Here is a 1,134,089-nt window from a genome sequence, read left to right as displayed (position 1 = left end):
GATGCAGTGTGCAGGGCCGGCTGCTCCCCCTGCTGGTCTGTCAGCGCAGCCCCCGCTGTGACCTGTGCTGGCTCTCCGCCAGTAGGGCCCTGCCCCCCTGTCCTTTTTCTGGCTGGCACTGGCTGCGTTTTGTGAGCTGCAGTGGCTGGTGAGTGGGCAGGCGCTAGGCAGCAGCCGGTTATGTGTCACTGCTGCTGCCCACCCATTGGCTCTTTATGTGCTTCACCTCTCACTGGCCTCTCCCTGCTTTGCCCCTTCACCACCCTCCCAACCTGAGCCCTGCATGTGCCAAAGCCACACACAGTACTGGCATGGGGAAGCTGCTCCGCCCCTCAGCCAAGCTCTGGAGTGGCAGGGTGGGTGGGAAGGGGAAGCGATTTCCAGCCGGTTCACTGCCCAAAACTGCAGGCTCCACAACCTTAGGGAGGGCAGGGCTTAGCACCTTCTTTTACACACACACACCTCTGCCCCCTAGGCACCCTCCTCTGCTGAGCCACCTCTCTGGCTGGGTTCGCTGAAGCCCCCGCAGTCAGGTTCCCTGGACCCTGGTGCACAATGCATCCTTAGGGCTTAACCCCTTCCTGCCCACACTGTAGCCAGGGACAGGAGGTGGCTGGGTTATGTTGGTGGCCAGCAGCAGCATAGAAGTGTTAGCTGCCTTTCGACACTGTGCGGGCAGAAACAGACAAGCTGCTTCCAGCCACATGGGAGTGGTGGGGGGTACGGAAGAGTTGAGCTCTGCAAAGACACAGGCCAGGTCATCCCTTCCCCCTGCTCCCCTGCAGCTGGAAGCAGCTCCCTTCCCTTCCCTCCTGCACAGTACTGAAAGGCTGCTGCTGGCCACATTCTGGCGTGAACACTGGCAGAAATTGAGGGGGGGGCATGTGACCCTGCATCCTCCATCCCATGTGTTGCCTCAGCAAGACACGGTGGCAGGCACCAGGAGAGGCGGGTTCATCCCGGGGTCCAGCCAGGCATGGAGGGCGGAGAGCGCCGGGCAGGGAGGGTCAGGTCAGTTGGTCACACACAAATCCCTGGCCCCATGAGAGAGGTGTACAGGAGTGTGTGTGTGTCATCCCTCCCTGTGTGGGGGAGGGGGGTGGGGAGGTTAGGGTAGGGTTACCATATTTCAATACTGCAAAAAGAGGACACTCCCCGGGGCCCCGGCCCCGCCTCAACTCCGACCCTTCTCCGGCCTCTCCCCAACTCTGCCCCCTCCCCTGAGCACCCCGCCCCAACTCCGCCCCCTCCCCTGAGCACCCCGCATTCCCCCTCCTCCCTCCCGCCCCCCAGCTGCTGCTGCGCTGGGGAAGTTGCTTCGGCCCCTGCCACGGTGGAGAGCGGCAGGAGCCGGGAAAGTTGGAGCCCGGGGAGGAGGCGGCTGCGTGCTCAGATGCCGCCCGCCGCCTCTGTGCCCCTGCAGATCGGGGGAGTTGTTAGTTTTGCTGCAGCCACTCCACTCGCACTCGGGCAAAAGACGCTCGGGGGACCCTGAGTGCGAGTGGAGTGGCTGCAGCAAAACTAACAACTCCCCCAATCTGCAGGGGCACAGAGGCGGCGGGCGGCATCCGAGCACGCAGCCGCCTCCTCCCCGGGCTCCGGCTGCCGCTGCGCTGGGGAAGTTGCTTCAGCCCCGGCGCGCAATGGAGAGCGGCGGGAGCCGGGAAAGTTGGAGCCCGGGGAGGAGGCGGTCCCCTTACCATGCCTCCCTATTTTCCTGGACATGTCCGACTTTTTGGAAATTCCTCTCAGACGGGGATTTGAGGACCAAAAAGCCAGATATGTCCGGGAAAATCCAGACGTATGGTAACCCTAGGTTAGGGTGTGTGTGTCACCTCTCTCTGTGTGAACCCTAAAGCCTTAAAGATAGGCAGGGAGGCAGGTCAGCCAGCCTGGGCCAGCCAAGGTAGAGTGCTGTGGGCGGGGCCACGCTAGGCTGTTTGGGAAGGCACAACCTACCCCTGCCTACGATATCTACCACCCAAAACATTTAGATTTGTCTCCAGCCCAGATAAGCGTGCAGTGAAACCACATCCCAAATGGCATGGAGCCGTGGTTGACCTGCTGAGGTTAACACTACAAATGTAGATACTGGTGACTTGTGTCGACCCTAACAGTCATCTAGCAGCTTACCCCTCTGGTCATAATTGTAGACTGCAGTGCCCAGGGTCATACAGACCAAAGCCATGCCTGCCTCCCCCTTAAAAACACTCGATGTATTTTTTAAATGCTTTTTTCTGTTTGTCCAGCTTTGCAAGAATACTTAGCAGCTCTCCCTTGTTGGTCTAATTGACCATGCCGGCTCCATCCACAGAATGCACTCCTGCATGGAGTAGACAGGTGGTATTAGATCTCCTGGGCCTGTATGGTGAAGAGGCTATGCACACACAACTATAGACAAGCCATAGAAATGTGAACATCTACAAACAGATTGCACAGGGGATGCAGGCAAAGGGGTACAATGGGGATGAGTAGCAGTGCCACGTGAAACAAAGGAACTGTGCAAGGCATACCATAATCAATCTGGTGCTGAGCCACTTCTTTGTTAGTTCACAACACATATTTCAGAATGCATTGCAGTACTCAGATCACTCAAATGTACAGCACCACCTAACTCATAGGTTCAAAACACCCAGTTGTATGTATAACAGTAAAGCCAGGACTGATTAATTCATAGCTTCAGTAGTTATAAATGTGTAGCAAGCACTATGCAATTCCTAACAGTACCCAGAGTGTCAGGACCAGAGAGCAGTCCAGCACACAGCACCCTGTGGCTGACCATTAAAGTGTTCTTTTCAAAGTGTCCCTCAACTGCATAGCTCCACATTAGTGCTTGTAATGACCCTTGTGTCTGTCTGTTCAAAGTCAGCAGACAGCTGTTCCACCTCTGCCCTCCATCTTGGTGGCAGCTTTTCCCCCTTTGCCTCACAAGATATGTCTACCCTGCACGCTTCTTTCTGTGGTGTGTAGAGTACATGTCCCCCTTGTACAGAGTAGATGGTGGGGCAGGCACTGCTTAGGTGAGTAAAGACATGCCTGAACCCTGTGGGTATCTACTCAGGTATATATATCTACTCTACATGCCCAACCAATGCTTCCCCTTTGTACACTGCTGTTTTTAGCAGGATAGTGTCCTGTTGCTGGTGTCTTTCCCCATTGCAGGGAGAGACTCCGGCAGGGAGGAAAGTTTCCAACAGCTCCTGGCTGCCAGAGACTTTCCCCACCACAGAAAACTGCTGGAGTATTTCTATGCTACAGGGAAAGAGTCTGGCAGTGGGGAAGGGCAGTTCCCTCCTGACACAGACTTTCACTGACACTTGTAGCTTCGTGCCACAGTGAGGACGCAGCTTTCTTTTTACTGTCGCCTGTAGGTAAACATACCCACCATGCCACTGCAAATGGTGTGCACTGTGGACATAGCCACAGATATTATGTAGGATACAACAGGCAGCTATAACCATTGGAATATTTTTCTCACTGAGATCCAGTATTGTGAGTCACCACTGCCAGCATCCCATCAATCTATCAAAAACACATTCAATTGTCACTCTGCACCTACTGATCCAATAGTTTAATCTTTCCTTGGTGCTGTCAAGATGGCCAGTGTATGGCTTCATGAGCCAGGAGAGTAAGGGGTAGGCTGAGTCCCCTAGGACAAAAATTATGGGATGTGGATGTCACTATGGGATGGAGAATGTTGCGTGCTGGGAATTTGACCCCTAGCTCCCTAGGTGACTCATTTCTATGCACTGCAATGCATTGTGAAAATTTCCCAAAAGGCATTGTGCCAGATGGCAGCATGTGGCACCCTGGGATACCTATTCATGGTGCATCGCATTTGCATCAACACAAGAAATCCTGGTGAACATGTGCATTGCTGATGAAAGCAGCCATGTATGCATGCAAACAAGCGATATACTAACTTTGGTTGCTGTACACCAATAAAACTTGCATCTGTAGTAAGATGAGGCCCTGAAACATAACCTCTTGTGTCAGGGGCCCAGTCTGAGGCCTGAGGCCTGAAGCCTGAACCAAAGTACTTCCAGGCATTGCTAAGCAAAAGCTGTTAGCCAGAGGCAGGCCTCACTCACAGAAGTTGGCGAGAAGAGGGTTCTTAGCAGCAAGTGCATCCACACATAAGTGCTAATAAGAGGAACTTGTGCCAAGATGGCACCTGGACATCCCGATACAAGGACACTCCACAGACATAATAAGGAACAGGCAGGTGCATCTTAAAGACAGGGTCAAAAGGACAGCATGATGGATAGATCTGTTTGTTTGAAACAACATGATCAAAGGGGGAGACAGTACCCTAATGATCCAAGAGGCTGTACCTCAATACATCAGTAGGGATGAGTAATCTGTCCTGTAACTGTATAAGAGTAGGTTCCGGAGTGCACATCTTTGTCTGGCCTAGGGGACAGTGGAAAGTCCCGCCACTGACTGAACCGGTCCATTGCCGGGGGCACAAATTCGTAGTATGTCTTGTAGAGTCTACGGGAAACTATTACTGTGCTTCGTTTGACAATAAACCTGGCTCAGGTTCCTTCGTACCTTACTAGAGTCTGTGGTCTTTGGGGGTTCTCTTGAGGTCTGCTGTGTCAGCTATCTGTGCAGAGCCGGGGCAGCACACAAAGGGAACACGCACGCAGCCGACTGTTATCATCATCGAACAAGAGCAGAGCACCACACCGGTAGTTACTGACAACAGCATCAACCTAAGTCTGTAGTGTACACATGGTCCTAGACAAGCCTGGGGTAGATCTATATCGGGGTGACCAACCTGTGGCTCTGGAGCCACGTGCGGCTCTTCAGAAGTTAATATGCGGCTCCTTGTATAGGCACCGACTCCGGGGCTGAAGCTACAGGCACCAACTTTCCAATGTGCTGGGGGGAGCTCACTGCTCAACCCCTGGCTCTGCCACAGGACCTGCCCCCACTCCACTCCTTCCCGCCCCCTCCCCTGAACCTGCCATGTCCTTGCTCCTCCCCCCCACCCCAGAACCTTCTGTACACCACAAAACAGCTGATTGGGAGGTGCGGGGAGGGAGGGGGAAGGCACTGATTGGTGCAGCTGCCAGTGGGTGGGAGGTGCTGGGAGGGATGGGGGGAGCTGATTGGGGGCTGCTGATGTATTACTGTGGCTCTTTGGCAATGTATATTGATAAATTCTGGCTCCTTCTCAGGCTCAGGTTGACCACCCCTGGTCTATATGATGGAACCTTCCCCATTCCATTTCCTTAATGAGCAAGCTGATTTTAGGTCAGTAGGTAGGTCAGGGGCAGGGCTGGCGCCAGGGTTTTTGCCGCCCAAAGCGGCGAAAACAACAACAACAACAACAAAAAGCCGCGATCGCGATCCGCAGCAGCTCCACCGCGCCGCTTTCTTCTTCGGCGGCAATTCAGCGGCAAGTCCTTCCCTCCGAGAGGGACCAAGGGACCCTCCGCCGAATTGCCGCCGAAGAGCCCTGCTTGCTCAGCTGGTGCCTGGAGCCGGCCCTGGTCAGATGGGTGATCAGATGTTAAACAAAGAAAATTCTCCAAGAGAAGACAAAGAGAAGACAAAGTAAACCTGCCTTTCACAGAAAACACTTTACCCATAACTAGCACCAGATGTATAGAATCTTTTCTTCTAACCCAGGGTTTCCCAAAACTTTGCCCAACCAAAGGGTAAATTAAGGGGAGGGAGGGCATGGAGACCACAGCAAATTAGCTTTAAATGAAGCAGATTTTATGTACAGCAGGTCCCATTTATGAATGATGCAGCCTCCAATAGGATCAAGATAAAGCATTGTTCACTGGGAATTGGAATCTTCACAGCTGCATCCCTGCATAAAAAATAAAGGCAGCCACAGACCGTGTTCTAGAATGCTGTGGGTTTCACTTTGGCCACCCCTTTTTCTGTCCACTTTTTTCTTAGGACTGCCAATCCTGCCAGAACTTAAGCACATGTGTATCTTTACCCATGTGACTAGCCTTATTGAACAATATGCATGTTATTAAGTGTTTGCAGGATCTGGGTCAAAGTTTCCAATAGGATAAGAACCTAGATACAAAGACATGCATTTAGGATTAATATAAAATATTGCACTACAATATTTAAAACAAACAAACAAAAAACTAAGAGGAAATACAGACTCCCTCTCAAGGTTGATCACGGCAACCACTTCTCTTTCAGTTACAAAGTTTAAAGTCCAAATCAAAAGGAGGAGTGGACTATGTCTCCAACAAATCAGGTCACTGTTACCATGCTGTTAGTCCTCTGATCTGACCATTGCCTTTTGCTTGGGAGAGAGTGTAACTTTTTAAAAAAGTAGAGCCTTTCCTTGTGGATTTAAAAGTGATATGAAATACTTCTGAATCAGAGACAAACTCTTTTAATTATCCTAAATCATTGAGAGTTAGATTTATTGAATTAAAACCCTAAATATATTTATAATAGTGTGAAAAATCAAATTCTCTTTAACCTACCTGCCAAGACCAAGTTCTGGGAGTGAAATTTGTGCTTTCTTTTCAACTTCTTCAGTTGGCTCAGTGTAATTTGGTGATGATAGTGCTCACCCCCTTTTGTAAAGCCTGAGATCCGTGGATCAAAAATGCCAATTATTAGCCCACAGTTACTTACTGGTAAGATCAGAATTAAGGTTGTGCTTGAATAACATTATGAGGAATTAGATAGGAAAATTGTCATGGGTTTGGGTCTGTCCCATACAGCACTTCTACCTTTATTACCTCATCACACCAGGGAGCAATGCCTTGGGAGTGCAGTCAGAGACTGGGTTTCCCGCTGCATTGCTGTCTGGTACACTATGGCAACAACACTGTAGAGAGCAGACCCATCATAATGTACATATCCAGTTCCTCTCAATTACACTCTGGGGTCTCCCACCTCTCAGGTGGGTGCCCTGACCACTGGACTTCAGAATCATTCTCACTCTCTGGCCTAGCAAGTAAGTATTTATCCACAGTGGAATAGCTTTAACAGTAGAGATTGAGAAAGCCCCTACCACCACACGCACATCAGAATATCCCATTGCTCAGTGGTGACAACACGGTCCCCAGAGGGGGAATTAAATTTTGGTCGCCCACATCCCACGTGAGCACACTAACCACAGGCCTAAAAGTTATAAGGTAGGTAGGTCATGGCACCTCCTCCTCAATTTTGAATGGGACCTGAACTGGTAGATGTGCTCACAGGCCACCCCCACGTGTGACTTAGGCAGCTCAATGCCTATATTCCCTCAGTTCATGAATCTCTCTGGAGCTTAGGCAGAAGGTCCAAACACCTAGAGTGGGGCAGCAGTGAACGTGCCCCAGGGTCTAAAACTTAGGCGCCTAGCATGGGCGGTGCATCTAATAGACAGGGGAAGGCTCTGCCTCCCCAAACAGCCCCGCGTGGCCCTGCCCATGCTCAGCCCAGGAGGCCCCCTCCTGCTGCTAGTTGGCCCCAGCCCAGGCAGGCTGCTCCTCTTCTGGGAAGGGAAGCCTGCTGGGGCTGGGGTAGCTGGGACTTGGGGTAGCTGGGGTGCTGCGCTGCCCAGTACTCCAGGGTTGGGGGAGGGAGGGCCGCTCACCACCTGCCACCTTGGGCGGGGGGGGGGACTGGTGGCTTTGAGGGGGGGGAATCGGGAGTTAGGGGGAATGGGGCAGGAGGGACAGGACCTCAGGTGGAAGGGGTGGGCCAGGCCAGGGGGGCTAGACTCCCTTAGCCAGTGATTCACGCACTGCCCATGGCGCCTAGGGAATTTTGCTCCAGAAGGTTAAGCTCCAAGTGAGTGTAGGTACCTACAGAATTAGGCAGTAGCCATGCTCGGGGACTTTGGTGCCTAAATGGAGTTTAGGCACCTATGTTGCTTTGGGGATTGCACTGTGCAAGTAATGACCTTAGATGGCCTTTGACTTGTTGCCGCAATCTAAACCACAAATCTCTATCATAAATGTATTTCAGAATGAATTGAGAAAGCCTTCTTCACTCTTGGGCCTTCCCTCCCCCTACAATCTCAATCGGTATCCTTAACCTAAAAATCCTCTAACTCCAGAACTCCAACTTTCCACTGGTCTCACCCGCTGATGTAGGAGGTTGCTATATCCAACCACACAGCCCTCCTGCTACTGATTTAAAATAGAAGTGCTTGCTGTTTGAAATGAAAACTAAGAACAGAGAAATCTAGTGCTGACTCCAGCTAAAAGCAGTGATCTTTTGGGAGGGGATACAGATGCAGTAGTAAAATATACTTATCTTGCATGTGTGAAGATCAGAGTTCACATTTGGCTTACGTTCTCAATGAAGTATTCTTGATGGTTTCCAGTTGTATAAGAATGATGTATGTATAAGAAAGGTGACCATTTATATCACTGTTGTTATTACTGTTATTACCACTGTTACATAATTTCCATAAGTCTTGTACAAAGTATGTCATGTAAGGTATTGATAGAAAAGTTATGAATTGCTAAGTATTATTATCCTGTTTACATTCAGGTATCATCTTTGTATCTGAAGTTATGAATATTGGCTATGTATCTGAATCACAAACATGTATTTTGTTAGGTGACACCCCTTTCGGCCAGATAGCTGTCCATAGCCCTGATATAAATCTATCTGTTAATGGCCCATTAAGGACACTCCACTCTCACAATGGGCCACTGAAGAATCTCATCCCACCTAGTAGGCCTTTCCTGTGGAAGCCTCAGACAGCGGGGAGCCCGTGGCCACCTCCTGTGATTCAGCAAAACAAGTAGGGGCATGTGCTATGCTCATGTAACCCTGGACTCCATCTTGGGCTAGCAACTTTCCATACACAGGGGCTGTAGGCTTCCTTTGAGACAAATTTCTATGCACATGGCAAAGGTTATAAAGGATACCTGAGACATCTCCATTTTGCCTCATTCCTGTTCCAATTCCCTGGACCGTGAATTTACAACTAAAAGGAGTGTTTTGAACTATGGACTGAGTACCTTCCAATCTTTTGGAAATTACCACAGAGACTTTTGCAAGCGAGCAGTCTATTCCATTGTTGCTACAAACATAATAGAAGGACTTTGCAATCACTTGTATGTATATGATTCCTTAATCATTCAATCTCTTCTTTTCTTTTATTAATAAAATCTTTAGTTAGTTTATTAAGGATTGGCTGACAGTATATTTGGATAAGATCTGACATACATATTGACCTGGGGGCAAGAGTCTGTCCTTTGGGATTAGTAGAACCTCACATATATTAGACCTGTTTGTCTGGATGGGAGCCAAGGACTGGAATGCCTAAGGGGGACTAATATCAGGGGGTAGCCGTGTTAGTCTGTATCTACAAAAACAACAAGGAGTCTGGTGGCACCTTAAAGACTAACAGATTTATTTGGGCATAAGCTTTCATGGGTAAAAACCTCACTTCTTCAGATGCATAGGGGAACTGTGTTTAGTTTCTGGTTAAAAATGTGCTACTGCAGAAGCTCTTTTGTTACTGGTTTGGTGAATAAAATAAACTACCAGTTCTGGGGGATTGCCTGCGCTGTTTCTTGCAGTCTGCCCTGAGTGTGGCATTCTCAATATGGTCCATCCCAGGGACCTGGTCAGACCAGTAACCTTTGGTAGAAACTTACTGTGATGCAGAGGCTCCTTGGCAAAAGGTCCCCAAGTTCACGTTTGATGTTTTTGTTTTGTAGTGTAACTGTTTTCACCACCCTCATTTCTATTTAAATCTTTATTCTTTCTTATAAAACAAAAGTAGGTCTATTTAAGTTTGGTGTGGTTTACAGGAGTGGTGGTTTAAGGCAGTGTTTTTCACTTTTTTTCTGGTGACCTAATTGAAGAAAATTGTTGATGCCTGCAATCCAACAGAGCTGGGGATGAGGGGTTTGGGAGGGGATCAGGGATGTGGGCTTTGGTTGCAGGCTCTGGGGTCGGGCTGGGGATGAAGTGTTTGGAGTGCAAGGGGCTCCAGGTTTGGGGGGCTGGGGCAGGGATGTAGGGCATGGAGTTGGGGCACACGCTTACCTTGGGTGGCTCCCAGTCAGTGGCACAGCAGGGGTGCTAAGGCAGGCTTCCTACCTGTCCTGGCACCGTGGACCGCGCTGCACCACGGAAACAGCCAGCAGGTCTGGCTCCTAGGCGGAGGCATGCAAGCAACTCCACGCAGCTCTCGCCCACAGGCACCGCCCTCCCCCAGCTCCCATTGGCTGGTTCCTGGATAATAGGAGTGCAGAGCCAGTGCTAAGGACGGGGGCAGCACGCGGAGCCGTGTCCCCCTCCCCCCCCCCGGCTAGGAGTCGGACGTGCTGCTGGCCACTTCCGGCGTGCAGCGCAGTTTCAGAACAGGTAGGGGCTAGCCTGCCTTAGCCAGGCAGCACCGCTGACGGGACATTTAACGGCTTGGTCAGCGGTGCTGACCAGAGCCGCTAAAACCCAGAGCCTTACATTCTGCATCCCAGTACTCGGTCGTGACCTGCAGTTTGAAAACCACTGGTTTAAGGTAAACTGGGGTACTCTGCACCTTTGGGTGTAAAGGATCTGGAATTTCTGTGAGCCGCCAGTGTCAGGGGCTGGATATTGCAGGGGAATGCTTCCGAGGGACTCGGGGTCTGAGTGTGCTTACTGTTAACTTGCAATGTTTAGTTAAAGAGAGCATAGCCAGAAGTGTGTGCATGAGTGGCTGAAAGGGTGGTGGTGTTAACTCCCTAACACCCAGCTACCACAAGAAAGACTCCCTCTTGCTGGAGGCATGGGGTAACAATGATTCACAATCCTGGGTACCTTGAGAACAGTCACACTAATGGGGCCCTGTAAAATTTGGCACAATTGCTAGGTTGTACTCAAAAGGAAAGATTGTCATGGAGGAGCAGTTACTGCGTGAGCTTGAGATGCAGTAACAAGGACAAGGCTGCATAAGGAGGCTTGTTTAACAGGAAGGTAGTTAGCTATTTGCAGTTTGAACACACAACAGATTTCTTTCCCTCCTAGTTCCTGTAGTCACCATAATCATAAGAAACAGGCATGTTACTACATACACCAATTACATTAATACATTTGTGAGGTTATTTATGGTACCCAGTGCTGTGGTATCTAAGGCAGGAATAGCCTAAGTAATTACATTTAAAAAAAATATTGTATTAAAAACAATCAGAAAATATACAAAGGAAAACAAAATACAAAAAACAGAAGAGCAGAGCCAGCTAAATGGAACAATTTGTAGGTTTCACAGGACAAGGTTGTTGGGCCAAAACCCAAGAGTAACAAGGAAAATGGCAGTAAATACATACAATTGAAAGTTGGAAGGCAAGGGTAGAGTGGGAATTATGGAAGCACAGGAGCTTGAAGCCTGCCCATGTAAATAAACTGAACACAGGGTGACATTGTTAAGTTGCTTAGTTCCCTTAATATGGTCCAAGGACTGAACTCTTGTATGCTGCTGCAAGAATTCACCAGAGCTGCAGTTGACTCAGATAAAGTGAAATGGAGATAAATAAGCAAGACTCTTCATTTCTGATTTTTACTGTTTAAAATTTCCCAGGAATTTGTCAATGTTTATTAACAAAAATTAAAAATGGGTGAAAAATTGGTGTAAAGAATGAACTTTGAAGTTTTCTGGGTAAATATTTGGGATGGGAATACAGAACAAAGCAACTATTAAAGAAAAGTAAATGTAATTTAATGGTATGGCTTATTTCATGAACTGTGCATTAACAGTACATAAACACATACATATCTTCCATTATATTAAATAGACAACCTTGCATTTACACTTAGACTAACTTCATCTACCTAATGGAATGCATCAGATTTTCTTAACATAAGTATTTTCAGGTACTTGAGTGGTCTAATGTTGAGGTAAAAAACAAATCAATAAAAAGTGAACAGTTTTTGTAAAACCCAAAATTTTTTCAGCTAAAAAACCAGTACAAACTGAAAAGGAAATGCCTTAGAATTGGCTAGAGATTTTAAACACCAAATTTGGTGTGCGTGTGTTACACGGCTCAGGGTGCAATCCAGACCAATAAGGGATTGGCTACTACTTTCCTCCGCAACCCTGGATGCCTCACAATGCTTCACTGCTGTAGCTCCTATCCTGGGACACTCAGAACCAGTCTACAAGCATGCACATCACATCCTGCGTGTCTGTGTGCTAGACAGCTCTGGTTCAGCAGCTCTGACCCCAGCAGCCTGTTCACACTCAGCCCCACTCTGGCTTCTGCCAGCCTTGATTACTATTTGCAAGATATTCCCAATTCTGAATTTTCCCATACCATGTGATCTGTAATATCCAGCCCTGTCCTGGACAGTTCAGAGAAATAATATTCATTTGTTCCTCTAAAAGACACAAAAGCACATCACAGCTTATCAACTTAATTGGGGTAACTACACCCTTCCATTTAAACACAGCATTGAATTGGTTTAAAATAAAACAAATTTATTAATAGGACTAAGTAAGTGATGCCAAGTAAAAGGAATAAAGTTAGAAACAGTTACAAGCAAATAAAAGTGAAAACATGCATCTAAAAGTCTAAAACTTAATCTAGCAAAGTGCAGGCTTTGATCAAGGTGATTTCTCTCTATCTTCTTACCACCCATGACTGACTTCCCCTCATTCTGGATCTTCCACAGAAGTACAAGATGCTGGATTCCCTTGTCTTCCGAAGTGAAAGATCTTTGCCTAAGCAGGTTTCTCACCTATTTTTAGTTTCCAGAGCCTTAACTCCACCCCACACTTGGTTGAAGGGCCCATCTTTCTCAGCTTGCAAGAGCTCTGTTCCCTTGTGCATTGTCCAGTAATGAATGCCAACGATGGCTTCTGTCTTTGCTTTATCTTCCAAAGTTCAATGACTTTTGTTTCAAGAGGTAGGATGACCTAAAGCTGTTCTTCTCTTCCTGTGCTTCTAGTCAAAACGTTAAAGTTACAAAAAAACAGGAATAAACCTCCCTCTTAGCATAGGGAAAATTTACAAGCTAAAACAAAAGATACTCTAACGTTTTCTTGCTATTACTTACTATTTTTGTAATATTAGATATTATTTTAGTAGGAGCTGGATTACTTGCTTGGTCTTTCCCTTTGTTTCCCCGAGAGAACACCAACAGAGCATAAAACAAAGCCTCCTCCCCCACCCCACCCCCAGATTTGAAAGTATCTTCTTTCCCCATTGGTCCTTCTGGTCAGGTGCCAACAAGGTTATCTAAGCTTCTTAACCCTTTACAGGTAAAAGAGTGATTTTATGCTCCCCTTAGCTGTATGTTTATGACACTATTAGGGTGACCAGATAGCAAATGTGAAAAATCAGTACAGGGGGTGGGGGGTAATAGGCGCCTATATAAGAAAAAGCCCTGAATATCGGGACTATCCCTATAAAATCGGGACATCTGGTCACCCTAGACACTATGTTAATGAGGCTTCTATTGTTTTTGGTCACATCTTGCTTAATCTCACTGGAGACGGGTAAATAGCTGCCTTTGCTCATCTGGGAGAGAATGTGTTTCTCCCGGTTTGGCCACAGACTTTAATGCATAATATCATTAACTATCCATATTTCCTCATATAGAGTTAACGTATTTCACAATTATATTAATCATTAGCTTTTAGAAAAGAGCTCTCTATACACTTTTATAATACAGTAATATTGTATACAATCACTTGAGGTTCAGCAGCCCTTGTCTTTATAGACTAGTAAATCTTTCCAATGTATTCTTTTGAAGGTTACTCAAAGAAGTTTATTCAAGCTGTGAGGAAGGCAACAAGGAGTCTGGTAGTGAAGGAAGCTCCAGAATGTTTTCCCCACACACACTGCTATTTGCTAAAATACAAATTGTTCTGTTTCCTGCAGTCTCCTCCCCTTGCTGTCTTGATGATCATGTTTACTGCTTATATTTAAATTAAGGCAAACCCCCATTCCTTTGTTTAGGATTGAACCATTTAACACCTTTACCTAGGCAAGGCCACCTGGTCTTGACCATGCTCTAGTAACATCATACAGGGGGAATTCATAACTTTACATATAATGTTGCTACATATTTCACCATGGTAGTGTTGACCTGCAAGTTATTAGTTTTTAAAGGTACATTTGGTACAAAGATCAACACAATAGGGTGTAGAGTGCAAACACCTGGGTGCTTCAGGTCCCAGCATGCATGTGAGCTTAGTCACATTTTGAGAATGCTCAAGCCTTAAGTCAGTGTCACTAGTCTGCCTGAGAGTTGAGAACTACAGAAAGTTTTCTAGAAAAGTGTTTCCTCAAACAGTGAGGCTCAAGCACTGCAGAGGAAATGAAAAGGTAAAGGTGGGAGAAGAAACATTTTCTTCGATTATTAGTAGAAAGATGACAATGTTTGCAAGATCCTCCATTAGAAGGACAGCTCCAACTCCAAATCTGCTGAATATTTTATTCATGCATAACTGAAAATTTCAGATCATTTTATAGCACAGCACTGTTCAGCATTGTCAGTAACTAAATGAAGGAAATGTAGCGATAGAATAGAGACCCTAAAAAACTGCCATCCTGTATAAAACCATTTTAAAGGAGATGGAAGTTATTTCCATATAACGATTTAAAGTCTGTCAAAAGTTGCCATTTCCTTCTCCAGGAAACAGATTTAGAGGCCCTTTCAGATAGAGAAATGGAATCATCTGAGCATGCAAGAATGGTAGTCAAGAACAGATTTATTACTAAAAGGCCGTATAGTGACCAGAACACCAAACCCCCAACTCTCACTGGGATTTTAGGGAGCAATTGCATAGCTATTAATAAAAAAATTAAAACATTGGATTTTTAAAGAAATGCAACGGTATAAATCAAGTCATAACTGAAGCATGTCATTCAGAATGAAGTACGTTTTCAGTACCACTTGTTTGTTAAGCCTTTGTGTATTCAACCTCACATTTACATCATTAAATTCCTGAGATCAGGAATTTTCTTATTTAGCCCTTGATCCTGCAAGCTGTTCTATGAGGGTGGACCCCTGCATGGGAACAGGAGCGCATCTTTTGAAACAAACAGCGCAGTGTATGAAAGACATCAGGGAACAGCATCAGGTTTGAATGGTAATGTCTAGAAGAGATTATTGAACACATTCAGCAGTTGCTGAAATCAACAAGGTCTCTCTTTTCTCTGGGATAACAGTATTAACTCTGAAAAGTCACTGAATGCTATCTCAAAACAGTGTTAATTCCAGCTATGCAAAACGGTCATGTATAATATGTGCTATTAAAAGAAGTCACTCCACTGATTATGGGTGCAATTTATTTTTTGTTAATATGACATGAACTCCATGATTTCTTAACTGAAAGAACCCAAGCACACAACAGACATGCCCAACCCTTTTTGTATCCTTACTTCATACCTGACTCCATCTGCCATGCCTCCACCTTCTCTTCCTTTACGGATAATTCTTAACTCATACAGTGATTTTCATCTGTTGATTTGTTTTGACCTACTTCTTAGGCAGCTTGGACACAAATATTACCAGACCCATACATCAGATAACTTGTATGAAAATACTGTACATAGTTTTAATACATATTTGATTCTTGAACTCTCAAAATAATATCACACTGAAATAAAAATTACTTTGGAAATAAGTGTTTTAAAGGAAACTAAAAATCACAGCAACAAGTGTAACAAATTATATAAACAAATATACAGTATCTTTGTTAATGTATATATTTTACATTTTTTCACCAACTCCTTTTATTAAAAAGAGGAGCAGGGTGGTCAGATTTAATGCATTACATGTTTCGTCAGAGATCTTGCTGAATGTCACTTAATGCACTTGTAAGTCGCCTTATTTTCTCTTCCATGGCCTTTTTACTGTTTGCTGTTTCTTGCAGAAGCTGACGCATTTCTTCTTCAACCTGGTAAACCTGAAATTATAAAAAGATACATACAAAATTCAACCTGTATGTTAGTATATTATAGGAAGAGTAATCTTGCTTATTTTTTATTACTGATTGAGAATCCCAGAGTAATTACACAATATATTGCTATTCTTATAAAGAGTACATTTGAGTACAACTTGCTTCATACAATGTATGACAGATATGGCAACAGGAGTAGTACAAGGTAAAAACTTTCATGAAGAACTGTGCAATGTGAAAACAGGTGATAAAGGAAGACAAGACGGGATAAAACAAAGTTGCTAGGAGAACAGCAAACTAGAAAGTCTTTCACATCAAATGTTTGTAAGAGGGACACTAGATGTGTCAGTATTAGAGTCATAGGGTGACTGCCTCTTTAAAGGGAGATGAGCCCAACTTGTGACACAGCCAACTCATCTGCCCAGGTGGGGAAAATGGATTGTGTGATTCAATCCTTTACCTATCCCAGAGGCCTGAGAGTTCTGGGCAGTGTGGAAAGGAGAGAGACTTCATCAGAAGCCTTGAGAAGACTGCTGAGGAATACAGAGGAGGAGGAGGAGGAGGGCTCCTGCAGCAGACCCTGAGACACCAGAGGAGAAAACACCCCAGCTAGGAAGGACTGGGCTTGGCTTGCAAAAGAAGGGAGCGACTCCAGGCACAAAGGTGTGGGAGAGCTGCTTGGGATGGAGCAAGTGAACAACTCAAGGGGCTAATGGGAAAGGGTGACATTCAAATTAAATTATAATTACAATAACAGCATTTTAATTTTTTCATTAAATAAAAAGGCAAAAGAGTGTCTAAGTTAATAAACACGGATGAGACGTGGCCCTCAGAAAGGAGGGGCTGGGTCCAGTTTAAAACTGGTATGTGAATTCTGTGTTTTGTGTTTGTTTTTCAACTTGTATACCCTGGAATGGGTGGACTTTTTATTAATGGCTTAACTGGAGGGCCAAGTCACTGAGGGGAAACTGAGGCAGGAATGCTGCATGGCCACACTGTACAATTAGGGTGAAATCTGGAGGCAGTGACCTTGTTACAATCTGTAATTGCAGCAAGTTTTGCTAAACAATAATGATTCTATAGCTAGTTATTTAGTTCTTTGGGGGAAAAGAGGATTCCAAAATTAAGAACAGCATTGATAGAAAGCATGGAGTTTCCATAGCTCAGAAGAATATTGGTGGGAATTGTCACAGTTCCATGGTTACCTGCATCTCTATCCCCCTCTGTAGTCTCCTCCAGCTATCACCTCTCTATGGGAAGGGACCTAGTGTCTCTCTCCCCTCAGACTGGGGATTTAGGCTTGCACTCCCGCTGCAATTCATTGTGATTATCCCAGCAGGTCTGACCTTAGTCCAGCCCCTGTGGTTCACTCTCTTTCAGGGACAATGACATGGTTACCAGTGACCAGCCAGCTTTCACAAAGCCCAACACATTTATTTTAGGACAAAAAGCATTAGAGAAAACATCAAAACACACAAACAAACAATTCAGACACCTGATAAGTTTACCAGGTGTCACCCATCTTACACAAAGAGACCCTGGCAGGTTCTAGTCCTTCAAACCCTTACAGCTAGGTTCTGCCCTCTTAGTTACAATCTCATGTCAGTTTTTGGATCCGAATGAACTAGGTGGTTCAGTTCATCCTGACCCTTCATACCAAAAGCTCTTTCTAGGTCTCCTATTCCTCTTGAACCCTGTCTGAACCAGTATATGCAATTCAACCAAAGGGATCATACTTCTCTGGAGTTGTTCACCATTCCCAGGATTTAAAACAAAAAAAAGTTAAAAAAAAAAATCTATTTAATTTAAATAAAAAAGCTGATTTTTTTTAAATAAACCAATTTAGTATTAAATTTGAAATTAAAATCTATGTTAAGAAACGTATAACCTAGTAAATCTATTTACACATTATAATCTATTAAAATCATATACATTAAATACCTCCCCCCCCCCCCCCCCCCCCAAAAAAAGAGAATGTTTACTGCCCAGTTTAAAAACAAAAAATAAAAAAAAACCACCACTGGTCAAAGTCACTGGATAAGTACTTGAACCCAGAGTTCATTGAGGTGCTAAATCAGCTTTTGACAAAAGTAGCCTCTTCTGAGTAAAAAGAGAATAGTTTCTTCATTTCAGTTTATTCAACTAGTTCAGTTCAATTACTAGTTCATTCAAAGTTACAAAACCAATTGGGAGTTGAAAAAGCACGAAAGTGTTTTTCCCTTTTCCAATCTAGGAGATTTACTAGTTCTAAAAACCTTGAAGAACACAGTGACAAGGAACAATAAGTTCAGTTCATTAACTTGAGATAATACTTCCTTTATTTAACAAATCAGTTAATTTTAAATGCAAAAAGTTTAAAATCTGAAGAAGTTTGTGTATACAGCACTTTAAGGTAGTTTTATTTTGTAAAAAAAATAATAATAATAAAGTGCTATTTTTGTGCAGTTGTAATTGAATTTGGATTTCCATCCAAAATGACACCTACATACCTCAATGGGTGGGGGAAACATGATGGGGCTGGTGGTGAAAGGGGGACAGCCACAGCAGTGAGGGAAGGAGACACTTGCTGAGGGACATCAGATAGCTCCTGACCAGTCTTATTTTCCCCCCCCTCAGGAGTCTCTGGCATGCAGTTGGGGTTGTGGGAGGGGGAAAGGAGTGCAGACTGGTGAGCATTCCCTAGCTTCCAGAATTTAACCTGGTGCAGGTGCCAAAAAGAGGCTCCAAATGTCTTGACACAAATCACAAGTAAAAAAATGAATTATCTAGTAAGCATGTACTGCATCAGTCACCATTTTTAACATAAAAATGAAAATAAAAACTCTGAATAAATGTAAGTTAAACTATACAACTGCTTAAATGTGCATCAATATAGCATATCATCCTCCTCCTGTTTACACTAAATTTGGTGCTTCTTTTTGCTAAAGGCTACATTTAATTGCAAGTTAACATGTTTTAATGGTTACCAACCAGGAGAATCAACCCATCTTTAGGAAAATAACTAAAAAGTACAAATGCAAAACAAGATGAAAATGAATGATTTGCACCAAGATTTCCTGCTTCCCGATTTAAGTCGTTATCAAAGTCAGAGATTTAAATCAATCCATGCAGCTCCCAAATGACTTTTGTTCTTGGGGGAAGCTCAGTAACCCTCCACAATGGCGCCAGAATGCAATCCCTAGCTTATGATGATACATGTAACATTTGTAAAAAAAAACAAAGTTTACAACTAATCCATTGGCACATCTCAATGGAACAGTCTTTGAAGTTTGCATGCTTCCAAGGTATCACATCTGTTATAAAAATTATAAAAGCCAAAAAAAGGTACAGTGTTACATGAAATACTTTATCACCATTTTTCTTGCCTCTCTAATAATTAAGGGATGTTCATGCACTGGCAATTGATAGAATATTCTTTGTTCAAGAAACATGCAGAGTCTACCTACTGTCTATGCACTTTTAGTGAATCCATTATTGGGCAAAGATTAAAAGTTCAATGTCATCAATGCTTTCATTAATGGTGATTAGCCAACACCAAAAAGACTACAGCTGTCTGCATATAACAATGGTGGGACTGAAAATGCATATTTTAAGGTCTGATATTGTATTAAAATACATTACCTTTTCATTTGCTGTTTCAATTTGTCTTTGTTTTTCATTTGCCAGCTGCAGTAATTCTGCCTGATGAGCTGCTAGTGTTGACTCAAGCTGTCTTCTAAAAGCATCATCCATTGAATGAAGTTTTTCCATTGCAACCCTACAATAGGATGAAATGTTAATCCTTAAGAAAGCCAGAAATAAAATGTAATGATGATTATACAGTTAAGACTGTATGTCAGTGGTGGGCAACCTGTGGCCCATGGGCCACACACAGCCCTTCAGGGTAATCCGTTGGTGGGCTGCCAGTTTGCTTACAGTTGCACGGCTGCCTGCAGCTCCCAGAGGCTGCGGATCACCGTTCCTGCACCGCCAGAGATTGCAATCGACTGGGAGATCCTCTAGGATTAACCAATTGATTGTGATCGACTTGTTGGTGACCACTGAGCTAGAAGATTCACACTTGCTCTTGTTAAGGGTGCTAACGACCCCTAAGGCTTTCAACCATCTACTTATACTAGCAAAAGATATACATATTATTCTCGCTTAAATGGTCTAAGTATTATTTCCTCCGTTTCTTCTAAACAGGTTGGGCGAGAATGGGTCTATTATAAACACATTTTCTAAGAATTAAAAGGGTAAATCTTGTATGCGGAATCAGGAGCTCCTGAGAGGATGTTTCAATATAAAACTAGAATATGCAGCTACATAGAGCAACACTATAGTACAGACCTATTTACATGCGAATCCGCTTAACGCGCGGTAGTGCCATGCCTCCCAGTGCTACCTATGTAACACACGAGACTCATTAACATGAGGTACAGGAACTTGCTATAGTAGCGCTATAGATTTGCACTGACAGAAATCGACAGGAAGCGCAGAGCAGAAACGTGTTGCACGTCTTTAACGTTGCTGTCCCTTTCCCGTCGGCGGTAAAGTGCTGCCACAGCAAAGGACCCTGCAGTGCTTTAAAGTCCCTGCCCCTTTTGCCCTCCCTTGGCAGTCGACGGGCGTGGGAGCGTGCAAAGGGAGCAGCTGCCTCGGGGCCGGTGATTTATAAGGGCCCGGGGTCCGGACGCCACTACCGCAGCAGCGGTGTCCGGAGCCTCGGGCCCTTTACATCGCCATGGGAACTCTGGGAGGGAAGGACCAGGCAGCCTGGAAGGGCTGGCTGGGGGATGCTGCCCCCTAGCCCTGCCCCGTCTGGTCCACCCGAGGGCCTGCCCCTTCCGGGGGCCAGAGCTGCCCCCGCCCCATACCGGTACGTGTCTTTCACCCCTGTGTAGTAGTAATAATGTTTTTATTAGATTACCCATTTGAATTTATATTCTTGCAAAGTGCCATTAGCAGATAGGTCTGCAGTATTTGGGATGCTGTGAATATGTATGTAATCCTAGATTATACATACATTTATATATAAAGATATTTCAGCATGGCCCTCTTAACCCACGGTCTGTTAACACACGGGTGTGACGGCTTGACTCCCGACATCCGCGCGTAAACAGGTCTGTACTGTATTCAGACACTATGAATACACAGCCCTATGAAATTTCACACACAACATTCTTTTTCTAGGATACATTTCAGTAGCATTGAGCTTCCAGCACTGCTCCCAATGCTTAGCCCTAACAATTATTTCATTTTGTTCTGGAGTAACTAAATTTAGATCATTAAGATATTCCTTTACACTGCTGACCAGATTACCATTATGTCCCACCTCTCTTAAAACAGAGGAAATCCTCACCAAAGGAAAAAAACATTTTACCAGTTTTAGTGGGGGATATGTAAACTAAATCCTTAGCAGAAAGAGGTACTTCATCAGTAGTTATATTTTAGTGAGGCACACTAACAGAATAGTTGTAGCAATGAGCAGTCCTTTTCTCAAGGAAGTTTCATGGAAAAATCAAAATAATGTCTTTGACTGCCTAATCTCATTAGTCATAGATTCTTTTGCATCGTTGGGTCTAGCATAACTTGCCATGTCTCTGCTTATTGCTGTTGCGCGTGTGGCCTAACTACACAAAGTCCACTGTTCGACTACCTATGCCTAAAGAGAAAAGAACAGTGCTTAAAAAATGGTTGTGAGAGCCACAGCATCATTAACAATAGTGGGAAGTCTTTAAAAAAAAAGTTTTCCTAGCATAGACAAGATTTATGAGACTAGTTATATTGACACATCATTCAGTATTTATTTGGCTGACATGGTAGGCAGTGCCATTTGTACACATGTTTACTGAAGACTACCACCTTCATCTTCAGAATATGTCTACATGATTTTTTTTTTTTTTTGGAAGTCTCATTTCCTTAGGCTTTGTTTACTATCAACTCCTAATCCACTGTTAATTGCTTCAACTAACACTTCCCCTGAAAGCACTGATGATAGAGAAATAAAGTCATATTAAAATATGCAATGGATCCAAATGCAAAACAAACAAAAAAAAAACCTCCAACTTTTCAGTAATAATCTGGGGGTGGGAGGAAGGAGAGAAGGGAGAAAGAAATTCAGATACTGTCTTACTTATTATTTTTCCCCTCAAAGGCATTAAATGAAAACCTAAGTACTCATTATTAATTATAGCCACTTGTTTGGTGCCGCAGCAACACAAATGCAAAGTCACACAAACAGGACTACACATTTATCCTCTCAATAAATTTATGCCAAATGGGCCTCCTCTATGTGGACTACAAATTTATGTTTTATATAAATTTTATTAACCCTTGTTTAATCTTAATGGGGCCATAGAACTAGGATCTCCAATAGGAAGTAACTTTATCTGAGTACTAAACATTTGGGAATCTAAAAATCTAATACATTGAAAGTGCAGTTAAAAACTGAGGGGAAGATCCTGCAGATACCTACTTCACAGAAGTAGTCCTTACACACACACACACACACACACACACTTCTTATGTGAGTATAAGAGTGTTTGTGATTGGACCTATAGAAAGTACTTGCAACTTCATTATGAATGCTAATATTGTGTACCAAAATTTCACCTGTCTTGCATGGTGGACTATGTACAAGTTTAACAAGACAACCATTATTAGTATTTTTGTTTTTACTTCTGAGTTTGAAGGCTTTTGTTTCTCTCTTCGATCAGCTTCTTTTCCCTGATATCAAAGTTTTCTTTCATTTGTTTAACTTGTGTCTCAAGGTGGCTTAGTAGTTCTCCTTTATCTTGCCACTTCTTATTCATTGCACTGAAAATAAAACACAAAACGTTCAGAGTGCATACAGATTCTAATCATTTAAAATGGGGGGGGGGGGGGAGGGGAGGGGAGGGGAAAAAAAAAGTGATATTTTTACATTTCCCAATTTTCAAGTTCTAACCCTCGAAAGTGAGGCTCTGGCCTACCCATGTACTCTTCTCCCAACCAATCTGAACACAAGATTTCACTTGAAATTTCAGTGTGGGCCATAACCTTTCATTATGCTTATAACAGTATACATCACCTATATGCTTTCCCAATATCTTCCAGTTCTGCTTCTTTTTCTTCTAGCAGTTGTTTTAATTCCTCTTTTCTTTCATTTTGCCTTTCTACCTTTTCCATTAGCTCTTCCAGCTGTGCAGTTTTTTCATCCAATTGTACCTGAAAAGTCTTTTGGATTTCAACATTTTCTTCCCGCTGTTTTCTCATCTGCTCATCTCTCTCCTGTAAACCCTATAAACACAACAACATTTGTTTTGGTATAAATGGGTATAAACTGGCCATAAATAAATTTAGGTTGAAAATTAGATGAAAGTTTCTAGCCATCAGAGCAGTGAAGTTCTGGAACAGACTTCAAATACAAGTAGTGGGGGCAAACCACTCAACTCGTTTTAAGATGAAGCCTGATAGGCAATTCTGTCACATCCTGCTCATAAACCTATGACAGCAGGGTACTAGACTCAAGCACCCACAAGATCCCTTCTAGTCCTATGTATAGTCCTCGTTTTTATTAACAAAACTTTCTTGCAATTATGTTAACTTACAGGATATACTGGTTGCAAAACAAAAAAGCAATAATTTCTGATGGAAAAATTGTAATAAAAGAACATTGAAGAGTTCAAACTCTGCTACTTTTAAAAATATACTGTATATAACTAGCGGATAATTTGTCTATATTAATCTACTTAGACAAAACTCCTCCAGAAATAACGGAGTTTTGCTATGATAAATGAGGCAAAGGTTTGAGTCCCACTGGAATTTATAATGCTAGTTTAACTGTAAGTATGTTACCCTATTGCTCCCTGAATGCAAAAGGAACAGAATAAAAGAAAATATTTTATACTTGAATATAAAATTTCAAATTCAACTGATTATTTTAATGAAGCAAAAACCAATAAATTAAGTGAGACCTGTCCTACATTTTTCTTCTACATTTCTGATACTGATTTTTATCTGGGAGTAAGTCTGTACATAAATACAGTCATATATGGCCTGGTCCTGCACCCAATGAAGTCAATGGGAGCGCACTCTCAGACAGCTATGGCACTGCTTTCCTAATTTTATTCAAGTCACTGCCACAATTTTCACTCGAACTCTGTTTAATTTAAGCATACCGTATGTGCACACACACACTCACACGCCACTTACTTCTTTTAATTTCCTAATTGTTTCTGTTTGATCTTCCACTATTTTGGTCTTAATTCTTAGCGCATCATTGTTGCGTTCATTTTGTTTTTTTAGAATCTCACTTTCATTGGTCAGAACCTCAATTTTTGCTTCTAGTTTTCCACGGTCTTGAGCAAGAGAAGCTCCTGGATAAACACAACATTACAGCACTGCAGATCTTGAAGGCATTTTCCAAGCACATTTCAAAAAAGTGAACATTTTATGCAAGTGTGGACATGCTTGTATCTCCTGCATGGAGCAAAACGCTGGACTGGAACCTTAGTTTGTAACTACACAATTTTTTTTGAAAATGTTCAACAGTGACAACTTAATGGTATTAAACACTTGCTGTTTAGACCTCCTTTGGGCACTTCTATTAAAAATGATCAGTAATAATGCTTACAGATCTAAGCTAAGCAATTTCAAAGAGACCACCAGATGGTGCTAAATCTGTACTGCTAGTTATAGTGCAGAAGAACAAGAGGATAAAAGCCACAACATCACTTATTGCTCCAACCATTTAAATTAGTCGTCTTCAAGGACACCTGCAATTTGATTTTCACTTTGGGGGATGAAAGTGAACAAGTGACACAGGTATCAATACCACTATGAAATGCAGAGTAAGTAATGCTACTTACTGAGGGAATTCTCTCAAACTTGAACCTCCCTGCAATATTTTATGTAGCATTTTATGGGCTATCCTCCTCCCTGAATGAGCAATAAGAATCAATGAAAGTAGATGATTGCACATTTGTTCTCTATAATTTGACTTAACGACCACGCAAGGAGAGATGTAAACAGTACTAGAGGACCAATTAGGGTCCACCTCACCAGTTCCACAACAATGCTTCTGGCCTTGCATTTAAAACTCAAATTTTAAAAAGCCTCAATTTTAATATGGCAAGCATAACATTTTGCCAAATATATAAAAACACCTGAATGAAAAAGGAGTGAGAACAAGGTACACATACAGAACATTCTTTGAGATTACCACCTTCGAATATACTGTGATACTACTATTTGTTTTATGAATAGCTTTACACCATTTTTCTAGGCACTATTCACTATGACTCCAAGTAGTTGCTTGCACAAAGTAATGGCCACATCGAAGCAAATCATCTCCACCACTGGGTAAAACAAAGTGGAATAGAATGTGACACTTTTTTTTGCAATTCATATCAATATGTATGGAAAAACTGTATAAAAAGGGGATGACAGTAAACAGTGTCACTCCTTACCAGTTATAATAATAATAATAAAATAATAATGGAGATATCCCATCTCCTAGAACTGGAAGGGACCCTGAAAGGTCATCGAGTCCAGCCCCCTGCCTTCACTAGCAAGACCAAGTACTGATTTTGCCCCAGATCCCCAAGTGGCCCCCTCAAGGATTGAACTCACAACCCTGGGTTTAGCAGGCCAATGCTCAAACCACTGAGCTATCCCTCCCCCTCAAATAAAAATCACAAGATCAGGTGTTCTGAAGTGTATCTTATTGAGCCCACACACTAAGAAATATTTTCCTCCATAAATCAAATGAAGTTTAAAAAAATAAGTCAATTCACTGAGTTAACAGAATACCACACAAAATTATAATCAGTAACAGCTTATTTTTTTTATTCCTGATCTTCAGCTCGCTCACATTCTGATTAATTTTAACATTTAACTATGGTATCCTGAAATACGCCTCTTTTTCACTTAATTAACAGAATAAGCAACATTGTGTTTAGTGAAAATTATGAGCTCAAAAAGTTAAAAATGTGTATGGTTTTTCTACAAGATTTCTCTCCTTGGGATTTTATTACTTATTTTTGTAGATCTTCAACCTATCCCTCTTAACAAAAATATAGTAAATATTTATTCCTTTATGACAGGATGACAATACTTTTTAAGTGGGGGTTTGATAGAAATAGTTTAGGTTTAATGTGAGTTTCCATCCACTGGATAACTGCTCATTGACATGACTCTCAATAAATAAATAAATAAATAAATAAAAAAGTAAGTGCTATGAAGAGGGTCATGTACCAGAACACTACTTTTTCCAACTACTTAAAGGTATAGAAAGTAGTGGAGGCTAATAATTTTTAATAATGCCACTCCTATGAAAAATAGCCCTTTCTGTGTCAAATAAAAGAAAATAAGGTTGGAGATTATTTGTCTCAGGTGGTGCTACAGTGCATTGTGGCAATACAACTGGCCAAGAAAGAAATGCAAGTGAAACATCTATTTAATTTATGCTATCATATTCTACCACAAAACTGTTGTATTTTTACCCTGTTGTGCCAACTCTTGTCCCCATATTTTTCTTTCCATTTTTAATCCATCAATTACAGATTCTTGGGCTGTCAGCTGAGAAATAAGTTTTGATTTTTCCTGTTTCAGGAGTTCAATTTGAATAGTCTTTTGTTTGTCCTCCTCAACCAAAGTTTCAAGTGCTCTGATTCGACTCTGTATGCATGAATGAATAGTGGGGGGGGGGGGGGGGGGTGTGTGAAACAAAAAAACAGTAAGATTTTGTAAGACAAATATTCAAGAATTCAATATAATTAACACCAATTTAACTATGACAGTTAATACTAACTAACTATTTAAGCAGATATTCTGCTTACACACAAGGTTTTCTCTGATAAAAATTGGCATCTTTTACATGTAACAAAGCACAGGCATTTGTTTCATCAGTCAACACAGTTCATGCATTTTATTCAAGGATAAACCTAGGCATAGGTTAGGGGTTTGTTACAGGAGTGGGTGGGTGAGATTCTGTGGCCTGCATTGTGCAGGAGGTCAGACTAGATGATCATAATGGTCCCTTCTGACCTTAAAGTCTATGAGTCTAATAAAGTTTGCTTGAAAATATATATGAATAAATTTAAGAGGAAATAACTTTGTAATGAAAAGAAGTGCAAAAACGTCTGCAAAGAGGAAAACGGAGAATTTAGGCTGCACAGCAGAAGCTAATCCAAAGGAAACAAATGGAGGCTGTACTGGGGTGGGCTTCCACCCCATAAGACAGATCTAACCTGAAACATGCAAAATTCATTTTTTCCATACCTTATAAATAGGCTTTTTTAAAAAAGGATATTTACTTTTAAAAATAGTTTCAAGGAATAAATCAACATTTCCAACAGTTATTCTCTGACCGAGATTCCATTTGGCATATACATTAAACGTTCTGCTCTTGAGAATTTATTTTCTTTTTGAAAGCTGACCTGACATTAAAAAAGTAACTTGCAATCTCTAAATGCTACACATGCCTTTCCCCTGGCCTCTTGGAAAAAGCTACAAGTCCATGATAGCTGAACTTATATTTAACAGCTAGAAACTTTTTTAAAATGTGATGATGTTCCTAATATTTTAATGGCCATTTGTGAATACCTCTACCCTGATATAACGCTGCCCTCGGGAGCCAAAAAAAAAAAATCTTACCACGTTATAGGCGAAACCGTGTTATATCGAACTCGCTTTGATCTGCTGGAATGCGCAGCCCCCCCACCCACCAAGCACTGCTTTACTGCGTTATATCCGAATTCATGTTATATTTGGGTCACGTTATATTGGGGTAGAGGTGTATTATAATATTGTAGATAATATCTTCAGAAAGTGCGCTACATAACTAATGTAAATGATAGGTAGTCACTATTATATCATTATCTAAATTACTGTAATACTGCTAATTATATAAATCCCAGTAACAATACTTTGTACCGTACTTGCTAAGTACTGTAACTTAATTCATGTACAATCATTTGAAAATAACTCTTCTGCAGCTAAAATATTGTCATTTCGGAGTTTACAAACGTTCACAGTATTAAATATTCTCGGAATCTCAGTTTCAAGTACTTACTATTATGTACAACTTGCTATCACCACAAAATAGGCGTGCAATCGTGAGGAACTGTATGCGTGTGTATTTGGCTATATTGTGCATCTGAGAAGTCAGAATGTGAGTGGTAAGACACGAAAATTGAGATTACTGTGAATATTAACATGGTGTATTTCCTTATCCCATTTTTAGCCAATGTTAACTTTAAGATGAAATATACTGAGTATTGTTAATGCTAAAACTTCTTATCTAAAGTACAGTACAATTAAAAAAAAGGCTACAAAACATATACCTTCAGATTTGCTGTTGTTTCTTGTTTTGACTTTACTACCTCTGTAATCCTTGCTTTCTGTTCTTTCACCATGGATGTCAGCTCTTGAATCAGAGCTGCTGACTGCTTTTCCTTTTGCTGAGACTGAGAAAGGGAACACTTATGTTCTGCTAACTCAGCAGTAACATTTTCAAAACCGTCCTTAACCTGTACGATAAAGACAGGTTAATAAAAAGATTAGCTTTCCAATTGCGTGCGCGTGCATGCATGAAAATATAATATGGTAATTTGAAATAATGGAAGTGAGATTAATTCCATCCATTCTAAAGGTATTTCATATCACCTGAAGTAAGTTATGAATGCATAGAACCTACTCAGTCAAACCAAATGAAAAACGTTTCAAATAGTATCTCAAAAGATTAAACTGGATCTAAAAAAAAATAAATAATTTAAAGTGAACTGTTATTTTAACACTACAATTGTCATTTTTGATGAACAATGAAGGAGAGAGGAAAAAAAGTGTTTTTTTAATTTTTTAAAGCACAGAATTTGACAACCTCCTTGACTCCACACATTTTTCAAGATACTGTCTTAATCTTACCTCTTTAAACCTTTTGGCTTCAATAGTTAAAGCAATACGAAATTCATTTTCCAACTCCATATACTGCTGGTTTAACATACTAATTTTCTCCTGAAATTCTTTAATGCGTTCTTCATGCCGCTGTTGTTCTTTAGCAATTTCTTTTGACAAGGCATCTTGGAATTCAGATCCATTCAAAGCAACTCGGGTTTCAAGTTCTCTCCTGGAGTTACCAATCACGTACATTAAATTCAGAATTGCAGTATCTTTCAATACTATATCACTAGGTTTATTTAAAAAAAATTAAACAATGTAATAAGAGCAAGATAGGAACCATGTATTTACATCATTGCTCTTCAAGAGATACCTTTGTGAGGGTCAAGAAGAACAGTGGGTAGATATACTGAAGTATAAAACATGGATTAACTGTATAATTCCAACAAAGAAGGAAAATGCAAACTATTTAGTGAAAACCCAGTTATGCTTGCTAAAGGGAAACACCCATCAGAACCCTTAGCAGCAAGCATCAGTTAACATACCTCCATTCTCATATTACATATTCACTAACAGACATTCATCCAACTATAAATAAGTCACACTTCTCCTATAGTAATACAAAAACATACCCCAAACTCCTCACCATCACATTAATGTGCAAAAATCTTAACTCTGACCTTGTCTTTTTTTTGTGGGAAAACATCACATCACGGATTTCACCAGTGCAAGGATACCTACCAGATGTGCTTCTTGAGGTTGCTGGGGCCAATGTTAAGGTTTTGCACTACAGTGCAGTGGCAAGGAATAAATTATTGTATATTCTCTCCCCCCCTCACCTTCAAAGTACATTATGTTAACACTGCTGAAAACCAACAGCCCTGTTTTGGTGTTTTTATTTTTAGTTGAGTGGAAATCTATTAAGACGAATAGATTTAAGAAAATCTATTGTAGTTCAAATGAGGGGGATATTTACATACCTGAATTTAGAAATTTGTGGGTTCTACAGTTTTATGCAAAAAAGGGTCCAAAAATTTGGAGAGAATCGCTTTGCAAAAAATTTCAGAAGAGACTAGACTTTTGGTTACTGGCAAATAAATAAATGGTCAAAATATCCTCAAAAATTCACAGACCTCTCATATTTATACAGTTCTGTGAGTTGCTTTTCCCACTACAAACCCACACCCTCATCTGCAACTTACACAAGTATAGTAACTCCTCACTTAACGTCATAGTAATGTTCTTGAAAAATGCAACTTTAAGTGAAACGATGTTAAGTGAATCCAATTTCCCCATAAGAATTCATGTAAATAGGGGAGGTTAGGTTCCAGGGAAATTTTTTTCACCAGACAAAAGACATTATATACATATACAGTATAAAGTTTTAAACAATTTAAAACAAAATTTAATACTGTACTCAGCAATGATAATTGTGAAGCTTGGTTGAGGTGGTGGAGTCAGAGGGTGAAAGAGGGTAGATCGGCTGCTCCTCTTGCTGTTCTTTCCAAAGTGCCACGGGGGTGTTCAACCCCTGGCTCTGCTCCAGGCCCAGCCCCACTCCACCCCTTCCCCCCCCCCCCCAAGGCCCCACCTCTTCCCGGCCCTGCTCCACCCCACCCCTCGAGTGCACCACGTCCTTGTTCCTCTCCCCTCCCCTCCCCCCAGCCTCCTGAATGCCATGGAACAGCTGTTTCACAGCATTCAGGAGGCTCTGGGAGGGTAGGGGAGAGGAGCGAGGAAGTGGTGCACAGCCTCCGCCCCTCCTCCTGCCTGCAGAAATCAGTATTCAGGAGGCTCTGGAGGGGAGGGAGGAGGCTGTGTGCCGCATCCTCGCTCCTCCCCCTTCCCTCCCGGAACCTCCCGAACACCATGAAACAGCTGATTGCTGTGGGTGGGAAGTGCAGGAAGGGATGGGGGAGTTGCTCACTTGTGGGGCTGCTGGCGGGCGGGAGGTGCTGAGTGGTAGTGGAGGGAGCTGATAGGGCAGCTGCTGGCCCACCCCTGGTTCCAAGCCCCACAGCCAAACAACGTTATAAGCAAACATTGCGCAACTCTAAATGAGTATATTCTCTAATAGATCAGCGATGTAACAACGAAACAACGTTAACTGGGATGATGTTAAGTAAGAAGTTACTACAGAAAACGTACAGAACCTCTGAATTTGTCCTCTAATACATATAAACCATAATTCTGTTAAAAAATAGCAATAGAAGGGAGAAGAAAAGTGTGCGTAAAGTATGCAAACAGGATGTAAATAAAACATTTTTAGGAAGACAAAAATTAGGAATATTAGTCCACTACTTGAATGTTCTAAGGCTAAGAAAATGTTCATTTCTTATTTTAAGAAACTCTGCCAGGATAGAACAAATTGAAATTTTGATAGTATATGACAACATTAAACTCACTTCCAATGAGAGTCCTGCACTATATTGTTTGTATTTTACTGAAGTATGCTGGAATAAGATTTTATGACTATCCCTCTGAAAGCCATTTTATAAGACTATGCTATTCAGCAAAAGTTTAAACAAATACAAATCAAGACCAGTATAAAAATCAGAACTACTTTGTCTTGTTTGCTGTGCTGAGCTATCCGAACTGCACAACCACCACCAACCAACCAACATGTATTAAAACCTGTTTTCCCCAAAGGTCAGCACAACTGTGATCACTGACAAAAGGACTAATCTGCTAGGATTCATCTTGAAGAGATGCTGCAGGACTTGTCTAACTTTCAATGTTTTACAGTATGAAAGATAAATTGCTTTTATACAAAATTTCTTTGCATTAAGTTTTGATATGCTTTTATCCAGGAAAGAATATAAGGTATCTTTCATTCAAGTCTTTGATAGTTTTGAACAATGTAAGTCCTTGATGAAACAAAACAAAAAAAAAAAACCAAAGAAAGATTTGAGGAATAAGTTTATCTGCATGGAAGTCTCAGATGAGGGAAAGTTGCTGCCTGATATTTCCTTCTCAGCACCTATTATGGAGCTGATGAGAATGGAAGTAACTCCCTCTGCTATCCTCCCCAAAACCTCTAAATCCACCATTTTAACAAAAGGGCAGACTAACAGGATAGGAATTCTCAAAATATATATTTTCAAATAAATTGGGTTAGATTCTACCACAGCAGAACATCCTCAAACAATACTGCAGAATCTAGAAAAGCTTTGCTTAACATACCCTCTCTGGATTGTGGTAAAGAAACAAACCTGTGCTCTTGCTCTTTTAACATGAGAAGCTCATGGAGCTGATGCACCTTCTCTTTCTGTTGTCGAAGAGATACTCGAAGTAACTGTACTTCTCTCTCAGTCGCTGAAGCTTTAAGTTCTGCCTCTTGAATCCGCTTCATCTGTATAAAATCAGAGGAACAAGTCTTAAAATTGCTGCTTCTTCCTAAAGCTTTCAGTTAGGATAAAAAATATATATAACAGTCTTATTAAAGCACTGTGTTTATCAGGGCTATTATTTCTGTGGCAAACACAGTGACCGTTAAGGTATTTTCATAAAAGGCCATGGTTTTTGTCACCCCACCAGTCTAATACAGAGCAAGACTTTTCCATGAAATATTGAATATAGAGCCAAATTTGCAACAATCAAATGTAACAGTGTTAATTGAAAATCTTCAAAGGGTTTTTTGGCACTTTATAAAAGCCAAGGGATATTTATTTACCAATTTACAGAGCAAGGATTCAGAAGGATTTAAAAAAAAAAAAAGTAGCTTAAAAGACTTACTTCAATTATAAAGTCACAATTTCAGACAGAACTTTGGAGAAACAATGCCACTTAATCTTTAGAATACTATATTGTGGACCAGTAATGTTTGTAGCTTACTGATTTTGAGTTAAAGTTATTGTCACCCAAAAGCAACTATATTCCACTGTGGATGAGTAAGTCAAGAGTCATTAGGCCAGAGAACAAGCATGAGAATAAGGGTCCGTCTATACCCAGCCGCTAGTTCGGCGGCTGGCAATCGAATTTCTGGGTTCGACTTATCGCGTCTTGTCTGGACGCGATAAGTCGAACCCGGAAGTGCTCGCCGTCGACTGCGGTACTCCAGCTCGGCGAGGAGTACCGCGGAGTCGACGGGGGAGCCTGCCTGCCGTGTGTGGACCGAGGTAAGTTCGAACTAAGGTACTTCGAACTTCAGCTACGTTATTCACGTAGCTGAAGTTGCGTACCTTAGTTCGATTTGGGGGTTTAGTGTAGACCAAGCCTAACTGTACTCTGATGGTTGGACCACTCACTCAGGACTTAGGAGACCCAGGATCCACTAGGCTAGAAGTTATGAGCTCCTACCCACAGAGACAAAATAGGTGCCCAACTCTTAAGTGAAGGTTTGCAGCTGAAAATCCAAAGCAGAGAGAGGTGCTTCCCTGCAGCCTGGATTTAGGGACTTCTTTTGGTGAGGGGGCAGGTCTTAGGACCATCTGCCCCCATAGCATTTCCTATTGGATAGTTTAGGCAAGGAGCCACCTAAACTGGCTGGCTTTTGTGAATCCCTTTCTGAGGCACCTATCTCCCTGCATTCGTTGTATGGGGAGCCTGAGAACTTAACTCAGGCTTTGGGAATCCCAGTGATTCCAGATTCTATGGTTAGAATCCCAGTACATGCATCCGACAAAGTAGGTATTCACCCACAAAAGCTTATGCTCCAATACGTCTGTTAGTCTATAAGGTGCCACAGGACTCTGTTGCTTTTTAGTGATTTTCTAGGCACCAAGAAGTTAGTACTCCTGGCTCAGCTTTGCTACACCTAAAACTAAGGGTGCTGGGGGCTGCAGTAACACCCCTTGGTTTGGAATAATAATAGCAACCAAGATGCAGTTTCCATCATATACAGGGCTTACAGTTTTGTTCAGTGGCTTTCAGCACCCCCCCCCCCCCCCCCACAAAGAATTGTTCCAGCCCGTGCTGAGTGTTGCCATGCCTAAACTCCTTTGTGAATCTAGCCCAAGATGGCAAACTTCTTTCATTTGACATCATAAGCTTTTGTGGTGAATTCCTTTTTATTAGTTGAAAATAGCTTTTTCCATACACCAAAATATCCCCTCTGTACCTTTTGATGAGAGAGAAATCAGAATATAGTAAAACAGTAAAAAGTAAAACAAACCCACCTTGATTTTACGGAAGTAATTCACTCTAAACCAGTATCTACCTAGAACTCTCACACTGAAGTTTCAGGTCAGGATATGGAAGAGACTGCACAGGTGGTTTTGATGGAGGATCTCACTATTTATCACTCATCTAAGGTGGTGCTTCTTCCAATATATACAATAGTGTGGACTTCTATAGCCCCCCCCCGCCTTAAAAAAAATTCTCTCTCCAGGTCACCACAGACACTACTTAGCAGCAGTAGCAGCTCAACCCTCCCCTCTCTACAGAGCAGGGCACTGTGGCAGATCTCTCTTCAGCTTTCATACTTTATTCAACTCTAATCTCAGAGGTTTTGCTTTCTTGGGGTGCCAAAACTGTTAATAGTTGATTAACAAAGCACTTTTTCTGACTATCATTCTAAAGGAATATTAAAGCATTATTGATTTAAAGGGTAGAGATGGAAGGGAAACAAAAACAAGCCGTTTAGTTTCCTGCTCTCAGAAAAGCAAACTAGAGTGCAGTTTTCTCTGGAGTTATTTCACCATCTTCCCAATTGATATTGGATCATCACATCAGAAGGTCAAAGGACATTTGTGATATTGCAATTAAACAATTTGAGATGGTATAGTTTTGGGGAAGGTAATCTCAATACCAGATGCCCTGTGTCTATATATAAAAGCCCTGCATTTTCAATGGCACATAATTTCCTGCATGAACACTGCATTGAGGAAAAGAACTCTATAAACATGCTAGAAAATATCTATTATTTGAACTGAAAGACAAGGCAAAGTAATAATACAGCTGAACTGTTGAGAAGAAAATTTAGTTTCAAAGTAATCCTGTCCATTATCTGAAAATCTAGAATTATTCAACAATGCAGGTCTATAAAACTCTAAAGAACCAAACAGTTAGGTGAATACCTATCTATAAACTGTTCTTTCTGTAGGTAATAAGGTGTCCCTGCTACCAGATGGTAAGGATTTATTCCAAGATCTTCCCACCACTAAAGAAATCAGGGGCTTTACGCACCACTAAATAATTACCTTTCTAAAACAAGAACAACCCCCAAACCTGTACATGAAGAGTAGTACTGGATTTAGTTCTTTCCCTTCCTAAGTGAAAGGCAGGATACATGCTTTGGATTTGGAGATCAATTCCAGACTCTCAGTAATCCTGGACTACTTGTAAAATAATTTGATGAACAATACAAGTCTAGTATCTGCTCTTTGTGCCACATAAAAGACAAAAAGATCCAATGCCTCTTTTGGTCATAGGATCACCATGCTTTTCCACTTTAATAATCAAAAAGCATCTATATACACTATTGCTTATTATTTTGTTCTGCATAAACTTACAGGCATACAATTCATTTTTTCTGTCAAACAATTTTTGCAGTTATCTTGTGTCTAAGTTCTGCAGTATGACTGTTAAGGCCTGTTTTATCAATTTAAAGAATTCATATTTTTACGTTATTTACAAGCCTCTTTTCATTAACACATACTGTTCGGGGGAAAAACAACAACAAAAAACCCCCCCACCATTGAGTCAAGAAGTGATTGACCCTTAAACTTGTATTATAAGATACATGGGTAATACTTTATTGCCTGCCCATTCTTTAAATTTGAAAGAACAGTAATTAAAATTGCATATTTAATCAAAGATTTATTTTCACAGTAAAGACTAAAATTAAAAAACAAATTGAGACTTGTGACATTTTTTAGGGGCTCTTCAGTATTTTTATCTGCTTATTAGATGCCATCCCATTATTATAGGCAACCAATGCTAAATATATACCCCCGTTGCTTGTTGCTGTACTCTTTGTGTCTCCATCTTGGATAATGTTTCTTCTAAAGTTTGTAGAGCCTTTCGCTGATCTTCCTCTTTATTTCTTGCTTGATTTAACTCATTGGTAAGTCTTTCAGTTTCATCCTTCAATTGCTGGATATCAGCTTGCAGTCCTGTTTTTGTATTTCTCTCTCTCAAAATCAGTTCCTTTAACCTAAACATTAGTGCAATAACAAGTACATTCCCCTCTTAATTATATTTACTAAAACAGTGGTCTCCAACCTTTTTACACCCAAGATCACTTTTTGAAACTAAAGGGCAACCCAGGATCTACCCCGCCCCTTCCCCAAAGCCCCGTTCACTCCCATTTACCCTCCCCCCCTCTCCCCCCCCCACACCTCTGTCGCTTGTTCCCCTCCACCCTCACTAACTTTCACCGGGCTGGGGTAGGGGGTTGGGGTTTGTGAGGAGTTTGCAGTGTGGGAGGGGGCTCTGGGCTGAGCCAGGGGCAGGGGGTTGGGGTGCAAGCTCTAGGAGGGAGTTTGGGTGCAGAAGGAAGTTCCAGGCTGGGACAGAGTGTTGGGGTGCAGGAGGGGGTATGGGGTGGTGGCTCCTGGAGGGGGAACTTACCTCTGGTGGCTCCCGGTCGGTGGCAGGCGCAGCGAGGCTAAAGACAGGCTCCCTGCCTACCCTGGGCCCCACACTGCTCCCAGAAGGGACCAACATGCGCCTGCAGCCCCCTGAGGCTTTTGGATGAGATGACCTATGCTAGTCTAGATGTTAAAAACTGTTTACTTTGAAATGGCTGGGTATTTTCTTTCATTCAGGACTGGCACAGGGAGGAAAGAACCCATTCGAGAGCCACTTTGTCCATTTGGAGGACAGAAAAGACCGAGGAACACACTTTCAAAGAGGGGATTTCACTGTAAACCAATCAACTGAAGTCCTGGTATTATTCCCTATATATATTATTTTGAAAGTTTACTGCTTAACTCTTTCCTCATTTCTCTAAGCCACATAAGCAGTGTGCCTTGGATTAAACATCTTTTTCCTTTACCTGTCTGTAGTGTACACAGCCATACTCTGAATATCCTTGTCTTCTTTTGACTGTTTCTGCAGTTCTTTGATATAGTCTTTCAGTTTCTTTTCAGCTTGTTCAGCTTTCCACCTCTTCTCTTTCTCCTGATCCAGTTCTTGAACTAATGCCTGAACAAAAATATATTAAAAACCCACATTCTGAAACCTTCAAGTTTAACAAAATGATTGGCTCTTCTGCTTAATTATGTTAATAGTGCTTATAAAAATTGTTTGTACTTTCAGGAAGCTGATGGAAGACCAAAGTAAGCAAAAGAATATTGAGTAAATAGAACACAGCAAGACATCTAGTCCAGCCAGCCAGTCCATGCATTCATCTGCTTGAGGTAGGAAAGCTTAACAGAATCACCGGCCCAGCCAGCTGACGTGTATAGGAGGGTTATATCATTATGGCTTTGCTTTTTATTGTCTTCTACTTATCAGTAGAAGGATTTATCCTGGCAGACCATAAATTTGTAGAAGTAGTCTTTTCTGGCAGAGGTGACCATTAACAATTTATTACAACACAAAATGCGTAGTAATATGTTGTTAAAAAGTTTGTTTTAATTTTTATTATTATTAAAAAAACTTCACTACTTTTACAAAATAGTTTAGCAACATGATCCTACTCATAACTCATTTTAGAATTTTCCTTGGGCAACATTTGTATTCACACTTGCTCTACTGCAGGTGAAAATTACATTTACTTTATTGCAAGTAAAAACATACCCTGTAAGTGGATTCCTCTGCAGTACTTGAATTCACGTCTTCTGTTTTTCTTATTTGACTCTTTGGTCTTCCCATCAACTTCTTGGCTGATTTTTCCACTACTTCCAAGTCTGGCGTTTCTGAAGCTGAATTTACACAAGAAGAGTTCTCTTTCATTTGAGAATGCAGACACTTCAGCTTTAAGGAATTCTGCTCCTCTCCCCTGAAGTGGTAGAAAAGTTAATGTACTTAAGAAGTGTACAAAGTTAAATGTCTCTTTACACACTAATGACATCAAGTGTCAGAAGCTCCTATATCAGAAAACAACATCTAATGATATTAGAAGCTGGAAGAGAACTATACTGAACTGCACATCTAAATTTAGGGGAACGAATTCTAAACAGAATGGGAAATGACAATTATAATTAGAAGGTTAACTGTAAAAATATGCAGTACTCATGGATATGTTATTTTGAAAGCCATTTAATGGTTGTCTATAGAAACTCTGTCAATCTAAATGTAGTAAGAGAATTTCAGGGGTTTGATTTTAAGATCAGACCATTGGTATTAAACTACATTCTAAATTTCACTTTTTATATCTCACAGTTAGCATGACAATGACACTAAGACATAATTAAAAAGCTGGCAAGTATAGTGATCATCAGACACGAAAAGTAGTTATTATCCAAGATGACAGGCACATATCAGGGCAGCTGGCCCCTCCCGCTGCTCCTACTACATTCTACTTAGTGTGCTAGCTCGATCAGAGCTAGCATGAGCGAGTCTCTTCAGGCTGGGAATTACACCCCCGAGCTTGAAGTGTGGACATACTCTCAGACAGGTGCTTCAGTACAGCCACTAAAAGCGGAAGGAGTATTCACTCATTGTTGAAGATCTAACAACTGGGCAAGGACCATTGCAGCAGCATAGTAGCCTTCCATTCCATAAAGGTGTAGAGGAGGACGTTAGGGTCAAATCCAGTTCAAGTAGTAGATACAAGTATCTTTTGGGGTCCTAAATGGGGATTGCTCAATAGGCAAGGAAGAGAAACAAGTATTTGGCAAGGACAGAGACAGAAAAAGTAAATGGTGGCCTACATAGAATCACATGAATGAGTCTAATCATTTGTTTCTTTGTTCACAAAAATAAGGGGGAGGTCAAGTTGGGGTGTGTGGGGGGGAAATCCACATTTTTAGTTTGTACAGTGACCCAAGGAAAGGTTTTGACACAGCAGTAGTGGGGGTTTCTTTGGTTTGTTTAAAAAAACAAACAAACAAACAAAAAACACACACACATCCCCTTCCTTAGGCAGGAGAGAAAAAGCAAGAACATAGGATTTAAAATGTGTGATGATAAAGAAAAACTAAGGACCACAAAGTATAAATAAATGTAAGTACACATATATTAAGGTATATAAGCAGTCTACCCGGATGCTTGGTACATAGATAAAATGTCAGCAATTGAGTTATTGCAGAATACTGATTAGGTTTTCTGTGACCTTTTGATTAGTCAAGATTCTGGAAACAGTTTTGAAATAATCTATTCTTGGGCTCCAAAAAAATCAAAATTTACTCATTCTTAGTGAAATCCAAAGAATTACTAACTGTGGAAGTTATATTATTCACAAGCCACAGATGAATCAATAACCAATTTGATTTCCAACATGTGGGTTACAAATACCTTAACATAAGAAAAGAATACTGTTTTAAAAAAATATATGTATGAATCATAGAAAGGGGTAAATACAAGAGAAACAAATACTAACAGCCAACTATTTCCATGTGAAGTCATAAACTAGTGCTATTTAACCTTTTACTGTAAGTGGAGTTATTACAGAAAATGGTTAACTGTCCTGAACTTGCAGTCCTTAGCAAAGTCTCCGCTTTCCAGAATAAAGTCCCAAAATTTTGACCTACATTCTTTGTTTCTAAATGCATGACCTTACAATTGGCTAAGTTAAACCATGTTGTCCAAATGAACCAGCTTAACAGGCGATAGGTAGCTCTGTATAACTAATTAGTGAGTAGTAAATGATAAAGCACCAATTTTTGTATCATCTACAAATTTAACCAGCAGTGATTTTATATTTTCTTTCATATAATTGAAAGAGATAATAAATAACACTGGGCCAAGAAACTTCGTGCTTCCTTCCCCCCCCTTAGGCCATACTGTGCTGTGTCGGCTGGAGACGCGCTCCTGCCGACTTACCTTAGTCTTTTAGGGGAGGTGGAGTACAGAAATTGATGGGAGAGTGTTCTCCCATCGACTTAATGGGTCTTCACCAGACCTACTAAATTGATGCCACTGCATCAATTGCAGCAGTGCTGATTTAGTTCCGTAGTGAAGACATGGCCTTAGTTTCTTTTTGAACTTTCAGTTAGGCCAGTTTGATTTTTGTATAGTATTAATTCCTCCCCAAATCAGAATGTTGCACAATACAAAGTTAAATCTTTCACATAGTTTGTCAGCAGTTACCTTTATCAAACTTGTAAACTCATCAAAAATGCTGTCAAGTTAGACAAGACCTATTCTCCATAAGGTCATATCAACTAACATTAATCGCAATGTTTTGCTTTTTTTAAAGTGGACTGCAACCTATACCAATCTTTCTATGATTTTGTTTAGGATCAGCATCAGACTAACAAACCTAAAGTTGTATGGGTCACTCCATTTAACCTTTCTAAATATATGTACATTACTTGGTTTTAAGCACTAGAAAAAAGCTAGAGTAAGAACACCCGCAATGTTTGGTTCTTTTTCTACAAGCCTACTTTCTAGGAAGTTAGTATGCCATAGGATCTTTAACAGCAGCCCCAGTAAGCAGAACATTTTGACGAATTATGACCATCTGCAGCTCCAAGTTTCAACTGGATAAAATATTCTTGTTTCCTTTGCTAAAATGGTTTTGTGAAATGTTGTATTTTATGTGACAGCACTTAAGTCATCGGTGAAACAATACTGGTGTTGAATCTACAATTCCATCTACATGGAAGCCCAGTCATTTCAATGAAGCTCTGAGGACACAGTTGCAGGATCAGGACCTAGTTTGTAAAATGCTTTGGGATCCTTCGATGAAATACACTATAAACATGTAAGACTTATCACACAGTTACAGTATTTTGGTAAATTAATATTTATGCTCTTGAACAGTGGTTCTCAACCTATTTACCATGGCGGGCCACATATGCAGCTCTCGATGGGTTATGTGAGCTGCAACCACAATATATATATACTACCTGTATGACCCTGAGGTTGTCACATGGGCCGCAGCTATGTGCTGATTGGGCTGCAAGCAGCCCATAGGCTGAGCACCACTGCTCTTGAACCTTCCAAGTGTTCTGTATCCATTTATTAAATGTATCATATTTTCACTTTGTGATTTTCAATTATCTTGAGAATGTCCTAGCATACTTAGAAATTGCCCTCCTGTAAAAATCAAGTAGGTTCTAAAGTATGATGTCTGACCTACACTGACATTTTCTTACAAGCATAACTGAAAGTTCCAATGATCAAAGGCAGCACTGAAAGGAAGATTCTTTGCCTTCATGTGGGGTTACTTTAGAAGTTATAGTATTTTGGTTCATCAGCACATTTGTTACAGCAATTAAGTATCACTCTGTCCACAGTGTTTTACTTTTAAAGGGAAGTACTGCATGTATTGAAGGAAAAACAGAGTTCAATACAATCTGTCATCACAGCCATCTACTAATTCAATACTTCCCACAGTATTGGACATGACCCTCTGTGGGAAGCACAAAGGACTATCCAGGGATGTATGGACAGACTACATTCGTTTCATCAAAGTCTGAGCTTTCATTAAAAAAATGTCTTTGGTTGTCATGGTTATGGAGAACCTTCAAAAACATGACAAGTACATCAGTGCAGCAATGTCTGCTTGAGTTTTCATGGAGCCTAAAGCAATATGTGATATGAACTGTCCTGTTCATTTAAATGGGAGTTAACTCAGATGCCAGTGAGGATATTTCAGGTGTCAACTTCGTTAATTAACCATTCACTATGCAAAGCATGTAAAAAAAAAAAAAAAGTAAACAAATTAAAATCTGCACCAATCTACCCCATCATTTCTCAAAGTGGAGGGCATGAAAGACTAATATTAGGAAAAAAGAGGCAGAATATGGAGATAAAAAACAAAAACAACTAAACCATCAAACAAAAAACCCCAACCCTGATGGGGTTACAGGAAAAACACAACAGCTGGTTAATTGATTATATTTTCCTGAAGAGGAAAAGCTTTCAGAAGTTTAGGAAACATTGCACTAACCAATAGAACATGAATGAAATTTCTAAAAACTGGGAACTTCATTAATGCTATAAAAATCATCACTACAGGCATCAAGCACCTTTATCACCTCAAATACAAAATTTCAAGTTAGAGCTAAATTAATTCAGGAAGTACTCAATCTTTTAAAACCTTTTGGATATTTTTGTGTCCGATCTGAAAGTACCTGTCAGTTATTTTGCCTTTCAGATGATTAGCATGGTGCTTAGTAGACAAAGTAGATTTACAATAATTAGGGATCTTGCTTCTTTTAGCCACCTTTCTGTTGTTCTCTTTTCCACTTTCACACTCACTCTCAGAAGTCAGATCAGTGTCTCTCTTTGCTTTAAGAACTTTCAAAGGAGTGCCTGTTCTTGAACAATTAGACACCTAAGAACAAAAACAAGTAAAAAGTTGTTAGTCTAAAAAATAAATAAAATAAAATAAAAAAAAAGTTACTTAAGTGATTTTTTTCAAATCTACTTTGAAGGATTAGGGTTTATGAAATGGCTTTGATAGAAGTAGATTAACTAATGAAGATTCCACAGACTCTAGCTAATTAGCTACATTTCTCCCCCTTTGTCAGCCAACCATTTCAGCCTTTCCTTTCCAGGCAGGAAATCTAGCTATGCTGGCAGAACAGTGTGCCAGATCATGTGTAATTGCTTACTCATTCTTTGAAACTTTTGCAGTTACCAAGGAAGGTTGTTAAAAAGTAGTTTCTCATAAGGAATAGTTAAAACTCTTAACTATTTTCTGTTCACATGGAAGGAAAAAAAAATAATCCCCAATATGAAGTTATCTGACAACAAAGTTATAAACATAAACATGGGAATAAAGTACACTAATAATTTGCTCCCACATCAGGATGGAGGATCTACAAAACTGAAGACCCTCTATTTTAGTTCATCCCATCTTCTGAGGATTAGGGCCCAGCATTGAACAAAAGGTGCCCCCAAATCATGCCCTGTGAAACTATACTGGTTCAACTCTCTACAGATGTAGGTGTCAGACAGCACCTTATGTATTAATTTATTTTACCAAGTTTGTTCATAACCAGAGATCATAGAAATGTAAGGCTGGAAGGAACCTCTAGAGGTAATCTACTCCATCCCCTTCGCACTGAGGCAGAATTAAACATACCTAGACAAACATTTTGTCTGTGAGGGGCTAACTTATTCTTAAAAGCCACCAATGACAGCCTGCTCCATTGCTAAATTATCCTTATAGTTAGGAAAGCGGTCCTAACATTTACTGGAAATCTCCCTTGCTGCAAATTAGTTCTAGTCCTACCCTTGGTGGACATGGAAAACAACTGCATCTATTGCTTGTGTGCATTTAGTCAAGATCTTATAAATATGCCAGGGACACCATGTACTACCATTATAAAAACAAAACAAAAAACAACCACCACTATACACTGGAAAATATCCCGCCCTCCCCCAAAGGTAAATTCAAACCAATTGGACCATTATTTTGTAGCATTATTAACTTTCACAGTGCTAGGATTTTATCACTTTTCATATTTCTGACTGCTTTGTGGCATGTGTCAAAGGATTAAAGAAAAATATTAACTTCATACCCAACATGATCAGATAACAGACAGCATAATGGACTACATGGACCACACATTTGATCCAGTATGCAAATTCCTATGATCTGTTGTAAGTATTGTCTACAGTTTTTCAAGTTTACGAATGTTCTTATATTGTCCCTTCATCACTTATGGCATCTGATTACCTCTAAAATTAGTGTGCACACATTAATATACACATTTCTCTCCTCACTCTGCCACACCGACATCAGCCAGCAAGGCCTGGATTTTTATCACAGATGCACATCTGAAACATAAAAAAAAAGGCCTTTTTGTGTAAATGTGATGTACCTTAAGACTAGTTACCTTCTGCAAGAGCTGTGAAATTTGATCCTCTAGTTTTTTGATCCTCATCTCACTGTATAAGTCATTATCAATTTTAGCCCTTTCTGGTTCTGAAGAGGAGACTGGTTCTGAAGAAGAACTGAAGGTACTTTGTGTTGGTATGCTTGCACGTTGTCGAAACTGAGCTAACACCTTATCAATATGAGGGGTGATCACTCGCAAGTTAACACAACTCTTAAATAAATAAAAAAGACATTCAATAATTATATCCAACATAGCAATAATTAAGTTAGTACAGTTTTTACACTTGAAAAATAGCAGTGAGAGCACCTGTTCTTCATGGCAGGGGGGACTGGATGAAACCAAACAATCCAAGAGACCTTCTAAACATTGCAAATCTGATGAATTCTCTTCTTTCAAGTTTACTGGTTCACCAAATACATTCCTTCCATCAAGGACTGTTAGCTGAGGCAAAGTCTGAAGGATGATCTCTCTGTAACCTTTAGGTGAATTATTCATAAATTTATTTCAATTTAAATATAAAAGATGCCTGCCAGATTCTAGGCACCACGCCTTCTATTAGAAGTAAAATAGACAACATTAAAAGCAAGAGCCACAAATGCCTTCCCCCAGTATAAAGCAGCCAGTCAACAGGAAACATTATAGAACAAAATCCTCCAGGAGGTTGATAATTGAAGCCTTAACCATATTGGGCTTTTTTTTTTTTGCATTGTTGTAGCTACAGTGATGTAGCTGCACTGGGCAAACCCCAGTGTACGCATGCTACACCAATGTTTGCATGAGGATTGAATAAAACTACCTTGTATGTCCTGGATATGTAAGAAAAAATACAAGATGTATTTTGATAATACTTCCTTTTGCTTAATAAATTCAATTGGTTTATCTGTTGTTGGGGAGCTGAAGTGATGGTGACTAGAAACAATCTCCTTTAAGATTTCAGACCTAGTGAATCTCATCTCTTTATTCACCGATTGGAAGAGGAAAAACAAGCTTTCCTGCTTTTTTCAACTCCCAATAAATTTCTTAACTTTCAATAAACTAGTCATTGACTTGAACTAGTTAAATAAACTGAAATGAAGAAAATATTCTCTGTGTAACAGATACTGCAACCAGATATATTATCTTTGTATTAAGTTTATATTAAATATATGACTATTTTGTGAAACATTGTGGGTTAGGAATTATTTCACTCCACAGGGGAGCTTTACCACAGCTCTTCCAGGAACTAAAAACAGCATGGGGTGATTACTGCAGTCTCTGGGATTGTACACAGCTCCAGAGAAGGATCACCCTTGGGGTGATTGATATATATACACTGTTCAAACAGGTACCAGAGGCCCAAGCAAACAAAAGGTTTTTGGAGCATAAAGGCTTCATTTAACCTGACAGAGGGGCTTTCCTTTTGGATTCAACAAACAGACCTGATCTGTGGTCCATGAGTGTCCTAGCCCTGCTGAAGAGCTGGAAGAATTAAACCTGCCATGGTCCCCATAAGACTGATGTGTGATATGTTTAGTATTCATCTACATCTCTTACTGTTCTGTACATTTTCTCTGTATGCTTTTGTACTTAAATAAATATACTCTACTTTGAAAGAGATATTTTACCAGTAACCTGTCACTGTCCAGGGGCTGGATGTTTGTCAAGCCTGTGTGGAATAAACACAGTGAAGTGAAAGGGTACTGCAGCCTCAAACCACTGCTCAGAAAGGAGTGGGACGTGGGTCCCTGCCCAGAGTGAAGTGACAGACAGAGGAACCTGAGGGGCATTCCTGGAGCAGACCACAGAAGGTGGAGTAACTCCTTGAAACTGTGACACTTAGCACCTGCCAAAGAAGCTACTGCTGTCAAAGGCTGATGTAGCACTTCAACAAACTGGTTCCAGAGACTTCAGTACTTAGCCAGCAGTTTGATTTTCTTTCCTTTACAACTTCAGCAACAAACATGTACTGCTTTAATATTACATTTTTATTTAAATGATTTTAACATAGCTTGTCTTATTTTCAAATGGTTTATAAAAAAACAAATACAAAAATCCAATTTTTTTCAATTTTTGTTTTTGTTTTTAAATCACTGATTTTTTTTTTTTTTTTAATGCAACAAAGGCACAGATTTTGCACAAGCTTTCCAAAAATGTCATCTCTGTGCAGAAACCAAACATGGATCACTGTTTGGACTGAAGATAAGATTTTGGACAGTATGAACCTGCAGTTCCAGATGTATACTACAGAAACTGTTTTTTCAACCTTAACTATAGTATTCACTACTGGCAATTGTTATAAACACCTTCATGCTAAAGATAATTGAAGTGTGACTCAAAATTATCAGCATAACATTTATCCAAGGCATTCTTTCTGTACTAATATTTTCAGTTTAATCCTGTCATATTTAAAAATGCCTTTTCCTAATCAGTCTACTACATATTAAGTTTAATTATTTCTTTTAATTCACAATTTTAGTTCAGGCTCACCGTGTCCTGAAATGGTACCACTGAATACATTGGGACAAACTTAGTTCTTAGAGGATCACAATTGATTCCTTATGAGATGCGTGCACAACTGATAACTTAAGTATTAGCACTCTCATCACCAGCATGAAGAACAGAGTCATATTTTAGTTATATCATGACATTTTTCTGAACATGTTGAGAACACCCCGGTACAATTCTATTAAGGACCTGAAGATAAATTTTTTTTAGTTCTCAAATTTTGTCCACAGTGTGATCCACATTTTAATACAGACTATTTCATAGAACTCCTCTATGCCCATTTGCAACTGACTAAAATCCCTGTTACACCAATTAATGTGTTTAGATGTCTTAATGCTATTTCGCAGCTGGAAACAAAAACAGGCAGCACCAGATGACCAGCCAGTTCTCAGCTGACCTTTGACAACTGCTGCTCTTGAAAATAATCAGTTTCTCTGATCAGGCCTTAATGTTTAAATGTAGCAAAAAATAATAGTAACAAAAAAAAAAAAAAAAAAAAAAAAAAAAAAAAAAAAGACTACTTTCAGCATGCATGGTATATTGTATAGGTAGAAAAGAAGAAAAACTTCAATGGTTTTGACAGAATGAATCAGGGAGTAGAGAGATTTGATCACAAAGGTCACCACAGTATGACAGAATTTAGGTTTTTGATGGCTGGCCATAATTTATGAATCAAGCTACAAGTTGCAGAAACTAGATCACAGGTTTACAAGACACAGAAGCCACTGATGTTTGGACAGTAACTAGAGTTCAAAGTAATTATCTAGTATATTATTCATACCTGTTGTGTCACAGACTGGATTGCCCTTTCCATTTTTTTCTAAAGTAAGACTGGTCAAGTAGTGCAGTCCCATCATACATTGGAGTAAATGGTTAATACTACTTATGCAGTTGCTGTGGAGATCAATGTGACTAATTTTATGACAGGTTCCACGAAGATCTAGAAATCCTGTAAAATTTAGAAAAATACAAAGCAGTGACTTCTATTACAAATAAGTATTTAAGAACAAACATTTCCTAAGTTGGTATATGGCATTTTACAGGAAAGCTATCAACAAAAAAAAATACTTTAAAATATTTTACACCCTGAAATTATCCAACATTTGCCCCACTTCCCTCCCAAGATTTATCCATTATAAGACAATACTGCATTAAGGTTAATTTTGAGAAGTAACTTTTAAAAGGGATTATATTGTCAGTTTAAAAAAAAAAATCAGTTGTTTAAAAATAGAGAATATTCTGCTTGAAGATCTATTTTAGTAAATGCAAAGTGCATTACTAAGATTGCAGTTTACACTCTATTCAGCCTAGTTAGGGCCAGCACTTAGAATAAAAGTTATATTTATTGTGTAAATGAATCCTTAAAGAGATATGTAGGATTAAAAATGTGACTAAAAATAAGTCTAATCACACTTCTTATTTTGGAAATAGTTCACTGAAAAGGTTTTAATTTTAAAAAAATTAATGTACTTCTATGGACATTGTAAATAGTACAATAATAGAGCAGCTCCAGGAAGGCTACTTTAGTGGATGCAATCCTTCATGGGAATTTACTCAGCAGTAGCTCCCCCCTATTCCACCCCAACCAACTCCTCCTCTTCTCTCCCTCACAAGCACTATCGCACAGGAAACTTACTAAGACAAGGCTCAGCACTGTGAAAACAGTGCTCCCTCATGTCTAGTTGCCACTACCTCCAATTCCGCTGCATGTGTACTATCTGAAGCCACTAAGGTGGGGAACGGGGGGGGGGGGGGGGGGGCATGAGCCCCACTAGGAGCCTTTTGGGCAGCCGGGCTTCCAGGAGGGAGCTGAGAGCGGACTGAGAGACCAGGCTCTCAGCTGCCCACACTGCCCCTTGTAGGTCGGTGGCAGTGCTCCTGGTGAGGACACCCACCACTGACCCAAGAAGGGTAGTATAGACATGCACCAACACAGTAATTACTGCATGGTCGTAAATTAAGTTTCTAGTGTAGACATACCCTAAGAAGTAGTCTGCATTTGCCTCACAGTTGTGAAACTTGGGTCATGATCCTGCAAGTTGCTTGTAATAGTAAGCCCTGTGTCATCTGACTACATATTAATTCATGTTTCCATCACTGGATTATATATTTTAGTATTCATGGCCAAATTAAGCGTGAGGATTACAAATCTACAGGTTTAATTAAAAAGAGACAGTAAAAAAACTGACAAGAAGTTCATTAAAAGAATGTCAAGCATCTGACAGAAGACCACAAAGCTATTTCTATAGTTATTTGCTATACTGGTAAATTTCACAATAATGTGAAATATTCTTCAGTGGGATATAGATTTGCAAACATAATACAGGTGAAGGTAGCTAATGAAAGCATGCTAAAATACTGCATTTATGTAAATTTTGTCTTTGGTTCTCAAGGTCTAAATACTGCCTATTAGTACAAGAACACATCATAGATAATCAGCTACTGTGCTTATGGTTCCTGCCGAGTAATACCTCAGTTGCTGCTGACCTGCTGACAGAGGACGAAGTGATCCCTAGTTGAACATATGTAATTCATAGATTCTAAGGCCAGAAGGGACCATTGTGATCACCTAGTGAGTCTGACCTCCTGCATAACACAGGCCATGGAACTTGCCCAAAATAATTCCCACAGCAGATTTTTTAAATCTTGATTTAAAAATGGTCAGTTATGGAGCATCCATCAGGATTATTACTGAACATACATAAATCCTCTGGTGAGACTCCATCACTGTTTCCTCTACAAGGGTCCAATAGCAACACATCCTCACCCCCAATTCATCTCCAAAGCCCTGATCTCCAATCATCCCATCACCCCATCCCATCTCCAAATACCAGCAACAATCCCCTAATGAGATAAGCCACATGACCCCAAAGAACAGCCACCAGCCCCAAATCAAAATAGCTTTAAAAACCATACACCCCTCCTCCGCCCCAGTGCTGTCACTGCAACACCCTCCCCTTCTCAGAGCCACCCTGCCCTTCTCCACCCTGGCGGACCCCAGACAAAGCCCGGCTGGTGCCCAGCGGGGGGTTACCAGTGCCTTTGCTGCAGATGTTGGACCAGCAGCTGCTGAATCCCAAGTCTGATCTCAAGTCTGCCCCCCCAGTGGTCCTGTGCCCAGCTTGGCTCCTTCCCTTCTCTGCCCCCCACCCGCTACCCCCATCCCTGCTCTGTCACCCAGTGGTCCCATGCCTGGCTCTGCCCAACCCCCCCCCCCCAGCTCTTCCCCCCTCCCCCCAAGTCCAGCTCTGCCCCCCCCCAGTGGTTTTATCGAAAATCACTATGGTACTGTGATGGGAAGGTCAGTTCAACTGACAGGGGTGCTATGTCTGCAATTTCCATACACAATGACATTACACCAGCAAAGAGTGCATCACTGCAGACAAAATTAAATGCAAAGATTTCATGATGGTTCTCTCACAACAGTAGTGGCAACACACATATCATGTGTAAATACATTTGTGTGTTGATGTCAGGCTTATATGTTTTGTAGATGATAAATATTGCAAGCACCACTGGGAACATTTTCTCTATTTAGTGCCAAGACAGCTTGATATGACTCATTATCATTGTATATTACTGTTAACAGCATATACTTTGAATTTGCTGCCTACATGCGGTGACCAAAAATAAGATATGATGTCTACTCCAGGAAGCTAGCCTAAAAATTCATTTTCAGAGAGGCTGTTCTCTTCTGTGTTCAAAAAGTACCTAAAATATGCAAAATGTTGGACGCCTACCTCATAGGGGTATTGTGAGGGCAAGTGATTAAAAAAGTTATTTGGGAACCTCAGATGAAAGGTTTTACAAAACAGAACTATTATGATAGTACTCTCCTGGTAATAACACTCTGAATTGTGATATCCAGATACAGAATATCGTGAAGTGCTTTATCAAGTTGGGAAGAATTTGCATTTTACACATGAAGTTACGACAGCAAGACAGTGGCAGAAATGAAAATAAAACCCAGGCCTCCTTCCTGCTGTACTATTTCTGAACTCTCCCGTGTTTAAAACATTTTGTATTTGTTTTTCTAAAAGTGAATATAGTGCTCATTGTACATGAAAGATTGACAGCACAGTTACAGCACCAAGCAACTCAAGATTCCCACTCTGCTTCAGCAAAAGTATTTAAACATGTCTACAATCTTTGGTCTCTCTGATGATACTACCAACAAGAGGAACATAAGTCTATTGCAAATGGTGGTTCAAGTGACTGTGCACCTCTCTCTTAAAATTATTAATACATTTCACATTAGCCACCTAATTGTTAAATGGTAATTAATTTCAGCCAGTAGTGACCTAGTCAGGATTTGAACCTATGATCTAAAGATTAAAAGCTTCATATTCCAATTGTAGTAAATTCCTGAGACATCCAATGTCCTGCATTTCTTATCCTTTAGTTCTTTGCGACTACATTTGGTCAGATATTTTATATTAATTGTGAAAACATCACTGCCAGATCCACTTACCAGTAAGATCATGTATGCGGTTGTATGACAAATTCAGTTTAGTTAAATTATGTAGCTTTTCCAGTCCTAAACAAAGTGGGGGGAAAAAGTTAGTGCAAGAGCTTTAAAAAAAATACTCAGGAGATAAACATGCCTGACTGGTAAAATAAGGAAGACAGACTAGACACTATAAATGACAAATATAAACTATGTTTATTATGATACACTGTGGTTGGTATTATTTTAAAAGAATGAAGATCAACGTTTTAAAATAAACTTTTTAACCTACTTTAAATAGTCAACTGGGAAATAGTGCCATGATGTCCTTTAGAATGATTTGTTTATTATTTCTTCAATTTAATCCAATATGTAATATGGGATTTTGTCTTCAATGGGGTTTAAGCACATGCTTAACTTCAATCACAGGCTTAAGATCTTTCTTGAATCAAACCTCAACATAATTATTTCAGAAGAGGCACATAAAATGTTAAAGGGAAAGAAAACAAAAAATATACTAACCCTCTACTTTTGTTATCAAATTACAGGATAAATTTAAAGTGCGAAGATTAGTTAGGGTACTTAGTCCTTCGATTTGATTTATTTGATTAGATGATAAGTCTAAATGCTGCAAATTCTGGATGTGGCCAAGCCCTTCAATCTTCGAGATTTGGTTACAATGTAGGTTGATTGTGTGAAGTTCTGAACTTAGAGTTATCTCCAACAAGCTATAAATGAAAATACCCAGTATTAATTAAGATGTCTTAAGATAATTAACTTATAAAACATGTCTAAATCTCAAATTAACCAACATTTTAAGGGGTGCAAATCACAAATTTTACACATCACTATCTAAAAAAATAATATTTTATTCAAGTAGTAGAATAGTGTACTATAGCAAATCAAAATAATCTGCCTTACATTTAAGGTTCTCAATATTTAAACTTGAAAATAATCCACTATACTTACCAGTATCTTTAGCCCTCCTTCCCACAAAAAGCTAAAAGTTAGTAGACCTTTTCTGTATCTGAGGGCTAGTCTACACTGGCAACACTAAAGCGCTACTGCGGCAGTGCTTTAACATGTCTTGTGTGGTTGTGGCGCAGTGCTGGGAGAGCTCTCTCTCTACACAAAACCAAAACCAAACACCTGCACAAGGAACACAGCTCCCAGTGCTGGTGCACTGCCACTTTACAGCACTGAAACTTGCTGCGCTCAGGGGGGTGTTACTCCCGTCGTGGAGATGGATTACCAGGAGCACTGGGAGACCTCTCTCGCAGCGCTCGCTTGCACTTCAAAGTGCTGCTGCGGGAGCAGCGGTTTGAAGTTTCTAGTGTAGACGGAGCCTCAGATCAACTTAACTATTCTGCTATAGGGTGTGAATTTTTCACAACCAACTCTTGTAGTTAAATCAACCTAATTTTTTCCATGTAGACCACGCCTACTGCTCACACTGTCTCTCATAAAAAACATACTTAAAACAAAAATTCTGTTCTAGCCACCTACATTAATTACAATGCTCTCATCTTAAATGTGGTGGACAATTAGGAAAAACTGAACAGTTTAGTTAGGGTACTAAAGAACTTGCCGCCTTGGTTTTTGTCCTCAAAGAGCATATTTCTGTCTCTGTTCAAACGTGTTTGTTTGACTACAGCCAGGTTATTGCCCAGGCTCAAGTAGAAGGACTTAGGTCTTTTTATACTGAGGTTCTATTTCTAAAAGTTTTTAAAAGACTATCAAGTCTGTGAAGCAAAGAAATGTGCTATTGTTTAGGCACTTTAATATTTAATATGTACTTGATACCAATCTTTGTAGGCAAAGTGATTTAAGATTTGCTACTCGGCTTACTTTTAGAAGCGGATTTACGTTAACACCCCACTATAAAAGATTATGGAGTAGCTCAAGTAACGTTGACAACAGTATCTAAGCGTGAGCACATATTAACTGGAGCTAAAGTGTTAAACAGAAAGTGCAGCATTTCTAATCCAGAAACTCAGGCAGTGTAGGTCACACAATTAGTACAATGGAAAACTCTTTAAAATACAGTCCAGGAAAATGGAGCACATAATCGCTATAAATGACAGACTACAATAAATGGCAAGGGGATGTGAAATGGATGCACGAAGAACACAAAAGGCAAATCCAATAGGGCTCGTCACAGCTCTGCCCCTTCCTGCGAGTGTAGGTGAGCTCTGAAAGTGCACTGGCAATACCGGGGCCCAGTACGCCCTTCTCATGCAGGCCCCGCTCCTGGGGGGTCGCCAAAGCGGACACTATCCAGCAGGAGCACGTCTCCCCGCTCCTGTTCCCGAGCCCCACCGTTATCGAAATATCGACATCATCGCTCCCTCTCCTCCTGAGAGCCCCCCGCCCCCGCGCGCACTCCGCCCCTCACTAGCGACCACTCCTCGGACTCCCTGGGAGCCCTCCGCCCAGCCAGCGGGGGAAAGCCCGCAACTCCCCGCGGCTCCCTCACCTCCCAATGCCTTTGTCCATGAGGCTGAGCTCCCCAAGCACGGCGCCAGCCCTCGCCATGTTGCCGCGGCTCTGCCGCCTACAGGAGGCGGCCAGGCAGCCAGCAGCGGATTCTGGCGCCTTTCACTTTAAATCTCCCCAGATCCAACGACATCGCTGGGAGTGGGGCTTTACGGCTGGGTCAGAGGCCGTTACGACATAGAGCGGTAAAGCAACCCCCCACCGCAGGCCGTCGCGATTCCTCCTCCCCTCCCAGAGAGAGGCCGGTGGCGCCGCCCCCGGAACAAGTTCCTGCCGAGACCTTGTAGTCTCTGAGCATGCGCATTAACGAATGTCACGTGGCTCTGTCTGCCCTCGTGTTGGTCGCGCTGCTGGGGCCGCTGACCTGTGGGCTGCAGCATGACTGGGAGCCTTAAACCCGAGCGCCCCAGTGTAGATGTGACTGCTATAGCCCCTGGTTGCAGCCCGGTAATCACGGAGTTGGTGCGAGGCAAGGCTGTGGTGCTTGCAGTGCAGAATTTCTGCATTGCTAACCCTTAGTGTTCAACCACCAGGAGGAGTCAGACTCCCAAACTCAGGAGATTTGTCATAGTGACTGGGGAATTTTTCATTTGCTTTCAGTATACCTAAAGTATACCATGTTAATTCTCTAAAGCCCTTTTATTCCCAAGACATCAAGGTTCTCCAGTTTACAGCCCAGGAGAGAGACAAAGCTGAGTGGCCTGAAGGAGTCTATTATGATGGGAAAAGCAATGGTGGTGTGGAAGAGGTGAGCCTCTCCATGACCCTTGGGCATAAGCAGCGGCAGCAAATCCAGAAGCTGTGCATCAGTTTCACACCAATGTTTTCAGCCACCTCAGGAAGGACAGATAAAGCAAGCAAAGAACAGCTACCAAGAGGGATTTTACAGCTAACTGGCTGGCTGGGTGTCCATCAAAAGGAACTCCTCTGCACTTCATTCATCACACCTGCACTGAGGACACATTGACCATTCCACTGAAGGGCCACCCGGAGCAGAGCTGTTGGGAAAAGGGAGAGAGTCTTGGGTCAAGGGCCCACTTTCCATAGGTGACAACGAGGCTGCTGTTCTGCTACGCACAAAACCCTGAGCCAGGACTTATACAAAGTCTTTAGAGCCAGATTCGCCACGAACATGAGCTGTGCTCTGCTTGAGTGGCGGCTCCATACCGGCCACGCTCTGCTCCCCATATGATGGGATCTGCGCACCCAGCCCGGCCCTCCGTGTTGCGGTGCAGCACTGGCCTTCTTCCATGCCGGTGGATTTCAAAGGCAGGGGTCATGTGCTAGGCGGCCGAGGTAAATCATACCCCTGAGGGCATTCTGCACCAAAAAATTAAAAATTCTGCACACAATATTTCAAAATTCTGCAAATTTTATTTGTCAAATAAATGTGGAGGTTCCAGCATGGCATTTGGGAGAACAGGCCACTAGCTGCACAGAGGTGGGAGATCACTGTGCAACTCCCCCTACCCCACGGACATGGGTGTAGGAAGTGGGGGAGGGATGTGGTAGTGGTGGTGGGTGTTTGCAGAGCTTCCTGCAGCTCGGAGAGAAATATAGGGGTGGCTGTAACTCGGCACAGGAGGCTCTGCAGGGGAAGAGCCCAGCCAAGACTAGCAGCTGAGCCCAGCGCAGGATAGGACCCTCCAAAGGCTGACTATCGATCTTCTCTTGGTCTCCCGTCTCCCCTCCCCGACCATGCCTACCTAAGTGATGCTGCGCCTGCAACGATCATGCGCTCAAGGCAGCGGGCGCATTGACAATGTCCCAAGAAGTCCATGTTCTGCTGGGCCAGCTTTTGGGTGCGTGCCAGAAAGGATTTCAGTGGTTTCAAATAATAACAGATAGAACAAAGTAAGTTACCAAGCAAAATAAAGCAAAACACGCAAGTCTCAGCCTAATACGTTTAAGAAACTGAATCCAGGTAAATCTCACCCTCAGAGATGGTCCAATAAGCTTCTTTCACAGACAAGACTCCTTCTTAAACTGGGCCCAATCCTTTCCCCTGGTACAGTTCTTGTTAGTTCCAGCTCAGGCAGTCACAAGGGGTTTTCTCATGACTGCCGCCCCCTTTCTTCTGTTCCACCCCCTTTTATATCTTTGGCACATGGTGGGGAATCCTTTGTCTCTCTCTGGGTTTCTAAATGGAAGGGCACTGGGTTTAAGATGGCTTCCGGTATCATGTGACATGTTCACATGTCCTGTGAGACTTCATTACTCATTGGCTGGCACCCATGTATACAGGAAGGCTTACAAGTAAAGAGAGCCATTTACAACCAAGTGTCCTGGTCAATGGGAGCCATCAAGATTCTAAACCACCATTAATGCTTTGCTTAACTACACTAGGACTTCAGAGTAATACTTCATATTTCTGGCTTCAGATACAAGAATGATAGATTCATACAAATAAGATGAACACACTTAGTAGATTATAAGCTTTGCAATGATACCTTAGAAGAGACCTTTTGCATAAGGCATATTTCAGTTACATTATATTCACACTCATATGTTTATGGAAATATGCTTATGGAGTGCAAGCTCACACACCTCACCACTGGGGGACATCAGGCCCAGCCAAAAGCTGCTATTCAGGCCCTAGTGAGAGTTGAACTCATGACCCCTCATTTACAAGACCAATGCTCTAACCCCTGAGCTACGGAGCCAGGCCCCATAGTGTCTTTCCTCACCGACCACGCCTACCTAAGTGATGCTGCGCTGCCATGGTCACGCGCTCAAGGCAGCGGGCGCATTGACGACGTCCCAAAAAGTCCTTGTTCCGCTGGGCCAGGCTTTGGGCCCTGGCCAGAATGGCCCTGCGGTTAAGGCATTTGACTTAAGTTCCAATAGACATGTGTCTGCGTGGGTTCAATCCCCACTTTTGGCAAGGTGCTGCTCTTCCCCACCTGGGACCTCTCCGGGGCTGTCTTTTAGTCCTTTGCTATAAGGGAAGCTCCCGCCAACTACTCACCACTGGACAAGGCGAACGAGTCTGAAAATCTGCCCCTGCAGCAATGCTCCAGCAAGATTTAAACTCACCAACCCTGGTTTAAGAGACCCTAAATCCTGAGCTACGGAGCTAGGCCCAAGTCCACCCACCTCGGTGAAACTGCACCTGCCAGGATGGTCTAGGGCATGGATGCCAGCCCAAACAGAGCTGGATCCTTGGAGACATCCCAACGTGTTTCTGTTTCCATGCGAGAGCCTTCGGGGAGCCCCGGGATGTCCGAGCAGTGAAGGGGTTGGGCTCGCGTTCCACTAGGCACGTGTCTGCCTGGCTCGGAATCTCACTGCGGCCAGCGTGCTGCTCTGTGAGCTCTAGCTGGGTGCCATTTCTCCTTTTGGCTCTCGTGCCCCGCAGAAGTGCAAGCTCTCTGTCAGAAGCCTGTGGCATGACCTAACGCATCAGATGGTGGCCGGAGAGTCTGGGCCGATGTGGAATCGCCCAGAGTCAGAGGGCCGGAGGACGTCCAAGGCTTTTCTCCTGGAGTGGAGAAGCTTCTCCTCGCTGCTGGCCAGGGTGGCTGAGCGATTACGGTCTTGACCTCTACAGCCGAGAGGCCTGTCCGTCTACCCATTTTAATCCTACTTCTGGCTGGCCTTTGCTGCTTCCTTTTGACTAGTTGGTGGAAACCTTCAAGGAGCTGCTGCTTCCCTTTAACCTGCCCGCCTCCCGCTTCTCCCTCCGCCCACCAAAACCCCACCATCAAGCAAAGCCACCATCACTCCTGGAGGACCCCATCTCACCCCAGAAGATGCTGATTTTACTCTTGGGAGAATTCTGCGCCACTGCGCAGGCGCAGAATTTAGGTTCCCTGCAGATTTCTTTACTTCCCCGCTGAAGAATGACTTAGTGACAGGGAAGCAAAGGGAAGCCAGAAGAGCGGTCATGCGACCCTCCCCAGCAGTATGTTTCGGGTGTCTAGGGCAGCCAGCAGAGAGGTGAATCACAGTGGGAGAGGGGGTGGGACTCGGGAAGACCCGGCTGGTGGATCCTACCCTGCGCTGGGCTCAGCTGCTAGTCCTGGCTGGACTGGGGAGGACGGAACTTCCAGTGGGCATGAGCTTATCTAAAGCCTTCGTAGAAGACCTGGCTCAGGGTTTTGTGCGTAGCAGAGCAGCAGCCTCGCTGCCACCTATGGAAAGTGGGCCCTTGACCCAAGACTCTCTCCCTTTCCCCAAGAGCTGTGCTCCGGGTGGCCCTTCAGCGGGATGCCCAAGGTACCCTCAGCGCAGGGTTGAGGTTGGGAGAACCGGGCCCATTGCGTCCAATGGGTTGACCTGGTGGCCCCAATGCTTTCCAGCCGGGCTGTCCCCCAAAGCAGACGCCAGTGGGGATGCTGCTCCCTGCCAAGAGAAGCCATGGTGGAAGGCTTAACAGTCGAGCTGCGGGAGACCCTGAGAGGCTCGATAGTTGTCCTCTGGAGGCTAACTTGCGGCCCTCGGAGCTGCAGGTCCCGGGACCCCACCCTCCCAACTAGTGGGTCATAGGCAGTCCCCCAAGCCCGGAACGCTGCTATGAGCACAGGAGCAGGAGCACTCTTCCACAGGACCAGCGGCACTCTACGCCTTTGCTTTGGATTTGGAGATTTTTCCCAAATTCTGACCCGGGGGGTCCAGTTTCACCTCCCCTGGACTCCAAGCCGCCGGCCGGGCACTCCGCAGCTAGGCAAGCACACCCAGAGAGACAACTTCCTAAGCAAGCGTAGCATTTTCTGAACCCTGTTGAGATGCTGTTAGCTGGGTAGTTATCCAAAGCGAGAGCGCCGGAGCACGCCCAAGACTTCTTGGGAGTAGCGGTTGGGCCAGAGTTACCCGCTCACCAGAATGGCCGAGCAGTTAAGGCATTAGACTCAAGTTCTAATGGGCGTGAGCCTGCATGGGTTTGACTCCCACTTCTGGTAGGCCCCTGCTGCTGCTACCCTTGGACCGACTGGTACACAAATTCAGGCTGCTGCTTCTCTTTAACAAAGCCCTCTGGCGTCCTGCCCTCCTGTGCCCCTCCCCCAAATTAACAAGTACCTAAGAAAAGCCAAGCGCCTTGCGATGGGTTTGATCACAGAGACCCCCTGGGGACTGTCACCCCACAGGCTGAAAATACCTCTGAGCCCATTTCCCCTGCCAGCTTGGGACCCCAGAACCCTGTCTTTTTGAGCCAGACACGCTACTCAGCTGCAACACAGACCCAGGGTCTGACCCATGCCCCCAAAGCTGCAGACTTTAACCAAAACTGCTCATGTCCTGTGAGACTTCATTACTCATTGGCTGGCACCCACGTATACAGGAAGGCTTACAAGTAAAGAGAGCCATTTACAACCAAGTGTCCTGGTCAATGGGAGCCATCAAGATTCTAAACCACCATTAATGCTTTGCTTAACTACACTAGGACTTCAGAGTAATACTTCATATTTCTGGCTTCAGATACAAGAATGAGATTCATACAAATAAGATGAACACACTCAGTAGATTATAAGCTTTGCAATGATACCTTAGAAGAGACCTTTTGCATAAGGCACATTTCAGTTACATTATATTCACACCCATAAGCATATTTCCATAAACATATGGAGTGCAAGCTCACACACCTCACCACTGGGGGACATCAGGCCCAGCCACAAACTGCTACCCAGGCCCCAGTAAGAGTTGAACTTATGACTCCTCGTTTATGAGGCCAATGCGCTAACCCCTGTGCTATGGAGCCAGTCCTCATCTTTTATGGCTGAGTGGTTAAGGTATTTGACTCAAATTCTAATGGGCGTGATGAGGTCCTCCAGGACTGATGGTGGTTTTACTTGATGGTGGGTTTTTGGTCTGGTTGGCAGAGGGAGTAAGTTAGCCTCCAGAGGCCGACTCTCGAGCCTCTCAGCGTCTCCCGCAGGTCGACTATTAAGCCTTCCGCCATGGCTTCTCTTGGCAGGGAGCAGCGTCCCCACTGGCGTCCGCTTTGGGGGACAGCCCAAACAAAGAAATATCCATTACAGTAAGTGTGCAAGTCCTAACAGATTTGTGGACAGGTTCACAAGCCATCTGTTATGTGTATGGTACTGCAAGAAGGTTCCTCATTTTTCTACTGGCTTTACACAGTGTGGGAAAATGGGAGGGATATAAATATTTATTCCTTTCTGACAGGTTGCTAGAGAAAAATAACTGCCCATGACTCTGCATTGAAGACTGAATATTTTCTACTAAATATTCTCTTCAGCCCTTCCTCATTCCTTGTACTCTTGTATCCTCACTGAAGTTCAACAGCAGTAAACTTCTTTGGAACCACTGCAGAAAGAGAAATATTCATTACAGCTTTAAAGCTGGATTCTGCACTGCATCCCAGCCACTTCCAGTAAAATCAGTGGGATTGCTCCGGCGATAAGTTATCACAACATTTGGCCACAGTACAGTTTGCTGAATATGAATATGTAGATTAAAGAGTATATATTCTGCACAAGCAACAACCTGCGTTTTCCAGACTCCTTTCTATCTAACCACATTAAGTATAGGTTGGAACACAGGAATGTCCCATTAAATACATGCCAAAAATGCTTATGCAAAATTATAAAGTGGTAGAGAAAACTGTTGGTCAAAGGAGATTGAAAGAAAGTATTTAAAACTAGGGCATAATACCTATCCTTCTCTTTGTGTGACAGAAATAGTTATTCCCCCCAAAATCTTTAAGATAGCGTAATTAATTACATTAATTAAAACTATACTATTAGAATGGTACAGTTATAACAAGAAACCAGAATTTGATAGTGATAAATTTCAAATTTAAGCTTAAAATATATTTGAAGGTCAGGAAATTAGAAGGCTGTAGTTCAAAAACCTTAAAAGCCAGAAAAACTGAAATTGCTCAGATAAGGTTCCAACATAAATCTTAACTCTACTTCATAAACCTCCCATGACCTCGTTTTACTGGCAGAAGCAGCTTTCTAGGTGGCACTCAAAAATGTAGTTGTTCCCTGTTGAGTATAAAAATTGCAACAATCTGGCACTTTGTTTCAATGATGATATAACCTTTCAGACTACACAAAGTACTAGGGGATACTCAGGCTTGTCTTACAAACATGCACTAGGTTATTATAGTTATTTATCTTTGTTGTGTATCTGGAGCGTGAATTCTCTAGACAATGCTGGGAAGGTGAATATGACAGAGCTGGGTATCCAGTGCATAGCTGCGTGGTAGACTGGATCTTGTGTGTATCGTCTGGGAAGGGTAACGTGAGACCTTGGGTTAATGTTACAGCCATGTTTAGCAGTTAGGGTTATTTTCTCAGCCAGGACAAGATGTTGCATAGTCACAACATTCTGTAGAAACTGGACTCTTGGCATAAATAACTACTCTCTTTAATAGGTAATGATTCTGCTTTCATAAACTGAGAAAAAGGCAATTTAGCTCCACCATTAGTTCTGGTTTGTGGCTACTGAAGTCAGCAGTTTCCAGAACTTTAATTTTCATGGGTTTTGTAGACACATTTTCATTATTTCACCCCTCACTCTCCAACTCCGACTATGACAACACACAAAAGAAAAACACATACTTTCCATGAAACTTGAAAAAGTTTAATTAAAAGTTTAGTAACAAGCATTTATCTGAGTTAAACAGAAAACAAGTAAACTAACATATAACAAGATAATCTCAGTGGGGTTTTTTTGAAGCCAGTTAAGAGGATATGTTAATAAATAAAATCTAAATTAGTTGGTTTCTCTGTACGTTTTAGAAATGCCAATTCTGTACTGTACTTTACTCTCACAGATCTTGGGAGACAGACCTGTCCTCGCTTACAGACAACCCCCCAACCTAAAGCAAATACTCACCAGCAATCACACATCACTGAACAAAAACACTGACCCAGGAATCTATCCTTGTAACAAAGCCCGATGCCAACTCTGTCCACATATCTATTCAAGTGACATCATCATAGGACCTAATCACATCAGCCATACCATCAGGGGCTCGTTCACCTGCACATCTACCAATGTGATATATGCCATCATGTGCCAGCAATGCCCCTCTGCCATGTACATTGGCCAAACCGGACAGTCTCTATGCAAAAGAATTAATGGACACAAATCTGACATCAGGAATCATAATACTCAAAAACCAGTGGAGAACACTTTAACCTGTCTGGCCATTCAATGACAGACCTGCGGGTGGCTATCTGACAACAGAAAAACTTCAAAAACAGACTCCAATGAGAGACTGCTGAGCTGGAATTGATATGCAAACTAGATACAATCAACTCAGGATTGAATAAGGACTGGGAATGGCTGAGCCATTACAAACATTGAATCTATCTCCCCTTGTAAGTATTCTCACACTTCTTATCAAACTGTCTGTAGTGGGCTATCTTGATTATCACTTCAAAAGTTTTTTTTCTCTTACTTAATTGGCCTCTCAGAGTTGGTAAGACAACTCCCACCTGTTCATGCTCTCTGTATGTGTGTATATATATCTCCTCAATATATGTTCCACTCTATATGCATCCGAAGAAGTGGGCTGTAGCCCACGAAAGCTTATGCTCTAATAAATTTGTTAGTCTCTAAGGTGCCACAAGTACTCCAATTCTGTACTGGAAATTAATATAATTTAAGATGAACAGCAAAACAAACTCAGTAGTATCTGACTTTTAAGCTCCTCTTTAGTTTAATATTTCTTTGTATTTAATACAATAAACCAAATACAGCAGGTCCATACCAAGACAAACGAAATAAAAATAATCACAAGGCCTGAGAGGAGCAAAAACTAAATATTGTAAGAGAGAACTGTTCACAGAAAAAAAAATCACTAAAATCAAATAGAACAATATACTTGTAGCCATTTTTAACACACAATACATCTAGGTGTGAACATCAATACACATTGAAAATTTTAATTCATAAGAAGAATAAAACAAATGATGAAGTATTCTAATACCAAGTCTTAAAAATGCATGCAAAATATTACAGATGGAGGTCTGTTCAGGTTTGTAGCAGAAACTCAAGATGAGGAGAGAGAAAAATCATCACACTTTCTGCAGAGTAATAATTAGACAATTTTCAGTAAATACTGTAAAGTAAATGAGATGATTTGAGATGGATTACAGCTATTCCTGGGAAGGCATGTGATAGAAAGAAAGGCAGCAACAATCTCAGTCCTTGAGATTGCAGCTTACTGAGACAGTGTCTAATGCCGACCCATCTACTTGTTTGTTAATAGCCTCCAAACAGCTCCCTATGTCCTGTCCACTTTAAAATTAAATTAATGGAGATATCCCATCTCCTAGAACTGGAAGGGACCTTGAAAGGTCATTGAGTCCAGCCCCCTGCCTTCACTAGCAGGACCAAGTACTGATTTTGCCCCAGATCCCTAAGTGGCCCCTCAAGGATTGAGCTCATAACCCTGGGTTTAGCAAGTCAATGCTCAAACCACTGAGCTATCCCTCCCCATTCTTACTGCACTGACTACAGGCCTGGTTCTATTCCTGGAGCCTGTCTCTATCGTATTGTCACCAAAAGGCCACCACCATCTCCGTCTCCTGTTTGGTCTCTTGGTGTCTCCCACTTATGGATTATCTGGATTACCTGTTTTAATGTCTGCAATGTACTTTACTGGGAGTGGATCCTTCTGTTCATGCCCTTTTGATCAAGATTACAGGGGGGTGTTTGGGTTTTAGATGTACTCCTCTCTCTAAGAGGTTACCTGTGTGTTTTCTCCTCAGAGATGGGACTGTGTGAAATTTAGACACACACGGCATCCTTTCCCTAAAATGCGATTTATTAAAAACTAGACAGAAAATAATTTAACACAAAATAAATAGTTGTCTCAACATACCCAGATTTATCTACGGTGAGAGCTAAATTAGGTAAGGCCATGTCTATACAGATGTAAGCAGAGTCAGGATGAGCTCTACCCTGACATCTGGTGGTGAATTATGGCGAGTGTGGAAAAGAACTCCAGGGGCTGATCTTGTTTGCATAGGCACACCCACTCGCCTGGCATGAAACAACAGCAACTCAAAGTGGTTACTTTGGCTGGTGTGGGATCCCCAGTTTCTTTGTTATTGGGGCAGGAAGAATAAAGTTTTGTTACCCTGATTCTGTGAATCAAGGGCAGTGAACCTGTTGTATGACAGAAGGACTGAGTGAGTCCATCACCATTACCTAAGTAGCACTTGCTTGACAAGGGGCATGGGTTACAAAACCCAGTGAATAGAGAGAGGAGGGGGGGGGGGGACAGGTATTTGTACCTGATGGTATGGCCCCCTCCCCGAGGGGTTGAAACACCAATTGCACTACCTTCTCTCTCCACTGTTGAATGTCAGAGCTAACTTTGATTCCATTAGAAGTCTAATTACAGACTGCTGAGCTGAATTCACTTTGGGCCAATGGTGCACTAGCACTGGGGCTCCCCTACTATGAGCTGAAATCACAAAAGAGCTGAGATCACTGAGGCTGTGTTAACTAGTGGGGGAGCCTGAAGCTATATTGCTAAGTGGCTGGTGAAGCAGCTAGCAGAGTGGAGCCTCATGGGGACGGTTGGAGCGGAGCTGAGCGACTCACAGGTCGGTGAGCAGGGTGGAGCGGCTGGAGAAGCAGCGAGCAGAGCAGAGCGGAGCCTTGTGGGAGCGGCCCAAGGAACGGCTGAAGTGGAGCAGAGCTGAGTGGCTCACAGGTCGGTGAGCAGAGCGGAGCAGCTGCCAGAGCAGTTCGTGGACGGCGTGAGCGGCTCATGGGACAGCTGGTGGAGTGGAGTGGCTGGTGGAGAAGGCTGCGGCGGAACCCCACGGAGAGGCAGCCGGTCGGCCTTGGATCACGTAAGGTGCCCCTTATCACCCTGCGTGCCTTCCCCCCCCCCTGCTTGAACTCTGGGGCTGCACTGACCAGGGACAGAGACTTTGGGGGGTTGTTGGACTTTGGGGACTTTGGTGATCCTTGGGTTGCTGGACCCAAGAGACTTTGGGGGGTTGTTGGACTTTTGGGACTTTGGTGATCCTTGGGTTGCTGGTTTCAAGAACCCAAGGGAAAGGACACAGCCCAATTTGCTGGGGTGAGTTTTTTGCTCATGAAGCCTGTTTGTGGTGTTTTTTCCAATTTAACGCTGATGTTGTTTACCTCATGTTATTAAACATTTTCTGTTACACTCAGACTCTGTGCTTGCGAGAGGGGAAGTATTGCCTCTTAGAGGCGCCCAGGGGGTGGTATGTAATTGTCCCAGGTCACTGGGTGGGGGCTCGAGCCGGTTTTGCATTGCGTTATTGAAACGGAACCCCTAGATACAGAACCCGGCCCTTGTTGCTGCCAACTTAGATGGGCAGAAGGGTTACACAGGGATACTCAGGCAAGCAAAGATGAATCAACAAAAGATGTGAAGTTAACGTGACTAAATTAAAGGTATTAAGCTACAGTGAACTAAGGCCTCTTTAGAATGAAAGCGCAGGGGTTTAACGTGCTTTAAGATGTGAGTCTTTCTCAGCTTCCATTACAGAAAAAAACATAAAAAGTTTATATGATCCAGACAGCAAGCTCTAGGTTATGACCATCTTATCATCATTCTCATTCCCCCTTCTGGGATAATGCCTATATATGGAGACCAGTTTGTCCTGCTGTCACAGTGTCTCTCAGCTGTTAGTCCTAGATCTTGTTTTCAAGAACAACTATACTCAAACCATCCTAGTATAGACACAGCCTATATCATGGGAATCTTGAGTAGGAGAAAGTAGATTATATTATCTCTGTATTTGGCACTGGTAAGACTGCTGCTGGAATACTGTATCCAGTTTTGATGTCCATAATTCAAGAAGGATGTTGATAAATTGAAGAGAATTCAGAGAAGAGCCACAAGAATGATGAAAGGATTGGAAAATATGCCTTCTAATGTAAGACTCAAGGAGCGCAATCTATTCAGTCTAAAAAAGAGAAGGCTAACTGGTGACTTGATCACAGCCTACAAGTATCTTCATGGGCAACAAATAATAGATAATGGGCTCCTCAATCTAGCAGATCCAATGGGAAAAGCCAATGGCTGGAAATTGAAGCTAGACATTTCAGACTGGAAACAAGCCATAATTTCTTAGCAGTGAGGGTGATTAACAATTGGAACAACTTATTAAGGGTTGCAGTGGATCCTCCACCACTGGCAATTTTTAAATCAAGATTGGATGTTATTTTCAATACATATGCTCTAGTTCAAACAGGAACTATTTCAGGGGCCTGTGTTATGCAGGAGGTCAGATTAGATGATTACAATGGTCCCTTGGAATCTGTGTGTAACCCACACACTTCCTGGGTATGGTGTTCTGTCCCATTTTGTGGCACTGAGACCACTTAGAGAGAGATTAATGAGTTTGCTCTACAGCTTTAGCTAAGAGCCAACACCGACAGACTCCAGTCGTCATCGGGGGGATCGAATCTGGGACTGGTGGAGCTTAATGCATGAAACTCTACTGCATGAGCTAAAAGCCACATGGCTCTTAGCTAAAGCTGTAGAACAAACTCATTAATCTCTCTCTCTCTCTCTCTCTGCCACTAGATGGGACAGAACACCACACCCAAGAGGTGTGTGGGTTACATATGAAAAAAATGTTTTTGCCAATATGGTTTATACTGGTTTCCTGAATGAAATAAGCTATACCAGCACATTTTATGCTGGTATAAAGGTGTCTATTTTAGGGCTTTTGCCAGTATGAAATGTCATTAAAGAATTCACACTGCTAACTGATATTACTATACAAGCAAATATTTCTTAACATACTCACAAAGGATTTATCAGTCTGTGGATAGATGTTCCATGGGGCTCACAACTGCAATTTCAAACACGGCTTGTAAAATTCAGGCTCAGCTATGGATGTACTGGTTTTGATGATGACTGGGCCATTTCGTTTTAATGGCCCTATTCAGTGTGTTTGGGAAATGTGTTTACCCCATGGGGTCTAGTCTGTCTGGGTTTAGTTGCTTTCTAAAACAAACTTCCCTCCATTAACTATCATTTTGGTGGGGCGGACAGCACTACCTATTATAAAGGTTGCCTGACATTTCCCATTATAAGAGCCCATAACTTTGTTAAATTTAAACTGTTTGTGTTGAAATTTTTCATGCTGGGTGTCTGCCCCATGCTGAATCTTTTGGGAAAATATCACCTAAGGTGTTTCAGCCATTTCTGAGAACCAGGCTAGGGAAAAAATATGTTGTTGTGTCCATGTTAAGATATTCTGGTAATCTTTTCTTTGCCAAGCTCCTCCCCCTGCTTTGGAGTAGGGACTTGAAATTGTCAGAGGGGTAGCTTTTGGGTCAGGGATATGTCCTTTTGAAATCCCCTTGAAAAATCAGCACAAATATAGTCAAATTATAAAAATTGAAGTTCACCCATCCTAAGTAGAGACGATGCACTAAATGAAGCAGGGGTCCTGCGGGGGAAATAAGTAAGTGATGATGTAAGTAAAGACTATCATAATGCATATGCACAAGATGATTGAATTAAGGTTCCACAGGTAACATTAATTCTGGAATTTCCTAGCTTTTGAGTGCTTGACTTTGCAACTGTGATACTGATTTTTAAATGTAGTTGATATGTAATAGATTTTATGAATGAAGGACAGACTTTCATATTCTGTCACAGAAACACGTTCACATTTGACACTGGGTAATTTATTTAACCCCTCTATGTTTCAGTTTTCCCATCTGTAAAAAACAGATATTTACCTACCACACAGGGTAGTTTTAATAACTGTTAAATGTTTTGAGCCCCTTTGATGGAAGGCACTATAGAAGTAGAAAGCATTTATTGTTAATGTATTATAATGCCTGTTTCTTTAAAAAAACCTAATAATCTGTGAAGTACAGGTTATACTGACATTTGATACAAGTTGTTCTTGCAATACTTGATTAATCATCTTCACACATTAAACATCAAAAAACCAAAGAAGGCTTTGTCTTCTGAATGACTAATCCAATATTCCTGAAGCGTTTCACTAGCGAGTAAGGTCAGGTCAACTTCATAACAACACACCATGGAATAAGGGAAATGAATGCTTCTGAAGCCCCTACAATCATTGACCTTATCTGAGAACAGATAGAGAAAATGGGGAAAGGAAAGCATGACTATCTCAGAGAAGAAATGAGAAGTAATGAAAATGACAGGATGCAGCTCAAAAGAACTATAGGGTATTTTGATGGGGTAAATTTTATTATAGGCACCATAGTAGGTGCAGGGATCTTTGTGTCTCCCACAGGAGTGCTAAAATACTCCTTACTTAATGTGGGTGTTGCGCTATGCATCTGGACTGCTTGTGGAGTAATATCGCTGATGGGAGCCCTCTGTTATGCAGAGCTGGGGACTGCCCTACCATTATCTGGAGGAGAATACAGTCACATAAAAAGAGCGCTTGGATCCCTACCTGCTTTCATCTTTATCTGGACCGCGATGTTTACCAAACCAGCATCAAATGCTACTCGAGCCTTGTTATTTGCCGAATATGCTACCCAACCTTTCTATGGTGTATGCCCTGCACCGGAGCTACTAAAGAAATGCTTGGCTTTGACAGTTATTTGGTCTCTGGGAATTCTGAATGGCCGAAGTGTCAAAATGGCTACTTGGGTTCAAACTGTTTTCACAGTACTGAAGATGATGGCATTATCTGTAATTGGCATAGGAGGCATTGTTCTGCTGGTTAGAGGAAGAAAGGAGAATTTAGTAAGGTTTGAGAATGCATTCAGCTCAGAGATTCCTGATGCCTCACAGATTGCTGAAGCTTTTTTCCAGGGATTATATGCATATGGCGGTTGGTGGTCCCTCAATTACATGGCAGGTATATCATTTAATGTTGTGGCCAGCATTCTTACATTCCTCAGATAATGTTATTAGAGCTTGTCTCACAATGAGAACAATTTAGCCTGTAAAGACATTTATATTAAAACACTGATAGTATTCAAGGTTTATGTCTGGTTGTGTTGTAAAGGTGCATTGTCTTCTTTCATGCAGCTTGTTTGCATAATGTGCATTTACTGTCTCCAGAACCAACTGCATATTTAAAGAAGACTTATGTGGAAAACAAAAGGTTTAGTTTAAAGCTATATGCAAATAGAATGTGTGGACCTAAAACAGTGATTTCCCCCTTTCTCAATGCTATTGCAATTATTTGCAAGAGGGTATGCAGAGCAGAGTGCGGATGTCAAGACTGAGTGCCTTCAGCCACCCAGGGCACATACCAAAAGCCTACTAATGCACACCCTTGAATTGCTTATTTTGACAAGTGCATGAACTATTTCATTTTGCATTGCATTCAGAAACAATACTTTTAACAATATCAATTTTGATTTACATAAGAGGTAATCATTTCACTGGGAAAATAATTCTTAGTAGAGAATAAAGGAAAGAGTAAAGGAATAGAGTAAGGCAAATGTTATAAACATCTTTTCTGTGCCCTTTTTAATATATTCATTTCAAAACATTAAAGAAGCCCTCCTAGTTTTTGGTTAGTCATTTGGTTACTCCACTTTGCATGTTATATTTAATAATATGAGCAATTATTGCAAGCTTTTATGATAGGTGTTCATGATAACGTAGACTATCATGAACACTGGGACTACTCGTATGAATAAGAGTTTTGCAGAATCAAACTGGGTACTTCAGTTTTTGTCCTTTAGTCTTTAACATTCCCTTCCAGTTTTATCCTTTCTTATGTGTCAAACATTAAACAAACTAAAAGTAACAAAAGTTAATGGAAAGAAGAAGATCATTTAAAATGAGTTAATGTTTTAAAAAATGACAGTGTAGAAAAACTTATTTCTAGCTTGAGAATATGCTATAGGCAAAAGCCTTTTTTTCTCCCCTTTTGGTAAAAAAAAGTCAGTAGCATTTTAATTTTTAAATCACATTCGGACATTTTTAGCATTACATAAAACTATACTTTTTAACACAATACAATGCAATTTTTTTCATACTGTACTAATTTGTTTGGATTCAATTACTACTACTGCAATACAACATATTACCCAACAGTCAGAAGCTGCAAATGCGGTGGACCTACATCTCAATACTTTTTGACACCGAATTCTCTTCTTTTTAAACAAAGATTTCTACCCTGTCTGCCAGGAGCCAATGAATTCGATCTGAGATGAATGCCAGGCCTATCGCTAATGAAACAAAAGTTGGGAGATAAAAATTAAAAGTGGGGGTTCTAGGCATCCTGCCCTTCAATAGTTTAAAATACCAAAGACAATTTGCTACATTTTACAAGATTTTAAACAACAAACAGAGATTTGAGGAAAATAAAAGACAGCTTACCCTTCTCCCGCCACTGTCAATAAGAGGCCACCTCTACCTCTCTCACCCTGTTTGGTCCTTTAGAGTTGCCTGCTTATATGCTTTTTTGCAGCTCACTTCAGTGGGAGTAGACCCTTCTGTCCATGCCCTTTTGACAGATGAAAATGAGTTGTCTAGAGGTTTCAGTAAGTCTTTACTCTTTAAGCCCCTCTTGACAAAGATACCTGGGTGGTGGTTGTTTCAGAGATGGGACAGGGTGAAATTTGCACACAGAGAGCAGGTCTTTCAATAAAACAAGATTTAATAAAAATAAACGGTTGTCTCAACATACCCAGATTTACACTTAGTTAGGGCTTGGTAAGGCTTTTCAGTTTGTTTACTTTGTTGGACAGCACTTTGTATATACTGTATTTCTGACCAGCTCTATTTAAAAGTAGTTACAGGTGTCACCAAGTACCTCCGCCAATTTTCATGGTTTCACAGTCAATGTTTCTCTCTCCCCTGTTACCTTATGAAACATTGCCACAAATTTACTCCTTACTCCTATCAGGTTTGTCAGGGAAGCACTCTTTTGAAAGCAATATTGTGAGTATATTTGTTTTATTAAATAATTTTCTAAATTATATTTTTTCAGAAGAGATGATAAATCCTAGTAGAAATATCCCCTTGACTGTGATGACTGCACTTCCTGCAGTGACTTTGTTTTATTTACTTGTAAACATATCGTATCTGACAGTTCTGACGCCTAAGGAAATTGTCTCCTCAGGTAAGGATATAAGGCTGATGAATCAAAAGGAGAGCTAATCATTACAACTATTTATCTGTGTCCACCCTGTTGGGGTCACTTGGGTCTAGCTGAATTCAGGGTTTACATATTGCAAGGCACTGGACTTTGAGTCAGGAGATCTGGCTTCTGTTCTGAGCCCTAAGGGTATGTCTACACCAGGGGTCGGCAACCTTTCAGAAGCGGTGTGCCGAGTCTTCATTTATTCACTCTAATTTAAGGTTTCGCGTGCCAGTAATACATTTTAACGTTTTTAGAAGGTCTCTTTCTATAAGTCTATAACATATAACTAAACTATTGTTGTATGTAAAGTAAATAAGGTTTTAAAAATGTTTAAGAAGCTTCATTTAAAATTAAATTAAAATGCAGAGCCTCCCCGGACCAGTGGCCAGGACCCGGCAGTGTGAGTGCCACTGAAAATCAGCTTGTGTGCTGCCTTCGGCACGCGTGCCAGAGGTTGCCTACCCCTGGTCTACACTGTAGCTGGATGTGAACCTTCAGCTTGGGAAGACAGACTTGTGCTAGTGGGGTTCAAGCTAGCATGCTAAATATAGCAGTACAGATGTTGTGGCTTGGGCTGGAGCTTGGGCTCTCAAGCCTAGGGTCTTGGGTGGGCTTGAGAGCCTGAGCTGCAATGTCCATACTGCTATTTTTAGTGCGCTAGCTCTAGTCACTCTAGTGTGAGTCTGTCTGCATGGGCTGGGAGACTTGCTTCCAGCTATTATTTAGACATACTTTAACATAGACTTCCTATGGGGCTTTGAGGAAACTCCTTGGGGGGGCTTGTGTACACATAGAAGTTGCCACAGTTTAATTTAAATCTCTTTAGTAAAACTGGAGTTGTTGTAGCTATGTCAGTCCCAAGATATTAGGGAGTCAAGGTGGGAGAGATAATATCTCTTATTGGACCAGCTTCTGGTGGTGAGAGAGACAAGCTTTGAGCTTACACAGAGCTCTTCTTCAGCAAGAAGACCAGGTCTTTGGCTCTCTATGCTTTAGCTCACTACCTGTAATATTAGGACTATACTCCCTACCTCACAGGTGCGGTATAAGGAAAAACTTATTAATGTTTGAGCAATGAGCACCAAAGAGAGAGCCTACAAATAAATAAAACAAAATGGTCTTATTATAGGCCTTTTTAGGGGTTAATTTTCAGAACAAATGTCCTGGTTCTGTAGGAGGCTCTATACTAAAAGTGCCACGAACCTAGAGTCTCTCATCTTCCATTGGATTGTAGCTGCTATAGCAAGTCCAGGAAGAATTGTATTCCTCATTGTGATAGTCCCTTTTCTGTTCTAATCAGCTTCTTATACTGTGTACATCACTATAGTATCTGAGTACCTTATGCCCTTTGGCTGTTGGCCCAGTAAATAGCAGTCCCTTTGCACAAGCATGGGCAATAGCGAATTTTCAAGAGGTGCTAGGAAGTAGCCCTTCACATTTCTTTGCGGAGTCCCACAATGGGATAGATCAGGGGTTCTCAACCTTTTTCTTAGTGAGGCCCCCCCAACATGCTATAAAAACTCCATGACCCACCTGTGCCACAACAACTGTTTTCTGCATATAAAAGCCAGAGCCAGCGTTAGGGGGTAACAAGCAGGGCAATTACCTGGGGTCCAATTCCATAGGGGGCCCTGCAAAGCTAAGTTGCTCAGGCTTTGGCTTCAGCCCCAGGTGGCAGGTCTTGGAGCCCTAGGCTTCAGCACCGTGCCACATGACTTTAGCTTTCTGCCTTGGGCCCCAGCAAGTCTAACATTGGCCTTGCAATGCAGACCCCCTGAAACCTGCTTGCAGCTCCCCGGGGGGCCAGAGGCTCCTGGTTGAGAACTACAGGGATAAAGGATTAGATAATCTGTGCACTGATGAATCATCTGGCCTGTCCCCACCCCCTGTATACTGCCACACAGGAAACTCCTTCAGTAGCAGTCCATGTCATATAGGGGGCTAACACATTTGTTCTCCCCGCCGTGCCCTGATCCTGCTTCTGCCTACTTGTAAATAGTGTGGTTTCACTATACACGGCCAGGGAACCCTCTGTACCCCCTAGTTCTTACTCACAAACTGGTTCCATTGAGTTGTCATCAGTTCAGTAAGACTGTTGGGACACCACACCCAGTGTTTAATGACATTTTGTTTCCTTGCAGTTGCTGTGGCAGTCACTTGGGCTGACAGAGTGATTCCCTCCGTTGCTTGGGTCATTCCTCTCTCCATTGCTGCCTCAATATTTGGTGCCCTCAACAGCAGCATGTTTATATTAGGACGATTAAGTTATGCTGGAAGTCAGTCAGGACACTTGCCTGTTTTAATATCCATGCTTAACGTCCACTATTGGACTCCGGCACCGGCCATGATTTTTTCAACCATCATTGCATCCATTTTTATTATCCCCGTTGATCTAATTACTTTAACAAATTACTTTGGATTTTCTGTATGGCTTATGATTGGACTGACTTGTGCCAGCCTGATTGTACTCCGATACCGGGAACCTAATCTACAGCGACCATACAAGGTAAATGGAAAAAGAGTTAAAAGTTGTAACATTTTATCTTGGATCAAAGGGGTAGCCGTGTTAGTCTGGATCTGTAAAAGCAGCAAAGAGTCCTGTGGCACCTTATAGACTAACAGATGTATTGGAGCATGAGCTTTCGTGGGTGAATACCCACTTCTCTGGATGCATGTAGTGGAAATTTCCAGAGGCAGGTATAAATATGCAAGCAAGAATGAGTCAGGCTAGAGATAATGAGGTTAGTTCAATCAGGGAGGATGAGGCCCTCTTCTAGCAGTTGAGGTGTGAACACCAAGGGAGGAGAAACTGTTCAGGATTAAACAAAGACTGTGAATGGCTAGCCAACTACAAAAGCAGTTTCACCCACGAAAGCTCATGCTCCAATATGTCTTTTAGTCTATAAGGTGCCACAGGACTCTCTGTTGATTTTATCTTGGGTTATGTTTAACACTGGGAAAAAATTCCTGAACACCTAGTTTGTGAATAGCAATTGTAAATGGATAGTTTGCAATTCATTTTTAGATTAAGCTTTGAGTTACTCTTTTTGCTGACATAAACCCAGGCAAAGGGGTGGCAGGGCAATTAATTGTGCTTGCAATATGGCAAAGAATGCTTAGTTCTCTTGCATTTAATGCATAAAATGACAAATGTCTATTTTTGATTCCTCTGTTTGTTTCTTTTGCAGGTGTTTTTACCAGTTGCATTTGCGATGGTGGCAGTTTCTTTGTTCTTAATCTTGGCTCCTATAGTCTGGTCTCCCAAGATGCCGTATATCTATGCCCTTCTCTTTATGTTGGGGGGCCTTCTGGTGTACCTGCCTTTTGTACATTTTAAATTACATTTTGATTTTGTTGACAAAATTACTTGTTACTTACAGCTACTGTTGGAAGTTTCTCCTGCTGATGTATTTGCTGATGGTAAATATGAGTAATAGCAAATGTTTAAACCCTATACTGTATTGCTAACAGCCAATAGAAGTTATTTTTTAACTCAAGTGGTCACAGTCATGGAGTTAAGCATGTACTTAAGACTCTGATTCAGGAAAACATCTAGGCCCAGATTTTTAAAGGTATTTGGGCAACGCTGACTGACTATCAATGAGATTTAGGTTCCTAAGTGCCTAAATCCCTTTTGAAAATAAGTTTTAGGGTTTGTCTACATGGTGCATTAGTTCACACTAGAGGGATGTAAATTCTAGTGTGCACTAGTGTGTTGTGGGCTAACTGGCCCATGTGGACCTGCTAGCATGCATTAAAAGTTCCCTAGTGTTTGTTAACATAGTCCCCGTAGAAATGGAATTTACATCTCTGTACTGTGGGTTAACTCACAGTCTAGTCAAGCCCTTAGACTCCTAAATCAGTTTGGCATAATTTGCAATGCAGAGTGCAGCAACACCTAACTACCTTAAAAATCTGAGCGTTAAGCATATGCTTACATTTAAGACTGTGAAAAGTCCCATTGGGATTAAAAATTATAATCTCAGGCAAGAAATAGTCTCTCTGGACTTCTCATAGTCTTAAAGTTAAACACGTGCCTAAGGGCTTTGCTAGATTGGTGTCAGAGCATTCAGCACCTCGCATGATAAAGTCTTTTATATATAGAGAATCTCTTTCAAAGTGATAAAATCTGTAAAGGCAGAAAAAAGTGTTTGTGTTTGCCCACTTGAACAGTAGCAAATCTAAACTGTACTATTAACTGAATACATGTCAATATGATCATATATACATTAGGGATCCTGTGTAAAGTAAATTGTAGAGTAAATTGATGTTTTGCTTATTTTTAGTATTAAGTAGCTTGTATTCTAGGGCTTTGGGGTTTGAATACTTTGTAATTTTTTTTTCATCTGTGCTTGCTTGAATTGATTAAAAACGTTGAAGAACATAACCTTCTTGCCTGACACTATGTTTTTAATCCCAGAAAGAACCTACAGCGAGCGCTTGGCTGTCTCAAAACAATACATGCAAATGTACAAACGATATCTTATTAAATATTAGATAAGGCATAAGAGAATTGTACTGTTCAATTAATATGTTTTTGGTGTACCATACCAAGTCATATTTCATGGGGAAAAAAGGAACAATTTTCCAGGATTATTACTTAGGCCCCAAGCGTAGGAGCCAATGAATTACTTTATTCTCATAAATGGGCCATGATGTATCACAGTCTCCCCTCCTGGTGAAGTGAGGTGCTTGCATCATGAGAGTCCCAGGCTCAGGGTGATGTGGATGAATCATCTTGGGTGATATAGTTCAGCTGGGGAACCTTGCCCATATGGAAGCATGGGGACATGAGGACCAAAATACAGTTCCCATGAGTCACTGCAGGAGGATATCCAAATCAAAATATTTAAGGTTTTGGGAGTTTTGATGACGCTCCCCCCATCAATATTTTCCATCAAAAGCAGACCCTTCACAAATTTCTTTTTGTCAAAAAACAAATATTCTATTAAAAACAGTTTTGACAGAAATGTTTCAACTAGTGCTATGCAAAATACACACCATAGCATCTGTAAAACCCTGGTTTAACATCAAAAAAGGAGAAAAAATTCCAATAACATGGTATAAGACAGCTTAAATATTAATGTAACTACTGAGAAAGCAATATGAAAAAGAGACTATTGACCTTTGCTGAGTGGTAACAGATTTGAGGTCCTTGTCTGTTAGTTTCCCATTGGAGGAGAAATCAGTGGCACAGAATCAGTGTATTTTCTTAGTGTAGCTTGTTCATTTGCAGAATGTTCATGTCTCCTGTTTTCTGGAACAGAGGTGTTCACAAACGACACAGAGGCAATGTCTTCTTGCAGAAACCTCAGCTCAGGCACCACTGCCAATCACTAAGGAGCAGCTGCCTTGGGTTTCTGTCTCTCATGGACTTTATTGGAATCTGATTGCTTAAATACACTGTTCCCCTTTCCTGCCTCAGCTGCCGGTTTTACACCTAAAACAAAACCCTAATCCAAGGCTCCTGACCTAGGGTGACATAGCTACAAATCTTCCTTTTGTGCAGCACCTCTGCAACACAAGGGAACCTCAGAAAACATTTATTTGCCCATCCTGAGAGTGCTTTAAACCCACACAATCCCTATTGTGACCATCTGGGTTTGATTACTGCATGAGGTTCCTTTAATTCTTTCTATGGAAAGTTTAATCCTGAGTGCTTATACACGAATGACTTATACAATGCATGACACTAGCACCTGTTATCACAATACTTTTCTTTCTTACACTGAAAAGTCAATAAAAGTATTCCAATAGACTAGAGAAAGCAAAGTAAAATTTACTTTAATTATTCAAATTCAAGTCCCCACATTAAAGAGACACCTGTCAGCATTTTCTGAAAGAAGCTGAGATCACTGTCTTCTTTGGGCCTCTGTCCTGATACCTGATCTCACTAAGGATGTTCACTTTTTTCAAAGAGATAAAATGTGTGCCTAGAAAATCTAGCAGATCTAATAAGAAGCACACAAACAAACAGTCATGTTGTCCTTGTCCACCACTTTGCACAAAGACACTACCACAGACCACTAAGCTTCAGATTTCAGAGTAGCAGCCGTGTTAGTCTGTATCCGCAAAAAGAAGAACAGGAGGACTTGTGGCACCTTAGAGACTAACAAATTTATTAGAGCATAAGCTTTCGTGGACTACAGCCCACTTCTTCGGATGCATATAGATGCATCCGAAGAAGTGGGCTGTAGTCCACGAAAGCTTATGCTCTAATAAATTTGTTAGTCTCTAAGGTGCCACAAGTCCTCCTGTTCTTCTTTAAGCTTCAGATGACATTGCAGAGATGTCACATCTCCTCCTGAATGCTTCAGGTCCAGCTACTCCTCTAAAGGAACAGGCCCTGTAATTAGACACTTAATTATTAAGCATTACTTCTACAGTATCATACATGTGCATAGAGTTTTATATCTATATAAGAGACATGATTCTTGCCTCATAGAAATAAATGAGCTTACTTTTTCATTTAAGCAAAATTCCATTTACTTGGATATGACAGGTCTGCTTGGACCTACTGCTTGAAACAAACAGGGTCTCAATATCAACCTTTCTATTAGAAGGGCTCTCATCATGTTCCTGAATACTTCAGGTAACTATGGTTCCTAGATTTTTCTTGTGTGTGTCAAGATACAATGGAGCATGATAAGAGTATATGATCTAAATGAGTTTTGGTTCTTCCAGAATGGAGTGATTTGTATCTTTTAAGACAAAGTTTTTGTCTTCAATTAATTGGTTAATTAAGAGACCCAGTTCTGACACCCTACTGAACCAATATAATAACAGCATATCATTTTAGTAGCTAAATCCACTGAAACAATGGGAACAAATGGGTGCTCAGCAGTTTTGAAAATCAGGACATTCTTTTAGGCACCCAAATATGGATTTAGGAGTCTAAACTTAGGTATACATTTAAAAAAAATCTTGGCCATACTTTTTAATAGTGGCAATAAATTTACTGACTACTATATAGAAGTTAGATAATAAATTTACTCTCATTATTATAAACTTTGCCTTTGCAATGGCTTCCATTTTTCCTTGTTATAAAAAACAAAACAAAACAAAACAGGGTGTTTGACATGCGTAGTCAGAATTCTCCTCCTAGTCAAACCAGTAAAACCAAAGACTTCTCTGGGAGTCTTTGCTGACTCATATGGCTGTAACTAACAACTCCTTTGGCAGTGTTCCTTATTTTGCATCAGGTCATATCATCTTTTGCAAAGGAAATACTGAAGCCAGTACAGGGTCTGAATAGGGGGGAAAGGATTATTTTCAACCATATTATACATGGTTTGTATTTAGGTATATACAGTCCATACACATTCTAGTAATAATTTGGGATTTCAAACCTTTTGAAAAGCATTTCAGAACATATTTAAGTGAATAGATTTTGTGTATGCGCACACACGCAATATAGCTGTGTTTTTAATACATTTTTATTTTATTCTTACCTTAGATAGTGCTCACCAGTGCATCCACTAGATGGCTCCATGCTAACATATCTGTCATTACAGGAACTGTTGGATTACAGAATGTTACCTAAAATAAATAGTTTTACATAGTATCCTATTACAGAACTTACACTGGTATAAGAAATTCAGTTCTCCAGCAGATAAAATTTTTTGAAGCTAGAATGAGATAGAATTGACTGTGTGCAAAACTACTTAAAATACAAGAAACTGTTTGCTTACTCTAGAAACCATTGTAAGTGGTTTTTGAATAATTAATTTTAATTTAATTGAAAGAGGCCAAAAATGAAAATATACACTGAAAGGCCCCCACAGTTTCCTTATGTAAAGCCCAAGGTGTACAAAGGAAGGGGGCATGAGGCATGGGTAAAAGATTTTCAAACACTGTAGGAAGAAAAATCTCATGCAAATAAGGGGTGAGGTAAATCTGTTTGAGGATAGTGAAACCTGCTGCTTCTTAAAAATGAGACAGGAACAAACAATTTAATTCAGCGGAGCCATCAGAACAGTATTTTCGTTCTTATTATTTAATAAGAAAATGTATTTCACAGACTCAGCTAAATTTTAGTTGGGGTAATTTTTATTTTAAGGATTGAACACAGGTGAGTATTAAAGAAAAGCATGGATGGCCTTGAGGTCAAAGCACTGACTTGGCAGTTTAAAAAATGTGGATTTGGTGCTTGGCTGAGTTACAGTTGTCCAGTGTGTCTTTGTGCATGTTACTTTTTTAACTCTGTGTCTCAATTCCCAATCTGTAAATTGTGGTGTTGTGAGAGGAAAGAAAAATAATGTTTATGAGATGCTTTGAGGCTATGTCAATGGGAACCATATAAGTTCAAAAATAGAGGTTAAGGCCACGGTTCATCAAGATACTCAAGCAAATGTATAATTTTAAGCATATAAACAGACCCTTCTTAGTCAATGGAGATATTCCTGTGCTTAGAAGTTACGTACAGGGGTGAAAGTAACTTAAAGGACTTACCAGTACGCAGGGCGGCTGGGGTCCTGTGTGGGGGTGTCTCTGGGCCCCTGGAAGGGGCGGGGCCTTGGGCAGAAGGGGAGGGGCTGGGGCCAGACTGGCCCAGCCAGACCTTCAGCGCTGCCCGGCCTGTGCTGCCTGGGGCTCTGGCAGTGATTTAAAGGGCCCGGGCCTCCGGCCGCTGGTGCAGTAGTGGCAGCGGCTGCTGGGAGTCCTGGGCCCTTTAAATCACCGGGTCCCGGGACAGCTGCCCCTTTTGCCCTCCCAGCCCATCAGCGACCCTGCCAGTATGGTCGGCTGTGTACCGGCGGCCACTTTCTTCAGTACTGGACCGGCTTACTTTCACTTCTGCTTATATACATATTTAAGTACCGTAATGAACGGAGAACTAAGCAAGTAGATATGCTATCCAGTCCATTTCTGGGTGACAGTATCATGTAACAATTAGCATTACAAAGCATGAGCCTGGAGGCTGAATGATTTCAACCACCTAGAAGTACAAGACTCATTCTGAAATGCTGTGCCTGCAGTTCATTGTTGCTAGTATGAAATAGAAAGCAGACATAAATATAAAGACTGCACCATTCTGAATGTTATTTATTGATAGAGCTATTTGTGACACTCATCACTAACCTCAGCATCCACATAACTGTGTTTGTAGTCACTGCACACCAGGTCCTCCTAACCCAATCTTTGTGTTTGTTATCATCCCTTATTGTATGTTGTCTTACATACTGATCTGGACACTGACTCTACGTAGGTGGATACCTATGACCTTAATGGGGTCTGTTGTAGTTGCAAAGTCAGAGCCTTAAACTGTAAATTCTTTCTGAGTTGGATGTTGTATTTAATTTCTCTTTAGAGCACCATTCACATTTATGGTACTGTAATACTAATAAAAATAGATTTTCATTCACATATGTCTAATGGGACCAGTAATACTTCTCCTCATTAAGACTGCAGCCAACTGATCTGTCCCTGAAGGGTCTAACCAGAGACCTAAGAAGAGGAGCTGAGAAGAATTCCTGAGAAGAGCTGAATTTATCACTCACACCTTTGCCTCTTTCAAGATCTCCCATAAGATTGCTCAGAACTTCCCATTATAAGATTCTGGTGTCAATTGCTTATAACTTTGCCAAACTTGAACTGTTTGTGAGAAAATTTTCCATGCCAGCTGTCTGCCTCAGGCTGATTTTATTTTAAACGCATCAGCCAAAATGGTTCAGTTGTTTCCAAGGATGATGCTAGGTGAAAAATACATTGCTTTGCAATGTTAAAAACTTCTGGTGACCTTTTCTTTGAGATGCTCTAGTTTCCCCTTGTTTTGGAGCAGGAACTTGAAAATTGGCAGCTGGGTGTCCTTTGTGTCAAGGATGTGTCTAATGCTGTTTCTGTAAAAATCCACCTAAATTTGGCCAAGTTATAAGCCTTTGAATAATCTCAATGTGCACATGCTGAGTAGAGACATCTTAGAATTCATTAGCTAAAATCTCAAAAGCCCCTGCTCACTGCACACGCTTCATCCCCTCACTACTGCTGACTAAAGCTGGGCAACATTTTTCAGCTGAAACATTTGCTTTGTCAAAAATGCAGATCCAGTGACACAAACATTTTGTGAGTTCATGTCAGTTTTGCAGAAATGTTCATGTAAAAATTCAGAAAAAGTTGAAATATTTCATTTAGACATTTTTGAAATGTAACATTTCGATTTTTCAGTTCAAAATAACATTTTTCCCCCTGAAATTGCCTTCAATTTTATTTTCAAAGTTCAGAAACGTAAAAATACAGCAACAACATCCCAGCAACTTTTTGGAATTGTGAGTGAACTGAAAAATCAATTATTTTCACAGCTCTAGTGTTGACCAGACTTCACATAAACCATCCCTGTGGTGGGACCAGGTACTAGAACTGAGAGCAGGAAGACAGTATCTCCTATGTTCTCTGTGTTTCCCCATACCTCAAATACAGATGGGGAAAGAGCTGGCTCAAGAGGAATACTCCTGGGGGAATTCTGCACCACTGCGCAACACAGAATTTTGCAGAATTAATGTTCTGCACAGAATTTCATTTTTTCCCACAGAATTGGTGCTGCAGAGCTGCTGCCCACTGCTAGGGACTGCTGGACCCATCAGACCCTGGCTCCCCAGATCATAGTGCACCTGTGTGGGAGGCCTGGGCTGGCTGTGGTTCCCGGAACGCCCTGAAAAAAGGAGGCAGTATGGATCGCTGCCCTGTAGTGAGTGGAGCGCCTGGCCTAGTGGGGATGGATTCCTTGTGGGTCTGCATCCTCTGGCTGCCTGGCCTGAACCTCATCTGCCCTGGGATGAGAGCAGGCTGGGGAGACCTGGCTTTCGCAAAGTGTGAGGAAGGGTGGGGCTGTAGCGTGTTCCCCTGTGGCAGAGGCAATGCACGGGGGGGGGGCATTTTGGGGTCACATGCCCCCCCAGATTTCTGCCAGGGTTTGCCAGCCCTGCTCAGTCACATGGTGCTGTCATGCCCCCTCCCTGAGCGGCAGCTGCTGGAGCTTGCAAACTGCACCCTGTGGGGAGAGGCAGGAGCAACAGCTGAGAGCTGCAAGGAGGGACTGCTGCTTTCCAGGAGGGAGATGGAAATTAAGGGCGGGGGCCTGCCTGAGGAGGCATGACTCAAACTGTTTCTGGGGCGGTTGAACCTTTATATTGTGGATTGGGCACGGGTGTCTGGGTTGTGGAGGGGAGCTTGTGCAACTCCCTCCAACACACCTGAAATACCTCCTCCCAGTACACACATGCCCCTTCAGCACCCCCGATACCCCCTCAAACATCCCCAGCACCCCCCTCAAACGCCCCCCAAAGACCCCTTCCAGCACCCTCCAAATACCCCTCCTAGTAAACACACTCCCTCTAGCTCCCCCCAAATACTCTCTCCCAGTACACACAGACCCCTCCAGCATCCCCCAAATACTCCCTCTAGAACCTCCCAACTGTGCCCTGCTCCAACTCTCTCTCCTCCTGGCAGTGGGAACTTGAAATATGGGAACCCTATAGGGGCAGGGTGAAAAAACAGGAATCCACTAAACGACTGGAGGGGCAGTTTTCCCCCAAGATGTGCCCAGCTGGCATGTGTGTCACACCCAGACTGAGGTACTTGACAAAAGCATAACAGAGAAACAGGAACCGGGTTGTCGCATAGGCGCTGAATCCGTGGGTGCTCTGGGGCTGGAGCACACACTGGGGAAAATTAGTGGGTGCTCTGCACCCACCGGCAGCCAAGCTCCCTGCCCTGCCCCACCACCTCATCTCCTCCTCCGCTGTCACCTCCGCCTCCTCCCTGCGTGCCACATCTCCACTCCTCCCTCCCTCCCACCACTTGCCACTGCCAAACAGCTGTAGCAAGCGCTGGGAGGGAGGGGGGAGGAGCGGGAATGTGGCATGCTTAGGGAAGGAGGTGGGGAAGAGGCAGGGCCGGGGCGGGGATTTGGGGAAGGAGTCGAATCGGGGCAGGGAGGGGGTGGAGTTGGGGTGGGGACTTTGGGGAAGGGGTTGGAATGGGGACGTGAGTGGGGGCGGAGTTGGGGCAGGAACTTTGGGGAAGGGATTGGAATGGGGGCGGGAGGGGACAGGGAAGGGGTGGAGTCGGGGCAGGGTAAAGGGGGGTCGAGCACCCACTGATGTCAGAAGAAGTCGGCGCCTATGGGTTGTTGTAGGGTGTTCTTTAATACTGTACTCATTTGGGAATCTTTTTTTGTTGCCTGTATTGTTACAGACATACTTGCTGACAGGTATTTTGAAATAACTTACTAAAATAATTGAAACTGGCATGATTATATTGTGTTATTTTGACAAATAAAATATGCAGAATTTAAATTTTTTGGCACATAAATTCCCCAGGAGTAGAGGAAGGAAAGAAGTCGATTGGGAAAAAGAGCGTTGTGAGCCTGGGACCAGACCAGTGGTGGTGGTGGGTGAATGTGACTCAGAGCCAGTGGTGGTGGGAAGAAGTTGAAACTGGCTGAGCAAAGAGATTGGGACAGGAAACCAGTGGGAACTGAGGAGACTGAGACTGGATGAGAAGCCTGGTGACAGGAGTAGGAGTCAGTTGAGGGTGAATAGGTAATAGGGGTAGGGACGGACAACTGCAGAGGAATAGAGAGACATATTGGACGAGAAGCTGGGAGGGAGGGACTGAGACTGGCTGGGCAAGAAGACTGAGGACATGGAGTTGGGGCAGGTGGAGAACATAGGAACTCTATGGCAAAGGGAGGGAGGGAATCCAATCCTCTAGGGCAGCATTCAATTGCCTTAACCATGAGACTATCCCAGAGGTGGTGCTAGCCCATTGTGGGCCCTCAGCAAGAATATTTTTGCCCACCCCAACATATAATAAAACACAAATAGGAACCCCCCTTGAGCTGCTCAGGGGCCTAAGCAATTGGTTAGTCTGCTTATGCCTAGTGTCAGCTCTCAACTACCCTTTATGTTCCTGCAATTCCCTGCTTCATTCACTGTACACCTTTCACCTCCTCCAACAAATGAAGCAGGGGTCCTATAGATCAGTGCTTCTCAAAGTCGGGCCGCCGCTTGTTCAGGGAAAGCCCCTGGTGGTCCGGGCTGGTTTGTTTACCGGCCATGTCCGCAGGTTCGTCTGATCGCGCTCCCACTGGCCGCAGTTCGTTATCCCAGGCCAATGGGGGCTGCGGGAAGCGGCGCGGGCCGAGGGATGTACTGGCCGCCCTTCCCGCAGCCCCCATTGGCCTGGAGCGGTGAACCATGGCCAGTGGGAGCCACGATCGGCTGAACCTGTGGACGCGGCAGGTAAACAAACCAGCCCAGACCGCCAGGGACTTTCCCTGCACAAGCGGCGGACTGGCTTTGAGAAGCACTGCTTAGACTACAGTTTCCTTTACAACACAGCCCTGATTCATTCCCCAGAGCATTGTCCATTCTGTGTTCTGAACAAGGCAAGGATCCTGTGAGGAAAAATAGTATGTGATCATGTAACTGAAGACTATCACACTGTACACGCACAAGAGAGTTGAATTAGGGTTGCACAGGCCACCTTAGTTCTGGCATTTCCTAACTTTTGAGTGCTTGACTTTGCAACCTTAATAATGTACTTTTCATGTAGCTTTTGTGAGTAATATATATATATATATATATATATTGCGTATACAGGGAAGTGGTCTATTATGCTAAAATACAAGGAAACAAATACTGTAGAAGTCTTATTCTCCTAGGCTCATTTTATGTTTCCCACTACTCAACAAAAATATAGAATTAAAATTGAAATCTTTTTATTAACTACCGTGGCTATGAAATATTTCCTCTTTTTATGTTATAGCATTTGTTCAGTGACATTAACTGGGCTCAATGAACACTTTCATACCTCAATTTACTCCCCAGAAGTAGAACTGGTTCAGCGCTCTGGACACAGCCAGCCTAAAATAGCAAAACAGCTACTTGTACTTCCTTTTTGTCTGTTTACTTGTAGCCTGTACTGCATATCTATGGAACATAGCTTTGCAGTAATCACCTTTGCAAAAGCCCTGGCCATGAGCTTCCAGCATTCCACTGAAACAATTGTTCCCACATCAAGAAAGCATGATTATCACCACATAAGAGTTTAGTTGCTTATTTAATAAAATTCACACCTTTGTATTTAACTTTGACTTGGCAAACATTCTGAAACCCACACATGCTTCAGTAAAAAATCTTCAGCCCAATGGGCTTAAATGTTGGTGCTTGATTTCTAATCTTATACAAGGTCACTTTTTGGTTTTGCAATACACAATTTCCCCCCTTGTATTTGTATCTGTGGCTGCATTGCTTATTTTCTGCAAACGTCACCATTAGCAAATAAAGGCTAACAAAACTGTAACCAAAGTTTTTTTTTTTTTTTTTTAAAAAGAGAGTTGTATCACAATAGTACCCAATCTGTGCTAGGTGCTGTCCAAACAACAACACACAATCTAAGTGGAAAAGCAAGAATCATAGCCACATACGATAATCTTCAGAAGTTCAAGAGCTGGGTGCACCTGCTGGGGCTCAGGGCTTCAGCCCTGCAGCAGGGTGATGTGGCTCGGGGCTTCAGCCCCGCGGGGTGGGAGGTCTCGGGCTTCAACCCTGCAGGAGGCACCTGCTGGGGCTTGGGGCTTCAGCCCCACTCTTGCTGAACCCAGCAGGTGCCTCCCGTGCGGCTGAAGCCCCTAGACCCAGGGCCGGCTCTAACTTTTTTGCTGCCCCAAGCAGCAAAAAAAAGCGCCGCCCCGCCGAGCCCTGGAGCCCGCCCCCCACCCCGCCGAGCGCCGCCCCGCTGGAACCTCTCCCTGAGCGCCGCGCCCCGCGCCGCCCCCCCGCCGAGCGCTGCCCCCCCGCGCGCTGCGCCACCGGAGCGCCCCCCCCCCCCCACGGAATGCCGCGCAGTGCTGCGCTGCCCCCCGCCATCCCAAGATTGGCCGCCCCTTACCAGGTGCCGCCCCAAGCATGTGCTTGGTTGCCTGGTGCCTGGAGCCGGCCCTGCCTAGACCCCCCCTCCCTGCTGGGAAGAAGCCCCTAGCCCCTCCACTGGGCAGAAGGCCTGAGCTCCTCACTCCAGTCGGGTAGGTGGAGATGGGGGGGGGCGCAGTGCGGGGCTCCGTGAGCCGCACTTTAACTGTAAAAGAGCCACATGCTGCTCACGAGCCACAGTTTGGCATTGGCGTGCGCGCGCGCACACACACACACACCCCGGCCCAGATATAAATTACTTGGTCTTTTTGTACTAGATCTATACTTCTGAAAGCTAATCGAGAGTATACGCTATTTTAAGCAGTAGGAACATCTAATTCAATTTTGAGAGGTGCTGAGCCCATAGGCCCTCAAAAGGTATGTAGGTGTCTTACTCTCATTGAAATCATTAGGAGCTACGTGGCTACAAACCTTTGAAAATCTGGGCCCCACAGTTTCCAATGCCTTCATTTGGAGTTGCAAGTGGCCCAGCATCTCTGAAAGTCAAATCTGCTGTACATTTGGAGTAGGAAGATTTGAATTCTAACCTTGCTTCCTCAGAATTTCAGAGTGACCATGACATGTATCATAGTACACCTCTACCCTGATATAATGCTGTCCTCGGGAGCCAAAAAAACCTTACCGCATTATAGGTGAAACCGAGTTATATCAAACTTGCTTTGATCTGCCGGATTAATGTTCTCAAGCTCTTCAAGATCCTTGGGGAAAAAGGCACTATATAAATGCACCATGATCACCTTCTTCTCTGGGTTTGGAACTGCCCTCAGATGGCTTGGAGTCACTCTTTGGACCTAATTGATTTAGTTTGTATGAAGATTTCCATTTTCCTCCTTCACAAAAGAGTCTGAAATTCTCCTGAATATTTAGTTCTTGTACAGCCATGAAAAAATTGTGAGAGTGGCTGAATTTCTGGTAGGTTATTTTGCTAGGCAAAACTTAAAAATTAATTGAACTACTTAATTTCAGCCCTTCAAATAAATATATTTCCCCTCCCAAGTGAAGAATGCATAACTTCCATTCCTACTGCTATTGCTTCTGAAGCCCTTTGTGTAGTAACAAAGCTGTGATATTTTCCACACATTCTAGCAGAATTCGCTGTAAAATTAATTCCTATCAGTGTCTCAAAGTTTCCCTTCTAGCTCTTTTTCTGAGTTCTCCCTTTTCAAAATCATCTAATCATTTCACACTGTAGTCTTGAGCCCTTTCTAAGCCCCAAATGGTTATGGGCTCATTCTGAATTTACTTCTGAAAGCTACTGAAGATAAACAAGACATCTGCCAAAACATGTCAGTTAAATTTTATCATATTTGTTCCATGCCTTGTAAATTCTGCCTTCCTTATCTGCAGTTTATCCTCGTTGCAATGTCAATGGTTGGATTAGTTTGGCAGAACAGCCTACACTAGTGCTTGTAAATATTCATTGGAAACAGTAACATGCAAAGAGGCATAATCAAATTGTGGTCTTGGGCTTTTTCTCAGAGTTCCTTATTCACAACACCAGAAGTTTCCATATAATCTCTCATCCAAAGCTGCTTCTTGTGGTATGTACTAATTGTAGCTCCTGTTTCATAGGATCATAGAATACCAGGGTTGGAAGGGACCTCAGGAGGTCATCTAGTCCAACCCTCTGCTCAAAGCAGGACCAATCCCCAGACAGATTTTTACCCCAGTTCCCTAAGTGGCCCCCTCAAGGATTGAACTCACAACCCTGGGTTTTAGCAGGCCAATGCTCAAACCACTGAGCTATCCCTCCTCCTCCCCCCACTATTATGTTTTCCAATTTGCTGCAGCTGGGCTACACACCACAATTTAAATGGTCCCCTCCACTTCAGAGAATGGAGAGGAGCACAGTTTTAGCAGCTGGGCTGAGATGGCGCAGGCTGGCTCCCCCAGAAGTTCCACCATGGATATGCTCTGTAGGGACTGAGCAGGGGAAAACTAGGAGTGGGGCTGGAGTAGGGCTACTCTCAGAAGAATTAATTTCCTCCCCATAGGTCCAAGAGCCATACTGATAGAAGTTAATGCCAATTGGGCTTCATTAACTTGTTCCAATCCCAGCACTGTACACACTGAAACATCCCCACAATGAAGGCTTCAGGGTAGAAGCAGGAAGGGACAACATGACATCTGCAGGAGACATGCTGCTATGCAAACAGGAGGACAAAGGGGCCAGCATAGAGGCAAGTAACCATTGTGTATGTGGATCTGGTCTCCTACCTATTCTCTAAGGTCTATACTGATCCTGGGGATTCCATAGGTTGGTGGAGGCAAACCCTATTATGCTCCCCAGTAGAATGTGGGAACTTGCTGAGTTTCCATTTACCTCCTTGTAATAACTATTGCAAGGAACAATTTGGCTTCATAGGGTTAGTGAGAGGGACTCTGCTTTCACTTGTTTTTCTAATATAATCATGCAGACTGACTTCTTTAGGACTTTTCTTATATCAAAGTTGTCCCTATTTGTTTTCAGTGAAGGAAAGATTAGATTTCTTCCACTGCATAATAGTAACTTTACCACAGCCTTTTAAATGCTGTGATATACTAACTGGAAGAAGATGATTTTTGGTAACAGTCACCATGATTGTAATCTATCTTTGTTAGCAAACGGACGATCAATTCATCCATCAACCCACAAAGAAAAACTTGGCACTCTTTTAAAAAAGGTACTTAGTAAGTTTGTAAGTCCATATTTCAGTGTCTCAGTCTATGTGGCCTTATTTTCTAATGTGGTGGGCACCCAGCTGCTCGCACTGAAGTCACTTCAGAAAGATCAGGTGTTTGAGTGCCTAAATATGCACATAAGGCCTAATTTTAGGTACTATTTTTCTTGTTTGCTTGTTTTAAATCTTAGTCTGTCTGTATTACAGATCAACAAGTTCAGCCACTTCAACAATAATTTTAAGTAAACTAACACTTTAGAGAATTTACATACAAAATAATTAGCCCCAATTTTAATGTCTTCAAGTGTGCAACAAATCAAGGAAGACAAAAATCAGATAGTGTACGTTTCAAGATCTTCTACATCCAGAAATAACTATTCAATGTCATCACATATCGCGGGTGTCCTTTTCAGAACTTTCTATAAAAAGCACATTAAAACACAGACTAAAAAAAAAAGAAAACAATGAGAACTCCAAACACACACCTTCTTCCCTCCCCTCCACCCAACTTCTAACATAGCTAGGACATGAAGTCAAACAAAATAAAGTACCACTGCAAATATATCGCCCTACACAAATCACAAAAATGTGATGATTGCTTATATTTTCACTGAACACTAGTTTGCAGAATAGTACAGCTCAAAATACAATGTCACATGTTAGTATATGTAGATCAGGGGCTCTCTACTTTTTCTTTGAGTCCCTCCCCAACATGCTTTAAAAACTCTGGGGCCCAGAGTGTGTGTGTGTGGGGGGGAATAAGCCTCGGTGGCCTTGGGGCTTCAGCCATGAAGGGGCTCAGGGCTTTTGCCCTGCAGGGCTCTGGGGCTCCAGCTGCTGGGTGAGGTCCTCAGGCATAGGCGTGGTCATGTGTGGCATGTGAACCGCCAGCTCAGGGCGGCTAGGCCCCAGCCCTCCCAATCTTCTCCCTTGCCAGAGCCCAGAGACTCCTCACTGTGACCACCAGTCCCCCCACCCCAGCCCCAGGTTGCCTGAGCACTGCCAGTCCTAGAGTGCTGAGCTGGTGGGCGTCAGAGGCCCCAGCCCCAGAACACCGGGTGGGCAGGCAGCATGGCCCCCAGTGTCCCTAGCCCTGGAGTGCTCGGTGAGTGGGAGGTGCGGCCACCAGCACCGGGCAGCGCAAGCACTGGCTGGAGTGAGCACTGGCCCCAGCTGTCCGGAGGCCCCAGCTGCTCTTACTGGCTGTGTGCAGTCAAAGGGGGTTGGGAGCTGAGGAACAGCCGCAGCCCCAGGCAACAGGAATAGGAGACATAAGAACGGCCATACTGAGTCACACCAAAGGTGCGTCCAGCCCAGTAGCCTGTCTACCGACAGTGGACAATGACAGGTGCCCCAGAGGGAGTGAACCTACCAGGTAATGATCAAGTGTTCTCTCTCCTGCCATCCATCTCCACCCTCTGATAAACAGAGGCTAGGGACACCATTCCTTACCCATCCTGGCTAATAGCCATTAATGGACTTAACTTCCATGGATTTATCTAGTTCTCTTTCAAACCCTGTTATAGTGCTAGCCTTCACAACCTCCTCAGGCAAGGAGTTCCACAGGTTGACTGTGCGCTGCGTGAAGAACTTCCTTTTATTTGTTTAAACCTGCTGCCCATTAATTTCATTTGGTGGCCCCTACTTCTTATATTATGGGAACAAGTAAATAACTTTTCCATATTCACTTTCTCCACACCACTCATGATTTTATATACCTCTATCATATCCCCCCTTAGTCTCCTATTTTCCAAGCTGAAAAGTCCTAGCCTCTAATCTCTCCTCATATGGGACCCGTTCCAAACCCCTAATAATTTTAGTTGCCTTTCTCTGAACCTTTTCCAATGCCAGTATATCTTTTTTGAGATGAGAAGACCACATCTGTACACAGTATTCAAGATGTGGGCATACCATGGATTTATATAAGGGCAATAAGATATTCTCCATCTTATTCTCTATCCCTTTTTTAATTAGACATGGGAGCACCACAGCTGCCTGCTCCATGGCACCAGCCAGAGCAGAAGCCGCCCCGCGCTGCCCAGCTCTGGCTTCCTGCCTCCAACCTGGCTGGGGGCAGGGCCTCAGGGAGGGAGAGGAGGGGTGTTTGGTGCTGCTTCTGGGGCTGCCATGCTCTGGTTAACACACTGCAGTTTGTGGGGGTAATGTCCCCCAGTGTCCCTCCCTACTCTACCCATGAGTTCAGGGCTTCTGATATATATACTAGGATATCCATGGCCTAAATTAATTGCAGAGCCAGGTGGAGAGGAAGGTTTTTGGGTGAGGCAGTGAATTGGAACTCAAGTGATGTATTCAGTTCCTGGCTTTGCCACAGACTTCCTGTGCACCACTGGTCAAATTATCTAGGCCCTGCTTAAGTAAAACCTTCAAGCATGTACTTAAAGTTGAGTGTGGTCTTAAATGTTTTGCTGAATTGGAGCCCTCTCTGTTTTATGTCTCATTGTTTCAGTAATTTAAAAGTTAAGGGCCACATTAAATACAGGAGGTATAAACAGCACCTCCCTCTGCTAGTCCAGCCTACTGCATTCTAAAGGGGATTGTCGTAAGGGAGGCAGGTGGCAGTACTTCCATCTGCCGTTCTTTGGAATTTCTTCCAGAGGCAGGCAGGTTTACCCTCCACCAGGACTACAGAGCAGCTTTGTTAAGGGGGGCCTCTGGAGAGAGGGGTAAGGAGCCAGCTGTCCAAGACAGCTGACCTCAGTTACCTGACCTTGTGCTCTGTTGGTTTATAATATTAAATGTAATTTTCCTAGCTGTGATCCAACACCAGCTGAGGCAGTCAGAAATGCCAGAGACAAGGTGGGTGAGGTAATATCTTTTATTAGACCAACTTCAGTTGGTGAGAGAGATAAGCTTCTGAGCTACAAGGAGCTCTTCTGCAGGTCTGGGAAAGGTCTCAGAGTGTCACAGCTAAATATGAGGTCGAAGAGATAGCTTAGCATAAAGAAATTAGCACATATTCTAAGCAACCATGCAAGGTGAAGTGGCCCATTAACACATAGAACAAAAAGGGGGGTTAGTAGGTTACAGATTGTTGTAAGTATCAGAGGGGTAGCCGTGTTAGTCTGTATCCACAAAAACAACGAGGAGTCCGGTGGCACCTTAAAGACTAACAGAAATAAATCTGTTAGTCTTTAAGGTGCTACTGGACTCCTTGTTGAGATTGTTGTAATAAGCTGTAAACTCAGGGCTGGAGCACCCATGGAAATAAAAGGTGGGGTCTCAGTACCCACCAGCAGCCCCCCCCAGTCAGCACCTCCCACCCATCATGATCAGCTGTTCTGTATCATGCAGGAGGCTGGGGGGGGGGGGAGGGGGAAGAAGCATGGGCGGGGTGTGGTTGGGGAGGGTACAGAAGAGGCAGAGCAAGGCCTGGTGGGGGTGGGGCCTGGGGAGCACCCCTCCCCCAGCACATTAGAAAGTCAGGGCCCCTGAATCTAGTGTCTTTACTAAGTCCATGATTTTTAGGGTCTAGCAAAGTTATGAATGTAAGCTCCCAGTCTTGTCTTTTGAAAGGGTTATACAGGTTTCCTTTCAGGATGAGGACTGATGGGTGAGAGAGTGAGATACACTACTGCATAGTCAGAAAGGTTGACAGATAAAGGGATAGTTCCCTAGGAGACAGAAAGCTTTTCCACTCTAAGCCAGAGTTGAGGAGCAGGGAGGTCAGTACTTGCTGTCAGTACAAACTAGAGCCGCCACAGCTTTACAGGAGGAACAGGTGGAAATTAACTGCTGGTAACTGAAGTCTGATAATCAATTGGAAACTGTCTGTGAGGTGTTCTGAAATGTTGAGTCTGAACTTTTGATGAGCTTAAACTTAACCCAGACTTGATGTCTCTGTCTGAACTTTTAATCAAAGCTCTGACCTGCGAACTACTCATGACACCCTCCTCCCCTTAAGTAGCCATCTCCCCTTTTCTCTTTCTGAATTTACATTTTAACCTGTTTTATCCTGTAGAATCTTGATTGATTATACATGACCATTATGATCTGTTAATCACGTTGTTTACTTCTGTGTATAAATATTGATGCTCACCCCTAATAAACTTGCCACACTTACTCTGAAGCCTTTCAAGCTAAGGATAGTGTGAGCCCGTTGATCAACGAATTGGTGTCTAGTCTCTGACAGATTGTGAGCCCCATACCAACTCCGCACGAACTCGGGTGCTGGAGAGGTGAGTAAGGACTTGCTTTTTACCTAACAATTTGGGGGCTCGTCCGGGATTTCCTTCTGGTGCGGTGCCTCTGTCCAGTGGTCAGACCACTCATATACGAATTGGCAGGCGCCACGGGAGATTTCTCCCAGCCAATTCAATATTGAGGGGTCGTGTACTGGACAGCAGGATAAACGCCAGTTGGAGGGCTCCTGTCAGACACCATGGGTCAAGGGACTAGCGTGCCTCTTGAGAGTCCGTTGGGGATTGTAAATAAGTTATGGAATGAAGGGAAACTCCCAGTACAGACAGGAATGTCTAGGAGGAAGTTGTACACACTCTGTGTAAGGAATTGGACTGGGTATACCGCGGTATTGGCCGACCCGGAGATGAGGTGGCCTTCGTATGGCTCTTTCGAACAGGCTGCCTTAAGAGGAGTAAGGAGCTAGATCGAAAAAGACCATCCGGGACAGTTATGTTACTGGTTTTGTTGGGACACAGCAGCAGAGCTGTGGAAATCTTTAAAAATTATGGCAGTCAGGTATTCTCCCGAGAGTGAACCCCCTCCATGTTATTTCGATGAAGGGTGTAAACCACGGCGTGTTTTGACTCGTCAGTTGGTCCCCACTGCACCTGCCCCTATTCCTCCGCAGGGGGACTCTCTCCAGGGCGCAGAGGGGAATCTGCAGGACTCCAGATCAGAATCTCTGCAGAGGGATAAGGGGGAAATGGAAGGGCACACCTCGGGAGGAGTAATTACTAGGCAAAAGATCAAGCAGATGCAGCAGGTTGCATACCCCTCCCCTGGGGACGCCCAGAGGGTCCGGTCGCATCCGCAGATGCTTACACCAGGGACGAATACACCCCTGCACCACCAGCTCAGCCCGTTCCCCAGGCCTGGATCAACTACGGGCAACAGCAGCAGCTGCAGCAAACTCAGCCTCCTCAATGACGGTACCCCGGGGGCGAAGGCAAACAATGTGATGGTCTTATTTCCTTAATGTCTTTAGCCGGCTCCTTCCTCACTTTCTCCCCTCTCAGCAAAGAGCCTCGTCTAACCCTTTCAGTCCAGGGACTGCCTGTCTCCTTCCTCATTGATACTGGAGCTACTTTCTCTCTTTTAAATCATGCCCCCTCTCCCTGGCTATCCTCTGAGGTTAAAACTGCAACTGGGGTGGAGGGCAACCCACAGTCTCTGGGACTCACTTTGCCTCTAAATGTTATTTATGCTGATAAATGTTTTTCTCACCGTTTTCTTTTTCCCCCAGCTTGTCCGATCCCTTTGATGGGCCGGGATTTACTCTGTAAGCTTGAGGCTACTTTAACCTGCACTCCTGAAGGGGTAGGATTATTGATGACAGTGTTAGGAGATTCGGCCCCAACTCAGGGTAATTGGGAAACCCCCCCCTCTCTCCCCTGACCTCACTGACTTGCCTTTAACCCTCTGGGGAATTTCTGACACTGATGTTGGCCTGCTCCTTTCGGCAGAGCCAGTAAGGATTCAAGTGAAGCCCTCCTTAACCCCCCCGTCAGTCCCTTAATACCCCCTGTCGCTGGAAGCCCGGGAGGGCATTCGCCCCATTATCGAGGGATTCATTGCACAAAAGCTAGTCCGCCCTCAGCGCACTCCCTGTAACACCCCTATACTGCCTGTCAAAAAGCCTCCTAAAAAGGACGGAGACCCTATTCGTTGGCACTTTGTACAGGATCTACGGGTTGTTAATCAGTATGTGGTCCCTCTTCATGCAGTAGTTCCTGATCCAGCTACTATCATCAGCCAAATCCCCTGGGATGCTGAGTGGTTCACTGTTATTGACTTAAAATCAGCCTTTTTCAGCATTCCTGTGCACCCAGACTCTCAGTATCTCTTTGGTTTCACCTGGGAGGGACAAAGTTATGTCTGGCAACGACTTCCTCAAGGCTACAAAGACAGCCCCACGATTTTCAGCCAATGCCTCTGCCACAACTTGGAAGGCTTCACCAGTCCGCAGGGATCCACGTTAGTCCTATACGTAGATGACATCCTATTAGGTAACCGCAAAGAAGCTGCCCTCCGCATCGATGGTAAGGCACTTTTATTATACCTACACACCAGAAGCCACAAGGTAGACCCTAACAAGATTCAGTGGGTCTCACAGAAGGTCCGATATCTGGGCTTCCTGTTAACCCCAGAGGGGAGACAAATGGACCCAGTCCGCATAAAGACTATCCAAAACTGCCCTCTGCCAAACACCAAGAAACAACTTCGAGGTTTCTTAGGATTAATTGGCTTCTGTCGCCCCTGGTTGCTGTCCTGCGGGGAGTTAAGCAAACCGCTCCACCGACTCACTGCTAACCTTGCTCCTGACCCTTTGCAGTGGTCCCCGGACACAATCCAAGCCTTTCAGTTACTCAAGGACAGTGTGGCCTCCTCCATGTCTCTCCGCCCCCCCAATTACAGCAAACCCTTTCACCTTTTTGTCCACGAGAGGGGCGGAATTGCTAGTGGCGTCCTTACCCAGCTGAGCGGGCCCCACCATTTCCCGCTTGCTTTTTACTCTCAGCAGATCGACCCTGTCGCTCAGGGAACCCCATCCTGCACCTGGACTCTGGCAGCAGCTGCCCTGCTGATCACAAAGGCAAAGAGTCTGACCCTGGGTCATTTTACCACGGTTTGGACCTCTCATGCCTTGTCAGCCCTTCTGCGTAGGGGCACAACCCAAGTCTTTTCGGCCCATCATCAGCAACAGCTAGAGGCCGAACTCTTAGAAGACACTAACCTAATTTTTGAAAGGTGTGGGCCCCTTAATCCAGCTACCTTGCTTCCTGACCTGCCAGTCCTCCAGGATCAGCACGACTGTGTGGAAGTAGTTTATAGCATCTTACAGATAAGGGACAACCTGTTTGACGTGCCACTGGACAACCCTGATTGCATCCTCTTCTCGGACGGAAGCTCCTTCTATGTTGATGGCAAGCGTTTCACCGGTTATGCAGTCACCTCTGAATGGGACATTCAAGAGGCCGCCTCACTGTCAGGCAACTGGGGAGCCCAAGCCGCCGAACTCTATGCCCTGGCCCGAGCTTGCCAGTTGGCCGCTGGTAAGACCGTTACCATTTTTACTGATAGCAAGTATGCTTTTGGAGTTGTGCATTGTCACATCCACCTCTGGAAGTTTCGAGGTTTCCAGACAGCTGCCGGTAAACCCATTCAGCACCTCCCCCTCATCCACAAGTTTTTGGACGCCCTCCAAGAACCCTCGGTTCTGGCTGTAGTTCACTGCCGGGCTCATACTAAAGATGATAGCCCCGTCACCCGTGGGAATGCCCTGGCTGACGCCTCCGCCAAGACGGCTGCCGTCTTACCCTTAGCCATGCCCACGTTGGCTATTGCAGCCTCCTCCTTTACTCCACCGCACCCCGTACCAGTACCCACTGCTGAACTACAGTCGTGGGAGAGCCTCGGAGCCACTCTGGTCAAAGGGACCTGGCTTATGCCGGATGGCCGAGCCTGCCTCCCTCGCTCCACATACCCCGTGGCAGTTCGCTGGCACCATGATAAGGGGGGTCACTACGGCACGCACGCCCTTGTGGACACCATCGCTCGCTTTTGGTATGCTCCAGGCATTCAACCCTACTGCCTGTCAATAGTGAAAGCATGCAGCACATGTCAGCGTAATGGACCTGCTCCGCCTCTTAACAAAATTAAGGGTGGAAGACCTCCGCCTGCTGCTCCATTTCAACATCTTCAAATTGACTTTGCAGATATGTCAAAGGCTTTTGGGAAAAAGCACCTCCTTGTTTTGGTTTGCCCTCTGACTTCCTGGGTCGAAGCTTTTCCTACTGCTAATTGTACTGCTGCCACAGTGGCGAAGATTCTCCTTAGAGACATTGTACCCCGTTTTGGCATCCCTCTCGTGCTTGACTCAGATCGCGGACCTCACTTTACTGGTCATGTCCTTGGCCGTTTAGAACAAGGACTGGGCATTTCACACTCCTTTCATACACCCTACCACCCCCAGTCTAGCGGGAAAGTTGAGCGTATGAATAGGGAGCTTAAGTTTACATTGGCTAAATACTGTCAGGAAACAGGGTTAAAGTGGCCTCAGGTACTTCCCTTGGTCCTGTTTCACCTTCGTACTCGCCCAACCCGTGTATTGGGATTATCCCCCTTTGAACTGCACTATGGACACCCCCCTTTCAAAGGTGGGGCGCTACCACGTGCTGATGTTTCACTATTGGGAGGGGATCATATGACCGTGTGCCAGTTTCTCTCCCTACAGGCTCGCCTCCGTACCCTTTGGAAAGCCTCGCAGTTTTCCCAGACCGTGCCGCTGGAAGAACAGATCCACCCGTTCCAACCAGGGGACTTCGTCTGGGCCAAAAAGTTCGTTCGTGGCGACACCCTCCAGCCGAGGTTTACTGGACCCCACCAGGTTCTTTTAACAACCCAGACTGCAGTGTTCCTGGAAGGACGCAAATCCTGGATCCACCACTCCCACGTCAAGCCAGCCGTAGTGGACCACAGTGACGGACCAGCAGCTCTTGCCACCACTGAGGACACTGCCTCCGACCAGTGGACCAGCTTACCTCTTTCAGACATCAGACTTAAATTGACTCGGCAAAAATGAGAGGACCTTTTATTCTGACAACTGTATGTTTTTTATTATGCCTTTTTAGTTTATTTTCTGCTTATGAAGATAATGCTTTTATTAGATATTCCCACGAGGTTAAAACTCGTATTTTAGGAAATAGAAGTAATTGCTGGGTATGTACTCAATTTCCAGTAAATGCAGAACAGGGACTCCCCTTCACACCCATTCCCCTGACCACTGCTAATATGACTTGGATGCCACCGGCTAGAGTAAAAGATCCAGTCCAACACAATCTTACATGGGACAAAACTGGAGTGCCAATTAACAGATATCTCAGGGTAACCAATCAGACAGGATCACTGTGTTTTGTTAAAGAAAAGGGGTCAACTTTTGTGGGAACAAGTAAATGCAACATGTATTTTAATGGCACCGCCTTTAGTAAAAATCTTGGCTTCAAGCCTTGCACATCCCACTTATCCCATATGTGGATCCCTCACCCCGATCCAACTTTTTCATGGGTGGGCAAGCCTTCAGAGTCAGCTTTTAAGAAGCCCTGCTCAGATCACGAGGGTGTCCAACTAATTGCTAAGGGACATACGATTGCCTTCTACAACTGCTCAGGCAGTACTACACTGCCCTTTGAAAACACCACTACCAAATTGTGCCTCTGCAGTTCGCACAACGACCCCTCTGCGTTACCAGGGGAACAGTGGTCCAACGGGTGGTGGGTTACCTCCTACTTTGAGAAATGGAATACCCGAAATGCATTGTATGGAACATACTGGGTGTGCGGGCCCAAAGCTTATTACTTTCTCTCCCCTGATTGGGCAGGGTCATGTTATTTAGCGTGGCTAACACCGCCTTCTCGCATCTCCCTCACTCCCCCTCATTTTCCCCACGTTCGTAACATCCGTGAAACCTTCAGAGATATTAACATCCGTGATGGTTTGTCGTGGCAGCGGTGGGCTGGTCTCATTAGCTTGAGGGGTGGTGTCATCCGTCTACAGGGACTACTAGAATCTTTAACCAATGAAACTGCGACCCTATTTGAGAATCAGGCTGGGGAAATGTCCCAGCTGCGCCAGTTAGCTTTGCAAAACCGAATGGCTTTAGACATAATGTTAGCAGCCCAGGGAGGAACTTGCGCCCTCATAAATGAAGAATGCTGTGTTTTTGTAAATGACACCTACTCTGACACTTTTCAACGTACCAAACATCTAAGGGAAATGGCTAAGAACTACTCCTCTGGCCAGCCACCTTATGATTGGTGGGGAGCCTTATGGAATTGGCTGTCTGGATTTGGGTGGGTTAAAAAAACTCTTGGTGGGTATTGTTGGGGCCATAGTAATCCTTATAATACTGTGTTGCTGTATTCAGTGTGTCCCCTCCCTCATAGACTCATGTGGGTCAGTTTATTCTTTTCCTACTTCAGCCAAGGGCCTTACTCTCTTCGAGTTGGCCCAGGCTGAAATTGCCAAGCGGCCCTTGGCTCCTTAAAATGGGGTGTAGCTTTTGGTAAATAGTTATCCCAAAGCTACAAATGGAGGAATGTTGAGTCTGAACTTTTGATGAGCTTAAACTTAACCCAGACTTGATGTCTCTGTCTGAACTTTTAATCAAAGCTCTGACCTGCGAACTACTCATGACACCCCCCTCCCCTTAAGTAGCCATCTCCCCTTTTCTCTTTCTGAATTTACATTTTAACCTGTTTTATCCTGTAGAATCTTGATTGATTATACATGACCATTATGATCTGTTAATCACTTTGTTTACTTCTGTGTATAAATATTGATGCTCACCCCTAATAAACTTGCCACACTTACTCTGAAGCCTTTCAAGCTAAGGATAGTGTGAGCCCGTTGATCAACGAATTGGTGTCTGGTCTCTGACAGATTGTGAGCCCCATACCAACTCCGCAGGAACTCGAGTGCTGGAGAGGTGAGTAAGGACTTGCTTTTTACCTAACAGAAACATATAAGTAGTGAGTGGGAAACTAACGATGGGGGATAAGTTGTTTTTGTTTATAGGGTGTGGAGCACAATTAAAAATAATCCTCGAAAGAAGTATTTCTAAGTTTTAATGAGGGGCTTGAGTCAAACCCTGATGAAGTCAGTGAAATGACTCCCTTTGGGTTTATTTCAGGCCCTAATAATATTGACTTGAATCTGAAATTTCACTTTGCAGATCTGCTAATGCACTAATGGCCACCCCTGCGGTATTTTACTTCTTGGTTGCCTCTTGGGTGTAGTTTTTGCAAGTTGTTAAAGCATATTCATTAAAATATATATCTTAAAAATAGATTGTTTCCTCATAACACAAAGCAGCATTTGTACCTTCACATTACAATAATCCAGCACCCTGATTTTCAGTATTTCTGCCTTAAACATTTACTTCCTAGGATATTTTTACTTCTCTTTAGTACAATTGTTCAAGTTTTATTCATGAGGCTTTTTCCTCTGCCTTTGTTACTATACTTGCTTGTAGCTTTCTTTTGTTTCAGTCCATTAATGCATTGAAGAATCATGTTAACTGCTGCGGTACTTAGCATTCCATCACAGCTTTTGCATGTGCGTAGTGGTTCAGTGGCAGCTGCAGTCTTCTCTCTGGAGTCAATAATGAGAATTTTAGAACATTTTGCATTCATTTGAAAAACAACTGGACTGTTTCAAAAATGTGAAATTCAGAAGGACAAACAATTTAAGTGGAAAGTCTGTGAGCAAACAGACAAACCAACATTCCGCATTAGAATGAACATCTTTTCCTTGTTACACACACTGGTATGAACTCAGTTGCTTTTACAGCAGCTAGAGCTATAGACAGAGCTGCAGCTTCATCTTGGATTTCCTGTATTATGTAGGCTTGTGTCCCTTGAGCACAGACCCTAAGCCCTTGTTCCAGTTGCTTTGCACTATCTAATTCTGTAAAGTAGCTGGAAATTTGTCCTACAGAGGCAGCCAGCAAATCCAATAACTTGGGACTCTTCAGGTGTCATAAAGTCAACATAAGTGGTGCTGCACCATCTGCTCCCAGCCTATTGTAGAGAGTGCATTGGGGAGAGTATGGAACACAAAGTACTCCAGACAGTTCTCAATGTGGTCCCTATTAGAATGCTCTCCCTGCCATAACACAATTAGAGCAACCCTTAAACTGCTCTGAATTATAGTGGGGGCCATTTCTGCCCAAACTGCCCTAGGAGACTAGGAATGTGATTTAGAACTACCTCCCCCTCATCTTCAGCTGCAGCAAGTATAAGCCCATAATGTTTCAATCTACTTAACTGTTAAATGTTAACGTTTGTTAATGACTTCCTGGAGTATTTGCACACTTCAACAACTATTCATTGAGCCTAAGGTCAAAATGGGAACTGGGTGAATACTGCAAAAATATTTAACGTGAGTATTAATTTGAATTTGTATATAATTTTGCTTTGACAGTTTTCACATCCCTTGTGTTTCTACAAATACCTCAAGTGAATTTACTGGCTAGAATGGTTTCTGAAAGAGCTAGTTTTTTTAAAGCAACTATTTCAGATTGACAAGCTCAAAATTCACTTTCCAAGCAATGTGGGTATTCGAACCAGAGACCAAATTCTAAAGATTTTTCATACTCAAATCAGGGAATGGAAACATACTATGTGCCCAGCCAAAGAAGAACTTAAATGATCAACTATTTGCACTTCCTGAAGAACAAGCTACAGACCAAGAATTATTTGTTGAAATTTATTATCTGAAGAATGTTAATCTAAGAACTGAGCTCTGTGACTTTATCCTCACGCACAATTATTTCAAATTTGGTGACAATATATACCTCCAGACCAGTGGCACCGCTATGGGCACCCGCATGGCCCCACAATATGCCAACATTTTTATGGCTGACCTGGAACAACGCTTCCTCAGCTCTCGTCCACTCATGCCTCTTCTCTACCTACGCTATATTGATGACATCTTCATCATCTGGACCCATGGGAAGGAGACCCTGGAAGAATTCCACCATGCTTTCAACAGCTTCCACCCCACCATCAACCTCAGCCTGGACCAATCTACACGGGAGATCCACTTCCTGGACACCACCGTACAAATAAGCGATGGCCACATTAACACCACCCTATACCGAAAACCCACCGACCGCTACGCCTACCTTCATGCCTCCAGCTTCCACCCCGGTCACACCACACGATCCATCGTCTACAGCCAAGCACTGAGGTACAATCGCATCTGCTCCAACCCCTCAGACAGAGACCAACACCTACAAGATCTTCACCAAGCATTCTCAAAACTACGATACCCACACAAGGAAATAAAGAAACAAATCAACAGAGCCAGACGTGTACCCAGAAGCCTCCTGCTACAAGACAGGCCCAGAAGAGAAACCAACAGAACTCCACTGGCCATCACCTACAGTCCTCAGCTTAAACCTCTCCAACGCATCATCAGTGATCTACAACCCATCCTGGACAATGATCCCTCACTTTCACAGACCTTGGGAGGCAGGCCAGTCCTCGCCCACAGACAACCTGCCAACCTTAAGCATATTCTCACCAGCAACCACGCACCGCACCATAACAACTCTAACTCAGGAACCAACCCATGCAACAAACCTCGATGCCAACTCTGCCCACATATCTACACCAGCAACATCATCACTGGACCTAACCAGATCAGCTACAACATCACCGGCTCATTCACCTGCACGTCCACCAATGTTATATATGCCATCATATGCCAGCAATGCCCCTCTGCTATGTACATTGGCCAAACTGGACAGTCACTACGCAAGAGGATAAATGGACACAAGTCAGATATCAGGAATGGCAATATACAAAAACCTGTAGGAGAACACTTCAACCTCCCTGGCCACACAATAGCAGATGTTAAGGTAGCCATCTTACAGCAAAAAAACTTCAGGACCAGACTCCAAAGAGAAACTGCTGAGCTCCAGTTCATTTGCAAATTTGACACCATCAGATCAGGATTAAACAAAGACTGTGAATGGCTATCCAACTACAGAAACAGTTTCTCCTCCCTTGGTGGTCACACCTCAACTGCTAGCAGAGCACCTCACCCTCCCTGATTGAACTAACCTCGTTATCTCCACACTGATATATACCTGCCTCTGGAGATTTCCATTACTTGCATCTGAAGAAGTGAGGTTCTTACCCACGAAAGCTTATGCTCCCAGTACTTCTGTTAGTCTCAAAGGTGCCACAGGACCCTCTGTTGCTTTTTACAATCTAAGAACTGATATAGTACGAATTATTCTCCTAGTTCTAGTCAAAAATGTTAAAATGTCAATATTGTAGACATTTCAGATGAACAGTGCATTCTGAATGTACAATAACCTTCATTTTCACCTCTCTTTGCCCACCTATTCTTCACAAATGGTGAGTTTCCAGCATCCATCTGTGGACTTATCTACAATTTAAATGTGGCTTGAGGCTCGATCTAGCCATATTCATAGCCTATGTTTTCTGTGACAATTTGGATGACTAGATTCTTTTCACGTGAGTGTTTGGGGTGGAGATTTTACCTGCACGTGTGCACACACTGGTGTGCCCAAATGTACCGTGCACAAAACAAGTGGATTTACATTGTAAATACTTTCCTAGCCTCCTGGTCCCTGTGTGTGTTGCGGGAGAGAGTGATAGGAGTCAGCAAGAGAACAGAAGAGCGAGTTCCATGTTTTGAATGTGACAGATAGAATACAACGTAAAGATGGTGCACAGCCAAAAACCTGACTTAACATTCTCTTTTCCTCAGTCAGGAAGGAATAGGGTTATTTTAAAATTGAACAAAGCCAAATATAATGCACACTCCTAATCAAGAGAAGGCAGGAAACCATTCCAAATGCCCCCAAAATTTTGCATGCCTTTTCCTCTCTCTCCAGGCTTTTCCTAAGATTCAAGAACCTCAGTGAACTCCTCATGCTTATGAAGGTTAAGTCAGCCAGTCAGGGCACAGAAATTTGGTGTGATTCTTTAATTACTTGGTATTGATTTAGCTGATCAATCACACAGATTGAATATTGAAGGCACTCTCAAGAGTTCATGAAAACCCAAAGATCCCAGATATATCCATAACTGTTACATGAATCATTTTGACAAAGAACAAATTTGTTTAAAGAGAAAATTGATTCAGACAGTTTCTACACAGAAAAAAGAGGGCCATATCCTATGAATAAATACATCATAATCAGTAGCTGGATAAGCGGTAGGGAGCAGTACAAAGTCAAATCATTCATGTACATTCCTTCTAAGGCTATGTCTACACTGTAGATCTTACAGTGGCACAACTGTACTGCATCAGCTGTGCCTCTGTAAGGTCTCCAATGTAGCTGCTCACCTGTCTGCATAATTAAACCACCCCCAATGAGTGGCAGTAGGTATGTTGGCAGGAGAACGTCTCCTGCTGAGATAGCACTGTTCACAGCGGCACTTTTGTTGGTCAAACTTATGTTGGTCACGGGTGTGTTTTTTCACACCCCTGACCAACAAAAGTTTTACGGACAAAAGTGCTAGTCTAGATATAGCCCACGTTACAAAGAGATTTGTAGATGTTAAGGCCATAAAAGACCATTAGATCATCTAGTCTGACTGTCTGCATAACACAGGCCAAATATTCCCAGTAACTTTGATACCAGGGCATATTGCTTGGGACACCATTAATTCAGGAAGCAGAAGACCTGCAAATAGATCTTGTTGATTTTAAAAATGTTAGATAAAAATCTTGCAGGCACTAATGCAGAAATCAGAGCCAGTTTCCTCCCATAGAAAGGATGCTTTTCCCCTCTATTCAAATTTATCCCACCCAAAGCCTATTGGAGTCAGTAGGAAGACTCCAATGGACTTGGATCAAATCCAAAGACAATTCATTACCTGTTATGAAACAGTCCAATGGGGTCAAGCTAAGTGGAGGATAGGCATTTCAAAAGAGGACTGACTAGACTGCCATGCATGTATCATCATGCCCTTACCCTATAATCACGAATAGGAAAGTAAAAGAAAGCTCACTAACTCTTCCTGCTGCATCACCAGTGTTGGTTCTGCATAGTCAGTGAAGATTTCCCTTCTATGGCTGGACTTTGTTTGTGACCCGTATTTACCTTCAGCTGAGACTTTAGAAGTGGTCCAACAGCCAGTGACAAAGGCCTTTCTCAGACCAGAGGAATCTAGAACGGACCTTCCATTTCTGATACTGACAAACAGCATGGAAGCGTTCTCTTTAAGATCAGTTAACATTTAATACTTTGCTTCAACCTTAATCATCTTAATACTATTGAGATATTAGCCCTGTACCGGGACTGTTAGTGAGAAACAAGTATTCCTTTGATTTGCAATGAAAACAACTGAACACCAGTGCATGTGGATTGGAGCTTGGAGAACAAGTTTCCAGTTAGGAATTTTAGACATTTTAACAAATATTGCAGTTTAATTTACTTAAACATATATTTAGAATATACCATTAAAAACAAATGAAAATCAGCATGTACACAGTCAGATATCCATTTTCCCTTTCCAGTTGACTTCTCAGGGCTTTGCATTAGGACTTTATATTTGAGGGATCAGTTTAATACTCACTGGAACAAGTAGGTGAAATTTCAACCCTCTTCCAGTGGCAGTTCATGCATGATTCAAGCATCCTGTCTTCTTCTCGAGGTACTGCTACTATCCTCTCCAAGCATTTTGCCAAAGTGAGACGCTTTAGTTTATGGATGTGGCTCCATTAGGACCGTGACTAGGAGAGACTGGGGGCTGAACAGGGATGGGAGGGTAGAGTGAGGCTGGGGGTGGAGCTGGAAGCGTGGCACTCCCTTTCCACCCCAGTGGGGGCTGGCCTGGGCCCCACTGTGCACCAATGACCAGGTTACTACTAATAGTGCCCTGTCACAATCTGGGAGAATCTTTATAAGAGATTCTAAAGGAAAGTGGAAAGCTCAAAAATATATTGAACTCATATTACTAGGTCCAATTAAAACATCTTTATACACTTTCAAATGTAAGTTTATAGGTCAGGTAGGATTAGAGCTTTTGGAATCTTGTGCAATCATTACCCAGTTTCTGAGGAGGAAATCATGCCCTCCAGACCACATTTCTGCTGCACATGGTGCGGGGGGAACGGGACCAGGCACTGGACAGTTTTTGCAGTGGAAAGCTACATGTCCTTGCATGTTGTAGAGCCCAGCTCCCTGCATAGGAGTGCTGGAGGAAGAGCGGGGAGAAGTGAAAACTGTGGGTGGGCTGGAGGGATGCTGAACTGTAGCTCAATACATAATGTGGATCCATTGGCCCAGAGTGTATACAGAGGGGAGCAGCAAGCTATGTTCACTCTACCACTCTCTAGCCTGTATTAGCAGACTCAGCCCGATTGTATGGTGGCTACTGCAAGGGTGAAACTAATGGATCTGTTCCTCAGCCCTGCACTTGTTTGTCTGAGTTTACAGATAGCTTGTTTACTTGGCCCTTGCTCTCTTTCCTAGGACTTAGCCCATAGTATATCTGATTTAATTGGATTACTCCTAGGAGCTTTATTTTCAACCTCTTATACTTTTACCCTTTCCAAGCACCCTTGTTCAGGCCTACATTTCTGCAAAAAAATAATGTAACAAAGACCACAAAACTTAATGAATCTGGGAGATGAAGGGGGGAATAAGAAGAATGAGTAGGAAGCCAGAATCCCTGTTTAGCCCACTTAAGAGTGAGGGGAAATAAAACTGACACCAGCATAATGCAAGTGTATTCGTAGGCCAGGCATTATAAAATGAAAACTTGTTTTTAATAATCAGACAATTCCGTCTTGAGAAGCACAAGACTGAATTCTGTTGCTACAATATTTTGCTTTCCCAACTTTTTTTTTTTTTTTTGAATGGGCAGTTCTGTGGAGTGTCCCCAAATGGAAGGGTGCTATTCAGATACACATTTGTTAACATTGTTGGACACTCATAGCAGTTGGAGAAGGAAAAGATACATTAGGTCATCCAATCTGCCTACTCGCTCAGGTTCATACTCAAGACTTTATTTTCTGGTCCAGCTTTACATTACATGGTGGTTTGTATTTCAACTTCAGTAAAGAGCTGTTGTATTTCAAGCTGGAGATTCTGTGAAATGCCTACGGCTTCTTACTTAAAAAGGACATCCGTGCTAAAGAAGTGAACAGCGGGGGACATTCATTACAATTAAATGATGGATAATTCAAAACAGACACAAGGAAGGACTTTCATTTCCCCCATTTCCAGCTGACCCAAGCCACTAGGCACAATGATGCTAAAAGCTGCTTTAACTCCAAGAGCTGGCTTTATCACTATAAAGACATTCTGCACTCCAGTGATCTATTTCACACTTAAGCAGTTCTAATCCCTTTTACAAGAATAATTGTAATTGCAATGCTTTTCTTGACTGCTTCAGGAGCAGCTTTTTCCAAGGAAGAAAGTCTGATTAGATGTGCAGCAAACATTAAAGCTGAAACAGATTCTGAGGCTGGGATGATGAACAGAACGAGTCCACATGAAAATGAAAGAAGGAACATAATCTTTTCTTTTAGGGAGTTGATTATTTCTTTTTCGTTTCATGAATAGGCCCACTCTCATTTACAACCAGGCTAGTTCATTATTTTCAATTTCCTGATTATAAATGAGCTCAGAATTTAGCTTAACAGAATGATACCTGAAAAAAGGAGATTTTTAAAAAAGTAGAAATGTCACAGGAGAAAGAAGAAGTACATGGTGTTCAGCCTGAAACTCCCCAGACATTCTACTGGCTAAAGGCAATTATATCTGGAACATTTATTAGGCAAGCCAGGAGAGCAAAGATATTGGATTCTGTGAAGAGATCACTTAGTCAACAAAGTACTGTGCTTTACATTCACACACATACACTTACATATCTCATGCTGCGAGAAAACCCCTAAAGTTAAATAAAGCTGCAGCCTTCCCCTTTAAAAGTAATCTGTTTCATTCTTCTGTTTATTGTGTATGCAGCATAAGTGTTAAATACACAACCTTTTGCCCCTCAAAACACAGGTCTCTCCCTTGTAAGCTAACAGTTGCTCAGAACAGCAGTTTTGGGTTGCACACACCAGCCAAGAATAATTTTAATTTAAAACATTGTGAAGTAAAATTTGAAAATAAAAAACCCCATAGATATTTAACCATCTTTATGAAAACCACTACATTTGGTGCTTAAAACAGGTTGACAGCATCCTTTTAACTTATTTCCTATTTTTCTCTAGGCAGCAGGCCTATCTAAGTCTTCCTGTTTGATGTGAATCCAGTATTCTTTACTTATGAAGCTACAAGAAGAGAAGCAATTCTTGATTTAGTCCTAAGTGGAGCACAGGATCTGGTCTAAGAGGTCAATATAGGTGAACCACTTGGTAATAATGACCATAATATAATTAAATTTAACATCCCATTTTGGGAGGGAGAACACCACCAAAGAAGCCCACTGCAGTAGCATTTAATTTCAGAAAGGGGAACTACAAAAATGAGGAAGTTAGTTAAACAGAAATTAAAAGGTACATTGCCAAAAGTGAAATCCCTGCAAGCTGCATGGAAACTTTTAAAAAACATAATAGAATAGGGTTACCATTCGTCCGGATTCCCCCGGACATGTCCAGCTTTTTTAAGTTAAAAATAGTGTCCGGGGGGAATTTGTCAATGTCCGGACTTCCCCCCATGCAGAGCGTGCGCGGCTTACAGGGCAGCCGGCCGGATCGTGCCACTCGCACGGGCTCCAGCAGCCAGAGCCCTTCCTTCACTTCCCCCTCCTCTCCCCTGAAACTTGAGACCAGTCCCCTCCTCTCTCTCCCTCCCCCTCCCTCCCTGCATTCGCAGATGGCCAGCCAGCCGTTCGCCTCGGCCTCCGGCAGTCTGGAGCTCCGACCCTGCTCCCCTCCCCCGCTGCCGAGCACGCTGCTCTGCAGCACAGTAAGGGGCCGGGGGTCAGAGAAGCGGCAGGGAGGTTCTGGGGGGGTGTAGTCAAGAGACAGGGAGCAGGGGGGAGGGTTGGATGGGTCAGGAGTTCGGGGGGGGCTGTCTGGGGGTTGGAGGTGTAAGGTTTTGGGCAGTCAGGGTACAGGTGGGGGGGTCTCAGGAGAGGGCAGTTAGGGGACAAGGAACAGGGAGGCTCTCTTAATGGCTCTCCATGCGTCTCTGGACCCTCTCAGCTGTCGGGCTTGGACGGAAACATTGCCTGAGGGTAGTGAGAGAAAGGGTTATCGGTGAGGTGGGGGTGGGCGTGAGCCCGGTCAATAGGGGCAACCCCTACCAAGATCTGAGGCTTTTCTCACACGCCCGTTAGAGCTCGACATTATGCTGTTTGGGACCCCTCTTTGAGGAAAGCCTCTGGATTGCAAGTCCAACCGCTACCTCCTCGTGGTGAGAGTCGGTAACTGGCTTGGATAGCCAGGCGGATTGCGGAGGACGAACCCACATCCCACATTCAGTGGGGTGTGGGACGGGGTTGGGCAGCCCCATATGGTGCCACATGGATGCCCCCCTGGTAAGGGTAGCCTCCCCCAGGTACGGGTTGACTCCCCCTGGTAAGGGTTAGATTCCCCCTGGTAAGGGTAGCCTCCCCCAGGCACGGGTTAGTTTCCCCCTGGAAAGGGTAAGTTTCCCCCAGGTACGGGTTAGTTTCCCCCTGGAAAGGGTTAGTTTCCCCCTGAGAAGGGTAAATCTTTTAGCTATGGAAAAAAGTAATTTATATTTTTATACCGGATTGGCGCTGGACCGGGTTAATAACGCCCCCGCTGTTGGCTTTGATGCCCCGGCTGACAGTGTTAAATATATTAGGGGTGTGATCAGGGTCGCTGGACCAATGGATAAAATGGTGTGGACTATAATGAAGTCTCATGAGAATGAGAGTGAGAATCAAGTCCTCCCAGTGGAGCATGGAGAGGAGGTAGAGGAGAATGTTTGTGATGATCATGGTGAGGAGATTTTATCTATCTTACCGATGGTTTTTACAAAGGACACTTTTAATGATTTAACTATGGACAGTTTTAATCCAGATTTTAAGTATTTAAGTACATTTGATGATCCATATGTTAGGGAATCGGGATATCTTAATGCTCATTTAGTTAATGGGTCTAGTTTATTAAATAGTTTTAGACCAAGTACTGATTTTAATAGGGATCGTAATAAGGATCTTAACAGTACTGGTAGTAATATAAATATATTAGAAAGTAGTTTGTGGAAGGATGGGGTTTTTTATTTAGAGTATCCCGTTGATAGTTTTAATTGTCCAATATGTCCCCAGATATTACCAACATTTGGTAAATAGGCCAAACACATTAATGTGGTTCATAAAAGTAAAGCCATACGAGTTGTATGTAGTAAATGTGGAAAATCTTCTCAATATCGTAATATAGCTTGCCACTGCCCCAAGTGCATACCCAAGAAGGCGGATACCCCAATGAAGAGCCATACATGCTCGGTCTGTGGGCTTGGTTTTCATACTAGATCTGGATTGAGCCAACACTGTAGACATAGACACCCTGCTGTGAGGAATGAGCAAAGAAAAGAAGATATGGCTGCTAAAAGTAAGATCAAAGAGGGATCGACTAGATCTCGTATATGGACCAAAGATGAGGTTGCACAGCTTATACAGTTGGAAAGGAAATATATTGGGAAAAGGAATATAAATAAATGTATTGAGAGCGAGATGAGGACCAAAACGAATAAACAAATATCAGATAAAAGACGAGAATTAGCAAAGAAGAAGTTAGTGGTAACAGGAGATAGGGAGGAAGTGACTGAGGTAGAGGACATTAGAGTAAATATATTAGAAATTCCTCCCCCAAGAGAGATGATTTTCCCACTAAAAGGACATCCAGAAGTGGATTTAGTGGAGAAAATATGTAAACGGGGAAAACAAAGTAGGGAGGGAAGAGAAATAATAAATAGTTTAGGGGAAATTGAAGGATTATTAAAGGAGGATTTAACAAAAGCTCTCGGATGGGCAATGTTGGAAAAATTATGTTATTCATTAGTAGAGGGAAAGGACCCTAGAAATGAAAGTCAAATAGAGTTGAGGAATAAAGGAAAAGGGAAGATGAGAAAGGAGGGGAGAAGGAAGCAATTTACTGCAATTAGGAGATATGCTACAAAGAAAGCTAAGTATAAATTCTATCAACAATTATTTGATAAGGATAGAAGAAGATTGACTCGCATTATAATGGGAGAGCCAGATAAGGCTAAGTGTGCTATCCCTATGAAAGAAATTGAGGAATACTATGTAAATATTTTGGGAACAATTGGACATGGTAATATGATAGGGTGGCCATCATCCACAGAGAATGCGGATAATGATATATTAATGAGTCCGATCTCTGTGGATGAGATTAGAATAGCTTTAAGAGAAATAAGAAAAGATAGTGCTCCTGGCCCAGATAAAGTAAAAGTGAGCAATTTGTGGGATATTTTTAATTTAGACTCCTTAATACTTACAAAAAATTTTAATATATGGTTTCTAAATAGACAGGTACCAGATGAATTTAAGAAAAATAGAACGATTTTAATACCAAAGACACAAGATGAGGAGGAAATGAAGAAGTTAACATCTTGGAGACCATTGACAATTGGGTCAGTTTGGATTAGAATCTATACCAAAATATTAGCAAAAAGACTGGTGGAAACAGTTAAGATATGTAGTAGACAAAAAGGGTTTATATCCGCCCCTGGGTGTGAGGAAAATATTGCTATATTAGATAATTTGATTAAAGGGGCTAAACGAAATGGGAATGAAATTGCAATAGTGTTTGTAGATCTGGCTAAAGCATTTGATTCTGTGGGACACGGACATATAATAGCTGGGTTGAGAAGATTTGGAATAGATGAACATTTTATAGATATTATTAGGGACCTTTATGATAATTGCACAACTAGGGTATGGGTGGGTGATGAAGCTATTGAGTCTATTTTAATTAGGAGGGGGGTCAAGCAGGGTGACCCGTTGTCCCCAATTTTGTTTAATATTGCTATGGATCCCCTTTTAACTAGATTAGAAGTAGAAGGAAGTGGTTTTTATGTTAAGGGTAATAGTGTCACGTCATTGGCTTTTGCCGATGATGTGGCAATTTTAAGTAGCTCATATAAAGGAATGATCAAAAATTTGGGTATCTTAGAGGAGTTTTGTAAAAATACTAATCTCTCTGTTAATGTGAAGAAAACGAAAGGCTTTCATATTTTAACTAAATATAAAACCTATGTAGTTAATCCTAAGGATAATTGGCAGATAGGGTCAGAGGAGATTGAATATGTTCAACCAGGGGATTTTGAAAAATATTTAGGAGCTAGAATAGATCCCTTGATAGGTGTAGGGGGACCGGTACTTAAAGAAAAATTGAAAGATTGGAGTGAGAATTTAATTAAGGCCCCATTAAAACCGGCCCCAAAAATATTAATTTTACAGACATACATCTTACTGAAGCTATTTTATAATCTTCTTTTAATAGAACCCCCTTTTAATCTTTTAGATGATCTTGATGTGTTAGTTAGAAAAATAGTTAAAGAGATTTTACATTTACCTCAGTGTACCACAGATGGGATATTTTATTCTAGAGGTAGGGATGGTGGTTTAGCTCTCATTAAGTTTAGTGTGCAAATCCCAAATATGTTAATTCGTAAATGGAGGAGACATATTGTCTCGAGAGATGATTGGATGGACCTATCTTATCTATATGCAGGAGAAAATCTTGTGGATAAAATATTGTTATTTAGTGCAGTAACATCTCATCCCAAGAAATGGAGGGAAGAGGAATTTTTAAGATGGTCAGAACTGAGATGTCAGGGAGTAGGGATAAAATATTTTAAAAATGATTTAATTAGTAATTCGATTTTTAGAAACTCTAGTAAAGTTAAATCGTCAGCGTATATCGCAGCATTGCAGCTTAGGGCAAATATTTATCCTACTAGGGAGACATTAGCAAGAGGAAGAGGAGGTGTGAATGCTCTTTGTAGATGGTGCGGTAAAGTGCGGGAGACTGTTCCCCATATCTCAGGACAATGTTATAAGACTAAGAATGCTAGGATAAAAAGGCATAATAGAGTAGTGTCTGCAGTTGTAGATAAGGTTGGTAAATTAGGGTGGAAGGCAATAATAGAGCCCCATTTGAGAAATAGTAAGGGTGAGTTAAGAAAGCCGGATATTATATTTATAAAAGGAGATACAGCAGTGGTGGTTGATGTTACAGTGCGATGGGAGGATAATGCCGGAAGTTTGGAACAAGCCCACAGTGAGAAGGTGGCTTATTATCTTGAGTTAGAGGAAGAAATTAAAAACTTAACGGGAGGTAAAAATATCCACTTCTTTGGTTTTGTGCTTGGGGCGCGTGGCAAGTGGAGTGAAGGTAATAATGATTTGTTACAATTATTGGGAATGGACAGAAGTAAAAATTTTAAGGAGAGTATATGTAGACTTTTGGTATGATGGCTATATTCAGTGACAGGTAAAGATCCCGGAGTTTCCATTCCGTGTATCTTGCCAAAACTAAATTTTAGCTATTTTGGTTTCCATGCTCTAAATTTTCAAATTTTTAATATTGTTTTGAACATTAACATATTTAGTGTTATTTAATATCTGTTCTTCAATAGAATGGTTTTAACTATATAATAAATACTTATTAATGGATTAAATTCCAATTTAAATTATTAGTTTATTTTTTTTTTTAACTACTGGATGTGGATGCGGACTGGCCGCGTATAGTAACCAGGAAAGGGCAGGTAGTCACGCCTGTACATAAATAGGGGGTGGGGTTCTGGAGGGCAGTTAGGAGCAGGGGTCCCAGGAGGGGGCAATCAGGGGACAGGGAGCAGAGGGGTTTAGATGGGTCAGGAGTTCTGGGGGGGGCTGTCAGGTGGTGGGGGTGTGGACAAGGGTTGGGGCAGTCAGGGGACAGGTAGGGGGTAGGGTCCTAGGGGGCCAGTTAGGATGTGGGGAAGGTCTTAGGAAGGGACAGTCAGGGGACAAGAGGCAGGGAGGCTTAGGGAGGGGGTGGAGTCCTGGGGGGCAGTCAGGGGACAAGGAGTGGGGGGGAGGGTTGGGGGTTCTGAGGGGGCAGGAAGTGGGAGGGAGTGGAAGGGGCAGGGGCGGGGCTAGGACAGGACAGGGGCAGGGCTAGGGCGGGGCTCCTCCCGTCCTCTTTTTTGATTGTTGAAATATGGTAACCCTATAATAGAAGCTCAAATTAAATGTATACCCCAAATTAAAAAATATAGTAAGAGGAGGACCAAAAAAGTGCCACCGTGGCAAAAAGTCATCCTTGAAAAGTTGGAAGCTAAATCCTATTGAGGAAAATAGAAAGGAGCATAAACATGCAAGTCAAGGGTAAAAGTATAATTAGGCAGGCCCAAAAAAGAATCTGAACAGCAACTAGCCAAAGACTCAAAAACTAACAGCAATTTTTTTTTAATTTTATTTTTTTTAAATGTACATCAGAAGCTAGAAGCCCGTTAAACAATTAATGGGGCCACTGGACGACCAAGGTGCTAAAGGAGCACTCAGGGAAAATAAGGCCATTGCAGAGAAACTTAATGAATTCTTTGCATCAGTCTTCACTGCAGAGGATATGAGGGAGAAACCCACACCTGAGCCATTCTTTTTAGGTGAAAAATCTGAGGAACTGTCTCAAGGTATCTCTAGACTAGAACTGTAAGACAAGCTATATTGGACCAACTTACAGTTACCACAATAATTACTGCAGTGGTGCATGTCCACACTACCCTGCTTGGGTCGGTGATGCGCATCCTCACCAGGAGCACTCCCACCAACCTAAGAGGGGCAGCGTGGGGAACTGAGAGCCCAGTCTCTCAGCTCCACTGGCAGCTCCCTGGTGGGACCCTGGCTACCCCACAGACTCCCAGGCTCCCAGCAGGCTGCGCCCCCCTCCCATTCCCTGCTAGTAGCTTCTTACCCCAGGGAGCAGGGTCCAGGTGTCCCAGCTTCTCCCCCTCCCACCCACTCCTCTCTGGGAGCAGGACAGCCTTGTCAACTTCACAGCTCAGGAAGTCGTGAAACTGACAAGGCTGCTGACTCCCAGTGGAGAGCGGGTGGTGTGTGTGTGTGTGGCTACCCGGGCTTCTTGCCCTGACTCCCAGCTGGGAGGGGGGTCCAGCCCCCCAGCTCTTGAGGAAGCGAGGAGCAGCTGGGCTCTAGCTACCCAGCTCTCTTATCAATTTCACAGCTCCTGCCATGAAATTGACAAGACAGTTAACAGCTGATGTAATTAACACAATGTCTACACAGACACTACCCCACCCTAACTACACCGACATAAACCCTACGCCTCTCGCGGAGGTGGAGTTATTATGTTGGTGTAGTAGGGCACTTACATCGGCAGGAGCAAGGCTGTAGTGTAGACACTGACATAATTAGGTCAATGTAAACTGCCTTACATCAACCTAACTGTATAGTGTAGGCCAGGCCCCAGATTGAGGTATTATTAGAGGAGGTTTTGGGATAAATTAAACAGTAATAAGTCACCAGGATCAGACAGTATTCACTGAAGAGTTCTGAAGGAACTCAAATATGAAATTGCAGAACTACTAACTTTGATTTAAATATGTTACATGCCAGCTTCTATACCAGATAACTGGAGGATAGCTAATGTGACACCAATTTTTAAAAACATTACAGGCCGGTAAGTCTAACTTCAGTACCAAGCAGATTCGTTGAAAGTAAGGAACAGAATTATCAGACACATAGATGAAGATGGTTTGTTGGGGAAGAGTCAACATGGTTTTTGTAAAGGGAAACTGACTGGTTCCCCCAGGGGTGCCACTTGGAAGTGGGGTGCCACTGAGCTCGCCTGACCCACCAGTCTGGGCTCCCTTTCACCCTGTGGTGCTGAGATAAGTTGCCAAGCTCTCCATGTTTGCTCTGTCACCATCCTACACACAGATAGGGACACACCCCGCTGCAGTCTCACACACACACACACACACACACACACACACACACACACACACACACACACACACACACACACACACACATACACACACAGATCAACTCTGCGTGGGAAGGCTCAGCTAAGGCACCTCCCAGTTGTGAAGTCATGCACCCCTCCTCTGGAGTGTAAACCCCAGATTGTACCATCTTGTGCTGTACAGAGAACTGTATAGCATAAGCTCATGCAATTCGCCCCATCCCTCAATGTGAAGGAAGATATACAACATCTTTCTGCCCCAAGTATGATTTCCACACTGGTTTTAGACCAAACAAAAACAAGTACACAAAGTTTGCGGACAATACCAAGCTGGAAGGGGTTGCAAGTACTTTTGAGGATAGGATTATAATTCAAAATGATCTGGACAAACTGGAGAAATGGTCTGAAGTAAACAGGATGAAATTCAATAAGGACAAATGCAAAGTACTCCACTTAGGAAGGAACAATCAGTGGCACACAACCAAAATGGGAAATGACTGCCTAGGAAGGAGTACTGTGGAAAGAGATCTGGGGGTCATAGTGGATCACAAGCTAAATATGAGTCACCAGTGCAAAAAAAAAAAGCACGAACATTCTGGAATGTATTAGCAGGAGTATTGTAAGCAAGAAACGAGAAGTAATCCTTCTGCTGTACTCAGCGCTGATTAGGCCTCAACTGGAGTATTGTGTCCAGTTCTGGGCACCACATTTCAGGAAAGATGTGGACAAATTGGAGAAAGTCCAGAGAAGAGCAACAAAAATGATTAAAGGTCTAGAAAACATGACCTATGAGGGAAGATTGAAAAAATTGGGTTTGTTTAGTCTGGAGAAGAGAAGACTAAGAGGGGACATGATAACAGTTTTCAAGTACATAAAAGGCTGTTACAAGGAGGAGGGAGAAAAATTGTTGTTCTTAACCTCGGAGGACAGGACAAGAAGCAACAGGCTTAAATTGTAGCAAGGGTGGTTTAGGTTGAACATTAGGAAAAACTTCCCAACTGTCAGGGTGGTTAACCACTGGAATAAATTGCCTAGGGAGGTTGTGGAATCTCCATCATTGGGGATTTTTAAGAGCAGGTTGGACAAACACCTGTCAGGGATGGTCTAGATAATACTTAGTCCTGCCTTGAGTGCAGGGGACTGGACTAGAAGACCTCTTGAGGTCCCTTCAAGTTCTATGATTCTATGCTGTAACTGTGTTTGAGAGCTTGTATAGTTAGGATACACACTTGAGAATATCAATGGCTAATATGAGACTAGAGCACAAGTATATTTAAAATTAAAAACCAATCACCTTCAAAATATTCAAAGAGGTGGGTGAGATTTTGGAGGCCATTGAAACAGCTTCTAACTGACTTCACACATCAGCACTTAGAAAGATTCATTTTCCTATTCACTTTGTGTGATTTTTCTGACTAATGTGGCCATTTCTACATTAAAAAAAAAAAAAGGATTGGGAGTTCATATTTTATTGCTTCATCCTGGATTCCCCATGTTTGAAAAGATTGATATCAGAAGGCAAAGAGCCAGCACTCCATTGCACTATAGAACGGCCTTTTCCTTTGCCAAAATGCTGATTAAGTGAGTTCTGCCCTATTTTGCTTTTCATATCAGTGCCCTTTCACTGAAAAATGGAAATAGCCATAATTAACCTCAATGAAGCATGACTTAAAATAGGAATCAGATTTTTATAGAATACTGAGCTAAATATTCTTTTCACTATTTAAAATTCTGGTGGCTGCTGCAATGTGTTGTATACCCTAGGTCTCAGAGTGGAGGTTAGATTTAAAGAGATTTTTTTTCCCCATGGAGAAACCTGAGGCAAGTGGGAAAATATTTTACCCAATAGCTCAAAGATTTATCTTTATGAACCAAATGTGTCAGGCACCGTAGGTTAACTTTTCTTGCACTGCTAGTCTAAAAGTATATTCACTATGGCTGGGCTCATATTAAAACACCACATCTGGCCACCTAAACATTTAGGGGAGGTTGGAATCTGAACACATCTGAATTTTGCAAATGCACCTTATCTTTATTATATAAAAAAAATCCTACACCTGAACATCCCCAAACTGGATCTGGGGTATTATGATCCAGATCTGAATTTTGTGGCTTGGGCCCCATTGCTAGTATTTATGGTTGGCTGGTGAAAGCACAAGCTGGAGAAAATCAAATTAAAATAATGATGATTTGGTTTCTCTATTCTGTTGGAGAAACAACAGCTTACTTCAGTCACTTGGGTAGCTGGTCTTTGTCTATATATTTTAGAGGTGCTGACAGCTGGGAATGAGTATCAAATCAATTCCTGACACATACTGGCTCTGCCACTGGTCTGCTGGGTGACTTTTCACAAGTCACTTCACTTCCCTATGCCTCAGTTCCCCATCTTTACAATAGGCATAATAATACTGACCTCCTTTGTAAAGTGATCTACAGATGAAAAGTGCTATGTAAGAACTGGGTTTTATTAGTAACATGGAAAGTGCAGAAGAGATGGAACTACTCAAGAGTGCATATAAAACACTGGCTTTGTAAGGTTTCAGTCTGTTGAAAAGGAATTCCTAAAATGAGCCTGGAGACAAATGAACATGGAACAGTGTGAGATCTGGGTCAAAAAAGCTGGGGAAAAGTAAGGTCAGGGTTGGGGGGGATCAACTCTCTCCCCCCCCACCCCACCCCATAGCAAGTGATGCTCCTGATGTCCAAGCTTGTAATGCAACGTAGTGGCAAGGAGAGCCAATGAGATCATTTGTGGCTGTACGTGCACCCACATCATACACTTGAGAAGATGCTTTAAAATGCTTCCTGCTCATTTGAAATCCTAAATACAAAGAAAATCTAGACTTAATACAAAAATACAAAAGTAGTTCCTTGTGCTTTGCAAAAAAGAAATGAAAATATCTCAAGTGTTTATGGGTTGAAGTTTGTGGAAGGGGAGGGCTGAGCATTTTTGTTAGTTGGGCGTGTACTTTTTTCCTCTGTAAAACAATGGACTAGGATGTTATGTTTTATTCGATGTCTGGAGAGGTTGATAAGGCAGTTCTGTAAATCTAAACAAAGTCATGGGGGCAAACTTCAGCCCCTGCTAATGGGGTATCAACACAACAGGCTACAGCAGAAGCCATAGAGGATGAGGTATGAAAAAGTCATCTTTGAACAAAAACAAAATCCTAGTACTCCCACCCCAAGACTCTAGGCATCAAGGAGAAGTCAGCACCCCAAGCCAGGTACTGACTAGTGCCGTTCTTCCCTCGAGTCCATTCTTGGGGCTCTCTGAGGGAAAGGGGAGGCCCAGAGAGTCTCTCCCATTCAGCAGGCTTGCAAACAGTTTATGCAAAATTTGTTCTCCAAAGATGGCAAATTCATGTGATAGATTATGAAACCAGCATGTTTCTTAATGCCATGACTTGTGAATAGTGCTTTTAAGCTTAGTAATCATAGATGCCTTTATAGCAGTGTGTGGTTTCTCTCTGCCTTAACGAATCTGCTAAATAGCTGGTCAGTGAAATGCAGACCTGGTTAATTGTACAGAGTCTAAAGACCCCCTACAGATTTTTATGGTTGAATCTCATGTAAAGTTACCAGGTCCTTGCCATTTGCCAGAACCTTTTGAGGCATGAGAATTATCCTAGCAGCTGCTGAACTTATTTACTCAGGATAGATAAAAGCAGAATGCAAGAGGCTTTCCTTAAAGTTAAAGCCTATTTATCTGTCTTTTGATTTTCTATCACATTCTTCACCATAGTATCCAATTACTTATGACTGGTGTGTTCACGTGACAGCATTTCCTAGTGCAGGGCATATGGAAGCATTAACTTTCCCTCTTAGATTGACATCTTCTGCACGAAATATTCTCTGTGGTTCCAATATTCAGGAATGCTGTTGGAGTGGTGCAGTTTAGCTCCGGCCAACCTGCCAGTGCAAACACCTTTAATAGCTGCTTATGGCCATTGTTGGTTTATAAAGACAGCCTTCTTGTTAAGGCCTGCTCATTTGCTACACCTGGTCGTATGACTGCAGTAACAAGAACTGCACTAGTCAACTCATCTATACTTGGTGGCCTGTGATAAAGCAATCTCAGTTACAGGATAAGATCACCTGACTGAGCCTCTGACTACAATGGCTCCTGACATCCAACCCAGGACTTGGAAATTACATACAAAAGGAGGCATGTATATGCTATGCTGTATGTATGGTTGTGATGGTTCTTGGGGTACCCAGGGTTCTGAGGCACCTTTTTAATCCCTGCCTCCAATGAGAGGGAGACTTGCTTGAGCTTAACTCGGTGTCAGCTCCCTGACACCACCAGCCTGCTAGCTACCCAAGAAATCTCCCCTGGGCTCTGCCAGCCTTTACTTTGCCTTGCAGATTAACAACAGATGTACCACAATCCCCAAGCTCCATTAAAGCATTTCCCTGTAGTGTCTAGGCCCTTATCCATTGAATGCTCACAGAAATACAAGGTGTGCTGTCCCCAAGGGAACAGCATATATACCAGCTATGATTCAACTCAGGATCAGATTCTTGCTGAATACCCCAGCACTGAGATTTATTTATTGTGGAAACAATAAGTTACAAGAAAGATTCAAGAGCTAGTAAGTAAATATAATGGAAGCAAAAGGGTTACATAGAAAACAATCATAACACACTTTCTAGAGACTAAACTTAATTTAACTGGCTAACCTCCTGATTAAAGAAGTCTGGTCTCACCCAGAGTCTTTTGGCGCATCTTCCACCAAGGTAGGCAGAGATCCTGTTTTCATGAATATAAAGAAACTGTCTATTTACTCCCTAGGTGCAGGATAAAGGGGTATCTTCTTGCCTTCTCCTTATCTCACCCAAAGTTCATTGTCTCTATGCAGAGTCAGGATAATCCCCCAGGGTTTATTCGCTGGTGTGTTGCCTTCCTGTTGATTTCACATTGTAGCCCATAGGGCTAGCTTGCCTTTATTATATTCACTGCTTTGCATTATGTTCAGCAGTAATGCAAGGAACCTACAATCCTGTAAGACATTAGTTTCAGCAAGTTAGCATAAGGCTGAGGCCTATGAATGTTGAACTGATAAACAGTCCAACAGAAAACCCCAAGTATTGGGGAGCTGAAAATAGTGTGTTTAAGGGGAATTTGACTACAGGAACAACCAACCATAAGAGTGTCCAAGAGTCCAACCATGTAAGTGTCATGGCAATGAATTTATGTATGTAACAGGTACATGAGCTACATCTGCAGATACCTAACCACAAAAGGGCCATGCTTTGGGGATTGTCCGCTCCTTTCTTTACAGTTCATCCTAATTGAGTGACCTCAGCTGGCCTCCCCTGGGACCCCGGACACAATCTGATAGCTACTGATGTGGCAGTTATCCCTCCAGCTTCTGATCATCCAAAGTGAGCCATGTCACCCTTAGAATCAGGGCTGCCATGCCCACATTGTGGGAGTGGCAGAGAAGTATGGATGCCAAACTGTATTCCATTCTCTGGTAATTTAGACAGATCACCTGATGTAGAGCCTCTGCAAATATTCATGTTAAACAAAAAGTCCTCACTGTCACCTGTGAGCTCCTCCTGGCTCTCCCTGTTTGAATGCAACAGATTATCTGACTCCAAGCTCACTCTGGTACATATTGTGAGGCTTTCATCTCTCAAACTTGCTGCAATAGAAAAGTCTGGCCCTGGTCTGTCTTTCTTACTAATCTCCTATGAATTAACTTTTGTTAAACAAAAAAAGAGTTGCATTAACACAAATGTTTTTTTATAATGTGAAAACATGCAAACATTTCCACAGCTTTCCCCACCTTCTGTTATAGATAAAAAGCAATTCATCTGATATTACATCTCATCTCTATCTACAGCTCTCTATTTAGAGATAAAATGGGTTCTTATTGTTCTAAGGTTTTGGAAACCAGCTAACAGATCTAAATTCAAACAGGAACATTGCTAATTTCTAGATATTCAAATAAATAACCTCTTGACAAATAGTTAAACGTTAGATTTTGAGTAGTTGATTTGCTGAACAGAAGCAGAAATGCATGTGACCGTAGCAAAGGATAAAGCATCAACATCTTTTTTTAAAAATGCCTCAAACAGAATCTACTGCCACAATTTAATTTGAATTAGCAGTTTAATTAGATTCTATACAATGGCCTCCATTATTTTGTTCAGCAAGATCCATTTAATTCCCAGCTGTAGAATTTCTCTCTATCCCTGCTAAAATACCAATTAAACACTTAACCTTGTTAACATTTAATCAATAAGATATATATGATACTTCAAAATGGTTATTCAGTGCAGGGACTGTAGCACTTTATTGCTTCTCTGTACTGTGATGTTCCTTTTTGTTTATGAGGATTTAAGATTGAGTTCAGCTGCTCTCATTATAACATGACAATTCTACAATACTAACTAGATACTTGTATTCTCTGTTGTGCAGCTCACTTGATAGTAGCTAAGGGTGAATCATTTTAATGAATTAAAATTATACAAGTTTTGTGATTTTTTTTCCAGATAAAATATTCAGTTTTCCCTTCACTATTCCTCAAGCTCTACTTGGTAGGTATTTGTTCTTTGCTGGGAGTGTGTGTGTCTTCTGCTTCAGTCTTTAAACTTAGTCAACTAAAGCCAGATCCTTGGCCTTGATAGGACTGTTTTGAATTGTTCCAGTGTGTGGCTTTTTAGAATCAGGATTTTCATTTTACTTCTGCTTTGTCTTACTGTGTTTCTCAGCACAGGCTCAATATTCTTAGCAGCAGTTGCACTGTAAAGTGAAAAGTAAATTCAGGCACTGTAGCAAAGCACAGACTCACCCCTGTGGCACCCCCTTCTGGTTATTTCCAGGAATTAGCTCTTCCAGAGCACCCTCTACAGGCCAGTGATCTGCCTGTCCTTTGGCCCCTGCTACCCTTTTACCTGGGGTGCTGCCCCCTGGCAGTACTCCCCCAGTCTTAGGGTCTCCCCTCCCAGGGGAACCCCCACCCAGTATCCCCACTTTGCCTCAGTCTTGGCTACTGCCCAGCCTCCATCTAGCCCCCATTCACTGGGGCAAACTGCAGTATCAGCCACTCATCACAGGCAAAGGGTTCAGACCTGCTGCTTCTGCCTACCCAGGGGCTGCCACTTGCAACCCAGTACCTAATAGGCCTTACCAGGCCTGCAGCTTTCCTAGGCCAGAGCTCCCCAGCTCCCTTAGCCTTTCCCCAGCCCTGCTCCACTCTAGGCACTTAGTGGAGTTCCCTACAGCCAGACCCTTCTCTCTCTAAATGCAGAGAGAGACTGTCTGCTTGAGCTCCTGGCTCAAGCCTTTATAGGGCCAGCTGGGCCCTGATTGGGGCATGGCCCCAGCTGAGCCTGCTTCTTCCCAATCAGCCCAGGCATCTTGCCCTTCCAGGGCTGTATTAAACCCCTCAGGGAAGGAGCGGGTAACCACCCTGTTACAGGCACACATATAAGAATATGATTTCATAGCTAAAACCCTTACTAATGGTATAGCCATACACTTTCACTTTCCCCACAGAAAAAACAGTCTTCAGGATGTTAGGTTTACTTTTATGCTTCAGTCATTTAAACCAGGATGGCTTCCTTGCAAGACTACACAAACTGTATAGTGATTGAAGAATTCCTTCATCTGCGGCGTCTCCACTAGAATGTTTGAGTCCAGAGCAGAATTCGATTGGACAGACCATGATTAATTCGCTCTTGAAAAGTATCTTTCAGAGAAAGAGAATTATTTCTTTGTCCTTGTTGTTTCTAGATATTTTGGGGTTAGTCACAAACGTGAAGCACATGGTAGTCAACATTCTGTCAGTAGCCTAAATAAGCATTGTTCTTGAGCCTTTTTTTTTATTACATTTTTTTAGTTTTGCCTCACAGGCCCCTGGAATCTTATTAAAATTTTTATAATTAGTTCATATTATGCCCTCTTCTCTTTCTAAACTGAAAATAGTGATTGCATCATTCTGAGCTGATTGCTGAAAGCTACTGAAAAACAACTAAGATGTGAACAGCGTTGTGCCCTGCTGATTACTTCTTCCTGTTAATTTCTGCTTCTGAAGTCTCCATAATCTCTGCATTAGCATTTAACTCAGTATTCAAATAAACTCCCATTGTAGAATACACAATGGTCAGCCAGGGAGATATGTATCTCCCACCTTCTGTCTGGTGGAACCTGTCTTAGGGCACGTTATGTCTGTGTGACCTATCTTTAACTTCATGGTTTTAAGAACATAATTTCCAGGATATATATACATACATACATACATACATATCTCCTTACAGATTGTCCACACATTCATTTCACAATGATTATGATAACCAGTGTGACACAGGCTTTCATTAGAAACCTTACATGACACATCCTGTAAACTTAATGACCCCTGTGTCCTCTGCTAGTTGGTACCAAGAGGTCTTTGGGTCACATTACCTGAAAACTTGTTTTTTTCTATGCATTACTAGGACAGGCTGTCAATGAGTTTTGTGTTAACAGCAGAAAGGTATTGCCAGATCATTTTGTAAATGGTAGATAATGAAGCCTAATCAGCTTTCACAATACAAGACAAAGATCCTGGTGACTGGCAGGATTTATATACAGTACTGTAATATTTTCCCATGAATTTATGGATTGCAAAAGCATCATACAGCCTCAGCTTTAAGCCTATTTGGTGTGCAATGCCTCTAGCAAGGCAAGACGAGGCCTCTGGGCATCATTGTGTAATACAGTCAGCATTAGCTGTCCACTTCAGTGATTTAAATTACATGCCCCTTTTTTGGTGGGAGGCACGGGGTGGGAAGGCGGAAGGAGAAATCAACCTCACAGCCACAAATATGCTGTTTTTTAGCATTTCTCCTCGTTGCTGAAGCCTGACCTGCTCATTCACACTAAACAGCGACCTCTGCAAAGTAGAATTTGTGAGTTCTTCCAAAAATATACTGTGTAAACTATGCCTTATTGGTGACCAGAAGCTGTTTATGCAATGTTGTTGTGTTATAATTGCACTTCTTACACTTCTCCACTATAACCCCTAGATCCCTTTCTGCCATACTCCTTCCTAGACAGTCTCTTCCCATTCTGTATGTATGAAACTGATTGTTCCTTCCTAAGTGAAGTATTTTGCATTTGTCTTTATTAAACTTCATCCTGTTTACCTCAGACCATTTCTCCAATTTGTCAAGATCATTTGGAATTTTGACCCCATCCTCCAAAGCAGTTGCAATCCCTCCCAGTTTGGTATCATCTGCAAACTTAATAAGCATACTTTCTATGCCAATATCTAAGTCCTTGATGAAGATGTTGAACAGAGCCAATCCCAAAACAGACCCCTGTGGAACCCCACTCGTTATACCTTTCCAGCAGGATTGGGAACCATTAATAACTACCCTCTGTCATAAACAGATAGTTAAGGATTAATACCTCTTTTACCTGTAAAGGGTTAAGTTCACCTAGCCTAGCTGACACCTGCCCAGAGGAACCAATGGGTGGACAAAATGTTTCAAAAGGAAGGAGGGAAGCTCCCTTTGTCTGGGTCAGTTTCAGTTTTGACCAGAGTGGGAAAGCTCCAGAATTCAGCCTCTATCAAGTAGTGAGTATTAGTGAAGGAAATAAATAGGTTTATGTTTATTTTCTTTTGTAACTTGTCTTGTGCAATTAGAGGAATATCAAATTGGGTATTTTTTGTGTAACTAAGTTTTTGCCCAGGGGAACATCCTCTGTGTTTGGAATCTGTTGTCTGTGAGAGTAGCTGGTATGCTAATCTCTCCCAGAGGGTTTTCTTTTACCTTTTTTTTCTTTAATTAAAAGCCTTCTTTTTAAGAACCTGATTGATTTTTTTCCTTGTTTTAAGATCCAAGGGGGTTGGATCTGGACTCACCAGGAATTAGTGGGGGGAAAGGAGGGGGAATGGTTAATTTCTCCTTGTTTTAAGATCCAAGGGGTTTGGATCAGTGTTCACCAGGAGATTGGTGGAGGAGTCTCTCAAGGCTACCCAGGGAGGGAAAGGTTTTTGGGGGGAAGACAGAGTTTCCCAAATAACTCATAGATCATTTGGGCAGTGGCAGCAAGACCAGACCTAAGCGGGTAATTGAGCTTAGGGGTTCACATGCAGGTCCCCATATCTGTACTCTAAAGTCCAGAGTGGGGGTGAAACCTATGACACCCTCTGAGTACGGTTATTCAGCCAGTTATACACCCACCTTATAGTAGCTCCATCTAAGTTATATTTGCCTAGTTTATCGATAAGAATATCATGCGAGACCGTATCAAATGCCTTACTAAAGTCTAGGTATACCATATCCACCACTTCTCCCTTATCCACAAGACTTGTCATCCTATCAAAGAAAGCTATCAGATTGGTTTGACATGATTTGTTCTTTACAAATCCATGCTGGCTATTCCCTATCACCTTACCACCTTCCAAGTGTTTGCAGTTGATTTCCTTAATTACTTGCTCCATTATCTTCCCTGGCACAGAAGTTAAACTAACTGGTCTGTAGTTTCCTGGGTTGTTTTTATTTCCCTTTTTGTATATGGGCACTATGTTTGCCCTTTTCCAGTCTTCTGGAATCTCTCCTGTCTCCCATGATTTTCCAAAGATAATAGCTAGAGGCTCAGATGCCTCCTCTGTTAGGTCCTTGAGTATTCTAGGATGCATTTCATCAGGCCCTGGGGACTTGCAGGCATCCAACTTTTCTAAGAGATTTTTAACTTGTTCTTTTTTTTATTTTATCTTCTAAACCTACCCCCTTCCCATTAGCCATTCACTATGTTAGGCATTCGTTCAGACTTCTCGGTGAAGACCGAAACAAAGAAGTCATTAAGCATCTCTGCCATTTCCAAGCTTCCTGTTACTGTTTCTCCCTCCTCACTGAGCAGTGGGCCTACCCTGTCTTTGGTCTTCCTTTTGCTTCTAATGTATTGATAAAAAGTCGTCTTGTTTCCCTTTATTCCCATAGCTCATTTTGTGCCTTTGCCTTTCTAATCTTGCCCCTACATTCCTGTGTTGTTTGCCTATATTCATCCTTTATAATTTGTCCTAGTTTCCATTTTTTATATGACTCCTTTTTATTTTTTAGATCATGCAAGATCTCGTGGTAAAGCCAAGATGGTCTTTTGCCACATTTTCTGTCTTTCCTACCCAGTGGAATAGCTTGCTTTTGGGCTTGGTGCAGGTTAGACCAGCTGAAAGACTTCTGTAACCTGCATCACTGACAATGGTGCCCAAAGGACTGTTAATCAGCTGAGCATAGCCAAAGCACAGTGCAACCTGGCAACTCCCCCTCTCCTTCCTCTTATCTTCCTGCCCCCAAAGGGCCCCCTAGGCTTCAGACTGTAAGGAGAGTGATGTAGGAGCTGAATGCTCTGGTTCTACACTTGCCAGAGGAATCTGTAGTCAGGGTGATGTGGCCATTCTCTGCTCCCTTTGCAATGCTTGAGTGTTGCAATGGAAGTGGAGTGTGGTGGGGTACAGAATCTGCCAGGGAGGGCAGCCAAATGTGCTGGGGGCGGGAGCCGACGCAGTGGGAGGACAGAACACCTCCCCTGTAGGTAATGTGGGGGACACACAAAGAGGTCACATGTTCTCCCCTTTAGCTGGTGCCCCCCCAAGTATGGGGAGGCAATGTGTAGAGTGGGCAGTGGGGGGTTCAAGTGCCCCCTCCAGATTGGCCTGCAAGGGGCGGGGAGGCTCTGTCCTTCTCTCCCTGTGCCTCCCTCCGGTCACGTTCAGTCTCTCTCCCTGGCAGCTGGGCAAGAAGCGGGACGGAGTTGCTTCTGCCTGAGAGAGCCTGGCTGGGAGGCAGCGGCAGCCTGCTCCCTGCCCAAGCTCAGCTGCCAGGGACAGAGGCTGAGCATACTGTGATGGGAGGGGGGCTCCGGTTCATTTGGCCCCGGTCCCTGGCAGCCAAGCCTGGGCCAGGAGTGGGCCGCTGCTGTCTCCCAGCCAGGCTCTCTCAGGCAGAAGTGGCTCCATCCCTCTCCCCATCCTGCTGCCAGGGAACGCGGCCAAAGGTGTGGGGGGCAAGCAAGGGAGAGAAAGACAGAGCCCCCACCCCAGGTAAATGGGGCAGGGAGAGCGCAGTGACTCCAGGCAGGGAGTAGGTTCGGGAGAGTCACTGGGCAGAGGAGATGTGGGGCAGTCTCATGTCCTCCCCTTTAAATTGTGCCCTCCCATTATGGGGAGGCATGAGTCATCTGTGTTTAATGCTAAGAACTCTGAAAAATCAGATCCTAAGTGTCTCAAACTGGGCACTGAAATTTAGTGGACATTTTCAGAGGGGGCCTTGAGAGCACACGAGAGACATGCTCTCTGCTCCTGTTCCTGTGCCTGGCACTGCCGTGTTCCACAGCCGCTGGAACAGAAATTGCAGGGAAAGTCCTGCTCAGTCCCTGCAGCCATGGGAGAAAAAGCTTAATACAGACAATCTCCAGATAATTTAGCTTCCAAAGTCTAACAAACCTCTGCTAAGCATGTGCAAACTAAAATTTTTCATAGGTTTGTAACTTGGCCAAATTTGGGCAGCTTTTTTTAAATTTTTAAACCAGAATAACAAATGGCACATCCATGACCAGGGCCGGCTCTAACTTTTTTGCCGCTCCAAGCAAAAAAAAAAAAAACCACCCCGCCATAACAACCCTCCCCCAGCGCCACCCCACTGAAACAAAAACAGCCCCCCCAGCGCCGCCCCGCCGAACCAAAAACGTTTGTCTGAGGTGGGGCTTACTGCTATTTCATTTTTATAGGACTTGTTTCCCTAAAGACTTTTCTGAACGAAAAGAAAAACAATGCAACAAAAAATAAAATAAATCACACTGGGATGAGCATACATGTTGATACATTTTTATTCACATAAACTCTCTGACCTCAATAGGAGTGTTTCTGTTAACTACAGTAAGCTTTGGATCAGGCCATTAGAGTTGGGGACTGGTCTCAGGCAAGAGCCTAGAAAAGTTAGTCTCTGGAAGTTAATCATTTGTGGGAAACAGAAGTTATCAATAATAGACATTGACAGGTTATTTCGTTGGGTTTCTGCCACAGCAATCTTTTAAAGGAGACAAATAAAATAACCATACCGCAAGTTAGATGTCTTCAACATGCAGACTGTTATCTTACTCCAGAGGCTGTTTGAGCCTGTTGATTGATTGCTGACTAACTGGCTGCAGTTCAAGCAGCCCAGAAGAATTTTGCCCTGTTAATTCTAGTTTCCATTAGAATTTCACAACTTTGAAAATATTCATCTATATTTTACTTTCCAGTAGGTAACAAACAACTGAAGTGTAAGGCAGACTGTATAGCTCCATGATTCAAATGTAAATACAAATGCTACACATGTTGACTTCTGCACAAGCCTTTTCTCAAATTACTAAGGATTTGTATATTTATAATTCTACAGAAGCATCTTGCCCTTGAAGTGAGGTATTTTAGGCATTCAAAAATGTCTTCCAGGTAAGCTAGCAAAGCAAGCCACATGGTATCTGCAAACTTTTTGGCCAGCAGGGAATCTTTGTCTGAAAGAAAAATTCTCACTTTCTTTCTGAGGTCAAACAAGCAATTGAGAACCTTTCCCCATGACAACCATCTGTGTGGTAAAGTAAGTGATGGTGCTCAGCTCCCATCTCATCACACAAAACTCCAAACAGATGTACACTTGTTCAGCTACTCTTGATGAAGTTAACTGTGCAAACAGCTTCATCGAGAAATTGTTTGAGAACGGGTGGCATTTTTTTTTGCCACTAGGGCTTGCCTGTGTATAATACAGTGAGTCCAAACTGCTTGTGGTGCAAAAGCCTGCACTCTGGTGACTAGCTTGCTGTTTTTTCCAGTCATTGCACGACCACTGTCACCACAAATTCCTACATAGCACTGTCATTGCAAGCCAGAATCGGAGACAAAAGCATCCAAAAGTGTGACGAGCTGTCCCCCGTTACATGTTGTGGTAATGGCAGGCAGAACAGAAATTCCTCTTGGAATTTTTCGTCGTTCTCAAATTTTACATATGTCAGCACCTGAGCAGCACCCGACACATCTGTTGTTTCATCAAGTTGAATGGAAAAAAGGGGACTTGGCTGAATTTTGGCAATCAGTTGTTCAGTCACATCATTTGCCATACTGTGAATACACCTAGCAACAGTGTCGTTAAACGGGGGAAACTGATCAAATTGAGTCACTGCACCTTGCCCCAACATAATCGACATTTTCTTGTCATATGGCAGAAAAAAGTTTTCCCAGTAGTGTGTGATTTCCCAGGTTTAGCCACCCCGTGTGACACAGCAAAAGACGCCTCAAGGTCTTTCTCATTTGCTATAGCTGCCATTCTCAGTACAGTTTTCTGGCCCTTTAGCTCTCCCAGCTTTCACTGAAAAAATGGAGTGGTTTTATCTGAAGAGAGCTGTGCTATGTCTGCAAGTGGCGCAATGTTTTAGATGGTTTTAAGCTTTCCTTTGCCAGAACTTTGACACACGCCACACACTGTGACCATGGGTCCTCCTGAAAACCAGTCCACATAAATCCATATTCCAAATATTTTGGATTGTATTTGTGTTTTTTTACTAAGGGTGTTGATTAATTGCAGTTAACTCATGCGATTAACTAAAAAAAATTTATTCAGATTAAAAAAATTAACCGCGACTAGTCACAGTTTTAATTGCAATGTTAAGCAATAGAATACCAATTGAAATTTATTAAATAGTTTTGGCTATGTTTTACATTTTCAAATATATTGATTTCAATTACAACACAGAATACAAAGTGCACAGTGTTCATTTTGTTATTATTTTTATTACACATATTTGTACTGTAATAATGATAAAAAAGAATCAGAGGGGTAGCCGTGTTAGTCTGAATCTGTAAAAAGCAACAGAGGGTCCTGTGGCACCTTTAAGACTAACAGAAGTATTGGGCAATTGCCCTCTGTTGCTTTTTAATGATAAAAAAGAAATAGCATTTTTCAATTCACCTCATACAAGCACTGTAGTGCAATCTCTTTATGTGAAAGTGCAACTTACAAATGTAGATTTTTGTTGTTGTTCCATAACTGCACTCAAAAACAAAACAATGTAAAGCTTTAAAGCCTACAAGTCCACTCAGTCCTACTTCTTGTTCAGCCAATCACTAAGACAAACAATTTTGTTTACATTTATGGGAGATAATGCTGCCCGCTTCTTATTTACAATGTCATCTGAAAGTGAGAAAAGGTGTTCACATGGCACTTTTGTACTTGGCATTGAAAAGTATTTATGTGCCAGATATGCTAAACATTCGTATGCCCCTGCATGCTTCAGATACCATTCCAGAGGACATGCTTCTATGCTGATGACGCTCGTTAAAAAAATAATGTGTTAATTAAATTTGTGACTGAACTCCTTGGGGAGAATTGTATGTCTCCTGCTCTGTTTTACCCACATTCTGCCATATATTTCATGTTATAGCAGTCTCGGATGATGACCAAGCACATGTTGTTCATTTTTAGAACACTTTCACTGCAGATTTGACAAAAACGCAAAGAAGATACTGATGTGAGATTTCTAAAGATAACTACAGCATTCAACCCAATGATTAAGAACCTGAAGTGCCTTCCAAAATCTGAGAGGGATGAGGTGTGGAGCATGCTTTCAGAAGTCTTAAAAGAGCAACACTCTGATGTGGAAACTTCAGAACCCGAACCACCAAAAAATAAAATCAACCTTCTGCTGGTGGCATCTGACTCAGATGATTAAAATGAACATGCGTCAGTCCACACTGCTTTAGATCATTATCAAGCAGAACCCGTCATCAGCATGGACGCATGTCCTCGGAATGGTCATTGAAGCATGAAGAGACATATGAATCTTTAGCGCATTTGGCATATAAACATATTGCAACACCAGTTACAACAGTGCCATGCAAATGCCTGTTCTCACTTTCAGGTGACATTGTAAACAAGAAGGAGGCAGCATTAACTTCTGCAAATGTAAACAAACTTGTTTGTCTGAGTGATTGGCTGAACAAGAAGTTGGAATGATTGGACTTGTAGGCTCTAAAGTTTTACATTGTTTTATTTTTGAATGCAGGGTTTTTTTGTACATATTTCTACATTTGTAAGTTCAACTTTCATGATAAAGAGATTGCACTACAGTACTTGTATGAGGTGAATTGAAAAATACTATTTCTTTTGTTTTTTACAGTGCAACTATTTGTAATAAAAAATAAATATAAAGTGAGCACTGTACACTTTATATTCTGTGTTGTAATTGAAATGAATATATTTGAAAATGAATATATTCCAAAAATATTTAAATAAATGGTGTTCTATTATTGTTTAACAGCGCGATTAATCGTGCAATTAATCACGATTTAAAAAATTAATCGCGATTAATATTTTTAATCACTTGAGAGCCCTAAAAATATTTAAATAGTATTCTATCATTGTTGAACAGCACAATTAATTGTGTGATTAGTTGTGATTAATTGTTTTGATGGTGCAATTAATCGTGATTAGTTTTTTTAATCGCTCGACAGCCCTATTTTTACTGCTGTTTGGATCCTGGTTGTCAGCCCTTCTTTTGCTGCAAGTGGCAATTGACTCCTCTTTATTACCCCCTTTTCCTCCACTTTTCTTCAGAAAATGGTCCATTGCTAAAATTATTTCTACAGCAACTTTTCAAACTGGTTTCAACACAACATGTGCTGAGTGGGCTGGTAGGTAAACATGAGTGAGTGCATGTATACAGGACGTGCATGAGTACAGGAAGTGCCTCCGTACATGAAGTGATACACAGGGCCGCAGGGGTGGGAAGCAGGGCAGTTGCAAGGGTCTCATGCCACAGGGGGCACTACCAAGCTAAATTGCCCAGGCAGGAGTTGGTCATCAGCCCCCTGCCACCGCCGGAGCTTCTGCCTGTGGGTTTCTGCCCTTGTGACCCCATCAAAATGGAGTTGCGATGCACTTTGGGGTTGCAACCCACAGTTTGAGAACCACTGGCCTATATGTATTTAATAGAGAGGGATTCAGCTTGCTGAATGACTTTGTTGTAATGATGTAGGATATAAATCATTTGCCCTTTAATAAAGTTGCTGCCTCTTGCCAAAAACAGTAAGTGCTTCTTCAGTAAGTAGTGTGTCTTATGACAGAGTTGCCAGCACTATAGTGAGCAATTAATGGCAAGTTTATTCTCTGTCTCTCCATATGTTATTAAGAATCATTTTATAACAGAACAAATTTTGTTTATGGTGATTCTTGATCTTTTGCAGAGAAACCACTCCAGTGGAAACCAGAAATGTGTAAGAAATCATTGTTACAAACTACAGTATACAACTTACAGGAGATAGTACATGAAATCCATTATTAAATAATAAAGCATGGTTTAAAAGCTGTCATGAACTAGCAATATATTGTGGTATTTCTCTGTACATTTACCTTAATTGCAGACAACAGCTAATTTCATAACCCATCTTCAGATGGCCTTGGTGTCACTATAGTGGAGCTAAGCATTTATTCCAGTCTCCAGCACTTAGGCTTTGACAGCTTTCATTACCTTATTTAAAAAGATAATACTTTTTGGCCTTGGCTACACTTGCGGATTCACAGCGCTGCCGTGGCAGCGCTGTGAAGCACGAGTGTAGTCGCTTCAAGTACTCCACCTCTCCGAGGGGAATAGCTTGCAGCGCTGCGAGCGAGCGTGCAGCGCTGCAGGCGCTGATTACACTGGCGCTTTACAGCGCTGCACTCGCTGCGCTCAGGGGGGGTGTTTTTTCACACCCCTGAGCGCAGCAAGTGCAGTGCTGTGAATTTCCCGTGTAGCCAAGGCCTTTGAATTAAAACCATTTTTATTTATTTTTATGTTTTTCTGAATTTTGGAAAAGGGATTGTTCCCTTTAAAAATATGAAAGCCTCATCAGTCAGGCAAAGCATAGTATGTGAAGTAAGACAAGAAGCAGAACCTTTATTAAGATGACAGGGTGCAGCTTGTATTGGATATAAGTGCTACATATTTTAGAAACTTGGCTTTCACTGCCAGCATCTTATATTTACTGTGTATAGCACCTTTCCTGGGTGAAAATGCTTCTGAGAGGGGAGCAGCTAGATTGCCGTCTGCCCCACAGCATATTGCCTAGCAGTAAGGGGAACAAGAGCACAATTGGTTAAGAGCACAAATCCCAACTCTTTTGAACAGTGATGGCTACACAGAGCAAACTGGACAATGGCTTTTAAAATCTCATCCAAAGGATCTATATAGAGACTTTCATGGCACTCATTTGATCTGCCTCAGAACTAGTAAGTAGGGGCAGTTTTAGAGTCATAGTGGACCGAGGATACCACATTTAGGGGCTGCCATGTCTCTCTGAGAAATCTCAAAATATGAAGGAGCCATCCAAGTCATAAGGCCACCTCCCATTCACCCAACTGTTCTAAGATCCAGAGCTCTAGGTCCTATCACACAGATTATAAGAGCTGCCCAGACATCTCGCTTTCTCAACCATGTCAATGCAAACATGAGAACTCACAAAAGACAAGATTAAAATCCTGCAATCCTCTGTGGAACCGCATCAAGACCCTTACATTCATCTTTGATGCTGAGGCTCAGTGGAGAGCCACATGCAGCATTTTGACTGCTCAGAACAAACAGCTCATCATTAACCCAACTGAGGAACCGCTGAGTTTTGATTTATGTCAGAAAGACTGGTGCAGATTGAATCTCATCAGGACATCTCATGGGAGAGGTGGACAAACCCTCTTTAAATACAGAATGAGGCAAACACCTGTATGTGACTGTGGTCACCAGGCACACATCGTATCTGAGTGTTCCCTTCGTTCTTTTGCTGTGGGCCTGAAGGACATTCACCAGCTCACTACTGAAGCAATGTGCTGGCTATCAAATATAGATACAAATGTAACAGAGAGTCCTGTGGCACCTTTAAGACTAACAGATGTGTTGGAGCATAAGCTTTCGTGGGTGAATGCCCACTTCGTCAGACGCATGTCACCAAGGGAGGAGAAACTGCTTTTGTAGCTGGCTAGCCATTCACAGTCTTTGTTTAATCCTGATCTGATGGTGTCAAATTTGCAAATGAACTGAAGCTCAGCAGTTTCTCTTTGGAGTCTGGTCCTGAATTTTTTTTGCTGTAAGATGGCTACCTTTACATCTGCTATTGTGTGTCCAGGGAGGTTGAAGTGTTCTCCTACAGGTTTTTGTATATTGCCATTCCTGATACCTGACTTGGGTCCATTTATCCTTTTAAGTAGTGACTGTCCAGTTTGGCCAATGTACATAGCAGAGGGGCATTGCTGGCACATGATGACATATATAACATTGGTGGACGTGCAGGTGAATGAACCGGTGATGTTGTAGCTGATCTGGTTAGGTCCTGTGATGGTGTTGCTGGTGTAGATATGTGGGCAGAGTTGGCATCGAGGTTTGTTGCCTGGATTGGTTCCTGAGTTAGAGTTGTTATGGTGCGGTGTGTGGTTGCTGGTGAGAATATGCTTAAGGTTGGTGGGTTGTCTGTGGGCGAGGACTGGCCTGCCTCCCAAGGTCTGTGAAAGTTTCTCCTCCCTTGGTGTTCACACCTCAACTGCTAGCAGAGGACCTCACCCTCCCTGATTGAACTAACCTCGTTATCTCCAGACTGATTCTTGCCTGCTTATTTATACCTGCCTCTGGAAATTTCCATTACATGCGTCTGACGAAGTGGGTATTCACCCACGAAAGCTTATGCTCCAATGCATCTGTTAGTCTTAAAGGTGCCACAGGACTCTCTGTTGCTTTTTACAGATCCAGACTAACATGGCTACCCCTCTGATACTAGATACAAATGTGTAGTCATTGCTACCTACCCAAGCCATACAAAAGAAGAAGAAGAAGAAGTAGGCAGAATTTACAGGAGCAGGGACAAGATATAGAAGTAGGGTTGCCACTTCTGAGGTACAAAAATACAGGGCATCCATGATGACCCTGAGCCCATAAAACTGGACAGCTGGCAGTGTGTACTAAGCACCCTTACAGATTTTCTGGGGCAGCCACCTCAAAAAGGGGATAATCCTGGGAAAACCTGGACAGATGGCACCCTTACACGGAAATGCCATTTCATCCCCAAAAGAGCTATCTTGGGTGCAGCCTTCTCTTGTCACACATTCTACCTTCCCCTGTCTTTTACTGACTTGTGTTCCCTCTTCCCTCCTTTAAGTGGTTCTCTCAGGATCTTCACTGTTTTACCAAGGTTTGTGGCCCCCACCCCCCCGCTTACAATGAGAATTCTTTGTTTTCCATCTGTTATCATAGAATCATAGAAGATTAGGGTTGGACGAGACCTCAGGAGGTCATCTGGTCCAACCCCTGCTCAAAGCAGGACCAACACCAACTTAATCATCCCAGCCAGGGCTTTGTCTGTTCTTTAGTCTGTTTTTAAACCCCATGTGTTTTATTTTCCATTGTCTCATATTTTATCTTATGCCCCTGAGGTGACGTGAATGAGGCAGAGGGAGTCAGAAGGATAGGCTCACGTAGTTCATGGGTGTGCCTCCCAGTTGCCGGGAAAGAGAGACAGCAGCATCAAGCCTATGGGGGGAGATGAATTCTCGATACAGACACAATTATGTATTCACAGAGGTTTCCATAAATGGCAGCCACCTTGGGTGAAGTCCTAGACACACGGAAGTCAATGGAACTTGTTGCTATTGAAATCATTGCCAGAACTCCCATTGACATGAATGGGTCCAAGATGTAATCCCTTCTGCGTAACCTTCTTGTTTTTGCCATCACTGCTCCAGGCAAACAAAGCTGTTTACATGTGAATAAAGCAGACTAGAAATATCCTGAGTCTTTGTTTCACTAACTTCTTTTCCAGAAAGGAACTGGCCCACTCCAAACCGCCATAACTCTACTGCTCAGCAAACAGGCAATAGAGGCTATGTAGCGATACAGGCCTTTGTTATTATTCACAACTGTTTTCTTTTTATTTTTAAGAGACCATTTTAACATAAATTATTTGTTTGCTGTTGCTAGCTTTTTATAGACTGGTTTATTATATTTCAGTTTTAATAGAGTTCATGTTTGTTTGAGCAACACTTTCAAAAGTCCTCATTAAAATATGTGAATGATGCTCTATCCAGAGCTAAATTATGGAATAGAGAATGTCAATTAAACAGAATCACTTGACAGCTGACGGGCACTTTTGAAACAAATTGCTGAAACATAAACTATTTAAACCATGTTTCTAAGCCCTAAGAAGCAAACTTCCCCACAGTTTTCATATGAGAAATCAGTCAATCATTTTTTAGAAACAAACAGAGATCATTCTTGCAGGGTCTTAATCTACCAGCTATATTATGCACTATAATTGCAATTGAATATTGCAGTACTTGAGTCAGGAATACTGAGACAAATCTTTTGTCATATGTCATATGTTATTATTCTATTATCTCTCTCATAGACTCATAGACTTTAAGGTCAGAAGGGACCATTATGATCATCTAGTCTGACCTCCCGCATGATGCAGGCCACAAAGCCGTCTCAACCCTTTCCCTTGACTCTGCTGTTGAAGTCCCCAAATCCTGTGGTTTAGAGACTTCAATTAGCAGAGAGTCCTCCAGCTAGCAATCCCTGCCCCATGCTGCGGAGGAAGGCGAAAAACCTCCAGGGCCTTTGCCAATCTACCCTGGAGGAAAATTCCTTCCCGACCCCAAATATGGCGATCAGTAGAACCCCGAGCATGTAGGCAAGATTCTCCAGCCAGACCCTCATTGGCCATTATACTATTTACCAGCGATGGCACGCTGTTCCTTTGACGAAACTCACGTTATCCCATTAAACCATTCCCTCCATAAATTTATCTAGCTTAATTTTAAAACCAGACAGGTCCATCGCCCCCACCGTTTCCCTCGGAAGGCTGTTCCAATATTTCACCCCTCCCTCTCATTCATTAAGTGTTGACAACAAGTGTGATTTTGCTGAGAGTCTATTGTTTAATGTTTTACGTAAAGATCCAAGTCCTGTGGGGGGGAAAAAGAGATTATGTGATAATCTCAGTTTGCTCTCTTTAAGTTTCTAGCCTACAGAGTTACAGAGGAAAGCATGAAAATGGGCCTGAGTGCACTCTGAAGGCTCAGGAAAAAAGAAAACAAATTACACCCCCCCCCCCAAATTATTATTTTAATTTTCAAGCCAAGCTTATGATTTTTGGGGACCTGACTCATGATTTCTAAACATTTGGGGCTGGCAATACTGTGCAGAGCTTGAATTACATCACTCCTCTTTGACTCCATACACTGGGTCACCCTCACCTACCAGTGGTCTCTCTCTGGACACAATTCTCCACAATATCAGAGGGGTAGCCCTGTTAGTCTGGATCTGTAAAAAGCAACAGAGGGTCCTGTGGCACCTTTAAGACTAACAGATGTATTGGAGCATAAGCTTTTGTGGTGAATGCCCACTTCGTCAAACGCATGTCACATGCGTCTTACGAAATGGATATTCACCCACTAAAGCTTATGCTCCAATACATCTGTTAGTCTTAGAGGTGCCACAGGACTCTCTGTTGCTTAATTCTCCACAGGTCAATGAAATCAAAGTAAAAGATTATACCCAGTCCATTATGGATTACATACAATTCTTCATTTGGTCGCTCTCTAACTTTCAACCAAAGTACAAAGAACTTTTCAGTTTGATAGGTACAGAGCATTTGATTTGTAGATACAAAACACTTAGGTTTATACCCATTAAGTATATTTGCATATACAGTTCTGTGGCAGGCCACCAAGTGAGCTACTCGGGTACTTGGTTTTGCTCCATGGGCTGCCCCAAAGTCAGGGATCCTGTTAACCCTGGGATCTGAAGGTTTTTTTTAAAAAAGCAGAGTTACCAGTGTGTACGGTTGAATCTGGCTCCATGTTTTTCTCCTGTCTTGAAAAGTCCTGTTCTATGGGCTTAATAGGAACCTTTCTATTGACTTCAGCTGGCTTTGGATCAGGCCACTCTGTCATTTCTCATTTAAGCCATCAGTTTGCTCCTGCTTTGGGAGAACAAAAGAGTCACTAAGAATGTTATATAAACTCAGGCATAAATGCCATCTCATGATTAAACAGCCAATCCAGGGTAATAGCCTCAAAGGTAAAACAATGAGGTAAATCATTTCAGTTGTAATAGTGAAATAATGTCTTGGTTTTCAAAGGCAGAAAATAATTTCTCTCTTGAGTGCCACTCAACTGTAAATAAATACTTTTATAGTTTGTAGGAATTGTATCTAGAGCTTAATTATGATTGGCCTGCCTTAGCATTAAAATGACTAGAAGAATTTTGCTAGGTGGAGAATTTTGCATACTCTTGTGTGATATGAGCAGTTCATTCTTTTATGGATTTGTACATAGCAATTATTAAGATGTAATGATCAAAATGGAAGTTGTCAAAACCAGCTGATTCCACTCTGCTCAAATTTCCTATTGACCATAATCAATTAATCCTTAATCATTTTTAAGGATTTAGAAACCAGTACTTTCAGAAACAGAAGTCCAATGTGTGGAGGTCCATGGCAATTTAAATAGATATCTTCTCAATGAGGCAGGGCATCCATCTTGAGAGAAAAATCAATCTGCCAGACTGCAAGTGCTTTATCTATATTTACAACTTGCAAACATTTTGCAGCCTCTTTTCATATTGCATTTCAATACAGTACTTTTAGGAACAAGCAGAAGCAGACGGTATAAAATAGAAGGCAAGTTGTGACACAGACGTCATGAATAATGATTGACTCAGGCATTGCAAAGTACTTTGGACACATTAGAACCTGAGGGCATATACAGGGTAAGACTACTTTATATCATTTTGCCATCCACTTAGGTTAGCTAGTTTGGACCAGTAGTATAATTTCTCTGAATTGGACATGGATGAATGATCACATGTGGAATTAATGCTCAAATAAATGCTTTCTTAAATGCCAGTGTTTAGTTTTTACTTTGTTGTAACTATTTGAGCAAACAACTTCCTGTCGAATGCAGTGTTTTGAAATACTAAAAACAAATAATTATCAAGCACACTTAAGAAGATTTGAAGGTGGCCAATTGTATTAGGAAACAGGGGGTTCTATAGAGGACTGGGAGTCAGGACTCCAGAGCTCTATTCCCAGCTCTTTGACTGACTCATGGTACCATACAATGAAGTCATTTAAATTCTGCCTCCATTTACCCATCTTTAGAATAGGAATAATATTTAACATCTGTGCCTCCCATGGTTGTTGATGCTTAATGTCTATAAAGTGCTTTCATGAAAGGTACGAAGAGTTCCAGCATGATTTCTGGATTATGTTATTTTTAATTTATAGTAGGGCTGTCGATTAATCACAGTTAACTCACACGATTAACTCAAAAAATTAAACATGATTAAAAAAATTAATCACGATTAATTGCATTTTTAATTGCACTGTTAAACAATAGAATACCAATTGAAATGTATTAAATATTTTAGGCTGTGTTTTACATTTTCAAATATATTAATTTCAATTACAACACAGAATACAAAGTGTACAGTGCTCACTTTATATTTTTTTATTACAAATATTTACACTGTAAAAATGATAAATAAAAGAAATAGCATATTTCAATTCACCTCATACAAGTACTTTAGTGCAATCTCTTTATCGTGAAAGTGCAACTTACAAATGTAGATTTTTTTTGTTACATAAATTCACTCAAAAACAGAACAATGCAAAACTTTAGAGCCCTACAAGTCCACTCAGTCCTACTTCTCGTTCAGCCAATTGCTAAGATGAACAAGTTTGTTTACATTTACAGGAGCTAATGCTACCCATTTCTTATTTACAATGTCACCAGAGAGTGAGAACAGATGTTTGCATGGGACATTTGTAGCCAGCATTGCAAGATATTTACATTCCAGATATGCTAAACATTTGTAGCCTCTTCATGCTGTGGCCACCATTGCAGAGGACATGGTTCCAGGCTGATGACGCTCATTAAAAAAATGCATTAATTAAATTTGTGACTGAACTCCTTGGGAGTGAATTGTATGTCTCCAGCTCTATTTTAACCACATTCTGTCATATATTTCATGTTATAGCAGTCTCGGATGATAACCCAGCACGTGTTGTTCATTTTAAGAACACTTTCACTGCAGATTTGACAAAACACAAAGAAGGTACTAATGTGAGATTTCTAAAGATAGCTACAGCACTCGACCCAAGGTTTAAGAATCTGAAGTGCCTTCCAAAATCTGAGCAGGATGAGGTGTGAAGCATGCTTTCAGAAGTTTTAGAAGAGCAACACTCCGATGCAGAAACTACAGAACCCAAACCACCAAAAAAAGAAAACCAATCTTCTGCTGATGGCATCTGACTCAGATGATGAAAATGAACATGCATCAGTCTGCACTGCTTTGGATGTTATTGAGCAGAACACGTCATCAGCATGGACGCATGTTGTCTGGAATGGTGGTTGAAGCATGAAGGGACATATGAATCTTTAGCGCATCTGGCATGTAAATATCTTGCAACGCCAGCTACAATAGTGCCATGCAAACACCTGTTCTTACTTTCAGATGACATTGTGAACAAGAAGCAGGCAGCATTATCTTCTGCAAATGTTTGTACAAACTTTTCTCTACAAATTTGTTTGTCTGAGTGATTGGCTGAACAAGAAATAAGAGTGGACTTGTAGTCTCTAAAGATGTACATTGTTTTATTTTTGAATGCCAGTTTTTTGTACATAATTCTACATTTGTAAGTTCAACTTTCATGATAAAGAGATTGTACTTGTATGAGGTGAATTGAAAAATACTATTTCTTTTGTTTCTTACAGTGCAACTATTTGTAATAAAAAATAAATATAAAGTGATCACTGTACATTTTGTATTCTGTTTTATAGTTGAAATCAATATATTTGGAAATGTAAAAACATCCAAAAATATTTAAATAAATGGTATTCTATTATTGTTTAACAATGCGATTAAATTAATCATGATTAATTTTTTTATCATGTGATTAATCATGATTCATTTCCTTAATTACTTGACAGCCCTAATTTATAGTTATTTCATGATTTAAAGACAGCATACTGTATTAAGTAATGTGGGAAGTACTAAAAGAAATAATAGATAAAATGATAGGTATGTCTGAAAGAGGAAATATATTTTTAAAGTAAAATATATTTTAAAATTGTATTTTTTATGAATAAGAGTTGCCAATACTCCTCATTCATCTGTTTTAAAAGTTTGTCTTCCAATCAGGAAGCTAGAAATAGTATCAGGTGATTTTGGTGATTCATCACACACTATAAATAATCAATTTAGATAGAGCATTAGTTTGCCATAACATTGTTTGTCCAAACTATTTAGCAAATACAAATAATTAATACTTTCACCAAGATCAATGTCTATTTATGTATGATACCTGAATAGAAAAGGTTACATTTGTCAGTTTACTCACAATTAATATTTAATTAATATTTAAACCAGCGCTATTGTATATTTCTTTATTTTATAACCTCCTTTACAATCAAGTGCAACACTCTGTTTCCTAAATATAATGTTAGATACTGCATGTTGGAAAAGGAAGAAGATATCATCCACTATAATGGAAAATCAAGTGATCTGTTCCTTTGTCACTGTTTGGGAGAAGGCTTCAGATAAAGAGAGCTTTTAAAAACTACAATGGAGCAATTGAGAAATATGACTGAATATCAGTTTTGGAGATAAATCTTCTCTTGAGAAAAGAGCAAGTACAATAGCATGATGCTGCTTGAGTGTGTCCTCCTGATATGTGACACTATTTATATATATTTGGAAGGAATCACTTCTGTGGTTGAGAGGTTAATTTATTCTGTGTCCAATCCTGGAAGGTCACAAGTCCCTTCAACTCCCTCTAATGGGAGGTGAGAATGCTCATCACAGGATCAGGCCCTGAGAAAGTACTTCAGGATTGGATCCAAGTTATTGTGTATGTTAAAATATACTGAGGCTTCAGGGAGTTGAAACAATTGCTAGATTAACAAACGAATTCCTTGACTCAAAATTCCTTAATATATGAATGATTTTCCTTTTACCCACGTGCCTCAAGTGCTTTATAATTGAACACTTGATTTTAGAAAAAAGGAATTATTAATGTACAGCTCCAGTATTTTTAAACCAGTGAACAATGGATCTTTTTCAGTGTCCAAAATGCAATATGGTCTCATAGAAAAGAGTGGATAATCTGACAGCGGATAATCTGACAGCATCAGTGAGTTTTCCAAATTGTTTTACGCATCATTCAATAAAAAGTACAGCTAATTTACCATCATTTGTCAGTTCATCTCAGATTCCTTGTTCAAATGATCTCTTGTTTCACTGTACTATTCTACAGCATTCTACAGAAAATAAATTGTCAACAAGGAGTCCATAACGCAGGAGGAAAATCATTGTTCTCCAATTCATGTTTCTCCCCTCTGCTTCATAGATGTATTACATTATTTGTGAATATAAAACATGCCTTACAGAAGAAAATTCTGTAGCATTGCTAACCACCTTGAGCGAAATACATTGGTCATCAAAAGGCAAGTATTGACTTTTTTCACCATTCAGAAGCAAAAATATCATCAATTTATACATTTATTGGCTTGTTCCTTGTTATATTGAAAACATTCAATGTAAAAGATTTGAATTCCCAACTTTCCTGATTTTATATGAAACCCACCCAAGGGAGAAGCTAGTCTAATATAATGTGAAATTCATTTTAATTTTTCTTATGTATCAAATGATGTAATTTATCTCCAGGTTTTATGACACTGAAGCTTGACTGAGATTAAGTAAGGATCTCACTAAATGGGCTTTTTTATATCAATGTTTCTTTCCAGCCATTGACACACCTGGCAGAGCTAAAATAGACTAGACGATAAGACATGGATTTAGTAGGGAAAAAAAATCCAGCCTTTTGTCTTTGATTTGCTTTGAAAGGAAGCTATAAGCAACAAAACATATTTGCTTTATTTTTCAGCATCGTTTTTATGAAGTTACATACATTTTGAAGACTGCTTCCAGGGTAAGACAAGTGTTCTGGGAAGTGGTTAGAAGAGAAATATGAAGTACCGTGCATAACAGAGAGCTGTGCACAATTCAGACAACTCCACAGCAGTTGCCTGAAAGTCCCTGTCCATGTGCTATTTTTAATCATATTATAGTTTCTGACCTAAGCAGGGACAGCGAAACATGAAGATTTAAAACGTGTCTCTCTTCTGATGCTGCTGTGTTGCTGAGTGATGGACATTCTATGTGCCTCTTCTACCTTTGCAATGGACAGATTCCTGATAAATGGTTAATCTGCTGCTTCTTTTCCAAAAGGATACATAAAGGCAGGGAAGCTCATCTCAAACTCTTCCTTCTGGATTGCTCAGTGAGAGCTTCAGAGCCTGAGGTTCAAAATCCTGCCAAGATGGCTCAATTACTTTCCACTAGCGCTCCAGTGAAACACGGCTCTATGCTGGGCTCTTGAGCTTGTTCTTCACCAAAGTCCTCGACCAGTGAATCAGGCACACCAGCCATCATCAGAAAGAGATAGAAATGAGTATTGTTCCTCGGGCGAGTTGTTCAAAGGTCCCCCTCCTCAGTGCCTAGTAAGATGAAACAGAAGACCTATCGTACCTCAGTACAGTACCCAGCTCATGCCCCTCAGCCAAAAGACAGTTTATGGCCCAGATTGGGTCCCTCAGACACTTTGACACTGGCTAGTCTCCAAGTAGTCATGTTACCACCTGAAGCTGGTTTGCGCTTCCCCTGGTACTGACACCAGCCCACTTTGTACTGATAACATGGTGGCCAAGGTTGGCCTCCATGGTGCAGATGTTTCCAGCACCAACTTTCTCAGTGCCCAAGACATTCTTGATTAGGGTGACCAGACAGCAAGTGTGAAAAATCGGGACAGGGGTTGGGGGGTAATAGGAGCCTATATAAGAAAAAGTCCCCAAAATCAGGACTGTCCCTATAAAATCGGGACATCTGGTCACCCTATTCTTGATACCAGCTGATCTCTGTGACTGCACAGTAACAGTCAACCTTACTGTCTTCATCTGCTTTCTAGCTGCTGCTGCCTTGGGACCAATGATTAATACTATCACATACCCATAATCCCGCCTGTTAAGACTCTGACAGGATTAAGTTCCCTAGGACACCTGACAGGGTACACCTTGCTTACACCCGTCTAATACTTATGAAACTTGAAAAATGGCAGCACTAACCAGAGGGAGAGCTTGGTAGTACAGGTAATGGCTGGCTTGTCATTTCTTTGCCATATCAGAATAGACATTACTGTAGCTGGAGACCTATCAACAGTTATTGCTAAGGCTGCCTAAGGGTTTCCATTCACTCATAACTTCCTGAAATTTTCACCTTTCAGGCTGAAATTTCCCCAAATTGGTCTTTACCTGAATACTTTTTGTTTTGAAAGTTTGAGCAAAGTTGTAGGATTATTCAGCTTATATTTATGTACTATACATGATACAATTCAATAGTTAGGCATGTGAACATACTTCAGCGAATGTAATGAAGTCCAAGTAAAGCAGCTTACCTCTCAATGCAAAAAATTCTGAGTCATCTAGTTCTTCCCTCAGAAATAGATATACTTTGGCCTGGAGCTAATTGAATAATGAACGTTATTCATGGATAATTATTGTATGAGAAACTGCCAAAGTTTGCAATAAATTTTATTCACAATGGATTATTTGACCAGCGCTGCTGTCTACTGCTGTGAATAATTTTTTCAAGCAGTCAGATCACCTCATATATGAAACACACATCTCAATGCTATTAAATTAAATTAAGCATTTCTGCAATATTGTTCATGATTCACTGTAGCGAAAGAAATACTTTATTCTCTGAAGCAGCTTTTTATGGTGGTATAAAATATTTTGAACACCTTTAAAACTATCAAAGGGTTGCCTTGGGATTTGTCTGCAATTAAATCCTCTCTTTCCTGCATCTCCATTTTCAGTGCTTGTGTTTTACGTCATCCAAGTGACAGTAGTTAATATCTTGCTTCATCTATAAGTCATTTAGCTTGTATATTATTCCCTGATTGAATATCTTTTGGAATCTGGGTTTTTGTTTTACCTTAGACATATATGTAGTACATCTTTATTATTTACTAATATGTTCTATTTATTTAATAATATGTCCTTTCAGTCTGGAGGATCCCAAAGTACTCTAGAAATTGGGAAAGAGATTTCAGTCTATATAATATAGTGTGGGCTTTTCAAAAGCAGCTAAGTGACTTAAGAGTGTAAGTCCCATTGAAAGTCAATGAAACTGAATCTGATGTAGATATTGGGTAATTTTAGGACTAGATTAAGATAAACGTACTGATACCAAGTAGCTCCTTGCTCTGCAAAAGACCTCTTTAAATCAATGGTACTTCTCATGGAGTAAGGTGCTCTAAAATCCACGTAAAGAGTATTAGAATCTTGCCCTCAGTTGGAAGTTTCCCAGGACAGTAGGACTAAAACATGTACTCTTGTGAAAAGTGCCTTCAGCTCTTCAATAACACATATAATCAGAATCTTGGTTTTAATGAAATCTGAAAGAAGGCGTGATCACTCTTCAGGGCAGCCTAGAACTGTAAGCCACTGTGTTTCCCATCTGCTTTTGCAAGACTGAGCTTTGCTGGAGATTAGACTGTGTGTCAGCACCAGTCTGTATGCCTCCCCAGCAAACTTCTCAAGACTCTGTCAGCCTTTACTTTGCCTTGGTACCAATCAGTGAACCCCAGTTCCCGAGTTCCCCAGAAACATCTCTCTGTAGTGTCTAGTCCCTCTCACTGGGCACTCACAGAATTTATTACGTTTTCTGCCTCTAATGCGACAGTACACACACCAGTCCATTGGTTTAACTGAAGAATCACACTTATTTCAATATAACAGCACTCAGATGCTTTATAGTAAAATGAAAAATAAGTTTATTAACAAAGAACAGAAATATAAGTGATACTAAGTGGAGATAACGTAAACAGAAAGTAGTTACAAACAAAATAAAACACACTTTCCGGTGTCTAAGACTTAACTTTAGCAAGTTACAATCTTTGCCTAACCAGATTTCTCACTTCTATCAAGCCACTAGTATCTCCAGTCTCGTGCAAAGTCTTGTAAACCTTTTAACGCCTGGTTGACAAGCCTCTGAAAAGTGGCTGCTGCATTAATCCAAAAAGTAACATTTTGAACTCAAAGTCCCATATCAGTAATAATTACAGATTTTTTCTGTGCATCATTGTCTAAAGCAGTGGTTCTCAAAGCCGGTCTGCCACTTGTTCAGGGAAAGCCCCTGGCAGTCCGGGCCAGTTTGTTTACCTGCTGTGTCCGCAGGTTCGGCCGATCATGGCTCCCACTGGTCACTGTTCGCCGCTGCGGGCCAATGGGGGCTGCAGGAAGTGGCGGCCAGCACATCCCTTGGCCAGCGTCGCTTTCCGCAGCCCCCATTGGCCTGGTGCGGCGAACCGCGGCCTGTGGGAGCCGCGATTGGCCAAACCTGTGGACGTGGCCGGTAAACAAACCAGCCCGGCCCGCCAGGGGCATTCCCTGAACAAGCAGCGGACCGGCTTTGAGAACCACTGGTCTAAAGGAATCGGCCAATGACCATCCACCAGGTCAATTGAGCTCACATATCTAGCTTTGTCCAAAGTCGCAGCATATTATTAATTCTGGGCACAGAATAAGCATCAGGAACTGTAACAGCATTATGTTTTGTATAATCAACACAAAACCTGACACTCATATCTTTCTTAGGAACCAACGCAACAGGTGAGGCCCAGTAGCTGTCAGACTCTGTGATTGTCCCCACTCCCTGCATAGTTTGCATTTCTTTATGCATTTGCTCCTGCACTTTGTCAGTGGTTAGGTATACCCTGCAAGGTGCAGGCTGGGGGCCCAAGGTATCGATCCTATGAAACATTTTATGAGTCATCTCTGGCATGTTAGAAAATACCTGCTTGGGACTTTGCAACACAGCCAGAAGTTCTGCCCTCTCAGTCTGTATTAGCTCTTTACATAACTCAGTGCTCTCGAGTGATGAATTATAATAGCATTCAGCTATTAATTCAATGAGTTGTGATGTCTTATAGTCGCCTTCAGCTCTACAAATCATATTCACAAAGGCTTCTCTGTTGTGATAGGCTTTAAGCCTATTTACATGTACTGTCAGTGGGGCAACTTTGCTGTGGGGTCTTTTTACACCATACTCTCTTTCCATAACCTGGTGCATCCCATGAATATTGCATTTTGTGCCATTTTACAGGGAATAGCACTAATAATAAATCCCCGAGCTCAAAAGAGTGTTCACAAACATTCCTATCACACAATGCCTTTTGTGTGGTCTGGCTTTCAGTAAGGTTAGTTTGAACCACTTCCATTATGTCCCTTAACTCCTTTCTGAACCTTTGTACATATTCAGTCACTGGTTCCCCTTCTGATTCGGTGTTTGCATCCCAGGAGTCCCTGATAAGATCCAGGGATCCCTTCATCTTTCTCCATACAGGAGATCATATGGAGCAAACCCTGTGGACTCTTGGGGAACAACAGCTAAGGTAATATTTCATCCCCGTCACTTGCCCTTTTGTTTGCATACATTCCCAGCATAGATTTCACTGTCATCATTTGAACCTTTCCATGAAACCATTTATCTCTGGCTGATATGGAGCAGCCTTCAGCTATTTTACACCACCCATTCTCCATAATTCACTGAATTGCTAGCACAGGAAATTTGTCCCACAATCTGAAAAAATCTCCTTAGGAAAACCTATTTGGCTGAATATAGTGAAAAGGCTTTTGCCACTGTTAGTTGCTCGAATATAGGGACTGCTTCTGGATATCTAGTGGCATAATCCACTACCACCAAAATATATTTCTCTGCCCTTTCTGTTGGCCAGAACATAGGGTCCACAATATCCATTGCCACCCTAAAAAATACTTCCTTGATTATAAATTGTGGTTTCAGGGGAGCTTTGTGAGACCCTATAGGCCTCTTCCACTTCTGAAGTAAATCACAAGACCTGCGGCAGTCTCTCACCTCATTCTGAATAGCCAATCAATAGCCTTTCATGTGTACTCTTAGTCCCCAAGTGACCCACAAAAGGACAGTTGTGGGCTAACATCATTAACTCATTATGATGCTTAACAGGCACCACCAGTTGTAAGATGCCCCATATTTCCCACAACAGCTTCTCTGTACAATCTTCCCTCCTCTTCAGAAAAACTTTTCCCTTATTTCCCTAAGTGGGGAACCCCCAGAGCTGATTCTCCTTATGCTTCCTAGGGATGGCTCCAATCTCTGTATTGCTGCAAATTCCTGCCTGTTGTCAACTCTCAAGCTGCCTCATCCAATACCTCCCTTCTCATCCCTGGAGACATATGGCCTCCTACTGCCAGGACAGGGCTGGAACTGTCTCTTGCCCCCTTTGCCGTTTCTCTTTCTTCAAAATTCTTTAATCATAGAATCATAGAATATCAGGGTTGGAAGGTACCTCAGGAGGTCATCTAGTCCAACCCCCTGCTCAAAGCAGGACCAATCCGCAACTAAATCATCTCAGCCAGGGCTTTGTCAAGCCTGACCTTAAAAACCTCTAAGGAAGGAGATTCCACCACCTCCCTAGGTAACCCATTCCAGTGCTTTAACACCCTCCTAGTGAAAAAGTTTTTCCTAATATCCAACCTACACCTCCCCCACTGCAACTTGAGACCATTACTCCTTGTTCTGTCATCTGCTACCACTGAGAACAGTCTAGATCTATCCTCTTTGGAACCCCCTTTTAGGTAGTTGAAAGCAGCTATCAAATCCCCCCTCATTCTTCTCTTCTGCAGACTAAACAATCCCAGTTCCATCAGCCTCTCCTCAGAAGTCATGTGCTCCAGTCCCTAATCATTTTTGTTGCCCTCCGCTGGACTCTTTCCAATTTTTCCACATCCTTCTTGTAGAGTGGGGCCCAAAACTGGACACAGTACTCCAGATGAGGCCTCACCAATGCAGAATAGAGGGGAACGATCACGTCGCTCGATCTGCTGGCAATGCTCCTACTTATACAGCCCAAAATGCCGTTAGCCTTCTTGGCAACAAGCGCACACTGTTGACTCATATCCAGCTTCTCGTCCACTGTAACCCCTAGGTCCTTTTCTGCAGAACTGCTCCCTAGCCATTCGGTCCCTAGTCTATAGCAGTGCATGGGATTCTTCTGTCCTAAGTGCAGGACTCTGCACTTGTCCTGGTTGAACCTCATCAGATTTCTTTTGGCCCAATCCTCTAATTTGTCTAGGTCTCTCTGTATCCTATTTCTACCCTCCAGTGTATCTACCACTCCTCCCAGTTTAGTGCCATCTACAAACTTGCTGAGGGTGCAGGCCATGCCATCCTCCAGATCATTAATGAAGATACTGAACAAAACCAGCCCGAGGACCGATCCTTGGGGCACTCCACTTGATATCGGCTGCCAACTAGACATGGAGCCATTGATCACTACCCGTTGAGTCCGATGATTTAACCAGCTTTCTATCCACCTTATAGTCCATTCATCCAGCCCATACTTCTTTAACTTGCTGGCAAGAATACAGTGGGAGACCATATCAAAAGCTTTGCTAAAGTCAAGGAATAACACATCCACTACTTTCCCCTCATCCACAGAACCAGTTATCTCTTCATAGAAGGCAATTAGGTTAGTCAGGCATGACTTAAATAAATAGAATATCCTATCTCCTAGAACTGGAAGGGACCTTGAGAGATCATTGAGTCCAGCCCCCTGCCTTCACTAGCAGGACCAAGTACTGATTTTGCCCCAAATCCCTAAGTGGCCCCCTCAAGGATTGAACTTACAACCCTAGGTTTAGCAGGCCAATGATCAAACCACTGAGCTATCCCTCCCCCCTTGCCTTTGGTGAATCCATGCTGATTGGTCCTGATCACTTTCCTCTCCTCTAAGTGTTTCAGAACTGATTCCTTGAGGACCTACTCCATGATTTTTCCAGGGACTGAGGTGAGGCTGATTGGCCTGTAGTTCCCCAGATCCTCCTTCTTCCCTTTTTAAAAGATGGGCACTACATTAACCTTTTTCCAGTCATCCGGGACCTCCCCCGATTGCCATGAGTTTTCAAAGATAATGGCCAATGGCTCTGCAATCACATCCGCCAATTCCATTAGTGCCCTCGGATGCAGTGCTCTCCTTTCTTCCTTGTGTCAGGATCCTGAACTCAACCATCTCATGGTCACTGCCTCCCAGGTTCCCACCCATTTTTGCTTCTCCTACTATTTCTTCCCTGTTTGTGAGCGGCAGATCAAGAAGAGCTCTGCCCCTAGTTGGTTCCTCCAGCACTTGCTCCAGGAAATTGTCCCCTACACTTTCCAAAAACTTCTTGGATTGTCTGTGCACTGTTGTATTGCTATCCCAGCAGATATCCGGGTGATTGAAGTCCCCCATGAGAACCAGGGCCTGTGATCTAATAACTTCTGTTAGTTGCCAGAAGAGAGCCTCATTCACCTCATCCCCCTGTTCTGGTGGTCTATAGCAGACTCCCACCACGACATCACCCTTGTTGCTCACACTTCTAAACTTAATCCAGAGACTCTCAGGTTTTTCTGCAGTTTCATACTGGAGCTCTGAGCATTCAGACTGCTCTCTTACATACAATGCAACTCCTCCACCTTTTCTGCCCTGCCTGTCCTTCCTGAACAGTTTATATCCATCCATGACAGTACTCCAGTCATGTGAATCCTACCAAGTCTCTGTTATTCCAATCACATCATAATTCCTTGACTGTGCCAGGACTTCCAGTTCTCCCCGCTTGCATTTGTGTATAGGCACTTAAGATAACTCGCTGATCATCCTGCTTTCTCAATATGAGGCAGGAGTCCTCGCCTCTTGCGCTCTACTGCTCATGCTTTCTCCTGGGATCCTCCTTCCTAGGATCACACGGCAATATTCCTTTTACTACGGGTTACTATATTAACAGCCTGAGACATAGTTAATACGTCATTACTCATGATCATTTCTCCTGGAACATAATCCAACACACCAACATGCGGCCTTCTCACTCCAAGAGCACTTTAGCCAAAGGCACAGTGATTTTATATTTTCCCAATGATAGGAGTTCTACATTTCCCCCAGGTAACATGTCAAGTTTTCCCGACCTTGAGAGATCTGGGTGCCAGTGTCCCTTCACCTTGGGCATTCTTTGCCATTCACTTTGGCAACTTTAATAAATTCAGTAGCAACCTCCAGTGGGTCAGTCCTTACAAAATTCATCAGGAGCCCCTCGGGCACCTCTGTTCCTGTGGTTATGACAGCCACATTAAACTGGCCTGCATGGGGTGTTCGCTTAGATTCCTTTTGATTAGGGAAATTGTCCCTTAGGTGCTTAGTGGAGTTACAGATGAAACACCTTTTGGGACCATAGTCCTGTCAAGAGAGACTGCAAATGTGATTACCAGAAGGGAGTTAGTTCTGGGGAGGTGAGTGTCTAGGCTCCCAACTGCCCTCCCTTTTCTCAGGGGTAAAATGAGTTCCCTCTTTTACATTGGGCTTCTGCCCTTCTCTTTGTGGCTTGCACTCACTAGACACTTTGTTTTATACATAGGAATCAGGCAGATCTGCTGCTTCCTGTACAGAACCCAGGGATTTACCCCAAATGGCTTCTCTGAACTCCTCAGAGCATACGGGCATGAAATGTTCCTGTGCAAAGCGGTCAAATAACTGGTCATAATTCTCAGCTCCTTTCCTCTTTCCCCATTTTCTCATAAAAACAAATTTTACATACATAGTCTCTATGACTCATATTATCATTTTTTGAGGTTTCTAAACCTTAGCCCACACACTTCAGGTGTGATTTTAAATTCGCCATATATCAAAGCTTGTTCAATTTCCAATTCATTCAATATATTTAATGCTTTACATGAGATCTTTGCAACCAGGGTGGAGTGGGGGACTCCCTGTCTTCTGGGATTTTATGCAGTCACAGACTATTCCAAAAGTAGTAAAATATTCTTCAGTACAATCCATTTCCTTGTATGCAGGGCATAGCTTAACACAACTGGGTGTCTTTTGGGAAGGATCAATTACTGCTGGAGGATTTTCTATTTTTAAAGTTCCCATATCTTGAGTTCAAGGTGGCATTGCTTCTCTTTCTCTTCTCATTATAGTTTGATCTGAAGGGTTTTCAGCTGCTCGCTCTCCAGCTGCATCTATTCTGGGCTCATCTGGACTCAGGAGGTTTGTCTCCTCCTGTCATTGTAGCATCTGGGCCCTCATACATACTCTGGGAAGCCAGCTGCACTCCATGGAGCCTGTCACGCTCCATGAGGAGAGTTTTCAACTCAACCATCTTTTTTTCCTGCAAAGAACATGCAGCGCTCTGCGCACAACTCTTCTAACTGCTTTCATGTTTATTTAGCATGTTTCTTTGTTCATCCTACCCTTGCTGCTGCTCTATTTACTTTATGGTTCTTCGGTCCTCTTTCCTTTACCCAAAATAAACAAACAGAAAACAACAAACTGTGACCCTTTCTGACTGTTCCCAGCCTTCTCACTCTGAATCACTTAAAAATCTAGTTTACAGTGCAAACCTCAGTCTGCTAGTCCACTGTGTGTAAATCCTGCCCACTACACCACTGGGACACTCTCCTCAGGGCAGCCCAGAACTGCCATTGTGTTACTTCTCTGCCTTAGCAAGAGTGCTTTGCTGGAGATTAGACTGTATGTCAGCTCCCTGCCACACCAGTCTGTCTCCTTCCTGTCTCTAATATCCTGGGACCAGCATGGTTACAACACTGCATATATGCAATTGTAGGAAGTTGTATTCACTCCATGCTGATTTTACATTTCATAAATCTGATTAAGGTCTGAATTTGCATTATTGGTTGTCCAAATTGGGAGACCTAACTATAGATGTTCTCTTACTTGATACCATATAATTGCTAAATTCATCTTAGAATTTTACTGCTTCTTACATTCAATGATTGTGGAATTTATTCCCTGACAGATTATTCTTATAGACTACACACATTTTATACCTTTGTGAGGTCATGGGCCATGATCTTGCAAACATTTATACGCATGCTCTGTGTTAGTACCTTGAGTAATCCTTTTTACATCAATGGGACTACTCAGGGTAGTAAAGCTGAGCATGTGTTAAGTGTTTGCAGGATCAGGGACTTGGTAACTATTGTTTTTGGTTGGGTTAAACCTTATTGTTATGGGTTGAGAATAACTGCTGCCTTTCATTCAGGACAAATGTAAAGTCATTATAACTGGGTGATTGAAACAACAGCATTTGCACCCAAAGCAGAGGCACAATCTACTTGCATGTCTCCCTTACTGTGCTTTTTACAAAGATTTGTAGCCTTTGCTAGTGGGTATAATACACAACAAAATACTCTTCTTTCTGATCTGACTTGGTGTACTAACACATTTGTGCAAGCTCTATGAAGGAGAGTTACTGTGTATTCCAAGATAAGAAGGAAAAGCATTGAGGCCTAAGAAATGGTAATACAGTGCAGAAGATTACACACTATTGAAAACCTTCTTCTGCAGGACCATCAATTCCAATATAATCTGTTACTGTAGGTGGTGGACACTGATTTTTACTTCTACATATTACACTGTCCTTAGAGCATCCCTAAAATACCCGGGACCATCTGTAGTAGTCAGTCTCTCCCCAGTTTCCATCATTTATTTCAGTCTTTTGCTGGTCTGTTCAGGCTTCTGAGTGTCGTGTTGATGGATTTGGCTTCTCTCTATTGTTCTACATGTTTTTCTAGGTTGCCCAGGTGGGCAACTTGATATAGAAGTTGACATAGAAGTTGTGTTGGTGGTATTCTTAAAATATGTCCTAAATGTGTCCATTGTTGTCTTCTTATTACGTTTGATGCATTAGGTTGGTTTGCTGTCTTTAGAATTGCTGACGTTGCAAGGAACTCTTTCCAATAAACTTGAATGAGCTTTCACAGTCTTTTACTTTGGAATGAGTGCATCTTCTTAACAATTTCTGTTGTGGATTTCCATCACTCTGCTCCATGAAAAAGGAGGACAGACATGATGCCAGTGTTAAAAATTCATATTTTTTGTCAGTGCCAATTATGCAGCTTTTCAAAATCTTCATGACTATGTAAGTTCCTTGCTGCTTTTAATGTTCATTGTTTGCAAAATAGCATGGTATCACCATCATTGCCCATCTCACTCCCAAGGAAAGCAAAATGGCTTAATTCTACTAATGCTTCTCCATCTACTCTGTTGGTTGCTTTTGGGACACTGATAGCCATATATTTTGTCTTCCCATTCTCGATGAAAAATCCAACTTGTTTTTCTGAGTCTGCCAAAAGCTGGGTCTTCCATTGGTGTCCCTAGCCTCTGTTTTCCAGAAGCTGGGAATGGGTGACAGGAGATGGATCACTTGATGATTACCTGTTCTGTTCATTCCCTCTGGGGCACCTGGCATGGCCACTGTTGGAAGACAGGATACTGCGCTAGATGGCCCTTTGGTCTGATCCGGTATGGCCGTTCTTATGTTCTTATATATTAAATGGAGTGTTTAACTAAGCAGGACAGTGTCATCAGCAAAAACATGGTAATCCAATTGTGCTTTATCATTTCTCCATATAATTCCTTTATGTCTACACCGGCAAGTTTCTGCGCAACAAGTTATACAGCTTTTATTAAAGTGCTGGAATTAAACTGCTGTTGTGTGCCCACACTGTGCTCCTTGTGACGGTGGAGTGCATCCACATTAGCAGCTCTTGCAATGGCAAAGAGAGCAGTGCACTGTGGGTAGCTATCCCACTGTGCAACTGGCCCAAGGGTGCTTTGGGAAGGGTTTGCAATGCCTCCTGGGGCAGGCACAGTGTCACATGATGCAGGTTTCCCAATGCCATTGTTCCATGAGCATCCTCCTACATGGCCAGCTGCTTTTCAACCGAAGTGGGGAGGCAGAGTGTGTGACAGAGAGCGTGTGTGTTTATAGTGGGGGGGAGAGAGACAGTGTGTTTTGGGGGACAGAGTGTGTCAGCATGCTGTCTTCTAAGTTCAGACAGCAGCAGGAAGTGACCAGTCCTGAGGCAGGGGGAGGGGGAAACCCTGACATCAGCCCCTGCCTCCCTCACCAGCTCTCTGCACAGCAATCTCTCTCCCTCTCACACACACACCTGCCTCTGTGTTCAACAGCACGAGCATTCCACATTAATGCTTTGCTTTGTCTCCCGGAGCAGATCAGCACAGCATGCAATGGTTGTCAGAAACGGAGCTTTGAAAGGGGAGGGGCGCATGTCTCCAGGGTAGCCAAGTTCAAAACAATGAGCAGAGCGGCCACTTGTGGGATTATGGGACACTTCCGGAGGTCAATAGATTGCTTTCTGCGCTGTAATGTGTTTACACTGACAATACAGCTCTGGACTCTCTGTGGTGAAAGGCTTACGACTCTCATCAAGGTGTTTTTTTGCAATGCTACAGCTGAGGAGTTTCTGCGCACTAGGTGGCTTGGCAGTGTGTACACTTCGGGAGTTACAGCGTAGAAAGCTGCTTTACTGCGCAGTAACTTGCCAGTATAGACAAGGCCTTAGTTACCTTCTATGGTTATTTTCCTCATGACATATTAAATGACCAGTGCAAACAATAGTGAGGACATCATACACCCTTGCCTTACTCCAGTTGTCACTGCAACATTGGCTTATGTTGTCACCATCTTTGATTGCACATTCAGCATTGTTATATAGATCTTCCATGATTCTGATTATTTTTGCTGATATTTTGAAGTATGCCATCATTTTCAGAAGACAGCCTTGTGTACACTATCAAAAGCCTTCTGGAAATTTATAAAATTTATCACAAGAAGCGCTTGCCACTCAACACTTTTGTAGCCTAGTGGGCCAGCTTACCTCTATTATATTCACTGCTTTGCATTATATTCTGCTTTTTATATTCAGCAGTAATGCAAGGAACCTACATGCTTGTATTCTGTAAGACATTGGCTTCAGCAGTTAGTATGAGGCTTGAGGCCTATGAACTTTGGCATAGATAAACTTAGGTAACTCATAAGTTTTGTGGAACTGGAAGTAGAGTGTGGGGAGGAGAGGGGGGAATTTTGTCCATAATGACATCAGTCAACCACAGAACATGAACTGACACCAGCTTCTGGAAGGTTTTGGATGGAACATCCGACCGCAAGAGTGCCATGGCAACGAATAGACATATATGATAATGGGGTGAAATCATAAATACACTAACCTATAGAAGAAGGACACCTTAACATTGGTAAGGGGAGGAAATACAAATAAGGAAGAGGGGAGAAACCGCTATTGAATATGCATTAGGCATGGTAACATCAACGTAACCTATTATAAAAGTGACATCCCAGACTGGGGGCAGTAGTAGAGAGAGATGTAGCCCCTGGAAGGAGGCAGAATGATGGCCAATGGTGAAGATGAGGAGGGTGATGGTGATGAGGAAAATAATGGCTAACATTTCAGGTTGTTCTGCAAGGGATGGTGAGAGGATGGATGTTCAGATGTACTTTCTGTATTATCGCTATGTACCTTACTGAGTTAGAGTGTGTGTGACTTTGCTAAATGTATTAATACATTATTTATTTGTAAATATAAAAGAGTTCCTATAGTGTGAGTGTTGCATGTGTGTACATCGGGGTTCCCAACTATATAATAATTTTAATAATACTGGGCCTGATCTTGGGACAAGAACCTGTCAATCCTCAAAGTGATAACTGGGAATTTGTATTCGTAATCTATAGATCAGGCTATAGATTGTTCTAGATTGTCTGAGAACAACAATATTTTGTACGTTCTCTCAATGGACTGAAACCTGCTTGTTCCTCTCTAAATTGAAGATTTCTTTCTTGATATGTTCCAGATTGATGTTGCACATGATTTTCCTAGGCGATTCCTCTCCACTTATTGCAATTGGTAAGGTCACCCTTCTTTGGCAATTTTACTATAAGGCGTCTCTTCCATTGGGTTGGTTGTTTTCTTCACTCCATATTCTATCCAAAAACTCAAGGAAAGTGTGGAGGGCTGTTTTGTCACTTACGTTAAGCATTTCTCTGGTAATGTTATCCTCTCCAGCTGCAGTCCCATTTTTAAGTTTGCTGATGACTTTTCTATCTTCTTCCACTGTAATATTTCCTAAATCAATATCAAGCCATGTATTTCTAGTAGTTCGCTTGGGCTTGGTCTATTTAAAAAACAGACTGAAAAGGTTCTGCCCATCTTTTCATTTGTTTTTCTTCTGTACTAAGAGTCTTTCTATTTGCATCTTTAATAAGGCCCTCTAAGTTAAAATTTCCTGTTAGCTGTTTGATTGCCTTATATAAGATTATAAGGTCACATCTTTGGCTAGTATCTTCAGCCTCTCAGCATTTTATCAATATATTCCCTTTTATCTCTTCTAGCATTCATTTTAACCTCTTAATGTAGAGCTCTGTATTCTTCTTGCCACTTGCTTGTCTCTTCATGTCTTAGCATTAATGAGATTTTGCTTTACAATTCTCTTTCCCACAGTTGCCCAACTAGCATTGCTAATCCATTATTCCCTCTTAGATTTCATTAGTATGACGGTCTTCCCACTTTCTAGTTAGCACTCTGATGTTTTCCTACAGAGTGTTAATGTCTTGGTGTTCTTCAGTTGTTGCAATCAGACCACTGAATCTCTTCTTCAATTCAAGTTGAAAAGCACTTTTTGTGTCTTGATCTTTTAATTGTGTGCTGTTGATGCACAGTCTATTTTTAACCTTATTCATCCTCTTTAATTTGATCTTCAATTTCGTGATAGAAAGGTTATGGCCATGTTTGCTCCCCTGTATATATGTACCTCTGCCAATGGCTTTAAATCTTTTTTGAAATACAGAAGTGATCTGGCTAGTATTTTGTAGTATTATCTGGGGAGTTCCATGTCACTTGATGGATTTCTATAAGAGGGAATATTGTTCCACCTAGCACTAGATTGTTCACATTGCAAATTTCTACTAATTATTTACCATTCTGATTCATGTCCAAACCCCTGCTGCACTTGTCCATAACTTTATCCAACCCATAGTTGTTACTTCCAACCTTTGTGTTTAACTTCCCGACTGTCAATATGATATCATGTTTTGGGACCTTCGTTAGCATGGCTTGTAACAACTCATAAAAAGCATCTTTTACCCCATCTGGCTTTTCATTGGGTAGTGCACAGAATTGTATGAGTGTTAGACTGAAGTATCTAGTCTGAAAGAGAGCTCTAATAATTATTTCATTGACTGATTCCCAGTCAGTGCCTGCTGTGTGCCATTTGACATTAGAAATACTGTGCCAGCTTCATGTGTATCATCCACATTCCCAGAATAGATGGTCTTATTTGTTTCTCCAAAGTGTAGTTTGTTCGAACTTATCCATCCACACTCACTGTCTACACAAGGATATCAAGATGGCCCATTTCTTTAATTTGAGAGGTTTTAGTGGTTTCATACATTGGTCTCACATTCCAAAATTCCAGTTTTCGTTACTGATTTGGCCTTGAGCAAGGGACTTTTTGGGACATGGACTTTCTGATGGGTTTGACCAATGCCCATCATATTCTTCACATGAAGTTGATCTCTTGTTCAAGCCTGCTGCACACCAATATGATCTCTGGTCTTCATTTCTAGAGTCAGTTTGTTTTGCATGATGTGTTTACCAGCCCTGTGCACAACCTTAGGTCCAAGGCTCCTTACTCATTATTTGGACCTGTTAATATGTGGACATTCCCCCATCCACCACCCGGGAGATATGCTTGATAGACATTCATTACTTCAAATTAATTGGACACAACATAATAAGTTGCCCAGGTATGACCATGTTGCTTGGTTTATACACACTATTAAATAGAACAGGTTGGAAAATTTTGATGAAGTTCATTTTAATAGGAAAAAAAAAGCTGGAAAGTTTTGAATTTTCAGGATCACCAACACTACTTTATTTCATGCAAGACCTTATTTTATTCTACAATATTAGATTTCTACGCTCTAGCAAATTTCTGAGCAATAGAAGTATCTGTAGTACACAAGGATAAATTCACAATATAGTGTCAGCCATGCAGAAAAACATATAAATAACCCAAATATCTCCTATATAAAATGAGACCCTGTAGTATAATTTAGATCATTAATAGCTGTGCATTGGATATATTTACTGGGAGAAGGAATAACAGGTTTTATCATTTCTCATAAAGTGCCTTAATACAAAAGGTACAATGTAATGAGTGGATTTCAGTACAATGAAAGAAATTCACTGACATGTCTGTGAAACTTGGCCACCTTGATATGTCTCTTGTCACTTTGTTTCAAATCTCTTGCAATTGATCATAACCATCAAATGTTTGTTTTACAAGAAAAAAATCAAGGTAGAATTATGTTTCTAATGTTCTCCTATTTCTTAGTATTTTATTTTCTAACTTAACATTATGTATACAGTTCATGGCCTAGGCTGCAGAAGGTCAAGGCAAGTAAACCTCCCCCTCCAGCCCCCATCCGATACCATCCCTCCTCCCCTCATGCACTGCCTCTCTGGACCTGGGGTCTGACCATGTAGGAGTAAGCAAGCTCCATGCACCCGCTATTCCCTCCCTCATCTCCCCTGAGTGGGTGGGTGAGTGGGGTGGAATTTGGGCTCCACTAGTATGGGTGTGGAGGTATGATCTGTTACTACTAGAGGCCAGCAACACACTACTACTTCTTGGGAGCAAGAAACAGAACCATGAGACAATTCCCTCCCTGCACTGCCCGTGCGGTTAGTTCAGCTAAGCACTGCCCTCTGCACAGGAAAGATTGTAAGTGCCAATGTAGCCTTACAAAGTTAAAATATCAAGGAGAAAGGCTATTTCCCTTCAAATACTTTCAAGCATGTGTCTTTTTGTCCTCCTTTGTTTTGTTTTTTTGTTTTTAATATACATTGGTTCAAGGAAAGCCATTCACTGCAAAATTAATATTTTGTGTCTGCCTTGGTGAGATTTGGATGAGAGATTTGGACTGTCCTAGCACTGAATAGAAAGGCCTATTTCCTCCCATGCGATCTCTGAGGAGGGTTTAAAGCAATAGAAGAGCTGGTGTCTTAGAGCCTGGACCACAGCCAGGGTTAAACATGGTTCCAACAAAACCCTTTATATATGGCACTTTGAATCAACACCAGATGCATAAACCTATTACTAGACAAGGTGCTTGCTAGTTTGTAAAACCCAGGCCTGCCTGGCATGCAGGAGGAGGATCTGTAATTGCTTATCTAACCCTATTGGCGTGCAGTGATTTGCTACATGTTGAGATATCTGCACACATATTTCCATGATAGGAGCATATATTGCAAAATATAGTACAGTACAAGCTTCCCAAGATAGTTCCACCACTGCACTTCAGTTCTTGCAACCTCTGCTATTCCAACACTTAGCCTCTCTTGGACAGAGGTTGTCAACTGAGCACAATTGAAGGGGTGTGTTTTGCGATAGACAAGACGTTTGGTTGAGGCCAAACCATAGGTACGGTGGGTGCTCTGGGGCTGGTGCTGGATGCTGGACTCCGTGGGTGCTCCAGCACCCAGGGGGAAAAATTAGTGGGGAAAAAAAGTGTCTGCCAAACAGATTTCACTTTTGAATTGAATATATACCATTAACTAACTCTGACTCCCAAATTAGCCACTTAGTTTCAGTACAATACAAACCACGACCAGCAAAATGGTTAAGCATTATATCCAATCCACTGCACAACATATCTATCATTCAGAGCAATTTGGGGTTGATGGTCCTCAAGAGAAGATTGTTTGCATAATTTATGGTTAACCTGGCTCAAAGAAAAGTAGATACCATGACCAAATAACTCAAAAATGAATAAATTCATATATACTTGAAAGTATGCTATAAATATCTCTTCCAGACAAGAACATGTACCTGCAGAGCCAAGAATTTTAATAAGAAAGTTTCATCCTTTTAAAAATAGTCAAATCCAATCCAGTACTAGCAAGGGGAATTGGATTACTTGAACTTTGATGCTGAGCATCATCTGAAGGTCAAAACTTATTTCTGTCATAACATCTTTGAAAATTAACTATTTTGTTTAGATAGACTTGTTTCATTTTCCTCCTGCACTATGACTTTATTTAAAAACTAATTAGTCATATTATGGAAGAAGTTATTTACTAAGCTGAAGGAATCAGAATGTATTAGACTTTGACTTACATTTTATTATGTATTTTATAGTCAGGCATTTACTTTTCCTGTGTGTTCTGTTTGGAGTTTCATGAGCTGCAACGAATGCAGCATTTTAAAGAAATTGAAAAAGGAAAACAAAACATAAAAAATCCCCAAACCTTTCCCCCCATAACACCTGACACAGAGGACTGGAGTTGCTATTTTAAATTTTTACGTTTCAGATTACAGCTTAGTGAATAATTATTCGGTTTAGGAGCCAAAACAAAAAAATTTGGGGGAAAAATTGGTTCAGTTCAAGCCATGCACTCCCCTTATTCCACGTTTCTTTAATTTAGTTTCATGTTGTTTGGGGGTATTTTTCACCCTTCTGAATTTTTGTAAAGATTAAATTTCAAAATAAAGCACCATTTTGAAACAATGCTTTTCAAAAAGGCCAAGACAAAACTGTTTTGACTTGTTCAATTTTTTTCTTCAATTTTTTCTTTTTGGCCGAAATTATTGACTGAATTCAACCTGAACTTGCAAATAGTATCAGTGCCCGCCCAGACTGCATTTTTGACAACTTTATTATTTTCTGAGATTTTTTTCATCTGACTGTATCAGACATTGTTTATAATACATTTGTTACCATAAGTCACTGTGAAACTTTCAGGTACATTTGAATACTTTTTCTCATTTACCTCAAAGCTCCCAAATGTTCACCCTCAAATCCAGAGCTTTGTGGGAACATGGGTGTGGTGACTTCCCAAGACTGAGGCTGGCCAACAATACCAGCCTCAAAAGGCTTGGTGAGACCAGCCTTCCCAGTCACTGAACTGGTTAATTGGATTGGAAAATGGTGATATAGGAAGGGGTGAGGTGACACAGCAGGGGTCAGGTAATGCAAAAACCATGGTGGCTCCTTGAACCTTGGGCTGCATTGACATCAAAGTATGTGGTCTATAACTGATCTAGTTCTGCTCTCTTGCACCGGACTCCCACAGGGACCTAATGCACAGCAGAGAGAGCTGAAGAAACTCAGTGTCCACATGGCCTCCCAGACCTATATGGGGCAGAAACTCCAAAGAAAAGAAGAAAAAAATGGCATAAACAGAAGGAGACAGCCATCTGAGAGAGCTACAGGGACTGTGTGTATAGAAAAAGGAGCAAAAATAATATCATCCACAGAACTAAAATAAGTTCACAAGCAAGTGCGAATAATTGAATAATGAACAAGCTGAAGGAAGTCTGCCCACAGGTATTCTGCAAGCAAAAGAGAAGGCTAAATTCCCTGGATAAATTATTCACTTTGGATTACTCAGCCTTAGCTCATCTACACATTGAACAGCAGTGAGAAGATGGAAACATGAAGGAATTTGCATGTGGCAGAACTCAGAAAGAATGAGTAATTACACTGCTCTACAGCCAAAATGCTTCTGAAATAAATGTAGTCAAACTTTACTAATTCTGGGTCACTGAGAACGAAAATGATGCTTAAAATTGTTGATTGGCTCTAGTTTTCAAGATATGCTATTGGGTCAGTATATACGACCCTTGACTTGGGAATGGCGGAGGATAAGTGAGTTATAAAGGGAAGGGATCTCAATTTAAACCAGAAATGACTAAAATACATCTTTGACTGGATCTATGAATAAATCTATGACTGGGTTTGGACAGTACTTGCTTTTTAGGCAAAACAATGAATGATGCAATCTGAAGCTGGTATTGCGTCATACATGGCATGAATTGCATCATGTTATTCCTAGAAGTCATGGATGATGCAATCATAACGAAGCTTACATCACTCTGCTGAACAAATTGCCCTATATCAGCTCTAGAAATCATAGTGTCGTGCTCTCTTATTTGTCAGTGTTTGATTTTGCAAAGGGACACGTTTCTGTTTAGCCAAAGTGAGCAGAGATGCCTCATACTTGTGTGAACAGTGCAGATAACTTCTGCTATGTTTGTGGTGAAGTGACTTTTGCATCACAAAAGCGCAGTATAACCACTATGGTTAAGAAAGCCTATCACCTTTATTTTGGCTGCAAAATTGGAGATCAGGACAAGAGGTGGGCCCCACACATATGCTGCAACACTTGTGCAACAAATCTTCGCCAGTGGTTGAACAGGAAAAGGAAATCTATGCCTTTTGCAGTGCCAATGATTTGGAGAGAGCCAACAGATCATACCAGCAATTGTTACTTCTGCATGGTGCCTCCAGTTGGGAAAGGTGTGTCAAAGAAGAAAAAGTGGACTGTGCATTATCCAAACATTCCATCAGCTATACGCCCAGTACCTCACGGAGAAGGACTGCCTGATGCACCAGAATCATTCTCACTTGCGTCAGATGAGGAAGAGGAAGAGGATGAAACTTCTGGTCCTGAACCATCAATGTCACAGGACCCACATTTTCTCCCATCCTCCTCCTCTGAACCACACCTCATAACACAAGGTGAACTGAATGACCTTGTCAGGGATTTGGAACTACCCAAGAGTAAGGCAGAGCTGTTGGGCTCCAGACTACAGCAGTGGAATCTCCTGGCAGGTGATGTTAGGATTTCCATGTTCCGTGACCGTCAAAAGGATCTTGTCCCATTCTTCTTCATGGAAGGTGATCTTGTAGCCTGCAACAACATCGATGGTGTGATGGCAGCCCTCAACATCGTTCATGATCCAGATGAGTGGAGACTGTTCATTGATTCATCAAAGACTAGTCTTAAAGCATGTTTTGCCATCAATTCCAGTTGGTCATGCAGTCCATATGAAGGAAATCTATGACAACATGAAACAACTTTTGAGGTGCAGAAACTATGACCAACATCAGTGGCAGCTTTGTGGCAATTTGAAGGTTATTGCTCTCTTGCTTGGTCTGCAGACTGGATACACAAAGTATTGCTGTTTTCTCTGTGAATGGGATAGTCGTGCAAGAGATTCCCACTACATCAAGAAAGATTGGCCACTCCGACAGTCATCGGAGCCTGGGAGGAAAAGTGTTCAGCATCCACCACTTGTTGAATCAAGGAAGATTTTGTTACCACCCTTAAACATCAAGCTGGGTCTGATGAAGAACTTTGTCAAGGCCATTGACAAAACACAAGCAGCTTTCAAGTACCTCCGTGGAAAATTTCCAAGGTTAAGTGAAGCTAAGATAAAGGAAGGTGTCTTTGTTGGTCCTCAGATTCATGAGCTTCTTCGAGATGATGCATTTGACCATGCACTGCGTGGCAAGGAAAAGACGGCATGGAAAGCCTTCCAGTTAGTGGCAATAAATTTTCTCGGAAACAACAAGGCAGACAACTACAGGTTGTTGGTGGAAAACCTCCTCAAGGCATACAAAAACCTTGGTTGCAACATGTCACTAAAGATACATTTCTTGCACTCTCATCTAGATTTTTTTTCCCACTGAACTGCGGAGCAGTGAGCGACGAGCACGGCAAGCAATTTCACCAGGACATTGCAACAATGGAGAAACGCTATTAGGGCAAATGGAGCCCATCAATGCTTGCAGACTATTGCTGGAGAGTGACAAGAGATGCTCCATTTAATGAATACAAGAGACAAGCCAAGAAGTGCCGAGTAGATACTGAATAGGACTAAACTATGTACATAGTTTTTTGCCTTTTGTTCATAATAAATTTTATTTATATAACCCTTTTGCTGATTTTTAAAGTGTTACATAAACAGGACAGGTGAAATATTATCATGTAAAGCAACATAAACACATGAAAAGACCTAGGTTTACAATTTATGATTAAAACTCTACTATCTACACAATATATATAGACATAAAATGTAAAAACTTAAATATCTTAGAAACAGTAGCCAATCAGTTGTTTTAATTGTCATATTTGAATTCAGCACATCAAAATACATAATAAATAGCACATTTTATCTCTGAAGCAGACGACTTCTCAAAAATTGTAGACCAGTGTTACCTATCTTAGCTCTTTAGATTCTCTCTGAAAGGTACAACTGGAGATACAGGAAAGCAACCCTAGCTCCCCATGACAGGTCCTACAGATGGATCAATAGCACCTCACGATTAACTATTAAGACTACTCAAATATCTGATTAAATCATTATGGGTAATTGACCACAACCAATCCAACCAACCACTAAAGTGCAATCTCCACACACCTTCACCTGAAGCATCTGGCACTGGTCTATCAAAGACAGGATGCCAAATTAGAGGGACCACTGGTCTGACTTGGTATAGCAATTGCAACTTCCGGACTTCGCTGTGCCACAGATAGGTAAAGGATCACAGGTTCTTATTTTTTTCTGAACAGTTTCATTAATTTCAATTAAGGTAAATCACACTAGTTTTAATAAAGCACTTTGGGAAATCTATTCTTAAAACTGGTTGCATAAGGACAGGGCCTTGGAAAAGTTCACTTCCTTAGATATAAAAACAGAATCAGGCTGTCTTAACATCTGCTTCTTATCATCCAGTAGATTACAGGAGTATTTTAACTTTTTCTAAAGGTTCTCTAAAAACTCAGTAATGGAGACATCTCTCATCCAACGCAGGCATAAATACAGGGTGTGTCAGTTTCCACAATCTCCTAGTTGAAGTTTAATTTTTACAATTGATGCAGGTTGTGGAGGAGTAAGTATACCAAAGGAAAAGGAATCCTGGAGTGTCTGTCTGAATGGGAACTCTAGAGAAAATGGCTTGTGCAGCCATCTTACTGAGAAAGCTCCAAACTTTCTAAATTAACTCTTTACTGAAAGTGCTGAGACAGTCAATTTTGCACCCCAAAAAGCCACACCTTTTTAGGTTTGTATTTATATGAAAACACTCACCACATAGGCTCTGGAGAACGTATAGTGTTTAAAACAAGCCATAGCCTGTACTCACGTTAATTGGTGCAGCTCCACTGAAATCTCTGGATTTGTGTCAATCTACACCACCAAAGAATTTGGCTCAGCAAATGTGGAAAATTGATCTGCTTCCCCTTTGAAGACTGGGTCACTATTGGCCTTTATTCCACAGCTACCATCAGCCCCATGAGGCAAAGACCTTATGTTGATCTCTGAAGGTCAACAGTCTAAGGCTGTGGCTACACTACAGAGCTTACAGCAATGCAGCTGAACTGCTGTAGCGCTGCTAGTGCAGATACTCTAAGCTGAGGGGAAAGAGCTCTCTTGTCAACTTAATTACTCCAGCCCCCACGAGAGGCGGTAGCTATGTTGGTGGAAGCACTTCTCCTGCTGACATAACACTGTTTACACCACTGCTTAGGTCATTGAAACTTACGTTCATATAGAAGATTAGGGTTGGAAGAGACCTCAGGAGGTTATCTATCCAGCCCCTGCTCAAAGCAGGACCAAGCCCAACTAAATCATCCCAGCTGGGGCTTTGTCAAGCCGGGCCTTAAAAACCTCTAAGGATGGAGATTCCACCACCTTCCTAGGTAACCCATTCCAGTGCTTCACCACCCTTCTAGTGAAATAGTTTTTCCTAATATCCAACCTAGACCTACCTCACTGCAACTTGAGACCATTGTTCCTTGTTCTGTCATCTTCTACCACTGAGAACAGTCTAGATCCATCCGCTTTGGAACCCCCCTTCAGGTAGTTGAAGGCTGCTATCAAGTCCCCTCTCACTCTTCTCTTCTGCAGACTAAATAAGCCCAATTCCCTCAGCCTTTCCTCATAAGTCATGTGCCCCAGCTTATTCAAACCCCTGAGCAATATAACTTATATCAATGTAAGCTGTAGTGTTTCCATAGCCTAAAGCTCTAACAGAATTTAAGAGGAAAAGTTCCAGAGCTGACAGCTCTCCACTGAGAAAGGCTTGCCTCCAATGTATAGATGTTCAAATGCACAAAATGGCAGCAAAACACACACAAGCCAATCTCAGCTGCCATGGCAGCCCCAAGGAGGAAAGAAAAATCCACGCCCCTGATCAGCCTAGTTAAGACAATCTAAATCGCTGTATAGACAGCTCTAGGTCAATTGAAGGATTCTTCTGTCTGCCTAGCTACTGCCTCTCGGTGAGGTGGATCACCTGTGCCAGAGGGAGAACTTCTGTTGGCATAGGCGGTATCTATGCTGAAGCTCCAGTGATGCAGCTGTGCCACTATAGCATTTTAAGTGTAGACAAGCCCTGAGTCTAGAAATCATAAAGGCATAGATATCGGAGGCAAATTCTAGATTTGAGAGAAATTTCCCCTTACCTGGTAAGGTGTCACTAGTAAAGATACATTCAGACACTGATTCCTCCAGAGAATCCAAGAACAACTGGAGATTCAAAAGCACACCTGAGCTCTGAGGTCTTTTTTTTTGGGTGGGTGGGGGGAAGGTGCATTAACAAAGCTGTTCCAAGCTGTTGGACAAAAAGTAAAAAAAATAATGTCTCACTCTAAACCTGAAACTTCTGAGAAAAGGTTCTATTTTAGTAATTTTCCAGTTTTCCATTGTAACCAAACATTTCAGGGTTTGTTTTTTGTTGTTTCCTTCTCTTCCTTTTTGTCATAGAGTGAGTGATATCTTCAGGTTTTTCCTTGCCACTTTTGCCATTTTAAAACTGTAGGGCAGTTGTGACTCTCTCCCTGTCTGTCAGGGAGGGAGACCACGCCCCCTCGCTGCGATGTTCCTAGAGCGACTCCATTCCGGGGGAATTAGTCAAGGAGCGGCGAACAGCAGAGGCTAACAGCGGGAGTTTGCCTGGGAGTTCGCTTGGGGAGAGCGCACTGAGGCTTTCATCTGCAGGTTTCTCTGAGTAGTTCCTGCAACAGCTGAGGAAGTTCTTAAGAGGACGGTGATATGGAAGGTGAGCGATCAGCTGTTGTAACCTGCACAGGTTGTGCCATGTTTGTCTTCCTTCCACAGGACAGAAGCGACTTTTTGGGGGGTTGGACTAGATGACCTCTTGAGGTCCCTTCCAACCCTGATATTCTATGATTCTATGAACTGTTAATAGGCCAAAGCCTGCAGGCCAGACCAGGCAGCAATTGGGTCTGTGAGCCCCAGTCCTCAGGGAAGCACACAGTTAATGGTTCTGGCCCACAGTCAGGTAGGAGAGCAGTAAGTCTATAGGCCCAGAGCCCTGAATCAGGATGGGACCATAATTGTTAATGGCTCCATCTTGCAGTCAGGCAGAGCAGTAAGGAGTCTATATGTCTGAGGCCATTAATCAGGGTGGGGCAGCAGCCAGTTAAGGGCTCTGGCCTGCAGTCAGGCAGAGCAACATAGCAGTCTAGGGGGATCAGTTCTTTGGCAGAGCAGACAGCAAAACTGCCTGGCATCCTAACTTGGGCGGGCAACAGACCAATGCAGGCCTCCTGGCCTAAAGGTGGGGAGGCTGCCATCCCCAGGGGTGGGGTGGCAGGGGGGGTAGGGGATGCAGGCACACCCGACTCCACTGTGTCCCAGCCCAGGGCCCTAATACTGGCGGAGTGGTCCGCCACTGGATCAGTGGGGAAATCTGGCCACAACACACTGGCCGGCTTGCAGTCAGTAACACAGCCAAACCCTATTTGGCTTCCCTGGGCTCCTTCCTACACTCCCAGTCGGGGGTACCTGGGTTCTAGGCTTGTCGTTCGTCTCGCTGGGGTAAACGTCTAGTGGCAGCCCCAACAGCTCCTTGGTGTCCCCAAAAAGAAGAACAGGAGTACTTGTGGCACCTTAGAGACTAACAAATTTATTAGAGCATAAGCTTTCGTGGACTACAGCCCACTTCTTCGGATGCATATAGAATGGAACATATATTGAGGAGATATATATACACACATACAGAGAGCATAAACAGGTGGGAGTTGCCTTACCAACTCTGAGAGGCCAATTAATTAAGAGAAAAAAACTTTTGAAGTGATAATCAAGATAGCCCGGTACAGACAGTTTGATAAGAAGTGTGAGAGTACTTACAAGGGGAGATAGAATCAATGTTTGTAATGGCTCAGCCATTCCCAGTCCTTATTCAAACCGGAGTTGATTGTGTCTAGTGTTTGGCAGCTCCGGCAGTCCCTCCAGGTCTCAGGGGCTGTAGCAGCCTCCATCGGGTCCAGGCTTCAGCAGTGAGGGGATATCCTGCTCCTCTGGCAGCTCTCTCTCTCTTCAGCAGTGAGGGGGAGATGGAGGGATGGCCCTTTATATTTCTGGTTCCTGTCCCACCTCTCTGCTTCAAGCAGGGCGGCCATGTGTGTCCCGGTTATGCCCACCAGGGGGCAGTCATTGCTCTCTCCTCATCCATCAGGGTGGGAGACCACATCCACTCACTACAAGAACCTTCACATTTGTGGAAGCTGAGAAGTTATTGGGTGACAAAAGGGGGGGAAAAGAGCCAACCAACCCACCAGCCTAACCTGGACATCACTTATTATATGCTGCATTCAGTGGAAAAGAGAAAAAAACAGGTAATACTGGTTACAAAAGTGCCATTGTAAATAAGAAGCAGTCAGCAGTATCTCCCGTAAATGTAAACAAACTTGTTTGTCTTAGCAATTGGTTGAACAAGAAATAGAACGGAGAGGTCCTGTAGGCTCTAAAGTTTTGCATTGTTTTTTGAGTGCAGTTATGTAACAAAAAATTTCTACATTTATAAGTTACACTTTCACGATAAAGAGATTGCACTATAGTACTTATGTGAGGTGAATTGAAAACTACTATTTCTTTTTATCATTTTTACAGTGCAAATATTTGTAATAAAAAATAATAATATAAAGTGAGCACTGTACACTTTGTATTCTGTGTTGTAATAGAAATCAATATATTTGAAAAAGTAGAAAAACATCCAAAAACATTTAATACATTTCAGTTGGTATTCTATTGTTTAACGGTGTGATTAATCGTGATTAATTTTTTAATCACAGTTAATTTTTTTGAGTTAATCACATGAGTTAACTGCGATTAATCAACAACCCTAATTTTGGCATGAAAGTGACAAAGTTCTCACAAAATATTTTTTCAAAATTATTTCCTTTTTTGACTAGCTCTAATTAATACCTTCAGTAATGGGAGAAGGTACCATACTTGCCATGCTCTCTAAATGCTTTCTCAGCTCTTAAGTGTCAGCACAATTTCGCCTGGATTCAGAATCACCCAAGCCATAATCTTGACTAGGCACAGGGAAAGCAAAGACAATGCCAAGAGAGTTAGATTAAAAGGGAGATGTGTAGAACTGCACATCATCTGTACATGGATAGCAATGCAGCCCAAACTGCCTCACTATCTCCTCCATCACTTTCACATACACATCCAATAGATGCCTTTGGTGAACCTATGACAGAGTAAGTCAGGGCATCTGCCACAGAATATAGGTTTGATCTGCTACTTAATAAAAACTGCTATTCAGCCAGTACAATGACCCAGGGAAAAGCAACAATATCTTATGGTGAAAAAAATTGGAATTTTTCCATGGTAGATGCAAAGGAAGACATCCTGTCTTGTCTGCAGTGGACATGTCCTCAACTGTATCAAAGCTATCAGTGTTGCACTTGAAGGGCAAAAGCAAAATGAACATGCTGTGGAAGTGAGAGGGTTGCTACCTGAATATATCCAGGACATCTGCAGAGTATGAATGAGCAAGGATCCAACCTTTATAATATTGGCAGAGCCTTGAAGGAACTAGGTTCCACTAAGAGCACAGTGGCCATGAGATGCCCCAAAGAAGAATGCAGTCAAAGACAACTACAGGCCAGTTATGGCGGGCAATACCAGGTGTTACTCTGCCATTGGAGGGCTCTGCAGTTTTAAAGTACTGGATTGTGTATTGAGACAGGGAGTATGGTATGTATTAAATATCCAATGGGTCAGCAAACAACCATACAGCAATAATTATGAGAACCCACATGACTGGTGAAATATATGTCTTATGGGATGGATGGGTTCATTATGGTGAGTCAAATGCCTTTTCTTAAACTTCATTGTACATGTGATGATTAGGATGGAACAAAAATTTACAAACCAAATGGAGCAGAGCCACTAGTAAATAAATGATTATCTTTGGCAGATCAGGTGAAGTGGAATCAATAAAATGCAAGAGGGAAAGGACTTCACTTAATGCTTATAAAGTTTTCCAATTATGTTATGGTTACTGAGCAACTGGGAACAATTCACCTTTGTGGTCATGCATTCCCTTTCCTTCCGTGACAGGGCGTGCCATGGATAGATGGGAAAAGGTTTCCATAGCAGCCTGTTGTGTGGGGGGCTCTCCTAAATAAAGTTTCTTCCAAGTGTTCACTGAAACATGGAGGGAATTAGACCTCACGATGTAAAGCTGTTTAATAGTTGTACAGAATATATAAGACATGCAGCATTCATTAGAAATGCCAAAAGTGACTTTTTTTGTGGCTTTCACATCCTCTGTACTTTGCCCACTTAGATAGCTGGCTGCCAAATCCAGACATTGATTGACAAAGCCCCAGCATCCTGTTGATTAGTGTGACAGAATACACCCCTGTATTCACACCCTACACACCATCGTAATAGTCTTTGTACAAAGTATGCCTTAGAAAATATCATTTGAAAACTCATAATTTGCTGGCCAGTATTATCCTGATAAAATGTGCAGCAATGTCGTGGGGCAAGTGTGCCCAGTCCCCTCTTGGGCCTGGGTGGGGTAATTACTTCCCCGCGGTTACATCCTCATGACTACCCCTTGTCTTGGGGTTGTGTGGACTAACGGTAAAAGTCAATATGGCCGCTCTCTCTCTCCAGATTGTGTGGCCCAATGGCCGGAGTCAAGGTGACGGACCCTTCCCACAGGGCTGTGGGACCCAATGGTAAGTGCGCCCCGTCACAGGCAACAAGTTATAAGATTTCCCTGTATGGTGTTATTAACACAAATTCCAAATCCCACAGCCTTGCCCAAACATAAGTGGACAAACAAGTCTGTCTTAAAGAAAGAAATGTGTGCTCTACTTAATTTCTATTTAAGCAGTAAACAGAGTCATCATGCAGGGAGGGAAACAAAGAAAGCCAAACAGGTGAGAAAAAAAACAGCAGGGAACATCTTTCCACATAGACTCTGTCTCCTAGTGCCCAGCTCCAGGAACCCATCTCTCCCCTGCTGCCCATCCCATTCACTGCATCTACAGAGACAAAGGAAGTATTTGTTGGACTCTGGGGGAGGGGCCCTGACCTGAGAGTTTGGGTAGTAGTCTGCTGGAGCAAGTGATGAGAAGCTTTGCTTGAGTCTAATATAGTTTGTTAAGTTAGGCATTAATAAATGTCTTACCTTTATTTGTAACTATTTCTGACTTTCATGCCTCGTTATATCTACTCACTTAAAATCTCTCATTTAGCTAACAAACTTGTTTACTGCATTAGCTAATCCAGTGTGTTTAAATTATATTTGAGATTACAGACTGGCCTATTATTCCCTTAAAGGGATAACAGACAAAATATTTCTACTGTCTAGAGAGGGCATACATTTCTGGGGGAAATCTGGGATCAGAGGTATGTTGAAGTCATCCATATAACCAAGGCTGAAGAGAGCCAGCGAGTGTGACCCAAGTGGGGCTGGCAGGCTTCAGTTACACACAGACACTCAGGGTGGAAAGCTGTTTGTGAGCAGTCTAGGTAGGAGCTACTTCAACATGGCATTATAAGGCACCCAAGGTTGCAGGAAAGGGGTGACACAGCCCATCACTGGTCTGGACTGTATCCTGGTATGTCACAGTTAGTTATTGCTTCTGCTCTGATGTGAGGATAGAGCATCAGTGCCTATAATACATGTTCAGGCCCCCCGGGCAAATCTGAACTGATTGGAATCAACAGATCCATTACGTGGTGACTGGCTGAAATGCATATTTCTGTTGCCTGCACTACTGGAGAATTTATTTCAGGAAAATTAATTAGACACACACCCACTTCTCATAGGTTAGGCATAATATTTTGAAACCAGGCCTGTATATGGTGGTTGGGAGGCATGGTCTAGTTATATTACTAAAAACAATGTTAAGAACCATTAGTTTAAGGGGGAAAAAGCCCAATTTGCCAAGTATAGCAGCCAGAAAAAAGGGTGAGCTTGGTTCATTACTTCATAATAGCCACTGGGGGGGGGGGGGGGGTTGTCTGTACCACTTCTGAATTGTGGATGATTTTATAAAATTGCATATAAACTTACTGTGTCATGGGAAGCCTATATGTATGTGGGTCCACCATGAGTTAGCAGCATTGTAGAGCGAGGTGGGTGAGGTAATATCTTTTATTGGACCAAATTCTGTTGGTGAGAGACACAAGGTTTCCAGCTTACACAGAGCTCGTCTTCAGGTTCTGGGAAACGTACTCAGAGGGTCACAGCCAAATACAAGGTTGATCAGCTTGTATTATAGCATAAGGTGTTAACACATATTTCAAAGGACCATTCAAAGTGAAGGGTTGTGTCATGTCTCTGCCAGGCCACAGACAATAGTGAGTGATCAGCACTATTCAAAGTAAAACACCTTGGGACAATGAATTTGTTCTAGTTGAGGGAAGACACTTTCTCCTCTTGCCTGAAGGGAGGCAGATTTGGAGCAGTGGTTTCCCCAGGAATTGAAATTAGGGGGGGGGGGTGTTCTAATTTACAGGGGGGTGTCAAGGCCGATGAGACATATACAAGAGATATGAATAAAGTAAATGTTTTGTTAGGATAATGCAAAGGATAATGCAAGTTACACCAAAACACATAACAGGTCTAGATTTCTAAAAAATATATAATTTTTTTTAAATGTATTTAATTTAAATTGACTTTTGAAAAGTAAGCCATCATGGGATAAGGGGGAAGTCCTCTCTTGGATCTGTAACTGGTTAAAAGATGGGAAACAAAGGGTAGGAATAAATTATCAGTTTTCATAATGGAGAGAGAGAAATAGTGGTATCCCTGAGGGGCTGACTCGGACCATTACTGTTCAACATATTCATAAATGATCTGGAAAAATGGGTAAACAGTGAGGTGGCAAAATTCGCAGATAGAACTGTTTCATAGAATATCAGAGTTGGAAGTGACCTCAGGAGGTCATTTAGTCCAACCCCTAGACCAATCCCCAACTGTCCCCTTCAAGGATTGAACTCACAACCATGGGTTTAGCAGGCCAAAGCTCAAACCACTATTCAAGATAGTTAAGTCCCAGGCACACTGTGAAGAATTACAAAGGGATCTCACAAAACTGGGTGACTGGAAACAAAATGGCAGATGAAATTCAATGTTGATAAATGCAAAGTAATGCACATTGGAAAACAATCTCAACTATACATACAAAATGAAAGAGTCTGAATTAGCTGTTAACACTCAAGAAAGAGTTCTTGGAGTCATTGTGGATAGTTCTCTGAAAACATCCACTCCATGTGCAGCGGCAGTCAAAAAAGTGAACAGAATGTTGGGAATCATTAAGAAAGGGATAGATAATAAGACAGAATATATCATATTGCCTCTATATAAATCCATGGTACGTGCACACCTTGAATATTGTGTGCAGATCTGGTCACCCCATCCCAAAAAAGATATGTTGGAATTGGAAAAGGTACAGAGATGGGCAACTAAAATGATTAGGGGTATGAAACAGGAGGAGAAATTAAAACGACTGGGAATTTTCAGCTTAGAAAAGGGACGACTAAGGGGGGATAAGATAGAGGTCTATGAAATCTTGACTAGTGTGAAGAAAGTGAATGAGGAAATGTTATTTAATCCTTCACATAACACAAGAACTAGCAGTCACCCAATGAAATTAATAGGCAGCAGGTTTTAAAAAAACAAAAGGAAGTACTTCTTCACACAACATAAAGTCAACCTGTGGAACTCTTTGCCAGGGGATGCTGTGAAGACCAAAACTATAACAGGATTAAAAAAGAACTAGATACATTCCTGAAGAATAGGTCCATCAGTGGCTATTAGCCAGGATGGGGAGGGATGCAACACCATGCTCTTAGTGTCCCTAGCCTGTTTGCCAGAAGAATCATAGAATAGAATCATAGAATATCAGGGTTGGAAGGGACCTCAGGAGGTATCTAGTCCAACCCCCTGCTCAAAGCAGGGCCAATTCCCAACTAAATCATCCCAGCCAGGGCTTTGTCAAGCCAGGCCTTAAAAACCTCTAAGGAAGGAGATTCCACCACCTCCCTAGGTAACCCATTCCAGTGCCTCACCACTCTCCTAGTGAAAAAGTTTTTCCTAATATCCAACCTACACCTCCCCCACTGCAACTTGAGACCATTACTCCTTGTTCTGTCATCTGGTACCACTGAGAACAGTCTAGATCCATCCTCTTTGGAACCCCCTTTCAGGTAGTTGAAAGCAGCTATCAAATCCCCCCTCATTCTTCTCTTCTGCAGACTAAACAATCCCAGTTCCCTCAGCCTCTCCTCATCAGTTATGTGTCCCAGCCCCCTAATCATTTTTGTTGCCCTCTGCTGGACTCTTTCCAATTTTTCCACTTCCTTCTTGTAGTGTGGGGCCCAAAACTGGACACAGTACTCCAGGTGAGGCCTCATCAATGTTGAATAGAGGGGACATGGAACCATTGATCACTACCCATTGAGCCCGATGATCTAGCCAGCTTTCTATCCACCTATTAGTCCATTCATCCAGCCCATACTTCTTTAACTTGCTGGCAAGAATACTGTGGGAGACTGTATCAAAAGCTTTGCTAAAGTCAAGGAATAACACATCCACTGCTTTCCCCTCATCCACAGAGCCAGTTATCTCATCATAGAGGGCAATTAGGTTAGTCAGGCATGACTTGCTCTTGGTAAATCCATGCTGGCTGTTTCTGATCACTTTCCTCTCCTCTGAGTGCTTCAGAATTGATTCCTTGAGGACCTGCTCCATGATTTTTCCAGGGACTGAGGTGAGGCTGACTGGCCTGTAGTTCCCCGGATCCTCCTTCTTCCCTTTTTTAAAGATGGGCACTACATTTTTCCAGTCATCCGGGATCTCCCCCGATTGCCATGAGTTTTCAAAGATAATGGCCAATGGCTCTGCAATCACATCCACCAACTCCTTTAGCACCCTCGGATGCAGCGCATCCGGCCCCATGGACTTGTGCTTGTCCAGTTTTTCTAAATAGTCCCGAACCATTTCTTTCTCCACAGAGGGCTGGTCACCTCCTCCCCATGCTGTGCTGCCCAGTGCAGTATTCTGGGAGCTGACCTTGTTCGTGAAAACAGAGGCAAAAAAATCATTGAGTACATTAGCTTTTTCCACATCCTCTGTCACTAGGTTGCCTCCCTCATTAAGTAAGGGGCCCACTGTTTCCTTGACTTTCTTCTTGTTGCTAACATATCTGAAGAAACCCTTCTTGTTACTCTTAACATCTCTTGCTAGCTGCAACTCCAAGTGTGATTTGGCCTTCCTGATTTCACTCCTGCATGCCTGAGCAATATTTTTATACTCCTCCCTGGTCATTTGTCCAATCTTCCACTTCTCATAAGCTTCTTTTTTGTGTTTAAGATCAGCAAGGATTTCACTGTTAAGCCAAGCTGGTCGCCTGCCATATTTACTGTTCTTTCTATACATTGGGATGGTTTTTTCCTACAACCTCAATAAGGATTGTTTAAAATACAGCCAGCTCTCCTGGACTCCTTTCCCCCTCATGTTATTCTCCCAGGGGATCCTGCCCATCAGTTCCCTGAGGGAGTCAAAGTCTGTTTTTCTGAAGTCCAGGGTCCATATTCTGCTGTTCTCCTTTCTTCCTTGGGTCAGGATCCTCAGCTCGACCATCTCATGGTCACTGCCTCCCAGGTTCCCATCCACTTTTGCTTCCCCTACTAATTCTTCCCGGTTTGTGAGCACAGGTCTAGAAGAGCTCTGCCCCTATTTGGTTCCTCCAGCACTTGCACAGGAAATTGTCCCCTATACTTTCCAAAAACTTCCTGGATTGTCTGTGCACTGCTGTATTGCTCTCCCAGCAGATATCAGGGTGATTGATGTCTCCCATGAGAACCAGGGCCTGCGATCTAGTAACTTGTGCTAGTTGCCGGAAGAAAGCCTCGTCCACCTCATCCCCCTGGTCTGGTGGTCTATAGCAGATTCCCTCCACGATATCACCCTTGTTGCTCACACTTCTAAACTTAATCCAGAGACTCTCAGGTTTTTCTGCAGTTTCATACTGGAGCTCTGAGCAGTCATACTCCTCTCTTACATACAATGCAACTCCCCCACCTTTTGTGCCCTGCCTGTCCTTCCTGAACAGTTTATATCCATCCATGACAGTACTCCAGTCACGTGAGTTATCCCACCAAGTCTCTGTTATTCCAATAACATCATAGTTCCTTGTCTGTGCCAGGACTTCCAGTTCTCCCTACTTGTTTCCCAGGCTTCTTGCATTTGTGTATAGGCACTTAAGATAACTCGCTGATTGTCCCGCTTTCTCAGTTTGAGACAGGAGTCCTCCCCTCTTGCACTCTTCAGCTCGTGATTCCTCCTGGTATCCCATTTCCCCACTTACCTCAGATATTTGGTCTCCTTCTCCCGGTGAACCTTGTTTAAAGCCCTCCTCACTAGGTTAGCCAGCTTGCTTACCTGGCTGGGAATGGGCAACAGGGGATGGATCACTTGATGATTACCTGTTCTGTTCATTCCCTCTGAAGCACCTGGCCTTGACCATTGTTGGAAGACAGGATACTGGGCTATATGGACCATTGGTCTGACCCAGTATGACCATTCTTATGTAAAAATTAATTATAATAATAAAAATGTTTAGTATAGAAACTCCCCAACATAATGACCTCTCAAGATAGCAACAATGTGAGATAATAACCTTGGCAAATAATGCATTTTAAAAATCTTGGCCTACTAGGAAACATATTTATATAAGTTTCCATGTCCAGTCACAAATCTAGTATCCTGGAGCAAAGTCACTAAAATATAGTCCAACAAACAAATGTTTATTTAACGTGCCCCTCACTTTTCCCTCCACCGCACCCCACTCACCGGTGTTGTCCTTGGTTAGTGGAGACTCAGAGTTCAGAGGTGCTTTCACGTGAGTACACCTCCCAGGTGGGGGGCAAGAAGGCACCTTGCTTGTTCCTCCAGCTGCTCACTGTTCGCTCTGGCCATGGCTGTTCGTTGTGCCACCGTTCACTCCATTGCTCTGTTGCCAATGGCCCTGCGCTTTCACCTTCTGCTGCCACCTGCCACTGTGACCTCTGTGAGTTGGTCTCTTGAGGTTCCACCAGCTCTCAGTGATTTCAGCTGAGCTCTCGGGGGGGGGAACCTCGCTGCTAGTGAGGTCTGGGCTGTCTCTTCCACAGAAACACTGTCCCCACAGCACGACTAAGCACTTAGACCTGATTATCAGTGATTTCAGCTGCAGTGGTCACTTGACAGAACAAAAGACTATCTATGGAGCCTAATCAGCTCTGTCTTTAACCAGTGGAAAGGGACAGGTCCCCACCCTCTCTCTTGATGCCCTCAATCAGCACAGGCTAAGTACAGGTCTACTGCCCTTTACTCATACAATAAGAACAACAACATTTCATTCCCGCCCCCGCACTCAAGTGATTTGTAACCCAACCCCAACCAAAATCTATCACTTGGGCAACACAGCTCTGTTTGCTGGATACCGAGGTAGATTAGGTATGACTGTAAATACAGTCTGGTCCTGAAGCCTTTCCCCCCAGCCCCAGCTCATCACTAGCTGTCAGGGAGACCTCATTTAGACTTTGCTTACAAATCATCATTTGAAATTACATCTCTATGCCGATATAACGCTGTCCTCGGGAGCCAAAACATCTTACTGCGTTATAGGTGAAACCGCGTTATATTGAAATTGCTTTGATCCGCCAGAGTGCGCAGTCCTCCCCCCCACCCCACCTGGAGCTCTGCTTTACCACATTATATCGAATTCATGTTATATCGGGTCTTGTTATATCGGGGTAGAGGTGTATTAGGTTGGCCAACATCACCAAAATGAATGCACTGACATTGTCATAAAAAACAACAGCTGTATAAGGAAGCTAGTCTATGTTCATACTTTTCAAATCTATTATACTTTTGCAGATACATGTATTTTATCATACACTGTATATGCTTTAAAGTGTTTATTAATGTTTCAATTTCAATTCAAATTTCCAAACAGTCACTAAATTGGCATGTAACTAGTTCACAAAACTGGGCGGGTGTTGGGGAAATTTGGGGGCGGGTATAGGGAAATCACTGATTTGGAGGTAATGGAGAACAGAAGAAGTAGGTGACCTGAGCAGGCATGTATAAAGGGACTGGGGATGGAGGGGGAAACTGGAGAGAGAGACTATTAGGCTGAGAAAATGGGTATTAGTAATTTTCTTTTAATTGGGAGTCCTACAGTGCAAAGATAGGAGACCCTGGGATGTATTTTGAAATAGCCTGCTGCAGATATCACTGTTGCAATAATTGAGTCTAGGTGTGACTAAAGAATAGGCATCTAATGGCAATAATAGGTGCCAAAGTCCGATTCTTTTCTTAGGCGATAAAAGAATAATTTAGCACATGCTATATGTATTTTTTATATCAGTAGGTAACATTAGATTAGCCCTTCAAAAGTTCTATTAGCAAGTTCCCATTTTTGTTCACTGTTAGAGGACTCTCAGAGCTTAGATTCCTGTTGTTGCTAACTTGTTTTCACACCTGCTTTGTCTCAATCTGCTTTTTCCAGTTTGCTATGAATTTCTGTAGGAAAGTGCTCAGTTACTGAGTCAGACTGTAGGACTCACAATGCTACTTTTTGAAAATTTATGCCCTGGAATAAGGGTTTGGCCTTGTGCATTCCTACCCTGTCATGTGGTCCGTTATTATGGTTGCCATGCCAAAAGGGTTAAAGCCAAAACTTTCACAAGTCTCCACTAATTTTATTATCTCCATTTTTGATGAGTAGCTTGAGACACCTGATGTTCAGAGGTGTTAAGCACCCTCAGCTTCCTTTGATTTCAGCTGGATTTGTGGGTGCTTAGCACTTCTGCAAACCAGGCCCTGAATGTCTATATAGAACATCAGACTGAAACACTGCAAGGTAGTGGACACTTGATAATTTGTGCCTAATTGTGTAGCTAAAATTACCACAGATTTTATGCATCAAAGCTAATATCTTTATGTGTAAATTATGCTTCTAAGGGCTTATTCCATAAGGAACAAGGAAGGTGCACTTGTGCCAAGAGGCATTTTACACCCAGCATTAGGACCGATATCAATGTCAACATGCATTTCTTCTAGAGCACCATCCTGGACCCATTGACTTCAGTGGGGCCAAGATTTGGTTCTTACAGAAAACTTTAACACTTTCATTATTAATGATTATGGATACTTATGGATAATCAATGATTATAGATATGGATTATGGTAAAATTAAGCAAAATTCACAGAACAGTCATGGTAAATAGTACAAAATCAGGATATGGTCATGGTGGGGATGAAGCCAAAATCCACGCCCCACTGCCTGAGGCTGAAACCTGAGCCCGCCACCTGGGACCAAAGCCCGAGCCAGAGAAATTGCAGACATCTGTTAAAGCAGTGTTGGGCAACCTGCAGCCCATGGGCCACATGCTGCTCATCAGGGTAATCTGATTGTGGGCCAGGAGACATTTTGCTGACGTTGACTGTCCGCAGGCACGGCCCCCCACAGCTCCCAGTGGCTGCGGTTCACCGTTCCCAGCCAATAGGAGCTGCAGGAAGCAGCGGCCAGCATTTCCCCATGGCCTGCTGCTTTCCGCAGCTCCCATTGGCCGGGAATGGTGAACCACGGCCACTGGGAGCTGCGGGGGGCCGTGCCTGCAGATGGTCAACGTCAGCAAAATGTCTCGCGTCCTGCATAACCTTCATGACCAAGAAATCATATACTTATTAATGATATCTTCTTACTTCAAACAAATGCACAAAGCTTCTGATATACCCTACACCTGTATGTATGTATATATGCACTCATATATTCAACCATGGCTTACTTCCTTCTGTGTACATCCTATAGTATTTATTAGGCCTCTGACTCTACTTTCTGTACCATTCATTCCCTCAAAGGGGATATGCTGCAAGGATGGATATAATTGTATACCCTACATTGTTGTCATAAACTTATTCTCACATAGTGTTAAAATGTTGTGATGGCATGAGCTATACTTGGATACTTCCCTAGCTTAGAGGGGTATTGTAAAGATATATTTTTTAATGTTTATGAGAAGGTCAGAAATTAGAGGCATGTTCTGAATGAGGTAGGGATCCTGTGATTATGTAATTGAAGATTGTGTCATAGTGCATATGCACCAGGGGACAAATCAAGGTTGTACAAGTAACCTTAATTCTGGAATTTTCTAACTTTTGAGGGTTTGTGAGATAGAGTGCACTCACCTCTTATGAGCACCTCCTGTTGGCTGGGTGTGGTGATGCAATTTTCTCTTCCACCTGGTGCCTCCTGTAGGCTGTTGACCTCATCTGGCAGGTCTTCAGTAGCTCAGTCCCCAGCTAAGAAACACAGCCAACAATGGATGAACCCCTTCCAGGGTAACAAAAGTCCAACGGGGCCTATCATTGTGCCCTTGTTAGTGTCTTTAGCCCTGTCTCTGGGCTCAGTTCCCAGCCCCTTCTGTGCTAGCTTTAAGTCCATCCCTGCCTTGTTATAGAGCAGTGCCCCCAGGGCTTTCTCGCTTGAGACTTTGTCTTCAGGTCACCCCTTAAGTTCAAAGCAAAAGAGGGGTAGCCGTGTTAGTCTGAATCTGTAAAAAGCAACAGAGGGTCCTGTGGCACCTTTAAGACTAACAGAAGTATTGGGAGCATAAGCTTTCGTGGGTAAGAACCTCACTTCTGCAGATGCATCTTATACTTCTGTTAGTCTTAAAGGTGCCACAGAACCCTCTGTTGCTTTTTACAGATTCAGACTAACACGGCTACCCCTCTGACCCTTAAGTTCAGTCCCTTTCCAGAGTAGCATAGTTCAACAAATGGTTGGCCCTCTCCAGGGTCTTCAGCCCCATCTCTGGGACTGTTTAAACTCCAGCCCCTTTCTCCAGCTTTTATAAAGAGTCTTATCTTCTTGTTGGAGCTTAGGCTACTTCCCCAGTGGCCAGTGTGGGGATCGAGGCCCACCTATTACTTCGGGTCCCAACCCGACTCTGTAAACAGCTGCCACGTACTGCTTCTCTTAATAGTTGCTGCTGTTATTCCCTGGGCTGCTTCCTATGTAGTCCCATCTCCCTCACCTTTTACCAGTCCTTGGGTTCTCTCCATCTGCTCCTAAGCCTCCTGACCTGGAGAGTTTCTCTGTCCTATCCCTGTTTTAGCAGGATCTCTCTCAGACCTCCTTGCCCAGAGAGTTTCCCAATATTCCAGCCTTTCTGCACCCTTCTGGGTCCCAGCCAGAAACTGACCTGCTCAGGGTTGCCCAGGGTTTTCAGAACCCACAGCAGTGGTAACTTAAAAATTTCACTCCAGGTGGTCTCAGGAATAAATCAATGGGAACACAGCAATTTCCATATGATAAAAGATTAATGCAAGTAAGCATGCTCTATCTAAAACTAGTTTATTAGATTTAAGCACAGACAGACATAAGCAATAGGGTTAGAACACCCCACATATTTACCTAAAATCTGGAACGGTATTGAGTAATTAACAGTGGGTACGCAGTGGCCAGTTGCTCACCCTCTGGGGAGAAAAGGTGTCAGAAAAACATCGCTCAAGATGGCTTCAGAGGACTGCTCCAAAATAGACTGTATTAGCTAGTTTTTTATAACTAACTTCTATAAAACACATAGGTCATAATGACCCTACTAAATCATCACTTTTCCTAACTTTCAATTAACTACTTATCAACAAACATTCTTAACAATCTTAATTATAATACTCCTATGTCCAAAGTGCCCAAATTCAAGTTTCTTGTCCACCAAGGTTTTCAGTCTCAGTTGTTGACGTTTCTTTCCCCTCCTCCCATTCTGATTAGCAGAAACTACCAGCTAGTTTTGACTTTGCCTTTAAAATCCTGCTTTCATATTAACCCTGTACTATGCAGTATTCTATGTTATTAATTCATGGTGGCTGAATGCACACAATATGGTTACAATTAGTTTGATAATGTTTTGGTGTACACACCCCTCAAATCCAGGGCAACACCTGCAGTTCCTTTTAATTGAGCCTACGGCAGCAGCTCTGATTGCTTCCCTGAAGCTTTTCTAGGCAGATCTGGAGGAGCCACCTTCACTGCTCCTTTTCTGGGGCAGGTGTGGTAGGGCCGCAAAGCCTCCAGCATGGAGCCTCAGAGGTCCTGGTATGCTTGTCACAATTTGACTTTGAAACATTAACATTTTTGGATGTAGGTGCACTGTTATACTGCACAACACTTAGGGTCGTATCCCGTAGCCCTTACTCACACAAGAAGCTATACTGGAGCCAATGCAACTGCTCCACTTAGTAAGAGCAGCGGGATCAGACTTAAAGTAAGTATTTCTCAAACCTAAATAATTTTGAAACACCCATATTGCTTAGATCACACTAAAGACATTCTCCAAGAATTCATTAAAAAACAAAATAAAGTCTGTTGCAGTTACAGCTTAGCAATATAGTATCTAAAAGATATATTATAAAAATAATCTTAACATTCTAGAACAAGAGGGTACAATAATTCCCTCCATTACAGGAATTAGTACATGAAATTCTATGTCCTCTGTTATGCAGAAGGTCAGATTAAATTATCATAGCGTGATCGTCTGGCCTTATACTCTCTGAATCTGTAAATTGTTGTATTTTTTAAAATATAAAATAAAACAATTTCATCTGGGCTCCTTTTCCAAGTTTTGCCCTGCATATTAGTTGGCTTACATCCTTTATATATATATATAAACACACACACACACACACACATATACCAGTGGTGACTAGAATAGTGAATATAATAGTGAAATATTTTTTAATATTGATAGAGTGGTGGTTGTATTTTTTGTATGCATCATGTTGCAAAAAACAAAAATGACATTGGTATTTCTTCACTGAGGCTACCTGCAATATACTAGTTGATTCTTATTAAATTATAGCTATATGATCTACAAGCACGATGTCTTATTCTTTTCAGTACTAAACAAATATTTACTTTACTGGTCTTAGCTTTCCTGAAAATCAAGCCTCAGTGGAATACATTTATAAATAATATATGTTATATGTTTGCTCTTGGATGCCTTTGTGACTTTTTAAAATTTTATCTGCCTCTCTGCAGAGATCATTAAAATTTGATTTTGCTTGGCAAGGTTGCTATTGTATATTATCACTCTCAGTTTGGGGGATTAAATTATTTTGCTATTGTAAACCACATTTGGTCAAAACCTGGAAACAATTTATCAGCCTGAAACCCTGATGAAACTGTTTTATTCCAATGAGAAGTTTTGCTTTAAAAAAAATATCATTGGTGCAAAAAGGAGACTACCTGTGGGTGCGCGTGTGTGTGGGGAATTTATACCCAACAAAATGGCAGAATATGTGATGTGGACATGTGTCCATTAGAGAGTAACTCTTTCCTGGTCTAAATCACTAGCCTTACATCAGCTGAAGTCAAATGGGAGTTTTGCTCAGTACCAACTGACAGTTACTTTGCCTCTATGTGCCTCAGGTTCTCCATCTATAAACAAAGGATAATGATATTCTCCTTTCTAAAGTGCTTTGAGATCTACAGATGAAAGCACTATATAAAAGCTAAGTATTCATTATTTTTATTATTCAGAAGGAGCTAGTATTAACCCAAATTCAGCTCTGGTGCAACCCAACTGAAATCAATGAAGGTTCACCCTCAAGATCTGAATTTGGCCCTGGTAAAAAGAGGTGAAAGGCTCTATACCCTGGTACCAGCAGTTTGAGAAATACATTTTCTTAATAGGAAATTTTACTGTATTTCTGTGCTCTGAAAAAGCTCATACTTAACAGATGAGACAAACCACCAACCAAGTGGGGATGAAGATGAAAAAAAAATGGTTTAGTTTGTCCCCTTTGAACAAAACATCTTTGAAAAGTACTTTCTGAGAAAGCAGCTGGAAATCTTACATCTATTCAAGCTCCTTGTTCCACTTAGAAGCCAGGAGAAGTATTCTCCTTTGGTTCATATACTGTGTTTTTTCACAGCAGTGCTGCACTTAAATTCTATATTTTCTAGAGCAGTCAGCATTGTGATTTTGCCTACATGGCTGCCCACGTATAATTACATGGATAGTGATTTTAACATTTCTTCTTGCTATTATTGATTGTCCTTCTCATCATGTTACATTGTGACATCTCTGAAACCAACTTTGAGCAAATTGTTCAGAATGAGCATCATTTTAACTGGTAGCAATGCTGCATTATTGTTTTTCCACCTTGTCAGTCTAGCACAAAAAAGCCCTGAGAATGCACAATTCACTTACAAATGATCTTCAAGTAAATGGAGAGGTATCCAAATCTAAAAGCCCAGTCAACCTTGAAATCGCCACAATTGATTTTATGTAGCTTTCTGTCAAAAACTGCTTTTGTGTTCCCAAGACATGATCTGATACAGTTGCTCTCTGAAGCCTTGTCTTTTAAATAACAGTGCTTGATTAAATAGATATGTAAAACAGCATTGCATAAAATGATCAATATTACAATACTTAAAATCAATGTAATCTGGCATTAGAAGTGAACCAAAGATCAGAGACTTCAATGATGATTTCCTACAAATGCAACTGATGCTGCCATACACAGGACCAAGAAGACAGTAGTGTTTGGGTATACATTTGTCTTGTTTGTCTGATATCCCAGGCTATAAGATTTTAATCTCTTGTACGTTAAGAGAATACTCATGAAGAACAGAATGGAAGATCTTATTGTAACATGTCATACTGTCACATATGCATATTATAACTGTTGGTGAAAAAATTCCACACTTCCTTTTAGACACATACTGTTATCTATGTTTTATGTAGTCATGTTAGTCTAACTATTACAGAAATCAGAGTTTTTACTGATTGAATCCATCCCTTGAATGGGGAGAGCATAACTCTTAGAATTTGGTTTTCAAGTGAATATCTGTCTTCATGAGTTAAAAATTCTCTTTCTGTAAATACTCCCCAAATATTTATTTGCTTCAAACTCACTCTTTTGGTGCCAGTTTAACCCATTTGTGAGAGGAAAAGTGGACACAGATGAGGTGCAAGCACAATCAGTTTGTTTTCAAGTCAAAAGTATGTTTACAGAGAAATGTTTATAGTATTCCCCCCAGCTCTCCCAATCAACGACAGAGAACACATTAGGCCTTTAGAGGAAAGAGTACAATAATTCATGCTTCTACATAACAATGGAGCACCTTCTTTGCTGATCTAAATAGATACCACTCCACTGACTTCAATGGAGTTTCATTCATTTACACAACCAGAAATTTTGGCCCTGGAATTTTAACCAGTAAGTGACTTTAACTGAGATATATAGGCTTGGCAGAATTTGATATTTAAAAAAATATATATTTTGACGTATAATATCAGTGTTTATTTTTAAACATTTTTTCATTTTCATTCATTTAAATGTTCATAGCTGTGCAAAATTATGGGTTATAATCATTATTTCATTTTTTATCAATTTAAATGTTCACAGTTGTGGGAATTTATGGGGGACGGGTGAGACAATAATTATTTAGTGGCAGACAGTGAGATTCAAAAAATCAAAGCTTTATAACCATTAAAACATATCACAGGTCAAAATATACAAAATAAATCTCCTCAAATCAAACACTAATAGGTTCTCAGGCATCATTGTTCATTCTTTGACCATCTGTACATTTAGATTATTATTGATGGAAATAATTTCTCATCGGTTTGTGTGTGTGTACAGTGAAAACAACATTTGCTGATATTTACTGATAAAAATCAAATCTTTCCAAGCTTAGATATATATTTTGCTCATTGTGCTTCTTTTACCTAATAATAATTTTAAAAACTCTCTAGGAAAAATAAAATAAACTAAGGAAGTTAGGCAATACCTACCTAGTGAGGGCCCACTGGTTAGGAGCCTAGGCGCCTAGGACTTAGAAGACCCAGAGTCAGTTCCCTAGTCTGTCACAGACTTCTTGTGTGGCCTTGAGCAAGTCACTTAAGGTACCTTTATACTGCACTCTCCCTATGGGTATAAGACAGCAGTGTAGACAGTGAGGCACTACTTAGGCAATTAACGACATGCCTGAACCTTTAGGGTATATATCCTACACATTTCTCTACATGCCCAAACAGTACTACACTGCTATTTTTAGTGTATTGCGGTGTCCCGCTGCCTCCTGCTGCTGAAGTCTTTCCCTGCTGCAGGGGTGTTGTGAGTAGGGTGACCAGATTGAAAGTGTGAAAAATTGGGATGGGGGGTGAGGGGTAATAGGCGCCTATATAAGAAAAAGCCCTGAATAACGGCACTGTCCCTATAAAATCGGGACACCTGGCCACCCTGGTTGTGAGGATAAATATGTTAAAGATTGTGAGGAGATTAGACACTATGGCATTGGGGGCCATAACAGTTACTTAAGGTAGAGACCAAAGTAATAAAAAAATAAACATGAAGGTGAACATCCCACCAAGGTCTCGTCATGGAGGTGACACTTTTGTGCTGATGAAGGGGCATCAGCTATCTCTTTTTTCTCAGGACCCCAAAGAGAACCACTCTGCAGAGCTGGAGTTTGTACATGGGAAGGGGATTGGGAGGGATGTGAGTAGCCTCATATTGAGTGGAGAGAACATACATCACTGGCCTCATGAACTTCGTGAGGCAGAGAGAATACATCATCAGCCATTTTCTATGGCTTGTTTCTGCAATAGAGATTCCCCTGTCAGGGAGTCTGAGAAGGGAAGGTAGTCACAGCCAGTAGATCCTTGCCAGCATAGGTCCACATCATTGGGAAAGAGTGCCAAGGGTCTGGCATATCCCAGCTAATCCACTGGGTTTCTGAATTGTCCTGGCAGCCTATTCACAGAGGAATATACCTCACCCCTGTATGGAACAACTAGGGAAGAACTCACTCTTTTGGGGATCACTATGGAGCTTTCCTTCTTGTAGGTTTCTCAGATGTTTGTGTACAAGGACATGACCTAGAAAAAAGAAGCATAATAAACTGATGTGCACATATATTAGCTTCACATACAGTAGTTGTAATTGCTGGCTAATACAGAAAACATTTGGCAGGGCCGGCTCCAGGCACCAGCTTCTCAAGCAGGTGCTTGGGGCGGCCGTTCCGGACAGGGGCGGCAGTTCCAGGTATTCGGCGGCAATTCGGCGGAGGGTCCGTCTCTCCGCCTGGGAGTGAAGGACCTCCCGCCGAATTGCCGCCGCAGATCGCGATCTTGGCTTTTTTTTTTTTTTTTTTTGGTTTTGGCTGCTTGGGGCGGCCAAAACCCTGGAGCCGGCCCTGACATTTGGAATTAAATATTAAGGCCAAAATTTTCAAGGGTCAACTCATTTGGAGAGCTGAACTTGTGATGCTTAGGGCCTGATTTTCAGAGCTGTTGAGTACTCAACAAGTGTAGTGAAAGTGAGTTGGAGTTGCGGATGCTCAGCACCTCTAAAAATCAGGCTCTAGATGTCACAAACTAAGCATCTAAAATGGAGACATCGACGTTAATGGACGCTTTTCAAAATGTGGATCAAACTGCTTAGAGGAGCTTCAAAACTACTGGATGTGAAAGGAGTACAGCTATTGCACATCCCATTAAGTGTGGGCTCTTCTTGTTTCTCAGGTTAATGCAAGTTCAGCTACTTGCTCTGGGTCACTCAGTCACAAGCATGATCACAAGACATAATGGGTTGCATAATCACTGCTTCTTCACCTACACTCCAATAAAGGCATAGCAGGAGGGAATGCTACTGCTCCTTAATCTGATGCTTTTGGTGAGTTCCTCTTCACCTGATATTCTCTGATCCTAGTGGAAACACAATTAAAAGTGATGTCTGGGCATATATCTGAACACTACTCTATAACAACGAAGCACTGTGGCAACAAGAGGAATAGCAACAACAATTTCATAATACTAATACTTTTCACTTGGCATGGTGTCTGCTGCTGGATCTCACAAACAGTTAGCAAAGACTCCAGTTTGTGCTAAAAATGCTGTTAGTGTAGATATAGAAGTCACTTCATCTCTGTATTGACATCAGTGGAGTTATCCCAGGGAAGAGTTTTGTTAATTGTTTCTGCAACATTAATTGCTCTTACTGAGGAGAAAAAGTCCATAACCATCCAATGTATAAAGGCTATGGAGGAATAATCATGTGGTTATAAATACACACAGAACATACATATACACTCATGCGCAATCATACATACATAGTGTATTTATCTTAGACGATGCTTACGTAATACTATTCAAGACAATATTGGAATGTTTTTAATGTCATCACTGTAAGCCAGATGTTTTTGGTGGGTAATTCTGTTGCTCATCGTGGCAGGCTTACCACCCTGCTCTCAGCCAAATTTCTCTGGTCCAGCTCCACCAGGGTTGATCACAGTCAAAAATCCACAAATGTTTATTGTCTGATGCTCTGGGTGATGTTTTGAGCATTTTCTCAAGGGGTTTGCATAACAATTTCCCAGAACTGCTCAGTATGAACGCAAGAATCAGCAGCTTTAAGTGTATTGCTGCAGACATTCTGCATTTTTCAGTTTCCCTCCTGTCCATGGAAGTCATATACTCCTGGGGAAGAAATGCACAGAATTGCACTATTTTGTACAGTGCTCAGAAATAGTCAAAAGGGGCCAGTTTTACTTTGTGTGTGAAACCTTTTCTCACAGCAACTAATGATATCCTTGACCATCGAGTGGACTGGCTGAGATGTAGACCAGATGCTGTGCTGTAAATGCAGGGCAAAGCAGACAGACATCCCCGAAGCTGAAGGCAGCCAACTTTCTCTTATCTAACCCATAGGCAGCAAGACAGTCACCCTCCTCCCCAATGCTGGAAGACAACCACATCAAGTGATGTTTATGGTGCATAGAGCTGGCAGTTATGGCTGCTGTGTGTATGCGGGGGACATTGCTGGGTCTCTCCTATGGACAAGTCCCATAGAATTCAGCAGGGATGAAACCAATAGGGTTCACTCTATAGAAATGTAATCATATCAGAAATGACTTTAAACCACCATAGAATTTAAGAGAGATTGAAATCCTTTCAATATTTTTTTGGGGCAACTTCATAGAATTCTACAGCCAGGTTTAATGCTTCTATGACATTCTGTAGGAGAGCTCAGAAAGATTATCATTTTCTATCAACTGCTATAGGACATTTCTACAAAGACCAGGGATCCAAAATGTTTTTTTCCATTGAAATCAAAGGGTATTTGCTCAGGCCCAAAATGTTTCTTTTCCCAAGCACATGACAAAAGATTGGACTTTAAAGCCTGGTCTTCATTTTTTAAATATTGTCTTCAATATTTTTGTTATTAAATGTTTCTTATATAAAAATTCAATCATTTCACACATCTTAAAATTCATATTGAGTTGCAATGGTCCATTGATACCTTGCTTTCAGTGGGAGTGTACACACAGTGTCAGTCAGTATTCGATATAGTGTACAATGATATCACAGTATGCTTCTTGGTCATACATGCAGTATTAGAACATGATAGACAGAGAAACTTTATGACTTTATTATCCTGTCCCTCCTTCCCCCCGCAGTCTATTTTCTCTGTTTAAATTCAGTAGACCATTGTAGGTTCTCTTGAACAGGGAAACAGGAAATTTTTGTGGGGGTGAAATTCTGATCTCACTGAAGTAAAAAGTTAAATTTAAGGGCTATTATTTAACCTATGTTATTTCTAGGAGAATGGGACTCAAAGAGCCTTTTTGACTTTGGTGTGGGGGGAATGAAAGTGTAAATACAAATATTAACATTTTTGTACATTTTGTGAAACTACTGGGAAATTTTACATGGTTATAAGAACGACAATTTTGAAAATAATAGTAAATTGGATATCATAAACAAACAACATCATTCTGATTACAGTCTTGCTTCCTATCTTGTCCTCCCTATCTCTTTTCCCTAAATTCCAGTATAATTTTAACAATATTCTCACAGACTCCTGGCAACAAATTTTCATCTTGCCCTCATGGAAATATCCTAAGAATAGAATAAGGCCCTATGAATAGAAAAATGTCTGTGAATATTGAATAGAAAAAATAACTTTTCTTATCAGTATTTTTTGACCATCATTCTATAGAATTTAAAGTAAACTTATATCCTTGCTATTATAATAAATATTATTACTAATATGTAGTTCTTATACAGCGCTTAAAAATCCATAACATGATCAAAAATTTGAAAGGTTAGTATTTCCTATTGAAGTTGTTAGATTTTTTTCAGCCATTTCTGTCGAAACCCATTGCTTTCATCCCTATAAATTCGGTAGGACTTTTCATAATCAGGCTTCTCATTTTTACTGATGCAAATAATGGCAGGTAGGACTATTAAGGCTATGTCTACACATATTTGGTGAATAATGTTGCTGGAGTCGATGTAGCTTAGGTCTACATCAATCACCAGCGCGTTGATCTGACAGTAGTGTACACATAGCCCAAGACACAGAGGGATCAGATGGCTTGAATAAGTTAGTGACCTTTTTCACAGTCACTTTTCAGCATAGAACTGCACTTTAAACTACTGAAGCAGATATGTGATGTAAAGGAATTGGGTGTGGTTAGCACTAGTCTTCTGCCTCCAGTTTATCTATAACTATAATCTTTCTTACAGTTGATGTTTGTTCCTGTTTTTAGCAAATTGAAAAACATAGCACTATTTCACAAAATTATATGGTGTTTCCCTTTAAGAAATAAAATATATTAGTGTCTATAAATGTTTTTTTCTAGACCTACAATTTAGCAGCAGAAATTACAAAACTGAATTAGTGCATAAACCAAAGAAAATATTTATTTACAGACATGTAGAAATATGTGACAGCATTTTAAAGAAAACTGTCATGAACCATTACACAGGTGTAAATGGGCAAAATGTTGAACACTTTTAACTTTAGTATCAGAGGGGTAGCCATGTTAGTCTGAATCTGTAAAAAGCAACAGAGGGTCCTGTGGCACCTTTGAGACTAACAGAAGTATTGGGAGCATAAGCTTTCGTGGGTAAGAACCTCACTTCTTCAGATGCAAGTAATGGAAATTACCAGAGGCAGGTATAAATCAGTATGGAGATAACGAGGTTAGTTCAATCAGGGAGGGTGAGGTGCTCTGCTAGCAGTTGAGGTGTGAACACCAAGGGAGGAGAAACTGCTTCTGTAGTTGGATAGCCATTCACAGTCTTTGTTTAATCCTGATCTGATGGTGTCAAATTTGCAAATGAACTGGAGCTCAGCAGTTTCTCTTTGGAGTCTGGTCCTGAAGTTTTTTTGCTGTAAGATGGCTACCTTTACATCTGCTATTGTGTGGCCAGGGAGGTTGAAGTGTTCTCCTACACATTTTTGTATATTGCCATTCCTGATATCTGACTTGTGTTAATTTATCCTCTTGAGTAGTGACTGTCCAGTTTGGCCAATGTACATAGCAGAGACGCATTGCTGGCACATGATGGCATATATAACATTGGTGGACGTGCAGGTGAATGAGCCGGTGATGTTGTAGCTGATCTGGTTAGGTCCTGTGATGGTGTTGCTGGTGTAGATATGTGGGCAGAGTTGGCATCGAGGTTTGTTGCATGGGTTGGTTCCTGAGTTAGAGTTGTTATGGTGCGGTGCGTGGTTGCTGGTGAGAAGATGCTTAAGGTTGGCGGGTTGCCTGTGGGCGAGGACTGGCCTGCCTCCCAAGGTCTGACTACCAGAAGGAGGCTGCCAGACAATTCTCCAATACCAAATTCTACCGGCCACTTTCCTCAGATTCCACTGAGGAATACACTAGGAAACTGCACCATATACTTAGGACACTCCCTACACTAACACAGGAACAAATCAACATACCCTTAGAGCCCCGACCAGGGTTATTCTATCTACTACCCAAGATCCACAAACCTGGAAATCCTGGACGTCCCATCATCTCGGGCATTGGCACTCTCACTGAAGGACTGTCTGGATATGTGGACTCCCTACTCAGACCCTACGCCACCAGCACTCCCAGCTATCTCTGTGACACCACTGATTTCCTGAGAAAACTACAATGCATTGGTGACCTCCCAGAAAACACCATCCTAGCCACCATGGATGTAGAGGCTCTCTACACAAACATCCCACACACAGATGGAATACAAGCTGTCAGGAACAGTATCCCTGATGATGACACAGCACAGCTTGTTGTTGAGCTCTGTGACTTTATCCTCACGCACAATTATTTCAAATTTGGTGACAATATATACCTCCAGACCAGTGGCACTGCCATGGGCACCCGCATGGCCCCACAATATGCCAACATTTTTATGGCTGACCTGGAACAATGCTTCCTCAGCTCTCGTCCACTCACGCCCCTTCTCTACCTACGCTACATTGATGACATCTTCATCATCTGGACCCATGGGAAGGAGACCCTGGAACTACAGAAGCAGTTTCTCCTCCCTTGGTGTTCACACCTCAACTGCTAGCAGAGCACCTCACCCTCCCTGATTGAACTAACCTCATTATCTCCCTACTGATTTATACCTGCCTCTGGAAATTTCCATTACTTGCATCTGAAGAAGTGAGGTTCTTACCCACGAAAGCTTATGCTCCCAATACTTCTGTTAGTCTTAAAGGTGCCACAGGACCCTCTGTTACTTTTAACTTTAGTTACCTTTCAATACGGGTCTATTAAAAATACTACTGCTTACAAGGTTGGTGCTATCTACATAGTTTTAATATGATTATTTTTTCAGAATTAGTAATATAGTATGATTCTACACAAACCCCCCCCAGCAATGGTACTTAAGACAAGAATTTACAAAAGTTAAAATCTTTTCCTCTGGATCAAGCTGTAAAACTAACATTAAGCAAATCTTTTCCATTCATGCCAACTGCACAGGTTGAAATAGCAATCTTAAGAGACAAATTGAGGGTGGAAGCCTATGTAGAAAATGATTTTAATAACCTAATCCAGGATGGTATATAAATAAGTTGAGAATGCTGAATATTCTCTAACCAAATTGATTTTGACTCACAGCGTTATACAACAGAAATAGGTACTGCAACTTCACTCACCCCCAGTTACCATAAATGATCACTGGATGTTACTGTAGCTCTAGAGAAATACAGCTACAAATGTCTCTTTTTATGGCTATAATATAATTTTAAATGTTTAAAAATGATGGTTTCTGGTACTCAGTTCATTCCTAGGGTAAAGCGATGCTTAGGCTGAATATTATAGCTCTGATTCTAATTTACACTGAGGTCCCTGGGCAGCTGACAGTGTGAAGGTTCCATAAAATGTTTGTAAATTACATTTACACTGCCAGAATGGTATAAAGGGGCATTAGTGTAAATGGAAATTAGGTCCTAAACACTTACTGGTTCCTCTGTGCTGCAAAGAATACGTAACACAAAAAAGTTAGTAAACCAAGTGTATGTGACAATGGCAAGCAATTGTATACGGTACGTGTGACAGGCAATAAAGCATCAAGTCCTATTTAAAATACCAGCATCTCTTCAATTATTTGAATCTAATGTGTCATTAAGAAAGTTAGGATAATATATTATACAGCACAGCAAGCCCATAGCTTTCAAATGTAATAGTATCAATAGACCCCATCTTAGATGTTTTTGTGCCAGAAAAAAATACTTTCAGGAATAACATCACTGTGTGGAACAGTGTTGACTGTTGAGACTGTGAAATCATTTGGTAAACACCAAATGCAGATGATGGCACATTAAGGAATAATGTAAAAACCTGCTGTGGTACTTTACAGTTCATAGTACCCACTTAATCATGGCTTATGGTGCTGAGCTGGTTCAGGGATTGCTCATTCAAACCATCTGTAATACAGAATTATTAAATTATTTTAACTACTAGCACAGTTCCCATAATTGATCTACTAAGAGGACATTCTCCATGATTTCAAAAAGTCATCAGCTCAAATCTTTTAAGCCCTTATTCACTCCTTACTGAGGCAAAACTCCCACTGAAGAGATAGAATTTGGATTTATTATTTATTTTTACTGTAAATCAAATAAGAACCATGGGAATGGTGAACATTGTTATTAATTTTTGCAGCTATAAAATGGGCATATGATGGAATATTTCTCTCCAGTTTTTAGTAAGTTTAGAGAAAAACAACAAAAAGGACAATTATATCTTTAAAATACTTCCCTGAGGTATTTCAGTGATTACCAGACTATTGGTATTATTTGAGTTAATATTACTGATTGTAACATTTTGTTTGGGTTTGCTGTGATTGTAACACAAAATGGACCCCAGTCTGCATCCCTTATGTTGAGCAATAGTGACTCATAGTATTGTTCTCATTAAAGTAAATAGGCAAAACTCTGCTTTCAGTTAAACTGGTATAACTCCACTGATTTCAGTGGAATTATCCTGAATTTACCCCAGTGTAACTGAGATTCAAAATGTCATTTTCTCTATTCTCCTATTGACTAAGCCCTGGTCTACACTAGGCGTTTATGTCGAAGTTAGCGCCGTTACATCGAATTAACCCTGCACTCGTCCACACCGCGAAGCTATTTAGTTCGACATAGAGGTCTCTTTAATTCGACTTCTGTACTCCTCCCCGACGAGGGGAGTAGTGCTAAATTCGACATGGCCATGTCGAATTAGGCTAGGTGTGGATGGAAATCGACGCTAATCGCTCCAGGAGCTATCCCACAGTGCACCACTCTGTTGACGCTCTGGACAGCAGTACGAGCTCGGATGCTCTGACCAGCCACACAGGAAAAGCCCCGGGAAAATTTGAATTTGAATTCCTTTTCCTGTCTGGCCAGTTTGAATCTCATTTCCTGTCTGGACATCGTGGCGAGCTCAGCAGCACTGGCAACGATGCAGAGCTCTCCAGCAGTGATGGCCGTGCAATCTCAGAATAGAAAGAGGGCCCCAGCATGGACTGATCGGGAAGTCTTGGATCTGATCGCTGTGTGGGGCGATGAGTCCGTGCTTTCCGAGCTGCGCTCCAAGAAACAGAATGCAAAGATCTACGAGAAGATCTCTAAAGACATGTCAGAGAGAGGATACAGCCGGGATGCAACGCAGTGCCGCGTGAAAATCAAGGAGCTGAGACAAGGCTACCAGAAGACCAAAGAGGCAAACGGACGCTCCGGATCCCATCCCCAGACATCCCGTTTCTACGAGGCACTGCATTCCATCCTAGGTGCGGCCGCCACCACTACCCCACCACTGACCGTGGACTCTGAGGATGGGATATTGTCCACGGCCGGTTCCTCGGACATGTTAGCGGACGGGGAAGATGAGGAAGGAGATGAGGAGGACGAGGCAGTCGACAGCGCTTACAACGCTGATTTCCCCGACAGCCAGGATCTCTTCATCACCCTTACAGAGATCCCCTACCAACCGTCCCCAGCCGTTAACCCGGACACAGAATCTGGGGAAGGATCAGCCAGTAAGTGTTTTAAACATCTAAACATTTATTTTTAACAGAACAGGAATATTAAGAATAACAAAAATGGGTTTCACATGATTAGTTTGCCCTAGGCGCTTAACGTTTCAGTCCTGGGCAGTGCAACTATTGAAAAAAAATCTAACAATGTCCGGTTTAGCATGATTGTCCTGCCCAAGCCGCTCCACTGTTTAGTCACTGCTAGTGCAGCTAGAGTAAAATGCGGTCTATATGTCCGGGGATAGAGCAGAAATCCTCCTGGGACATCTCGATGAAGCTCTCCTGGAGGTAATTGGAAAGCCGTTGCATCAGGTTCCTGGGGAGAGCGGCCTTATTGGGTCCTCCGTAGTATGACACGTTGCCGCGCCACGAGACAATCAAGTACTCGGGAATCATTGCTCTGCACAGCAGGGCGGCATACGGCCCTGGTCTTTGGAGGCTTTCCCGAAGCATTCTTTCTTTCTCGCTGTCTGAGATCCTCATCAGGGTGATGTCGCTCATGGTGACCTGTTTTGAATTAGGTAGGGGAATGTTAGTGTTGGGACTGCTTGCCCGTTACAGAACTGTAACCGCTGGTTTGCAGCCACGCGGTGGAGGTGGGAGAGGGGCAGCCTACAGGGATCGTTCCAGGGGACAGCCGCGAGGGGGTGGGACAGGGGCAGAGTTCCTGCTTGCCGGATTGCTGGCAGCAGGGACTGACATTGCTTTCAATGTGAAATGAGGCCATTGCTAATATTAAAGTTTTAAGCTGCCACAAGTCTACGGCTTACCATGTCTGCCTGCTACAGAAATTCCGGTGTCCTGCCCCGCTTCTCAAATGTGCTGTGCAAGACCCCAGGCACTGAATGCGAAGGCCGAGAATTCGACCTTGTGCTGAGTGCGCATGTGATAGGTGCTGTGCATGGTCTTGTTCACAGAGAAAGACTATGTTCTTTGTTCACAACTACATTTATCTTTCTGAGGAATTCACTCCCTTTTTCCCATTCCCACAGCCACATCTGCGACTGTCTCACAACCTAGCCTGGCATCACACTCCCAGAGGCTAGCGCAGATTAGGCGTAGGAAGAAGAGGACACGGGAGGACATGTTCTCGGAGCTTATGGGCTGCTCCCGAGCCCAGGCAGCACAGCAGACCCAGTGGCGGGAGAACTTGTCCCAAATGCACCAAGCAAACATGGATCGGGAGGAGAGGTGGCAGCAGGAAGACCAGCAGGCGACTCAAACGCTGCTTGGACTACTGAGGGAGCAAACGGACACGCTCCGGCGCCTTGTGGATGTTCTGCAGGAACGGAGGCAGGAGGACAGTGCCCCGCTGCAGTCTATCTCTAACTGCCCTCCCCCGCCACCAAGTCCCATACCCACCTCACCCAAAGTCCAAAGAAGGAGGGGCGGCAGAGTCCGTGCTAACTCTCACTCCACCCCTGCAGAGAGCTCTAGTAGTAGAAGGCTCTCATTCCCCAAAATTTGACAAGTTCTTTCCTTCCCGCCTGACACAAGCCCCCGTCCAAGTTTCACCTCCCAGTTCCATGTGTAGTTGATAATAAAAAATACGTTTCTGTTAATTTCTGTTTCCATCATGTTCTTTTGGAGGAGGAGGGGAAAAGGGGTTGGTAATTGGACAGGACAGTCACCTTTGGCAGGGTACATAGGCGGGGGCAGGTACAGCAGCAGGGCACATACACAGTGCAGTGACTAGTTACCCTGGTCAGTCTGGGAGGTGGTTTTCATGTTATGTGGTGGGGGGTGGGTTGCTCTGTGACTTTGTGGCGGGGGAGGGCAGTTACAGATCTTAAGCGGCGGTCCTTATCCTGGATCACAGAGCCACGCAGCAGGGGATCTGTAACCGTCCTCCCCCTGCCACAAAGTCACATAGCCCCCCCATACACACAGTCCCGATCAGGAGGGGTGACAGGCTCCGTTGAAACAACCAGCCCACCACAGCGGAGCCTGTCAATCCTTGAGTTTAGAAGCTTCATTTGCGTCACTACACTACACCCGCTCCCCACCACAGTCTGCGTCCCAGTTTTAAAACATTCCCGCGAAAACAGTAATAAAGACAACAAAGTAGAAGTGATTTTATTTCTATTGTTGGAAGGGGGTGAAGGGGGAATGTAACTGGAGAGGATAGTCAACATTAACTGGGTAAAGAAACGGGGGCACGTTCAGCTTCTCTGTACACAAACTTAAAAGTCACAGGTTACCCTGCTCACTCAGGAACCTAGCTTTCAAAGCCTCCCGGATGCATAGCGCGTCCCGCTGGTCTCTTCTAATCACCCGGCTGTCTGGCTGGGCGTAATCAGAAGCCAGGCTATTTGCCTCAACCTCCCCCCCCGCCATAAAGGTCTCCCCCTTGCTCTCACAGAGATTGTGGAGCACACAGCAAGCTGCTATAACAATGGGGATATTGGTTTCGCTGAGATCACAGCGAGTCAGTAAGCTTCTCCATCTCCCCTTGAGACGGCCAAAAGCACACTCCACCACCATTTTGCACTTGCTCAGACGGTAGTTGAAGAGTTCTTTTTCACTGTCCAGGGTGCCAGTATAGGGCTTCATGAGCCAGGGCATTAGCGGGTAGGCTGGGTCCCCGAGGATGACTATAGGCATCTCCACATCCCCAACAGTTATTTTGTGGTCCGGGAAGTAAATACCTTGCTGCAGCCGTCTAAACAGACCAGAGTTCCTGAAAACACGAGCGTCATGAACCTTGCCCGGCCATCCGACATAGATGTTCGTAAAACGTCCCCTGTGGTCCACCAGTGCTTGCAGCACCATAGAAAAGTAGCCCTTTCTGTTAATGTACTGGCTGGCCTGGTGGTCCGGTCCCAGGATAGGGATGTGAGTTCCATCTATGGCCCCACCGCAGTTTGGGAATCCCATCGCTGCGAAGCCATCTATGATCGCCTCCACGTTTCCCAGGGTCACTACCTTTGGCAGCAGTACATCAACGATTGCCTTGGCTACTTGCATCACAACAACCCCCACGGTAGATTTGCCCATGCCAAAATGGTTTGCGACTGACCGGTAGCTGTCTGGCGTTGCAAGCTTCCAGAGGGCTATGGCCACTCGCTTCTGGACAGTCAGGGCTGCTCGCATCCGGGTGTCATTGCGCTTCAGGGCAGGGGACAGCAACTCACAAAGTTCAAGGAAAGTTCCCTTCCGCATGCGAAAGTTTCGCAGCCACTGGGATTCATCCCAGACCTGCAGCACTATGCGGTCCCACCACTCAGTGCTTGTTTCCTGGGCCCAGAATCGCCGTTCCACGGCATCAACATGACCCATTGCCACCGTGATGTCCTCGGCGCTGGGTCCCGTGCTTTCTGAGAGGTCTGTGCTACTCTCAGACTTCAGGCCCTCACCGCGGTGCCGTAGCCTCCTTGCCTGACTTATCTGCATCTGCCTCAGGGGAAGGTGGATGATAAGCTGCGAGGCGTTGAGAGCGGCCACAACTGCAGCGATGGTCGCAGCGGGCTCCATGCTCGCAGTGCTGTGGCATCCGCGCTGTCACTGACTAGAAAAGTGCGCGAACTGATTTCCCGCCGGCGCTTTCAGGGAGGGAGGGCGGGAGTGATGGATGGATGACGACAGTTACCCAAAAGCACCCTCAACACATTTTTTTTACCCAGAAGGCATTTGCGGCTCCACCCAGAATTCCAATGGGCAGCGGGGACTGCGGGAACTGTGGGATAGCTGCCCACAGTGCACCGCTTCCAATGTCGACGCTTTCCCCGTTAGTGTGGACTCACAAAGTCGAATTACTGTCCTTAGTGTGGACACACACGTTCGACTTTGCAATATCGATTCCAAAAATTCGATTTAAGTAAAATTGAACTACTCTCGTAGTGTAGACATACCCTTAGTTACCACACAGACAAGCGGAGCCTGGTGCACACTCTCCCTCACATATATTTAAAGGGTATCTCTCCCTTTTTATAACTGACCCTTACCTGAAGCCAGTCTGGTTACAGTCTTTGGGTCTTCTCCCATTTTCTTCATTGTGAGGTCTCCATCAATTACTCTCCACCCCTCCATCACATGCAGCCAGTATCATCAGGTCTAGTCCAAAGCTCATTGAACTATAATGGAAGTCTTTCCATTTACTTCAGTATGCTTTGGATCAGGTTCCATGGACAATGGTTGAAAGGACAGGACATAAAGTCATCGTTAGAAATGCTGTCAGTTTTGTTCAATGAAACATCAAGTACTGTAGGACAAGCATGGTAGTGCAAGTCACATCTCTGTAGTTCAGTATTTTGAAACATACTGCGTCAGAGCTCCACTTACTTGGATGAGATCTTTCTCCTGGCAACATGTTCTAAATGTGGCTACTTCTAAGCAATCCAGCCAGTAAGACTTCCCTTTTTAACTCTAGATGTGCCTTATGACTTAGCTACAAGACATGTCTCTCTTGCATGAAATATTTTCTGAGTATATCTCATATAAAGATGTGGATTCCTCTTCCCTGTTATGAGTGTCATCTGAACTGGTTCTCTGGAACTGTGAACAGTCCTATCATGAGAACTGAGAACAAGGTGGCACTTTCTTTCGAGAAGTAGCAGTCACACCAGTGGCTAATATAGCTTAAGTGTATTAAAACACATTTGAGTAGCACATAAGAGAAATAATGAATCTATTTTGTTTGAAAAGAAACATGATTTTATTAAGAAATTAAATACTGAATTCCCCTACAGCCTCTGTGAGAATGGATTATTCCAACTTCAAGCATGTGGAGAATGCTTGAGAGATTGAGGAATGGAACGATCCTATTGACCGAAAGTGAAACAAAACAATTGATAATCTAATGTAAGGTTTCAAATATTGGCAATATATAAAACATTCACCTGTCTGGAATACAGTTTGGATAGGACATTCACTGGCATGTAAACTTTTCCATAAGGTAACAACAAACTGCTTTGAGATAGTAACAGATACAGATGAAATAACTGTGCTAATCTATGGCATCACAGAGAGTGCTTGTTTGAAAAAAGGGATTAACAAGTGGGTCTAATTTACAGTTTATCAATTGATCTGATATTTGACATATTTGCACTTTTTAGCAATTACGGTGAAATAGTGCATGAACAGAACAGAACTATTACTTTGCCTTTCAATATTATCCCTACTAGTAAACATAATTATCTTAAACTATGAATATAATGAAAAGTAATGAAAAATACCATACAACATGATTGATAGTAAGTCTTTGATCATAACATGACTGTATCTGAGTTAAGCTATAAACATAGAAATGCAATATCAACTGACTTTAAATATGATAAACAGTAAAACATGCTAATCATAAAAATAGCTTTTACAAATATACATTTGTATACAGTGTCTCTCACGCCTGCTAAATATGTCCTTCATATTATTATCATACAGTACCTTGGCCTTTAAGACATCAAAATTAAAAACAAATAATACCAATAATTAGCCAGAGAAAAACACATTTACAATCTAAACCATAAAAATCTGACAGTTGTACAGCTTAGAACATATAAGAAATGAAATTTCTAAGGTTTGAACAATAATGTCCATTTTAATAAGTAAAGTGAGTTTTCATACAAATTGAATCAAAGGTGTTGCTAGCCAGTAAGAAACCGCAGTTCACATTTCTGTGGGGGAGTGGAAAGGGGAAGTCACAGTTTCTCTTCTCAGCCTCCAAGGGGCTCACACATGACACCTCATCACTTGATCTGTAGAAACTGAAAAATGAAACGTTTGCTTTAATATGAAAACATGGGCTTTGTTTCAGCAGCACATGAAAAAGGCGTCAGGATAAACTGTAGGGGAAAGGGACCAGGACAGCGTTATTTGCATTTCATGGTCAAATCAACCATCTGACGTTGACACTTAATTGATTAAGTTTTTAGGCTAAAAGGAATGTCATGTAACTGCTACAATGGAAAGCCTGTACCATAAATACCCCTACATTAGAATGCACTACCCAGAATTAACTACACTGATTCAAGTCACAACCCAACTCCTTGGTGAAGTATACCTCTCATCAGGACTTTATATTTGTAATAACAGGGAAAGGAAGCATTTATCCCAGCTACTTCGTGAGATAATGTAGAATGCATTGACCTGCATACTTACATTTATTCCAAATACACTGCATATGGCTCTCTATGTTTTGGGTTTCATTCTCCAACTTTTTCCCATGCCATTTATGTTGATCATGTGCTTTAACACTGTGTGTGGGGGGGGAGCGGGGGAAGGAGGGGCGGGAGTTCTTATTATCTGGTTCATGAATCTTTTCCCAGTTGCTTTCTAATGGTTTTAATATTATTATTGTGTGCATGCATTAGGCCTATCCTCTTTATTAAGGATTAGATCTTATTTGTTTTAATTAAATACCATCACTTTTTGGCTCCTATTGTGGCTTTTTCAGCATCACTGTTTTAGAGTGGGAATGTAGTGGAACTTCCTAAGGGCATTATGCCTGCAGATACCTGCCTCTGCAGACACTAGGGTCCTGGTATAAATACCCACTGAAGGTTATGGGAAGCTTTTCATTGACTTCAAATGGTCATTGGATCAGGCCCTATGGGAGCACTGAGCCATTAAACAGCTGCAACACCCATTAAAAGAGAACAGCAAGCGCTCCCATCTACAAGGGTTGGACGATAGAAGTCTCCTCAACTATGCAGAAAATTTTGATAAAAACCAAGAATTTTTCATTTTTATTGAAATTTTCAGCAGAAATTTTTGAATATTCATTGAAAAACCAAAAATCTGAAAACCATTTTTTAAAGTTTTTGTCAAATAAAACTGAAACATTTTGACCAAAACCTGAAAAATTTCAGACAAAAACTGAATATTTTTCAGCCAACTCAGGTTTACAGTAGAAAAGTTTCAGGGTTTTGGGTTTTCTATTGAAAAATAAAATTTTTTAAAGAAAAGAAGGTGCTTCCTGCAAAGATTTTATGTTGTATTGAAAAAACACAATTTTCTGTTGAAAAGATCAGATGGAATTTTTTTGACCAGTCCCACTCCCAACAGCACTGGCCCAAGTCTTCTTAGAGCTGTGCAGCACTCCGGAGACATTATACATTTTCACTCCCCCCTTACTGTCAGGGAGCACCAGCATTCTGGCTGTACCCAGCACAGGTAGACAGGGCTATGGTGGAGGGTCCCCATGCCCTCCCATCCTTGTACAAGAGCACCTACCATCTGCTGCTCCATTTTAGGTTAAAATTATATTTAAAAATATTATTCTCCACACGCATAGAGAAGTTTTTCATATCTCCCTATTTTTAGCACTGTATCCCTGGACAGACTTAACTACATGAAAAGGATTTTCAATCCTCCCCTTAAGTCAGAGAGAAGCCTAATGGTTGTTAAGTAGGTATTCATCTTGTGAGAGGAAAAAAGCCTGCGGTTCCACTGTGCACCCCATTAGCTCTAGAGACAGTTCTCTTTTTCTAGCCTTTTCTTCACCTTTGCGTCGCTGCTACATTGTATATGCAAAAGACAATAATTATCCAAGGAAGAAGAGAGACAGATTTTCAAATTATTTATTGAAGCTTTTTCCTTGCCATAAACCTTCCAGGCATTTACCTGTCGCTAGTAATAAAAAGCTTCATTAGGTTACTATTATGAAGCAGTGCTGCTAACCATCTGGATCCAAATTGTGAATGTTGCTTTGCTGTCAGTTAGAAACAATGGTAAAAATTCACCAGTCCCACAAGCAAAAAATCTTGTGTTTTCTTTCAGTACATGGACTTGTTATTTGTCTCTTGTTTTAAAAGGCTGGGAAGAAAGGTTAAAATGTTAGATATTCAAGCTTCTATTTTCTCCAGAATGACAGTCACCCAGGGCTATGATTAATCTAGTGTAATATAATACTAATTTTATTCTACTTCTTTCTGCTGAATAGTGTGTAATTTATCTACTGGCTTTATGGTAGCTCTGATGATATTAAAAACACTCATGATGATTAATGTTTTTTTTTAAATCTGTTCATTTCCTTCCAGTTACATATAAAAAAACCCACCCTGACACAATAGAGAGGAAAATGAATTACATTCAAGCAAGCACTATGGCTTTCATTTGGTGTGGTTATAAGGGAACATATCAACCCAAAAAGCAAGGTTCAAACATATTGCATTAAAAATTGGATAACCCAACTGAACATATAGCAGCTGCAGTCATAAATAATATCAGACAAACAGTAAATACTGTCCTAGTTGTGATAACATCCCTTGGGAAAATGAAAAGTTGTTATGGACTATTTATTCATTCATTTGCCACCTGAAATAATTTGCTATTCTTTTTCTATATTGTTGACTTTTTGAGCATTGGATACTGGAGGGACTCTGGTCAGTCATGTACTGTATCTTAGTTTTCCAGAACTACTGTTGCTCCTACAGTTCCAATATGAGCCCTTTGGCTTTTGTACATGACCTATCCCAAACCATATCCAATTAATTTAAACTTTACATTGCTATAATATCATGTACAGATTTGCAAGACCTAAATTAAATGTTAAAGCCAAAATGCATGTCAGAGCTGATTTGCATGGTAGGATATACTGGCTCCAAAGTTTCCCAAACTATACTCAGCTAAAAACTATGGAATCAATCATAGGGAGTTGAGACTCCACAAGCTTCACTCTGATTCTTCCGGGGATAGCATTTAGTGAGTTAGCCCCTGACCTTCCAGTAAAGATATAGATTCCACTCCTTAAATCCATGGATCTCTGTGAATCTGTCAGAAGCTAGACACATTTGTGTGGAACTTTACCTTCACACTGTCACTTGTCCTCCTTCTGCTCCTGGTTCTCTGCTACCCTTGAACATTAAGAGCTATGCTGCAAAACTGTCTTCCAAGGAGCTTTTTTGGAAGCAGGCAGCATTAAAATATGATTTATAGCAGCATTGATTGCAAAGCCTGTCTAAGAGCTGCACTGAATCAGTGAATCTGTTGGGTGTAGTGGCCACCCCCCATCCCCAGCACCGTTTGGGGCTGTACTGGTCATCTCTTTTTTCTGTAGCAGAGCAGGTGTTTGCGGTCATTTTGCACTGCTTTATCTCCTGCTCCCCCAGCTCCTTTTTGGTTTGACTTTCTGCTGATAGAGGTCTGGAGTCTTGGTTTCTGCTGGCAGAACTGTGAACAAATCCTGCACTCTTTCTGCACTAACTTACTATGTTGTATCCCACAGGCTTAGGGGGTGGGAGAATACAGTGGGGGGAGACCAGTCAGCACGACCTCCCCAGTTCCCTCCAAAAGTGTGGAGTTCCTCTCTAGTGCGGGTCCCACAGGCCCGAGGGAAAGGCATGGTGCAGAAGCTGCACTCCCTCTTCTGTGCCCATCCTTCAAGCCTCGACCTGTAAGTGCAAGCTTCTCTGTGAATTCATAATCGCTGAGCATATGCCTTTCTTTAGAGAGTGTTAAAAGTGTGACATGAGAAAAAGACTGCAAAGATGTTCACAATTAAGCTAATATGGGACATGTCTTCCACCATCTAGTCAGGCACAATGGGCGCATTCAGAAAGTGAATAGAGGGTAGGATTGCCAGGTGTCCAGTTTCCAGTCGAAAAGGGCACCGGACAGTGTCGGGTCAGAAACACTGACCGGATGCCCAAAGTCTGGTTACCACCTGTAGGGGTGCTGGAACAATGGGGGCCAAGCAGGTGTCGCCCACCGCAGTGCAGCACTTGGCTGCTGAGGGAGCCAGGGGGCAGAATGCTGTGATCATCTCCCAGCCTGGTTTTGCAGGCAGCAGGTGAGTCCTGGGGGACGGGAGGAGAGGAGAAGGGGCAGGCCAGCTCAGTTCAGCTCCCTGCCTCTCTCTCACGTTCCTGGGCCCCCTCTCTTCAGCCCACAGATCCACCTGTCCAATCCCTGGGGCTCGCTCCGGTCTTCCCAGGAGCAGGTCCCAGGATGTGAAGCCACCGTCCTCGCTGAGCAGCTGTGACTCGCCTGGTTGCTGCGGGGAATGTGGGGAGTCTCTGGGAGCCCTGCGGGGCTGCAGGACTCTGGGCAGCTCAGGAAGGCAGCTAAGACCTGGTGGAGTGGTGGACAGTGCTGCTCACGTTGTGGGGCAGGCATGCAATAGAACAAACATCTCAAACATATCTCATTCTAGTAATAATCTTCAATCTATAATTTTCTTCAAAGTTAAAGTGAATTTGAAATTAGGCAAAAATTAGTTATTTTTAGTAAAAGTCATGGACGGGTCACAGGCAGTAAACAAAAATTCACGGCCCGTGACCTGTCCATGACTTTTACTATATACTCCTGACTAAAACTTGGAGGGGGGGAGGGGCGCGCAGGTGCTGGGGGTGTGTGTATCCCGGGTGTTAGGAAGGAGAGGCAGGCGGCGGCGCATGGCCCGGGACCCCCACTGGTGCTGGGGGTGGGGGGCTGGCAAGGCCGGCACGCTCCCTACCTGGCTCCGTGCCTCCCCCCTCCAAAGCAGCAGCAGAGTTTGGGTGTGGGAGGGAGCAGGGGCACAGGAGGGGGTGAGGCAGGGTCTGGGTGGCACTTACCTGAGAACCGCGGCCAATGGGAGCTGTGGGGGCAGTGCCTACAGGCACACCGGCTGCTGCAGAAGTCACGGAGGTCACGGAAATTCACAGCATCCATGACTTCCATGACCTCTGAGACAAACTCACAGCCTTATGATTTATATAGAGTCACAGAATCTTGCTTTGCCGGATGCATCAAAAGGCACCTCATGATTATAATGATTACCAACGGGCTACACAGCATCTTGCCCAGGTATTTAAAAAATACAAAATCACAAATGAAGATACCAAGTTTTATTGGTGATTTAATGGCAGTTTTCTATGGATACCATGAACTTCAAAAGCCAAACTTAGTTGCTATGAGTAAGATAATGTGAAAAGACTCAATTACAGGCTCAGTATTGTCATATGTAACACAGTATGTAGAAAGTGACAAATTGATGGAAGTTTCTAACGTAAACTCTTTTATAGCAAGGTTGAGAGAGAATATTGACTGCATATACTGAATAGGAAGGATTATGCAGTTTGTTAAATATTGATAAAGGAAAATTAAACGAAGAATATGTATTTTCTTTACATTTACCCTCATATGATGAAACCCAATGAACACAGTGTACACTCTGTCAATCATACAGTAAGTAGTGCTGCAAACACCCCTTTATCTGTTCAGTGAACACAAGCATCATTGCTGCTAAGTGTCAGTACACACAAAATGGGTGTTTACTCCCTGAGGAAAGCAAATATTTGTCTTTTCAAATCTACTTTTTATACTGAAATGTTGTGTTCATTTTACTTGCACGTGGTTGTTCTATCACCAGTCATGAGTAAAAATGAGATAGTGTGAGACCCATCACCATCTTTATAATGAGAATGGCAATACTGGGTCAGACCAATGGTCCATCTATCCCAGTATTCTGTCTGCTGACTGTGACCAGTGCCAGATGCTTCAGAGGGTATGAACAGAACAGGGCCATTATCAAGTGATCCATCACCTTTCATCCAGTTCCAGCATCTGGCAGTCAAAGGCTTAGAGACACTCAGAGCATGGGGTTGCATCCTTGAACATCTTGGATAATAGCCAGTGATGGACTTGTCCTCCATGAACTTATGTAATTCTTTTTTGAAGCCTGTTATACTTTTGGCCTTCACAACATTCCCTGGCAATGAGTTCCAAAGGTTGACTGTGCATTGGGTGAAGAAGTAGTACTTCCTTTTGTTTGTTTTAAACCTGCTATTAATTTCATCAGGTGACCCATGGGTCCTGTGTTATTTGAAGGGGTAAATAACACTTCCTAATTCACTTTCACTACACCATTCATGATTTTATACTCCTCTAACTTATTACCTCTTAGTCATCTCTTTTCCAAGCTGAACAGTCCCAGTCTTTTTAATCTCTCCTCATATGGAAGCTGTTCCATACCCCTAATCATTTTTGTTGCCCTTCTCTGTACTTTTTCCAATCTATCTTTTTTGAGATGGGGCAACCAGAACTGCATGCAGTATTCAAGGTGTGGGCATACCATGGATTTATATAGTTGCATTATTATATTTACTGTCTTCTTATCTAGCTTTTTTGATTGCCGCTGCACATTGAGCATATGTTTTCAGACAACTATCCACAATGACTCCAAGATCTCTTTCTTGTGTGGTAACAGCAAATTTAGACCCCATAATTTTGTATGTATAGTTGGGATTATGTTTTCCAATGTGCATTGCTTTGCATTTATCAACACTGAATTTCATCTGCCATTTTGTTGCCCAGTCACCCAATTTTGTGAGATCCCTTTGTAACTCTTCGCAGTCTGCTTTGGACTTAACTATCTTGAGTAATTTTTGTATCATCTGAAAACTTGGCCACTGTTTACCCCTTTTTCCAGATCCCTTATGAATATGTTGAATAGCACTGGTCCCAGTTCTGATCCTTTGGGGACACTGCTATTTACCACTCTCCATTCTAAAAAGCTGACCATTTATTCCTGCCATTTGTTTCCTGATTTTTAAGTAGTTACTGATCCATGAGAGTACCTTCCCTTTTAGCTCATGGTAGCTTACTTTGCTTAAGAGCCTTTGGTGAGGAACCTTGTCAAAGACTTTCTGAAAGTCCAAGTACACTATATCCACTGGATCACCCTTGCCCATGTTTGTTGATCCCCTCAGAGAATTCTAATAGATTGGCGAGGCATGATTTCCTTTCACAAAAGCCGTGTTGACTCTTCCCCACCAAATCATGTTCCTCTATGTGTCTGATAATTCTGTTCTTTACTATACTTTCAACCAATTTGCTTGGAACTGAAGTTAGGCTTACTGACCTGGAATTGTCAGGTTAGTTCCTGGAGCCTTTTTAAAAAAAATGGCATTTTTTTAGCTATCCTCTTGGCATCTGGTTTAGCAAGATGGGGATATTATTTTCCATCCATTTGCACACAGAAATATTTTAGCAAATGGTACCTTAACATCTTTGCTGAAAAGAGTCCTATGAAAACTTCCACACTTATAAAACCCTAAGCAGTAGCTTGGTGATCTAAACCTCAGGTTCGAAATAGTGTATCCAGTTCCCCGAGAAAACAGATTCATGGTCAGCTCAGTGCTTCATCTTCCCCAGCTATCTACCATGCAATTTGCTGCCTGTGGCTCTTTTGCATAATACCTTAATAACTGAGGCTTGGTCTGTTTTGTACAGATCCTGTGGTTCTTTATATCGATATAGGGGTTTGCCCCATTGTCTTTGGCCAATTTTTCTGGTATCTAGTAAATATCTTTGGCAATACACATGAGATTTAGGCCTGCATTTCATTTAGCTATGATGTCTAAATAGTTTCTATAGTTATTTTTGAGTCACCTCTTTCTTTATGTCTGAATGCACTAACCATGGGCCAGATCCTTGGCTAGTATAAATTGACATATCTCCATTGACTTCAGAGCAGCTACACGAGCTGAGGATCTGGCCCACAGTCTAGAAAACATGGATTTGTGTTTCACTACTTGTGATATCAATATAATGTACATAAATTACTACATTTTTCTATTCTTTTTTTTTAATTCAGAGGTTTTTTTTCCCTGAGTGAAGTCAAGAAGCAGGAGACATAAGAGTTATCTGGCACAGACCAAAATCAGTGCAGTATGGGCTCAATTCTGCAATGTGCTAACTAAGTGCCCTCAACTCCCTCTGAAACAAGTTGAAGTGAAGAATGCTCTGCACATGCCAGGATCCAGCTCTATGGAGCAGTAACTGTGCAGATGCCCCTGTGTTTCTTGAACCCCAAACATGAGCAAATATCATGACAAATGCTGAGAGGTGCTGCGACTTGCGCTGAAGGCAATGGTAATCCCATTTCAGCACCTCTCAGGATCTGGCCCAACCAGCTCACTTTTAAGCATGAGCCCTGATAATGCTAATGGTGCAGATGAGATGTTTTGGGGATTCAGAGTGCTGTCAAAAATTTATAAAAGAAAATTTTAACTGCTATAACCTCTGCTTGATATGTGGAGTGAGGATTCCCCAGTGTGAACCAGTAATCCAATTAGCATTAATGCTAAAGGCAAGAATTCCTGCCCTACCAGTGCCAAGGGAGCAGGACTGAACGGAGGGTTTAAACTTTAAAGAATTGCTGAAAATCCTACTCTAAGGCCACTCAACATGACTAAACTTTTAATTTTATTTTTTAATGTTTGACTAATGTATGGTTTTAGGAAAGTGAAAGACTGAGAGAACTCATTTTAATTAAGGAAACATCTGTTAAACTTGCCTAGTTTTGTTGCCAAAATCAAGGAAGAAAAGGAAATGTAGCCAATAGTAGACATTGTAGGTAATGTAAAGAGCAAGGCAAAACCAAATGGTAGGAGAAGAAAAGGGGTGTTAATGGGAACAAGTAGTTGAAAGAGTCTGGAATGATGTTACAGAGTCCACGATCGGCCCAGGGGAAAGGAGAAGGAATGAACGGGGAGGAAGAGGGACGGGACAGTAACAGTAATGAGTACTAGGAAGGTATTGCAAGTGTTAGTGATATGGTCCTGAATGAGGGCAATGAAAAAAAAAAAAAAAAAAGAGAGGGAAGTAGATTGTTTTGACACTTGCCTTGGAAAAGGGTGGGTTTGAGAGTGTGATCCTGGTGGACAGAGAAGAGAATTAATGGCATGAAAGAGCAATCAAGGCTTACCAGAACATTTGGAAATGAGAAGAAAAGCAGGACATAATTGTAATAGTACGTTTTAAATAGCTTCTCTTAGGCTCTTTCCCCATTAATACTTATTTTACCTGTACATGACAGTGCATAATAGCATCTATCAATTTTATTCTATGAGATTTTCAAGAGATTTTTCTTTTAAAAATAAATGACAAAATCTGAAATGCTGGATTAAGGATTTATTGTGCTATGTAAATGTAGAATCACTGGGTGCACTCACTTAACTCTCTGTTCTCACCTTCTTCAGCTCCCCCCTTCACAGTGTGTGTGCCTCCATTCCTCTCTCCTTATTACAAATGCAGCCTTCTTCCTCCTCTACACAGTTTTCAGCTTTTGTATCTTATTAATGATAATTTGATTAGCTCTGGCAATGTGCTAGATATTTTTCAGAATTTAGAATAAAATTTGATCTTTGTAACAGTAGCTACTGGAGTCAGTGTATCCTGACCTTTGTCATGTGACATGGGATTTGACTTTATTATCCTGAACCAGATCATTACCCACCCAAACATACTTATACTCTAAGAACCCAAACTTGCTCTCATTGAAGTTAATGGTAAAAAATCCCATTGAATTCAGTGGGAGCAGGGTTGGGTTCTAAGATAAATTTATACTGCCTTCAGTACTTGGAAGAGTCTTCCATTTATTGCCTGACAATACCTCTCTCCTTCAAACACACGTCTTTTGGGAACTGACCCATCTTTCCCTCATAACTAATAATTTCTATAGAGAACTTTACTGGCCAGAACACGGTTACTTGGTTTGTATTTAAAGGAATTAGATTGCTACCATTTTAATAATTATTATTTCCATTTTCTGAGGTCCATAAGTGGCTGCACACTGATGCATTCAATCTGACTTTCACATTATGGTGTTAGCCAGTCATAAAAACATTTAAACAACATTTATATTTTCTCAGAAAATAAGACCTTTTGGTAAAAATGGGTCAGTAACTGCAGTGTCTTTGGGACGGCTATAGAAAGGAATAAAATAACATTTATATTTTTTGTCAATTTATACAGAAAAAAGAACAGCTACCTTTTGACTTTTCAGCATTTGCCCCACTTTACTTCCACAAAGATGCTCTTTGACTTACAGACATGGTTTGAAGGAAAATGTTCCCTCTGATGGTTTTATTATTCACCATTCTTGACTCTGAAGCATTCTGATAAAGACTGTGAAATAAATGTTTTCCAAGGGAACTAAAGCTATTTACTTTCAAAGTCTGGCACACCAGGAAAAATGTATGCTATATGGTGGCTGCTCAGCTGCAGTTAAATCAAAGAATTGCAGGATTGGGTTGATAGGTTTAATCCTTAGTTCAATGCACAGCCCAAGTGGCGTGGCTGTGTCCTTAGGAACTTCTCAGTGTTAGGCAGAAACTTCTACTGAGACTGCAGAGCAATTGCATGGTCCCCTGACACTGCTTCTCCATGTCAGGGCTGGAGATACTTTTGTTATACCAATCCCCCTCTCCATGAGGGTGGGGAAGAACGTCCACAGATAGGCAGCGGAAAAATTCAAAAACATCTTTGGGTCTGATCCAATGCCTAATGAAGTCAACTGAAATACTTACAATGCTGTAAATCAAGAATAACTCCACTGAAATCAAAGAAGTTACACCAGTGTGAACGTAGTGAGTACAGAATTGGGTCTATTTAAAATAATTTTTTCCTAATATTAGCAAATTATTTAAAGTTTCTGTAATCTTCCTGATTTAAAGTTATAAACTCAGAACCTATTTTTCATGAGCACAGAAAAATCTAGTTTGAAATTTATGTTGGATTTTTGCAGTTAAAAAGTGTTAACTGCCTAGTTCTGTACAACACTTAGGATTTGATTCTGCTCTCATTAGTTGCACACCGGTGTATTTCCACTGACTCCTATGAAGTTACTCCTGATTTATATCAGGAGAAGAATCAGCAAAATCAGGCCAGTGGTATCAGACATTAAAGTCAAGTTACATCAGAAATGTATTTTGCCTATTCAGTGTAGTATTTTGTGTGCGTGCATCCAAGAAAAATATGTGACCTGACCTGACAGTTGGTCTATGCTATGAAAGAGACAAGATATGAGAGACAAGGTGGGTGAGGTAATATCTTTTATTGGACCAACTTCTTAAAAGCTTGCCTCTCTCACCAACAGAAGTTGGTCCAATAAAAGATATTACCTCACCCACCTTGTCTCTCATATCCTGGGACCAACATGGCTACAACTACAAATAGTTGGCCTATGTCATGAGACTATTATGTGTCTGAATCAATCTGCCACAGTAACAATTGTGGGTGTAATAGTAATAGATGTTTTTTTTTTTAAATCATGTTTTTGGTAGTTTTAAAAATGGGCAATTAAAAATAAATATTTTCATCTCTTAAAATACTGAAGGTTAGAAACCATTTGTTATTTTTTAAAAAACTTAAGGTAAAAATAGAGACCTGTCAAAAAGCCAAAACAAAGTGTCTGAAGAAACTTACTCGGCAATGATGAATCTGCTGGTGACTACCTGGCAAGCTAACAAACAGCATAAGAAGATAACTGAGCTATCCTTCTCAAATCACCATCCACTGAAGAGCCAAAAAAGAGCTAGGCACAAGCTATTTAGACAACTCAGCACAGTACAGCAGTCGTCAGAAATGCTTTTACTTATCAAATATATTGTCAAACTATCATCCATGCTAATATTTCAAAAAAGGCTCATAGCTAAAACACTGTCAGGCTACAGTTTCTGTTAACATTTGGTATACAAGAATTTTCCCCAAAGCAGGCTTTATTTATTGACAGTATATCTAGTAATTAAGAGTATTTTTATTTTGGATTGCCATAGCATGGTGTTGGGTTTTAGCAGTTTATTCATACTTTTTAGAAATGGTCTAAATACTAGTAGGTTGTACCAAGTTCTTTTATTACTCTTCTCTGGAAAAACTCTAATTCAACCTTAACTGTAAATGTCTTTTCTCAGAAATGGTGTGTCCGATTTAACCACTGCAGAACACATATGACTTGTGACTTCAATGGGACTCATATCCTGCAGTGGGAGAATAGGGCCCAGTATATCTCCTGATTCTGTTACACATGGGTGGGCTCTTCACTGGAAGCCACTAGTGACGATTTGATTTCAGAGGAACATACTTCAAAAAGAGATTAGATGCTAAAGGGTCTGATTTTTTTCCTCATTGAATTTCTGGCATTAATTTTATAAACTCAGGGCCTGATGCCATACTGGTGTAAATCAGCATAGCTTCAATGACTTCAACAGATTACACCGCTTGACTGCTGAGAATCTGGCCCACACAGATTTAAAACAGGAGTAACTTTAGTGTTGTCAAGAGAAGTATAAGTGAGTGGAGAATCAGGTTCTGAGAACTCAGACTAGCTCATACCTAATTATCTCTTTGCAGACCATGCTATAATGTAAATGATCGTTGAAAATTCAGGAGAGCCAGGATTGTTGGTATAGTATTTCTGAGAAAAGAAATTAAAAGGCAAGGACAATTTTTTCTGTCTTCTTGAAGCGTATACCTGTTAGTTCCACTGGTAAAGACTTCTTAACATTTTTTCCTCCAACCCAGAAAAATTTAGTTTTTATGACATCTTGGGGGTTCCTCTTGACAAAGTTTGTAATTATCCAGCATACACTACTTGGTAAAGGTGTGTTTTTCATATGTGCATGCTGGAAGCAAGTATACACGTGCACAGTTTTGCATGTTGTGGCAAAGTTCCTCCTCTACCTTAGTGGGTCCTGTGCTTATTGGCAGATTTGCTCACCTCAGTAATCTTCCCTTCTGGTGGAACCCACAGTCTGGGTCAACTCCTCCTGTGTCTGATCAGGAGTTGGGAGGTTTGGGGGGAACCCGGGCCCACCCTCTACTCCGGGTTCCAGCCCAGGGCCCTGTGGATTGCAGCTGTCTATAGTGCCTCCTGTAACAGCTGCATGACAGCTACAACTCCCTGGGCTACTTCCCCAGGGCCTCCTCCAAACACCTTCTTTATCCTCACCACAGGACCTTCCTCCTGGTGTCTAATAATGCTTGTACTCCTCAGTCCTCCAGCACCACTCCCACTCAGCTCCTTACACCTCTTGCTCCCAGCTCCTCACACATACACCTCACTGACTAACTGGGAGGCTTTTAACTAGTTCCAGCCAGCCCTTGATTGGCTTCAGATGTTCCAATCAATGTAGCTATCTCCACTGCCTTCTAGAAGGATCTTAATTGGCCCCAGGTGTCTTGATTAACCTGGAGCAACTGCCATTTGGTTACTATGGTACCAGGGATTTGTTTAGCCTGGGGCTAACATACCTGTTCCTCACTACTTTACTGTAGCCATCTGGCCTTGCCCCATCACAATGTGCACCAGTGAAGACTATGAACTGAAAATAATATGCATACACATTGAATCAGCAGCACAGTTGGAAATAGAATCAAACAGAACCCTGACTAGAACTGAGTGAATTTATGTTTGGTGGCTCAACTGAAAAATCCCCAGAAATTTGTTTCAGGCTGATCCAAAATAGAATTCTCCAGTTTTTCTCACTGAAAGGAAAACAAAAACAAAACAACAACTCCAAATTGGTCTGGGTCGAACTAAATGCATCATTCACCCAGGAATTATTTTTTTTTGGTTTTTGCTTCATTTTTGTGTTTACCAGTAAAACAATAAATCTAGCTAAATTTCTAGGTAAATCCTTGTTTTGAAATGAGAAGTTGAACAGTTTTGTTTAGAAAATTTTGAAACACAATATTTTGACTTTTCAAAATAATTTTTAATTTTTTTTCCTGCCCAAAACTATTTGCTGAATTTGACCCAAATTTGTGGATAATTTTGGTCAACCCAAAATCACGTTTCAGCTAATACATTATTCATCTGAAAAGTTTTGCCCACTTCTATTCCTGACTCCCAGCTCCCTGCTTGAATCACTAGATCTGAACAATAGAATAGCCCACACTCATATACTCAGCCTTTTAAGTCTCTAGAAGCATGTAGTTTAGCCATATAAGTTATGCATATTGTTTTAAAAATTGATGTTGGGAAAGAGTTTTGTTGTTGAATACTAAATAGCAGAGCAGGTAAAGAGCAGTAAATATGTGAAAGATGATGGGCAAGTTCATCTGCCTGTTTAGTATTTTTTCAAATGTGCAATTTTAGGTATCCAGAAAAATAACTGAATTGATAAATAGACATGAAGTAAGTGATGGAAATCTTGTTGTACAAATTCCTAAAGCTATAGTGGATTTAGGTGTTAAAAAAAAATCATGTTACAATCAGTGAGAGTAACATGCTTAAAACCCTGCACTATGCTTAGGAAGTCTACCTCTGAGTAACTGCCAGAGAAATATGGGATGGCAAGGCCTTTCCAATGACTCATTTATACAACAATGTGAACAATAAACAAGTCTACTGTGATACTGCATATATTAAATATAAAAAAGGGCATGTCAGAAAGTTTCTTGCAATTTCTGATTTCATGACATGCTTTTATTACTTTTTCCATTTTTTCAGTCACAGGTTATTAGATTCACTGCAGCTTTAGAAGGTACAACACATTAGTATCTGTCAGGTATGCTTCTGCTAATGACTTTTTTAGCTTGCTCAAATATAAGTGTCGTGCACTGATATTCATCAAGTGAATGCAACCTTTTACCTATTCATTTGTCTTAGGCATGAAGAACTCCATGTTTTCACTGCTATTGAGAAAAAGCTCACTGAAGTCCAAAGTGTTCAGTACACCAGGGAAATTGTCCAACAGTGTTTCTGTTGATATTAAAACATTCAGACTCATCAAAACAAGATTTTGGCCCAGCATCACTTCAGCAGATACAATAGTTGAACCTTCGACTTGATGGTATAGTTTCTTCTGTGGAAACTAGTACAATGGGAAAATGTGCAATGTACAAAACATATTGCAAGCTACTAATCTTGGAAAGCCAAATCCAGTTAACTCTATTGATTAGAGTGCAATTACTCTGGCTTATTTTGATGCAACTCAGAGCAGAATTTGGCTCGTAATCTTTAAAGCAAAACTGGTATTAGAAATCCAACTTAGATGACGGAAATGTGAAATACGTTAGATAACATTCATCATGCTTTGCTTGAGATATGTAAATACAGGACTTACTACAGCAATACTTGCTTGTGTAAGATGTGTTTGGTTCAGTAGAATGATCCTTTTATTTCTTTTCAGTACAGTTTATTTTACTACGGCTGGGTCTACACTACCTGCCTGAAACGGCGGGTAGAAATCAACCTCTCGGGGATCGATTTATCGCGTCCCAACGGGATGCGACAATCGATCCCCAAATCGACGCTCTTACTCCACCAGCGGAGGTGGGAGTAAGCGCGGTCGACGGGAAGCCGCAGAGGTCGATTTTGCCGCCGTCCCTACAGCAGGGTAAGTCGGCTGCGATACGTCGAATTCAGCTACGCTATTCGCGTAGCTGAATTTGCATATCTTAAATCGACCCGACCTCCCCCCCCCCCCCCCCCCCGTAGTGAAGATGTAGCCTACCTAAACATAAGAACATAAAAGCTGCCATACTGGGTCAGACCAAAGGTCCATCTAGCCCTGTATCCTGTCTTCTGACAGTGGCCAATGCCAGGTGCCCCAGAGGGAATGAACAGAACAGGTAATCATCAAGTGATCCATCCTCTGTTGCCCATCCCAGCTGATCCATCAGTTGATCCATCCCAGCTTCTGGCAAACAGAGGCTAGTGACACCATCTCTGCCCATTCTGGCTAAGAGCCATTGATGGGCCTATCCTCCATGAACTTATCTAGTTCTTTTTTGAACCCTGTTATAGTCTTGGCCTTCACAGCATCCTCTGGCAAGGAGTTCCACAGGTTGACTGTGTGTTGTGTGAAAAAATATTTCCTTTTGTTTGCTGCCTATTAATTTCATTTGGTGACCCCTAGTTCTTGTGTTATGAGAAGGAGTAAATAACACTTCCTTATTTACTTTCTCCACACCAGTCATGATTTTAGAGACCTCTATCATATCCCCCCTTAGTCGTCTCTTTTCCAAGCTGAAAAGTCCCAGTCTTATTAATCTCTCCTCATACGGCAGCCATTCCATTTCCCTAATCATTTTTGTTGCCCTTTTCTGAACCTTTTCCAATTCCAATATATCTTTTTTGAGATGAGGCGACCACATCTTCATGCAGTATTCAAGATGTGGGCATACCAGGATTTATATGGAGGCAATATGATATTTCTGTCTCATTAGTGATCTGGAGGATGGCATGGACTGTACTCTCAGCAAGTTTGCAGATGACACTAAGCTGGGAGGAGTGGTAGATACACTGGAGGGTAGGGATAGGAAACAGAGGAACCTAGACAAATTATAGGATTGGGCCAAAATAAACCTGATGAGGTTCAGCAAGGACAAGTGCAGAGTCCTGCACTTAGGACGGAAGAATCCAATGCATTGCTACAGACTAGGGACCGAATGGCTAGGCAGCAGTTCTGCAGAAAAGGATCTAGGGGTTACAGTGGATGAGAAGCTGGATATGACTCACCAGCGTGCCCTTGTTGTCAAGAAGACTAACGGCATTTTGGGCTGTATAAGTAGGGGCATTGCCAGCAGATTGAGGGATGTGATCATTCCCCTCTATTTGACATTGGTGAGGCCTCATCTGGAGTACTGTGTCCAGTTTTGGACCCCACACTACAAGAAGGATGTGGAAAGAGTCCAGCGGAGGGCAACAAAAATGATTAGGGGGCTGGAGCACATGACTTATGAGGAGAGGCTGAGAGAACTGGGATTGTTTAGTCTGCATGAGGGGGGATTTGATAGCTGCTTTCAACTACCTGAAAGGGGATTCCAAAGAGGGTGGATTTAGACTGTTCTCAGTGGTAGCAGATGACAGAACAAGGAGTAATGGTCTCAAGTTTTCAGTGGGGGAGGTTTAGGTTGGATATTAGGAAAAACTTTTTCATTAGGAGGGTGGTGAAGCACTGGAATGGGTTACCTAGGGAGGTGGTGGAATCTCCTTCCTTAGAGGTTTTTAAGTTCAGGATTGACAAAGCCCTGGCTGGGATGATTTAGTTGGGAATTGGTCCTGCTTTGAGCAGGGGGTTGGACTAGATGACCTCTTGAGGTCCCTTCCAACTCTGATATTCTATGATTCTATGATTATCTATCCCTTTCTTAATGGTTCCCAACATTCTGTTCTCTGTTTTGTCTCTCTCTGCACATTGAGTAGATGTTTTCAGAGAACTATCCACAATGACTCCAAGATCTCTTTTGTGAGTGCTAACAGTTAATGTAGACATTTTATATGTATAGTTGGGATTATGTATTTCAATGTGAATTACTTTGCATTTGTTGAATATTGGCATTCTTTTAAAATTGCAAGTAAATTTAAATCTTCTTGTTTCATGCAGATTTGCTATTTTACCGAAAGTAATCCCTTGTTACTTACTAGTAGGGACAAAAATTATCACAATGGGCCTGATCCAAAGTTAACTTCAGGCCTTCTATATGCTTTGGATCAGGCTCTGTAGTGCTAGGAAATGTTTGGAATCTGTACTTTTTGAAAGGGAATTTGTATTTGTAGATACTAATTTGTCAGAAAGTTGAAATTCAGTGGTCGAAATGTGGTCCTGTCTGTATAGTCCAAGATATGTGGTGTGTTCTACTGTTCTGTGATGAAGGTAGAGAAGATACGTTGATATTATCAAATCATATGATAATGATTTAATTTTTGCATGATAAAACTGAATGCAGCAAGAAAACTAACCCTGAGCTCTGTATGTTTTAGTTACTTTATATCTGACACATGATTCTCCTTTATATCTGACACATGATTCTCCATCTAAAGACAGTAAAAGCATGAAAAATGACAAGAAAATAGACTAAGCTGGATACATACAATACAGAGGGCTATAAAATGGACAATATAGAGAAATGAAATATTTCTGTGAGGCAAATGTAACAGAAATTAGTTAATAGATAGGGAATAAATTCTGATCTCAGCTGCACCAGTGTACATGGAGAATAACGGCAAATACATAGACAAACACACTGAAGACCCACATTTGCAAAATGCAAATTGACTTTTCAGTCATTGAAGTATCATTGACTTAAGTGGGAGTTGGGAGGATGCACAAGACTTCATAAGACTTGACCATAATATTTATATATCTCATCTTCCATTTAATTTTATGTCAATTTCTGAAGGCATCTTAACAAAATTAAATATATATTAGAATAGGTGAAATTCACAACATACGGTACATAATGAACTGCCCATAGCATATCATAATAACTCTTGCGCAAGGCGCTGAGTATCTGAATGAGAACTGCTGAAGAAAGACACATAGGTCAATTAAACCAAAACAGCCACCCTAAGAGAACTACCCATTGCTTAGGTATGCTCTCCAGCAATCTTTCATAGCAATTCCTTCTCCCTCGCTTCTTTCTAATTGCATGGCTCTTTCACTTCCTCACACAGCTAAAGTCAGTAATGCTTTAAGTTACCACTGGACAGGAACTAATGAAGAAGAAAAACAACATGCTGCCAATAGGAAGGCAAAGAGCACCAGTAGAGGAATCTACTCTACCAACCCCCTGAATCCTCAGATCTAATAGTGAATTTAAGGGCACTCATTTATCATTGGTGGAGAAGCAGTAAATAAAGAAAACTAATAGCTTTCATAACTTGAAGTTGCACTGTTCCTGCAAACTGAGAGTGGTCTCACTGACTGCGACACAGTCATCAGTTTCCCAGCAAGCTCTAAAATTACTTCTAAATACATAAAATGAACACAGTTGTGCACTGTTTATACAGTATGAATAGGAGATGAACTAAATCATGGAAGTAATGTCTTTAGCTTTTCATGGTCTCTCTGCCTCACAACCTAAACTACACTATGCTAAGCAATCTGCTTGCCGTGTGGAGCTGGCTGAATTGCTTTATATTTGTATATCACATATTGCATAGGGGAAATAAAGAGAGAGAGGTAAAGTCACCAAATGCAAAGGTATCCAAAGAGAATTACAGTGTATCCAGTAGGTAAAATATATACTACTACTACTTAGAACTTGTATAGCAGCTTTACATCCATTGATCTCACAACACTTTATAAAAGAGAACAAGTATCATTATTCCCATATAACAGATGGGAAAACAGAGGCTCAGAGAGGGGAAGAGTCTTGCTCCAAATAATGATATAATTAACAAGCAAGCATGAAAATACAAGGATTTCATAACCACAGCAAATATTGGCTCTGGTTTCCAAGATGTACAACACTCAGCTATTCAGGACATGTCTACATTAGGGAATCTGAAACCTGATTTAATCAATACAGTGGTAAAAACACCAGAAACCACCACTCTTGTCTATACAATGGCTCCCACTGGTATTAAAACCAATTCCCTTGAACAAGTATTAGCACTAGAGCTGGTCAGCAATTTTCCAATGAAACAGGTTTTCATCAGAAAATTCAGTTTAGTCAAAACCAAAATGTTTTGCAGAAATGTTTTGGTTTTGATGAACTTTCGCCAAGCTTGCTTGGTGGGCTGCAGGGGAGCCTGGGTTTCCCAGGTCTGCAGCTCTGGTGCAGCCCTGCCATGCAGAGCTAGGAGCCTGGAGAGACATGGCTGGAAACAGGGCTCTCAGGGCTTCTAGGTTCCTCACTCTTCAGTGAGGGTCTTCCCAGGATCCCGGGAATTCAGGGGAAGCCTGGGGAGTCCCTTGGAGGTGGAGGCAGCATCAAAGTGTCGTTATTAACATTTTTGTTAATCCTGATCCTAAAAAATTATGATTGGACTTCCATGGTTATTCATAATAACTGTATACATAGCCATGGCATGTTAATTTCTTACCAGCTCATTGCTGCAATCCTCATCAAAATCCTCCTCTATTCCATCAGTCATCTCTTCTCCATCCCCATCTGCATCTGGCCCTACTTCAATAGGCTCTTCTGTAGAGTTATCTGCATTCTCTGATATGCATTCCTCTTGGATCAAATCAGCATTATCTTCCATTTGCTTCTTTTGAGCTTCTGTAAGGAAAGCATACCCTGTAGAGATTCAGTAACCTTTTCTGTTGCTCGGAATGAACAATGCTCTCAAGCAGACTTCATGCCTCCATTCTCCAGATGGAGCTAGGTTTATGAAATATGGTATGTTAATATCCACCAGATAAATCTTATCAAATTCCCTGACTCCTAAAGTTACCGAATAAATAATCTGCAACACCGGTGCACTCAGCCAATCAAAGTGAAGGAACCGAATACAGTTACTGGTGCAAAAATACACAGTTTTGCCCCAGTCATGCAATTCTCTGGACTCTGCTATGTTGTGGGAACCCAGTTTGCATAATAATTGTGCAGTTATGTATCAATGTAAATCCCTGTGCTCTCACTGGATGACAGACGATAATGGCCAATAAATGTGCAGGGATTTGCATAATCATGGTGTGATTATTTCTCAATAAGTATACAGTTAATAAATACTACTAGTCAAACTGGTCCCAATACTAAGGGCTGGAGTAGCTATTGCAGCACCTCCTCAGTCTCTCTGTTTGCACCGTGTGCTGGGACAACTGGATCCATTTATGGCCCCTACGTTTGCTCATTGCTGCTTTCCATTCCTGCCAAAGTGGGGTCAACATAAAGAACGTTTTCAAGGCACTCAGAGCTCATGGAAGCTCCCCTGCCTGGTCCACCCTGCTCAGCTCTAGTGTGGGACTTAAGTGATGCAGATGGCCTGGCAATTTGTCCTCCATACCTTGAAGAATTTCACCCAGGCAGCAGAAGTCCACAGCAGGGATGGGAGATGACTAACAGACTGACTTATAGAGTAGTTGGAGGAGCAGCAGAGCAGGGGGCTTGGAGGGACCACAGACTCACTCCTATTCACTTTAGAGTGGTAGCCGTGTTAGTCTGTATCAGCAAAAAGAATGAGGAGTACTTGTGGCACCTTAGAGACTAACACATTTATTTGGGCATAAGCTTTCACGGGCTAAAACCCACTTCATTGGATGCATGCCGTGGAAAATACAGTAAGAAGATATATATACACAGAGAACATGAAAAAATGGGTGTTGCCATACCTACTCTAACAAGACTAATCAATTAAGGTGGGCTATTATCAGCAGGAGAGAAAAAAACTTTTGTAGTGATAATCAGGATGGCCCATTTCAAACAGTTGACAAGAAGGTGTGAGTAACAGTAGGGGGAAAAAAGCATGGGGAAATAGTTTTTACTTTGTGTACTTTTTGCCCCCCAACCTGAAGCAAATACTCATCAGAACCACACACCATACAACAAAAACACTAACCCAGGAACCTATCCTTGCAACAAAGCCCATTGCCAACTCTGTCCACATATCTATTCAGGGACACCATTATAGGACCTAATCACATCAGCCACACCATCAGAGGCTCGTTCACCTGCACATCTACCAATGTGATATATGCCATCACGTGCCAGCAATGTCCCTCTCCCATGTACATTGGCCAAACCGGACAGTCTCTATGCAAAAGAATAAATGGACACAAATCAGACGTCAAGAATTATAACATTCAAAAACCAGTTGGAGAACACTTCAACCTCCCTGGAAACTCAATTACAGACCTAAAAGTCACAATTCTTCAACAAAAAAACTTCAAAAACAGACTCCAACGAGAAACTGCAGAACTAGAATTAATTTGCAAACTGGACACCATTAAATTAGGCTTGAATAAAGACTGGGAGTGGATGGGTCATTACACAAAGTAAAAACTATTTCCCCATGCTAATTTCCCCCCTTACTGTTACTCACACCTTCTTGTCAACTGATTGAAATGGGCCATCCTGATTATCACTACAAAAGTTTTTTTCTCTCCTGCTGATAATAGCCCACCTTAATTGATAGTCTCATTAGAGTTGGTATGGCAACACCCATTTTTTCATGTTCTCTGTGTATATATATCTTCCTACTGTATTTTCCACTGCATGCTTCTGATGAAGTGGGATTTAGTCCATGAAAGCTTATGCCCATTAAATTTGTTAGTCTCTAAGGTGCCACAAGTACTCCTCATTCTTTTTGCTATTCACTTTAGCTCACGATGGAAATCTTTATGCACCCAAAATGACAGCAGGTTAGGGGACTATTTGCCTGTAGCTGAGATAGCAATGTCATTTCAGTCTGAAAGTGACAATACCTACCGGGGATGTAACTTACAAAACAAAAGAAACACTTCTTTCTTTTCTAAACTGACTGTTTTATATTACCAGCAAGCTCATCACATATCTTGTTACACAGTGAATGAATCTGAAATTGGCTGTGAAGTTATACATCTTTCAGCTTTATGAATACATTATGGTTTCTACTTTAAATTATTACATGCCATAGCTAGTCCTCAAAACTCGTGACACTGTTATGTATCTCATAATCTTAAGCAAAGACGGCACTAGTTTCTCCCTCTGAAAACATTTGTTTTCATCTCTTCAGGCTTGTTAGCCTTTGACCCTTCTCCCTCTCAAATTGTGCTTGCTAAAGCTTCAGAATAAATAAGGCTTTGTTTCCGTAGACCTAACATCTTTACAGAAAGAATCTTGGACTCAAAGAATTAAGGACCATCATAGGCATCCCTCTTTGAAATCAATGTGGTTGTACAGATTGCTAGTGCAAAATTCAGCCCATGGAGCCTTATAAAATATTTGACAATTATCAGTATAACAGCTTCATAGTTATAACCAGTGATGTTAGCATAAACTATAGTATCAACCCAATTTCTGCTATGGCATTTGATTCAACAGTCTTTTGGTACACACTTGTTAGTGCTACCAACAAATGGTAACCACCTAAACCCTTTTTCATTTGCTTAAGCATTGCTTCTGCTCTTCCTCATTTCAAGATCTGCGCTAAGGAGGAGAATGACTTGAAAGGCTGGAAATTTCAGAAGACAAACTTTTTGCATAAAATATTAAACAGCATGAACAGGCAACATGAGCTCCTGCTCAGAATGAACAATGGGAATCGTAAAGACAAACAGCAGATAAGAAGCAGTGGACATTTTAATCCTTTTTATATGCAGCACTGCATTTTGTCTCATTGCCTTTCTGAAAGTCATATCCAACTTTTCCCCTGCTTACTTAATTTAGTGTCTTAAAATTATAAACAGCAAATATAAGGTGAGGAAAATAGGATAAAAGTATTCTTAAATCTAACAAAATCTATTGGATATGTATGTAAAAGAAGGACAGGACATTATAAAATAAGGAGTTGAACTACAGTATATACGTAACAAAAGAGACAGGAAAACCACACATTGGTCAAGACTTTCAAAAATGGGTGCTAAAGTTATGTTCCTGATACATCTTGATGAGAGTTGTTGGGGGCTTAGCACTTTTGAAAATCAGGCCACTTTTTAAAGTGTCTAAGTAAGAATGTAGGGATAGGATTTTCAAAGATGCCTAAGGATTTAAGTGTCCAACTCCCATTATATTGGATACCCAAAACTTTTAGGATCTTTTGAAAATCCACACCTCAGAACCTAACTTTAGGCACTCATTGTTGAAAATCTTGGTCTTTGTATGTACAGAAAAAAATACTCTACTGCTGCCATCTTACTGAATCAAAGCAGCCAGCTACTGCTCTATTGTGGCTTCCTGCTCCAATTTTCCATCAACAAATTAGACACAGAAAACATCCTAAAAATCCAGTTTTCCTCTCTATAAACTCTAGCTATTGAGCTTGCAGAGTTATTTGCTCTACCAAATAGATCCAGCTTTATAAAAACTTCCAAATAAGTATTAGTTATTAGGGACACAATTTGCAGTTATCCACAGTATTAAAACACAACATTTATCACTTGTAGAGTTTGAGTTTCCAACCTGAGCTCATAACTGAGACTGATAAGCGTGACATCGATTCTTGGTTGAAAGATTAATGTAAAAATACCTCCCTTCTCTCTTACACTATTTGTATTTAAAGTGAATCTAAAGAACTTAGGCAAAAGGGAACGTAAACTGTGCCCAACCATTAGGGATATAAAACCACAAGGCAATCTTTTACCCTCAATTTATCTTTTTTGTTTTCATCCTACTAAAAATTTCAGGGTATTGGTAGCACTAAGAAAAGAACACTAGCGAAATTTGCAAGCTTTTACTGGTTAGTCAGTGAATAAGTTTAGTAAAAACACTGAGTTCAGATTCTAACATGTCTCATTCCCCTAAAGGAATAACTCCGAGTCCTTAGAATATCCTTCTGAATGGCATGTAAGGTCATGAAAAAAATTAAAATTAAAAAATTGCAACCAAATGTACATGCTCTCCCTCTCTCCCCTTTCTTTTCTAAATAACAAAGTTATGCCCTAATTCTATCCCAGCGTGCAGCCAGGAGACACCATCTTTGTAGTGGACAGTTCTGCAGGGGACAAGCACTTTTTGAAGTGCTTGGAGGAGAGGAAGGTAATCAGGAACAGTCAACATGGATTCACCAAGGGCAAGTCAGCCCTGATCAACCTGATTGCCTTGGGGAAAGCAGTGGACATGATATATCTGGACATTAGCAAAGCTTTTGATACGGTCTCCCACAGCATTCTTGCCAGCAAGTTAAAAAAGTATGGAGTGGATGAATGGACTATAAGGTGGATAGAAAGCTGGCTCAACGGGTAGTGATCAACGGTGCGATGTCTAGTTGGCAGCCAGTATCAAGTGGAGTACCCCAGGGATCGGTCGTAGGGCTGGTTTTATTCAACATCTTTATTAATGATCTGAATGACAGGATGGATTGCACCCTCAGCAAGTTCGTGGATGACACTAATCTGGGGGAAGAGGCAGATACACTGGAGGATAGGGATAGGGTTCAGAGTGACCTAGACAAATTGGAGGATTGGGCCAAAAGAAATCTGATGAGGTTCAATAAGGACAAGTGCAGAGTCCTACACTTAGGACGGAAGAATCCCATGCACCGCTACAGGCTGGGGCCCGACTGGCTACGCAGCAGTTCTGAGGAAAAGGACCTGGGGATTACAGTGGATGAGAAGCTGGATATGAGTCAGCAGTGTGCCCTTGCTGCCAAGAAAGCTAGTGGCATATTGGGCTGCAATAGTAGGAATATTGCCAGCAGGTTGAGGGAAGTGATTATTTCCCTCCATTTGGCACTTGTGAGGCCACATCTGGAGTATTGCATCCAGTTTTGGGCCCCCCACTACAGAAAGGATGTGGACAAAGAGTCCAGCGGAGGGTAACAAAAATGATCAGGGGGCTGGGGCACATGACTTACGAGGAGAGGCCGAGGGAACTGGGATTGTTTAGTCCGCAGAAGAGAAGAATGAGGGGGGGAATTTGATATCAGCCTTCAACTATCTGAAGGGAGATTCCAAAGAGGATGGAGCTCGGCTGTTCTCAGTGGTGGCAGATGACAGAACAAGGAGCAATGGTCTCAAGTTGCAGTGGAGGAGGTCTAGGTTGGATATTAGGCAACACGATTTCACTAGGACGGTGGTGATGCACTGGAATGGGTTACCTAGGGAGGTGGTGGAATCTCCATCCTTAGAGGTTTTTAAGGCCTGGCTTGACAAAGCCCTGGCTGGGATGATTTAGATGGTGTTGGTCCTGCTTTGAGTAAGGGGTTGGACTAGATGACCTTCTGAGGTCTCTTCCAATCCTAATCTTCTATGATTCTATGAAGGGAAGGAATTCTCACATCAGACCATAGAACAGCAATGGAACCATTCTGCAGATCCTTTGTGTAGGCTCCAAGAATCTTTCTCCCCTCCCACCTTCCTGGTGGAAGTAATGGAGTGCAAGGGGACAGGATCTGCATATCAGTGTTTTAAAACATTTAAAAATGATTGGGCCAGATTGTGATATTAGTTATATCCATGTGAATCCAGAATAATTCCACTGAATTTAATGGAAAATCTGGACTGCTGTATCCATTTCCTAATCTTTTATCAAGAGAACTCTGTGAAGGGTATTGATTGCAGTACTTTGGGAGATATAATAGTATGATTCAATATGAATCAACATTTTCTCTTTGAGCTGATTTATATTTAAATGAGTACATTACAATCCTTTTAGCAAAAGTGCAAATTGGTTCTCAAAGTCCAATGACATGTGGCTTGTTTTGCATAGTAATGGGTTTTATATAAAAGCTCCCTGAAGTGGAGATATGCCATCTCAACTCATTTCCGTAGGCCAATGATTCATTTGGGTGCTGTACAATTACATATTCTCTGAATATATCACCAACTTTTATCTAATTTGCTTAAAATTTTAATGAGACAAGGTGGGTGAGTTAATATCTTTTATTGGATCAATTTCTGTTGGAGAGAGAGACAAGCTTGTGAACTTACACAGAGCTCTTTATCGGGTCTGGGAAATGAACTCAGAATGTCACAGCTAAATACAGGATGGAACAGATTGTTTAGCATAAGTAGTTAACACATATTTCAAGGGACCATTCAAGGTGAAGTCATATGTTAACACCTCTCTAGTCACGGAGTGTGGGATGGGGATGGGGAATGTTCTAGAGAGAGTTTCATGGATGTATGGTGGTTGTTGATTCCATGCATGGTATCATCCAACAATTACAGTCCATACTAGATGGAGACTACATCCTGAAAGAAATTTTTCCTGAACCCCCTCTTCTGGCCTTCAACTAACCCCCCAACCTCTCCAAGCTCATCATCAGAAGCAAGCTCCCCACAAACCAGGACACACCAACTCAAAGTGGCACCAGACACTGCCAGAACAACAGATGCAAGACCTGTAGACATATCTCCACTGTTACAATGATCATCCCCATAATACATCTTTCAAGATCCATGAGTCCTACAACATGTGAGGTACCTCATCCAGAACATTAAATGCCCCAATTATAAGTATGTAGGTGAAATGAGACAATCACTATGCTCTTGAATGAACTCACACAGAACAATGATAAAAGACAAAAAACATATCACCTTTGGGTGAACACTTTTGACAAAATGATGACTCTATATCTGACCTCTCAGTCCTCATTCTCAAAGGAAACCTGTGAAACACCTTCAAAAGACGACCCTGGGAGCATAAATTCATAACTTTGCGAGATACTAAAAATCATGGACTGAATAGAGACACTGGATTTATGGCTTATTACAACAATCTATAACCCACTTAATACCCCTCTCTCCAAATGTTCTCCCCTCCCCTTATTCCTCTATGACTGGAGAGGCATTAACCGGTCATTTCACCTTGAATTTTTCCTGTAAATATGTGTTATATACTTATGCTAAACAATCTGTTCTATTTTATATTTAACACCATGACACTTTGAATACATTCCCAGACCTGAAGGAGAGCTTTGAAAGCTTGTGTCTTTCACCCAAAGAAGTAGGTTCAATAAAAGATATTACCTCACTCACCTTGACTCTCTACTATCCTGGCACCAACATGGCTACAGCACCACTGCATACTTTAAATTTTAATGTAAAACATAATGAATGCATGTTGTGCACACACTTCTCCTATAAAGATATATCAAGCTCTATATTTACTATCTGTCATAGATTTGAAAAATAACCTTATTTTTATGGGCCAAATTATGGATCTACACCAGCTAAGGAACTAACCCTATATGTAGGGTTGTTTGTGACTGATTATAACTAGCTTCTAAGTAACAAAGCCTGTGATGTACACACAATATACAGCTGGTTGGTGTGATGTGTAAGGAATTAGCTAAGAAAGTACCATTGGCGTTGATAGAAATTATGTGGCTAATTTTCAATGCAGCATAGGGTGACCAGATAGCAAGTATGAAAAATTGGGACAGGGGGTGAGGAGTCACAGGAGCCCATATAAAAAAAGGCCCAAATATCAGGACTGTCCCTATAAAATTGGGACATCTGGTCACCCAATGCAGCATTATGAAAATATGACTAACTTTCTTATGACATTTCATTACTGCACTAACAGGGTAATACATAGATCATTAAACTGCAAGCTTGACCACTGAAATTATATGAATGAGCATTATGGTTATATTGATAATGGAACAGAATGAGCTTTTGTAAATCTAAAGGCTTGTCTCAAACTGGGGGTAAGCTGATTCAGAACTAGAACATTCCCTGCTTCATACTGGTGCAGCAGGTCTATGTTGAGGATTAGCATGGCCTAACTACCTCAGCGTAGCTATACTGAGGCAATATTTTTTAACATAGACAATAGGTAAATTACTTTTGTATGTTCAAGAATGTATTTGTCACTCTAAAAATTCTTTTCTATAATGCATTTTTAGTTCCTGAAGAGCTAGTTGGAAAATCTTTTTTTTTTTTTTTTTTTTTCTACTATAATATAGAACACATATTCTTGAAATTATTTTGTTGTAAGAACCGTGAAAGATATTAAAATCTTATTCCATCAGTCCAAATTGTGGTTTCATTTACCTTCATTCTGACCCTACATTATGTAGCAAAATGTCTGTAAAGCTTTTATTTTCTCTGTTTTGTCAGTTTGAGTGATAACTATACCCTGGTTTAATTAATCTCTTAATGAGCTGTCTGTAGCTAAAAATCATTTTCACCTACCTGCTTCAGCCTTCTGCTGTTTTTCAATCTTCTCCAGTCTCCCTAGCAAGGAGTCAATTTTTGTTTTGATTTGGGTTAATTCCTTCTTGATTGTTTGCAACTCATCTGATTTCACTGAGGAAGGAGAACAATAAAGGCAGAAAACATGAAATAAACAACAATTTCACCCCAAAGACGCATCTGAATATATTCTGTCCCTTTCCCTGGTAAATATAGCTCAAAGTACACTTCTTAATATCACTACACTCTGATTTTTTTCAGTTCTTTTGGTGAATGAGCATTTAAAACCAATTTTGTCAGTTACAAATGCGGAATCCCAGTAGAATGCATGGTACTAAATCTTGAGTGACAGCAGGTCATGTGGGGTTTGTAGCTCAGTAATAAATGTTTGCGACAAAACAGTTAAGGCTATATCAGATTCAATCTTGGCAAATGCAAGTAATGTTCAGTGACAATAAACCTATGATGTGACGTAGATTCAAATGCAGGGAATGATTCAAACATGACAGGCAATTTGCAGTTTAATAATGGTATTTTGCAGTGCAATTTTCTAATATTATAAAATAATAATAATAATTATAAAGAGTCCCTCCACAGCAGTAGGTATTTTTCAACAAGACTAAATAGTAACAAACGCTGGAGCAGCCATGAACATAATGTTTTGTCCCAGTCAACAACTTTATCGCAAAAGAAGGTGTTGAGTATTATTGCTTGTTAAAGCTTTCAATTCATAGTAACGTCTTGTACTTTTCCCAGCTGCAGATAAAATACAAAAATACTATTTTCATGATCATGTCTAGGGACTGGCAAGCCAATTTCAATAAATTAAGATCTCAAGTGAAATTCCAAAGTGTTTGCTGTACTTTATTTTTCATTTATGTGCACCCTTGCACTCTCTTCTTCCAGCTGGGCTTGTAAGAAGAAGTACTGATCTAACAGGAAGGACTGTTCATGGAGGTATTCTGGATTGATCAGAAACAGGAAGTATTGGAGACCTCATAAACAAGTCTATTCCCATGGAATTTCCAGCCCAGTTTTGTAGACTGAGGACAAACTATGGGTTCAGTTGTCCCCGTCCTGTAGGAAGAAATTATATGGGATCTGTACAAAGGTCTCATTCTTCCATGCCAGCACTGGATCTCGGGTGACCTCTCCCCACCTTTGCCACATAGCTCCAAAGGAGTCATATTGTTAAGGCTTCTGAAGGCAAAAGGGATCCTTATCCCAAAGAGTGAGGGGATGGTAGTGCAGAGCAGTTACAGTTGTAATATCGTTATAATTGGGCTGTATTACCCTTCCACCCTTAGCTCCATGGGACTGGAGTGAATATGATGTGAATCTGCCAGACTCTGCCCCTTCTCCACACATAGATTCTGGACTACTGGAGAGCTTGTTGTGGGTCTGGGGAAAGGGGGAATACTGTCATGGAAGAGGAGGTCTCCCTTCTGTGCAACCCCTTACCTCTTGGGAGAACAATCAAGCCATATTACTATTGGGTACTTATCTGATCTAAACCTCTGAGCCTTCTGAGCTTTGTTCATCAATCAATTAAATCCTGATAACAAAGATACAATACAGCATATTACTATTATGATAGAGGCTTCAGCAGCCTCTGTGACCTTGTTTTAATCTAGCAGTTTTCAGGCCATGATATTCAGCCACCTGAAAATGCAGCAGTTACCCCAAGAGTGGTCCTTCCCATTACTCTGCAGCATTTTTCACAAGGCTTAAAACATTCTCAAAGAAAAATGGGTCTTGGGTTTGTCATTGCCCAATACCCAAATGTTGTAACAAAACGTTAAGGTTCTGACAACTTGTATAAGCAAATGCTATTGCTTCCCTTGAGGGAGAAGGGGCATGTTTCTATTAATAGTGGACTGAAGAAGCAGCATGTATTCCAAGGTGATATGATGTGAATTTTCCCAACAGGGAATGCTGTGTGTCTGCTGCGGCCTGCTTAGAAGCCTGCTGGGAATGCATCTAACATGGCCAAGCAGCAGTTTTGAGGTGCTCCCTCATTGGGAAGTGGCAGGCTTGACAAACCTAGGAATGAAAAAGTCAGAATAGACATCACAAGAAACCCATGATATTTAGTTTCAACCTAAAAGACACACAGAATCCATCCCCATTGTGCAGGGGAGAGGTTGGTGCAGGATGAAAGGACATGCACTTGGGGCCACCACTCAACCCATGCCACAAAACTCAGCTCCACAGGGGCTCCCTGTGTACTACCATAGGGGCCAAGGTTTGGGAGAAAGAATGCGGTGGGAGGCAGGTCCGGATAACTCTGTGAATCTAGCAGTAAAACTCTGAAGTTGCAATAGCAGCCATGGATTGGATTAGCCCTACTGCTACTTGTTGCCTGCAGTGGGTGAACTCCTTCCCCTCAGCCTTACAGGACTCCCTAGTGCCAAACCCATTTTCTCAAACTTTGCCTGAGGCAATGGGGCTGAATCGAAATGTTCCATTACAACAGCACATTTCAGGTCAATATTGAACAAAACAGGGTAAGATAATAGAAAAAGACAAAGGCCGCATTTTTCAAATACACAACAAAAGCAACATTTGCTATACAACCACTCATGGGTGTGTGGGCAGGGGAAAAGGGAGACAGGTATTTGATTTGCATGACTTCTGATTTGCAGGGATTTGTGCAGGCCTTTGATTGTCTGACCCTCATGATCAAATTCTGCTTTCAGTTACATTTCACTAGTGTCTACCTGTAATAATTCCCTAGAACTGATGGAATTACAGTGTTATAAAAACTGGTGTGAGAGAAGAACAGGCCAAGTGTTCATATATAGAAGAAAATGTAATGCATTAAAACACTACAATTAAGATTTGTGTGTTACAGCTGTCATAGACGGTTAGCTCCTCCTTTTTTTAAATTCTCCAATAAAACGTCCCGTCTTTCTGATTTTTTTCTAATAAGATCTCATCCAAGCAACAAAGTTTTTTACAAACATAAGAGATTGTGGTTACGATTACATATTTTCAAACATATTTATCTGCTTTCAAATACTAGGTGTGGCGGGGCCAGGCTACCCCGCCTTAGCCCGGAAGGAGTTAAGCCCCTGGGCGGACTGGGCATGCTCCAAGTGCTATAGGAGTATAAAGGGAGGGAGACCAGCTCATTCTGGGCTGGAGCCCGTAGGAGAAGGACCTGCCGGGGAAGCTCCTGCAGCGGACCAGCCAAAGCCGTTGGCTGCACCGGTTGGAGGAGACCCAGGGGACGACCGAATCCGCCGAGTACCAAGGACCCGACGACTCCTGGGAGACCCCAACGGAGAGCCTGGTAGGAAGGGACCCTGGGAAGGTGATAGAGTGGTACCTCCCCCCGGGGAAACTCAGCGTGTTTCGGTCGGATCCCCCCGCTGAGTTGGTGGAAAAGCACTACGCTACTGTTAGGGCCCCGGGTCGGGGCCCCCCTACTGGGGCAGTCACACCCCAATGACATGGACTCTGGCCGCTAGGCCACGCTACCCTCCACCCGAGGGTTGCTTCCTGGACTCTGGTTGCTAGGCCACGCTACCCTCCACCCGAGGGTTGCTTCCTGGACTCTGGCCGATAGGCCCTACTGCCCTGTAGCCGAGGGCTGTGCTACAGACTCCTGCCGTCAGGCCACGTCTCCTTGAGGTAAAGGGGATGTCATAGACTCTGGCCGCTAGGCCATACTGCCCTGGACTGAAGGGCTATTTGACGGACGGTGGCGGATAGTCCACGCCACTCACAACCGTAGGGGCGTGGACCGTCACACTAGGATAAAAATAATGGAATAGCTTACTTGGTTTTTATATTAGTTTGTGCTTGTGCAAAACACTATTAAAACAGTTCCTTTCCTCTGCAATGAGGAGAAGTGTCTTCTGGTATTTATTTTTCCTTATAAAAATTTGGAGGTATAATGACAGCCTGCACTCTGCTCAAACAGAGAATTAAGGTGGATGTCAATTACATATTTGAAATGGAAGTGCTATTGTTGAATTGCCCAATATTTGGAAAACATTATCTACCATAACTACAAATTGATTCACCTGCAAAATATGATTCAGATTTCTTTGTATAGAAATATGTCATATATTTTTATATAATCCCCTCCAGGTTAGTATAAAACATTTTATCTTATTACAGTATTTTAGACTTCAGTGCAAAAATGGGTTAGCTGATGAAGCCAAACATAAACTATATAGTCCAAATGAATTCATCCATTTAAAGGTACAGCTTGATATATGAGGTCTCTTCTTAAATACCTACTATCCATTCATAAACACACTAGAGAGAAATCTGTTTAGTTAAAATCCTGTTTGGAATTTTAGAAAAAAGAAATACCATACTTGAAAAGCTTCTGCATCTATTTTTCCAACAGAAAAAAAAAATTGACATTTAGCATCAATAGAACAATTTCCATCTATTAACCTATATGTGGTCCATTTTATGAGCACCTTCTTGCTAACATAGAACAATTTTAAATCAAAAGGCTAGAAAAAGAAAAGAGAAAAATATGGTCAACTAAATTTAGGTCAAATATATTCAGAAAAGGATGAAAATTCACCCAGCTTATTTTATGTTAGAAGAGCAATCTGGGAGCTCAGACTTCTAATACTTCCTAGAGAAGAATTCACAGCAGTTACAATGGCTGTTTCCATTATTTTAGCACATACCATGACTAATGGGCAAGACAGCCCCTTGTGGTGAGTATAGGAATTTGTGTTTATGACTAATACATCATTTATTTATAATGTTACTACTGCATTTCATGAGTCCACAATAAGTTTCTCTATAGGGTTCACTGTATTCAGAAACAGCCCTAAACCAGACTGTAAACGTCCGGTGCGGGGGTCGGGCCCTCTCAGGGGCCGTCGGGGGCCAGGCCGCCTCACTACACGGCCTGGATCGGTCTCAGGGTTCCGCCCCTCTGGCAGGGACTAGGCCAAAGGTACACGGCCTCTGCAATGAGCTCCTGCTCTCCGTCAGGGTCCGGCAGTAACTCAGGCCCGGGCTCCGGTCCTCACTGCCGGAGCTGGGGATTACAAAGTCAGTCAAGCCCCCGCGCTAGCTCAGGGCGGGGCAATAAACAATAGTTCGGGCGCTCAGCTCCGTGGATCAGGAGCTGAGCCCTGACAAACTCAGGACGTCCCAGGCCCTTATTCAGGGGAGGGCAACCCCCAATAGTCCGGGGCGCTCAGAACCTTCCTTCAGGCTGAGCAGTAAAGTCAGGGGTTCAGGCCCGGCCCTCAATCAGGGCGGGGCAGCACACAATAGTCCAGGGGGCTCAGAACCTTCCTTCAGGCTGAGCAGTAAAGTCAGGAGTTAAGGCCCGGCCCTCAGTCAGGGCGGGGCAGCACACAAGGGTTCACGGGGCTCAGAACCTTCCTGAGGGCTGAGCACACACACAGTTAGTAGGCCCAGGCCCTTAGTCAGGGCGGGGCAACAAACAATAGTCCAGGGCTCAGGACCTTGCGTCAGGAGCTGAGCAGTAACAGAGTCAGGACGCCCCTAAGCCCTTAGTCAGGGCGGGGCAACAAACAATAGTTCAGGGCTCAGGACCTTGTATCAGGAGCTGAGCAGTAACAGAGTCAGGACGCCCCTAAGCCCTTAGTCAGGGCGGGGCAACAAACAACAGTTCAATTGCGATGCCGGAGCGCTGGCTGGAGGGGGAAGCTGCCACCCGTAAGTGGGGTGGCAGGGGGGACACAGGCCCACCCACTCCACTGTGTCCCAGCCCGGGGCCCTAAGAGCGGCAGTCAGTCTGCCGCTGTGTCGGTGGGGTCCTGACCGCAACACACCGACATTGGCTCCTCTGCTGTAGCCAGACTGGGGTCAGCTACCCCCGGGCTACTTTCCATTTCCCCCTCCATTGGTACCTGCTCATCGCTGGGCTCGGCAGCGGGGTCCCACACCATGGGTTCCTCAGCTCGCAGAGGGTCGTCTGGGTCAGGCTGCTCCTCCGGTCTCGGGTCAGGGGGGCGCTCGGGCTCCCCCTCGAGGTACCGTGCCCGGGGCAGGCTCGGCCACTCCACTTTGGGGTACCTTGCTCGGGGAAGGCTCGGCCAATCCGCATCGGGATACCTGGCTCTGGGGAGGTCCGGTCGGCCGGCGTCCGGGTATCTGGCTCTGGGGAGGCTCGGTCCGTCCGCGTCCGGGTACCTGGCTCTGGGAAGGCTCAGTCTAGCCGGAGCTCGCACCGGCACGTCTGGCCTCTCCGGCCGCTGGGCTCCAACTGAGTGCTGGGGCCTGGCTTTTATACTTCCTGTCCCGCCCCTTGACTTCCGGGGGGCGGGAACAGGTGGCGGTGGCTCCGCCCACTTGGGTGCCAATTCAGGCTCCTCTCCCTCAGGGGCCGTCGGGGCCCAGGCCGCCTCACTACAGGTTGCAGGAGCTCTCTGTGCTCCCTTCTCCCTCTGGCCTTTCCTGGCCCTCTCCAGCTGCTGCTTGCTGCTCTCCTTGTTGCTGCCGCTGCCGCTGCTGCTGCGTGAGTGAGTGAGTGAGTGAGTGCGGAGGGGGGGGCCTTGCCGGCCTGCCCTCCCCCTCGCCCTCGCCTCCGGAGGGAGAAGCGTCGGCCCCCCAACGCCAACACCGATACCATCTGGGGGCCCACCTGTCTGCTTGCTTGCCTGCCTGGCCGGTTGCCCGGCCGGCTGACTGCCGCTCGCTGCTGCTGCTGTTCCTGTGTGGGAGCCGCTGCCTCCGTCGCGGAGTGCGAAGAGACTGCGTCCCTGGTTCGGGAGATTGTGGAGGGGGTTGTTTGAGGACTGTGTTTTGAGTGACTTTGCCATCTTTGCTCCTGGGGTGGTGGTGCCCCCAGTCGTGTTAGGAGTGTGGACGGTACTGAGCCTCTCGTTTGTAATTCCTCGGACTGGAAGCCGTCGCTTGCCAGGAAGCTCCGAGGTCGACTTGGGAGCCTGCTATCCCGTCCCCCGTAGCGGACTGTTGAAGGGGGTGTGGGGGGGGTGCGGTGCCCCCCCCCTTCGTCCATCTGCTCCCCCTCTACCACCACCCCCACCGCCGACAGCTGCCAACAACCCCTCCACCGCCCCGCGTGCCACCTGGACCTGCTTTTCGCCCCTCGGCGGGGCTGTTTGCTCCCCCCGCCATTTCCATCGTCCGGGACTGTTTACTTGCAGCAGTGAACGGCAGAGCCTGCGCTTCGCGAACGCTGTGGGTGCACCTTCTCCCCCGCCCTGGACTTTTCCTGCCCCCCAACTACGTTTCGCTGGTGGGGTCCCCCCCCTGTAGCCCCCCTTTGTATTAGTTGGCCCTACTTTACCCCCCCCCCTCCTTTTGACCCCCTTCGGTTTATTTTTTTGGTGCCCATTCCCCCCCCCCTCGATTCCTAGCCTGCTGGCTGTGTTCCCGGCCCTGTCCTTGGGCTGCGGCTGGCTGGAGTTTTTCCTCCTACCCCTCCTTGTCCTTGGGCTGCAGCTGGCTGGACATTCCATTCTGTTTTCGAGCCGCTGCTCCGGTGCACCCCCCCCCCCTTCGCCCCCCCGCGCGCGCTTGTACCCCCGTTTTGTTGCCCCCCCCCCCCCTTTTGCACTGTTCACCCCCCCCTTTCACTGTTGTAGTCCCCCCCCCTGCCCCAGTGTAGCCGGGGGAGCCGGCTTTCTTTTTTGGTACCTGTGCCCCACCCCTCTTTTTTCGCTCCTGTGTGCCCTCTCCATTGGCACCCTCCTCCCCAGCCTGCAGTCTAGCGGGGGGGAGTGGTTGCCTTTCCCTCGTGTTGTCTTTTGCCTGGAGGGGAGGAGCGGCTGCAGGTTGTAATGGCGGGGGACTCTGCCCCTGCCCCTGCCCCTGCCCCTGAACCCCCGCCCGCCCCAGTGGCCGGCCCCTCGGCTGGCCCTGTCCCGGACACCGCCGCTGCCACGGCTGCCCCCTCCACCGGCAGGAAGGGTCAAGGGAGGAAGAAGGGCAAGGGCCCTGCCCGTGGAGCCAGACCTCCTGCGGGCGGGGCTACGGTCCCCGCTGCGGCCCCGACACCGGCCGCGGCCCCTCCCTCTCCTGTCATCCCTTCCACCAGCTCTGGTGGTGCTCCACCTCCGGCCCCCAGAGCATACGCCCAGGTGGCCGCCGCCTCTTTGCGTGCCGCCGCGTCGTCCGCCCCGACCGCCGCCTCTGGACCTGTCCCTGGTGACCACGGCCCCTTCCCCTCGCTGACTAGGAGGCATGGCGTCCGTTGCCATTTGGTGCCTGCCTCGCCCCACATTGAGACTTATGTGCGGGCGTTGGCGAGGGTGGTGGGGCCTACGGCCATCGTGGCGGCCTCCAAGATGTACGGGAAGGCCGTGTTCTTCCTGGCGTCGGTGGCCGCCGCGCAAGAGGCGGTGGAACGAGGCCTGGCGGTGGGGGGCGTGTTTGTGCCTTTGGAACCCCTGGAGGACCTGGGCGTACGGGTGCTCTTGACCTCTGTCCCGCCCTACCTCCCCAACGCCGCCCTGTTGCCGGCCCTCTCCACCCTGGGGAAGCCCATTTCCATTCTGAGCTCTCTTTCATTGGGCTGTAAGGACCCTGCCCTCCGGCACATCCTGTCTTTCCGCCGGCAGGTCCAGCTTCAGCTGCCACCGGCGGCGGGTGCCGGAGTGGCGCTCGAGGGGTCCTTCCTGGTGCCCTACCGGGGGGCCCATTATCGGGTCCACTATTCGACGGGGGAGGCCCGGTGCTTCCTCTGCCGGGCGCCGGGGCATGTCCGGAGGGACTGTCCCCTGGCCCGGCCTGGAGGGGCGTCCGAGACCCCCGGGGCCCGGGAGGGTGCCGGCCCTGTCATCGCCGGCAACCCTGGCGGTTCGGACACTGCTGCTGCCGCCGCCCCTCCTCCTTCTGCCGCGGTTCCCACTCTGGCCGCGGAGACGGCCGGGCGGGCGGGCCTTGCCGTCGCCGACCCTGGATCGGCGGGGCATGTGGAGGAGAGGGCGGGGCAGCTTCCGCCGGCCGCGGGGAAGGGCCCGCCCCAGGGGGAGGTTTCCCTCTCCCCTGCTGTCCCTCCGACCCTGCCGCCCCAAGCCCCGAAGCCATCGCCCTTGCCCTCTGGCCCTGCCCCTGCTGACCGGCCCTCCACCTCCTCTTCCACCTCGGGGGGCTGGGTGACCGTCCGAGGGAAGCGCGGCGCCCGCAGGTCGCGGGCTCTCTCCCTCCCCTCTGATGAGGAGGGAGAGCAGGCCCCCCGAAAGATGCCGCGGGGGGCCGACGTTGTTAGTTCTGTTTCCGCGCCCCCGGACGGTGCCCAGCAGGAGGTGCCGGCCATGGAGACCGTGGATGCCGTGGCAGCGGCTGGGGACACTTCTGTCCCTTTTGTTGGGCCCACGCCTGAGGAGGCTTTAGCAGCGGTTCTCCCGGCCCTTGCTCCGTCTGTGCCCCCCGCCGCCGCCGCCGATGCCGGGGCGGCCCTTGTCCCTGTGACTGGCGGGGAGGTGGCCGGGGCCGAGGGGACCGCTTTCGCCTCCATTTTCGATGAGATCGAGGCCCTGGGTCTGACCCCGGTCACTCAGGGGGAGGACGACCCTCCGCCAGCGGGCCCCGATCCGGGTGCTGGCTTAGTCCCGCCCCCTTCTCCTGCTCCCGGTTCCTCGCCCCACTCTGCCGCTCCCGACTTAGTCCTGGGAGAACCCTTAGCCCTACCTGCCAGCCCGGCCGCGACTCCCATCTCGTGCACGGCCGCCGAGCCCCTCGGGGCGACGGCCGTTGCTGAGCGGCCGGTTCCTGCCCCCGATCTTGCCCCTTCCATCGTTCCTGCCCCTGAGGCTTCCCCTGTCCCTGCTGCCTCCGTCCCCTCGGATGCTGACCTTGGCCGAGGGGAGCCGCAGTCTAGCGGCTTGGCAGCGGGAGATGAGGAGCCCGTTCCCGCTCCCGTCCCTGATCCTGTCCCCTCTCCTGCCCAAGTCCCTGTTCCCGCCTCGAGCCCCGCCCCTACTCCCACCCTTGCCCCAGATCCTGTCCCCGAGGTGTCTCTGTCTGCCACCTCTGGTGTTACTGCCGCCCCCGGGGTTGTCGCATTTCCGTTGCCTGCAGACAACCCTCAGGGGGCGGTTTTCGTGTCTCCCCTTCCTGCCACTGTGGGGGCTGTGTTGTTCCCTCAGCCGCCCTCTCCTTTGCCGGGGATGGGGACGGGCTGCCCGGCGCAGCAGCGCCGGAACTCGGCCCCTTGTATGTCCATCACCGTGGGCTGCGAGGACCCTTCAAGGGCCCCGCCGGAGGATGGCGGCGGCTTGGCCGCTGCCTCCCCCTCCGCGCTGCGGGATGAGCTGCGCCTCTTTCTATCGGATTCCCGTGGTTCCCAGGGTAAGGTGCAGCTCGCCCTTCAGCGCTGGGGGGACTTCCATCTCGTCCTCCGGGCCGTGCAGGCGCTTTTGGGGGAGGGGCGGGGGTCCGGTCGGCGGGACATCGCGGCCTATCGGCGGGCCCGCAGATTCCGCGACTCCCTTTTGACCTTCGGAGTCGAAACCGGGATCTTGCGGGGCCCACTGGGGGCCGATGGTCCCTCCGCCCGTGAGGATCTGCCCCAGCCCTCCGCATGACTGCTACCACCTTTGCATCGCTGAACACTCGGGGCTGTAGGGTGGGTCTCCGCAGGAGCCAGGTGCTCTCCTTCCTTCGGGAGGGGGGGTACTCTGTGATTTTCCTGCAGGAGACCCACACGGCTCCGGCCGTCGAGGCTAGCTGGCGGCTGGAGTGGGGAGACGGGGTTTATTTTAGCCACCTCAGCGCCCATTCGGCTGGGGTGGCCACCCTGTTCTCCCCGGGGCTGCGGCCTGAGGTACTGGGGGTCGCCGAGGTCGTGCCGGGCCGCCTGCTGCACGTCCGGGCCCGTGTGGAGGGGCTGGTTTTGAACTTGGTCAACGTTTATGCCCCGAACGCGGGCCTGGAACGAGTGCCTTTCTATCAGCGGGCGGCGGCCTTCCTCGGCACTCTGGATTCTCGCGAGTGCCTGGTCCTGGGCGGGGACTTTAACACCACCCTCGAGGACCGGGACCGCTCCGGGCTTGAAAATTCCCAGGCGGCCGCGGGCGTCCTCAGGGAGATTGTAGACCATCACTCCCTGGTGGACGTCTGGCGCGAACACCACCCGGACGACGACACCACCTTCACCTATGTCCGGGTGGAGGACGACCGGTCGCGCCACTCCCGGTTGGACCGGATCTATCTGTCCCGCTTTCATCTGGCGCGGGCCCATGCCTCCAGCGTCCGGCCGGCCCCGTTCTCGGATCACCATCTGGTGACCGTGACGGCTTCTCTCAGTTCCGAGCGGCCGGGGCCGGCCTATTGGCATTTTAATAATAGTTTGCTGGAGGACGTGGGCTTCGTGGCATCCTTCCGGGAGTTCTGGCTGGCCTGGCGGGGGCAGCGGCGCGCCTTTCCCTCGGCGCGGCGGTGGTGGGACGTGGGGAAGGTCCGCGCGCGGCTCTTCTGCCGGAACTACACCCGGGGCGCCAGCCGGCGGCGAGATGCGCTGATAGGGCAGTTGGAGCGGGAGGTCTTGGAGCTGGAGAGGCGTCTGGCCTCCGGCCCCGAGGATTCACCCCTCTGCGCGGCGTACTGGGAGAAGCGAGAGGAGCTCCGGGCCCTGGAAGACCACCGGGCCCGGGGCGCGTTTGTTCGATCCCGCATCCGTCTCCTTCGGGAGATGGATCGCGGCTCCCGCTTCTTCTACGCCCTGGAGAAACGGAGGGGGGCCAAAAAGCATGTCACCTGCCTCCTGGCGGAGGACGGCGTCCCCCTCACGGATCCGGAGGAGATGCGTGACAGGGCCAGAGCCTTCTACGCCGCTCTTTTCTCCCCGGATCCGACCGACGCCGAGGCCCGCAGGGTGCTCTGGACCGAGCTCCCGACGGTCAGCGCGGGCGACCGAGACCGGCTGGAGCTGCCTCTTTCTCTGGCCGAGTTCTCGGCAGCCCTCCGGCTCATGCCCACTAACAAATCTCCGGGCATGGACGGGCTGACCGTGGAGTTTTACCGCGTGTTCTGGGACGTCCTCGGCCCAGACCTCGTCACCGTCTGGGCCGAGTCCTTGCAGGGCGGGGTCCTCCCTCTCTCGTGCAGGCGAGCCGTGCTCGCCTTGTTGCCGAAGAAGGGGGACCTCCGCGATTTACGAAATTGGCGTCCCGTCTCGCTCCTCAGCACGGACTATAAGGTCGTAGCGAAGGCCATCTCGCTGCGGCTGGGGTCCGTGCTGGCGGACGTGGTCCACCCCGACCAGACCTACACCGTCCCGGGCCGGAGCATCTTTAACAACCTGTACTTGATCCGGGACCTTTTGGAGCTGGGACGTAGGGATGGTCTGTCGTTCGCCCTCCTGTCTCTGGACCAGGAGAAGGCGTTCGACAGGATGGACCACGGGTATCTCCTGGGCACTCTGCGGGCGTTCGGTTTCGGGCCCCAGTTTGTGGGCTTTCTCCAGGTGCTGTACGCTGAGGCGGAGTGTCTGGTCAAGCTCAACTGGACCCTGACCGAGCCGGTCAGCTTCGGGCGGGGAGTACGGCAAGGGTGCCCCCTCTCGGGCCAGCTGTACGCTCTGGCGATCGAGCCCTTCCTCTGCCTCCTCCGTCGGAGGTTGGCAGGGTTGGTGCTCCGGGAGCCGGAGCTGCGGCTGGTCCTGTCGGCGTACGCCGACGACGTGCTCCTCGTGGTCCAGGACCCAGCGGATCTGGTGCGGGTGGAGGCCTGCCAGGCCGTTTATTCGGCCGCCTCCTCCGCCCGGGTCAACTGGGTCAAGAGCTCTGGCCTGGTGGTCGGGGACGGTTGGCAGGCGGGCTCCCTCCCACCCGCTCTTCAAGCCATTCGGTGGAGCGTGGGTCCGCTGCTCTATCTAGGCGTTTATCTTTCCGCCACGCATCCTTCTCCGTCGGAGAACTGGCTGGATTTGGAGGCCAGGGTGCGTGAGCGGTTGCGGAGATGGACGGGACTGCTCCGGTGTCTCTCCCTGCGGGGGAGGGCGCTGGTGCTGAACCAGCTCGTCCTGTCCATGCTCTGGCACCGGCTCAACACCCTGAGCCCGGCCCCGGAACTCCTGGCCAGGCTCCAGAGGATAGCCCTGGAGTTCTTCTGGCCTGGACTGCACTGGGTCTCTGCAGGGGTTCTGAGTCTTCCCCTGGAGGAGGGGGGACAGGGCCTGGTCTGCCTTCGTAGCCAGGTCCATGTCTTCCGCCTCCAGGCCCTGCAGAGGCTCCTTTACGGTGCGGGTAGTCCGGCATGGAGCACGTTAGCGCACGCCTTCCTCCGCCGCCTCCGAGGGCTCCGATACGACCGGCAGCTCCTTTTTCTTCACCCGAGAGGTCTTCCGCGAGACCTCTCGGAGCTGCCGGTCTTCTACCAGGACCTTCTCCGGACCTGGAAGCTTTTTTCGGCGACCAGGTCCACAGTGGCCACCGAGGGTGTGGATCTCCTCGCGGAGCCCCTGCTGCACAATCCCGATCTCCGTGTGCAGGTGGCGGAGTCACCCTCGGTGAGCCGGAGGTTGGTCCTGGCGGAAACCACCAGGGTCGGAGACCTCCTGGACTACGCCAGAGGGGACTGGGTGGATCCCCGCGCGCTTGGTCGGCGCATGGGGCTCTCCACCCTCGCGACCCCTCTGCGTGTACTCCAGGAGGTGGGCGCTGCATTGTCACCTCTTGCTCTCGGCTTCCTGTGGCGGGCCCTGCGGGAGGGCGCTCCCCGCCCACCCCTCACCCCGGGCCCTCCGGACCTTTTTCTCGGGCCCTTGTTCCGTGAGCCCCCCCGGCTCCCCCGTTCCCATAATCCGAGCCGGCTGCACACTTTGCAGCCGGTCCGGTTTCGGACCGCGTCCAGAGACCACCTGTACACGCTCGTGCTCCACACGTTGCATCACCTCACCCTCGTGTCCCGCCCCGACACCAAGTGGAGGGACTATCTGCTACCTGTGGAGGGTGAGGAGCCCCGGTGGGCCAGCCTTTATTCCACCTTAGTTCCAAGGCCCGCCGGGGACATTGGTTGGCGGCTCCTTCATGGGGCCGTGAGCACGGGCGTGTACTTGGCGCGGTTCACACCTATTCCTGAGGCCTGCCCATTTTGCGGCATTAGGGAGACCCTGGCGCACGCTTACCTTGAGTGCGCCAGGTTGCAGCCCCTTTTCCGGCTTCTCCAGAACCTCTTGTTGAGGTTCTGGCTACACTTTTCCCCGCACTTGTTTATTTATGCGCACCCTGTCCGTGGCCCCACTAAGTCGCGGGACCTCCTCGTCAACCTCTTCCTGGCCCTGGCCAAACTCACCATCTATAATACCAGGGAGAAGATGTTGGACGAGGGGGTGCTCTGCGACTGTGGGGCCTACTTTCATACCTCTTTGGTTTCACGTCTCCGGGCGGAGTTTCACTGGGCAGCGTCTGCTGGCTCCCTTGCCACCTTCGAGGAGCAGTGGGCGCTGTCCGGGGTTCTCTGCTCGGTGTCCCCATCTGGTTCCCTGATTTTGAACCTATGACCGTCACCTCGCTCCTTGTTTTTTTATTAGTTGTCCCACGTAATCATTTGGTACTGGGTCCAGTGGTCCCTCCCGCTAGGTTGGGGGAGGGGCCTTTCGTAGTGGGCGGCTAAGCCCGCCCACTTCCCGGTTCACCAATACGGCCTCACTACACGGACCTAATCCAAACCTCTCTAAATTCCAGAGAGGGGTCCTTTGAAGCCTTAATGTAAACCCACCCCTACAGTTATTGGTATGGACCTGTGTGATGGGGCATATAAACCACGCATTGGAACTGAAAGGGTTAAGGAGCAGTTCTGGGAGCAGGTGACTCTGCTTTAGCTGGAGAAGGAGCTTCAAAGGGAGCCAGAAAGCTCAGAAGGAAACAGGCAGGGAAGGAGGACAGACCTATCCTGACAGCATCTGAACAGGCGTACTGCAGAAGCCTTCGCTGTCAGGAAGAGGATATCTTTTGCTTTCTTATGTTGGCCTTTGAGACTTTGTTGTGAGGGAAACGGTAGGAATTGTCTCAGGGAAGCAGCCTTGAGACACTCCAGGGTGCTTGATACTGTTTCCTCTCATAGGGCCTTGATTGTGAGCCTGGTGGAGCGGGAGGGCCTAGGCTGCCCTACCACCCACTGAGGGTACATAAACCACCCTTCCACAATCCCCCCTCACGAGTAAGGAGATGGTAGAGACCCTGAAAGCCCTGAGGTGAGGACAAGCTACTTACAGGGGTCAGGAGATGAACTTAAGACTCTCCTTGTTGGGAGGATGCGGGACTCTATATGTTTTTTTGAACTCTGTTACCCTGGAAGAGGGCATTCTGAACTGGTGACCTGGCTGGAAGGCTTAGTCACCGCCTACCAAGATGCAGGCCATCACAGTGTTGGAGTGGTTGCTGGCAAGAGGCACTGGAGTCAGGGAAAAGTAGAAGCCCAGCGACCTAACCGCTAGATTATACTACCAGTAAGCCCAGCCCCTGAAAGAACCTAATTTTTGGTTCCAGTTCTAGTATGGATGAAATCTTGCAGAAACTGTTTTTCCTGTGAGATTTCTGCCCTAGCTGGTAAAAGTCTACTAGAGCAGCTGATTTCATGAGATTTCTGACATTATGTGATGAACCCTCACAAAAACAGCCAATATGATTTTGACATAATTGATTCTGCACCTTAGCCCAGACTTGACTTGACTTTGAATTAAAAAAAATCAAGCAAAATAAATGATGTTGCTCACTAGTAGAGAGATTTGCCACTTAAATAACAATAACATTTATTATTTCTAATTGTAATATATATTTATAATTAATTCAAAAAGTGTGAATTAAATGACAATGAATTGCTTTATCCTACATGTCAATCTAACAACATTTTTCTGTACTGTGAAAAGAAGCAACAGAACAAACACATTCTCTGCTTTTAAACTTGCAGACCCTGAGGAAACTGCCAGGATATTTTCCTGATAAACACCTTACAATAAGCTGATTACATTCCTGTCCAAGTCAACAAAATCATGTCTCCACCTTTATGATGTATTGGTTGGACCTGAAAAAAAGGGAAGTAATTCTAAGGAGAAATCAAGTGTGAAAGTCTATATACTGTACGCCTGTCTCCTTTTAAAAAACTTTTGATTTCCCTGGTTTATTTTAACGTGTGCTGCATGCAAAAAGAATATTTTTCTGTAATTTATTCAAGCATGTGAAAGGGATTTTACAACTTTAACTCATATGCAACTGTGAGAGAGTTTGAAAATCTAATTCACGGGTTGCAAAAATGTGGCCTTAGTACTTTTAATAAGGCAGCCTACTGGTCTCTTCAATTTTAAGGGTCCAATCCAAAGCTCATTAAAATCACTAGGAGCCCTTTCATTGACTTTTGTGGGATTTGGATCATTCCCTAATACACAAGTATAGGCTTCTGAAGGCCACTTGAATCAAGATGGAGCACTGCATGTTGGGATCTAGAGTCCTTGAGCTGTGCTCCGTATTAAAAGTATAGGGGTGCTGCAGTTTGCTCCATTTTATACACATGTGGCATGGCCCTAGGGGCTCATAGCAAGTTGCCAATGTGGCCCATAATTTGACAAAGTTTAGGTGCCCCGATCTATATTGGGAGCTATTAAAATCTTGATTTTTGCAACAATGCACTATATCCTGGAACAGAATTTCTTGGAATGGGTAATACGGCAATGTTGTGGTGTAGAAAAAAAACCTCAACTAAAATAATTTATCCTCCTGAGGCAAAGCAAACCCAAGAAGCCAATTCATATTAGACGATCAATGCAGACAAGTAAGGAATTGCATGCTCCTATACTAACTTCTCATAATGTACACTACAGCAATGAAAAATGAGGGCAACACTAGAGGAGATCTGCTCTATCTGCACTTTGATTCCTTACAGAATATCCTTATAGATTCAAGGGCTGGAAAAGAGACTACAAAACAAACAAACAAAACCCAATCACGTTTAATTGGGAGCTTCCCTCCTCTGCTAAATCTTAATAAATACATAGATTCTAAACAATGCTAAGTGAAAAAGAAAATCGTGAGGCATATGCTGTTTTTCAAAAATGATACTAGGAGTTTTGGTACATTATTGAGAGGACTGAGCAAATAAAAATAGAACGGTCAGGGAGCGGGGGAATATTTAACGGAGGATATACAAGTGAACAAGATGTGCAGTCCTGTTTGTGTCCATCTTCAGGGGAACCCAGAGACAAAGCGGGACACCTCCAGAGATACACTCAGAAAACACTTATTTTCTCAAGATTAAACATTCCCAGTTTTTTTATTTTCCTCATAGATCAGGTTTTCTAAACCTTTTTTTTATTTTTGTTGCTCTCCTCAGGACTCACTCCAGTTTGCCTACATCTTTTTCTCCCGTTTTCACTCAAAACTAAACCCAGTAAACCAGCAGAGGCCTCACCAGTGCCAAGTAGAGCGGGACAATTTCCTCCCAAGTCTTACATACAACACTCCTGTTAATATACCCCAGAATGATATTAGTTTTTTTTGCAGCTACATCACCTGTTGACTCAAATTCAATTTGTGATCCATGATAACCTCCAGACTCTTCCTAGCAGTACTATCACCTAGCCATTTATTCCCTATTTTGTAGTTGTGCATGTGATTTTTTCCTTCCTAAGTGAAATACTTTGCAATTTTTGTTATTGAATTTCATTGAAGTCAGATCAATTCTCCAATTTATCAAGGTTTTTTTGAATTCTTATCTTGTTTTCTAAAGTGCTTGCAACTCCTCCCAGTTTGGTGTCATCTGGAAATTTTATAAGCATCCTCTCCACTCCATTATCCAAGTCATTAATGAAAATATTGAATAATACCACACCCAGAACTGTCCTCTGTGGGACCCCACTAGATATACTCTCCCAGTTTGACAGCGAATCATTGATAACTACTTTTTCAGTATGGTCTTTCAACCAGCTGAGCACCTACCTTATAGTAATTTCATAACAGACCACATTTCCACAGTTTGCTTATGAGAGTGTCATATGGGACTGTGTCAAAAGCCTTGCTAAAATCAAGATATATCATATTCACTGCTTCCCCCCATCCTCTAGGCCAGTAACCCTGTCAAAGAAGGAAATTAGTTTGGTTTGGCATGATTTGTTCTTCACAAATCCATGTTGGCTTTTCCTTATAACCCTATTATCCTTCAGGTGCTTATAAACTGATTGTTTAATAATTTGTTCCAGTATCTTTCAAGGTATTGAAGTTAGGCTGACTGGTCTATAATTCCCCTTGTCTTCTATGTTCCCCTTTTAAAAATATCGATACTATCTTTGTCCTTCTGCATTCTTCTGGGACCTCACCTGACCTCCATGAGTTGTTAAAGATAATTGTTAATGGTTCCAAGATTGCTTCAGCTTCTTCCTTAAGTACCCTAGCATGAATTTCATCAGGCCTTGCTAACTTGAATACATCTAACTTATCTAAATGTTCTCTAACCTTTTCTTTCCCTACTTTGGCTTGAATTCCTTCCCCCTTGTTGTTAATATTAATTAGGTTGAGTATCTGGTCACCATTAAACTTTTAAGTGAAGACTGAAACAAAATAGGCATCAAACACCTCAGCTTTCTTGGTGTCATTAGTTATTAGCTATCCTTCCCCACTAAGTGGAGGACCTACACGTTCTTTCATCTTTCTCTTGCTTCTGATGTATTTAAAGAATCTCTCCTTATTGCCTTTTATGTCCCTTACTAGGTGTACCTCATTTTGTGCCTCAGGCTCTCTGGTTTTGTCCCTACATGAAGCTAGAAGCTATTCTTTTATACTCCTCCTTAGCCATTTGTCCATGTTTCCACTTTTTGTAGGATTCCATTTTGATTTTCAGGTCATTAAAGAACTCCTGATGGAGCCATATTGGTGTCTTACTGTTCTTCCTATCTTTCCTTCACATTGGGATACTTTCAGTTGTGCCTTTAATATTGTCCTTAAGAAACTGCTAACACTCCTGAACTCCTTTTCCCCCTTAGATTTTCTTTTATGGGACCTTACTTACCAGTTCTCTAAATTTGTGAAAGTCTGTTTTTTTGAAGTTCATTGTGATTATTCTGCTCACTCCTTTTCTTTAGAATAATGAAATCATCATTTAATGATCACTTTAACCCAAATTGCCATCTTCAGATTCAGTACCAATTCCTCCCTGTTGGTCAGAATCAAATCTAAAATGGCTGTCCATTTGGTGACTTCTTCAAGTTTCTGGAACAAACTGATGTCCCCAATACATTCCAAGAACTTACTGGAAATTTTGTGTTTTGCCATATTACTTTTCTGACAGATGTTTGGATAGTTAAAGTCCCCCAGTAGAATTAAATCTTGTGTTTGGATATTTCTTTTATTTGTTCTAGAAATGCCTCATCTATAGTCTCTTCCTGATTTGGTGATTTATAGTAGACCCGTATTATGATATCGTGCCTATTTTTTACCCTTTTCACCTCCCCCCGCCTTCTGGATCTCAGTGGGGGAAAGTGGATTTAACAACTAGGAGATGCCCCTAGCCTGACCCTCCTCACAATGCTGGATACACGAGGTGCTGGTTGCATATAGGAATTGTTCTGGACACTGTAGTGGTAGTGGGGAGTAGAACCCCAGGAAGAAGCAGAAGAAGGAGGGCAGTCTCACAGTGGTTGACATGGATGGGTCATGGTATTTGAGCAGTCAAGGATGAACAGTTTGGCGACAGAAATTGAGACTTCCTGCTCTTCTTATCCACCACCTCATGCTGACCTTGCACAATCACTACAATTACTCTGCACGCCCATCTCAGGCTGGGGCAATGCCTGTGGCTTGTTGCTGTACCCCATCATTGCCCAGCACTTCTCTCTGGTTTTATTACAGAAGGCCCAGAATCTGTAGAACATACATGACTGGTTTCTACCATTACCTGTCTCCAGTGGTTCTGTCCTGTACAAGGAACTACACCTGTTCTGTGAGAGACAGTGAGTGTGCCCTGCCCTGTCCTGTTTATGTTTTTACACACAAGGACACCATGGTGGCAAAATGGGAATGTATTTTTGCAAACTCCACCACACCGGAATGGGGCTGTTCAAGCAGGGAAAATCCAGTATGTTATCTCATTATTATGATGTCATGTTTGTAAGCCTTTTCTTGTTTTACTTTCCAGTCATGTGTACTGTTGCTGAATTCATGTTTTTTTCCTCTCTAGGGGCGCTATTAAGTGGTGTCCAGATCTGCTAAGAGGATCTTTCTCTAGGCCCCTCCATGCCGCCTAGGGCCTGACTCTCATCCCCCTTTTCCTCTTCTTCCATTGAAATTACAGGGGAATTTATCACTCCACAGGAGGGGTAGGGAGAGATAGATGGGTGCTGAAGAGACATGTGGATGTAAGGGAATTTCCCAGGGCATGTTTTGGGAGGTGATGATGATGAGGGAAGTGGGTCAAGTCTATTTTTCTTAGTTAAGTCCCTGATCTGAGTGCAACTAACAGAATACTTTGAATATTCTCTGAATGCCCAGCCCTGCTTTGTGTACCCTCTTGAACACTAACAAGACACTAATGATATCAATGAGAACAGGACTGGGCTCGTAATTCCCACTGAAATCCGTGGGAGAAGGATTGGGCCTCAAACTGTCTACAACAAAATACTCGATAACGTTGCTTAATTACAGCCTATTTCCTTCATGTATAGCAGGTGCATGAGCTTCCTGTCAATGGAGGTTTTTAAGAACAGGCTAGACAAACACCTGTCAGGGATGGTCTAGGCATACTTCATCCTGCCTCATTGTGGGGTGACCTCTTGAGGTCCTTTCCAGTCCCTACATTTCTATGATTCTATGAGATGCCAAGGAGATCTCATGGCATTGAAAGTTCGAACAAGCCACTTTTGAGGTAGAGGAAGATGAACAGTAGACAAGTGTCAACATTACAAATCAGGCTAATTTTTAAATGATCTGTAACTGAAATGCCATTGAATAGATTTCCTCCAAACTTGGGAAAATGTTTTCCTTGGCTTTCAGAGTAAGTCTGGCAATTTTCAAAGCCAAACCAATTTTCCAAGCCAAAGTAATAAAGGGACTAAAACAAGGAGCTGCAATGGAACATGGTAACAACCTCAACCAGAGTAACCATCATGATAACAGTTATAAAGAGTTTCCCCTTATTAAAGCAAGTTCCAAGATAAGCTAACTGATATAAGCAACTTACATTTGGATCCTGAAGAAGACGCTCCACTAGACGTTGATCGCGATCCCCCTTTCATGGAAAAAACCCCTTTCCCTCTACGAGTTGCTGTCATGGCCACACGAGGGCGCTTCAATGGTATCACTGCACGAGGTGGTGGTGGGACACGACCATGGTAATCAAACAATCTGAGAAAAAATGAGAACAGTTTTACAAATGCTGAGATATGGTTTCATGTCCTGGTGATCCTGTCAACTAAATTTTCGTGTTATTTTAGAGGAAATTTCTCTTTGAAATCAATCACTTCATATCACAGTCAAATTAGATTTCAAGGACCTCTGCACATTAAGTGCCATATTTGGATTTCAGTCACAGCCCACTGTGCATAGCTCTCGGATTTTGTGTAATTTAAATGAGGGATGCTTTATGGAGCTCTGTTATTTGCATCATGGAAAATCCATCTCCTGCTCTCTGCAGATCCACAGCATTTCATTGCGCACAAATAACTGCTGCACATTTTGTCGTGATGACATTTTGGCTCCTTTATTACAAGCATGGGTTTGGATTTTAGTTTTCCAACTCCAGACTGCACATACATTAAAGAGGATGAATAGTCCTGAGACCAAACATTGCCATAAAGAAATATAGTGCAACAGTGTCATGCTGCCAAATGATGGATTTCACCACCCATGCAATTGCGTAAGGGACATTTCACTGAGAGAGGTGTGCATCCTTCAGAGGAAGGCATTAAAAGAGTGGAACCTGTCCAAGACAGAGTGACATGTATTTGTATTCTTTTTAATAAAATATGGAACACTTTGGAACCACCAACACTCCTAGGACTACTTTAACGGATGCCCCTGGTGTGGGCCCTCTGCATTATGGCTACTATGAATTCAAAAAACTCCTATTTAAGTAAATGAAAATACTCCCTAAGTCCCCACAATGGAGTGTTCCACAACTAAATTCCTTGAATCCTAAACACAGTGGATCAATACCAATTCACTAATCTGTGCACAAGTCAGGGAACAAGGGGAAAGAGATAAAAAGGTGACAGAAAGCCTAGGAAACGCATATAGAACATAAAAGCTGTGGGCTAGGGAGGGGATAAAAACCTGGACGATCTTGGTAAGGGGATTTCACCACCTCATTTATATTAACTTGCCCCTTCTTGCAAGTCCCCTTGCAAGTCCTATGGTGATCAGTTTCTGTGGGTGAGAAGGGGCAGCAAGGGATGGTGATGAGTGGACACCAAACCACAGAAGGTCTGAAGTTTCCTGAGCACTGTAAGGCCCCCGGGCAGGGTTTTGGGGCTAGCTGCTGATGCTGCTAGGGGAGCCAGGCTAACAAGGGCCTAGAGGGAGACAAAGGGAGTGGTCAGGAGGTGGAATGGAGGCATAATTTACAAATAGTGCTGGTCTCTGGTGGATTTCAGCATATATATAAAAAGAAGAACAGGAGTACTTGTGGCACCTTAGAGACTAACAAATTTATTAGCGCATAAGCTTTCGTGGACTACAGCCCACCAAGCTTATGCTCTAATAAATTTGTTAGTCTCTAAGGTGCCACAAGTACTCCTGTTCTTCTTTTTGCGGATACAGACTAACACGGCTGCTACTCTGAAGCATATATATAGGTTCTTTGTGCTGAACTTCCTTCCTGTTCCTCCGGGAGGTGAACACCAAATCTGACGGAACATTGAGGAGGAAAATATGCTAATAAAAACTCAGTTTCCAGTCCTCTGTGCAGAAATAGCAGGGAAAGAAATTTGCTCTCTGTGTGCAGTGCTGCTCTATAGTCCCTTCAAACTTTAGTGATATCTAACAGTAATATTTATATATTGCTTTATTTTCAGCGCAACCCTGACACATCTCCTGTGACTGAGCTAGGTAAATATGTGGAAATAGAGGCACAGACAGAATAAGGACTTGCTCAGGGTCAAATATCAATATCAGAACCAGACCCAGAATTAGAACTCAGGTCTCCTAATGTATGTTCTGCCTGATATATGCCTAATCCACAGGACCAGAGTGCCTTTACTTGTCTAAGTCTTAATTCCACAGTCATTTAATCCTGCTGTGTCATATTCTCTTATTACAACCCTGTGCCACATGGAACAATGGTTCCATGGCTGGAGTCCTTCAATTTAAGGTGAATATTCAATTCCCAACACAGTTAACTAACTGTGTATTCAGTTCATCACAGTTCAACACTATTTTCTACTGTACATATGGTATGCTTTATTATGAATAGAGCCCTACCAAATTCACAGTCCATTTAGATCTGTTTCATGGCCAGACAGTTTTAAAATTGGTCAATTTAATGTTTTCAGCTGTTTACATCTGAAATTTCATGGTGTTGTAACCATGGGGGTCCTAACCCAAAAGATACGCAGAAGTGGGTCTGATCTCCCCCTGGGCAGGGAGCTTCCTGCAGCAGGGGGAGGCACTCAGAGGTGGGTCTTATCTCCCTCCCTAGACCAGCAGAGACTCACAGCTAGGAGTCCCCTGACTGGGGTGCTCCCAGCAGCAGGGGGATATCAGACTCACCTCCACAAGTCTCCTCCAGCTGCAGAACCTCCAGGGCTGGAGCTTCCTGCAGCAGGGAGAGGCACTCCAAGGTGGGTCTGATCTCCCCCAGAAAGTGAGAGTGGCCGTGCAAGATCAGGGGGAGGACAAGTCCTCTCCCTTCTCAGCCCAGCCAGGACTTGCAGCTAGGAGCCCCCTGGCTGGGGCACTCCCAACAGCAAGGAAGAGATCAGATTTCATGGGGAAGGGCTTATTTCATGGTCTGTGACACATTTTTCACCGCCATGAAATTGGTAGGGCCCTAATTATAAATCATATGATTTGCCATATTGGATCCAACCAGTGCGCCACTATCCTGACAGATGGTGACCAGTACACAAAGTTTCAACAGAGGTGTAAGATATCCTGTAGTGGGCCATTCTAGAATTACCTGTCCACATTGGAATTTTCTACCTAACCTCCGACAGTTAGTATTTGGATGTGACACAAAGACTCTTTGGCAAAGGATCCCCCCGTTCTTTGCAAACAACTCTCACCTCAGACCTGACAAACTCACTACATCAAACATGTCTTGCAGGACATTTATCCATAAAGATTAAGGTCTACAGAAAGCTAACTTGTCAAGATTCATAATCATTGTGACAGGTATGTATGAGTAATATTTAAGGAAGAATGTAATTATATTGAACATATGCTTTATGGACTTGGAGTAAAAGATAGTCACCAGAAGATCATATGTCTAGCTGATGGCCCAGTCAAGGGAGTTGCCCTGTCCTGGTTAGCCGGTGATGTAATGGAAGGCTCAGTTGTCTAGCCTTGCTCAATCCCAGGACTATGAATGGAAAACCATCAGAGACAACCACAAACAATTGAAACCCTTGAAGGTAAATGAAGGAACATTACAACATACAATCACCCTATGAATAAAGGTAAAAGACTCTTTTGGTATCACATAGGGTGGAGAAAGGCACCCTGTATCCTTTCACTGAGGACACATCTTGGGGAGCAGAGATGTTCTCATGAAAAATTGGATCCTGGCTCCTGTGAAGCTGGCCATCTCTGTAACAGACTGAACTTTGGAGTGGAAAACCTATTATTAGATAAGAAAGGCAACTCCTAATAAGAGTAGACCCAGCTTTGCTTTTTATGATTTTGTTTTGTATCATAACCATTTGTTTCCACCACTCTCTCGTTTCTAGTTAGCTCTCCATTCTTTTTTAAATATGCCTTTTATTAAAAGTGGTGATTGTTATACAGAGTGGGATTTAAGTTTAAACTGGAGTACACTGCTCCTCTGGGGGCAAAGGATCTAGGATTTCTGTGAGTAACCAGTGTCAGGGACTGGATACCATAGGGGAATGAATCAAAGGGACTTAGGTACACCTGTTGTTAACCTGCAAGGCAAAGACAGAATTGGAATAGCCCAGAGGAGAGCACTTTAGTGGCTAATAGCCTGGTTGTGTTAGGAAGCTAACTCCAACCACCACAGGCAAGACCATAGACTGTCTTCTTGCTCTTGTATTAAGAGAAATAGTAAATAGGAGTGCCCAGTTCTACACCATGCTTTCTCTCTCTACTACTCGCTATTTTGTATACCTCTATCAAATTCCCTCTCATTCATCTTTTCTCTAAATTACACACTCCCAATCTTTTCAATCTGTCTTCATATGTAATTTATTTCTCATCTCCAATCATTCTTGTTGCCCTTTTATTACACTTAGATTACTGAATCCTAAGGTAGGTTGTAGAGTTGCAGAACTCACATAACTTTCATGCTTGGGGAGAATCAGTCACAAAAAAGTACTTTTTGAAATGCTTGTACCATCATAGCAACTCTGATCAAGAAATTCAGAGCAAGAAACCAGGGAATGTGAAAACACCACAAATTAACCTCTCTTAGGACAAGGTCACTATACTATTACCAGGGTCTGATAAACTGGGAGTATGATGAGGTGCTGGCTCGCAGTTCCAGGTGTCCACCATCTTCAGTGCTGTCCGAGATGTTAGGGTCATTGAGTAAGGCAGTGTTTCCCAAACTTGGGACGCCGCTTGTGTAGGGAAAGCCCCTGGCGGGCTGGACCGGTTTGTTTGCCTTCCCCATCCGCAGGTCTGGCCAATCACGGCTCCCATTGGCCGCGGTTTGCTGCTCCAGGCCAATGGGAGCTGCTGGAAGTGGTGTGGGCCGGGGGACGTACTGGCCACTGCTTCCAGCAGCTCCAATTGGCCTGGAGCAGCGAAACATGGCCAATGGGAGCCGTGATCGGCCAGACCTGCAGACGCGGCAGGTAAACAAACCGGCCCGGCCCACCAGGGGCTTTCCCTACACAAGTGGCGTCCCAAGTTTGGGAAACACTGGAGTAAGGGATGCAAAACAAATGGCCACAAAGAAACCCGCACAGGTGGCCTATTGGATGAAAATTTCTTTGTTTCTAAAATGCTTCCAAGTATATATTTACAGGACACATTATCCCTTCATTTGTTTTCTCCCTAAAATTTCAGGGCCCAATTCTGTCCCTGCTATTTTCCCTTTGCCCTGAATAAAGGGGTTCCCCTGGTGGCGTACTGCTGGCAGAGCAGCCCCAAGCTACCCTCCTCTGCAGCCCCAGTGTAGGTGTGTGCTGGAGGCAGGCTTATAAATAGGAGGGAAGAGGTGTGGTGAAAGAGCACTGTGCTCTGGCTATTGTGGGTCCCAGAGTGTCCAACGGGCAGCTATTCTAGGTAGCACTTGGAGTAACACTTTGTGCTGCTCTGACTCACACCAAGGGATGGGAAGACCCTGAATCAAAAAAGAATTTGGAGAGAACAAAGGTGGCATTAAGCCCTCCCCACGCACTGATGGTTTGTTCTTCGTGCAAGGTGCTGTAAAAAAAATGGCCCTTCTCTGTTCTGCATACCCTATCTGAATCTATACTGCTGCAATTGCTGCAAAATAGTGTATGCAAATGATTACATGATAGCAGATCTATTCAGCTTTCTAAAGAGAGGCCTGAAAGAACACATTTCTCAGGATACATTTCACAAATATAAACATCAAGACAAACTCTTTCTCAAACCCTCATACTTAAAGAACTTCCACATCTACAATGTATCCCAGTGAAATCATACTGGCGAAGAACTCTGCAGGGATAAGAAACCACAGACTTCTTTTTATATCCTTTAATTTTTCAGTAAAGGAAAAGCTCAAAAAAGGGCCTTCAGAGAGTTAGGACACCAACAGAACTGCTTAACATGAAGAAATGGAAGGACACGGGGAGTGGGGGGATGAATCTTCAAGGTTTTCTGTAAATCTAATCCTAAATTGAGTCTATTCCTAGAGAGTTTTTTCTCGAATATGCAATAAAGATAATTAAATATGAATATTGTGTAAAATTAAAACCAAATCCCTCTCTAAGTTAATTATGTGACAGCATTATAAATAAATAGTGAAAACTGTGTAGGATCTGTAGAAATAAAACCACACGTACCGATTGTAGAAATCATCTCTGTAGTAATCATAGTCAAAGACATAACCTCTGTGGAAAGAACACAAAAAGCAATAATGAACTGGCATATAGAAAAATTACTTTCATTAAAATATTTGTGGTATTATTGTAATACTAATTTATTTTCACAGTCAAAAACATTTGAAGACTATTTCCAGCCTCCCACATTTATATAATTGTTAATGCATGAAAAGGATTTAGCAAGGTTATTTCTAAATCTGATGTGATGCCATATTGCATACTACCATGCTGTTGTAGATTTGGGAATGTGAATTATTATTAACAGCCCCTACACATAGCAATGAAAGAAGCTGGCAGCACATATGGAAAGAAATTAATACAGCATAACAGCTCTGTGATTAGATGACTATTAGAATAATTCTTAGGGCTCAAATGAGGCAAGGACTCCAAATCTGTGGCCTTCCTCTTTCTGTGTCCATCTAGGTCAGTGGTCTCCAATGTGGTGCCCGCGGGTGCCATGGCGCCCGCTGGGGCATTTATGTGCACCCGCCTAGTGCCCAGCAGGGGAGAGAAGCTGCGGCCCCGTGCCTGCCGGGGACAGAGAACTACAGGGCTGCAGACTGCAGGCACCAGTGTTCTCTGTCCTCACGGCTTCTCTCCGGCTTCTCTCTTCTCTCGGATTCATATATTATGTAATATTACATAGGATGTTTTTCATATTATTTAATGTACAAATACAAAATAAGCCTTGAAAAATTGTTGGCACCTACCACACTCTTCTGAAAACATGAATATGCTACTGGCCACAAAAAGGTTGGGGACCAGTGATCTAGGTTATCCAGTGACCTGGGAAGGTCAGAAAACAAGTGGGAGAGTCAAAAAGGCCTGTAATTAAGAACAACAGGCAGGGGATGAAAACATTTGACCCATGAGAATATGAGATGGTGGGACTGTTGCTGGCTGACCCTTCTAACTGAAAAATCCACATATACCAGGAGAAAGAGAAGTGATTCTAGGAAAACAGATGATGTATCTTACAAACACTAACTTCTCCCTGAGATTTGTTTTCATGCCATTCCTTTAGGTTTTGAAAGGGAAATACATGCCACTTTGAGAGAGATGGGAAAAAACTGTCTGGAGGCATGCTGAGTAAGGAGACATCAAGGGAAATACATGCAGGTGGGAACTGGAAAGGCCTAGAGAACAACCATGTTTGTTACGAGAAGTGCAAAGTCAATTTAGCATGGTCATTCCTGAGTATCCCAGTCACCATAATCACCTCTTGCCACTGTAGCGAGTGTCAGTAATGAAGTCTATCACAATGGCCAGAAAAAAGAAGACCGAGGAGCTGGTAAAAGATCTGTACACAACAAAATGAGCTGCAGGGGATTTTTTACTCTCCCAGCTACTGCAGGTAGTCGGTCAAGGTCAGGGAAAACAAAACATACATTGCTTCAGCCGCCTGAGAGGATAAACTATTGCAAGTAAGTAGGGGTGAATCTCATTATAAAATGAGCCAGGAGAGCAGGAATAAAAGGGAAGAAGATACAGAAATTATCAAAGGAAAAAAATAGAAGATTTAGACAAGAAACTAGAAAAGAAAAAGGAGAGATGGCAGGATTTAGAAATGATGAAGAAACAGAAGAAAATGTGTGCAGAAAAAAAACAACAATGGAAACACACAACAGTAGGTGTTTTATAAGGGATGGCTCTTCCCCATGGTAGGATGTGTTTTGGACATATTATTGTACCTGGTCCTTGTTGCAGCTAATGATACCTAGCAAAGGGCTAGACTCCATCCTCCCCTCCTCCCTCTTCTTTCATTTTGCCACTGAAAAGGAGGATAATGGCAGGAGAAGGAGGAGGAAACAAAGGGGGGAAATAAAATGAAAGCCTGAAACAATGAAAACCGAAACCCAAAACATGCCAGGAGCTCATGCCATGAATTATTCACTCAACCCTAAGGAAAGACCATACATGAGGACTCCACAGTTCCCTTGTGCAATACAGTGCCAAGTTCCAAGGAGTGTCCCTCTGTGAGGCAGCTACAGGCCAGGGGAGAGAGGGGGTGTGGTGAAGACAGAGGCTCCATGAGCAGAACTTGTGCGCTGGCCAAAAGCCCCATAAAAAGGAGAGCTCAGCAAGCCATAGCAGTGGCCATAATCTAACTGTAAAAGCACCCCACAACCTGAATATGGGTTGAGGGTAGATTTTCTTCTCCCTAGCCCTTGTGATGGATTTCTGTGCAAATTTATTCAGGCTTTGTACAGAGACCCAGGTCCCACCTTTTACCCATTGTTAGGCAAAACAGCAGCTGTTGGTTTTGCTACTGAACACCAAGATGTCATCATTATTTACAATACAGCTAATGCATATACTTTTAATGTGTTTTTCAAGTACTTTGCTGTGGGTAGGGATCATATTGTTTAAGCTCTTCTTTGCAATTAAAGCAAACTACCTTGTAAGGCCTTGGAATAGCTTTTCTAAATGGAACTTTTATTTTGTCTTTCAGTCTCTAGCCATTCTACACGATTAACGGCACATGGAAATCAGAGGTAGCAAAGCAATTTTTTTTATTTACAGCCATTCTCTAGCATAACATTTTAATTGACTACATGATTAACAGCTAAAATAAGTCTGAAATTAATATTTAATTGCATTGTGGTTTTATGTGGAGGACAGAAGATAATTTAATATGAGAGAGAGAAGGGGTGGGGGAGGGAGTATACATTTAATGTAAAAGGTCTGTCCAAAACATCATGAAAACCTGTCACTTGGGGTGAAATTTACTTTACCTGCATAAAGACCAGATAACTGGGTTTTACATGGATGAAGTGCAGTGGAGCTGATGTGGCAAAATCCATTCCCACAAACCAAGGCTAAGACAAAGATTTGCATTTCTGCTCCCCTGAGGCAGTTGTTGCTCTAGACTATGGGGATGGATAGTGGCTGCAGTCCCTCCATACTACTTGTGTGGGATGTGATGGGTACTGACTTCTCAGAAATATAGACAGTTTTTGGACCTGGTCAGAAAATTTCCAGTGACATGTCTCGTCTATTGGAAAATATTGATTTGTCAAAATCAAAACATTTTGCAAGAACGTCTTGATTTTATTGAATCTTCTACTGGAAACCAGGCAAAGGGACCTGCCTGGTTTCTTACCAACTTCCTTATCTCATGAGCCTCTGCAGAGCCCTAAAAGCCCTGGGAGCCCCAGGTCAAGCCAAGACTGTCAGACCTTCTGGTTTCTTGGTAACCTGCCAGGCAGGGCTGGGATCCTCATCAATTTCATTTGGAAGATGCCAAAAGGGGAATGTTGTTCTGTTTTTTTTAAATGAAAATTGCAGACTCCTCCCATTCCATGGGAAATTTCAAAATTGTGAGTTTTCATTCTGATGTGGAACAAATTATTTTGAAATTTTGGAATTTTCATTGGAATAGGAATTCCAGGTTCTGACCTAGATGGTATGGGCTCTGCCGGGTTCTTCTTTTCCTACATCCATCACCACCATCCACTCTAGCATAGAGAAACCTGCATGGGCTCTCTGCCAGTGACTCACCTTTGCATTGCCCTATCATGTGAGTAAGGCCCTGATCTAGCACAGCACTTAAGCCCATCCTTTACTTTAAGCATGCAAGACTTCAGTGGGCTACTTCATATGCTTAAAGTTAAGGATAGGCTTAAGAGCTTGGCTGGATTGGTGTAGAGGGTACCTTGAGCTGACACTTCACACCTATGTGAATTTCAGCCAGACAGAATTCCTCATATTGTTTTAAATACTCTTTAAATGTTGGCATCTAAAGATACGGTTTATTTCAATTTAGTGACTAATCTGAGATGATCATTCACATCTGTGCCTTTCGGAAAACTGGTTTTACGCAACAAATCAACAATCTGAAAATTCCATTCCTTTGCTCTGATCCATAGTCAGATGACCATTAGTCTTGAAATGAAATCTTAATCCCCATGTCTCTGGGTTTGTAAACAGAGAGTTCAATATTCCATTCTTTACACAGTGCTACAAATCTGCAGATGTATGGAGCAACTATTTTGGAATTTCAAAATTATATAAAAATAATTAAATTGCTAATTTTTGTTGGTGATTGCCTGAGCTCTTAGTTTTGCTGTTTTTTTTAAACTTGTTTAATTATATCAAAAGATTTTTATACTGTCACACTCTGGTCTTACTGCCCAAAATACCACGTTGGTTGTAATAATCTTTTATTGGGTCCAAAATTTCAACAACTGCAATAAAATCAGAGAGAAAGAGGGAGTAAAAATTTTTTACTTAGTTTTAATCTGCATCCTGAGAAACACCACAGGTGACTTAAGAACACTTGAGACATGTTCTCAAAAATATCTCTAAAATGAGGGTAGATAAATGCATCTGGAAAGATATCGGTTACTGGCAATAGTTTCTTTAAGGCTCAGTCCTACTGAGGTGCCTGCCCTGCATTCTTACAAGTTACCAATTCTCCTCAATTCCTCCTGAAGTAAGAGTGAGGTAAGAAGGAAGCCCTGCCTCTTGCAGGATCGACTCCCCTGTACATTCCATTTGATAGGCTACCCAGGGTTACCTATTTCCATGTCAAGACTGTTTTGTGTATTGTGAGTGAAATTCACCCTAAAATAGAAGGCTTATTCAAGGCCCTTCATGCTAACTAAATCCTACAGCACTGGTGTATGGAGAAGGGCCCAAATGCAGCATCTGTACAGGAAGTCTCTGCACACCCTGCATGTTGCTGAAGGAGGTTCTACACTGGTAGAAGCAGATAAGCAGAGAAGGGCCATTGGGATGGAGCAAAGGAGGCCATTTGATCCACACATCTGGCAACTGAATAGCTGCAATCACTGGCATACCGGGTATAGGCAATTGCAGATGCTACTTCACTCTGTAGGCTGGAACAGTAGAGATGGAGAGGCTACAATGCAGCTCTTTGGGCAATCCCCAGAAGGAGGAATGAATTGTGTTTTACACACCCACCCCCACCCCCAACCTGTGATTATCTTCCTGGAGAAAGCTTGTTTAACTGAGTCTTTCTACAGGAAATTATGAATGCCATATTATTAAATCCCATGTATTAAAAACGTATAGTAGCAATACAGTTACCCAAAAATGTCTATGGCACTTTAGGAGTGACATCTATGTGCTATCATCCTCTGTTCTTTGTGGGACATTTCTGGGCACAGACTTAGTCTGCTATCCCATCTCAGAAATGGGGCTCCTCAGCTCACCTGCCCTTAGCCCAAGGACTAGCACTGACCCCCCAAAATATTCAGCTACTTAAACACACCCCGTCACAGAACTCTGCCCCAAAGATGTGAAGCTTCTGATATACAGTGTAAAGCTACTCTCAGGGGCACACAGAAACTGTGAAGCATAAAACACACACTTTGTCCACAGTCTAACACATTAATGTTCTGTTCCTTAATCACATAGAGCTCAGGAGAGTACGGATCAGACAAAAGAATAAACGTCTTAAACTGCTATGTCCTCACCAGCTTGCCCTTCTTTTGTGAGTCCTTGCGGACCATCTTGGTGCAAAGAAGGCAGGCAGGCAAGGTGTCCTCAACTCAAGCAGAGTGTTACATGTGGGGTGACCTCTCTCCCTCATGAAGTCCCTTCCCCAGTTTGTGAGACCTTGCTCTCTCCTGCCCCATGCTTGTTCTTTCTGTCTGGCTTCCTCCATTCCTGCATAGCTTGCTAGTTAAACTCCTCCTGGCCGCCGTCGTTCTGTCTTTTGGATAACTTTCCACAGCTCCTTCCTTCCTACATCACTTCAGAGGAGTGAGCACACTGGTTTTCCAAGGATGCTGCTCACCATCCTTTAGGTGTTTGAGACCGAAGCACCACCCCATTGTATCTCTGCCTGGTTTGCTCCTGCTATTGCATCTGTCAGTGATTGGATCCACATACATATAGGCACTCATTATACAGAAGTTTTTCATAATACCACTTCACGCTATCAATCAGAATTTATAAGTTGTACTGACATAGCCCCAGTTCATCACAGTAAGTTTCTAGCCCTCGTGGTTGTCAATAAGAGACTGAAAATATGAACCATGTGTACATGAAAAGGCTCAAAAATAAAAAATCCAAAATGTGTTATTTAAACACCCTCGTGATTTCCAAGTTAATTTCATGATTTGGGGAGGAGCTGATTCATGATTTTTCAATGCTTGACAATACTGTAATAATGAGATGACACTGTGAGAGACCCATATATTCTCCCCAGCTACAGCCTTAATTGCTAACACTTTTCCGTGCCAACAGGCAGTGACAATGATTTAGTCAGTGCTACACTACAGAACATGAAGCTGCAAATTAGCAGATGATCATTGGCCCAAAGATCAAGGTGACTGCAGGGCTCTTAACCTCTTGAGAGTTATTCCTTAGCAACCAACAAAGCTGTGTTACAGATGCTGCAGCCTGCAGGCATCCACTTGTACTGTCTAGCTTACCAAATATACAGCAAGCTGGAAGCAGAGAGAGGTTTAAAAAATCCTGTGGACTGGAGGAATCAGCAGTTTCATAATGGCATTGAAAACTGGCTGATAACCTACCCACAAATATATGCCATCTCTGCAGCATTAAGAACAGCACTGTGTACATGATGCTACTAACAAAATGAAAGACAAGTAAAACACAATGTAATGCTCAGTCTGAGCCCAAAGAAAACTCATCAATGAAAAAGCAAGATGAATCCCTGTTAAGCTCAACATCACAAAAAAAAAAAAATCCTGCTGGAATTGGTTGGCTGCTGCTGGAGATGCTGTATTTTTAAACCGCATTTCACTTTAAATTTTGTAGTCTTTAAGAATAAAGGATTCCCTTGGGGCCAGATTTTCACAGGTATAATTTTGAACACAGGCACATGAAAGTTGAGTATCAGGAGTTCTATGGGTTTCAGTCAAGAAAATGCAAAATTGTGCTTCTCTATGTGCCTTTGAAATAAGATTAGATTTATTAATTATGAAGCTTTTATTTGTTAGGATATTGTTCTTTTTGTGATCAACATTCTGTGGCAGCAAAATATTTTATAAACTTTTATAAACCAAAGATCAAATTCTGCTCTCATTTACTTTAAAACATAGACAACTCAATTGACTTCAGTGGAGTAATGGAGAGCAGAATTTGTTTTCAGTATTTTTATTGCAGTAAGAGATTGAATCTTGCATGTGATTTACCCTGTAGCTAATATCTCTTTTGCTTTCTTCAGTACAGAGATTTATTTGTAAATTGAGTAAATGTTTATAAACCAGGCACAATGCATCTTAATACAATTGACAGCACTATTACCACTAAGACCATCAATTGCTCCTTTGTTGTCAACGCTTGATAAAAATATTCAATACTAAAACAATATTCTTTCAATCCAACTCTCTTTAGGAGGTATTTGTCAACACAATGATTTAAACTAGCAATCCAGTCATTTGTAAAATCATTTCTCCTCTCACACAGAATGATTGCAAAAAACAGTATCCTTTTCAATACAAAAGGGATTGAGTCTAAGTTAAACTGACATCTAAATATTAAAAATTGCAGTCAAAAATTTAAAGTTGGGGAACTGTTGACCTATGTAGGGAATTAACAATGTGATATGCAGCCTTTCACCTCTAAACTGTCAAGCTGAATCCATCTTAGGCTGGTAGTTACTAAAAGCCAGTGTCACCTGATTGATTTTCTGTGGTCTATTTGAAATAAATTGGAGATTTCAGTCCAGTTCTTAATGGACAGGAGTCCACATCCCACAAAAACAACAATACAATTGGCACTAATTAGCATATTAATTGACAAGCTCACCACTGAGGCCAAAGACTGACGGAGCAGGGGGACTCAACTACCATCTCTACAATAGAGATGATCCCATTTGTCAGGGTTGAGACACGTTGGGAGAAACTTATTTTGCAGCCCATGCTACATCTGTTCTGGGGATAAACAGAAAACAGTCTTTAGAGTCTGTTTTTTGCTGACATACTTACTGTCAAGGGACAAATGTCATTAGTGATTTCTCAGACTAACACATTCTGGAAGGTTTCTAGGAAACCAGAAAGTGCCAGAGGACAAAAAGGAATTATAGAAAATGTAAGTTTTAACTTATTTCTGTGGTGCAGTTCACCTTTTCAAGTAGGCAAGGCCCCCCACCACTTTTTTCCCCCCAGTCAAAATGCTTGGAGATGGTAAAGTTTCAAATTAGCTGATTGGCCGGAAATTTCAATTATTGGTCAATTAATTGTGTTTGTGCACATTTAGACAAATCAAAGAGTCCAATATGTAAATACTGATCTATGGGTATAAAATTAAGGCTGCAAAGACCCATGTCATCACTTCAAAGGTTCTAAGATTTCTCTGTAGGTCTGGATGAGGAAAAGAAGGAAGGGAATAATCAGAAGGACTGGAAGGCAAATTCTTACAAAGGAAATTGACAAGATCAGCGTGGTTTGTTTGGAGATCACAAAGGAACACACATTCTTGAGATACAGTCATTTACATAGACTATTTCTGATTTCTGTGGGAAAATCAAAAGGATTTCTTGAAAGCCAACACACAGGAACTGTGCCCTGTCTGTAATAATAAAGCTAGTTTCTCTATTGCCTTTGTATTTGTAGGCACAATCCAGTCAATTCCTCCTTTTAAATAAACAGCTGCTATAACAAGCCTGTATAAATTTATCAGGGCCTTATTCTGGCACTCAGAAAAGTGAAAGAGAGTTTCCCCATTAACTTTGTGGGAGCTGGTTTGGATCCATTGGTTGTATGTACCATTAGGAAATATTTGTACTCCATATTCAAAAACACATTCACAAGATGAAAGCAGTTTGCCGCTAAAATGTAATTGGGGAAAATCCTGAGCCTGGTGACCAGCATGAATATTGAACAAGCCACTTAGGCCCCATTTTTCAAAGTGGTGTATGCAATGTTAGGCCCTTCCCTGGAATTTGTGAAGATTAGTCTAAGCTTGTAAAGCACACTGAGGGACAGATTCTCCCCAGCAGAGCAACTCCACTCAGAGCAACAGGGGATATCAAGGACACCAGGGATAAGGCTCTCTGATTCTGAGAAACAACTGGCCCCGTTGTCAGAGCAGCATAGGGTGCATGAGAGGAGCAAAAGGGGTGGATGTCTAGTGGAAATGTAGCCCAGAGAATGTCACATACGATATAAGTGCTAAGTATTATTATTGTTCCTGCTCAAAAATGCCTGTTGTGCGTGTGTGCACAATGCATGCAACTGTGGCTGGTTCAATGCTTTTAGAAACCAAATGCTGCATTATTACTTTTCTAGTTCAAGAATCCTAAATAAATCTACTTTATGTTTCCATGTCTTTCTGCTCTCCCCCCCCCCCCCCCCCCCCGGTAAACTATTTTTTCGGTTATCTGATGTAATCTCCAATTTCTTACATTTTTCCCAGGAGAACATTAGACCAAAGAAATGAAAAAGTTTTCTACCTTACCATTTCCCAAGGTGTCCTTTAATTGTATAGAGCAAGTGAGGCCAGCCTTGATGCCACTACAGTATTTTTTTAGCTCAAGAGTAATGAGCTTCTGCCCCTTAAAAATTTGTTCTGAATTCAATGTATTCAGGATACTCCTGTCAAACTGTTCACATACATGATTGATTATCCAATTTATTGGTAATATTGTACATGTCACAGGAGTGCCATTTAACTTGGTTTGACAAGTGCAGAAGAGTGTCATTGACAGGTATAGGGATAAATGACGGGTTTAAGCTTTTCAAATGTTGCTACAGCATTTCACTGAATGGCAGATTGATAAATTAAAATTACAGTTGCAGCATCAGACCTGAAAGAATAACCACTTTAGATTACAAAAATAGAGCTCTGGAAACTTTATATACTCTCAAGAGAGGTAGCCTGAGAAGCAATGAATGCAACAACAACAACAAAAGCACAGTATATAAAGGATTCATTAATTACACAGTCTTGCATCTGAAGAAGTGAGGTTCTTACCCATGAAAGCTTATGCTCCCAATACTTCTGTTAGTCTTAAAGGTTCCACAGGACCCTCTGTTGCTTTTTACAGATTCAGACTAACACAGGTACCCCTCTGATGATTAATTACACAGTGACAATTTCAGAGTTTATAAAAACAAAACAACAACAACAAATTCAAGGGCTGGCTCTTTCTCTCTTTATGCAGAGTTATAAAATGCTGACGCTAAACCATTGAAATTAAGTGGGCTCGATTTTGATCTGTTATACAGTATTTACACCAGTGTAAATCTGTTGACTTTAATGGAGTTACTTCTGATTTAAACCAGCATAATGGAGAGTGGAAACAGGCCTATTATTGCTGGACAATCAAAAGACAATATTTGGTTGCCCAATATTTTATCCTATTCTACAGCACTTGTTTTTTTCAGTTGGCAAGCAGCATACAAAATATCAATATTTATCAACAGATAACTCTGGGCGATAATTGAAATACTATATCTATGTCCTAGTCTAAATATAAGGAAACACTATTTTATCTCTGACCCACTGTATAGTAAATGTTGGAAAATGCTGACATTTTAATGGCAACCACTGTACCTGTCAACTTCTCAGAAAGCCAAATTGGTATAGGAAGTGGGAGAAGAGTCTCCCCTATAAAAGAATGCTTCCAGATTCTGAAGAAGGATGTGCTGCTTCACTTTTTTCACAAAAAAGAAAACAAGAAGTGGTATGAGAGAAAGAAGACAGGAGGCAAACAGAAAAAAAAGGGAAAAAAGAGGGAAATTACTTACCTTTACCCCCTGCTCAGTAGCCTGTCTTCTTTTCCATTCCCAGCATACATGCATGCATGCTTTGTCCAATTACCTTATATTCTTGAGCACTCACACTTTTTTGTAAAGATAGGTTATCTGCTCACCACTTGCACTGGGAAACTGATTTAGTCAACATTTTCTACCTGGTATGGTTGCTCAGATAAGGTTTGAGACTCCAAGGTACTGAGCACTTTGTTTCCATTCTTCAACTCATTTAAGGACTTCATGAATTATCCCTTCTACGAAGAGACCAGTTAAAAAGTGGGCATGGAAACAGAAAGAGAAGCCAACATGGATTGTCCACGCTGTCTATGAGTGAGTGAAAATGATCATTCACGGACATATCAAAAGAAAGCATCAGAAAAATGATTTGTCTCCAACCCTATTGCTAAGTCTGTCATCCAGGCCTTCATAAATTTCCTGTCCTGATTATTGTAACAACCTTCTTTTAGGCCTCTCTGACATGCAAGTTGCCCCAATCTTGTCCATACAAAATGCAGCTGCCAAGATCTTCCTTAGGACCAACTTCTGTTGGTGAGAGAGACAAACTTTCAAACTTACACAGAACTCTTCTTCAGATCTGGGAAATATACTCAGAGTGTCACAGCTAAATACAAGGTGGAACAGAATGTTTAGCTTAAGTAGTTAAGAAATATTTGAAGGGACCATTCAAGGTGAAGAGGCCAGTTAACACATCTCCAGTCATCGAGAGAAAGGGGGAAAAAAAGCTGGGGTGGGAGTTAGTGGGTTATAGATTGCTGTAATAAGCCATAAATCCAGTCTCTCTGTTCAGCCCAGGGTTTTTAGTATCTAGCATAATTATTAATTTAAGTTCAGACTTGTGGGAACTTAAATTCATAACTGAAGGTGTTGTACAGGTTTCCTTTGAGGACTGAGAGGTCAGATATAGAGTGATCACTTTGTGAAAAGTGTTCACCTATGGGTGATATGGCGTTTTTTCTTTTATAATTTTTCTGTGTGAGTTCTTTTGAGAGCATAGTGTTTGTCTCATTTCACCCCAAACACATCACCAAACTCATCCACTTCATCCTCACCCATAACAATTTTAATTTTACATTCAACAACAAACACTGTCCAAAACCATGGGAACAGCCATGGTTACTATGATGGCTCCCCACTACGCCAACCTCTTCATGGGTTACTTGGAAGAAGAATTTCTGAACAAATGTATTACAAATCCAATGATATACCTGAGATATATCAATTATAATTTCATCATCTGGACAGATGACCTAAACTCCCTCATAGATTTCCACTACAACTTCAACAACTACCAGCCACCCTCTATGCTCGAATAACAACTATGTGGGTGAAAAAATACAGTCACTACACTCTTGAATGATCTCACACAGAAAAATGATAAAAGACAAAAATGCCACATCACCTGTAGGTGAACACTTTTCACAAAGCGATGACTCTATATCTGACTTCTCAGTCCTCATCCTCAAAGGAAACTTGTTTAACACCTTCAAAAGTTGACCGCTGGAGCTTAAATTCATAACTTTGCTAGATACTAAAAATCATGGACTGAATAGGAATGACACTGGATCTATGGCTTATTACAACAATCTATAACCATTTATAACCCCAACAATCTATAAGCCCCCATACCCAGGGGGAGGGATAGCTCAGTGGTTTGAGCATTGGCCTACTAAACCCAGGGTTGTGAGCTCAATCCTTGAGGGCAGTCACTTAGGGATCTGGGGCAAAATCAGTACTTGGTCCTGCTAGTCAAGGCAGGGGGCTGGACTTGATGACCTTTCAGGGTCCCTTCCATTCTATGAGATAGGTATATTTACATCCTGCTCCGCAGCCTCTCTTTCCCCTCTTTGACTGGAGAGGTATTTATGGGGCACTTCACCTGTAGGAGCTGGATTTTATAATGTTCTATGAGAATTAATGTATGATTTGATTTCATCCTGTCAGCCACCCTTTTTGAATAGCAGAAAGGAATGACAGACCAGAACAATCCTTATGAGTGATTATGGTCACCCTTTTGTTTTAGGATAAGTTATAATGTCTACTATGGTTTCCTATATGTATTATTAGGCACTCTAGTTAAATATACATTTCTTTGTTTTAAGGTTTTAGTAAGTAAGAGACAGGATTCTCTATTGTGTCTATGTTAAGTAGATTAGAGGAACATTGACGGCCTGGGTCTCAATGTAAATTGTCTTGGTTATTGATTGTAAAACTTAGCAAGGTTTAATTTGCAATGCCTTTTTGCTCGCTATAAAATACTACTGTTTGTATTCTCAATCTGTTTGTGTGAATGAGGATTGTATGCATCAGGAAAAGATAAGCTGTGAAGGCCATTGTTATAGCCAGAGTCAAGGAAAAAGGAGTGAAGAGACTTAAAGGACATCAAAGAATCATCAACACGCATCCATAATGAAGGGCAGATTGATGACCCTGAGGTGAAGGCTGGCACCCCAAAAGACAATTGATTAAATCGGAACAAAGGACAGGATGACCCTCTCAAGGTGTATTGGAATGTTTACATTATTTATTATTAAGAATGACAGTTTTCAGAGTAGCAGCCGTGTTAGTCTGTATCCACAAAAAGAACAGGAGTACAATAAATGTGGCGTTTTGCCTTGCCCACCTTATAAGATCCTGTTGGTATGATTTTATTAGTGTAACACACCTTGAATGGTTCCTTGGAATATGTACGCAGTGTTGTTGTAGCCATGCTGGTCCCAGGATATTACAGGTGGGTGAGGTAATATTTTTTATTGGACCAAATTCTGTTGGTGAGAGAGACACGCTTCTGCACTTACAATAAGCTTGTCCTGTGTTAACTACTTACGCTAAACAATCTGTTCCACCGTGTATTTAGCTGTGATGCTCTGAGTACCTTTCCCAAACCTGAAGAAGAGCTCTGTGCAAGTTTGAAAGTTTCTCTTCCTGGGCAGCAGAAGTTGGTCCAATAAAAATATTGCCTCACCCACCTTGTCCTTCTAATATCCTGAGACCAACATGGCTACATTACCACTGCATATGAGATCTTCCTTGTCTATCAGTGTTACAATGTCATCCCTCCCTCTGAAAACTTCCACTGGATCCCCCTCTTCTATCCCATCAGACCTTCTTGTCACTCCATTCAAATCCCTGCATTAAGCTTCTCCTATCTTACTTATCTGCCCATATTTTTTTCACATTAATAATCTTTGTGTTGTCTTCAATGTATTGTAAATCTATATTGTCTAATTCCTATGTAAACTGCTTGTGGTAGGGACTAAATGTATATATGATTTGTACAACAATGAAGAAATTGAGGGTGCTTAATAAGTAATGAATAATAAATAATAGTAGCCACATTCCATTCCGATCTACCTCTGTGTAAATCCAGAATAACTAGTTGAAGTCAATGGCCCAGATCCTGTTATTTACCTGAGTGTAAATTGGAATTATCTCCAATTCCTTCAATGGATTTACTCCAATTCTACTCTGGTAGAACTAAGATCAGACTTTGGCCCAATATTCTCAGCTGGAGGGGACATGTGGCACTAGAATGCAACAACATTCTGTGAAATGAAACATTCCATTGGGATACTGGCCTTTTTGCTAGTCTATACATACACTAGCAGATATATGTGGGAGCACTGCTAAGCAACATACCCAGTACATTAAGCTCCAGTGAAGCAGTAAAACAGACACACCTGTTGTTTTAGCAAAATATTCATGGGAGAAAATATTTCATTATATTTTCTTATAGTTCTTATCCCTTAAGAACATAATACTAATGAATTTTTATAGTGTGCTTTATGCAACAGCTGTTATATCTAGTAATATTTTAATAAATATTTTCTTCCGTTTTCATATAGCATTCATAAATGGTGTCTGAGTATACAGTGTTACCTGCTCCAGAAAAAGTGAAGAGATGTCCATGATTGTTAAATGCTAATAAATTCAATCCCACAATTGGAAAGACACATTTGTCACTGTTGTTAACTGAGATACATTAGTCATCATGTTTCTAAGACAATCAGCCCTTCCTTGCCTGTGAAACATAAAATTATATTACATTTATAACACTGCAAACTATTGCTTGAGAAAATTAATGTACTAATATGTATATGACACCATAAGTAAATATTTAGAGAAAGCTTCATTTACAATGTTTATATCACTACAGGTAAACCACACTATACTTCAGCAGTACAAAAAACATCTTAGAGTAAATTTGCTTTTGTATTATAATAATTTACTTCTCAGTTTTGCCTACAGCATACTGTCCTATAATCCACAAGACTCTGTGAAGGAATTGAAACTGTTAATGTCTCTCTCTTTCTTTATATACGCTTGCTGATCTTACCTCTAGTATTTTCTGTTTTCTCCCCAGAAAAACACATTACCATTACTCATCAATATTGGATTTACATGGTTGTGAAGTTATTTTTCTATGAATGCTTTACACAGCAGGATAGTTTTATAGCCTATAATGTATCAGCCAGAACATGAAATGTGTCTACCTATTGATGTGCCTAGATAAGGTCTGCTTGAAACCAAATGGCATTTGAGCACAGATATAAAGTATGATTGTGTTTAATATTTTCTATTGACTATACAGGAGGACTTCATTTTGCAAGGAAACAAAGCTTTACACAGACCCAGCAACTACTTGTATCAGTACGGTAGAGACAGGAACAGTTTGATTCAGTATGATGCAAAGGATCTGTGTTAATGAAGTTTGATTCTTTCTGCTGCATTGACTTCAGCATCCCAAAAGCTGCAGTTTCATTTCTCCTGCTCTAGAATCCTCCAGTAACACAAAGTTCAATAGCACTGGTCAAATTATTAGTTTCAAATAAATTATCCAACTAATTTAGCCCTTTTTTTCTGTCTGTGATTCGATCCTTGTTTCTGTGAATGTATTCACGATTCCTAGATACTTGACAAATAGTTAATGTGAACACATTTCAGCCTCTGGGTTGTTTGTGCACTTCTGATTGTTGGTATTTGTTATTCATAGGGTGTCCGTGGTTTGGAAATCTAACTGTGGTTTGTGCTCCCTGATTAGATGATAGGAGAATAATGAAGAGCAACTGGCACTACTCCAGTAGGAAGACTTTGACACATAATTACTCACCCTAAAACTCATGAAAATGTTGGGATTCACCAACACTTTCAGAAATTAGCTGGTGCTTGTCTGAATAATATGATGCCATGAGTAGCCTTGGAATGAACTTGCCCCATTTAGTTCTTAAAATATCTTCACCTCTTTTTAGAAAGATTTAACCAGTTCTAAAACTCAACTTCACTAGAACTCGGCCTTGGCTAACTTTAACTTTTAATTTAAATAATGTAATGACTAAGGATGGGCTTAATGGTCTGTAGTCACTAAATAGTATCTGCTGGTGATACTAGAGATAAAAGGCAGAGGGGGCTGGAAAAATGATCTGTTTTCTGCATTCTGCCTGTCCTCTCAAGGATTGATCCTGCATCCCTTAATTACCCATGTGAGTAAGGGCTGTAGGATCCCTGTGATGAAAAAAATGGGTAAAAGAGAGACACCCATCTGTACCTACAGACAATGCCAGGACTGGAGGGCGGAGAAAAGGAGAGAACTTGTCTCAGTTCTAGGCTGACTGGCCAAAAGGCAGGAGTTAGCTGCCTTCCTATATGAAGAGCGCATCACTAGGAGCCTGATGGCCAGGGACAGCCTCTGGGGAAGAAGCACTGAGTCCCTAACCGAGGGAGACTGCTTCGGAGATGGAGGTGCACCCAGGATCTGAGTGAACTGTGTGACTGAGACACTGTGGGGTTAGGTTGCTGCCCTGCCCAGAGGGAGCTGAGGCATGTCGGAATGCTGCAAAAAGTCCACAAGTGGCCACTACTTGAACTGAGTCATTATAGTCCAAACAGTCTGTAGTGGCCATGCCCCAAACAGAATGACAGCAGTAGGAGGTAGCCCAGGGCAGTGGACTTAGATTCTCTACTGGGAGGTCCCTGTTCAGGCATTGCGTCACAGGGGGCCCTGGTGGGGAGGGAGGGTCCAGGTCCATCTACCATACCTCCTTAAGAACTGAGGTACCTCTGTCAGAGAAATAAGGGGTGGGAAGTCAGCTGTGCCAACCACTAGACAATCTGACCCTCTGAGCACCCTCTTTATTTAAAGAGTTTACAATTATTTGTAACTAGTTGGCATTGCTGTTGAAGCATGGGTGTCTGTGAACCTGAAAAGCTAAAAGGATATTTGTACTGTCCACACACATGGTATCTGCTGCCTAGATGGATGCTGATGATAATAACAACACAATTTGTAATTCAATATTAATGATGAGAAAATATACTGTAAATATTAATACAGTACTAGATACTGACAAAAAGAAAATACAAATGAAACTTTAAATGTGTATTTACTGTGTCCAAACCTGGAAGAGCAGCATTGGCTCCTGTCTCACAGGGCTGGGGTCCAGTTCCCAAGTCCAGGTGCATGGGGTCCACAGCACTACTCAGGTTTGGCTTGGTGGTCCCTCTGTTGTGATCAAAGGGTTGCCAGACCTATTTTCAGTGAGTGGCACTGTGACCTCATGTGCCAGCTTGCAACACCACTTGGTTTGGAGCCCTCTCAAATGGAGGCCTGGGGCAAACTGCCCTGGCCCCCAACTGTTACCCTTGCCACAGCTGCCAACTTTCATGCGGTAAATAAGCACCTTAACTTTCACAATAAGCCAAAAATCAAGCTAATCCCATTTCAAACAAGGCCAAAACAAGCCAATCCCTAAGGACTCCAACACTTTATGTGACTAGATCCTCCCGGCATGCAGTCTGGGACTGTGGTGGGCCCACTGTGCACACCCTGACTCTCTCCTTCCCTTTGCCCCTGCTTGCCCCCGCTTGATCCCCTTGCCTCTGCTTGCCGGGAGCCAATCAAAAAAAAAAAAAAGAAGAAGCAACAAGCCAAAAACTAGCCAACAAGCAACTCACAAGCCAGTTAAGCCAAAACCAAGCCCAATTTCTGTGGGTTTGGCATGTCTGCACAGTGTGTGTATTGTTGTGGGTGCCACAGTACTCCTGAGTTCTCTCCTCCCCGGAGTTTTCCTTCAAGAACTCCTCACACATAGCAGTTTCCTCTCCCTAGAGTTCTTTCCCTGCCTCAGCTCCCCCGTCCCACCACTGGCACTCATCTTATGGTATACGTTTAGAAATTAGTAACAGAATAGGTCCAGTGCAACTGTGTTTCCTCAGCTACTGCATTTATGGTATCTGTCTGTTTGTACATCTGGTGAACCCTGTGTAAGGGAGTGTTTGTACAATTCTGTACCGTGTATGTTGAAAGGAAACTGCTTCTAAAACAGCAGAGAACACTGAAGAAAACAGTGTCTTCGTCACCACACTCCAGGTCCCAAACTACAACTCGTTTTTGTTTTGAATTGAGTAAGCCCTCTTTTTGCAAGGTACCACTACTTGCTCTGCTTTGCCATCCAGTTGCTGCTAGAGGAAGGACTTCTCCACTCTAGCATTGCCTGCTACTGTTTTCAGGAGAGGCTCTGGATGGGGAGGCCAAAAAGGTGTCAGAGCCCTGAAAACACTTTACTTCTTGTGAAGCCCAAGAAGCTTGATAGGTAGCAGGAGAAATTCAACATTTTCCAATGACCGCAACAAAATAGGCTTTTTATCAAGGCCAGTGAGCAGCAAAGCTGGAGCAAGAGGCCCTCTTGTATAGATGGGACCAGGATCCTTATCTGCAGAGGGTTACTATGCTACTGATTTGATATTAACCCAAAGCATAAAAATGCTACTTACATACTGCTTCCAGAGAAACAGTAATGGAAAGGTAGTCTTGGGTAACAGAAGTGAAGGAGACAGAGAAAAAGAGAAGGGCAAATGGAATAACCAGGAGAAGGAAAAGTGATCTCATGCTCTATTGACTCTCTCAATTATGAAGTGCAACATAACTAATGATTTTAAGGTCAGAGAGCTGAAGAGGGATTTCTTAGGGTGTTCATTCAGTGAGTTTGTGGCTAATAAAAGTTAATGGAATTAGAAAAAGCGTTCCTTGCCCAAAGTATTAGTCATTTTGTATATTTATATATGCACACACGTGTGTGTAATGGAAATAATCAGGGAAACATTGGGGCAATATTACTGTTATTTAGACTGCAGCTGAGTGTAACAATAAAAAAGCTGGAGTCTCTACGCAGACAGAGACAAGATGAGAATACCAGCAGACTGAGAGAGGCAGTAATTGGAAAAGGAGCTGCACACTTCCTATCCAACTCTCACTAATCTCAGATTTTCAGGAAGATCCTCGAGCAAAGAGCTCTGTATGAACCAGTATGGCAGCTAGTGCTGTGGGTGGATGAGGTGATTATTTAAGAATCTTAATTAGCCTGATAGGAAACAGAAAATATTAAATCTTAAATCTTGTGGAAAGCTACTGGGAAAGTTGTGTATCCAGTAAAGCTCTTTTAAAGTATAGCACAGTGGTTTGCAAACTTTTCCATACGAGGACCCTCATTCTGTGTTAGCCTCCTGCCCAGTTATCTGGGATCTAGCTACACCTCCTTCACATTTAGTAATAAGTGAAATGCAGGGTCATTGTGACATTTGCATGTGAACCCTCCCTCCCCCCCCCCCCCACGTTGCTGCTATACAAAATGCAAAACTCAATCTCTCCCACTTTTTTTAGGATATGCCCTGTATTTAAGGTAACTGTTGTCTCCTGGGCAGAATAAACTCCGAGCACAGAGCCTGAGATACAGTTGCTACTTTGCAAACAGGGAGCTCTATATAAGTTAGAATTATTATATTCAAGTGTGTGCTCCCTCCTCTCACCACCCACATGCCCTGAGAACATTACTCACACTGAGCAGCTGGCCCACACGTAAGAATGCGAGGAAGGGCTGCAGAATTTGCTACGTTTTTAACTATTAATATTTAAAGCTGCCCTCTCCCTCACTCTGGTTATCCTCCACTTTTCTCTTCTCAAGGAAAGTATTTTCCCCATTGACAGTTAAAAGCTGAAGTGGAGCATCAGGGATCGTGGACTCCCCCTTCCCATCAGCCAGTCAGGGGTTAAGGTTTTGTGACATTGTTATCGAAATAATCTTGCTGTGCTGCCACGGCATTCTTATTCTGCTTCATGCTGTATGTATTAAACTAAATTGTTCAAAGAATTAATGAACTTGAACGAAAGAACCTCTACTGAGCACCTTAGAAAACAGAAAGATCTGGTTGGAATATTAATCAAAGGAAATAGCTAATTCATATAGGGCCTGATTGCTCCTTCTGATGGGAATTAAAAATCTGCAAAGCTTCATCTGGAAGAGCTTTCTCCAAATAGTTCTGAGGGGTGACATTTGCATTGCCCTCCAACTTTGAAATCAACAAGAGGCTTTTTCCCTAGAACTCGAAAATCCATGGAGCACCTAGATGATCTACAGGAGACCCTGTACCTCAGAAATGGCTTTGGGACCCTCCCTTTTTAGCTCCTAGGTAAAATGTCTCCATTTGGCCTACAATGCAGCCAGGGCTTCCTCGGCTGGTGGTCCATAACATAGAGGCAAGCAGCAGAAAGTTAACACAGCCTCAGGCTCAGACTGCATTAATTCTTATCTGAATTCCCAGTGGGACTCAAATGGGGTGCGGGTCTGAGAAGGTGAGGATAATTCACATATTCCTCCAGCCTTCCCTTTTCCTGTTCCCTACCCAGGTGTAGTTCCCTGGACTCCCAGAGCTTCCTCCGTGGCCTTGGACCAGAAGGAATGGTGCAGGAGCGAAAACTAAATCCCTGCACCATGAAGCCAGGAGCAAATCTGCACCAAAATACTAGAGAGACATTCCCTACTAGTTTTTTTATTAGCAGTCATGAGGGATATTTGCAAAAGTCACTAGAGAAGGGAATGCAAACTTAAAATAAAGATTATTTAGGAGGACTGGCCCTTGATACAGGTTGAATGAATAAACAGGTTACATTAGCCAATACTAAACATGCTACTTAAGTTTCAGCACAGATTATTATATATCCCTCTAAGGCAAATGAGCTGGAGGTATAATTCCATTTCTGAGCTCTGTCCTATATCTAAACTACAGACTCAGGATGCAATACCTACGTCTTAGAAATGTGCAAAAATTGCAAAGGTTTTGTTTCAAATTATGCTATATATGCAAGATTTGTTGTGTGTTTATTTAATCCAGAAGCTTGCATTATAAATAATGTTGAAAGATTTTATATTAAGCAAGCATAAAATAAAATTTACAGAAATAGCTTTGCCAGTAGCGAGAATAAGGATTTTATGTAGTTTGACAGTACTGTAAGGAAATATAGATATGTGAGGGAGCAAGTTTACAGCAGGAATTGGCATTGCTGGTTTAAAAGTATCTGAAAATAATTCAAATTTTTGTAGCATGAAATTTTCCAGAATTTAGTCACATACACTGCAGGACAGCACTGCAAGCTTCATCATCCCATTCAATCAAAGTTTCCCCACTTGGTTCTAGTGGGACCTCTCCTGGCCCATGATTCAAGAAAGCACCTCTTTTCAGGACAACACCTAACCATATGCTTTCCTGAACTGGGATCCTTCTGAGGATAGGGTAGCTCTATCAGGTGATGGGGTCTCTGTCAAAAAATGTGTCAGTGCCAATTTTGTGATTTTTCATAAAAGGACAATTATTCACTGTATAAATTCTCATCTGCACATGGAGTTGTTCCACAATAACTTTCAAAGGGGATTATGCTAAAGCAGAACATGGTTCTCTTTTTCTAGAATATGAGTGTCCACACATGGAGTTATTCAAGAATAACTATTGTGCATTAAACTCAGACACATATCTTAATCCGAATTAACTCTCATGTGTAGACAACCCCTAATAAACTCTGACCACCAACTCATTTCACATCCCACTCTATCCCACCCCAGCCCACTTTCCCCATCCCTAGATCATCCCTCTTCCAAATGTGTAACGTTTATCGCAAATGACTATGCTTGAAAAAAGATCTGAAAAATCAGCAGTTTGGATTTGATTTTTTTAAACATCTACACAAAAGGAGGAGAAATAGCTTGACTCTCAGCTGACAAGATGTTCGAAGCAAATGGATTTTCAAAGCCAATCACTGTGAAGAGCTACTGCCTGTTTATCAAGTAAACCTATTCTGTGCAGCTGGCAGGGGCTGAAAGCCATAAAAAAATCAGCTGTATTTCTCTCTCTTCCTTTTATGCCCCTTCTGAATGGAACCCAAATGTGACATATTAAAAGGCAGCAAATAAGGCACAAATTTGTAGCAGTGAGGGTAATCAATCATTGTAACAATTTACCCAGGATTGTGGTAGAAATTTTTAAATCAAAACTGGATGTTTTTCTAAAAAAAAAACCTACCAAAATACTCTAGATCAAGCAGGAATTAATTCTGGGAAGTTCTATGGCCTGCGTAATAAAGCAGGTCAGGCTAGATGATCAAGTGGTACCTTCTGGCTGGTGATAACCACATCTTCTTTGTTCAGGAGATGTAGGGACTATGACCACATGTCCTCCAGGTGTGCAAATTGCCCTAGGGGGTGGTGAGGGGCAAAGAGGAAATGGGCATCATTCTCCTCCACCTTTGCCTGTGAAAATGGCCACCCTTGGAAAGGAGAATAAACGCCACACCATTCTAAGGACTTGTCTGCATGGAGACACTCAGGAAAGTTAATCCAAATTAATTTTCAAAGTGGATTAAGGTAAACAGAATAAAGGGTTTGTCTACATGGTGCACTACAGGTGTATGATTTCTAAAGCACACTAATGTATTGTGCGCTAATTGATCAACGTGGACCCTGCTGGCACATGCTAAAAATTCTCTAGTGCTTGAAACAGTGGTGTGAAAGTCCACCAGTGAACTTCTAGTGCATGCCAGTAAGGTCTACACAGACCAATTAGTGCACAACACATTAGCGTGTTTTAGAAGTTGCACCCTGTAGTGCACATTGCTTCACTATGTAACAAGTCCTACAGCTACTGTTATTCTGAATAAGGCCTGATCTACACTAGGAAATTAGGTCAGAATAACTTTTCACTCAGGGGTGTGAAATGACCTAACCCCTGGTGTAGACAGTGATAGGTTGTTGGGGAATTCCCCCATTGACATAGCTGCCGTCGTTTGGGGGAGGTGGCTTACCTATGCTGACGGGAGAAGCCCTCCTGTCAGTGTAGGAAGTGTCTTCACTGAAACACTAAAACCGCACAGCTGCAGCGTTTTAACTGTAGACAAGCCTTAAGAGTGTCCTCATGGGGGCTTACGGTGCTTTAGAATCATAGAATCATAGACTTTAGGGTCCGAAGGGACCATTATGATCATCTAGTCTGACCTTCTGCACAACGCAGGCCACAGAATCTCATCCACCCACTCCTGTACCAAACCCCTAACCTATGTCTGAGCTACTGAAGTCCTCAAATCATGGTTTAAAGACTTCAAGGTGCAGAGAATCCTCCAGCACGTGACCCGGGCCCCATGCTGTAGAGGAAGGCGAAACCGCCCCAGGGCCTCTGCCAATGTTCCCTGGAGGAAAATTCCTTCCCGACGCCAAATATGGCGATCAGCTAAACCCTGAGCATGTGGGCAAGACTCACCAGCCAGACATCCAGGAAAGAATTCTCTGTAGTAACTCAGATCCCACCCCATCTAACATCCCATCACAGGCCATTGGGTATATTTACTGTTAATAGTCAAAGATCAATTAACTGCCAAAATTAGGCTATCCCATCATACCATCCCCTCCATAAACTTATCAAGCTTAGTCTTGAAGCCAGATATGTCTTTTGCCCCCACTGCTCCCCTTGGAAGGCTGTTCCAGAACTTCACTCCTCTGATGGTTAGAAACCTTCGTCTAATTTCAAGTCTAAACTTCCTGATTTTATAGTTTATAGTTTATATCCATTTATTCTTGTGTCCACATTGGTACTGAGTTTAAATAATTCCTCTCCCTCTGGTATTTATTCCTCTGATATATTTATAGAGAGCAATTATATCTCTCCTCAGCCTTCTTTTTGCTTTAACTACACCTCTTTAAATTCACACCTTTAGTTAATTCAGATTAATTCTTCTGAGTGTCCCTGTGTAGACAATCCATGAGTCTCTGCCTATGCTCACTGTAGCTCCCACTGGGGCAGTACAGCTCCTCATCACTTCTACACATGTCTACTTAGCCTTTGGCATTTAGGTTGCTACATTTAATATTGCTTTGCACTATCATGCACAATTACAAACGCACAAAAGCAATCATGAAGATCCCTATTGGTCATTAGCCTAGGCACAGCAATAATAATAATAAAAAAGTATAATTATCATTCGCTAGCAGTAAAATGAGAAGGTGCAAGCAAGTCTCCACTGCACAGTGGAGATAAACGAAAAGCTCACCTGCAGAACCAAATCATCGGTAAGCAACCAAAATTAATTTAGATAGCTGCTTTGGCCTACTCTAAAAGGGACATTACAGGGAACACACGTGCTATTCTAATTAAGGTTGAGGCAGTAACTCTATAACTAGCACTTAATGTAGTTTCAGGGGTTTATGGCTTCAGCTGTCACTCTGGGCTGAAACTTGCAATCTAACATCTCAGCATAGGAGCAAAGTCTCTGAACAAGTTAAAACAAAAATCAGTTTGCAATTAGGTGAAGTCCCTGACTCAGCGCTAAGGAGACCTGTTTACTCAGGCCTATGACTCAGCAAGTCTGCTTCTTCTTCCTGGCTATGTAGGAATGGCAAAAGGCAAGTAATAGGCAAGGAAGTTACAGATGAGGGAAGTTTTTGCATTTTGACATATGATAATTACAACTGAGGAAAACAATGCCTTATAAAAGGAGGTGCCCCAGACAAACCTCTGCACAGTTCTGCATAGAGCCTAGGTTCATTGTTCAGATTATCCCTCCTGGGAAGCAGCTATTTGAGCAGTAAAATCACAGAGTTGTTATGTTGTGTTGGGGGTAAATTGACTCTACAGAGTGGTAGCTAAAACCAAATGCAGTATTGTCAACCCCAGACATTCAAAATCATAAAATAGTCCCCCAAAATTATGCGATTATAAATTATTAATTATGAGATATATTTCTTTATCTGCCTTCTGGTTTTTGAGCCTCTATGGTACACTTGTGCCAAGTTTTGATTTTTTCCTACAACCACAAGGGATATAAACTTATTTTTTTAAATGAAAACAGAGATTTTCATCTAACCACCTGACTTCAGAAGCTGGAGTTTTGAGAAAAACACCAAATATCATGGTAATTGATAAATTGTGAGAATTAGTCACACAAATTGGTGAAACAATTCATTTGGTCATTTCAGATTATGCCAGTGCAAGAATAAGAACAAAGTTAAAAAAGCATTTTATTCACTTTAGACATTTCTGAGCACCTAAGGAAAAAAACAGATTAAATTACTGTATTTTCTGGCGTATAAGACTACTTTTTAACCCAGGAAAATCTTCTCAAAAGTCGGGGGTCGTCTTATACGCCGGGTGTCGTCTTATAGGGCGGGTGCTGAAACTTCCGAGCCGGACTGGAGAATCTGCGGTCGCTGCATATGGTGGGGGGAGCTCAAAAACGGCCGCGGCCGCATCCCCGCCCAATGACGAGGTGAGGGGGCGCCTCAGCGGGAAGGTGTAAGTGAAGGGCGGAGCAAGCTGCAGGCGTCCGGGACGCCCGGGGTATGGAAAAAAGAGATAGAGTGGCGCTGTGCCCAGAAAAACACGCCTCTTTCACCCGTCTGGCCCGCCCTTGTATCCTATTACCGTACCTCCTTCTCTGCCTCTCAGATCTCGCTCCTGAGGACTGCAGTGAAGCGGTGCAGGCGCGCATGTGCGAGATCTGAGAGGCAGAGAAGGAGGTAATAGGATACAAGGGCGGGCCAGACGGGTGAAAGAGGCGTGTTTGCGCTACCGCTCTGATAGTCTTGGAGACAGGGAGGGCTGGGCAGGCAGGGAGAGCTGACCAATCCAAGCAGGCTTTGTATACAACAACCAGCCAATCGCCGGTAAGGTACATCGCTTGCCGTGATTGGCTGGTTGTTGTATACTGGGTACCACATACAGTACAGCACCAGTATCTGTACCTGTTCATACAGTATAGCACCAGTACATACAGTACAGTATACAAATGTCCAACAGTCAAAACCCCATCATGGCTCCACCAGCAAGAAGAAAGAAATATGAAGCCAGTTTCAAACTTAAAGTTGTAAACTTTGCCATGGAACATAATAACTGCGCTGCTGCAAGACAATATGGAGTAACAGAAAAGATGGTTCGGGACTGGAAAGCAAATGAAAAAGCATTAAAGAGTATGCCAAGGGGTAAGTGTGCATTAAGAAGAGGCACTCCACAATGGCCAGAACTCGAAAAACATGTAGCAGACATGGTGAATGAGCATCGCCAAAACGGTTATGTAGTGACACGAAATAAAATACATTTGTTTGCACTTCAGTGGGCCAAATCTAACCCAGATCACAGCAACAGATTTAAGGCCACTGTATCCTGGTGTACTAGATTCATGGGAAGGCATAATATGGTACTGAGGCAAAAGATGAAAATTGCCCAAAATTACCTGCAGATCTTGATAGCAAAGTAAATAGTTTCCATCGATACGTAATACAACAGCGCACTAAACATGGCTATGCGTTAAGTAGTATTGGAAATATGGATGAAACTCCAATGAATTTTGATATGGTTGGAAATAAAACTGTCCATCAAAAAGGTGAAAAAACAATTTTAATTAAAACAACAGGACATGAGAAGTCCAGTTTTACAGTGGTACTAGGATGCACAGCTGATGGCACCAAACTGAGACCAATGATTATTTTTAAAAGAAAAACAATGCCGAAATTCAAGTTCCCTGTTGGTTGTTTTGTACATGTGAATGAAAAAGGCTGGATGGATGAAGAAGGGGTAAAGCTATGGCTTGATAATGTATGGAGCAGGCGACCAGGTGGACTTATTCAAAAATGTAGTCTACTGGTGTGGGATATGTTCAGGGCTCATTTAACTCCCAGCACCAAGCAAATGCTTGCAAGACTAAACACAGATGCGGCAGTTATTCCTGCAGGATTGACATCATTGGTACAGCCACTGGATGTGTGCCTAAACAAGCCATTTAAAGATTGCATTCAAGAACAGTGGAATGAATGGATGGTTAGCGGCGAAAAGTCATTCACAAAAGGAGGAAACATGCGTGCTCCACAGTTGGATGTTTTGTGCAAGTTTGTCATAAAAGCCTGGAATGATATTGATGCAGAAACAGTAATCAAGTCTTTCAAGAAGTGTGGCATATCAAATTCATTAGATGGTATGGAGGACGACTACTTGTGGCAAGATGAAGAGGAAGCCGAAGCTGAGACCACACCATCTGATACGGAATTCGATCCATACGATGACTGCCTTACAAATGTATCACAAGATGTCATTGATGTACTTATGATATCAGATGACGAACAGGAGGATTTTGAAGGCTTTTAAAGGGAAACTGTCACGCCAGCAAAACCTGTAAAAATACCGTAGCTTGCAGTTATGATGGGCGTTGCTAACTCGCCAGGGACTTGCCCGGCACTTGCTCTCTCTCTCTTGTTTGTTATCTTCCTCCTATCATCATCAGTACCAGTTTGGTTGACAGCTTAGAAAACAAACAGCATGGCAGCTCCCATGGGTTTATTGTCTTATCCTTCCTTTCAGCTTTAGAGTGAATTAGGAAAAGTTTAATCCACTTGCACTGTTTTATGTTTACATGTTTGATGACAAACAGCCTTATGTTTATAAGTGACAGTTTTCCTGCTAAGTACCTGCATGTCATAAGCATTTGAATTAAAATTACCATATTGAAATCAAATCTGATGTTTTTTTAATTTTTTTTTGGTGTGCGTTGGAAGAGGGGTAGTCTTATACGGCGAGTATATCCCAAACTCTATATTTTAACTGGAAAAGTTGGGGGTCGTCTTATACGCCCAGTCGTCTTATACGCCGGAAAATACGGTATATGTCAAAAGTAAATAAAGTAAAAAAAGTGTGCAATTGATTCAAGATATGACCAAACAAATCTTAGTTATTTTATATGGCAGAAACGAAGAAAGATTAGGCATAATCTGTCATACACTGATGTGTGTAATTTTATTCATGTAACCATCCCATTTTCATCATTGAGACGACTCATATGAGTTCGGTTATTTGTGGACAGAAATGTTTGCAGAATCTGGTCCCTATTTTCACTACATTTTTGACTCCATAACTAACATGCTTCTTTTGTTTGCTTTTATTTTATATATACAGGTTATGGAGCATTTCTTGATTGGTTTTATACCATGGTTTGGAAGTTACAGATCATTTATGTGCTCAGATTAGCTGACTACTTTGCATCAGGACCCTTTGCCTGTTGTATATATTCTTAGCAGTATACAATACTACAGTTTTGAGGACTGAGAAACAAGGAGAAAGCATGAGGGAATGAGAAGAGACCAAGAAGACAGAATTGGATAGAAAAAAACAAGGACAGTGAAGTGGAAAGAAGAAAGAGAGAAAACAGTGAGTTAGAGTAGATTTAGAGAAAAGTGATACTGATACAGGGAAGACAGACGAAGAAGAATGTAGCTGTGACTCAAACATACAATACTAATACTTACCTTATAAATGTAGGTGCATTTACCAAGTAAGTACTGTTTTCCAGAATACAACATATTTAAAAATAATGTTTTAAAACAGATGAATCAATTGCTTGAATTGTCAAAGTATGAAAATTGGTGACAGTGCATGTGAGGTTACAAGTTTTATAAATGTTTTTAATACACATACCAATATAGACATGGTTCATAAGCTTGAAAAGATCTGATTTTATATTTTACAAATTTGAATGAAAAACAGCAATATTTACAAATAGTTTTATCAACTTATTTTTGCACTAGTAGAGAACTTTTAAAAACAGCATATTAATTGTATTAAAAATACTGTCAAAATTCATACTAAAATTAATAAAGAACTATTTGATAATATGAAATTCATATTAACTGGTAGAACAACATCAAGACAACTAGTACAACAGTTGTCTACAAGAGCATCATCTAACATATATGTAAAATTTCCTCTGTTCATTTCAGTTAATCAGAAAAACAAAATATTTTTGTCATGTTTGGGTAGAAGGAGAAATCAATGTCTGCTGACATTTACTGATTAAAATTTATGCTTTCCAAGCTTAGGTATAGTAATGAATGACTACATGACAGAACTTAACATTTCAACATTTTACATTGTATTGGGTTTAATGGGGTCAACAATATTGTATAATTATTAAAAACATATAGATATAGATACATAAATAAACATACTCACCCAACAGACAGGAAAGGTTCCTTTGAATCAAGTCTGTTAAGTAAATAACAGATATTTAAAATATATATCTATACACACACATATTACATTTTATAGCATTTAAATGATGGATTTAAAAGGCTCTAATAGATCTATTGCACTTTATATGGTGATAATGCACAATTTGGCAGTAATAGCAGAGCATCAAGGGTCTGATCCAACTCCCACTGAAATCAGTTACAAAACTCCCAATGACTTCAATTGGCAGAATGATTACAAAGCAGCAAACCTCAGGCCTGATCCAAACTAAACTCACTTCAGGGTGCATTTCACAGGAAGGCCACTTGACTTGATAAGCAGTGTAACAGGAGCATTTTCATCCTGGTCAGATGTTCCCCCTCCATGCTGTCTACTTCCATGTGAAGTATGTTCCAGTTCAGGAAGATACTTTACTACTAAAGTATGTTCTGAATTTTAAGCTTAAAATTAAGCATATGTTTCAATATCTTCCTGAATCGAGGCCTTGCATGCTATCTCCCTTGCCTTTCTGTTATGCCACGTATCATCCATTTTGTAGAATGTCATCACCCTCATGATAGTTTTGGTGTCCATAACATTAACCAGGTGTGAGGACCATTAGAACGTGAGTGAAGGGCCCTGTGTAGAGAGGTTAAAAGAAAAACTCTACAGACCTATTTTGAGAACTTAGGTGAAATATAAGTGGTACATAAACTACACATAGGCCCTCTGTACATGGGTGAATTTCATTTGTAAGAGAGTACTACAAACAATAAAATATAAAAAGAGACTGCTACTAAAATATTTGTCAGTGTCTTTTTAATAACGATGATAGCCAAAGAGAAATGGTGGCATGTCTCTGGAATTGAACACCTTAACTACTACAAAACCCCATACAAATCTAACCACACTAAACAAAAATACTACAAAATAATGTATTTCTAAAAATCTACTCTCTCCCCACCCCACAATTTTATCATGTAGATGATATAGTAAAGATTTATTCAAAACAAAATTAGGTTTAGTACAAACATTTATAATAATCTAGCCAGAAGTTTGTTTTCAAAGATATACTCGTCATAGTGCATTCTAAAAGACAGTCAACTTCAAGTATTACATTTACTTTTAATAATGTTCATCAACTTTTGCAAACCATTTAATTCTCAGGAAAAGGTTTCTAAGATTACTGGTGGGAATGCTTAAGTCTCTGTCTTGCTCTTGACTGTTGGATGCAATATACTTGAAATATAGTTTCCTGGGACTGAAACATGAGATTTTAATGCAATTTTTACCTATTTGCTTTAAGTAAGGGTTGAGTAAATGCCAGAAACCCACCACAATATATTTTCTGTGCACGTTTCTCCCTTTTCTCTAGCATTTAAGAATAGAGACCTCTGTCTCCATGGCAGCGTCTGCACTTTTCAAGTCCCAGTGGGGTTGGGATCCATTGTAGAGGGAGGAGGAAGAGACTAGGTGGCCCTGTGTTGATGTGTTTGTGAGTGGATATATATCATACCCCAGGAAAGATACTACAGCCTAAGACTGCATTACCTTTACTGCAAAACTCCCTGGACAATCACTAGTGCCTGTCAAGTTCCATGACAAGCTGACAGGAAGCAGGATGGTCACTGGGGACCTCCATATAGATGGCCGAGGCTTCCTCCCAGAGGATCCATATTTTGGGGGTGTGCCCTGTGGCTCCATCTGTAAGGTGCAAGTCCTGTTCCCATTATGAATAAAACAGGTAGAAACTCTGTGATGATCCTTAGAGTTTCCTTATCCTTTATCATCCCTCCAGTGGGTTTTACCACACAAGGGGGTGATCCAGCCCTCATAAGAAATTCATACGATTTGGCCTCTGATACTTTCTTCATAACAGTAAGATGAAAGAGAAAGCACGTCTGTGTTTTTGTGCAGTCTTACAGCAACAATTTTGTCATGAGGAGAGCTCTGGTGTTCTGATGAAGGACATAATCTGGTGGGTATAATACATAAAGGAAATGTTTGAGGTAACACTCTCTGGATAAAATACTGCAATTAAAAATCTATTTGAAATTCATTCTCAAGATGGAATTCAATTTGCTTTAACTGTGCTGGCCTAAGTTTGACCCCCTCTATATATTTGACTAAATGCTTTTAGATAATATGCAGCATTATTTTAAATTAGTTCAAGTGTTCCAGGTAATAAGGGAATACAATCATCCATTGGCCTTTTATTTTAAATGGTAATTCAATGCATACCAAATTAATATAAAGGATCAAAAACTGAAACACCATGTAAAAGAATATACTACATCTCCTTTAGTGGCAGTATTTATCTAGCCATGTTATCAATTATTACTTCCTTCCCAGCGATTCAGTACCCAAAATTCCTCAGAGTTTTAAAGCATTCTTATATAACTAAGGGTGAAACATCCTAAAAGGTAATCCTAGGTGGTTGCAGAAGAAGTTGGGATATTTTTTCAGCAGACAAACTATTAAAAGAGGAATGTTTGCTCTTAAGAAGAAAAAAAAGGATCAAAACCTAAAAGAACGCAGGAATCCTAGATCTGAAATAAATAAATAAATAATATTTTAAAAATAATGCAGTAATAGTAATGACACAGTGAAATAAAATATTTTATAACCTATGACATGTTGCTATGTATAAAATCTGGGTGCTAGAACCGTTCTGATTTGCAATGTTTTTATCACCCATAACTTGCAGTGCTCATGGGGGAAAAAAATGCTTTAGTAGAGTCTGTTATGTCCTTGAGGTGGCCAAAAGGCTTCTAAAAGACTTTTCATGCTACTTCTATAGAACGTCTAGCAATACAGGAAGTAGTATAGCACAAAGAGAACATAAAACTATACAAGAGCTTCTTTCAAAACCATGGAGGATACTCTAAAAGACATCATTCAGTGGAGCATACTTACACTTACATCATATTCCAACTGGGATCCTGACTTTGCAAATAACACTGCTCTACAGCCAAAATGCTTCTGAAATAAATGTAGTCAAACTTTACTAATTCTGGGTCACTGAGAATGAAAATGATGCTTAAAATTGTTGATTGGCTCTAGTTTTCAAGATATGCTATTGGGTCAGTATATACGACCCTTGACTTGGGAATGGCGGAGGATAAGTGAGTTGTAAAGGGAAGGGATCTCAATTTAAACCAGAAATGACTAAAATACATCTTTGACTGGATCTATGAATAAATCTATGACTGGGTTTGGACAGTAAACTAAACTATGTACATAATAGTTTTTTGCCTTTTGTTTCATAATAAATTGTATTTGTATAACCCTTTTGCTGATTTTTAAAGTGTTACATAAACAGGACAGGTGAAATATTATCATGTAAAGCAACCATAAACACATGAAAAGACCTAGATTTACAATTTATAATTAAAACTCTACTATCTACACAATATACATAGATATAAAATGTAAAAACTTAAATATCTTAGAAACAGTAGCCAATCAGTTGTTTTAATTGTCATATTTGAATTCAGCACATCAAAATACATAATAAATAGCACATTTTATCTCTGAAGCAGACGACTTCTCAAAAATTGTGGACCAGTGTAATGATATGCAAATTGGCCAAGAGAAGGCTAAAAACTCTTTGAAATGGGCGACCCTCATTACCACTACAAAAGTGATTTTTCCTCCTTTGGTATTCTACTGTTAATTGAATTATCTTGTTAGACTGACCCCCTTACTTGGTAAGGCAACTACCATCTATCCATTTACTATGTATATATACCTGCTACTGTATTTTCCACTCCATGCATCTGATGAAGTGGGTTCTAGCCCACAAAAGCTTATGCCCAAATAAATGTCTCTAGGGTGCCACAAGGACTCCTCATTGTTTTTCTAAAAATGTATGTCACTTGCTGATATAGGGTGGCTATTGATGTGCAAAACCAGGCAAAGGGCTCTTAGGTCAGTGATATGCAATATAGGGTTAGTTCTTCCTCCTCCTCTTCCTTTTGCTTTAGGGCAATTTCAACAGTACTGTGATCTGGAGGATCTGAATAGTTAATTCCTCTGATAGAATCTAACAGTTCAACTTTATATGCTAGTAATGTAAGAAAGTTTTGCTAGTTGAAAAGCATTTTGAAGTTCAGTCACTTCATGGATTGGCTGTGTAGTTTTATGGTATATTTCTTATGATTGATTTGGTTGACTTATTTACATGTCAAACAGATCTTCCTTTGCACCGTGTCTGTTTTAGAAGCAGAGATTTAACAAAAATACATGTTAAATCACAGAAAATTGAGCTTTGCAACTATTGTTGTTTGATCATCGATGTCCCATTAAGTTGATGGTTGATGGCCAAGGACAAGATACCACAAGCATAAGAGCATAAGAACATACGAATGGCCATACTGGATCAGACCAAAGGTCCATCTAGCCCAGTATCCTGTCTTCTGACAGTGATCAATGCCAAGTGCCCCAGAGGGAATGAACAGAACAGGTAATCATTTCAATTTGAATTTTATCATCATTTTAAAAATATTTTTATTATTTTACATTATTTCATGTGGATATTGCACTACTAGTAGTGACATGTCATAATGTAAAATAATATAAAACGATTTAAAAAACAGAAATTAAATTTCAAACTGAAAAACTAGAATTCTAAACTGAAATTCTGAAATTTTCCAAAATGAAAATTTTCTGAAATGGAAATATTTCAGAAGTTCTGTTTCACAGGACACTTTGAAAACAGTATTTTTTTTCTTTCCCCTTATTTCTATTTGGAACAAAAACAAATTTCAAAAAGTCAATATTTCCTGCAAAATGGAAATTCCAATCTTCAACCAGCTCTAGTTACCCCTCAAATGACCACTCAGAATATATTTTGAATTAGTGCACCATTCATGGTTACTGGATTCTGTACCTGAGAAATCTTCCCAATGAAAGTTTTGTGAAATCTGATACTTTTCTTCAAAAAGTTTTATTTTTGACAAATCAGCATTTTCTGATAAAAAATCTTAATTGAAAAATTCCTGACCAGCCCTATTCTGGAAGGTTTTACATTCTCCCGTGGTTCCCATAAACAGCATTATAATGTTTGCAATTTGTATTATAGAGCATTTTCATATTCCTTGAAGCATTAACTACTGGTCTGTACCATAAGCAGAATACTAGACTAACTGCATTCAAGGTGTGATCTAGTACGGCTATTTAAGTTTTCAGGATGAAGATGAAAGGGGTATATGGAATGTTTGGCAGTCACAATATTTTTTACCAACATGTAAAATAATTTAAAAATCTTTCCCTTAGTGCTATGGGTAAAACTCTTGAAGAATTAAAGAATTAAATAAGTGCAGCATTTTATCTCTGTTCATTTTTCTCTGTTCATTTTCTCTGTGAAAGTTATCCTTTCACTGCCAGATTCTTTTTACACAGATTATTAGTATTTCCAGGATGTGATTATGGTAAATTGCCATCTAGTCTTTGACTGATGAGGAGTAATAAATTATATTTTTACCCATATCATCTGATTCCTGACACATAAAAATAAATTATTTAAAAGAAATAATATGTAGGTTGTTTTCTTCCTAGAGCACAAAGCTGGGATCAATTTTTACCTCAGTTCTTAGGAGAAATCTTGCTGATAAGAGAATAATCGTACATTATATCTTACATTGTCAAGTCTCAAGCTCAGACTGACTTTTCAGTGATGGTGAATACAGTGATAGAGAGCACTAGAGATTGATAATGGCCTAGTTATGTCCTACAGGGGAAAGCAAACAACATCCTAATTTTCTCTATTAAAAAATCCTCATTTGTTGCAGCCACCATGCTGAGAGACAAATGAGAAGATGTAGGTAGGCCCTTCCCACTTTAGAGTTTTGAAGATAAAAGGCAGAGAGATGGGTGAATACATAACATTCTTCAAATAATCCATTATGAAAAGGACAGGACATTCTCTGAAAAACACTCCTGGTGAACATACATGCCTATGATAAGCCAACCTATACAGCTGGGTGAATAATTGAAAAAATATCACAACATTCACTGACTAAATTATTCAGGAAATGTTTTTTGACCAGGTCTGTCTGGCTGCCTATCTGGGGTTTTCTATAGGACTCCTCTTTATGGTAACTAAGCACTTAAAGCAGGACCAAGTTTCTAGAACAGATATTACATATTGGACACAGTATAGAGTGCTCAGTATTCATTTAATGTACCTTGTCAGGCTGTGTTTTGAACTGGATGTAGTGTACTGGGTTTTAGGGGTCAGCACAGGATAAAGCCTGTTATGTGTCCTTTTTAGCATCTCCTGTCACTTTGTATAAATGTATGACAGATACACCTCTACCCCAATATAACGTGACCCAATGTAACACAAATTCGGATATAACGTGGTAAAGCAGTGCTCCAGGGGGGTGGGGCTGCGCACTCCAGTGGATCAAAGCAAGTTCAATATGACGCGGTTTCACCTATAACACGGTAAGCTTTTTTGGCTCCCGAAGACAGCGTTATATCATGGTTTTGACAAATCAACAATGTATAACTTGTCTTGTTGGATAGAAGGATGGGCTTTTGGTATAACAAAAGGAAGGCATTTTCTATAAAGGAAGAAGGGGATTAGCTAACCCTTGTCTCTCCTTGACCTGAATATTTGGCATGTAGAAAGGCTAAAAACAAAAAAGATCTGGGTAACATTTTAACAAAGATGTAACATTTTTGGATAGGTAGAACAAAACATAACTTATGCTCAAAAGTTACCTAGCAGAGCTTTCTGTACTATTAGACTAGAGGAGTATATTTTGTACCTGGCCTTTAATGTTATTTCCTTTATATATCTATACATTATCAGTAAAATTTGCTTTTATTTAAAACAACCTGAACTAGGAGATGGATTATTTTAGGTGAAGATGAGCATTGACAAGTGCCTCAGAGAAAAACAGAGCTCTGCACTCAGGGAAGGCAAGCTCAGATTTTATGGGTGATGGTCTGGTTGCATGGGCATAGTTGAAAGAGGATTGCCAGCCATCCACCTTAAACTGACAGAAAGGAGTATTAATAAAGTCAGTGTCACTGGGGAGACACAAAGAGCCTAAACTGAATTTGCTCTGCATACCACAAATGTATAGTATTCTGCTACCCATGGCAAAACTTGTCCCAAGTTCTATTACAAAAGGCATTCATTTCCCCTTAGGGCTGCTACTCTGAAACCTTTCTGAAGATGACACCCTCAACTTCAATTCTAATCATGTTTCTGTAAATAGAAAATTGGTTCATTTCAGTGTTCTCATTCTTGTAGCGAAAGGAAGCAAACTCTAGAGGAAAAAAGGCAACCCTGTGAACTAGGAGATGGATTATTTTAGGTGAAGATGAGCATTGACAAGTGCCTCAGAGAAAAACAGAGCTCTGCACTCAGGGAAGGCAAGCTCAGATTTTATGGGTGATGGTCTGGTTGCGTGGGCATAGTTGAAAGAGGATTGCCAGCCATCCACCTTAAACTGACAGAAAGGAGTATTAATAAAGTCAGTGTCACTGGGGAGACACAAAGAGCCTAAACTGAATTTGCTCTGCATACCACAAATGTATAGTATTCTGCTACCCATGGCAAAACTTGTCCCAAGTTCTATTACAAAAGGCATTCATTTCCCCTTAGAGCTGCTACTCTGAAACCTTTCTGAAGATGACACCCTCAACTTCAATTCTAATCATGTTTCTGTAAATAGAAAATTGGTTCATTTCAGTGTTCTCATTCTTGTAGCGAAAGGAAGCAAACTCTAGAGGAAAAAAGGCAACCCTGTGCCACTGCTGCCATTTTCAATCTGCTTATCTTGTCTTCTAATAGTTGCTAAATCCTGCAAAAAATTAGCTCCTCATCAACAGTATCAATGTGGGAATAAATATACTCAGCCATCTTTCTTAGGATTCTGTCTCTTGACCACTTCAATCATTTTTTGAAGAAAGTGGACATCCATTGACCACCTGAATCAGAGTATGACAAAGTCAACAAGCACTTGTCTAAAAAATTCTGGAATGAGTTAATCAGAGTAGGCTGAAGAAAATAGTGGTTTCTGAGCTAATGCAAACAATCAGTACTATCTTGTTGCATGCCTGTTTATAGTCACAGATTGTTAAAGGTTAATGCCTACATGCCTTTTGAGAATCCCCAGGGTAGAGGGTTAATCTTCCTTTCCCTAAGTGATACTGAGACAGATGCTATGGACTCATGGAATATTCAAACACTATTTTTTATCCATTTTATAAATTTTATATGTATCCTTATGGGTTAGTGGCTGTATTCCTGATTCAATGGGGGTTTAGGGGTCACAGGGTTTCCTGCTGGAACTAAAATCACTGCAAATCCAAAGGCAGCTAACAAGTGTGGAGAAGTCTGATAACCTGGGGGAAATGGCGTATACTGGTTTGGTCTGATAGAAGAGGCCCAGCAAATAAAGAATTTAAAACTGTATATACTGACCATTGTGATGTTTGGAGAGAGGTCACTCTCCCCTGAGAGTTTTATATTAAATTCTCATGGAACTATGACCAAGAGAGTTAGACCTTATGGATAGAGCCTGCAGTACTTAAGAACCTGCCAAGGTTCCACGTGGAAGATCTGTCACTCCTGGTATACACACATGTATAAGCTATTGATGGTTTTCAAGACACGCTTTCTCTGTAATGCTTTTGTTCTGAATAAGTGGTATTTTGCTTCATGTGAGCTGGCTAGTCACTAGTTAAACCTGCCATTGCTCCTGAGAGAAAAGAACTGCTGCTGCTGAACTAAAGTCAAACCTGCTGAGATAAACACAATGACTTACAGCAAGGGTGGACAAACTACGGCCTGTTGGTCAGATCTGGCCTGCAAGTTGTTTTAAGCTAGCCCATGAGGTCCCGCTGGGGCGATGGGTCGTGGGCCGCACCACACGGCTCGGTCCTGCTCCGGCGCTCCAGCTGCGGCTCTGGGGCGGGGGCTGCACCTCGCCCAGGGCCGGCTCCAGGCACCAGCCGAGCAAGCTCGTGCTTGGGGCGGCAGATTCAAAGGGGCGGCATTCCCTCCAATCCTTTTTTTTTTTTTTTGCGCTTTGCTGCTCCGGCCGCACCGCGGGGTTTTTTCTTTTTGGTTTGCCGCTCCAGCCGCCCTGTAGGGGGTGGCAGCACGGAGGAGGGGAGTGCCCTGCTGGGAGCGGGCTGCGCGCTCCGTCTGCCCCAGCTGGTGCAAGGTCTGTAGCAAGCCCAGCAGGGCAGCCCGCATCCTTCCCTCCCCACCGACCAGAGCGGCGTGGAGCCCTCCCGGCAGACGGCATGGTGGAAGGGGCCGCGTGGTGGGAGGAGTCACGTGGCGAGCGCCCCTCTGAAGGAAGCCCTGGCCACCCCCTTCTCTCTCTCCCCCGCTCCCTCTCCCTCCCCCCCCTGCTAGCCGGGGCGCGCACTCCGCTGCCGGGGACACGTCTGCAGCACAGGGAGTCCCCCTGCACCCTGGCTCCGGCCGCCCCACATGGGTTTGTTTTTTTTTGATTCGCTGCTCCGGCCACCCTGCAGTTTTTTTTTTGCTTGGGGTGGCAAAAAAGCCCCTGACCATGCCACTCCCGGAAGCTGTGGCATGGCCCCGCTCTGATGGTCGGGGGCTGCTCCACGCATAGAAGCCGGAGAAGGGACATGCCACTGCTTCCGGAAGCCCCAACTACCTTCCCCAGCCCAGATTCCCCTCCCACCCTCCGAACCCCTCGATCCCAGCATGGAGCACCCTCCTGCACCCTAAACCTGTCATCCCTAGCCCCACCCCAGAGCCTGCACCTCCAGCCGGAACCTGCATCCCTTCCCATACTCCTGCCCCAGCCCTGTTCCTCCCTCTGAACCCCTCAGTCCCAGCCCAGAGCATCCTCCTACACCCCAAACTCCTCATCCCCAGCCCCACCCCAGAACCCACACCCCAACCAGAGCCCTCTCCTCAACCCCAATTTTGTGAGTATTCATGGCCCGCCATGCAATTTCTATTCCCTGATGTGGCCCTCAGGCCAAAAAGTTTGCCCACCCCTGAATTACAGGCATCTGTGGCCTAAATTCCTGGTCTGCAGAGGATTGCAGGATCCTGCCCCTAGACAGGTGATGGCTAGAGACCTGAAACCTAAGTAGAGTTCCCTTAAGCAGGCATGAAGGGGTCAGAAGGTTGTAGCCCTAAGGATTAATCTGCTTGTTTGTATAAATATATCTTTTCTTACAAATTTGAGTATTTGATGTAATAGGCTTATAGATTTATATTAAAAATAAGTTTGGCTGTAATGCAAGAGACCTACAGGCCAAAACCCTGTATGTTAAGCTAAGGCAAAGTTAGCACATTTTGGGACCCTTACCTAGAAAAGTAATAATAGACAAAACACCCACACAGGTGTCTAGAGACCTTTTACCTAAGCCAATGAACAATGGAGGATGGCAAAAGGGGATTTTTCAAAGTGGTATGACAAATGTAATAAGTACACCACAAATGCGTACTTACCTGTCATCCGTACGCACATACATATTAGCCTATGGGGTAAGTGTACCCTAACATTTCTGTGGGGGAAGGGTGAAATTTGGGCATAAGAGGAAGGATTTCCGACCAATGCCCTGTAAAAAGGTGAGGCATCTCGCCATTAGTAAGGCAACCTACCTACTCCTCTGTACTCTTCATTGCCTCCACCTTCAACAACGTATCAATGCTACTCATCTGTGTTGGCTATTAACTATTAATAGGCCGTACTTTATTTCTTTTCAAACTTTAAGTTTTAAGGTAACTAGGCTAAGCTTGCGTTTATTTCAGTTCAAGGTTTATTAAGCTAAGTTAGAGAGTAAACAACTCTGCATTTAGCTTCCTCTGCCAGAGGTGTGAAAACGGAACCGCCAAAGGCGTTGTCCCTTATCTTACAACACCAGGTTATTAAAACAGAGTGTGAGTATTAACCACGTTTGCAGCTCATAATATTGTATTATCATATGTATCTCTTGAATAACAGTAATACAAGTGTAACTCTGTAACAAACTGTTTTAAAATTTGCTTACTATTTCATTGATTTTAATAAAAGGTCTTTATGACTATATCTGTTTCAGTGTAAGCTTCCTGTCATACCCCCAAAGGTCCTTTTATAAACTCTGTGAAGCCTGATTCAGGACGAATTTTATCTTCTGATCAAACAAATTGCCGAGCCTAAACCCATACTAATTAATTTCCATAATAATAATAATTATTAATATTATTAATTAAAAATAAATAAATAAACTTAAATTAGGTGTATATATTAAACCAACATTACTAACACACCCCAAATCAGGCTACAAGGTGTAGTTACCTCAGCAACGGTGACAGACACTACCAATAAAATAACTGGTGACGTGCTACACTATCAAAATATGATTAATGTTTTCATGCTATGCCCTTGAATAATCTCACTTTGTAGGACTGGATTAAATAATATATACATTTTGACACCAGTAGATATTTTTAAACTGTTTATTTCCCAGAAGCCCTATAACCACATCACTCATCTTTATGAATCCATTTCTTACATCTGTTAGTAAATATTAATCGTTTATAATTCTTTTTATATTAAACTCTCATGATTTCTTGACCAGACATCCCTGAGTCTTTTCTGTGTTAGCCATAGATGCTGGCTAAACTATAACGTTAAAGATGATTTTATTCTGGAGAAATTAATGTCTTTGTCCTAGTAGGTCTGTACTTTACTATCCACCCTGTTTTACTCTGAACCTTAACTGAACCTAGTGTGTTATCAATAAACTGAGTTTTAGTTGGACCGTAGTGTGTTATTAAATAATGGATTGAGTCCTTTTGTGATCGAATGAACCCCTATATTAAAACCCTACACACTGTTATAATAATCTTTCTACAAAATGTTCCTTGTGAGGTATCATTTGAAAACTAATAACGACCAGTCAATAATATCATGGTGAAATGTGTAGAGCAACATTATATGTAAAGTTATAAACATTAAGTGAAATTAGGTCTGAAATATGTTTACCAGACAAGTATGGGTAAACTAGTTTCCCAAAGACAAAGGATAAGCTGACAGCTCTAGCCAGATGTCATCACCGATGATGGACAATAACCTATCAAATGGCCATTCTTTGGCAACGGAGGGGGGCGGGAACAAAGAGATCTGCATCTTAGCAATCAATAGCATGAAAACTCTTTCACCATGAGACTCCACGACTCCACCCTCAGAGCAGGAATGAATTTTATCTAGGGCAGTGGCTCTCAACCTTTCCAGACTACTGTACCCCTTTCAGGAGTCTGATTTGTCTTGTATACCTCCAAGTTTCACCTCACTTAAAAACTACTTGCTTACAAAATCAGACCTAAAAATACAAACGTGTCACAGCACACCATTAGTGAAAAATTGCTTACTTTCTCATTTTACCATATAATTTTAAAATAAATTGATTGGAATATAAATATTGTACTTACATTTGTGTATAGTAGTATATAGAGCAGTATAAACAAGTCATTGTCTGTATAAAATTTTAGTTTGTACTGACTTTGCTATTGCTTTTTATGTAGCCTGTTGTAAAACTAGGCAAATACCTAGATGAATTGATGTACCTACTGGAATACCTCTGTGTACCCAAGGGGTACATGTACCCTGGTTGAGAACCACTAATCTAGGGGGTAACCTTCAGGAAAATGCAGTTCCAAAGGGAGGATTGGACTATAAAGTGAGGGGCAAAAATAACCCATTCACGTCTCGCTCTTTCAACTAAGACGACAAAAGCCCATTTGACTTTGGGAGTGATCCTGGCCTGAAATTTGGTCAGTCCCAGTGCTGGGAGCATGTAGTAAGAATTTTATCTTGAAACACATCTAGTTGCTAAGTTTAGGGCTAGAAAATGTTTTCTTTTTATTTCTCTTTAACTATTTCTAACTTTAATGCCTTATACTTGTACTCACTTAAAATCTCTCATTGTAGTTAAATAAACTTGTTGTATTCTTTAATCAAAACTAATCCAGTGTTGTGGTTAAACTAGACTGTGTGGCTAACACCATTTATGGTAGCCAACTGTTGTATATTGATCCACTAACAAATCTGGATTGTCCAGGAGAGGACTGAGGAGTGCAGAACACACATTTTTGGGGAAAATCTAGGACTGAGAGTGTGTTGGGGTCACCCTGCAAGTGTAACCCAGGCTGGTGGAAGCCAGAGTGTGACTGATGTGTAGCTGGCAGGTTGCAGCTATACACAGACACTCAGGGTGTGAACTGCATGCTGAAAAACTATGTGTGAGCAGCCCAGGTGGGAGCTATGGCAGCAAAGCTTGGGAGGCACCCCAGTTTGCAGGGTAGTGGTGACCCAGCCCCTCACTGGTCTGGATTGCAGCCCGGAATGTCATACCTTTTTACTCTAAACTCTTGACCTTTAGGGAAATGTCCAAAAGGACCCACCTGTAACCTATACGGGGAAGATGTTTTCTGTAATTAATAAAATAATCTCTGAAGAATGCTTTTAGCTTATCAGGAATGAATCTAACGGATGCTTTCTATCATAATGACTTGGTTTTAGATATCCTTGAATTGATAAAGTAGTCTTTAGTTTATCAGTTATGTAAACCAGTCACACCAGGAAAAGAAGTCTGTATAAAACATTCAGTTTGTGAATACCTGGAGGATGAAGGGGTATTCGCGAGCAATCAGCATGGATTTACCAAGAACAAATTATGCCAAACCACCTTGATTTCCTTCTTTGGCAGAATAACTGATTTGGTGGACATGGGGACTGCAGTGGACATAATATAGGGGGACTTCAGCATGGCTTTTGACACAATCCCACATGACATTCTGATAAGTAAACTGGAGAAATGCAGGCTCTACAGAACTACCATTAAGTGGACACATAATTGGTTAAATAACCACAAATAAAGAATAATTATTAATGGAATGATGTCAGATTGGAGGAAGGTCTCAAGTGAGGTTCCACAGGGATCTGTTTGGGGTCCGGTGTCATCTTTATTAACGACCTGGATGTAGGTATAGAGAGCATACTGATCAAGTTTGCAGATGACACAAAGCTGGGAGGGGGCTGCCAATACTTGGGAAGATAAAGCTAAAAATTCAGAGGGATCTTGATAAATTGGAGAACTGGGTTATAGACAACAAAATGAAATTCAACAAAGAAAAATGTAGGGTGCTACACACTTAGGGAATTAAAGCCAAATGCACAAATACAGAATGGGGAAAACTGGCTTGGCAGCACAACTGCTGAGAAGGATCTGGGAGTTGTGGATCACAACCTCAATATGAATCAGCAATATAACTGGACTGACTTTGTCTTGTGCTGATTGGCTGTTTGCTCCAACTCTCCTCCTTTCCCTTCCCTCACAGTCTCCTCACTCTACGCCTCCTCCTCTTATCCCCTCGTCCCCTGTGCTGTACCCCTCACCCCTTCCCTTCCCTATTCTTTCAGTAAACTTTCATTGTGTTTCTTGCCCTCACCCACCGAAAGAAATTGTGGCACTAACATTATATTTGCTGTATCCCACTGTTCACTCTGTTTGTGTGGTATGCCCTTTCCCCAGCCCTGTGTCTATTTAGATTGTAAGTTCTTCAGGGACTGTCTACTTAATCTATGTGTGTACAGTGCCTAGCACAATGGGGCCCCATTCTTGGTTGGCCCTTAGGCAATATCATAAGAAGCATAATTAATTTAAAAAAACCTAAAGTATTTATTGAATAAACTAACATCAGTACTAAATCATATCTGGATAGTTAGTGCATCTGAGAATGGTCCAGACAGTATCCAAAAACATTCATCAGAGAATACACTATAGGAGTATTTCACAACTAATACTGAACTGTGAATAGTCTTTTTTATAAGTTGTCCTGCATCAGAGTCTGGTCTCTCCTTCTATACATCTATTTTCGATCATATTCTATAGCCCATTTCCTCTTTAACTCTGTGTACTTTAAATCTGCTCCTCAGTTACTATCCAACTGCTTGTTGAAAACTAGCAATCTCACACTTATTCAGCCTCCCCATTTTTTTAACCTTTGTTTAGTCACAAAATACCAAAGCTATAATCCAATCTCATATTTCTGCTGCCTTTTGCAGTCCCCTTGAACTGTGCCCTTACAGTGCCACATCAGCAACTCCGAGGCAAAATTACAGCCTGACATACAATTAGGAAGATTATTGTTATGGGGGATCCAGTGCCTAATTATGGACCACAAATCTGTGCTCAGAAGCACAGCACTCCCTGGCATCCCTGATTGCCTATTTAAATGCACCACTGAAGGCCTCATAAATTTTAACTTTTCTGATTTTAAGACAAGGAGTCATTGTATGTTTCACATTAGCACAAGCATTCATTGTTTTATTCCAAAGGTCTCCTGTATACCCCCTTTTTCTTAAGGTTCCTACAACATGAGTATCACTAATCTACTGTAAATACAGTTTCTAGTAGTGCAACCTTGCTATGACTCTAATATAAATGGATGACAGAATACCTGCTTCTAATTTTGCTTTATATATATATAGTAGCTTCTACTCTTTCATTTAACCTAGTAAAAGCACAGCTGAAGAACTACTGAATGAGTCAACTAGATTACTGCTAGGATTTGATGAGTAAGTTCCAGTTTCTCTTTTTTATTTTATTTTTTATTTCTTGAGAGGGTAGTGAGAAATCAGGAAGTAAAGATAATTGGCATTTTTATTGGGGAGATATACTCTCTCATACTCCTCCTTCTCTAATATCACTAAATGAGATCATTTATATAAAATACTAGCTCAATTTTTGGCCCTGATTCTGCAAAAAATTCAAATGCAGAACTGCAATTGTAATCAATGGAAATTCCATGCATACAGGACTTATAGCATTGGACCCTCTTACTGTCTTGTAAGGAAAAGATTGTTTTCCTGTCTAGCTATATGACTACTGTATATGGGTGGAAAACTAAGGACATCAATTATGTGTAACTCACTTCTCCAAATACTTCAGACCTTTCCAGAAGTTTTGGATTAGAAGCCAAAGAAGACTCCTTGGAAACTTCCTTCATTCACATTATTAGCTCAGATTTGAAAAAGAATGGAGTCAGAAGGTATTTTTTTCTGTCCCATTTAGATACAAACAACCAGAGATATCAAAAAGTCATTAGTTGTAATTTCTCAGCTGTTTCTAAACAGATGCTGTATTCTGCTTTAGAATCTGCAGGAGACAAAAAAGGGAGAACGATCAGATTATAAATTAAAGAAAGCAGCTGGAGAAAGAAAGATTATAAGGAAGCAAGGAAACAGGATGTATGCTTTCATAAAACATGCTTATAAAGTACCTAATCTCTCAGCATATCTGTGACATGGAGTCCAGGCTCTAGGAACTTGTGGGAGAAAAATTCTCAATCATGCAATACCACAAGCCTTCTTCTACAAGGGGGAAAAAGCATCAACAGCTATGTGGAGGAGCAGAGCTATTCTGCTGACTCAGGTAGCAGGGTCTCTATAGCGCTCATTCAGCAGAACTAAAAGGCTGAGACTTTCCCACCTGGAAGGTGAAAAATAGAGTGGGACAAGATTCTGCAAGCTTTAAAGAATAAGTAGTTCAGGAGCACTGATTTGTTAATTGACAGGCATTTCACAAGGGGCTCTGCCTTAAAGGCCAAATAGAGCCAACAGCAAATAGTTACTATTGAAAAATGGTTTATATATGAACATTTTCTAACTCAATATACCATAGACCTGGTCTCCATGACATCTTTATGGCTGTACCATTTTTGTCACTGTGGAGACAGCACTTCCTGATACAGGCAAACTCCTATTGCATCCAATGTGAATTTTGCCTGCATAACAATGACAAGATTGATGACAATTTTTGAGTGCAAGGTTCAACAATTCCCATTAATGCTCATGAAAAGAAGGGATTAAATCCCTGCCTACCGCACTCACAATATGCCCCATCTAAACATTTTTTAAGAATGTTTTCTGACCACTTTCAATGTGACAATAGATTTCTCATCACAATGAGATTATAAAAGCAGTGTCCTTCTTAGAGTAACATCAGTAATGTTGGAAATCAAATAGCTCATTTCATGGTGAAATATAATCAAAGGCCCCAACAAAATATGTTTCTGTAAAATGTAATATGTTAATCTGAGTCAGGAGGAGCATCACGCTGCCTGTCTGTGTTGGGGTGTACCAACCCTGCACTGGGCCTGCAAGGGTTAATGTGAGCCGGTGGACACAATCAGCCTCATCCTGCTACAGCTGCAGTAGGCATCAAACCTGAAGGAAGGAGTTAAAAGGGCTGAACCTGACTCACTTAAGGCTTGACCAGGAAGGAGAGCAGATCTCTACCAGTCATTCAGTGAGAGAAGCCGGGCTGGAGTCAGGTAGTTGAGTGGTATTGCTGGTAGATAGGAAGGTAGGCCTGCAACAGGGAGCCTACAGCAGTTAAGAAGGAGAGTCAAGAAGGAAGCCCATCCAAAACTCTTGATGGTGGTGGAGAGGCTTGTAGGGAAGAGAACTGCCCTGTGAAAGGAGTGGAGAAAACTCTCCATCAGAACCAGCTGGAGAGCAGAAAGGGCTAAGAACCTCTGTAGTGAGCCAGTGGAAGAGCTGAAATGGAGCTGATATACTTGGAGCCCAGGAAGAGGCTGAACCAAAGGCGCAAGACAGGAGAAGGCAGGATGTGGTCCATTGAAGCAGCAAGGAAATGGTGTAGTCATATCTTGGCTGCCTATCCAAGGGTCCCTGGAATGGAACCCACTGAGAGGGAGGACCTGGGTTCGCCTATCAGCCCACCAAGAAAAGTGGAGCAGAGCCCCCTCCTGACAAGGTGTAAGAACCCCACTGTTACCAGGATTAGTGAGCCCAGACTTGGACCAAGGGTCCAACATGAAGGTGAAAGGACTAGTTGTTGGACTGCTAGTTTACCCATAAGGGGTGGGCCTAAATGCAACTCAACCAGATGACCAAATTGCAAGAAGCAGCAGACACCGTAGGGCTGGAACCATTGTCAGCAGGGGGTGTTGCAGGAGAGGAACTTACTATGCCACACCCAGTTACCAGAGGTGCCCTGGCTGGTGAGTCACATGCTTACAGTGAGCTTAAAACAATATAGCATAGTCTTTGATAAGAAAATGTTCAAAGGACTAAATGGAAAAAAAACAGTTCTGTATATGAATGGGAAGAATATGGCACTGTCTAATGTTTTTTTTTCTAAAGTCATGGCAATTTAAGATATTTGGAAAAAAGTGAGCAAACAGATTTAATTTATATTTTGCTAAGTTAATATCTAGAGTCTCTTGTAAATCAAGAACAAAGAGAAACACATGCATAATGGAAAAAAGAGGAATGAAAAGAGAAGAAAGTACTCAGATATTTTGAGATATTCAACTAAGAGAGACAAACCTAAAATTCTTCTTCTCCTTTTCCCTGGCTAGCAGGGGTTGAGTTGCCAAATCAGTCTTTTCCAGGCTTGCCAGTCCAACACTGTCTCCACATTCATTCCATCCTCCAATACACAGTCCCCCCACTATTTTCTTGGCCATTCTCTTGTTTTATGCCCACTAACTCTCATCTGCAATGGCTTTCTAACAGGATTCCCTTCATCCATCCATCATCCATGTCTATAGCACCTCAGCCTCCTCTCTTGCAGCTTCTCTCTGATACTGCATATCCTAGTCTCACTCCCTAAAGACATCATTCTGCAGGTGGACCAGCACTGTCACCCCTCTCATTGCCTCAAACATTTCATGTCAATGACTTCAATTCTTCTCAAGTTCTCTCTTTAGTCGCCCATGCCTCTGATCAATACAGAAGATCTGGTCTTATCTTGGCTTTGTATAGTTGTCTCTTAAGTAGTCTGGGCATCTGTTTATCAAAATCATACCACTTATCTTGCACCAACCTTGTTTGCAGCATTGTTTGCAGTTCTCTGTCAATTTCTCCATTTGCCGCTGACCAGTGCCAAAGGTACTTAAACACAGAAACCTGATTTATGTGCTGGCATTCAATTTTGATATTCATCTATCTTGGTTCCATGTGAATCACCCAATAACTTCAGTCTTCTCTTTACTCATTTTGAGGCAACAGTTTTAGTTACCTGATCCAGGCATCCATCACCAGGACCAAATCATCCTCATTATCTGCCAGTAACACAGTATTGTCTGAACAGATCAACTTCATACCACCTTCCATTCGGATGTGTTTATGAAGTACTATCCATGATTGTGATGGAATAGACTTAGCACTGATCCTTGGTGGAGCCCAGTCTTCACTGCAAAACCCTCCATTGCACTGAAAGGAGTCCATACTTTTGTCATGGAACCATCATACAAATCCATCACCATCTGGAGAAGGTCCTCTGGTACTAGGCTGACCAGATGTCCCAATTTTATAGGGACAGTCCCAATTTTTGGCGATTTTTCTTACATAGGCACCTATTACTCCCCTACCCCTGTCCCGATTTTTCACACTTGCTATCTGGTCACCCTATCTGGCACCCTATAGAATCATAGCAGAGGCATCAACCATCCCCTACTTTGTTGATTGTTTTCTTCAAATTGAGGAAAGCTGAAACATGCTCATTGTTTCCCTCAAGCTTCTTTCCCACCATCATCCTTTTTCCTTTTATAAGACTAAACTGCTTCTTTCCTAAAATGGGCTTTACTACTTGGTGAAATGCAGCTATCTATGATTCTAACAGTCTCATGCAGTCGGACAGCAGCTTAATTCCTCAGTCATTGAACTGTCATGTATGTCACCTTTTTATTTGTATATCGGTACTAATATGGACTTCTCCATTCTCTTGAGGTTTTCTGTGTTTTCCAAACTGCGCACAGGACTCATTTAAGCCAGTGCACATGACCTATCTCAAGGCTTTGATCATTTCTGCTGTGACTTTTGTCCAGACATGCTACTTTTCCAAGTGCCATCTTCATCAGTGCAGCCTTGAAGTCTACCTCTGACAGGTCATTGACATCTGTAATTATTGGTTCACACAATGGTAGCATAGCATATAAAGGGTTTTTCTCATTATGTAGACTCTCAGAGTATTCTCACCATTGGCTATATACCGTGTCTCCTGTCACAAGCAGACTGCCCCAGCATCCTATAAAAATGGTGCGCTCACTTTGTCTGCCTTCCTTCTTTTAATTTGTCTGCACAATTGCATATATATATTTTTTGGCATGTTGAGGGTAGTTGTTCAGCTCATTATACAGCTCATCTAAGACTAGGTTTCTTGCCTTTCTGACTTCTTTTGCTGGCCACTTGGAGACTCTATAGGTGGCAGCTGCTTCTTTCGAAGGCTTATTTTTCCATCAGCTTTGTGGCTTCTCTCATTTCATATGGTTTTCTGAACTTCTTGTTCCACCACCATTCTTTATGAGATTGTGGTCTATCCAGCTTAATGCATTCACATAGCACCTCAACTTTTTGGATGAATGCATTCTTGAAGATACACCATTCCTTTTCTGCTGTTCTAATCTGCGTATCTCTCAGCTCAAAGCTTGTGACTGTCTCCCTAAACTTGTCTGCATTCACACTGTGCACTCCCCATATCATGATGCATGTCTTGTTGGAGAAAAGCTCACACCAGGTCCATTTGCCAGTCATAAGAACGGCCACACGGGGTCAGACCAAAGGTCCATGAACAATGCAAGCTCATTAATAGTCTGTAATTTCACCAAAAGAAATTATTATGCACCAGCCTTTGTTAGCCTGAGCAGAGATTCCCCAAACACTTCAACCAAAACACACTGGTTTAAATAAAACAAACTAAAGAGGGATAGATTTTAAGTGATTATAAGTGATAAGGCATAAAAGTCAGAACTGGTTACAAAAGAAATAAAAAGATAAAACTGCAACCTCATTCCTAAACTTTACCAAGCTAAATAAAATTTGCAGCAAATAGCTTTCTCACCCCCACTAGATGGTATAGACAGTTCTCAGTTCACAGACTGGATTTCTTTTCCTCCTGGGACCACTCCCCTTAGTTCAGTGTTCTTTAGGTACTCATTGATCTTATGAGCAGACCGATATAAGGTGAAGAAGAGAGGAAAAGTGGTCAGAGGCCTCTTTTCCCGCCCTTCTTATATCCTGACCCTTTTTACTAAAGTCCTTGCTGGGTCATGGGGTCAGGCAGTTACATGGCAAATGTAATGAGCTGTTCTATAGGTTAAATGAGCTGTTCTTCAGGTTAATTGTAAATATCTCATTTACAACTCCCCTCCTGGTGAATCTCTGATTAAATAGATAATGGCCTTTTAGCACCTAGCCAGTGTGCCTTTATCTCTTGAAAAAATGGTCTGAAGGCATTACCCAGAACTACAGTATATTTCAGTAACAGTCATAAGTAAAATTTCATAGCTCCATATACAATTTCATAGCTCCATATACACATTTTAACAGGACAATGATATTCAGTAGATTATGAGTTTTTCAATGATCCCTCACATGGCATACTTAATACAAAATATAACCATATAAAAGTGGTGAACATGGGCTACAGGGTGTCACAGGTGTACTAGTTCATCCAGTTTGATATATGCAGCTTCTGCTTGTCTTTTCAGAGTTACCCAGTACTCTAAGTTTTCTCCCACCTCAAGAGGGTTTAATCTGGAATTTTTCTTCTCCAAGGTAAGCTCCCTACCACTGCTGGAGATCCCCTTCTGGCCTGAAATTATTTCCACTAAATGCCAGCAGGGTTATAGCATACAGTTAGTATACAGCCAATGATACACTAAAGAAGGAATTATCCTGAATGTTGCAACTTTCAAATGGAATAGAAATGCTATTTGTGAGTTGAACTGGTAGAGCTCCCAATTATTCTTTCTATACAGTGGAGAGACTTCAAAAATCTTTTTTTTTACAGTAAAAGAAATGATCACTATGCTTTCCATGCTGTCACCTGAAATGAACAAGAATCCCCAGACTGCTCAGAACAACAATGGATGGCTCTGACAATTGGAAGTCAAAACACAACAAAACAAACTCCATGACCGCTATCTGAAAATAAATCTGAGGAGCAGATGCCAAGTACAGAAAGAGCATACGCGGTGGTTTAAGCCTGATCTATAACATAAAGCTATGTAACCAAAAGGAAACATGATGGGAAATATAATTCAATCAACCCTGGGATGGAGATTACAAAAAAAGATACTCAGATCAACAAAGTTTTTTGTCAAAGAAAAATAAATAAAACTTCAATATAAAAATATAACCATGTGAGTAAACATCTCTACACTGTATAATAAAGGACACCCCACCAGTAACATAGCTAAATGTGGGCATTTGAAATAGAATGATTTAATCATGTTCTTGAGAATATCTGTTTAACAGTTATGGGTTTTAATACGTTGTAATGCACTTGCTATTTAATGTGGATAATTGATAGCATGATAAATCAACTGTCCTAAATATGCCTCACAACACAAATCAATTGGATTACCTATTGTATATTTAGGAACTTGATAGGAAATTGCTATGGAATCTTGTGATAGTCAAATGGTGCCAATATGTAGATGTGCAAGTTTTAAAAATGTCTTGGAGAGTGGAAAATCTGTTAGTCCGACTCTGAGAGGAACCTTTGATATGAGTGCAGTCTGTTATTACATTAGTCCAGACAGGCAGTGCTGTAAGCACCATAATAGTGTGGTGTGGCAGTCAGGGCAGCTAAGGAGGTAGAGCAAGTTTATGGCCTCACAGTGATGGATCTTACTGAGTAGTTCAAGGCCCCATTTCCTCAAAATCTATTCAATTTGTTATTTGTCTCACTCTAAATCCCAATCTCCCGTTCTCAGCATGACGAAGGTTAGATACAATATGCTGGCATCATGTTAGCCACTGGGTGGAAAGAGTAGGAGAAGTATGGGCTGCACAACTCAGCATTAGGCAATTAAGGCGTGACAGTGAAGTGAGTCCATCCTGTCTACCCTGGCATCACGAGGAGCTCTGAAGGTAAGTTAGGATGTAAAATGGTGAGCTCCTCTGGGTTCTGCCAGGGATGAAGGAAAATACATGTGGGAGAACATGTAATGCACAATATGTCTCTCATTAAATTCTTGTTTGACACACTTACTTTAAAGGCCAATGAATAGTAATGTGTATACGGCAAGGAATAGCAACAAGCAACTTGCAAAATTCAAAAATAACATCACTAGAGAACCTGGCCTTATTTGTTCTTAAAAAAACTACATAAAAGGTCCACAGCTGATGGGAGCCTTTTAGTTCTTAAATTCACTGCCTAGTTTAGCAAGTTCCAGGAAATTGAAAAGAACAGTGCATACTATTTAAAAATTCCTTTATAATGAACAGAAAACAGATTTCAACCCCATCAAAATTCTTTGGGGTTGATTCTACTTTCTTATGCCAGTGCATGTTGCTGATATCAAAGCAATTCACAAATGCATTTTCAGATGCTTCTGAGCAGTTGATTTAATGAGATACAAATTGAAATACTGGTAATACTAAAAATACAGCATGTGACTATTTTGCCAAGCCAGTGCTCCCAAAAGCAGCATTTGTATAGTTGTGTCAGCTCTTCTGTTCTGTACCTTGTAGTTCAAAGATCTATATGTTAGTCATTAAAATTAAAATTTGCTTCAGGCTAGAGCCAGGTAAAAAGCTATTTAAAATAGATTTATCTAATTTTGTTTTCTACAGACGTACTGTACTAAAATATGGAAGTTTACACCAATTCTGGGCACTCTGGGATTTATGTTCCTCCCTCTTACTGAACACCTCTGTCATTGGCTCCAGTAGTTACACTAGGCATAAAACTCGAGTCACCAAGTACTTAAGCATGTGCTTAGTTTTAAGCAAAAGTGCTTCTAATATATGGGACAACTTACATGTTTAAAATTAGGTATGTGTTTAATATCTTCCTAAATCAAGGCCTAAGCCCTCTATCGTTCTCACAATGGTTTTTGAACCCAAGCAACACAAGGAAGTTCTTTCAACAGGGAGTTCCATGTTTGCAGGGCTGTGATCAGGCACTTAGATTGGAATAAGATATTAGGAAAGTGATTAGTCACTAATGTACATTTTGGACAGTTAAATGTCTCTGTTTTTCACACCTTGTAAAAAAGTATTTAGATGGCTTGTAACAAAATACATTTTCATATGAATGTTTTCCACTCGTCTTCTACAATTCACGACCTGACCTGGGCCATGTTGAGCACCCTAAATACCTACTCTTATCAATGGGCATGGAGAATTCTCAGCACCTCATAGGATTGGACTCTAAACTAGAAATAGAATTAAGCACAGCCCATACTAAGGAGCGGTGCATGTCTGCCCCACCTAGGAGGAACCTATGCAGACATTCTTTTCTCAGGACAATAGAATGCCTCCTGGAGCTAGGGCAGCCACTCCTAGGTAAGGTGAAATGTACTTCCCCATGCACAACTGGAATGTGTGTCTGGGGTGGAGTCATGACCCTCACCTCCCTCATTGCCCTCTTTAGAGTGCTGTGTGCCCCATGGAAAAGGGGCTACAGTTCTGCCTGTTTTTTACATGGACTGTGCAAGCAATGTGGGGAGACTCCCTCCTCCAGCAAACTGTGCATCCACAGGCAGGCAGGATCTGGCCCTTAGAAATTAAGAGCTAATTTCTGCTCCCATTAAACTACATGGCAAAACTCCCATTAACTCCAGTGGCTTCAGGACCAGGTCCAATATAGTGTGGGAAGCTGAGATTTATTAGAGTCTATTTATTGGTGTGTGTTCTAGATTGAACAGCAACATACAGCATTTATCATCTCGTCTCTGTCCTTTAGATATACTGTGAATTCATAAATTGTAACTGGTATCATGAGCCACAGTGCAGAGCTAAAGGAAACAGCAGCAGAGAGAATACATAACTCACTGTGAAAGTGCTCTTCATAAAAGCCACAGGACGTGCTCAGTCTGTTATTTGCATTCATCACTTGTCCTTCACCAAGCCAACGTGTGAGCTTTTCATTGTCAGCAAATTTTGACTAGACACATTTGAAGTGAGCAGCATCGAGTCTATATAACTCAGATGTCTAGTTCCAGAGTTCAAAGCTGATTTGATTACCAGAGCAAATGCCTTTCTAGGTGGGCAGTCTGTCTGTCCCTTGCAACTTACTCAGCACAAATGGAAACAGCACTTCTCAAAATACCAACAAGAGCTGCTGCATACATATGAAGAGGAGTGTCATAAAATGGAAACTTTTGATAAATTATTACATATTGCATGTAAAGAGGATTGAGAAAGAAAAAGAGGTAGTAAAAAGTAAATAAGGTACTGGGAGCAGCAGAAGCAGAGAAGAGAGAAATAGGGAATGAGCTAGTGGTTCAATAGTGCTAAACAATATCCTGAGCTGGCAGTAGTTAGAATCATTGAAGAGATTGTATCTCAGCTCTTAGAGGAAGGCGGTTCGTGTTACTTAAAAATATTTGCTGGCTGATCAGAGTTCAGTTATTGCTGTTTCTGAAGATGGATGAACAGATAAGCTCCCTGTTCCAATCAGCCATCCTGTAAGGAAGCTGCTTACAGAGAAGGAAAATAAAGTATTCTTGAAGAGAGAGGATGAAATACTGGCACCACTGAAGTCCATGGCAAAACTCCTATTGACTTCACTGGGGCCAGGATTTCACCAAGGGTCTCTAAACATTGGCCTCCTCAGACAATAGTTCCAGATAGTTAGTGTGTAAAAATGGGCAACTCAGTGCAGCAGAAGTGTGGCAAAATATAGAAATACAGAGATGAGTGTATGTGAGAGAGAAGGTGACAACATACCCATTGTCTAGGAACCTTCCATTTAGTTATTTCCTTGACTGGGAAGACTTTATGATTACTATTATGTAAGGCTGTCAATTAATTGCAGTTAACTCATGTGATTAACTCACAAAAAATAATCACGATTAAATAAATTAATCACAATTAATCACAATTAAACAATAGAATACCAATTAAAATGTATTAAATATTTTGGATGTTTTTCTACATTTTCATATATATTGCATTCTGTGTTGTAATTGAAATCAAAGTGTATATTATTTTTCAGTACAAATATTTGAACTGTAAAAATGATAAACAAAAGAAATAGCATTTTTCAATTCACCTCATACAAGTACCATAGTGCAATCTCTTTGTCGTGAAAGTGCAACTTACAAATGTAGATTTTTTTTGTTACATAACTGCACTCAAAAACAAAACAATGTAAAACTTCAGAATCTACAAGTCCACTCAATCCTACTTCCTGTTCAGCCAAGTGCTATGACGAACAAGTTTGTTTACATTTACTGGCGATAATGATGTCCTCTTCTTATTTAAAATGGCACCAGAAAGTGAGAACAGGCATTTGCATGGCACTTTTGTAGCTGGCATTGCAAGGTATTTACGTGCCACATATGCTAAACATTCGTATGCCCCTTCATGCTTCAGCCAACATTCCAGAGGACATGCTTCCACGCTGATGACACTTGTTAAAAAATAATGTGTTAATTAAATTTGTGACTGAACTCCTTGGGGGAGAATTGTAAGTCCTCTGCTCTATTTTACCTACTTCTGCCATATATTTCATGTTATAGCAGTCTCAGATGATGACCCAGCACATGTTGTTCATTTTAAGTACACTTTCACTGCAGATTTGACAAAATGCAAAGAAGGTACCAATGTGAGATTTCTAAAGATAGCTACAGCACTTGACTCAGGGTTTAAGAATCTGAAGAGCCTTACAAAATCTGAGAGGGATGAGGTGTGGAGCATGCTTTCAGAAGCCTTAGAAGAGCAACACTCCAATGAGGAAACTACAGAACCCAAACCACCAAAACAGAAAATCAACCTTCTGTTGGTGGCATCTGACTCAGATAACAAAAATGAACATTAGTCGGTCCACGCTGTTTTGGATTGTTATCGAGCAGAACCCATCATTAGCCTGTATGCATGTCCTATGGAATGGTGGTTGAAGCATGAAGGGACATATGAATCTTTAGTGCATCTGGCACGCAAATAACTTGCGACACCGGCTGTAATAGTGCCTTTAGAATGCCTGTTCTCACTTTCAAGTGCCATTATAAACAAGAAGCAGGCAGCATTATCTCCTGCAAATGTAAACAAACTCCTTTGTCTGAGTGATTGGCTGAACAAGAAGTAGGACTGAGTGGACTTGCAGGCTCTAAAATTTTACATTGTTTTATTTTTGAATGCAGCTTTTTTATACATAATTCTACATTTGTAAGTTCAACTTTCATAATAAAGAGATTGCACTAAAGTACTTATATTAGGTGAATTGAAAAATACTATTTCTTTTGGCTTTTTTACAGTGCAAATACTTGTAATAAAAATAAATATAAAGTGAGCACTGTACACTTTGTATTCTGTGTTGTAATTGAAATCAATACATTTGAAAATGTAGAAAACATCCACAAATATTTAATTAAATGGTGTTCTATTATTGTTTAGCAGTGCAATTAATCACGATTAATTTTTTTAATCACTTGACAGCCCTACTATTATGGTTGCTGGTTATTATCTCCTGTCTCTATTACCTAAAGTTAATTAAGTGGAAAATTTGTCTGAAAGTGAATAACAGCATGTTAGCAAAAAAAAAATATGTACAGTACAATTACAGAAACATCTACATACAGTTTGCTTTTTATGTACTAAGTTGTGGGGCTCTGGTTTCTCAAACTTTGCATATGAATCCTTGAGTGGAAAAAATAAAGCCAATGAGATACCGTTGTCCATAGACACAATATATCATCATAATAGTTTGATAAAATGATGACCACCATTACAAATGTTTCATAATGCATTGAAAATGCTGGTTGTCACGTCAGTGAAAAGTTCATTTTAACCTTTTAAACACAACAGCCATAAATTCCAAAGTAAAGGTTTTAGCCTTCAAAATAAAATGCTAGAAGCCAGAATGTCTTGTTGCATTTAGATACACAGGTTCTTCAGGTTAGCCTCTTTTTGAAACAGTAACACAGAGATATAACAATGCCATGGCTACACAGGAGTATACCACCAAACCCTAGTTTCAGAACTCAGTTGTCAGTAGTGATTAAAAACTCAGGACCTTCTACTCTAAACATAGAATCCTCCACCACTTGATGTAAAGGAGAATTTATAATGCTTAGCACTTAAACTGTGCGATACTTTTTATGTTCACAAGGCCCTAACTTTAGTAGTCACAATAATTCAGAGCATATTCATACAATGGAGCAAAAAGATTTGAAATAAAAGCATCAGCCAAGCTTTTAAAAATAACTACTGACTTTGGTTGCCTCAGTTGGTGAGTGTCCAACTTGAAACACATTAAAGCAGGCTGGTTTTGGAGGAAAGTGCTTTGCATTTTCTGAAAGTCACACCCCTTCAAGGTGCCTTCAAATTGGGCATTCCGAAATGGAAGCATCCAAAATCAATAGCCTCTTTTGAATATGTTGTCCAGCATGTTTGTTAAACTATCAATATATAATTTTAGCTTTCTCAGGCACAGGCACACACACAATTTTGTTAAATAATGTGTTTTAAAATACGTTTAAAATGATTTTCTGTCAAGCATCGCCATTTGCATTATTGCTAATACTACACCAAAATATCCCTACCAAACAAAATACCCCTGCCCGCTCAAAAAACAAAACAAAACAAAAACCTCTTACCAAATAAATCAAATGTAAGGATAAGGTTTAAATGTATGAAAAGTAAAGCAATCTAGGGGGAAAGGTCAAATTCCAGACTGAGGAATTGAGTCTCATGTCATTTACACTGGCACACACTAAGTGCACATGTATAGAGCAACTGGGAGTGTGCTTCCCAGCTCAGCTAGACAGACACAAGCTAGCTCTGCTCCATCTGGTATGTTAAAAATAGCAGTATAATTGGGGGTACCATGGCTGGTGGATCACGCTAGCCATCCAAGTACATACCCCGGGGGTCAGGACAGATTTGACACTGACAAATGACTTGTTAAATAGCTTGTTAATATTTTAATGCTCTCTGGGTATGTAATGCACACATACAAATTTGAAGATAATTTTATTTTCTCCGCAGATGTTTTTCTTGTTCTACTTGGCATACAAAGGTTATGGGCTGTGGGTGACATCCTGGCCCCAGTGAAGTCAATGATAGTTTTCCCAATGGCATCAGTGGGGCCAGGATTTCACCCAATATGCTGATTTTGGTTTTTTATTTCTTTTCTGTATCTGTGCACAATCATCACTGATGATCTGAGAAGGCATTTGAACACCTCCTGGGATTATTTATTAGAAAAACCATTTGGTTTTTGTTATCCTATCAAATCCGGGCTATTATTTGTACTTTTTTTTTTGCCAGTGCATATAAGGCAGGAATTCTGCTTTTTCAACCTGCTTCTTGTGTTTGTGTCAATTAAGTGCTCAATAAAGACACTAAATGGGCAGCTTTAGCCAATGAAGTCAAAGATAATTGTTCTGGAGTGAATCTCTTAAGAAGTATAAAATCTAACAGCACAGTTCTCACCCTTTTCTCATGTTCTAAAACTTTTGTTTCTCACAAGACTTTACATTTCTGCCACTCAACATCCCCTTGATGTAGTGTAGCACCAAACACTCTAGTTACATAGAGAAAAATACCGACTTCATTTAACTCATATGGGCTATATCCTGCCATCTAGTTGGATATATTCTTAAAATAGGAACAGGGCCCTCAGGCTGGTGTAATTTTCCCAATAAAATTGCAACTAGTTCCCAGCTATTGTAATAATCAACCTACCTGTAAAGGGCTGAAAGTGGCCGCTTGTTTCCAGGTTTTGGTCTGTATGGTTTTGGTTCTCCTGCCATGTTGATATCTGAAAGCAAACATTTGATACACATAAGCCGAAGCTTATCAGCTAAGAGTGAGTCTGCATGCACACAAGATGCTGTGAAAATAAATAATAAAAAATAGAAGAGGAAAATATACCTAACATTCTGATCAAGTTTGAACTACTTTTAAGCTGATGCTATAAAAGTGTCCTTTAAAAATATATCTTGCTACCTTGCATATGGATTTAAGCATCACACCAGTCAAGGTTAATATACAGAATGCATATTTTTTATAATTTAATTGTGTGGTTTATGGAGATATTGGTAAGTTTGGGCTAATAATGTATCTCTGGTCTAGAAATTATCTGAATAGAGATTAGAAAAAGACATAGATAGTGCTTTTAAGTCACTTCACCATTGTTCAGAAAAGTAGCTATCACGTGCTGTTTGAAAGCCCATGGTGACTCAGCCAGAATTCCTCCTTGAGATCAAACCAATGTTTGAAGGAGTGCAGCATCAGCAGCCCCACTATATACCAGCCACCACAGCTCTCAGCATTTAAATATGGTAATACTCAGACAGATAATAGGTCCATGTCTCCCACCTCCTGATGTCCCTTTTAGAGTTAAACAAATACATTTCTGGTGCTAGCTTGAAGTGGATCTTATACTCAGGGAGCACAAGGTGCGTGATTCTGACTAGTCCCTATGCCACCACAATCTGGTCCATAGATTGCCATCATCTCTGCCTTCCTCAAAAAATAAATTGAACTGCAATGTAAAACGACTTTCCCCAAACACAACCCTTTAGAGGAAGTAGATTAAGTTCAGGGGGCATGTTATATTAATAAAATGTACTTTATTGTTTTAAATATGTGTAACTGACAAAGGAGGAAATACATTGTAATTTCCATATATAATTTTATCCTAAACAGTCACTTTCTCAGACGTCCTCTGTGCATTTCAGTGAAATGCTAGAAGCTGTGTTACTTCATAGTGTATCTCCATTCCCTTACCCCAGGAGTGTATAGTGATCCTGAAAATATTCTAATATCTGACATGTGAGCAGTCATTACCCACCCTGGATCTATTTACTATACTCTCTTTGCCCTTCCTTGGAGTCGTACACAAGGACAGAGCTAATCTGATGAGGGCACAATAGAAAATGTTCATAAATCCATTTTTAGTTCTAGTGACAGTTACCAATGAAGAAAAATCACAGCCTATTCTGTTGGGAATACCTTGACTAAAGTGGTTATAACATACTTACAAAATAGCTGTGGAAATAGAGGGCTACTGCAATTTCATGCACAGAGCCTTTAACTCTGCTTTAAACAGAAAGCAGTTTGGGCTATCTTATATAAATAAGGTATTTTTGCAGGAAATTGGACATCATAGTGTCTATACAGTGGAAGCCATGTAGAGAAGTAACCCTTTCACCTCAGCAAAACAAATTTGTGACACCTTTATAGACACTGGGACAATTCACCTGGTATTTATGCCAATATAAATCAGGAATAATGCCAACGAAGTCAGTGGAGTTATGGCAGTTTTACACTGAAGTGACAAAGCTTTCAAGGACTCACATTGTCCTGGTAAGGACTTTGCTTCAGATTAGAGGACAGCAGAGTGGAAAGCAGTAGTGTGGAAAGACCACCTGTAGAGTGAGCAGACGTGGTCTCTGGCACATAGCCCAGAAAGTGTCAGGCATCAAACTTTCCTTGGTAAATTCAAACGTTAAAATAAAACTTTTTATGTCTTTGACCACTTCCCCCACAGAAATTTGTGTGTGAATGAAAAACCTTAATTTGAAAATTTTTAGTTGAAAAATATTGGATTTCCCACTGGATGTTTCATACCATTTCAATCATTTCTTATCAAAATGAACATTTTAATTAATTTTCACTTTAAATACTGTTTCATTTTAAAATATTGATTTAAAATGAAAAATTTCATTTCAAAATATGCAATATAAAAACTGACATTTTTTTGTCTGGAACTGACAGCTTCCCAGAAAGGAAAAAAAGAATCAGTTCAGTTGGAAAAAAATTCCACATGAAAAATTTCAACCTGATCTAGTTTCAAACAATGTTGCTGTGTTGGAATTGGCATTGCACTAAATCAGTGGTTCTCATACTTATTTGATCGGGCCCCTCTTCTTTGTGTCAGTAGTAATTTACGTGCACCCTCCCCACCACAAGTACATATACTGCCACTCAGCTCTGAAGGCAGCACCGCACCAGCAGCAGCAAAGAAGGGAGGCAATGTGAAAAGTGATATTTGTCATCACTTTTCATAGCAGACTTAGTACCCCATTGCCAGTCTTATTTCTGTGCTGTTGCTGCCACCCTGGGGCTGAGAGCAGGAGACCTGCCACCTCAAGGTGAGGGATTGGGTGGGAGGGAGAAGAGCCTGAGTCTGGGGTGCTTCCTGGTGAAGCATTGGGAGGGGAGAAGGAGAACCCAAGCTTGGGTGGCTGGGCTCCGGCTGCCCTCTTTATCCCCACCTCCTCGGTACGCATGGCCCTTCTGCATGAGCCCCAGCCAGCGGGGCTGACAGCAAGAACTCTTAAAAAAAAAAAAAGGACACAGCTCATGCCTCCACTGATGCATTCTCATACCTCCCTTAGGATGCTCACCCCATTTGAGAACCGCCGCACTAAATCATTTTCTCTTAAGTGACAAACATTTTTTTTCTTACTGGGGTCTGAAAGTTGGGTGAATATTGGAGCCAGTTTTCATATTCCCTGCTAATTGCTTTACTTCATTTAATTTTCATGCAAATTTGTGTTTTTTAAAAAATAAATCATATATTTTTTCAAATATGCATATTTTAAAAAGGGTATATCATTTATACTAATATTGGCCTGTCAGTTTCAACTTCAGACATTTGCAGGAAGTGATTGAGAACCATTGTTACCTGGGCTGGACTTCCATTTACCTCCTGGAAAACTGAGTATTAGAATTGGAATGAAAATTTCATCCTGTGACCTTTACTATAATTAAACCCTTCCATGCTATTTTAATATGACAGCTTTAGGTCATTGACTTTGCTGACTTTCACCATCTCTTCCTAAAACTTCCTAAAATGTTGTGGGAAAAAATGCAATATTTATAATCTGCTTTTGAAAAACATCTAAGGTTGTAGCATTAATCTCCATATATTTCTCATGTCTATCATCCACTCTTCTTCATTGGTTTATGTATTTATTTTTCCAGAACTTTGACCAAGGTCACTTTGAACACTAAAGAATTCTTAGATCTTTTTTCCGTGTACTTTGGGTACAGAGTAGTGTTATCTTTGTGATTTAATTGTAGACCTACATTCGTAAAGTTGTACAAATTCATCCAATGCAGATGGATGTTTTTGTTTTAGCCAATACTGTCAGAAAAATAATATCAGAAAACACAGCAGGAAAGCTGTTCAGACTCAGTTAAGATACCATCAGGTGCAAATAAATCCATAAAGGCAGTACCTGGAAAAACTGAATTGCATTATTGTATCAATAGTGAGAATTGCTCTTTAATACAGGGAATATTTTGAAGAAAAGGCACATTCATGGGGCTTTTCCATTTATTATTTCTGTTATCGGTTTTCTTTTCTATCAATCAGTTTAACTATCCACCTTGAATGTCCCTTGAAATGTGTGTTAACTCCTTATGCTAAACAACCTATTCCACCCTGTATTTAGCTGTGACACTGAGTATATTTCCCTGACCTGAAGAAGAGCTCTGTGTAAGCTTGAAAGATTTCCTCTCTCACCAAACAGAAGACAATCCAACCAAAGATATGATCTCACTCACCTTGTGTCTCAAAAGAAAACTGACATTTTAAATTCACTAATTCTTGTCACATATTCTTATTTTTATTAAGATAGTGCCTAAAAGCCTCAGTCATGGACCCTATTGTGTTAGGTGCTGTACAAACACAGAACAAAACAATGCTCTCTGCCCCACAGAGTTGACAATTTAAACAAATAATATATATACACATACACATATGCACATCTATATTAGTATGCTTAGCTAATGTCAGTTTAAAAAAAACATTTTTATTGAAAATTGTAAGGGCAGGCCACATGCAAGGGACAGTAAAATCTATGAAACATCTTGAATTCAATGAAATACAAGTATGTTATCAATACACATATGATTGGCTGACTGGTGTCTGGTGTCTGATCACAACTGAAAAATCTGCTGACCTGACAGGATGCTTGGGAGGCGTGCTGTCTACCTGAAGCCTGCAGCTGAGACATTACAGAAAGGTTGCTGAGGAGCATCCATCCCTCTGACCACTACCCCATGCTGCACATCCATGTGGGCACTAATGATACCGAAGTATGACTCTCAGCAGATCAGCAGTGAGTACAGGGCTCTGGAAGCAGGGAAGGAGGAGTAAGGGGCACAGGTTGTGTTCTTGTCCATGCTCCCGGTTGAGGACAATGGCCCAGGCAGGGTGACATGCATCCTGGAGATGAATGCATGGATGCACAGATAGTGTCGATGGGAGGGGTTTGGCTTCCTCAACCATGGGATACTGTTCTGGGTAGAGATGGGGTCCACCTGACCAATAAGGGGAAGATCATCTTTGAGCACTGACTCACCAACCTAATGAGGAGGGATTTACACTAGGATCAAAGAGGACAGGTGACAGAAGCTGGGAATGGGTGACAGGAGATGGATTACTCGATGATTACCTGTTCTGTTCATTCCCCCTGAAGCACCTGGCATTGGCCATTGTCGGAATACAGGATACTGGGCTAGATGGATCTTTGGTCTGACCCAGTATGGCCGTTCTTATGTTTTTATGTGACAAAACACACAGATAAGTCTAAAAAAGGTGACTTTAACAAAGGGCTAGATGTTGGGGGGAGGAGGATAACCATGAAATTACAATAGGATCATAGGACTAACAAGAGGGAAATCCAGGGGGGGAAACTGCTCAACATCTTAGATATCTATACACAAAGGCAAGGAGCCTAGGGAAAAACAGGAAGAACTGGAAGTATTAATACATACACTAAATTATGACTTAATTGGAGTCACAAAGACTTAGTGGGATAACTTTCATGACTGAAATATTGGTATAGAGGGATATCACTTGTTCAGGACAGGCAGGATAAAAGGGGAAGAGGCATTGCATTATACATCAAGAAGAGATACACTTATTCTGAAATCCGGAAGGAGGTGAAAGGCAGACCAGCTGAAAGTCCCTGGGTTAAGATAAAAGAGGTAAAAAATAAGGATGATGTCATGGTAGGGCTCTATTATAGACCACCAGATCGGGAAAAGGAGGTGGATGAGGCACTTGTAGAACACAGAAACATCCAAAGCACAAGACCTGGTAGTAATGGGAATTTTAACTACCCAGACATCTGTTGGAAAAGTAATACAACAAAACACAAATTTTCCAATAAGTTCTTGAAACACATCCATGCAACTTTTTGTTTCAGAAAGTGAAGGAAATATTGAGGGGGACAGCCATTTTAGACTCAGTTCTGACCAACAGGGAGGAACTGGTAGTGAACCTGAAGGTGGAAAGCAATTCGGGTTAAAATGAAAGTGACAGATTTCATGATTCTAAAGAAAGGAAAGAGTGCAAGCAGCAGCAGGACAATGAACTTCAAAAAAGCAGATTTAACAGACTCAGAATGGTAGGCAAGGTCCCATGGGAAGAAAAACTAAGAGAAAAAGGAGATCTGGAGAGCTGGCAGTTTCTCAAGAATACAATATTAAAGGCACAACTGCACACTATCCTGATGTGAAGCTAAGATAGGAAGACGAGTAAGAAGCCATTATAGCTCCAACAGGAGCTCTTTAATGACCCGAAAATCAAAAGGGAATCCTATAAAAGGTGGAAACGTGGACAAATTGCTAGGGATGAGTACAAAAGAATAGCAAAAACATGTAGGGACAAAATGAGAGGCTAAGGCACAAAATGAGTTACACCTAGCCAGGGACATAAAAGGCATTAAGAAGACATTCTTAAAATACATTAGGAACAAGAGAAAGGAAAGTGTAGGCTCTCTACTTAGAAGGAAAGAAGAGCTAGTAATTGATAACAACAAGAAAGTTGAGATGTTTAATGCCTGTTCTGCTTCAATCTTCACTAAGAAAGTTAATGATGATCAGGTACTTACCACAATATTTCAACAAGGGGGAAGGAAACAAGCCAAAATATGGAAAGGACAGGTTTAAGTATAATTAGATAAGTTAGAGGCAACAGAGGGTCCTGTGGCACCTTTAAGACTAACAGAAGTATTGGAGCTTAAGCTTTTGTGGGTGAATGCCCACTTCATCAGACGCATTCACCCACGAAAGCTTATGCTCCAATACTTCTGTTAGTCTTAAAGATGCCACAGGACCCTCTGTTGCTTTTTACAGATTCAGATTAACACGGCTACCCCTCTGATACTAGATAAGTTAGAGAAATTCAAGTCATCAGGGCCTAGTGAAATTCAGCCTAGGGTACTTAAGGAACTAGCTGAAACAGCCTCAGAACCATTAGCAATTATCTTTGAGAACCCTTGGAGGATGGGAGGTCCCAGAGTACTGGAGAAGGGCAAGCATAGTACTTATCTTTAAACAGGGGAACAGAGAGGACCCAGGGACTGGTCAGCCTAACTTTGACACCTGAAATAATATTGAAGCAAATTGTTAAACAATCAGTTTGTAAGCATCTAGAAGATAATAGAGTTACAACTAACACCCAGCATGGCTTTGTCATGAACATATTAGGCCAAACCAACCTAATTTTCTTCTTTGACAAGATAACTGATCTAGTGGATAGGGGGAACCAGTAAATGTGTTATATCTTGATTTTAGTCAGGCTTTTGACAGTCCCACATGACATTCTCATAAGCAAATTAGGGGAAATGTAGTCTAAACAAAATTACTATAAGGTGGGTGCACAACTGCTTGAAAAACTGCAATCAAATAGTAGTTATCAATGGCTTGCTATCAAACTGGGAGTGTATAACTACTGGGGTCCTGCAGGGGTCAGTCCTGGTACTAGTCAATCATCTCATTAATGACTTGGATAATGGAATGGAAAGTATGTTTATAAAATTTGCAGATGACACTAAACTGGGAGGAGTTGCAAGCACTTTGGAAGATAGGATTAGAATTGAAAATGGCCTTGACAAATTGGAGAATTGATCTGAAATTAACAAGCTGAATTCAATAAAGATAGGTGCATAGTACTACACTTAAAAAGAAAAAATCAAATGCACAACTACAAAATGGAGAATAACTGACTAGGTGGTAGTACTGCTGAAAAGGAAGTGGTGGTTATAATGGATCACAAATTGAATGAGTCAACAATGTGATGCAGTTGCGAAAAAGGCTAATATAATTATTTGTTATATTAGTAGGATTGTCGTATTTATTATCCCACTCTACTTGACATGGGTGAGGCCTCAGCTGAAATGCTATGTCCAGTTCTGGCCATCACACTTTAGGAAGGATGTGGACAAACTGGAAAGAATCCCGAGAAGAAACAAACAAGACCTTATGAGGAAAGGTTTAAAAAAACTGGGAATGAAGACTGAAAGGGCCCCAATAATAGTCTTCAAATATGTTAAGAGCTGTTATAAAGAGAACTGTGATTGTTTGTCATGTCCACTGAAGATAGGAAAGTAATGGTCTTAATTTGCAGCAAGGGAGAGTTAGGTAAGATATTAGGAAAGTCTTCCTAACTGTAAGAGTAATTAAACTCTGCAATAGGTTATCAAGGGATGTTGTGGAATCCCCATCATGGAAGGTTTCATGGAAGGTTTTTAAGAACAAGTTGGACAAACACCTGTCAGAAATGGTCTAGTTTTACTTGGTCCTTCATCAGCACAAGGAGCTGGACTTCATGGCCTCGAGGTCCCTTGCAAGCCTACATTTCTAGCATTCTATGGTTTCCATCACTGCTCAGCAGCAAATGAATAACTAAGCAGGTTAAAGGGCGGGGGAGATAAAAAAAAATTTATTGAATACTCAGAGGTCCCATGCCCCTTCAACGGTGTTTGATTAGAACACTGTATAGTGGTATGCTTATGAAGAAAAATAAAATCATCTTATTCTCTGAGAACTGATGCTTCCACTACAGACCATCCAAAAATCACAGTCCAATGGGCATAAAATTAAACTTCCCTGTTCTTGTAAATACCCACTTTTTCAAAGCATAAAGCTAGCAAGAAAATTTCAAGCCAACTGTCAATCATTTGTATACTGATAGGATCCACAATAGGTCAGGTACTGTCTACACATACAGGAAGACACCCCTTCTTCCCAATAGGCTTACAAACTGTCTTTAAGTTGTTTTATAATGTCTTTAAATATATTCTAACTGAAAGCTGTGCAGCACCCTGAGTACCTCACTATGGGTTGAGAATGGAATGTGGCAAAAGGTCAGAGAAAGCTAGCGTTGCCTTTTCACATCCCATTATTTTCCAGTTCTGTCTAAGATTAGAAGTGAATTTGTTAACATTTCTCAAGAAAGATAATTTCATACTGTTTCTAGACCAACTGGAAATCTTGTGAGATAATATAGTTCATCAATCATTAGTTTCATAGTAGACATTTACATTTATTAGGTCATAAACTTTGTGTCAAATAAAGTTGGCAACAGTGTGAAGATATACATACTGTTAATGATTCTCCCCGCCAGAATGCAAATAAATAGAGCTCTTGAAATCTGCAGATATCCGTGGACCATGTTTGCAGATTGCGGGTCAGATGTGGACACAAATTTTGTATCCACGCAGGGCTCTACAGATAAACATCACTGCTTACACTGTAAAATTAGATACATTTGTAATTTGACAAGAGACATAGTGATGCATATTTGCTTCTCAGAGGGAATGATCAAGCCCATAGGCTCCTGAATCGTTATGACTCATCATATAGTATATAGTAGTAGCAGTAGTATTTAACATTATCACCACAATATTACTAAGGTACTACTATATTTAGAAAAATGACGATGCAAAAAGGAACAGCATTACTCAAGAAAGTCTCTGTGAATTCAAAGTCATATTTGATTACTTTTCTGAATAAAATAGTTGTTTACTACTTTCTATTGTTAGAACAGCGGAGCCAATAAAGCTATGAGACAAGGACCTAGATTATTTTCTGTCTTATGCACCATCAGCAGAATTGATAACTAATTTTGAATATGGAATCTTTGTTGCTAATAATATTGTCCAGATCCCTGAGGTTGCAGGGCTTGCAAATTACATATAAACTAAGTAAATTTGATATGTAAATCATTGAGAGACAACATACGTGGACCTCCACAATGATATCTGCACAGCATGTCCGCTTCAAAACAATATTTAATTACAGTGCTTGAAATCAATGATGTGTCATAAAAACCAGAACGCTCCACACGTGGGGAACTTCAAACAATGCATATACTATATCAAAGGGAATTGTAACCAAGTCATGTTACACTTAGTCATTATCTATCTTACAAAATTTAGACAGTACATCAACTGCTTGTTTCCCTTAGCAATAAGAGTAAACCATTTTTGTGGCTTGAATAAGAAAGCAATTAAGTTATTTTAAAATGTGGGAAATGCCAACTGCCATGAGTGGGCCTACGCTTTGTTCTACTCTGTGCCAAATTTTTGGAGCTGTGAAGGAAGAAACTTCCCAGAAAATTAATTACAAATTCAAATAAACATTGTTTGTAAAATATAAAACAAAGGTGTGTAACATGCTACTCACCTATAGTGCTACAAATAATTTGCTCACATGTATCCGCTGCATTTGCATTTTCTCTGAGCATGCAAGTAGCTGGAAATTTTCTTTATGCTAACTAAGATGACAGCTATTGTAAATGCTTCGACCAGAAAGAGCTGCCTTTTTGAATAGTTTAAGAAAGTGCTTTGTTCAACTATCTCTTCTTAACACCATTGATTAACTAAAGTGTCAGGCATGCTGTTGTTTGAAATCCTTTCCCCAACCCACAGCCCCCAAAACCTTATTCAGTTCTACAGAAAATCCTGACCCTTATAAACAAACTTAGCAAACAGATCTTGCACCAAGTTGGCTTTCTGGGGATGCAGGAGGGAAATTGAATTCTCTACTTAGGTTGCAGAGCAACAGCAGAGCTGCTTTGTGGCAGATACTACAGCCTTGGGGCAGATACTACAGCCTTGGGGCTTCTATGATTTTCATATCCCCTGTGCTACCCTTTACCTGTGTGGAAGCACATTCCCTGGCCATGTCTGAAGTGACTTTCCTGAAACGCTCCATGTAGTGGGGCTCAGACAACCACTGTGCAACAGTTGACTGCAGTGTGCAGAGGCGGAGACCTCCATCCTCTCACCCCAAAAGGGAAGAGCACTGGTTCATTGCCTTTGTGACTCTTATCCTTCCACAAGATTTAGTCCAGGGTGAAGAACTTCTACAGTTACCAAGGGCTGCACCTCAACTGGCCAAACTACAGTATGGGGCAAGTATAATCGCCTCCCCTCTAGTGGGCTTCTTTGCATTTGAAGATGTGTTGGAATTGTCCCTCCCTGGCATGGTATGAGCCCAACCAAGTTCTCCACACAGCAGTGCTCAAGGATAGTAGAAGTCGGGGCACAGAAGCTAGGGATGGAAGATCCACTACTACATGGAGCTGTTACACAGGGATCTGCGATTGGGCTGGAGTAGCCTTTGGTGTAGTGATTCTGGAGCTGCTCCATCACCCGGAGAGCAGGATTTCCGTCCCACATGCATCTGTGTAGGGCCTACCCTGCCTACCCCTAAATATATATGTATATAAAGTCTAATAAGGCAACAGAGATTGGGAGGGGTAGTAAAATGTCACATTACATTTATTTAATTTATTTATTTATTTTGGCCTTTTGGAGAGCAACAAAATTGCCTTGGATGTTAGGATAGCCAGTCCTAAAATAGTTCATGCGAGGATTGTCACATACTATTATTGTATCCTTTGCATTGTTACTTTACATTGCTATGATTAATAGGAAGCATGTAGTTGGTTTTAGTGAGGTAGCACCAGTCCACAAGTGAGTGATGTGCCACAATAGTGACTACATGGTCTGTCTTAAACAAGGAGTTTGTGTAATACCTGTGGGCATTATCTTCTATCTCACAGAAGATGCAAGTCAAGCTTGCAGCTTTTTCATATAGTGAGGAGCTGAATGAACTCCTTTATTCCTTTGCCTTCTCTTGACAGCAATAAAGATGCTGTTTACAAAAAGAAGATACAGTGCCTTTCAGATCAAGAACAATTGCTACAGGGCAGCAGCTATCAAATTATTTGGTGTTCCTCTTCGGTAACCAAAGATAGTTATTTTCATAAGCCTCTGGTAAATCTTAATGTTGAGTAGATGTTTAAGTGCCTCAGCCACTGCACTTAGCTTCAAGCAGTGACTTTCAACATTGCAGCTGGGATGCAGGAGGAGACTCTCATATTTATTCCTTCAGACCTGCCAATGTTACACATTTTAAATAACATGGCTATGAACTTCAGCCATTTTTTCCTATTCCTCCAAAAATCTTTTTCTCTCTTTTCAACACTGATCTAGATGTCTTGTCTGCCCCACATCATGTCCTTTAACTCCCCATTGTGTGAGGCTTAACTCTCCATGGCAAGCTCCAGTACTGAGACTTGATGCAAGAGGGTTCTGTGGAATCTTAGGGTTTCCTTGTCTCATGCTTTCCCACACATCTGGCGTGGCATTTCTTGTTATTATTAGAGACAGTCAACATTATTCATGCAAAAAGTTCTTCACAAAACAAGTTGCAAAAAACCCCAACCTGTTGACATTCTGGCCTTTCCCATTTGTTTGCAGACTGTTCCTGTGACATTTTAAATTGATATTTCAATCAAAATTGTAATCTAATTTTTCAACATTATTGACATTTTTCATTTTCTGGACTATTTTACTGAAAACTTGGTTTTTGGTTAAAAAAGTCTCAGATAATTTCATAAAACAAAAGACAAACACAAAAATGGTCTGTTTTGAACCTTGCACAACAGAAACAACTTCAATTGTTTTCACAAAATTGTTTTCCCAATTTTAAATCAATGATTTGTATTTCAGTAGCATTTACGGATGGCACATTCAATTGTGGTCCCACAGTTCTTGATGCTGTACAAACACCTAGTAAGAGAATCTCTGCCTCCAGGAGCATCCTGCTTAACTAGACAGCCAATAGAGACAAAGGAATTGTCATCCTGATTTTGTAGACAGGAAACCAAGGACTGCAGTGCACAGATCATGCAGGAAGCCTGTGGCAGGGAAGTGAACCCAGATCCTTATTCTAGTGCCTTAACCACAAGACCATTATTCTCAACCAGACTGCTCTTATCTTGGATCAATCATTCTCACTCCCAGCTGTCAAATTCCTCCTTGACAACCACTTATTTTGCCTGGTTCTTATGTTCCAGTTATCCACCATTGTCTAGAGTGAACTACTCCTCCATTTTGATCCCACCTTATTTCCTTAAAAAAAAATTAAAATAAGAAAAATCAGAATGTGTAATATTTGTTTACCGCACAATAGGATTAATGTTATTTCCCTTCTTGTAATGTAACCCTTCTTACTCCTTCCTCTATCACTTCCCTTTGCTTGTTATCATCATATCGTAGATATATACATTTTAGATTTTATATGTATATGTATATATAAAGTAAGTACATACAATGGAGGGTGATACCATAATAGTGCATACATATTAAAGTATATAATAATATTTGCCATACAATGCTATATGAGATCCAGGTATTATTTCCTATTTCAAGTTGTCAAGGTGTCACCCCCACTCTGAACTTTAGGGTACAGAGGTGGGGACCTGCATGAGATAACTCCTAAGCTTATTTACCAGCTTAGATCTAGTAGCTGCCACCACCAAATAGTTTAAACAAATGGTTATGGGAGAATCATTTGGAAACTCTGCCTTCTCCCCAACTATTTCCCCAGTCTTTATCCCCCTTTTCCTGGCAGGATTGAGACTGATTCACCTCCCACCAATTCCTGGTGTGCCCAGATCCAAAAAAAAAAAAAAACCCTTGGATCTTAAAACAAGGAAAAATCAATCAGGTTCTTAAAAGAAGACTTTTAATTAAAGAAAAAGGGTGAAAGGAATACTTCTGTGAGATTAGCATGCAAGCTACTCTCACAGACAACAGATTCAAAACACAGAGGATGTCCCTCTGGGCAAAACCTTAGTTACACAAAGAAACCCAATTTGATTCTCCCTCTATGCAAAAAGAAGTCACAAAAGAAAATAAACATAATCTAATACATTCCTTCTCTAAACACTTACTACTTTTAAGAAATGTTAGATGGCTGATTCCTGGATCCTTCACTCCGGCACAAACTTTTCTGAACAGACCAAAGACTGATTTCCCTCCTCCCTCTTTGAAAACATCTTGTTCCCCCATTGGTTTCTCTGGTCAGGTGTCAGCTAGGCTATGTGAACTTCTTAACCCTTTACAGGTAAAAGAGGAATTAACCCTTAACTGTCTGTTTATGACACAAGTTTATGGAAATATTGCACTATTCCAGATACTATATGGTAGCTGTTGTGGAAATTTTGTCTGTAATGTGATTGCTGTAAAATATTTATGAAGCACTGACACAATATTAGAGGGGCCCATATTTTGTACATAAAATTTTAAAATACTCATTTTCTCTAGCATATGTAAGTATTTCAGAGTAGACTATTCCATGGCATTCACTGACCTGTTTGCCATTTTCTTGAACACTTCAAGGTTGAACAAATGACAGCACAGGGAGGCTTAATTCCACAAAAGAGTGACACAAGGGAGATAGCATTATTCAGGAGCTAATTTTCAAATAAACAATGTGCAAAATTTCAGTACAATTAACACTTATGTTCATTGCCAGTTACTAATTCTCTGTCACTTCCAATGCACACAGTTCCCTGGGTGGATTCAATTCATACTGATACCTAAACCATAACAAGCAGGAGCTACAGTAAACTGAAAGTACAGGCATCATAGACTGGAACCATTTTTGCCAAATCCTGGAACTAATTTTTACTACTGACTCCTAATCAGCTGAAAATACAGATTTATAATGCAAACACTGAGAAATCTTGAATTAGAGATATCCTAGACACCAATCTCTAAACCCGGAGTTAAACTAATATTATTGAAATTGATGTAGGAATGAATTGCTTGAATATACAGCAAATAAAACATTCATAAATCGTGGAAATTTTCTTTCTGAAAACTGCTATTTATCGTAATTTTTAAAGGGACCAGTGGTGACATAAATCCTATCTGGAACTTCTACCTGCAGCTTTCAGAACTGTCAGATTTTCTGTAGTGCAATGAAAAACTCCCAGTGGCTGACCAAATGAAACAGTTCCCTGAGCTCACCTGGAAGCATTAATCTTTTGGACACACTGAATCAACTGCTAATTTCATGTCTGTCATTTTTATGGAAATAAAAGTTTTAAAGCCTTCAAGTTCTGTTATTTTAAAATATGTTTTTAGTAAAAAAAAAAAAAAGATTGTCTGTTTTTATAATTTTTTTTTTTACAGTCAGTTTTACGTTTTAGGACTGAGTGGTCCCATTAAATATAAGGGGATAAAGCTCTGACAATGTCAGAACAGCCTGTTAACTCCTAATGTTTGGACAGTTAATGTATAGTTCCCCGTTCAGCAACCTTTTATCATCAGAAAAACTTTTGTACTCTTAAGTGTGGTCTTGGATACTGCTAAATTTTAAATATATTTATTCTGGACTGATAGCCATAGTATTATTAGTGTGAATCTTAGAAGCTCAATGCCCACACTTATATTCTGTTGTGACATAAATTTACAATCCTTTTCTTTAATAGCCCATACTGCTGCTTTACCAAACTCTCTCTATATAATAATCCTGTGGATACAAATATTTGTGCTATTGTTTCATTAGCAATTACTCTTAGGTGGCAAAAGTAGTGGTTGTTATTTTCTGATGAAGAATTCTGAGCGTGACATTTTCAGAAGTGCCCAATGTTAGCATAACACTGTTCTCACTGAAGTCATTGGCAAAACTGACTTCAAAGAGAGCAGATGTAGGTCAGTGCCAATGGCTTTGGAAAGTGCCATGTATGCTTATATCACATAGTATGATAAATTCCATCTGGTTTAAACATCTTGAATAAGAGGCTGCAGAAAAAGGTCTTAACTTTTTTTGGAAAGTGCTGAGATGAAATTTGTGAACATACAATAAGAAGCTAAAATAAGTGCAGCCTTGCATACTTCTGCCTACCTCAAACATCACTTCATGGTCACTGTCAACTTGAGAATGCTGGCTTTCTTTAAGAAAAAGGAATAAACAATGAATCCAAAGGAGCCCACTATCCCTGAGTGGTTTTGTTCCTGGTTATATAGCTGCCATTGCCTATTATAAAGAAGATACATATAAGCCCCTGCAAAAGTGATCCAAATAATAATGAGAAATTACAGCTAGGTTTACATAAGAACATAACATAAGAAAGGCCGTACCGGGTCAGACCAAAGGTCCATCTAGCCCAGTATCCTGTCTACCGACAGTGGCCAATGCCAGGTGCCCCAGAGGGAGTGAACCTAACAGGCAATGATCAAGTGATCTCTCTCCTGCCATCCATCTCCACCCTCTGACAGACAGGCTAGGGACACCATTCCTTACCCGTCCTTGCTAATAGCCATTAATGGACTTAACCACCATAAATTTATCCAGTTCTCTTTTAAACGCTGTTATAGTCCTAGCCTTCACAACCTCCTCAGGTAAGGAGTTTCACAAGTTGACCTTGTGCTGCGTGAAGAAGAACTTCCTTTTATTTGTTTTAAACCTGCTGCCTATTAATTTCATTTAATGACCGCTAGTTCTTGTATTATGGGAATAAGTAAATAACTTTTCCTTATCCACTTTCTCCACATCACTCATGATTTTATATACCTCTATCATATCCCCCCTTAGTCTCCTCTTTTCCAAGCTGAAGAGTCCTAGCCTCTTTAATCTCTCCTCATATGGGACCCGTTCCAAACCCTTAATCATTTTAGTTGCCCTTTTCTGAACCTTTTCTAGTGCCAGTATATCTTTTTTGAGATGAGGAGACCACATCTGTACGCAGTATTCGAGATGAGGGCGTACCATCGATTTATATAAGGGCAATAATATATTCTCAGTCTTATTCTCTATCTCCTTTTTAATGATTCCTAACATCCTGTTTGCTTTTTTGACCGCCTCTGCACACTGCGTGGACATTTTCAGAGAACTATCCACGATGACTCCAAGATCTTTTTCCTGACTTCTTGTAGCTAAATTAGCCCCCATCATATTGTATGTATAGTTGGGGTTATTTTTTCCAATGTGCACTAAATTTCATTTGCCATTTTGTTGCCCAATCACTTAGTTTTGTGAGATCTTTTTGAAGTTCTTCACAGTCTGCTTTGGTCTTAACTATCTTGAGCAGTTTAGTATCATGGGCAAACTTTGCCACCTCACTGTTTACCCCTTTCTCCAGATCATTTATGAATAAGTTGAATAGGATCGGTCCGAGGACTGACCGTTGGGGAACACCACTAGTTACCCCTCTCCATTCTGAGAATTTACCATTAATTCCTACCCTTTGTTCCCTGTCTTTTAACCAGTTCTCAATCCATGAAAGGACCTTCCCTTTTATCCCATGGCAGCTTAATTTACATAAAGCCTTTGGTGAGGGACCTTGTCAAAGGCTTTCTGGAAATCTAAGTACACTATGTCCACTGGATCCCTCCTGTCCACATGTTTGTTGACCCCTTCAAAGAATTCTAATAGATTAGTAAGACACGATTTCCCTTTACAGAAACCATGTTGACTATTGCTCAACAGTTTATGTTTTTCTATGTGTCAGACAATTTTATTCTTAACTATTCTTTCGACTAATTTGCCTGGTACAGACGTTAGACTTACCGGTCTGTAATTGCCGGGATCACCTCTAGAGCCCTTTTTAAATATTGGCATTACATTAGCTAAGTTCCAGTCACTGGGTACAGAAGCTGATTTAAAGGACAGGTTACAAACCTTAGTTAACCATTCCGAACTTCACAGTTGAGTTCTTTCAGAACTCTTGGGTGAATGCCATCTGGTCCCGGTGACTTGTTAATGTTAAGTTTATCAATTAATTCCAAAACCTCCTCTCGTGACACTTCAATCCGTGACAGTTCCTCAGATTTGTCACCTACAAAAGCCAGCTCAGGTTTGGGAATCTCCCTAACATCGTCAGCCGTGAAGACTGAAGCAAAGAATCCATTTAGTTTCTCCGCAATGACTTTATCGTCTTTAAGCGCTCCTTTCGTATCTCGATCATCAAGGGGCCCCACTGGTTGTTTAGCAGGCTTCCTGCTTCTGATGTACTTAAAAAACATTTTGTTATTACCTTTTGGAGTTTTTGGCTAGCCGTTCTTCAAACTCCTTTTCTTATTACATTCTTGCACTTAATTTGGCAGTGTTTATTCTCCTTTCTATTTGCCTCACTAGGATTTGACTTCCACTTTTTAAAGGAAGTCTTTTTATCTCTCACTGCTTCTTTTACATGGTTGTTAAGCCACCGTGGCTCTTTTTTAGTTCTTTTACTGTGTTTCTTAATTTGGGGTTTACATTGAAGTTGGGCCTCTATTATGGTGTCTTTAAAAAGCATCCATGCAGCTTGCAGGGATTTCACTTTAGTCACTGTACCTTTTAACTTCTGTTTAACTAACCCCCTCATTTTTGCATAGTTCCCCCTTTTGAAATTAAATGCCACAGTGTTGGGCTGTTGAGATGTTCTTCCCACCACAGGGATATTGAATGCTATTGTATTATGGTCACTATTTCCAAGCGTCCTGCTATAGTTACCTCTTGGACCAGCTCCTGCACTCCACTCAGGACTAAATCTAGAGTTGCCTCTCCCCTATGCTGTATTCTGTTAATTCCGAGATCAAAAGGACATCTTAACATTTAAATGAAATATAAAAATAGTGATATCACTGTATTCATCTCTGTTTGAAATGTATAGCAAATTACTTGCGAATGGTGGAAAACAGGCAATTGCCTTATGTTAATCCCTATAGCTAATTACCAGTGAAAGTTAGAAAATAGGTCTACTTCAAAGTCTCAATGATTGCCTACTGTTCACCTCAGGCCTCTGAGCTGTCAAGAGAAGACCTGGAACTGTATAAAAGTGTCTTGGATCCTGATCCTTTTTATCTCAGATCTGCTTGATGCTTTACCCAGGGGAAGCTTGGGTCATAAGATTGAGATCTCCAGTCCCCTCTGGATCATCCTCAATATGAACATTGAACTATAATTTATGGACTAATTCTGAAATAACTCTTTGCAACTGCAAAGCTCACCATCTCTACTATGAAACTGATCTCAGAACTGTACTCATGTCTGTATGTATGCTGATCTTCTAACCAATACTCTCTCTCTTTTCTTTATTAATAAATGTTAGCTTAGTTAATAAGGATTGGCTGTAAGCGTGTATTTGGTTAAGATCTGAAATATTCATTAACCTGGGAAGTAATGTGTCTGATCCTTTGGAATTGGTAGAACTTTATTATATGAATAATAAGATATTCAGTAATCCTCATCATATTTGACTTGGGTGTTGGGGTGGAGGCCTAAGGCTGGGTTGCTTTAAGGGAACTGTGTTGTTGGCTTCTGGGTAACAAGTAAGGTATTATGTGCTGGCTTGTTACATGTAAGTATTGGAATATCTACCAGCATTGGGGATTGCCTGCCCCATTCTTTGCAGTATACCCTAATTGAGTAACCTCAGGGTGGCTCCCCTGGGACTCTGGTCACACTTAGGGCTTGTCTACACTGGCACTTTACAGTGCTGCAACTGTCTCGCTCAGGAGTGTGAAAAAACACCCCCCAGATGCAGCAAGTTTCAGGGCTCCCAGCACTGGTAGCCACGCTGGTCACGGAGGTGGTTTTTTTAGAGCACTGGAAGCCACAGCAGCACTTTAACGTCGCCAGTGAAGACCTGCCCTTACTCACTGGACTACATTGCTTCACATACTGTATTTGTTGTAAGAAACTTCCCATTGCCACTGCATACGGTGTTCCACAAAGGAATAAAAATAAGACTACAGTTACACCAAAAAGTAGATATTAGTAAACATATTCATTCGCTTTATCTTCTTATTCCACGTAGAATCATTAGGCACAACCTTCATAACTACTACAGGATCAACAATAGCAATTAACTTCTCATTTTTCCTGTGCCTTTTTCTCTGCCTTTCCTTTTTGTTGCTCCTTAGAAACTTTTGTTTAGCAGTATAAAGTGTTCCAAAGCCTGAGGTTAATAAAGAGAGATCAGAAACTGCACCACACAAACATTTTCTCATTTTCAAGTTGACAAAAATGGCCAGTTGCCAAGAGCAAACATCAGTAAACTAGTGGAAACAAATGTTTACTTCAGAATATTTACAAGCTTTAATCTTGGAGGAATCAGTCGCTCTATTTTGAGGGTGTTTTGTTTTGTTTCCATTATTTATCCAGGTCTGTCCGGCAAAAATTAGATACTAACTGCAATCCCATATGTGGCATGTAGCCCAGATGGCTTCATTTCTGTTTTATGCTTATATTCAGATGACAAATGAATTTGTCTGAAAATTTATCCTAAATGGAAATGTTAATCTAACCTTCTGCACTTACATGACATGAAAATATCTCACCAAACCCTGTGAAAAGTGTGTAAATCCTTTTCTAAAATGAATAAAATAAACACACACAGAGTATACTCTGAGGAATTATTATTATTTGGCTTAATTTGTGCTGGGTGCTTACAAAACCACTGCTTAAATTGTGCTGAGCCCTGGAACCTTTAGGCTTGGCAGGTCATAGCCCTGGCAGCTCTGGGCAGTGCTTAATTTGTGCTGGGGCTTGCTAGGGCTGAGCCATGGCACCTCTGGGCTTGTCACGTCAGTTGCTGTTCTTGGCATGGGCATCATGCCACCTCACCCACACCCCTTTGTAAAGCCAGCAGCACGCTGAGCCTGCCAGATGCCCAGCGGCTGCAACTAAATCAGTGTAAGCTGAGCTCCCGCATCCTGGGCTGTGAGACCTTTAAGGCTGGGGTTGCCATTGGCCCCTACCAAGATATGTTCCAACTAGGGCTGTCAAGAGATTAAAAAAATTAATTGTGATTAATTGCGCTGTTAAACAATAATAGAATACCATTTATTTAAATATTTTGGATGTTTTCTACATTTTCAAATAAATTCATTCCAATTACAACCCAGAATACAAAGTGTACAGTGCTCACTTTATATTTATTTTTGATTACAAATATTTGCACTGTAAAAAACAAAAGAAATAGTATATTTCAATTCACCTCATACAAGTACTGTAGTGCAATCTCTTTATCACGAAAATGCAACTTACAAATGTAGAATTATATACAAAAAATAAACTGCATTCAAAAATAAAACTATGTCAAACTTTAGAGCCAAGACATCCATCAGTCCTACTTCTTGTTCAGCCAATCGCTCAGACAAGAAGTTTTTTTAAATTTGCAGGAGATAATACTGCCTGCTTCTTGTTTACTATGTCACCTGACAGTGAGAAGCAGCATTTGCATGGCTCTGTTGTAGCCGGCATTGCAAGATATGTATGTGCTACATGCACTAAAGATTCATATGTCCCTTCATGCTTCAACCACCAGAGGACATGCGTCCAGTGCTGATAATGGGTTCTGCTCAATAACGATCCAAAGCAGTGCAGACCGACACATGTTCCTTTTCATCATGTGAGTCAGATGCCAGCATCAGAAAGTTGATTTTCTTTTTTGGTGGTTCAGGTTCTGTAATTTCTGCATTCAAGTGTTGCTCTTTTAAGACTTCTGAAAGCATGCTCCACACCTTGTCCCTCTCAGATTTTGGAAGGCACTTCAGATTCTCAAACCTTGGGTCGAGTGCTGTGGCTATCTTTAGAAATTTCACATTGGTACCTTGTTTGCGTTTTGTCAAATTTGCTGTGAAAGTGTTCTTATAATGAACAACATGTGCTGGGTCATCATCCAATACTGTTATAACATGAAATATATGGCAGAATTCGGGTAAAACAGAACAGGAGACATACAATTCTCAAGGAGTTCAGTCACAAATATAATTAATGCATTATTTTTTTAACAAACATCATTAGCATGGAGGCTCGTCCTCTGGAATCATGGCCGAAGCATGAAGGGGCATACAAATGTTTAGCATATCTGGCAAGTAAATACTTTGCAATGCCGGCTACAAAAGTGCCATGCGAACGCCTGTTCTCACTTTCAGGTGACATTTTAAATAAGAAGCCAGCAGCATTATCTCCCGTAAATGTAAACAAACTGGTTTGTCTTAGCGATTGGCTGAACAAGAAGTAGGACTGAGTGGACTTGTAGGCTGTAAAGTTTTACATTGTTTTGTTTTTGAGTGCACTTATTTAACAAAAAAATTCTACATTTGTTAGTTGCACTTTCATGATAAAGAGATTTCACTACAGTACTTGTATGACATGAATTGAAAAATACTATTTCTTTTGTTTATTTTTACAGTGCAAATATTTGTAATAAAAATAATAATATAAAGCGAGCAGTGTACACTTTGTATTTGTACTGTAACTGAAATCAATATATTTGTAAATGTAGAAAAACATGAACAATATTTAATAAATTTCAATTGTTATTCTATTGTTTAACGGTGCGCTTAAAACTGCGATGAATTTCGATTAATTTTTTTGATCACGATTAATTTTTTTGAGTTAATTGCAGGAGTTAACTGCAATTAATCAACAGCCCTATTTCCAACATGTTCTGGAGGACAGTCACAAACAAAAGGCCAGCCAATGCCTCAGCCAAGTGTCAATGAGATCAAAGGGACCATCACCTGATTAAGTGGCCACTCTTCAGCAGGAGAGAGGGTGTGGGCAAAAGATCTACATTTTGACAAAGAAGTAGTTTAAGGTTCCTGGCCACACCAACTTTCTGTCTCCTGAACATCAGCTGGAGCTAATTCTTGCACAAGAGAAAGGGCTATAAAAATGGGGAAAGCAGATGCCTCAAATTATCTCCCCCTTGCATCTCTACCCACAGCATCATCAACAAAGGAAGCAGCATTGGACGAGAGGTGGGGGGTGGGAGGGGAGATCCTGACTGAAAGAGGTTCAGCCAGTAAGGCTGCTGGAACATGCGGTGAGAGAAACCTTTGCTTTGTTAGTTGCCTTTTACCTTTTATTTCTTTGTAACCAATGCATATGTCTCATTACTTTTAGTCACCTAAAATCTTTCTTCTGTAGTTAATAAACTTGTTTTGTTGTTCTATCTAAACCAGTATGTGTTTGGATTGAAGTGTTTGGGAAACTCCATTTGGCATAATTAGATTTGTGCATATCATTTTCTATTAATAAATGACGGACTTTATATGAGCTTGTATTGTCCAGGAGAGAGCTGGGCAGTATAAGACATGCATTTCTGGGGAAAAATCTGGGGCTGGAAATTTGCTGTTGTTGCTCTGCTGTGTAATTCATGAGTGGCTGGCTATAGCACTCATGCAGTATAGCTGGGAGTGATTTACATGTTGGCGACTGTTTGTGAGTGACCAGGAGTGGTAGCTGTCACAGCGAAGCAAGGTAAAAGGCACCCCAGGTTGGAAAATTAAGAGGACACAGCTGTCCATTAGTGCAGATTGTACCCTGGATAATCTCACATATTCCTTCGTCAAGATTCTTTAGTTAACACTAAATACAGGGTAAATACGCAAAAGATTTTACTCTATTTGATATCTGAAGCACATATGGGGAACTAATAACTAAACAATTTACAATCCAGATTATTAAATTTACATATATGTATCTTGTATTGTAATATGTCACAGTCACCATCTTGACTGACGTTAAGGGCTGGGGACGACTAGAGATGAAAGTATTGGTGTCTCTATAGCTTGAACTAAAGAGCCAGGCTCCAGAGCTGACAGCTGAAACAGACCTTATCCTTTGTGGATCAGGCCAACTGAGGGACCTGATATATGTACCATACATGAACCAGTGGGTGACATACACTAAAAAAAAAGATTGTCATTGAGTTATTTTCTCCATTTCATTCATTCCTTGTATAACTTGGTTACAGATAATTTATACCACAGCATTAAAATATAAACAGACTGGGCCAGATTTTCAAAAGACCTCAGCTTTTACTTAGGGGCCTAAATGAAGTGGCCAGTTTTAAAAAAAATGCTTGTTGACCAACATTATTCTCAAGAACACTGAAAATAATTGAAGCTGAGCTCTTTTGAGGCTCTTTCAACTTACTTTAATTGCTTAAATAAAAGTGGTGGCCTCTTGACAATCTGGCCCCAGTTGCGGGTGCTGAACACTTTTAACAATCTGGCCTGTAAGTGTCTATATCTAAACCAGTTGTGATCAGGTATTCTGAACCACACCTAAACAATATGAGTTGGTTAATCAGACGAAGTGTTTGTGCTATGGTATTTTGATATTAATTCACCACTAACAACATTGCTTTCCATAATTACATCAGCGGGTTATATACCAGAGATAGTAAAGAACCATTTAAGCTCAAGGACAATGCTGGCACTAGAAAAAATGGATATAAACAGGCCATGAACAAATTCAGGCTGGAAATTAGAAAAAGATTTGTAAGCATCGGAGGGTTGAGGTTCCGGAATACCTCCCAGTAAGAGTTGTGGGGGCAAATAATTTAATTAATGTTAAGAGTGATCTGGACAAATTTATGAGTGTGATTGTATGGCAGGGTTGCTTGTGATGGTCGAGGGCAGGACTCAGCAGCCCTGGGGCTCACTTCCAGTTTAGGTTTCATGTTTCTAAAAGCTCATGCTTCAGGGTTTCAGCTGGCTGCTTGCAGGGATCAGGAAGGATCCCATCCTCCCCCAAAATGTATTCTGTTTTTTTTAAGTTTTTTGTTTGTCTCCTTCCTCTGAAGCATCAGGGATGGCCAGGGCTGGAGATGGGATATTGGATGGGGAGGGCCAGGATGATGGCTCCAAGCATTCTCTCTCTCAGGTGCTTGGATGGCTATTTCTTGCGTACATGCTCAGGGTCTACCTAATTGACCTATGCGGGATGGGGAAGGTATTTTCCCCAAGGTCACATTGGCAGTGACCATGGGCTTTTTTTGTTTTTGTTTTTTGCCTTCCTCTGTAGTGTGTAGGTGCAGGTCACTTGCCGGGATAATCTGGATCTCTCTTACTGAATCATTTCCCTGCTGTTGTGATGGCCTCAGGCCCTGGTGCCCCACAGTCCCTCCTATCCTCTGCCTGTGGAACATAATAGTCTAATCTCCTGTGGGCTGGAATACTTTGGTTTCATTTTGGTTGTTGAGTTTAGTGTGCAGGTGCTAAGTGGTGCTGGTGGTCTGTTATAGACATGAGATCAGACTAGAAACTATTCCTTCCAGCTTTAATCTCTATGATTCTAATATATTTCACGGTGACACTAAGGACTTACATAATGTCACCGTATCATACCATGGAGCAGCCAAGTGAAGTAGAACCCTGTCATCCAAGAGTTCAGAAAGATCACAGAGATAGGTTTCTCCAGTATGAACTGAACATTGTCTTAAAAAGGCACATGATATTGTTCTGTAGTAAAAGTAGCATTTTTTTAAATAGATCAGTTACAGTTACTAATTTGTTTTGCTGAAACAGCCATATCTACATAATAATTAGCCTATTCCTGAGTTACATTAAGGAGAATGGGAAATGAACTGTAGGCTGTTACAATTAAATACTATATCATAGCTCTCTCTCTCTCTCTCCACAACAAGACAGTTAAAAACCTGCCTGATAAAAATAATTTTGCTGGTGCACACTTTCTAAATGAAGACAATAATTATGGCTTCATTCACAGAGCAATCAAAAATAAGCATTTTTTTAAGCACAATTGAAGTTACCTCTGAATTAATTAGCTCTGATAAAAGAACACCTATCACTCACTTCTGTTTTATGGCTTGATGTGAAGCAGGAATAATAAACCATGACAAAAGACAACTGCAGAAATGTGAATACTAAAAATAAAAATAAAGTCAGTTATGCAGAACCATAATCCTCCCTCCCGCTAGAATTATTTTAGGTGATGGAAGGCAAATAGAATTATAATATAGTCACTAACAGGCAGTTGAAAAGGTTTTGGCTTCACACTAGTGGTCCTCCTTCGCCATGTTTACAAGTGGACTAGAATTATGCTTACAAGACTAATTCTTGCACAATAAAACAAAGGAAATGAAAACGATGAAGGAGATTTTACTGAATGTAAAAATACAAGTGCATTAGCTGCTGTTATTAATTGTTATTACTGAGCTCTATTATGAAATGTTTGCCCCATGTACATCCCGTTTATTGCTGTCCATATTGATAGAGTCCCAGCAAAAATTATAAAAACAGAGTGACAATTTCTAATTCTTATATAAAGTAAATTGCAAAATATTTCCCTTGATTTTTATTAATGTATTTAATTTTCCACACTCAGACACAGATTTAGATTTATGAGTTTCTCTTCTTATCAAATCTAGACATTTGCATTTGTTCCTGTTTCAGTTATATCAGTCCTTTAGTTTAATAAAGATCATCAGTAACCTGATTTCCCTTCCTTTTACCCTGACGTCACTCGAAGAAGAGAGATTGCAACAACTCCTTGAATTTAGTTGGGATTATGATTGAATCATAAATGGATTTAAGAATAAAGGTCTAGAAGGTAAACAGAGTGTGGGAGCCCAGTGATGAAACATTAATCAGATAATTAAATTTATGAATTTTATGAAAGGTATACATAGATATACATTCAGCAAATCATTTTCCATTATTCACCTAGTTCTAGTAAGGTTCTTGAGTGAGAGACCCTCCATCAGGTAAGGGACTGACAAAGACTCACCTCAAAGAGGGCCCAGTTGGGCCCAGAATTTCACATTCATGATGTTAAGACTCTGAGGCAGATCCAGAAATAGACTTGCATTAGAAACAAACCCAAAGGCAAAGGGCTTTCCAGGAATGGAATAAAGATGTACAAATACAGTTAAAATGACTGGCCTGAGCAGACATGCCCAAAGTATAGTGGCTCTGATTTATCAATGTTGCACTGACTTGCTTTCAAGTCTACTCATAGCAGTTTTGTTACTGAGATATTTTTACTCTCTTGATTACAATGGTCTCTGCTTTGCATTTTCACTTTACCTGTAATACTAGATAACTGTGGCTAGCACTGTTGGTGGGTGGTAGGACAGTAACTTCTGAAACTGCTTACTAAGCACAAAAGGAGTCACAAATTATAGGTATGAATCTGAAAAATCTAGGTATTAGTACTATATTAACTAAGGGGGAAAATACATTTAAGATTGGAAGCTTGTATTTTGGGTGGAATTCAGTTGGATTAAAGAATATGTCCATGCCTAGCCTAGAGATTCTACCACTGGGAAGCATGCTGTTGCTTTAGTTAATCAAATCTAGACATTTGCATTTGTTCCTGTTTTAATGATACCAGTACTTTAGTTTAAAACAGGAGTAGTTGCATGACAATTTGTGGTGACATTACTGTGCTATATAACTGACATATAACTAAGAATTTCACTGTTGTATGCAGTTTTGTTGTCGCTGTGTTGGTTTCAGGATATGAAAGAGACAAGGTGGGCGACATAATATCTTTTATGGGACCAACTTCTGCTGGTGAAAGAGACAAGCTTTCGAACTCCACTCTCCACAAAGAGCGTGTCTCTTTCACCAGCAGAAGTTGATACAATAAAAGATATTACCTCATTCACCTTCTCTCACTCATGTGACCAAGAATTAAGGTATCTTTAGCATCAAGGGAAAAGCTGACTGATCCAGGATTCAAAATCTGCAGTGAAGCAGACACATCTACACTACTGATTGCCCAAGAAAATAAGTAGGAGAGCAACAATCATTTTGATAAATGTTACTCAAAAATCAGTTTAACTACAGCTTTACACAATTTTAAGATGCTTCTTACATACATTTTGCTTAATGGACTGCAAAATGTCATGCAGCTGAAAATAGCGGTCCTTTTAATTCTTTGACTATTTGTTGTCCTGTCATACATCGTTCTTTTCAGAGCAAGTGATTACATTAAGTAGATTACAAATGCAGTCAATAAAAATGGTATAAGATTATAACAAGATTTTCTTTGTAAGGAAGATAAAATGGTTGGGACTGCAAGATTCCACAGTAGGAGAGACATATGGGGGAAATGGGTCATGGTTCAGGTATACATATCAGTAAATTCTGGGATTTAAATCTGGTTATTGAAATCTAGTTGCTTATTCACAAAAGTATGCAAGGGATGTTTAATCCTTTAACAAACAGCTGAATTTTTAAAATTGTATTTGCATGAGGAATTTTTCAGGCTACCCGTTCCGTACTCATTTTCATCCCATTACCCTTAGTTATGCACCTATGCAGCACCTTACACACGTTCCCTCTCACTTTCACATTATTTATCAGTATTGTTTATTATTTGTATTATGTCACCTGTGCTAAGCTCTGTACCAAACACATAGTAAGAAACAATCCTGGCCCCACAGCGTTTGTAATCTGAGGCCCCAGTTTAGGAAAGCACTTCAGCAAATCCATCCTAATTCAGAATTTAAGCATATTCTGAATTGGGATGGACTTGCTTTAGTGCTTTCCTGAATAGGGATGTGTTCCTAAGGCAGAGCCTAAACAGATAATGTAGACAAAGGGTAAGAGAAAGGAAGTAGTATTGTCCCCATTTCACAGATGGAGAACTGAGGCACAGAGAGATGAAATGAATCACCCAAGATCACTCAAGAATCTGTGGTAGAGCTAGAATAGAATCCAGTTTTCCTGAGTCCCAGCCTTGTGCCTTAACACCACAGCACTAACCTTCCTCCCTAGTAACACTCAAATCTAGAATCACTGTGCTCTGACATAGTGGTTCCTACCTGGAGAGGCATAGCCCTCAGGTGGATCATGTTGGGACAGTTGGAAAGTCACCTGAATGGCTGAGAAAACAATTGGAAGAATCTCCTGGTCACTGATAATCAGCAGAAATCGGGAGAGGGCAAGGAATTAGTGTTGCCAGCTCTTGTGATTTTATTGAGAATTTTACAATATTTGAAGGTTTTTTTATTCCAGCCTCAGCTTTTGGAGCCATGTGTGTAAATGTGAATTTCAGCTGTCATTACTAGCCATTGTATATGTAAAAAAAGCTTGAAAATGTGAAACCAAAGACACAAACACCAGAAGGCAAATAAAAATAACCCACTAAAAGAAATTGTTTTCAAAAAATCTCATGATCTCTTGGGGCTAGATTAGTGAATGCTTGAAACTGGCCATACTGGATCAATTACTCTGTCCCTCTTACTTTTGTTCCTGAACTCGGTAAAAATAATTCCTGTGATGTTGCACTCCATATGCTTTATGAAAATATGCTTATGAATGTGAATATGATGTAACTGGAATATGCTTTATGCAAAAGGTCTCTTGTAAGGTGTCATTACAAAGCTTATAATCTACTGAGTGTATTCATCATATTTGTTTTCATGTAATATTTCTATGTCTGGAGTTAGGAGAATAAGATATAAACTTGTATTACTGATATAAACATATTAAATGGAAGCCATTAAGGGTGCTTCAGAATCAATGAACTGTAAATGGCTTTGTTTACTTGCAAACCTTCCTGTGTAGGTGTGGGCCAGCCCAGGATGAATGGAGGCTGTGGTCTCACAGGACATGTGATCATGTCACATGATACTGGAATCCATCTTAAATCATCTTAAATATGTATCCGAAGAAGTGGGCTGTAGTCCACGAAAGCTTATGCTCTAATAAATCTGTTAGTCTCTAAGGTGCCACAAGTACTCCTGTTCTTTTTGCGGATACAGACTAACACGGCTGCTACTCTGAAACCCATCTTAAATCTGGTATTTTTCCATTTAGAAGGAGGGGTGGGGACCCAGAGAGACAAAAGATTCTCGCCTTGTGCCAAAGCTATAAAAGGGGGTGAAGCAGGACAAAGGAGGCTGGCAGTCATGAGAAAACTCCTGCTTACCACCTGAGATGTCTGCTGGAACTAACAAGGACTGTACCAGGGGAAAAGATTGGGCCCAGACTAGGAAGGAGTCTAGTCTGTGAAAGACGCTTATTGAAACATCTCTGATGGTGAGATATTACCTGTAATCAGTTTCTTAATGTATTAGGCTTAGACGTGCATGTTTTTGCTTTATTTTACTTGGTGACTTACTTTGTTCTGTCTGTTATTACTTGAAACCACTTAAATCCTACTTTCTATACTTAATAAAATCACTTTTGTTTATTAATGAACCCAGAATAAGTGATTAATAGCTGGGGGAGCAAACAGTAAAATGGATTTATTTGGGGTTTAGATCCCATTGGGAACTGGGTGTCTGGGTGCTGGAGAGGTAACCGGCTGAGCTGTTTTTGGTTAAAGTCTGCAGTTTTGGGGGCATGGCCCAGACCCTGAGTCTGTGTTGCAGTGGAGTAGCATGTCTGGCTCAATAAGGCAGGGTTCTGGAGTCCCAAGCTGGCAGGGAAAATGGCCTCAGAGGTAATTTCAGCACATCAGGTGACAGTCCAAGGGGATCTCTGTGACCGAACCCATCACAATTCCCTCCTGCCTAAACCCACACTGTTCTCAGTTCTGGGGAGCCAGCGTTACAACCTCTTGAAGCAGCACAATTCTAGAGATGAGTACCATGTCTGTGGCAGGCCAAGTGGCGGGGGAGGGGAAGAGAAGCATCCCCAGAAGCCAAAATTAGCCACCAAAGCAGGTTTGGATTTGATAGTGATGAAATTTTGTGAACCATTTTTTGCAAGATGTTTGCACCAAATAGGAAAACTTCACAAGGTCTTGCAAGAAGTCACTGCTGTCATAGTGGATCGCATCTGAACTGGATCTGGAAAATAGGCCTGTTCTGGATCTAACACAAAACCATTTAATCCTTCCTCCCCACTCACTCCTACAAAAGGTATGTATTCAAATTTGAGTTTCTGACTCATGCCTACCTCTAGCTGCAAAGTGTGAGGGGATGGGAAATGAGGAGAGGTTGATACTACACACTGATGCCCTAATTATATGTGTGTGTTTGGGGCATATTTCCTAGGCTCTTTGCAGTTCACAGGCCACACCCATGGATGCCTTATATGCCTTTATTCCTGTCCCAAATAATTGAGTATGTGGCACATTTCCATTTTCTGAAACCAGTATGTTTTGAATGTTAACTTTTTTCTCAAAAGAGATGAAAACAGAACTAAGTATTATTGGGCAAACAATGAAATAAATCTGTAATCGCTCCTAAGTACCATAGTGACTATATGCTTCAAAAATACAGATATTTCATGTAATGGAGGAAGGTGATCTCTGTCTCAGGAGAAAAACAGAAGATAGTGAGTTATAATTTGTGTTCTGGAAGTCCCCATAACTTGCTAGGTGCTGCCAGAAAACAGGAAAAAAGTGCAAAAAAACTGAAGATGACAAGCAACTTACAAAGAGTGTGTGTGTGTGGGGGAAGGGATATGATCAAAATATGTACAATTTTTATTAAATACACAAACTATATCCTCAACTGACCCTCAACCTTTGAATTATTAGTTTGCCAATTTGTTGCAGACCAAACGGAAGTTGTGAGTGTTGAGGAGATTGCTGAATAAGATGAAGGTAAATTCAGGGAGCACAGAAAAAGAAACAAAGAAGTTGTGTAAGAAACAGTAATACTTCTCCATTCTTCTTTGTAATGTGAAGCTCATTTCAAACTCTGGCCATATGAGCCTTTGGGATACTCACTGAAGAAAATGGATCCCATTAATCGTGCAGTTGGACTTATCCAAGGTTACGACAGTCAGGCTACAATTCTGAATTGTCAAAAGAGCTAAGAAATAATAGCATTGACCCTCCCTGCCCCAACCATCAACATATACTGTAGTTGTATATGATTATGCAATTATATATTATTGCAATTACCATACAAAAACCTGTAATACCTCTAATTAGCACAGTAACGATCTGAGGCACAACAAAAGAAAAGAAAGACAGTCTTTTTGTAAATAGAAAATGTTTTGCCTTCCAACAAAGTTTCTGTTTCATAACCATATCATCATAGGGGATGATAATACTCTAAAGAATCAACTTTTTCTCATAGCTACTCATTGCATTTTTCACCAAATCACCGGTACCTCTAAATGATGTCTCCTGTTGTATCCAGCAAAAACGCACAGCTATTTCTTCTCTAAATGAGTGGGCAGAGGCTTGACTTAGACAAGTATTTAAAAAAGTACTTTGGGGTGTCTTGGAAAATCCAGTCATTTATTTAACAACAGATCAGCTACCGCACATTCCCTGACAACATGTCTCAAACCTTGAGCACTAGGAACCACCTTCACAGATTACTGGATAATTCGCTGTCCAGACACAATCAGTTTATTACAGCTGTCAAACAGGGTTCCAGCTGGAGTCAGTTATGATGATGACACCTGTCTACTGGACCAAGACCACGAACTCATTTCTTATAGACCATGAAATGGTAACTCTAAGTTCCTCTTGACCCAGACCAGAATTGTCTTAGTGAGCAATGATGAAAGATTCTGCACCTTATAAAGAATTCCCCGTGTTATCCAGTCTGTCTCAGATCCTAACTTTTTATTATTTAATTGATGATATTTAAATTCAAAGTGTAAAAATGCATTAACAGTGCTCTACCGAGCTCCATGCAATTGGAATCCTGAAAGGGAGAATTCCCCACAGGGATGCTGTGTAGCATCTACTTGGTATCTCATCTCTAATCTCTCTTTTGGGAACAGAGTCCATTACTCTGACCCCCTTCCAAGCCTCTGGGCCTCTCCCACTGTCATGTGTGTGCATCTGTGTGCGCGCGTGCATGTGTGATGGACCCTATAGGATTACGGTTAAGAAATAAATAGAAATTAGGTTTTGTGCCTAAATTAGCCTAAGTGTAGAGGAGTATGGGAATTTGAAGTAGTTAGTATGAGGAAAGTTAGCTATAAGTTGGAGATAGAAAGTGATGGGAAAGTAGGAGTTAGCAAGGACATGACCCAGGGCTATGTTACTGCTATGTTTTGGTTATAATTGGTTTAAGCAAGGTTTTTAATGAGTGTTTTTGGGAATTATAAATGTTTTATTAAAATGCTAGCTATAGTGATAGTATGGGAAAGACACTGGTGTAGATGTTAATTGAAATGTGTAATGTAAAAAGCCAATAAGGATGTGGCAGAAATATAATTATGATACGGGAAATTTAATGTTAATTAGTATTATACTGGAATATAAAAGGAATAATTTTGTTGATTTGGGGAGAGCTACAATTAACCTCAAAAGGGTACTGTTAGGTTCCAGGATTATAAGACTGTACGTCATGCTGTACGTGTGATACACTATTTCATCTTTGAGTGTAAGTATAGTTGTATTATTGTGTAAGTGGTAATTGCATGCATGTTTGCTTAACTAATCATTTTTCTTTTGAATAAAGTTTGGTTTTATCATTCAAAATGTCTCCTAGTGGTCCTTTACTAAATACATTTTCTGTAATTGACCTAGAGACTTGAACCTGAAAAGTAAGTTGGGTTTTATTGCGCCCTTATTTTTAACAACTTAATATTAATTGGGGCCATTTCAACATAAAAGTTATAAAAGGTTATACAGTGTGCATTGGAGAGAATTAAAGGGGACACATGATCCAAAGAGTAGTTCAGCCTAGCAACTCTGGCTGCGCTATACTTTGTGGAGAGCCCAGAGAGAGAGAGAGAGAGAGAGAGAGAGAGAAAGAAAGAGGGGAGAAAAACTGTGAACCACTTTCATGCCACACCTCACTCTCGAGCCTCAATGCTGCTCTCAGCCATACCCTCTCTTCCCTTGACATAACCCCTACACCAAGGGGAGGCAGGAGAGAGTGCATAAAGCCAGATATGTGACCCTACCCCTCGGTGGTAGACTCCTCAGGTAGCTGGGTAATCTAGTATTGTATCCCCTTTGCAATACCAATGCAAAACAGTCATAGGAAGGCCCAGGAGCTGATCCTGTATACGTACATATATATTCTCTAGCTGTTGCTAAAATAGCTGTTATTTTATATAATAAAAGTATAGTAATTGCAAAAATGAAGCACTTTCATTTGTAAACAAGTATTCTTCATATGCATAGTCAATAATATAGAGCTCGGTGAACAATTTAAAACAAATAATACATACACCAATGTCACCTTTTTCTGTTTGGGAACTGTCCATACCTGGGCACTGTCTCTGCTCCTGTCATGCTCACTTCCCTCAGTGCTCTGTTCACAGGTTTGCTCTCGTTGCTTTGCTCCGGACACATTCCTCCTCACCACACAGAAGTCTCTCTGTGTGCAGGTACTGAGCAAATGATCGGTGCTGAACTCTAGTGCTTTCACTAGCTATTCTTTTTTCAGCAGCCTTCAAGATTCAGCCACAAAATAAACATGAATTATGTTCTCATGAATGAGATTTCACTCAATTTTATATTGGCCAGTAATATTCTGGTAGTAAATGGATAATTAGTTACTTCACTCTTGCATATATGGCCATTGACGTTAGTAAGAAACTCAATATAGCTGCATAAATATGCAAAGTAATTACATATTGTACTATACACATAACGATTAACCATATTTCAGACCTGTTTGTATCAACTGTTTTCTGCAATTGTTTCATATTAGCATGTGTTCGTAATTTTGCTTGAAGAATCTTTACAGGTTAATTTTCTTACACTAGTGGCAGTTGTACATGTGAATGTTCCATTAAGCATTAGTGACACAGACTGCTGTTCATCTGTCAATGATTCATTTTTAAATATAGAGTAGAATAAAGTGAAGAGGGAACTGTAAGAAAATCGTTGATCCAGTCTCTTTAAAATACTGGCTTAAAATAGGTCTCCAGACAGCACCATTAAAATAGTAAAACATGGTCATTAGCACAGAAGAAAAGATCAGAACTCTATTAGAATGGGGGGTGGTATTTGTAAATAAGATACTAAGATGCAGGCAATACCAAAGTGGAATTTGAAATGATAGGTTTTGAGTAAGGAAATAGGCAAATAACTCCAGTGCAGGACGGTCTTTAGGGGGATGTCAGCAGACGTAGAGGACCACAGCCATTTTATATAAGACAGAGACTATTCACCTGATCAAATATTAAATAGTTGAAATGCTGATATAACCTTGACCTGTTTGTCTGATATGATAATCAATTCTGTCACATGTTTAACACCGAAAATGGCACAAACTATAAAGGAATAATGGACTAGGATCTGAAGGACAAAATTGAAAAGGAAGATGACTTGAAACATCTGAGACCACGGGCAATGTCTTTGACATGCTGCCTAGTAAGAGAGTCAGAGAGGAAAAATGATTCATTTTAGAGAAAAGTAAGACATTAATAATTTTCCCTAATGACACACATGGTATCTATCAAGCTTAGACTAGATATGTCATCCATAATATGTGGTTTGTTTTAACCTGATTGTCTTTCTATTCTTAGAAAATTCAGCCTCTATGGTTTTGAACTCTTTGGGAATTTCATGCAGACCATCTTGATGAGATGAGATGCCACCTTTATCTTTCAAGAAAAGCAGTGAATGGACAGTGTCTGAACTGTTCCAGATTATCAATGCAAGGCCATCAACTAATGAGCTCTCCTATAAGGTGTGTTGCTTGCAGGATTGCGTCCTCCAGATGCACAGGAAACAACTAATGTCTGTGACTACACATCAAGTTTAAAAGGACCAAAATGACAATTATTGCTATAGTTTAAAAAGATAAAATGGCACAGACCCCAGCATATTTCACTATCAATGGTGGAAGCTGTAGCGTCATACGATGATAAAACACCTGTCTTGTCTACACTACAGCTATTGCTGTAGCTACTACTAATGTTGTTGCATTGGTATAGCTAAGGACTATACTTGCATAGCTAAGGACTATACTATGAAAAGAAATCTGGTCCTAACAATATACCCTTTAATTATGTTTACATATTAAAAATATATAACATTTTTGAAAACATATGCAAGCTACTTATTACTGAGCTTGAATTTCAGACAGTGGTTAATTATAAAAAAATGTATCTCAGTACTATGTACATAAAATTACTATTCAGAAATAGACCGATAATCCATCTAATCCAGTGTCCTAATTGCAGAAGTGGCTATTGCACGATATATCAAATGAAGGTATAAAGTCTCCTGAGTCCAAAATTTGTAATGCTATGCCATGGGACAGTGATATGCTGCAAACTCCCAGAAGTCCCTTGTTAAAATTCTGCCATCAAACTAAATGAAGGGCGTGGGATAATTATTTTTTTGGCCTCTATTGAAGAACATCCCTTTCTTGCCTAAATTCATGCCTGTTGCAGAGAACATATCCCTAAAGTTCATAAAAATCTTCTAAAGGACACACTTGTTGTTTTTGGAATGGAAAAGACTACAACAAAAAACAAGTATTTTAAAAGAAATTACCTGGGAGGATCCTCAAGGTGTCAGCCTCCCCCCTTTACAAAGCCTTCACTTCTAATTATGCAGGTGGAACACTTTGCTATGCCACATATGTAGTATACGTTTTCAGGAATAATGTCTCAAGATTTCCAGTCAATGCACTTAAGGTAGATGTTTGCCAGATGAAGTTGTCTCATGTCTTGGTTATGTTTATGAGAAGGTAGCTGTATTTATAAAGGGAAATAAAACAATCCCCAATCCCTCTGGTTGACAAATATTTTGTACCAAAGAGGAAAGAAGGAAATTTTGTGGGAGCCACTTTTGAAGATACTGGCAACACGAGACTTGTGTGATAGAAATATCTTTCTGCCTCCCCAGTTAGTGACCATCTTTTATCCTAATACCGGAGGATTTTATATCAGCTGCTGTAACTATAGATGACACTACTTTCGGTAACTTTATAAATCAGCCATTTAACATTGATTTTTTAATATAGTCACAGTTCAGTTCATTTGAAGATATAAAAAACAAACAAAACACTGAATATTTTCTTTTGTATTAACCAACAAGCAGGACTGTTGGTTTTGAAATTTGATTTTGAACTGTTTTAAGATGCATGAAATGATTTAGAAGTTAGAACGAAGAATTCCTTCAGCAACCTCAAGAGGTTTTAGACATTTATCTCCATGGTTTTTAGTCATCCAGGTGTCAGTTCGCTGACGAGCAGAGTTTAGTGTGAACCAAGTACTTTAAGCACTGAATACAGAACTCTCCTCCAATTTACACTGAGCTGCAGCAATGTCATGCCTTTGTTGTTACAGTTTAAGAATGTTACCTGTGATCATTTTTACAACCAGGAAAGGCTTAAATATTATTTATTTGGGCTGTTTATCAAGCAGATTAGGCTTTTCCTCACAGTTAATGTTTACAGGCCTAACACACAAGCTTCAGCAACATTCATTATGAGTTTCTCGTATCCAGGGTCTGACAGTTTTATGATCCTTCACAGTGACTTGCCTTCCTTAAATCTAGGGGGCTCACAGTTATATTTCAGTGAGAACTTAATGGCCACACTCATCAGGATTATGGTAAGCATCAAAATTACACGTCTTAGAAGAGTTTGAAATTAAAACTGTTGAAGCAGCATATTTCTTTTGTGCATGAGCAGAAGTAATATCTGCCAAAGGCCACATGCATACAGCTCTGATTAAAACATGCATCAAACTAATTACACACAGACGCATTCCACACAGACGCATTCCAACCTTATCAACATCCTTGTTTAACACTCTCCATTTTCCTTGGTGAACTGACTAGGCTGAGAAGATTCATTGATCAAAATAATTAACTAGCATTGTTGCAAATCAAATTTGCACAGTTGTGGAAGTGAAACAGGTGTGACCTGCATGCATTCTTGGTTGGTCTTTTGTCAAGAGAGTGCAGTCTCATTTTTTATTTAAGGACCTTGCCAGTAGTTATACATCATAAAACAAAGCTAAACTATGCATGCCAAATGATGCCTGTGATGCATCATACCTGAACAGCAGCAGCACACAGACAATGAGAGGAAGGTGCCAGAAGGAATAACTCATGTGCAGTAATGAAATCAGGGAGTGTTAATTAGACATACACTATTTAATACTATGTAGCAGCCTAACATGCCATAAAATTAAAGGACTGATACACAGCTTGTTTATTGCACATCAGGAAACATTAACGAATTTATGCTCCATAATTAATGGATGCCTTCAGAATACAACATTCTTAGGGTTTGTAATATCACACGAGTTACTGCAATAGCTTTGAAATGGTTTCACTGGGGAAATTAATTAAACTTAATGAAATACATAGGGGAGCTATGACTATACCCAGTATTTTTGGCCTCGTGGTAACATGTTGAGCTTCCAGCTGCTTGAGAAGTGAATTTCAGTTCAGACAGAATTTCTGTTCCTTGCCGGTAAAGTTATGGTGCTAAAAGGGAAGGATCCATTTGTACTACTGGTTTAGCTTCTTTCATTAAATAATCTGTCAGGTTGTTCTGGTATAAATTTTGGAAAGACCCAGAACTGTTTTTCTACAGAGAACTAATAGAATGGGACAGTAACAGCTTTTAAACAAGGGATGAATGAGCTGCTCCAAAATCCCCAGACAGGTGAAATTTAGATGGCTCTGAGTGTGAAAGACTTCTTTCAAAATAAGGTTATGATTACTGGGTATCCTACCATGAGTGGGTGCATTCTCATTCTGAATTTTTACATACTGATAAAGTGAAGAGGAGGAATGTTTGGTATTTCTAAAGCAGGTCCAAAACAAAACACCACATGGAAATGCTTTAAGTGTAGTCTATGAATGAACAGAACACCATTCCCATGTATCATTTTTGTCTACTTCCCCTTTTACCTAGGGCTGTGTCCTATTTCTTGTAAAACAAACAACGTAAAATAAGCAATACAAGAATTTAACTATGTAAAATAGTTTCTGAAGAAATGTGAGTGACATAGGAGATGTGTGGTTAAAATAATATAATTGAGATAGGTTATTCTAAAAGAATGTATGCCTGTGAGATTGTGAAATTTTTCACACTAATGTTATGGAAATGCTGAGAATAATTCAATTCAAATAGCATAGTACCATGTTTCCTCTGATTATTTTTAATTAATTCTTGTACTATCATCATCAATGACAAAAAAGAGGAATAAATCCAAGCCCAGAGATCACAGGATAGTATCTCCTTGTGGTTATCTGGAAAATCAAACTGAAAGTTAATAATCTAAAGATACTCATACAACAGCTTACCTTTAACTGGTTAATAAAACACATGATGAGAACCCTTTAACACTTAAAATTTCCACTAATACTTCACAGATACTTCAGTACATCATACTAACTCAAAGATGAAAGCACTAAATGGAAGACAAAGTCATTATCACAATTCAACTCTAGAAGTCCCAATAAAAGGCTACTAAATCTTCCTTTAAAAAACCCGAATCTTGATATGATTGTAACAAATCTTTTGGTCTTCCTCAACACAGACAAACTCATCAGAGAACTCTTAACATACCTGTCATGTGTTTCCCAGAATGTGTAGCAGCATATTCACACTAGCAGGTCATATGAACTGTTAAATTACATGTTCCAGAGGTTTTGAATTATTTAAATTTGGAAGATTATACTAACACTGAGCAGTATGAGTATATTCAAGAATGGTGATGGCTTCACTTACAAAGCCTGTTATTGCAGGGATTATAAATTGGCTGCTTAATTTGCATTTGGTTGAAGCATGGCCAAATAAGTGGTTCGTCAAAAAGCATTTATTTTACAAAATGTCATTTAAATTGGTCTGGCTGAAGGTTCCTCTCTGATCAGAGAGAATTAGAAACAGAATAAAAGATTTGTGTTGCTTTTTAATGCTCCTCTAATAAAGGACATACAGTAGGGACTTGCCAGTTTTGCCTTACATCAATAGAAAAGGGAGTGGGGCAGATTGTCAGACAGAAATGGTAGTTAGGTGCCTAACAACCTTTTAAAAAATCTCCCACTGTCAGTAGTAGCTGATTTTCTTTATCCTTACTAGAGGGAATACCTAAAATACTGCAAACCATGAGATAAAGTTATTTGACTACCCGGGGAATTGTCCAAGGCAATTGGCAAGTTTTTAAGGGTGATCATTATAAAACCCAACCTCGCACCTGCTGAAGTCAGCAGCAAAACATCTATTGACTTCAATGGGACTATGTTCAAGTACATAGTATTTTTTTTCTTTTTTAAAACAATGATATACTGGAGAAGTGTTAATGTGTAATATGGACTCAGCACTTCTGGGAGTAGCATAAAGCAAAATGAAAGTAGACAAAATGTGGGACATAGATTTGCATTCTAAGCAACAATCAGCTCAAAAGAGTCGTCCTCCACTGGGGTCCCTTTTAGGGCCAATGACACAAACTCTAGCTCTAACTGGGGCCAGTTCTCAATATGCTGCATTTCAATATCGAGGGGCTATTGGTGGCAAAAAGGGATATCCTCCTCCAGCTAGTTACAAACCTTGGAGCACATTCAGTCTTGCTCCAGGGGACACACTCCACCATCGAAGTGCAACTTTCAGTTCCAGGCTCTGCTGTCATGGCCCACCACCACCACAAGTGTTATGGGATAACATCCTATGTTAAGCAAGAGCTGCCTGCTGTCACTATATTGACATCTGGTCCAAATGACATTCTAGAATGGCAGGCAATAATGCTGAATGAGGTTACTCTGATCAGTTTTTAACAAGCCTCCATCCAACACTTCTTGTATCTTATGTTTCCACTTGAAAAGGCACAAAGTGGGGAAATGAGATCATCCAGAGTAATTTTCCTTAGATTGCTGATGCAAACCCAAGCCAATAATGACTGAAAAGTTTTACTACCTATAGCTGTAATAGCTGTTTGATGGGCCCATATGAAATAAGTTTAATGTTCTCCATTAAGTTCCCTCACAAATGGCTGACACCCTTTATGACAGTGTCAGACAAACAGACCGGTCTGGTCAGCTCATGGTTAAGGCACACTATCAAGGCAGTAGGGGATATCTTATACTGCTGTTCTCTCTGCACCTGATGTGTGGGCTGCAAGATAGTCCGTCTTTCCTGAGCATTAAGGGCTTGATTCTGTGCCATTTAAGTCAATGTGAGTTTTGCCATTAATTTTATGGCCTAGTGTCATGACCCAAACATGTCAAACCTGGGTCTGCAGGATTTATAGGAGCAGCCATGCAACCCTCCATCTGGCAGCCTGTTGATGCTTACCTGAGACACAGGAAGCCCAGCCCCTGTTTGAGACTCTGCCCCAGCAGTCCTATTCCCAGAGTCCCAAAACAGCTGATTGGCCTGCTGGCTCTACTTAAGCCAGCAGTAGGAACAGGAAGCTGTCTGAATAATTGGACTCCAGTGGACTCTGGATCGTGTGCCTTGTGCTTTCTGCTCCCACAGCTTGGTGTCCTGGCATCCTGACCCAGAGCGACTCCTGGAATCTGATTCATGGTTCTGACCTTCAGTTTATCTCCTGACTCTCACTCTCTGGTATCCTGCCTCGGCCTGACTCTGGTTCCTAACTTGTGGTTCTGATCTCCAGTTTGTCTCCTGCTTCTGACCTCCTGGCATCCTGTCTCCTGTCTTGTGACTGTGAATTCTAGCTCTGACTACTAGGTCTGGCTGCCCACCACCCAGCCGTGACATCTAGGTGCATGATCAAGCACTAGATTCATATAACATTAATTAATTAAACAACAAGGGCAGTGTGTGTGTGTGGGGGGGGAGGGGTGATTCAAAGGCACAAATCATAATTAGGAGCCTAACTCCCATTAAAAGCCTTTCATTTGGGCCTTTGAAACCCCAACTCCCCTTAACTATACACATACACAAGATTGCATGTTCTGAAGTGGATATTACTTGCATATAATTAAATATATGGACGAAAACCAATTGGTTTCAATTGCTTTGTGTGCGTCAAGAATCAAATGATAACGGGAACAATTATATATCAACCACTTCCTAGGGATTTTAAATACTCACCGTAAAACAGATGGCTTTTGTGTACCTAAGGTGCAAATTCCTGGCAGGAGGAATATTATGTGATGGAAATGGGAACTACTGTGATGCTACTGAAGGAACTTTCAGCCCTCCTATAAGGTCAATTATGGTATTTTCCCTTTTTCTTCCAATTGTGTTTCTCTTTACATACCTGTGTCCCCATTTGACCATTAGAGAATATCTAGCAACGTTTAGATGCTAGTACACCCAACTTTCAATTCGAGCTACCATGCGTTTTGGACACTAGTTGGACAGATGGCTGAATATAGATAAATCCTTGGTGGATCTCTCTATTTGTTTGAATACATACTGTACAGCCTACAGGAATACGCCTCAAATGCTGATGCCACTTTGTTTTTCAACCGTAATAATGGCATTTTTTCTGAATAAATATTTTTCTTACTAAATATTACATGCAATTCTGAGCTTGGACAAGAATGTGAATGAATTTTGAGTGGAACTTGGGGAAATATTCATAGCAAATTAACATTTTAAAGGGCTGTACCCCTCACCCATTTTTCCTCTCTTCACAATGGTTTAAAGAGACTGAGTTTATATGAATTTGTTTGTTGTTCAAAATTGGTCAATAAACACTTTTCAGCCTATTCACTCTGACTATGCTGATTAGACTTATCTCTTCAACTATTAGTGACTATTCACCTAAGTTATTTATCTATTTTCTTCCCTGAGTGGATGACAAACTTTATACACAAGAGGAGAGAAATCAAAGATTTTGAGATGGACATAGGAACATTTCTAACATGGAAGTTCACATCTAGTATTTATAGACATTTAGTCACACTAGTATTCATGAGATGATGCTCTTTCCTCAATCTCTTAAAATAAACCCCAGAGCCCTCTAACAAAAAAATATTGCTAACAACTTAAATCATTTGCATAAATAGTCTCGGAAAACAAATATAAGATTGTGAATGTCATTAGGGTGTGTAAGTAGTCTTTACACCAATGAATATTTGTGAAATCTTAATTGCATTATTAGGCTAGCATTAATTTTGAGGAAGGAAGTTGTAATTAAACTAACAGGGTTTATTTGTAAATCTCACTGAAAAAATTTATAGTACACTATGAAGACAGCTAATTTTCTTGTGCCCAGTTTTTCGTCCAGATTCTCACCTCTGCATACCAGGAGGAAATTTGTAGGTCAGATACAGGCAGAATATTTATATGATTATCAATAAAATATTCTGTTTATGTCCAAAGTAGAGTATAGCTGACTTGAGCTGCTCCCTAGAAATTTAACTCTGAAATAAGCCTTAATATACTCATTATAAAAATCACAAATTCACAGCTGTTCATCTGTGATAATCAAGATAAAAATAAATGTGAAATATTTACAGTATATATATTTCTTTTTGCAATCAATGCATTCTTCAACTCAGAATATGAGGAAAAGGCTTAAAATGGCAGATTATTTTCATGAGTACACATCACTGCACATGCATGCCCTTATATGAGAGATGATCATGTAGAGATGTGGGGTAAAGATTTGAACCTGGTCTCCTACTTCTCAGGAGAATGCCCTATATGTGGAGATAGGTGTCTCTCACTCTCTCATGTTGAAGCAGTTCCACTGTGTATAAATAATTAAACAGTAATTGGAACGGGGGACAGGAACCTGGGTCTCCCCAGTCCTGGGTGAGTGCTCTAATCACTAGGCAAAAGGTTATTAGGGAAATACCACCTCCAGCCATTTTGTCAATCTACCTTAGGTTGAACAAAATGTTTCATTTGTCTGAAATTAAATATGTTGACTTTTTCAATTTGCCAGTAGTTTTTTTCAGAATTTTCAGTTTTGGTTCAACCCAATCAATTTTTTTAAAACTGCCAGCAAACTGAGAAGTCAAATTATTTGCCCAACACTGCTTTAGATCCAGTCAGAGCCATATTTAGGGTCAGGTGACCCAGGCAAATGCCTGGGGTGCTGGACATGGGGGGAGTGGGACTTGGGGTGCTGTTTTTGTTCTTCGTGACAAAAGGGAAAATAGAATGTTTGAAGTAATATGTTTCAGGTATCCCATATATGGATTCATTTTTCACTAACATCCTAGAATGTTCTAGTTCTTTGTAGAATCTTGTGGAACATTCCAGACTTTCTGAGAACTACATTTTCCTGAAACCTCCTAGAATGTTGTCAGCCATGGTTATACAAAGGGCAGGGTGTCGCCAGTCAGTGATCAGAGGGGTAAACTGAAATGATGTGTGAACCCAACTGCGATATTGTGAACCTTGTTTTATTGTGTAATTGTGAAAGTGTACTTTGTTTTAAGACTTGAAGAGTGTAAGTAGAGACTGTGATGTTATTGACATGAACTCAGACCATATAGATCACTGTTGCAACCAAGGTCCTGTAGTGGCACCAAATCTTGTATAAAGGGGGTCAAACAAGGTGTCTAAGTCAAGGTTATGGTTTGCTGGTTATAATTATGCTATCTGTATGTGTGTGTCATTTTTGTAGTTGAAGTTATGAATATTGGCTCTATCCTGTCTGTATTTCAAACTTATGCTATGCTTCTGGGTGACACCCCAGACAAGTTGGTGTCAGCTCTGCCTAGCCTGCTTGATGGCCCATTAAGGACCATCAGCCATACAATTGACCCATTGAGAGAAGGCGGATACACCTTGTGACTCAGCAAGGCATGCAGGGACATGCCTGTGGACAGAACTCTGAGGTTTTTCCATGCCATGTGATGGACAGCTTGTCTTTGGGACAAAAAGAAGAAACCACATGGCAAGAGACTATAAAAAGCTGCTGCAGCTCCTCCATCTTGTCTTCAATCCTGCTTCTTACCTCTGGAGGGACTTTGCTACAGACTGAAGCTCTACACAAAAGACTGATGAACCATCCCAGCTGTGGATGTACTCCAGAGACTTGATTTGAACCTGCAGTTTATTACATCGCTGCTATAAGCCTGAACCAAGAACTTTGCCATTACTGTATGTAATTGATTCCATTTAACCAATTCTAGTTCTCATCTATATCTTTTTCTTTTTATGAATAAACCTTTAGATTTTAGTTTCTAAAGGATTGGCAACAGCGTGATTTGTGGGCAAAATCTGATTTGACCTGGGTCTGGGGCTTGGTCCTTTGGGATTAAGAAACCCTTTTTTCTTTTACCAGGGTATTGCTTTTCATAACCATTTGTCACCATAACAACTGGCACTGGTGGTGATACTGGGAAACTGGAGTGTCTAAGGGAATTGCTTGTGTGACCTGTGGTTAGCCAGTGGGGTAAAACCGAAGTCTTCTCTGTCTGGCTGGTTTGGTTTGCCTTAACAGTAAAGTAACTTCAGCCTTGGGCTGTAACTGCCCTGCTCTAAGCAATTTGTCCTGAATTGGCACTCGCAATTGGGTCCCACCAGTGCCAGCATTGTTACAGCGACTGATAAAGAACATATTTGATGAGATGCCAGAGATATCTATTGAACCCCTATCTAAGCAACAATATAAAAAAAAAATTCTTTTGCTATGCTTAACGTGTAATGTGATGTTTTCAGCATCAACTATCGTGTGGAAAATCCTTACGGATAATGTTACAAATCTGACCATGAAGCTGCTAAGTGACATGCACTGGGAGAGCCACATTGACAGCATAAGGCCAGTAAGATACTAAGTGACTGAGGTTTATGATGCCCTTATGGTACTGGCACAGTTAAGCAAAGCCAAGGCACAAAGCCTGGCAAACCAGATCACTGACTTCAAATTTCTGGTCTCCGTGTGGTTTAGCATGATATCCTGTTCCAAGTACACTTTGCAAACAGGGCATTACAAACTCAGTTGATGGACATTGTGACCACTACTACTTTGATGAGAAGCTGCCTTGATTTAGTTGTGGCCTACAGAGACAACAGATTTGAAGATGCCATCATTGCTGCCAAAGAAATAGCAGAAAACCAGCAGAAAACTTAGGAGCATAGCCTATCTTCAAGGAAACTCGTATTCCTTGGAAGAAGAAACAGTCTGGTTACAAGAGCAGCGATAAGATGATGGGAAACTTGAAAGAAAAATTCAAGAGGGAGTTTTTCTGCTCATTCATTGACACTGCTCAAGTGTCATCAAAGAAAGATTCAGACAAAAGAAGCATCATGAAAACACCTGGGTTTTTCTCCATGACCTTAATAAGCTGCCAGCGGAGAGGAAAATACTTGAACAATTGTACAGACCTTCACCAGATGCTGACACATGGGGAATGTTTGGAAGTCAATGATAAAAACCTCTATGTCAAATTGGACAACATCTATCACATTTTGCAACACGGGAAGGACTCTTCACTCCAAGTTCTCCAATTCATTCATGATGTAGAGCTAAAGGACACTTTTCCTAATGTGTGTATAGCTTTGAGGATTCTGTTCATGCTGCTGCTCACAGTCGCAAGTGGTGAGCATAGCTTTATGAATCTTAGGCTCATTAAAACACATCTTCGATCGATGATGGCTGATGAGAGACTGACATCGCTTGCTATTTTATTGCTTGAAAATGCTATTGGCCAGTCTTTGGATCTCTCTGATGCTGTGTTTCAGTTCATGAGGGCAAAGGCGAGAAAAGAGCCTTTTGAACTAAAGGACTAGGGTTAACTTTCTAAGCCTGTCACCTACTGTAACACTATTTAATACTGGTCCATCCAATATTAATGCGCAGTTCAATATCTTGATGTTTGTACATTTCAGTTATTCTTAAAATTAAAAAGTTTCTATAAGTTTAGAGGAAACTTTTTTTAAACAAAATTTGCTTAGATATGGCATGAATAAATACAGATTTATGAATTCAAGCGTGAAAATTTATCGTCTTATATGACAGGAATAAATCATGCATGCAAATCATGCAAAATCATGAAATGGGCTACAAATACCATAAAAATAAGCTATTCAAAAGTTTAACAAATTGGACGGGGGGGGGGGGGGGGGAGGGGAGGAGAATAGATGCTCCTCGCCTGGGGCTCCATTTGGTCTAAGACCAGCCCTGGCTCATCTTTATTCTGGATGAATCTGTGCCCACTTTATAAAGACTCAGTACAGAGGAAGGACAGTGAAAGGCAGATACATAAAATGACCCCCACTAGAAGGCTTATTGGGGCAACATCACTGGAGTTTTAGTCATAATGTCTCTCTGCTGCATGGGGTAGAGGTCACATTTTACCAGCACACAATGCTAATATGCTATTTTCTTATGATCTTAGTCCAATCATGGAGGCCAAATGAAGAAAGATTTTTCTCTCCTCCTCCCGCCCTTTAAGGCTGTTTTTGATAATGGATTGAAAGTTGTTATGCTTAACCCCCCCGCCCCGATAAATAAAGAATAGCACATAAAATGAAGAAAAGCTGCTTTAGAGCATCAAACAGGATTGCTGCTTGTAAGAGAACTGCTACACAGGATCCAGTTTTGTCCCTGAAATAACATGTTGCCCTACAATAGCACAACAAAACAAAATGTTGTTTTTAAAAATAAGTAAGCAAAATCTTAAGGAATGGAAGTGATTACCAAGAAAATATCATCCAAGCATCAAGGCCACACACAGACCTAGCTATATGATGGAACCATAAGTGATTCCTCAGTCAGCAATACTATTGCCTTTGAAACTTATTAATAAGACAGATGCCCAGGAATTTGAAGAACATGTATTTTATTTAAAGAATTATGTTTGGGTGTTTTTCTAAGGCAGTTTCTAACTCACCAGGGGTCAAAATAAACCTTACAATACAATATGTATTTATAAAGTGCTTCATGTGATAAGCAGCCCTAGGCACTCTCTAGAAAAATGAAGAAAAGCACAAAATAAAGAATAGTTTGCAGAGATCACTTGAGGCTTGGAGAAAAAAATAGACATATTTTCAGTATTAAGCAAGAGCAAAAAATTCCATGACCTTGAGCCACAATTAACATAAGCAAACAATCTATGAGTGCACTTAATATACTAATAACTACAGGGACTAAGGCCTGGTCTACACTAGGCGTTTATGTCGAAGTTAGCGCCGTTACATCGAATTAACCCTGCACCCGTCCACACCGCGAAGCTATTTAGTTCGACATAGAGGTCTCTTAAATTCGACTTCTGTACTCCTCCCCGACGAGGGGAGTAGCGCGAAATTCGACATGGCCATGTCGAATTAGGCTAGGTGTGGATGGAAATCGACGCTAATAGCTCCGGGAGCTATCCCAGAGTGCACCACTCTGTTGACGCTCTGGACAGCAGTCCGAGCTCGGATGCTCTGACCAGCCACACAGGAAAAGCCCCGGGAAAATTTGAATTCCTTTTCCTGTCTGGGCAGTTTGAATCTCATTTCCTGTCTGGACATCGTGGCGAGCTCAGCAGCACTGGCAACGATGCAGAGCTCTCCAGCAGTGATGGCCGTGCAATCTCAGAATAGAAAGAGGGCCCCAGCATGGACTGATCGGGAAGTCTTGGATCTGATCGCTGTGTGGGGCGATGAGTCCGTGCTTTCTGAGCTGCGCTCCAAGAAACGGAATGCAAAGATCTACGAAAAGATCGCTAAAGACATGTCAGAGAGAGGATACAGCCGGGATGCAACGCAGTGCCGCGTGAAAATCAAGGAGCTGAGACAAGGCTACCAGAAGACCAAAGAGGCAAACGGACGCTCCGGATCCCATCCCCAGACATCCCGTTTCTACGAGGCACTGCATTCCATCCTAGGTGCGGCCGCCACCACTACCCCACCACTGACCGTGGACTCTGAGGATGGGATATTGTCCACGGCCGGTTCCTCGGACATGTTAGCGGACGGGGAAGATGAGGAAGGAGATGAGGAGGACGAGGCAGTCGACAGCGCTTACAACGCTGATTTCCCCGACAGCCAGGATCTCTTCATCACCCTTACAGAGATCCCCTACCAACCGTCCCCAGCCATTAACCCGGACACAGAATCTGGGGAAGGATCAGCCAGTAAGTGTTTTAAACATCTAAACATTTACTTTTAACAGAACAGGAATATTAAGAATAACAAAAATGGGTTTCTCATGATTAGTTTGCCCTAGGCGCTTAACGTTTCAGTCCTGGGCAGTGCAACTATTGAAAAAAAATCTAACAATGTCCGGTTTAGCATGATTGTTCTGCCCAAGCCGCTCTACTGTTTAGTCCCTGCCAGTGCAGCTACAGTAAAATGCGGTCTATATGTCCGGGGATAGAGCAGAAATCCTCCTGAGACATCTCGAGGAAGCTCTCCTGGAGGTAATTGGAAAGCCGTTGCATCAGGTTCCTGGGGAGAGCGGCCTTATTGGGTCCTCCGTAGTATGACACGTTTCCGCGCCACGAGACAATCAAGTACTCAGGGATCATTGCCCTGCACAGCAGGGCGGCATACGGCCCTGGTCTTTGGAGGCTTTCCCGAAGCATTCTTTCTTTCTCGCTGTCTGAGATCCTCATCAGGGTGATGTCGCTCATGGTGACCTGCTTTGAATTAGGTAGGGGAATGTTAGTGTTGGGACTGCTTGCCCGTTCCTTTACAGAACTGTAACCGCTGGTTTGCAGCCACGCGGTGGAGGCGGGAGAGGGGCAGCATACAGGGATCGTTCCCGGGGACAGCCGCGAGGGGGTGGGACAGGGGCAGAGTTCCTGCTTGCCGGATTGCTGGCAGCAGGGACTGACATTGCTTTCAATGTGAAAGGAGGCCAGTGCTAATATTAAAGTTTTAAGCTGCCACAAGTCTACGGCTTACCATGTCTGCCTGCTACACAAATTCCGGTGTCCTGCCCCGCTTCTCAGATCTGCAGTGCAAGACCCCAGGCACTGAATGCGAAGGCCGAGAATTCGACCTTGTCCTGAGTGCGCATGTGATAGGTGCTGTGCATGGTCTTGTTCACAGAGAAAGACTATGTTCTTTGTTCACAACTACATTTATCTTTCTGAGGAATTCACTCCCTTTTTCCCATTCCCACAGCCACATCTGCGACTGTCTCACAACCTAGCCTGGCATCACACTCCCAGAGGCTAGCGTAGGAAGAAGAGAACACGGGAGGACATGTTCTCGGAACTTATGGGCTACTCCCGAGCCCGGGCAGCACAGCAGACCCAGTGGCGGGAGAACTTGTCCCAAATGCACCAAGCACACATGGAACGGGAGGAGAGATGGCGGCAGGAAGACCAGCAGGCGACTCAAACGCTGCTTGGACTAATGAGGGAGCAAACGGACACGCTCCGGCGCCTTGTGGATGTTCTGCAGGAACGGAGGCAGGAGGACAGAGCCCCACTGCAGTCTATCTGTAACCGCCCTCCCCCGCCACCAAGTCCCATACCCCCCTCACCCAAAGTGCAAAGAAGGAGGGGCGGCAGAGTCCGTGCAAACTCTCACTCCACCCCTGCAGACAGCTCTAGTAGTAGAAGGCTCTCATTCCCCAAAATTTGACAAGTTCTTTCCTTCCCTCCTCACACAAGCCCCCGTCCAAGTTTCACCTCCCAGTTCCATGTGTAGTTGCTAATAAAAAATACATTTCTGTTAATTACTGTTTCCATCATGTTCTTTTGGAGGAGGGGAGGAAGGGGGTTGGTAATTGGACAGGACAGTCACCTTTGGCAGGGTACATAGGCGGGGGCAGGTCCAGCAGCAGGGCACATACACAGTGCAGTGACTAGTTACCCTGGTCAGTCTGGGAAGTGGTTTTCATGTTCTGTGGTGGGGGGTGGGTTGCTCTGTGACTTTGTGGTGGGGGAGGGCAGTTACAGATCTTATGCGGCGGTCCTTATCCTGGATCACAGAGCCACGCAGCAGGGGATCTGTAACCGTCCTCCCCCTGCCACAAAGTCACATAGACCCCCCATACACACAGTCCCGATCAGGAGGGGTGACAGGCTCCGTTGAAACAACCAGTCCACCACAGCGGAGCCTGTCAATCCTGGAGTTTAGAAGCGTCATTTGCGTCACTACACTACACCCGCTCCCCACCACAGTCTGCGTCCCAGGTTTAAAACATTCCCGCAAAAACAGTAATAAAGAAAACGGTGTTCATTAACAAAGTAGAAGTGATTTTATTTCTAAACGTGTGTTGGAAGGGGGTGAAGGGGGTATGTAACTGGAGAGGATAGTCAACATTAACTGGGTAAAGAAACGGGGGCAGGTTCAGCTTCTCTGTACACTAACTTAAAAGTCACAGGTTACCCTGCTCAGTCAAGAACCTAGCTTTCAAAGCCTCCCGGATGCACAGCGCGTCCCGCTGGTCTCTTCTAATCGCCCGGCTGTCTGGCTGGGCGTAATCAGAAGCCAGGCTATTTGCCTCAACCTCCCACCCCGCCATAAAGGTCTCCCCCTTGCTCTCAGAGAGATTGTGGAGCACACAGCAAGCTGCTATAACAATGGGGCGAGTCAGTAAGCTTCTCCATCTCCCCTTGAGACGGCCAAAAGCACACTCCACCACCATTCTGCACTTGCTCAGCCGGTAGTTGAAGAGTTCTTTTTCACTGTCCAGGGCGCCAGTATAGGGCTTCATGAGCCAGGGCATTAGCGGGTAGGCTGGGTCCCCGAGGATGACTATAGGCATCTCCACATCCCCAACAGTTATTTTGTGGTCCGGGAAGTAAATACCTTGCTGCAGCCATCTAAACAGACCAGAGTTCCTGAAAACACGAGCGTCATGAACCTTGCCCGGCCATCCGACGTAGATGTTCGTAAAACGTCCCCTGTGGTCCACCAGTGCTTGCAGCACCATGGAAAAGTAGCCCTTTCTGTTAATGTACTGGCTGGCCTGGTGGTCCGGTGCCAGGATAGGGATGTGAGTTCCATCTATGGCCGCACCGCAGTTTGGGAATCCCATCGCTGCGAAGCCATCTATGATCGCCTCCACGTTTCCCAGGGTCACTACCTTTGACAGCAGTACATCAACGATTGCCTTGGCTACTTGCATCACAACAACCCCCACGGTAGATTTGCCCACGCCAAAGTGGTTCGCGACTGACCGGTAGCTGTCTGGCGTTGCAAGCTTCCAGAGGGCTATGGCCACTCGCTTCTGGACAGTCAGGGCTGCTCGCATCCGGGTGTCATTGTGCTTCAGGGCAGGGGACAGCAACTCACAAAGTTCAAGGAAAGTTCCCTTCCACATGCGAAAGTTTCGCAGCCACTGGGATTCATCCCAGACCTGCAGCACTATGCGGTCCCACCACTCAGTGCTTGTTTCCCGGGCCCAGAATCGCCGTTCCACAACATCCACATGACCCATTGCCACCGTGATGTCCTCGGTGCTGGGTCCCGTGCTTTCTGAGAGGTCTGTGCTACTCTCAGACTTCAGGCCCTCACCGCGGTGCCGTAGCCTCCTCGCCTGACTTATCTGCATCTGCCTCTGGGAAAGGTGGATGATAAGCTGCGAGGCGTTGAGAACGGCCACAACTGCAGCGATGGTCGCAGCGGGCTCCATGCTCGCAGTGCTGTGGCGTCCGCGCTGTCACTGACTAGAAAAGCGCGCGAACTGATTTCCCGCCGGCGCTTTCAGGGAGGGAGGGCGGGAGTGATGGACGGATGACGACAGTTACCCAAAAGCACCCTCGACACATTTTTTTTACCCAGAAGGCATTGGCGGCTCCACCCAGAATTCCAATGGGCAGCGGGGACTGCGGGAACTGTGGGATAGCTGCCCACAGTGCACCGCTTCCAATGTCGACACTTTCCCCGTTAGTGTGGACTCACAAAGTCGAATTACTGTCCTTAGTGTGGACACACACGTTCGACTTTGCAATATCGATTCCAAAAATTCAATTTAAGTAAAATCGAACTACTCTCGTAGTGTAGACATACCCTAAGATGGAACACAGGAAAGCAGAAGTTTAGGTGAATAATAGGACCAAAAACATGCAAGATTTCAAAAGGAAAAGGTGAAATAGGAAAAGTGATTTTAGTAACTGAAGCTATGAGCAAAATGTTGACAATTTGTTTTATAATTATTGCCAAATTGTAATTGTTGCCAAAAATGAGGTTCTCTTAGGGCCAGATCCTGCTCTTACTCAGTCCTTCAGTGAGAGTTTTGCCTGGAAATGACTGAGAAATAATTTCTGGATTCTGCTCTCAAAGAACAAGACAGAATTACACCGTTGCAGTACAGGAACACTGGCCTCATTCTATGTAGCATTTGGATCATGACTGATGCTTTGAAAGCAGTAAATGGATGCTTAATCGTTTATCAGATTTTAGGTAAAACCAAGAGATTTGGAATGTATTTTTGCACTCTTTATGATTCCTTTTTTATGAAGTTGTTAGTGTGCAAGCAGGGCCGGTGCTTCCATTAGGCGACCCTAGGCAGTTGCCTATGGCGGCAGGATGTGGGGGGCGGCATTTCGCCGCCCTCGGCGGAATTTCGGTGGCGATTCCTCTGGGTGGGAAGAAAAGCGGCCACGGAAACACCACCGAGAACCAGGGCCGCCCAGAGGGGCTTCTTCCACTCCATGTCTTTGGCGGAAATTCGGCGGCGGGTCCTTCACTTGCTCTGGGACCCGCCGCCGAAGTGCCCTGAAGACCCGGAGTGGAAGGACCCCCACCGCCGAGAACGCAGCTTCAGAGGAGGAGCTGTGGCAAAAACCCTGGCGCCGCTCCTGTGTGCAAGGACTGTGCATAGTCCTCTCTTTAGTTATGGCTTGATACAGGTCATATTTATGGGATTTATTAGACCATGTCTTTAATATTACCCTTTTTATATGTTTAATTTCCCAATGACAACTGTTAATGATGTATTAAGAAAGGATTTTTTAATTCACCTAATACAAGTACTGTAGTGTAATCCCTTTATCATGAAAGTTGAACTTACAAATATAGAAACATGTACAAAAGAACGGTTTCAGAGTAGCAGCCGTGTTAGTCTGTATCCGCAAAAAGAAGAACAGGAGGACTTGTGGCACCTTAGAGACTAACAAATTTATTAGAGCATAAGCTTTCGTGGACTACAGCCCACTGTAGTCCACGAAAGCTTATGCTCTAATAAATTTGTTAGTCTCTAAGGTGCCACAAGTCCTCCTGTTCTTCTTTGTACAAAAGAACTGCATTCAAAAATAAAATGATGTAAAACTTTAGAGCCTAGAGTCCATCAGTACTACTTCTTGTTCAGCCAATCACTCAGACAAACAAGTTTTTTTTATATTTGCAGGAGATAATTCTGCCCGCATCATGTTTACAATGTCACCTGAAAGTGAGAATAGGCATTCTCATTGCATTGTTGTAGCCGGCATTGCAAGGTATTTACGTGCCAGATGCGCTAAAGATTCCTATGCCTCTTCATGCTTCAACCACCATTCTAGAGGACATGCGTCCATGCTGATGGATTCTGTTCAATAGCGATCCAATGCAGTGTGGACCAATGCATGTTCATTTTCATCATGTGAGTCACCAACAGAAGGTTGATTTTCTTTTTTGGTGGTTCAGGTTCTGTAGTTTCCACATCAGAGTGCTGCTCTTTCAAAACTTCTGAAAACATGCTCCACACCTCGTCCCTCTCAGATTTTGGAAGGCACTTCAGATTCTTAAACCTTGGGCCGAGTGCTGTAGCTATCTTTAGAAATCTGATATTCGAACCTTCTTTGTGTTTTGTCAAATCTGCAGTGAAAGTGTTCTTAAAATGAACAACATGTGCTGGGTCATCATCCGAGACCGCTATAACATGAAATATATGGCAGAATGCGGGTAAAACCATGGAGCAGGAGACACACAATCCTTCTCCAAGGAGTACAGCCACAAATTTAATTAACATATTTTTTAACAAGCATCATCAGCATGGAATCATGTCCTCTGGAATGGTGATCAAAGCATGAAGAGGCATATGAATCTTTAGCACATCTGGCATGTAAATACCTTGCAATGACAGCTAAAAAAGTGACAGCTGAACGCCTGTTCTCACTTTCAGGTGACATTGTAAATAAGAAGCGGGACGCATTATCTCCTGTAAATATAAAGAAATTTGTTTGTCTTAGCGATTGCCTGAACAAGAAGTAGGACGAGAGGACTTGTAGGCGCTAAAGTTTTATATTGTTTTGTTATGGAGTGCAGTTATGTAACAAAAAAAATCTACATTTGTAAGTTGCACTTTCACGATAAAGAGATTGCACTACAGCACCAGTATGAGGTGAATTGAAAAAATACTATTTCTTTTGTTTGTCATTTTTACAGTGCAAATATTTGTAACCAAACATAAAGTGAGTATTGTACACTTTGTATTCTGTGTTGTAATTGAAATCAATGTATTTGAAAATGTAGAAAAACATCCAAAAATATTTAATACATTTCAATTGGTATTTTATTGTTTAACAGTGCAATTAAAACTGTAATTAATTGCGATTAATTTTTTTGAGTTAATCGCATGAGTTAACTGCAATTAATCGACAGCCCTACTAATCAGGTATGACACTGAAAGGTAAGGACACATAAAATAGATAATCTTTTCTTTGCCTGTCACTTGTTCAATTATTCCCCTACAGGATCAGGCCACTTCGAAAGGCCTTCAGTGAAAAAGGAGACATGCATAAGGTAGGATACTGTTTGTTTCCCAATAACGTCAACTGGTATCACGGGTACTGCCTGTCAGCCTGTCAGCAATTTTCTCACATCAGCAATTCAACTGTAGGCTTAGCTTGATCATTCTGATTTTATCATTGTGGATAACAGTACATAGATAATATTTAGGAAGGGAAGACCTCTCACTCTGCAACTGTCAAAGAACAAGGACCCTGAACAAGGACAAGAGAGTCTGGGAAATTGTTTGAATCTTGAACAAAGCTTTAGGCACTAACACAGGTGATATGTACAGTGGCCTCATGAAAACACAAAACACAGAGATGATATTATTATTAGTATTAATCATGAATATTCATTACTGCTTATATCACATATAACTCTATTTATAATAATAATGGGTCTGCTGGCAAAAGGTATTAATTCAGTTGGGGCCCAATTCCAAGCTCATTTAAATCAATCAGATGACCTTTCCTGAATTTGATGAGCTTTGGTCATTAATCCCCTGAAACTGCCTGGTATCCAAGGTTGCTGTTATGAACCGAATAAGTGGATATATTTTCTAATACACCTCTACCTTGATATAACGCTGTCCTTGGGAGCCAAAAAATCTTACCGCGTTATAGATGAAACCACATTATATCAAACTTGCTTTGATCCATCGAAGTGCGCAGCCCCGCCACGCCTCCCCGGAGCACTGCTTTACTGCATTGTATCAGAATTCGTGTTATATTGGGTCACATTAAATCTGGGTAAAAGTGTATTTCAAACCAACTTTTTTGACTTTGCCTGTGTCACGGGGTCATTCACCACAGTGGCGTCTCCTTCTGGGCATTTTGGGAATTAGCTCAGCCCCATTGGGTGCATCCTCGGGTGGTGGTGGCTCTCCCGTCCTCGCCTCCGCCTGCAGACCTATTACGGCTCCTTCCTCTCAGCGTCTGCTTCGTGGCACAGACTTCCGGCTGTCACCATCTGGTTCCCCCCTTCTGGGGGACTCCTCCAACAAAAGGCCAGCCACTCTTTGCAGAGGCTTGGCAGTCCACTGCTGCCTCTTCCTTCCAGCTCACTGTCTATTCCCTGGGCCACTTCCCCATAGCCTGAGTTCCTTCTGTTTCTGCCTCTGGCTACAGTTCCTTTGCCCTCTTCCCAGGGCCTTGTGCCTGTAAGTCCTGGCAGCCCACCAGGAGCCCTCTAGGAAGCCAGTCTTCTCCCTAGGGCTCCCTGCAGCAGACTTACTTTCTCTGGTCTGCAGCTTCCTTTTATCTGGCTTGGCCCTGATTGGCTGATCCAGTTGCCGCCCTAATTGTCTGCAGCTGCCACCCAAATTGGCTGTTTCCCCTGCAGCCACTCCTTTGGCTGCCTGCTGCTCAGCCTCCCTAGGCTGTTTTTAACGCTCCCAGCGCCAATGCTGGGCAGGCACTCCGTCACAGCCTGCTATAGACTCTCATGTTGACATTGTCATTTGTGATGGATATGAGAACATTCCAAGGACAAAGAAAATAAAGCTGAAGAAGGCAACAGATAAGTCCCTGACCTCAAACTGCACAATCTTTAAAGTTTGGGTAGGTTATAGCTAAGATACATTTTAACTCCCGTTGAACAGCACTGTCTAGAAGGAGGCAGCCCATCTTGATCCCTGCAACAGTCAAGTCTGACCACTGTCCACAGACTCAGAGCATCAGAGTCTTCATGAAGAAATCCTGCATCTCCCCAAGCAGTATGAGAGTAGGTCCATAAAGATCATTCCCATCATTAACAGCAGCTTCAGAGGAGGCCAGTCCAAGATTTAAACTCTGTCCTCCAAAGCACTTATCTTAGATGGAGAAATGTTTACCAAAATTTCAGTGTTTGTAGTTACTCCTGGGGGCATTCTGCGCCAAAAAAATTAAAAATTCTGTGCATAATATTTTTAAAATGTGCAAATTATATTTGTCAAAATAACACTACATAGTCATGCCAGTTTCAATTATTTTGGTAATTTATTTCAAAATATCTGTCAGCTAGTATGTCTGTAACAATATAGACACACACAAAAATTCCCCTGGGAGTAGAGAGTCAAAGAAACCCCTATGACAACCCAGTTCTTGTTTCTCTGCCCCCTTCCCTACCCCCAGAGCCCAGCCGGGGGCCAGACACCCACAACCCCTCTCCCCCAGAGCCCACCTGTGGACACCCCCCCCCCCCAGCAAACCCCCTCCTCCCCAGAACCTAACCGCACCCAGCTGGGGTCCAGACACCCACAACCCCTCTCCCCCAGAGCCCACCTCTGGACACCCCCCCTCAGCAAGCCCCCTCCTCCCCAGAGCCTAACCGCACCGCGCCCCCAGTGAGATACCTGCACCCCATCCCTCCCGCCCCCGAGCCCAGCCATGGGGCTCCTAGCCCAGATACCCACACCCCCTCCTCCCTGGAGCCCAGCCATGGGGCCCCACTGGACCAGATACTCACATCCTCTTCCCCCACCCCTGAGCCCAGGGATCCAGAGGAAGAAACAGCCTAATGCTCAGTCCCAGGCTTGCATGGAGTTTCCTGTGCACCACCTTCTCATTCTCTCAGGGCATGCTGGGAACTGCAGCTGCCAGGAACCCTGTAGCTCCCTTTCCCTCCCCCAGAAGTGTCTTCTATGTGCGAGCAGGGCTCTCCAGAGTCCAGTGGCCCCTAGTGGCGGCTACCACACCTGCAGCCCATTTCTGTGGTGGAAAGGAAATTCTGCACGCACGTTAATTTCTGCATTGTGCAGTGGTGCAGAATTCCCGCAGGAGTATGTGTATAATGGGCCAGATGCATCAATATACTCAGTCTCTGAGACAACACAAGTGAGAGAGTGTGAATCTAACCCAATAGTTATTCAGTATCCTTAGTGTGGTGCAGATAATGCACACTAAACATGTATACATATATATCATACATACACAAACATGCACATATTACCAACTAATTTTGATATTTAGTGAAATTAGGTACTAGTTTACTGTAGTATTTTGTCTAATTAATTCCCATTAGTTGTAATCTACTTATGAAATGAACAAAATGTATAATTCACAAAATTATAAATAAACTGTTTCATTCTGTTACGTTGTGTCTCAGACATTCACTCTTACAATCTGTACACTATGCCATTTTATGCAGTCAGAGTAAAGTCCAGAATTAAGATAATGTACTGTAATTTTCATTTGAATCTCAACAGGGTTGTTTCCAAAAGTCTGATGTAACAAAATTCAACAACAAAAGCTACTCTAATACAGAATGTCATACTATTGTGTGGATTAGAATTAAGTAAACAAATGCTGCATCCAAAATGAAGTATAAATAATCTTAAAAGTAGAGTTATATACAAGTGCCAGAGAGGTAAAACAGCTGCACCTTGCAAATGGCTACATTTTTCTGTCTCCCTTTCTGAATAAGCGTGCTTTCAAATTGTTTGTAGGAAACAATTTTTGTATGATTGCACTCTTTTTCGTACTTTCAGAAGCTTTTGACAAAGCAATGCTGAAAATTATGTGCACCATTTAGCAGACAGAGAAGCCGGAATTAATGAATAAGAAAGCCCAAAAGCTTTTTGTGCCAGATGTTCAAAACATTTTCATAAGAAAATACCAACTGTTTTTTTTCCAACTTATACTCAGAATAGACTCTCTAATACATCTCATTGTTGTCTTTTTAGTGCTACCAAACTGGCTTCTAGAATAACATCTGTGTTTTGCTTGCATGAAAGTGTTCTCCAAGAAAAACTGATAGGAAATTTAATCCTTGACTTCTCTTATGTTACCTAGTTAGTACTGATATCCCTCGGTGATATTTCAAAACAACAATCATTTATGTGCATTGTAACCTTCAAATAGCTTTTGACTTGTAAGATTAGGGAAAGTAACAGAAAATCTCCCAAATTACATACACACAATCTCTGCTAAGGTTTTAGATTGACATTTTCCAGATTCTAATTAAATATAAGGTATTAAAAAGTGCCTGTTATATTACAGCAGATGTTTGGCATAATGGAAACAGTTATAACAGCAGTTTATTAGCATTTATTAAAATTACAAACCAACTATTACTTTAGTTTTTCAGCAAAATCATTCCAACAGCCACTGTTGTAATTATACTTCTGATTCCTCTCATTTGCAATTCACAATTTCCTCCTATGGGTAAATCAGACTTTCCTTCACCAAAAAGAAATGTGACTACACTTTATAAAAATATCCTTTCTTGTGTCTCATACAATGTTTCCATGAGTACCTAGAAATATCTTCCTTCCCGTCCCTAAACTACCTCCCAATTTTTGACTGTGCCCATAGAAAAATGAAAACCTGGCTACAGATACATTCACATGGGCACTGAAATTAAACAGGAGCACAAGGGAACACAAGACAATAACTTTGGCAACAGAAGGACTTCTCAGTTGTTACTGTTGGAGTTTGCACCAGTCTTTACATAATAAGTAAACTGAAACCATCATTGCTGTTCCATAGCAAAAATTAAACAATGTCAAGGAAAAGAGATTTGTCAAAGACACTCAGTTTGTTCCTTGCATCCATTACTTTTTTCTACTTTTAAAAATTTCTGTCATAAAACATTTACCTGTTCAAGCTACGAAGAAGGGAGAAGTGAATGAATGAAGAGATTCATTTTGTTAAAAAATAATCCTATGTTGCCATTCGTACAGTGTTGTAAAATGCCGTTCATCTGACATATTTGGAGGCTTTGCATTTGCATGAAAGCGCTTCTGATCTTGTCATAAACATATTTGTGTTTAACTGGCACAGTAAACAAGAAAGAAAAGAATCTGGAAACTATGTTATGGTTGCAGTAAACCAAACTCAGTTATACACAGGTGGGTTATCTATTTTGTTGCTTGTGAAGTTACCAGGACAAAGTTTAAGGTGGGTCTTTTCATGTGAATGTGAAAAGGGGGAGATGGAGCTCTATGTCAGAGGTTTTAGAAGCCACAGACAGGTATCTCACTGAAACTTTTTTACATGCAGTATGTCACTTTGGCTATGGGATAGAAGAAAAACTACCCAAGGTCTGTACAGAGCTTAAGCTCTGAGACCCAAAAACTGGTCCCACTGATTCAGTGGAAAAACTGGAAACAGCCCTGAATGCTTAACAGTAATAATGCTCCTGTTAGAATAGCCTCCTTATTTACCTTATTTTAGGTTGCTGTTTTCCCACACTCTCTCCACACAGGTTTTCTAAATAGAATATCTCCCCCTCTCAGCCCCAAACTACCTCCCCACCTATTTTTTTATCTCACTTTACTCGTACTTTCAGTAGTAACAATACTTTATAGCTTGACCCATGACATCACATTTTGATTTGGCTCAGCTCCTCCAGAACATTATGCAAAGGTGTCTAATATTGTTACTAAATTGCTTAGCTAAGGCCATATTTTAAGAAACCGAACAGTCTCTTAAGTGGAACATTTGGTCTTTAAGCATGCTGATGAGAATTCAGGATGTTTTTACTTTTTAAAATATTATACTTATGACTCCCTCCACAGTATGTGTTGTTTAAGCTACACTAGCTTCTTTCCATAAAAAAATTGTAATTGTGGAAAATGACCACTTTTGAAGTTTAGCACCTCTAACCTCCCAAAGCTTTCCATGTCAATCTACAAAAAGAATTTTTACAAGGTGAAAATGTGCTAACCCTGTCAAGGTGAAAGATATAACTATCCAATCATTATGCCCTGAATAAAGGACACTGGGGATAGACTGAACTTACATTTAACCTCTCTTTGTTGATTTTATAAAGCAGTCCCTTACGGAGTGTTTCCATAGTAACAAGAGAGCTAATTTTTAATTTCTAAGATTCTTCATCCACTTAACACATAGATACTGTAGCATAAAGAGTAGCAAATACCACTCTTGCTGTTCTGGTGTTATTTAACTACTGTGGGGAAAAGTAATACATAGTTTTCAATAAAATTGGAGATTTTTTTTCTCTCCTCTCAATGGTCCGATATAAAAAAAGAGTTCAGGTTTTACTTACATCTTTGGTTTCTGCGTTTGCTCTTGTACATAGTCATTGTGAAGAAATCCCACTTTCTAAGAAGTAACTGCCTTGAACACAGACACAAAAGAAAGGAGATTGTGCTTCTGCTTTGCAGTGAGACAGTTGCTCACTGACAGAAGGTAACCAGCAATGTCTCAGTGAAAGCCAGGGTAATACCATTTTTGTAAAATCCAGGGGAGATGCTACTGGCTCTAACTATTTTCTCTAATACGAACCCTAGAGAGCAAATGAATTTCTTCCCTAACATTGGAGAACCTCAAATACAATCCATACAGGATAAGGTGTCATACTAAGCAGTGCTGCATTAAGAATGCAGTAATTTATGATTTAATAGTTTGACAACAAAGATTCCATGAAATAGCAGAGGTACATGGAAAATATCTTGCATAAGTACCTGTATGCATAATTAAAAACTAACTTTTCATTGAGAGGCTGCAAAATATGCATGTAAAGGCATTAGAAATATTATACACCCAAACATAAATTGTTGACTCAGCAAAACTACCATTAGGCTAAATTAACAGAATTTTTGCTTAAGGAATATGGACTACAAAACTGGGCCCTTCATGAATACAAATAAGTTTTGTAAGAGTTACTATGCTAACCAAATAGATATGATCAGACTCTTAAAATCCCATCTTGCTTTGGGTATTTATTTCTGAATTATTTTCTTATAGACTCATAGACTTTAAGGCCAGAAGGGACCATCATGATCATCTACTCTGACCTCCTGCACATTGCAGACCACAGAACCTCACTCACCCCCTCCTGTAATACACCCATAACTGATGGCTGAGTTATTGATTTAAAGACTTCAAGTTACAGATGACCCACCATTTACTTTAGCTTAAACCAGCAAGTGACCTGTGCCCTATGCTGGAGAGGAAGATGAAAAACCCCCAGGGTCTCTGCCAATCTGACCTGCGGAAAAATTCCTGGTGAACAGTTGGACCCTGAGCATGTCGACAAGAGCCACCAGTCAGACACCTGGAAAAGAATTCTCTGTAGTGACCCAGAGCCTTCCCTATCTAGTGCCCCATCTCTGGCCACTGGAAATATTTGCTGCTAGCAGTCACAGATCGGCTACATGCCATTGTAGGCAGTTTCATCATACCATCCCTCACATAAACTTATCAAGCTCAGTCTTGAAGCCAGTTAGGTTTTTTTGCCCCCCCCCCCCCTGCTTCCCTTGGAAGGCTGTTCCAGAACTTCACTCCTCTCTGATGGTTAGAAACTTACATCTAATTTCAAGCCTAAATGTGTTAATGGCCAGTTTATAGCCATTTGTTCTTGTGTCAGCATTGGTGCTTAACTTAAATATCTCCTCTCCTTCCCTGGTATTTATCCCTATGATGTATTTATAGAGCACAATCATATCTCCCCTGAACCTTCATTTGGTTAGGCTAAATAAGCTAAGCTCCTTGCGTCTCCTCTAGTAGGGTAGGTTTTCCATTTCTCTGACCATCCTAGAAGCCCTTCTCTGCACCTGCTTCAGTTTGAATTCATCTTTCGTAAACATAGGAGACCACATGCTCACAGTATTCTAGATGAAGTTGCACCAGTGCCTTGTATAATGGTACTAACACTTCCCTATCTCTACTGGAAATAACTTGCCTGATGCATCCCAGGATTGCATTAACCTTTTCACAGCCGCCTCATAGTCATTGTGTGATCAACCAATACACACAGGTCTTTCTCCTCCTCTGTTGCTTCCAACTGATATGTATAATAAAAATTCTTGTTGTAAGTCCTTAAGTGGATGACCTTGCACTTTGCACTATTAAATTTCATCCCATTTCTATTATGCCAGATTTCAAGGTCCTCCAGATCTTCTTGTATGATATTCCAGTCCTTCTCTGTATTGGCAATACCTCCCAATATTGTGTCATCTGCAAATTTTATTAGCACACACTCACTTTTTGAGCCAAGGTAATGAATGAAAATATATTAAATAGGACTGTTCCCAAGACTGATCTCTGAGGAACTCCACTAGTAACCTCCCTCCAGCCTGACAGTTCACCTTTCAGTATGACCCACTATAGTCTCCCCTTTAACCAGTCCCTTACCCACCTTTCGATTCTCATATTAATCCCCATCTTCTCCAATCTAACTAATAATTAGATCTACTGCATTTACTTTGTCTAAAAAAATCAGTTATCTTCTCAAAGAAAGAGATCAGGTTGGTCTGGCATGATCTACCTTTTCTAAAACTATGTTGTATTTTATCCCACTTGCTGTTTACCATTATGTCCTTAACTACTACTACTTTCAAAATTTGTCCACAACCTTGCATACAATTGAGGTCAAACTAATGGGCCTGTAGTTTCCTGGATCACTTTTTTCGCCTTTTGTAAAAATATGTACATTATTAGCAATTCTCCAGTTATAGGGTACAACCCCCGAATTTACAGATTCAGTAAAAATCCTTGCTATTGGGCTTAATTTCATGTGCCTGTTTCTTTAATATTATTGGTTATCTCTGTCCCCAGGATTTGGTTCCATTAAGCTGTTTGCGTCTGACTTCCACCTCAGATGTGGCAATTTCTACTTCCATATCCTCATTTCCATTAACCATCCTACCACTACCCCCAAAGCTCCTCATTACCCTTATTAAAAAATGAGGGAAAGTATTTGTTTAGGTGTTGGGCCATGCCTAGATTATCTTTAAACTCCACTCCATCCTCAATGCTTAGTGATCCCACTTCTTCTTTCCTTGTTTTCTTTTTATTTATATGGCAATAGAACTTTTTACTACTGGTTTAAATTTCCTTTGAAAGGTCCAACTCTGCTTGGCTTTTGGCAGTTTTCAATTTTTCTCTATGCTGTTTGACCTCAAGAGGTAGCTATCCTTGCTGATCCTTCCCATCTTCCATTCCTTGTAGGATTTCTGATTTCCCTTAGTAGCCTGTTTGAGATGCTTATTCTGCTCATCCAGTTTGTTCTGCATCCCTTCCTCATGATTTTTTTCCTGTTGCTTGGGATGCAGGCTTCAAATTGCTTGTCAGCTTGGACTAAAATTAATTCCAAGCCTCCTCCACATTCAGATCCTTGAATTCTTCAGTCCAGTCCACTTCTCTAACTAATTCCCTTATTTTTTTTTAAGTTTGCCCTTTTGAAATCAAGGACCCTAGTTACAGACCTAGCTTTGTTTATCCTTCCATTTAGTTTAAACTAAATTAGCTCATGATCACTCGAACCATGGCTGGTAAATCTCAGAAAACTAAATGAGAAAGGAGGGCAGACAAAAGATCGGGGCCCAAAATCTTGGCCCAAAATCAAAAGGTGTGTTAATGGTCTCATCCAGCAGGCAGGGAGGCAACTCAGATAGTTATCAAACCTGAGGTGGGGCCCAGTTCCACAGAGAAAAATCCTGGGGGTAAAACTGAAATAAATCCCCTCGAGTCTGGATATATTGGACCCTCTTAAGAATTTTATGCAAGACCAGGCCAATGATTCTCTATACCCAAATATTAGAAAAGTAGTAGTCAAGATAAATGGGATCCCAGTAGAGGGGAAATCCAAAGCTCCAGGGCTTTACTTTGTTATAAAAAAGGACCTCTTATATAGACTAATCCAGCTCAGGAGCAAGAACTGGAGCAGCTTCTAGTACTCCATGGACACAGAAAGGCAGCATTAGATCTGGCATTTGTTTGGGACACCTTTGGGGTGTCCCCTATCAAAACACTAGATAGAATCTTACAAAGGTTCTTTTGGCTGGGAAAATGCATGGAGACTGGATGCTATTGCAACAGTCCACAACCTGACTGCCAATTGCACAGTCCACAACCTCAGTTAATGGCCCCTTTAATAACCATTATCAAAGACCCATTTGACAAGATAGCAATGGACTTGATAGGACCACTGGAGAAGTCAGTCCGAGGTCAACAGTGTGTGCTTGTTGTACTGAATTATTCTACCTGGTGTCTGGAAGCCATATCACTGTGAATGAGCGTCCAAGACTATAGTGAAGGAAATATTCCAGATTTTCCCTTAGGTACAAATGCCCGAGGAGATTGACAAGATCAGGGGCTCCATTTGTGTCAAAGTTGATGAAGGACCTCTGTGTGATGCTTTGAATATGCATCTCAGGTTACTGCTCACAGACTGGTGGCCTGGTTGAATGCTTCAACAGAATGCTGAAGAGCATGATAGAGAAAGCAGTGAGTCAAGATGGGAAAAATTGTGATACCTTACTACTCTGCCTGACGTTGGCTGATATTGGGAAAAAAACAGACTTCCCTCCTTTGAACTGTTATATGGTCACCACCCCTGGCATATTGGATATTGCCAAGGAAGACTGGGGGTGAACAGCCTAATCAAGGAATGAACGTCATCGAACTTGTGATGCAGATGCGGGACGGAATATCCCAAGTTATCCCAATAGTGCATGAACACATGGAAAAAGCGCAAAAGGCCTTATAAGCCTATTATAATCCACAAGCAAGGGTTTGGAAATTCCAGGCTGGTGATCAGGCAATGGTGTTGGTGCCCACAGCAGAAAGCAAGCTCTTGGCCAGATGGCAGGGGCCATACAAAGTACATAAGAATACTGGGTCAGACCAAAGGTCCATCTAGCCCAGTATCCTGTCTTCCAACAGTGGCCCATGCCAGGTGCTCCAGAGGGAATGAACAGAACAGGTAATCATCAAGTGATCGATCCAGCCAGTCACCCATTCCCAGCTTCTGGCAAACAGAGGCTAGGGACACCATCCCTGCCCATCCTGGCTAATAGCCATTGATGGACCATCCTCCATGAATTTATCTAGTTCTTTTTTGAACTCTGTTATAGTTTTGGTTTTCACAACATCCTTTGGCAAGGAGTTCCACAGGTTGACTCTGTGTTGTGTAAAGAAATACTTCCTTTTGTTTGTTTTAAATCTGCTGCCTATTAATTTCATTTGGTGACCCTAGTTCTTGTGTTATGAGAAGGAGTAAATAACACTTCCTATTTACTTTCTCCACACCAGTCATGATTTGATAGACCTCTATCACATCCCCCCTTATTCATCTCTTTTCCAAGCTGAAAAGTCTCAGTCTTATTAATCTCTCCTTATATGGCAGTTGTTCCATACCTCTAATCATTTTTGTTGCCCTTTTCTGAACCTTTTCCAAGTCTAATATATCTTTTTAGAGATGGGGCGACAACATCTGCACACAGAATTTAAGATGTGGGTATACCATGGATTTATATAGTGCCAACATGATATTTTCTGTCCTATTATCTATCCCTTTCTTAATTATTCCCAGCATTATGTTCACTTTTTTGACTGCCGCTGCACATTGAGTGGATGTTTTCAGAGAACTATCCACAATGACTCCACAATGACTTTCTTGAGTGGTAACAGTAAATTTAGACCCCATCATTTTATATATATAGTTGGGATTATGTTTTCCAATGTGCATTACTTTGCATTTATCAACATTGAATTTCATCTGACATTTTGTTGCCCAGTCACCCAGTTTTGAGAGATTCTTTTGAAGCTCCTCACAGTCTCCCTGGGACTTAACTATTTTAAGTAGTTTTATATCGTCTGCAAAGTTTGCCACCTCACTGTTTACCCCTTTTTCCAGATCATTTATGAATATGTTGAATAGGACTGGTCCCAGTACAGACCCCTGGGCGACACCACTATTTACCTCTCTCCATTCTGAAAACTGACCACTTATACCTACCCTTTGTTTCCTATCTTTTAACCAGTTACCAATCCATGAGAGCACCTTCCCTCTTATCCTGTGGCAGCTTACTTTGCGTAAGAGCCTTTGGTGAGGGACCTTGTCAAAGGCTTTCTGAAAATCTAAATACACTATATTCAATGGATCTCCCTTGTCCACATGCCTGTTGAACCCCTCAAAGAATTCTAGTAGATTGGTGAGGCATGATTTCCCTTTAAAAAAACCATATTGACTCTTCCCCAACAAATTATGTTCATCTATGTTTCTGACAATTTTGTTTTTTACTATAGTTTCAACCAATTTGCCCGGTACTGAAGAAAAGAACTCAGATCCAAAGCAACCCACATTTCCTTTTGCAAAAGCAGATAGACACTGTTTTACAAAACCAAAATCCAGCCTTCTCTCCCCATGTCAAATTAAATTAAACTAGTTAAGTCTTTGGAATGTTTGCTTTATTGTGAAAATTCTGAGACTGAAGCATAAAGAATTAGAAAAATCCAATGTTGCTCAAAAGTTTGTGTTTGGAAAATACTTAGCAGATGTCAAAAGAATCAGTTTGCTGATTTTAATAGGGCTCGTGGATGAACAGAGTGTCCTGCACTGCAGGAACGACATTGGTTCTGTTGTCTGTAGCCACAAATCCACAGGAAGGGGAAGAACAGGTGAGCCTCTCCTCTTTAATGGCTTCATGCTGGCTGCTGCTACAGTTCTCATCATCCTTCTCTCCCACAGCTGACCCACTGGGAACTCATATATATAATTTTTCACTGGTTTGACATTTGTTCTCTATTCTGTGTTGATTATGAGGTGATTTATCTTTCCCACACAAATGAGAATACCAGTAACTGAAATGCCAGCATTTCTGACAGATGAATAGCTCTCCTGAGTTAAATAAGATGGCTGCAGGGTGGGTATGCTGGAGTTTAGTTAGGCGAGAAGCAATGCCACCACTCTGCAGAAAACAGCTGTAGTAGCCTCAAGAGATGGGATGGGAAATGCACAAATCCATGCACAGAACACCTGCAGCAGCATATTTAACTCAAGCCTTGATCACACCCCTGATCCTGCTAATATTAACTGCACATTAAATGAATCTGACCTGTGCAATGTAAAGCCAGAGGACGGAAGATGAGGATGCCTCCCTCTCCATGCTTTGGTTCACTGGTGTCATGACATCAGTGATTCAAATGAACTAGCAGCAAATAGTCTGCTGCTACCGGTGGTTGTCCTTTCCTTGCTTACTATTGCCTCACTGTGATCATGGATACAGTCCCTGCTTTGCTTTCCGAGCAAAGGGAGCACTTGCCCTTACTCAGTGCACTGGAATGAGGTGGGTTTTCATTAGTCCTCATCACTAACATTTGTTCACTGCCACACATCAGTAATCTCCTGCCTTATGTCCTCCCTGTTTTCATCAATTGGGGAGGGGGGGGCTGCAGGGGTCAGCTCTTTTTTGGGAGTGACAGATCAGAAGAATTCTCCATTTTAAATCTAATCTCAGCCCCTGCCTTTCTGGGGTGACATGTACTGTAATTCCTATGGAGGAAATGAACTCATTTTAAAGGAACCTTTCCTCTGCTCAAGCAGGGGAGAATGGAAACCTGACCTTTACTTTCCAGAAAACCCCATGGGGCTCTGATACTGTTATCAGCTATCACTGGTAACCCAGAGATTTGAGCAAGTGAGGTTTGGCTAATCAAGGTTCTTCTGTATTTAGAATTTCAATTCCAGGAAAAATAAGAAACACAGCAGGATGGTTTTTTTCCTGACTGGCTCAGAGACTTAGGGTCTAATTCTGCTCTCACATTGGTTTTACACTTTCACTCTGACTTTAATGGATTTATCTCAGATTTACACAGGGCTAAGTGAGAACAAAATCAATCCCTCAGACTTTCCCCACAGAGTTAATGAGACAAAATGAGTCTCTGCTGATCTACCTGGGTACATGGAAGCAGAGAACCAGAAGAAATGCCAGGCAGTTTCAACCATGTGATAAAATCCAATTGACCCAGCTTGAAACTCAAACATGCACAGTGAAAGGTGGCATTCAAATTAGTGACTTCCAGTAAAAGAAAAATAGAACTGTGTGCTAATTTGTAAAGCCCTGCAAGTCTGCGCATATCAGCTTTATATCTCTGGACCATTTTTGCAGATTGTGGATCGGCTGCAGATACAAATTTTGTATCCGTGCAGGGCTCTTCTAATGTGCACAGGTGAAAATTGAGGTGAACTTTGAGGTGAAAATTGTTATAGTAATTTTGCATTTTCACTGAAATGCCCTGAAAATATGAAGAGGCAAATCTGAAGTACTTCTAATTCTGAATCAATTTTTTGGCACAACTCTAGTCATGAGCATACAGCCATACAGTTTAAGGCCAGAAGGGACTACCAGATCATCTAGTCTGACCTCCTGTACATCACAGGCCACCACCCCCACCCAGGACCCTCGCACTAAATCCATCAATTGAAATTAGACCTAAGTATTACAGCCCACAACAGACCATTACATGCCACAAGCCGAGAATAGGAGGGACCAAGGTGCATCAGTGTTCAAGATCCCTGTAATGGCAGGGAAATGATTAGGTGAAATGTACAAGATAACCCTGACAATTGACCCACACTCACATACTGCAGAGGAAGATGAAAAGGACACTGCCAATCCAACTTGGGGGAAAATTCATTCCCTGCCCTACATACAGCAATCAGTTAGACCCTGAGCTTGTGAGCAAGAACCAGCCAGCCAAGCATCTGAGAGAGAGAATGCTTGGTACCACCTCAGAGCCCTGGCCCACCCTACCTGTCTCAAGCCATGACCATCCCTGATGCTTCAAAGGAAGAAGATAAAAACAAAAAACACAATAACACCACACAGAATACTTTGGGGGGGAATCTCTTCCTGACCCCTTCAGGTGGCCAGCTGGAACCCTAAGGTCTGAGTTTTTAAGAACGTAAGACAAACTGGAAGTCTAGGTCTGCTGAGTCCTTCCCTTTGCTAACACAAGCAATCCCGTCATACAATCATCTCTATTTTTTCTGAATAAAAATAAAAATTCTAATAATATATGTACTCAGCTAGGAAAATCATGCGTCTCACGAAGTGGGTATTCACCTACGAAAGCTTATGCTCCAATACATCTGTTAGTCTATAAGGTGCTCTTTGTAGCTTTTTACAGATCCAGACTAAACGGCTACCCCTCTGATAGGAAAATCAAGAAACTCTATCTTCTCACCAGAGTCCAATGTGGAAATGTGATGCTATCAATTGGACTTTGTAATTTAGATAAGCTTTCTTCTATGTAGGCACACCTGCAGAACAATGCTACAACTCTATGATGAGTGCTTCGAGTATTCAAATGCCTTATAATGATACAATATGTAATATGAATCGTAACTTATAATACATTAGGAGGACATAGGCCTATTGAATATCCCTCCATCAGACCAGGAAATTACAATTTGTTTTTCTAAATATTAACCAAAATATTGCTTTAGCAATTTGTTTAAATAAACTTTTAAAATACCCAAGTTCAAGAGAAAGAGGATTTTTATTTATTTATTTGTGTGTGTGTGTTTCCTTTTTATTAACTGATACATGGAAAAAATGTCTTGACATTCAGGAACCTAACTATTGCATTGATCATGTAGGGTAGGATGACCGTTTTTAAAGGGACAGTCCCGTTTTTTGGGACTTTTTCTTACATAGGCGCCTATTACCCCCCACCCCCGTCATATTTTTTCACAGTTGCTATCTGGTCATGCTAGTCATGGGTTCTGAGGTTAAGAAAATACAGGTCCAGATTTTCAGCTGGTATAAATCAGCATAAATCCATGGAAGTTCAATGGAACTATTCTAATTTGAACCAGTTGAATATTTGGCCCTCAATTTCTAACTTTTCAGGTTAGTAGATATAACAACTCAATCTCTGAACTAAAGACAAGATAGACAACTCTGATCTGGAGATGGTACCACTGGTTAAATACATGATCTCTGACTACCTACTACCCAATCATTTTCTTAGAAAGTGATTGGCACTATGCTGGAAATAGCCATTCCTGAAAATATACATTACATTAGTACTTGAAAGAATGATTGTATTGGATGATGATCAATTGGCACCACCCCTGAAAGTAATGCCCTGTATTGATCCATAGGGGGTTGGTATGCCCAAGTAGGTAAAGCTTGTGTGAATCTCCTTAGTTACTGTAACTACAAGACAAATATCCCTAAGATAAAGGTGGACAGTGGATTAAGATACTAGCAATGTTGACAAATATGGAGCATGATTAGTTAAACAAGAGAAAAATATGAAAAATACTTTAAAATATTCACAAGGGAAGTGGAATCAGTTTAGCATAATGACTAATTCAGAGCTTCATAATGCCTTTGAAAATGCAAACACCCTCATTTTGTAAAATTATAGATAATTTAAAATAAAAGAAGGATTTTTAGCATTTTAGAGGAAATAATGAAAATTGAAATATCAGCATTATAGCTCTTATTGTGCATTAGACTGTTTCATTCCACGTAAACTATGTACTTGCATTTTAATGTCTCACCACTCTAAAAGCTTCTACCATTTCATTATAATCCTGTTTTAAGATACAGCAATTTAAAACAAATATCTAAATTAGCCTACAAAGATGCTATAGAAAATAACAGATATAGTTGTATCCAGCTTCCGGACAGTAAATGTTAAATCTTAGTAATTTAAACAAATGAAACTTCACCAGTTAAGAATATTCTCCATTTGTATTACATACATTATCAGAGTAGTGTCTGAATTACATGCTATCCAATAACAAGAAGAATCTGCTACCATTCAGTCGACCTGGCTCTGATCTTGGCTTCCCAAGTATAAATCCAGCCTAACTCTGATTTCAGTGGGCCGCACAGGGAGTAATTCTATGCAGAATCTGGCCAATAATGTTTACCCATAAGGAGACAATTATTCATAGACAGAACATAATATGGAATGGTCCCACCTCAGCACTGACTGCCCTAATCTTCCAGTTGAGGAAGTTAAGTCCCATGATGGGAAGGAGCCAAGGTGAGATGGAGGGATAAAATCCCTTACTTGAGCCACACCTTTTCACAGAGGTAGGATTCAAAAAAGGATTAGACATTTATATATGAATAATAAGAACAGCCACAATTATAGTAGATAGGATTTTTTTTTAAAGAAGGGATATGAACCTCATGCTTCAGAAGATTACAGCTATGATGCCAATTAACTCCAATCTGGCATTTCTCCTGTTCAATTTAAAGTTTATTTTCTTTTGGCAGATTGCAGATCATTACACCTTTTGCATCCTATTCAGTAGAGAAATTATACACCTGTTTAATCATTTGCATTTGCAGGCTGCACTTCAATCTTAGTACACAAGGGACTTCCTGTTCCATTATTTCAGACTCTCATTGATATCCATTACACTGACATGCCAATATGGGTTAGCCACATGAGTTCATTTGCGCCCACTTTATGAAACAATTTTACTTTCTGGTTTTAATGTTGGGCGGTCACTGATCTTTTTGTAGGGTTGCAAGATTAGGTTTTATTCAGCTTGAATAAAGATTTTTAAATTCACTTTTTGTTCATTTATTTCTAATATTAAAAAAACAAATTTGTTGCAGAATCGTGTTTTGTAAATTTATAAAGAAACCCAAACAAAGTGCTTCTACATTTTCAAGGAATTGTTTACCAGCTGGATATTCTTAAGTACATTTAGCTTTTGTGTATCTTTGCAATTTGTATTACAAATGATATTTCTGCAAAATGATTGCATGCTTTTATTATAGTATAAAGGATAACGTATTCTTTGTGCCAGGCACCTTTGTGCCATATTGCTATTGTCATATTTATTGCAAACAAATCTGGTGTCTACCATTTGTTTACTCTTGTATTCTATCACTATGCTTTAAAATGTATTTCATGTCTTTCATGACTTATTAACACTTTCATCTAGGAAGCAGCTGTCAGTAGTCCTGCACATATAAACTGTCAAATCCATTTCTCACAATAAACTTATCTGGACCTAATTCAGTTATGCCAAAAATAATTCAGTCTCTAATCAATCCATCTGTTAACTAATCAAATTCACATGACTTGGCTTTGTTACGTAATGGTCAATAGTCTTATATGGCAGCTACTTGTTAGAAAGCATGTGTCTTTCCCAAGCAGCAAACTTGAATGGATCAAAGTATTCTAGAAGTTTTAAAAGGACTGTCTTATGATCCCACTGGAATGTAATGTAGACCTCCAGTGTCTCTGGATTGGTTACCGATAGCAGCATGGAAGATTTTGCCCTCTTACTTCCAGGAAAACATGGACAGAATGTAATCACTTCTGCAGTTCTCTTCCAGGCCTCCTTCCAAATGGAGGGATTCAGATGTCTTCATTTGGTTACTTTTTGCAATAGATTTACTTTAATTCTAACTGCACATAAAAAAGATGCAGCACATTTGAGTGCTGGCTGGAGAATGGTTATTACTTCTGAGTTCCAAGCACTTGATGTAGGATAGGTTTATAATAGGCTAATACCCCTATCATATGACAGGAGTCTAACCATGGGCTACCAGTACATTGAATTTCACGTATGACAAAATAATAAAATAAAATAAAATCATAGAACTGATCAGTTATACCTATAACGGTGCTGATCTAATATCACAGAGACAGATTTCATGTTAGGTGGGATGACTTGATGTGGTTAGTGGAATATTCACATTCATCATTAAAAATATTACAAGAAATAACACCTGTTCTGTTTTATCTGGAAGAAAAATAGAAAAGAATCTGTTTCTATGAACATAGTCTATAATTGAACAGCTGTTATGTCTAAAGCATCATAAGTTTCAGAGTATGTTGTGATGTCTAGTGCCACCTACTGACAGAACTGCTTCAATTTCAAAGCCACATATGAAACTAAAGAAATAAGTGTCTTTAGTTTCTGATGACAAGACAGTCCTCTTGAGCTCTGTATCTGTAGCTGATGATTTCACCAAAACCTCTCAGTGGAATACTATCCTAGTTACTGTATCTATTTATTAATTTCTCTTTTTCCTTCTCTGTGTGCAGCATTTCACTGGAATTGCTTAAGTTATATTGCCTTTTTCATACCTTATCAAAGAGTTTGTGTTTCTTTATCTATTTATAGTTCTCTCATTTAACTCAGTGAATTTGAACAGGAAACCAAATGAAGAGACAAGCTATGTTAAAAAAAAAGTTCAAATGTTTCTACACACACATGCTGGAGTTAAGGTATAGAGGTAAACACAGCTATACATTTAATTTACTGTAAGGGCATTTTTTTTTACAGGTGCCATTCATACAATAGTCAGCTATGGATTCAAAGTTAGCAGTTTTAGCTAACTGATAGCTGAACTGGCTGAGTTCAGCAGCACAGGAGGTGGGATAGTAATGTTTTCCAAGTCCTGCTAGCTGCTGGGGTGAGGAACTTCCTGTTTGCCTGAACACCTATTGCTGCTAGGGAGCAGTGGGTCTTCCTCATAACAAATGGCAGTCTGAAACGGAATGGACAACCAGCCAGTTCCTTCTGAAGAACAAGATGAAAGCCACCAAGACACAGGAGGGAGCAAGTGTGTGGTGGGAGGAACAAATGTAGGCAGTAAGTGCCTTTCTGACAATCTGAAGAGGGGGAGGGGAGAAAGCTGGGGTCAAAAGCTGATAGGTCTTTTCTGGTATTATTGAATTCAAGCTCTAAAGGGATTTATGGTGCTTGTCTGCAAAGGGTTAGGTTTGTGTGATGCCCTTAAAACACATGTGGAGGAGATTGCCCTAGTTCATCATAGTACAAATGAATAATAAGAGGGAATTGTTAGAAAAAAAGATAAACTGTGATGTATTTAAAGAATGAAATTCCATCAGAGAGTTTGGTATTTTAAATAATTTAAAAAGGGCTTTGTCATCAGAAGCTTAAGAGGCAATCATCAGTATTTTGGGGTATATCTGAAGTTGACACAAGCATTCTTTTCCTCCCATGTAAAAGACAGGCAGGATTTCCATTATTTATATTATGGCTATTTCTAGAGGCACTGAGCTAAAATAGGGCTGTGTTGTGCTAGGCATTGTACAGAAGTAAAGGTAGGTATGGTCACTGAGCTGAAGAGCTGACAATCTAAGATTATGAACATCAGGCCAATAATGGAAAAATAGGGAGAGGATTAAATATACACAGATTATTCAGTTTCTGCATAGATATTTATATTCACAGATCAAAGAGAGACTTAGAGGAAATTTATAGTGCACAGGGCAGTGCTCCTGTGTTGCAAAGGCCTGTCACAAAACTTCCTAGGATACTCCTAAAAATAATTACCACTCTCCTGTCCCAGATCAATAAGTATGTACATAGTATCTTTTCAGTAAGATCTAAAATTAACAGCATTTTCAAAATCCTGTGCACCAAGGTCTCCAATATTGATTTCAATGGAAATTGCACATGAACAACTGACGGTATAATCAAACCCTACTGCCTCAGAATTCAGCCAAATTTCTTAGTAAAAACAGTGAGGCAGATATCAGTATAACCAGGAATGGATCCACCCCAAAGCCCTGTACTCTCACCCCAGGACACATGTAAGTCCCATTGAACCTTATGGATGGAGGATATGCTACCTAGGAGAGCTGCTACCTAAGCTTAGGACCCACTCTTGCCTCCCCAAATCCTTTATCACTAGCAAGTATGGTAAAAGCTAGTGTCAGTTCAGTAGAAAAATTATGTTGTAATTTCTCTCACTGTTTTGTCATTTCTGATTATGTAGCTATGATGAGGAGCACAAGTTTATCTTCCCATGTCCAAAAATCCATCTGGTTCCTAGTAAAGTTTTGACAAACAAGATCAACTGCTATCATAGAAAACACACATTTCAGCTGCATACAATAACCCTTACCGCAAGGAAATATCGTCTGACAATGCAAATGATAAGAAAGTAGAAGAATCCAAGAATGAGTCCCCAGAGCTCTAAAATACGATGAGGCTATTATAAACCAGAAGAATGGCACATCAGCAATGAATTTAGGAATTAAGGCATTTAAAATCTAAATCTAAATCAAGTATGTGGTCTAAAATAACTGCAGTCAACTTGGTCTATCTCATATACATTTGTGAAACTACTTGTTTAAAGGTGTTCACTATGAATGAAAAATGTGATATGTTTCACAACGAATCATGCAAAAACAGTATTCGTGAAATAGTTCCATCTTTGTCAGTTATTTATTCCAGGCTGTATCTATATTGTATTATATGTTGTCAAGCTTGTTGAACAGAAAATTGGTCCCCAACTTATCCACTTAATGAAAACAGCCCCATAATATTTTATTTGCATTTATTTTTGCCAAGAGTGTGCTAAAATCAGCTCTTTGTCAAACCGTTACAAGAAATAACTTCTGTTGTGACACAGGCATTGACAGAGTCTTGCTATTATTGACCCTTAGCCAGCAAAGCACTTACACATCTGCATGAGTAAGCATGTGACTAGTCTCATTGACTTGTTAGTAACTGTAATAAGAAAAGGTTTTGATTTTGGTCATTATACCATATTGTCACTATCAACAATTCAAAGCCAGACAAGTATTTGCGCTGTTTTGGATTTTTCCCCCTTTATTGCCTGTTAGCCTCCTGTACAGAGGACCTAGTTATAATTTTCCATTAATTCTTTAAGCTGGATTTTGTTTGCTGATATGCAAGGCACATTGGTGAGTAAAACATCCCAACAAAGCAAAAGTTTTGTAAATGTGTTTAAATAAGTTGTCAGAGTTCTATGGTTTTGTTATAAACAAATGAAATGTTATTGCTAAGCAATGACAATCCTGGCACTTCTTTAAGAACATCAAGTCTTGGAATATTGCACACTGCTGCTGATTTTTAAAGATACCTACTGCTGTACCCACATCAGAGAAAAATATATCTCCAGTTGAACAGAAAATGAATGTAAACATTTTTTTTTGAGTTTTGAAAAGTTGAAAAAAAATCATTCTGGGTCAAATGAAATGTTTTGTTTCAACAAATCAAAATATTTAATTTCAATTTTGACCATTTTAAAACATTTTTATTAATAAAATAGAATCAAAGGAAATTTTGAAATGAAAAGTCATTTCAAACCCAAACCCACAAAATATTTGTTATGAAAATGTCAACGTGAAGTGTTTCAACTTTTTATGATTTTTTGGGGGAGACCAAAACAATTTGGCAAAACTGACAAGGTTTTGCAAAACCTTTTGGTGTCACTGAATGTGTATTTTTTGGCTGAAAAAAGCTTCAGCTGGAAAAATGTATCAAGTTCTCTTTGGGAACAGTCAGGGATCACAATAAACCAGAGAAGTGCCTGATTTAGGTAATAGCTTTCTCTCAGGGATACTGCCTTGGTGGCTACAGGAGAGCACATAACAAAGGAGACTTACATTAACTTAAAACTCTGAGACAGAACAGCAGTTTTATGGACTATAGTTCAAATCCACAGCCCACTCAAATTAGTGGGAATCTTTCCATCAAGTTCAGTGAGCTCTGAAAGAAGCCCAATACCAATGGGTTTAAATTAAATCTTTATAGGATGGACACGGGAGCATGCTGACAAGTGTGCAATAGGATTTGAAAAATGGAAATCAATAAAGATAATGTATTATAGGGACATAATGGGATTCTTATTGAAAGAACTCTGAAAAGTAATGCATGGCAAAATAGGGAAGGATGTTTGAACGCACAACTGCAGCACAAATTGGGCTGTAATAACCACTTGCTACATCCTCTGCTCCAAAGTAAATCACACAAGAACAGAGAATGAGTTTAAAGATGTTTTTCCAATGAAACATCCTTCAGACAGCTAATTTTATTTTTAATTGAAATGAAAATAGTTAATCAATAGGTTGCACAGAGAAAAGACTAGAGCTGGTAAGAGCCTAGGAGGATGAGAGACATTTGAGAAGTAAAGCATTAGAATCAACAGTGAAATGTAAGAGAGGCACAACATTTTTATTTAACTGAAGAATGCCAGTCAAGACAGACTCTAGTTTGGAAGTTTGGGATAGAAACTAACAATAATAGTGTGAAGAATGATCATGACAGGGAATGTTAACATCATCAGACTAATTTTTATCCAATTGGATATTTTCATGTATATTTATATATACACAACAATTGTTCACTGTTCTCTTTATGAAACCCACATCAAATTCCTTTTTATGACAATAAGCTTTCTCCAGTTCCTTTTGACTTTCTTTGTAAGAAAATTGGCTTAGAAGTGGATGCATTTTGTGCAGGCATTTAAACCTGGCATAAATAAATGACAGATGAAAATTCATATTTCATGAGTCTACGATTGATTCTGCAGCATATGATTCTGGTGCAGTTATAAAACTACAATGTTTTAAGGAGAAAAGCAGAAATATAGAAACTATCAGAAAACCACATATCTGTAACACAGCCTTGATAGCGTATTTCTTTCTCTGATTAGTTCTACAAACATTGGATTATCTGTTTTCATGCAAATCAAGAGGACTCTTGCTACTGAGATGCAATATATTACAAGGAGACGCTAAAATATATTGTGCCCCAAACCATTTGTTATCGTGTGTCTTAACATCTCTTTTTCTAGAAACTGGTTACATGTTTATAAATGTTCATCAGCATTAAGAGCAGTAAAAGGTTAGGGCTCCCTGATGATTTAATCACAATTGCTTATAAGTAAAATATATTTAATCTCTAACAGATTGGTAACATTTAATTATGTAAATTTGTTTTGTTCATCTCCATATACTCACTCATGAGTGAGACTGGAAGCCAAGGTGTAAAAGAGAAATTTCAGAATCTCTTTTTTAAATATCTTCCCTTCTTTAATTCTCTCTGTTTCTACATGGTTGGACCTGTTTTTCCCTAAAATAAGCCTCATTTGATTCCAATGTGAGGAAACCCCACCATCTTGTGGTCAGATGCAGGCATGACACTGAAAGACAAAAGTCTGGTAAGTAGAATGTCTGCATTGCAGAAATTGCAGATAAACACTGCTGTTGGAGATGTAGCTCAGATATTAAGAAAAATAGATATAACATACAAAAGTGCTTATTTTTTGGTTGAGTATTAACACCTGACAATTTGTTTTTTACCTTAGATTACATTTCCTCAATCTGTAATTTCCCTATGTTTATTAAAACAATTATATGGAATACTGCAAAGGAGGTGGTAATTATTTAGTTACCCAGGAAAATTTACAAATTTTAAAGGGTGACAATTGTATGATTTCAAGGGTATTCTTATAGTTATTTCAAAACCAAGCCGGACCTCCTCCTCCCAAATTCCCAATACCAACTGAGATAAACTAGTTAAGGTTGCTAAGCAACAACAATGTATTTACTTATCACATCATTTGCAATCCCAAACATTTACAAGCATACAAATGAAGAGTTAAGGCCACCACAAATCTTACAGTGCCCAAATAAGAATAGAAAGGGAACACTTCAAATTTTGTATTTGTATATTGTATAGACACACACTTTAATAAGATTTTTGATACTATCTCATATGACTGTCTCATAAATGAACATAGAAAAATATAACCTAGACAAACCTACTACAAGATGGATGCACAACTGGTTGAAAACAGTACTCAGAGAGTAGTTATCAATGGTTCACATTCAAGCTGGAAGGGCATATGAAGTGGGATCCCGCAGGGATCTGTCCTGGATCTGGTTCTACTCAATATCTTCATAAATGATTCAGATAATGGCATAGAGAGCACACTTAGAAAGTTTGTGGACAATACCAAGCTGGGGGATTGCAAATGTTTTAAAGGACAGGATTAGAATTCAATATGATCTTGACAAATGGAGAAATGGTCTGAAATAAATAGGATGAAATTCAATAAGGACAAATTCAAAGTACAACACTTGGGAAGGAATAATGAATTGCACAAATACATGAAAGGAAATGACTGTCTAGGAAGGAGCACTGCAGAAAGGATCTGGGAGTTACAGTGGAGCACAAGCTAAATATGAGTCAACAGTGTAATTCTTCCACTTTCCTCAGCACTGTGATAAGGCCTCAACTGGAGTACACGTCTGTGCACCACACTTTGGGAAAGATGTGGACAAATTGGAGAAAGTCCTGTAGAGTGCAACAAAAATGATTAATGGTCTACAAAACATGACCTACAAGGAAAGATTGAAAAAATGGGTTTATTTAGTCTGGAAAAGAGAAGACTGAGTGGGGATATGATAACCGTCTTCAAGTACGTAAAAGGTTGTTATGTAGAGTAGGGTGATAAAGTGTTCTTATCCTGAGAACAGGACAAGAAGTAAATTGCAGCAAGGGAGATTTCAGGTTAAACATTAGGAAAAAATTCCTAACTGTAAGGGTAGTTAAGCACTGGAACAAATTACCTAGAGAGGTTGTGGAATCTCTGTCATTGGAGGTTTTTAAAGAACAAGTTAGACAAACAACTGACAAGGACTGTCTAGATAATACTTAGTCTTGTCTCAGTGGAGGGAATTGGACTAGATGACCATTGAGGTCCCTTCCTTTCCATTTCTGCGACTGTACGTGTATTGAGGTCTTTGTGGGTGTCAAGGCTGCTTCCCCACTCTGAACTTTAGGGTACAAATGTGGGGGCCTGCATGAAAACTTCTAAGCTTAACTACCAGCTTAGATCTGGTCCGCTGCCACCATTCCCAAGTGGATTCCCTTCCCTGGGAAGCCTTGAGAAACTCTTCACCAATTCCCTGGTGAATACAGATCCAAACCCCTTGGATCTTAAAGCAGGGAGAAATGAACCATCCTCCCTCCTTCCTTCCACCAACTCCTGGTGAATACAGATCCAACCCCCTTGGATCTAAAACCAAGGAAAAAATCAATCAGGTTCTTAAAAAGAAGACTTTTAATTAAAGAAAAAAGATAAAAATCATCTCTGTAAAATCAGTATGGAAAATAACTTTACAGGGTAATCAAACTTAAAGAGATCAGAGGACCCCCCTCTAGCCTCAGGTTCAAAGTACAGCAAACAGAGATAAACACTCTAATAAAAGGTACATTTACAAGTTGAGAAAACAAAGTAAAACTAACACGCCTTGCCTGGCTGTTTACTTACAAGTTTGAAATATGAGAGACTTATTTAGAAAGATTCTCATAGACTTTAAGGTCAGAAGGGACCATTATGATCATCTAGTCTGACCCCCCGCATGATGCAGGCCACAAAAGCTGACCCAACCCCTTTCCCTTGACTCTGCTGTTGAAGTCCCCAAATTCTGTGATTTAAAGACTTCAAGTTGCAGAGAATCCTCCAGCTAGCGACCCCCGCCCCATGCTGTGGAGGAAGGTGAAAAACCTCCAGGGCCTCTGCCCATCTACCCTGGAGGAAAATTCCTTCCCGACCCCAAATATGGCGATCAGTAGAACCCCGAGCATGTAGGCAAGATTCTCCAGCCAGACCCTCATTGGCCATTGATACTATTTACCAGCGATGGCACGCTATTGATTTGACTAAAATCACGTTATCCCATTAAACCATTCCCTCCATAAACTTATCTAGCTTAATCTTAAAGCCAGACAGGTCCTTCGCCCCCACTGTTTCCCTCGGAAGGCTGTTCCAATATTTCACCCCTCTGATGGTTAGAAACCTTCGTCTAATTTCAAGCCTAAACTTCCCCACTGCTGTGGAGAACCTGGATTGATGTCTGGTCCCTCTCAGTCCCAAGAGCGAACAACTTCCCAAACAAAGAGCACAAACAAAAGCCTTCCCCCCCAAGATTTGAAAGTATCTTGTCCTCTGATTGGTCCTTTGGGTCAGATGCCAGCCAGGTTATCTGAGCTTCTTAACCCTTTACAGGGAAAAGGATTTTGGAGTCTCTGGACAGGAGGGATTTTATAGTACTGTACACAGGACAGCTGTTACCCTTCCCTTTATAGTTATGACAGTGGGTCACATTCTGGTTGCTGCTGCAACTGCTTTACATGGTGACCCCTGGCTGCTGGAGAAGGGGGGATGTAAATTCACTTTTGTGTTGTTCAGACACAGCCCAGTTATTATAAGTTATTTTCTTTACTGTACGGGTGTGACATCGCAATTGACTACTATCTGTATTGACAATCTCAGATAGTAGGCCAAAGGCTGAAAGGGTATGGAGATTGAAGAGCTGTCTCATGTAGAGGTGCTCAAGCCAGGTCATGGTTGCAAGGAGAAATGTGAGGGAATTATTATTAATTCTTCCTTTTCATGAAGAGAAGATTCAGTCTCCAGTTCTGTCATTCTGGCGCTTTTTTGAGCCCTGTAACAGAGTTACATTTTTAAAGCATGCTATTTCCATTGCTTATTTGGTTTCTGTATACTATTAATTTGCTGTTTTTAATCTGTCCTATCAAAGGAAGATAATCAGCTCAAGGAAATTTCAGAGCAATTGTCATGCATTTTTCTTACAACAGTCATGTGCAACTGATAGGCTCTCATCTAAACCCTGAGAAGTAACAATTCTTATGGACTTCTCTGCTGGGCAAATAATTTTTTAGTTCAACCAGCAAACTGAGAGAACCTTTGAAAAATCCAGACACATATTTAGGTGCTGAAAGATGGATTTAGAAGCCTAACTTTGGGCACCTAATTTGAAAATCTTGGTCTGGGTTCTTAACTTTAGGCATTCAGGTATGAACATTAATGTAAAAAAAGGCATTATGACTATTACAAATAGGGAAAAGATACAATCAGCTGGATTCTCTGGCCCACCAAGTTCACTTTCCATCGATGCACCTGCTGCTTCCTCCAACCTGGCATAAAACGGGGGAAAGGCAGGGTATGTCAGGGTGGATTGAAAGCCTGTCATAGGTGGGGACTGGAAGAGGGGTGTTGCAGCTGAACTCCACCATGCCTGATCCTCTGCTGGCATGATGGAGCTTACACTGGTGGTATTAGAATAGCCCTCTTGCTGCCACAATTTCTGCCAGGTATAAGCAGCTGAGGACCAGGAGACAGTAGTCTGTGGCTGGCACTCTCTGTATCTGAGCTGTGCTCAGTCTCAGTGGAGAATCAGGGCCAATGCATATAGTAAGTAATCTTAATACAGAGCCTTCTCACATTGTAAATGATAGGAAAGATGATGCATGGGTAAAAACAACAACATTCAAATCCTTACAAATGAAAACAAGACATGTTCTAGTCTATGTGAAGGCAGTGACATTCAACAAAGTCCAATAGATTTATTTCTCTGCAGTGCCCATAATTCACGCAAAGCAATGACAAAGAGAAAGTGCATCCACTTTTCTAAGAAGTCATTGCAATGCTGTAGAGGCTGAAGTGTAACCAATAATTCCATCACCAATCAAAGGCAAAATCTGTATATGCTATACACATAAGAAGAATGCTTTTTTGTCTCTGTACTGTACGTCTAATTTAATTTCTACCCTAGAATTCAGCTTATTTATGAGAGTATTAAATACAAGTAGGTGGTCTCAACTCTCTGTGACACAGTGGTCCATTTGTGGTTCACTATTCTGTGTCAGCAACTCTTGTCAGGCCTGATATGCTCACTACACCCAATACATTGTTGCCATACCCAAAAGGTGGCATATATCATATCCTTGAAAAACTAATACCTCACTGATCATTAATATTATTGAGCGATGTATGTATTGTGTACAAAGAGTTATGGATATGTACTAGAATTATGTCCTTAAGATGTGTTAGGGAAGCAATGCATAAGCCCAGTCTGCCTTAGACAAAGGAATATGTATTTGTTTGTCTGACCAGCCTGGTCATAAGGCAGAGACAAGGTATATTTACATAAAAGGTAAACAAAACCATCAACCTAATAAGGGGAAGAGGAAATGACTCAACTATTACCAGTGGGGGAGGAACCAGTATGAAGTCTTCATGAGACCTCATAACATCTCCCCCGTGCAGTAGAAAAGGAACTTTATTTAAGAGTACATTTCAAAGGTTTATTGGTTTATAAAGACGGAACCTCAAAGAATATGATTGTAGATAATATTACAGGATTATAAAAGTGTACTGAGTAATGTATTTTATGAAAGCCTATAACACACTGGTGATTAATATCTTTGTGAAATGTACATATTAATGCTATATAAGAAAGTATACTCATTAATATTATGCTTTAAATCCTGTGACCAAACAAAGGGAGAAACAGGCTTTCTTTCAGATGGAGGGAAGGTAGCATGGTAGAATCAAAACAACGGAAGCCCCATTTACATATCGATCAGCAGGGGTAAGGGAAGTCCACAGGAAGGAAGGAACAGCAGGAGGTCATCCTGCCTCTTGAAGCAGGGTCAATGTATTCAAAGATATAAAGGGAAAGAGCCATTTCTGCATCTTTCACCTAGGAAGACAAAAGGCACCAGCACCTTGTACTTTTGTGGAAGATCCTGCTTGGAAGAAAGTCATAAGAACGGCCACACTGGGTCAGACCAAAGGTCCATCTAGCCCATTATCCTGTCCTTGGACAGTGGCCAATGTCAGGTGCCCCAGAGGGAATGAACAGAACAGGTAATCATCAAGTGATCCATCCCCTGTTGCTTATTCCCAGCTTCTGGCAAACAGAGGCTAGGGACACCATCCCTGCCCATCCTGTCTAGTAGCCATTGATGGACCATCCTCCATGAATGTATCTAGTTCTTTTTTTGAACCCTGTTATATTCTTGACCTTCACAACATACTCTGGCAAAGAGTTCCACAGGTTGACTGTGCATTGTGCAAATAAATACTTCCTTTTGTTTGTTTTAAACCTGCTGCCTATTAATTTCATTTGGTGACCTTAGTTCTTGTGTTATGAGAAGGAATAAATAACACTTCCTTATTTACTTTCTCCACACCGGTCATGATTTTATAGACCTATCATATTCCCCCATAGTAGTCTCTTTTTCAAGTTGAAAAGTCCCAATCTTATTAATCTCTCCTCATACGGAAATTGTTCCATACCCCTAATCATTTTGTTGCCCTTTTCTGAACCTTTTCCAAGTCCAATATAACTTTTTGGAGATGGGGTGACCAGATCTGCATGCATGTTGGCGTACCATGGATTTATAGAGAGGCAATATGAAATTTTCTGTCTTATTATCTATCCCTGTCTTAATTATTCCCAATATTCTGTTCGCTTTTTTGACTGCTGCTTCACATTGAGTGGATGTTTTCAGAGAACTATCCACAATGACTCCAAGATCTCTTTTTTGAGTGGTAACAGCTAATTTAGACCCCATCATTTTATATGTATAGTTGGGATTATGTTTTCTGATGTCCATTACTTTGCATTTATCAACATTGAATTCCATCTGCCATTTTGTTGCCCAGTCACCCAATATTGTGAGATCCCTTTGTAGCTCTTGGCAGTCTGCTTTGGACTAAACTATCTTGAGTAGTTTTGTACCATCTGTAAATTTTGCCACCTCACTGTTTATCCCATTGTGACCCCTGGGAGATGCCACCTGATGTGCCCAGACTACTTCTGCCCCTGCTTTCCTGCCCTTTCAGCTTAGGACTTCAGTTCCCTGCCTGGTTTGAGCCAGACTCGCTAGCCTGCTGCAAACCCAGACCCAGGTCTGAATCATATCCCCTAACAGCTGTAGGCTTATCTGAAAGCAGCTTAAAGAAGTGTTCCTGCCTTTAACACTCAGATGCCCAACTCCCAATGGGGTCCAAACCCTAAATAAATCCGTTTTACCCTGTATAAAGCTTATACAGAGAAAACTCATAAATTGTTCACCCTCTATAACACTGATAGAGAGATATGTACAGCTGTTTGCCTCCCCCAGGTATTAATACATACCCCAATTTAGTTAATAAGTAAAAAGTGATTTTATTAAATACAGAAAGTAGGATTTAAGTGGTTCTAAGTAGTAACAGACAGAACAAAGTAAGTCACCAAGAAAAATAAAATAAAACACAGAAATCTATGTCTAATCAAACTGAATACAAAAAATCTCACCCTTAGAGATGCTTCAAGTAAGTTTTTTCTCAGACTGGACACCTTCCAGTCCTGGGCACAATTCTTTTCCCTGGTACAGCTCTTGTTCCAGCTCAGGTGGTAGCTAGGGGATTCTTCATGATGGCTCCTCCTTTGTTTTGTTCCACCCATTTATATATCTTTTGCATAAGGAGGGAATCCTTAGTCTCTCTGGGTCTCCCCCCCCCCCACCCAATGGAAAAGCACCAGGTTAAAGATGAATTTCAGTTCAGGTGACATGATCACATGTCACTGTAAGACTTCATTACCCCCTTGCCAGCACACATGTATACAGGAAGACTTACAGGTAAAACAGCCATCTGCAGTCAATTGTCCTGGTTAATGGGAGTCATCAAGATTGCAAACCACCATTAGTGGCCCACACTTTGCATAATTACAATAGCCCTCAGAGTTATATTTCGTATTTCTAGTTTCAGATACAAGAGTGATACATTTATACAAATAGGATGATCACACTCAGTAGATTATAAGCTTTGTAATGATACCTTACAAGAGACCTTTTGCATGAAGCATATTCCAGTTACATTATATTCTCTCGTTAGCACATTTTTATAAAATCATATAGATTGCAACGTCACACCCGTTTTCCAGATCACTGATGAATATGTTGAACAGTACTGGTCCCAGTACAGACCCCTGGGGGACACCACTATTTTCCTCTTTCCATTCTGAAAACTGACCATTTATTCCTACCCTTTGTTTCCCATCTTTTAATCAGTTACCAATTCATGAGAAGACCTTCTCTCTTATCCCATGACAGCTTACTTTGCTTAAGAGCCTTTGGTGAGGGGCCTTGTCAAAGGGTTTTTGAAAATCTAAGTACACTGGATCCCTCTTGTCCACATGCCTGTTGACCCCCTTGAAGAATTCTAGTAGATTGATGAGGCATGATTTCCCTTTACAAAAACCATGTTGACTCTTCCCCAACAAATTATGTTCATCTATGATTCTGACAATTATGTTCTTTACTATAGGTTCAACAAGTTTTCCCAGTATTGAAGTTGTTGCCCTGTATTTGAGGGGTGTTTCTAACTCAGAATGTGATGAAGCTAATTGCAATTATATTATGTGCATTCAGCCACTCTGAAGTAATGAAATAGAACACCACATAGTTAAGTTTTAATTTGAAGACAGGCTTTCAGAAGTAAGGTCAAAACTAGCTACCATTTCTGCTAATCAAAATGGGAGGAGAGGACAAACAAGTAAACAATTGAGACTAAAAACCTTGGTGGTTGGAAAACCTTGAGTCTAGATGCCTCTGATATTAAAAGTTTATTGAAAATTAGAAAAGTGATGATATAGTAGGGTCATTATGACCTATGTGTTTTGTAGAAGTTAGTTGTAAAAGATTAGCTAATAGGGTGTACTTTGGAGCAATCCTCTGAAGCCATCTTGAGACACATTTTTCCTGACATCCTTTCTTCCCAGTGGGTTAGCAACTGGCCACTGCAAACCTGCTGTTAATTACTCAATACTGTTCCAGATGTTAGATAAATATCTGGGATGTTCTAAGCCTATTGCTTATGTTTGTGTGTGCTTAAATCTAATAAAGTGCAGTATTATATAGAGCATGGTTACTTGCATGAATCTTATCAGACAGAAGTGCAGTGTTCCTGTTGATTTATTCCTTACACCCCCTGCAGTGAAATAGTTAAGTTGCCCCTGTTGGGGGTTCTGAAAACTCCAGGTAACAAAGTCAGGCTTACCAGCCTGTAATTGCTGGGGTCACCTTTTGAGCCCTTTTTAAAAACTGGCATCACATTAGCTATCTTCCAGTCATTTGGTACAGAAGCTGATTTAAATGATAGGTTACAAACCACAGTTAGTAGTTCTGCAATTTCACAGCTCCTTCAGAACCCTTGGGTCAATACCATCTGGTCCTGGTGACTTATTACTGTTTAATTTATCAATTTATTCTAAAACCTCCTCTAATGACACCTCAATCTGGGTCGGTTCCTCAGATTTATCACCTAAAAAGAATGGCTCAGGTTTGGGAATCTCTCTCACATCCTCAGCCATGAACACGGATGCAAAGAATCATTTAGTTTCTCTGCAATGGCTTTATCATCCTTGAGTGCTCCTTTAGCATCTCGATCGTCCAGTGGCCCCACTGGTTGTTTAGCAGGCTTCCTGCTTCTGATGTACTTCAATTTTTTTTTTTTTTTTTTTTTTGCTATTACTTTTTGAGTATTTAGCTAGCTGTTCTTCAAATTCTTTTTCGGTCTTCCTAATTATATTTTTAAACTTCATTTGCCAGAGTTTTTGCCCTTTCTATTTTCCTCACTAGGATTTAATTTCCACTTTTTAAAGGATGCCTTTTTGCCTCTCACTGCTTCTTTTACTTTGCTGTTTAGCCACAGTGGCACTTTTTGTTCTCTTTCTATGTTTTTTAATGTGGAGTATACATTTAAGTTGAGCCTCTATTATGGTGTCTTTAAAAAGTTTCCATGCAGCTTGCAGGGATTTCACTTTTGGCAATGTACCTTTTAATTTCTGGTTTCAGAGTAACAGCCGTGTTAGTCTGTATCCGCAAAAAGAAGAACAGGAGTACTTGTGGCACCTTAGAGACTAACAAATTTATTAGAGCATAAGCTTTCGTGGACTACAGCCCACTTCTTCATATGCATCCGAAGAAGTGGGCTGTAGTCCACGAAAGCTTATGCTCTAATAAATTTGTTAGTCTCTAAGGTGCCACAAGTACTCCTGTTCTTCTTTTAATTTCTGTTTAACTAACTTCCGCATTTTTGTGTAGTCCCCCTTTCTGAAATTAAATGGTACTGAGTTGGTCTGCTGTGGTGTTTTCCCTGCCTCGGGGATGTTTAATTTAATTATATTATGATCACTATTACCAATTGATCCAGCTATATTGATGACTTGGACCAGATCCTGCGCTCCACTTAGGACTAAATCAAGAATTGCCTTTCCTCTTGTGGGCTCCAGGACTAGCTGCTCCAAGAACCAGTCATTTAAGGTGTCAAGAAACTTTAGCTCTGTATCCCGTACTGAGGTGACATGTACCCGGTCAATATGGGGATAGCGGAAATCCCCATTATTGAGTTTTTATTTTTATAGCCTCTCTAATCTCCCTGAGCATTTCGCAGTCACTATCACCATCCTAGTCAGGTAGTCGGTAGTATATCCCTATTGCTATATTCTTATTATTAGAGCATGGAATTACTATCCATATAGATTCTAGTGTACAATTTGGTTCATTTAAGATTTGTACTTCATTTGATTCTATGCTTTTTTTCACATATAGTGCCACTCCCCCACCAGCACGACCTGTTCTAGCCTTCCGGTATATTTTGTACCCTGGTATTACTGTGTCCTACTGATTATCCTCATTCCACCAAGTTTCTGTGATGCCTACTATATCAATATCCTCATTTAATACAAGGCACTCTTGTTCACCAATCTTATTATTTAGACTTCTAGTGTTTGTATATAAGCACTTTAAAAACTTGTCACTTTTTAGCTGTCTGTCATTACATGATGTAATTGAATGGGACTCTTTCACTTGATGTTTTTTTATCAGAGCCTAGCCATACTTTATCATCTTCCATCCTCTCCTCCTTACTAGGACACAGAAAATCTCCATTAGTAGATTCTCCCTTAAGGATGTCTCTCTGCGAACCATGTGCTCCTGCACACCTGTCAGCTTTCCCCCAGCCCTTAGTTTAAAAACTGCTCTTCAACTTTTTTAATTTTAAGCACCAGCAATCTGCTTCCATTTTGGTTTAGGTGAAGCCCATCTTTCCTGTATAGGCACCCCCTTTCGCAAAAGTTTCCCCTGTTCCTAATAAATCTAAACCCCTCCTCCCTACACCATCATTTCATCCATGCATTGAGACCCTGAAGTTCTGCCTGTCTAATTGGCCCTGCGCATGGAACTGGAAGCATTTCAGAGAATGCTACTATGGAGGTCCTGGACTTCAGACTCTTGCCTAAAAACCTAAATTTGGCCTCCAGAATCTCTCCTATCCTTCCCTATGTCATTGGTATCTACATGTACCACAACCACCGGTTCCTCCCTAGAACTACACATAAGTCTATCTAGATGTCTCGAGAGATCCGCAACCTTCACGCCAGGCAGGCAAGTCACCATGTGGTTCTCTTGGTCATCATAAACCCAGCTATCTATGTTTCTAATGATCAAATCACCTATTACTAATACCTGTGTCTTCCTAATAACTGGAGTTCCCTCCCCCGGAAAGGTATCCTCAGTGCGAGAAGATACCACATCATCATCTGGAAGGAGGTCCCAACTTTGGGTTCATTTCCCTCTACTCCAGTTGGATGTTCTCCTTCCCTGAGACTTTCATCCTCCTCAACAGCATAGAGGCTGTCAGACCAGAGGTGGGACCATTCTACTGTGTCACGGAAAGTCTCATCCATGTAACTCTCTGTCTCCTTTAGCTCCTCCAGTTCAGCCACTGTGGTCTCCAAAGCCTGAAACAGTCTCTGAGGGCCAGGAGCTCCTTGCACAGATATGCCACCTGCCCATAGGACAGGTAATCATACATGCTGCATTGAGTGCAATAAACTGAATAGCCCCCACTCAGTTGCTGGACCTCTGTCTGCATTGCCTTTTCAATCCTGGAGCTCATTCCTTTGTTGAAGTTTTGTTTTTATCAGGGGGTGTTTTTCAACTTAAGTTTAAAGACGTTTAAAGAATGTTAAGTGTATCTAGCCCTCCCTCACACTCTCCTGCTAAACTCCCTCGCAAAAATTCGCTAGCTCCTGAGGTTGCTTAGGAGTGCGCTTTTTAAAGCCTTAGTCTTCCTGAGTAGCCCTAGCACCTGGTTAAGAGTTGATGGGTGCTAAAGGGCTTAGAGATCAACACCTCGTTAAGAAGCTCTCAGCCCTGGATGGAAAAAAATCTACCTTGAACAAAGGCTTTAGCTTGTTGAGTAAAGTGTTGGCTACTAGAAGACGTATTTTCCTTTTCGTTGCTTGTAACCATTTTTGTCTTTACCCCTTTTGCTTGAGCTTACTTAAAATCTCTCCTTTTGTTAATGAACTTGTTTTATTTTTAACCTAAACCAACCCAGTGCTGTGTTTGAATCAGGGCCGGCTCTAGGATTTTTGCCGCCCAAAGCAAAAACAATTTTGGCCGCCCCCGCCCCCATTCTTTAATTACCCCACCCCCGGCCCCGCCTCAGCTCCGCCCCTTCCCCAAATCCCCAGCCCTGCCTCCTCCCCCCAGGCTCTCAAGCCTAGGAGGGAGGGAGGGAGGGGGAGAAGCGGTGCACGAAACGGCCGCTCGGGATCTCCCCCTCCCTCCCAGGTTTGAGAGCCTGGGAGGGAGGGAGGGAGGGGGAGACCCCGAGCCGCCACGGCACGCGAAACAGCTGATTCGCGCGCCATGGCAGCAGCAGCCGAGGTGAGCTAGGGCGGCCGGGGCACATTTTCAGGGGCGGCATTCTGGCGCCGGCCATGCCGCCCCTAAAAATGTGCCGCCCCAAGCAACAGCTTGTTTTGCTGGTGCCTAGAGCCGGCCCTGGTTTGAATTGAAATAATAAGCTGGGCTTTTGTCTCTTTAAAGGAGCACAATGAACTTTATTACTTCTCTAAGTGTTCCAGAAGAGGGCTGGGCACTACAAGACAGACAGCTTTGGGGGAATTCAGGAGTGGGAGTGAATTAGGGTCACCACTGCAAGTAGTAACTAAGGCTGATGAAGACCAGAGTGGGACTGTTTTGTTGTAGGCAGGCTGCTGGGGTCAGAGTGCTGACCGAACCAGGGCTTCACAGCACACAGACACTCAAAGAATTGCATGCTTGTCTGCTGGTTGTTGGTGTCTGGGCTGTGAGCTGCTGCATCAGCAGAGCATTTAAGGCACCGAGGATCACAGGGAAAGCAGCGACACAACCTCTCACTGGTCTGGGTTGAACCCCAAAACATCACACCCACCCAATAATGTTTGAGCTCAAAAACCTGTTCCAGCTGAGATCCATTTAACAACATATCAGCAGATTTCATCAGCAAGTAATGCAGGGTTGCTCTAAAAAGAAACTCTAATAAATTTACAAGTATACTTCCAGTTAAGGGGTCTCTATTAATTTGATATACTGCTGCATATGTATATATTCATCCTGTAAAATATATATTTTGCAATTACTGCATCCTGCGGGCCAATCTGTGGCCCACATAACATGGCAGCACAGAAGCTTCCTGCACCAGAGGTAACAGTGAGCAAGGAGAAGTTTCCACAAACCTGCTACTACTCCCCTACTCCTGTTTCAGCTAGGTGAGAGGAGGTGGAATGGGCCAGGGTCTGTGCAGAGCCTGATTCTGAGCTGCTCCCTCACCTTGCCAGGCAGCCTAGCTGCAGTGGTGTATCTGGCAGCACACACTGCAGCTGGTATATACCCAGTTCAGTTGATTCCCTCCCTAGAGCAATTATAATCTCCCTCCGAGGCTGCTGCAAGTGCAGCACAACGCACTGACCTTTTACTCAGAATACATTACTATTTCACAATTTAGCCTGATTTGTAATCTAAAGACACCCACTGTACCACAATATTTTTTGAACAATTACTCCCATACATTGGTGTTGATCCTGCAGGACTTGCTAACTGAAATTGGGTATTTTGTTGTATCAGCTGAATAAAGAAAGCAAGATTAGTCTGCACGTCATTAAGCCCTTTTGAATATCTCTGGTTCCATGGACCTTTTTTGGCATGATGGATTACCAAGTATTTACAAACTGTTACTTTTTCCCAGATGTGCCTGGGGAATAACCATTTTGATGTAGATAAATCAGCATGTCCACACAGAAGTTTTACAAAACTTTTAACAATCAAAAATATATATCATCACAGCCACCCTTATCTCTCCATGGTCTGTTTTAAAACAGATTGACCAGATCTCATATGGAAAATAGTAAAATAATTTACTATTACTATGATAAATTTGTAAATTCATATTTCCATAAGTTAGGAAATTCACTACACATCCAGAAGTTATCAGAGAGGATGAGTATTTTTAGTTTTTCTGAAATTGTTTGGACTGAATTCTTGATTAAAATCTAAAGGAAAAAATATTTTTGTTGGTTTCATACTTTTCTGTCTCTTTCCAAACAAACTAACTCACTGACCACTGGAGCTAAAACGTATCATGAACCAAGTCATTTATTTTTGCTGAAGCCTTCTGCTATATTGGAAATAACTTCTTTTGATATACCTAAGGAGAGATTTTCAAAAGGCACAAAAGGGAGTTGTGTTCCCAACACCAGTAAACTTTTTCAGGAATTTCAGGGCCTACCTGTCTTTTCTGCTTTGAAAGTCTTGCTGAAATTCAGTATTTTATACTAAATAAGGAGTTCAACTCTCTGGATCTTAATGGCGGAACAGTCTTGTATGGGATTTCCTATGGACTCCAAATATTGACTGGTTTGGTTTTGGAGGTTCAGGATTTGCGATTCTGTTTTCTCTGTTAATCTGTTTCACATTCTGTACATTTCCATTAAGATTGTACTTTGGTTCTCATTTCTTTCTATAGAATTTCTGATCTTTTTCATGTTTAGACCATGACTTGTTTAATGTGTTTTATCTTTATCTCTCTTTCTTTTAAATCTTTCTTCTTATTTCATCCCACTCACTCCCTGAGTCATTGTTTTGGCTACTGATCCTAGGGCAAGCTTCAGTGCTGTGTTTTGCTAGTTGTTAAACAAATGGATCTATTGATCATATTAAGAATAGGGTGATGTGTTTTGAAGATCACAGCTGCTCACCTTTTTTTAGGAGGCAAAAGAGACAATGATGAACATTGTCCAGTTTTCAGAGAAAGCTTTCTGGGTTCTGCTCTTTGCTCTATCACACCTTTAAATGTTTTTGTTTGTTCTTTACCACATTGGATATTAAATATACTCCCAATGCCAATTTACACCCTGCAGGCTTGTGGGGGCTTCTCCCATGACCACTTTTCCTCAACTTTTTCACTAATGGAGGCCAGTGGACTCCTCACTTATGGAGTTCCACAAAGACCAATTTTCTCTCCTGTCCTTTTTGACATCTACATCCAACTACTACATGAGGTGGTCACACAACATGGACTCAAGTGCCAGCAACATGCTGATTATACACAGTTCTATCTATCTTCACTACATACCGACATCACTACCAGTAAGATGGCTCAGTGTTTGGATGATATAATTTTATCAGCTCATGGAAGAGAAACAGTTAGCTGAAGCCAAGCAAGACAGAGGTGATACTGGTGGGCAAAGGAAAGTATTTTGAAGAGCTTGCAGCTACAGTGCAGACTCCACTGGTTGAAGATACACACACACAGACACACACACACACACACACACACAATTGGGTCAATTCAGTCATATTCCAGGAATACTCTTAGATTTCTCATGGATGCTGATTTCTCACATAGCAGCATCCACAAGTAATGCTTACTACCATCTCTGCTTAGCTAGGAAACTGTCCCATTCTGGCTGACAAAGATCTGTTCTCAGTTATTCATATCTTCGTCACCTCTTGGACAACAATGCAATATACCCGGGTATGAAACCTTATAAACTTAGGAAACTCCAAGAAATTCAGAATGCTGCAGTGCATCTCCTCAGCAACATAGATACTGTGAGCAAATCGTATCTGCCCTCTACTACCTATGCTGGTTTCCCACAGAATTCCAAATAGAGTTCAAGGTCTCAATTCTTATCTTCAAAGTGCTTTTTGACCTGGGACCAGGATATCTAAGAGATCATCTAACGCAGTGGTTCCCAAACTTGTTCTGCCGCTTGTGCAGGGAAATCCCCTGGCGGGTCGGGCTGGTTTGTTTACCTGCCGTGTCCGCAGGTTCAGTCAATCGCGGCTCCCAGTGGCCTCGGTTCGCTGCTCCAGGCCAATGGGAGCTGCTGGAAGCGGCAGCCAGTACGTCCCTTGGCCCGCGCCGCTTCCCTCAGCTCCCATTGGCCTGGTGAGTCTTTAGTGGTTCAGCCCTCCAGCCAAGTTGAGTGTGTGACTTGGCTGGAGGGCTGAGCCACTAAAGTCTCACCAAGTAAGATCGACAACCTACAGGGGGCACCAAGGGCAGGAAAAGGCCTGCAGTACCAGACACAGCTGTAGGAGGCGAGTGGCCCACGTCACAGATCCTCAAGTCTGGGTTCTGCTGGCTCATTGTCAGGACCCCGCTATTGAACTCAGGCCTGCCAAGTCTTTAGTTGGCATCCTTAATTGCTGTACCACTGAGATGCACTGAAACAGCTCTCCAACCAACAACGACACTCCAGGTCCCTGACTGGATGGACAAACAGCATTCTCATTGGATGCCTGGCCTATATAAAGGCTCCAACAGGAAGAGGAAGCTGTCTGAGCAATAAACCACTGCCTGCTGATTGCTCCTTACACCACCTTGCCTTGCTGCCTCCCTGACCCTGCCTTGTTGCCCTGCTGGCTCACTTGACCCTGCCTTACCTTTCTAAATCACTGACCCGGCTCCTTGGATAGGATCTTCTGGATCCTGTAAGAATTCAGACCATTGCCCCCAACTGCCTCTGATATGGATTAACCTGCCAGTTACCCACGCACACTTGGCTACCGCTCTGTACTGTCCCCAAGCCTGTCTCGGTCACCAAACATTATACTCATTCATGGCCCATGGTCAGCATTTGTTTCAATACTCAGATGCTTTTAGGTCTTTGGTTCTGTCATGTACACTTTGTACACAGTAGATTGCAGGTCAGGCTCTTGTACCGGATATGGACTGGCTATAGAGCTTTCTTTGTAGACAGGGATACCCAGGATGTATTCACTATAAGATTCTATAATGCAGTGGTTCCCAAACTTGTTCCGCCACTTGTGCTGGGAAAGCCCCTGGCGGGCCGGGCCGGTTTGTTTACCAGACGCGTCCGCAGGTTCGGCTGATCGCGGCTCCCAGTGGCTGCAGTTCGCTGCTCCAGGCCAATGGGAGCTGGCGCAGGCCGAGGGACGTACTGGCCGCTGCTTCCAGCAGCTCCCATTAGCCTGGAGCAGCGAACTGCGGCCACTGGGAGCCGCGATCAGCCAAACTTGTGGATGCAGCAGGTGAACAAACCGGCCCGGCCCACCAGGGGCTTTCCCTGCACAAGCAGCGGAACAAGTTTGGGAACCACTGCTATAATGCATTGCTCAGAATGGCTGTTATGATCTTAAGTAAGGTATGTTACACATGACATCACCTAGTGGCTGAACCATATTAGTTTAGAATTCCATTACGTCTCCTTCTTTAAGTTTTATATTCTTTCAATTTATAAAGTTTACACTATCACACTCTTTAAAGCTCAGAACATATCTGTCTAAGTATCTGAATCATACTGGTTTTCTAATTCTGTAAACTGAATGCATAGCAACTTCATCCACTGATTGTCCATTGTTTGGTTGGAATCTTTGAATCTTCTTTCTGTTCTGCATCTTCTGTAGATATTGATGGTTTCTGTTGAACTCTCCACTGTTGGTCTTGATTAATATGATCTGGGTGATAAATTCCTTTTCTTTACAACAGCTGGAGTTGTCCATCCTTTCTCTCCATCCAGTTTGACACTAACATGGTCATCAGGTTTTAGACATGGCAGTTCTCTACCTGAGTGACATCTGTAATATACGTGTTCATAAGCTTTTTTTGCCTTCTTATCCAATTTTATGTCTGACCACTTTAGAGATAGATTATTTTCTAAAATTGGAGCAGTAGTTCTGAGTTGTCTTCCCGGATTATATCCAGTAGAAGTTATAGATGTTGGACTAGATCCAGTAGCTGGACTATATCCACTAGCAGTTATAGATGTTGATCTGTAGCTCAGAAGAGCAGGGGATGGATCTTCATGCTGTAGGATTTTCTTGGCTGCCTGTACAGCTCTCTCAGCATCTCTATTCACTTGTGGGTAATGTGGGCTGCTGGTAATATAATCAAGATCATATTTCATTTGGAATGACAAATTCTGCTGCAAAGAATTTCAGTCTGCGTGTCAATAGTTGTTCAGGAATACTAAAATGAACAAAAGTGCATTTCAGTTTCTCAGTAACACTGCCTCATGTTATATCTTTCAAGTACATTATTTCTATATCCCTAGAAATATAGTCCATGGTGATCAGGTAACGGCATCCTCTGGATTTGCATAAAACTGCAGCTAGTGTCTTCCAAGGTCTGTGTGGCAGAGTGTTTGTACAGTATACAGTTCAACATTGTCTTGAGGTTATTAGTACTGGGTCTCCTTTCAAAAAATTTAGTAGCACCAAATTCTCAAGTTCTTTCACCTGTCTCACTAACCCCCGCATTATGGCTGCCATGCTGCAGCTGAAAAAGCTGTTTGTCTCTGATCCTTCAATTAGATACTAAGACAAAAGCTTTCCATTCAGGGTGTAAGTTGTTTCTGTGATGAATTGGTCCATATAGTTCAGAATACTCCTAGGGCTAAATCAGACTTGTATCTGGTAATTTCGTTTCAGGGAGGGGTTGAAGGTGATTTTAAGTCCCTTCTGAGATTTTAAGTCCCTCCGTTCACAACTGCTACTGAGTCAAATTTTAAAGTCAATAATCTTTCCATGAATATTCAGTTTCATTCTCCAGACAGGGTCTGTGTTATCTCATGTGAAAGATCCCAGAAACAACGGCTTTCGATTGTAATATTAGTCAACTCTCTGATTGCTTTGGTATGGGAAACAGCTACTAAATATCCATATTTTGTGCATTCATAACACTTTGTGCTCTTGGCTGGAGATACACCTGTTGTGCTATGAATTTTCCCTCATCTTGTTCAATTATTCTGAAAATCTTTATATTTGCATGGAATTTGTCACTTTTAGCCTCAGGGCTTTTAAGGTAATGACTTTTAGCACTGAAGTTGTGTCCCTTTACAACTTCTAAACCAGTTTCTGTTTTTTCAGGTTTGTGATTTGTTTAAGTATTTCACAAGTTCAGACTGCTTTGCTGTTTACATAGAGGTGGCTAGGGTTAAATTTGTCTTTAATTGGAGCTGTTGTGAAAGGCCCCAAACCCTGCCTGTCTTATATTTTCATGTTTCACAGTTCCCAAAAATGACAGTTTTCAGACAATGTATACATAGCTCTTATAAAGAAGTCAACATTTTCTCCATGTTCATGAGTTCTCTGTTGAAAACATGCTCTTTCATATACCATATTTCTCTGAGGTATAAAGTATGCATATAACATAGCCAGATCCCTGTTACAGTTATCTTTGTGACTGCCTTCAGAATAGTCAAAGGATTTAAAGGTGTAATCTGCCTGCTTTCTCAGCATAAATTAAAGAAGATATCTGGGAATCTCCAGTTTTCTGGTGGAGTTTTGTAGAAATGGGAAATCTTGCAAACTCTTGCTTCCATTCTGTCCATTCAAAGCTGAAGCTCTTTGAGGCACTGAAGAGTGGCATGTTGTTGAGATCCTGCAACATTTGTAGCAGTTTTCCTTCTGTTTCTGTTCTTCTCTGGCATTAGTTTACTTCTGACATCATGTTGCAGGTCAGGCTCTTGTACCGAATATGAACTGGCTACAGAGCTTCCTTTGTAGGGAGAGATACCTCCAGATGTATCCACAATAAGATCCTATAATGCACTGCCCAGAACAGCTGTGTGAGTTTAAGGCATGTTACACATTGTGCCACATAGTGGCTTAACAGTATGATATAGTTTAGCATGCCCTTACATAGTTCTGAAGATATTGGGCCATTATGTCCATCTGTATTTGAATTGCCTTGCTGCTGAAAGATAAAATCATCTAAATCCAGAGAATTTTCTGGATACTTTTGAAAGTTTTCATAACTGTTACACACACTAAAGTTGCTTCAGCAAAGAGCTTGGGGTAAAAGCTGAATTCCAGGTTATTTGAGAAGTTGAAAGTACTATATATGCTGATTACTATTAAACACATCTAGCAGATTTCATCTTTGGTTCTGATCTAGCATATGCTGTAGACCAGCCGTGGAATCTTAATTAGCCTTAACAACTTGCTGTCTTGTAGCAAACCAAGAAAATTGAACATAAGAATGACCATTATGGGTCAGATTAATGGTCCATCTAGCCCAGTATCCCGTCTTCCGACAGTGGGCAGTGCCAAACACTTCAGAGAAATAGAACAGAACAGGGAAATTATCAAGTGATCGATCCCCTGTCATCCAGTCCTAGCTTCTGTCATCTAGAGGTTTAGGCACACCCAGAGCATGAATGGGGTTACATCCCTGACTATCTTAGCTAACAGCCATTGATGGATCTATCCTCCATGAATTTATCTAATTCTTTTTTTAATCCTGTTATGCTTTTTGCCCTCACAACATCCCCTGATAATGAATTCCACAGGTTGACTGCACTGTGTGAAGAAGTACTTCCTTATGTTTGTTTTAATTTCCTCGGGTAACCTCTTCATTTTGTGAAGGGGTAAATAACACTTCCCTGTTCACTTGCTCTACACCATCCATGATTTACAAACATCTATCTTATACCCCCTTAGCTGCCTCTTTTCTAAGCTGAACAGTTCCAGTCTTTTTAATCTCACCTCATATACATGAACTCCTCCTGAAGTATACAATGATTACACTGGTCTACAATTTTTGAGAAGTTCTCTGCTTCAGAGATAAAATGTGCTATTTATTATGTATTTTGATGTGCTGAATTCAAATATGACAATTAAAACAACTGATTGGCTACTGTTTCTAAGATATTTAAGTTTTTACATTTTATGTCTATGTATATTGTGTAGATAGTAGAGTTTTAATCATAAATTGTAAACCTAGGTCTTTTCATGTGTTTATGGTTGCTTGATATGATAATATTTCACCTGTCCTATTTATGTAAACACTTTAAAAATCAGCAAAAGGGTTATATAAATAAAATTTATTATGAAACAAAAGGCAAAAAACTATTATGTACATAGTTTAGTCCTATTCAGTGTCTACTCAGCGCTTCTTGGCTTGTCTCTTGTATTCATTAAATGGAGCATCTCTTGTCACTGTGCAGCAATAGTCTGCAAGCATTGATGGGCTGCATTTGCCCTGATAGTGTTTCTCCATTGTTGCAATGTCCTGGTGAAATCGCTCCGCAGTTCGGTGGAAAAAAATCTAGATGAGAGTGCAAAAAATGTCTCTTTATTGACATGTTGCAACCAAGGCTTTTGTATGCCTTGAAGAGGTTTTCCACCAACAACCTGTAGTTGTCTGCCTTGTTGTTTCCGAGAAAATGTATTGCCACTAACTGGAAGGCTTTCCATGCCGTCTTTTCCTTGCCACACAGTGCATGGTCAAATGCATCATCTCGAAGAAGTTCATGAATCAGAGGACCAACAAAGACACCTTCCTTTATCTTAGCTTCACTTAACCTTGGAAATTTTCCAGGGAGGTACTTGAAAGCTGCTTGTGTTTGGTCAATGGCCTTGACAAAGTTCTTCATCAGACCCAGCTTGATGTGTAAGGGTGGTAACAAAATCTTCCTTAATTCAACAAGTGGTGGATGCTGAACCCTTTTCCTCCCAGCCTCCAATGACTGTCGGAGTGGCCAATCTTTCTTGATGTAGTGGGAATCTCTTGCACGACTATCCCATTGGCAGAGAAAACAGCAGTACTTTGTGTATCCAGTCTGCAGACCAAGCAAGAGAGCAACAACCTTCAAATCGCCACAAAGCTGCCACTGATGTTGGTCATAGTTTATGCACCTCAAAAGTTGTTTCATGTTGTCATAGGTTTCCTTCATATGGACTGCATGACCAACTGGAATTGATGGCAAAACATTGCCATTATGCAGTAAAACAGCTTTAAGACTTGTCTTCAATGAATCAATGAACAGTCTCCACTCATCTGGATCGTTGCTGAGGGCTGCCATTACACCATCGATGTTGTTGCAGGCTACAAGATCACCTTCCATGAAGAAGAATGGGAAAGATCCTTTTGACGGTCACGGAACATGGAAACCCTAACATCACCTGCCAGGAGATTCCACTGCTGTAGTCTGGAGCCCAACAGCTCTGCCTTACTCTTGGGTAGTTCCAAATCCCTGACAAGGTCATTCAGTTCACCTTGTGTTATGAGGTGTGGTTCAGAGGAGGAGGATGGGAGAAAATGTGGGTCCTGTGACACTGATGGTTCAGGACCAGAAATTTCATCCTCTTCCTCATCTGACTCAAGTGAGAATGATTCTGGTGCATCAGGAACCGGCAGTCCTTCTCCGTGGGGTACTGGGCATATAGCTGATGGAATGTTTGGATAATGCACAGTCCACTTTTTCTTCTTTGACACACCTTTCCCAACTGGAGGCATCATGCAGAAGTAACAATTGCTGGTATGATCTGTTGGCTCTCTCCAAATCATTGGCACTGCGAAAGGCATAGATTTCCTTTTCCTTTTCAACCACTGGTGAAGATTTGTTGCACAAGTGTTGCAACATATGTGTGGGGCCCACCTCTTGTCCTGATCTCCAATTTTGCAGCCAAAATTAAGGTGATAGGCTTTCTTAACCATAGTGGTTATACTGCACTTTTGTGATGCAAAAGTCACTTCACCACAAACATAGCAGAAGTTATCTGCACTGTTCACACAAGTACGAGGCATCTCTGCTCACTTTGGCTAAACAGAAATGTGTCCCTTTGCAAAATCAAACACTGACAAATAAGAGCACGACACTGTATGATTTCTAGAGCTGATATAGGGCAATTTGTTCAGCAGAGTGATGTAAGCTTCGTTAGGATTGCATCATCCATGATTTCTAGGAATAACATGATGCAATTCATATCATGTATGACGCAATACCAGCTTCAGATTGCATCATTCATTGTATTGCCTAAAAAGTACTGTCCAAACCCAGTCATAGATTTATTCATAGAGCCAGTCAAAGATGTATTTTACTCATTTCTGGTTTAAATTGAGATCCCTTGCCTTTATAACTCACTTAACCTCCGCCATTCCCAAGTCAAGGATCGTATATACTGACCCAATAGTATATCTTGAAAACTAGAGCCAATCAACAATTTTAAGCATCATTTTCGTTCTCAGTGACCCAGAATTAGTAAAGTTTGACTACATTTATTTCAGAAGCATTTTGGCTGTAGAGCAGTGTTACAGGAACGGCGGATTTTGATTTAGACCATGTATGTCTCCTCATCAGATATGCAGAATATGATGCAATTATCAAACCATTAGACTATAGAACAGAAATCAATCAGTTAAGACATAATCATACAAGCTAAAATATAGTTGGCTGCTTCATGACTAGCCAGTCAATGGACCAAAGAGTTACTGAATAAGCTAGTCATTAACTCTCCAAGTTTACACAATCCTCTCCCAGCCACATGGATTGTGTTTGTCCATTTTAAATGAGGGACCATTCCATTCTTTACCCACTGGTTTTAACATATGCCATATCCTCCCCAACTTGTTCCTTTAGTCCTTTAGGACGCCCATTAAAATGTGTCTTCCCCATGTTCAGTACATGTATTTCAGGGTCATATATGCCATGTCCCCAGAATCTTCTCTGGGACCTTCACTGCAATGCTTCAAAGAAAACACCACGTGTATTGATCATAATTATTTGTTTATGGTAGTGTGCACTATGTGATAGGTGCTTCCCAGACATTTAAGAGATGGTCCCTGCCCTGAGGAGCTCACAGTTTAAGGAAATACAGACAAGTAGACAGAAGTTATGGAAGGGAAAACTATAATTGAGGATTTTTACACAAAATTATAGAATCACTGCTGGCAGGACAGTACACAGGGATTCAAACATGGACAGGGTAGGTATTATAGGAGGGCTCAGGGATGGTTATCACAGTATTTCAAAGGTGATAGCATGGTCACCAACACAAAAAGTCATCAAACAAGTTTAATCCCCAAAGTACTGGTAGATGTCATTTGGATTTGACATTTGCATTTGTCAAGAACAAATTGTGTCAAACCAACCTAATAGCTTTCTTTTACAGGGTAACAAGCCTTGTGGTGAGGGGAGAAGTAGTAGATGTGGTATATCTTGACTTTAGTAGGTATTTGATAATGTCTTTCATGACCTACTCATAAACAAACTAGAGACATACAATCTAGATGGAGCTATTGGAAGGTGGGTGCACAATGGGTTGGAAAACCATTCCCAGAGAGTAGTTATCAACAGTTTGCAGTCAAGCTGGAAGGGCATATCGAGTGAATCAGTTCTGGATCTGGTTCTGTTCAATATCCTCATCAATTATTTAGATAATGGCAGAGAATATACTTATAAAGTTTGTGGATGATCACAAGCTAAATATGAGTCAGTGTAACACTGTTGCAAAAAAAAGCAAACATCATTCTGGGATGTATTAGCAGGAGTGTGGTAAGTAAGACATGAAAAGTAATTCTTTGCTGTACTCTATGCTGATTAGGCCTCATCTAGAGAGTATTGTGTCAAGTTCTGGGTGCCACATTTCAGGAAAGATGTGAACAAATTGGAGAAAGTCCAGAGAAGAGCAACAAAAACAATTAAAGGTTTAGAAAACATGACCTATGAGGGAAGACTGAAAAAAATTGGGCTTGTTTAATCTGGAGAAGAGAAGACTGAGAGGGGACATATCAGTTTTCAAGTACATAAAAGGTTGTTACAAGGAGGAGGGAGAAAAAATGTTCTCCTTAACCTCTGAGGATAGGAAAAGAATGAATGGGCCTAAATTGCATCAAGGGCTGTTTAGTTTGAACATTAGGAAAAACTTCCTGACTATCAGGGTAGTTAAGCACTGGAATAAATTGGCTAGGGAGGTTGTGGAATCTCCATCACTGGCCATTTAAGAGCAGGTTAGAGAAACACCTGTCAGCGTTGGTCTAGATAATACTTAGTCCTGCCTGAGTGCAGGGGACTGGACTAGATGGCCTCTCGAGGTCCCTTCCAGTCCTACGATTTATGATTCTATGTGTGGCTTCCCCTGGGATGCCTCTCTCTGAAGGGTCCTTCATTCTGAAATGTGCTTCCCCCTGTCAGGTAGAATTAAGTCTGTTAACCCTCAGGACAAAGAGAGCAACCAATCTATTTTTGCAGACTTTGTAAGAGTGTGTGAATGGATTAAGAGTAGAGAAAATGATGTCAAATTCTGTCTGGGAGATTGGGTGGAAATGACATAGGAATTTTTGTGACTGATACTGGCCCAGTCTATCCCACTGGAAGGTATTATTTGTATTAAATCATTTGTTCCTTCTCATAGGCGATGCAATAGGTGCATTTTGTAACTTTAAAGGAATAAAAAAATAATCTCAGCACAAAATACATTGATTGGCTGGGGCTAGTCTGACTCAGTAAATCCACCACAAGGGAGTGATAGGTAGAAGATGAAGTAAAGAGAGAAGGCCAAACTAATCATAGAATGGAGAGACAAGAGGGATATTTCATGTTAAATTGTATGTCAGAGGCAACTGACGAGAAGGAAAAACAGATGAGTTCAGCAAAATGGCAGTTGGCCTGGGAGCCTAAAATAGCACATTGACCTTTTAGTTCTCAGGACAAAGTTTAGATTATGGAGTTTTTGGATGTTTTCTTGTTGAATCTGTGACTGTCCCTATTGTGATTGTAATTTTTGGTTCTTGTTTTGAAATTTTTATTTAATAAACATGAATAGCGGGGAAAAGGGTTGTTGATGGGGGTTGAAGAGAGAATTGATGAGGAAAAGATTAATTTCTCTCTTCTCCATTTGTTGAAGGCTGTAGTCACGGTTGCCTATGGACAGAGCTGTCCCTTGGGTAGGGCGAACTGGGGTGATCGCCCCAGACCCCGCACTTTGGGGGGGCTCCACGCTTCGATAAAATCGGGACTGTCCCGTTATTTAGCCCTTTTTCCCCATGTCCTGACCGATGTACGATCGGGTTGCCATTTGTCCTGATATTCAGGGGAGGTGAGGCAGGAGGTGGGTGGGTGAGCAGGGTGAGGAGGCGAATGGCAGGGGGGTGAGGAGGCATGCGGTCAGGGGGAGTGCACCGGATGGACAGAGAGGAGACTAGCAGGGAGGCGAGTGGCGGGTGGGCGGGTGAGGAGGCAGGGGGGCAGGCGGAGGGCGAGGAGGAAAACAGTGATTGGGCAGGGTGGGGTCATGCTAGACGGATGGCGAGGAGACTAGCGGGGAGGCAAGCAGTGGGTAGGCGGGTGAGGAGGTGAGCGACAGATGGGCGGATGGACGGCAAGGAGGAGAGCGGCGGGTGGGTGAGGGGGTGAAGAGGTGAGCAGCAGGTGGGCCAGGGTGACCAGACAGCAAATGTGAAAAATCGGGACAGGGGGTGGGGAGTAATAGGAGTCTATATAAGAAAAAGACCCAAAAATCGGGACTGTCCCTATAAAATCGGGACATCTGGTCACCCTAAGGTGGGCAGATAGACAGCAAGGAGGAGAGCGGCAGCCAGGTGGGTGGGTGCGCCAGGCGGACGGTGAGGAGACTAGAAGGGAGGCTGATTTGGCCCAGGCCCCACAACCCTCCTAGGGATGGCCCTGCCTATGGACTTTCCATACAATTCACCCTTTGCCACAGAACTGAGCTCCAGAATCTCATTTTATTAAAACAAGAAAAAAAATAAGTTTCTAGCATGATAGTTGTAAAGAAAACCTGGAAAGTGTGAACTGAGTCTAACTCATGCCCACCTGAGTCTGCAAGGAGCTTGAAACAATGGGTCCGAGACACACGAATTGCCTCAGTCACCTTACACAGGGCTCCATGGACCCCAGCATTCTATAGCTTTGGAGTTTGGTATTTTTCCAAGATAACACATATTCATTATTTTGCTGCAGCCTGGTGCCTAACATTCCCTGCTGGAATCTGTCTGTAGCTGCTGCATGCTCTGCACAATGGGCAATTCAGTGAATTACAGTTTACTCTTGAGGGAATTCTGCACCAAAAAATTAAAGTTCTGCATATACACAATAGCAATATAATGACACCATTTCAAGCATTTTTATATAATTTACAATAATTATCAGCAAATAATGAAAATGGTGTGATTATATTGCTATTGTGTTACTGTGTTATTTTCAGAAATAAAATATGCAGAACTTTAATTTTTTGGTGCAGAATTCCCTCAAGAGTACCAGTGGTACAATCTGGGTGCGGGCAGCTCAGTGGGAGGTCCCAGTGCGGGGAAGATGCACAGGGGCTCTGTGTGGGGTTCTGGGTGCAGGGGGAATGGGATTCTGCAGGGAATTCCAGGTGAAGGTGGGTTAGAGCTCAGTGGCAGGGACTGGGGGAATGGGGCTTGGTGGGGTGGGGGGGTCATGGTGCAGCTGGTTGGGGCTCAGTGGAATGGGGGTCTGGGGGCTCCTGATGCAGGGGGTGAGGCTCAGCAGGGTGGAGGGTTGGGGGGCTCAGTGGGGGGTTCCAGGTATGTTGGGCTCCTGATGCAGGGGGTCAGGCTCAGGGGATGGGGGCTTGGGTTCATGGAACTCCGAATGCAGAAGGGGTGTTAAGGGGGGTGTTCCAGGTGCATGGGTGGGGGAGGGGTCACTGTACAGGGAGCTGCTCTCCCATTCACCCAACCCCATGCATCTGGACCCTCCTGCACCAAACCTTCCCTGCTTAGCCTCACCCCCCCTCTGCATCTGGAACCCCCACCCCACTAAGCCTCACTCCTCCACACCCAGACCCCCCTACCCCCGCCAAGCCTTCCCCCCACAGAACAGAGCTTCCTGTAGTCAGGGAGAGTTTCTGGGGGTTGATCTGACCCATCCCCGGCTCCTCTGGGAAGGGAAGGGAAGGGAAGGGAAGAAAAGAAGGAGCGGGGGGTGGTGGGGGGGGGGGGGGAGAAACAGTCTCCATCCTCCTCCACCTCCTTCTCTCTCACCCTGCCCAGCCAGGACTAAAGTCCCTGGGTGGCCAGGGCAGTCAGATAGAATCTTAGAAGGTTAGAGTTGGAAGAGACCTCAGGAAATCATCTAGTCCAATCACCTGCTCAAAGCAGGATCAACCCCAACTAAATCATCCCAGCCAGGGCTTTGTCAAGCCAGGCTTTAAAAACCTCTAAGGATGGAGATTCCACCACCTCCCTAGGTAACCCATTACAGTGCTTCACCCTCCTAGTGAAACAGTGTGTCCTAATATCCAACCTAGATCTCCCCCATTGCAACTGGAGACCATTGCTCCTTGTTCGATCATCTGCCACCACTGAGAACAGCCGAGCTCCATCCTCTTTGGAACCCCCCTTCAGGTAGTTGAAGGCCAGACCTCCCTCCCCTCAGTGATTTACCTATCCTCTAGCTGCCTAAACAGATGCACCTGAGCTGCCCATGAGGGGTGAGTGAGCATTGGTAGAGCTTCTCTTTGCTTTCCCATAGAAACCATTTTCTGCAGAAAGGAAAGAGAATCTGCGGGGGAGGGGGAGGGCAGGGAGCATTTTTCTGCTGCACCGCAGTGGCACAGAATTCCCCAGGAGTAACAGTTCGCTCTCCCTTCACTCTTCTATAGAACCAGGCAAAAGTGTGAGAGCAGGGAGCAAGAGTTAGGATCCAGCTTACAACCAAGGAGCAGGAGGAGCCAGAATTGTGGGCTGGGCAGCTAGGATACCTAGGGAATAGAGCAGCTGCCAAGGCCTGGGGAGCTGAGAAAATAAACTCCTGAAGATTACTATATTTTCTCTGCTTCTCTGGGATGCACAAATAGGGTTGGTAGGTGTCCGGTTTTCGACCAGAACGCCTGGTTTAAAAGGGACACTGATGGCTCCGGTCAGCACCGCTGGGCAGGTCATTAAACAGGGCGCAACGGGGCTAACGCAGGCTCCTTGCCTGCCGTGGCTCCGCGCAGCTCCCAGAAAAAGCGGCATGTTCCCCCTACGCTTCTACACATAAGGGCAGCCAGGGGGCACCGAACGCTGCACCCGCCCCAAGCTCCAGCTCTGCAGCTCCCATTGGCTGGGAACCATGACCACCTGCAGGGGGCACCTGCAGACAAGGCAGTGTGGAGTCATGATAATCATAGAATATTAGGGTTGGAAGGGACCTCAGGAGGTCACCTAGTCCAACCCCCTGCTCAAAGCAGGACCGATCCCCAGACAGATTTTTCCCCCAGATCCCTAAATGGCCCCCTCAAGGATTGAACTCACAACCTTGGGTTTAGCAGGTCAATGCTCAAACCACTGAGTGTGCAGAGCTGCCTGGCTGCACCTCTGAGTAGGAGCCAGAGGGGGGACATGCCACTGCTTCTGGGAACTTCTTGAGGTAAGTGTCATCTGGAGCCTGCATCCCTGACCCCCTCCCATGCCCCAACCCCCTGCCCTAGGGTGACCAGACAGCAAATGTGAAAAATCGGGATGGGGGTGGGGGGGTAATAGGAGTCTATATAAGATAAAGACCCAAAATCAGGACTGTCCCTATAAAATTGGGACATCTGGTCACCCTACCCTGCCCAGCCCTGATCCCCGTTCCACCCTCCAAACCCCTTAGTCCCAGCCCAGAGCAGCTTCCTACACCCCAAACTCCTCATCCCCAGTCCCACATTCAATAACAGACTTAAACATGGCAATTCTTCAACAAAAAACCTTCCATACTCAATAACACTCCAAGCCCCTTAACCCCAGCCCCACCCCATCTGCACCCCTAGCCAGAGCCCTTACCCCCCACACCCAAACCCCCTGCCCCAGCCCAGGGCCCTTTCTCACATTCTGAACCTCTCAGCCCCAGCCTGGAGCCCCCTCCTGCATCCCAAATCCCTCAGCCCCGGCCCCACACCAGAACCCGCGCCCCCAGCTGGAGCCCACCCTCTCGCATCCCAACCCCCTGAGCCAGCCCAGTGAAAATGAGCGAGTGAGTGAAGGTAGGGAGAGAGAGAATGACGGGGGCGGGGGGGGGGGGGATGGAGTGAGCAGGGCACGGGGCCTCTGAGAAGGGGCAGGGGATAGAGCAAGGGTGTTCAGTTTTCTGTGAGCAGAAAGTTGGCAACCCTATGCACAAAGCACGGGAAGGCGATACTGTCACAGGCCCTGATCCTATTGTGCTGTGGGCTATACGGGGTCCTGGTTGTAATAGAATACACATTTACTGGAATTTTTACATTTACAGAGAAAAATATTGCCATTTGAACTGAAAAAGTAACCTTTGGTGGGCAATAATGATATCCACTATGGGTATTACAGTCCACTCTTTTACACAACCCACACGGAACAATGTAGTCAGCAGCTGCTACTAATACACACACATCAAGCTAATTCCCAGCTTTGAAAACTGGAATTCTGGGTAAAATCAAAACTAAGGTGAGATTTTCAAAAGTACTCAGTGTTATCACTGACTTAAATGAGAACAGAGTTAGCCATAAATATTTTCCATAAGTGGAGCTAGACACATCGGTGAACCACAAACATCAAGACTTTAATGTATCAAGGCCTAGTCAGGCTCCTAAATCCATATTTAGATACCTAAATAAGTGCTAAGCACTCAACTGTTCCCAGTAACCTCCATGTGAGCTCTTGGGTGCTTACTAATTTTGAAAAGTAGATCATTTATTTAGTATCTAATATATGTTTAGGAGCCTACTTTAGGCTCTTACTTTTGAATGTCATAGCCTATAGCCTTAATCTGAGTGTTGGATTTTTTTAGAATGGGTTTCACGCAAGATCTCAAATGCAAAGTAATAATACAGTCCTACATTGGTCAGGGTAAAATGAAGTGTGAGTAAATGTACTTTGGGCTTATACCACGTGGTGGCAGCAAAGGCTCTGTCATTGCTCTTGCATTCCACAACCTCCACACAGTATGTTTACTGCTCACAGTATGTTTTCCTTTAGAGCATCAAATACGATCAGAACAAAATGCAATGTAATGTTTACTCCTAAAGGAGCAAATTGTGAGCACAAGGTTTACAGGTTGTTTCTGGCAAAAGGTGCTAAAAATAGATGGATCTTCATGACATGGTCAAAATAAATGTTGAAAAAAAAAAAACCCGACCTGAAAAAAATCATGAATAAAGGACATCAGAAATCCAGTGATACCTCTCTTTGATGTGTTTGCCTAGGAATCATACATCAAATGAGCACGCTATACCGAACAGGAAGGGTGTGCCTCCTGAGAAAAGCGCCTTCTCCAGCGTGCAGCGAGATATTTGTTGTTAGTTCAAGCTGGCTTAGTTTATAGCAGTGCAAATCTAAACACCACTAGAAGAGAGGCCTGATGAGTATTACAGTGTGTCAATCAGCCATACTCTTTCCATTCATGGCTGACTCCTGCCCTCGGTGCTAAAGCTCCTGTCTCTCTATATGCTGTTTCAGAGTTACTGAAATTGCTGTTGTAAAGGGGGAGGGGGGGGGGAAACTAGAGACAATGGAAATATGAGGTTTGATTGACACAATAAGCTTTTGGTCTCTCTTGATGCCCTTGTCAGGTTTCCACTGCAACTTAGAAATCAAGAACTTGTAAGGCATGGAAGATTTTCATTATTCATAAGCTGGCCTTCAGATTTTAAAAGGTTGAAGATGGACTGCCCCATACAATAGCATTGTTCTTCACTGTGGTATAGCTGTATCAGCATAACCTGAATAATTAAAGATGAGAAAATTCACTTCCTGATTTCAAACCTACCAAAACATTATGGGTTGAAATGTTGAGCTCAGAATGTATTTGGGTCACATTCCACTTCTGACAAACTGGGAAAAACAAAAACACGGGGGATGAGAAAAAGAAAGCTAATGAAAAATAGGGTTAAAATAGAGGCTAGAAAGGGTAGAAAGAGAAAGGGCAGACAGACAATAAAAAGGGGGGAGAAAATGGGGGATAGAAAAAGAGTTAAATGGGAAAATAAACAGACTATACATGACAGTGCACCCCACTTGTGCCAAACTAGATTTGAGTTGTGTTTTTCCAGTTGCTAACACTGGTTTCCCTACAGCTGAAAAAATAATCTGTTTTTCATTGACTCTCCACTGGGGGTGTGGGTGAAGCCTGGGTTTAAACTTCAGAGGAAAAGGTTTGTAAAGCCAAATTGAAGCCCTGTTCCTGAAAACTTCTTGCCTGTGGGTAGACAGATGCGCCAGCATGAAGTCCTGCTGAATTAATTGAGATATTGTGTGGGTGCAGCAATCTGCCCGCACACATGAAGTTGCAGGATAAAGGCTTACCATGCCACAAAGCCCACTGTTTATATCCATCCTTCCTAGTTAGATGGGATGTGCCTATGTACTCTGTCAAATTCTGCTCTTGTTTATACTAGAGAGTTGCACGCTCTGTTGCTTCTGTTGGCCGAGCACCATTGCACATCCCAATGGCTCCTTGTGTAAGGGGATTATTTAGGGCTACCATATTTGAACTTTCAAAAAAGAGGACACACCGGGAGGGGGTAGCCCCGCCCCCTAGCCACTCCCTCCCACTTCCTGCCCCCTGACTGCCCCCCCGAACCCCCAATCCATCTAACCCTCCCTGTCCCTTGATTGCACCAATTCCTCTCCACACCCCCGCCCCCTGACAGGTGTCCCCCCCCCCCCCGAACCCCTGCCCCATTCAACCCCCCTGCTCCCTGTTCCTTGACTCGCCGCGCTCCCTGCCCCACCCCATCCCACCCTACCCCACCCCAGCTCCGGCTCTGCCTGTGCCTACACCCCTGAGCGCGCAGTTGCCCCGCTTCTCCGCTCCCCTCACAGGCTTGCCTCGAATCAGCTGTTCGCACGGCAAGCCTGGGACGGAGGGGGCGAGAAGCGGAGCGGTGCGGCTGCGCGCTCAAGGCAGCAGGCAGAGGCGGAGCGGAAGTGAGCTGGGGCGGGGAGCGGTTCCCCTGCGCCCCCCCGCCCCCGGTTAACTGCTGCAGACAGTCCTCCCTGCCCCAGCTCACCTGAGCGCTCTGCTTCTCCCTCCACCTCCCAGGCTTGCCGCACAAAAGTCTGGGAGGGAGGGGGGTAGACGGGAAAAGCGGCGTGCCTGGGGGAGGAGGCGGGGCCTGGGATTTGGGGAAGGGGTTGGAATGGGGTGGGGAAGCGGCGGAGCAGGGGGAGTGCAAGCACCCGGCTAAAAAAGTCGGTGCCTATGCCCCGCACAGTGCTGCCGGCGTGCAGAAGCTGCAGGGGAGGGACTTTTGTTGCCAGAGAGGCCGCAAGTGAGCGGCTCAATCCGGTGCGGCTGCCCTGTCAGCCGCTTTTGGGTCTTTAAATAGCCATCCAGGGGGAAATCCCGGACATTTTTAGCTTTTTACAAATTCCCCCCGGACGGCTATTTAAAGACTCAAAAGCCGGACATGTCCGGGGAAACCCGGACGGATGGTAACCCTAGGATTATTACCCCCTTACCAACATTCAGTGGGGGTGTTTTGGTTGGCTAGCTCCCAGCACTAAAGATTGGGGAGAGGCCAATGCTCCAGGTCAGCCTCAGCCTCTGAGCCTGATTGACAGGGTGGGTAGGTAATCAGGGAGTCAGGAGGCCAGGGGGGTCCCGTCCTCCATGTGAGCTGGAATTGCCTGAGTCAGACAGAGTGGGGCCGAACTAAGGAGAAAGCAGGGGCCCAAGCTGAGCTGGGGAGCAGAACTGTGCCAGAAAAGCAGCCACAGAGCCAGAGACACAACCCAGGGAGAGCAGATCCTGTGCTGGGAGCAGAGCTGCAGACACAGAGCCAGGTGTGGTGAGCAACTGGGGCCAGCCAAAGGGGGACCTTGGGCAATGGGCCAAGTGCAAAAAGACACCCCTAGCCAAGGTCCTTGCAGGTCAGACTGGGAGGGGGATCTTAACCTGATGGGAGGCTGACGCTGGGAAGAAGGGTCCCACCACCCAAAGCCCGGAGGTGTGTGGCCACCACCATTGCAAGTGTCCAACCCGCAGCATCCCTGCAGCACTGCCAGGGCCTGAGAAGGAGACCTGGGACCTACAAGGAACAGACTGTGAAGTGCCCTGATGTCCAGAGACACTGTTTGTAATGTTCCCTGCCACAGAGCAGGGTGATGTGTTTTCCTTTAACCTTTCCCATTTTTCCTTTTTTTTTTTTTTAAATTAATTGTTAATTAAACTAGGGTTACCATATTTTAATTTTAAAAAAGGAGGACACTCCACGGGGGCCTGGACCCGCCCCAACTCCGCCCCTTTCCCACCCCCAGCCCTGCCCCGCCCCCGCCCCTTCCCCAAAGTCCCCACCCCAACTCTGCCCCCTCCCTTGAACGCTCCGCCTCCTGCTCCTCCCCCTCCCCTGCTTCCCGCGAATCAAATGTTCGCGGGAAGCCTGAAACAGGGAGGCAGCAGGTAAGCTGGGACTGGTGCTAGGTGACCACAGCAGGGTTGGGGGTTGAGCCCCCCAGGAATCCTGGGCCCAGCCTTCTTGGGGTTATGAGGACTCTGCCAGACAGGAGAGTGGAAGGGGAGTCCTCAAGGGCAAGGAAGCTCTGGGTAAAGGAAGTGGGAGCGAGGACGCAGATCCTTTCGCTAGCCCACTTCACTGGGTAGTGCAGAAGCCAGGAAAGTTCCCCACAATAGTGGTACCATTCCCCCTCTTACACTTGCATTCCTTCATCCCACCCCAACATCCCTGTGTCTCTCTCTCATTCCCTTCTACTTCAGGGACTTCTTGCAAACCCCCCAACCTCCTCCCTCAAGCCAGATCCTCTGGTAGCCCCAATACACCAGTGTCCTCCATTCTCCCCACGATACAGGGACTCTGTGTGCCATCCTGTTACCCCCTGCCCCACTGCTCCTTCTTTCCATGTTAGGGACTCTGTAGGCAACCCCATTCCCCTCTCCCTCACACACCAGAGGCTCAGTGTTCCCCTCCATTCTACCCTTCCCCCAATGCCAGGGTCCCCCATTAGGCCTTCCTGTGCCTAGGTTTCTGTGCACCTGCCTAATTCCCTTCTTACCCTCACTAGTTGTATTTGTTTTTCTTTCTGTCACCCAGGGTGTCAACACTTAACATTGTATTGGGAGGATGGGCAGAGCTGAGGGGGTGGGCTGTTACGCTAGAAGATGTTAATGGCTTCCGTTAACTGCTTCTTTGATCTCTAGACAGTTACAGAGGAAGCTGCTGGGTCTGCTAACCAGATGCAAGATGTTCTGCGTACCCACCCCCACATTTCCCCTTTCTAGTTTACTAATTTTCACCACAAATCAATAGGGTTCTGATAAATGAGGCCTAGAACATTCCCTGAAGATTTGAAATTGATCAGACGAGATGTTCAAAAATTACCGCATGACTTCCAAACGGAGGCATGCCATCGAGTGGAGTGTAGGACCTTGTTTCATTTGGTCAGTGACACAACCCTAGCGCGCGCGCGTGTGTGTGTGTGTGTGTGTGTGTGTGTGTGTAATTGAAGAGGGACAGATTCCATCACTATCTTAGTCCACTACTTTGGGCTGGATTGGCACCATGCAGTGCATCCCAAGTAATGGGGCGGTGTGTAGTTGTGGTACCCAAGAACACTGGGACTATTGGGAAGTAGGCTGTACAATCCCTTTTTCCTGATGTAGCTTATTAACTTCTCCACAATTATTCAGTTGCACTGGCCAGTAGTTGGAGATGGGTTCCATCCACTTCCCTGCCCCTCTTCACCCACTTGCTCCCACTTGCACAGGTAGAGTAGCAGCAACCTGGTGATGGCTGCTCTCTCCATGTATTATGCAGGGGTGCAGAGGCCGGCTCATAACCAAATATTTGTGAGCAGTCCCACTGAAATCAACAGACCTGATCATGGAGTTCAGGGTGAGCAAGAGTGGTGGAATCAGGGCCATGGTGATGTGATGGGGCAGCTCTTCCTTCATTACAATGATGCATATGTTTGAGTGCAACTTTTTCAAAATAAACTTCTAATCTACGGATTTAACCCAGGGTCTTGAGAGACTCTAAAGAAAGCTGCCTCCATCCCTACGTAATAAATATTACCAATAATTAATAAATAAAGACTTTTTGGAAGTTAAGAAAGTTAAATAGCAAATATTAAATACCATTAAATTGCATCATAATCTTGATGTTAACTTATGAAACCAAGGAAATACCAAGTAACTGCTGATATTTTGTTTTTAAACTCAGCTGAACACAATGAAATGGGAGAATCCAGAATATCTTTCACTTTGAATGCTGGGTTTGGTGAGTTTATGTTAGAAACCATGCAGTTTTTGCCTATTTACTCCATATAATGCAAAATCAAAGTTCAAATTCACTATATAGGGGCTAAAGCGAATCTTCATAGCAATAATATTGAAAAAATATCTAAATCAGACAGAAAGACAACAGCATGTAATACAGAGAAACCAAAAATGGAAGGGGTGGGGGGCACAGCACATATGTTGAACAGCTCAGACAGAAAAGAACCAGAGTGATTCAGATTGCTACCGCTGAAATACTTCGCAGCCTCTGAAGAAATCCCCAGAACACAGCCCCAGTTAATGGGGCCCAATGATGCAATTTCACATGGTTCAGAAAAAATGTCACCTTTAGGGATCACTGAAGTCTCACACACACACTGGAGGAGGCAGCGTGACCCATTACTACATTAGCATTTGTATTTATCGTAGGGGGAAAATGATGTTTTGAAGCTAATAGAAATCTAAATATAGAGCTAATGTAGAGTCTTTAAATTAGGCCATATGGCTTTAGAAATAATTAGGTCAAATGGTGTCATAAACCACCATAGGAAACAGACAAGTCTCTGTGTGTCACTAAGAATTCTCAACAGAAATTGGCAAAGATTTGCAAGGTAATAATTAAATTCCAACCTGAGAATGACCTGCAAATCACTAAACTCTACAACGTTGCAGACTGCTGAGAACCTTTGAAGGTGGTGACTGATGGAGGGGGAGAGGGGAGAATAACTCTGCAAAAATCTATGATTCTTTCAAGCAGCACATGACAAGAGAGAGAGGAACAAAGGAACAGCTTCATTTTTTGAATGCTCTTATGGTCTCAGGAAACAACTTTCTTTCTGGGGTCTGAATGAGCCTTATTTCTAACGTCTACTGAATATTACTGCCAAGTCAATACAAAAATGGTTTTCTTCAAATAACAAAGATTTATTTGCTCTGGGGAAAGTCCAATCATTCAGTGGTGTCTCATGAATAAAATCTGGTCACACCACTGTAGAAGGTTTAAAGATCAATATTGACTGTTGTCATAGGTCCATGGCAGATTTCCCACTGGCGTATATGGGATACGCTCACATGGCTCTTAAGTGTTACCTACCAAATTCTGCCCAGGGCTCCCAGGCCATCTGATTTTAGCCACATCTTCTATTATGAGTCCGACACAATATTAACATATGCAAGGTAGTAGAATTCATATACTCAGTTGTATCTATGTCTTCATAAATAATACTGTAACCCTTCTGCCCCTCTGAGTTGGCAGCAACAAGGGCCGGGTTTAGTATCTAGGGGTTCCGTTTCAATAATGCACTGCAAAACCGGCTCGAGCCCCCACCCAGTGACCTGGGACAATTACATACCATCGCCCCCGGGCGCCTCTAGGAGGCAAATACTTCCCCTCTCGCAAGCACGGAGTCTGAGTGTAGCAAAAGCCTTTTAATAAAGGAGGGAAACAATGCGGCATTATGTTGGGGAAACACCACAAACAGGATTCATAACACAAACCATGAGCAAAAGATCCACCTCCAAGTAAGTTTGGCAGTGTCCTTTTCCCCTCAGGGTCTTAAGTCCAGTCACCCCAAAGTCCAACAACCCCAAAGTCTCTGTCCCTGGTCAGTGCCGCCCCAGAGTTCAAAAGTTTATCTGCAGAGTTTTACCCCCCAGCCTGGGCGGAAATGGGGGGGGGGCACACGGGATGTTAAGGGGCACCTTATGTGGTCCGAGGCCGACTGCCCCACCTCTCCGTGGAGTTCTGTTGCAGCCTTTACCACGAATGGCTCCGCTCTACCAGCCGTGCCACGACACTCAACTCCGCTCCTCCAGCCGTCCCCGCAAACTGCTCCGCTCTGCTCCCCGTTCCGTGGGCTGCTCCAACCGTCCCACAAACTGCTCAGCTCTGCCAGCCACTCCACTCCACCAGCCGTCCCATGAACCGCTCCAGCTGCCCCCGCAAATGGCTCAGCTCCGCCCTGCCCTGCTCCGCTCGCTGTCCCATGGGCCGCTCCAACCATCCCACAAACTGCTTGACTCTCCCAGCTGCTTAGCAATATATCTTCAGGGTCCCCCACTGGTTAACACAGCACTCAGTGATCTCAGCTCAGCAATTTTAGCTTTTTTAGTGATTTCAACTTGTAGTAGGGGAGCCCCAGTGCTGGTGCACCATTGGCCCAAAGTGAATTCAGTTCAGCAACTTCTAGCTAGACTCCTAATGGAAGCAAACTTAGCTCTGCTATTTAACAGTGGAGAGAGGGGGTAATACAATTGGTGTTCCAGGCCCCCAAAAGGGGCCCATACCATCAGGTACACATACCTGTCCCCAATCTCTCTCAATTCACTGGGTTTTATAACCCATGCCCCTTGTCTAGCAAGTGCTACTTAGTTACTGGTGAGTCCCTCTGTCATACAACAGTTCCACTGGCCTTGATTCACAGAATCAGGGTAACAACACTTTATTCTTCCTGCCCAATAACAGAGAAACTGGGGATCCCACACCAGCCAAACTAACCACTTTCAGTTGTTGTTGTCCCAGGCTAGCCGGGTGGGTGTGCCTATGCAAACAATATCAGCCCCTGAAGTTCTTTTCAACCCTCACCATAATTCACCACCAGATGTCAGGGTAGAGCTTATCCTGACTCTTCTTACAATACCAACCAGCTCCTATATAAAACTTGTTATCAGTAGATCTCAAAGAACTTTTCAAAGGAGGTCATTAGGCAGAATGATTAAAATTTGGTGCAGTAAGATACCTGTCTAGTTCTCTTTGCTGAGGGGATGAAATGAGCGTACATTATTGTCTTCAGTGTCTTCACCTCTATCTCTGCCCCACCACCTTCCACTTTACAAAGCCACTCCTTTTTAATCATCCTACCCACTCCCTCCACCCAGGTCTCCTGCCCCATTCAACCCCACCTGTTTCCTGATGGCACCCCTACCCCATCCACACACCCCCTCTCCTGTCCCCTGACCACCCCCATGCCCCCGCTGCCCCATCCAACCAGTCCTCTCATTCCTGATGGACCCCCCAGAACCACTGCCCCATCCAAACACCCCTTCTCCCTGTCCCCTGACTTACCCCAGAACCCCTGCCCCTGACTGCCCCCTGCCGCCCCATCCAACCTCCCCCTCCTTCCTGACTCCCCCCCCGGGACCCCTGCCCCCATTCAACCACCTATTTCCCCCCAACCACCACCCCAAACTCCCCTGCCCTCCATCCAACCCCCCCTGTTCCCTGCCCCCTCACCACGCTGCCTGGAGCACTGGTGGCTGGCAGCGCTACAGCCACGCCGCTACTGTGCAGCACAGAGCACTGGGTTAGGCTGGGCACTGCAGCTGTGCTGCCCCAGGAACTCACAGCCCCGCCGCCCAGAGCATTGTGCCAGTGGCGGAGAGAGCGAGCTGAGGCTGCAGGGGAGGGGAGACAACAGGGGAGGGGCCGGGGGCTAGCCTTCTGGGCTTGGAGGTCGGGGTCCGGGCAGGACGGTCCCACGAGCTGGATGTGGCCCGTGGGCCATAGTTTGCCCACCTCTGGTATCACCAAAGCAGGCCCCTGCCCTCCAGGCTGATCTGGGAGAAACCATGCTTCTCTTGGACAGAGGAAGCTTGGTGTAGTGCTTGGCAGGGCCAGCTCCAGGCACCAGCCCAGCAAGCAGGTGTTTGGGGTGGCCAAGGGGAAGGGGCGGCATGTCAGGCTGTTCGGTGGCAATTCGGAGGTGGGTCCCTCTCAGAGGGAAGCACCTGCCACCAAATTACCGCCGAAGAACAAAGCGGCACGGTGGAGCTGCCGCCGGAGCGCTGCCGATTGCAATTGCGATAGTGGCTTTTTCCCCCCCCCCCCACCGCTTGGGGCGGCAAAAACCCTGGAGCCGGTCCTGGTGCTTAGGACAGTAACTTAGGCTTCAGAGTCCCTGTTCCACCAGAGATTTCTTGTACCACCTTGGGCAAGTAACCTAATCTCTTAGTTTCCCCATCTGTAAAATGAGGATAATAGTATTTCCCTATCTTACAGGAGTGTTCTGATGCTAAATACATTATAGATTGTGAGGCACTCAGATATTTAAGTAATGAAGGCCATACAAGTTCCTTAGATAGAAAGGAGGAAGGAAACAGCGTGCTCCAGGGACATTTGGTGATATACATATATATTGACATTTCAATGGGAAAGTACTTGGGAAAGGAACAATCATTAATACAATGTTCTGCCTGAGACAGGCCACTAATTTAGAGTTGATCCTGCTCCTACAGAAGTCAATGGAAACATGCCCATTGTTTCAATAGTTCATCATCTCAACATGATCCTTACAAAAATCTGAAATAATAAATTCTTATAATTGAAAAAGGTATATGTACACAGCTTGATGCTTTGCATACCCCCCTCTGGTTAATGTGAATTGCACTGCTAATTGTCTGCTCAGGGAGTTAGAATGTTCAAACACATATTTCCTTACTTTCTCCAATTGGAATCAGTTATTGGGTCTATCAGTACTTTCTAGGACATTGGTAAGACAGCACATTATATCAAATGGATTGTATTCTCACCGCGTGTCTTTATATAATCACTATGCAGTACCAGGTACATCCACAGACTGCACGCACACATGTACACACTGATATACACAAGGGCATGTTATTGGTACAGAATCAGTAAAGCTCACTGTATTCATCCACAGATTTATAAGGTCCCTATCACCATGGTATCTAGGTGCCAGTCTTGTAAATCTGTTTTCTTCTAGACATGAAACACATGCATGAGAAATGTCACAGCTCCTCCAGTCTCCAAGACAATGTTAATCACAATTTTAAACCTCCCTCTGATTATAAGCACAAAAAGCATTTCATGGTTTTTAAAAAGAGCTATGTGCTATTTTGTACTGGTACAAAGAAACTAAGCTATGCCACTGCATCTCACAGTATTATGTAACATGTTGGTTCTGCATATTAGCTGCCTGCGAACTTTATCACACCAGACTATATTTCCCAGCTGTCAATATATTACAGTGCTGGCAAAGTATATTCTGTGAATTGTTACTCATTTTCATTATACATATTTGAACTTGTTTGTGTGTGAACATACAGTGTCTCTTTTACTAGCTTGTGAGGTCTTGCATCCAGCCCCTATACAGGGGTTCACAATGGATCAGGGACAAAGGGAACCTCTTACAAGACACTAATGCTTGGCACAATTAGTCTTTGAACTACCTGAGTGTAAGAACTCCATGATACTAAGAATACTAGCTACTCCAAAGGGGCACGTAGGTTTGGGGAGGAGATGGCTGGTTACAGAGAACAGTGCAATATGCTGCCCCTTCTAAAAAGCTCCATGTGCCAGGGAGCTTCCTCAGACACAATTCCTCCCGGAATTCCTGTTGAATTGGTGTAGCTCTGCACTGCCTGAAATGCAAGGCCATGGCTGTAAGTCATAATAGAAGCCTATATTAATAATAATAATTAATAAAGAAAGAGGTCATCCTGATATAAAGTGACAAAGTGTTTCATCAGAGTGAGTTAGGTAAAATATCCTTTTATGAATTTATCAGGCTGTTTCTATTTTTGGCACCATTAGCTGGGTTAAGCATATTGCCAATATTCTAATTCAGGGATCGGCAACCTTTGGCACGCGGCCCGTCAGGGTAAGCACCCTGGCGGGCCGGGCTGGTTTGTTTACCTTCTGCGTCCGCAGGTTCGGCCAATCACAGCTCCCACTGGCCACAGTTTGCCGCTCCAGGCCAGTGGGAGCAGCGGGAAGTGGCGGTCAGCACATCGCTCAGCCCATGCCACTTCCCGCCACCCCCACTGGCCAGTGATGGTGAACCGCGGCCAGTGGGAGCCGCGATCGGCCGAACCTGCAGAACAAACAGGGTGCTTACCCTGGCGGGCCGCGTGCCAAAGGTTGCCGATCCCTTTTTTAATTAATTAAATGTCACCATTATAGCTATTATCCTTGTGGAGAAGAGAGTGGGCAGAAAATGTGAGAGAGTATTTTTGAGATTGCTTAATAGAAAGCATCAACATGGCTCTTCTGAAAGTATGCAAATTACTCTGGGCCAACTACCATAATCTTTTTGCAGCTATGACAAATGCCAATCCTTGGATGGCCAATAAGAAGTGTTAACACTTGATACAACTGAAAAATGAACCTCTCTTGCAGCATGGTACATATGGAATAAAGGAAATGTGCCTTATAATACATTGTTCCATGAAGTTACTCGATTCAGAATCTACAGAACACATCAAGCTATTTAGCAGTTACCACTAAAAGATAAATTGGAAAACAGCTTCTCTCTGAGAAGTTGAATTTTTCACTCCTAAACTACTCATAGTGGAAGGCACCAATCACATTGCATTTGTGGGGGAGTATACCGTAATTCTGAATCTTATGGAGTGAGAAACCTATTGAAGCACGTTTCAAACCAAACCCAATTTTGTGCCTTTAAATATTAGATATAAAGTTAATTCTTTTGAATGAGTCTGAACATCAGTGCTTTTTCAAAACTTTTAAGACTACCTTCTCAAACTCCTGAACACATAGTCACCTGGCTCTGTTCCATTCCACTACAACCCTCAACTCTTCTGGAAACCTCATTTGGGCCCCACAGCTCCTTTCCTGGTCTGCAACCCTCAAAATAAGCCCCCAAATCTTCCCCCTCTCTCTACAACCTCTCCAAAGTCAACACAGCTTTCAGCAATTGCAAGTTGAATAGCAGCATGTCTTGCAACAGTTCTGCTGGGCCCTAGGTTATTCTATATCCACATTTCCTGTACTCTGGGGCACCCGTAAGAAGCCCTAAAGAGCAATGTGTGCCACAGAAGACGTGTTTGGAATGTAGTAGGTCTAGCAGTGAAAATATCAGACCTAATGGACCCCATGATCAGTTCCTCAAAGGTACAGTGACATATTGGGGTTGTGAAGAGGCACAGAAGAAGCCAAGTGTTGTATGGAGGTACCACGGTAGGGTCCTTCTTACTGGGCAACACAGAAGGAATGGTCTCAGTCTTTATCTTCAAGGTCCCAATGGAATGGTCCCAGGATTTATAAAACATTGCCTAAAATGCCAGATTCACAATTGATAACTCCACTCTTTTCAGGCACAATGGAACGTTCAACCAGAAGAGTAAAGTTTGCCTGCACAAGAAACATAGCTTTCTCAGGGGTCAATCCAAGACAGAGGAATGAACTCCCACAGGAACTAAGGCCTGTCACAAACTTCACCACTTTCCACTACACCCTTGCCTTCTATAACAAACCCACAGCAACGTGTATACAATTAAATAAGTCCACTCTCCCCTCCCCCCCCGCCCAAGAACTTTCTACTGCACACACAATTCTGTCTCTGGGGAGATGATGAGAGAAATCTATTATGCATGGCTTGTTCTATTAGTCACATCACTTAACATACTACTGGAAGGCGCTGAGATACTGCAGTCCTGAAGGTAATATAAGAGCCTCTAGAACAGAATTATCCAAATCTTTAAAGTGACACATATTGACATCTCCCAATTCCCATTGATTTCAATCAGACTTGTAGATACTCAGCACGTTTTAGGATTGACTTCATTTAGTTAAACAGGGAAGCCAAGTTTGGAGGATGGTTCTTATTTTGAAAGAAACTGCCCATCCGAATAGGAACTTGAATCTCAAAGCCAAATCACTGACAAAATAATGACACCCTTGATACATTGGACTCTGGAATCTACAAGAACAATTAGGAAAAACGTAGTTACAGATTGTGAGGTTTGTTTCATACACTAGTTAACACAACCTCATCATCAATATGTTATTGCCTTGAGCACAACATAACTGCATTTGACCGGTTTTGACACTGGAAGAAAATTAAAATGGTCTTGTTATTTATTTACCCTCCAAATCACGGTGAAGTTGTAAGTGAACATTATTTCAATTATTTTGTTCTTCATAAACCATGTTCTTTGTTTGTATTCATTTTAGTCTAGTGCTTTTCAAACACACAGAGGCTGATCAAGTATTCACAACTTCTTTCCCGTTGCTAAACTTACCAGCATACAAGAAGCTGATGATATAAAGATGTCACTCAATATTCTAGTCATACAACTGTCCCCATCTGTAAACATCAAGGGCAATAAAAAGAAGTGTGCATGAAAACTGACTTTTCCAAACCAGAGAGGGTTCGTTCTATTTGAAAGACTAGTTTAATGATTTAGCTGGCTCACATTTCAATGAACTCCATATCAGTTTCAGTTCAAAGTTTTGGATTTGGAGTCAAATAGGCTGGAAACATTCATATAAAAAAGTTACAGGAGCAACCAATAAAGACATATAGTTAATTCTTCAGTGACCTGGAAGTCCTATTGGTGTGTCAGTCCCTTGATTAAATTGATACCTATGACAGGCCTGGAGATGTGTGGTTTTGATGACAGTGTTATCTTCACTTTCAAACTATACTCCCATTGACAGATTGGTTTTGTCTGCTAACTTATAGAGCCTGTAAATAGTCAGAAAAGTAGAATGTGTACTTCAATATTAAATGTAAAAAACTACATTCATATGAAGTCAGGGTTTCATATTGAGAGTTAAGGCTGAATGTGAAACCTTAGCAGTCTAGATATGTCATTTTTAAAATGCCTATAATCCCAGTTAGTCTGCCTAAACATGCATATTATGCAAGTACATAGCATTTCTCAAACACAAGATACTATTATATAATACAATGGTTTCCTACAAGCTTAGATATGCAGCCACACCAAAAGGACCCTGAGCACAGATTGAAAGTCTGCATCCTAAAGCATACTCCCAAAGAAGCAGAATAAAACATATATATATTTTACCTTAATATTAGATATAATGGGTTTTGAGCATTGATTGTGCAATGTCTACTTTGCATTATTGTATTTTTGGCATTTAATTTCCTAGATTTTTAAAATGAAAAAAGTTCCCTGTTGTGTAACTAACAGGTAAAATAGCTAGCCAAAGCCAAATGGTTATGATCAAGTGGCCATATCCTGCCATTTTTGTTTTAAAGCAGAATTCCTGTTATGGCCTAATGCAATTAGTAAACCATGCAAAGTTTGAAAAGGTACCGTCCAGACCAGAGAAGACTATTTTGGGTTAGTATTGCAGGCAGAGCATGTATGCACATGCTGAGTGGGCACCGTTCAAAAATTCTCAGTAATTTCAATGGGAGCAGGATGAGAACTCTAAATAGCTAGGGTTATTAAACTTTGAATGAGACAAACTATTTTAAGTGTGCCTACATCTCACAGAGGATGTCTCACCTCAGTCCCAAATAGTGTGCGTACATGACATGAAGGAAACTTTAAAAAAATTATTATTTTATAAGTCAATGGTGGAAATACTAAGTTCGAAAATTCAAGGACCATTCAGCCCATGCTATTGTGATGCTAGGGTATGACCCACAGAGCTACGGTTGGGTGACACAATACCTTTATTATTAGCCTAGATTAAAAAGCCAAAAAAATATAGTGTCATATTTGATTTCTCCTCCCACCCAGGCATATTTTTCACTTATTTTTAGGACTCTTCTCCCCCTTTCCCAACCTCCTTATCTCTCTCTCGGTTTTATCACACAGTTCCATGTCTTTCCTGAGTTGGGCAACACAGGCCAGATTCTATCTTCTGTGCTGATGCTCTGCAAACAAGAAGTGTTTAAAGGGCAGGGCAGGTTTTTTTCCTTCCCCCATCTCCCTTGGAGACAAAGTATACCATTATACACCTGGCTTCCCCATAAGACTTATATCAGCAAAAACCATCTCTGCTTTTAAATGTGAAAAGTAATAGAGCAAATCAACTTCTCAGTGCTGAGATGTCATGCTATTTTAACGTGCATTCTATTGCAATCAATAGGCTCCATCATGACCAGCAGTGTTTACTTCTTTAATTAAGAAAGCTGTATAGTTGTGCTCTCCCCTTTATAGTATGCTTTCTTGATCTCCTGTTTGACCCTCGTAAAAATACCCATATCTGAAAATGTATGTTCTTCTAAAACAAGCATCATATCATAGTTAGCCACCAACTATATCCTACTATAAAATTTCTACACTTGCAGACAGTTAACACTTTAATTCTTAAACTTGCATTCTCTAATGAAAATCTTGAACCAATGGGCCTTAAGTAAATAGGATACACACTTCTATTTAGAAGCATGAAAATCAGAGATAAATGCACATATTTGGACAAAACACTGCTGATCTGTCTGGTGGGAAAAAATATTGTGGATAAGCTGCAGCATCTTATGTTTATTGAAAGTAACACATCGGCAATACATCAATGTACTAATAAATATTTCATGGCTGCAATGTTACAACAGAAGAGGGAAGAAATATATCAGCAAGACATGGATGAATGGGATGTCTCTGTATCACTACAGATATCCGTTTTAGCCAGATGTGGATCCAACTCCCCTATTCTGAAACTTTCTATATAGTCTACAGAGTTTATTATGGGAAGCTACGGTAGTGGCACTAGAGTTAATATAGTCAGTTTGCCATTGCCCCTCACCCCCGCAAACACACATCCAACCTCCTAAAAAGAGTTTTCACCTGAAATTTTTGTTGCATATTTTCTGGCCAGATAACATTTTGCCTTTTTTATACCCTCCCTCAGCAAAGTTTTTGGCTAGTCAGACAAGGTGTCTTGGAGACGAGAGTATGAAAAATGAGAGTTCTTTATTTGTTTTTGGAAAGGTCTTTCCCACTCCCTCAATGTCATCACTCAGAAATGCCTTGGTCTAGAAACTTCACATTTGTAACATTCTATTGTCTTCTAGGAGAATCAATGACTTAAAAAAAATCTAAGGAAAGTTGGGGGATTAACTACCATTTTATTCAGATGCTAGATTTATGAGTGTGGTTTAAGAACCCATATAGAATACAACTGAACCTTTGAAAATTCTGTAAGGCGCCGGTAAATCTATAAAGTTCAAATGGTTAATCACTGATGATACTACGAATCTAAATTGCCATTTAACTGGGGATTGGGTATGAAAAAGCCTTGAAATTCTAAACCAACTACCAGGATTGAAAATTTGTCATAGTAAGTTTTCTTAAAATTCTACTGAAGAGCAGCTGGCTAGCATGCCCCTCCTTCAGTTTCCAGTTAATGGCTCCCACACCTCTGTATACATAAACATATAGCACTCCCAATACAAGGCACAATGATGTGAGAAGCTTCACCCACCCCCTCCATACACCGCCCTGAGATCGCTGCTCTTCTGCAGGGGATGTGGTTGGGCCCTGTGTCCTGTTCAACTAAATGGGGGAGCAAATCCTGCCTCCTTGACAAAACAATTATTAGAAACAAAACTCAGTGAGAAACACCTTGTGTTGTACAGGTAAACTTATTTCTGGAATTTCACAACTTTTAAGTGCTTGACTTTGCAACCTTAACTTTCTTTTAACAACTTTATTAGATGTAATTTCCTAGTTTTATTTTTGGAATTTTTTTGTTTTAGAGAACAAGGGAAAAAACAAATTCCATTATGTGCAATTGTAACAAATCCCTTAACATGCATCATCATCAATGGAATCTAAAATCTGAACCTTCAGCACTGCTGCACAGACTGCTACCACTTGCGCATAATAGCTGGCAACAGGAGAAGGCTGTTATCCCAGTGTGGGGGATGGACCTCTGTGTATAGGTGCTGGGTCCTGGGGAGGTTGTGTGGAGCCTAGGCACTAACCTTCCCTCCCCTTTATGCCTTTGGGAGCAATTGGCCAGTGGGTCCAGGTACTGTATCCAGCTGTTGTATCCAGGTGTTGTTTATAGGGAGGAGAAAGGGCAACCTAGTTTATGCCCTTTGTGGTGACCTTAGAGCATGGCAGGGGCTGCTGTCGTCAAGTACCACGTCCAGAGCTGAGGGAGATATATTTGCGCAGATGAGACCATAACAAAGACTACTTCCCTTCCAGCTCCCTACACACATCTTCTTTATACTTTTCTCCCCTCCCAGGTTCACTTCTTCTCTGCTTGAAACTGCCTCCCCTCTCAACATTAACACACACTGCCAATAGGATTTTTGAACCCATTCCACTAAACATAGGGTAATTTATAAAAGAAAACAAAACCCAGCACTGGATCAAGACTGTATCTTCCTCTCAAGCTTCCAGTGCCTGAATTGTTCTATCTGTATCTGATTTTAGATTTTAAAACATTCAGAGCAGAGATGACATCTTTCTCTGTGTTTGTTCAGCATATAGTCACCTGGCACTGGTCAATCAATAACCAAACCCTGCAGTCTTTTCCCAGGCATAGCTCCTAATGACCTCAACTATGGACGGCAAGAATTTCCCCAGTTAGAACATGCTGAAGCATAGATATTTGATTGAATTCACAAAGCCAGTGCTGCAGAATCTCACCAGTCCAGTCTATGCTGAAGCTCATATTCCTTCTGCGCAGAGAGAGAGTGGCTTCTTTTCAGCTGTAAGTAAAGATTTAATAGTAGATTCTCTACTATGGCCTTGTATTGCTAAGATGTATTTTATTTTAACAAAACATACCTAGGTACAAGTAATACTGTACTATGGTATATAACAGGGATTGGCAACCTTTGGTACGCGTCTCGCCAGGTTGCTTACCCTGGCGGGCCGGGCCGGTTTGTTTACCTGCCGCATCCTCAGGATTGGCCTATTGCAGCTCCCACTGGCCGTGATTTGCCAGGTCAATGGGGGCTGCAGGAAGTGGCGTGGGCCGAGGGATGTGCTGGCCACCGCTTCCCACAGCCCCCAATGGTCAGGGACGGCGAACCGCGGCCAGTGGGAGCCGCGATCAGCTGAACCTGCGGACATGACAAGTAAACAAACCGGCCCTGCCCACCAGGGTGCTTACCCTGGCGGGCTGCATGTCAAAGGTTACCGATCTCTGGCATATACACACAAATTACTACAACTCAACTACCATCGGAAAAATAAAAGAGCAAAGTACATTTGTATGATGTTATCTGCGGTTTTTATGGTTTGCTTGCTTGCTCGTGACGCTGCTTATATACTAACAACGATTGTTTCACTGCTATGTTCTCTTCCTCCTCTCTCTTGGTTGGGTGGGGTATCTATCTATTGTCTCTCATCAGATATTTAAATTTAAGATCTTTCAGACAGCTCTCTCTTTTTATTCCATGTGTCTACAGTACCTAATAGTATCGAGACGTGATCCCTGTATGGGCCTCTAGGCAAGTTATGCATAATAACTTACATGTTTTGTGACTGCAACTATAATCCACCCCCAAATATTAATACATGTATTTTCTGACAGGCTTCATATATTCTTACTTTTTAACTTTTTCCTGTTTTTGAGCTGCCACTATGCTACGGATGAGAAATTAGTGACCTGACCTTTTCCCAAAGCTATGAATGTAGAAAGGCATGTGAACAAATGAACAGTGAAGCAGAGATTTTAAAGGCACACAGAGCTGTATATTATTAACAACAACATATAGCTGCTGGAGCTGAAGCATTTATACTGTGTGCCCTCTTCATTTCTGCATGTGATTAGATTCTCTCATTAGAATGAAACCCATTTATCATCCTCACCGTACAGATAATATGATGATTGATGGCTTTGCAACCAGCTGCATAATATGCAAATATATGGCTTTTTAATATTTTTACAAAACAGCATGCCCGTGTGCATGTTTTAATCCCCTTAACACTCATATTATAAGTATGTCATGTAATACAATCACAGCAGGACCACTGGACCCTCTCATCAGAATGGACACAATTTAAATAGCAATCAGGCTTGCAGATTTGTGGTATTATCATAGTACACATGGGTATCAGGTTTTGAAATGCAGTCATTTCTCCTCTCCAACACTATCTGATGCAAGACATTGTCTTTACTAACAGCTGACTCATTAAAATGTCCCATGTTATTAGCACTCTACATATTTACATTTCCTAGATATTAGTAAAATTGTCTTACCAGCTAGTGAGGGAGACATATTTCCTCCTTAGGGAAAGGGAAAATATTTCCTCCTTATTTCCTGCCTATATGTACTGCTGACTTCATTGGGCCGACTCACAGTAGTAAGCCTAGCGGTAAGTGTTTACAAGATTGGGCCACATGGGCAGTGTATCTTTCAGCTGGGTACATAACATTAGAGTCATGAAATGTACTTTTGGAAAGTAAAGGAAATGCCTCAGATATCTTTCATCTTATATGGGCTGATAGAAATCCAATATGTCAATAGACTGAAGTCATTTGTAGTCTGATTGGCTGAGCCATCTCTGACATAACAAGCAAAAATATACGCCTTTGCAGTCCAGGAAACATCTTCGCTATTCAGATCCTTCATTTTTCAACCCTTCTCTAGGAACAAGATTGCACAAATATTTCAAGGACAAAATTCAATAAAGATGAAAATAGTACAAGGACAGGCTAATTCATATTGACACAAGTGAACATGGCAGCTGATGGATAAACTAAATTATTTCAAATCAAATTGGACAGAATTTGACCAAGGGAGTATTTTCATGCGAATTTCAAATATGGGAATGGCAATTTCCTTTTCTGAGAATGGCAAAATGACCCAGACTGATTTTACCTGGGTGATTTTCTACATGCCTCACAGAGCACTATGGATTCCCTATCCAGTTTTATTTCTTATAGCACACCCAATCCTTGCTAGCATAGGAAACCAATAGGCTGGCAATTAAAGAGAATAGAGGAGGCCAGGAGGGAGTCTTCTGCATGACAGAACACTGCCATCAGGCCCACTGACCTAGCCCAAACAATGTACACGTGAAATGATATTCTTCCACAAATGTATATAATGCACAAGAGCTTCAATTCCTTCAATGCTGTGTAAATATGATTTTCAAAACACTGCCAATTTCTCTGACAGAAATGGAACAACCTCTATACACTTTGCTGCAGCCAGAACATGCACTGGTGATACAGGAAAGGGATACACTTTCAATTAGCTCATTCCTAGATATGGCTAATCAGACCCCTTCACTCTCTTGTTCTACTCAGTGGTTGGGCAGCTGTGCTCATACGCATCACTTCAGCTGACAGTGCCCTGGTAGGAGCTAGCAGCAGAATTATTTCAGTGAAGGACCTGTGGGTGTTGAAGACCAGAGGCTGGACTGAGCCCAATCTTATCACCTTTTAGGCACAGCAAGACGCATATCTTCATGCAAGCATTTCCCTGATGGCTAGAAAGCTTAACGTTGAAGAAATGCCTATTCTTACTGAATACCTTGCAGAGATTGTTCAAGAACTGTGAGTATGTGTGTGTGAAATGATTGATCAGCCTTGTCTCCCTGCCCCGGTGTCTCAGTCCCTCCCTAATTTAAATCATGGAGAGGAGGAAAGATGGAGGAAAAAGATGAAAGGAAGGAAAAAGGAAGGGGAGAAGAGAAAAAAAATATAAAGGGAGGAATATAAGAAATCCTATCTGAAGTGTAAATATCAGAGCCAGAGATATCAACGGAGTGCTTTTCTCCTTGTCCACCCACTGTTTAATGGCATAGAGCTATAAATCTTAGACACGCTATTTGAAAGAGAATTAGCCCTCTATTTCAACGTTTTTATAGAAGTACAGGTGTTATAAAAAGCAGGCAGAAGTTTTAAAGGACTGATAATATTCTATTATTCTAAAAACTAATGATTTGACCAATGTGGATAAGCGCTCTCTCCACCTCAGAATGATTATGCGCAGTCAGGACCAAGAAAACTATAAATCATGCATATAATTTGATGGCATACAAGGCAAAAACATTTACTATTTTACCCCTTCCCTATAGGCATTTGGCTTACCCCTTTGTTGTCAGAAAGCTGATGCCTCAGTTTCCCTTCACTGGCTGCAATTACCCTCCAATGGTAGGTAATGAGTGCTTTTGCTTTCAAGGTAGGTATTACACTTCTTGGTGGGTGGTTTAGCTTTGCAGCCAAATATAAGAGTCTACCCCTGCTGGCATAATTAAAAGTCCTAACAAAGAAAATAGTCCTTTTCCACCCCAGGCCAAACAGTCTTTTGTCCTAGGTCCACCCTGATCTTTTCTCTTGATGTGGAAGTGAAGGGAATCTTTCTCCCACGCTCTTTGGAAGATTCAGCCTGGAAGCACTAAACGAGAGCAAGTGCATGTACCATGTCCCAAACCCACACTTCTTCTCTAATGCAGGCTGTGTTCTTCTGTTTCTGCTACGGGTCTAAATTTTCACTCATCAGTACAAGGCTCACAATTTTCTAATGTACTGAAACTAGTTCCTTCTTGTGCCTCTTTGGTTCTCCTTCTCCCTGGTTCTGCACAGGCCTCTTCCTAGTCCTCTTCAACTGGGTGAACTACTTCAGGTCTTACATTTTCCCTAGTCATTCCTCCCCACAACCATTCTAGCCTCTTTCCACTCTGAGGAAGGACTTTTCCTTCTAATTCCTTGGCACTCCTTCCCAACATGTCTGGCTTTATTGTACAGTTCTTAGAATCTCACTGGAACCTACACCTCCCAGAATTCCCTTGTTTCAGACTAATGGGGACCAGACCCATATTTAGTCTACAACCTCCATTAAAGTGTCAGCAACTTCTTACGCTCCCCTCTAAATTAACTGCCCCCCCCCCATCATGTTCCTGCCTTAATGGTAGTCATTTATAATGTGAATAAAATAGTTGGTGTTTTACTTAAAGCTATAGCTTCTTGAGTCAAGTGATTCTATGAGAACAATTTTTTTTCTTTTTCTCTTTAAAGTGAGTTTCTTGCCCTCATAATTGAGGGAAAATGTTATCTCACTGCATCCTGAAAACTCATATCTGAAGGCAAATTATATTAACAATGAAAAAAGGAAATCTCATTATTTTTAAGAAAATATCTTGATTTTGGGGGTCTGACTTATGGGTTTTGAATGCTTGTGGTTGGTAACACCATAATTAGGGCCCTACCAAATTCGTGGTCCATTTTGGTCAATTTCACAGCCATGGGATTTAAAAAATAGTAAATGTCATGGTTTTAGCTATTTTAATCTGAAATTTCATGGTGTTGTAATTGTAGGGGTCCTGACCCAAAAAGGAGTTGTGTGTGTGGGGGGGATCATAAGGTTATTGTAGGGGGGTTAGCAGTACTGCTACCTTTACTTCTGCACAGCTGCGGGCAGCGGCGCTGCCTTCAGGGCTGGGCAGCTGGCGAGCGGTGGCTGCTGCCTGGGAGCCCAACTCTGACGGCAGAACTACCGCTAGCAGCAGCGCAGAAGTAAGGATGGCATGATATGGTATTCCCACCCTTACTTCTGTGCTGTTGCCTGCAGAGCTGGGCCCTCAGTCAGCAGCCGCTGCTCTCCAGCCAGCCAGCTCTGAAGGCAGCGCAGAAGTAAGGGTGGCAATACTGGAACCCCCCCTAAAATAACCTTGTGACCCCCCAGCAACTCCCTTTTTGGTCTGGACCCCCCATTTGAGAAACACTGGTCTCCTCCATGACACCTGTATAATATAGAGTAAAAGCACACACAAGACCAGATTTCATGGGGGGAGATTAGATTTCATGGTCCGTGACATATTTTTCATGGCTGTGAATTTGGTATGGCCCTAACCATAATAGCTTGTTGTGAAAGGATGCAGTGATATTTCCCTGACCCCAGCATCTGAAGTATTAATAACTGCAGTTTACATAGTAACTGAGGTCATTCTGCCTAATTGATAGAGCGCTGGACAAGGACTCAAGAAACCCACATCCTATTCTTGGTTCTGCTGCTGGCCTGCTAGGTGTCTTTGGGTCTATCATGTTACCCCTCTGTGCCTTGGTTTCCTCATCTATAAAATGGGGATTATGATACTGTCCTCCTTGGTAAAATGTTTTGAGATCTACTGAGGATCTACATATAAATACCACTACAATACAACACTTATTCCCATCACAACAATCCTCAGTTGACGGGAAGAGATATAAAGCCAGAGTACATTGTTGTTGTAGTACATTGTTGTGTTGGTCTCAGGATATTAGTAAGACAAAATGGGTGAGGTAATATCTCGAAAGCTTGTCTCTTTCACCAACAGAAGTTGGTCCAATAAAGATAGTACCTCTCCCAACTGGTCTCTCTAATAAAGCCAGAGTACATTTTACAAGATAAAAAAGACTTCATATTTACCTCTCAGAGTCTGTAAATATTATGCATTAACTGGCATAACAATGAAAAAAGCCACCAACCCTGTATATATAGAAATATCATTATTATGGTAAAGGTGGAAGCATAATGTAGGTTTTATGAATTATTGATAAAAGTATGTTACAGGGTTAAATATAGAGAATCTTGCCTAAAGGACACTGCAAGGACTGTGTTAAAAAAAAATCACACCCAGACAGTTGTTAAAGTGATTGTGGGGTTTAAGTGCTCCCTTATTTCTGGATGAAGACTTGCCGAGAAAAGTGCTTCAGTGGACATTGTTCTGAACCTGTCGGAGGAGTTCCTTTGTGTTGCAGAATAGGTGAACATAACTGGTCAGAGAAGGGTGGATTAACACCTAAACCCATTTGAATAGGCTCCTGGTCAGCGTTCAGACCAATGTTTTCCATTGCTGACTTGTTGCATGTGACTTAGGACCAAAGACTTTCCCTGGTGTGAGATACGACACCAGTGCTGAGAGCTTGTGACAAAGACATCCAAGGTCAAAGAGGGAGCCAGTTTTTGGCTACAGAGCTAGACAAAACACTGTTGTAGCTGGGGTATCTGCAAGTGCAACTACATGTATGTAAGTCTTGCTACTGTAAAACAATCAGAAAGAAAATATCCTAAATTTGTCATAAACTTTGATTCCAACAACAAAAACCTGACCTACTTCAACCCCTCAAAGTGTTATTGATTGACAAAGAGGCAACTCTATAATTTAATACAGCCTCATTATAATTCAACTAAATTAAAATGTATGGCATATTTCTGAGACCATAACCATTTTAAATCAGGTAAAATTTATCTGATTTTCTGAACAGAGAAGGATGGTGTCTGATCCTCTAAATCATTCAGGTTACGAACTAATGCATAAGAATTTTTTTTTTTACTTGGTCATAACTACTTACAGGTAGACTTTAGTTTTTCCAGGTAGAATATATATGTGATATATGCAGCAATCTCAGTAAATTCTGATTTTAAAATGTTCATTTTGGTCTATAAACCTAGAGAAGCTAAAAAAAATACATACATTCTATGACTCAGATGAAATATTTGCTTTTCTAACGTTCGTATTAAAAAAAGTCTCAGTTGATAGTGGAGAAGTGACATTAAAGAATTACATATTTCACCTGTAGCCAGTGTCTGAGATACATTAGTTTTATGCACTAGTCAATATACATCAGCTATCTTCAGACAAGAATACTTTTTCAATTCCAAGATAGTTGCAATATATCTAAGTGATTATCACAGGACAGCCCTGACTGGAGCAACCTCCGCCAGTAGTTCTCAGCATAACTCGTGCAACTGCCTCAGTTTCTCCTTTCAGAGTTCACCGACAGTCCAAATAGTAGCGCAAATGGCACTTGTGAAGTTAAATACAGAAGAAAACCCCATGAGCATCACAAATCCCAACACCATAATCCAGGCAATATACCAAATACTGCCCCGATGTCCCTCACCATGTCCCAGCCCTCCAGCGCTACTCTGATGTCCCTTATCCTGCCTCCACATCTCTCACATGCCCTGGCTCTCCAGCCTAGACCTCTCTGGCCCTCTGGATTCAGTTCTTAGAGGTGTTCAAGCTATTCATAAATGATCTGGAAAAAGGGGCAAAAATTGATACAAAATTACTCAAGATAGTTAAGTCAAAAGAGACTGCAAGGCATTACAAAGGGCTCTCACAAAACTGGGTGAATGGGTAACAAAATGACAGATGAAATTCAATGTTGATAAATGCAAAGTAATGCACATTGGAAAACATAATCCCAACTATACATACAAAATGATGGGATGCAAATTAACTGTTACCACTCAAGAAAGAGATCTTGGAGTCACTGTGGATAGTTCTCTGAAAACATCCACTCAATATGCAGTGGCAGTCAAAAAAGCTAACAGAATATTAGAAACTATTAGGAAAGAGATTAATAACACAGTAAATATCAACAGAGTCCTGTGGCACCTTTAAGACTAACAGATGTATTGGAGCATAAGCTTTCATGGGTGAATACCCACTTCCTCAGACACAGTAAATATAATGCCAGTATATAAATCCCATGGTATGCCCACACTTCGAATACTGCATGCAGCTGTGGTCACCCCATCTCAAAATATATATATTAGAATTGGAAAAAGTACAGAGAAAGGCAACAAAAATGATTAGGGGCATAAAGAACAGCTTCCATATGAGGAAAGACTATGACTTTTCAGCTTGGAAATGAGATGACTAAGGGGAGATATGATAGAAGTCTATAAAATCATGAATGGTGTGGAAAGAAATGAATAAGGTAGTGTTATTTATTCTTTCATATAACACAAGAACCAGGAGTTACCCAATGAAATTAATAGGCAGCAGGTTTAACGCGCAGAAAAGGATGTACTGCTTCACACAACACACCGTGGAACTCATTCCCAGGAGATGGTTTGAAGGCCAAAAGTATAACTGGATTAAAAAAAGAATTAGACAAGTTCCTGGAGGATAAGTCCATCAATGACTATTAGCCGACATGATCAGAGATGCAACCCCATGCTCTAGATGTGCCTAAGCCACTAACTGTCAGAAGCTGGGAGTGGATGACAAACGATGGATGATCACTTAATAATTGCCTGTTTCTGTACATTCCCTCTGAAGCACCTGGCATTGGCCACTGTTGGAAGACAGGATACTGGGCTAGATGGACCATTGGTCTCACCCAGCATGGCCGTTCTTATGTTTTCTCCAGCTCTGAGAGCCAGTGGGTATCTCCTTTCTCAGGCCTCAGCTCTCTCCAGCCTTGATTCTCTGGCTCAGGAAGGTCAGCAGGCTAATCCCTCCATTGGCTTCCTAGCTCCCAGCACTGGCTTTGGCTCTTGAAAGTCAACACACTAACCTCTCCACTGGCTTCCTGACAATCCTTCCCTCTTTCCAGAGAGGGCCTGCAGAGAGCTTCCTGCCCTCCATAGCTTTCCCCAGAGACTTCCCTCAGTCTCCTGACTTTTTCTGGCTGACTGTCACCAGAACTCTCCCCCTCTCAGCCTCCCCTTGTTCTACATAGAACCCAGGTGGTGTCCCACCCTCTTAATTGACCAAATTAGGAACAGCTGTTCCGGCGTGGGGGAGCTGGACTTACTTTTTTCACAGGGACCAGTCACCCTGTGATAGCTTTGTTACATGTACTCCAGAAATTTGCTATTTATTACCTAATATCCTGAACTTTTTATTTCTTGATTGATTCTCTAACTGCTCAATAATGCAATATAATGTAACATTATCTTCAATTAGAACTACACATTTATTATCTGATGATTGACGAGATTCCTCTAATTCAGCTATCTTCCTCTCTAAAAGCTTTTAGTATGGATATCATAAGTTTCTGGTTCTTCCTCCCAGTGCTTAATTTGTAATGAAAGAGGTGCTGGGTCTCAAGCAATTTTTTTAAAAAAAAACTTTCATAACTGATGCAGCAAGCCCAAAGGTGCCAGGGCTATGAAATGCCAAGCCTAGAGGTACCAGGGCTCAGAACTTGGTAAGGCCTGGCACAGATTAAGTCCTGATTACTTCTCCTTTTTCATACATTTATTCCTGTGATGAAGCTATTGTCTGCAAATTATGAATTGTGAAGAACCTTTCCTTAATGGATTGAGGAGCTATAGAAGAAAAGGATTGCATGACTCCAGTGGATAAATGCTTTTATGTAGTCTGCTCTGTGTAGAAACTCCAGATGTCAAGCAGATGTGTAATAGTCTCTGAGGCTTACCCGATAACCTGTGTGTATTTGTTTATGTGTGTGGATGTGTGTTTTCTCTCCATACCGGCTTGGAGTATACGAGAGAAATCTAAAATCACAACAGCCTGGAACAGAGAAGATAATCAAACTCCAGAGGAGAAAAAAGATGAAACAGATACCATCTTTTAGTGTATATTCCCTCTTCATTCCAGAATTCGTGTCCAAACTCCACCATAGAGAAACAAATCAAAGGGAACAAGGACCTGCATTTAACTTTATCTCCATTCACAATACAATTCAGTTATTACTATAACTTGTTGATATTAGACATTCAGGGAAAGAGAAAAAATAGAAAAATAATACTATAAAACAAAGTACAATTAAGCAATATTGGCAGCGCAAAAGCACCCCTTTCTCCAAGGTAAATGATTCAGGAATCAATAACTGGTTTGCATCCTTGAATATTTTAAAATAACAAACAAAAAGGAGTGCTGATGCAGTGAGGGGATTTGGAAAACACAGAGGGCTTGATGTTCCATTGTTTTGCATCATTTGAATCTTTTTTCATTTTTTTAACAGATGTGCAAACTGGATTTAAAATGTGATTGTGTGCACATCAATGTGAGTGATAAGTTCTGAACTGGTTGTGTTTCACACCCAGGTTGCACAGACGTAAATAACTACACAAGATGCAAGACAGCACAAATCAGCGTCAAGCTCTCAGGGAAATTTTAATCCCTTCCTTCAATCATATCAGCCTGCTAATGTGCCACAGAATGGGTCTAGGAAAGAGGTTTTCAGTCTGTGTTGAACATTTAAATTACTTTTAGCAATATACTTTTATCTGAAGTTTGTATTAAATTTCATGCCCCAACATTAATCAAGAAATCAAAAGAGAATACTACCATACAGTATCTCTAATGAGTTGAAGATATGCAGTATAAATCAGGGGTCTCAAACTCAAATGACCATGAGGGCCACATGAGGACTAGTACCTTGGCCCGAGGGCTGCATTACAGACACCTCTCCCCCCCACCCCCACTCCACCCCTTCCATGAGGCCCTGCCCCCGCCTTGCCTCTTCCCACCCCTTCCCTGCCCCCATTCCAACCCCTTCCCCAAAATCTTCACCCCAACTCGCCCCCTCCCTGCCCCCAGGGGGTGCAGGAGGGATGTGGGGTGTGGTGGGGGCTCAGGGCAGGGAGTTGGAGTGTGGAGTGCAGAAGGGGTGAGGGGTACAGCAAGGGGTCAGGGTGCAGGGTGCGGCGGGGGCTCAGGGCAGGGGGTCGGGGTGCGGCAGGGGGCTCAGGGCAGGGGTCAGGGTGCAGGATATGGCAGGGGGTCAGGGCACAGGAGGGATGCGGCATGGGGCTCAGGACAGTGGGTTGGGATGCAGGAAGGGTGAGGCAGGGGGTCAGGGTGCAGGAGGGGTGCAGGGTATGGCAGGGGGTCAAGGTGTGGCAGGGGGCTCAGGGCAGGGGGTTTGGCTGCAGAAAGGGTTCGGGGGGCAGGATCTGGCCTGGCGCGTACCAGGAGCAGGGTAGGCTCCCTGCCTGCCTGCGCTGTCCCCGCAAGAGGCTGAAACGTGGGGAAGACGGGGCGGAGGGGCTGTGTGTTTCTGTTGCTTGAGGCAGCGCCTCCAGCAGCTCCCATTGGCCGCGGATTCCCGTTCCCAGCCAATGGGAGCTGCTGGGAGCGCTACCTGAAGTAACAGCCACACACAGACCCTCTGCCCCCCCTTCCCCACGTTCCAGCCTATTCCCGGAGCTGAGCAGGGCAGGCCAGGCAGGCAGGCAAGGAGCCTGCCCTGCTCCCAGTGCACGTCCGGCGGCCACTCTGGTAAACACTGGGGGAGTGCGGGGGGGCTGCGAGGGGCTCAAGGGCCACAGAAAGTCACCCGCCACGTGTTTTAGACCCCTGGTATAAATCATAACACTTTATTTTAATTGTAACTTTTAGGGCCAAATTCAGCAGTATGTTCTGAGAAGGAAATGGAATACGGCTTCCATATCTATAGTCTTATCCCTCTGACACCACTGATGCTAACCATGTTCACTTTTCCCAGCAGGACTACTGCTCCGATGAATTTAAGTCCATCAAAACAGGACTCCCCTCTGACAAAACAGGAGCTATCCAGTGGTCATGGAAACTTTAAAGAGCAGTGACAGTGAAGGTCACATCATCTATAGCCTCCAATGACTGGACAACCAATATAATTGTAGCATGCAAAACTAGCTTGGGAAGGAGAGTCATGATTGGTTGAATTATCTCTGATGACATAATAGTACCACTTAAGAGTGACCTGAACTATTGACCTAGTCCTATTTTTAGGCTATGATCATAACACTTAGATACAGCATATGCTGTAGCATGTAACACATGCATGAGCTTTCAATGAGTTTTAACTACATGGAAAAGTTGAAGAGTTTGAATTAATCCATTATTAAGATCATTTGGGATGATATGTCTGAGAACAAGTCTAAATTTCTTAAAGAACCCATGTTAAAATTAATTTGAATTCAAACTAATTATCAGATATAACTATGTTCTCAGAACATTCATTCTGTACTCAGAGAGTAAATACAATGTGTATGGGGAGTATATGCTGTCAAATCCCTGCTCCTAAGTGCAAAACTCAGCTCAAATGTAAATATGAAGTCATGAAAAGTGCCTCCATAATGTTAGGTATTCTAATTTCTACTCTTCACCCCTATTTTAAAAATTGTACATCTGAAATCCCACTTACATCTTTACAGTGAATTATTCCTCTTCAGGCTCTCTCTGTTATCTCAAGTTAAGGAAATATACATTCTCTTCTAGACTGAGATGCTGCAACCCTTACTAACATGAGCCACCATTATATAAATTCACTGAAGTCAATGGGATTACTGACATGAGTAGGGATTACTATTGTAAGGAAGGGTTGCAAGATCAGCCCCCTAAATTGTTGCATCCGAGACAATCAAATTACTACTGTAGTTTCAACGCCCCCCCCCCCCCAGTTATACTAATGTTTTATGTATGCTATACATAGTACTTTCAAGACTGGGTCACTAAAACATATGCAAATCTTTTAAAGTCATGCACAGTAGCAGCAGGAATGAGCATGGAAACAAATACAAGAATGAAACTGGAATCAAGGATAATGCATATACATGGACTAATTTCCAGAGGTGCTGAGCACTCAATTGTCAATGAAGTAAAAAGGAGCTCTGGGTGCTCAGAAACTTGAAAACCAAGCTACTTACATTATCACCATCAGAACTCATTGGATAAAACACTGCGGTCTCTTAAAATCAAGTATGTATATTTAGTATACTGAAATACATGCCTATTATGAACCACCTAGGGAAAATCTCTTGCTTGCTAAGTGGCAAATGCAATCTAATTTATCATCCTATAAAAACAAACAGATACTGCTTCCAAAGTTGATCATGTCAACGAGAAAATCAATGTAACATGGTTGGCAGTTTTCTTCTTACAACTGAGAATTTGACAGGACATCTTTTCTTCCAATACATGCTTCACAGCAGGACAGAATGCTGAGGGATGTGTAGTGCACCCTAGGCAAATTCCTAGACAACTGCTGTTCAACGGTAAAAACCTGCATGAAATGTGTGCTCTGCACTAGAAAGGAGTACATCTGTTCAGCAGCTCCTCTTTTCACTTCTCCAACTTTCTCCCATTTGGAAAAATCAAAGCCCTAGGCTTCTGTTTATTTTGTCTAATAGTTTTTGCACCTCAGAATGCAGTCACCTTCTGCTAGTGCAATTTGAATCTCCTGTTTTAAAAAAAAGTGTTTAGACAGCAGTGACCCTGTCCCTCTAGAAATAGCACAAAGTTCTAAAATGTAAGTCTTGTTTGTTTTAGGGGAGATAATACAACACAGAAACATTTCCTTTACCTTTTTAAAAGGACTTGTTCTGTTCTCCTATTTAGACTATTTTCTTATTTTACTTTTCTTGCCTGTGTACGTCTATCAATTGGCTTGAATATATTTCTTCCTTTCATTTTAATTCTTTTAATGCTACTCTCCATCTTCATTAGTTTTCCTAGGGTCAGTTCTGAAAATGTTGTCACACTTTTCTTCTGACCAGTTTCCTGATACTGCAGAGATGGTCACGGAAACTAACCTTCCTGCTTCAAACTTTAAGAGAGAAACTTCAGTGGAAGACGATAATAAACAAGAACAGGTTATACAGATCCCACTCTCGGCAACAATGCACATTTCCTGACACAGCACACAGTTAATTAAAATGAAAGAAGTTCAACAGTTTAAACTGGTAAAAGTGGTTATTCTAATAAAAAACATCAGTATTTTAGTCTTTTCAATGTTGAGATGATTGTGCTCTTTGATATCAATATTAAAAGCTTAAAAAATAACCCACACCACAGAATCATAGTTTAAGGACTAACACAATTCCTCTCTTTACTACCTGCCATTTTTCTGTCACTCTTCCTTCTACACTTCACTCCACCTGCCAGGCTGTTAGAGAGCTGCCACAAGTTTAGTGTTAAAAGCCTGACATTTAGCCTTTTTTCCTTAGCTTTAGTCAATCAACAGCATTCCCTGTCTGAACTTTCTGAATGCACTTTACTAAATAGTTGGATAGTGTCAGGCAGACTGAAACTGTGAGATTGACTGTTTCTTTCCCTTCAGGAAATGTGCAATTGTGCCAAGTGCAACTGTTTGCCTGCTTGTCTGAGAGCCTAGCTTTCATTTGCTTGGTATGGGGAGACCTGAAAACTGTCAGATAATGGCTGAGCGAGGGAGTTTGTATCACCTCTAGGAAAACACCTGTCAGCTACTATGTACAGCCCCAAGTTCAATAAGCAAGAAGACAACTAAGGCAGTAGAATCAAGGGAAGGAAACTAGTATGTGACTGCCGGAAAGCTGATTGGCCAGAAATCATCACTATATATGCCAATCAGTGTCTCAATTGGAAGTTGTTTGGTGTTTGGATTGTTCAGATGAATGTTGTTGATAGACTGGGATATGTTTTGCAGCTAGATTGACTTCAATCACATTTCTACTACTGAACTGTCATTTGCAGAAATACTGTTTCCTAAGGTGGCATGTTGAGAAATGACAATGCACTGCTGGGCAATTTGGAAATACTGATGAGCAGATAGGTGTTTTATTATCTGCACATCTGAGTGCTCAGTTTGTTTGCAAAAGTGAGAAGACAATACCTTGGACTAGAATATATGGCATGATTATTTTTTCTAAACAATAATAATACAGGCTTTTTATTCACAGTACTCAAAAGGCACCAGAAAATATTGTTTTCTGGAAAGAAAAATTCCACACAGCATTTATAGACAGTTCCTTTCAAATATCCTCTTCTATAGTTTAAGAAAAAGTAAAGATGGGCCGAAAGCCACAGTCTGGAACTGAATACCCACAAACTCTGGGAAAGTTTGGATCTGGGACAAACTTTCTGGCTTTGGCACAGCTATACAGAAGACTTTCTGGCATCTTTTCATACTAACATTCTACTGGAGGGTACACCAGAACTGTTAGTCACTGTTACCCCTGGTCTACACTACGAGTTTAGGTTGAATTTAGCAGCGTTAGATCAATTTAACCCTGCACCCATCCACACAACGAAGCCTCGGTACTGTGGACGCACTTCGCCGACTTAATGCGCTTAGTGGGGACACACAAATCGACTGTATCAAATCGACTTCTATTACTTCTATTACTTTCTAAAAAAATCAACTTCTATTAAATCGACCTAATTTCATAGTGTAGACATACCCTTACTCTCTGCCTCGGCAAGACTGAGCTTTCCTGGAGATTAGATTGTGTGTCAACTCCCTGCTGGACCAGTCTCTCTTCCTCACCAGAGAGCTCCTCCAGGATCTCCCAGCCCAAAACATGCCTAGCAAGTAACAATCAGTGAACTCCAGCCCTCAAGCACCTCAGAGTTTCTTTGCAGTGAACAACCCCTATGAGTGTACATTCACAGAAGGTATTAAGTTCCCTGCTCTTTAAAAAAGTCATTACATTACAGCTTATTAACTTAACTGGGGTAAACACATGCCTCCCTTCAGACACAGCACTGAGCTGCTTTATAGTAAACATAACAGTTTAGGTGATACCAAGCAGAAGGAATAAAGATAGAAATGATTACAAACAAATACAAGTAAAAATATGAGTTCTCATAGCTAAGACCTAACTTAGACTACACACTTTTTTCAAGGTAATTTCCTCACCAATCTTCCCTTTCCAGAAATAGCTGACTAGCTCTTAGCCAGGATCCCCACAGAGTCCAAGATGCTTATTTTCCTTGTCTCCTTAGGTGAAGGAGAATCCAAAGTCTCTGTGTGTCCTTATATCTCACAGTCTTCCTTTGTGTTAAGGGTCAAATTGACCCCCTGGGGTTCAGTCTCCTGCTTCCTCCAGGGGGCCAACTCCATCTTGATCAAGGTGTCCCTTGGTGTATTCCAATGCAATGCCTCCTGCTGCAGTTTTAGAATGTAAATGATCTCTTCCTACAACCTCTGATACAAATGAATGTGGGGAAATAGAACAGGGGGGCCTTTTTTTTTTTAATAGCCAGAGCTGTGAATCTGAAGGCTCCGGAATAAACCCTCCAACAGAGATCTGTTATGCTGACTGCCCTTACACAGAGCGGTACAGGCCCAAGCCTGAGCAAGACTGAACAACACAGTTCTTTGCCAAACTCGGTCAAAAGTAATGGCCAGAGTAGGGAGGGGGAAGGAACAATGCAAACTGCTTTAGCAATATAATAACCGCAAGTTTATGAAATACATTAAGAAATTGCCTTTGCAAAAAGCTAATCATTCTTGCAAATTGTCGCTATCTGCAAACTTTCCAATTCCAGCTATCTGCAATATTAGCCAATCATAGATCTTCTTTAGGCGTCTCATGGTAACCCCCCTTAAAACCTTCACCGAACCCCCCCGGAAAATAACATGTGCCTTGCTGAGAAATGTACTCAAACTGGTGCCAAGTACCACCCCTGGGGAAAACCACCAAACGCCCCTCTACCCAAATAAACACCCAACTCTTGGGAAATAATGAGGAGGGTACTGGGTGGAGGGGGGGGGCTGACCCCAACCCCAATTTCTTAACTCATGACTATTGTTTGTACTTTGCTTGTCGTTTAATGAAATAAAAACCCGCCTGCGAGCAGTCCTCGGTGTGTCAGTCTTTGGACTGCATCCCAGTGCACTGGTATGTATGTCAATAAACTGGCCTCAGGCTTGAGTCTTTAAACTCTGGGTGGAGGGATAGCTCAGTGGTTTGAGTATTGGCCTGTTAAACCCAGGGTTGTAAGTTCAATCCTTGAGGGGACCACTTGGGGAGCTGGGGCAAAATCAGTACTTGGTCCTGCTAGTGAAGGCAGGGGGCTGGACTCTATGACCTTTCAAGGTTCCCTCCAGTTCAAAAACAAACAAAAAAACCACCCTAAAATCACTGTGTGGATGTCTTTGACAATGACATGAATAACCCATCAAATTTGGCATACCTGGTTTCTGGTGTTGGCCTCTTTCCTTTGTCTTGAGAAAACCTGTTTATCAGCTCCTCCTAATGTGCCTGGTTTAAACACCTGTTTGTCACAGACTTTAAAGCATAATCCCACAGACAGAATTGTCACATAAATTTAACGATAGTGTTGACCAATGTGTTATTAGTTTCAAATGACACCTCACAAGGCATATTTTGTACAGATATCATTGCAGTAGTGTGCAGGGTGTGTAAACAGGGGTATGTCGGGTCACACCATTTTAATTGTTCTCTCATGGGCTCCATCCTGGTATGTGTGTGAAGGCTACTCACGGAGGAACCAAACCTTCCAGTTCACTGCAAATCTAGGACCCCACACTAAAAAACTGCTTTCATACATAGTTTCTCTTTTCTTAATTGGCCTATGTCACTGGTTAATTATTATTAATATTGCAGCTGTGCCTAGAGACCACAATTAGACATGAAATCATGTTAGACACCGTACAAACACATAGCGTGAGGTGATCCCTGCACTGAAGATCTTACAATCTAGATAGACAAAGGGTGGAAGAGGAAACAGAGACAGAGAGAAGTGAAGTGACTGCGCAAAGTCACCCAACAGATTAGAGGCAGAGTGAAGATTAAAACTCAGATCATCTGATTCCCAGGCCAAAGCCTGATCCCAATTGACCACAATGCCCCCCTAAAAGATCCACTGCTTTGAAGCAGAACATGTAGGGCTTGATCTTTCAGGAAAGTGGATGATGGTTGTGAGAATAGTGATGAGCTGCTAATAGGGCAGCTGAGGCCTTGGCTACACTCGTGAGTGTAGTCGCGCCACCAGCACTGCGAGAGCTCTTTCACAGCACTGTATGTACTCCATCTGTCCGAGGGCAATAACTTGCAGCGCTGCGAGCGAGCGTGCAGCGCTGCAAGCTCTAATTACACTGGCACTTTACAGCGCTGTACTTGCTGCACTTGGGGGGGGGGCGTTTTCACACCCCTGAGCGCAGCAAGTTGCAGCGCTGTACAGCGCCAGTGTAGCCAAGGTCTATGTATGGCAAGCAAGTAAGGGAAAGTAAACTGAAAGAAGCAAGTCCTATAGCTTGCTTGGCTAGCAAGAAGACTGTGTGCAATATCAGTCAAAAGGTACTAAGTAGCTCTCTGTTACCAGTCCTTGTATAATTTCTTTTAATACTTGGATACCAAAAACTAAACAAATTTTAAAAGATTGTAAGTGACCAATCTCCAGAAATGTGCCATCAGAGATTTACTCTTGATTTAAATCTTTTGCAGTGCCTACATATTACAGTGAAGGGTGTTTATATACATCAGAGACAGAGTGTGACATTTGTGATCCCCAGGAAAAGTGTTTTTAAGTAAGTTTGCCATATTCTTAGGGATCAGACTAGAAGTAGAACATATTGGAGTCCAATTATCTCACCCATTTGAGGGCTCAGGGACACATTTCCATAACACTACATAGAGATTTAGTTGATAAAAAACAGCACCTTCCACACATATTTTGGATCATTTTAAAGACATAGTAGAATAGCTATCATCATCATTTGTATAAATATTACATTTGAGGTTTTAAAACACAGGTTAGGTATCTTGGAATTTAGGCACGTTAGCCATGTGTATAGAAGAGCGATGTATTTATCTATCCCTGTGACCAGCTGTCTGTGCATGGCTTTGATTTGTTTTGCCCAGCAGCAATGTGTATAAAACAGCTTGCACCAAAAGGCAAAAAAAGGATACATCTTCCAGGCCCAGGATTATTTTGTGCTGAGCAGCTTCCTGTCTCTACTGAGAGGGTGCTTATTCTTATGAAAAGCTAGTACAGATGAAATTCTCAATGGAAATCTTTGGCACATCTGTAGATTAGGATAGTGGGAAAGCAACAAATTGTCTCAATCAAATGCTTGATTTCTGGTTAGCTTATAAACAGGAATTGATGCAATGACATCATGTTCATCCCCTTACAACTGTTTTTTTCCAGATACACCAAGCAATCCTTTACATTGTGTGTTCAATGGAATCGACACCGTGCTTTGAGAGATGTTTCTGGCATCGGAGAAGGCCCATTTACAAGTGGCTGAGGAAACCCATATCAACTTGAGCGTGGAGACAAAGAAGTGGAATAAGCTTTTGACCCCGTCTTCCCCCAGACAACTGCTGACACCCCCTTTAGGGTATGCCTCAGAGCAAGGCTGTCAAATTTACCAAGCAGCTTTCAAACAGAGCATCACAATGTAGCTCCTTTCCCCTTGTCCATTCAAGAACTCAGTATTTTCTCAGCCTGAGAAAGCGCGCGCCAGCATATTTCAGGCTGCAGAGCTCATTTCACCTTTCCTCAAATGTGAACCTGTGGACAGTCTTGTCACAAATTTCCCTGTCAATTCCTGAGCCTGATTAATAGGAAGGAGCAGATGTCCAAGTCTTTATCTATCATGCCAGACAGTTTTCTTTGTGATTTACTTATGTGTCAAGAATGACCCTTCCTTGTACTGAAGAGACCAGCACTAGAAAGGATAGCCTTTTATTGACTGAGCTGTCCACCTCCATCTGGGTATTGAAAGCATACGTTCTGTACTGCAGTTGTGATGTAGTGACTAATTATAGACTAGCACTAGTGTCTGAAAATGCACAGAGCAACTGCCATCATCATGATAAAGGGTGAGAGGTTTCAGTTTTTCTCTAGGAAGAGATTTAGGTATTTTTGAAAAGGAAGAGAAACAATACATTTAGTATGTGTGCATGTTTCAATGTAAAACAAGCGGTTATCGGTGTGTGCCGGTACTTCGTTTCCTATCTATTAAATATGTAGTTGGGAATTTATGGCAAATTGGGGAGGAAAGTGGAAATAGGTGAGTGAGGAGAGGGACAGACAGAAGTAGCCAAGTAAAACGGGGTGGAGAAGCAAAAAGAAAATGAAGGGATTGGGAGCAAGTGAAAGGAGAGGCAATCCTGACTCTACTCCCTGTGATGTCACTGTGAGCAGGAATAGGCCATTCCATTACTTTTTACTTCTTTATTGCTCTGTGCCAATGGAATCCAAGAGATATTAAAGGCCAGATATTCCTGGCCTAGCTCCCCTTGTTGGACAAGCAATGGTCAGAGAATAATTACATTTCTCTGTATGTTCCAACAGCAAAATATATCTGCAGAGATTTTGTTTTTAAGATGTTTAGTTTTACATTATCCAAATAAGGCCATTGATTTCCACCAGTATGAAAACAGGTGATGGATATCATGAGAGATATCCATCCCATCCCTCTCACAGAAGCCCCCAGAACTGCTTTAGCATCTGCTGTCTAGTGGCACATGAGGCTACCCATTTTCTTTACCACTACTGTCTGTTTGGCTCCATCATAAGTTGTCACTATGATGGAAGCATCTTTTTTGATCATGTGATAGGTCATTCTTTATCCTTCATGCCTTCTCTTTCCTCCGGGTGGAATCCAGTCTAAAACATACCTTATGCTTCTGCCATGGGGTAGGCTGATGGGAGACCAAACCACCATAATCATCTCTGTCTAAATATTGAGTCAGCAGACTGCTGACTCATGCAGCACAACACTTCCACATTGGTTACATGATTTTATCAGTGAATTTCCAAGATACTTCTTAACCAATGCTGAGGGAGTGCATTCAGCTTCTTGTTGTGTAATTCCCTCATTGGCCACGCTTCTGAGACATACAGTTGTGTTGGAAGATCAATAGAGTCGAATAATCTCCTTGCCTCTTCCAGAGTTTGACAAATGGTAAAACAGTCCACTGACTTTACTGATGTTTGCTTTCACTTGTTTAATGAGCAGGCCATTAGCAGATATTGTACTTCCAAGACAGACAAAATCATCACCTCTTGCACACTCTTCACCATCAATCACACATCAGCCAGTGCTGACAGCATGCTCTTTTATCTCCATTATCTTGGTCTTCTGCTTACTGATACGAAGTCCCACTTTGGCTGTTTCCCCTTTTATGCTCATACAGGGTCTTTTGAATTCCATCCAAGTTGGTATCCAGTATGACTATATCGTCTACAAAAGCAAGTCTCTCAGCTTATTTCTTGCCCAAACTATACAAGTGTCCTCGGCAGCCGCCATCGCTCATTTCATCACAAGTCCATGCCAATGCAGAAGAGAGGTGGGATAGTATGCAACCTTGCCTTACACCAGTATGGTAATGTACTCCATATGTAATTCACCATCACATTTTAACATTCTAGCATCATTCTTATCATAGCTTAGTGCATTACCACTCTTCAGTTGCCTTATAGCCTTAGTTTCCTCCTCAAACATGATTATTTCTAGCGATATAGTAAGTCTACTATTTCTTTACATTTCTCATTGCGTGCTAGCTGTTCTGGCTGGTTAAGCACAGCCTGGGAATGTTCCATATAATGGGATCTCCATCCTTCCTTCCTGGTTCAATATTACAACAGTTTGAGAATTGTCATCTCACTTGTTTAGATACCAGAAAAAGCTTTTTAGAATCCCGTTTCTTATACTCCTCCTCAACTTCTCATGTTTTATTTTCCATCCATTATCTCTTATCTCTTCTGCTGATCTTTTATCTTCATTGTCTTTGTTTGCATATCCTTGTTGAAGAATAGCTCTTCAATTGCTGTCTTGCTCTTGTTGAATGCTCGTCTTTAATTCTTTTCTCTCTTCAACAAACCTCAATGTATTAGATTGGAGCCATTTTTCTTTCTTAGATCTTCATCCCCACCGTAATCCTGGTTTCATCCTCACTTGCTTCTTTGAAAAACTGTCATTGTTCTTCTATGTCATATAGCAATGTCTTTAACTCTTCAAATCTATTGCTAAGTTGCAATTTGAAATGTGCCTTCACTTCTGGATCTACTAACTTTTTAGATTCAGACATGCATTATTCCTTGCATAGTATTACCTTATTTTGATTGTCTCCAAAATAAGATGGTCTTTATGACATCAGCACTTGCCTACACTGGGGTGTCTTACAGTGATCTTCTCCAGTGCTTACCAATAGCAACACGATCAAGCTGTTTCTAGGCGAAGCCATCATTTGATCTCCATGTCAGTTTTTCCTTGTGTGGAAATAGTGTATCCCCAATGTAAAGACTGTGTTTGTATCCAGTATTATCATGACCAATCCATGCATTTAGGTCTCCCATAAGGAAAATAATGTCATTTATTGATTTTGCCAAGGACGCTCTGCAATCTTTCATAGAGACAGTCTGACCTATTCATTGCTATCATTTGTTGGTGCATAACACTGAAAACTGAGACTTTAGTGCGGTTTGTCACAAAGCGAGCAGTTAATATTCTTGAGTTTACAGGTTCCTGTATCTTCAGTGCTTTAGTAGTTTCCTTACTCAACAATAAGCCATCCTCATCCAGAATATAAAACAATTATACCTCCCATCCAGTCCTCCTCCTCTCACTCAGTCTAAGTCTACTTAGGCCAAAGATTTTCATTTCTCTGATAACTTGTATAAGTCTACCTATGCTTCAGAGCTATCCAACATTCCAACATCCAATTTTTGTCTTAACCTTAGTTGTAAAGATACCCTCTTTCAGATGCAGAATTTCCTTGTGGCTCTGATTCTCCATCATCACTGTGTCAGCCTGGATTTGCTGGCTGACCAGTATTATCTTGTCTTATGTCTCTAGCAGATCATGGTTCTCCATAGCTGATGTCTGTATTTGCAAATCTGTGACAGTCATCTTGTCTTTGGGTTGTTTCCATAACAGAAAGCATTTTCACATGGACAGGTTGTTAGCCTGACTCATAACCCTCTGCCAGGACCACCAGTGGACTGCCTTAAGTCTGGCTCCTATCATTTGACCTGTCTGGTTTATGCGGGCCTACCATCAGTTATACAACTGTCAGCATAACTTTCAGAGCTCCACAACCACCTTCTTCCTCATTAAAAAAAAACAAAACAAAACAAAAAAAGGATAAAAATGCACCACACCATGATTATTTTGTGATGGCTGGAACTACTCAGAGTATCATGAGAAACTGGTCCAAATATTTTCAATTAAAGGAAATTTTGTCAAAATCTCTTGTTTTAATCAAAGCCATTTCAGTTTTTGACAAAGACTTAAACCAGGGGTTGGCAACATTCGGCACGCGGCTCGCCAGAGTAAGCACCCTGGCAGGCCGGGCCAGTTTTATTTACCTGCTGACACGGCAGGTTCGGCCGATTGCGGCCCCCACTGGCCACGGTTTGTTGTCCTGGGCCAATGCGGGTGGCGAGAAGAGGCGCGGGCGAGCGATGTGCTGGCCGTGGCTTCTCGCCGCCCCCATTGGCCCGGTACAGCGAACCGCGGCCAGTGGGGGCCGCGATTCGCCGAACCTGCCGCGTCAGCAGGTAAATAAAACTGGCCCGGCCCGCCAGGGTGCTTACCCTGGCGAGCCGCGTGCCGAACGTTGCCGACCCCTGACTTAAACTAAAAGATTTTTGGTTCCAAGCTCTACCCCTGTCCCCAAAAGTAAGTTGGTGAATAGTTTGGTGGTTAGGATATTGGCCTGAAATGTAAGAGACCCAGGTTTGAGTCCTTGCTCTGCTTAATTTGAAGCAATCTGGGATGAAAAATCAATACCAATTCCTTGATATCACACATAACAAGTGAGTGCCCTAACTACCATGCTATAAAATGAACACACAAACATTTTTGTTTTTGTTCCAATGCAGAAGGAAATGTTTTTAAAAATATCAAATTGCCACGAAACAGTATTGTCCTCCCATCAGCTCTAGTATTATGTTCACTATTTAGATTTAGAAACTATTGTGGGTAATGTTTACTTCTAGGTTCCCAAATGTGTATTTAATTTAGATTAATAAATACTAGAGGTGCACTTAAAATAGGAGGTGTAACAACTACTGTCTCTAGTATGTATATTTAGAACTGTTACTATATAAGTCAAAGTAGTGAATTTTTTTTTTAATGATCAATTATACTTCATAGCAGTTAACAATGACAGTTTTAGTAGACTTACTTTAAAATTACTTTATTATAATATATTACTAATAACATTTTGCATTTATAAATATTTTTAATTGAGATAAATACACACAGAATAGGTTTTTACAACATCCATTCTGTAAGTATTCTAACATTACAAACCTGGTATGATGGATGTGATATGATTATTTATTCTTGGGCTTGGAATGGAGATGATTGGTTGGCTCATAAGCAAGCTGCTACTGAAACTATCCATTCTTCTGCCTAAAGCAGCATAACTGATGATTGCCAATACCACTGTGTGAACTTGCTGAGTTTTATATAATTTAGCTCTGTCTGTGAAAATGAATAGTTTGAGTATGAACAACCCACTCCTAATATAGGCCAATACATTCCTGCTCCTTAGACAGGTGAACAATGTGTGTGTGTAGGAGGGAACAATGCTGGCAGAACACCTCTGCTTCCCTACTGTCGATGAGAATTGAGAATGTTGTTGGCTAATCCACGAGTGAAAGGAAACAGTTTTGCATATATTTGCCAGCTTCTCAGTTATTTTCAAGCTGGTGAGTTTTACAACTTTGTTAGTTGGCAGAGCTGTGAGCATGAAAAGCAGCAATCTACCTCACTGTTCCCCTTCACCCCCCAGATTATCACCTAGGGTATATGGCTCTTTGCAGTCTTTTTTGAATCCAAGAAATAGCAGTCCCAGGATTCATCAACAAATGACTGTTCTTTATGTTGTTGCCTCTTCACAGATTATGGGCTGAATTCATGCTTGACCGGGGTGAATGGTCAAAGAAAAAAGAAGTTGTAGAGAAGAGATCAGCTCTTGTTGCTGCAACTTGGTCACATGTGTGTAGCAAACACTACCTATTCAGATTTTCTGTTTGCCAATTACCGTTAGTTACCATTTTTTGATCATATAGTAAAAGAGAAGTTGGCTAGTCACATTTACAGTTCCTAAGAGGGAACCCTCTCTGACATTGGTAGGTAAAATAAATCTCAAAAGAATTTTGAAAAACTGCGTTATTAAAATCATAGGTTTGAGTTCTGCATACTTATTCTTTGAAGTCTGATTATATTTAATTCTTACATCAGCATAAGCAAGTTTGCAGAATTTTTCCATCCCTACTAAAACCCAGTGAGATAGACCCAATCTTTAGTGCATTCTGTAGATATTGTAAGATTCTCCTGTGCAGTGGCCAAAAACCTGTCTAAACCAGTGGAGAGAGGACCATTCTAGTGTCAATGGGATCTTTTGGTGGACACAAAGTGACACAAGAGCTCTTATTCTACTCACCCTCCATCCAGTGCTGCTACGGTAGTAGGGGAAAGAGAGCACAGTCAGAGAGAAAAGTGGTGTCACCAGGAGACCCCTGTGCTATAGTGATCCTTGGCTGCATTTTTGGGCACGAACCACTGCAGTCTGGCATAGCTCTAACATGATGTAGGGGGTCCAGCCTGCACAAAGCCCTTCAGCCAGAGATGTTCAGCAGTGAGCTTTGCACTCTGTAGAATGTAGCCCCATCCCAGGATCTGGTTTATATTATCCAAGTTAAATGTGATCATTTGCTTAAGAGTTCAAACGCCACTTATCAGCTCCAAAACAATAGGTCCATGATCCTTGGAAAGTCCCTACCAATGATAGATGGCTTATTTCTTTTTTCTAATTATGGAATGTACATGATTACACTAATTTAATCCATAAATTAATTCATAATGTGTTTGGGGATGGGTTTTCAAACTATCGATTTCATCAGAATGGTTTCTTCAACATCTTAATTAAGGTCAAGCCAAGACTTGGCTTGGTTTGCTAATGTTCAAAATGCCAATACTACTTGTTCCCCCTTGCTGCCCCAAAAAAGCTATTTCTAGCCCCAAATTGGCTGAGTGCAAGCAACAATATGGTGGAAATTCTGGCTGACACCAGAAGTGAAATAGTCCCTTCTCCAGTGTTGAAAAGTACTGTTCCTTTTATTCCACTACAGTATTTGTAGCATGGCTTATACTACATGCTCTGTCTGCGCTACAGTGCAGGGAACAGAGCAGTGATTACAAGAAGCACTTCAGGAGAAGACTCAGTGGCATTAGAAGACCCTGAAGAATATCCTCAGCACAGGAAGAGTAAGGGGATCCCTCCCCCTTCAGGATAAAAAGGAGTAATTCCAGTCCCACAAGGCCAAAACTATGTAACATATACAATACAATTAAATTTATCGGACACCTCTGCTACTACATTCCGGGCCGACAAAGGGGGGAGGGGGAGGAAAGCCGGTACAAATTACCAGGGCCTGGTGGTCCGGAAGGGGGCCCGGGGCCCGGCTCCCCCACCCTTGTCAGCCCTGTTTAGCCAGTCCGCCCTTGCTGGGAGGCCCGAAAATTTTTTTTCACTGGGGCCCGAACCCGATCTTGGCAGCCCTGACTACATTATGTTGTTGACAGATCTTGAAAGCAAAATGGCTGAACTCTTTAAAGTGACCTTTCTCGATTAATTGATTTGCTGTTCGTTGATCTGCTGTTCATTGATCATATACAGATATTTAATTCAATTAGTTTTCAATCATTTGCTAATGTGTCTATGCCCTTTTAGAAGTTCCAATGTAATTCAGAATTAGATAACAGGCACTTAGGTGTTATCTTAGTTTGGAAACACTTTAAAATAAGTGACCAGTACTCATTAATTCACGTGGCTGTCACTAACATCAATCAGGATGAATTAATTCACTTTCAGTTAGGTGGATGTGATATGTAATTTAATTTACAAGAATTGCTAAGTAATTTTGCAATTAAAGTACTATTATCTTAAAATGTTACCTACCATCTAGTTTCTAGAGTTTTTTGCCTTATTTATTACATTTTTAGCATAAGTTAGAGAGATCAGCAAAATTCTTAGTAGAAAAACACTGCGTAAGCAGAAGTACTGGTACAATGGAATGCTAATCAAGTCCCCAGAGCAGCCGCCCAAAGAAACCCTGGTAAAGGGTCTTCAGTATTAATGCAAGTATAAGAGCATTTAAAGGAAATTACTCCATCACTACCTCTCACTAGTGCATGTTTGTACATTGCAGACTTCTGTTAGGAAGAAAAAAGAATACAATTGGGATTGTACCAAAATGTTTCTTGCAAAATATTTCAACTAAGATTCCAGACCTCATCCAAAACCTATTGAAGTCAGTGAAAGTCATTCCCTTGACTTCAGATCAGTCCCACAATCACCTTTCCACAAAATCCTTAATCTTAATATACTCATTTTATTAAGAACAGTAAAATGTAATAAGTCAAAGTTAGTCCTGGGTCTACCCTGAATAGTACCAGCATTTGGTGTGGACATTCGTACTGCCTCCTCCAATGAACATATTCTATGCATCTCAACCGTACCACAGTAACACAACATGAAAACAGTAAAAAAGAAAAAGAATTAGAACACAATTTCATGTCCTATATGTATATATCTATTTGTATGTGTATTTTATCTATCTACATATGGAGAGATTGTAAATGTTCATGAATACACAGAATCATAAAGTGACAAGACTGAATACTAACACAATCAGCTTCAAGAGCAAATCAGAGAGAGGTATTCTCCCTCTGACTCAAAAAAGAGCAATTCTGTTCAAGTCTTTAAAGAAAAAAGTTCTTTTCAACTGAAGCAATGTACTCCCACATAAAGCAACAAAGGAAACACACCAAACAATTGTTGTTCATTGTATGAAGGGAATAAAGTGTAGACAAATGTGAAACAAACAGAGAAACCTGCATTGTTCTGTCTCAGACTGACAGCTCTTGTCATCATTGTCACTAACATCAGAAAGATTATCATCTTTTATCAGGGCTGTGAAGACAATGGTTAAAATCTACTGAAAGGCAAAATTGTGTGTGCATATACATAGAAAATGGAAAGAAGTGATTTCTTACTCATCTTTACACTTAATATTGAGCACTGAGAAAGTTTGATGCTATAGGTTGCTCTGCATGCAGAAATTCCTTTGTGTTCTTCCTGGTAAGTGAAATTCTCTCTTGTGTAGAGGGCTCATACAAGCCTTATGCATCATCTGGTCCTATTTAAGCTATCACTTTACTTAAGAGAAATTTAAGAGGGACATAGGCTTGTACTGGCCCTCTACACAGGGCCGTCCCTAAGGGAGTGTGGGGCGGAAGTGACGAATCTGTCACTTCCGGGACCGACCCGTCACTTCCAGGACCGACCCTGCTGGCCAATCACAGGGCCCAGAGCGGTCGCCCTGATTTGCTGTACCCAAGGGACAGCTCTGCCTCTATACAAAGGTGAATTTCACCCACTTAGTATTAACAGAATTAAGTCCCGAATATCAGGTTAAAAAAGAAAAGCAGTTGGGGAAAAATAGCTTCTAACCAGGTCCAGCTCTAAGCACCAGCAAAACAAGCTGATGCTTGATGCGGCACATTTGCAGGGGGCGGCATTCGGGCCATCCTTCCCCCCCCCGCCGCACTCACTTCCTCCCCTCTCGCAACCCTGCAGAAGCAGAGCCACGAAGCAGCTGGGGATCCAGCATGGGAGCTGAGAACCCACGGGATCCTGGGAGCTGTAGTTCCTTGCCTAGCTCCCTGCCTATAGAGCCAGCCCTGGAGCAGGAAAAGAACTACATTTCCCAGCAATCCCTTGGCAGCTATCAACAGGAAAGGGAGGGGTAGGGAGTGAGGTAGCTGAGCCATGCTGCAGCTTGCTGTGAGTTGAGTTGAAAGGAGTGGCACTGTGAATGGGGAACAAGTGTGCCCAGCCCAAGGAGTAGGCGGCTTTGCCCCAGATATCACCCTCAGAAGACTTCCCCAGACTGGATTAGGAATACTGGTGTGACCTCACCTTGCAGCCCCCAAAGAAGGAATTGGGTGGACTAAAGGGACAGTGCCCCTCTCTATCTGAAGCCTAGCAAGGGAGGTACGTGGATCCCACTAGAATTTAAAATGAAAAGTAAGGGAGGGGAGGCTCTGGACCTGGGCAGCTTTAGATACAGTACCAGGCACTTAGGAGGATTTCCACTTTGAGCTATGGAAGCAGAAATTGACTTTTCCGTTCCAGATATAGCTAATATTCAGAAAGGGAATCTAGCACCTGCCTTCCAGATTTGAACATCCTCAAAATTCAAGAGTGCTCAAGCTCAATTTGGGAAGCTGTTACTTCATTTCTCCCAAATCAAATATACTGATCCACTGTAACTTTCTGTAGAAAAAGTAGGATAAAATTGAGCAAGAAATGCTTCCCAGTGGTTTTTAGGACTGGAATTGCTTTTTTATTTGTTGAAAAGGAAGACACTGATATTGCTTTGGCAAATTCCCCATAGAAAGAAAGAGTGGAACAAAAGAATAATAAAGGCACCTCAACTTTTCCTCATTTATGTAGGACAGTCTTATAATATGCATCCAGATATCCTCCAATCACACAAACTGAAAATTGTTCCACTTTACTGCAGTTCTGTAACCATATGGGAACCAATCCTGTCTGTGCACATCCAAAATTCCTGCTGAATGATCTGCCCTGGGAGTGAGTTACCAGTGACCTAGGGCTGGGACAGCAGGAGGGTGCAGGTTGGGGGAGAGCCCAGCGCTGGGGCGGCAGGGGGTGTGGGTGGGTGGGTGGGGGAAGAGCCCAGGGCTGGGGGTGGGGGGCAGCCAAAATTTTTTTTTTGCTTGGGGCAGCAAAAAACCTAGAGCCGGCCCTGCTTCTAACAGCTTAATTCTCCATTCATTCAAAGAAACAAATCTTTGAAACCCAAAAGTAACACACAGACACACAAAATAAAACAAAAACAACCACACCAAAGGACATGAAGTCTAGAGACAACATTTTCACATAAGAGTGGCTACATTTAGGCACATAAATCCATAACAAGGCATGAGTCAGTCTCTGATTCAGTGAGTTATTTAAGCACATGCTTGAGTCCATTCCCATTCAGAAAGGCACTTAAATAAGTTCTCAAGTTTCTATAAGGTAAATCAGCCTTAAATATGTATTCTCATCCTAAGCAGCAATGGACTGATGAATTGGTGCCTCATTGACCTCTTTTTCAGAGGTGCTGAACACCTCCAAATTCTGTAACACCCACATTGGAAATATTTGCCTTCGTGCTGTACAAACAATTTGCAAGTATCCAAGTGGCATCATCTGACCTGTTTTTTTCCAGGAACATACTCCAATTCAGCAGTGAGCCTAGAAGCCACTAGGCCCCTCAATAACCAGAGGGTTACATAAAAAAAATCCCCTAACTCTTAGGACATGTCTGCCTACAAAGTTAAATCGACATAAAGTAGCTTACCCAGACCTAACTATGGAGGTATACACACTGCAACTCTCCTCCCTCCACTTAAATGTGCCTGTTACACTGACCTAATAAAGCCACCCGGACGAGAGGCATAGTGATTTTTACTATTTAGTTAGAGTGACATAGTGTCAGTGTAGATCAGGGGTCGGCAACCTTTGGCACGCGGTCCGTCAGGGTAATCTGCTGGCAGGCTGCGAGACATTTTGTTTACATTGACTGTCCGCAGGCATGGCCCCCCGCAGCCAGGGCCGAATTAATTTTTTGTGGGCCCAGCACCAAACATATTTGTGGGCCCCCGCTGGGGAATGATTGTAAAAGGGGCCAGGGGTAAAAGCACAGTGGGACAGGAGCTAGTGTTGGTCTCTGGAGCAAGGGAGGGGTTAGGGGTAAACTGCAAGTGCAGCAGGACTGGGGAGAGGGTAAACAGGATCCCCCCCACCCCTGCCCACATAGAGCTGCACTGAGCTGCCCGTCCTCCCACAGCAGCAGGGTAGGTTCTCTTCCAGCCCTTTGAGGTGGGTGTTGGGAGTGGGAGGAGTGGAGGCTAATGTAGTTACTCCTATAACCGGACATTTAGTTTCCAGTCAGCACTGCTAACCGAACACTCAGGTTCCGTTTTCTACTGGAGTTTCCAGTCTAAAACTGGATACCTGGCAACAGGGCTGCCAGAAAAGCCTGAGGGGGGAAGAGGGGCAAGCAATCATTTTTAAAAGTAAGAGGGCTAAGCCTTAAGGGAGGGGCAAGTGGTGGGTGGGCGAGGGAGTGGAGAGGAGCTAGTGGGCAGGGCCATGTCTGCTGTACTGCTCAGGTAGGTTGGAGACTGTGGTGATCAGCTGACACAGTATCCAGGGCCGGTGCAAGGATATTTTGCACCCTAGGTGAAACTTTCACCTTGCGCCCCTCCCCCCCCGGAGCATCGCTTATTATAAATTTTCAAAAATGAATACAGTGGAGTCACATCTTATGCAGGGGTTAGGTTCTAAGGTCAGAGCTTAAGAGGAAAATCGTGTATAGTGAAAATTACCATAAAGTACAGTACACACAGTATACACTAGAACAGGGGTCCTCAACCTACAGCACGCATGCCAAAGGTGGCACGCGAGCTGATTTTTTTTTTTAAATGGCAGGCTGTGGGTCCCAGCCACCGCTGATCCTGCTGCCGGCCTGGGGTTCCGTTCACTCAGCTGCCAGTTGGCGTCCCAACTGGTGGCTCTGCTCAGCCTCCTGCCGTTCACCTAGGCCGGCAGGAGGCTGAGCGGGGCCAGTGGCCGAGACCCCGGCTGTTAAGGGGCCAGCAGCCGGAACCCCAGATCGTCAGTGGGCTGAGCAGGGCCAGTGGCCAGAACCCCAGACTGGCAGTGGGCTGAGTGGGGCCGGCAGCTGGGACATCAGCCTGCTGCCAGCCGGGGTCCCAACCGCTGGTTCCGCTCAGCCTCGTGCCGGCCTGGGTGAACGGAACCCCAGACCATTCACCCAGGCCGGCAGGAGGCTGAGCAGAGCTGACTGGGACTCCAGCAGGCTGAGCGGGGCTGGCGGCTGGGACCCCGGCTGGCAGGAGCCAGCCCACTGCCGGCCCTGTTCAGCCCACTGTCGGCTGAGTGACCAAAACCCCAGGTCGGCAGCAGGCTCAGCGGTGGCTGGGACCCGCAGCCTGCCGTTAAAAAAAAAATCTGCATGCATGCCATAGGTTAAGGACCCCTGTTCTAGCGTTACTGTACTTTATGGTAATTTTCACTATATGCGATTTTCCTCTTTTGCGGTGACTTTAGAACCTAACCCTTATGTAAGATGTGACTCCACTGTAGTGTAAAGAAAATATTTTGGGCACTGCTTTTTGGCACCCCCAAATCTTGGCGCCGTAGGCGATCGCCTAGTTCGCCTAGTGGTTACACTGGCCGTGACAGTATCCACAGCCCAGGTAATGTGACAGCCAGTGGTGGATTTAGAATTAGTGGGGCCCCCCAGCCCTATGCTCAGCTTCATTTTTGGGGCTCCTCCTTGGGACACAGCCAAGAAAAAGAACATTCTCTCTTATCTTCCTCTGCCCCCATTTTTCATTCTTTTTTTCCCTTCATCCTCCTCCTATAAGTAATAGCAAGTAAATGAAAATAAAGTGAGGTACCTTGATTGTTCTTGTAGTCTAACTTATTTTTCCACAGACCACTTGAAAATCATGGAGGGTCTCGACGGACCACTTAATGATCAGTACGGGGTCTGGCCAGGAGCTAGGGTGAGGGAGGGGGCTCAGGGAGGGGGCTCAGGGTTGGGGCAGGAGGTTGGGGTGTGGAGCGCTTACCTGGGGCAGCTCCTGTTTGGTTCTCAGGATGGGGGTGGGAATGTGGTAGGGGGGTGCAGGAGTCAGGGCAGGGGTGTGAGCGTGTGGGGGGGGTGCAGGTTTCAGGGCAGGGGCTAGGGGGGCATGAGGGGGGATGCAGGAGTCAGGACTGGGGGCTGTGGAGGTGTGGGAGGTGCAGGGGTCAGGGCTGGGGAGGTGTGAGGGGAGTGCAGGGGTCAGGACAGGGGGCTGGATGTGTATGAGGGGGTGCAGGAGTCAGGGCAGGGGGCCCGGGGTATGTGGGGGGCAGGGGTCTGGGGGTGTCTGAAGGGGTGCAGCGGTCAGGGTGGGCAGAGGGCTGAGGGTGTGGGCTGGGGTTGTGGGGGTGCTCACACAGGGGTCTGGAGGGGGTATGCCCCAATTCCAGCCCCTTCCCCAAGGCCTCACCCCCACCTCTTCTCCTCCTCCTCCTCCCCAGAGCTGCGAGCATGCTGTGGCTCGCTTCTCCCCGCCCTCCTGCTGGCAAGCAGCTGGATCAGCTGATCAACGGTGTGTGTGTGGGGAAACGTAGCATGCTGGGGAAAGAGGCGGGGCAGGAGCCAGGCTGCCAGCAGAGGCTGCCACGGAGCCCCAGCAGCTCGCAGCGTTAAGCTTCTCTGACCCCACAGTAGAGAGTGGGGGCGGAGAAGAGCCGGCCTGGGCCCCTTTCGACCGTGGGCCCGGCGCCAGTGGCACCATTGTAAATCTGGTATTGCCCGCAGTTTAGGGTTACCATATTTAACAAATAAAAAAAGAGGACCCTCCACGGGGCCCTGGCCCCGCCCATTTCCCACCCCAGCCCACCCCAACTCCGCCCCTTCCCCGCCTGAACTCCGCCCCCTCCTCCCTCCCACTCCCAGCCACGCGAAAAGGGCTGCCCGAGCGCTACCAGCTTCACGGTTTGCCGGGCAGCCCCCAGACCCTGCGCCCCCGGCCGGCGCTTCCCCAGCGCAGCTGGAGCCCGGGAGGGGAAGCGTCCAGCCGGGGGCGCAGGGTCTGGAGGCTGCCCAACAAACCGTGAAGCCGGTAGCGCTCGTGCTTCGGGCAGCCCCTATGCCTCCGGACTCTGCGCCCCCGGCCGGGCACTTCCCCTCCCGGCCTCCGGCGGCGCAGGGTCCGGAGGCATAGGGGGCTGCCCAAAGCCCGTAGCGCTCGGCTCTTAAACAGAGCCGAAGAGTCAGGGGAGGAGCAGAACCGCCGCGGCCGGAGGCTCTGCTCCTCCCCTAACTCTTTGGCTCTGTTTAAGAGCCGAGCTGCCCGAGCGCTACCGGCTTCGGGCAGCCCCCATGCCTCCAGACCCTGCGCCGCCAGAGCCCGGGAGAGGAAGTGCCCGGCCGGCGGCTAGGGTCCGAAGGCAAGGGGGCTGCCTGAAGCCCATAGCGCTCGGGCAGCTCGGCTCTTAAACAAAGCCGAAGAGTCAGGGGAGGAGCAGAGCAGCCGCGGGAGGGGAAGTGCCTGGCCGGCATTTTCCCGGACATGTTCGGCTTTTTGGCAATTCCCCCCGGACGGGGGTTTGATTGCCGAAAAGCCGGACATGTCCGGGAAAAAACGGATGTATGGTAACCCTACCGCAGCTCCTAGTGTCTGCAATTTGCCATTCCCAGCCGATGGGACTCGCAGGAAGCAGTGCGGGCCACAGGGATGCAGGTCACCATGACTGCTCTGGTTACTGCTTTCAACTCCACTGCCCTGCAGCCAGGTACACAGGTGAACGCCCCTCCCCATTTAAAATTGCTCTTCCTGATTGGTCAGCATGGAGAGCAACAGCCCAGCTGACCATACCGGCTCCATGCAGCAAACTTGTTCCTGTCTAGAGTACATGGGAGGTGGTGAATCTTCTGGGTCTGTGGGGAGAGGATGCTGTGCAGTCACAGATCCGCCCCAGCTGCAGGAACTTTGATATCTCTGGCAAGATCACTGGAAGTGTGGTGTAGAAGGGCTATGACGGGGGCATGCTGCAGTGCCAGTAGGCCCCACTTCCTTCTATGACATCTTCAGTGATTGGATGACAGGTTTGCTCCCCTTCTAGCTTGCATATGGCACACTTCCCTTTTCATTCCATGTGAAGTAAATAAATAAAGCAAATGAACATAGCAGACAAAGGTAAAACTATATCCAATGGCTGATAGTTGAAGCTAGACTAATTCAGACTAAAAACAACAATGAAGGCAGACAGACCAATTCTATCAGCATGCCAGAGAGACTCCTGTTTGCAGCCAAAAAACTCCAACTCTCAATTTAATAATATTTTCTCCTGCATAAAAATGACCAAGGCCAGTGCTAGCCCCTTGGGGACCCTACAACACACAGTAATAAGGAAATTGGGGGCCCCTTGAGCTGCTCGGGGCCCTAAGCAATTGCTTAATCTGCTTATGCCTAGTGCCGGCTCTGACAATGACATTCCCAAGAATGATGTGTGTCAGCCATGTGTGTGCATGTGTGGCTGATGCACAAGTCTGTGGATAATGTGGTTAACCTCTGCTCTGCTCTTGCCAATGGGGGTGCAGGAGGGGCGGGGTCAGTAGCAATCAATGGCAGGGTAAGGGATAAATTTGGAGCTTGGGGCTGTAGTGGTGGTGCCGAGCTTGGGTAGCGTGAAGTGGAGGCAGGTACTGGGACGGTCAGTATATCAGGTGCAAATTCGTGTCAGGTCAAACTCCATTCTCCCCCAGGCCGTGGCTGCAGCAAGGAGGGACCAGATGGTGGGTTCAGGGAGGCAGGAAGCAACCCTGATCAGCACAGCAGCGGGAGTCCAGGGATCAGTGGGGGGGGGGGGGGGGGGGGGATCATGTCCCATTTTTTCCGTAGGGCCTTTAGGTGCAGCAAGAGGAGGATCATGGAGGATGTAATGCCCCCTCCCAGGACCTGATGCAGCAGGCAGGGGGAAGACCCATGTGGTTCTGCTCTGTGGCAATTACCCTGCTGAGAGCAAACATACAGTGTTCGCTTCCCCGAGTGTAACTGCAACCCTGCCTCCCTGAACAGCACCTATGACTCAGCTTATTATAGCCCTGCCAGGGCTGTGTGTCCAGGGGGCAAGAAGGACTGCAAGTCCGCTCACCTTGCTGTGTGTTTTACAGAGTATAAAGGACGTGGTGAAGGCTGCAAGGAGACTGAAAAAGGGTATTAGTGGGCAAGGCAAGGAGATGGCATTAAGAGTATTAGAAAGGGAGCATTGGTGGGACTAATGGTCCCTGAAAATAATTTGAAAATGTTGGTCAGTATGAGTGAGGATAACAACTTTCCAAGAATTCTGGTGGATTCTCAATCACTGAACATTTTTAAAGCAAGATTGGATTTTTTAAAAAAAATATGATTTAACTGAACTACGACTATTGTTCTTGCAGAAGGAATTAATCCAGGGAAGGCCTAAGATATGTGTTTTGCAGCAGACCAGACTCTACAATCCAGTTGTTGCTTCTGGCCTTAAAAATCTATTAATCTATGAATCTAAAAAAAACCCCATGGAATTCATCTTCTCAGCTGTTAATAGATTATCAGTTTGGTTCCGTAATTTCTGCTTTCAGCAGAACTCTAAACTCTCCAGGAAATTATAGTAATTCACTCAGGATTTAGAAACTATTTTCATCATTTATATGAAAGATAACAATGGGATGCAAAACTCTACAGGAAATAGGCACCCCCCAAAAACTGCTGAGCGTCTCACTGTACATCTGTAGCTAAATTAGCTATGCAACAAAATAGCAAATATTTTTGCATCTATGATTACTCATTAAAATATTAGAGGATACGCTTTTCATCAAGCTGAGAGTTATTCCCAACACATAATTTATTCAAATAATTGAATCTCTTTTTCTGCTTGTGGAATATTCATGGACAGATCGTGCTTTTTGATAACCGATAAGTGTTAATGAAATTGTTCACTGTATGGATTTTATTACAAACATTTAACATTCAAGACTTTTTGTTTAGATTTTGGTTATATAAATCACATGGTTTGTTTATGTTCACCAAGGAGGAAATTCATCCTTATGCAGAAGGCCAATTCAAGGTCTTATGGACCACTTAAGTCTCACTTAAGCTCTAGTTTGATGGCTAATGGGCACTATTTCAATATTAATGGCCCAATGCTGCTGTAACCAATGTCATGACAAAACTCTAATTTATTGCAAAGGAGGTCAAGATATCAGTAAATTGCCCAAGTTCATACAGAGCTGAAAAAAGAACCCAGACCTCTTGACACATGTTCTAACCACAAGATTATCTTCTTCTTTCTCCCTTATACTCTGTATTGTAGGAGAATGAGTTGTTGCTTAAATTTAATTGATCTTCATCCAAATCCAGTAGTCCTTACTTAGGCCTCTCTCAGGTAAAATTCTTACAGATGCCTAAAAGAATATTGAATGTGGCCCTGTGCAGTAGACTCATTGCTAGAGTTCCCCCAGTGACTGGGTGTGATGTAGCAGGCTCTCTCCTCTCTAATGCCTGCCCTTGGCTATTCTGGGTTCATGGGTGCCTGCTTCTTATTGTGACTTAGTCCTCCAGCCAGGTCATGATTTAGTTCCACCCCTTCCAGGGTAACAAAAGTTTAATTAAAGTCCAAAAACGTCCCAACGCAAAAGATTCTTCTACCCTCTCTTGGTAGATTCATCACCCCATTGTTGAGGCTATGTCTTCAGTTCTCATGTTGAGCATGTACCAACCCCCTCTCCTCACTGTGGCTGGTAGGGGAACCGAGGCCCACCGTATGCTCTGGATTCTGGCCCAGGCAGTATTATACTGCTAAATCTGCTCCTTCAGACATGCTGCTATTTGCCTACACTACTTCCTACCACCTCCAAGCCTGGTGTGCTGCTACCCTGTGGTTAACCCAGCTCCCTCCTCTGGTTCCCAGGACACTGGCTTCTTCCTAGGTCCTGCCAGCTCATTCTCTCTCTGTTGGAATACTGACCTTTCCTGACTGCATCTCTGTGCCTTATCACCTTTCCAGGGCACAAAATAGAGATTAATTTAATCCCTGTGGTCTTTTTCAGTCTGCCTTCCTAAAGTGTGTAAACACTCTACCTCCTCTCCCCTAGGGTTTGCTATTTTGGGTTCCTCTCCTGGACTCTTCCCCAGCTTTCACTGCCCAGCTGGGTTTGTTAAGAAATCAAGCCTCAAACCCCCTCCTGGTGCACCAAGGTGGACTAACTGAGTTCTCTGACTCCTGTTAACTTTGTTCACCTGTGTGGGGTAGACAGTCTCTATTAAATAACCCTAAATACTGTAATTAGCCTGCAACTCTGTTTTCTCTTGTGTGTCTGTCCACTTCTGTTAGTATTTTGGCTTTATCTTTTCATTTTCTGTCTCATTTGTTCTCATTTAAATACCTAAATAGAACTAAATTTAAAAGAGAAATGTATTTTGCTGATTAGCATAGAAAGGACTGTTACTTCAACTATATTTAAAATCACATAAATGTGCCTTCTTTTCTATCTTAAATCCCTAATAACTACTATTTTTGAAAGTCACTGACTGACTAGAGTTAAAATAAGTCTATTATCTGCACTGCATTAGTTTTCTGTCCTCTTAGGAAATGAAATATAAAACTACAACACACTAAGAATGTGTTGCAGCACATGCCCCTCTGCCGTGTACACTGCCCAAACTGGACAGTCTCTATGCAAAAGAATAAATGGACACAAATCAGACATCAAGAATTGTAAAATTCAAAAACTAGTAGGAGAACACTCAATAACAGACTTAAAAGTGGTCATTCTTTAACAAAAAACTTCAAAAACAGACTTCAGCAAGAAACTGCAGAACTGGAATTAATTTGCAAACTTGACACCATCAAATTAGGCCTGAATAAAGACTGGGGCTGGCTGGGTCACTATAAAAATAATTTTCCTTCTGTTAATACTCACACCTTCTTGTCAACTGTTGGAAATGGGCCACATCCACCATGTCTGAATTGGCCTTGTTAGCACTGACCCTTCACTTGGTAAGGCAACTCTCATCTTTTCATGTGCTGTATATTTATACCTGCCTACTTTTTTCACTCCATGCATCTGATGAAGTGGGTTATAACCCACAAACGCTTATGCCCAAATAAATGTGTTAGTCTCTAAGGTGCCACAAGGACTCCTCATTTTTTTTCCTGATACAGACTAACACGGCTACCCCTCTCAAACCTGACCCACTCTAGTTGCAATTTCTGCCTTGGGATGTGGCAGATGCTTCAGATAGCATTGTAACAACCTAACCCCTGGGCTAATGGCTATTAGAAGTAAACGAGTAAATGCTAAAAGAAATGAGAGAAGAGACTTCGCTCTATAACACATGCTGAGCATTTGCAGCCCTTCCCCCCTAATTATTTTCTGCTTGGGATTGTCAGCCACTGTTCCTGCACATATAAAAAACACTTATGGTAAATATAGGTCAGTCCGAAACTACATAAAGAACGAGCAACTGCTAGTTGATTTAGAGATCAAATCTTTTAATATTTAAGCAACAAAAGTTTAGGGCTAGAGAAAGAAATCCACCTTGAAAGTTCTCTCTTTTCCAGTCCTATTAACTTGTGAACAACTTGACTATTACAATATTTGGAAATTTCCCAATCAACTGCTACAATAAAAGAAAAACATAAGTAGTCTAACTGGCAACTGATTTTCTCTGCATCCTAGCAAATAGCTGCTTGGCACCCTTTAAATATGAGCCCTGCAGAGTAGTGGCTTTTATTATGGAAGGAAAATGCTGAGCGGCAGCAGTCAATTTCAGACTAAATGAGACATAAAGGTCATGAGGAATGAAAAATGTAAAGCTGCTTTTATCTAAATAAAGATCTGAATCAATTGTAATCAAATGACGTATTGTTCAGCTGTATAGGTGCATTAAGCTGTTTCTCAAAGAATTACTTTAGCAAGTATTTGCTTTAACTCTAAAGACTGTCATTATTTTGGCCTAATCATGTCCAAAAAAGATTCAAGTCTGTATCTCCATTTAACTGTAATAACACATTGAAAGCTAGCTTCAACTCAGTTGTGGCATAATTTTGTATACCACACACTAAGAAATGACCAGGCTGTGCATAATAATTGAGCTGCTGCTAGCTGTTGGCTACAAAAATTATGTGGCTGAAGCTTAAGAAATATTTCTGTATTAATATTGTTAACGCTTACTTTAAGGAACAGCTAGCCTATGAGATAAGTACATTTGTCTCTTTTTTAGAAGCATAACAGTTATTGTTACTGTGTGATTTTAAACTTTTCCCCCCCACCTCCAGTTGATCATTGGTTAAAGCATCTGGTTACATGCTTTGCTGAATCAGGTCTGTCCTTGCACCCACTGAAGTCAACTGGAGTTTTGCCACAGACTTCAGGTTCATACTCCTAGAAGTATCCATAGCATTTTGCAAGTATCCAAGCTGACAAGGGGGACTGAACCAGTAAACCCTTACTCATGAGAGTAACTCTTACTCACATGAGGAATTCTACTGTCATCAGTGGAGCTCGAGTAGGAGTTGCATGAATAAGATTTTTGAAGGTTTAGACCCTAAACTAAAAGATAGACAAATTAATTTTAATAATTATTTGTAGCCATATTTGCAAAACCAAAACTGGTTCTCTGTTACAAGTAGCAGATATGTAGGGTGACCAGATAGCAAATGTGAAAAATCGGGACGGGGTGGGGGGGTAATAGGTGCCTATATAAGAAAAAGTCCCAAATATCTGGACTGACCCTATAAAATCGGGACATCTGGTCACCCCAGAGATATGTTATAAGAGGAAAGCAAAAAGGTAACTGGGCAGTAGGTAGTCAAATGGTGGTGCAAAGCTCCTCATCTGGCTTCTTGTACCTGGTACTTCCAATGAGAGTTAGAGGTGCATTAACTTTAGTTTATTTGTGCAGGCTGCAAAAACATCTAGAAAACATATTTCATATTATTTTCTACACTATTTCCCATCACTTCAATAGCAGAAAAAGAGATTGCAATATCTGTATGCAGGTTGTCTGATGGGGTTTATGAAATCTCACAAAGATAACACTGATAAATGGGCTATTGAAAAGTTTCAAAACATCAGGAAATCAATTCCCAAACTGCCCGATCCAATTTTCAAGAATGAGAAGAAAAAAAAAAATTCCGACCCAACTCAGTAAGAAATTGGAATCAATCCAATCCATAGTTTCTAAAAAGACATTGTTGAGTATGTCAGTATGGGTTTTACAATGGATTTTAAAACCATAATTAAACTGCAACTACAGTAGTTGGTAAGACAAAATAAATTTAAATGGTATTCAAAATAAGTGTTTTATTTTTTTCTGTTAGACTAACCAGGGACCTGATGTAAAAAAAATGTTTTCTTCCAGGTGTAGTGCTTACCATCAATAGCTTCAATAAACCCAACAGACATCTTCACCAGAGTAACCACTCTGGGTCCAATGCAGACATGGTAGACTGGACAACAGGAGAGAGATCAGCAGTTGATTTATGACAATGGAAATGTTACAAGCAGATGATGGGTATGGCATTTGACCATTGGGGGATGGGAGGCAGGAAGAGAAGATCACTGAAAACAGATCATAGAATCATAGAATATCAGAGTTGGAAGGGACCTCAAGAGGTCATCTAGTCCAACCCCCTGCTCAAAGCAGGACCAATTCCCAGCTAAATCATCCCAGCCAGGGCTTTGTCAAGCCGGGCCTTAAAAACCTCCAAGGAAGGAGACTCCACCACCTCCCTAGGTAACACATTCCAGTGTTTCACCACCCTCCTAGTGAAATAGTTTTTCCTGATATCCAACCTGGACCTCCCCCACTGCAACTTGAGACCATTGCTCCTTGTTCTGTCATCTGCCACCACTGAGAACAGCCGAGCTCCATCCTCTTTGGAACCCCCCTTCAGGTAGTTGAAGGCTGCTATCAAATCCCCCCTCATTCTTCTCTTCTGGAGACTAAACAATCCCAGTTCCCTCAGCCTCTCCTCATAAGTCATGTGCTCCAGACCCCTAATCATTTTTGTTGCCCTCCGCTGGACTCTTTCCAATTTTTCCACATCCTTCTTGTAGTGTGGGGCCCAAAACTGGACACAGTATTCCAGATGAGGCCTCACCAATGTCGAATAAAGGGGAACGATCACGTCCCTCGATCTGCTGGCAATGCCCCTACTTATACAGCCCAAAATGCCGTTAGCCTTCTTGGCAACAAGAGCACACTGTTGACTCATATCCAGCTTCTCGTCCACTGTGACCCCTAGGTCCTTTTCTGCAGAACTGCTACCTAGCCATTCGGTCCCTAGTCTGTAGCAGTGCATGGGATTCTTCCGTCCTAAGTGCAGGACTCTGCACTTGTCCTTGTTGAACCTCATCAGGTTTTTTTCGGCCCAACCTTCTAATTTGTCTAGGTCCCTCTGTATCCGATCCCTACCCTCTAGTGTATCTACCACGCCTCCTAGTTTAGTGTCATCTGCAAACTGCTGAGAGTGCAGTCCACACCATCCTCCAGATCATTAATAAAGATATTAAACAAAACCGGCCCCAGGACCGACCCTTGGGGCACTCCGCTTGAAACCGGCTGCCAACTAGACATGGAGCCATTGATCACTACCCGTTGAGCCCGACGATCTAGCCAGCTTTCTATCCACCTTACAGTCCATTCATCCAGCCCATACTTCTTTAACTTGGCGGCAAGAATACTGTGGGAGACCGTATCAAAAGCTTTGCTAAAGTCAAGGAATAACACATCCACTGCTTTCCCCTCATCCACAGAGCCAGTTATCTCATCATAGAAGGCAATTAGGTTAGTCAGGCACGACTTCCCCTTCGTGAATCCATGCTGACTGTTCCTGATCACTTTCCTCTCCTCTAAATGTTTCATAATTGATTCCTTGAGGACCTGCTCCATGATTTTTCCAGGGACTGAGGTGAGGCTGACTGGCCTGTAGTTCCCCGGATCCTCCTTCTTCCCTTTTTTAAAGATAGGCACTACATTAGCCTTTTTCCGGTCATCTGGAACCTCCCCCGATCGCCATGAGTTTTCAAAAATAATGGCTAATGGCTCTGCAATCTCACCCGCCAACTCCTTTAGCACCCTCGGATGTAGCGCATCCGGCCCCATGGACTTGTGCACGTCCAGTTTTTCTAAATAGTCCCGAACCACTTCTTTCTCCACAGAGGGTTGGTCACCTTCTCCCCATGCTGTACTGCCCAGTGCAGCAGTCTGGGAGCTGACCTTGTTCGTGAAGACAGAGGCAAAAAAATCATTGAGTACATTAGCTTTTTCCACATCCTCGGTCACTAGGTTGCCTCCCTCATTCAGTAAGGGGCCCACACTTTCCTTGATTTTCTTTTTGTTGCTAACATACCTGAAGAAACCCTTCTTGTTACTCTTAACATCTCTTGCTAACTGCAACTCCAAGTGTGATTTGGCCTTCCTGATTTCACTCCTGCACGCCTGAGCAATATTTTTATACTCCTCCCTGGTCATTTGTCCAATCTTCCACTTCTTGTAAGCTTCTTTTTTGCGTTTAAGATCAGCAAGGATTTCACTGTTTAGCCAAGCTGGTCGCCTGCCATATTTACTATTCTTTCTACACATCGGGATGGTTTGTTCCTGCAACCTCAATAAGGATTCTTTAAAATACAGCCAGCTCTCCTGGACCCCTTTGCCCTTCATGTTATTCTCCCAGGGGATCCTGCCCATCTGTTCCCTGAGGGAGTCAAAGTCTGCTCTTCTGAAGTCCAGGGTCCGTATTCTGCTGCTCTCCTTTCTTCCTTGTGTCAGGATCCTGAACTCGACCATCTCATGGTCACTGCCTCCCAGGTTCCCATCCACTTTTGCTTCCCCTACTAGTTCTTCTCTGTTTGTGAGTAGCAGGTCAAGAAAAGCTTTGCCCCTAGTTGGTTCCTCCAGCACTTGCACCAGGAAATTGTCCCCTACACTATCCAAAAATTTCCTGGATTGCCTGTGCACTGCTGTATTGCTCTCCCAGCAGATATCAGGGTGATTAAAGTCTCCCATGAACTTTAATCTCCCAGATTCTGAAGAGAGACCATAATAGAAAGGAAACATTCCATGGAAATGCTGAAGGAATGGTCAGGGAGCAAAGGAGTGAAGCCAGGATAATATGAGGTTACCAAAACTTAAAGCACACTGAGTTGCAGACCTAGGCAGATATTTAGGGTTTGAGCTGGTTCAGTTTCTGGGGAAGACACATTTAAGTGTAACCCAGCTGAGGATAAAAGTTTTGTTACAAGCTGGTAAAATTTAGAGCTGGTCAAAGAAACCTTATAATTTTGGTCCAACAGGAAATTCTGACATTTAAAAAAAAAAGAATGTTCTGAATTGGGACAAAAAGAAATGATATTTAAAAAAGGTTTGGGTCAATTTCAAACTTTATTTTTATTTTACTTTTCATTTCTTAAAATTATTTTAAAAATTGGGGTACAATTTAAAAATACAATCTAATCTAATATATGATAATCAGTAACTGGCTTTCTAAGTGGCAAGTGGTATTGTAATTGGTATTCTAAATTGTCTGGAAATTCATATGCTAATTGGAAATTCATTCAATAATTGGTATTATAATTGGTCATTTTAATGTCATAATCTAATTGGATTGACAATTGGTATTGGTATTGTTATAACATCAAAATTAATGTAAATAAAGCTAATATTACAATAAAGAAAAATACATAAAATACAATACATTTCAAATCAAAAAGTCAAAATATTCCATTACAATATGTTTGGACCATATCAAAATGCTTCATTTCTTTCTTTCTTTCTTTCCTTTTTTTTAAATAAAATTTTGTCAAAGCCAACACGTTCCCACCGAGCAGTTCACTGTCAATGAATTGGCATTTTCTGATGAAAAAAATCCCGTCAGAAGACAAAATTCTATTGATAATACTGACTTCCCATGGCTTTGGGAGCCCTTTAAGCCATAGGGAGTGGTGGAACACAGACACAGCACAGGAAGAGTAAGTGATTGATATTTTCAAAAAGATCAAGAAGGTGCTGCCCTGAATTTGGCCAGGATTAAGTAAGTGGAGGTTATGGTGAGGGCATTTGTGGCAGAGTGAAGCAGTTGAAAGTCAGTCTGGATGGCCATAGGAAGGACCGAGGGGAGAAAGTGGAGATATTCTAGTGGTTGTACACAGCATGCTCAAGGAGATTTAAGGAGAAGTAGGAGGAGTGGAGTGGGAAAGTAGTTGGAGAGCAAGTAGAGTTCATGGTCAAATTTTTTAAACAAGTAAATTAAAGAGTGTTGGAAGCATCACTGTAGATATTGAAAAGCAGGTTAGCTAAGACTTAGAGGGAATGATGTAGTTCAGTGGCTCTCAACCAGGGGTCTAGGGCCCCCTTGGGGGATGCCAGCAGGTTTCAGGGGGTCACCCAAGCAGGACCAGTGTTAGACTTGCAGGGGCCCAGGGCAGAAAGCCTAGCTGTGCAGAGCTAAAGCCCGTGGCCCTGAGCCCGCCACCTGGGGATGAAGCAGAAGCCTGAGCAACTTAGCTTTGTGAGGCACCCTGTGGCGTGGGGCCCTGGGCAATTGCCCTGCTTGCTACCCCTTAATGCCAGCCCTGGCTTTTATATGTAGAAAACAGTTGTTGTGGAACAGGTGGGCTGTGGAGTTTTTATAGCATGGGTAGGCTCAGAAAGAAAAAGGTTGGGAACCCTTGATGTAGTGACACCCTTGCCAAAAGCCAAGAGTCAGAGTGGAGGACCTAAATGGTCTTTCCTGCCACGCTATCTCTGATTTCTATTAAAGCTTTTCTATTTATCTAGGTTTCTAAGCAGCTTACACAGTTCTGAGAGGGAACACACATTTCTGTTGCTCGCTCTCTCTCTCTCCCCACCCCTCAATTCATAAAAGTGTTTGCTATTCTTTGACTTAAATTTCACACAAGGGTTTTACATTTTGCTCTGAGGGTGTTGAGAATTGTGGTCATTTTCATCTCCTCTTTAAAGTGAGTTCCACAATTGCTGAGAACACTGTCCCCAAAATATACATGTCTGGCTCTTGATGCTGACAGTTCCATTATTTCAGCAGAATGCAACTATCATGGGATATCATGATTACATAAACTGTGATAGTTCCAGAGATAAAACTCAGGCCAGTCCCATGGAGGACTCTGGAGAGTCATACATTCCAAGGCCAGAAGGAACCACTGTGATCATCTACTCTGACCTCCTGTATAACACAGGCTATAGAACTTCCCCAAAATAATTCCTAGAGCAGACCTTTTAGAAAAACATCCAATCTTGATTTTAAAATTGCAAGTGATGGAGACTCCACCACTACCATTGGTAAGTTGTTCCAGTAGTTACTCTCACTGTTGAAAAGTTATGCCTTATTTTGTCAGCTTCATTTCCAGTTGTTAGATTGGACATACCTTTCTTTGCTAGATAAAAGAACCCATTATTAAATATTTGTTCCCCATGTACATGCTTATAGCTCATAATTCAGTCATTCTGTAATGGAGGTGCCACTCACTGCTAGTGCGCCTCCTTGCATCTAGGTCTAGGAATATAGCTCTCCTTGAATTGGGTGCTCACTGCTTCTTACACTATGATAGGCTGTCTTCTGGTAACTTGGCCAGATCACCATTTAGTCCATCCCTTCCAGGGGTACAAAGTGCAGTACAATAACTATCCAAATATTGTCTCCAGATGGTGTTCAGTCCCAGGTCAGGCTCTGAGCTACTATATCAGTGGCTGGCAGGGGAACCTGGGCCTGCTGGCTACACCGGTGTGCTATCTGATTAATATATGACCATATAGATCATCGTTGCAACCACTGTTATATATTTGCAACAAATCTTGTACAAAATGTGGCATGTAAGATGTCTATGAAAAGTATATGCTTTGCTGGTTATGATTATGCTATCTGTATGCCTATATCATTTTTGTATTTGAAGTAATGAATATTGGCTCTATACCTGGATTTCAAATGTTTGCTCCTAGGGTAACGCCCACAAGGTAGTTAGCCAGCACAGCTTGGAAGGACTATTCAAATTGAGTGGCCCATCAAAAGGACACTTAACCCACAATGGACCATGGGAGATGCCTATTTATAGATAATGGACTTTCCTGCTGTGACTAAGCACAATTATGCAAGGACTTATGACTTTCCCATGGGACTCCAAGTTTCCATCTTTTACCTGTAGTTTTCCACTAGCCATGCTGAGGGCTTTGTTTGAAACAATGGGTTTCCCTCCACATGGCAGAAGCTATAAAAGGCCCTGGAAACACCTCTATTTTGCCTCTTTCCTGCTCAAACCTCTGGACTTATGCTAAAGGAGCATTCTAACCAATCTAACCAATCGACTGAGGACCTTCCAATGATTTGGAAGCAACCAGAGACTTAACTTAAGCCAGCAGTTTATTCCATCACTGCTACAAGCCTGAACCAAGAACTTTGCATTTATTGCAGGGGTGGCCAACCTGTGGCTCCAGAGCCACATGCGGCTCTTCAGAAGTTAATAGGTTGCTCCTTGTATAGGCACCAACTCTGGGGCTGGAGCTAGAGACGCCAACTTTCCAATGTGCCAGGGGGTGCTCACTGCTCAACCCCTGGCTCTGCCACAAGCCCCCCACTCCACCCCTTCCCGCTCCCTCCCCTGAGCCTGCCATCCTCCCCCAAGATCCTCCTGCATGCCACGAAACAGCTGATTGGGAGGTGAGGGGAGGCACTGATCGGTGGGGCTAGGAGTGGGTGGGAGGCACTGGGAGTGGGGAGCTGATAATATATTAGTTTGACAATGTACATTGGTAAATTCTGGCTCCTTCTCAGACTCAAGTTGGCCACCCCTCATTTATTGTATGTATTTGATTCCTTTAACCAAATTTAACTCTCACCGTTCTCTTTAAAATCTAAAGGTTTATTTATGATACTAAAGGATTTGCAACAGCATGATTATTGGGTAAGATCTGACTCATATTGACCTGGGTATGTGCCTGATCCTTTGGGATCAGAAGAACCTTATGTTTGATGAACCTGGTTTTAAAGAACTCATCTTTAAATCCAGTGTTTTTTGGTGGTGATACAAGGACTGGAGTATCTATGGAAACTGCTTACCTGACTTCTTGTTAGCCAGTGTGGTGAGCTAGAAAGTTTCATAGAATATCACGGTTGGAAGGGACCTCAGAAGGTCATCTAGTCCAACCCCCTGCTCAAAGCAGGAGCAATCCCCAACTAAATCCCCAGATGGCCTGCTCAAGGATTGAGCTCACAACCCTAGGTTTAATAGGCCAATGCTCAAACCACTGAGCTATCCCTCCCCTCCCTTACTTTTGTTGCTGGTTTGACCTACTGAGACACGGTTGCAACCGGGTTCCAGCCCCAGAACTCTATAACCCACAATCCATCCCGCCTACTGTTTCCCTGGGCTTGTAAGGAGGAAATTTTGTTAGCCCAGTTACATGTCTAAACCACTGCCTGCAGCTGGAAACCCATTGTTATGCTTATTGGTGAAAGCAGCTAGAAAGACCTTTCTGAAACCTTACCACAACTAAGAGACCAGAAGGGAGTTGGGAAATGAGTGACCACAAGGAGTAAATATGACTGTGCCCTCCTGACTCGAGATTTTGGCTGAAGCATATGATTTTGCATGATGGAAAGCCTGACAACAGTTAACTATTGCTATGTGAACTACAACTGGTTAACTGATGGAAAACGCCACACTGAACTTAGCTTCTGCTCAGCCATTTTTTTTGACAAACAAGCTATCTAACACTAACTATAAAAAGAGAAAGAAATCAGGGCTCGCTGGACACCTCTCAAGTTCCCCTGCAGATGGAAGGCTGACTATATCTACAGATATTCACTCAAGACCTTCTCAAGACCCTGGGTAAATATGAATCTGGGGATAATGTGGGGGTGCTCTACTAACCTGTTGCAGACATTTGTAAGTGCTGGAGACTAAATACAGTAGAAGTTTTGAGCGAAAGCACTTTTGTTTGCCTGCTTGCATCAAGTATCTAGTGGCCAGACAGTAGTGTCTTCATTCATTCATTTCCTATCATCACCTCACAAAAAGTAAAAAGTTGCCAAGAGGTTTGGGTTCAGCAAAACCACAGATAACAGTCTTTTTCAACTATCAACCCACCCTCCTACTCTTTCCTGGTTTTCACCACTGGAGCTCGCTGTACTTCTCCAGGGCTACTTCACCCCTCCTAACCTCTTACCAGACTCCTCTATTCATGGCAATCCAAGGGCTTACTCTCCTACTGGACTTCCTCCTTGTCCTGGCAGTGTCCTGCCTCAGGAAGTGGTAGCAGACATCTTCCTCTGTAGCCCCTTTTTGTACTGAGCTTCTTGGCTGTATAGTACTGGCCCAGCCCTTCCCCAGCTGGCCTTCACTCTCAATTAACCCTGTCCCTCCTCCTCTCAGGTGGATACCAGAACTGGACACAGCATTCCAGCAGGCAGTTGCATCAGTGCCCAATAAAGAGGTAGATAACTTCTCTATTTCTATTCAAGATTTCCCTGTTTTTGCATCCAAGGATAGCATTAGCTCTTTTGGTCACAGCATTGCACCGGGAGCTCATGTTCTGCTGATTATCCACCATAACCCAAAAATCTTTTTCAGTTACTGCTTCCCAGGATAGAGTCCTCCCCCCCCACATCAGTATGGCCTACAGTCTTTGTTTCTAGATGTATACATTTACATTTAGCCATATTACCATGTGTATTGTTTACTTATGCCCATCTTACCAAGTGATCCAGATCTCTATCAGTTACCTATCCTCTTCATTATTTACCAATCCCCTGATTTTTGAGTCATCTGCAAACTTTATCAGTCATGATTTTATGTTTTCTTTCAGGTCATTTATAAAAATGTTAAATAGCCACAGAGCCAAGAACAGCTCCCTGTGGGACCTGAGTAGAAACACACATTCCGTGATGATTCCCTATTCAGCATTACATTTTGAGACCTATCTATTAGCCAACTTTTAATCCATTTAACATGTGCCATATTAATTTGATATCATTCTAGGTTTTTTTAACCAAAATGTTGTGCAATATCAAGTCAAATGCCTTACAAAAGTCTATTACATCAACAGTAAATTAGATTACCCTCCTTTAATTCTTTATTAATCAAGTCCCATATCAGCTGCTCCATTATCTCATCTCGGATTGAACTCAGACTGATAGGCCCATGATTATCCAGGTCATCCCATTTGCCCTTTTGAAATATTGGCACAACATTAACTTTTTTACAGTCTTCTGGAAGTTCCCTAATATGCTCCAAGACTTACTTAAAGGACAAGCAAGTTCCTCAGCCATTTCTTTTAAAACTCTTGGATGCAAGTTACTTAGACTGGCTGATTTAGAAATGTCTAACTTTAGTGGCTGCTATTTATCATACTCCTAAGATACTAGGGGAATGAAAAGTGTGTTATCATATGACTATATCATCTATTTTCCCCAAATATAGAATAGAAATATTTATTGAATACTTCTGCTCTTTCTGAATTACTATTGATAATTCTACCCTTTCCATCAAGTAATTAAACTAATACAATTGTTAGAATTCCTTTTGCTCCTAATATATGAAAAAATACTTCTTATTGTTCTTCACACTGCTGGCCGTATATTTTTCATTGTGTCCCTTTGCTTCCCTTATTAATTTTCTACAATTCCTAGCTTCTGGTTCATATTCATAATCATCAATTTCCCCTTTCTTCCATTTGTTTTATTATATATTTATTGCTTCCTCCAAACCAAGTTTTAACCAATATGGGCTTCTTCCTCAAATGTGGCTTTTGAAGCATCTAGTAAAGTGTTCTTAAAAATTCCTACTTATTCAAAAATTTTCTGATTAAATTCTTCCTCCCTGATGATCTGGGTCATAATTGTTTTCAGATTTGTGAAATTGGGCCTTTTAAAGCACCAAGTGTGTGTGTGTGTATGCATATATATCTCACTAGTTTGTACTTTATTTTGCTTGCACATTATAAGTATGATCAAGTCATTATCACTTGTACCTAAGTTACCATTAATTTTTAGTTCTGTGATCCATTCTCTTTATTTGTTAAGATGAGGTCTAATGTAGAATTCCACCATGTTGTATGCAACACTTTGACTTACGAAATTATCATCTATAATATTTAGAAATTCCAAGGATCTGCTGTTCGTACTGGCAGCAGGAAATCTCCAGGATATATGTTTTGCAAATTGAAGTTCCCCATGTTCATGAAGCTATTTTTTCCCCCTACGCACTGCAGATAGGTGCATAGACAGTCATTCTGTTCCCTAGTGTGATTTTGTGGTCTGTAGCAGACACCAACTGAAACCCATTTTGTGCTTTATCTGTTAGGACATTGATCCATAAGCTCTCAAGATCATTGTTTTCCGAGTTATCGTGACTCAGAAACAGGTAATGTCATTTTTGACAGAGTGTCACTACCCCTCCCCTTTTGCCCACTTGATCCTTCCTAAATAGGTTATAACCATTGATTTTAACATTCCAGTCATGGGAATCATCCCATCAGATCTCAGTTATACCAACTAGATGAGATTTACATTCATAAGTGAGCAATTCCAATTACTCTTGTTTGTTACCCAGGCTCCGAGCTTTTGTGTATAAGCAATTAAGGAATTTCTTTTCTTCACATCCTTTGGTTCCTTGATTTATTTTATTCTCAACATCCCTCTTTTAAACTATCCTCTCTTGTTATTAGTCTAATACACTCCTGACTACTCTAGCCATCCTGTCCCTCAGAAGATTGGTTTCCCTTCTACTGAGATGGAGGCCATCCAACTATATAGTCTCTTCTCCCTTGAGACAGTGGACCAATGTCCACAAAACCAAAACCCTACACCACTTACCTAGACATTGGTTCACTTCCAGAATCTTTTGCCTTCTGTCTTCCTTTGCTTGTGGAACAGGAAGAAGCTCATAGAAGATTGCTTGGACATTCTTCTTCTTCAGCAGTTCCCTGAAGTCATTTATTAGCTGTGAGGTATCCGATGAGCTGTATCTTTAATGCTGATATGAACCATCATCAATTGATCCTTACCAATTGATTTCAAACGCCTATCTGATCTTTTTTAATTGTAATATTTAATTTTAATATATGGAGATATCTTATCCTATCTCCTAGAACTGGAAGGGACCCCAAAAGGTCATAGAGTCCAGGCCCCTGCCTTCACTAGCAGGACCAAGTACTGATTTTGCCCCAGATTCCTAAGTGGCCCCCTCAAGGATTCAACTCACAACCCTGGGTTTAATAGGCCAATGCTCAAGCCACTGAGCTATCCCTCCCCCTTAGAGTGATGTCTCACGTCCCAGCTCCAGAAAGGCAGCCTGTTGTGGGCCGGTCCCTTGAAGAATGATCTTTTAATTCTTTTGAGTATTGAATCCCAGCAAGTATCGTCTGTCTATTTTGGATGATTGGAAAACTCTCTGTGGGCAAATTTGATTCTTACAGGTTGGGCTGAGCTGCCATCCACAGATGGCAGCAGGTTTAAAATAATCATTCTTCTAACAACACATAGTCAACCTGTGGAACTCATTGCCAGGGAATGTTGCGGATGCCAAAAGTATAACTAGGTTAAAAAAAGAATTATATAAGTTCATGGAGGATAGGTGCATCAAATGACTATTAGCCAAGATGGTCAGGGATGAAATCCCATGTTTTGGTTGTTCTGTAACCTGTGACTACCTGAAGCTAGGACTGGATTACAGGGGATGGATAACTTGATAATCGTCCTGTTCTGTTCATTCCCTCTGAATCATCTGGCACTTACCACTGTTGGAAGATAGGATAGTGGGGTAAATGGACCACTGATCTGACTCAATATGGCCATTCTTATGTGTCCCATACAACCCTCTATTCCCTTGGACCATCTAGATCATGAGAGATGTCTTCCACAGTTTCCACATTGAGTACCTGGTATCGATTGGAAATTTCTAACTGTGATGAATTCTTCCTGGTCCTCTTCTCTCTGGTGGGCACAGTCTGTCTATCCTCATCTAGCTACAGCCATGTACAATGCCACTATGACTTCTTGCATTTGGAGTTTATGAACGGCCTGATCTCCCCTCTGACTTCCTCTCTCTACATCTCCTTGGTGGCCAGTTCCTTTCTTTCTTGAAGCTAGAGTACTGATGTTTCCTGAACCTGGCAGTCTAGAAACATCTCAGCTTCTCTGATTCTCAGAAGCATCTCTACTTGCCCATCCAATCCAACAATCGTCTCCTCCAGCACAGCCATCAACTTGCACTTCATGCACAGGATATGCCTTCTGGTTTCACAGAGGAAAGAAAACATGGCACATCCGCTGCAGGTCACCATAACTATTCCATCACTGGCTGTCTTGAAATGATCCATAGAGCTAAATCTGGAAGGAAAGCTGCTCACACTCCCTGTCTAAACTCCCTCCAAGAATCTCCTGTTAGCTGCCTCTGTTCATAGCTCTTGAGCTCACCTAGCAAGTGATTTTCTATTCCAAGTTTTGCTGCTTTGCTCAGCTCAGCTCTGCCCTCACCATCAGTGATTAACCACTCAGAGTCTTCAAACAGATGAAGAATGAAATGTTGACTTTCACTTACTTTCAACAGAAAGCAAGTGGAGAGAGCAGAGCAGTGCTGTGCCCTTGGTGTTCTCTCTTGTTCAGAAGATGCCCTGCTGTGTTCTGAATGAGCTGGAACATATATTTTAGCGTGGTGGTTTCATTCTGCAGTACTTTATAATAATTATGCCTGCAGGTCAAAAATGTGTGGATCACTGTGGACAAGTATAAATCTGATATATTGGGGCAGTGTCTTTCCAAACACAGTTAGAAATAAATGGTTTTTGGAGTCCTTACTATTTGAGTAGCCAGAAACAGCAAGGAGACCAGCAGAACAGCAAGCCTGGGTCATCTTTATGTTGTAAAGGCAGATGCTGTCAGTGGAGAGCCAAATGATAGAGATGGTGATTTTTTCCTCCAAGAGTCCTCTCTCCCTGCCAATCTCACGTTTGTCTTTCCTATATTCAGGCCCAGAAAGTTTCTCTTCATCCAGTTGTTGATCTTGGCCTTGATTCACTGAAATATGGTTCTGTTTGCATTTGATTGAGTGCTGTTAAGTGTGTTCCTGACATTTTAATCCACCCTGTCTCAGAATTTCCCTTAGAATTTTCACGCAGATTTTGAGTGGAGTGGTGGCAGGGTGGGTAAGAGAACAGATCCATGTTCAAAAAAAGTTAAGTGAGGGTTTTAAAGGCAAACAGATGCCCATCATAGTTCTTTTGGTGCAGTGGAAGAGGACTGGTTGAAGGAATCTCAGGGCTTGTCTTCACGAGGGGGATAAGTCAACCTAAGTTACGCTACTCAAGTTATGTGAATAACGTAGTGTCGATGCGAGACACTCTCCAGTTGACTTCCCTTACTCTTCTTGGAGAGCTGGAGGACTGGGGTCGACCGGAGAGTGTTCTGCCATTGATTTAGAGAGTCTTCACTAGACCTGCTAAATCAATCCCTGCTGCATCAATTGCAGCACTGTCAATCTCCCTGTAGTGAAGACCAGCCCTCAGCAATCTCACTAAATACTGGCACATTCTTCAGGAGGGACAGCAGTATTCCTGGTACAAAAGGATCAAATGGTGTAGACGTGTCCAACAAGTGTGGATATGGAGCCAATAAGACATCATCATTCGATGATTCCAGTGCTGTCTTTGATCCTACACTTGCCTGAAACCCAGCAGAGAAGGGACAAGGATAACGACACTATCTAGATACAGTTAGAGGAAACTCCTGGAAAGCTTTTCAATTAGTTTTCTCAGGAATGGGAGGTTACATACCAGGTAGTAGTTACGCAGGTCAGTTACATCAGATGCTTTAAGTACCGGCTGTTGATTATCTGCTAGCAGGTGACCCAGATGCTTGTGAATCTTTTCCCCAGTTGGCAGGGCAGATGGTAGTTCGACAGGATTTGTGAAGCTAAGATTCACATCACTGAATCCCACCTTTTTTTATTGTAACTACTGCCATAAAGATCAATTACAGAAAACACTTTTAAGTCAAAGTATTTGTTGATACTCAGTTTACAAAAAGAAATCTGAGGAACAGCTTAAATATTTGAGGCTGTCATAGGCATCTGAAATCTCCTGAATGATTTTCTCCCCTTAAAATAAGAAACCATTACCAATGAGGAGGAGGAAGGAAAGATTCTTTATGATGGCTCTTGATGAATGGTAGCCAGTAGCAAAAACCATAAAATACTACTTCATGAATTGCAAGAGAGGGGCAGGTTTTCTTTTCCCTTCTTTATTATTATTGATTTTCTGTGAAAAGTACATCTTTCACAAACTCAGTTGCTGCACTGAGTAACATTATTGACGATGAAATTCCTCAATATTCATATTTACATGTCATTGTATGTTATGCCTTTTAGCTGTGTGTTGTACAAACTGTTATACCAGGAAGTAAGTAGGGGTGAAGAAGAGGTGAAGAGACAGATTGAGGTAGAACAATCTCTATTTTTCAAGGTTTATCTGAGCTACAATTTTTAATATGTTCTTTTATCCCTCTTCAAAATAACTATTTCTGTCATCTGTCCCAGCAGTGCATGCTACAAGCATACATGGCCCTGTTTCTGCTGTTCTACATCAGTGCCCACGGAAGAAATATGTCTTTTCTCTCTGGTTGATTGGGGAGTGCTTTGAAGGTGATGATTCAGCCATGGAGGCATAAGGGCAATGCAATGACGATAGTTGGTGGCTAATAAAAACAAGGCTAAACCGGATTAGATTAAAAAAAAAAATCTGAGCGAGTTTATAGTCATAAGGGGACTCTCAATAGAACTGCCCTTTATATGTGAGAACAAGCATTAATAAGCAATACAGGAGATACTGAACATTAAGTAGTATGGCAAAAAGGTCTGCTGAATATGCTTTGCACAGCAGAGATCCAGAAAGACCCAAAACTACACATATTCCCCCAATGAACATTTAAAATTAATTACTACTTTTTACCATGTATATTTTCCATTTAATGAAGAGGACTGAAGGATGATGTACTGTATACCTAAAGGGCCACATAAGTGCCATTTGTGTAATGCACCGTAAGGATTTAAGACCTTCAAGATGGAAAGTAAAGAGGGAATCTTAAATATTAAATCAGGTCAGATTTCTTCCCCTAGTTTGATGACTGCACTTTGCAGGTTGGTGTGAATGGGATGGCACAATAGTCTTTCACTTCTCTTCTTACTTTTTTCCCCAGAGACAGAATGCTCCCTTCTTACCCAGACTGCTAATGTAGGCTGTACAGGAAAGGGGAGGATCTTTGCATACTCCATCTTCCCTGCATGCCTGCTCAAGGACTGGTCTGTATCTCCACAAATTTCTACTCCAGACAAATGATAGTGGGGAGGGCTTTGAGTTATAACAGAGAATTCTTTCCCAGGTGTCTGGCTGGTGGGTCTTACCCACATGCTCAGAGTCTAACCGATCACCATATTTGGGGTCAGGAAGGAATTTTATCTCAGGTCAGACTGACAGAGACCCTGTTTTTTTGGGGGGGTTTTGCCTTTCTCTGCAGCATGGGGTACAGGTCACTTGCAGGTTTAAACTAGTGTAAATGGTGACTTCTCTGTAACTTTAAGTCTTTAAATCATGATTTGAGGACTTCAATAACTCAGCCAGAGGTTAGGGGTCTATTACAGGAGTGTGTGGGTGAAGTTCTGTCGCCTGTAATGTGCAGGAGGTCAGACTACATGATCATGATGGTCCCTTTTGACCTGAAAATCTATGAGTCTAAAGCCTGGTCTACACTACGGGTTTAGGTCGACTTTAGCGGCGTTAAACCGAATTAAGCCTGGACACGTCCACACAACGAAGCCCTTTCTTTCGACTTAAAGGGTCCTTTAAACCGGTTTCTTTACACCACCTCTGACGAGGGGATTAGCGATAAAACCGGTCTTTGCGGGTCGGAATTGGGGTAGTGTGGACGGAATTCGACGTTATTGGCCTCCGGGAGCTATCCCACAGTGCTTCATTGTGACCGCTCTGGACAGCACTCTCAACTCAGATGCACTGACCAGGTAGACAGGAAAAGACCCGCGAAGGTTTGAATTTCATTTCCTGTTTGCCCAGCGTGGAGAGCACAGGTGACCCCGCAGAGCTCATCAGCACAGGTAACCGTGATGGAGTCCTCCCAGGATCGCAAAAGAGCTCCAGCATGGACCGAACGGGAGGTACGAGATCTGCTCGCCACATGGGGAGATGAAGCAGTGATAGCTGAACTCCGTAGCAGTAAAAGAAATGGAAAAGTATTAGAAAAGATCTCCAAGGCCATGAAGGACCGAGGCCATAACAGGGACACACAGCAGTGCCGCGTGAAAATTAAGGAGCTACGGCAAGCTTACCACAAAGCCAGAGAAGCAAACGGAAGGTCCGGGGCAGAGCCGCAAACTTGCCGCTACTACGCGGAGCTGCATGCGATCCTAGGGGGTGCAGCCACCACTACCCCAACCGTGTGCTATGACTCTCTCACTGGAGAAACACACAGGGAAGACGGTTCGGGGAACGAGGAGGATGATGACGATGGAGGTACTGTAGGTAGCTCACAGCAGCAAGGAAGCGGAGAAACCGGTTTCCCCAACAGCCAGGATATGTTTGTGACCCTGGACCTGGAACCAGTAACCCCCGAACTCACCCAAGACCCTCAGGGCACACAGGAGACCTCTGGTGAGTGTAACTTTGTAACTATTTGTAAACATTACAAAAAAAAAGCAAGCGTGTTTAATGATTACTTTGCCCTGGCAATCGCGGCCAGTACATCTACTGGAAAAGTCTGTTAACGTGTATGGGGATGGAGCGGAAATCCTCCAGGGACATCTCCAGAAAGCTCTCCTGGTTGAAATGGGGTGATTTTATTAAGGGGACATTCAGAGGCGCCCGTTCCTGCTCTTCTGACCAGAAATGTTCCCCGCTGTTAACCACGCGGTGGGGGGAGGGGTGAAGTGATCATCCCAGAGAATCGTGTGTGTGTGTGGGGCGGGGGGGTTTACTTGTGTTTGTGCCGCATGTTAACCGGGAAACCGCAGCCACTCCTTTTACATTGAAACCCCATTTTAAATGGACAACCCAATTCATCCTTGATATGGGAAATGCGCTGCTGTTTGCAACCTTTCCCGCATGTTAAGAAGGGTTAAAAAAGCCAAAACACTGTGGCCTACGATGGCTGCCTGCAAGCCGAAATATGCGACCTTGTAATGAAAGAGTGTACCCATTGTTCTCTAAAATGTGTCTTTTTTAACCACCTCTCCCTTCTCCTCCGCCAGCTGCAAATGTTTCTCCTTCGCAGAGGCTCGTGAACATTAGAAAGAGAAAACGTAGGACGAGGGACGAGATGTTCACGGAGCTGCAGATGTCCGCCCAGGCTGATAGAGCACAGCAGAATGCGTGGAGGCAGTCAATGACGGAGATGAGAAAAGCCCAATATGAACGAGAGGAGAGGTGGCGGGCTGAATCGCGGGAAGAACAGAGCAAGTGGCGGGCTGAAGACGATAGGTGGCGTCAGCTTGCAGACAGACGGCAAGAGGCAATGCTCCGTCTGCTGGAGCATCAAACTGATATGCTCGAGCGTATGGTTGAGTTGCAGGAAAGGCAGCAGGAGCAGAGACCGCCGCTACAGCCCCTGTGTAACCAACAGCCCTCCTCCCCAAGTTCCATAGCCTCCTCACCCAGACGCCCAAGAACACGGTGGGGGGGCCTCCGTCCACCCAGTCACTCCACCCCAGATGATCGCCCAAGCATCAGAAGGCTGGCCTTCAATAAGAGTTAAAGTTTTAAAATGCAGTGTGTCCTTTTCCATCCCTCCTCCCCCACCCATCCCAGGCTACCTTGGCAATTATCCCCCTACCTCTGTAAGGAACTAATAAAGAATGCATGAATGTTAAAAAAAAATGACTTTATTGCCTCTGCAAGCGGGAGGGGAGGGTGGGGTGGGGTGGTTGGTTTACAGGGAAGTAGAGTGAACCGGGTCGGTGGGGGGGGTTTGGAGGGTTCATCAAGGAGAAACAAACAGAAGTTTCACACAGTAGCCTGGCCAGTCACAAAACTCGTTTTCAAAGCTTCTCTGATGCGCACCGCGCCCTGCTGTGCTCCTCTAACCGCCCTGGTGTCTGGCTGCGCGTAATCAGCGGCCAGGCGAGTTGCCTCAACCTCCCATCCCGCCATAAAGGTCTCCCCCTTACTCTCACAGATATTGTGGAGCGCACAGCAAGTAGCAATAACAATGGGGATATTCTTTTCGCTGAGGTCTGAGCGAGTCAGTAAGCTGCGCCAGCGCGCTTTTAAACGTCCAAATGCACATTCCACCACCATTCGGCACTTGCTCAGCCTGTAGTTGAACAGGTCCTGACTCCTGTCCAGGCTGCCTGTGTACGGCTTCATGAGCCATGGCATTAAGGGGTAGGCTGGGTCCCCAAGGATCACGATAGGCATTTCAACATCCCCAATGGTCACTTTCTGGTCCGGGAAGAAAGTCCCTTCCTCCAGCTTTCGAAACAGAGCAGAGTTCCTGAAGACGCGAGCATCATGTACCTTTCCCGGCCATCCCACGTTGATGTTGGTGAAACGTCCCTTGTGATCCACCAGGGCTTGCAGCAGCATTGAAAAGTACCCCTTGCGGTTTATGTAGTCGGTGGCTTGGTGCTCCGGTGACAAGATAGGGATATGGGTTCCGTCTATGGCCCCGCCACAGTTTGGGAATCCCATTTCAGCAAAACCATCCACTATTGACTGCACGTTGCCCAGAGTCACTACCCTTGCTATCACCAGGTCTTTCATTGCCCTGGCAAATTGGATCACAGCAGCCCCCACTGTAGATTTGCCCACTCCAAATTGATTCCCGACTGACCGGTAGCTGTCTGGCGTTGCAAGCTTCCACAGGGCTATCGCCACTCGCTTCTCAACTGTGAGGGCTGCTCTCATCTTGGTATCCTGGCGTTTCAGGGCAGGGGAAAGCAAGTCACAAAGTTCCATGAAAGTGCCCTTACGCATGCGAAAGTTTCGCAGCCACTGGGAATCGTCCCATACCTGCAGCACGATGCGGTCCCACCAGTCTGTGCTTGTTTCCCGGGCCCAGAATCGGCGTTCCACGGCATCAACCTGCCCCAGTGACACCATGATTTCCACATTGCTGGTGCCTGTGCCTTGTGAGAGGTCTATGTCCATGTCAATTTCCTCATCACTCTCGTCGCCGCGCTGCAATCGCCTCCTCGCCTGGTCCGGGTTTCGCCTTGGCATGTCCTGGCTCTGCATATACTCCAGGACAATGCGCGTGGTGTTCATAGTGCTCATAATTGCCGCGGTGATCTGAGCGGGCTCCATGATCCCAGTGCTAGCTATGGCGCCTGGTCAGAAAAAAGGCGCGAAAGTAGTATCTGATGGACCAGGAGAAGGAGGGAGGGCGGGAGGGAGGGAGGGCCGAGTGACGACATGGCGTACAGGTACAGGAACAGGGAGAAACACAAACAACTGTCACACAGAATGGTCCCCCCAAAGATTAAAATGAAAACCCTGGGCTTAGCAGGCCATTGATTTCACGGAGGAAGGGGAAGCATATGAATACAGAACAAATCTATTTTTTACATCTTAAGGTGGCAGCCGACGGTGCAGCATGAGTGACAGCCATACCAGTACGACGATGACGGATACCAATCATAAAATACCATCATCTGCCAAAAGGCAAGGGGCTGCTGCTGTGTAGCAATGCAGCCCCACGTCTGCCAGCCCCACGTCCGCCAGCACCCAGCATCGCCCTCGGCCTCTTCTGGGTGCTTAGCAGACAATACTGGGCAATTGGCAGAAAATAGTATATTACGACTGGTAGCCATCATCATCGAAACAGTAGCATGTCTGCCCAGGTGGCCATGATTGACAGCCACACCAATACGATGACGACGGATACCAGTCATAATATACCATCGCCTGGCAAGGGGCTGGTGCAATGCAGCCCTACGGCTGCCAGCCCCATGGCTATCACTCATGCTACACCGTCTACCGCCAAAAGGCAGTTAGCAGCTGCTGCTGTGTAGCAATGCAGTCCCACGTCTGCCAGCACCCAGAGGACATATGGTGACGGTGAGCTCAGCTGAGCTGAGCGGGCTCCATGCTTGCCGTGATATGTTGTCTGCACAGGTAACCCAGGTAAAAAGGCGCGAATCTATTGTCTGCGTTGCTGTGACGAGGGGGGAGGGGCCTGACGACATGTACCCAGAACCGCCCGCGACACTGTTTTGCATCATCCGGGCATTGGGATCTCAACCCAGAATTCAAAGAAAAGGCGCGAACCGCTTCTCGGCTCTCTGAGCTGTGGCGCAAACGTAGTATCTGACGGACTAGGGGAAGGAGGGAGGGGGGCCGAGTGACGACATGGCGTACAGGCACAGGGAATTAAAATCAAGAACGGTGGCTGTGCATCAGGGAGAAACACAAACAACTGTCACACAGAATGTTCCCCCCCAAAGATTAAACTGAAAACCCTGGGCTTAGCAGGCCGTTGATTTGACGGAGGGAGGGGGAAGCAAATGAATACAGAGCAAATCTATTTTTTACATCTTAAGACGACGGTGCAGCGTGACTGATAGCCCTCGGCATCTTTCTGGGTGCTTGGCAGCAAATACGGGGCGGCGTATGACGATGGTCTTCAGGCCTATTGCACAATCGGCTGCTCGGGGAAGACTCTGCTAATGTGCGATGACCCGACTTGTAATAGGACGGCTAATAGTCGTAATACACCATTTACTGCCAAAAGGCAAGCCCCACGGCTGCCAGCACCCAGATCGCCGATGAAGGCTACCAGTCTACTGCACCGTCTACCGCCAAAAGGCAGTTAGCAGCTGCTGCTGTGCAGCAATGCAGTCCCACGTCTGCCGACACCCAGAGGACATATGGTGACGGTGAGCTCAGCTGAGCGGGCTCCATGTTGTCTGCACAGGTAACTCAGGTAACCCAGGTAAAGAGGCGCGAATCTATTGTCTGCCGTTGCTGTGACGGGGGAGGGAGGGGCCTGACGACATGTACCCAGAACCGCCCGCGACACTGTTTTGCATCATCCGGGCATTGGGATCTCAACCCAGAATTCAAAGGGGCGGCGGAGACTGCGGGAACTGTGGGATAGCTGTGGGATAGCTACCCATAGTGCAATGCTCTGGAAGTCGACGCTAGCCTTGTACTGTGGACGCGGTCCGCCGACTAGAGCACCTAGAGCATTTTATTGTGTGGACACACACAATCGGCTGTATACAACCGATTTCAATAAAACCGGCTTCTATAAATTCGAACTAATTTCGTAGTGTAGACGTACCCTAAGAGAATCTGTCTGAGGTGAACATCTGTTTCCACCAGGTTCCACTTAATTGAAATAAAGGGTACAGTTTCACGTAATTCAAGAAATGCATTCTATTTAGACACAGTCAGCTCTTAATTGGGTCCTATTTGTCTCTACCACATGCACCAACTGCAATATCTCATGAATATTTTTCCATTTTATTTCCTTTCTTTACATAAACAGATATAGCATCTCTGTTCGTTAACCAAAAGGGAGAAAAACATTAGATTGTTTGGACCACCTGAGTCATGCTTGGAATACTTGATCATTTGGGAGCTGATAGTGGAACCCTTAGTCTCAAATGTGAGTAAGCAATCCACATAACCAGACTCCTGGAATACAAAAAAGACAAGACCGTGCTAAATATAACTCATGGTAAAGTCAATGGGACTAGTCATAGCACAGATTAGTCCTCAAGGTGAGTCAGGGTGGCCCTATGGTTTAGTGCATAATTTAGCCATTATCAAAAGGCTGACCTGCTGGAAATCCATCTCAGAGCAGGCACATCCTGATTCTGAGAATACCTACTAGAGAATACCTGATATAAATCACTTGCAGATCTGCACAGCTCTACCAGCTACAGGTTTTCAAATGCTCCTCTGTGTCTGTAGGGAACAGGAAGGAGGGAACAGAAAGAGCCCAGAAGTTCAGGGAGGATCTATTATCTCCTCCATCACTGGTTCAGCTCCTCTCTACTCTCTCCTCTTAGCAACTCCAGGCCTGTCAAAGGGGGAGTGAGGGGAAGGTGAAAATCCACGGAGCTGCTTACTGACAGAGACAACTTAAAAACCTCCACAGCTGTAGGAGAAGCACAGACATGCCAGGGACAAGATGTGGGGCTGGGATGGGTGCAGAGTGGATGTGGGGACGGGGCAGATATCAGAATTAGGGGAAGCAGAAAATAATGGTTTGGGGTTGGGGGTGCAGAACGGATTTGAGACAGGGATGCAGCATTGATATGTGAGCAGGAGGAATGTCAATTGATCTGGGGCTGATAGGGCCAGCATGAATTGACATGAGGCTGGTAGGTGCATAATTAATTGGTGTTGGGAAATTAAAGGTGCATAATAAATTGATGGGGTGGGGCTGCAAAACAGCTATGGGGCAAGAGTGTTATGCAAATTCAAAGTCTAAAGGGATTTTTTGGTCACAAGATATTGGCAGGTATTTGCTTGTTCTGAAAAACAAATTCCCCTCCCTGCTATGTCCTGACTAGAACTGGGTGAACAATGGAAAATTTGCGTGTCTTAAAATGCTATTTACCCAGCTTTATAAACTGGGCAAATCATTTAGATAGACTGAGATAACACATTAAAGAATTAGTTGAAAAATATAGTGAAATTTGTCAGATAAATTATTTGATTAACATTGTTTAACTAAACTCCCATTCTGATATTCTGGGATGTCCATCACACGTGAAAAGAAATTACATGGTGCCCACGTGGAAAATAGCATATCAAGGTAACATGAGAAGGACCATAATTGCTACACTCTGATATATGAGACAGAGAAAGAATCCTGGCTGCAACTACTAAATATGAGGGTAATAAAATCCTAATATTTTCTAACCTGACCTGACCTAAGCCCAGACACATAGTGAAGAACTGGTGGGAATTAAACAATCATTTATACAGGAAATTGTAGAGCAACTATTCTTTAATCTGGCATGTTGTGCAGGCTTTTATAAAGGCAATACATTTGGAGGAAAACTGGATGTGGAATCTGCTACTAATATACTCAGAAAAATTAAAGTAGAGAATAGGTACAGAAGTGACTATCTGAGACACCAATAAACAGTGATCTGAACTATAACACTGTATTTTCTATAAAGAAATTCATTCTGGCCCTTTGCACCAGGATTTATTTCACCAAAGAGCGAATATTTATGGCATTAAGATGGCATTGAATTAATGACAATATTGTTCTATTTTTAAAAAGGCAAAGCTAAGCCAGAAACCTGGCATAACTATGGATCTCTGGGTCCAAGATAAAAGAGTATATCATTAAAGAGACATCATGGGCGGAAATGATTGGGTGAGGTTCTTTTGTCAGTTATGCAGGTCATTAAACTAGGTGATCATAATGGTCCCTTCATATCTTAAGAAAAAATCTTTGAAAAACATACAAGAGCAAGAGAGTGATTTAACTGACATTTTTGCCTGATTTCAAATTCTTATAAATCCTGTTAGTATCTATGTGAATCTTTCATGGTGAACTGATATCTCAGCCAAAAAGGGTTTACTGTTATGAGCTGTAACAAGCCAGTATATTGGCTTCTGCATCACTCTTTCACTTCACTCTAAATTCCACTGAAACAACATATACAGTAGAGGGCTGAATTAGGCCAGGTTTGCCCCCATGTGGATATTGCTAATATAATTTTTAAAGGTGCTGACTTAAGATACTTGTATAAAATTTGCAGATTTAATTGTTATCAATATAATACTGAAGTCACTTGTCACCTTAATGGGATTAATGACCTTTATTTTGTTCTTAATTTGTTATATTGCTTCTGCAACAACTTAGTGAAAAGAAAACCAATCAGGACTTTCTAAAAAAGCCAATTTTCTATAACACCATACACAGTTCATTTCGTGTTCTGATACTTCCTCTTAATGCTCATGACCTTATTATAAAAAGAAATTAAATATCTGTCACAAAAGTAATATTAATTTGTTAGATTATATCTTTTAAAAACAGTACAGCTATGCACAGAATGATGTGAACATTCTCAAATACACTGGTGTAAACTGAACACCTCCACTGATTTGAATGGAGTTACTTTGAATGTATCTGTGTGAACTGGAAGTAGAATTTAGTTATCTGGATACATCACAAAGTATCAGCAAAGAGACAGGTATTACCAGTATCTACTGTGTTAGCATACGTATCTGTCAAGTAAGCAACCTCAAATACTACCAACAGCTTAAGAAAAAAGGGAGAACTAATTCCTATTTCACAGGCCGATTATGCAATCGGATCCATATGGCAGACTCCTGTGCTTGTCTCACTGACGGAGATTGGAGTTCGAAACTGTGGCGGGCAGAGCACTGACACATGCTCAAAGTAAACTCAAATTTCAAGATCAGAATTTTTTCCTCCATTGTGCTTGTATTACTTTGGCTACATTAGTAAAATATCAAGCTTTTTTATTCTTCTGTGATGATTTTGGGGATCAGTCTGTACAACAGATATTATGAATCTGTTGCTATGAAAACTGATGTATCATGAATGACTCTCTGTTCATACGTATCCACCATGGACTGACTGGATTGTGTCACATCCCTGCCAGACTAGACAATGGTGGGTCTTTGGACCTCAGTGCTCACCTATTCAGGGGAAAGTACCCTGGACAACGAGTTTGCTCAAGCTCAGGGGAGATTCTGCCTCCTCCAGTCTTGAGGGAGTGGGGAAGTAGAAAGTTACCAAAGCAGAACAAAGAGACAGGTAGCCAAAGCAAAAAGTTATGAGAAGACTTGCAGTGGGGAGACCCACAAAGAGTTTGGGCAGGAGGAAGGAAGTTCAGAGTAGCTGAGCCAGGGAGAAGGTTCCAAGTTCCAGGACACAAGCTATGCACTACAACAAAAGGATGCTGAACGGCCTCTGATGATAATCCAGTCAGAGTCTTCAGCTGTTTACAAAAGATCAAACAGAGGGAAGTTGGATGAGGTGTGTGTATTGTGTATGTGTGGGTGGAGGGGGGGGACCTTACCTACCTTAACACAGATGTTCCCCCAAGGCCTCCCAAGGGAAGGGTGAGCTTAATTGAGGGGCATTTATTTATGTTTAGAATGTTTGTTCTTCTTGTATATTTCATGATTAACTGAAAAGAAATAGTATTGTAGAACATTATGCAAGGTGTCTGTGTCATACATATATTACACTCAGCACATGCCCCTTGAAGAAGTAAACCAGAAAGCTCACACCTTTGGGTGGAGTTCTGAGAGATGGTGTGTTTAAGCTACCAGAGAACCTGAGGGGCAGCACTAGTTCTAGGGACTGGGCAGTGGACTACATGTTTTAAACTCTCAGAAGGGGGCCCAGATAGAGGATGTGCACCCCTAAGAGTGTGCCTAAGAACCCCAAGACAAGGACATGGCTGGGCTCTGTTCAGACTCTAGGAACTTAAAACACATGGCATCCAGCAGCTGAATTTCCTCACGGGAATCTGGTGAGCCACCAGCAAGGGAAATCCAACCAAATTGGTGACATCCTCGTTCTCCAGATTATCTTTCCACCTTCAAAATTCTTGCATAATTCTTTTGTCATCAACAATTGATATTAGATTACAGTTAAGGTTACATAAGCAGCAGAAGAATTAAGTAAAGCAGTTAAGTTTCATGTATTTTCTAGCTTTCTCTATTCACTTTTTACTCCTCCCTTTCTTGTCACCTTGTCATTCCACATCTACTTCACTTTAGGGGCGTAGCCACGGGTTGGCTGGATGGGCCGCAACCCACCCACTTAGCATCCAGGTCCACCCAAATCTGAGCAGGGATTTAGTGCTGCCACAGCTGCCTGGAGCGTCACTGCACTTGGGCACTTGAAATCCAGGACGGAGCTATGTGCCCGCCTTTCAGAAAGCTACGCTCCGGCAGCTCTGCCTTGCCATTTTCTGAGCCGCCTTGTGTGCGTGCCCAGCTTGGCAGGTGAAACCCTGAGTCTGGAGGTGTTAGGGGAGAAGCTGAGCTAGCACAGTCTGTCATTGCTCATCCCCCTGAAAGTCGGGGCCCACCCAAATTTCCACTCCTAGCTACGCCACTGCTTAACTTACTTGCTATATAAAAAAGAAAGCGATCATGTAGCATCTAGACAAAATTAAACAAGGACAAAAGGATATTTTGCTCATTCCAGTGCCTCTAGTGCATACATTCTGCAGAAAGGTTTTATCCAAGTGAATATACCATGATCTGAACACCCTACTGGACTCTGTCTGGTCCATTTCACATTTGTCTTGCTCCCCTTTCCTCTCTCATCTAATTTTAAATGTTCTATGGATGGTGTCAAACTACCGTTAATCGACAGTATCCAAATCCCTGAAATGTTGACAGAGAAGGAAGCTAGGGTAACCAGCTTTCACTCTTTTAGGCACTGAAAACAGAACATTAACAAGGACATTATGAAATAGGTGGTAACCATAATTTTATTTTGTCTGAGATTTTTACTATCTCAGCTGATGAATTTTATAAGCTCTTATAAATGTGTAAGGCAATTTAACACTTTTTGCTAATATCACACAGTACAGTGGTTTCCAATGAATGCCAATGAACTTTTACTGGACTAAATGTATTAATAGTGTATAGTGGTGTTGCAAGTTCACTACCAAGGTAACTCAGTATGGATATATTGTGTGTCATCAAGATTTACAGTGGGTTGCTTGGAGTACTGTTGGTAGTTGTACACAGCCATATAAAGTGATGACACTCCCTAATGATTAATATCACTGGTCTGTCCTTTCACAGAATTCATGGTGAACAACTGTCTGGTCCCGCAAACACTTCAGCATGCATAACTTTACTCTTGTGATTACTGACATCAAAGAGACTTTGTGCAACAAACTATAAACAGATTCCGATTGGCTTCTAATGGGCTTTGAATCAGGCCCTGAATACGTCTCTCTCTATTTGTATTCTTTCCCACATGGTGTACAATTTCAGAGGGAACAGCCATGAAATTACAATAAATTATGACGTTTCAAATTTCTGAACTGTGCACTATGCCAATTAACTGAACGTGAATCATTGCTGAGATGTACCCTTCATAAGCTTCTAACAAAACATTCCTGCCTACAAGCGTATCAGGTTTTAGTCTACTTCCCACACCATCCTGTAGTGATTCATTGATTTAACATTTTATCATAAGACTACAGCACTTATTATGTAGTTTCTAAAAATACTCCAAGAAATTTTCAATTTTTTCTTTTGTCATATTTGAGGGGAATATTGGTGCCAGTGAACGTAAGGGACTGCAAGCCTTTATTCTGCTTGCCCAATTCACTTAGGGTGACCACCATTGTTAGATAGAAATAAGGGGAATCCATATAAAAATGAGGATAATGCTTTCTTTTAAGTGACATTTTAGGGAAACACCATTTCCCTTAGCATAACATGTATTTTTCTCTCAAGTGTACATTTCTACTGTCCCCAAGCATACAATCCAATTATCATAAACTTCAATTTAATGTTCAAATAGTACTTATTATCAGTTTTAATACATTTTAAAATAAGGGACAGGTGGCCACCCTAAGGTACAAATCAATGAAATAAGGGATGGTCCCTTCAAACAAGGGATGAGTGGTCACTGTAGTCTCATAGCAGAGAGTGCAAGGGCAGTAGGGTGACCAGACAGCAAGTGTAAAAAATCGGGATGGGGGTGGGGGGTAATAGGGGCCTATATAAGAAAAAGCCCCTAAAATCAGGACTGTCCCTATAAAATCGGGACATCTGGTCACCCTAAAGGGGAGCCTAGATCAAAGCACCAGCACCTGAGATCAGGCAGGCAGTCCTCATCCCTGCCTGCAGTGTGGGGCAGCAGCAATTCCTCTGTCACAGACCTGGTCAGGCTGCCCCTGCTGGCAGCTCACCAGACTGCTGTCAGGGGATGCAGATCTTGAATCCCCCATGTGCTCGAAAGTTCCCTGAGTCTCAGCAGCCTGCAGCTTGGTTTTCTTTTGTAGCCTATCTGGAACATTTCCTGGACACTCAGATTCTCAGTCTGTTATCACCTTTATGGAAATGGAGACCTGCAGACCGCCTGCCTTAGACCTCCAGGTTCAGCACTGATCCTCAAAATTCCCCAGTATCTTAAAATACCCTCTCCCTGAACACCACCCAAAGGTGTGAGCTTCTTGTTCCCGTCTTCAAGGGGCTGTGTGTAGGTGTAGCATGTAAAACATACAGACACTCTGCTGTACGTATTGCTCTTTAATCACACAAGAAATACTCAGATCTATACCAAAATAAATACTACATGTGTTTCCCTGCCTCCATTTCTTCACCACTCAAAGGCATTCTTTGGGCTGGAGTCAGGTCCTTCATACCTAATAAAATTTCAGTGTAAGGGTCACAATTTAGTTTCATCATACATATTGTTTTAAATACCAAGAGAGCATTCAATAGATTGTTAGAACTTTAATATATTGTGAGTGTCATTTGTGTTGAGAAGCTCCAGAAAAGCATTTACTTCACAAATTTCAATAAAAAATTTGGATTTGTATGAAAAATGACATTTCAGATTTGAATAAACCATTTATCAATAATAATAATTAATAATAAAATTCACTCCTCCAGCTCGCATGTCTGAGAAAGACCTAAAACCTGGTTCTGGTCTTACTCACACTGGTGTAAATCAAGAATAACTCCTCTGCAGACAATGAGTTTACACTGGTTTAAGTGAAGTTAGAATCAGGCCCATCCAGTTTGGGTTTATTCAAAATTTAAGTAGGTAAAATAAAACTCAAAATTTTGCACAATGAAATGCTGCTCCCTACCTCATTAGGGGATAGCATGAAAAAATGTTTGGAGATGATTAATCATTTAAGGGTAAATTCTCCTCAATTTACACCCTGTGCAACCTTAATGAAGTCTATGGGGCTGATCAGGATGTAAGTCAGGGAAGAATTTGGCATTCAGATACTGTAAGCTCTGTTCAAAGAAGGAAACAATTCAAAGTAGTCAAGGAATAAACTGGCTACTTGGAATAGTACATGACATAACTTTTCTCCAATCAAGCTCTAACAATACATTCAGAATTGTATAATATCACATTTCCATAGCATTTGATTTGCAGCACTCTTAAGAGAGAATAATAATCATGTCATTCACTGGGGCTACTACAGTACAACATCAGAATAGTAAAGAGCCTAAGAAAATTCTGTAAAGCCCCTTCTGACACTGTGAATGAATCAGGGCAAGTGACACTGACGAATGCATTTCATCTTTAGTTAATAGGTTATCAAAATGGTGGAATACACAGCCCCACATTTCCAAAATAATGCATATGGTCCCTAACTGTGGTTCCAATTAAAAATCAACAGGAATCGCTCATCTAAAAATGCACAGAGTTGTTTAAAATATGCCCCCAAAAGTCAGGCTTTTCTAAAGAAGTACTGTGTTTTGATTACAAGAGTTTTAAACAATTTCTTCTGAGCAATTTGGCATATTTATATTTAGCCATATAGTGTATCCTCTTCCACTAGGACCTTCTTCTCAGGTCTCATGCTTTTGCATCACAATGTAACCCTCAGCACTACATGCTCCAGGCCTGACTTCATACACTCTATCAATGCTAGCATTTAAGGTTGACTCCTCCCTCTCTAGTCACTCACTCTGTCTCTCTGCTTGTGGCTTCTCCTCAGCCCTTACTCTTCATCTTTAGAGTTCAACAGAGTGGAATTTTCAGTCCCCTCCTCATTTAAACTTAGTTTATTACATAAATTCTGATCTATTGAACAATACCTCATCATCACTTTTCCTCCTCTTTGTGTTTTACCCATACAAATGCATGGCTTTATCTCAGCATGGTTCAGTTGAATGTTTCCCTTGCACAACAGGTGCATCTCTTAAAACAGTTGCTTCTCTATTTTTTTCCTCATCTTATACCCTTTGTTTGCCTCCAGTTGTGTTTAAAACAAAAAAACAAACAAAAAAACCTTTGGCATCATCTTTGGCCATGAATGTCTCTCCTCATTCTATACATACAAATCTGCTTATCAATATTTTCTGTATACATCATTGTGTTGATTCTACTTCTGATGAATACCTCATCCATTCCCCCTTGATTGGACTATTGTAGCTTCCTTTTATACAACTTCCCCAGATCTCCAGATTCTTGCCTGCTCAGAATGCTGATGCTCTCCTCTTGATAACACGACAAATCATTCCCACCTTCAAAAAATACTATTCTAGCAACTCATTCACTTTAGGACCCATTTATAAATTGCCCTTATGTTTAAAGCCATGGCCCTAGAATCTTTGCCCAGCCTCATTTTCATATTCAGGCACAGGCATATAATTGCATGTACTCTAGGCATGGAATTATTTGATGTGCACTTCTTGTCACTTTATTTGCACATTTAGCTAACGAGGTGTGCTATTTATCTAGCTATGTGCCAACACAAACAGATGATTTCCATGTCCCCAGCAAGTATTTGAGTAAGTTGGGCATGTTCAGTTATTAGCTAATTAAAAGCTTTAAAAAGCTGCCCCATAATGGACTTTCACTTTAAGTGGGATCAGCATTTTTAATACTAAAGGAATTTTCAAACGATTTCTGAGATCATTAATAGGATGTGAAAGGTTAATCCCATCCCATTACCTTGCATAGCTCTGGAATAGACCCTTTGATTATTGGCTTCATTTGTGGCTCTTTACCTCCAATGCTATAAATTAGTTTCATGGGCTATTGGAACAAACTCCAGAAATAAGAAAGACAGAAAAATATAGCACAAAACTCCATAAATGCTTTGAAAAGTCTCTTTAAATATATGTCAGAAGTTCAACCTCCTGGTACCCTTTCTCCTCAAACATAAGATCTTATTATGCTCTCTTACCTATTTTACACCAGTTTAATTCCATGGACATCAAAGAATTTACTCCTGACTTAAACCAGTGTAAGTGAGAGAAGAATCAGGCCCACAGATTTTAAAACACCACATAAATTCCAAAAGCACCACATCATCCCTGATCCCTAAGAGGTGTGCAGGAGAGCGAAGGGGCTAAAGGCACAAAAAGCCCTCAACATTTGCACTCCAAAGACAATCACAGTCCTTGCTATACTCTTGCTAAATATGTTTCCAAGTCTCAACCTAATAAATTACTGTAGTCCGTCACTATCTCAATGAGCTCTCTTTCCTATGTTGATTTTATGGGCCAGATCTTCAACTGGTGTAAACTGATGTGTTCAAGTTATTCTTAAAGATTTTGGCTGGGAGGGGGACTTCCATTACTGGTGAATCCATTCCAATCTCCCTATTTCCTATTAAAAGACAGGTTGAATTCCCAAAACAGAAAACCCATAACCATTGTTTTATGCAGAAAATACACCAAAATTGTACATTTTTCATTTCAGAGAAACTTTCAGTTTCCATAAATATTTTCCCCCAAACCACATTGTAATTTCTTCAGCCAAGAGTTACTGCTTTTGGAATATAATGGGTCTGCTTCCTTCAGTCCAATTCCTCACTTGCTAAGCTTTATGATCAGGAAAAGTAACATTCCATTTCATACAACTCGAGTGTGAAGAACATTTTTTTCTTCTATATTTTGAGTGCCAAAAGTGCTGCTCCTTGAAACACAGAACAGACCCCTTGACTAAAATTTAAGGCAAGACAACTGAGCCTTTAAAAAACATGTACAAATAAAATTGCCTCTGTCTGTTGAATTCTAAGGCCTGGAAAGCTCCAGCGTTACAGCCTCTGATGGTATTCTCCTCTCAACAAGTTCTGCCTATCACCTCACACATATTCGCCCCTGTTGGTGGGAGAACCTTTGATGCTATAGCTGCCATCTGGAACAGTTTCCTGTGTCCCTCCACCTCATCAACTCTCCACCATTCACTTTTTCATAATTTACATTATTTCCTCTTCAAAAAAGCCTTTCTACGTAAGAATGATGTGTCAGTTCATGGGGTGTCAGCTCACAACACTGACATCATACCCACTTCTTCCCCTAAATCCTACCAACAAAAAAAAAAGGGGGCAGGAAAATAATCCCTAAAATTAAGGTTCAAAATTAAAAAAAAATAGCATCCTACTCCAAACAGAATTTTGTCCTAAAAGAGGATGAAGTTCTAGAGACTCCATGAAGTCCACTAAGGACTTTGCTATTGATTTTACATGGAAGGCACTCAGCTACTATGGTGATGGCAGCCATATAAAACACATGAGATTTAAAAACAAAGACAAACCAATAACCATTTCTAGAAATATATTTTCATCCTTCCCTATACCTTTTAATTTCTCTTCTGCACTGATGTTATTTAACTCTTTAAACTATTAAATAAATACAGTGTTTTGAGATTAAATTTGTATGAAATTTGCAGTTGTATTGGATACTCTCCCTTCAGTGGATAAAGGCCATCAAATAGAAAACCCACGTGGAGCTGGCTAGAAGGTAGTAAGGTAAATCCTGTTTATGTTTTTCTTTTTAAAAAGATCATGTGGTTTTCCAAGTTTCTGTATTAGTATTTAGAGAGAGAGCGAGAGAGAGAGAATGCATACTGTATCAAATAAAGTTTCTGTAAGCTAGTTGCTAGGTAATTGCTAATACTAGCAACAACAACAAATTGGGCTTGATTCAGGAAATTTTCAACAAAGTAGCTAGCCACACAATGAGTCAATATCCTTGACATCTCACAGTTCTCATGGTTTATGTGGTGCAGCAAACTATGAATAATTCTCTGGTTTCGGGCCCTTAAGCATTGGTAGTTTTACTTAGCAGTTGAGCTCTGCTGATGCTGACTAGCAGCTTTAAAAATCTGTTTGGCTGAAGGCAGTGGGTGATGTTCAGCAATCCCCCCCCCCCCCCCCGCCGCCCCCTGCCCTGCACCCAAATGGAAGCAGGAACCTGTGCTGGAATATGTGGAAATTAAATAGTTTATTAATATGCCTCATTAAAATATATATTGAAATTCTAAAATGTTCCCAGATATTCATTAGACACAAGCAATCTCTGAGGTTTCACTGAGGCTGTCACTCTCCATAGTTTAGACTGATTTTATCATGGGTCAAAAAAAAGAAGAAAAAAAAAGGCTTTACTGATTTAAACTGAACCAAAATGTGAGACAATATCTCCTAGTTAATGCCTTCCTCACAAATTACTGCCAGTGTTTATAACATGATCATGCAGATTTCCTAATTTAGGGCCCAATCTTATACACCCGCGAAACTATTACTGAATTAAATGGGTGATAGATAGGTAAGAGTGGCAGGATCAGGACCACAGTAGAATCATAAACTCTGGTGCTGAATTTGATAGTGCACATGCAAACTGCTTCACTGAATGCTATCAGTTGCAGAACTGAGGCCAAAAGTAGGACATTGATTGACCAGTAATTCACTTCTGGATTTCCTTTCTGAATCTACCACTGAGCTAAATGCCTTTCTGATTTAAAAAACAAAAAAGCGTTATCCATTGCATTACTTACTTGTAAGTTTCTAAGGCCATGCAACCCATTTTGCATAAAGGAGAGTTAATGTCTCTGCTGCAGAAGTAACTTTTATAAACACTTGTGACATTACTAATGTTGTCTAGGACACACAGGCAGCAGTAGATAATTGATTCACTTGGAAGATTACTGGCTCTACGAGCATGGTTAAGAGTCTCTCACTTTTGTGAGGCATTAAAAACACAAGATACCAAAGATCTATTTTGAGCAGAGACACAAGAAGAGAACGGATAAACAGTTCTATTGTCACATCAATTCAATTTACAACAAAGGTGTATGTCAAAGGCTTTCTAAAGGTACTCTTTATTATCTGCTCTACTCTTTGGATGTTTTCTACTGCATTGCCATGATTTAGAAAGCCCCTGAAGGGCTTCTGTACTTCTGAAGAGGGTGTGCAATAGAGTATGTTGTCCAAAATAATTATCTGTAACCACCACCTTACCTGAGGCTATATGTCAGTCTGTGTTCACTAGGTACTCAGAGACTGCATCTAATTTGGACCTAAAGGCAGATGCACGTGAATAATACTTACAGAACCGAAGCAGGATTGAAGCCATAATGGAACTAATTTATTAGTTAAAGAGGAAATCAATCAAAGAAGCTGTAGCTCTTACTCTTAACAAATATAAGCTTTTCGTATCGTATGTCTTAGCAATTTTTTTGTTGTAGCATCCAGTAATGAATGTTCACAAAGACATTTGAAGAACATTATTTTAGTCATATATAAGCTTGGAAATTATTAGAAATTTATTGGGAAGTGTCAGTAAACATTGATTTCACTAGACACACACAAACCAACAAAAATATATATTTCCAGCAATAATGAAAATTTACAGATAGGCAAAGAAAGAAAAATGCTGCTTGTGAACTTAAGGAGTCCAAATGCAGTGATTTATATTTTTGAATATGGCTTGTTTACAAATGGACTAGTGAATTAATAGTAAAAACAGGTATGATTTGTTGCTTTAAGAATATTTACTTTGTATATTTTGATGTGATGTTAAAAATGTGTGTTAACAGCTTGTTAAGTTTTTTGAGTCTCCACTTTGACTGTCATTACATAATTGTCTGACCCTCCCCCACAGTTTTCTGCCACTGTGAAAATGTAAATCAATAAAAAGCTTGACGATTAATATAGATATTATCTGTCAAAACTATAAAATCTGAACTCTGCCAAGCCCCGTCATGTACGTAACATTTTTGCTCTCCATACCAATAAGGAGGTGTTCTCTGAGTCTGATCCTGTAGGAGTAACTACTGGCAGAGTTACTGGCAGTGTAGGAATAATGTGATGCAGTGAAAAATCAGACCTTATCATTCAAACCTCCTTCCACCACGCCCAAAATACACTATGATGTAGGAACTGCCATGATAACTCTACCTGCCTTAAAAATGAAATTTACCCCTCCACACACCCCATTTAAGGCCTGATTGTGGGGCTGAAGTGGCCATTACATGAGGTAGCAAGCTTTGCACTGGCCTTCTGCACTGGGATGAATATATCACCAGTTAAAAGACAGAGGAACAGATTGCCTCTGCCCTTGCATGGGTGTGCAAGTGTGGGAGAAAGAAGTAAGGAAAGAATGGGAATCAGCACACAGTTGTGGCCCATATGACATCCTCAGGTAGTATTGGATGCAGCCCACATAACACATATGCAACCCACAATGGTAAATAGGTTGAGGACCACTGCTCTAGCACATAAGGAGAGCTCACATGTCAGGGCAGTGTGCTCCTCACTCTTGAGCCCACTAGCTCAAGGAGGGCCAGGTAAATGCTCCAACTCCTTCACATTCCCTGTGGAGCAAATGGAGGAGTTCCTGTGCTATCCCATGTGCAATTTTTATTAGTGACCTGGAACAAATCATAAAGTCATCATTGATGAAGTCTGCAGATGACACAAACATTAGGGCAGTGATAAAGAACGAAGAGGACAGGGCACTGATTTAGAGTGATGTGGATTGCTTGGTAAAATGGGTACAAGCAAACAATGTTTTAATGTGTGTTTTAATATATCTAAATGTAAATGTACAGAAAGAAAGCCATGCTTGTGGGATGGGGGGCTATGCTGGGAAGCAGAGACTCTGAAAAAGATTTTGTGGTTGTGGTGGATAATCAGCTGATCATGAGCTCCATATATGATGCTGTGGCCAAAAGAGCTACTGCGATCCTAGGATGCAAAAATAGGGGAATCTTGAGTAGGAACAGAGAGGTTATTTTTTGTATTTGGCACTGGTGTGACTACTGCTGGAATACACTGATCAGTTCTGGTACCCACAATTCAAGAAGAATGATAAATTAGAGATGGTTCAGAAAAAAGCCACAAGAACGATTAGAAAACTTGCCTTATAGTGACAGACTCAAGGAGCTCAATCTTTTTAGCTTAACAAAAGAAGGCTACGGGGTGACTTGACTGCACTCTATAAGGATCTACATGGGGAACAAATATTTAATAACGGGTCTTCAATCTAGCAGAGAAAGGTATAACATGGTCCAGTGGCTAGAAATTGAAGCTACACAAATTCAGATTGGAAATAAGTTGTATCTTTTTTGACAGTGAGGGTAATTAACCATTGGAACAATTTACCAAGAGTTACGGTGGATTCTCCATCACTGGCAATTTTTAAATTGAGATTGGATGTTTTTCTATAAAATATGCTCTAGGAATTATACTGGGCAACTTCTATGGCCTGTGTTCTATAGGTAGCCAGACTAGATGGCCACAATGATCCCTTCTGGCCTTGGAATCTATAAATCAATTAATCCTTTTTCTTCCCATCTTATCCACGTTGGCTTTTATGATAACATCTTCCTTTTTCTCCTGCCACCCTTCTGGATGCTTATATAGCATCTCTTTGGGTGTATCCTCCTCCTCTGAATTCAAATCCTATGCTTCTTCCTGTAAAAATTTCTGGGTAGTATGTGTTTCTTTCCACCCTTCTAGAATTTCATTTAGACCACTATCTCTAATCTTGATTATTGTAACCCCCTCTTTGCCACCAATTTTGCTCCCTCCAGTCAATGAAAAATATTGTCCCCCCAAATTATCTTCCTCCCCTATCAACCTCACCACATCACCCTCTCTTTGAATCACTCCATTGATTCCACCTTCTCTATCATATCACATTTAAGCTTCATGGGATGGCCTAGAAAACCCTACATATCTTTTCCCTACTCAACTTAGCCAAACTCATATCTTACATTCCCACCCTGTTCCTGTCCTCTCCACTACACCAATGATGTCAACTTTGTTGCTCTGTTTATCCACTTGTCCCACAAACATTTCCGTGCTATCTTGCATGTTGAGGAACATGATTAAATGATTGGGTTTCCTGCTATTGCAGGAAGCTGGAGGCAATGACTCAGAAGGTCCTTTCCACTCCTATAACCTATGGCACCTCCTATTCATGGAATATCTTTCCTGACATGGTCCTCAAGGCTACTACTGCCTCCATATTCATGCTCCAAGAGACCCACTTCTACTGACACATAAAAGAAATTAACTATCAAATTATGGTTAGACTGTGATGATTGAAACTATCTACAATCTAAAAAACCCATCATGCTATTAATACATTTTATTATATAGAATGGAGTTTGACCAATTTATTTTTCCTACATCCCTTTCACCTGCCTTTTGTCCATCTTCCAGACTGTGCGCTTTTCAGGACAGGAAATTTACCTTCTTATGAGAGTGCCCAGCACATAAGGGACATTACCAGAAACAGACAAAAAAGAGAAGCAGCAATGATGGCAGTGATATTGGACCATTGAGTTAGGTACTATTTCAAAAAAATCTGTGTATGGGTAGATAGGTAAGGAGCTGCATGCAGTGTACTTACTGCACAAATATTACAGATTCAAGATCCAGGCTCTAAAGCTGCCACCTCACTGTTGCCCAAACAGGTTTCGTAGCTAAGCACTCATGGCAACAAACTTCTGCTCACTACAAGCCTATGGCTTTTTGTCATGCTTTATTTACATACAACCATCTGATGCTCTTTCTTCTCTGCTTTTCTCTCATCTTTTTCATATAAAATAAACAAAAAAATCAAATTGGATTTTATATCAGCTGTTTCCCCTACTTCTTTTGGAGACTACGTATATCAATCATACAGTATAAAGTTGCTGCAAACCAGTTGGTCTATACAATAGCTGCCAATGATCATATCATAAAAGGTCAGTTCTACAAATATTCAGCAAAGTAGCTACCAAAGGCTTAAGAAATTTGTGATGAATTACTCATCCTGCCAACTAACCATGCTCCAGAGTATCTTACAACTCCTTCAAGTTTATGTGTTGCAGCAGGCTATAGGTAATTTCTGCTGAATCAGGCCATTGGTGGTTTCATTTACTTGGGTGTTATTTAATTGTCACTCTTTTAAAGTAGTTTATAGCTTTTAAAAAAAATTTCAAGTGCTAAGTCTTTCAAGTCTTATGTTTTGTGTCAACAGCTAAGAAGCACTGAGATTTCAAACCAAATTAGCAGGAATGCACAAAGGATATATGTAGACTACTAAAAGTAGGCAAAGTTAAGTCAAAGTTAGCCCAGTAATCACTGTAGCTACCCTTGACATTTTCCTAGCCTAGATATACTCACTATAGATTCAGCAAAACAACTATGAAGTTCTAATTAAAGCTCTCCAGATCCAGCCAAAATATCCTGTAATATTTTCCAGTTTTCCCAAACTTCTCATAAACTGCATGGCTGAGTGCTCCAAGTGATTTTTATTGAGAGGCATTTTACCTAAAGCAGTTAACTTTGATGGATGGAGAACAGCTTCCATGAGAAATATCAAGACTCTATATAAGAATGTGTAAAAACACAAGCAAATAAAAATCCATATCTGTTTAGATTCAGTTCAAAGGAGCCAAATTCTTTTTTCCCCCCAGATAAGCAAATGCAGTACTGACTGATGTTAAGTGGAATTGCACACCTCTGCATGAGGGAACAACTTTAGCCTAAGTTTTCAATATAGCATCTCTCTAGACATGTGACTTGGCACCATTTAAACAATGAATGTAGTTCATCCTCTTGCTTCTGCTATCTAAGATCTGATATGCTACTGAAGTATGAACTGGGCACAGCTTTAGAATCAGTCTGATAAATGCAGTTTCTAAGCATGTGCTAAGACTTAGTTGTGAAAGTCAAATATTAAAACCATTTGTTGATATTTAACAGCCCAAAATGTATCTTGTGTGGCTATTGCCAGCATAGAAGCAGCAAATATACACAGATGGCATGATTCTGGTCCTGGGGTTCAGTGCGGCATGTTTCCAACCTGGTTCCTGAAAAAAAGGAAGACCTTCCACAGATATAATGAATGGGTGGGGTCCTGGCAATTTCAAGAGGCATTGCCATGTGAAAAGTTGGGAGGGACAGCTGGGGAAAAGCTGCTCTGTACAGCCTGCTTCCCTAGGAAGTCTCACCTTCTGTCATGCAGCATTAAGTTCTGACCTGTGAAAGCTATTGTTTTGGGGGTTGGCTGCAGGAAAGGAGTGCATAGCCACCATGTTGTCCATCCATGTGGGGATGAAAGTGAGCTGGAAATCATTTCAAAGGGACCTTATGGAGGAATTGTTTGTCCAGGCAGATACATCAGATCTGCTGGACTGGGGACAGGATATCCCACTGAGCCACTTGTATATCTGGTTATTAGCTCACACACTGCATCTTGCAAACACGTATTAATTTTGCTTGCATGCATAATCCTACTGACTTCAACAGGATGACTGTGAGTCAAGTTAAGCATGTGCATAACAGCTGGTAAGAGTGGGGCCTGTTTTCATTATTTACTTATTAACTGAGATGTAACGACTATAAATATTCAGAAAAAAAGTATTTAACCACACTGTACTTAATAGCATTCAACAGCCATCTTATTAAACCTAGCTGATATTTAAAAACACTTTCCCCAGTTCAGTTTCCTAGAGCTAAGACTGAAACAAACAAAGAAACAAATGAAACGCAACCAAAACCAGCATTCAGCACCGAAGATAGTTAATAAACAGGGGAAAGAGAAGAGAAATTAACACAACCAATTTCTCCCATTAAAAATAGCCTATAAACACTTACCGAGTGGTTGTCCTGCAATGATCCTAGCATTCTCTCCTGCCACCGCAGCCCTCGCATGCCTCTCACTCATATACTGTACAAATGCATAACCTTTGTGCACTGAGCAGCCAACTATTTTTCCGTACTTTGCAAAGATTGCCTCTATGTCACCTTTTTTGACAATGGCTGTGTTCAGATTGCCAATGAAGACTCTGGAGTTGATTGACTTGGGGTCATTCTTATTGGTAACATTGCTGGTCTGTGTTTTGCCGGTCATGATTGGCTCACTTTGCTTTAACCCTTAAACAAAGAAGAGAAAGAAAACACAGTTACCACTGGCTTCAAAGAGTTTTTCAGTGATAATAACTCACTTAGGCTAAATCAAAATTCATCAGTATTCTATTTTCTAAAAATGCTTAGCAATAAAACTGGCACTGTGAGTTTTTAAATATTATCAAGAAGTCAATTTTAAATCTTTCATTTTTATGGATTTAAATATAACCATAAATCTGGTAATCTAATACTCTGATGTTCATCAGTGGAGCTCTACTGTAATGGTATGTGGATTTGGGCTTTGAAATTCAGCATTGACTTGCTAAATACCTAGGTATCTAGAGCTGCAAAGAAAGAGAATGACCCATTATCTTGTCTTAATGAAATGAACATTCAAGGCTAGGTAGAGAACAAACTCTAACAATGAAAGACTTCTCTGCCTTTGTTTTGTAAGTGTCAGCCATTGACCATTAAATATCCCATTGAATACCATTGACCATTGTGAGGAGCACAGAGCAGGCTATGTACAGTTCATGCAGTTTCTTACCATAATCAATATTTTTTATTAGAAACTAACATTTTTTTAGTGCAGAGAAAGTACAAATGGCTAATCCACCTAGAATGACAAAGTATGAAAACAGACCATCTTTATGGAATAAAAACAGTGTGTTTTTTTCTGAAGAGGCAATAAACCAAATTCAGCCTTGGTGTAATGTTACTGGAATCAGTAGAGTTACACTAGGAAAGGATTTGGCTTCAGATTGTAGCTTTATGCCCTTATTTTTACAAATCACATAGCTACCTGGGGCAGCATCAATATATTGCATTCTCGGTGCCATCAAAACAGCAGCTCTGACTTCCTGTGCTTATGCAGCCCTATGCTTATAAATAAGATCCACCTAACTTTAATAATATTTCATAACCAAGAGGCTAATAAGTATGATATGCAAATCATACATGCCTGAAGCTTCCTTTCCTTGCATTTACACCTGCTACCACTTAAGTGGAGGTAGAATGAGTATTCCATATGGCTGCTGGAATTTCTCCAGCTACACTAAGCAATACATGGTCAAAAACATCCATATACATTAAACACAAATTTTAATAAATCTGAGGTCATCCATATAGTAATTAAGTACATACCATCTCTTGCAACTACTTTGTTATTGCTCTGCTTTAATTTAGTCATATTTTAGTTCAGATCATATCACAATAGCAGTTCAAGCAAGGCATACTGTGAGAAGGTACTCCAGCCAGGGCCTGCTCCAGGCACCAGCTCAGCAAGCAGGTGTTTGGGGCGGCCAAGGGGAAGGGGTGGCTCGTCGGGGTCTTTGGCGGCAATTCAGCAGCGGGTTCCTCAGTCTCTCTCGGAGGACCTGCCGCCGAAGTGCCACCAAAGAAGAAAGCAGCGCGGTGGAGCTACCGCTGAAGTGCCGCCGATCACAATCGCGGCTTCTTTTTTTTTCTTCCACCTCTTGGGGCGGCAAAATCTCTAGAGCCGGCCCTGACTCCAGCTAAAAACTGCTTACAGTTAAAGTACTGTTCGTTTCTCAGGATTAAAAGGAATACTGATCTCCATTCTGGACTGCTAAAGACTGACAGTAACTAGCACAAGTATAATTTTTTGTTAATCAATAGCTATCATATATTAAATTAGAGCTTGAAGAAAGGAAACCATTGTTATTGAACTCAGTACAATTCCTAGAGCACAAAAACATCCTCATCAAAAGAACCATTACTACGACTAGCACTATTTTTGGCACTCTTAGCAGGAACTGATTCAGTCTCATTCACCAGATGTTGTTTTAAAAATTCTAAGGCCAGAAGGGACCATTGTGATTATCTAGTCTGACATCTTGCATTACAGATGCCACAGAATTCCCCACCCCCTCCCAAAAAAATCCCTAAAGCATATCTTTTAGAAGAACATCCAATCTTGATTTTAAAATTGCCAGTCATGGAGAATCTACCGCAACCCTTGGTAAATTGTTCCAAAGGTTAATTACCTTCATGGTGTGATCATGGTTGAGGCAAGCTAGCAAGCTTGAGCTTTCAAAGCCAAGGAAAACAAAGTACTTGATTTATCAAAAGAACACACACACACAATATAGATAATCAGTCAGGCAACTTTCACCAGCAATAAACATATTTAATAATACAACATTCAAAGAATTTATAATTAGACAAAAGACTATTATTTATTATAACTACCTCAATTCCAAATGGATCCTTGCCTGAAGGCACAAAAACAGAACACACAACTTTCAGCCTACAAAAGCCAATGAAGTAGCCTTCACCAAAGAAGCCTTCGCTTCATTGCATGGCAAGATTAGTATCAAAGTAACCACCCTTCCCTCCACACTGCAGCATCCAAACCCAGCAATCCAAGTTGGAGTGGTGGTGTGGAATGGTGGCTCTGTAAGATCAGCTAAGAGATCTGTGATAACCCCATTAAGTTTGCAGTAACTAACTACAATGATTTTGGTAAAGCCACTTGGAGACAGTATGGCCCGGTGGATAGGGTTACGGCTTGCCTCCTCTTCTCACTTACTGTATGGACTTGGACAGTCACTTAATCTCTCTTGTACTCAGGTTTCCCTTTCATACTTTGTTTAGATTATAAGGTTTTCAGAGCAGGACGTTTTTCTCATTATGTTTATACAGTACCTAGCACAATGGTGTATGATCTGGGTTGAGGTCTCTAGGCAGTAAAAAGGATAAAAATTAAAAAGAAAACAGAAGTTATATTATGGCTATAGCCATTAAAAATATATTATGTTCTAACTCCCCCCTGTTGTTTTGCCATTTGACATGTGAGTTTTGGAGCATTCATTTGTTATTGGAGAAAAAAAATCCGTTTTCATTTTTGCACCCAATTTTGCTCTGCAATAGTTTAAATAGAGTTTGAATAGGACATTGTATCTTTCTGTCCTGTAACCAGAATTTGCATTGCAAAGTACACGGTTTTGTGTCAAAAAGAAAAGTGTTTGTCTGGTAGGTTCTCTCATATTCAAACAAACAGTCAATAAAATGTGTTACTGAAATTCAAAGAGTAAGAATAATATTAACATTTGTGTAATTGAGATTGGATTGCCTTGTTGGGCTATGTATAATAAAACTGTGCATATTTCACAAAATCAAAGACACACAAGATTCTCCATTACAATGATAAAGAACTTATGGTAAGTTTTGCATCTTACTAATATCCATTTGTGAACACTGAATTGTACTCAGCACATCTGTATTTTTATCTATAGAATTGCAAATATGATATGCCTAAGCTTTGACACTGACAGAAAAAGAAAACCATTTACTTTTTGCAATTATTGCGGAATCTAAGATATTATTTGAATTGATCTAATTTCCTTGCAGCCTTTAATAAGATATAACTCAATCATCTTGTTAATTTCTTACCATATCAGTTTTACAAATATCTACTGTGCATACCAGCTGTGGTTATAAGTATGTCTGGCATATAAGAAATATATATTCAAAAAGACTATTTCACAATCAGTATGCAACTTTTTATGAAATGCATTGATTTGTTTTATGTTGAACCTGACTCAGAATTTCACCAGTAATAATAAACCCCTAAACTGTCTTACTTGACTTAAGAATTAAAATCATTCCTTGCCATGCAAATTACTAATGCTTTGATATATTGAAATCACAACCTTCTCTAATTTAGTAGTTTTCAACCTTGCTTCTAAAAGACTATCATAATTTTATTTTTATGTAGATATGAATGTAATCTCCTTTGTTTTATCTTCTGTTCTCTCTTTAGTAACTGTAATACCATATTTTTTAAAAAAGCTCTGCCTTGTTATTCATAGGGTAGTATAAATGCACACAACTTTCTGACTTTATAGAACTTTTCTGTCATCTATTATTCAGTTGAATGGCAATTCAGAACAGTTTGACAAAGTTTCTAATGTATAGATTCCCTAGGGAATTCAAGTTCACTTCTTCTGGATTTTGGCAGCTGAACTTTCATAACAACTTTCTTTGTATATAAAAAAGAAACATGAATGTAGTACTTTGGAAGACATTTGATTTATAGGACTGAAATTGAAGTTTTCTCCATGTGCGCTGCACAAACTGTAGCAGGGCATAAATCTGCACATCTTATTAACAAGCCTCGGTGTTTCTTAAAGGGCCACCTTCAATTTCTGCGTAGTAATATTTTATTTTGGTGATAGCAATCAGCAAACTAAACTTAAATGCTATTTGTTGACTGTTTAGATTTGGTGCATGGATGTCACATCACCAAAAAGATCCAGTCAGCCAATTAGAATACATATTTTGTCAACTGGGGCCAAAGTTATCTTTGGTTTAACTCCATGGAAATAATCACTTTGACTTTGCTGGAGTTACACTCTGGATAAATATGGCCTTTCCTGGCAACAGCTACAATCTATGTATAGTATTAAGTTTGAAAGATAGTGATAGCAGTTCACTTTAGCTTTGTCATGGTGTAATTGCTGTCTGCTGTAAAAGAGTGTGTGGGGCTCTGCCAGATCAGCTTTTAAAGTTCTACAAAATGTTGATGAAAAATAAAACACGTGTGTCTTCTGAAGCCGAAGTTGCCCTGATTCACTAAGCTATGCAGACTAGGCCACTGCCACCAATCAGTAACAATCCTGTTACACCTAATTACGGGCTCAACCAAACACCATTGGAAGTCTGTGGAAAGTTTTCCACTGAAGCTGCATCATGCCCCAGATCTTTTTATAAGTAATGAAGTTTCTAGTTTCACAAACAATTTTCTCATCTTGTCTTTAATATTTTTAACACACATTTCCACAAGCTTCCACCCTCTGGCTTGCTATATCTTTGACTTATTTTCTTTGTAAGAAAAGCTTGTTAAGGCTTGCTTGTTGTAAATCGCGGGCAAAACTCCCACTTCAATGGGAACAGAATTATGCTCATTGAAGAAATTCAGGAAGGAAGGAAGGAAGTACAATTTAGAATTTAGATATAAACTGAAAAGCTTTTTGAAAATAAGTTAAACTTTAAAATCCAAAATAAATTAATAAAACTGCTTCCATATATAATTGTGATTATAAAATAGAAGAAAGTATCAGAGGGGTAGCCATGTTAGTCTGGATCTGTAAAAGCAGCAAAGAGTCCTGTGGCACCTTATAGACTAACAGACATATTGGAGCATGAGCTTTCGTGGTGAATACCCACTTTGTCAGATGCATCATGCATTTCTGCTTTTAGAAGAATGTAGTTGAAAATAAGTTCCCTTTAATTACCAAAGCCCTGAGATCAATCTGAGATCAAATATGTATTAGCAAGGATGCATGAAATGCTCTTCAGTAGGTCTATGGTATGATGACACCAATATTTGCATACGCAACACAAAACCTTAATGTCAGGTCTTGGTAGCTAAGTGGAGAAGAGGTTGATTTTTTAAATCTGTGTAAATCCATGGCCTCTGATGTGCCTAAAATACATAGTTAACAAACTCAAGAACATAAGTGAATGTTTTTAGAACAGTATATTTGAATAATATACATATGCTATTATTTAAACAGGGAGAACAGGTATGCATGGCAAATAAGACATTGTGTGAAACCCTGGCCCCACTGAAATCAGTGGAAGTTTGCCATTGCTTTTAGTGGGGTCAGGATTTTACCCACTGTCTTTGTCCCAACGAAATTACAATATAAGGCTCCAATCCTGTAAAAACTTACTTACGTGCTTTACCTTGTGCATATGAGCTACTCACCTGCTCAAAGTTAAGCATGTAAGTCAGTCTTTGAAGGACCAGGTCCTAAAATGGGGTGAAAAATTCACACCCTTGAGAGATGTAGCTATGAAGACCTCCTGATGTAGACAGTGCTAGGTCAATGGAAGAATTCTTCCATCAACCTAAAAAAAGAACAGGAGTACTTGTGGCACTTTAGAGACTAACAAATTTATTAGAGCATAAGCTTTCGTGGACTACAGCCCACTTCTTCGGATGCATATGCATAAAGCTTATGCTCTAATAAATTTGTTAGTCTCTAAAGTGCCACAAGTACTCCTGTTCTTTTTGCGGATACAGATTAACATGGCTGCTACTCTGAAATCCATCAACCTAGCTATTGCCTCTTCAGGAGGTGGATTAATTACAGCAATGGGAGAACCCTTCCCATTGCTGTAGTGCGTCTACACTGAAGCATTACAGCTGCTCAGCTACAGTGCTGCAAATGTGTTGCTGTAGCATTTTAAGTGTGGACCTAGCCTCAGCAAAACAAACGGACTATCCCAACAGGCTTCCGACAGGAGATGTGGTCAATAAGATTTGTGACTTTTCCAAACATCTCTTTCCTATTTGGTTCAAGCCATCAGATTTTTCAGACAATACTAAAAAACACAATCACTTAAAATTTTCCTTTTTAGGACTTGTGTGGGTTTCCATAGTACGGAAACTAGACAACATTTTTGTGACCTCTTGTCCTATCCATCCTTAAATGGGAAAATGTAGCACTTCCCCACATGTTCTTAGTTTCCAAACATAAATCACTGGTATGAGGGCCAGACAACATCTTTATCTGAATATTCTCCAGAATCTATTCTTCTTTCAAGACTGAAATTTGTGGTTCCATAAATCCTGCCATGCTAGCATTTTGCTAATAGTTGGTCAATGTTTTGTCATGATTCATAGCATGTGTCCATTGTCACAAGGATTAAGAGTCCATAAATGTTAAGAATACATGTTTATCACTGAAAAGCAAAAACATGTAGCAAAACATTTATTAGTTCTTTTTATTCTATATGAAATTCCCCTCCTTCTAAATGTCTGAAAATGTGCATTTAAGCAGTAACAATAATGACAACATTTACATACATTTCTTAGTGATTCAAACTGCAATCTAAATATTTTAACTGTCCTTCGTTAGGCTGAAATGTCCTATTGTATGGATTTACTATACAATGGCAGTAACATTTTATGAGCAAAATTCTGCATTCATGTTAATTCACTTTAATTAGTCATTAAAATAGTTTTATCTCAGCTAAAGGTAGTCAATGATGAAGCACTATAACATTTTATACACCTGCTAAAAGAAAGAATTTTAGATTTATTTGGACAAAAAGAAAAAGAATCTGGCATATGTAGCTTGGGAAAACCTTGTTTCTTGGTTTAAGTTAATTTAAAATAAGTTACTGTATCTATGGTACGCAAATAAAGAGTAATCGGTTACTGAGAGGAGGGCACCTGTTGTTAAACCACTAAGTGTATGTCTACACAGGGGAGAAAAACATGGGCTTGGTCACATAGCCTGGGCTCCAGCTCAAGCCCAGAAGTCTACCCAGCAATGAAACAGCCCCACAGCCTGAGCCCTGCAAGCCCGAGTCGGCTGGCACAAGGCCAGCTGCGGGTTATTCTTTGCTGTGCAGACATACCCTTAGTGTCAAAACATTTTGGGTCCGATATAATGCTTATTAAAATCAGTGAAAAGCCTCCCAATGAGTTCAATGATCTTTGGATCAGACCTTTTTAGTACAGGTTGTTTGTTTTGGTTTTACAGCTTTTTCTTTCAATTATTTTTAAGAAGTGCTTGACACATTGTGTCTATAACATGGACAAAGCTCTCTTCATTCTGACAGTTCTGAGAATCATACCAATAAAAAAATATATCAACTTTTGCCAAGCCTGGAAGAAAATGAAGGGGTTTAAAAGACTTAGTAGATTGCACTTCTTGGTCTGGTGCCGCTGCTGTTCTTCTCAAGGAGATAAGCAGTTTATCATTCTCTGGATAAGGTGAATAAAAACATCAATTCTAATAAATCTGGCTTTTATGTACTACATGCTGATTTGCCATAGCACACAGAAAAATATTCTAGGCTATTTCTGTGAATAAATTTATTTTAAAATAATTTAAACGCTCCAAAAAGTGAAGGAGCACAATGAAAGTCAGTCCCTAAGGGCCAGAGAGTACACCAAGCAGGAACAGGGAGCTGCAAAGGGCCAGCAGGATAGGGGGAAGTACCCTCCTGCTCCACATATCCCTGGGCCCAGATATCAGCAGGCTCCTCTTTCCCCAGCCACATGGGCTGGGGAGAAAGAGAGGCACTTTTGTAGTGGCAGCCATTATATTTGTAGCCAGTTATCCTGTCTCCTCTTAGTGATCATTTAGTAAGATGATCTCTAGTTTGCTATTTTAATACTTCCTCATCAATCATTCCTTCTAGCCTCTTTATCACTTTTGTTGCATTTCTCTCAATTTCCTCGAGTTTAATAAAATCTTTGATACTGAGGTGCTTAAAACTGAATGCAGTTTCTGGCTGTAGGTGCAATGATACCAGAAAGTATAGAGGGGGGACAACTGCATCACTCCCTTTTTAGCAACTTGTTGCTTCTACAAATTACACCAATATGTCATTAGCTTTTTTGTTATCATACCACATGGCAAATTCATGGCAAATTTGCTGTTCTAATTTTTGGTTTCTTTTGACATTACTGCTTTCCCTTCAGTTAAATATCTGTATTTAGTGTCAATTGTCCTCATATATATTAGCCTGAATAGGTCAAGGCTCAATCTCACTCTGTTTTCATATTTCTAACTTTCAAAGACCTTAGTTTGTAACCCCTAAGTTTAGTATCATATGCAAATTTAACTCTTCCAAATAATTAAGGATATTAAATAAAAACAGATCTAATGATGATCCCTGTGGCATCCCAATAGACAACTCTCCCACAATTCAATAGCTTGTCATTCCTCGTTGCTTTCATTTGTCATGTCCTACAGCTGGTTGTCAGTTTATGTGACAATGTTCATACCCAAGCCAATTTGAATTTATTCTTTAACTAACATTTTCTAAGACACTGCATCAAATGCTTCATTGAAACCACAGTTTGTTTCTTGTTTGTTTGTTTTTTTAATTGCTCATGGCTCAGTTATCTATTAGCTGTTTACAGAGCATCTAATTAGGCCAATTTCATCCCACTGAAATCAAAGGCAAAACTTCCAGTAATTATAATTGGGGTAGAATTTGGCCCTTAATATTTGCTATGTTATTTTACTAGGGATTGAAGTTAGATTTGAGAGTCATCATGGTCAATGATGCCAAGCAGGAAGTTAGGCGCTTCCGAGTTCTAATCAGCATTGACTAGTTGCATGGCCTTAGACAGCTCCATTTAATAGCTCTACCTCAGCCTCTCCATCTGTAAAGTGGGAGTAATAATACTCACAATCACTTACCTAACAAGGCTATTGTGAAGATTAACTAGTGGCTTGTAAAACAAAATGCTCTGGCACTAGTAGGTTGATGGAAAATGAATAGCCAGGGTTCCCTTTTGAAGCTTAGCATAAGGATGCAGGGACTAGATCCCATGCCTGGGACAGCTGATGTTCCCACAGTGTCACCAGAAGGCCATGCAAAGCCACAGACAGGGAGCACTGTGGAGAATAGGTGCTGCAGGAATAGGTCTGGGACCTAGGGACCCAGGGACACAGAGTATCAGTATCCTGCAACTCTCTGATTGGCCAACCACCCTATTTAACCCTAAAGGGTGCCCCAGGAAGTTGTCTGGACAACACCACAGATTTTGGGCTTGCTGCAACTCCAGACCTCATCTCATCTCCTGATCTCTGGTCTCTGATCCCAGCTTGATCCTGATTCCTGCCTCCTGATTCCAGCCTGGTACTACCTCTGGTTTCCACTCTCTGACCCCGGTCTGATTTTGACCCCAACTCTTGTTTATTGAACCCGACTCTAGTGATTCCTCTGATCCCTGCTCACTAACTACCATCCCTGATGTGTGGACCCATCCCAGCTGTAACTGCTAGGCCAGACCGCCTGCTTCTGGTCCCTTATACTTAGTGCTATATTTATTTTCCTCTTATCCACTCTTATCTTCAGTTCTTCACAACTCTTCAGAAATAATTGTCATTAACTCCTTTAATATATTAGCCTGCATATCAGCTACCCACCCCAGGATTTATGTCTGTACAATTGTTCCACGTATTTTACATGCTTTGTAAATCTATAACTGTATTTACAAAGTCTTCCTCATAGATTCATTGTCCCAACTTGTTACTTTACTGTTCATGTTAAATACAGATACTTAAAAGTACTTCAGTATCATTGACAGTTTAGAATCAACCCTAACGTCATTCCCCTCCTTGTTTACCCTCTTTCCCATGGTCCTACTTTCTCTCCAGTATTTTGTTTTCCCTCATATATTTGGAACTGTTCTTGCTTCCCTCAATCCCTTTGGCTAATAACACCAAGACACAAGATATAGTCTAAAAGACATAGGACAGTGCTGGGAGCCAAGCATGTCTGATTTCTAATATCAGCTCAACCACCTATTTACTGCATAATTTTGGAAAAGTTGCTAAATGTGGGATTGTGTGATTGTTTTACTCAGCTGAGCTGAGGAGTAAGCCCTCTCCACTAACTCCTTATTAAACCTACCTGGATTTTGGGTCTATGGTATATTGGAAACAGGTAAAAAATGACAAGCTATCACTTTAAATGTGAGGGAATTTCTGGTCATGTTTGTAGGCTAGGAGACTCTGAGGGAAGCCATGTGATCTGGGTTGTCTCACCAGTCTGGAGACAGCTTGAAGCAAACTAGGGTGAGCTGTGTTTGTCTGCCATAGGAGCAGACTGTTTTCTCTCTGTGTGTTTTGAGGTTCTTGTGTGTTATCATTCTGAATTCTAAAGAAAATTAAAGTATTGTTATGCTACAACCTTCCAGCAACAGTATTTGTTTTCCATCTAAGGTATGCACGCTGTGAACACAACAGTGTACAGTTCTCATGTGGACTGCAGTCCTTTACACCTTGGAACATTCTTTGTGAGCAACGGGGTAGGAATGGCCACAAAGGGGCAGAGTTTTGGCTCCACCCCCTACTAACTGGTCAGAGTAGACAGCCAGATATGAGGAGGAAAGCAAGTTACACCCTTTTGAGAGCTGTAGTAACTTACTTCCACCCCAGAGCAAGAAGGGATAAAAAAAGAGTACCAATTGCAAAATTTAGCTCCTGTTCTATTCTGTATCTTATACCACATCCCTGTGGTATCTGAGGCCTGGTCTACACTACGGGGTTAGGTCAAATTTAGCCAAAATGAATGCGTCCACACAACCAACCCCATTCCGTCAACCTAAAGGGCTTTTAAAATCAACCTCTGTACTCCTCCCCAGTGAGAGGAGTAGCGCTAAAATTGACTTTGCTGGGTCGAATTTGGGGTAGTGCAGACGCAAATCGACAGTCTTGGCCTCCAGGTGCTGGCCTCCATTGTGACTGCTCTGAACAGCACTTTGAACTCTGATGCACTAGCCATGTACACAGGAAAAGCCCCGGGAACTTTTGAATTTCATGTCCTGTTTGTTCAGCGTGGCGAACTCAGCAGCACAGGTGACCATGCAGTCCCCTCAGAATCGTACATTCTACGCTCTCCCTATCATCTCCGTCCCTGAGGTTATTGCAGATTAGAAGGTGAAAAAAACTCACTCGCGATGACATGTTTTCCGAGCTCATGCAGTCCTCCCGCACCGATAGGGCACAGCTTAATGCATGGAACCATTCAGTGGCAGAGGCCAGGAAAGAATTAAGTGAGTGCGAAGAGCGGAGGCAGGATGTGATGCTGAGGCTAATGGGGGAGCAAACGGACATGATGAAGCATCTGTTGGAGCTGCAGGAAAGCCAACAAGAGCACAGACCCCCGCTGCATCCACTGTATAACCGCCTACCTTTCTCCCCATGTTCCATAGCCTCCTCACCCAGACACCCAAGAACACGGTGGGGGAGGCTCCGGGCACCCAGCCACTCCACTCCAGAGGATGGCCCAAGCAACAGAAAGCTGTCAGTCAAATAGTTTGATTTTTAGTGTGGCTACTATAAGCAATGTGGCCTTGTCCTTCCCTCCTCCTCCACTGCAGCCGGGCTACGTTGTCCGTTATCTCATTTTTTTAAATTAATAAAGAGAGAATGCATGATTTCAAAACAATAGTTACTTTATTTTGAAGGGGAGAGGGTGGTTGGCTTACAGGGAATTAAAATCAACAAAGGGGACGGGTTTGCATAATGGAGAAACACACACAACTGTCACACCAAAGCCTGGCCAGTCATGAAACTAGTTTTCAAAGCCTCTCTCATGAGCAGCACACCTTGCTGTGCTTTTCTAATCACCCTGGTGTCTGGTGCAAAATGATTGTCTGCTGTTGCTTTCACTGAGAGAGGGGCGACTGATGACATGTACCGAAAACCACCCGCGACAATGTTTTTGCCCCATCGGGCATTGGGAGCTTAACCCAGAATTCCAATGGGCGGCAGAGACTGCAGGAACTGTGGGATAACTACCCACAGTGCACTATTGATGCTAGCCATGGTAGTGAGGACGCACTCCGCCGACTTAATGCTCTTAGTGTGGACATACGCAATCAACTGTATAAAATCGATTTCTAAAAATCAACTTCTATAAAATGGACCTAATTTTGTAATGTAGACATACCCTGAGTGTTTGAGACTAGAACCCAGTTCAACTGCTGCTGAAGGAATAAGTAAATTTTTCACCAAAAATTTCTTTGAATGGCATTTCCTCACCAATAATTATATACAGTAGCCATCTGCAATTACTTCACCTGCAGAAACTATTGCAAATTGCACATTTCATTGGGCCTACCTTACCCATTCATAGAGAATTTGCTGCTTGGTCATACAAAATAACCATTATTACCTACAAATGTAACATGTAGCCTGCTGGTGACAGGAAAAAAAGAGGCAAGAAATGTAAGCTGGAGGATGGATCTGACAGAAGTCTAAAAGAACTAAATGGACTTCAGCAAGCTGAAATCCAATGAATGTTAGAGAGGAAGGATGAGCTAGTGGTAGGGTTCTAGCATGAACTTCAGAAGAACTGATTTCAGTTCTGAAGCACCCTCACAGATTTCCTGTGTGATTTTAGTAACAGATTTGTAAAGGTATTTTGGTGCTTAAAAATTCAGATAGGCAATTTTGAAAATCCCAGTAGGCCCTTATGTGCCTAACTCCCATTGATTTCAAAGCAGTTTTGAAAATCCCACTAGGCACTTATCTGCACCATTAGGCATCTAAATGCCTTTTGCAAATGTGGCCCTTAATCTCTCAATTTCCCACCTGTAAAATGGAGATAATAGCACTTCCCTACCTCACAGGGATGTTGAGAGGATAAATACATTAAAGACTGTGAGAGATTCAGAACTTACAGTAATAGAGGCCATATAAGGACCCAAGATAACTAGGTTAACTTAAAACAAGCTGTTAAAAGCAGTTTCAGGTATTACATGTGCCCTAAACCCCCTGAAATATGTATGGTTTTATAATAATTTTCATACTTTAAAAAAAAATGTTTCGTTCCCCTGTTGCCTTATAAAAGAAAGCTCTACACAAGCAAAAAAGTAAAAACTATCTAGAAAGACAAGAAAAGAGTGAAAACTGACCATAGACAAAGTGCTGTTGCCAAATACAAAAAGCACACAGTCTCCATAATCTTAGCTATTACTTCTGCCTATAGCAGGTAAAAAAATTTCCACATAGGTATTATTTTTAATTTAAGAGTATGCCTTTATGAAAACTCTATCATGAGGTTCAATGAAGCTGGAATCTCACACAGCTTTTAGATTCTCCTAACTATGTGGTGCATCTCTCATGCCACAGCATAATGACTGAAGTCGCTTCTCTAATTAAATGCTTTTGTAATCATTTCAGCTACTTGTCAGAAACAAAGCAGCTAGAAACTGACTTTCCTAAAGCTATTCAGTCATGGTAGAATATCCAAGCTAATAAACACAGCATTACTTATCAACATTAATAAAAACCTTTGGTTGAGATTTTATTGAAACTGTGTTGTCAGTCTGGATTCAGGGTTTTTTGTCTGAATCCATATGTAATGCAGATAGAACATGCTGGACAAAAAGGAGAAAGATGCAGCATCTCACATTCTACCTTTGAAAGAGACACACGTTTTTTCTGATGAATATTAAAGATTCTGATCTTACAGTTCTAATGCAGGCAAAACATCTATTAAAATAGGGGGGGAAATGTCTGTACTGGAGTTAATGGATAAGGTTCAAAGTGGATACTAATTCCATTAGAAGTGCATCTAGGCATCTAAGAGCACAGTTGTCTCTGAGGACAAGATTCTACTCATCTTACACAGACAAGCAGCCCCACTGAAGTGGAAATGATCAATTCAGCTGAGTAAGGCCAGGCAGGTCTACCCTGCAGACTTCTGCCAGCAGAGCTATGTTGGTCAGGAGTGTGAAGTGAAGAAGTGTGCTGAGCTGTGCTGGCAGAAGTGCCTAGTGTAGATACATCTATGTCGGTACAACATTGCACTTTTACTGGAGTTTGTTTTGCTTGAGGGGCACAGTTTTACTATACCAGTACAAAGTGCAGCTTTGCCCATATAACTGTGTCCACACTAGGGCCACTTTGCTAGTGTAGTACAGTATACCAGTATTCCCATACCAGTAACATGCTCCCAGTGTAGACATGCCCTAAGTCTAAGCAGTATTTGGTCCCTCATTTGTATCTCCCACTAATGTTAATAAGCTGTAACATGCTGGTCATTCTCTCACCTGTGCTAAATGTCTGTTTTGCCTAGCTTTCACCTCAGCCACTTGATCTTCATCCCTCGTCCTTCATCCCCTCCCTCTTCTCCACTTCCCTGTTTCCTTCCCTTCCATGTCTCCTCTGTCTTTTGTCTGTTTAGCTAACTACTCCCAACCCCCCCCATACACACACCCAAAAATCTGTGGCACTAACATGAGGTTTGTTGTCATTTCACTGTTCACTCTCCTTGTATGTTTTGCCCCTATCCAGTATCTGCCTTGACTATTTAGACTAAACTCTTTGGGGCATGGACTGTTTATTACTCTGTGTCTATACAGTGCATAACATAATGGTCCCATGCTTGGGTGGTCTCTATTTATTATGCCAACTGTGGTAGTGCCTAATGACATTAATGAGGTGCTCTGCTTAAGAATCAAAGTCAATGGGGAATTCTGTTCAAAACCAGATGGCACAATCTGGCTTGTTTTATTTAGAGTCTGATCCTTCTCCAAGTGAAGTCAATGGGGGTGAAGTCCTGGCCCCACTTAAATAAATGGCAAATAAAGTCCCATTGAATTCATAGCATCAGGATTTCACCCTTGGAGGTTTTCTCTCTCTTCCCCTCCCCCCCCCCATTTGCATCAGTGGGAATGGGATTGGGCCCTTACGTTGCATTATATTTTTAAAACTTGGAAAATAAGTTGAACCTGTAATACTGATGTAGCTTGTGCTATACTCCACCCCTCCTCCACTGAATAACAATGTTTTAAAAAAGTGTTTCCACTGCAATTCTGAAGTACAAAGTGGATTTTTATTTATTTTGAAGGGAAATAAAAATACACCCAGAAATAAAGCTCTGTCAGCAAGATTTTACAAGCAGCAATAGAAAACAAAACATTAAAATCCAGCACATTTTACATGCACCTGGCAAGGTTTCTGAAGCTAAAATTATTTATTAGATATTGAAAAATGGCACTATGGTCCTCATAGGTTAATGCATTTAGAAGCTACTTATTCATCTGATCTCCTTGTGCTGCAGTAGATCTGACAATTCTGACAGTCAAGAAAACCCTCAATGAATTTTATTTTTATATAATTCACGTCATTGATTACTCTGAATCTTGTACATCACAGTGAAGGGACATTAAATGTCTAAAAAGAGTGCAGCAGAAACTGCTAACAGAAAATAATTTGCAATGAATAATTTATCCCATAAATTTCTATTTATTTTATTTTTTTCTATAGTGTCCATTACCATAATCTCTAAGATCTGATTTAGGGGGTGGGGGATCTGAAAGGGTCCATTATTGGCCTCAATCTGCTCTCACTGAAATCCATAATAAGACTGATTGATTTCAGTTGGGCCACTATTATGTAATCCAAAGACCAAAGGTCCATCTATCCCTGTATCCCGTCTTCCAACAGTGACCAGTGCCAGGTGCCCCAGAGGGAATGAACAGAAGAGATAATCATCAAGTGGTCCATCTCCTGAATCTAGTTCAGGGAGGAATCTTTACCTCACAAAGTTCACAAACAAGGCCAAAGCTACTTCCTTTACAAGTCTGTATAAATAGTCATGAAAAAAGAAGTTTGCATTATTCACCCAGCCCATCTCAATCTATGGCACTCTGAATTGATTATTTTAATTTCATATAATCATATCATCTCAACTAATTATAATACATGTGTGATGTTGTATGCTCTCAACTTGGCCTTGTCAACAAAAAATAATTATCTGACAGAACTAATTATTTCAATACTTCTGAACGTACACAGCAGGGATCAACGTTGTCCTTTTAACATGCAAGTCTCAGTTCCCCAACCACATCGCATGAAACATACAATATTTGATTTCCATTAGTACCACTAGTTACTGCTCTAATGTGATTACATTCTTGTTAAATCTCCTCTTTGAAAAAAATATATTTTCCTTTCCATTTAAGGTATTTCATTCTTTTAAAAAATTATATCTGCTATATTACTAATAAAAAGAGCACATTCTGCTTATACTAGTAATGCCACTGATTTCAACAGGAATCTTGGGTGAGTAACATGGGCAAGATCTGACCAACTTATGTTAAGAGAAAGCATTGTTGCAATGATTTTTAATTCTAAGACTAACACAGATGCAAGGTTGTAACTTAAGAATGCTAATATCAGCACCATTAAGTGGCAGTACTTAAAATAGTGCTGGTAAATATTTTTTGCCCGGGAAATGCAAGATGCATGTCGGAATGTTTCCATTGAATTTGATTACATGCTGATTGCAGATGTTCTTGTAAGTTATTCAACTCTTGATTATCAGGAAAGTTTACCAGATGTCATGCAGTAAGAAACCAGAATGGTAGATCCAAATGTAGATGCTGTAGCACTAAGAGAAATTGAAATGCACCCACTTATGAATTTTATAAATTAGATCTTTTAAGTTATCAGGATTTCAATTTATGGAAGCGGCTGCATCTCAAATTCTATAGCAAAAAGATACTTTGATTGCTTTCTAATTTTATAAGCTAGTTTCAAAGTACAAAGTGCCATGACCCTGTGAAATATAGGACAGAGTGACCTAAGGAAGTGACTATTAGTATCCCATTTCTTCTAGTTTTAGCACTATTCAGTAGGAGCTAAGGCTGAAATTCACTCCTATTTTGAGGACTTAAAATGGTGCATAGCCCTCATGCTGGTCTCCTGTGTAGAGGGGTGAATTTCATCCCAAGAAAACTGAAAGTACAAATGGCAGTGGCTCAAACACAGAACACAGACAAGTGTTAAAGACAAAATAAAATTTTCACACTGCTATTACACTAGTACTCTCAACGTTGCCACAGCAGTAGAAATGCCTCCTTCCTCCGTAATACTGTAATTGAGGTCTGGTTGACAGAGTTGTTTCTTTTCCTGTGTGTCATTTTTGCTGAAGGGCAGAATTAAAAATTAGCATAAAGTCACCAGCAGTAGGGGATAGGAATATGCCAACATGTTAAAAGTGTTAATGCAGACCTCTTGTTGGCATTTAACTCTGTCATGCAACCCTGCTTGGAACAGATCTAGATGACATGGGAGTTAAAGTGCCACTGACAATTTTGCTACACTAGTGTCCCCACTTTTGATACTACTAGAGGAGCTACAGTAGTGTTAGCAGAGGTGGGGATTTTTTAAAGATATGCCAAGCATAAAAAGGTATACATTTTTAATAGTGGGGGTAATTGACCATTGGAACCATCACAATTCAGGGCAATTGCACCCTGTGGTTGCAAGCTCATAACTATCTCAGATTCACAACCAGAACCACCATGAACAGTTCAGTCTTTCCTTTATATAGCTCAGGCCTTAGATTTGGCCTCATGGAAGGTGAGCAGCAGAAAATGGCTCATTCCCCTGGGCATAACTTCAAAAGGCTGGGTTTTTGCATATCCAGAGGTGGGGAATTTGCATTCGCCTCCCCCTAGCTATTTCCCAGGAAAATCACTTTACAATTTTTGTTCCAAAAGTTCATTCTTGTCTAGCAAATTATTCAATACAGTCCTTTCAACACCCAGGTCTCATAATACATACACCATTCATTTAATACAATGGGCATGAAATATACTTAAACTTAACTCAGTATGGTCTCCCAAGGATATGGCAGGAAATTACCATATCTGTCACAGGAACAATTTACCAAGGTTTATGGTGGACTCCTCATTACTGGCAATTTTAAAATCAAAGTGTATGTTTTTTCTAAGAGATACACTCTAATTCAAACAGGAATTATTTCAGGGCAGTTCTATGGCCTGTGTTATGAAGGTCTGACTAGCTGATCACAGTGGTTCCTTTTTGCCTTAGAATCTATGAAAAGGAGGGTTTACTCCTTGATGTGTTTTCCTCACTTCTGAGCACTTAGGAAATGCTTTATGCACAACACACAAATTTAAAGTGCTGAGGACTTCTTCACTGGGTGCTCCTCTTGGGGAACTGTTGCCCTATAGACTTGTGAGGGAGTGCAGAGTTCTGTTGCAAGACACTCATTCTAGGGAGGAAGGATTGCTCAGTGGTTTGAGCATTGGCCTGCTAAACACAGAGTTGTGGATTCAATCCTTGAGAGGACCATTTAGGGATCTTGGGCAAAAATCTCTCTGAGGATTGGGCCTGTTTTGAGCAGGGGGGTGGACTAGATGACCTCCTGAGGTCCCTTCCAATCCTGATAATCTATGGTACAAGAAGGTTCCAGCCCAGCACCAATTCTTTCTGACACATTGCAACAGTACCTCAGACACAACTATGAAATGCTGACTGATACTTACTGAAAGCAGAGTGTAGACTGCAGAATCTGAAGAATAAAAATGTCTGAGAACATGAAAAAAACTTTTTCTCCCTTTGGTTATTACTGTCCGACCAATAAATCGTCATGTGTGCATCCTATAAGCTTGGGCTGGTGGATGTGAATGTATAGGGATGCAGTTAATCTGCACAGAGTTGTGAGTAATACAGGCAGTCTAGTTACAATAGCTAAAACAGGAATTTGAAATAACCTTGTCCAAAAGAACAATTGCTTTCCAAGGCATAAACATTTAGCAGTGTTCCTGCACAGTTCAATCTCACAGACAGTGCTGATAGTCACCCCAAGAGAAGTCCTGCCACAAGAATATAGTTAATGTATATATAATGTAACAATGTTGATATATTAACATCTCTGACTGTGTCAAATTCTCGCCAGGCAAGATTATGCTTGGGCTGGAGATATGGGGTGGTGGGGGAAGGTTTATTTTATTCTTTACAGGGGATATAATAATGCACTTTACTTAGCAAGGTCATGGAATATTGTCTTACTCTCTACAATAATCTGCTGAAAAATATGTTCTCATGTTGGTATGATGCAAAAAAGGCACTTAGAGTAAATGCTGTGGTTCATAAAGAAGTATTTATGACACACTCACTGAAATTTTAATACAATTCCTAGTCCTGTTTTCCAACCCAACTACCCTCCAAATACTCTCGTCTCCTCAGCCAGCAGGAGCTGAGAGCTGCAGATAAAGTGCACTCAGCCACAGGTAGTTAGGAAGTGCTAGAAAATCCTCAACAATGACGGCTGTGGCTTAGTAGGAGGTGGGGCACTGACAGACTCAGAAGGGACTGCTATCTAATCCTCCTTGTTTCAAAGTATGATGATTGCAACAGGGGGCCTCATGACTAAAATATCACAGGACTAAGTAAAAAGATGTTACTCTCAACCATGGTATTTCATCATAGTTATTATATTGTCATTAGTGCCATCTATAATTTTTTTGTGTGTGTTTATATTATTTATGCAACTTGAGCATAGGATAGGTACAGTTTTCGAATAAAAAATATAAACATTGTTTTAAAAGATAGCATTTGCCTCTGAGGGCAACACCACTTCAGTAATAAGATGCGAGTGAAAAGGCATACTATACCATCTTGCTTTGTAGTGTATTACTGTGTAGAGCACCTCTTAGATCAAATCTGACATACTATGTGCAGTGCTGGTTACTGTACCAGAAGGAGGATACTGTCTCACTGGAGAGGGTGAGGCCTAAAGCAAGATAGATATTGGGTTTCAAGTATTCAAGTTATGAAGGACAGTTCTGGTAATTCAGTTTATTTTCATTTGAGAAGAGAAGACTTCAAAGTCATTCATTTTATGCTGCCAATGGTTCAAAAAACAGAAGATATAGTTTTGAAATTAAAAAATCTTGACATTAAAGGAAAAGAAAATTCAGGGAGAACAACTTTATGCTAAGTTTAAAAAAAATATTGAATAAGTTACTGGAGAAATGACCGAAGAAAGGAGAATGGGGGTGTGTAGCAAAGTAACCTACATTTGTGTCTGTAAAATTAAGGGTCCACGGATATGACAAAAATGAAGGAAAATGAGATAAAGATAAGCCAGAAACAGGCAGGATCAATGGGCTTCTTGCTTTAAAAATATATTTTAATAGACATTTCATTGTAATACAGTGACATTTGCCTGCTGAAGCTTTCTACCAAATAAAGCCCCAATCAGATTTGTCATATTATTCATAAGGATGAAGTATTTACAAATGAATCTGTTCAATGATTATTAGAAAATTGTTTTGAATAAAACCTGGCATTAAAATTTGAAGCAGCAAGTGGAAGCCATTCTACTTTTTCCTTAAATGCTTCAAGAAACAGAAGGAAAAATATATTCTTAACCCTGGAAAGGTTGCAGACCCTAATTGTGTGTTCTTAAAAGAACCAGGCCCAAGATTTAAAGTCCAGGAAATATTTTGGTTTCTGTACAATGTCAGATTGAATTTTCAACCTGATAAATGTGCGAGCACACACAGGATAGTAATTAGAAAGTCCAGACAAAGTAGAAAATTATTTTTTGGGAAAAAACTGATTTTACTATTTTCTTATTGGTTTTGGGAAGCGGGGAGAAATTTCAGAAGCTTTCACATTGGATATATATGATCTTAGATAGTTTAATTCATCTACTGCCTTTTCAGCTTGGCCATTAATGGTGATGTCCACTTGAATCTTGTTTTGTGTTAGTTGTTTTTTATTTTTGCTGCATTCAGGAATAATCCATGTTCCTCCTGGTTTTTAGAGACTCCAACATTTGTTGCATTGCATTGTTGGTTTTAGCAAAGAACATCATGTCATCAGCACATCCGAGATCTGTTAAGAGGTGTCTACCAATGGAAATCCCAGCTGCTTCCACTTTGTCAAAACCTTCCAAGGTTTGTCTCCTAATAAATTCTGTGAACATGTTAAATTCTGTGAACAAAGGGTTCGGAACAAAATACACACTTGTCTCACACCTTACCCAGTAGAAAACAATTCACTGTGGGCTTCTGCTGTTCACATTGTGGTCTGTTGATGGTGGTAGAAACTTGCAATGAGTTCAGTGAGATGCTTTGGAATCCCCATGTCTGCCAGTATCCTCCAAAGTCTGTCATATCAGATGGTATCAAATACTTCAGAGTAGTCAATGAAGCATACGATCAGTGGATGATTGTACTCTCTGCCTTTGTCAATGGTGTGATGGATATTTGCAATTTGGTTACATGTGCCTCAGTCCTCCCTAAAATCAGCTCTTTGTGCTGGTAGTTCTGCTTCTATCCTTCATTTCATGTGATCCTGGATTATGCAGAATTGGACTTTGCTCTCGTGTGATATCAGGCAAATGGTGTGATAGTTACTACAACCTTATCTCTCTTTTCTTTGGTAATGGTAGAAAAATTCCCTTCATCCTCTGGTCAATTTCTAGTCATCCACATATCATTACAAATTTTCCACACATGATCAGTACGGCATTTGCCAATTCCTTTTGACTATTCTGCAGGCATGTTATCTACCTCTAGTGCTTTCCCAAACATCATTTTCATAATAACATGCACCACTTTCTCTCACAGAATTGATGGCTCTGGCTCCGTGCTTTGTTTTTTTTTGTTTGTTTTTCCCTGTGTCATGTGTGCCTCTGGTGGGGCATACAGATTGATACATGAATCTCTTAGTGAGGACTTCACCATCACAATCTTTTATTATGTTTGATTATGGAGAAAAACTTTTGGTAAGAAGTCTGACCATTGTGAACATGCCTTTTATATTATTGGTCCTTTATAATTCTCAAGTTCCATACATTTTGTCCCTATATATTTGCTCATCTCATCTAGTCTGCCTTTAAATCTGTCTGCTCTGTTCCTTATATTGTCCAAAATTCTTCTGTCTCCAACCCATTCTCTTTTATTGTGTTTTTCTGCTAGTTCAAACACCCTCTCAGTTAACTATGGTGTGGTCCGACGCTGACTTTTCAGAATGTGTGCTTTAGCAGTTTCTAGCAGAATAGTTTTCATCTGATTCTTAAATTTGTTAGAATTGTTCAGCTCTTTCACCTAACTCATGCCTCAAACTCATTTTGGACAGAAGTTATATACTCTCCATTGATTCTGGACAAGTCTAAAAGCAGTGGACCTGCTGAATGCTGTATCTTTTTATGTTTGAGGCTAACAGTTCAACTAGCTTGATAAAAATCAGGCTGATGCATGAAACAATGTATATAATGCAAGATGAGATTTACTATGAAGAATTCAGGGTCCATTTAACCAAAGTTTATGAAACATTTTATAGAATTCAAAGGGAGTCTTTTAAAATGTACATTTATTACAAACAGTAGGCATTTTAAATTGCATTATACTGTTACCTTTTTACCACTGAATTTTTGAACAAGCCAGAAACACACTGTAGGTATTCATCAGAAGTATTTTGTATTAATTCCAGATGTGCAGATACCAAAATTTATTCCTTGAATTTATGAACCATCATTGCACATCTTCCACTGATGAATTCTTGACTCTTGACCTGTAGCTGAGCTGTGTTATCACACTGTTGGTCATTGTTAATACACAAGCATAACACTCTTATTTTCCTTTAAGATAAAGGTTGTTAAATTAACACTAAATTGAGAGATATCTTAATTATAATATTCCTGATATACAAGACTAAATAGATAAAAGCATAGAAATGAACAATTAAGGGATGGTACATGAACAATCTATTTAAAATGTGTGTGTGTGTGTGTGTGTGTGTGTGTGTGTGTGTGTGTGTGTGTGTGTGTGTGTAAGATATCACATCACACCTTCCAAAAAACAACTGACTCTGACCCAACACTTCTGCACAGCTCTGGTTTACAGTCCATAAAAATTCCAACACACATGCACCCACTGTGTATCATAAACATTTTAAATAGGAACTTCAGACTCTTACAAACTACCATCACCGACCCAGTCACACACTGTCTTCCTCTCAAATATCCTCTTAGATGGGGATTTGCCTTTAACCTACACTTTAAGAAGCAAGACTGTACTCTCAAGTAGTTTTACATAATTGCACTTGCAACCTTTGTCCAAAGATGGCTTATTCCCAGGATGTCTCCCTCAAGGCATGAACTCCTTCTACCTGTCACCTCAGAAAACCACTCAGCCTTTCCCTTGCCAATTTTTTTTTTCCTGATGAGACTAATGCACCTATTCCAGCTATCAGGGGAAATCAGCAGAAGAGCTCTATGCCTCAACATGGTATCCTAAAAGCCTGGCATCCTCTCACACTCTCAGATTGTAATGGTTATAAAACAACTGTTAACAACTTGCTCAATTACCATCTAATTTCAAATATAGTTTATGCACATCTTTTAAAGGAGATTTAACAATACAGAAAGTTTAAAGGGAATGTAACAAGCTGTTTTTCAACACAACAAACCAAAAGAAACATTAAGTGCTATGACAGATTTCAAATCTGTCTAACTTTTTAAAGGAACTGTAACTATACGTCAAGCGGTTGATCCCGGGAAGTGCTGTGTACCCATAGCAACCATTAAAGTCAAAGACCTGAGATGTGTCTAAGGCCCTCCTCAACACAGTACATGAATGCTTCACAAACAATACTGAATTTGCCCTCAAAACCCCTTTGAGAGAGAGAAGTGCTATTTACTTCAGTTTAACCATGGAGAACTGAGGGGCTGAACCATGGAGAACTGAAGGACTTGCTCAAGATCACACACAGTCTGTGGCAGAGCCAGGAACTGACCTGGGATTCTCCTGCATCCTAATCTGGTGCCTTCAATACAAGACTATTTTGAAAAATAATTCAATGAATTTTCTTCAAACTTTGCAAGAAAATAAATAGTCTTTGGAGTAAGTATGACAATTTTCAGTCAAACAGATATACTAGCAATAGAGCCATGGGGTAGCTAAAGTTTAGACTTACAATGGAGCGAGGTGGCTACTTTAACTACGGAGCAATGCCCATTGTTCCATGAGGTTTTCCTAGCGCAACACTTGTAGTGTATTTTGTTTTTATTTCATTCCACGTTTAAGTTAATAATCCACAACATTTCTTTTAAATTAATAATCCACATTCATTTCACTTTTCCTCTCACTTTAATGCAGAGATTTAGTTGAGCATGTCAGTTTAAAAAAAACAAAAACAAAAAAAGTGTGTGTGGGGGCGTATATTACTTTAAAAAGATGCACCACAATGTAGTCCACCTTATTCCATTTTACTCTTGCCTCTTATGCATTTTATAGTAATGTCAATTCTATCCTCCCTGCCATTTATATAGTTTATAGCTGCACAATATTCACTGTGGGTATTTTCAGACATTTTGACATTATACAATATCTTACAATAAATTGCTAGACTACAGGATCCATACCTAGTGGAAGCTTACAGATAGCTGATTGTGAAAACTCATTAGAAAGTCTGAGTACATGTGGCAGCAGCTTCATACTGCAATAGTGCAATGAATTGTATCTACTGCTTCCTATTTCATTTTCATAAAATCTTATTTATGTTTTTTTTTCTTATGACAGTATTTAGTACAGCAAAAAAAATCAACAATTGTAAGAAGGACTAAAGGAAAAAAATCACATCTTACCAAAGAAGGAAGAAAATATGCATGTTTCTATAAGTTGAGCCTAAAGCTGAGTTCTTAATCTAATTATTTACAAGTCAATTTTCCTGCTAATGCTTTCAGTGAATATTTACTTGCAACTTACAGTTGCATTAGAGTGATAATAGAACTGTAGGCAATGAAAAATATGGAAAATGACAGTGAAAGTGAGTCGAATAGAAAGTATATTTAAAGGGATTTTAGAAGGAAGAGGCAGCAACATTCTACTATCAAAGGTCACAACTGAAATCTACTTTCTCTCCCTCTACTTCCATGCAGTGTACTCCCATTTTATGTCAGTGGGAGTTCTTCACATTTCTTGAAGAGCAAAATATCAGTCAAGATCAGCTATGAGCATCTGAAAACATAAGTTCACCCTTTGAGAGCCTGACTGGCATTCCTTTTACACCTAAAACTCCTAATGATTTCCATGAGAGTTTGGGGCCTACAAGGAATCCAGGAAACTAAGAGTCTAAAAGTAAAACAGTGAACACGGACATGTAGAAATCATATGTTAAATATTTGACTCTAGAAGATTCTCAGAAGTGATGTTTTCGAGAGAAACGTTTCAATTTTTAAATCAGTCATTTATTCTCACAACCCTTTTGCCCCATCCTTTGCAATACCTTTTATATTAGATGATTAAATTAGATTATAAAGATGATGGCATTTTTCCCTAGCTTTCTACCCTGAGAGTTTCTAATATCAGCACCTCCATAGTTACATACATTTAACTCTGCAGTTGACTATCATTCCAGCAGGCAATGAAATCATGTAGTTAGCAAGAGGGGGAACAACATCTACAGGAATTTACTGGAGTCCAATGGTTGTTTTTACTAAATAGCACAAACTTGAACTGCTGCCTATGAAAGTTGTGCAAGACTCACTAGGTCTATCAGCAACTTCACTGGTTGCCATGTTATGAATGCCAGCAGTAATAACTGTGCACCTCAAGCAAGTCACTGCAAAAACATAATACACTGAGTACAAGCTTTGAAACATTAAGAGTCTAACTTTGAAAGGGAAAAAAATTACCATGCATAGAGTATTAGAACAATGAAAGCACAATAAAAAAAAAAAGTAGTATGCAGGAAAAAACTTCTTGGACAGGGGTAATTCTGATCTCAAGAATGAGAGGGAAGAAATGTCACATCTGGCATTTAATATTTTGAGCTCGGCTACAGTAACAAAGTTTTTTGCCTTTTTTAAAAGTGTGACTTATTTCAAATTTATAATGGAAAATCCAAAGAGTCTATATACATTTTACGCACAAGAAAACCTATGTTAAAATACAGAGACGACCTGTGCTTGCTGAGAGTGGGGGGAGGGTGCAGAGTGAGGGCAGCCAGCTTCAGCAGTGTTACTGAGCATGCTCAGTCCATGTGAGTATGCTCAGTAAAAGCCAAGCAGCAAATCTGCGGAGGGGGGGGGAGGGGGAAGGGGAGAGACATGTTACCCTGCATGCCTCCCATGCATTGCATCTGTTAAAACAGGGGTGGTGAACAAAGGCCGGATCAGGCCTGTTGGTTAATTTCATCTGGCCTGTGGCACTCCCTGCCTGCGGGGCTGGAGCCACGCGTGCCAGCTCACCCTATTGCGGGGGGAAGCCCCAAGCCTCCATGCCCCTCTCCCCCAGGTGGGTGGGTGTGTGAGTGGCCCGCAATTGATTTTTTCTGTGGGTCAATGGCCTGTGACAGAAAAAAGGTTCCTCACCCCTGTGTTAAAAGAACATTATTAAGGTTGCAAAAACAAGTTCTTCAAAATTAGGAAATACCAGAATTAAGGTTGTGCTCACATTGGAGTGTTTAGACAGGAGTAGATCAAAGTGCACTAGGGAAATTTTAGTATATGGCAGCGGGGTCAGCATGGACACTTAGTGCCTGGAAGGCTTGTGCTGGGTAGATTTACTTACACCCCAGCCTGCCGTGAGATAACAGTTTATATAGACAAGCCTTGAATCAGCTCTGTTTCCAAGAAACAAGTCCCTTGTTCTCTGCTTTTCAGTTTTCACCTGTGAAACCATTCAGTTCAAAGATCCTAGCCATGGACCATATGGAATAGTGCAGTGAACATAATTTCCTTTTGTGTAGTTGCTCTGCAATACAATTGAATGGTGTGCCTAGAGATCACAGCTCCAGGGAGCTAACAGTTTAAAATAGGTTTGTATCATTAAATGAACAGAATGGGACCAATATCCACTGCAGCAAGTTCCTCTGCAAGAAACTGGTTCTGCACCATTGAAGTCAAATGAAGTATTGCCATCAACTTCAGTGGTGCAGGATTAGTCATCTAGTCCTCATTCAGGCAAAATAGAGCAATGCCGTGAACACCAAGAGCCCAGAAATCTTGAGCATGCCTTCAAAAAATCATGACATTTTAAAAATAATACATTTGTATTTGCCTTCTGGATTTTGAGTCTTTAGGGTTCATTTTTCAAGCTTTTTTCCATATCCAAGACAGCTAGAGACTTAGTTTTATTTTTAAAGAATGTGAAAGTGGAGATTATCATATAATCACATGACTCTAGAAGGTGGAGATTTCAGAAAAAATATTGAGAGATCTCCAATAAAATTGTATGAGTTGGCAACAGTGATTTTACTCAACTCACACAATCTGCCTCATAACTGTGCTGGTGCAGTTACTGAAGCCAGCTCTCTAGAGTCTCTAGGACAAAGCCCACAGAGAATTATTTCATTCTTTCTATAGAAAGGTTAGTCCTGATTACTTACATATCAATCATTCACAATATGCATTTCATTAGCATCTTTCATACAACAATAACACAAAGTAGAGGGATTGATCATGAAACTTCTAATGGAATACAAAGTTTTTTACCTCTAGAAAAATGGATCAAATCTGGTCTAAGTCAGACGGGACCAAAAGTGTTTAGCAGTTTATGTAACTGGAGCTGCAGATTTCATTTAATTTCCTAATGAATAAGTTACCATATTAGAAAACTCAATACACCATAGCTCCCCCACAAAATGGCAGTTTTAACCAAGGTTAAGTATTGATTGATTCATGGAGAATGATCCTTCCAGATCAAAGTTCAGTCACATTGGTGAAGAAGTTTGCACTCTTATCTAAGCTCTGTTTGGTGGATATGCAGAAAACTTTAGTTCTAGGCTTGTCAATCTGGCATCTTTCATGAGCACTACAATTATTTGCAAAGTGCTTTAGAACAACAAATATTTACAAAATTCATTAATATTAATTTTCACCAAAATGAAAACAAGCTGAACAGCAGTCAAAATGTTGGGTATGGATACCCAGTTTCTGTAGTAAAGAATTAGCTTTAACTTTCATCTAAATTGAACCCAAATCTTTTTGTAGGTTTGAAAAAAGTTTTTTTGTTTGTTATTCTTTTTTAATCTTTATTTTAACATTTCATTGTTCCATCAGGAAATAATGCAGTTCTGACATAAGCAACTTCTAGAAATCTGACCTGCACTTCCAAATCAGAACCACCTGGATAAAATCTGTTTATTGGATAAACATCCAATCTTATTTGTTCACTGGAGTCTCTTCCAATTTTCACCACAGCAGAATCTGGCCCCTATCTTTCTAAGTTTATCATAGTGATTGGCCTTACTTGGAATAATTTTCTTAAAATGAATTGTATCAAGTCACATAAATGAACAAACAAATTAAATTAAAATATTTCATAAAAGATTTCTCAAAATCATGACTCCCTAAAAGTGAGTGGAATTTTGTGAAGAGATTATTGTGTGTACTCCCTAAAGTAACAGAAGTATCTGCTACCTGGAGTTCTGCTATTTTTACTGTGGAGCCCTCAATATGGAATATGTGTTCTAGAATCTAAAGCATCATAGAAGATTCATTTTCATGGATCTAGCATATGAAAGAGCTACAGTTTGAACATAACAGTTCAACAACAGTAACAGTTTGGAATAGTGCATAGAATTGGGATTAGAGTATATTTATTTAATTCAGGATTTTATTCTTTTCTGAGCAAAGCATTGCTCTAGGCTGCCCTATTGGTAGAACTGCCAGCTGTAATCAATTATATATATAATAATGCATTTCACCAACACCCATACCAGTTTGTGTTAAACAGAACAAATTTGAAACACAGAGCAAAACCAAATACAAAAGAATGTACCAGGCTAAAATGTGTGTTAATAAATTGGGCCATGGGGTGGCAGATTCTGAAACCTTTCTCTGAAAGTAGTCCCACTGCCATCAAAATGACTACTCATTGAGTAAGCTGCTACTCAGTGAGAGTGATGGAATCGGTATCTGGCCCGTAGTCATTTGCCCACCTTAATTTCAAAATACTATGAAAAAGAATAGCACTTCATAGCAGAAGTTTTTAAAGACCAAAGTTTAGGTGTGGTAGTGACTGCTTTGATATTTTGCCCAGACAATTGGGTTTAGATCAGAGTGTGGCTTTTTGGAAGACTATGCCTTCTAAATTGATGATTAAGATCATTCTCTTCAGAGTTCAGACCCCATTTTTGTTTGCATTTTTAATTTTAGCAAAATGGAAAATAAGGATATTGCATTTGAGGCCCAGTTCTGCAGCCCTTACTCATGCCATGTAGCACTTACTCAAGTGATTAATTCTAGATGACGTCAAAAGACGATGATCAACATGATTCAGAGTTGAAAAATCAGATCCAAAATTAGTATCCAATTTGCAATTCAGGCACAAACATGTTTTGTTTTCTTAATGTGTTTCTCATTTGTTACCTACAAAACTCAACCTTTTTTAAATTACGCAGTTCCCACTTCCCAGGCTTGCTTCTCTCCTGCCTGGAAGCTTATTCTGTATGCTGTTAAAATTAATAAAATACAATGTTAGTTTTAGAACAGAACAACACGTGAGCACTTCAGGGCACTACTTATTATGGACCTGTGGTTCTAGTGTGGGCATTTGAACAAATGCCACTTATTATTGCTATAATACTTGTGCCTTTGTGTTTAAATTATGCAAAGCTCATATTTATTTAGCTTGATGATAAAATAAAAACTACCTAGGCACTTTCAAGCATCAAAACGTATGTTGTTCCCTACCATCACTGTGGGGTTTTTTGCATTGCATCGGTCCTAAGATCACATTCAAAAGAAGCTACAGAGTAAAATATTTTTCCATTATTTATATGGATAAATATTGGAAATGGCCATACAAAAACAGTTTGCTTTTAAATGAATGTGTTAAAATGTTTAATACATTCACATAGACACAGACACACAGAGGTAATACAGAGAGGTGCTTGTGGACATTATTCTAACTCATCACAATGGATCCTTGCAATTCTTGCACAGTTATCAGAGTACTGAAAATAAATAGTTAGTAATACAGTTACAGACATGGGACAAGAGTTGGTTCTATGATTCTATGACTTCCTGGCATTTTATTTTGATGAAGTTTTCTAGTCAGTTTTATTTGGAATGGAAGCTTCCTTAAGTGTGTATTACCAGGTAATAAAATATATGACAGTCACTAACTGCACTGCTCCCAGACCAAAATGCCACTCATTCACTTGATTTAGCTGGGCTTTCCCAAAAGAATTATGGGTTCAGTTCCACCACCCTTACTCACATTGAATTGTACCTTGCTCCACAAGTAATTGCTGTTATTTCAAGGGGATGGTTGTGGAATATGATGACACTACTTAACATGACTAAGGGCAGCAGAATCTGGCCATAAGTTATTTTAAAACCCAAGCAACAGGGGGAGGTGGTGGGAGGGTGAAGAGGAAAAGAATAATAAAAAAAACCAATTATATCATTCACCTATAAGATGCTCTGATACCATGGTAAAGAATATGGTATAAAATATGGAAGTTGGAGAGATGGATATACACAACACCACAAAAGAACAAAGTTCAAAGGAATAAATTATGTCTAGTAGTTAATGAAGTCTACCAAAATTAAGTTGCAAACATTTGTTTTAATAATAAACATAAGGATTCACTACTCTGTTTATTTGCTTTTCATGAAATTTATGACAGCAAGTTTTGTTTGGCAATGATAATCACGGAAAGAGAGAGTTTCATGAAATATATGTATGAATATGAATTAGGATGAGTATCTGTGCTGGAAATGCACTGCAGCCATCATGAAAGCCATTCATAGGTTTGAGGGTCACTAAGAAGGGTATACTCTCTCCCAGAGAGACTGCATAAAGGTCGAAGGTGTAGCACCTCCTGTGAACCTGTGACAATGTAACTCAGGTGACCAATATACAGAGGCCACTGTGAATCACAAATAATCAACACTTGAAGCAACAGTAACAGCAAACAGTTCAGAAGCAATGCTTGGGCTGAAATGTGTTCACAAACACCATTCATTAAACAATGTATTTACGGAAAATAATTTGCCCAGCTCTATTTATGTCATATGTTACCATAGGTCACTGGAATCCACACACTGATCCTATGATGAAACTGCGGTATTTATTCAAGTTACTTTTTGGAGCTGCCAGTAGTCAATTTATAGAAAAATAAAAGACTTCCGATTGGATCAAAGTTGTATGTGGTAGTGAACTCTATCACTTAAGAACACTTATGCTCCTTAAGAACCCACTGAATGATCTGGCAGACCTAAATCTCTGTGGAGAAACCTCTTCCTGATAAGATTGCTGGGCTTTGCTAGCTCCTGGGAGCCATTCAGCCAGACGGAACCGGTAGCGTCGTCACTGTCTCTGGGAACGGGAACGCTGGCCACACATGTAGGCACCCACCTCAGTCCAAATGAGAGAGCTATACAAGGTATCTAGTTAACACACAGCTCTGAAAAGAGTTGCCAATTGAGCAAGTGTGCAGGTTCTGCCCTGCTTTTATTATAAGGCTGCTTGACAGAAGTTCACTGAGTTTCATTACAAGATTCTGATTTCCATTACAAGTTACTACAAATAACAACTCTGAATAACATATGTTATTGTAGAAGTATCTATAGGATCCAAATAAATGTTATGTTACAATATGACATATAACAAGATATTATGACATGTCACCTAGCAACTCCAGTAAGTAAAAAGAGAGTATGTGGCTTGTCTTATTGTCTTAACACTTAGCACTTACTCAGCACTTTACATCTTTGATGAACTGTTCAGACATCAAGAGCTAGAATGTGACTAGCTCTGCATATGTGTGCAAGGAGAAATAATGGTATAAGACAACACAAGGGGGATAGGGCAACCACTATTGCTCTGAACCCCCTTACTCACTGTCCAACTCAATAGGCCCAGTGCAGGAGAGCCGTTCTTCAAAGACTGTCTCAATGCTTGCTCTGATGCATGCTCTTCCCTGTACTCCTGGAGATATTCTGGCTAAATTACACAGAATACCTTTTTGGGACAACTGCTTGCAAATAGCACCTGTACCCTCCCTCCTAATGTGGAAGCTGGCTATGAAAGACAGAACAGAGTCCTAACCAATTAATCCTGTGAGGGAAATTTACAGATGAGGATTGACCCTTATAAAAGAGTCCTACAGGATTAATAGAAATGAAGCCAGTAGGTACCTTAAATTTAATAGAGTTCTATAGAAGCCACTCTAAAAAATTGATAGATTTATAATAGATGATACCATTTCTGTATTTTTAAGCCATCCTATAGAATTCTATAGGAGGGATATAATTCTCCATTAGAGAAAGGTATGATATGGTCCAAAAGCTGGAAGCTGAAGATAGACTGGAAATAATGTGCACAGTTTTAACAGTGAGAGTAAACAACAATTTACCAAGAATCATGGTGGAGTCTCTGGCAATCTTAAAATCCAGATTGGATGTTTTTCTTAAAGATCTGCTCTAGGAATTATTTTGGGGAAGTTCTATGGCCTGTGTCAGGAGGTCAGACTAGATGATCACAATGGTCCGGTCTGGCCTTGGAATCCATGAAAGCTTCTATAAGACTTTAAAAAGAACCTACGGAAAGATAAACCTTTCCTATCAAGTTCTATATGACTCTTCCATAAAATAAACTGAGATAAAGCAAAACAAAGTGACTTGTCCAAAATCCCTCTGTGACTCAATAACAAATCTAGGATTCTTGTTTGTTTGTTTCCAGCCCCAAGAATATTCATACAGATTGCACTGCTTGCAAAGGTAATTCAGAACACACATGCAGATACACTATATATGAAAGTACCTTTTAGTTTTATATGGGATATTAACTCCAAGATTTGCCAGGACACCCATCAGAGACTAACATTGTATATCTTCATATAACTTGGCATTCTTTGTACAAAAGTATTTTGTTGATTTTGTATTTTCACGTTGGTATGAGATGGAACATGCATTATTACTACTATCATGTGTTTTATTCTGTGCATGCTCTCTCCTACCGAGAGGCCCCATTGAAGTTAATACTTCCTTTCAATATCTGCTCTGATTTTTCTGGATAAGGGCCGTGGTTCCCTATTCACACCTTCACTCCCAAATGCAAGTCTACTTGCTAGCCTGACATAATGTTTATTCCCCTGTCATTAAAGATAACTTCATTATTACAATAAAACAAAACAAAATAACCCTCCTGCTTCTAAAAACAATTCAAGGCATTATTCCTGAGGCTAGGGCTGCTAACATAAGCCCTATACAGTTCTGTGTATCAGTCTCTGACCTGTATTTCAGGATCCATCATAAGAATCAGAAAATATAGCTGAAACACAGCATCTGAAAATTTACATTTATCCAACAATTGCAGGAAAATAGTATATGCCAAAAATTCAGATCATCATTATGATCTTGACATCTTCTCTAACGTTGTCCAGTTTCCCCTCTCCATGCTTCAATAATCCTGATTTTGAACACAGTAAAACTGAGAAGCTTGTGGGTTGTGGCTACAGGCATTCCTTTCACTAAGAGCTATTTCTGCTTTCTAATTATATCATCATTAGAAAATAACCAGTAGCATATCTTCTGGAGGGGTATCCATTCATTAATGTAGACAGATAAGACTCCATTCTGTTGAAAGTAATGAAGTGGAAACATCTAGATTAGTCCCAAAACTCTTGAGACCATGCCCACAACATCCTCCATAGTCACAAAGCACAGGCAGCCATCTTTTACCCTAAGCGGGTGCCATGTAAATGAAACAATTATCTACACAGTTTGCGACCATTTGGTTTTATTGGGTAGGAAAGTAAACTTTCAGTTGTGTTATCTTATCTTCTATCTTTAAAACATCTAAACTACTTTCTTCCACCCCCATTAAGAGTTCACTCTCTCAACTCTCTTACACTTGAGATTTTTCTAATCTCTATGTAGACTTATTATTTTATGTATTACAATAGCATCTAGTGCCCCCAATAAGGATAGATACCCTGTTGTGTTAATAGCTGTACAAACTTAAGAGACAGACCCTACTCTAAAGAGTTTACAATCTAATTTAAGAGAAGATACCAGTGAGTGTAACTATTGAAAAGAATGCAGGTGGGTACATGAGGGTCACAGCAACAAGACTGTGTGTTTACAGTTGGTTATTTTTGAAGCACAATTATGTATGTGGTTTTTTTTTTATTAAATAAACAGTCCCCACTGGCCTTCAAACTAGCTATCATCATCTTTTATAAAGCCTTCCAAAAATAATGGCCCAATCCTGCAAACCCTTCTTACTTTCAGAAATAATCCTATTACCCTGAAGTGACGATATGACTCCTCACCTGAGTAATGGTTTGCAGGATCAGTCACTATGTCATTAGCATAACATGTACCATATATAGTTCCTCATTTCAAAATGGACTTGGATACCTCCTGAAAAATAAACATCTCCTCTGAATGAACATTCCTAGTAATTCAATTTCCAGTGCTTTTAAAGTTTTCTGATAGAACGGGCACTTTTCTTTCACAGACCATGATGAATTTAAAGTCATGAATGGTGCATTTTGCTACAACGATTACACATATTTTTATTTAGTAACAGTCTGCTGGAATTCAAGGTTGCTGCAATGTAACTGTTCCCTTATAACATTACAGATGTAAACTTTCTATCAAGCTTCCACATGTTTGAGGGCAAAATTACAAGAACATGTGGGTGATTTCACACTAAAACAGAGGGAGGCTGGCCTTTGAGAATTTTGCTGCAATGCCTTCTACTAGCTAAAAATTCGCATACCAAAATGTAATTTGGTAGCAATATTTTACTTATTTACCAGAAAACTACAGTTTGTAACAAATTAAAGCATTTTATTCACTACAGTTATTATTTCTTTATTCCCTTCCCCCAAAATAAAATACCAAGTATCAAAATGGAAAAGGCTTTCTTTATAGATATTATGGAAGCACAAGGATTTTGACAATTTGCTGCAAACAACAACATGACCTTTTACAATCACTAGCATGACATTATTGAGGTAGGAAAGCTACATGTACTGTTAATATTCAGTTCCCAGCTGAGCTAGAATTTCCCCACTGAAATTCTCTTTAGCTAAAAGCTCATTTCACTACACAACCAGCATTTTTTTCCAGCTCCAGCTCTATTACTGAACCTTGTGGTTACACTGGTAGAGTGGACAATAATCCAATTAGCCAGGAAGCAAGTAAAGTCATCCTTCATTCTGCTTAAGTCATTCACAATAAAGCATATCTTACTGATACACCCCTTGATGTATCAGAACATTTAATTGCCTGAAATAGGTTAGTCACCTATAATGGCAGCAACAAGAATTTCTTGTGACAAGATCCAATTCTGTTTCATTCTGCCTGACATCAGACCTTTGCATTAATCTTTTTTGCTTAATATATTTTTAAAAAGCCCACAAAGTTTCCTGGGAATTGGACTGGTTTGCATAATATGCAGATTATTTCAGCTGCTTGATCACTGTAATAAATGCCCGAGAAGACAAACAAACATTGCTTGCAAATGAAGCACTGCATGCAAATTTCACTTTTATTGGAATGACATTTGGTGACCTCCTTTGGAACTTTAAATTGATGAGATTTCCCTAAATAGACATGCTTTGCAATATTCGGTTAATGAACACCCAAAAGACATGATTTTTGTTTAAAAACAAATACATATATAAGAAACCTTATTAAAAACGTAAGATGGAGAGTCTCTTATTGAAAATGCTGGAATAGACAGAGGCCATTTCAAAGCACAGGAGATCAACATTTCATGAATAAATCAGAAGGTACTAAGATTAAACAAACATGTAAAGTCTGAAAATTAATCTAAAGGAGGTCGATTAATGAAAGCAACAAATTAATTTAATTTGCATGTGAACATTTCACATTATACTTGCTGCCGTTTGCATAAACTCAATTTCAAAGAGTTTGGTAGTACAAACCCATATTGTTAAAAGGTCAGAAAATAGTCCAGAACTTTAATTCGCTGATAGTGAGGATTAAGCAGGTTATACAATATGTGCCTTTGCTACTTGTTAGCAGTAAAATGCTAGAATTACAGATGTTTAATTCAGAGAGAGAAAATTTCTCCTTTTCCCAGATAAAGGAAGATGTGATGACCAAAATTGCCAGATTACAATGAGAGAAAGAAAATGCCTTCTCATACATGGTTAGAGAGGCTTTTGTGCCTAACACTGGCTACACCTTTTCCAGAACTACTTGTGATGATGGTACCAATTTGAAGTTCAAATTCAGACTTACCCTGACATTGGGAGCACTGTGGAAATACACCAACTCAGGGGAAGCATCAGAAGCCATTTCACTGTTATGGGGTACAACATTCTACTTCCCTGAGCCAGTCCTGCCTTGGCTACCCTTTCCCTGCCCCTATAGGATTCTGAGCATCCTCAGAGGAGTATGGAGGGCACAGCCTTTGTGCTTTGGGAAGCAGATAGAGTGCAGATGTGCCAGACCCTTACATTCTCCTCCAAATGCACCCTCTTGAAAGGCCTGGCACAATTTGGTCCCTAATGAACAACACCCTCTTAATTTGAGAATTGTGTTACATTTTTAAAAACATTAATTCATCCTCACAACATCTTGTGCATAAGGCAAGCAAGCATTTTTATCTCCATTTTACAGATGGGAAAGCCGTGGCACAGAGACTAAGCAACCTGTCCAAGGACATACAGCAAATCAGTGACATGGCCAGGATGTTCTTGCTATGCCACTACTGAAGTACATAGCCTCTCAAAAGTCCCTCTTCCTTTCCACTGTAACAGTTCATCCTTTCTTCATTCACACAGTTTATATCCTTGTCACAATATGCTTTTGAAACAAGGCAGGATGTTCTGAAGTGGACTGTAGTGCTGTATCATGTATTTCATCATTCTTATTAAACATCCTTGCTTAATGGCTTGACACTGCTGCTATGATTTGTTCTAGTGCTTGATGTACAGTAGCTGGGTTTCATTTAGGTCAATAGCATTGAAAAAGACAACAGGCAGCTACTTATTTTATGGCATACTGAAACTCACCAGACCTTAGCATTCTCAAAGGTCCCGTACCTCAGCATGAGGATTTGGGACCTTTTCAAACTCTCATTACCAATCAAGCTTGAAAAGGGCTTTGTAGAGTGAAATATGCACATATCTGTAACATACTTTTTTAGTGATTTTAATCAATGTAAACAGGAAGGGGTCTCAATTGTTCTTCTGTAAATTATTTCTTTTTTGTCTGGGGAGGGTAGTTAGATTCTTTTCATTTCCACTGAATGTATTTTTATTTGAATGAGATACTACAGCTGTACAATATTCATATTTTTATCCTAAGTGTCTGAGAGGGTATCACACCCAACAGATATTATTTAGTGTTACAGAAGAGAAGCAGTACTGAAAAACATAACAGCAAAGTCCTCTTTGGGATACGGCAACAGTGTCTGATTTGGGTAGCTCCGAATGATAACAACATGCCATCTGTGTTTTAGTGAGGGTTAGCTACTATTTAAATGATTTTGATTAACAACCAGAGCTTTATACACTAACAAGCCAAGTTTGATTGTAATTCTTTGGAGTGTAATCGTGTCTCTACCCTGCAATTATACACAATGAATGTTGAATTAGAAGCAAAGAAAAAGAATGTGAAATAACTTTCAGAGTTGGAGAAGCAGGCTATTGAACACAAGCCAAAGGTGAGTTGATTGGTGAGAATTGTAATAGGTTGGAATACTGCTGGTATGCCATAAGAGACCAAAGAAAATGATAATTTGAAGAGTCACTGGGAAAAATAAGCAGCATTCACCACTAATGAGCCTCACATCAGGCAGGCAGGGTATAATATCAGTGGAACATCAAACATTTGATGTTGCCAAAGAAAAATGAACCATGTTGTTATTTGAATTTCAGATCATTCTTCTGTTACTTTTCCTGACAGAAGATAACCACAAAACCAATACCTCTTCCCTTTCTCCCAATAGCTTTGCTGGAGATGACCTCCTGCCTTTGCTTTCAATTTGGTCAAAAGTTACAATATAGTCCAGAGTTTAAGTTTTGGGAATTTTGCAAGAGTGTGTTACATATCAATCCACAGGAAACTTAAATAAAAAGGGGCTATGGTACTGCAGAAAAAGTGATAATATTGGGTGGTGCATGTCAATTTACAAAAGTACTGATAAACTAAATTATAGTTTGTGCATAAACAATCTTTAAAAATGAGCAAATTGAACGATAAACCTAAATAGCTGTTATTAACTCATTGTCCTCTGAGGAAAAACTTGAATTAAGGACAAAACATGTAGAATTATGGATAAATCCATCACAAAACAAAAATTATGCAAACATCATTTAGGGGTGACATGGCTCCAGAAACACATAGTAAGAATAATACTTTGTACTCACATAGCACATTCCATTAAAGGATCTTAAAGCATTTTTCAAACAATGGACTGAAAGTCTCAATGCTCACATGAAGTAGGGACGAAGTGGATTGCTGACTATTGGAGTGGAACTGGTTTTTTTGGAGTCCTGAGTCCTCTAACACTCACTAAATATGGACACCTCACATTTGTAAGGGAATAAGTCATTCTTTTTTTTGGAGTTGTTTTGGCTTCCCGTCCTCCAAGCCATCTACTCTCTACTTTCCATGTTCCCTTTTTTCCCTCCTTCCTTTCTCAGTGTTCTCAGATTCTCTTTCCCCAATCTACCTGGATGGTGCACACTAAGTCCTGTGATATATGCACCCTACTCATCTCCTGATAAATACTGCACTACAGTTACTTACAGCCTGCTTGCTCTTCACTTCAGTAGGAGGGGAGCAGGAGAACTAGCCACTCATGTGCGCCTTCTCATCCCTGTTCCAACCTTCTCCAGCAAAATAAGCAGCACCTGCCTATGTCCCCATTCATCCATAGCCTTTTCTCCTCCCTGAACCTTCAGCTTCTGCTCCTGCCAGTATCATGCTTCTCCTGAGCTCCCACTCTCCCTAATGCCTCTGCTCCTCTATGGCCTTCTGCTCCTCCAGCAGCCTGTGGGGGAAGTAAGGAACTTGCACTATTCTGTGCCAACAAGAGAAAAGCAGATCTGTGGTTCACCCACCTGTTCAAATTCTCCATTCCTCCTGGGTGAGGAGGATAAGCTCTGAACATGTCCCCAAAAAACAACCCACTGTTTCACAACATGCCCACAAAAAGTCCTGTGACTTGCCCCGTTGATGTCCAGGATGTACCTCGGCATGTATTCATTCTTCCATAGCCACATGCCCCTTGATAGAGAAAGCCCTGACCACTCCTCCTTTCAAGTTTATGATGTGGGATAGCCAGCCACTCCAATTCTGCCAATTGTAATTGCTGTGACAGGACAGAGAGCAACAGATGATCCCACGGTCAGACAGAATGGTCCTATATTAAAGACATGCTGAAACATATTGGTGGTTGGGTCCTATTTCACTCACTCAATAGTTTACATATAGTAACCAGATTTTTTTTTAAAGTGCCAAAGCCTACTGAGATGCAAAGTCAATAAAGGGGCTGTCTGCCCACAGGTGATTTTTACATACCTATTAGATAACTCAGAACTTCGCATGCAGAATCCAGTACCTGGCTTTGTGAATATGTATGCACATTCATATCCCAAACACATTGGGCACTCTACTGGAGCTACTCTGCCTGCGAAGCCTCTGTCTACTGCTGCCCCTTAATGCCACTCAAAGGGAGTGGAGGGTTCCACAACATGAAGAACATCCCCCCAAGGCAATGATACAGCAGAGCATAGTCCTTAGGACATGTATAGCGCTCCTACTGCCACCCACCTCTGGCCCATGCACTCCCCTCATCAGTACCTCATGCCCCCATGGAGAGTCCCTTTCATGTGTATATCTGAGGGGCACAACTGGGGTCATCATTATTCACCTTTGATAGATATATCATAGATAGACAGAACAACTAATCCAAGCAGGGAACTACAACTGCCATCAGTCTCCTCCCCCTGCACTTCCCTTTCCCCTGGCCAGTGGCCAGGCCGGAGAAAGAACCCTGAAGAAGAAGTGGCTGGGCTCTTTTAGGGAAGCAGCTGCTGCATGGCAAGCCTGAAGCTTCAGAGAAGCGAGATGTAGAGAGGAAACCTCAACACCGTAAACATGTGGAACAAGCTATGACTGCCAGATGCTACAGGGGGATGCAGATCTGTCTGAGACTTATGGGGAATCAACAGTAGCTAGTGCAGAGGAGCCCCAGGGAGAGACACTAAGTGATCCTGGCCTGGGAATCTGCAAACCCCTCTTTACTTTAATAGAGACTGGACTGGAGAGGCACCAGACCTGAAGAGCCCTAACCCTCAACTAGACTGCCTCAGTGGAACGAACAAGAACTATTGTTGCTCACTTTCAAATGGAACTGTTTGAGCCTCCGGACCTCGGGTATTTGCAACCTTTCTGTTTCCTGCTTGTCCAAGTAAAATACCCTTTCATTTACCCATGTGTCTTACTGGTTATGGGGACCCAGCAGGACTAGCTTCAGCAGCACCAGTGCATGCCTCTGAGTTGTGGTACCCTAGGGCTACGGGCACGTTAGGGTTTGTTATACTGCAGCACTGAGCAGCCCTAATAACTACAAGATCTTTCCCACTTAACTTTTTCTCCTCAAGAAAGAGGATTTTCTGAGGCACTATAAAAATAGAGGCTTCAGTTAAGCAAAGCTCCTGCACCTCTCTCTAGTCAAGAAAGTACTTAATTCTAAGTACATGCTTAAGTTCCATTGAAGTAAATAGGACTTAAGAACATACTTACACATTTTCCTAAGTAAAGACGCTTTCCTGAATCATTAGGTTTGAGGAAAGGCTCATCCCATATCTCCAATATGGTGGTGCTTCTTTTCTAAAGTAGATTCACTTCACCCCAACCCATCTGTTTTAAAATATAATTTATGAATTAGGGATGGGGATTCAGATTCTTAGTCACAAATCCTAGTGAATGTCTATAGAACCCCTACTGGCTTCATTATTATTGAATTTTACAGGGACATCATTTTGATTTTTAGCACAAGCTAGAGGATCTGAAGTCTATGACCCAGTGAACAGATTAGCATAGACAAAATATAGGATTTTCATCTATGACATAGTTCATTTATAAAGTTAAAGAAGGTGATGACCTGTTTAAACTACAGTTTAAGGTCTGAGTTTGAGGCTGCAGTAAAGTTAGTTTTGAATATTAATAGCATGGAAATCTCCTACAAATCCAAAATGGCGTGTGGTCATGTAATCTGCTGCTCCCATGAAATTTTCGGCATCCAAACCAGAGCAGAAGATAATAAGCCTTCTTCCCAGGAGGGTTCAGATCCAAAGAGTGAAGGCCAGTCCAGTTCTCTGAAATCTTCAAGTGTTTGAACTTGAGTTTCTGATTAGGGCCAAACTAAGAAAAAGGAAGGCAGGATTTAAAAGTCCAAAATAGAAAAAGGATTTATAGGTAGGAATAGACTGTGCATAAATGCATTTGAAAATGAAGATTATGATAGCAATTGGCATTCAAAACTATTTTTAAATACAGTATATTTCATGGTCTTTTTGTACTAAGGAGCATGGCTGTTCTTTTTAACTTTCAGATGATTGAGCTGGGTAAAATGGGCACACTGTTCCTTTAACTGTTTCAGAATGACTGGTGTATGGGAAGCCATCAGAACAAAATGTTTCAAAATATGAGAGGGGAATAAAGCATTTTATAGCATATATACTTGGATTATGGAATCTCTGGAAATAGATACACATAAGATTTGATTGAAAGACTGCCATTGATTTCAATAGGCTTTGGGTCATCCCCTTAGACCAATTAGATAAATTACGGAATGTTAAATAAGAAAAAATATGAAGATGGGAATAAAATAAAAGCGTGTGAAGTACAAGGCAGCACTGTTTTCTTCTTAAGATTTTTTTTCTTTGATACCCATCCCCATTGTCTCTGAGCCACTAGCACAAACATTAGGGAATTGCAGTTAGCCTTTGATACACTTTACCTCTCACTTCCTTTAGACGCATACCACAAAATGTCAGGTTACAATGAGAACAATTTAGGTTATGTACAGATTATAAAAAAGTCACATTACAAAAGACTTAACTATTTCAAGGGTCAAATTAAATAAGGGACAACTCTCCACTCAAAGCTCAAGTAAAATGGCTTTGTGCAGGGGACCAGAGCAGGGTGGGAAGAATAATTCTCAATCCCAGTGGCAGGGCATCAGGGACCTGTGTACCAAGGCTATGACAACAAACTACAATCCATGGATAACAGTAGTGACCACAAGCCTCTGAAGCCAGTGGCACCAACTTCGTGATTTCCCGGGGGGTGCTCGACCCCCGCTCCACCCCTGGCCCCACCTGCACTCCACCCCTTCCTTCAAGCCTTCACCCCCACCTCACCTCTTCCCTGCTCCACCCCCTCCTCTGAGCACTCCCCACCCTTGCTCCTCTCCCAGCACCTCCTGTACCTGCACGCCTCTGAACAACTGATCACTGGCTGGTGGGAGGCACTGGGTGGGAGGGAGAAGAGTTGATCGCTGGGACTGCCGGTGGGTGCTGAGCACCCACTATTTTTTTTCCATGGGTGCTCCAGCCCCAGAGCACCCACGGAGTCAGTGCCTACGTCTGGAATTCTCCACACAGGGCTAACTAGCTGTTCATTCAACGTGCTTATCATGCACAGTGTATCTGTGGCTAAGCAGACATTAGACTTTAAAAATTTGCTACTGAGCATGCTCATAAAGCAATTTTCAGTGTTATCTTTGTTCAGTCAACAGCAATATTTTTCAAGACCTGCAAAGATACCAGTCTTTAATGAGAAAGCTTTATGCCAAGCTTCACACTTCAGCTATTTTTGCTATAGCTCTGCCTAAAAGCAATGTGGCTTGAACAGTATTATCACTGACAAGTGTTCAAAAATCATGAGTCAAAACACACAGAAATCATGAGGTTGGCTTAAAAATCATGAGATTATTTTTTAAAAAGGATTTGGATTATTTATTAGTTTTCTAACCTTTTGAGTGCACTCAGGTCACATTTTCAAGCTTTTCTCTGCAACTCTGAAGACAAGAAACTGTCTTTAAAAAAAAAGGCAGCTGAGATCCTCATGCCTTCACATGGCTCTAGTAGCTGGGGTTTTATGAAACACACCAAATGTTGTGAGATTCACAATAAAATTGTGAGAGTTGGCAAGACTACTAGTATTTTATTAACTGGAAATGTCACCCATACATCAACTCTGATGAACTCCTTTGTGCCTGATGATATTTTGTTCTCACTTTTTTAGTAAGTTAACCTTTAAGCAGTAAATAAGCACAGAAAAAATCCTGCCCCAAACCTGAACATTTTGGAAAGTTATGATAATGTGGAAATAAAAGGTCTATAATTAAACTGTATTGTAGGCTTATCATCAGTGGGCACTCCCAAATATTCTCAATAGTACTGACAAAGACCAATTAATATTTGCTTCGGTGTTTGGACAATCTATTTAATGTCTAGTGATTGCCCTTAAAAACTTGAGAATTAGATTTAAGAAACACTTTTCCAATTTGTATCTAAAATTTATACCATTACTATTGGCTTGGGAGCTGACAATTAATATCCAGTAATCAATGTTCAACTTACAATGTAGCCTTCTCACTATAAATCAGCTGTCTTCCTTTTTCAATTTTTGATTTTTCCATATCAATAATTCAGTATAAGGACACTGCATGATATTTTTTTAAATCAGAAAGCACTCTTTGTATCTTTGCTCTGGGGATTTATTTGCAAAAATTAAACTTTACCCTTTTGATGCTTCAGCAATAAAATAGACACAAAATTGCATCTACACAAGTAAAACTCTATGCATTCCTATACACAGATATTTGGCAAACAAGTCAATGTGTTTTGAATACAACCGTTGAACAGGATAGCAGAACTCACTGAGACTTGAAATGGATACATTTTCTGCTAATGCAATTCCAATTTTTTCAAGATGTAAACAGGAAGACTTAGTGTTAAAAAAAAATCCCCAGAGATTGTAAATGACCTATGGAGCCATTTTCTTCCAGGTTGTTAACTGGAACGTGGCCCGAATCAGTAACCCCCAAGCTCATCGCAATCTAAAGGGTGTTAAGAGACATACTCTATGTGAAATGAGTTTGTGGTCTCAGTCCAATGCCCAGTCAACAGATTTCCACCTCAGAATTTGTATTGATGGACACCCTGGTAGGAGTCTCAGCAGAGAGGCCAAGGGCTGATCATATAGGAAAGTCACAATGAATTGCGGTCTTGTCAGATGTCATAAGCCAAGAGAGTTTTGGACTGCTAATGCTTGGGTAGGAGACTTCCAATAAAACCACAGGATGCTACTGTAAGTGGCGCTGGTGATTCAATTGGTGCTTCTCTGATGACAGGAACAAAGTGCTATTTGAGCAGCATTAATGCTCATATAGATTTCATCCTAGAAATCCTCTAGGTTTGGAGGGGAGCATGCTGAGCTCTGGCTTCACTGGGTCTGGCCTGGCACCCTCCCCAAACCCAATGACCCTTAACTCTGTAGTTTTTGCTCACAGGCTTTTGGGATGGGGCAGATTTATGTCCTGTGGAGCTTCTCCTTCCATTTTACACTAGTTTTATGATCTTCCTCACTTCCCACACCCCCTCATTTTTGCTCCTTTCTGTGTGGTATATGTGCTAATTAATCCACACCGTCAAAGGTCAGATCAAGACATGCGTCTAGTTGAACTCACTCATCCAGTAAATAATTCCTACTAATTTTAAATAGTCCTATGTTTCATTTCAAACAGATTTTGGGTTGTTCTGTTTTTTCTAGCAAAGCTCCTTCAACAAAATGTCACTGCACTGTAGCTTGTCTGTCTGTCTGTCTCTCTCTCTCTCTCTCACACACACACACAAACTATTACTGGCCATAAACTGCACAGTAAAGATGTAATAAAGATAAATGTAAAATCCTCTCCCCACTACACCTTTCATTTTTCCAAAAGGCTGGTCTGCTGACAGACTGACTTAGTAAGAGATTTTATTTGACATCATAAATAACTTGTATTCACTGATCTAAATTAAATGAATATTGTACAGATAGTGCTACATGTAAAATATAATGAAGAATAATGTAAGGCGAACAAAAGCAGGTTTGAAATATTCATGGCATAAAAAGAATGATCATTTCATTTTATATTCTCAGTGTAATTGACATTGAAAAACAAATGCCCTTAAGAGTTGTGCTTAGTGAATGAAATCTTTGGATCATTCTTAAAAGTACCCCTGTTGTAACTGTTCAGGGGTTACATAATAGGCAGAAAGTGTATTGTGTTTTGGCTATAACAAAAGCATCAATTAATTTCACATATTTCTCTATTGTGTTATTGCATTGCTCTGACACAGACTCAACTGAATTTGCATGATTCCAAGGTCAGTGGAAATAATAAGAACTGAAGAGGATAGTGTAAAGGGATGGAAAAGTCTATTATCCAGTGGTGAATCTAACCATCCTTTGTAACCTTAATCTTAGAAGCCTTTTTTGTCATCAGTCCTTTTCCTCCTATTTTCAGCATATTGTAGAACAAAGGTTCTGTAAATTTGCTACGTCCTTCAGGCCCCACAGAGAATTAGTTCTTTGAACAAAGAGGGAAACATGCATTAATTCAGCACTGAAGAGATGTAAGAAAGGGTCTTTTTATATGGGCTTTTGATGCTGAAGGGTCCATGTTTTTGGAATTAAACAGGACATATATCCATTTTCTCTTACACCCATTTTTTAAACTTTATTTCCTCTCTTCTCTCTCCTCAGGCCCCGATCTTTTTCTAGTCCAACAATTGGCCTGCTGCTTTTAGTGATCAGGTAGTGGGTTGATATGCTCTAGATGTACTGAGCAGGGCCATTAAAGGAGCTGTAGCTCAGGTCACTGTATGCTGATAGGCAGTTACATGGCCTAGGAAAGGGAAATAAAGCTCTACGCATTAGTCATTTTAAAGCTCTTTTCTCTGACTTTGTGTATTATCTACAAAACTGTCCCAAAACAAAAGAAAGTCAACTGAAAAACACAAGGCAATTATCCCCACAAAGGCTTTCCCAGCTTTAATCAGACAGGAAGAAGAGAACACACCTTTCCCCTTTGACCCAGCTTCTCCTTCCTTCCTTTTATACTCGGCCCTGAGCAGCTTCATGACCAAGCAGGACCTATTAACCCTTGACAGGCTGTGCATATTTACCTTGCCATATATACATCTTAAATTGTCTGCTTTAAAGAGTGGAACACAGTCTATTTTCTGGTTTTGCAGTCTCCCACAGCACTTAGCTGCTATGGTGATTAGGTGAAGAGCAAGTTCCTAGCTCTAGGTATGAGTCTCTGCATTACAATTAAGGATAATCAGGTATGGGCAAAGTATTTCTCCAAGCTAACAGTTTAAAACATTTTCAACATATATATTCAGCATGGACAAGCTAACTTATCAGGACAATCTATATTAAACCTTTCAATATTTATCTGGCTGTTCTTTTTCCCACATGGTAAGAACCCAGTCTAAAAATGCAACATTATATTCACCCGATTTAGTTTCCTTAAAAAACAAAATGTCTTATTCTATGTCCTACTGTAAACAAGCCACCATCAGGTAAAAATAAAGTGATTTTTTAAATCCATGTGTACTTCATTATGCTATTTCATTAGTGAAATGTGTATATTATATGCAGGCATCACCTTAGGGCACTGTAGCTTTATGAAAAATAGATAGTAACAAAAAAACCTCAAAACACACTTATCTACACCGATTCATTATAGACTGAAGACTTAAAAGTTAGTAGGCCTACATTTTGACCTACTTTTGCCTTATATGTTTGCTAAGTTCATATTGTCATTTTAGAATCCATGTTTGTTTTTTCCAAATCAAATGCTTCAATGTATGTTTTTTTGGGGTGTGTGTGTATGTTTTTCCATAAGAAAAGTAATGCCACACTCCTATGCTCATCTGCAATTCTCAATTAACAAACCAGTGTGTGCATATTAGGGAACAGAGAACTAGGGAAATGAAAAACATTTCACTTTCTAGCCTTAAGAAGGTTTGCGTAAGTGACAGTGATCAAAAGCTTAAGTTTACAAAAGAGAAAAAAATGCACTGTCAGGCTATACCGAAAGGAGGACAGGAGACACTTGATAGGGTTTTAATCAGGCCACAACTTTATAATTAGATGTCTGGGACTACACGGCAGATAAAAGCGTACAGTGCAGGTAATTCCATATTCATTCAATATCTACCCGAGGGGCTTCCGCCAGCCCCCATCTTATTCCATCCAGGTCCCCCAACTTGTCCCCCATTGCTGGGACCTTACTCCTCCTCCCTTAAACGAGGGTTAACGTGGACTATAAGAAGGCAGGGATTGGCTCCCTGCTGTATCAATCACAGAAGCCCTGAACTCCACCCTATTCTGCTCCTTTAAGAAACACCTCCTTTTTAAGTCCCTTACCAAGCCATTTATCCAGTCACTGTATCCCAGGTGGGGAACCTTTTTTCTATCATGGGCCATTGACCCACAGAAAAAATCAATTGCAGGCCACACACAAATAAAAAGCAACTTAATTTAGGGTGGTTATTTTTTAGAGAGAAATATAAAATGTTCAACTCACCTGCCTGGGGGGGGCACAGAGGCTTGGGGCTTCCCTCTGCAGCGGGGCAAGCTGATGCTCACGGCTCCAGCCCCACGGGGAGGTGTGCCAAGACTCAGGGCTTCCCCACATGGCAGGGTGAGCCGATGCTCATGGCTGCAGCCCCATGGGGGGCACTGAAACTTGCCGCGGGCCGGATGAAATTAAGCAACGGTCCGAATCAGGCCCATGGGCCGTAGGTTCCCCAGCCCTGCTGTATCCCTTCCCTATGGAGTACCTGCACTGGACATCCGCCCCACACTTGCATGATGAGTTGCGACATCATAGTCTAACTTCTTTTCTTACTCACCATAACAAAGCCCTCCCTGAATCCGCTGTGGGGAAGGCAACCCCCACTCCCTGCGCGCGCGCGCGCACACACACTCACTCACTCCACCCAGGCCAATCTGGTGGTGATGAAAAAATTCCTTCCCATCCCCCCTAGGATGCAGGATGCAGCTAGCGTGATGCCCATAGCAGGTTCTAACCAAACTTGGTATTTTGCCATCTCAAGGGGAGGGAGGATGGGTGCTGCTCTACCTGGTTTGGGGAAAATGGGCTTCTCCCTCCAGGCCTCCCCCTTTTCAGCTTCCCAGCCCTTCTGGTCTTTGGGGATGAATCAGAGTCACCACACTGACCCACTCCCCCTTTTGCAAATACACACACAGACACACACACACGCTTAAAGGTGCAGTGAGGTCATTCTCAGTGTTCCTTTCAGGAAAGAGCTGGACATGTTAGATTTGTACACTTTCAAAACTATTATTAGAGAAAGTCCTAATACAAATAATCTGGGTAATTGTTAGAATTTAAAAGTAATTTATATGACAATTTTAGCCAGTGGTAGGCAACCTGTGGCCCGTCAGGGTAATCCACTGGCAGGCCACTGGACAGTTTGTTTACATTTGCACGGCCGCCCACAGCTCCCAGTAGCTAGGTTCGCCGTTCCTGGCCAATGGGAGCTGCGGGAAGCGGCGCAGGCTGCAGGGACATGCTGACTGCCACTTCCCGCAGCTCCCATTGGCTGAGAACGGTGAACCGCGGCCACTGGGAGCTGCGGGCGGCCGTGCAAATGTAAACAAACTGTCTGGCGGCCCACCAGCGGATTACCCTAATGGGCCGTGTACGGCCAGCGGGTCGCAAGTTGCCCTCCACTTATTTTAGCCCTTTTAATGTTCTTGAATTGCCCATGAAGAGACTTTGATTATTGCTAATTATTCCTTTTTCATTTTTTTAATAGTTTAACAATTGTCAGCTGATAGGTTACTTGCGAACTGCTAACATTGCTCTTTGTAATATGTTATAATTTCAGTTCCATGACTGGATGACCTAGCCTTTTGTAATCAGAAAAAAAAGAAATGAACTTCTGGTACAAATTTTCAGACACAAAATCTTGTGCCAAATAAATGTGACTTTCAAGATTTTTCACAGGAGAATTTTCAGGAGAACACAGACTGTTCAGCTGCAGAAAGTTCCCAGAGATTCAGGTCAACAAAAGTTTACCATCAGTGGCAACACTTTCAGATGACTCACGAAGAATTTGTGAATGTCCACAAATGATGGCCATTTTATATTGGTTGAATCAGTATTTTTGCTATTCAGCATGGTACACTGTACTCCTGGGGGAATTCTGCACCACAATATTAAAATTCTTCATACAGTATTTTAAAATTCTGTAAAATTTTGCATATTTTATTTGTCAAAATAATAACACAATATAATTATATCAGTTTCGAATATTTTGGAAATTTATTTCAAAATATCTGTCAGCAATTATGTCTGTAACAATACAGACAACAAATAAGATTCAGGAAATGTTTTTTTGGTAAGTAGATTCCTTGCTAGGTATATTAATACAGAACTTTGAGTAATTAATTTAAACTACAATACAGAAACATATTTCCTGCACCCCTCAGAAGCAGTGCAAAGGCCTGAGGGAGTCAGGGATAACTGAGGAGCTGAGGAAGAGGGAAGGACCCTGGGAGTGAACCTGGAGGGTTGTTGGATGTGGGTGGGAGAAGTATGGAAAAGGGTTTTTTGGGGTAGTCGATTGTTAGAGAGTTGGGGAGCCTCCCCCATGTAGACCCTGGCTGACCCCTAGCCGTTCGCATTCAGTCAGGCACATCTTCCCCTGTCCCCATGTGTCTCTGAACCCCACATCACCGTGTGTCCCTGCACCCTCCTCACCCATCCCCATGTAGCCCTGCAGTCTCCCTGTGGCCCTGCAGTGCCACTCCCATTCAGCCCTTGGCTCGATGCTGTCACCCCATTAGCTCCTGAGCCCTGCCGCAGTCAGTCCCCCCACTAGCCCTTTTGAACCCCAGTCTGTGACACCCCCAGCAGTCCCCTATGCCTGGCTCTGTCTATCCCATATCTCCTCACCTGTCCCCACTGTGAGGAATGCAGTCTCCCGATCCCTCTCTGCCCATTGGCTGCCCTCTATTCTTGTGCCACAGCTGCCCCTGGTGGGCAAAAGGTGGAACTGCAGTGCTTCTCCAGCAGAATCTATATTCTGCAGAGAAAAAAATTGCAGGGGCATGAATTCTGCATGTGCACAGTGGTGCTGAATTCCCCCAGGTGTAGTACTAAAAACATACTGGCCAGATCATTGGATATAGCCAAGGACCATGAAGATGGCTTTAAAAACCCTTCTAAAATTCTATCTTGGGCTTGCTGTGCACCAGTCTGGTCCCCTAGTATAATTTAGACCATCCAGAAGGCTGCTAAATCCCAGGGCCACCCGGGGGTGGGGCGGCAAGTGGGGCAATTTGCCCCAGGTCCCAGGCCCCGCGGGGCCCCCATGATATTATAGTATTCTATAGTATTGAAACTTTTTTTTATGGAAGGGGCCCCCAAAATTGCTTTGCCCCAGGCCCCCTGAATCCTCTGGGCGGCCCTGCTAAATCCCACTGAATGTCAATGGTCCCTAAGTGATTGTTACAGCAGCTGAGGATTGCAAGGGCACAAGGAAAACACAACCATACACACTTTTCCCAGACCATGTTCCCCTGCAACATGAACAGGGAGTGGGGGCTAGCAAACATGCTGCTATGCCATCTCAGGGTCGCCAGAAGATCCCCTGCTCTGGAGTGATCCTTCTGTAGCTGGATACACTGGCTTTGGGATTGTTTTTTATTCTGGCAGCACAGTGCAGAGCAGCTCAGATATAGGAGAGAATCTGGGCCACTTGTGTATAGTGTATGTTTATTATTCTATAGTATTCATTGCTAGTAGCAAAACTCATATTAAGACAGGGGGAATGGACAGCTGGGTGGTTACAGCTTCAGAAATATAAACCTCAGCCAGGAATCCAGTTAGCAGGTAAAAAATACCCAAACCTGTCACTCTGAACAAAGTTGGAAGGGTCGAGATGATGCTTAGCTATCCTGCCTTATGGGGACCAGTGTGTTTTTGCGTGCGTATGTAGTAAAGTAGAAGTGTCACTGCGTCCAACCTGTAGGGAAACATTTATTAAATGGGTCAGAGAACACATATTTCCAGCAAGACTGTTGGCTATAAAGGGCATAGTTTCATTCTGTAATAAACACAAGCGTGATGTTCACAGAAATAACACTGTCAGGCTTGCCCTTTAGAACATTGATCCAGGGCTGGTAAATATTGGGGAAGAGGACAGTACAGCTTGCTGCAAGCACAAACTACGGACATTATGTTATTGGATTGCAGTGAAAACAAAACAACAAGAATAAAGCAAGCTTGATAACCTCATAATACCAAATATTTTTCACAATAATACAGTACCTCCAAACAATCTGCACTGTTGCCCATAAGGAAAAACTCATTTCGATAATCTAAATATTTGCCTGCTAGTCCCAACTGATTTGTAAGCAACAGCGTTAATGTGGTAGGAATGGTAATGCAAAGATTTTGAGAGCTTACTTTGATATTCCAAGCACCTCTGTTGCTGTCCCCGAACAAGAAAATTACATAATTACTTCTGCAAAGAGGCTTGTCATAATCCAATGTTCAGTGCAGACCTCTTCTTTCTTTGGACTATAAAATCTGAAATGCTAAACGCTATAGGAGATAGCCAACGAAATAAACAATGTATTTTTAAGCAAAATTTGTTTCATGCGTACAGTGTTTTAGGCTTTCAAAATAGGTCTTTATCATCCTAAAATTGTAAATATGAGTACAAGAGACTGCCATCTTCCTACAGACTCATGGCTACTTGTTCATTTACATAAGTCACCCAAAGTCTGAAAGTGTTTTGTCTCTTATCAGTGCTCCTTGCAATCCACACTGCCCAATTCTTGAACATCTGTTTTCACTATTGGGTTGTTGTTTTTTCAGAATTCTCAGCCTGACAAGGCCCAAATGTTGTGCAGTGATGAGTGACCTTGCCATTGTAGAAGAGATAAAAAAGGAGAGACTCACACAAAAAAGGAAAACAGCAGAGGAGGAAGCTTGAAATGAAGTGGGATGAATTCATTTATCTCACATTCTTCTCATGATTTAACAATTTGCACTAAGAAAAGCTGAGGTGAAGCATAGCAGGTCTCTGTGGGACATGGGCAGTGGAGAAAGTGGGTTGAAAAGCTAAGCTGTGCAAAACAGAAGTTAGGTTTCCCACCCCCTTTTTCCTTTTCTTTTTTTAAAAGGAATGTATGAATCTAACCTTTCCACTTAACCCATGCCATCACAGGATGCAGATAAATGAACAACTGGAGACTGAAGTGAAAGTCATTTCTCATAATGACTTAGAGGGACAGGTATGTGTTAAATCACACGAGACTGAAGAAAATCCCACATTTACATGTAATAGAAAAATGTACTTATAAATCCGACTAGGAAAGTTTTCATTTTGGCAAATTTACTCATATGTGTGGATGTCTGGGTGGGGGCCTGAGCTGGTTCCATTTTGTAATGTTAAGAAGAACCCCTAGCTATTGAACCTGGCCCTTGTTGCTGTCGACACCACCTTGCAGAAGGGTTACAATAGTTTAGTTACACAGATTACTTCAAACTATTCTATAGCTTGTAAGACTATCCACTTGAAATAATAGCTATCATGATACTTCTGTGTGCCTATATAGTGCTTTCCATCCAATGATCTTCAAACACTTTACAAACATTGGTGAATTAAATCTCACAGTACACCCTGTGTAGGTTCTTATATTGCAATCATCTCCATGGTGGACAAGCACCTAAGTACTGCCCATATTCATTTAATGCGGTGAAGCCTCCTGTACTGACTCCATATTAGTAAGTATGCTGTCATCTGTTATATATTTCCTCTCTCTTCCATACCGCATGTCCACACAACAGCATGTAGAATTCCATCTCTGTCCTCAAGAAATCACCAAGACTTCTCCCTTCTTTCTCCCCTGGGAGTACATAGCACTGCAAAGGAACAGGAAGTGGCAGAGCCATGACTCTCTATCTCCTCACCACTTTATACCAGATAGTAGAGTTCTCTAGCCATGAAGAGAAGCAGATTACTGCAGGGGTCTGAACTCCTGGTACTGCCTCTGGGGCCGCGTGACCCTGCATCTTCTCCCACTATCGGCTGTGTGCCATTTCCACAGTGTGTCTCCACATGGGGGCAGAGATCTCCATTGGAAAAGTCAACTGCAGGATTTGGTCCTTACTTTATTTTTTTCAATGAAAACTGAGATGGAGATTATTTACTTGGGGAAGGGCCCACTGAGAAAACCCCACCAAAAGTTCTCTTGGGGTCAAAAGGCTGATTTAAACAAAAAATGTCAATATTTACCAAATTAAGGTGTTCCAGCCTTCAAGAAAGGAGCATTTAACTTCAATATTTTAATGTCTGACCCTTTAACTCGTGAAGAATAAGGATGGGTAAAAATGTGGTTTACAAGAAGAAGTGACCTAAAGCTTTACCCAGGACTCAAACTGTGCCCTGCACTAATCCATAGTGCAGATCAAAAAATGTTTGAATAAGGTTTCCATTATTGGTGGACCTCTGCATCTCCTAGTTCAAGCTGGACCTAGTGGCAGAGGAGATGAAATACTACAAGGAAGCTGTTTCTAGGTAAAGTATCCAGCCCAGTTTTACACACTCAGGAGATTTAGCTAGTTTGGATAAGGTTCAGTACACCTCTGGACTTTTTCATGCTTGTACAAACAGAACCAAATATTAAAATCCTTTGAGGTTCACTCACCACTAATTCAGAATATCATACCAAATTGGCAAGGCAGGTGCATTGTTCAGATTGCCCAAATTAACAGGCTGCAACTTTATTACAGAAGAATATGGCTCTAAAATTACTGGACATACATCTCTGAATAACTTGCAAAATTATCTAATGCTTAGCTCACTCAAGCCTGGTAGCTGATTTTCTAACAAATAAAAGGGCTGATCCAGAGAAGTACCAGTACTCAATCCCACTGACCAGCACCTTCCAAAAGGCATGCAAGCACCCACAATATTGTGTTCATCGTTAGAGACTCCTCTATGTGAGCATATGGAATTGTAGTATCTGTGAGTACAGAGAAATATCTATGCAACTATACAAATACCCCCCGCCCCAAACTAAACTATTAATATGCTGCAACGGTCCAATCTGGAAACACATATATGACTAACTTTATTCAAGTGACTAGTCTCAGGACAGGCAATGCAAATACTCACTGGAGTAAAATTACTCAGGCGAGTAAAGATTTGCAGGATCAGGTCTCAACTCTCTAAAGTAACCATAGGAAAAGTGGAACATAAAGACGTTTGCTACCTTTGTATAGTTTAGGTTTGAATAAAATTCCATAAAAGTGCATAATTTAACATTAAAGCTACGATAGAAAATTTAAAGAATTGCTGTTTTTTTCCATAGGCTATCAAAAAAGCAATTTAAAATTGAATAAAAAAGGGAGGCATTATCTGAACTGTAGGTGTTGTGAAAATTGTGCAGTGAAAATTAAAATACTAGTTTGTGCTGCAGCCATAAATTACTAAACTAATTATCTAGTAGCAGGCATAACTGAATCATTCAAAGGGGTAATTAGCAATCAGACATAATGAGTACTGCTACTATTTCTTGTCATACTGTATTTAGCTTCCGTGCAGCCTAGAGGAACTGAATTATTTCCTATCCTTCTCGGAGGGCATTACTGCTATATTGAGTGCATCAGCCCATATTATTACTCCCAGTAGTTTAATTCTTCACTGGACTGCACACTTTTGATTTCTCCTGTCAAAGTTTCCCCAGATCTCCTGGGCCCTTTTAAACAGACATCTTCTTAACAATCTTCTTTCAGTGTAAATGTAAACTGCATCATAATCAAATTACATAGCCCCTTTATTAATTTTGGGCAGGTCTACACTACTCGCCTGAATCGGCGGGTAGAAATCGATCTCTCGGGGATCGAATTATCGCGTCTCGTCGGGATGCGACAATTGATCCCAGAATCGACGCTTCTACTCCACCAGCGGAGGTAGGAGTAAGCGCCGTCGACGGGAGAGCCGCGGAGGTCGATTTGCCGCCGTCCTCACAGCGGGGTAAGTCGGCTCCGATACGTCGAATTAAATTTGCGTATCTTAAATCGACCCCCCCCCCCCCGTAGTGAGGACGTAGCCTTTATTGTATTTCTGGACATTAACATATGCTGTATGTTATAGACAGTTTATGTTTTCTATAGCACTTTTGATATTATATACACTATGAAACTTTGTGCCAGCTATACCTCACTACCAAGGATCTAGTTTTCCATGATAAAAAAACCAAAATTCTGTGTGATAAAAAAAAATAAAAATCCACGTTTTTCCACAATTAAAATGAAATGCTAAACTTCTGTTTCCCTAGCCACAGTAGGGAGTCCCGCCACTCGGGGCTGACGGTCTGAGATCCCACTGCCCAGAGCTTGGGCTGACAGTCCCAGTTTGGTTAATAAGAAGAGCTGGATAATGGAGGCTCAGATAAACAGGGTTCTACTGTCTATGTATAGGTTTTTGTTTTTTCACAAAATGTAAAAACTAAAGATTCTATGTTAAAATGCAAATTCTGCGTTTTTCCATAGTAAGCGGATTTCTAAGATCCCTCCTCACTACAGTCTTTGACCAGCATACTCTTCATTCTGTTCTATATTCCTTATTTTTATCATGGAGTTCAACAAAATACATATTTTTGAAGGGCCAGGTATCATGAATACCTTTGTCCTTTTGTGATGAAAAACAAGTAATCAAATCTTATGCTCCAGGCCAAAAAATGATCACCTACAAGGATCAGGAAGACTATCGACAAAAGCAGAATTCCTTTTGACATCTGTAGTATGCAAGGTCTTGGAAAAAATTTTGAAGGAGAAAGTAGTTAAGGACATTGAGGACAATGGTAATTGGGACAAAATACAACATGGTTTTACTAAAGGTAGATCGTGCCAAACCAACCTAATCTCCTTCTTCAAGAAGATAACAGATTTTTTAGACAAAGGAAACACAGTGGATCTAATTTACCTCGATTTCAGTAAGGCAGTTGATATGGTTCCACATGGGAAATTATTAGTTAAATTGGAAAAGATGGAGATCAATATGAAAATTGAAAGGTGGATAAGGAACTGGTTAAAGGCGGGACTACAACGGGTTGTACTGAAAGGTGAACTGTCAGGCTGGAGGGAGGTGACTAGTGGAGTTCCTCAGGGATCGGTTTTGGGACCAATTTTATTTAATCTTTTTATTACTGACCTTGGCACAAAAAGTGGGAATGTGCTAATAAAGTTTGCGGCTGACACAAAGCTGGGAAGTATTGCCAATACAGAGAAGGATTGGGATATCACACAGGGAGATCGGGATGGCCTTTTAAACTGGAGTAATAGTAATAGGATGAAATTTAATAGTGAAAAGTGCAAGGTCATGCATTTAGGGATTAATAACAAGAATTTTTGTTATAAGCTGGGGATGCGTCACTTGGAAGTAACAGAGGAGGAGAAGGACCTCGGAGTATTGGTTGATCACAGGATGACTATGAGCCGCCAATGTGATATGACCATGAAAAAAGCTAATGCAGTCTTGGGAAGCATTAGGCGAGTAGATTTCCAGTAGAGATAAGGAGGTATTAGTACTGTTATACAAGGCACTGGTGAATACCTCATCTGGAATACTGTGTGCAGTTCTGGTCTCCCATGTTTAAGAAGGATGAATTCAAACTGGAACAGATACAGAGAAGGGCTACTAGCATGATCCGAGGAATGGAAAACCTGTTTTATGAAAGGCGACTCAAAGATATTGGCTTGTTTAGCCTAACCAAAAGAAGGCTGAGGGGGGAGATATGATTGCTGTCTATAAATATATCAGAGGGATAAATACCAGGGAGGGAGAGGAATTATTTAAGCTCAGTACCAATGTGGACACAAGAACAAATAGATATAAACTGGCCATCAGGAAGTTTAGACTTGAAATCAGATGAAGGTTTCTAACCATCGGAGCAGTGAAGTTCTGGAACAGCCTTCCAAGAGGAGCAGTGGGGGCAAAAGACATATCTGGCTTCAAGAGTAAGCCTGATAAGTTTATGGAGGGGATGGTATGATGGGATAGCCTAATTTTGGCAATTAATTGATCTTTGATTATTAGCAGTAAATATACCCAATGGCCTGTGATGGGATGTTAGATGGGGTGGGATCTGAGTTACTACAGAGAATTCTTTACTTGGTGTCTGGCTGGTGAGTCTTGCCCACATGCTCAGGGTTTAGCTGATCACCATATTCGGGGTCGGGAAGGAATTTTCCTCCAAGGCAGATTGGCAGAGGCCCTGGGGGTTTTTCGCCTTCCTCTGAAGCGTGGGGCATGGGTCACTTGCTGGAGGATTCTCTGCACCTTGAAGTCTTTAAACCACAATTTGAGGACTTTAATAGCTTAGACATAGGTTAGGGGTTTGATACAGGAGTGGGTGGGTGAGATTCTGTGGCCTGTGTTATGCAGGAGGTCAGACTAGACAATCATAATGGTCCCTTCTGACCTTAAAGTCTATGATTCTATGATTCTTTATTTGAGGAAGCAATGTGATGATTCAATATAAAAATAATCCTATGCTCTCATTTCATAATAAATAAATGATGAGTCATTTTAATGTCAATAATGCTGGTGGCTGAGGTAATACTGTTTATTTTTCATCTTTACCTAGATAGGGGGAAATTTTATCCCATTCTCAGTGATTCTGACCTCTTTCCTTGTTAAAAAAAAGGATAGGGAGTTGAGCTAATGTTAAACTACTGAGATGGAGCAGTACCTTGCAGCAATATGACACCACACAGCAGTGGTACAAAGATTGTCAATGTGGATGGTCTCTCCCAAAAAGAGGGCTAAATAACATATAGCATATAGCATGACCACATGGGCATTATGGAAAGAATAAAGGATGTATGAAATTGCATGAGCAGGTGCCATGGAATGTTAAGCTGGTTGCATGCTGATAGGAAGAAATTTGCAAGGGAGTTGGAGGGACAGGGGAAAATGCAAGTATGTAGGTCTGCTAAACATTTCCCCTATGGAACAAAGACGTTCCAGCACATAGATTAGTTACCTGGCTTTGTAGAGGAGCAAGGGTCAGTATTTGAAACATAATTTGTCCCATTGTCTCAGAAACTGATTAACATAATTTAGCACCAAATTAGCATGCATGGTTGACGAAATAACAATGACTGACATACCTGGGCTAATGATTTTCAAATGAAAAAATGTGAGATGGATTTTAAGATTCACACCTTTATTTCTCAGATAAAATTTAACTGCTAATAGTGGTCTCTGTCTGGGCATATTAGTGTACTAGCCAGTGACAATTAATGTAAAGAACAGAGTCCAAATTTGAGATCACGCTGTTTCATCACTTTTCAGAGGCTACTCATAGTCCCGTCATTTATGTGTTAGTCATAGGTTAACGTGAAAGAAGAGAGACCCAGCACTATCTAGCTGTGAGCATAACATAAGAATGGCCACACTGGGTTGGTCCATCTAGCCCGGTGTCCTATCTTCTGGCGGTGGCCAATGCCAGATGCTTCAGAAGGAATGAACAGAACAGGGCAATTATCAAATAATCCAACCCCTGTCATACAAGCCCAGCAACTGAGAGTCAGAGGCTTAGGGGAACCCAGAGCATGGGGTCACATCCCAAACCATCCTGTCTAATAGCCATTGGTGTACCTATCCTCCATGAATTTATCTAATTCTTTGTTGAACCTAGTTATATTTTTGGCCTTCACAACATCCTCTGATAATGAATTCCAGAGACTGATTGTGTATTGGGTGAAGAAATACTTCCTTTTGTTTTTTTTAAACCTTCTCCCTATCAATTTCATCAGGTGACCCCTAGTTCTTGTGTTACAAATAACACTTCCCTATTCACTTCCTCTACATCATTCATGACTTTATAGACTTCTACCTTTTCCCCCCTTTAGTCATCGTTTTTTAGCCGAACAATCCCAGTCTCTTTAATCTCTCCACATATGAAAGCTGTTCTATACTCTTAATCGTTTTTGTTGTCCTTCTCTGTACCTTTTCCAATTCTAACATATCTTTTTGAGATTGGGCAACCTGAATTGAAAGCAGTATTCAAGGTGTGACCGTACCATGGATTTATACAGTGGTGTCATGATATTTTGTCTTATTAGCTATCACTTTCCTAATGGTTCCTAACACTGTTAGCTTTTTTGACTGCCACTGCACATTGAACAGATGTTTTCAGAGAACTATCCACACTGACTCCAAGATCTCTTTCTTGAGTGGTAACAGCTAATTCAGACCCCATCATTTTTTGTATGTGTAGTTGGGATTATAATTAACAATAAACATTACTTCACATGTATCAGCATTGAATTTCACCTGCCATTTTGCTGCCCAGTCACCCAGTTTTGTGAGATCCCTTTGTAACTCTTCGCAGTCTGCTTTGGACTTAACTATCTTGAGTAAATTTGTATCATCTGCAAACTTTTCCACCTCACTATTCACCCCTTTTTCCAGATCACTTATAAATATATTGAACAGCACTGGTCCCAGAACAGATCCCTGGGGAACTCTGCTATTTACCTCTCTCCACTGTGAAAAATGACCATTTATTCCTTCCCTTTGTTTCGTGTCTTTTAACCAGTTACTGATCCATGAGAGGACCTTCCCTCTTATGTGCATATAGCTGGTCTATATTACAAGAGTTCTTATTGTCATTTTCCTCCTCCTCCTTGCCTCCTTCTTTTTCTTGTTGCTGTAATGCCAGTTACACTGTGTTTTAAGGTAGGTCCTCATCCTGCAAGTTACTCCCCAGAGGCTCCTGTATCTATGCAGTACAACCTGCAGTATCAGGGCTTTAGACTGTAAATTCTTTGGCATAGGGATTGTGTCATTCTATGTTTATACAGCACCTAGCACAATGGGGCCCTGATATTGATTAGAGTCTCAAGGGCTAATGTAAAGCAATAACAAATTATAAATATATTTAGAGAGTCTGAAGAGATTGATACGTATCTTCCTGGCTGATCAACACATTCTAAGGATTTTACGAAGCGGCTAGATTTAATGGTTGGTTTAAATGGATTCTCATTAGTGACTGAACACTTGGAATTCCAATCATTTTCTTTAGCATCATTCAACAAGGGTACCAATATGGAGTTTTCAGCAAATTAATGAGATGACACTTCATTTGTCCATAAGAGGTTGCATTAGTAAATTATACCTTTGGCTGTATATTTAACCTTACGCAGTACTACTACCATAAGTGCCACCTTCATTTAGAATAATATTTTGATTCATTGTGATAAATGCCTTGCAGTTCTTTAGGGGGCAGTAAGAGTCTGATTTTCAAATCTAACATGTCTTCTGATGATTGAATTTTCCCAAACATCCAATTCCTGCTTAACCATATGAAAGAACATTAATAAGGTAGAGTTAGTAATTGGTGGATTAAAGATGGATTTATTTCTAAATATGATATTCCTCTTATACTCATTATCCACATTTACTACATCTGTATTAACAACTGGTTTCTTAGTGTCCGGCATATTTGCAAAGCGAAGCTGCAAATTAAGTTTTTGATTACACTTGTAACACTTTACGGGACATTTTGCTGGATTTTCTAGGTATCTAAAAAATTCAAGCCTTATACATAACTTCAATTTCATCTTTAAATAATTCTCCCATGGAAGATTTATAGCATTCATTCCTGATGTTAAATGGTCACTATGCAGTATCTTCTTTCAAGGAATATGAAACTTCCTGCTTTCCCTACCATTGCATTTTCCTTTGTTGTGATAAGGGGAATTAAACATGTTGGTTCTTAGGAAGCACTTACAAGGCTTGGGGTTAAAGCTTTTCTCCTTTAATCTCCTGAAGATCTCTTAAATCTCCCAATTAAAAAAAAAATCCTTCCAGAGATTCCAATCCTGCAGCCATCTCTCTGGTAAGCAGTACCACTGAGGTATATGAGACTATTTATATAAGGGCAACTCATGTAAGTAAGTCTTGCAAAACTGGGCCTTATATAAGTGGAAGAAGAGAGTTGCCTTTAATTTACGCCAGCCATATATTTCTCATTCTAAACAGTCAATGATTTCCTGTCTTTGTTATTTCTATAGCTTTTGACATTTAATCTATTCATTATACTATTTAATGGCTGTATGTTTCCACATTCAGTGTCTGATGTGTTCCATGATTGAGGCTTTGTATTTGATCACTTTCTATCTGTGTATTTTTATATTTTGATCTATTCAACACAGAACCCATCAATCGTTTATTTAGCATGCTTTTCCATACATGATTTTTTCCCATGCCAAATGCTTGTGGCTCTCATGGCGTGAAGCTGCTTCGGAATTTGTTTCTCCCTGCAATAGTCAGACCTTTTGTGGGTGGTAGCTCCTATGAAGCACTAGGCACTTTCTAGATACTTAAGAAGGAACAGTCCTTACCTGAAAGAGTTCACAGTCTATATCCACACAGATGGACAGACACTGATCAGAGGGGGAGGGAAGTAATATATTGGCATTATATACATCAACAGGTTTCATTAATAAGCACGATGACAAAAGCGGATTTTTAAGAGACATTTTACAGTTTTGCCAGTCTTGTCTAGCACAAAATTGTTCAGCAAATATTCCAGAATATTAAACATGTAATGTGTTCTAGTTCTGGTACCTATGCCATGATTTCAATGGAGTTTTATGGGGGGGGTGTAAGACAAGGCCATAGGCTGGGGCCAAGCAGAGGCCTGCCTGGCCCAAGGTGCAAGTTATTCCAGCTTCAGGGCTACTCTAATTTATACACGCTGCTTCCCCTGGCTCCCTGTTAATCCTGGGAAGCACAGAATTGTTTCAGTGCATGCACACTGAACACACCTCCAGCATCCCCCTTGCTGAATGCTGGGAACCAAGACATTGTACAGCTATTACACCAGCCCTACCCAAGCCAGAGAGGGCCTCTGCAGAGGAATATTCTGAGGGGGCCACTTCCACCCACTTCAAGGCGTAATCAGTGCATATGTGTTTGAGGAGATCATACTCGATGATACTTAAACAAGGCATCTTACGTATTCAGCTTCATGGACAGTTATGCATGACATGATCATTTGCCATGAATCTTCCACCTTGAGCCATCATCATTGTTACAATATTGGTCATCAGCTGTGACCAAAGAGTCTGGTGAAATGTAACATCTGTGCTAATATGCAGGGCAGTCACTATATGTCTTGACTAGAGTTGGTTCAAAGTTGGAAATTCTGTTGCTTGGGAAATCCCAAATTTCTGGAAATAAACTCTTCCATTATGGGGGGGGGAAACAGAAATTTAGAAATGTCCCATGGAAGAGAAAAAATGTTCCAAAATAATCAAAATGTCCAACCTCGCAGCTCAACTGGAGCTCCCAGGTTTTCAGGCTTCCCAGCAGCCTGCCAGGTGAGCAGGCAGGAAACCGAGCAGGATTCAGCTAGAACCCTGCCTGTGTTTCACTGGAAGTTTTCTGAAACCAATACATTTCCGTGAAATAGCTCGATTTCAACAAACTGGCATTTTCTGATGAAAACCTGTTTTGTCAGAAAATTCCTGACACACTCTACCCCCGGGCAATTTTTTTCCAAACGTTTCTGTTTGGGATCCAATTATGTGTTGCCAACTGATCTGCTGCTTAGGGAAGCTTTAGTATATGCTACTTTACTTCTCTTAATTTGTACCATTTTCTATTGGTGTAATGATGATTAACTCTTTCCTCCCCTAACCTCTTTCACTTCCAACTTTTGGTCTGAGCACAATCTCTAAAATATACAGCACAGATATTAAAATTAAATCAGTAGCACGGTGGTTCCTAATTCTCACTGAGAATTTCTAGCTCCCGGATCTGTCTTCAATTCACTTTACCAGGCTGCATATCTGCGATATTAGGCTCATTCTCCATAGCATCGGAATAATGATTTTTACTGTAGGTTTCTTGGTATGGTATCAGAGTATGTATACTCCCTTCTCCTTCAATGATTTTTCATGCTTCTTGTGATTAGTACATCTACAACACAAATACTCATTGCAAGTGTGACAGAAATATTGCTGATATGTAATAAAGTTCTGAGTGCTATATGGATTTCTATATACTAACATATGAATACTGAGATGCAATAATGGTATGAACACCATATATGACCAGGTCAGTGAGGGGAAGTTATTATATATTGGATTATTAGACTTTCCTGTATGAGTATATTGATCAAATACATATTGGGGTTAGTGGAATATCTGTTAGACACCTACAATGCCTGAAGTCAATGTAAACGTTACGGGAAGGCAACACAATGGCTTTCCACATAACAACTATTACACTAGAAAGACAATAGGGACCCACAGGTAGCTTCAAAGACCCTATAACTTGTGACACAGATATGCCCTGGCAGATATAATATATCTGTGTCCAATTATCATCTTGATATTTCACCAAAGGTGGGGAGTGTATGTTTGGTCTCTACCAAAGCTAAAAACTAGCTGGTTATCACAGTTATTGCAGAATGTTTGTCCAGGAAACATGTTTAGAGCTATGCAGCAGGTGGAATATTGGTTTTCAAAATTGGTGGAGCTGAAACAGGTCACCAGAGCTTCGGTGGGTCTCAGAGCTGGCACAAGCATCACTGAGATCAATCAACATCCGTTGACTCAGCCAGCCCTGTGTACACAGTCTGGTGCAGATGCAGACTTGAGTATTAACAACCACAAAAGGTCTGGGATTGTATAAGAGCAGAAAAGATGGCACAAATGTTATCCATTACTGAAGCAACATTCTGTCAGTAGGAGTGTCTTGTGAAAAGTGGATTCCAGCCCTCTGGACTGGACAAGCACTATAAGGACTGACCAGTGGGTGAGAAATACCTTGTTAGTCAGGAAAGTAACTTGTTAGTAATTATAGACTATAGAATGTGTTTTATATTTTTCTTTTACACGTAATCTTGTGTTTCCAAATCCTTTTACTTGCTTTTATGTGAATCTTTAACTGAAGTTGTGTTAAATAAACTTCAATTTGGTTGTACTATAGGCATGTCTAAATGCGTTGTGCTACGGTGATGTTGAACTGAGGTTAGGGTGACCAGATGTCCCGATTTTATAGGGACAGTCCCGATTTTTGGGTCTTTTTCTTATATAGGTTTCTATTACCCCCCCCCACACACACACCACCTGTCCCGATTTTTCACACTTGCTGTCTGGTCACCCTAACTGAGGTGAAGCCAGTAACCTGGGCTGTACTGCTTCCACAGAGGCGTACATTGTTGGTGTCCAGAAGAGAAGGCCCTGGAAACTTGAGTGCCAGCGGAGCTGGGAGGATTTATCTCAGTAGGCAGAGACAAGGCTCTCTCACACTGTAAGCAGGTGGTAGTGATTTATCCCGGACAACACAGGTAACCTTGAAGAGAATTACACTGGTCTCTGACACTGTAAACATTCTTTTGATCTCTAGTTCAGATCCTGGCAAAACAAGACTAAATAGTTAAAAAGCCTCTCTAAGGGGGCTGTGAACAGCTGTCCAGGCAGACAGGCTGGCACCGTCAAGCCCTATGGAGGAGTCTAAAGGAATTGGGCCTTCCAGATCCAAAGAATGGTAAGCCTTAGGGAAGAATGAGATATGAATGCAGTATCTTTATTGCTTTTAAGATGTGTTTTCTTTGACATTTTTTTGTTCTAAATAAATAGTTCGATCGCTAATTATCACTGTCATTGCCCCAGAGGGGACAGAACTTCAGGGTCTGAACCCAACTCAGGCCTATGGAGGTGATCACGGTGGAAAGCCAGCACCTGGTCTGAGTGTGTGAGAAACACCTGTTTCCACTGTGTCGGAACCCAGACGGCACGGTTCGTTGTCTGACCGCAGAGAGACAGGCAACACCAGCAAGGTCCAGTGACAAGCTCTTTATTGAGGAGTGCACACAACAATAGAGAGCGGCCCATCTCCAGAGAGAACCAGCCACGGTTTTAACATCTAGTAGGGTTATATAGACAGTTCCGTCGCGTCATAGATTATTCATTTAAAACAACCCACATCCCACCCACCTTTGTTAGCGAGAAACTTCTAGTATTCATGTATACCTATCCCCCTATACAAGCAGCCTTAAACAATTCAGAATGTCTCAGCAACTTTCTAATCAGCACGGTTAACAAGCACCAGAACTAGGAGACAGGGAGAGTTAAGAACATACAAAGAACAGAAACAGGGAGTGGAGAGCACACTGTTCTTAGCACATCTGGTACAGGAATGCAGCTCCCTTCTTATCTCACTTTTTCCGCTTAAACAACTATGTCTTCTATTCTGCCCGGGGACTACCCAGAAACCTCTGTTGGCCTAATTCTGGTTAGGTTGGCATAACTGCTCTACAGTTTTTCTTTTTGGACCTAACAAATGCAAGAAAGAGATAGCCTGAGGCGCAGAGGGAGTATGCTCAGAGGGTACATCCACACAGCCTGCCGCAGCTAGACTTTCAGCCCGGCTCGACAGACTTGGGCTAGCGTGGCTCGCACTAGTACTCTAAAAGTAGCTGTGTAAATAGTGCCTTGAAGTTGCGGCTCAGGCTGGAGCTCAGGTCCTGAATTCAGAGCCTGAGCCAGAAGGTCTACACAGCTATATCGAGAGTGGTAGCATGAGCCCCATTAGCCCAAGTCTGTCAATTTGGACTGGGAAGCTTGCTTCCATGGGCTGGGTAGACATACCCAGAGAGCCAGGAGATGTGAGAAGTGCACTTAGCCCAGTAACTTTGATACCCTTTACAATCTCCAACATACACTTACATATCTCTACATCAGCAAATACTAATCATAAATGTAAGTATCCCAACATAGCCCTACCTCCATTATGCAGCTCCCCCAATCTCCCACCTCTTCATAATATGCATCTTATTAATGTGCCACACATTGCACAGCAACGTAGTCTATGAATATCTGCCAAGGTCTAATGGCTCAAATCATGTGTAGCAGGCAAGCATAGCAGAAATAAATGTAAAGAAATGTTGTTTTTTCCTAAGTTTGGGCTTACCACTTTGTATACACTTATTTAAAATAGCCATAACCTCTGTCCAAACTTTGAATTGACTTTTTTTCCCAAGACTCACATGAGTTTGAGCTCTCCTTAGGTTTCATTTTTACACATCTCTGTGCTTCTTGGTTCTGGCCAGGCCTGGAAGTAGAAGTGCTGAAGTTTTATGAGAAAACTTGAGATTTCTATTCCAAAAGTTCTCTGTTCTTCTTATCAAGTTTTGGATGCTCATTAGCATATAACCCACTGAACCGCCAGACCTCTAGAGGTTCACCCATTTTCATTTTTACCCACTTCAAAGTCTTTTAAATACTTTGAGTATGGGCAACCTGTACTCCACTGCCCTAGGATCAACACTAGGAAGGCACAGACACCCGGTGAAACACATTTGCGGCTGAGCTCCTTTTTTCTGGTAGGAGAATACAGAGCTGTCAGCCCTTTGCAAGATGCAACATACCTCTGCTTCCTGAGTGCAGCCAGATCTGCTTTCTGGCATATGTTGGTGATGGAAAAAAAGGAGGAAAAAAATGAAGCCATAACATCACCCACTCCCAACCAACAGTGGGGTGGGTGGAGCACTGTTGGGGATAGAACCTAGCTCTTCCTATATCCATGCACAGACTCAAGTCCAGAAAGATCCTACATAACAGCAAAAGGAAGTGGAGGAAGAGGCCTCACTCCCATGAATGAGCCCTGGAGCTATGCAGGCCAACAAGAATCAGTTGTCAAATTTTTTAAAAGAAAAAAATAGACAAAATGCTGTCTTTTAAAGCTACAATTATTGCAAAAAATTTTCATTTTGCTTAACTTTTTTGTTTTTCGAATACAATTTCCAAATATGCTTTGCAAAATTTCCTAAATATTTTTGGAAAATATTTGCCATTAGCAATTTTCTAAATCTAGCCCTGGGTCCGTTACTGGTATATGTCATATCTAGTTAATAATAAAGCATAATGAAACAGACAATGAAAGTAACATAAATATACTTTAAAAACAAAACACATGTGACTTCCAGCTAAAAGCATCTGAAATCCTAAAGTCCTTCTGCGAGTCACTCTTCTCTCAGTTACACCACTGAACTAAAAGCACAATTCCTCCCTCTCTTTCTAAATTTATAGTTGCAATGACAAACACATAAAGCCAAACTATGTCCTCAGGTGCATTCATGCATCTGTCACCCTGTGCCAGTATTTGAGCACAGAATTTGCCCCTTAGAAATAAATGAAGGACTTCTCATAATCTGTGACCAAGGGACCAATTCAGACTTGGTGTAAGGGGGGGAATAATTCTACTGAAGACAAGAGAGCTGCTCCTTCATACACTTGCTCATTAAAGGACTAAGGCTGAACATGTATGCAAACAGCAAAGACAAAGAACTGATTTTCTCAAATTCTCTAGAAAAATCAGTGCCATTTTAACATAACCACCTCAGGAGGGAGAAAAAATTGCATTTGTATTGTCATACTGTACTATTGTGTATTTCTATGAACCTTTGCAGAGGTACAAAGATGAAAACCAGATCTGTGATATCTCAACAGCTGAACACTATTGCTGATCATTTTGCAAGCACTGAAACAGCATGTTACAATGCATTCCTTCACCAATTCTTTTCTGCTATGATTTGCTTTTGAATGATTTAAGCAGCCTATTCTCAAAAAGAAATACCAAGAAATCCAATTACTACTACACTAGCATGCTTTTGAATCCCTAGCATTAGAGTACAATAAACTGTATGCTAAGATTCTGAAGATTCTATACCTTTTTCATACAAGCACGATTTCCCTATATATTATGGCATTGTGAGCATGCCCCCTTTTAGGCCAGTGTTAAAATAAATCAGCTGTTGCTGCTTACTCCAATAATATTTGCATTAGAAATAGATTCACACACACAAATAAATAATAAGAAACCTCTAAGTGCTAAGGCAAGAAAGACCAATTTGACTTGTAGAACTTCTACCAATAGTTTAATTTACAGAAGACAACTATGCAAAATTGTAAACTTCTCTGTGAATATGTCAAATTTGAATTACTACATTAGGTGAATAATTTCTCCACTGTCTTGCACCTTATGTATTCATTTACACATGTGCATAGTGGATAGAAACCATTATCATTATCTTGTTTGGTAACATTTTATACTCACTTTGTACTGGTAAAAGTTACTATACAAGGTGCTATACAAGCTAATTAGACCCATAACATATACGCTATAATGTCACTTTATCATAGACACATTACTGTATCCACTTTAGAATTTATCTGAATCTAACCCTAAATTATAGCAATAGTTTCACAATAAATGTTCAGATTAAAGCACTGTTTGAGAGATTACTAAATGTTCAAAGGGCTTCAATGTTTGCATGCAATTCATTTGCCCAGGCAGCTATTTGCATTGATAAAATAAAGTAGTTCTGTGTGCAATTAGCTAGTTTGTCCACTAAAGAAATTATGTATGTATGTATGTAAACAGGTACATACACTTATTGTGAACACACACAAAAATAGGCCTTGAAATGTAGGCCTTCTCTATCTTCTGACTTCGGAATGTTTTTTGACATGTCATGATGGCATTTGTAGCTTGTGCTCTAAGTTTTTAAATTGACATAGTTTCAAGTTTTTAAAAATTGAAATCCGGTATTTAGATCCCTAAGGTATACAAGGTCAGGTTTTCTATGGGACTAAATATATATGAAGACAAGCTCTGTGTAAACTCAAAAACTTGTCTCTTTCACCAACAGAAATTGGTCCAGCAACATATATTACCTCATCCACCTTGTTTCTTTAATATCCTGGGACCAACATGGCTACAACACCACAAATAAACATAACATGGTTATTTTGCAGAGTTCGCAGTGCAAACACACACAGCCTAATTTTGCTAAGTGTCTCAGTACTGAATACATATTTATAAAATTATTATTCTTTACTATTTATATTACAGTAGTGCCTGGGGCCCACCACACTAGAAAAATGCTGGCTTCAAGTTTTCATTATACCATTCTGGCTGTTTTTCAATATACTTTGTAAAGCAAGAATGAATTCACTGGGAAGTTTGGGTTGTAACTAGAGCAGAGCATGCTTCAAAAGTAAGAATCCTCTTAATTCTAAAACTAAAGATAAAGGGTGAAATCCAGGCTCTATTGAAGTCAATAAGAGTTTTTCCATTGCCTTCTTTAGTGCCAGCATTTCATGAAAGGCTTCCTACTAGATACGGAGGGAGAAGCCAGGAGTAACATCAGAATAGTCTTTAAAAAGTTCTGAGCCATGGAAATCCTGCAAGTTTGATATTCCTACAATGCCTAAGTAATTACATGATGGACCATGACTAACATTTGATATACTGGTGATATATTTGTCATGCTTCTGCACTGCTGTCTTTCATTAACCGTCTGAGATCCAGGGACCCCTTGGTGCCAGCTGGCAGAGGGCTAAGGGAGGATGCACAGGGTTTTACGGTGATCCCCTGGGTCCGATATATGCATAATAGGTTAGCAAAGGGTGGCATGTGAGGTCTCTACTGAAAGCCCATAATCTTTGTAAATGTATGTACAGAGAATATTTAAGAAATTATGTATCTATACTGAAAATTATGTTCTTAAGGTTTTGGAGTAAAGTCAGGTCACCAGAATGTGACATGCCTTTCTGTGTTCCTTCCAGGCAGGAGGTAACAGATACATACCTCGCTGTCGGCCAGTTGTGTATTTTAGGTCTCACAATGTATGTGTATTTGCATAGTGAGCAGAGTGGGGGAGGGGCTAAATAAGAAATAGCAAAATCTACCAGAAAGAAAATCTACAGGAATAAACAAACAGCAGGGGATGTCCTGTTTATGAATAAAGACAATGGATTGTTCTAGTATATCTTGGGGGACAAAGAAACACACTGAATCGTTCACCTGGGAGACAAGGTGAGAGCGTACTTATCTCATGAAAGGAGGATCACACCCAGCCTGGCTATAAAGCACTGTGAGGATTTGAGGTGAGCAATACTCCACAATACATGAAAGTAGTTTGTAACTTAAATCTAGGCTCTAGAATGCATGGTAGGATTTTGCAACCATTTGTTTCCAATACTCCTACTTGATACTCTTTGAATCTCTATGCTTCATTAAATAAACTTATATTAGATATGTCTAAAGTGAAATCAAAGTGCTGTGTATTAAGCAGAACAGTGATCTGAGGCAGAACTGATGCACTGGATCAATGGCTGGACACTCCAGGGCAATGCTCAGCGAGCTCACGAGTTGGAGTGTGGCCGTCACACAAGGCTTCCTCATGCTTAGAGCGGGTGGTAACGAGGCGCTTCATAACTCTGGACTCCCCCATCCACTTCCACAGGATCTGTGATTTATACTATATTACATTTGGTGACTTGAGAAAATTTAAAGTATCTTCTCCAAACTTCATTATACCCACTGTCTCTCTTGAGAAGTACCTCTCCATATTGCTTCCCTCTCACAGTGCCAGTGGCATCCCCAACAGTACCATTTGCACAGGCAAACTAGTTCCAGAAATGCCAGTAGGGCATAATCAAGAAACAAGATGCACAGGGTAATAGCCTTCCTGACAGGGACAACAATCTCTTCTTATATCTGGTATAGAATAGAAAATACTTATCTGTTTGGTGTATTGACCACCCAGGTGATATTTGGTGTTTTTCTTCAAGCCCCAGCTTCTGGAGACAAGCAATTGTGAAAATCTCAGTTTTCATTAAAAAATAGCCCTCCTGATTGCACCAAAGTACACCATAAAGGCTCAGAAACCAGAATGCAAAGAAAAAAGAATTCCATATTTATGGGATTTGGGGCTCCCTCCTGCCACCAGACGACATACCCCTACTAGCTGCTGAGATATAAACATATGTCTAAAAAGGTCAATATAGCACAACTCATCCTTTGACTCTTCACAGAGAATGGGTAGCTGAGGTCAAAGACAAGTTCAAGGTAACTGTAAAACACTTATAGAGAGTAAAATACCTTTATGGCTCTCTAATATGTCAGGTTGGGAAGAAAGTGAAAATTAGCAAACCTTCTCTCTCCTCCTCCCCCACCAAGATACCATATTGCAAGCCCCCCACTGCCAAGGTGAAAAGCATTCAGGTCACTTTCCCTGGCCCAAGGGGGAAAAAAAAGTTCATATTCAACACTTTGTCTCCCACAAGCCCTGGGGATGTTACATCTTCCTCTCCAGATGTCTGAAATCTGCAGTCCTGCTTATGTTTGAAGGTTGTATAAGCCATAACAAATGACTGTTACTGTACAGCTAGTGGTCATCTATGTGGGGTTTTTTTTATTGTAGCTTCATCTTAACCTTCCAGAAAGTTGATGTATTAAGTTCAATAACTCAAAGAAAGTTGATGTATTAAACTCAATTAGCTGGATCTTACAGTGCTTTTGGAGGCAAGATTCCCAAATGGCATCAATAAGAGTATAGCCTACAAAGGGATTGAAGGACAAGATATAGCAACAGCCTTTGTTTCAATAGCTGCGGTTACAGAATCAGGAATGAGCATGAGTTACTATAGGGGCCACATTAAAAAAAAGCTTGAAAATAGGTATTGAAAATTAACACTACAGAATTTTCAAAGTTACAGTTCAAGCTGCAAAAAGGGTTTATAGCAGGGATCGGCAACCTTTGGCACGCAGCTCGCCAGGGTAAGCACGTTGGTGGGCCGGGCCAGTTTGTTTACCTGCCGCGTCCTCAGGTTCGGCCGATCGTGGCTCCCACTGGCCGCGGTTCGCCGCTCCAGGCCAATGGGGGCTGCAGGAAGTGGTGTGGGCCGAGGGATATGCTGGCCGCCCTTCCTGCAGCCCCCATTGGCCTGGAGCGGCGAACCGCAGACAGTGGGAGCCACGATCAGCCAAACCTGCGGATGCGGCAGGTAAACAAACCAGCCCGGCAGGCCAGGGTGCTTACCCTGGCAAGCCGCATGCCAAAGGTTGCCGATCTCTGGTTTATAGTATTGCCAGCTTCAAGAAATGAAAAATCATGAGTTCAATCCCACACAATCATAAGTTTCTTTTTTAAAAAACTAAGTTTTTAGTCAGTCTTTTTACTTTTTATCTATCCTCGATTCCTCTTCCCATGTCTGTGTGTGACACTTCCAGGTTAAAAATCAACCTAAAATATACAAATATGCATGCCTCTCCTTGACTGGTCAGATGGAAACTTCACTTACTCTCTCTTCACCCCTAAGGGTAGGTCTACACTTACCCGGTAGTTCGGCGGCGAGCAATCGAACTTCTGGGTTCGACTTATCGCGTCTTGTCTGGACGCGATAAGTCGAACCTGGAAGTGCTCGCCGTCGACTGCGGTACTCCAGCTAGACGAGAGGAGTACCGCGGAGTCGACGGGGGAGCCTGCCTGCCGCGTGTGGACCAAGGTAAGTTCGAACTAAGGTACTTCGAACTTCAGCTACATTATTCACGTAGCTGAAGTTGCGTACCTTAGTTCGAATTAGGGGGTTAGTGTAGACCTGGCCTTAGATAGGGAAACTGCCATTTATTTCCCATTACTGTCTTGACCCAGCAGCAGCACTTCTTTGCCTGGGATCAGTGGCACCACTTCCCCAATTCCCCATTCCCTGGCCTCCTGCTACCCCAGGATCCTTTCTTTGCTATAGGGCCATTCATGAAGGCAGTGCAGTTCTGCTTCCTTGATCCCCAGGCTCTCACAGAGCTCTTCCCACGTGCCTAGCCCTGAAGACCGTGGGATCAGAGTAGTTTCTTGCATCATCACAATGGCTCCTCTTGCAGACACCATGACACACTATTAATTTGTGACAGTTGGCAACACTGTCTTCCCCGGGCTGCTCGGAGAGGACTTTCCCCAACCCCCAAGCTAAGGAAGCTGCCATTTTATCCCCCCTCTCCCACCCCAACACTGTCCTCTCCCCATCACCATCAGTCTCCTGCACCCTCCAGCCTTCCTCCTGATTGCACATCCCCTTGCATCAAACAACCCCTTGTACCCCTTAAATCTGACTCCTGCTCCTCCTCATTCTCTCCATATACCCTTCTCAGTGTCTCTGCTGCTCCTCACAGTCCCTGTGTCCTGTCCAGCCCCCTGAAGCATTGAGGGGAAGCCATTTTGCCCGTAAGCAGGGCTTCGATCTCACTGAAAACAGTGGGAGGCGGCCGCCAACTTTATTAAAGACAGCCTCACTTCTACATGCAGATAGATTATACGGAAATTGCAGCCATCTTCTTTCTTCATCCCCATTGATAGTAATAGGAAATGATGGCCATTTTGAATAAGGGAAAATTCACAAATTGGCATCTTTCATCATATTTTCATAGGATATGTAAAAAAAACACACACCCAAATTGATATAATCATGATAAAAAAATCATAAGAGTTAGCAACACTGGTTTTAATATACTCATAATTTCCTAGAAAACTAGTTTTTATCCAATAAATCTTTTCATTTTTGGTCTCTGTTTGAATCAGGTGGGAGTAAAATATTTGCATATCTCCTTTTCTCAATTTAAAGGAAGCGTTCTAACCAAAATTTTATTTATGTATTATTTTAAACAAAGCCTTCTAAAAATGGCTGAAAATTTACTTGTAGCCTCAAAAGGTCTTGAAATATCAGATATGTTTTTAACATGAACATTTATGGAAGAACTAGCTTAATTAAGTTTAATTAGTTTTTAAAAATTGTTATAGTTTTCCTCCTTATCTCAGCACTACACAGTTAAAGTGTTGTCAACACTCAACTTTATTGTGGGTCTCATAATATTTGGAATTATGCTCCTGGAGTCATGTGATTATCTGAAATCTTTTTCTGGTTATTACGGGGGGAAAATACTGAAAATATGAACCCTAAAGGTTCAAACACCAGAAGAAAAATAAGAATTCCAAACTGATCATTAAAAAAAAATTTCATGTTTTTTTGTCTTGATTCAATTTTTGAATGTGTGGTGTTGGCAAAACTGCAGTTAGGCTCTCTATACTATGGGCACATCTTTCTAGAGAGATCAGTCTGAACAATAGCACCAGTGTATTTTTACCAAAATACTATGTTCCTAAAATAGGTTTGTGCAAAATATGAGATCTATACAACATATGATGGTGCCAGGTATTAAAGGTTTTATTGACTCACATAGCTTATTTGTTACTCCAACATTTGCAAGGAATGCAGCCATCACAAACCTTTATATTATGTTAGACCATGTATGTGTATTATTGAACTAACTCACATGCACAAATACTATGCTGAAGCAATCTTAAGTTTGCAAAATAAAATTTGTTTAATGGATATATTTTTATTACTATTTTATTTCTTCTCACTGGAGGATTTATCTATTTCTCTATAAATGGAAAAAATCCATCTTTTTTTTTTAATTTAAATGTATGAAGTGCAAACTGCCATTAACACCCATTTCAGTGCACAATTCACATGGCATGTTTGTGAATTTTGTACTGAACTGTACTTTGATTAATATTAGTGGGTACAGCATCTAGAAATTGGATATTCCAAGTAGGAGGTGAAACATAATTGATAGCCTGTGGCTGGGGTAAATGAAAAGGAAATGTACAAACAACTTCAGCAGCTGAATCTGATCATTAAAATATTGTTTAATTAGGAAGCCTTCTCTAGTAATCATAATTATAAAAGGAAACAGTCATAGAGGCCAATTCAAATATTTACATCTTATTTTAATCACAATGTCTCTTAGTTCAGGGTTAAAAGAAATTTCTGGCAATCAAATCTCTTTTATTCAAAATATATTTCAGCATCATGGCTAGAAGAGAAACCCATGATACTTAGACAGGCCTAAATACTCATCCTAGTTCCAAAGGAACTGTGACACTACACGCTGAAAAATATATTTTGTGTATTTCATTGTAGAGATGCTATGGATTTGGTCATGACTCATTGCGTCATATATGTGTATGTGGGCTTTCTACACTGAATATAACCCCCTACCAAAGGGTTGGCTTTATTAATAACTCAAACCATTTTATTTTCAAATACAAGATCTATGTTCACACCCAGGACTTACTTTGCCAGAAATAATGGACCAAACTGTGCCCTCATTATCCCACTGAAGTGAATAGGATTGCACGAGTATCACAGAGCAGAATTTGACCCTTTATACCTGTTTTTTAATAACTGTTGATTTAGAGCAGATGTGGGAAGAAACACTCAGCACTAGGTGTGGAAATGTAGATAATAAAAAGACAGTTCTTATAAACACCAGACTTAGAAATACTGTATGTCATGGGATTTCAGCTCATTTAGCTGTTGACTTCCCTTTGACCTGAGCATAGATGGCTCCACAAAGGCAGAGGACCAAATCCTCAACTAGGGTAAATCAGCAGAGTTCATTAACTTAATTGGAGCTACATGGATTTACACAGCTGAGGATCTGGCTCAGAACTTACTTGCTCATATGTGAAGTCCCTTTGTAATCAATGGAACAACTTGGCTCAGTAACTGGAGATATAGTTTGGCCCTTATAGAGTCTGTGCATTGATATCAGAGGTATGTAAACAAATGACTCTTCAATTTGGGGGTCTGTTCCCCCAATAAGTGTGCATAACCTTTATATTTGTATTAACATTAATATAAATTATGCATGAACATCAAGGAGAGACTAGGCTTGTTATTCAAGTAGAGATGAGTAAATAATTTTGAACCCAATTTAGTTAGTTTAGTATCTTTCTTATCAATAGAGAGACAAGATAAGTGAGCTAATATCTTTTATTGGCCCAAATTTCTGTTGGGGAGAGAGAGACATTTTCGAGCTTACACAGAGCTCTTTTTCAGGTCTGGGAAACTAACTCGAAGTGTCACCACTAAAAATCTGATCCTGGCATAGGTGGAAGCAGATTTCAAATGTCCTACAATTTTTTAATGTATGTGATGAATTAATTCTGGATACTCAGAGCTGATGTGATGTTGCTTAGTTTTGATGAATCAGACACAGTAATGGTTCGGTAGTCTTGCTGGAGCAGCACAAAAGCACTTCTGGAGCAAATATGCATACAGTTGTGAAATTTGTTTTCTTTGATCACTTTAATATTCATAGAAAGTGAACACAAAAGCAGCATGATTATGGCCAAAGAAAGCAGAGTAAGATATTCGAGTGAATATTCATACAGCTTTTTTGGGGGGGGATTATTCACCCACCTTTATATTACAGAGATAAAAAACGGTGAAGATATGTTATGAAAGAGCCACTTTCCCTTGAGATTCAACACAAAGACCTCTGCCACAGTGGAAATGAACATTTTATAAAGGACTAACCACTGCCAGTCATAACAGAGCTGAAATCTTAATTATAAGAAGCCTTTCACTTAGATTCTGATGAATAACTTTTTTCAGAATATATGTTTCTAGCATAGGACTGGATCCCAATGTCATTTGCACTACTGTAAATCAGAAGTAGCTCCACTAAAGTCACAAAAAGAACAGGAGTACTTGTGGCACCTTAGAGACTAACAAATTTATTAGAGCATAAGCTTTCGTGGACTACAGCCCACTTCTTCGGATGCATATAGAGTGAAACATATATTGAGGAGATATATATATATACACATACAGAGAGCATGAACAGGTGGGAGTTGTCTTACCAACTCTGAGAGGCCAATTAAGTAAGACTAAAGTAACAGTTAACTAACGTAAAAGCTATAAAAGTGACATCAGAATTAGATGCTCAGAGCATTAGAAAGGTGGTTTTTGTTGTTAATTTTTTAAAAAAATCTCACACCTTTTTAAAACAGAACAAAAACAATCCACGAGCAGATGAATTGTCTTTAACTTAGGGGGTCCAATGATTTATTTAAGAGAAAAGAAAACTACCAACCCTTCCAAAGAAAAGCGTCTAGAGGCGGAAGCTTTCCCTTGTCCACACAAAATGTTTGCTAGGAAAACACAAGACTGAAAATGTCAGAAACAACAACCTGGAAAAAGACTGCAGGATGAACGAGTTGATAATTATCAAAGCCAAGTCATACAAGCCTCTCCTAACGAAATCCAAAACTTTGGGATTATTTATGACTCTGAAACTCAGCCAGGATCACTGAAAAGTTTGCTGAGATTCACAAACCTTTCAGGCAAACCTGGGCTAACTGTCATGGACTTCCCTGTCCTGCAAAGATGCCAAAAGGAGATTTTTTGACCAAATGAATGTAGGAGAAATTCTGTGTTTTGGTCTGCATTCAACCAAGTTTTCTGGAGGGGCAAGAATCCCCATGAACTGAGACAAATAAGAAAGTTTTCTGAACCTCATGGGAAAGAAAACTATTAAATTTACACAGCTCTACATAGAAGTAGCAGAGGATCCAGGATCCAGTCTAGAAAGTACTGTAAGAAGCACAATTCTGTAGAGATTATTTGCAATACAGAATGCAGGCTAACATAAAATAATACCCTTGAAATTAAAATGTAGCCTGAACAAGTTGTATATTCAAGAAAATACGTGCATATGGTACAGAGATCAGGAATAGGATCCTCAGATCCAACATGCAGTAGTGGATAGAAAAAATATTATGAATTTTTTCAATGTTTCATAATATAATTTTCCTAAAGAAAATTGTCCACTGAGCTCTGGTACCTGGCAAACAGTTAGACTTTAGCTGCAGCTGCTGAGTATTGAATGAGAGACAAAGTAAGCATAAAATATGTCCAGCTTCTACAGATGGTGCTATTGGCTACCTCCTCTGCCATCTCTGCAATCCAGTATAGGGTTGCCAACTTTCTAATTGCACAAAATCAAACATCCCTGCCCCACTCCTGCCCCGCCCCTTCTCAGAGGCCCCGCCCCTACTCGCTCCATTCCTCGCTCCCTCCATTGCTCACTCTCCCCCACCCTAACTTTCACCGGACTGACACAGGGGGTTTGGGTATGGGGGTATGGGCTCTGGGCTGGGGGTGAGGGCTCTGAGTGGGGCCAGAAATGAGGGATTCAGGGTGAGGAAGAGGGCTCTGGGCTTGTGTAGGAGGTCGGGGTGCAGGAGGGGGCTCCGGGTTTGGGGGGGGCTTAGGGTGTGGGAGGGGGTCAGGGCTCTGGGTTGAGGGTGCAGGCTCTGGGGTGGCGGCCAGGGATGAGGGATTTGGGGTGCAGGAGGGGTCTCCGAGATGGGTCTGAGGGGTTCATAGCATGGGAGAGGGTGCGGGCTCTGGCTGGGGCTAGAGATGAGGGGTTTGGGGCACAGGAGGGGGATGAGGGCAGGGGCAGAGGGTTGGAGTGTGTGTGAAGGTGCGGGGTGCAGGCTCCGGGAGGGAGTTTGAATGTGGGAGGGGACTCCAGGATGGGGTAGGGGGTTAGTGTGTGGGACAGGGTGCGGGATTATAGTGGCACTCACTGCGGCTCCCTGGAACTGGCCACCAGGTCCCTGCAGCCCCTAGGTGCAGGGGTGGCCAGGAAGGCTCTGCGCGCTGTGCTCGCGCATGAAGATACCACCCCCTCTGCTCCCATTGGCCATGGTTCCTGGGAGTCATGCAGAGCCAAGGCAGGTAGGGAACCTGCCTTAGCCCCAGGTTCCCGCTGCACCACCGACCAGCCTTTTAACGGCCCGGTCACTGGCGTTAACCAGAACTGCCAGGGTCCCTTTTAGACCGGGCATTCTGGTTGAAAACCAGATGCCTGGCAACCATATTCCAGTATCAGAGGGGTAGCCATGTTAGTCTGAATCTGTAAAAAGCAACAGAGGATCCTGTGGCACCTTTAAGACGAACAGAAGTATTGGAGCATAAGCTTTCGTGGGTGAATGCAAGTGTGTCTGATGAAGTGGGCATTCACCCACGAAAGCTTATGCTCCAATACTTCTGTTCGTCTTAAAGGTGCCACAGGACCCTCTGTTGCTTTTTACTATTCCAGTATGGAGAACCAGTATGAAGCTAGCTTCAACCAGTATGAAGCTAGCATGGATTAGGGAGGTAGAAGCAATAACAGCGTTTCTGCTGTATTTTGTGTATTCTGAGGCTATGCAAGGCTTCTCAGGAGATGACGCATAATGCATTCCATGCTGTGATTAGCATTCCATTGCCCCAGTGCAATACCAGTCTCATTCTTCTCCACAATGGAGATTGGGGCTGGCCTTACAGGTGGGCGACGTGGGTGACCGCCCAGGACTTAGTGATCGGGGAGGTGCCGTGGTCAGTAGGCTACAGAAGGGTCATGCCCACCCAGGGGGAGGGGATCAAAGGGGCTGCAGGACGGGAACCAGATGCTCAACCCTCCTGGCAGCATGACACCTGCTGATCCACATGTTGCTGCTCTACGCGCGCTACTCGGGGAGCGGTACTTAAAGGCGCCACAGAAGTTTGCCCAGGGCACCATTTCCCCCAAGGACAGCCCTGACAGAGGTGCAATTAAAATGTTCACAGTGAATCAGTTAATGTAGGTAGAGCAGGTCAAAGATGTTGTGAATATCTATCTGAGAACTCTTCTAGAACAAGCAGATGTTAGTATTGAGAGAGAATTCAAACAATAGAATAGAAGCAGAATTTCAGGGAGGCTTCCATTCAGCCTCTAGTTATGAATGTAGAACAAAGTGTACCTACGTTCTGTGCAGTTGTAAACATCTGCCACAAATTTCAACCCTTGCTCCCTTCTTTAAATAGGCTAATACCAATGTAAAAGTGCTAGCATTTGTATCCACAAAACCACACACTAATACTTAGGCACATGCAGCTGTGAGACTACAGGATCCCGAATTGTGACCCATGGACTACTGACAGTCTGTAGAGTACTTGCTAATATTCAGGAGAACTGGTTGGTCACAGGGCATAATGAGAAGAATTAAAAATAAAATCAGAATAATACTATCTCGGTCATATAACCATATTGCCACTCTCACTGAAAAAGAATTTGATATATATATATTGATATAACAAGAGAAATACTGCATCACAAAGGCATTTTCCAAATCACATTTAAAGGCAAAATTCCATAATCAACCAAATGAAACAATTCTACTCATAACAAACAAATACATGCTGATGAATTGTTCTATTATCTTCCAGATCATCATAATTTAGGAACCTGCCAAGAAGGCAGTACATTATTCTAAAGATTTTAGCAACCCTTTAGCTGCTGGTATATTAAAGGGCTGATTATTCTATCCAATTTTCAATCAAATCTATTTGATTTTCTTTAGTGGGTATTTAAGAAAAAAATTTATTGACCCAATTTAAATGATGTCTATACATTTATTGCTATTTTTCAGCTTGGCTATTTTTCAGCTTGGCTGAAAAATAAAATAAAATAAAATTGCCCCCTACAATTCTCCACTGCAGCTGAAGGACAGCTGACCTTCAGACCTGGTCTCCACATGCTAAACTTAGCTAACACACTGTTTCAGCAGATGGTTATAAGCTTAATATGCACATGTGAACTTTATAGAATCTGTCTTCCTCTATTCAGAAGAGAGCTGGAAATGTATCAAGGTAATTGGAAACCTCCCTTCTCGCTCTTCAACTTGAGTAGGGAAGAACACTTGGCATGGTATTCCAGAGTCTTCCTGTAGCTAGCATAGATACAACATTGCACCCAGCTAGTAGCAACTGCTAGCTCTAGACCACACTCAATCCAGCTCATAGCAGATTCTCTACATTGGTTTCAATTCCCTCTCATTTGTCTATTGCATTTGAGGCTATTTTCTCTCCTCCCATGATAGCTGGTTTCTACGTTTTATCATGAAAATTGAATAATATATAATGATTATCTTTGCTGCAGGCCATTATTATCAATAACTGTTCCCCTCCCTTCCACTCAATAAAGGATTCATTTGATCTAGTACATATAAACACCAAATACAGCCTACATCTCAGCCTGATGTGGTTTACATTCTTTAAAAGAAAACATTTTAAAACTGGTATTATTCCTCCCTGCCCCCTGACAGGATAGCTTTTCCAATAGCTTCTTTTATTTTTTTTAAATTATTTATTTTGTTCACTAACTTTTCCAAGTCATGGAGATGTTAGAATATGAATCTGTGAATATACTAATGAATACAAATCACTCATTACACCAGATAATGAGCATTGTACTGACTACTGCAGTATGCCTCATCATTACAGTGAATGATTAAATACCCACTTACTGTCAGCATTAATGTTTTTTGATTTTCTCTTCCATTTCAAAGCTATGTTAAACAGAATTGAGCCTATGCATGATGCTTCCCAGCAACTAGTTTAGGAAACTAAAGACAAGTTGACGCAGGTGATTTTCTCAGATATCCTTTCAGTGCCAAGTGTAAACAAAGACAAGAAAAGACTGATACTGCACTGATGTGCAACGGTGTGTAATGATGTAGGCAGAACAGAGGTAGATTCATGAAAAAACCCAGACATTGTCATGGTGGATTGACCCATGGTACATCGAGTCTGGTTATCCTCTCCTCCACGGTAGCTAGTATTAGTTTGCTTCAAGGCAAGTTTAAAGCATCCATAATGAAAAATTTCATAATCATTCACCTATTAGAGAAGTGTGTTCCTAACCCCAAACAGTTATCAGATGCCCAGAAGTAAGGGAGCAGATATTTCTTTCAATTTTTTAATCCTATTTAGTGTAGTTGATTTCAACGTCTTAAGGAATGAGTTATAGAAAACAGCAGTACAAGGGCATTATTTTTTAACAAAGAACATTTTGGGAATTTAAAAACCTAGTGAGTGTGGTGAAATAGGAGGAAGTATTAAATTCCTGTATGTGGAAGGCATGGAATCCTAAAAAGGACACCATAATTAAAGCATAACAGAATACAGTCCGACCGAACAAGAAAAACACAAGTCACAAGAAATGACTAATGTGGCTTCACAGCTCTGAAGATAAAAAGTACCTTAACAGAAATGAAGGGAGGAAAGAGGGCGGAATCCATAAGAATAACTAGTCACCTAAGACTTGCATGTGAAAATAAAGGCAGAAAAAACCCAAAGATAGAATGAATACGTTAAAGGGCTTTTACAAATATACTAGGTAGTAGAGAAATAAGGGACAAGACGGACTCATTGATAAATCAGTAAAAATAGAGAATCCAGAAAGTCCTACTCTCAACTCAATCACTGGTGGAGAGCCAAGTTAACACAGGCTGCTCCAACTCAGTTTTCTACTTAGTGCAGCAATGTGCGCAACAGGAGTTTGATTTCTAACGCGCACTAACAAGTTATGCACTAATTGGTCCATGTAGACCTTGCTGAAGTGTATTAAAAATTCCCTAGTGTGCTTTAGCATAGTTCTCTTTCAAACTAGTGCATAATATGGCTTCCTGCTCATTAAACAGTACACTGTGCAGAGAGCATATCACACCAGTGTGCCATGCTCTGCCTTGGCTGCCAGTAAGTTTCAGGTAGACTTTGAAGTGTTCATTTTAATCTGCAAAGCCCTAATTTGTTTTGGCATCCAGTCACTTAAGAGATTTCTCTCTCAATGTGTGTGATATTGTCATAGTTGAGATAACAAAGGTGTTAGAGCTGAATTTCCTCAACTTAAAATGGGAAGGTGTTCCTGGCAGGGCAGTCTCCATGGAGTTCCCTTGACTTTCTAACTGGCTCCCCACCTGGTTCACCAGAACCTTTGTTTCTTAACCTTCGCTGACATGCTGCAAAGCCCATTTTTGTTTTGTGGATTATGGGAAGATGATGAGTGATGGGTTGATGAGGTGGATGTTAGACTGTTCAGTTAAAGTGTCTTGTTAGCAGCTTCGTAGCAGACGCTCTTTTCATGCAATTGTGAACTGTCAAGAGTTTGAAGTTGAGACTATAAAAATGAATTACATAAAAATGAAACAACATGGATGTTATGTTGAAATGATAGCTACTGAGAAGAGTTGCCTCCCCCACCCTGGAACTGATCCCAATATATACCCAGCTCTGGGTAAAGAGGCATTTGTAGGGAGGGGGCAAGGGTTAAATTTAGCATTATTTTGATAAATGAGGTTTATTCTTTTTCCCCTAGACTGTCATAAGGTACAAAATCTTTACAGTTCCTGCTGCAGCCTGTTGAAAAGAGGTCATTCACACAACTAGGGCATTTGTAACTGGGTAGGATTTTAGGTAATTAGGAACTTCCATTTTTAACAAGTCAGAGTTTTCCTATCCCGTAAACAGCTACATCTGAAGAAACAAATTTCTCATTTGCTTGGTTTGGAGAAGCAGCGAATATTTAGGTCATTTTTATGACAAACGGCTTATGAGAGGGCTGCTGTGGCTATACTGCGTGTCACTAATAGCTGCAATTCTCAGTGTAGATTATGAAACGCACCGGGTGCTGTAGCTGTGTAACATTTTGTAGCCTCTATTTTCCTTTTCCCATGAAGTCTAGCATCCTAAAACTCTACTGACAGGCCATTAAATATGTTTATGGAAGTTTGGCACCAAAATACTGTGCACAAACTCAAAGCCAGCAATATGGCTGATTTATTGAAAAAAATCTCTTGACAGCTGCTGGCTTCCTCTCTCTATAATATTGTTTAATAAACAAGTGGACCAGATGTGCATAACTTCCCCCCTTGAATAGTTAGTTTACACTATTCTCTGACTTATGGGGAAGACAACTCTATCTCTGTGGGGATTTACACATGAGAAATCTCTTATACCTATGACAACAACCACCATAACTCACCATACTGTTATTCATCCAAAATTTATTTTGTTCTCTCATTTTGTATATATGGCATAAGATGGGAATTCAAGCAGAAAACTACTTTACAATCTTTCTCTATCCTTTATTTTACACTTACCAACACATTCATTTATGTTTTTTTCTAAAGCCTTAAATGAAACATTTAAGTGATGTTCTATAATGGCATAGTACAAGAAGGAAAGTCAAAAAGCTATAATGAAGAGGCATTTGTTTTAGGTGACAAGAAACAACAGTTTAATAAATAAGTCAGTTATCTTTCAGCTTGTTTTGAAAGATTATCTAGAAAATGAGAGATTCTACCATTATGTACAATTAAAGATGGATTTTTTTTCTGATTTGGAAAGATTGTCCCAGAAAAAAACCCATAAACACATTAAAAAAAGATAGTGGGGGGGACAAACATTAAAAATAATTACTGCTGATGCCATTATGATCAGTTACAGCAACAGTAGCTTAGATGAGAGACAGATTTTAAACAAGACCAGGCAAGGAAAAGAGAACCCTGCTGTGCTGTATGATGGCAAATACAATAAAACAGAATTGCTGCTTTTCAATTAAAAATGTCTCTTGACTTTGGAAAGGGTGGTGGGGAAAACAAAACTGATACAGTACTATACTAAAGCCAAAGAGTAACAAAGTTACCAACTAGTTTGTTATCAGGACAAGCTTACTAACATAACAGTCAAACTCTCTGAAAATATTAGTGGATAAATCAAAACTCACAAAAATAGTTAAAGGTGAAGCAATGAGGGCTGTTCCTCCCCCTTCCCCCATCTTTTAAGAAAAGCAACACATGGAGTTCAGGTAAGACAATTCAAGCAATGCTCTAGCAGGGCCTAATATGGCATGTCTACATAGCCCACAACAGCGAGCCTCTGAGCCCAGGTTGGCGGGCTTGTGCTAAAAAAATCGCTTTGTAGATGTTGAGGCTTGGGCTGTAGCTCAGGCTCTGAAGACTAGGGAGCCCGAGCTACAACTTAAAAGTGCTGTCCACATCACTATTTTAGTTTGGTAGTGTGAGCCCAAGCCTGTCAACTAAGGCTCAGGGGTTTGCTGCCAGGGGCTGCCACTGGCTGTGTAGACGTACTCAGACAGGAATTGCTATACTAGACTGGACCACAGGTTCATCTATTCCAATCGCCTGTATCTGAGTGGGGTTGGTACCAGATGCTTCAGAAGCAAGTGCAAAATGCCTTACAGTGGACAATTATGGACTAACTGTCTTAATCCTCACAAGTTAGTGGTTGGCTTGTAGTCTGAACATCCCTTCTCAATAAATTTTATCGATTCTAATTATGGATATTTTCAATATCTCTATATAGCATCTAATTTTTTTACTAATTTATTTATTTTAAATGCTCAAAAAGCTCCTGAATTCAATGCACTCTTGTGACAGTGAATTACACAGCTTAATTTTGTACAATGTAAACCAGTAATTCCTTTTATGAGTCCTTAATTCCCTGTCTTTCAATTAAAGATGAATGTGGATCTCCCCTTATTATGACAGATGGTAAATAAGAAGACTTGATTTATCTTTGTTGTACTAGTTATTTTCTAGCTCTCTATCCCTTCTCCTATCTATCTTCTCTGAAAAAAACAACAGTCCCAGCCTTTTCCATCTCTTTCCATGCTTCTGGTTATTTCCATAGCTCATCTCTGGACCCAATCCATTTCTGCTATATCCTTCTGAAACAGGATGACCTAACCTGAGCATGATACTATAAACGAGGGCAAACCATGAGGTTATATAAATATCCTTATATTAATTTCAGTACTTTCTACCCCATTTGTATGCATTTTAACTTTGTTTGCTTTTATTGTCGATCACTATGCATTCAGCAGAGTTTGTCATTGAAACATCAACAATAGTGCCCAGACCTTTTTTGGGCATGGTTACAGTTAATTTATAATAATGTGTACAAGTAGTCCAAATAATTCTTTCCACTTGCACAAATCAGCCTAGATATTTGCATTTGCCACAGCGCTGTTCTCTCTTGGGTCATAGAATCATAGAAGATTAGGGTTGGAAGAGACCTCAGGAGGAGACCTAGTCCAACCCCCAGCTCAAAGCAGGACCAACACCAACTAAATCATCCCAGCCACGGCTTTGTCAAGCTGGGCCTTAAAAACCTCTAAGAATGGAGATTCCACCACCTCCCTAGGTAACCCATTCCAGTGCTTCACCACACTCCTAACGTAATAGTGTTTCTTAATATCCAACCTAGACCCCCCCCACACACACACACACTGCAACTTGAGACCATTGCTCCTTGTTCTGTCATCAGCCACCACTGAGAATAGCTGAGCTCCATCCTCTTTGGAACCCCCCTTCAGGTAGTTGAAGGCTGTTCCCCCCCCACTCTTCTCTTCTGCAGACTAAACAAGCGCAGTTCCCTCAGCCTGTCCTCGTAAGTCATGTGCCCCAGCTTTCTAATAATTTTCGTTGCCCTCAGCTGGACTCTCTCCAATTTGTCCACATCCTTTCTGTTGTGGGGGGCCCAAAACTGGGCGCAATACTCCAGATGTGGCCTCACCAGTGCCGAATAGAGGGGAATAATCACTTCCCTTGATCTGCTGGTAATGCTTCTACTAATGCAGCCCAAAATGCCGTTAGCCTTCTTGGCAACAAGGGCACACTGCTGACTCATATCCAGCTTCTCATCCACTGTAATCCCCAGGTCCTTTTCTGCAGAACTGCTGCTTTGCCAGTCGGTCCCCAGCCTGTAGCGGTACATGGGATTCTTTCATCCTAAGTGCAGGACTCTGCACTTGTCCTTGTTGAACCTCATCAGATTTCTTTTGTCCCAATCCTCCAATTTGTCTCGGTCACTCTGGACCCTATCCCTACCCTCCAGGGTCCTTCTGACGTGCCTCACAGTCCTCTTTAATGTTGATTAACCACTCATATTATTTAATAATGAAATTGTACTCCCACCCAGAAATCCTAAATGGGATTAGTGCTCCATTGTGCCAAACACTGTACAAATGCATACATGGTCCTTGGCCCAAAGATTCATCTTCCCCTTATGTTCATCTAGGTGTTTTATAATTCTATTTGTAAGTACTTATGGACTTCACTTAGGCTGCATTTGCATTTTTTGAGAGTTCTCTCTGAATAACCTCTAGAATCTTGTCATTTAATCACACTGTTCCCCTCCTTGCCTTCCTGCCTTTTGTTTTTAGGAGCAGTTATACCTCCTGCTATGGTGATCTTAAATAGCCACTCTGCTGAGTCTGAGGTTTTTAAATTGCTTCCCCTTTGCCTAGTTTCCTCAACATTGCACAAGCAGTCTCCTGCTCCTGATCAGCAGACCTGAGACCAATCATATTCAGTCTTATTTGTGAAGCCTTATCCTGCAAACCATTACTCATCTGAGTAATCCAGTAAGATCAATGGGGCAAGTAAATGCTTGCAGGGACATGCTTTAATTCTGCTGTATTTTCCTGCTTGGCTTGCTGACAAAACAAAGGAAGGCACAAATAATCAATTGGAATGCCTGAGGAAAATCCTCAGCCCAGTCCCATGAGTCAGGATGGATGCTGAAGATATGTGGCATGGAGGCTCAGGAGGAAGAACGGATAGAGTACCCTTCCTTTGGGAGGAGGAGCTACATGCAACCAGACATATTCAGATTGAAATTCTTTAAAGCCAAATTACTAAATTTAGGAAGGAAAAATCAAACACACAAATACAAAATGGGGGAATAATTGACTAGGCAGAAGTACAGCTGTAAAGGATCTGGGGGTTATACTAGATCACAAATTGAATATGAGCCAACAGTGTAACGATGCAGTTGCAAAAAAAAAAGGGGCTAATATTCTAGGATGTACTAACAGGAATGCTGTATGTAAGTGATGAGAGGTTACACCCTGGGCATGTTTAGACTTGAGAAAAGACAACGGAATCTCCAAATATATTAAGGGCTGTTATAAAGAAGACGGTGATCAGTTGTTCTCCATTTCCACTGAAGGTAGGACAAAAAGTAATGGGCTTAATCTGCAGCAAAAAGAGATTTAGGATAGATATTAGGAATAAATTCTGGAAGAAACTTCTAAGGGAGGTTGTGGAATTCCCATGAATGGAAGTTTTTAAGAACAGGCTGGACAAGTACATGTCAGGATGGTCTAGGTTCACTTAGTTCTGCCTCAGCTCATGAGGCTGGATTTGATGTTCTCTTGAGGTCCTGTCCAGCCCTACATTTCTAAGAGTCTGTGTTGCTCTTGCCTGGTGCATGCTTCTGCACAGAAGGCAGGCTCTTCAGTATCCAGTTTTGCCCCCATCATTCGTACAATGGGTGACCAGTTCAATTATGCAGAGATCTTTTGCAGCAGTGGAGATGGATTTGCTACTCTGTATTTGTATTTTAGCCTTAATACAAAGAGAAGACATCTCCCTCTCTCTTTCTCTCTCTCTCTCTCTCTCTCACACACACACACACACACAGGTGATTTCGGCTTTTGATGAATTTAATAATATATAAAGGTTTGAAATTCTTAGAAGAAAAAAATCAGAGTTAATACTAGATATGATCATAAATTCTGCCAGAACAGTTTTCTGCTGGAAAATGCTGATTCAACACAATGTAAATATTGTGGGAACTGTGATTTTATCAAAATTTTCATGCGAAATAATCAAAAGTTTTGCTTTGACTTTTATATTAATATACTACTCAAAATGAAACCTTTTGAACTTACTGAAATGAAATCTTTTCAAAATTTTTAGTTTCGTTAAAAAATTCCATAATTTTGACATTTCATTACAATTTGAGATGAAACCAGAATTTGAAATTTCAACCACCTTTAGTTAGTATTGTGCTTTTCTGTACATAATTCCTTTCTGGCAATGTCTGCAGTCAGATCCACACAGAACACTTTAGCTACAACATTCTACGATCCTTGCTCAGGCAAGTCATCTTGCTCATCACTAAAGGATACCAGTTCTTGTGTCATTGCCATTGCATATCACTGCAGTAGCAAGAGGGAATGAAAAAGGGAGAAAAGCAAAAAGGAGAACACTGGGGTGGGGAGGGGGAGGAGGAGTTTAACAATGCAGTAGCCTCCTATTGAAAATTACTAAACTTGTTTTCTGAAACAGGGCAATGGATCAGACTGAAAATTTAAATATAGCTAGAGTGATTACCCCTCATATGAAGGGGGAAGGGGAGGGAGCAAGTAATAGTACATACAAGTGCCTCACCTTACCAAGTAGTTATAAACTACATAATAAAAACCTGAGCTTTTTGGAATTGTGAATTTGATCCAGGATGGGGCATTACTATTTCTGTCAACAAATATAGCTTCTTGCTAATCTTCAGCTTTTCTGTATAATCCATTGCTCTAGTAAAGAAATGTTTTCCAAGGTAAATTAGATCAGCCTAGCAAGATCCCTATGAAATGGTCTGTTTTTCTGTCTTCCTTGGTTATAGGTCAATAGGCACCTTGCTGAATTGGAGTCTAAGTCCTTACATTTAAGGATATGAACAGTCCAGAGAAGTCAATAAAAACTACTTACTTTTGTCAGATTAAGCACATGCTTAAGAACTTTTCCATAATGAGCCTGAGGCATTTCACAACGATCATGAAACTATTTTTTTCTTTCCAGTTTCATCTATACAAAATTTCAATATTTTTAGAGAGAATCTGCATATTTAAGGCAAAGTGGTAGTTTGCAATAGTGGGAAATCTTTCATTGCTATTAGTTGCAAGATGAAAAATGAGAGGTACCTAAAAAAGGTTTTGGCTTTCATTGGGACTTTTTAATATTTCAGAAGTATAAAATTCATCCATCAGCACCACTGCTGCATGTACATCAGATAAGATTTTATTAAAATCAACACTGAAGCGTCAAACATGGCAAAATGAAATTCTCTGCATCAGAAAAGGCAATTCCCTCTCAATCTTCCCAATTCAGCAAAAGCCTGGGCAAATAGGCTTTTTAGCATGCTTTAAAGGTCAACAGGTATTACACAGTGATAAACACTAAAATACCTCTCATACATAAATAAATCAATCCTCTTGTACCCCTGGGGAAAATAAATTCCAGCATCAAGGGCCTCCCGATGGGATTGCCCAAACAACCATCCCCATGGTTTATAAATCTAGGGATTATTAATTCAATTTCCCATCTGATCTCAATTTCTGAACTTCCACATGAAAAAAAAGTGTGACTAATATAGCAATAACCCAAACCACACCGGGCTTTATATATTAAGTCCAAATATTTTGATTTGTACACAGAAATTAAGGGGAAGATAGTGCAGTCTATACAACAATAGTGAAATGAAGTACCACTGGATAAGTGGGCAGGCTGCCTACGGCTCTATTTAAATTTCATAGAGGTCTTTTAGTGTAGTCCTATTTGGAGTACATTACAGTCTGGAAGTTACAAAGTAATGTCACATGTGAAAGGAAACAATTTCCTCAAAATACACACCCACACACACCCACTCACACCTCTCCCCCCCTCACACACACCCCTCTCGGTTACTGCTGGTTACTGGAATCCCAGGAGAAGTGTAGAGTCTTATATGCCTCCCAGGTTTCAAATATGAACAGAGGGCAGGCATAGCCCCTGAATTGCAATAGGTGCCAATATCAGCAAACCAAAATTGGTGGATAGGCAGGCAAGTAGTGGTTAGGATGGGAGACTTTTACTTTAGGCTCTGACATTGACTAAGCCTCAGAAAGCTTCTCAGCACCAGTGTTTATCCTGTAAAATGGCTATATGAATATTGCAACTACCTGCCTCAGAGGTATCCTGTGAAGTTTCATGTTGCAATATTATTTTTTTACCAAAAAAATCAACATGTTTTAAAAATTGGTTTTACCCATGACAGTCTATCACCCTGCCCCCTTCCTCCACACCACCACCACCACCACCACCCTAATTACAACTACCAAATAATATTGTGAGAGGGGTCCTGGGAAACTTAACCAATAATTCACAGTGGAACTTGCCTTATAGTGACTACAGTGTATTTTTGAAAGGAAAACTAGAAAGGAAAGTGAATTATTGGATGAAGTCGTTGTTCATCACATCTTTTTGGGCTCAGTATTACTTTCTGAATACAAGTAAAACTTCTGTCATATACTACAATTCCATGGTACTATTCATGAACTATTCTGCACACTCTGGTTCATAATTGTCAATAGAGATAGAACAAGACACTCTCTTCCAAGATTACAGTCCTTTGACTCTTGAGAGAAAGGAAAATCTTAGTTAGCTGCAGCCAGGGCCAATCAAAGGGGGACCAGGAGGGCCATTTGGCCTGGGCCTCAAGCTCAAAGGGGGCCTCAAATTTAGACACTTGTTAATTTTTTGGCATTTGACATGTTTTGCAACTTGTTTTTATACGCATCCCTATTGGACCAAAATGTGACACACACTCTCAGTTTAGAGCTGCAAATTTAAGCAAATAAGAGATGTCATTTGGTAAATGACATACTTTTTTTTTAACTGATATAGATTTAGTCATATTAAAGAGTTAAAAATGTTCATAAATATTAATAAACTTATATCGGTTCTGATGGCACAAGATTAGACCGTGATGAATGTGTCCTCTCAGATCAGCTGCTTATATAAACAAACTACTACTAGTGGCTGGATCAAGTGTATGTTGAAAGGTAGAGAATTGTTATATTTTAGTGTTTTTATAGTTTTACATCTAGTTGACTAAGGATTTATTTATGTGTGAGAATTCCTCATTATTATCTTCATATGGTAGCTAAAAGAGGTGACTGGTTGGTTGGTTGAGCCCTAGCTTGGTAGGTTGGCCATCATAGGCTTTCATAGTTTATAGGCCCAGATTTAAGGTGAAAATTTGTGAGGACATTTTTGGACATTATCCCTCTGTCTGTATCCGTGTCTGTGTTTACTATATATCATTCTTTTGTCTTCAGCTCAGCCTGTTATATTATATCTTGCAGGCTTGAGTTTGGATTCAGTGATAAGGATAAAAACCTGTCTGCCTGTTTCATTTTGTATTCTTAATTAGTATCCCTCCATTTTAAGTCTTTTCAGTATTTGTGTACTATTCAGCATTTGTGTACATGTTTACAGTAGAAGATTTCAAGTGTAGATAAGCTACATATTGACCAGATAGATCACTATGAAGGGGAGATTTGAAGGTGGTGCAAGAAAGAGACAGTAAAAACAATTAAGTGAAGCAGCAGCTAAGAGCGCAAAGCCAATAACTTCATTTCTCAAACCACTGGAAAACACACCTTACCCAACAAACAATGCTACAGACAATGAAAACTCTGCAACTGCAACAGGTGATATTGCAATGCCAATACTTGAACATGAGGGCAGTAGTCAAGAAGGAGATGTGCCAACAGTAACAGATGCAGCAGAAGATCCTGTGTACAATCAAGAAATTCAACAGCAACAGGAAGATGTAGATCTTACGCAGCAAGAGCAATTAATGAGTACTACAGGTTTGACTGTGACTGACATTGGAATTATTGACAGGAGCAATGCTGCCCAAATGCAATCTTTTCTTCAAATTAGTTGTTTTGAAATTCCAAGTATCATTCCACGAGATGCTGATAATCATGCTTTCCCTACTTGTCTGCTGAGAAAAACTCTTCCAAATAGTGAGATTTGCACAAGAAACTGGTTATGCTGGAGTACGGAAAAACAATCTCTGGACTGTATACCCTGCTTCATTTTGAACAAAAGTGCTGCAAATGCATCAGTTCTCTCTGATCAATCAGGATGGAACATCAACAGAGGTTGGAGGAAGTTGAAAGACTGAATACCATCAGATAAGAGTTCAATGTCACACAAAGAAAACTATGTTGCATGGAAATCAGCCAGTAGGGCAGCATCAGCTGAAAGTTCAATTGAGAATTTACTCTTGACTGAACTCCCTACAGAAACTTATAACTGGAATAAACTTCTTGAGCACATCCTGAATGTCATCCTTTTTCTTTCTGAGCAGGGATTGGCTTTCTTTGGTTCCAGTCAACGTATTGGTGATCGTGCAAATGGAAACTTTCTAGGCATAGTTGAGCTCCTCAACAAATATGACAGGTTTCAGAGTAGCAGCCGTGTTAGTCTGTATCCGCAAAAAGAACAGGAGTACTTGTGGCACTTTAGAGACTAACAAATTTATTAGAGCATAAGCTTTCGTGGACTCAGCAAATATGACCCACTTTTATCAGAGCATGTTAAATGTGTTCAAGAATTGCAAGAGAGTCAAAAGCACATGCAAGTCCATTATCTCGTCACACGCATACAAAACGAGTTTATTGAGTTATGTGGATCATTCGTACAAACAACAATTCTTGATGAGATTCAAAATCCCAAGTATTTTTCAATCATTGTTGATGCCACTCCAGATTGTTCTCACAAGGAACAGACTACTATGGTTATTTGATATGCTAAGATTGTAGACAGTTCAACATTTTCAATTGAAGAAAGGTTTATTTTGTTTGATAATTTCACGAGAAAAACTGGAAAAGAAATTGCTGCTCGAGTACTAGCAATTCTAGAAGGTTTTAAGTTAGATTTTCAAGTCTGCATTGGTCAAGCCTCTGACAATGGATCTAATATGGCTGGGAAGTACAAAGATGTACACTCAGTTCTGCTTGACCATAATTCAAACTGTATTTTATCCATCTGTGGAAACCACACGCAAAACCTTGTAGGTATTGACTGTGCTAAATCATGCAAGGAGGCAATTACTTACTTGGGAACTGTTCAGTAAATGTACAATCTCTTCAGTAGCAGTCCATGAAGGTGGGAAATTCTGAAGTAATATCTCCCTGTTTCACTTCATGGGATGTCCAAAACTAGATGGTCTGCATGGATTGATGGTGTTCAACCAGCTTCACAGCATTTGAATTCAGTGAGAAAGTCTTTAAATGAGCTTGAATCTCTCAATCTCACTGCACAGGCTCGAACTGAACTTCAGTCTATTTGGAAGCACATGTCCAAATTTGAATGCATTCTGATGTCATCTTTCCGGATGAAACTACTTACAATGATCCACCAAACTAATCTGGCAATTGAAGCACATAATGCTACACTTGATGTTGAGAGGGATAACATTGAAAGTCTTATCACTGACATGCAACAGATTCGTGAACAATGGGATGTGATCCTGACTGAGTCCAAATTAGTAGCACAGTATATTGGCATTTCATCTGAGTTCTCCACCAATCGCAACTTACCTACTGAATCCGATGCTGAGCAGCATTATAGGGTCAATGTCTTCCTTGTCCTCATTGACTCTATTCAATCAGGTCTTACACATCGATTTGAGCCACTGCGACTAATTTGTACCCTTTTTGGGTTTCTTTGGCAGTTCAACAGACTGAGTAATGAAGATCTACTTTCTGCAGCTGAACAATTTCAGCAACAGTAGAACAAAGAACTTTCAAAAGATCTCAGTGACGAGGTCATCTTCCTCAAACGAATATATTCCACAAACTTTAAATTGGATTGCAAACCAAAGGAATTGCTTCAAGAAATACTTGGGGTGTTTCCTAATATCACAATTGCATTCCTTATTTTTGTCAGTTTGCCTGCATTTCTGGCATCAGGTGAACGTACCTTCAACGTGTTGAAAGCAGGTAAAGAACTATCACCGTTCAACTATGGGACAAGAACATTTGAATGGGCATGCCACGCTTAATATCAACCGTGACATTGCATGAAAGCTAGATTTTCCCTCAATAATTAGTGCATTTGCCCAGAAAAAGGCTAGAAAAGCATTTGTTAAATAAAAAAAAATTCAAATTATGTCTCAGTCTTTTTTTGGTACCTTATTTTGTTTTCATGTGTTGTCATTTTTTATTTTTATTATGGCTAGGGGCCTCAAAAGCTGGAAGTGGCCCGGGCCTCTCTGGACATCTGAGAAGGCCTGGCTGCAGCAGTACAGTCCTGGCAGATCAGGCAAGAGCAATATTTTAAGAAAAAAATTATCTACACATTTGTCAAAAGGCAGTAATACAGATACAAACTAACCAGTAGAGTGCAATCCATGCCAGCTTTTCTGGACCATATAATGAATTCCGAAAGGGCAAATATCACATTCATGGTATTTGAATAAAAGGGAGGTTTCACAAAATATTTGGTAAAAAGTTACACAAAAATTCAAAGTATATGGGACATAACTTAATAGGTCCAAACAGGAAAAGGAAGTTAACAAGGGCTCTGTTGACAAAGAAGATAGATACATAGTATCTTAGGTATAAGTGATCATATTTATAATGTGTAGACAGAATAAAGTCCAGACCAGTGATATGGTGCTTTAAGAGGGTCAACTTCACAAAGCTGAAAAAACATTATGAACCAAATCAGCTGTGAGGAAGAATTTAATCAAGAAAAAATGTGAATGATAATGGTTAAAGAATACTTTACCAGATGCACAAAAAGCCACAATTGAGGAAGAAGGTTATATTGGTTAAAAGAACAATCCAGTTTAGAGAGGATGTGAAGAAAGCTATAAAAATAATATATATGTGCATTGCACAGGGGGAGGGATAACTCAGTGGTTTGAGCATTGGCCTGCTAAACCCAGGGCTGTGAGTTCAATCCTTGAGGGGGCCACTTAGGGATCTGGGGCAAAATCAGTACTTGGTCCTTCTAGTAAAAGCAGCGGGCTAGACTCAATGACCTTTCAAGGTTCCTTCCAGTTCTAGGAGATAGGGTATCTCCATTAATTTAATTTTAATTTGACTTGGTACTGCATGGCATGGCATTTGATTAATAAAACTAGAAAAATATAAAATTAATTGGGGTAGATTAAATGCATTAAAAGCTGGCTATCAGATGTCTCAAAATGTAATTGTAAATGGGGAATCATAAACAAACAGGTGTGTTTCTATTCCTGCAGGGACAGGTTTTTGGCCCTAAGCTACTTAACATTTTTATCAATGACCTGGAAGAAAACATAAAATCATCAGTGATGAAGCTTGCAGATGACAAAAAAATTAAGGGTGTGGAAAATAAGAGGACAGGACACTGACAGATTGATATTGATCCCTCGGTGTGCTGGGTGTAAGCAAACAATATGTATTTTAATATGGCTGAATGTAAATATATATTTCTAGGAATGAAGTATGTAGGCCATACTTACAGGATGGCGGACTCTATCCTGGGAAGCAGTGACTCTGAAAAAGATTTGAGTATTGTGGTCGATAATCAGCTGGACATGAGCTCCCAGTACAACACTGTGGCCAAAACAGCTAATCCAATCCTTGGATGCACAAACAGGGGAATCTTAAGTAGGAGGGGAGTGGTTACTTTACCTCTGTATTCAGTGCCACTGAAATTGGAGAGGGTTCAGAGAAGAGCCAAGAGAATGATTAAAGGATTAGAAAACCTGCCTTATAGTGACAGATTCCAGGAGCTCAAACTATTTATCTTAACAAATAGAAGGTTAAGGGGTGATGTGGTTATAGTCTATACGTACATATGGGGGAACAAATATTTAATAATGGGCTCTTTAAGAAGAGAAAGATATAACATGAACCAATGGCTGGGTGGAAGCTAGACAAATTTATATTGGAAATAAGGAGCAAATTTTTAACAGTGAGGGTAATTAGCCATTGGAACAACTTATCAAGTGTTGCAGTGGATTCTCCATCACTGACCATTTTAAAATCAAGATTGGATGTTTTTCTAAAAGACCTGCACTGGGAATTATTTGGGGGAGAAGTTCTATGGCCTGTGTTAGACCAGATATCAGACTAGATGATCACAGAGGTCCTTTCCGGCCCTGTAATCTATAAATACTCTCAAAGAAAAAAAAAGATTTACTTTATATTGAACATTAATAAGAAGTCTCTTGATTAAAAAGAGAACTATAACAATTATAATTAACTTAGAAAAAACAGAGTTTTAAACAAACTATTAGTAGTCATTTAACACATTCTTACTGTTAGCACTACGAATGACATGACTACAAGTTATTTCTCCTAGCACTAGAACTTTAGGAAAAGGAGAAAAGGCCATGTGCATTAAAATACCTTCCAAGTTTTGGGGTGATTTGAATGCTTTTTACTTGCTTTTTCATGAAAGCCCTCGATCTAAAAGGTCATTGTGAATTTACTGAATACATATTTTTGGCTAAGAATACATCCTTTGATATTGGATGGGCAGATATTTGAGTCAATAGCAGCTTTACAGATTGTAGAGATAAATGTTGTGCTTAATATTTTAGCTTACTCGGTGAGATTCAAATTGCTCAATACTCCACTTCCAGAATTACTCTGTTTTAATTTCAAAAGGGGGAAGAGGAAGCCAGTCTCAGGTCTCTCTCTGCCTGTCAAAGACACACATTTGATAATTTATCAACCCCATATTGATGAGTGAAAATGTAATTATTGCTTAGTGCTATTTCAGGAGCCCTTTACTCTCCCCTACACCAAGCAAAAGAGAAAAACAAAAAAGAGAGAGACCAGGGAAAATTTCAGTACGAGAATTTCCTCTTTTTTTTTTTTTTGTAATGCTGTGAGTCTTTATTACAAATATCTGTTTAAAAATTCATTAAACTGAACCAAGGAAGAGAGTTAGGAAATGCTGAACAAAGGAGTATATAAACCCATGTTGACAGTTCCAAGACAGTCACCGGGTGAGTATAAGATTTTCTATTTTAATAAAAGCTTATGGTCTGATGGTTCAAACGCACAGTATGACCTAAAATGAGAAGTAATGTAGCAAGCTTTAAAAGCAGACGGGGAAATGATGAGATACTGGAGAAAATAGCCTGTAGCCACATAATCTTGGTCTGTGAGCTCATTAGATCTCATAAACTAAACAGAGATAGACCTTATCAATACTGGGGCAGAAGACCTATAATGAAAAATAATTCAGGTCCTGCAGAAGTGGTACTGGCAATTCAGGAAGAGGCTGAATGTCTTTGGATGAAACAAACTGAGGCCCTAACTGTAATGTACATGTTCTACCAAGTGCCGCAGAACTAAATGGGATTTCATATTTTCAGCCACTGCTCACAAATGTTTTTTATTTATTTCCTATAAATGTGCCCCTCTCCTCTACCAAAAAACAACCTGCCACTTACGCTTGTCTTTGGGCCATTTATCCTGGATGAAGGATGGGTTTAAGGTCTGATATCTCACAAAGCAAGAGGACTGGGGGAAATTTATACTACTGGAAAGGGGATTTCCCAATGGGACATACAACAAGTGTTTCTCTCCCTGGCTGATCTGATATCTCAGGATTTTCAACTAGTGATACTTATATGTACAGAAGAGTTATTTTTAGGTAATGTTTAGAGGTTTCAGATTTATAAGTTAGAATTGTTCATTCTCTGTGAGGCATGTACAGATGGACTCATAGAAACTAAGGGAACCTACTTTCATTGGAAGAAGGACATGAAAAATACTAATATTCTATTTTTTTTTTCTGAAAAATGTGACATGCACAGGTTACATGATGGTACAGAATAGTACAGAATGTAACAAAGATGTGACAGACAGCAGTATTAGTAACAGTGAAACTTATTTTCTGATCTTAGGCACTTGGGCTAGGGTTACAAATGTTAATTCCTCTGTCACATGGTAGGGTTGGTATCTACTGACTCCAATTGGCTAGTGTTCCGTAATGATTTTATCAGAATTTGTGAAGATCTGAGCAAGCTATGCAGGTGATCCCAAGCCACCCATGAATAATGCGGCCAGCAGACTCATGCCAATAAGACAGGCAGATCCCAGGGACATGGATATGCATTATACAGAACATTCATACATTATGTATTATTCATACATTTGTATTATTGTAGAGCCTAGGAGCCCTAGTCATAAACCAGGATTCTATTGCAGTAGATGATGTATAAACAGAACAAAAAGATAGCTCCTGCCCAAAAAATACACGCATGCGCGCACACACACACACACACACACCAATGCTAATGCACTATACATGCTGATTTTAAAAGGAAAATCTGACTTGCATTTGAAAACAAAATAAAACATCACCTTTTACTAAGATGTGTGGTTTGAATACCATTAATTAATTTCATAGTTCTATCAAAAGAAACTACAGGCAAGTAAATAAGTCACTTTGAGGTAACACTGATGTCTATTTGTTAACATGACAATGCTGCAGTTTCTTATGAACAACATGATACACTTAATTCAACTAGACAGAAAACACAAATGATAAAAAACCCAATTACTAGCTGTTGGGTACGATAAAAATATGTAAATATTCCCTTCATACTGACAGTCCATAAAACTGCATTACAGCTAACCCCCAAGAGGAAGCTTAGGTCTCAGACATCAGAAGAATTTTAGAAACTTTCTTGTCATGTAGCAAGGCTGAGCCTGCTAATGATTTCTCCAAGGCTGCAGCCTTTACACCTGACATGACATTGTTCCAGATTCACATTAAACGGTAGCAAATTTCTTCTAGCGGAGCAGTAAATAAAACAAACAAACAAACACTGCTAGAGGCATGCAACGGAACACATACTTCATGTTTATTTGTTATCATCATATTTACTGGGCTTAATTGTGCCTATAGCAGAGCTGTCCAATCACAGGGGAAGCACATCTATGAAGTTTCCCCAGCCCCCATGCCTCCCACCCCTTGGGTGTAAGAGCCAAGCAGTAGTGCTATCCCAGTGTTCATGGGAGTGTAAGAACTGTTCACAGAATCCCAAAAGGGACAGGAAGTAGGCAATGCTTGATTCAGCCCCCTACGCAGTCACAAGCCAACTGCCCCCACAGAGTGGAGGAAGTAAGCTGTGTCCAATAAAGAGGTGTAGTAATAGGCACCCTGACTCTTCAAGCAAGACTTAGTCCTTTGAATGGGGATGGAAAATTTCACGGGGCTAAGAAAAGTGTCTTTCAGAGGAGTAAATGAACACATTGGGCCAGATTCTTACTCCTTTGTGAGGCCAGAAACTGGCTACAGATCACCAGTACAGAATTACACAGAATAGGGAAGCTTCCTTCTGGATCTGGGCCTTGTTCTTATTACCCCTTCCCTTCATGTGCATACCTACCTTTTTGGATGTCAGAACAGGGAAGATGCATGGCAGAGATCTGCTCTCCTGCCAATTTTCCAAAGGCATATGGTCCATGAAGGTAACTAAGCCAGTGGCAGAATTTAGAGCTTAGAATTTAGCTGCTGTCAGTCAGTTCTAAGGGGCATCCAGGCTAATGTTGGCCCTGACAATAAGAGAGCCAAAAGTAGTTCCCTGACACAGCTCTGGCACAGCGCAGAAACTTCCTTATTATTTCTTATCACAATGAAAAACTTAGTTCCAATCCTACAAGAGAGTCTGCACATGGGCAGACCCTTGTGCCATGCAATCACTTGCAAGACTTGGGCATTTGCTGGGTCACCTTTGCTAGAGCAAAAAAAGGTTATTGGGTTCAAATTGAGCAACAGCAGTGTAGAGAAATACTCGCAGGAGAAATAATCTGGTTAAAAAAAAAAAAACATTAACCCCCTCCCCCCAACAACTATAAAAGTAAATGGTACAAATAAAGTGTCAGATCCCTCACCATGCTCAACGGTCTTAGGCAATGGGAACTTTCCATCAGGGAAAGTTATAGAGAGTTCTGAGAAGTGATATTGAGCAATGAGAGATTTGTCCTTGTGTTTAAGCAAAGAGGGTAGCACCCATTAGCTCATTTCAAACAGAAAGTAGAAGAATATTTCCTATTTTTCTAATATAGGAAACTATCAGTATTGCATAAGATACTAAACTTGTGTCAACCACACACTTAAGGAAATTAAAATAATTAACATTTAAATCTAATTACGGTATATGAAAGGACCAATTCCCAGACCTAAATGACTCAAAATAGAGGGCAAAGAAGGTTATATGAATACATAGAGACAATTCTAAGCAAACCACTAAAACCTGCAAGTGTACCATGCACACAGCTCCCACTGACATCTGTAGGAGTTGCATACACAGTGTTAAAGAGTGATTTCCCACTTAGCTTGGATTAATGTCATGAGAGGTAAGAAACTGATTTGGATCCTATTTATACAGATTGTACGTTGATATAACTTCCACTGATTCAAATGGAGTTATCCTTGAATCAGACATCTTAAGTGCCAGTTTCTGTGGTGTGCTCCAGATTCCTGATCCACTGTTTCAGATACTCTGTTGAAATGAATGAGCTTCAATAATGTAGCATTTGTGTTGTCCTCTCTTTTTCCCCATTCTCCCATCAATATGCAGAGGCCTCTAAAGGAGGCACCTGAACTGCCCAGGAATCTTTGTTTCTGAAGGGAGGAAAGAGAGAGGGGAAGGTGCCTGGTGCGAAGGTTGCAGATCTCCTGAGACATCTAGATAGATTTATGTGTAGTGCTGGGGAGGAGCCGGTGGTCGTGGTACATGTAGGTAGCAATGACATAGGGAAGGATAGGAGAGAGGTCCTGGAGGCCAAATTTAGGCTGCTAGGTAAGAGATTGATGTCCAGGACCTCCATGGTAGCATTCTCTGAGATGCTCCCAGTTCCATGCGCAGGGCCAGTTAGACAGGCAGAACTGCAGTGTCTCAATACGTGGATGAGATGATGGTGTACGGAGGAGGGGTTTAGATTTATTAGGACCTGGGGAAACTTTTGGGAAAGGGGGAGCCCATACAGGAAGGATTGCTGGTACTTAACATTAAAAAGGTCGAAGAGCAGTTTTTAAACCAGATTGCTGGTACTTAACATTAAAAAGGTCGAAGAGCAGTTTTTAAACTAAGGGATGGGGGAAAGCTGACAAGTGCGGAGCACATGGTTCGGACATCCCTTAGGGGAGGATCTATTAATAGAAAATCTTTATGTCCTAGTGAGTACGAGAGGATAGAAAATGATAAAATACAGGCAGGGTCTGATCAGAAACAGTTAAATAAAAAAGAGTCCCATTCAATTACATCGTATAATGGCAGACAGCTAAAGTTTTTAAAGTGCTTATATTCCAGTGCTAGAAGTCTAAATAATAAAATGGGTGAACTAGTTTGCCTCATATTAAATGAGGATATTGATATAACAGGCATCACAGAAACTTGGTGGAATGAGGATAACCAATGGGATACAGTAATACCAGGGTACAAAATATATCGGAAGGACAGAACAGGTCGTGCTGGTGGGGGAGTGGCATTATATGTGAAAAAAAGCATAGAATCAAATGAGGTAAAAATCATAAATGAATCAAACTGTACCATAGAATCTCTATGATAGAAATTCCATGCTCTAATAATAAGAATATAGCAGTAGGTATATATTACCGACCACCTGACCAGGATGGTGATAGTGACTGTGAAATGCTCAGGGAGATTAGAGAGGCTATTAAAATAAAAAACTCAGTAATAATAATGGGGGATTTTAGTTATCCCCATATTGACTGGGTACATGTCACCTCAGTACGGGATACAGAGATTAAGTTTCTTGACACCTTAAATGACTGCTTCTTGGAGAAGCTAGTCCTGGAACCCACAAGAGGAGAGGCAATTCTTGATTTAGTCCTAAGTGGAGCACAGGATCTGGTCCAAGAAGTGAATATAGCTGGACCGCTTGGTAATAGTGACCATAATATAACTAAATTTAATATCCCTGTGGCAGGAAAAACACCACAGCAGCCCAACACTGTAGCACTTAATTTCAGAAAGGGGAACTACACAAAAATGAGGAGGTTAGTTAAACAGAAATTAAAAGGTACAATGCCAAAAGTGAAATCTCTGCAAGCTGCATAGAAACTTCTTAAAGACACCATAATAGAGGCTCAACTTAAATGTATACCCCAAATTAAAAAACCTAGTAAGAGAACCAAAAAAGAGCCACCGTGGCTAAACAACAAAATAAAAGAAGCAGTGAGAGGCAAAAAGACATCCTTTAAAAAGTGAAAGTTAAATCCTAGTAAGGAAAATAGAAAAGAGCATAAACACTGGCAAATGAAGTGTAAAAATACAATTAGGAAGGCCAAAAAAGAATTTGAGGAACAGTTAGCCAAAGACTCAAAAAGTAATAGCAGGTATTTTTTTAAGTACATCAGAAGCAGGAAGCCTGCTAAAGAACCAGGGAGGCCACTGGACAATCGAGGTGCTAAAGGAGCACTTAAGGACGATAAAGCCATTATGGAGAAACTAAATGAATTCTTTCCATCGGTCTTCATGGCTGGGGATGTGAGGGAGATTCCCAAACCTGAACCATTCTTTTTAGGTGACAGATCTGAGGAACTGTCCCAGATTGAGGTATCATTAGAGGAGGTTTGGAACTAATTGATAAATTAAACAGCAATAAGTCATCAGGACCATATGGTATTCACCGAAGAGTTCTGAAGGAACTCAAATGTGAAATTGCAGAACTACTAACTGTAGTCTGTAACCTATCATTTAAATCAGCTTCTGTACCAGATGACTGGAGGATAGTTAATATGACACCAATTTCTAAAAAGGACTCCAGAGGTGATCCCGGCAATTACAGGCCTGTAAGCCTGACTTCACTACTGGGCAAACTGGTTGAAACTATAATAAAGAACAATATTGTCAGACATTTAGATGAACATAATTTGTTGAGGAAGAGTCAACATCATTTTAGTAAAGGGAAATCATGCCTCACCAATCTACTAGAATTCTTTGAGGGGGTCAACAAGCACGTGGACCAAGGGGATCCAGTGGATATAGTGTACTTAGATTTTCAGAAAGCCTTTAACAAGGTCCCTCACCAAAGGCTCTTACGCAAAATAAACTGCCACGGGAGAAGAGGGAAGGTGCTCTTATGGATTGGTAACTGGTGAAAAGATAGGAAACAAAGGGTAGGTATAAATGGTCAGTTTTCAGAATGGAGAGAGGTAAATAGTGGTGTCCCCCAGGGGTCTGTTCTGGGACCAGTACTATTCAACATACTCATAAATGATCTGGAAAAAGGGATAAACAGTGAGGTGGCCAAATTTGCAGATGATACAAAATTACTAAAGATAGTTAAGACCCAGGCAGACTGCAAAGAGCTACAAAAGGATCTCTCAAAACTGGGTGACTGGGCAACGAAATGGCAGATGAAATTTAATGTTGATAAATGCAAAGTAATGCACACTGGAAAACATAATCCCAACTATACATATAAAATGTTGGGGTCTAAATTAGCTGTTACCACTCAAAAAAGAGATCTTGGAGTCATGGTGGATAGTTCTCTGAAAACATCCACTCAATGTGCAGCAGCAGTCAAAAAAGTGAACAGAATGCTGGGAATAATTATGAAAGGGATAGATAATAGGACAGAAAATATCATGTTGCCTCTATATAAATCCATGGCATGCCCACATATTGAATACCGTCTGCAGATGTGGTCTCCCCATCTCAAAAAAAGATATATTGGAATTGGAAAAGGTTCAGAAAAGGGCAAAAAAAAATGATTAGGGGTATGGAACGGCTTCCATATGAGGAGAGATTAATAAGACTGGGACTTTTTATCTTGGAAAAGAGACGGCTAAGGGGAGATATGATTGAGGTCTATAAAATCATGACAGGTGTGGAGAAAATAAACAAGGAAGTGTTTATTTACTACTTCTCATAACACAAGAACTAGGGGTCACCAAATGAAATTAATAGACAGCAGGTTTAAAACAAACAAAAGGAAGTATTTCTTCACACAACGCACAGTCAACCTGTGGAACTCCTTGCCAAAGGATGTTATGAGGGCCAAGACCATAACAGGGTTCAAAAAAGAACTAGATAAATTCATGGAGGATAGATCCATCTAGCTATTAGCTAGAATGGAGAAGGATGGTGTCCCCAGGGCTGGCTCCAACTCTTTTGCTGCCCCCAAGCAAAAAAAAAAAAAAAAAGAACGCCGCGCCACCAAAACACTCCCCTGAGCGCAGCACTGTGCCGCTGAAACATCCCCACCCCCGAGTGCCACACCGCCAGAAAAAAAAAAAAACCCAAGCGCCGTGCCGCCGAACCCCCCCCCCCCCGAGCGCCACGTCACGCCGCCAAAACACAAATACCACCCTCCTCCCCAAGCGCCGTCCAGCCGAAACAAAAACAACAACAAAAACCCTGAGCACCCCTGTACTTGGTCAGCTGGTGCCTGGAGCTGGCCCTGGGTGTCCCTAGCCTCTGTTTGCCAGAAGCTGGGAATGAGCGACAGGGAATGGATCACTTTAAAATTAAATTAAATTAAATTAATGGAGATATCCCATCTCCTAGAACTGGAAGGGACCTTGAAAGGTCATCGAGTCCAGTCCCCTGCCTTCACTAGCAGGACCAAGTACTGATTTTGCCCCAGATCCCTAAGTGGCCCCCTCAAGGATTGAACTCACAACCCTGGGTTTAGCAGGCCAATGCTCAAACCACTGAGCTATCCCTCCCCCCAACTTGATGATTACCTGTTCTGTTCATTCCCTCTGTGGCACCTGGCACTGGCCACTGTCAAAAGACAGGATACTGGGCTATATGGACCTTTGGTCTGACCCAGTAGGGCCGTTCTTATGTTCTTAAGGAGGACGGAGCAGTTGGGGCCACTGTACTTTCCTAAGAGAGTGCAATGCAGGCTCTTTATGACTGGTCTTTTCATAGGTTGGCATTCAGGGGTCATTGTCTCTACAATACTAAATGAGGCCTCAATCCTGCATTAAGAACCACATGGGAAGCCCAGCAAGGAGCCCTGACTTAAATCGAGGGGGCTTAGCACACTGGTAGGCCCACATTTCTTGGAGCCTGCAATGGTATATGTAGTGCCTATGAAAAACAAGTTTTTCATTTTACTGACCATATTTCACTGCAGAACAAAATCAGTTCAGTTGCAAAACTATTCAGTGCATCAGCAAAATTATTTGTTTTTCAGCCTTTATAAATGTCTCCTGAAAAAGGAGAGTCAACTTAATCCTTTTATTCAAAACCTTACCAGCATTTTAAAATGGAAAAAGTCATTACAATTTTGTAGAATTTTCAAAGAAACTATTTTCAAAGATTTTAAGCAAACAAAGCCACTTAAATCCATTTTTTGTTTTGTTAAAACTAGCTAATCTCATTTAAGAAGTAGAAGCTCAACAAACAACAATATTCTGGTAGGTTGCAGAATGTTAAGCACTCAAAAATGCAGTGCTGTAGCAACTCCTCTGGCAGCTTCCAAATTTACACATGGTTAGTCCTGAATAGGATGGTGTTTTGTAGCAGCAAAAAGAAGAAAATCTGTGGGCATTACTTCTAGAAATAAAAAAACACTGACAATCAAGACCTGCTTCTCATTTGCTACATTTATAGTCTACAACTGCTGAAAGAAAATAGCACCACAGAGACAATATACAGCATGTGTGTCAAAGCACAGCTCAACTTAAAGCTCTCTGGCTGAGGGATCTTCTTAGATGGAGCTGCTACTTAGAACAGAAAATGTCCACACAAGCAAACAGACACGAGGATCTGATTCTTCACTGCCCTGAACTTTGTGTAGACATGTCCACTTGCATAACATGCGTGAATAAACACTAACATTGAATTAGCATGCATGGCAGCAGAGAATTATGATATCAAAAACAAATTCAATTACATGATTGGGTAATTATTTTTTTTCATATTTTTCACAGCTTTCAGGAGTGATCATGACCAACATGAGTCTTATTTGTTCTAAACATATCTAATAAAGCATCACCTCCAAGAGATCTCTAAACTCAAGACAATTATTGCTCTATTACCATAATACAGACTAAAAAGTATAACAAAGTGCACTTCTCTGAAAAGTGAGTAGGTAAAAATGGCTAATATGTATTCAGCAGATCTGCTTCCTGTGTGTATTCAGTTATAGCTACTGACAAAATAAACTTTTGCTGCTTTTTACTCCTGTTAGCACAGCAGATCCGAGACAGGTAAGGAGGAATGAGCTGGGTTCTATTCCTTCTCATGCATTGTATGAAGAATTATTTACACACTGTTACATCTGTGAAAACCCAGCAAAAAAAGTGGGGGTTACCTAGCTGTCACTGAGGGCATCATCTGATAAAAATGGAGTTGCAGATGTAACTGTGAGCCTAATTTTTCCTACATAAGAACTGGTTATTTTGTTTAAGAAGAAAACCATCCATCTTGGCTCTCAGAACCAGGGCAAGTTTGCTGGAGCTGTCATTTAGAAAAGACATATTTCCCTTGTCTGTTAAATACACTCAGTTTACAAGAGTCTTTGAGACACAAGGCACTTTTAAGATGAGAACTGCCCTTCTAGAGTCTCCCAAGAAACATCCATTGATCTCTCTCCATGAGTTAATCGAAGTATTTGTTATATTATAGAATACTAATAACCCTGGAAAAAAAACACTGTGCACATTCAGAAATTCAGGGCTGTCAAGGATGCCAGAACTACATCCCTAACGGACAAAGTCCTCTGTTTAGCCAAAAAAAGTACAGCATGTGCACTGTAAATACAAGCTTCCAACATTTATCTGCAATAATTCATCTCACTAAGTGGGAGGATAAGTTGGGGAATACCCATTCAGCTTCCATTAATGACCATACATACATTGGCCTTTCTGCTGTCAGCCAACTAGTAACAACAGTTGTAGCTGCACGTGTGTTTTGTGAAGTATACCCCAAGAACTAAATTGAGAACACCACCAAATGGTAGCACGTTTTGGTCACCACTAACCTGATCTTATTTCAAATTGGTGATTAAAGAAATAAAGAGGTCGCTCTCCTGAGCAACACAGTACTTCACTAGAAAAGTCATTTCCATGCATCTCAAAAATTGTTTTCCAGTGCATTTAACTTGATAGAGTAACATTTGGTGAACTATATCTGTGAGCTCACTTTAAATACAGTCTTCCTAACTTTAGCAGCCCCACAACAGCCTTTTTTTTCAGTTTTACTATACCAAAAGCAACTGTACAACACTGCTTCAAACTTCTCACTTCTCTTTTCTTTGACCTAATCCTTTGACCTTTCTCCCTCTAATTTTCCCCTCCACCATCTCATCTGATTTTATAACCTTCAGCATCTTCTCTCCTCCTCCTATCCCTAATTCTCTATAACTTTCTTCCTCTTCCTTCCTTCTACCTCCTACAGCTATCTGATAACACCTTGGAAAACAGAAAATACAAATAATAACATTCAACATAGTTTCATGAAAAAATAGGTTGTCAAATGAACATCATACCATTCTTTGATGAGATCATGAGTTTAGTTGACAAATGTAACTGTATTGACATAATATACATTTGCTTAGTCCCACTCTGCATTCTGATTTAAAAAAATAGCATTATACAAAGTTAATCTGGCATATAGTTATTAAATGACTCAAAGATGGCTAATAGATCCCAAAACATAATTATTAGTGGGAAATTATCCACCAGTGGTCTGCTCCTAGTGAGGTCAGTAAGGGGTTACCACTTGGTCCACTGCTATTCAAAACTTTTATTAGCGGATTTGGAGGAAAATATAAAGTTATTGATATCTGCAAAGAATATAAAGATTGATTGCACAGTGAACAACAAATGAAGACAGATCATTGATACAAAGAAATCTGAATCTCTTAATAAACTGGGTGTAGACAATCATGTTTTCAAACAGTTAAACTCAAGATTATATATCTACGAACAGAGTATGTAAGCCAGATTTACAGGATGAGGGACTATATCCTGAAAGACACTGACTCTGAAAAATATTTAAGAGTCATTGTTGATAACCACTGAACATCAACTCCCAGTGTGATGGTGTGGCATAAAGGGCCAACATGATTCTTTGATGTATAAACAGGATAATATCAAGTAGCAGTAAGCAGGCAACATTACTTTTGTATGCAGCATTGGAGAGATTCCTCCAGTGATACTGTGTCTGGTTTAGGTTTCCATACTTTAAAAAGGATGTTGAAAAACTGGACAGGGATCAAAGAAGAGCGATAAGAATGATCGGTGGTCTGGGAAACATGTCTTACAATGACAGATTTAAATAATTTCATTTAACTGAAGAGAAGTTTCAGAGGTCCATAAAGTATCTAAAGATGGAAGAGATATCCGATCCAAAGGGTTCTTTAAACTAGCAGACAAAGGCACAATACAATCCAGTGGCTGGAAGTTTAACTTAGCAAAGTTTAAAATTGACATGTGACATAAATGTTTAATCAGTGAGTGTTACAGGACACAGTCAGTTCTCCATCAATTGGAGATTTAAAGTCAGGATAAGTTTTAAAGTCAAAATAGGATGTCTTTTTACACAAATTCAGCTTCAGGCAGAAATCACTGGGGAAATTATATGCTTTGTGTGATACAGAAGGACACTGTATTAGCTTAACGATCTCATCTGGCCCTAAAATTAAAGCACAGTAAAATAAGTGTAAAGGGGGGCACAACCAGCTCCTCTTCCACAATCAAAGTGGCTCCCCAGCAGTGGAGAGTGCAGTTCTGCTGTACAAAGGATGAGAGTGTGTTGCTGTGTGCGTGAAGCGGGGGGGAGGGGATAGGAGGAGGAGAAGAGAGCACACACAGAGAGTTCACAATCTTCACAACAAGAGTGGGAACTGGCTGGAAGATCCACTGTTACACAGACCCCCCACACACACACTAGTAGACACCACCACAAGGAAGACACACACACAAAAATCCAAACTGGGCAATCAAACAGGAACAAAAATGGATTGTTCAAATAATGCCTGTCCAACTGGCCAAGCTGGTAGAAAAAGGCTGGATTTTACTGAATTTCTGTAGTACAGGGAAAATAAAAAAAGAGAAGAAATACTTCTACAGAAACTATTTCCAGTGGAATAGAAACTAAAGCTTGTATTTCAGTCAGTGGCACCACAGCTTTGAAGTAAGCACTGAGAATTTTATTTGATGATGAGGTGCATAAAAATCATAATGATTAATTATACAATGACAGGGTTAAATAGAAAGGGAAACTTTAAAGCTTGTAAAACCAAAAATGTTCTGTTAACTCAGAAGTGGATTAGAATGTTCAAAGTGCTTCGGGACTCGACACCATGTAAAGGCTGATTTATACTCCAGGCATCATAATGCCTACCTACTTCAGAATGACAAATAGCACTGAGCTGAAATCTCAATGGCAGCCCCAGAGCACTAACAGCAAATGTCTTCCATCTTAATAGCTGGGCCTCTGCAATTCTATGCATTTAAAATTCTGAGCATTTAACACTTCTTGTTGCATCTAAATCCAGATACAAAAACCTTCAAATCAAACTATTTACCTCAAGTGAAATCTGCCTTGAATAATTCATAAGCAGCAAGGAAGCTAGAAGAGAAAAAGCTGAAGAGGGTTTTAATGAAGTCTAGAGTTTCAAAAATAGTGGTATAAAAGCTATTATGGATCTTTTCTAACCCTATGAAAAGGAATATCAGTCTCTGTAACAATGAAAGATCCAACTTTCTTCTTGTCAGTGACTGATGCTGCTAACAGAATCACAGATTATTGCAGAGAAAGGGGCTCTATTTGAAAATGTAATACCTGATGAAGGATCTGAAGTGTTCAAATTGATTTTTATTCTTCCTGGCTCTGTGAAGAAGTATTGATCCTTAAAATTGCTATACTAAGCTGCAATTCAATTAGAATAAAATATGAAAGTCAAGTAAACACGCTAAGCTCAAGACTAGCATTATAGCACCTGTCTGGCAAAGCTACTACAACTTCCAGAGGCTTAGAGTGGAATATTAGACACAATCAGCTACTGTATAGCCATTCTACTGAGAGTAGTCAGGTACTGTACTTTGATGTTTCAAACAAATCATCTCTGCACAACAGTTATTTGGTTGATTTCTCTAGGATTTCTACTGAGCTGTTGTGCCAGTGACAATAGAAGAGTAGTAGATTTTGCATGGTGAAAACAACATGCCATCGGCTGAACTACAATTCAAAATGGAAAGAAAAAATTTCTGAAGTATTTATATCAGAAATGTGAAAGGGGGGGGGTGGAGTTAGAAATGGAGCCAAAAGTACTAGCTTTTGGAAATTTAAGTAAAAAAAAAAAATGCTCCTTTCAATTTTGTCTTAAAGTATTCAGATTGGTATTCTTAATACACCATATAGAACCAATCTATGGACGACTTGATTACCCTAAGCCAACAGAAGCCATTTCACCAAAATACTTTTTTACGTCACTTAAGATCACATACATAAGGAAAATTACTTCACGTGTAATCTGTAGTAAGACCTTCTTGACTTCCACTCATAAAACACTTTGGGCTGTAGAGTTAAAATCCACCTCTAGTTTAATAATTAGAGTATCAGTCTTGCTTTTGCAGATGGTGAAAGATACTGTTGCAAACACTGATTCTCCCAGACAGTATTCACGAAACACAGAAATATAGCACTATTAAAGAGGCTCAGGGGTGAGGGAGAGGAGATTATTTTTTTCAAATTCTAAAACACGTATTAGCCTACTTCTCTTTGCTGCTGAGTCCAATACAAAATAAATTAACAGGAAAAAAAATTCTGTAATCTTTTACAGGGTTAAGGTTAACTTTAGAAGCCTCTCTTTGTGCTGACTTCTGTCACAGCTTCTTTAAAGTTTATTAAACGTTTAAGTGTAGTATGATAATCTGACACATTCCACTTTACACACTGGAAAGGAAGGATATTCCAGTGGATAGAGCACTAGCCTAGGGCTCACGAGACCTGAATTAATTCCCTGCTCTGTCAAGGACTTCCTGAGTCACCTCAGGCAAGTTAACTTACTCTCTCTCTGCCTTATTTTCATCCCCATCTCTAAGATTGGGAAGACCTGTACTTCCTTACCTCACAGGAGTGTTGTAGGGATAAATACATTCAAAACTGTGAGGCTGTCATACTAAAGCAGTGTTGGGGGGGTGGGGAGAAGAGAGAAGGGGGTACCTATGATAACCAGACAGACGCACACTGGAAATTTCCATGGAGACGTGTACAAGGCATTCTGAATGAGAGAAATCCTGGAGTGCACAGCTTTCCAATACGAATCCTGAGGCAGGCTGCCAGACCTGCTCAAGGCTTCACACCTTACAACACGAACATCAGAAAATATAATGTATTGTACAGATATCCCGACTAAATTAACCACACAGTGCAGGAGTAGAGAAATTAGGATAAGGGAGGAAACTGCAAATAGGGAAAGAGTTGTCCTAATATTATTAACCCTTTTTAAAAAAGCTTAACTATTTTCTCAAGTGAACTAATCCTAAAGTGCTGAGGTTTGGTCTTATTTTGTTTCTCTCTTCAGGGAAAGGTAGATCACAGAACTACTGTACATGTCTGTAAAGTTGTACCCAGGGAATAATCAGGAATAAAATAGCAAATAGCTGTTGGTCAAGAATACTTGTAACTGGCAGAACACGCCTAGGAAATGTCTTTCATGGCAGTAATTGCTACTGAGAGATAAGACTCAAGTTCATAAGCACCAAATTTGTTTGTGGTTTCAAAGAGAAATAAAGAAATGGAAATGGGCTTCTCCTAAAGCTTTTCTTCTTGCCTACTTTAGTTCCTGCAGCATATTACGCTCAGAGAGGAAACAATAGGATAGGAGCTCTGTGTATATGGGAATGCCCACCAGTCTGCAAAAGGAGATTGTATTCCTTTTGCATCTTACTTGTTATAGGGGTTTTGGAGCGGAACAATTTTAAAGTGATCCCAAGTAGAATCATTGATGAACTACTGTATCAAGTCTGAACAGTGAAATCACAGCATTCAACATTAGTTTTAAGCTGTGGGGCAATCTCAGCGGAATGACATACTGGGATTGTAACTCAAAGGATAATTTTTGATTTGTTTTTAATATGGAGATGCTCAGCTCTAGGGAGACAGTCTCATCTTATTTAAAAGTTTAGAGGAATTAATAGGTCTGGCAGGGCCCTGCATTGTAAGGATTGGTAATTTGAAGAGATATCTTTCTCACGTTCCCTTTCAGATGTTGGAGTAGAAAGTGTTTGTATAACCAATGTAACAAAGGAGAGATTTAGACAATATCTTCTCAGGGGTTTGGACTATTTTGTGGCCCCAAGTTTCCAACTCTAATTTATTGTCACCAGTTCAGTATTTGATGAATCTGCCAAAGTTTTGCACATTTCACTGCAGTGAGATAATAATCCCATGAGTGTCTCCCACCCCCTCAGACAAAGAGCTATACCAGACACCTAATAGCCAAAGGACTAAACCTACTAGCCACCAAAGTCCAATGAGGAAGATCGGTGGCCCCCAATGAGTAGATTCCCAGATGAAGAGCTATCATTTCCCAAATGTAGGGAAAGGGAAGGTGCTGAGGTCTTTACCAGGGTGATATCCCTGGACCCTTCTTGGGGGTTCAGGCTTTCATATCAGCTTTTAGCTAATAGCTGATGAGTTTCAACATGTCCCTCAGGCTCAAGAAAAACAGGGGGTGGAAAAACAGAGAGGGAAATAACTGCACAGCCTTATGCTGTACACAGTGCCGAGCTGCACTGCTTAAGAAAACACAAGGAGATATTCTGCCTCTTGGATCTACCTGGCACTCAGGTGGAGCACATTCACTGATACACCCTTTTAAGGGGTGCACACACTCCTCTCTGCATGTTGGGGTACTCTGAAGGTCAGTTGAGAACAAGGCAGTTGGGATATGACCTTAATTCCTCTTACTCCTTTCTTGCTTTCTTTGTGATGCCAGCATCCCTGAGAAAGTAAAGTGGGAGGAGTCCCTGTGCTTCCCTGAGCACAGGAACCACACATTTCCACAATGGACAGAAAGAGGCTCCTTACAGTCTCACTCCCCCACACCCAGCCCCCACTATAGACATCAAGGACCAAGCATAGCCAAGTCCCTGAATAGCCAAGTACTAAAGGTCACGTACTGCAAAATTCCCTGCAAGGATTCATTGCATGAATTTACTAAAATACATTTTATGATAGTTAAGATTAAAATACATGGACAAAAGGCTAGAGTGAAGTAAATAAATATGGACTAATGGTACAGCACCATTCATGTCTCTTCCTACTTTCCTATTGGCAAACTAGAGGAAAAAATCAAGTTGTGAGGGGATGAGAGTTGCTATTGCCAGCACTTTCTTGATTACGCTCTACTTTGTCTCTTTGTAAGTGGTTGCATGCTGATGAAATTTTCAACTCTTTCACTAACAACCTATTTGCAAAGCAGGAGTCCCTTCTTTCACTGAGTAACTAAGTACAATTGTCTATAAACCCTGCTGAAATAATTTTGTTGACTGTTAGTACTTACCATTTTCCACTCCTTAGTAGCATTGCTTTTATTGTACATGCAAAGTTAAAGGCTGCATGGTAGTCAAACTGCCACTCCTTAGTAAAGGTGTAGAAAAAAACTATTGAAATGTACTTTTGTGACATTGGCTAATTTAGAGCTTAGTAAACTGCCTTCTTAACTTGGCACTAATAATGAAAGAAACCTGAAGAAAATGGTATTTTAAACAGAACTGTGTAGCCTTTTCATCAAGTCACCTATGTAGGAACGTAAGTTTCTTTAATATCTTATATAATTAAAGCAAAAATAAAACCATATTAACAGACACATCCCACACAGGTATTAATATCCAGGACCACTTCATGTGCACTGTGACCACTAGTTTGTCTTCTGAAGAACTACTACAAGAATACCAAGGGCCTAGTTTTACAATCCTTCCTCATCCATGTGACTGACTCCCAAACCTTTGAGAAACTTCAAGGAGCACAATTTTATACACAAGTGCTTACATGCTTTGAGACATACTTGGTACCAACTACTTAGTGGCAGAGCTAATAGCATAGTAGGGGGGCAACTACCCCTGCAGCAGCCCATAGATGTACATATGGCATCTTTTCAAGCATATTATGCAATTGACAAAAGGAGGTGTACAACATGAATTTTCATATGGGGCTAAAGAATAAGCCTGCCCTACACTTGCCCAGCAGCAGTGGTTCTTATTCTGTAGGGCTGGGACCAACTTCCTGTTCCAGGCATTCAACATGGTGCACAGGCTCACATGCTGCTGAATCCCTGAGTCCCATGTTGCATTGCCACTCGCTCAAATTTGGCCTGGCCAAAGGATTGGCCAAACCTGAGTGGTGCTGCAACCCGTGCCCCAAATTGCAATGTCTGGGGTGGAAGCCAAGTCCAGCCCCGCTGGAGGAGTTGCCACTGCCAGATGAGTGCAGAGTGGGTTCACTCTCCAGCCCACCACTGGTGACCCAATGGCCCCTGTCCCTGGCTGCAAAACTTAGTCTACCTCTGGAGCTCCTGACTGCAGTTGAACATCCATTTAACAGCAGGACAGAAACAGACCCCAGGGCCTGAGCAGAGACTTAAAATGTTAAAAGCCAACAAAATAGCAAAAAAGAGTAAAAATACAGAAATTGTACCTCAATTCTGATAAAAGTTATGTGAGGTTACTCTACAGAAGGTAAATATCACTACCTGGAAAGACAAGACAATGTACCAGATAAAAATTACCCCATTTTAAATTAAAATGTTCTATAATAATACTACATCATCTATTTATAAAAATGCACTTATCGGGGATTCCTCCTGATTTATATACAGTGCTTATTTCCGATAAAGGTCGCCAAAAGACTTTACAATCACTGAATAAAGTCTCATTATCACACCCATTTTACAGATGGATAAACTGAGCATTTGACATTCAAGTCATTTCCTGTGTGGTAATATGGTAGATTGGGGATTATAATCCCGGAGTCCTAAATCCCATGCCACACAAACAGCAATTATAAAATAAATAAATAAATAAATAAATAAAATAGATCACCAGTATAATCTACACTGCATCCAAGTCTAGCAGCCTACAGAGAACACGACAAATGTTAAAGAAAATTACAACTCAACCAATCTCTTAAATACCAGGAAAATGCCAAATAAACAAGGCATTACTAACTCTTTATTAAAAGGGAAAAGAAAAATGCCTTGAAATAAAACATATTGCAAATATAAACAAAATACTAGGATGTCACAATAGGGGATGGTAAATGCAGACAATGTTCCCCTTGTTTTGTCCTGTGTTCATCATCTCTTACCTAGGAAACATTGCAAATATGTGGTTATTGTTTTTAATATTAAATTCCCTATATGTTCAATGGTTCAGCATCATATGAAGTAGAGATGTACGTATGAAGTAAACATTGTATAGTTAGTAGTCCTGGTTTTGACTCATTAACTACAACTTTAATCTGTTCACATTTTATTGGCTATTTGAGCCTAGAATCCAGTACACGCCCATAGGTTTTGAAGTAAAAATGAAATGACAATTCACCTGATAAATACAGTACATACAATTTTATTTAGGTTAATTTTATCCCAGCTTTGAGTTATCCACTATGGGCACAAAAACTATGCAAATTCTGAATCATTCTTCAAATTTGTTCACAGAGATATTGAATTTAACTTGCAAATGTTGATAATTCAATCCATCTCCGAGTGATCTGCCTAATTAATGCATTTTCGTTGTGCATCAGTATATATTACATATGGAGTTTTGCAAATTGAAAACTTCTTTTGAAGTGCTAAATTGTGAAATAGCAGAGAATCCTTTGAATCTTGCAAACAGAGCTTTGTAAGATATTTTCAGTCTCTGAAACTCTTCAACTCCATCTCATTTTTCCTTAATACTCATTTGCTATTGATAACAATTTATGGCTAATTTAAGCAGGAAAAAAATTAGATAATTAAGCTGTTATTTTGTGCACTGCATGACATTATTACAAATGAGAATCTAATCTCCCAAGGAGAATAAAAAGAATGTAGGAGCCCAATTATTTGTAATAAAGCCTTTGATTTTACCAATCATATTATTTGGTTATATTTTGGACCAGAAAGAGAGAATACGGTCCATCTGTGTCTATGTCTAGTGATAATACTTTGAGAGGATTTTTCCTCCTTCTAAATGCTGTTTTAACTCCTTAATGTGTGTTCATGACAGCAGATTCTATTGCTGACTTTGATGGTTAATGTATGCCACAGACTAACAGTTGTAGTAGGAAATATCTCCTAAATTCTCTTAAGACTTGATCCAAAGCCCATTGAAGTCAATGGGAGTTTTTCCTTTGACTTCACGAAACTTTGAATCAGGACTATAAAGCCAGATTTTCAAAAGTACTCAGCACCCAGAAGCTTGCTGAGAAGAATGGGTGTTCAAAAAAGTGCTGATCGCCAACCCTCTGAAAATCAGTAGTCTTCACTAAGGTATCCAAAATTTTACAATTAGTCATTTTTGAAAATCTTAGCTATATATATATATATATATACACACATTCCATAATTAAAGGTGAAAAACAATTAAGATTGCATAGTTAAGCACTGAACAGTAAGGAAATCCCCATGCTTATTTTTGCATCCTTGTTTGTATGTGTTATAATCAGAGTTAGCTGACATTTTTCATTCGTGAAGCTGGGTAAAAAGCTGGATGGGTTTTTTTGTTTTTGATTCAAGAGGACTTTTAAACTTTATTTATTTTATTTTATTTTTGCCACCCATCCCTATCTCTCTCACCTTACTCACCACCCCCCTTTTCCTGAGGGGAAAGAAAGAGGCAGGCAGTGGGGGAGAAAAGTTTGTCAGAACCCTATACTATTATTTTCTTGAAAACCATTGGCACAACCTTTGTTAGGTGCAATTCAGGGGATTGCAGTGTAGCTAGCATCCTCCATTCCATGTCCACTTAGTCCATGCTATAACACAGGTAAACCATATGTGGCAACATTAAGTAGCAGAGGTTGCAAGAGTCAGGGAGAACTACTCTCACTCTGATGACATCAATAAAGAATCTTTGAATATCTCTAACAATCAATGACATATCTCTTTTCTAACCCAAGATACATTATGGGGATCAGACAGTTAACTACAAAGCTAACATAGCTGAAAACTTAAATGGTCTATTTCACTATTAGTCTGTACTACTTAGGCCGTAATATGTTTGTAGGTTTGGTTTACTATGTACTTTTCACATATATGCACCCAATGGGTGAAATAGTCCCTAGGTCAGGTGTGGGCAAACTTTTTGGGCCAAGGGCCACATCTGGGTGGGGAAACTGTATGCAGGGCTGGGGCATGGGGTTGGGGTGCGGGAGGGAGTGCAGGGTGTGGGAGGGGGTGCGGTGTACAGGAAGGGGCTCAGGGCAAGGGATTGGGGCAGAGGAGGGGTGCAGGGTGTATGAGGGGGCTCAGGGCAGGGGGTTGGGATGCAGGAAGGGTGCAAGGTGTACGAGGGGGCTCAGGACAGGGAGCTGGGATGCTTGAGGGGTGCGAGGTAGGGCAGGGAGTTGGGGGGTGGGGTGCAGGAGGGCTTTGGGCTCCGGGGTGGCAGCAGCGCGCACCGGGGCCAGAGCAGGCTCCCTGCCTGCCTGCCCTGTTCTCGGCCCCGTGCCATTCTAGGAAGCACTGTGGCCCCTGGGGGAGAGGGGCAGAGGGCTCCGTGTGCTGCCCTTGCTGTGCCTCCAGGTACCTCCCCCGAAGCTCCCATTGGCTGCGTTTCCCTGTTCCCTGTTCCCGGCCAATGGGAGCGGTGAGGGGCGGTGCCTGGAGGCAAGAGGAACGCATGGAGCCCTCTGCCGCCCTGAGGGGCCGGATCCAGCCCGCGGGCCGTAGTTTGCTCACCTCTGAGCTAGGTGAATAACTGATTTTTTCAAGCCCAGGTTCACAATGGAGTACAGATGCTCAAGCATGGCCTTGGAAACACTGAGTCCAATGTGTTTAGCATGCAGTGTAGACATACCCTTGGAGTCTTAAACTCTATGACTAAGTCCCTGCTCCAGATATTCCTTAAGCCAGAGAGTGAGAATGACTCTATAGTCCCATGAGTAGGGCACTCACCTGAGGGCGAGGGAATACCATGGTCCCATTCCCTGCCCAATGACTAATTATTTATGCAAAGTAGAACAGCATTAACAGGAGAGAATGAGATTAATCTATGCCACCTAGATTCCTTTGAAACTGGGTCTCCGACATCCCAGGTGAGTGTCCTAATCACTGGGCTATAGGGTGTAAGTGGACCACCACCTCCTCCTCTATTTTGTGAATGGCACCTAAGTGGCCTCGTGAATGAAAAAAATGAAATGTTTCGTTCTGAAAATGTGGACATAAACTGTTTCAACATTTCTGATTTTATTATTTTCTAACAAAATAGTTGGCCAACTTGGATGGCGCATGAGCCCCCCCTTTGGGGAGGCTAGCCATATGCCCTCCCTTACACTCCAGGACCCACCCCTACCGCCCCCCTCATCTGTCAGAGCCCCAAGCCCCCCGTTCCCTCCTGCCCCTCCCCCACAGCCAGAGGAGCCCCAGCTGAACCAGCCTGGACCATCTGCCGGGCCACCTGCTGGCCTCAGTGCCGGGCTACCAGCTGACCCCAGCCACCTGCTGGCCTCCAGCCAAAGCTGAGCCCCCGCTAGCTTTGGGGGAGAGGGTGGAGCATGGATGGGGCGAGGGCCTGGGTTAGGGGAGGCATAGCCCTTCCTACCCTTCCAGCTGCACAATCACCACTTTCTCCCTCAGGTTGCAAGTTGTCTTGAGAACACCATTCCCTCCCTGGCTCAGAACATTTGGATAATGAAGTGACAGAACAAAGTAGGGAATAGTTGGAGCTTGTCAGATAGAAGTTTCTGTCAGAGTGAGGGAGAACACATTATTCAAGTACTGAAGGACAAGTAACCTCATAAGGTTTCAATGTTTAGAATAAAACTTTTCCCAACTTTTGGATGTCTAGTATTTTTGTTAGATGAAACCATACAATTAGTTTCATAAGGATTCTGACCTCGTTCTCTGTTAGTTATATGTTCCTCAGACACTAATCAAGCATTTTGGCTCAAAGTGGAAAGACCAACGGAATTACATTAGCCTTTTTTGTAACTCATCTTTGTGTAGAACTCTAAAAGGCTATATCCCTGGCATGAATGCTTCAGATTTGGTTGGCATATTCTACGCACTCAGCATGAATTATTTTAACAGGCTAACTTTATTGTGGAATATCTTTTTTCTCCTTTTGAAAAGCTACAGTTTCTTTTAATTGGAGAAAAAAATACAGCCACATCATCATTATATACTTCTGTGAATTCCTTTCATTTTATTTTTTTCCATCAGATAGAATCACTGTAGCAGATGAAACATAGTGTCAAAGGAGACATGACAAAAGATAAATCCTTCCTTCCTGTATCATAGTAGAGAGATAATGCTATAGATAAAATTTGTAAAGAAGGGAGAAATCATTCAGATATGTTTTTGAGTTATGAGACAAAATATTTTCCCCTTAATACACATTCTCCTTCAGTCAAAACTTTCTGTTACTTGTATCAACTGTTCTGTAAGAGAGTTAAAAGGTTAGAATACCATAACACATATGTGGTAACTGACTGGCCCCATTTAAACATGTTACTGGGATCAATCTACAACATGTAGATGAAACCTGAACAGATTTTAATGATTGTCAACTGAATTGTTTTCACATTTTTGTTGTCATGAAATAGGTCCGGGAAGATTGTTAAATTAAAAATGATTTTGACATACAATACAATACTTGGCTCTCCATAGTTAAAGCTGATGCTAGATTTTCATGATAGTCCTGATTTTGACCACCAGCCTCACAAGCCTTACTTTGTTAATACTAAACCAATCAACCTGAAATTGTCCATGTAAAGTCTTATATAAAGACTTTTTCTGCTAAGTTGAGTTAAGTCAGGCAAGTACTGGGGAGGAGGCTTAAGAAATTAGGTAGTCTCTCCTCAAAGATTTTATGGTCTGCCAAAATGCAAGAACTTCCTGAATGAGAAACTCCAAAATTACAAGTTGGCCTTGGTAAGGACTATCACATTTCAGTAATCAGGTTTTATTTTATTTTTGGAGGGGAGGTGTTTAATGACAGAATTCAGTTAAAGAGACTTTTGTATATAGCAGGGGGACAGAAAGGTACTGTTTGCTATAAGAATGATTTATTATGACTCAAAAGTAGTTGTGAAACACATGGACAGTTTAATGAAAAGATTATTTTTTCATTGCAAATAAATATAATCTAATGGTTACCAGCTAGTGAGAATGAATGTGTCTTTAAGGAAGGTTATTAAAAAGCATAAATGCAAAACAAGCTTAAAACCAAGTATTTAAAGCAAGCTTTCCTGCTTGCCAATTTCAATTATGATTAATATGGTGATTTAAATCAATCCACCTTGCACGGGTGGCTTAGGAGAGAGTGGTCAATGTAAATGGCAATGGCAAATAGTCATATCTCAGACTCATAGCCCCAGCAGAGGTTCAAGAACAGTGAAGGCTTGGCTCTGCACTTTCTCACCCACCCCAGACACAAAAGCAGCAGCAGGAGGAACCACCCACTAGTTGAGCAGACAAACAAGAACAGAATGTCAAAGTCCTATTTTGTGATCTTAATAATGGGGCGGGGAGGGAGCATGTGGTTTCCCCATTGTCCTGATAACTTCTATGGTGCTCAGTCTCCAAATCTCTCAGATTCTACAATAGAAAAAAACAGAAATCTGAAGCACTGTTGCGTATTCAGTTCAAGTTTATATAAGCAATATTCAGTGAAACCTGAGAAACCTCAAATTTTTTTTTTGAGAGAGAGACAAACAAAAATCTCTTATCATGGCAAAATAGCACAGGACACTAAAATGTCCATGCTTCTGATTTGATGTTCTTGGTTTTTTTTTAAGTTTCAGTTTAGTGTATCACTGTTGGGTTTCATGTGTCCTTATGCTACAGTTAGAATGAGGAGAGGCTAAACATGAACCCCTGCTGAAATTCCAGGCTGTGATGAATGCTCAGGATAGAAATGAGCCTTTGTAATCCTTCTGTTTGAAATTGTGCTATAAGAATAATGTTCTATTTTCTATCCATTATTTTAATGTATTGAATGCTGAGATTGTTTTCTTAAGGAGGAGAAGGATCCATAGGGATTTATTTTTCATGAATTGTTTTGGGTAAAGACACCGTAATGTTAGAGTACTTATCTATATGTACTTAAAGCAAAACCCTACTTAAAGCAGATTATTATTTTGTGCTCATCACCGACATAATATAGAGCCTGATTTTCCCCTTCCATAGGGCAGCCTCTGGGAAGGGACTTGGAAGAAATCTCCAGGGTCCCCTCAAAGAGATTTCCCCATTTTGTTAGATGAGCTTCTAGGCTTCGACTCTATAATTATGTTCTATCTGGGGAGGCTATGCCACAGAAACAAAGGTAAGATTTCCTCCCCCAGAGAATAAGCTATGGTTCCCTCTTCAAGATTTTACATATCCTCAAAGGATCAGGGCCTATGTCAGGTTGCTGTCAGGTTCTCAGTCATGGGAGGGGTCATTTCTCATATTAGCAGTATCACCAGAGTTACTCTCCGGTAAAAGGAAAAAAAATCTCACACGAGCGATGGTTGAAGAATTGTGTTTGTAATTGTTCAAAACAGTCATAATACTCCCCCCCCCCCTGCAAAAAAAAATCTAGGGGAGACAACATTAATCAATTGATCTTTTCCAAGACTGAAGAGTAATCAAATTTCGTAAAGAGATCATCATCTTTGTCTCGTGAATTGTTAGCACTTAACCCATATATTCAACCTGTTTTGATTAAAAACAAAAAAAGATTTAGTCTTATTTTAATCAAAGTTATTTTTGGATCACAAATATATTTTTGACCATCAAAACATTCTCATCTCTGCAGGAGAAGAGTGCTGCAATGCCTACACCAAGAAAGGAAAGCCAGTTTTTCAGGGCAATAAATTTGCTCCTATCTGAAAATATAAATGATCCTTTCTTGATGGGAAAACAGAACTTTTATACTCTCTTTCTGTGTGGGAATAGTAAATATATACAATCAATATTTAGGTCCCATGTGTGTTTAATTTTACTCATGCAAGTCATGCTATAATTCAGCCAAAATACTCAGATGAGCCAATTTATGCAGATGCTTAAGTATTTGCAGGAATGGGGACATAATCCTTTCTTCCAGGCTAGGTTTTAAAACTTATTAGGAACTCCAACTGTATTGGAGATGCCCCATCCGTTGTTATATTCAGTGTCAAGGACTGATTAGCCTTATGTGGCTCTCTCTGAAAAAAAAAGTTACAGGAGCTACTATTTTTGTAGAGAATTTACTAAGTTTTAAGGGCGAGATAGTAAGTGCATTTTGCACTTACCTATGAATGGGTTAGTGTGGAGAGGTGCTCTAGGAAGGATCTGGCCTACCTGAGGCACCTCCCCAGGTTCCCACTGTGCAATACGGATGTGCATGCTACATCATCCTTTTTGATAGGAAGCATGCACTCTGCTGTGTGTCTGGCCAGCACATGGGCCAGTAGAGGTTTGGGAATAGGGCAAAGCCCTGACTCCACCCTGTTCCCTTTGTGATGATTTGGGCTGACAGGGCTTTAGGACAGAGCAGTCGATAAACTCTCTCTCCAGTGCCAAAACTGCTATTTTGTCTGGCCTTGCACAGTGGTACAACTCCTTTGCTTGCACACCCACACTAAGACCTGCCACTATCCAGCCCTGAATCTATGTAGCAGCTCACGATCTCTAATTAGAATCACTGGCAAAACCTTTGTAGTAGCAATCTCTGAATGACAAGCATTAGATCCATCTGATACATTTTTCATTTCCTTTCAAGTGCATCAAATCTCCCCTACCTTTGATCTAATCTATGTTCAAGAGAATCTACTGCAGAATCAAGTGTAACTTCTAAATCTTTAATAGCTTGAAGCAAAGTATGTTGTCAAATCTCGATTAAACTGCTGTTCAAAATGGTATCTAAAGTATCAGAAGCTCCTGCTACCGGATTAATGTTTGTGATGCAAACATATGCAATCCTTTCATAAGTCCACCTTCTTTCCATGATCACTACAGCTTCTTATCTCCCTGATAAATAAAATACATTCCTGTTCAAGCCATTCTTTAGAAAGGCCTCTATCCTTTTAATTTTTAGGAGCCATAAAAATTACATATGAATTTTATATACATACACATATAATGGGTTCCAGTTCATGACTAAGGCTCCGAGGGACTATGGTAATACAAATAAAACAAATAAATAATGTGATATATGCACATAGACATAACATATATATGTCACAGAGCAATAAATGAAACAATTTACCTGTCTGGTTCAAACTATAGGATTAAGCCCAATTCACTCAGAACTCAAAATAAAATAAAATAAAATAGAATAAAATTGGTGTATCAAGAGAATTCCCTGCGGTCTCTAAAGTCAGTATGCATTCTCAGTTATACTGTATAGCATATCAGTGAAGCCTATACAGACAAAAATCATGGACCTTCTTACACTCAATTGAATGTATCCTTAAACAGACACTCAAATTATATAAAAAACAATATTGATTCCAATTAAACTACTCATGTGAGGCTGGGTGTCTGAAAGAAGCACCCTATTAAAATCAATCACAAAAAAGAAGCATCTACTATAGTAATAGCTCAACATAAAGTTTTGACTATTCTAACAAATAAGCCGAAGCCAAAGTATATTATACTCTATATTCTGACAAAAGCAGATCCAGGAGTCGTCTGGGGAACTAAGTAATTAACAAAACAAAAACCACAAGGAAAAGAAATGTCAGAGCAACACAATACAGAGCAACTCAGTAGAAGTTGTAATGTTAAAGTTCTTCAGAGCAACAACATCGGGGGCCAAGTCCTCAGCTTTTGTATGTTCATAACTCTACTATAGTCAATGGCACCTTGATTACACCAACTGAGGATCTGCACCAGGGTCTGGGTCTTATACCTGAGAGAATGCATAGTAAGGTGGCATTCAGAAGGCTCAAACTGAGTTTTATGAAAAATTGCTATATCCCATGGACACAGATCAACTGGAGCAGTGACACTCAGCCCTCAGTGGTTCAGGAGCCAAATTATTAATCAACATTACCCAAAAGAGCCACAGTAGTGTGAATTCATTGTTTCATTTACTATAGTACTATATATTCATATTTAAACAATATGACAAGGGAAATATGTATTTATATCAATATGTTTTCTCCCAGCAAAATGACTGACCAAGTATTACTATTTTATCAACTACAATTGGTTAAAAACATAAGAAAAGCATCCTGATTGGTTAATAATTAAATCACACAGTGTTTTAAGATTATGTGCTCCAAAGAGTTGCAGAAAACACATTAAAGAGCCACTTGCAGCTTGCGAGCCTCAGTCTGAGTATCACTGAACTGGAGGCTGTTCCAGAGAGCAAAACCACCCTAGGAACTAAAAACCAGCCCTCAGCCGATACCCCAAAACATTATCCTGTATATTTTAGGGCTGGCTACCACAGAGCCTTTAGCGAGAGCAGCCTAGGGAATGATGAAGATGGCTTTCATTTAAATAATAAGAGTTGTTATTTATCCCTTTAGCCTGGCTGCTAACAATGCCTTTGGAAACTTAAAGCTGAGTTCTATTTTCATATCACATTTTTCTCCACTTTTGCATCCTCCCTCCAATTCCATCTTCCACTGGGCTAGGAGATCTTTGGGACAGTTGCCTAGCCTGTTCCTTCCTTCAGGCAATATGGATTTCCATCCCCACTAAACTGGGACGATACACTCTGTAACATGTATAATATAAAGCAACAGAGGGTCCTGTGGCACCTTTGAGACTAACAGAAGTATTGGGAGCATAAGCTTTCGTGGGTAAGAACCTCACTTCTTCAGATGCAAGTAATGGAAATCTCCAGAGGCAGGTATAAATCAGTGTGGGGATAACGAGGTTAGTTCAATCAGGGAGGGTGAGGTGCTCTGCTAGCAGTTGAGGTGTGAACACCAAGGGAGGAGAAACTGTTTCTGTAGTTGGATAGCCATTCACAGTCTTTGTTTAATCCTGATCTAATGGTGTCAAATTTGCAAATGAACTGGAGCTCAGCAGTTTCTCTTTGGAGTCTGGTCCTGAAGCTTTTTTGCTGTAAGATGGCTACCTTTACATCTGCTATTGTGTGGCCAGGGAGGTTGAAGTGTTCTCCTACAGGTTTTTGTATATTGCCATTCCTGATATCTGACTTGTGTCCATTTATCCTCTTGCGTAGTGACTGTCCAGTTTGGCCAATGTACATAGCAGAGGGGCATTGCTGGCATATGATGGCATATATAACATTGGTGGACGTGCAGGTGAATGAGCCGGTGATGTTGTAGCTGATCTGGTTAGGTCCTGTGATGGTGTTGCTGGTGTAGATATGTGGGCAGAGTTGGCATCGAGGTTTGTTGCATGGGTTGGTTCCTGAGTTAGAGGAGTTGTTATGGTGCGGTGCGTGGTTGCTGGTGAGAATATGCTTAAGGTTGGCAGGTTGTCTGTGGGCGAGGACTGGCCTGCTTCCCAAGGTCTGTGAAAGTGAGGGATCATTGTCCAGGATGGGTTGTAGATCACTGATGATGCGTTGGAGAGGTTTAAACTGACGACTGTAGGTGATGGCCAGTGGAGTTCTGTTAGTTTCTCTTCTGGGCCTGTCTTGTAGCAGGAGGCTTCTGGGTACACGTTTGGCTCTGTTGATTTGTTTCTTTATTTCCTTGTGTGGGCATCGTAGTTTTGAGAATGCTTGGTGAAGATCTTGTAGGTGTTGGTCTCTGTCTGAGGGGTTGGAGCAGATGCGATTGTACCTCAGTGCTTGGCTGTAGACGATGGATCGTGTGGTGTGACCGGGGTGGAAGCTGGAGGCATGAAGGTAGGCGTAGCGGTCGGTGGGTTTTCGGTATAGGGTGGTGTTAATGTGGCCATCGCTTATTTGTACGGTGGTGTCTAGGAAGTGGACCTCCCGTGTAGATTGGTCCAGGCTGAGGTTGATGGTGGGGTGGAAGCTGTTGAAAGCATGGTGGAATTCTTCCAGGGTCTCCTTCCCATGGGTCCAGATGATGAAGATGTCATCAATATAGCGTAGGTAGAGAAGGGGCATGAGTGGACGAGAGCTGAGGAAGCGTTGTTCCAGGTCAGCCATAAAAATGTTGGCATATTGTGGGGCCATGCGGGTGCCCATAGCGGTGCCACTGGTCTGGAGGTATATATTGTCACCAAATTTGAAATAATTGTGCGTGAGGATAAAGTCAGCCTTGGGAGGCAGGCCAGTCCTCGCCCACAAACAACCTGCCAACCTTAAGCATATTCTCACCAGCAACCACGCACCGCACCATAACAACTCCTCTAACTCAGGAACCAACCCATGCAACAAACCTCGATGCCAACTCTGCCCACATATCTACACCAGCAACACCATCACAGGACCTAACCAGATCAGCTACAACATCACCGGCTCATTCACCTGCACGTCCACCAATGTTATATATGCCATCATATGCCAGCAATGCCCCTCTGCTATGTACATTGGCCAAACTGGACAGTCACTACGCAAGAGGATAAATGGACACAAGTCAGATATCAGGAATGGCAATATACAAAAACCTGTAGGAGAACACTTCAACCTCCCTGGCCACACAATAGCAGATGTAAAGGTAGCCATCTTACAGCAAAAAAACTTCAGGACCAGACTCCAAAGAGAAACTGCTGAGCTCCAGTTCATTTGCAAATTTGACACCATCAGATCAGGATTAAACAAAGACTGTGAATGGCTATCCAACTACAGAAACAGTTTCTCCTCCCTTGGTGTTCACACCTCAACTGCTAGCAGAGCACCTCACCCTCCCTGATTGAACTAACCTCGTTATCCCCACACTGATTTATACCTGCCTCTGGAGATTTCCATTACTTGCATCTGAAGAAGTGAGGTTCTTACCCACGAAAGCTTATGCTCCCAATACTTCTGTTAGTCTCAAAGGTGCCACAGGACCCTCTGTTGCTTTTTACAGATTCAGACTAACACGGCTACCCCTCTGATACTTGACACCATGTATAATATACTGCATTATGAATATACAGGCATTTTATGCATGCATGAGCCTATCAGCCTTTAGTATTTTGGTTCACTTGTGATTTTTTCATTGTTTCAATTAATCAATCATTTAGGTAAATGTTTGGGTCAGTCAACACTAATGTGCGTCTAAAAGTAGATTAGGCAACTATACATGTAAGCAATATATTTTCTGATAAAAAGCTATGGAATGATGCCTACTCAATAGATACCTAGTACACTTATGCTTTTCAGCCTGATCCACTGATTATGTAAGTTAATTTAAAGACTGCCATTGATTTCAGTTGGGCATTGTATCAGGCCCTTTAAATGGAGAGCTTCTTGTGAGTGATTTTGGCTTCTACTTACTTGTTAGAACAGTCAAAACTTTTTGTTCAGCCATTACTACTGTAGACACTTTTTATATTTGTGACTGTTTTTAATGGGGTACAGTTCCCTTATAAGTGGAAGTGGTTCTGTCTACTTCATCACTCATGCGCATTGAGATGACTATCACTGAAAATATATTTGAGTGAGAATTAATATAGCTACTGTATGCTTTGGATTTTACAATAACTATTGTTGGAGATTATTTGTAAGACACAGAAAAATACTGAGTAAGGTGTTTTATTTTTCTTTTTTTAATCCAATGAAATTTAAGTTTGCCCCCTTACCGGAAAATGTGCTTAGCTAGTCTTTTCTCTCCCAAGAAGAATATGTTTTTATTGCTTGAGGGGAAGAAAAAAAAACTTTTCATAGCTGAGATTACTTCCATCTTCCTCTTCCATACCCAGTATGTCAAGAAAAGTTAAGATCAATGGACGTCATAGAAGAACAGAGAAATAAATAACTGGCAGATATTTGTAAGTCGAGTACATATATAATACTAACAATGTCTAGGCAACAAAGAGTCCTGTGGCACCTTATAGACTAACAGATGTATTGGAGCATAAGCTTTCATGGATCAGCACATCACTCACATATCTATAAATGTGCCCCACAGCAAATGTTTTTTTTCTTTTAATTTAAAACTCACTTATTAAAAAACACCCTAGAGAATAAAAAAAAATCATTTTACAAAAACAAGTGCTAAAACATACAGTTATGAACTGGGTAAATCTATGTGTACTAATTTAATTACAATGAAGATACATGAAAAAGTGATTCGTGTTTACAGAAATTATCTCCAACTGGATTGTGAGCTATAGACTATTCACTGAATTCAGTCTTTCCTTCAAAATTGTATCCAAGGTCCACTTGCACTAAAGGGGCTGCCCATCCCTCCCTCCCTGCCTGCTTTCCCCTCTATTCGGCACTGGTGAGGCCACATCTGGAATATTGTGTCCACTACAGAAAGGATGTGGACAAACTGGAGAGAGTCCAGCGGAGGGCAACAAAAATTATTAGGGGGCTGGGGCACATGATTTATGAGGAGAGGCTGAGGGAACTGGGCTTATTTAGTCTGCAGAAGAGAAGAGTGAGGGGGGATTTGGTAGCAGCCTTCAACTACCTGAAAGGGGGTTCCAAAGAGGATGGAGCTAGGCTGTTCTCAGTGGTGGCAGATGACAGAACAATCATAGAATCATAGAATCATAGATTATAGGACTGGAAGGGACCTCGAGAGGTCATCGAATCCAGTCCCCTGCCCGCATGGCAGGACCAAATACTGTCTAGACCATCCCTGATAGACATTTATCTAACCTACTCTTAAATATCTCCAGAGACGGAGATTCCACAACCTCCCTAGGCAATTTATTCCAGTGTTTAACCACCCTGACAGTTAGGAACTTTTTCCTAATGTCCAACCTAGACCTCCCTTGCTGCAGTTTAAACCCATTGTTTCTGGTTCTATCCTTAGAGGCTAAGGTGAACAAGTTCTCTCCCTCCTCCTCATGACACCCTTTTAGATACCTGTAAACTGCTATCATGTCCCCTCTCAGTCTTCTCTTCTCCAAAGTAAACAAACCCAGTTCTTTCAGCCTTCCTTCATAGGTCATGTTCTCAAGACCTTTAATCATTCTTGTTGCTCTTCTTTGGACCCTTTCCAATTTCTCCACATCTTTTTTAAAATGCGGCGCCCAGAACTGGACACAATACTCCAGCTGAGGCCTAACCAGAGCAGAGTAGAGCGGAAGAATGACTTCTCGTGTCTTGCTCACAACACACCTGTTAATGCATCCCAGAATCATGTTTGCTTTTTTTGCAACAGCATCACACTGTTGACTCATATTTAGCTTGTGGTCCACTATAACCCCTAGATCCCTTTCTGCCGTACTCCTTCCTAGACAGTCTTTTCCCATTCTGTATGTGTGAAATTGATTTTTCCTTCCTAAGTGGAGCACTTTGCATTTGTCTTTGTTAAACTTCATCCTGTTTAACTCAGACCATTTCTCCAATTTGTCCAGATCATTTTGAATTATGACCCTGTCCTCCAAAGTAGTTGCAATCCCTCCCAGTTTGGTATCATCCGCAAACTTAATAAGCGTACTTTCTATGCCAATATCTAAGTCGTTGATGAAGATATTGAACAGAGCCGGTCCCAAAACAGACCCCTGCGGAACCCCACTCATTACGCCTTTCCAGCAGGATTGGGAACCATTAATAACAACTCTCTGAGTACGGTTATCCAGCCAGTTATGCACCCACCTTATAGTAGCCCCATCTAATTTGTATTTGCCTAGTTTATCGATAAGAATATCATGCGAGACCGTATCAAATGCCTTACTAAAGTCTAGGTATACCACATCCACCGCTTCACCCTTATCCACAAGGCTCGTTATTCTATCAAAGAAAGCTATCAGATTGGTTTGACATGATTTGTTCTTCACAAATCCATGCTGGCTGTTCCCTATCACCTTACCACCTTCCAAGTGTTTGCAGATGATTTCCTTAATTACTTGCTCCATTATCTTCCCTGGCACAGAAGTTAAACTAACTGGTCTGTAGTTACCTGGGTTGTTTTTATTTCCCTTTTTATAGATGGGCACTATATTTGCCCTTTTCCAAGAAGCAATGGTCTCGAGTTGCAGTGGGGGAGGTCTAGGTTGGATATTAGGAAAAACTATTTCACTAAGAGGGTGGTGAAGCACTGGAATGGGTTACCTAGGGAGGTGGTGGAATCTCCATCCTTAGAGATTTTTAAGGCCCGGCTTGACAAAGCCCTAGCTGCGATGATTTAGTTGTTGTTGGTCCTGCTTTGAGCAGGGGGTGGACTAGATGACCTCTTGAGGTCTCTTCCAACTCTAATCTTCTATGATTCTATGACATGCATTTAAGAGAATTCCTCGCAGTTACTGGACCTGTACCTGAATTTGAGGGACTGCTCATCACCGCAACTTGATAAGGACATACCTGTACTTTTGAAACTTACAAAAAAATCAACAAATCAACATTTGTAGTAAGACTGAGTGATTTCTTTTCTTTTTAATTCTGTAAATAGTTATTAGGGAAAATGCCACTGGCTGTATTCAGGGGATTATTAGTTTCCCCTCTCTTGTTGTCAAAGGGTGAATTGAAATCTTTGCTTGCTTTATATTGGGGGGGATTAAGAACACACTACAATCCATCTCAGGCTGTGCCATTTTTAAAAAACTATGGATTAAAAACACAGTGTTAAGCTTTAAGGAGCTATTACTTTGCTCCTTTCCTTCTTTAGAAAAGGTCTCCTAGAGATAATTGAAGGCCAAGGAACAAAGAAATTCATCAGTGGAATCAGCACTTTCTGTGAATAGTCTAATACAATATAGCACTGGCAAGAATAACCTTTCCTTTTTTAATTCTTTCCTTCCACACTCCCCTTTTGCAGCCACTGCAAGAGAGGCCATCTGTGATGATGATCAATGGACAGGTCCTATTTTCACCCAACCCACTCTAAACAAGACTCCAGACACTAAACCCAACTGATGTCACCCCTTCTAGGATCTGCTTTGTTCACACAAAACTCCATTCTCGAAGCTAGCCAGCTCTCTTGAGTTCTGGTCTGTTGACCCAGATAACTTCCCACATACATAGTCATTCCTCATCAGAGGTTATGGTCACTGTTTATATTACACACACACACACACACACACCCTACCAGAAACCCATCCTCTGGTCCTGTTGAGGGTTCTGGTGACCAGACTTGTCTATTGCAGACTGCCAGTCCTGCCTCCTCAGACCTGACTGCTCAGGCCCCAGCTGGATCCTGGAGGTCCATTTCATTTCCTTTATATTAGGTGGCTTAAGTCAGCTGCAGCAATGAGTCAACAATGGCTTAGTTCCCCTTTCTTATCCAGCTTCGAAGTCACTGCTAATTGGGGAGATATGTTAGAAAATGCTGCCAGCCTATTACAGCATCCTTACATCAAGGTTCCTTAAAGCTCTAAATCATATTGATTACAAGGCTAAACTAAGGCAACTCAGGGCCCTAGGTGTACAACAATGATTTTACCCACTTGGAGTGGAAGCAGAAGGGTGCTTCCCTCCCACCTTCCATCCACCCGCAGGAATAACAGAAACCCTTCCCCCACACATGCACAACCTCAGGAGCATCAGGGATGGGAGCAGTCCCCCAGCACTGGGTAGGCCAGGCTCCCCGCACTCTTCTCCTCCCACCACACAGAATCCTTGGTTAGGATGGTGTTGGCAAGGCCACCTAGATCAGAGGTTTTGGAGTTACTCCGCCATTGAGAGAGACAGGGTAGTTCCCACACATCTAAGAACTACTGTTTTATGCTCTCTGCAGACTCAGGGTGATGTCCCTTTATCAGTTACATCTGGCATACATTTTCAAGTTTCTATGCAACCATTAAGAGAAATGAAAGCTGTAATGCTGACATAAATGTCTTGGGCAAAGGCACTATAGGCCCAACCCTTAATCCCACACTATAACATTATCTTGGCTTTACTAATTCTCTGTGATTCAATTAAATCTAGGTCTCATTCCAAAATACTGGATTTTGTTAAAAAGAGACAGAATTTACTGGTGAACATACAAACAATTTGGAACATAGTAGTGCAGAACTTCAGACATAGAATATAGCTTAACGACCTTACCTGCTGTTATCACTAAAGATAATGCATCCTTTCATAAAGCAGAGCAATTGGCAAATACGGCCAAAGTATGTTGCATTCATGTTTTAGGATTTCCTGAAGATCTGGATATAGAGTCTTCTGATAAATTATTATTTGTTTTTATTAATAGACACAATAAATTAATTCCTCCTTTCCAGATTCCTAAATATTTCAAGATCCAGCTGAAGAACAGGCTGCTGATTGCCATGCCTGTTTTACATGAAGTAGAATTTAATTGTGATTTTTATCCCCATTATTGACAAAAATAAAATTTTGCAGGTAGCATGGAAGAACAAAAGTATTCTGAAGGCAGTGTATGTGCCGGGGGGGATCGGAGGGGTGGGGTCTTATTTTAGCAGACCTGATGCCAAAGATATTCAATGATATGAGCAAATTTAAAATCAGGTTTCTCAACTGTAAGGAGAGAAGGTGACTATTAAGGAGCAAAATAAAGGAGGCTGTCATGATTTGATAGATTTTGATTGGAGTTTTTACCATGCCTGCTTGTGCCAATCATGCTAACCAATATTGCCTCACTGTTTCCTTGTACTTCCCAGTCTGTTGGCCTGCAACCACCTGTTGTTTCCCATCTTATACTGTACTTAGATTGTAAGCTCCTCTGGGCAGACACTGTCTTTTTGTTACGTGTTTGTATAGTGCCTAGGGGTACTAGTCACAATTGTAATATAAATTATAATAATATGTGTGGGGGGGGGGACTCTCAGCCCAAATCCTCCAATCCACCAGCCTCCTTAAAGTCACTCCTTAAAAAACTCACCTCAGCCTACAACTGGTTGAGAAGTAGGAACAAGACTTTGCACACAATTTCAAAGTTCTTTCTGTTTAATATAGTCCATTTTCCATTATATTTTTACTAAAGTGTTTCTTCAAATTTTATTATTTGTTATCATAATAGTCATGCTTTCCTATTGAAAACCAACATTTTGGTAAATGAAAAAAATTTCTATGAGGATTTTGAAAATTTCAGCAAACATTTTTTTCTAAGCCAAGCATCCTCTTATCTTTGTTACCTTGTGCCCCTGTTCATCCGCCTCTTTGTTTACTCAACAAGTTATGTCTTATTTTTTAGAGTGTAAGCTCTTCGGAGCAGGCACTGTCATTTACTCCATGTGTGTATAGGACAATGGTTAAAGTCTTTAGGTGCTACTGGAATATAGCTGATTAATAACAATAGATAATAAAATAACCAAGCACTGAGGCAGAGCCATATATTATGTTATTTTAAGCTAAATTCATGGATGTGTTAGGAAGAAACTTCCCTGTAGGCTGCTTATTCCATATTTGCCTTCTGCAGGGTTTCTTGCTCATTCTTTTGAAGGAGCTGGTACTGTTAGAGATGGGATACTGGATGAGCTGGGCCACTGATCTGATCCAGTAAGTCACCTCCTCTATTCCAAATATTCTGAGAATACAGGAGTTGATACAGTTGATGGAGAACAGCAATGTTTGCTGTTAGCAGGTTATTTTGACTATAGATCCGACTGTAAATGCATGTACTTGGATGGAGTTGTGACTCTGTACCTACATCCCCTAAAGTACTGCTATTCTTCTATCTTCCACACTTTTAAACTTATAGACTCATAGACTTTAAGGTCAGAAGGGACCATTATGATCATCTGGTCTGACCCCCTGCATGCTGCAGGCCACAAAACCGTCCCTACCCTTCCCTTGACTCTGCTGATGAAGTCCCCAAATCCTGTGTCTAGGTGACTTCAATTGGCAGAGAACCCTCCTGCTAGCGATCCCTGCCCCATGCTGCGGAGGAAGGCGAAAAACCTCCAGGGCCTCAGCCAATCTACCCTGGAGGAAAATTCCTTCCCGACCCCAAATATGGCGATCAGTAATACCCCGAGCATGTAGGCAAGAGTCTCCAGCCTGACCCTTGTTAGCCATTATATTATTTACCTGCTATTGCTCGGTATTCCTCAGCTAATATGTTTTACCATTAAACCATTCTCTCCATAAACTTATCTAATTTAATCTTAAAACCAGACAGGTCCCTCGCCCCCACCGTTTCCCTCGGAAGGCCGTTCCAATATTTCACCCCTCTGACGGTCAGAAACCTTCGTCTAATTTCAAGCCTAAACTTCCCCATTGACAGTTTATATCCATTCATTCTTGTGTCCACATTAGTACTAAACTGGAATAATTCCTCTCCCTCCCTGGTATTTATCCCTCTGATATATTTAAAGAGAGCAATCATATCCCCCCTCAGCCTTCATTTTGTCAGACTAAACAGCCCGAGCTCCTCTAGTCTCCTTTCATATGACAGGTTTTCCATTCCTCTGATCATCCTAGTGGCCCTTCTCTTCACTCGTTCCAATTTGAGTTCATCTTTTTTAAACAGGGGAGACCAGAACTGCACACAGTACTCCAAATGAGGTCTCACCAGCGCCTTATATAACGGAAGCAGCACCTCCTTATCCCTACTAGATATACCTCGCCTAATGCATCCCAAGACCGCATTTGCTTTTTTCACCGCCACGTCACATTGTCGACTCATAGTCATCCTCCGGTCTACCAGAACCCCTAGGTCCTTCTCCTCTTCCGTTACTTCTAACCAATGCGTCCCCAGCTTGTAACTAAAATTGTTGTTAGTCATCCCTAAATGCATCACCTTACACTTTTCACTATTAAATTTCATCCTATTTCTGATACTCCAATTCACAAGCTCATTCAAGTCTCCCTGCAGAATATCCCTATCCTCCTCCGAATTGGCAACGCCTCCCACCTTCGTATCATCCGCAAACTTTATTAGTCCATTCCTGCAATCGGTTCCAAGGTCAGTTATAAATAGATTAAATAAAATGGGTCCCAAAACCGAACCCTGAGGAACTCCACTGGTAACCTCCCTCCAACCTGACAGTTCACCCTTCAATACGACCCGCTGCATTCTGCCCATTAACCAATTCCTTATCCACCTCTGGATTTTCATATCGATCCCCATCTTTTCCAGCTTAACCAATAATTCCTCATGGGGTACAGTATCAAACGCTTTACTGAAATCCAGGTATATTAGGTCCACTGCATTTCCCTTATCTAATAAGTCCATTACTTTCTCGAAGAAGGAGATCAGATTCGTTTGTCACGATCTGCCCTTCGTAAAACCATGTTGTAATTTATCGCACTTGCCATTAACCTCAAGGTCCTCAACTAGTTTCTCTTTCAGAATTTTCTCCAGCACCTTGCACACTACAGATGTTAAACTAACAGGCCTGTAGTTACCCGGATCACTTTTTTTCCCTTTCTTGAAAATAGGAACCACATTAGCTATTCTCCAGTCTAACGGAACCACCCCCGAGTTTACAGATTCATTAAATATTATCGCTAATGGGCCTGCTATTTCTCGCACCAATTCCTTCAATATTCTCGGATGAAGATCGTCCGGTCCTCCCGACTTAGCCCCATTAAGGCGTTCGAGCTTTGTTTCTACCTCGGATATGGTAATCCCCCATTCTGTTTGCCCCTCTGTCATGGTGCTAGTATCCCTAATACCTTCATTGGCCTCATTAAACACCGATGCAAAATATTCGTTGAGATATTGCGCCATGCCTAGATTATCTTTAATCTCCTCTCCGGCTATAATCTTCAGCGGTCCTACTTCTTCCTTCTTTGCTTTCTTCCTATTTATATGGCTGTAGAACCTCTTACTATTGCTTTTAATTCCCCTCGCTAGGTCCAACTCTACACGGCTTTTGGCCTTTCTCACTCTGTCTCTACATTCTCTGACTTGCCTTGCCTCTCTCTCAATTCACATATGCTTGTAGTCAGTACCACAGTATCTCACTCTCTCCTATAGAAAACCCCCATGGCAAAGCAATTACAGAGGAGAAAAACATTGGAAGAATCCCCCAATGAAATTTCTTCCCTATCTTTCCAGAGGAGGGGCAGGTATTACTGGTCCAAGCCCCTGGTGGCTCCCTCCCCCTATTTCCCACAGCAAAGTTCCAAAGGAGCTACATCATTAAAGAATCACTCTAGCTTCCACTGCCCCCAGGATGCCTACTATGGAGAGGGTTCTGCAAAAAAAAAAGTTCTTCCTTAGGCCATATTACCTTTCCTAAGTACTCTCTGTGGAACTGGTGAAGGATGAGTTGCTTCCCCCACCTTGACATAACATGAGGTTGCCTAGGCTGCCCAGTGTCTGCGTCGTCCCTCCTCATGGAGTTTCCCTTACGTGGTCTGGAACGGGGGCACTGCAAGCAGGATGGAAATGTGTGCATTGGGAGGAAGGGAAGAGCTGCATGTGGAGAGTCCCCTACATAAGTGGATCTTGGGCTCACACTTGGGCCTTTTGCTTTTAACCAGAGGCAAGGAAAATATTGAAACACCAAGCTATAATAAAGTCTGGTGGTTCATCTGACAAAAATACATCTCTATGTATTCAACTACGAACAGTGGATAATATTTTAAGGCGCTCCCTGTCTCTACTGCAATATACTGATCTTACTTTCCAAAAGCTAGCAGAAAATAACCTATTGCAGAACAATGCACCACTGAAGCTCTTCTGGCATTTCAACATGAACCACAGCTTCAGGATCTACTTATTGGAACTGAGAAAACCAATGTGCAGCAAACTTTGTCTATTGCACTGACCTGTCACTGTGAAAATCTTCCACTTGGAACATAACAAAATAATATTGAAGAACATAAGAACGGTCATAATGGGTCAGGCCAAAAGTCCATTTAGCCCAGTATCCTTCTGACAGTGGCCAATGGCAGGTGTCCCAGAGGGAATGAACAGAACAGGTAATCATCAAGTGATCCATCCCCTGTTGCCCATTCCCAGCTTCTGGCAAACAGAAGCTAGGGCACCATCCCTGCCCATCCTGGCTAATAGCCATTGATGGACCATCCTCCATAAATGTATTTAGTTATTTTTTTAACCCTATTATAGTCTTGGCCTTCACAACACTTTTATGCTGTAGCCGGTCAACATTCTATATGTTAAAAAAAATCTCTAGCTGGATAAGAAGTACAATATAGTTTGTAACAGCCTATGGCATATTGTTTTAGGATCGCAGTAGAGAGATATTAGGGGCCCAGTTCTGATGACAAACACCAGCTCAAAGGAAGAGCAACTCCAGTAAGTCAGTGGAGTTACCAGTGTAAGTGTGCTCAGAATGCTGCTTGCTATGCACTATCACAAACATTCATGTGTTGCTACAAAATCTCTAAGTAATTAAAAAAAACACACGAAGGAGTTCAGACTGATGATAGGTAGGGACATGCACAAGGACACAAAGAACTAAATGCAAGTTGTCAAAATTAAGGCTGACACTTAATTCACCCTATTAATATCCACATGACAGGTCTTAATGTCTGTCTCAGCATCCAATATTTTGCAGCTCCCTGACTGAGGATCCTGGTAATTGCAATGCAGAGGCGCATCTAAGTCACTTCAAATCATATATGTAAATACGTGAGAGAGGAGGTCACATATGTAGTTACATATTACTACATACATGTTCTATACTGCAGAAATATCATACAAGGCAATTAGGTTAACTTCATAAGCGAACAGAAACCCAACTGTGATTATAAACTCACATACATTCTGCAGCGTCTGACTAAGAGGAATGAGGTAATCTCCAGGCAGAGTTAACTCCATTAAGAATTTATAAGCTTCTGATCCACATTCCAGACCAGTATTTTATTTTATTATAATCAGAATAAATGGGTTCACACTTCCCTTCAGTACAGGACACTTTTAAATTTATGCAGAAATCTTTCCAAAAGAGGACAACTAACACTTCATTTGTCCACTATATTGGGTTCACAAGGATGTAAGTTTAATAGAATGCCTAGTTTTTTATGCTGATGCAGAAGGTGCCTGCAAGAAAGTAGCATTAGATTATGGAAATTCTGTAGCAGAGTTTGTTTTCAACAACTTCTTACGAGAATTCAAGCACCTCTTATCTACCACTTATCTCGAGGGAAAATCCTCACCTCAGAAGAAAATATCTCTTGAGAAAATTAGTAAAAATAATGGAAATGGTAAGTTCTCTTGTGAGCTGACTCATAAAGCCAAAACAGCTCTCTCCTCCCCTCCCCCATATATCATTCTGCATGCAAAATTTTACAATAGAACAATGTTAAAGCTGGGTGCAACACTGAAGAGTGTGGAAATGGTAATGTTAGTGTTACCCACAACACCTTAACCATACCCTCTGTGTATATGAATTCAGCCTTTATTCACGTACTATTTTTATAATTCTCCTGGGACTTCTCCTGTATTCTGTGAACAGGTTGGAAAGTGCTCAGTGAGTGAGGCACCTATTCAAAATTTATATTTTATCCTCACTGTTCAATGTGAGCATCATTAGCTGCCTCTCATCCAATCCTTATGGTAAATAAAGCATAAGTTTTCTGGAGTCCTACGTCACTAAAAATACCAGCTTTAACACAGTTAAACCATGAATTAACTCTACTCTCACTCCACCCTTCCTCCGCAGATCCCGGCCATTCTGCCTCTTGGCCTCGCATGGCAGGGGCTGCTGTCTGTAATTGCCCCCATGGAGGTACCTACACTAGGGAGACAGATGGGCTGGGAATCAGGGAGCTCATAAATGAGTCTCCTCCTCTAAAAAGGAAAACAGCTGTTAGTTAGGAGAAGACTCAAAGTTGAGACCTCTGATCCCTAGGTTTTCTTTCTCCTTAGTGTAGATAGCTCCCTGGAGCACAGGAAGGGGTAAGGATACATCGCAGATGCTCAGCTGTGTCTACCCGCAACTGTTCTTGAGAGGCTGATGGTCGTGGTGTTTTATGGCCCATTGGACACCTGTTCAGCCAACTGCTGTGTCTCCAGTATAGTGGACCATTTGGCCTCCTCCGTGTTTCCTTGATAGAGCTCTGTCTGTTTGTGAGACCCCCAGTTAGGGGCATCAAGGTGGTAACCTCCACCCCATCTGTTCCCACTGTACTTCAAGTACCATATGCATCCAGTCTGGATGGCCATCAAGACACTCAGGTCCAACACAGTTCCTCAGAAATGAAGCGCAGAATGGCTTTAGAACTCAGGCTGAGTTTGTGGGTCAGGATTTTGTTCAGTGTAGTTTTGTAAAAATTTATGTACAGTATCTCAGTAAAGGGAAGAATGCCCTTAAGTGTTTAGCTATGTAACAGTGATTTAAATATGAAAAAAATAGGTTTACTAATCTAAGCAATGCTAATCTATGGTAATACATTCACAACAAACAACAGAGCAGGAAACCAAACTACAAGAGCCCATGTTAGAGAAATGACCAATCATGGAACAACAGAATGTCACTGGAAATATACTGTAAGGAGAAAATACATCTGTGAATACACAGGGCCATATCCTCAGATGTGGTAGGACCGCTTTGTGCATCACCGACAGCAGAATCTGGATGTGGAAGCTTCTCTAACCAAGGGCTGGAGCAGCACAGTACCAGTCCAGTATCAAGGGAGTGCAAAGGTGATGCCATTTCTGCAATCCCCTCCATCTCTTTCCCACAGGACCCATGCTGTTTGGTCCTTACTCAGCCAGAGACATGACCCACTGTGTTTACTTTTTCAAAAATACACTTCTTCATATTAATCAAAATGGTTCAATTAGGTTGAAGGATTTGTTGAAAAGCTGGCCTGGAAAATAGATATTATGAGGTGACTGGCACTCTAGTAGTAACTGAGATAGACTGATACATGGACTAAGGCAAGCTCTCTCAATGGCAGCAGCTAAGTGTGCAAAGGCACTAAACCAAACCATACCATTGCAATTACCATGGCAGCTAAGAGTTTTAATGCACTGGCACTAGATTAAACTATTACCTACCATCACTTCTGTACACACAGAAAAGGAGAGAACAAAACTGCAAGGAGAAAACTGATTTGTTTCCTTTGCACTTACATGTAGATGTTTACACTCTACAGACTTCAGTTACTTATACAATGTGAATACACACAAAATCTTTCTCTCTTTGCCCCTGGGACATTTTCCTCATTTCTCTGCAAGATTCCCTCTCTTTCTCAACACTGCTGCCTGCTCATAGCCTTCTATAGTGATTCACCAATGACTAGGTGACTTATAATTTAATGAAAAAGCAAAGTTGTCTGAATTTATCATCTTTAAGCATGAAGTCTAGAAGTCGAACATAGCCCAGCAATGGGAGGAGGCTGGCTGAGGAAGCGAATTCTGAGCCTAAGCCTCTCCAATGAGAGAGTACTGCCTGCACCTCTTAAGATGCCTATTCTCAGCCAGTGTAAATTGTTATAGCTCTAATGAAATCAATTAAACTATGACAAATTTACACCAGCTGCAGAATGGGATATGCCCATTGATGTTTAAATCTAGGAACTCGTTACTTAAGCATCCCATCTGGTCTCAATTTCTCTAACAAATCTCAGGGAAAAAGGCAGTCTCACATATAAATAGGAACTATGCCGTTTAAAGTTTTATAGAGCAAGGTCACCGTTGTTGTGATTCTAAGGCCCATCACATCAAGAGACTGAATATTGTACGTAAGAAATAAAAGAAAAATAAGAATCACTGCGTATTTGATTTCACTACATACACCTGATACATTATATACCATAATCAGAAGCTGCATGTCTCCATCTGTTCACTTGTTTATCTTTACTGACATGGAAATGCATTGTATATGTTTCTAAATCTCTATGGTGGTACATTTATTAAACAAGCTTTGCAAATACTGAACATTTCTTAGAGAAATCTCAGAAGAGTCCTGCTAGCTCAAAATGTAAAGGTCACTCCAGCTGTAAATTCTGACAATGGAAGTTTCCAGATGGCAGTAGCCAATTTCCAATAAATTTTAATTGGTTTAATTGACTTTCTTGTTTACTAATTGATAGGGTGATGTAGTTCATTTAAATTAACCTCAGTTACCGCCATAATTAAGCAAAGTTAAGCAAACCAAGGAAAATTTTAAAGAAGGGGGGGGGGCGGGGAGGAATGTTTCACGTTTGACATGCTAGACCTGCTTGTCTCTGGCACTTTAGGGGGACATTTTAATTTCTGTTCACCCAAAGCAGAAACAAAAGGTATGCTTGTTGACTAGGTTTAGCAGTGGAAAGAAGATAATACATACACACAGCATCATTTCATTACTGTACCATGTTAGAAGCACCAAGAATGGGGTGTGGGATGATAAAAAGGACTACAGAGATAGAAATAAGGGGCTGACCCCAGTTTGCAGGGCTTCCCTGTTCTCTTAAATAGGGAGGATTGGGGGAGGGAGGCTCAGACAGGGCAGTCCCAATACTACATGTCCTGAGATTCTAACAAGGAAGAGAATCCCCAGCTTTAAGGGTCAGCCTTTCAGTACCGAGGGCCCAGTACTCTGAGATAGCCATTCTTGGTGAGTGCAATAAAGCCACAAAAGAGCTACTAATGGCTGCCCAATCCTGGGAGATAGGCAGCAGTAATGTGGCTGCCAAAGTCCTGACCCTGAGGCTGCTCTAAATTATGCCTCTGTTGCAATGGCCTCCAAAAACGATCAACTGTCAGTTGTTATGCTCCAACCATGTGTCCGCTTCCACTCGGGCCATTCCTGACATGCCCCTACACCAGGGGCTGGGAGAGGGGTGGCACAGAGCCGGCTCCATCCTCTGGCTGTTTAAATCAGTCAGCAATAATAGTTAGATCACTTGCATCACTAAAGCAGCACAAAGGGATTCAGAATTGAGCCAAATTTCCTCAATATTGCCAACCCCATCATCAATCATGCACTGATACCCTCAACATGATAATACTGGCTTAAAAACCATAGGATTTAAACAAAATAAATGCTGGGGTTTTGAGCCTTTAGGGTGCACCCTCATCCCCTTTCAAGCTTTACTCTGAAACCAGAGGGTTTTTTTAAACAAAAGCCAAGTTCCTCATAAAATAACATGCCTCAAAAAGATGGGGCTTTAAGAGAAAAACACTAAATACTGTAAGATTTATGACAAAAAAAATCACAAAAGTTGGCAATACTATATCTTCTGGAAGATCCATGTTAGGATTGGCCTCACCTCCCATCTACACAAAACCTCTCATTGTAGTGTAAATGAGAACTCTAAATGCACCTATCAACGTTGTATCTGGGCACTTATTAAATGGGGTTTGATACACTCCCACACTAGCATGCTGCTTCCAACTGGAGCATTTCATTGACATGTTGGCAAGAAACACACACACTACTTACAAAAACCAACTGGCGAGGCACCTTCCAGGAACACCAAACTTGGATATGGCCACACTCTGCTCACCAGGGCTGTGCTCTTTTAACATTCCATCAGAGTCTCAAACCTTAAAGAGAAAGGGCACTGAAAAAAATATAGCCTTGGCATCCCATCGAGTTTTGTGTAAACTAGAGACTTTACACCCCACTACAAGGGCTATGTTTACATTACCGTATCCATTATAACTTCTACAGTGCTACAAGTTTCACTGCAGAAATGCTAATAAGCAAATTCATTCCAGATTCTGCCTGGTACTGAACATCTCCAGGTTGCGGGGAGGGGGAGAGAAGGAGGATTGTGACTCTGTGTTTCTTCAACACTCCTCACATGACCGGTCTCTAGCATAACTGTAACCAGACTAGAGGTCTCAGGAACTGTTTTTATTGTCCTGTGCAATGGGAGATAAAGCTTATGTAAAGGCCCAATTTAAAATACCAACATTATTTACAGGTAACAGTTTTTCAAATATAGAGTTTTACTCTTTACACAGTTCTATTTTCTTATTTTCAACTAATGTCCCTGTAGCAAAAAATCATAGCTAATATTTAATGTCCTAACTGCCAAGCTGTCATGCAGGGAAAGGACTTCTGGAGTGCATTAATTCCCTGTTGAGGGAGAAATGACTGGACACAGCCTAAGGATATCCTTCCTCAGCCTCTTTGTATTTACAACATGCACAGATTTCCTATCTTTTGAACAAACATTGACAAGACAGCAAAAACAGCAATGAAATATACAGAGAAAGAGTAACACTTTTAGAGCAACTGTCACACAGTTGTCAAACACACACTTGTCCCCATCTCTTGCGCATAACCTGTGTGCCTCAACTGCACTCCAAACACATTACAGTTCTTTTCGCTGTTGCTCAGGGAGTATGTCTCCCTCAAAAACACCTGGGACATGGAATTGCTATGTCTGTACATCTAGTTAACATATACTATACCCAGTTTAATCATATTATTTTGAAAACAACTTTTGCTTTTGTGTCAAAAAATTAGCCAGTGGGGTAACTTGTTTAATGCTCCACTATACCATAGACTCCAATGAGACACACATTCCACCCTCAATCATTCAGCCCTGTTCAGTGATGATAGTACCTTAGTACATATTTTTTCAATGTATTATTTTCTCAATTTATTCACTTTTGTTACATGACAGTATCATAGGAGAACCTATTATTTAAGGAACATGCTACAGCATAATGCCATCTTGCTTGTCTTGCAGAAAAGTGTCCATCATGTGATTGATCTGTGACCAAGAATGATATTGTTGGTACTAGTACGAGAAACTAGTACACCTGATGTGTCACCAAGCAAAACGATTTATTGTAGCTTCTGAAGGGTTTTTGTAGGAATTCTCTTGCTACTATTTGATCCAAGGTTATGTAAGTGTAAAACATGTCTCAGCGTTCTATTAGATTTTTATCCCATGTCTTATATTTAGACTTAGATGCAAGAGTGAAGGAAGAATTCCATCTGGTTCAATCATGATAGAAGCTCAAATCATATAATTTATTGCCAGGAAGACCTTTAACATCTCATTTACCTGAATTCCACTAACAGTTTGTATGGAGGAACATTAAAGGACAAAATTGTCAAAGATGACATGTGATATTGAGTGCCTCAATTTTTGGGTGCCCAACTTGAGATACCTTAACTAAAATGTGCTCAGCACTTTTTCCAATTAAGACTCCTTGAAAGTATTTCATGTTGGGCTCGAAAAATTGAGCCACCCAGAATCTTGAAAATCTTGGTCAGTTTTGTGTGTATATTTAACTGCTATCCCACTGCTTTCTAACCTCCACCAACTATGTTTTATGCCTGCCATCTTTGTTCCCCTAGAGACTTTGTTTAATTTACTCTTTACACTTGTAATCCCCCCCTCCATGTATGTTCTCTTCTCTTTCTGTTCCTCTATTCTGCCACCTTATTCTGAAGTCTCATACCCCCAAGAGCAGTAACTCCATTTTATTAATTATTATATATTTGTTAAGCAATGGCATTGTACAAGACATGAAAACAAACACAGACCCAAATAAGTTACCCCCTATCTGACCTACAAATTGCCTGAATGCAAGTGTCTCAAAATGTCTTGTCTCACTGCTCCTCAGACTCCTCTATTCTTCATCATTTTGACACTATCTGCTCCTACTCCTTTTTCATCCTTCAGTTCCCCTCCTTGTTCAATTCCCTTTCACAACCATTTTTAAACCTCCTGAACTCTCACACCTCAAACCTTTCCCCAGGCTGCTTTGCTCCTTTTCTTTCCTTATCCTTTTCTACACTTTTTTCTTTCCTCAGCTCAACCCCTGTTTTCTTATTCTCTAGTCCTAGGCCACTAGGACTGCTACAATTCCTTCCAATTCCCTGTCCCCCTTCTTGTCTTTCCAAGCCCTTCCCTTGCTAAGGATAGAAGTGGGAACACAAATAATTGTTTTTACATTCATCCTTGCCCTCCCCACTCAACAAAGTTTTGCAATACCTTTATCACTCCTCAGCCATCCAGCACCCCATCCACATACATCTCCCATCCTCCTATTATGTTCTCTTATGCTCCCCCTTATTTTAGCCACTGGTGATTGATTTTCTATGCTAAAACCTCTCCTCTTTGGAGTTCCTTAAGACCAATTCCTTCGCCCTCTATTCTTTTCTACTGACTTCTTACTTGACATCTTGGGTGAAATCCTGGCCTAAGTGAAGTCGATGGCAAAACCCCATTGATTTAAATAGGGCCAGGATTTCATCCCTTCAGCCAAGACCTTGCTTATGCCAGGTATTAATTTGGTCCTTTAACTTGAACTTCAGCAACCTATGGTCTTAAACATCAACATTTTATGCAAATAATATTCGTATATAAGTACCTTTCAGAAATGTTTAAGGATCCATGTATCTACTCTTCCTGGTTCAACTGATCAAGTAAATTTATAGCTTTGCCTCACCTCCCTTCAGTTAAATATTTCAAAGACAAAAGAGAAGTTTCACTGAACATGGAATCGTTTATTACTCCTCCCTTAACTCAGACTCCCCGTTTCCCTGTGTGGTCCAGAATTTTGGCCACATCTTGATCCTGAACTTCTCTCTTATTTACTTTATTATGCCTGAAATTTTGTCACAATCTCCACAACTATCTTAGATACATCACTGACTTATCAATTAATTGTTTGGCACCCTATGATGTTATCAGTCTTCCCTGTGCTATGTTATCCCTCTTCACTCTCCTGCCACCAGAAGTGGTTATAACTTGTAATGACAGCTTTAATGAATCAGCACTTGAATAGTTTAGCATACATCCAGGGATGATGATGCAAATACAAACCAAGACATCACCCTCATTATACCTGGTACCAAAATGTTCCTCCTATAAGAAAGCTGTGAGATAACATTCATGAACACAAATATCCAATTTCCACCTTATTCTTCACCATTTACTCTCATTTGGCTTCCTTAAACTAGAATGATATTACTAATAATGATGAAGCCTATACTAATTTTATTGACACAGAACCTACCAGGGACATATGTGCATGAAAAGACACAGGCTCTGCTCCTGCTCCCATTAATTTCAATGGAAGCAGGATTGAGACTATTAAAGATAAAATTCTGTTCAGATCTCCATGACAAATAATCTCCAGTTTCCTGCAGAATTCAGTTGAAGAATTTACTCTAATGTATTAAACCTGAGTGTCCCTGTAAGTGGCTCGCTGAATTGTTTTCATAGAGGAGCTCAAGGTTATTAGCTATCAGTTCAAAGAAAACACCCACATCAATCACAAAGCAGGAACACAGACAACTTCTTTGCTTGGGAAGCGGGAGCAGAGTTAAAAAATAAAACAGCTGTTCAATATCATTTCAAGGAGTAGTTTTGTACCATAATTAAATTTGTCCACTCTTAATAAAGTGAGATAAATGAGCTTCTGTTCCAAACACAGTATTTCCTTTAGTTATTAATGCAATCCCTATTTTGCGGGAGGGGAGCATATAGTCTTCACCCCCCCCCCACTCCCAAAACAGTTATCTATACCCAGGCAAGCTTTCACTGAATCTTCTTCAAAGAGGATCTATAAAGTAGCACTATAACTGTATTTATACTTTTTCAGACACTTATTTCATAAGTAAATTTACCTCTATCTTGTTGCGTGCTGAGTGAAACCTTGTTGTGGGCCAAGTTAAAACCACAGTGAGGTTGATGGGCTTGAAGGCACCTTCCCATTAATATAACTTTAAGGATAAGTTAATCACCACCCAATCTAAGACAAAAGGATCATGCAAACCCACCCAGGAGTTTTAGACCTGGTTGGGCAGAGGGACGTTTACTGAGTATTATTACGTGCGTTGGTAGCATAGAGACAGACTCAGAGGCAAGCAGAAAAGCCTGTAAGCCCAATGTGACCCTGGAGAAGCCTGGGTCACAAGATTGCATTAAAGAAGATACCAGATCATCATCAATTTCTACTCCCAACTAGAACATCCCATGCACTTCAAACTTTGACTAGCTGCTCAGGTCAAAAAGGGGTAATGGCATTTTTCAAGCACAGTTACCACTAATTCTTATGATTATTTATATTGCAGTAGCACCTAGAGGCTTTAATCAGGTCGGGACAGCATTGTGCTAGATAATGCACAAACATATAGTAAGTACCATTCCCTGCCTCCAAAAGCTGATAGTCTAAAAAAAGAAGACTTGGACATAACAGGTGAATGAAACGAACAAGTGGGTGAAGGAGTGGTGGGGAGTAGAGAAGAATGCTGGTGTAAACAAAACTAGGAAACTTCAGTGTGGACTAACTGTGTGCCCAATTCACATCATTCTTCAATCATCTTCCATAAAGTATGCTATGGCTGACCTTATCTGAAGCACACCAAAGACAATGGGAGTTTTCAATTTACTACAATGGACTTTGGATCAGGCCCTTAATCATATCTCCTTAGTGCAAAGTAATTATGCACAAGGAATAAAATGGTTCTTCTGTGGGTAGTCAAAGCACTAGGTTTGCAATTAAAGTTTGGAATTTCTCTTTACAGCTTTAGGATGTGGATGTTCCAAATGTAATGAATACACGACGTGTTACACATGCAAGTGCATATTTGAATATAAACCTATCACAAAATTTAAAATGTTACTTTAAAATGTTTGCATAGGGCATGTACTGGTATGTTAATAGAAATTGGAACATATGGTTAACCAAAAAAATGTGCTTCAGAAATGATAAGCATGTGTATGTCTTTGCTTTAGCCATACAATCCTAAAAGTGTTCCACTCCTATTAGAAAAGCCACAGTTTTACACCCACAACACCAACCCTATACAATTTTGACTATCATCCTCCGAATTCTAGTGTTCTGTTATGGCACACTGAAGATTTTTCAAGTATTTCTGGTTATGAACATTGTTTTTAACATGGAGACCAATCCTGACACATGAATATGCTTCTGAATATTCCTTCCAGCGTTCCTTCTACATGTTTTTCATCTTTGTCCTCATTAAGACTCACATAAATTGGCAGAAACAGGAGGGTGCCTGGTAAGCTGGGGAAATAGAGCATATTCCTGTCCTGTTTGAAATTTACAACCTGCCAAGCCTTAACATACTTTATTCTGCTATGTGGAAAAAGCCATTTTTCTTTTAAAAGTTGGGGTGATGGAAGTGCTGGTATAACCCAAGGAACAAAATACACTGAACCACACCTCCTCTTTAATTACTTTTATGATTTAAACTGCATGAGGTCAGGATCATGACATTTTGAAGTTTTACTATGGAAAAAGAAGAAAAATAAATGGCATCAGCATATATTTTTGCAGTTAAGAGACAATACTCCAAAAGCTCCAAGGCCAGCAACTTTACCCACTGAAAGTCAAGCCAAAGGTTCATCTGTCATTGTAAGATTTTTTTGTCTAACACACATCACAGTGTTATTCCTGGAGGACCTTAGTAAAAAATCTGTTCTCACACAAGCAACAATTGCTTGCATGGATCCAAAATTAGGCCAGCTAGTCTCACAAATGAATAATTTGGAGGCATAAGAGGTAGTGGTGAGTAGAGTGTGATGGAGATGGGGATAAAATTAGAAGCCTATAACAGCATAATCACATATCATATTCCTCAGAAAATTCTGAAGAAAAGAGAATTCTATAATTAAAGACAAAAGTCTAAAATATAAACCTCATGCACTCATGCTCACAGTATTATAATCATGGCTCTGTTAACCAGTAAAGAGTTTTTAAGGGATGTGTTTTTTAAGCTAATGAATGGTGAAAATATTGCAATTAGAAAGTAGATAGTTTTTCTGTGTCTAAGAAATGCATTTTATGCTTGCCACAAAAACGGGTCTCTTGGATAGCAGTACAGTGCACTAGCAATAGACCATCTGGTAGGAAAACCCTGACAAGAATCCACTTTTCCATAGAGAAAACAAGCAGGAATTAATTCAAGAAACTGGAGGTAAAAACAACATAGAGAATTTTCATTTTTCAATAACTGATATAAAAATGGTAAATGGGAAAATAAAGGAACTGTTTTTCAGTTCTAGCTACCCTCTCAACACATGACCCCATTTGGAAAATATCCAATCAAACCTAAAACTGAACTGATGTCCAAAATTTGTCCCTGAAAAAATATAAGAAAAATATGCTGGCATAATATTTTTGGGGAGTACATCAGCAGAATGATGGCTGGGTTGGAGCAAGCAACCTACATATAAGGACATGGCAGATTGTGATTCCGACCTTCCTATAGCTGTTTAAGGATTAGTAGCTCCACATTTAGAATACTTACTGATTCTATTAACATTACTGACTCTTTTTTGTTTTGTTTATTTATTTATTGGTATAATCACTGTACTTTCTTGGACCCGTAAATTTCAGATTTAGTACATTCTAGAATGGGAATGCCATTGCTGATTTCTTTGATGAGATATGAAGAGGTTCCTTGATAAAATATAAACATCTCAAATTATTATTTCTGTCAAACTCTGGGATTCGTCTTTCACTTCTGCACATGAAGAGAACAGAACATATAATATAGAGTGTATTGTTTGGTTTACAGTTTTTATTATTATTTTTCTGTATGTATGGCTCTGAGATTTGATCTGATTCTCTCTTTAAACTTTAAGAAACACAGGAGGAGGTAAGATAAAAGGGTGATTTAACACTGAATGAGGGACCTTAAGTAACATATCTGGGAATTATATTGTGTGTTCATGTGGAGCTTGGTTCTGCAAGATGCCAAGTACCTACAGCTATCTACCTGGCAGGACTGGGTTCACACAGTCTCTTTCAAGAACTGATACCATTTCCCAACAAAACGGTTCACATTTTCTATGATGTACACTAAGCAAATTAAGAAAGTTTGTCTTTTATGTACTTTGAAATACCACATCTTTCAATATACATAAGTGGCTTCAAATGTCACTGATTTATGTTTGTAAAAAAGCTAGCCAATTACAGAAACTGAACATAGTTATAAACAATACATGTAGGGAAACAGAACCCCTGTCCTATCCATACAGCAAAATACCCCTAAGAAGAGATTAATTTTAAAGAGACCCACATACTGATAAAGCCCTTAATTAAATATGAAATGTTATGACTGTATGCAAGGAAGCAGAAGAAATCTTCTCTGTATACATAAAATTAATTTAACATACTTTTGATCCTTTTAACAATAAATTTTAGATTTAGTTATTAAGGATTGGCTGACAGCATGATATTTGGGTAAGACCTGAGATTCATATTGACCTGGGGATAAGTGTCCTGTCTTTTGGGATTGGTGAACCTCACATACAGTAAAAAGAGCATATGCTCTAATAAATTTGTTAGTCTCTAAGGTGCCACAAGTACTCCTGTTCTTTTTGCGGATACAGACTAACACGGCTGCTACTCTGAAACCTCACATACAGTGAATCAGGTTTTCAGTAACCTCTCACTATATTAGACTTGGTTGTCTAGATGGGAGCCAAGAGCCCATAGGAGACAGTGTTTGGCTTCTTGTTCACTAGTGTGGTAGTACAGAAACTCTTTGTTATTGGCTTGGTAAATATAATTATAGAATAAACCAGCAGTTTTGGGGATTATCTGACCTATTACTTGCAGTCTGCCCGGAGTGTGTCATTATTAGTGTGGCCCATCCAGGTATCTGGTCAAAAGCCCTATCAGTTTGTTTTAGGCAGTCAGTCTTCTTTTAATTCATACAGTTTGTAATACACTCTTTGGAAATATTTCTCTCTAACTAATTTTGACCTTTCCTTAGAATATTAATTGTTTCTTTGTTTTGCTAGTTGAAGTGAAATCAGTGGGTTTATCATCATAACTTCCTTGTTTGTCAGCAGTTAAATGTGATGGTACAGCACAGTTGCAAAGTTAAGAAGAGTGATGAAGCCAAAGACAAAACACTTAAGCATCGTGGGCTGTACGCCAATGTTATAAAATAAAACTATTCCTGAATTATGTAGTGTTGGCAACTCTCGTAATTTTATTGGGACGCTCATGATATTTGGTGTTTTTCTTAAAACCCCAGCTCTTATGGTCAGCAAATTGTTTTTTTAAGTAAGTTTCTAGCCTTTGTGGATGCAGAGAAAAGCTTGAAATCATGGATGCACCTTAAAGACTCAGAAACCAGAAGACAAAAATACCTCCCCACCCCCGAAATCTCATGATTTTTAAGCCAATATTATGATTTGTTGGGGGCAACCTCAAGATTTTTGAACAACTGGGGTTGACAATTTGATTATAAAATTTAGTAGCAGATTATTTGAATTAATTAATCCAACTGTGGCAAATCAGGAATATCTTCAGGGCATGCATATACACACATCCCTCTCAATCAGCATGCCTGTACATTCTGAATCCTGCTGAGGCCCTTACTCAGAAGTATGCCCTACTTCCAAAAACAGGCTTGGATTAACCAACGTACACTCGGTACATTTGCACAGGGTCCCCATCTCAGGGGTGGCCCCTGATCACTGCAAAACAAAACAAGACAGACCAATGCTGTGACCTTGTGTGGCACTGAGCTGAGAGGGGGAGCTGGTGAGTGGCCAGGAAGATCCTGGGAGCAAGATGTCGATGGGTATGGGGATACTGGGGAATGTTGAGGGTGAGTGGAGGATGTTTGGGTCCAGCATGTCATGGGATGTTGGTGGGCAGTGAAGTTGGGGACCAGGATGTTGGGGGCTATGGTGCTGGGGCTGCAGTGAGCAAGATGTACGTCAGGATTTCTGGGTTGTGTGTGTGGCTATTAGGATAAGTAGGGGCTGGTGGAAGATTGCTGGGTTATATGCGTGGTGGGCTATGTTTGAGGCAGGAGCACTTTAAGGATGGGGGGGAAGCCCAACTTCCATAATGCACAGGACCCCAAAATTCTTTAATCTAAGACCCACATTTGTTGGGGACAACTACATTGCTGTTCTCCCCCACCAGTTGATTCTCTGAATCCCACCTTTGCCCCACATTTTGGAAGGTCAGCGGGAGAGATTTGCACTCCTTCAGTGCCTTCCAGAAGAAGGCAGGGGAGAAATAGACCTCCTGGCTCTGCTACTTCTGAACACATCCAGTGCCTGGGAATTGACTGCACTACTTATTCAGCTGCTGTTGTACTTTGTCTGTAATTGTTTATCAAAGCGACTGAATGTCTGTCCCCTAAATATCTGTTTGACAGGACCGTTTCTCTGGGTGGACATGAGCTCTGTTCAACCAGTCTGCTTTGGACATGAAATGCTCTCAGAAACCTGCTGGGATTTTATTTAGACCAAACACTACAGAACAGACGCGTCTTTCAGAAAGGACATGATGCTTTTGGTGGCCTCCTTCCCACCAGTTCACATGCTACTTCCAGTGAGTTGTTGGCTTTGATTTAGACATGGAGATGTAGGCAAGACTTCTGTAGGGGTATGAGTGTTAGGTGGATTGGATTAGATGCCTTTTCTTTGAGCGAGACTGGAGACAGCATGCACCCATTCCCTGCATGAGTAGCAGGCACTCTTCAGGAAAGCACAATTTTTAAATTATTTAAAACATGTTAATAAACCTATGTTATTCAGGTTTCATAGGAGGGTGAAAACACAATGCATCACAGTTATTCACAAGGGGCCAGATTGTACCTTGCTCTCACACTGGTGTACGGGCAAGGAACTTCCTTAGCTCTCAAGGGATTTGATTTTCCCCTGCATGTCCACTTCATAACTGCTCACCTCCACCCGCACAGTAGAACTGTTCAGCTGCACAGTGGCCCTTCCACAGCCACAGAAACCTAAGATGCCAGTCCAGCAAAGCACATAAGTATGTGTTTAACTTTAAACAGGTGAATAATCCCACTGAAGTCAAGGGGACTAAACAAAGGCTTAAAGTTATGAATGTGCTTACATTCCTTGCTAAACTGGTTCCTTTATGAATTTCACCCTAAATTATGAAAATAATTAGCACAATTAGATGTTAATGTATTCCATTTAATAGTTTAGATAAAGAAAAGAATTCAGTAAGCCATCAGTAAAACAATTGTACAGTAATTTTTTTTTAGTCTGACACTGTTTCAGAAGCATGATGGTTCAGTAATATATTTAGTTTATCAATTCCAATTAAGTTATTATAAGAAAGAAAGAAATTTGAACTTACTGATCTGTCTACATAAGCTCTGGGGAAACGAGTTCAAGTCCATCATAATTGTTTTAATAGGTTCAATTTCAGAATGTCTATTTATAGCAAGTCTAACAGCTTTCCTTTGTACAGTCTCTAATTTATTAATTAGCATCAACTTAGCATCAACCGCAGGTTCCCAAATGGAAAGATTGTTTTATTATAAAATGAGAGATTAAAATGTCAGATTTTAAACAATTTTATAAGCAAATTTCCAATCTTATTTTAACTCACCAAAGCCTTCTGAGAGTTGTTTTAGGAACACATTGATGCTGACTGTTCTAAATCAGCTATCAGTAGTATCAAACACTTATAGTCCAAATTTGTACTGCCTCTTCTAATTAAATAAAAGGCTTTACCTTTTGCCTAATTAACCTTTCTGAGACTGATATTCAGGAATCTCCTGTGTCATAGGGCATGTCTACACTGGCAAGTTTCTGTGCAACAAGTTATACAACTTTTATTAAAGTGCTGGAATTAAACCGCTGTTGTGTATCCACACTATGCTCCTTGTGATGGTGAAGTGCATCCACATTAGTAGCTGTTGCAGTGGCAAAGAGAGCAATGTATTGTGGTAGCAATCCCACTGTGCAACTGGCCCCAGGGTGCTTTGGGAAGGGTTTGCAATGCCTCAGGGGACAGGCATAGTGTCACACGATGCAGGTTTCCCAATCCCATTGTTCCATGGGCATCCTACTACACGGCCAGCTGCTTTTCAACTGAAGTGGGGGACGGCAGAGTGCGTGAGGAGGGTGTGTGTGTGTGTGTGTGGAGGGGGACAGAGAGACAGTGTGTTTTGGGGTACAGAGAGAATGTCATCATGCTGTCTTGTAAGTCCAGACAGCAGCAGGAAGCAACCAGTCCTGAGGCAGGGAAGGGGGAAACCTCAGCAGCAACCCCTGCCTCCCTCCCCAGCTCTTTCTCTCTCTCTCTCTCTCTCTCTCTCTCTCTCTCTCACACACACACACACACACACACACACACACACACTTCTGTGTTCAACAGCACGAGCATTCCACATTAATGGTTTGCATTGTGTCCCTGAGTAGAGCAGATCAGCACAGCACACAAGGGCTGTCAGAAACGGAGCTTTGAAAGGAGAGGGGCACATGCCTTCTGGGTAACCAGCCGAGTTCAAAACAATGAGCAGAGTGGCCAGTTGAGAGATTATGGGACACTTCCGGAGGCCAATTGATTGCTTTCTGCGCTGTAATGTGTTTACACTGCCAATACAGGATCGGGGCCTCTGCGCTGTAAGGCTTATGACTCTCCTCGAGGTGGTTTTTTTGCAACGCTGCAACTGAGGAGTTTCCGCGCACATGGTGGCTTGGCAGTGTGTACACCAAGGGAGTTACAGCGCAGAAAGCTGCTTTACTGCGAAGAAACTTGCCAGTGTAGACAAGGCCTTAGTTTGAGGCATAGAGAAACAATTACTTGCATTCATCTATACTTGTAAAAGTCGTAGAGTCAATCCATATTGGACAACAATGATGGACTTAAGTCAGGGCCTCAGGCGGTGGCATTGTAACTTGCCTTGGCTCTAATTGTGCTGATTAATTTAGGACATATTGAAAGGTGCCTGTGTGTTGTGTAGTGGCCCTGTTCCTAACCACCTCACACACCCTCCACCCCCCACTTGCACAGACATTTAGAACAGGGCAAAGTCTCTCCCTCGAGTCAACTAAAATTATGCTCCACTCCCATTAAGGCAATCTAGATTTTCAAAAAGTTTGAGACAAAAATTTGCAAGTAGAAAATAAGGAGCTATTTTCATCTTACAGTTGGGTTCTTGAACTCTCTTATTATCCAACCACTATCCTGTATTTTATTTTAAAATTTCTGCTGTTTGGTTATAAGACAACCCTGCATTTTATTGTTCTTGAAAAAAATGAGTGAGGACAAACACTACTTTTCATATGGAGATATTACTATCAGGTTTGAATAATATAATTGCTTGCTAAAGTGAGATAAAATAACAGATCCTATAGACTAGTGAGAATAGCGCTTATTTATCTGCATTATTGAGGATCTGAAAAAATTATGTATTTTTTTCTCCCTCAAAAAATCAATTATAGATCTGATTTTGTTTCTGCATCAGAAAGGAACATTTCAAAACCTCAGTTTTTCTGCAAAATGGCATTACTGTTTTTTGGCTAGCCCTTGTACTAACCCCCTGAAACCTTTCCAGTTTCAGACTGCTGGGAGGGGAAAGTTCATACACCTTCCCTTTAGTAGCAATTCCTGGCTAGTGCAGACACAGCCACACTAGGGTTTCTCTGCTCTTGGGGGTCTCATGTCTGCTGCCCCTGCAGAAGGTTCATAAAGCAGGCTTCTTGGAGGTCAACTGCGTGCTCCTGCTCATATGCCTCTGACAACAACTTCAAGTTTCAAAGGGTCAAAGATGTGTACAGGCACCTCAAGGCCTATGAACTACCAGACAACCTCATACTCAATGCATCACATTTATAGTGTAGGTGAAACTTTGGACAATAGAAAAAAATGTGCAAGGGGAAATTGCAATCAAATGCCCCAACCACTTGTGCAGCTTCCCTGGAGTAGTCATTTTGAGCCAACGAGAGTACTCACGAGCCTACAGTTAGTCTTATTCATGATCAGGGCCCAATTTTTCAATAACAAAAAAGATAAGAAAATTATAAAATAAATAATGTCACAAACAAGTTTTATAATAAGTCTCAGTCATTAAGCAAAGGTGAACACTGAGGGCTTTTCTTTCTAAGTTATTTTGAATAAGTGCATAGGTGCTTTTCAAAAAAATTTTGGAGGGCTTTTTATGCTCCAATTATACATATCTGTTCAAAGTTACTATTATTGTTAATGTTGAATATGTGTTTTCAGTTTGTTTCTTTGTTTACTCTCTTTCTTCTGTGCTCAGTTTCTGGATGCAAAGCCCTTGTTATTGTTAGGTAGTGAAACTACGAAATTGTTCTTGTCTTTACAGGTAAGTGTATCCATTAAGGAGCTCTGAAAAAATGTATCACGTGCTCATCAAAAAAAAGTAACTGTCAATTTGATGAAGTACAACTCACATCTCATTAGTGTTGAGCACAGAAGCAATATTCCACATCAAAAATGACTGCTAAAATATTCACAATTACCAGCTGTTCAGAATCCATTTTATATAGATAAAAAACATGTCAAATTTAATTTATCAGATGCTTTCTGCTGTCATACTTTTCTTTCGTTCAATGTACTGAAAAGTTATAAAACAACCTCAGTGTTATTCTAGACATGTATCGTATGGGCAAAAAGAATAACAAAATCTATTATGCACCAAGATATAATGAAAACTACATGGATGAATAATCTTCTGTAGGTTCTCTCACTCTGAAGGCTGAATAAATTATCCATTTCAACTTAAATTGTGATTTTTTGGAACAGGGACTTAGTCTTCCAATATATTTGGATATGCTTTTGCACATTTTTGATGCTATCATAATATAAATAAGTAGTAATTTAAATGTATCTGAATATACAATATTTGGCATCTTTATTATAAAACTTTCATATCCGGCATATCCCTAAATACGATTATTACCCTCATGTCAGTGTGGCAGTTGTGTTGGTCCCAGGATATTACAAGAACAATGTGAGTGAGGTAATATCTTTTATTGACCAACTTCTTTTGGTGAGAGAGACAAGTCTGTCTTGTCTCTCTCACCAACTGAAGTTGGTCCTATAAAAATATTAACTCACCCCAACTGTATCTTGAATACCCTTATGTCAGTAATACCTACAACACAAAATTAAAAATATAATTCAGTATTAATTCACCTTTACAAAATAGACACTTATATGCTTATGAAGATAAAAAAAAATCACCAGGTATTAAACAACAGAGAACAACAGTGGGATTAGCAGTAATAAGTATTGGAGAAAGTCAACGATGCTGTAAGAGTCAAATTAATGGGTTAGTTTTAGATGCAGTATAACTGATAGATAAGGTCAGGTGGGTTTCAGAAATTTCTGTGACAAGCTTTGCTTATTCCACCACCACTTTGCCCGAACAGGAGCAAGTGTGGGCAACTTTGGACTTTAGACGGCGTTTTAGGAAATGAGGTTTGAGTCCTCTATACACTGGGATAGGGAACACTATTTTGAACAGTAGATCAGTAATGCAAAGCTGCAACACAAGAGTGATCACTTTTTTTCCAGGTTACCCTATAGATCGATTGACAGCATTTAGATATGGTTTATTAGAAACAATTGACTCTATATAGAAATCTGTCAAATAGTTGTAACTCACACACCTTCTGGGTGTGGTGCTCTATCCCATCTAGTGGCACTAAAACCACTTAGAGAGAGATAGGGAGATTAATGAGTCTGCTCTACCGCCTTAGCTAAGAGCCATATGGCTTTTAGCTCAGGCAGTAAAGGTTCATGCATTCAGCTACAAAGGTCCCAGATTCGATGCCGACGACCAACATCTATCAGTGTTACAAGTGGGGGCTTTTTGGGGATTTCAACTGGGAAATCTCTGAAGCTCAGGATGTACTTCCTCAGCTAGGGGAAGTATGTAACCCAGACACCTTCTGGGTGTGGTATTTTGTTCCACCTAGCGGCACCGAAACCACTTAGAGAGAGAGAGATTAATGAGTCTGCTCTACAGATTAGCTAAGAGGCATATGGCTTTCAGCTCATCCAATAGAGGCTCATGCATTCAGCTACAGACATCCCAGGTTCGATCCCACCCACTGATAACCAGGGTCTGTCAGTGTTACATAGTTATGGGACAATAATTATCTAAGTTAAGGGACAATAAATATCTATTCTTATAAAATGTTACACACACACACACACACACAAAATGTTTCCTTGGTTAACTACTGTATAATATACACTTTCTACATAGTTTTGTAAAACCCTTTTTAATTAGCCTATGGACATCAGTGCAAAACTAGAGTAATACTTATATACAGAGATTATTACAGGAGAAGGGATGGGAATAAATGGGGATCTGACTATCATACTAGGCTTTTAAAACTAATTAAGGAGGTATCTGGAACCTCACCTCTTTACCCTGTGTATTTTATACAAGGTAAATGAAAGGTTGGAGGCAGCTAAAAATATATATCGTAAACTGCCAGTTTGTTGATATTTGGATGTTTCAGGTATCTACTTAGCTGAGAAACAGCTTCTTTGCTATCTAGTGTCTTCAGTTGTAGCTGGTCAGATTTGGGCATGGGAAGGGAAGAATTGTGGGCTTGTGATGAAAGCATGAAGTTTGCCGCAGTCTAAGGGCATGACCTAAAAGATTTTCAGATACGGGGCCATCACCAACTGATGCCATGTTGCCTGTGGCAGCAGTGGCATAGCCAGGTTCTAACATCGGGGGAGCGAACACATTAAAAAAAAAAGCGCCAGCCGACATATCAAAGTACTAATTACATACTTTTAAAGTTGTTATACATATTTATTTGTACTTAAAATAAAAACACAAGAATGATCCAGCCACGGAAGGGTTTGCACAGCTGGCACTTCACAAGAGAACTTTAGATTATACTTAGATATACTTTAGATTCTAGAAAGTAAATGACAGAAAACAGTAGTTTATAACTGTCACAGATTTAAAAAAAATACTGGCCATTTTTTCCAATTTTAAAATTAATCAATGAAATGCACTTTATTTATAATAGATCGTAATACTAAAGCCACCAAAAAGGCACGACAAATACAAGTTTTATGAGAATTGGTGAGCAAAAATCTCATAGCTCTTCGGGGTTGGACAAAGCAGTAATTTCCCTTAAAGTAGCTTTATTCATGGGGTTTTTTTTAAACAAAAGACATCTCTACGACACAGGTTGGCAGTCTATCATTTTTGAAACACTGAGTTCTTAAATTTAGGGTTTTTAACCAATTTAAGCTGTTCACACCCCCCCCCCCCAAAAAAACAAACCTCTTCCTGCTTTCCTATCACCAGTTCTGTTACTACAGGAATGAAATCTAGACACACTGTAAAATAGGTAACACATTGTTCTTCAAACCTCAGATCAGTGAAATGCAGCTTTGCATTTGAGATACTATAGACTGTAATACATTTTGCACTGCCTGCATCTACACTGACATCAGGAGAGGAGAAGAGGACAAGACTGTCCCTAGCATTTATGATTTAAAAAAAAAAAAAGGCGAAACACACCCACCCACTGTCAATGCAATAAGAAGGGAGAACAGTAGCTGGGGCCAAGAGAAAAGATGCAGTGAAAACCTCCTGGGCCATTGTCCTTCTCAGGCTCTTGTGCTGCTAGCTGCATCTCTCGCCAGCTCAGGGGGACGTTGGGCAGCACGCCACTTCCCCCACCCTCCAATCCGTCTGAGGTCTCAGCCCACATGCAGGCACCATAGCGAAGGTGGCAGAGGGAGGGTGGCTAGGCTGCACCCAGAGGCTGACCATCACAGCTCTGGTTGCTGTGCTGGGGGCGAGGCTGCCGGAGCAGTGCTGGCACTCTGGGGTCTCAGATCTGCTCCCTGTGGGTACTGTATCCAGGTGAGTCCTAGTACGAAGTCAGCACTGCTGCTTCCGAATCATTCCCCACTCCCGTCCAATCTCCTGTGCACTAGCTTCCCAGTCGTATCTGAATGCAGTTCTGTTTGTACTCATCATACCTGCTCTACCCAGCAACCTCCCCCCACTCCTCCAGCCCTGACCTGCTTAAGGGGAAGTAGATCTGCCAGGAGACTCCTCCTCTTCTCTTCCCCGGGGAGCCAGGCAAGCAGCCGAAGCTGCTTGCAGCCCCAGAGCCAGCGAGCGAGCAGGGCTGGGGATGCGGGGGGTGGTGCCGGTGCAGAGTGGAGAGCAAGCTGGCAGCCGCATACATAACCCGGCTCCGGACTCCGAGTCCAGAGCCCAGTGCTGGCTGCGCAGAAAGGCGCCGCTTTTGGAAAATATGCTGAGGGGAAGCAGCTGCTTCCCCTGCACCCCCCCAGCTACACTACTCTGTGGCAGCCATTTCAACAATACTGTCATAATCTGCAAATGTTGTTGTTTTACAGTTGGACATACAAGGGATATATTCTTGGTTTTGCTTCAACGTGACCTTAAAATTGGTCACATTTTGTACTACTTTTGATTGTCAACATAGTCTTGGCAGAATTTAATCACGTCTCTTTTTTCTTTCAGATGCTACTTTGGTTGTGTGAAAGCTGCTTGGTGATTGGGTAATATTAACTGTACAGAGTAGCAGAAGATGTGAGATTACTATTAGCTATTACTAGTGCTTCAAACATGTCAAAAAGATACAAGCTTATTGATGGACTTGGATCTCAGAGACATCCCATTCCACTACTGACTGGGGCATCTCTGTGCTTTGTCAGAAAGACAGAGGTGCAGAGTTGATTAATCCAGTAGAACCAAAAGGAAAGCATGTTCAATATAGCTATCAAACTAGCAGAAAGTATCAGATGTGTCCATAATCTGAATGCACTTCCCTTATCCACAGACAAATGTAGATTATATGATGTTGATGGTACTGAAAGAGACTTTCAATAAGAACAGTGGACATTGGCACAAATCCTGCTACATCAACTTTTACAAGGCCAAATTTAAAAGGGTTGAGAATAAAAAATCATCACCAGAATGCTGTGGATCACTGGCGTACTGCAGAGGAAATACACACACTGAAGTGACCCACACAAAGAACCTCCATAAAAAGAAGCATGCTCTATTTCATCAGAAGACCTCCATGAAGCTTTTAACGTCAGCATGAATAGTCGAGTCTGCAAACATGCGTTTTAGCTACTAGACTAGCACTTGCTTGAAAAACTAAGTGCAGGGGACTTAATAATGGCCCAAGAGAAAAAGTACCATGCAAGATGTTTGGTGTCTTTCTACAACAAAGTCAGAGAAGAAAACTGAGAAAAGCAAAACAGATGACATTGCATGGGATTGCCTTTGCTGAACTCATAGCATACATTGAACAGACAAGACAATGAAGGCGTGGCTCCAGTCTTTAAACCACCAGACCTCAAAAGGCTCTATAGAGCTTGGGATGACTCTGGCTCGGTGCATTCACAGCACTAAAAACTAAAAACCTGTTTCCTTGTACACATTCCAGATGTCCAACCACACAAAGAAGGACATGATGTGCTCCTTGCCTTCAACCAGGATATTGGACATGGTCTCCAAAACACATGCGAGGAAGACTGGGATTGTGAAGTGCTTCTTTGTCACACGCAGTAAAACTTATCTGAAGGGAACTATTTCAAATGAAAACAGTTTACTGCATTGCAAACTAAATCTTTGCTTGTGCTACTATGGGCACTGATATCCATGATATAGAATGTTCCAAATGTTAAAAGTGAGTCTGAACAAGTTTCCATTCATCCAGCTAGCTTTACTTTGGCACAACTGTTTCAGTACAACAGCAATATCAGTCTCCATGAAGAAACAGAAAGTTTGTACCCCAACAAAGCTCGAGAATCACGTTTACCAATCTACATTGGTTTGACACTTCATGCAGACATGAAAAAGTGAGCTAGTAGTTACTTTCTTTAAACTTGGTTTGTCAATCACCTGTGACAGAGTACTGGCCATCTCTCCCAGCGTGGCAAACAGTGCATACCAACATTTGAAGGATGAAAATATAGCCTATCCTTTAAAGATCTCTATGGTGGTCTGTTCACTACTGAGGCCACAGACAACATAGACCACAATCCCACCTCCACCACAGCAACAGACTCCTTTGAAGGAACTGGGATATATCACTTTTTCAGCATCCCAGTGAGAGAGCTGTCTGTGGAATTCCCACCCCAGACTGCGAGACTGCACATTAGAAAATAAGAACGGCCATACTGGGGTCAGACCAATGGTCCATCAAGCCCAGTATCCTGTCCTCCAACAGTGGCCCATGCCAGGTGGCTCAGAGGGAATGAGCAGAACAGGTAATCATCAAGTGATCCATCCCCTATCACCCATTCCCAGCTTGTAGCAAAGAGAGACTAGGGACACTTCAGAGCATGGTTTTGCATCCCTGCCCATCCTGGCTAATAACCACTGATGGACCTATCCTCCATGAACTTACGTAGGTTTTTTTTTTTTTTTTTAAAACTCTGTTATAGTCTTGGCCTTCACAAGATCCTCTGACAAAGAGTTCCACAGGTTGTATGTTGTGTGAAGAAATACTTCCTTTTGTTTGTTTTAAACCTGCTGCCTATTAATTTCTTTGGGTGACTCCTAGTTCTTGTGCTATGAGTACATAACACTTCCTTATTTACTTTCTCCACATCAGTGATGATTTTATAGACCTCTACCATATCCCCACTTAGTCATTTCTTTCCAGGCTGAAAAGTCCCAGTTTTATTAATCTCTCCTCATATGGAAGCAGTTCCATACCCCTAATCATTTTGGTTGCCCTTTTCTATACTTTTCCATTTCCATATATCTTTTTTGAGATGCGGTGACCATATCTGCATGCAGTATTCAAGATGTGGGCATACCATGGATTTATATAGAGGCATTATGATATTTTCTGTCTTATTATCTATTCCTTTTCTAATGATTCCCAACATTTGGTTAGCTTTTTGGACTGCCGCTGTACATTGAGTGGATGTTTTCAGACACTCATTGAAGAAAACTATATCATTACTTCATGAGTCTTAGAAAATTCTCTTCCCATTGAACTTGAAGAACACCAATTCTCCCATGCCAGCTACAAATGTTGAAATCAAGACTAACTGTCAACTGATTACCCAAATCTATAAGACATATGTAGGTGGCTTAAACAAGTAAGGCAAGCAGTAAGTCTGAATACCTTCAATAGAGATCATCACATTTCCTGGACAGCTTACCAGGCTTGTGCGTGGGACCTCCAGAGAAGGCCCAATGTTGACAGCATCACAAGGATAGTATATAGACTAATAATATCGTAGGACTGGAAGGGACCTCAAGAGGTCATCTAGTCCAGTCTCCTGCACTCATGGCAGGACTAAGTATTATCTAGACTGTCTTTGACAGGTGTTTGTCTAACCTGCTCTTAAAAATAGCCAATGATGGAGATTCCATAATCTCCCTGGGCAATTTATTCGAGTACTTAATCATCCTGACAGTTAGGAATCGCCCTTGCTGCAATTTAATCCCATTGCTTTTTATCCTATCCTCAGAGGTTAAGGAAACTATTTTTTCTTCCTCCTTCTCTGGAGGTCCTCTGGCGCAAGTATTTCACTCAATATATTGCTTTCCTTAGAGAAGCTGATTTTGTGAAAAATCTGTCTTCCCCTTTCAAATTTATAAAACCCCTCTCTTACACTATGATAACCATTATTATTTAGTCAATATCAATAGTTACTATGTGCCTTGCAGTGTGAGAAAGAGTTCATGACCCACAGAGATTACAATCTCAGCTATAAAGCTGGTTGAATTATTCATTGCAAAAAATTAACTGACAATGTAACCCTTTTATTCTGTCAATAAAACATTAAACATGTCCCAATTTCTGTGTATATTATTTGTCATTAGCAGCATTGAGTGAATAATGTGGACAAATTTCAATCTAGGAGCTTCTTGGATGTTGTTGAATCCAGCTATTTGCTATTCATTTTTTCTGCTCTGTGATTGGTTACTTTGGTCACACAGTATTGTTTGTGCCCTGATTAGATTATTAAAACTTTTTGGGAAAAAAGAGAACAAATGATGAATAGTGAAGAATGAATGGTAAATATTTTGGCTTAAACATGTATATATGTTTGCATACACAATAGAGTATTAACACAAAGCACTGTTCCCCAGAAACGTATGCAAGCCAAATCAAATGTGTATGAATAGCATGGGGAATGAACTCAGACATTTGGAATTCAAATGAATGTTCACCAACATTGTTTTAGCAATATGTAACCTACAACTAAATGCTATGAATTTTGAAAAAAAATAATTCCCCCCTTATTACAAAATAATCTAATTGTTTACACACAGTAGAACCTTGGCTCCAAACTCACTCTTGTAATTGGACCTATCCACCTTATCCTGACACTCAACAAGCTACATTGGGTTTCCCTACTGCCATATAGTGACATTCCCCTATTCCCAAGAGGGGAAAAAGAAAGTATACATAGGAATAGGGACGAGCGTGTAGGGACAAAAATCAGGAAAGCCAAGGCAAAGAATGAGTTACAGTTGGCAAGAAATGTTAGAGACAACAGGTTCTTCAAATATGACAGACAAAAAAGAAAGATCAAGGACAGTTTGGGTGTGCTTCTCAATGGAGAAGGTGAGCTGGTAATGGAAGATGATAGGAAGGCAGAGCTGCTCAATGCCTACTTTGCTTCAGACTTCTCACAAATCTAACATGACCAGATGACTAGCGAAGTCACCATAGACAATAAAGGGGAAGGTATACAGATTGGGATAAATAAAGACGACTTCAGAGACCTTCTGACCAATTTGAAAGAATTCAAATCAGTGGGGCTGGATGCTATTCACCCAAGGGTATTGAAGGAATCAGCTAAAGAAATCTCAGAGCCACTGGCAATAATATTTACAAACTCATAGATGATAGGATAAGCTACTAGAACAATGTATAAAACAATCAATCTGTGAATACCTGGAGGATGAAGGAGTCATCACTAGCAGCCAGCATGGATTTACCAAGAAGAAATCATGCCAAACCAGGTTGATTTCTCTCTTTGACAAGGTAATGGATTTGGTGCATGAAGGACTGGGGTGGACATAATATACTTGGACTTCAGCAAGACTTTTGACACAGTGATACATGACATTCTGATAAGTAAACAGGAAAAATGCGGGCTCGACAGAATTACCATTAAGTGGCTACATAATTAGTTAAACAAACGCAAAGTGTATCTATTAATGGAATGACATTGGATTGGAGGAAGGTCTCAGGGTGGGGTTCCACAGGGATCTGTTCTGGGTCTGGCGTTGGTTAATAGCTTCATTAGTGACCTGATGTAAGTACAGAGAGCACACTGATCAAGTTTACAGATGACACAAAGCTGCTGGAGGGAGGGGGGTTTGCCAGTACTTTGGAGGATAGAGCTAAAATTCAGAGATTTTGATAAATTGGAGAACTGAGCTATAGACAATAAAATGAAATTCAACAAAGACAAATGTAAGGTGCTACACTTAGGGAATTAAAGCCAAATCCAGAGGTGAGCAATAAAGATGATCAAAGAGATGGAATGCAAGCCATATGAGCAAAGGCTGAAGGAACTGGGTATGTTTAGTTTCGGAAAAAAAGGAGATTAAGGGGGGATATGATAGATATTTGAAATGCTACTATAAAAAAAGATGGAGAAAAGTTGTTCTCTTTTGCCACAGAGGGCAGAACAAAAGGCAATGGGTTCAAACTATAGCACAGCAGATTTAGCTCTCAGGAAAAACTTCCCAACTGTAGGATCAGTGGGACAATGGAACTGATTATTCTGGTAGGTTGTGGAAGCTTCTTCACTGGAGGTTCTCAAGAGGAGGCTGGATCGTCATCTGTCTTGGATGGTTTAGACACAACAAATCCTACATCTTGGCAGAGGTTTAGACTAGATGCCTCTTGCGGTCTCTTCTAACCCTCTGATTCTGATTCTAAGAATTTAAAGGAAATGTGTATTGAAACCACAGATGTTACCATTTATATTCTAAACCTTGCTCACTTTCAAACTCTTAATCAGTTCTCTATGTGGACCATACCACACAAGTGTGCTGTACCTACTCACACTGTGGTTTTGGGGAAAACATAGTAGTGGGTTAGTAGCCACAATGTCAGGGAACTGGGAGTGTGGAGAAATGGAGTTTCCATCAAAGTGGCTCTAGAGGATCCTTATTCATGGATCTCATAAACTGGGTGGCTCACAGGTCATTTTGCTGGAACAGGCAACCTGTGCATATTTTCAGAATTTAGTGTCTGCAAGGGTTTCCCCCCACATAAAAAGACCATCTGGCTCTTTTTCCCTTTGGCACCCACTAAAGACAGAAATATTACATTAGAAAATATCAGTTCTTTACGTTCCACTCCCAACAAAAAAATTGCGCATCAAGTTTAAGATTAATAAACATAACAGATGATAATTTTCCAGTTGCATAAATGTACTCTTACACATTTAAAACCAGATTATTCAGAACTGGCATGTTGGGGAACCATGACACATTTTCATTTCTTGTCCTTACCCTTACAAATAAAAACAAAAACAAGTAAAACTAAGCTTCATTCATTATACTCTTTCTGAAAATTCTCAGGCCATAAGCATTCTTACTAAACATTTTATCAAAGATGTTACTGTCTAGACTGGAATTTGATATAAGTACTTCATACCATCAGGCACAAAATAATCAACGATTCTGGCACAGAAGTATAAAGTTGGCTGCAACAAAATCAATAATAGCATGATTCATCGTGTCCTAGTTACGCTAATTATGCTTCTAACTCTAACTGTTAATATTATCTGAATAAAATACAAGATAAAAATATATTCTCTGCAGCTGCCATTAGTTAAGTGCTGACAACTAATTATCAACCTTTTAAAAAAGTATTCGATGTTTTATTAATGCACTGCATCAGTGGATGATTTTGGTAGATAAAAGTATTTTTTCTTTAAGAATTCCCCCATAATTCTAAAATCCAAGAAGATCTTAACCTGAGATTTTATACATCCATAAGTTATAAACAGATATACATTAATTATATAAAATGTTGTCATTCATTTTACTTTAATCAATATTCTGTCCTTTGGTATTTTGTAGGTTGATTTGGGATATTTCAACAGTTTAAATAAAAGTTGAGAAGTGGCTCAAACGGGCTTTTTCATTTGCTCAGACTATGCCACTGACAGGTTTCAGACAAATGTGAATAAGCAGGTAGGTTCTATTCCCCAGTGCACAGTTAATATTTTAATCAAACAGGCTATGAAAAAGCTTATTCTCTGGCAGCCTTAGTAAAAAAATAAAGGTCCACACAAATGAAGTTTAATTGACTAATTAATACATCAGTCCACATCCAACATGAGGCTCAAATGGTAATTGATATGGTCTCTGACCAGGACTTAGGAAAAAACAAAGAAGAAACCTTCTCCCTGCACCTGAAGGGCATTCAGTGCTTTAGACTGAGGCCAGTGTATGCAGGAAAAGAACTTCAGAATTTTAGTTAGTATCATAAAATTCATACAACTTCAATAAAGCCCATAGTTATGTACCTCAACATACGAGGTCTTAGAACTTTTATTGAAGAACCTCCCAGCAATCTATGACAAAACTTCTCTTTGTAGTTTTCTTTTAAAACTGCCAAATAGCAGTTGCATATTCTCTTGTGTTTCAGGATGCAAATGGCTGAACAAGAGAGAAGATAAGCAATGCAGGGGGCTGGTGCAGAAAACTGGTCCAATTTTTTTCCCAGCTGAAGTGGAAAGCTTGTTTTCATTTTCAGCCTCAGGTCAGTTATGCCAGTCAAGATTTTTAAGTGTGAGTCATACTGATAGCTTCTCCTCAATGGAAGGACATATAACAGATGAATTAAAAAAAAATCATAACCAAATTGGCAATCCACGGTGCTCTGGAAGAAGTCATCTTAAAAAACCCACAAAACCCGCAAGAAAACCTAACAGAAGGCCAAGAACTCATAAAATACAAGCTGAAGATATTGTTAACCTCTTCTGACCCATTTGGCTGGCATTGGAAATCCTTCTGTAAATTGTTGCAGATTAGACAAATTGAACTTAATCTAATGGAAAAGTAATAGAATTCAACAAAATTCATGCCATGGACGAAACCCAATATTCAGTAATATTCAGACACATGAGAACAAAAATTGTGCTAACCATCTAAAAAGTTTGTGTAATGTTTATCCCTAAATATTAACAAATATCTGAATGTTACTTATTGCAAAAATCAGAAATCCTTTAGCTATGGACACAAAACTTGAACAGGGCATTCCATTTCATTAATGTATTTAAGCCTAAGGGATCCCACTACAGACTATACTAAAGCTTGTGAAGCAAATGAAATTCTAATAGTAGGAAGACATTATCTTTCAAGTACATATTTGCTAAGAGTAACCTTTTTCCATACCTGCAATTATCTTACTCTAAACTGATTGTTGTTGACATATGTAATTAATGCTTACAAAAGGACAAACCAGGAATTAAGGCAGGCAGCAATTATTTGAAGTGTAATGTCTGCCAGATTAGTGTTGGCACAATGAATGCTCATTGTGTATTAACAGTCTATGAGAACTATATGAAGAGCTCTTGAAAGGCTGGGTTAAAAGAAAATTTAACAGAAAACCATTTTTAATAGAAAACTGACAAGTTTATAGATCTGAAGATGCTGGACCATCCTGAGAGCCCTCGGGTTTATTTTTAGTTCTGTTGTAAGGGTTAATGAGCCTCTGAATTACTCAAGATATCCTTCTGCTGGCATGTTTTCCTTCAAACTGATTTTGTTGTGCTGCATTAGGACATGATCCCCACCTATTGAAGTCAATGGAAAGACTCGTTGACTTCAATGAGTATTGGTTCAGGCTCTTAGTATATTACTGCTAGTTCCATATAAAGTTATGGCCTTGCCTCGATTAGCTCATCTTTCTTGTTTGGTTTTATGTGCACCTGCCTTTCATGGCCAGTTCTCTTTACTCTTCTAAGATTTTGTGAAGTTCAGAGAGGCTGCTTCAGGAAGACTCTCAAAGATTTAATGACTCACCCGTTCACACACCATTCTTTTATTTAAAGACGAATGTACTTCCAAATCAAAAAGGTCAAAAGTGCAGGGCATTTTTCTTAATTATAGAACCACAGTAGGAATTCCATAATAGCCAGGGAAAGAGTGCAGCCTTACAGCATGTGAAGCCACTATATAGTGTATACATTAAAGTTGGGAATTTCAGAAGAACATACTAAAGGACAATTATAGTGCTGCTGTAGCAAACTGTAGTTTCTGCAAAAGCTTTCTGGTAATTCACCCTAGTGATTAAATCATAATAGTTACTGTGACATGAGTCATAACCTAGCATTTATGTCTGGTGGTGAGTTGCAAGTGCAACAGTGAAAATCATATTTTATTATGCATGATTAAAATCACTGCCCTGAGATTTAAATTTCCCATTGTAATTAATGTCAAGCTCTTTTGGTTGGTAGTGACTAGCATTTCTATTCAAGTGGCTCACTGGGGGCCCTATGCACAGGCTAGGTAAGCCAGCTATTATTTTTTTTATATGATGAGTGTCAACAATGTGCCTGGCTCGGTTTACAATAAAAATGGGGATGATTCCTCCACTGAGAAGCTGGGAGGGCACAATGTAGGGGATGCAAAAATATATATGTATCATGTGCAGTGACTGGCCACCTCCTCCCTGTCCCACTCTCACCTTTGGCCAGATGGCATTGTTGCTTCCCTGTCCCTACCACCTCTCAAGTGTACAACTCAGAACAAAAATAGTTGGTTTGTTGGCAGCTCCTGGTGTTCAGTTTGTGAATCACACATGGTTCAAAATCTACAGGGATTAAGCACTTCTACCCTAAGCATACTCCGGGTCAAGTTCTGCCACAAGAAGACTGCAAAATCCCATCTCTCATTACAAACATCTATTTCCAATATTCTTCAGCACTACCCTAGTACAACACTACTCAGTACAGTAGAGATAATCAATTATTTTTTGTCAAGGTCCCAATTTCTTGGTCAAGGTATAGTCAAGGTCCAGACTCCAGAGAAAACAAAAAATAATAATGAAAAGAAGTAAAAAAAAAAAAAAAAAAAAGATTTCACAGACCTTTCGAAAGCATCTGGCGGTCCAGATTTGGCCTGTGGTCTGCCTATTGACTACCCCTACATTACAGGAAATATTTATCTGTTGTGACCCAATAGTTAACCATAATCTTGCAAGATCTACATATATTCATACAAACCTGATATAAGGTTTACATTTAAACAGATCTTAACCTGAAGCTTGATATGCCCAAGATATTATAAAATACCAAATAGACAAAACCGTCAGAAAATATTTTTTACTCCTCCCACATATTAAATTCTGACATATTTAATGGAGCCAGGGAATCTATTCCTTTTCAAATATTTGCTAAACACAAACAGCGTGTAAATATACAGTATACAATCAACATATTTTCATGACAGAACAAAACAAATGGCAAAGTTAAGGTTGTTGAGGGGTCCAAATCAAGAGGGGCGATTGAGAGTGATGAATTATATTTATGAATGTGTCTATTTGGATTTATACAAGTGTTGTGACAGGGCACCTATCCATACCCTTTAGGTTCTTGGACACAATTAAAAATACCTTAAAAATAATACTAAAAACGAAGTACAGTGCAGTAGTCCAATTCAATATACCCCATCACCAGACAATTTAGAGTCTCAAATCATTCTCTCCTCAACTGCTCATCACTCTTTCAATTCTCCACCATTTTCAAATGCCTGGGGAAGATACATACACTTTGCAGCATGTTCTGTAGATCATCAGGTTCAGACTATTTCAGACTAAGGCTGGAAGTGAATTCCAAATCTGTGGAACATCAGTGAATGGCCTAACAGTGGCGCCTTCTCATTTATACCAATGGTATTTCAGCTCGAGTACCCACTGGAAAATATAATATGCTAAAAATACAGCAGCAAGAAGTAGACTCTGATAGACACCAGAAATCACAGACTATTGGAAGGTGCTGTCAAATCACTCAAGTTGAGAATGGGAATGTCCATTGGTTCTAGGCTGGTCAAATGAAGAGTGCAGAAAAAAAAATAATTGAGATTGTGAAAACTTCTAGTCCAGCAACTTCCCCTTTTCTTTTTCAACTCTATTCATTAGCCAAAAGATAGTTTCACAGAAATCAGCAGACAAGAAAAGTGAAGATAAAAAGGCAGGAAAAAAAAAATCAATGAAATAACTAGATCCATATTTAGTTATATTTTCAGCTATATTTACATTCTGTAAATAGATACAAACAAATGAGTAACATCCCTGAATCCTGCCAAACAAAGCAATACATCTCCCTGTGAAATATTTATACATTTATTTAGTATTATCTGTACTCTCCAGATGTATCTTTAAGTTAGTCACTCTCACACCAAGCTCCTTTCCTATGAGTGGTTTTCGCGCTGACTCCACTGGAATCAGGATTGAGCCCAGTATATCAGCATGTGCAATAGCAGCCGCCTCTTCTGGGTGAAAGGCTTCCATGTTTATTTTTTTAAATGTCAGTCATTTGAGATGTGCTCATCTGTTTGTAACAACATTCCCAGCTGGGGAAAAAAAGCTTAAGTAAACCGTAGTTATAGCAAGGCAGATTCTATATTTCCATTTCAGAAACCGGCATTCACAGGACTGTCTAGTCCCATATAATGCTACTATTAGGGTTACCATATTTCCACAATCAAAAAAGAGGACACGGGGGGGGGGGGAGCCCCGCTCTAGCCTCACCCCCGCCCTGCCCCCATCCACTCCCTCCCACTTCCCACTCCCTGAGTGCCCCCTCAGAAACAACCCCCCCGCTCCTTGTCCCCTGACTGCCCCCTCCTGGGACCCCTGCCACTAACTGCCCCCTAGGACTCCACCCCCTATCTAAGCCTCCCTGCTTCTTGTACCCTGACTGCCCCCTCCTGAGAACCCCCCACCCTAACTGCCCCCCTAGGACCGTACCTGTCCCCTGACTGCCCTGACCCTTATCCACACCCCCACCCCATATTCACACCCCTGCCCCCAGACAGACTCCCCGGACTCCCATGCCCTATCCAACCGCTCCCTGCCCCCTGACAGGACCCCCGACCCATCCAACCCCCTCTGCTCCCTGCCTGCCTCGACCCCTCTCCACACCTCCATCCCATATCCACACCCCCTCCCCTGGTGGCTAATAAATTAATAATAAATAAAAATAATACCACCATTCTGAGAAAAACTATTCATCAGTAAATTCAGTATGTAAAAGAAGGTACTGATATGAATTAGCCATTTTACACCACTCATCACCAATGTACCCATCATCCTGGACAGCAATAACAGGGAAGACCTGAAATGAGGTCTGTGTAAAGCTTGCAGATTTTCATTTGTGAAGGGGTTTGGAAATGAAACCCTGCAGTTTGGTTCTCCAGGACTGGAAATGGACTAACTTCTGGAGTTGCACCTGAGGTTTTAATTTCAAGGAATTTGAACCTCAGTTTCCTCACCTTTTTCCTACTGGCACCAGTCTGCGCCCAAAGCAAGCAAAGGGATTGCCATTATTTGGGGGGCTCTGGGGATTGTTCTTTCTTATTAATTAAGGGTTTTCTATAGCACCTGTCAATGTATCATCTAAATGCTTATTGGGTGGAGCTGGAAAGACTAGCAAGGGAATGGCGGTTTACTACCTTCCCAGATGTCTTGATATCTTTAGCCCAAGATTGCATAATCTTTGTATGCTGGAGAACACACTGAACATCATGCCAGTCTCAGACTGAGCATGTTTGGGCTGTAATGCAAATAACTGCTAGAGTTTTACTCAAAATGTAACCCAGAGATTTGTTAATTTTAGTCTGGGTTTTTCAAAGGACTGCAAGGGAGTTAGGTGTGCCATTGACTTTCATTGGATTTGGGCATCTGGCTCATTTAGGCACCACTGACAAACCCAGCCTCAGTGTTCAACGTTCTAAGGAGAATTTTAACAACACGATAAGGAGAAGCTAGCTCTCACCTAGTTTACATAGCGGCAAGTCACCTCTCCATACACCTTTTAGTTTGTGATCTTCATTACCCTCAGAGAGTAAGCACAGAGCGGTTTATTTTTAAAAAATCATTGGAATGACTAAGAGGCATACTTTCTGGAATATAGTCACTGAGCCATGCCAATAATGTGATCAAGTGTTTGTCCACATCCCAATTGTTATTTTGAGCATATCTATGCTATCTTTGCTTCAAGAGTTGATGATGATGCTGACTACAAAAATATATGTAAATTGATACATTAATCCTCTGGAACCAGTGGACTCTGGAGATCCTAACACTAACATAAAATGTGTTAGTGCAAAGTGAAAAGAAACTCTTGGTTTAAAGGGTAAACAATGATTTCACAGTGGAAATACTTTGAGCTCCAGAGACAGTGTCCAGCTACCACAAGTCAGATTTGTTTTATTCCTGCAATGATGTGCTATTAGACAGAACAGTTATAGTGGCACCTTACTGTCCTCTGTATGGTATCTCTCAAAGTAAACTCCATGATATGGGTGTGTAACTGATGCAGGCATAGTTAAACAGCTATGGTATCTTCCCAAGCCTCTGGGTAAGCTTTATAGTCCAATAATTTGTATTCTTCTTGTACAGACATCATGTTTCCTGTGGTGCCCTCCACTCTGCTATAATCATTTCGTAATAGCTTACAGCCAGATTTTGAGAAGTCAGACACTTTAGGTTCCTCTAGGGCACATCTACACTGTTGTCAGAGGTATGATTACAGTTCATTTAGGCACACCCAAGATAGTTTTAACCTTAATTTACCTAGCATAGCTCAAAAGAGCAGTGCAGCACAAACTCTGGTGTAGGCTAGGATGTGAAGACATATCTAGGGCAGGCTTGTACAGCTCACGCCCATGCACTCTGTCTTCACTGCTATTTTTAGCTGTGCTTGCCAAATTGAAGTGAATGCAGGAACGCCTACACGAGACACTAGCACACTTCCAACTGCAGCGTAGATGAGCCCTTAGAAACACTATAAGGGGCTGAATTATCAGAAGCTCTAAGAGCCTGTGGATTTAGTAGAGACACCCCAAACGAGTAGCCACTTTTGAAAATCTTAATCTTAATGAACTGAAAAATAATCTGTTTGGTTTTGGGCTTCATTTTAACAGACAGTGTTCTTCAGTTCTAACTGGTCATTTCAGTGTGAAACAGCCAAGGTTGCCTTTTGTCTGGAACTGTTCTTAGTGGAGATTTCAGCTGCCCATGATCCAGACTTCTCATATCTAGTACCCTGGGGAGGAAAACACTCCATTCTTCATTTAGACAAATAAGTTTACAACCTCATCCTAATCCTAGTTGTCTGGCTGAAGGTGAATCTACTCCTCTCTGTTTATGCTCAACTAAAAGAGAAAAATAGGGCGTGGACTTTTAAAAAGCTGAATACAAGAATTGCTAAATCTCTGAATGAGCATTATAAGAAAGGATGGTCCAGCTGCTAGGGAAATAGCCTAGGAATTGGAAGACCTAGATTCAGCTCCCTGCTCTACCACAGACTTCTTGCATAACTTTGGCCAGTCTGTCTGGGCCTCAGTTTCCCAGCTGTAAATGGGGATTCTTAATGCTTCAGAACAACTGCATTACTGACTGTGAAACACAAAGCTATTACAGTGGTGGGGACTATTCAAGTGCATTAGAGAGATGGCACATCTTCTAGGAAGCATGATTATGGGGAGCTAAGGCATCATTTGATATTCCTGAATGATTCCATCAAACCTTACAAAGGAGAGGCTAACTTTCCTCTTGTCATTCTTTAAACACATGCCAATCACAATCACACATTCTTGGCACAGCCAACTGAATTAAATACAAGGATACAGCACTAGCAAACCCCCAAGTTATACATTTCCTGGCTTTTATTAAGTAAGATCTCCTAGACTTATCCAGGTTCCTTTGAATCAGAGACAAGTTCCAAATTATTCTGGATTTATAAAATGAGATCTGCCCACAAAAATATTTACAAATAGTTGGAAGAAAATGTGCAGAAGTACTCAATGGAAATGTCTTGATGTAATTAAAAGGTGAATGGGAATGGACCAGTATCTTGTTCTAAGAAGAGTACATCTATTCCAACAGATGGTCTTAGATTTAGTTTCAAATTCAAAGACTAGTTCTCCCCTAGGATTTCTAAAAACTATCTACTTGTGGCAACTTACCACACATTGACTGCCCCTGTAAAATACTTTAATGCAAAAGTAACAGAGGAGAATTAAATTACCTAGTGGTACCAACAGCAGATGCAGCCAGAGGCAAATGAAACCCATGGGGAACAAAACATTGTGAGCCATCCACAGAAGCCTATAGTCACCTTAGTTATTTCGATTTGAACTTGCCATTAGTTCAGAGCCCTATGCCATCTATAAGTGATGGATCAGTGGCAGGTGTAGGCTTTTCCAGATGATAAATTCATGTATATTTTTTTCAGATATGGTTGAAATAGTAACTGCCTGTGGCAATCCCAACAAACAAGTCCATTTTGAATGAGAGACTACAAGATAGTGCACAGGAAAGTAATTTTCTGATCACAAAAATGCCTATTGTTATAACAAAATTAAATGCATATGAATAAGTGCAACTACATGACATGCTGGAATATTTGTTAAAAATTTTAGGTGATGATATATTGCCTTTTTGACAGTGGTGGGAATGTTCCTTATTTTTAAGTTTTTTAGTCAGAGGAATCATTTTAAATAAAGCTTTTTAAAAATACAATATTGTTTCTTGCTGCTTTAACTTTTCACTTTTTGTCTCCACTAACTTCTGTTAAGCTCTCTTGGCTCATGTACTTTGTGTTTAAAAAGTGTTTTACTACCTTCCATGCCTCCAGTCAGGACAGCAAGCCCACAGACAGGTGGTCCAGGTCACTGAAAGGTTAAATAGCTGTAATAGCATGCTATAGTAGTATCTCAGGTAACTCAAACTCTTTCTAGCACTGGAGTACTCAGCTCACATGATGAAGGGGCTAGAAAAGACACACTAAACCCGATCAGCTTCAGGCTGACCTAGACAGATTGCTGTGGTTGGCTGATCCCCAACCTTATGGTCAAAGCACTGACAATAGCACAAGTGTGATATGATAAAGAGGCTGAGCTTACTGTGAAAGATCCTGATAATTCTGTCAAAGCTAATGAAAAAGTCTATTCCTTCTGAATGCTGATCCTACCTAACGCAGTGCCAGATGTGTGTCTGTCTGTCTAAAAATAAAAATGTCTAATACATTTTTTGAAATCTGCTAATTATTATTCTTAACAGCTCTGTTAGACAAATGCTATCCCATTTTACAGATAATGAAACTAAAGAAGAGACTTCCAGTGACTTGCTCATGCACATCGAGTCAGTAACAGTGAGGAGCAGTGAGCGCACCAAGCGTGTGCCTGGGATGGCAAACCACGGGGGGCGGCCTGCCGGTTGCCATGAGGGCGGCAGTCAGGCAGCCTTTGGCGGCATGCCTGCGGGAGGTCCGCCAGTCCCGCGGCTTCGGTGGCAATTTGGTGGCAGGTACGCCAAAGACGCGGGACTGGCGGACCTCCCGCAGGCCTGCCGCCGAAGGTTGCCTGACTGCCATGCTTGGGCGGCAAAATACATAGAGCCGCCCCTGGTCAGGAGTATAGATCAGAAATGCCCTGCTCTCATTTCTGCACAGAGACTGCTGGACTACACCTTCATAATGAAGTACTGTGAGTGATGTACCTGTGACGTTGCTCTCCATAATGTTTTATGGAAATATGCTTATGAGTATAAATATGACATAACTGGAATATGCTTCATGCAAAATGTCTCTTGTAAGGTATCATTACAAAGCTTATGATCTACTGAGTGTTCATCCTATTTGTTTGCATGTATTATTTCTATGTCTGGAATTAGGAGAATAAGATATAAACTTGTATTACTGATGGAAACATATTAAGTGGAAGCCATTAAGGGTGCTTCAGAATCAATGAACTGTGAATGGGTTTGTTTACCAGAAAGCCTTCCTGTGTACGTGTCGGCCAGCCCCTAGGTAATAATGAAGGAGGTCTTAAAGTGACATGTGATTATGTCACCTGAACTGGACTCCATCTTAAACCTGGTGCATTTCCATTTAGAAGGAGGGGTGGGGACCCAGAAAGACAAAAGATTCTCGCCTTGTGCCAAAGCTATAAAAGGGGGTGGAACAGAACAAAGGGGGTCCCAGTCATGTCAAATCCCCTGCTTTTCTCCTAAGATGCCTGCTGGAACTAACAAGAACTGTTCCAGTGGAAAGGATTGGGCCCAGACTAGGAAGGAGTCTAGTCTGTGAAATAAGCTTATTGGAACATCTCTGAGGGTGAGATATTACCTGAAATCAGTTTCTTAATGTATTAGGCTTAGACTTGCATGTTTTTGCTTTATTTTGCTTGGTAATTTACTTTGTTCTGTCTGTTATTACTTGGAACCACTTAAATCCTATTTTTATACCTAATAAAATCACATTTGTTTATTAATGAACCCAGAGTAAGTGATTAATAGCTGGGGGAGCAAACAGCTGTGCATATCTCTCTATCAGTGTTATAGAGGGTGGACAATTTATGAGTTTACCTTGTATAAGCTTTATACAAAGTAAAACGTTATTATTTGGGGTTTGGATCCCACTGGGAGCTGGGTGCTGGAGAGGTAACCTGCTAAGCAGTTTTTGGTTAAAGTCTGCAGCTCTGGGGGCCTGGACCAGACTTGGGTCTGTGTTGCAGCAGAGTAGCATGTCCGGCTCAACAAGGCAGGGTTCTGGAGTTCCACGTTGGCAGTGGAAAACGGGCTCAGAGGTAATCTCAGCACATCAGGTGACAGTCCCAAGGGGGTCTCTGTGACTGAACCCGTCACAGTACCATGTTCTAATTGTTCAATGTTTTCATGTATTTGATTATTTTATTTTTCAGAAGGTTAAAGTGACAGAAAAAAAAACAGATATGGGTAGGGTGTGGGTTGTCAACCAAGCATCTTTTTGTACTGTCTACTGTAGGCACTTAGTCAAGCCTCAGTAGGGAAAAACATATAGAAGAGCAATTGCCCTATCTTTTGGATAAGAAAGAAAGTCCTTTGTTCCAGAAAGCCACAGGATGAGTCAGAATGCTAATTTCTCACTGTATTCTTTATATCCAAGATATAATGAATGCACTCCTGTACCAACATTGCACCCTTAGCATGATTCATGCCAGTGGAGTACATTAAAATTCATTTTATTTGTGTAGGTCTCACCCCAGCTCCAAAATTTTGAGCTTTGAGTAGTTTAGGTGTCACAAGACTACACTTTTATTTGTCCCTGATTAGCTATCTTACAAAGTAATTAAGCAAATCAATAAACAGAATGAGCATGAGTCAATGGAAGCTCTGATAAGCATGCATGATCTTCAACCTACAACTACACAGTAGTCAGCAATTACAAGGCAGCTATACCATCTCTTAAGATTTTTTAGGATATACTTGTATAGCTATTAAATGTCCATTTACTAATAAGTTTTGTTCTGCTCATACAACAGTTTTTCAGCTCTGATCTTACATGCGCACACAGGGTAACTTCCACTTAATCTTCAGTAAATATCAGATGTACTTAAACACCATTTAAATTTGCAGAATAAGCAAAAGAAGTATTTCATATTGATATTTTATGTCAAACTCTGCAATGTGTCCATTTGTTTGGATTTTTGACATTTAACATATAACTTTAATAAAAAGGTAGATATTACAGAAATACTGAATTTCTTTCAGGTTTCAGAGTGGTAGCCGTGTTAGTCTGTATCAGCAAAAAGAAGAAGGAGTACCTTAGAGACTAACAAATTTATTTTTAAGCATAAGCTTTTGTGGGCTTTTGCCCACATAATTTTGTTAGTCTCTTAGGTGCCACAAATACTCCTTGTTGAATTTCTTTCAGTTATCCAAACTATGGCTTGGAACACATAGGACCTATGCAGGTAGACCTCTGTCTGTATAGAGCCCCTCTAACTTCAAGGGGATTTGCATGGGTAAGAGGCTCCAAACATGGATTTGATTGCAGGATTATAGCCTATTTCAGTTTATTTGAAAAAAATACAACGCTTATTTGTTTCATGCTAACAAAAGTTGCAGAATTTATCATGCCATTTAATTCAAATCTTATCAAAGATGTTAGACTCAATTTGAAGGTGCCACAAGGAGGAAAACAATCCCTTCCTAATTGGATCCTTATTACTAAAGTAATGATAATGATCTTGCATTTATACTGTGCCTTTCATCCTGAAGGATACCACAGTGCTTGACAAACTATTATAGCAGTTACCTGGTAGTGCCTGCTATAGTTAATGTTACATTACAATCCCCGCTTTCACATGTTCATTGTATTTTTCTCTGAAATTCACCTCTTAGCCTGAAATATTGTAAGGTTTTTCTCTCAGCCTAAGGGTTAATTTTTAAAAGAAAGAAGTTTAAGCAATGTCAATTTGCCTGCCCTTGAGTTATGTAATGGTAAGATACTCTGAGAATTATTCAACATCATTCTAATTCTGCTCCCATGGAAGTCAAGTGGTGTTTTACTATGAACTTCAGTAGGGGCAGAATTGGGCCAATACTGTGAGCTTTTGAGAATCCCACCCTGAAGGTATTTAATTTGTGCATACATAACTCAAAGATGAAGTCACAGATGACTAAAGCTGTATATGTACTTAAATATTTGATGGATCAAGATCTTCAGTTTATGTTATTAAACATATACCAGAATTACAACCCTACCAACTTCACAGTCCATTTTGGTCAATTTCATGGTCATAAGATTTTAAAAATCATAAATTTCATGAATTCACCTATTAAAATCAGAAATTCCATGGTATTGTAGTTATAGGATCTTGACCCCAAAAAAAGTTGTGGGGGAGGGGGTTGCAAGGTTATTGTGTGTGGGGAGTTACAGTCAGGGCCGGCTCCAAGGTTTTGGCAGCCCCAAGCACCCAAAACAAAAAAAAACAAAAAACAAACAAACAAACAAAAAAAGCCGCGATCGCGATCTGCGACGGCAATTCAGCGGGAGGTCCTTCGCTCCCAGGCAGAGTGAGGGACTGTCCGCCGAATTGCCGAATACCTGGACCTGCCGCCCCTCTCCGGAGCGGCCACCCCAAGCACCTGCTTGAGAAGCTGGTGCCTGGAGCCGGCCCTGGTTACAGTACTGGTACCCTTACTTCTATGCTACTGCTCATGGTAGCGCTGCCTTCAGAACTGGGCAGCTGGAGAGTGGCAGCTGCTGTCCAGGAGCCTAGGTCTGAAGTCAGAGCTGCCACCAGCAGCAGTGCAGAAGGATGGCATGTTATGGTATTGCCACCATACTTCTGCACTGCTGCCTGCAGAGCGGGATGCGCGGCCAACAGCCACCGGTCTCAAGCTGCCCAGCTCTGAAGGCAGCGCAGAAAGGTGGCACTACTGCGACCCGCCTAAAATAACATTGTGACCTCCCTTGTGAGTCAGGACCCCCCAATTTGAGAAATGCTGGTCTCCCCCGTGAAATCTGGATAGTATAGGGTAAAAGCACACAAAAGACCAGATTTCATGGTCTGTGACACATTTTTCATGGCTGTGAATTTGGTAGGGCCCTAACCATAATATAGAAAGGATGTGCAATGTGACTGAGTTAACATTACTAAGAGAACCCTAACTTTTTACTTCCCTGAACTAAGCATCTAAAATCACAACCGCAATATTACAAAGTTACATTGCCACCACTGGTAAAGAGTGACAACTGTTTAACAGGATAGAGCAAAAGATTAGGGCCCTAATTAAGCATGTGTCTAACTCTGAGTATATTGCTAAGTTAGGTATATGCTTAAGTACCTAGGACGGAGGTAAAAAAAACCCTGAATGGGTGTTAAAATAAGAGTGAGTTGTTTTAATTTTCCAAACTGAAATTTGGCTAGCATACTAGGTGCTTTACAACAGTACTCTTCCAAAAAAGCATCTTATGCTATTCAATGGCCTACAAACATTCTGAAGATTGGTTTTATGTCTCATCTGAAAGTTGGCAGTGAGTTCCTATGAACTATTATTAAAAAACCTACAATTTAAGAAGTCTCAAATGACCCAGATGTCCTTGAAAGGAATCATATTTAATCACAAAGACACATGTTAATATAAAACAAAAAGATGTCATACTGCTAGATCTTTAGCCTTGAGAAATAACTTTTGCCAACACATGGACGAGCTTCTATCATTTATGAATAACTGCAGTTAAACAAAGTCATTGCTTTTGTATTTTATAGGGTATGACTCCAAATCCATTGGCAAGTAGTATTTAAAAACTAAATATTTCACTACTGGACTTTCATCAGAAGAGACTACAGACCTTCCCATTTCAATACCAACACTTGGGCTGTTTATGGTGTTGAAAAATAAAAAGCAAATATGAAAAGTAGTGACAAATGTGGTTTTAAAGAAGTGCTACTCTTGCAATTTATAAACCCTCAGATGGGTAACTGAGAAGTTTGAAGTTACCTACTTCCTACCCCCTTTTTTGCTTTCCATGCCTTCTTCCCTTTTCCACCTTAATTCCTCCTCTTCCTACTCTTCCTCAGTCTTTCCTTGTATTCTCCCACTCTTTCCTTCCTTCCGCCATCCTTTTTCATCCCTCCTTCCCCAACATCCCAGCTCCCAGTTTTCTTCCACTGGTGATGATCGTTAACAAGTTTTTCAAAACTACCAAGTAAGAGACAAAAGAGAAGAGGAAATAGAAGTAATTAAGCATTGCTGTAGGGCTCTACTTCCCCAAGATGATCTAAATTCTATAGTATTTGATATGACCGTATAGTTACGGTAGACTACAGGCCCTAAATATAAACAAATGTGTCTGTTTTTTCCAGAATTAATATTGTTATTCTTTTTACAGTACCAGAAAGGATGCTAGATATTTTACAGTATGGATGGAGAGACTAAGGCCTTGTCTATATTGTGCCACAAAGAGGACGATGGGGATGTGAACTGCAGAGCACACCAAACTGTTGCGCACTAACTGCCCCATGTGGACGCTGCTGGTACAAACTACAAGATATCTAGTTCGCATTGCCAGCAATGCCCCTCTGCCATGTACATTGGCCAAACCGGACAGTCTCTACGCAAAAGAATTAATGGACACAAATCTGACATCAGGAATCATAATACTCAAAAACCAGTGGGAGAACACTTTAACCTGTCTGGTCATTCAATGACAGACCTGCAGGTGACTATATTACAACAGAAAAACTTCAAAAACAGACTCCAACGAGAGACTGCTGAGCTGGAATTGATATGCAAACTAGACACAATCAACTCAGGACTGAATAAGCACTGGGAATGGCTGAGCCATTACAAACATTGAATCTATCTCCCCTTGTAAGTATTATCACACTTCTTATCAAACTGTCTGTACTGCGCTATCTTGATTATCACTTCAAAAGTTTTTTTTCTCTTACTTAATTGGCCTCTCAGAGTTGGTAAGACAACTCCCACCTGTTTATGCTCTCTGTATGTGTGTGTATATATATATATATATATATATATCTCCTCAATATTTATTCCACTCTATATGCATCCGAAGAAGTGGGCTGTAGTCCACGAAAGCTTATGCTCTAATACACTTGTTAGTCTCTAAGGTGCCACAAGTACTCCTGTTCTTTTTGCGGATACAGACTAACACGGCTGCTACTCTGAAACCTGTCATTAGTTCGCATTAATGTAGTCCTATTTGAAAGAGGACTATGTTAATGTGAAGTAGTTACCTTTTGTTTGCAGTTCTGGGTTCTAGCTGAACTTGAGGAGTCATGTCACCTGTCCACCTCAGTGCCCCTATTTTTAAAGTGAGTCTAAAGACCCCTAATTAGCTACTGCCTAGGGGTGTTGAATGATTACTTAACTAATATCCACACACAGCATTTAGCATGTTCAAAGTCTTTATTATTATTATTGATTTATATGGTATCACTCTTTTATCCTTCTGTTATTGAATGTAATTTAGGCTTAATATGTGAATTATTGCTTGATTTCATACCAATACAAGTTTCAAAGCTGTAAAAATGAGACACTTGCCTCATAAATATGTGAGTTTAGATTTAAACTTTTTTCTTGAGAAGACCTTTTACAAAGCTATCTAGTTGTGTACTGGCTTTTATTGAGTAGGGCTGACTACTAGAATCAAAATAGTCTTCACTCTGGCTCCTAAATGAGACAGACTCTCTCAGACCTCTCTCTATGCCCAAGATTTACCCACAATATTCCATTTTCAGGAACTAGCAATTCCCCTTTAATCCAAGTTAAATGAATCACAAATTCCATAAATGCAACAGGAGAAAAACAACACAGGCAATTTGGCCCTATTTGTGTATGTAAAGCCTCATATACATTTACAGTACAGTATAAATGTTTTTATAATTACTTTGGCACCCTGCTCAGCAAAGTAACATTATTTAAGGAAAACAGAACAATATTTCTAACTACATCAGCAGAAATAGCCTGCATCAAAGATGGCGGCCATCATCCTACATTTCTCAGCATGCTATGAGTTTAGTTCAAAGTTAAGTAAGATTAGCAAAACAAAAATCTCAGTTGCTGATAATCCTTTTCCCCCATATAAGGACACCCAGATAAATAAAAAGCTTTTTTACTTTAGCTGGCAGTATTCTTGCATGAGCAAACGGGGGGAAAAGACAGATGTACCTTGTTTAAACAAAGCTAAACTTTTTGACACTCTTACTTACAGCTGCTATACCAGGATTGGGTGGTGCAGAGGGTCTTGTGCTTGTCCTCCACACGAGAGCTGTCTGGAAGATGATCATTCTGATCTGTGGCAACTTTTATAGTTTTGAAATTTTGTTTTTGTTCAACACAGAAATAAAAACAAACCTTTTTGAGTGTATTAATCTCAGACTACTCCAAATCAGGCAGAGTGGGGCCTTGAACCTTGGTCTTGCATATACCAGGCCAGTACTCTAATCACCAGGCTTACTCCTGCCGGAATTCTGTGCTACTGTGCATGCACATATTTCAAATTGTTTTGGCAGAAAATAGCTTTGCTGAAAAGTTGCTGTGATCCTGCCTTTTGCCCACTAGGGGGTGCTGTGGTGCTAGAACAGAGCAGCTGCTTCTAGCCAGCTAGGGAAGAGAAAAAGCCTGCCTTCTTCACAGCGGTTGTTGGGCCAGGTCAGAAGACTGGGGCTATGGGGAGACAAACAGTGTGGGGCTGCTGGGGGGTCATATGGGCTCATAGGGGCTAGTGGGGGAGGACAGACTAGAGTAGGGGCTGAATGGGTGTGGAGGTGCAGGGCCATAGGGGAATGAAGATGCAGGGCCACATGGGAAGAGGGGGAGGGGATGCAGAGCTGGAGGGGGATGGCTGAGTGGGGGAACAGAGACACATGGGGACTGGGGATGCAGGGACATATGGAGATAAGGGGGGCTGGCTGAGGGGGTGCAGAGACATATGGTGAAATGGGGGGAGGAGTGTAGGGCCACATGGGGACAAGGGGTGGCTGAGTGGGAGCACAGAGACACATGGGGACGGGGGGGGGGTGTAGGGCCACATGGGGATGGGGAGAATGGGTGTCTGAGTGGGAGTGGAGGGACACATGTGGACAGGGGGTGCAAGGACACCTGGGAGTGAAGATGCACATGCAGACAGGTACAGATGTGCCTGACTCAATGAGAGGCCAAGGGTCAGCCACAGTGGCGTAGCCAGGTGGAGGGAACAGGGGGAGCAATAAAAAAAAAAGGTGCCACCCACTATAGTGCTTTTACTCACCTGGTGGCGCTTTTACTCACCTGGTGGCGCTCCAGGTCTTCAGCGGCACTTCAGCGGCAGGAGCTTCATTCGCTCCACAGGTTTCGGTGGCATTTCGGCAGCGGGTCTTTCAGTGCCGCCGAAGACACCCGGAGCAAGTGAAGGCCCACTGCCGAAGTGCCACCGAAGACCCGGAGCACCGCTGGGTGAGTAAAAATTAAAAAAGGTGCCAAGAAATTGACAAGGCGCCACTTGTGCTCAGTGGGGGAGTGGCCACTGCCCCGCTCCCTCCCCGCCAGCTATGCTACTGGTCAGCCAGGGTCTGCATAGAGGATGTTCCCTAACAACCCCTCCTTGCCCCCTCAAAAAACCTGCTCCATACTTTTCCCATTCATACCCAACAACCCTTGAAGCTCTATATTAATGTGCGTAGTAAGGAATAGTCAAAAAACATTTCCTAAATATTATTTGTTGTCTGTATTGTTACATACATACTTGCTGACAGGGTATTTTGAAATAAATTACCAAAATAATTGAAACTGGTGTGATTATATTGTGCTATTTTGACAAATACAATATGCAGAATTTTGAATTTTTGGCACAGAATTTTTAATTATTTGGTGCAGAATTTCCCCAGCAGTACCAGCTGTAGAATTTCACTTGCTTATTCTCTCTGACTCAATCAATCTTTTTAATTAAAAAAAATGTGGAAACTGATATGTCTCTAAAATGTTTTGGCTTTGACAAAATAATATATTTTACTGAAACTTAATTTGGGTGAAAATGTTGTAAGCAGTTCTACTCTACTCCACAAGAGAATCAGTAATTTTGACTCAAAGGTCCTATAATCCAGATGCTCCTTAATCTAATCCATTGTATGTATACCAATATAGGTTATACATTTCAGATTACCCATTCTTCAAATCAGGCTAGGATGTTACATAGGAGATATGTTGTCAACATGTTTAAAAATGAAATTTGAATATGTTCTATAATTCTAAAAACACTGAAGTTGTGATTAGAATGGAAGCCTATGTTTTTCTGGGTGTATATTGGTAGCTATATGGGATCTTGTGTTTACACCATTCAATGGGATATTTATTTAACACTGTTTAAACTGTGTCTATATTTGAATATCTGCTTTAATTCAGCTTTTTATTTCCTTTCTTAAAATACTTAAGATTATTTTTTAACTAGAGCGCTCTTTATCAGATTGAGGCTAGAACCCCCTCAGTGGGGCAGTTTAGGATTACGCCCTAACCCCCCAGTCCTTCTGCATATTTCAGAAAGCTCCCTACAGCTTATACTACAAATTATCCTATTATCATAATAGACACCAATATAGTGCATAGCTGCCACCCCTTATTATTTGAAGATACTCAATCAAATCTCTAATCAAAGTAAATTCTGAATAAAATGAGATAATATAGGCTATGTCTACACTGGCTATTGAATGACAAAACTTGTGTCTTTCAGAGGTGTTAAAAAAAACAAAACAAAACCCTGAAAGACAAAAGTTTTGCTGGCGACAAGCGTCAGTGTGAACAGCGCTTTATCGGCAGGAGCGCTCTCCTGTCGACAACGCAAATGCCACTCGTTGGGGGTGGACTTTTTTGTTGACAGGAGAGGTGACAAACAGCAGCTACACTGTGCAACTTTTAGCGGCATGTCTGTAGTGACACAGCCATGTTGCTAAAAGCTGTGTAATGTAGACATAGCTATAGTTATATATGGCACAGCAGTGGGGAGGTGCAAATGTCATAATATAGGGTTGGCAACTTTCTACTTGCACAAAACCAAACACCCTTGCTCCACCTCTCCTCTGAAGCCCCACGCATGCCCTGCCCCTACTCACTCCATCCCCCCCTTCACTCACTCGCTCATTTTCACCAGGCTGGCTCAGGAGGTTGGGGTGCAGGATGGGAGGAGGGTTCCAGCTGGGGTTTGGGCTCTAGGGTGGAGCCAGAAATGAGGAGTTTGGAGTGCAGGAGGAGGCACTGTGCTGAGGCAGTGGGTTGGGATGCAGGAGGGGGTGAGGGCTCTGGCCTGAGGGGGGTGTGGGTTCTGGGGTGGGACCGGAAATGAGGGGTTCAGGGTGCAGGAGGGGGCTCTTGGCTGGAGCTGAGAGGTTCAGAGTACAGAAGGGGGCTCAGGGCTGGGGCAGGAGGTTGAGGTGTGGGAAGGGGTTAAAGGTACAGACTCCAGGCTGCGCATACCTCAAGTAGCTCCCGGAAGCAGCAACATGTCCCCCTTCTAGCTCCCATGTGGAGGCATGGCCAGGCAGCTCTGCACACTGCTCCATCAGCAGGCAACGCCCCCACAACTCCCACTGGCCGCAGTTCCCGGCCCATGGGAGCTGCGGGGCTGGCGCTTGCAGTGGGGAGCAGCATGCAGAGTCCCCTGGCTGCCCCCTATGCATAGGAGCCGGAGGGGAGACATGCCACTGCTTGTTTGAGCCATGCGGAGCCATGGCAGGCAGGGAGCCTGCCTTAGCCTCGCTGCGCCGCCAACTGGACTTTTAACAACCTGGTCAGCGGTGCTGACCAGAACTGCCAGGGTCCCTTTTCAACCAGGCGTTCCAGTCAAAAACCAGACACCTGGCAACCCTATCATAAGGAGCCTCTCATGTGTCCCCACACCGCCTGTACAATATTTTATCGATGAGCATAGATACTGCTCATTGCAAGTGCCTGCAGGTGAGGGTGGGGCTACAGCCTTTCCTGTCTCTCTACACTGCTATTCCACCTGGCCAGCGTGGAGTTGGACGTGCATTGTAGGCCACTTGTTGTGGCTTCAGTGCTGATGCTGAGGCATGCTTTCCAATAAGACACCAAAAGGAATTTTGTTGGAGTTACCTAAAATTTCTTCTGGGAATTTCTCCTGCTGGAGCGTGACTTCTCTGAAGACTCCTTCCAGTGTACCTCTGCTGGTAAACAGCTAGAATCCAGCCTTAAATAGATCCTCATGAAACTTATTCTATTCATCATATCAAAATCCAGAATATTTTGTATCCAGAAAGATTTTTTGACATAAAATAGTAATAAAAACAACCCACAATACTTAACATGGAAAAGAACATGCAGTTTGTGGGAAAGAGTACTGCTCTTTGATAGAAGAGAACTCTTCCTTAAAGCATCAACCTTTCAACATCTTTGGGTAGGTCATACAAAAAATGTCCACTCTTTGTTCAAGAAGGAAGACCTTTTTCGGTCTCATTATTTGTGACCTTTTGTATCCGGCACAAAAGTAGTTGTGAACATAAAGTCCTAGCTTTATTTTTTAGTCTTTAGAGCCAATTGAATTTCTACTTATGTCAGGACCAGTAGGTGAACCTACAATCCTGAATCCCTTCTCTACAAGGACAAGTACATTGAATATAATGTAATGCAGGTTCATGTTCAAAATTTCTCACAATAGAAAGAACACGCATAGATGGAACTTGTACAGTTCCATCCTTAATATCCAGTAGACATATCTGTTTCTCAACAGGATTTTTTTAGTACTTCAATTTTTCAGATAAAACAAGATTCTCTTTAATTAGGATAGATGAAACAACTTTCATTGATTCAACTTCAGTCTTTAATCCTTCATTTAAATAATTCTACTTGTAAATGTTTTTTTTTAAATCAATCAATTTTCTCTCAGAAATTCTTGGCTCCTAAAATTTCATTATTTTCTGTAAGTACTGCTCCTGACTGTCACACCTTTAATTACTTTAGTTATATCAGCTGATCCCAACAAAAAAATATATTCACATCAAGTCCTGTAGAGTCAATGAGGTGATTAATTTTGTATAAGAGGTAAGTTGCACTACAGCAGTGCATGAAAAGATTCTTATACTTTTTCATATATCACATAGTTTGTAGATCTCTATAGGATCCGTCTGGATATAGTTTGTTTTTTTTCCTGGAATGAGTAAGCACTGTTTAACTGATAAAAATGTTATTAATTGCCTTCTACTTGAAACATGCCTTTGTTCATAACAATGAATCTGTGTACGAAGTTACTCTTACCATGACTAATAACCTTACCACTGGAGATCTACTTCAAATGAAATTCCATATTTTTAAATAGAACATGTTTTTTTATGTAATAAGACTGGAGATCATATTCAAGTGAAGATTAAGATATTAGAGTTGGTACTTCATTTTAAATCATAATGAAACCCACAAAAGTTATCTGAATTCTATGGTCAATTAGTCAACTAAAATAAAATCACTGACTTTCCCTTAAACTGGAGAAAATATCCCTTTCTAAATGTGGAGAGCAGCTTACTTATTCAGAACTGTGTTTTGTCTTGTTTTGATTCATTAAAATCTTGGATTGTCATCCTCTGATGTAAAACAAACAAACAAAACAAGAAACACCCTGTAGAAAACTCTAACTTGTAGTTTCCTGACATTTATACTCCCTGACTGACTAACCACACACACACACACACACTTCTCCCAGAGACTTCTATACCTGGCATTTTCCCTCCTCTTAAAAGATGGAATGCATCCCTGTGCAAAGGGCTAGCACAAGATACCTGATCCAATTCAGTCCCTCTTATTTCCTCAAAATAAGCTTTTAGTGCCGTATAGGTCTTGTTCTGGCCATCTTCAAATTTAATGAAGGAATAAAAGTGATGCTTATAATGTTTATCATATAAGCTAGACCAGGGATTGGCAACCTCTGGCATGCGGCTTGCCAGGGTAAGCACCCTGGTGGGACAGACCGGTTTGTTTACCTGCGTCCGCTGGTTCAGCTGATTGCGGCTCCCACTGGCCGCGGTTCGCTGAGGGATGTGCTGGCCGCTGCCGCTTCCCGCAGGCCCCATTGGCCTGGAGCAGCAAACCGCGGCCAGTGGGAGCCGCGATCGGCCAAACCTGCGGATGCGGCAGTTAAACAAACCAGCCCGGCCCGCCAGGGTGCTAACCCTGGCGAGCCGCGTGCCAAAGGTTGCCGATCCCTGAGCTAGACAAACAGGGCTTTATCTATGATATGTTATCACACAACAATATATTTCCTTCCTCTCATATTATACATAATGGAAAAACACTTCTAATATTCTGTCCTCAGTCTCAGTTTTTCAATATTTAACAAGTAGTGGGACAAAGGAACATATTCTATAGCCTTGTCCAGTCCTTCTCTCATTGAAGACAATGGGAGCAGGTTCATGCCCCAACCCCTTAAAGTGAAGACTCCGGGAACTTTGGGTGCTCAACTTTAAGGGCAGGAAGCAGGGCAAGCCAAAAGTTCCAGTTGTTATGCAGAAGAAAATGTCATGAGACTCATGATTACAATGTCTAAATACAGGAGAGGGCAACACACTGGTTTTGGGCTATGAATCTAAAAACAAAAACCATAAATGGGGCAGAGTTTGCTTTTTGCTATCATAACCAAACAACGGAGGTTGCAGAAAAACACCCAGCACGTCCTGTTTAAAGTGAACTGGTACATTTCTAAGGCCCAGTCCTACTCCCAAATAAGTCAGGGTACAAAATTTTCTTTGACTTTAAAGGAAGCAGAATCAGGCCTAAAACCCTGCTAGAAACTAAACATTGCGGCAGTTTGTATAACACTTAGTTTCAATCCCAGCTGTCCTGACTTTGTACCCTTCACTTCAATCTTGTGGATCCAATCCTGGGAAAATATGACCTTTCATGTAGGCAAACAACTTCTGAATAGTACACATTTTATGGCACACCCCTTGCCCCTCTCTCATGTCTCCCCATACAAACCAGAGGTTAATTTACAGTTCTTAAAATGGTTGTTTCGTCTTCTGAAGTTCTGGGGTGCAATCCAGACCAGTGAGGGGGTGTGTTACCACCTGCCCCACAACCCTGAGTGCTTCACAATACTTTTGCTGTTGTAACTCCCAATCTGAGCCTCTCACAAACAGCCTAAGAGCATAGAGGTCACACCTGAGCATCTGTGTATAGCTACAGCCCTGGTCCAGCAGCTCTGACCCCAGCAGCCTGTCAGCAACACTCCAGTCATGCTCTGATTTCCACCAGCCTTGGTTACTACTTGCAGGGTGACCACAACACACTCTCGGTCCCAGATTTTCAAAACAAACAAACAAACAAAATGTGTGTTCTGCACTGTCCAGCGCTCTCCTGGACAGTTCAGATACTGAAGGTCCATTGCCCCTGTAAAAGAGTCAATATTCAACATTTTACGACTTTAACAGGAGTTACTGAACTGTTCTATTCAAAACATGGCACTGGCTTCATTTAAATTAAAAATAAATAGTTTTTTTAATTACAAAGAGATAGATACAAAGTACAAGGCATTAAAGCCAGAACTGGTTACAAAAGAAATAAAGAAAATGCTTTCTAATAGATAAAACTTATAACAAGCTAGACTTGGTTCAAGGTAAAATCCTTACCCCATGTTCCCAGCAACATAGATGATCAAAATAAAAGGGCTGGCTCCTTTGTTTTCGTAGGTGAACCACACACACAGAATGAAGCTGGGATGTTTTTGCCACTCATTTTTATAGTCCAGTTACACTTTGAAATGTATTTTTTGAAGTTTACATCTCCAGCTGTGGGGAAGGAGACATGGAGTCTCATGGTGAAAGATGTTTCATGTTGTTGTTTACTAAAATGCAGATTGATCTGTTCCTGCCCTGCCCCTTGACCAGTAATTGCCAGTTTGATAACACCTGGTTAGAGGCATCAGCTTGTCCTTTGTTTTTGAGAAACCAGTTTACCCACTCCCCAGACTTGTCTGGTAAACACATTGTAGTCATAATTTCAGTTTTGTTCATAACTCTTAATACTCATTATGTACATACATTACAAAAAGAATATTGATGATGTGTGCTATTAGTTTTTAAGTGATAACCTCAAAAAGACATATTTTGCACCAAAATTAGTTCAATAGTGCATAGGGTGTGAATACAGGCGTGTTTTTGATCACACACCTCTACATTTTCCCACATAAGAAAGGTACCAGTGGAGTCAGAGCAACTGGAGTTTAATCTATTGATGTCATGAAAGCCAACATGTTTTTTAGGCTTCTGCAATACCTTATTATACTTAGATTAATTTTAAAATAATATTTTTAAAGGGTGAAATTACAGAGAGCTTTCCTTATACTATTATTATCTTGCCTTTTTAATGGTGGATGTGAGAGTCTTGTGGCTGAAGATTTTACCCATGATTTGGTTTGATAACACGATCATCATCGTCTGCTTTCGTCATAAAATCTCCAGTGTCTATCTCTGCTACGGAAAAGAGTGTTAGCTGATGTTCTTCAAATGTAATACATATGAATTTCTCAGTAGATGCCTTCAATGCTATAATTTAAGATTCAATTTATAGGATAGCAAACAAAAGGAAATTAGAGTTCTTATAACTGGTCCCTCAATATCACTTCAGAGTTGTTTCCTAATCTGAACAGTTCATTTATTTTGTTCATTTTGGTTATTTTTAAATGCAGGGTTGTTTTACAAAATACCAGGGTCAATGTTACGATCATAAGAAGAAATGAGTTTTATAGCTTCTAAAACCATCCACTTCCCCAGTACTGCAGAGAATGATGTTGAGCTTAAAAATTCTCATTCAAAACAGAAATATTCTGCTTTAATGCTTGACTTTCTGTGAATGAGTAACCTTTAACACAGTGAAAAATCTTGCGGCAAACTGTCTCATAAAATAAAGAAATTTTATATTTTATAATACCTAGAAATACACATCATGCTGCAAAGTGAGATACCTGTCCTGCAAAGTTTTACCATTGCAAAAAACAAATCTGATATTTGTTACTGTAGTTCATTACTCCCACTTATTTGAGATGGTATTATCATATCCACCTTTTTAAAGATCACCAATTCTCCTAAATCTGATGCTAATTCATGTACAACACATGGAGAGATAAAGTGGTAAGGCCAAGAACCATTTAAAAAAAATCAATCAATGATAAATAATGACATGTGTGCAAGTAATAAAAATGTAAGAACAGTACCCTCAGTGTCTTAAACCTTAAAATGTTCTTACAGGTATTGTGTCTTTGGCACTTTACAGCTTCAATTAAATGGCAAGGAATTAATCTCAAGAAAGGATTTTTTTTCCCCTGCAGAGTGCATTTCAAATTTCTACAAAACCTCAAATAGCTCCAAGTTGTGAATTCCTAATAATTGAATACAATATTTTTCAATCATAAGCATAAATGGGAATTCAGATTTTTGGCACTGGTTATAATACAGTGTGTTGCAGGGAACCCATTCGTAACAGGAAAGGTCCATTCATGCTCTAGGTCTGAATTTTAATACAATTGTTTCAAAGGAAACATGTTCATTAGTATAATAGTTGTTTTCTCTTCCTGTTTATACATGGGATTGTACGATGGAACTGTTAAATCAATCAGGATGCAGGGTTACCAGATCCATCCTATTAGAAGCTAAAAAGTGTTAATTGCTAACCAAATTAGTCAAGTATTCTATAAAATCCAATTTTCCTATATTCAGATTTACTGTAAACTTAACAGGCTACCCCATACTCATCACAGAAGCAAGCTAAAATTGGGAAAGAGGAAGAGGCACAAAATAGCAGTGACATTTTTATTATTGCTTTTATGTAGCCATAAAATTATAATATTACTTCCCTATTAATATACTTTGCAGTAAATAGCTTCCACAAATGTGCTGAGCAAGAGCAAAGGCTGTATGCAACAGCTATTAACACCTAAATATAGAGAAATATACTTTAACAATTATACACCAGATTTATAATAGAAAATAAGAATTTTCCCAGGTGAAACTCCTTGTAGAATCAGATCGGTAACGTATAACAGTTAATTTCAGATAAGCATATTATAAACAATATGCCTCACTTTGTTCTTAGGTAGTGATTTGATCAACCCTTTCTAAGCAAGCTCACAGACATTTAAAAGCTGCAATAAATAATGCATCTCTGTAAGCTTTCCAAATGGCACACAAAGTGTCAACTGGGTGGGAGTCTAATTATTAAAATTAATGTATACTATCTCTTTTTGACATCAGTAAAAGTAGGACTGGATCTACATAGCGTTTAGGACACAATCCTGTACAGATTTATGCATATGCTTAACTTTAAACTGTAATGTACTACTCACATGCTTAAAGTTAAGCACATGACTAGCCCCACTGAAGTTAGCTCCTCCCATGCTTAAACTGCATTGACTTCAGAGGCTGTGAAGTCAATGCACTTAAAGTTAAGCACCTGTGTAAATCTTTGTAGAAATGTGAACAAATTTTTGCAAGACTGGGAGCTTATTTTCTTAATGCTTCAGCAGCTAGAAAGCCTTGAAATAGCAGTGTGAAACCAGCATTGATTGTGTATTAAAAAGTCTTTTGTTTTGACTATAAGACCCTCCATAGCATAAATTTTTTAATGAATATAATTGGACTTTATTAGAACAAAAAGTGTCTCCACTGCAGCCATGTGTTTAAATGACTTAGTTAAGGATCATCAATAATTGTATGGAAGTGAACAAAAAACATGTATTAGTAGACAGTTGACCGTCTCCATTTTTTTCAAATAAAGTTATAAAGATGCAAACTGGTGAAGAACAGGTATTCCAATAAAAATGGCTTTCTTTAAAAAAAAAAAAAAAGTAGATGGTTTGGTAACATTAAAAAGATTTAAAAAGTCATTTTGATGATGTTCATCCACTGCTAACCAGTGTCTGCTATTAATTAAAACTTAATGACCTGGATCTTTCTGTCATTGACAACATGTGGTTTATAATTACAAAGGAATTTAAATTAACGTGGTTATAGAAATATGGAAAGGGCAGAAACTCAGGAGAAAGTATGTTTATTCAGAGAATGATTAAATAATATTTCATAGCACAGCATGTCTTTTAATAAATAATAAAAGTAAACTTCTCCTTAGATTAATGTTTATTAATCAACACTGCTGCATTCCATAGCTTTGTCAATCTGTCCAGCCACAAATACTTCTGTTGCTTTTTAAGTGTATAGAATGCTGATGCTACTAAAGCATTTAAAATGTCTTGGCATTAAAAAAAAGTGGCCACCAGTTCATGAATGCCAAATTAATTAGCTTTTTAATCTAGAAATAGTCAATGCTGCTGCTCTAGTCTTAATAAGCAATAGCAAAACTATTTTCCATATCAATTACATTATTTCTATTGGGTCAGAACAGGAGATACTGTCCTGGAAAATGGTGTCATGGTGAGAGAGAGAAAAAAATTCTATAATAATAAAGGACTTCCTAAAAATCAGTAATAGCAGCAGTTCCTAACTATAATCATAAGCAATGGGCTTAAATTGCAGCGAGGGTGGTTTAAGTAGGACATCAGGAAAAACTTCCTGCCAGGGTGGTTAAGCACTGGGATAAATACTGCAAGGGACCTTGAGAGTTCATCTAGTCCAGTCTCTTGTACTCATAACAGGACTAAGTATTATCTAGACCATCCCTGATAGGTGCTTGTCTAACCTGCTCTTTAAAATCATCAATGACGGAGATTCCACAAGCTTCCTTGGCAATTTAGTCCAGTGCTTAACCACCCTGACAGTTAGGAAGTTTTTCCTAATGTCCAACCTAAACCTCCCTTGCTGGAATTTAAGCCCACTGCTTCTTGTCCTATCCTCAGTGCCTAAGAAAAACAATTTTTCTCCCTCCTCCTTGTAACAACCTTATATGTACTTAAAAACTGTTATCACGTCCCCTTTCAATCTTCTCTTTTCCAGACTAAGCAAACCCAATTTTTTTCAATCTTCCCTTATAGGTCATGTTATCTTTAATAGATAGATTAGACCTTTAATCATTTTTGTTGCTCTTCTCTGGATTTTCTCCAATTTGTCTACATCTCCCCTGAAATGTAGCGCCCAGAACTGGACACAATACTCCAGTTGAGGCGTAATCAGTGCGGAGTAGAGCAGAAGAATTACATCTTGTATCTTGCTTACAACACTCCTGCTAATACATCCCAGAATGATATTAGCTTTTTTTGCAACCGTGGTACACTGTTGACTCATATTTAGCTTGTGGTCCACTGTGACCCCCAGATCACTTTCCACAGTACTCCTTCCTAGGCAGTCATAACCCATTTTGTATGTGTCCAACTGATTTTTCCTTCCTAAGTGGAGTACTTTGCATTTGTCCTTATTGAATTCCATACTATTTACTTCAGACTATTTCTCCAGTTTGTCCAGATCATTTTGAATTATAATCCTATCCCCCAAAGCACTTGCAACCCCTTCCAGCTTGGTACTGTCTGCAAACTTTATAAGTATTCTCTCTATGACATTATCTAAATCATTGATGAAGATATTGACCAGAACCGGACCCAGAACTGATCCCTGTGGGACCCTAGTCATTATGGCCTTCCAGCATGACTGTGAACCACTGAAAACTACTCTCTGGGAACAGTTTTCCAACCAGTTATGCAGCCACCTTAGAGTAGCTCCATCTAGGTTGCATTTCCTTAGTTTGTTTATGAGAAGGTCATGCAAGATAGTATCAAAAGCGTTACTAAAGTCAAGATATACCACGTCTACCACTTTCCCCCATCCACAAGGCTTGTTACCCTGCCAAAGAAAGCTATCAGGTTGGTTTGACATGATTTGTTCTTGACAAGTCCATGCTGACTGTTATTTATCACTTTATTGTCTTCTAGATGTTTTCAAATGGATTGCTTAATTATTTGCTCCATTATCTTTCCAGGTACAGGAGTGAAGCTGACTGGTCTGTAATTCTCCAGGAATTACTCAATGCTCAGAAGCTTGCAAGATCAGGAGCTCTGTGATATTTGCAGGATAAAGTATTCATTTTAAGGAAAAAAGGTTCAGGTATTGACGCAGAGGAGCTGATAATTCAGTGGGTGTCATCCTTTTCAACCAGTATAGTGTCACAGAGGACTGTTACTAGAGGTTGCATCTTTCAGGTGAGATGTCAAACCACGGCCCTGAGCACTCTGTTAATGATCTCTTGGCACTCAGAGTGATTTTGCAAATATATACATTTTCATAGTCATTAATGATCCTTTGGCACATATTTTCCATAATTCCCCAGAACACAGGAAGCCTTTTGAAGTCACCAGAATTCACAGCTGCTGCTAACTCTAGGGTAGACAAGCAGGAGCTCTGCTCTGGATCAGTATGATAGAGCACTTATGTGGTTGCAAGGCAGAACTTTGTATGGACACAATCAATCTTTAAGCCACAAATGAGCGAAAACAAACCAACCAACTCTATTGAAAAGAAAGCCTTCAAAGCATTAGCTCTACTGCCCTTCTAAATTACCAATGGAGTAATGATATTGTGCTTACATAAATTTTCACTGCAGTTTGGATATGATCTTTTTCTTCTGTTCCTCTACCTATTCTCAACTGTTTGGGAGTTTGTAAGTGTTGCTGTGCATTATGGGTACTGCATTCTATTGCAGCATTGGCTGCACTTCTGTGATCGGTGAAATGATTCTTCTCTAGGTTGCAAGCAGCTTGTAAAGCAGTATTCAAATGTAAGATACTGTTATTGGGCCAGGTTCTTTTTGTAATCCTGTCCCTTTGTGTAAACCGGTCCACAGGATCAGTGATCTGTAACTGGGGCGAATCCAGCCTAATATTTATTTTTTTTAAATGGGAGTTAAAATCCAATGAGAATACCACCAGTATTTCTGCTGTTTCAACAGAAGGAATGAAAAACAAGAAGTAATACTAGAAATGAATGAGAAACCCAACTAACAAATTTAAAGGCAGAAAAGAAAATCCTCCTAGGAAACAAAACAATAACTAATAACAGGTAACAGTACTCTGGCAAAAAATAATACAAAGCAATATAAGAATCAAACTTTTCCTAGCAGATGCTCGAACAGGGATCTTAAACTCAAATCACCACAAGGGCCACATCAGGACTATTACATTGGCCCGAGGGCCGCATCACTGAAACCTTCCATGAGGCCCCGCCCCTGCCCCACCTCTTCCCACCCCTTCCCTGCCCCCATTCCAACCCCTTCCCCAAATCCCTGCCCTGGCTCCGCCTCTTCTCCGCCTCCTCCCCTGAGCATGCTGCGTCCCCGCTCCTCCCCCTCCCTCCTGGAAAGTCCTAAGTTTGGGCTGTTTGGCGGCAGGAAAGCACTGGGAAGTAGGCAGAGGAGCAGGGAAGCAGTATGCTGCGGGGGGGAGCTTAGCGGGCTGCAGGAAATAACCTCGTGGCCCACGTATTTGAGACCCTTGTGCTAGAAAGTCTCAGTTGTAGAAATGCCATAAAGTTAATTTTGGTCAAGTCTTAGTGCTTTTCTTCGTGTTAGTTAATTCAAAAGATGCTCAGCTAAATAAGTATTTTAATCTAGGATGGTATTCTCCTTAAAGAATTTTCATTTGGCTTTCTAAAGAATAAATGCTTGATTTCCTGCTTTCGAAAAGCCATTTTTATAGAAAGCAGCTTTCCAATTAGGTTCAGGAGTGGGGCTAAGGAAAAATAAATCAACCCTTTCCATTCTGAAAGAGAATTTTTTTTGGATGTCACCAGAATTCAGTCTTTGTCCATTGCTGTCAGTGACATTAATATTGATCTCTTGTACAAGTAAATTATTGACTAATAACTTGTAAACAGAAGATAATCCACAAACAAACATGAACAAATGGATTTTAGTATACAATCCGTCATACCTACAAAAGCATATGTAATTATTATCAGTAGAATTTTATTATTATAAAGGAAGGGAGGACCTAAATCATATCCTTGGTTCAGAACACCTTTGAAATTTGTGGACGTCAGAGACAGATCTGGACCCACATTTTACAAATTGTCACAATGTTTACAATAGATTTTACCAAAACTCAAGAGTAGAACACTATTGAACTATGAGAGATTAGAAATTTGGAATGGGATCCAGGTATTCTGACTCAGTTAGTTAAAAGCAATTCTAGTTAAAAGCAAATGAAACCAAGATGTCTTACTGAAAAAAATTGAGAATTTCTCACTGATATCCTATTACTAACAAGCAAATCCAAGGTATCCTGTTAAACCGTCTATATTTTCTAAATTTAGTATAAAACTGAGAAAACAAAGCAAGACCAATGATCTGAATGTAAAATAAATAAATAAATAGACGACTAGTCTTCCCTAAATTTGAGGATAGTTGCTTCTTTTAACTTATTATAAATATCACAATAACAAAACAATGAAGTTATAAATTTAAATTACCATATGTAACATGGCGTAGAATTTACATTCTTATGGAAAAAAGTTTTTAATATTAAATATTAAAGCTATAAAAATCCAATAAATCAATACTTTATTATTAACGAAGAGGCAACAAGGAGAAGGCAGGGAAGTGAAGTGAAGGGAGGGAAAGAATCCAGGAGGATGGAGGAAGGACATCTGGCTTGGCTATTGGATTTTGGGTGCTCCTTAGTTGAATGTTTCTAAAAACGGAGCCCACATTTCTTCAAAACTCATGTGCTCGATCCCTGCAACAGAACTTCACCTTTTCTTTGGCAACTACGTGAGAATACCGCTGTTATATTCTGTGCATTGATTTATTTTTTCATCTCTGTAAATTCATTTATTTTATGATCATAGCTGGTCTCAGAAACCAGGAAGGCTGAGCTGAAGGAAGGAAGAAAATCATGGGTAAAATATGCTAATTTGTAGTTTCTGACCAATGTTTGATTGCTAAAGCCCCTAATCATTCTAATTTCAGTGTCAACTTCTTTCCACAAATGTTTAATTGGAGGACATTCCAAAACAATGTGCAAGCATGCGCTCTTATATTTACCAGAGCACCTGCATGTATCCAAAGGAAGATCTTTAATCTTATTTAGTCTTTGTGATGTCCAATACATTCTAAATACATATTTTCGTATAATTCAATACAAAGTCTTTAGAACCATGTTTTACACAGACTAATACAGTTGACCACTGTGGAGCCTTTAAAAGATGCTCCAGGTTTTAGTCATAACTTCAAGACTCAAGGAGTCCTTTTTCATCAAAAAGGCATACCTCGATGACATGGGCCTGAGGAGTTTGTGGAAAATCACTACTACACCCTATACTTCAGACATGCCAGGAGTCCCAAGCCTGAAGAAATATGGAAATCAATGTTTCAGCTATATTTCTGTTCACATACCACTCTGTCTGGGATGTTACACTGAAGTGATAGGACCCCCCCCCCCATCAACCAAATTAAGAGAGATGTATAATGCCTCTCTCTATCCATTCTCTCTATATGACTGATTGGTTGCCAATCTGCAAATATAAATTACCCCAGATAGTGGCATTTGTATGGGGTCAGTGATGAAAACGGAACCCATTGGCTAAATTGGTCCATACTGTTCTGTTGACCACTACACATGGTACTATGCTTTTCTCTGTAGGTTATGATTAGGATCCCAAGAATCCAGATGGGGGGGGTCATTTTTCATTTATTCTCTTTTGATCACCATCCATATGGGGATGTTATTGTTTGTGTTGGAATCAGTGAGAGCTGGGACAAGATAGCAACATAATAGTTCTGAACATCTGGGCACATGAAACCACCCCTATCAGTGGAGAGTTGAGGCTTCCTTCACAATAGCTTGGGGCATCACCTAAGACCGCATATACAGGTCTTTATTATCCTAAACATCCCAAAGTAGGATGGAGATCTAGGTAAGATGTTCATCTTAACTGTTAATTTTCCCCTCAGAGGCTCAGAGGAAGCACTTGCCACAGATTGGTATTATCTTCTAGCTGTAGAAGGGTGGGTTCTAAATTCCCTTTTAGACATTTTCCCAAGATTCCTTGGTATTTTTATGTCTAAGTATTTAATTTCCTCTGCCTGACTAGGAAAGTTCCCCGGGGAGAATTCCCTGCTACAAGGCAGCCAGGAGATGTCAACTTTTCCTAGCTAATTCTATGGCCTCAAATTGAGCCAAAATCTTGGATTAAAGCTATAAAGTGGGAAGTGTGATTTGGGGGTTTGTAACAAACAAAAGGAGTTCATAGGCAAATCTTGATACCTCAATCAGTTAATTGGGGTAAGGATCCATGGGGCTAGAACCCAGGTCTGCAGATCCTGGGACAGCAGAAGTTCCCATGTCATCACTGGGAGGCCATGCAGAGACACATCTAAGGAGCACTGTGGAGATTAGGCACCACAGGAAGTAACATCCAAAGGGACCAGAGCAACAGCACCCTTGACCTTCTGATAGGGCCCTGCTCACTATTTAACCCTGTAGGGTGGCCCAGGAAGTTGTCTGGGAAACCACAGAGACTTCTGGCTTGCTGTGACTCCAGATCTAACCTTGCTTTGTTATCTCCAGTCTCCAATTGCTGTCTGATTTTGACCTTGACTCTGGTCCATTGATGCTACTTCTACCAATTATTCGGATTCCTACTTGCTAACTACTGCCTTCTGGATGGCCCCTGACTTGTGGACACCAGCCCAGAACACCTATGTCCCAGTCCCTTATAGGTGACAACTTGATGAAGATCACTCTAGGGCCAGATCAAACAGGTGAAGGAACAATGGACATCCATCTGATACCTCGGAGAAGGTTAAAGGATTCTGAAATCATGCCACTGGTTAATATACAAGTTGTGAGGCCTTTATATAGAAATTTAACCCAAGCTCTAAGAACAGGCCCCAAAACAGATCTCTAGAGAGTAAACAGTATGTATTCCCAGTTCACTTGATCAAAGGCCTTTTCTGCATCCTAGGTTAGAGTCATAAGGCTATTATCATGCCAGCATTTAATAAATCTCACCTGGTTTGGATATATGATTTGGGGCACAACTTTCTCCACCCTAGCTGTTAAAATTTGGCCAATATTTTCATGTCACTATTAGGGAGATTGGTCTCTTGTTTAAGCAGGACATAGAATCCCACTCCAGCTGAGGGTAACTAAAATCAAAGCTTCCCTCAAAGTGGTGATAGAGGTGGTTGTGGAGGGGGAGAGGTATCAGCATCCTCCAAGGACATGTTAAACAAGGTGAGCAGCTTTCCTACAATAGTTCAGAAAGAAAGCTTTGAAAAACAAACAAACAAACCACACAGCCACATAGGAAAGCCTGCTGGGCTTTCAGGGTGTCTGCAAGCTCGGTTGTTTATGGATGTTCAAACTCTCCTGGCTGGTCACAGAGAAAGTGTTGGGGTATTTATATTTTGGACCTGGTTGGCTTACAGTTAGTAGAGGAGACTCTATATATTATTGGCTCTAGAATCTCAAACTCACCTACAATTATGATGGGCAAGTATGCACTATTATGAAAAAATCTCAGGCTCATCTATATCGGGTGTGTATTAGGACCCTTTCAGACCCATTTACAGTGATTGAGTATGAGAAGCCTACCTTTATTATCCAAACTAACATCAATAACATTCACTGACAGTTTTCTGTGGATCAGCACAGACACTCCTCTAAAAATTGAGATGTAGAGCAGGACAGAGCTCTATTAACCCAATCCCATTCCAATTTATGAGACTCTTTTACAGTTAACTGAGTCTCCTGTAAAAATGCTATCCTAACCTCGCCTTTTTCAAAAAGGTATAAACTTTCTTACATTAAATGGGGGGGAGGGGTGTTGTTCTAAGAGGTTAAATTAAGGTTTAGCACCATAACAGTTCAATTTATGCAATAGCCTTTTAAGATGTGTTTTAAACAGATAGGAAAGTTTCAGGGCATTGGTACTTGTGGAAACCCAATGGGGCATAGGGACAGGGGGCCCCAGATGTCTAATGCAGATAGTTTGATTACCTTGCAGAAAGTACAACAGAGGCAAGGCCGCCAGGGAGCTGGGGTGTGTGGAAAGGGCAAGATGAGGCACCGACAGGGATGCATCCTCACCTCACCTGTTGGGGCCATGTAGGACCAGCAAGACCAATGCACTCTAAGTTATGAAGGTCAGGAGGAAGAAGGGTAAAGAAAGAACATTGGGAAGGGTGACAAAAGGGAATCAAATAGAGCGTAACAAAGGAAAACACAAAATAAAGTTATAAGTAGAGCAATATACTAACATGTACTTACTTGGCAACAGACAGAACTGATGTCATCCATTACCGGGATTGAAAAGAACAACTAAGTGTAGAAGACACATCCACAACACAGGGGGCGTGCAAAGTTTGAGTTCATATTTCATGCTATAACAAGAGTCCTTCAGGTGGTTACATCAGTCTCTGAGATCGTATAGGTTGCATGGGTTTACACCGTTCCAGAGTCAGGACTCTGTGTTTTATGATTATGCATGTAGGTCCTTGTCAGAGTTCCCAGGTGGGGTAATTTTCACCCCCATCCTTCAAATAATGAACAATTAATCCAAAAACCTATTACCTCACCCTGTAAGTACATTGGCATATAGAAGCATCCCAGAGATGCGATTTGTAAGCTAAACATGTTTGATGATTGCACTATGATCTTACAGCAAAACAATGAGGTTTGCAAAAGCAATCATGGGTAGCTTATTTCTTTCTCTAGGGCCATGCCATAGGTATCCACCAATGATAGTATGGCACAGTCTAAGTCAGAAGGGATTCTCTTCTGTTTGGTTCCCAAGGATGCCCAGTTGACTTGCTGCTACTCACTGTAGTCTGTATGTGATCTTTATGTTACTGAGCTGGTTCCTACTGCAGCAGGGAAGCATTGCCAGGAGGGCTGTCTTAAGTCAAGCCATCATCCTGTGCACAGAGCCACCTAGTAGTGGCTAGGAAGTGGTTCAGATTGGAATTGTGTTGCTCACTGGTGCAGGGTTTGGGTGCGGGAGTTGTATGCCTCTACTCCCTCAGCATCAGGCTGTGAATAAGGCAATAAAAAGCACAGGAAGTCAGCATGCAAGGGCATGGCACTGAATATTCAGTAGTGAGACAGTCCATGCATATCCATGGTATATTGTTGTTGCTGTCATTCCAAACTTCTGTGTAGAGAACACAGCAGTCCAGTATATTCATTGTGTTCCATCTTCATCATACATAGCCAAGACCCAGATGGACAGAGGACCAAATGTAACGAGGGCCAGCCAGATCCACAGAGTAAAGGCAAACAAAATGCCAGTGGTCAAAGTAATCAGGAACAACACACATCAAAAGTAGTTTTATAGATTGTTTAATGAAGTTCTTGACCTCTGACGGTTCTTGGGATGAATGGGTTACTTCTCCAGATATTACATGAAACATTGCAGGAAACATCAGATAATATATTAGCTCCCTCGGTTTGCCAGTGCCCTGGCCCTGCCAAAAGCCACCCTTTGCTCCATAACCTACCTTGCAAAGTCATGAAAAGGCACTTTAATTGGGAGATTGCCTCCGTGAACCTCTTTTTCCCTTTGCCTGTTGTACAATGGTTTCTTCAGCTACAAACTTGAGAAATTTGATTATTGAGGATCTGGATTTAGCCCAGGGGGCAAGCACTGGAGTCAGGGACCTGTGGGCTCTTTCAATATCAAATAGACAGTCCTCAGGTAGATGGAATATTGCCATTAAAAGTCTGGGGATAAATTCTACATAATTTCCTTGTTCTGTCCCCTCAGGGACTCCTATGATTATAAGATTGTTTCTGTGTGATCTGCCTTCCAGATTGACCAATTTAGATTTAATTGATTTTATATCCCTGAGGTGTTTCTTAGTTTGGGCAGCCATGCCCTGCATTTGCTCCTTTTCTGAAGAAACATGACCCTCTGATTCTAACATGCTGCCTGATAGCAGCTGCAATGATTCAATACTAGACCCCGTTTGGAGAGGGTTGCATTATGTAAAGAACATAGGCCACGTTTGATTCAGGCCTGAGTAACACCGTTTGGAAAAATGTTTAAGTTAGTGTTGCTGAGAGATTCTTAAGGCAGTTTTCTGGTACATAGGCAAAAAGGCTATTAAGGATAAGGTCACTCACTTGCCCTACACCCTGCCTTTACCTTCTTAAACTACTTTTCCAGTGTCATATTTAACTGTCAAGAGAATGTGTGGAAATGAGCTGGTGCATAATTCTGACTAGCCATGAATTATATTTCAACAATCAAGACACTTATGTCTGGGGCCTAACTGGAAGTTTGCCTACCAGATCCTTATCACATGGCACCTTCTTGCATCCTGCTGTTGAGAGACATCTATTTTCGGTTAGCATTGATTTGGTTTCTCTTTCTCTCTCACCTGTGACTGTGTGACTCCAAGATCAAGGTTCCAGGTCACTGCTCCACAATGAGCTACAGCCAACAGGCTGGAACCCCTAATTGGACACGAACATCTCCGGGTTCTGGCCCAGGGACCTTAATGGCAGCAGCTGTTGGAAGCCGACCTTTCACTGCCAGAGTTGCTACATTTCCCTGGGCCACTTCCCCACAGCTCTCCTGCTTCTCTCTTAATGCCTTCTTCACCCTTATCTTAGGACTCCCTTTCCAGTGGCTTTCATGAGTCTTCATTACACAGCCCCTCAGCCGCACTTCCTCTTTGGCTCCTTGGCTCTCCTCGGCCTGACCGGAGTGAGCCCTTTTATAGTATCAGAGGGGCCTTAATTAGAGTTGGATGTTCACATTAGCTTAACGGCCTCACATGACTGTGCAGGTTAATTGGATTCAGGTGTCCACTCTAGCCTGGAGCAGTCCCTGCTCTGGTCAGTCAGGGAACAGAAAACTGCTTATCCAGTGGCCAGTATAGCTGCCTTCTACTACTCTGCTGTAAGCAGTGGGCGCTGTCTGGGGTTCTCTGCTCCGTGTCCCCTTCTGGTTCCTTAGTTTTGGCCCTTTGACCCACACACCTGTTCCTGTTGTTACCTTTGTTGTCCCCCAAACTCAGTTGAATTCCGGGTTTAGTAGCCCCTCCTTAGGCTGGAGGAGGGGCTTTCAGCAGTGGGCGGGCTAGTGCCGCCCACATCCTGGTACTCAATAGGACTACTCTGCTGTAAGCAGTGGGCGCTGTCTGGGGTTCTCTGCTCCGTGTCCCCGTCAGGTTCCCTTTGTTTAGCCCTATCACCTCACTCCTGTTCCTTTTTTTTTTCATTAGTTGTCCCCCATATTTATTTGGTATCACGGACCTGTGGATCCTCCCCTTAGGCTGGGGGGAGGTCCTTTCACAGTGGGAGGGCTTCGCCTGCCCAGTTCCTGGATACCAACAGGACTACACTGCTGTACACAACTGGCCTGGGTCTATCACAGTATTCTTTGCAGACTGGGAGAAAAGTAGCCCCCACTCCGAAAAAAAGCAATCTACCAAGAAATTATTTTGAGAGCTTCACTTACTGAAAATTAAGGTATGTTGGAGTCTCTGCCTTTGATAAATTCTTAACTAAATGGCTTAAATTAAAAATGCAGTGGATTCTCCCCTCATCTTCCTGTAAGATCTTAAAACCTGTTTTTCTTAACTTACTCATCATAATTAATTGCTAATGGGAAAGCTAGATAAACTGAACCATTGACTTATTGATTATATTTCAGTTGTAACCTCAATTTGACCATTGCATTATACCTTTGTAAATTAAGGTAGGAATTTTATAAGTTAACCTAGCCAGTGACATTGCACTTAAACACATTTGTTTTTATAGCTGCTTGGTTAATCTTTTAAAAGAATTATACGAGTTACGCTGAACTGGTTTATTTCCCAAAACTTCAATATAGACAAAGTATCCTGTGCAGGAGAAAAAGAAAATTATTCCTGAGCCATCCCATATTTTAATTACTTAAAATAATGCCCTATTATTCCTACATTTAATTGTCAGGGTGCCTGCAATTACATATTTGAGTGGAGTCAGCAAACTCTCACTGTTGTCAGCAGAAGCATCTTGGTGCTGTCTGTCTCTCCTCTTCTCCCCCCCTCCTTCTCCCAGATTTGCTAGTTGAAGAGAAGATCTCCATTCCTGCTGAGCCCCCCATCTACGCCAGCATAGTTTCAGGTGAGCACTTTTTGGCTTGGGGGTGAGGGGGGGGGGCAGCTGGATGCTGGCAGATGGCCTCAAACTCCTCAGGAGTCCACTCTACCAATGTTCTGTGGCCCCTGGTGGTCCTCTTGCAGGATAATTTCACTGGCTTTTACCGTCATATCTGCAACTTTCCTGTGTTTGTGCTAATACTAACACTTGGAGATTTAAAAATCAATATTGACATTGAAAATTAATGTAGATTTACCAGATTTCAAAGAGCTTTGGGAATCTCATTGGTGTCTCTTCACAGCAAGAATTTCATTCTCTTTGAATTTCCATGGGGTTTGCATCATAGAAATATAGTTGGAAAATTTCAGTGAAACCCAAAGCCAGGTGTGTTTTACAGGGCTTGGGGTTTTCAATTCGAACAGTTAGTCAGTTCTAGTTTTTTAAGAATTTGTTCTACCACAAGAAGGTATAGGACTAGTTACCAATGACAACTTCATGCGATAAGCAAGTATTAAAGCTGTCTAACTCTCTCCAGAGCATTTTAAGAGTAGCTCACACCACTCTCACAGTATGCAACAAACGGGAAGCATAGCCACAGATTTATCAGTATTATGTAGATTTCTCAATATCTCGCCCACAAAATAAAATACAGCATCTATGTCCCATGTTTTCTACAATCCTGCTAGCAAAGGCACACATTTTTTTAAATATAAGTAATTGAGGTATCATGAGATGTTGAGCTTGGAATGTTAGCATTTAACAAGACGTTGATGAGACTATTCAAGTTTGACTATACCAATACTAATTCATAAAAATAAGAAAAAAAAAATAGTTTCTGGCTAAAGCAGTTGCTAAATCTAAAATGTTGCTTGCTTGGATAATGGCATAATCTGAAAAGGTCTCATCTTAAGAACTGCCAACATGCGTTTTTCAACCGATCCTTGCTGCATCAGGAATTAGAAAAAGAAAACAAATGTTTATCTCAGATGCAACTTACTGAACAAACTTGTGTACTCAATCCACATCTCTTAAATGTCTTTTTTCAAATGTCTATTAGACCCAGATACAGTACACAGTGTGTCCTTCAACATGAAGCAGCCCAGACAGGATACTATACATCTGTGATGTGGAACTCTACGTACACTACAAGTCTCAGTATTACATTGAGGCTCAATCAGCATCTTATTCTGCTAGACACTGTACAAACATATATTATGTAATTTGTAGGGATCACATATATATACTTTATTCAGAACATAGTTGAAAACCTGGCTAGGGGCATGTCGGCCCCAGTACCTGGCACAGAAGTTGTTTACATTTTCAATTGCCCTTCCCATCAGAGTGTGTAATGGAATAGTCAATTAGATACTCCACTGCATGACAGTGGATAAGGAAAAGTTATTTACTTATTCCCATAATACAAGAACTGAGGGTCACCAAATGAAATTAATAGGCAGCAGGTTTAAAACAAATACAAGGAAGTTCTTCTTCACACAGCGCACAGTCAGCTTGTGGAACTCCTTACCTGAGGAGGTTGTGAAGGCTAGGACTATAACAGCATTTAAAAGAGAACTGGATAAATTCATGGTGATGAAGTCCATTAATGGCTATTAGCCAGGATGGGTAAGGAATGGTGTCCCTAGCCTCTGTTTGTCAGAGGATGGAGATGGATAGCAGGAGAGAGATCACTTGATCATTGCCTATTAGGTCCACTCCCTCTGGGGCACCTGGTATTGGCCACTGTCAGTAGACAAGATCCTGGGCTAGATGGACCTTTGGTCTGACCCGGTACGGCCGTTCTTACGTACATCTCTTCTAGCAAAAAGGTGTGGAAATATTCCAGTCACAAGCGCTGACTGGCAGGACATCATCAGGTACTTCACAACATTTACCTGTTCAGGAGTCAAATTTTCTCAGGGGTCAGCCCAAGAGTGTGGAATGAACTTTTGCAGGAACTAAGATCCATCACAAACCTCACCATTTTCTTCTCCAAGTGCAAGATGCACTTCTTCAACCTGGCCTTTTCTTACATAAATACATAGCAATGTGTTTATGTACTTTAAAATAAAAACAAACCAAAATAGTCCTACCAAAAGAAAACACTCCACTGCATGCGTGCACGCACGCACACACACGAGAGAGAGAGAACAAACCACACATGACTGATGTCAGGCATGTTGCTCGCCGTATTACTGGAAGGTACTCAGATGTTACCAGGATAAAGACAGAATAAGAACCTGTAGAGCACAGAATTCATACACATGAACATGCCATCACACCAGTCCTTTTTGTAGTTCAGTGTCTTTGATTAGGTTAATGAAATATTAATCATTTCTACATTATTACATTAAGATGGCATACAATTATGTTTAACTCTCCTCTGTTCAAAATTATGCCCTTTAATATCTTTGTATAATAAAACACAAACAGGATCAACTACAGTGTTTCCCTGCTACTGACAAGCAGAGGAAAGTAACAGATGTTTAAAAAAAGTTTCCCATGCTAAATAATGACAAACAATATTGTATTCAATCAAAAACATTTATCAAAACTCATTAAGCAACAAGGTAAGCATGTAATTGTAGCTTCAGACAGGTTTGAGTGATGTCTAGCCTTCCTGACTGCTTACATAGATTCATAGATTCTAGGACTGGAAGGGACCTCGAAAGGTCATCGAGTCCAGTCCCCTGTCCTCATGGCAGGACCAAATACTGTCTGACCAAATACATGAAAATCCATTTATTTTAATAAAATCCAGTGTAAAGTCTTATGTACTCTACAAGCAAAGGGCCAGTCTGTCCCTAGTCTAAAGTGGGTGGTGTGAAAGGGAAAGTACGCAAGGAGCCTTTTCCTCTAACCCCAGAACTTCCCATGCAAGGGCCAGGTATGAATGCTAAAAGTTGTACTTTGAAAGAAAAAAAAAAGTCAGTATGTGAGCATATGATTAAAGACTGCATCATAATGCACATCCAGATGGGGGTGGTGCATGAATTAAAGTTGCACAGCCAACCTCAGTTCACACATTTCATGACTTGAGTGACTGGCTTTTCAGCCTTAACATTCTTTTAACATAAAAAGTGACATCCCCGCACAACTAAATTGACAAAAATAAAATAATAAAATAACATTGAAAAAAAAAAAAGATTTAATCCTGTGGGACCCCATTGACTCCCAACATGGATCAACAGTATGGCTGGGATCTATAGATCCTCAGCACAACCCTCTCTATCATTTGAGCTAAGGGAGTAACTGGTAGCAATAGAAGGCCACTGTCTTCTTTGGACCAGCTTCTAGAGAGGCTTAGGGTGACCAGATGTCCCGATTTTATAGGGACAGTCACGGTTTTTGGGTCTTTTTCTTATATAGGCTCCTATTACCCCCCACCCCCTGTCCTGATTTTTCACACTTGCTGTCTGGTCACCCTAGAGAGGCTAGAGATACATACTTTGCCAATGGGTTTCATAGCTATTTGCTAGACAGCAAAGGGAAGTGGACACTCAAAAATAATGGGATCATTTAAATGAAAGACAATATTTTGGGCACAGTCCTGCAGTTTTTGTGAAGGAACTGCTCCTGGTAAGAAAGCTCATCATGTGTTAGCATTGCAAAATTGGTCCCTGAGTAGGTTATCAAAATGGCAATGTAGATCTTGACTCTAAAGGTGACAGTTGTACAAGTAAAGTAAGAGTAAATTATATTACATATAAATAAATAGAAGAGGATGTTCTCTTAAAGTCCTCTAAAGCCCTGTACTAATGCCTGTATAAAAAAGTTGCACTCTATTTTTGGACAGCATTAAGAGTTTGATGACTGTTGAACACTCCAGGATACAGCCATATAACACATCTGCTCTATTACTGACTGTACCTAGTATGTACAAATATGCAACTGATTTAAGGGACTATTAGTGGATCACAGAAACACAAGAGCTATAGAGGGTAGACTAATGGCAAAAGGGTTAAGTATATACAGACTTGCAGTAAAGTGCCTGGCTCTTGTCGTTTTTGTTAAGAGTAAGGTTGTTGAGTATAAAATGCTTTTTCCTTTGCTCTCTTATCAAAAGCACCGATACATATTTGAAGTTCTTACAGGCTGAACTCAGTTGAAAGAGGACCATTATACTGACAACATATAATATAAAGCCATTGTATTGTTCCTTTTTTTCCAGAAATTATTTTTTCCTAAAACTTAAAAATGTGTCAATATAGAATGACGTTGGACTTTACAGGTCTTTAGTTAAAGATTACAAATCAACTGAAACGCTAAAAGGTGAAAAGAAGGATAAGTGAGAATAATTATTTTCAAAAATGTGTCTTTCAAGTGCTTGCTTTCCCCTATCCAAAGGAGATAACTGGAAGTGCTTGTACAGTATTCAGTATATGGCTATGTCTACATGGCAGTGCAGTGCAGACTCCAGAGGTATGAATTGCAGTGTGCAATAAAATGTTGTGCAGTAACTTCCCTGCGTGGACTCCGCTGGCACAAACTAAAAGTAACTAGTTTGTGTAAACAGTGTTCACACAGGATAATTACAGCACAGCATTTTGGCACATGTTGCAATCCACACTCTCACAGTCTAAACTCTGGGGCCATGAAGACAAACCCTAAATTGTGTTTGAAAATTAAAAGGTACATCTGCAATATCAGGAAGTAACTATCATGCCCCACACTTGTCCATCAGACAGACCAATAGAAATTCAATTGTTTTGTGACCCATTGTCAAACAACCATTTGTTCCTTCTTAACTCAATACCCAGGCAATGTTCTGACTCTGTTGTGACAGTTTGCAAGCAGGGATGGCACAAGCCTTTGTGATGCTCTGTTTGAAACAACAGATCTGCTTCCCTCCACACTTATGGGTTTGTCCTCCCAGCTAGATTGTGGCATTTATGCCACAGCCCTGAGTGCAGGACAGTGGATAGGGACTGGAGAAATCTGCGTCTCAGGAAATCCCCATCCTATGTGTTAGCCACCAGACTATTCCTCTCTAAAGTCTTCCTTTCATGATATCCTCTGTGTAAGGGGACTGTTGCCCCCTTACTAACAGTCAGTGGGGGTGTTTTGGTTGCTAGCTCCCAGCACTAAAAGGGGAAGGGTCGATGGGAAATCAGGAGCCTGAGACTGACAGTCCCCAGGAACAATGGGGAAAGGCCAATGCTCCAGATCAGCCTGACTGACAGGGCAGGCAGGCTAATCAGCGAGTCAGGAGGCCAGAGGGGTCCCATCCTCCATGTGAATTGGAATGGCCTGAGTCAGAGTGGGGCCGAGCTAAGGAGAGAGCAGAGGCCCAAGCTAAGCTGCTGGAAGCAGAGCTGCAGCCCCAAAGCCAGAGCACAGCCCAGAGAGAACAGACCTGCCTTGGGAGGAGAGCTGCAGCAACCAGAGCCAGAGGGGCCAGACAAGCAGCCAGGAAGCAGGTCAGAGCTGGGAGCAGAGTCACAGAAGCAGCCTGCAGAGCAGACCTGTCCTGGGAGCAGAGCTGCAGCAACCAGAGCCAGAGAGGCCAGACAAGCAGCCCAGGGAGCTGAAGGCAGAGCAGCAGCAGCAGCTGTGCTGAAGCAGAGTGGAGCAGGAGTTGGGGCTGGAGCCGTCTGGAGCTGGGTGCGGTGAGCAGCTGGGGAAAGGAGGGGGACCCTGGGCAGTGGGCCCAGCACAGGGAGACGCCTCAGCCAAGAGGCTCTGCAGGCCAGACTTGGAGGGGGATCGTAACCCTGTCAGGACAGGGGTGACACTGGGAAAAAGGGTCCTGCCACCTAGAGCCTGAGAGCGTGTGGCCACCGCCAGAGCAAGTGTCCGACCCGCAGCGTCTCTGCAGCACAGCCAGAGCCTGAGAAGGAGCCTGGGACCTACAAGGAACAGACTGTGAACTGCCCTGACGTTCCAGAGACACTGTTTGTGATGTTCCCTGCCACAGAGCGGGGTGATGTGTTTTCCTTTAAACTTTCCCATTTTTCCTTATTCTTTTTTTAAAATTAATTGTTAATTAAACAACTTGTATTTGCTTTCAATTGTATGAAATGATCAGTGGGTCAGGGACATGCCCGGTGCAAAGAGAGTACCCCGGAGTGGGGACACCCTAGCCCCTGTCCTGGGTGACCACAGCAGGGTTGGGGGTTGAGACCCCCAGGAATCCTGGGCCCAGCCTTGTCGGGGTTTACGAGGACTCTGCCAGACAGGAGAGTGGAAGAGGAGTCCTCAAGGGCAGGGAGGCCTTTGGGTAAAGGAAGTGGGAGCGAGGACTCGGATCCTTTCGCTAACCCACTTCACTGGGGTGGTGCAGAAGCCAGGAATGTTCCCCACAATAGCGGGACCATTCCCCCGCTTACATCTGCTTCCCCTAAATCCATCTGCCCAATCACAGGGAAAGAGTCCAAGTAGTCTGGTTTAAGAGGGGGATTAGAGGGGTGGTCCCCAAGTATGAGAAGAAGGGTTTCCCTGACAGAGGCTCTGGATACTTACACCTAAATCAGGGACTAATAATTATAAATATATATTTAATCTACCTTTGCAATTATCCTTTCCTTGTTTTTCTTATCCTATCCACCTTGAAAGAACCAAGTTACCCAGAATTTTATAATAATTACAGATGGTATTAGTGAAAAAGAATATCTTTAATGTGAGTACATTGCAGAGTATTGAAAATAAAACTCTCTAATATTACAGAAAAGCATTAACAAAACAATATCTTACCACTTTACACTTATGTTCATTTTAAATATTTTTTGGAATTATCCCTGCTTGATAGTTTTACTGCTTACAAATGATTTTTTTTTTAATTCCCAGCTTTTTCTTTTCCTAAAGTAATTTGACATATTGTAATGAATATATATCTAGTTTGACAACTAACATAACAGTGCTGTTGCAAGCTCTCTGTCAAACACACCTAACATTAGCAATTATTTCTACTGATGAACCAGCTAAATAATACCAGTGTGCTATTTTTAGATCAGGTCCTCCACTTCTATACTGCTCTAGAAAAAACAGTCCCTCCAAAAGACGTGAATATCATTAACACAAATCCCCTTATATTAAAATAAAGCTAAGTTTGTGATTAAATAAACCCGGAGAAGCAATGGGAAATAAGCTAAGGGTGGAATTTCAACCTTAACTATGATTTTCGTTACTCATAGAATCATAGACTTTAAGGTCAGAAGGGACCATTATGATCATCTAGTCTGACCTCTGCACAACGCAGGGCACAGAATCTCACCCACACACTCCTGTATTAAACCTCTAACCTATGTCTGAGCTATTGAAGTCCTCAAATCGTGGTTTAAAGACTTAAAGGTACAGAGAATCCTCCAGCAAGTGATCTGTGCCCCACGCTGCAGAGGAAGTAGAAAAAACCCCAGGGCCTCTGCCAATCTGCCCTGGAGGAAAATTCCTTCCTGATCCCAAATATGGTGATCAGCTAAACCCTGAGCATGTGGGCAAGACTCACCAGCCAGACACCCAGGAAAGAATTCTCCGTAGGAACTCAGATCACAGCCCATCTAACATCCCATCATGGGCCATTGGGCATATTTACCGCTAATAATCAAAGAGCCTAATTTTGGCAATTAATTTATATCTCATCATACCATCCCCTCCATAAACTTATCAAGTTTAGTCTTGAAGCCAGATATGTCTTTTGCCACCACTGCTCCCCTTGGAAAGCTGTTCCAGAACTTCACTCCTCTGATGGTTAGAAACTTCATCTAATTTCAAGTCTAACCTTCCTGATGGCCAGTTTATATCCTTTTTTAGTGTGTGTCCACATTGGTACTGAGCTTAAATAATTCCTCTCCCTCCCTGGTATTTATCCCTCTGATATATTTATAGACAGCAATCATATCTCCCCTCAGCCTTCTTTTGTTTAGGCTAAACAAGCCGAGTTCTTTGAGTCTCCTTTCATAAGAAAGGTTTTCCATTCCTCGGATTATCCTAGTAGCCCTTCTCTGTACCTGTTCCAGTTTGAATTCATCCTTCTTAAACATGGAGACCAGAACTGCACACAGTATTCCAGATGAGGTCTCACCAGTGCCCTGTATAACGGTACTAACACCTCCTTATCTCTATCGGAAATACCTCGCCTGATGCATCCCAAGACCACATTAGCTTTTTTTCATGGCCCCATATCACATTGGCGGCTAACAGTCATCCTGTGATCAACCAATACTCCGAGGTCCTTCTCCTCCTCTGTCACTTCCAACTGATGCGTCCCCAGCTTATAAAAAAAAGCCTTGCTATTAATCCCTAAATTCATGACCTTGCACTTCTCACTATTAAATTTCATCCTATTACTATTACTCCAGTTTACAAGGCCATCCAGATCTTCCTGTATGATATCCCGGTTCTTTTCTGTATTGGCAATACCTCCAAGCTTTGTGTCATCCACAAACTTATTAGCACATTCCCACTTTTTGTGCCAAGGTCAGTAATAAAAAGATTAAATAAAATTGGTCCCAAAACCAATCCCTGAGGAACTCCACTAGTAACCTCCCTCCAGCCTGACAATTCACCTTTCAGTATGACCCGTTGTAGTCTCCCCTTTAACCAGTTCCTTATCCATCTTTCAATTTTCATATTGAGTCCCATCTTTTCCAATTTAGCTAATAATTCCCCATGTGGAACCGTATCAAATGCCTTACTGAAATAGAGGTAAATTAGATCCACTGCATTTCCTTTGTCTAAGAAATCTGTTACCTTCTCAAAGGAGATCAGGTTGGTTTGGCACGATCTACCTTTTGTAAAACTATGTTGTACTTTGTCCTAATTACCATTGACCTCAATGTCCTTAACTACTTTCTCCTTCAAATTTTTTTTCCATGACCTTGCATACTACAGATGTCAAACTAACAGGCCTGAAGTTACCCGGATCACTTCCCCCCTCCCTTTCTTAAAAATATGAACTATGTTAGCAATTCTCCAGTCATACGATACAACCCCCAAGTTTACAGATTCATTAAAAATTATTGCTAATGGGCTTGCAATTTCATGTGCCAGTTCCTTTAATATTCTTGTATGAAGATTATCTGGGCCCCTCGATTTAGTCCCATTAAGCTGTTCGAGTTTGGCTTCTACCTCGGATGTGGTAATATCTACTTCCATATCCTCATTCCCATTTGTCATCCTACCATTATCCCTAAGCTCCTATTTAGCCTCATTAAAGACTGAGGCAAAGTATTTTTTTTTAGATATTGGGCCATGTCTAGATTTTCCTTAACCTTCACTCCATCCTCAGTGTTTAGCGGTCCCACTTCTTTGTTCTTTGTTTGTTTTCTTATTTATATGGCTATAGAACCTTTTACTATTGCTTTTAATTCCCTTTGCAAGGTCCAACTCTACATGGCTTTTGGCCTTTATCACTTTATCCCAACATGTTCTGACCTCAATAAGGTAGCTTTCCTTGCTGATCACTCCCATCTTCCACTCCTTGTAGGCTTTCTGCTTTTTCTTAATCTCCTCCCGGAGATGCTTGCTCATCCAGCTTGGTCTACAATTCCTGCCTATGAATTTTTTCCCTTTTCTTGGGATGCAGGCTTCGGATAGTTTCTGCAATTTTGATTTGAAGTAATTTCAGGCCTCCTCCGCCTTTAGATCCACAAGTTCTTCAGTCCAATCTACTTCCTTAACTAATTTCCTTAATTTTTTAAAGTTAGCCCTTTTGAAATAAAAAACCCTAGTCCCAGATCTATTTTTGTTTATCCTTCCATTTAGTTTGAACTGAATTAGCTCATGATTGCTTGAACCAAGTTTGTCCCCTACAACCATTTCTTCTATGAGGTCCTCACTACTCACCAAAACCAAATCTAAAATGGCATCCCCTCTTGTTTGTTTAGCAACTATTTGGTGAAGGAATCCATCAGCTATTGCATCCAGAAAAATCTGAGCCCTATTATTACTAGCACTTGTCCTCCAGTCTATATCTGGGAAGTTAAAGTCTCCCATGGTCACACAATTCCCATTAGTATTTACTCCATTAAAAACATTAAAGAGGTCTCTATCCATATCCAATATTTACTGGTATTGTGAACTAACCAGATCCCGGCGGTCTGTAGCACACCCCAAGCACTATCCCAGGGGAGGCTCGAGTAGCTTTTTTCCCCAATGTCTTTTTTGTGATTTTTTTGTGGTTTTTGCCCAGACAGACTGTCTTATCCATTCCATTACTTCTTATTTCTTTACAGTCTACCTCATCACTGATATATAATACTACTCCACCACCTCTGCCTTTATTTCAGTCTTTTCTAAACAGCACATACCCTTCAATACCTGTACTCCAGTCATGACTACTATTCCACCATGTTTCTGTTATCCCTATAATATCTGGTTTCACTTCCTGCACCAGTAACTCTAGTTCCTCCATTTTGTTACCTAGGCTCCTCACATTGGTGTACAAACATTTTAATTTTTGCTGTTTGGCTTCGCTCACATTCTTTACCCGATTAGACACACACATTCTACCACTAGTATCACCTATTAGACTGGTATCTACACTACCCTTCCTCCTTATGTCCATTCTCCTACCCATGGCTGTATCCTTTCTTACTTCATTTTCTTCCCTCTCAATGTTAAAATCCGGCGTGGAGATTACCTGGACATCTTCCAACCATCTCCCCCAAAGTCCTAGTTTAAAGCTCTCTTAATCAGATGTGCCAGGTTCCATCCTAGAAGTCTATTTCCCTCCTTACTCACGTGATGTCCATCCCGAGAGAACAGTCCTCTGTCCATGAATGTCTCCCAGTGGCCATACATCCCAAAGCCCTCCTTATAGCACTACTGCCTGAGCCATCTGTTGATCGTCATAATCTTGTCACACCTTTGTTGCCCTTCTCTAAGAACAGGCAGAATCCCACTGAAGATCACCTGAGCCTCGATTTCCTTAGGCATCTTCCTTGATATGTTCCAGCGAGAATCTAGCCACATCATTTGTTCCCACATAAAGGACAATCAGTGGATTCTTTCCCGCTCCTGATAGGATCCTCTTCAGACTCAGGTCCACATCCCGTATCTTAGCACCCGGCAGACAGCACAGCCTTCTGTTCTCTGGATCAGCTCTAGTTACAGGCCTGTCTATTCTTCTCAGTAAGGAATCTCCAATCATGTAGACCTGCCTTTTCCTGGTGATGGTGCGATTCTCTGGTCTATCCCCTGTTCCCTCTGGCCGCAAGTCCTCTCAATTCCTATTCTCCCTTGCAATCCTCTGCAACCCATCCTGTATCCTCTTGGGGCTCAAATTTGGTGTTGCTATCTCCATTGACTCTTCCCCTCTTCCTATAGGACTAGCTGCTCTTCTCTTCTTCCTCGCACTCTCACCTTCAGTGACCACCTGCTGTGCCCCTTCTTCATTTTCCAACTCCGCAAACCTGTTCCTGAGCTCTATTTCTCCTTCACTAGCTCGTCTTTTCCTCTGCCTGGTTTTCTTAGTCACATGCCTCCACTGTCCACTTTCATCACCCAGCAGTCTCCCCTCAGAATTCTTTGGTCCTGCTTCCATCTGGAAGTCTCAGATTTTCCCTTCAGCCTCCTCATGTCTTTGCTCCATCATCTGCTCAAACCCCCTTCTAAACTCAACCAGAGTTTCCACCTGCATCTCCAGTCCTCGGATCTTTTCTTCCATCAGCTCCATCAGGCGGCACTTCATAAGACAAAACTCTTTTCAGGTACTCCCTCCAGGATCATGTACATGCCACAGCTTCCACATCCAGTCATCTTCATTGTATCTTCCATTGCTTGGGTCACTACCACTGTATCTGTCATAGCCTTCCCACCTAAATCCTGTAAGTCCAAGAAACACAAACCAAAGCAAAACACCACCACCAACAGCAAAAAAAAACCCTCCAACAAGCACCAAACCACTGCCAGAACACCACACTAGCCTATCTGTTCCTCTGCCTGCCTCTCTTGGTCTTCTCCCAAACTCCTCCAACAGAACTCCCACTCAGACTCCCCTATTTACAGCTCTGTTTGCTGGTTCCTGTGACGCTGCAGCTGTCTGTGCTGCTGCCTGACTGGTGGGCTACTCTTACTTTGAATATTTATAGTGTATTGGTGAATCTGGTGCAATGAAGGGCTGACTTTGCACACTACATTGTGCATTCCCTCACCACTATTTTCAAATAAAGTCTCCCCACTAAAATTTTGGAGTTTTCCCCACCACATTTACAAATTTAGTGAGGAGAGTCCTTCTCTGACTAGACAATAAAATCTGAATTAAATCCCTTTAGGTGTGGTCAGTCTATCTTGATTGAAAGCTTTTATCAGTCTGTTCGATGACCTATGGAAAATGCCAGCAGTGTCCTTTCAGTTGCTAATACAACCCCTGCAACCTCACTGCCAGATTGACCTGGGCAGGATACGACCCCCCCAACCCCCCACCCACTCTCACACACTCTCCCCCACAGCAGCTCCAGGACCCAGCTGGGTAGAGTCAAGAGGTACCAGTCAAGTTGTTGATAGTCAACTGGTTGCAGATATCCAGTGCAGGTACTCCTTTCACAGGGGGGTGCGATTCCTGAAAAACCAGAGCTGGAACTGGACTGAGAGGAAGGCATCCCCTGAAGAAGTTGAGGAACAGGTTTAGGGCTCCTAATATCTGGTACAGTGAGGAGAAAACCACCTTTCCCAAGCCCCTCTAACTTCATATGAGGGGACAGAGGTGGAGTCCCAGAAGCTGGCTAAGGGACCAGGTGTGGAGGGGCAGGGGACTGACAGCAGCCCTCCACCAGATGGAAACAATTAAGAAAGGAATGCTGACCTGCACTGTAAGACTTATTGCTGGTTAATTCCCAGATAAATTAATAAAGTTGTGGCCTAATTAAACCACATCCTTTGCATCTAGTCTTTCTTCCTGCATGTCTGAGACAATGGTATCTGTCTGTATCAGAGGAACACACAACACAATTGACATCTTTGCTGGTAGACTCAGTAGAGAAATCAAGGATTTACTGGTATTGTGAACTAACCTTCAAAAAGAAAATAAAGCCACAGTGACCTTGTTGTCAAGTTTCAGCTTGAAACAATATTTTATAGCTGAAGGTGGCAAACGCATATACTGGTTCAGAGAACACAATACAATATGGACGGTAAGCAGAAAACAATTGTCTCTTAACATTTTAAAACCATTTAACTTTTTTTAAAATGGCAATACAACACAACACTCAACATAGGATAGAGCAGTAGCACAATCCACAAGAAAAAAAAATCTAATCCACATATAATTCTATGTAATACAGTCCCACAACTTTTCTAAACAAACCTACAGAGATATCCTCTTTCAGAGGCTCAATCATAAAACCGCCAGGATAGGATCCTCCTCAATTTGTCATTGATAAGTTGTTTCATTGTGATTCATTTAATAACAAATCTGAAATTTCCTGTTTGGATTTTAGACTTCCCAATTGCAAAGTTACAGGGGCAAAATGTTCCACAATGAAATATCCCAACAAAAGGTTTCTGCTCATTACAGATTAGAGTTGTGATCCTATTAGATAGCTGTAGTATCTCCTACCTGTATATGAATCTTGCTTATTAACAAGCAGATCATCAAGGAAATCTGATAGTCAACACATAGGAGTAAAGACCAGTGTAGCTATTAAGTGTAGATACAATAGGTAAGAACAAGTGTCAGAGTATAGTTAAGCAGGCCAAAAAAGAGCAACCGGACAAAAAACACAAAAAATAACAGCAATTTTTTTTTAAAAGAACATCAGAAGCAGGAAGCCTGCCAAATAATCAGTGGGGCCATGGGACAATCGAGGTGCTAAAGGAGCACTCAAGTAAGACAAGGCCGTTGTGGAGAAGCTAAGTGAATTCTTTGCATCGGTCTTTACTGCAGAGGATGTGGGGGAGATTCCCACATACAAACCGTTCTTTTTAAGTGACAAATCTGAGGAAATGTCCAGATTGAGGTTTCAACAGAGCTGGATTTGGAATAAGTGGATACAAATTGGAACAAACAGTAATAAATCATCAGGATTAGATGATATTCACCCAAGAATTTTGAAGGAACTCAAATGTGAAATTGTACAGCTTCTAACTTTAGTACAGTGGTGCTGAAACAATTTTTCTAGTGAGGGTGCTGAAGGCAGAAACTATGTATTTGGGTTTTTATTACTACTTCAAGTGAGGGGGTGTACTAGCACCCCTAGTTCTAGCACCTATGCTTTGGTGTGTAACCTATCACATAAATCAGCCTCTGTACCAGATACCTGGCAGATAGCTAATGAATGCCAATTTTTAAAATAGGTCCCAGAGGCAAGTCTAACTTTAGTACCAGGCAAACTGGTTGAAACTACAATAAAGAACAGAATCATCAGACACATGGATGAACATAATTTGTTGGGGAAGAGTCAACTGTAAAGGGAAATCATGCTTCACAAATCTATTAAAATTCTTTGAGGAGTCACCAAGCATGTGGACAAGAGCAATCCAGTGGACATAGTGCACTTGGACTTTCAGAAAGCCTTTGACAAGGTCTCTCACCAAAGGCATTTAAGCAAAGTAAGCAGTCATGGCATAAGTGGGGAGGTCCTCTCATGGATCAGTAACTGGTTAAAAGACAGGAAAAAAAGGATAGGAATAAATGGTCAGTTTTCACAATGGAAAGAGGTAAACAGTGGGATCCCCCAAGGATCTGTACTAGCACCAGTGATATTCAACATATTCAAAAATGATCTGGAAAGGGGGGTAAACAATAAGGTGGCAAAGTTTGTAGATGATACAAAATTACTCAAGTTAAGTCTAAAGTTGACTAAAAAGAGCTACAAAAGGATTTCACAAAAGTGAATGACTGGCCAACAAAATGGCAGATGAAATTCAATGTCGATAAATGCAAAGTAATGGACAGTGGAAAACATAATCCCAATTATACATACAAAATGATTGGTTCTATATTAGCTGTTACCACTTAAGAAAGATCATGGAGTCATCATGGGTAGTTCTCTGAAAACATCTGCTCAATGCACAGCAGCAGTCAAAAAAGCTAGCAAAATGTTAAGTACCATTAGGAAAGGGATAGATAATAAGACAAAAAAATATCATAATGCCACTATGTAAATCAATAGTACGCCCACACCTTGAATGTTGCATGTAATTCTGATCACCCCACCTCAAAAAAAAAAAAAAAGTTGTGCTAGAACTGGAAAAGGTACAGAGAAGGGCAGCAAAAATTATTAGGTGTATGGAACAGCTTCCATCTGAGGAGAAACTAAAAAGACAGATTGTTCAGCTTGGAAAACAGAACTAAGGGGGGATAGGATTGAGGTCTATCAATTCACAAAAGGTGTGGAGAACGTGAATAAGGAAGCATCATTTACCCCTTCATATAACACAAAAACCAGGGGTCACCCAATTAAATTAATAGAAGGCATGTTTAAAAACAAACATAAGGAAATACTTTTTTCCACACAACACATGGTCAACCTGTGGAACTCATTGCCATGGGATATTGTAAAGGCCAAAAGTATAACTGGGCTCAAAAAAGAATTACATACATTCATGGAGCATAGATCCATCAATGGGTACTAGCCAAGATGATTAGGGATGCAACCCTAAACCTCTGCCTGCCAGAAGCTGGGGCTGGGCAACAGGGGATGGATTGCTCAACAAATTTCCCTGTTCTGATCATTCCCTCTGAAGCATCTGGCCCTGGCCACTGTTGGACCCAACATGGCCATTCTTATGTTCTTATGACAGTTTAAAGAAAACAAAAGGCAGAGGAATTGTACTACTAAACCTAAAAAAGGGAACATAGCTAATCAGTCAGAGGCACAATATGTTTACTGTAATGTGAGGGAGAAAAATACATCAGGTTTGGGATTAACATTGTTTCCACATATAACAGGGATGCTGGGTTCTTCTGTTGACTCACCCTCACGGTAGATACTAATACCTAGCAGGGAGATGGTAATTCCTAAATACTCAATGAGTTTGTCTTGAATAGGACAAAATGGTGCTTTTTCTAAAATGTGTTAGCTAGCACAATTTAAGAGTCCAGTGATGAGAAGGCAAGTTGTACTTTAGCATGTGCTAACTGCTAGTCTTCAGCATGACCAGCTAGCATATGTTCAAGTACGAAGTGCTTTGTCCACATTAGCATTTAAGAACGTGTTTGTTAGAACATGCTAGCTAACAATATTTAAACCCAGTATTGACATAAATATTGTGGCAGGTGACTCATTAACTCCATCCATAAGTTTGGAATATATGTCTGCAAGGGAGAGAGATCAGATCTGGAAAAGAAAGGTCCAATAAAAAGAAACCTAGGGATAGCCAAGCCAGGGGGACGAAGGACTGGGCTAGCATTTCTGCTATTATTGTTTATGTTACTAAAGCCAAACTCAAGAGGGGTATGGGTTTGGTCTTCATATAGAATGTGTGAACTTTTTTCAGATCCAGGTGAGAATGCTGCCTGCTTACATTGCTGTGATACATTTGGGATAAATTAGTCCTTTCACTGGAGAACTAGCAGGACAAAAGACAATCACTGAAGAGGTTTCAGAGTAGCAGTAACCCCCTTAAAAGTTTTCCATCGCAAACTATTGCATCAAGCAAACTATTACTAAAAGACACATACAGATTTTCTGCATCTCCTCTTGTCATCATGGGACGATTCAGAAATACATAAAGAAAACTTAAAGAAATAAAGTGTTCACAAAACAGAGAGCAACATCACAGCATCAGAGGATTCTATTTTGGAGAGTTCCACATCTTAACTCAGCTCAGATTGCTTGCTATCTGTGAGAGATTAAGCCTCTAGAGAGCTCATGGATCTGCTATTTGGCAGGCAGACATTTTCTTCTATTTTATCAAAGAGTTGTGATAGTCAGGATAAATCACCACCACAAATCACTGAAAGTGTCTATTTTTCCACATGTTCTTCACTGTGTCAAAATCTTGTTGTGTTTTGCTTGAGGAATCTTGCATATGCCAAGGATTGAATAAGGAGTAGGTAGTTGGGCCTCCTTAGACTGTCTCCTACTTGGGCCATTGCGTAAATGAGCAAACCTCCATTGAAATCAGTAGAGCTATAGTGATTTACATCAGCTGAGAATCTGTCTCCTTACCTTTATAAACCCAAAATATAGGAGGGCAGGGAAAAAATCTAGATTTAGTTTCATTTTCTATGACCTTCTGATATTGTATTTATGCCTTATTTTCCAGGTTATATATGTTATTAGAAGAGCTCTTGTTTTTGCTTTACTTTAGACCAAACCATGAGTGCTAATAGTCCAAAGTATGGGGTCTAGGATGGGTGGCAAAACACTTCCAATATCCTGGGACCTGATTATTCCATCAGTTTTGCATATTCAGCTTCCATTAAAATCAGTGGTGTTGTGCATGCACAAATGCCAAAGAATCAGCATCCTGGATTATATATAGCTAGTCCTAGAAGGATCAGATTTTAATTGGTAAATGTCAATTTCACTATACACATAAACCAATGAAATGTATTTTTAATCAATAATAACTGAAACTTACACATAGACAAGGTAAGGAAAAAGCTGCTTGAGAACTGTTTGATTTAAGGTTAAAATTTTGATATATGATGTTGACAATTTATGTTTTAACTGTTATAAAGTTTTAACTTGTTGAATCTCTATGTCAATGGTTGTTAAATAATTATTTTCTTATCCACACAATTTCCTGCAAGTGTGAAAATGTAATTCAATAAAGATAAAAATGTTTAATAAGTATCAATATTATCTGTCAAAATTATACAAACATTGAATTCTGCCAAGCCTAAGTATAGTAATACCACTGGTATCAACAAATGGGTCACACCACCCAAACTCACCAACTGTAAGAAGTCTGTGAATAAACTGTCTTTTGAAGAAAAAGGGTTACTTCCAGGCATAGTAATTATCACCTTAGTTCAAGGATAAAATTTAAAGGTTAATTTGTAGCTAGCATTGGGCAAAGAAATGGAGGAATAATTAAATGAAAGTCAAGCAGTTTTCTTGAATCTATATGTATCATATATCCCGACCTCCTAAATATACCCCTTAAACTAACTGGTAACAACACTATCACGTTAAAGACTTTAAAAAAATCTTATCCTTCCTGTTAGAAGGAAGGGAGACAAAGGTAAAAAGTTAGAACAGTGGGAGCACATGCACAGGACTCTGCACAATTTAAGGTATTTATACCTATGTAACTTGCCTGACTTCGCACAGGATTTCTGTGCTATAGCAGTGATTTGAACCCAGGTCTGTCTCCCAAATCTGAGACTGTGTGTTACGATCAGTTCATATTTGTATTCATATTTTGTCACTGAACAGTAATGTTCCATTCTTCTGTTTCCTTAAGCTACTCTGTGTGAGAGAAACAGACCACATTGTAGAGCGCCAGTAAAAGGCCCGAATGTGACACACAAGTGTCAGAGCCGGGTTAGTCTGGAACTGTAAAAAGCAACAAAGAATCCTGTGGCACCTTATAGACTATTGGAGCATAAGCTTTCACGTCTGAGGAAGTGGGTATTCACCCACAAAAGCTTATGCTCCAATACGTCTGTTAGTCTATAAGGTGCCACAGGACTATCGCTTTTTAAGGATATACAGTGGCATCATACTTTTGCCTCTCTCCTCCCCTACCCACACTGGAAGCAACAAGAAAGCTGAGAAGACAAAGACTTCAAATGAAGAGACTGGTCCAGGTTTAAGAGAGAAACCTATACACCTCTACCTCAATATAATGCTGTTCTCGGGAGCCAAAAAAAATCTTACTGCATTATAGATGAAACCGCGTTATATCGAACTTGCTTCGATCCACCGGAGTGCGCAGCCCCGCCCCCCCCCCAGAGCACTGCTTTATCGCATTATATCCGAATTTGTGTTATATCGGGTCACGTTATATCGGGGTAGAGGTGTATTATGAACTGTAACATCCAGTGGGGTGAGAAAATTGTTTGATCTAAATACTACCTAGTGTAATAAGGCTTAAGATTTAGATTGTGAGCTTATCTTTTATTTTCTTTCATAACTATCTGACCTTTTATGCCTACCACTTATAATCACTTAAAATCTATCCTTCTGTAGTTAATAAGCCTGTTTTATATTTATCTAAAACAGTGTGTTGTGATTGATGTGCTTGGGAAACCTCAGCTCAGTTTACAAAGGTTTGTGTGTGTCCTCCCCACACTGAGAGGGGGTGGACTGGGTAATAAACTTACACTGATTAGGCTTCTGAGCAGGGCAAGATGGTACAGCTCTGGAGGTTCAAGGCTGTGAAGCTGGGGAGAATTGTCTGGTGCCTTTCTCTGTGATTCACAAGTAGCTCAGGGAGCATTCACTCAATCTAGCTGGATGTGGGGCTCCAAATGCTGTTGTGCTGAGTGATAACAGCAGCTGGAGTGGTTTGCTGCTTGTCACTAGCAAAGCATTGAGAGAGACAGTCCAGGCTGGAGAGTTAAGGGGGCATAGCAGTACCCCAGTTCCAGGTTGTATCCTGGGAATCCCATCACACCCGTCTATAACTTTAATTCTCTACTTCAGTCCTTAACACAGGATTTAAGTGGAGCATTATCAATCCAAAGGGATGTACAAAAGTCCTTTCACTGGGATAAGTTTCACCATATGTAAATTTCAGCGTTTTAATTTGATCAGTTATTCAGTATTATAGCTTACCTGCTACAAAGCAAATCCCAGGTAAATATATGAACCTGTAAGACATTAACTTTCTTTTGTTTTTGAACACAATACAGTACTTTGATTCCCATGTACAAATCTCCAACTACAAATTCTACATATAAGTATGTTCAGGCAAGTATTAAAGCCTTTTTTATTGGCTAGAGCCCAAAAGACATTCAGGTTCACTATGCTATACGAATACAGTATAATTAAGCCGTCATAATGCTTCTATTAAACAATTAAATATAGTATCAAAAACAGTATTAACAAATTGGGTGCATCTTGTCTCTTCATAACCAATTTATTCAAATAGGCTTTAGAATCATGCTTTAGTTTTCTTTTATCCAGTATGAATGGGTCTTACTTCCCATCATTAGATGGATTAACATCATTTGATATTTCAGCTAGTAAACCACAGAGACATTTTTCTATGACCCTACTTCTATTGCCATCTGTGAACTCAAAAGTCTTGCATCAACACAAACTTCTTTCCCATACCGGCATTAAGGATCTGATCCAAATCCCATTAGAGTCAATGACGTCTTCGAACTTCAATGGGTTTTTGATTCAGGCCATTACTACAGTATGTTCACAGAAAATATGTAAATAACTTACACTTAAGCTGAAAAATTGTAGTGAGTAGCGAGAGCACAAACACACACGATGCATCACAAGATGTATTTTGCTTCTCAAGGAACAAATCCTGCCTGTTCCTCTACGCATGTGAACAAGTCATGGTGTTGGAACTGATGCATTTCTGCTGAACAGAGGGGGCAGGCTCTCACAGGTATCAGTCAGTAAGGTGTGAGGGAACAAAGGAGAAAGAGAGGAAGTGGTATGGATCTGTTGCTATGTAGATCCTCAGGTTCTATAAACCACACTAAGGGAGCACATTAGGGCTCCGGAGATAATTGCAACCCTAAGGATGCAGTGGCAATTACTGAGCAGTTGGCTGCTCCACATCCTGAGAAGTAGATATTATTTAAGCACCTATGTCCTGGCCACACCCTGTCTCCACCCTTAATTATATCCCCTCCTTCCACTACTCTGTAGTGCTGATCTCACTTTGAGCACAAAGTTTTGCTGCCGCTGCTAAATACTGTGCACATCCCTCTGCATAATCCAGAAGCCTCAGCACATTCTGAAACCGAAGAGCACTGCCATTTTTGCTTTCCATACTTCTTTTAAAAGTGCTCATTACGGATATGATTCTGGCCTTGCACTCATTACGCTGTATACTGGCTCATGGTTTATGCCATGCACAGGGCCGGCTCCAGCATTTCTGCTGCCCCAAGCAAAAAAAAAAAAAAAAAAGCCGCGATCGGCGGCGGCAGTTTAGTGGTAGGTCCTTCGCTCCTAGAGGGAGTGAGGGACCTGCCGCCCTCGAATTGCCACAGGTGCCGCCCCTCTCCCTTGGCCGCCCCAAGCACCTGCTTGTTAAGCTGGTGCCTGGAGCCAGCCCTGGCCATGCAGTGCTTTTCCATCTACTTTATTTGTGAGTGTGAGTCATTCTAATCCCGTTCTAATCTGTTGATATGTACTGTATAGACCCCATATAATTCTGTGAAGATCACATGGTACAGGGGGTCTGCCTGTCTCTTTGCAGGACTAAACTCGCACATTGCACTTGTGTAACTAGAAAACAGTTTCTGCAAATATAATTTAATTTTCTTGTTTTTTAAATACTGGAGTCAGCCTTATACTGTGTAATTTAATAAACAAATACTGTGTACAATTCTATTTATTCTAAAGTCTGCATGGGACAGAACATAATACAGCTGATTTGTATAAGAAAAAAGTATCATCGCTATAGAAAACTCCCCTCCCGCCCCCATTTTACAATCTGAATTGCTTTACCCAGATCAATGAAATATTAGGATTTACATCAAAGCCACAGAGAGGTTTTGCAATATTTTACAAAGCTAAGGGGTTTAATAAGACAATCTGCATTAAAACCTTGAGAATTCTACTTAATTAATTAATGTAATTAATAAAGTTTTATGCAGACTTTTAGGCAGTACATGCACTCAGTTTAATTTAATATATAGATAAGGTTGCCATTCTGCAAATTCCTAACACAAATAATGTCAGAAAGGCAAAACCTGTTGTAATATTTACTTTTCCTCCATTTTGGCCAATCTGGAATTACTAAAATGCCTATACAGTCCTTGGCCCTAGCCTGGGGAGCCTACTCCAGGAGAAGAATAACTTCCATATTAAAGGTTTGATGTAACAGAATTACAATTACACCATTAAATTAAATATTTTATATGATAAGTGATTATTAAAATAGCTAGTTAATTTTAATAATAATCAACATATCATACTGTAAATGCAGTTAGTATATGAAATGGATACCAATAAGTAGAAATACTTGTATGTATTATTGAAGTAAGTGTTTTACAGTTTAATATAAAGAGCAGACAAGTTTAATTCTAAATATCTGGTATTGATATCTTTATTCAGGGCCTTAATTTAGAATATAAAATTTAAAATTAAGTAAACTCAGAACCCAAACCTACCACCCATTAAGGTCAGTGAGGCTTTGGCTACTCAATGAAAGCAGGATTGGGCTTCCCAGAAGCACATATAACATGAAAAAAGTTGATTTGCATTGTACACGCTGTTATAAATATTTACATTAGAACACTACAAGCCGGGAATCTAAAAAGTTAGAGCTCACTTGAAGCTCTAACGATCTCTTAGCTCTGTCTTTCATACGTGTATATTAAACCATACTTTCATTTAAATGTTTACATAGGAGACTTAAAAAAAAGTCATACTTTTTTGTAGTCTTACATTTAGTCTTTGCTGATTGTAGTGACCCTTCAGAAGCTTGTAAAAGAGGAATCTTTCTGCAGTGCATCCTCCCCAGCAGGAGGGGATTTTTTTTTTTATTAGTGCATGTTCGATATATACATATAAAATTACCTTTTGTTACATGATTTCCAGTATTACTTGTATTTTAATATAAAGTGTATTATATATTCCCTACAAGATTAATGTATGAAACCATATTGTGGTTGATGATTGCAGCAGAACCCCTCAATGGAATTAATTAAGGGATAATCTCCATTGCTTTGAAGTATTCAGACCAATAAATAGCTGCTGAGATTAATAGTTTAAGTAAAGCTAAAGTGTTTAATGAATTTCAAACCCTATTTATTACACATACATTACAAAGCAAGAGAGATTATATTTACACAACAAACCAGAACATGAAAAAGAAAAACAGGGAAAACAATTTGTTTCCCTGGTGAGCATCTGAAAGTGCTGCCTCTTTGTTTGACATTTCTGTGGCACACACATGAACTTGGCTAACATGAATAACCAAGCAGGGATAAAGCTAAAAATGTGTGTGAACTGTTCTGATTGTGGGTTTAAAAATAATACAAGAGTCCAAGGTAATTGTTTAAGTGGAAATGGAGTGTTGTGGATGGACAAATATATATGATTCACATTTTCAAAAGCAGATATGTTGGCAAAACCTCATGTTTTCATGCTCAATTCAGCATTTACAAGTACAAATCACAGAGCTGAAAGCCTTACTGGATGTTTAAGAATGCCTGACTTGAGAGTGGCTACGAGCGTAGGGTCCTGTGGGTCAAATCACCCCTGTCTCTTCACTGCACCACTTAAATTGGCTTAATTGGAATTTAAGTGATGTATAGGTCTTGTGCTGACCCTTGTGGGAGTAACAGGCACATGTGCGCATGCAGACTCAGCCACTGTGCTCTGCTTTGAAAGTTTGTCCACCTGACAATTAGAGTTTCAGTACCATCTCAAGAAGATGGACAATTCTTCTGTGGCTGAGATTCTTTTGTAAAATTCCATTAAACTCACTGAAGCTAATTTGTTCGGATTTAGAATATATGAATCCAAGACTGTTTTTAGGTGTCACAACACACGCCTGGCTCCTGCATTCCTAGGGTTGCCAGGTGTCCGTTTTTTGACTGGAACACCCAGTCGAAAAGGGACCCTGGCAGCTCCAGTTGGCACCACTGACTAGGCCATTAAAAGTCTGGTTGGTGGCGCAGCGGAGGGCCAGGGCTAAGGCAGGCTCCCTACCTGCCCTAGTGCCAGGTAGCCCTGGAAGCAGCCAAGTCTCTGAGGCCCCTAAGCCCTGGGTTAGCCAAGGCCTGGGAGGCTCCATGCACTGCCCCCACCCCAGTGCCGGTTCCACAGCTCCCATTAGCCAGGAACCACGACCAATGGGAGCTGTAGGGGGGGCGGCACCTGCAGGTGTGAAGGCAGTGCACAGAGCATCCCTGGCCGCCCATGGCCTAGAGGCCACAGGGACCTGGTGGCCACTTCCTCGGAGCCGCACCCCCCCCCGGCATTCCAACCCCTTGCCCCAGGCCAGAGTCCCCTCCTGTGCCCCAAACCCTTCATCGCTGGTCCCACACCCAGCCGGAGCCCTTAGCCTCCCGCCCGCATCCCAACCCCCTGGCCTGGCCCAGCCCAGCCCACAGCCCCCTCCTGTACCCCAAACCCCTCATCCCCAGACCCATCCCAGGCTGGGCCCTCACCCCCCCTGCACCCCAACCCCCTGCCCCAGCCCCAAATCCTCTCACACCCCAAACCCCTCATCCCCAGCCCCATCCCAGAGCCCAAACCCCCTCCCGCACCCCAACTCCCTGCCCCAGCCAGGTGAAAGTGAGTGAGGGTGGGGAAAAGTGAGTGATGGAGGGAGGGGGTTGGAGTGAGCAGGGGTGGGGCCTCGGAGAAGGGGTGGGGCATGGGGTGGGGCAGGGGTATTCGGTTTTGTGTGATTAGAAAGTTGGCAACCCTACTTACACACCCAACACTCCCCTATGCTAAAAATTAGGTAATCTATTAAATGGTCACTGCAAGCACTTATTTTAACTCTTCTATTCATTGTATTCTTTTGAAAAGCAGACCAAGCATAAAATCTCCTACCAACTTCCATCTCCAGATGAAAGGGGATTTTTTTCCATTTGATTTTTCTTACAATTTGATTTTGATGACGTTTGAAATTAATGGCAGAGATTTACTTCCTTGTTTGTGCCCCTTTATCATTGATATCTCAGCTTTTAGAAAATGGCTTAAGTGACAAGTGAGGACAGAAAGAACAGGAGTACTTGTGGCACCTTAGAGACTAACAAATTTATTAGAGCATAAGCTTTCGTGGACTACAGCCCACTTTCAGAAGAACAAATATATTCAAGAGCATCAAAAAAAAAAAAAAGGAAGTTTATCACTGCCTCTACTGTAGCATCTGGTCTGGCTTCATGTCTGGTCTGCCTAATGAACCTGCTTCATGGCTTTCTCAGACACTCTTCTCGGTCTCTCCCCGCCCATCCATCTGTGTGTGAGAGTGAGGGGTAAAGTCTGACAGGATGTGTGGCCACTTTACGGTTTCTGCTGAGCTTCTCTCTTTATAGAACAATATGAATTCACTGTTCTGGTGAAAAGAAACTATTTGAAATACAAAGGGTCTGATTCTCCTCTCATTTATACCAGTAAAATAAATCAATAAGTTGACTTCAATAAGTTACACTGGTGTTACTGAGAGAAGAATTAACTCCAAAAACCCAGATCCACAAAAAGACTTGGTTGCCTAAGTCCAAAATTTAAGCACCACGGAGATCCTCAAAATCCCTGCTCAGCTTCTGGCTAACCCCGTAGGTGCCTAAAATCCCTCAGTGCCTAAATTTTCACCATACAAGTCCCTTAGGTGCCTAAGTTTCTGACCCTGGACATGCACACAACACCTCACTTTAGGCATCTGGACACCAATTTCATGCCTAAGCCCCAACAGAATCCTCAAACCAGGTGGAGATAGGCATTGTCCCACCCATCTCGCTGCAGGGTCCAATCAGGTAGACATGCTTTAAGCTGAGCATCCCAATGCCCAAGTCCCTTTGCGGATATAAGCCAAAGTTACTAGAATGGCTTCAACCTGAGTGGGCTACTGCTCAGTCAAAATGATGGCTGAATTTACCTAAATACTGTAAAATCTGTGTTATCTGGCACTTTACCAACCGGAAAGCTCTAGAAACTGGCATTTCTGATATCCGTTAAAAGTCCGGTTGGCGCAGGGCCGGCAGGTTCCCTACCTGGCTCCGCATGGCTCTCCGGAATGGGTGACATAACCCTGCTGCTCCTACAGGGAGGAACAGCTATTGGGGCTCATGCACTGCCCCCCACCCCAAACGCTGGCTCCACAACTGCCAATGGGAGCTGCGGGGACAGGATCTGCGGGCAGAGGCAGCATGCAGAGCCGCTTGGCTGCGCCTCTCCCTAGGAGCAGCAGGGACATGTCACCGCTTGCGGGAGCCGCCCAAGGTGGGCGCCACCTGGATCCAGCACCCTGAAACCCTTCCCGCACCCCAACTCCCTGCCCCCTCCCACTCCCAAACACCCTCCCAGAGTCCAGCCCCACATCCGTTCCTGTGCCCCAACCTCCCGCACCCAGACTCCCTCTCTCCATTGGTAAGTATAACTCTTAGTTAACCAGAATTTTTGAGTAGCCGACACCCCCCATTCTCCCAACCAGGGCCGGCTCTAGCTTTTTTGCTGCCCCAAGTGGCCGAGGGGGAAAAGAAAAAGACAAAAAGAAAAACCCGACTGAGCTGCCGCCAAAGTGCCGCCGAAGACTGAAGCGGAGCAACTGAGCTGCCGCTGAAGAGGAAGAAAGGGACTGAAGGACCTGCCGCAGAATTGCCGCCACAGACCCAGACGTGCCGCCCCTTTCTATTGCCCACCTCAGGCACCTGCAGCTGGCCCTGCTCCCAACATGCCGGATAACAAAGCTTTTACTGTATCCTTTGAACTCCGAGCACCAACTTCAGAGGTGAATGTAGAGGCTTCCAGTTCAGTCCACACACAATTGCATGAGTAAATCACCTAATGCCTGCCACATGAAGTTACAATCCCTCAGATTCTCTTAGTCTCATACCTACTCACTAACCTTCATGATTTGTAAGACAGTCTCATGATTTTGGGGCCATTGACTCAATTGTTAACACTTAATACTCTGAAGTATGAAAGGAATAAATTAAAGTCAGTCATTTCCATTTTAAATTATACCTTACTCTGGCTTTTTCCACAAAAGCATCAGATAAATTGGCACTCACTTAGGGATCATTCTTGTTGGGTGTTGAGCACCCTCGGCTTCACTGGCTTTTTAACACTTCACAGGATTGGGGCGTTTATGCTTACTAATATCCCATTAGATTCTCTTACTGTCACTTCACATATATCCACTGGCCAATGTGTAATTTACACCATCTCACACTTCAGCTCTGAATTTCATCCCCAGCAGTAACTCATTGCTTTGTAAGACATTTTTGGATAGCTAAGTTGAAGTATTTAAGGTACTATATAGTACCACATTCCTTCTATAAGCAGAGGTATTTTATTTTAAATTATCCTTTAAGGCTGTGTATGTAAGCGATATCATTTGAACCAAGACTCCAAGATGTCCATGTGACTGATATCAAAACAGTCCTAATCCATTTCTAATGTCTGATCAATAGATAGTAAATTTTTGGTGCTAGAACAGCTCTGTATAGTTTACTATAAAATTATCAACATACTTTATATTTATTACAGTGTTAATATGGGACAGGACATGGCTGCGAAGTTCCCATTATTATAATACACCTCACTTGCATGTGCAATTGTGAGATGCTGGTGAACTTGGTAGCCAGGTGTGACAGCGGGACTCTGCTTTAATGCAGCATTTCTATCGGAAGTCCCAATGCCCAACCCTATGTTGTGCAGTGTTTCAGAGACAACTCAGATTCATTCTAGTTTTATTATTTGTTTAAAAAGAACCTTTATCTTGTCTTAACTAAAGCCCACACTTGAAAAAGCCCAATTGTCTGTAAGGAGCTATTAAAGATGGCAGCTAGAAGAGACTATACAGGAGGAGAAAGAACTGAACAGTCAAAATAAAATTCCACAAGATGAACTTGCTGCCTGAGGGCCCGTTCCAGTTAAAATTTAACAGGTCTCCCGGTGGGCACCACAGCCAGATGGCCACGTAAGCAAGCAGCACATGGGTTGACCTATTCATAGGGAGTTAATGACAGGGAAAAATAAATCCATTCCACATTTGGGATTTGTGTGACTGAAGACAGGGAGATCATGAGGCAGCACACATCACTACAGACAGATTCTCAGATCCCTCATTTCCATCCCTCTAGACGACGTATACACAATTTAGTACAGCTTCACAGAGCCTGCACTATATCTGACTCCAGTGGAAGACAGGAGTCAACCAAGGATCCTCGCAAACACAAACCTTCATGTGAGTTGTTGATACGCTCCTATCCCAAATATGGTAGCAAGGCCCTGACTGCAATTGCTCATTTGGAGGTCTCTCTTCTCCTTCACTGTTGTGGGATTCTCCCTTTTCCCATAATTCACCTTCAACCTATTGCCTCTTCTACTTCTCTGACAGCTTCATAGGCTATTATATATAGTAAACAACTTACTTTAGCAATTAGATGAGATGAAGTTGCAGGCGCTGCTCCAAGAGTGGAAAAAAATTATATGATTTTATAAAAAAATTGATTTTTGTATTTAAATAGAATTTTCTTTTCTAATTACATTAAATAAAGTGTTTTTTTTTAAAATAAACCTATTTATAATTTGAAATTGTCAACTCATGTTAAGGCCTACAATTATTATAATCTTTAAAATCATTTAAATTAAATACAATGTTTGCTGCCAAATTTTAATGAAAATTAAAGCACTGAACTGGTAGAAGTCACTGGCTTAGCGCCTGCAGACAGAGTTTGTTGAAGTGCAGAACCCAGCTTTTGACAGCGGTAGCCTCTTCTGTAGGGGCAGAAAGAATATTTTCTTCATTTCTGTTTAGCTAGTTCAGTTCAATGACTTACTGGTTCAAAGTTAAGAAACCAACAGGGAGGTGAAAAAGCAGGAAAGCTTGTTTTTCCTCTTCCAATCTATGAATAAAAACTGTTTGTGAGAGACTGAGATCTACTAGCTCTATAACCTTGAGGAACATGGTGACCAGAAACAATCAGCTCAGTTCACGAACTACAGATAACACTTCTTTGTTTAATAAGTCATTTTCAAAAGCAAAAGATATTTTGGTAAACATTTTTCTTCTGTATCCAGTACATTTAAGGTAATATTATTAAGTAATACACAAATAAAATGCTGTTTTTGTGCATTTTTAATTGAACTTGAATTTCCATCCAAATTGAGTTTGATACAAATCACCAGTAAGAAATTAACCTAGTACATAAGAAATGCATCATTCACCATTTTCTAGCACAAAATGTAATAATTAAAAATCGGAATAAATGTAAATTAAGCTATATAATTGCTTAAATAAATGTTTATAGATATAGTGTACCCTCTTGGTTAGGATAAAGAAGCACCAAAATTAGCGTCAAGACTGTATTTAATTCCTCTTTAGGAAAATAACTAAAAAGTATAAATACAAAACATCATTAAAATCAAAGATTTAAGTCAAAGGTTTCTTGTGTACTGATTTAAAATCACTTTAAATTAGGTCAATCCACCCTGCCTGCCCCAAAGTACTGAATTTTTATTGGGAGGCCTCATAAAGCTACAATGAAGTTTCTAAAGTTACCTACGAGCAGGAAGTATCTTTCCAAAATAATCCCCGCCAAAAAGCTCACAGAGGCAATTTCTCAACAGAGCTCCAATAGTCAGACAAATTTATAAAATAGTAATGGCAAAAATATACTTTAAATATGTTTTTGCATTATCTATTTTTTCAGCACTCTCATTTACATCCTACCTTACATTTAATACCTACGGCAAATTTCTGATAAGCACTGCAAATCTCTGCAGCATAAAATGCACTTATTCCATGCAAAACTATCTGTGGCCAATAAGAAAACAACAACGGTTTGCACTTTAAAAGCACCTTTCATCAGAAAATCTCCAAGGTACTGCATACTCACTTTTGCAAGATTATCTCCATTTTACAGATAGGGAAACCAAAGCCCAGACAGAATGTGTGAGTTATGCAAGGTCACACAGTGAGCCACTGGAAAAATGAGAAATAAACGTCAGGTCTCCTGAATTCCAGTCCCTTGCTCTAAGTACTAAACCATGCTAACATGGGAATTCTGTACACAGAATAAATGGAATGTGTGAAATAGAGACGATCAGTGCAAATCAGAGGAGAAATTTGCCCATCATATGTGAATCTGATTTCACTGGGGTGCTGATATGAAATACATCAAAGAGTGCTCACTGTCTCACAGAAATAAGGGCAGATGTGGTTGTTACCCAGAACAGCATACAATCTAAGGTACCAATCTTGCCTGTTGCTCCATGCAGTCAGATGCTTATTAAATTAATAAATTGATAAATTAAAGATATATGGTATAATCCCAATGTTTTCATATGGGGATAATAAATATAGACATTTAATTTTTAAATGGTCAGTTTTGTGTTTGGGAAATTAAAATATCTAAATAAGAAAATCATAAAGAAAATGACCTAAAACAGAACAGCAGCTTTTGAAAATTACAGGTGTGTTGTAAATTGGTATGCAAACTAAACCTCCTGGGCAAGATTATTCACAGGAAAACAAGGAAATACTGAATGGATCATAGTTTTAGAACGAGGAAGAACCCTACAGCAGGTCAGATTTGCATACTAATGATATAAAAAATTTGCTCAGGCTCAGGGGCTAATCTGTCTTCAGTCATAAGCAGGCATCTGTTTTAAAAGAGTCTAACCCCTTTTTTTAAGCTTTGACTGCTAGTATTGCAACAGCTAAGATATTTCAGTACTTCCATTGAATGTTTTTGGTTTCAGGGTTAGCAATTCAGCAATTGCTTTTTCCCATGCCTAAAGTAACTCATTTAGAAGTGATTTTCTTGTAAAAACAATTTCACTGTTTTTCACTTCCACTGCAGGAGGAAAAAAATACCTACAGGGTATGATTTGCAAAATCTATAATAATCTAACTAATTTATAGGAGCATAAAAACTTTCCCAAACCAGTAAACAGATGTTTATATGGACTTCTGACACTTAAAACTACAACTTTAAATATTTGAAAGTCATTAATTCCTACATTTTCAAAAATATTCACTAACTTGTGGCATTGTGATGCTTCCCAGAGCTAGAGTTGCCAACTTTCTAATAAAAAAAAAAAACGAACACCCCTGGCCCGCCCCTTCTCCGTGGCTCGCCTATGCCCCGCTCATTCCATCCCCCTCCTTCAGTCTCTCATTCTTCCCCACCCTCTCTCACTTTCACTGGGCTGGGGCAGGGGGTTGGGGTGTGGGAGGGGATATGGACTCTGGGCTGGGGATGCAGACTCTGGGGTGGGGCCAGGGATGAGAGGTTTGGAGTGCAGGAGGGGCAGGGTTGCGGGAAGGTATGAGGGCTCCGGGTGAGGTTGTGGGCTTGAAGCTGGGGCTAGGGATGAGGGTTTTGGGGTGTGGGAGAGGACTCCAGACAGGGGGCTGGGGTGCAGAAGGGGGTGCGGGTGGCACTTACTGCGGCTCTGAGGAAGTGGCCACCAGGTCCCCGCAGCCTCTATGTGCATGGGTGGGTAGGTGGCTGTGCGCGCTGCCTTTGTACCCACAGGTGCCTCCCCTTGCAGCTCCCATTGGCTGTAGTTTCCACAGAGCCTCCTAGTCCCTGGCTGCCCCAGTGCCTAGGGCCGCAGGGACCTGGCAGCCGCTTCGGGGATCCGTACAGAGTTAGGGCAGGCAGGGAGCCTGCCCCAGCCCCGGGCCCCCGCTGCGCCACCAAACAGAATTTTAACGGCTCGGTCGGCAGTGCCGATCTGAGCCCCCAGGGTTCCCTTTTGACCCGGTGTTCTGATCAAAAACTGGATGCCTGGCAACCCTACCCAGGACTACTTGGAGTTGTGAGGCACTGACTGCCACCACCATCTGCCCTTACAGTAAGTCTTGTCCACGCCTGCACTGGATCAGCTCCCTGAAAACATCAGCCTCTGTCTTCCAAGCCCCCGCAGGCCTCACTTTCTCTGTACAGATTATCAATAGACCCACACCAACCCCTCAAGTCTCCCATTCCACTGAACACTCACAGAGCTCTTAGATCAGCTATTCTCAAATGAATAGTACACACAAACTTGTAAGAGTCAACTTAGGATCACTACTTTGCTTAACACACAGCATTATTTTAGACATAGTGGAAAAAAATAATAAATGTATTATCAAATAACAGCTTCAACTAATTGAGAGTGAGAATATTGGAAACAAATGGTTACCTATAAAACAAAATCATTACACTTAACCAACAAGGCAGTCCCCAATATGGGATAGCTTACCCCAAGTTTTTTTCCCAGCATTTTCAGTCAGTTTGACTGAAACCCTTTCTCCAAAGATCAAGCCTGCTGGCACCTTGTCCTCACACCTTGAAGGAATATCTGGGTGTTCTTCTGTACCCCAGATATAGTTTCAAACTTTCACTGTCTTACTCCTTAACAGGATAACTGCTGCTGTTTTTCCCCCTTTTCTTCTCCAGCCCCCCAAAACTACTGACTAGCATTTGCTCAGGCTTTAATGAACATTCATTGTGAACCATATAATACTCAATTTCTATATGGCCAGCCAGAATGAGATAAGCATCTCTTCCCTCCAGCCTGCCAGGAGTATGTGGATTATCTTTTGATGACCTGTCAACTCTCAGATCTAGAGATTTATAGTAGATATACATAAATTCTTCACATTTTCTGTACATACATCTCACAATGATTATGACAACCAATGTGATACAGGCTTTCAATAGAGACCTTACGTGACATTCTTTTGGTGAAACTATAGGATCCCTGTATCCCTACGTACACTTGTGCCCTCTGGCAGTTGGCATCAAGAGGTCCTTGGGTTACAGTTGTCTCAGTTTTTGGATGCCTAACTTGATAGACCTAAGTCTTAAACTGGGGACTCAAAAATGGAAATCCCCAAACCTTTGAGGCCACAATTGAAAACCTGCACTCAAACCCATAAGAAAAAAAATATGTTGACATATTTTAAAAAAGTGTAAGATCAGAAGCTCAAGCACTGATTACTTTTCCCGATCATTTTTACTATGTGCTATATGGAACTAAGTTCTACAAGAATGCATTACTGCTGTCATGTGTTCCCTTTCTAGAGCTCAGCATAGAGGCTCTGTAAAAATGCAAGTAATCCCTTCTAAGATACAGCACACAGGCCTTTTCACTACTTTTACTTAGAATATAAATTACCAAATCACACACAAGATCCACCAGAAACATAGTTTTGGTCAATTGCTATCAGTTGCAGCTGAATCCTGCATGCTTTACTCAACATCACAGTCAGTGACCAAACAAAGTCTAAGTAAAACAGTCCTTGCACAAGAAATCATAAGGGGGTTGGTGGAAAACAAATACTCTCCCTGGCTATAGAAAAGCAGTGCAGTTGCACCAAACCTACTGCAATCCCATAGGCTGTATGTAATAGTAGCTGTTGTTCTTACTATCCTACTAAGTGGGATTTTTTTTAGCAAGTGGAAACAGGCTAATCATGATCCCATACCACTTATCCCCTAACCAACCCCCAAACCACTATGCAAAAGTGATTCATGGCTGAAAATTCCTCTGTGCAACTTGCCCTCTGTCCTCACATAGCAGTTTCACATCTGCATTTAAGATATTTTGGTCCTCCATCAAGACTCCTTTTATAGTTAATGGGAGTTTTGCTTGAATAAGGACTTGAGGTTAAAGCCCTTATCCTGTACTGAAATATAAACTGTATTATGATTGTGTTCATCATTACTTTAAGTAATTGCAACAGTAATAATGCTATGATTCAGAGAAGCACATCTATAAGCAATTATATATTATATTACAATATTAAAATGTCAATTAATTCTGCACAGTGGGCCAAACACTCCCTCTTTGTGCAAAACCAAGCAGTGCAATAAAGCAGTGGAGGCTGCTAGCAGTCCATGGGTTTGAGGGGAGGATCCCATCTAAGGAGCTCTGCAGAGAAGCCATACATAATGACTATGGACTTTGGCTTTTCACAAGGAATAATAATTTGGCCAATGGTTCTATCATTGCATGGAGCCTATGAAAGCAGGATCAGAGAGAAAGCAGCTTCATTGAGGAAGATCACAGTTAACTACTCTAGGCAAAATCCTGGGCAATTGAAGTTAATGGGAGTTTTGCCACTGATTTCACCCTCTCTCAAATTTTAATATTACTGCCTCTGCAAAACATCTTCTTAAAACTGTGAATAAATATTCACTTACATTAGAGATTGGCCCCGATCCTCCCATGCATCCCAGCTGCTTTGTACTCTACCACCATCACAAAACAGCCCCTCAAACCAAAGTACCAGGTTTAATTCACTGCAGTGTAGCAAGACCCTGCAAAACTGGCAAAGGAGATGCTACATCAATCTCCCTCCTTACAGCTAGCACCAGAACTGTGGCCAGAGGAAATGGGATGTGACACAGACTTCCCAGCACACCTGCAATCTCTGAATGTGGTAACAGCCCTTGGCAATTGGGAGCTGGTGTAATTTCTTGCAGTCTTTAGCACACAGCTGGTTCATCTTCAGGGAGTACAAAGGTAGCCACCTTTACAACAAAATATACACTGTCTGTATACTCCTCAGCAACAGCCAAAGAGCCATTGAGTTATTTCCTTATCCAAAGAATCATGTTTTCTCATATATTACCTGACTGTCCCTTGACTGACCCAAGTTTTGCTTTAAAGAGCTTTTCCAGTAAATCAGCAATTAATTGCAGAAACCTGTTTTACTTAAATGAAAATTTGAATTTGGTCTCCCTTAGTACATGTTGATATATTTCCACAAACTTAAGATATCATTAGGGAAATAATATCTATTCATGCATATATTCATTTATTTTATAATAGTGTAATGGTTTGGAATGTATAACTAAATCCCATTTTTGTCACTGTCATTGACCTTTCAGACCACAAAGTTGCATCATTTTAATCACAACCCAATTTCTCCTCCAAGTGTACAGAGGCTTAGCACTGCCTCTTGGTATGATTTAACTGACACAGTCCTTTGGGTGTGGGTGTAATGTTGATTGGTGTTGTCTTTACTATGAATACAAACAATCAACAATCATGATATTTTACAGAATAGTGAAAATCTAAAGCTGTAGTAGGAAAAACAATCAGACACAAATCAATCAAATATACATGTTAAAAAATACAATTAAAATCTATAGCCATATTGTGTCATTGACTTTTAAACAAAACTCACCCTATCTTTTCATGAATAGGAGAATAAGGAAATGCACCCAACTAATTATTTTTAATTTAATTATGCATCTGGATGAAATCTGATGCAAGGATTAATCACAATGCCTAATCCATCCACTAAATTTATCTAAATTCAAGAAAGGATTGTATCTAGGCAGAATATTCTTTATATTACCCACAGAAATCTATTTCAAAAATATAAATGAAGTTTGGCAAAATTTATCTGACTGTAGGACACCTTATATGTTAAGTATAGGAAGTCATATTGATTACTTGTATACAAATAGTAGCTGATCATGATTCAAAGTTGATTTGTATGCTACAGAAATTACCTTTTTTATCTTTTTCACCCAAGGGTAAAAACTGCTGCATGACCTAATCTGGTATACTCTGCACAGTAATTGGTGGAGGTATTGGATACAAGTTGTAGCAATTGATAATAAATGAGGTGTCACGGTTAGAGTAGAGCAAATTAGCTAAAGACACAGCAAAGTACAGAAGTGTTAACTGTTTAAAGAGAGAAATAGAACAATATGTTCATTCAAGAAGCAACAATAGTCAGGTTATTTACCTTAGAAGGGAAAAATACACTAATTGAGAGTACAATCCTGCACTTTTTACTCAAGCAATATTGTCATTAGCTTTAATGGGTGTTTTCCCTGCATAAGGACTGCAGAATCAGACTTAAACATGAAGGCTACAATTTCATATGCATGAAGTCAGGAACTGAGGAAGTAGAGGTACTCACAATAACATTAACTTGATAGTATAATGTAAAATATTTTAATTACCCATTTGCAAATCAGGACATAATAGTCTGAGGTGCTGAGCATCCTCTGCTTCAGCTCAAGTTAAGAGGAGATGCAGGTACTCAGCATTTCTGAAAATACAACTCTTAATGTATGCTGGAGAACCGAATCCACGCAAAACATAGGGCCTACTTGTGCAACTCTGAGCACTTACACGAACAACACTAACGATAATGAAACTACTTGTATGAGTAAGTACTATGCATATTGAGTAAAGTTTGGAGAAATGCCTCCAATAATTACTGCACCCAAAATAGTGGTTTCCCATCATTAGCAAAGTTTTAGTAATAGGGCCCTGCACTGATGTCTAAGACTTCTAAGACTTCTGTACTTCTACAAAATATTCTTCAGAACATTTACCTATATCAAGTGCTATCATAAATCATTAAAACTGAATGACACACATTAAATCAATGCTTAAAGTATATTTGGGAAGCTATGTTCTAGCTTTATTTCTTTTTAAATGATTGTGTGTAGACTCACTAATTCACTAAGACCTACCCTAGGAAATTAGGTCGGTATAACTACGTCGCTCAGGGTGTGAAAAATCCACACCCTGGAGTGATGCAGTTAAATCAACTTAAACAACCAGTGTAGACAGTATTAGGCCAACGGGAGATTCTTCCATCAACATAGCTACCACGTCTCAGGGAAGTGGACTGCTTACATTGATGGGAGAACCTTTCCAACTGGTGTAGGGAGCGTCTTCACTGACATGCTCCAGCAGCACAGCTGCAGCGGTGCTGTACTGCTGTAGAATTTGAAGTGTAGACAAGCCCAAAGAATCACTCAGTAAAGAATTCACTGTACACATGGTACACTATAAAGGTTTTGGAAAATATTCAGCACCAATATATAACTATATGATTGAAACTGTATTAAATGTAGTTTCATAGTTTATCAATGAATGTAGTGGACCAGATCTACAGCAGGTGTAAACCAGTGTAACTCCATTGAAGACAATGGATCTATTCCAATTTTCTCCACTCAGGATCTGGCCCAGTATGTCTCACTGAAATAATTTTTTAAAAAATTATTAAGCAAAGTACAGCACATATAAGGTATTGATTTTTATCATTGATTTTGTGCTGGCATTTGGAGTCATGCCTCAAAAAACTTGCACACTTTATGTATTTACAGCTGTCTGTTGGTAAAGGGTCATTCATTAACTGAAAATAAAACATGTTTCTGAAGCTTATAAAAAGCAGCATTTGTATAGACTAGATTCAAAAACATCTTAGAATAAAGAGAAAATGTATTTTTAAATCACTCAAATAAAAAGAGAATTGTGTTTTCTAAAATATGCTTTCTTTAACTCATCACACTAATAAGGCAGAAACAGATTATGCTTCTCTCTCAGAACAACTGTTCCACAGACAGAGAGCAAAGATCAATGATGAGTCATCATCTCATAAAGAACTATCTCCAGTGACAAAATAGGGTGTATTGTTTGTTTAGCAGTTCGGCTTAATTATGTATCTAGGAAAATTTTGATTGCCTGCCATTTTCTGTTCTCTAATCAACCAAATCCATCAATCCATTCATGATGGTGGCATCCTCTTTGTGTTGACTGAAGGGTGATCAGAGCCAACCTAAGTCACAGGTCCAGTAGCAGACAAATCCACCCTCTGACATTTTTAGTAGAATGATTAATTCCAAACTGTACACTAAACTACAAACTTCATTCAGAAATATTACATTCCAATGTAATAATAAATCATTGGCCCTTCTCCTAAACATTATCCACTATAAAAAGTCAAAATCACTACACACATTTACATAAACTAATCAGCCCAATCTAGGTCGAGATGGGGGCCTATGTTTAAGGTGACCATATTTCCCTATGCTGAATACGGGACACCTAGTAAAATTACTCAGATTCAAGTGAGTTCAACGGCAATCAATCATACAAACGTTCAAATCTGACTGAGCCCCTGTTAAAAAGAAATACTGCGTAGTTGGATTCTTTTTATTTACCTTCTTATCTTTAAGGCTTTAGGATTCAGACGGGGATGGGTGACACACACACCCTTACCCCACCACACACATGGGGAGGGGTGACACACATACACTCCCGTACACCTCTCTCTCATGGGGGGGTGACTGACCAACACGACCTTCCCTGCCCGGAGCTCTCCACCTTCCATGCCTGGCTGGCCCTCCAGGACAGACCCGCCTCTCCTAGTACCCGGCACCATGTCCTCCTGAGACAACATATGGGGGGGGGCATGCAGGGTCACATGCCCCCCCAGATCTCTGACAGGGCTCACACCGGAATGTGGCCAGTAGCAGCCTTTCAGCACTGTGTGGGAGGGAAGGGATGGGAGCTGCTTCCAGACACAAAGGAAGAGGGTGCAGGGAAGGGATGGACTAGCCTGTGTCTTTGCAGAGCTCATCTCTTCCCCTGTCCCACACTGCTCCTGTGTGGCTGGAAGCAGCTTGTCCCTTCCTGCCCACATAGTGTCAAAAGGCAGCTAACACCTCCTGGCTGACATAACCCAGCAGCCTCCTGCCCCCGGCTACAGTGCGGGCAGGAAGGGGTTAAGCCCTAAGGATGCATTGTGCACCCGGACCCAGGAAACCTGACAGCAGGGGCTTCAGTGAACCTGGCTCAGCAGAGGATGCTGCCTAGGGGACGGAGCAGCCCTGCCCTTCCTTGTGGGCAGGACCCGGGGATGGGGGGCTGAAGAGGGTGCTAAGCCCCTGCCCCAGGGGGCTGCTGTGGAGCCTGCAGGTTCGGGGTGTGAACAGGCTGGAAATCGCTTTCCCCCCCACACTCCAGAGCTTAGCTGAGGGGCAGAGAGGCTTCCCCATGCCAGCGCTGTCACTGATGCCAACATGTGGAACAATACAGCTATCTCTGAGCACTTTGTTGAAAGGAAGGAAGAATGAAAGAATAAGGAAAAAAAGAAAGTTGCCCCTCACCCTCAGAGCAAATATTTTCCTCTTCCACTGCCTAGAGTGCCTTTCAGTTGAATGCAGCAGCCAAAACAGGTGGTAGATATATTCTGTAACGTTTAGTGCATACTAGATTCTGTGTCTGCCTTCTAGGTCTTTTTGTTCTGAGACGAGTGACAATGGATAAAGCCACAGCTGTTGCAGGAGGTAGAAGATAATTAAATATACAAATCATCATCTTAACTACTCTGTAAATATGAATTGTGAGGCTGAGTATCTTTATTCCCATTTCATAGTTGTGAAAATTGAGGTACCGAGAATGCAGCGTAAGTTCATCAGAAGAACCAGAAAGGTTCATAAACCTGTTCTGAGTTTCAAACTGGGCCAATCTGTAGTTTCACAGTTAAATCTAACAAAATTTAGGAGATGTGAATGAACTGCACTTAGAATTTTGGGGATTTATCAGAACCCAAAATTCAAACTGAAACTCTGAGGCTATGAACCTCTTTAAATTAGGCCTGAAGAAAATACTTGTAAGAACTCTTACTAACAGAGAATACCAAGTTTTAGGTTACTCTTTCCAGCTCTGCTTTTCTTTTGAATCAATGTAACAGTCACCACTGGAGCTATGTATGTCAGGGACATTTTGTGCATTGTGCATCTCATAAGGCTTTTCATGAATAACAGGGAATATTTAAACTACACTTTTGTGACAACCACGTTTTATTAATCCCATACTCACAGTATTAGACAGCAGTTCAAAAGGTTTTCTTTGAATTAAAAAGAGTTAATATTTGGCACATAGATCATTTCTGAGTCAAGCTTGAGACAGATTATTTCTATACTATTTTAACATATTTGTCTTCCAATTTTAGAAATATTTGAGGAAGATTATTCAGAGCCAGATACTGCCCATGATCCAGCCCTTTTGCACCACTCAGGCAATGCAAAGAGGACAGAAAGATGCCCTAACCCTTGGAGGATTCCTTCAGCATAGCAGAATTTATGGCTGACATAATTTGTTCTACCCCACCATCTCTGGCATAGGCACACCAGGGGCAGGAGGAGGTGTGTCCAGAGCGTACTGTACTTTGGCAATTCCCAGCTAATGTAAGTTGGCTCTTGGGGACTTTTATAAGCTGACACAAATTGTAGAAGCTTCCTGTAGCCCTGAGAAATCAGGGGAGTGCAAAGCTGGCATACAGACACCTTTGTCTCCACCGCCCCGCAACCTATTGGACCCTGCAATAACCAGAGGTCATCTGGCTCTGAGGACGTTTCAATGCTTCTTAATCGAATTGGATGAAACACTCATAGTGAATATGTTTCTTAATGCAATTTTTCAAGTTTACTGAGTTTCCATTAAACAGGAGCAATTTTATCAGATTTCACACATTTCTTTCACTGTCTGGATGTTTTCAAAAATATGGAGAAGTTGTTTTGCTTGAACATTCACATTTAGGAATTTTGAAAAAGTTGCCAGAAAAGAAGGTGTTCCCTAACATATGAATACAGGGCTAGGAGGCACGTAGGTTGAGCAGTTTTCACAATTATTCCTTGGTATTAAATATTCTTTACACATATATAAAACATTATAAATAGCATTGATTATGTTGCCCTAATGCAAGAAGAAAGTGCCATTATTCCCATTATACATTTGAATACACACAGCCTCAGAAAGGCTAAGTTACTTGCCCAAACTGACACAACCAATTGCACAGCCAAGGTCTTCTTATTCCCTTGTCCTATACTTCATCCACTAGATCAGAATTCTCCTCTCCCTCTAAATAACATACTTTACCTTGCTGTGCCACACATCTTAAATATATTTTCAATTTTTATCCGTGGAAAGTAATTTACACCATTTTACATAATGGAAAGCTGATATTCGAAGAAGTTAAGCAAAATGGCATACATTTCACCCAGCTCATTACACATGGTAACTGAACAAAAATACTAGCTTCAAAACATAGAACAGAAAAAAAATGCTGTTATAATATTATTTCTACTCTATAATTATCTTTTTAAACGCAATATATGTTATACTCAATACTCACTTTTAGGTAGTTTGCTGTTTGTCATAATGGAAAGAATCCAAGTTTTCTTAATATCAGTAAAATTTAGTATCCTCTCGCTAGGGATATTACTATATCCCGCTTGGTCCTTCAGCCCATACACACAGAAGTTGTTTGTTGGGTTCAAGGTTTACTCATTGTGTGTGCCTTAAGTGTAATCCTTGGGGCAAAGCAGAATAGATGAAAAGATCATTTACAGTTGGATCTTTGGCAATTGGATAACTTTGTTTCTTGTGTTATTTCACCCATCATAAAGATTAACTTTATAAACTGTGATACTGAAAAAATATTCTAAAATTAAACTGTCAAGGGACTGAATAAAACATTTTTATTTTGTGAAGAGAACAAGTCACACAAGTCTTCTGTTTGTCTATAGCTGGCCTAATCACATGCCAACAATCTCTAGAATCCATTAATATACTTTTTTTGTCAATGCAACTCTTGCTAGGGAGGGTAAACCTTAGCCTATGTAAAATGTGTTATTGATTTTAATCAATACACCACTCAAGCCTGAAGATGGATTTTTCTGCAATGAAAATGTAACAGAATGGACATAAAAAATGTGTATTGGTGCCCTCTACCCTCTTCAGAAGCAACTGACATTTTGACCGTTCTATCACCATGAATAATGCACTCTCCTGAAACCATTTTCAAACTGCACAAGGCAGGCAGTGGAGCTGGATGGATTTCATTGCAAAAATGGCTCCCTAGACACCTATATTCATGGTCACTATATTAATCTCTCGCTCACTCATTCACAAAGACATGTGTGTCCATATAGCAGCAATAGACACTCCATAGTTAAGATTGAAACTAGCTCCCCATTATAAGTCCAAACAACCCCCCTCCCCCCTCCCAAAAAAGCATCACCCATTAAATTTCATGTGCATAAGTTATGAAGGTGGAGCCTCAGCTTCTGTAAATCAATGTAGCTACAATTAAATGCATAGAGATACGCTGATTTACACCAGCTCACAATGGTGTTTTAAAATGTCTCATAGCCTTGACTTTTGAACATTTTCCTAATATAGATTTACCTTAACTTCAAAATGGGTTGGTCAACAAATGTATACAAGCTATGCTGGCCTTGTTAAAGAGAAGTGCCTTTTAGTATTTGTTGTTGTTTTGCGGCGGTAATGGAAAAATTACACGGATACCTAAACACTTATATAAAAGGGGCATATGGAGATGTCACAAGGTGGCAGAGAAAGGCAGAGAGTTCTTTATCATCTTAAACTTTAAATACTTAAACTGTGCTAAATATAAAACTTTAAAACATCAAGGGCCTGTTTCTCCATTGTGTAGCACAAGTATAAAAATGGAGTAACTCCATTGATTTCAACCCCAGTTTTCATTGTGCACAAAAGTTTCTCCCTCACAACTTCCATTTACCCCACTTTCCCCTATCTCTGTAACCCACACAAGTATTACCCAACTACACACAACACTCCTATGGACTTACTCGGGTCTTTCAATACCCGACAGATCAGACTGGACCTTCTGCCACCAAAGACCCCCAATAGAAATGAACTGGGCTCATATCTTGTTTCACTCTAGAAGATGTTCACTGTAATACTGTGTAGTAGAGGTTAACAGCAATGCATGGCTAAGTTACAATAATGAAACACAACTGTCAATTTCCTGATTTTGTGTTAAAATCATCTCAAATTTGTTGCAGTAACATAGTATTCCATGTACATCCCTTGTTTTGCTTTTTAAGTAAAGATAAAAATGGGTGTCAATCTTTGCTTGAAAGTGTAATCACTATCACTTTGAGCCAAAACTGCTTCAAGGAAATAGACTCATAAGAGTCACCACCAATGAATGAATGCAGAAACAATGTTGCTGCACCAGATTTCCTTCAGTAAGCCAGCAGATGGCGCCTAAGTGCAAGCAGCCAAGCCCTGGTGGATCAAGGACCTAGAGGGGCAAGAAGTTAGAGGATTTCATGATAGTTGGGAGGAGCTAAGGTGACCAAATAGCAAGTGTGAAAAATCTGGACGGGGGGGAGAGGGGAATTGGTATAAGAAAAAGCCCCAAATATCGGAACTGTCCCTATAAAATCGGGACATTTGCTCACCCTAGAAAGGAGCTGGAGGGTGAGCGTTATTTTGCCTGCAGTGTGTGTGGTGGGGCTCTATGGAAGGAAGAGCTGTGGGAGCGGATGTGCATGAGCAAGGGGAAAGGACTGTATTGGACACAGTTAGGCTGAGGATGGGGGTGAGCACTTTGAATTGAGGTTCACATGTGTCCCAATGGTGAAGGCTGAGTAGCTGAAGAGCAGCGACTCCACCAGACTCGGGGTTCAGACTGAGCAGCAATCAGAGACACAGCTACCTCACCAGCCAACCACATTTCAGCTCTGTGTGCATCAACTATGGGATTAGAAGCCTGAGGGGGGCGGTAGGTAGGGGTGTAATGTTGCACTCCATATGTTTATGGAAATATGTTTATAAGTGTAAATAGATGTAACTGGAATATGCTTTATGCAAAAGGTCTCCTGTAAGGTATCATTACAAAGCATATAATCTACTGAGTGTGTTCATCCTATTTGTATGACTATATCATTCTTATATCTGAAATTAGGAGTATGAAATATAATTCCGAGGTCCTATTGTAGTTATGCAAAGTGTGGGCCATTAATGGTGGTTTGGAATCTTGAAGGCCCCCATTAACTAGGAAAATTGGTTGTAGATGGCTCTGTTTACTTGTAAGCCTTCCTATATACATGTGTGCCAGTGAGTGGGTAATGAAGTCTCACAGGACATGTGAACATGTTACATGATACTGGAATCCATCTTTAACCTGGGTCCTTTCCCATTTAGAAGGAGGGGGAATCCCAAAGAGAGATGAAGGATTCCTGCCTTGTGCCAAAGCTATAAAAGGGGATGGAGCAGAACAAAGGGGTCCCAGTCACATGGAATCCCCTGCTTTTCACCTAAGATGCCTCCTGGAACTAACAAGAACTGTACCAGGGGAAAGGATTGGACCCAGACTAAGAAGGAGTCTATTCCGTAAAAGAAACTTATTGGAACATCTCTGAGGGTGAGATTTACTTGTATTCAGTTTCTTAGTGTATTAGGCTTAGACCTGCATGTTTTTGCTTTATTTTACTTGGTGACTTACTTTGTTCTGTCTGTTATTACTTGAAACCACTTAAATCCTACTTTTTATACTTAATAAAATCACTTTTGTTTATTAACTAACCCAGAGTAAGTGATCAATACCTGGGGGAGCAAACAGCTGTGCATATCTCTATTAGTGTTATAGAGGGCGGAAAATTTATGAGTTTACCTTGTATAAACTTTATAGAGAGTAAAATGGATTTATTTGGGTTTTGGATCCCATTGGGAGCTGGGTGTCTGGGTGCTGTAGACAGGAAACCTGCTAATATGAAGAACAGGCAGAGGCTACTAAAGCAAGCTTCACCATAATGGCTGCCACTCCTACCATCTCCTGGGACCCCAGGGCCTTCATCATCCTAATTCTGAGAAATGTCCTAGTCTGACCAGAAAGTGAACCAACCTCTACCAGCTCCATCTGAATCACAAATACCATGTGAGATAAAATGGGATCAGATTTTAACAACATCAGCAACAACCACAGCTCCAGGTCATCTCAACTAACTTCTTATTTGACCCCAAAGAACAGTTATTACCATCTTTGATAAAATCCAAGAGAATCTCAGACAAGGGTTTTTTTCTTTCTAAAACTTTCTCCAGCTAAAGGGAATAAAACAAAAATGTTGTTAAAACTAAAACCTTACTTTATACTTTATATTTCAAATGCTTTCACTCTTTTTCTTTCTTTTCTGTATCTTTAATAATATTTTTAAAAAATTAATAGTCCTGAGCAAGCTAATGTTTTCGGACCCACATAAGCAAAAGGGGCAAATGCCCAGCCTGTGGAGGAATAGGTGCAGGCTTGCTACCTTAGTATATCTATCAGCACCTGTGCCCAGCACAAACAGGGCCGGTGCAAGGAAGTTTTGCACCCTAGGTGAAACTTCCACCTTGCGGCCCCCCCCAGCCCTGCAGCAGCTCCTCCCACCCCCCTGTGCCCCCCCCCACGGCAGCCTCCCCCCCTCTGCCCTGAGGTGTCCCCCTGTGGCAGCTTCCCCCCGGGGACCCGTGCAGCAGCTCCCCACCCCAGCTCACCTCTGCTCTGCCGCCGCCCCCGCTCTAATTCTCCTCCCCTCCCAGGCTTGTGGCGCCAAACAGCTGATTGGCGCCACAAGCCTGGGAGGCGGGAGAAGTGGAGCAGCGATGGCGTGCTCGGGGAGGGGGCGTAGCAGAGATGAGCTGGGGTGGGGAGCCCTGCGGCAGCTCCCCACCCCGCCCTGAGGCACACCCCCCTCCACAGTAGCTCCCCCCCAGCCCGGGGAGCCATGCGGCAGCTCCCCACCCCAGCTCACCTCTGCTCTGCCTCCTCTCCGAGCACTCCACCCCCGCTCTAATTCTCTTCCCCTCCCAGGCTTGCGGCGCCAAACAGCTGATTGGCACCGCCAGCCTGGGAGGTGGGAGAAGTGGAGTGGCCGCTGCGCTGGGAGAGGGAGTCTGAGCAGCACATGTCAGCGAGCCGCTGGCAGCCCAGCCCAGGAACACTGTAAAAAAAAAAATTGGAGGCACCGCTTTTTGGAGCCCCCAAATCTTGGTGCCCTAGGCAACCGCCTAGTTTGCCTTAATGGTAGCACCGGCCCTGCCAGCACACACAGGGGGGCATGGGTGGGGGGAGGGAGTTGTAACTAATACATACATACATATATATATAGCACAACACGCAGCACTGTTTCTCACAGGAATTACAATGCTATGCTGGCAGTTGGAGAAAACCTCATGGGGTGGTGGGTGAGTATAACATTTCCCTTTATTCAGGATAAATAGAAAAAAACAGTGAAGCTCTTTTCTGGAGTAAAATAGCTGAAACAATAGGAGTCACCATCCAGAGCACAGGCCATGCGCAAGGCTTGTCAGGAATCTGAACTATGTGGGCAGATGAGTTTCACTGGGGGCTTGAATGCAAACACGGGACTAGGCATTGTTAGAGGGAGCTGTGTGTGGGTGGCAGAGAAGCAGCAGAAACACCAAGAAGCAGACAAAGAAAGCAGAAAGAAGCCCCAGGGACAACCAGCAGTTTGATCCTGAGAAAAAAGCTAAGAGAGAAAGCTTTTGGGCAGAGTGCTGGCTGAAAAGAAGCTTTTAGAACTCTGAACAAAAAAACTGTCTCCCATTGTTTGATTTCTACTGTGTTCAGGGAAACAAGACTTTGTGTGAACTGTTTGTAAATAATTAGGATTGCATCAATACAATGCCTGACTCCATCATCAATTTCTCCTCCTAACAGAAACAACCTGCAAGACTCCAAATATTGGCAAATTGCTTGGTTCAAAAAGGTAAAAATAACTTTATTGCACTTTACAATAGCTTAATTTTTAAAGCATTCTTCCAGTGACTTTTCCATCCTATTATATATACATAATATCACTATGATCCAAACTATTAAAATGTATGTTTGGGTTTCAACAATAAGACAGGGAAGAAATCTTGTGGGGGGATTTAGCACATGGTCACACAAGCTTTTCACATTAGTAAAAAGTTCAGTGAAAGCATCATTATTTTTATTTTATTATTGTTTCTCTTGAATAATAGCTAATACAACATTTTGGTTTGATTTATTTTGCAGCATGGCTTTATTTTAAAATTCAGTCTCGATTCTGGGAAATACTAACTATTCCTGCCAAACAAATTTGCATAGAAGTTTAGATTGCCAGGTGGCTATATATACCAGCCAATTCTGACAATAATCTCAAAAGATCTCACCAGCAATTCAAGGCTGAGCTTGGTTAGAAATTGGATGGGTTGGGTTGGACTGGGTTGATTTAGTAGAGGTCACTCTTTCTTCTGAATAACTACCAAAGACATTCTTCAATGCAAAGTTAGAGACCATACTATCGTTGGAGAAACTAACTTTCAGAGGAGTTTTAAAACCACTGATATTATTCAGGTGGATAGTTATTCTTCACTTCTTTCCCTCAAGTGTTGTGTAGTTCTGTAATCTGCTAAATAGTAACCATGTTCCATCCTAGAAAGAGTGGTGATTTGTGTGAACTTTAATTATGTGATCAAATATGACACATGCTTACTACAGTTACATCTTAAAAAATCTGCAGCAGGGAGCATCTCTCCTGTGCATTTTAGGAGGTTTGCAGGAGAGATCTCCACATCTAGGAACTGAAATTAGTTCACAGCTGAGGATACTATTTTTCTGTCTTTCCAACAGCAGAATTTCTAAGGTATGCAGGCACAAGGCTCCCTTCATTACACCTTACAATGTGTAGGAGCCCTTCCCCTCTCTTTCCAATTAATGAGCTCTTGAGGAGTTCTCATTACATTCCCAGATATCCTGACCAATTTGCAGCTTGACTGGACTTCACTATGCAGCTAAAGTCATGCATAAACAGGAAATTGCATGGGGCAGCAGCCAGGAACCCGGGCATGTGGGGCAGCAGCCGGGACCCTGCGCATGCGGGGTGGCAGCCGGGACCCCGGGCACGCGGGGCGGCAGTGGAGTTTAAACATTAACTGAAACCGTTAAGCATCAAGCTTATCGGTTAATCGGAAAAACTTTTACATCCCTATTCACATTATGAACACTGGGGAACAATGCAAACTGTTATGCAGTCTTATCTAGCTATCACTATAGCACTCCCTATATATGCAAGCCTTATATATTGTAGGGAGTGCTATAGTGCTATATATAGGATTTCAAAGCACTTTGGGATCCTTTGGAGGGAAAGTAGATACAGTATATAAATGAAAGATATTTTTAAGCCAGACATAAAAACTTACATAATGCCCTTCTGTGAATTCATATTTCACAAAAACATCTATGTAACAAATGTTTGTGCTTTATTCTCAAGCACAAGCAATTTATTATAGGTACAGTACACGTATCAACTGAAATTTGGGTACATATAATTTTCCTTTTATATTAGTCTCTGAAAGCCACAACATTTGCTGCTGACTAATGACAATTTTAGCCCATCCAGGATAACAAAATCTTTACTTATATTTCTCAGCTCCTCCAGTAGCTTCTGCTAGCTGTTCTATTACTGAATGTATAACTACTTCCACTCAAAATCAGCTCATTATTTAAAAATCTAAATTAGTTACATGTCTACTTAAACCTTTACCTACAAAATTTCTGTATGATTTTTCTGCAGACTTCACTCTGGTAATTTCACGATTTGTTAACTTGTCTTTGATGTCTGTTTCTGTTCCATCTGCTTTGAAATCTGGTGTTATTATTCTATTAATAAAGAAAGCCACTTTTTTTAAAGGTTGAACTGAGCTCAAAGGTATTACAGAACGCAATAGCATGTTTAAAGATGTTTTTCATTATTACTTTGGTGTTCATATCTCCACATACAATGGTTTCTCAACATTTTTATTAGAAGTTTACTATTTGGCTGTAAAACTATATTTTGGGTTGAATCTTCATATTTAAGCCCTAGAAGCATTTTTTATAAAAATCCGCTTGGAGTTTTTTAATTTAATTTGGCTTTGATTCAAATCTCAGTGATTTTTGGACTGCAGAAAATTATTGGAGACTCTGACACTTGACACTAATCTCAATAACTTGGGTAACATTGTTTCTATTTGGTAGCAGTAGAATATCATTTTTTATATCCCTCTCAGAATTTCTGAGTCTGTCCAGCATCACTTTCATATACAGCTAGCAACCTGCTATCATGACCTGACTTATCAAGAACTTACATACTTAAGACTTTCTCAAGAACTCAAAAAAATAGAGAAGGGTTCTTATCCTGCAGAGATACAGGTCTTTTCTTGATGTTTGTCACTCAGGGACAGATACATTGTTGCAGAATTATCAGATACTTTGCTCTACATTGCATATTATTGACAGGGAGATAGAGGCAAATATGACTCTCCTCACTCATGCAAATCTTCTTAGGATAGGCGCAATGTGCCTCAGGTGGAACTTGACCAAAATAAGGATGTAATAATTGTGCATTAAGAAGGCCATGACCATGAGATTTCATAGGAAGTCTTAAAAAAGTAAAAATTACAGAACACATTTTTTGTCATAATTGCACCTACAAAAATGGTGCACATGAGCACGCACAGAGGTGACTGTGTATACAATATCTGCATTTTTGCATGCAAAATAGGCAATTGCACAAGGAAAATAATATTTGCGCACATGAGTAACGATAGTTATATACATAATTTCTTTTAAAGAAATAGTCATCATTATGTCATGTGAATATATGATACTCTAGAATTCGTAACACTTATAGTAGACTGTAAGTTCTTTGAAGCTGTTCTGTCACATATTTGTATGGCACCTACCACAATGGAGCTCTGATCCATAACTGGGGCTCCTAGGTGCTACTGCAATATAAATAACTGTAAGCAGAGTCAGGATGAGCTCTACCCTGACATCTGGTGGTGAATTATGGCGAGTGTGGAAAAGAACTCCAGGGGCTGATCTTGTTTGCATAGGCACACCCACTCGCCTGGCATGAAACAACAGCAACTCAAAGTGGTTACTTTGGCTGGTGTGGGATCCCCAGTTTTCTCTGTTATTGGGGCAGGAAGAATAAAGTTTTGTTACCCTGATTCTGTGAATCAAGGCCAGTGGAACTGTTGTATGACAGAAGGACTCACCATTACCTAAGTAGCACTTGCTTGACAAGGGGCATGGGTTACAAAACCCAGTGAATTGAGAGGGGGGGGGGGAGGGAGGATGGATGGATGGATGGATGGGTGGGTGGGTGGGTGGGGGGGGACCTGTACCTGATGGTGTGTGTGCCCCCCGAGGGTTTGAAACACCGATTGCACTACCTCCTCTCTCCACGGTTGAATGTCAGAGCTAACTTTGATTCCATTAGTAGTCTAGTTACAGGCTGCTGAGCTGTATTCACTTTGGGCCAATTGTGCACTAGCACTGAGGCTCCCTACTATGAGCTGAAATTGCTAAGAGATGAAATCACAAAAGAGCTAAAGTTATTAAGAGCTGAGATCACTGAGTGCTGTGTTAACTAGTGGGGGAGCCTGAAGCTATATTGCTAAGCAGCTGGCGGAGCAATTTGTGGGGATGACTGGAGGAGCAGCGAGCAGCGCGGAGCCTTGCGGGGCTGGTTGGAGCGGCCCAAGGAATGGGGAGCGGAGCTGTTTGCGGGGACGGCTGAAGCGGCTCACAGGTTGGTGAGTGGAGTGGAGCAGTTTGTGGGACGGCAGGAAGTGGACTGGCTTGTGGTGAAGGCTGTGGCGGAACCCCATGGAGAGATGGCCAGCCGGCCTCGGATCACGTAAGGTGCCCCTTAACACCCTGCGTGCCCCCCCCCTTTTACTCTGGGGCTGCACTGACCAGGGACAGAGACCTTGGGGTCTGTTGGACTTTTGGGACTCTGGGTGATTTTTGGGTTGCTAGATTCAAGAACCAAAGGGAAAGGACACAGCCCAATTTGCTGGGGTGGGTTTTTTGCTCATGGTTTGTGTTATGAATCCTGTTTGTGGTGTTTTTCCAATTTAATGCTGATGTCGTTTACCTCATGTTATTAAACATTTTCTGCTACACTCAGACTCCGTGCTTGCGAGAGGGGAAGTATTGACTCTTAGAGGCACCCAGGGGGTGGTATGTAATTGTCCCAGGTAACTGGGTGGGGGCTCGAGCCGGTTTTGCATTGCGTTATTGAAACGGAACCCCTAGATACAGAACTTGTTGCTGCCAACTTAGATGGGCAGAAGGGTTACATAAATAAAAATAATCATTGATAGTAAAAAGTCTGTGGTGTCATGAAGCTTAATTAATGTTTGCAAAGGCTTTGGAATTCTTAGACGAAAGGGGCTGTGCACAGTAGGCACCTATACAAACTTAGCATTTGCTACTCTACTGTTAGTACAGTATCATGGCATATCCTACTCTAAGTACAGGCTAAGATACCTTAGCAGGTGAATGTTGAGTGTTTAACAAAACAAGTATACAACTAAATTATATTATTATATTATTAACTGTAATCATATAATGATTTATATTTATATTTTATATTTTAAAGTGCTACAGTGCTGTCCAAAAATTGACTCATGTCTGCCCACTTGTGAGGTAGAGCAAAGATATATTGCCTCTATTAACAAATGGGGAAACTGAGGTACAGAGCAGCTAAGGTACTTCCAAATTCATGCAGTGATCCAAGAAATAAAGTCAGTATTAAAACACAGGCATTCCTGGCTTCGAATTGTCTACTCTATTCACTAACCCATGCTGCCTCCCAATGATATATATATAATCATGTGATATAAAGATGTCTTTTCATATATGGAAATACATTTAAGGTAATATTTACAATACTTATGGAATACATAAGGAATTGTATTTTAAAATGGCAAGCAGTTTATTTGATAAAATCCCACGTAAAAATAACATTAAGGATCTGTAACAACCTTTCAAATGTTAGGAAACTTACTATTATATATTCAAATTTCATATAGTTAAGAAACATAAGACTTCACATTCAGCCCACCTTAAAGTACCTAGATAATGCCTCAAGAATTTACCATTAATACTGCATTTTTCTCCTTCTGTGAATTTGTCTTCAATGTTTAAAGTAACATTGTCAACACAAAAGTCAAGCAGTCTTAAAATTTTCTTTCCATATTTTGCAAATACAAACACAAAACAATTTGACCATACATAATTATTGCACTGCACTCCATACTCAGATCACACTCCAATGGGATTTTTGCATGATACCTGGCTCCAGGCTTCAAATAAAATGTCAAATACTTTGAGACTCGTGATAAAATCGCAAGAATTGGCAACACTGCATTATCTTCCTACCCTATAGTGAATTGTTCCCTTATACTGTAACTCACATGTCTCCGATCTAGATAACAAAATTTGGCCAGTGAATGGTCTATAAAAGTGGTTCTCAAACTTCTTTGTGTCTGTAGAAGTTTAAGCTTGTCTATTGATGCCTAGCCAACATCCGCCCCTCTCCAGCCACCCAGTTCTGAAGGCAAAGCGGAGAACAACAGTTGCTGGCCAGGTGCCCACCTCTGAAAACATTGCCACTGCCAGCAGCATCACAGAAGTAAGCGTGGCAGTGCCATACCACCCTTACTTCTCCACTGCTGCCGCCTGTAGAGCTGGGTGCTTGGCCAGCAGTCACTGCTCTCTGGCCACCCAGCTCCAAATGTGCACAGTAAGTTTTTCCCCCTAAAACTTCTCATGCTCCCTCCACCCTCCACCCCCCGAATACATTCCATGCCTCCCCAAGGTTTGAGAACCTCTGATTTACAGTTTGATTGCTACTGAAATTAATAAATTTAACTTTGAAAAGTAGCTGTTGCACATGTTATAAAGTTTTCACAAAGACTTTATAACTTCAGGTTCATAATATCTCTCTGAAAAGTGGCAAGGTAAATAACAGAGTAAATGTTCATAATCTTAGAAATTATCTGATGTGACATACCAAAAAAGATCTATCCTCCTGTCAGCTCATATTTTTATAGGATTTAGTATATTTTTCCTAATATTTTAGACTTCAATTCATAAAAAAGTTTTATTTTTCAAAGGGAAAATTTCTATACTCTTTTATTCCAATTTATACCACGTAATCTCATTGAAATCAGGGGTATAGCATGGAGTACAAATTCACTCAGAAAATAGAGATAGCCTAGTGCTGTAGACTCCGTGTGAAATTATGGCGCCACTGACGTCAGGGGTAAAACTCCTATTGATTTCAGTGGGGCTAGGTCTTTGGACAAAACATATATTAATCTTTTGTTCCTCGTTTTTCTCTCTGTTAAATGCAGATGATAACATTATCTACCTCTCAGAGGGATTGTGACTACTGTTTGTTAGGAACTCAAAACCTACAGCAGAGCATTCCATAAAAGTTTATAAATAAATCAAATTTTATAATGTTTGATTATATGTATATCATATCTCACAGCTTGTTGTAAAGATTGCAGTATATATGGTCAGTATGGCTACATATATGATTTATATATTATATACAGAAATATGTTAAAATGACATTATTAAAATTGCAAAGTCAAGCACTCAAAAGTTATCAAATCCCAGTGTAACCTTAATTGCTCTCCTTGTGCATATGCATTACAATAGTCTTTATTTACATGATCACATGAGAAGAATGGTGAGATGCAGGAATCCTAGCTTTCATTCCAGGTCCTGGAGGGAAATGTGTTTTAGTGGTCACAGACTCTTCTGCCTGTTCCCCCCAAGCTTGATCCTTTCTGCTCTGTCCTCTCCGACTTGACCCTGTCTCAGTCCTGTCTCTCCCTCACCATGGCTCCTCATCCCAGTCCTAGTCTCCTAACCTAGCCAGTCCCACTCTCCACTCCTCAGGCTTCTGATGCCAGTTCCAGTCTCCTCACCCAGTCAGTCCCAGTTCCCCTCTTCCTGGCTTCTTGTGAAATCAATCTTTCTTCTCAGCCTCCAGTTAATTGCCCCCATTCTGCCTCTACTCCTTATCCCAGGCAACTCCCTGGGGTCCTTGTCCAATTTCATTTCCTTCCTCTGCAAGTTTCTTGTCCCACTCTCTTTCCCTGACAGTCCAAATTCTTCCCCCACACCATTGATCCTTGTCAGTCTCTGCTCCCCTCCACCTCTTCCCATCTGCCCTATTGGTACCAAGTCTCACTCTCTTGTCAGTCCCAGTCAGTCAGTCCCAGTCTCTTCCCCCTCCCCCCGACACCAACTCCCAGTATCAGTTTCCCTCTCTCTCAGCCAGGGACCAACCCCAGTTCCTCCTACACAGGACCTTTATCCAAATCTACTCCTCCCCAACTCCCCACTAATGGAGGTCTGGCTCTTGCCCTCTCTGCATTCAAATGAGGCAGCTTCCTACTGCTGACTGGACCCAGTATGGGGGGCATTAAGACCATCGAAGAGAGAGGTTCCCTGCTCTGAGTTCCAGTGGCTGGCTCTAGCCTGGTCTGCAGTAGTGCAGAGCTGCCATTGCAGCACAATTCTGCTGAGCACTGGCTGGAACATTGCTCAGTAAAATGGAATCTTCCTTGTTTTTAGCTGAGACGCTCTAGTAAGTCTCTATTTAGCACGTGAAAACTGATATTTTTCAAAGTCTTGTAATTTGGCTAAGTTTAGGTAAATTTTCATGGGAATAGCAAAACACATCCCTGTCAGAAAAGGACATCCTCTTGCCAAATTTCAAGTCCTTTCTCCAAAGACTGCAGGTGCTAGACTTTTTCACACAAAAAAAATCACCAGATTTTTTTAAAATGGGAAAAAAACGTATATTTTTCACTAGTCTCATTCTTGGAAATTAACCATTTCCATTTTGGCTGAAATGTTCCAGAACATTTCAGTCTGAGCCAGACACCTGGAAGTCCAAATAGTTAAAGGTTTGCAAAGTTCTAAGCAACTGAAAATGTTATCCCTTTTCACAGCATACCAAAGCCTGGTCTACATTGTGGGGGGGGGGGGGGGGGAAGAGAGAGTCGATCTGGGTTACGCAACTTCAGCTACATGAATAATGTAGCTGAAGTTGACATACTTAGATCTACTACCATGGTGTCTTCACAGCAGTAGGTCAACTGCTGACGCTCCCCCATCGACTCCGCCTACACTTCTCATTCCGGTGGAGTACTGGAGTCGACGGGAGAGAGCTTGGTGGCCAATTTATCACGTCTTCACTAGATGCGATAAATCGACCCCCACTGGATCGATCGCTCTGGAGTTAAGTGTAGACATGCCCTAATGTATGGTAGATTCCTTTCTATGGTGTTAATCATTATGATTTTTAGTAGATATTACTCTATGTTTTGTGAAGCTCTGTGCTTTGTCCCAATATGTATCTTACTTAATAGAGAACTGATCTCATAATATTAAATGATACCGGACTAAACACTCTTGAACCATCATCCTTTACTTTGTTTTATTGATTAGCAAATAGAACCCTACTCATACTGCACTTTTAGCATATTGGACAAAATTTGCACCATATCATTAACTAGCAGCAACAGCAGTACATATTTTTAATTAAATCTCATTTCTATTTTTCCATCTAGGGAACTACTGAGTCATCCAATATCATATTGTCTATTCTACTGAAATAGTATATTACACCATATTTGTATTCGAACCACATCCTACCATATTGGAAAATGGATGCTTGATCTTGTTCCCACTGCAATCAATAACAAAATTCTCATAGACTTTACGGGAAATAGCATCATCTGCTTAGATACTGTTATTTAGACACATGTACCACATTGTCTTTATGCTACAACAAAACAATGCACCATACTGGGGTAAGACTGACTGTTATGAGAAGGTATAATGGACATTATATTTTATTTATTTATTATATTTTGACATTTACAGTATGTAATACCATACTGAGAAATGACTGACAGCAAGCCATACTTGGTAGTGACTTCAGGCAAAATTCTGTTCTCAGTGCAAACCCAGAGTCAATTCATTGATGTCAAAGTGTTGCACAACTATAAATAAGAGCAGCATCTGACCCCTAAAGTCGATGTAATGGCAAAAGAATCACACACACTAAAATGAAATTTTACCAATTTTGTAAGTTTCAAATGCAGAGTACACTAGGATCTTTTGGGTCTAGTCTAACTCCCAATTCAAGTCAATGGAAAGAATGTAATTGTCCTCAGTGGGTCAGGGTATATTGCTAAAGGAAGAATATATTAAAACATTTTCAAACTAGAATTCATACAGTCAGGCATCTTAATCTATAGTAAATAGAACTGGTTAGAAAAATTCAACTTTTGAGAAAATGGAAAGTTTTTAGAAAAAATGTTTTCTGATTAGCTCCAACACTTAAGCATCTAAATATAAATAACTGGATTTTATTTAGAGGTGCTGACCACTGAAAGTTCCCACTGAGGTCAGTCTGAGCCGCAGGGGATTAACACCTCTGAAAATTGAGCTGCTTTTTTGTAAGTGCCTAATTATGGATTTACAGTGGATGCCTGGCTTTAGGCACCCTGGTAAAAAAAAATGTGGCCCAAGCTTATTGATACAGGTTTGTTAATGTTACTTCTTTAAACACGTTATAGTTACATTTGAGGCCATCTAACATGTTTCAGTTACAAACTCCACTGGCAATAATAGCACTTGATTTGAAATAAGTATAAATTTAACATCCCCCAAAATGCACTGCCATATCAGAAGTTGTGGCCTTTCAAAGTTTCAATCAAAAGTCCATATGTTCAAGGTGCCCATACCATTCCCCCAAGCTATAAAACATCTTTTCCAACAGCTCTGAAGGTAGTATAATATTATTTTTATGACCAAATGCTTGGTATAACTGATGATTATGGATGAAAGTTACATTTTAAAGTGAAATGGCAACTACTGTACTTAGCAATTTCCCTGCATTTTGAAATAAAAGTTGAAAGTTACAAAACAAGGCACAAAGTTGTAGAATAACTTGTAATGTGTTATTCTACAACACTGCTGATACTGCAGGGGGACATCAGGACTAAGGGCCTGACCCAAGGCCTACTGAAGTGAGTTTCCCCACTGACTTCAAAGTGCTTTGGATTGGATCAAATCTGTCTTTATCTTACTTACACGGGCAGTCACATAGATTTCAATAAGATCACTGACTTCAAAACAACTACTTGTATGTATAAAGCAGGTAGGATTTTGCCAATTCTATGTACCATACTGAATTACTGTCAATGAGATTTAGTAGTATAACATACCATTTAGGAAACAATTCAGCACTAACACCATTACACTATGGAGAATTTATTACTAATGAATATTATAAATATGGAGTTATGTATGAGACAACAGTCCATGTTTACATTGTAAGTGGAGAGAAATTATAAAATGAAAAAGTTTATTTAAATAATAATATTTTAACAAATTCACCAAAAGAAGTTACTAGTCTCTCAAACTTTTATTTAACAAGTGTGTGTGTGTATATGTGTGTGTGTGCACATATTATTATTAAAAAGATTGTTTGCTTAGGTCACGAACATTCCTTTTAGGCTTTCAGACCTGACCATTCTGCTCTGGACCAGTTCCACCAGCACCTGTTGGGCTAGATGTGAAAAACAAAAAAACTTCACTTACAGCCACATTCAACTTTTATTTTAAATACAACATCAGGAATTTTTTACCACTTCCAGTATAAAGGCTTACACCTGCAAACTTGCTACTGTAGGTTGCCTTTGTACCCGTTCAATGACTGCCCTATGGCCCCTTTATGCTAGATAGTCTGGTGCAAAGGGGTGATAGGACAGATGTAAGTCCCCTTTTCCCCCACTCAGGAAATACCCATTTTAGGTGTCTTCTAGGCTGAGTAGTGTCTCTACCAATATTGTGATCCCTCCTGCAGCAGTCCTACTATGCAGGAGGCATTCCAGATAGGGCTGGGCCTGAAGAGGAAGAGGCACATCAGCATGGGAGGAGGCATGGCTGTGGAATCCTTTCAGCCCAGCAGTTCTGCACCCCTGCAATGGCACATAAGGGGCCATTGCAACAGTGATGCAAGTTAGGACTGCCTAACTGCCTAACTGCAAATCTGGTCCCAACGTAACTCACAAAAATAGTCCTTAATTATGCCGGTACTACTACTGACTTGCATACTTAACAATGTAACCATATTTCATCTAAAAAACTAAAATATAAACCCAACCACCCTGGAAATTAGGTCTGTAAGCAGGGTTCTGCATACTGGGATTTTTTGTTTGTTTTATTGTGGATAATAAAAAGCGAAAGTTAAAAGCGAGGCTGCTGTGGCTGAAGTGCTGATGAAAGCCCCCCAGAGCTAAGGTGACAGAGAGGGTAATGACCCAGAAGGAAAGGTCACTAGGAGGGGATCTTATAAACATTCCATTATTTAAGCCTTAACTGAACCGCTGTTGAATTTTTCTCCATTTCAATTGCTGCCCTCCTCCTCCTTTTACTCCTCTCCCCTCTTCCATCCCTCTCCTATTGCTTCTTTTTCTTTCATCCTTCTGAGTTGTGCCGACGCCAGGGGAGAGGTCCAGAGCAGGAGGGAAGGTCCAGCAAGTCTGAAATAAAAAAAAATTACAAAGAAAAGATAAAATGGGTTCAGAAATGCAGTTAAATAAAACAACAATGTTTAATGCATTTTTCCCCTTCTGATAAATGGCACTTTTTAGGCAGTGAAAATAGTTCCTGCTGTAACTCTGTGGTTATGGTTAGTGTTACAAGATTCATTATTATTTTGTAGCAGTAATTTCTGAACCCATTTTAAAATTTCTGCTGTGGTATGCCATACCATACTGCTTACTGTCTTAGGCCCCAATTCACGAAAACATCCCATTTCGGGACAGCACTTAGGCTTTTTGTTCTAATTGCTGTCCTGAATCAGAGCATCAACACTTTTCTGCAAGCTTCTCTGCATAGGCAGACCCTTGCATCCACTTGGAGCCCTACTGATTATCACACAGGGGCAGCTTGCAGAATGGGGACCTTATGACATGTGATGGCAGAATTTGGCTCATATGTCATACTATTGCCTAGTACAGGGGTGGGCAAACTTTTTGGTCTAAGGGCTGCATCGGGTTTTGTAAATTGTATGGAGGGCCGGTTAGGGGAGGGGGTCATGGCCTGGCCCCCACCTCCTATCTGCCTCCCCCCACCCCCGGGACTCCTGCCCCATCCAACCCCCCCTGTTCCCTGACGGCCCCTCTGGGACCCCTGCCCCATCCACCCCTGCTCCCTGTCCCCTGACCGCCCCCGGACCCCTACCGCCCCACCCAACCCCTCCTCTCATTCCTGACAGCCCCTCCGGGACTCCTGCCCCATCCAACTGCCCCTTCTCCCTGTCCCCTGATTGCCCCCGGAACCCCTGCCCCTGACTGCCCCCTGCCGCCCCATCCAACCCCCCCCCCCTCCTTCCTGACTGCCCCCCCAGGACCCCTGCCCCCATTCATCCCCCTGTCGTCCCCTCCGACCACCATCCACACCCCCGCCCCCGACCACCACCCCGAACTCCTCTGTCCTATATCCAACCCCCCCACCTCCTGCCCCCTTACCGCGCTGCCTGGAGCACCGGTGGCTGGCAGCGCTACAGCCGCGCTGCCCAGCTGGAGCCAGGCTACGCCACTGCCACCACGCAGCACAGAGCACCGGATCAGGCTGGGCTCTGCAGCTGCACTGCCCCAGGAGCTCACAGCCCAGCCACCCAGAGCATTGCGCCGGCGGTGGAGTGAGTGAGCTGAAGCTGAGGGGGAGAGGGAACAGCAGGGGAGGGGCCGGGGGCGAGCCTTCCGGGCCAGGAGCTCAGGGCCTGGGCAGGACGGTCCAATGGGCCGCATGTGGCCCGCGGGCCGTAGTTTGCCCACCTCTGACCTAGTAGCTCAGTCAGCAGTTGTATACTTTCATATACTGGAAATGTATTATGCCACATGCTCCTTATATTCCAATGACAAACATTCTGTTTGTAACTAATGTATGATATTAGATGTGTTAGCAATAAATATATTAGCATGGTGTCCAGCCATGGTGCCTTAGGTGCATAATGCAAAAAAGGGGAGACAAGCCAGAGACTCCATGAATTCCACCAAGGACTTCATTATTACCAGGCTATTTTATGTAAGAGGTGCTCAGATACTACAATTTCAATAGGCAGTACAAAACCTTAAGGTGGATATATAGATACACTGTGAAGAATAAATATGAATGCCAAGTGCCTCCTAGTCTGCTGAAGTGTGTACATGATATTGTAACTATATACTCTATTGCTCTTAGGAAAGGGTTATGTGAATGTTTTACACTGTGAACTCCAACCTATGTCTCTTGAGTCTTATTAATCAATCAGATTTCTCACTTAATGCATACCATTTTAATATGGCTGTTATGTGCCTGCTGTTTTGGGAATTAACTCAGGACATACCATGTTTTGTACTTATTCATATCATACTGAACTATATACTTTACTAGCTTGATTCAGGTTTCCTCTTATAGTACTTTGGACTATACAGTCTAATTTAAATTACATAATTACATAATGGTGATGACAGCTGAAAAGTGTGGCCAACTCAGGCACCTTACAGGAATTTGCATTGCAGAATTCACAAAACTCTCCATAAATCCCAATCTGTTTACATAGTTTTATCACTCTTCTAAAATCCTACAAAAAAATGTTGCAGACACTCATACAGCAATTGCCAAACCCTTGCACTCAAACAGGACTCCATATTATCTATAAGCTATAATAGCTCGTTATTTTTCGTCACACTTCATTTTACTGCTGATGGGATCTCACCGCTATCTCTAATTGGATTCAATTCACATTCTATTGCAATAGATTATGACATCATACTATACTAGTTAGTGGTATTCATAGCAAGGCCATTGTACCATGACAGTAGACAAGCTCTACAGTTCTGCCATTGGATTCTGATCTTAATCCTTCACTTACCAATGGACTTTGAAAAACCATTTGTCAGTAATATTCTAGGAATTTGTTTAAATGAGCAATTAACGATAACTAAGTCAAGGGGGTGAGGGGGATTTTTGCCACTTACTTTATCTACTCATAAATTGTAAAAATTGTGACTGTATATCAGCATATCCAAACTGTATATATTTGATTGTATTCCTCTCCCCACACCCTTTGTACTTTGCCTCTTTTCTCAGGCTCCCTACAGGTGGACCCTTGTATCCATTATATGAAGTAAATGGATTTTTGTGCAGGCTCATGGGTGGTGGATCTTACTGCAATATCTGGGCCTTAGGTTATAAGCTCTTCTGGGAAGGAACAATGAATGAAATCCTGACTTCACTGGAACTAAAGGGAGTTTAGCCATTGGCTAGAGCTAGTCTGATTTCCCCTCTTTCCCATGGAAATTTCCTTTTTTCCTCAAAATTTTCCACTCAGTTTTTTAAATTTTCACCAACAACTCAAAACCCAAAATTATTCCAGTTTTTGGCCAAAATCTTTTGATAAAAACTGCAATTTTCCACAGAAAGAAGATACTTTTTTGCAAAAGATTTTGTTTATTCAAAATTCAGTTTTCAAAAGAGGGCTTTTCCAGGACTGCATGGGGTATAAATACCACCACCTCTGTCCTCTTCCAATCAGCAGGAAGGGTAGTGCCCACTCCAGCACCACCAGCTTGTTCCAGCTGCTTCCTACTCTTCTTTCCTCCATCCCCGTACATTTTCCCTCTCCTTCCCCTGTACTATCCAATTGTAAGAGGATTCACCAAAGGGGCAACAATCCCTTTTTTTCTAGCCAGTCGGACAAGGAACCACCACAAAGAGCTTCAGTGAATACAGTTTATATGGAAAATTTTCAGCTTTCCTTATCACTGACTTAAATAGGGCTAGGATTTCACGCAATATCTTTGTATTTATCTGTAAAGCACCCTGGGGTACCAATTCTGATGATAGGGGCCACTGTGTGTTATAATAATAACAATAATAATAAATAACAGCAGCTGCTACATTGAAGAATTATCCCCCATGGCAAAAATGAGACAGTAACACCAAAACTTAAGGGTACATTTTCTTTTCAAAGGGCATAACTTTAATTTCTTGTTTATAAGATTTACGTGTATACATCTGGAGGAGCCAGTCTTGCAGTTGTTCCACGTAGAACCCCCATTTTAATCAATGGAAGCTTTGCATGCAGAAGGAAAACAGAATCAATAGTGAGGAAAATGATTCCGCTCTCCCACTCCAGCATTTTAAAAGACTGACCTCAATTTATCCAATTTAGAGAATGGCGAAAACTGACCTCACTAGCAGCATTCCTAATTTAGGGTCTAAGCCTACTCCCAGTTAAATCAATGGGAATTTCAAGAGCAGAATTGGACCCAAAAGGTTGACACTTATAACGTGATATAATCAAGCCCTTTCATAGGCATCTGAATGTAAGTGTTTTGTTTTTAACTGTACCTACATGGTAACCACATAGTATTATACAGCAAGTACAGTGACTATTTGCACAGAACATTTTTAGGGTATTAAACAGCTTCCATCTTTTCAAATATTTAAGTAAAAAGGCTCTTTCAGTATTATAATTAGGCAGGAATTTCCTTCTTTTCTGTCATAAGAAGCTTTTTATTTAACAGTCTGGGTACTGGACAGCATTAGAAACATGATGCTCCACTTACTATATACCATGGGATTCATGGTGCTGAATAGCCATAACTCCCACCAAGTTCACTGAAAGCGGCAGGTGCTCAACACCTCTTTGGATGAGGCCTTGTGTGATTGTCCAGGTATTTATAAAAAGCTTTGTCAAACTCATTAATTACTTTTTTCTAGATTTAATTAATCACTATTGCTGAGATAAAATGAATGCTTAATATGATGCAAACATTTTAATATTTTAAATACTAAACAACTCTAGTATCAAACAGCACAAATCAAAATGGCTTCCACGAGATTGGATTTATAAATCCAAAACACTTGGAAGCAAAATAAAAACTACCATGTACACAGGATGCCCTCAAAACATAATACTGTACCACCATTTTCAGTTTACAAGTTCTCTGTTTCACTTGACATGTCAGCCACTAAATATCTATGTGAAGCTCTTAGCTGAGAGTGAGACATCTTTGGCTTTGAGTGTCAATACGATATGCTGCTCTACAGACCAAATTCAGACTTGTTATAATCATGTAAAAATCCCACTAATATTTTATTTTGGACTATTATCTCCTTTTTCTTGACTTTACACTATACAGACCCAGTGTCCAACCACAATAATGATCTAGAGGAAATAAAATGGAATGAGATTCAATCAAATTAAGATTGCAGGAATATTTCTTGGTCACAGAAACATTCAACGTATGTTTACATGGCAACTGGGAGCGAGCCTCCCAGCCAAAGAAGACAAGCTTGTGCTAGCGGGGCTTGAGTAAATGTGCTAAAAATAACAGTATGGAGTTTGGGCTCTCAAGCCCACCTGATACCCAGGGCTGGGGAGCCTAAGCCACAATGTCCATACTACTACTTTTAGCATGGTAGCTCAACCCCTGCTAGTGTGATTGTGTGTGGAGGTTTGCTCCCAGGTATAGTGTAGGCATACCTCCAGAAGCCTGAGGCCTGCTTTTCACCAAACTGGTTAATAGTATCAAGGTTCTATTAGATCCATGTTGCTTCTTGATGCTCAGGTATGTTCTGTACTGCCTTTATAATCTGTGGTTTGTCAAGAGGCTGTGACCATTTTTTCCCTGAGGACCTCATTCTTGCGGAAGTAAAGTATCCCCTGTGCTCATATTGCTGCACTGATTCACTGGAGTTCAATTTAATGGAGGTAGTAATAATTGGAGGTAACCTAAATGACATCAGTTCTCCCATCATTTGGTAAAGTCCCTCTATGCAAACCTCATTTAACCAGGACTCCACAGATTTTGGGTAAAAGGGTCATGACTGGGCAGTGAGAGAAAAGAGCCCGAAGAGCACCATTTTATCTAGTATCATCCTCATGAAGAGGTCTCTGTCAGAAACAATTTCCATGGGTTCCACCTCTGCCTCTTTAAATGCTTCAGAGGCTAGATTTGTGGCCATATTATTATTTATAGCACAGCAACCCCTAGAAATCTCAAACAGGGCAAGTCCCCTTGTGCTAGACATTGACATGGCAGAATGGCTCTAAAAGGAGTCTGATAACAGGGAGGACCAAGGGGCTATGATACCATACATAGTGATTTATGTAAAATGAAAATTAGATAGACTGACAGATATATAGAGAATACCATAGAGGGTATGGCTTTCTGGCTGAATAACCTGATCCTCAGTGGAAATCTTGAGATCTATAATATAACCCACACAGATTTTAGTATATCGCAAGGTTGGAGACCTCAGCCCCTGTCCATGCTGCAATCTGTACAAAACTCTCCAACCAGTGGAAACCAAGTGCACTAAAGGTTGCAGAGTTTTCTACTTAACTTTAGCCAGCAATCAGCTTTTTCACACTGGAGTGTGTGCACTGGGAGTGGATAACCATAAAGATACTATTCCCCTAAAAAGAAAAATGTTGGCATAATAACTATGTAAGAACTAAGGTTTAATTGATTAGTTAAATATTTTACTAAATCTGTATCAGGCTGAAATTACCTGTAATTATATACATCTATTTTAAATACATTCCAGGCTTTTACAGTGATAAAACAAATTAATTGTATTAGTGCCTAGCAACCTGAAATTTGCTTAGTAATTTGAAAGGGCAATTTGATTATTTGTTTTAATTGCTGGTGCATGACTCATCGAGTCAGAAAATCACACTCAATTGTGCAAAAATAATGCTTCCCAGAAAAGTGATCCAAAATCAAAGTCCAAGTGCTTCTAAAAGATTAAATTAAATATTGAAATTAAAACTACATTTCTAAATGACAAGAAAATAATCATGAGTTAAAATGATGCAATCTATTCAGCTGCATAAGAAAGATCAACAAAGAGGTGGAGGAGTTTGAAATACTACCTCGACCTTTTTTTAAACTAACAAATAATGAGATTTCTTTAAATGTTACTACACAGCATATCAGTTGAAAAATAACTGAATGTATGCAGTGTTCAGCAAAAGAATAAGTAGCATCAGTGGTCGCTCAAAGCAAAAATCTAAACAAAGCAAAAACCACAAATTGAGCAACAATACTTTGAGTCTATATCTGTGACCTAACAAATCTATACAGCTGTCTAACTTCTCATATTATAATGCTGAGTTTTGAATCACCTCTAACGTGCAGTGTTCTTTTTTTCTGGATCCTAATCTTACAAACATTCACACATGTGAATAACTTCATGCACACAAGTAGTGCAATTGACTACTCATCCCTGTAATATTACTTCCAGTGTGTTTGCAGGATTAGGGATAGTGTTCTGAATAATTAGTTGTTTACAGATATACTAAGCAATAAAAAGGCATGGTCATCCTTTATTTAAGATATCTCTTACACACGCTATTGAGTTTTTATATTTATTTTATATTTTATAGACCATAACCAAAAAGTTATGGTCTATAAAATATCTCTCTCCAAACTTTCCTCGCTTTTTTTCACTATTCAACATCCTCGCTCCTTCCCTTTCTTTCTCATCTATTTGTGCTCTTTTTCAGATTCTCACTGACTTTAATATGTTCCTGTTGTGAATGCTACTTGTGCCATAAGTCTTTTCATGCTCAGTTCTGCAGGGTTGGATTTTCTTAAAGGAAAACTGAGCCTATGTTGCTCTGCCTCATCAACAAGGAAGTTTGTAGAGAAATAAACACTTGCCCCCATGAATACAATTCTGAAAAGTATTTTTAAGGGTTATAGTTGGTATTTCTGAATCTGGCTCTGGACGTTGCTTGGAAAGGCATGCTATTTATGTCACCTACATTGTTGGAGCCTAAAAGAATAATTTGGAAGCTAGCTAAATAGAGTGATTGTTCAAAAATCATAAAATAATTTCAGCAGATAAACAAATTGATGTCATAATGTTTATGTCCATTTATTTAGATATTATTTTATTTTCTTATGATAGGCCTATGTTGAAGAAGGCTATCCACTGGGTTACAATCTATTCCATTGGGTACCCACATTCACAGAGACACAGATGACTGTTTTTCATTAGCAAACAGGGCACTTTCAATCTGGGTTCAAAAAATCAAACTGTAATTAAAAATAAGAAGGACTCATCTATGTCCTTGGGCAGTGTGAGTGCCAGTGAAGTCAATGGGAATTATACATGCATATATGAGGGCAGAATCAAGCCCTTAGATATCTTGCAAAGTTTTTACATAGTGTTATGTTGTTTATCTTGTGAACTTTTTGATGGTTGGCCTGAGTTAAATGGGAGAAAATTTGCTATAAGACAGAACTAGCCTGTTAATGGCTGATAGGAAGTACTGCTTTTTAGGACAATGACTAAGAACAGAATCTAGGAAATAAGTACCTTGAGAAGAAACTGTAATTAGAAACATTGTTTTAAAAAGTAACTTTCATTTTCATGCTAAACAGAAGGAGGCTATTATGGTAATGCATACTGGTCACTTCATTATCCAAAGGGCCTTGGTGGTATGAATAGAAAAAAAGGGAGAATGGAAACTCCTATATACTGGAAATTAACGAGTTGTGTGAAAACATTTCCCCAGTGTTGGGATATGGGGAAAGGATTATTTGCTTCTATCATCCATTATTTGCTTCTATCATCCAGCGCTGGAATGGCTAATATCCTGAGTATTGCTTATTTCTAACTCAATGCTCATCTGATGTTGAGGGCAGCCAGAACCCTGTAAAGTCAGGCTGTTCACTAGTCAGATTTTCATTCAGTAGGTACTGAAAAAATTATTTGGGTGAAAAACAAAACAACAATTGCTTTCCAATGTTTTCAGTTTACAAATTTCTGTAAGGGCAATTAACTCTCCCACCTCCCTTTAAATATCAGAAGAGAGATTTAAAATATAAAGTAGATAATATTCAAGCCTGGACATGTACCACTTGCAGAAGTTAAAATTACTATAGTAGTAGCAGTATTTCCCAGTATAAACATAGGGAATGCAGCAAATATTATGGCAAAGGTAATAACACAGTTAATGAGATGTCCATTTTTAAATTTTTCTAGTTTATTATTTATAAAATTTGATATCTTGAAAATAACTGAACAATTACTAGTCTTGTACAGTATTTATATTGGTGGCTTTCCAAACGTGAATGCAAATTAACACACAAAGTCCTGTTTTCAATAACATTAAACTATGACATAAAGCATCAGAAGCATGGACATTTCAAGTTGAGCCTGATACAGCATTCACAATTAAGTTGTACTGTGCATAGATGTTGCAGCATATACAGAGCCAAACACTGTTCTACTTACAAAAGTAAGCTCCTTGACCCCTGTTATTAAAAGTGCATATGCTGTTTTGTGCATACACAAGTTGTTCATGCAAAATATTCAATACAACCTCAACTTGTGCACATGAAAGGTATGTGTGCACATCAGTTCCTGAGATGTGCACATGCAATGGGTATTTTGTACACTCCACTTGTGTGTCCATAATAGTGCACTTCTAAAACTTTTTTCATGGATTTCAAGGAAGGATTAAGTGACCAGGATTTTACTCATAGTCAGCAACTATCTGTACAAATTACTGATATCTCACACCTGCGCAGAAAAACAGTTATGGGCCAAAGAAATCTTGGTCCATAAATTACTTGCCTGATTTATTTGTTTAAACACCTTACCAATACTAAAAATTCTGGGTTTATTGTCCACTCCTCTCAACTTTATGAAAAACTGAAAAAAATATAATTTAAAACTATGCGGGAAAGTAGTGCATAGCATGCTGATCACTATTTTGTAGTCATGCATTTTTTAAAATCTGAATTATGAAAATATAAATAGGCTTAGCAGAATAATATAACTCCAATAAATAATATCATTATTTACTTTTAGAATGTTTAAATTTTTATTGATTATTTTTTTACAGTTGCAGGAAATTATGGGAGGGCCAAACAATGGAGAGCTCAGGCAATAGTTATTTAATGACAGTAAAGTTAAAGCTTTATAACTATTCAAACACAAATTGTCAAAATCACATTTCAAAATATACAAAGTGAATATCCTTAAATCAAATTTCTCAAGCAGTATTTTTCTTACATTATATATCCGCAGATTTTGATTATCATCAATGGAAATATTTTTTCATCTTTTTGTGTGTATGGTGAAACAGACATTTACCAACAGTTACTGATAAAAATCTAATCCTTCCAAGAATAAATAAAAGTAGAGATCTGGGACTTCTTAAAATGTGGATTATTGACCCAGTAGATTGTAACTACTCCAAAGAAAGTATTATAATCTATCATGTAAATATCTAGATAGTGACTTTTTGAAAGATGGATCATTGGCCCAATTGCAAATTAAATCTATGTGTTAGGGTTTGTTTGTTTTTATCACACTGTTGTTGTAAAAACCCACCAGCCATATATAATAGTTATTTTCCCACATCAGATAACTAAAATTTATTGGGTTTCGTTTCACAACATATCCAACAGAATGAGTGCACATTACAGACTTTGGATAAAAACTTTTCAATTTAAAAGAGCAAAGTATTTGTGAGTTCCAAGAATATAAATATGTGTCTGAAGTTTCTAACTTCCAAATGCATTTGTATTCCCATTAATGAAAAATAGACAAAAAGTTGCTCTTTACATCTGGAAAGAAAAAAAGGATTGCCTAAAAGACAATGCTTAAATGCAGAGCAAATTGTTATGACCCAAGTTATAAATACTGAAATCTTTTCATAGAGAATACACTAAACAGCACCATCACAGTAAAGCAAACCATACAGAACACTGCAGATCCAAGTATTCGACACCTCAACTTTGATAAAATACTCAGCTCTATCTCTTTCTGGAAAAACTCCCAGTTGGAAAAATCTTTCAAAATCATATTTCAGTGCACCAATATCCTGTCTCTAAATCAGGAACAGTTTAGGTGCTGTTAAAGCAAAGTAACAGTTGCTTCCCTAATCTTGAACTCTCAGTGACCGTCACGGAAAGTAACTGTTTCCTATTCCCTGGCAGACAGTAGCATTAATAATCACCAAAACAAAAGGAAACACCTCAAAATATGCATCTGCTCATAATTAATCGCCATCCCAATGAGCTAAACCTGACAGAGACGACCTGCTTGCTGCCTTGATTATTCCTTGTTAATTGAATAGTAGGAATTGGAAATAAGGGGGTTTGTTATCCTTATGGATCTGGAATATGTGTCAAGCTCATATGGCAGTGAGCCAGACCCTCTGAGGGATTGCTGCTACTGTTTCTCTCACAGCCACCTAAGATTTTCTAATGGGCGTTTTTAAAACACACACACACAACCCCCTTCTTACTCACAATCCAGTCCCGTTATTGTTAAGCCCTAGAAGCGTCCCTGCTCATAACTTGCATCTCACGGTTCCATTCAGGTTTGTCAGCTGGCTACCCGCATGTCTAGGATAGTACTGTACATAAACTATCACTCGCATCTTAACCGACCTGGGCTCAATTAGCGCAGTATTTTGGACACATCCGAGCGATCAAGAGCAGATAATTTAGTTTCGTCTTCATTTCATTGAGGACACGTATTTAGCTAGGGATTGAGATATTTTTATTAATAATAATTATTATTCTCGTAACGTAATTTACAAAGAGTGGAAACGCCTACAAGGAGATGAAGTACCTGCACTGGGGAGATGTTCAGTTGTTCACTTCATCTTCCGTTGACAAGGAAACCAAACCGCACTTCATTCTCCAGGAAAACCTTCCACTGCCATCATTTTAAAATGTATTTATTTGTATATATGTGCATATCTATCATCATCATCCTGATAATCATCATAATAAAATTATCTCGGTAAAAGAATAAAAAAGTCAAATGTGCAAAAGTAACGATCATTGCTTTGGCTTTTTTTTTTGGCTTTTTTTTTAAGGAGAAAAAAGTATTTAAAAATGATCAACTCTAACAAGCTGCAAGAAAAGTTTCACGTTATAAACGGGCATCAAAGAAAAAGAAGAAAAAACTGCTGATTGCACCGAGTGTCAAAAAAGGAAACAACAACCAAAAATAATAAAATTAACATCTTGCTCAGTGGCCTGCACCAGTATTGCAAGATCACAAACTCTTTGTAAACACTGCTGTAAAATGCATTTGCAATTCACCTCTATATACCAAAAATTAAAAATAAAAAAAAACATCAAAACAACATCTGGAAAAATCCTCTGCAAAAGAGTTAGAAACATGCCTTTTTTTCCTCATTTTTTAAAAAAACGCATATTTCACATTGCTTTCTTTTCTCGTGCCATAACAAAACCAGTTGCATATCTAGATCTAGAGATAGTAAATTTATATATGTTGTTGCTGGACTGGTAAGTCTTAATTTTATTGCATTGCTCAATTCCCAGTGACTCCCAGCCCCAGCAGCACCTTTTGCTCACAGTTTAGTAACCATCGCATGCTAAGAAGAAGAAAAAAACAAAACAAAAAACAAAAACAAAAAACTTGTCATCAGAAAAAGGATCAAATCCATTGAAACAATAATCAAAGAGGAAGAAAAAAAGAAGAAAAATAAAAAAGGAAGAAAAAAACAGGACAAAAAAAGGAGGACAAGAATGTCAGCGGAAAGGTACTCACCGAGCGGGAGTAAAAGAGAGGAATAAAAATGAGTTACTATAAAATACAGTATGGCGGTGGAAGAAGGAATGAGGCGCTTCCCCCCCCTCCCCTCCTCTCTAGTCTCTGCCTCAGGCAGCTGACACGTGATTCGTAGCCAGGCTGACTCGCAGGCAGGGGGAAGGGGTTAGCCCCGCTGGAGCAGCCCAACTCACTCACACGGCGGCGGCAGCGGCAGCAGCGAGCAGGAGGCTGGAGCCCGCAGCCGGGGGCAGGAGCTGGAGCCTGAGCAGCCGGCGCGGCGGCGGCGCGAGCCAAGCAGGTGCCTCTCGCCCCAGCTCCACGCGCCGCGCACACACACACGCCGAAGACACAGGCAGGGGCGCGGGCGAGAGGCAGAGGGGAGTTGAAAGCCGATAGCGTGCGAGCGGGAGCAGCTGCTGCGTGTGTGTGTGTGTGTGTGTGTGTCGGTGCTGCCACAACTTGCTGCCTCCTCACTTCAAAGTTATTGCTGCTGTTGCTGCTTCCAGTGCTGCCAAATCAAGGGTTTTACCTTCTCCAGATATATCCCCCTACTCTGGGGTGCCGATGGGGCTGGCTAGACTGGGTGGCAAGTGTCAGTGCAAGCCAGCGCTTCTCCAGAGCGTCCTGCCACTGCAAGGGGGGCAGGGGCTGTGTGTTCTGGAGCTGTACTTTCTGCTGGGGCTGGATCTGCTCCGTCCAAGTGCAAACCCGAAGCAATGCTTGGCCAGAGCGCATTGGGCAGCACAGGCTCACGTTTGCAGCTGGACAGAAACTAGAAAGTGCCGAGAGACAAGTTCATTATTTCGCTACTTTGTTTTGCTTTCCTGGCCTCTGCTCAGTGTTTACCCTGTTGTTGGTGCGGTGGGGCTGTTGTTTTTAATAACAAAGTTATTGGCAGAGGCTTAAGTCAGACAAGTGACTGGAGAAAGGCTGCTCTGGGGAGAGCGCTTTGCAGGCAGCGTGTGCTAGCCAGAGAAGCAGCAATGCATCGTCACGCAGGACCGCTAGTTCCTCGGCAGGTTAACTCTTTCAGCCGGATGATAGGTGAGCCTGTTGTTCCCCACCAGCCGCCCTTGCTCACGATTAACGGTAGCCTGTGTTATCGAGAGAGGGCATTTGCAATCATCAGGGACCCCATCCTGCACCCCTCACTGGCCTGAGGTTTTGACTGAGTGAAGGGGGCCCCAAATCAGTCAAAAGCAACATGGTGTTCTGGACTGGACAGCCCCATTATAAACTAAGCAAGTATCCCAGGCATCACCCACCAGTATTACTGTGTGGGAGCTGTGTAGGTTTTTTTGTTTTGTTTTTAAACTCAGACTTTAAGGCCAGAAAGGACCATCATGATAATCTAGTCTGACCTTCTGCACATCGCAGGTCACAAAACCTCACCCACACACACCTGTAATACGCTCATAAACTGTGGCTGAAGTCCTCAAAACTTGGTTTAAAGACTTAAAGTTACAGAAAATCCACCATTTATTTTAATTCAAATCAGCAAGTGGCCAGTGCTCCACACTGCAGAGGAAGGAGAAAATCCCTGTCTCTGTCAATCTGACCTAGGGGGAAATTCCTTCCCAATCCCAAATATGGTAATCAGTTAGACCCTGTGCATGTGGGCAAGACCCACCAGCCAGATGCCTGGGAAAGAATTCCCTGTAGTAACTCAGAACCGTCCCCATGTAGTGTCCTATCTCTGGCTTTTACAGATATTTACTAATAGCAGTCATGAATGAGCCATGTGCCGTCGTAGGCAGTATAATGAGTCTCATTATACCATCCCCCCATAAACTTATCAAGCTCAGTCTTGGAACAAGTTAGGTTTTTTTGCTCGCACTGCTCCCTTTGGAAGGCTGTTCCAAAATTTCACTCTTCTGATAGTTAGAAACCGACATCTAATTTCAATTTGCCTTTAATTTAAATAATCCTCTACCTCCCTGGTGTTCATCCTTTTGATATATTTGTAGAGAGCAATCATATCTCCCCTCAGCCTTCATTTGGTTAGGCTAAACAAGCCAACCTCCTTAAGTCTCTTCTCATAAGGTAGGTTCTCCATTCCTCTGATCATCCTAGTAGCCCTTCTCTGAACTTGTTCCAGTTTGAATTCATCTTTCTTAAACAAAGGAGACCAGAATTGCGTGCAGTATTCCAGATGAGGTCTCACCGGTGCCTTGTACAATGCTACTAACATGTGCCTATCTCCCCTGGGAATGCCTTGCCTGATGCACCCTAAAATTGTATTAATCGTTTTCGTGGACACATTGCATTTTTTAATAATCCAGCTCAATTTTAATTCCCCTGCCCTTATTAACAAACATTGCACTTGCACATAGAAGTCTGCTGGGACTAGGAGTAGCTTTTGCTGGAACTACAGTTAGAAATTGTCAAGCCCGCATCACTATCTAGCTAAAACATCTCATTAGCAAATTCTGTGTCTTAAACATTCTGGCTCAAATTTACTGGGCCAGAAAATATTTGTAATTTCATAAACAATGAAAAAAAATATTTAAAACTAACAATAATATCACTGAATATTTACCTAATGAGGTTGAGGCCTTATTGCTTACACAGAAAGAGAAGAAATAATGAGACTTTTGTGTGAAAATAAATTCATTTACGACTATAAATACCTCCATTAACAAGGAACATAAGTGGACTTTCCCCCTCTTTTACTCCTTGCTCCTTTTCCAACCCCTCATTCTCCCACTCCCCACCCTCTGGTATTTCCCAGCTGTAGTCAGTGAAAGACAGAGCTGTCATATTTGTCACCTATTTTTTTTTCTATTAAACAGAATAAAGCATTGAAAAACTCATCTCCTCTCACAACCTTTCTTTGCTATTGTGTTGGATCCATTCAGAGAGTTAGGAACCGCCCCAGTTGTTCCATTAGCACAGAAGCAGTTCTGCCATTCCCACTATTCTGTTTAAATTTAATTTGAGCAGCTGACATTCCATGAAGAACTTTCGAAAACATTCTATTTAGTCATTTAGTCATACTACACATAGTCAAACCTCTTAGCGAATCAGGACACAGAAGCTACAGTGAGTGTATTACTCAATGAAATGATGATCTTGCACAATAACATGCTGTCCTGCTGAATAAAAGATTGATGACATCATCCCACCTTCCTCTCCTCTTTCCCCCAGTTTCTCCTATTCATGTGTAAATCACTCCAATTTCTTTCCTTCCATCCTTGTACCTGTCCCCTAGTGTTCTTGGCAAACAAATAAACTTTCCCTTTCTATTTCTTCCCTTCTTTCGACTTGTTTTAAAATCCCAGCTCTCCATAAGAAATGAGAAGACAGAATAAAGGCTGGAGGTTAAAAATGTAAAATAAAACACTTGTTACTTTTTGTTGCTTTATTTTTATATTGTGCTTTGGATTTGTTCTGTCTTTTCACACTGCTTCCAGCAACTCTTTACAATTAAATTTGGCTCTCAGCAGCAGGGCTGTGCATCTCAGAATTCATAGTTAGGTATAAAATGGAAAAAATACTAAGGGATCCTTATGGATATAGAAAACCTCCAGGAAACAAAAACTGGTTAATATTGTAACTAACAAATCAACCACATCAAACTATCAAAAGCCTAGAGATTCAGCATGTATGAGATATTTTTTCTTGATGCAAACATTAAATTCTCATTAGTATTAGGCACTGCATGAAGGACTATGACTGAACAAATTAAGGACTAAGGTCCCAATCCTGCATATTTATATAGTGTTGAACTTCAAGTATGTGTGTATAGTCCCAGTGACTTCCTGTTTGCAGGACCAAGGCCTAAATTAGAATGCTCCTCTTTCCCCCATTTCCACCATTGTTTCTTAAACAGACATTTGAACATATATTTCTTTCTGTACAAATAAGAAGAAAATACATTATTTCATGTAAGAGTATATATTAATTGTCCAAGAAACCATTATAGATCTCACTGGTAAATCTGGATCACAAACACATATTTAGGAATTTGTTTAGAGTACATCATTTTTGGAATACACATTTTATGTATTGTAGTACACATTATTTATCAGATGGATTACAAGATCTTGGCTATCAGGTGAATATGTATTTTGTGCCCTATCCTCATTTTGAAATGGCATATTTATTTGATACACTGTAACTGAGCCAAAAAGTCATTATGATACATCGTGTAGGATCTGTACTTGAGCATTTTAAAAAATGTTATTGTTAAGGGATGATTTAATGGCCTAGGGACAGTGTTGTGAACTCTTCTATGGGAGAGCAAGCTCAGAAATTACAGCAAAACTCTCACTTCTCAGTTGGCCAAAGTTGTGAGCATTGAGAAAATGAACTTTCAAGTCTCTAAAGGCTTGACCCTGCGGAACTTTAGAGGAGAGTTGAGAGACAGTGGCACTGATCCACCAAAAGATGGTGCTTTTCTACTCATAATCCAATAAGGTGAAGTAAGCTGTAGGGAGTGAATTCTACAGGTGGTCTGTTTAGAACACTGAGCCCAGCATGAGGCATTGAGCAACAGGTTGGTAGGGCTATTGTTTTCTAGAAACCTTAGGAAACATTTCTGTGTCAGTGACTGGTCCTCCTGGCTGCCCTGCTATCAGTTTCTCCTAAGAGCAGTTCTTAAGCATACTCACTTAAGCCATTACTTCTGGACCAACAGGATACTGAGTGCTAGTGAAAAGTGTGCAGAGCAGAGTGAGAGCTCAGTGCTCAGCACCTACGCAGAGATGTTACAATTTGGTATGGAGAAATGAGTACAGTGCTCAACAATGTGAGCAAGTCTCTACACCTGCAGTGAATACCCAGTTGGAAGAGAAGGATTAGGGTCATTACTGAAGTCATGGCCAGGGCATAGGTATCTAAATACAATTCACTGCAAGCAAATGTTGTGTCTAGTGGCCATTTCTAGGATTTTCATTGACTTCTCTGAACCAGCCCTAGAGCCTCATCGAAGTATGATAAAAACTGCACTTAAAAGTAACTAAGAGTAGGGGCATGCATAAGCACTTACACACCCATGCCTTGGCCGCTGACACAGAAATACTTCTAATACACTATTTCTCACAATCAGCTGCTCAGTGCTTTGTAACAAATGTTTTTGTAAACCAACTCGACTATACTACACTCAGTAGTCCTACTATTGACTCAGTACAATCTCTCACAATCTTTATATTTACCCCGCAGGATCAAGCCCCCTGTTTGGGTATAGAAATAAGTGAGTGAATTTGAGTGCCACTAAGCCCATAGTCTGTATTCAATGGATTGCATTTAAGACTCTGTGCTCTGCCTGTGGTCTACTGTGTATCCACCCTGCCGTAATAACTCTCCCCCATTCCTGCTGATGCTACCATGAATGAGTGGCTAGAGGTTTACTCAGATTGCTCAGTACTGCACATTATTTTTAAATATGCAGCAGCTTCTCTGCAAAGGTGCTGAGCGCCCAGCCAGCACTAGCAATTTGGTTTTCAACATTTTGGTGAGCATGACTCAGCATCTTGCAGGCCTGAGCCCTAGATGGCAAAATATTGTCTAGCACCTCTTGTATGCAAGCAGGGTTTACAGATTAAAAAAAAAAAATCTATTTTCAGACACAGATTTTAGGCCCGATCCTGTCTTAATTGGTAACTTGGCTATGCAATGACTGTATGACCAGTCAGCATAGCTAGAGTACTGCAAGATCTGCAAGTATGACTTTCACAGTTGCAGTAAAGATTGGGGATTGAGAATTGATTACATTGGCAATAAATAAAAAAATAAAGAAGGAATTACCTAAGTGAAACTCTTATAATTGCACTTGTGAGCCAACGTTTGAACGACAAGACATAACGTAGGCTTCTCAGAAATCTGCAACATATAATTTTGAAAAGCCTGAATACATTTCTGAGTTATGTGAGTGTAAGATCTTTACAAACATATCTATTTTGTTTTTGTGTTTTGGATTGTTTTTGTTTCATTGCTGTAGCTTAGAGACTGCCAAACGGATTTATTTCACATTTTAAATAAAATTCAATCTGATTGGTAGACTACAGTGTTTCCTGAGACATTACTAAAGCCTAAAAAACTAAAAATGTTAGGCATCTTCTTGAATTTTTCACTCTTCCCTTTTATCACTATCTTTTTCACAGTGGTCTCATTTTCTAAGATCTTCATTCTGTTTTTCTCCCTTTTCCAGTTCTCTTTATGTTCACAGAATTTTTAGCACTCTTTCCCCTCCTATTTTCTTTCCAATGCTTTTTAAAGACGCTACATTTTTATATACAGTGAGACTAACTCACTTCTTCTATCACCTCCCTTTCAACTGAAACTTCCAAGAAGAGCACAATGTAGATTAAAAAAATCCAATAATAAGTGACAGAAGGAGTAAAAGTGAAAGGTAACTACTGTAAAGTAGGGCAAATGAAATATATGACTGCTGCACCTACAATATGAGTAAACTGAATAAAAACATTTTAATAAAATCTTCAATACCCTCTTTTCACTTTTAACTCATGTTGTTTGGGGGAGAGGGGGAGGGAGGGAAGCGAAGTGTTATGGCCTGAATGCTTTTTGCTTTCATTATTTTTACTACTTGAATATCATGACCTTTAAGGTAATCACATTACAATCAAAGTACATAGTGTACAACATGCTTCATTAGAATTGTATATTGTACATGTCCCCAGATTTGACTTCATACTGTATATAATCTTAAAACAAACCAAACATGACAAGTGACATCTATATTTTTAAAAATTAAAAAAATAAATCAACTCTTTTTAAACCCCAAGAAAAGAGCATATACCCCTTTAATTTATTAATATTGTTGCAAGTGTCCTCCTGTTTTCAAAACAGTTGTTTTTTGCTGTTTTAAATTGTTCTCTACATGGAAGAGTTAATTAACAAATAAAACTAATAAAGGAGGCATTTGGGGGGGGGGAGTTTTGCAATAAATAAGTCAATGCACAGTGTGAGATATAGCTGCATGTGACAAAATTCACTGGTCAGCACCATCTGCTATTATGCAATAATTTCCTACATGACAATCTCTATGTAAAGACAGTTCAAAACATGCTATTTTTTTTTCAAGCAAGAGGTATCTGATGGCTTGATGACTGGAGCTGTAAAAACATGAAGACATCAAGAGAGACACAATAAAGCATTCAAAGGGACCCAGAGAGAGACAGTAGAGCATTCAAAGAACCAGTCAGGCATAGAACCTAAGAGTGCATGTGACAGGCCAGGGACTAGATCAAGAGAGAGCACATCTGTGAGTCCACAAGACCAGAAAGAATAAAAGCGCAACTGAAGATTTTTTTTCTAAAAGATATTCTCTACTTCAAACAAGAATTAATTCAGGGAAGTCCTATGGCCTGTGTTACATAGGAGATCAGGCTAGATTATCACAATGGTTCCTTCTGGCCTTGCAATCTATGAATCTGTAAGGAGTCTGGAGACATAAGTGAAAGGATTCTGAGAGAGAGAGAGAGAGAGAGAGAGAGAGAATGTGCTCAGCCTATAGGTGCCGACTCCATGGGTGCTCCGGGGCTGGAAATTTGGTGGGTGCTCTGCACCCACTGGCAGCCAAGCTCCCCACCTCACCCCAGCTCACCTCGCCTCTGCCTTCTCCCCAGAGCGCGCCACTTCCCCACTTCTCCTCCTAGCACTTGCCACTGCAAAACAGCTGTTTCACGGCGTAACAAGCTGTAGGAAGGAGGAATGGGGACACGGCGTGCTCAGAGGAGGAGGCGGGGAAGAGGCGGGGCTGGGGCGGGCATTTGGAGAAGGAGTCCAATAGGGGCAGGGAAGGGGCGGAGTTGGAGTGGGTACTTTGGGGAAGGGGTTGGAATGGGGGCGGGAGGGGGCGGGGCAGGGGTGGGAACAGGCGGGGGTGGGGTTGAGCACCCACTGGGGCCAGGAGAAGTTGGCGCCTATGGCTCAGCCCTCTGAAAATCAGATCCCGGGGTTTCAAGTTGGACACCCAGAAAATGAGGAACACACAATTAGTGAACACCTCTGAAAAGTTTTGTTTAAGTGACTGCCTAACATCACATAGGAACTCTGTGGCAGAGGCAGGGACAGAATCTAATTCTCCAGCACAACATTCAGCTGACCTCCTTTCATTTCCTGCAGTTCCCTGCCTCATTCACTACCCACCTTTCAACTTCTCTAACAAATGAAACAGGGGTCCTACATGCAGAAGCCTCCTTCACTACACACCCTTCATTCATCCACAGAGCACTGTGCATTCTGTGCACTGAATGAGCCAGGGATCTTATGGGAAAAATATCATGAGATCAAGTAATTAAAGACTGTCTCATAATGCATACGAACAAGGAGCCTAAATTAAAGTTGCACCGGGAACCTGAATTCTAGCATTTCCTAATTTTTGAGAGTTTGAGTTTGCAACCCTAATGTTCTTTTAACATACGCTTGTGTGTGTGTGTGTCTGTGTCTGTGTGTCTGTATTATGTACAGTCATCCATACACACATACAGATACCTTGTATATTATCACAGATTTTTTTCTTTTAGCTCTTCATTCTAAATGTTGACAAGAGTCAATCTTGCTTAAGTGTATGAGATCTGACATGAACACAGCCTATGGCAGTATGGCTGAAGGGAGTGGATTTTTTTTTATGTTGTTTAATTTATCTGAAGCACTGGAGAGAAATGGGGACACACAGACCAAGGCAAAGCACCAAGTCTAGACCACTGGGCAAAACATAGAAACAGAAAGTCTTCAAAGTAAAATAATATTATTATATAATTTAACATAATTATACAATTTTATCTTATTCGTGGAAAATATAATTTGTAATTGGCAGATTCAAAAGATAGGCAGATGCCCGGGTCTGACCACAGCTTCCCCAGAATAAATCCCAAAGTATTTCCACTGATATGAGTGGAGTTACTCTAGAATTATGCTAGTTGAGATCAGAACCTGCCTCCAGTACTTTAAAATGTATATGAGCTTGCTGAGTAACATCTTTTAAGTCATCATGTCCCTTTGTATTAAATATCACATTCCCTTTCATAGAATCATAGAATCATAGACTATTAGGGTTGGAAGGGATCTCAGGAGGTCATCTAGTCCAACCCCCTGCTCAAAGCAGGACCAACACCAACTAAATCATCCCAGCCAGGGCTTTGTCAAGCCGGGCCTTAAAAACCTCTAAGGATGGAGATTCCACCACCTCCCTAGGTAACCTATTCCAGTGCTTCACCACCCTCCTAGTGAAATAGTATTTCCTAATATCCACCTAGACCTCCCCCACTGCAACTTGAGACCATTGCTCCTTGTTCTGCAGAGGTGAAAGTAAGCCGGTACAGTACAGTACGGCATACCAGCAAGAGCCGGTACACCACGCCAGACTGGACCAGCTTCTCCGGCGGGGATTTAAAGGGGCCGGACTCCCCACAGCAGCCAGAGCCCCAGGCCCTTTAAATCACTGCCCTAGCCCGGCTGCTGGAGCCCTGGAAGCCGGGCTTTGGTGGGGATTTAAAGGGCTCGGGCTCACCGCAGCAGCCAGAGCCCCAGGCCCTTTAAAGGCGGCCGGAGCCCCGGGCCCTTTAATTCACCCCTGAGCCCCCGGGCTCCCAGCCACCTCTGCAGCTGGTAGCTCCAGGATGATTTAAAGGCCCTGGGGCTCCCAGCCACAGCTGGAGCGCCAGGGCCTTTAAATCTTGAAAGGCCCCACCTCTTCCAGTTGAGGCCACGCCTCTTCCAGTTGAGGCCACGCCCGCTTAGGACTTCAGTGTACTGGTAAGTCTTTTAAGTTACTTTCACCCCTGTTGTTCTGTCGTCTGCCACCACTAAGAACAGCCGAGCTCCATCCTCTTTGGAACCCCCCTTCAGGTAGTTGAAGACTGCTATCAAATCCCCCCTCACTCTTCTCTTCTGCAGACTAAATAACCCCAGTTCTCTCAGCCTCTCCGTGTAAATCATGTGCCCCAGCCCCCTAATCATTTTTGTTGCCCTCCACTGGACTCTCTCCAATTTGTCCACATCCCTTCTGTAGTGGGGGGATCCACTGCTTTCCCCATATCCACAGAGCTATTATCTCATCATAGAAGGCAATCAGATTGGTCAGGCATGACTTGCCCTTGGTGAATCCATGTTGACTGTTCCTGATCACCTTCCTCTCCTCTAAGTCCTTCAAAATGGATTCCTTGAGGACCTGCTCCATGATTTTGCTGGGAACTGAAGTGAGGCTGACTGGTCTGTAGTTCCCCGGGTTCTCTTTTTTCCCTTTTTTAAAATATAGGCACTATATTTGCCTTTTTTCCAGGACCTCCGCCAATCACCACAAATTTTCAAAGATAATGGCCAATGGCTCTGCAATCACATCAGCCAACTCCCTCAGCACCCTTGGATGCATTAGATCTGGACCCAGGGACTTGTGCATGTCCAGCTTTTCTAAATAGTCCTTAACCTGTTCTTTCACCACTGAGGGCTGCTCATCTCCTCCCCATACTGTGTTGCCCAGTGCAGCAGTCTGCGAGCTGACCTTGTCTGTGAAGACTGAGGCAAAAAAAGCATTGAGTACTTCAGCTTTTTCCACATCATCAGTCACTATGTTGCCTCCCCCATTCAGTAAGGGTCCCACACTTTCCCTGACCCTTTTCTTGTTGCTAACGTACCTGTAGAAACCCTTCTTGTTACCCTTCACATCCCTTGCTAGCTGCAACTCCTATCGTGCCTTGGCCTTCCTGATTACACTCCTGCATGCTCTACCAATATTTGTATACTCCTTCCTAGTCATCTGTCCAAATTTCCACTTCTTGTAAGCTTCCTTTTTGAGTTTAAGCTCACTGAAGATTTCACTGTTAAGCCAAGCTGGTCACCTACCATATTTGCTATTCTTTCTGCACATTGGGATGGTTTGTTCCTGCAACCTCAATAAGGCTTCTTTAAAATACAGCCAGCTCTCCTGGACTCCTTGCCCCCTCATATTAGCCTCCCAGGGGATCCTGCCCATCAGTTCCCAAAGGAAGTCTAAGTCTGCTTTTCTGAAATTCAGGGTCCGTATTTTGCTTCTCTCCTTTCTTCCTTTTGTGAGAATCCTGAACTCAACCATCTCATGGTCACTGCTGCCTAGGTTGTCACCCACTTCTACCTCCCCTACCAATTCTTCCCTGTTTGTAAGTAGCAGATCAAGAGGAGCACACCCCCTAGTTGGTTCCTCCAGCACTTGTACCAGGAAGTTGTCCCCAAAACGCTCCAAAAACTTCCTGGATTGTCTGTGCATTGCTGTATTGCTCTCCCAGCAGATGTCAGAGTGATTGAAGTCCCCCATTAGAACCAGGGCCTGTGATCTGGAAACTTCAGTTAGTTGTCCAAAGAAAGCCGTGTCTACCTCATCCTTCTGATCTGGTGGTCTATAGCACATGCCCACCACAACATCCCCCTTGTTGCTCTCACATCTAAATTTAATCCAAAGACTCTCAACAGGCTTTTCTCCAGTTTCATACTGGAGCTCTGAGCAATCATACTGCTTTCTTACATACAATGCAACTCCTCCACCTTTTCTCCCATATCTGTCCTTCCTGAACAGTTTATATCCATCCATGACAGTGCTCCAGTCATGTGAACTGCTCCACCAAGTTTCTGTTATTCTGATCACATCATAATTCCTTGACTGTGTCAGGACTTCCAATTCTTGCTGCTTGCTTCCATGCTTCTTGCGTTCATGTACATGCACCTAAGATAACTATCTGATTGCCCTACTTTCTTAGTATGAATCAGGAAGCTTCCCATCTTGTATCCTCCTCCTTGTGTTTCCTCCTGGTATCCCACTTCCCCTCTTACCTCTGGGCTTAGGTTTCTGGGCTCCTTTCCTCCCTACCCCTCCCAAATATCAAGTCTTCTGGAATCCCACACAGTTATGAGAATGACCAGTCTAGAAAAACAGTAAAGGGCTAGATTTCCCCCTTTCACAGGTGCAGTCCTACTAGGGCTAACCTGATCTTGGGTTTGGATCCTCAGCAGAACGAGGCCTCTGCACTGCTGCCGCTACTCCCCCTTGTGAGAAAGCAGGAGTTTCTTGCAGTTTGCCGATGACTAATGCAACACACTTCCCTCCCTCCAGCAGAAAAAAGAGAACAGCTGGAGGAATCATGCCTTAGAGGTCTCCTCCTGAATTAGCTTACACACTACTCCTTATACAAGTATGTCCCATAGGGCACAATCAAACCGTAAGGAATCTAAATACATATCAGCATTCATTATAAAAATACATGCTTAGCCCTATGGAAGCTACATGCATACTCAGCATTATTTACAATCTGGCTGTTTCAAAACCAAATCTATTTCAAACATAGCCTTCAGATCTTTACAGACTTTCTCTCCTTTTGGTAGATACCATTGACTTCCAACCACAAGTTATTATGCTTGATGCAGGAATTCCTGGGTGAAATTCTGACCTCCTGATTAGCCTAGGTCATAGACTAGATCACAATGGTTCCTTATGAGTTGCCAGCTCATATCCATACTTATCCTGCAAAAAGATACACCCTATCATGGTAATACAAGAGAACAGGCACATAATAGCCAACCAGTTGTGGTTAGCTTTAAATCAATAAATTTATGTTGGCAACCACCACCACATCAGATTCATATAAGTGAACAACACTCATGTCTAGAAATGCATGCTATCTCTTTGGAATCTGCATTAGAGGAAGAAGCAGATCCTACCTCATTTAGGTCCTACGTATGTTCAAATTCTGAGTGAGAAGGTTTGCCTAGGATCAGTTAAAACATACATACCGAGTAATAGCAATGGAGCAAAGATGGCCACTGTGTCCCCAGGTCACACTAAAGTGGAGACAGTCCAAGTGCTACCTGCCAATGGTGAGCACCTCACAAGCAGTGACACCTGACACTGCTGTTCACATTGTTTCTGCCAGTAGGAACAGATTCTATATCATGGGGAATGTCCAAGGCAGCTAATAGTTATGTGGCATGGCGGTGGGTCAGCGCCGCGTTATTGCAGTAACTGGCACTCTATGGATAAAATGAGAAGGAGAGAAACAGAAAGCCATTCCATCTTGTACAGAATGACACATATATTTCCATTGCCAAGACAGAGCATGCATGTTCTCTGCAGAATTGTTATAACCTGATGACCAAGCCTTTACTAGTTATTCAATCTTCAAAATCTCAAATGAAGTTTCATGCAGCCTGTCAGATTTGTAGATGACCTACCAGCAACATTCCTGGCATGTCAGATGCATCAGTTCTTATAGCACATCTCTTATATGCAACAGAGGGTCCTGTGGCACCTTTAAGACTAACAGAAGTATTGGGAGCATAAGCTTTCATGGGTAAGAACCTCACTTCTTCAGATGCAAGTCTGTCCTTGCATCTGAAGAAGTGAGGTTCTTACCCACGAAAGCTTATGCTCCCAATACTTCTGTTAGTCTTAAAGGTGCCACAGGACCCTCTGTTGCTTTTTACAGATTCAGACTAACACGGCTACCCCTCTGATCTCTTATATGGAAGGCCAAGAAAAAAATGTAATGGAAAATGCAGTCCGAGCAATGAAACACTCCATGCTAGAGACGTTTGTCTTCCATGGGATGTTCAGGAACCCCCTTAGCAATGCAAGTGACAGGGTGAAACTCACAGGACATGTAAATTACCTTAGGCCCCTTGGTTTAGGCAGTAAAGTGAAAACAATATGGCAACATTAAGTGAATAGAAAATCCTTAGATAATTTTTAGTTCTATTACAAATGCACCACAAAGTGTGAATAGGGGAAGAAGAAAGAAGATAGGATTTTGCTAGAGGTGGCAACTGCTCCACATTTCACTGGAGAAATGTGGAGCAGCTCCAGTGCACCTTAAGTAGTCTTTAGGACAGGCATCTTTTCCAATTATAGACCTCTTCTTGTTCATAGGAGTGGGGCCCTCCTCTTGCGGACCTTGTAGAATGTGTTGGAATTGGAACTGGTCTTGCACACTTTAAGGCATCCACAGGAAGGAAGACTATGCCCAGCCAGGGTCTTTGGAAGGAGTGAATATTAATGGCCCTGAATACAGAAGTTTATGAAAGGAACGATGGTAGGTCTCAGTGATAGCTTTGTGTACACAAAGCTATAATAAAAATCTAAACTTTAATTTATTTGGGTCTATTTTGCATGATTAATGTAAAACTAAAATTAAAAAATTCTAAACACATAACATTTAGATTAGGCTTAAGTAGTTTTTTAACATGTACTTCCACAAGTTAATGTTAGCTCTTAGCTAATACAGGCCAAAGGAAGTGAGTCACTCCTAGTGATACTGTATTGACAATGCTAACAGTATAGCAGTCCCTCTGTGTTAAATTAAATCAATATCAAGGAAATAGTAATCAGATGACATCAACTAAATTACAGGAATGTTAAAAAGAAAGTAATTTAGTGGTTGATTGTGAGGGATGCTAACAACTATGCTTTTATAGCAATGATATTTATGAGATCAGACAAAGGATTTTTTCTGTTGACATTAGCCTCATATTTTCTCCCTCTGTATTCCACAAGATGATTGCAAGTTGTGGCAAAATGCATTTATAGTCATATATTCTTTTCATTTCTACAGCCTATTTATGCATCTGTTCAAATAGCAGTATATACTTTTTGGTTTATAATGATAGTGGTAGTCAGTTGCATTGCAGCACAGAAGGAATAATATAAAACCAGCTGGAATCAGTGGGTTCCAGTGATCATTTCTCTAAATGAGGATGACAAAAAGAAAAGAAAAAAATGAACCAGCCTGAGCATTGCCAAATTGGGTATTAATGATATTTTAAACATGAAGCTAGAAACCCAAATTATTGGTGGTTTCTAAGACTGTAATTAGAACATAACCATTCACATAATTTGTGGCACCAAATAAATCTGTGCACTGTAAATATGATGCTCATTTGTCACAACAGAATAACATTTCCACCCCCGCTCAACACATTGTAATTGTCAGCCTATATGGAGCATACTATGGATATTAGCTGATATGAAAAGATTTTCCACAATAAAAAAATCACATACATTTATTACATGTAAGATATTGCAAGATAAATTTTATTTTACTGCATTGAATAAAAAGAGGATTTTTAAAAACATAAGTGAACTTTTACATTTCCACTTTCTTTTATTTTGTACCTTTAAAATAGTGATTTTATACACAAAAGAACATTTATATTGATCAAATCTGTATGAGTGAAAAATTCCTAGTAGTAAAACAACCTTGGGAGTGTGTGGGGGTCCAATCCTAAAAATACTCATATAAATAGTCTTTACGCAAGAGTGGTTAAGCACTGGAATAAACTACCTAGGGAGGTTATGGAATCTCCGTCATTTGAGTTTTTAAGAGCATGTTAGACAAACAGCTGTCATCAATGGTCTAGATAATACTTAGTCCTGCCTTGAGTGCAGAGGACTGGATTAGAAGACCTCTTGAGGTCCCTTCCGATTCTGTGATTGTATAAGTAGTACCACTGAGATCTAAGGGGATACACTTGTGAGTAAGTACTACTCACATGAGTAAGAGTTTGCTGGCAAAGGTTCGAGACTTGGCAGAGGTCATCTTTAGCGCCATAGCCACATCCAGCTGTGGGAGGATTTTTTTAAAAATATGGATTATTATTTCTATAGAGCCAAAAGTGCATTTGCTGGTTCATCATTATGGAATATGACAAGTTCCCTGCCTTGAAATGAGTGTACAATTTCAACAGAAAAATACCAATGACGGAAGGAGGATAGGGTCAACATAAAAACAGTGAAGGAGCCACTGTGATAGGCACACTTCATTCATTCCACATTTTTAAAAAACTGACTTGTTTCTTTGAAAGGGAGAACTAAGGTTTATGGGCATATGGAATTAGTAAATTCAAGAAGGGATTTGAAGGAAAAGGAGTGGATCCGTGGCAGAGCTGCTAAGGAAAAAAATGTATGCAGTGTAGCCATGTCTGCCCCAGGATATTAGAGCGACAAGGTGGGTGAGGTAATATCTTTTATTGGATCAACAAGCTTGTCTCTCTTACCAATACAAGCTGGTTCAATAAAAGATATTACCTCACCCACCTTGTCTCAGGAAAAGAATGGCAGGCATGGGGAGCAGCATGTAAAAATGCATGGGGGCAGTAGCTGGAAAGAAAGATGATTAGGCATGAGGTTTGGGTGGAGTGAAAAAAAAACAAAGTGGGAAGAAAAAAGAGACAAGGTGATAGCAGTAGGTAGGCTATAAATTGTGAAAGGCACTGGAGGTGAGAGCAAGGAGCTTGAGTTTAATGTGGAAGGCAGGCAGCAGCTAGTGAAGTGATTTGAAATAGAGGTGTGAACAGGGTCAGAGCAGTAGGCAAGGTACATTTTTGCAACTACATTCTGGATATATTTGAGAGGACAGAATGAGCCAAGTAACGGAGGTCAGAGAAGAGGATAAAGGGGAGAGCCCCAAGGGACACAGGTGGAGAGTGAGATCAAGGAGGAGTCACCAGTGCAGATACTGAAGGATCAGTTGCAGCAGTACAGTGAGAACCAAGAAAGCAGAAAGTCTTAGAAGCTTGGGAGGGAAAATGTCTCGAGTGGGAGAGAGTGGGAGCAGACAGATCTAGTAAGGTGAGAATGAAAAGAAAGTTTTGTGTCCAAACTTGCAATCACAAAGTTGGGAGGCAAAAGAACCAGTGTGAAAATGTACAAGACTCGAAGCTGCACTGCAGGGTACATCAACTGAATAGTAAAAAGCCTGGGGATAGCTTCCACAGCGGTTATCCCTTTGCTTGATAATATCCCAGGAAGGGGTCACCAGTGACTTTAGAAAGGGCAATTTCTGTGCTGTGCAAGGGGTGGAAGTAGAATGGATAACTGGGTGGAAGAGTCCACAGGTAAAAGGAAATACACTCTATCTACACGCTTTGTCTATCAATATCTATCTATAACTCTCACTCCCATGGCATTTGAATGTCATAAAATATTACTTTGATTCAGTTTTGTGATATATACATACACGAGAGTTTTCCCTTTTCTCCCTCTTTCCAAGGGCAGATAGTATTCATATACTTTATACAGTGCCTTTCAAGTAGAGCTGTAGCTCCCAGAATTTGAGCCTGCATAAATGATAATAAAAAAGGCTTCTGCAATCTGGCTAAATTCTCCCTGAATCAGTTGGTGAAATGTGAAGCTAACATGCATGGGAAATGTACCATTCTTTCGCTGGCTTCTCTGTGGGGGTGGAGTTTTGGCTTGCACATCTGTTGGCTTCACAAGTAATTTTAGCTATTTATGCACAGATGAATACATCTTTGCAGAGCAGGAGAAATGTACAATTCCCCTATCTGCAGTGCGTTTCCCATTTGTGTGAATAAATTCAATGGCTGCCTTTGGTAAATGTGTAATTCTTTAAGATTCTGTGTACTGTACCAAATGTTAGGCAACTCTTCCGTGTATAGAAGGCTGTGTAATATGTTTCTATACCCCGTCAGTCTATTCTGCCAAATGTTAAGGGGTGCAGAAGCTTGTTTGGGTCCAGTACTTTCCTCTGTCTCCCCCAATCGATCTTCCTTACTCAAATGGGCGAAAAATGTGATAGCTATGGCTATTGGTTAAAATTAACCCAGCCAAGAGCAATCACATATTCAGTGATTTCTTCATCCTCTATGTGTGGAGCAGTGGAAGTATAAAATACAGTTTTAACAGGAAAAAGTTAGAAATATCTTTGTAGTGCAGTGGTTCTGCATATAGTGCAATTGAAATATACACTAACACAAAACAGTGGATACACAGAGTTCAGGAGACTGCATTCCCCTTTAACAATAAGCATGTTTCTTTGCCTTTATGTTTGTATGTGAGATTCTTGCTTATGCCATTCACGCTTGAGGTATGTAGTGTATATGGTGCTCTTTCATAAGAACATGGATGAACATGTATTTGTGTGTAGTGTAAACAGTAATGTTTGTGCTTTCTCTTCAATTGGGAATTACTCCCCTAGAAAAAGCAATGCCATATTACTTTTTATTTATCAAAAAAGTTAAGGAAGACACAAATTTCATAGAAACTTCAGCTTACAGTTAAGGCTGGTCATCAGTAAGCGTCTTCGGAATCTTCTAAAACCATAAATACAGATATTTATCTGTGGAAGCCTTTTCTACCCAGACACCACCAAACCAACACTTTTTTGATTCCTTTCATGGAGGAACAGAGCAATTCCAAAAACTATGAACTCTTACCCACCTAAGCAGCTCCCTGCAGTGTACTGGACACAATCAATGTGAGGTGCAGTCATTTATCTGTCTTGTTGACCCAAATCCTGTGAGGTGCACAGCCCCTCCTGGAAGGTACTGTGTGTCTTCAAGTAAGATCCTCAAGGGGCTTTGTGTGATGAAAAAGACTTTTCATCCAGCCCCCTGCAAACTGAGTCCTGTAATTCTCATTTGATTATATTGAGTGTTGTCTGTAGAACTATATAGTTAGACCGTCAGTTGTATAGCACTGTGTACTTACAGCTCTGTTTTAGTCACATTAATTTTCTCTTTACATTGGATAAGCTGCAGGGATGTCTATGTTTGAGAGCCCTTCCTCTATAAAAAGAAGAACAGGAGGACTTGTGGCACCTTAGAGACTAACAAATTTGTTAGTCTCTAAAGTGCCACAAGTCCTCCTGTTCTTCTTTTTGCAGATACAGACTAACACGGCTGCTACTCTGAAACCTTCCTCTATAAGTTAACCCTACAATTTTCTTTATATGAACATGTTCATTTGGGCCAACATAGTGACATCTTCTGTAAGGGCAGAGGGGAAGGTGACACATCTGACTTCAGTAGTCCAAAGGTGCTGTCAAAACTTGGAATTTAAATTCTTGAGATTAGTGTTAAAAAACCTACAGCTCCAGAATCAGGATTTAGGCTCTGCAGCAGTCAAGCTGTATAATTATTTGAAAGCACAATGGTCAAAAGCATAGAACTCTGACTTCAGCTCAACCCAGCCTTCAATGATCTGGATTTACCATATCTATTTATGCACAACAAAATTAAAAATTCAGTATTTTAAAAGTACAGTTAAAGTTTATCATGTATATTTATCCTTATAAAGTTAACTGATAGATCAGTTAAATATATTAGCATGACATTTAAAACCTCTGAAAGATGGTATTCATGAGGCAACTACTTAGCCTCTGTGTACAGATTACTACTGTGTCATGGAAAAGTGATCAAAGAAAACTCTGATATGTCTAGATCAATGCTTGAAATTCCAGGCTCTGGTAAACAGTCTCTGTCTGAGAGGAAGCACAGCACAGGAAAACAATTTAGCTTAGGCACAGTTGTGTACAGGCATATTCATTTACATTTATTTTTTGTTAAAAGTCTGATCTGAGTGTGTTTTTATTCAGGTTTCTTTTTAAATAAACAACCACCTTTATTAACAGTTTGGATCAAAAATGTACAACATTTCTTCTGAAAAAACATCAACAATCCGTACTTCTTTGATAATTGGAGCATTTTTTAAACAGGAGATGCCAAAATAAGGGTTTTCTGGGTTTTATTAAAATAGTTTCAGTGAGCATTTACAAATGCTTTTTTGACAATCTCTAGCACAGGGAAAAATGACAATATGAAAAGCTAAAAGTTTGAAACTGCAATCATCTGCTGGTGGATTCAGACCTACTCTATGGTACCTTTGTTTGGACTTGTTTGGAATACGCGTGGGGTGACTGGATGCATTCTGAATAAGTGCTGTGGTTTAAATCCCATTAAGATCAATGTAACTGAAGATTTTGAAAAATAAAATTTCAAATAATTATCAACCAGAAGAAATCATTTGAACTTTCTCTCAAGAAATTTACTTTGACCAAGTTTTGCATGCATTGAAGTAACTGCTGATCCATAAATGCCATGTTTGTAAATTTGGCCTTTGAATTACTCCTGGGGGCATTCTGCGCCAAAAAATTAAAAATTCTGCACACAATATTCTAAACTTCTGCAAAATTCTGCACATTTTATTTGTCAAAATAACACTACATAATCACACTAGTTTCAATTATTTGTTTTAATTTATTTCAAAATACCTGTCAACAAGTATGTCTGTAACAACACAGATACACACAAAAATTCCCCCAGGATTAGAGAGTTAAAGAAACCCCATATAACAATCCAGTTCCTGTTTCTCTGTCCCCTTCCCCTCGAGCCTAGCCGGGGAGCCAGACACTCACAAGCCCTACCCCTCCAGAGCCCAGCCATGCCCCCCCTTCCCCAAACAAATGCCCTCACCCTTCCCCCTCTCCCCAGATCACAGGAATCCAGAGGGAGAAACAGCCTGATGCTTGGTCCCAGGCTTGCATGGAGTTTCCTATGCGCAGCCCTCGCCTTCCCTCAGGGCATGCTGGGAACTGCAGCTGCCAGGAACCCTCTAGCTTTTTCTTGCTCACCCCAGCAGTGTCTTCTATGCGTGAACTGGGCTCCTCCAGGTCCAGCGGCCACTAGTGGCCACCAGCAACACTTCAGCCTGTTTCTGTGGGGGAAGGAAATTCTGTGTGCACAACATTAATTTCTGAAAATTCTGCATTGCACAGTGGCACAGAATTCCTCCAGAAGTAAATTACTGATTTTATTACTGATTCTTCAAAATGTGATGCAGAAAAAGCTATATGTCACAAAGGAACAAAATGCCAGTTACGCTGGATTTATATTAGTGTAAATGAGAGCAGCATTTGGGTTATTGCAAATGTCTTATACCTGATCTATTAAATATATACCTGATCTATTAAACCTGTGTAAAGTATTTACTGTCATCTATACAGAGTTCACTTTCATATGCTAATAACTACTTACATACCATTAATTAGAGCTTGACATTCATGGTGACATTACTGGATACAGAAGAGGAAACTATCAGGAGAGAAGGAGATCAGCCATAAGATTTTCAGTTTGTAGAACAGCCTCTGTTTTTGATGTATTTAGATATATGAATCTGGGCCAAGATTTTCAAAAATAGGGATCTAATATTAGGCTTCTTAAGTACATATTTAGGTGCCTGAATAAGTGGTCTGATTTACAAAATTGCTGATTACCCAGTCGGTCCCACTGAAATCAGTTATTTCAGTGGAAGCAGGAATGAGCCTATAGCTATTGCTCTACATTCAGCTGCAAAACTAATCCCTCCTTGCAGATTGCACTCAGTCTTAATCACTATCACCATCTACAAAATAACAATGATTTGACATTCTCCTATTATGTGCTGTTAAAAATATAAGAAAATTCTTGTCTTTACCCTTCTCACTCTTCTGTTGAAAGTGTAAACCACAATACTGTAAATTAAGTCTGTTTGCATATGCAAGCTTCATTTGAACCCTGTAACCCATGGCATTCCATATACTATTCAATGTTTGTGTAGTTAATTTAATGTCTGTGAAGTCTCAGATTGTAACCAAAACAGTGTGGCCTATTGGAATTTTGTGCAGCTGGGGTTTTATTGTTCATAATTTTAAAAATAGATTTCTTACATACATAAACATATAGACACTCAGTACACAGGAGAGAGGGCCTAAGAAAAATAGGACAAAGAAAAGGTGCCAGAATGCAAGTAATACTTAGAAATGCTTCTCTGTGACTCAAGTTAAAACATGGAAGATATCTAGTACTTGCGTCACACAAGGTATGCTGGCATTCAGCCTGGCCCTCTTGCCATGATGAGTCTTTCCCAAGAATGAAGTGTCCTTGAATAATGGGAATTATAAAATATTGTGTGTTATATTTAAATTCAAAGTGGAACCTTAACTTTACACAAATGTATTATCTGCAGATGAGTTAGCGAAAGAATGTATTCAGATACTGTGGCCTATGACAGACCAAGGTCTACGAAGAGTGTGAGAGAGAGAAAGCCACAGGTTTTTGTTATTCAAAAGAAATTCATAGATATAATAAACATATACTTGTTAACAATAGGTCACTCAAGAAACAAACAAAAGTAACACAATATTGCTGATACCCAGTAGGTCTGATACTGCTTCTCTGAAGCCAATGGCAAATCTAGAAGGGACTTCAGTAAGCACAAGAGTGGGTCCCTCATAAAGAAAAGAAAAGCTGAAATTACCATAATAACCTATTTGGTAAGAAACAGGTTCATTAAATGCCTCTGGAGCAACCTTCTTCTTGTCTATACCTATCCAGTCGTCCTCAAAGAGGAAGGGGAAAGAGTCTCCAAGTCTAAACAGTCTCATGTTCTTCCTCATTTCTCAGCAGACCTCATTGGGGTAGTGGTGGGAAAACCAGCCTTTTACAACAAACAACCTGATCTCTCAATCCTTGCTGGACTTTTGTTTTGCCATCCTGCTTTGCAAGGCTAAAGTGGTCTCTAATAATGAAGACTATGGGACAGATAGATAAGAGAGGTGATGGAGAAGATGGAAATCAAGACTTCTTATCATTCCAAGATGAACGCTACTATGATGACACAGTCCTAGAACCTTCCTGTAGACTCAGTACTGGACCATGCCCACAGTTAAACAGATAACATAGCAGAAGGGTACTCAGCAAAGTTAAACCAGGCAAACAATCTATACCAGCTGATAAACATTGTGGGCGGATCAACTACCTCCTAAGTCACTGTGAGGAAAGTGATGCTCGAACATACTTTTATCAAGGAACTCTTATCATTTCTGTTCTACTAATCAGTATTATTTTATTTCATGAGGTACAGTATACATTTCTAAAGTGCCCATCCCTGTAGCATCTGATGGCTTGCCTAATATAGAGAACTGGAGATTCATATGTTACAGGAATCATAGAATCATAGAATATCAGGGTTGGAAGGGACCTCAAGAGGTCATCTAGTCCAACCCCCTGCTCAAAGCAGGACCAATTCCCAGCTAAATCATCCCAGCCAGGGCTTTGTCAAGCCGGGCCTTAAAAACCTCCAAGGAAGGAGACTCCACCACCTCCCTAGGTAACGCATTCCAGTGTTTCACCACCCTCCTAGTGAAATAGTTTTTCCTGATATCCAACCTGGACCTCCCCCACTGCAACTTGAGACCATTGCTCCTTGTTCTGTCATCTGCCACCACTGAGAACAGCCGAGCTCCATCCTCTTTGGAACCCTCCCTTCAGGTAGTTGAAGGCTGCTATCAAATCCCCCCTCATTCTTCTCTTCTGGAGACTAAACAATCCCAGTTCCCTCAGCCTCTCCTCATAAGTCATGTGCTCCAGACCCCTAATCATTTTTGTTGCCCTCCGCTGGACTCTTTCCAATTTTTCCACATCCTTCTTGTAGTGTGGGGCCCAAAACTGGACACAGTATTCCAGATGAGGCCTCACCAATGTCGAATAAAGGGGAACGATCACGTTCCTCGATCTGCTGGCAATGCCCCTACTTATACAGCCCAAAATGCCGTTAGCCTTCTTGGCAACAAGAGCACACTGTTGACTCATATCCAGCTTCTCGTCCACTGTGACCCCTAGGTCCTTTTCTGCAGAACTGCTACCTAGCCATTCGGTCCCTAGTCTGTAGCAGTGCATGGGATTCTTCCGTCCTAAGTGCAGGACTCTGCACTTGTCCTTGTTGAACCTCATCAGGTTTTTTTCGGCCCAATCCTCTAATTTGTCTAGGTCCCTCTGTATCCGATCCCTACCCTCTAGTGTATCTACTACGCCTCCTAGTTTAGTGTCATCTGCAAACTTGCTGAGAGTGCAGTCCACACCATCCTCCAGATCATTAATAAAGATATTAAACAAAACCGGCCCCAGGACCGACCCTTGGGGCACTCCGCTTGAAACCGGCTGCCAACTGGACATGGAGCCATTGATCACTACCCGTTGAGCCCGACAATCTAGCCAGCTTTCTATCCACCTTACAGTCCATTCATCCAGCCCATACTTCTTTAACTTGGCGGCAAGAATACTGTGGGAGACCGTATCAAAAGCTTTGCTAAAGTCAAGGAATAACACATCCACTGCTTTCCCCTCATCCACAGAGCCAGTTATCTCATCATAGAAGGCAATTAGGTTAGTCAGGCACGACTTCCCCTTCGTGAATCCATGCTGACTGTTCCTGATCACTTTCCTCTCCTCTAAATGTTTCATAATTGATTCCTTGAGGACCTGCTCCATGATTTTTCCAGGGACTGAGGTGAGGCTGACTGGCCTGTAGTTCCCCGGATCCTCCTTCTTCCCTTTTTTAAAGATGGGCACTACATTAGCCTTTTTCCAGTCATCTGGGACCTCCCCCGATCGCCATGAGGAAGGGGCTATGACATTTGAATCTACCATAAGGAACTACAATTACAATTCCTTATGGTACTAAACACTGAATATTTGACATTGCCTAGAATGACACCTGTAATTTATCAATAGCACAACTCTACCAGTGATAGCAATGGTGGAAGCTGAAGTGTAGACAGTGTTCAGGTATTATCACCATTATAACGTCAACCCTGCTCAAGGTTAGAAGACATGGTGGTAAAAATGCCTGAACCCACTTGATCCCTGTCCATGCTACAGCTTCTGATGTTGCAACCAGGCATGGATCTGGACAGATAGTGAAATATGGTTCTAATTTTTTGAATGTTTAGATGCAGCCTTCCTGACTAACAAATAAAAAGATGAACATTCAAACAAGTCACAAGTCCTTTTTTCCACATACAAAATCTTCACATTTCTTAAAATAAATTTTAATATGCATGGTGCTATCACAGTAATTCAAATAGAATATCTAATTATTTTGATCAAATATAAAGAAATTATAGCCCCAGTGAAGTCAGTGGGTGTTGTCCCTTTGATTTCAGTGGGACTTCATCCTAAATATGTACATCTCTTGCTTTATAGAATATGAAATACCATTGGTCTTTAGAACATGTTAAATCAATGGACAGCATTCATACATAATATTATTACTGACCATCAGCAATTGTTATTAAGTTTATATATAAAATGTAGCTTATTTATTCACAAAATTCACACAGGTCTTGTTTCCTGAAACAGGTCACAACTAACCTCACAACAAGGTGGTCACAACTCCGATTGACTTCGATGGATGCAGAATCGGGGCCACAGGCAAATCTCTCTTATAGAAGTCTCAGCTAAAGTGCCTCTGTTCTTTCATCAAGAAATAGTTGTCTTGGTACTTGTCCTTCTTGGGCTTGCACATTCTAACTGCTCCCAGCTCCACCCCAGTCTCAGCCCTGGGCCAGGAATGGAGCTGCAGCTTTAGGCTGGGGACAGGGATGGGTGTAGGGCCGGGAGTGAAGGCCGCGCCTAGAGGCAGGGCTAGAACAAAGCTGGAGGCAGGGCAAAGCTGGGTGGTGCTTCCTCCCCCACCTCCTTGAGGGCTGGCCTGGCCTGCTGAGTCCCTCAGAACATTCCTCTGTGCCTCCCTAGGGGGGCACACCCCACAATTTTGGGACCTCTGTGATAGGAGATAAACATTTCTTACCTCTGGTCTGGAGGAAAACCTGTTTTTCATCTCTGCTAGTGACGAATGTCTTGAACAGACTTCTAAAGTATATTTTCAGTATTTATACATAACTTTACATAGTTATGTATGGATGCTGTTCCAGGAAGAAGAACTGCTAAGCAGAGATGGGGTCCACCTATCGAGGAAGGGGAAGAGCATATTTGGATACAAACTGGCTAACCTAGTGAGGAGGGCTTTAAACTAGGTTCGAAGGGGGCAGGTGACCAAAGCCCACAGGTAAATCAAGAACATGGATACCTGGGAGAAGGTTTGGAATTTGTGGGAAGCATGGGCTGTTATAGCAGGGATAAAGAAGTGACAAGACAGAACTGGGGGACAAAATCAAATCATATCTTAGATGTCTGTATACTGATGCAAAAAGTATGGGGAATAAGCAGGAAGAACTCGAAATGCTAATAAATAAATACAACTATGACATAGGTGGTATCACAGATACCAGGTGCAATAATACACGACTAGAATATTGGTATGGAAGGAAGAGGAGGTGGATGAGGCTTTTTTAAACAGCTAACAAAATCATCCAAAGCACAGGACTTGGTCGTGATGGGGGACTTCAACTACCCAGACATATGTTGGGAAAATAACACAGCAGGGCACAGATTATCCAATAAATTCTTGGAATGTATTGGAAACAATTTTTTATTTCAGAAGGTGGAGACAGCTACTAGGGGAGAGGCTGTTCTCGATTTGATTTTGACAAATACGGAGGAACTGGTTGAGAATTTGAAAGTGGAAGGCAGCTTGGGTGAAAGTGATCATGAAATGATAGAGTTCATGATTCTAAGGAATGGTAGGAGAGAGAACAGCAAAATAAAGCCAATGGATTTCAAGAAGGCAGCCTTTAAAACTCAGGGAGTTGGTAGGTAAGATCCCATGGGAAGCAAGTCTAAGGGGAAAAACAATAGAAGACAGTTGGCAGTTTTTCAAAGAGACATTATTAAGGGCACAAGAGCAAACTATCCCACTGCGTAAGAAAGATGGAAGTATGGCAAGAGACCACCCTGGCTTAACCAGGAGATCTTCAATGATCTAAAAATCAAAAAAGAGTCCTACGAAAAGTGGAAACTAGGTCAAATTGCAAAGGATGAATATAAACAAATAACACAAGTATGTAGGGACAAAATTAGAAAGGCCAAGGCACAAAACGAGATCAAACTAGCTAGAGACATAAAGGATAACAAGAAAACATTCTACAAATACATTAGAAGCAAGAGGAAGACCAAGGACAGGATAGGCCCATTATTCAATGGGGGGGAGGGGCAGGGAATAACAACAAAAAAATGTGGAAATGGCAGAGATGCTTAATGACTTCTGTGTTTCAGTTTTCACCAAGAAGGTTGGTGGTAATTGGACGTCTAACATAGTGAATGCCAGTGAAAATGAGGTAGGATCAGAAGAGGCTAAAATAGGGAAAAAACAAGTTAAAAATTACTTGGACAAATTAGATGTCTTCAAGTCACCAGAGCCTGATGAAATGCATCCTAGAATACTCAAGGAGTTGACTGAGCAGATATCTGAGCCATTACCAATTATCTATGAGAAGTCATGGAAGATGGGAGAGATTCCAGAAGACTGGAAAAGGGCAAATATAGTGCCCATCTATAAAAAGGGAAATAAGGATAACCCAGGGAATTACAGACCAGTCAACTTAACTTCTGTACCTGGAAAGATAATGGAGCAAATAATTAAGCAATCAATTTGCAAACATCTAGAAGATAATAAGATGATAAGTAAGAGTCATATGGATTTGTCAAAAACAAATCATGTCAAACCAACCTGATAGCTTTCTTTGACAGGATAACAAGCCTTGTGGATAGGGGGGAAGCAACATACGTGGTATATCTTGATTTTAATAAAGCTTTTGATTCTGTCCCACATGACCTTCTCATAAATAAACTAGGGAAATGCAACCTAGATGGAGCTACTATAAGGTGGGTGCAAAACTGGTTGGAAAGCCATTCCAAGAGAGTAGTTATCAGTGGTTCACAGTCATGCTGGAAGGGCATAACAACTGGGGTCCCGCAATTCTGGTTCTGGTTCTGTTCAATATCTTTATCAGTGATTTAGATAATGGCATAGAGAGTACACTTACAAAGTTTGCAGATGATACCAAGCTGTGAGGGGTTGAAACGACCCCTTTGGATGTTTGAATTAAAATTCAAAATGATCTGGACAAACTGGAGTAATGGTCTGAAGTAAATAGGATGAAATCCAATAAGGACAAATGCAAAGTACTCCACTTAGGAAGGAAAAATCAGTTGCACACATACGAAATGGGAAATGACTGCCTAGGAAGGAGTACTGTGGAAAGGGATCTGGGGATCATAGGGTGGACCACAAGCTAAATATGAGTCAACAGTGTAACGCTGTTGCAAAAAAAGCTAACATCATTCTGGGCTGTATGAGCAGGGGTGTTGTAAGCAAGACACAAGAATTAATTCTTCTGCTCTTCTCCACTCTGATTAGGCCTCAGCTGGAGTATTGTGTCCCGTTCTGGGCACCACATTTCAGGAACGATGTGGACAAATTGGAGAGAGTCCAGAGAAGAGCAACAAAAATGATTAAAGGTCTAGAAAACATGACCTATGAGGGAAGATTGATAAAATTGGGTTTGTTTTGTTTGGAAAAGAGAAGACTGAGAGGGGACATGATAACAGTTTTTAAGTAAGTAAAAGGTTGTACAAGGAGGAGGAAGAAAAAATTGTTCTTAACCTCTGAGGAAGTACAAGAAACAATGGGTTTAAATGTCATCAAGGGAGGTTTAGGTTGGAGATTAGGAAAAACTTCCTAACTGTCAAGGTGGCTAAGATCTGGAATAAATTACCTAGGGAGCTATGGAATCTCCATCATTGGAGATTTTTAAGAACAGGTTAGACAAACACCTGTCATAAATGGTCTAGTTAATTAGTCCTGCCAGGGGACTGGACTAGATGCCCATAAATACAATTTCACAACAATCTTAGTGATCAGCGTGACCATGGCTTTCATTTAAGAACTCAGATGGGATTCTTTGGTGAACCAGAATGTCCGTATCGAGAATCAAGATGTGAGGTAATTCCCCAGCCAAAGCCTGTGATGATTTATCCCTCCGCCTGAGGTGATTCATCTCTCAGGTGATTCATCCCACCCATTCAGATGACACCCAGGGGCAGCTATTTAATCCCACAGGAAGAGCAGCAACCCAGTCTGAACTATTCCTTTGCCTCATGGTGTTACAGACTGCCCCTGCATTCCAGCTTACATCTGCCCCTGTTCTTGTCTCAGGCCTTCAGCTTGCTCCTTCCCTTATCCCTATCTCATGCATACAGCCTTCTTTTACCAGCTGGCTGTGTACTAGCATCCACCTGCACCTGCCTGAACTGGCTCCACCCCTGCCTTGGTGAGTTGCCCTGTAACCCCCTTGCCAGTTGACAGTAAGGGATTCTTGGGTCACACATGCACTCTCACACCCACACTGGCGAGCAGAGATTGGATCTTAATGCATAGATGAATTTTCAGCAAATGATTGTAAATGCACAGTAAACATTGTTAACAAGTTAATTTAATGTCATAACATCCATGATAAACAGATGTTGTGATATAACCAGGAAATGCTATAGAGGGAGAAAAGCTGAAAATTAATTCCAACATACCTAATGAACCAAAGAAGCTTAGAAGGAATTCCCCACCCCACCCCCCCCATTCTATTCAGTCGGAATACAAACAAAAAACAAAAACACAGTTATGATTACCAGATATGTTGGTTTAGTTTTGTATGTGTTTGTTTATTGTTGTGTGTTACTAAAACAAAAATTAACTGCTGTATTTTAAGATTTTGGCTAAAATCTATCCCTCCCAGCACAAAGCCTGAGTAATCTTTCTGTGCAAAGCCCTTTCCAGCTTGTCCATTATTTTGACCATCACCTTCTAGAGCACTGGGAAAGGGGTTACTGGAAATGCAGCGCTTCCACAGGAACCTTTGTGAAATATTGCTGAGTTCTGTGATTCTGAGAGCTAGCAAAGAGATCCAGATCTGTAATAGCACACTGGGAAAACAATTAAAGTAAAACCTCTAGGTTCTGGAAGGTTTCTTCCCAATAGCGTCTACCCTAATCATAAGTGGGGTTAGTGCAGGAAGCCTGTTATCTACCTAATGAAATATGGCCAAGTAGTCTGTGACATCTTCCCAGTTAGATTCTTGTTACCTTGCAGTCAATAAACATCCCTCGATGCACCTTTAGTAAAAAATGGTGCTAAGAAAAGGAAGATACTCACATCAGAGCTATTAGAAATTCCAGTATCCTTGCTAAGTACCTTTGGATGATGGTGGGAATAGGCATCACTTCCTGATATGTTTGTTTTAGACTTCTCTTTGAAGTAAGGTACATTTGGGGTTTGAGCTGGGTCATCTACTTTGAATCACAGAAAATGTAGAGTGTGGTTAAATTAGATTGTCACCAGAAGCCCTAAGTTGCACAAAGTAGGTGCATTGTGGCTAAAATGTGTAGGCTTCGGAACTTTACTGACTCTGCTGCAATCAAGATATCATACACATAAATGAGCATCTTTACTCCTAGAAGCCTTGGGAGATAAATTACTAGTTCCATTACTGTTTTAAGAACCCTTGAGGCAATACGCAGGTCAAAACCTATTACCCTCCACAGATACAAAACCCCTTTCTAGGAGAACCCTTGCTATTCTTTTTTAATTCAGATGCATGAGGATGACTCATTATAGGATTCTCCCCCCCCAAAAAAAGTAGACCAGAACTATAAATATTGCTGTAACTAACTCTATAAAATTCTGTTACAACAGCAATGGAAAGTCAATATTAAAGAATTGTTTTGTATGTCAATCAGCATCTTCTTGTAGAGTCAGAAAATAAAAAGAAGCATTGCAAATAAACCAGGTAATTCTGGATTATCTTTCATTAATGAAGTAGAAAGTCTGGTACCTCCAGAGCCAAGAAGTGTTTGTACTGTGATTGTCACTTAATGTTCAGATAGAGATAATCATGAGGAAAGGAGAAATTATCTGTTGTGTATCAATCCCAGTTATCTAACTTTCCACTCATCTGACACTAAATATCCCAGTTGGATTCTGGTTGCCTGGCAAGTCAGAAATTTCCTTTTCTTCCCATGGTAGCCTGTAATTATACACCCTTAAGACGTGAGACAGTGCCAGGGATTTTCAGCAATATTGGCTATGCTCCAAATGGAAGCTGGTGTTGCTGTGCAATTTGACAATTCACAGCAAGCTCCAACCTGTGTCCTATAAGCCCTTGAGTCTGCCTATATGGAAATGTTTCTTAGGCATTCATTTTTTGTGGGAATTAGAAGGTAATCCTCAGTGGACCTGAAGCAGAAATGGAGTTTGTCTCCTTCTCCACCCTCTTCAAGATGCACACGCAGCTCATAATACTTTTAAGACTTGAAGCTCTCAGCATTATATGATTTCCTTCTCCAGAGACCAAGAATTATCACTATCTAAATTTCTAATATCTTGTTACTGTCATCTGCTCAACATTGGAGTTGTTATGAAAGCTACAGCATGCTTGTGAAGTGGTATATGTCACCATGAACACACTACACCAGTGCTTCAGGATCTGCTAGCTTCTGGGTGGAGCCTAAATCACTTATAAATCTCCAAGTGAGATCTCCTCTCTCTGCTCATGATAGTGGCCCAATTGTGATCATGGAGATATCAGAGTGAGAGCCCCTTCCATTTAAAACAGGGCATGTAATTCTGAGGCCCTCACTGAAATATATTTCACACATTGGTGCAAAAGAGCTCAAATCTGTGGACTTTCAAGGCACTCTGTAAGGACTGTTCATTCTCCAGGTTGTTGGGAAGTGGGAAGAGGGAGAATGGGTGGGAAGATGGGGGTATTTTGGTTCACTTTTTTATCTCTGCTGTGGGGGTTGAAGTGAAATAGCTGCATTTATAATTAATAATGGATTGTATATAAAGTATATGGCAAGGATGCCTAGAGTTTATGGTAAGTGCCTTTTAATATTGTACAAATGGAAAGAAAACAAACAAATCAAATTCAACATATCTGAGAATGGAAAGGCTTCTTGCAAGACAGGAAGCAAAATGCAGCTTTAGCTCTTCTGACAGTCACTTCAAGATGATGTGAAATTTATTTTTTTCCCACTCTTGAGTACCAGATTAGCATTCCAGATGTGGCCTCAGAACCAACACTAGCCATTATCAAATTGTTTCACCTCCCACTGAAGTCTGCTTCTTAAAACAGCTGCTTAAAACAAGGCTAACTTTGGGCCAGAGACAGATTCAAGACTTTTGTTTTGGAGTCACTAAATCAATGCATCCGACGAAGCGGGTATTCACCCACGAAAGCTCATGCTCCAATACATCTGTTAGTCTATAAGATGCCATAGGACTCTTTGCTGCTTTTACAGATCCAGACTAACACGGCTACCCCTCTGATAAATCAAATTGTTTGCCTCTGCCACCAGCAGAGAGGAGTGAGTCAGTCAGTGTGGCCTGTGGATTGAGCATTGGGCAGGGATTTAGGAGATCTTGCTCTATTCCCAGCCTGCTGGGGATGTTGAGCAAGTCATGTAATTGCTTTGTGCCTCAGTTTCCCCATCTGTAAAATAAGACTAAATGATTGAAAAGTGCTTTGACCTCTATGGATGAAAACTGAGCCAGGTGTTGTTGTTGTCTGTGCCTGAGCTGGAGTTGTGGAACTGATGTGTATCTTTGGCATGAGGAGCAGAGGACCTTTCTGTTGGATGTGTTAGTGAAACATCCCTGTGTTAGGTTTATTAAGGTCACTTGTTTCCTTTAGCTACTCAGTGTAGGACTGTAAGCAGGATGGCTGCCTTCTGTACTCCCTCTCATGTCCGGGGCTGACTCTGCAACACCTTGCTTTAGTTTTCCCTCTCTGAGGCAGGTCAGCTCCTGCTTTATGGTTTGCACCCTGACCCTCTCTTAGCACAAGCACATCTCTTACAGTCCTTTTAGCTGGTTCCTTTCCAGGAGTGCCTTCTGCAGCTCCCTCTGGTGCCTTGCCATCACAGAAACTAGGATCTTCAGAGTCACACTCTTCAATACTGCATAGGCTTCTTTGTCCACCAAACCCCATACTGCCAAGACTGAAGAATCTGTTGTTTCTACTGCCTGTGTTCACTCCTTTATCAGCACAGTTTTTCCTGTCTTCATGGCCCTGAAGTTTTTTCAGCAGCCACCACCTGTTGATAAAGGGCAGAAATCTGGTTCTCCAGATCCCTCCTTGCCTCCTCCTCTGCTGCATCTCTTCACATACTGGTCAGTCTTGGAGATTTGCCTTAACCTTTTGGCAAAGTCACAAAAGAAGAAGTCCCAACAAAAAGGTTTTTCTGCTGTTTTGAGAAGTCTCTTCAGCCCACCCTCTAGGACTGTTCCCATCCCCTTTCTCGTCTACCCATAAGAGCCTTTCCACATTTTTTTTCTCAGGATGGGAAGCAGCTAATTAATTATTGCACAGCTGGGGCTGGCCCCATCTCTCCTTAAAGGGGGCTTATCACACTCTGACAAAGACACATCAAAAAGCATGAATATTACAAGTTAGAAGCAACAGAGGGTCCTGTGGCACCTTTGAGACTAACAGAAGTATTGGGAGCATAAGCTTTCGTGGGTAAGAACCTCACTTCTTCAGATGCAAGTGAGGTGACTTAAAAGCCTAAGCAGAGATTTATCCTTTCTGGCCAGCTCTGGGAACTATTTGCACAGATAAATATGTCACCCACTCTAGACACTGAGCAGATGGTTTTGTTCTAATATCAGACAGCTTAAGAATATTGGTGATCTACTTCTACTATTACAGGGGCTGTACAGGCCACAGGGGCTGTACAGGCCACAGGGTCTCTGGGGGCTCCTAAAGCTTCAACCGCAAAAGGCTGCTTGACATGCTAGTGAAAGCCAAACAACTTGCCGCCGAAGAAGCAGAAAAGGGAAAGGTATTGATGGTAAGTGGAACAGATTTAGGAGCAGAGACATCCATACCAGGCAAGGAAGGAAGGGGAATTCTGGGGTGCCTATGGTAATGCGGTGCCTCCCAGAAGTCTCCTACTCTATGCTTGAGGTAGGAGTGGGAGCCTCAATGGGTGGCAATATGTCCAGGGTTGAGGTGATGATTCCTAACTCATGTGAAACAGAACATGGGTTTATTTTCTGATTGATAACCCGTGTATGCTATTAAACCAGTATGTCACCGTTGACTTTTTTTACTGTTATTTTTAACTATTTCATAGGTTTAGTGCAGTAGTGATCACAAAGATCATATTGAGTTATGAAAGAAATAACATTGCATGAGCATGCAGTTTTTACTGAGCTTTACGCAGCCAAAACTCCCACGCTTTCATGTTTTTAATACAGAATCTGTACTTTGCCTGAAGGAGCTTTGCCATAGCTGTTGATAATAGATTTCAGTAATTTTTGAGTGGTTGTTCTCCCAACAGACACATACCGAAAATGGCTTGTGTATTACTCATTAGGCATCTTTGAACTGTTCTTTATCTCCTAGCCTAATTTATGAATTCTTAGTACACATTAAATTGTATATTTTTATCCAGAGTAAAATGTTAACACAGATATATATTAATTCCTGGAGGAAATTATGGCTGTTTCAGAGATCCCAATTCCTTTCACTTTATCCTCATATTTTTGGTTCTGCTTTGCTTAGCTATATTAATATGAGAAGCAAGCACTGTAGTGTGGAAACTGTTGAAATATTTCTATAAATAGTAATATGGAAATCTTTCCCTGCAACCTTCTTCATTAATTGCAGGGGCCTAAGTTCACTTTGTCCATTACCTGGTGTTTTAAAGTTGGCAGTGCCTCCATATTGTCATTGTAAATCTATTGATAATACGGTATAGAATAAATGTTCTGAGTATACAAGGGAAGACCATGCTATGGTATCCAAGTAGGTTGGCAAATCAGTTTCCATACAAGTCTGCAGCTACTTTGTGACAGTGTCAGAATGATCTCACTGCAGCTATATGGAGGCTTCATTACAATGGATTACTACAATGACAAAATGATGTAAATGTAAATTTATGGAGACTTCATTGCAGTGAAAGATTACAAAAGAAAATAATGTCACTTGACATTTATGAAAACATCATAACAAGGGCAAATCAATTTTGATATAAATATAGCAAGAATGTATTATAATCACAAAAATGATTTCAGAATGAGATATTTGGAGCCAGTGACATTTTTCAATTGCAATGTAAATAGAGTGGCAGTGCTGGTCTCAGGGGATCCTTATATCATGTAATTGTAACAGAAACAAACACTGAAAGTTATAGCTTTCAAAAATTATATTGACTTCCAAGTAGTCAGACAAACTTGAACCCAGAAGGGATTATTTCCTAGTTATCAGAGAAATAAATTAACGTAGGCACAAAATGCTATACTATGGTCTAATTTACTCAGAAATATGTACACATTTGAATAAAGCTATTAGATGGCCAGAGCAAAGAGAGGTTGTAAATCACTGGACCCTCAACAAAAAGCTTGTTCCTGCTTCCCAGCCAGACCGATAGGTATTGCAACAATGAGCAGCATCACAATGCCTAACTTCTAGACACCTAAAAAAATCACAGGAACCACTCTATGATCCACAGAGCCAGAGACAGGTGCCTTAGGATGTGATCCACAAAAGCCAGGAGGCCAGGCAGGGAGCTAGCCAATGGAAAATGCTGACTAAAGAGGTGTATCCTTAACCAGTGAGAGATATGAGCCTAAATGTGGGCTGCAGGGAGGCACCCTGGGCCAGAGACAGAGGTGAGTGACTGTAGTCCAGTGGTTACAGAACCCATCTGAGAGGTGGGAAACTCTGGGTCGTCACCACCCCTGTTCCCAGTGACTATATATCCAAAGTAGAACAGCTTCAACAGGAGAGATTGAAGGAACCCCACCTAGCTCAGTGCTTAGAGCATTCTCGTGAGAGGTGTGGAAGACCCCTTGTCAAGGCTGAATCCCCACTCTGGCACTTTGATTGCAGAAGGTGGGGATCAGCAAGGATTCTGGCCACTCTGTCTGGTATTAAACTTCCAAGATTACAGCTTTTCTCTGACCTTGGCTTGGTAAATGCTGCCACCACCAAATGCAACCCCCTTTTTGGAACCCAGGAAGACGCACTTGTGAATTCCTTCCTGTGTGATACGCTCAAGCCCTTTCATCCCCACTCTGGGGAAGAGCTGAGAAAGAAAACAAAGGAAATTAGCTGTTGCCACCAGCTAATCAAACAGCATATGCACAAATCTCTTAGGACACAAAAATTGAAATCCTGGGTAAGACATAATACCTCTTGAGCACTTGGGGAAGCAGAGCAAAGAATACCTTGCCCTAAAAAGCTAGCAAGGTGTCGTCATCCTCAGTGAGGGCCCAGCACTCATGTTCTACCTATACACACCTCTTTGGAGACTGGCTAGTGTCATGCTCCCAGTGTTCTCCAAGGCCTACAGACATATTAAGGCTACCCCGTGAATAAGTAGAGTAGGTACATGAAGTTGTTGAAATAACTCTGAACCCTCTCCCCCACTAAGACACACTGGTTAAGCCATAATTTGGCCCAACTCTTTTGTGTTAATGGGTCATTAACTTAAACAACCATCAATAGAGTGTTCAGGGATGCTGAGCACCATAGCTCACTTGAAATCAGTGACAGAGCTGAAGGTGCCCAATGGCTCTGTGTAGATTCATAGATTTTCAGGCACAACGGGACTTATCTAATCTGACCATCTACACTACGCACGTCATAGAAACTCACCCAATAACTTCTGTTTGAGCTATAGCATATATTTTAGAAAGACATCTTGTGTTGACTTAAAGACTTCAAGCAATGTTCTAATCGTTAAATATCTAATAAGTTTTCACCCTTATTGCTAATCTAAGTTTGTCTAGCTTCATCTTCCAACCATTGAGGTTATTCAGTATTGAGCAAAAGATTCTGTTAACCCTTAGCTAGGTAGGCTCCCATATCAAATTTTTAATATCTTTACCCTTTCCCCCTTTTTGTGTGCTTACTGTTTAGACATTTGACCACTTACCCATATGAAATGGCACATTGCAATGAGGTTCTTACACATTCTCACAAGGAAGGACAGCTAGAGTACCAGATATGTATTATTTACAATGCAGTTTCAGAGCCATGTGTGAGCCTCGAGCCTTGTAGACTTCTGTTGGTTTAGCATGTGCTCCAGCTGCTTTGCCATTTGACAGCAGGTCAATCGCTTTCACAGTTTCAGTCAGCATTTGATCAGCAAGAGATATGTTGATATCAATCTGGGGCAGTCGATCAATTTCCTCCTCACTAATAAATTATCATTGATTGAGGATGTTTTCAAAGTGTTATGCTCACTTTGCAGTATCTTTTCTTTGTGAGTGAGCAGTGTGGTACAGTCAGCACACAGTATCGGAGATGTTCCTGATGACTGTGGCCCAGAGATTGTCCTTAAAGCATCATAGAAGTTCTTCGTGTTATTCTTATCTGCATAGGAATGAATCTCATCTGTCTTCTTGCTCAGCCAGGAGTTTTGCGTCACTAAGTTTGTGTTATACAGAGAGTCCTCATGATGTTGTTGAAAGCTGCCTTCTTAGATGTTGAAGTACTGTCTTCTAAACAGGCCTTATGCAGATGTTTCTCGTTTAATAGTCTCTCTATTCAGTATTGCTTTCATCAAACCAATCTTGATGTTCACATATGATGGAACTGAGAGTACTGGATGCATCAGAGTATGGATTATTTCTCTTCAGCTTGTGACAACTTTGGTCTCACAATCAACATCAAGAGGACAGAAGAGATGCACCAGCCTGCACCAGGAAAGCCTTACATAGAGCCCACTATCACAGTGAATGACCAAACCCTTCAATCAGTGAAGAAGTTTCCCTACCTTGGCAGTACACTGTCATGTGAAGTTCACATTGATTATGAAATCAACACCAGAATTGCCAAAGCCTTTGGCAGACTACATGTAAATGTGTGGGCGTGTAGAGGTATCAGTCAAACAAACAAAACTGAAGGTCAACAAAGCCATCACGTTGCAAACTTTGATGTATGCCTGCAAAACCTGGACGGTGTTCAGACACCATGCTATGAAGCTGAATCAGTTTCACATGGGCTCTCTGAGGAAACTGATGAGGATAAGATGGCAAGACAAAGTTCCAGATATTGAGGTTCCCATATGGGCAGGCTCTCCCAGCTTCCACACTCTGTTGATGAAATCACAGATGAGATGGGCAGTCCATGTCACCAGAATGTCAGATGGCGTGACTGCCAAAGATCTTTTACAGTGAACTAAAGGAGGAAAAGCACTCTCAGGGAGGCCAGAAAAAATGTTAAAAGGACTCTCTGAAATTCCCCAAGGATAACTTAAACCTTGACCCAGAGTTTTGGGAAGATCTCACTCCTGATCATTCTACCTAGTGATGCCTCATCCATACTGATGCTGCAGTCTGAGTGGTGGAGAACTACTGAGGTAGAGCAGAAGCGCCAGCAACATAAGTCTCGCAACAGAAGCATGTCCACTGTTAATCAAGCAACCCATAGTGTTGTTCAGTGTGCCACAGAGAGTTCAAAGCTCAAACTGGCCTGATCAGCAAGTCATGTGTTCACAGAAACCAAATGATGTCATGGTCATCTTTGAACCTGAAGGATGAAAAAAACAAACAATACACAATGTACACACTTTTCAAATTTATATTAGTCATTGTGTCCTTTACTGTGTGATCTCACATTGTCACTGTTGACAGGGCCTGGCATGAGATGTCTGACAAACCTACCCTGACACTTCTTAGATTTTTCCAATACAAACCTCCAGTTTGCTTTTAAAGGTGTTATGTTTGTCAGACACATTAGCCCTTACTCTGATGTTTCAGGATACCTCTTATTGTCTCTGAGTATAATAGACCAGTGTCTCGATATCTGTTCTTTTGACTTATGTAATAGGGAAGCACAGCAATAAAGGAAACATTTGTGACCAAAATGTTCAAGTCTAAAGTGTTTGTCTGAAAATGTTGATTTGTCAAAGCTAAAAGTATTAATGGGAAAGTTGGTTTTGACTAATATCACAATTTTAAACATTATTGATAAACAAAGTTTTGAAATTGTTGAAATGGGCTGCTTCAGCATTATTGAAATGAAAAGTTTCATTTTCCAGTTCAACATGACTTTAATTGAATTTTTAGTTAATATATGTTAAGAAATTGAAATCAAAACAACTATTATTGAAATGTTTCATTTGACTTGATCCATCCCCCTCTCCCCCCCCCCCAATTATTGATTTGTGAAATTTTTCAAGATTTTGACTTTGTCCTCATTCAGCACAGGAAAAAAAATTGAAATCTTAAAAGCTCTTGCAGAATGAGAACCAAACAGGTCTACTAAATACAAGTGATGTGATTTCCCTCCCAAAAAGTGCTGAAGCCCATGGCACCTACTGTCAAAAACAGGAAAAGTATTAAAACTGGATGTAAGTAAAGAGATTTATTAATAAACTAATTTTGGTGATCAGTATTATCAGTTCATATTCTGAGAAATCCCTCAGAGATGCTACAGAAGAAAATAAATAACTTTATGGGGAAGTCTTCCTGAATGTTCATATGACTTGAGAACTTCTGTATCAGATTAGAGGAGGACATATTCAGCTTTCTGAAGAAAAGCATGAACGTTTCATGCTTATGTAATATCACAAGAATCTTTGTAATTCTGGAACATTTTCTTTTCTCTCACCTTAAATTTCCCAACTGACATCATGTACACCACAGCTGCCATAGTCAGTTAAAAAGAAATAATGCAAAATACAATGGATGAATGCTACAACTTCTGTATTTTTTGGTATTTGAATCACTGATATGAAGGTATCTCAGCTTTTACATTTCTAAATAGAGAGGACTCCAAACTAAAATGCCAGATCTGAACAACTTTCAAATATTGAAAAATTTGGATCTGAACTTTGTGACTGGCTCCCAATGCTAGAACAGGCCAAACCAACACTATGAACCTGGCTGTGTGTCTTTTTCAGCACCTACCATCCATGCTATGGTATGAAAATACCTCCCAAAATTATTAATTGTGTATGTACAGATACATTTCCATCTCCAGGCACTAGACTTCTTTTTTTTTTGGTTGGTTTTGCTATTGTGGGAACAATTCAAAGAAGAGAGTTTGTATTTTGTTCTGACAACACTAGCTCATGACCATCCTCATCACTACTGGACGCGAGTTCCAGATTCATGGGCACTTCTTGAAGAAGCTCTGTCCTGTACACCTAAGCCTGCTTCTTGTGTTTTGCAGGCTCATTGTTAAAAAGAGGTGTTGTGGGATGTCATGATCATGAAGGATAGGGAAGTCCATGGAACTTTGTTCCAACTGTATACAGGGCTTTGATAGGAGAGACTGAATTCTTGAATTTAAAATTGGTTTTCAACAGATGTCTTGTAAGGAATGGAGCTCTGACCTGGTGTGATTTCTAATGCTGAGCGGGCAGGCTGTTGTATTAAACCAACTGCAGCTCTTTTATGATCACTGGATCAAGACTGTAGTCACAGTGATCCATGCATTTTTTTAACTTAACTCCAACTCAAACAGGTGAGGGCACAGTCTACTTGCCAGCGATAGATGGAGAAGGACTTTTTTGTGTGTTTATGACCATGTGGCTATCTAGAAGCAGTGAGAAGTAGAGAAAACATAATAGAGCATTTTAAGGGTCCACAGACAGATGTTATTGAAGTGGAGAGTTCTTTGAAGTGCTCCCTATCCCCAAGAACATCTTCTCAACCTTTCAAGGATTAATCTTCAGCAGTTGCTCCTCCTAAAGTTGCTAAATCAGCCTCCTATAGCTGGGAGATGGTGCTGTTTGTATGATGCAAAGGTGATGTAGAACTGGGTATGGGCTGCATACTGCCGACACTTCTTTCTGTGCTGTTTCACAGCCTCATTTTTTGACTTTATATAGATGTTTTACAATATGGGAAAATACAATATTGTTGAACCATGCAGGTGAGTGTGCTAAATGTTAAAGAGCATGCACTCATCATGACTCAGTGCTATCAAAGAGGAATGACTGAAGCAGTTTCAGATTAATCCTGCCCACCTTGCTATGTCTGAAGAAAGACAGCAGGATCCCATGGTTAAACACCTTTTTCTATGGCCAAGAGGAGACCATCTTTCAGTGCCACCAGCATAATCTCCATGTCTTAGCCTGAAGCCTGATTGGGAGGGGGTCCAGGAAACTGGTAGTAAGTAAACAGAATTGGAAGAAATCTTTGGTGACTTTGTCAGTTAGCGAGCTCAGGAATGGAAGGGAAGATACACAATTCTTCCAAGGGCAAATAAAGGAATAGATCAGAGCCCCAAGTGATGACTCAGGTTTTCTGCATTGCCTGAAGAGCTTTGAATGGGCTCAATTCAGAGGAAAGATAGAATGTTACTGGGCTTGTCACCAGTTGATGTGTCTGGTTTCCTAGAAGCCATCTTGGATGTGGGTGAATTTCTTTGAGAAGCAAGCTGATAGTTCTTCATAATGGGAAATGCTGACTTACGGAGTTGAGTGAAGACATCGGACATAAACAAAGATTCAAGATCCAGAAAAGTTTAGATAGGTATCATTTAGCTGCTAACACAGTGGATGAGAGGTGGGGTTTATTTGATGCTTCTCTGATTAGTGCATAGGTTCTCAAGAATTTCTCACCCCAGAGCCTGAGTCTATTCTTGTTTTCCACTACCAATGCTCAGTTTTTCTTGCTTTCCACTTCTCTCACAGGTAATCAGAGAATATCAAAGATATTTTAGTACTAGACTGTTGAAAGCTATTGTTACAGAGGTCTTAGTGACTCACTTCATATTTTAATTCCGTGGCCTTCTGGTGAGTTGGTGCGACTTAACAGGATGTTTTGGAATTTAACTGACTCCATGAACTTCCAGGTGTGAGCCATTCTGATTGCTTCTAGCCTGGAAACAAGGAGGGTTCTGATCTCAGTCCGAAGGCGGTGATTAGTCCAGGAGAGAGGTGGTGTTGGTATTCCCTATATGTATAGTGATTGGCCATGTGTTCAGGTCAATCACTTATGGGAAACAGAGGGTGTTAAAGTGCAGAAAGGAGATTTGGGGCCATTGTATCAAAGGCACTGTCAACATAGTTGTTGAGGCCTCCTAGGACAATACATCTTGGGAAGATCAGCACGAAGTTTCATCTGAGTCAACTTCTCTAGGAAATCTTTGCTTTTAGGACATCAGAATAAGCCAGTGGCGTATGTGTCTATTTTATAAAGAATCTTCCATACCAGGATTTCAGATAGGATCAAAACACCGCCAAGTATTGGGAATATGCAGCTTCAGATCTGAGCATTGTGGTTCAAGCCCATCCTGTATTATAACCCTTCAGTCCCATTTTCTATAGTTCTGGTGTATTAAGAAAAAACCCTCAATCCTTTTCCCTACATAAGTAATTTTTGGACCTCATTCTGTAGCCTCTATCTTCACAAATAATCCCACTGAATTTACAGTAACTGCCAGGGTGAATAAGGACTAATATATTTTGACTCTGATATATTATTCTTTTGCTGCTTGTTCTGATAGGCTTTTTTAATTTCATTTATGGTCATCTGTATAACCTCTTGTCATTACACACTGTATAAACCATCCATTAGCAGTTGTAGAATTCATAGTTAGTTATCTTGTCCTTGAAAGTGTCATTTTTCTATAAAATTTCCATGATGTATGTCTTAGCTATTTCTTCAGCTCATAAATATTTTCCAGCCTCTAGAGTATGACATAATATTTGGCTTATATTTATTTATTTCAACACATTAAAAGCCACTGTCTTAAAGGTTATGTACATGCTACTGTAAGTAAGCAGTCATCATGATTATTACAAAACAGTCCTATAACATTTTTCACAACCTCATTCAATGTACCCTTTTAGATTTTTTGGCAATATACTTAACTGCATTGACTGATCAGATCATACCTCACCTTACTTTTATGTTCTTTCAGATGATTTTTCTCCAGATCTATACAGAATTTCAACTTCCTCTTAGAATTATACAGGTGCATCTTTAAACTTCATTCTGATATGGCAGGGCTTTTCTCCAGCTTCCAAACATACATTGCCACACCCAGTCTTCTTAAGTAGGTTTACTGTCCAAACACAAACAAATAGAAAGCAAACAAACAGTCCCTCAATTTACTCTTTATCTTAAGGTTTCACAGCCTCCACTCCAGGGGTCTCTGGTAATCCTGCCTCTTGCAGTTTTCCAGTCCCAACCAGATGACTTCTCAGCCATTTCTCAGTCTCCTCTGGTGAAACAGCAGCTCCAAGGGCAATCTTCCTGGGCACCTGCTTCAGGAACTCACCATAGGAGTTAGCTCCACTCCTCTGTAGTTTCTTTCCCCAGACACAACCTATCCTAATAACTCCTCTTCTTCCTGTTCTCTGCCAGGTCTTTATAGCCCCAGGCACAACCCAGCCCTCTTGCAGGAGTCAGCTACCCTGTGATATACCTCCCCTCTTTCAGAAAAAAACCCAACCCTGCTTCTGTCACAGGTATGTTCTCCCCACCACCACCCTCTTCTATTGACCTTGGAGGCTCAATCTGGGTCACCTCCCCCACTTACAGTCCTTAAGACAGTCTTTAAGGGGACAAGTCCCTAGTCCATGCCACCCTGGGTCCTATGTAGAGTAGCTGCCAGTTCCTCACCGTGGCACAGCCAATACAGAGCTTCATCTTCTTCTCTGGGACTTTGAGGTCCCTTCACACAGAGGCTTCGAGGTCTCTGTGCCCAGAGTCTTTAATTCATTCTCAAGTTCACTGACTATGAGGAGCAGGCAACCTCTTTCTTCCTGAATCGATGGTTGTTGTCAGTTGTTCTCTCTCTCACCCGAGAGCCTGTAACTCATGTTCTGCTCCCTCTAATTGTCCTGCAGGCTCTCCAGCCACCAGGGTGAGAGCCATAAAACAGGTGTTCTGTCTCCACTCTTGCAATGGACCAATGCCACCCAATGCCTCTTCTCTGGATTTTGGCTTATTGCTGAGCTCCCTCCAGAGTCTGCACAGTACCTTGTGTTTGAGGCTCAATCTGCATCCCTGTGTTACCCTGTTGCATCTGGGGCGTTGTTTGGGTCTCTAATGCACCTTCCTGAGCTTGTGGCTCAGTCTGAGGCCTGGTCCACACTAACCCCCCACTTCGGACTAAGGTACACAAATTCAGCTACGTTAATAACGTAGCTGAATTCGAAGTACCTTAGTCCGAACTTACCGTGGGTCCAGACGCGGCAGGGAGGCTCCCCCGTCGATGCCGTGTACTTCTCTCGCCGAGCTGGAGTACCGGCGTCAACGGCGAGCACTTCCGGGATCGATCCGGGATCGATTTATCGCGTCTTAACCAGACGCGATAAATCGATCCCAGAACATCGATTGCCTGCCGCCAGACCCTCCGGTAAGTGAAGACGTACCCTGAGTCTCCCCGGCAGCCTGCTAATATTGAAGCTATGCCTGGGTTCCCACTATCCTCCTTTCCCTGGCTTTTTTCTTCTCCCTGGAACCAGGACAATTCTTGCTCCAGCTCTATCAACTGATCAATAATCTTTTCTCATGAGGTGTTTGTCTCCAACTCTTGTTGGCTTCTTTTAAATCTGCTCCCACAAGCTTTGGGGCTGGTTTAGAGTTTACTCTCAGCCTCACTCAGTCATCCTTACTTGAGCTTCTAGCCCCCTTGCTTTATCTCCTAACTCAGCCCTTGGGCATCCTGTTTTCCTTTCTGTTGCATGAAGGCTGAAAAACCCAACCAGTCTCTTCCCAGAACCATGGGTGGTGTGTGACTCCTGCATTTGGGGAAGCTGGGCCTGAGCGGTGTAAGTTCCCTAGAAGGGGGACCCACTAGTGCCTGAACCATGGCTCCACCCCCTGCTCCACCCTGAGGCCTGCCCCCACTCATCCGCCTCCCCCCGAGGTCCCACCCATGCTCCACCCCCACTCTGTCCCAAGTCCCACTCCCGCTCAGGTCTCCTCCCCCAAGGGGCCCTCATGGCTCCCTGCCCCTATCCCCTCAGGACCCCCCCCCCACGTTCCTCTACCTCTCTCCCCTGAGGGCCCTTCCTGCCCACTCCTCCCTGCCTCTCAGAGGGTGAAGAGGCATGAGCAGTGGGTGAGGGTGGCAGGTGCGGGGGAGGCTGCAGGGGAAGAGGCAGACTGGGGGTGGGAAGAACAGTGTGAACACTCAACGGCAAGAGCCAGGAAGGGGGGCCACACGTGGTAGACCTCAGGTAACAGTGAGGAAGGGAATATTATTTTCTCACCTGACCCTGGCCCAGGGGTCTCTCTTCCCTCTCTTCTGAAGGGCCATGGGTGAAGGGCTGGATGCTCAGGGTGAGGCAATGGCCCAGGAGTCCTTTCGGCAGCAGTCCAAAGGCATCAGGCTGGTGGCATGTCTCCAAAGGAAGAGACGTCACATCCTGTTTGGGGAGGTTTAGCCTCCTCTGGCCTATTATACCCACTGCCAATGCCCAGAATTATCAGCAAAGGCACCTTAACATGCAGCTGAGCTCTCTTTGAGCTCGACTTCCGCTATGGGATAGATGCAGGTCTCACCATGTACATTTTATGTATCCACCAGAAGATGCTGCTCTAACTTGTCTACCCTCTCCCCATCCTTGCAGACAAGGATGCACTCACAATTTAGTCCACAAGTCCCTTGACCATTGCTTTTCCCAGTCTAACTTGTGCCATGTATGGCTGAGACCCCACATTCTTCTGAGTGGACACCCAACCCAGCTGTAGTAGCTGCCTGGATAATCATACTCCATGTCCAGACATTCTCATCTAATATGCTCAAGCTGGCCACACTTGAAGCAAATGACAGGGCCCCTGCAGTCATCCACATGAGTGTTTCCAGTAGACTATGGGACTTCCTGAGCCTCTTATAGCTCTTGTGTATCCCCCAGTTTTTGTCCATTCAAGGTCTTTTCTCCTTGACACCTTCCCTTGGCCACCCATTGAGTTTACCAGATCACTCAGGCTGTTTGTCTCCTTCAGTCTCAAAAAAGGCCTCTACCCTCCCTTACTGAGGATGGCTCAAAGCATCTTAACCAGCTCTGGGCTCCCATGGATAGAATGTTTAGGAACTGCTCCGGGACAATTTGGTCCATGATTCTCTCTATCGAGCTGGCCTTGGGGAAAGCCTCTGAGACACAAGGTCCTGTATATTCTGAGCCACCATCCATGGTCATGCTCTTTGTGGAAAGAGTTCTACTGGAAATCGATGTTTATATGGCTCTGGACTCATTCCAAACTGGTCCAGGATGGCAGCCTTCACCACTGGAGAGGAGCTCACCAGTTTGTTGCTTACTGCTTGGTAAGCCGCTTGAGCCTTGCCTGCCAGGAACAGTACTACGCAGGCCACCCAGGTCGATTCTTCCCATCTCACAGCACTCATCAGTCTCTCAAACATCCAGAGAAAGGCCTTATCTTTTGATCCCAGCTTTGCCAGGCCTGGGGACTACCAGCCCAAGCTCCCATCACCACCTGAGTTACCCAGTGACCCAACTGCTTTTGTAGCCATTCTTGTTGAAATGGGTCTCCTGCAAGCAAGCACTGGATTGTGCCTCCTACTGTTTCTGAAGGATCTCTATGCATGGTGCAAGCATAGCCTAGGTCTGCTACTGCTGCTGTTCCTGTTGCAACATAGCTGCCTGCTGCTGCTACCTCGTTACCAAAAGGCGGATCACCTCCTCCATTTTTCCCCTTTAACCACCTAAACAAGATATAAGTCAGTCAATATTATCAGTTCATCTTTATTTTCTCTGGACCCCTGGGATCCAGCTCACTCCCCACTAGTGTCAGGGACTGATTAGAATGCCCATATTCTCCACCATGTGTGACATGTGTGACAGCTTCCAAGCATACACTGCCACCCCCAGTCTCCCTTTAAATAGGTTTATTATCCAAACACTAGCAAATTAAAGAAAAATCAGTCCTTCAGCTCACCTTTTGTCCCAGGGTTTCACAGCTTTCCCTCCCAGGGGTAATCCTGCTTCTTGCCATTTCCCAGTCCCAACCAGCTCCTTTCTCAGCCAGTCCTCATTCAGCCAGCTCTGTTACTCTTCTGGAACTTCTGCTCCAGGGCAATCTTCCTTGGTACCTGGCACCTTGCTCCAGGGACCTATCACAGGAGTTAGCTCCACTTCTCCCCAGCCATAGCCTGTCCTAATAACTCCCCCTCTTCTTGTCCTCTGACAAGCCTTTATAGCCCCATATGTAGCACCTTCCTCCCCCCCTTAAATGGCTTAACTGGCAACAACTGCTCTGACACAAAGATGCTGGAACAACTTTGCTTGGAAGGTTCAGCTACTCTGTGAAACTTAACTATCTCTTTTTAAGAGTTATTGATATAAAATCAGATTTTAAAAAAAGTCTGTGTCTGTCATTATGCAGAGGAAAGCTAGATGATAGTTCAGCTGCTTAGCTGTATTTAATTTGACATTTTAAGGAACATTGAATATTACACATTTTCACATTGGATCAGCACAAAGCTAGTGTGCATAATTCTTCATCTCTGAAACATGACTGGGAAAAATTCAGTGTCTAACATAGTAGGATCTCAAAATGTGGTATCCATTTTTGCAATATTAAATATATAGCAAAGCTGGGTGGCTCAAAACTTGCTAGTTTCTATTTTTGTCTAAACACTGTTTGGTCTTGGTTTATCTGTTTCAGCAACAATAATGGGGAATCATCCTTTATGGATTAGAAACAATGTTCTAGAAATGTAGAGTCATGTTAGGATCTGTTCTTGTCCCACTGCTATTCAATTATTTGTATCAATAATTTGAAAGAAAATATCAAATTATTGCTGATACAATTTGCTGATGACAAAAAATGTGAGTGGTTTATAATGTTGCGCACAGGTCAATTATACAAACTGATCTGGATCACTTGGTAAAGTGGGCTCATTTGAACAACATGCAATTTAATGAAGCCAATGCAAGGTCATACATCTAGAAGCAAAGAATGTAGGTCACACTTATAAGAACATAAGAACGATCAGACTAGGTCAGACCAATAGTCCATCAAGCCTGTAACTTGTCTTCTGACAGTGGCCAATGCTAGGTGCTTAAGAGGGAACAAACAGAACAGGCAATTATTGAGTGATCCATCCCATCATCTACTCCCAGCTTCTGGCACTCAAAGGCCTGGTCTACACTACGAGTTTAGGTCGAATTTAGCAGCGTTAAATCGAATTAAGCCTGGACACGTTCACACGGCTAAGTCCCTTTTTTCGACTTAAAGGGCCCTTTAAATCGGTTTCTTTACTCCACCTCCGACGAGGGGATTAGTGATAAAATCGGCCTTAGCGGGTCGGAATTGGGGTAGTGTGAACGGAATTTGACGTTATTGGCCTCCGGGAGTTATCCCACAGTGCTTCATTGTGACTGCTCTGGACAGCACTCAACTCAGATGCACTGACCAGGTAGACAGAAAAGCCCCTTGAACGTTTGAATTTCATTTCCTGTTTGCCCAGCGTGGAGAGCACAGGTGACCACGCAGAGCTCATCAGCACAGGTAACTGTGATGGAGTCCCAGGATCGCAAAAGAACTCCAGCATGGACAGAACGGGAGGTACGGGATCTGCTCACCATATGGGGAGATGAATCAGTGCTAGCTGAACTCCATAGCAGTAAACGAAATGGCAAAATATTAGAAAAGGTCTCAAAGGCCATGAAGGACAGAGGCCATAACAGGGACGCACAGCAGTGCCGCGTGAAAATTAAGGAGCTAAGGCAAGCCTACCACAAAGCCAGAGAGGCAAACGGAAGGTCCGGGGCAGAGCTGCAAACATGCCGCTTCTACACGGAGCTGCATGCCATGCTAGGGGGTGCAGCCACCACTACCCCAACCGTGTGCTTTGACTCCTTCAATGGAGAAACACACAGGGAAGAGGGTTCGGGGTACGAGGAAGATGAGGATGAAGATAATGTAGATAGCTCACAGCAGCAAGGAAGCGGAGAAATCGGTTTCCCCAACAGCCAGGATATGTTTATCACCCTGGACCTGGAACCAGTAACCCTCGAACTCACCCAAGGCATGCTCCCAGACCCTGAGGGCACACAGGGGACCTCTGGTGAGTGTACCTTTGTAAATATTACACATGGTTTAAAAGCAAGCGTGTTTAATGATTAATGATTAATTTGCCCTGGCAATCGCGGCCAGTACAGCTACTGGAAAAGTCTGTTAACGTGTATGGGGATGGAGCGGAAATCCTCCAGGGACATCTCCAGAAAGCTCTCCTTCAAGTACTCCCAAAGCCTTTGCAAAAGGTTTCTGGGGAGGGCTGCCTTATCCCGTCCGCCATGGTAGGACACTTTACCACGCCAGGCCAGTAGCACGTAGTCTGGAATCATTGCATAACAAAGCATGGCAGCGTATGGTCCCGGTGTTTGCTGGCATGCAGACAACATCCATTCCTTATCACTCTTTGTTATCCTCAGGAGAATGATATCATTCACGGTCACCTGGTTGAAATAGGGCGATTTTATTAAGGGGACATTCAGAGGGGCCCGTTCCTGCTCTGCTGAACAGAAATGTTCCCCGCTGTTAGCCACGCGGTGGGGAGAGGGGTGAAGTGATCATCCCCGAGAATTGGGTGTGGGGAGGGAGGGGGGTTAGTTGGATTTGTGCTGCATGTTAACCCGGAAACCGCAGCCCCTCCTTTTACATTGCAAACCCATTTTAAATGGCCAACCCAACGGGTGCTTGGTATGGGAAATGAGGGTGCTACTTTTTGAAACCATTCCCACATGTTAAGAAGGTTAAAAAAGCCAAAAGACTGTGGCTTACCATGGCTGCCTGCAAGCCGAAATCTGTTGCCTGGCACTGCATGAGTGATCTCTCACACCAAACCGGCAGGCCCTCAATATAAGAGGAAAAATGTGACCTTGTAACGAAAGCATATGTGCTGTGTAATGTGAACAGCAAAATTTAACGTGAAAGAGTGTACCCAGTGTTCTTGAAAATGTGTCTTTTTTAATCACCTCTCCCTTCTCCTCCACCAGCTGCAAATGTTTCTCCTTCACAGAGGCTAGTGAAGATTAGAAGGAGAAAACGGCGGACTCGGGATGATATGTTCTCGGAGCTCCAGATGTCCTCCCATGCTGACAGAGCACAACAGAATGCGTGGAGGCAGTCAGTGACAGACTACAGAAAAGCACAATATGAACAAGAGGAGAGGTGGCGGGCTGAATCGCGGGATGAACAGAGCAAGTGGCGGGCTGAAGAAGATAGGTGGCGTCAGGTTGCAGACAGAAGGCAAGAGTCAATGTTCCGGCTGCTGGAGCATCAAACTGATATGCTCCAGCGTATGGTTGAGCTGCAGGAAAGACAGCAGGAGCAGAGACCGCCACTACAGCCCCTGTGTAACCAACAGCCCTCCTCCCCAAGTTCCATAGCCTCCTCACCCAGACGCCCAAGAACACGGTGGGGGGGCCTCCGGCCACCCAGTCACTCCACCCTAGATGATTGCCCAAGCATCAGAAGGCTGGCCTTCAATAAGAGTTAAAGTTTTAAACTGCAGTGTGTCCTTTTCCTTCCGTCCTCCCCCACCCATCCCGGGCTACCTTGGCAATTATCCCCCTAGTTGTGTGATGAATTAATAAAGAATGCATGAATGTGAAGTAACAATGACTTTATTGCCTCTGCAAGCAGTGCTCGAGGCGGGGAGGAGAGGGAAGGGTGGTTGGTTTACAGGGAAGTAGAGTGAAACGGGTGGGGGGGGGGTGGAGGGTTCATCAAGGAGAAACAAACAGAAGTTTCACACCGTAGCCTGGCCGATCACAAAACTCATTTTCAAAGCTTCTCTGATTCGCACTGCGCCCTGCTGTGCTCTTCTAACCGCCTTGGTGTCTGGCTGCGCGTAATCAACGGCCAGGCGATTTGCCTCAACCTCCCACCCCGCCATAAATGTCTCCCCCTTACTCTCACAGATATTGTAGAGCGCAGAGCAAGCAGCAATAGCAATGAGGATATTCTTTTCGCTGAGGTCTGAGCGAGCCAGTAAGCTGCGCCAGCGCGCTTTTAAACATCCAAATGCACATTCCACCACCATTCGGCACTTGCTCAGCCTGTAGTTGAACAGGTCCTGACTACTGTCCAGGCTGCCTGTGTACGGCTTCATGAGCCATGGCATTAAGGGATAGGCTGGGTCCCCAAGGATCACGATAGGCATTTCAACATCCCCAACGGTTATTTTCTGGTCCGGGAAGAAATTCCCTTCCTCCAGCTTTCAAAACAGACCAGAATGCCTGAAGACACAAGCATCATGTACCTTTCCTGGCCATCCCACGTTGATGTTGGTCAAACGTCCCTTGTGATCCACCAGGGCTTGCAGCAACATTGAAAATTACCCCTTGCGGTTTATGTACTCGGTGGCTTGGTGCTCCAGTGACAAGATAGGGATATGCGTTCCGTCTATCGCCCCACCAGAGTTTGGGAATCCCATTTCAGCAAAGCCATCCACTATGGCCTGCACGTTTCCCAGAGTCACTACCCTTGATATCACCAGGTCTTTGATTGCCCTGGCAACTTGGATCACAGCAGCCCCCTCAGTAGATTTGCCCACTCCAAATTGATTCCCGACTGACCGGTAGCTGTCTGGCGTTGCAAGCTTCCACAGGGATATCGCCACTCGCTTCTCAACTGTGAGGGCTGCTCTCATCTTGGTATTCTGGCGCTTCAGGGCAGGGGAAAGCAAGTCACAAAGTTCCATGAAAGTGCCCTTACGCATGCGAAAGTTTCGCAGCCACTGCGAATCGTCCCACACCTGCAACACGATGCAGTCCCACCAGTCTGTGCTTGTTTCCCAGGCCCAGAATCGGCGTTCCACGGCATGAACCTGCCCCAGTAACACCATGATTTGCACATTGCTGGGGCCTGTGCCTTGTGAGAGGTCTATGTCCATGTCAATGTCAATTTCCTCATCACTCTCGTCGCCGCGCTGCAATTGCCTCCTTGGCTGGTCCTGGTTTTGCTTTGCCATGTCCTGGCTCTGCATATACTCCAGGACAATGCGCATGGTGTTCATAGTGCTCATAATTGCCGTGGTGATCTGAGTGGGCTCCATGATCCCAGTGCTATGGCGTCTGGTCTGAAAAAAAGGTGCGAAACTAGTATCTGATGAACGGAGGGGGGGATGGAGGGGCGAGTGACGACATGGCATACAGGTACAGGGAATTAAAATCAACAAAGGTGGCTGTGCATCAGGGAGAAACACAAACAACTGTCACACAGAATGGCCCCCCCAAAGATTGAACTCAAAACCCTGGGTTTAGCAGGCCGTTGATTTCACGGAGAGGGGGGAAGCAAATGAATACAGAACAAATCTATTTTTTACATCTTAAGCTGGCAGACGATGGTGCAGCATGACTGACAGCCCTCGGCATCTTGTGGGTGCTTGGCAGAAAATACTGGGCGCTTGGCAGAAAATAGCATACTACGACTGATAGCCATCATCGTCATTGGGAAGGCAGTACGACGACGACGGATACCAGTCATAATATACCATCTTCTACCAAAAGGCAAGGGGCTGCTGCTGTGTACCAATGCAGCCCCACGTCTGCCAGCCCCATGTCTGCCAGCACCCAGATCGCCGATGAAGGCTACCAGTCATACTGCACCGTCTACTGCCAAAAGGCAATTAGCTGCTGCTGTGTAGCAATGCAGTACCACGTCTGCTGGCACCCAGATGACATATGGTGACGGTGAGCTGAGCTGAGCTGAGCGGGCTCCATGGTTGGCATGGTATGTTGTCTGCACAGGTAACCCAGGTAAAAAGGTGCGAATCGACTGTCTGCCGTTGCTCTGATGGAGGGGGAGGGGCCTGACGACATGTACCCAGAACCCCCCGCGACACTGTTTTGCATCATTCAGGCATTGGGATCTCAACCCAGAATTCCAATGGGCGGCGGAGACTGCGGGAACTGTGGGATAGCTACCCATAGTGCAACGCTCCGGAAGTCGACGCTAGCCTCGGTACTGTGGACGCGGTCCGCCGACTTAGTGCACTAAGATCATTTTATGTGGGGACACACACAATCGGCTGTATACAACCGATTTCTATAAAACCGGCTTCTATAAATTCGACCTAATTTCGTGTAGACATTTTAGTGTAGACATACCCAAAGACTAGGGACACATAGAGCATGGGGTTGCATCCCTGATCATCTTGGCTAATAGCTATTGATGGACCTATCCTCCAGGAACTTATCTAGCTCTTTTTTTAACTCTGTAACAAGTGAACGCAATCCTTGGATATATGAGAAGAGGAATACCATGGAGGAGTAGGAAGGTGGCATTGCCTCTGTACATAGCATTAGTGAGACCAGTCTGGAATACAATGTCCAACTATGGTGTCTGCATTTCAAAAAGATCTCAGAAATTGGGAATAGTTAAAAAAAAGTTCCAATAAGGATTCAAGATTTGGAAAACATCCCTTTAGATCTATGTAGTTTATTGAAGAGACGGTTCAGAGATGACTTCATCATAGTCTACAAGTACTTTTGTGAGAAAGATTTCTAATAGTAGAATTACTCTTTAATCCAGCAGAAAAAGGCATAATGAGATCCAGTGCCTGCAAGCTGCAACTTGACAAATTCAGAGTAGAAGAAAAACAAAACTTTTAACAGTGAGGGTAATTAATCATTTAAACAACTTATTTAGAGACATGATGAATTCTACATCACTGGAAGTCTTTAAGTCAAGAACAGATATCTCTCTAAAAGATATGCTATAACTCAAACAGAATGTATGGGATTGTGGTGAAATTTACTGGGTGAGGTTCTATGGTCTGTGTTATATAGGAAGTCAGACATATGATCATTATATCTCTTCTGGCCTTAAAATCTATGGAAAAAGTAGACTGTAAATTCTTCAGGGTAGGGATGATGCCTTTTAAAATGTGGCTTTAAAGTTGCCTAGCATGCTTTTTGTACCGCATAAATTATAATAAATCACTTTTAATCAGGCCTTTTCCATCAAAAGCCTGTCAGATGTAATCAAATATTCTTGTTTTTCAGTTGCACAGTCAGACCCCTTCCTCATCTGCAACATCTTCATATCAGCAACATATATACCTTCATAAACCTAAGGCTTTATTATTATAATCTTACAATCTTGGGTGGGAATCTCTGTTCCTTGCAGCTTCTTCACACTAAAGCAGCATGTTTGTTTACCACTAGTTTGAGCAACCACGATCATGCTACTTGTGCCCTGTTTCTTCATATAGAGTTTCAAATTAATTATATTTCAGAGAGGTAGCTGTGTTAGTCATATTAATTTAGCAAAAGCAACGAGGAGTCCTTGTGGCACCTTAAAGACTAACAAATTTATTTGCCCAAATACATTTGTTAGTCTCTAAGGTGCCACAAGGACTCCTTGTTGTTTTTGCTAAATTAATATATGTTGTCACAGTTGAGTTTTAAAGCCTGCAGGGTGTAGGACCTGTTGATATCGGAGACTTACTCAGGGGTAAATCAGAGAGATACTATGAGTCCTAAGCACTTAAGAATAGCCATACTGGGTCAGACCAAAGGTCCATCTATCCCAGTATCCTGTCTTCAATGCCAGGTGCTTAAGAGGGAAAACAGGCAATCGTTGAGTCCATTCCCTCTTGTCCACTCATCTTCTGGCACTCAAAGACTAGGGACACCCAGAGCATGGGGTTGCATCCCTGACCATCTTGACTAATAGCCATTAATGGCCCTGTCCTCCATGAACTTATCTAATTCTTTTTTGTACCCAGTTATACTTTTGGCCTTCACAACATCCCCTAGCAACAAGTTCCATAGGTTGACTGTGTGTTGTGTGAAGAAATACTTCCTTTTGTTTGTTTTAATCCTGCTGCCTATTAATTTCATTGTGTGCCCCCAGTTCTTGTGTTATGCAAAGGAGTAAATAACACTTCCTTATTCACATTCTCCACACCACTCATGATTTTATAGGCCTCTAGCATATCCTGCCCTTAACCATCTCTTTTCCAAGCACAAATGTCCCAGTCTTTGAAATCTCTCCTCATAAAGGGCAGTGCATAGCTATGGTGTTCTAAGAGCAAAACAGGCATCAAACGGTGACTCTCATAAATCACACTTCGCTTCCTGATTCCTTCTTGCTTTGGGGAGGAAGTAAATTCTGCCAACCCTATATCTGCTATATCTTACTTCCCCCTGGATGATAGCTTAGCTGTGACAGCTGGCATACTGTGATAGGAGAATGAAGGCTCCACCAACTCCTTGATCTCAGAAAGCCCAGGTAGGTGGAAGGGGAATGGTGGCTGCTCTCCTCACTACACTGTGACCAGCAATGCGGGTAACCAGCGCTGGAGAGCAATGTGTGGGCCTATAAAATGTGTCATAATTTGGTCCTCAACGAACTCTAGCCTGATCAGTGCCTGTGCTCTGATACCACCACTGACGGTTGTGTTTTAAGATTGGCAGGAGATTGCACTTTTGTTATGGTAGGCTTTAGAATGTGCAATTTGTTCTCCCTCAGCATCTTTCTCAGTTCATCTCACTCCACTATTAAAAAGGCACAGCAAGCCTTTTCATACCTGGTTTAGATTATAACCACTACTGGCCCTATATTTACCTTCTCCCTCTTCCTATTCTCTCCTTTGCCCATTGCATACCTTTAGCTGTTCAGGGGAAGCATGTTACAGAGGACTATACATAGAGTTGAGAGTAATGAGCTGAAGACCTAAGTGTAGTTCTGCCATTGATTCAAACGGAGGCCTTTGGTAAGTCACTGCAATTCTCCCTGCCTCAGTTTCCTTATCCAAGGAAAGGGAGTATTGATTACTAGTAAGTGATATCGATCTCAGAGCAATGTAGAAGAAATCATAGAAGAAACAAGCAAGAAAAAACTATTCCTAATTATTATTAGCTTCCAGTTCCTTTGTAGGCTGCAATGCCATGGGAATCTATTTGGAAAACAGTTCTTAGCGTGTGTATATAGTACTATCCCAAGATTTATTTCCTATAAACAGGCACAATCATTTTTGTTTAACAATTGCTTTAATTAGTATTTAATTAGTATTCAGATTGACAACTTAGAATTATCCTGTTAATTTTGTTATTGCAGCATTTATAGCCTTTGTAGTAGAGAGCCATTTGGATACTATCACCATATAACATCATCCCAGGCAGAGTGTGAAAGGAGAGAAATGCACAGGTTTGGGTTCTTTTTGTATAAAAATATCCTTTTACATCTTACAAATGCCAATATATGTAGGTAAATTATTAATACATTTTACTAGTTGTTTAGAGAACATAGTACTATCTATTTGTATCTCTGGATGTATTAGTATGGTACCATTAACTAGAAAATGATGATACCTCTTTATTACCAAAATAATGTTAAATCTTTAGTTTTCAGCTAAATAGAATTGTTTATTAAATTCAAAGTAAAGCCGGTGAGATATTTTCCTATTAATTCCCCTTGACAACACTTATGCAACTATCTCCTCAGCTTTGCTTTGATATCAAAGCACAATGTCACAAGGAAACAAGAAAATATTAGACTTCTGATACACCTTATCAAAATGTAAGATAACAATGTAAAAAACTGACAGCCTCAGACAGATCCCTGAAGCAAATGTATTTTAGTAACATCTTTAACTATTGTTGTTTGGTGCCTGTGCTTACAGGAAATGATTGGAATTACAGGATAAGAATTTATAGTCACAAGAACCCTTTTAAACTGTGGCCAACAGAGGGAATCCCCCTACAGAAAAGGCTAGAATTGGCTGAACTATTAATTGCAAATTTATTTATAAGAGTTGGCCCCTTCTCCCCGCTGCCCTCAAGTTTGTTGGCTACTGAGATTTGTTTGGTGAATGATATTTGGCTTTTTTTCTCCCAATAAAAATTGATTGCAAGTACTCTTTAGAGTAGTCAATATTTGACTTCAGGCAGTGCTATTACTCATAAAGAAAATGGGATTTCTTCTCTTTCCTCATTAGATTGTGTGTTAAATGTTGCAGGGAGAAGGTGGGAGCACTTTAAGGAGAGGTGTAAAGGAGATAGATTGGCCCAGGAAATTTTATATCTTTCCATTTCTCTTTTTCTCTTGAAAAAGCATTCTATTTGGTTTCATACATGGAGCAGATTGAAGGAGAGTTAGGTTCCTTCTGATTAAGAAAGATAAAGCTCTAAACAAAATGTATTAGTTGTCTAGCCAATTTTATACTTAAATTTCACTTGCCACATTCCCACCCTGTAACTCTGTAATTGCATATATTACACACAAAAACAATGGTAAGAGAATATTAAGCTTGGAAAATTAAGAACTCAGAAATTAAAAAGTGCCAGAATTAAGGTTTCCTGTGCAACTTTAATTCAGCTCCTTTGTACACTCTATCTGAATTCCCTCTATCCGAAAATCCTAGTTAGACGAATCCACAGTGTCCACCATGTAGCTCTTTCAAATCACAATAAATACATTCACAAGGACAGAATATAGCAGTGATATCCTTCTCCAGCATGTCTAATTCATGCTACACCAGTGCAACAATGGATCCACTCACAATGTGGTTCCATGATGGCAGAATTGTGTTCAGTTTAAAGTACAGCTTGTGTAACTAGTGTCCACAGCAGCATCTCCAATCAGAATGCCTCTCCCATCAGAGTTAGGCAGCCCAGGACATGGCCACTCCCAGTGACCAGCAAAGCAAGGATTTCACCAATATAAAAACCTTCACTGACTAGCCACGTCCAGCCACAGCCTGGGACAGGCATCGTAAGTCCCAAGACAACCACAGGGTAGATGGGGCAGGAACTGACACCCAGAGGGCTGCTATTCATTGTCTCCTAGCCTAGAATGGCAAGAACAGCAGCCAACCAGGTAAAGAAATGCCTCTGAGTGACTCCAGCACACCACTCCAGCTATACCTGGACATTTACTGTCTTCTAGCTGGTAGCTAGAACACAGCTCAAAATAGCACTTCCATTTATCTGAATGCTTGGTAATTGGAAAGTTTTGGTGTCTTCCAGGCCATTTTGCACTGGATACATTTTCCCACTGTTTCCCAGTCCCCTTTATCAGCCAATCCTAGTTTCTCCTCCCTCCATCCTTACTGGGTCCTTTTCTCCCAGCTCCTAGGCTTCACCTGACTCCCCAGGCTCCCAGTCCCAGTATTCTCCCTATTCCCTCCAGTCCCAGTTTCCACTCAACCTCATTATCTCACCAGCCTCCAGTTCTAACCTCCACTCTGATCCCCCAGTCTCTTTTTCTCAATCTATTCCCCTGCCCTCCGATCTGACTCTTGCCTCTTCTACATTCAAGTAAGGTGGTTTCCTCCTATATGCTACCAGCAGGGGAGCATTGAGAGCACATGGGGATAGTCTTCTTGCTCTCAGTTCTGGCGAGGATGAAGCAAAGGATGAAACAATTGCAGGGAAAGTGCTTTTTTGGCCCCTACAGCCCTGGGAAACAGCATGTTTAGTGAAACTACCACATTCAGATAATTTAGCCGCAAAGTTCTGAGCATGTGCAAGCTGATTTCCCTCCAACCCCCCAATTTTAGCAGATTTTTGTGGGGCCAGGACAGAGCACATCTCTGACATAAGAACAACCTCCCTACCAAGGTCAAGACTCTGCTCTAAAGCAGCTAGAGATTCTCAAAGAAAAAGTTTCTAGAGTTGTTGTTGCTGTTTTAAACATGAGCAAAACAACATTTCCCCTCCCACCCCCCTCAACAGCTGAATTATTTTAGTTTAAACTTAGATTCATAGATTCATAGATTCTAGGACTGGAAGGGACCTCGAGAGGTCATCGAGTCCAGTCCCCTGCCCGCATGGCAGGACCAAATACCGTCTAGACCATCCCTGATAGACATTTATCTAACCTACTCTTAAATATCTCCAGAGATGGAGATTCCACAACCTCCCTAGGCAATTTATTCCAGTGTTTAACCACCCTGACAGTTAGGAACTTTTTCCTAATGTCCAACCTAGACCTTCCTTGCTGCAGTTTAAACCCATTGCTTCTGGTTCTATCCTTAGAGGCTAAGGTGAACAAGTTTTCTCCCTCCTCCTTATGACACCCTTTTAAATACCTGAAAACTGCTATCATGTCCCCTCTCAGTCTTCTCTTTTCCAAACTAAACAAACCCAATTCTTTCAGCCTTCCTTCATAGGTCATGTTCTCAAGACCTTTAATCATTCTTGTTGCTCTTCTCTGGACCCTTTCCAATTTCTCCACATCTTTTTTAAAATGCGGTGCCCAGAACTGGACACAATACTCCAGCTGAGGCCTAACCAGAGCAGAGTAGAGCGGAAGAATGACTTCTCGTGTCTCGCTCACAACACACCTGTTAATACATCCCAGAATCATGTTTGCTTTTTTTGCAACAGCATCACACTGTTGACTCATATTTAGCTTGTGGTCCACTATAACCCCTAGATCCCTTTCTGCCGTACTCCTTCCTAGACAGTCTCTTCCCATTCTGTATGTGTGAAACTGATTTTTCCTTCCTAAGTGGAGCACTTTGCATTTGTCTTTGTTAAACTTCATCCTGTTTACCTCAGCCCATTTCTCCAATTTGTCCAGATCATTTTGAATTATGACCCTGTCCTCCAAAGCAGTTGCAATCCCTCCCAGTTTGGTATCATCTGCAAACTTAATAAGCATACTTTCTATGCCAGTATCTAAGTCGTTGATGAAGATATTGAACAGCGCCGGTCCCAAAACAGACCCCTGCAGTATCCCACTCGTTATGCCTTTCCAGCAGGATTGGGAACCATTAATAACAACTCTCTGAGTACGGTTATCTAGCCAGTTATGCACCCACCTTATAGTAGCCCCATCTAAATTGTATTTGCCTAGTTTATCGATAAGAATATCATGCGAGACTGTATCAAATGCCTTACTAAAGTCTAGGTATACCACATCCACAGCTTCACCCTTATCCACAAGGCTCGTTATTCTGTCAAAGAAAGCTATCAGATTGGTTTGACATGATTTGTTCTTCACAAATCCGTGCTGGCTGTTCCCTATCACCTTACCACCTTCCAAGTGTTTGCAGATGATCTCCTTAATTACTTGCTCCATTATCTTCCCTGGCACAGAAGTTAAACTAACTGGTCTGTAGTTTCCTGGGTTGTTTTTATTTCCCTTTTTATAGATGGGCACTATATTTGCCCCTTTCCCAGTCTTCTGGAATCTCTCCCGTCTCCCATGATTTTCCAAAGATAATAGCTAGAGGCTCAGATACCTCCTCTATTAGCTCCTTGAGTATTCTAGGATGCATTTCATCAGGCCCTGGTGACTTGCAGGCATCTAACTTTTCTAAGTGATTTTTAACTTGTTCTTTTTTTATTTTATCTGCTAAACCTACCCCTTTCCCATTAGCATTCACTATGTTAGGCATTCCTTCAGACTTCTTGGTGAAGACCGAAACAAAGAAGTCATTAAGCATCTCCGCCATTTCCAAGTTTCCTGTTACTGTTTCTCCCTCTTCACTAAGCAGTGGGCCTACCCTGTCTTTGGTCTTCCTCTTGCTTCTAATGTATTGATAAAAAGTCTTCTTGTTTCCCTTTATTCACGTAGCTAGTTTGAGCTCATTTTGTGCCTTTGCCTTTCTAATCTGGACCCTGCATTCCTGTGTTGTTTGCCTATATTCATCCTTTGTAATCTGTCCCAGTTTCCATTTTTTATATGACTCCTTTTTATTTTTTAGATCATGCAAGATCTCATGGTTAAGCCAAGGTGGTCTTTTGCCACATTTTCTATCTTTCCTAACCAGCGGAATAGCTTGCTTTTGGGCCCTTAATAGTGTCCCTTTGAAAAACTGCCAACTCTCCTCAGTTGTTTTTCCCCTCAGTCTTGATTCCCATGGGACCTTACCTATCAGCTCTCTGAGCTTACCAAAATCTGCCTTCCTGAAATCCATTGTCTCTATTTTGCTGTTCTCCCTTCTACCCTTCCTTAGAATTGCAAACTCTATGATTTCATGATCACTTTCACCCAGGCTGCCTTCTACTTTCAAATTCTCAATGAGTTCCTCCCTATTTGTTAAAATCAAGTCTAGAACAGCTTCCCCCCAGTAGCTTTTTCAACCTTCTGAAATAAAAAGTTGTCTCCAATGCAGTCCAAGAATTTGTTGGATAGTCTGTGCCCTGCTGTGTTATTTTCCCAACATATATCCGGATAGTTGAAGTCCCCCATCACCACCAAATCTTGGGCTTTGGATGATTTTGTTAGTTGCTTAAAAAAAGCCTCATCCACCTCTTCCACCTGGTTAGGTGGCCTATAGTAGACTCCTAGCATGACATCTCCCTTGTTTTTTACCCCTTTTAGCCTAACCCAGAGACTCTCAACACTTCCGTCTCCTATGTCCATCTCAACCTCAGTCCAAGTGTGTAGATTTTTAATATATAAGGCAACACCTCCTCCCTTTTTCCCCTGTCTATCCTTCCTGAGCAAGCTGTACCCATCCACACCAACATTCCAATCATGTGTATTATCCCACCAAGTTTCAGTGATGCCAACAATGTCATAGTTGTATTTATTTATTAGCACTTCCAGTTCTTTCTGCTTATTGCCCATACTTCTCGCATTTGTATATAGGCATCTAAAATACTGGTTTGATCTTTCCTCCCAGTTTTGTCCTGACCCTCCTTTCTCTCTGACAATATAGCCCACACTCCCTCTCGTTTCCGACCCATCTCCCCGGTCTCCATGTTCCCCACTTACCTGTGGGCTTTGCTCACCTGTCCCCGTTGAACCTAGTTTAAAGCCCTCCTCACTAGGTTAGCCAGTCTGTGTCCAAATAGGGTCTTTCCTCTCCTCGAAAGGTGAACGTCATCTCTGCCTAGCAGTCCTTCCTCGAATAGCATCCCGTGGTCTAGGAAGCCAAAGCCCTCCTGGCGACACCATCTTCGCAGCCAGGCATTCACCTCCATGATGCATCTGTCTCTGCCCAGGCCCCTACCTTTGACAGGAAGAATTGAAGAGAATACCACCTGCGCTCCAAACTCCTTCACCCGTACTCCCAGAGCCCTGTAGTCACTCTTGATCCACTCAGTGTCACACCGCGCAGTATCATTTGTGCCCACATGGATGAGTAGCATGGGGTAGTAGTGAGAGGGCTGGATAATCCTCGACAATGCCTCCGTAACGTCTCGGCAGGCAGCATACCTCCCGAGATGAAATGTCAGGGCGACAGATGGGCGCCTCCGTCCCCCTCAGCAGAGAGTCTCCGACCACCACTACCCTACGTTTCCTATTCACAGTGGTGGCAGCAGACCTCCCAGCCTTAGGGGTACGAGGCTTCTCCTCCTTTACTGTAGGGAGTGATTCCTTCTTTCCTGTATCAAGAAGAGCATAACGGTTACCTATTACCACGGCAGGAGGGTTCGGAGCAGGGGTGGAGCACTGCCTGCTGCCAGAAGTAACCAGCTGCCAGTGTCCACCCTGAGACATCTCCTCCTCCACCAGTGGTGTATCAGCAGTCCTGTGTACTGGGACAGCTACCTCAGCTGTCTCCACATGGACACTGTCGAGGAATTGCTCGTGGATTCGGATGCTCCTCAATCTAGCCACCTCCTCCTGTAGCTCTCCCACCTGCTGCCTGAGAGATTCCACCAGCAGGCACCTCTCACATTGGATGGTCCCCACAGCCTGGATATCAGTAAGTGGAAATTGCAAGTTACAGTCTCTGCAAAACCACACCAGGATCTGGGTAGAAGCATCCATGCTCAGGCGCTCTGTCTGGCTACAGGCACAGGTGGAGGAGACAGAAGCAGTGCTGGCACAGGTGTTGCGGGTCTTCTTAACCATCGTAGGCCTCCCTCTGTCAAACTCCGGTCTGCAGCCCCCTGTCCGCTGAAAGGGTTGTTTAAGCAAGAAGTTTTGAATGTAGTTGGTTTATAGGTATTAAGGGGAATAAAGAGAAAACAGATAGAACCGGCAAGGGACCCTCGCCCCCTTCCTGCTCCCCTTCCAAACTCCCTTGCGAAACTCCCTGTTAGCAGCCCCTGTTCACAAAAGCCGAAACATTAATAATAATGTTTTGAAGCAGACCCCTGGAAAGGGAAATTTCAGCCTAATGGTTAGTTTTTGGCAAAGCTATAATCAGCCGAAAATAGAGACTTATAATGTGAAATATCAGGCAGCCTTAATTATCAGTGACACTAGCAGATCCTGCTGTAATATATAGATACACACATACACAACGACAATATTTGGGCAAGCACATCTAATACAAAACACTCTTCATTTTCACAAAAATGCCAGTATTCACATTAATAAAAGGTCCCCTTCAAACATTCAGAGAGAAATTGGTCTCTGACAGTGGAAAAGCAAATTTTAAAAGAAAGCATCTGAGCAAGATCAGATCAAATCATGATTACATTTTTCCCACAGTTCACCTGGCTCTAGGCAAGACAATGTTTTACGTAAAATGGTACATACAGATGCAGCTAGAGGAAAATTATCAATGGCTTTTGGTTAGAGAACTCTATACAAGTAACATACACATCTAAAAATTAATTAAATATAACATAAATTGTTTTCAGGCCAGATCTCCATTTTCATCAGTGAAGTGAACTACTGGAAAAGAACAGGAATAAGTTTTGAGTACAATTAATTGCAGGCATAAAAACATACTTGCAAAAATCAAGGCACTATTTGAAAATCAGGTGTACAGATATTGAATTGGTTATACAGGCAAATTCTGCTCCTATTTACATCCGAGTAAACTTGAAGTAACTGATTTTAATTTATTGAGGCTACTAGCATAAAGAAAAGTAGAATCTGGCCACATGGCTAAGAATTAGATGGCATCAAATTAAGAATAAATTAATTAGCTGGTTTAAGTCTGATTTTGCAGTGGTAAAAATCTAGGGCCAAATCCTGCAGTCATTACATAGTACCAATTGATTTCAGTGGGCATTGCTGTGAAAAGACGATAGGAATGGGCCCCTAGAAAACGGAGACCTCTGAAATTTAATGTTGTTGTCTTTTTATCATAATGTATAGCTACAGCAACAAGCTCTGCACATGTTTCATAGAACATAATCCATTTATCAAATTCTAGGAAGTAATGAATCAGTGATTTCACTGTTTTACTGGGGTCTCACACAGTGATGAGCATGTCGGGCTATGATAATCATTCTGTCCCTGATTCAGCAAAACATTCAAGGACCTGCTTAAAGTTAAGCACATCCTTAAATGCTTTGCTGAACAGGGATGGATCTAAGCACATGCTTAAATATATCGTTGAATTGAGGCCTCTACTTCTTAGAAATAAAGGTGTGATTTCAGATGTTCTGCTATGGAACATAATAAATATTCCCCATTATTAATGTCTACCGTAAACTTTGTGATGTAGTATATTATAATGGTCCCTTGTACAACATATGAGATTTTGACAGCAGGTAAGCAAAATGTGTTTATTATATTCATGGTTGAGTATATGTTGACACATACAAGACAGAGCCAGAAATGCAAACATGTTCAGGGATTTTCCTGAGCGTATACATCTTGCATTATCATACACAGACATTGCTTGTTGTTTTATGTAGAGTGTGTAAATGTTAAGTTACTCCATTCACTGATGAGACACTATAAAAGCCAATATAGCTCAAAAGAGCTGGGCACGAGTGGACCAGAGGCTTGTGAATGTATCAGCCTGCATGGAATTTGGAGCGAGGAGCACAGATTGTAGAAAGGAACCACTTGGAAGGGCACCACCAAGTCAGTCTGTGGGTGCCCATGGCTAGAATGCTAGCTGCAGTTGCATTGAGTCCTTTCATTTAATTGCTCAGCATGTGGGCTAGAAATCTGGTGGCTTGGGGATTCTATTCCCATGTTTGTCACCACAGCGACACTTCTAGTGTGTAAAAAGCAACAGAGGGTCCTGTGGCACCTTTAAGACTATCAGAAGTATTGGGAGCATAAGCGAACGTGGGTCTTACCCATGAAAGCTTATGATCCCAATGCTTCTGTTAGTCTCAAAGGTGCCACAGGACCCTCTGTTGCTTTTTACAGATTCAGACTAACACGGCTACCCCTCTGATACTTGACTTCTAGTGTGCTAGCTCAATCAGAGTCAGTACAGAATGCGAATACTTAAGCCAATGTGCAATTTAAGCTTGTGCCGAATCAGGATCTTAACCTCTATGTACATCAATGTCTCTCTTTATGAAACAGAGCGAAAAACTTACGCCAAACCTTTTTGTAAAATATTAAGCAATCTGGACGAAAACTCAAGTATAATTACAAAAGAGGCATTTAATAGCTATCTTTTTTCAGTCACAGAAAAGGAACTTCTTTGAGGTGGAATTACAGCCACGTACATATCAGCAATTTAAGGGTAAAATAATATTTTAGCAATGTATAGCTGTCAAAAACAGCCATCAGAATCCTAAGAAATTCAGGAAGCATGAAGGGAGTAAGTTTGTGTGAGGGTTAAATTGGTAATACAAGTTACTTGTACTAAAATCATTAAATTAATCTAAATGAGAACTGGAGAAATAGTGCCTGGTTGCAGTGAGTCTACAGGTTTGCTTTCTTCTTTCTTCCTCTTAGTTGGCCTTACCTTGAAATAACAGAATTAGACATTTTTACCTCTGAGCAATGGATTAGTGAAGCCTTCTTGGAGTTAAGAGAGGCTGCACTGTGTGTTACTAGCTGTGTGAGCCTCCATTTTGGGTTGATTGTCACAACATATTAGGGGTGGGCTATAAAGCCTACCCTAACCCTGAGGGATTCACTTTAGTTTGAGATCTTAGTCTAGTCAGGAATCTGCTCCAATCTTGAGAAACTTATTCTAGCTTGGGGAGTTGGAGGGGAGAAATCTAGACAAAACTCCCATTGACTTCAATGGTACCAAGCTTTCCCTCTGAGATTTTGATACAGTTCAGTTCACGAGTTCACCTCAACTCGGGTGTGTGGCATAGCCCAGAAGCTCACTCTATTTCAGTAGTTTATTTCAGCCTGGGAACCTCATTCAGCTCAAGGCACTTGCTTTAACTTGGGGAACTTATTTCAGTCCTGACTGCCAGGAGATTTAAGTTAGAAACCTCTTTGCCCTTAACAGCAGGGATTCATAAAGGAATATTACTTTCTTATGAAGTTGTACAGGAATTTTGCAAGTTAAATGAAAATGCTTTCAGTGGGATCTTAAATTAAAATCATTTATTGTATTAGATTTTTAATGGACTCCTGACTTTTGCTGCTTTTTCCTTTCACTGAATTTATAAATCTATGACTCACAGCTCACAGGTTAAAATCATAGTAGAAAAAACTGCAAACATTTCAGAGTAGATGCATACATAAGGCACTGAAACAATCTCAACTCCAATAGCAATATCACTCCTCCATCTTTCCTTCTGTTCTTTTCATGCTTTAGGAGAGGACTTTTTGAGAAAAGTTTTTAGAAAAAAAATTCTAAAGTTGGAAAAGCTTCTGTACAAACTGAGTGAGAGTACTACCACCTGCCCCTTGTATTTTGTATGTGTGTGCCCATGGTAAATGGGTGTATTTGTAAAGATTCTGCCACTTATCACCTTCAAAGGTTGGTGCAAAGATTCTGCTTCCACTTGTGGTGGCGATGCAGGACAAATAATACCACAACATAGCCCCCGAGGGTGAGGGATTGGTGACTCCTCCAATGGAGGAAGAGTAGAGCAGTATTCATCTCCAAGTCTCCCTAAGGTGACCCCTTTTGATACATGGCTACTTCCAGGAGGAGGAGGAAGCATGGTTCCTCAGATTCTGAGGTATGGAAGTAGGGGAGGGACAATTCTTTTTCTTCTCAAATGTGGTATGAAGAGGAGGCTCATTTCCTGGATTAGTTTTAATGATCAGAAATGCCTTGAGAAAGCATCCCTTTCAGGAAAACTATTTCCTCAGGAAAAGGTAGGCTCCTCTGAGTTTCTGCAGGTAGCTGGGAGGTGGTATGGACAGTTTCCTTTGATGGCACAGCTACTGACACCAAGAGCGGATACGATAGAAGGTTGCACAGGAAATTTATAGTGTAATTTTCCCCTTTGACAGGGCAAGGGAAGAATATACCAACAGTAGGTAACTGAGAGAGTAGTTCTGGTGACTGTAGGGCAGGACAGGTGGTATGAAGTGTGGGGAGGTGCTGTGATTCCCCACTTCCATTTAATTGTGGGTAAAAAAATCACTTCCAGCATAACAAATGTTCCTAGCAATTAAATCATAATTTGAAGCCTGTCTTTGCCAGGACACAGAATTTGTTTTTGGTAACCACTGGTCATTCTGCACCATGTTAAAGTCTGTTTGAGCTCAGCTGACCATTATGATGTCCCTAATTCAGTAGTGAATAACTTCCCAAAGTGACTCACTCGCTCTCAAAATTATTCAAGATTTCCAGTAAACCTCATTTAAGTCCCCAAGCATTTAAAACATCATAACACATTTTTTCTGGGTACTGTACCTCAAAAAGGCTTTTTCTCAGTCTTCTCTAATTTTGTGGGGTGGGGGGGATTCTTCTGGCCACCACCTAAAATTCCAAATTTTGAGTGAAGTAGAAATGAATTCTGAAGATTTCAAGCAGTAGGAGATGTTTATATTGAGAAAAGAAGAACCAACTTTAACCATGGCTACTCTATACGAACTGTCTTTAAATGATCTCCAAAATCCTAGACGCACAGAACATGCTTCATTGCTAATACACTAGACCCACACTAATTTGTACATCAGTAATCCTCATAGCCCCTAATTCCAGTATGAAAACCATTGGTCTCTCCTCACTTCTGAGCAAAGATTTTATAGCAGAGTGCTGTGGTGGGGTTTCATAGTACTAAGACTTTATTTTACAAACTATGCTACGTTACATTTACTAGTAACCTATGAAGTACTATTATGAATAATTAAAACAAATCTACATTTGCTAAAAGTAAAAGAAAAAATGTTGTGTGATATATTATTCTTGCTTTTTATTGCTTATTCCTGGGTTCCGTAATCTGCAGAATCTATAGCTCAGTGGTTACACTTACAGTTCATTTCATTTTCAGGGGTATTATTAGTTGCAGAGCTTTTCCTCATTTTGGCTACATAGGATGTCACTCAAACAGGCAAATTCTTTCCAAATAAAATGAACTGTAGTGACCACTACCGAAATACTGTGATTGCTATATATCATAATTGTTTGCAGTGTTGTTGTTGTAGTGTTGGTCTCAGGATATGAGAGACAAGGTGGATGAGGTAATATCTTTCATTGGACCAACTTCTGTTTCCTCTTTCACCAAGAGAACTTGGTCTGATAAAAGATATTGCCTCACCCGCCTTGTCTCTCTCGTAGACGATAATTGTTACAATGGGCTTCACAGCAGAGTGGTTCAGCAAAATGGCTATCATTTTCATGACCACACTGCTAGACATTCATTGCTCACTTTACAGTGATAACATTTTTAAAGCTCTTCCATTCCGATAGATGCTGCTTGTTTGAGAGATTCCCTATAATTAAAATAGGCAATACTCTAGTAAAACTGGTACAGACCATTTAAGTTTAACCACTGTATGTTTGTAAAATACTTGGCCATTGCTTTGTGTCTAAAACACACACGTTTCTTAGGTGTGTGTGTGGGTGTGTGTAGCTACATTTCTTAAAAGGAGATTTGTTATTCTGTTTCCTATGTTGTGCACTTTTAAATGTAGGGGTGTCTATACTCCCAGCTGCTGCGACTTTTACTATTTGGTGATTCAGTTCAGAAGCAGAATGTTAGAGTAACAGACTGAGTGTTCGCATGTGCGCGCTCTCTCTCATGGAGGCATATTGGTATAGTACATATTTGGCTCTTTGTGCATGCAAAACATAAGAGCGAGGAAAATTACTTACCTACCATCATCTCTAACGAGGCTTGGAAGGATTAGATATTTATTGGTTAATGACAGTAAATGCTGATGCCACAGTACACCCACAAACCAATGAAAAAATATTTCCATTAATAACAATAGGGGAAGTAAGAAAAATGCTGCTGGAGAACATCTTAGAGTTTGATTCAAGGATATTTACTTGTGAAGTTGACAATGTGTGTTCTAATGGTTATAAAGCTTTAAATTTTTGAACCTCAAACACCAGCTGCCATTAAGTAATCTGATCCCCCCTTGTCTGACCCCGTCCATAATTTCATGCAACTGTGAAAATTAATTGATTAAAAAATAAAAAATGCTTACAGCCCCTAAACATCAATATCTGTTGAAATATAAAAAAATTAAAATCAAATCAATGCCAAGCCTATCTATAACTATTTGTAGCCGATTCTACCGGCAGAAGTCTTTAGCTTACAAGTTTCTTATCACAAATGAGTCAATGATCTGATGAATCTTATCCTGAATTTGAAACTGAATACAGCATGGATTGTGGCACCTTATTACCTGACATCTACTCATTGTATATTTGTCAGTTGCAGTGATTTGGGAATAACCCTGTGATATGACAATATAGGCACTGTGGTGGTAATACAAATAACTATATAAACTCAGGGACAATATTTTCCTCCTTGAATCAATTGGACACTGCACAAATACAGCTGCTTTGCCCCCCTACTCTCCCTAAACCACAAAATCATTACATGTCCTCTGAAGGGTGGCTAAATAGAGGATTAAATGACTTTTAAAATAATCATTAATAGTGCATTTATTTCTGCACTGATGCAATCCCTAAAACACATGCTATTAGCATGATTTTCAGCAACTGAACTGGTGCGAATTGTTAGTAAATCAGGCCTGTAATCTTCAAACATATTCCCTAGGCTTTGAATCTAAAACCATCTGGACACTGTGACAGTGTTCTATTTATTACATACAAATGCTTGGATACTGCCGATGCATAAACAGTAATTAAGCACACAAGCCAACCATGCATGCCAGATTTGCTAGAACTATCCTTTGAGTATCTTAGAGTTTCCATGCCAGTGAGCTTATTGAGGCACTGGCTGGTGATTAAACATTAATGATTTATGGTGCAGGCAGGGTTCATTTACTGCTTACTGAAATATGTTTGACAGCATCTTTGTGATTTCCCAAGAATTAATACTTCATAGGTAATTTTTTTCCAGAGTCATTTTCTAAATTACTTTCAGTAAAGATATGATGTAGCAACTAATACAATAATATCTCATACGTGTGAGTCTAGTGTTTTTGTTCACTGATCAGAGCCATGCAGAGAGCGGGGAAAAAACCCACATCAACAAACCCTTAACGACGGATAAGTTAAATAGTGAGTGTAAAAGTAATTTTGACGCCTGAAAAGAAATACTGTTCTGTGTAAATTTCAGGGAAGAGTCTAAACTCAAAATCTAATGGCAAAAACTATCAGACTGAGGGTCAATCCACCTCCTACTGAAGTCAATGTGAGTTACCATTGTTTTCAGTGGAAGTTGGGTCAGGCCAGTAGTGTTTGTGAGTAGTTCTGATTTGGGCCTCAATACAAAAATTATGTATGTAACAATTTAATGTATTTTTTTTTACACAGGGTTTCATTTATAAATGAAAAAAGTCTGAGGTAGTCAGTCTGATGGTCAATTGGCCCAAAGGAAAAATACTGTGTTCCCTCAATGTAGACAATGAGGAATCTATTTCCCTTTGCTTAATCACATATTAGGAGCGCAAAACCTGTAGCATAAAACATTCCATGTCTATACACTCACACACATAGATTTCTATTAGAATGTCAGATCATATCAAAGCAGAAGGGTGACCATGATACTGAGCTTGGAATTACACTTGAGATATTTGGCAAGAAATTGTCAGCTAGAGAATCATTATTGTAGAGATTCAGTGTTGATACCAGCTGATAATTGCTCATGTGTGTTTCCTTCGTTCTGATCTTACATCCCTTCCCTCAGCAATCTGGATTTACCAGAGTCCCAAATTACCCTTACAGCATCAGAGAAACTAATTTGTCTCTGAAAGTTAATCATGGAAGTAAGATGTGATTCCCAAGTTTTCAATTTTAGCTGTAACACCAAAACCATCTGTGGCCTGAACCAAGTCACAAACTCCGCATTTTACCACTAAGGATGTTTGGAGGAGTCCTTAATGCATGCTTACTTAGTTTCAATGGTTGTCTTGAGCAATTTCCAGTTGCTTTTATACCAACTCCTATTGATTCATTGGTATCCTATATCAGTATCACTGTTGCATCTCTCTTTTGAGCTAAGCATCATAAATGTGAAGTTCTTAGTACTATATAAATTACAGAATGTGATGGCTGCATCCAGCTTTCTCTTCCAGGAAACTCTGATTTGCCATTCAGACACAGGGCAGAGACTGAAATCCATACCTGCTCTGTCTCCAAACAGGTCATTAGAAGACATGAAGCCTCAAAAGGTAAGGTAGGGAGGTAGTTACAGGCAGAATAAGATCAATGGGATGTCTAGTCTATACACAGATAAGCGGACTTAGTCCTAAGAAGTCTTAGCTGAATAGGGACCTACCCAAGATGTTGCAAAAAGGGTTGGTGTCAGGTTTCATGGGACCTAAGTGCGACCAATTAACTGGTGCTGACAAAATAGGACCACCCAAATGACCATTTTGAGAGATTAGGAAATAATTTTCTAGTGTCCTCTATCCCCTACTGATAATGTTTGGTTCTTTGGATAATTCTGTTGTTGGAAACATCCTCATTTTGCAGGAATAATCCTGTGATATTGGCTATTGATAGTGATCCTGGATTAGCCTCCTACCTTTACTTCTCATTCACTTGAGTATTTTAAAAAAAGTACACCCTATTTGAGGCAAGTCTATAACACAGTCAGTCATGCAGTCATTATTTAAAAATGAATTTCTGCTTTTGAATCATGTTGAATTGACAGTCATGCAGACTGAAGTCTCTGTTTAGCAACAGAACATGTATAGCACAGATAATGACATTTGGCCACTGTGCCATCTCATTCCTTATTTGGTGAGAGCATCTTGTTGGTTAGGAGGATAGCTCAGTCTCCATACACATCCAATCTTGGGCCTTTTTGCTGAGACAGCACATGCAGGTGACACATGGAGAGGTGGTTCTGTTTTGCAAATGCGTAATCACCAGAAAATGGACTGGGATCACCAGCTTAATTTCTCATAAGCCTTCAAATAACCTCCAGTAGTGATGTCTTTGGGTCACTATGTGCTTGGGATTTCCTCACCCTCTGTTTTAGCTGATTTGAAGCACAGTTCATCTAGATGTATGTTGTAATTTTCCAGTTATACTTTTAGACACTGAAGTTTTCCCTTTGGGGTATCTGCAGAGATTAGCAGAATTTATGAAAAAACACGTTTGTGTACAGCAGAGAGATGCAAGACCACTGCTAACTAAATTAATGTAAATGATTTTGGTTCCCCTTTAACATAGTTCCTTCTTCTCTGCTCACCCCTTCCCTCCCTAGCAGGCCTTCCAGTAAATATTTATTTTTGCAAGTCTGTAAATCATCCTAGTAGCAAGTCATTCTAAAACAGCCAAGGATTCAGGGATAATGGCACAGTGGGTCAGTACACTAGTCTTTCATATCTAGCAGAGCAGAGATAAAATCTTAGCTCAGAACCCAAGTGATAAGGAGCTTAGTAACCTCATTCTATCACCGGTTTGTTTATATTATTAAGGCCAGATCTACACTACAAACTTAAATCAGTATAACTACATCACTCAAGGGAATGCACATTCCTGAATGACGTAGTTATACTGACCTAACCCCTGGTATAGACAGCACTATGTTGACAGGAGAAGTTCTCCTGTCAACATAGCTACTGCCTCTCAGGGAGGTGGATTAACTACGCTGACAGGAGAAGCAGTCCCGTTGGCATAGTAGCGTCTTCACCAAAGTGGTACAGCTGCGCCTCTGCAGCATTGTACATGAAGACAAGACATAAGCCACCATAATATTAATAGTATTTGTCACAACTGGCAGACTGGGATAATAGAAGTGTTGCAGGTCTGGCAAAGCAATGTTGAGAGTTTGAAGAGAACCTGTGCATGCTGTGCCTGCCTCTAACTAAATCCCTCTGTTTAATGAGCATAATAGCACAGAATTCACTCACAAATATCCCAAATAGGCATAGATAATTTCTAAGATAAAATACTTTGTTAATTTTTAACCTGGATACTTCAAAATCTATACTTTAGAACACCCACAGCATAGAGTTGGTGGTGATGGCTACTGGCTAGTAGAGCTTTAGTTCTGTAACCATTAGGGATTATTTCCCTATGATCATTGGTTCTGCCCCTTTCCATGTAAGCTTACAAAACATGCATCGCTTCTTCTATCCAAGCAGTCATCAACCTTTTATTTATAAGAAGGGGTGGATGTCATTGGGATTATTTATTTAATGCTTTACAGAAGCTTCATAGCCAAACTGATCGCCAGCATTTTAAATTAAGAAAATGGGTGATAGATATGAATCATCAACATGTCTTGTTAAAATACATTTATAGTGAGGTAGCCATTGTGCCAGGCATAATGACTTGTACAAAGTCATAATAAGATACAATCTGCTCCACAGGGCTTACAACCTATGGTCCACATCCTGCTAGTTGTTCTGTGCTAGAGGACCCTGAAGGCTGCTCCAGGATTGGTGTCTAAAAAGACAAAAAACAGACAATTGTGGGAGTGGGGGGAGGCATATCACACATGCAGTGTGATCAGGGTGACTGGCAGGTACATGTCTTGTTTCTGTCACTTTTTTGGTGTTTGGTTTAGGTTGGTTTCTTAATGTTCATAATTGTTCTTGCCCATTTGTTATTTTTCATTACTTAAGCCTGTTCCCATTTTATACATCGTATGAATGCATATTCAATTTGTTTTTGTTCATCTTCGCCTTTTTAAAAATATTAATTATTCTTGCTTATGCTATTGTTTTTCAATTTTATTTTTTGATCAGCCATTTGTCTTCCCACACAGGGTTTATTAAAAACCAAAGCCCTCTCCCCTTATTGACTATTCAAAATGGGATTGGATGGGTAAGTGCAAATATTCAGCTAAGTGATACAGTGATATATTAGCTACGGAATGATTTTACAATAAAAGAAAAACTCACTTAGGGCCTGACTTTCCCATTCTTCCTTAGGACTAGTAGACTATTACTCCATGGATAGTACCATTTCTGTCACTTAAGCTATTTGAAGAGTAAATTACTGCTCAGCATGGGTAAACATAGCAGAATCTGCCCCTTGCTGATTTATATTTTAAGCCCACTAGAAAATCATTTGACATAATATAAAAATCTGCATAAATGAGAGTGCAGACACGGAAAAGAATAGAAATCACTGTTAAAGATAGAAAGCTTCTAAATCTATAAAGCCACTCCGCAAAACCCATCAATTATCTTTACTTGGCAAATGAAAGGCAATAACAGTAAAATGTGTATCAGTACCAACTGTGATGTGAAATTTAAAGCTCTAAAACTTCATTAACATCAGACTGGTAATGATGTACCATATGCACTGGTCTGCATTTGCCTCAGGATCTCCAACTTGTGGTTCATTTTCTTCCGCCACACCCTCTCTTTAAAAAGGATGACTCAGACCATTTTGGTGAAGTGCTCAGAAGCTAACATTTAGGGTAGGCATCATAGAAAATATCATTTGCTTCACTATACCCTGGCGGATTACTGTAATTTGCTATTTCTAGGACAAATTAAGTTCTTTCTAAAATTAACTGCAAGCATGAAACAAGGCTGTTAGAATACATATTCAAAACTATGCTTTCAAAACTATCAACTATGCAGTCTGAAAAGGTAAGTGCTTTTAAAAAAATGGAGGATGAGACAAAATTCGTATAAAAGCTTTTTTACAGAAATGGCTGATAATGTATTTGGGAAGTATGCTTAAAGGGGATTACAGAGATGCATTAACCAGATTAGGCAGCTGATTAGACATGATAGGTGAGATGCTGCATATCTCATTACTATCCCTTGAGCCATACAGAACCCATACGCTTGTTTTAGTCTGATCCTTTAGCCATTTGTTTGTTGTTCCCCTTTATAAATTATTCACGACCCGTTCTTCTTTCGGTATACACATTAATGCCAATGGAAGTTATGGCTATGTATGGAAAGTCAAATAAGCACTTTGGTGTGTATCTGCAGTTTATTAAATGTAAAAAATAAATAAATAAAAGCCAATGTTAAAACACCATGAAGGTAATCAGGTAACATTAAAAAAGTTAGGAACCACAAAATGTTAGGACTACCAAAGCAACATTGACTAAACCTCACTGCACCTACATGGTACTTTCTAGTCCTCCTTTCCTCATTAAATAGGAAGCTTACTGTACCATAAACTATTAAGGATGTACAGTATGCTGAGTTAATATTGCTCTACTAACATTTACATTTCCTGATTTTTTTTCTAAATTTTATTTTAAGTATGCAACGTTATCACTCCATTAACACAGGATGGACTATAGCTGTACACTGTGGGGGGAAAACATTGCAGTGAGTTGCCCATGGTGCACAGAAGGTGGCAGAGTGTCTTCACTAATGTTGAGGTAAGTGTGCTGAGGTCTTTACACCTCATTTTTGGAGATGCAGTATTTGTTCCACCATATTTCAGCTACAGATTCTCAATAGAGTAGAAAGGGGTGACATTGTAGTTCCATACCCACTGTGTCCTCTGTAGTGTCTAGTACCACTGATGAACCTATGACTCTATAATGTACTAGATTGGGGTAGGATAAAGAACCTATTGCAACTACCAGCTAAGAAATATTTTCAGCTCAAGCGGTAAAGGTTGAAGAACTAGGATGCTATCCCAACTATGCACAACATCATCAAAATATAGGATTGTAAGGGACCTCTGTAGATTTAGTACAGTCACTGGCACTGAGACAGGACTAAATTATTATCTAGACCATCCTTGATAAACCTTTGTCTAACCTATTCTTTAAACCTTCAAAGATGGAGATTCCACAACTTCCCTAAGTAATTTATTCCAATGCTTAATCACCCTTATAATTAGGAAGTTTTTCCTAAGGTTTAACCTAAATCTCCCTTGCTGCTATTTAAGCTCATTGCCTCTAGTCCTATCCTCAGTGGATAAAGAGAATAATTTATCACCATCCTCTTTATAACAACCATTTCTGTTCTTGAAGACAGTTATGTCCCCCTTCAATCTTCTCTTCTCCAGAACAACCCCAGTTTTGTCAATCTTTCTTCTTTGGTCATGTTTTCCAGACCAGTGGCTCTCAATCTTTCCAGACTACTGTACCCCTTTCAGGAGTCTGGTCTGTCTTGTGTACCCCCAAGTTGCACCTCACTTAAGAACTATTTGCTTACAAAATCAGACATAAAAATACAGAAGTGTCATAGCACACTATTACTGAAAAATTGCTTACTTTCTCATTATAAAAGACATCATTTGGAATATAAATATTGCACTAACATTTCAGTGTATAGCATATAGAGAAATATAAACAAGTCATTGTCTGTATGAAATTTTAATTTGTACTTCACTAGTGTTTATGTAGCCTTTATAAAACTAGGCAAATATCTAGATGAGTTGATGTGGCCCCTGGAAGACTTCTCTGTACCCCACTGTTCTAGACCTTTAATAAGTTATGTTGCTGTCAGGGCCGGCTCCAGGCACCAGCGCAGCAAGCAGGTGCTTGAGGCAGCCATGGGGAAGGGTCGGCACATCCGGCTCTTCAGTGGTGGGTCCTTCAGTCCCTCTCGGGGGGAAGAGCCTGCCACCAAAGTGCCACTGAAGAAGAAAGCGGCGTGGTGGAGCGGCCGCCGAAATGCCGCCGATTATGGCTTTTTTTCCCCCCTTGATGCTTGGAACGGCAAAAACCCTGGAGCCGGCCCTGGTTGCTGTAATGGGGTTCAGTCACCACTCTGGTGCCTCCTCATGGCCAATATGGGAATTAGTTCTGGTAGCCAGTGTTCCCTGCTCTGGCGGTGCTCCACCCATTACCTCTACTGCTCATGGACCCACGTCCCTCCAAGGACTATGGTGTCCTCTTCAGTGATACAGCCCTCTGGCCATGCCACACTCTGTGCTCCCCCATTCCAGGGAACATCTCTACAATCCCTGTCTAGCCACTTCTTTCAGTGGCATCTGCAGTCTACTGTCTAGCCACTTCCCCACTGGAGATGGATCCTGTAGAAAGTCGCTGCTTGCTGCACTCCCTCCAACTCCTCAGTAGATTTCCCTGGGCCCCTTCCCCACAGCCCCAGCACCCTCTTTGCCCTTGCCTCAGGGCCTCAGCCTGCAGATCTCCACAGCTCACCTGGAGCTCTCCGCATCTCTACCTGCAGCACTGATTTGTCCAGGGTGCTAGCTGCCTTCAGCATGCAAAGCAGCCCATCCTTCTTCCTCCTCAAGCTCCAGGGAGTGACTAACGCTGCTCTGCCCTGCAGTTCTTCTTACAGTGGCCTGTCAGACTCTGATTGGCTGCTCCCCTCAGCCCTTCCCTGATTGGCTGCCTCCTGCACAGCCTTCCAAGGGTTCTATTAACCCCGTAGAGCCCAGTGTGGGTCAGGCGCCCCATCACAGTTGCTCTCTTCTGGACTTTCTCCAATTTTTTCACATCTTTTCTGAACTGTGGTGCTCAGAACTGGACACAGTACTCTGGTTGAAGCTTATAATTGCTGAGTAGAGTGGAAAAATTTCTTCTTATGTCTTGCTCACAACACTCCTGCTAATACATCCCAGAATGATGTTTGCTTTTTTGCAATAGTACTACATTGTTGATTTATATTTAGTGTGTGATCCACTATAACCCCCAAATCCTATTCTGCAGTACTCCTTCCTGGGCAGTCATTTCCAATATTGTATGTGTGCAATTGATATTCCTTCCTGAATGTAGTAGTCTGCATTTGCCCTTATTGAATTTCATCCTATTTATTTCAGACCATTTCTCCAATCTGACTGAATTCTAATCAAGTCCTCCAAACCACTTGCAATCCCTCCCAGCTTGGTATCATCTGCAAACTTTATGTGTCCTCTTTTTGCCATTATGCAAATCATTTATGAAGATATTGAATAGAATCAGAACCAGAACAGATCCCTGCAGGACCCCATTTGAGATGCCCTTCCCGCTTGACTGTGAACCATAGAAAACTACTCTGAGTACAGTTTTCCAAACAGTTGTGCATCCATCGTCTAGTACGTTCATCTAGGCTACGTTTTACTAGTTTGCTTATGAGAAGGACATGTGAGACAGTTTCAAAAGCCTTACTGAAGTTGAAATGTGACATGTACTGCTTCCCCCCATCCACCAGGCTTGTTACCCTGTCAAAGAAGAATACTAAGTTGGTTTGATATGAGATGTTCTTGACAAATCCATGTTGATTGTTACTTATTACCTTCTTATCTTCTAGGTGCTTACAAGCTGATTGTTTGATTAATTGCTCCACTATCATTCTAGGTACTGAAATTAAGCTGACTGGTCTATAATTCCCTGGGTTGCTCTTATTCCCTTTTTTTACAGATAGGTACTATATTTGCCCTTTTCCAGTCCTCTGGGAACTCTCCTATCCTCCACACATTCTCAAAGATAATTGCTAATGGTATTTCATCAGGGCCTGCTGACTAGAAGATATCTAACTTGTCTCAGTAGTTTTTAACTTGTTCTTTCCCTATTTTACCTGTAGATTATACCCCATTTACACTTTTGGATGAAAACTGAAACAAAAAAGGCATTGAAGCTTTCAGCCATTGCTGCATTTTCTGTTGTCTTAGCCTCCTCATTGAGTAATGTGCCTATCCTGTCCTCAGTTTTCCTCTTGCTCCTAATATATTTATAACATGTTCACTTGTTACACTGTATGTCACCTTTCTAATTTTGTCCTTACATGTTTGTGGTTTTTAAATATATATTAACATTTTAATATATTAACATTTTAATATATATACTCATAATTTGACAGTTTCCACTTCTTGTATGCCGTTTTTTTAGTTGCCTGTCTTTGAAGATTTCCTTGTTAAGCTAGGGAGTTCTCTTACTATACTTCCTATCTTTCCTACGCATTGGGATAGTTTGAACTCATGCCCTGAATGTATCTTTAAAAAACAATCTACTCTCCTGAACTCTTTTTTCCCATTAGACTTGCTTCCCATGTGATCTTACCTACCAATTCTCTGAGTTTGCTAAAGTCTGCCTTCTTGAGGTCCATGGTCTTTTTTCTGCTGTTTCCCCTCCTACAATGTGTGAATATTATGTTTCTCTCTCATCAGGATTCCTTACAACTCTCCCATGCATGGTAGAGAAGGATGGTATTGTGGTGCTGGCACGGGACTGGTTGTTAGAAGACCAATATTGTCACTCAAGGCAAATCATATACACTGTCTGTGCTACAGTATCCTCATCTTTAACTTGTGGGAACAGTCAATTAATTAATGTTTGTAAAAAGCCTTCAGGCTCTGAGGTGGAAGATGACATGAAAAAGGAATGCATTATCAACCACAAAACCATCTTTCCCTGGCTATTATCATAATAATTAAATCCTACTTTGTACTTTTATAGCACTGTCTGAGGATTTCAAAGCATTTCAGGTATTTAAGAAATCAGTGTAAGAATTTTTTTCCAGGTTGTCTGTGACATTTAAATGAACAAAATCTAATTCCCTTCTCTCAAAATAATTTTCATATCAGGATTTTGAAGCTTTTTGGAGCGTAGAAGAGGTACTGTACTTACATAAAAATGTCTTAAAGAACAGCACAGTCCAACTTCTGTCTGAATTCATTCTTTGAACTCACAGCCACCTATTGGTGTAGAAAAATCTTATATTGCAAGATAAAGAATAATCATAAGCTTTAGGGGAAATGAGCAGCTTCATTCCCAGTTATAGATTTTTTGCATGTTCAAAAACCTCACTAGAAGGGAATTATTAATAATTAATATCCCTCTCATTCTGAAGCATTTTAATTAAACCTTTTGGGTAGTTTTACACTTGGCTATACCTTCAGTATTAGAGCAGGGTTTGGAAAAAATAATGAAAAGGTCACATAGCTTTCATGTTTCATTAAAAAGTGTTTGCAAGCTATATTGGAACAGATGTTACATTTGACTCTTAACAGGCTAGTAGAAAGTGTAACTAGAACTGGTCAAATAGGGAGAAAAATTAGTAATGCACATTTCTGCTTTGACTGTGTACACCTCCCTTATAGTTCATTTTTTGGGAACATTCAAGCGACAGAAGTTTTGGTCACAGAAAAAAATAATGGGAAATTTCATCAATCAAAAATGAAATTCACTTAAGATGGAAGTAGAAATGATTGACAGTGCTTAAGTCCTCCAATCAGGAAACACACAATGTCATATGACTTTGATGACTAAGCTCAAATGCTGAATCGTTTATGTTGAATACTCAAAGAAATACTTGCAGAGAATGCTTCGGGAGCAATCCGTTGGCCTCAGTTTTGTTCACATAAAACATTTGAAACAAGTTTGAATAGTCAACAAATTATTAAATTCACAGTCTGCAAACAAAAAGAAAAAGAGGGATAAGTATGCTGAAAAAATGCTAATTGTTCATTCAGCTGTAGAAGTAAGAAGAAACCAGTGCAACAGCGAATGTGCCATTGATTAATACTCACATAACATATAAAGCTAAATGTTTTGGGTCCTGAGTAGAGAGTCTCTAGTGGGCTTTCTTCATACACAATACTGCTACACCTGCAATTATCTTTGATGCTCAGACTAGCAGCTACTTCATTTAACTACATCGGGGCTGGTGACAAGGTGTTCTCAATGAGCAGACATGCTCCCTTCCTGAGTTGACATACTTCGGAACACAGTCATCTGTTCCCCCAATCTTTTATTGAGTGGTGGGTATGAGTACACAGGGAAAGGGAAAAGGTACAGGCCAGGAGAGAGATTATTTTGGCTACCATGAGGTTTATTAGGAGGACTTCTTTTAAATGTTTCCACCTCATGGAAAGTACTTTATATTTTATTAAGATTTGTGTATTTACTCTACTAAATGTGCATAGGGTTTCTAACTCTAGAACACAATTTCTTTCTTTTTAATTTCGCTCTCTCTGGATGTTAAGACCACCAGACATGATGGGTCAGCATTTGTGAATCTTAAAGTTTAAATAAGCACCTGTTCTCTGCATCTGACTTACATGGGGGGAGACTCTTATATCTGCCTACTTCAGAGTTTTATTCACCTCCCTCAGAAGCACCCGGTGCTGACCTCATTCAGAGCTAGGATATTGGACTAGCTGGACCTGGAGTCTGATCCAATGTGGTACCCCAAGTCAATAGGCCTACAAGAGTAAGCTCTACTCAATTTATAAAGTTACAACTCTGGAGCAAATTCTGAGGCTTCTTGAATGTCAGATTACTTTCTAAAGGCAAAAGTGGTAAAATGGTTAAAATTAAAATTACAGTATTACAGAACAGTGTTCCTTTTTGTGTTTTTTCTCTGATAGGATTGCACTATTATATAGAAATTGAACCTTTTAAAATGTTCTTTTCCTAATGACTTAACATTATTCAGTTCCTAATAAACTGCATCATGACACTGCTTCTGCATTTATTAAAAGCCTTGGTAATGTATGCTTTTTATCTAATAAGTATAATGGCTGAAAGAACTACCCCTTAAATGGAAAATTACTGGAGGCTAGTTTTAATAGCATCACATTAGGGGAGCTTTTGTCAATCATTTAACGAATACATGCAAAATAGTTGGTATTTATTAAATTAATTACTTTTCAAATATGGGATCCATTTCTGATCAAGTATAACTAGGATGCTGTAATGGTATTAATTTCATGGCTAAAGATATTGCTTAAAGCAAATCATTCAGTTATAGCATGACAATGTATGATACACTGACTGCATGATCTCAGTAGGGAAATAAGTTAACTCGTGTTCACTGTAACACAACGTTTTAGTTTTGAAATTAGGTGACTTGCCTATTTGAGTTAGCAATATGGATTGGTATGTGGCAATAGCTTTCTCTATCTCCATGATTGTCCCACTGTTATCTAGAAAACCCCTGGCCTGGAGAAGGAGAAGTTATTAAATGGTTCAGTCCTCTAACATTAGAGATGGCCTCAAGCTGCAAAGTTCAGGTCCAGATCTCCATCTCCCCAAAGTTTTGGGACACTCAGCTCTGTGGTTCTGGTTCTATTATAAAGAGAAGAGCAAGCTGTGAAGTCTGAATGTAGATTCACATTAAAACTTCAAAGTTTTGGGATGTTTAGATCTAGGGCTTTTATTCATGTCCATCAGAAGTATAAAATCAGCAGCCATTACCACTCAGTGAACGAACATCACTTCAGAGCATAGTATGAAATGCTGATGTTGCTCCTACAGTGCATTAGTGTGTTTTGAGGGCAGCACAAGTCAAGCAATCAGAGTATCTCTTTTCTGGAATGTGAAGGATAGACTTGCACGTTGTGCTATACAACCAAAAAAAATGATAGTTTAATAGTTTGGATGATAGCTAAGTTAAAAAGAAAGCATATGAATATTATCTACAACCTTTTCGTAAGAATTAGCTAAGGCCACACAGCTTCAAACACTTACTACCTCAAAATTAGACACCAAATAGCAGATATTCAAAAGCAATCACAGTCTTAAGGGAAGAAAGAACCAGTAGATCATTCAATCTAGCCTCTTATATCACAGGCCATTAAATTTTACCTAGTTGCCACTGCAGTGAGCCGAATATGTGTTTTTTTGCTAAAGCCTCTTTTCCAGAAAGGCAGCCAGTCTTGAGTTGAAGACATTAAGAGGAAGAATCCACTAACTCTCTTGGCAGTTTTTTACAATGGTTAATCACCCTCATGGTTAAAAATGTTTGCCTTATTTCTAATTTGAATTGGTCTTCTCCCCATGAACTTACTTATACACTGTAATCAAGTCACTTCCCCTCACCCCTTTTGAATATATTCTACACAGATTGAGCTCTTTAAGTCTCTCACTGGAAGGCATTTCTCCTGCCTTCAAATCATTTCTGTGGCTCTTTCCTGCACCCTCTAATTTTTTCAACATCCTTTTTAAACAGTTGGTATCAGAACTGAATGCAGTATTCCAGTATCAGTTTCACCAATGTTGTATATAGATGTAAAATCACCTTCACACGTCTCCCCTGTTTACCCATCCCAGGATTACATTAGCTATTTTGGCCACAGCATCACAATGGGAACTCATGTTGAGTTGCATGTCTGCTATGTCCCTTAGATTGTTTTCAGAGTCATTGCTTTCCTGGATCAACCCCCCAAAACAAGCCCATCAATGTGAGCAGGAGTCAAACCTCCACAGGAAAACCTTATTGGATTTCAAGTGCAATGCCTTAACCACTTGCCAGGTTCATATTATTGTCCCTTTTTGAGTCAAGGGTTTAGTTAAATTTCAGGGCCCGAGATACGTTCCTATTGGAAGTAGAAATAGAGGGAATCTCTTATTTTCTTTGATGCAGTTTATTTACAAGGAATGTACAAAGCCTTGCTTCTTCAAAAACAGGAAGAACCAAAAAGGAGCAGTTTCTTAGCTTACACCCACAAGCCTCTTTAGCCAACAGACACAAATGTCCTGACTAGATTTTCCTAGAATCATTCTGTGCTCACAGGCTACTTGTTGGCTTTCTTGCCTTTTTGTCTCTGCCTTTCCCTCTATTCTTGTCTGTTCACAGTTTGTGTGTGTTCTCTAACATACCCACATTCCTGGTCACCATACCCAACAGAACTCACCACTCACAAGGTGCTAGTTTCTGGGCAGAATGTAAAGCCCTTTTTTAAGGTATGGCCCCTTAACCATCTCTTCCAACTAGCTTAAATGAAGGGCACGTTCACACAACACTTTGAACAAGGTTTTAACTCAACCCATAACAAGTTTTCACTCAGTTCATAACAGTATAGCTGCACCTCCAGCTTGAAACCAGGTCATCCCATACTTGTACATATTGGGCCAGATCCTCAGCTCTGAGTGGTATAAAACAGCCGTAAAGTTGGGGAATCCCCAGTACTCCATTCCTTCACCGATCCCCTTACATATATGGTTGCTCTAATTCATGCCAGGGCTTAACCAGTCCCAAACAGTCTTGGAGGAGTGCAGATGGGACATACAGCCACGTTTGCCTAGGACCCAAGGGGTGGGGGCAAAGTATAGTCAGACAAGAGAATCGAGGCTATAGTCTCCCCAGAGAATAGGGATTCCACTACAGAATCAATAATTGCTGTCGTTGAATGGTTTGCTTGTGGAATGAAAAAAACCCAACAAACAAATGTCTTTGCCAATTTTACGTTGCTTTTCTTTTCCTCCTGTTTGAGGATCCTGAACAGTTTCACATAGTGGAAGAAATGAGACTCCAGCAACCAATCTTTCAGGAAAGCCATGGCTACTCTTCTTAGGATGTACAAGTGGGACAGAATCTATATTTTCCAACTCCCCATGCTCAGGACGGCTGTGGTCGCAAAACAATTCTGTACTTTTACCTTTTGGGCAGGGTGGAACATGCTTACTTTCCTTCCAAGACACACTGCACATTTGATGGAATAATATGGGCAATAGAGTCCAATGTGTGCATGCAAAAAATCAGTGTGCTGTGTTAATAATACTTTACTCATGTGAAAGTACCTACTATGCTGCATGTAAATGACACCACACCTTAAAAGCCTGGCATTCTCACCCTCAATTTCTCCACACATGTCTCATAAACGTAGCAAAATAGCAAATAGCACTTAAACAAGCAGAAAAATCATTTACGCTCCATTTATTCTGGGAAAAGCTGCTTATCTCATCTTTCAAAACACAAAAGATGTTATATGCAGTTAACAAATTCAATGAACATACTTTTATAGCTAGAAAAAGGACCTTTTTGTGTGTTTTTCAACACAAATTGAATTATTCTCTCCTTTGCAACCATTATTAACAGTTCTAGATTTGTCTCTAATGTGTTTCTATCCAACTGTATTTTGCAATAACAACTTTGATTCCATTTCCCTCTGAATTGTGCCTAAGACAGCACAGAGAATTAAAACTTTGTACCCACATATTTAAACATAATTTGAATCAATACCCCTCCCATCTCTTGGGTGGATTCACATAAAAATTAAATTTCACAGTATGAAGTTTTCTGAATATCACATATTGAACTATCAGTTCACAGACACAAGCCAGAAAAATTTAAAATATAATCTTCCTCCAATCCTCAAACCCCTTCCCTTCCTCAAAGGGTTGGAGAAAAGACATGGGGTGAGATTCTGTGCAGTGCCAACTGTGGAAGTTGAAGTGGAGGGGAATTCTCAGCTGGTGGAAGCAGTTACCGGTGCACTACACCCATAGCACTGGGGGCATGTCAGGGGAAGGAAGGGGTAAATCAGAGACAGGGAAGAGCTCTATGGCACCATTCCAAGCTAGCTAGCTTGGCTGCTCTAACTCATGGTGCTCCTAGGGAGAGGGCAAAGGCTGGAGCCAGTGCAAACTGGCCCACAAAATCAGGGAACTGTAACCCATTCCCTGAGGGTCACTTCATTCTCCTGCACTGATGAGAGACTCTACCACACAAATTAGACCTAGGGAAGTCAAAACAACATGAATTTCTTGTAACACAGGTAGGTAAATTCTGGGTGAGTGTTTTGTGTCTATCAAATGAATTAATTATCTGGAATGCAGATGTTTAGTACAGTTTATTCCATTCCAACAGTACGAACAGCCCTGATATTCCCACAACACAACAAATATCAGGTTAGCATTTAATTCTTAGATCACTGGTGAAGGGGCTGTTTTATAAGCAGCAGCATTATGAAGTTTATTAGAATCAATCTTAAGAAATAAAAATAAATTACAAGAAGTGCTGTAAGGAATCAATGGGAAGGATATTTTTCAATAGTCTGTGCTTTTACATAGATAAGGTGAAAGGTTAATCACTTGAAGACACATGGTGAAAACAGAATATTTTGACACCAAAGCATTCTTTAAACTATGAATTACACAATAGATTAGACCAGGGGTAGGCAACCTATGGCACACATGCCGAAGGCGGCATGCGAGCTGATTTTCAGTGGCACTCGCACTGCCTGGGTCTTGGCCACCAGTCCGGGGCGGCTCTGCATTTTAATTTAATTTTAAATGAAGCTTATTAACTATTTTAAACACCTTATTTGCTTTACATGCAACAATAGTTTAGTTATATATTATAGACTTATAGAAAGAGACCTTCTAAAAACATTAACATGTATTACTGGCACGCGAAACCTTAAATTAGAGTGAATAACTGAAGACTCGGCACACCGCTTCTGAAAAGTTGCCGACCCCTGGATTAGACTTACAGTCCCAAAAGCAAGTTCTCTCTTCCTTTTCTGGCATTTGGGACACAGACATAAACTGAGCCTTTTGGTGACAAGTTAATAGGGCACAGAAATTTACAAAGAGATGTTCCTAGGGAAGTGGCTGCTTGTAAGTGTTGCTTACCAGTATTATGTAACCCAGGAACAGGAAAGTAAGTTTGTTCTCTCATAAATCTGTTGAGAGGCCATAGAGTTTCCCTCCTTTTTCCCTCCACCCTAGTCTCCCAGGAAACAGGCAAAGAGCTTCTCCTCCTAAACTTGTGGATAATGGGACAACCACAAAAAACAAGTGCTTCCACACAGCTTGAGAGGACACCATCATCATGGCAACAGGCTCCTTGAGGAGCCATGTACCAATGAAATCCCTGTTTGAAATTGCTCCCAACCTCCCCTTTTAGGAACTTCATTTAGCAGAGGGGCTAAGGGGGATCAGATTATGCAAGGGAATACCCACAGATTTTCAAATGGATGATGTCGTGAAGAGCACCCGTGACCCAGCTTTGCCTCTTAGGACTTTGGATGCCCAGATATGCACCAGTAAAGGCATGTGCAGTGGGAGCTGTTCAGGACCTGTGGCAGGTTTTGAAGATCTCAGCACCAAGCTTCCTTTAAAATATTTGGCAAAGTTTATTCAATGTGGTAAAAAAACAATGGCCTAAAAATAGGTGAAAAGGGGGCTTCATGAACCACACAAAGCCCTGTGAAAATAAACAAACCATCAAAACTATGTAGGGATTTCTGACCCCGAATCCTTCATGTCACTACCAGATTCACTTATCAGGAAACATAGTAACATTTATTTGGTGTTGAGTTGATGTTATGGTCATTGTAGCCTATGCATAATCTCCAATGCCGAAAAATATAATATGAAGTGAGGACATAATTTTCCTTAGTTATTCATCATGTAAATGCCCCAGACCGTAGTCACTTAGCCACCCTCTCCCCAAACACATTCTGAGGAGACTCACTTAACTTTAAGAAAGTGGGTAGTAATAGGGATCCCAGTCCCCAAAACATCTTCATATAGAAATTTCTGCAGTTGTACGTTGTCTTTACATGCAAGTAGAACAGTCATTCGTTTAATTTGGTTAGGGAAACTACCAGAACAAACAAAATATCTTGTCATGTGCTCAACTCTTCCAATGTTATGTTATCACATGAACCTGAAAGTTAAACATATCCTAAAACTGGCTGAAAATGCTCTAAAGGAACAAGCAAAATGGATATTAGAATCTTGGCAGAGCATAGATGGGCAGGAATAGTTCAGAAAGTTTTTTGTTATTAAGAAAGAGTTATTCCAGGGTATTACTGAAACAAGTAATTAGTTTAAAACCAGAATAGACTAGCATCTGCAATGACTAGGTAGGATACAGTTATTAGGGTTATCAAATCTAATGATACAAGGAATAAACTGATGATCAGGTAGGAATCTCAGCCCTCACAGTATAATACTGAGCACTGCATAAGAAAGGCATCGTATTTCATCCCACCCACTCAACTTGCTAGGAAGAATCTAATATAGGCTTCTCTTGAAGACAGAGCACTAAACTTGAAGGCCCATTGAATATTCTATGCTCCCATATTTCAATAGTTAAGTTCCTGGTAGAACATAATGGTGTCTCACTCTATTTTATTCAGAAATGTTGGATAAGAGTTGCTGCAGGCATGAGATTTAACAGGCTGTTCATAATGACTGACAAGTTCCAGCTGGAATTCAGGGAAAGGGTAATGGAGCACAAATATAATAAGCCTTAAGTAAATGAATAACTTCCCTTTATAAAGACTGAAGTGTGTGAGGTGGCTAGTATTTTGGAGATGAATGAAAGGGACACATAGGTTCTACTTGAACTTTTACATTTTATGACTAGAATATCTGGAGAAAATGGAATGAAAAAAATAAATTTACAAGTCTATTACTAGGTCTTTAGATACAAAACCCTGACTCTGTTAAGGGTAAGTTCTATTGTTGTTAGTCCTTTCAGACAATCTTTTGCATCCTTTTCTCAAACATTTAAAAGAGCTTTATTTCAATGATGTTTTTTGGTGATAGACCATTATACTCACAATCCTCTTTTCTTTTCTTTTTTTTTTTTGGCAAAGGAGTTCTCAATCTTGGGAATTGAAAATGTATTTTATACCTTTCATCCAGATTTTTCTGAAAGAAGAAGTTAATGGAAATCATCTGTATGCCCTGTGGAACTGGAGAGCCCCTTTGTCAGCAAATGGAGTTGCAGAAAAAATTACAGTGGGATGTCCAGTTGGATTATGGCACTGTGTCATCATGTGAGCAGCATATATTAATCGCAGCACTATGACACAAACATCCTAACACATGACATTACAATATACTATCTTTGTATTATAGTAGTGCTTAGAGGCTAAGGTCCCTGTAACAGAGTGTGGCAGAGCGCCCCTTGGCTTCTGCCTCTGCTAGGTTCACAAAGTCACTCAGAGACCCTGGGTTTAGTAACCACTGGTGCAATTTATTCTCAGGCTTGTTCCCATCACTGTTTCACCATGAACAAAGTAACCCTTCACCATCTGCAGGCAGGAGGGAGGGGAGAGCTACCTCCGTGGTTCCATTCCCTGCCTTTTCCCTTTCCTCCTGCTCTCCCCTGGCTTCCTTCCCCTGAGGCTTTTATGCAGCCCCAGGCTAGTTAGGTAGCAGTTATCTCCATCTCCCCAGTTAGGGCCAGGTTCTCTCCAGCCTGCTCTAATTTGTTCTCCCAACAAGGAGCGGGCATGACAGAGAGCTGAATCTGCAATCCTTTGCCCAGCACCCTGTCACAGTCTCATTGTGCTAGGCTCTGTACAAACATAGCAAAGACAATGCTTGCCTGAATAGCTTTCAATCTAAGATAGCAATCCGGCAAATGTAACACCGGGTGGGATTGAACCTGGGATCTCTGTAAAGATGTAAAGCAGACTCATAATCTCTCTCTAAGTGGTCTCAGTGCCACTAGATGGGACAGAACACCACACCCAGAAGGCATGTGGGTTACACAAGCACTTATGCACATGCTTAACTTTATTATCAAGGAGTTGCCCCATTGAAGTGTTTGGGGCTACTGAAGTTAAGCACATGTGTAAGTGTTCACAAGGTTGGGGCCTAAAACTATGATAAGAAAGAACAGGTAGAGACAGATGGACATAGAAGGAATGCAAGGAAATGTGAGGATATGGATCAACATTAAGTAGTGATCACAAGACACTAGCTGGTACTCATTGTCAATATTTTTGTAGGCATCAGTGAAGAACTGGTTTAATGAAGAATTTAAAAGACAAGAAGGAGGTGTTTTGGTGACTATTTACAGGGAGTTCTGCCTAGGGAAAAGGAGAAGGATGGGAGAAAGCGGGAGGGTGCATCTTGGAAAAACATAAGAAATAGGAAATTCAAGACGGGCATCATTGTCAGAAAGGAGGCACCGGCTGATGTCTCGATGATGTATAATATGTAACAGGTAGGTCCTAAGCTGTGAAGGGCCTTCACAGTGAAGATAAGTAATTTAAGTTTGAAGTGGTGGAAAAAGAGGTGCAGATGGAGAAGAAACGGGTTTTCATGGTCAAAGCAATGACTCAGAAAAGCAATCTTTATGGCAGCATTTTATATGTATACAAGTGGGGGAACATGTGATTCATCAAAATGCAGCCGTAATCAAGACAAGATTCCTTTGTGTGGTCTGTAATTCTGACTGACAGTACTTCCTCTCTTTTCAAATCCTCCCATCCCCTGTACTTTGGCCTCCTAAACACTTACAAAGACTCCTGGCCATTGGGATGGTTTCTCTATCATTTCCCCTTTCTGTCAGCTTGGAAAGACAGGGAGGGATCCTGATGTCTCCATTCTGTTGATTCAGAATCCCCTGTGCAGTTTAGGGTTTAATCAGTTGCTATACCACAATCGTTGTGTAAGGGCAGCACAGTCACATTGCCCAGAAGCAGACCAGGAATCTTACTGACTCCACAAGGTTCCTAACACTCCCCTTGCTGAGTGTGGGAGGAGGGTGAGAAGGTAGCAGGGGTGATCTGTCAGCTCTGTATCTAGCACTGGGTACTGCCTTAAAGAGCTGCTACAGCCTACTCCCTACCCTTCTCTGCCCATCCCTCACCACCTGTGTTCCATATGCAAGCACTACAGTTGGTCAGAAAATACTTTGTGAAAAGTTTGTCCCTTCTCTCAAAGAATTTTGAAACTCCGTTTTTTCAGCCAGTTCTGCAAGAGACACTTCTTCAACCTTGCCTTCACTAGTACAAACTCATAGCAGAGTGCGCACACAAGTTACACCAAAAAACCTGCCCACACAATTCTCCCCTGGGGTGAAGGGAGTAATTCCTGTCACATGTAGTCCATCTTATCAGTTAATGCATTACTGGAAGGCATTCAGACCATGATGGGAAATGCAGTGTAAAAGAAGATCATGCCTGAAAAGAATAAAACAGCATCTCCACAGAGGAGGGTCTCCAAAATATGGGTATTCAGCACAGGGGAGTAAAGGGGAATCTTTATCTTTCTGCTATGCATAAGTGCATTAACTGGGTCACAATCAGGCCCTCAGAGTGTTTCGGGCACCAGTGGTAATATTTTTATAAAGCAGCACTCTGCTGGCTCTGACAATCCCAAATCATCTCTGAGATACGGACACATGCTGTGTCCCAGATATGTAGCCTCAAAGGAACAGGTTGAAGACAAGTTCTCTACCATCAAGATAATTTGCAGAGAAACACAGGCATCATGTTATGAGACAATCCCTCTAGTTGGCTCTGGAAATGCTGCATTCAGTTCTTGGCACCTCAGTATGAGGGGAAAAAAAGACACTGGAGGAAATTCAGAGAAGAACAAACATGATTAAGGGATTGGAATGAGTAACTAGAAGGAAAGAGTAAGAGAACTGAGGATGTCTGCCTTGGTTAAATGATGACACCATGGAGGAACTTCATAATTGCTTTTGTGTTTGAAGGGAGTAAACACCACAGAGAAGAAGGAATTCCCTAAAGTATTAAAGGAGTGATACAGTAACATGGGTTAATGAATTGGAAATAAGAGAAGGAAAATGTAGGCCAAATATAAAGAAAAACTTATTTAAGATTGTGGAATAATCTCCCTAAGGAAGTCATGGAAGCACATTAGTCATTTAGAGCTGGACTATAAAAAGCAATGAAAATATCATCAGGAAAAAATGGAATTGGCAAGGAGCTAGACAAGATCCCTAGGGCAATCTCTACTATCTATGATTAATTGGGATTGAGGGGGGAAAAAAAATCCCAGAAAACTACATATATTTGAAAGAATATTTTTGCAAAGCTCCAAAGACAAAGGATGAAAAACTCATGCTAATGCTGCTTTTTTAGTTTTTTTTTAAACCACCCTTGATTCTTTAAATCATCTTGTTGTATACATTTCTAAGTATGGTTAGGAAGGAAGGAGTCTGAAATGTTTGTTCCTTATGATCGTACCTATCCTCCTAACAAACAAACAGTTGTAGGAGTCTGAGTGTGGAGTGCACCATCTCAGCCCAATAGTCTCATGGATGCTGATAGAAGTCTGGCATTATCACATTGGCTGGGTCTATACTATTAATTTCATCTCAAATGTTTTGATTTGTCTGACATTTTTCAGTCTTGTTTTACTACATAGGCAATTTGAAGCTCAAAAGTAATCTTGAAGAAAATACAATCAGACAGTCAAAAAAGCAAGTTAAGGGTCCAGTCTTGAAGAACATGTCCAGGTGTAACTTCACTCACACCTGCGGGACTGGACCCTGACAGGAAGGATAATGGTCACACATCTTGTGGAGAGTGTCAACCACATATATGGCACCATCCCTCTTCCTCAAGACTCCACCAGACAGGGTACAGTTGCTCAGGACAGGATCATGGATGTGACCATGAAGAATAAAATAGACAACTACTATCACACATAGCATACTGCGCAAAGTAGATCAAGAGCAATACCCATGCTTCTTACCGCAGCACTAGACACTGACACACTTTTCAATGAACCTGAAGAGACTCCTCCAACACCAACAGCAGCTGATCTCATCATCATCTTACGTATACGCACACACGTATACAGGGAGACCTACAAGTAAAACAGAGCCACCTGCAGACAATTGTCCTGGTTAATGGGAGTCATCAAGATTCCAAATCACCATGAATGGTCCACACTTTGCATAATTACAATAGGCCCTTAGAGTTATATTTCATATTTCTAGTTTTAGATATGAGAGTGATACATTTATACAAATAGGATGACCACACTCAGTAGATTATAAGCTTTGTAATGATATCTTACAAGAGACCTTTTGCATGAAGCATATTTCAGTTACATTATGTTCAAACTCATTAGCATATTTTTATAAAATCATATAGAGTGCAACATCACAGGGTGTTTTGCCATTGATTTCAATGAAGTCAGGATTTCACCTATAGGGTATAGGGTGGTGAGTTCTTTGCATGCAATGCTTTAGACTGACTCAGCCAGTATGATCTTTAGTACCTAAAGTGCTTACCCACCTGCTTATATGTTTAAAGGCCTAATTTTGGTCCCACTGAAGTCAGTGATAAAATGCCTGTTGAATTCAGTGGGAGAAGGATTGGGTCCTGATTTTTAGTCTCACTTGCACTGATTTTACACAGCTGTGATTCCATTGATTTCAGTGGGGTTATCTCTGAATTACACTGGGGTTAGTGAGATAAGAATCAGACCCTTGTGTCTATAATAAATAAATAAATAGAGATATCCTATCTCCTAGAACTGGAAGGGACCTTGAAAGGTCATTGAGTCCAGCCCCCTGCCTTCACTAGCAGGACCAAGTACTGATTTTGCCCAAGATCTCTAAGTGGCCCCCTCAAGGATTGAGCTCACAACTCTGGGTTTAGTAGGCCAATGCTTAAATCACTGAGCTATCCCTCTCCCCCAAACAAAATGTTGGTGTATTCTGTATTCCTTGTGTATGAGAGACTTATTTACAAGGTCAACACATTTTTCCTCACACTCTAAGTCCATCCACTCAGAACAGAAGGGATTTGTTTCTTTGCTGGGAAGACTTGAAAAATTTAGGATCAGGGATAGCTATTCTTTAACTTACAAAGATAGTGGGACATAAGGGGACTAGGTATGTCTTAAAATTCTGATGATATGCTTTTTTTAAAGAGTGCAAAGTCACCAGCAAGATTTAATCAGGATTCAGATATTGATCATTTTGGTAATATTGTTAAGACATGAATATACTAATTAGCATGTTCTATAATTATCTTCTGTTCTTCTCTTTCACTTGTAGTGTTTCTGTGAACGACAAATATCTAATAAGTTCTAATGTGGAATGGTGGATAATTTTATCATTCTCAATTGTGGTTAACTGAGTTACAGAGATATATGCTAATTATTTCTCCACTCCCCCCCTTCCTGTTAACTTATTTTATAAATTTACTTATGAACATTAGGTTGAAATGGATAAGTATTTCAATCTGTTTCTAAATCTTCTATACATGTTGCTTACTTGTTTCAAAGACAAATACCTTGTTTTGGCAAATACACAAGTTAATAAAGAAATATATATTGTTTCAAAACTTCAGTTTATTTAAGGATAAATAAGAGGTGTTTTATACCTTTAAGTACTTGAGGAAGACATTTTTTTCATTAAGTTTGTGTTTGCAGTAGAACATGCTGTTTCTTGCTTTGCTTCTTTGGTCCCTGATCCAAAGGTCACTGAGGACAATGGAAAGATTCACATTGACTTCAGTTTGACCTCAGAACAGGTCTTTAAATGAAAGCTATTTAATGTCAAATGCACTTAAATGGTGTACAATTGTAACAAATAACTTTATAAGAGAGTTTTCTGATCAGATGTTAGTCTAGAAAGACACTTCAAAAGAATCAACTATTAACATTCTACGCACATTACTAAACTGCAAAAAAACAGTGATTCAAGTTTGAATATGTTGCCTCTTTCTTGACTATTACATAGCTTCCCTCCCTCCCCACCCCACCTACTGAACATCTGCATCAGATTAATTCTATATATTTATTTATCCTAAAACAGGCCAAGAAATCATTCTGCTCCTGAATTGTCCTATTGGCTATTATCTTTTTGATATTAAAAAAACGATTGGAGAAATTCCTCACAGGCAAGAAGAGGCACAAGTCCACTGAACTCAGTAGAATTGGCTTTGCTTACAGCTATGCTGAATTTGGTAGTTTGTCCACACAAGGGCACTAAGTTTCTCTAGAACAGCAAGGGAGTTTCATTTCATTTGACTCACCACAGTTAGAATACTCCATTTGCAAGTGCAACTCTCATCTTTTGAGAACAGATTAAAATCCTATCTTTGGAGGTGGTTTATCACTGAAGATAAGGCTGTTGATTATTTATGTCCTTTACAGTCATTTGAAGAGCAATGTGAAAACTGCTATCAATTTTGACTGTATTGTACCAGCTCATGCACGGAGCTATGGCAAGGGTTGCATTAGGATTCTTTTTGATGTCTGTTTTCAAAAAAAATTCTCTGTTAGCGTGGGGAGGGGAGGGGGGAAGAGTCACTATCGGCTGAACATTGTTACAAAATATTTAGCTTCTCCCTGCAAATGGATTTCTTTGAATTTTATATATGTGAAATGTAAAACAACATGAAATGTATTGGATTAAGGCTTTCTTGCATCTGGAAAGCTCTGAAGATGAACTCCCACTCCCCCAGTTTAGAGAAAGAAATTAGGCAGTCTCATCATTATGCAATACAGACTCATCATTATGCAATGTCAAAATGAAAAAAAGGTGTGTGAAGATGAAACTGAGGCTTCAAATACCTAACCTTGTTATCTGTGTTTAACTGTAACAAAAGGTTCCAAAGGATAGTTTTCATGTAGACATAATAGCAGAATGGGTAACACGATGGAGAATGTATTGGATGAGGAACCCACTCATTGTAATAGTTAAACAGAGAATGGGGAGGTAAGGCACTTAGGACTCAGTCTATCTCCCACTGAAGTTCACGGCCAAACTTCTGTTGATTTCACATGAAAGCAGGATCAGACTCTTAGGGATAACTCCTGTTCTAGTGCCTGGCATAAGTTGCCAGCTAGAACACTAGGAATGTTTATTGGGGAAAGAATCCTGCAGTGACTGTGTAGCCACTCTACAGGCCTATTTCAGCTTGGCCCTAATATCAGGGAAGTAAGTAGTGGAGGATCAGGGGATCCTAGCCCAGCCCACTGTGACCCCAAACTCCTGTGGAGAGAGCCTCAGCAGAGCAAGGCTCAGTGTCACACACACCATGCACAAGCCCTGCTAAGCCATGCCCTCTTCACACAGTGCAACTCAGCCAAGAGCCCCATGCAGCCAGAAAGGTGGGGACAGGATTTGGCCCTTACAGAGCAAATATAAAATATAAATTAATAGTGTGGCATTGGGTGGTTTAAGTCATTCAGAGATACGTTGAGAATGGAAGTGAGGAGAGATTTATCAAAGAAAAATGTAGACCTATTTTGCAGCAGCTGGGGGACAAACTAATTGGATTTGTAGCACAAAGACAGACTACAGGAATAAATAGCCAAACCAGGAGATTAAGACCCCTTAAAGCATACATTTCTGTGTAAAATGGACACAGTACTAGTTACACAGGTGATAGAGAAAAGGAAGACTTAAAAAAAAGCCCCAAAACTAACATCACTAAAATGTAAGACATATTTTAGAAAGCCACATTAGTGAAAGGAGGGCAAATGAAATAACAGAAATTCAGAAAGGAACTGTATCGGAAATGGAAGAGAGGGAAGATTGGAAGGAATAGATATAAGATGGCTGTCAAGGAATACAAATATATAATACAGATATAAAATAAGGAATGCAAAAATGCAAGATTAAATTATGTCAGATAGTAGAGTCGAAGGAAATAAGAAAGGGTTGTATTCAGAAAAAAAGAACAACATTTATAGAAAGATAGAACTGCTAGAAAAATGTGAAAGGTGAGTAGGTAAGTAATGACTCCAAAATGGCTGAAATTTAAATAACTATGCTTGGTTTTCTATTTGAAAACATGATAACAAGAAAATGAGAATGTTATGCAAGAAGCAGAAAAAAAAGATTGACAATAATAGCTGAAGAGACTGAGAGCAAAGGATAAACAAAGAGAATATCGATCACACACTGTGAGCAGTGAATAATTCATCGAACATAGTTAAGCCCCCACTGCTTTCACATTTGTTGTAGTATCCCTCCCTTGCAGTAGGAGTATGCAGCAATCTCTAATTTTTTAGATTCAAATTTCCAGTTTTCTTGGTTTTGAAGAGAAGCATGGAAGGTGGGAACAGAGGGTAAAATCAGGCAAGCTTGTCTTTCTGAGTCTATAAGCAATCAGAAACAATGGCTCTCAGAGGCGTCAACTGCCTCATTCATCTGAGTGGATTGTTAACTCTGAAACCTAACAGAATACTTTAAAAGCCAACATATAATTATTTTGTTACAATTTATTTTTACAAAAATATCCAATTAATGTATTTATAATCCCCATCCACCTCCCTACATTTCATGAAGTGCCATACATTCCCCAATGACCCCTATCCAGATGCACGAAAGATGGAGCTTCCTTTATTAAAAAGCACAGGGAAATTTAATTCTGTATGGCAGATCCGCATGAAAGAGACTGAGGCTATATTTATCATTTACCATTAGGTATGTTATACCAGCAAAACCCTCCAAGCATGGACACAGCTACACCAGTAAAACTGCTCCACCCCACGTGAGCAAAACAAGCACAGTTTTGCTGGTATAACTGCATCCACACAAGGGACTGGTAAAGCTGGTAAAGTTACATCGGTCAACGGTGTGAAGAGGTGTGATCCCTCAGCAGCAATGCTGTGTCAGCAGGAGTCTGTAGCATAGATACAGCTAAACTGGCAAAACTGTGTAAGGTAGTGCACTCATCACCCGTAGCATCCTCTTGTGTCAGTGGTTTGAGCATTAGCTTGCAATCCTTGATGGGGCCATTTAGGGATCAGGAGCAAAATCTGTCTGGGGATTGATCCTGCTTTAAGCAGGGGGTTGGACTAGATGACCTCCTGAGGTCCCTTCTAACCCTGATATTCTATGATTCCAATGCTGAAAGGGATTCTCATCTCCAACCCCATCTATTGGCCATTTGCCTCTCCCTTCTCTGCTGAACTAATAAATCTTCCACCCGTCTCAGGCTCCACTGAAGTACTTTTATTGACCTTACCTCCCCTCACAGCAGTTTAACTAGCTTCCTGTGGATCTCCCCATCAGGCTTCTTGCCTGTTTAAACCCTATTGCAGGGCATCGCCCATGTCTCTGATCTATTCCCTGTGAGTTTCTCTCTACAGGAAAATCTTATCTCCTGTGTAGACTCTTTCCCTACTGAGTTCCCTCCAGTTCCTTATAAGGCTTAGGTACTAAGCTCCCTGCCCCTAGCCTGTAGACAATCAATCAGTCACAGGTGCAATAATTATGAGGAGTCTAGTGGCACCTTAAAGACTAACAGATTTATTTGGGCATAAGCTTTCGTGGATACCCCCCCCACACTTCTTCTCCTCGTTGTTTTTGTGGATACAGACTAACACGGCTACCTCTCTGATACTTGAGATGCAATAATTGGCTCTTAACCCCTTGTCTAAAAGGTGATGGAAGTAAGCCCTATCAAACTGTGCTTTTACTAGTGTAGTTTGTTTCATTGGGGGTATTACTATACCTGTACAAAGCCAAGCTTTGCCAGTTTTGCAGTGCACACCAGGGGTCTTTTGCCAGAATAGTATACTATTATAGTTATATGCCAAAGCATTTCTCGTGAGGACGTAGCCTATGCAACAGCATAAGCCATGGAGGAATGTAGTGTTGTACCAGAATTCTGTAAACATTCATGAAAGTTTCCTAAAAACCAAATCTCATCTGCCAATAAGGTGTGTACCAGAGAGAAGTCACTTGTGTTTTCTCAGTGGTTGAATGGGAAGGGAAAGATGATGTATTTCTGAATATGACCCAGCAGGACAAGTGTTGATTGCACCACTTCTAGCACCTCTAATTAACCAGTTAATGGAGAAGCATTCATTCTTGTCTTATCCTTTTATATTATAGAGATTTCTATAAGGCCCATCACCACAGTATCTAAACAATAAGGAGACAAGAGGCACATCTTTGCCCACAGTTGCACTGGATCTACTCAGCTATGGGGAAAAAATACAACATTAAATAAATGCAGAGTATTGGAAATTAATAGTGAGTAAAAACAACTACTATGCAGCATTGTACAACACAGTGGATGATTAACATTTAATCTGATCTCATTTTAAATAATTCATATAGATTAGTTTCTATGACTTTCATTCACAACTTACCCTTATGCTTGTTATTATAAAAATAGCTTGCTGCTTGTCACTCTGCCTAACTAATGAATTCTCATCAGTTCGCTATTCCTTTGAGAGCTGTTTCAGTTATTTTGAAATGCAATCTGTTATGGGAAATATACGTTCCTGATTAAAACACCCACATACAAGACACTATGAATTCTCAAAGTGTGGTATCAGTTATTAGATTCAAGTTCTGCAAAACTTCCACTGCCACCTGTGACTAGCCAGAAGCTCACATCACACTGCATTGAACTCAGACCTGGACACAGTGCGCCACACATTCATGACCTCTGTTGACTTTTGCAGTGCATTTTATCTAGGAATAAAGACAGACATGGAAAAGTTCCAGCTGATATAAAACCAGCAGCCTGTTTGCTTAGCAACACAGGTTGCTGAGAGCACATCATTCTAAAGCTCCACTCTCCAAGATAGCTCCTCATTGAAGACACAGTTTAATTCAAAGATCTTTTCTAGTATTCAAGGCCCCCGCTGGATTGGATCCAGATATCTCAGGGCCTGCTGACACTTCAAGACAATTGTTACTTCAACACATGATATTTAACAAACTGAAAACTCTAGCATAAATGAGGGCATGATTTAGTAGGTTGTAGGTTAAACTATGAACTGCTGATGCAATTGTGTCATTGTCTTCATTAGAATTTTTAATTGTGTTAGTCAACAATTGTTAATTCAAGAGCAGTCAAGTACTGAGAGAGAGCATCTCCCTCCAGGAGCAGCCCAACAGAAGGGCCCAAGCTGCAGGCAGCCCAGTATTTAGTATTCCAGCAGCCTACAGTGGTCAGGGCAAAATATTGCTTCTGGCGAGACAAATTGCAGTCAGCAGCTGGGAGGCCAGTGGGGAGATCTCAGGGTTGCAACCCTGAGCACTACAACCCTTTGTATGAACAGCAAAGCTGGGGGGGCTCAGTCAGACTTTACTAGTTAGAACCACCCTGTTTACAACCGCTGAAAATGGGGAAGCCCAGAGATCAACCAGGTGGCCAGCCAAAATAAAGACCAATTTCAGCAGTGTTCCATATTTGTAAAGTTTAACAACCCTATTTAGATTTAAGAGGTCAAAAATTCTAACAATTAAGAGTGCTGTGAACTGCAGATGCTGAAGTTATTAAGAGCTGCCTCTTCACATTATAATCCAGAATCACAGGAGTATTGGCAATAAAACCGAGCTTAACCTCTCTTTCTCTTTGATCATTTGAATGCTTCTCATTTTTATTTTGTGTTGTCCGATTCTAGCCCTTCCATTTTCATTATCAATCCACGCCCTGTTCTCCGTATATCAGTCACTGTCTCATATCACACACAGGGCAAGTGATATACAGAGAATGTGGTGGAAGATTCTCAGCTGGTATAAATCAATATGCATCCATTGAAGACAGTGGAGCTAAGCCCTTTTGCACCAGCTGAGGGTCTAGCTCTGTATTCAGGTGACACTCACTATATCCTGGTTTATGAAGTTACTTTAGAAGTGTGGGCATAAACGGGTACTAGTGACAACCACCAACATTCCATTTATGAGCTAAAGCCCCTATTCTATCTAAATTCCTGGGATCTGGCTCGATGACTATCATGTCCAGTACACATACTCTCTTCTTTACATTTGTATGTAAATTTAATAAAAAACAACATGACATTCCAGGCAATGCATTTCATAGTGATTATTTCACTTCCTGGGTGGTTAAATTTACTTGGCTTTCAGCCTAGTGCCTATATTTGCTATGTATAATTCTGCTAACATTGTCAGGAATCATACTGCCTGTTGTGTTTTATCAGAATACAAGATATATTAGCAGAGGGTAAAGGCCATAGGGATCAAGCTGCTTCCTCCCTTTTGCTTTATCTTAATCTCATCTTTCTGGATTTTCACCATGCCCCCAAGATTTTCCTCCTTCAAAAGCAAAGCCAGGTGTCAATCCCATAATCATGTAAGCACCATTTCATTCATGCTTTAATCCTGTTTAGAGTTTTGCAGATGGGGCTTCAACAAGGGCCATACATAGTAACAGAATATATTGCTTTCTTAATTTAGTATTCAGTCCCACTGTTAATGCAAGCCAGTTGTATCCTTTCCTCAATCATTGTCATGCCTTCCTCCAGCCTACCCTCTACACCTCAAATTGCCTCTTATTTCTGAATCAAATTACCTTCCTCTCTTTGCTTCTTCATAGAGGGATCTTGGATCTTAGACCTGGAGGTGAGCTGAGCAGCTCTGAGCTGGGAACCATAGAAACAGTCAAATCTAGGGAGGAGTCTTGGACTAAATTTGATGTTGTTCCTTTGTCTATTAATAATGTTAAACTTCAGGAAGTGGGGACTTTTGACCTATAAAGTATGTGTAGAGTGTGTTTTGAAGCCAGTGGGAAAGTCACCTGCTCAGAGGCCTGATCTTAGTCATCAATGCACATAATCTACTGAGAACCGTTGTGCCAGCCAGAATAACTATGGGTTGATGGCATCATATCTGGTGTCATAGAGTGAAGTTTCCAGATCTGGCTCAATTCTGCAAATCCACAAATCTTTGAGGCAGCCCCATGGGTGACACCAGGTAGGGTCAAGGTATGCACCCCTGTGCACACCAATGGAAAGTTTAAGAGCATGATGTGGTGGGGTGTTTTTGTCCATCATGGTGACATGGCTGAAGAGCATGCAATGCTGCTTTTGAATGTAGTGAGTGATTGGAGGACGATAAGATCTCTGTGAGATTATGGCATTTTGCACAAAGTTGTCTCAGAGCAGAGTTTTTGTGGCCATAAGTGAGACATGGACTCATGCAGGAGGCAGCAAGACCTATTGGTCAGAGGATATATGGTTTGCTGCAAGCATATGGACTCTGCTTGCAGTTTATGTAGATGAACTCGTTAATGCTTTCCATGGTGCTTGGCCTCAACTACATCAGGGGTTCTGCTGGTCATTGCTGAGGTTCTGGACCATGCTCTTCTGGCATAAGATGTTCAACCTGATAGTGTGGACAATATCTTGCAAACCTTGAGGAGCAGGGCTGAAATTCTCTGGCTTCCACAAGCAAAGCAATGTCAATCATTTGTTTTGGTCCGTGAACACTTCCTGATCAACCTCCAGTAGGCCTAATGAATTAGAGTAATATTATGTGAAAACAATTGATTTTGCTGTACAAAATTACCCTCATAATATTGCCAAGGTCAGTGTCTGTGTGGCTGGTCTGCTATACCTATGATAGTCATTTCTTTTTGGCATTGCCAATGCTCAAGATGTACCAGTGAAATGTTCCTTTGCATGGTGAATATGTTGTGTTGGTAAATACCATTTCTATAGGAGAGTTGCATGGCAGGATTTTTCTTTTTACTGTAGCCAACATTAAAATTGAATTTAAACAAGGTATTAAGTCCTGGACTATAAAAAGGGATGTTTCTGTATGTTATTGTACCTATCAGATAAGGGAGTGCCAGCATCAACATTTTAAAAGGAAATTATCAGAGCCAGAGAAAATAAAGTCAAGGATGTTGATTTGAGAATGTGGGGCTAGCTGGTGTTTTTGTAAAGAGTCCCTGGATCTAGTATTTACATTTTTTACCTTCATTTAATCAATTAGAAAGTCATAGGCAGACAGCTATATGGATGAAATACTTAATATGGTTGTCTTATGCTTTATGCAATTCTATATTTAGCAAAAAAAAAAAAGAGGCTATTAATGGATTCAATTTGGTTTCAGTTTTTTGGGCCACATATCTCAGACATGATTTAAAATAAAAACCTTCTATAAATGGTTCTTAAAGAAGCAAGAGAAAATGGCTGGAAGTTGAACACATTCGGATTGGAAATACGGCATAATTATTTAAGTGAGGGTAATTAGCCACTGGAACAATTTACCAAGGGTTGCAGTGGATTATCCAGTGTTGGCAATTATTAAATCAATATTGGATTTTTTTTTACTAGATCTGCTTTAGCAATTATTTTGGGGAAGTTCTGTGGTCTATGTTGTACAGGAGGTCAGACTAGATGATCACAGTGGTCCCTTCCGGCCTTTGAATCTATGAAAAAACAATTTAATTCATGAAACAAAACCAATGGAAACAATCATTATTGCCAAATTATATTTTATAAACTTTCTTTCAATAAAAAAATTGGACCATCTGGATACAAAAAAAAAAAAAAAATAGGCACTGAACAATATTCTTGTTTACTTTCAAGAAAAATGTTATTTTGGCAACAAAAAGGGGCAAAAATTAGGAATTTAAAAAATTTAAAAAATTTACTCTTACTAAAAACAGTGCTGAACAAAATTTTAGGGCCAAATTACATCTACTGTGTATGTGTGTGCTAGTGTGGGATGAGGGAAGAAAAAGAGAAGGTATTTACCCTTATTCCCTCAACCCCTGTTTACCTGCAGAAACAGCCATATTGTTGCTGCATGTGTTCTTTCAGTATATACAGAAGGATGGCTAGTACTGCTGGAGGCCTTAAATGCCCCAAGATGGTAAGGAATGTATCCAGGGTCCTTCCAGCCACCTCTGCATATGATAGTGTCCACAGGTCAGCATGGGGGAAGCACTCACACTGCACCATTTTAAAGCTGCTGTAAGTGCTGCTTCTGGGCACACAAGCATTATTTTCTTGACTCTACTCCATTGATGCATAATACCTCCAGTCTCTTGTGCACTACACTGTTATCCCTTGCACCCCAGTGTGCTTATACTACACAAGCCACAATATCAGGCTTGGGATTGCAAAAAATAATATTTAAATGATTGTATCTAGATCCCTACCGTATTTACAAAACTATTGCTATGTTATCTGAAAAAAATCCATGTGCAGAAATTTGAGTGTAATCCACACAACATGTGCAGCAAATGGTCAGTATAAATTAAACCAGGTGAATGACCTCATATAACAATAAACACTCTTGCTAACCGAGCCAGGAAAATGATTCCATTCTATTATCATTTGGTTCTTACTAGCCAAAGGCCCTTCCTCAGTGCATTCCATCCTTCAATTAAACTGCTGTGCAAGATGATTTAAGAGGGACTGATGAAAACTAAATAGATATTAAGGCATGCTGCCATAACAGGATTAGTTTTATTTTCCAATCAAAAAAGTGGAAAACCCCCACAAACAAGAAATAAAGTAGATTTCATTCTGAATTTAAAATGGGAGATTAGCTCTGCAGGTGGAAGAAGGTTTTTCTGAAGAAGCCATTAGCTTCACACATTGGATTTCTATTGCCTAACAGAGTGAAGTCTAAATGAGAAATACATATGGATAAACTGATGGTTTGATATCTTTATTTCATACAGAAACAGGTGGACAGAGATATACACTAATTCAAGAGCTTTTGAGAAGTAATTCTTTATTTTGCTGTTTTGGTGGCTGCTATCAACAACCATAGCTAAGCAATCTGGATGATACTGATTGTATTAAAACATTTCAGGAACACATTGCAAAGAAATGCAGGATGAAACACACCCAACATTTCAGAAACTGAGTTTAGGAATGCCTACAACACATAGATTAAACCTACACAAAAGATGAATTAAATAACACAGACATAAGGGGCTCAGTCCTGCAAAGCGTTGAGCACTCTGGTCTAGATCAAGCAAACCACTTAGTGCATGTACTTAACTTTGATGACCTGTATAGTCCCACTGAAGCCAATGGGACTATGCACAGGCTGGAAGTTAAGCATGTGCTTTAAGGGCTTTGACCAGTTAAGAGCAGACTGCCCAGCACTTAGCATGATTGTGCTCATGGAGCCCAGTAACATGAGATGTTGAGTCTCTCCTCGAGGTGCTGATTGTCCTCAACTCCTTCTAACTGAATATTTTTGAGCAGCATGTAATGGAATACAAAGTAATAAAGCATAAAGGGCTAGAAAACAGATGTAGGCTCTGATCTCAACTGGACTTTTGATTAGGCTTTCACAAATTTTACGTCAAACTATGGGCCCATTTCATAACACATGGGTAAACTTAACAGGATTAGATTTTTAGTGGTAAATGTCAGTAAACATCGATTTCACCGTATACACACAAACCAACAGAAAAATATTTCTATTGATAATAGAAATTGTCAGATAGGCAATGTAAGAAAAATGCTGCTTGAAAAGATATTTAAAGACATTTACTTTGTATATTTTGACAAGTGATGTTGATAATTTGTGTTTTAATAAAGCTTTAACTTTTTGAATCTCAAAGTCTACTGTCATTAAATAATCATTGATCCCCTAATTTCCGACCTCTCCTAATTTCCTGCAACTGTGAAAATTAAAATAGCTAAAAAAATTAAAAATGCTTAAACCCCATAATTTTGCACAATTATGAAAATTTAAATTGATCAAAATAGAAAAAATGCTCACAAATTAATATAGATTAGGGCTGTCGATTAATCACATGATTAACTCAAAAAATTAATCACCATTAAAAAATGAATAGCGATTACTTGCAGTTTTAATCACACTGTTAAACAATAGAATAACAATTGAAATTTATTAAATATTTTGGATGTTTTTCTACATTTTCATATATAATATATTCTGTGTTGTAACTGAAATCAAAGTATATATTATTTTATTACAAATATTTGCACTGTAAAAATGAAAAACAAAAGAGAAAGTATTTTTCAACTCATACAAGTACTGTAGTGCAATCTCTTTGTCATGAAAGTGCAACTTACAAATGTAGATTTTTTTTAACTTCACTCAAAAACAAAACTCAGTCCTACTTCTTGTTCAGCCAATCGCTAAGACAAACAAGTTTGTTTACATTTACAGGAGATAATGTTGCCCTCTTCTTATTTACAATGTTACCAGAAAGTGAGAACAGATATTTGCATGGCACTTTTATAGCCAGCATTGCAAAATATTTATGTGCCAGATATGCTAAACCTTTGTATGCCCCTTCATGCTTCAGCCACCATTCCAGAGGACACACTTCCATGCTGATGACGCTCATTAAAAAAATAATGCATTAAATAAATTTGTGACTGAACTCCTTGGGAGAGAATTGTATGTCCCTTGCTCTGTTTTACCCACATTCTGCCATATATTTCATGTTATAGCAGTCTCAGATGATGATCCAGCACATGTTGCTCATTTTAAGAACACTTTCACTGCAGATTTCACAAAATGCAAAGAAGGTACCAATGTGAGATTTCTAAAGATAGTGACAGCACTCAATCCAAGGTTTAAGAATCTGAAGTGCCTTCCGAAATCTGAGAGGGACGAGGTGTGAAGCATGCTTTCAGAAGTCTTAAAAGAGCAACATTCCAGTGAAGAAACTACAGAACCCAAACCACCAAAAAAAAAAAAAAAAAAAATCAGTCTTCTGCAGGTGGCATCTGATTCAGATAATGAAAATGAACATACATCAATCCACACTGCTTTGGATTGTTATTGAACAGAACCCATCATCAGCATGGCCGCATGTCCCCTGGAATGATGGTTGTAGCATGAAGAGACATCTGAATCTTTAGCGCATCTGGCATGTAAATATCTTGTGACACTGGCTACAACAGTGCCATGAGAATGTCCGTGACACTGTAAACAAGAAGCAGGCAGCATTATCTCCTGCAAATATAAACAAACATGTTTGTCTGAGCAATTGGCTGAACAAGAAGTAGAACTGAGTGGACTTGTAGGCTCTAACATTTTACATTGTTTTATTTTTGAATGCAGTTTTTTGGGTACATAATTCTACATTTGTAAGTTCAACTTTCACAATAAAGAGATTGCACTACAGTACTTGTATTAGGTGAATTGAAAAATACTATTTCTTTTGTTTTTTTTTACAGTGCAAATACTTGTAATCAAAAATAAATACAAAGTGAGCACTGTATACTTTGTATTCTGTATTGTAATTGAAATCAATATGTTTGAAAAGGTAGAAAACATCCAAAAATATTTCAATAAATGGTATTCTATTATTAACAGTGCGATTAATCACACGATTAATCACGATTGTTTTTTTAACTGCACAATTAATCATGCTTAATTTTTTAATCGCTTGATAGCCCTAATGTAGATATCTGTCAAAATTATAAAAAATAAAAATTGAATTCTGCTAAGCCTACACATAGGCATATAATTACTTGTTTTGTGGATGCAGCCAGGCACTTACATACTTAAGTACTATAAAATGCACAGCAATTCTTTGTATGCAGAAAATTGGGTGCCATTTCTGCAAATCAGTCTCTTTATGCACACTCTTGCTGTGAGATGCACTTACTTTTCAATGCACAAGTTCTATTCAAACATCACAAACATGGCATTTTATTTTTAAAAGCACCTCAGCCATGGCCACATTCCTTTTTATAAATATTGCACATAACCTGTTTAAAAGTACCAAAAATACTGTTAAGATATGCGAACATATTTTATTAGGAGTGTAGCAAATAGCATACCAACTGATTTTTTTTTTGCAGGGAGGTATGTGTCAAACTCAGTTTGTGAAGAGGGCTAAAGTATATTAAAAATTATGTTTTAAACATGGTTCAGACATATTTGGGTAGAGTCCACAAAGTAAAAGCCTATTCTACTGTCCTTGATTCACAGTAGTTGTCCCATTGATAACAAAGAGAGGTTTGATCAGATATAGAGAGCAGGATGTATGATCCTTCCTTGTGGGCTGCTGCTTAACATGGTGGGACGGCTTTTGTATTCCAATGACCATGAAAGCTATGCCAGTAGGAGTTTTAAATCCTGGTAGGGTCACTTGAGCTGGAAAGATCAACGGCAGAAACCAGACAAAAAGCTGCCCACAGGCCCTCCAGGTTGGGGGTTGAGTAATAGGTCAACCAATCCTGGTAAGAAAAACAGAAACAAAGGATGGCACCGCCTTGTTGTGCTCTAAGAGACAGTTGATGGCACAGGTAGGATTCAGATTCAGCATGTGATCATTAGGTAAAATATTGCCCTTATGTTGTAACTACACTTTAAGTGCTAGATTGGGCTACCAGAATATAGCCTACAGTAAAGGGTGGTGAGTTGCTGCATTGACCTAGGAGCATCCCAGAGAAGAAGTGGTGCTCAACAAGCCACAGTTCCTGTTCTATTCCTCCATTGTTCTAGGAGGGTAGTAATTTTTTTGCTGACATATGCCAGTGCCCCCAAGTAATAGAATGCTAAACTGTATTATACTATTCAGCCATTAGGTGGCACTGTGTGTAAAATACCTTATTTAAGCAAACCTGGGCCATACCTGGGAGAGCATTAATGGATCTTACAATGAACACATTTGATGTGTATAAGCAAGCTCTGAAGCCAGTCCATCTGGAGGCAAGGAGAGTGAATTCCCAGGCTAAAAGGGACAAATTCCATACTATATGCACAAGGTGTAGAAAAAGTCATAGCCTAAGAAATGATGCACGTCCAGTTGGAGGCATATGGTGTAATAGATTCATGAAATATGGACATTTTGCGGCTGTTTACTGCACCAAAGCAGTCAGGGAGTTGACTTATATTACAGATAGTCAACAGTCATTGCTTCTGGGATCTATCATTTCTGATGATGCATAGCCTGCATGGAGACTGAAACTGAATATTCATGGCAAGACTACTGACTTTAAATTGACTCAGGAGCTGACATCACCAGACATCTCAGAAGGGATTTACAATCACCTTTAACCCCTCCAAGAGCTGAAGTCACCTGACACAGCTCTGACAAGCCCCAGAGGTATTCTGAACTGCATGGGCCATGTGATGAATCAGGCATGGAAGGGGTTAAAGAGAGCCTTGGGTGCTCAGCTAGCCCTGTCCTGTTATGTCTGCAGCCAATGCCAAGCCTGGAGGGAAAGGAAAAGGACAGAACCTTGTTCAGTTCAGGCTGACTGGTGAAGAGGCAGGAGCTAGCCTGTCAGCGAAGTCAACCACCAGGAAATAAGCAACATCTCCTTGGCTAAAGGTAACTCTGGAAGAGCTTTAGGAGCACCAGGCCTAAGAGATAACTGGTTGACTGATGCATAGAGACCTTGTGGGATTCTGGCCCCACCAAACACCCGGAGGAACCTGGGACCTCAGAAGCATGCAGCTCAAGGTCCGCGAGGGGGTACTATTAGAAGCAAGCCACCACAGTGACTTGGATTATAGGGGCCATAACCCAAATTGAAGGGAGGAGGAAGAAGCCCAGGGAAGTGGACATAGACGCCCTGCTGGAGGTCTCCAATTCAGGGGTTGACTCACACAGTGTCCTAGGCTGGGTCCTGGGACCCCTATTCCACTGCCTTAAAGATTGAGGCACCTTGACCAGGGAAGCAAGGGGTCAAAGGTCAAGCATTCCAACCACTAGGGTGCCTGGCCCTCCAGGCTCCCTGTTACAGGCCAGTTGATCACAAAAAACAATTTACAAAGACAAAAGCTATGCCTTCAGAGTGTATGTGGTCAAAGGTTTACAGATCAACAGCCTTCTCAGCCATAGCATACCAGCCAGGATGGGTCTAGTGAGAAAGGTTGAAGAACTTGATGGAATATTTGGTGATATTAGACTTTTGAAAGGAGATCCAGTACAAATAACCTAAAGAGACAATGCTGAAACAAATAGAGTACATACACCCTACAGCATTCCTATCCCATTACTTCGTAACGTGGAAACTGAATTAAAGAGAATGAAGCAGATTGGCATAATCAAGAAAATTGCTGAGCCAACAGCATGTTGTGCTCCAATGGTACCAATTATAAAGAAAAATGGAAAAATACGAACCTGTGTGGATCTTAAATGACTTAATGAAGTAGTTGTGAGAGAAAAATATATCCTCCCAACACAGGATTACATCCTCCCGAAAGTTAAAGGCGCTACATTATTCTCCAAGTTGGATACCTATAGTGGATTCTGGCAAATTCCTGTAGTCAAAGAAAGTGCTAAATGTAGTCAGTTTATCACATCCTTTGGAAGATTTTGCTTTAGAAGATTACTTTTTTTTGATTAACAGTGCACCTGAAACTTTCCAGAGATCGATGGCAGAACACAAATGGAGTTGTAGTTTTCATGGACGATATTATGATATATGTATCTTCAATGGAAGAACACAACAGAATGCCCAAGGAAGTCCTAAGTCTAATCAGTCAGTCAGGACTGAGGCTAAACCAGGAAAAGTGCATTTTCTGCCTACCCTAAATCAAGTTTTTGGAACAGACAGTAAACAAAGATAAAATCAGTCCTAGCCCCAAAAACGTAAAAGCAATTTGAGAATTGAATGCACCAACAAATGTGCCAGAACTAAAATGTGTATTGGGGCTGGTCAATTACCATTGTCCATACCTACAAGACCTTTTTTCAGTGACAAAACCACTGCATGAACTGTGGAAATTCAACACATCTCGGCTATGGAGGCCAAATCAAGAAATTGCCTTCAGAAAGGTAAAAGAAATTATCTCAACTGCTCCAGTTCTCAGGTTCTACAATGTGAACAAACCCACAGCGATCAGTGTGGATGCAAGCAGCTATGGCCTAGGAGGTGTATTGTTGCAACAATATGTGTCTGAGTGGAAGCCAGTTGTATTTTGCTCTTGCACACTCACAGAAGCAGAAAAATGATGTGTAGAGATTGAAAATGAGTGCCTGGCAAGCATATGGACATGAAAACTTTTAAAGATATCTGTGTGAGCGGGATTTGTTTTTTCTAACAGACCATTAACCGCTTGAAATCCTCATCAATAGAAAAGACCTGAATCAAGCACTGTTGAGATGCCAATGTCTATAGCTAGATTTAATATGATTTAACCCAACTACTAAATATGTTCCTGAGAAAAATCTGGTCGCACTCTGTCATGGAGCCCAGCATTGCACTCAACTACCCATGAGCTCCAAGATGAGGTAAAGACATACATGGATACTGTGGATGCGTACAGACCAGTGTCAGAAAACAGACTATAGAAGCTACAAAAAGCAACTTACACAGACATACAACTTCAGGAAGTTCTAAGTTACACTAGGAGCAGCTGGCCGACGTATCCGAAGGACACTAAGGAAGTGAAAAGAGACTACTTTGTGGTGTGTGGACAATTAAGCGAGTCAAGTGGACTCATGATTAAAACCAATTGCATCATAAATCCAAATGAAATGAGAGGAAAAATCCTAAACCTCATCCATGAAGAATATTAAGGATTAACTAAATGCCATGAATGGGCCGACCAGTCAGTGTGATAGCTGGGCATCAACAAGGACATAAAAAATAAAGTATCTGCATGTGAACATTGCAGAAATAACAGACCAACAGAACACATAGAACCTTTAATAACAACACCTCTACCAAACAGATCTCGGAAGACACTAGCTATAGATTTATGCGAATTCAGAGGACATCATTATCTGGTGGTCAGGGATTATTTTTCCAGCTATATAGAAATAATGTACTTGAAAGACATACCATGTTGCAGTGTTATTGAGAAATTGAAGTGCACTCTTGCTCACTTTGGTATTCAAGAAGAACTAGTGATGGACAACGGATCACAAATCACGTCAGCAGAATTTAAGTTCTTCTGAAGGGAATATGATTTTGATCATATTACTAACAGCCCACATTACCCACAGGAGAATGGAGAGGCTCGGAGAGCTGTACAGACAGCCAAGAAAATCCTACAGCGGGAAGATCCATTCCTCACTCTTCTGAATTACAGATCGAAACCAGTAGTGGCTATTGGATATAGTCCAGCAGAACTCCTGATCATCAGCATATGTGCAATGTGTCCAGCCATTTAATGGCGTCATCATGAGCCAGATGACGAGCAGGTAGCCCACCGTCGAAATATGTCAGTGGGCACTTGACAATAATATGAGACATAATCTGAAGTTGACTGTAGCTGCATCATGGGTCATTAGTAAAACTCCATTTAAAGAGATTGGCTGCACAGTTTCTGTGCCCTATTCAAAACTGGTTCAGACAAAGCCCTGGCTGGGATGATTTAGTTGGGAATTGGTCCTGCTTTGAGCAGGGGGTTGGACTAGATGACCTCTTGAGGTCCCTTCCAACCCTGATATTCTATGATCTATGATGTCCACAGGTGTCTTGGCAGATCAAAACCAGGTGGACTGATGGTTGGGTCAGTGACGAGAGAGTGATAAACAACTATCATCATTGACTACTTGTTTTGCCAAGCAGTTCCCACCATCATGTTCTGTGGTGGCATAAATGACCATAAAGAGTGTCTAGTAGACAGGAGAGCTGATTCGTGGTTGAAGAGGTCTGCCTATAATGGCAGGTCACTACTTTCACGGATCTTAGCCAGCAGTGTGACAGATGCCTTTTCACAGCAAATATGAGGCAGTGCTATGTTGCTAAGTATCAGTAGCCATGGCAACAGAGTTGCCAATAAAGTCCCGGTAACAATACTCATAGCTTTGTTAAACTGTACATCGACCAGCCTCATGTGAGACGAGCAGCACCAGACAGGAGCACAGTATTCTGCTGTTGAATAGCAGAGGGCAAGGGCTAATGATCTAAGCATCTAAGCATCCAGGCTCTTGCACCCCAGGTTGAACTGGCCAATTTTCTGAGCAGGTAGTTCCGAGTGCTGACATACAAACACACTGACAGTAAGGATATTGGCTGGTAACTCAACATGTTGTAGGGGTCCTTGCCCAGTTTAAGAATGGCTATAATCTTTGCTTGATGTCAAGTGTGTGGTAACTTCTTCTCATTGATGACCCATACATAGAAGTTAGTAAGCCACTGTAATGCCCTTGGTTCAAGGTCCTTGAGGAATTCCAGCAAGATGTTATCATAGCCCTCTGCTGTGCCTAGCTTGATGGAGTTAAGGGCCTTATCTAGCTCATCGACCATGAATGGCTCTGGTTGACTCCTACTTACATACTGATGTCAAAGTTGGTGCCATTCATCATATATTTTGCATTTGACTTGCTTCTCCAGAAGGACCTTTGCTACCCACAGAAGATGGCTTGCAACATCGCTGATCTTAACCAGAGGGCAATTTTGACCTGGAGGTTGTTGAGCAGTGCCCAGCTGGTGGATCAAGTTCTAGCACTTCTGGCTGGAATCGGTGAAGTCCAGCTTCTCCATAGAGTCCTTCCATTGAGTAAGCCTGGTGGCATCCAGAGACTCAATCAGGAGGTCAATGATGTCCAAGTCACCAGATAATTGAAATTTCACTGGTCTACAATTTTTGAGAAGTCGTCTGCTTCAGAGATAAAATGTGCTATTTATTATGTATTTTGATGTGCTGAATTCAAATATGACAATTAAAACAACTGATTGGCTACTGTTTCTAAGATATTTAAGTTTTTACATTTTATGTCTGTATATTGTGTAGATAGTAGAGTTTTAATCATAAATTGTAAACCTAGGTCTTTTCATGTGTTTATGGTTGCTTTACATGATAATATTTCACCTGTCCTGTTTATGTAACACTTTAAAAATCAGCAAAAGGGTTATATAAATAAAATTTATTATGAAACAAAAGGCAAAAAACTATTATGTACATAGTTTAGTCCTATTCAGTGTCTACTCGGCGCTTCTTGGCTTGTCTCTTGTATTCATTAAATGGAGCATTTCTTGTCACTGTCCAGCAATAGTCTGCAAGCATTGATGGGCCCCATTTGCCCTGACAGCGTTTCTCTATTGTTGCAATGTCCTGGTGAAATCGCTCGCCGTGCTCGTCGCTCACTGCTCTGCAGTTCGGTGAAAAAAATTTAGATGAGAGTGCAAAAAATATATCTTTAGTGACGTGTTGCAACCACGGCTTTTGTATGCCTTGAGGAGGTTTTCCACCAACAACCTGTAGTTGTCTGCCTTGTTGTTTCCGAGAAAATTTATTGCCACTAACTGGAAGGCTTTCCATGCTGTCTTTTCCCTGCCACGCAGTGCATGGTCAAATGCATCATCTCGAAGAAGTTCACGAATCTGAGGACCAACAAATACACCTTCCTTTATCTTAGCTTCACTTAATCTTGGAAATTTTCCACGGAGGTACTTGAAAGCTGCTTGTATTTTTCAATGGCCTTGACAAAGTTCTTCATCAGACCCAGCTTGATGTGTAAGGGTGGTAACAAAATCTTCATTGATTCAACAAGTGGTGAATGCTGAACACTTTTCCTCCCAGGCTACAATGACGGTCGGAGTGGCCAATCTTTCTTGATGTAGTGGGAATCTCTTCCACAACTATCCCATTCGCAGAGAAAACAGCAGTACTTTGTGTATCCAGTCTGCAGACCAAGCAAGAGAGCAACAACCTTCAAATCGCCACAAAGCTGCCACTGATGTTGGTCATAGTTTATGCACGTCAAAGGTTGTTTCATGTTGTCATAGGTTTCCGTCATATGGACTGCATGACCAACTGGAATAGATGGCAAAACATTGCCATTATGCAATAAAACAGCTTTAAGACTTGTCTTCGATGAATCAATGAACAGTCTCCACTCATCTGGATCGTGAACCATGTTGAGGGCTGCCATCACACCATCGATGTTGTTGCAGGCTACAAGATCACCTTCCATGAAGAAGAATGGGACAAGATCCTTTTGACGGTCACGGAACATGGAAACCCTAACATCACCTGCCAGAAGATTCCACTGCTGTAGTCTGGAGCCCAACAGCTCTGCCTTACTCTTGGGTAGTTCCAAATCCCTGACAAGGTCATTTAGTTCACCTTGTGTTATGAGGTGTGGTTCAGAGGAGGAGGATGGGAGAAAATGTGGGTCCTGTGACATTGATGGTTCAGGACCAGAAGTTTCATCCTCTTCCTCTTCCTCATCTGACTCAAGTGAGAATGATTCTGGTGCATCAGGAACTGGCAGTCCTTCTCCATGGGGTACTGGGCGTATAGCTGATGGAATGTTTGGATAATGCACAGTCCACTTTTTCTTCTTTGACACACTTTTCCCAACTGGATGCACCATGCAGAAGTAATAATTGCTGGTATGATCTGTTGGCTCTCTCCAAATCATTGGCACTGCAAAAGGCATAGATTTCCTTTTCCTGTTCAACCACTGGCGAAGATTTGTTGCACAAGTGTTGCAGCATATGTGTGGGACCCACCTCTTGTCCTGATCTCCAATTTTGCAGCCAAAATAAAGGTGATAGGCTTTCTTAACCTTAGTGGTTATACTGCGCTTTTGTGATGCAAAAGTCACTTTACCACAAACATAGCAGAAGTTATCTGCACTGTTCACACAAGTATGAGGCATCTCTGCTTACTTTGGCTAAACAGAAATGTGTCCCTTTGCAAAATCAAACACTGACAAATAAGAGAACACAACACTGTATGATTTCTAGAGCTGATATAGGGCAATTTGTTCAGCAGAGTGATGTAAGCTTCGTTATGATTGCATCATCCATGACTTCTAGGAATAACATGATGCAATTCATATCATGGATGACGCAATACTAGCTTCAGATTGCATCATTCATTGTTTTGCCTAAAAAGCAAGTACTGTCCAAACCCAGTCATAGATTTATTCATAGATCCAGTCAAAGATGTATTTTAGTCATTTCTGGTTTAAATTGAGATCCCTTCCCTTTATAACTTACTTCTCCTCCGCCATTCCCAAGTCAAGGGTCGTATATACTGACCCAATAGCATATCTTGAAAACTAGAGCCAATCAACAATTTTAAGCATCATTTTCGTTCTCAGTGACCCAGAATTAGTAAAGTTTGACCACATTCATTTCAGAAGCATTTTGGCTGTAGAGCAGTGTTTCCTGAGCTTGGCTTGACATTTAGCACTCCGGCAGGGAGTGTAAATTGGATGACAGCCCTGTGGTATAACTAAGCATGCAGCTTTATAAATGATGGGAAGACAACTCAGAACTACTGTTCAAACTTTGGAAAAAAATCTCTCTCCAAAGTGACCAGACAGGAAGAGAGTAGCCAAGTCAGATTAAAAAAAAAAAACAACTTATGAACACTTTTACAACAGATGTCACTCAGAGAACTGTCAGGTCTATAACCTGGTGACCATGTTCATGTCAAATTGGATGGAGGAAAAAGGATGGACCACTCCAGCTGTTGTAAAGAAAAGGAATTCAATGCCCAGACCACGTGTGATCGAGACTGACAGTGGATAGTTCCACAGAAACCATTAATGTCTACAGTTTATTCCTTAGAAAGAACAGTCAACAGAGCCAACTCTATAGATGGCAGATCTAGAACAAGAAAGAAGAAGACTGAAGGATTCCAAATTGCCCACAACCAGTCTTTGCAACTAGTGGGCAGCCAGATGACCAAGTTGTTACATATTCTGGTCATGTAATTAGAAAACCAGTACAATTCAGAGACACTTAATAGATTGATATGTACTGAACTTCAAAGACAGAATGATAGTGTAAATTGTAAATGGTAGGAATGTAGAACTTAAAGGTGGAGATGTAATGAAATTCTAAATTGTATTATATAGTTCAGCCACTAGTTGGCACTGTGTGTAAAATACCTTATTTAAATAAACCTCAGCCACACTTGGGAGAGCACTAAAGAATCTTATGATGAAAGATGTGTGTAAGCAAGCTCTCTAGTCAGTTCATATCTGGTACAGAAGTACATGATACCCATATATTGGATCTGCCCTTTCCCCCCCTTTCCCACCTGCTCTGTGGATAGAGGAGGAATAGTAGGCAGTCTTCTGACAAACCCTTTACACCTGGGACTCAGGGCTCAGGTAGACCATACAAGTGCGTTTTGTACTCCTCTTGAGCCTCTATGTAGGTGTATATTCAAAGGAAATATCAACTCAACAGTTAGTAAAATAAAATACTTTTCTATTCAGCATCACTCAGTGGGCTAACAGGATGCAGGTTACTTTAAAGCCCACTATCATGTCTGTCCTTTGTAGAACATTTATGCACACAGTTATCTAATTTGTATACACTGTTGTCAGAAATCACCAGCTATTATACCTTCTTCCTATCTACTAACCAGATTAAGTCGTTCCGTACTGTGAAATTTTCTGCAGAATAGCAGGTATGTAGAAAAGGTAGGGTTAAATTTAGAATGAGTGATTGTGATTCAAAAATTGGGCATCGTATGTGCTATCTTTTTTCTGGTGATCTCAAGCAACATTTCTCTGGTTCCTCCCCTCCCCCCCTTCTGTTCTCTTTTTGGTAATGGGTCTCTGTGGCAATTTTCTGTGAGTAGGTTGGCTTTCTGCACAGCTAGTTTGTAATCTTTTGTGGATTCTGGGTAGCACATAGAAAACTTGGAAACAATCAACATATTTTATTCTTAGACTGCCTAAATATTTCACAACATCTTTATATGAATATACACAAAGTACTTTGGCCAGAAATAAGACAAGTAGAACAATATGAAGCACTGAAGGATATTTGTTAACTGCAAATCTAAACAAGAAGAATCTAGAAAATCTTGACTAAAAGTGTAAATAAAATGAAGCTGCACAGGTATATGTAACTATTTGCTTTATCAATGCAGAGTTTAGAGACATTATTCTTTCTTTATTTGGCACCAAAGCTATTTGAACTTTTTCTACCACTATTAATCATTCTCTTTCTCATCTTCAACTACTACAAAGCTTTGACAAGGACTTACTTTCACCTTGAAACACACTGGTAAAAATTCAACTTGAGCTTTACTGTTCTAGTATGCCATAACTGAGAAGGGCTGCTAAAATATCTTTTCTTGTTCTCCAGAGACCAGTTTTACGGGAGAAAAGAATGTTATGTCTGATTTTTTTCCTGTAACAATGAATACTTTTTACTTATTTATTTTTATATGGAAGGACTTATGCAAAAGAACCCTAATAAATGGCACAAATTGTAGTGCGGTGTTAATGATTTTCACACAAAATAACTTTGGAAAGCCTTTGACTGAGAATAGAGTAGGGAGAGCCTGGGGGAAAACTGATCTGGTGAGCAAGTGCTTTAGGACTGCTGGGCTCAGGAGCCAAATGAGAACTTAATAAGAATAAGCTGCTCTTTCTTTAAAGAGGCCTATCCCTATTTTTGTGCTACTGCTAGAGGCTCCCACTGTGAATATGAACACACTGACTGGAGCTCTTTTGTTATACCATTAACATATTTCTTCCCGTGGAACTTGTCCATTCAGTGGGTGGTGGTAGCAGCAGTTTCTTTGTTGCATTCTAGGGTACATCTACACTACACACTCCTTTTGGCGGTGTGTACAGTACATAATTCACGCCCCTCCTAGCATGGGTATAACTAGAAGTGTAGATGGGAGTAAAGGCTCAGGGAAAGGTTCCAGCAGTGGGGAAAGGCTCTGGCAGGGGAAGACTGTGGGGAAAGGCTCCAGCAGCTCTCACTCCGCTCCCCTACTGGAGCCTTTCACTGTGTCATGCAGCTACACACCACATAGCCTGCTTTTCACTGAGTCACATACCTTCCATGCCGCTGCCAATGGTGTGCAGCATAGATGTACCCATAGTTGAAGTAATCAGATGAACTCAGTAAGGAAGAGGTAACGTGGCAGGAAAGTGTTCCAAGAAGTTCTCTCTTAAACAGAGGTCACTGCAGCGCCAAATTAATCACTATCTAGGTTTGTTTATCAAGATACAAATATTTTGGAATATATGATTAGTGCATGAAATTCTTAGCACAAGAATATGTTTCAAATTTTTTAAAAGGTCATTACATTTCTTTTGAAAACTTTCATGTAAAACACCCTTCCTTAAAAGGTTTAGCAAAAGCGTGATTTGTGATTCCTGAATTTAGTGAAAGAGAGAATATAGCAAAATATACAATATTTTAGACAATTAACAAAAATATAAATGTAAATGATGGATAAATGCAATGTTCAGCTTGGCTCAAAGTGAAAAACAAACCCAAGTGTATATATAAAAAATGGAAAACCTCTTATAAACATTCAAGGCAAAGCGAAAAAGACATAGCAGATCAGCAGATAAAGAGGCTTATAGAACAAATACAAATATAAGTCATTTTAAATAATAGGTAGGATTTCAGGAGTGCTCTCTGTGTTGGCCTTACTCTGATCCCATGAAGTCAATGATAAAACATCCACTGATTTCAAAGGGAGAAGAATTAAGCCAACAATGAGCACTTTGCGGGGGGGGGGGGGGGGAATTCCACTTTCTGAGTATGAACTAAGCTTGAGCTAGTACATGACACTCTCATCATGTTATTCTCTGAAAAAACCAGTAAGGTCAGAGATTATTTTAAAGTACATGTAATGCACAAAGAAGCAATTAAATCTATGTTCAACTGAGTATAACAGCAGATTTTCGTTATATGCTTTTGACCCAACAGTGACGCAAAGAATGACTTTGACAGCATGTGGAAAGCTACTGCTAAGACTGATTGAAATTAACCAATGTGGATGGGGTTCAGTCCATTGACTATACCATCTTCTATCATTCTAGACACTGGTGGCAGAAATTCTGTCCTGGGTGGTTATGGGCAGGACACCAGAATGAAAATAGATTGTATACACAGTTAGAATGCACCTCCTAAACTTAGACAATTAGGAACTATAAGATGCTTATTATTTGGAAAGGTATCTTACCTGGATTTGTAATAAGAAATAGGATTTCACTTATGATCTTGATGCCTAAGGTTATTAATGATCACCACAAGCTACTGTAAAGGAAAAACATTGCATGTCCGCTTGCAGATTTGCTAGAACTTATCAGTTTACAACAGGGAATTCAAATTACTTAAACAAACAAATCAAAAATCCCCAATCATTTCTACAACATATACCCATATATTGGACAGATGTTCCACTGGTAAAGAAAGAGTTTTCAAAATTAAAATAAATGCTTTTGCAGATCAATAAAGAGCAAAAACACAAGAAAAAATGATTCTGGAGAAACACCAATAACAAAATTGTGCCTTCTATGCTAACCTGGGTGTCACTGGACACATCATTGAATATGTTGCTTGATGTGCATCAGCGGTCCAAGAAGCAAACAATATTAGAAGATTGTATGAAGGATGGTAATGTGAATAATGTTGCAAATATTATGACAACTGTAATGGGGCATACTGGCCCTTTAAGAAAAAATAGGTGTTGGGATCAGGAGCCCTGTAGAATAGGTTGGGGGCAGTGATCCTCTCTCTTCCAGCCACTCAGAAGGAGCTCTCTAGAGGAGGGCAGTATAGAACCTACCTTCTGTCTCAGAACAAGGGAAACACTGAAAGAGAAGGAAGGCAGGGCCAAGGGGCTGAGCTCTAGCCAGAAAGTGTTGACACTGGCAGCTTTGGGGGAGCAGACCAACAGAGGAAGAGCTCTGGGTGTGTCCGAAGAACTGGAGATATAAATGAATGACTGAATTATGGTTACAGGCTTTATGTTGGGGGCTCATTGAGGATTGTTTGGATTATTTTGTTGATTAAGGATTCTGAGGACTATGAACTTTATTTGACATTAAACCAACCCTGGAAAGGGGTGTTGTAAGCCATAACAGAGACTATCTGAAGTGCTCAAGGTGCAAGGTGCTTGCAGAGTGACTCCCAATCATGAGGGGGTGCTCAGTAAGCAGCCACCCTGCTACAAAAACATTAAGGAATAGATAGTATATTCTTCACCTTGAACTCTGTTCAGTATGCTCACCCCATGTCATAAAGAAAGAGAAGGGATCTGAGGAACCTGATCTGACTGACAGCAATGGGAATCTTTCCATTAGGATGATCAGACAGCAAATGTGAAAAATCAGGACAGGGGGTGTTGAGTAATAGGTGTCTATATAAGAAAAAGACCCAAAAATTGGGACTATCCCTATAAAATCAGGACCTCTGGTCACCCTACTTTCCATTGACTTTTGTGGATTTTATTTCAGATCCTGAATGATTAGAGGCATATAGAATGACGTCCCTAGGGGGAGATACTGTAAATATTGGGAACATTTAGAGCAGAGATTAATAAGAGGTGACAGGACAGAGGTATATAAATAATTAATGCTTTAGAGAAGGCAAATTTGAAAATTCAGTTTTCCCCCTCATAGAAAAAGAATAGGACAGTCAATGTAATTGAAAAGCAAATTCTTTATTTATACAATACATAACTGGAATGCAGAACTCATTGCCACAAGACACCACCCAATCCAAAGCTTAGCAAAATTAACAAGAATAGACAGTTATATGGGTAATATGAACATCCAGAGTTACACTGGATAGGATAAAAGTCTAAGGGTTAATAACCCTCTTGCTTCAAGGCCAAAATCAAGCACTGCTGGGGATTCTGAGGAAACATACCCTCATAGGCAGTTTACTACTCCATAGTTGCCCATTACTGAAATTCTTGTATCTTCCTCTGAATCATATTGTACTGCCCACTGTCTGAGATAGGGCATTGCACTAGATAGATCTTTGGCCTCTTCCATTATAATAATTACTATGCTCTTGAAGATGGAGATGGAATAAGGAATGACACTGCTTCCTCCCATACACATATACCCAAAAGCTTCTACAAGCACTCAACATGGAACTGGACACTGCCATGAATGGCACATCAAAGAGAAAGGAATGTGGTCTTTTGGTTTGGAGGGCTAATCAGGATTCTGGGTCTCCTTGAGTCTATGCTGGGCTCAGTACCAAAGAGTAAAGGCATAAGCTGCTTCTTGCAGAATTCAATTTCACTACAAAGAGTGCCTCCTTGAGCCACCCTGCCATTTAAGAGTAGACTGCAGAGCAACAATCTGAAGTCAGGACCTTCTTTCCACCTCCAGTTTGGCACTGTACTAAGCAAAGGCATCACCCCAAATATCTGATGTATTGAAGGATACCGAAAATGATAAATACTGGTATATGCTAAGGGGAATAAATTCTACAATTAACTAGATCAGGAATGCCTGCATTAACAGTGCTTTTGATACATACAAATGAAAATAACAATGACAATTGAGAGTTAGTGAATGGAAATGACTGAACAGTTGAAAAGTTATGTTGCTTGTTTCTTTCACATGAAATGGGTGGACATTTGTCTAAATAAGAACAACGAATAAATAGGAGTATATGTAGAAGCTGAAGAAATAGGTGTACAAATAACACTCTGTAGGACTGTTAAAAATTGGTAATGCACTAAAGTAGTGAACATACATTCGAGAATGCTGAAGTAATAGGGATACAAACTAGATGTAAAGTACTAGATACTTGTAAACAAAACTTACTAAATTGAAGGCATACTTTGCATAGCTTTCCCTTAGGTAGAGACATGTATTTGCATGTGCTGGAGGTGGAATGGGATGGAGGACAGGCTGATTGGCTCACTGGATTTTTCCTTGTTGCAAATTTATGTGTTGGGAGAGCAAATTATGCTGTGGAAGTCTGCTTGAAATGGTGAAATTGAACTCTCAAATACATTTTTAAATTACAGAAATTTGGATCCATCATTTTCAGATGGAAATAATCAGAAGTTACACTCTAAGCTCTTGGAGGTAGAAACCTTGTCTTATATTTGTTGCTCAACTGGAATCATCCTGTACATTATGATAAACAAGAACTGTAATATGAGTCCTTTACAGACTCTGCTTCATTAGATAAACCTTTAATGGCGCAGTAGAATTCTCCAACATGTTGACACTTTTTAAATTGAAAGAAATGTATTACAGTTTGTTTTCTCTAGACAGGAAAGAGACAAGCACTTAGAACTATTACAAATAACCTCATGTAAGGAGCCTCAACACATTTGTTAACTTTTCCATGTACAAAGAGAAAAACATGTACTTTCTGTCTTAATGACATTTGCTTAAGATTAATAGAAACAGCAAAGAAAAAATATATAGTCTCTTGAAGAGAGCACAGCATGTGCAGCTCACTCTGTAACAGCAGCGATCTTGAAGCAATTCACAAGTACCCAGCACACAAGCTAGGGGGCCCATTTAACTTTTAAAGGTAGCAGTACAGATAATTCTTTACAATTACATAGCTACATTCACGGTCCACAGCTTTCATCATGTGGCTCCTGTTCTTGAATTCCATGATATTTTAGATGCACACAGAATAAGGGATTGAGTCTCTGAGGTTCAGACAAGAGCAATGGTGAGAGCAAACCAAAATACATTAATAAATAAAATAAAAATGGTCTTACAGAGCATGAGACACAGATAAGAATATTGCTTTTCCTCATCCCAAACCAAAGATTAACTTTTTAATGATTTTTTCATAATATCTTACTTCATCCACTAAGAACAAACTTTATCATAAACCTCTTTTCCTAAAAGTCTGGGTAAATACCTGAATTAGCCCAAAGAGTCTTCCAGAGAAAACTGGGTCATCCTTTGAAACTGAGCATTCTGACTCCAATTCTGATCTTAACTACACCAGGAGAAATAACCCCACTGACTCGTAACTATGGGTACGTCTACACTACGAAATTAGTTCGAATTTATAGAAGCCGGTTTTATTGAAATCGGTTGTATACAGCCGATTGTGTGTGTCCACACAATAAAATGCTCTAGGTGCTCTAGTCGGCGGACCGCGTCCACAGTACAAGGCTAGCGTCGACTTCCAGAGCATTGCACTATGGGTAGCTATCCCACAGCTATCCCACAGTTCCCGCAGTCTCCGCCGCCCCTTTGAATTCTGGGTTGAGATCCCAATGCCCGGATGATGCAAAACAGTGTCGCGGGCGGTTCTGGGTACATGTCGTCAGGCCCCTCCCTCCCCCGTCACAGCAACGGCAGACAATAGATTCGCGCCTCTTTACCTGGGTTACCTGAGTTACCTGTGCAGACAACATGGAGCCCGCTCAGCTGAGCTCACCGTCACCATATGTCCTCTGGGTGTCGGCAGACGTGGGACTGCATTGCTGCACAGCAGCAGCTGCTAACTGCCTTTTGGCGGTAGACGGTGCAGTAGACTGGTAGCCTTCATCGGCGATCTGGGTGCTGGCAGCCGTGGGGCTTGCCTTTTGGCAGTAAATGGTGTATTACGACTATTAGCCGTCCTATTACAAGTCGGGTCATCGCACATTAGCAGAGTCTTCCCCGAGCAGCCGATTGTGCAATAGGCCTGAAGACCATCGTCATACGCCGCCCCGTATTTGCTGCCAAGCACCCAGAAAGATGCCGAGGGCTATCAGTCACGCTGCACCGTCGTCTTAAGATGTAAAAAATAGATTTGCTCTGTATTCATTTGCTTCCCCCTCCCTCCGTCAAATCAACGGCCTGCTAAGCCCAGGGTTTTCAGTTTAATCTTTGGGGGGAACATTCTGTGTGACAGTTGTTTGTGTTTCTCCCTGATGCACAGCCACCGTTCTTGATTTTAATTCCCTGTGCCTGTACGCCATGTCGTCACTCGGCCCCCCTCCCTCCTTCCCCTAGTCCGTCAGATACTACGTTTGCGCCACAGCTCAGAGAGCCGAGAAGCGGTTCGCGCCTTTTCTTTGAATTCTGGGTTGAGATTCCAATGCCCGGATGATGCAAAACAGTGTCGCGGGCGGTTCTGGGTACATGTCGTCAGGCCCCTCCCCCCTCGTCACAGCAACGCAGACAATAGATTCGCGCCTTTTTACCTGGGTTACCTGTGCAGACAACATATCACGGCAAGCATGGAGCCCGCTCAGCTCAGCTGAGCTCACCGTCACCATATGTCCTCTGGGTGCTGGCAGACGTGGGACTGCATTGCTACACAGCAGCAGCTGCTAACTGCCTTTTGGCGGTAGACGGTGTAGCATGAGTGATAGCCATGGGGCTGGCAGCCGTAGGGCTGCATTGCACCAGCCCCTTGCCAGGCGATGGTATATTATGACTGGTATCCGTCGTCATCGTATTGGTGTGGCTGTCAATCATGGCCACCTGGGCAGACATGCTACTGTTTCGATGATGATGGCTACCAGTCGTAATATACTATTTTCTGCCAATTGCCCAGTATTGTCTGCTAAGCACCCAGAAGAGGCCGAGGGCGATGCTGGGTGCTGGCGGACGTGGGGCTGGCAGACGTGGGGCTGCATTGCTACACAGCAGCAGCCCCTTGCCTTTTGGCAGATGATGGTATTTTATGATTGGTATCCGTCATCGTCGTACTGGTATGGCTGTCACTCATGCTGCACCGTCGGCTGCCACCTTAAGATGTAAAAAATAGATTTGTTCTGTATTCATATGCTTCCCCTTCCTCCGTGAAATCAATGGCCTGCTAAGCCCAGGGTTTTCATTTTAATCTTTGGGGGGACCATTCTGTGTGACAGTTGTTTGTGTTTCTCCCTGTTCCTGTACCTGTACGCCATGTCGTCACTCGGCCCTCCCTCCCTCCCGCCCTCCCTCCTTCTCCTGGTCCATCAGATACTACTTTCGCGCCTTTTTTCTGACCAGGCGCCATAGCTAGCACTGGGATCATGGAGCCCGCTCAGATCACCGCGGCAATTATGAGCACTATGAACACCACGCGCATTGTCCTGGAGTATATGCAGAGCCAGGACATGCCAAGGCGAAACCCGGACCAGGCGAGGAGGCGATTGCAGCGCGGCGACGAGAGTGATGAGGAAATTGACATGGACATAGACCTCTCACAAGGCACAGGCACCAGCAATGTGGAAATCATGGTGTCACTGGGGCAGGTTGATGCCGTGGAACGCCGATTCTGGGCCCGGGAAACAAGCACAGACTGGTGGGACCGCATCGTGCTGCAGGTATGGGACGATTCCCAGTGGCTGCGAAACTTTCGCATGCGTAAGGGCACTTTCATGGAACTTTGTGACTTGCTGTCCCCTGCCCTGAAACGCCAGGATACCAAGATGAGAGCAGCCCTCACAGTTGAGAAGCGAGTGGCGATAGCCCTGTGGAAGCTTGCAACGCCAGACAGCTACCGGTCAGTCGGGAATCAATTTGGAGTGGGCAAATCTACAGTGGGGGCTGCTGTGATCCAATTTGCCAGGGCAATGAAAGACCTGGTGATAGCAAGGGTAGTGACTCTGGGCAACGTGCAGTCAATAGTGGATGGTTTTGCTGAAATGGGATTCCCAAACTGTGGCGGGGCCATAGACGGAACCCATATCCCTATCTTGTCACCGGAGCACCAAGCCACCGACTACATAAACCGCAAGGGGTACTTTTCAATGCTGCTGCAAGCCCTGGTGGATCACAAGGGACGTTTCACCAACATCAACGTGGGATGGCCGGGAAAGGTACATGATGCTCGCGTCTTCAGGAACTCTGCTCTGTTTCGAAAGCTGGAGGAAGGGACTTTCTTCCCAGACCAGAAAGTGACCATTGGGGATGTTGAAATGCCTATCGTGATCCTTGGGGACCCAGCCTACCCCTTAATGCCATGGCTCATGAAGCCGTACACAGGCAGCCTGGACAGGAGTCAGGACCTGTTCAACTACAGGCTGAGCAAGTGCCGAATGGTGGTGGAATGTGCATTTGGACGTTTAAAAGCGCGCTGGCGCAGCTTACTGACTCGCTCAGACCTCAGCGAAAAGAATATCCCCATTGTTATTGCTACTTGCTGTGCGCTCCACAATATCTGTGAGAGTAAGGGGGAGACCTTTATGGCGGGGTGGGAGGTTGAGGCAACTCGCCTGGCCGCTGATTACGCGCAGCCAGACACCAGGGCGGTTAGAGGAGCACAGCAGGGCGCGGTGCGCATCAGAGAAGCTTTGAAAACGAGTTTTGTGACTGGCCAGGCTACTGTGTGAAACTTCTGTTTGTTTCTCCTTGATGAACCCTCCAAACCCCCCCCACCGACCCGGTTCACTCTACTTCCCTGTAAACCAACCACCCCACCCCACCCTCCCCTCCCGCTTGCAGAGGCAATAAAGTCATTGTTTTTTAACATTCATGCATTCTTTATTAGTTCCTTACAGAGGTAGGGGGATAATTGCCAAGGTAGCCTGGGATGGGTGGGGGAGGAGGGATGGAAAAGGACACACTGCATTTTAAAACTTTAACTCTTATTGAAGGCCAGCCTTCTGATGCTTGGGCGATCATCTGGGGTGGAGTGACTGGGTGGACGGAGGCCCCCCCACCGTGTTCTTGGGCGTCTGGGTGAGGAGGCTATGGAACTTGGGGAGGAGGGCTGTTGGTTACACAGGGGCTGTAGCGGCGGTCTCTGCTCCTGCTGCCTTTCCTGCAACTCAACCATACGCTCGAGCATATCAGTTTGATGCTCCAGCAGACGGAGCATTGCCTCTTGCCGTCTGTCTGCAAGCTGACGCCACCTATCGTCTTCAGCCCGCCACTTGCTCTGTTCTTCCCGCGATTCAGCCCGCCACCTCTCCTCTCGTTCATATTGGGCTTTTCTCATCTCCGTCATTGACTGCCTCCACGCATTCTGCTGTGCTCTATCAGCCTGGGCGGACATCTGCAGCTCCGTGAACATCTCGTCCCTCGTCCTACGTTTTCTCTTTCTAATGTTCACGAGCCTCTGCGAAGGAGAAACATTTGCAGCTGGCGGAGGAGAAGGGAGAGGTGGTTAAAAAAGACACATTTTAGAGAACAATGGGTACACTCTTTCATTACAAGGTCGCATATTTCGGCTTGCAGGCAGCCATCGTAGGCCACAGTGTTTTGGCTTTTTTAACCTTCTTAACATGCGGGAAAGGTTGCAAACAGCAGCGCATTTCCCATATCAAGGATGAATTGGGTTGTCCATTTAAAATGGGGTTTCAATGTAAAAGGAGTGGCTGCGGTTTCCCGGTTAACATGCGGCACAAACACAAGTAAACCCCCCCCCCACACACACACACACGATTCTCTGGGATGATCACTTCACCCCTCCCCCCACCGCGTGGTTAACAGCGGGGAACATTTCTGGTCAGAAGAGCAGGAACGGGCGCCTCTGAATGTCCCCTTAATAAAATCACCCCATTTCAACCAGGAGAGCTTTCTGGAGATGTCCCTGGAGGATTTCCGCTCCATCCCCATACACGTTAACAGACTTTTCCAGTAGATGTACTGGCCGCGATTGCCAGGGCAAAGTAATCATTAAACACGCTTGCTTTTTTTTTGTAATGTTTACAAATAGTTACAAAGTTACACTCACCAGAGGTCTCCTGTGTGCCCTGAGGGTCTTGGGTGAGTTCGGGGGTTACTGGTTCCAGGTCCAGGGTCACAAACATATCCTGGCTGTTGGGGAAACCGGTTTCTCCGCTTCCTTGCTGCTGTGAGCTACCTACAGTACCTCCATCGTCATCTTCCTCGTTCCCCGAACCGTCTTCCCTGTGTGTTTCTCCAGTGAGAGAGTCATAGCACACGGTTGGGGTAGTGGTGGCTGCACCCCCTAGGATCGCATGCAGCTCCGCGTAGTAGCGGCAAGTTTGCGGCTCTGCCCCGGACCTTCCGTTTGCTTCTCTGGCTTTGTGGTAAGCTTGCCGTAGCTCCTTAATTTTCACGCGGCACTGCTGTGTGTCCCTGTTATGGCCTCGGTCCTTCATGGCCTTGGAGATCTTTTCTAATACTTTTCCATTTCTTTTACTGCTACGGAGTTCAGCTATCACTGCTTCATCTCCCCATATGGCGAGCAGATCTCGTACCTCCCGTTCGGTCCATGCTGGAGCTCTTTTGCGATCCTGGGAGGACTCCATCACGGTTACCTGTGCTGATGAGCTCTGCGGGGTCACCTGTGCTCTCCACGCTGGGCAAACAGGAAATGAAATTCAAACCTTCGCGGGTCTTTTCCTGTCTACCTGGTCAGTGCATCTGAGTTGAGAGTGCTGTCCAGAGCGGTCACAATGAAGCACTGTGGGATAGCTCCCGGAGGCCAATAACGTCGAATTCCGTCCACACTACCCCAATTCCGACCCGCAAAGACCGGTTTTATCGCTAATCCCCTCGTCAGAGGTGGTGTAAAGAAACCGGTTTAAAGGACCCTTTAAGTCGAAAGAAAGGGCTTCGTTGTGTGGACGTGTCCAGGCTTAATTCGGTTTAACGCCGCTAAAGTCGACCTAAACCCGTAGTGTAGACCAGGCCTGAGTTCAGAATCTGGCCCACTGACTGTAAGATCTCATTGAGTTTTATGCTCAATAAAGCAGCTCTTTTACTAAAATTAATCAGGTTTTGTTGTTGTTTGTATATCTGCTGAAAACATACCACAAACAGCACATACAGTGATTTATCCTTTGTTTTTTGCATTTTTAATTTCTATGATATTGTGATCAGAATTCATCTGTGCAATTAACATCCATGCCTGCAGTAACAGAAAAGAAATAATAAACACAAGCTACAAAAAATGTATCATCCATTTTTATCTGGTTATAGAATAGAGTTCTTGAATAACAAATGTCCACAGTTAAGGCTGACCTTTACCTTCTGAAAGCAAGTGAGTACCCGGCTTTGGATTTTTTTTTAAGTGGATTTTTACTTTCACTTTATAAATATTTCAGCAGGTTTGAGGGAGCATTAAAATGTCACTTTTTGAACAGAAAAAGTATTTAACTCTCCATATGTACAGAAAACATTTACAGTTCTACTGAATTCCTATGGCTAGAGAGAAGATTACATACTAAAAGCCAGTTATGATAGTAATACAATATAAAAGTATTAAAAGTTTGGTTATTATTAAAGAAAAATGGACACTGCACTGCTTTTGGACATGCTCTAGTAAAGAAACTGTAAATATATCACTGCTATGCACTTTAACTAGTGTACACATTTGTTATGTCTTTCTGTAAAAAAACTAAGAATAATAACCAAAATTAAAAAAAAAAAAACAGCTTGACACATTTAAACACCTGAATAAATCATTTTTCTCTTTTGCTACAATGGTTTAGTTTCAATGACAGTATGAAAGCTTTGGTTGGTTGCTCAGAAAGACTAACTCCTTGCTTTACTATTTTTATAGTAGCCACTGAACTCTGAAGGCAACAATGGAAGCATGCAGCAACATAAAAAAATAGTTACTACTATTGAACAGTCTGATTCACTTGCCTGATATCATTGAATTTGTAAGATTACACAGCTTAACCATGAGTAAATTAAAGGTATAGTCTCCTTTCAATGCACCTGTGTGATTTCCATTAATTCAAACTGCAGTTACATGTGCATAGCAAGAGAACATCCAACTAAATCTTATACCACAAGATATGAAATCAATAAACTGTATTTACACCATTTTGTGGCAAGCCTGGAATATTTCATTACATTTTGTCAACTGTAAAAATGTACATAGTGAGTAATTTTCATAGATTATGAGCCCAGAATGACCTCTGTGATCATTTAGTCTGCCCTCCTGTATAATACTTCCCTGAATTAATTCCTGTGAAGAAGAAAGAATCCATAATCCTAGACCAACAAGCCACTTTCAGATGACAAGTTTTTGCCAGTTTCACTGAATTTCATGAAGCTGATATTATTATATATAGCACTGACAAAACTCATCAGACAGTTATGTTTGAGGACATATCCCCCTTTAAAACATTAAGAGGGCATTATAATTTTAAATACAAACCTAGACAATTTTAAAAGGATAAGAAAGAAGTTGGTATAGTACATATAGGCGCCAGTGAGGAACTGTCAAACGTAAAAGAGTGTCATTTAAATATAACCCATGAAGGCAAGCAACTGAATACTGACAAAATGTACAACTACTTGTATACAAATAGTAGGTCTAAATACTCAGATGAGTGAACTAGGGTGTCTGGCATTAAATGAGGATATTGATATAATAAACAGCATGGAAACTTGGTGAAATGAGGATAATCAATGGGACATGGTAATACCAGAGTACAAAATATATAGGAATGACAGAGTGAGTTGCACTGGTGGGGGAGTGGCACTATATGTGAAAGAACTTAAGAGTCATATAAAGTACAAAATCTTGAATGAATAAAAATGTAGCATAGAATCTCCCTGGACAGAAATTCCATGCTTGAACAATAAGAGTATAGCAGTAGAAATATACTACCGACCATCTGACCAGGAAGATGACGGTGACTGTGAATTGCTTAGGGAGATGAGAGTGGCTACAAAGGCATAAAATGCAATAATAATGGGGGATGTCAACTATCCTTGTATTGACTAGGTGTGTGTGACCTCAGGATGGGATGCAGAGATAAAACTTATGGACACCAAAAATGACGCTTCTTGGAGCAGTTTGTCCACAAGGGGAGAGGCAATTGTTGATTAAGTACTAAGTGGGGCATCGGATCTGGCATAAAAGGTGAATATAGCTGAACTGCACAGTATAAGTGACCATAATGTAGGGTGAAAATGCCAAAGAAACCCACTAAAGTAGAATTTAACTTCAAAATGGAGGAATATAAACAAAAATGAGGAAGCTAATTAAATGGAAATTAAAAATGCCTGCAAACTACATGGAGACTATTTTAAAACACCACAATAGAGGCGCAAAGTAAAAGTATGCCCCAAATAAGAAAAAGAAAGAAAGAAAGAAAGAAAGAAAGAAAGAAAGAAAGAAAGAAAGAAAGAAAGAAAGAAAGAAAGAAAATAAAAAAAAATGTAACCAGGGCTAAACAGCAGAGTAAAAGATGTGGTTAGAGGCAAAAAGAGGTGGTTAGAGGTGGTTAAAAATTGGAAGTGAAGTGAGAAAATTAAAAAGGAGCATGAACTCTGGCAAATCACGTATGCAAGTATAATAAGGCAGGACAAGAAAGAATTTGAAGAACAACTACTTAAAGGAAAAAAAAAACTAACAGAAAAAATATTTTAAGTACATCAGAAGCAGGAAGCCTGTCAAACAATCAGTGGAGCCCCTAGATTTTCAAGGTATTGAAGGCCCAGTCAAGGAAGACAAGGCCATTGTGGAGTAGCTAAATGAATTATTTGCAGCAGTCTTCAATGGAGGATGTAGGGGAGATCTCCAGACCCAAGCCATTCTTTTTAGGAATAGTCACAGATGGAGGTATCCATAGAGAAGGTTTTGGAACAAATTGATAAATTAATCAGTAATAAATCACCAAGGTCAGATGGTATTCACCCCAGAGTTCTAAAAGAATTCAACTATGAAACTGCAGAACTACTACCTGTGATATGTAACCTAACCTATCACTTAAATCAGCCTCTGTATCAGATATCTGTAGGGTAGCTAATGTAATGTCGATATTTTAAAAAGGCTTCAGAGGCAATCCTGGCAATTACAGGCCAGTAAGCCTAACTTCAACCAGGCAACCTGGTTGAAACTACAGTAAAGAACCTAACTATCAGACACATAGATCAAGATGATATTTTAGGGAAAAGTCAACATAGCTTTTGTAAAGGGAAGTCATTCCTCACCAATCTATTAGAATTCTTTGGGGGTGTCAACAAGCATGTGAACAAGGGTGATCTAGTCAATTTAGTGTACTTGGACTTTCAGAAAGCCTTTGACAAGGTCCCTTACCAAAGGCTCTTAAGCAAAGTAAGCAATCATGGGATAACACGGGAAGCCCTCTCATGGATCAATAAAATGGGTTAAAAGAGGAAAGAAAAGGTAGGAATAAATGCTCAGTTTTCACAATATAGAGAGGTAAATAGCGAGGTCCCCCAAGGATTTGTACTGTTCAACATATTCATAAATGATCTGGAAAAAGGGCTGAACCGTGAAGTGGTAGAGTTTGTAGATGATACAAAATTATTCAGGATAGTTAAGTCCAAAGCTGATTGAGAAGAGTTACAAAGAGATCTCACTTAAGTGGATGACTGGGCAACAAAAAGGCAAATGAAATTCAATGTTGATAAATTCAGAGTAACGTACATTGAGAAAAATAATCCCAACTATACATACAAAATGATGAGGTCTAAATTAGCTATTACCACTCAAGAAAGAGATTTTACAGTCATCAGGGATAGTCCTCTGAAAACATCCACTCACAGTGCAGTGGCAGTCAAAAAATGGTAACAGAATGTTCAGATCCATTAGGAAGAGGATAGATAACAAAAAAGAAAATATGTCACTATATAATTCCATGGTATGCCCACACGTTGAATACTGCATGCAGTTTTGGTTATCTGATCTTAAAAAAGACATATTAGAATTCAAAAAGATACAGAAAAGGACAACAAAAGTGATCGGGGGGATGGACCAGCTTCCATATGAGGAGAGATTAAAAACACGGGGACTGTTCATTTTAGAAAAGAGATGAGTAAACTAAGATTATGATGAGAGTCTATAAAACTATGAATGGTATGGAGAAAATGAATAGGGAAATGTTATTTATCTCTTTATATAACACAAGAACAAGGGGTTGCCTGATGAAATTAATAGGCAGCAATTTAAAAAAAAACACGCAGGAAATATTTCACACAATGAACAGCCAAGCTGTGGAACTTGTTGTCAATTTCACACATACAGAATGGGAAAAGACTGTCTAGGAAGGAGTACGGCAGAAAGGGATCTAGGGGTTATAGTGGACCACAAGCTAAATATGAGTCAACAGTGTGATGCTGTTGCAAAAAAAGCAAACATGATTCTGGGATGCATTAACAGGTGTGTTGTGAGCAAGACACGAGAAGTCATTCTTCCGCTCTACTCTGCTCTGGTTAGGCCTCAGCTGGAGTATTGTGTCCAGTTCTGGGTGCCGCATTTTAAAAAAGATGTGGAGAAATTGGAAAGGGTCCAAAGAAGAGCAACAAGAATGATTAAAGGTCTTGAGAACATGACCTATGAAGGAAGGCTGAAAGAACTGGGTTTGTTTAGTTTGGAGAAGAGAAGACTGAGAGGGGACATGATAGCAGTTTTCAGGTATCTAAAAGGGTGTCATGAGGAGGAGGGAGAGAACTTGTTCACCTTAGCCTCTAAGGATAGAACCAGAAACAATGGGTTTAAACTGCAGCAAGGGAGGTCTAGGTTGGACATTAGGAAAAAGTTCCTAACTGTCAGGGTGGTTAAACACTGGAACAAATTGCCTAGGGAGGTTGTGGAATCTCCGTCTCTGGAGATATTTAAGAGTAGGTTAGATAAATGTCTATCAGGGATGGTCTAGACAGTATTTGGTCCTGCCATGCGGGCAGGGGACTGGACTCGATGACCTCTCGAGGTCCCTTCCAGTCCTATAATCTATGATTCTATGATTCTATGATTCTATGATAGGATGTTGTGAAGGCCAACAGCATAACTGGTGTTCAAAAGAACTGGGTAAATTCATGGACGATAGGTCTAATGGGGGCTATTAGCTAAGATGGTCGGGGATGCAACCTCATGCTCCCTGAACCTACACCTGCCAGAAGCTGGGACTGGGTGACAGGAGATGGATCTTTTGAAATTATCCTGTTCTGTCCATTCCCTTTGAAGCATCTGACTCTGGCCACTGTCATAAGACAGGATGCTGGGCTAGATGGACCACTGTTCTGACCCAGTATGGCCGTTCTTATGACATTCAGAATATTTGCAAGTAAGTCTCCAGTACACTTAACTCTGCCATCCTTCCACCCATGATTGGAGTCCTCAGTAACTATTGCACACAAGATTTAAAACTGCAGTGGTGTGCTCACAAATTTAATAGTATGGTCTTTAGTTGTGTGATCCTACTCAAACCAGTCCAGACTACATAGTACAGGGAGTTTCTGCTATATACCAGGAAGTTTCTTGGCAAATTACAGGCAATTGATATATTCTTGCTAGATGGAGCCCATGTTTGAAATATATTTTGAAATATATTTCAGCAGGCAGTGCACAGCTGATTGATGATAGCCAGTTGCTTAGTGTGGACTCACACCAAATTGTCAGAGGAACAGGAAAATGCATATCCAGAGCTACTCCACAACATTAAATGGCTAGCTGCACTGGGGGTGTGGCCAGTGACATGCCCTGTCGTGCATCCAATAGAATCTGGCCACATGTGTTGGCGGGACTGTAAGCTGCACCTTACATTCCTATATTTCAAGGAGCATTACACGGTGTTCCACATTCCCTGGGGCTTATGTCCACTTCTGTCCTGCCTTACAGCACCTCTATTTGCTCACTTGCATCTTCAGTTCCTAAGGCTCCTCACAGGGCATAGGCCAAAATCTGGCACTCATTGCACACAGACAATAACCGGAGGAAACAATTATACAGCATTTCAAATATATGCATTTGCGTCTATGCCTTAATGCTAGATTCTGCTTTATGTGGCTCCCATAGCCATAGTATGTGAGCAGCTCCCAAATGTTTAAAAATCAGAATTGGTGTTTAATATATATTGGTACAGCATTGCTAAGAACAGATTGGCATTTTAGTGATAGGAAATTGGTTAACAGAAGTACCTCGAGACACACAAAGAAATTACAAGTCAGGTAATTTAACATCACTCAGATGGAAAGTTTTAAAAACTTCAGGATCAAAGAGGAAGAGATGCATAAGGAAAACAGTCTGATTAAGGGTTGTCAGTATGGTTCATGAAAGGATCATGCCTGACTAGCTTGATGATATTCTTTGAGACGATTACCACCAGAGTAGACAAGGTGACACAGTGGGAGCTCATGCTCTTAAGTTTTCAGAAAATACTCTGCAGCCGCTTCACTGGTATCATATTAAACATATTTATTTTAAAATTGCTGCCCAGACAAACAAATAAAGCCATGGGGAAAATGTGAAAAACACTACAGAAAATTGCAGGAAATCTTGGCAGAACAGGTTGCTAGCAATTCATGCTGGGCTTGATCCTGAGATTTGCTCAACTCCTTCCACTATCATTGATCGGGTCCTTATTTGGCAATTGATTGTTACATGGAAGCAAGACTAACATAGCACCTAATACTGTGCTATCTAGCCAGCACTGATCTTCATAAACTAAACGCTGCTCAGATTTTACCTTCAAAATGGGTTGTTTTCAGTAGATTAACCATTTCAAAGAGCTTCCGAGTCACCAGTCATTATAGTACTTTGTCCAAATATGCCTCTTTTCTTCATCTAAAATCTCCTGCACTCCAGGAACCTTCCTGCAATGATCAAGTATACCCTGTGTCTCTTCAGGATAACAAGAAATGGAAAGAAAGATCATCCAGTGGTTAGGACACTAGCTTGGGACTCAAAGGACTCAGGCTGAATTACCTGCTCTGTCAGAAACTTCCTGTGTGATCTTGGTCAAGGGATACTAGTTAGGGAGGCAGTGTGGTCTTGTGACTAAAACATTAAACTGGGACTCAGGAGACCAGGTTCTATTCCTGGCTCTGCTACTGATCTGCTGGGTGACATTAGGCAAGTTGCCCCATCTGTCAAATAGGGATGATGATACTGACTTCAGCTATAAAGTGCTTTGAAAGCCATGGACGAAAAGAGCAATAATAAGACGTGTATGATTAGTCTTTATCTGTAAAAGGAGGATAATAGTGCTTCCCTACCTCACAGGGCTCTTGTGAAGATAGCACCTAAGACAGCTGAATGAAGAAGCAGCGTTGGCCAAGGTACAATACTGACTTTGATTGGAGGGGAATAATATCAAGGAAGAAGGTGCAAGCCCCAAGAACCTCTTTCTAATCTTGCTTTTGTAACCATTGCAGGAAGTGGCTACACAAGAAATGGTGGGCAAAGGAAGAGCTCAATCTGGGTAAAGTGAAGGAAAAACAAAGACAATGATTTATCCTTCTGATTCACCCCAGAGCAGCCCTTGGAGTCCCCAAAACACCTCTTCATCTAAAATCCCCATGTATTCCAGCAACCTACCTGCAATAAGCAAGGAGATTTTTGTCCCCCTGCCTTGCATCTTGTATAATAATTTATGACAGTACAAAATCAGAGTTAAATGCCACCATCCTGATTTGGCAGTGTTTTACATACACTTTACACTGCAGTAAATGACTGCACAAGCTGCAGAATGAATTAGGATAGAGGCTGCAGATGCAGCATCTTTCAATGCAATGATAGAAGTATCAGAAGGAGTCAACAGAGAGCTTAAGAAGCATTGACATGCACACAGATCCTGCCCACAGCCTGAGTGTTGTCTCTCTGACACTTCTCTCTCAGCTACCTAAGATTCAGGGATCAAACCAGGAACATAAATTTAGGGTTTAATCCAAAATCCATTAAAACCAATGGAAGTCTTTCCACTGGTTTCCGTAGGCTTTGGATCAGACATTCAGTTTAATCACTGGCCAGCAAATATACTTAATTAATGCCACAGGTTATACCCAGTATAGTGGTTGCCATTAACTACTTACCATTTATCAAGTCAGTTATTTACTATTTTTACCTGTAGGGAAATGCTGTGATTAATGGTGAATAATATTTAATATAATAATAATATAATTATAATTATATTATTTATTAATATTTATTCTTATGGTAGGAGTCACCATGTGCCATGGTTACACAGCTTTACGAGTTCTTTTTGTAAGCATGAGTGCATTGTTTAATCTTTGAAGAAAATGCTTTTATCATAAGAACATAAGAAAGGCCCTACTGGGTCAGACCAAAGGTCCATCTAGCCCAGTATCCTGTCTTCCGACAGTGGCCAGTACCAGGTGCCCCAGAGGGTGTGAACAGAACAGGTAATCATCAAGTGATCCATCCCCTGTCGCTCATTCCCAGCTTCTGGCAAACAGAGGCTAGGGACACCATTCCTACCCACCCTGGCTAATAGCAACTGATGGACCTATCCTCCATGAATTTATCTAGTTCTTTTTTTAACCCTGTTATGGTCTTGGCCTTCACAACATCCTCTGACAAGGAGTTCCACAGGTTGACTGTGTGTTGTGTGAAGAAATACTTCCTTTTTTTGTTTTAAACCTGCTGCCTTTTAATTTCATTTGGTGACTCCTAGTTCTTGTGTTATGAGAAGTAGTAAAAAAACACTTCCTTATCTACTTTCTCTACACCCATCATGATTTTATAGACTTCAATCATATTTCCCCTTAGCTATCATTGCTAGTTTTTTGACACCGTTTCTTTTGGGAGGCACTATAGCAAGAATCTCTAGCAGGAGTCAATTCTCTAGGCTGAGTTGCTCCCTAAATGAATTGGTTGAGATAAATTAAAAAAAGAGATTGCATCTGGACTATTTCTGACACCCTCTATTCAAGGACGTGTCTATGCAGTGCAAAATAAACAAGTTGCACTGAGAATAAACTGTACCTAGAACCCATGTAACTGTTTTCTTCTCCAATCGGAAGCTGACTGGCAAGTCCCAGACATCTGCTACCACTCAGCAAAGGGGCAACAGTATGCTTAGAAACAATTTCCTTTAGTGCAGGCAGACAAACCAAGCAAACTAATAGATGCACACTAGCAAAAACTGCTGCCAAGTCACAAACAAATAGGTTAACAACAGTAATGCTGTCAGATACATTAGCAACAGCCAACATAATTGGAATAGCAAAATAAGATCAGTCATATGTAGTTTGCACTGACCGAACATTATGGAAATTATTGAGGGTGCTCAGAACAAATGAGATTTCCATTCCTTGCTTTCTTCCATCCTTATATGTCTTCCTTATCCGCTGGAACCACAGATCAACCCCAAATACTGATGTTCACTGTACTCTTTCAGTCATTTTGCTGGTGGTGCTGACAGGGAAATGAAATTCTACCATCTGCATTTGCACCTATCCAAGTATAGCAAGGATTTACTTGATCTGGCTTCAGGCTTACCCACTATCTCAGTTCTCCTCAGATGATAGGGTGGCCAACCCACCAGGATAGTCCTGGAGTCACCGGGAATTAAAGATTATGTCATGTGATGAAAACTCCAGGAATGTGTCCAACCAATATTGGCAACCTTCTCAGATGACCATCTGACTACCTCTGCCCCCAACATTCAGTCCTCCAGCTCCCAGGGCTGTTAGGTCACAGAGATGATTTCACCCTTTGGCCTAAGTCATAGAGTCATAGACTTTAAGGTCTGAAGGTTCCATCATGATAGTCTAGTCTGACCTCCTGCACAATTCAAGACGCTGAATCTCACCCACCCACCCACTCACGCACGCAACAAACCCCTAACATATGTCTGAACCACTGAAGTCCTCAAATCATGCTTTAAAGACTTCAAGGTGCAGAGAATCCTCCAGCAAGTGACCAGGCAAGCAGAGGAAGGCAAAAAAAACCCAGGGCCTCTGCCAATCTGCTCTGGAGGAAAATTCCTTCCCAACCCCAAATATGGCGATCAGTTAAACCCTGAGCATGTGGGCAAGACTCACCAGCCAGACACTCAGGAAAGAATTCTATGTATCAACTCAGATCTCATCCCATCTAACATCCATCACAGGCCATTGGGCATATTTACCGCTAATAGTCAATATCAATTAATTGCCAAAATTAGGCTACCCCATCATATCATCCCCTCCATAAACTTATCAAGCTTCTTGAAGCCAGATATGTCTTTTGCCCCCACTGCTCCCCTTGGAAGGCTGTTCCAGAACTTCACTCCTCTGATGGTTAGAAACCTTCGTCTAATTTCAAGTCTAAACTTCCTGATGGCCAGTTTATATCCATTTGTTCTTGTGTCCACATTGGTATTGAGCTTAAATAATTACTCCAACTCCCTGGTATTTATTCCTCTGATATATTTATAGAGAACAATCATATCTCCCCTCAGCCTTCTTTTGATTAGGCTAAACAAGCCAAGCTCTTTGAGTCTCCTGTCATAAGACAGGTTTTCTATTCCTCGGATCGTCCTAGTAGCCCTTCTCTGTACCTGTTCCAGTTTGAATTCATCCTTCTTAAACATGGGAGACCAGAATTTTCCATATGAGGTCTCACCAGTGCCTTGTATAATGGTACTAACACCTCCTTATCTCTACTGGAAATACCTCACCTAATGCATCCCAAGACTGCATTAGCTTTTTTCATGGCCATATCACATTGGTGGCTCATAGTCATCCTGTGATCAACCAATACTCCGCGGTCCTTCTCCTCCTCTGCTATTCCAACTGATAAATCCCCAGCTTATAACAAAAATTCTTGTTATTAATCCCTAAATGCATGACCTTGCACTTTTCACTATTACATTTCATCCTATTACTATTACTCCAGTTTACAAGATCTTCCTGTGTGATATCCCGGTCCTTCTCTTTATTGGCAATACCTCCTAGCTTTGTGTCACCTGCAAACTTTATTAGCACATTCCCACGTTTTGTGCCAAGGTCAGTAATAAAAGATTAAATAAGATTGGTCTCAAATCCGATCCCTGACGAACTCCACTAGTAACCTCCCTCCAGCCTGACAGTTCACCTTTGTAGTCTTCCCTTTAACCAGTTCCATTGTAGTCTTCCCTTTAACCAGTTCTTTATCCACCTTTCAATTTTCATATTGATCCCCATCTTTTCCAATTTAACTAATAATTCCCCATGTGGAACCGTATCAAATGCCTTACTGAAATTGAGGTAAATTAGATCCACTGTGTTTCCTTTATCTAAAAGATCTGTTACCTTCTCAAAGAAGGAGATCAGGTTGGTTTGGCACGATCTACCTTTTGTAAAACCATGTTGTATTTTGTCTCAATTACCATTGACCTTAACTACTTTCTCCTTCAAATTTTTTTCCAAGACCTTGCATACTAAAGATGTCAAACTGACAGGCCTGTAGTTACCTGGATCACTTTTTTTTCCTTTCTTAAAAATAGGAACTATATTAGCAATTCTCCAGTCATACGATACAACCCCTGAATTTATAGATTCATTAAAAATTCTTGCTAATGGGCTTGCAATTTCATGTGCCAGTTCCTTTAATATTCTTGGATGAAGATTATCTGGGCTCCCCTATTTAGTCCTATTAAGCTGTTCGAGTTTGGCTTCTACCTCGGATGTGGTAATATCTATCTCCATATCCTCATTCCCATTTGTCATCCTGCCATTATCCCTAAGCTCCTCATTAAAGACTGAGGCAAAGTATTTGTTTAGATATTGGGCCATGCCTAGATTATCCTTAAACTCCACTCCATCCTCAGTGTTTAACGGTCCCACTTCTTCTTTCTTTGTTTTCTTCTTATTTCTCCTTTCTTTGTTTTTTTCTTCTAAGTCCCAAAAGTCCATACTTTCTGGAGTTAAATTTCAAAAGTAAACAATACCATTTTTAAACCTCAGCCTCTTGCCAGGCACTGCCCTTCCTCAGAGGCTCCGTTCTCTTTCATAACAATCATTGGTATATCTTTTGGGCTCAGCTGCCAGCTGTCCTGGACTTCAATCAATCCCTTCTTCCCCTTGTTAACTGGGATGGCTGTATCACCTCACAACGTGGCAGCACAGTGGGAACTTACACCCATCCTCTACTATGGGTCCTTTGGTGCTGGGACCCTGACAGTTGGGCTGTCTGCCCTATAATTCAAAGTGCCTTCTCTTTTCTTTCCAGGATCTCTTCCTATTTACTCTGCCTACTCATCCTCAATAGCCCTTTCCAGGCTGCCCTTTTACCCTTTAACAGAGTCAAAGACTGCTTGAGTCTCCCACCGAATGGCCACTGGCTGCCTTTATGTCTCTCAGCAGGCCCAGTTCTTAGTCACCTGTCCCTGTCACGTAGCCCTTATAGTCCCATTCTCTTCACCTAGATAGGCTGATCCCTAGCCCCTTTAAAGGTCTAGGTAACCCTGTGACATGGAGAATCTTTTAAAAACTCACCATCTAACTTAAAATAAGTTGCCCCAAATTAGATTAAACTAATGAACTTGGAAAGAATGAATAGAAGTGAAAGGGTTAAAAAGAAATCAGCAAATGCTTGGTTTAATAGTGTTAGCATTTCTCAGCCTCTGATTTTTGTTCCACTTGTTCTACAAATAAGTTACTGTATGGCTTTTTCTTATTTAAATGATTTACTTTCTCTGTGTGTGTTCCTTCTATTCTTGATTGTAATTTGAAGTCAGGTTGTTATACAGATCCTTTAAGTCTTTTTTACTCCCTGGCTTTGGCATTCACTGAAGTAAGAAATTCAAGATATTTTTGAAAGTTTATACCAAATTTTCAAAGATGGACAGTTAGGTTGATCCACCCCATCCAAATTTGTGCATATAGCCATTGTGCTTTCAAAGTTTGTTTGTGGACACCCAATTACTCATGTGCATGCATCCTCTGAGTGTCTGTTCAAGTAGTTTGGGAACTCTCAACATTCACCCCCACTCTTTCTTCCCCCAGTCAGTGGTTCTCAAAGTTTTCTACTGGTGACCTCTTTCACATAGCAAGCCTCTGAGTACGACCACCCCTTATAAATTAAAAACACTTTTTTATATATTTAACACCATTATAAATACTGGCGGCAAAGCGGGGTATGGAGTGGAGACTGACAGCTCGTGACCCCCCATGTAATAACCTCACGACCCCCTGAGGGGTCCCGACCCCCAGTTTGAGAACCCCTGCCCCAGATAGTCCCAGACAACATGCAACAGCATAGGACTCCAACATTGCCAAGGAGATTTTCATGCCGTTTGCAATCTTTCAGACTAGTTCACGAACCAGCAAGTCAGATCACATTTCCAGAATGAAAGGGATCCAGTTCTGTATATTTCTCTGTACAGCTCAAAACTGAACTTAGAGCAGTTGATACTTCTAAAAAGGACAAACAACCCAAATGTTGGTTCCCTTGGAGATGTTGCTAGATCCTTTCCAGTTTCAAAGAAGACTAATATGCTATATCACAGCACACATACAAATGTGTGTTTGTGCACATAGACTAGAGAACTACAATTGATACATGCACATCTGTCACAAGTCAATGCTTAAAGTGGTCGGAAAAAGTGGGGTGTCTGTCTTCACCCACACATCTGCCCTTCCCCTGCCCAGCAATTAATTCTGCCCTGATCCCCAAATCAATCCTGTCCTCTGACTCCCCACATCAATTTTGCCCCCACATCTGGTCTGCCCCTTTCAGCCCCCACATCAATTCTGCCACATCTGTTCTGTCTCCCCAGCCTCACCTCTGCTCTTCCTGCAGCTCCATGGGCTCTTCTCACCCTCTCCCAGGCCTGGGGGAGCTGCAGCAGTGTCCTCTTGTCACTCTTCCCTGGCCAGATGTTCCAGGGAGGGAAAAGGTAGAGGTGAGGAGGGAAGAGCTGGGGAGCCATCCCATTGCTCGGAGGTGAGGAAGAGGGAGTAGAATAACTCTGAGGTGCTGGGCTGTTGCTAGACTCCTTCTGCTCCTTCTCCCCTCCTGGAATACAGATATCAGATCCTGAAGCTAGGGGAGAAGAGAGCACTGCCTGCTTCTTGCAGCAGCTCTGATTAGCTGCTGTCATCCATAGGCAGGGCAAGGGAGAAGGAAGCCAATCAGATGGGGATTTCCACCATGCCAAAACCTCTTGTCCTCTCAGCAACCTACCTAGTTTGCTTTGTAGAAATTCTGTTTCCGGGGTCTGTGATGTGGCACACTTTCAGTACAACTGAGTCACTTCCCTTTGGAAATTTGGACCCTAATATTTTTAAACGGATTCATTTCTGAATTTTCAATTGTCTTTCACTTGTAATTTTAACTTTGAACATTGCAATGCACCCTGAGATGTTTGTATAGATGACATTACAGAAAGGCAGGAAATGTTTGTATTGCTTCTTGAGGAAGTGTATGTAGATAACACAAGATTGCATCTTTCCTAGATACGTGGAACTCTATTGTGCTGCATATACAATTTTTATGAGTATGCAAGAAAAACTTGTGCTTGTGATGTGATTTAGTGGTTACTGTAGATCTCAAGCTCAGAGCATCTGAAATGCAGGCCCAGGGGAGTGCTGCAGGCAGCAGGCTGATGCAAGATTGTCTAAACTCAAGGGCTTTCAGGACATTTTCTTAAATGAAAAACAACTTGAAATTGAGAATTTGCTTGCTCCTTTGATGCACCTGTATTTCAGCCTATAGCCAATATATTTTGGTTTACCTAAAAAATTATTTGTATGTAATATCACAGAGATTCTGTTATATTTACCTTTTTAAAAACTCACAGCAATTATATATTTGTACAGTCAGACAGTAATTTCTGAGATGACTATGAATCTGCTTCTTAATTTTGTAGGGTTTGGAAACTATGTGGGTCCAATGGCTCAAAGTTCAAAACAGTTTGGCTCCTCCAACTGATTGTCATTTGTGAGCTAATTGTTACAGAACAAATTACTACTATCTCTCAGGAAATTTGGATTACACAGATGTGTTTTATTTTCATTGCTGCTTTAAAACTGCCATGCAGTTGCTTTGGCGGCTCACTATTCATCAAGGAAAATAAAATTCATACCACAGGGCAATGTGTATCTGGCTCAGGTTTGGTCAGCTGTATCTTTCAGATGTTAGGAAGTAGGAACCCTACTTTCTAGTGGAACGTAAGGGAACTGCAATGGTCTCATATCAGACATGTGTTCTCCATTCCTTTCTCAAAAAAATTGTAGGGTCAGATTCACCTTCATTAGTAATAACTGCATCTCTGCATCAGCAAGGGTGACTGTGTCTCAGTGCATGAAGAATTTGCCCATAGTGGACAACAAGGAATATTGCACCACTAGGGATTTGCGGGGGGAGGCAGCTTTAAATTCAGCAGAAAGCTCCATAGAAATCCCATCAATAGAGACATCTCCTTCTCACCATAGCCACACCTCACCTTGGTTAGCACTACCCACTTTTGGGACTGTGAAGGGCACACATGGACCTCATAGTGGTTAAGAGGTTGCAAGTGATTCTCCAGCTGCCCTCCCAGTCTCTCCTTCCCTTGCTTTACCGATTGTCAGAACATAAGCCCACTCTCTCAGTTCCCTCTCCTGCTTTTGCCCCCACTTACCTAAGAGTAGGCCTAATAAAGTGCTGAATCATCAGTTCTCAGCCTTTACAAAAAAGAGTTTGTACCACCACTTAATTTCCTAGTTTAGATTTTTCCTCCTGGTATTTTCCTTTGTAGCTGAATGGAAAAGTACAGTGGAGCTGTAAGGCTACACCTTGGTTTAGGCACCTTGGTGGCGCGGCCCGGGTGCCTGCACATCCCGGCAGCCAATAAGAGAAGGGCTTGTTGCGAGCCAACCAGAGGCCAGATTGGGGACACCCAATCAGGGCCAAGCTCAGCCATATAAAAGACTGCTCAGGGAGAAAGCAGTCAGTCTGTCCCAGGCATTCAGAGGGGAAGGTCTGTCTCCAGAGCTGGGAGGCCAGCACCACGGACAGCGCAGTGCAGGCCAGCCTTGGAGAGCGGGAGAAGGTCCTACTCCGTAGCCTGCCAGGCAGCAGGCCTTGAAGGAACGGGCCTAGCGGGAAGAAGGGCCGTTGGGGAAGCGGTCCAGAGGATCAGACAGAGGAGGAAGGAGAAGGAGGACAGCGAGTCTGTCGCTAGAGGGCCTCTTGACCGGGACTCAGAGTAGTGGGCGGGCCTGGGTCCCTCCCCCCTTTGTTCCCCTTGGCAGTACACCCAGCCATAGGCCACAGGGAGCGGCCAGCCGAAATTATACCAGATCCTGGACTGTAGGAATCGGACTTGGAGGTGTAGGACTGTGGGTCATCCAGCCCCCGGAAGGGGGTGTGAATGGACAAAGGGACACTGTCGGAGGACAGTGTTCCAGAAGAGGACACTGTGCGTTGGGAGCAATGCAGGTCCACACGCCAATCAAAGGCAAGACGACAGACGGGACAGCACCAGAAGGGGGCGCTCTACTGGATCAAACCAATTCCCCGAGACAACCAGTAGGAGGCGCCGCGGTGGTGAGTCCCTACATTGTCACACATGGTGGAGAATGCGGGCACAGATCCGGACCTGTTTAAGGGTCCAGAGTGTGGGGGTTGAATCGGGAGTACCCCGCTGAACCCCAAGATGGAGGCCGAGAAGCTCCTGAAGTGGATGCTGGAAAAGCAACAGGAGCAGTCGGCCCAGCAGCAACAGCAGCAGGTACAGATGCTGCAACAGATGACTAGCCAACAGCAACTGCTGATGACTCAGCACCAAGAGCACCAGCAGCAGCTCCTCCGGGAGTTGGCCGCCCAGCAGCAGGCGCAGCAGGAACACCTGGTACAGCAGATGGCTGCGTTATTACGCCCAGCAGGAGTCACCCCTGCCACACCCATGGGGACTGGACTTGGGGATACTGTGGGGGTACTACCGGTACGTCTCACGAACATGGGCCTGAGGATGACCCAGAAGCATTCTTGGTGATGTTCGAGCGGGTAGCGACCGCTGCCCGGTGGCCTTCAGAACATTGGGCCACCTTGCTAGCCCCCTATTTGACAGGACAGGCTCAGGCTGCCTACCGTAGCCTCGACCTCCGAGAAGCCCTTGAGTACGCCCGAGTGAAGGCGGCCATCTTGGATCATACCGGCATTAGCCCGGAAACCTACCGCCAGCATGTCTGCAAGGAACAGTACCCCCTGGGGGCCCGACCCCGTGCCGTGGCCCAACGGATCTGAGACCACTGCTGGAAGTGGTTGAACCCGGAAGGTTTAACAGGACCCCAGGTGGCAGAGATGGTGGCCCTAGAGCAGTTCACCCAGATCCTGCCCCAGGGAGGAAGGGCCTGGGTACAACGACATCGACCGGTTACCTTCTCAGCAGCGGTGGCCTTGATGGAGTATTACTTATCTGCCGAGGGGGTTGAGGCACCACCCCGGGTGGCAGAGAACCTTGGCCGCAAGGCGCAGACCAAGGAGTGACCCCAGCGAGGGGACTTCTGCAACCCAGGAAGCCCCCGCAGATCACCCTGGAAACAGGCCCCGTTCAGTGGAGTACGCCCAAGCAGAACTAGAGAGGGACGGGGACTTCTTACAGGAACAACGAGAAGACCCAACCCTAAGCAGAGTCTGGGAGCAGGCCACCAACCCGGACACTGAGGGGGACCTGACGCCACGACCTCCACAGGGCCCCCGCTTTGAAATATGGCAGGACCACCTGTATCGCATAGTGCAGGAACCCCAGATACAAGAGACGTTCCGTCAGGTGTTGGTGCCCTGGAGGCTGCGGCCCGGCCTCCTCCAACTACCTCACGCAAACCCTTGGGCAGGACACCTAGGGTGCGAGAAGACCCTCCAGAGGGTGGCTCGCCGGTTCTTCTGGCCGGGCATACACCGAGAGGTGGGGGACTATTGCGCATCTTGCCCAGAATGCCAGCGAGCCGGACCGAAAGGGGTAGCCTTCGAGCAGATTGGCATGGACCTCGTCGGCCCCCTCAAAAGGAGTAGGACAGGGAACTGCTTTATCCTAGTGGTGGTGGATTATGCAACGCGCTATCCCAAAGCCGTTCCCCTAAAGACGGCGACAGCACCGACTATTGCAAATGAATTAGCAAAGGTTTTCGCCCGGGTTGGGATACCCGGGGAAATATTGACTGATCAGGGTACTAACGTGTCCTCCAAATGAATAGCAGAGCTGTGTCGCCTCCTCCACATACGAACGCTCCGGACGTCTGTGTACCATCCGCAGACTGATGGCCTGGTAGAACGTTTCAACGGCACGCTAAAAGCTATGCTGCGGAAGTTTGTAGAGGAGGACCCCTCTCATTGGGATGCCTTGTTGCCAGCCTTATTGTTCGCCATAAGAGAGGTACCACAGGCCTCGACAGGGTTCTTGCCCTTCGAGCTCCTCTACGGGAGGCAGTCCAGGGGGATCTTGGACCTCCTGAAGGAGGAGTGGGAAACCCAGGAGACGCGGGTTCTCAGGACCACACAATATGTGTTACAGCTCCGGGAATGACTCCAAACATTAGGGGCCTTTGCCTGGGAGAACTTGGAACGGGCCCAGGTATGCCAGGAATGCCTCTATAACTGCAGGACTAAAGGGAGGAAATTCAGCCCCTCGATCGGGTGCTGCTCTTACTGCCCTCAGCGGAATCTAAACTCCTGGCCAAATGGCAGGGCCCCTACGAAGTAATCCGACGAGTGGGGCCAGTTGACTACGAAGTCAGACTACTGGGGTGACGTAAGGAGACTCGCATTTACCACATCAATCTTCTGAAAGCTTGGAAAACTCGGGAAGCCCTGTTCATTGGCCCGTCCACCCCAGACTCAGAACTCGGACCCCTAGTGGGAGGTACTCCCGACCCATGGCCGGCCACGTTGGGGTCAGGCCTCACCCCCAGACAGCGGGAACACTTACGATTAGTGAAAGAATTCCCGGATGTTTTATCTACCCGTCCGGGCCGAACTACTCTAATGAGTCATCATATCGCCACCGACCCTGGGAAGAGGGTGAGAGACAATCACCGACCGTTACCCAAGAAAACTCCGACAGGAGTTAGAGATGATGCTGGAGATGGGGGTGGTGGAAGAATCAACGAGTGAGTGGCACAGCCCTATAATCTTAGTCCCAAAGCCAGATGGGACTACCCAGTTTTGCATCGACTTCAGAAAGGTCAATGCCATCTCCTGCTTTGATGCAAACCCAATGCCGAGGGTGGACGAATTGTTGGAGCAGCTCGGGGGAGCCAGGTATCTGTCAACCATAGATCTAACTAAAGGATACTGGCAGATCCCCCTCACGCCAAACTCCCATGCGAAGACGGCCTTCCCTACCCCTTTCGGCCTCTTCCAATTCATAACCATGCCATTCGGGTTACACGGAGCGGCGGCTACATTCCAACGCTTGATGAACAAGGTCCTCCAACCTCACGACCAATATGCGGTGGCCTATATAGATGATATTGTGGTTTACAGCCTCGACTGGGAGAGCCACCTACACCACCTGGCAGGGGTGTTACAGGCCCTCAGAGCGGCTGGCCTGACGGCTAACCCAGCAAAATGCCACCTAGGGCAAGAAGAAGTGACATACCTGGGATACACGGTAGGAGGGGGGAAGCTAACACCTCTGATTAGCAAGGTGCAAGCACTCAAAGATGTAACCGTCCCCAAGACAAAGAAGCAAGTGCGTCAGTTTTTAGGATTGGCTGGGTATTACCTCCATTTCATGCCGGATTTTGCATCCATAGCCGCCCCCTTATCAGACCTGACAAAGAACTCTCAGCCTCGACTGGTACAGTGGTCCGAACAATGTGAGAGAGCCTTTGCCACACTAAAGGAATGGCTCACTCGAGAACCTGTCCTACGACACCCGGACTTCACGAAGGAATTTATACTGCAAACGGACGCATCCGAAGCAGGCTTGGGCGCAGTGCTCTCCCAAGAAATAGACGAGGAAGAACATCCGGTACTATACCTAAGTCGTAAGCTGTTCCCCCAGGAAAGACATTATTCAATGATAGAGAAAGAGGCCCTAGTGGAACGGTGGGCTATCGACGCCCTATGTTACTACCTGCTGGGGAATAGTTTTAAGTTGATCACAGACCACGCACCCTTGCGATGGATCCACAGTATGAAGGACACAAACTCTAGAATTATGCGGTGGTACCTCTCCCTCCAGCCTTATGACTTCTGCGTGTTCCATCGCCCAGGTAAGGCCCATGCTAATACAGATTTCTTCTCCAGGCTGAGGGAGGAGGGTGAGGAAACGGACCGTTACGGGGGATCCTTAGTAAAGGGGGAGGTCTGCGACGGGGCAGCCATGCCCCACCCCAACTCCAGCGGCACCAGGCAGGTAGCCCTGATGGCGGAGGACTCGTCCCACTCGTACTGGGTATGCTCAAAGTGCACAGAGAGTATGAAGGGAGAGAGTGTAGTCCAGCCTATGGAGACAGCCGTAGGAGAAGGACCTATCCAGGAAACTCCGGTGGAGGACCAGCCCGCACTCCTGAAGCCGTCAGGAACCGAGACTTCTCCAGGTCAGGGTGGAGTCTCACTGTGGGAGGAACCAGAAGAGGCGGCGGACCTCGAGCCCCACAGAGAATCAGGAGACCTGTGGGACACCCTGGCGTCCGATCTGGTAGGAAGCAATCCGAGGCGAGTGATGGACTGGTACATCGGACCCAGTAAGCCTCAGCGTGTTCCGGTGGGGACCCCCCCCCGCTGAGACGGTGACTAGGTTGTGTTGCCCTGGGACAAGGGCTAATTTCCTAGACTTTGGCCCCTAGGCCGTGTTGCCCTGGGACAAGGGCTAATTTCCTAGACTTTGGCCCCTAGGCCGTGTTGCCCTGGGACAAGGGCTAACTTCGTAGACTTTGGCCAGTAGGTTGTGTTGCCATGTGACAAGGGCTAATTTCCTAGACTTTGGCCCATAGGCCGTGTTGCCCTGGGACGAGAGCTAATTTCCTGGTTCTAGGTCATTAGGCCGATTAGGGCCCCCCCGGGAGAGTTCTTAAGGGGGAGGGTGTGTGGTGGGGCGGCTGCCCCACGCCCGGAGAGTGTGGGCTGCAGCAGGCCCGGGTGCCTGCACATCCCGGCAGCCAATAAGAGAAGGGCTTGTTGCGAGCCAGTCAGAGGCCAGATTGGGGACAACCAGTCAGGGCCAAGCTCAGCTATATAGAAGACTGCTCAGGGAGAAAGCAGTCAGTCTGTCCCAGGGCTTCAGAGGGGAAAGTCTGTCTCCAGAGCTGGGAGGCCAGCACCACAGACAGCGTAGTGCAGGCCAGCCTTGGAGAGCGGGAGAAGGTCCTACTCCGTAGCCTGCCAGGCAGCAGGCCTTGAAGGAAAGGGCCTAGCGGGAAGAAGGGCCGTTGGGGAAGTGGTCCAGAGGATCAGACAGAGGAAGAAGGAGAAGGAGGACAGCGAGGCTGTCACTAGAGGGCCTCTGGACCGGGACTCAGAGTAGTGGGCGGGCCTGGGTCCCCCCCCCTTTGTTCCCCTTGGCAGTACACCCAGCCATAGGTTGCAGGGAGCGGCCAGCCGAAATTACACCAGATCCTGGACTGTAGGGATCGGACTTGGAGGTGTAGGACTGTGAGGACTGTGGGTCATCCAGCCCCCGGAAGGGGGTGTGAATGGACAAAGGAACACTGTCGGAGGACAGTGTTCCAGAAGAGGACACTGTGCGTTGGGAGCAACGCGGGTCCACACGCCAATCAAAGGCGAGACGACAGACAGGACGCCACCAGAAGGGGGCGCTCTACTGGATCAAACCAATTCCCTGAGACGACCAGTAGGAGGTGCCGCGGTGGTGAGTCCCTACATTGTCACAGCACCCTTAGATCCTCATTGATAAATTTGACTTCCCTTTTCCTCCTTTTCTCCCCACTCCCCACCCCACTGTGGTACAGAGTCTTGTTCCTGCTTCTTTCTCATACTTCTTTCTTGGAAATTTTTGAACCTTTTTCTCCCCCCTCAACATTTCTTATTTTAAAAAATATATATATATTCTCATTCTGAACACAACCAGTTGGCACATACAAATACAGGGATAATTTATCAAACATAAATGTGAATACAGATTTTCTATTGTCTTCTGTGGATACTTTTAGCAAATATCTTAGTCCTATCTCTGTCCAGATCAGTACACTTCTTGTTCTTGTAGGGAGTAACAAAGGTCTCCTCCTATCAAGCCCATAGACAAATTCACTTAAGCTTGACACAGCTAGAAGTTACATTAACCCTTATTTTACCAGTTTAAAACATACGCACCTGGATATAAAAGTCAGATATTTTCAATAGGCTGACAAGCCAGTAGTTGTTGTATGACATATAATGAGCTTAATATCATGTTCCAGATGTTAAAAAATGGCCTTCTTTGTTTTTGCAACTTTGCATGCACAAATAATTGAGCCTGAATTATTGCATGCACAATTCATTACATGTGCAAATATTCTTCAGATAAATACATAACTGTTTATGTTTATTGTGCCCACAATTTATTTTAGGAACACAAATGTAGGTGCAATTATTTGCAAGTACAAAATTGCATCTTCAAAACAGAAGGGAGGGTGAGACTTATAAATCAGGCCCTGTGTCTAGATAAGATTATGCTTATTGCTAGACTGTCAGGGCTCAATCCTGCAAGGTGCTAAGCATTCTTAGAACTGTTGAGCACCTGCAACTCCAGTTGCAGGGACTGGGGAGTGAAGAATGCTCAGTCCCTTATGGGATTTCCTCAAGAGCTATTTTTGCAAACAGATTTCACGCTAAGGACCCTGTTCAAGAAGGCACTTAAGCATACTCTAAGCATACATGTAGTCCAACTAAACTCAGTGGGTCCACTTATGTACTTAATTAACCATGTGCTTAAGTACCTTGATGAATCAGGGCCTAAATAAGTGGTTAACTAAGACACTTCCATGGGGGGACAAAGTCTATGAACATCCTAAGAGACTCTTCCAAAGAGGAGATATTTGCCCAGAAACCATTTAAGGACTGGGCTACACTGAAAACTTACATTGGCATGTGAAAAATCCATACCCCTGAGAGACATAGCTATGCCAGCCTAACCTCCAGTGTAGACAGTGCTAGGTTGGTGGGAGAATTGTTGCCTCTCGGGGAAGTGGATTAACTATAGCGATGGGAGTCCTGTCGCTGTAGTAGTGAGTGCCTATACTGACATACTACAGTGATGCTACTGTGCCCCGTAGTGTTTTAAGCGTAGATATACCCTAAGAGTGTGGACATCTTTTGTAAATTACCAGGATATTAGCAATAGTCTCACTTAAACATTCTTCTGTTTTGGAAAAACTCTACTGGAGTGAGATATTCCCTACAATTAAAATATTGCTGGGACTACTAATATGGGAGAAAGTTTTAAAATGTGACCACTGTTGGATGAATTTCTTTAGTTGCATATACACCAACCTGTTACAGAAGATCAAAAGAAATCTCTGTAATAAGCAATAACCTTTAAAATGCCCAGTATATTCCAAATGCAAATTGGGATAAATTTGTGGATCAGGAACTTAATTAAAATGTTGTAACTGATAATTGTATAAGGATGTTTGAATTAGAAGAATGTCATGATGTCCCTCATCCTAATGACGGGTTTTCACATATGAACCCAGTCTTGTATAAAGAGTATAAATGAAAGTTCTACAATTACCCAGAGTGGGCTAACAGACACTCACTGACCCTAGAGACATGCTGAGACAGTGTGGTGCTGGTAAGCAAAATACTGACCTTTCTGCCATGTAAGCTTTTATTCCTGATTAATAGATTTCTGCTAAGAGATATTTATTATGCTGTTTCACAGTATATGGAATATCTATGTTTGTATGTTTTGTAGGCTTCTTTTCTTCTTTCTCTAATAAACTGAGTTCTAATTATTGTAAAATAGGCTGAATTTGTAATTGCTGTAATTTGTTGTTTTTGGAAATGCTCATCTCCGATACTTCTGAATATAAGAAGTTTAACCTTGTTCTCACTTATGCCAGTATAAAATGGATAAAACAAATTATTACAGTATGGAGTAATTTAACTGAAGTCAGTGGAATAACATCAGTGTAAAAACTGGTGTGAGTGAGATGAATAGGAAGGCATAATACCTTTTGACCTCCAAGAAGGCAGGTGTAGGTTAGGCTTTCAGACCCAGATCATAGATATTTGGAGTCTTAAATCCACCTATTTTTAAAAAAAAGTTTCGGTGAAAAATTTCTGACCAACTTTACCGGTCAGGAATTTTTCAACTACATGTTTTCTTGTCAGAACATGCTAACTTCTGAAAACTGATATTTTTGTGGGAATGTATCTGTTTTCAGCAAAATTTCCCCATAAGTTGGAATTTCTCTCTCATCAAAATGAGAGCGCATGTGTACCAAGGTTCAAGTCCCTTCTCTGTCTGCATCATATCAGGGATTTGAACCTGGCTCTTCCCCAGCCCATGTGAGTGACTATTATGCCTGTCTCCCTCTTCGCCAGCCTAGCCACCCCCCCCCAGAGGGTGTTCTGGCACATCTGGGGTTCTAGGTGTCACAGTTCCAGCCAGGCAGCTGCTCTTGGCCACTCACCACACTGCTGTGAAGGGAACCAGCTTTTGAATCTCCAATTGTTTTAAGCCGCAGGATCTGAATGGAGCCCAGGCACTGTCCCTATCTTAGTGCCTCTGAGCACACTCTTGGGGTGCAGCTCTTCTATCTGGCATCCTCTCCTAAGAGTTTAGTCCACGCAGCCCCCACCCAGGCCCTAGAACCAGTGGTACACTCTCCCCTTTCTTAAACAAAGCCTCTTACATGTTTCATTCTCAAAGAGTGAAGCTGAACGCAGGTTATGTTGAGTAAGTGGAACTTCAACAAACCCTGTGCACTGCTCTATCTATGTGGCTGAGTTGCCTAGCTCTCCATGTTCCCTGCACCACTAATAGCCCCTCAACAAAAATCTCTCCAGAGAATATGGACTCTGATTTCAGTTCCACCGATCATGATATATCCTAGATCTCCACCCATAGGTGTGAGCTTTCTGGGTTACCTATTCAGAGGGACATATGATAAAGTGCATATGCTCAACACACACACACACACACACACACACACACACACGCACACAAACTTTGCCCAAGTTTCCAAACACCACTGTTCTTTCTATAATAGCACAAAAAACATAGGTGCCAGTTCCGTGGGTGTTCCGGAGCTGGAGCACCCATGGAAAAAATTGTGGGTGCTGAGCACACACCGGCAACCCTCCCAATCAGCTCCTTCCCCTCCCTCCCCCCATGTCTCCTGCCCCACTGATCAGCGCCTCCCCCTCCCTCCCAGTACATCCCACCCACTGTGATCAGCTGTTCTGTAGCATGCAGGAGGCACTGGGAGAGGAGAAGGAGGGGGAGGAGTAAGGGCGGGGCGCACTTGGGGAAGGGGATGGAAAGGGGCAGGAAGAGGTGGAGCGGGGCAGAGTGGGGGTGGGAAGAGGCGGCGTGGGGCACAGCCTTGGGGGAAGGGGTGGAGTGGGGGCAGGGTCTGGGGCAGAGCCGGGGGTCAAGCATCCCCCAGCACATTAGAAAGTCAGCGCCTCTGACAATAAATACACAAACATAATAAATCCTACATGCATTTCCCTGCCTCACCACTCCAGAGCATTTTGTGGGCTGGAGTCAGGATCGTCTTGGGTCATCAAGGGTTCCTCTGTTGCAGTGTGGGGGTTGAGTTTTGAAATATGGAGCCTTCTCCACTCAGCACACCTCCTCTGATCTTGGCTGGTCTGTCTTCTTCCTTCCTTCTGACCAAACTTCCTGTGTAACTCTCTCAGCCTTTCCCCTGTGAGTCCTTTTATAAGCTTTCAGTCCCCGAGTCAGGTGATTCCTAGATCACTGCTTCAGGTAATCCCAGACCTTTACTAGCTGAATTTGTTGCTAGGCAATTTCCCCCCCTCACCCCCACCCCCAAATCAGTTGTCCTGGTGGCAAGCCAGTCTATTGTCTAGGGTTATAATAGAGGACCATCCTGAGTTAATGAGCCTGTATTGTCAGTCCTGTATCACTACCCATTGGAATTTCACTCCAACATGGAGGTAGAGAGGCAACAAAGAAGGTAGTTATCCTCCACAATCAAAATGGAGTTCATAGCTTGGTAAAGACACATACAGAGAATTCATAATTGTACACAGAATTCATAAATAGTACAGATTTATTCTCCAAATTGTCCCAAGAGCGCTGTATGTTTTTAAAGTAATTGTTACGGAATCCTATTGGTTTCATCCCTATTCAGTTCTATAGGACTTTTCCATGAAGGTATTTTTGAAGAGGTGGGGTAATTGTGGGAGCCCTCTTCCCTCTCTCATAGCTGGGAACATACAGATAATTTGAAGGTTCTGAAGGGTATAACTTGCTCCTATAAATGGGAACAGTTCATCTGACTATAGATCTCTGTTTTGCACTGTGTCTAAGGTACACTTCTACACAATGTAGCTGACTCTAGGATTATCTATACCCTGAGGGATGTGGTGGAGTGTAAGCATTGATGCAAAGGGAAAACAACCCTGGCAAACTACAAAGCCATAATATATGTTTATGTCTGATGCATTTATTTTACAGGAATAAAATCTATAGAAATATGAATGCAAACAATGCATAACTAAGCCTACACTATTACTCGCTTAATATTTTTAAAGTGCCTATTGCCATGACATTTTGGTGATATTTACAATAATTTGTTTTATCCATTTTATTGATTTACCGAGTGCCCATCAGTGCAGCAGTTTAATTAAGAAACATAGACTATAGCAATCTGCTCACAAAAGATATCATGAATAAAGTTAGTGCCAGCACATGGCATATTACAGCCAAATATATATGAAATAAATAACAAAAAAAACCAAACAAAGCTAATATTACAGTAAGGAATTGTACTCTAGCACGTGGCAATCAGGGTGCTCTATGTTTATAATCTGTTATCCTCTTATTCTATATTTATAAAAACATTATACACATTTACTCTATTAAAGTTCAGGCATAAACTCACAACACAAGGTAATTCTGAGTTTAGGCTGATCCTTATTTGAGCCTTTGTGTTCTTTAGATTACAACACATATCAAAATCCTACTTTTGATGGTAATTATGGGAGAAGAGTTAGGACATTATGAACACTTTTGAAAATCCCACCTTCTAATCTGCTGAAAAACAGCACTACATGATGACATCAGGAAGTGTTATCATAAACATGTCAAAGCAGGAACATGAATTCAAGGGAAGGAGAGCAACATAGCCCTTAGTTGGCCAGCAGTTTCAATCCAGTGGCTTCAGTCGGACAGCTCACACAAGAAAGCCACACAAGATTTAACCTTTAGGTTTTCTATTTCTATATTCGACCCTAACTACAGCAAACACTTCTGGTTGTTTAATAGAACCATTCTCTAATAAATTTAAAGTCACTTACACATTGGAAGTTAAGAGCCCAATCCAGCAGCCTTTATTTATGTGAGCTACCCATATTCATGAAAGTAATCCCATTAAAGACCATAGGATTACTGCATAAGTAGGAGATACAGACCAGATTTTTAAAGATATTTAGGTGCTTTAATAGGCATCTACTGGGATTTTTTCAAAATCAGCTAGGCATCTAATTCCCATTGATTTCAATGGCAATTAGCCACATAAGCCCTTTTGAAAATTACACTAAGCAACCTATCTGCCTTCTGTAGACACTTAGATACACTAAAAAATCTGGCTCTGCAGCCATAAGTAAAGATTGCAGCATCCAGTTTGGCAATACAACAAATCATAGGGTTGCACCATTTACTTTCAAGTCATTTGGGTTTGTGCCTCCTTTGTTTTGGTTGCTATTTTCAGAAAGGTTATTTTCTACATCCATATGGATTGGCATTGGAATGCAATCTGGTGACCCTCTACAAAGCATTGTGACTGCCTAGTCCTGATCTCTTTTCTGAAAGAATGTCAGTGTGAATTATATGTTCTAATTTGTTTTAATAGCTGGAAGAAGCTGAATGAAGCTTTGTACTATTTCTATGAGTAATGTAGGAAACTGCTCAAGGTGAGTTCTGAAAGTTTAGAATGACTTTGATAGTTTTGATGCCTAATCATGTCAAATAATGTTAATGTGACAGACAGGTGCATTACAAATTCTTTTGTTAAAGAGACAGTACTTTTTTCTTTTTAAATTATATTTGAAACTTTGAGTCTAAAAAAATTCTTTGCTCAAAATTCACCCCAGTTAGTTTTCAAAGGGTATATATTCATTTCATTTTGTAAACAGTAACTTTATAGTTATTCAATATGATCCAGTACTGGTGAACATCAGCACCAAGCTGGGATTGAACTAATTTTGATTTTGATTTAATTTGACGTGTCAGGAGCCTTGTCTCAACATGTGTTACTTTGTAATTTATTAACTTGTGTCAGTAGAATGTAAAAAGCAATTTTATACCTCTAGTAAAACCTTGAGTACGTAATAGAACTTAAACACTGGTGCAATTATTTCATTTTTGTTTGAGTGACAAATTAAAACTGACAAAGGAGAAAGAAAATTAACAAACTTTGAAATGGAAACATGTACAGGGGAATGGATTAATCTCTATATCCACTTGCCATCATTCTGTTTCTCACATAATCACGGAGAAAAAACATAATGAAGTAGGATGAACCCAAAAACTTCCACAGGACATGATTACAATGCTGTTGTAATTAAGGTTCTGTCTTTCCAGTATAATCTCATTTATAAAGGTTTATAATTCAGCAAACCAGGGGTAACTTTTAAAAGATTCCTCAACTGGAAATGGCTTCTGTTGGATGAACTGTAACTGAAGTAGGTAGACGGCATTGCTTTGGGATCACTGCTAGTACTTGCAAAGTTTATTAGATTTTTGGTTATTATTTATGTCAATGTGTATGATGCCCCTCATGGTTAGTGCACAATTTGGTCTCTCATATTGACATTCACTATCCATAAAAGTTTTTTGGGATGGAGTGCCATGCTCTGAAATTCTCACTCTTTGGGGAAAATATGTTACTTTTTGCTCTCCCATCTAACTCCAAGACTCATTCCTACTTGTCCCTATGGGCAGACATCTATTGCTCTCATTTGTTGCTAACACTTGTTGCTGTGAGTCAGGAAAACCGTTCCACGCTTTAGGAAAGCCACTTGATTTTTGCTTTTCCATTTATTCTACATTTTACTGATCAATTCACCTTTCACCCATGGTTTTCACTTTCATCATACTGAGGATGGTTCATGCTTTAAGGTCAATTCCCTTTCCTGCAGCAGGACTATTTCACTATTTACTTCACATATAGATCGGGTGGGGGGAGAGAGAGAGAGAGAGAGGGAGAGGAGAGAGAGAGACAGGTCTCCATTTGTTTGAGGAAAAATTAACGGAGGCCAGCAGGAGTAAATACCAACGTGGCTAATTTTCTAGCCTTCTGCCTGGGATTCAAAGCCTCATCTCCATCAGACACTCAGGTCCCAAGGGCCTAAGGCAGCTTACGCAGAGTTTTGCTTGGCTGTGTGATGCTCTAACATTCAGTCAGAGGGCTGTTCTCAGACTAACATTATTTTAACATTTGTTTTTATGGTTTAATTATCTTCCAGACAGTGTGCTGCCTCACTAGCTATAATCATGCAGATTACAGTCTAGATGATTTAGTGTTTACCTTTCCAAACAGATTTAGAAAAAAAATAACTGCATGTTCAATGAAGGAGTAACAAAGAAGACAGGTTTCAAAAACAGGAAGGAAATCACTAGGCAAAGGTTATAAACTGTGGGTTGTTTGATGAATTTTAACAGACTATTAAGTGTCTAGTAACCTTAAGTTTCCACATAATTAAATGTGCACATAAATTTGAGTTTCTGCATTTTGGTCAGCTAGATTATAATTACATATATAGAGAGACATAATTTAATGCTCCGTTGTTACTATACTGTGGCATCTAGTGAGTGGTTGATTACTGTTTCAATCAGTGTACCATTTTAAGAATAATTTTATTGGTATCCCTGAAACTTGTGTTATATTTTCAATGCATTCTGATTGGCTGGTATTTTCTTCTCTGGGACAGTATGCTCTTTGGTTTAAAAAAAATGAAGTTGAACAAAAACCTGGGTCATTTGTTATTGCCAAGGCTGTTAACATTTTTGTTTTGTTTTGATTCTTGATTACACTAAGTATATGATTCAAAATTCATTGTCTGATAATGGTAACAGTTGATAGTTTTTCATTTAAAACAACAGCATTTTGCCTTAGAGCAAGCTGCACATTTTAATTACGTATCATTCTGGCAATTGAAAACATGAACAACAAAAATAAATCACTCTGCTGCTTAGGCAAGACTGTCATTTCTTGTAAAAATGCACAAGTTAGTTATTTTTGGGTTTGAAATAAAGGAGAAATAATTATGTCAAGCATAATGACCAACTCTCGGGGTATTCTGATGTTCTTAATAGGGTATTTGCATGGCTAAGCTTAGAGATCACATGAACATATTCAATTTTAGGTAGACACATGCTTCTGACCAAGGAGCACAGATATTGTAAAACTGATGTTTTCCTTGTTTGACCTATTTCCAAAATGGTAGGTGATCCCATCTTGTTTGTTGTTAACCCAGGAAGATCCACCTCAGAAATGAGTTCTTCCTTGAATTAGGTTATGAGGTAAGTGGAAATAATATTTTCTAGAGACGATAATTCTGGGGGATAATATGATAACACATTAGGTTCCAACTGATTTGGAGCATTCACAGGTATTTAAGAACTTGTCAGACGTGGCAAGATATCAATAATTCTGCCCATTGCAATTACAGTTAGATTGTTATGACTTTCAGTCCTTTACAGAGACTGAAAATAACAACAATCTTAAATGTAAAAGTCTTTTTCATCGTCACCCCTTTTCTATCATCTGTACAGTCAGCAATAAGAAAGTGGTGAGACTGTCTCAAGTACCAATTCAGAATGGTCCACTAGTACCGCTATGAGGAAGTCACATTGCTAGAGTGGCTGCCGACTGCTTGGCTTCAGAAATTGTACAAAGTAAAAAGAAACCCTCAACATGAGCTTCTTCATTTTTCAAATATGAGAAGTTAGCTCTCTTAAAGAGTGTTGGATTTACAGCCCTGTATCCTTAATTACATAGCCACAGAATAGATATGGCAAGGGCAGCAGCGCAAGTTCTCTTGACTTGCCCACAAAGGTTCTCCAACGTATAGGTGTTGACTTTAGTTTTTGCCGGTGGGTGCTTTTGAAGAGGTGTGTGTGTGTTCGGGGGGAGGAGGGTGCACTCTGCCAGTTATGGGGGGAGGCTATTTTCAGCATATATGTACACTTCTTTCATATTCTAGTTATTGAATGTGTCTATAATTGGTATCTTTACTATTTTAATAATGATTAAATTGTTATGAACTACGTAATTACATTATCATGAATTACAGTATATTAAAATAATTGCAGTCACCCACAAGCTGTCTTCATTAATGTTCCAGTTTAAATACATTATGTCTCACTGCAGCTTTCTGGATGAAACCATCAGCAATCTTATTTATATCTAGTTCCCTGGTAGGGTCTTGATGCACGTTAAGGACAGCTACATTATTCAGTTGCATCTGTCCCACTGATGACTCGAGATAATTTTTAAATCTTCTGAAGCTGGAGAATGAGCATTGCACAGTTCAGGATGATACAGGCAGAGTGAGAGGGATTCTTATAAATTTTCAGTACTCTGGAAACATAGTGCTTTCAGAGTACTGCAAATGACTAACAGCTAATTTAGGCCCCATCATTTTGTATGTATAGATGGGATTATATTTTGCCATTTGCATTACTTTGCATTTAACATTGAAGTTCATCTGCCATTTTGTGAGATCCCTTTGTAACTCTTTGCAATCTGCTTTGGACTTAACTATTTTGAGTAATTTTGTATCATCTTCAAATTTTGCCACCTTACTGTTTACCCCTTTTTGCAGATCATTTATGAAAATGTTGAACAGCACTGGTCCCAGTACAAGCCCTTGGGGGGACACCACTACTTCTCTCCATTCTGAAAATGGACCATTTATTCCTACCCTTTGTTTCCTATCTTTTAACTGGAGTGCCTGGCAATGCTTTCAGGATCATCTAATGATCCTTTATTTGATTTAATGGCAAGCCTTTTGTTATCTTAATCACCCTGCCTCTGTTTATAAACAAACTCCCTGCCACAAGGGCAGAAGATGTTAGCAGCACAGAACTCCTCACATTCCACACTCAAGCTGTTCCAGCCATCTTTCCCTTGCTTGATTTTTTTCCATCCATATGTAAACAGGGTCTGAATGAGCTCTCCCCTGACATTTGGTGATAAGCTGTGGAAGAGGACTTCAGGAGCTGATCTCATTTGCCTGGGCACATGCATCTTATCTAAGTGCTCAGCATGATGGAATTATTTACCAAATGATCACTTTTGGCTGGTGTTGGATCCCCAGTCTCCTTCTTATTGGGGCAATAGTAATAAAGGGTCATTATGCTAATTGTGTGCATCAAGGGCAGGAGAACTGTACTTGGCATATCCTGATTGAGGGATTTACCCTCAACTAAATGGCACTCGCTAGGTAGGGGACATGGGTTCCAAAGCCCAGCGAATGAAAAGAGGGCGTGGGCCTGTTTTAAGAGTCTAAGACACTATTTGACCCTTCCTCTTGCCACTGTGTAATAAAAGCGCTAATTTCGACTCAGTTGAGAGTCTTGTTACACACCACACTGATATCTAGGTTTAAGTGACCTGCTTTGGGATAGTGTCTCTGATGCAAAAACTGACCAGGGTGCACCAGTAGTGAGGCTTCTCCACTAACAGTGGAAAACACTGAGATCTGTGTTAAGTGGTGGGACCTGAAGACATCCTGGCAGATTAGTGATCAGCTAGTAAAGTGGTCAGTGGAGAGGTGTGGACATTGGCTAGCAGGACAGCTGGCAGAGAGGATCAGAGTGGAGCCCAGCGGAGAGGCGTGGTGCTCAGTCAGCAGGGCGGCTGGCAAAGAGGAGCAGTGAGCGAGTGCCTGGGCAGTGGAGTGAGTAAGGGGCCTTCTTACCCGCCCTCACCCAGGGAGGGAGGTGAACTCTGCAGATGCACCTCTGAACTCGGGGTCTGCACTGACCAAGGACAGCAACTGTGAGTGGGGTGCAGAGAAGGGACAGGTAAGTTAAAGGAACTTTTGGTTGCTGGACTTAAGAAACCGAAGGAAAAGGACACTGCCCACTACGTGGGGGTGGGTCTCTTGTTCATTGTTATGTTTATGAACCCTGTTTATGAACCCTGTTTATGGTGTTTTCCCAAATTAATGCCGAGTTACTTCCCCCCCTTTTATTAAAAGTTTCTTTGCTACACTCAGACTCTGTGCTTGCAAGAGGGGCCCAGTGGGTGGTGTGTACTTGTCCCAGGTCACTGGGTGGGGGCTCGAGCTGGTTTTGTGTTGAAATGTTGAAAACCAACCCCAAGATAGTGAACCCGGACCTTGTTGCTGCCAATGCTGACTGACAGAAGCATAACGTATACATATATATGTGTATACCACTTATTTCCCAAAATAGTAAACATAATTTGTGCACACACTTTGTGTAAAGCCTTCCACTTGACTGCTGAACTCAAATTCACTGGCATCATGTACTTCTGTACACTTTTTGACATTTTCTTCCATGTTTGTTATTGTTCATGGTTTAAAAAAAAAACCAAAGTTAACTAGTTTTCTTTAAACTTTCTTAATTATGTTTGCCTTGACGTTGTATACTTCCTAGGTCTGAAGGATTCAGATGTGCATTAAACAGCCTTTGCGCATATAAAATCTTAAATCTCATCATAATCATGTTCATTTTACAGTGAGAATAGGTTCAATTTCCTATGTTGCTTTCTAATTGAGTGAGTGCCTTTGAGAAAATCATAGAAATGTGGTGTTGGAAGGGACCATTAAATCCAGACCCCTGCACAGAGGCAGGACCAAGTAAACCTAGATTAGTGCCCCTTATTTACTCTAATGTATTCCATCCCTCTTTAGAGGCAGTTAGCTGGTTTACATTTTTCAGTGCAGCTGTGTCTCTGTGAAAAAACTTGCATTTGGGATTTTCATAATATTGGTGAGGTAGGAAGAGAGCCTTGCTGTGACTGGGAGGGTTTTATGGATGGTTAAATGGCAGCTGTGTGTGACTTGTGGGTGTTTTTTTTTTTTTTTTGTATGTGTGTGGAGGAGAGAGAAGGTGGAGTGAGTCAAGCTTCTGAAAGGACAATTAATTCTGACAAATATGAATATTCATCTTTCTTTTTGGGAGGGAAGGGAGGCGCTAAGGGCCTACCACTAAATAATGGCGAGGCCATCGGTAGGCACTATTCCTGCTGCAGTTAACACCCTGCAAGGGAAGTCTGATGAGTAATGTAACAGACTGGAGTCAGCAGATACTGACTCCTGCCATGTGACAGAGGTATTAACATTGTGTAACCTTCTCCCATCTTTTATGATGAAGGCCAGGAAACAAATCCACACCAGAGAAAGATTTTCCCACAATTTATTTTTTGTTGAGTGAAATAACATCTTTTGATTATTTTACTTTGGAATGTGGGATAACATTTGAAATATTTTTTGCTTATGAGGAACAGAGGGTCTATGTGGAGTTCTTCATACTTTGTGTCAAACCTTGTAAAATCTGTCAATGTGTACAGAAAAGAGATATGGGATAATTAGATTATGTGCTAGAATCTGATGTTAAAGAACTGAAATATAGGTCTAAACACACAATGGAGAAAATTCATTCTCATACAAGGGACCTGTTCTGGTGCAGTGGGAGTTATGCATAGACAACTGAAGACAGAAGTTGTCCCTAAGCATTATTATTTCAAAGGGATAATTTTGGCCCTTTATGCTTGTTATTGAGGTAGAAATCCACATGGATGACACAGACTAGTGACAAAAGATAAGTAGGTTCCAGACAGAGACCAGTGGATAGATATGCTTGCGTTGAGAATGCAGAAGGAAACTTTTGCCATTAATCTAACTGCCAAAATTCTGATGCGAACAAAACTTACTTTCTCATCTAACATCTCTGCTTCTTTTTGTTCTAGCTGCCGTTGGAACATTAACTCTCCTTTCTTCTTCTCTTATTCCTCTTGTTTCCCAGACCAAAACATTAATTATACTTTACACTTGCTATTTATGGTGCTTTCTATCTTCAAAGTGCTTACAACTAATTAATCCTCAGAACCACCCTGTAAAATAGTGGGGTGGATCAGCAATTTGCCTCTGGAAGGTTTTACACTTGAACTTCAAAAATTCTACAAAACTGGAAATCAAATGGAAAATAAGACAACCAGCTCAATGACCCAGTCCTGTAACAATTAGGTGTGGATCTCTCTCTCTCTTCTTCAGCAGTTCTCCTTAGAGAGGAGAACTTTCAACACAAAGTCTATGCAACCCTTAAGTGGCCAGCTCACTAATTTCAGTTCTTAAGTGGTGCATAGGTCATTTGCTGGGTGGGTTTCAGTCTGATGTGTGTAAGGGCTTTTCAGTATGGTCCACAGACTTTTATATTCCCCTTTACAAATTGATTGGTTTTCCAGCATCCAGCCCTGGTTCCTTAATTGCCCTTGATTATATGTATGACATCTGAAGAGGGAATTTACTCCATGCTGTTGGAAATCTGGTAAGACTTCTGCAACCATCAAACAATTAAAACCAGGTATTATCCCACTTTTACTCGTGGTGAAACTAAGGCTGAGAGGTTAAGCTATTTACCCCAGAAGAAGAGTCAGTCAGTGAGTGAGAACCAGACTTAGAATGTAGCTATTCCTAGCTCCAGGTCCTGTACTCATATCACTCAACTAAAGCACTGTTAACAACCCAAAATCCTTTTGTGTTTATTTGAGAAAAATCAGAAATTTTGGAAGTACATTTCCAAAAGCGATGAGTGAATTTGGATGTCTTTCTCGATCTCATAAGTGGACTGGTGTTCAGAAAGTGCTGATCAAAACAGCCACCCTTTGAAAATGAGACTCTTTTAAAGTTGTCTAAATTGGGCATTCCAAATCACTAGCCACTATTGAAAATTTAGGGATAAATATTCAAAAGTACTTAAATAACTTGGGAGGCTAAGAGAAGTCTGGCAAGAAAATGAGAAGTTTGTTTCAGGAAAAGAATTCTGAGGTTTTGGAATTTGTTTTTGTTCTGCATTGGAATGAAACCAAGATCTTTGAAAAAAACAGAGAGAGAGAGAGAGAAAAACACCCCACAAAATATTGGGAATTGGCTATCCTGGACGTAGGTCTCTCCCTCTCTTGTTCTCAAATTTTGACCAGAAATTTCATCCTGGACCCAAGAAATGTTTCCCAATGAACATTTTGTTGAAAATTGATATGATGCCCAGAAAAGTGTTGGTTTTTCTAATCAATATTTTTTCCAAACAAAAATCTATTTAGTTGAAAGATTCCTGACCAGCTCTACCTAAGCTCATTTTTAATTGTGTCTTAGTCCATTATGTTTAGATTCACAAGGGAGACTTAGGTGCCTAAATGGAAAGTTTAGATTATAAAAACCTCTGCTCAACCATGGCCTAACCCTGTTGGTTACAATTCCTGAGGTACCTCAATTTCTGCTAGTGGGCATGTGCATAGCCATCTCAGTCCTGACATCACGGAACATCCCAGCTCCTTACTTACATCTAAGCATTGATGGGATTCACATATTAGGATCCTATCTTATCTATGAGGTCTAATCTTGTACATGTGCTCAAAGCATGCTTTAGAGCATGTCTGCTGGATTAGACCCTGCATAAAACACAGGTGTTGGTGATCCTGATCCCCTCATGCCTAATAGCCCAATGGTTAGTGCATTCATCCATGATGTTTGTTTTCAGCCAGGATCTCCCACATCATCCTAATGTGGAGCAGGGACTTTAAAGTCTCCCAGATATCAAGTGAGTGCCCTAACCACTGGGCTTTAGGGTATTCTGGGATGGGTGTCTCTAAATCTCTATTGAAGTTTATTCCAGTTTGTATAAAATAAATAGTCATTGGAACAGGGACTTGATTACAGGTCTCCCACATCCCATGGTGGAGTGTCCTAACTCCTAGGCTATAGTCCATCTCTCTCTCAGGCCCAATGAATATTTCATAACTTTGCTATTCTAGACATCTCTAAATACGTGCACATGCTTTAGTTGTATCACTGAGCTGTCTATGTATCCCTTGACATACTTATCTCTTTTCCAGGTAACTGTTACATCTGTTTTGTTACCTATTTTAATGATATCTGCAAGCAATGGTAAAACTAACAGGATGACATTCTTTCTTGTATGGAGAGGTCATCAAAAGTATAGATAGTGGTTAACAATCAACACGTTTCTGTCTATAACGAGATAGGAGGAAAATGTTCAAGACAGTATTTCCGTCATCAGATTGAGTTCATATATTTTAGAAGCAGAAGTCTTTAAAAGAATCATGGACAATTTTAATGGGGTTAAGGGTTTCATTGCTTTTAAAAGTGCTTTGCAGCTTTACAGACATCTTAATATCATTTTTCATTTGTGATGTATTATGTTCTCTTAGGAAGATGGAAGTTAACACTAAGGACTTTGGAAAGACATTTAAATTCACTGTGAGGAAAGACATTTCTTCCCTATATAGTGCCATTTGTTTTAATTTTGAACATGTATTTATTGATTTCTCATAAATTAGTTCTGTATAGGATGGTCTCCTTTTAAGACTATTAACACATTTTGTTTGGAAGTTTAGTTATTTGTACTTCCACCCACCCACCCCGGTCCAGCCCCCGCAAAAGCTCTCTACAGTTTTTATAGTTTCTCTACATTAAATAATGAAGTTATTATTTTAAACTATTAAGACTGTCTCAAGGACTAATCCTTAAAACCTTTTTTTTTTTAAACACAAACCCTGGTTATAATTTAATTTTGAATTCTACGTACCTATAGGATCATAGTCTAATTCAATGAAAAACAATGGGAAAGGAATGAAAAATCATAATTTCTATTATTTATTTTTGCTCAGTAATTCTACTGCTCCTCCATAGACACTTAACATACTAAGTGTGTCCGACATATATTTGTTTTTTGCAATACTGAATTGGCACTTTGGAAAGCAACAGACTTTAGACACTATTTACATGCAAAAAATTTCACTAATGTGGCATTTAGGATGTAAATGCTTAACAGTGATTTATCCTCCTGATGCCTTTCCGGAACATGAGAAGTTAATTCACAAAACTCAAATGTTGCAATACCAGGAAATACAGAGTTAAAAGGACACTTCCTCCATGATCTTAACTCTGCTCTATCTGATCCTTGCCTTAAGGAATCCCTGAGGAAGATTGCAGCATCTTACCACTCCCTCAGACTTTTTGCCCTAGCCAATCAGCAACAACTTCCCAGACAGATGGGGAGGCATACTGAGAGCCCTTTGGAGTGTACAAATGGGAGTCCTGATTTGGAGCTGAGATGAGAACATGGGGGAAAAAGCAGCTTTTGCAAGGTATGGGGAAGGTGCTCTGGTGTTCCCATTGTCTCCTGGTATTCCTAAGAGGGGAAGAAGAGAGGGATGTAGGGGAAAGTGTCAACTGAACTCTTCTCCTGATGAGAAATTCCCATTTCAAAAGCCAGATGAATGTTGTTCTAGAATAAAACTGTATATATGAAATTACAGTATGTGCAAACAGTCTAAAACACCATATCAGGATGGTTATTTAGAGTTATTTGCAATGTGCGCTCCAATACACAGTACATAAACCCATATGATATCAGGAGGATTAAGGACTCTCAAATATATACCACTGTAGATTGTGAGATGCAGAGAGAGACCATTAAGAGAAGAGGCAAGGATTTAGTTGCAGCTGTATACATGTTTTCCTGTAAGCAAGAGAAATAGCACTCTGGCTAATCCCCACAAGTATAGACTTGTGGCTACTTCCTAGCACGAGGAACTGAAAAAGGTACTAAAAAAACGTCTATGAACATGGGCTTCAGCTGTGTATCCAAGTACCACATACCTTACAGAGTGCTTGGGAGAGTTGCCTGCTTTATGGAATAGTCCTACAGAATGGTACCCAATAGGATTTTTTTAAAGTTTGTAAGCATCTATGACAATACTGTAAACCTATAGGGACAGATCTTTCAGCTGGTGTAAATCAGCACAGCACCATTAAAGCCAATAGCTCCCCTCTCTGGCAAAACCTCTGGACCTGGCACATGGCCCCAACCTGACTATTCTGGGGGCATACCATGGGTCAGGAGCCTCCCCACCTCCCAAGAGTGAAAGCTGGGCCATTGAGCATAGCCAGGTGGCCACTATGGGATAACAGCCCTTTCCTTCTGCCAGATAAAGTAGTTAGTCCTGTAGATTAGGTAAATCCAAATTCTTCCCTTCTTTTGGAAATACTGCAAAAGTTTCCTCTTCAAAAATGCCTTTCTCTTTGTAGTGAGGCCTACAAATTGGAATCCTGGGAGGTGAGCAGGTGCAAGCAGGAGGGACCACTGGACCAGGGAACCAAATGAAGACGGGGGACAACTAAGGAATAACAGGAACAGGAGTGAAGGTCACAGGTTCAAAACTAGTGATCTAGAGGGGGACACCGAGCAGAGAACCCCGGACAGCGCTCACTGCTCCTCAAAGCTGTCTAAGGAGCCAGAAGACACCACCCAGAGGAACTCTGCCTGGATGCATGATTCCAGGGAGGAGCAGAAATAGACCCCACAGTCGCAGAGCACCCCCTCGTCTAGCATCCTCCTCCTGGTGTTGAAGATGGCCACTTTGGCCAGGGCCAGGATGAGGTTGATGAGGAGGTCTCACGACTTCATGGGGCCCTGGACAGGGTGGAATAGAGGCTGGCCCACCGGGGTTCCTCACCCTCCACAGGTGGTAGATAGTCCCATCATTTGGTATCAGGGTGGGACACGAGGATGAGGAAGTGAAACGTGTGGAGCACATGTGTATAGTTGTTTCCTTGGTGCGGTTTGGAAGCAAACCAGCTGCAGGGCATGCAGCCAGCTCGGATTGTGGAAGGGAGGGGGCTGGGAGGGGGCCGGGAGGGCTCACAGGGGCTGAGAAGGATGCATGGTGGAAAGGTAAATGCCAAGATAGAGCAGTGGACCCGCACTCCACCAAATGGCTTGAAGCGCAGGTGGGAGGGAGCTCGTCTGCCACCCTGCCCTAACCATCAGGCCAGAGTTCTTGACCCAGTTGACTCGGGCAGAGGAGGCTGCCGAGTAGACCACATGCCAGGCCTCCACCCACATCAGGTCGCCCAGGTCCTGGACCACAAGGAGCATGTTGTCAGCATATGTCGACAGGACCAGCCGCAGCTTGGCTCCCGGAGCACCAACCCCATCAACCTCCTATGGAGGAGACAGAGGAAGGGCTCAATCACTAGAATATACAGCTGGCCCGATAGCAGACACGCCTGACGCACATCCCGCCCGAAGCTGATTGTCTCAGTCAGGATCCAGTTGAGCCTGACCAAACACTCCACAGAGATTTACAGGACCTGGAGAAAACCCACAAATTGAGACCCAAAGCTGAACACCCACAGAGTGCCCAGGAGATACCCGTGGTCCATCCTGTTGAATGCCTTCTCCTGGTCCAGGAACAGGAGGGCGAATGACAGATCATCCCTACACCAGAGCTCTAGGAGGTCCTGGACCAAATTATCTAAAATGGTGCGGCCCGGGATGGTGTTGGTCTGGTTGGGATGGACCATGTCCATCAGCACGGACCCCAGCTGCAGTGAGATAGCCTTCGCTACAACCTTGTAGTCCATGCTGAGGAGCAAGATGGGATGCCAATTCCAAAGGTCGTGGAGGTCCCCCTTCTGGGGTAGAAAGGCAAGCACGGCTCGCCTGCACGACAGAGGGAGGACACCGCTCTCCAAGGACTCAGCCCAGATGGTGGCCATGAGCATGGTTCCATCTGCAGCCAGGCAGATGAACGAACCCAAGGGTGCCCCAAAGTTAAGAGTGGGGGCAGCAGCCTGGCGCAAGGGGGAAAGAGGAGGAGAGAGCGGCATGACCAAGCCACTGCCCAGAGTGAGGCCTGCTGGCAAAGGGTCGTCCTCCCCCTAGGTGGTCGGGGTCAGACCGAGGGCCTCGATCTCCTCAAAGTTGGAGGTAAAGTCTCCCCCCACTGCCTCAGAGTCCTCCCCGCCAGCAACTGATGCAGCAATTGCCTCAGCACCGATGGGAGGCACAGGTAACAAAAGGGCTGGGGGAGCTCTTTCTGAGGCCTCCTCAGGGAGAGACTCTGAGAGGGGGGCGGTCACACACCCCCTCTGCTGCCATGGAATTCCTGGCCAGCTCCACCTGCTGGGCTTTATCAGGGGGAGGAGCAGAAGACTCGGCAGTGGTGGCCCCCCTCATGGTCTTGCGTGGTGCCTCCATGTTGAGGGGAAGCTTCTGAGCCTGAGCCTTCCTTCTGCTGCGCTTCCCCTGCATGAGTACCCAGCCCTCCAAGGTGGAGGGGCGGGGCTAGGGGGCAAGGGCGATGCTTCCATGGGTTGGGGTGGCACGGGGGTGGGGGGGGGGACGGACAGCAGGGAAAGGGAAACCTCCCCCTGTGGTGGGCCCTCTCCCTCACCTGGCAATGGCCCTGCTGCCCTCTCCTCCATGGGCCCCACCAGACTACACATGATGGAAGCAGGGCCCACCCACTCATCTGGGCGTGATGGGAGGCTGCCCGCAGAGCCCGAGCGGGATCAATGGCAGAAGGAGGAGGGGCAGTTATGGGGCCGGGCCACCAGGATCAATGGTAATAGCAGAGCCAGTGCCCTCCTGGGTCTTGGGTGTCCCACGTGCCCCTCCGTACCGGGCCAGGGGGCAGTCCCTCCAGATGTGCCCTGTTGCCTGGCAGAGGTAACAGCGGGCCTCCCCCGAGGAGTACTGCACCTGTAGTGGGCCCCCTGGTAGGGCACCAAAAAGGACCCCTCAAGCACCACCCCGTCACATGCTGCCAGCGGTGGGTGGAGTTGGACCTGCCGGTGGAAGGACAGGACTTGACAGGGCAGGGTCCTTGCAGCCCAGTGGGAGAGGGCTGATAATAGAAATGGGCTTCCCCAGGGTGGAGAGGAAGGGTAAAAGGGCAGCATTGGGCAGGAAGGACAGGACGGAGTTAAAAAACACCCGTACACCCAGGTCCTCAAGGGGCTCAATGGGAACATATACACCCCTCACCGCCAGGCCCTTCTCCACTGCCTTATGGGCAGTGGCCTCCGACACCAGGAAGAAGACGATCTTCCGTACAATTTGGAGGCCTTCACCATGGCTGTGGGCCCCACCACCCATGCCAATGGCCGCACATAGGTCTCTACATGGGGCGAAGTGGGCACCAGGAGACAATGGACACCATGCTTCCTGGTCAGGGTGAGGAAGGGACCCCGGCCGCTAGGGATGGAACTGGAGGCGGCGGTTGGGGCAGATGACATGGCGGCGCGTGGCGGGACTGCGGCTACCTGGGCTTACTCTCTGGGGGCCACAGGTGAAACACCCCCAGAGCTGGTGGAAGGAACAGCAGGGTGGGAGGCATGGCAGATGACGGGGCTGCAACGGGGCAGGCAGCCCCAACCGTGGGGGCCTGTGCCTTCTGGGTGGGGCCCTTGCCCTTTTTATTCTCCTAGCCCTTTTTACCAGTCAAGGGGGATCCCCCCAAACAGGAGGGGGTAGTAGAAATGGCAGCGACAGAGTACGGACCGGTGGTTGAGAGGTTGGCTGCTGGGAGAGATGGGGGAGTTGGTGGAGAGGGGGCCACAGAGTCAGTGGGAGGGGCTCCGCTCACAGTTACCCCTGCCATAATATCAAGGGGCAGGAGGCAATACCGGAGGGAAGGGAGGAAGGGAAATAGAGGGGAAAGACCTACCACTCCTCCCCGCTAGGCTGCGAGCAGAGAAGGAGGGTGCCAATGGAGTGGGAGTGTGGGGGAGGGGGGAGAGAGGAAGTGAAAGGGGGGGCGCAAGCACTGGCCTGGGTGGGGATACCGGCTCCTCTGGCTGCACTGGGAAGGGGGGGGCTAAAGTATCACCTGGGGGGGGCAAACAGTGTGGGGGGGGACAACGTAAAGGGGGCACACGTGCTTAGGGAGGGGGCATGGGCGCACACGTGAGAGGGGCTGAGCTGGGGAGAACAAGGGAAAGTAGGGGAAAAAGGGGAGTAGGTTGAGATTGGGGCAGGGGCTGGGAAGGAAAATCACACGGGGGAGCTGCAAGAGTGAGGGTGGGGCAGGCATCCAAACTAACACTCAGAGTTTGAGGCAGGGCAGGCAAGGTAACAAACACTGAGGGGCCGGGGTGGGACAGGCAAACTAACAAACGCTGAGTCGGGATAGGCAAACTAACAGAAAAAACCCCTTTGAAAGGGCTAAGGCATGAGGGGGTGAGGGACAAATGGGCAACAATGGGTGGGCAGGGCAGGCTGCAAGGAGGAACCTCTGACCACTACTCCCGATCCTGTTTTTTCATTAGTTGTCCCAAGTAATTAATTGGAACCTGGGTCCAGTGGTCCCTCCTGCTAGGCAGGGGGCCTTTAGAAGTGGGGGGCTGGTGGAAAAGGAAAAAGCAAAGGGGTAGGGGTAAACTGTGTCAGGGAGGCTGGTGGGCACAGCAGTGGGGGGAGGCACCAGCCAAACATAGCTGAAAAAGGGATGGCAAGTCCAAGGGGAGGGGCATGTGCACCCACATGTGATTCTGATTTCTCAATCTTTTGCTTGCTGCTGCAAACAGTCCCCGATGGTAAGCAGGGGTGAAGCAACCAGCCACATCAAGGGGCAAAGAGCTGGTCCCGATGGTAAGTGGAGTGTGGAGGGGGCAATCAGCGGGGGGGGGGAGGGGGAGAAGATGGATCCATGCCTCTCCCCCTTGCTCCCCACAATAGCAACAGGACTTGCCACCCCCCCAGGAGCAAAAATGTTAAAAGTCACTCAGTTCACAAACAAACCCCCTCCACAATGTCCCGCAGGAGGAGTTCTTCTCCTCCATGAAAGCAGCAGTCTCCAACGCAGCAGCAGCAAGCAGCGGCCAGCCAGGGAAGACCCAGGGAGGGGGGTGGTGGTGTCAGTCGCTCCAGTCTGGAGGGCGGGCAGGCCAACAGGGTCCCCTGCACAGCAGCAGCCAGAGAGAGAGCTCCAGCCAGCAGGACAGCCAGAGCAGACTGGCCAGGCACTGGAGTGGGATGGAAGGGGGCTCCCGCTGAACCAGAGGGGGAGGAATACTTCACAGAGCCTTAGTGGAGGGAGGCAGGTTGTGCTCATCCCTCCTGCTGGAAGTCAGTGGGTGGGACAGAAAGTAGAAAAAGCGGGTCTGGGAGCTTAGGTGGGCGACAGCCATTAGAGGAGCCAGATACCTCCTCCTTGCTCCTGAGATCAGGGACTGCTGCCGGCCCCTGGGGAGCTGAGGACTGACCAGGCCCCCCCGGAGCCATATGCTGACCAGCCCACGGAAGAGTTGCCAGGACTGCCGCAGGCCTTCTACCCTGACAAACTGGAGAGCTCTCTACCGACACAGGTACAACCCCAGGGAGAGCTAGGAAGTCACCCAGGGGTAGCTAACCCTAGTCTGGCTGCAGCACCGCCCGAGCAACTCAGTTGCAATCTGCCTTGTAATTCTTGTCCACTCCAGTGGAAAGGCAGCTTTCAGGTCAATGCAGTTGTGCTGACCAGTACAGGGGGATGAGCCAAAGACCTGCCTGCTCTACATTCACCTGTGTAGACAGGGGAGTAATAGCCCCGTAGATGCTGCTCTCTCTCTCCTCCTCATGATGGGGTGGGCCAATGCAGGGAGTTCACAGTGTGCTTCTCACTTGCCTGCATGGGAGTGTTAAGCAGGCCACAATATAATCTTAAATGATGAATTAAGATGCTATTCTCTTAACATTTAAAAAAAAATCAACATTGACATTAATTGCATCCAGCTGCAAACAGGAAGTGGCAGACCCCTCCGAAAAGGAAGTAGAAACAAAGCCTCAATAGACAAATGTTAATCCTGAAAATAGAGCTCAACCCTTAAGTACATTGTCACAAGAGGGTGCTGTATTTAACACTACCCTATTATGCCCCCATTCTGGAGGCTTTGACTTCAATTATGATTTTAGTTTATTTAAGGCAAGCAAATCTATCAAAGACTTAACATTATATCAATTGTGGGTTCCCCTTCTCCCCCGATGGTAAATTCTGCTCTATTTACTCATATGAGACCAGTAAGTCTATATTACTACAATATCTTGCATACTATGGCCCAGATCCTGCAATTGGATCTGTGTGTGACCCTAAGCCAAGATTGAACTGACGCAGGGTTTTGTCCATGCAGATCAAACTGCAGGATCAGAACTTCTGTCTGCTACAATTAATGTGAAGAGTCAACTGGCTACCTGGGATGAAGATCCCTTGCTTAAACTCAGACTAAGATTCAGAATCCTTCATCTTTGTTATTGGTTTCTGCAGAACGAGCTAAACTAATGTTCTGTATGCTTATTGATAAAAACAACACTGCAGGCTTGATATATCATTTTGGTTCTTAATGCCCAGTTAGTACACAATCCTCTTCTGCTCACAACAAAATTCACATCAACTCAATAACCTCGGTTAAAGAACAAGGACTACGGGTTGTGCTGCAAGGTGGATAAGACTTGCAAACAGATTACAATTGAGGTCATGAAATTAATTTCAACACAGCTTACTCTAGCAGTCTGAGGAGAGTAATTTTTGGGTATTCTTATTAGTGCTGGATATAAACCTTAGTCCCAACGGTGAAAGATAAGAGATTAACTTATGTAGGCACCTAATTCCCTTTCCTATTAATGAATTTACAGTTAGATGTAATGCAGTGTTTAGCATTATATCTGATTTGTAAACACATTGTGCACACTTAGCTGGACTACGTTTTAAAATCTTTAATAAAATGCTCTATAACTGTCATTATTAATATGCAAGTTGGACAGAAAATTAAGGAGAAAATGCGTCCACTATATAGGTCATAGTCTAAACAATTTATAACAGATACAAATATTTTATATCAATGTATATGTAGGCCTGGAGGGATTAGATTTATCAATAAATGATGATAAACATTGATTTCACCATGCACACATAATCCAGCAAAAAATATTTCCATCTATAGTAACTGAAATTTACAGATAAGCTAAGAAAGAAAAATGCTGCTTGGGAACTTCTTAGAGTCAGTATCCAGTGATTTAGACTTTTGAATTAAGCTTATTACAAATGAACTAGTGATTGAATAGTAAAAACATTTATGATTTGTTGATTTAGGGACAGATAAAGGGTTTATACAGCCCTTTAAGGTTTTAAGGAAGAGAGGAAGTCCTCCAGAAGTGTAGGGAGCCAACACTTTCTGTCCCCTCTAGATTCAGTGTTTGGTTTCCTGTGAGTAGCTTCCTCCTGGGGCAGAAACAAAAAAGTCCAGTACTGGGCAGTCACAGCCCACACCTACAGAGCACATTAGCTCATAGCTGTACATAGTTTCTGTTAATAATTAAGGGTTTATCTTGATACAAGGGCGTCAGAGCCTTCCCAAGGAGGTTGCTTAGGAGCCTGTGCAACTTCATGGAACTCTCCCACCAGCCCTGAGTATCGGGGGAAATGATGAATGTGCCTGGAAAAGGTTCAAACAGCATTTTCAGCTTTATATAAAAGCTACAGGGGAAAATAAACTGGAGGATGAGCAAAAGATGGCTCTGCTCTTAAAAGTGGCACACACAGGAACCCCAGGTGTACACAGTGCATTCCATGAAGATGGTGGCGGGGATAGAGGAAAGTGTCGCAGAAATAATGGAACTGTTTGAAGATCATTGCCCACATGCTGGTCACTGACTGTAAGGACCCTAACGAGCTAAACAAACTCTAAGGAGCCCATAACAAGTGAACTATTGTCTGATACGGCAGGAACCAAATTCTTCAGCAAGTTAGATTCATCTTTAGGATTTTAGCAGATCCTTTTGGACACAGAGAGCTCCAACATCTACACTTTCAACACACACTGGTAGATATTGCTTCCTAAGAGTACCTTTCACAATATGTTCTGCTCCAAAAGTATTTCACCCTGCAGTTAGCCAGATGCCAAAAGTCTAACAGATCTGAAAGTGCATTGATGACATACAAATTTGGGGCAGCGCTGCCACTGAACATCAGGAACAACTGAGGAGAGTGCTGTAAATTGCCAGAGCTAATATCCTTTAACAGTGTAAAGCCAAATGTCAATTTCAAACAACAGAAATAAGGTACATGGGAGAGAGACTGACCTCAAAAGGATTCTTTCCTGACAAATGAAAGATTCAGGCAATAACGAACATACTGAGCCTGAAGATAAAAAGGGGATTCAAAGGCTGCTAGGAATGTTGAATTATGTCAGCAAATTCATACCAAGCTATATAGCTCACACAACTAACCAAAGAGCTCTCCTTCAGAAGGTCGCTGAATAGCCATGGATGCCAGAGCATAAAAAAAAGTGCATCTGACATCTGCTCCAGTGCTGCAGGGTGGTTTTTTTTTTTTTTTTGACCCACTGCAAGATACCAGATTCTTCACAGATGCCTCAAAAGGAGGGCTGGGAGCAGTACTGTCACAGTGTAATGGAAAGGATTGGTTGCCAGTCTTATAAGCATACAGCGCTATGGACCGCATCAGAGAAGACGTACACACAAACTATAAAAAAGAGACAAAGTTTGGTGTATGAAAGTACAAGATTTCACAATTTTCTCTATGGCCAAAGTCTCAAACTCAGCTGAATAGAGTAATAGGAAGTTTTATTACCTTAACTGTGTGTAGTTTCTGTTCATAATATAGGGTTTATCTTGATACTAGTCTTGCTTGTCAGTAAGAGACTACATGTATTATATTCAGTATTACATGGTTTACTTTGTCGCCTCTCTAGTGCTCTGTGTTCATTGTTTCTTAGTAACTGCTACATCAGATTTGCTTAGATCACAAAGAAAGGATTGTGGGCAAGCTCAATCTAGATTCTGAAACTGTATTTTATGTCATCACTAGCAATAAGAATGCGTCAAGAATAGAACCTAGTTCTCTCTCCCCTAGCTGTGATGGCTCTGCAATGCTAACAGGAATAAGTAGCAGTACAAGCTTATTTTTGTTACAAAACTGAGCAGATAAGTGTCAGTGACTGGGGTGTGGGCAGTCATGTCTAGTGGTTAGAGCAGGAGTCAGGAATTGGGGCCAAGAGTCAGAGGCCAGATGCCAGAGGCAAATGCCAGGAGTCAAGAATCAGAGTTGATGGTCTGGACAGGATTACCTAGAATGAGGCAGGGGCAGGGCTGGAACAAGACAGCAGGAGCTATGATAGCTGTGAGCAAATGTTTTGAGCAGCAACTAAACCACTGCTGTTGGACTTAAGAGCTGGTCTGCTGAGTCTTCCAACCAACCAGATGGTGTAGTCAATCAGGCAGGCTACTACAGGCCAGCTGCGTACATTAGGTTGCCCTGGGTCTGCTGCAGGCCCTGATTCGTGACACTAATATTGAATAAACTCTGGAGATGAAATCCTGGCCCCGTTGATGTCAATGGGAGTTTTGTCCTCAACTTCAGTAAAACTAGAATTTCACCCAGGAACTAGACCTGTTGAGTAAATAGATGATGTTCCTATATAGTCACTTTTCTTATGATAGCCACATTTTAAGTCTAAAGGAGCAAGATGATGCTTAGTTTTTCTTCTAGCTGTGATTACTACTATAGACAAACCAAAGAAAATGCCTGTTTCCATTGCCTTTTACATCATTGTCCAAACTATCTGCATGATTCTTTCTTGCATAACATTTGATCATGCATACCCCAGACTTCAGTTTATCAGATATATTCCCCATTCCTTTGGAAAAATCTCTAACCTCTCAACTAGTAAATGATACATGCTTAATAGCCATTCCTAATGGAATTAGTCATCTAGTGACAACACTAGAAACTTCTTTATTATCATAATCTGGGTAATTCTATCCCCACCCCACCCACCCCCTCTTTTTAAAAGAGTTCATGGTATTTAGAGAAATAGTCAACTGTTACTGAAAGACTCCCCTTACAAATTAAAAGCTGATTGTACCTATTATTTTTTTAGCCACCACAGATACTGAATCTTTTGTGGCCTAAACACTTTCTTTGGTTACAAGTTTTACATGTTTTTGCAATAATTTGAATGTTACTCATAGGACACACCCTGTCAATACATGAGTGCTCAAGCCCTAACTCTTCTCCTCCAGACATTCCAATTGTTCTTGTGTAGATGTTTTAATATTTATTTCCTAGCTTCTCATGGAACAAACACTTTGTCAATCCTCACACTAAGCTATCTCTAGTAATCCCTCACAGCCCAAAATGATCATAGGGTCTGATCTACCTGTTTGTATCTATGATATGACTCACTTCTTAGCATCTGTATAAATAAATGCACTGCATCACCTTTTTCCAGTTTCCTTCCTCAGAGTTTCTCTGATCTTAGTGTCAAGTGTTTGTAACCCACACTAAGACAGTTAGGCTCTGTGTCTTGACCATGCATAGAGGTTCCAACCAGGGACCGTTTCACATCTCCATTGTATCTACCAAATAAACTGCTCTTTCCTCAGTCATTGTCTCTAATACATGATCAGGAGACTCTACTTCTGTGGATAAAGCATCACCTACAGGCAATTCTCTACCCAGAGTAAATGTTATTAATCAGTCAGAGTTTCATTAGTGCAACAACATTTTTGCAATCTGTCGGTGCTTCAAACACATATTGATTGAACATTTCAGCAATGTAAATCATTGCCAAAAACTACTTTTTGTGAACTTACAGCTCTAAATGCATATTGAGCATCAAATTTGCACAAGGCAGTCCCTTGATCATTACTGGAAGATATGGGTTAAAATACCACTGAACTGGTAAATGTATCCTTCATACACTACCCCATAGCTTCTGTGTAAACAGGTGTAGTAATACCATCCTCATTGAGAATGAATTGCTGGGTGAGACACTTGATCATATCTAGCATTCACAGTAGAACCTTTTTTATATGCAGGAGCCAACATTTGAGTTATAGTTCTAACCTTCAGTTTATCAGGTCCAGTCTCTTGTGAAGTCAATACATCAGCCATGTTCCTTCCTTCAGCTACTTTATTCTGTGTATCCTCTATATTCAATTTAATGCCTTTTTCTTGTTCTCTGCATTATATTTATTAGTGGACCATCATGCTTAGTCATAAGCTGCAGCAATGACCATGTCATCAGCCATTGTACATATTCAAGGAACACCATCACGTGTTTCATTTGTCTTTTGCTGGTATAGAACCCAAATGATAATCTGTTGAATTGCTAGCAACCCTGTTTGGTATTCTATGAACATAACAAGGAGGAGTCTTTAACCAGTTTCACTTGTCAGTATCCATCTTTCTCGCCTAGAATAATAAAAATAGGTCTCCCTGCCAATGCTGAAGACCAGTGTTGCTTGTGAATGGATTTAGCTCTCTGGTGCCCCATTTTCTGTGTTAGAACCAAATTACTGACCTATTCAGTGGGAACATTCACTTTCTTAAAGGTGACCAGTGGAAAAAAAATAAATTGGACTGATCTTTTCCACTTCTTTATAATTATATAGAGAGAAGGCCTGAAAAGTTTAAATAATGTAAAGGGGAAGCAGTCACTCTAGGGGTTTTGAGTTTAAAAATATCAAGAAAATATAATCTTGGTTTTCCTGCTTTTGTTAGAGGTCTCAGCCATTTTGTCATAGTTTGGGAGCTTTCTAGCCTTTAGCTGAAGGAGCTAGGGTAATGAATCATTCATGAGAACTTTTCCAGTTTTTTAATAGTCATTAGTGTTAAACAGGTGTCATCATAAATGAACAGGGAGGTTTAAAAAATATCTGAGTAAAAATAGTTTCCTTTTTCAGTTTAATCAGATTTTACTTGCTTGGTACCACCTAACAGCTTGCCAGTTGTCTATAGGGCAGTGGTGGGCAACCTGTAGGCAACATTGGCCAGGGACAGCGAACTGCGGCCACTGGGAGCTATGGGCGGCCATGCAAATGTAAACCAAACAGTATGGCGGCCCACCAGCGGATTACCCTGATGGGCCGCATGCAGCCTGAGGGCTGCAGGTTGCCCACTACTGCTATAGGGTGTTGCTAAACCTCTGACTGCCAGAAGCTGGGACTGGACTGTTGGAGGCTACCACTCTATCTTTCTCCTCTGGATGCCTTTCACGTGAATTATGACCATAAGAAAGATTCTGAATTCTGCATAACTGTAGTCTGGCTGCATCATCCATCATAACCATAAGCTTTACTCAATGTATGTTGGTAGAGTGCCAAGTATTTTGGCGCACTGCCTTCTCCTCAGATCAGGAGTCCCTTCTGTGCATGTACAGACCTATAAAGGTCACCCAACAAACACTGATTGACAGCCTGAGGCAGCATTTACTTTCCTAGCCACATCCTGTTGTTGTGTTGTTAGTGCAGCCTACTTTTCCACTTCTTTTCTTTTCATTCCCAATGACTGGGCCTGTTTTAGGCTGCCCCTCTCTGTCCAGGATTTTACTTGTCGTTGGCTCACCAGTCCTCCAGGGAGGATATTCCTTAGATTATGATTCATTCCAGGTCTTATTTATAATTTGTTTACCTAACTTATAATTTATTTAACAAGTTCATTTAAATTTTTATTTTCTCTTGAACCTTTCACAATCTAAAATATATTCTTTTGATCCAATATATTGCAAGCCTAACATAAAATACATAAAAATGTGTATGCTACATAATACTATAGGTTGTAACAGTACATTCAAAATTCCCTTTGTGCTAGGTGACCATCCCAAAATTGATTCCCACCAACTATGCTGTCCAACATTTTTAATGATTTCAACTTGTTTTACAATTTTTCCATTAACAATATTGATTTTACCTTAATATTTCCTACCTTATGTTCTAATTCTGCATTAAATCATGTAATATATGTCATGTTTTCCAAATGAGCTAGGACTTGGTTAGACAATCCCATGTCCACCCCTTCTAGATGCTCTGAAATTGTAATGCCATTTCTTGACTCTGTAATAAGTACAGTATATTTTTGGTCTTCTACTTGTATTTCTTGAATACTTTGGTTAGTACACAATTCCCACAAAAGTAGTATTTTGAGTTTCAGTTTCAATATTAGCAGGCTCTCTAACTTGAAAACAAATTTTGCCTTCTCCCAAATAGTAGAAGTGTTTATCTGCCTGATGCAACAAACAATTCACAATCCCCTTGTTGATTATTACATTTGAGCTGATGTCCCATTTCCCCATTTGGACAAATTCATCCATTTTGGAGGTGATAGCATCAATCCATCCACCCACCCACATAACAGAGAAATTTATCCCTTTTAATATCCCAATGCTAATCTTTAACAGGATACTATAATCTGGAGCTCTATTCCCAACCTATATTAACAACTGGATATATCTGTACCTTGTGTAGGACTTTATATATCAATGGTACATTTTTATGCAATGCATTTTTGTGCAATGCATATTAACATACCAGCATTGTTAATAATTACTTTTTGGATCCAAATTATTTGCCACACAGTTTTATAGCAACTCTGGCTATCAGGCATCTTCTAGATGAGTACTATTTCATTTGTATTATCTATGATAGACAGTTTTGCTTGTTGAAAAGGCAAAGTCCATGCTACCTTTTGTGTAATTTTGCCCATGGTTTGTGCTAGCAACTGAATTTTACTTGTCCAAAAGTTATTGGAATTTACTACAACTTGACTCAATATGAGTCCCAACTTGTTGTGTACAGTGTTAGCCCCAATCTGTTGTTTAAAAGCAGTGCTGGTGGCATCTGAAATCACTGCTAATTTATTTTCTAATGTCTCTGCTTCCAACCCATTAAGTATTCCCACTCCTATGCCAAATGCTCCTAATACGACACTTCTGTGTTGTTAAGTATCAGAGGAGTAGCTGTGTTAGTCTGGATCTGTAAAAAGCAACAAAAGTGAGCGTAACTGTGGTTAGGGAAAGAGCAGCATCCAAAGCCAGATGTTTTTGGTCCACTTTGATCTGGAAAGGTCCTGTTTTTACTAAAGGGAGGTCCCAATTATTTGGTTGTTTAGGTGTCAGGAGACCAGGTCGTAGGCAGTCATGCCTAATGTTCAGAGTGTAAGTCAGGCCTAGTGATGGAAGTCTGAATGCCAGAGGTATGGCCCAAAGCAGGGCCAAAGGTCAGAACTGGAGTCAGAGTCATAATGCCAGAGGCAAGGGTCAAAACACAGTTGGAGTCAGGAATCAGAGCTGAGGGTCAGAAATGGATTGCCAGAAGTCAGGGAAGGCAGGAGCAAGGCTGGGTGTAGGGCTGAATCTGGACAGGAGCTGTGGATGAGCAGAGCAGGAGCAGGGCTTGGCAAGAGATGAATGTAGTCTTAGGGGAGACTGTGGGCAGCCAGTGAGCTGCTGCTGAGCTTAAGAACTGGCCTGCTAGCTTCCTCAGCCAGTCAGTCAGGTTGGTCTGTTGGACAGTCTAGCTGGCTCACTAGGGTATCAGGAGTACTGAGCAGGCACAGCTGCAGGGCCTTATTCCTGACATTAGGTAATTCAGGAGTGGGACTTGGAAAGGTAATGGCGGAAGGTGTTGTAGTTTGAGGCACAAACACTAATTGTTTAACAGGTGGGGCACAATAAACTTTATTAGGCACCTCTTGACATTTCCATGTATTGGACCCACAGCATGAGAAACTTACGTCTCGAATAAGGGTAATGTTAACCCAACAAATAAGGATGTAACTTGCATCATCAAATGCAGTAGATTTTACTGTCAGGTATAGCTCCATATATTAATCTTATCTCATAGAACTGGAAGGGACCCTGAAAGGTCATTGAGTCCAGCCCCCTGCCTTCACTAGCAAGACTAGGTACTGATTTTGCCCCAGATCCCTAAGTGGCCCCCTCAATGATTGAACTCACAACCCTAGATTTAGCAGGCTAATGCTCAAACCACTGAGCTATCTCTCCCCCCCCCGGGCTATGTGCACTGGGTGCATGCCAAAGGCAAGCACCTGCCCTGGTGACCCAGCAGCCTAATACCAATAAGATATTATAATGCCAGGATGCATTTTGCAAGGATTTTTTTCCATGTTATATCCAAGGGGTTAATGAAGGTAACATGCCCCACAATTGTCACCAGAGTCATAGTTACATCACTAAGGGACCATCCATGTTCTGTTGGCCTTCCAAAGACTCTCTGAACTAATAGTCCATAGCTCGCGCATGGCCAATTTGCTGCCAAAGGCTGACTAATTGCCCTTCTGACCTGGTTTTAAGTAGATACCATTGTCAGACATTCAGATTGCAGAATCTTTTGAACATCAGTAACTAGAGTTGTGGTTTGATCCCCATATTGAATAGTACAGCGGTAAAGTCCCACAAATTTACATTCTCATTGAATCCATAGGCAATAGTCCTTCTCAAAGCTTTTGTTAATGGGTGACAGTTCAGTCCAGTCCCAATGAGGGATCGACTGGGTACGCTCATCTGGTTTCACACACATCACCATGGCAGGGATCATTTGAAGAATAATATTCCAAGCATGAGAAGGTTCTCTTTTGAATTCCCACATCAGTTGAAAGTCTTTTAAAGGACAAGAAATTGACTTAACACAGGATAAATTTACCTATTTAACTAGTTGAGGGCAGAGATTTGGTCACAGACAGGCCATCTTGTGCCTCACCAGTCACCACAGGATTCCAAAAGTTGCCAACTTCCACATTCTAGAAGAAAAACATAGTTATTCTTCATTCATTAATGGAATGCTTACAATACTATTTTACTTGTCTGGCATGGTACCATTTATGATCTTGATCTTGAAGGTCCTCTAAATACAGAGAGGGACCCAGTCTGTCAGAGATCATATAAGGATCTAACCACTTGGCCTTAGGAAAAGGAGGACTATAGTCTCTCTTTCTAACCATAATCTGAGTTCCGACTAAATGTTCAGTAATATTTCCTTTAGCATCAAATCATTTTTTGGTCTGATTTCCAGTTCAGCCACCATTCCATGTATTGCAGTTGTTCAGTAGTTTTGTTTAGTTTTCAGTGGCCTCCAGCCTTAGAACCATTAATCCAGTTTAATAAATCTTTACGGCTACCTCTTGGCACTATCCAAATGAGGTTGGAACCAACTAGGGCACAAAGAATGTCCTTTTGCATGACCAGGGTAGCATCTTCCCATTTCAGTTGTCCTCCTTGGATTTTTGATACAAGGGTCCCAATTCTGTCCTGAATTTGGATTGCCTGAATTCTTTGGGATTTCACCTTAGACACCATGACCAAATTATGAGTTACTACAGCTAGAGTGGCAGTTACCCATGTAATGCCAGCTCAGGTGGGTGCTGATACAGAAGCCTCCTTTGAAAGGGCAGCAGCCAGATTATTGTCTCTCTTCCCCCCAGTCCCCCTGTTAAAATGTTCTCTCTTTTTCCATTGGCCTTTACTTTAACTACATCAATTCAGTCTAACTGGGAAGATAAGTCCTCAATCCACTACCAGACGTGGGTAAATTTAATGTAACTACCATCAGTAGCCAGATATTTATTTCAGACCCACCATGCTAGGAGCCATAGCAGTCCCTGAAACACATAATCAGAATCCAGGACCAAAGTGAGACATTTGTCTCTTTGGTCAGCTGCTTCCCTTAATACTCCAGCTACTAACCATAACTAAACTGCATAGTTTTTTAAATGATCATATCCTATGCTTTTTATACCTGCCCATGCTTCAGTGCTCTGTCCTCCTATGTAATGGCTGCTTCCATTTGTATACTGCACTTCCTCATCCATTTGAACTCTGTCCTGACCCTCTTCTTTAAAAGTGGTATGTCTGGCACTATATGGTACATTTGTATAGTTTACCCTCAGTGATGACCCCAGCCACCCATTGCTTGGGTTCTTTAAGCTGAACTGCTTGGAAATTTTCTGCTCTAAGGGCTAACATCTATTTCTGTATTTACTGATTACTAACCTGCCCACCAGCCATATGCCCAGCCAACAAGGTCTTAAGTGAGGTCTGATGGTGACTAACTCTAACTTGTTGGTTGCCAAGAAGGTATCTGTGTTTCATAATCACCCAGTATACTGCTAATATAATTTTTTCACACCACCCATATTTTAGTTCAACCGCTTTGGGAAATCATGAGGCAAAAGCCATGGGTCAGTTCCGACCTCCATGCTGCTGAGTAATGACAACTCCAATAGTGTTAAGTGTAGCAACTGGATATAGGTGGATGTACACATCTGGGTGAGCTACTGTAGGAGCACGTCCCAAAACCTCTTTTAATTGCTAAACTTCCACAGTATGTTCTGCCTCCCATTCCCAATTTGCAGACAGAAATAAATGATACAAAGCTTGGGCAAGTTCCACATATATGGGTGTAAAATCTCTGCAAAACTCCATAATCCCTAAAAATTACTGTAGAGCCATGTGATCCATAGGTATAGGTAGACTAGAAAATTAACTCAACCCTAGCTCTGTAAATAGTTTCCTTCCTGGCCAAGAGAAACCCCAAAAGGGTGACTTTAGCTTTTGCTAACTGGGCTTTTTCACTATTAAGTTTGAGACCTGCGTTTTTGATTAAGAAACTGACTTCACTTAAAGCACTGATTTCTCAGTCAGTGATTTGAATTAAAACATCATCCACATACTGAAGGAGTCTATTGGGCTTGCTATACTTCTCCAACTCCATATAGGAATAGAAAATGGCAGGACTTATTATATCCTTGGGATAAGACTGTCCATAACCCCAGAGCCCCTTCCTACATGAAAACAATTCTATATTGGCTTTCCTAGCTAGCGGCAGGCTCTAAGATCCATTGCTAATATCTAGTATGGGAAACCATTTAATTTCCGGAGAGATTTTAGAGATAATCTCTGGATAAGCAGCTACCACTTTAGCTAAATAATTTACTTTACAATAATCAATGGTTACTCGAAAATTACCATTTGGTTTCTTAACAGGCCATACCAGAGAATTACAGATAGAGGCTTGTCTTCTAACTATACCGCTGTCTTCCAAAGTTTTCAGGATGTACATTACAGGTGCTATTGCCTTCCTGGGCACTGGATACCATGGTCGTGGAGGAGGTTCTCGCCCTTCCAGGAAAATTTTAATATTCATGTGTCCGCTGTCCAATTTGTTGTTAGTCCATACATATGGGAACATAATGACTATTTCTTTCACCCTTTCTTGATCAACTGAAAGAGGACCTATAAGAGCTGTACTTTTAACGGTTCCTGTCATGGCTCCCATGGCAATAAATCCTCCATCTCCTGTCTGGGTTTGTCATAGAAGGCCATTATCTAAGACTACAATGAGACCCATGCCTTTCTAATGTTCCTCCACACTGCCCAAGTATTTACTATTAGCTGTTAGAGCATGTAATTTATACATTTCCTTCTGCTCAATATTATCAGCTAACTGCACTTTAAATTTATCATTCTGTACCATAAGGACATTATTTTCCTCAGCCAAGGCCTGAATTCCCAACATAAGGCTTTGCAGAAGATCTCACATAACCGTGCTCTTCTTTTTATCCTCCACGTTCTGTTTAAGAAACCTTTCAATATCACATCAATCCAACATGCAGTGTTGAGGAAACCCAAAAGGGTCTTCTTTCTGTCATATCCACACTTCTAGATCACTGTGATCATCGACTCTGACTTCCTGTATAACCCAGGAAATAGAATCTCTCTGTTACAGGGGAACTTTATGGAGTTTTCTCCAAATTCCTTCATAGGGGATGAGACTTGTCTACACGTGTGTACACACACTCAGACAAAGGGATTCAACTCTCTTAGGATCTGGTCTTATCAGGGCCATTCAAATATAAGCTGAGTGACTTTGTGTTGCCTCCAAGTCCCCTGCATTTCTCCTGGCACAGGCTGCCCATGGAACTCACCTTAAATTGTGTGTAAGTGTAAGAAGGTGTACTACCATATGACAGAGCCTGTATTCACTTCTTAGCACATTCCCCAAATGGCTCAGATTTAAATTGAGGTTCACTGTCTCTCCTGACCTCACCTCTGTCCACGTGCTCCTCACTTCTGGATCTCTAGCCCTGTGGAGATACCTTAATGGCGCCCAGAAGGGGTATAAAGTGTCTGTTTATGCCTTTTAGGTCTGTTGAAGTGATTCTAGGTGGCACCTTTGATTGGATCCATTCCATTTTCTAACCATGTGGATTATGTGTAGACTGTAAACTCAAACTTGAAGTTCTACTTTTACATAAATGTGTAGTTTGGCTGTGGAAGTTGGAGAATTATGGCTTGATATTTTATTGCCAATTATTGATCCTGGCTGTAGAATTTATAGTACTGCATCCTCCAAATTATATAGAAATTGATTTGTTATTTCAGCATCATTACTCATGATATGGCAGACTTAATTGGTTTTCTCCTGAATTAAATATATATTCTTTTCACATAAAATTATTGTTCAATTTTTTAGGCTTCCATATTAAAACAACTTGAAAGAAAACACAAATGCTATCCTGACACGGAGCAGAATAGTGAGACTCAATTCATTAATGTTTGTTAGATTAAATTTCACAGATGGAAGGTGCTTTGTGCACATTATTTTTCATGTGAGGTGAGAGACACTCCTATACAGAGGGACAAATCAAGTCTAGGCACCACTTAATGGCAATTGGAGCCCTCAAAATGGGGCTTAGGTGGATCTTAAGTTGTATGTAGGGCTTGTGCTGGGTTTCTGCATGAGGGTGAATTTTAGATTCTATGTAGCAAAATGTTCTCTCTTGACCAATTCAAATAACTGAACAGTGAAGTGAACCTCAGCAGTTCTCATCTGTGTCTATGACCATGATGATGACACTCAAATATAAAAAGCAGGTTCTGTGGAACGTATCACTCTATTAGGGAGCACTGTGACAATAATCAGGAATAGACTTTGGAAGTTACTGTGCAGAAATGAAGCTCTTCTGGTACCCTCAAGGGATTTACCTTGCTCATTTGGATATCCACAATCACCAGGATGAAGGAACATTGCCTTTAGTAAGGAATTATATTTGAAAGTAACTTGGTGCTTTAATGAGATTGGCCTTATGTTCCAATATCTTATAGTCAGAAATAGAAACTTCCTGGATATGATATGTTCTTGTACTCTGGTGTTGGTGGCTGCATAGCCCCATTAGCAGAGGTGATGCCCTTTGCATTAACAAGTACGTATTATATGTGAAAATCCTGATGCCAGTACTCAAGGAGATAAGGACAATTTAAGAAATTGCTGCCTCTACACACATTCAAGGTTTCAAGCAGTCCTAGTAAATGCCTATCATTGACACCTATTCTATTGTATGTAGGTCCTCATCCTGTAGTCCACACTGTAGTAGCTGAGTGCCTTCCAGCAGTGCATTATGTGGCATGACTAATATCTGTCATGTATTTGTCCTCTCGTCACCTACTCAGGGGGAGAAATGTGTACGGTGGAGTGTTTTGTCTTGGCAGGGTTTTTTTTATTACATAAAATAATTCATATATGAAATAAAGCACACCTTGACCTTGCCTTCTCTAACCAACATATAGCAAAGAAATGCACCTGGCACATAAAGCGGAAGATGGTGAAGCTTGTAATGGTCCTTAGTTCCTGTGGGAGTTCATTCCACAGTGTTGGGTTGGCCCCCAAGAAAACTGTTGTGCTTAGATGAGCTTTATCCTTTTCGTAGAAAGTTTCATTGACCCAGAGGAGCAACATTGTCAACCACAGTTTTCATGCCAGAACTTTAGATGATTTTTTAAATATCTAGGCCCCACATCATTGAGTGACCTGAAGATAAGGACTGAGATCTGGAACTTGACTTAATATTCTACAGAAATCCAATGTAGAGAAAAGGACAGATTTAATGTGCTTGCAGTAGACTGTCATATCTCTGCTGGACTACAACTATGCACTATACCATACATGAATCCATCAGCCCTTAGGAATCTCCAAATAGTATAGAACACTGCAGTATATCTCAGCAATACAAAGAGGTAAGTGATGAAGGTGTGAATACTTAGCATGAATCACCTTAAAAGGAGATGCTGGGTCTGTTCAACCTTATGTAGACATCTAAATGTGAGTAAAGTGAGTGAAGAGTGAGTGCAAAATACTTCTAAATCAGCCTAGTAGTATTTTATGTGTACTCCTCACTCTATTTGCATAGGAATAAAGAAATAGCCAACATGCAAGGTGATGGACAATCTCATGATACAAAAATCTAATAGAGTCATCATATTAAAATACTTAACTAAATCTTGTCCTAGAAATAATTATCCCTTCACCATAAAATGAGGGTTCTTCTATCGGGGTTTTTGTTTCCAGAGGGAGTCCAGACAAATATAACCACAAGTGGCATCTCAAAGTAATCATGAACATCACAACCATAGACATCATTGGAAAGGGTCGGAGGATGTTCTTGAGGCATAATTAGCAAGTCACTGATGTTCAGTAATCAGGGCTTTGGCCAGTTTTCTCTGGTCTTCTAGCAGTGACTGGGCAGGCAATGCTATTTACTCCGACAGATGATCTAGCTATCTGGACATTACTGCCTGATAGTTTGCCACTCTAATGCTCAGTGTGGCAAAGCAGAACATCTTTCTACCAAGAGTATCTAACTTCTTACTCATTCTGTCCAAAGGGGTAGGGTGGACTTGTTGCATTTTAGCTCTGTGAACAGCAGCCATCACTACCAATGAATTTGAAGCTATGTAAGTTTGGAAGAACAAGAAGCCCTCAAGAGGTAGATTTTTTAAAAAAAATTCTCTGTCTGGTTGCTGGATTTAATGAGGAAATTTTAGCTGGGTGTAATAAACTGTCTAGAATGATTAAAGTAAAGGAGACTGTTCCCTTGGTGCCAGCAAGAGCAATGAGTCCAGGCAGGACATTTCCCTTGAACCATTTAGTGAGAGAGATCCCCTTGCAGTTGCCTTTCTTCGGGCCTTTTAAATTCAAAGTAATACCTGTGGAAGGCCAACATGGGTATTTTGGCTATGATGATACCTAGCAGTACCCAGTAGGGGGAGATGGTTGGGAGATGCTCATGTAATTTCCATGCCTTATTCTAATATTGACTGGAGAAAAAAATCAAGAAAGCGAGAATACAGCAATTGAGAAAGAAACAGCAGTGGGTAGGAAAATAGTCATAACATGTAGGGGAAAAGTGAGAACTGCCAAAAGTCAAGCACAGTTGGATCTTGCAAAGGAAATTAAAACCAACAGTAAGAGGTTCTATAGATATATAAATTAAAAGAAAACAAGGAAAGAAGAAATAGAACTGAGGATGGGGTGGAGATTAAATAAAATCTAGTCATGGTCCAACGCCTAAACTTTCTCAGGTAGACCCTGAAGTCAAACTCAAACAGCTTAATGGGACCAAATTGGGAGACCAGGATAATCTCCATCCAAGATTACAGGAACTATCACATGAAATTGCAAGCCCAATAGCAAGGATTTTTAATGAATCCATAAACGCATGGGTTGTGCCCTATGACTGAAAAATTGCTAATATAGTATCTATTTTTAAGAGAGGGGGGAAATAATCAGGGAAACTAAAGGCCTGTTAGTTTGACCTCAATTGTATTCAAGGTCTTGGAATGCATTTTGAATGAGAAAGTATTAAGGACACAGAGGTAAATGGTAACTGGGATAAAATACAGTATGGTTTTACGAGACCAACCTGATCTCTTTTCTTTGAAAAGATAAATGATTTTTTAGGTAAAGGAAATGCAGTAGATCTAATCTACCTGGTTTTCATTGCATTTGATACAATTCCACATGGGGAATTATTAGTTAAATTGGAGAAGATGGGGATTAATATGAGAACTGAAAAGTGGATAAGGAACTCATTAAAAGAGAGAGTACAATGGTGGCATAATGAAAGATGGACTCTCGGGTTGGAGGGAGGTTACTAGTGGAGTTCCTCTGGGATCAGTCTTGGAACCAACCTTAGTCAACATTTTTATTAATGACCATGGAACAAAATGTGGGCATGTGCTAACATTTGCGGATGACGCAAAGTTGGGAGGAATTGCTAATATGGAGGAGGACGAGAATATCTCACAAAATGATCTGGAGACCTTGAAAACTGTAAAAATGGAAATGGGGTGAAATTTAATAGTCCAAAGTGCAAGATCATGCACTTAGGGATTGACAAGAACAATTTTTGCTATGAGCTGGGGACTTATCAGTTGGAAGCAACAGAGGAGAGAAAGACCTGGCTAGCACACTGGAACCAGGAGGACCAGAGAGGCCAGGGTCCCTCCATTTTTAACTGCATAGCCCTCACACTTCTTAACAAATAAATCTGCCTTAAGAGCAGGCAAGAGTGGGGAGCTCTGCATCATCAACCCATGCCACCCCCTGCTCAGCTAGGGCCACCTCCTATCTGCATCTAATGGCAGGCATCCATGTGTGGCTGCAGCTCCCAACGCTAGCTCCGCAGGCAGCAGGTGACAAGTTCTGGGCAGAGGGAGCTTGGCTTGTGGAGGGGGTGTGTGCAATGTCGAGAGAAAGGGAGAGGATGGATATAGTTTGGGAGGACATTGCCCCCCCAAACAGAGATGAGGTTTTGGGGGTGCATGAGGGGTTATGTGCCACTGTCCCCCCAATTTCTGTGAGCACCAAGCTGCTCTGCTCAGCCTTGTGTGGAGGGAATAGGGGATGGGGGGTGGGGTGGGGGCAGAGGGGGATGGGATAGGGAAGGGAAGCGGATAGGGGATTGTGGTGGGGGGGGCAGGGAAGCAGGAGCCTGGCATGCAGCCCCAGCAGGAATGGTGGTCACTGCAGCACCAGGAGGCACCAGAGTGGCGGCATCAATTCAGCAGCTGGTGCTGGAATGGTCACAGCTCCTGTGCTCAGGTTGCCATAACAGCAGCTGGGGCTCCCCCGTTAAGCTGTCCCATCCCCTCTAACCCCCAGCATGAGCAGCCCAGATACCGCTCCAGGTGGGGGACAGAGCCAGTGAGCCATGGGAACTGGCTTAAGGGTTCATGCGTGTGGCCTTCCCAAATACAGCCGTCCAACTACTCCTCCAGGGGACACACCTGCACCCAAGGGACCACCTCAGCTCTTGCTGCCCTTTAGGCAGCATTTAAATCCATGGCTCATCTGACCCCCCCCCATCATAAGAATGGCCATACTGGGTAAGACCAATGGTCCATCTATCCCAGTAGCCTGTCTTCTGACAAACAGGTGTGCAGGTGCTTCAGAGGAAATAAACAAACAGGCAACCGAGTGATTCATCCATTATTGTCTACTCCCAACTTCTGAAGAATAGAGTACAGGGACACTCAGAGCATAGTGTTCCATCCCTGCCATCCTGGCTAATAGCCATTGATGGGCCTATCCTCCAGGAAATTATTTAGTTCTTTTCTCAACCCTGTTGTAGTTTTGGCCTTCACAATATCCCCTGGCAAAGAGTTCCACAGGTTGACTGTGTGTTCTGTGTTTTAAACCTACTGCCTATTAATTACATTGGTCGACTCTTAGTTCTTGTATTATGTGAAGGAGTAAATAATACTTCCTTGTTCACTTTCTCCACACCAGTCATGATTTTATAGACCTCTATCTTATCTCCCCTTAGTTGTCTCTTTTCCAAGTTGAAAAGTCCCCGTCTTTTTAATCTCTCCTCATATGGAAGCTGTTCCATGCCCCTAATCATTTTGGTTGCCCTTCTCTGTAACATTTCCAATTCCAGTATATCTTTTGAGATGGGTTGACCAGATCTGCACACAGTATTCAAGATGTGGGCATACCATTGATTTATATAGAGGCATTATGATATTTTCTGTCATGTTATCTCTTTCCTAATGGTTCCTAACATTGTTAGCTTTTTTGACTGCCGCCGCACATTGAGCAGAAGTTTTCAGAGAACTATCCACAATGACTCCAAGATTTATGTCTTGAATGGTAACAGCTAATTTAGACCCTATCAGTTTGTATGTATAGTTGAGATTAGGTTTTCCAATGTGCATTACTTCGCATTTATCAACATTGAATTTCATCTGCCATTTTGTTGCCCAGTCACCCAATTTTGTGAGAGCCCTTTGTAAGCCTTCACAGTTTGCTTTGGAATTAACTATCTTGAGTAATTTTGTATTTTCTGAAAATTTAGCCACCTCACTATTTGACCCTTTTCCCAGATCATTTATGAATATGTTGAACAGCACTAGTCCCAGTACAGATACCTGGTGGACACCACTATTTACCTCTCCGTCCATTCCTACTCTTTGTTTCCTATCTTTTATCCAGTTACTGATCCATGAGAGGGCTTTCCCTCTTATCCTATGACTGCCTACTTCACATATGAGCCTTTGGTGCATGACCTTGTTAAAGGCTTTCTGAAAGTCTATGAACACTATATCCATTGGATTACCCTTGTCCAAATATTTGTTGACCCACCTCAAAACATTCTAATAGATTGGTGAGGCATGACTTCCTTTTAGGAAATCAGTGTTGATTCTTCCTGAACAATTAATGTATATCTATGTGTTTGATAATTCTGTTCTTTAGTATAGTTTCAACCAATTTGCCTGCTACTGAAATTATTCTTAAGGCCGGGAATTGCAGGGGTTTCCTCTGGAGCCTCTAAAAAAAATGGTGTCACATTAGCTACCCTCCAGTCATCTGGTAGAGAAGCTGATTTAAATGATAGGTTACATGCCATAGTTAGCAGTTCTGTAATTTCATATTTGAGTTCCTGCAGAACTCTTGGGTGAATATCAGCTGGTCCTGGTGTATTATTCCTGTTTAATTTATCAATTTGTTCCCAAACCTCCACTAATGACGCCTCAATCTGGAACAGTTCCTCAGCTTTGTCACCTAAATAGAATGGCTCAGATGTGGGAATCTCTCTCACATCTTCTTCAGTGAAGACTGATGCAAAGAATTCATTTAGTTTCTACACAATAGCCTAATCTTCTTAAAGTGCTCCTTTAGCACCTTGATTGCCATGGGCCCACTGTTTGTTCAGGAGGCTTCCTGCTTCTCATGTTTCTTTTTTTTTTTTTAATTGCTGTTAGTTTTTGAGTCTTTGGCTTGTTACTCTTCAAATTCTTTTTTGTCCAGCCTAATTATACTTTTGCCCTTGACTTGCCAGAGTTTATTCTCTTTTCTATTGTCCTCAATAGGATTTAACTTCCAATTTTTAAAGGATGCCTTTTTGCCTCTAACTACTTATTTTATTTTGTTGTTTAGCCATCATGGCACCTTTTTGTCCTCTTAACATGTTTTAATTTGGGGTACACATTTAATTTGAGCTTCTATTATGGTGTTTTTAAGAATTTTCCATGCAGTTTGCAAGCATTTGACATACTGCCGAGTATTTCCAGTAGAGATATGGAAGTGTTTGTACCATTATACAAGACACTGATGAGACTTCATCAAGAATACTGTGTGCAAGTCTGGTCTCCCATGTTTAAGAAAGATGAATTCCAACTGGAACAGGTGCAGAGAAGACCTACTAGGATGATCAGAAGAATGGAAAACCTACCTTATGAGAGGAGATTCAAGAGCTTAGCAAATGAAGGCTGAAGATATGATTGCCCTCTATAAATATATCAGCTGAATAAATACCAGGGAGGGAGAGGAAATATTTAAGACAATACTGACACAAGAACAAATGAATATAAACTGTCCATCAGCAAGTTTAGGTTTGAAATTAAATGAAGTTTTCTAACCATCTGAGGAATAAAGTTCTTGAACAGTCTTCCAAGGGAAGCAGTGGGGACAAAAAAATAAATAAAATTAACTGGCTTCAAGACTGAGCTTGGTAAGTTTATGCAGGGGATAGTGTGATGAGTCTGTCTATAATGGCATGTGGCCCAACTGTGACTACTAATTGCAAATATCCTCAAAGGCTGATGACAGAACATTAGATGGGGAGGGCTCTGAGTTACTGTAGACAATTCTTTCCCAGATGTCTGGCTGTTGGGTCTTGCCCACATGCTTAGGGTCCAACTGACAACCATATCTGGGATTTAGAAACAATTTTCCCCTGGGTCAGACTGGCAGAGACCCAGGGTTTTTTTTTTTTTTTTTGCATTCCTCTACAGTATGGGGCCCAGGTCACTTGCAGGTTTAAGATAGAGTAAATGGTGGATTCTCTGTAACTTAAAGTCTTTAAATTATTATTAGAGGACTCCAATCACTCAGCCAGAGGTTATGGACTATTACCAGAATGGGTGGGCGAGGTTCTGTGGCCTGCAATGTGCAGGAGGTCAGATTAGATGATCACGATGGTCCCTTCTGGCCTTAAAGTCTATGAGTAGGGAATTCCTGATCATAATCCATGGGTGAGGGAAAGTGGTCTTAGTGTAAAAAGTTGAAAAAATGAGCTCTCTAGGTTCCCTGATTCTTTCTCAGGAAGGGGAAGGATATAGAAAGATATCAATCCTGTCATGATCCAATTCCACATAGAGTTCAGATCTGAGACATTTTCTAAGGGTGACAACAATGACTTGGTTAAGTGAAAAGCTAATAGAGATCAGACTGGTGGACCAGTAAGATTTCTAGTGTGTAGGTTCTCCAGAGAGATTGGTATCATTATGGAAATGGTTGAGCCTTGTAAGGTTTTTTTCGTTCTCAGAGAAGGAGGAACCAATTCAACCACTTTACACTTCTTTCCTTTATCTTTAAACACTGAGGATAATGTACCCAGTGCTGCATGAGGGACCCTCTGATCCAAATGAAGATCTGAATGGGGTATTCCAAAGGCTCAGGGAGATGAACCTGAACCTCCATTCAGTATGAACAAACAACTCTGAGGAAGCAACAGGAACCTTTTCAGTCATGGAACCAATAGCCTCAGATCTAGGTCAAGGTGTGGATCCATACCATGGTGTTGACCCTCAATAGCGCCATTTGCTGTGGCTCTGACTTCCATGGTCAGAGCTTTATGAGTATGTATTTGCAGTTCAGTGTGTGGAACAGGAAGTACCAGATTCTGAGGATTATGGTCTCTAGGACTGGCTCTTTCAACTGAGGCAGAGATGTGTGAGGCCAGGTGTTTATCAGTCCGTAAGATCTGATTTTGCCTGTTCATAGTGACTGGTACCTTCGGTTTGGCCCCAGTCAAAGACTTTGTCAGCTTTTTAACCCCCCTCAGGAGTTGTAGCTAAGGCTTGTCTTCCAACACCTATGGCTCCTGTGTTATGGAACTAGAAGGTTTAGCTGCTAATGCTTCTGGCAATAACATAGCTAGGAGATGATTCTGATTAAACTTTCTGGTCCTGTGGATGAAGGTGCAGCATATGGAGCAATAAAAAGGCAAATGACTTTCCCCCAAACAGGCCAAATAATGCACATATGCATACAAAGCAGGAAAAACAGCAGGACAAGAGGCTTACTTCTTGAAACTGTGTTTCTTTGTCTTCTGTTCCCACACAGCAGAACCAAGGACCTCTGTCAGGGCACTAAGATCCTTAATAATAAAAAAAAAAAACAAGAAAGAAAAAAGAACTCACTACACTAAGAAGGCAGAAGCACTGGATATGGTCCCTTATGACAAATCAGGGTCCAAGGACCCGGAGAGGTTTCTGATCCACCTGCTACAGTGGTTGGAAGAAAAGTAAATGGTTGGTTATCACGCCTCCTTTTAGAGCCTCCTTCTCCGAATGTTCAGTGCTGCAAAGAGAGAAGCTGAGGGCATGACAGCACTCCAATTGACAATAGTATTAGAAGGTTCTACCAGTCCAAGCTGAACTGTCAATTCATCCAACGAGCATGAATGTGCAGAGGCCACTTGAAGAAATAGGAGTTATATATCTTCGTTATACATATTGCTGGATGTCTTTCTAAAAGATATGTTATAGTTCAAACAGGAGTTATTTCAGGGAAATTCTATGGCCTGTGTTATGTAGAGAACCAGACTAGATGATCGTATTGGTCCCTTCTGGCCTTATACAATAGGTACCATTAGTTTATGGTGGAATATAGCTTTTGAACACAGAATCAATGAGAGAAGAGCATGATGACCACATACGTAACTACCTTAATTATAAAGACAACTGGAAAGTATGAAGAAACAAAAACGCCAATGTGTTTTTTTTTTTAAATAAATGGAAACAAGAACTTTTCTAAATGACCGAGTAAATCACTAAATGAGAAGTGTGCCTTTTTATGAGTGATGAATATTCCAAATAAAAAAAAACACTTGATAGAATTTAAACTCTGACTGCCAATTCTCAGAGAACTTGGCTATATAACATTTTATAGGAAAGAAGAACAAAATTAGAATTCATAAATGTAAAGCACTCAAAGTAAAAGTGCTTATTAGTTTTAAACCTAAAGGGTGCAATAAATGTGAGTAAAATATAGCTGCCTTTCTTTTTGTGTCAATGAGTTTGGCTCGCATATAATCTTGTGGGTATACCACATTTTTCTGTCAGACTCATTCTATCATTTCATTTCAGGGCCACAACAATAATACAGACTATATCCATTTTGTAATTTGATATCAAATATTGTGATTGCAGGAACACTAAACAAGTACCTGATGCTACCAAAATTAAGCCTGAAACTAGATGCCTACTCCCTGCCACCCCTCTGTTTATGATGCAAATTAGAGTAATGGGGGGAAAAAAGGACCTAGATTTTTTTCTAAAGTATCTCTGGGTAGCAATGTTAAGTCCTTCTGGATAATAGCCCAAAAAGCAATAACTGGTGCAATATATAGAATGGCTTTCACTTAGAATATCAAACCACATTCTAAGGCAGAACTGGTTTGAAAGTTTTAAATGCACACTGTAAAGTGTAGAGATATAAATTAACCAAGTCATTCTATCCACCATGTAGAAAGTTTGACAGAAGACACCATTAAGATAAAACAGAGACAGCAGAATAACAGGAGCAATTGTAGGCCCTGATCTGGTAATTTAATGGTGCTCCATGTATGCAGCAGGTTGGGGCATTAATAGATGGTTCAATAGACTTACTTCCAGGTGAATGTATATGTAGAAATTTAGCACAACTTGAATATAGTACAGGGCTGATGCCATATAAAATTAAATCAGATTGAAACTAATTAAATCAGATTGAAATTGCTGCTTGGAAATTTCAATTTTTTTTAATCTTTCCGTATTTGAAATGAAACAAAAAATCTAAAAATGTTGTCCTGTCTGCTTTTGTTTGTTTAAGCTAGTGCTACTGCTGAACCATAGAGTAGTAGTGGTGATAGGTCATGACAGGATATTCGGCAGTCAGTTCAGATCTCCTGGTTCATGATCCTAACATCCTCAAATCAAAAACTCATAGATGGCACATTGGTATAAAGATCTACAGATTTGAATAGCTATTCATGTATATAAAGCTGAAAGGGGACAGAGTATTTAACTGTAATACCACTCAGCAAGCATCACTTTAGGCCTCCCCCTCAAAGCTCTCCAGCATTTCATTTTTAACATCCTTCTCCTCCCTTTAAGAAGTCCAGGGTGGTGGGAGTTCTTTGCCCCCAGGAGCAGCAGGATCCTCATGCCCCCTTTTCCAGGACTGGGAAAGGAGCATCAGCAAAAATCTTCATTCAGCTCCCAGATATGTAATGGGATCCTAAATTCATCCTTCTGGGACTGGGAAAGAAGAAACAGCAGAAGGATCTTCACCTTAATTCTAGATTTGCAAGACTGGTAGTAGCAGCAAGATCCTCTCCCATCTTGCCTGCCCAGAATTTCTGCTGAGGAGCAGCAACAACAGTAGGATACTTATCCCCCTTCAAGAACTAACAGAGGAACTGAGTGCTGCAGGTGAACTTCAGGCCTATGTTTGTAGGGGAAATGGGAGAGGGCTTTCTTGGCTGCACATGCTGATGGCATTATTGCAAAAACCAAGCATTCAAAAGTCATGAGTAGAGATGAGCAAAAGCTTTCTGACCAGACAGTTTTCTGTCAGAAAACGCTGATTCAATTAAATAAAAAATTTTCTTGGGAACATATAGAGTTCAATAAATTTTTTGCAGGAAATTATCAGAATGTTTAGTATTTACTGTCTTATACTACACCATACTGGAAAGGATAAAGTCAATATAAAATGTTTCAACCATATCAAACTGAAGTGTTTTGAATGTATTGAAACCAAATATTTCAATAAAGTGGAAATGCATATTTCTGAAATATTTTGTTTCATGGAACATTCAGAAATTTCAACTTTTGTTTTGATTTGGGCTGAAACTAATTTTGAAATCTCAGAATTTTCTATGGATGGAATTTTTTTATTTTCAGACCTGCTCTAATCATAACTCAGGGCCCTCAAAATCATGAATTTGGCTTAAAAATCATGAGCATTTTAAAAGTAAACAAATGTGGGTTCTTTTTATTTACCTTTGGTATTTTGAGCCTCCAGTGTTCATGTTATCAAGCTTTTCTCCCCAGCTGTGTAAACAACGAGACTGCTCAATTTTGTGTATAACTACTGTGAAGTTCACATAAATCAATCAAATGAACATCTAAATGGATGGTTAGGCACCTAAATAAGGCCCCAGTAAAATAATAGTAACAACAATGCAGCCAAAGCTATAGGTTTTTCTCCATTTGTCTAGGCTGGTCTTAAGGAACAACTAAAAACCCTATCACAGTGGAAGTGAAGGGATGAGAAGAGATCTCAGTAATACAGTAAATATCTCAAAGTAAATATTTTTCTTTGCATTCAAAGTATATTCCATCTGTTGTCAATTTTTCATTCTCTCACATCTCTCAATTGCAGAGCACATATGTCTGAATTTACGCCCTTTTTTTGTTTTTGTTTTTTGGCAGCTACTAAAAAAGGGTTTTAGATAATGAGGAGACAAAAAGTACTCTCAGCCTGCAGGTGTAATTCATAGTTTTGCGGAGAGCAGTCAGGCCTTTTAAATATTATCGTAAGCATTTGGGCCAGATTATTAAGAGCACATCATCCACAATTGGGACTATATTTTCAAGACCAAGAAACTCTGCCTTATGCACCGAAATAAGAGGCAAGAACTTCAAAAGTGCTCAGCAGTTGGGTGCTGTGCTCTTTCACAAACCTGACCATAAGTGTCAAATGAGAGCAGCTGGCTGCTGAAATTTGTGTTCTTAATTTACGTGCCTATATTGGAACAGAGCTCTTTTTGAAATCTGACCCAGTTGTGGGGGCTGAACCTTTGAAAATCTAGTCACGATCTCTTTTAAAAATCTGCCTCTCCATGGTTTACATGCTCTTTCAATAAATAAAATCCTTGAATGTTTTCCCTTGGTCATTTATTTGTGTCTATGTCTGATGAATTTTCCAGTGGCAATGCTTGTCTTGTTCAATTGTGCGAAACAGAATTATTTAGATCTGGGGGTGGGGGGACACAGCAAAAACCTTCACAGAACCAAGATCCAGCCATTAAGATCCAACACCTTAGTTTAACATCACCTATGAGGCTTCATTTTCCATGGAGCTTCTTCAGTCAGGGCTGGTTGCATGTAGCTTTAATCTGATAGAAGATTCTAGTCAAAGCTCTTATAGTAATTGCTATTTCAGAATTATTACAAACCTTGAAACAGTTTTACTGAAAGGTTGGTTGAAGTTTGCAATTCTTTCAGTGAGCCAGTGCTGAAATTCAAGCGAACTTAGGCTGATATTTAGTTTCCACTGCAAACTAGGCAAAACTCATCAGTTCTGGTTGAGTTTCACTTTGAAATTTTGGGTATGAAAGAACCTAATGCAAAGCAAAACTCAGTACATGTGAACTCATTGGAACTGAGCTGAAAATAAAGATTCATGCTCTGAGAACCAAAGCTATTGGGTTTTTCGCTGCTTTGCTTTTTCTGCTATTATTTTGGCAGAACCAGTCCAGTTATGGAAGAGCAAGTTGAAGTATCTAGAAGTACCGAGATGATATAAACACCTAGAAAAGAATAAGAGCAATTATTTCAGAGTAATAGGATGAAACTGAGCAAAGAAATTTAGACTGAATATTTATTTACTATTTATTAGCGGAAGATGAGAAAAATTCCTAACAATAATAACTATTTGACACTTTTTATAGACTACCAAAGGGATTGGTTGCAGAACATTCATTTCAGTCATTTAAAACTTAACTGGATAAAGCACTAGAGAAAATACACTGTAAGGAAAAAATCTGCATTGGCAATGGAATGGAGTGGATGACCTAACATAGGTTTATTTCCATTTATAATTTCTATGATTAAGTTCTTTCTACCAAAGTAGCATGGGATTAATGCTAGCCTGCTCTCAGATGTCTTATAAATCAGAATTAAATAGTGCTTCATTTTTTACATTCTGATGTGTGATGCAACAACTGCAACTAATATAATGTTGCAAATATTTTATGGTGGTGGAAATACTAGCCAACCCTCTTGTCCAATCCTGTAGCATTTAGGCAAGACTTCCACTTAAACCAAAAGGGGAATGCAGAATCAAGCTCTGTATTAAAAATCAGCTAATGCCTCCAACAGTGCTCGATCTGTTTGTGTGTGTCTGCACATGTGCATGTATCTGGTGAACTGTAATTTGACTGTTATACTCCACTGTTACTTGCAATATATCCACTGCTTAAGACTGCTGTTTGGGGAACAAACAAATAACAGGAATAAAAGTTAGCGAACAATATCAATTTGGAAAAGGTATGCTATCATTCTTTTGTGGAGATACCATTATGATTCCGCCCACTCCGCTGCTCAAAAGTGATATGTTGTAGCACTCAAAAAAGGTTGTAAAACATTAACAAGATCTTGTAGGCCTCACTGGAGCCCTAGGCATAGTTGACAGGGTGAACTAAAGTAGGCATGGCCTTGGCAGAATAGTAACACACCAGGTATTAGCTAACCAAGAAAGCACATTCCTGACCTGAGAGGATGGCAGAAGAACACCCAGAGTTCTCAAATAACTACATAAACAAACTCCCAAGAGATGGTACAGGAACACATTAGCCCCTCATAAGGATGGAATGACAGGATAATGGATGAGGATGTTTAGTTTAAACTAGCAGGTACAAGGTACAGGATAGCAACAAAAAGCATATGAAATGTAGAACACAACTTATTTGTATCTATGTATAAAAGGAGAGTGGAAGGAGGGCATCTTTGTACTGACTTAGGGGACAGCATCATGTTATGTTGATTGAGCTGGTACTTTGTTGTGAGCATACATGTGTTAGTTCACCTGTAGCTCCCATGGGGCACTAGTACCATGCTTCATCAACAATAAATCTGGTCAAGCACCTTCCCGAGCCTGTGGTCTTTCTGTATGAGTAACATCGAGGTCTGCTGAATCAACACACCACACTCTTTGCTAGTGCAGCTAACATCTGAGCCCCAAGAACTTTTGTCAAGTGCCTAAGTGACTTTGTAGCCTAAGCCCCATTTTAAAAAGTCTACTAGGTGCCTAAATCCAAGTCACTTAGGCACTTGACAAAATGTTAGTATTTTTACTTAACTATTTCTTTTCTTGGATATATGTTGCACACACAGTTATTTGAGACAAAACCCACTTTTCCAATTTAGTAGGCTCTTTTCCTGAAGAGACCTGTTGTTTGTGTTGCTAGTGCTGCAGTGTTGTTAATGCTGCAGTTCTTGGAGCTCAGATGTTAGCTGCACTAGCAAAGAGTGTGGTGTGTTGATTCAGCAGACCTCGATGTTACTCATACAGAAAGACCACAGGCTCGGGAAGGTGCTTGACCAGATTTATTGTTGATGAAGCATGGTACTAGTGCCCCATGGGAGCTACAGGTGAACTAACACATGTATGCTCACAACAAAGTACCAGCTCAATCAACATAACATGATGCTGTCCCCTAAGTCAGTACAAAGATGCCCTCCTTCCACTCTCCTTTTATACATAGATACAAATAAGTTGTGTTCTACATTTCATATGCTTTCTGTTGTTCATATGCTTTTTGTTGCTATCCTGTACCTTGTACCTGCTAGTTTGAAGTAAACATCCTCATCTATTATCACAAGGATTTAGGCTTTTCCAATCCAGATTTTTAAAAGGTATTTAGGCATCTAACTTCCATCAAAATCAGTGGGAGTTAGGCACCTACATACCTTTAAAAATCTGGCCTTAAGTGCCTAAGAGACTTTTGAAAATGGGACTTGGGATATAAAGTCACTTAGGCCCTTCTGATCCCTCCCTCCTCCCAAATGCCTAATGGGATGAACATGAACCTTCTGTTTTTTGTAAGAAATACAAAAGTCCTTGCCTAGTATACATATGAATGGGAAAGAAAGTGTAGGTATGCTGAAGGTTTTAGACTCCTTAAGTGCCCAGGTGAAGGAATAATAAATATACCATATATACTCGTTCATAAGCCGAATATTTTTGGTAAAAAAGTGACGCATCAAAGAGCAGGGTCAGCTTATAAATGGGTCTACACCAAAATTTGACTATTTTAAACTCTATGGAATCATTGAATTGAATATCTAATACATTGTCGTTTTGTTTACCTGGAGCATCTGCAGGCATGGAGCTCCTCAGCTCCCTGTGGCCGCGGTTTGCTGTTCCCAACCAATGGGTGCCACTTCCCGCAGCTCCTATTGGCTGGGAATGGCAAACTGTGGCCACTGGGAGCTGAGGGGCTCCATGCCTGTGAATGCTCCAGGTAAACAAAATGTCCCAACCTGCCAGCGGCTTACCCTGACGGGCTGGGAGCCAAAGTTTTCCAACCGCTGAAATATAGGGTCGGCTTATGAAAGGGTCATACAGTTTTTGCTATTTTTACCTATCCATTTTGGGGAGTTGGCTTATAAATGAACGGTCTAATGAACCAGTATATATGGTAGTTCAAATAAGATATAAGTTCAATAATACATTTTAGACTCAAAATGCAATGAGAAAAGTATCTGTTTTGTAGAAAGATACTTCAGAATACTTATTAGGAAAGGGATTAGGGAGCTATTATAGAAAAATCCATAAAGCTTTCAACCTAATATTCAGCTGTCGAGAAGAAGGCAAACAGGATGCTAAATTTTATTGGTAGAGGAATACAAGTATAAATCAAAGAAGAGAATACTACTCCACTGGTTATATCTCATGTCAAATATTATGTAAAATACATTTCAGAATACTTTATGAAGGTTAAAAGAAGTGCAGCACACAGCAACCAAAACATTAGGTTTCAAATATATAAGTTATGGAAAAAGATTGGGAAAACAAGGGTTGGAAAAGAGAAGAATTCAGAGAGACCTATCAGACACTGTAAGAGATAAAAAACAGGGGATTCATCCTGCATTCCTTGAACAAAAATTCCCACTGAAATTAAAAACAGGTTTCAAGGAATAGGAAATGCAAAAAAATTTAAATAATTTTTTTGTGGAGTAAATTTTTAGACCATGTCTTCTGTACGTGCATGCTCAAGATTGCATATACAAACAGTGTATGTTTTGCAAGAACAAATGGGGCAGGAGAGGAGGAAAAAACCTAATGTGTCTATAATAATCAGTTTAATCTAATCTGGCATCAAAGAACATTGAAATGCCATAATCACATAGTTCTTGCATGTTGTTACTATAGGGAAGAGTTATGGGTGTTTGGGTGCCTTACATATGCATTTCCATACCTCGTTTGGAATTTTTTTTAGTGTAACCTTAAGTCTGAATTTCCTGAGTTTGAAATGCTTGTTTTGAGGATAAATATTTCACCCCAGAATGTATTTACTCTACATTACTGAACTGTTGCATAATCTCAAATTTAACTCCATTTAAAGTAGTTTGGGGATATTGAAAATGTATGAGCAAACCTCAGAATAATTACAATGTGGATCCATGTCCAGGCATGTACAGCTTTGTTTATCAAAGGGAGACTCAGTAGAGGTTTTTCTGAAAATGTATCCATATACCAATAAAGGTATATCACAAATAAAGGCTCTGATCCTTAAGTACATATATTATTTTTGTGAATAGTGCTATTGAACATTATAGGGCTATTCATCTGTGCAATGTTATATACACTCTTATGTGTTTGAAGAATAAAGACCTATTTAACATTTAAATGTTAGAACTTCAGCTAGGAAGTGGGGAAGTTCATGGCAGCAGATTGTATGGAATTTATTTCACAGAAAAAGTTTTTAAAAATAACATATTAGATTACACACAGTACCCAGAGAGTCCATGATTGCAAAGTGTATTCATGAGGTAGAGCGAGAAAAGGAAAATGATGTAGATGAATTCCTAATCAAAGAGACTAAACAAAGACATAGGGAGAAAAATGAACAAATGAAACAGCGGGAAAAAAGAATGAGAAGTCTGGTAGCATAGTTTCTTTTTATTTCCATAATTTTAAATTTTGATTGACTTTTGATTGGTTTAGAGCTATTACATTTTATTAAGATTCTATTTCAGATTCATTAAGTAACTAGACTCCTGAAAAATGAAGAGAACAGATGTGTATCTATCTCTCTCTCTCTCTCTCTCTATATATATATATATAGGCTAGCTAGCTAGATATAGATATATATACATAGATAGATGATATTGATATATACTTATTGGTAGAAGGAACTGATTTTGAATGAAAAAACAAAGGAATACTTTAAGTATGAGTTAATGATATTTTTAGAGAGTAGGATGAACGAGGAAAAGAGTGATCCGCATCAATCTGAGTCACGTTTTTCACACGGGAAGTCAATAGTTTAACCTTTTTTGGTCTAATCACAAAGGATGAGATTTTTCCATTGGTCCTATATGGTTGCATAGGGGAGTAATATCCTCCACATTCAAACCTCCACCCCTCCCCAGTGCAGCTGTCTAAGATCTAACTAGATCTTGGGACTAGACCGGATGCAGGGGTGCGGAGGAGACTGGGGCAATACACTATGCCCAATACTTCCTCTCCCCCAGGAGCAAGTGAGTAGGTAGGTGACAGCGTAGGTGGAGCAATGGTTCTAATCCAGGGGACCTGTTTCTGGTAAAGGGCTGATGCAGAATACTTCCTCCACACTCAATCTTGGAGGAATTGTATCTCAGAATGGTGTCTTAGAGGTACAATTATTTATGGTATTATTTTTGGACAGTGCAGTGACACACCACTCTAAAATCAGGGCTGACCCTAAAGGGTCAATCTCGACCTGATAGTAATAATATGCCTGTTAACAAAACAATTCTTGGTTTGTTTGGTTTTGGGTTTTTTTTTTTGCTAATGATGGTCAGCTTTAACATTTTCTAAAAAGTATTTTGTTTTTAAAAGTTTTTATCTGAGTTTGTGTTTTGCTAATGCTGCTGCTTTGATTGTACTAATAATGTCAGTTTTGTAGTAGAAAATATTAGAAAGTAGTAATGTCCCTGTCGGCTTTGGTATTATGACCAAACTCACACATGCGACACAGTACATCAGTCAATTGGCCCAGATCAAAGAATGTACAGTTGACAACTATCTAAATGATGTTTGATTTTGATTTTGTAACAGGCAGAATTGCTTACACTGCTCTACAGCCAAAATGCTTCTGAAATAAATGTAGTCAAATTTTACTAATTCTGGGTCACTGAGAACGAAAATGATGCTTAAAATTGCTGATTGGCTCTAGTTTTCAAGATATGCTATTGGGTCAGTATATACGACCCTTGACTTGGGAATGGCGGAGGATAAGTGAGTTATAAAGGGAAGGGATCTCAAATTAAACCAGAAATGACTAAAATACATCTTTGACTGGATCTATGAATAAATCTATGACTGGGTTTGGACAGTACTTGCTTTTTAGGCAAAACAATGAATGATGCAATCTGAAGCTGGTATTGAGTCATACATGATATGAATTGCCTCATGTTATTCCTAGAAGTCATGGATGATGCAATCATAACGAAGCTTACATCACTCTGCTGAACAAATTGCCCTATATCAACTCTAGAAATCATACAGTGTCGTGCTCTCTTATTTGTCAGTGTTTGATTTTGCAAAGGGACACATTTCTGTTTAGCCAAAGTGAGCAGAGATGCCTCGTACTTGTGTGAACAGTGCAGATAACTTCTGCCATGTTTGTGGTGAAGTGACTTTTGTATCACAAAAGCGCAGTATAACCACTATGGTTAAGAAAGCCTATCACCTTTATTTTGGCTGCAAAATTGGAGATCAGGACAAGAGGTGGGTCCCACACATATGCTGCAACACTTGTGCAACAAATCTTCGCCAGTGGTTGACCAGGAAAAGGAAATCTATGCCTTTTGCAGTGCCAATGATTTGGAGAGAGCCAACAGATCATACCAGCAATTGTTACTTCTGCATGGTGCCTCCAGTTGGGAAAGGTGTGTCAAAGAAGAAAAAGTGGACTGTGCATTATCCAAACATTCCATCAGCTATACGCCCAGTACCCCACGGAGAAGGACTGCTGGTTCCTGATGCACCACAATCATTCTCACTTGAGTCAGACGAGGAAAAGGAAGAGGAAGAGGAAGAGGATGAAACTTCTGGTCCTGAACCATCAATGTCACAGGACCCACATTTTCTCCCATCCTCCTCCTCTGAACCACACCTCATAACACAAGGTGAACTGAATGACCTTGTCAGGGACTTGGAACTACCCAAGAGTAAGGCAGAACTGTTGGGCTCCAGACTACAGCAGTGGAATCTCCTGGCAGGTGATGTTAGGGTTTCCATGTTCCATGACTGTCAAAAGGATCTTGTCCCATTCTTCTTCATGGAAGGTGATCTTGTAGCCTGCAACAACATCGATGGTGTGATGGCAGCCCTCAACATCATTCACGATCCAGATGAGTGGAGACTGTTCATTGATTCATCGAAGACGAGTCTTAAAGCTGTTTTACTGCATAATGGCAATGTTTTGCCATCAATTCCAGTTGGTCATGCAGTCCATATGAAGGAAACCTATGACAACATGAAACAACTTTTGAGGTGCATAAACTATGACCAATATCAGTGGCAGCTTTGTGGTGATTTGAAGGTTGTTGCTCTCTTGCTTGGTCTGCAGACTGGATACACAAAGTACTGCTGTTTTCTCTGCCAATGGGATAGTCGTGCAAGAGATTCCCACTACATCAAGAAAGACTGGCCACTCTGACAGTCATTGGAGCCTGGGAGGAAAAGTGTTCAGCATCCACCACTTGTTGAATCAAGGAAGATTTTTGTTACCACCCTTACAGATCAAGCTGGGTCTGATGAAGAACTTTGTCAAGGCCATTGACAAAACACAAGCAGCTTTCAAGTACCTCCGTGGAAAATTTCCAAGCTTAAGTGAAGCTAAGATAAAGGAAGGTGTCTTTGTTGGTCCTCAGATTCGTGAACTTCTTCGAGATGATGCATTTGACCATGCACTGCGTGGCCAGGAAAAGACGGCATGGAAAGCCTTCCAGTTAGTGGCAATAAATTTTCCCAGAAACAACAACAAGGCAGACATCTACAGGTTGTTGGTGGAAAACCTCCTCAAGGCATACAAAAGCCTTGGTTGCAACATGTTACTAAAGAGACATTTTTTGCACTCTCATCTAGATTTTTTTCCACCGAACTGCGGAGCAGTGAGCGACGAGCACGGCGAGCGATTTCACCAGGACATTGCAACAATGGAGAAACGCTCTCAGGGCAAATGGAGCCCATCAATGCTTGCAGACTATTGCTGGAGAGTGACAAGAGATGCTCCATTTAATGAATACAAGAGACAAGCTAAGAAGCGCCGAGTAGACACTGAATAGGACTAAACTATGTACATAATAGTTTTTTGCCTTTTGTTTCATAATAAATTTTATTTATATAACCCTTTTGCTGATTTTTAAAGTGTTACATAAACAGGACAGGTGAAATATTATCATGTAAAGCAACCATAAACACATGAAAAGACCTAGGTTTATAATTTATGATTAAAACTCTACTATCTACACAATATACATAGACCTAAAATGTAAAAACTTAAATCTTAGAAACAGTAGCCAATCAGTTGTTTTAATTGTCATATTTGAATTCAGCATATCAAAATACATAATAAATAACACATTTTATCTCTGAAGCAGACGACTTCTCAAAAATTGTAGACCAGTGGTATTTGATTTAGAAGTTGAGATCTTATTTACAATTTTGTCCTAAATTTCACATTTTCCTATAAGCTCTTGCTGTTGTTAGGAAGCTGCAAAATGCAAATCATCTAATTTATTTTCTCTGTTTAGAAGAAATGGTGTAGCCTTGTTTTTAGTTAAAGTATCAATTGCAGTCTATACTAATGAGTTGACCACATTCACGTTGCATTTTATATAAGAGCTATTAGATGTTGTGGAACAGGTCTTTCAGTCTGCTTAATGAGCTCTTAAATAAAGAAAATACTGACTTTCCTCAAACTTCTAGCTGCCTGGTCTGTGACATGAGGAATATAGGGCATAGTGGTGAGCAGATAGAGCTCTGCACATCTGAAGAGAGAGGTGGTGCAGAAATTCATCTATTTCCAATAATTCTATTTATCAAATTTTAATTAGATGCTTTGCATCTACATGTTCTTTGATCTGAGCTAATTGATCGGTGCGTTGTGTTTTTAATAGGTTTCATAATAATAATACTTGGCACTAATGTAGCGATTTACAATTTTCAAAGTGCTGTACAAACATGAGCTAATTAATTCACATAACACCTCTGTGAAGTAGGAACAGTAAGTATTATTATGCTTATTTTATAGAAGGAGAATCTGAGGCACAGAAAGGCTAAGTGATTTGTCCAAGACCAGCAAATGAGTCAGTGGAAGAGACCCAGACAGAACTGAGTTGCCAACTCCATTTCAAATCCACTAGACCATGATTCCTCTCAAAAAAGAGACTGCTTGTTGGAGTTTGAGAACAATCTAGAAACAAAAAGAAATGATCTTTCGATTTTGTAGTATATTTGCTCTTGCTAAACTATTTGCTGCTTCTCTGATTTCTTAAAATAACTTCAGCAGACCACAACATGTAGAGAAGTCTGAATCCCAGATACTGCTCTTGACAAGAGCCATGAAAATCAAGCATCATGTCTATCATGATGATTCATCAGTAGTTGCTATTTGTCACTGTGAGAATAGAAGGACTGATGGTCCTATTTTACAATCCCTGATATCTCCTTGACTTGATTAGCTAGTTAATGTCTCTTACCCTATGTCACATCTTCTGTCATACAGTAGAACCTACTGGTGCAGAATAATGTATAATATACCACTTCAGACCTACTTGTAAATATTTGGTTTCCTATAACCTATATTTTAAAATAACTACTCTGCTTTTTAGGAGTTTCAGTAGTTTATCTTCAGTTCATGAAGAATAACTGAAGACTTCATGAATTCCACTAGGGACCTCATTTGCAATTTTATGTGGAAGTTGCTCAGATAGTGTGATGATGGGTGACAGTACAAAACAGTAAAGAAGACAGATGTATGCCCCAGAGCAAGAAGGGTGTATGGGAAAATGAGCTTTTTGCTCCCTCTATAGGAGACAAAAATAAATCTTTATTTACATACCTTATCCTAACTTCATTATCAGAACATAAGTTCTGTACAGTGTTTTAAATTGAGTGGAGTTTATCTGTTTGCCATTTTCTGGAAATATTAAATGATGCATGTAACTGTATTTATGAAAGGGTGTGTGTGATATTATGATGGTTATAGCCTGGGAAATGTGGGTCTCCCTGATCTGACAGGTAGTGGGCTCTAATTGGTACTGAGCCCAAATGAACTAAGGCAATCAAGGACTAGACATCTTGCTTCATTCTGAGTTTCCTGCCTAGAGATTCTGAAACCTGCCTGGATATGACTTTCCATGACTGGACCCAGCAGCAGCCAACCTGGTGGAGCAGACCTGGAAGCAGTGGGGTAGCTGGTGGAGTTGATTTCTCTGAAACAGGACTGGCTGCAGAAAACCTTCTTGAAATAACCTGGAAGCCACAGCCCTGAGTGGTGCCTGATAGGGTATATGTCACAGAACAAGAGCAGGCAGGCTAAGGAGAGACATCTCCTGGTGCCAACTCACTACCTCTGAGTCCAATTGGATTAATGAGTGAAGTGTGTGTGTGTGCGGGGGGGGGGGGGGGGGGGGGGGGAGTTGTTCTGTGAATACAATATGAGCCCATGAAAAATAGGCAATCATCTGTGGCTTTTGGGTCATCCATATCCATATCCATTATATACTGTTTAGATTTTGCCAGTTTCATTTTATTCTATAAATAGACATTTATCTTGTTCATCCCAAGTACTGTAATACAGATATGTGGTTTCATATCCCAAAGTCTCCTGGGAGAGGGGGGAAACATCTATAAAGGAGACCAGGGTGGTTAAATGTAAAGTTCCTAAAACCTGGAAGTGGATGAGAATTTAAGTGGGGTCTTGGAACACGTAGGATATGTTCACATTCCAACTGAGAGTGAGCCTTGCAGCTCGGGTGGACAGATTCACTCTAGCTCTGCTGAAGCCAGCGTGCTAATTATAGCAGTGTGGACATTGAAGCATGGGTGGAAGCTCAGACGAACTGCCTAGGTCTAAGGCCATCTGACCCCCTAGGCCAGAGCTCAGGTGAGTCGCCACCCATGCCACAACATCCATGCTGCTATTTTTAACATGCTAGCACAAGTGGGGAGCTAGTGTGAGTCTGTCTACCTGGACTCCCAGCAGCAGGATAGACATACCCAGAGATACAGTCTGAACCATCCTAGCTCTTACTACTGCTAATGACACCTGAGACAAAGGTTACATTTTTAGATATTATGCAATGGGTGCTCAAGCTGGTGAAATTCACCACTGGGTAGGGGGCCAGCATAAGGTCTAGGTCCCACTTACATCCTTAATGGACATTCACTTTCTGCTTTACCACAGCATTGATAGAAAATATTAAACTACCTTTTACACATTGACATTTATTTTGCTGTTGATTCTGAAGTCTGCAAAACACATTTTATTAATAAAAATATTTACACATTTCATATCTGTTTCTACCATATTCCTTCATCATTGGAAAGAAATAGTACCATTATAATCAGCTTTGTTTCCTCTTCCTAGTGGCCAACATATGATTTCTGATTACACATCATCTGTTGTTGTGTTTGTCTTTATATTTGACTTCAGGCATCCTATAATTAAAGGGAGAAAATCTGTTGGCATTTTAGCCTGAAGCTTGGTAAAATGCTGCAAGACAGTTTCAAGACAAATCACCAAGAACTGCAAGGATCAACTGGTGGGAAGAAAATGGCTTATCTTGCACTTCATCGCAGATCGCTTCATTAAGCATGCTGTGAGAATGCTAATAGGTCATGAAAGATCAGCAGGCCGTAGCACATCAAGCTGTATGGTAATTCTGATTACTGCTGCAGTTACAGTTATTATCCACTAGGTAACATATATAAAGAAATACAGCACAGGGTCATGCATGCCTTACTTGTCTGGAACAAAACAAGACTTCATATTCAAGTGTGGTGTTTTAGGCCACCTTCACTAAAATCAGTCAGCAGTTCAGAATGGAATGATGTAAATAATTTATGCACTTCACATCAGTGTATGGGGTAAACAAAGCTTTTTATGGGTAAAATAGTATCTTAAAGTAACAGGAAGGTCAGAAAGTTCTAAACTGTGCAACTTTCAATTCAATTTTGTACCACCAGTGGCGGTCCAATAGAGGTAAGTTTTCATTTAACAAACAGGAAGGATGGCACTACTTCCAGTAATATAAGGACATCCCATTATTCCTACATCAAAAGGCACATTCTATGATAGTGCAAGGTGTTACAGAAAATCAGAAATGTTGGGATTTTTTCTTACTAATTCTATAAAATATAAATTCAATACACTTGCCTTTTTTCACAGTTCATACTTTGCTCATGGACACCTTAAATTCTAAATATTTCTAAATGTAAGGAATTGGGTATGGGGGGGGGAATCATTGGATTCTTGGTGGGTGTTAGGGGACTGATAGCTAAGAAACTTTAAAATGGGTGATGCAGATGGGGGAACAGAGGCATCTGTGGATAGAAATGGATGGGTGGGAGAGGGAACAAAAGCAAACGAGATCAGAGGAACCAGAATGACTACAAACAAGTTGCAATTGCTTGCAGTAGCTAGCTGGTGAGGGAAGGGTAGGTCATGGGAAGAGGACAAGAGACAGGCTGAAGGCAGAAGCTAACTCTCTTCAGAGAGAAGTGTATCATCTGTGAGGTAAATAAATGTATTCATGAAATGAATACCTGATGAGAAACTACTAGCAGAAGGCAAAAACAACGGAGAGCCTCCCAGTGTTCAGTAGCTCCAAGGTACTGAAGCAAAGGCTTCTGGTAGCCGGAGCAAAAGTTGGAGCCTTTGTATAAGGAGGATGATCACTGAATTCAACTAAATTTCCTGCTGGTCAAAAGCAAAATACCCAGATCCACCTGGCCAAGTCATGCTCCACTATAAGAACAAAAGAAATCATATGGTTTAGGACTGAGAGGGATGGGGATTATTGCTGAGCAGAAATGATGGGCCTGATTCTCCTTTGAATTTCACTGGTGTAAATTAGGAGTAACTTCATTAAAGTTAATGGAATTACACTGGTGTGACGCTGATGTAAGTGAGAGGAGAATTAGGGGTTGTTTGCACACAAATTTGCACTGGTTCAAACCCCAGAGTTGTTGCTCTGATTTAAGAGTGATTTATTTTGGTTTAATTTCATAATCCTGGTTTAGTGTGAAATAAGATTGTGTACGCAGCCTTGTCTCTGGTTTCACTAAATGAGTTTAAAACAATCACAGTTTTAGTTAAACCCATGGCCTAATGTGTAGGTAAGCCTCTGGAAGCAAACAGATGAACAGTTTGCCTGGAGGTGTGAATAAAGAGCTGTGTATAGCTTGTTACGTCTACTATCTTTGTTCAAGAATAAGACTAAATATCTGGGAATCAACTATGCTAGGAACATAGGATTCTGGGACTGTTTCCACTCATTTTCTTTCAACAAAGAATACATGCCTCATTCTCCCATGCTGAGGCCCTTTGAAGTAGCAAGTTCTTCCTGGTTAGCATGGCTAATTGGCTGAATATTTACACTGAAGGGAAGTGTGATAAACCCCACCAAGTGCAAAGTTTATTGTGCTCAGTCACCATCTGTAGACCCAGACTAAAGCAATGAATAAAAACCACATTTATATAGCAACAGGGCACTGAGATACCATGATGATATCTCCCTTCTTCCTTTCACCTCCAAACTCAATTGTGCTGTCTATAACCAATGCCTAAAACAATTATTTCCTTCCTGGATCCTCTTCAGTCTGATTTTTTGATCCTCGTTATTCCATTGACACAGTTCTTTCCATGGTCTCTAACAACTTCTTCCTGTCCATATGTCTGGGTCTGTACTCCATCCTTATTATTCTTGATCTTTCAGCTGCTTTTTACATATTTGATAATGCCCTCTTGCTTAACAGCTTGTACTTCTTTGGCTTTCAGCACCCTGCTCTTGTTTGGCTTATCTCCTACCACTTCTGTTCCATCAAGTCTTTTGGTGGATCCTTCTCTCATTTTACACTTTCAGTTGGGATACCAGAGTGCTCTGTCCTAGATCTTCTTTCTTTCTTCTACACTCCTTCTTTCTACCCTCTGTCTGTGGATAGTATCACCCACCTGAAAGGTGGCTTTCAACTACCATCTCAGCAATGAGGTCTCACAAGTCCAAGGACACCACACCTGACTCCTATCTAATCTTGCATTGCAATTCAGGCATTGGCCCAGTTTTGCAGCTTCTTTTACTCAATATTATGAAGATAAAACCTTCTATCTCCATATATACAGCTAAAATGATCATCCAGGCCCTCATCCCCATCTCGATTACTGCAATCTTCTCTTCAATGGACATCCTGCCACCCACAATACTCCTCACTCCAGGCCATACGAAACACAGTCATTACAATTATTTTCCTTGCTTTATTTGCAAAAATTAAGATATAAAATTCAGCTTCTTTTATGAATATGTTAAAGGAGTATGATGTAAGCAGTTCTAAATGGTTGACTGCATTGGATGTGTTACATTTTCCTATTAATGTTCTTCATGATGAATGTGTGAATGAATAGGGTTTTTTTTCCTCCAAAAATATGCTAATCCATTTGGGGGACTCTAGGAAAAAAATAATATTTGATAATCACTTGTATATGAACAAAAATTTGAAATGTTTTATTAACAATATTGTATTTTAAATTTATCCCAAACAGCGATCCTATTTCAATCGATTTAGGGAAATGTGAACATTTTCAAACAATTTCAGTAATACAACTGTCAAGGCTGATTCTCCCTCTCTGGCACTTTGAGTGTAGAAGGTGGGGGCCCCAAGGATTCTAAAAATTAATACTGGCCACTCCAGGCTTGTATTAAACTCCCAAGGTTACAGCTTTTGTCTGACCTTGGCTTGGTAAACGCTGCCACCACCCAAGTGAAAAACTGCCTCTTGCAAATCCTGGCCCCTTGGCTTTTCCACCCCGCCCTCAGGGAAGCCGAGAAAGAAAACAAACAAAAGGGAAACCCAGCTGTTGCCACCAGCTAATTGAAACACATATGAACAGACCTTTTAAGACACAAAACCAATCAGGTTTTTTAAAAAGGTAAATTTTATTAAAAAAAGAAGAAAGGAAACACATCTGGAAATTTAGGCTATTGCTAGATGTTATAGAGCAACTGAAAAGGGGTTAAACACCAGGAATGACTCCCTGGGGTCCAGCTTAACATTATGAAAAAAAACAAAAATACCTGAGCTTAGCATAGAGGAAATCCACAAGCCAAAATACAGAAATAAACCTGATTGCATCTATCTAAACATTCCTTGTCCACTGAATCCTTCTAGGTATGGAAGATAATTTTTCATACCTGGCTCAAACTTTACACAGCATTCCTGCTGCCCCTGTCTCTTCAACCAAAAGAGAACAACCAGGAGACAAAGGGAAATCTTTTTTCCCCATTTTTAAAAAGTTCTAGCCTTCCCATTGGCTCTTTTGGTCAGGTGCCCACTCCCTTTCCTTTACCTGGGGTACTTTGTTAACCCTTTACAGGTAAAGCAAGCAGTGAACAGCCACCAAGAGGGACTTTATAGCTAACTGGCTGGCTGGGTGTCCATAAAAGGGAGCTACCCCCGCCCCCTTCATTTATCACTACGGCATAGAAAATCTCCGTGATATAAATACAATATTGGATTTATTCAAAAAACATATAGTTAAAAATTGCACCAAGAGGCATTGTACAGATTGCTCTAATTTAACTGACTTTGAAATTGAAAGGAAGTGTTTGATAGATTTATAGCATGAAGACATAAGAATGATATAATCAATAGTGTATTTAATAAAGCAACATGAGAAAAAACAGTTGGCATTTTAGCCTGCAGCCTTGTAAAATGCTACAATTCACAATGAAGACAAATCACCTGGAAGTACAAAGATCAATTGATGGTAACGAAACATCTTATATTCCACATTATCACAGGCCCCTTCATTACACATACTGTGAGAATGTGCCAAGTCATGATAGATTATTATGTTGGACCACATCAAGTTGCACAGTAAATCAGAGTGCTGCACAGACTGCAGACCACTAGGCACCATCTACCTTGCTAGTGGAACATGTGCCATTATCTAACTCCACTAAACCAAGGCCCCAATCCCACAACTCCTATTTACAGATGTACTCTCATTTAATTCAGTGTGATTAGTCACATGATTAAAAATATCTACATGAGTAAAGGTTGCATGATCAGGCTCTAAGACCCCATTTTCAAAGTTAGTTCCTACTATGCAAATCTCAGGGAATGCATTTTACTTTATCTAATAGTAAGTACTAGAATTCACACAATTCCTGTATGTTTTTCTGATTAGAAGGTGTGGGAGTGAGGAGAAACAGCTGTTGGACTGTTTATTTTGTTTTAATTAATTATTATTTTATTCCATTATTCAGTTGTTGTTGTGGTGGTGTGTATGAGAAAGAGAGTGGATTTTTTTATGTGTGCCACTGCTGTCTTGACATACTTACATATACTTACTTACATACTTACTTGGCATACTTACTGCCACCTAATTGAACACACACTTCAGTGAATGGAAAATTATAGCACAAAATTATAGCGTGCTTTTACACAAAATAAAATGATCAAAACAAATCCTTTTGTATCATTAATACAACAACATGGAGATTTTTATTGCAAAATGGAATATCAGTTTTACAGTATGCCAACAAGAGAATTTAGTCTATTCCTGAATTCATTATAACTGGGATTACATGGTCAACATTCACATTCCAGTATACTGAACTGAATAAGAGCTTTGGCCAGCTTCAGGATAAGGTTGATAGTGTGATTTCCATGTGTGTGTGTGTGTGTGTGTAATGTTCCAGTAGAAAACTCAGATTGGTGTCATCAGTTCCCCTTTATTTAGGGTGACCAAACAGCAAGTGTGAAAAATCGGGACCGGGGGTAATAGGCTTCTATATAAGAAAAAGCCTCAAATATCGGGACTGTCCCTATAAAATCGGGACATCTGGTCACCCTAGCTAGTGCTTTGTTTCAAAGCAAATGTATCACAGAGTTTCAGTTCATCCTCGGCAGCCATCCTGGCATTAGTTACATGCTTCACGTCATTCTCTGGTTGTTTTGCAGTCAGGCAGTAAAATGGAGCATAAAGCTTGTGGATCTGGCCACCAGAGGAACGGAAAGAGTCTGACTATAAAATAAAATGAATGTGACCAGTGTAGGTTCACTGTCCAGGATAGATTAAATGCTAAAAGTAAAGAAAAAATAATATAAACAATAAAAATAAATTAGATGTTTTAAAAAGTCTTTGTTTTACTGATCTATATGATTAGTAACATAGTTAAGGGATTGTTAAATACATGGTTTCTGTCTTGACTGTGTCCTTTTAGATTAACAGTACTGCAGTTGGTGTCAGAGGAAAAATGATAGCTGAACAGGACTGCCAGAGATGAAACAGAGCTCTAAATCCAAGATGAATTAATTGCCCGTGGTGAAAATGTATTTTTCATCTGAGACACTTGTTGGAAATGCCATTCAAAATTCAATTGAAGAGAAGATGTTTTCCTTCAGAAAAAGATAGACTATATTTCTTAATTGACAAAAAATATATCCCATGTCTAGAGAAAAAATAAGTACCAAATATATTCAGCAAAAGAGAATAAAAAATCATCAGACTGACAATCATTGCAAGTAAAACCTTCTTCATAGTCATTCCAATCTAATGCTTTCCTTCCCCAATCCTCTCCTACCTCAATAGTAAGTTTGAAAATTTAAGATGATGCTTCTATGGCCCAAGGTTTTATAACTTGGTCCTCTGTGAAAATATATCTGTGGAAAATGCAAGGCCAACTATATATACAAAATTATGGGGTCTACATTTAGCTGTTACTACTCAAGAAAGAAATCTTGGAGTCATTGTGGATAGTTCTCTGAAAACATCCTCTCAATGTGCAGTGGCAGTCAAAAAAGCTAACAGAATATTAGGAACCATTAGGAAAAGGATAGATAATATGACAGAAAATATCATAATGCTGCTATATAAATCCTTGATACACCCACACCTTGAGCACTGTGTGTAGTTCTGGTCACTCCATCTGAAAACAGATATTTTAGAATTGGAAAAAGTACAGAGAAGGGCAACAAAAATGATTAGGGGGATTGAACAACTTCCATACGAGGAGAGATGAAAAAGACTGGGACTGCTCACCTTAGAAAAGAGATGACGGGGGGTGGGGGGAATTTGATAGAAGTCTATAAAATCATGAATGGTGTGGAGAAAGTGAATAGGGAAGTGATATTTACCCCTTCACATAACATACGAACCAGCAGTCATCCAATGAAATTAATGGGCAGCAGATTTAAAACAAACAAAAGGAAGTACGCCTTCACACAATGCACCATTAACCAGTAGAACGTGCCGGGGGATGTTGTGAAGACCAAAACTATAATTGGGTTCAAAAAATTAGATAAGTCAATGGAGGATAGGGCCATCAATGGCTATTAGCCAAGACCATCAGGGATGCAACCCCATGTTCTGGGTGTCCCTAAGCCTCTGACTGCCAGAAGCTGGGACTGGATGACAGGGGATAGACCACTCAACAATTGCCCTGTTCTGTTCATTCCCTCTGAAGCATCTGGCACTGGCCACTGTCAGAAGACAGGGCTGGGCTGGATGGACCATTGGTCTGATCCAGTATGGCCATTCTTATGTTCTAAACCAAAACTTTCTTACTGACATTTGGTGAGACGGTCTTTTTTTTTTCATAGTTATATGGCTGTGACTTTTAAAGGAAATAGCATGGTCCAAGTTCCTTAGAACTGAGAGAGCCAGAAAATGGTAAACAAGCTGTCTCTTATACTAAAACTGTCTCCAAGCTCAGAAGTCTCCCAGAGAGCTTAAGCTGCTAGGGTTGATGTTCTGATTATCCCATCACTGCAGCCCAAACTTAGTGTGTCCTTCTGTGGGAGTGGCAGGTCTGCTATAGAGGGTATAGAATGGCAAAACTTCAAGTTGCCACGAGGGGACAGACAGTCAGAAAACTACTGTTCCTCACAAATTCAGTTCCTTTCCCAATTAGGTGTTTAAGAAGAGAATTATCATTCTCGCTGTGCCCTGCCAGATGCAGAAACGATAATCCCAGCTTTTGTTACTCACATACACAATACAGAAATGGGAGCAATCCAGCTTTGCCTTTACAAGACTCCTTGCCTGTGCTGAGTGCAATTGATCATTCTCATTGGGCAGTCTCAAGTGAGGGCTTCCCTTGCTAGACTCCCACCCTTCCTTTGGGGTGGACACCCCTCCTAGTCCTTGTGTCTGCACTGATGCTGCTCAGCTGTTCCTTTCATTTCCTTAGAGACCTTGCCAAAGGAAGTTGATGCAGGGTTTCCTGCCAACTCTCTGCCCAGCTCCTGATGGCTCATTCCCCTGCCAATCAGGGCTTGAGAGCCAGGGTCAGCTTTCACAGTGATGCTGCTGTTTTGGTGAAGTGGGGCTCCACACCTCCACAGAACCTAGAAGCGAGTTTAGGAGTTCTTGATTAGAAAATGTGTTTCTGCTTTAAGGTTTATTTAATATGCCTTAAATAAAAATAAATCATTCACCGTCTAGGCTTTTCTGTGTAAAAGTCTGCAAGTGCACAGTCGTAAATTAAAGGAAATAGAGCATGCACTCTAGAAGAGAAAAGTCTGATGCTAATTAAGAGGCCTACTCTAATTTGAGAACTATTCATCCATATTGGACTTTTAGCGATGCACACTTTATTTCCATGCAGTTCTCCTACAGCTAGATGATTATGTGCTAACTACCATCTGGGCTAACAGCAGCCTGAGCCAGAGATCACCAGAGCTCAAAGCATACATCTCAACAGTTTGAGCTAAAGAACCAAGAGCTGGAGGTGGGGGCTATAAAATACTCTCATCCTCTGGAAATTGGGCAAAGAAAGGGTTACAAGTACATTAGACATGATTGGGGGTTCTAGTCTCAGCTCTGCCACTGACTACACTAACTCATTTAACTTCTTTGTGACTCAGTTTACCCCACCTGTAAAATAGATATAATGCTTAACATGCCTTACTGGTAGGCTTTATTAATGAATACTTAAAAGTACTCTGAAATACTTGGATGAGAGGTGTTGTGGAAGGGCAATGTTTTAATTTATTGTTTAATATTATTACTATAAGCAAGCCATGAAAAGGCTCCCAAGTACCCCTTTCCATCACAAATACACAGATTCCCAACAATTATTTCCACTGCTCCCTTTATCCAGAATGATTTTGAAGTTCTTTAGAAACAGTAAAAATTGATTGAACTATATTTATAGGACTTAATTCATCCAAACACAGAAATGCAGCCACCTCTGGAGTGAAACATGGTAATTGCTTAATGATGCACATCCGTACTACAGGGTGTTTAAGTTGGAAAATGAGTGAACACTGCCTTAACCAATGTCTTATACATTTGGTCTTATAGATTTGGTATCTAAATTAGGCTGGGTGAGATGATTCTGTAAGGGTTTTTAAAATGGAATCAGCTGATTCTGCTAACGTTAATGGGACTTTTGCCCCTGACTTCAATGGAACAAAGTTCTGGTCCTATAAGGATAACTAGCTATAGGCAAATGAGTTAGGATCAGGATTGGACTGGTCCCCAGCCAAGCACAGCTTTAGAAACATCACCATTGTTGGAAATGAGAGTCCTATCCCTTTAAAATAGTGAGAAAAACAAACAAACAAAAACCAAAAATAAAAACAGATCTCTGAACTGTTTATGTCTAGTCAGGAGAGTGTCTTGCAATGCCCTCTTCATTTGGCTGCCTCTCTTGGATGGTGCTGTTGCTGAAGAGCACTCCAGAATACATTGTGGGTGCCAGCACAATGAAAGGGAGGCTAGGCGCAGCAGCCACTTCACTAGGTCTATTCCAATGTGGGGAAAAGAGTCCCCAAGCAAGGCAGCAAGACTCTTCTGAGACTAACATGCTATCACGCTCCACAGCATTTGGCAATCAATAGCTTGGTTCCATGCAACAAGCATGGCAGGAGGAAGCAGGAGAAGGCACCCTTACAGACCATACTCATGGTCCCAGAGGGCAGACAGAGTTGTAAATGGCAAGTCTTCACTCCTAGTCCTCAAGCAAGGGAGCAACAGGTCTTTGATATCTTCACCCCCATTCCTCCCACCCTGAAACCGTAACTTAGGATAAAATAGGAAATGACTTGAACGTTCATAGAAAACTTGACATGCTTAAATCTCTACACTTTGCAGAGATTTGGTAAACAGGCTTTGCCCAGGGGAGCTCTGTGTGGGAGGGGGAATGGACATCTCCTCTCTTCCACGGGCCACAGAGTGACAATGGAATTGGTCCTCTGCAGGCTACAATAGCACCCATACAGAAGTTTGGGCTGTTGGAGCCCATGGACTGTGCAATCCTAATCTGAATAGAGAGGGAAGGAACAGACTAGTTTAGTATAAGAAACTATGGTGTGCAGGAAGCTCATGCAGTTTCCTGTCCATTATCCCCTCCGTAAGGCTAAGATCTTTTTGTGGGCCTGAGGTGATGAATCTTGGGAAGGGAATTTTCAAATTTATATACATAGAATCATAGAAGATTAGGGTTGGAAGAGACCTCAGGAGGTCATCTAGTTCAACCCCCTGCTCAAAGCAGGATCAACACCAACAAAATCATCCCAGCCAGGGGTTTGTCACCCCAGGCCTTAAAAACTTCTAAGGATGGAGATTCCACCACCTCCCTAGGTAACCCATTAGACCCTCCTAGTGAAATAGTGTTTCCTAATATTCAATCTAGATCCCCCCCCCCACTGCAACTTGAGACCATTGCTCCTTGTTCTGTCATCTGCCACCATAGAGCCGAGCTCTATCCTCTTTGGAACCCCCCTTCAAGTAGTTGAAGGCTGCTATCAAATCCCCCCTCACTTTTCTCTTCTGCAGACTAAACAAGCCCAGTTCACTCATCTTCAAATAATTTTGTTTCAGCTGGGTTCTAGGAAAGGGCAAAGGTCTTGTCTAGTTTCTGTTTTATCTAAACTACAGCTGGTCAGCAATTCTGAGCTGGAACAGTTTTCTGCCAGAAAATGCCAATTCAATGGATTAGAAACATGTTTTGGTAACATGTTGATTCCCTCAAAACCTTCAGTGGAAACTTGCTGGTTTCCTGCCAGCTGGCCAATCTGCCTGCCCACCTCCTGGATCCCCAACTCCTTGGCAGTCTCCCTGGTCTTCCCAGACAGCTGGTTCCCCAGCTAGCTGCCTTCCCGGACTCCCGGGTGGCCTGGGAAATTGGACAGGTGGGGAGCTGGCCAGTTTGCCAGGTCAGCTGCTAGCAAAATGAAAAATTCTGTTTCTATTCTCTTAAAATGATTTTTTTCTGAAAATCCCACCCCCCCACACACACTAAAAAATGTGTTTGACTTTTTGTCCCAATTCTGGATATTTTTTTCAAAAACACACAAAAAAAAAAACATTGTGGGAAGGGATTTCTACTTTCTAGATAGCGCTAATCTGACCTAATTCATTCAGCTTTCATTGTGAGAGACTGATGTTCATGGACATGAGTCAGATGTTCTAGGGGCACTTCACACGAACCAGGTAGTAAAATGGCACCTCAGCATAAACGATGATATAACAAGGCCCTATGCACCTTCAGCCATTGGAGGAAATGAAGGCTTCTATACATCTCAGTGCTTATGTGGCCTCCATCACCTCAGTACTTGAGCACTTCCCAAACATTAATTTATTCTCACATTGCCCCCATGTGATAGGGAAGTATAATCATCCCCATTTTACAGTGGCACAACTAAGGCACAGAAGGTTTGATTCAAATCCTATTAAAGACTCCCATTGACTTCACTGGACTTTTGATCATGCCCAAAGAGATTAAGTAATTTGTCCAAGGACAGACAGCAATTCTGTGACAGAGCCAGAAATTGGAACCTAGATCTCATCAGTTCCAGCCCAGTGTTTTACCATATCATTGTCCTTCTAGTATAATAATTCTTAGGGAGCCTGAACCAGTAAATCTTATTCAAGTGAAATTTCTCTTTAAAAGCCATTGGGAAATTTTGCCTGAGTAAAAAGTCCATGATTTGTCCCAATGTGTGTTAGTACTCATACATGTTTTATCCTACAATTGGCTAATAAGTCCCGATTCACATTATTATATTGGATATCTGCACAGTCTGAGCAACCATCAGTCAATCAGATTTAAAGCCTCTTTTAATCAGATATATAAATATACTGATTTTAAAATGGTCAAATTGTGGAGTAATAAACTAGTAACAATTTTTCATCATTGAGCTTGGATTGCTTATATATGCAAATAAAGCCCTATATGTCTGTCACTCTATTAAAGATCCAAGTGAATATGAAAGACTACCTAAACAATTATATTTGTAAAACATCTTTGCCTATTGAAAATATGATAATAGCTAAGATTCAATACAACAGATCTGCTGTTTATGACCTGGCTATACAGCTACATTTTTTAATAATGCATTTACCTCATCAAATCATATGACAGTACAATGGCTGAAGGATGTATTTTATCATCCCTTAATCATGACACTAAATAAAATGCTACTTTGGTTTACTTTAAAAGTGGGCTACAAAAGAAATGTAGGGTCCAAATCATAAATGGCAGAATATGCGTCTGATAGACATTTGTGACTTTTTCATCTGCACAAACTCCAAATCATACTCTTTAGTTTGCTATTACCCTCTTTATTTCTGCCTTAAGATTAGTTCCAAGTCATCATTGGCCACTATACCACTGATACTGTAGGTATTAAAGCTTAGAGGACAATTTTCACTTTGAAAACCCTGAGCTAATAATTATTTTTTAAATGACCAGTCTTCAGTGTTTATCATTTTTGTGTTATTGTTTTGGAGTTTGTATGCTGACTGTCCTATTGTGCAGAAAATGTAGTATGCCATTAATTGGCTAGTTGAGTTGCAGGCAGAGTGTATTGGAACAAAGTCATTCCAGTCATGTACACACTGACACTAAGGGTGAATTTAGTCTCATTTTTTATTTATAAATTACTAGGGGACAAAAATCCTAAAGTTGCGATTTTGTCTGGACAGATTTTCTTAATGTTCAGTTCACTGCAATTGTATTCTTAGCATACCATTTTGGGGGTTGAAAAGCAATTCAACTGCTTCCCAACTTGGGATATTGACTAGAGTTGAGGATAGGAGAAGGTCTTTCTTCTCTAACACATTCAATTGAGTTTAATCATTAGGATGAGGCAGGCATATCCCACAAACTGTCCTAGAACTGGAAAGGGTAGAAATTGGTAGATTTTAGTCTTTATATGCATGTTTCAAATTTTATCTTTTATGCCTGATATGATTTTTTAGTTGATTCCTTACACATTTGCAGTTACAGATGGGTAAAGTCTGTTTGTAAAGCCCCTGTGTTCAGACAGAGAACCCAACTATGGCAGCCTCTACCCAGGTCCTGGTGTGGATTTACAGAGACTGGATTTCTCCAGTTACAGAAAGCCGGGCTGTGGACACCATCCGCTGTGAGAGGTGTCTACTTGTAGAGTCTCTCAGGAAGCAGGTGGGAGAGCTACAGAGGTGGTGGCTAGGCTGAGGAGCATCTGTGCACAGCACGAATGCATATGCAGACATTCAAGTCTGAAGAAGCAATCCAGCTGGAGAGGACTGCAGTAGCACAACTAGAGGAGGAGAAAACGGCTCCTTCACAGGTTGCTGGTTACTTTTGGCAAAAGGCAGTGTTCCAGCCCTGCTTCCTACCTACTGTCCATAGAGATAAAATGGTATGCTGCCCTGACAATGTGGGATGAGGAATCTCTCACAAAGGTATAGAAGGAGAGTACCCCCAAGGTTGGGATGATTGCAGCCACCTCTGCCAAGAGAAAACAAAGATGGTGGCACAGGCGCCGGCTTCCTCCGGGACCTGGGGGTGCTCAACTCCCGACTCTGCCCCAGGCCATGCTCCCACTCCCTCTTCCCTGAAGCCTCCACCCTGTCATGCCTCTTCCTGCCCCACACTCTGCCCCTGCCCCACCTCTTCCTGCCCAGTTCCACCCCTCCCCAGAACACACCCCATCCCTGCTCCTCCCCCTCTGCCCTAGCACCTCCTGCATGCTGCAGAACAGTTGATCGTGGCAGGAGAGAAGCAGTGGGAGGGAGCGGGAGGAGTTGATTGGCAGGGCCGCTGGCGGACAGAAGGCACTTGGTGGAAGGCAGGGCGCTGGCTGCCGGTGGGTGCTAAGCAGGCACTCATTTTTTCTGTGGATGCTCCAGCCTTGGAACACCCATGGAGTCCGTGCCTAGGGTGGTGGTGGTCAGTGACTTCCTTCTGAGAGAGACAGAGGCATCTGAAGGACTGACCTGGCACCTAGGAAGCGTGCTGCCTTCTGGGGGCCTATATCCAAGACATTATGGAAGGATTACATAGGATCATCTGGCCCTCTGACTAATATGTCATGCTTCTCATCCATGTGGGCACTAATGATACTACAAAATATGACCCTGAGCAAATCAGAAGTGACTACAGGGCTCTGTGAATGAAGGTGAAGGAATTGAGGGCACAGTGGTGTTCTCATCAATCTTTCTGGTGAAGGGTAAGAGCCCATGCAGATATGGACACCTCCTGGAGGTAAATACATGGTTGCGCAAATGGTGTCACCAGGAGGGCTCTGGCTTCCTTGACCATGGGATCTTATTCAAGGAAGAAGGACTCTTGAGCAGAGATGGAGTCCATCTATCAAGGAAGGGGTAGGATACCTTCAGATACACACTAGCTAATCTAATGAGGCAAGCTTTAAACTAGGTATGACAGGGGCAGGATACAAAAGCCCACATGCAAATTCAAAAGACCTGGGTGAAGTGTCAGAATCTGGAGTGAACATTGGCAATCACAGTATGTACAACGGAGAGACACAAGGGAATATAGAAAGGAAATATAATAAAAATCTTAGATGTCTGTATACAAATGCAAGAAGTATGTGGAATAAACAGGAAGAACTAGAAATATTAGTGAATAATTACAATTATGACACAATTGGCATCACAGAGACTTGGTGGGGGTGATTCACATGACTGGAATATTGATATAGAAGGGTGCAGCTTGTTCAAGAAGGACAGGCAGGGGTAAAAGGGGAGGATGTATTGCCTTGTATATCTAAGATCTATACATTTTGCACCAAGGTTGAGATAGAAGTGGGAGGCAGACCAGTTGAAAGTTTCTGGTTACAGATGAAAGGGGTAAAAACAAGTATAATGGCATGGTAGGTGTCTACTCTAAACCACCTAACGAGGAAGAAGAGGTGGATGGGGCTTTTTTAAACAACTAACAAAATCATCCAGAACAAAGGACTTGGTGATGATGGGGGACTTCAACTAACCAGACATTGGTTGGGAAAACAATACAGCAGGACAGAGATTATACAACAAATTATCAGATGTACTGGAGGCAACTGTTGATTATAGAAGGTGGAGAAAGCGAGTAGGCTTTTTGGATATGATTCTGACAAACAGGGAAGAGCTATTTGAGAATCTGAAGATGGAAGGCAGCTTGGGTGAAAGTGATCATGAAATGATAGAGTTCATGATTCTAAGGATTGGTAATAGGGAAAACATGAGAATAAAAACAACAGACTTCAAGAAAACAGAGTTTAGCAAACTCAGAGAATTGGTAGGTAAGATCCTGTGGGAAGTAAATCTAAGGGACAACAGAGTTCAGGAGATTTGGCAGTTTTTGAAGAGACATTACTAACGGCAGAAGAGCAAACTATCCCAAGCAAGACAGAAGAATAAATTCTTCTGTTCAGCACTGATAAGGCCTCATCTGAAGTACAGTGTACGGTTCTGGCCAACACACTTTGAGAATTATGTGGACCAATTGGGGAAGTCCAGAGGAGAGCAACAAAATGGATTAAAGGTCTAGAAAACATGACCTTCTAGAAAATATTGAAAAAATTTGGTTTGTTTAGTCTGGAGAAGAGAAGACTGGCGAACATGATAACAGTCTTCAACATAAGTACATAAAACGTTGTTATAAAGAGTGGTTTCAGAGTAGCAGCCGTGTTAGTCTGTATCCGCAAAAAGAAGAACAGGAGGACTTGTGGCACCTTAGAGACTAACAAATTTATTAGAGCATAAGCTTTCGTGGACTATAGCCCACTTCTTCGGATGCATATAGAATGGAACATATATTGAGGAGATATATATACACACATACAGAGAGCATAAACAGGTGGGAGTTGTCTTACCACCTCTGAGAGGCCAATTAATTAAGAGAAAAAAACTTTTGAAGTGATAATCAAGTTAGCCCAGCACAGACAGACAGTTAGATAACAAGTGTGAGAATACTTACAAGGGGAGATAGATTTCAATGTTTGTAAAGAGGACGGTGATAAATTGTTCTCCTTGTCCACTGAGGACAGGACAAGTACTAATGGGCTTAAATTGTAGCAAGGGAGATTTACATTAGACATTACCAAAAACTTCCTTAATTAAGGGCAGTGAATCACTTGAACAAACTACTTAGGGAGGTTGTGGAATCTCTGTCATTGGAGGTTTTTTAAGAACAGGTTAGACAAACACCTGTCAGGGATGATCTAGATAATACTTAGTCCTGCCTTAGTGCAGAAGACTGAACTAGATGACCTATTGAAGTTTCTCATTACTATGATTCTATTAATTTCATTAATGTAAGTGTTGCAGTGCAAATCCACAGCTGATGGCTAAGCTCTTATAAATACTCTACTATGTTCTGCTCTCAACATTTATTGAGGATTCAATGTAAGGAGAACTGAGAATATCATACAGTCAAGTTCTCATCTTGCTCCCTAGTCATTCTTGTTCACAACACGTTTTATGAGCTATTGACACTTGTACACATGTCATTATTCTCTCCTGAATTTTAACTTGGGTTGACCCTGAGGTTGGCAAGCTAAAGAATGCCATTTAAACTACATCCTAGTGAAGATGTTACTGAAGGGCAAATGATGCACAGTTCACATAGGAGCAGAAGCAAAATCCATCACATTTTACTACCTCTTTTAAAACATACTGAGATATTTACAAAAAGAAGAACAGGAGGACTTGTGGCACCTTAGAGACTAACAAATTTATTAGAGCATAAGCTTTCGTGGACTATAGCCCACTTCTTCGGATGCATATAGAATGGAACATATATTGAGGAGATATATATACACACATACAGAGAGCATAAACAGGTGGGAGTTGTCTTACCACCTCTGAGAGGCCAATTAATTAAGAGAAAAAAACTTTTGAAGTGATAATCAAGCTAGCCCAGCACAGACAGATAGTTAGATAACAAGTGTGAGAATACTTACAAGGGGAGATAGATTTCAATGTTTGTAATGGCCCAACCATTCCCAGTCCTTATTTAAACCGGAGTTGATTGTGTCTAGTTTGCATATCAATTCTAGCTCAGCAGTTTCTCGTTGGAGTCTGTTTTTGAAGTTTTTCTGTTGTAATATAGCCACCCGCAGGTCTGTCACTGAATGACCAGACAGGTTAAAGTGTTCTCCCACTGGTTTTTGAGTATTTTGATTCCTGATGTCAGATTTGTGTCCATTAATTCTTTTGCGTAGAGACTGTCCGGTTTGGCCAATGTACATGGCAGAGGGGCATTGCTGGCACATGATGGCATATATCACATTGGTAGATGTGCAGGTGAATGAGCCCCTGATGGTATGGCTGATGTGATTAGGTCCTATGATGATGTCACTGGAATAGATATGTGGACAGAGTTGACATCGGGGTTTGTTACAAGGATAGGTTCCTGGGTTAGTGGTTTTGTTCAGTGATGTGTGGTTGCTGGTGAGTATTTGCTTTAGGTTGGGGGGTTGTCTGTAAGCGAGGACAGGTCTGTCTCCCAAGATCTGTGAGAGTAAAGGATCATCTTTCAGGATAGGTTGTAGATCTCTGATGATGCGCTGGAGAGGTTTTAGTTGGGGGCTGAAGGTGACAGCTAGTGGTGTTCTGTTATTTTCTTTGTTGGGCCTGTCTTGTAGGAGGTGACTTCTGGGTACTCGTCTGGCTCTGTCAATCTGTTTTTTCACTTCAGCAGGTGGGTATTGTAGTTTTAAGAATGCTTGATAGAGATCTTGTAGGTGCTTGTCTCTATCCGAGGGATTGGAGCAAATGCGGTTATATCTTAGAGCTTGGCTGTAGACAATGGATCGTGTGGTGTGTCCTGGATGGAAGCTGGAGGCATGTAGGTAAGTGTAGCGGTCAGTAGGTTTCCGGTATAGGGTGGTATCCACTTGGTTTGGAGCATGACCAAAAATTAAGTAAAAGGAAAAATAATAATTTTGGTCATTCTCCAAGCCAAATTACATTAGTAGAGTGCTGTTAATACTGCAGTGTGCTTTAAAAGAGGTAGTTAAAATGTGAAGGCTTTAGCTTCTGCTCCTCTCTGAGCTATGCACCCTCTGCCCTTCTGTAACATCATGGTTAGGATGTACTGTAACTGCTCACTTTTGGCCTGCCAACCTCAGCTCAAGTTCCAAATTCCAGCAAGTGTTAAGAGGTCATAAAACGTGTTATTAAGAAATGTGCTATGAACAACATGGCTTAATTATATAGGTCAGTCCTCTTGTTTGATTCCTCTGTAACAGTACTTCTCAACCAGGAGGGTGCAACCAGAAATGGATTGTGAAGGGAATCTCTACAGGTGGATAACTAAAACAAAAGTTTCTGACTGCTAGAACCCACCAGGAACTGGGGAGGGGTGGGAAAAAGCAAATTTCTTCCTCCTCATATTACTGCTGCCATTCCAGCCATAACTCAGTCCCTTTGGAGATACTCACCCCTCCTGACCTGTGCTCTACATAGGGTGGGAAGAGGGGAAAGAGCTCAGATCAGGTGGAGGAGAATTCAAGATGCTGACTTTGATCAATAAAGCCTTTTATAATTTGGGTCCTTTTTATTTTAGAGACCATGGGCCTCATCCAGCGCCCCAACAAAATCTGTGGTGAAATGCCTATTACTGTAAGTGGAACAGCATCAGGTTCTACCTCTGTATGGTTGTCAGTTGAAAGGAGCCAGGATGCTTGAGGTGATGTTCCCTAGATTCATTCCCCTAAAAGTGAGGCAGGGCATTCTTAGTGTAGGGCTCTCAGCTCCCAGTTTGTTGAACTTCAGAACATGTAAGGCCTATCAATTTATGCATACTTTTCCTTAGGGCTATTTTCACTGGGTGGTTTGTGATTGGGAGTTGTTTATTACTTCGTAACATTGTATCAGTTGATTAATGTATACATGTAGATTTTATATCCCTCTGTACATACACCTACAGCTAAGTGCATTTTTATACATTGGAAAAATAAAATAGATATCTACACAATTTGTTCAAGAAGCGTACTGATATTGGTTTGTTCTCATTGTGAGCATGGATGATTTCATGTAACGATTTTACGTATTCAGCTTTGTTAAGGTTAGTAAAATGTCTAATGTGCATGGGTCAGGATGAATCTGAAAATTAATGTTTCTATGCTACAGTTTGAGCTTATATTAAAATATTAGAAAAGATGCACAACTTTGACATAAAGACTTTTTACTTCATCTCTGAAAATGTGTTCATTATACAGTAGTTTTGAGTTTAATAAAAATGTGCTTAGATTTATGGAAATTGTCCAGGCTAGTATTAAAATATGGTCTACTCCAAAGTAAAAATATTGGATTATATACAATTCCAATGTGGTTTGAAATACAAATTCCATCATCCTGTTATGAAATACTTCATACACAAAAGGCAACTAATATCTAGATAGGGCTTTCTACACTTTAAAATGTGATAATGTTTGACTTCAGACTTTATAACACTTATCAAGTGGTGGCAGAAAACACATCTGTAGCTATAAATTAGTATTCATTTGTAGGCTGCATTTTCTCCCAACCCTGTCAGGTACCAAAATCAATGGTTGCTCACAGCACTCAGCATCTCAGAAGAGGGGGTAAGTATTTCTACCTATCCAGGGATTTCATATTCAGTCATCAGAGTATACACAGGATTAGGCCTACTGTGAAAAAAAAATGCAAGATGTCTCCACAGCATATAAATGCACACCAGGGCTGATGGGATTACGTTTGTTATTGTTATTGGGTGAAATCCTGGCTCAGTTGATGTCAATGGCAACACGCAATGGAGCAAGGATTTCACCTATTATTTTAGAACCAGTGGAAATGGAAATTGACTATTTTAAATATAAACAATCACACTTAAAGGAATAGGTGGACCCTTGTTCGAATAGGAAGTACTAGTAAGCACGTATTTGTATTACATAAATCTATGCCCTTCCCACCTAATAATGGGGATGCCTGGGTAACAAGCATCTCACCTCTTACTAAGATGGGGAGTAGAAGGAATTGACCTGCTAGGCAGTGGATTCTGGCCTTTGAGGGAGAAGCAATGGAAGGGGAGGGAGCATAGGGCAGATTTTCTTGCATGTGTCAGCCCTGACTCCTGGTGAGATTCTTTTCTTTCTACACATATCTCCATTCACTATTTCTGCTCCTAACCCCCACCCTCAATAGATACCTTAGACTGAGGGCACAACCTTCCTTGCAGCTTGAAGGCTTGATGTTGCTGTTGGTATTACCCACGGTTTTCAGAACCCAAAGCAGTGCTAACTTACCTATTTCTCTCCAGGCGATGTCAGGAATAAAATCAATGGGGCACAGTTCCTCCGTCTGATAAATTATTGGCACAAGCAAAAGTGCTTTCATCTAAAATTACTTTTCTATTAGATGTCAAGCGCGCGCACACACACACACACAGTTGCAATAGGTTTAGAGCATTCCAAACATTTATAGTCACCCAAAATATCTGAAATGGTTCCGAGGGATTAGTGGCCAGGCTTTAGAGGGAACACTAGTCATAACAACAATAAAAATTTCATGTCAAAGGTGTCAGAGGCGCTCAAGACCAAGGTCGTTAGTCCAAACGTTCCGTCTATTCTCACAATACATTCATTTCTTATCCCATCCTCCCAAACATGCAGCTATGTGGCCTTACCTCTCAGGGCCTAAGATTTTCCTAGCAATGTGATGTTTGATTCTCAGCTATCAGTGGCTGAACATACAAAATTGCTGACTGCGGTACTGTCCAATTCTGGGGTACATGCAGGAATGTCAAATTCTGGGGTAACATTGGAAGCAGCAGCCAGACTTTGACTCAAGGAGTCTGAGTAGTTTTTTCCATCCTCTCCTGACCCTATTCCTGTCAGTGACAAAGTAAGCAATTCCCTTATGGGGAAAGCTTTTGTTTCAGAAATAGCCATAATAATATCCAACTCTTATACAAGACTTTGCATCAGTAGATGGAAAAACTTCCAATGACTTCATGAACTGTTGGATCAGGGCTTCAAAGTAATTGTGCACCTCAGACTTCACTTAATATACTAGCCACATTATACATTAAAAAAAAAACTTTCTATTCTTTGGGATGCCTGGCCTCTTTTCAAACTATGTAAATGAGTAAATAAAAGGAAGCAATGACTATTCACAGGGATGGGGGCGAAAAGAGATACACCCCCATACTTCCCTTCCTGCTCTTATTTCCTGAAATGAGAGGTCACTGCATAACTACAGCAAACATTGGCCTGGATGTCAGGTAACAAATATTCTCATGAGATTTGCAATACTTGATGGTTTTGAAATGACTTGCAGTATGATCTTGTATACTTCATTTAACCATTCTGTGCCCGAGTTTCCCATGGGGCTAATGATATTTCCCTACCTGAAGGAATATTATGAGATTTAAATAGTGTTTGTGAATTGCTTTGAAAGCCTTGGCTAAAAGTTGCTATATACTTTAAGTATTAGTACTAATCTCACCATATCACTAAACACTCCATTTCTGTTTTTAAAAGGTATTTGATAACAGTACTCCTACATTGCAGGTATTTCCTTTGACAGACAGTTATGGTCAAAAGCAAATCAGGGATGTTATCACAGACAGAAATGCTACTAACTGTTTTTCTGATAGGGCAGCTGGTGTAAATCAGTGAAATCCAATTACTTCAATGGAGCTATGTCAGTTTACTCCAGTTGGAGATCTGGTCCATCTTATTTTGTGTGAGTGTGTGTGGTGTGTGCATGCACACACACAGCAGATGAGCTCACAGTCTGCCTCTTTTTCAAAAATCTCTGAAAGAAATTAATTGGAAAGCAACAGGACAGCATCAGCATGGATTGCAATCTAATACTACCTTAAACCATCTTCCACCTAGAAAATTAGTGTGGCTCAATGAAATATTAATAACATTTCCTTGTTCTTTTTAGAATTTGAGCTATATATAGCAAGTATTTTCTCTGGATTTGTACTAAGGACAAGAAAGAGTTACAAAGAAACAAACAAATAAACAAAAAAGCCATCAGTCAATGCAAGCAGGAGTGATAGAGATTAGTTACTTGTCATCAATGAGAACCTGCGTTGTTTTGATTAGACTGTTTTACAGAATAAAGTAGGGCAATGACATACAATAAATTATGGAAAATGTACATATAATGTATATATTTAAAGTCTAGTACAGCCTTAGTGTGGTGTGGTTTTATTTTAGTTTTTCCTTTTGGATTCAAAGTGTTGAAGCTGGTATCTTTTCTTTCTCTAGCAAAAATGTTTGTAATCTCTGCATATAGTTTTTACTGTGTTACACATGTGAGCACGCTATAGAAAGCAGTATATATCATTAAGATAAATGATACAGCATGACATTTCTGAGCAACTAATGTTTTTCTTAAATTTTCATTAAATAAGATTCAGTCTTTTGATTTTAAGAACTCTGTCCATAGCTAAAACAATGGATTCAATAATTCAGTGGAAAAATAATTAAAATGACTGGCATTTATAGACTGTCTTTCCTTCAAAGATCACTGTTCATTATTCTTTGTTGTTTCTGCTCTGCTAGTAGAAGGGAGCACCCAAATACAGGTTCTGGTAGAGCTGGTCACAGTCCTTCTGTGTTAGGAGCCTGCTACAGTGCCCATTGCAATGAATAGAAAGATCCCTACTGATTTTCACCGGATGCTGGACCAAGCCGTGATATTGACTATTTGGAATTGGCATTGTTCTATTATATAATTGTATATGGACACCTTTCTTATCTTGGGGAATCAAGCCAAATATGAATATTTTTGGGAAACCTATGTACTAGAGACCAATCTCTATATCTGTTTTTCAAGCTGAACTATCTTCCCAGATGAGCAAGGGGGTCCCTGCTCCAGACACAGTCAGACATTTTTATTAGATAGGCAATGGCCCTCCATCATTTTGGAGATTTTCTTCCCCATAAGACTGCTTTCCTAGGTGATCTTCCATGTTTAGACTTCAGACAAGCCACCTTTAAATTGCGTGTTTGCTTTTCACACAGGGAAGCAAGGAGAAACTCTTTCACAGTTACGTCACTCTGACGATTGCAGTCTAAGGGCCAGATCCTCAGCTGGTGTATGTCAGTCATCGGAAGCCAATAGAGCTATGCTGATTACACTACCTGAGACCCTAGCCCAGCAATGATCCTTATTGCTAGAATCCATTCTGAACTGTGAAGATACATTTCAGGCTTTCCCCTTTGAAGCACCTCCTCCCTCTAGGTAAATAGATATATATTTTACAGACTACAGCTCTGTGAGACACTAACAAAGACATATTGGTTATGTCGATAGTCAGCAGTCTTGCTCTGTATTATTCTGTCTGAATTATTTTAGACTTTTTTGTCTTTAGTTTAAACATTGTAACGCTAATAAAATGTACAATATAGGTAAATAAAATAATTATTGTTAATATTTATAGCACTTATCACATACAATACCTGCTGCTCAAATGAATGGTATAATTGCACATTATCCTTCCCATAAATAGAGTGTTTAGCTATCCCTTAACTTTTCAACAAGCAGGGTTCAAGTCAGCAGGTTAGATGCCATAAAATATCAACATTAGTAATGATCTCACAGCAGCTGAAAATTTGTAGCATGCACAGATAATGATTCCAGCTAATCAGAATAACAAAGACAGCCTTTTTCTGTCAGGCTCAGGAACAAGGATCTTGTCTGTGCACCTTTCTCCCACCCTTTGTAAATAACCCAACAACAACAAAAGAGCTACCTCTTGCTAACTCTTCTTAACATTTCTTTTAAATTGACAACAGACAGACACTTTTTCTCTTATCATGATTCAAAGCCATTACATAGGTACATTAGAAAACTCCAGGGAATAAGCTATTAAAAAAGACCCCTCTGTAATATGCTTACCTTTTAGTTCCACTTTTAGTGCATTTTTATCTCCCTACTGATCACTTTCAAAAAAGATTCCTTGTTGTTAATAGCTCAGCTATGCTTTAGCCAACTAAATTCCAAAAGTCAAAACAGACAACCTTAGGGTTACCATACGTCCGGATTTTCCCGGACATGTCCGGCTTTTGGGGGCTCAAATCCCCGTCCGGGGGGAAATCCCCAAAAGCCGGGCATGTCCGGGAAAATCGGGAGGTCAGCCGGGCCGGCGGGGAGCCGGGGGAGCCGGGCCGGCGGGGAGCCGGGTCAGCCGGGCCCGCGGGGAGCCGGGTCAGCCAGGCCGGCGGGGAGCCGGGCCCGCGGGGCCGGGAGCCGGGGGGTGCGCCGGGCCGCCGGGGGCCGGCAGTGCTGGGCGGGCTGGGGGTGGTCGGCGGGGGCCGGCACCCCAGGGCCCGAGCCGACCCAGGCTGGAGCCGCCGGGGGGACAGCCTGGGCCGCGCCTCCTCCCCCCACACCCCCCTTACCTGCTTCAGGCTTCCCGCGAATGAAATATTCGCGGGAAGCAGGGGAGGGGGCGGAGACTTTGGGGAGGGGGCGGGGTTGGGCGGGGGTGTGGGCGGGGCTGGGGGCGGGACCGGGGGCCGTGGAGTGTCCTCCATTTGGAGGCACAAAATATGGTAACCCTAGACAACCTGCTAGGATAAAGTTTCAGTGATCTAAGAACATGTACATGTCAAAATGCCTGGAGGCACACACTTCTGTGTGCTGCTGGCCAGAATGATGGCTTCTTACCTAGCCTGTGGTATGTTTAAACCTATGAAAAATAGGCCTAACACAAGTGTATCCAAGATCTGGGCATGCACACATTTTGGTCTTATAAAATTTTCAAGAAATGTGCTACTTAGCCATACACACAGGGAAGCATGGCTGTGCTCCAAATGTGACAGTAACATATACAAATGAACCACTAACTTATGCTAGTGACTGCTGCACACCCAACATTGGTCAGTGTTAAAATATTCCAGATGAAGGAGGACTCCAGTAGTGTCTGCAATAGTCCTCCCTTCTTTTGCCTCAGCTCTCATGCCTGCCTCATTTCTTGGATCCACATCAGGCCAAATAGATATAATATTACTTCTTGTTCCTTGCCACCTCCTCCCAGACCCACATTTTCACCCTATTCTTATGCCACAACCCTGTGTGTGACACCATGACCCAAACAGCAAGGACTCAGGCTTCAGCTGCTCCAGTATCCCGCTCAACCCAGTTAAGGGAAGAAGAGGCAAAGTTTAACATATTTCCCTCTCACCTAATCCTGAGTCTAGTTGAGGCCAAACTGGTGTAAGTTAAGACAAAGTGCTTTAAGTATAGGTTTAATGTGATTCTTTTGCCATAGTGGAAGCATAAAGAAACCTTAGCAGTGGCGCAGATCTAGTCACAAAGCTTATTGTTTCCTCAGACAATCACAAATGAAGCTGGTGTGTGTTTTGAGTAGGAGTGGCTGACTGATGCAGCAGGCAGTGCAGCAGTGACTGGAAACTTTCTTTCCCTGTGCCTCCGGCTCACACTTGCCAAAACTACTCTTAAATCACAGTCATGCAAAAAGATCCTGAATTCATTGTGCTCTGTTCTGAAAATAGATGACATTCACTTGTCCATAAAGACACGCCTTCCCATTTGCAAGCAATAATAGTATGGTATAAACATATCTAGCCCTGCCCTTTGGAAAGCCTATATGCATGTATCACCTGCTTGTGCCCCAGGATGTACACATAAAGGAATTTGGTCTTATACATATATAAACAAATCTTATCTTGGAAAACACCCTGTCTACAACAATAATACCATTTACATTCTTTTAAATCAATACCAAGTTTTAATAACACATTACGGAAGGATAAGAGAATAACTATGGGTCTCCTCTCTACCCCCCCCAAAGCAACAAACAACTCTCCTCCCCCCCCCCAAAAAAAAAACCTGCCAAAAGTTTTAAAATATACATGGATCCATTTCCTCTGGAAGGCTGACCTGTTGTGCCTGCTAAACCTGCCTCCTGTTTCATCTCTATCCTTTCCCCTTCATTGATATTATACATTCCTCTTTTTCCAGTGAAAACCTTAGGCAAAAGCTGGATGTCAGGATTCAGAGCAACATCATGAATGGAGTGAATTCAACTGCAAGAAGTCATCAGCTGGCCAGAAGACGTGTGCACTGCAGGAGCTCATCCCTGGAGTTTGAGCTAACTAGGCATAGATGATGCGTTCTGGGAGTCAACACCAGGGGAAGGTCAGACAGAAAGGTCTGTGCCTGAAGGGGTGAAATCCTGTTGAAGTCAATGGCAAAATTTCCACTGACTTCAGTAGGGCCAGGAGTTCACCTCAAGACTCCACTGTCAGGAACACTATATGTAGGCAGAGGGTGAGTAATGGGAAAGCTCCTTGTTTCAGCAGAGGGAAAAGAAAGAGAGATGGGAAGCCCAGTGAAAAGGGGATAGTGTGCAATGAAAGAGAAGGGAGAAAGGAAATGGGAATAGATGGGAGTTCATTTTCCCCCCACTTAGTGTGAGCTCCACAAATATTTGTATGAGGCCAGTGCTTATGACACTGCTTACCTCTTCTGCCCTGCCAAGTGCTTTTCATGTTTTAAGTCTTTTCTTTAAAAAAAAAAAAAGTTTCACAAAGCTTTTCAGCTGTTTAAATCTTCAGTTGCATCTTTGATATTTGCACCTATATGTTTTAATTTATTTATGGTGTACTGTATGTTGCTGAATTATTTTTAGGACATCTTTTCTTCTATATGTGCATATAATATCTGGTAATCTTAATGGAACTCCTAAAATGTATTAATAAGGATGCTGAATACCGCATTGACCTGATAGAATGTTGGGGACCTACAAAAGAGACAAGATTGAACTCAGATGAGTGGCATAACGCTATTCTGGAACAGAGATAAGATTTTCCCAGGAAAATGTGTAGTTTGGGGTATTTTAGCCTCAGGTCCAACTATCTGAGTCTTGGGTAGCTTGTGTGAAGGTGATTAAATAGTAATAAATAATCCTGAGAAAGATATCTTCATGGAATTTCAAAATACTGCATTCTCAAAAGACATCACAATTATTTAAAGCTTCTTATTTATCCATTAGGCAACCTGATATGTTTTCATATATAAAAGGCAACTTATATCAGTTTCCAGTGGAATTAATAAACACTTCACGCAAGGGAACAACTGTGGCATACAAATATTGCTATTTTGGATGCTGAAGAATTCAGGCAGACTAACAAAGTGCTAAATCTCTAGTCAAAACGTGCTCCTTCAAAGGATGGAATTTTGTTGAACACAGGACCCTAGCTGAGAGTAATATAACCACACATTTGACAAAGATGAATCATTTTGACCACCAGCAATAAGGATTTTGTATTTCGCACAAATATCTGTTATGTGAATTTGATACCATGCCCACCAAACACTACAGACATTAGAAAAAAGAATAGATATCAGACATCATTAACTCCTAGAGCACTTATGTGTGGCAAATCCTCAGCTTCTTATGCTTGGTACAGGTAAGGAGATAGCACAGAAGTAAAGTGGGTTCATGTTACCTTTCTTATCCTCCCCATCCTGAAGTTGGATGGGGGCTATCATGGCCCCCAGAATAATTTAGAGACACCTAAATAGTGAACTTGCAAACCCAGTTGAGAATAGTGTGTGTTTGAAATAAGGTAAAATGAGTTTTCCCAGCTCTAATCCTAACTGTTAGCTAGACTGAACTACAACCATGTAAAACTGGGGGGATGGAGGTGGAGGGAGGAGGTGAGATAACAATTTATAGGAAAATTTGTGACTTTATAGTGCTATAACTTATTCAAAATCCTATATTACGAAATTCCTGTATTGACTAGTAATGAGCACAAAAAGCGCAAACCAAGATAATATGGAGTTACCCATGATATATTCTTAAATGGTGGAGCAATGGTACAGAGACAGATTGCCTTTTTCTTTTCGTTTAGCTTTTACAATAGGCCAGAAGAATACGGTGTGATCAAGTCAAGACACTGCAATACTGCTATTAATCAAAAAGAAAGGAGACATGAATTATCTCAAGGCCTTTTGCCAACGTTACACATGGTTTTCACAAAAGTGCTGCTGACCAGACTGCCCATTAGAGCAGGCAGGATTCATAACTAATTTCTCAAAAGTGGATCAACTGCAGACAGTGAATAATGTACTGCCAAAAATAATAAGGAAGAGAAGAACACATGGATAAGAGAGGAAACTGTGGTGAATTAGCTTGAAGAATGTGAAGAAGTTAAAGTGGCAAGTGTCTGCCTATATCCCAAGATAAGGTTAAAAAAAAAGTATAGGTCGAGAGGAATCTATTCTGGAAACTCAAGTAATGAAGGCTCATCTGAAGGGGAGAATTATCTTGTGAAAAATGATGATCCAGACGAACAAAAACTAGGGCAAGGCAACACCCAGCACAAGAATTATAATGATCAAAACCCCTAATTTGAACATACCATATGAGAATAATTTTAGTTCTACTGGAGCCATTGTGATTGACCAATAGCCTGAGCCTGACATTTGCTACGTGTTGACATAGGTGTTGTGGCTGCTCAGTATCTCTCAGGAGCAGAATATCTACCACTAATGAAAAGAAACCCACATTCTTAAAAAATGGACATTGAATTGTACATACTGCATCTTACTAAAGATCTGGGCAGCCCTTTCTCATACAATTAAGGGCTAGTCTACGCTAGAAGCGCTAAATCAGCACAGCTGCACTAAAGCAGCTGCACCACTGTAGTGCGTCTGGTGAAGATGCTCTACGTTGATGGGCGAGAGCTCTCCCATTGGCATAATTACTCCACTTCTGCAAGAGGTGGAAGTATTGTCGGCAGTTAGGTCGTTGTAACTTGTGTCGCTCGGGGGGTGGCTTTTTCACACCCCTGAGTGATGTAAGTTATATCGACATAAGTGGTAGTGTAGACCTGCCCTAGTCTCATGGACACAACATCACTGTGAGTAACAACACTTACGCAATCAAGCCGTTCATCAGTTAAAGTTCTAGGACTTGAAACATACTGGTCAGGATTTGCTGTAGTCTTTCTTGTCCTCAGTGGGACTGCTCCAGTTCACACCAGCAGGGCATGTGCCTCTGGCAGCCTGAAGTTATCCTCAATCCATAGCTAGTCACCTAAGTAAATGGTCTGATTTTCCAGAGGACCAATGTGGTCAATGTGAGCTGCAGGCTGCTCAGCACTTTTAAAAGTCAAACTGCTTAGTTAAATGACTAAACACGGGTTTAGGACACCTACTTTAGGCTTCTATTTTTGAAAATCTTGGCCTATTCATTGCTTTCTAAAAATACTGGTTTCAATGGGATTAATGGTTGTTTTCAATATTGATTGAATGGGGACAACTCATGTGAGTAAAGGCTCACCAGGGCAAGAAAAGGTTGCACCATCAAGCCAAAAAGAAAATAATAGACTAATTCAGCTGTAGGTTTCAGAGTAAACTTAGCGGAAAACATGAAAAAAGAGAAGGGAGAAATTATACGTAAATGGTTTTGAAGATGTTTTATTAATAAGTGATTCAGTTTGAGTGAATACATTTTGGCTTGCTATTAAATGTATTATATTTGCATTATGTGGTCTATTATTTTATCTGGAGTCAGCCTTACCTAGTTTCATATTAGTAATGGAACCACCCCAGAAACATGAGAACCAGTTCAGACATTTTGGCCCCAGACTCAAATCAAACCTGAATAAATGCTTTTATTGTGCACTTAAAAGACTATTACCTATTCTCAGAGTTACTGGGCAAGCTGTGCTTTCGGCTACTTGCAGCACCTTTTTTCTGGTTATATCTACACTGCAGATGGGAGCGAGCCTCCCAGCTCAGGTAGACAGACTTGCACTAGTGGGGCTCGCGCTAGTGCACTAAAAATAGCTGTGTTTCTGTTGTGGCAGTGGCTTGGGCTAGCCACCCATGCTCTGACCAAGGCGGTAGGATGGGATTCAGCTCAGATGACTAGCCTGAGCCTCTACCTGTGCCACAATATCCACACTGCTCTTTTTAGCAAGCTAGCTTGCACCTAGCTGCATTGTAGATATATCTTTATGTCTCCTTGCATGCCTGTTGGCTCTCACTTCCTGGGCAGTCCTCACTCTTTCCTAAGGACTTCATCTTTAAAGTTCAGGATCACCTTTTATCCTAGGTGTCAAGTATCAGAGGGGTAGCCCTGTTAGTCTGGGTCTGTAAAAAGCAACAGAGAGTCCTGTGGCAACTTTAAGACTAACAGATGTATTGGAGCATAAGCTTGCACCTGACGAAGTGGGCATTCGCCCGCGAAAGCTTATGCTCCAATACATCTGTTAGTCTTAAAGGTACCACAGGACTCTGTTGCTTTTTATCCTAGGCTTAGTCTTGGAAAGAGTTAAAAATTCTTACCCTGGTGGGAGCCAGGTAGGGCCTGTTCCCTAATAATCACCTCCCCATTGTCTTCTCAAGACTCTTCTGTGTCAAAGTTTTGCCTTTCCTGTGGATTCTTTTAAAAACCCCTTTGATATAACTTTATGCATTCAGGCAGAATAACGTTACACAGATAACCTGAGAGGCATATCGTATTTGTAAAGAGTACTACATATAACTACCTTATTCTGCACACCAGTACATTCATTTTTTAAAAAGATCTGTTTTTTCAGGTTCATCCTTACCTGGAAAGTGTTAAGATTCTTCTTATGAAAGAGGCTAGTCCTGTGAGATTTGCAAATCCAGTTTTGCATAGCCAAGAGATTTAGATTAATCAGATAAAATGTGAATGTATCTTACAGATGGGGGGTGTTACCCATACCAAATCAGTCTTCTCAGCTTTTTTGAGGTCCGTACATTAACATTTATTTTAAAATTCACTTAGTTAGGAGTATGTGCTGCAATCAGTCTTTTCCTGTTAGTTAAAATACACATAATTAGAAAGTGGAAGATATTTGCCAGCTGCCAGATGTGCTATTTGCCTTATACAATATATACAGCTTCCACTGGAGCGAGGAGGATAAGACAATTTTTTTTCTTTTCCGAACATTCGTTCTTCAGAGTTTTGAAAACAGTTGTGGTCATCCTGATGATCATCTCAGGGGTTGCAGGAACATACAACCCTTTGTCCCCTTATTCATCGCATTGCTATGCTGGAAAAGTTATTCAAAAGCTTCTTTGCTGTTGTTGCCAAAGCAGTTGCATAAAGGATTGCTCCTGTGAAGGATTAGCAATGGCAGGCTGTGAAAAATTGCATTGCTTTGCATGCTGCCTATACCAAGGAAAAGCAATGCATGCAACCACATGAGACAGAATAGTTGGCCATGTCATCAGAATTAGAAACCACTCTCCCTTTAACTGTAAATGTGGTTAAAATGTGAGCTATAAACTAAGCACAATATTTTAATTTTTTTTTCTGATTTGAAATGCCGTGTTTTCCTTTACTCCTCATCAGCTTGTTTTGATTACACTGCTCTACAGCCAAAATGCTTCTGAAATAAATGTAGTCAAACTTTACTAATTCTGGGTCACTGAGAACGAAAATGATGCTTAAAATTGCTGATTGGCTCTAGTTTTCAAGATATGCTATTGGGTCAGTATATATGACCCTTGACTTGGGAATGGCGGAGGATAAGTGAGTTATAAAGGGAAGGGATCTCAATTTAAACCAGAAATGACTAAAATACATCTTTGACTGGATCTATGAATAAATCTATGACTGGGTTTGGACAGTACTTGCTTTTTAGGCAAAACAATGAATGATGCAATCTGAAGCTGGTATTGCGTCATACATGATATGAATTGCATCATGTTATTCCTAGAAGTCATGGATGATGCAATCATAACGAAGCTTACATCACTCTGCTGAACAAATTGCCTTATATCAGCTCTAGAAATCATAGTGTCATGCTCTCTTATTTGTCAGTGTTTGATTTTGCAAAGGGACACATTTCTGTTTAGCCAAAGTGAGCAGAGATGCCTCGTACTTGTGTTAACAGTGCAGATAACTTCTGCCATGTTTGTGGTGAAGTGACTTTTGGATCACAAAAGCGCAGTATAACCACTATGGTTAAGAAAGACTATCACCTATATTTTGGCTGCAAAATTGGAGATCAGGACAAGAGGTGGGCCCCACACATATGCTGCAACACTTGTGCAACAAATCTTCACCAGTGGTTGAACAGGAAAAGGAAATCTATGCCTTTTGCAGTGCCAATGATTTGGAGAGCGCCAACAGATCATACCAGCAATTGTTACTTCTGCATGGTGCCTCCAGTTGGGAAAGGTGTGTCAAAGAAGAAAAAGTGGACTGTGCATTATACAAACATTCCATCAGCTATACGCCCACTACCTCACGGAGAAGGACTGCCGGTTCCTGATGCACCAGAATCATTATCACTTGAGTCAGATGAGGAAGAGGAAGAGGATGAAACTTCTGGTCCTGAACCATCAATGTCACAGGACCCACATTTTCTCCCATCCTCCTCCTCTGAACCATACCTCATAACACAAAGTGAACTGAATGACCTTGTCAGGGATTTGGAACTACCCAAGAGTAAGGCAGAGCTGTTGGGCTCCAGACTACAGCAGTGGAATCTCCTGGCAGGTGATGTTAGGGTTTCCATGTTCCATGACCGTCAAAAGGATCTTGTCCCATTCTTCTTCATGGAAGGTGATCTTGTAGCCTGCAACAACATCGATGGTGTGATGGCAGCCCTCAACATGGTTCACGATCCAGATGAGTGGAGACTGTTCATTGATTCATCGAAGACGAGTCTTAAAGCTGTTTTACTGCATAATGGCAATGTTTTGCCATCAATTCCAGTTGGTCATGCAGTCCATATGAAGGAAACCTATGACAACATGAAACAACTTTTGAGGTGCATAAACTATGACCAACATCAGTGGCAGCTTTGTGGCGATTTGAAGGTTGTTGCTCTCTTGCTTGGTCTGCAGACTGGATACACAAAGTACTGCTGTTTTCTCTGCGAATGGGATAGTCGTGGATGAGATTCCCACTACATCAAGAAAGTTTGGCCACTCCAACAGTCATTGGAGCCTGGGAGGAAAAGTGTTCAGCATCCACCACTTGTTGAATCAAGGAAGATTTTGTTACCACCCTTACACATCAAGCTGGGTCTGATGAAGAACTTTGTCAAGGCCATTGACAAAACACAAGCAGCTGTCAAGTACCTCCGTGGAAAATTTCCAAGTTTAAGTGAAGCTAAGATAAAGGAAGGTGTCTTTGTTGGTCCTCAGATTCGTGAACTTCTTCGAGATGATGCATTTGACCATGCACTGCGTGGCCAGGAAAAGACGGCATGGAAAGCTTTCCAGTTAGTGGCAATAAATTTTCTAGGAAACAACAAGGCAGACAACTACAGGTTGTTGGTGGAAAACCTCCTCAAGGCATACAAAAGCCTTGGTTGCAACATGTCACTAAAGAGACATTTTTTGCACTCTCATCTAGATTTTTTCCCACCGAACTGCGGGGCAGTGAGCGACGAGCACGGCGAGCGATTTCACCAGGACATTGCAACAATGGAGAAACACTATCAGGGCAAATGGAGCCCATCAATGCTTGCAGACTATTGCTGGAGAGTGACAAGAGATGCTCCATTTAATGAATACAAGAGACAAGCCAAGAAGCGCCGAGTAGACACTGAATAGGACTAAACTATGTACATAATAGTTTTTTGCCTTTTGTTTCATAATACATTTTATTTATATAACCCTTTTGCTGATTTTTAAAGTGTTACATAAACAGGACAGGTGAAATATGATTATGTAAAGCAACCATAAACACATGAAAAGACCTAGGTTTACAATTTATGATTAAAACTCTACTATCTACACAATATACATAGACATAAAATGTAAAAACTTAAATATTTTAGAAACAGTAGCCAATCAGTTGTTTTAATTGTCATATTTGAATTCAGCACATCAAAATACCTACTAAATAGCACATTTTATCTCTGAAGCAGACGACTTCTCAAAAATTGTAGACCAGTGTTATGGATGTATCACTTGCAAACTTTGGATGGGAGGGACCTCAGAAATCAAAACTGCTTCTTCCTGCATCACTTGAAATCACTTCCAAAACGTCTTCTACTTCTGATTTCCCAGCACCCACAGTAATGGGTGTCACACACTCCTTTGCACTGGCTTGTTTGCATACTTTCTGAGAGAAAATGATTATGTGCTAAGAGTTAAATTCAGCAATATTTTAAAGGCACAGTCAGTTCTCTCTAGTTGTGTGCTTTCTTTAATCTTTGCTTAAACAAATAAATCTTCAGTGAGATATTTTAGGAGCCCAAATTCAGATGTTCACTTACAAACTAAGAAAGCTTTACATCAGCTGCCTTTTACATCAGGATTTCTAGATATGAAGGCCAGAAGCGACCATTATGGTCATCTAATCTGACTTCTTGTATATCACAGGCCATAGACTTCCTGCAACATATCTTTTAGGAAAACATCCTGTGTTGATTTTAAAATTATCAGCTATGAAGAATCCACCATGACCTTTGATATATTGTTCCAATGGTTAATTACTCTCATCATTAAACATTTATATGTTATTTCCAGTTTGAATTAATCTAGCTTCAACCTCCAGCCATTGGATTGTGTTACACCTTTCTCTGCGAGATTGAGGGGCCCATTATTAAATATCTGTTTCCCAATTAAGTACTTATAGACTGAAATTAAGTCACCCCTTAACATTCTTCTTTGTTAAACAAAATAATCTTATTTAATCTTTTTACTCTACACTACAGGTGTAGAAGTGCTGCTAGACAAGCAATGGCTGACAGATACTATTTGCTAGACCCATACACAGCCACCCGTTTGTGTATTAGGTTGTTCACGGGCTTAAAGTTTTACCCTATCTTCCTTACCACCATATGGCACTGCATAATAATCTCCCAACATTCTTTAGCATCTAACAAGCAAGTGACTCCATCCTAGGACATCTGCCTCCCAAATGACAGCATAATGACACAACTGAACAATATCTTTGAGCCATCTCTTTGAATGCTCCCCTTTCCCTGCCCTGCAGGGACTATACTGGCTCCACAAGTAAAAGGGCCCATTAGCAGCACCCAACAGAAGAAAGACAGGTTTGTGAAACATTGCTTGCCCTCCCTAATGGACTAATCCTAACCTGAGTTGTGGGCTCCACTGGTGCAGGCAGTTGGCTCTAGACAATTGCAGTTTATGATTACGCAGTTTGTAGATGTACTGAACTGTAATGAACAGTTATGAATGCTGAAAAATCCATACTAAACAAAACTGGGGAACTTCTCCTTTCATTAAATACCTGAGATTGCTCTGCACTTATATGTATAGCACAGTATATGTAACTGCTGAATTCATAGAAATTCAATAATTTAGGAACTATTCATTATTAGAGTTAATACACATTTTCTCTCTTGATTTAATAGTCAATGGACTATGGGTGGAATTTACAAAAGAATCTAAATGACACAAATCTTGAGCTCTAATGTCACATAGGCACTTTTGGAAAATCCCACCCTACAATTTCAACGTTAGATCACTGAAGTTAGCAGTCTAAATTATCTCTTTGTTGTGAATGCTTCAGTCCCTTCAACATCAGTTAGTTGCAGGTAAAATTAAAAGGTTGTAGAGGAATTTTTAAACTAAGGGCTGGGGGAAAGCCAACATGTGCGGAGGACACAGTTTGAAAAGAGACACCCCTTGGGGAGGATCTATTAATGGGGATTCTCTATCCCCTAGAGAAGAGAAGAGGATGGAAAATGATAAAGGGTAGGATCTGATGAGAAAAATCAAATGAAAAAAAGAGTCCTATTCAATTATATCACATAATGGCAGACAACTAAAAAGTGACGACATGTATAAGTGCTTATATTAGGGTTACCATATTTCCCAGGGCTGGGGGAGACAGCCCACCCTCCCTCTGCACTGCGCTGGTTCGAGCACTTCTCCCCTTCCCCTGTGGGGCTGGCCCGAGCCCCGCTGCGTGGAGCTGAGGCTGACAGCCAGAGCCCTGCCACACAATCGCTGGCATCACCACTTGCCGCCCCTCCCCCCCCCCGAGCATTCCTCCATACCCCTCCAGGGCCCAAGCCCCACTTTTTTTGGCACAACTAGGCATTTGTCCTGTTTGCTTTTGCCAAGTGATAATCAGCTGGCAAGAGCAAACGGGACAAATGCCCAGTTTTGCCAAAAAAGTCAGGATGTGCAACACAGGGTTTAAAAAGGGAACTGTCCCGGCCAAAATGGGACTCATGGTTATACTAGCTTATATACAAATGCTAGAAGTCTAAATAGTAAGATGCGTGAACTTGAGTGCCTGGTATTAAATGACGATATTGATATAATAGGCATCATAGAAACTTGATGGAATGATAATCAGTAGGACATGGAAATACCTGGGTACAAAATATATAGAAATGACAGGATAGGTCATGCTGGTGGGGGAGTAGCACTATATGAGAAAGAAAGCAGAGTCAAATATATAGTAAAAATCTTAAATGAACCAAACTACTATAGAATCTCTATGGATAGAAATTCCATGTGTGAATAATAAGAATATAGCAGTACTACCAACCACCTGACCAAGATGGTGATAGTGACTGAAATGTTCAGGGAGATTAGAGAGCCTATAAAAATAAAATAAAAATAATAATGGGGGATTTCCATTATCCCCATGTTGACTGGATACATGTCACCTCAGGACGGGATGCAGAGATAAAGTTTCTTGACACCATAAATGACTACACTTCTTGGAGCAGGTAGTCCTGGAACCCACAAGAGGAGAGGCAATTCTCAATTTAAAAGTAGAGCACAGGATCTGGTCCAAATGGTGTATATGGCTGAACTACTTGTTAATAGTAACTGTAATATAATAAAAGTTAACATCCCTGCGGGGAAGGGGGGAGGGATAACAACAAAGAAGTCCCATGGTAGCATTTAATTTCAGAAAGGGGAACTACACAAAAATGAGGAAGTTAGTTAAACAGAAATTAAAAGGTACAGTCCCCAAAGTGAAATGTGCAAGTTGCATGAAAACTTTACAAAAACACCATAATAGAGGCTCAAATTAAATGTATACTCCAAATTAAAAAAAAAAAAAGTAGGAGGACAAAAAATGCCACAATGGCTAAACAAAAAAGTAAAATAGGTGGTTAGAGGTAAAAAGGCATCCTTTAAAAATTGGAAGTTAAATCCTACTGAGATAATAGAAAGGAGAATAAACTCTGGCAAGTCTAAAAGTATAATTAGGGAGGCCAAAAAGAATTTGAAGAACTATCCAAAGATTCAAAAACTAACAGCACATTTTTTTAAGTACATCAGAATCAGGAAGGCTTAATCATGAGTGGGGCCCCTGGACAATCGAGGTACAAAAGGTGCACTTAAGGAAGATAAGACAGAATAACTAAATGAATTCTTTGCACCTGTCTTCACTATAAAGACTGTGAGGGAGATTCCCACACCTGAGCCATTCTTTATAGGTGACAAATCTGATGAACTGTCCCAGATTGAGATGTCATTAGAGGAGGCTGTGGATGAAATAAGTCCCCAGAACCAGATGGTATTCACTGAAAAGTTCTGGGGGAATTCAAATATTAAATTACAGAAATACTAACTGTGGTATATAACATATCATTTAAATCAGCTTCTGTACCAGATGACTGGAGGATAGATAATGTGATGCCAATTTAAAAAAAAAGACTCCACAGACAATCCCAATTACAGGCCAGTAAGACTAACTTCAGTACTTGGCAACACTAACTGAAACTATAATAAAGAACAGCATGATCAGACACAGATGAATATGATTTGTTGGGAAAGAGTCAACATGATTTTTGTAAAGGGAAATCATGCCTCACCAATTAATTTGAATTCTTTAAGGGGATGAAGAAACATGTGGACAGAGGTGATCCAATGGATATAGTGCTCTTGGACTTCAGAAAGCCTTTGACAAGAACTCTCACCAAATACTCTTAAGCAAAGTAAACAGTCATGGGATAAGAAGGAAGGTCCTGTCATGGATCAGTAGCTGGTTACAATATAGGAAACAAAGGGTAGGAATAAATGGTCAGTTTTCAAAATGGGGAGAGATAAATAGTGGTGTCCCTCAGGGGTCTGTACTTGGACCTGTGCTGTTCAACATATTTATAAATGATCTGGACAATGGGGTAAAAAGTGAGGTGACAAACTTTGCAGACAATACAAAATTACTCAAGACAATTAAATTCAAAGCAGACTGTGAAGAGTTACAAATGGATCTCACACAACTGGGTGACTGGGCAACAAAATGGCAGATGAAATCAATATTGATAAATGCAAAGTAATGCACATTGGAAAACCTAATCCCAACTATACATACAAAATGATGAGGTCTAAATTATTTGTTACCACTGAAGAAAGATCTTGGAGTCATTGTGGATAGTTCTCTGAAAACATCCACTCGGTGTGCAGCAGCAGTCAAAAAGCTAGCAGTGTTGGGATACCGTTAGAAAAGTGATAGATAATAAGACAGAAAATATCATAATACTTCAAGATGTGGGTGTACCATGGATTTATATAGAATACTTCATGCAGATTTGGTCGCCTCATCTCAAAAAACATATATTATTCAGAGTATTAGAGGGCTTTCCCTTCACCCTCTCCCCTGGTTAGTTGTCACGCAGACATAAGAACATAAGAATGGCCATACTGGGTCAGAATAAAGGTCCACCCAGCCCAGTATCCTGTCTACCAACAGTTGCCAATACAAGGTTCCCCAGAGAGAGTGAACCTAACAGGTAATGATCAAGTGATCTCTCTCCTGCCATCCATCTCCACCCTCTGACAAACAGAGGCTAGGGACACCATTCCTTACCCGTCCTGGCTAATAGCCAGAAAGCAGAAGACAAGAAGTCCAAAGTGCAAGCAATGCGATGTTTATTGGGGTTAGTTTTAAGCAAACATATTCATAGCTCTACATGCTGGCACAGTCTGTTTCCTAGTGTTCTGTTTCCAGCTCTGACTTTGTAGAGCATTTACCCCATGTCCCCCTTTCCAGATCATTGCCTGTGTTCCTGTTCTCCATTCCCCCCTACTCCTTCTTAGCAGGCCCAAATATACCTGCAATACACGCCCTTGACTGCACCCCTTACAACTTATGATCATGTTTTTTTTGCTGGGTTGTGGGTCTGGGGTCTTCGTTCCACCTTTTTTGTATTTCATGGGAGGGGTAAGGAGTAAGGTTGTATTTTGGCCAAGGCTAGACCTTTTTTTGGCTTTTAGTGCGTTTTATGCCTTCCCCCAACCCCCTTGCACCTCATAACTGGTTGCTTGACCTTGCCTTGAGATAGGTGTCGAGGCAATCTTAAAGTGTTCTTATATATTATACTCCCACCATGTCCTGTAACACTTTAACTGCTCTATCCCTTATCTCTTCCCATTGTACTAACAACCCATATGGCCAGGTAGAAGCAACACGCACCGTATCTTTGTTCACACATATTAGTAAGGATATAAGAGTATCAAAGGTCAAACCCATAATTCTGTCTTAGGCTGACAAACAAGCCTATATAGTAACAAGGAGTATGGAACAGCTTCTGTATGAGGAGACATTAATAAGACAGGGACTTTTCAGCTTGGAAAAGAGAGGACTAAAAGGGGATATGATTGAGGTCTATAAATTCTTGACTGGTGTGGAAAAAGTGAATAAGGAAATGTTATTTATTCCTTCACTCAACACAAGAACCGTGGTTCACCCAATGAAATTAATAGGGAACAGGTTTAAAACAAACAAAAGGAAGTATTTCTTCAAACAAAGCAATCAACCTGTGGAACTCTTTGCCAGGAATATTGTGAAGGACAAAAGTGTAACAGGGTTCAAAAAAGAACTAGATAAGTTCATAGAGGATAAGGTCCATCAGTGGTTATTATCCAGGATGGGCAGGGATGGACCCCCATGCTCTGAGTGTCCCTAGCCTCTGTTTGCCAGAAGTTGGGAGTGGACGATAAGGGATGGATCACTCGATGATCACCAGTTCTGTTCATTCCCTCTGAAGCACCTGGCACTGGCCACTGTCAGAAGACAGGCTACTGGGCTTGATGGACTATTGGTCTGATCCAGTATGGCCATTTTTATGTTCTTACACCCAATGTCCTGCTCCTACAAAGACTTACAATGTGCTTAAATTGAAGCTCCATCTCACAGTGCATACAGTAAGGCACATATATGAATCTTTGCAAGGTCAGGATATTAGTCTAAGGGTATGTCTCTGTGCAAGCCTCTATGCCCTGGCCAGCCGTGAGTGCTTTATTGCAGTGTAAACTTACCCGTAGACTCCCAGCAGCAGGCTGCTACTGGCTGTGTAGACATATCCTCATGTTCAAGAGCATTGAGCATTCACAACTCTGTGGGGGCTGTGATTGTTCAGTGAGTCTGAAAAATAAATTTGTTTAGATACCTAAATATGACTTTGCATACCTAACTTTAATACCTAACTTGGCCTAAAGTTTAAGAATTTTTTTCGTGTTAACTGACTGCATTGTGCAAAAACATTATTAGCCAAAATATCACTTCTTAGTGCAAGGCTCTGTGACATAAATTATAGAAAGAGTGTAGCCTGATCTATAGATTATTAATAAAAATCATAGTTATCACTTTGATGGTTGACAGTTCCTTGTCCCAAGATCAGACGCAGTATTATTAAAATTATTATATGGTTGGGAACCCCAATGTGCATAGGTGCAATACAGAGGGAGGGATCGCTCAGTGGTTTGAAAATTGGCCTGCTAAACCCAGGATTGTGAGTTCAATCCTTGAGGGGGCCATTTAGGGATCTGGGGCAAAAATCTGTCAGGGGGTTGGACTAGATGACCTCCTGAGGTCTCTTCCAACCCTGATATTCACACTATAGGAACTCTAATATTTACCAATAAATAATGTATTAATACATATAGCAAAGTCACACACACTCTAACTCAATAAGGCACATAAAGATAATACAAAAAGTACATCTGAACATCCATACTCATAGCACCCCTTGCAGAACAACCTGAAGTGTTAGCCATTATTTTCCTCATCACTGTCACCCTCCTCATCTTCACCAGTGGCCATCATTCTGACCCCTCCCAAGGGCTCCATCTCTCCCTACTACTGAACCAAGGCTGGAATACCACTTTTATAATATGTTACGCTGACGTTATCATGTCTAATGCATATTCAATAGAGGTTTCTCCCCTCTTCCTTATTTGTATTTCCTTCCCTTACCAATGTTAAGATGTCCTTCTATATAGGTTAGCGTATTTATGATTTCACCCCATTATCATATACATCAGTTTGTTGCCATGGCACTCTTTTGGTCGGATGTTCCATCCAAAACCTTCCAGAAGCTGGTGTTAGTACATGTTCTGTGGTTGGCTGATGTCATTATGGTCAAAATTCCCTCCTACACTCTACTTCCTGTTCCCCAAAACTTTTGTGTTACCTAAGTTTATCTATGCCAAAGTTCATAGGCCTCAAGTCTCATGCTAACTGCTGAAGCCAATGTCTTACAGGATACAAGCCTGTAGGTTCCTTGCATTACTGCTAAATATAAAAAGCAGAATATGATGCAAAGCAGTGAATATAATAGAGGTAAGCTGGCCCACTGGGCTACAAGAGAGACCCAGAACTTGCTCTCCAGATGTTTTTCTTATTTAGGTAAAATTTTCATTAACTTCAGATGAAGTTTTGCCTGAATCACATGTGAAAGATTGTGTCCATAATTAGTATTTAAAATGTCCCAGCTCAGCAAAGCATTTAACCTGAAGTCTTTCAGTATTCAAAGCTGTAAAGCACAAACTTAACTTTAACCACATGCTTAAATCCTGCAAATGCATTGTCATAGGTTTCACCCCCACTCTGAACTTTAGGGTACAGATGTGGGGACCTGCATGAGAACCCCTAAGCTTAATTACCAACTTAGATCAGTATGCTGCCACCACCAAATCATTTAAACAACCGTTTATGAGTCATTTGGGAACTCTGTCTTCCCCCCAAAATATCCCCCTCCCAAGTACTATAACCCTTCCCTGGGTAGCCTTGAGAGACTTCTCCAGCAATTTCCTGGTGAATGTCGATCCAAACCCCTTGGATCTTAAAACAAGGAAAAATCAATTAGTTTTTTAAAAAGAAGACTTAATTAAGGAAAAGGGGTGAAAGGAATACCTCTGTGAGATTAGCATGTAAGCTACTCTCACAGACAACAGATTCAAAACACAGAGGATATTCCCCTGGGCAAAAACCTTAATTACACAAAAGAAAACCCAATTTGATTATTCCTCTATGCTTAAAGAAAAAAAAAAGTCACAAAAGGAAATAAACATAAGCTAATTCATTCCCTCTCTAATACTCACTACCCTGGTTGATTCCTGGATCTTTTTACTCCGGCACAGAACTTAATGAACAGAACAAAAGAAGAACTTCCCTCCTTCCTCTTGAAACATCTTGTCCCCCCCATTGGTTCCTCTGGTCAGGTGTCAGCTAGGCTATGTGAACTTCTTAACCCTTTACAGGTAAAAGAGGAATTAACCCTAAAGTGTCTGTTTATGACATGCATAAAGATAAGCAAATGCTTAGGTGTTTTGTTGAATAAGGATAGACTGCTGAATCAGGGCCTTAACTACTTTCTGGCTTAAAATACCATGTACAATTAATACGTTTTGAGGGTACACAGCCTTGCAGTGTGGTTTAGTTAACATCTCAAATAAGGGTGGGCATTAATACAAACAATTTTGTTTAATTAGATATTATTTGAGAAGTTTCTACCAGCAGGCTTTAGATAGAAGTAGTTTCAGTACATGTAGATGCTTTAAAGTAAAGGGGTGAAAAGTATATGCTTTGGTGATATGACAATGAGGTTTTAAAGTTTAAATATTGAAATTCCACACAGGCTATGACTATATTATCTTAGCCTGGGGGATAAATGCATTAAATTATTTACATTTAGAGCCATAACAAATGGATTTCCTAGTAAAAATGTAATGGAAAGTGGTAAGATGAATATATGCAGCTTTTTATTTTTGAAAATATTCATTTTTCCTGGTTGCCCCATGTCACAAAATTATTGTACTTTCTCAATACATTAAAAAAATATGATTGCCATTTATTGAAGTGCTTATTCTTAGTAAATCAAGATTTTATCCCAATTCAAAATTGTAAAAAATGATCTTAGGTTCACATTTCTTCCTAACGTGCCTATGCTGAACATACTGTTGTGACAAATATAACAGGGAGCATAGGAAACATAAATGTGTTTGTGTGTGTGCAGTTCAAAGAACAAACCAAAGCCCTGATCTTACAGAAACTTCTGATGCACATGCTTAACTTTATGCACTGTGAGTAGCCCCAGGGAAGTCAATGAAACTACCCATAGTATGTAAAATTAAGCATATGAATAAATCTTTGTAGGATCTGGGCCCATTTTTCTATCAGTCCTGGAATATCAAATTAACAGGTAATATTTCAAGTTCCTTTTAAAGGTATATTTTTGAAGAGAGGGCTAGAAAACTTTAGTTAAAATGTAATTTCATTTTCTAAGCTGTTTTAATGTCTCTTGACAACAGGTAAGAAATAAAATCAATTAAAGAGTGTAGCTTCTATTAAACAAATATGTTCATAGCTCCATGCAGGGACTGAAGAGGGGAAAAATAAAGGTCAGAATTCCTCTCTTCTCTGCTGACTACTACCCCCACTTTATCCATTGCTAGTGGCTTGCTTTGAGTTCTGGTCTGCAACTGAGTTGTGGGAGGAAATTAAAAAAAAGAAATATCTGGCGGGAGGGAAATCAAGAAACATGTTCATAATGGTGGGAAACTTCCTAATAATCTGTGGAATAGTACAGAAAGGAGTGGTAACTTCAGGTCATATCAAAATGAACTGAATAATGCCCTGGAGAAAATACTCTAGGGAGTAACCGTGCATGGCAGCAAATGGATTATATGACCTACCAAGTATTTTTCCTCTTTAACATCTATGATATCCATTAGCTGGATTATTCTGCTATAATGATCAACTGCTATAGACAAGAGGATTGTCACATACACAAATTCAGCAGAAGATTACAAGGCCACCAGAGGAGTGCTGGAATGGCCTTTCAGCTCACTTCCCCCTCTGTCCCTAGCACACAGCAGGAAAAGACACAGAATAATCTTGTACTTTGTGTTTCAATGCAAAGAAAGGCCCGTTCTCCACAATTACTCCTGTTTTCATAGCAGCCTGTTTTGTTGCTGGTTTAATCTAATATTAACTTTTTTGATGCTTTTTACAGAATTCCTCTTGTGTCCAAATCTGTATTTTACCTGAAAGTTGCCACATACCCCTTACACACGAGTAGATACATTTTTCATAAGACTTTGGGATCAGAATACAGAGATAGTCTTCTCTTATACACATTAACCAGTTATCAAACATTCTTTTCTGTTGCAGAAGATCTACTGTGTTTTCTCCTAGAGGGTTAAATACTACAGATATTCTTAGCTGTAGCATTCTCAACATTCAGTGCAGGCAAACAGCTTTAAATATGTCAGAGGCTTACAGATAAGTTGACCCAAGAGTAGCAGAATTGATCCTGTAGTGTCGGTAGTTTCAAAATAAACAAAATGCTCTTTTTGCCAATAACAGTTGTTATGGCAAAATGCTGTGGTGAGAGCACAAAATTTGTTGTTTCCAAATTGGTTTTATTCATCCATACTAACTTTAGATTTTAAATTCTGTAAAATTATTAAATTAACTTTTGTTGATCCTATTTATAAAAAGATTTACTGCACATAAAAGTGAGATCAAACATGGAGTTTATTGGAGGGATTCTCAACAGTCATTATTAGTAAAATGTATAAGTAAATAGAATTGCATTGGCATAATCTTGATTTCTATAATTGTATAGAATTGTATTCTATAATTGTATTCCAAAACCAATACAATCTGGGCATATTAGAGCAGTCTCTGCTTTCAGGGGAGACTTTCCAATTTGGATTACTGTATTGGAGCAAAACATGCTTAGGTTATATAGTCTCAACAATGGATTCAAAATATAGTATATTATGAACTGCCAAAGCGTCCTTGCGTGTATTCTCTGGGATCCAAAAGGACTTTTCATAGGTAAGAAGTTTCTTTTCTCCAACATTGTTTATTTAAATTAATCCCAGTGAAAGTTACAACAAATAAGCCAGTCCCCACTGTCCTTAAGGATTTGGGCCCCTGGCTTCTTCTGAGTGTATTTCAAAGCCAATACACCGAGGGTAAATTTTTCAAAAGCACCTAAATCCCAGTGAAAATCAATTGGATTTAGGTTCCTAAATTGCTTGTGTACTTCTGAAAATTTTACCAATAACCTCAAAGACTTCAGTCCTGCAACATGATCAGTAAGCATGGACCACTGTCTGCCCTTGCAGAATCCTACTGCAATCAAGTATCTGCATTAGTGGAATATATTTTAGGATCGCATTTTATAATGCTTATAGATTATAACGGAGTTCATAATTTTGCTTATTTACAACATCTATCCACTTTATAACTTCTATTCTATACAAATCTGAATGTTTTGTCTGTAATAGTGATTAATTTAAAAGTTAAATGTCTCCACAGTACAATATTAATTAAAAACAAAAACATAATAGCAAATATTTAAGACCAATTGGACAATGACTAGTGCTTGTCAGGAATTTTCCTGATTATCTGATGGAAAATTAGTTTCTACAAAATCAAAATTTTCCAAAGGAAAATTATGATTTCACCAAAAATTCTCTACTTTCCATGGTGAAAATCAGAACAATGTATTTTATTTTGTGTTGATTAGACTCAAATGAAAATATTTTGATTGTTGAACTGATCCCAAATGGGGCTTTTTTGAGTCAGTTCTACATTAAACCACACTTCCCTATTGTGACACATTGCCACATGGGAGTTGTACTTTGTGCCTCCATTCTCTCCTATAGGCTGGGATCCATGGCCAGACTATATCTCCCATGATGCACTGCAGACTTCTTTCTGTCTGAGCAATGTGGTGCATCATGGGAGTCACATGGCTGCAGGTGTAGTGGATTAAAATCTGGTTAACTGCTAGGACTCAAAATGTTATTATAAATGGGGAATCATGATAAAGGTGTGTTTCAAATGGGGTTCCACAGGGATTGTTTCTTGACTCTGTGCTATTTAATATTTTTATCAATGACCTGGAAGAAAACTGACAAAGTTGGCAGATGATACAAAAAATGGAGGAGTGGTAAATAATAAAGAGAACAGGTCACTGATACCGATTGATCTGGATTGCTTTGTAAATTCGGTGCAAGCAAATATATGTTTTAATAAGGCTAAACGTAAATATATGCATCTAGAAACAAAGAATAGAGTCTATAATTTACAGGATGGCAGACTTTTTCCTGGGAGGCAGTGACTCTGAAAAGGATTTGGGAGTCATGGTGGATAATAAGTTAACCATGAGCTCCCAGCATGATGCTGTGGCCAGAAGGGCTAATGCAATACACGGGGGATGCATAAACAAGGGAATCTCAAGTAGGTGTAGAGAGGTTTTTTTTTTACTCTGGTATGATCTCTGCTGGAATACTGTGTCCAGGTCTGGTGTTCACAATTCAAGAAGGATGTTGATATATTGGAGAGGGTTCAGAGAAGAGCCACGAGAATGATTAATGGATTAGTAAACCTGCCTTACAGTGATAGACACAAGGAGCTCCATCTTTTTAGCTTAACGAAGAGAAGGTTCGGGGTGACTTGATTACAGTGTAAAAGAACAAATATTTGATAATGGGTTCTTCAATCTAGCATAGAAAGGCATAACCCAATCCAGTGACTGGGAGTTGAAGCTAGACAAATTCAGACTGGAAATAAGGCATATATTTTTAACAATGAGAATAGTTAACTATTTGAACAAGTTATCCAGGGTCGTGGTGGATTCTCCATCACTGACAATTCTCAATCAAGATTGAATATTTTTTCTAAAAGATATGCTGTAGGAATTATTTTGGGGGAAGTTCTATGGCCTATGATTCACGAGAGATCAGACTAGACAATCACAATGGTCTTTCTGGCCTTAAAATCTATGGATAAACATAGGTCAATCAGCTCTTCAAGCTTAATTATTTATATTACAGAAGTGCCTAGAAGCTTCAAATTAAATTGGACTCCACTGGGCTAGATATATACATCCATATAGGGGAGAGCCAGTCCCTGTCTCAAGAGTGCTTAGGATCTAAAAAGGTAAGAGACAAAGTGAGAAAGGAGGTATTGTTATTGCCATTTTATAGATGGGGAACTGAGTCACAGAGGGTAAAAATTTCAAAAAACACTTATGTGACTTAAGAGTCTAAGTCCCACTTTCAAATAGTGCCTAAGACTAAGATCCTCAAAAGCTATTTAGGTGCTTAGCTCCCACAGTAGTTAGGCACCTAAATACCACTGAGGATCTGGGTCTACTGTAAAGTGTCCTTAACAGACATCAAAACCAAAATTCACACTAACAAATGGTTAAAAATGCCTTAATTTAAAAGCACTCTAAAATAAATTGCTGGCAAAACATTCTAGTCCAGCTAGTAAACATTTCTGAACCCTTCAAACTTCCTCCTTGGCCAGAGCTAGATAGGAATGAAATAAGACCAGAGCTAGATGGGAATGAAATAAATTCAAATAATAGATAAACTCTTACAGACCTGAAATCATTTGAACAGCTCCTCCAACAATGTGACCTTCAAAATTGAGATTTTCATAGAGCTCTTCAATTTTAACAGAAATACAGTGATCTATGTCCAAGTGTGAAAACAAATTGCAAAGACTCCAAAAAGCAGGCAGAGCTAAAGGGCAAATTGCTATTCTCTATGCAGCTCTAAACAGTACAGAAATAGGCTAGTCACAGCACGTAAAAGAAAAATAAGAAACAGAATTTCAGAGAATGATAGAAGATAACTCCTAGGCAGATATCTCCCACAATGTGCATACCCTCACACCCTTTCCACCAGGGAGCCATTTCCTGTGGAACATAATCACATGTTTCTATATGTCTAGTAATCACCAGTATAATGAACACAACTTAGTTCAACATCCGCTGAAGTGAGGGTGGGCAAATAGGTCACCACAAACATCATTTGCTGGTGTTATAGATCCAACATGTTGGTCACACAAACATATAAGTTTATGGGAAAACTTTGAAATACATTTAGAACAAATTGATAAACTAAACAGCAATAAGTCATCAGGACCAGATGGTATTCACCCAAGAGTTCTAAAGGAACTCAGATATGAAATTGCAGAACTACTTATTATAGTATAGTATATAGCATAGTATTATAGTATCACTGTAACCAGCCTCTGTACCGGATAACTGGAAGGTAGCTAATGAAACATCAATTTTTAAAAGGCTCTAGTATGCCTAACTTCATTACCAGGCAAATTGATAGAAACTATAGTAAGGAACAGAATTATCAAATACACACATAAACATGATTAGCTGGGGGAAGAGTCAACACAATTTTTGTAAAGGGAAGTCATACCTCAATCTATCAGAATTCTTTGAGGGAGTCAACAAGCATGTGGATAAGGGTGATCTAGTCGATATAGTGTACATGGATTTACAGAAAGCTTTTGACGAGGTTCCTCAACAAAGGATGTTAAAGAAACTAAGGGCTTGTCTACACTGCCACTTACAGCACTGAAAGTGTCCTTGCTCGGGGGTGTAAAAAAACACCCCATGAGTCATGCAAGTTTCAGTGCTGTAAAGTGGCAGTGTAGACAGTGCACCAGCACTGGGAGTCATTCCCCTCACGGAGGTGTTTTTTTTTTTTTTTTACAGAGCTGAGAGAGCTCTCTCCAGGCACTGGAGCTGTGACTACAGAGTCACGTTAAAGCGCTGCCGCGGATCAGTAGAAGTTGAAAAACAGAAAACAAAGGGTCAATTTTCACAGTGGAGAGGTGAGCAACAGGGTCTCTCAAAGATCTGTACTGGGACCTGCGCTGTTCAACATATTCATTAATGACCTGGAAAATGGATAATCGGTGAGGTGGCAAAGTTTGCAGATGATACAAAATTACTCAAAATAGTTAACTCCAAAGCAGACTGTGAGGAATTACAGAAAACGCTCACACAACTGTGTGACTGGGCAACAAAATGATGGATGAAATTCAGTGTTGATAAATGCAACGTATGTGCATTGTATATGTATAGCTGGGATTCTTTTTTTGAATGATGGGTTCTAAATGAGTTATTACCACCAGGAAAGATCTTGGAGTCACCGTGGACAGTTCTCAGACAACTTCAACACAATGCACAGCAGTAGCCAAAAAAGGCTAACAGTATGTTAGGAATTATTAGGAATGGGAGGGAAAATAAGACAGAAGATATCATAATGCCACTATATAAATCCATGATGCACCCACACCTTAAATACTGTGTCCAGTTCTGAAAAAAAGAAATAGTGGAACTGCAAAAGGTTCAGAGATGGGCAAAAAAAGATGATCCAGGGTATGGCATGGCTAGTACACAAGGAAAGATTAAAAATATTAGAGCAGTTCAGCTTAGAAAAGCAATGACTATTGGGGGATATGATAGAGGTCTATAAAATCATGAATGCTGTGGAAAAAGTGAATAGTGAAGTGTTATTTACCTTTACACCCAATACAAAAACCCAGGATCACTATGAAATTAATAGTAAGCAGGTTTCATACAAACAAAGGAAGTACTTTTCACACAATGCACAACTGACCTGGAACTCGTTGTCATGGGATATTGTGATGGCCAAAAATAGAATTGTTTCAAAAGAACTGGATAAGTTCACGGAGGATAGGTTCATCAATGGCTATTAGCAATCCCATGCTCTGGGTGACCATATACCTTTCACTACCAGAAGCTGAGAGTAGAAGAGAGGAGTGGATCACTCCATAATTGCCATGTTCTGTACACTTGTCCTGAAGTTCTGATATGGGCCACTGTTGGAGACAGGATACTAGCCAAGATGGACTATGGTCTGTCCCAGTATGGCAACTCTTATGTTATTATAATAAGTACCTAGCCTATTATGTTAAGAGATTTTTCCCTCTTAAACCTCCACTAAAATGAATGTAGAAACAAAAATATTTTGTCCTATATTAGTAATAGCAGATTGGAGAAAAAGCATCAGTAGATCATACTCAGCAGAAAATTATACAATGTGGCTAAAAATAGTGTAAAAGAGTGAGAGATGGGACAGATCACACTTTTGATTAGACAGCCCCAAACCTGGTTGAAGCATATTGAGCAAAGACAAATAATGGCCTCAAGTTTAAACTACACCATACTATACATCTAGCAAGGTGTCACTCTCTGAAGAAATAACAAATTTATGAGTATAATAATTCTCCTCCAAAAGTACAAAACAAAATTACTCATGGCCTGGATCATCCCTTGGTGATCTGTACACACAGGTACTCTGAAAGTGGATTTTCCTGTACCCTCTTGGAAGTACCCCATCCTCACTCCCTATCATCCTACAAAAGTTGATGTAGTGTGGGACATACGTATGTGGAAGGGTTTTGGAAGTCGGATCAGAGGCAAGGGAGTACAGGTATTGTGTTTTGCATCCCTATACCATGCTACATGGCCACAGATCTGTGCTATTCATCACATTCATTTTTCAATTTGCCAGGTCCCAATACCAGGTGCCAAAACAAGGACCATTTCAAATGTCATATTAGAGAGACATTAGCTGTCCCCTTCTTTTTAATAATAAACAACTCAGGAATGTTGATAAGTTGTTGCTTGTGGGTCAGATAATGATTTCATTATTAAATTTGGATGCAGATTTACAACTAAAGCTGAGTAAAGTCTCAGAGATCATTCACATTCCAAAAAAAGATGTGATTCAGTTTTCCATGACGGATTTAATACCATATCCTAGATAGGAAATTCTCTATGTGAAAATCTTGTTGCCTACAACACCCAAACCTCCTGAAATGCCACAGCTGTTGAATTGTGAAAATCCTCAAATCTTTTGCTCAAGTCAGATGTGTAGTATATTTATATCTTGGACCAGACATGGATCTGACAGCTTCTTTATACTCAAGTCAAATGCTTATTAAATCTAAAGCAAGCAAAACCCTTACATCAGACTTCCACTCTTTATAATAACAGTGGGAATCAGCTCTAGCTTCTCATTTAATTAAAAACAAGAATTAATTTAGATTTTGAAAGCAATTTTATTAAAACTTTGGAGACTGCAGACATACATGCAACATCCTAAACAGATTTATTTTTCAGTCATTCTAGAAAATGACACTGTGGTAAAGATTAATAAAGCTTGCATGTCCTAGTATGATAGCCCCATTATGGAATTTAACTGTTGCATTAGATTAACTGGATAAGACTGCCAATGATAATTGTTCCTTAAAGGTTTTTAACCTAAAAATTAGTTAGATTGCTGCAAACAGATAATGATACTTCAAATATAGACTTATTAGCATGTACCTATATGGTTAAAAATATCCAATCTTGGATGGATTTCTGTTGTAAGACAAATATAAAACAGTTAAATGGAGAGGCAGAATTAGTTTGTTTGCCTTTCATTAGATTTGTGAAAAACACCACCATTTACTAACTTGTCCAAAAATGTTCTTGGTCCAAATTGCAACCTCAGACATTAGAAAAGACAAAGTACTAAGCAACTTTGTAATTATTATGGGTCCATTAAAACCTATACAAAACACTATTCCAGAAGAATTCAGTTTTCTAATTTTAAAATTGTGTTCACTGACTGTTGTTTCAGTTTCCAAAACGTTTTTCTAAAGAATTAGGTCTCAGTTCCTAATTTCTGAAGCCTAATGTCTGCTTCAAAACATTTTTCACATACTTTGAGCCTTGTTAAGAGGAAAGTGTCAAATTGGCTTCCTTTCAGCCTGATGCTAACAATTGTTTCAGTATCTCTTAAAGTATCAAGGTTCTTTTTAGGAAGGTCCAATGCAAGACTCCCATTGACTTTGATGGGCTTTTGATCTGGTCAAAAAATGGACCTTATCTACAAAGAAGGAATGTGGATTTATTTACTTCTATTAAAAATACTAATGATGCAGACATCTGAAACTACCAACTCACTGTAAATAGGCCACCAATCATCTGACCCAGCTACAAACTGTTTTAAGATTTTCCAAGTTTTTAAAAGAGTCACTTAAAAATAAAGATGACAAATCATATACATGAACGAAATCGTCTATCAGCACTAACACTTTCTTCATGGCCGTGTATGCAAAGAAGCCAAAGACTGAATGGCATGAGTACTGAACTCTCCTCTAGCCCTTACAAGTAATCCCTCCCAATCAGGCCTACGCTAAATCACATTATGAGGACAGTGTGGGGAAATAATTATTGTACATGATCATGTTGGGCCTGTTCTACATACTTCATTTCCCAGGATTGTCACCAGCACATTTCACATGCATTAAATTCACTTAAAAAAATTGAATAAATAAAAAAAATGGGTACCTACTAGGTGCTACATAGTACTAATAAATAATAGAGAAACATTTATGAAAAGCTAATTCTATTTAACTGAGACACTAATGAAACTACATTCCTATTGCTAAATATTCCAATATATACACAATAAGAAAATAAGTCCAATGCAAAGTTAATATTGAATGCTACTTTATGTTAACTGTGTGGGAAACTTGATGGCAAAAAGTGAAAACTGTACTGCAAAGTGAGAAAACTGTGGAAAAACTATGGGAGGAAAAAATGATTATGTGCAACTTTTCCCTTTCTTCATAGATATCTCCAGTCCTGCAACAGACAGCTGCCGGAATGATGGACAGCTTGGTAACAGTGACCATAATATAATTACATTTAACATCCAAGTGGTGGGGAAAACACCATAGCAGCCAAACACTGTAGTATTTAATTTCAGAAAGGGGCACTACAGAAAAATAAGGAGGTTAGTTAAACAGAAATTAAAAGGTACATCACCAAAAGTAAAATCCCTGCAAGCTGCATGGAAACTTTTTAAAGATACCATAAAAGAAGCTCAACTTCAATGTATACCCCCAAATTAAAAAATATAGTAAGAAAACTAAAAAAGAGCCACCATGGGTAAACAACAAAGTAAAAGAAGCAGTGAAAGGCAAAAAGGCATCCTTTAAAAAGTGGAAGTTAATCCTAATGAGAAAAATAGAAAGGAGCATAAACTCTGGCAAATGAAGTGTAAAAATGTAATTAGGAAGGCCAAAAAAGAATTTGAAGAACAGCTAGCCAAAGACTCAAAAAGTAATAGCAAAAAAAATTTTAAGTACATCAGAAGCAGGAAGCCTGCTAAATAACGAGTGGGGCCACCGGACGATCGAGATGCTAAAGGAGCACTCAAGGATGATAAGGCCATTGCAGAGACACTAAATGAATTCTTTACATCGGTCTTCACGGTTGAGGATGTGAGGAAGATTCCCAAACCTGAGCCATTCTTTTTAGGTGAGAAATCTGAGGAACTGTCCCAGATTGAGGTGTCATTACAGGAGGTTTGGGAACAAATTGACAAACTAAACAGTAATAAGTCACCACTCAAGAAAGAGATCTTGGAGTCATTGTGGATAGTTCTCTGAAAACATCCACTCAATGTGCAGCGGCAGTCAAAAAAACCAACAGAATGTTGGGAATCATTAAAAAAGGGATAAATAATATGACAGAAAATATCATATTGCCTCTATATAAATCCATGGTACACCCACACCTTGCATACTGTATGCAGATGTGGTTGCCCCATCTCAAAAAAGATATATTGGACTTGAAAAAGGTTCAGAAAAAGGCAATAAAAATGATTAGGGGTATGGAACAGCAAGTTTATGAGGCGAGATTAATAAAACTGGCACTTTTGAGCTTGGAAAAGACATGACTAAGGGGGGATATGATAGAGGTCTATAAAATGATGACTGGTGTGGGAGAAAGTAAATAAGGAAGTGTAATTTACTCCTTCTCATAACACAAGAACTAGGAGCCATCAAATGAAATTAATTGGCAGCAGGTTTAAAACAAACAAAAGGAAGTATTTTTCACACAACGCATAGTCAACCTTTGGAACTCCTTGCCAGAGGATGTTGTGAAGGCCAAGACTATAACAGAGTTCAAAAAAGAACTTGATAAATTCATGGAGGATAGGTCCATCAATGGCTATTAGCCAGGATGGGCATGGATGGTGTCCCTATCCTGTTTGCCAGAAGCTGGGAATGGGCAACAGGGGATGGGTCACTTCATGATTGCCTGTTCTGTTCATTCTCTCTGGTGCACCTGGCATTGGTCACTGTCAGAAGACAGGATACTGGGCTAGATGGACCTTTGGTCTGACGCAGTATGGCTGTTCTTATGTTCGTTCTTATGGGCAGTTAGAGAAAAAGAGGTGTGGCCATGAAACAGGAAGAGATGAGGAGCCATCATGCTATTTAGTATATTCCTCCTCTTCCCGCAGACTAAACTCAGTGTAAAAAACAAACAAACAAACAAAAACTTTCGACAATATTGCCTGAGCCATCATTGACTTCTCCTATGTACTCTGTGACTCCCATTCTAGATTCTGGCAGCCAGTTAATGGAAGCCTGGCCACAAACCAGCTGTGCTTTTATTGTTGGAGAGGATCCTGAGAATATCATGTAGAAAGAGACTGGGAGCCATAGAGCTGGTGCCAGTGTTTTCTATCATTTCCCAACTACCTCAGATTTTTCTGACTTATCTCTCATCTGGTCTGCATAACAGGTTGAAATATAAAGGTGACCCTCAACATACCAGGGCTATAAATTATTTTGTTCTACTCTGTTTGTGGGAGGGTAACAAACAACATATCACTTGCATTATCAGTATTATGTTAGCTCATTGTAAAAATTGTAAAGCTTATACACTTGGGCTAAGCTTTTCATACCTAAGGGATTTAGATCAACAAGTCCCATACATTTTAATGGGGATATTGTGTCTAAATCCCATCATCAGCTTGGAAAATATATAAATGCACAATGCCCAAATGTTACATTTAACTGGACCACACTGTTATAATTTAGAAGTCACATACTCTATTCTTCAGTTGAATAAACTGGTTCCATTATTATTAGGGAATTAAAAATTTAATTCCGAAAGCTTTTTTTCCTAAATACATTTCTTACAAATAATCAATGATTATTTAGAATATACAGCCCTCCAGGCTTGCAAATCATGGATGTCAATATGCATATTAAATATGCTTAGCTTTACATCAATCTGGGTACCAGATGGTGAATATCCATTTTGTAAAACAAATACAGATTCATTTCAGTGACAGAGGGAAACAGACTGACTCCTTAATAAACTCTAGGAAATTTTTGCTATTCATGAACATAATAAAAAAAATAGGCAGAAAATATTCAAGATTTGTATAATAAATTATGTGACCAGTTACTGTATCCAGCTGACATTGGGTTTCTGGTAATTATCACAACTTAAAGTCTTGTTGACATAATTGTTTTTGTTACAATCTTGAGAATATTTGCTAAGACTTCACTTGTATGAGTTTGGAAGGATAGACTGCAAAATTGACACATTTTGCTTTTGATTTCACGGGCTTTAATGGAGAACACAATTTGGTCCCTTAGCAGAAAAAAAAGGAGGGACAATTTTTTGAAACAAATTGGATCCTCTCTGATCGCTGAAAAAATTATATATCAGTGAGTGAGAATACATGGTGCAGTGGCATGATATAAAGGATTTATTGGGATGATTTTTGGATCATCAGAAGTTATGGATAGTGAAGCCAGCAGTGAATTAAGCAAGTCAGCCTATATGAAGGCCAATAAATAGCAGTGGCTGGAGAATGACAATTCCATTTAGCAACAACTTTTGCGGTTTTGAAGTTTTGTTTTCTTTCTGCAAAATGGAACCCAACAAAATGGAATTGTGTGAAAAACATCCGTTTTCAGATTGAAAAAACCTGGTTTCTGATTTGGATTTCTCTCTCTGTGTGTTTCTTCAGAATCCACCCTACACCCCAGAAAACTTCTTGTTGAAAACGTTGTTGAAATTGATACGTCTCCACAGAACCTTTTGGCTTCAATGGAATAGAATATTATGATGAAAAAATGCTTAGTCAAAAATGTTCCAACAACCTATATCAATAAAGCTTCATACCATTCCATTATGTGTTTTGCTTGTGCACATATTTAGGAAAGTGCCATTTTTTTTTAGACCTCTCTCTAAAATCATGATGGGGTAACCTTGACAAAACATGAAAGAAAAGAGAAATGCTACCGTAAATATGAAATATGTTTAAATACTGGGTGTGATTTCCTGGCTTCATGGAATAATGGGAATTTTGCCTTTGACTTCAAGGCAGTCAGGATTTCACCCAGGGTTTTGTTTTCTAATATATATTGCAGCATCAGAATTACCCTGTGCCAAGGTTTCCCTATTTTAAGAGAGATTCAAGTGAACTGCTCACAGCCATTAACTATCAGTCAATAGCTTAAAAAACTAACAGCTGACCACATAAGGCGGCAGTATTACAAAAGTGTTTCAGGTCACAAGAATATGTGAGAAACTGCTAATGTTTTGTTTGTTTCTATGTAACAAATAGCAGTCACAGTACATATACTGGGGTGTTACATGCTTATACCTTCATAGAAATGCTCATGCTTCAGCCAGCTCATACCAAGGGTGTGGCTTACAGCCTAAATTGAGTCCACTATACATTCAATATGAATTTATCATATACACTCGCACATATCTGTTATATGTATTATACCAAAAACACACAGAGGACCAAACGGTGCCTGTGTACATTTACATATAGCTCACATTCACTTCAGTGGTAGCCATACATACATCTAAGATATTGGTTCATCTGTTCCCTAACTATATGCAAACATTTCTCAAAATCTAACCCTTAATGTAAACCCCTGGTGGTTAAATCTAACAAATTCAGACCTCTGTGGTTCAGTTGTATTTAGCACAGCATTACTGCTGTTAGTACATGTATAAAATAGTTTTGCTTTTATGTTTCTTATTTGTAGCACTGCATGCCACATAGCAGCAAACTAAAATGTAAAATGGTCTTTTTGTTTTATTGACCCACACAATGAAAGAGCAGCACACAATATGACTGCTCAGGAATAGTGCTCTGATTCAGAAACAAGCAAATCAGAAGTGAGCATAGCTTGAGCTCAGCTTCCAACGTGTTCATTTGCAGTGGATCTGTGAGGCACTGCGAGCTGACAGGTAGAATCATTTGCCTCATAGATCACTGACGGAACTGCAGTAAGATGGATTGTATGCAAAACAGCAGGCATAAAATAAAAATCAACAATACACAATATACTGAAGAAATGAGAATTCGGCAGTACTTCATGAGTATGAGAGTCATGGGAAATTTAAAAAGGACAGTTCCACTGCAAATGTACAAGAGAAATTTGCGATAAATTAAGCTTAGATGCCAATTAAATAAATTAACCCTGTGATGCTTGGATAAGAGAGGGAGTACATGGGAGTAAGGGTATGACAAGGGGCTCAATGCAAATACAGGAGGGTTGGGTATTGTTTGAGGGAACTGTGTGTGAGAGAGACAGAAGCAGAAGAAATCTCAGAAACAGGCAGAGTGGGCAACAAGGAAGCCCCATGAACAGCTAGAGAAGCACTTGTAGTGTGACTGAGAAAAAGATAAGAGATTTTGGACAAAGTGCTGAATGGAAAGAGGCTTAGAACTGTGAAGCAACGCAGCTGCCTCCTGTTTGATTCCTACTATGTTCAGGGAGATAGGACTTTTTGTACATTCTTTGTAAATAAACATACTGTAATGGAAACAACCCATAAGACCCCTAACCTTGGCTAACCACTTGGGTCAAAAGGGGTGACCGAATTATGATTAGGGGTGGTAGAGGGCAGGGAAGTTGTCATATAATAGAGCAATAATGATTAATACACAATAGTGTTGAACCAAAAAGTAGAGACACATTTTGATTCTTTCATATACTAAATTCTTTTCTGTCTCTCACTTCCATGGAAGATATTTACTACTCTATGGCCTGATTCTCCTTTCAAGTCTATTTCTGTAAATCAGGCGTACTCCATGGAAGTCAGTGGACCTACCGCAGTCTGAGAATAGAATTCTGTCTTAGTTCTGAGATCTTCTGACTCACTGTCAAGGAGTTAACGCCTTTTCCCATTCATAATTTCAATTTAGATTAAGTCCCCCAGCGGGGTGATCCAAATTATGCTATAGCACTGTACGAAGGTTAAAATCTCAATTTTCTGTAATAACCTGCGAATCAGAAGGCTTAAAACTTATTTTTCTAAAGAAATCAGTTAGGACATAGCTTCCAAGGTTTTTTTTAGATTGAAGGTAGACTCTGGAAGCTTTAAACATGGAGATAAAGAGAACACTAAATTGCAGGTGCCTTACCTTGAAGGTTGTACAGAACATCACTCATATTGCTAAAGCGGATGGTTAAGGTCATTATTTTCTGTCCGAAAGTCCTCATGAAATCATTATTCTGTATTATATTTAAATTGGTTAAACACATTTCTAAAAGTAAAGTAATTCAGAATGGACAGTTTGAAAGACTTAAAAATAATTCCCTGTCAAGGAGATTTTATGGTAGAAATAGACCTGAGCTATGTTTTTTTAAGTATATCGATAAATTATTCGTATCAGAAGTTTCACTGGGAAATCACTTTCATGAAAAATAATGTAATGGTATTTGGCCTTTCAACTATCCCAAGGACATTTAGAGAAATATATCACCCTGGATCAGCTCATGCAATTTTCACGGAGATCAATGGGATTCAAACAGGTATAAAGGGCTGTATATTTCCCTTTGGATGATCATAGGCTAGTAGTGGTATTTATGGTAAGGTAAATGCATGATGTTTAAATAACAGATAGTATTTAACATAAGTCTTTCATGTTACAGAACACATGGTCTTCTTTTAATTGCAGGTTTTGTGATAAATACACATCTATTGTATTAGAGTCAATGGAATTTTGCAAGTCTGAACCTGAATAATTTCTGTGCCAGCAGATGTTTCTTAGGACATGAACAAGACTCTGCCATTACTGGCTATCATACTTTTTGCCAGAATGGCTACCTTGTTGTGTTTCTATAACCTATTTTTTTATGAGGATAAGTAGTTGGCCTATTGCTCAACCCCAACCCTGGAGGGCCTATTGACTGCTTCTTGTCTCGTCCCTACACTTTGAACTGTCTCCTACTGGCCTACCTCTCACGGTAATTGGAACACACAGACCACCCCACCATGTCAAGATGCAGTCCATAGGGAAGGGAGACTTTACTATAGTCTATTTTAAATATAAAGGGCTACATTCAACATTCTTCTTTCCACCTGGTGATGAGTGCAAACTGAACCACCAGCACACCCATTGCCAGTAGGAATTGGAATCATCCCCAACCATCCTCGACTCCACACAATTTTGGGGCTATGCTGATGTTTTGTTGTGGGGAGATAGGTGGCTTCATGAGAAGCCAGTGCATCCTTGAAAGCCACTTCTCCCTTTAAATGGCCCTATCTCAGTTTTGGCCTCCTCTGAAATGCTCAGCCAGAGCGTACGTGGGCCTGCGTTATACAGGAATGTATTCATCCACTGCTCAAATTCAGCAGCAATATAACAGCAGAAAGAAACACTACACAACATATAAGAAGAGGAATGAAGTGGATTACCCTGTGCATTTGAAACTACAGAGGGAAATGAGGTAAGATGAATCCAATAACTAAAGTCCAATAATTCAAAATTGGTATCCTTGCAATAAGTGCCATATAACCACTAGTAATCCAATAGAATAGCTAGATCCATCCCATCAGATCTGAACGGTGGGGGCACTAGATCTCCCTAATCATCCCCAATCCCCAGGGCCATGCGATATAAAAAACTATAGCAGCAGCACATCACAAACCCAGTGGCCTGGTGACATCATCCGAAGTCATCTGCGCATAAGAATATAAGAATGGCCATATTGTGTCAGACCAATGGTCCATCTAGTCCAGTATGCTGTCGTCTGACAGTGGCCAGTCCCAGATTCTTCAGAGGGAATGAAGAAAACAAAGTGATTTTGAGGGATCCATCCCCTGTTGTCTAGTCCCAGCTTCTGGAATTAGGAGGTTTAGGACATTTGCAGCATAGGCTGTGTCCTTGACCATCTTGGCTAATAGCCATTGATGGAGCTATCCTTCATGGCACACAATAAGGTAGCCATTCTGGCAACTGCTATGGTAGCCAGTAATGTCAGAGTCTTGTTCATGCTCTTAGAAACATCTGATGGCACAGGAACAATTCAATTTCACATATAACTCTTTTTTGAACCCAGTTATAATTTTGGCTTTCACAACATACCCTGGCACTGAGTTCTACAGGCTGACTGAGCATTGTGTGAAGAATAATTCCTTTTGCTTATTTTAAATTGCTGCCTATTAGATTCATATGGTGACCCCTAGTTCTTGTGTTATGTGAAGGGTCAAACAACACTTCCCTATTCACATTCTTCTTACCATTCATGATTTTATAGTCTCTGTCACAATCCTTCCCGCCCCCCCAGTCATCTCTTTTCTATGCTGAATAATCACAGACCTTTTAAGCTTTCCTCGTGTGGAAGCAGTTCCATAACCCTAATTATTTGTTGCCCTTCTCTGTACCTTTTCCAAATCTAACATATCTTTTCTGAGATATGGTGACCCGAATGGCACACAGTTTTCAAGGTGTGGGAATGCCATAGCTTTATATAGTGGTATTATGATATTTTCTGTCCAATTATCTATTCCTTTCTGAATGGTTCATAACATTCTGTTAGCTTTTATAACTGCCACAGAACATTGAGCAGATGTTTTCAGAGAACTGTCCACAAAGACCCCAAGATCTCTTTCTTGAGTGGTAACAGCAAATTTAAATCTCATAATTTTATATATATAACTCAAATATTTTTTTCCAATGTGTATTATTTTGTAAGTATCAGCGTAGTATTTCATCTGCTATTTTGTCACCCAGTCTAATGAGATCCTTTTGTAACTCTTTGCTGTTAACTTTGAACTTAACTATCTTGAGTAATTTTGCATTGTATGCAAATTTTGCCACCTCCCTGTTCAATGCTTTTCCAAATATTCATAAATGATATGGAAAAGGGGGTGGTCCCAGAACAGACTTTTAAGGTACCTCGCTATTTACCTCTCTCCATTGTGAGAACTGACCATTTATTCCTATCTTTTGTTTCCTATCTTTTAACAAGTTATTGATCCATGAGAGGACCTTCTCTCCCATTCCACGACTGCTGACTTTGCTTAAGAGCCTTTGGTGAGGGGCCTTCTCAAAGGTTCTTCTGAAAATCTATATACACACTTTTGATTCAAGGACTGTTGGGAGGAAATAAGTAGGGCACAGACATGGTTGTGTCCTTGCCTCAGTTTTCCCTTCCAGGGATCAGTAAGTTCAATTAGGCTTGTATATAGTGGACAGTGCTACCTCAAGGGTATAGTAATTTAATCAAAGGCCAAATAGGACATGAAAATAAGCCTTCACTCCAGCATCATAGCTAGGGAGGAGGGGAAGAGTTAATTTCAGTCTACCTGCATCTGAGTCCCTCCTTCTCCTCCTCCAGGCTCTTCATTAGTAAGGCCCTCTAGATCCAGGACCCTCTTCTGGAGTTGGGCCTCATACCATCACCTGGATAAAGGTACCTGTGACCTAACAGCATCCCAATGCAAGAGGGCAAGGAGCTCACTTATATCTGGTAGTGAGTTTCAGTTGGACTGACTGTTTCAAGGTACCCCAACTCACTAATATCATAACCTCTATCTAAAAGATATCATGTAAGATGTCAGTGAAAAGCTAATAACATACTGATCATTATTATTGCATGGTGTACATATAGAGGATAAATGAAAGATTACAAATGTATAGATAATTATGTTCTTAAAGTGTATCTGCCAGGCAAGGTTGAAGTTATCCTATCCTAGACAAAGGGATGTGGTTCCTCCACCTTGAAGGTACTTCCAAAGTATGTTAAGAGACCATGGGAACTCATTTACATGAAAGGTAAACAAAACCATCAAGCTATCACTTCCCTCCAGAACCTGAAATTGAATCTAGGAGTAGAAAAGTTCTATTAAACTGAATTAACAACTCCACTGCCTGCAGGATCAAGGTTCTCTCTGGCTCCTAGCTCGTACATTCACTGCACACTAAGTAATGATGTGGTTTAGTGCTCCCCCATCACTCTCTGCTCCCTTCTTCCTACCATCCTAAAAAGAGTGTCTCCATTTCTGCTTAATTACATATAGCAATTAGTGGAGAGTAGGTGACTATACCAGTGGTTCTCAAAGATTTATATTGGTGACTCCTTTCACACATCAAGCCTCTGAGTGTGACCCCCTTTATAAAATTAACACTTATTTTATATTTAACACTATTATAAATGCTGGAGGTGAAGTGGGGTTTGGGAGTGGAGGCTGACAGCTCGTGACCCCCCATGTAATAACCTCGCGACCTCTTGAGGGGTCACGACCCCCAGTTTGAGAAACCCTGGACTAGACTCATTGCAGGCCAGGAATGATCCTTTATACTGAAATATGAGAAAATTTAATAGGAAGGAAACCAACAGGGTCCTATAGAAATGTGAGAGGATTTTATAGGAATTACAGTAAAAAAACCCTATATAATAAATCTCCTTTCTTAAGTTTTTTTAAACAGAATTTTATAGAGTATATACAATTGTCTCATAAATACTATACAATGGTTCTAAAAGTCCTATAGACTAGGACATTCTATGAAATTCTACAGAACTTTTCTAGAAGGGATAATTTGGAATTAGCCTGTTGGAGAGTGACCATGACATGTCCTAGGGCTAGTTGGGTACTCCCTCAAGAGCAACAGTGTGTGTGGCCAAGTGGATGCCAAACATATGCCAAGAGTAGAAGGGCACAAGGAGCCTTCCATGAACAAAGGCCAGGCACAATAGCAGCCCTTATGCTTAAATAAGTAGCGAGAAGGAGGTGAGGTTATCACCCTTTCCATGCTGACATACCAGCTGAGGAACAAGCTGTATCAACCAAAATAATACGGTCATTCCCTCTATAAGTGACCATGCTGCCTACCTACTGTATACCTAAGGCTGTTTCTGCATGGAGGTACAATTGTTAACCAGGCCAAGCCCTTAGCTTGTGAAAGCATCATTCTCCAACATTCCTATTACCAACAATTAAGAGCTAATATGTTTCACAATCACTTGCACTTTGGTCTTGTCTCAACTAGCATTTTTCTGAAAATGTCTCTTAATTGCCCTACTATTGCATATCTCCACCTCGTGTGGCAACAGTGAGATCACTAATGTTGACAGGCTGGCAGTAGCTGGTGTTTTAATCACTATGTGAGCTAGACCCCCTCGGAGTAGAGTTAGATGCTATGCTTGTTCAAGTGACGGTGACTGATCTATACCCACCACTCCAACCATTGTGATACTGGTAGAACTGCACTGGTGCCAATACTGCGGTGGGACATATTAAGAAAAATGCTAGTGTATATAAAGCCTTTGTGACTGGTTAAGTGCAAAAAGCAAGGTGCCTGGGCACATTTCAGGTGAGTTCCTCAAAGTCTGAGTGAGCTTAGCATAATCTGCCCTCTTTAGGACCCCTACTCTACCCCATCAGTCCAACTTCCTCCTAGACCATACAACGTTAACTGTACCTCAGACACTCAGCTTTTTCCAGCCAGTCATTAATAGCTAGGAATGCCCTGTAACAGTCATCATTGCTTAATTAAATATAAAGAGAAATCTTTTAATAATATTAAAGATGTGACACAAACCAATAAAAAGCAGGAAATTTGAAGTTAAAGTGAGTTAAGGGCATAGTGCCACTCTTAGGATGAAAAAACCTATAACTGCATGAATTAAAGTGTCAACTTTAAAGTTCTTTCCCTCCAGTTTAAATGCTTAATTTCCTCAGGCTTTTGCCAAGTAAAATAGGTTTTCATAGGAAGGTATAAAAATATACATTACTTAACCATAAAAATAGCAGATTTGGCTCCTTACAATTTTTAACATTGGAAATCAGGATTTTATTATTTTTGTTAATAAAGGCTGAATAGAATATCCCTGTGCAAGTAAGTGTTCCAAAACAAGAGGTTAATTTTAAATGGAAAATGTGGTTTTTAAAAAAAAGAGAAAAAATATTGTATATTTGATTAAGAATCCTTATACGAGTCATTTTTCTCTAGTTGCATACATTCATTCCTTTAGTGAGAGAACATGGGCTCTCTCTAAGGTAAGACAATGAAAACTGATAAACCAATTCATACCTCAGTGTAAATCCTGGATTAAATCTATATGAACGATACCAAATTCTCTTCTTAAAATACAGTCCGCTAGAATAATTTCTGTCTACATACTCTGACTGTCCTAGAAATGAGCATAGGTCCTATTGGATGAGTGGGTGGCTCATGGATTTGATAATGAGATTTGGGGCCATTTCCATTGACTTCAATGAGTTTTGGATTAGGACTGTACACACTCTTGCCTCTACATAACACCATGCCATGTTCAAGTAGATCTTCAATTGGAGATGATTCAAATTATCACCATCTGAGAGCTGGTATTTTATTAGTAGTAATAATATTACAGTTGTGCTGAGAAGATGCAACTGAGATCATGGCCCAGTTGTGCAAGGTACAGTACAAACACTCAAGGTCAGTGGCAGACCTGAAATGGAACCCAGGTCTCTTATCCTGTGCCCTATCCACTCTACCACTCAGTTTAATTGCCCCTGTGAAATATGGTAATCTCAGTCCACCCATACGAGTGTCCACATTGCTAAACTGGCACTAAAAACCTTAGCAGAAAGGCCAAGGGCTGAATGAATACAGAAACTCCAGATGGCTAGGGTAGGTTGGTACTTGTGTCAGTGAAAAAAGCTCCTCATGGTAAAAATATTTGGTGGATAAATGGGGGATATTTAAGTCTTGAGGGTTGCTGTTTCCTGAACTCTAAAATTCAGGGGGGGGTGGAAATGTAAGAAATCTAAAAAATACTCACCACTGACTTTGTTTTGGCTTAACAATTGATTAGAAATGTTTTTCCTTCCCTCTGTCGTTGATCACAGGAGGATTAATTGCAGTTGACTCTTTGCTCTTTCATTAAATTTACACTCTGAGCAAACTTGGCCTTCATCATATAATTCAATTATTTAAAGCCATTTCTTCTAGGCAACAAGTCTAGGTTGCATATTAATTGAAAAATTGTACAAGTTACTAGAGTCAAGCTTGACACACATGACTCAGACCTCACAGAACATTACAAATTCATTGTCTGTCTATAGCAGGAGAAAAACCATGGAAACACTAAATATTTTTGTTGTTGGAGTAGCATGAAAGTAGAGTGAACATAACAATGCATGCACACTAGGTTACAGGAGAACATCCTTGTACTATGCATCAGTTAAACCTTACTCTAGATAAAAATGCCATGTGTAAATTCCACAGTCAGAAAAGACTCATCTCTGTTTATCATAAAGTTGTTAAAATAGAAGTAAGGTATACTGTCTTTATGAACAGAATTCAATGAAATAAAATGATCTAAGGATGTGATAAATAATGTAAATCACACCATTGTCAATTAATCTGCATCACTGGAGATTAGCATTGAAGTAGTTTTGAATTCTAAATAGAAACATTTTGAAGACATTTTAGCTGTTTAACATTTTAAAACTTTTAAAAAAATATTTCTCTTTTCCCAAGGGAAATTGTTCAGAATACCAAAAAGGTATTTTCTAGTTAAATAGATTTGTTTTCTTCTTGTGTTGTTAAATATATAAATAAAAATGGGAAAGTCAGACTGAGTTTTCTAAGACAGAATTCCATAAATATTCCATTAAACATGCACTTGAATTTTCTTATTTGTGTATATGCTATTTCTATCTAGTGTGTATATTTATATATATCGTTTATTTTGTTGTGTTTATATTTTATATAAAAACAATACAAATAACGTTTTAAAAAGATGCAGTTTGGCTTCAACAGTCTAGTTTTAGCCTTGGCTATTGTGAAACGAAACCACTGCTGTGCTATTCTCTCAGATGCACATGCATATATACTCACTCATACTGGTCAACTTTCAAAGATCTACACTTATTGTTAGTTATCACATTGCAGTAAGCAAAAATCACCACTTTATTCCTGTTCTAAGTGGTGTGTTGTGGTATCTCAGCTATCACATTGAGGTAAGTGTTGATAAAATATCTACTTATAACAATACAAACAAAATAACAAAACAGTGAAAGAGAGGAAGGGAAAAATGTCATATCCAAATGAAAGGGACAGACTTGTTGCATGATTTAGAATTGGCCCCAACGCTAGGATTAGTGCTCCTAGCCCTTTGAAAAGTATTGTGGGATTCTGATGACCACAAGTGATCAACACTTTGATTTTATATCTCAGACAAAAGGCAGTGAGTGAGATTCTGATTTAAGTTACAGCAGCATAAATCTGGAGTGTCCCCAATGAAGTCAGTGCCATTACCACAGATTTACACGACTTAAATTAAAATCAGAATTTGCATCATACTCTCCAGGAATCTGGAGAATTTGTATACTAGAAACTCTGAAAGAAGTGAGCTAAATTCTTCACCAACTCCACCATTTCCTTTAGCATCTATTGGTAGATCGTCTATCCAAATGGTGACCCGGTTAAATCTTTTCTTAGCTTGTGTGATCCGACAGGATTGCATGCAAGGTTGTATGGCTGTAGGAATTATGGATAATCCTGATATCTGAATTTAGGTTCTATTCCTGCTCCTGTTAGTGTGAGTTTTGCTTTCAAGCATATGGCAATAGGATCAGGCCTCATGTAAGTATTAGTTGCTCCTGGGTTTCTTGGCTGAAATAGATATTCAAAAAGACGAGACTAGAAAAGCAAGATAATTGGTACATATAGTAAGTAATTCTAACAGACAGAATTATTTTATGCGGGATCCAAAGTCCCTGCTATAGTAACCCCAGTCCTTCCACAAGCAGATAATTACAAAGTTGACAAAAAATGTATAACATTAAAAACAGATGAGTAAACCTTTGTTTTTAGGCCACTATATTTAAAACAACAACAACAACATTGCAATGTTAGTTATATAGGAAATATATAAATACTATTTTTCTATGTAGTTTAAGAGTCATCAGTTGAAATGATTCAGAATTTATCATGATTTAGAGCTATATTAACAGAGGCCAAAAATGTGTTCTCAACATGACCATATTTAATGCTCATGTATAATTCACTCATTTATACTCTGCCCAGTCAAGGGAACATTTATTCTTAAACTGGACTTTGTTTATTTTGTATCAGACATAGAATTTTAAGCCCAAAATATACATTAAAAGTCAGATTTAACAAAACTTAACCATGTAAGGAATTTGTTTTTCTTCAAACATAGTCCTTAAAATTAGAGTTCACTGATTAATTTTTATGTTTATGAATTATTCATAATTTATCCATTAACAACCACATACAGACAATATTGAATCTCGACCAATGTTATTGAACCCATTAACTGATCCAGCAGTGCACAGCAAATTCAAAGCTAGATGTTCTTGTAACAGAACTAGCAGTGTCCTTGTTTTTATCTGGGTTTCTTATTTTGCTGATACATTTGCATCATCAAAATAAACAGAAAAGTTATATTGGTTTTTATTTCAATAATGTAAGATACATTTTGAATTTCATGTTTCAGACTTCAGTGGACACAGTTCCTGAATTGATTCTAAGATAGTGAAAGATATGCAAAAATAGAAATGAAAGTAATAAATACTATCTTTCTTTTTTCACTCAGTCCCTTTTTCTCTTCTTTTCATGAAAAGTAGTGTTATTTAGACAGGAAACAGTGGTTGTGATACAGATCTACTTAACACCAATTGTTTCAGGGAAGGTATTCAGAACTCTGATTATAGCCTTAAATCAATACAAGGAATTTGAAGAGGAAAATGACTGGAATATCTGCTATAAGTGGATTTTCAGGAAAACACAGAGGGATTTACAGTAGCTATGGAAGGTCTACTAACAGCAATGGGAGTTATGTAGTTAACCTGCAATTCATTGCATTGACAGTTTAACGCCCAGTTCAACAGCATATACACACTTGTAATACCACATGATGAGGCTAGTGACTACTGTGTTATTTTATAGGCTAACTCAAGTGACAGCTGCAGTGGCACAGGAGCCAGCAAACAGAGCTGTAAACAGGGAAGTTTCAGTGGGAGTTTGCAAGGGGAGACTAAGAGAGCTAGGCAGAGGAATAGACTGGCTAGTGACGGGAGTAGATGGTGTTCTGCCGGTGTTTTGGTGCCTGTTGGGGGTTTGTTTTGCTGTGGGTGGTGGTGGTTTGGTTTGTGTTTGCCAGACTAACAGGTTTTAGGTGGGAAGGCTATGACCGATACAGAGGCAGCAGTGGAAGACACCATGAGGATGACTGAATGTGGAAGCTGCAGCATCTGAAAAGAGTTTTGTCTACATGAAGTGCCGCCTGATAGAGCTGATGGAAGAAAAGATCCGAGGATTGGAGATGCAGGTGGAAACTCTGGTTGAGTTTAGAAGGGGGGATCAAGCAGATGAGGGAGCAAAGACATGAGGAGGCTGAAGGAAAAAGCTCAGACTTGCAGATGGAAGCAGGACCAAAAAATTCTGAGGGGAGACTGCTGGGTGAGGAAAGTGGACAGTGGAAGCATGTAACTAAGAGAACCAGGCAGAGGAAAAGACGGACTAGTGAAGGAGAAATAGAGCTCAGGAACAGGTTTGTGTTGTGGAGTTGGAAAATGAAGAAGGGGCACAGCAGGTGGTTGCTGAAGGGGAGAGGGCAAGGAAGAAGAGAAGAGCAGCTAGTCTTATAGGAAGAGGGGAAGAGTCAATGGAGATAACACCACCAAATATGAGCCCCAGGAGGATACGGGATGGAGGACAATAGAAATCGAGAGGACTTGCAGCCAGAGGGAGCAGGGGATAGACCGGAGAATCGCACCATCACCAGGAAAAGGCAGGTCTATGTGATTGGGACTCCTTACTGAGAAGAATAGACAGGCCTGTAACTACAGCTGATCCGGAGAACAGAAAGGTGTGCTGTCTGCCGGGTGCTAAGATATGGGATGTGGACCTGAGGCTGAAAAGGATCCTAACTGGAATGGGAAAGAATCCACTGATTGTCCTTCATGTGGGAACAAATTATACGGCTAGATTCTCACTGGAACATATCAAGGGAGACTATGCCAGGCTGGTGAAGATGCTTAAGGAAATCGAGGCTCAGGTGATCTTCAGTGGGATTCTGCCTGTTCCTAGAGAAGGGCAACAAAGGTGTGACAAGATTATGGCGATCAACTGATGTCTCAGGCAGTGGTGCTATAAGGAGGGCTTTGGGATGTATGGCCACTGGGAAGCATTCATGGACGGAGGACAGTTCTCTTGGGATGGACTTCACCTGAGCAAGGAGGGAAATAGACTTCTAGGATGGAGGCTGGCACAACTGATTAAGGGAACTTTAAACTAGGAATTTGGGTGAGATGGTTGGAAGATGTCCAGGTAATCTCCACACCGGAATTTAACGTTGAGAAGGAAGAAAACAAAGTAAGAGAGGATACACCCGTGGGTATGAGAATGGACATAAGGAGGAAGGGTAGTGTAGATAACAGTCTAATAGGTGATACTGGCAGTAGAATGTTTGTGCCTAATCGGGTAAAGAATGTCAGTGAAGCCAAACGGCAAAAATTAAGATGTTTGTACACTAATGCGAGGAGCCTAGGTAACAAAATGGAGGAACTAGAACTACTGGTGCAGGAAGTAAAACCAGATATTATAGGGATAACAGAAACATGGTGGAATAGTAGTCATGACTGGAGTACAGGTATTGAAGGCTATGTGCTGTTTAGGAAAGACAGAAATAAAGGCAAAGGTGGTGGAGTAGCATTGTATATCAATGATGAGGTAGACTGTAAAGAAATAAGTGATGGACTGGATAAGACAGAGTCTGTCTGGAAAAAAATCATATTGGGAAAGAAAGCTACTAGAGCCTCCCCTGGGATAGTGCTTGGGGTGTGCTACAGACCGCCGGGATCCGATTTGGATATGGATAGAGACCTCTTTAATGTTTTTAATGAAGTAAACACTAATGGGAATTGTGTGATCATGGGAGACTTTAACTTCCCAGATATAGACTGGAGGACAAGTGCTAGTAATAATAATAGGGCTCAGAGTTTCCTGGATGCGATAGCTGATGGATTCCTTCACCAAGTAGCTGAAGAACCAAGAGGGGATGCCATTTTAGATTTGGTTTTGGTGAGTAGTGAAGACCGCATAGAAGAAATGGTTGTAGGGGAAAACCTTGGTTCGAGTGATCATGAACTAATTCAGTTCAAACTAGATGGAAGGATAAACAAAAATAGATCTGGGACTAGGGTTTTTGATTTTAAAAGTGCTAACTTTAAAGAATTAAGGAAATTAGTTAGGGAAGTGGATTGGACTGAAGAACTTGTGGATCTAAAGGTGGAGGAGGCTTGGAATTACTTCAAGTCAAAGTTGCAGAAACTATCAGAAGTCTGCATCCCAAGAAAGGGGGAAAAAATTCATAGGCAGGAGTTGTAGACCAAGCTGGGTGAGCAAGCAGCTCAGAGAGGTGATTAAGAAAAAGCAGAAAGCCTACAAGGAGTGGAAGATGGGAGGGATTAGCAAGGAAAACTACCTTATTGAGGTCAGAACATGTAGGGAAAAAGTGAGACAGGCCAAAAGCCATGTAGAGTTGGACCTTGAAAAGGGAATTAAAACCAACAGTAAAAGGTTCTATAGCCATATAAATAAGAAAACAAAGAAAGAAGAAGTGGGACCGCTAAACACTGAGAATGGAGTGGAGGTTAAGGATAATCTAGGCATGGCCCAATATCTAAACAAATACTTTGCCTCAGTCTTTAATGAGGCTAATGAGGAGCTTAGGGATAATGGTAGGGTGACAGATGGGAATGAGAATATGGAGGTAGATATTACCACATCCGAGGTAGAAGCCAAACTCGAACAACTTAATGGGACTAAATCGGGGGGCCCAGATAATCTTCATCCAAAAATATTAAAGGAACTGGCACATGAAATTGCAAGCCCATTAGCAAGAATTTTTAATGAATCAGTAAACTCAGGGGTTGTACCGTGCGACTGGAGAAGACGCGGGACCAGCTGAAGGCTGCCTGACTGCCGTGCTTGTGGCGGCAAAATACATAGAGCCGCCCCTGGGTTCCACATGGGGAATTATTAGCTAAATTGGAAAAGATGGAGATCAATATGAAAACTGAAAGGTGGATAAGGAACTGATTAAAGGGGTCATACTGAAGGGTGAACTGTCAGGCTGGAAGGAGGTTACTAGTGGAGTTCCTCAGGGATCGGTTTTGGGACCGATCTTATTTAATCTTTTTATTATTGACCTTGGCACAAAAAGTGGGAATGTGATAATAAAGTTTGTGGATGACACAAAACTGGGAGGTATTGCTAATACAGAGAAGAACCAGGATATCATAAAGGAAGATCTGGATGACCTTGTAAACTGGAGTAATAGTAATAGGATGAAATTTAATAGTGAAAAGTGCAAGGTCATGCATTTAGGCATCAATAACAAGAATTTTGGTTATAAATTGGGGACACATCAGTTGGAAGTAACAGAGGAGGAGAAGGACTTCGGAGTATTGGTTGATCACAGGATGACTATGAGCCGCCAATGTGATATGGCTCTTAAAAAAGCTAATGCGATCTTGGGATGCATCAGGCGAGGTATTTCCAGTAAAAATAAGTCAATGTTAGTACCGTTATACAAGGCACTGGTGAGACCTCATCTGGAATATTGTGTGCAGTTCTGGTCTCCCATGTTTAAGAAGGATGAATTCAAACTGGAACAGGTACAGAGAAGGGCTACTAGGATGATCCGAGGAATGGAAAACCTGTCTTATGAAAGGAGACTCAAAGAGCTTGGCTTGTTTAGCCTAACCAAAAGAAGGCTGAGGGGAGATATGATTGCTCTTTATAAATATATCAGAGGGATAAATATCAGGGAGGGAGAGGAATTATTTAAGCTTAGTACCAATGTGGACACAAGAACAAATGGATACAAACTGGACATTAGGAAATTTAGACTTGAAATTAGACAAAGGTTTCTAACCATTAGAGGAGTGAAGTTCTGGAACAGCCTTCCAAGGGGAGTAGTGGGGGCAAAAGACATATCTGGCTTCAAGACTAAGCTTGATAAGTTTATGGAGGGGATGGTATGATGGGATAGCCTAATTTTGGCAATTAATTGATCTTTGATTATTAGCAGGTAAATATGCCCAATGGTCTGTGATGGGATGTTAGATGTGGTGGGATCCGAGTTCCTACAGAGAATTCTTTCCTGGGTGCTGGCTGGTGAGTCTTGCCCACATGCTCAGGGTTTAACTGATCACCATATTTGGGGTTGGGAAGGAATTTTACTCCAGGGCAGATTGGCAGAGGCCCTGGAGGTTTTTCACCTTCCTCTGCAGCGTGGGCATGGGTTACTTGCAGGAGGATTCTCTGCACCTTGAGGCCTTTAAACCACAATTTGAGGACTTCAATAACTCAGGCATAGGTTAGAGGTTTGTTACAGGAGTGGGTGGGTGAGATTCTGTGGCCTGCGTTGTGCAGGAGGTCACACTAGATGATCATAAGGGTCCCTTCTGACCTTAAAGTCTATGAGTCTAAGTGTAAAATGACTTTTCTGGGAATTTCCAAAGGTAGTGGCTGGATCTGAGCACTCAAACTGGGAATGGTATGGGGCATTGTTGAAGTGATAGGTGCTACTTTCAGAATAACTTTGGGAGACACACAGGCAGTCCCAGGCTATTCTCAAGAGATTTCCCATCAACGTGGATTGCATTTGGTAATCTTCTCATAACAACTTTTGGGAAAACAACAACTTTATTATATCATAACTATATATAGCTTATTAAAATGTAGCATCAATATGTGCATTATTAGTTAGTACACAGTACAGTTCAAAACATAATATCATCACAGTCCCTCCTTTGGCCCACCAGGGAGAATTATGGGTCATCTAAGGAAAAAATTATTTTAATGGGTACACACAAGACACAAAATGAAGACAAGTCCTTCCCAAGAGCACTGATAATCTATGGTAATAAGCTCCTGCAAACACGTAAGCACTTGCAAAAAAAAAAAAAATTCTATGCTTGTGACTAGTCCCATTAGTCCCATTGGAATACTTGAATTCACACTTTGTGAATGCAAGCTCAGAATCTAAAAAAACAAAATGGAGAAGACAGGATGCACTGGGAAGCTCAGAGGAAGGATTAACTTTGAAGATTTACTTCCAATTACCACTTGTGTGAATTAATTTTCAGCTCCTATAGACCAGTGGTTCTCAAACTAGGGCCGCCGCTTCTTCAGGGAAAGACCCTGGCGGGCCGGGCCGGTTTGTTTACCAGCCAGGTCCTCAGGTTTGGCTGATCGCAGCTCCCAGTGGCCACCGTTCACCACTCCAGGCCAATGCGAGCTGCAGGAAGTGGCGCAGGCTGAGGGACATACTGGCCGCCGCTTCCCGCTGTGGGTCTTACTCTGAAAAATGTACAAATAAAACCTATTTACTGGTCAGATTAGATCCCACTGTGTATTCAGGGTCAGATTTGCTTACTTTGGTGACAAATTGTAGATATGTTTTTACTACTTGTTACTCCTGTTAACACTTCAGAGCAAACACAGCCCTGGAAGAGGCAGATAGGCTACCAAGCTTGAGGTACCTGGTAGATTAACAGTTACCCTTGTGACACCCTGGCACCCCAATATTCACCAATGACATGTAATTAGGATACGTTTTGTACAAAGTATGCCTTGTGAGGTATCATTCTAAAAGGCTAGATCTGCTAGACAGTAATATCTCATTGGATTGTATGTGCTATTGTCATATATGAAGTTATGAAGTTTGACTATGTATGTGTTACTGAAACATGTTGTGAGGTTGAAAACACCCACAAGCAGCCTTTCAGGTACAACAGTAAAAAGGCCAAACAATGTTAATGGCTTATTGAGGAAATGCACACAACCACAAGGATTACCCCAGGAACTGTGTACAATAGAAACCTCTCAGAGATAGCACTACACAATGGGAACTGTTTGACCCAGGTCACAGCAAAAGTGCTTTCCAGCATGTGGGAAGAAGATATAAAAGGGGGAAATGACCTCATGATGTTTTCTCACTGTTCCTACAAGAACACACTTGGAAAAACCTGAGGAACAAGGACTGAACCGGGTACGTGATGGTCCCAGGCTAGAGGGATTTCTAGCCTGTGTATGAAAACCTGGAAAAAGCAAATTGCAAAGCCAAGGCATCTTGTGCCTTAAGAATCTGCCAGCCTGTTTATCACTCAGGGTAACGATTTGCTAATTCATATTCTACCTATCTAGGTGTGTTAATCTCAGTTTGCAGTTTTGTTTATTTACTAGATAATCTGCTTTGATCTGTTTGCTATCACTTAAAATCCATTCTTTTGTAGTTAAACTTGTTTTAATCTAAACCAGTGAGCTTTGACTGGAGTGCTTGGGAAAAATCTCTGCTTGGTTACCACAAGTGTGCATTCTTCTCTTCACATTGAGGGAGAGGGGGACCAGGTATTAAACCTGTATACTGGGCAGATTTGACCAGGGCAGGATGGTACTACTCTGGGGTCCTAGGCTGGGAAGCTGGTGGTTAGAGAGCCTGCATGTAACTGCAGCTGGGTGTGTCCCTACCTGTATGAATGCTGGTGAAAGTGCAGGCTGGAGGGCTTTGCAGCTTCTCACAGCAGTACAGTGTGAGAGGGAGCCCAGGCTGGTGGGTCAGGGGGCTTAGTGGCACTCCAGTTTCAGGTGGCACCCCGGGGGGAACCCGTCACACCCTTATTATCAAACTATATGTTATTCTTTGACATTTGTTTGCTTTGTCTATTAAATCCTTATGCAATACTCAGGTTTTTAGATCCCTCTCCCTGTGGATATTTTGAACCCAGGATCTGGAAAATCCATCATTGTTGACTTTTGAAGATCTTGACAATTTGGTCTTCACTACAGATTCTGTCTCTGGTTTCTGTATAGCAGAAGTGGAACCGCCCTTGTCTCAGTAATTCAATTATACTATGAATTGATGAGTACCATTCTTTTAGAGAGTTGGTGTCATTTATGGTCAGACCCCATACAAGTGTAACCACAGTACATGTATTTGTCCATAAATGATACCAACTCTCTCTCTACTGCAATCAAGTACTTTTGTCTCCATACCTTACAGATGTCAGCCCCTTTTTTCTTCCAGGTTCTGCCTGGCATGTGTGTAAATATTAAGGGTTCTTTAGGCCGGGTAGTCTTAGCTTCTTGACAAAGTTTATAGTTTACTACAATCGTTGAGATATCTTCCCAAATTTCTGGCTACCAAGCAGTCATCCTTATTCATTCACAACATTTTGTTCCCCAAGTGGACATTGATTGTGTTGCCTTGTAGGAATTATTTTGCCGCATTTCTGATTGGGTAATGATGATACGCTGTGAAGTAGCATTCCTCTAGACTGTGCAAAGATTATTCCTCTGTAAGAAGAAAGTCAAGATACTGCTGGGAGGGCTTCCAATATATTAGCCTGGTCACTATTTACTACACACCATAATATAGTCTGGCATTCCATATTTTCAGTAGTGACATGCACAGTCTGTTTCAACAGTTAGACATTGGTTTGGAGGTTTGTATAAACTTCACATTTCTTAGGACTGCAATGCTTCTGCAGCAATCACATTCAAAGGAGGTGTAGACATTCTGTTAAGTACTAGGGCCACAGCAGGCACACGCTTTGTCAACAGATTCTATATCAGAATAAACAGAAGTAGTTTTTAACATCTCCTTTGCTCTTGGTTAGCTCTAGCTATTTATCAGTGGTATGAATAGTTGGTAGTCAGACATTTAAAGGAATTGTAACAGGCTCAACTGGAAAATGTTGGAAAAGCAGAAAACTTTTCTAGTTGGAAAACAGTTTAAAAAAAAAAAAAAAAGAGGGGGCAGAGTAGTTTCCCCTCTCACTTTCTCAAATATATCCTCTCTCCATATTTTCTAGTGGAAAAAGGAGAGTGGAATAAAAAAGGGAAAGAAAAAGAAAAAAGTCCCAGAAAATCCAAAAATGGAAAACTGAAATGTTTTATTTTCCAAAATAAACTATTTCCAGTAGAAAAAGTATTTGTTTCATTTCAAAATGTCAATTCAAAACACATTTCTTTTCTTTTCTTTTCAATAATTGAAAAAATTCATAACAATATAATGTTTTTCCTGGTAAAATGTTAATTTTGATTAATCTACATTTGTCAACAGGAATGGTTTCTGTCAAAAAATTTTGACTGTCTCTGATTCTGGTTCAGGGGCATGATCGGAATGCCACCTCCATATAAGTGGTGTCTAGAGCACAGAGAGTTGGAGGAATGTGAGAGAGGTCCTGAAATAGATGACAGAATAGAGATATCAGCAGAGTCCAGGCACAGAGTTCAGGAACAGCAGCAGTAAGCCCAGACTGCCCTAAGTTCTGATGGATAGCAAATTATGAAAAGGCAACTGCAACAACAGAACTGATCAGCTGCTTTAGAGGGTCATTAACCCAGCTGCACTACCTAGACTGCCAGTAAGCACCAGCCCTTCCATCTCCAAACTGGAAATACTAAAGCATCAGTTAATCTGGGGAATATGGCATATCAGTGTGGGAGGGACAAGTTCTCTCGTTCTCTCTCAGTTTTATTTTGTTGCTTCAAATCAGCCCAGATGAGCTGACTGATGCATTATTCGTAGGCAGTGCGTACCCGTAGATGTGTGCCACTCAGTGGGTTATGTTATTTCTTTTATAACACCACAGCTAACTATGCATTCTGATTACTCCTTGGCTTTGAGGCACAATGGGAGTGATATTCCCCGGAGTGTGAGTACAGTAAGAATTTGTTTAATCTTTCAGTTTAATAGTGTTGACTGGGGAAACATGATTGAAGCCTTTTCTGCCCAAAGCATTGGTATAGATTTCTTCCAGCTGGCACACCAGTCCCATTACTAGACCAGAGTTTAACAGGTGTTCATTTATTGTCCCCTGATAGCATATCATTTGAATTAGTAGTTAATAGGTTTGTATTTAGTTTTGCCAACATACTGAGCTTTGCAGTTATTTCCCCTGCTGAACTGTGTAAATTCAAGGAAGTTCTGAGGAAGAGCATTCTGACTTCAATCCACAGACCACACTTGCAAGATCTCTTATGTAAATTTAAAGTGTGATTTCACTATAATTGATATTTAACTTCACCTCCCATGCTCACTAGAATCATGTGGGCAGGTAACTGACCCACACATCAATGATACACTGTCATTTTCTTGTGTTCCTGCATTTGCCTGTTTGGGCTGCGCAGTTAGGACTCTGTCCATGTACCCTATTAAAAAGCACATTAAGGACATTGTTTCAAATGTGGTGTTGTAATTGGGTCAGCACCCGCCTCTCATGAGCACCCACTTTCTGGCCTGTGAGCCTGCTTTTCTTTCAGATCTTACAACAGGGTGGCACCTGACTCTCATGAGCACTCCCCTGGTGATGGTTGTTCAGCAGGTATTCAGCAACTCAGCCCTCCAGCCGAGTCACACACACACTGTCCCCCATTCTGGGGTATACAGTCACTAGTTCTTGCTCACGGCCCTGGTGTGGGGCTGTAGCACCAAGGCTTCCTCCCTGGAGGCACTGCCTTCTTTAACAGCCGACAGAGCCCATCTCGGTACCCTGGATTGGTGTCCTTTCAGCAGCCAACACCTGGGCCTACTCTTCAACCAGGCCAGTAGGGCCCATCATGGTACCCTCGCCTGGTTTGGCTAGATTCTGGGCTCAGTCCCCTGGGCTCAGCCTGCCCACACTGACCTGTCCATGTTCCTGATGCTCTTCCTTCCAGCCAGCCAGACTCCCAGTCTTTAGCAGTTTTCCCTGGGCTCAGTTCTGTCTGCAGTGAGCTGCTCTTCCAGCCAGCCAGGCACCAAGTCCCCCCTCTTTAAGCTCCATGTAGCATCTGACTACTCTGCCACTGCTGCTTCCTTATATGGTCCTTCTGGCCCCTGATTGGATGCTCAAGCAGCCCCTCTGATTGGCTGTTCCCTTGCAGACTCTCCTTTTTTCTGGATTGCGAGGCTTCCAGCAGGGGACCTCTGGACCTAGTCCACCCCATCACAGGTGTGTTGCAGTTTGTGCATTCACTTCAAAGGATCAAGGTTTCAGCACCATCTGATCTACTCTTTCATAAATCCTGATAACTTACATTTAATGAATTCAGAATTACATGTGGATGATTCCTTTCTCAAAAATCAGGTCAGATTCTAATAGCAATTTCTTAGACAGCACTTTATCTAGGAGCTCAATAAGAAGTTTGTAGATGATGCAGTCCTATATACTATCTACAGCCTCACAATAGTCTGCTAATATGTACAAAGTTGTATTTTCCTGCTGCAGGATAGGGGTGGAGGAGATGAGCTTTATTGGTAGCAGTGCTTAACACAGGTCGGATCACAGCAAAGCTGAACGAGGAAATTGGGAAAGTATAATTATTTCCCCTTTATAAAGAGAGGCAGAACAATATTTAATTCCATATTTCAAAGTGATTATTAAATGATAATGGAAAAGTTTGGTGTGTATTTTATCTTTAGAGACTAAAAAAAAAAAGTAATTGCAATGAGAGATACTTGTACCCTGTGTTGGGAGATTAGGGCTCCTGGATGGCTACAATCAAAATCCTCCAGTAGGTTAAATTATGGAAGCCATTTACAGTGAAATACACAGACTCTCTCTCTCTCTCTCCCCTTATTATGCAGTGTTTCTCTTGATGCCATGAAGAATAAAAAACAGGGTATGTGACTGGAGTTAACTTTATTTAACTGACTGCTTACAAAGAAGTAAAAACTCCTCTGTGTCTGTTTTTTAACACAACTTCCCTACAATTCACAGCAAATAGTTTTTGCAGTAGCATCTAAGAGCACTAGTCATGGACAAAGCCATTGTGCAAACACAATGTACAAACACAGAACAAAGACAGTTCAACCTCAAAAGAGTATACTATCTTACTATAAAGACAGATAGAGAGGGGACCATAAGGAAACAATACTGGTCAACATGATAGGCAGTGGTCTCAGCGCCTAACTGTTGTCCAGTTTTTTTGGTGGGTTTAGGCATCATGGCAAAGGAGAAATTTAAGAATGGATTTAAAGTAGGACAACAAGATGGCTTCCTGGATGATTACAAGGACTTCCTCCCCTGGGTGAAGGGGGTATGTGGAAAAGCATGAGGATGCTTGAAAATGTACAAGTAGGCAATGAAGGAAAGCATCACTGAAAGAGCAGAGGCAGGTGTATACATCTTAATAGCATATGAGAGATAAACAGTTAGGGATAGACCAGCAATGGCCTTGAAAGTGAAGACCAATAGCTTGTGTTTGATGTAATGAAGAAGAGGGAGCTAATGAAGGGATGCAAAGAGAGGGCTGATATGGTCAAAGTGATGAGCTAGGAAAATGATTTTATTACCCAGGGCCGTCCAGAGGATTCAGGGGGCCTGGGGCAAAGCAATTTCGGGGGTCCCTTCCATAAAAAAAAGTTGCAATACTATAGAATACTATATTCTCGTGGGGGCAAATTGCCCCACTTGCCCCCCCCCCCACCTCTCCCTGGGCAGCCCTGTTATTACCTTTACATTTCCTGTAATGTTACTAGATATCATTACACGGTATTTCCTTATTAATACAATTTTGGGAACACCAGTTTTCCTGGGTTATGGCTTGTGTACACTTGACATTTGTTGCAAGTTGAATTAATTCATGTTAAAGTGCCTCGCATCCACAAACAATTTGTTGTTGTTGTGACTCATCTGCCTTTTTGATGCATGTTATTAAACCCTCTATGATAGGGTGGACTAGGTCTGGAGGCTCCCTGCTGGAGGCCTTGCAGTCCTGCCTCATCTCACCCCAGAAAAGAGCCGAGAAGTCCTCCTAGAGTGGCTGCAAGGGAAGCAGAGGGGCTGCTGGAGTGGTGAATCAGAGGCCAGAAGGAGCATATAAAAGGGAGCAGCAGAGGCAGAGCAGTTAGTTGCTGTTCTGGAACTGGAAGAGGGAATACTTGGTTCCTGGCTGGCTGGAAGAGAAACAGGACCATGGGCAGCTAAGTCCAGGCAGGACTGAGCTTGGGAAAGTCTGCTTGCAGGGACTGCGGGAGCAAGAGGTGCTCCTGGCTGGCTACAAGAGCTAAGGCAGGTAGTTGCTGACAGGAAGTGGGGAAGTGAGGGAATAGCTTCTGGCTAGCTAGTAGGACACAACTAAGATGGGCTATGGGGAAGTGGCCCAAGGGAAATACAGGCAGTTAAAGGGACATAAACCATGGCTACTACAAGAGGGTCCCTGGGCTGGGACCCAGAGTAGTGGGTGGGCCCAGGTCCTCCCCTGCCCCCCACTCCTCACCCCAGAAGGGGGCTGAACTGAGACAGATCCAGCTGGGGGTCAGATGACTAAAAGCCAGCTGAAAAGCCTCCAGAGATGAAGCCCTGAGGTTGCTGCTCCATCTCAGAGCTGGACCCTTTGCACATAAGCTGGCCAACTAGGATACTGAGACAGGCCCTGTTGATGAGACTGAGGAACAGAGCCTGGGGAGATCTAAAGAGATGTTGCCAACAGAGGGGTACTATGATGGGACTGGTTGTATTGTTTAAAAGACTGAGCCTGGGGATGGCTGCATGACATTTTGAATGTATATCTCAGAAGGGGTTTGTTTGTTTGCAGATGGACTGTATATGACTTGGCTGGAGGGCTGAGTCATCAAAGACCCACATGACAAGCAAAGCAGCCGATGGGGCACTGTGAGCTGAGAAATTGAGAAAACTGCTGGCATGCATATACTTGGCCATAAGGTGCTCATGGGAAGTGGGTGCCAACACATTACACGCTCTTGGAAAGCATAAGGAAACTAAGCCACTATATGCTGCTGCACCATAAGTGTTACATAAAGAAGTCTGAGGAAAGTATCATAATGAAATAGTAATTGCAAGCTCCTGCTTCTGATCATAAAATTGTTCTCGTTTATTCTAATTTTTTTCCATATTTGCCACCATGATATCTGAATACCTTGCAAAAACCAAAGTACAACATGTTTCTACCACCTATTCCTGATAATAATGGAAATGACTTGCTAATCTGCATAACTCAAAGCCAGGTAGAACGGAAGATTATAACAGGTAGTTATTGGTTTGCTGTTTGCTTTAAGTAGAGCGAAATATTTTTGGCCCAAACTCTTTCTTCAGCCAAAACTGATTATTTGAATTAACTGAAACATTTTGTAAATTCATGTCTATTTCACCAAATTCTCCGCGGGGTGGGGGTGAGGCTTAAAAATTCCGTAAGAAACCAAACACATTTCATTTTGGCATTTTCAATTCAATTCATTTTCAATGTCTCAATTTTTCAGCTTAAAATGACTTTCTGATTTGAAATTTCCTTCAATTATTTTTAAGTTTAAAAAAAATCTCAAAATGGAAATGAAATGGAGGGAGGGTCTTTTGGGGAAAAACAATGTTATTAGAACAAAAACAATTATTTTAGAGTTTTTGATTCACTGAAAATAATAAATCGTGTGTGTGTGTGTGTGTGTGTGTATGTATAAAAGGTTGACCTAAAACAAATCCCCCCCTTGAGTTTCCAGAACTGCCACTGAACAAAAAAATCAGTTATTCACACAACTGTAGTTGGTTTAAACATTTAGAAACATTGTAAGTGGCATTTTTACGGACTTTTCATTTAGGCTATTTTGATTCAATTTGTTCACTTAAAATTAGTCACCATAACCTGTAAAGTCCTGGTTTGTTTACAAGCAGGGATATGACTGTGAAATTGGCTATACTAGCCCTGATACAGAGTGGATTGTCATGTTGGCACTAGGTATGTTACTGAGAGGCACTAAAGAAACCTTAGATTTGTAGATATCTGACTGCATAGATTTGCTTGATATTCAACCCATAGACTCATTGACTTTAAGGCCAGAAGGGCCTTATATCGTGATCATATAGTCTGACCTCCTGCACATTGCAGGCAACAGAACCTTCCCCACCCACTCCTGTAATAGATGCCTAACCTCTGGCTGAATTACTGAAGTCCTCAAATCATGGTTTAAAGTTACAGAGAATCTACCATTTACACTAATTTAAACTGCAATTGACCTGTGTCCCTAGTCCCATCATACCATCCCCATCCCGTCCATAAGCTTATCAAGCTCAGTCATAAATCCAGTTAGTTTTTTTTGCCCCCACTACTCCCCTTGGAAGGCAGTTCCAACTGTTTGTATCTCCTTTAGTTTGAGGATTTTTTGTGGTACACATTTTAATTAAAATAAACAAAATATATCTGCTTGAGACTACTTGGGAAACACAGATTCACTCACAAGATGTGTTCCACTTAACCTGATACAGGGAATCATTATATCTGGGGATGTAAAAAACATGAGCCTGTTTGGACCAGGTCCATTAGCTAAGAGGCAGTACCATACTCATAAACTGCCATAACTGGTTAAGCCACATTGGTCTAGAGACATTACTGTTTGTACAGTTATATGTTCTTTTGTTTTCGTATGGGATGAGCTGAAACTTCACCTTCTAGTCTATATGAGCCAACCATGAACTTTAAAAAAAAAACAGTGTACCGTACTAAATAAATACACTGAGAAAGGATCCATCTGTCTTTTTCACACACCTGTCCTTCCTGATCCTGTATGTGCTTTCTCCTCCACTCTAAATGCAGAAGACCGCTCCTTTTTTAACATCTTCAAACAACAATGCTTGTGTAGAGATCAAAGTCCAGTATTTAATTTCAGCTTCTATACAGCTGCATGTAGTTTTATTCCTGGACTCATGAACTATTTTCCCCTCCCCTTTCCCAAAACCCTTGCTAAAGATATGTGCAGAGTTTCTAAATAATAGATATTCTGATCCATTTACTAATAACCGAATAAATCAGCTCTCTTTGTCTTTTATATATTTAGTAATTCCCTCATACAACTTTAAAAGAACAAGAGTGTCTAGCACAGTCTAATGTCGATTTTTAAGAAGGATGAAGGAACATGGTTTGAAGTAACAGGAGCTATATGAATTTGTGAAGGAGCAGAGAAAATGCTGCCTGGCACAGCAGGGGTTAAAGAAAACCTGTGGGCTCAGCTATACCTGCAGCCAACACCAGGCCTAGAGCGGGGGAGAAAAGAAGGGAGCCTGGCTCAGTTGGGGGCTGACTGGCGAGGAAGCAGGAGCTCTCTATTTGCCTGCCTGAGGGGACGGATCAGTGACCTGCGAGCCAGTGCAGCCATTGAAGGCAAGTACGCATTCCCCTGCCAAGGGGAGCCTGCAGTTAAGACCCAGCTGTGGGGTAACTGAACTAGCGAGGCCACTGCCTAGATTAAAGAGAATGGGTCTTGAGCCCCTGGTCTCCAGCAGAGAGGCAGATCCATCAACACCAGTTTAGGGGTCGAACTACACAGGGACGTGGGAAGGATCCGGGTCCCCTTCCAAACTCTCTGACTAACGATCTAGCCACTAGGCTGCCTGACCACCGAAGACTATCACGAGATTCTGGGATTGTGGCTTAAAATTTGAAAATCTATACACTGTTGATCCTGTGCTCAGAAGGAGAGTTGTTCCCTCATTTTCTCTGCTCTGATATTAAATCAGTTACTGAGACGTTCCTCTCTCAGTGATATGTGGAAGGTAGAGGTGATGGATGGTGCCACAAACAATTTGGGGCTCTTTCATTCACTTGCTGAAATAATTTCAACAAAGAGTTGGAGAAACTTGCTGAAATGGCAACTAAAACATAATTTGAAAGAGGTCCATGGGCTGTACCATAGGACAGAGTGTTATAGATGACATTTGTTTGGAACTCCTATCAGTAGATGCTCATGAAGTATTGCTGAGCCCAGCTGAAAAAAATCCTCAAGGAAGACTGATGAGAAACATTCTCAGTAGCCAGTTTTCATTAAAAGACATACAGATACTCATTCCTTCTTCAAGGGGGAAAGACAACCAAGCAATCTCATTCCATCTACATGAAAAGGTTGTGAAATTTGTATTAAAATGACACTGATTGAGTTACATCTAAAACATTGTAAGGTAAACTTGAACAGATCTGCATATAAACACGTTAATGAATCTGTTTGACTCCCTGATACTCTAACTCTCTTTAATTTACTTTAAGTTAATTTACCACGGTATGGTACTTCTAACTTAAGTGAGACATAAAACTACCATTAAACAATCAGAAAAACAGCAAGAGGCCTTATCTCAATGAGGGAAATAAAAGATTAAACTCACATTATGTAACAGGGGTATGGTCAACTTGTTACTACATTGCTCTTTCTGGTGGCAGAGATCCTTGCTGCAATAAACAACCCTCATCATGGGGGCCCGGTGCTACAACTCTCACTCACATGAATAGTTCTATTGAGAACAAAGGGCCAGATCTTACCCCTATGCTATAATACTTGTGTGGAAAGCAAGTCTGTCTTCAGACTGCCCCTGAGACTGGCAGACAGCCTTCTCTGGTCTAGAGTAAGTGAGGTTACTGCTACAGATGTGTTTACTCCACTTTCCATGTGGAGAGGAAGGTGCAGCATCTCTGTTCCATGTGGGGAAAAAAAGGGCACCCTGTATGCCAATGTATTTAAAAGAATTAAATCCTCACTTGCTGAGTGACAATGTCCATTGCTGTAAATACCAGGCTTATATAAATGGATTTTTCTGAGGTACACCATGTACTCTGGATAAGAGACATCTTGCATATATTAACTGTTGGTGGGCTTGATTCCAAAGTCTGCATGCCAGTCTCTAGCTTTTGAGGCTCTTTCTCCACTGAGTCTTATGGAACAATAATTTGTTATGATGGTTAAACAATTCTTGTCTTCTTGAGAATCATGCATGGCAACAATCCTTCTTTAGGAAAGACAGTGGGTAGAAGGGCCACAATGGAATCTAGCCCCATCACCTTAAATCACTAGAAAAAGTAAAAATATCACTAGTTCCATCTAGTGCTGGTGAGAGGTGGATATTAGAAGCAAGCTTCTGAGCTGTCACCATATCCCTGCTACAGTAGAATTGAGATGATAGTAAGTCTGAGTTATGATGATGGAATGTGCCATGCTCTGTCAGGAACTTTTGTTGATTCTTGGGTTTTTCTGTTTGTTTGTAGTGCATTTAGTGCTTGTGAAAGGTAGTACACGTTTCTCATTCAGTGCTTCATCTTCATGCCACTTTAAATAAATAACAAATCAGTCCAGTATAATTTTTTTGGTCTTTGTGGGTATTTACACTTGTGCCAATTTCAGAAGGGAAGCATTTTACACTCACTTCACACAGGCATAAGTGATCATGCAAGGCAGTACAAACATCAGGTTGTCCTTCCTTCCTCCCCTTTCCAAATCATATTAATTTCTTGTTTTGCTTTCTCTATTGATCTTTTCTTCATTATCTTTTTCATTGTGTTTTGTTTCTCTTCTCCCCTACCATTAAATGCCACTGACACTGAACTAAGTGAAAGCTGGTTGTTTCATTGTACATAGTTTTTTTTTGAGCTCAGCCAACAACTCAGACTTGGCTTCCATCAACCTCTATCCCAAGAGAAAATCTTGAAGCCAAATAACAGGAGAAAAGTGTCAGTGCTATTTAGCAATTTCCACCTCTAGGATCCAATGGTAGTTTGTAAAGGTACAGATGACTCTGAGGAGGGGAAAGTCCATTATGGAAAATGATTTTTCATACAAAGAATGGAAACACTGTGGAGCTTATTCTGTTCTCACCTAAATTATTTGTGTACCAGGGTAACTCCATTGACTTCAGTGGAATTACTCCAGATTTACACCAATGTGCTGAAAACTAAATCAGTTTAGATCTCAAAATGTTACTGTGAAAGGGAAGAAAGAAAATTAAGGGTGATTATTGGAATAATGGTCCAGTGGTTAGGACACTAGCCTAGGACTTCAAAACCTCACATTCAATTCTCAGCTCTGCCACAGATTTCCTGTGTGTCAAGAGCCTTAGTGTCTGTATCTCAGTTCCCTATCTGTAAGTGAGGGATAATAGTATTTCCCTACCTCACAGGAGAGAAATACATTAAAAGATTGTGGGGCACTCAGATATGATGCTAATAGAAACAATATAGCTACTGTGACAGACCCAGACCAGTGGGGTACAGGAGTCTGGTAGAGGACAAATATACTGGTCACTGGATGAGCAGTTTTCTGTTCCCTGAGTGACCAGAGCAGGGGCTGCACTAGAGTAATCAGGAACCTGCTAGAACCAGTTAAGGCAGACAGGCTAATTAAGACACCTGGAGCCAATTAAGAAGAAGCTGCTAGACTCAATTAAGGCAGGCTAATCAGGGCACCTGGGTTTTAAAAAGCAGCTCACTTCAGTTTGTGGTGTGAGTGTGAGGAGCTGGGAGCAAGAGGCGCAAGGAGCTGAGAGTGAGAGGGTGTGCTGCTGGAGGACTGAGGAGCACAAGTGTTATCAAACATGAGGAGGAAGGTCCTGTAGTGAGAATAAGGAAGATGTTTGGAGGAGGCCATGGGGAAGTAGCCCAGGGAGTTGTAGCTGTCATGCAGCTGTTACAGGAGGCACTATAGACAGCTGCAGTCCACAGGGCCCTGGGCTGGAACCCAGAGTAGAGGGTGGGCCCGGGTTCCCCCCAAACCTCCCAATTGACCTGGACTGTGGATTCTTCCAGAGGGGAAGGTCTCTGGGCTGTTCCCCAACCCACCTGGTGAATCTCTGAGACAAGAAAATCCGCCAATAAGCACAGGACCCACCAAGATAGAGGAGGAACTTTGTCACACTGGTGTCAGTGGGATCTTGGGGTGCACAGCATGGTGGAAGAAGGAGGGTGATTTAACAAAAAAAAAAGGGGGAGAGGGTTTATTTTTTTACACTACAATGGATGACGTAGTGCGGGCACTGATACAAGCTACGGCGGCCCAGCAGGAGGCTACAGGAGGCAGTGCGGCTGCAGCAAGAGACTAATCGCCTGCTGATGGACCAGGCTGCTCAAGACCGAGCTATGTTGCAGGAATTGGTAAACCAGGTAAAGTCCCTTACAGAGCTGAATCGCGGCCATGATGGGGCGTGGCTCATACGGGCCAGCCATTGGCTGCAGAAAATGACACGGGAGGATGATGTAGAGGCATACCTTCTGCGCTCTGAGAGGACAGTCCTACGGGAGGCCTGGCCTCGAGATCAGTGGTCTGGCATCCTTGCCCCATTCCGGTGTGGGGAGGCCCAGAAGGCCTACCATGATCTGCCAAAAGAGGATGCGGCAGACTACCCCCAGCTGAAAGCAGAGATCCTGGCCAGATCTGGGGTAACGACAGCAGTGAGGGCCCAGCAGTATCACGGTTGGAGGTACCAGGAAGACAAAACCCCACATTCCCAATTGTATGACCTCATCCATCTCGCACAAAAGTGGTTGCAGAGTCCCGGAATCCGGAAGAGATACTAGCGGTTCTGGTCATCGACCGATACATGAGGGGACTACCACCAGACCTTCATGCCTGGGTAAGCCAGAATGAACCCTCCACCTATGATGAGGTTGTCGCCCTGGTAGAGAGGCGAAGCACAGCGAGGGAGCTGACCCGACCAGTTAAGGAAGAGGCACCCTGGGTTAAACTAGCAACACCAAGCCCTAAAGTTCGGATGATTGGGCCACCACGAGGGCCCAGGTGGAAAAAGAGAGAGGCTGAAGGCCCATCAAAGGCCACAAAGAGTTGGAGCACTGAGGGAGAAGAGGATTGTGATGTTAGACTGCCCAAACTAAGAGACCGGGGAATGCCTAGGGCTCCATATAGATGTTATGCCTGTGGGGAGTGGGGACACATAGCTGCACAGTGTCCCAATGCTGAGGAGCCTATGCAGTTTAACCTGGGGAACTAGGCAGATCCATGCTCCCTAATCCACCTTGTGGGGGTCTCACTAACCCCCCCCTATGTATACCAGACCAGTGAAACTAAATGGGGTAGGGACCATGGCACTGGTTGATTTGGGGAGTGCTATCACACTTATCTCAGGGAAGCTTGTGAAGCGTAGTCAGCTGCTACAGGCTAAACGTACGGGGATAACCATGTGTCCATGGGACAGTTAGTTACTACCTCATCATCCCAGTAAAAATCGAGATCCAAGGGAACACTACTGAGGTAGCAGCAGGTGTAGTCCCTAAACTCCCATAGCCGGTGCTCATAGGGAGGGACTTCCCAGGGTTTGGAAACTTACTCCCAGTAGGGGGATTGGAGAAAGATGGGGACCCTAAAATTGGTGAGACATCCACAGCAGACTGTCAGCCCCCAATCTTCTCTGAAATATCCCCAGATTTGTTCTCCACTCCCAGACAGGGTAGAAAGACAAAAAGGGAAAGAAGGGCAGCTAAGGCCTTGGGAACCCGAATACTGACCCAAAGCCAGAGGGTCGCTCTTGTAGGTAGGTGGACCCGCGCAGCTGAAAAGGAGGCCACGCAGGAGGGAGAAGCACCTGGGTCTGACCCCCACCCTAATGCTTCTGAACCAGTAGAGGCAACAGAGACTGGGCCCCTAGATCTTAGGCAGGTTAGCCCTGGGAGAGGAAATTTTGGACGGGACCAGGCAGAAGACCCAAGGTATGTCAACATTAGGAAGGAGGTGACTGAAATAGATGGGGTCCCCGTGGAAGGGGAAACCCAGGGACCAGGACCCTACTTCATAATGAAGAAGGATCTCTTATACGGGGTTGCACCAGTACCAGGGGCAGAAGGTACAGCAGATCCTAGTATCTCAAAAACACCAGAACACTGTATTAAGCCTTGCTCATAGTCATCTTTTGGGGGGACATTTGTGGGTAGAGAAGACCCTGGCACGAGTTCTACGACGGTTCTTCTGGCCCGGAGTACATGAAGAAGTGCAGAGGTACTGTGCCTCCTGCCCGGAGTGTCAGCTGCACAGTCCCCGTCCCCACTTGAGGGCACCTTTAGTACCCCTTTCCATCATAGAGGTTCCCTTCGAGCGAATAGCCATGGACCTAGTGGGACCCCTGGAGAAGACGGCTCGGGGCCACCAATACATAGTTGTTGTTTTGGACTTTGCTACTCGCTACCCAGAAGCCGTCCCCCTGCGGAACACGGTCTCTAAAACTATAGCCAAAGAGCTGGTGGGGATCTTTGCCCGAATGGGGCTACCGAAGGAGATATTAACCGACCAAGGAACTCCATTTATGTCGAAGCTAATGAAGGACCTCTGTACGCTGCTCCATATACATACCCTGAGAACTTCGGTCTACCATCCGCAGACTGATGGGTTGGTAGAAAGGTTTAGCCGAACCCTCAAGGCTATGATAAGGAAGGAGGTAAGGCAGGACGGGAAGGATTGGGACACCCTACTACCCTACCTTATGTTCGCTATCCGGGAGGTACCTCAGGCCTCAACCGGTTTTTCCCCCTTCGAGTTATTATACGGGCGTCACCCCCGTGGCATACTAGATATCGCCAAAGAGATCTGTGAAGAGGAATCCAATGAGGGGAGAAATATAATAGAGCATGTAATTCAGATGCGAGACCGGATAGCCCGGGTTACCCCTATTGTACAGGAACATTTGGAGACGGCACAGGAGGCCCAGCGAACCCATTACAATCGCCAGGCAAAAGTGCAACAGTTCCAACCAGGGGATCGGGTTATGGTGTTGGTACCCATGGCAGAAAGCAAGCTTCTGGCCCAATGGCAGGGGCCCTATGAGGTGGTTGAACCCGTGGGGGAAGAAACCTACAACGTGTAGCAGCCAGGACGCAGAAAACAAGAACAGATTTATCACGTTAACCTTCTGAAACCCTGGCATGCACAAGAGGCATGCACAACGGTCCAAAAAGACCTAAACCAGGAAATCAAGCCTTCCAAACAGGTGAGAGTGTCTCCTGATTTAACACCAGACCAGAAGAATGAGGTGTCCGAGATGATCTTCTGGAACCAAGATGTGTTCTCGACAAAACCGGGTCGAACAACCGAGATATATCACCACATCGTCATGAACCCTGGGGCCAGAGTAACAATGAGGCCCTATCGGGTGCCAGCGGCAAAAAGGGAGGAAATAAAAGCAGAAGTAAAAAAAATGCTGGAGTTGGGGATCATCGAAGAATCCCATAGTCAGTGGTCCAGCCCAATCGTGCTGGTGCCCAAACCTGATGGCACCACAAGATTTTGCAACGACTTCCAGCTACTAAACGAAGTATCCCAGTTCGACGCGTACCCCATACCTCACATAGATGAGCTAGTGGACCGTCTGGGTAATGCCCGGTACTTGACTACCCTAGATTTGACAAAGGGGTACTGGCAGATTCCCCTTGCAGAAGACGCAAAGGAAAAGACTGCGTTCTCTACACCAGACGGTCTTTTTCAATATACTGTCCTCCCTTTTGGACTACATGGGGCCCCAGCTACCTTCCAGTGCCTCATGGACAAGCTATTACGCCCACATAACAGTTATGCTGCTGCCTACTTGGACAAGTAGGCAGCAGCATACCCCAGACTGGGAAACCCACCTGGAGAAGGTGGAGGCAGTCCTTGATACCTTCAGGCGACCTGGCCTTACAGCAAACCCTGCCAAGTGCGCTGTAGGGTTTACAGAGGCCAAATATCTTGGCTACATTGTGGGAAAAGGTCTGGTAAAACCCCAAGTGAAAAAGTTAGAGGCCATCCAAAATTGGCCCCAACCAAGTCACAAGAAACAAGTCCAGGCGTTCCTAGGTGTGGTGGGGTATTAACGATGATTTATCCCCCACTTTGCCACAAGGGTAAGCCCCCTGACAGACCTAGTGAAAGCCCGTGGACCTGATCTGGTGAGATGGTCTGACGCAGCAGAGGAAGCATTCACAGACCTATGGACTGCCCTCTGCAGTAACCCCATACTGATAAACTCCTTGGTGAAATCAGGGGCTATCCTGCAGATGGATGCATCGGAAGTAGGGTTGGGGGCCGTTCTATCACAGATGGTCGGGGAGGAGGAACACCCAATTCTATACCTCAGTCGGAAACTCCTTCCAAGGGAACAAAAATATGCAGTGGTGGAGAGAGAATGCCTCGCTGTAAAATGGGCCATGGAAACATTGCGCTACTACCTGCTCGGGCGCAGATTTGTCCTCGTGACCGACCATGCCCCTCTTCAATGGATGCAGCGGAACAAGGATAAGAACACAAAGGTGACCAGATGGTTCTTATCACTCCAACCTTTCCAATTCCGTGTGCAACACAGAGCAGGGAGCTGTCATAGCAACGCCGATGGATTGTCACATGTGCACTGTCTGGCGTCCCAAGCTGCCCAACCCCTTGGCGTTGAGCAGTGGGGAGGGATATGTGACAGACCCAGACCAGTAGGGTACAGGAGTCTGGTAGAGGGCAAATATACTGGTCGCTGGATGAGTAGTTTTCTGTTCCTGAGTGACCAGAGCAGGGGCTGCACTAGAGTAATCAGGAACCTGCTAGCACCAGTTAAGGCAGACAGGCTAATTAGGGCACCTGGAGCCAATTAAGAAGCTTCTAGACTCAATTAAGGCAGGCTAATCAGGGCACCCAGGTTTTAAAAAGCAGCTCACTTCAGTTTGTGGTGGGCGTGTGAGGAGCTGGGAGCAAGAGGCACAAGGAGCAGAGACTGTTGCTGGAGGACTGAGGAGCACAAGCGTTATCAGACACCAGGAGGAAGGTCCTGTGGTGAGAATAAGGAAGGTGTTTGGAGGAGGCCATAGGGAAGTAGCCCAGGGAGTTGTAGCTGTCATGCAGCTGTTACAGGAGGCACTATAGACAGCTGCAGTCCACAGGGCCCTGGGCTGGAACCTGGAGTAGAGGGCGGGCCCGGGTTCCCCCCCAAACCTCCCAACTAACCTGGACTGTGGGTTCTTCCAGAGGGGAAGGTCTCTGGGCTGTTCTCCAACCCACATGGTGAATTTTTGAGACAAGAAAATCCACCAATAAGTGCAGGACCCACCAAGATAGAGGAGGAACTTTGTCACAATACCTAAAATAGATAATTGCAATTCTTTGAGAGTTGCCTGTGTATAGTCATGCTTGTGTCTTCTTGCACGACTACGCTATGGGAACTTTGTAGACAAGGAGTGTCCATTGGGATAATCCAAGAAGCACCAAGCATATGAGGTTATAAGAATGGTCAGATCCACAACTGACTCAGGTCTGTTCTCTAAACCCTAGGGTCTTGTGAGAGTAGAACTCCAAGAGGAGGGGAAAGTGGGCAGGAAATGTGAATTCTCCTCTGTAACAGAGAATGCAATGGAGTTAATTCTAGGGATACATTTGGTCCATAGTTATTAAGCTCAAAACTTAGTCTTGGTATATAAAATAACACTGAACACAAATAGAAAAAGGGCATTCATGCTTTTCATGTTTTTAAATTTCAATATAAATAGTTTTGTAGGGGTATGAAGTCCTATATTGCATTTTTTTAACTCCCAGTATGCTTAAATATACACAATATGGGGTAGTCCCTTGGTTTCAATGGAATGACTAACAAGCTCCAGTTCAGAAAAACACTGAAGTACATGCTTAAATCCATCCTTCTTTTGGACAGCACATAAGCACATTCTTATGTACTTTCTTGAGTAGGGATCTCTTCCTGAACTGGGGCCACACTGCAAAAAATTAAGCACGTATTTGCAAGGTTCAGGCATTAGTGGCCTCAAGACTGTAGCAAGGTCTGTGCAGACACCCCTCCCCCCCAAACTCCTTTCAAACCACACTGACTTCAAAGGGTCTCTGTGGAGGTGTAAAAGTCAGCCTGGGAACCAATGGCAAGGGCAGCCCTAGTGAGTAATGTAACAAGTAAAACAAAATAGTATAAATGGCAAAAAGCAAATTACATCTTCTCTATACTTTCAATTTTAACAATTAGGAACAAATATTATTATCTTATCATCTATACATCTAAATATTATCTATATTAGGAACAAAGATAATACATATTTGGATACAATATATATTAATCTTAGCAGAATCACTTTGGAGTTCTAATTTGTCTAATTTGTTTTAATTGACAAATTTGTGTCTAATCAACATTGCAAGCTAATTTAAGGGCCTTAGGAAATGCACTTCATAAGCCTGGAACCCGTTAAGTTAATAACAAAGTTTGACATTTATATTAACAAAAGAAAAACTAGGGTTCAGCTGTAATTTATAGCTTCATCGTGGTTGCAAGCTGTCATCTTGCAAAGTCCTTCTGTCACAGGGTCTAAAATAATGTGCAGTGATGCATATTTGTGCAATGAAATTTTTAAAAGTATTGACTTAAGAGTATGCACAGTGAATATTAAACAAGCCTCTGATGTTCCTAGGGCTATTGCCCAGAATTACCACTTAATTTTTCTTCATTTAATATAGATTTCCCAGGGACTGCCTTTATTTTCCTGTTGCAGAGACTGAATTCGTGCTATTCCCAGGACATTGCCACTAATTGCCATCCACTCCCTCCATCAACTCACCCCATGCTCCACAGCCCAGCAACATGTAGTTAGATTATATGGTCATGGTAACTGTGTATACTTTCCTAGCTATTTTTTTTCTGCAGGTGTCCCCTTTTCAATGGAATATTTCCTCAGCCTGAAGAGTAATTTGCAGGACACAAATGGGCCTAAAAACTATGGAGACCTGCATATTGGAACATTGACCAAACTTTATCATGGTCTGTTGCATTCATCATAATTCAGTCAGATATTATTGAGTCCTGAGGTAGTAGTCTTCATGTCACAACATCATGACATTGCCTCGTGACATAACCTAAGGACCTGATGTTTTGGTTTAAACCTTAGGATGTCATGGTGGTTGAGTTACCCTGCCAAGCAAACAATTTAAGGTAGCTCTCCTGAAATCTAAAAGATGCAGCATGATAGTTTTATAGGCTGCTGATTTGAAACAAGGATGGGAACAGGTCTTTAAAACTAAGTTAAACTGAATTAAAACAAATGGGAATCCACGGCTAGATATCCAAAGAGAGGTGGACACATAGCTGCCACTTAAAGTACATAAATCCAAAATTTAGATTCTCAAACCCCCTGCTCAGCAACTCCCTAATTCTGAAGACACTTAAATTCCCATGGCACTTAAGTTTATGCTAATAAAGTCCCGTTGGTATCTACATTTCTGCCAGTGAGCCTGCACAAAGCTGCCTCAGTCTTGATACCCCACTCCAAACTCACCCCAGAGGGATTCACAACTAGGCATTTCCCCACATATCTTGTGGGGAAATGGGTGTGCTCAGATACTGGGTCAGAATCCACAGAAAGCAGAGGAGAAGGTGGTGATTCTTTACCCAATAGTCCTCTCATTAAGGCACTTACTGGGATGGTAGGAGACCTGGATTTAAATCCTTGCTCTATAACAAGCAGAGTGGGGATTTGAACCTGCTGCTCTTGCATCTCATATGAGTGCTCAAGCTATTGGGTACAATGCCCCCACAGTTTTTTTTTTAAATGAAAAAGTGAGGCACATAACTCCAGAAGCAGCTTCACCACTGTGGATCCCAACTGGAGGAAAGCACCTCCTGTTAAGTATCTAACTCCCTTTGAGGGGCAAGTCTATGCCTCAACTCTCTCCTCAGCATTTTCTTATTGGTTACTTTAGGTAGCTCCCCTGCTCTGCTTGCTGGCTTTTGTGAACCCATTCTTAGGCACCTAGCTCCTCCTGTGAATTGTACAGGGAAGCCTGGGTACCTAACTCAGGGGTTGCGGATTCCATTCAGTAGCAGGGCAACTAAAAGTTATGCTTTGCAATGTGGAGTCTAAGAACCCTTTCTGTATCTAGCCCTGCATAACCAGGCCTCTTAGAATTCTAAGAAAAATCTTAGCCTTTATGTTTCAATGGAAAAAAAAATTACAGTTAAATTTGGGGTTTGATAAAAGAAACCACACAAGGAATGACCAGGAGATTGGAATCACAATAGAAAAAATATATCAAGTTTAGGATAAATCTTTATAGTTTCCCTTTGTCAGTGTTTGTTAACACTGACAAAGTATTACACTATGATATGTATTTTTACTGTTTTTCTTTAGGCATCATGAATTGTACATACATAGCACCTCAGAGTCACATCACATCCTGAATTCTACTTTTTTTCTGAATTTAGGAATCAGCACACCATTACTGACCCTATACAAAAATACCAGAAGCTGAAGTTACCATACTTTTCTAATATAATCCATTTTTTGTTCAAGTCTTCAGGATGAGTGACACTAAGTAGGTACTGCTGAACAACCCTCAAAACTACAGCAAAAACTTCCACAAAGGACAGGATCAATAGGGCAAGTGTCCCCAGGAGTGTGCTAAGAAATGTAGTGACACAGGGTAAAGTTATTACAACTGATGCGTCTTTCTATGATTTAGCAACACTGTCTGCCAGAGGATCTACAGGAAAGGTAGTCAAGACTTTGAAAATCTGGCTGTTAACTAAAATAGCAGGATTTTTTTTTTAAATCTATTTAGTTTGTATGTTTTTTTCCCCTGAAAAAGTGGCAAGAAGTTCATCTACCCAAACTAGAAAGTCATTCCAGATCCAGGGAGGTCCCACACTAACTCCCGCCTTCCCACAAGCTTCTCTGTTGTCCCCTGCCCTCCTTGTCAGCTGCTCCTAGGGTGACCAGATGTCCCGATTTTATAGGGACAGTCCTGATATTTGGAGCTTTTTTATATGGGGTCCTATTATCCCCCACCCCCTGTCCTGATTTTTCACACTTGCTGTCTGGTCACCCTAGCTGCTCCCTCCAAGTTATACAGCCCAGTTAAGGGCCTGATCCAAAGCCCTGGTGAAGTTGATGGAAAGACTCAATTGACTTCAGTGGATATTGGATCAAGCTTTAAGGACCCAGCCCTGGGAGGTATTGAGCACCCACAACTACCAATGAAATCAGTCCTTCTGAGGATTGCATCCTACCTTACCTTCTCGAGTTCAGTGTGTGTGTGGGGGGAACAGTGTCGCCACTTCCAAAGCCATAGCTCCCGAACCCTCACAGAGGGGCTTTCCATCTAAAAGTCAATGGAATTAGTCCAGATTTACCTTGGTGTAATGGGAGTCAGAATTAGGCCCAATATACATATAGGTTTTTGGAAAATTTGATGTAAAGTCAATGCATGCTTTAAAAATGTCATTGATATATCATAAGTTAGACTAAGGTTTTGGGAATGGGTTGTAATTTATTATGTTTGTAACAGGTGGCAAAACTTTTTCATCCAAATCCTTTTGGATTCAAAAATGGTTTTTCACCCAAAATGTTTCATTTTAGCTGAAAGTTTCCAGTCTTCCAACAAACAAAATGAAAACCAAAACCTTTTTGCTATTATTCGTCTAGTTGAAAAAAATCATTTTTGGTTTTCAATAAGTGCAAAAAAAGTTTTTTTACCCAAACCAAAAATTAGTACTGAAATTTTACTATAAGTTTTCAGTTATAGTTTAATTGAAAAAAATTCTCATTAAAACATTTGAAAAACATTTTCTAAAAAGTTCCCTCTGAAAAAAGTAACTGGCACTTCTATACCATCTCAGTGCCTACCATAATAGAACCTAAATGCAGTTAAATAAAAACAGCAACAATAGGAAAGAAATAATGTCAATTAATGCAAATATTAGCAAAGCATAAGTTAAATGCAAACTATTTGGCTCAGCAGAACATTTCACATGGTAAGAAGTCCTTGAATAAACTAGGACATTATAAAGTCATTAATATCACATGGTCTTTCACAGCCCAGCCATCTTGCTGAAAAGTTATGTCTAGAGTTGGTTGAAAAACAGGAAAAAATGGTAAAGTTTGTTAATTTTTTCAACAACATTCAAAATTTGATATTTGGACTGAAGTTTTCATCAAAATTTGGATTAATTTTAACCAGTTCTAGTTATGCTATTTGTGACATTGCGGCAGGAGAACCTTTTGGAAGGAACTGTTTTTTTTTTCCTATCTCTAACTTGATTAAATATTAAAAGGACACTTTCAACTTAACAACTATTCAATTTTAAGAAGTAGTTTTAGGTATTCCAGCTGCCTGCCAATTCTCTTGCTAATTTCTATAGTTTTACAGTCACGTTTTCCTAGTATTTCAACCATTGTTTCATCTCTGTCACTGTGGAGAAAAATATGCACAAACGAGATTTGGGATCCTGAGTACCTAAAGGTATTTTAAGGTATTTAGTTACCTAAAGGTGCTTTTGAAAGTCTTATTAGTTGCCTATCTTTAATGCCTAAAAAAAACCTTTAAAAATCTGGCCCTACAACACTATTGTAAGTGGGATTTAGGAGCTTAAGTCACTTTGGGTATCTCTATTCTGGAGCTGGAACATGTAACCTGATGACCTAGTGTTTCTAGAGGACCTTGCACCGGTGTCACCAGAGGGCTAAAAAGGGAGGTACACCTCTACCCCAATATAACGCGACTCAATGTAACAAATTCAGATATAACACAGTAAAGCAGTGCTCTGGGGGGGCGGGGCTGCGCGCTCCAGCAGATCAAAGCAAGTTCGATATAACGTCTTTTCACCTATAACGCGGTAAGATTTTTTGGCTCCCGAGGACAGCGTTATATCGGGATAGAGGTGTAGTAATAACCTAATTTTCTGGTCTAGCTACAGCTTTAAGGTTTTATATCCTTTAGCTCAAACCAAAATAACATTAAAAGAATTTATAAACAGACAACAAGCAAAGAACATTTTGAATAATGCCAATAATAAATCCAAGAGGAATGTTTTAATTAGTCTCACATATACATGAGTTAGAAGGAAACAAAAACCAACTTTTATGCAAGTCAAACAGGGCAAATTCCGGATTCCCCCTCCTCCCCCTTTTTAGGTAAGTTTAAACCAGAAAAAGACAAACCAAAATGCTACATGGCTGTGCCATTGGTGTGTCTTTCCATTAAAGCTACACAATACAATGACAAAACCCCCACAGTTATTTATTTAGGTATGTTGTATAGTGATTTTTGTCCTAGACATTCTTTAAAATAAGAGCTGCTGAAAACAGGGACTGATTGGAATGCATGAGTAAGAAGATTTGTTTACATTCGAGGCATGGTATATATTAAGCCATGACCCTTCTTTTCCTCAAGACATGCATACACCTGGTACAAAGCATAGCTGGAAGCACCATTTGCACTTCACAGTTCTCACCTATAGTATGATGGGCTTTGCAGGATACACTAAAAGGGTGCCAAGTATCAGGGGGTAGCTGTGTTAGTCTGTATCCACAAAAACAACAAGTAGTCCAGTGGCACCTTAAAGGCTAACAGATTTATTTGGGCATAAGCTTTCGTCAGTAACCCCCCCACTTCTTCAGATGCAAAGGGTGCATTCTCCATTTCCATTCTTTTTACCCAGGATCTCTAAAACATGGGTTTAAACTGCTCTTATGCATTATTTAACCATCTGCCTTCAGATGATACTAGAGCTGTGTTAGGATTGCAAATCAAAACAAGTATTTTTAATGTATTCAATTTTAAATAAAAGGGCCTGGATACTGAATCTAGAGACTCTTGGAGTTCTACTAGGGCCTTCCTTTTGCTAATGATTTTACATGGCAGGTGTTCAGATACTATGGTGTTGAGCATCAATATAAACACTTCAGTGGTCCCACTGACTTTGCTGGATTGGAGCTTGTGTAAGAAGGTTTCTCTTCTATTTAAAAATTATTTAATAATCAGGTTAGAAACTGAATTTACAATCTTTTAGTCACTGGGCTGTTGCCCAGCCAGTATCACAAATGGCATTGCTGTTCAAAAAGAAATCTGCATGTAGCTGCAGGATCAGAAATCCATCTGCAAATCAAATATACATGTGACAGTTTATTTATACTAAACTTGATTCAAATTAAAAAAAAATGTACACCCTCCAAAAAGTTCAGGTCACTTTTGTTGCATTCATTCTTTTCATGCTTCTGTGTGGGCCAGGACCATCTCTTAGTACAAGCTTACCAGTCTGTCAAAACTAGGAAATAGAAAGTTTGTGAGGAAAAGCTAAAGTGACAAGATTTCTTGACTAACGAGGTCTGCATAAGAATCTGACCATTTGGATAGTTCTATGACTCCAAAGTGGAAATATTTGGAGATTTGTCAATCCTTATATTTCTCATATGCCTTATTCTTCAAAACTGATAGGCTAAGTATATATGTCCTCATCCTACTCAATAACTGATTATTTCTACAGTTTGTCAGAAAAGTTCTGACAGAACATTTTTTTTTAATTGGAATTTGCCAGTTTGTCAAAATCAAAACTTTTGTGGGAATGGTTCAATTTGGACAAACTTTCAGTGGACTCCAATAAGGTTCTGACAGAAATTTGCCTGCCAAGTAGGATTCCATCAGAAACTTGCCTGGCTTCATACCAGTTCACCTGCTTGTTCTTTAGCAGTCTGCTGAGTCAGGAGCCTCAGAGCTTGGGAGCTGGCATGTCCAGGTCTTCCAGGCTTCTGACTCCCTTTCAGTTTACCAGATAGGCAACAGGGAACCTAGGGGTTCCAGGCTTCCTGCATCCTTTGCAGCCTAGGAGGGGGGTTGCCATGGAGCCAGGGACCACAAAAGTCATGGCAGCTGCAGGCTGAAATTTACATATCCTTAACAGTTTCATTGATCCCCACCACTGAATCAGAGTGGGAAACTGACCAGACTCTTGTTAACTGAACAACAGATGAAGTATTGTAAGAGTTCAGTTCCACAAACATTTTCAATTTTGCTTTTTTAGTCCCAAATGGGAATGAGATTTTTTTTTTTTACATCTCAAAAATGTCTCCAGGATGAGAAACATTGCTTCATGCCCAGCTCTAGTTATTTCTAGTGAGGAGAGTGGAAACATCCCTAGTTTCAACTCATGGAGCATTCCTGGAATTCATTCATTGGGCTATAGATTTTTCCTCCCTTAACTGCCATACAAGAGGATGAAGATTCAGCACCCTAAATCTGCACATCTCAGGGGCTCTACCAGTGGTAGATAGGCCATCAGTGCAGAAGTGTCTTTTGCTTGTGGAGTGTTTCCAATTCCCCTGAATGCTTGCTGTCCTTGGAACTACCCACATCAGGAAGGCATTTGACGGAATACAGCGTGAAGCTGCACATATTACTGAGGCCTCCGCTAGATGTTTTGCATACCTTAGTCACCACCTATGGATTTATCATGTACACTGGAAGTTGAGCCCAGAATGGATGTCAATATTTTATAATTCCTTAAACATATTAATCCATCATAAAAACCTCAGAATAATTAGTGCCTAAATTCCACTCTCACAGTGATATAAATATAAAATAACTTCATTCATGATAGTTGACTTATTCCAGATTAATGCTAATATAAGTGAGAGCAGAATTTGGCCCTATATTTTGAACTAGGATACAGGAAATAGAAATTGCTGGATCAGAACTGTGAGCCATTTAGTCCAGTATCCTGTTCAAACATTGGCCGGAGGTAAGGTGAAAGTACCCCCCCAAAATGGCCACTTATGGAATTAACCTGCCTACAGGGGAAGTTTCTTCCTAATCCCCTCCAACATTGCCATTTTTATTATCCTACCCAATGTCACTGTAAATATTCTCATTACCCATATGTGTCCAATTAAAAAAAATCTTGCTACAATCCAGGCCTCAATGATACGTTAATAAATTCCACAGACTAACTGTGCACTGTGTGAAAAAGTGTCTCCTTCCATCAGTGTTCAGTTTGTTACCTTTTGTGACAAAGTTCCTCCTCTATCTTGGTGGGTCCTGCGCTTATTGGCAGATTTTCTTGCTTCAGAGATTCACCATGTGGGTTGGGGAACAGCCCAGAGACCTTCCCCTCTGGAAGAACCCACAGTCCAGGTCAATTGGGAGGTTTGGGGGGAACCCGGGCCCGCCCTCTACTCCAGGTTCCAGCCCAGGGCCCTGTGGACTGCAGCTGTCTATAGCGCCTCCTCTAACAGCTGCATGACAGCTACAACTCCCTGGGCTACTTCCCCATGGCCTCCTCCAAACACCTTCTTTATCCTCACCACAGGACCTTCCTCCTGGTGTCTGATAAAGCTTGTGCACCTCAGTCCTCCAGCAACCCACACTCTGCTCCTTGCGCCTCTTGCTCCCAGCTCCTCACACTCACACCACAAACTGAAGTGAGCTCCTTTTAAAACCCAGGTTAGCCTGCCTTAATTGTTTCAAGCAGCTTCTTCTTAATTGGCTCCAGGTGTCCTAATTAGCCTGTCTGCCTTAACTGGTTCTAGCAGGTTCCTGATTACTCTAGTGCAGCCCCAGCTCTGGTCACTCAGGGAACAGAAAACTACTCATCCAGTGACCAGTATATTTGCCCTCTACCAGACTCCTAGGGTCCGTGCTGGTGGACGTGATCCACCCAGACCAGACCTACACCGTCCCGGGCCGCACCATCTTCGACAACTTGTATCTGGTCCGGGACCTCTTGGAACTAGGGTGTAAGGATGGTCTGTCGTTCGCCCTCCTGTCCCTGGATCAGGAGAAGGTGTTCGACAGGGTGGACCACGGGTATCTCCTGGGCACGCTGCAAGCGTTTGGCTTCGGGCCCCAGTTTGTGGGTTTTCTCCAGGTGCTGTACGCCTCCTCAGAGTGTTTGGTCAGGCTCAACTGGACCCTGACCGAACCGGTCAGCTTCGGGTGAGGAGTACGTCAAGGGTGCCCCCTCTCGGGTCAGCTGTATGCTCTGGCTATCGAGCCCTTCCTCTGTCTCCTCCGTAGGAGGTTGACAGGGTTGGTGCTGCGGGAGCCAGAGCTGCGGCTAGTCCTGTCGGCGTACGCCGATGACGTGCTCCTCGTGGTCCAGGACCCAGTCGACTTGGTGCAGGTGGAGGCTTGCCAGACCATCTATTTGGCAGCCTCCTCCGCCCGGGTCAACTGGGTCAAGAGCTCTGGCCTGGTGGTAGGGGACGGGTGGCAGGCGAACTCCCTCCCACCCACGCTTCAGTCCGTCCGGTGGAGCGCGGGTCCGCTGCTCTATCTCGGCATTTACCTTTCTGCCACGCATCTGTCTCCACCAGAGAACTGGCTAGGTTTAGAGGGCAGGGTGTCGGAGCGGTTCCGGAAATGGACAGGACTGCTCCGGTGTCTCTCCCTTTGAGGGAGAGCACTGGTGCTCAATCAACTGGTCCTGTCCATGCTCTGGTACCGGCTCAACACCCTGGTCCCGGCCCCAGGTTTCCTGGCCAACCTCCGGACATCGATTCTGGAGTTCTTTTGGCCAGGACTGCACTGGGTCTCTGCGGGGGTTCTCCATCTACCCCTGGAGGAAGGAGGGCAGGGCCTGAAGTGTTTGAATGCTCAGGTCCACGTCTTCCGCCTCCAGGCCCTGCAGAGGCTCCTTTATGGTGCAGGTAGTCCGGCGTGGAGCGTATTGGCGCACGCCTTCCTGTGCCGCTTCCGAGAGCTCCGATATGACCGGCAGCTCTTTTGTCTCCATCCGAAAGGTCTTCCACGAGACCTCTCCGGGCTGCCGGTCTTCTACCAAGACCTCCTCCGGACCTGGAAACTGTTCTCAGTGACCAGGTCAGTGGCGGCCACCATGGGGGCAGATCTCCTCGCGGAGCCCCTGATACACAACCCCCAGCTCCGTGTGCAGGTGTCGGAGTCCCCCATGGTGCGCCAGAGGTTGGTCCTGGCAGAAGTCACCAAAGTCGGAGACCTCCTGGACTACGACCGGGGAGACTGGCTGGATCCCCTGACCCTCGCTCAGCGCATGGGGCTCTCCAGACCTCGTACTCCCTGGCGCGTGCTTCAGGAGGTGGGGGTCCTGCGAGAGGGCACGCCCCGCCCACCCTCCACTCCGAGCCCTCCAGACCTTTTCATCGGGCCCCTGCCCCGTAGACCCAATCGCCCCCCCCCGTCCCTTCGCCATGAGCCAGCTGCACGATCTGCAGCTGGTTCTGTTCCGGACCGCGCCAAGGAAACATCTATACACGCTCGTGCTCCATGTTCTTCATGTCCTCACCCTCGTGTCCCGCCCCAATACGAAGTGGCGGGACCTCCTGCCACCTCTGGAGGGTGAGGAGCCCCGGTGGGCCAGCCTTTATTCTACTCTGATCCCTAAGCCCACCGGGGACATAAGTTGGCGGCTCCTTCACGGAGCCGTGAGCATGGGCATGTACTTGGCGCGGTTTACCCCTATCCCAGACACCTGCCCCTTCTGTGGCGTGAGGGAAACCCTGGCGCATGTTTACTTGGAGTGCGCCAGGCTGCAGCCCCTATTCCGGCTCCTCAAAGATATTTTGTTATGATTTTGGTTGCACTTTTCCCCTCACCTTTTTATTTATGCACTCCTTATCAGTCGCCCCACAAAGTCACGGGACCTCCTGGTCAACCTCCTCCTGGCCTTAGCAAAACTGGCCATTTATAAAACCAGAGTGAGGAGGTTGGCCGATGGGGTCTCCTGTGACTGTGGGGCCTATTTCCGGTCCTCTGTTCGTTCACGTATCCGGGCAGAGTTCCTCTGGGCGGCATCCACTGGCTCCCTTGACGCCTTCAAGGAGCAGTGGGCGCTGTCCGGGGTTCTCTGCTCGGTATCCCTGTCTGGTTCCCTTCTTTTGACCCTTTGACCTCACTCCTGTCCCTTTTTTTTTATTAGTTGTCCCCCGTAATTTTTTTTGGTCTCCAGGCCCTGTGGACTCCCCCTTAGGCTGGGGGGGATCCTTTAGCAGTGGGCGGGCTTCGACCGCCCACATCCTGGATCCCAATAGGACCAGACTCCTGTACCCCACTGGTCTGGGTCTGTCACACTTTTATTGAATGTGCTCTTTTATTATGGTTAAGGGTAAATATAAGCACCCAATTTATTTTTCTCTATATCATTCATTTTATATACCTTTATTTTGTCCCCCATTGTTCTTAATTATTTGTATTACTGTAGCATTTACACCTCTACCAACATCTGGCTCCATTGTGTAAGATGCTGTGAAAACATATAAGAGACAGTCCCTGAAGAAGTTATGGCCAACTATGGAAGACAAACAAAGGGTCAGAAAAAAGGAGGATTCTTAATCCTCTTTTTACATATGAGCAACTGAAGTAAATTGATCAAGATCATGCAAAACATCTGTGGCACAGCCAGCAGTTGAACCCAGATTTCCTGAGTCCACAAGACCATTCCTCCACGATTATTCATCTCCTCTGTAAACTAAGCAAGCCCAATCTGTTCAATTTATCCTCATATGGAAGGTTTCCCATACTTGTAATAATTTTCCAATTATCATTGCCTGCCTTGGAGCCCTCTCTATTTCCTCTCTCATTTGAGTACATTCTGCACTCTTAAATTACGTAGTCAATAAGTGCAATAATTACAATTACCTGTTTTGTGCAAATACCTGAATGTTTTACACATGCAAATCAGTCGCGTTTTTGTGGGTAGTTCACCTTTCTGACACCTTTGCAATGCCTTGGTAGCAATGGGTAAGCAAATATATATAAGCTTCAAATGATCCATAAAAAGAAAGGCAGGAGAAAAGTAATGAAAAACACTATAGAATCATTCATTCATTCTAAATTTTAGTCATGTTTCATCAGCAACACACATTGAAAACAAATAATTCAGATCTCCTTTGGGGATGATAGTAGCCTTGTTATTGGACAAGAATATTTATTGAATAACATACAATTGACCAATTTGTATTATTATAGTGATGTAGAGATACTTATGACCTACATTTAAAAATCATAACCAGCACGAGTAAGATCAGAAAATACACGTATTTTTACAACAGTCATTTTTTCTTTCAATATCCTTTTGTTTAACATTGGTGCCAATAACATTAGTTATATATAGGTCATTTTCTTCAGAATCTGGTCTGTTTTCAGTGCTGCTGTTTAGTCCTGTTGATGCCTAATTAGTGTGGGTGTTGCATAAGTGACATCACATAGCAACATTATTGAACAGCACATTAATGTGGCAGACCAAATCTAAAACTGAAAGTGTTTCATCATGTATTAGTGTTTTGCTATTTCGAACTGAACAATTCAGAGAGTTAATGGAAAAAATGCACACATGTCTTGAAAATGAATAGCAAAATCCTGGCAACAGACTTCCCATTAAAATTACAACAGCAAAGCAGGAAAATGCTGCCTGTATTTTGAAAAGCTGTAGGGTGATCCCACAGGGCAGGAGGAGTTTTTGGAAATCAGTCTGTTCCTTCAGCCTATGCTCATACAGAAAACAAAGAATCAATCTACCCATCTAGGGTAGAGGGATGGCTCAGTGGTTTGAGCATTGGCCTGCTAAACCAAGGGTTGTGAGTTCAATCCTTGAGGGGGCAATTTGGGGATTTAGTTGGGGATTGGTCCTGCTTTGAGTAGGGAGTTAAACTAGATGACCTCCTGAGGTACCTTCCAACCCTAATATAAAAAAAATAGTTGTAGATTTTGGTTTACAGAGATTTGTAATAACCATTCTTCAGTTCTAGTTCATGTGGCTTTGAGTTTTGCTTTGCATTTGTGGACTTCTTTGAACTCAGACCTTGCTGTCAGCCAAACCCACCAAATTATGCCTTTTTTGTGGATGTTAAAATCATTACATTATTTCACGTTCACTCTGAACTAGTTCCAAATTTGCTAACAGGTTTTCAATTCTCTGTGAACGTGACCTGAGTGTTGGGTTGTGTTAGAATTTTTCACTAACCTGATTAATAACTAATGATGAGATTTTCAAAAGTGACTAGTAAATATTGGGTACCTCTGTTAGTGGGGGTACAAACTAAGACACCTTAAAGGGGTCTGATTTTTCTGAAATGTTGAACACACATTATTTGAAAATCAGACCCTTTTATCTCAAGACAGACACGCATTAAATGGAGGGACCCAATTCTTTTGAAAATTCATAGGCTAACAAGTTTGTGGGTTGGACATCTAGAAAGCATCAGACGTCAGAGTTAGTAGAACATTGATGTGAGTGCAATCTTTTTATATATGTCAGGCAGATGTTCGTTATTTAGTGGGGAGTCTTCAAAAAGTCTCCCTCAGTCAATAAAAGCTTGATCGTATTTAAGAGATTGGTGGCCAGCGACTCTGATCTTGCTTCTATTGAAGTTAATTGCAACATTCCGCTTGACTCCAGTGGTGCAGTATTGGGCATCTTGAATATAACACCACCACCGCCATCGAACTTTATAACAAATTCCTTTTAATTTAACAGGAGAAGAATCTGGTCCATTGTCAAGGAATGGAAGCAAGCAAGGCAAGGAGAAGGCAAGGAGAAAGAACCAGCAACAACTCAAAATTCCCCTTCAACAAGAGTTACTCTATATAGATCTCTGTAAGTGAAGCTGGGGGAAGACAAGGCAGCCAACTCTAGATTTGGACACTAAAGAAAAGCATGTAGAACACACACAAAATATTAAACTGTAGATTAAAAGAGTTTTAAAAATAACTAAATTCGGTGTCAGGCTGGGTAAATCAACAAAAGTACAGAAAATGAATAGTGTGCAGATTCATAAGCTGAATCTAGCATTAAGGAAAATGCTTAGATGTTAGGATAAGCAGAAAGAGACAGACCACATTCACCAGCTGGAAACAGTAATAAGAGAACGCAGAAGTAATCTGATTCCTCAAGAAAGTGGGTGACTTAGAAAACAGATCACAGAAGAATAATCTCAACTGGGTGGGACTCCTGGAAGGATTTGAAAAAAAGCAAAATAGAAGATTGTTTTGAACACTTACTGTCAGCTCTTTTCCAAGAGAAAATGAAGGGAAATACAGTGAGAGAGCTCACTGTATGCCTCCTCCTGGCCTACCACATGGCACTTTGCCAAGGACTTTGATGTTCAGATGCCTGAGAGAGAGAGGGGGGAAAAAAACACCCATATTCTGACTGTCAAGGAAGCAACTAGATCTGCATTACAATTCAGCTACAGCATCCTTCTGCCCTGATTACACTTTAGGCATACCAAGGAAAAGAGAATTCATGGAAGTAAAGAAAACAACATGCTATGGGAATATAACATGAAGTAGGCTATGGGGTTTCCAGCAAAAATTGGGATTGAATTAGGTATAAAGGAAAAATCTTTACCCAACCTAAGGAAGGATCAACTTTGTTCAAAACCTCAGGAGCAAAAAAACATTTTGATTATTCCATATGGCTTCCCTGTCCCTTTCTGACTATGGAAACAGACAACCTCAAATAGGGAAAAAACTACCTATAATTATCTAAGTGTCATTTATGTAGCTTATACTTTGCATTACAATAATTAAGATACCATCTCTGCCACTAGGAGCTTAGTATTCAAGAGACAAAGATCAAACAGAAACACACTGGACAATTCTGAGGACAGAAATAAAACAAAAAAGCCTGGATTCTCTGGTCCAGCTGAACTGAGCTAAGCATGGAAGTAGAAGTCAAAGTTAAGGTGACTTTCTGTCCTCTCTGTGTCTCCCTGATCCTGGGCCCAGCCAGAAGGCGGTTTGGCTTATGGGAAAACCAAAAGGACCCTCAGGGCTGCTCTAAGCTGAACCTAAATGACTATGGCTCTGTGATGGGCTGTACTCCCCACACTGGTCCCGAGAGGGTAAATAAACTACCCAGCCTGGACCTCCAGGAGGAATCAGGGAACGGGGATTGATTAATTAGACATGAGGCTCAGCTGGGCATGGACAGATGGGGCCTATATAAGCCAGGAAGCTGGCAAGAGAAGGGGGCTGCAAGAAGGCAGACTGCAGTCATTCCCTCGGAGGAGGAAGGTGTGTTGGGACTATAGAGGATAGTCCACAATTGCTCCCTAGGAGAAGGGAGTTAGGAGGCTGGCAAACCCAAAGAGGGAGGAAGATAATAGACGGCTCAGGGGAATAGCAGCAAAAGGAATAGCAGTGTAGGCCTTGGCTGCTAACCCCTGAGCTGGAACAAGGAGTAGAGGGCAAGCTTTAACTGCCAGGCACTGGGGATGTGGCAAATACTGGGTAGAGGACAAGTATCAGAGGGGTAGCTGTGTTAGTCTGAATCTGTAAAAAGCAACAGAGGGTCCTGTGGCACCTTTAAGACTAACAGAAGTATTGGGAGAATAAGCTTTCGTGGGTAAGAACCTCACTTCTTCAGATGCAAGTGGAGGTAGAGGACAGTGGACTGCTGGGATGATTTGGTCCAGGAAAGACTTTGTTACACTCCTCCATGGAAGGGGAGCCATGTAGCAACCTGGCCGGAAGTCATGAAGTCATGAAGTCAACCTGAGTCATGAAGAGGAGGCTGCTGTTCCTGGAGCGAGAGGGGTCCACAGGATGAGAGAGGACAGGAGAGACACCACCAGAGGCCGCAATGCCTGGCTGGAGTTAATCCTCAGGATGGCCAGGAGGAGATGTCACTAATGGTGAGTGCACTCTTTCACAGGCTCCCAAGGATCATTCAAGCTGACAAAGATTGGTTGGGTCAGGAAAGGAGTGGTTGGCCACTTCTGACTATACACCATCATGGGATTACACCTATGTAGATGAAATCCTGAGGAAGTCATGGAGCAGAGAGACCATATTGGTCAAAGAATCTAGGCCAAAATGCTTTTTTGATTTTTTTTTTTTTTTTTTTTTTGCAGGGTAAAAGAGCAATGCTAAGAGCGATGGCAAATTGAAGTAGGTTAGCATGTGTGGGCCTATAATGCTTCAATTTAAATTCACAGGGAAAAAAATCATTAAATATAATAAGGAAGAGACACTCAGAAATATTATATTCATACCATTTTTTTCTCCTTAGGAGAGTTAAGGTAAGGCAAGGTTCAAGAAACAACACAGAAGGACATTTTCTTAAAATTAATTCAAAATAAATCCTCTAATATTTGACTTAAATGTCTTGTCCATTCAAAAAATCACAAATGTAGAACTGTAGTAGGATAAATATAAATTCTCCAAGGCAAGAGTCTAGTCTCAGTTACACTGAAATCAATAGAGCCACTCTGATTTTACACCAGTATAACTGTGATTCGATTCTTCCTGTTGTACATATTGTATAATATCTCAAATACAATTAAACTAATCAGAATAACTAGATGACTGGTAACTAAAGCAATGATTAAAAATCATTTCATCATTTGCTGAAAGAGGGATCCTCTGATAGAGAAAATGTTATATTTTGGAGTTCCTGCTGCTGATCCCTCTGAATTCAATGGAAATTTTGAATTCCATTATTAGAATTATACCTCTAGTATCAAACAGCAAAGATGTGTCACTCTCCAAATCTTTGAGTCCGAAAATATATTTGGATGAAGCAAAGTTAGAACTATTATTTCTTGAAAATATAGATCATGGGAAGTTCTGAAGAAAGCGAAAGGATATGGATAAGTGTGGCGGTGGCAAGAAGGACAAAAGTGTTCATTTATTGGCTTGAATGACTATGGGATCAGTAGGAAGTACAGATAGACAACTCAGATCTGTGTCCCCTCGTCTCTTTGGATCAGTTCTCACATGCCCCTCAGAACAACCATAGGAACCAAAAGCTCCTTCATCACAACAGGATATACTGTAGTCATGGGCGGTTTAACTTTCATCTTTACCACTGGGCCTTCTTGAGCTCCCTTTCCTACCCCTGTGGAACTCAAGGACAAATAGCATGTCATCTGGTTATGGACTGTTCTGTTCTTGATGATGGATGGATGCACTTTGACATCTGTGGATGCTGCTCCTGTGAGAGACTGGCTACATCACTTACCCACCATCTAATTCATTGTTTGTACCACGAGAATCTATACGCCAGAAGGAGTGAAAAGCATAAACAGAAATAGAACTTGTAGATAGTTCCTTCAAAACAGACGATAGATTCTGCAGTATATTACCCTTTATCAGACTAACATATCCCATGACCTAAAAAAATTAGTAATTATCTGGTGAAATTGGACATTCCTAGACATAATGAAGAAATAAGAGAATGGCTGGAAGCAGGTATAATTGGTGAAGCACGGTAGGAGGTAATATTCTCACTGCTGAATATGAGAGCCTCAGCCTGGATAGATATCCCAGTAACATCTTCAAATTATTTGTAAATGATATTCACAGACTGATGACAGAAAAATATACTTAACTATGCCTTCATTTCAGTATCCCTCCTGCCAGGACTTAATCTTTCCCAAGTATCCTTGTTTTTCAGACTAGGCAATTTACAGAGAAAACAATTCTCTCAAATTCTTGTTAGAGGGACCGAAAGAATAATATCTCCAATAATTCAGCCTATCAGTTTATAAAGAGACAGCTACGCCTCATACATGGTAATAGTACACCATTTAGTGTAGTTTGGGTGTCACAGCCTGGTCAGAGGAAGAAGGTTAGCCATATTGGTACATCTAGTAAAAAAAAATAGTTCTATTGAATAATACTATTGCTTTACTTTTATTGAAAAAAAAGGGAATGAGCTTTAAATATCTGGGTTAGCGGAAACTACTTTATCAAAATCCCTAAAATTTTACAAATGAAATACAGTTAACAGAGTTAAAGGAATTTCAAAGAAAATATAAATTATGTGGTTCCCTTCACAGTAGTGTCTGAGCATCAGCCATACATTTAATCTCTCATTTCCTTCTCAGTTTGATGACCTGATTTACCCCTCCAGATCTAAAGAAATCCTATAAAAATGTTCAGCAAGCTCTGTGCCTCTGAGGTCAATGGGACTATTTGCATGCTTAAAGTATCTTCCACAATTGGGGCCAAAATTATATATGAATGCATTTGCTTAGTTAACTGAATAGACCTGAAAACACTGATAGTGAGTGCGGGTGATTTAGCTTTACCAGATATGGTATTACTACATGCATATTAGATATACCATTGGACACTACATACAGGATCAAACCAATTATATATACCATTGGACACATCTTGATTCCCTAGAAGTGAATGACATAACTCCTGTCAATTCCATTAGGAACAGGATCAGGATCAACATTTTATCTGTGGTTGGACTCAGAACTACCCATGCAAATGAAATCCATCAGATGATTGCAAGGGATATACCTCTAAGGGCCATTTTACATATGCAACCTAAAATTCGATGCACACACACACTTTAAAAAAAATATTGAATGAGATTTATGAGCTGGAGGATATAGCACTGGGAAATCCCATCTAGCTATCATATGACTGCATTCAGATGTAGCCACCAGATCTATTTAAAACATGGGGTGGGAGAGGAATTCAACTCTTTAATAAAGATTTATTCATAGAAAATGTATAACTTTTCAGCAGTGCAAAAATTAACTATAGCTACAAAACCACAAGTGGTTATAACTATAGACAAATTCAGGATAGGGGATTGGATTCCCAGCTGCATTAACCCAATTACAACAGTGCAACTCCCTTGTAGTCAGTGGAAACACAACAACATAAACACTGGCTTAATGCTGGGAAGTACTATGTCTATGGTATCCATCACAATAGGGATTTAGAAGGCTCCACTAAAAACTCCAAGTAGACATTCAAAAAGAGCTTTTTATGTCTCCATACATTATAAGAAAACAATAGCCTTTATTTACAGATTTTTTAATTCAAAACACACAACAGACAAATTATAGGCAAAATGGAACACAAAGTTGGAGGTCAAAGAGAATATAAATCAAGGGAGAAATTCTGCAAAACCCTCAAAAATAATCTCAAATGTAAAACATGGGCAAATGTACTAGGACATGGATCACCTGTTTTTGTACAGCATCTTTGTCTGTTAGGGCACTTACCGGGCTGAAAAATCATCTTTTTTAAGGAGAGGACTATTTCTTTAAGTACATTATCTCCTTAAAGAGGCTACTTGTCAGCCGAGTAAGTGCCCTAATGGAAAAAATTGCTATACAAAGACAAGTGACATTGCAGCTTCTCCCGATGTCCGAAATGGATATCTGGAATGTGAGCATTTCTTTGACTGAGAAAGAGTTTTGGTAAAAAAATTTCATCCAGCTCTACTTGTAAAGTCTGGTACAGCAAGGAATCAACCCCTTTCCTCCTAGCCTTAACCCTCTTGTGGGTTGGGTCCCACCAACAGGCTAGGACAAAGTTTGGAGAGTTGAGTGGCAGACTTCCCCAAATAGGGTGGAGATCAGTGAGAAATGAATTGTTACCTGCACTGTATGAGTTATTTCCAGATAGTTCCCAGACGAGTTAAGTTGTGGCCTAATCATACCACACCCCTTGCGTCTTGTCATGCTTCCTGCATATCTGGAACAATTTGATTTGAATACCTGAAACCTAGTCAGGAAGAGCAATTGAAAATACATGAAAATATTTGGAAACCCTTTTTACTAGCAAATAAATTCTTTCATCTGAAAGGAAATGAACAATATTATTAAACTGTGGTGTTTCATTATGAAACTCCGTGGTAATTTGCCTTTCTTGCAGTATAGGATTAATATTTTTGACACTAAAGCTCAATTTAAAAAAAGAGACAAGATTGTAAGTGAAAGTTAATCAAAGCATTCTTAGCAGGGTATTTCTGTTCTGCCACTCACAAACATATTGCTATAGTTTACTCCATCCATCAACTTGCACTGCAGAGAATAAGAACAATAAATTATATACCTTAAAAAGCAATGAAGAGATAAAGCAAGTAATTTTTCATACAAATACAAGTTATGGATGATCAAAATTCTACTTGGCTTGCAGATGAGGAGGTTTGGGGGTGCAAGGGGTTATTGGGTGGTATTGTACAGAATTTACCTTGCAAGACAGAAAATCACATTCATGACAGCTGGCATTTTTAGACTGCAGGACAGTAGCACTGCCAAAAAGTAGATTGTTATTATAATGTGACTATTTTTATAAATAGGTAGAAAAATATGAATTTGATCCTAATATGTGGTTAAAACCCTATGCACAGGATAGGAAACGATGCAGGGAGTTAGAATGAGGTATGCTTTCTCCTGTGGAAGAATTCAAAGGTTTGCGTCCCAAATACTGGAGATCCAGGATCTGCTTGAGTTCATGGCTGTCAGGGGAGACCCTGTGCCTCTGCAATAATTCCAGGTCCCCTCCCTTCTCCTTGGGCTCCTTAACTCTTTTGCTGGCTCCTACCCATGAAACTCCCCTGGACCACTGATGGGCTGCATGCAAATGTTATCACTGACTTTTCCAATACTAACTTTTGGGGGATCCCATGTGGACCTGGTGGGAGACAATGTGCATTTCCCAGTCCTGACCCCTACTCTATGACCAGGTCCATGGCTCCAAGCCTTCTAGTATGGGATCCACTGGGTTTTCATCCTGTTTGCCAGTAGAGCAAGAGTGGACAATTTGGGCTATGAAAATTCAAGCAGTTCATTTTCTCTACCTGAAGTTGCATTACATAAACCTGACACAAGGTTATATTTTTCATCAGTATAATGACATGAGATTATTCACACATTGAGCCAACTTTTCTAATATGTTCCATAAGTAGAAGATTGTTTTCTTCATTACAGTCCAATCCCTGGCTGATTATCTTTTGCCTGTTCTCTGTGCTTCATTTTTTGTTTGACCAAGAGTGATAGAAAACACCTTTCTTAAATTAAGCATGTTCACAATATTTCAGTAATGGCTTTTGTTTTTGTACCTTTGTTTTTGTTTTTTGGTTAGTGAGCCTGCTTTGTTTTAAAGTCATTTGTGTTTCTTTCTAGGTAAGTAACAAATCAGTTTTCTGCAAAGTATAACTATGGCTTTTGATGCTGTTCCTGCCATATTGATACCCTATGTATTCTGTGACAGAGTTCCAGTATTTCAGCGAGAGTGATGCTGAATTCTGCAGCAAATTGGAAATTTGATGGGAGTGTGAGATGCCGAGGAAAACATTTAGAACACTAGGCTTTTTTAAATGAATTGCCTATTGCAGCATCAATTGTTATTCATTTTAATAAAATTTCCCTTTAATGATTTTTTCCTGTGTATTTCAGAATGCTATCTATTTTCCAGGTTGATGAAGAACACAGGATGGGTATGGCACAACCCCCCCCCCCCCCCCAAAAAAAAAAAAACAAAAAACAAAAAACAATGACTTCGCTTCAGAATTAGGGTCATTATGATTTAGGAGACCTACCAATGGGGCAAGAGGAATGATTATTATTTGTCTTGTATTTAGGGACAAACTTTAAAAAGAACTCAGATTCTATTTGGAAATCTAAATGAAGTGGCCTGACTTTCAGAAGTGTTCAGCAACCAGTCACTCCTAATGTTCTTAATGGCAGCTGCTGGTTGCTCAGCTCTTTTGAAAGCCAGGCCCCAATTGTGGGTGTTGAGCTATGTTGAAAATTCTGTCCTTAGAAGCCACATTGGATCAATGCCCACTGCACTAGTTGCTGTGCACTCATGGTTTTTCTTTTTCTTTTAAATGTAGTCCTTGACCCAGAAAGCTTCCAGTCTTAGCATATAGTGAGAAACAATTGATACAACAAACAAATGGGTGGCGGGAAGTATGATAAATTGACAGTGAAATGATCTTATTTAGTACAATAAGCAGCAATCACAGGGCCTCCAGTGGACACAAGGGATACCGGTGGAAAGTGGCAACCAGGTGGGTCTGATAAGGCAGGTAGCAGATGGAACATGAAAGAAGACATTACATTAACAAGGAACTCCCACTTAGCCTGTGAAATTTTCACCTGTAATCATCTGTACTACAGTGCATTTACTTGCAGAGAGAAGGCTTCATTATGCAGCTTCTCCTTCCTTCTTTATTATTATTTTTATTTATCCAGTACCTAAAATTATGCCGTGTTTTACACAAGACAGAAAAGACATGCCCTCTTCCCCAAAGAATTTACAATCTAAGGACCAAACTGTGGGTGTAGTGGCCTAGGGACATAAGGTAGCTGCATTGGAAATGAAGCAGGCTCTGCAGAGCCCCCATGTCCTCATCTCATACAATTGGGAGGGATGACATGGGACTGGGTGAGCACTGGAGGAACCTTGGCTCTGCCAGTCAGCATAACTGTATCAGTGCACCAGGGAAAGGGCACTGAACTGTGCATAGTTTGAGTCACCTTTTCCCTCCCAGGCTGGTTCTAGAGAGACTCAACTATGCCATGTCCCTTCTTCTGGGCTCCTGAGAAAGCCATGATTGAGCTCTAAACAGACATGACAGATCACGACTTTTGTTGAGAAATATCTGTACAAGATTGATTTAATTGTGCAAACGTTTTATGAACTTGAAAACATGTGGACTTCCTCTCAGAACAGCTTCCATGGAAAATATTCACCCTACTCTTATATAACCTACACTCTTCCTCTGGATACTGACCTCCTACAAATTGTCATTCTATAAGTGTCATAAAAATATAGTTTCCTTCCTGGGTTTAAAAGGCTAGTGAGCTAGCAGGGTGGCAATATAGCTGGGGCACCTCAAACACTAGGTTTCTCCACAGTTCTGCTCCATGTTAGTTCAAATATTTTGGGCCTGATTCTACCACACTTAGTCATGTTGAGAGGTACCATATTACACAAGTAGTTCTACCAATTTCAACATGACTGTTCATAGAGTAAGATATACTAAATGTGAATATGGGCAGAATCAGACCATTACAGAATTTGCTTTTTGTTTAGTTAATTTCCAAAATATCTTGTTTCCAGTGTTCATATTTCCATTCTTAATACCTTTCCTGGTACATCCATGCTTGTTTTTCATTTACAATCACTCAGAAGTACCCCAGGAATTGTGGAATGCAAGCTAAGAACTCCGTCTGTAGGTGCAACATTTTGCCATGTAACTGTTACATTCTGTAAAGATACTGAGGTGATGATTTACAGTAAAGCCGTTGCCATTGTAAACTGAGTATCGGAGAAGCACTCTAACTTTTTAAAAATTTGCTTGTCAGGTAAATCAGTGATGGATCTCACTGCACAGAACTTTAGGGAAAAGAGATATAATAATCAATGCATTTCAGTTCTCATTGCCTTTTTCCTTTCCTTAGTGGGTTCTTGCAACAAAAATTGGCAGTACAAGCAGGCAATTGGCAGTACATCAGTCATGTCACCAGAGACAAGGGATTGAGTCCAAGGATTTAAATGGAGAAAATATCGTTAACTATTAAACATTTCCATATGGAAGGTATTTAGCATCAAGAAATACTCTAAATTTGTTCGCTCACAAAAAAGACAGGATAGCAGTATTAGAGTTTACTCCATAAACAATGACAAATTACAAGAAATTGATTTTTTAATTTCCTTTTAAAGAATTTGACTGCAGTTTTTCAGCTGACTTTGCTCCTGTATCTGAAATAGCATTGCTTTCAAACAAACTTTTGAAAGGAAATTAATGCTTTTAGCTGTGTGCTTTTAGATGAGTCAGCACAAATACTGCTGAGCTGATGACACCCGTTATACCTAGAAATCCAGCACTTAATGAAGTCTTCCCTATTCTCTTGGCAAGTGACAGGATAGCTAGTTAGGATCATAGGAACAGAGGGGATATATCTATCATCATAGCACCTTGTTCATGCAGATATAGTTAAAAAGTTTTGTTATTACCTCCCATTCCCCAGAGTTTATAATCCAACTGTAGACATTTGCTCTAGGCTGAAAGTTGGCATGAAAGTTTTCAACCAAGCACCAATCTCAAGGACATATTGTGCTGCTTTTGAATGATTGAGTACAGAAGAAGAAGTTGTGTTTACTACCTAGAGATGTTTCCCCAACTCATATTGCTCACAAATGACTTTGATGAATTAAAAATAAAAAAGTGCAACAAGAATTTAGTTCAGATAGTGGTCTTTTATATATTTTTTGGGGAAAGTGCCACATTTAAAATCATGAAGTGAAAGTTTGAAAAATGGAAATCATGTTTACATAGTGATTACTTTTCAAATATGTCTCTTTAAAATAAATTCATACACAGGAGAATAATTCCACTATATTTCTTTTACAACCACTATTCACTATTTACTTTCACTTTTAAAATGTCCAGAGCAGTCTAAGGCTACATCTACACTACAGGGGGGAGTCGATTTAAGATACGCAAATTCAGCTACGTGAATAGCGTAGCTGAATTCGACGTATCGCAGCCGACTTACCCCGCTGTGAGGACGGCGGCAAAATCAACCTCTGCGGCTTCCCGTCGACGGCACTTACTCCCACCTCCGCTGGTGGAGTAAGAGCGTCGATTCGGGGATCGATTGTCGCGTCCCAACGGGACACGATAAATCGATCCCCGGGAGGTCGATTTCTACCCGCCGATTCAGGCGGGTAGTGTAGACCCAGCCTAAGAGATCCTGGATAAAATTTTCAAAAGTAACTAAGTGACTTAGGGGCCTAAATGCCATTTTCAAAAGTAATGTAGGCACTTTGGCTACCAAGGCTCACTGAAAGTCAAGAGCATTTAGGCTCCTCAGTGCTTAAACAACTCTGAAAATGGAATTTATGTACTTTTGAGCTACCAGGGTCTTAATTCCAATGACAAACTGTTTTCTTCACCTGATGTATGTGACCACTGTAACTATGAATTTATGCAAATACTCTAGTCTCTGCTGTTACCAACCCCCTACTTCCTATCTGGCTGTTAATGTACTTGTGGCATATTGTCTAAATCCCAAACTGTGAGTCCTCTTGAGCAAGGACCATCATTGTGCTATTTATTTGTATAGTTCTTAGGATTGTGGGGACCTGCTTAAATACTAGTACAATAGAAATACTCCATATTAATAAAATAATAGCACTCATCTATTTGTAAGAGTTCCTCCTCCCCTCAGACATGATCTTTGTAGTGGTATCGCCTAACAGTGCCACCAATCTCACAAGATTTCTATTTGTCATAAAGTGTTTGCCTTCTCGTTTGGCCCTGACTCTTCTACAATATAGCTGTCAGCTGAATTCTCAGCTATGACAGAAGAACTTTCAGAGACAGAGATTGCCTTAATGCTGCCAGACCTGGTGTCTTCCCAGTCACCACCTACCTTCTCAGGATCACAAGAGAAGGTGAACCACAGGAGAGGGGCAGGCGACAGCTCATTTTTATTGGCACCCTGGAAGAGAACCGGTTGAAATTGTTCTTTTTGTTTCAAGATTTCCTATTAAAAATGTTAAAAAGTCATTGAAATCACAATGAAACATTTAGTTTGACCTGAAATAATTCTGACTGATTTGCCAAAAATGTCATTTTTTGGTTTCATCCAAAATATTCTCCACCCCCCATCAATATTTAAAAATTGCCAACAAAGCAAAAAATCCATTATTTGCACAGCTGTACCAAAAATTCATTATTCACACAGCTCTATCCTGGAATGCACCTAACCTGGTCTGACTGGGGCCTAAAGATTAGAAATATTGAATCCCTCACTAAGTGTTTTTCCTCATCTACCTTGCTAGGCCATGACAATGAACAGATTCTCCCCAGGATGCTCAGACCATAGTCCTTGAGCCTCTCCTGGAGAAACCTGAAAGGTTCTCCACGAAATATTGCCACCTTTGTACACCCTACCAAATGGTGAGTGGTTGAGACCTCCCCTATACCTAATCTTACTGGCCAAATGAAAACCAAAAGCTGTCTTTCTTGATTGCATGGGATCTCCTTCAAATGAGACTTATTTCAGCAAAGGAAACACAAATCATTGGCACAGCATGGAAGAACTGGGAAATGAAGGAATGAAGGACCCCTGCCCATCATCTTTGGAAATCAGATACTAGAACAACATGAGGGGAAAAGAAGATAGGAGAAAAACCTGCATGACATTGTGGACACTTCAATAAAAACCTCTGCTCAATGATCGGCAGAGGTTCAAAAATAAAACAATGTTATAGGATAGACAGAAAATAACACTGTAAACATTATAATGCCATTTTTCAAAAGTCTTGACAAACCACAGTTAGTTACCTTATCAGTATCTCTTATAAAGTAAATGTTAGAACTCCCAATTTACAAATGGGGAACCTGGGTAGAGGGCTTAGGTGACTTGCCAAAGGTCACAGAGTGAGTTAGGTCCAGAGCCTTGATAAGAGTTTGAGAATCCTTAACTCCCTGATTTCTTCTCAGATGAGCAATCCAGTTCTCCCTAATGAAGTGCCTTCTTTTAAAAATGATGGAGCACTATGAGAATATAGCTTATTTTCCTGTTGCACTATGCCATATTATGTCCTCAACTTGACTTTAATAAAATCTATGTGGTTAGATTTTTAAAAAAAATTAGTACCAGTGGTTGATTTAAACATTCAATTAAATGATTTAAACTTGTCTTCATTTCAGTACTTCCTTTGCAAATCACTTTTGAAAAATAGTGCATTGCTTAATACTATTCCAACAGTGCAAGCATGTAAGGGTGATAGCAAATACTGTTTCTACTGCACTGTTATTTTTGCTTCTTTTGTAAATGAAACTCTGCAAGAGCCAATCTTAGTTGCAGGGATGTGGAAGTATTAAAATGCCTGCTACCTGCTGCTAGTATGAAATACTAGGGTTTAGACATGAGTGGAAGAGCAGAAAGGAGGAAAAAAATAATGGCAGAATCCTTTTAAAATTAGGTTCTCTTAAGTATCTTTTTCTCTGAAGTGCAAAAATAGATATTTAAAAATAAATATAGTCTATTTTATTTTTAAAGCATTCGTCATACATTTTTCTAATAAATGCTGTATCTGGAAGATTTACATTCTTAGGACATTCATATTTATTGTTTTCCAGACACTACAGAAATGTGTGATGGACATGGAGCTGCTCTATAATAATTTATCAATACTGGATGTTTACAGTACGAATATATTGGTTTAGTTTAAATAGGACGCTGTAAGGAAAGCAAGAAGGGAACTAACAAGAACAAAGTGACTGTAGTGGGTTAAAAGAACTCTTCCCTCAGAGAGGAGGTAGCTGTTGGGGACCTGATCAGGTAACCCAGACTTACTGAAGAAGCTAGGTCTGCCTGGGATACCATCAGTTGATGGCAAGCCTTTAGATAAGAGAGACACGTGTATAGAATGTTTGCCGTTTGTTTCTTTAAATGCTTTGTTCCCACTATGGGTATGTCTACATTGCCACTAGAAGTGTGCTTCCAAGCTCAAGTTCTTCTTGAGCTAGCATGCTAAAAATAACAGGGGTATGATGGGCAGCAGCTTGGGCTAGCTGCCTGAGTACCAACCAGCCCAGCCCCTGTGGTGCATGGTTGGGTGGTTAGCCTGAGCCGCAACCTGTGCTATGTGCAGCTACATTGCTATTTTTAGCACAATAGCTCGAGCAGAGCTAGCATGCATCTGTCTACCCAAGATGGGATCGTGCTCCCAGCCACAGTGAAGGCATGACGTATAAAAATAAATAAAACTTTTGGTAACAAAAGCTGCCTAATCCCTATAGTGAGAGTCCTCTGAACCAAGGGTGTCATAACTATAAAGGGAAGGGTAACAGCTGTCCTGTGTACAGTACTATAAAATCCCTTCTGGCCAGAGACTCCAAAATCCTTTTCCCTGTAAAGGGTTAAGAAGCTCAGGTAACCTGGCTGGCATCTGACCTAAAGGACCAATAAGGGGACAAGATACTTTCAAATCTTGTGGGGGGGGGAAGGCTTTTGTTTGTGTTCTTTGTTTGGGAGTGTGTTCGTTCTCGGGACTGAGAGGGACCAGACATCAATCCAGGTTCTCCACATCTTTCTAAACAAGTCTCTCCTATTTCAAACTTGTAAGTAAATAGCCAGGCAAGGCGTGTTAGTTTTCCTTTGTTTTTCTCAACTTGTAAATGTACCTTTTACTAGAGTGTTTATCTTTGTTTGCTGTACTTTGAACCTGAGACTAGAGGGGAGTCCTCTGAGCTCTTTAAGTTTGATTACCCTGTAAGGTTAATTTCCATACTGATTTTACAGAGATGATTTTTACCTTTTTTTCTTTAATTAAAAGCTTTCTTTTTAGAACCTGATTGATTTTTCCTTGTTTTAAGATCCCAGGGGGGTTGGAACTGAATTCACCAGGAGTTGGTGGGAGGAAGGAGGGGAATGGTTAATTTCCCCTTGTTTTACGATCCAAGGGGTTTGGATCTGTTTTCACCAGGGATTTGGTGAAGGTTTTTCAAGGTTTCCCAGGAATGGAATCCATTGAAATGGTGGCAGCAGAACCAGAGCTAAGCTGGTAGTTAAGCTTAGAAGTTTTCATGCAGGCCCCTACATTTGTACCCTAAAGTTCAAAGTGGGGATCCAGCCTTGACAAAGGGATATAATGAACTAGTGACAGCCACTCAAAGTAGGAATGCCACCTTTGAGGTACAAAAGAAGAGGAGATGGGGGAGGGCAATCAGGACCAGCAGGGGGAGAGTGGGGCTCAGTACAGCTCTCTTCCTCCATGCCCTGCACACTGAGAAGCATGAGGAGAGAGTGCCAAGCCATCTATATAGGCCCCTCATACCAAAGCCTGTCCCACTTCCCTTCTGCAAAGCCCTAAATGGGCCTGCATCCTGTCCACTCTGGCCCAAGAAGAATGCCCAGGTCTCCTCAGCCCTGGCCTCCACCGCTGTCAGTGCCAAACCTAACCCGTTCTGAGGTGGGCCCTGCTTCTTGCCACCCCGGGGCAAAGACTCAGCAAGGTACCAAACCAAGGGCAGCCTCTTGTATGATGAGGAAACCCAGAGGGAAAAGCGCGCTGCGGAACAGGAGGTGACAAAAACTGGGATTTTTAATGTCCCAGGAAGATTTACAGATTTTCCAGAACAGCTACCTCAGAAAAGAGACAATTGTCTCAAAACCTGGCCACATGGTCACTCTATCCTAGGTGCCTGAACTCAGCTGGACCTGCTGGATAAGCACACTTGATACACATGGTACTATAACCCATGGCCTTGTCTAAGAGTAGGAAAATCGTGGGATTCCACTGCACGAGACCTGAGAGGATGCACTCAGAGAGAGCAGGAAAGGGACAGAGGTGCTGCTAGCTGTGACAGCATGTATGTGATTAACTTTTTACATTATGAATAGTCCCATTGAAATCAATGGAACTACTCACAGTGTGTAAGATTAATGCATTTGTGCAAGATGGGGCTCGGTTTGTAAAAATAACGTTAAAAGTTCTTGATTAGTAACTGTACATTTTTTATTAAAAAATTACCATATGAATCCAACTCTCCTCCTCCAAATGGAGTCATTCCAGGAATGACATCTTTATTAATACCTGTCAGAATTTTTTGACAAATGTTGACAACATTTTAAAAACAATCTAGCGGAAAAAATGTCTCAATTCACTATCACTTTGCCCCAACCCCAAAACAGCTTTAATATTTTAGAGAAATATGTTGAACACTTTATGGCCTAGGTTTTCAGAAGACTGTGTGTTTACACCTGCACATGTGATTTCCATGCACAGTCATATCAGCTGGGTGTACAAATGAGCATTCACATGTATTTATTCTGAAAATGTAGGTGATGTATAAGTTTTGAATATAGAGAACGTCTATTTGTAATACTCCAGGTCTGAAATTTCGGTCCTATTGAAGTTAACAGCAAAACTTCCATTGACTTCAATGTGGCCAGGATATCATCCTATATTAGTGAAAACCCTTCTTAATTATATCCCTTGGTTCAGAGGACTCTCAGAATACCCAGGGAGGAAGAACCTGTGGGTCAGATGTATCATCTTGTCTAGTCTCTTCCATGAATTGTTTGACTCACCAGCTGAGATTGTTCTTGTGTGGTGTGCAGTTGCATTCATGTGTACAGAATGTATTGCCAAAACAATCCAAACAACTTCTTTGAGGTGGCTGAACTATTATCAATGCTAAGATTTTTATTGACACTACACTCTTCAGCTTTCCATTCCTAGCTACCAAGAGTCACACAAGCGGTCTGGCATTTTTGCCCGACCCCCACAAACTGCTCTAAATCTGTCAGCATTCTTCTTCAATTCTGCTGGATCTTGCTTCCCAGCTGAGGAACAGGTATCCATACACAGATAGAGAAACAAGGCTAAATGCTGCTATCAATTACTGTTGTCAGCAATGGAAATGGGAAGTTAAAAGGAAAGTTAGAACAGAATTTGGTCCACAGCCTGACTCCTCCTCCTTCTGCAATAGCAGCTAACAAGGAAGAGTCTCCCAAGGAGAGGGATAATGGGGGATTACACTTCCTGTCTGTTTAACTGTACCAAGCAAACTGCTAATAGCGAAACACATATTAACTGTAAATTAATGCAGTGCAAATCCTAGAGCATCTATAAAGCTTTTCTCATTCCTCTGCACTCCTGTGCAGCTGGGTGAGGTGAACCACAAATGTCAGTCAGTTCTCTGACTGAGAACTGTAACAGCGGGGACAGTGACTCCATAGGCCTGCTGCTCAGAGTGGGGACAGTGGCACATTTTTGTGAAGTGTCCGGACAGTATCAAATATATGTTGATTTTTACTATTTAGGCAGCCTAATAGCAAGGGTTTGTTCTTGACATCTGGGAGATAATTGCAATTAACTGGAACAACATACACAATAATTTGTAGGAGATGGTACTTGCTCACCGCAGAGGAACTAAAACGCAGATGAAGTGTAGGAGTGAATGTCAGCATTAGAATATATGAATTGTTTATTCAGTGAATTTCTACTGTTCTGTACATGTGATATCTTGGGCCAGACTCTCAGCTGGCAGAAATTAACCTCTCTCTATTGACATCAGTGAAACACCAATTTATATGAGCTGAAAATCTGGCCCCAGGATTTTTCCCAAGCACATTTGTTATTCTAAATTATTGAAGCTTAATTGAGTGTTTGCTTGATGCTGCCAGTATGAGTGATACATAGCTGTGCTGTTCTGGGAGGAGCTTGAGGAATATATTAGCACAGAGAAAAGGGAGGGGACAAGGAAAGGTGAGACATGGAATAAAATGGCTTTAAAATGTGAGTGATATAGCACTAAAATTCTATCAGTTCGGAGATTTTAAGAAGCAACTGAGGCATATCAAGAGGGGAGCAGTAAGAGTATTGGCTTCAACAGACCTAAATATGTGAGACAGGTCTTGAAGGTCTTCTCAGCTAAAGGTGACCAGAAAGTCTTTATTTAGTAGAGGGAAATTGTTGATTAGTTTGGGATTAAAGACTACAAGACAATAGATATGTATGGTCCATCCAATTTTCCAGACCTACCCAAAAAAAGCCATTTTGTTATGTCGCCTACTCTAGCCTCTCCACAGCTGTGTCCTCTGTAGTATCAGAAAAGAAAAATATTGGGAAAATTAGATCAACCTAGATGTCATGCCAATGATTTTCTTAATGTGAATTTAAAAGTTATGGGGGGGGGAAGCTTACGGTTGTGACCAGCTGTTCTCATGAATGTATCATTGCCCTTGCAAACATAAAGGGACACCACTTTTTTTATACATATTCTCTAATTTCAGAAGAGTCGTGTTTCTGATAGCCCACACTTTACATTTCATACACAGATTTAAAAAAAAAATCCTTTTTGAACTTTTTTTTGAGGTATTTCTGCTCCCTGCTAATGTTTTTAAGAGTCTATCAGGGGAGGGGGTGAAGGGGGTAAGTCTATTAGCAACAACAACAAACATGTTGGACCTATCCCTTCTCCTTTTTCATTCTTACTGAGCATACACATGTCTGCTTATTGCCTGTTGTCTTTTCAGTTTCATTTCTGCTGCTTCAGTCACAAATAAACATCTTCTAGGGTTTGGGGATGAAAGTGCATGTGTACTCTTCTCAGAACTGTGTCTGAGTGCAATACAGACGCTCCCCGGGTTACGCAAACCCGATTTACGCAAATCCACACTTAAGGAAAATGTTCCGTAAGTTCAATAAGCTTTTTTTTGCGTAATTGTCGGGTATACGTTCCCAAATTACGCAATGTGTTCCAGAATGGAACGCTTGCGTAAGTCAGGGAGTGTCTGTATTATCATAATGATACATAAGAGAAAAAGTTCTACTAGCCATTACCATTATTCATATTATAGCACAAAGATCCCACCCAGGATTAGGACTCAATTTTGTTGGGCAATGCACTAATACCCAGATATCTCTTGTCACCAAAGAACATAGGTTCTATTTGCATAAAAAAACAGTAAA

The 1,134,089-nt window shown here is 41.5% G+C and overlaps 6 protein-coding genes and 2 non-coding genes across 43 annotated transcripts; 5 read left to right on the top strand and 3 right to left on the bottom strand.

Annotated features, from left to right (window-relative positions):
- Positions 1-15,201: 15,201 nt before the first annotated feature.
- On the bottom strand, positions 15,202-69,262 carry LRRCC1 (leucine rich repeat and coiled-coil centrosomal protein 1). 7 transcript variants are annotated; one of them, XM_065585856.1, is made up of 19 exons: positions 69,219-69,262; positions 50,993-51,198; positions 50,495-50,560; positions 46,805-46,972; positions 43,846-44,015; positions 43,537-43,749; positions 41,824-42,026; positions 37,379-37,580; positions 36,633-36,781; positions 35,585-35,789; positions 31,906-32,045; positions 28,721-28,922; positions 28,141-28,326; positions 26,299-26,473; positions 24,008-24,171; positions 22,884-23,092; positions 22,493-22,630; positions 19,454-19,589; positions 15,202-15,838 (listed from the first exon to the last, which is right to left on the bottom strand). In XM_065585856.1, exons 4-19 carry the CDS (start codon positions 46,878-46,880, stop codon positions 15,716-15,718), a joined length of 2,691 nt encoding a protein of 896 aa, XP_065441928.1. In that variant the 5' UTR covers positions 46,881-46,972; positions 50,495-50,560; positions 50,993-51,198; positions 69,219-69,262; the 3' UTR covers positions 15,202-15,715. The 7 variants fall into 7 exon arrangements, with proteins under 7 accessions (XP_065441928.1, XP_005299451.1, XP_065441929.1 ...); XM_005299394.5 differs by lacking the exon at positions 69,219-69,262 and adding an exon at positions 52,947-53,258; XM_065585857.1 differs by lacking the exon at positions 69,219-69,262 and adding an exon at positions 52,947-53,171 and having other exon boundaries at positions 43,377-43,749.
- Positions 55,768-55,850, top strand: TRNAL-UAA (transfer RNA leucine (anticodon UAA)). The gene has a single exon. It is a non-coding gene; the product is annotated as a tRNA-Leu (tRNA).
- Positions 57,785-57,867, top strand: TRNAL-CAA (transfer RNA leucine (anticodon CAA)). Its single transcript has one exon. It is a non-coding gene; the product is annotated as a tRNA-Leu (tRNA).
- On the top strand, positions 66,864-74,371 carry SLC7A13 (solute carrier family 7 member 13). The gene is made up of 4 exons (XM_005299518.4): positions 66,864-67,740; positions 69,832-69,963; positions 72,126-72,490; positions 73,173-74,371. The coding sequence occupies exons 1-4, from the start codon at positions 67,014-67,016 to the stop codon at positions 73,416-73,418; spliced, it is 1,470 nt and encodes a 489-aa protein (XP_005299575.3). The 5' UTR covers positions 66,864-67,013; the 3' UTR covers positions 73,419-74,371.
- Positions 74,372-194,940: 120,569 nt separating this feature from the next.
- Positions 194,941-197,258, top strand: LOC135981756 (uncharacterized). The gene is made up of 2 exons (XM_065585819.1): positions 194,941-195,708; positions 196,698-197,258. The coding sequence occupies exons 1-2, from the start codon at positions 195,132-195,134 to the stop codon at positions 197,171-197,173; spliced, it is 1,053 nt and encodes a 350-aa protein (XP_065441891.1). The 5' UTR covers positions 194,941-195,131; the 3' UTR covers positions 197,174-197,258.
- A 3,077-nt stretch (positions 197,259-200,335) lies between these two features.
- Positions 200,336-799,082, bottom strand: RALYL (RALY RNA binding protein like). 30 transcript variants are annotated; one of them, XM_065585821.1, is made up of 12 exons: positions 798,747-798,934; positions 797,796-797,882; positions 786,517-786,679; positions 665,200-665,303; positions 522,065-522,343; positions 315,638-315,713; positions 285,972-286,004; positions 256,915-256,962; positions 250,947-251,110; positions 229,863-229,976; positions 221,186-221,382; positions 200,336-201,407 (listed from the first exon to the last, which is right to left on the bottom strand). In XM_065585821.1, the coding sequence occupies exons 5-12, from the start codon at positions 522,318-522,320 to the stop codon at positions 201,390-201,392; spliced, it is 906 nt and encodes a 301-aa protein (XP_065441893.1). In that variant the 5' UTR covers positions 522,321-522,343; positions 665,200-665,303; positions 786,517-786,679; positions 797,796-797,882; positions 798,747-798,934; the 3' UTR covers positions 200,336-201,389. The 30 variants fall into 30 exon arrangements, with proteins under 30 accessions (XP_065441893.1, XP_065441898.1, XP_008163538.1 ...); XM_065585826.1 differs by having other exon boundaries at positions 221,186-221,364; positions 798,747-798,931; XM_008165316.4 differs by lacking the exons at positions 665,200-665,303; positions 798,747-798,934 and adding an exon at positions 798,945-799,082.
- LOC135981757 (mediator of RNA polymerase II transcription subunit 15-like) lies at positions 498,251-500,393 on the top strand. Its single transcript, XM_065585820.1, has 2 exons — positions 498,251-499,172; positions 499,769-500,393. The coding sequence occupies exons 1-2, from the start codon at positions 498,629-498,631 to the stop codon at positions 500,269-500,271; spliced, it is 1,047 nt and encodes a 348-aa protein (XP_065441892.1). The 5' UTR covers positions 498,251-498,628; the 3' UTR covers positions 500,272-500,393.
- A 125,247-nt stretch (positions 799,083-924,329) lies between the features above and the next one.
- LOC135981754 (uncharacterized) lies at positions 924,330-926,505 on the bottom strand. The gene is made up of 2 exons (XM_065585818.1): positions 925,572-926,505; positions 924,330-924,976 (listed from the first exon to the last, which is right to left on the bottom strand). The coding sequence occupies exons 1-2, from the start codon at positions 926,110-926,112 to the stop codon at positions 924,474-924,476; spliced, it is 1,044 nt and encodes a 347-aa protein (XP_065441890.1). The 5' UTR covers positions 926,113-926,505; the 3' UTR covers positions 924,330-924,473.
- Between the last annotated feature and the right edge of the window lie 207,584 nt (positions 926,506-1,134,089).

The sequence above is a fragment of the Chrysemys picta genome, chromosome 2 (assembly GCF_011386835.1).
Source record: "Chrysemys picta bellii isolate R12L10 chromosome 2, ASM1138683v2, whole genome shotgun sequence".
Taxonomy (NCBI): domain Eukaryota; kingdom Metazoa; phylum Chordata; order Testudines; family Emydidae; genus Chrysemys; species Chrysemys picta.
This window is presented reverse-complemented; position numbering and strand designations above follow the sequence as displayed.

Excerpts from the sequence above, each read along its gene's own strand:
- LOC135981757 (XM_065585820.1), top strand. The coding sequence starts at position 498,629 with ATGGAGTCCTCCCAGGATCGCAAAAGAGCTCCAGCATGGACCGAACGG. Across the intron at positions 499,173-499,768 it reads GGGCACACAGGAGACCTCTG|CTGCAAATGTTTCTCCTTCG; the intron begins GTGAGTGTAACT and ends CTCCTCCGCCAG.
- LRRCC1 (XM_005299394.5), bottom strand. The coding sequence starts at position 53,005 with ATGGCGAGGGCTGGCGCCGTGCTTGGGGAGCTCAGCCTCATGGACAAA. Across the intron at positions 36,782-37,378 it reads CAGAGGAATCCACTTACAGG|GCATTAGTTCAAGAACTGGA; the intron begins GTATGTTTTTAC and ends ATTTTTGTTCAG. Across the intron at positions 28,327-28,720 it reads AAGCCAAAAGGTTTAAAGAG|GTTAAGGACGGTTTTGAAAA; the intron begins GTAAGATTAAGA and ends TTTATCGTACAG.
- LOC135981756 (XM_065585819.1), top strand. The coding sequence starts at position 195,132 with ATGCAGAGCTCTCCAGCAGTGATGGCCGTGCAATCTCAGAATAGAAAG. Across the intron at positions 195,709-196,697 it reads ATCTGGGGAAGGATCAGCCA|CCACATCTGCGACTGTCTCA; the intron begins GTAAGTGTTTTA and ends CCATTCCCACAG.
- RALYL (XM_008165316.4), bottom strand. The coding sequence starts at position 786,589 with ATGGAAGAGGGGAGAGGAGTAAAAGGAGGAGGAGGGCAGCAATTGAAA. Across the intron at positions 251,111-256,914 it reads AGAGATGATTTCTACAATCG|ATTGTTTGATTACCATGGTC; the intron begins GTACGTGTGGTT and ends ATTTTTTCTCAG. Across the intron at positions 221,383-229,862 it reads ACAGCAGAAGGCTGAAGCAG|GGTATGCTTTCCTTACAGAA; the intron begins GTAGGTGAAAAT and ends GAATCTCTACAG.
- LOC135981754 (XM_065585818.1), bottom strand. The coding sequence starts at position 926,112 with ATGGAGTCCTCCCAGGATCGCAAAAGAGCTCCAGCATGGACCGAACGG. Across the intron at positions 924,977-925,571 it reads GGGCACACAGGAGACCTCTG|CTGCAAATGTTTCTCCTTCG; the intron begins GTGAGTGTAACT and ends CTCCTCCGCCAG.
- SLC7A13 (XM_005299518.4), top strand. The coding sequence starts at position 67,014 with ATGGGGAAAGGAAAGCATGACTATCTCAGAGAAGAAATGAGAAGTAAT. Across the intron at positions 67,741-69,831 it reads GTCCCTCAATTACATGGCAG|AAGAGATGATAAATCCTAGT; the intron begins GTATATCATTTA and ends ATATTTTTTCAG. Across the intron at positions 69,964-72,125 it reads TAAGGAAATTGTCTCCTCAG|TTGCTGTGGCAGTCACTTGG; the intron begins GTAAGGATATAA and ends GTTTCCTTGCAG.